This window comes from Nycticebus coucang, chromosome 7 (genome assembly GCF_027406575.1).
Source record: "Nycticebus coucang isolate mNycCou1 chromosome 7, mNycCou1.pri, whole genome shotgun sequence".
NCBI lineage: Eukaryota > Metazoa > Chordata > Mammalia > Primates > Lorisidae > Nycticebus > Nycticebus coucang.
Window position 1 is genome coordinate 63,277,528 of NC_069786.1, and position 854,988 is coordinate 64,132,515.

Here is an 854,988-nt window from a genome sequence, read left to right on the forward strand (position 1 = left end):
AGAAGAGAAGCTGTTTTGAATTCCCAGAGTCTGTGCCTCAGGCTCTGTCTTTGCTCCTGCAGGTTTGTATTCGGTTAGCTGTGAGTTCTAGCCTCCTGCCTTCCTTTGTCTGTAGGCTGACGATCCCCTGAGTGCAGGGTGCATCTTAGGCTCAGTAAAGTGGTCCTCTAGGTCAGCCCAGACCTGGGAATTTCTTGGCTCTGCATGTGCATTTTCTAGTCCCCACGTTCCACCCAGGCCGGTACCACCTCAGGCAAACCCTTTACTCATGGGGCCTGCCTTTCCATCTCAGATCTGTTCCATGGTGGTTGCCATCTGAGAAGATGCCTGGCCTCCTCTGGTTGCCCAGGGAGATAGGGGGTGTGGCTTTGGAATATCCGGGAGTGAGCCCTATTGTTGCCAAAAAATGGCTGCTGCTCTGCACCTCGGAGCCCCGCCGCTCAGGTGTGGTTCCCTCTTAGCCGACAGTCCTCTTCTCACTCCCGTGCTGCAGAATCAGCACTGACCAGCTGCCGTCTAGGCCCTGTCTACACCCCTCAAGAAATCACCCAAGAATCTGGACTCCTAGGGGACAGGCCTCCAGACCTCAGAGTGAGAGTGAAGGGTAGTGCTGGGAGCTCAGAATTTCAGGTAGAGAATATATACAGTTCTATACAGTTTTTTGCCTGGTAGAAGAATGCCGTGGCATCCTAGTAGTGGAGGTAGGTCCAGTTTTTAGAGGGTCTCTCCCATGGAGTGTAGTGGGAGGACCTTTGAACTCTGCTCATTTTTTGTGGGGCACTCTGAGCCGTTCTCATGGTGGAGGGGATTCCTGTCCACTTGGTGATGGATTTTGTACCTTTTGTTTGTATCCTTGGGGTCGCAGCTTGCCTCAGCAGGTTTGATGTGTGTTCTTCAACCTTCTCTCTTGGTGCAGCTCTAATCCACCAGATTACTTACTAAATTTCTGTCCTTTAACTCTCCTTCTGGACAGGAGCCTCTGTGGAAAGCTGGCTTCAGTCAGCCATCTTGTCTCCGCCCCATGTATTTAGTATTTTAATTAAAACTATTTAGTGTAGTTTCACTTAAAATAATTGGACTTTTTAAAAAAATTACAAATACTCAACCATACAGGAATATTTATTCTATTCCATGGATTATGTGACGTGCTTTATTTGCAATGTCTAATTTACTTCTTAGTACAAACATACAGCTATTAATGACAGTTGTAGAGAAGAAATCTTAACCCTAAAGTTAGTACATATTGTTTTAACCACTAAAATATGAAAATTATTAGAGAATCAAGAGACAAGATTGTCTACAAAAATATGAACATTATTAGAGAATCAAGAGACAAGATTGTCTACAAAAATATGAACATTATTAGAGAATCAAGGACAAGATCGTCTACAAAGAATTATCTTAACTATATAATAATACAAGAAAATTCACAATAGCTATCGTATGCCAAACTTAAAATTATACCAATATATTAAGAATCATATTTTCTAAGTGTTGAGATTCTTTCCTTCAGTGAGCTATATGATTTTATCATAGAAAAATAACAAAGTAAATTAAATTAAAGTAATAATAAATGAAAAGCTAGAAGTTTGGTAATGTAAGAAAAAAATGCTTTACTAAACTATTTAAAATTTGTGTAGAAGTATTTTCAATAAAATTATTTTTCTTCATTTAATAAATCTCATGTCATTAATAAATCAGATGCAATGTTTTATTATTTTCTGTAGGATTATATAAATTTTTGATGAAAAATTTAAATTTCTTGCTTTGCTATTTTCACAGTTCAAAGTTGCTTTAATTTACAAATGTCTAGACTTGGACTATATCTAAATTAAGTAACTTTAATTTATGTCATTTCCTCAATTGTTAATGAAGTGCAAAGGGGCCATAAAAATCAATAAATTTTTCATTGCTCAAATATAAGTGTACTATTTTAGTTTGTCCTTTATTTGCATTTAGTCCTTATCTATAGTCATATAAATTATAATATATAAAACAGTCATTACAATCAATTAAATATGGATACAAACATTATCCTAACATATTGACATTAAGCTCATGAAATTCTGAATTTCTATTCAGAACAAACTTAATTTTAGTATTTTTCTTTCTATTGGTGAAACAATGTATAATAATTAGTGAGAAAATTTTCCATCTTTTTTCTTTTTATATAGAAAGCAAACCTAAAATGACAAATACTAATATATATTATTCAAATTTTAAGTATAGAGTTCTCATTACATGCATATTAATATTCTCAAAATAACCTCGGTTATTTATACACAATTATTAGGGTATGACCCTCCCTCATGAGTCTGTCTTAACTTTGACTCCTCTGTATGTAAAATCTAGAAGATGAAAACAATGATATGTATTTGAAAATTGTGTGTGCATTTGTGTATAGACCCAGAATAAATCCATGTAGGGCTACTAAATAAACTTTTTTAGTTAGGTCACTAAAAAAAAAGCAAGGCATACTAATATGTACAATCAAATTTCTTTTATAACTTAAGACCAAAACAGCTGAAAATATTAAATTATCTTTTTCTAACCAAATTTCTTTTCAGCATAAAAATGTTAATTTTTTGAAACACTTTCATTTAATATTTTGCTGAGAACTATTGGTGTATTATTTGATTTAATCATGACAACAGTGCAATTTAGAAGATATACATGTACACATAACCACATACATTCGTGTCCTTTGTCAAAAAATAAGACAACTCTAGAGAGCAGCACTGAATTTAATGAGGTACACCCTGACTGTTAGAATGTGAGAAATATACATTTTTATCAACAATTCTACTTTTCTTCTTTACATAGCCCTAAAATTTTACTTATTCATCTATTCATTTATTTAGCAATTCACTCATTTATTCAACAGCATTTCTTACATACCAGATACTCTGCTAGGCACTGCTATGAATATGCAAATTGAAAGGATGTAGATTGGACACGATGGCTCTTGCCCCTACTCCCAATGAGGTGGGAAGATTGCTACAAGACCAGGAGTTCAAGACCAGCCTGGGCAACATGGCAAGACCCCAACTATTAAAAAAATGAAAACAAAAATAGCCCAGTGTGGTGGCACATGTCTTAACTACTACAGGGTCTGATCCCAGGAGTTAAAGGCTGCAATGACCTATAATCACACCAGAAAGGTAGAATCTCAGAATCAGAATGAAGAGGAAAGAAGCCCAAAGAAACAAATAATTAAGAGGCTGGTCAAGAGTAAATTACAGAGAAGGAACAATCAAGTCTAGGTGAAGGGAGTTAAGGGTGGCTTGTCATTCTAATAGCTAAATAATTGAAAAAGGAGGAGTCCAAGCAAACAGCAATATGAAAGAACACACACACACACACACACACACGCGCACACACGCACATTGTGGTAGTGAGAGAAGGTGAGGAAAAGGAAGAGTAGAATTAGAGAAAGTCAAGGTTCGTAGACCAAGGCAGGTAATGATGGGCCTTGTACAACGTCACACTAATTGCGCTTTTTGTCTCCATGTAGGTGTTCAAGCTACAAAAAATATATAAATATTTTATATTGGTATTTATAAACTTGTCTATCTGCTAATTCTAAACTCTAACAAGCACATAGAAGGGCAATTTGGTAATACATACTCAAATTGACAAGGTTTATAACTTGTAGCTAAGTAATTTCACATAGGTAAATGTACACTAGAAACTAATCAGTTGAAAAAAAGCAATATCCATACATGCTAACTGCAGCATCTTTTGTATTAGTAACAGTTGAAATAATCTATGGGGAAGTGAATGATAAATACAACATATGGTATAAAATGAATTGCTATATAAAGAAACAAATGGACTACAAAGAGATTATTTTAATCATTTTTAAAAGAATTTCACAATGTTCAACAGCCATTTAATAATTCAAGCACTTAGCAAACTGAGTAGATAAGAATTTGCTAAGTTTTTTGAACACTATGCACAAAACATGAGGCAAATGTTTTACTTATGATGACTATTTCGTTTCTGTATTTGGGGAACAAAATACAGACAACCACTGCCTAAATTACTCTTAAGCATAGTGTTAGAGATTTAGGCCAATGCCCTGGTAAGGGAAGAAAAGCAAATCACAATACCAACCTGCCAAAACATGTAACATTTTCTTATACTAGCTATAAACAATAATAAAATATATCATAATAAGACATTCACAACATAAAAGAAATCTTTAAGTGTCTAGTCATTAGCGTCATTGTGATGATATTGCATAAGACTTCTATGGGAAAAACTTTAGAATTCTAATAAAGGATAGAAAGATAATCTGAGCAAATGGAGAGAGATGCTCAAGTCTAGAATGGCACAAATATCAATTCTGTACCAATTAATTTATGAATTCAACGCAATGTAAATAAACATGTCTGATACAATTTCAAGAGCCAAAAATTATTTAGAAATACGGATGATTACAAGTTTTTATATATCTCACCAAGTAAGAAGATGAAGTCTGTTGTATCAGACATTAATGTTTAGTGCTGTACAGGCCTGAATATAGCAACTGGCAGTACAGTGGTTGGTTTATGGCTATTCTAAGATGACTTTGACCATTGTGAATACATTTACTCCTGCAAGATACAATAGTAAGGCAATTCAATAATTCTGTTTTTTGCACTTCCTTTGTTAGATTTATTCCTAAGTATTTTATATTTGTAATGAATATTTATTCATTTATATTGTAAATGAATCCTTAGGTAAATTTCATCTTTAGAAACTGCTATTATGTATAGTATATTGATTTTTGTATGTTTTTTGTATCCAAAAATCTTGCTCCATTGTAATACTTATTCTAAACATTTGCTTGTATTTCTATGTAGACAATTCTATTGCCTATGAAAAATTATAGACTTTGGGTGGGGGTTGTATTTTCTCCTTTTTCTTACCTTAAAAAGTGCTGGCTAGGACCGCTAGTTCAACATTATACAGAAATAGTGATAACTAGCATTCTTATCTCATCGTTGATTTCAGGAGGAAGATACCATTATTTTCCCATTAAATGTGCTGATCTCTACAGGTGTTTTGTAAATACTCTTTTTTAAAAAAAATTCCAATTAATATGAGGGTACAAATGATTAGGTTACATTGTTAGTGTTTCTAAGGTAACGTTCAAATTGTAGTTGAGCCCTTTGAGCCCTTCGTCCTGGGGATGTGCTGGATACCCTCACAGTGTGTCCATCAGGTGAGAGTTTGGCAATGCCCCTCCCTCCTCTCCTTTCCCCTTTCACTCCTTCCTCCTCATCCGTAAATACTCTTGATAAGAGTATACTGACTGATCATCCAATTTTTTTGCATTTTTAAAAATCATACAATTTTACCCATTATTTTATTAATTTCACAAACTACATTAATCTTTGAATGTTGCAACAACATTTAATTCCTGTAAGCTTCATATATACAATGTATATTACTATTTTGATATACAGTTTAGTGTATGCATACTTTGATCCTGTGAGTCACTATGTGGGTTGAATGATTAAATTTTGTTTCCTCTTGTTTTGCTCTCCATACCTTCTTAAATTCCCCTGTTTCTGTTTACACCTTTTTTTTTTTTTTTTCAGCTTTAAGAATCACTCTTAGTATTGCTTTGGTCTTGACCAATAGTGAAAAATTCAGAGATTTTTTTGGGGGGAGTGTAGAGAGGAAACTTGCATTTGGGGATGTTTCTTGATTGTTTTCATTATTCAATGACGTCATCCCTTTACACTTAATTTTAGGGTGGTAATTTATGTTTCTCCCCCATGTTAAAGATACTATTCCATCATCTTATAATTTTCACTATTCTGTTTAGAGGTTACCTTGAAACTCACCCATGATCTTTTTCAAGTAAATTTCCATTTGATTTCTGTATACAGATCTTAGTTCTCTGTTGAATTTTGACTTAAAAGAGTTATTAAAGTAGTTATTTTAAATTTTATTTGATGATTTATAATACTCCAGTATCACATTTATGTCTATGTCTATTACTTGTTTTATTTCTTCCCTTGATCTTTTTGCTTGGTATGCCTTTAAATTTTATTGAATGTTGGACATTTTATTAGAAAAATCATAGCATTTCTAGTGAACCATGGTGGCGCCCATGGCTCAGTGGGTAGGGTGCTGGCCACATGCACCGAGGCTGGTGGGTTTGAAACCGGCCATGGCCAGCTGAAACAACAATGACAACTGCAACAACAACAACAAAAATATCTGGGCATTGTGGTGGGCACCTGTAGTCCCAGCTACTCAGGTGTCTGAGGCAAGAGAATCACTTAAGCCCGAGTTTGAGGTTACTGTGAGCTGTGACGCCACAGTACTCTACCAGGGGCAACATAGTGAGACTCTGTCTCAAAAAAAGAAAAATCATAACATTTATGCATACTGTTATCTTCATGTAGAGAAGGTTCACCCTTCCTATCTTTTAGCAGACAGCAGGTGACAATAGATGACTCCAATCAGATCACTGAATAAGCTGCCATGACTAGGATATGTTATTAGTGGGAATAAAGGGTCATGCCAGCTTCTCTTTCTTCACGAGTCTTGGAATCTAATTACTATCTACCCAGAACTATAAAAATTCAACAAACTATGCTTTCCCCCTTGTTACTTCTGTTTGTCTTCTTAAACTTTTTTTACAAGCAAAATCTTGAGAAAAACAGACGCTTATTCACGTAATAACCAAAAAGAGTGTTTGTCTCACTGCTCTCTACCTTCTTCTGTTCTTGTGATCTTGGCTTGAAACTATAGCTGTTTTCAAGTCCCTGAATCACATTTCTTTCCTCCCACCATTGTGAGGTTGCTGAAAACACTGCTGCTCTTCCAGCCTTTGAGCTGCTTCCTCTGCTCAGTTGTGTGGCTTTTTTGTCCCAACCTAACAGTAGGCAAATGCTTGTAAGAGGAAACTAGTACATAAAGTTTTGGGCTTGCCTAGATGAATTTTTTCTCCCTTTTTCTCTCTCCAGCATTTTTCTTCTACTACTTGGAAGGCTACTTGGAAGCTCTATGAAGTCTCGAAACAGAATTTTCTTTTTTTAATCAGGGTTTCTTACTTGTTCTCTGTGTCAGCTCTGGTCTGGTACAGGGTCTGTCATCATGCCCAGAAATTGAAGTACTTTCTGATTTTTAAATTTATCTTTACTTTTTACTATATTGCATTGTCTAGCAAAAGTCAGTCAGTATTATATTTAGTTGATGAAAAATATTAAATATCCTTCACTTATGTGTTATAAAGTCTTAACAGAATGCAATAATTTTTGCTTTTTGATGGTGGTTTATTTGTTTCCAAATCAATTTACAAATAATGGAGACTTTATTAGGATAAATGTACATAATTATGAAATGCATAATTCATTTACTCTTCCTTCAGTTGACAATCTATTGAAAACCTTTCATGGATCCTAAGCTTATAACATCTGCATCCATCTATTGGAAATTCCAAGCACAGGACCAATCTTTTTACATCCACAGAGAAGAAAACTGAAATATTTGAATTAGCTTTTGCCTTTTTATCTGTTCCAATTTGTATTGGAAAATTTTTGTAGAAATGCTAATTGTTTTTGAAGTAGCAATTCATTTTAAAGGAAGAGAGAACTGCAATAGAAGACAAATGAAAATGATGTTGTGGAACAAAGTAAAAGTAGTAATGGAAACTATATGGTGGGAAGTTCCCTTCTGGGAGTCCTTGACTATGCAGTTGCCTTAGTTTTGCTTTATCTGTGGCTGCTATTTACAAGATGAGGGATTTAAGGTTTCACTTTCCCTCAGGCTTTGATTTGAGAAAAACTATCGCAGGAATAAAGTTTGAAAGCTGACTGAGTTTGCACACATTATGGTTATACAGAAGTTTTCTTCCATTTCAACATGTGAAATTTTAACATCTCTCTTATATATATTAGAGTATAATAGTATACTACTCATTTTGAAAGCCAGTTGCCCCCTTTCTTGATTTTTTGCTTTCTCCTAGTGTGACTACTGATAGAGTCACAAACCTGGCCTGTTTTTTAAAGAAGCAGCTACCTTTCAGCTGTTACATGTAGCTATGCATAATCTGATGCTTTAGACAGGATTTTTAAAGTAATTTAATCTAAATCCACTATTGTCTCCACTTGGTTATTGTGCATTTCAATTATGGTCATATGAAATCTGTGAACACAAGGGTTCTAATTAATAGACATTTGAAGATCTTAAGTGAAATAAAAACAGCTCTATTGCTTGTCTATTTCATTATCTAAGTGAAACCACAATGAAAAACCAGAGTACAGAAAGTTCATCGTATTCCTGGGAAGTCATCACAAATCAAAATGATGTAAGTCAAACGATATTTTGGCATAAAATTGTTAGGATGGCAGATACAGAGGGCCTGATGGCACCAAACAGTCTAAAGAAAGAGAAGTCCTGGGATTGTTCCTTATAGATCATTTCACCAAGGAGAAAAGATCGGAAAGCTGAAAGAATTGAAATAAAGATAAGGATCAGATTAAGGCAAGGTATTAATAAAGCCATAAAGGTTAAGCAGAGGAGAAAACAAAAAACCGGTAGTGAGGTAGAAAGGCTAAGAAGTTGTTAAGTGCAAAAGCTGAATAGATTAGGACTGATCACAGCACACTGGGTGTCTGCCTGCATATTTTTCTAGTGTAATTGTCCTTGTTCCCCTGTTGGGCAGAGGGGAAGACTCTCAAAAGAGAGGCAAAGTACCACTGAAATAGCTTCCTATTGTATATCATAATGAGTTTAAATACTTCCCCTGGAACTCTGGTCACCCCAATTATACACAAAGCTTCTGTTCCCCATTCCCCCAATTCTCACAATTCCTCTACCGCACCCTATACATGAACAGAACTGCACGACTCTCTGCTCATGGAACGTATCTGGGGCTTACCCCTGTTGGGGCCATAGCCCAGCTGTTTATCCTCCTTCATCTTCATGTGCTCCTGTCCCAGCCGCCCTTTAAATCCTAACCCTACTCTCACAGCTTCAACCAGCTACTGTGAGGATTTCATAGAGTGGTCTGTAGTGTATTCACACTCGCCAGAAACGGTCATCTCCTAGAACTTGTAAGACACTGGTTTGTGTCTTCATGCAGCTATTCTTGTGAATTGCTGATACTGTGTGTCAGGCGGCACCTGTAGCCCAGTAAGTAGGGCGCAAGCCCCATATACTGAGGGTGGTGGGTTCGAACACAGCCCCAGCCAAATTGCAATAAAAAAAAACAAAACACTAGGGTGTTGTGGTGGGCACCTGTAGTCCCAGCTACTCAGGAGGCTGAGGCAAGAGAATCACCTAAGCTCAAGAGCTGAAGGTTGCAGTGAGCTGTGATGCCATGGCACTCTGCTGAGGGCGACAAAGTGAGACTCTGTCTCTTAAAAAAAAAAATACTGTGTGTTATCTCTGTACCTCACGGTCAGGTCTTTGATAACATGTACCAAGGGTATGCATTTTGCAGTGTGCATGGTGCTTATAGAAGTAGCTTAAATAATAATTTTTAAAAGACTAGTGAAAGCAATTAAAAGACTAGTGAAAGCAATTAAAAATGATTAATTATCTTACTGTTGGTTTTGATCAGAGATATAATTATGATATATGTAATAACAACAATGATATTGTAATGATTATTAGATATATATTATAATTATGATTATATAGTATATGTTATATTGCCCCTACAACTTGTTTCTTTCACTTAACATTTTTGAAATTTATCTATTTAGAAAATAAACCTTAAGAAAATATAGAAAAAATGTTAATATCTAGATAAATCAAGGCAGACAGGATATGTGATATTATGATCTATATTTACATGTTTGGTCTAAATATTATATGACAAAGTATTTTAAAAATACACAGAAGGATATTATATTTGGAAAAACTTTGTCAAGCATCTCTGAAGAAATTTTTAGTGAAAGTACTGTGAATGATTAAGTTATATAGACTTTCTTTGAGCATAAAGCAAATGATGACATTATACGTGAAACTGAACTTTCAAGTTAGAATACATTTTTTGAAAAATTGCTGTAACAGCTTCTTACTAGAAGGAGATCTCATTGATTTGGTTGTCTTCTCTTTTATGTGTTTAAACACATTTTGAGATTATTATTTTATTGCTAAAAATGAAATTAATTTTATATCCTTAGCTTATAGCAGTCACTATAAGCTTCACTTCAGGAAAAAGATAAGCAGGACATAAATCCAATCCTCAAGGATGAAACTTCCTACTAGGGAAAAAATTTAATTACAGTACAATGTGATATCACAGTTTATCCTCAAAACAAAACAGGACACTAAATACACTTATTTTTCTTTTATATCAAAGGTAAGAAAATTGAAACCCAAAGTGACTGATACTGGAATTGTGCAACAAAATTGTTAATATTTAGTTTGTTTTAAATTGTTATTATTCTGTAGAAACTTATTGTTGGTAATTTTTTCATTTTCATTTTTTCTTTTTTTTTTTTTTTTTTTGCTGTTTTTTGGCCAGGGCTGGGTTTGAACCCATCACCTCCGGCATATGGAGCCAGTGCCCTACTCCTTTGAGCCACAGGTGCCACCCTATTGTTGGTAGATTTTTAAGTAAGGTAGAGATACTACCTAAATTTTGTCTATTCTAATAAAAATCTATTTGTTTTTAATGTCTCATTTATTTAATGCATTGCCTTAATAGTAGAGTACACATTGCTGGGTGGGAAATGAAGATAGCTTTTATGTCATTAACTCACTCTGTTATGTTATATAAGTGGTTCTCTCAATATCTGGTCTTATTTCAATATTCAAAAAGACTAACTTGAACCAGTTAGTCTTTGAGACCATTTGTGGTACTAAAATACCCACAATTTTCTTCGATGAATCTACATACTGGTATTTTTTAATTTGTATAATGATGATTCATTAATTTATGAATAGCAGGACCAGATACCAAATTATAGTAAATTGGTGCCCATACAGAGAAGGCACGTACCACATATGACACTATAATACAAAAAAAAATAAAAAACCACTCTGATGGAAAAGTTATGGCTATCGACTTGCATGCTTATGTGTGTTTATTTGTAGAAATTTATTGTATATTTTACATATAACTTAATTCATTTGACAAGATATAATATTAACTTGTGTTTCAATCCATCATTAGACATTTGGTTCTTTCCTTATTGGTATTTAAAAAAAATTAATACTTATAAAGACAGTACCCAGTGTATTATTTTTATTAATTTTTCTATCCCATCATCTTGTATAGGGCCAACTATGACATAAGTGTATACGACTAATAAAAATGGAATATGACATCTACGTGTCAGAAAACTAAGTGCAAAATTTTGTCCTTAGTTATAAATCCTCCTATTGTTATGTGCAATGTAGAAAAAGTTGTGTACCCAGATCCTTTCTTATTTTGTTACATAGTGTAATTTATACTAATTTTGATAATTAATCATGAGTTAGTCAAAGTAATTCTGTATGATAATAGGATCATTAAGCATTGGATTGGTAACTTCCAATTACTGCCCTTTGTCATCTTATACTCCTCATAGTTCTGAAAATATCTGTCAGCAAAAGCGCAGTACTCAAGGCATGTTCATGATAATTAACAATTTGCAAGAATCCAAAGTTCTTGGCAAGGAGTAGGCAGATCAAGGAAAAATAAAAAATTATGACATTTTAAAAGTTTTCTTAAGTCATACTTCAGTGAAATGGTCTATTTAATGGCTCATGAATAATGTTTTCCCTAGAAATTTTTCCAAATGTATGGAAAATATATTTGTAATATTTTACACAAGTAAAGAGACTAAAATTCAATAAGGTTTTGCCCTCTTAATATTTGATCAGAAATCCAACATGTTTTGCATTGACTGCCTTTAAAACATGCACCAGCATAATTTTAATCAGAATTTCAACTTCAAAATGCAAAACGCACAGATAGCTATCTTTACCATGCCTCTGTTTTCAACATAGTCGATTTTTCATGACAACTACTATAGATGCTTTGAAGTTTTTGATTGTTGATAATCTGTTCTTTGATAGAAGGCACTTAGCATCTTTGCTTCATAATATATCAGAATAATTATTAGATATTGAAGTGGAGTTACTAGTGATTACTTGTGATCTGAGGTTAAAAGGGATCAAAGCCAGGTTTTATTCAATGTAGATTTACTTTACTATACTTGAAATAATTTTTATTGGCAAGACAGCACATGTGATATTCTAAAGCCCATTGATTCTTTTCTCTCTCATATTCATGTGTTTATAGAAACTCAAAGTTGGTACTGATATTTGTATTTATCCTCCCAAGTTAAAGACTTCTATAAACCATGGTATGTTACTGTTTTTGTTGCATACCCAACCACTCCAAAACTTAGTTCTTAAAATGACAACCACTTATTTAGCTCACACTGTATGAATTAAAATTTTGACTGGAGCTAACTGTGTGGTTCTTCGGATGTCTGATCTCAGCTGGACTCACTTGCATACCTGCTGTCTTGAAAGCAAACTAGTTGTGGTAGAATCAGAAAGCCACTTATCCTGCAGACAGTTTGTATTTTCATATCCTTTATCACACCTTAGTCTTCTCTAAAAACTTTGAGTATCCCTTTTTATTAAGCCATGCAATGGACAACAAAGAGAAAAAAAATCTCACTTGAACAGAATTGTAAGTAAAAAATAAAAAGGTGGTGGAGAGTAGGTGAAGGAAGAGAAATCATAGTTCAGGAGCAACAGAGATGGAGTAACTCAGCCTACCTGCTTCTCTCTCCCTAGTGGCTATCCTTAAATATTGAGTAGTAAAATATGGAAGTCTTCATGTACCTGTTTTAATGAAAGAGGCAATTTCTTATAAAAAGGTACCTTTCATCAAGGATATTATGTGGATCATTTCATTTAATAAAATTATAAACTACCAATACTATGCTATTAGTAGAAATGTAGGAAAATTTTTATCTCATTTGTTGAAGATTATCACATGTATAAAATGCTCTTATCAATGCTACAAAGCCCTCCTGGCTAAAAATACGAAATTATGGTATAACTTCATCTCTGAAAATGTGTACTTAACCTAATGTTAATAAATCCAGATACATGAAAAAATGTACAATACGAGGCTAGTGTATTAATGAAATGTATCGGGATGAGAAGGAATAATTTCAGTAAACAAACCCTCAAAAAGTTGTAAATTGACAATCTGAAAAATTCTGATCTTAGAATATGTTATCTGCTTTGTCACCACATGCATTTTTCAGGGCGATAACATAAAATTTTCTTGCCTACCTTGGACCATATGCTCCAGGATTCAATTTTATATGTAATTCATTAACATACCAAACACTTCAAATTGAAATAAGACCCAATTTTATAATTATGTGATATATTATGAGTTTTTCTTCATAAATATATCTGGTTTAGTAAATACCTTCCCTTTCATATTAATTTACATGTATTTTCTTCCTTACTAATTTTCATTTTGAAAACTTAAGATTTTTTTAATATGTATATAGTAAAAATTAGACCAGTTCTCCTTAGAGAAACCTTACTTGGATGAGAAATATTTTCATATGAAAAGTAAACAGCTAGGGTAGCATTTACTAAAGAAATTAAGTATATGGTTTGAGGCCAGAGGTAGACTTCCAGATCACTGTGTGGGGAGGAGGTTAATGAAAAAAGGCCTTCTTCTTATTTTCTGATGAAAACCTGAAGTTATAAAATCAATGGCAGAACATAAATACAAAATTACTTTTTTAATGGTTATATTTCTGCTGATTGATTTAAGTGATTACTTGTTCATTTATACAAGTTATCTTTCTATATTTAAATGTTTCTCCACATATCTAAAGATACAGGAAGTTCCTCTATTTAAATTAATAGCATGAAATGCAAATTTCATGAAAATGCAAATAGCACGAAATTACAAATTTCCAGTTTATATAAGCTCTCTTTTCTCTATATTTCACTTCTCTCAGATCTTCTACAGGAGAAAATAGGGCACACTGATTATGAGCGCAGTCTCTACTCCACATTACTCCACACACAATCACATGATACTTTTGTGAACTTGGACAAGTTGCTCAACGTTGTTGAGTGTTAGATTCCTGAGCTATAAAATAAGAACAATAATAACATTACCATTACATATATTTTATTGTTCAGTATAGCAAAATAATACAGGTGTAATGAGCCATTTGGGGCTGAAGATGTGTGTAATACCTTTTTTTTTTTTTTTCCTTTTAGACAGAATCTCACTCTACTGCCCAGACTAGAGTGTTGTGACATCAGCCTAGCTTGCGGCAACCCAAAAATCTCCCAACTCCTAGGCTTGAGGTATTCTTCCGCCTTAGCCTTCCATGTAGCTGAGGTGCCCACCACAATGCCCAACTAAGTATTTCCTATTTTTAGTTGAGGCAGGTTGTAGCTCGTTTTTGTTGTTATTATTTTTAATTTTATGAAAATAGAAATAATACGTTTTAATGTTTGGGATTCATTGAGGGTACAAACAATTAGGTTGCATTGATTGCATTTGTTAGATAAAAATCCATCTTATAGTTGGATCCTGCCCCCAAGAAGTGTGCCGTACACCATGAATCCCCATTTCTGTACCTTTTTCCCTCTCTCTACTCCTGCATTCCCCTACCACACCCTTATATTAGCTCATCCACTGCCTTAATGTTAGAATTGAGTACATTGGATTCTTGCTTCTCCATTTTTTGTGTGTATAGAGTTTTAATAAAATTAGGTTTTAACATCAATAATACACAAACACAAAGATAAAATTTGGTTTTAATTAAGATTTTCATATAATATTAATGGAGACCATAAAATTTTTATTCACTTTTTGAGTAAACTGCAAAAGAAAGGAAGAGAGAGAGATTTTGTTTACTTTATGGTATCTTTATTAGTCTTATGTTTAGGAAACTAGTATCCTTTTTGTAAATAAATAAATAATTTTTTAAACTCTTTTGAATTATTGCTTTGGTTAAATGAATTACTTATTTTACAATGACCTGTGACCTCACTTTGTGCTATAAATTGTTTTAGCAAAGTTTTTTTTTTTTTTTTTTTTTTGGCCGGGGCTGGGTTTGAACCCACCACCTCCGGCATATGGGACCAGCGCCCTACTCCTTGAGCCACAGGCGCTGCCCGCTATAAATTGTTTTAAACCTTTGATATTTGACAGACTTTCTAAAATTAAAGAAGAATGTGTTCCACCTCCAGCCAGGTTAATACAAAAGTTGTAAAGTCTCCATCTTTTTTAGTGGCAGAATAATATTATGAGTTGTTCATATAGCACAGCTTGTTAATATATTCCTGGGTTGATGGGCATTTAAGCTGTTGCCACATTTTGGCAATTGTAAATTGAGCTGTGATAAACGTTCTGGTGCAAATGTCCTTATGTTAAATGGACATTTTTTCTTCTGAATAGACGCCTACTAATGGGATTGCAAGATAAAATGGGAGGTCTAATTTGAGTTCTTTAAGAATTCTCCACACTTCCTTCCAAAAGATTGTATTAGTTTGTATTCCCACCAGAAGTGTAAAAGTGTTTACTTACCTCCACATCCACACCAGCATCTGCAGCTTTGAGACTTGTGATGTAGACTATTATCACTGGGTTTGGGTAATATCTCAGAGTAGTTTTGATTTTCATTTCTCCGATGATCAGGGATGATGAGCATTTTTTCATATATTTGTTAGCCATTCATCTGTCTTCTTTAGAGAAGTTCTATTCATGTCTCTTGCCCAGTGATATATGGGATTGTTGGGTCTTTTTTTGTTGTTGATTAATTTGAGTTCCATATGGATCTTAGTTATAAAGCTTTTGTCTGATTCATAATACATATTTATATTTTCCAATTCTGAAGGTTATATCTATTTGCTTTGGTTGTTTCCTTAGCTGTATAGAAGCTTTTCAGTTTAATTAAGTCCCATTTGTTTATTTTTGTTGTTGCAATTGCCACTGAAATCTTCTTCACAAAATCTGTACCCAGGCTGATATCTTCAAGTGTTTTCCCTACTCTTTTTTTGAGGATGTTTATTGTTTCATGCCTTAGATTTAAATCTTTTATCCATCTTGAATCAATTTTTGTAAGTGGTGAGAGGTACAGGTCCAGTTTCAGTCTTTTACTTGTGGTTATCCAGTTTTCCCAGCACCATTTATTGAATAGGGGTTCTTTTCCCCAGTGTATGGTCTTGTTTGGTTTATCAAAGAACAGGTGGCTATAAGAGGTTAGTTTTATCTTATTGTTTTCTATTTGGGTCCAATTGCAAATGTCTCTATTTTTGTGCCAATACTATGCTGTTTTGATCACTATGGCCTTATAGTATAGCAGAAAGTCTGATAGGGTGCTACCCCCAGCTTTGTTTCTATTACTAAGAATTGCCTTGGTTATACAGGGTTTCTTCTGGTTCCATAAAAAATGAAGAATTGTTTTTTCCAAATCTTGAAAGTATGATGATGGTATTTTAATGGGGATTGCATTGGATCTATAGATTGCTTTGGATAGTATAGACATTTTCACAATGTTGATTTTTTTCCCAGCCATGAGCTGGTATGTTCCTCCATTTGTTAATATCTTCTACTATTTCTTTTATCAAGATGTCATAATTTTCTTTGTGGAAGTCCTTCACCTCTTTTGTTATGTATATTCCTAGAGATTTCATTTTCTTTGAAGTTACTGTGACAGGAACTGTGTTCCTGATTAGCTTCTCATCTTGGAAGTAATTGGCTTATACAAAGACTGTTGATTTGTGGACATTGGTTTTATACCCTGAGACATTGCTGTGTTTCCTAATCCCTTACAGGAGTCTTGTGGTTGAGCCTGGGGGTTCTTATTGTCAACAATGAACATGAATTTGATCTCCTCTGCCCCCATTTGGATGCCCTCTATTACCTTCTCTTGACTGATTGCATTGGATAGAGCCTCCCACACTAGGCTTATCATAGTAGTGATGACAGAGGATCATTCATTATACTGAATGGTATAATATTAGCAGTGGGTTTGTTATAGATGGCTTCAATCAGATTAAGAAATGTGCATGTGTATGTGATACCAGCCTTGCATCCCTAGAGTAAAACTTACTTGATCATGATGAATGACTTTTTTTTAATGTGTAGCTATAATCTATTGGCTAAGATTTATTGAGAATTTTTGCATCTATATTCATTAGTGAAATTGGTCTGAAGTTCTCCTTTTTAGTTGGATCTTTTCCTGGTTTTGGTATAAGGGTGATATTTGTTTTGTAGAACATGTTGGGGGAAATTCCTTCCTCTCAATTTTTTGGAATAATTTCTGCAGCATAGGTATAAGTTCTTCTTTGAAGGTTTGATAGAATTCTGGTGTGAAGTCATCTGGACCAGAGCATTTGGGGGGGGGGGGCGATGTCTTATTGTTTCTTCAATATCAGTACTTGAAATTTGTCTGTTCAAGTTATCTATTTCTTTCTGGTTAAGTCTAGGGAGAGGGTGTGATTCCAGGTATTGATCCATTTCTTCCACATTTACAAATCTGGGCATAGAGTTTCTTGTAGTACTCAGAAATGATCTCTTGTATCTCTGTGGCATCTGGTGCTATTTCCCCTTTATCATTTCTGATTGAGGTTATTAGATATTTTACTTTTCTGTTTTTAGTTAATCTGGCCAGAGGTTTCTCAAATTTATTTATCATGTATTTATTTTTTGAAAAAAACAATATTTAGTTTTGTTAATTTTCTGAATGATTTGTTTGTTTTCAATTTCATTCATCTCTAATTTTGGTTATTTCTTTCCTCTTCTGAGTTTGGATGGCTATATCCCACTAGCTTGGGTAACTTGTCTCTCCTTTTTTGTTATGTGTAATAAATTTAATGGTTTCCTCTTTTATCTCTTTCTGAACCCAACTATCATTCAGCAAAAGGTCATTTAATTTCTATACCTTTGTGTGGGGATAAATGTTTTTGTAGGAATTGAGTTCCACTTTTTTGCCTGTGATCTGAGAAGATACAAAGTATAATTTCTATTCTTTCAATTTTGCTGACATTTTATATGTATCCTAGGATGTGGTCAATTTTGTAGTATGTAACATGGGCTGACAAGAAAAATGTATCATCCTTAGCTTTGGGATGGTATGTTCTGTATATGTTTATTAATCCCATTTGTTCTAGAGTCACATTTAAGTCCTTTGTATCTTTGTTTAGTTTCTGTTTAGAGGATTTGTCCAATTCTGTCAGAGGTATTAAAGTCCCTAGCTATTAGGGTATTCTGGGATCATATTGCTCAGACCCTAAAGGTCTGTTTCATAAATCTTACAGCATTTAAGTTGGGTGCATAAGTATTTAAAATTGAATATCTTCTTGTTGTATTGTTCCTTGAACCAGTATAAAGCATCCCTCTTTGTTTTTCTTAACTTTAGTTGCTTTAAATCCATTTGTATCTGAAAATAAATTGCAACCCCTCCTTTCTTCTGATTTCCATTTGCTTGAAATACTGTTTTCCATCCCTAAACCCTGAATTTGATTTGTCCTTCAAGGCTAGACGTGTCTCCTGGAAAAAGCATATGGGTGGCTTGTGCTTTTTTATCCAATCAGCCAGCCTGTGCCTCTTCAGTGGTGAATTCAGTCCACTGACATTTATTTAGAGAATTGATAAGTGTGGTGGAGTTCTATTCATATTATTTTGTGAAAGTCCTTTGTTTAGTTTTGGCCTTTGCATCATCGTGGAAGTTAAGTTTTGACCTTTACCTTCTGGGTGTTTACTTTGCTGGTGGCCCATTGTGATGGTCAATGTTGAGAACAGGTCTAAGAAGTAGAACTGGTCTTGTTGTGGTGAATTTCCTCAGTGTTTGTGTATCTGCAAATGATTTGATTTCTCCATCAATTTTGAAGCTTAACTTAGTATGCTACATAATTCTGGGATAAAATTGTTTTGGTTGAGAATGTTGAGGGTAGATGATCATGCTCTTCTGGCTTGGAAAGTTTCAGTTAAAATGTCTGTTGTCATCCTAGTGGCTCTGCCTCTGTAGGTCACTTGGCGCTTACTCTGGGCTGCTTGCAAATTTTTTTGTTTCATTTTGACTTTGGACAGGCTCATTACAATGTGTCTTTGAGAGGCTCTGTTAGAGGTGAGCTGATCCAGGGTTGGGTATCCTGAAAGGAGTGTGTCGGGATCTTTAGTAAAACTTGGGAAGTCTTTATTTATGACAGTGTGCAGTAGGGCTTTCATTCCTTGGGAAAATCTTATTTACCTTCAGTAATCCCTATTATTTGTATGTTTAGAGTCTTGTAATTCTCTAAGTGCCTGTTCTGCTTTCTCTCTCTCCTTTTCTGCTTCTTTAACTACCTTAACTCAAACACTTTATCCTCTAGCTCTGAGGTTCTTTCTTCTCCATGGTCTAACCCAGTGGTTCTCAACCTTTATAATGCCACAATATATTTTCATTGTTACAAAGGGGTTGCGACCCACAGGTTGAGAACTGCTGGTCTAACCTGTTTTTCACACTTTCTACTGCATCTTTACAATCCCTGGTTGTCTCCTTCATTTCCTTAAACTCTACCATATCCTTTTTATATTCTGCGTACCTCTCATTCAACTTTTGGTTCTGTCTTTCCATTTTCTCATCCATTCCTTTTATTGTCTCTATCTTCCATATTTTAAATTTCCTTTCTATCAAATCCATTAATTCTTTATAGGTGGAGTCTTCTGCAGTAGCTGCCTCATGGTCCCTTAGAGGAGTGGCTCTCTTGTAGTTTTTCATGTTGACCAAGTTTTTTTATTGGTTCCTCCTCATGTGTTCTTTCCTTTTGTTCACCTCCTTCTCATTGCCTTCTCATTTCCCTTCTCATTGCCTTCTTTGCTTCAAATTACCTTGTCTCAGAGCTTAGGTCTTGAAGTAGCCTCAACCTAAGCAAACCAAACTCTTCCTCATGGCCAAATAAACAGAAGTCCTTGCTCTTGAGAATATTTTGTAACATGTCACTGGAACATGAGGTGGCTCTGTGGAGACAAAGAACACAGCCAGAAATCTCTATCTTCCTTATTCCAAACTCAGTTGCCTTTGGTGATCTCCTGATTGTTTCCTCAGCATTCAGACCCTGCCAGGTTTGGATCTTAAAGCTCATAAGAATCCTTCAGGGACAGCTCTCACAGTGCCCCCTGGCTCCAGTTCCTGTGGGATGTGGGAATTCCTCAGCCTGTCCCAAGAGTGTAATTCTGACCCTGGCAGGCAGAATTAAGATGGTCGTGCTTTACGCCCCCACTAAGATCTTCTCACAACCTTCTCACAATGGCAGCCCCCTGGCCAGCGAGACCTTCTCAGTATGGCTGCCTTGCTAGGCACCAAACCTATGGCAAATCCACTTCAACCAGTATTCAAATCTGGTTGCTGTATACTGTTGAAGTCCTTCAACTTTTCCAAGCTTTCCACTCAATCCACAGCTTCCCCCAACAGCTGTAAACTCCAGAGTGGCTTCTTCCCATCCCAGCCCCTGTGGGGGACAAGCCAATCACAGCTGATCACAATTACTTATCTATTTCATCAGATTTTCACCACTCCAGATCATGCACTGTATCCAGCTCACCACCTCCTCACTGTGTTCCCTGAGTTACGACTCTGGGTAAAGTCCCTGCACTGAGTATGTTTGGGATCCTCCAGCCATTCTAGGAGAGCTCAGCTTAACAATCTTTCTGGTCCATCATATTGATCCACCCTCTCCAGGGTCTCACTCTCACTTAGGCTGGTCCTAAACCTCTGAGCTCAAGGTATCTTCCTGCCTCAGCCTCTCATAGTGCTAGAATTGCAGGCATGAGCCACAACCCCCAGCCTTGCCTTTTTTAAATTTCAGATTAATATGAGTGCACGATCCATTAGGTTATATAATTTACACATATAAGGTTAAAGTCAGAGTTGTGGCTATGTTCTACACCTAAGGACTGAGCCATATATCCATGCAGTGTACCTGTTGGGTGGGAACCTACTGAATATCACTTCTTCAATTTGAGTCTTTCTCTCATGTGGGTCTGTGATTGCTAATCTCATAGTTTCAAATTAGTATTTAGTACATGTGATGCTTGCTTTTCCAATCTTTTGACACTTTACTTGGAAGAATTTTCTCCAAACCCATCCAAGTTGTTACAAAGGATGCAAAATCTCCACCTTTTTAATGACTGAATAGTATTTTTGATATACATATACCACAGTTTATTAATAATTCATGTGCTGGTGGGCACTTGGGTTGTTTCCGTCAATGATTGTGAACTGAATGCAAGTGTCCTTGTGGTTTTCATACAGATAGCTCCTCTATAGCCTTCTTCCCTCTGTATCTGTTTTTATTCTTTTATTAGGGAAGGATCTAGGGTTTTATAATGGTGGGACTAGAAATGGGGATATTTTGAAAGTGCCTGGTGACTATCACACCTGGATAAGAAAATGGACTTGTCATGATATCATCAAGCTCTTTGGACCAGATTTGTGCTCCTATGAGTAGAGGAGAACCCCCCCACCACCACCAAAAAAAAAAAAAAAAAAAGAAAAGAAAAAGGAAAGAAACAAACAAACAAAAACTTATGCAATAATTTCTTAGAAACTTGTTTAATCTCTCTCTCTTTAATATTTCTGTGTTTCCATCTGTGAACCAGCAGTGGTAACAGTTCTACTATACAGAATTGCTAAGTATATTAGATGAAAACTATGGTAAAATGTAAAGTACAGGGCCAATGATAAAGAAGCACTCATTATTATCAATATCATCATCATCATCAATGAGAATCTTGGTACAAGCTGGCTTAGATAATAAAGCATATGAAAAGTTGAGTAGGAGGCCATTTTTCCCAACAATGGTGTGACACTTCAAGGATTCCCAAACTTTGAGACTAGCTGGAGACCACATTCCCAACATAGATTGGAATTTTCATTAGGAAAAATCAAACTACAATATTTTGCTAAGTGAATTTGTGAGTGTAGGCATAAATAAGTGGAACCAGATCAAAAAAATGATGACATGGTGACTTCTAGACAATAAGCCTTTTGGTAGGCATAGAATGCTGAGGCTTGCAACACTTGATTTGCTCACATGTTTTAACATGATATAGCAAGCATTCAATAAACAGTCACTATAATTATTATTGCTTGGTCTATTTTATACTTATTGCAAGTCTCAGGCAGCTGAAAAAGAAAATGAACTACTGAAACAGTTTCAATCAGCTACAATAGCAGTTTCCTTGGCATGTAGACAGTTTACAATCACTTAGGCTTAAAATAATAATACAGTGTTATATTTCTGGCTGATTAATGAAAACAGAGACAACCATAAATTCAAGGGGATTTTCTGCTTGGTCAGAAGTAAAAAAGTATAAGCTAAATGTATTAGAAATACAGGATACTCAACAACAACAAAAGTAAACAAATGGGACTTCATTCAACTGAAAAGCTTCTGTACAGCTAAGGAGACAATAACCAAAGCAAAGAGACAACCCACACAATGGGAAAGGATATTTGCATATTTTCAATCAGACAAAAGCTTGATAACCAGGATCTATAGAGAACTCAAATTAATCCACATGAAAAAAGCCAACAATCCCTTATATCAATGGGCAAGAGACATGAATAGAACTTTCTCTAAAGACGACAGACGAATGGCTAACAAACACATGAAAAAATGTTCATCATCTCTATATATTAGAGAAATGCAAATCAAAACAACCCTGAGATATCATCTAACCCCAGTGAGAATGGCCCACATCACAAAATCTCAAAACTGCAGATGCTGGCGTGGATGTGGAGAGAAGGGAACACTATTACACTGCTGGTGGGACTGCAAACTAGTACAACCTTTCTGGAAGGAAGTATGGAGAAACCTCAAAGCACTCAACCTAGACCTCCCATTCGATCCTGCAATCCCATTACTGGGCATCTACCCAGAAGGAAAAAAATCCTTTTATCATAAGGACACTTGTACTAGATTGTTTATTGCAGCTCAATTTACAATCGCCAAAATGTGGAAACAGCCTAAATGCCCACCAACCCAGGAATGGATTAACAAGCTGTGGTATATGTATACCATGGAATACTATTCAGCTATTAAAAAAAATGGAGACTTTACATCCTTCGTATTAACCTGGATGGAAGTGGAAGACATTATTCTTAGTAAAGCATCACAAGAATGGAGAAGCATGAATCCTATGTACTCAATCTTGATATGAGGACAATTAATGACAATTAAGGTTATGGGGGGGGAAGCAGAAAGAGGGATGGAGGGAGGGGGGTGGGGCCTTGGTGTGTGTCACACTTTATGGGGGCAAGACATGATTGCAAGAGGGACTTTACCTAACAATTGCAATCAGTGTAACTGGTTTATCGTACCCTCAATGAATCCCCAACAATAAAAAAAAAAAAAGAAAAAGAAATACAGGATACCTTTATCACCTTGCTCAGTATTTACTATCTCAACACCTTGGAGCATATGAAAGATTTCAATAGGTAGAAAGGCTTTTGTGGTCTGGAAGAAAGTGAAAAAATTGGTAAATCATAGAGAAGACAAAATGAAAGAGCATTTATGAGAAAAGTGGGTTGTCTCATGTCTCTGGGGACAGGCTTCCCTTTGTATATGTTTCAGTCATGTATTACTGCATAAAAAAACACTCTAAAACTTGGTTTAAAAGCTGTAACTTTGTGTTTTATCATTAGTATGAATATGTAGGCATTTATAGCATTCCACATTGTACATCAGATCATTACACTGTACCCCATAAATGTATACAATTATAATTTAATAAAAATTAAGTTTAAATAAATAAAATTAAATTAAAGCTGTAGCTTGTTATTTTTTGTTATTCTGTGGGTTGGCTGCTTAGGTCATTTAACCCACATGGCCTTGGTTAGGGTGACCCATTTGTTTTCATTTTCCTGGGAGCCTTGGTGGAGTGTCTCAGTTCTTTTGGCATATCCTCCCCCTCAGGACATGGTGTCTCATCTACTAATGCCTCTACTGTGATCTTGCCATAGCATAACAGCCTAGAACACTTTACAACATAGCTTCTTGTACCCAAAAAGTAAATTTCAAGAGGTTAAGTCCCAATGTGAAAAGACATAATAGGCCTCTGCCTCAATCACAATTGCTAATATCCCATTGACAGAGGCAAGTCATGTGGTTACACTTGGAGTTGAAGTTGAGAGATACAGGAAGACACAGGTACTGTAACTTGTGGGAAGGTTGAAAATAAGAGAAGCTGTTCTAACCGAAAAAATTCAAAGAAGTAACCCAACTAGAATCCAATTTATCTCATCCACCTTACCTTCAATCACAAAGCCCAGAAAAGGATGGAAAATTATTTGAAAAAATAGAACAACAAATCCATCACAGAAAAGGATGGAAAATTATTTGAAAAAAAAACAACAAATCCATCACAGAAAGATACTTTTAACTTTTTACTTTAGTTTAGTTTAGTTTAATTTTTGAATGTAAAATGATTATTTATTGAAATATTCTCCTGTGTACTTGTAAACTAGCTAGGCATTCCAGGGCACCACTGTGGACATCATCCATGATGTCATGAGGATGAAGCCATCAGCATTGCAGCCCACAGACTCTGCAGTCCCCAGGGTCTCTTTAATTGTTCCAGAAAGTTCTCTGGCTAAAGATCTGTGCTACATCTGTCTGGCAATGTTGACAATCTCATCAACAGTGATACTTCTGTTGGCTTTAATATTTTTCTGTTTCTTTCCATCTTTTGGTGGATTTTGAAGGCTTTGATGATCAGGGCAGAAGCAGAAAATTACACTTCATTCTGCACCTCTCTGTTCTGGATAGTCAGTTTCACAAATCCTCAGACCCTTCCAGTCACTGGTTGCCTTTTGGAGACAGATGTCATCACCAACTTTTTGGAGACAGACCCAGGAAATCAATCATGGGGGCCAGGGTAGAGGTGGCCCTGACTTCACCACTGGTGCACCTCAGGTACATGACTTTGATCTCATTGGGGTCAAACCTAGGTGGCATGGTGGAGGCAGCAGGTATCAGGTTCACCTGGATTTGGGATGACCAGAGAAAGTTGCACCTTGGCCTCCTCTGAGCGGAAAGCTAGAACTGTGAATTTAAAAGTTGGTAGATGTCGTTAAAGGATCTAACTCTAGAATTATATTCGCTTGTAGGAAAACAAATATGTTCAAAAAAGACTTGGAAGATATCTCGGCAAAGGAAACAATCATTCCATAAAGACTAGAATTTAAGAGAAAAAATAGAATTAGCATAATCAACTTTGGGAAAATTGTCAGAGAAATATATTTCTTCTCACCCACACAGTACTGATGAAAGAAAACTACCTACTTAAACAGGGCTTCCAATATGTGGAATGTTATCAAATTGCAGACCTTCAGTAAACAAATCTCTAAGAATCCATCCCTTGCATTGTCCTCTCCAACAGTGAATCTGGCTTTGGCTGCATGAATCATGTCTTTTGTCCTTGAGACATCAATAAGCAAGATGCTAGTGGAGGCTTTACAACTGCTTATCTAGTAATATGTACTCACACGAAAAGTTTCTATTAAGATCCTGCTGGCATATAAGGATCTCTGGCTGTAAATATTGAATGCTGAGAATACATGGAGAGAAGCCTTGGAGAACTAGTGAACATATGGTATTTGCATCCCAGCCAAACTACCAGCTGAATGTACCTAAATGAGTAATACTCACTGAAGGTACATAAGGTTGACACAAACAGGTCCACCAAATTCTGCCCAAATTCCAGAATTTTTTATAAAACATACATTCTTTATAAACCACAAGAATTTCAGATTGCTTATTATGCAGTAATAAATAAGTAAAAAAAAAAAAAAAAAAAAAGGTAACTGGGGAAAAAAGACCAGAAACTTATGTAATTCTGTATGTATAGAACATCCATGAGGTATAGTATAATGGAAAAAGAAAGGAAATTTACATTCATCAGGGACAAACACTAAATCTCCACCATCCCCCTCTTTGTACAATAATTTGGTGGGAGCAGTGTTTTCATGCCTCCCATTGCATAACTAAAAGTAATTCTCCCTGTATCTGTCCTGCCAGTTGACAGCTAAGCCTATGAAATGGGGAAGTCTTTTTTCCTTAAGTTTTCTTCTAGATGTTTTATTCTTTTATTTCTTATATTCATAATCCATTTTACGATACTCTTTGAATGCACAGTTTGAAGCAAGCACTGAAGTTAATTCTTTCGCATATGAATATTCAGTTGGCCCAGTATTTTTTATTAGAATTCACTGGCTAATTTTCTTGGAAATGTTTCAAAAATCTATTGATAATATATATATCAATATATATATATATATCTAATATATATATATATATATATCTAATATATATATATATCTAATATATATATATATATCTAATATATAATATATATCTCTTATTGGAATCTATTTTGTTTCATTGATCTATGTTTATCTTTATGCCTCTAAATATTGTCTTAATTACTGAAGGGTTATAGTAATTTTTGAAGTCAATATAATTCCTTCTTTTTCAAATTTATTTTATTTAGTTTATTTCAAAATATCAAAGGGATATAAATGTCTGTTGTGACACTGATTGCTTTAATGATGCTCTAGTCAGGGCTGTGAGTGACCCCATCACCCAAATGGTGTTCATTGTACCTATTAAGTAGGTTTTTACCACCTTCAAATCCTTCTCCCTACCCCTCCTTGATTACTAAAAAATTTTACTTCTTTTGAAGTAAGTCTTTGTATCCACATGTGCCCATAAATTAGTTCCAAATTATTAGAGAATACATTTGGTGTTTGTTTTTCCATTCTTGAGATGTGTTACATAGGGTAACAGTCTCCAGTTTCATAGAAATTTTTGCAAAAGACATTAATTCATTTTTTTAGGCTGAGCATTACTCTATGGTATACATATACCACATTTTCTTAATCCACTCATGAATTGATGGGCACTTGAGTTGATTCCACATTTTTCCAATGTTAATTGTGCTCCAATGAACATTCGAGTCCAGGTGTCTTTTTGATAAAACAACTTTTTGCTTTGGGTAGATAACAATAGTGGGATTATTGGACCAAATAGTAGGTCTGCTTTTAGTTCTTTGAGGTATTGCCATGCTGTTTTCCAGAAGTTGTACGAATTTGCCAGTTTCACCAACAGTGTATAAATATTCTTTCTCTTTGTATCCACATCAGCATCTATTATTTCTGGAACTTTTAATAAAAGCCATTCTCACATAGGAAAAGTGAAATTTCATTGTGGCTTTAATTTGATTTTCCCTGATTAGTGATGCTGAGGATTTTTCCACAACTGATTTATTCTGCTTTTTCATTTTTCCTTGGCTATCTAGATTCTTTCCATTTTCATAGACATTTTATAATTAGTGTTTCAATTTCTACAGAAAACTTGAAAGTATTTTTATGAGATTGCATTGAATGTTTAGATAAATTTGGGAATTTAAATCTAAACTATATGGAGCCTTCTGATCTATGTTAATGTGTCTCTATTGAGTTCTTTCATTTATCACAGCAATATTTTATAGTTTTAAGCATATGTTATTGAACATATATTGCTAAATTTATCTCTAATTATGTTGTTTTATATAAACGAAAATGGAATGGTTTATTTCTATTTCCAATTCTTAACTGCAAGTATACAAAAGCACAATTGACTTTTTCATACTGATCTTATATCTTGTAATCATACTAAACTCATAAATTAGCTACAGCAGCTATTTTGTAGATTACTTAAAAGTTTCTTCATGAACGATCATGCTGTCTATGAACCCACAAAATTTTATTCTTTTTTCCAATCCTATTCTTTTTATTTCTTTGCTTTGCTTTATGGCCTAAACTTAGGTATCCAGTAAAATGTTGAATGAAAGTGGTGAGATCAGAAATTTTATCTTTTTGCATCTTAAGTGAAATTATCTGGTCTTTTACCATTATTGGTACATTTTGTAGAGATGCCATTTGCCCCAGTTTTTGCTTGATGTTGTGGATTAAATATTGTCCTCCCAGAAAACATGTTTAAATTCTCAACCCCAGTATCTGTAGATGTGACCTTATGTGGGAATACAGTCTTTACAATTGTAATCAAATTAAAATGAGGTCATGCTGGATTGGGGTGGACCTTAGTTAATATTGCCAACGTCTTTATAAGAAGAGAGGAGACACAGAGACAAACACAGAGAAGGCCACTTGAATGTGGGAGTAGAAATTAGAGTTATGCCTCTATAAGCCAAGTAATACCAAAGATTGCCAACAACCACCAAAAGTTAGAAAAAGGCAAGGAAGAGTTTCCCTAGAGGGTCCATAGAGAGCATGGTCCTGATAACAAATTGTTTTTGTATTTCTAGTCTCCCAAGCTTTAGAATAATAAATGTCTACTGTTTAAAATCATCCAGGTTTGTAGTTGTTTCTTATGGCACTCCTATAAAACTAATACACTCAGGTTTTTTTATAAATGTGTATTTAATACATTCATATGATTTTTATGTATGTATTGAGAGGATTACATATTTTTCCTTTTATAATCTGATTATGAAATGGATCACTAGAGTTGATTTTTAAATGTTAAACTAGTGATATGTTGATTGTGTTCACCTTTGTCTAACTCGGCATTCAGTGATCTGAGCAGTGATAGCTGGAGAAAGTTCAGCCATGATGGGAATACTTACATCAGAGAAAGTGATAAATGTTGCAAATTAGTTTTCCTTCCCCACCACCTTCTAGAATGTTAAATCAATTTATCATCCTGTGATTTTTCTGTCATGATGTATTATTCTCTTTACATTTTTCTAAAACTTATTTGCTAAAATTTTGTGAAGGAGTTCTTTTTGTTTGTTTTGTCTCTTCCCGAGGGCCTTTGTACTAATGCATTCCTCTTATTTCCTCGTCTGGTTTTGACAACAGGTAATACAGCTATCATAAAATGATTTGGGACCCCTTCTTCCTTCCTCTTTTGTTTCTGGAGATTACATAAAATGATATTATTTCTACCCCGAATGACTGATGGAATGCACTAGTAAAGACATCTGGACCTGAAATTTTCTTGGCAGAAAAGTTTTGCTAGGATGCCTATTCTCTTAATAGATGTAAGTGTAGTAAGGTTATTTTTTCCTCCTGGGTGAGTTTGATAGTCTGTAACATTCATGGTATCTGTGCATTTCATTTAACTTGAGTTTCTGGGCACAGAGTTATTCATAAAATCCCTGTATAATGCTTTCAATACTTTAGAGAATCATATTCCACTTTTATTGTGATATTCAAAATTGGTCTTCCCTAGTTTTCGTTGATTAGTCTGGCCAAAATTTCCTCAAATTTATTTATCTTTTCAAAGAACCAGTGTTTGTATTTAATGATTTTTCTCTATTGGTTTTATGTTGTTAGTTTTATTTATTTCTGTTCTCAACTGCATTTATTTATTTTTCTTATTTAGAGTTTAATTATGCACTTCCAGTTTGTAGTTAGACTATTGTAACATTGGTTTAAGACAATAATTATTCTCTAATATGAGCATTTATTGCTCTGAATTTCCTACCAAGAACTGCTTTAGCTGCATCCATAAAATATTATTTTTATTTTCAAAATATTTTCTAATATTTTTCTTTTCTTCTTTATGTATACTTGTTCTTTGCTAAATATTTATTTTCCAAAAATCTTTTTGTTATTGACTTCTTATTTAATTATTTCATGTTCAGAAACTGTTTTTTGTATTATTTGGTATTATTAATAGTTTGACATGTGTTGAGATTTATTTTCTGACCCATAATATGATCCGTTTTGCAGAAGGTTTATGTGCATTTGAAAAGATTTTGTATTCTGCTGCCTTGGGAAGGAGTGCCTTATAGATGTCATTTTGGTCTAGTGCATTAGTATTTCTTATCTATGTCTTGTTTCCTATTGATTTTTTTGTACTTATTCTATCAATTACTGAGAGAAAAATGTTGCGATTCCAAATTATAATTGCAGAATTGTGGGTGTGTGTGTACAGGGAGGTGGTGGGGAGATAATTTGCTTCTCCTTTCAGTTCCATCAGTTGTCACTTCATGTTTTTTAAACTGTAATAAAGTTTAGGCAGATTAAAGATTGTTACATTTTTTGATAAATTTACATATTTTCATTATGTAATGTCTCACTTTTCCCCTGGTTATAGGCACTGCACTATACAGCATTTAGAGGTCTTGTTCAGAGGGTGGGTCTCATGTTAATGGTTCTTACTTCAGTATTCCTATGACTTTGATTATTTTGGATAACGCCTATAAGTTAGAGCATAGATATTTCTCAGCGGAAGAAATGCAAATTGCCAACAGGCATATAAAAAGGTGCTCAAAATCACTAATCATCAGAAAAATGCAAATCAAAATCACAGAAAATAACACCTAATATCCATTAGACTATCTATTATCAAAAGAAATACATCAATGTTGGCAAAAATGGGGAGAAAATGGAATTCTTCTTTTACATGGTTGGTGGGAAGGTAAAATGGCGCAGCCACTGTGGAAAAGAGAATAATCATTCCTTAAAAAAGCAAATGTGAAAGTATCATGTGATACTATATTTCCTTTCATGTTTCCTTATTTTTCTCTTAATCTTTTGCTTACATTACCATAGTGATTTTAAAATTTTCTTTTGCTAGCATGGCTGAGTCACCTGTGTACCTCTTCAAATTATTTTATTACTTGGATTTCAATCATTCAGCCCTTTTTTTATAAGAAAAGTTTTGTTTTGCTTCATATTTTTTTTTTTACTTGAATGACTAACAGTGAGTACAAATAATTGCAGAAGCTCTAGAAGAGGGATCAGCAAACCTTTTTCTATTAATTTTCCTGATAGTAAATGACTTAGACCTTTTAGGCTACCTAGTTTCCTTCTCATATTTTTTTATGCTTTTTTTCCTTCTATCATGTTTTAACTATATTTTACATATATATGTATATATGTATATATGTGTGTGTATGTATGTGTGTATATATAATTATATATGTATTATATATATAATTTATGTAATATATATATAATTTTTTAGCGTTTGGATTATATCAAAATACCTCATGACATGGTTGGCTCAGAGGCCCAGCCTTGTCATGCTCGACCAAGCCTGGCTCTCGGGCAGTGATTTTCACCCACTGGGCCGCAGCACACTGGAGTGCCATGAGAGGATCTTAGGTGTGCCACAAAAATGTTTAATGATCATTAATTCAATTATTTTCAAAATAAGCTCAAAGCACAGTATGTTCTTTTTTTTAAACTATTTTTTGATCAACATAATTTTTAGTTTTATTTATTTATTTATTGAGACAGAGTCTCACTCTGTCATCCTGGCTACAGTGCTGTGGTGCCATAGCTCAGAGCAATCTCAAACTCTGGTGCCGATGTGATCCTCTTACCTCATCCTCCCAAGTAGGAGGATGGAGTAGCTGGAACTCCAGATGTCCACCACGATGCCTGGACTCAAGAAATATTTGAAGATCTTAGTTGAATAACATTTATTGTGTACATTGACACCCTTTGCTCCTTCTTTCTGTGACCTCCCAAACTAGGAAAGTTTTCTTTATTTTTAGTAGACAAGAGATCTCACTCTTGCTCACCATAATTCAAGTGTGCCACAGAAGTTTAATGATAGGTTCAAGTGTGCTGTGAGATTTAAAAAGTTTGAAAAACACTGCTCCAGAGAGCTTTTTCTTCCATTAGAGAGGATTTGTCCTTCCTCCCAGTTGGCAGATATAGTTGTCCCTCAGTACCCATGGCTGATTTATTCCAGGAGCTGCACAGATGCCAGAATCTGTGGGTGCTCAAGTCTGTTATATAAAATGGTGTATTGTTTGCATATAACCTACACACATCATTTAATGTACTTTAAATTATCTCTAGATTAATTATAATAGCTAATAGAATGCTTAGGCATTACTTATTTGCATGGACTCAGTATACTATTCTAAACAGGGAAAATTTAAGTTTTTGTTTTTGTAACCTTGTGGAATTTATTTTTCCAAATATTTTAAATTTCTGTTGGTTATATATGTGAATGCAGAACCCACAGATAGTGGGGGGGCAGCTGTGAAGTGATGGTTGATCACCTTAGTATGAGAAGGGACTATGCTGAATTGAACCTGGGTTGAAGCCCTGTAATTCCCTATCCCTGCTGTGACCTGGCTCTCTAGCATTTTTAATCAAAAACGTTGTGTAAGCTTCAGAGCCCTAGCTCTGGTGGGTCTCATACTCTAGTCTTTGTCTTGTCACAATTCCAGATGCTTTGATTTGCCTTCAAGAGCCATTCTGTTCAGATTTTTAAACTTCCACCCCATGCATCTCCAGTATTTGGAAAACTCCTGAGGAGAAAACTGACCAGATGCTTGAATCGATCAAGCTTCATCCCCCACTCCCACTCCACACACAGAGTTTCTCACCAAGATGTAATCTGGATTCTCATTTTACTGCCCATACTGACAAAAGCCAGCTCACTTCTCCAGGTTCACTTCTTCATCAGCTTGGCCTCTCTTTTTCATTACTTGTATAATTCTCCACTTCGTTCAAACAGATGATTTCTATATTTTATTGGGCTTACCTAGTTTCTCTGGGAAGGAAAGCTGCTCTCCAAGGACCTAGGCTGAAATCTTGCACTGAAAGTAGAGTTTTTATTTTTAAAAGATGGTTTAATATTCAAATAAAAAAATCATCAAAATCACCTTACATCATCTGACATCAATCTAGATTCCAATCATTTTTTAGCTACATGTGACTGTACTTAATAATCTAGTCCTAATTTGCTGAGTATTCCAAATACTCTCTCAATATTCCTGCTGGAATGCCTTCGTGCTACCTCTCTGACCCTTTGCCAATAGATGTAAGATCTATTTAATTCTTCTTCTTAATCATATGCTCCTTGAAGTTAGAGACTGAGACTTGCTTGTATTTGGATCCTCCCATATCTCAGCTTTACAGATAACAGGACTCAAAAAATATTTGATGATCTTAGTTGATTAGCATTTATTTAGTACTTTGATGCTCTTTGCTCCTGCCTATCTAGGAAAGTTCAGTTCCTGATCACTCTTTTATTTGTTAGGCTTGTTTCCTGGTTGAAAGCATCAGATTCTGAGTTCATTGACTTTCAGGCTAGTTACACAGAACCAGATATAGGAGCACCTCCATCATTGACCACCTCCCTATTCTGACCACCTTCTTCAGTTGACCTAATTTTCATGGGCTGGACAGGAACCACATGTGTGTTTCAGTACAGTAGGCCTAATTCTCATGTTGACTGCCTCCATGTGTTGCCCAGTTTGTTCCAGTCCCTCAGTGGTCAACTTACAGGTGTTTTACTGTAAAAGGAAAATTGTATATCTAAATGAATTGGTCACTGAACAGACTAGTGAAATTGAAATATTTTATCTTTCATATATTCTAAATTTAATGACTGCATAAACATAGTTGAGAATTTGACATTCAGATACACTGTTTTTTAAAAGGCCATAAGATCTTAAATGGCTAGTTCTTACCAGACATTAAAAATAGCTTTTATTAACATCAATGGTATTTGTTCTTTTCTTTTATGAGTTTTTACTTATAAAGGCAGGCAACGTGTCTGCTGGTGAGAAGTCTGCCGTAGATTTTTAAACATCTGAGTTGGAACACACTAGGTTCAAGGAAAGTTGTTTTATCTGCACCATGACTTTGGCATTTTGCTTTTAGGAGCAAGTTGATTTTGATGACCTTTTATTAAATTGATTTGGAAGGAAAGAATCTTAAGGACACAATATATAGTAACAACTATTGCTTTTTGAGAGCTTATTATATTGGCATCATTATAGTAAGCATTTGTCTAGATTATATTTCATTTACAATTTATAATAACACCATGAATTAAATATTATTATCATCATTTTTTTAAATAATGGGGACTTGGAAACACTAAGTAGTGATTAGAAAATCAAATGTCTAGCATGTGTCAGGATAAGGATATTACTGAATTTCGTCTAAATTCTAAAACCTATACACTAAACATTATGTGTTGTTAACTCTCTACCGAAACTTGGAAAGTCATCAAAATGACTTCTTAGGGAAGTTGTCAAATTCAAATGATAATAGTATATGTGACTTAAAGTTTTGGGTTAACATTATAAATTAACATTGACTATAAACTAACGGGAATGGCAACATTTCATCTGGAAAAGTTTATGATTAACAAAACGGATACACCTTTCTACATTGATCTCAAACAAAAAAGTGTATTCTTAGGAATTATTATAAATTACATATAAATTATAAAAATTCCAGGGGAATTGTAAGTCTGCTTGGAGAACTGAGAAGGACTGTTGACAGAAACCTATTTTTTTAAAAAAACTAAATTGTCTTATGGACACAAACTTGCAGAAGAAAGTTGGTCTCAAATTAAAGTTGTCCTTTTTTGAAGGTAAAGGTGATTCTGAAAATACATTGTGGGGCTTCTCACCCACATTCTGGTCCTTGCCCATTTCCTCACCTAGTCTTGTACAGAAATTCTTCTGTAAGTAACAGTTTACATAGATATTAAACTGTGTAAGGACCACAAAGAAAAACATCAGTAATATGAAAAAAAAGAGGGGAAAGTGTCATGGACCCCATTTATGCTGGAGAAGCCTATAGTCTTTCTGTGCAACGGCAGCTCCTGGGAATGCAGCCCACGGCTGGGGTCAGGGTCTGGCCTCAGTGGTACCTCTCATAAGAAAGTGAAGTCTTTGCCATTCTCAGAGGGAGTAGGGTACACAGATAGAGATGTCATTAACATAAGAGGGGAAACTAACCCAGCTACCAGCATCATCATACAGATGGTGAGAGACTTTGCTCAAAAATATGTGTGAGACATGGTACTTGGAAACAATTAGCAGGAACTAGGCAGTGAACTTCTGTGTACCACACACAGAACCCAGTGTTTAAACTAGAGGTCATTTAATGCAGTAGCACAATGGGGTAAATATTTTAAATTATGTCATATAAATATGTGGATATATAAAATAGAAATACATTCCACGTGTATATGAAATAGAGTGTATGTGATATGAGCCTTTCTGTGATGTTGGGTGGCGCCTGTGGCTCAGTCGGTAAGGCGCCGGGCGCCGACCCCATATACCAAGGGTGGCGGGTTCAAACCCAGCCCCGGCTGAACTGCAACCAAAAAATAGCCGGGCGTTGTGGCGGGCGCCTATAGTCCCAGCTGCTCGGGAGGCTGAGGCAGGAGAATCGCTGAAGACCAAGAGCTAGAGGTTGCTTTGAGTCCTGTGACATCATGGCACTCTACTGAAGGCGGTAAAGTGAGACTCTGTCTCTACAAAAAAAATTTTTTTTAAATAATAAAATAATATATATATAAATATAGATGCATGCAAACATGTTGTCTTGGGCGTAGGAAGTAACATGTCTGCTTCTCAGAAAATTGTTTTATGTATAGAATATTTTATAGAAAACTAAATATAGAAAACAGTGATTTGTACATTATATGTATATTGTCATACTAAAAATTAACAATATTGTTAATTATTAAATGTGCAGTTCCCAACTGATTGTTCTTTCCCTCACTTTCTGTCTGACTCACTCTTTTTCCTGTACCTGATGATGTGGCCTTCTCCGTTCTATAGACCCGAGGTGACCCCCAAACTGTCCAACCTAGTCCATGGAAAATTTGTCTTCCATGAAATGGGTTCCCGGTGTCAAAATGGTTCATGTCTACCCCTGGCTTGTTAGGAATTGGACTGCACAGCGGGAGGTGAGCAACAGGTGAGCAAGGGAAGCTTCAGGTGTGTTCACAGCCACTCCCCATTGCTGGCATCACCACCTGAGCTCTGTCTTCTGTGCCACCCCACCCCCACCCACCCAACCTGGTTCCTTAAAAATATGTGTTTCCCATGAAACTGGTCCCCCAAAAATAGCCGGGCATTGTGGCGGGCGCCTATAGTCCCAGCTGCTCGGGAGGCTGAGGCAGGAGAATCGCTGAAGACCAAGAGCTAGAGGTTGCTTTGAGTCCTGCTGTAGACAATGTCAAATCCCTTTGCTATGGGATCCTCTGATACTCTTATTTCTTTTGTCATAGCAATGACTATTCTTTTTAATATGTCAAGACCTGTGCTACAGTATTTAGCATATGTAATTATACATGCTACCCCAGGACCATGTTAGGCATTCAATAAATATTTAATTTGAACTCCGTGTTTTCCCAAATCAAAATCTTCCCTTTTTAACAATAATTTATACACTTACCTGACTATTGGGTCATTTTTCTGATCAGTATTTACATTGCCTCTATAACAATGTTTAAGTTCAAGTTAAATTTTTCCCTCATTCAAAGCTGATGGGAAATGTTTGCAGAAGTCAAGAGATTATTTCCTTCTCTCTTACATCAAACTGCATCAAAGGTGACATATTCTGCATAAGTGTATATACATCATTTCATATATTTTAAGCGCAATTCTTTGAAACATTCTGTATGCTCCAGTTTAGTCTATTGGTCAATCAAGAAGAAAAAGAAGAAAAACCTTGAAACAGCTACAATTTACTCAGTAAGCTAAGATTATTTTGAAGATGAATTAAAGACCATTACAAGCAATTTATTTTAAGCACATTTCAAATCATCATTAATATGAACTTCTCATATTTTAATTGTTTCAATAATGGTTTATCTTTTCCTGTGTGTCATCTTCAATTATCTTTATACTTGACTTTTGAGCTTTAAGTTTTTTTCTAACCTGCACTTTCTCTAACAAATAATTATTTGGTAAAACAATACTTGAAATCTTAAAGAAGATATCTATTTTTTTATGTGTAAAAATATGCCTCTGTAACAGAAGTAACAATAATTGACCTTATACTTTACTACATAGTAAAAATACTATTAAGCAAATAAATCTTTGTCCATGCAGGCATCATGCTCCTGTTTTGTAAGCAAATGCTGCAGTATATTTACTAGTATTCATCCTTTCAATCTACTGCAGTGGGTCTGTCACTTAACTTTATTTCATTTTGTCTTGTTCTTTGAAGTCCTGGCAACCAGACATCAGTGTCATCACATTCAATATTTAGTGCTTCATTAAGATGCAATTCTTTCTTTCTAGGAAATGTCTACCTGTCAACCCTCCTAATGAAGTGGAGTAAGAAACAAATAGATACATTAAATTTAAAAAAGATTTCAATGTATCAGTCGAAATCTCCTATCTCTCATAAACCTGAAATACTTTAAGCTATACAGGGCCCTATCTTGAAGGGATAGTTTTCCGTTTTCTATTTCTGAAACTAAATAGTGTCTTTCATGCTAAGCAAGAAAAACGTGAAAGCTTAAATAGTAAATGTCTTGTATTTAAACTTCATCTTTGAGTATCAAAGCAAATCTAAGCTTTTAATTATGTAGTTCAGCTTAGAACTTTAAAATCTTGTCTTTACTTTAAACTTAACATGTGGCCATTTAGTTAAAAGCTTGTTCTCTTTTCTCAGGAATATGTCTTTGATATTCCATGAGACATTGTCATACCCATTGCAGAAACTCGAGATAAACTCGAGTTATTTTCCTTATACAGTTTAGCCTCTGCTCCTCGCATCTGTAACAATTCATTCACATTGAGGCACATCCTTTCTCAGTGTTTCACAGCTGCCTGACCAAGATACTGTCATCATTTGTTAGAAATAGCCAGTTTTATTAGATCGCTAAAGGTTTTGCTTTTTTGTGTCTTTGGGTTTTACTTTCTCTGTTCATTCTTTAAAATGTATATGTAATTTATACCTAAGACCAATATTTGAAAAGAGATTTAAGAATTCTGTTGTCTCCTTTATTAAGACTTGTCTTTCAACAAGATCTAATGAGTATTCACTTTGCCCAATCCTGCAGAATAGGCTATTTTTTTTTTGTCAAAGTTTCCTTTGAAGGGAAGATGGGTTTCTGGAATGCAACCTTCACAGTATGCAGAGGATGATACCCTAGAGGGGCAACAGATGGTTACTAATTATGATTAAATAAAAAGTGGCTTACTTCTCTGGCATTTATTTTTCTGAAATGTAAAGGATCTTAAATTACTAGGTGTTCAAATGATAGGTACATTTAAGGTAACATATACAAAGAAATTTAGATGTGATTTATAAGGCAGCCAGGCAATTTCTGCCTCAGAATACACTCAATCTTTTATTTTAATGATGATGGCTCAAGCTAAAAGTCTTTCAGCTATTGTTGAAGTTAAAATAACACAACAGAAGGAAGTGAATGAATTGTTTAAAAATACATGATGACTTTTGAGAAAATATTGTCTATTGTATGCAATAGAAACTAATGGATGAGAAAAAAATGATCTTGCAACATGAGTCAAGAAAAAAAGGCAATTAATAATCAGAAAAAATGAATGGAGAGTGAAGAAGAAAGAGATTTTATTAAGGATAAACAAGGGCAGCATGTTCTTTCTTAATGATACTTGTAATTTTAGAAGTATTCTTTCTAGGCTTTTTGGCAATAGTTTGTTGCACTAAGGCTGACTGGTATATATGAGTTACTCTATGTTACTCTAAAAGGCATAATAACCTTCATTTAATAAGCTGATTTTCAGGTGGGAAGACATAAAATAAATAAATACATGCACAGTATTCCCTAGGAGCCATTAGGAAAGAAGAGCATAGGGTCTGTGGAGATGGTGGAGGATGGCAATTTTAAACAGCATGACCCAGAAAAGTCCCTGGCATACATCTGAGTGACGAAGCTTGCTGTAGGATACCTTAGGAGAGAGTGGTCCTGCCACCCAGAAGAGCAAGAGCTAAGGCCTGGAGGAGGGAATATTTCTGAGGTGTCAGATAAAAGACCTGTAGGCCACTATAAGAGTTTAGGCTTGATTCAGACTGACATTGGAAGCTGTGGAAGGTTGTGAGCAGAGAAATAACATAATCAGTTTTAGGTTTTCACAAGACTACTTTGGCTGTCCTGTTGAAAATATATTGTTGGTTTCCAAGGACAATAAAAACAGAGGCCAGTTAGAAGGCCACTGCAATAATCTAGGCAAGATATGATGGCAGCTTGCACCAAAGTGGTAGCATGCAAAAAAAAAATAGCAAAAAGCGACTAGATTATGGCTATGGTGCTATTTGTTGTAATGGTGACCTTGGTTATGTAGACCAACTCTGAAGAAAAGGTATGGGTGAAAAAAGTAAAAATTGTTCCATTAATTGTTCTAGTAATTGACTAGATAGCAAGAAATTTCAGAATAAATCTGTGAGCCAGCAGAATACCACAGAGATAAAATGGGATGGTTAAATTGCATTGGCCCAGATAACACTTGTAGATGCCACCATTCTGACATCCTGATGGCTCTCCAGGACAGGCCACAGAAAATAATGCCAGGACCATTGAAGAACAGAAAAGTCTTTTTTTTTTTTTTTTTTTTTGCAGTTTTAGCCAGGGCTGGGTTTGAACCCGCCACCTCCAGCATATGGGGCCAGCGCCCTACTCCTTTGAGCCATAGGCACAAATTTTCACATTAAGATAATTTTTTTTTATTAACTTTTTTTTATTGTTAGGGATTCATTGAGGGTGCAGGAGACCAGGTTACACTGATTCCATTTGTTAGGTAAAGTCCCTCTTATAATTGTGTCTTGTCTTATTATGGTGTGGACAGCCTAGAAGCAAATTCTATTCCTTTCATTCCCCAGGGGAATTAAGCAGTCAAAATAGACAAGAGGAAGAAAAGTGGGTGATCACAGAAAAAAGTTTGTTGCACCCTGGCACAGAAAAATCCCAGTGAAAATTAGTACATGTTGGTGTCACTGCCTTGATTTGGGCTAAGAGGCAAAATTTTTTTATTTACCATGTCTTCTATATATCAGATCCAATGCTAATGAGTGAAAAGGGCAAACACACCTTAGAGTTATTATGAAAATTTTGCCTTTATGGACTTATTGAAAGAGCACTGGGGACCCCTTAGACTTAGACACCATAATTTGAGAACAAATTTCCAAATGACCATATATATTCTTCCACTAAATAATATAAATTTTTCTACCTCTATCAGACAATGCAATATTATAGAATACTTTAACTCCTTTCACCCCCAGTCACAACTGATATGCTAGCAAATGAAATTTTCTCTACATTTAAGCCCTGCAAGACATCATAATTTTTATTTTAGGCAGTTGATGTTATGTAAATAGGTTTTCCAGTACTGCTTCCTTTATCCCCAAACCTCTGTCCGGTATCATTTGTCATACACCTGAAAAACACTTTATGGTCTTCTGTTTTATCTGTGTCTGGTGGTGATAAATGATTTCTGATTTTATTTGTTTGAAAATATTTTCATTTCACTTGCATATTGGAACAATATTCCCCTTAATCCATTTTGTGTTGCTCTAAAAGAATACCTGGAGCTAGGTAATTTATAGCGAAAAGAGATTTATTTAGCTCACATTTTGCAGGCAGAGAAGTTCAAGGTCAGAGCCCTGGATTCGGGTAGGACATTCATGCTGTGTCCTAAGTTGATGAAGAAAGTCAAAGAGGCAGCAGACACGTGCAAAGAGAATGGAATCTGAGGGGTGCCCTGGCTTTATGACAACCTGTTCTTAACCATTCACACAAAAATTAACCCATTATTTTAAATTATAAATCATTTATTAATTATAGGTATGCATTTTCTTCCTCTATAGAATCTCAATTTAGCTTTTAGCTTTTTATAAAAATTTCACTTTTTCTTCTGAAATGTTTAAATTTGCCTTTTTATTTCCTTGGCCATAATGGACCGTAATTTGAAATCTGTATCTGATATCTGTTTTTATTGCCTGCTGCTCTGTTGGCCTTGTGGCCTTACAGCCTCCTGTTCCTGATAACTACTAATTAGACAATCCATAATTGTAGAAATACAACTGATGCTTTCTTCCTAAGGAAGGATTTACAGATTTCTCCTTAAAGGTTACTGTAGTCACTTAACATCTCAGATTTTCATAACCCAATCAAGGGTTGTGATCACTGGAAGCTGGCTCTCCTTCCTTTGAGGGGCTAGTCAATGGTCAGTACACCTATCTTTTAGGTTTTAGTACTTCAGGGTCCAGTTCCAAAGCCTGGGGTATTGATCAGATCCCCACTTCTTAGGGAACTTCAACTGTTTGTCATGTAACCTCCACAGACTGTTTGAATTCTGGTCTCTGTGGCAGTCGTTATGGCATCAGCCGCTAACATGAGAAAAGCAACACTCAAGTGGAGGCTCACTTTCCAGATTTGACTTCTTGGATCTTGGCCCTATGAATCAACGCTACTTTTAAAATTTCTCACTGCCATCAACAACCTTTAAATAGTTTATCAAAATTGTTTAAAATTTTTGCTGGATGGAGGATTGGACCAAATTATCTAGTCTCTGGCTGTCATAAGTAAATTCTGAATGGGTGTATCCTTGTAGCTCATTCTGTGAATTACAATTATTTTGCTCACTCTGCGCATTCTTTGCCTTTAAGTACCACATAATTCATATCCCACAATATTTTAATATATTCATTTTAACATTATGACTATTAACCATTGCAAAAGTTTCTTAATCTCTTCCTCTGCAAGTGGTATTTTCATGCTTAAAGAAGAAAGCCCCTAATCAAGAGAATTCCTCTGTCTCTAGCACACCCTGATCTTACTTGCACACAGCTACACAGAGAAGAACACAGTTTGCAAAAGATATCCCGCCAAGTAATATCCTTTTTAGAAGAAAAGTATTTTTTTCCTGGGTGGAATTGTGATTTACTGTGATCTGTCTTTATGTGGAATTTAGTATTCAAGTTGAATCTAAAAACAAACCAAAAAAAATACCATTTCCAATTCAGTATTGTTTCTTGAACACTATAGTAATTCTTGTCAAAGACCTTAAGAACTTTCCTGGGTTCTTAACTTTGTTATGTATAGATTACACGGTGAAATCTGCCAAAGTCTTGACTCCTCTAGTTTATCTGGGAATTGGCTTTAAGAAAGACCTCATGCTGAGGGTTACTTGTGAGTAGCAGAGAAAGATTTAAGCAGATTTACATGCCAAATGCTGATCTAGAAAGATAATGTCCACAGAAGAATAGGGAACTGTAACTGGAGTATTAAAATTCTGGAGCAACAATTTTTTCAACAAGACATTTACCAATATATGGTCCCTGGGAAGGTAACCAGGATTAAATTCTTTATTATTTTTGCTAATACCACAGTGTATAAAGATGTCAAAGCTAAACATGTATATGTGAAAAAGTATAAAAGTAGAATTTTTTTTCATATTCCCTAGCATGCCAACTTTTAATTGTGCCAAATGTTTTAGCAGAGTCAATATACATTTGATATTATATACAATACAGTATTAATAAGTTATATTATTTAATAGAATAACATAGCATAATTAATATTTATAATGTAAAATAAATACTAATTGAAATAAATAATAGTTAATAATTGATTAAAGTAATATATCAATAGTGTATCAAATATATTTATAGATATATCAAGATGTATGTGATTGTTTTACTTTCTAATTCAAACAAAAATCTTGCTCCAATTACCTCATTTTCCCCTCAAAGCACACTGAGAAAAACTGAATCCAAGAAAAAACTTTACAGAAATGACTTAACCAGTGAATTGAAGAATTAAAAGATGGATTTAAATGTATCTTACCTGCAAAAAAATGCTCTCCCACTATAAAATAGTCAAATAGGATAAAACTTCGCAAATTGGATATGATACTACAATTTATAAACATATATAATTTATGAAATACTGTTCATAGACATCTGGTGGTGCCTAGAATGGTTCATGAGTAAAACCTTCTTGGGAGATTTACTTCTTTAGAATTCTTTCAAATCTCTCATTTTGCCAAGGTGCATAAAATGACTTAAGCTCAGAATTTATATAAATAATAAATAATGTAACTGTTGCTTAGAAATTGATGAAGCGTATATGATATATTAGTCTAAGATTACTATCCTAAAGAGATTTTCTCTCGTCTAGCACCACCCGATTTCCCCCCCTAGAAGCAGACCACTGAAGACTAAGTGGTACTTTCCCTTGGCCTAAGAAGGAAGCTCCCTGCAGTGTTAATATTTTCAGAATACTCCTTTATCAATTATAGCTGTAATCACTCACCTGGGACAGAGCATATGTTGTGTAGAATTGTCGTTTGTCTTTCTAGATTAAAAACAAGTAAGCATCTTGCCTGAGTAATTACTCAGGAAATGCTGGTTGACATGAAATCAAACTGCTCCCTCTCTTCAGGCCTGTGTGTGTCACTTTGATCTTCTGAACTCTACCTCCCCCGATCTGCCATCATTAGTAATTCCTTGCTCCTGACGTCTGAATACAGTCAGGTTTTAACAACGCATCTCATTACTTGCCAGAAGAATATGTTATGGAAAAGATAAAGCAGAAGTTTACTCTCTAGAGATTCAAAAATAAAAAGGAATTTTTATTCTACTTTCTTTTTACTGTTGCCTTGTTTTATTCTTTTTTTTTCCTTAATATCGTCATGCAGATCCTCAAAGTCACTTGAATACTACAAAAAAAACCATTTTTAACACTTTGTGTTTCTAATTTTGCAAACCTGAGATTTACCTTATTGATTTCTTCCCTGTATTCTAATTATAAAAATACAATTCAGATACTGTTGTAATTTCATGCATATTTCAGATACTGTTATAATTTCATACATTAAATATGTAGTTGCCAAAAAGGATGAGTAAGTTCTGTAAGTGATGACATAAATAATTTATAAGATGACATATTTATAATAATTTATTTATTAAATAAAAATTAAGATATAAAACTGGATAGAATAAAATCTCATCTATGTAAAATGGTAAAGTAATTGAATTATTACACAAATACTTTTATATACTTGGATTACGAGTAGAAAATATATAGGAGAACAGCTTCTAAGTTCTATTTTAGAAAGGAGACATCATTCATACATTGTTTTGTACTATCTGAAAATTTTATGATATGCTTAAAATCATTTCAAATCAATAAAGTTACAATGACACGATTTAAAATTTCTGAAAATGTGATCACATGGAATACCTGAGTTCATTCCTTCAGCAATTCATCTAAGAACAATTTATTAAACTTCCATAATGGCCACCTGGGAAATTTGAGTCATTGTTGCTGAGAGGGATGGAGGGGTAAGAAAGTCACATAGAAGGTGCATTAACATTCCTAAGAGGTAAAAATGAGGTTTCATGTGACCAAGGTGAATTTCACGCTCTGTATCCAGGTTTCCCAAGTGCAGGTTAGTGGTCTCAACTGGAGGGTTTAATTGCCAGTCTACAAAAATAAGCAGTTACCCCTGGAGATGTTTCTGTACGTTTGCAATAACTGCTTGATTTGGATTCATTGGGACACCAATTCATAGGAAACAAACTAGATAGACATTGTGGAAATGGGGCTGTTGGGATCAGAGACAAGGAGGGCGCTGCAAAGTATCTATAAGTGCTCTCATGAAATAGTCAACATCCTATTGTGAAGCGACCCTTCTGCACAGGGCATCCTTTGGGACTGTAGCTTTTAAATCTCATCCTTTCTTACTGGCCGTCTTTCCGTTTCTCAATATAACCATGTGCCAGCCACTTCCTGTCAAAAATAACTGCAAAAAATATTCATATTGGCATAGATTAAAGCAACTTAAATACAAGTAAACATTGTAGCAAAGCAATTAACTTCAAGACAACTAAGAGAATTATAGTTCCAGTGTGAAACTGGCGTGAGAAAAATACTGTATCATGAACCTAGGTACCATATATATTGCCATGAAGAGTCTCACTATAAAAAGGTGGCTATACATTGTTTTTAGATATAATAAAAATTGTAATATGTGTTCTTACTTAATCTTCAGGAAAGAACCATCTTCAGAAAGATAAATAGCTGTGCAGATCATCAACTCTGTTTTCACTGCACGTATTTCCTGGAACTATATAAGGCCCTAGCAGTTTATAGTGTCACATTTACTATCCTGACTTCTTATCTCCCTACAGGATATAGCAGACTTGATGGTAGTTGTTTTTTTTTGTTTTTCTGTTTTTTTGTTTTTTGGTAGCAGATTACAGCTATTTTGATTTCTAGTTGAATGATTTTTCCCTTTGAATTCAGGTATTTTCTTTATCTCTTGGGCCGTTTTCTAAAAAATGTGGTTCTTCTATAACTGGCCTGTCAGCCACAAGATTAATTCCCGTAAATAAAAAGAACAAAACTTTTTGGATCTTCCCTACTGAAGTTTACCAGATTAACTTTGTTATTGCTATTCCTTATAAAGAACAAATTGTTTCCTTCTATTTTGGCACAGTTTTTTTGACAATTAGCTTTCTTCTTTTCTAAATTGAAAAGGATTTCCTATGATATCTGAAAACAATAATAGTTTATTACAGAAAGAACTTATTTTAGTTTTGTTGTTGTTGTAGCTGCTGTTCTTTGGTTTTGGCTTTTGCTTAATTTGTTCAGTAACATCTTTCTTTCTTTCCTAAACCAGCTTTTCCTACAAATCTTGAGATTTAGGTAGTCACCATTGCTTCTAGGAATTTATGTCTCCCAAACTCTGGAAACAGACTTAACCAATATTACAGCAGTGCTCGAGGCTACAGGAAAGCTGTTATTTGGCCAGATGTTATTACAGGGTAGAAAAACAGATTACTCTTTATATTTTGGTTCTACAGAAACCTTTCATAAAGAAGTTATACCTAAGGAAATACAGAAATCCAATTGTCAGAAAACACTTTTGCTAAATGGAGTCAAACGCTAGCTGGTATGATCTTGCCCAGATTTGTGAAAAGTCATGCTTATGGCTCCTCTTTATAGAAATAAATAAATAAATAAAATACCAAGGCCAAATTGCAGTTAATTTTAAATGTAGCCACTCTTACCTCTAGACTCTATTAAACTGACTGCATTACTATTACCAGCACCAGTGATTTATTTTTCTGCCCTAATCTGTATTTCCTCAGTTGGAAAAAGAAGTCAGCAGTCACTCCTAGTGAGGCCTTGCATACTGTAATTATTGTTAGTGCTCCTTTAGAATTTCTCTTACAAAATGTTCACCCAGGTTCTGTACGAGAACAAAAACGAAGCAACCAGCACATCAGTACGGTATGAGCTGATGCTTTTCTGTGATTAATTCACCTTAACGATTGCCTCCTACTCTCTTGGTTTTTCTCATGAAGAATTTTAGTATTTTTTACTTAGTTGAAATAATCTTTTTTTTGCATAATAATTTAACTCATAATCTGAGGTTTTTTTGTTTTATATTTTTCATTTTGTTCTTTTTAAAATAAGTACAAAAAGAAATGCATTCTAGTAAAACGTTTAAAAATGCCAATGTGTATAATACATAAGTTACAGTTTCCTTTTACCATTTCTACCAACACTTCGTAATCCTAGCCCCCAAAGTCATCACTATTCTCGTACAATATTCTCAATTTACATTTACATGAACTCACCAATTCTAAGGGTCCACTTCAAACTATGATCAAACGATTTAAATCTTTTTCTAAAGTAAGATTAAATAAATAACGACCTGAACTTAGTGCTCGTGCTTTATTTTATGAATTTAGTGGCCTATATTTGCTTCCTAGGAATATTACACTGTATGTATGCCTTTTCAGTTTCTTGAGAGTAGTATTTGCCAAGTAATCTTTGAGTAGGTATTGTGATTTTTTATCATTCTTTTTATAGTTGCTTATTTTATTTCTTTTCATATGATATTGAGATACGTTCGATCTTTTCTTTCGCTGTTGTTAGGAGTATTGGACAAATCCATGAATCAACTCAGTTGATCCATAGACTTAGTTATGATGGATTTATATTCCCAAAGCTTCTTGCAATTTACCTTCTTGTTCATTATCTACTTATAATAATAATAATCTATTATCCTTTTTCCGCATATACCTTTTAGCTCATTTTGACCACCTGACCAGATGATATCATTGGATTTGATAAATGTTTACTAAAAGCAAAACTAAGTTCTTAAACAAAATTGCTTTTCTGCTAAATTTATATACAAATTGAGTTGAATTTATGTATTGAATAGCAAAATGTACTTGTGATTAATAATTTAGTTATTAGTTAGTAAGCTTTTTTTTAATTAAACTTTCTATTTGAGATAGCTGTAGATTCATGGTGTTGTAAGAAATAATAGAAATCTCATGTACCTTTACTCAGTTTCCTACAATGGTAACTAATATCTTGCAAAACTGTAGTAGGATATTATAACCAGCATTTTTACATTGATAAAGTCAAAATAAACATTTCCATAACCTTATAAACTCTTTATGTTCCCTTTAATAGTCACACTCCCTTGTATCCAAGAACCATCCTCTCTTTCTTCACCATATATTTCAGATTAAAATGAGGGTACATACTATTAGTTACATGGTTTGCTTTTGTTAAGTTTAAAGTCCAGTTGTAGTCATGTCCTTCACCCAGGAAGTGTGCCAGATGCCCGTACAATATATCTAGTGGATGACACAACCCCTTCCTCTCCCTATTTGAATTTAATTGAGTTTTTCTTCCATGTGAGCACATAGTTGTTAATCTGCTAGTTTTGATTTAGTACTGAGTACATGTAATACCTGCTTTTCCATTCTCATGGTACTTTGCTTAGGAAAATGTTCTCCAAATCCATCTAGGTTGTTACAAAAGATACAAAATCTCCATATTTTTATGGCTAAATAATATTCCATGGTATTCCACATAACACAATTATTAATCCATTCATGGATTAGGGCACTGGGGTTTTTCCCAGCTCTTTGCAACTGTGAATTGTGCTGCTATAAAGTGAAAATGTCCTTATGGTAAAATGTCTTTTTTTTCTTTTGGGTATATGCCTAGCAATGGGATTACAGGATCAAGCGGTAGTTCTATTTTTAGTTCTGTGTGGAATCTCCATATTTATTTCCATAGATGCTGTACTAGTTTGCAGTCCTACCAATAGTCAGCACCACCATCTCTGTAACTGAGGCTACTATTAATCTCTTATTCATTCATATATTTTGTTATTTTAAGAATGTTCTATAAATGGAACCATACAATATAAGGAATCAGGAATCATATTCTATGCAAATTTTCAGAGTGGGATTTTCTTCATTCAGTTGGGGATCTACCCAAGTGGTTGAGTATAAGCATAGTTTGTCCTTTTTATGCTTATATAGTATTCCATGGTACAGATAGACCAGTTAACCACTCAACCACTGAAGAGTACATATATAGTAGACTGTGGATATTAGAAATAAAGCTACTATATATATATAGCTACTATATATAACATGAATATATATATTCATGTACTTGTATGAGCATGAATTTTAATTTCTATGTTAAAATGCCCCAAAGTATGGTTAGGGGGTGATATAGTAGTTTTAGTTTAGATTTTTGAAAAATCAACAAGTTGTTTTCCAGAGCTAATGTACCTTTCTACATTCCCACTGACAATGTATAAGTGATCGAGTTTCCCTACATTCTTACTATTTGGTGTTACTTTCCTTTGTTTGTTTGTTTGTTTGTTTTGTTTTGTTTTTTATTGGGGATTCATTAAGGGTACAAAGAACCAGGTTACATTGATTGCATTTGTTAAGTAAAGTCCCTCTTGTAATCATGTCCTGCCCCCAAAAGGTGTGGCACACATCATGACCCCCACCCTCCATCCCTCCCTCCTTCCCTCTCCCTGCTCTCCCCTTCCCCCACCTCCCACTGTATACTAAGTCATTAATTGTCCTCATATCAGAATTGAGTACATAGAATTCTTGATTCTCCATCTTTGTGATACTTTACTAAGAATACTGTGTTCCATATCCATTCAAGTTAATAAAAAAGATGTGAAGTCTCCATCTTTTTATGGCTGAATAGTATTCTATGGTATACATATATCGCAGCTTGTTTGTGAAACCATTCCTGGGTTGGTGGGCCTTTAGGCTGTTTGCACATTTTGGCAATTGTAAATTGAGCTGTGATACACAGTCTAGTGCAAGTTCTTATGGAAAAAGGATTTTTTTTTTCTTCTGGGTAGATGCCTAATAATGAGATTGCAGAATCAAATGGGAGGTCTAGTTTGAGTTCTTTGAGGGTTCTCCATACTTCCTTCCAAAAAGGTTGTATTAGTTTGCATCCCACCAGCAATGTAAAAGTCTTCCTTTCTCTCCACATCCACACCAGCATCTATCTGCAGTTTTGAGATTTTGTGATGTGGGCCATTCTTACTGTTTTTTTGTTTGTTTATTTGTTTACTATTTGGTGTTCATTGAGGGCACAAAGAATTAGGTTACACTGATTGAGGTTGTTAGATAAAGACCCTCTTGTAATTGTGTCCTGCCACCAAGAAGTGTGCCATACACCCCCTTCTTCCTCTCCTCTCTCAGATCCCTCATTCCCCTACTCCACCCCTTGTATTAGGTCATCTACTACCTTCATATTAGAATTGAGTACATTGGATTCTTGTTTCTCCATTCCTATGATGCTTTACTAAGAAGAATATGTTCCACTTCCATATAAGTGAATGCAAAAGATGTAAAGTCTTCATCTTCTTAAATGGCTGAATACTATTCCATGATACATGTATACCACAGCTTGTTTATCCATTCCTGGGTTGGTGGGCATTTAGGCTGTTTCCACATTTTGGCAACTGTAAATTGAGCTGTGATATACAGTCTACTGCAAATGTCATTATGTTAAAAGGATTTATTATTTTCTTCTGGGTAGATTTCTAATAATGGGATTGAAGGATCAAATGGGAAGTCTAATTTGAGTTCTTTGAGGATTCTCCATACTGCCTTCCAAAAAAAGCTGCATTATTTTGTAGTCTCACCAGCAGTGTAAAAGCATTCCCTTCTTTCCATATCCACACCAGCATCTGAAGCTTTGAGACTCTGTGATGTGGCCATTCTCAATGGGGTTAGGTGATATCTCAGATAGATTTTGATTTATATTTCTCTGATGATCAGGGATGATGAGCATTTTTTTTTTCAAATGTTTGTTAGCCATTTGCCTGTCTTTTTTAAAGAAGGTTCTATTCATATCTCTTGCCCAGTGATATATGGATTGATGTCTCTCTCTTTTTTTTTTTTTTGTTTTGATGATTAACTTGAGTTTTCTATGGATCCTAGTTATCAATCTTCTGTCTCACTCATAATATGCAATTATCTTTTCCCATTCTGAAGGTTGTCTATGTGCTTTGCTTGTTATTTCCTTAGCTGTACAAAAGCTTTGCAGTTTAATTGCATCCCATTTGTTTACTTTAGTTGTTGTTCAGTAGCCATGGCCCAAAACCTTTTCCCAGGCTGATATCTTCAAGTGTTTTCCCCACACTTTCTTTGAGAATGTTTATTGTTTCATGCCTTAGATTTAAATCTTTTATCCATCTTGAATCAATTTTTGTAAGTGGTGAGAGGTGCAGGTCTAGTTTCAGTCTTTTACATGTGGTTATTCAGTTCTCCCTGCACCATTTATTGAATAGGGTTTCTTTTCCTCAGTTTATGTTCTTATTGGGTTCATCAAAGATCAGGTGGCCATAAGATATTAGTTTCATCTCATGATTTTCTATTCAGTTCCAAATGTCAATGCCTCTATTTCTGTGCCAATGCCATGCTATTTTGATCATTATGGCATTGTAGTATAGTCAAAAGTCTGGTAGGGTTATACCCTGGCTTTGAGTATAGTACTAAGAATTGCTTTGGTTATATGGGATTTCTTCTGGTTCCATAAAAAATGAAGAATTCTTTTTTTCCAAATCTTAAGTATGATGATGGTATTTTAAGGGGGATTGCATTGAATCCATAGATTGCTTTGGAAAGTATAGACATTTTCACAATGTTTATTCTTCCCAGCCATGAGCATGGTCTGTTCCTCCATTTGTTAATATCTTCTACTATTTCTTTTCTTAAGTTTTCACAATTTTCTTTGTAAATGTCCATCACGTCTTTTGTTATGTAGATTTTTAGGTCTTTCTTTCTTTGTTTGTTTCCTTGTTTGTTTCTTTCTTTCTTTTTTTCTAGCTACTATGAGGGAATTGTGTCTTTGATTAGCTCTCGTCCTGGTTGTTATTGGTGTATACAAAGGCTACTGACTTGTGGACATTGATTTTATATCTAGAGACATTACTGTATATCCTGATGACTTCTAGGAGTTTTGTTGTTCAGTTTCCGGTGTTTTCTAAGTACAAGATCACATCATCAGCAAACATAACCTCCTCTGCACCCGTTTATATACCTTTATTTCCTTCTCTTGCCTTACTGTATTGGGTAGAATTGCTAGCACTGTGTTGAATAGTAGTAGCAATAGAGGACAACCTTGTATGGTTTCAGTTCTAAGTGGAAAATCTTTAATTTTACACTATTTAGTATAATGTTAGCTGTGGATTTTTTATAGATGGCTTTGTTCAGATTAAGAAACGTGCCACCTATGCCTATATTCTTAACTGTTCTAATTAGAAAAAGATGCTAAATTTTATCAAATGCTCTTTCAGTATCTATTGAGAGGATCATATGGTCTTTGTTTTTGCTTCTATTGATATGGTGAATTACATTTGTGGATTTGCATATGTTAAACCAGTCTTGCATAACTGGGATAGTGCCTACTTGATCATGATGTATATATTTTTTAACGTGTAGCTATAATCTACTAGCTAAGATTTTGTTGAGTATTTTTGCTTCTGTATTGATTAGTGAAATTGCTAAGTGATTCTCCTTTTCGGTTGGATCCTTTCCTAGTTTTGCAATCAGGATGATGTTTGCTTCATAGAACATGGTGGGGAAGGTTCCTTTCTTGTCAATGTTTTGGAATAGGTTCTACAGTTAGGTATAAGCTCATCTTGGAATGTTTGATAGAATTCTGGTGTGAAGCCATCTGGTCCAGGGATTTTTGTTGTTGTTGTTGAAAGTTTTTTTATTGTTTTTGCAATCTCAGTGCTTGATATTGGTCCTTTCAAGAGATCTATTTCTTTCTGGTTAAGTATAGGGAGATGCTGTGATTCCAGGTATTGATTCATTTCCAGCACATTGTCAAATTTTTTATTGTACTCAGAAATCATCTCTTGCATCTTTGTGGTCATTTTTTATTTCCTCTTTTTTGTGTCCAACTGAGGTTATTAAATATTTTACTTCTTTGTTTCTATTTATTCTGGCCAATGATTTATCAATTTTATTTATCTTTTCAAAACCAACTTTTTGTTTGATTGATTTTTTGAATTGTTCTTTTGATTTCAATTTCATTTATTTCTGATTTGATTTTGGTTGTTTCTTTTCTTCTCCTGAGTTTGGGATTGGATTGCTCTTCCTTTTCCATTTCTTTAAGATGTTTATTGGGTTGTTGATATGCTCTGTTTCTGTTTTTCACACAAAGGCATCTAATGTTATAATTTTCCTTCTTAGGACTGCTTTGCAGTATCCCACAGATTTTGGTAGCCTGTTGTTATGTTCAAGAAGTTAATGATTTCTTCCTTTATCTCTTCATTGACTTGATTATCATTCAGCATACGGTTGTTTAGTTTCCATGCCTTAGGGAATGAAAATTTTTGGTGGGGTTGAGTTCTACCTTTATTGCCTTGTGGTCTGAGTACATACAAGATATAATTTCAATCTTTTGATTTTGTTGAGGTTTGATTTTTGTCCTAGGATATGGTCTATTTTGGAGAAAGTTCCACGGGCTGACAAGAAGAACGTATATTCCTTAGCTTTGGGATGGTATAGGCTCTATATGTCTATTAAGCACTGTTGTTCTAAGCTTGTGTTTAAGCCCCTTCTATCTTTGCTTAGTTTCTGTTTAGAGGATCTGTCCAACTGTGTAAGATGGGTGTTAAAGTCCCCTTCTACTATGGTTTTATAGGACATCATATTGGACAGACCAAGTATGGTCTGTTTCATAAATCTGGGAGCATTTATTTTTTTTTTTTTTTTTTTTTTTGTGGTTTTTGGCCGGGGCTGGGTTTGAACCCGCCACCTCCGGCATATGGGACTGGCGCCCTACTCCTTGAGCCACAGGCGCCACCCAATCTGGGAGCATTTAAGTTGGGTGCATACGTATTTAGAATTGAAATGTCTTCTTATTGTTTTGTTCCCTTGACAAGTCTGAAGAGTCCATCTTTGTCTTTTTTGACTTTAGTTGCTTTAAATACACTTATGTCTAAAAATAAGATTGTTGCCCCTTCTCTCTTCTGAATTTCATTTGTGTTAAATATTGTTTTCCATGCCTTAACCTTGAGTCTTATTTTTTCCTTTGACAGCCTGTGGATAGTTTGTTCTTTCTTTTATCCAATCAGCCAGCCTGTGCCTCTTCAGTGGAGAATTCAAGCCATTAATATTTTTTTAGATAATCAGTAAATGTTGTGGAGTTCTATTTATCTTATATTGCTTAGTTATATCCTTTGTGTCATTGTGGAAGCTAGATTTTATTCTTTAGTTTCTAGGTGTTTAGTTTGCTGATGGTCCATTGTGACTGTCATTGTGAAGTATGGGTGTAAGTATTTTCTGTAGAGCTGGTCTTGGGGCAAATTTCCTCAAAGATTGCATATCAGTAAAAGCTTTGATTTCTCCATCAGTATTCAAACTTAGCAGGATATACAATTCTGGGGTGAAAACTGGTTAGTTTAAGAAGGTTAAAGGTAGATGACCATTCTCATTTAGCTTGAAAAGTTTCAATTGACAAGATTGCTGTCAACCTGATGGATCTGACACTGTAAGGCAATTGGCAATTACTCTCTCCCGTTTCCAGAATTTTCTCTTACATATTGACTTTGGACAGGTTTATGACAATGTGTTTTCAAGAAGCTCTGAGTTTTACAGGAGTATTTGCGAAACTTGGTAAATGTAGAATATAAATGTTTTGGCACAGTAACTGAGATAACGCCGGAAAGGCTATGTTAACCACTGGGATAAAAATGTGTCAAATGGTTTATGAAGTGAGTGTATGATGCCCCATAATCATATCATTGTATACACTTATGATTTAATAAAAAAATTAAAAAAAAAAAAAAAAAAAAAAGAAGCTCTGAGTTGCAATGCCCTGGGATTCAATATCCCCCTAAAAGGAATGTGTCAGAATCTATGATACTTACGAAATTTTTGTTTATGATATGCTCCATAAGGGTCTATTCTTCTGGGGTGCTCTTATTCTCCTTTTAGAATACCTATAATTCATATGTTTGAATACTTCATCATGTCCCATAATTCTCTGACTGAATGTTCTGCTTTCTCTCTATCTGCATGGTCTAATCTGTTATTGATACTTTCTACTGCATCTTTAAGTTCCTGACTGACTGCTTCAATTCCTTAAGCTCTGCTATATCCTTTCTATATTCTTCATATCTTTCATCCCTTATTTGATTCTGTTTTTGGATTTCCTTTTGGTTATTTTTCACTTTATCAAGAATTTCCTTCATTGTTTTTACCACCTATATTTTAAATTCCCCTTCTGTCATTTCTAACATTTCTTTATAGGTGGATTCCTCTGCAGTAGCTACCTCATGATCTCTTGGGAGGGTGCTCTATTCTGGTTTTCAGTGTCACCAGGATGTTTTAGTGGGTTCCTCCTCATGGGTGTTTTCCTCTTTCTACTTCCTTCCCTTTTTCTTTCCATTTATTCCTCTTTGAATTGCCTTGTTTCTGTGCAATTCTATGTTGAATTGTCATTTTGATAAAGGACTAAGAGGACAAGAAGAGTGAAGAGTGAGAAGGGAGAAAAGAATGAAAAGGAGAAAAAATGGTGGGCTAAAAGGAAATATTGGCAAAAGAAAGGAACAGAAAGAGACAAGAGTAATAGTGGTATTCAGCAGGGTGCTTTGTCTGACACTTAGAATTTCTGGTGTCTGGGCTCTGGGATGGGTGGGTCCCTGGATCTCAGGAGCCCCTTATCAGTCTGAAAAAAAGCAAGATTCCACCTCCACCAAATAGAGAGGGGAAAAAAAAGAAGCAGTATGTCACAGGGGGGACCTACCAATAGTGTCCTTCCACAGGCCAAAGCTTGAAGGACCCTCTAGACCCTCAAGGTCTCCTTGAGCCAGGCCAATGTTGTGGCACCGCAGTTCAGGCCTCAGAGTGAGTATCTGTATTCCATAAATGGAATACAAATTGACAAAGAATAAAATAGATGAAAAAAATAAAATAACAATAATAAAAGTATATCAAGAAAATTTAAAATGAAATTACGTAAGATGTAAAAATAAGAGGGATATACCTTAGTAGTATCTGAGAAATTTACAGGGAAAGATAAGAAAAGTAGAAAATCTTTACAAAAAGAGAACCAAAAAGAGGGAAATGAGAAGGAAATAAAGAATAAAAGGGATATAAAAACCATAGCAAAATGGAATCCCTTATTCTTAAAGAAAGTAAAAATGGAAAAATAAAAATACAATGAAACAAAAAAATGAGAAAGTTCAGAAAAAAATTGAGGAAAAAATGAATAAACAGATCACAAAAACTGTAGCAAAAATGGAGTCCTTACTTTTGAGAAAAGAAAAATATGAAAATTAAGAAATACACGCACACACAAAAAAAGGAGAAAAATCTATGGGGAAAAAATTTTAAAGGAAAAATATATATATATATATACATTACAATATGGTGCTTGGACAACAGATGATGTTCTGGAGTATGAGATGATAATCTTGAGACTGTCTGTATATGGGGTCTAGAGACCTTGTCTTGCTGAGGATACCTGGCTCTATCTTCTCAATTTCTTAGCAGGTTTGGGAACCTGAAGCTCTTATCAGCCTACTTAATAGACATGGCTTGACCTTTCCAAACAGTGTCCCTTGGCCACACAGTGGCTTTTCCAAGCGATCATGTTTTAGTCAAGTTTCCGCATGGGTGGCTGCCCAGCTCAGCATGCACACCAGAACAGGCCTTACACTAGGTCCTTGAGGGCTGTTCTTCCCAGGCAGCTCTCCTACAACGTCTGTACCCAGCCAGTAGCCAAATGATAAGAGCTCCACTCTGCCTGGCGTCTAAAAATCCCAGCCACCTGGGCACTGCTAAAGATCACTTGTTCACCCAAGCTGTCCCATGGTAAACCCAGGAAGTTTGCTCAGGTCCTCCCCATCCAAAAAAAAAAAATCTTGCAGGGTAGGCTTTCTCTGTCTGCAAACCATCCTAACCAGCCAACCTTTGTCAGCATACAAGCACTTACCTTCTCTGCCAGTTCTCCACTTTTCCTGACCTCTTCATTGGCTCCAGGAGACTCCTGCTGCCTCCCTGTGCCCCTGAAATGATGTCAGTGGTCTCCCCACCCAACCCCCAGCCAAAGTTCACTGGAGATCCTTCTCCCTGATCTCACAGTAACTGCAAAGTAGATGTCTCTAGTCCACTATCTTGCTCCACTCCAATTTGGCATTTTTTTTTTTTAACCTTCTTCCTTCAGCTATGTGAGGACACAGCATTCCTACCCTCTGGAGGATGCAGCTTTTAAGGTACCATGTTGGAAGCAGAGACCAAACCCTCATTAGCCATTGCACCTGACAGCACCTTGATCTTAGAATTCCAAGCATCCAGAATTATGGTAAATAAATTTCTGATCTTTATAAATTACTTAGTTCCAGGTATTCTATTATGGTATCATAAAAATCAGTCTTATAAATATGTAGCTGAAAATTCTGATGATGAAAGGACCTAGAAAATACCTGTATAGAGAGACAGGAGGACTAAGACAGAAAAACAAGAAAGCCAAATAATTGTGAGACAGAAGAAGAAAATAAGAAGAGGACAAATTGTCATAGAAGCCCATGGAAGGAGAAAATTTCTAGGAAGAGCCTAGAGTATTATATGAGTTGGAGGCTCTGAGATATGTTCATTGATTTAAGCAGCAAGGAGTATATGGATGAGATTATCACCATGGTAAGATCAATGCACGTGATTCAGTGGAAGCAGAAGCTGGATCAGGATGGGTTGAGCAGCTGATAAGGGTGATGAAGTGGCGCCAATGGCAATAGATAATTCTTTTAAGTGTTTATGAAAAGGGGGAGGAAGAGAGAAAGCTCCTGAAAGGAAACTAGGAGTAGATTTTTTTCTTGACAGACATTGACATCTTAGAATGTTCTTTGGGAATAATCCAGAGTGGTGAAAAGTTAAAAGTATTTCAAATGTAAATTTTAAAAAGGTAAAATTATTTTCCACATACCTCAGACACACACAAAGTTCAAGATTTTATTTAACTTATTAATTAATACGGGAAATTATGATCTCCTGTAGCATCTGAAAAGCTAAGATATTTACAGGCAATTTAACAAAGATATGTTATGATAATATTACTGGATTAGACATAAAACTTGTTAATGTCCAACAAGCCATAAATCATTGGACTTACCAGTTTTTTTTTGTTGTTGTTGGTTGGTTGGTTGGTTTTTTTATTGTTGGGGATTCATTGAGGGTACAATAAGCCAGGTTACACTGATTGCATTTGTTAGGTAAAGTCCCTCTTGCAATCATGTCTTGCCCCCAGAAGGTACCAGTTTTAACACTAGAAATTATTTGTATCTCCACTAGACAAAAATCTACACATGAAGATGTGTCTTTACGAGGCCTTGGACTTTGCACTTTTGATCAATAATAACCATAACAAGTGAATAAAGCACACGTTCCCTGGGATAATCCTTATGTGGCTTTAGCTCTCATTTGATAGTGAAAAGATGCGCCACTCTCCTTTCTGCCTTGATTTCTAACTTTGGATAATTTTCCTGATGAGAAACATTTGAGATCCTGGATAACTATAGAGTAAGGTACTCAAAAGAAAAGAGGATAATGTTTACCCCTAGCTGTATGTTGGAATCACCTGGAAATTTTTCAAAAAGTACTTAAACCCCAGGCATACATGGAAAGATTCAAAATTTAATTGGTGCAGGGTGGGCCAACAGCAAGGGCCAAAGATGAGAACCATTACTGAGAAACTGAGAATCGCAGTACAAAATGAGAGAATAAGAAAAGAAGGCTACTTCTTAGTCTTATAAAACAAACAACAAATGACCATAAATACAAGTTCATAGATTTGGAAGACAAAAATGACGACCACGACGATGGTTTGCCTCTGCTGCTGCTGCATCTGATTGTGAGAATTCAGTGAGAAAGCAGATGCAATTTCTTTGCACTGGACTTACATTTGATTCAGTTGATATTCATCACCGTTTTGTTAGTTTCCCCATGTGCATGAACAGAATAATATTGAAAGTTGAATGTAATTGTCTTTACAGAATTTTAGTTGTAAAATTTGCCTTCTTTAATTTAATTTAAACACTCTTCATTTGCAAATGTAAATTCTTAAGCAATCCCTCATCGTGATAGCAAAATGCCCACTGTCAAATAACTTGTACACATTTTTTAGGTGAAACTCATTAGTCTCCTGGCCTAATTTCAAAATGCACATTATTGTGTTATAGATGATAGCCACAGGAACAACTAGTTTGAGAAAACTCATGGTTTTCTGTTGCAGTAGTTTACTTATACCCCTTGCTCTATTAAGATAATTCCTTGAAATGTAAACAAGAATAAACTACTGTAAGGATCACCATGAAACAAGGATAAGAGAGTTTAGGTGAGTCACCAAGTTCAGCACTTGAATACCATCTCATGACTCACTAGCCTCTGGGAACCATTGCACTAACCTATTAATATGTGTGCCAAATGATAAACTCTTGAAGGACAAGCTCTTGATTTTTCATCTTCTTCAAATACTGAAATTTCAAAAAAAAAATTAAAGTTTCTAGCATTTGACAGGTGCTCAGTAATGTCTGCTAAATGAACAAATAGATTATGCCAGATACCCACAATTGTTCCAAAGGCTACAGAAATAATTACAATTCAAAGCACACGATTTCAGAGTTTAGAAGATTGAAATTTTCTTAATATGGCACACGCTAAGGTTCAGCAGTTTATTTATAGGATGATTTTGTTTTCTCCTCTCTCCCTCATTGCTGAAAATGTTAAAGATCAGTCTGTCACGCATGCAAAGTGCCGATCTAATTGGCCTATAAGAGCACTCATTCTCACTTTCAGCATCGTAAAGATGTTATATGGATAATCCACTTAGAGGGTCCCCTTCTGTGCTACTATATTTAAAATAGCTGTTGTGTTGTTCATGGGGATTTATGAAGTGAGTTTCTAAAGATGAGATATCACAGAGTGCTAGTACTTCTACTCTTCACTGAACCTTTAAAAGATTTTGCCTCAGCCACATGGGGCTGATTTCTGTCAGTATTTTTTGACTGTCTATAGTTTAATAATCCAAAAACAAAAACTCCCTGGGGAAAATATTTAGAAAAAATGAGACATTTTCTGCAATTCTTCAGTGCAACCCCATGAACTTCTCCTGGGGGCCATATGTGGCTTTCTAGAGATCGGCATTGTTATTTCTAGCAGAAAGCAGAGTCCCCATGGAGAGAAGGCCTTGGATAAGCTTTCTTTCCCATCTGTTCCTCCATAACATTGAGTGTTATGTTACCTAGGAATAGAGAAAACTATATATGGGTGTGTAATACCTTTACAAGTCTCAGCATTTCTACCTCTTGATTCAAACATTTCTAACTTTGAATGAGAGCACAAAGCCTTCAAGTCATTTAAAACATGGTATGAGTATTACTTTAAATAATTATTCTAATTATCTGTACAGTAGGATCTATATTATCATAGCCCTAATTTCTGGTAAAGAGAAAGAGATACAAAGAATTTACTATATCCAAGTTCCCCTAACTCATGAGAGAGAAAAGAGGACAAAAGTCTATCCTTTATGATAATTAGAAGGGTCTGACTTGCATTGAACATGGTCAGCCAGAAACTTCAGAAAATCAAACAAAAAACTCAGAACAGCTTACTTAGCCCATAAATATAAATATTCACACCTTGTGAGGTTCATATTTAGAAGACTGTGTTTTCTTCCTACCACTTTATCAATTGCTACAATTGTGTATTAGAGTATCTACAGGGAAGCTACTAGATATTGAATATATGCTCTATCAAATATAGTATATTGTATTAACCAAAAGTAAGCAATATTGTAAAATTTTATAGGTGAAGAAATAGAAACCAATAGAAATTAAATGACTGGAAATAGTGAATCTGGCTAGCTTCTAATCATTTCCCACTTGTCATCCCAAATCAACACAGTTTTATCTGTCAGAAATGTTATGCTCTTCATGTAGACATAATCCTTTCAGCGTAAGTATCATTAGATCCCTATCCACACAAAGATACATAATTTCCCTTTATTCTTTTGCATATTTTTAGTATGATAGTTTAAATATAGAAATTTGTTTTTAGCTTATTCATGCAATGCTGGGGAATATCATTGAGTTATCTCATTTGCAAAAAGTTAAAGGAAATGAAACAAAAAAATAGATATAAGATTAGACAAAGAAAACACTTTGCAGGCTAACACCTAAATCTCAAACAGCACATCATTTTTAAAATGTGTTAAAGTAGAAGAGCGTTAAAAGGTTTAGCCACTAGAGATTTTTCCATTGCCAGTAATATGGTCAATTGAAACTTGTTAAAATATTTTAATAGACACTTTCTTTTCATTAGAATTCTTGTAAGACTGTATATAGTCTCCTAATAATAAAGACAATCATAGACTACTTTAGGGCCCTATTTAAGGAAATGAGAGAGATTGCGGCAAGTTGCAGAATTTTATTCTTGACTAAGAAGGGAACAAAAGCAGTATTTCTGCTTTATATGGAAAACTAACTGCCTAAGTATGATGCCAGAATGAAAATAAGATTACATAGCATTAAAATGTGCATCTCATGGGGAATTTGTGTTCAGTACTTTTTGAGAATAAAATGCCACAGGTTTTCTTAGGCATATAGCAAGTCAAATGAACATGGTGAGAGGTGAGAAACAAAGGGACATAATGACGTGCTCTGCCACTGAGAGCTGAAACAGCAGCGTGTCATGGTTTTGCACATGGGGGAAACTCAGTGAACTCAGAAACTCAGAAATTGGAATACCTTTTCCAATTTCACAGATTCTTTCTATTAGATCAGTGTCAAATAGCAAAATGATTATGTACATGCCTAGCTTCAAAATTAATTACTTAATCTAAAGAAATTGTGTAGCATACTCAAAATACCTAGATCAGCTTTTCCTCTCCAAAAAGAGTCTTTCTTCTGAGAAAGTTAAGCAATGGTGCTCACACAGAGGCTGCATGTTTTTCTTAAAAATGTTGGGACATACAAGTTTTAAAATCAAAAATAAAATATGAACCAGGACTAAAATTGTAGCTTTTCTGTGCTTAATTTCCTCCACCTCTAAAATGGGGATTATAATATGATGCAGGGCGTGGTGCAAGGCTCTGCACCCAGAATGTGAATGTATGCCAACTGTTTTCTACTCATGTTTACATTCTAGGAGATAGGAGGATGAAAAATTTCTTTTTCTTTTTTTTTATTATTAAATCATAGCTGTGTACATTAATGCAATCATGGGGCACCATACACTGGTTTTGCAAACCATTTGACACATTTTCATCACACTGGATAGCATTGCCCTCCTGGCATTTTCTTAGTTATTGTGTTAAGACATTTATAGTCTACATTTACTAAGTTTCACATGTACCCTTGTAAGATGCATCGCAGGTGTAGTCCCACGAATCACCCTCCCTCTGCCCACCTTCCCCCTCCCTCCCCTCCCTTTAACCCTTCCTCCTATTCTTAGGTTATAACTGGGTTATAGCTTTCATGTGAAAGCCATAAATTAGTTTCATAGTAGGGCTGAGTACATTGGATACTTTTTCTTCCATTCTTGAGATACTTTACTAAGAAGAATATGTTCCAGCTCCATCCATGTAAACATGAAAGAAGTAAAGTCTCCATCTTTCTTTAAGGCTGCATAATATTCCATGCTGTATGTATGCCACAATTTATTAATCCATTTGTGGATCGATGGGCACTTGGGCTTTTTCCATGACTTAGCAATTATGAATTGGGCTGCAAAAAACATTCTGGTACAAATATCTTTGTTATGATGTTTGTTATGTTTGTTACAAATATCTTTGTTATGACGATTTTTGGACTTCTGTGTATATACCTAGTAGAGAAATTATAGGATTGAATGGCAGATCTACTTTTAGATCTCTAAGTGCTCTCCAAATGTCTTTCCAAAAGGAATGTATTAATTTGCATTCCCACCAGCAGTGTAGAAGTGTTCCCTTTTCTTCACATCCATGCCAACATCTCTGGTTTGGGATTTTGTGATAGGGGCTAATCTTACTGGAGTTAGATGATATCTCAAAGTAGTTTTGATTTGCATTTCTCTGATGATTAAAGATGATGAGCATTTTTTCATATGTCTGAAGGCTGTGCGCCTGTGTTCTTTAGAGAAGTTTCTCTTCAAGTTCCTTGCCCAGCCTGCGATGGGATCACTTATTCTTTTCTTGCTTATATGTTTGAGTTTTCTGTGGATTCTGGTTATTAAACCTTTGTCAGAGACATAACCTGCAAATATCTTCTCCCATTCTGAGGACTGTTTGCTTGCTTTACTTACTGTGTTCTTGGCTGTGCAGAAGCTTTTTAGTTTGATCAGGCCCCAGAAGTGTATCTTTGAAGCTGCTTCAATTGCCCGGGGGGTCCTACTCATAAAATACATGCCCAGACCGATTTCTTCAAGGGATTCCCTGCACTATCTGCTAGTATTTTTATAGTTTCATGTCTTAAGTTTAAATCTTTAATCCAGCGAGAGTCTATCTTAGTTAATGGTGAAAGGTGTGGGTCCAGTTTCAGTCTTCTACAGGTTGCCAGCCAGTTCACCCAGCACCATTTGTTAAATAGGGAATCTTTTTCTGCACTGAATGTGTTTAACTGGCTTTTCAAAGACCAAATAATGGTATGTAGCTGGATTAATCTCTTGGTTCTCTATTCTGTTTCAGACATCTACTTCTCTGTTTTTGTGCCAGTACCATACTGTTTTCATCACTATCGATTTATAGTATAGTCTGATGTCTGGTAGCGTGATTCCTCCTGCTTTGTTTTTATTTCTGAGTAATGTCTTGGCTATTTGAGGTTTTTTCTGATTCCATATAAAACAAAGTATTGTTTTTTCAAGATCTTTAAAGTATGACAGTGGAGCTTTAATAGGGATTGCATTAAAATTGTATATTGCTTTGGGTAGTATGGACCTTTTAACAATGTTGATTCTTCATAGCCATGAGCATGGTATGTTTTTCCATTTGTTAACATTCGGCAATTTTTTTTCTTAGAGTTTCATAGTTCTCTTTATAGAGTTCTTTCACGTCCTTTGTTAGATAAACTCCCAAATATTTCATCTTCTTTGGCACTATTGTGAATGGAATAGAGTCCTTAACTGTTTTTTCAGCTTGACTCTTATCGGTGTATATAAAGGCTACTGATTTATGAATGTTGATTTTGTAACCTGAGACTCTGTATTCTCAGGATTTTGTAACCTGAGAACTGTATTCCTTGATCACTTCTAAGAGTTTTGTAGTAGAATCCCTGGTGTTTTCCAGATATACAATCATATCATCTGTGAAGAGTGAAAGTTTGATCTCTTCTGACCTTATCTGGATGAACTTGATCGCCTTTTCTTCCCTAATTGCGGTGGCTAAAACTTCCATTACAATGTTAATGAGCACTGGAAACAATGGGCAGCCTTGTCTGGTTCCTGATCTGAGTGGAAATGATTTCAATTTTAACTCCTTTCAATACGATATTGGCTGTGGGTTTGCTGTAGATGGCCTCTATCAGTTTGAGAAATGTCCCTTCTATACCAATTTTCTTAAGTGTTCTGATCATGAAGGGATGCTGGATATTATCAAAAGCTGTTTCTGCATCGATTGAGAGAATCATATGGTCTTTGTTTTTTAGTGTGTTTATGTGCTGAATTATACTTATAGATTTATGGATATTGAACCACCCTTGAGACCCTGGGATAAAACCGACTTGGTCATAATGTATAATTTGTTTGATGTGTTGCTGGATTCTGTTTGTTAGAATCTTGTTGAATATTTTTGCATCTATATTCATTATTGATTTTGGTCTATAATTTTCTTTTCTTGTTGGGTCTTTTCCTGGGATCAGGGTGATGTTTGCTTCATAGAACATGTTGGTAGTCTTCCTTCTTTTTCTACATTTTGGAACAGGTTGAGTAATATAGGTACTAGTTCCTCTTTAAAGGTTTGGTAGAATTCTAATGTGAAGCCATCTGGTCCTAGACTTTTCTTTTTAGGGAGATTTTGTATGGTTGATGCTATTTCAGAACTTGATATTGGCCTGTTCATCATTTCTACTTGATTCAGGCTAAGTCTTGGAAGGTGACATGCTTCCAAGTATTGGTCAATTTCCTTCAGATTTTCATATTTCTGAGAATAAAGTTTCTTGTAATATTCATTAAGGACTTTTTGGATTTCTGAGGAGTCTGTTGTTATTTTTGTCTTTGTCATTTCTGATTGATGAGATTAGAGATTTTACTCTTTTTTTCCTGATTAGGTTGGCCAAAGGTTTATCTATTTTTTGACCTTTTTAAAAAACCAGCTTTTTGATTTATTGATCTGTTGTATAATTATTTTGATTTAAATTTCATTTGATTCTGCTCTAATTTTGGTTATTTCTTTTTGTCTACTGGGTTTGGGGTTGGACGGTTCTTCCTTTCCCAGTTGCTTGAGATGTCCCATTAAGTTGTTAAATTCCTCTCTTTCTGTTCTCTTGAGGAAGGCTTGCAGTGCTATAAATTTCCCTCTTAGGACTGCTTTTGTGGTATCCCAGAGGTTCTGATAATTGGTATCTTCTTTGTCGTTTTGTTCCAAAAATTTGGCAATTTCCTTCTTTATCTCATCTCTGACCCAGCTATCATTCAGCATAAGGTTATTTAACTTCCAAATTATTGTATAAGTATGCAGATTCCTGTTGTTACTGAGTTCAACTTTTGTTCCATGGTGGTCCGAGAAGATGCAAGGAATAATTTCTATTCCTTTAAATTTACTGAGGTTAGACTTGTGACCTAAGATGTGATCAATTTTGGAGTATGTTCCATGGGCTGATGAGAAGTATGTGTATTCAGTTTTGTTGGGATGAAATGTTCTGTAGATGTCTGCTAAATCCAAATGTTGGATGGTTAGGTTTAAATCTAAACTTTCTTTGCTCAACTTCTTACTGGAGGATCTATCCAACACTGTCAAAGGAGTGTTGAAATCTCTGACTATTATGAAGCTGGAGGAAATCAAGTTGCTCATGTCTGTTAGAGTTTCTCTTTAAATTGAGATGCATGCTGGTTGGGTGCATAAATAGTAATAATTGAAATCTCATCATATTGAGTATTACCCTTAACAAATATGAAGGGACCATTCTTGTCCTTCCTTACTTTTGTAGTTTAAAGCCTATTGTATCTGTAAGTAGAATTGCAACACCTGCTTTTTTCTTATTACCATTTGCCTGAAATATGGATGACCATCCTTTCACCCTGAGTCTATATTTATCTTTTAAGGTAAGATATGACTCTTGTATGCAGCAAATATCTGGCCTGAGTTTTTGTATCCAGCCAGCTAACCTTTAGAGCACAGTTAAACCGTTCACATTAACGCAGAATATTGTAAGTCTGGTAAAATTTTGGGTATCAAGTTTTTCAAACATTCAGGGGGCATTTTTAATTCTTTCGCCAGTGTGGAAATTGGAGATTGATCCGAAGTTTCTGAAGTATAGGATTGGGTTGGTCATTATGGAGGATAGGTCTGAGAATATCCTCAAGAGCTTGTTTGGTTATGGCAAATTTCTTCGACATATGAATGTTATTAAAGTATTTAATTTCTCCATCATAAATGAAACTCAGTTTAGCTGGATACAAGATCTGGGGTTGAAAGTTATTTTGCTTTAGGAGATTAAAAGTCGGTGATCACCCTCTCCTGGCTTGAAAAGTTTCAGCAGAGAGATCTGCAGTCATTCTAATATTCTTCCCTTTGAAGGTAAAGGTTTTCTTTCTCCTGGCAGCTTTGAGGATTTTCTCCTTCATATTTACTTTAGTGAAGTTAATTATGATATGCCTGGGGGATGTCTTATTGAGGTTGAGTCGTGCTGGGGTTCTGAAGCTGTCCGCTATCTGAATTTCAGAATCTCTAGGCATGTCTGGAAAATTCTCTTTGATAATTTCATGCAGAAGGGCCTCTGTGCCCAGCGAGGCCACTTCATCTGTTTCTGGAACTCCTATGATTGGGATAGTCGCCTTCTTTGAATTATCCCAGCACTCTCTGAGAGAATGATCCATTTTTGCTCTGTATTTCTCCTCCTCTTTGAGAGTTTGGGAGCGTTCAAAGGCTTTATCTTCAATGTCAGAAATCCTTTCTTCTGCTTGCTCCATTCTGTTGCTGAGGGATTCTACTGTATTTTTCATATCTTTGAGGGCTGCAAATTCTTGCTTCAGTGTGTCTAAGTCTTTGGTGGTTTTGTCTTTAAATTCGTTAAATTCTTGAGACAACTTTTGAATTTCTCCTTGAATTCCTAATTCCACTTTGTTAATATGTCTGCAATCCAAATTCTGAATTTGATTTCTGACATCTCAGCCAGTTGTTTATGAATGGGATCTTCAATTGCATCTGCCATATCTTTCCTGGGGGGGGATTGATCTATTCTGGTTATTCATGTTACCGGCATTTTTCCGCTGATTCCGCCCCATGGTTGTTTTACTCCCTCTGATTTTTTTCCTCTGGGGCTTTGTCGAGGGCCTGTACAGTGTTGTGGCCTGAGAAACTGGGGCCCTGTCTGGTGTGGTGGGGTTAAGTGGTTCTGTCTTGTTTTCAGCTGCTTTCTATTCCACCCTAGTGAAACAGATACTTTGGATTGAAGTCTCAGCTGTGGAGATATTTCAGCAATTAAGTCACCCCACCCCCCACCGTCAAATAACTGGAAAAGAAAAATCAAACCTTCCTACCACCGTGTACCCAGGGCACCACCTGATTTGTCCTCAAGCGATTGGTTCAGTTCAAAAAGGTCCAAATCAATTGTCTCAGTCTGTACCTGTCTTGGGTGAGAGAGTTTAAGAGGTCTCTGGGAACTGGATCCCAGGGGTCTGGTGACTACTCTGGTGTGGCTTGCTCCAGTGCTGCATGGAGTCAGGAGAAGCCACTCAGCCAATAGCTCAGTCTGGGAAGTTTGCTGCCTCATTCCCCACCTTGCACCACTTCATATCCAGTCACTGATAGCCCTGCAGTTGGCTGACCCAGTATGCCTGAAGTGAATCGGTACTCCAGGAGTTTGTACCTGCCTGAATCACAAGGAAGTCTGCCAGGCTGCTGCGCTCTGCCTCTCTCCAGCAGGAGGAGGTGAGGCCTGACAACCTCGGGTGCTAGATGAAGGTTGAGGGGTTTTCACTCAGGTCCAGTCTCGCCCCTGATTAATGTTACTGACAGAACAGAACAGAACAACTCTGCAGTTCCCCTGCAGAAGAGAAGCTGAATTGAGCTCCAAATCAGCTTGTCTTTGCTCTTGTATTGTCTATAGGCAGATGATCCCCTGAGGGCCAGGTGCATCTTAGGTTTAGTAAAGCGGACCTCTGGGTCAGCCCCACCCTGGGAGTTTCCCTGGTTTGCAAGTTAGAGTTGCCTAACTCAGAGACTCAGAGTCTCTGATTGCCCAGGGAGACTGGGGGTGTGGCTTCAGAATATTCTGTAGTGAGCCGTGTTGGTAGCAAAAGAGGGCTGCTGCTTTATGGCTCAGCAATGGCCGCCCCGGTGTAGCTCCCCTCCGGCCAACCGTCCTCTCTCCACTCCCGTACCCTAGAGTCTGCACCGACTGGCTGCAGCCCAGCACTGTCTACACCCCTTGAGCAATCGCCCAAGAGTCTGGACCCCTGGGGGACAGGCCTCCAGACCTTGGAGCGAGAGCAGAGGGGAGTGCAGGGAGCATTGGAAGCCTGGGGTCGCGGGCAGAGAACACACAGAGCTTTACACAGTTTTATGCCTGGCCGTATTGTCACCAAAAGATGGCTGTCGCACTGTGCCTCAGGGAACTGCCACTCCGGTGCAGTCCCCTCTCTGCCGACTGACGGGGACTGGCCTCCAGACCCCAATGTGAGTGAAGGGGAGCGCTGGGAGCTCAGAATTCCAGGTAGAGACTATATACAGTTTATACAGTTTTATGCCTGGCAGGAGGATGCCGTGGCACCCTAGGAGGGGAGGTAGGTCCAGTTTTTAGAGGGTCTCTCCCGTGGAGTGTAGTGGGAGGACCTTTGAACTCTGACCGGTTGTTTGTGGGGCACTCTGAGCCGTTCCCATGGGTGAGGGGACTCCCGTCCACTTGGTGATGGATTTTGTACCTTTTGTTTGTATCCTTGTGGTCGCAACTCGCCTCAGCAGGGTTGACGTGTGTTCTACAACCTTCTCTCTTAGTGCAGCTCAAATCCACCAGGTTACTTGCTGAATTTTTGTCCTTTAACCCTCCTTCTGAATGGGAGCCTCTGTGGAAAGCTGGCTTCAGTCAGCCATCTTGTCTCCTCTCCCAGAATCTTCTGTTAGAACGAATAAAACCAGGAACACTAAAGAAACCTGGTCACAGATTAAGAAGAAGATGTATGAAAGCGTCTCCAGGTCTTCCGTGCCTTCCCTCTAGCTTGATGTTTCTTGTCCTGTACCACTCCAGCCCCTTCTCATAGTTCCTGTCAAAGAAGTGCGGCTCTACGCCCACAGCCCTCATGTTCAGGTGCATTCTCATTGCCTCCAGCAGCGCACGGGTCCCTCCTTTCTTGACCCCGATGATCAGCACCTGTGGCAGCTTCTTCTCCCCATAATCGGGGGTGCTGATGGCATCGCCCCTTTCGCTGCTCCCGTTGGCTGGTCTCCGGCCTGCGAGCTACTCGTTCGGTGGTGCTGGACTCCTGAGCTTCCCTCTCCAGCAGTGCGCTCTCGACAACGTTTCTTAGTGCGTGCTTTCTCCATTCCTAAAAGGAAGAGATGGACCACGGAGGAGACTAAGCTTTGTTTTTGAGGACCTCAGCATCCATTGCAGGAATTTTGAAGCCTAATGTTGGAGAAAATTTTAGTATATATTTCAGATTTAAGAATAAAATGTTGGAGTGATGTAATATTAGGATCGCTTTATATCACCATGAAACTAAAGTAAATATGCAGAATGACCATAAGTGGTGAATCTAGAATTAAAGGAAAAGAAATCAAATATAACAAAAAATACAGACAGAATAAATTTGAGAGTTAATTTATCTCTTTATTGTTTTTGCTTTAGGTCTTTGAATTAGGGATTACTTTTTTTCTTTATTTCTTTCTTTTTTGCACACCCCACCCCCTGGATTAGGGATTTCTGTGAGACTCTGTGCCTTAATTTGAGCTAGTCAAGGGCCAGATAGAACTTGCTTTCATTTCACCTGAGCACCTAAAAATCTGTCAGAATTTTACAAAATGGACAAGAATACAAGAATACTTGTTGTGGGAACATACTTGAAGAATTCAGCATTTCAAGAATATATCCAGTCAGGGGTCGTGGGGAGGACAAGATGTCAGACTAGAGACAGCTTCTTTGCAATCAGGCAAGTGAAGTTCGGGAAAGAAGACTCCAGATATTTATGGCTTGTGGGCTCTACTCTGAAACATCCCTTCAGAGTCACAGGGAGGCAGTGAGAGATTTCAGGACCCCAAAAGGAGGATGAAAGCAGCGAAAAAGAGGCAAATGTTTGTAATTGGTCAGAGGCCAGCTGCCATGGAAGCTGTGGTGGCAGCAGCTGCAGCAGCTACAGCAATAGGGAGAATTTACAGACAGGGAAGGCTTTCCCTATGGGTTCTTTTTTGGACTTGGGCACTTGATTGAGTTACCTTGGGCAAGTGAGCAAGTGACTTTGAACAGTGCCCAAAGGCCAGGACTGAGCCACCGGGGTGGAATGAAGCTTTTGTTTGGCTCCAGGCAAGGCAAAGCCATTGTGGGAAGGCTTCCTTGCAGACACAGCCTTCAGGGGCCCTTGAATGAGGATGGTTCTGGTGTTCCTGATAAGTGGGCAGCCACTTGTGGAGAGATCCAAGTGACAAATTCTTTCTGAGAAAAGCCACTGCTTAGCCAAGGGACATGATTTGGAAGGCTTGAGGCATGTCTATTAATGCGGGCTGAGGAGAGGTTCAGGCTTCTAATCCTGCAGGGTTTGAGGGCAAAGAAATTATCAGCGGCTTCTAGTCTCAATCTTATATAGCTGTATCAGCATTATGGTTAGCATCTGAGACCCCAGAAGATCACCTATTGCCCAGGCAAAATAAATAAACAAATACATACATACATATATCTAGTTATTTATCTTTAAATTTTTTTTTTAATTTTTTCCCTTGATTTTTCTTTTTTCTTTTGTATTTCTCGTGTAAATATAATTTTTCATTATTACCTTCTTTAATAATAATGGGTTCATTTTTGCCAGGATTTATACCCCTGTTACTTCTTTTTTCCTCAAATTTTATCCCCTAAGGTTTTTTGTTTGGTTGGTTTGGTTTGATTTGTAGTATTTTGCTATTCTCCACAATTTGGTGTAGGTGGGGTCCTGTGTCTGCTCAGACTGGCAAAGAGCTGCAGATGTTAGGGAACAAACCAACCCAGCCCCTCCAGAGGTTGGGATTTGTGGGTATGGGTCAAAGTACCCCATTGTACATCATTATTACTCCTGTTTATTTCTGTTCCTTTATTATTTTTGCCAATATTCCTTTTTACTCACACTCTTTCCTTACTCTTTTCTTTTTTTTTTAATCTTTTATTCCTTCTTGCTCTTCACTTTTCTCATACTTCTAGTCCTTTACAAAAGGACCCTTCAACACCTTAGGTCCCAGACACAGTAACTTAAAGAGCAAGAGGAAGTGAAAGGAAAAAGTAGGGCAATGGAATAGACAAAAAGAAAACACTCATGATGAATAAATAGCATAAAAATTCTGGCAACATTAAAAAACAGAACAGAGCAGCTCCCACAAAGTGATCATGAGGTAGCTACTGCAAAGGATTCCACCTATAAAAAAATGTTAGAAATGACAGAAGGGGAATTTAAAATGTGGATTATGAACAATGAAGGAAATTGTTGAGAAAGTGGAAAGGAAATCCTTTGAAAGGATTCCAATCCTTCCTTTCCTTTGAAAGGAAATCCAAAAACAGAATCAAGTAAGAGATGAACTATATGAAGAATATAGAAAGGACATAGGACAACTCAAGGAATTAAAGCAATCAGGGAACTTAAAGATGCAGTAAAAAGTATCAATAACAGATTACCCAATGGTAGATTCTTCTACCAAGAATCTCAGAGGTAGAAGACAAATCTCTTCAGCTAACTCAGGCAGTTAAAGAGACAGAAAAAAAGAGAGAGAGAGAGAGAAAGCAGAATGTTCATTGATAGAACTATGGGACTTTATGAAGCATTGAAACATATGAGTTATAGATATTACAGAAGGGAAAGAAGAATGCCCCGGAGGAATGGAAGCCCTACTAGAGGATATCATAAGTTAAAATTTCCCAAATATCATCAAATATTCTCACACACTTCTTTCAGAGGGATCTGGAACCCCAGGTCATCTCAACTCAAATAGCTCTTCTCCAAGATACATTGTCATGAATCTCTCCAAACTCAAGACAAAAGGGAAGATTTGGCAAATCTATCAGGGTGACTGCAGACTTCTCAAATCAAACTTTTCAAGCCAGAAGACAATGGTATTCTACCTGAAACCTTCTTAAACAAAACAATTTCCGTCCCAGAATAAAATATCCTGTTCAGCTAAGCTTTAAAGTTGATGGATAAATCAAATGATTTACTATATGCAAACATTGAGGAAGTTTGCCACAACAGGACCAGTTCTATAGGAAATACTTAGACCTTTTCTACACAATGACCATCACAGCAGACAGACAGCAAAGTAAACATCCAAAAATTAAAGGACAAAACCTAGCTTCAACAATGATGCAAAAGATAAAATTAAGCAATGGACTTTCACAAAATAAGATTAATAGAACTCCACTGCACATCAATTATCTCAATAAATGTTAATGATTGAATTCCCCACTGAAGAGACATAGGCTGGGTAAAGCCTATGGCACAAGCCATCCATTTACTGTCTAAAGGAAACACACCTAGGCTCAAAGGACAAAGTAAAAACAGTTAAGGGATGTAAGACAATTTTTCAGGCAAATGGAAATCAGAAGAAAACAGGAATTGGAATCTTATATTCAGATACAAGTGGATTAAAACCCACTAAAGTAAAAAAAAGACAAAGATAGACACTTCATATTGGTCAAGGGAAAAATACAACAATTCTAAACATTTATGCACCCAATGTAAATGCTCTGAGATTTTTGAAACAGACCTTAATTAGTCTGAGCAATTTGTTATTTCATAACATCATAATAGCAGGGGATTTTAACACTCCTCTTACAGAGGTCAACAGCTAACACTAAACATAAACTAAACAAAGGTAAAAAGGAATTAAATGTGACCCTAGAACAACTGTGCTTGATAGACATGTATTGAACATTCCATCCAAAAGCTAAAGAATATATGTTCTTCTCATCAGCCCATGGAACATTGTCCAAAATAGATTATAACCTAGGAAACAAATAAAACCTCAACAAAACCAAAAGAATAGAAATTATACCTTGTATCTTCTCAGACCAAAGGGAAATAAAGGCAGATCACAACTTCATCAAGAGATATGAAAAGGAAATCATTAATCTCATGAGTATAATAACAATGAAGGCACAGGCTACTAAAACCTGTGGGATCTGCAAAGCAGTCTTAAGAGGGAAATTTATTGCGTGAGACACTTAAATCCAAAAACCAGACAAATAGCACATCAATAACCTAATTAATCATCTTAAAGAAATGGAAAAGGAAGAGCAATCCAATCCCAAGCCTAGCAAAAAAGAAAAAAAAAAGAAATAACCAATATTAAATCATAAATAAAAGAAATTGAAAATAAAAGAATCATTCAGATAATAGATAAAATCAAAAGTTGGTTCTTTGAAAAGATAAATAAAATCAATAAACCCTTACCCAGATAAACCAGAAATAGAAAAGTAAAATTTTTAATAACCTCAAGCAGAAATGAAATAACAACTGATACCACAGAGACATAAGAGATTATTTTTGACTACTAACAAAAATGTTATGCCCAGAAATTTGACAATAAGGAGGAAATGGACTAATACTTGGAATCACACATCTTCCTAGAATTAACCAGAAATAAATAGATCTCTTGAACAGACCAATATCAAGCACTGGGATTGCATAAACGATAAAAAACCTTCCAACAAAAAAAGCCCAGGACCAAGTGGCTTCACATCAGAATTCTCTCACATCTTCAAAGATGAGCTTGTACTTATACTGCAGAACCTATTCCAAAACATTGAAAAGGAAGGAATCTTCCTCAACATGATCTATGATGCAAACATCACCTTGATTGATTCCCAAACAAGGAAAGGGCCTAATTAAAAAGGGAAACTATAGACCAATTTCACTAATGAAAGTCGATGCAAAAATACTCAACAAAATCTTATCTAATTGATTGTAGTGACTCATTTAAAAATATGCACATCTTGATAAAGTAGGCTTCATTCAAGAGATGCAAGGTTAGTTTAACATATGCAAATCCATTGATGTAATACAGCATATCAATACATGCAAAAACAAAGACCATTTGACAAAATTCAGCATCCTTTTCTAACAAGAACACTTAAGAAATTAGACATAAGTGGCACATTTCTTAACCCAATTGAAGCCATCTGTGACATACCTACAGCTAACATCATACTTAACGATGTAAAACTGAAAGCTTTTCCACTTTGAACTGGAACCAGGCAAAGATGTCCACTATAGCGACTACTATCCGACATAGTTTTGGAAGTTCTAGCCAATGCAATCACGCAAGAGAAGGTTATAAAGGGCATCAAAATGAGGACAGAGGAGGTGAAACACTCCTTCTTAGCTGATGATATGATTTTAAACTTAGAAAACCCCAGATAATCAACCAAAAAACTCCTGGAAGTTATTAGGAAATACAGTAATTGATGTGCAGTGGAGTTTTATTAATCTTATTTTGTGAAAGTCCATTGCTTAATTTTATCTTTTGCATCATTATTGAAGCTAGGTTTTGTCCTTTAATTGGAGAAATGCAAATCAAAATCACCCTGAGATATCTCCCAACCCCAGTGAGAATAACCCCATCACTGAGTCTCAAAGTTACAGATGGTGGCGTGGATGTGAAAAGAAGAGAACATTTTTACACTGTTGGCGGGACTGCAAACTAATACAACCTCTTTTGAGGGAAGTATGGAGAATCCTCAAAGTAATCAAATTAGACCTTCCATTTGATCCTGCAATCCCATTACTGGGCATCTACCCAGAGGGGGGAAAAATCATTTCATCATAAGGACATTTATACTGGACTGTTCATCACAGCTCAATTTACAATCACCAAAATGTGGAAACAATCTAAATGCCCTCCCACCCAGGAATGGATTAACAAGCTGTGGTATACGTGTATCATGGAATAGTATTCAGCCATTTAAGAAGATGGAGACTTTACAGCTTTTGTATTCACCTAGATGGAGGTGGAACACATTCTTCTTAGTAAAGCATCATAAGAATGGAGAAGCAATAATCCAATGTATTCAATTCTAATATGAAGGCAGTAGATGATCTAATACAAGGTGTGGGGTAGGGGAATGAGGGATCTGGGAGAGGAGAGGAGGAAGGGGGTGTATGGGACACTTCTTGGTGGCAGGACACGATTACAAGAGGGACTTTATCTAACAACCTCAATCAGTATAACCTAATTCTTTATACCTTCAATGAGTCCCCACCCACCAAAAAAGAATATATCTTATGTTGATCAGGGGATTACAAAATAGCCATGGAAGCTTGTCTAAGGATTGACAATAGCCTGCCAACATCGTATCACACAAAAGATTTACACATGAAGCAGAGAAAATGTGCCGAGGTAAATATGCATTCAAAAACTAAACATTATTGAGTCCACAACTGTTTTGACAGCTGCTATGTCTACTTCATCCGGGTAGAGTTATTAAGGCATTCTCTGTCAGTCCAGACACTAGATACATAAATCTATTGATTTAAAGCTACTAAGAGACTTAAGACCTACTTTAATATATGTGTTCAATGACCAGTTATATTCTAATTCCCCTAAGTAAAATGTATTAGTTTGTTAGGACTTTCATAACAAAATGCCACTAACTGGGTGGTTTAAACCCCCAAAATTTATTTTCTCTTAGTTCTAGAGGATGGACATTCAAAATCAAGCTTTTGGTAGAGATGTTTGCTGTGAGAGCCAAAAGGAAATTATCTATTCCAGGACTCTCTCCTTGGCCTGCAGATGACAGCCCCTTTGCTGTCTCTTCACCTGGTTGTTCTCTGTGCACATGTGTCCCTGATGTCTCTTCTTATAAGGAAACCAGTCACGGTGGCACTCTAATGGCTTCGGTTTACCCAAATCACAACTTTAAGGCCCTATCTGCAAATACAGTCATATTCTGAGGTGTTGGGAGTTAGGGATCTGTGGAAAGCACAATGAGTTAATTTATTGCATTGATATACTGAGTGCACAGGAATAAAACAGAAGTCTGTAGACCTTGGAGGAAGAACAGAACTCTTGCAAGAATGACAAGGGTGATATTGATTTTATGCTTATATAATCAGTAAGGATTGACAAAATCATAAAAAGTTATTGAATGAATTTTCTTCCCTGGAAATGATAACTTCTGTTTTGTTATTGATTTTTTTTTTTTTTTTTGAGATAGAGTCTTGCTCTGTCCTCAAGGGTAGAGCTTAGCGATGTCATCATAATTTACTGAAATCTCAAATTCTTGGGCTTCAGCAATCCTCCTGCCTGAGCCTCCCAAGTAGCTGGGAATTCAGGTGCACCACCATACATGGCTAATTTTTTTATTTTTTTGTAAAGATGGTGTCTCTCTCTTGCTCAGACTAGTCTCAAACTCGTATCCTCACTCTGTCTTGCTACCTTGGTCTATCAAGTGATTTCCGGCATGAGGCACTAGGCCTGGTCTGCTATTTAATATTAACTAAATAATGTTAATTAAACCCATTCTGGAAATAATAATAGAAATATTATGAGAACAGATTATTCATTAAAAAAAGGAAATCATTTCATAGTATTCCAGAAGGTAATATATGTCTTCTTACTTACTGACAATAACTTTGGTACTTCTATTGTTTCTCTAGTGTATGGTGAATTTTTAGGAAAAATTAGGAGCTAAGTTTTATCTAAAAGTACATTTTAAAAGTTCGTATGTATTGGCAGTAAAGTTTTGGTTCGTCATTTATAGAGATATAAATTTTGTTTTTTCTTCTCTCCTTGAGGTAATTAGCTTATTTTCTTTATATCTGCCCCTTTCACTCTATAAGACCTGTATTCACCAGCTTTGGACATTTCTAGATTGCATTTTCTTTCTCAATGATTTAGTGGATATAAAAGTTAGAAAATATTCAAGTCGATTCAACAAACATTTAGTAAGTACCTGCAAGGAAAGCAGTGTGTTAGATTCTATGTGACTACATAAATAAATAAAGTAGTTTGTGATGCGTTGACAGTGTAATAGCAGAAACGATATGTTGACAGTGAAGAAGTATCAAATATCAGAGGAACTCTGATGCAGGAGCGATTATCTTTTGCTGGGGCATACAGGCAAAGCTTCTTAGAGCAATTGGGAAAAAAGCAGAGGTATTTCTATGGGAAAATGTGGCAGACGGGAATTCAAGGGAGGGTGGTGTTCTGTAGACAATACAGGAGGAATATAGGTGGAGAAACAAAAGTACAAATGTACAAATACAGGTAGAGAAACAGAAAGTGCAAAGATGAATCAGGACACCCCCTCCACGCCTTCCCACCCACCCCCCACCCCCCGAAATTCTGTCCCTTGGGAATTGCCAGAGGGAGGGCCCAGCACAGGCTGCTGGGACCCGTGTTAAAATGTTCTAAATGCCAAGTTACTGAGAATGCACTGGGAAGTCAGGTCGCCCAGGTAACTCACCTGCTAAACCTTGCTTCTAAACAAATCTTTCATCAAGTGTGGGTCAATGAAGGAGAAAGCCACGTGGCTTCCCTTGCCCTTCTAGAGCAATACAGGCAGTGGAATGTAACAATGTTGTGACAGTCATCTCATTATTGTGTTTGCTTCTCTTTCCTGCTTCTGTTCCTGGATGCTATACGAATATAAAATATCATGAGACTTTGAAAATTCATCTCAACGTTTATTAAGTGCCTGCCGTGTATGAGGCACAATGCTCTGGGAGGTGAAGGGGAATAAGACATACATACATATAACCCCTGAGTTGATGTTTTACCTGTCATCCCATTCTGACCTACGTTATTTTAATTTCTGTGATTAATAAATACATTACACTAGGGAAAAAGGATGATGTGGCAGTTAAAAATGTCAGCTTAGTATGAGACTGCACTCGATATACCCCTGTCTGTGTGTCACGTTGGGCAAATTACTAAGTTCTTTAAGCTCTCTATCCTTAGTTTCCTCCCTAAAACAGGGGCAACCGCCTCATTCACATTGTTAAATGTGCTAAATTAAAAGGTCACACAGCACATAGAGTGGTTGGCACATGGTAATAAGAAATGATAGCATTTATGATTTCTTTAAAGAATAATTTTTCTTCAGTGTTATTTCTGAGTAAAAAAATCAGAGTCACAGAAGTTGAACAATAAAAGATACGGTGCATGAGGACAGTGTTTTCTCATATTAATTGCTGCATAATAAAGCACTGCTGAAATCTGGTGACCTAAAAACATTTCTTTTGTTTTTTAAGGATGTCTCACTTTGTCACCCTGGCTAGAGTGCAGTGGTGTCATGATAGAATTTATTTTTCTCTTTCATGGTTCTATGGGCTGACTTGACTCAGCTGAAGAGTCTTGGAATCTCTCACTGTATTTCATTCTAATGTGAGCTGAGGTTATGGTTTTATGAAGCTCTCTAGGACTAAACATCCAGGATGGTTCACGCACACTACAAGCAATTGATGCTTCTGACTCCAGGGACTATAGAATGAAGCATCTACAAATGATCTCTCCAAAGGCCTTTGAGCTGCTCAAAGCATAATAATGGTTTCTGAGAAGAAAGCTCTAACAACCTGGCATGCTTAGAGACTAGATATGAGATCCAAGGCTTCTATACTGGCATGTCCTGGTACCTAGTGCTCCTTGTGAGAACTAGCCATCTCTCTCTCTCTCATCTCATTTTCTAGGGCCTCTCCACATGGCCTGGGATTCTCATTACATGGTATAATCACATTTCTTACATGGTAGTTCATTTCCAAGAAACAGAAAGCAAAATATGCCTGGTTAGCGAAGGGCTAAGCAAGACTGGCAAGGCTGGCAAAGCATCATTTTTGCTGTTTCCTTGGAAAGCATTGTTACCAAACCTGCCCTCATTCAAGGAAGAAAACCCTTCCTTCTTGATGGGGGAGTAGAAAGTGACATTGCACATGAGCATACAGAATGACAGTACTCTTGTCACTTTGCACCAGTATTTGTAGAAGTACTGGTAAATATTGGCAAGGTAGACTTTGTATTTTTTTTCTGACAAAGTTCAGGGTATTAAAGGTTATTCAGGGTAACTTGTTTTTAAATGGACAAGTTCACTTAAACTCTATCCTTCTATACCCAAAGTTTGTCTTCTGGGAAAATACCTTCTGCCTCTCTTCTCCTAACTCGCCATCAGCTCTCTTCAGAGATGAGAAAAACCTTGGGGGCTGGCAGCAGTAACCCCCCATGACCCTGATCTGTGGACATCTCTGCGTCTACTCTGTCTTCTTTTGTGCTGGTGCCTTTGCCCCCCTTTCGTGCTGTAAGCTTCAGTTTCATTGTCTATGAAATGCTGAGTGTAGTGCCTTTCCATAGGGTTGAAAAGATTCCGGGAGTATAATACATATAAAGCTCTGAAAACTGCTCCTGATACGTAATGTTTATTATTTTTCTACCTATTGTTGTTATTGTTATTCTTACTATATACATTCCTCATGATAGGAATTTATCTCCATCTTTCTCCATGTTATCAGTTCTTTCTAATCCAACTCTTTCTTTATTATTTTTTTTATTAAATCATAGCTGTGTACATTGATATAATCATGGGGCATCATTCACTAGCTTCACAGACCGTTCACCAAGTTTCACATATACTCTTGTAAGAGGCACCGCTGGTGTAATCCCACCAATCCCCTTCCCTCTACCTACCTCCCCCCTCCCTCCCCTCCCTTTCCCCCTTCCCCCTATTCTTAGGTTGTAACTGGGTTATAGCTTTCATGTGAAAACCCTAAATTAGTTTCATAGTAGGTCTGAGTACATTGGGTACTTTTTCTTCCATTCTTGAGATACTTTACTAAGAAGAATATGTTCCAGCTCCATCCATGTAAACATGAAAGAGGTAAAGTCTCCATAAAGTTTGCTCCCAATGGCCCAAACATGGGGATATTATTAATTGTTTATTTTCTTTTTTTTATTAAATCATACCTGTGTACATTAATGCAGTCATGGAGTACAATGTGCTGGCTTTATAAATAATTTGAAATATTTTCATCAAACTGGTTAACATAGACTTCACGGCATTTTCTTAGTTATTGTGTTAAGACATTTATATTCTACATTTAATAAATTCCACATGTACCCTTATAAGATGTACCATAGGTGTGGTTCCACCAATTACCCTCCCTCCACCCATCCTTCCCCTCCCCTCCCCTCGTTCTCCCCTTTCCTCATGTTCTTTCCCCATATTCTTGGGTTTCATAGTAGGATTGAGTACATTGGATACTTTTTCTTCCATTCTTGAGATACTTTGCTAAGAAGGATATGTTCCAGTTCCATCCCTGTAAACATGTACAAGGTAAAGTCTACATCTTTCTTTAAGGCTGCTGGAGCTTAAATATGGGCACTTGGGCTTCTTCCATGACTTAGCAATTATGAATTGGGCTATAATAAACATTGTGATACAAATACCTTTGTTATAATGTGATTTTTGGTCTTCTGGATATATACCTAGTAGAGGAATTGTAGGATCGAATGGCAGGTCTATTTTTAGGTCCCTATGTGTTCTCCAAACATCATTCCAAAAAGTTTGCATTCCCACCACCAGTGCAGAAGTGTTCCCTTTTCTCCACATGCATGTGTTTACTTTTTTCCTAAACTCCCTGTTCATTTGAAATGCCCTGCTTCCTTGGTGTTTGCAGTCTTTTCTGGCTGCCACACATAGTTGTGCAGGTTACAGCTGCTCAAGGCCATCAAGGTGAAAGGGAATCTATTTCAGAAATAAGGTACAGTTGTATATTTATGACGATGGTTTTCCAGCAGGTGGCAGTAACATGTTCTGGTGATTCCAACAACTTTCCAACAGATGAAGAAAAATGTCTTAAGAAGAGGGCACCTTTTTCCAATTGACAGAAAGGCAACATGTCAGCTGGTAGCGATTGGACTTCTGTCTTTCCACTATTGCCTCCACCAGATGATCTTCCTTTGTCCCTTAAACACCTGTGAAGTTCTTTGCACAGCACTTATTCTACATACTCTAAGTGGGTAATTTAATTGACTCTTCCTATTGTAACTACCACCTCCAAGCTAATGAATGCTAAATCTTCCTTTATCTCTTTCTCTTTTTACTTTTCTTTCTTGAGATAGATTCTCACTCTGTTGCCCGGTAGAGTCCCATGGCATTATCATAGTTCACAGCAACCTCAATCTCTTGGGCTCAAGAGATCCTCTTGCCTCAGCCTCCTGAGTAGCTGGGACTACAGAGGCCAGCCACAATGCCCAGCTACTTTTTCTATCTTTAGTAGAGACAGGGTCTTGCCTTGCTCAGGCTGGTTTCAAGCTCATGAGCTCAAGCAGTCCACCCATACTCAGCCTCCCAGTAAGCCCCAACCCTGTCAATCCAGCAGAGACTTCTTTGTGTTTTGGACATCAAGCTGCCTCCTGGACATTTTCACATGGAAAACTCCAATTCAGTATGTCTAAAACTTAATTCACCTCTGACTCCCCCAAAATAAAACCTGTGCATTGTTATTAAAACCAGGTAACTCTGTTGTTCTGGATCAATATTTTCAAGGAAAAGTTGTTCCACTTTTATGTATGAATTGTATCTTCTGACAAATGGAGAAATGTGTGTTTATTCAATTCCCCAGTGATTTCCACTCAAGGGAATGTTGCTTTCAGCACTGAAGAGTGTGGCATATGCTCTGTATCCAGCCCTCCATTTAGATCACTTTGCTCTTTGGGGTGGGTCTAAAAGCAAATCCAAGAGTGGCCTTCACTTCTCCGAGCAACAAATTAGTTTGGGAGAGAGATTTATCCTTTATCAACTTCATAGAGCCATCTAAATTACAACATCTCAAAGTTACACTATAACTCTACCTCTTCGCTGCCTTTACCGTAACAGTTACTAATTATATGCCTAAGTACTTTTCATGTGCTCTCTTCTCTCTACTGCCCTTTTCACCATGCTAGCATAGGCTTTCTCTATCTCCCAATTAGAAATTTTGATGAACTCCTGACTGCATTTACAATAAAGGATATTGCCATCTTATCCCTCTATATTTGATCCTTGAATAGCACAAGTTTGAACTGCAGAGTTCCACTTATATGTGAATTTTTTACAATAATTACAGTTGGCCCTCAGTATTGGTGCATTGAGCATCTCCAACCAGACACCAGTAGAAGATAACAGTATTCGCAGGACATAAGACCATGAGGACCATCTGCTGTCTGTGGGTTCCATAGGGCCCACTGTGGGACTTGAGTATGTGCAGATTATGGTATCAGCAGTCAGTGCTGGAACCAATCCCTTTCACTGTTCAGATATTAGGAAAATTACATATTATGTATTTATGTAATGTATTGTGTATTTATGTACACATTATGTTGTGTGACCCGAGACGCGAACGAGCAGCAGCTTTGCTGTAGGTATAAACTCACTCCGGTAATTATTAAGTCAAGAAACAGACTATACACCGTGGGATGGCATATAGCAAAGTTCTTTATTCCAAGTTTAAGTTTTATACTCTTCCAGTCACGTACACACCTAATCCATTATCTATTAGCTGAATTTTAACTTGAAAGGAAATATTTATCATATCAATGTAACCACTAGTGTAGTAAATCCCTTCCTCTAAACAGTGACTAGTTTTCCCAGCAGGGCACAAAGACGAAAGCAGCCATAGGGGAACAGAGTTAATAGAAGAATATCTTCAAGCATTCACTCAGTTTACTCAGTATGAAGTAATGACTGTGACCTTCCTTCAGGGCAGAGCACCTATAGACCTCTGACAATATGTTGTTAACATATGTCAACCCTCTGGCCCATACCTCTGAGGAAGGGCGGCATGCCCTTGGATCTCAGGCTTCACGGGGTGTACTGCTTCAGAGAAAAGGCCTAAGGAATTTTACAATTCCAAAAAAGCCTAACTCTGCGAGTAACCGAGGGGGGTCTAAGCCTCTTAAGCCTCTTAAGTGTGTCATTTTAAACTCACACTGAATTTACTTTGTGTGCTTGATGTAGGATAAGTTTATTTCTAAATATTATCCTACATATTATCTGTTATTCACACAGCTGACAGATACATTCATCCAAAGTACAGCCAGTTTCTAAGTTGTGAATATGTTCCTGAAAATTTCTTTAGGTCAGATTTTTGTATAACGTAGCTCCCCGATGGGTAGCGCATATACAGTAATAATAGCAATACTACAATGGCTCTCGTGGCAATAGTAATATAGTGCAATATTGTAATAATAATATCCCGGTACCATGATAAGTTACAGAAATTCTTGTGCTCTTTCCTTTAATTCAAATGAACAGGACATAATAATAATAAAAAACTCAAACAAAATGTTTAGATAGGAGATAGGATATAGGAGAAATTTTTTAGAAGAATATTAAAGGTTAACACTCTACCTAAAGTTACATCTGCTAAGCTAATAGAGATGTTACCATTATTTTGATCTTCTAAGCAACTCAATAATAACCTTTCATTTAAATAATTAATACACTATACTGCTTTTATTGGAGAATTGCCTTTCACATGTTCTGTTATTCTCTCTCTATAATTGTTCTGACGGTTGAGCAACTGAAGCCTAATAGTTTCCCAATGAATGATGGCCTTTCTCAGAACACATAATTATGTTTCCTTTTGTTTCCAGTATAATCACCTTTCCCTTCGCTGCAGGCTCACCTGGACTTGCGGTGGACTTTTGCTTTGGAGGCATGGTGATGAGGGAAAACACAGGCTGACAACACTGAATTAAAAAGTTAAGACAAAGAGGGCGGCGCCTGTGGCTCAAAGGGGAAAGGCACTGGTCCCATATGCCGGAGGTGGCGGGTTCAAACCCAGCCCTGGCCGAAAACCACACACACACACAAATAAATAAAATAAAATCTAAATAAATAAATAAATAAATAAAAATTTAAAAATTTAAAAAAAAGAAGAAAAAGTTAAGACAAAGTAATGCTGTGCATAAGTGATCTTATACACAATGGGACTAGCTGCTGGTGTAAAGACACGGGGCCAACCAACCACTTACACCATGTGGCTTTGTTTAAGTATGTGGAAGAAACTAGTTCTGGAATTATTAATTCAATCATTTAATCAAAATTTATTGTTATAGAGGGACTTGGAAGTCCGGAAATAAGTATAGAATGCTGTACGTTGGGTCATCTGTAACCTGGGGACTGCTCACACAAATATCACCTTCCCCCCCTAGTTAATTCTTTTACAATGATTCTTGTTACCCACAGCATTCAATTCAACTGCTGCTGTGATTCATTTCTAACCTAGCCTTCTTTGTTCAGGAAGCTTTCTCTAACCACACCTTCTAAGAAGCCTCCTTCTGGGTTTTCAGGATGCCTATATTTCCTTACCTATATTACACATACCTTTTTATGTTACAATACTCACTTGATATATCTTTCCCTGCCACAGGACTACCAGCTGCTAGAGGACTCACCCTGCATCTTAACCATGTTTTTATTCACAGTGCCTGAAACAGTTCCTGAGATATATTAATTATTCAAAGATATTCTGAATGAATGAAAGATGAGTTTAGAATGTATTGATGAAGGGGCTTCATAGAGGAGGTTGCACTGACTTAGTTTATGATGGAAGAAATACTTTTAATACACAGAGGCAATACAAGAAAAGGGGTTCTGAGAAGGGATGATAAAATTTCACAGGTGTGAGTGGGCAAGAGGATTTGTTGATAGAAGGTGAGACAGTAATATAGCAGAATTCATATGAGGTTTCTTCTCTTGTCTTTTATACTTTGGTGATTTTCCTTTATTTCTGTCTTTCTTTTCATGTCTGTGTAAAACTTTATGTTTACTTCAATATTTTTATTTCTCTAAAGAAAAAGCCCATTGAGTCTCAGAGTATACAAGAGCTAGCTCAGCATTCTCTTTGTATCAGCACATACACATCTTATTTTATTTATCTGGTGACCTCTTCACTCAGGGTCCTGCACTGAAAGGAGAAAAAGAAAGCAATAAGTCAACGCACTTTCCTTGGAAATGCCTAGTAAGATGTTCTGACCATTAAGTGATCCGACAGCTCCACGTCTTGTGTGAAATAGATTTAGTTGTATTAAAGATTGTCCTTTTGCATTCTCACTTCTTAAAAGCATGTTTTATCTGCTAAGATTATAATTATACATTATGTTAAATTAAAAAATACGTAAATAGCAAAGAAAAACCATCCTATTCTCTTTTAAGTTTAACTTTTCCTTAGTTTACATTGCTTTCCTGGTTTGAAGGTATTTTAAAACTGAAAAGGATCATAGACACCATTCAGAGATTTTATTTTGTCCCATATTATTTAGGCCAGACCTTCCACCAGTGCCTCTAGAACTGCCTCTCCCTAATCAGCCACTTCTTCTGTTACTTGCAAACTCTCTGGAAATGCTTCCTCCATGGTGCTTTCTTGCTTTAACAGAAACATGGCTCTCTCCTGCAAACACTACCATCCCTGACACCGCCATACCTACCTCAGGCCATTTATCTTCCTGACCACTCCTCTTCCGCCTGTGTGATGAAAAGCGTGCTCATTTGAGGCTCATTCAGGTCAGGTGCAGTCTCTGGCCTCCCTGCAGCCCCATCATCACTGTTACTTATTAAATTTCAATTGCTTTCTTCCTTCACCAGGGATGTTGACACTTAATTTATAGCCTTTCTCTGCCTTCCATGGTCCTCTGTTATCCTGGGACATCGTTACAACCCCTAAGTTCCTGGATTTCCTCCTATTTATGACTTTCTTCTCTACTCTAGTTTTCATTTTATGGTCACAACTGGACCCTAACAAATGTAAGTGCCCAACTCCCTAAGAACTAAAGCAAACTTCTCAGTCACCTCTCATTCTAATTTTCTTTGCTGAGTACTCAAACTGCCAGGATTCTTTAAACTCATCAAGATCCTTTTACTGTCTCCCAATCCATTCCTCCTTTTCTTTCCTCCCTTTGAGTTCACCATGCATCCCAGGGTGAATCATTTCAGTCGCTCTCTTCACTCTCTTGGTGGTAACCTGAATCCCCTCGCATGTGTCGCCTGCCTCACCTTAGCCTGCACTGCAACTGCAACGCATATGGTTTTTTTCCTTTTTTTCCTTATAAAAGCTCTCGTGGGCTGAAATCAGCTATCTACTTTCTCATTGCTTGAACTAATACTGTGAAAAATGCTCAGACTAAATCATTCAGCAATGACCGTAGGTGTCTCTGAAAATTTGATGTTATCAACCTCAAATGGGCCCCAGTGCCACAAAGCCAAGGGCATCTCTGTTTACTCTTCTTACTTATTTCATCTGTTACAGCAATGAAATTAAAATTTCTTCAAACACTCCTCATACTTTCATCACATTTTGCATCTTAATATAGATGATCTCTGACCAGAATATTCTTCTCTTCAAACGACCACGCATACAAATTGTCGATAGCTACCTTAGTTTTAATCCTCCTCCCCTCAATGACATCCATATGGACCTGTTTTCTCTCCCTGCCTCTGCAGGGCATCTGGTGCCGTGTTCTCCCTCAGGCTCCCTGCTCCGGCCACAATTCTATGCCCTGTGCTTCCTTCCCTTCCAGGACATTTGCTCATGTTGTTAATCCTCACCTGGAGAGTTCTTCGCCTAGTAAAGTTCCATTAATTCTTCCAATATCATCTGAAGATCTTTTCTCAAGGGAGCTTTGTGTGACTTCCTCATTGGGTTAATTCCTCCGTTTTAGATACCAAGAGTTGATGTATTTACTGGCTTACGTGATTTACTTCTATTTTACTCCTGGAAACTATGAAAGGCAAATAATATTATTTTATTTTATTTCAAATAAAATCACACTGTAAATGGCTGTTTGTCCAATATTAGACATTTGATGACTAAATTTCTTCACATAACACATGAGGAAACTTAGTCCCAGCAATCTCCAATGACTTAATCAAGGCCACACGGCTGATGAGTAGCCAAGGGAGGGCTTGAATCCAAGTTTCTCTTTATCAAATGCTGCATTTGTTCCTTCTAAACTGGTATTTTATGCATTTGCTTAAGACTTAGAGATTTTTCTCAGAGTAAATTTTTGTAGAAGCACAGTGCCTACAAACAGATTAAAGAGATTAAAGCAGATCACTGCTTGATTGGAGACAGCCCAATTCAACCTTGTCTAAGAAGCTCATTTATATCTTTACATGGGCCTTCCAGACCCCTTATCAGAGCCCTGAAGAACTGTGTCACAGTAACTTGCATTTGATGACTAAGACTTAGAAATAGTTCTACTATACTGACATACGAATTGCCTGGGGTGTCCCTTACAGCCTCAGTATATGATGCACTCCTGATATTTGTGAATTTCAAATTGAGAATAGCAATGTTACTGTCACCACTGGCTGAAATATTTCTATAAAAACTTTCACCAAATCACATCTACATGTTTATATCGAAGATAGAAATTAATCTTTTGTGTCATCGGTATGAGTCCATGAACCATGTTTAGCATTCCACCCTTAATTGAAACATAAATTTTCCTGAACAATAATCACAACAATTTTGGTGTCTGGTCTTCTCTTTATTTATTTTATTTTTGCTAACGCTGGCAGTTGAATTACATCACTGAAATAAACACAGACATCCTGCATCCATTTCCTGCAGTCCCTCTCTTTGACATTGGGAGAGGGCAGCACAGTGAACTGAGAGACGCTCATTTACCAACCAAGGAGCAGGTGCCCACAGCCGCGGCATGGCTTACAGCGTGTCTCGCAGCATGAAACGCCACTGCATGTTTTGAACTTTGGCGTTTTTAATAAGAGTTTGAAGCACAAATGTTAAAGACAATGCCCTGAAGAAAAAAGGAAACTTCTTTTTCTCTGTTTTTGTCCTGTACATGTTTTTAATTTCAACAAAAAGTCACAGTAATGAAATTATATAGTATATGTCAAATATTTTAGGAGTATTTAAGGATGAGATGATTAAACAAATATGGACAGTCTATAGTAATTTATATATGATATGTATATACACAAATACATGAAATGATGAATATATGTAACCCTATATAATGAATATTATATATACATGATGAATACATATTTAATATATACATACAGATATGTGTGTGTATAAATTACAAAACAGCAGTCCCCCCTTCCCTGCCAAGAATCCATTCTAAGATCCCCAGTTGATGCCTAAAAGCTCAGACAATTCTAAGCCCTATATGTACTATGCTTTTTCCCATGTAGACCCATAATAAAGTTTAATTTATAAATCAGGCACAATGAGAGATTAACCATAATAACTAATCGTAAAATAGAGCAAATGTAACAATATACTGTCATAAAGTTAAAAAAGGGTGACTTGAGCACAAGCACTGTGATGCCACGACAGTTGGTTTCATAATGGAGACAGCTACCAATGAATCACAGATGGGTAGTGTAGACAGCCTGGATACACTGGACAAAGGGATGATTCATATCCCAGGTGAATGCTCAGAACAACATGTAATTTAAAACACATGAATTATTTTTGGAATTTTGTATTTCATATTTTTGGAATACAGGGAAAAGAAACAGCAGAAAGTACAGTTGCAGATAGTGGGAGACTACTACCCTGTTTCCCCGAAAATAAGACAGTGTCTTATTTTAAGGTGTGCTCCCAAAGATGCGCTAGGTCTTATTTTCAGGGGACGCCTTATCTTTCCTGTAAGTAGGTCTTATTTTCGGAAAATGTCTTATTTTCGAGGAAACACGGTTTATAGCTTTACATACAAAAATCTAGAACTTATGAGCAGCTGTTGAATATATTTTCCACGTCTCTTGATGTTGTTTTTTTGTCACTTAATTTGTTTTAATTATGTTTTTGCTTGTCAAGATGTCTTGGCTAAATTACTTTTTATAATTTTTTATTCGAAATATTTAGTATGTTTTACTTAGTTTGCTTTGATTATATTACTCAATCTGTAAAACAAGGAATATTAGACCCCCTATATTTGAAAATGCTTTATACTTCCTTGCTTTGGGAACTTTTTCTCACTCCACTTTTCAATTCCTATCTCATGAAGTAAAGTTATAATCTTTATGAGTTGACAAACTGTATTCACTGTATGGTGGCTGAATGGGTTTGTAATTTGGGAGCTCTATAATTGCTAAGATTATCACTACAGGGTGAGCGGAGCATGACTTTAAAAAAAACTCATTTCCTTATGTCGTTAGCATATAATGTTGATATATTGTTATTTTTTTGAAAGTCCCTCATTGACATTTCTCAGACCTTGGAGTTGCATCTATTAACATACATTCTCTGTATTGTGACCCTTACTTTTGCTCTCTCTTTTATGAGGGGAAGAAACACACACACGAAAGAAAAGCTAATGCCGAAGTGGAACCAGCCGCAGAAGAGTAAACTAAGCGTCAGATTTATGTTTGTAGTTCTTGGCAAAGTTATCAAATTTTTACCCGAAGCATAGTACAAAATCTCACTCATGATAGAAACCCCTCCCTCTCTCTCTCCTGCCTTCTAAACCTCCTGAAAACCACATCTGTTTCTCCCTGATAGCTTTTAACACACATCCCTTTAATGTCTTCTAACAGGAAGTGGAAATTGAGCGAAATTTGTGTTCACCAACATTTAAGAGTCACCCTGCAAGCCAGTGGGAGGATTTTGTGAAAGATTCAGACAAGAAAGCCAAGGAAACATCTTTTGACAAGATGTCACCTAAAAGTGGTCACAGCGACGTCTTTGAAGGTTAGCATAACATTTTAATGTGATTTCTTGAGATAATACCTTGTACAACATGAGTGGTTATATGAGGGATTTGTCTAAAAATTAAGAAGGAATATGATGATATATAGCTTAGAAAAGACAATTCCGGAAAAATAAAGGTATACATAAATGCTTTTTTTAATATTATATTTGATTTGCATCTTTAAAACTAAATAATACGTATTTCAATTGACTATAAGCCCCTAGGATAAGCATTTTCAGTTTTAGGCTTATGGAACAATACATTTCACCATAATCTAACTTTTCCTTTTGTGAAAAAAAAAAAGATACCTATTTGTCTTTCTGTTTGTGGCTAATGAAAGAATAATACATGAGTACCTATCAATAGCAAAATGAAAAAATAAATAGAATGCCTTAAGCATCTCTTTTTCAGACAATTAAACCAAATTGAATTTGGAATAAAAAATGGCATGAAACTATCATGTTTTGGGTAAACTTCATAAATTTGATTAATGTTTTAACCAAGGTCATTAAAAAGTTAGCCACTCATGTGAGAAATCACACATTATTAGTTTAATTTTCAAAAATGACAGTGTAAAATATAAAAAAAATTGAAAAATACAGATATTGTTTATCATTTCTGATTAAGCATATCCTAGATTTTTCTATTTTAGCCAGGTAGTGACTACTATTACAAGTATTTGTGATGTTTGTAAAGGATCATAGTAGTAGAACTTTTTGAATATCATTTGGAATACATGTTGCAAACAATTAAGTTGCCACTCAACTTGAGCAATGTTGAGTAGTCTATGGAATATTACAGTTCACAGTTTGGAAAATTGTGTAGTATGCTATAAAACTTTTCGTTCCAAGAGTTGTCTGTGAATCCAGACAACAGCATCACCTGGACGCTTATTAAAGATGCAGAACATTGCCCCCCACAACCCATCAGTCCCACTGAATCAGAATCTGTGTTTTAACGAGATCCACAGATGATTCATGTGCCCATTAAAGTTTGAAAAGCTGTACTCTCTGATGGGACAGAATGATCCTCAGAGTAGTTTACATATGATTCAGCTGGTTCTGATTCCATTAGATTTAAGTATGCAATTTGGAGGGGGAGGTGGCTGTAGGAAAAGTATAGAGGAGTTTGCTGATGATGGACTGGGCATGGATTTCTAAATACATGTAAATTGGAATTTCAATCTCTTTTTCATTTTCAATTCATTTTGATATGCCCCGTTGATATCCTAATATGATTAGTATCAGTCTTGAGGAATTTACTCTACATATTTCTTGCCTGTGATTAAACTTTAGGTGCACTTGGCTGAATGCAAAAGAATTAGATTAGGAAAGGCCAAAAAAAGAGAAGCTTTAGGAATGATTTATGTTCTGATGATGCTGGCCTGTAGAGATCTTAGCAAGGGGAAGCAGAAGTGAGGTTGGCAAACTGAGAGAAATTACATGAGGTAACCAACTCCAGGCATCACTCCTTTCTTCTCTTTATCTGTATTTTCTTTGGTTTCCATGCAAAGGTCTTTTTATCTTAAAAGCTTAGGTAATTTATTCTGGAGCATAACTATTATTTACTATTAAAATATGACTTAAATTTAAAAGCGAGCTCAGATTTACAGGTACATTGAACATATCAAGAGCTAAACTTAAAAACATAGCATGGGAGAATTGCACTAAGGATGAATGTAGCAGCTGGTTTTGTTTTTTATTTCATTTTATCTGTATATTGCACAAGAACTCTAATTCACATGTATTACTGCTTTATTTTTTATTTCATATTAATATAGGGGTATATGCAATTAGGTTACATTTTTTGCATTTGTTAGGTAAAGTCCTAGTTACCGTTGAGCCCTTCACCCAGGAAGTGTGCCATAGACCTCTCCATTGCACCAATAGGTGAAAGCTCACCACAACCTTTCACCCTTCTTCCATCCCCTTCTTGAATTTAAATGTGTTTTGCTCTCATGGGGGTATGTAGTTATTCATCTACTAGTTTCATATTAATATTGAGTACATTGGATACCTGATTTCCCATTCTCGTGATACTTTAGTCAGGAGGATGCTCTCCAAATCCCTCCAGGTAAATACAAATGATGTGAAATCTCCATATTTCTTTATAGCTGAATGGTATTCCATGGTATATATTTAACACAATTTATTTATCCATTCACGGACTGATGAGCACTTGGTTGTTTTAACATCTTTGTTATTAGAATTGAGCTGCCATAAACATTTGAGTGCAAATGTCCTTGTGGTAAAATGTTTTTTTCTTCTGGATAGATACTAGTAATGGGATGTCAGGATCAAATTAGCTCTTTGAAGATTCTCCATACTTTTTCCCAGAAAGGCTGTACTAGTTTGCAATTTCACCAACAGGGTATCAATGTTCTCTTCTCTCTGCGCCCTTGCCAGTATCTGCAGTTTTGCAACTTTGTGATGTGAGTTATTCTTTCTAAGGTTAGGTGATATCTCAGGGTGGTTTTGATTTGCATTCCCCTGATGATTAGGGACAATGAACATTTTTTCACGTGGTTGTTAGCCATTTGTCTGTCTTCTTCAGAAGGTTCTGTTCAGGTCTGAATGTTAATCACAATGATAAATGGGATTGTTTCCTCTTTTCTTGTTGACTAGTTTGAGTTTTCTGTAGGTTCTGGTTACTAAACCCTTGTCAGATTCATAACATATGAATATCTTCCCCCCGCTCTGAGGTTGTCTCCCTGCTTTAGTTATTGCTCCCCTAGCTGTGTGTCACTACCTTTAAAAGAAAGAAAATCCTTTCACTATGAAATTCTTTCAATTCTTCTATAGTGCCTCAAATTTCTATTTCCGGTGGGTCAATAATAGAATTTTTTAATACTTAGTTAACTTGGACAGACTTTATATAAGCTTGACAAAACCTAAACTACCAAAGAATATTTTGATATTGCTGGTTTGTTGCAAAGATTTGTTTTATTCGAATAAGATTAACACGTGTATTGAAATAAAGTATGATAATCATAAGTTTTCAAAGTTTATACAATTATATGAGTGACTGTGATAGCCTCATATACTAGTTAAATATCGTAACTAGCGACAGGAGTTTCATACTTGTGATAGTACTTATTTATAGCTTTTACATAAACAGTACATTTTTAAACTTGCACTTGCAATAAATCATTAAAGTGTAGCTGCCTAATATTCTGCATTTTCAGATTTAGAACACAGGGTATATTGATAACTTCACCCCAGGACTCAGGACTGATAGTACCTGTTGGATTAGTTCCTGCTGTTTGTTCTCAGTTGAAGGTGTGTGACAGCACAGAAAGCAGAGTGATTTCCCCCCACCCCGCCTCCTTTCTATGCCTGGCGATCCACTCCCATGTTCAATTGCTCTCCCCACTTCTATTTTGTTTGCCCCATTTTCTTACTTAGGTATTGGTGGCAGAGTGCTCGAGTGTGTATGTTCATTGGTGCAATCCATTCACATTTCCTTTGAAATATACTATTGTGGTTGGTTGTTCCAGTTATTCTAAGGAAGACTTAGCTCGTGTAAAATTAAAGGTCAAACATAGAAAATCCACAATTCGATAAATGTGGGTGACATGATAGATATGAGAGAGAAAGTAAATCAATCAATACAAATGATTTTGAATAATTGTTTCTATTACGCTAACATAAAAAGATGATTTGAGAAATTTCCTGTAGGTATTTAAAAGCAGCAAGTTGGAAACTGAATAGCAGGAGTCTTAGTTACTGAGATTTGCTCTACAGGTGTATAAAGGAAAAATCTATTTTTTTCAAATCTATTTTTGAAAAACACTGGAGCAACAAATGCTTCAGTTAGCACAGGTGAATGGGTAATGTTCATCAAACTTATATTCCTTGGAGGTTTTTTTAATGTGACAATTGCCTGCTTTTCACTTTTATTTTCTAAACAATAATTTTACTTTAATCTTCTAAGTCATCAACATGTAAAATGCTAACAGACAAAATATATATTCAAAGTCACTTTTTCAAGGCTTTTATAATAAACCTTGGAAATTGCCTGCTGTATTTCTCTTTTTTATTCTGCTCCATTAAAGCTAAATTCATTCTTTATTCTTATAATGGCCATTCATCTCCTTGGACTAATTTTACAAAACAAACTAAGGGCTCTGTTCTTTTCAATTTTCTGCTACTCATTAAGTGGTGGGATGCTTCCAGTTATTAATATTTCTAAAATATTGAAGTATGTCTAGTATATGTATTTGTATAAGTGATTGCTATTTACGTATCATATTTTTATTTAAAATCAGAAATTTTAGAGTAATGCTGCCCACTATAAATTCATGTGATAATCATAGAAGTGCCCTATATCTGTTTTGTCCAATATGGTAATCACAAGCCACATGTGGCTATGAAGCAATTAATTTAATTAATTTCATCGAATTATATTAATGTACATGAAAATAGTCACTGTGTTGGACAGAAACGTTATAGAAGATGACATTTGTTCACTCTTTGCATAGGAAGTGATTCAGGTGCTAGTTATTCATTTTAAGTTATTTTTCAGCTGCAAATATACCTTTATTAAAGTGCATGTGGTAGAAATACAAAATCTCATCCATGAATACTATGGAAGACTCTGCACAAACTAGAAAACCTAATGGAAACAGATAAATGCCTGGAAACACACAACCTCCCAAGGCTAAATCAGTAAGAAATAGAAACCCTGAACAAAACAATAATGAGCAACAAGATTGAAGCAATAATGAAAAAAATCTCCCAAGCAACAAAAAAAGTCCTTTAGAGTGGATAGAGTCACAGCTGAATTCTATCAAACCTACAAAGAACTGGTAGCTATCCTACCAAAAAGATGATTTCATAAAATTGAGAAGGAGGGAATCCCTCCTAACTCATTCTATCAATCAATATCACCCTCATACCAACTCAGGAAAAGACACAAAAGAAAAGGAAACTACAGGCCAGTATCCCTTATGAACACAGATGCAAAAGTCTTCAAGAAAATACTAGCAAATACAATCCAACAGCACATCAAAAAGGTAATCCACCATGTTAAGTGGGTTTCAAGGATGGTTTCACATATGCAAATCAGTAAACATGTTTGACCATATAAACAGAAACAAAAACAAAGACTATATCATCTCAATAGGTACAGACAATCATCCAGTAAAATCCAGCACCCTTTTGTGATAAAGCCCCTTCATTAGGCATAGAAGGAACATACCTCAAAATTATAAAAATCATACATGACAAACTCACAACCAACATCCTACTGAATGTGGAAAAGTTGAAAGTATTTCCTCTAAAGAGCTGAAAATAACAAGTGCCCCTATTCAAGATAGTATTAGAAGTACTAGCCAGAGACATAATTTCACCTGTGTTCCCTTTTCAATGTACTGAAAACAATGGTTTTATCATAGAAACAGAAATATCTACTGCGAGGTTTTGCATTTTTTCATAACTTCTTTTCTAGAGCTTCACTGTTGTGGGAATATGAACACTCTCAGGTCAGGAAACAACCCATTCTCTTGATGTTAAATAAAATGGAGTAAAGGATACCTTAAAATTAATAGCACCATTCCTTATATAAAAAAGGGCTTCATTGGAAAACTTGTAAATAAGTTTAGTTACTGAGCAGCTCCAGCAAAGACCATTGACACCGTTTGTTCTGCTCTGACTGATCGGTTCCCTGGAATGAGACTTGGAGGATAAGCATTTAGACTTGATCTCTGGACACATTGCCGTGGACCCAAAACTCCCAACTCTGGCTTCTGCTTCCATACTTGCTTTCTCACACACCCCGCAGCATCTCTAGTAAAACAGTCATGTTATTGCAATCCTTAGGACACATTTAATTAGGAAAAAATACTGCTATTGTCAGTGGATCTTCATTTAAAATAATCCTGTGGTGATGCCCTTTGCAAAGTAAAGAATTGTTTTTCATAATATTAATGATTATCTCTAATTGATCTGTTTACCCAATTAAAGGTTTTTTTCTTTTCTCTTTCATAAAGTGGGATTCATCGGCAGTTTCTCAATGACTCCCACATGTTCCTTTTTGTTGCTATAATAGTCGGTGAGTCAAAACAAATTCCAGAGTTAAATCATGGGCCCAGTAGGAAGGGGCAGCTGAGTGTTTGCTATTCTGAGGAATATGTAATGATAGGTCTATTCATAACTTTGTTCACATGGTAACTATAAATCAGCTCTTTGGAATGCTGGAAAACTTCCCTTGATTAATAACCAGAATCCCAAGAACTCATTTGAGCTTGAGCATGGTCATACTTAATTATAAAACATGATGCCATCAAAGAAAGAGAACAACAAATATAAATATCTCTCTTTAAAACCATTCATAGCTTTGGAAATTGGAATGAACCAAATATTACTTTAGCTTTGGAAATTGGAATGAACCAAATATTACTTTTAAATTTCTTCATTGTATTAATAGAAGCAAAATCTGTATCTATTTCTATAGAATATTTTTTACGTACTGTTATCGTCTGCCCATTCATCTATTCATTCATTCAGCAAGTATTTGCTGAATGCCTATGTGTTCCAGGTACTTTTGTAGGTGCTTGGGGACATCAATGAGTAAAAGACAAAAAAGAATGAAAAGAAAAAAGTCTTCCTTGTGTAGCTTGACCTCTATGGGAGAGAGAGGCAATAAAAATAATGAAGAAGTAAATTATATGTCAAAAGGTACTATAGAAAATCAGACAGAGTAGTGAGAATGGGTGGAGGTTTGTCATTTTAATTAGGATGATGAGGATCTCCCACAATATTAAGATGAGTTAATATTTTAAGGTCAAAAGGTGATAAGTACTATAGAAAATCAGACAGAACAGTGAGAATGGGTATGGGGTGGAGGTTTGTCATTTTAATTAGGATGGTGAGGATCAGCCACAATATTTAAGCAAAGGCTTGAATAAAATATTTTCTATTTTTTTATTATTTAAAAGTAAATATACAAAGGTATATTTTGTGAAAGACAAATATATCTCGTTGCAATTCAAGACAGAATCCTCTTGGTGACCCCAGGCCCTCAGATTGGTGTGACTGTGGTGCTGATCTTATGCAGTCGCTGGAGGACACAGGAAATGTACAGCAGTAAAGTCCTTACACGTTACCACTGTCACCAGTACAAAGTGTCCCTCAGTCTGCACCGTGCCGATATAGGGTAGGGTTCTCTTCTGCAGAGAACAGACCCAACAGGAGGGCAGAGGGCTGGCTGAAGGCTTGGAGCCACATTTGGAAGCCAAACCAGGAATTGGTTATTTTAAGGAAAGATTCATGGGAATTGTGTTAACCTAATAGGTTTGAAGTTAGGGTGTCAGTCCAAAGGTGAAATGTGAGAAATCTACATCTTAAACTGAGTCCATGACTCCAAGTGTCTCCGTGGCTCAGTTGACTGTCAGTGATCCCCAGTACAGACAACGTCAAAGGTTCACCATTGGGGTAGGTCTACCCTGGAGAAGTCCAATAACAGACGTTGGGGATGCCATACGAGAAAGGCTGGAGTTAAGAGAAAAGTCAGTACTTTGAGGCAGTGATTTTGAAAAAATGGAAAGAATGAAAGGGGGAAATAAAGGAGGGAAGGAGTGAGGGAAATGAGGGATAAAAAGAGACAGAGGAGACAGAAACAGGAATAGAGGAGAGAGGCACAAAGAGAAGGGGAGAAATAAAGCAGTTCTATGAAACTTTCCAGGAGTAGTTAGAATTTACCTACTAAAGAATTGTTTTTGATGCCAGAGACATACACAAATGGGAGAAATAACAACAGACATAAATTTAGCAAGTATTTACTGAACATGTACTATGGACCTTCCCCTGGGCTTGGGGTTGGGGAGTCAGTTATGCGCAGACACAGACCCTGTTCCTGAGTAACTTAGAGTTTAAGAAAGGTGCCAGCATTAGCCCAAGCAATGCTATAGTGGAATGACACACAGAAAGAAACAACCACTTCTGTCTCTGTGCCCAGAGACGCTCCATGGAAGTACTGATTTTTCTTTCTTTCTTTTTTTTTTTTTTTTTTTTAGGTAATTTTGAAGTTGGAGTGGATGTTGACTAAAAAAAGCAAGAAGGGAAGTTTTGGGGTGGGGAGAACAGAGGATATGCAGAAATGTGAAAATTCCAGGTAGAGCCAGTAAAATTATGAAGGTGCATTTAAAGCAAGGGATTTAGAGAGAATAGGGACACTTCCTTAAATTTGATGCTTAGCAGCTCATTTCAAAAAATGTCCTTAGCTCCCTGTGAGCTGGCGCCAGGTTGAGTTCTAGTTTCCAAACTGGGAGTGAAACAATTCCAGTTTAGGTTAATTAGACTTAGTTCCAGGGTAAGAAGACTGATTTAAATGAAAAGAGGAAGAGTTGGTTTTTGGGCTTCCAGAATTGATCAAAATGTTCATTGATAATTTTCACAAACTGAAGGAGTAGAGTATTTGGTTATTTTTCATGATGGTAAAAAAAATAATATTCTGGGGACAACCATAAGTTTTAGATATTTCAGATGCGGGGACTAGGACAAAAGCCACGATGTTACCTTATTAAATTTAATTTCCAAAATATTTAAAGTTTTTAATATATTTGTATTTTCAGAGTTAAACCAAATACTTCATTTAAAAGTAGTAATTGTTTCCACACTATTTGTTACAAATATCTTAGAAATATCTCATTTATTTAAAATCAAAAGTAATTAAAAATTTTTACCTTTTAAACAAAATTTCTAATTTCTGTTTAATTCAGCTTCATGTGCCTTTTAGAATATATAGTGTCCGTAATACATTATAATAAAAAATTTACTTGTAATAAATATGAAAACACAAATAATAATAGCTTATTAACCTTTCTCTTTCTCAAATTGTTACAAGTGCTACATGTTTCTATATTTGGCTTTTTTCTAGAGCTATAAATATGGAGATGGGGCTAAAATAATGTTCTATGAATAAATTCTGCATGTCACAGCTATGATTCTTTATTTGCACCTTCTAACCTGATGAAATAGTATACGAGGGCTCAGAAGAGTACACAAAGTTCTAGCCAGAGGGTCTCAGGAACTCTTGAAGAATGCCAAAGAACTTGGTATTGAGCAAGATGAAAAGCTGGTTGTTCTATTTTTTAAAGATCATCTTTAAAAATAAAAAATCAGGTCTTGTCAAAAACAATAGGAAACTCACTTTGTTCATAATTTCTTCAGTTCGATGTTTCAACACTTAACATTCTAAAGGGTTTCTGATTTATTATGGGCTATGTAATAATTATCTGTGATGTAATTTTCATATCAGGGAAGAACTTGATACATCACTTTCACACGTTTCATATACCATCATTTCACAATACTTCTGATTCATTGCTTAAGTATTTCCAGCCTCCACCCCTGGTGATGACATCTTGCTCTATGGGAAGGTAGTGTCAGAACATGAAGCTCATAGGCTTTAGTTGTAGTATGCATGGGAAACCATTAAGGAATTTTAATGTTTCTAGATATTGATCTTAAAACAATTTAGATTAAAAATTTAGAAAATGAGTGGAAGTTCACAAAATCATACTTTTTAATGAAAGAATAGAGGATTCTAGTGAGTAAATAAATACTTCATTGGGAGTTGGAAACTTTTTCTTAATTTTGGTGGAGGGATATTTTAATCCTCATCCCTGAATTACATCAACAGACAATCTTATCTTGGATCATTCATGATCTTTTTTCTAATGCCATGCCATAGATTTATTTCCATCTACACATTTTAAAATAATCCCATTTCCTAGTAGAAAAATGATGAAAAACACTATGTAGAATTTTATTTTCTGCATTTAAAAGAGTAAAACGTGCAGTGCACTGTAGCCTGTCATTTGTATTTTTGTTTCCAACAATTCTCACTCCTACTAGAAATCCACATCTTTTTGTAAAAAATGGAAAGTATTTCTTTAATGTAGAGAACAGAATTGATTGAAATGAAAATCCATGAAAACTCCCTTCACCAAAACGCAGAGGATGGTTATTGATTTCATGACAGATTGCAATTAGCAAAACAGCACTTTTGAAAAATTACTAGAAAGATATAAATCAATAGAAATTCCAGGGAGAAGGCATGAAAAGAAAAGAAGGGGTGAAATTATTGAAGAAGTAATTGAGAAAACGAAATTCTTCCCGTGCTAAAAAGAGTACAGTAGGAGCCTTTAAATGAAAAGGATCACTGTTTTCCAATGAGTTAGGTAGCAACACATGTAGACACAAGATGCTGAGATTATAGAATGAAATTTTACATTGATCCATTTGTAAAATCTCAGAAACTTCCAGATAAGAGAAAAGATCATGTTTCCAAAAAAGAAATGAGTGATAGATTGGTGTCAAACTTTGTACTGACATCTCTGGTTGCTGGAAGACAGCTGAGCAAAAAGTTTTCCTTGAGACCTCATATCTACAGAATTACACCCAAAATTACACTTCCAGAAATAATTAGGAAACCCCAAACTGAGACGTTAACTTAAAGTTGTTGCATATTCCTTGTGGTGCAGATTATATGACAGAAGTATGTCAAATCATTTTCACATCTCTCAATATTGCAATGACCAAGGACTACCACGAGCAAGGGTGGAATGTGCACACAAGTTTACAAATTTAAAAACATGCAGGAAAACAATCCATTATGAGTGAGAGTTAGTACAAGATGCAAACAGAATTAAACAGTCAAGAAATTCATACAATGGAATTATCAGTGAAAGGACATCAAGTCAGTGATTAAAATGTTTTATAAAATAAGGGATATCATGAAAAAGAGAAGAATGAATAATACATTATAAAAATTAAAAGGTCAGATTTGAGAAAGAGCCAAAGATAATTTCAAAAATATAGAAATTTCCAAAAATTCAAAATATGTGTTATATAACTGATTATATATTCCTGAAGAGAGACTTTATGAGCTTTAGATAAACCTAAAGTAATTCCAGAGAATAGAAAGCACAGTAATAAAGATATGAAAACATGAAAAAGAGACTAAGAGACATGTAGGACACAATAAATCGTTTAATGGATATTTAGTTGAAATTCACAACAAGAAGGAAAAAAATACATTCAAGAAGATAAAGAAAAGTCTATTATATAAATTGATAATGGACCTGAATTAATTATATAAATTGATAATGGACCTGAATCTCAAATTCAAGATGCACAATGAAAAACTATCAAGATAAAAAGAGTCCATACCTCTAAACAAATGACAATAAAACTAACTACAGAACAGCAGAGAATTACAGAAAGAAGAGAAACATAAAAGCAGAGAAGGAAGGGACGTTAACTTGGAAAACTGACCATTCAACTGATACCTGACTAGGATAGTTAAGATAAAATCGGGAAGAATGTGAGGTTACCTTGTTAAAATGGCAAGAGAGAAATAATTTTTGACTTCAAATTTTATGTCCCGCTAAATTTTAATTTAAGAATGAGAACACAATGAACACATTTTTAAAATAAACCAAAACAGAGAAAAGTTACTATTAATACACATTCATTAAAAATGTTGGGAAATATACCTAAGCATAAATAAATAACATAAAGAGAAGAAGGCTTTGAGATACAAAAAAGAATACTGACCAATAAAATTGTTGAATATGTAAATAAATCTTAAAAAGCACTACCTGTATAAAAGGGTCATAACTTAGAGGATGTGGAGGAAAAGTTTAACACAGCAGGCTTGGGATATGCAAACCCCACAGTTCCAAAATAAATACTAATCTTTCATATGCTCCTGAGAAACACCTTCTAAGCTGCAGCAATATGAAGCCTGATGGAGATGTGTTTCTGTACCTGAGGCATTAATCCCGGCCAGAAAGTCTTTGCCAACAGTGTGATTTATGGTGGGAGCCTTGGGCTGTGCTGTATCATTTTGAATTCTGGAAGGGGGGGATGGAGACTAAGGTCAGCTACATAGATGCTCCATACTTAAGTGACCAACCCCCAATAAAAATCGTGGACAGCAAGGCTCAAGTGTGGTTCCCTGGTTGGGAATAGCTCATGCATTTTGTCACATGTTATGGGTAAGAAAATTAACATAAGGTTGCCCATAGAGCTCAGTGGAAAGGACAGCCAGACGCTCCAGCCTGGTTTCTCCTATGCCGTATTTTTCATTTGTTGATCTTCATGCGCATGCTTTTGCATTAATAAACCATAACTGTGGCTATAACAGCTTTTCTAGGCTCTCTGAATCCTAGTGAAAAAGTGACCTGAGGTTGGGCACCGGGGGGTTAAAACAAGTTAGAACTCGAATGTTAAATAATAATATGTAATGCAGCTAAGCAGATGATCAAAGCATTCTCAAGTATTTTTATTGCTCTTTAAGAGCAAAAGGAAAAGTCTTAAACTTGATTAATTAAGAATTTATATTAAAGTTTCAGCAATAACAAATAAAAAAATACAAATGGAGTGAATAACTTTTTAAGCTGTGAGAGAAAAAGGAAAAACATTGAACAATTAAAAAAAAAAAAGAAGAAGAAAACCCGGGATAGAGAAATAGAAAGGAAGAAATTAGTCAGAGAAACTGTAATTACAAAATTAGATATTTGAAATAAATCCAAATATTATATCAATATTTAAAAATGTAAATGACCCAACTCTCCAGTGCCAGATTGGATTTTTGGAAAAAGCTAGATATAGACAGTGTAGAAAAGACGCTCATAAAATACTGGAGCAGAGTACGAAGGGGTAAAGATTAGCAAGCAAATATTACCTAAAAGAAAGTCAGTGTAGCTATCTTATTTACGGAAAACAAACAGATTGGAATAAAAAAAAATCACCATACAACAATAAAAATCAAGAGTAGTATTTAAAGAAAATAAAGGAAATCGCAGAGACTTGGAACAAAATGAAAGTACAATTTCAGCCCGGAGGCTGTTGTTTTCTCTATTAATCTGCAAGGGTGGCAACTTAAATGTAGCAGATGCAGCAGGCAATTGATCCGCATCCCAGGTCCTGGGCTCACGTGGCATAGGCTGTTTGGTCATTGGTGCCCATAAAGCTGAATACCACAATGGGCCATCTGCACAGGAGTGAATGGATAAACTAAAAATATATTATCTCAAGCTTTTGTCTGAATAGTTCAAAAATAATTTTATCTCCTAGGAATTTCTATCTCAAGAATTAGCGGCTCCGAACCCAACCTCACTCAGGGTTGAGGCCCAAATTCACATACTGATGAGATGCTGAAAACATCAGACCAAGAACTTAATTTATAATGTATTCACTAAGCAGACAGTAGAAGCAATATTCAAGTCCTCTGTGGAGGGATACCTTCAACTAGGATCTCAAAAAGTTCTAGAGATAAGTTTCAATGAACATGAACTTAGGATCAAAAATCATTACAAGGCTATATAAGAATCAACAAGTATAGGAAACTAGAACTTTACCCACATAGACATCAGAGATAAATTGGAAAGTGAATTCCACATAATATAGGCATTTAGTTCATGAAACAAGTGACATTTCAAATTAATTGGAAAGGGATGGTCTAGTTAGGAAACTAGTGTTTGGACAAATGTCTACCCTTAGGAAAAAAATTAGATGCTAACTTTCATTATACACAAAATTTATGCCAGATGTTTTTTTTTTTTTTTATGCCAGATGTTTTTAAAAGCTAAATATATGCCTGTAGTCCCAGCTACTTGGGAGGCTGAGGCAAGAGAATTGCTTAAGCCCAAGAGTTTGAGCTTGCTGTGAGCTATGACACCACAACACTCTACTGAGAGCAACAAAGTGAGACTCTGTCTCAAAAGTAATAAATAAATTTTAAAAAGCTAAATATAAAAACCCCAAATTCAAAACAATAAAAGTATTCCAAAAATATAGGAAGTATTTATAACATCATACAGGGAAAGAATTTTATGAGAAACACACACACAGAAGTCAGAATAAAAAATATAGTAGAAATATCAGAAAATAATCTAAAATTCTATTCCATGAAAAATATTTTAGCTAATATTAAAAGACTATAAAAATATAAATAAAATATTTGCAGTATATGTAGCTAACAATGTATTAATATTCAAGATAGGTAAGAAATACCTAAAAAGAAAGAGAGTCCAAATTCAAATGTGAACAAAGTATATAACCAAAGAAAACAGGAAATGGGTAAGAATTATATGAAAATATGAACAGAACTATTAAGAACTGAGGAAATAAAAATTAACATGACAATTTAGTACGTTTTTCATCAGAATGGCAAAAATAATTTTTATAATAGAGTGTACTGATAGAATGTATGAAGAAATAGACCTCATATGGTGTTGGTACATGAATATCACTTGGGGAGACAATTTAATAGTGTTTGTTAAAATTAAAAATGTCAACGAACAGTTCCACATCAACATTTATCTATTCATATTAAAAAATACTGCACATGAGTACAATTATCAGTGATGGATTGTATTGACAAATGTCTACATTTGGACAAATGTATATGTATTTTTGTGCATATGTATTAAGTATTGCTTTTCTTAGAAAAGAATTGGGTACAACTTACATATCAATCATATAAGGGAAGGTTCAAATCAATTATGATTCACCCAAACCCTGAAATATTATATAAAAGTGAGAAGAATTAGGTAGTTCAGTTAGTATGACATTGGAAGTTTCTAAGATGTGTTATTAGGTTGTTGTGGGTTTTTTAAATACTTTACAGCAATAAAGCACTGTGTACATATTACTTGTATGATTTCAAAATAGAGTTAAATCCCTAAGAGAATGGGCAACTTTTTGATTAAGTCAAGATATTAAAATATTCATAGTATGGTGATTGGCACACCTATTGGCCTAAGAATTATTAAGCTGTAAAAAGTTAGGTTTAAATTTTGTAATATCAATATAAAGCACCATGTTAAAATATAGACATCTGGGCAGTGAAATTAGCCTTTTGTTGGTTATTTATTATATTCCATATGCTAAAATAACTGTTCCTTTTTTTTTTAACTTGGTGAAAGTTTTTTTTTTTTTTTTTTTTGCAGTTTTTGGCCGGGGCTGGGTTTGAACCCGCCACCTCCGGCATATGGGGCTGGCTGGCGCCCTACACCTTTGAGCCACAGGCGCCACCCTGAAAGCTTTTAAAGATTTCTAAGGTTAAAAAATATTACTAAATAAAGTATTTATGGACAGGTTAATAGAAAATCACATAACTAGGAAAAAAAACTTATTTTGGGACACAGCTCAATGTATCACAAATCCCCATCTGAGGAATGAAGTCTAGATTCTTTTATAGGTTTGTGGAAGGGTGAATTCAATGATTGTTCATATTACTACTACTAGATTGGTTCCCAGTGGCTGTAAAACTTTGCCTAAATTGTTTGCATTTTAATTGGCTCTTAATGAACAATTCAAATATCTTACCTGACACTGGAAGTCGTTAATAAAGGCTTTGTTTTTTGGAATACAGAATAAATATAGACAGTTCAGTAAGTAAATTTGACCCCAGTATTGATCATAGTATTGTTCCCTGGGATGTCCCTGGATCTCAAAGTCAGTATCTGCTTTATACAAATATCATTTTTAATTTATATGAAACAGAAGGGAGAAGACTATGCATTTATTATACTTTTTAAGTATACATGTGTAACAGCTTGGAGGCTATCCTTGTCTCTATTTCTCCTAGAAAAACCAAATAGATAAGAAAGAGAGAGAGAGAGTGAGATCCATTGAAAGTAGATATTTTTCATTACTTTTAGAAAAAATGTCAGTAATCCAGAATCTTTGCCTTTCTTTGCTCCCTACAATCAAAGAAGCTTGGGCAGTGTTACCAATTTCAAGCACTTATAAAGAGAATAATGAAGTTCCTTGCTGAGGCTGCTGGGTACCGTCATGGAAATTATTGTAATAGTAGGAAAAAAACCTTGCACGGGTACACAGCCCAGGTACTGATGGAAGAAAAAAATATTGTACAGCTTCATCTTAGCCATAGTAACACATTTTATCTTGATATCTATCTAGGATTTTTGGTGAAAATATTGTAAGAGAGACAATTAAGACTGAAAAAAAATTATGACAACTGCTTCTCTTCTCTAAAGAGCATCAAATGTGAAGTTATTTATTTGCTTAAAAAGCACTTTAAAGCAGTTTCCAGTCATGCTGTAACATAAAGAGGTTTTGTCATCAGAACCTACGCTTTGTACCTAAAGACGACAAAAGATGAATAGGACGCAATTATATGTGTCTTCTCAGCTTACAAAGAGTAAATATTCTCCCAAAATGCACCTGAAAATATCCAATTTTAATAGTACACTGAAGTTTTAGTTATTGAGGCCACATGCTTTTATTTATATTTTCTATTATTTTTCATTTATAAACTACAAATGTGTTTGAGGCAAGAGTCTAGAATATTTAGGGATACAAGTGAAGGATATTAAATATATTTTTATCATATAATATTTATATTTTGCAAAGTCGAATGCACTAGATTTTTTTATGTAGCATTTTGAAATCTAATCCAAATGGATTTAAATATGAAAGGGGCAATATGTTTACAAATCTGTTCATCAAACCAATGTTTATCAAGCACCTACAGTATACAGAGCCCTGTGGAATGCACTGGGTATCCAGGAACAGCAGGAGAGAAATGACCTCACAAGTTTGCCATGTAGGAATAATAACTTACATTTTTATAGTACTTTCACAATATCAGCAGCATATTCACTAACACTCTGTTAACTATTCCTTACTCTTCTAGTTAGGTGTTATTCCTAGCAAATGAAATATTTAACTTAGATATTTTAAGATCGGAATATTCACAGATACCTCCAAATATAAAGAATATTCAAGCACAAAAATCAGCATTTAAATGTTATTGCACTTAATGGTTTTGTCAGTAAGGTTCCAATCAGGAGACAGGAACCACACAGTAATCTAAATAGGGAAAGAATTTTTAAAAGTATTACAAACTATAACAGGAGATGGAGTAACAGATGATTGTCTATAGAGAGGTCGAGAAAACTATGAGGAATACAGAAATAGCAGATATGGGGAACATCTTCTACCTCTAACGGGAACACAGGGCACCCCCAAAAGAAACAAATCTCGAAATGGGTCCCTTTCTCCAAGGCTGGAATCCAGGCCTCACTTTGGAGAGGGTATTACCATGGCCCATCAGATGGTGGAGAAGTTGTCTGAGGGCCTTTTCTGGGAAAATGGAAATTATTCTCTGAGGTGCTGAGGGAGGTACCATGGACAGGGTCCCTAAGCTTCCAGCCACAGTGCCTGCTGGAGCCTATCAGGAGAGAAGATGCACAGAAACCAAGAACTGTTTCCTTTCCAGCATCTCTCTGGGTCCTTTACTATCTCACTGTAAATGGTGCCTCAATCATTTTACCAATTAGCAATGGAGAAATATTTCACTATTAAGAACAGAGTCACAGAGAGTGGCTTTGGAGCTAAGAGGAATGAAATGATCATTGGCACACTGGTATAGCAAGAACATATAGATGCATTGTATTATTTATTGGTCACAACTGCACTATACAAATACATTTTTATTCTTATGTCATGGACAAGTAATGTAAAATAATTTTATATGAATATTTCTAAAAGATGATTTAAGATTACATGATTTGCCCATTATTATAAAGAGCAAAACTGGCAATCTAGTCATTGAAAGCATTTGAATTTGGTACCAACTGTTTGGATCCAATTTCTGACTGTTAGACTTTGGCAAAATATGTTGGAATGTTATAACATTCATGTCTCTCTGTTTCTTCACTAAAAACAAAAATTGGAATTACTCACATTTTACCTCATGTATTTCATATGAAGATTATATTGGATGATGTTTTCAATATGCTTAGACTAAAACCGGTACATGCGCATTGCTCATAATGCTCACCTCTAGATTATTGTTTTAATGTCATATATTGTTGAATTACTTCTTTCATCAAAAAATTGTAAATATACAGGATAAAAAAGGCTACAAGCATCCCGGAAAGAGAATCATCCATATGCAAAGTAACACAAGTTAAGCTGTACTCAAAGTTTTTCTCCAACATATGCAATGCTAGAAAACAATAGAATGACATGTATGTTTGGGGGGAGAGGAAATTGCTAATCAATAATTCTATTAACAGGCTAGGTATTTCTTATTCATAGACATAGGCAACAGAAATAAAAAACCTCTGAACTTGAAAAGTTCATCTGCTCCTAAATGTGTACTATCTGGTAACAATTAATAAAATGTTTCCTATTCAAAAGTTCTTAATGAAGTTTAGTGTGGTGTTCTCATTACAAATCTAAGGTGTGATTTTCTACTAGAAAATGGAGAAGAGTTTTAAAAACATAAAAATAATTTATGATTCTGCCAGAAGGGAAAGGTCAGTCTACTACATCCTAGTTTTTTACTTCATGGATATTCGTGCACTTAAGCATATTGAAATAAACATTTTTTTTTTAAATTGATGGTATACTGTCCAGCCAGTGTGATATTTTGCTTTTTGAAAGTGTTTATATTTTTCTTTTTTTAACTGATTATTTATTTATTTAGTGTGTGTGTGTGTGTGTGTGTGTGGTTTTTGGCCAGGGCTGGGTTTGAACCCACCACCTCCAGCATATGGGATTGGCGCCCTATCACTTTGAGCCACAGGTGCCACCCCAAAGTGTTTATATTTGTCTATATTTTTATTGAAGTGTAATTTACATAGTCTAAAACACTCAACTGTTAAGTATGTATTTTCTTTTTTTTTTTTTTTCAGTTTTTGGCCGGGGCTGGGTTTGAACCTGCCACCTCTGGCATATGGGGCCGGCGCCCTACTCCTTTGAGCTACAGGCGCTACCCACTAAGTATGTATTTTCTTTAGTTGTGACATCCACCTAACCCATATTCATCATCACAGAATATTCCCTGGTACCAATTGCCAGTCACCCCCCAAAGCAGAAATAACTACAATCTGATTTTGATCATATATATTAGTTTTGCTGATTCTAGAACTTCCTGAAATGCAGTCTTATAGGATATACCTTTTTATTGTATTATTGTATTATATTATTGTATTATTTTTCTTTTCTTTTCTTTTTTTCTTTTTGATGCAGAGTTTCTCTCTGTCACTCAGGCAGAAGCTCGATGGTGAGGTCATGCAATTATAGCTTACCACAAGCTTGAACTCCTGTTTTCAAGTGATCCTCCAGCTCAGCCTCATAAGTAGCTGAAACTACACACACATACCACCATGCCCAGCTAATTTTTTAAAAGTTATTTTTGTAGAAACAGTGTTTCCTAATGTTTCTCAGGCTAGTCTTAAACACTTGACCTCAAGACATCCTCCCACCTCAGCCTCCCAGAGTGCTGAGATTATAGGTACGAGCCACCACACCTGGCCCCTCTGTGTTCCTCTTTTATTTAGCATGATTTTGGTATTTATCCATGTGGATAAATGTCCTTGCTTATATATAAGGCTTCTTTCCCTTTGTATTGCTGAGTGGTATTCCATTATATGAATAACCAGAATGGATACATCCATTCTCTTATTTATGGACAGCTAAGTTATTTTTAGTTCGGGGCTATTAAATGTAAAATTGCTGTAAATCATCTTGCAGCAGCTATTTGTGGACATATATTTGCATTCTCTTGGATAAATACCTGGAAGCGAAGATAAGGTAAGTTAATGATTAATTTTTTTAAAAACAACAAAACTTTCCCAAAAGTTCTATGACCACTTTGCACTCTAATCAACAATGTGTGAGAATTACAGTTCTCCCACATCTTAAACAAAATTTGTGATCCTTGTTGTTTTAATTCTAGCCACTCTAATGGAAATGAGTCATGGTCCGGTTGTAGTTTTCATTAGTATTTTCCTGGAGACTAATGATGTTGGATATTTTCATGTACTTTTTGGACATTTTTATATCTTTTATAAAATGTCTGTTCAATTATTTGCCCGTTTTTATCAAATGCTTGCATTTTTATTATCTTGTTGTAGGCATTCTTTACATATTGAGGACATAAGTTGTTTGTCCGTTTATGAGTTTATGTGTTGTGAATATTTCTTCCCTGAGGCCTGCCTATTTATTTTTTACTGGTAGTATAAAATGAGCAGCAGTTGATAATCTTTTATCAAATCTAATTTATATTGTTTTATTTTATGGTTAGAGCTTTCCATGACGCTTAATGTCTTCCTACCATAGGGTTGCAAAAATATTCTTACGTTCCCCTGTAGGAGAGTTACTGTTTTTGATTTTACACATACATCTATGATTCATCGTGAATGAATTTCTGTATATAGTTTAAAGAGCAAGTGAAGGGTTTTTTTAATCCCCAATAGATAACTAGTTATTCCAGCAATATTTAGTGAAGGGACTTTCCTTTCCCTATACAATTGCTTTTGTGCTCTTGTCAAGATAATTTCACCATAAAACCATGTGCCTATTTCTGGACAATCCATTTTCTTTCATTGATCTATATTTTTATTCTTTCACCAATACCACATTGTCTGGACTGCTATAGCTATATAGTAAACATTAAAGTCGTGCAGAGTATGTCTTCTAAGTTTGATCATGTTTTCCAAGGTTCCTTTGGCTATAACGCATTGCATTCTATATCATTTTATAATTATCTTGTCAATTTTCAGAGAAAAAAGAAATTCCACTAGAGTTTTGATTGTAATGTTACAGATCTTATGGATCGATTTGAGGAGAATGGATTTCTTTACAATCTTGTCTTCCAAATTTTGTTGTTTCTTTTTGAGATAGGATCTTACTCTGTCACCAAGGCTAGAGTGCAGTTGTGTCATCATAGCTCACTGCAACCTCAAACCCCTGGGTTTAAGTGATCCCCTTGCCTCAGCTTCCTAAGTAACTTGGACTACATTAATATGCCACAATACCTGCATAATTGTTGTCATTTTTTTTTTGAGGAGGCAGTGTCTCACTATGTTGCTCAGAATGGTCTCAAACTCCTGGCCTCAAGCAACCCTCCTTATCTAGGCCTCCCAAAATGCTGGCTCCAATATTTTAATCTGGTATATCTTTGCGTTTATTCAGAATGCCTCCAATTTACCTCATAAATATTCTATAGTTTCTAGTGTGACAATCATGCACATATTTTATCAATCCCCAGCATTGGGCGGCACCTGTGGCTCAGTGAGTAGGGCACCAGTCCCATATACCAAGAGTGGTGGGTTCATGCCCAGCCCTGGCCAAAATGCAACAAAAAAAAGCTGGGCATTATGGTAGGCACCTGTATTTCCCACTACTTGGGAGGCTGAGGCAAGAGAACTGCCTAAGCCCAAGAACTGGAGGTTGCTGTGAGCGGTGACACAATAGCACTCTACTGAGGGCAACAAAGTAAGACTGTCTCGAAAAAAAAAAAATCCCTAGCATTTCATACTTTCAGATTTTTTAATTACACGTTATTTTTAGATCAGTTTTCATTTCATAGCAAAATTGAGAGGAAGGTACAAAGATTTCTCATAGGCTCTCCACCCCTACACATGCAGAGCCTCCCCCATTATCAACATCCCTCCCCAGAGCTGTACCTTTGTCCCTAAGTACTCTTAGTGAACCCTAAGGGTATTGAACATTCTATGGGTTTAAACAAATGTATGAAACGAATCCATGATTATAGCATAATACAGGGTAGTTTCACTGCCCTAAAAATCCTCTTCTCCCTCCCTGTTCATGTCTCCTTTCACTCACCCACTAACCTTTGTCAACCACTTATTTTTTTCCACTCTCCATAGTTTTGTCTTTTCTAGAATGTCACAATTGAAATTACACAGTATGTAGCCTTTTCAGCATGCATCATTAATTTATCCATATCCATTGAGGTTTCCTCCATGTTTTTTCATGGACTGGTAGCTCATTTCTTTATACGCTGAATAATATTTCACTGTCTGAATATATCACAGTTTATCTATTTACTAAAGGATATATTGGTTGCTTCCCATTTGGGGCAATTATAAATAAACATGCACTAAATAAATATCTGTGTTGAGAGTTTTATGTGGACATAAGTTTCCAGTGTCTTTGGAAAAATCTGAAGGAGTGTGATTGTTGTGTAATATGATGAGAGTATGTTCAATTTTATAAAAAACTGCCAAGCTGCCTTCCCAAATGGCTGTACCATTTTGCATTCCGACCAGCAATGAATGAGGAGAATTCCTTTTGTTCCACATCCGCCTAGACATTTGGTTTTGTTGGTGTTCTGGATTTTGGCCATTCTGATAGTTTTATATTGGTATCCCATTGTTGTTCTAATTTCCAGTTCCTGGATGCTGATACGTATTTATAGTATATAAATCAGCATTTTTCATATGCTTATTTGTTTAGCCTTTTTTTTCATATGCTTATTTGTTATTTAATAATCTTTTCTGATGAGGCGGCTGTTAAAGTCTTTGGTCCATTTATTAATTAGTCTATTGTTTTCTTATGGTTACTGTTATTTCTTTGTATATTTTAGATAGCAGATTTTTATCAACTATGCCCTTTTGCAGTTTTTTTGTGTGTTCCATACTTTGTCTCTTAATTGTCTGAAAGTGTCTTTCATGGAGCACAGATTTCTGATTTTAGTAAAGTCCAGTTTGTCGATTCCTTCTTTCATGGATAATGTCATTAGTATTATACCTGAAAAGTCATCATTGAATACTATGTTATCTAGATTTTTCTCCCACATTATCTTCCAGGAGATTTATAGTTGTGCATTTTGCATTTACATCTGTGAACGATTTGAGTCTACTTTTGTAAGGTGTGAAGTCTATGTCAAACTTATTTTTTGTATATGGGAGACGGATTATTCCAGCACCATTGGTTGAAAAGACTGTCTTGTCTTTACCGTATTGCCTCTGCTTCTTTGTCAAAGATCAGCTGACTGAAGATTTTAGTAAGTTGTGGTTTTTTTGTTTTCATTTAGTTCAAAATATTAAATTTCTCTTCAGATTTATTCTTTGACACATATGTTATTTAGAAGTCTTATTTAATCTCTAGATATTTAGAGCTGTTCTAATGTTTTGTTATTAATTTCTAATTTAATTCCACTGTGGTTTGAGAGCAGAAATTATCTGTCTATTTTTTCTAATATGCTAAGGTGTGATTTTTAGTCCAGAATATGGCCTACATTGGTGAATGTGTCATTTGAGCTTGAGAAGAGTGTGTAGCATTCTTCCACTCTTGAATAAAACAGTCTATGGACGCCCATTATATCCAACCAATTGATGGTTCTGTTGAGTTCGTTATGTTCTTACAGATTTTCTGTCTGCTAGAGCTGTCAATTTCTGTTATAGGGGTTTGAAGTTTCCAACCATAATTGCGGATTCATCTATTTCTCCTTGAACTTTTATCAGTTTTCGACTTTCGCATGTGGTGCTCTATTGTTAGGCACATACACATTAAGCATTGTTATATATTCTGGGATAACTGACCTGTAGACAACATATAATTGGCTCTTATTTTTTGAACCTCTCTGAAAAAAATCTATGTGTATTTAGACCATTGACATTTAAAGGGACTATTGATAAGAGTTGGAATAATACCTGCCACATTTGTTACTCTTTCTATTTATTGCCTTCTACCCTTTTTATATTTTCATGACATTAACTGAGCATTTTTGCGTGATTCTATTTTCTCTCCCTTCTTAGTATATTAGTTGTACTATTTTTTTTAACTTTTCTTAGTCGTTGCTCTCAAAATTACAATATATACTTACTAATCCAAGTCCACTTTCAAATGTGCTATACCACTTAATGAGTAATACAAGTACTTATAATGACACAATAATCCTAATTTATTCCTTTGTCCTCTGTATCACTGTTGCCATTCATTTCACTTATACATAAGCACATGTAAACATATACACACATGCGTAACCATACATAATCAAATACATTATTGCTATCATTATTTTGAACATTTACATTTAAAACAGTTAGAAATAAGAAAAATGAAAGGTTTTGGTTTGCTTATTTCTTCTCTCATGGTTTTTTTCTTTATATATATCCAAGTCTCTGGTCTATGTCATTTTCCCTCTTTCTAAAGAAATTCTTCTAACATTTCTTACGGGGAAATTCTACTGGCAACAATTTCCCTCAATGTTTATTTATCTGAAAAAATATTTCTTCCTCACGTTTCAGAATAATTTTAAATGGTAAAGAATTCTAGGTTGCTTTTTTTATTTGTTTTTTTTTTTTTTTCTCTCTCTCTCTACACTTAAGTATTTCATTCCTTCATTCCATTGTTTTCTTGCTGCCAAGGTATCTTACTCCATTTTGCATTGGGGTACAAGAATATCTGGGGCTGGGTGATTTATAGAGAAAAGAGGTTAGTTTGGCTCACGGTTTGGCAGGATGTACAAGGTATATGGCACCAGCACCAGCTATGGGGAGGGATTTGGAGATAGGATTTTGGGGTGCTTTCATTCACGGCAGAAGCCAAAAGGGAGAAGGTATGTCACATGATAAGGAAGGTAAAAAGAGATTGAGGGAGGAATGCGTCAGGCTCTTTTTAAAAATCAAGTCTCCAAGAACTCTCAGAGTGACAAATCACTCATTACCAACCCATTCATGAGGACTCTGTCCCCCTGACACAAATACCTCTCTAGAGGCTCCACCTCCAACATAGGGATTAAATTGCAACACAAGATTTGGAGGGGACAGCTATCCAATTCTATCACAGGGTTTCTGGATAAGAGGGTGATTTTTTTAAACTCTAGGTTCTTTCAAGATTGTTTCTTTATCTTTGACCAAGCTTAGTTTTTCTGGCATTTATTCTGTTTGGTGTTCTGCGTACTATCTAGATCTGTGGTTTGGTATCTAACGTTACCTTGAAGGAAATTCTCAGTCATTATTGTTTCAAATATTTCTTGTGTTTCTTTCTGTCATCTCCTTATGGCATTCTCATTACAGGTCTTCATAACTTGTGTAGTTGTCCCACACCTCTTGGCTTGGGTGTTTCTTTTGTTGTTGCTGCTGCTTTGCTTTTCAATTTGGGAGGTTTCTTCTGGTATTTCCTCAACTATACTTTCCTTAGCTGAGTCCAGGCTGTTAATAAGCCTAGGGAAGGCATTCCTCGTTTTCGCGACAGTGCTTTTTAATCTCTAGCATTCCTTTTGGGTTCTTCTTGGAATTTTCATCTGTCTGCTGACCCTGCTCTTCTGCTTGTGTGTGCTTCCTACTTCATCCATTAGGAACTTTAGCAGATAAATCATAGTTGTTTTCAATTTCTGTTCTTGTATATCCAACAACTGTGCCTTATCTGAGTCTGATTTTGAGTTTGTCTCTTCAAACTGTGTTATTTGCCTTTTAATATGCTATAATTTTCGTTTCATAGTCAGATACAATATACTGGGTAAAAGGAGCTGCTAACTAAGCTTTAAATAGGCCTTTACTAGTGTGGCGGCAAGCTGTTTGGGGGGAGAGAACTTTATAGTCCTATGATTAGGTCTCAGGATTTTATTGAGCCTATATCTGAATTTTGGACTTCACATGTATTTCCCATCCCCATCCCTCACACCCCCAACTCCTCAGATGAGACAGAAGGGACTGGAGTTGGGTATTTCTCTTCTCCCAAGTCAATTAAGTTCTTATGAAAAACCCAGCAGGTTAGACTCTGGTTAAATAGTTTCTCCCTGATGGCAGACCTTGTTCAGAAGTACAGGATACTGTAGTGTACTTAAAAATAATTCTTATTTTTTCCCTCCTGCCACAAAAATCAGGAGGCTATTGCTCTTGTCAATTCATTGAGAGCATCACGTTGTACACTAGGAGGACAACTCACAAAAGTGTGGGAGTCGACTGGGTCACCCTGAAGCTTTTAACTCACAGGGTTGTCAATACTGAGCTTCCAACAATTTGTCAATTATAGTTCAGGTTTTCCTTTTCTAGCGATGGTTCCTGTAGTGGTTACTGTCCTTGAATTTCTGCTCTGTTAAGATGTGATTCCTTGTATTTACCTTTCAGTCTGCCCAATTTGAGAGGCAATGGTTTGCCCTATGATCTCACTTCTTTGACGGATCTAAGAAAATGTGTTAGTTTTTTTTGCTTTTTTGCTTTTATTTGTTAAGATTGAATGATGACCACAAAATTTCTTAGATGGTAGACTAGAAAAACAGAAATTTTCTTTCAGATGCTTTTAAGTAGTAAAATTTCCTTTATTTTATTTTCTAATTGTTTGAAGCTAGTATTTACTAACAGAATTAATTTTGGTACATTGTCTATCTTGTGAGCTTGCTAAATTTTACTGAATGTATAGTACTGTTTGATTGAGGTTTTACTAGTTATAGTAGTTTTTTTTTTTACTTTTTCAAATAATATAGTCATGGCTACCTGTGAATAATGACACTTGTGCTGCTGCTTCTTAGCTATTATATTTTATATTTATTTTCTTGCCCTAATATACTTGCAAAGCATTCCAGTATGATGTCAAGTGGAAAAGATGAGAGTAGACATCCTCATCTCATTCTGAATGAAGATAAAACATTCATTTTTGTTATTAAGTTTGACATTAGCTGTAGAAATTTTTGTGAAGGCCTTTTATTGAGCTTAAAAAAATTCCTATTAGACTTAGTTTGTTGAGAGTTTTATTCACAAATAGGTATTGAATATTGAGTATATTTCTTCAGATATTAGAATAATAAATGACTTTTTAAAATATTAATCTACAATTATAGGGAATGACTTTATTTGCTTTAGGGGTGCTAAAACAACTTTGCAATCCTGGAATAATCTCGCTTGATAATAATGTATTATCTCTTCATTATATTGCTATATTTAAGTTTCTATAATTTATTAAAGATTTTTGAGTTCCTGTTCAGTAGTGATATTAGTTTTCCTTTTTTAAAATTCTTCTGCCTGATGTTGGTTATATAGGCTTCACAAAATGAGTCAGGAACCATTTCTTTCCCCCTCACTTTTTTTCTGGAGGAATTTTGTCTTCAAACTATATACTTATGATTAAAGTATGTTTCTTGATAAGAATGTATATTGCTTACATTTGTAAAAGATCAACAATTTTGACAATGCCTTCGAATGAGAATAATCAATTTACATTAAATTAATCACATATTTGGGTTTGTCTACCATGATGTTTGATTTCTGTTTGTCTAATCAGATTTTCATTTCTCCTCCTTTAGTTGGTGAATTATTGTTATCATTCAATTTTCTCTCCTCTATTAAAATCTATTTATTGTCATTAATGATTACATTTCCATAACGTCTACTGCATTTCAACTTATACCCGTTTTTATTCTTTTAAGTGATGCTGTCTGTATACACATGCTTCTTCCTCCTGTCAAGCCGGCCTTCCAAAACAGTCTAGTATTTAGAAACATAATCTTAGAGCAGCATACTTCTAATTACCACCTTACTGCCTTTGTAATAATGTTTTACTTTTATATATGATATAAACTGCCTATTTTAGAGTTATCCTTTAGACTTTGCAATACTTATGTTCTAAAATATGTTGAATTTCTGAATACTGAATGATTGCTCCAAGAAGAAATATAGAATTAAGTTCCTGCTTGTCTACGGTCACAACATTTTCACCAATTAAAAAACACATGACCTTGTTTTATGTGTTTCCATTTAAAAAATACCTTATTTCATACATGGTATATTGTAGATTCATTAAAATCGAACTCACAGCCAAGAGCCGTGCCTGAACAAGGCTTATCTAATATGTATACTTTCTCTGTAAGCCGTGCGTGTACACACGCACACACATGCACATGCACACACGCACACTCACACACACACACACACACACATATATGTCATGGTTTTCTTGTGCCTAGAAATACTACTAGTACTTTAGCACTCCCATTTGAGGAACATTTTAAACAGTGAATTCACCAATAAAAAAGACAAATATGAAAAAAAGTACATGGCACTAAAGGGACTGTGAAAAGGCCACATGTTTATAGTCTGAGATCTGAAACATGAAGACAGAGCATCACCTTGCCCAACCTCAGCTGAGAACAAGCACATCAGGCAACTCAAATCTTTGCCCCTCCAAACATGTCCAAAAATGACCCCAAAAGTGCTGCCAGTGCTGATTTCAGAATCACAAATAAATTTTCCCAAGATGGTGAGTGCACAAATACAAAATTCAGAAAGAATGACGATCAACTGTGTGTCCAGTTGTCACACATACATATACATGCACACATAAACACATGTATATATTCATAAATACACGTTGATATTTAGATATATGACATATGTACACATACACATATAGATGATGATTTTATACCATCTCCTAGATATGAGAGTCACTATTCTGTATTTTCATTCCTTTTCTTTGCATGTTAATTTGGATAATTCCCATTAGTCTTCATATTCCTTGTTTCCTATGCTTCAGACACTCGGGTGACGAGTCCCTTAAAATTATTCATAATCTCTGACATTAGTTTTTCCTTTTGGATCTTTTGTTTTTAAATTTTATCTCTCCACAAACATTTCAGAGTTTTTCATGTATTTTTTTTTTTTCTACTAGATTCACTATTCTAAAGTTTCTATGGCTGATTGCGGTAGCTAAGCTGGCTTTGCCTCTAGCTCTATCGACTGTGTTTTCTTTAGCAATAGGTCACATTTTCCTGTCCCTTCCGGGTATTGTGTTTTTTCTTAATAAAAGGGCTGTACAAACTGAAATATATATTATGTCATCTCAGCAAAGGGTATGTTTATTTCCTGAGGTCCTTGGTGTAGGAGTATGTCCATTTGTAGGTCTACAGAGTAGCTATGTGCTAATTTCTATGGTTACTTTAGTTCACCAGAGGGTTCATGTTGTTAGTGAGTGGGTTTAGAACATTTTTATAGCAAGGCCTGGTAGCTGTGTCTCTAAACACTTCATTTCTCTTCTTCTGTACCCCCTTCGCTTTGCTCTTTTGTCCCCCATTCATTTGTACCTGGTCAATGCCTTGTACCCGGAGTGATTTCTGAGGCTTTCTTTTCAGTTCTGCCCCCGGTAGATCTCATTACAACTGAGGGAACTTCTGTGGAAAGAAGATCACTGGAATTTTATAGGTATTTTTAAAATGTCATACCATCCCAGACCCCACTTTCAAGCTCAGCTGTTTCTGTTCTACTGCATCTGTGGTCCCATACTCCTCCCATGGATGTGTCAAAGATGAAAACAGTAATGGTCCCTTCTCTCATAGCCAGAAAAGCCAGAGATTGTTACTTTTTTTCATTTCAATTTTTAGGTTTTTTTTTTCCCTAATCTTAGTTTTCAGATGGACTTAAAACAATAGTATAGTTTTGTACAATATTTATCTTGTTGTTATAGTCAGAGTATGTATCTTACATCCTAAGGGGAATCTGAAATTGCATTGACATTTAAGGTGAACACTTTCCCAAGTATTTTTCAAAACCTTTTTTTTAATGACTGCTCAAAAACCTATTCTGTAGATGTATGTTAATTTGCTTAACAAATTCTCAATTTGTAGGCACTTATATAGTTTAGGTTTTTGCCCTTGTGAAAATGCTTGGTTTGTATTTTTTAAATCAGTTAAATATTCATGTGCTGCTTTGCCTCAATCCAAATTAATATATTAATGTACATTTAAATAAAGAAGACACTACATTTATCTGTCAGATTTGCAAAATATCCAAATGTTTGACAGTACCAGTGAAATTGGCAATAGCTGAAATTTTTCCCTTTACAGGAAAATTTGGCAATATCTATCATATTTATTGAAGGCAAATACCCCACATAAGTCAAGAACACACATCTGAGTTTATTTACTGCATCACCTTTTCTAAAAGAACAATTCTGGAAGCAATCTACACAACCACAAATAGAAAACTAACTAAATGGAATGTGATATGGTTTTACCATAAAACCAATAAGAAAATGAACTAGATTATCATATCCAGATGGAAGTTACTTTGCAATATTGTGTATATAATTCTCCCATTTGAGTAAACATGAAAAGTATTATTTCATATGTATTATACACATAGTTCATGCTTATATATACAGAGAACATTTTAAGACACATGAAAAACTATGGCAGTCAGTTCCCTGTAGAAAGAAGGACTGAATGTTTGAAGTGGAGGAAATGTTCTATATTATGGATACTCTCTTGACTCTCTTGTGCTGCATAAAATGTTGACTAAATGTACAACTTTGAAAAAAAAGTGCATGCCTCTATTGCTTGTATTTGTTAATTGCATGTATGCATAAGTATATAATTAGTTTGAAATACATTTTAAAATGAAATATAATGTCAGTCTTTGAAAAAAATTTTCAGTTCCTTCTTTAGGTTTCCAAATGCTGTTTGAGAAATTACTTGTTGTCTTTTTTACCTTTACTAAACATTGTCATTTGATTCAGAATGATTATTTTTCATTCAACTAACATTAATGTTTATTTTTCTGCTAGTTTCACACTGTTTGAATTAATATGGCTTTGAAAATTGTCATTTTTATTTGGGCTAGTGAGCCATAATGGTTTCTCAAGGTCAGTACCTCATTCACTTCTTTTCCTTTTACATTTGTTCCTCTGATAAAATTTAATAACCACATAAGGTGCTTTCCCTGACTATTCAAATTAAATTGTCTTCTTCCCTTCCTCAGAGGAACAAACGCATTTCTTCTCCTTCCTAAACACACCCCATTGTATGCATATCTTTCTTTGTATTTACCAGGGCCCAGGTATGTTTCATTTATCCTGTAAAGATTGTACTTAGCTCAGCACTTTACACACAGGTGCTTGATAAATACTTGATAACTTTCTCAATCATGACTGCATGATTGAATAAATTCATCAAACTCCAAAAAATCTAACTGGATTTTATTTGCCCTGCTTTTCACCACTCATGGCATGTAATATCATAGAATTTATTTTAATCCCTAATGGAAGTCCTAAAATATTATGCCCTTAATGTAACTAAAATAAACGTTACATATACCAAAAACATTTTCTGATTCATGTATATTTTTCAAAGTTTTTTTTGTTAACTTACATCCAATTTTGTAAATGGGTTCCCAATAGTTCATTAAATTCAAATTAGTCTTTTTATACAATAAATGTTGCATTCTTTTACTTTTAACTTGGAATCATCTTTTGTAGGCTTGCAAATATATTTGTTTCCCCAGTAGTCTATTCAAATCATTTTCTTTATCCAAGAAACTTTTTATATATTTCAAAATATGTCTTTATATTCCTTATACGTAAATAACAGAAATTTGCCTATAAATAAAATTCTCCATTCAAACCTATGTCCATTATACATACAATACCAAAATACATTATGCGCAATAATTCACTATATCATAGCACAGAATATCTTAGTGAAGAATTCTAAGGTTGTTTTGTCTTTTTCTCTTTATTCATTAGTTTTTATCTTTAAATTCAAAAATTTATAGGGGCATATTCTGGTGTTTTAAGCCTTTGATTTTTGTCATCCTGGATCTTTCTTCAGCTTGAAACTTTTTTCTCTTCTTTTGAATTTAATACTTATTTCTGCACTGTTTTTCTCCTTCTTCCTCTGCATCAGTTATGTTTCTTTGATCTTAGATCTTCTTTCATATTCATCATAATATGGGCCATCATTTTCATACCTTTGATTTTGCTCCTGCATCATGGAAGCATTTCTCAATTTTTCTACATCATATTGATTGCATTTCTTCTTCTTCTTTTTTTTTTTTTTTGGTCAAGAAAATGCATTCCCTTGGGTAATTTGGCATAATAGCCTTAAATATAATGGGGCTTTTTAGTCTATGGATCTCAAATCTTGAAGTTTAAAGGATGTCGTTAATTTACATAAACATGTTCCCAGCACTTTCCTTACATCTTTTTCTTTTCTTTTTAATTTTTTTTTTATTGTTAAATCATAGCTATGTACATTAGTGCAATCAAGGGGTACAATGTGCTGGTTTCATATACAATCTGAAGTAATCTCATTAAACTATTCAACATAGCCTTCATGGCATTTTCTTAGTTATTGTATGTAGACATTTGTATTCTGCATTTAGTAAGTTTCACCTGTACCCATTCTAAGATGCACCGTAGGTAGTGGCCCCACCTATTACCTTCCCTCCATCCTAACCTCCCCCCTCCCTTCCCCTCCCTTGGCCCTTTCCCCATATTCTTATGCTATAGTGGGTTATAGCCTTCATGTGAAAGCTATAATTTAGCTTTATGGTAGGGCTGAGTACATTGGATATTCTTCCATTCCTGAGATACTTTGCTAAGAAGAATATGTTCCATCATGTAAACATGAAAGAGGTAAAGTCTCTATCTTTCTTTAAGCCTGCATAATATTCCATGGTATACATGTACCACAATTTGTTAGTCCATTTGTGGGTCAATGGGCACTTGGGCTTCTTCCATGACTTAGCAATTATGAATTGGGCTGCAATGAACATTCTGGTACAGATGTCTTTGTTGTATTGTGATTTTTGGTCTTCTGGGTATGTACCTAGTAGAGGAATTACAGGATCAAATGACAGGTCTACTTTTAGATCTCTAAGTAGTCTCCAAACATCCTTCCAAAAAGAATGTATTCGTGTACATTCCCACCAACAGTACAGAAGTGTGCCCTTTTCTTCACATCCACACCAACATTTCTGGTTTTGGCATTTTGTTATGTGGGCTACTTTTACTGGGGTTAGGTGATGTTTCGAAGTAGTTTTGATTGGCATTTCTCTGATGATTAAGGATGATGAGCTTTTTTTCATGTGTTTATAGATCGTGTATCTGTCTTCATTAGAGAAGTTTCTCTTCAAGTCCTTTGCCCACCCTGAGATGGGATCACTTGTTCTTTTCTTGCTAATACATTTGAGTTCTCTGAGAATTCTGGTTATTAAATCTTTATCGGAGGTATAACCTGCAAATATTTTCTCCCATTCTGAGGGCTGTCTGCTTGCTTTACTTACTATGTTCTTGACTGTGCAGAAGCTTTTTAGTTTGATCAGGTCCCAGTAATGTATTTTTGATGCTGCTTCAGTTGCCTGGGGAGTCCTCCTCATAAAGTATTCACCCAGGCCGATTCCTTCAAGAGTTTTCTCTGCACTTTCTTCAAGTATTTTTATAGTTTCATGTCTTAAGTTTAAATCTTTTATACAGTGAGAGTCTATCTTAGTTAATGGTGAAAGGTATGGGTCCAGTTTCAGTCTTTTTACACAGCACATTTGTTAAATAGGAAATCTTTTCCCCACTAAATGTTTTTAATTGGCTTGTCAAAGATCAAATAATGGTAAGTGGCTGGATTCATCTCTTGGTTCTCTATTCTGTTCCAGACATCTACTTCTCTGTTTTTGTGCCAATACCATGCTGTTTTGATCACTATCGATTTATAGTACAGTCTCATGTCTGGTAGCGTGATTCCACCTGCTTTGTTTTTATTGCTGAGTAATGTTTTGGCTATTCGAGGTTTTTTCTTATTCCATATAAAACAAAGTTATTATTTTTTCAAGGTCTTTAAAATGTGACAATGGAGCTTTAATAGGAATTGCATTAAAATTATATATTTCTTTGGGTAGTATGGACATTTTAACAATGTTGATTCTTCCCAGCCATGAGCATGGTATGTTTTTCCATTTGTTAACATCTTCAGCTATTTCTTTTCTTAAAGTTTCATAGTTCTCTTTGTAGAGATCTTTCACGTCCTTTGTTAGGTGTACTCCTAAATATTTCACCTTCTTTGGCGCTACTGTGAAAGGAATAGAGTCCTTGACTGTTTTTTCAGCTTGGTTATTGTTGGTATATATAAAGGCTACAGATTTATGGGTGTTGATTTTGTAGCCTGAGACATTACTGTACTCCTTGATTACTTCTAAAAGTTTTGTAGTAGAATCCCTAGTGTTTTCCAGATATACGATCATATCATCTGCGAAGAGTGAAAGTTTAATCGCTTCTGACCCTATGTGGATACTCTGGATCACCTTTTCTTCCCTAATTGCAATGGCTAAAACTTCCATTACAATGTTAAAGAGCAATGGAGACACAGGGCAACTTTGCCTGGTTCCTGATCTAAGTGGAAATGACTTTAATTTAACTCCACTCAATACGATATTGGCTGTGGGTTTGCTGTAGATGGCCTCTATTAGTATAAGAAATGTCCCTTCTATACCAATTTTCTTAAGTGTTCTGATCATGAAGGGATGCTGGATATTATCAAAAGCTTTTTCTGCATCATTTGAGAGAATCATATGGTCTTTATTTTTTAGTTTATTTATGTGCTGAATTACATTTATATATTTACATATGTTGAAACAGCCTTGAGACCCTGGGATAAATCCCACTTGGTCACGGTGTATAATTTTTTCTATGTGTTGTTGGATTCTGTTTGTTAGGATCTTATTGAATATTTTTGCATCAATATTCATTAGTGATATTGGTCTATAATTTTCTTTTCTTGTTGAGTCTTTCCCTGGTTTAGGAATCAAGGTGATGTTAGCTTCATAGAATGTGTTGGGTAGTATTGCTTCTTTTTCTATATTTTGGAACAGGTTTAGTAATATAGGTACTAGTTCTTCTTTAAAGGTTTGGTAGAATTCTGATGTAAACCATCTGGTCCTGGGCTTTTCTTTTTAGAGAGACTTTGTATAGTTGATGCTATTTCAAAACTTGATATAGGCCTGTTCAACATTTATACTTCGTTCTGGCTAAGTCTTGTTAGGTGGTGTACTTCCAAGTACTGGTCGATTTCTTTCAGATTTTCATGTTTCTGAGAGTAGAGTTTCTTGTAATATTTGTTAAGGATTTTTTGAATTTCTGAGGGGTCTGTTGTTATTTAGTCTTTCTCATTTCTGATTAATGATATTAGAGATTTTACTCTTTTTTTCCTGGTTAGGTTGGCCAGAGGTTTATCTATTTTTATTGATCTTTTCAAAAAAACCAACTTTTGGATTTATTGACCTGTTGTATAATTCTTTTGTTTTCAATTTCATTTAATTCTGCTCATATTTTAGTTATTTCTTTTCTTCTGCTGGGTTTGGAGTTGGAATGTTCTTCCTTCTCCTGTTGCTTGAGATGTGCCATTAAGTTATTAATTTCCTCTCTTTCTGTTCTCTTGTGGAAGGCTTGCAGTGCTATAAATTTCCCTCTTAGGATTGCCTTTGCAATATCCAAGAGGTTCTGATAATTTGTGTCTTTATTGTTGTTTTGTTCCAAAAATTTGGTGATTTCCTTCTTAATCTTGTCTATAACCCGTCTATCCTTCAGCATAAGGTTATTTAGCTTCCATGTTTTTGTATGGGTATGCAGATTCCTGTTGTTATTGAGTTCAACTTTTATTCCATGATGGTCTCAGAAGATGCAAGGAATAATTTCTTTTTTTTTTTTTTTTTTTTGGTAAATTCGCTGAGGTTGGATTTCTGGCCTAGGATGTGGTCGATTTTGGAGTATGTTCCGTGGGCTGATGAGAAGAATGTGTATTCAGTTTTATTGGGGTGAAATGGTCTGTAGATGTCTGTTAAGTCCAGATGTTGAATGGTTAAGTTTAAATCTAAAATTTCTTTGCTTAGCTTCTTTTTGGAGGATCTATCCAGCACTGCTAGAGGGATGCTAAAATCTCCAACTACTATGGAACTGGAGGAAATCAAGTTGCTCATGTCTTTTAGAGTTTCTCTTACAATTTGAGGTGCATTCTGGTTGGGTGCATCAATATTAATAATTGAAATCTCATCATATTGAGTATTGCCTTTAACAAATATGAAGTGTCCATCCTTATACTTCCTTATTTTGGTTGGTTTAAAGCCTATTGCGTATGTGAATAGGATTGCAACACCTGCTTTTTTCTGTTTTCCATTTGCCTGGAATATAGATGACCATCCCTTCACCTTGAGTCTATATTTGTCTTTTAATGTAAGATGAGATTCTTGTATGCAGCAGATATCTGGCTTGAGTTTTTGTATCCAGTCAGCCAACCTGTGCCTCTTTAGAGGACAATTTAAACCATTCACATTAATTGAGAATATTGACAAGCCTTCAAGAGTCCGTTGTACAGTTTTAATCCTTTTGTGACTGTGGAAGTTGGAATTTGATCAAAATTTTCTGGATGGGTTTACTTTTGTGGTGGAGGATTACTCTGGTCTTTATGGAGAATAGGTCTGAGAATATCCTGGAGAGCTGGTTTAGTTATGGCAAATTTCTTCAACATGTGAATGTCGTTAAAGTATTTAATTTCGTCATCATAAATGAAACTCGGTTTAGCTGGATACAGGATCCTGGGTTGAGTGCTATTTTGCTTTATGAGATTAAAATCAATGACTATCCTCTTCTAGCTTGAAAGCTTTCAGCAGAGAGATCTGCAATTATTCTAATATTCTTCCCCTTGTAGGTGATGGTTTTCTTTCATCTGGCTGCTTTCAGAATTTTCTCCTTCATATTAACTTTAGTGAAATTGATTATGATGTGTCTGGGGGATGTCTTATTTGGGTTGAGTCGTGCTGGAGTTCTGAAACTGTTTGCTATCTGAATTTCAGAATTTCTTGGCATGTCTGGAAAGTTCTCCTTCATAATCTCATGGAGAAGAGACTCTGTGCCTTGTGAAGCCACTTCATCACTTTTGGGGATCCCCATAAGATGAATATTGGGATTCGAATTACCTCAGAGCTCTCTGAGAGAGTGATCTGTTTTTGCTCTCCATTTCTCTTCCTCTTTGAGAGTTTGGGAGCATTTGAAAGCTTTGTCTTCAATGTCAGAAATCCTTTCTTCTGCTTGCTCCATTCTGTTATTGAGGGATTTGACTGTGTTTCTCAGATCTTTGAGGGCTGCAACTTCTTGTCTCAATGTGTCAAAAATCTTTCGTCATTTGGTCTTTGAATTCATTGAATTCTTGAGATATCTTTTGGGTTACTGCTTGGAATTCTAATTCAATCTTATTTGCTATCCAGATTCTGAATTCTATTTCTGACATCTCAGCTATTTGTTTGTGCATGGGATCTTGTGCTGTGTCTGCCCCGTTGATCCTTGGGGGAGTTGATCTACTCTGATTATTCATATTGCCAGAGTTTTTCTGTTGATTTCCCCTCATGATTGTTTTTTCCCTGTTGCCTCTAGCTGTCCTCAGAGTTGGGGAGGTGCCTCTCCAAGATTGGACCCCAGCAGGATCACTCTATTGTTGGTGGATCTTTGTGGGGAGTGACCCTGTGTAGCTCCTGTTGGGCTGCCCCTGACAGGGAGTTCTGGTTGTGATGGCAGCTGTGGAGTGTGACACACCCAGATCCAGCAACAGGGCAGGGGGTGTGGAGAGTGCACACGGTTCTCAGAGTGCCTGGTGCCCAGTGACTTTGGCACAGAGAGCCCAAGGATTTGGTAGTCTCTGGCCAGGAGAAGGGCTCTGCACAGAGGCAGGAGGGCTCCAGAGGGCACACGGCTACCAGAGTCCCTGACCAGACGAGCAGGCCAGTGTGGAGGCAGGGAGGGTGCAGCAGGGAGGACATGGGGTTGCACAGCTCCTGGATTTCCTGGTCAGGGCATGCAGAAACCCAGTAGGCACAGCTCTTACCAGGGTCTGGGCAGGGACAGATCGCTGATCACGGTGGAGGTCCGGGTGCTGATCGCTGATTGTGCGCAGCTCTTACGAGGTCTGGGCGCCCATAGCTGATTATGTGCAGCTCTTATGGAGGTCCGGGCACAGCTACATGTTGTGTTTTTATGTTCTTGAGATACTTCGTATAGTATACTGGTCTTCAGTTCCAACCACGTTGCTACTACACGACCCAGCAATTCCGCTCCTAGATGTTTACCCTGGTTAACAGTTTTTCAAGGTGCTCTTGGCCCAAAGGAAAAAAATGTATTTCTGCTTTCCCCTAAATGAATTTCCCTCTATCCTGGCAGGGGAAGTAGGCTGAAGTCCCATTTATTTCTTTATATGAGTGAACTATCTCAAATGGCCTTCTGGTTTTTCTGTTTAATTTTGAATTTTCTTATAGCCTACTTTAGTCTTCACTGTTTCTGTTCTTGAATTTCATTCTATTCTCTTATTAACAGCTACTCCACTTTCATAAAATCTTCTTTTCCTCTTTTTGAATCTTTTTGAGCACATCAAGAATATAACTTATAACTTTTTCAAGTATTTCAGAATACATTAAACTTTTATGTGCGTCAGTGAGTCCGTGCCCCTTACCGGTGTCTAGCAGTGCTTCTTTATGAATCTGAATTTACTTACTTTATTTGGATTGAGATTGATCGAGACCTGGAATTTCCTTAAAATATGGTGCCTGTTTTTTTCTTATTCTGCCATCACTAAACACTTGGTTCTAATAATTTTTCTGATTTATTTTTCATTTACCTATGAACTACACCTAAAATCTTTAATTATTGCACTCTGAGAATTTGCTGGATAAAAGTTACCAGTTCTATCCCATACCTTGGAAGCCTAATTACCGTTTTCAGACACAGTGTACAAACTTTACTTTGCACTATGCAAAGCACTAAGTGTTGTAGAGTTGTGCCACAAATTCAGAATGCCCCCTGTACAATATGTCATTCCAAACTGTGGTTCATATTGTATTGTTCTCAGCAATAAACACTAATGAAAATTCTGTACAAGCCTCTGCATATCTGCTCTCATTCCTCGTCTACACACACACACACACACACACACACAAATTAAAAATTAATGCTATTTTGTAATTTTTTAAATTTTTTAATTGAAAGTTGGTAAGAAGCCTTTCAGGAATTTCTAGTCCACGTCCATTTCTTAACCAGGAAGCTCTCTAATTATACTTTTTTTTTTTCCTTGACTAAATTTCACATATTTTCCAAAGTTTTCTCATTCATTCCAATCTTTGGCACAAGGGACATGTCTAATCTAATTAATATTTAAAGAGTAGAGGTGTTCCATTAAATACTGAAATTACTAGTAAAGAATGTTTTTATTTTTTATGCTGGTAACCAGATCACTAGAAATCATGCTCAATATTTACACCAGTGGTGAGTCAATAGGGTCCATGTTTGGCTTATTACTCAAGTGTTTATGGGTGGCTATGTGCTCAGGATCATCTCAGCTTCTCCTGCCATGTTGGCATAGTTATTATTGGTGCATCTTTCATTCTCAAAAGTTCCCTATCATGAGACTTGCATGATACATTTGTCATGATCACTTTACTTAAGACTATGACATAGGATTTAAATGAGTCATTTAGGCTCAAAGACCTTATTCATACTTTATTAATAACATGATGTAATTTTAATGGAATTAAATTTGAATAGATGAAAATTATAGTTAATTATATTCAGCTACAATTCAATTAGTAATACTCTCATTCTGCTTGCATGACACAGGAATGGCTTGTGACACCTACGATGTTCGAAGTGGAATGGTAAACCCTAGTTGCCCTAATTGATGGGCTGGTATTTCATGTATGCTAGCTAATAGTATAAAACTTTGTATTTATATGATTGTTTCTCAATTCTAAAATCCTGAACAGTGGGGCCCATCTTTTAATGACTGAAATAGTCTTGTCCCAGCTTTAAAGTTTCCACTTCTCCTGAGAATTCTTCTTGCCACCATGCATAGAAGAGATTTGCTGAGTCTACCTATTGTAGGCCTGTACCATGTGGTTAAGAACCACAGAATTTGCGAGGTGGAGGAGGTGATCCCTCTCAAAGCATATCAGTCACTACACATAATAGTGATTGGATACTACTTCTAAATTATGCACAGAGCAAATAGTATCCCATATAATCCAACCCTTAGGGTAAATAGAATGAATTGAATACAGTCCCCACTTTTTCTGATTATTATATTTTGTCTTTGGAGAAGTTATATACCTTTACTCATCCTTGATTTCTTTTGTATTAAATGATAACAACACCAATGTCTTGTGATTGATGACAGAATAAAAGAAAATAAATGCAAACCTCCTAATTAAGTCCCTGGCATAAACTCTATATAAAGTGTATATGTTATTATTAAAGAAAAATTAAAGGAAGAAGAAAGATTCATTGCTTTTCTTGAAAAGTCTTTATATTACCCAAATTAATTCCTAGATTATTTCAATCTTTTTATGTTAAAGAGCATAGCCTTTACTCCCCCCCACCAAAAAAAAAAAAAAAAATGAAAGCACCAGAAAAAATACAAAAGGCAATACATTCAAAATATCTGATAACTTAGTGACAAAGCACATCAAATTTTGAAATGCCCTACCCAGGTATACTTTATTGCAGATTATCAAGAACAACTACAAACATGGATTCATAAGTGGATCTAAACTCATACATCAGTTCAAACATAGAGGGAAGTCTTTCACAGCACCATTGCTTTATATATATATATATATATATGAGAGGCTTTCTTTCATTAAGCATTCTTCATTACAGACTTAAATAAGACGTAGATTACAAGTTGTGAAGAGAGCAATTATACTCTATGTCAAAAGCATACTGTAATAATGGGGTGGCATTATTATTCATTTAAGGCAGAAACTGAGCATATATAGGAATGTAGATGTGGCTTGGGTGACATAGCCAAAAAGGACTTAAATTTTAACAGAGTGTAGCTATGTGATTCAATAATGTCATGTTGCTGCAAAAAAATTAGTGGACAGTTTTTGATATTTAATACAAAATATTCAAAACAACATTTGCAATAACTTCTGTACCTGTCTTTCAAATTATTAATCTTGTCATTCACTATTTTCCAATCTGCTGTTCAATCTTCCATTGAGTTCTTAATTTCTAATATTGTGTTTTTCAATTCCAAAATCGCTATTCCTTTGTTATTTTGTAATTTTAATTTTCTCATGAAATTCTCTGTCTTTTCATATATGTATGTGTTGTTTCCTATATTTTCTTAAACACGTCAATTTTGATTATTTAAAGTCCTTGTCTGCTGGTTCAAATACTTATTCTATTTGCTTCCTTTTTGAATTTGTTTTGGTTATCAGTCACAATGTTCTGTCTCTTTGCATGAAAAACCAAAGCTACATAATCTAAAGCAATTGAAGCTTCAGTGTATATTTCACCTTCATCATAGAAGTTTGATCTTTCTTATGCTGGACAGTCAGAGTGGAGGGCAGAGATGGTCTGAGGACCTTAAGTTAGAGTTTCATTAGGAATTCCCCAAATCCCTTTCTCTCCAGCATGGAGACCACCAGAATCTCTGCTTTACTTTTCTGAGGTCTTCGGTATGGATATTTAGCCTCACACCCTGTGAAGCTTCAGAATTTGGCAAATGTTTTCAGAGGAATATTGGTTGTGTTTGAATCTACTCAAGTCCCAAATTTTATCACTCCAAGCCCAATCAAGTGCCAAAATCTTTGCTGGTTGATCTGCCAGGACCAAGTGACAATTCTCAGTTTCCAACTAAGCCCAACCTATCAAGCACTTTCAGGGACAAAGCAGTTATTGCAGATTATTTTAGAGCTAATATCCCTTTCCAGTTGAGGGCTTTCAAATGTTACCAGTCCTCTTCATAGATATTTGTCTATTAAGAATCATGAAAATGTGGGATATTTCACTTTCCTTTTCTGTGTTTGAGCTTACAATTATATCCTGCTAGCCCATGAAATTTTGGAACTCAGCAAGTATCTTGGGATGGAACATACATTTGAGGTTCCTGTCCTCTCCAGGGTTGTTATTCCAGTCACAAAGGTTCTGCTGTTTTTCTTTGCCCCAGCTGCAGTGTTCCACCTGGCCAAGCCCAGATGCTCAGGCTCTAGCTTCACACAGAATTGGTGAAGACCCCCAGAAATATCCTCATATTTATAGGGCTCTTATTTTTCTTGAATTGTACTGTTTCTGGTTATTAATTTTTGGCTGATCTCTGATTACTTTACATAGGTTTTCTTTGTAATTGATCCAGCTTTTCTAATATTATTCTGTGACAGCAAAAAGACCTTATGTAAATTTCAGCTGAGTACAACTCAAGTTTTAACAGGTACAGTTTTTATCTAAGCTCTAGGAAGATTGAAGCACAGTTTAGGATAGATACAAAGTAAGCTTGTTTTTCTGTTATTTTTCAGACGGACTCTCTGTTGCCCATGATAGAGTGCTGTGGCTTCAGGGCTCACAGCAACCTCAGACTCTAGTTCTTGAACAATCCTCTTTCCTCAGCCTTCCAAGTAGCTGGTACCATAGGCTAACCACTATGCTCAGCTATTTTTTTTTATCTATTTATGTATTTATTTAAGTAGAGACAGGCTCTTGCTCTGGCTCAGGCTGGTATCCAATTCCGGAGCTCAAGCAATCCACCCACCTCACCCTTCCAGAGTGCTCAGATTACAGGTGTGAGTCGCCAACTTGGCAGGAGTAAGATATTTAATACAAGGAATCACCTCATGACTCTTTCAACTTCTCTACCTATCTTCCTGACTATCATTCATCCATCTACCTATTTATATATCCATCCATTTTGATAGTAATTTCATAGTAATGGATTAGATAGTTATAAAATAAATAATGAAATTCAGTCTGAAACCACTGAAATAACAAATGATCAGAATCAAGGTACTGATTTTCTCATTGTTTTCATGTCTAAAATGAATAAACCACATCATATAACTAATTAATTTCATAAATGAATTCACTTAAACTTTGGTTAGTTAATTCATATGTGCTACTGTAGATGTAACACTAATTGCTCTTAATCTATTACCAATTATTTTATAATGTTTAGCCAAAGTTCCTTTTCCTATCCACTTTTTTCTTTTATTAATGTACAATCACTGTGTTTTTGTACTACTGCATACATTGGAAAATTAATAAGAAAAATGTGAAAAAATTATTTTGAATGTATACATATTTAAATCAAATACATTTTCTTCCTGAAAAGGCAAAAGCAGAATGTTTGAAGAATGATTATCTTGAGTGAAATATAAACAAAGGAAAACATCAACAATGAAAGTGGAAAGAGAAAGCAAGGGTTTTTAGAATTAGGACAGGATATGAGGAAGTAAGAAGTCAGATCTTTGAGTAATAATGTTTCTTTTTTTTTTTTGTAGAGACAGAGTCTCACTTTATGGCCCTCCGTGGCTTCACACAGCTCACAGCAACCTCCAACTTCTGGGCTTAAGCGATTCTCGTGCCTCAGCCTCCTGAGTAGCTGGGAGTAATAATGTTTCAAAAGAATAAAAACCCCATAAACATCATTAGCAACTGTAATTAAATGCACAAATAAAGTTGACTACATTTGCATTGTAAGATCATTTTCCTTACAACTTAAATTGAACTATTGTGATTTCTAATCTAGCAAAGTGAAATAATGATGATGAGGTAAGGATTAGATTGGAATAATAATGCTACAGCTATAATACTTTTTTATATATTATCTCATTTAATTTTTTTTTTTTTTTTTTTGTGGTTTTTGTTTGGCTGGGGCTAGGTTTGAACCCGCCACCTCCAGCATATGGGACCGGCACCACTACTCCTTGAGCCACAGGCGCCGCCCTATCTCATTTAATTTTCATAACAATAATCTCAAATTGGTAAACTCAGTCCTGTTTGGCCATAAATGAGTAAAGTAAAGAAGCTTAGATGACTCACAAAACTTCTCCAGATTGCAGAGTATATTAGTGTCAAGGCTGTGTTGAAATCCTGTGCTCTAAATCAGACCTATCCAGTAGAACTTTCTGCTGTGATGGAAACATTCTCTATCTGTACTAATACATAGATAGTCACTTTCTACATGTGGATAATGTCACTAATGCAATTGAGAAACGAATTTGTAATAGTATCTAATTTGAATCAATTAGAATTTAAATGGCCACAGGTGCACTATCCTGCATAGAACAGCTCTAAATTATTAGACTGTGCTGGCCCCTGGCCCGAGAACACTATGGAATACACAGGAATGCCATTTCATAAACTTTTCAAAGAGTTCATAAGCAAGAATATCACTCCTTCACCTACTTTTTTTTTTTTTTTGTAGCGACAGAGTCTCACTGTACCGCCCTTGGGTAGAGTGCCGTGGCGTCACACGGCTCACAGCAACCTCTAACTCTTGAGCTTACGCGATTCTCTTGCCTCAGCCTCCTGAGCAGCTGGGACTACAGGCGTGCGCCACAACGCCCGGCTATTTTTTTGCTGCAGTTTGGCCGGGGCTGGGTTTGAACCCGCCACCCTCGGCATATGGGGCCAGCACCCTACTCACTGAGCCACAGGCGCTGCCCTCCTTCACCTACTTTTAATAGAAACCAATATTGTGTGTGGAAAATGTACTATATACGTCAAATATACTGATCTTTATTAGCAGATAATGTAGCAAATAGCAAATGTCAAAGAATTTTATATGAAATCAAGACTATACAGGTCAAGTGCTTTCTTTACGTTGAAGGGCAATTTGTTCTTTATTTGTGTTTGTGGTGAGGCCATTTAGATACACACTTAGCACCACACTAGGGAAATAATAGAAGAAAAATAGAGGAAGCCAGTCACTTCACAATTACTTAGAATGTGTTAAATGTTTTCATTGGAGCTATGTGGCAATCCTGGTTGGGTTCCCCTACTTTCTTCTAGGCAAGGTTGTCAGAGTTTGCTGAGTAAGTAGGCTGGGGGCAAAGGTCATTTAATATGATTCTTTCAGGAGCATGTGAGGTGATTCCTTTTCCACACTTGGGCTTGCTGTGTCAAATGAGTTAAAGTTCATATTAATGTGCAGGAATTGCAGGATAAGCATGCTCTTTATTCTCTCTAGAATACCTTCTCACCCTTCTTCCTTGTTTTTTTATTTTTTATGTAAACACTGAGGTAGTGTTCGCTCTAGATGTGAAGCCTGAAAAACCAAACTAGTGTTTTACATATCTAAGATCATTCTGTGAAAAAAAAAAAAAAGATGGTTCCTCTTCCCTAGAACCCACATTGGTTATGCCATCAGAATACATTGGTACCTTTTCTACCTGCTGTGTCTTCATTCTTTTTTTTTAATTTCTAATTAACCCAAGAGCACATATTGATAAGGTCCCATTGTTTCTGTTTGTTAGATAGAGTTCTAGTTGCAGTTGAAGCCATCACCCAGGGGGATATGCTGTGTATACCCTTACGTTGTGCCCATTAGTTAAGAGTTTACCAATCCCCCCTCCCCAGATCTCCTCTCCTCTTTCCCTCCTCCCTGTACCTCCATTTGAATTTACTTTTGTTGTTGTTGTTGTTTTTTTCTCATGTGGGTGTGCAGTTGTCTATCTACTGGTTGCATGCATTGGATCCTTGCTTCTCCATTCTGTGATACTTTACTATATCTTCATATTCTTGACTCTTAAAAGATTGAAAGATTAAAACAAAGGCAAGTAATTCAAGGGCTTTAATCTTTTTTCCTTATCTGTGCTGGTTATTTTGTAGACTGTTGAGAAGTTCAGAGGGGCTTGGTGGTCTAGGCTACAGAACGGCATTTGATTGACTACACAAGTGTGACAGCCAGGCGTACATTCCTGAGGACACCAGGAGGCAGAGTGCCCTCAGAAACACTCCTCTGAAAAGAGTGGTTGACTCAGGCTCCACCTATACAGAGCTCAGTACCTAAAAATAGGCACCAAGTTGCATCCTTTACACTCACAGCTAAAATAAATTCAGCCATCCCATCTACTTGCTTCATAGACCCTTCCGTGGAGCTGGCCTCCACTCCCCCAATTGCTTTCAGGGGACTGGGAAATTCGCTGTACGCAGAAAAGGAGGAAACCAGTCTACGAAGAACTGTAAGGACGTACACTATTCCACGAACTTGGTGGTAAATCTAATTATTACCAAAAGGTATGTGTTATATAGTCATTAATATGTGCCTGCCTCCAGGGTTACAAAATGCTCTTGCCTGGTCAATGACCTCGGTCAAATCATAATCAATTTAAAAGAAAATATTCACTTGAATTTTATTTTTATGATTTTAGTGTTGCTTTTTATTATTAAATTCAGGGCTTCATATATTAGTCTCTTTGCAAAATAGCATTTCTATATTTCATATTGAAGTATAATAGGCCAAACTTCATAAATAGCCATAAATTAAAGTTCTACAACTTAAAAGGGGACACTAAAAAAAAATTAGTTTGTCATGATGAGCATACATTGAATGAATGTATTTAAAAAATATAAAACATATTTCTCGGAATTTGGTGAGGGAATGGAAGAGTTTAAAATCTTTCCAACTGTTGCAGCTTACACAGGAATGTATAAACATTCTGCTTTTCCAGCCTCCGTTTGATCTTGTATTTCTCGCTCCAGCCATAGCCACATCTCCTCTGGGAGTATTACTGGAGTAAGATTGAAGAATCAGGTTCTTACATGTTTTGCAGAATTAAGAAAAGCACTGCCAGTTGGATCTGCCAGCCCTAATTATAGTAACTACAACCTTAAACAGAGAGGACTGAGATTTTACTTTAAAGGTATCATGTCCTGCATACTGTTTCAAATGGATTTTTTTCTGTCTTCAATTGCCTGTAACACCTTAATTTGGTCCTGTTGTGCCTTCAGTATTAAGATGTTAGAGACTGGAGTGATTTGGGAGAGACATTATAACAGAATGTCGTAAGACACTAGTTAAAAGCAAGGACACTTTAAGATTACATAATGCAGGGTATAAATTTAGCCAGCTGGTGCTAAACCAAAAGATATTTTTTTTTTACCAGAGCTCTATTTGGTCACTGACGAGCTGTAGGTAGTTTAAATTATTTTAAAATGGTGCATGCAGATGCCAAAGGACAAGTAAAATATTTACCTTGGAGATATTCAGAATCATGAATTTTAATATGAAAGAGCACCTGTTTTGAGTTTTAGAAGATATTATTGAGGGGCAAAAATATAGGGTCAGAAATTAGAAAGTCCTGAATTCTATGCTGAAATACTTCTCTACTCCTCTGGCTAATATTGCATGTTTTTCCTGCTTGCTGTCAACATGTAAACTAACAACTGATCCATTTTTAAACGTCAGTTAGCATTTCAGATGTCTGTACGATGGCAAAGTGCCAGCTGTCTGGGAAAAATGTAGTCTGGAGTTTGGACTAAGTGTTTCTGCTTTCAACTGATGTTGGGCATCTTGAAGGTACAGCTCCCCTCAGCCACCTGAAAAAATAAAATTAGACATTCTTTAATGATCACAGAGGGCTTTATTTCAGAAAAAATGTGCATATAAAAATGTCAGGTCAGGCATCAGGTCTTCTGTGATTATAGAAGAAGGGAAAAGGGTTGCCTTCCTTCAGGTTTACTTTGAGTAAAAAGCCCTGAAAGTTCGTGGATAATGTACCGTTGTTCACAGTTGATAGTTGCCAGCTATTCTATCCATTCCAGCATTTCACCACATTTGAAAAACTTCTGTACACTAGTATTCTTTTTACTTTCTTGGTAAAATTATAATTATGATGCAGTAATTTGGAGTTGGACTCTTTTGGTAACTTCAGTACTGGGAACAGATACTTCCTGACTCTCTTGGTTCCTCTATATATTTCTCTCTCTCTCTCTCTCTCACACACACACACACACACACACACACACACACACACACACACACACACTTTGGGTATTTAAAGAGACCATTTTGTAAGCCCTGTGTGATAGCCGGGAGACATGTCTAGATTGGGTAATTTATAGAGCCGGAGAGACACTTAATAAGTGCCTGGCAGAGTAATTCCAACATTTTTGATTGAACCATCTGTGGGGGATGAACTTAATTGACGTTACATTGTCCTTTCTATTTGCTTCCCACTCCTTCTTTTGAAAGCTTTCAAGTTACACTTTGAAATTTAATTAAATCGTAATTTGTTTTTTCCTGCTTCAGAGGCAAACACTTGCTCATTCAAATCACAGGTCCATCCCTTGCAGGTAACCTTAGCCTTTTTCTGATTCATTAATGACTTTTTAGAAGACTGGCTTATTGAGTATAGGAGCATGGTCTCTGGAAGACTGTGTGGTGTGTTGTATTGTCTGTTTCCTGACACTGCTTCTGACATCAAATGCATATTTTCCAACACCATCCAATTCCCCAATTCTCTGATGCCAAGTGGGATATCTTACAATTCCATTCAACTCTGACACTAACTCCCAGGCTTAGGAAAGACCACAAAGGGTAAGGGCTCAGTCCCACAGAATTAATTCTCACTTCAGATGGCAGCCCAAATAAGGTGCCCAGGCTCCCAACATGTTCACCAACATTTTGGTTGATTAAGGAGTTCCCATGACCTATCCTCTGTACGATGGGGAATGGCTCCTAGAGCTCACAGATGTGTTCTACTTACTATTACTGGTGCACTGCTGGTGCAATTCAGGAGTAGCCAAATGGAAGAGATGGGTCGGGTAAGGTATTGGGGGTGAGGGAAGGCACACTGCCACTTGTCATCTCTGAACACATCACCCTCCCAGAACTTCTGTATTCTCACCACTCTAGAAGGTCACCAAATCCTGTCATTTAGGTATTTTTATGGAAATTTCATTTTATGAGTCATGATTGACTGAATCATTGACATTGCTAAGTGAACTCAATTTCCCACTAAAAATTCTAATTCTCTAACCACTTGATAGGTTTATCTGGCAACCAGTCTCCATTCTGTAGCTCCTCCCCCACCCCACCTTACCCTCAGCTGCCACGAGTTATCTCAATAGCAGACAAAAGACACTATTACTCAGGAGAACTCTGAGTATTTCTGTGTCAGAAACTGAGGACAAAGACCAAAAATTTACTTTTTTTTATACCACCATACGTCCTCAATATGGCCTTCTCCTTCTTTCAAATGCAACCTGTGAATTCCAGAGGAAAAAATTCACAGGATGTATTTCCCTAATCATTAGAATCTACTGACTCCAATAGTTTTTCCATTTGTTCCTTATCATCAGTCAGAGCACAAAGAACAATGATAATTAGACAGGGAATGAAAAAATTGGAAGATTTGATTTCTTTAAAAAGTTGAAAATCAGCAAACCCAATCAATTGTTTATTATCATTTTTGATGCAATAAACAAAATCACGGCCATATTTGATGAATCTTAGGATTATATGAGCCTAAATAAGGACTTACAAATGATCTACCAACACGCAGTACAGTAGGGAACCCACGTTCCTGGTAAAGACGTTGTAGATTTTTAAGTGTTCTAAGGATAATGTATTACATAGACAACACAAAAAAACCTTAGTAACTATTTGGTTTAACTCCTTTACATTCTAGATTAAGAAAACTGAGGCAGGCAGCACCCGTAGCTCAGTGGGTAGTGCACCGGCCACATACACGGAGGCTGGCAGGTTAGAGCCCGGCCCGGACCAGCTAAACAACAATGACAACTGCAACAAAAAAGGCCAGGCATCGTGGCGGGCACCTGTACTACAGAGGTGAGGCAAGAGAATTTCTTAGCCCAAGAGTTTGAGGTTGCTGTGAGCTGTGATGCTATGGCACTCTACCCAGGGTGGCATAGTGAGACTTAGTCTCAAAAAAGAAAGAAAGAAAAGAAAGGAAGAAAGGAAGAAAAGGAAGGAAAGGAAGGAAGGAAGGAAGGAAGGAAGGAAGGAAGGAAGGAAGGAAGGAAGGAAGGAAGGAAGGAAGGAAGGAAGCCAGGCAAGCTGAGGCCCAATAACACTAATTAGTAATTCATACAACACACAGAGAACTGGAAACCAGTTCTCCTGCTTTAGGTTTCTGTGTTGCATGTCATTCTGCAAACCTTTGCATCATACAACATCAAGCCAACCCCCCTCAGTCTGGGCTTGGGATCCAGTTCCAGGTATACCTGGTAGAGCCTCATTTATCTACCAGTAGCCTTTTGTTGGTTTCCATTTTTCATTTTATACGACTCTTAAATTAGGACAAACTGGGGAAAGGAGACTGATCTATATATTCTGCTCACATTCAAAAGATGATGATTGGTTTATTTTTAATTTTACTAAACAGCCGAGTATGTTCGTCTTTTCTAGATAAGCTTCTCCCCAACGTCCCCTTACTTGCCATCGGACGCATCACTTTTCACTGCTCTTTTTGACAAGTCTTCAAGCAGATCTTTGTCTTTCATGCTTCTCTGATTGTACACAGACTGTATCCTTGTTGCCTAGTGAACTGCATGCCTTAGATATGTCTGATCATTCCAAAGTAAATAATTGCCAAATTTCTCCTGGTATATATGTATATGACTTAAAATAAGCATAATACTAAAAGAATTTATTTTAGGAAGTTTCTCTGTTAGTCAAAGATCCAATGGCATCTTTCCCTAAAACCTGAATATATTAGCATGTGTACTCCTAAATGATTTAAGTTGGTAGTTACCAATATGGAAAAGGTTAAAAAAAAAAAAGGCAGCACATTTTAGCACTAATCTTAAAAAGCACGCTATTGTATTATCATAAATAGATTCAAAACATGCTTTCAGTGCTTTCCATTTAAATTTTGATAAATATGGATTGAATATAAAATAATGTGCAAACAGCAATGGTATTATATTATTTAATTTCATTTTTAATTCATAGGCACATAATTGCATTGAAATAGAAATGGAATGTAGATAGACCCCACATTATGAAGTTGCCAGGTTTTTGAAAACTATGAACATGAAATTTTGAAAATTCCCCCATTTAATAGCATTGTAACTTCATGGGTAATTTATAAATATGTCTGGTGACTTTTGTTTGTTTTTAATCAGTCCTATCATGATAAGTGCTCAGCTTTAGATTATCTAGGCACTAAACCATTTTGACAAATAATTAGAAGTTTGTGAACAACTACAGCAATCAAGTGCTCCAGGAAAATAGTAAAAAAAATGTTTGTTGTAACATTAGGAATCACCTTTTGATTTATCCTTTTTATACATTAGAATTTTTGAATGTGAGCAAAAGGGTCATATTATCAAGTTGGAGTATTCTGGGAATGACATAAAGTTAGTGTGATCATGTTATTAAAGATTGGTCAGTTTCAGCTACAAGCGTCATTTAAAATTCACTGCCTCAGCTTCTTTTGTATCCAGAGCTATTTTCCTGAATACTGTCCAGGGTGGAAGTCAGCTAGTAGGGTAAAGTTCAGCAGTAGTTTCCAACTGGAACACAGGAAACAGAACAAGGGATACCCAGAAGAAAAGCAGCTGCACCATTCCTGCCTTCCTTCCCTCCTTTTGTGTCGTCTCAGGGCGCTAAGAGTGGAAGCAGAACTGGATTAGGGCCTGACTTCTTCAGCAGAAAATATGCTAGTTCCCTGAGTCCTGGAGGACTCAAAACTATTCATTGTTAGGAATGGAACTGTACCAGTGCACGCCCACTTTCAGCCACTGACTCATTCTGGAATGGAAATTCTTTCAAGATTCATCCTCACTTCGTCATCCAGAGCTGGGCAACAGCCAGAACTTTTACTCTGCAAAATTTCAGAGAGATGATATTTAGAAGGCATGTTTTCACATAAGAACGGCCTTTTATTTCTCAAAATATCTAGTCCAGCTGTTGAAGTTAACTCAGAACTGCTGGTTTTAGTTCCTAATGCCCCACCTTTTAGAAAGACACAATAAGTTACCTCAAGCTTCTGTTTTCACCCCTTTCATTTGCTTCACTATTTCGATTCAGCTCGCTGCAGTTTCTTGACTTCATCATTCCATTATTACTGTGTCTTTCAGTCATGCTCAATTACCCTCATCTAGCACATAAATGTGTATGTGCATAGACATGTGTATATCCTTTTCTATAAAGCATTGTGTTCTCTTTGCTTTTACGTTGTTCTGCATTTCTTTTATGTTCTCAAAATCCATTTGGATGTTCAAAGAATAATGGCCAGTGCTCACATAACAACCAAACCACAGTATCATCCATAATAACACCTCTTCCTACTCTTGGTGTAACATGGAGTAGACATCCTGACACAGAATTTTGTAAATATATATATTTTTTGGATTGGGAAAATGTCAAGCTAAATAGTAGTAGCAATAATAATAATAATAAAAGTTTTCTATAGGAGTGTTCTTCTATCAGGAGATATAAAAATAATTGAGTCTGTGGGGACCAAAATGTTTATCGTGGGAGTCCAAAGAAGAGAAGACAAGGAAAACACACACAGTTGAAGAAAAGGCAAAAAATGACAAGCTCATGAAAGGGTGCAATGCCTGAGGTTTAAGGGATGAAGTTCAGCCATAGCAAACAAACCAAATTACAAGACCAGAAGTAAGGGGGTCTAAGAGCAGGATAAGTGGGAGGCTGTGAAACCAGGGCCCACAAGTCAAAACAAAGGCTAAAAATGATTCAGATGTGTTGAAAGCTCTGATGTGGGGCTTGCAGGAGTAGGTTTGAGAGGTTGGAGGAGCTGAGCTAGACCTGATGCCCCCTCGGCCTGAGCTCTGCTGTCAGCTCCAGCAGCAGACCTTCTGTTGGCCGCTGTTCACATGGCCCCAAATTCTGGGCTAAATCCACCTTACTAAAAGCCAATTCAACAATTTTACATAATTTGCTATTTTGCTTCCATTCCCACGCTGCATGCATGTGTGTGTGTGTACATATGTTTTTGTATTTGTGTGTGTCAGAGATAATAAAGGTTGGTGGGTTTGTACATATGCCAATACTCATCATTTTGTTCACTTTTAACTGACTCCTTACTACTCCTTATGATTACTGTCATCATTATTCTTGAAAATCTCAGATGTTCTCTATTTTAATACATAACTGAAAATTTTTAGAATGGAAATGTCTGTGGGTAACAGTTTTTTTTTAAGCTATAATGACTTATAAAAGTTTTGGCAACCTAAGGTTAGGAATTAAATACTTAACTAGACATGCACCGTGGGTGAAATATGGATAAAACTGAGTGCCGATGGAGTATGCATGGTAAAATTAAAAAAAAAAAAAAAAAAGGAAGACTGGAGTGAAATCCTGAAAACTATACATGGTTGGGTGTCGGGAGCTGTGTGTGTGTGTGTGTACACAATAGACGAATGTTATTTGTGTGTTCATTCTAAACCACTCACCGTCTACATTCTCAGCTTTGTGATTTTGTAAGGAGTGACATAGAGAGTGCTGTAAATAATTAGCATTTTGAATACCCTCTTCTATGATGTTTCCTTTGGTGACAGCCAAGTGTCCGGCCTCATGAACTTTATGACATGTCCTGAGTTCCTGCACCGCTGATGAATGGGAACCAGAGCAGAACCTAGAGCTTAGTGCTACATTTGCTTTGCTCAGCAGGTCTCCAATGAAGAGTGAACTGGGACTCTGAAAACTACTGAGGGCTTCTTCCCAGATCCCATAAAGCAAAGGAGATACTACTTCTGATTGATTGGTTCTCCAAGAGAAAATGTGTTTGTGTGTGTGTGTTTGAATGTTCTGTCTACCCTTGGCTTAGTGGACTGGGGAGGCTACTTATTCATCTGGAATAAAACATAATGGGGACTTAAATGTATTTTGAAATTTTTAGCCATAACACTTCTAATTGCTCTCTGCTTCTATGTAATAACTGGAGAAATTCTGGCAGAAATCAAATTTGGCCGAAAGCCCAAATTTGACTGGTCTCACTTTCCAAGCAAATATTTTTTCACAGTTCTAATTTTTACCTGCTTATGTGGTACCCTGCTGAGCATTTTGGGAGAAGAGCTGAATTTTGTTGCAGGAGACTTACAGGTTCACAGGCAAGGCATTTATTTTTGCTCTTTCTTGGAAGCTCTAATCCCAACTTTCACATAACTTCCCAGCGTTGCTTAAAAACTGCTATTGCAGAACTTAAAACTTGTTTTCTACTTTTCAAGAAAAGAGTAGAAGAAAGAAGGTAACAAAATCTGTCAACAGGAGCCATGAAAAGATGGACGTTGAATTTGCAATATTCCTAAGACAAATTCATTCAATAAATGCTTAATGGGCACCCACTGTTTATGTTATTACGTTAAACGTTAAATACTTGTGAAGCTGGTCATTTTAATCTCAACTGTCAGTTTGTTTATTGGAGATCTGGAAATTTTAGTTCCAAGTAACAATAAAAATTTAATAACCTGTGGCTCAGTGAGTAGGGCGCCGGCCCCATATGCTGAGGGTGGCGGGTTCAAACCCAGCCCCGGCCAAACTGCAACAAAAAAATAGCCGGGCGTTGTGGTGGGCACCTGTAGTCCCAGCTGCTCGGGAGGCTGAGGCAAGAGAATCGCGTAAGCCCAGGAGTTAGAGGTTGCTGTGAGCCGTGTGACGCCACGGCACTCTACCTGAGGGCGGTACAGTGAGACTCTGTCTCTACAAAAAAAAAAAAAAAATTAGTAACCAGTTTTGCAAAAGTGTTAGGGAAGGCTATGCCACCCACTATTTGGGAAAACACAAGGATATCATGTTTGGAAATGCTTTATATTTTTCCCAGGCCCCCAACAAAGGAAGCTGTAAGGACTATTTCTGGCCACCATGTGGTGGCCCACCTTCCATAGTCACAGTGTAAGTGTTGACAGTTTGTACAATAATGAATCTAAGTGAGTCTTTGACTGAAATCATAGTAGAGTTGGTTATGCAGAATATTGGGGATTAGAGATAGAAACATATGCTGAATTGCTGGCAAGTGCTTAATAACCTATAGGAATACTTAAGTTTTCAAAATTTAAAAAATGACTTTTAAAATTAACAGAGATGCTTATTTCTACAGTCTGAGTTCCTTTTCAGATGAATTGTCCTAATGTCATTGGAGTTCCCACTAAGTTGAAGTGACCTATCCATCTGCTCACGATTTCTGTTACCTAAAAAGGAATCAAGTTTAGGAAAGTAATTCAAACTCTTACAGCTGTTAAAGCCTAGTTTCATTGAGAATTTTACAAAGTAGCCCAATGTATAATAATGTTTAAATTTATTTTTATTTTCACCATCCCCAATTTCTATTACAATTGAATTTAAATACCATTGGTTGAGGAAAACTTCTGTTTACAAGTGTAGAATTCTTTGTTGTTCACAGATGTTATCATCTTAGAGTTCATGAAAAAATAGCAGCCTTCAATCTGAATAACATTTAAGAGTTGATTTTTACAATTTGACCTTTAAAAACAGGTGTAAAATAAGCATTATAAACTGAGTTTCTCCACTTACGGTGCACTTAGAGGATTAGGTTTTGATTCCAAAGGAGAAGAAACAAATGGCAATGCCAAATTTTTAAGACTAAATCACTGTGAGTAAATTAAGAGCTGATGATACTGACTGCCTATGTGGTCTGGGTGTGTCATAAGTGCTGTGGACTGTTGCTAGCACCAGCTTATCTTTAGGAATATGACATCATCTCTTTCTTTTGAAATTACATACTTCATTACAGGCAAAAGGTATCTGGGTAATGTTATTGGTTATGAGGGAAAGTAAACCAGCATGTCATTGATTCACGGTTTTAATACATTAAAATTATTATAGCTTTAATTTACAAACATCCCTGTTCTAAATTTTTAAAAACTTATTGAAAATGTATATAGCATTGTCCGGTGTCCCCTACAATTATGAAGGAAGAGGAAGCAGAAAGTGTGAATATTTGAACAAGATGCCAACTACCTTTTAGAGCATGTGAGAAGAACCTGAAGCTAGATAAGAAAAACGGTATTCCACGTGGGTACTTAACATTTGTGTGTAACATGAGCAGTTTTATTTTCCTACCCAAGATTAAACGACAAAGACCACATTGCTTTGAACTCTTAAAGGTTTTAGTACACATTACTGCTCTGAAAAAGTGAACTTACTTCCGTAAAAGTACCTACGCTTATTCACAAAGAAATGTTGCATTATTTAAGCATTTTCACTTTGCTCCTTCATTTATCAGTGAATAATAAATGCTCAGTAAAGAAAGCAGGTGGAATTGGGAAGCTCCTGTTGCTCAAAGGAGTAGGGCGCTAGCCCCATATGCCAGAGGTGGCGGGTTCAAACCCAGCCCCGACCAAAAATAGCAAAAAAAAAAAAAAACAAGTGTGAGAAAGCATGTGGAATTAATGAAGCTTCTTTTCTTTGATCTATCAGTCATTAATTTCAAAAGTGAAAAAATATCAAAGTGTGCTGCTGTTTGTGGACTTAGGCAGAGAAAATATTTAAACAAAGACTGACTTAAGATCACTGAAAAGAGTTTGTGTAAATTCAGGGACTGATTTATCTGAAACAAGGTTGGATTGAATCAAATACGTTTGTTAGTTAAAGAAAATGATATGATTACTAGGAGAAGAGCCACCACACCATCCATTTCCAAGCTGGTAAGAGTTAGAATTAGATGATTTGTACTTTCTATTAGCGTGATTTGTCAGCATAAATTTCAGGCGTTAACCTTAACACAGAGATGGAAGTTGGCAAAAGGGTGAAGGAGGAAGTTCCTAAAAGCAGATCCAAACATCACTAGGTCCTCCAGAATGCTTTTAGCACAAAAATTATTTAGTCAGTAAATAATTAACTTCTGTACCTCTGCCTACACTGGCATGACTTAAAGGTGCGCAAGCCAGGAAGATGCGTTTCAAAACCACAAGTTATGAAAGCTTCATCTCCATTGCAATATTGTTGCTCATTTCTTGTCTATTGATTGCTAATAAGATACTTTGAATTAAACAAAACAGTTTGGTACATATGAACTAGCTTCATATAGAAGCCTATGGAAACAAACATTGATACTTTTAGGAAAAGAAGGATTTTAAGCTCATATGCTTGGGTAATTCATCTACCGATGAACTGCTTCAACTGCAGAATGAAATCCTTCTGTGTTTTTAGGGGTGCAGGTAGATGTTTTAATCAGTGTTTCGGAAACAGGCACATTTGCTATTTCTCATTGACTGAGCTTGCTCACTGTCTCTTCATGGCGGAGGGCGTGAGCCTGCTTGCTTGCTGTTTCTCAAGTTTTAGCTTCCACCCTAGAAAAGTAGAAAGAAGATGAAACTCTCCACACAAGGGCACTGCTTCCTAGTAACGGAGCCACACATATGGGAGGATTTGGAGAGCTGAGAATCACAGGGAAGTCTGGGAAAAGGAAAAGCAGAGATGAAGCGATGAGAATAAAAAAAGAATATATCAGAAAATAAAGGTTGAGAAAAAGGCGTTATATCAAAGAGGTAGCAATTCGGTAAGAGGTGAAATAATGTACAATGATACGAAATTTTGAGATTTTTTTAGAACAGAGACTTTAGGAAGAAAGAGAGAAAAATTAATTTAATAGAAGTATACTGCAATAGAAAGACTGTCCATACTCAAACTAACCAAATGTAATGATGCCTTTTACTTATGGGTTTTCCTCATGGTATGAGGTTTTGCAACACATTTCCATTTGCTAGAGCAGCGACTCGCAGCTGCAGAATACAGGTTCCCTTGCTAGGCCTCTGCTGAGTAGTCTCCAGGCCACGGGGACTTAGAGCATAGCCTGATCATCATCACTTGGGCTGGTCCCTGCCAAGGTTCATGGTGCCAGGCCCACTGCACAGAGGCCTCATAGGAAATTTCAAAAGTGATGGTTTTATGGGTTTTAGCTAAAATGCATAGAGGAGGGAAAAACAGGAAGAACATTTGGGGAGGTTGGAGGGAGAACAGACCTCTCCCCAAAACATGATTTACTGGAATGATTTTCATAAATTTTACATTTTCAGAGGACTCTCATTTTGGTTACTGGCGAGAATATGGGGGGGTCATTGCCTAATGACAAAAGCACAGGCCACTCAACACTTAGTATCATATATACTTAGTAATTTTTTCTCTTTAATTATATATTCTTTTGTCTATCAGCGTGACCACCTGAGTAGGACTGTGCCACGTTCCTTGTCACAATCCCATCCAGGGATGATCTGTTTCTTTATGATGTCTGTGTCCTTGGTTCAGGCAACACGGTGGATACCTGAGTTATAAAGAGGAACTAGATGTCCTCGGAGAAGGGGTTAGATTCAGATGGGCCAGGCAAGTCCCATCTTTGAGACTTGCCAGTGTGGAGATTAAGGGAAATGTCATTACTTTCCTTTTCAGACTCCCCATCTATGAATTCTCATCTGGATAGTAAAACCTAGGGTATATAACACTGGGGGTAGTGGGAGGCTAGTGAGCATTAAGTGAATACTTACCATGTGCGAGACACTGTGTGAAACTCTCTCCCTTTGTGGGATCTCATTTAGTCTTCACGGGCATCCATGTAGGTATGTTCTATTACCATTCTCATTAAATAGGTAAGAAAAAGGATGCCTAGAGAGGGTAAGCAACTTATTTAAAGTCAAACAGTAAGAGTGAGAGACAGAACAGAAATTAGGCTCTCTGGCCCCACACGTGACGGCTGGTTCCCCTGTGGGCCTGCCTCCTCAAGCAGAAAGTGTCCAAGAGGCTGATGGAAAGCAGGTTTGCAAACTTGTCCTGGAGGAACTTGCATGCTGGTGGAAGAAAAGAGAACTGGGGAAGACCGAGGGACACAGAGATACACTAAAGAGTGATCATGTGATACAAATAGAAGTCTAATTTCAAAATGCTTGGGGAGCCTAGAGAGGGAAGTGCTCTCAGCCTGGGTTAAGTGGGGACAATCAAAAGAGAAATGGAGCCACTCTGGGACTACATGTACGTGATATTTATACCCCTTCGAGTCTGACTGAGTTTTATCCATTTTAATCTATCTTTATCTCTACACAAATAAATGTGGTTGAGGGGAAGGAGTATGTGAAGCTTGTGCCACCGACTTCCTCGGGTTACCCTGCCTAAGGAGGGCCCCGTTTGAGTGTCTTCAGAGGAGCAGATTCCACAGCAGGGCCAGACATTGGGGAAAGTGTTTCTTGCAGAAATCAGCATTGGAATGATACAACCTATTTCTCTCTCTCTTTTAAGATAGTCTCACTCAGTTACCTAAGTAGGATCCTGGTTGGAGTGCCATGGCATGATAGCTCATAGCAACCTCATACTCTTGTGTTTGAGCAATCCTCTTGTCTCAGCCTCCCCAGCAGCTGGGACAACAGGAGTGCACCACTACATCCAGCTAATTTTTTCTATTTTCAGTAGAGACAGGGTCTATCTTGCTCAGGCTGGTCTCAAACTCCTGAGCTCAAGCAATTCACCTGCCTTGACCTCCCAGAGTGCTAGGATTACAGGCTTGAGACACCAAGTCTGGCCTGTATTTCTCTTTTTAGAGATAATGTCAGAATGATATTTCTCAAGATGCTATATTTTTTGAAGATGTCTCTAGTGTATTTCTTTTTTCTCTCTTTTCAAGTGGAGCATGAACAGTTTTATAGTCATTAATTTATTCCCAGCTTTGACTATTGTGCCAGGCCAATAGCAGATTGGAATTGGATGTTTACTCAATGTATGACTAAATTCCTTAGAGGAAGGTATACCAGATACCTTCAATGTATACCTGGAATGTATATTTAAACAAGGGGACACTTGGATAAAAGCATGACACCACTTCCCAGGCCCTGGGGCAGAACAGATTACCAGGAAAAGAAACCAGAGACCCCACTTTGTTCTTTCCTTCTCTGCAGTCAAGTTCATTCCTTTCCCTGTTCTCTTGATCCACACTTAACCCTTTCTCAAGCTTGATCTCTATAGTGACCAAAGCAATATAGCTGAACAATGTCATTTCTAGTTCTAAACTCAAGCTTGGAAGAATCAATCAGAATCCACAGTAAGCTGTGGAAATTCAACTTACTGTTTTCTCTTCGATTTATCCCTAGATTACACAGCAATCAATGTCTAGAAAGGATTCATATGCAGGTGTTTGGGAAGAAAAATTCATACACTTAATTAAAAATTCACCTTGAAATTAAAATGTTAAATTTTAATGAAACTATATTAACCAAGAGATTATGTAGAACTGAAAACTTTGTATGCTGAAATATTTGAACTCAATTCTAGGTTCAAGCACTCACTATATGTTGTTATTTTTTGACTATTACTTCCTCATCAGTAAAATGGGAACAAGCCACCCATCAGATATAGTCATCACAGGACTTAATGGAATAATACATGTAAAATAAAATGTAATAGATATTTATTAAGAATAGTTATCATTATATTAATGTAATATAAGTCTGATTATACTAGAAAAATGTCTAACAAGAGACTTATGCTGTAAAAATGTGCATCATCTATAGGCATTTATTGATTTTAATTTATTTGAAAATTACAGTGAAATTTAAGTCATTTTATTCAATTATTGATTTTTTAACTGGCCAATTCTCTAAGCTAAGCAATTAATTTAAAAATGTTTAATAGTAGTATGATTGGGTTTTCAAATATGCCCAAACTAGCAATATTTTTGTACTAATGATAACCTAATTTCTGATTAAATTCTGTTCATTCATAACTGCTGTAGTGTTGAAAATTCTTCCTGTGAGGTGATAGGCGGTGCAGAAAACAGAGGAAAAAGAAATTAGTACAATTAGAAATGGCAGTGCTGTTACTCAGAGAGATCAGACTCTAAATAGATAGTTAAACCAAGTTTTATCTGTAGATAGGCGGACGTTTCTTCTTTGGGGGCAGGAAAAGTACCTTCAAAGACGGCTCTATCATACAGTGCTTTGTGTATATACATCTGTGCACTTCGGGGGAGCTAGAAATGAAATACACTTTTGGAAGTATCTACTGTGTGGCCATTTCTTATCTGGACAGAGAGATGTACTCGTGATGAATGTACGTGTTGGTTTTCTATTGCTGCTGTAACCAATTACCACCGATGCAATAGATCACCACAGCGCAGACTTACTGTATTACAGTTCTGGAGGCCCAACATCCAGAAGGGGCTTCCCGGGGCTGAAATTAAGGTGTTAGCTGGGCCAAGCTCCCTCGAGAAGCTTTAGTGGAGAATCTGTTTCCTTGCCTTTTCCAGCTTCCATAAACTGGAAGTATTCCTTGATTCATGGACCTTACTTCTACGTTCAGAGCCAGCAGTGTACAATCTGAAAATCTTTCTCTCTCTGTCTCTCTGTCTCACTCTCTCTCTGTTTAACTCCTTTTTTTCCTCTGTCTTCTTTCTTTCCTGTTTCTATCATCATTTTTTACTTTCTGACTCTAACCCTCCTACCTACCTCTTTCACTTAAGAAGATCCTTGTAATTACATGGTAGCTACCTGGATAATCCAAATTAATCTCCCATCTCAAAATCCTTAACTTTGCAGATTATAAAAAAAAAAAAATCCCCTTTTGAGGGACATTACCTAACAAATACAATCAGTGTAACCTGGTTATTTTGTCCCCTCAATGACTCCCCAACAATAAAAAAATTTTTTTAAAAATCCCCTTTTCCATGTAAGGTAATATATTCAGACGTTCTGGGAATCAGAATATGAACATGTTTGGGGGACCAATATTTTGTCTACCACAGTGCTGAATTTTGTCTTTTTCCCCTAACAGGCAACTGGATCTAAAGGATCTCTTTCAGTATCTGGTATACAAGGAGAATACTAGTTTTCAGAAAAGAGTTAATTGAAGAGCAAGAACTAATCCTTTTTATTATCATGACAAATCTACTTTTGTTAATGTATAAAGCACAGGAATCAGATGAATGGATTGATTTGGAGGAAGATAGCAAGAATATGTCAATAACATAAGACATTTGGGGTAAATAAGATCAGCGGGAGGTTAGTTTGAGAAGCATTATCCGAGTCCCTGTGTTCATGTGCTAGAAGGCTGCCACAGACGGTTTCATTGCCGTCCTGGCATAGACTTCCATGACTGTTCTCCCTTTGCCCTTCCTCCTCGTGTATTTTTAAGAGCTGTGAATTAATGCAGGACTCCACAGTACACTTGCTCTCTCCTTTTATTCGCCATCTATTTCTTGGTTTTATAATATTCAAATGAGGCTAAGAATATATAAAGCTCAAATTGATTACAAATTTGACTTGGCAGCAGCGTGCTGAATGTTTGAAAGAGATGAATTCTATTATTAGCTGGGGGATTTGCAAATATTAAGAATTATAGAAAAATTTATTCATGCTAATGGCTCTGAGCCTATGACATATGTATCAGTATGATACCCTACACATAAATCCAAACTGGGTTATAGGTAATATACTTAGGTTTGATAGAATTTAGTTCACCACTTTCGCAATTTTATTCTAAATCAATTTTCTGAGAACTCAACTGTTAACTTCTGCATAATGCAGAATAAAATAGCAAGCCTACTGACCTAACGTGGGCGTGCCTTGTTGAAGGTGGTATCTATGGTGGCTTTGGTTTCGCAGGCTTTCTTGTGATTCACCAGCACACTCTGCCTGGTCTTTTTGTTTGTTTTGTTAAGTGTATATATAGTACAGTGAGCTTTTAGTGTACCCGTTAACCAAATGCAGTAGACACTCCATAGTTGACCAGCTCCTTAAGTTGACCTAATATCATTCCAGATATGCACCACATGTGTGTGTCAGTACTGTACACCTAGTTCCTTATGTTGACCCTCTCTGTATGTTGACCAGTTTATTACAGTCCTTTGGGTGGTCAACTTACCGAAGTTCTATTATTGTCCATATTGTACACAATAGATAATTTTTCATCCCTCGCCACTCTCCCACCCTCCACCCTTTTGAGTCTGGAATGTCCATTATATGTGTACTATTCTGTGTGGCCATGCATAGCCATAGGACAGCTATCACACATAAGTGAGAGCACCAAGTAATTTTTTCTGTTCCTAACTTTCTTCACTTGGGATAATGGCCTCTGGTTCCATTCAAATTGCTACAAAAAAAAACATTATTTCATTCTTTGTCATAGCTGAGTAGCGTCCCATGGTATGTATAAATACACATTTTCTTTATCCATTCATCAGTTGATGGGCACTTAGGTTGAGTGCATATCTTTGTAACTGTGAATTGTACTGCAATAAACACACAAGTGCAGATATATTTAACATAATGATTACTTTTCCTCTGTGTAGATACCCAGTAGGGGGATTACTGAATCAAATGGTAGGTCTACTTTAGCTATTTCAGAAATCATCACACTCATTTCCATGGAGGTTTTACTAATCCACCTTGCCACTAACAGTGTACAATTGTACCCTTTTCCTCATATCCACATCAACATCTATTGTTTTTGGCTTTTTTAGTAATGGCCATTCTAACCAGAGTAAGATGATATCTCATGTTTTTAATTTGTATTTCCTTAACAATTTATTTGTGAACTTTTTTTCCATAAGTTTGCAGGCCATTTGTTTATTTTCTTTTGAAAAATGCGTGTTCATGTCATTTGGCTATTTTTTTAATGGAGTTATATGCTCTTTTTCTTACTGAGTTGTTTAAATTCCTTACAGATTTTGGATATCAGTCCTTTGTCAGACATTTAGTATGTAAATAGTTTGTAAATATTTTATCCCCTACTTTTAGGTTGTGTGTTTACTCTGTTGATTATTTCTTTGGCTTTGCAGAAGCATTTTAGTTTAATTTAGTGCCATTTGTTTATTTTTATCTTTGCCACATTTGCATTTGAGGTCATTGTTTAGGGCAATGTCCAGAGAGTTGAACCCAAATTTTCTCTAGAATTTTTATTGTTTCCAATCTTACATATAAGTCTTTAATCCATCTTGAATTAATTGTTGTACATAGTGAGAGATAAGAATCCAGTTTCATTCCTCCGCATGTGACTATTTAATTTCCTCAGCATAATTTATTGAATTGTGAACAGCACCCTTTCCCCAGCGTACGATTTTTTTCCTTGCCTAAGATGAGTAGATTTGGTTGTAGGCATATGGCCTTATTTCTGGGTTTTCTGTCCCCTTCCATTGACCTCCCTCTCTACTTTTATACCAGGACCGTTCTTTGGCCTTCTAGAACCATCCAAGTGTTTTGAAATACGGTATTATGAGGTCAGCCACCTCACATTTCTATTGTTTTCTTTACACAGCCCTAAAGAAGGGACTGTCTTATCAATCCTAAAAATTTACCTCAAGTGTTATCAGCACAAAGATAGAAGCAGGGAGGTGCACTGCACTATAGTAGACTGGGCAGGAAGCATCGTCTTGTTTTTCAGATGCAGAAATTGATAGGTATTGATTTAGAAAACAATATGTACATAGCCTATTGGATCAAAATAATTTTTCTACTCTGTGACCCTACCTGTGTGTATAGTTATTGGTGGGGCAAAGGGTAGAGAGAGAGAAACAGAGACGAGACAGAAGCAAAGTAAGAAGAAATGTAGTGTCTTGTATGTGACTAGCCTAAAAGGGCATGAGGCCATGTAATTCAGATCTCTTAACATTCTGGCCACTGATTTCCTGACCAATAATTTGGGCCATTTTATCACGAAACATGATAAAAGCCAAATATTTGAAAAGCAAATAGTATCTATAAATTTTAGCAAAAATAAGCTGGCTTTCCATTAAGATTGATAAAATTATGATATCTTTCATGAATAATGAACAAAATACAATTTATATTTTAATGAGGAAAAAATTTCAGGGTATCATATTAAATAAAATTTATATAGTGTTCATTGACAACCAAGTAAGAACAGTACAGCTGACTATAAACTGAATTTATCTATGCCCATGGATAATACGCAGGGGAAAATAAAGATATATTTTTTTGTTTACCATGTGAAAGATTTTCAGTGATTTGTGGGAATCTGTTTTTATCAGAAGGAATTGGAGGAGTGTACTTTTGTATGGATATGAGGTTTCGGATGGCAGGTGAATTTCAAAGATAACTGATATTTGTTGAGAACGTGTAAGTGTTGGACAATCACTGCATTCATAGACAGAAGCAGGGAGGTGCACTGCACTATGCAATGCCATGCCTTATTCCTTTATATGTTGTATCTTTTTACATGTTAAAGAAAATATTTTGTATAATTTTAATGAGACTACATGAAAATGTTTATCTGAATAAGAACGCTCTGGGGAAACCACATACTCAGGGAGAAAATCAAAATCAAAATGCAAATGATTTTTTATGTTTTCTGGGCCACAGAAGTGGTTCTCAACTGCTGTTGTATACATAAATCTTGAAGGCCATAATAGGAAAAGCAAATAATTCAATAAGATGGTTCAGTGTGGGGGCTGAAATCTGAGGGAAGAAAGAAGAAGAACACGGAGGAAAAGCAACAGCTTGGCTGTCTGTTACCTGAGGTTGTTTGGGCCTTAGTTCACGGTGATTAAATCCAACCCACCTAAGTAATAAAGTACTCTTTGAAGTGCTGTATCCTGAGCCCCAGAGACCACCAGCCCCAAGAGTAAAAGGCAAAGGTACAGGAATGAGTGAGATACACACACACACACACACACACACCCAACCACCCATACATGCCCTGAGGGCTCCCAGAAGGAGTCCTAGAAATGATTTTGGAATCAAAATCACCTAAAAGTGAATAGTAAACCATCAAGAAAAGAACACTACATTAAACAAGAAAAACTAGTTTTATGACCAGTTCTAGCACATATAAGCTAAATCACCGTGGAGAATAACATAACCGTGGAAGGGCCTCATGTTTCCTAGACATAAAAAAATAAATTAGGCACATGTTTTCTTATGGCTAAAAAGCCTCAGACTGAGTTACACCAGATGATCTCTAAGGTCTCTCTGTTTCTGGCGACTGTTATTCTGTAATCATGGAATCAGTCTTTTACTCTGTTTCCAGATACGTGATTTCTACTACCTTGCATTTTTGCCAGGTACATGGTTTAAATAGGAAAGTATCAGGATCATTGAAATGGGGGACTAACAAAACTGTTTCTAATAACATATTCTTTCTTATGTAATCCCTGCCTCTATAAATAAGAAAAAAATCCACAGTCCACAATTCCAATAGCATATGGTAGCTAAATGTACCTGGTTGGGGGTTGAAGGTGTGAGGAATAAAGCAAAGTGCAATTTTTACTTAGACTTGCTAAAGATTTAGTCAAGCCACATTCAAAGATTCTTCTTATCTTTTGTGTGATCCTGGGAAAGTTTTCTAACTGCCATGAATCTTTGTTTTCTTATGTACAAATGTTAGAAAATAATAGCACCCCTTCACAAGGTTGTTAGAGAAGTAACCAAGATGATGTTCTCCTAGCATTTAGCATAACTCCAACACATAGTCAGCGCTTGTGGAATGTTAACTATTAACATTTAATATCTATTAATAAGGGCAGTGCCTATGGTTCAATGGAGTAGGGCACCAGCCCCATATGCTGGAGGTGGTGGGTTCAAACCCAGCCCTAGCCCAAAAAAAGAAAAAAAAAATACATATATATATATATATATATGACTATTTCCCTTCAGGATAGTTGCAAGAGTCGGAGGGAAGACATATTTTCTCATGTTTACATAAGCAGATGCTCCTATATAGACATCTTAAAACTTTGCTTATTAAAGGTTTAAAGAACAGAGGGAAACAGGAAACACTGAAAATATTGAGAAGCGTTAAACCATCTGTTTTACAAGATCAAATATTTTAAATGTCTTCACTGTCCGTAAGGTGATGTTATTTTCTTTTCAAAGCCTGAGACACATCTGAGCATTTTGCATTTGCTTTCAGGGACCGTTGGCCCTAGTACACCTGCACGAGGATTTTCAGAAGATAGTCCTGCTCAGGACGAGGGCCTGTCAGACCTCCAGGAGGCTGTCTCTCTGAAGGAGCGAATGGCGCAATACCAGGCAGCTGTTTCCAGGGGTGACTGCCGCAGCTTCTCTGCAAATGTAAGCTGCTCCTAATGATTCGGCATTAGGCAATATGCCCGCTGTATGACCACACTCCCTCCTTAATGCAGAACACTAGAAAAGGGGTTAAAGCAGAAAGAGCACAGAATAGTGTGAAACAAATTCAGACCATCTGAATTTAAGATTCAGCTGTGCTCCTTATTAGTTATGTGAACTTGAACTGCTGTCTTAACCCCTTTCCGAGCTTCGGGTTCCCAACTGAAAAATGGGAATAATCATTTGCTACATAGGGTCTTGGTGAGGAATCGGAGAGATAATTTATGTATAAGCCATAAGGCACTGTATAAATATGTTATTATTGTCATCATTATCACTTAACCTATAGCTATGCTCCTCAGGAAGGTTGGGAATTAATTTAAAACTTTAATAATGTGGGTTTGCGTGCTGCCCTTCTTGGTCTCATATATGGTTCATTTAAATTCACTGGAAGTATAATTTCTTTTGCTTTTCTCATTTCTCTGTATGCACTAAATCCATTAGGGTAGGCTTAATCAACATAAAAATGAGAGAGATTAGCAATGTAGGCACTTTGCTAAACCAATTATGATTATAGGAAACTGCAGGATTCAGTAAGACCACCAATTTTTAGAGCCAATGCATAATAAAGTATTATTCAAAAGAAACTGCTGGGTTCCGTATTCTGTGGCCTCCACCGTAATGGAACATAAGGATATTCTTTTATAATTATAATCTCCAAATTAGTCAAGTTGTGAAAGAGAGAGAGAGATTAGCCAAAGAGGGTGGTATATTAAAGTAGCCGCTCTTAACATTCTTCTTTACAAATTATTTAGAGACAAGGTTGACTGTGCCAAACCCATTAACAATATTGCAATTCTAGATGACATTTAAGTTTTTACACAGTCATTAAAATATATTTTAGGCACAGCATAGATTTGGAATGAATGTACAGAAGTGGAGTAAGTAGCTAGATCACTTCCCAAAACAGTAGTAGCCCTGAGGGGCCTCCTGACAGTCTTCTTAGATAGCTCCCCCTGCTGGACCATTAGGGAACTTTTCTATAAATAAGTATTCTAAATTATTGAAATGATTCATGAGGACACAGTTGATTTTGAAAATACCTAAAGACTAGTGATTTAGTAAATAATCTTTTATTTAAGAATCCTTTGATCCTTCCAGACATTAGAAGACTTAAACAAATTGGTATCAGGATATGATTTTATTTATAATGTATTAAAAGAGAATGTTTCCATTGGACACATAGGTAAACTGAATTATTCCATAATTTAATAAAAAAGTTAAAAGCTTAATTTTGATTAAAATTTTTCTAATTTTAATCTAAGATTAATCTGAAATGACATATATAAATAATTTAATAATTCTCTTTCATATCTATTTTACAGACAAGAAAATTAAGGCAGAGTGACTAACAGTATATTATAAAATTAGTAGCAAGGGAGCCATGCTAGTTTTTAACCCCAGAACTCTTTTAACTAGATTTAACTTCTTCCTCTTGTACAGGAAAGTGTTTTTGGCCTATAAGTAGCTCCTATTTGCTTGGCCCTAAATATTGTGAGAAAGAAGAGCCTATATATTATCTCAGCAGAATCCTGATAAATATCTAAAGGAAAGCAAAATAATTTCCTTGTTTTGCAAGCTGCATTAAATGTTTGTTCAATTCAAAAAAAAAACTTCATGTGAGCTGCTTGTGACCAAATCTCTATTTGTACAATTAGCCCAAATATGAGTACGTGTGTGTATATATATATACATATATATATATATTTTTTTTTTTTGCAATTTTTGGCTAGGGCTGGGTTTGAACCCACCACCTCTGGTATATGGGGTCTGCCTCTTACTCCTCTGAGCCACAGGCGCCACCCAATTAGCCCAAATATTTTAACTGCAAAATCTGGAAGTCTTAAATTTTCAAATCCACACCCAAACTGAATCCACTAAATTTCAGTCACTCTTAGTAGCTAACAATGGTCAGTTTCTCTTTGTCTTAGGCTTAGTCAGATGGCATTTGGTTGGATTTAAGTGAAAGTCCAGTCCGTGAAGAAGCAGTGGTCTGAGGCAGACTCCTAAAGAGAGGGTGACAGTAACATTTGTTGGGCGATGCATTAAGATGCTAGATTCTGTGCTATGCAATCTTCCTTATTCCATTTATCTTCTTTAACACTTACAATAAACTGTGAGAAATATATCATCGTGTCCAACTGATAAGAAAAAATATTGAGGTTCAGAAGATCTAGTCCAAGGTTTTAACTGTTAAGATTAAAATTCAAATCACCAGTCCAAGTCCAAACATTTTTTTATTTCTCTTATGCCATATAACCTAAGGATAGTTATTTGAAAAAAAGAAAAAAAAAGGACTATGTCATATATCTATGAAGGTTTAAGTGCTAGGTATTCAAATTAACTTCCTATTATTGACTTACTCATTAGATTTTAAATCCTATTTCCAAGCTAAAGAATAAATAAGAAACACAGAATATTAAGAAACATGAAAAGGTTAAATGTAAAGTAATTTTCAGCTATGTAGTCATTTTATAACAATATGAATTACATGGCATACTTAGAACATGGTGTAAATAAGGCAAAAGTCACAAGAATGATCCCCACGTGAGCAGAGAAGGATCAGCCCAGTGTGGAGACACAGACGGCTTCTTAAACACGTCCTGCCAAGTCACATGTAGAAACTTTCATTTCCAAGTGTAGCTGAGCTAGGAAACCTTGCCACTACCACTAAATCACATTTCAGAGCATTGGCCTCACTCAGGTGGGGGAGCAGCTGCAGGAGTGTAACACATGTAGCAGCAGTAGGGTTGGTAAGTATTTTTGGCCTACAAGTAGCTCCTATTTACTAGTGTTAGTACTACTATTAAGAAGTGTCAGCCACATGGTCTGATTCCAAAGTCCAATGAGCAATGGGTATGTCTGTTTTTTAATCCACTTGGTAGATGAGATGCAACCTGTCCATTATGGGAACTAAGTTTTGTGAAAATGTGCTTAGTAGGAGAGCATCCAGTCATCAGCATAATTACTGAGGTTTATCAGATTAATCTGCATATGAGTTAGACATTGTGGGTAGCTTCTTGAAACAATAAGGTTCTTATTAACAATGATTACTCTAATTTATATAATCTAATGCTTATTTATTATCTGCTTATGATCCAGTAAAGCTACTGATATAATTTAAATATCAGATGTGGAAAAAGAAATATTGTGGCTTTAAGATATCCTTCTGCTGTTTTACTCTATGTTAAATTTCAACAGGGATGCTTACTTTTTTATGAACTTAACATACATCAACTGGCAGTGATTTAGATTTACATTCAAAGTTTGTTGCAAAATTTAATATAATACACAGCGTATCTAGTACATAGAAGTGTATGCTCTTATCTCTTCTTGCCAATGTGCATATCCTGAAATACTCTATACGGTAGTCCACAGAAGTGGGGAACCATTATTAACTTGATAAAGCTGCCACTTGAGTATTGGCTAGTAATTCACGTAATCCTAAATATTAAGTGAATCTGCAATATTCTGGAATATGAGAAATCCAAAATAGTGTATTTTTAGTCTCTGTGTAAAAAACTATATAATATATTTGGGTACAGATTCCAGGACCCCAGAATTCACCAATCCTCAGTTCCCAGGCCTCCCCATACTTTCCGGGTCTTAAGGCTTTGAGGGTCATGTCAAAAGCCTGGACCGGATCCCAGGAGTCCTGTTCTGGTTTGAAGTGTCGCTGAGTCTCCTCCCAGTCACAAGCAGACCTAGCTACTTCGTGGAAGAGGCGAAGCTGGTGTGGGGCCTGTTTGGTTGTGAGCTGTCATTCCCTCTGGGCTTGAGCGCCTGCTAGGCCCTGGAGGGTGCCGAATGCTCACTACCACTGCCCTCAACTATGTCTGCGCATAAGTTCTGACGGGATTCCTAGGTGCTTTTCTAGTTGTTTCCAGTGACACAGACTGAAATTGGTTTCTCCATCTGTAATATGGCAAGGATAGACTAGAAGCCTTCTTCCATCAAAGCCTCTTGACTCTGCCCTGCCAGGGCACTGAGCTGAGGCCTGGAGCGTGCCAATCCTGGGAGAGAACTTCTGTTACTTTGTCTGTTCTTTGAGACTAGAAATTAAGATGAGACGGATGTGAATTCAGATTCTGATGCCAATACTCAAGTCTTAGCTGTGAGAACTTCACAACTGTCATACTTCTCCACACATCAATTTCCATATTTTAAAATATGGCTAATAGATATCCATGTCTCATAGAATATGGAGAAGCATTTAATGACAGAACTTATATGGTACACAAAATTATTAATCCTTAACTATGCCTTAATTAGCTGGCATTATCACTGTTATTAATAAGTTTGCACAAGGAATATTATGAGGCTCTTTATTTTGTTCATCCTTAATGGTTTTTGAAAAATTTAGAGTGAGTAAAATTCTTTTAATAATTATTCTTGATAATTTGTCTATATAGACATTTGGGATTTTAGTGACAACCTGATTGAGGGTTAAAATTGAATTAATTATTCTAATATCCAGTAGTCTGAGTATTGTTAGAGAACAATCTAATGTTCTAATTGTTCTAATAGGCATAATCTCCAAAAATCAAAATATATTTGCGATAAGATAACACAATACTTTAAAGATTCTTCTGTTTTCACATCAAAAGACTGATAAATGCTAAGACAACATGTAGTGACTATTTTTACTAAGATTTTCAGTAAAGGCCTACTTAAATGATTGTGTTTTTTAATACTTTTTAAATATATTGCCTCTCAATAATTATCAACTGTTTTAAAAAATTGCTTTGAGACTCCCATGCTGTGCAGCTGTAAAGCTTAATTTTCTTTTCTCTTTGCCTATTTTTGTGGGGGACAGGGCTCTATTTAATTTTAATTTCAGGTTAATGTGAGTGTACAAACACCGAGGTTGCAGCGTTTGTGTTTGTTAAGCAGAGTCCCTCTTGTAGTTGTGTCTCGCACCCAGGAGGTGTGCACATCCCCTTACATGGCGTGCCCATTAAGTGGAAGCACACCGATCCCTCTCCCTCCTCCCCTCACCCCTTCCTTTGTTCCCCTCCTTCATTCCCCCTCCACCTAACTTGAATTGAATTGAGTTTTCTTTTATGTGGACGTGTATGAGATCATCTACTGGCTTCATATGAGCATTCAGTACATTGGATACTTGCTTCTCCATTCTTGTGATACTTTACTAAGAATGTGTTTCAGCTCCATCCAGGTTAATATAAAAGCTGTATAGTATCCATCTTTTATGGATGAATAGTATTCCATGGGATCCCATACTGCAGTTTGTTAATACATTCCTGGGTTGGTGGGCATTTAGGTTGTTTCCTCATTTTGGTAATTGTAAATTGAGCTGCAATAAACGATCTAGTGCAAGTGTCCTTATGATAAAATGATTTTTTTTTCTTTTGGGTAGATGCCTAATAACAGGATCATGGGATCAAATGGAAGGTCTCTTTTGAGTTCTTTGAGGATTCTCCAAACTTCTTTCCAAAGAGGCTTTGTTAGTTTGCAATCCCACCAACAGTATAAAAGTGTTCCCTTCTCTTCACATCTGGGCAGCATCTGCAACTTTGGGACTTTGTGATGTGGGCTATTCTTACTGAAGTTAGGTGATATCTCAGGGTGGCTTTGATTAGCATTTCTCTGATGATTAGGGACATTAGGGACAATGAGCTTTTTTTCACATGTTTGTTAGCCATTTATGTATCTTCCTGAGAGTTGGTTCTGTTCACGTCTCTTGCCCAGTGATAGATGGGATTGTTCTTTTTTTGTTGTTGATTAATTTGAGTTTTCTGTAGATTCTTGTTACCCTTTGTCAGATTCATAACATGCAAGTATCTTTTCCCATTCTCAAGGTTGTCAGTTCCCTTTGTTTTGTCCTTTGCTGTGTAGAAACTTTTCAGTTTAATTAAGTCCCATTTATTTTTGTTGTTATTGCAATTGCCACTGAACTCTTTTTTCCTAAATCATCCAGATGATGGAAGAATCAGAAATGCGCACAGTGCCAGGTGGTTTGGCCAAGGTGAAGAAGCACTTTGAGGATGAAATTACTTCTTCCCGTAATGCTTTTGCTCAATACCAATATCAACAACAGAACAGATCTGAGCAGGTAACACTACTCTGGGTGATGGGTTAGTAATACATGTTTGAAATGCTCTCATTTCCCTTCCAAGGTAGAAATGTGTCTTCTTTGGTGGTACATTTGTTTTCATTATTCACTAACAAAAACTGTAGTTCTAAAACGTTTGAGAATATCGTCATTAAAGTTTATCAGTATATTGATTTACTTACTTGGAGCATTCTGCCACATTTCGAGAGAGCCATGCTGGAATATTTTCCTTGCAGCTTCTAATGTTTCAGAAATAAATGAAAAGTAAATAGCCTAAGTTAGTCAACAAGAAAATAGAAACGCTAAGAACAATGTTTATATTAAGCCTCCGCTTCTAGGTTATAATTCGTGGTACACTACGGGCTGGTTGTTTGCATAGATTAAATTTGAAGCATTATTTAGCTGCTTTTTGTGGTGGGGAACTTTCTATTTTTTTTTAAGTCGTCAAAAATTGAGCAGTAGATCCCAGATGTTACATAAAAATGGATAATACAACTTCTAAATGTTATCTTACCTATATTTTTTACCATTTCATTTCTCAATTATCATATATCACAAAATATTGTAATGGGATATAATGGTTTTTGAATGTGGGATTCTCAATAATAAAACTTGTTAAACTGAGCTCTGCATTTTGAAAATAATAACTGTGCTGTAAACAGCTTTACTTAAGCCCATGTTTCCTATGAGGAAGGGAGTAACTACAGTATCTGAAATTCTGTAGTGAGAAATAAAAGTGAATATATTTTACTTTTTTAAATCCCCAGGATATATAGAGTTGCCTAAAGTTTAAAAAGAATGAGGCAATTTGTGTTATGTGTGGCAGGGGGCAGGGGAAGTATAACAGGCAGAATGATTAAAAATCTAATGTGCAAAATAGTGTTTCCTATAATGGCTCTGTTGAAAAGTGAAAAAAGGTACTCAATGTATTTATTGCAGATTTCTTTCTAATGTTCCCTAAAGAAAATATAATATGAATAAGATATTAAGATTGGGTATACTTATAATCAAATATATAGTTGTTACAAACAGGAATCTTTGAGTGAATCAAGTATAGATCGTGTGTTTGCTTGAAATTAGTCAACAATACAAAACATTAGTATTAGTAATTTAAATAACAAATTCTACATAGAAGTACCAGTAATGTATCTACAGATCCTTTTCAGGGACGGTGTGTGATAGAATATGGGACTACGCGCCATAATGCGTACAGAATGGCATTCATATGCCTTCGCTGCTACTCACCAGCTGAGTGACATAGACCCTCATGGATCTATGGCCTGTGCAGTGAATTGCCGCCCTCATGGACGTGTGGCCTGTGCAGTGAATTGCCGCCCTCGTGGACGTGTGGCCTGTGCAGTGAATTGCGGCCCTCATGGATCTATGGCCTGTGCAGTGAATTGCACAGGGCCTCATGCTGAGAAGGGCTCTTCACATGGTTTAGCACTCTGCTGTCTCCACCTTAAAATTCTTAATTACTTTTGAACAAAGGGCTGCACATTTTCATTTTGCATGGGGTCTGAAAAATTATGTAGCTGGTCCTGGATAGACCAACTTCATACCTCCCTGAAGACAGCTTCTCTGAGTAAGATGGGGAAACTGGTGAGCAATTTGCCTATCGCTAGTTACTGTGCAGGTCTAATATGACAAAGGGCAACTTATTGGAAAGTGTCTCATTATCTGTTAACTTTATGTTATTTAACACTCTCTAATACAGAAAAAGAAAACCCAACCCAAAGTGGCTTAAACCCAAAGGAACATTATAGGTTTACAAAAATGTAGTCTTGTGGAAGAGTGGTTTGATGTAAATGCTAATGGTGTGCCAGTGCTAGCTTATACCAATTATCAAATCATTAAATTGGGGGGAATTTTGCAACCAGATACATTATGCTAACATCTTGAAACAACCACATCAAGAGTATTTACACAAGGAAAATTGGTAAATGCAAAAAATCAGGGTTTTCTTCTTTCCTTTTTTATTTTTCCTTCTTCCAAGAACCCATTGTTAAATAGGTGTCACCTTGCCACTAATGGAAGGGCTCAAAGTATGGTCGTAGCATGGTGGCCAAGGGCACAGACTCTGGAGCCAGATTACTTGGGTCCAAATGCATACTCCTTCACCTGTTACCTATGTGACATCAGGCAAGTTCCTTAGCCTCTGTACCTCAGTTTTCCCAATTATAAATTCAAGATTATAATAATATCCACCTCATGGGTTTGTTTAGAGAAATAAATGAGTTAGTATTTGCAAACTGCTTAAAACAGTGCCTGGCCCATTATAAGAAAACTATATAAATGTTTGCTTAAAGAACAATCACATCAATCAGATTTATTTTTCTTAACCTCTGAGCCTCACTTTCTCTGAGTTTGCTACATTCTCACCCAAATTTGCTCCTGATAGTAGTAAAAGAGATGCAGATAAAGAGTGAGAATCCTTTCCCCAGAAGTCTCAGGAGAAGCCTTAACAGTCATAGCATCTAATCGGCTCCAAATGCAGCTGTAGCCAGAGGATGCTGACTGGCTTAGACTTCTGTACCTTGTTTACCTAAGTAGAACCTCAGCATATGAAGAATGTAATTAATAAAGAGTATATTCTAGTGAAAAATAAAACCAGACAGAAATATATATCCACTATAAGCTCCTTACAAGTATAAGTTATTATTATAATATATAGTCCCTACTCTGTGGATGTAAAATGTGTGTGAAAGTAATAACACCGTGCACTAGAATTCAATATTGGTGTGACTCTGGAACTGTAGTGACCACTCTAAAGTTCAGTTTCATTACTTACCTTTAGACATGTTAATAAGATGCAATAATTCTGAGAGTAATGAATAAACTAAGCCAAATGAAATGAAGTATAAATACAATATAAAGGAAACCCAGGCAGGAATAAACCCCATCTATTAAATACCTTCTTTATACAGAAGTCTGTGGTAAAGGAAAGAAAATGTCATTTGTACCTTAAACAATAAATGACATTAATTTATAATCCTTACTGGAAATTTGAAATAAATATGAAGTTTGGTTATAGAGTATAAATGTAGGAAAATAATGTCTTAAAACTTTTAAAGCTATCTAAATGCATTCTAAAATTCATTTCTTTCATCAGCAGGAATTACAGACGTTTGCTAATAAAGAAAGGTAGTTAATTCTGTATTTACCTAAGTTGTTGTTAGTGTTTTTGATTTTTGTTGTTGCAAGTACTTGAGATTTAGATCTCTGCTATGTCTTCCCATATACATACACATATATACACACGCACACTTTTTTTTTGCTAACATATAGTAATTAACATTAATTTGGAAATCAAGTTTAATTAAAGTTAAAAGAAAGGACATTTTACATTTCTGACAATATTTAATGTCACAATTGCTAATAATTTCAGAAGTTGTAAAATTAAGTCCAATATGCCCTTTTGCTTCCTGTATTAAAGTCAGATGTTTCAGGGGCTTACGAGCTGACTATTTGGTAAAAGTTGGCTAGGAGATCAACAATTATCCTAAACACTATTTCAAAATTAATCTATCTATTAGATTCCTTCTGTTGGCTGATAGCTTAAACTGTTGTACATCTATTGAAAAAGGGGTTCTGAAATAGAGAAAAAAATGAAGTACAAGATATAAGAACATTCATTTAAAATTTAGGATGATTTTTCATTCATATATTCTAGACTTGTCATGCTTTATGATTCTGCCTAAGTTAGTGATATCACTACAATATAACTGCTCCTTTTCCTAATTTTCATGAAGGAAAGGAGCCACTCTGAGTCCTTGAGGGAGAGGGGTGGGTGCTGGGGTATGTTCAGTTTCTTCAAAGAATAGGTTAGAGAATCAATTAAGTTGTCCTAGTAATCGATAGTGAACACTTTTTACATCACCCACTTAAATTCTGCTTTTCAAAACAAACATTACTCCTTCCTGTAGATATGAATGAGACACATCCCTCATTATAGGCCACTCAGCGTTATTTAGGGTAGAAATATTATATCAGCATTGTGTTTTATTTTGTTTGGGATTGAGTCCTCAGCATTCTATGCCAATGAAAACTGATTAATGCTAGAATGGAAAAAAAGAAAAAAAGAGAGAGATGATTTTTTTATCCCTTCACTATGACAGATTCTTTTTTCCTTTTTTTTTTTATTAAATCATAGCTGTGTACATTGATATGATCATGGGGCATCATTCACTAGCTTCACAGACCATTTACCAAGTTTCACATATACCCTTATAAGATGCATCGCCGGTGTAATCCCACCAATCTCCTTCTCTCTACTCACCTCCCCCCCTCCCTCCCCTCCCTTTTCCCCTTCCCCCTATTCTTAGGTTGTAACTGGGTTATAGCTTTCATGTGAAAACCCTAAATTAGTTTCATAGTAGGGCTGAGTACATTGGGTACTTTTTCTTCCATTCTTGAGATACTTTACTAAGAAGAATATGTTCCAGCTCCATCCATGTAAACATGAAAGAGGTAAAGTCTCCATCTTTCGTTAAGGCTGCATAATATTCCATGGTGTACATGTACCACAATTTATTAATCCATTCGTGGATCAAAGGACACTTGGGCTTCTTCCATGACTTAGCAATTATGAATTGAGCTGCAATAAACATTCTGGTACAAATATCTTCGTTATGATGTGCTTTTTGGTCTTCTGGGTATATGCCCAGTAGAGGGATTACAGGATTGAATGGCAGATCTATTTTTAGATCTCTAAGTGTTCTCCATATCTCTTTCCAAAAGGAATGTATTAATTTGCATTCCCACCAGCAGGGCAAAAGTGTTCCCTTTTCTCCACATCCGTGCCAACATCTCTGGTCTTGGGATTTTGTGATATAGGCTAGTATCACTGGAGTTGAGGAGCACATTTTGAATCATCCATCCTGTCAACCTTAAAAGGGTGTCTTGAAGTGGATCAGACATTAGAATAAATGCATTGTTGGTGTGCAGGTACCATGGCCTTCTCTCGAGTTTCTTTTCACTTGTCTATTCTTTTGTTTCTGTCTGGTTTTGTTTAGGATTTTCTTCCTCTTTTTCTTATTTATCACCTTTATTAAGATATAATTTTCATGCCATAAATTTCAACTACTTTATGAATACAATTCAATGACAGGGACAGTTCAGCTGTCAGAGCAGCATTGCAGAATTGAGCATTGCCACCACAATCTAATTTTAAAACATCTCTGTAACCCCAGAAAGCAAGCTTGTGTCCGTCGTTGGTTGGGGGACGATATTCTCACACTCAAGGTTTGACTTTCATCTTTTTATGTGAATTTCTTCATTTCTTTCCTTCATATTTATGGCTCTTTGCATATTGATGGGAAGCCCTTAAGCTTCTTCTTTTTTGGAGTTTTTTTTTTTTCTCTCTCTTTCTCTTCTTAAGTGGTATAAGTAGGAAAGAGCAGATGGAGCTCCAAAATTTTTGGAAGTAATCAGTGCATTCCAACACTTAGGTAATTGTTGTTGTGAAATCACTGCACTGAATCCACGTCAAGAGGAGGAAGCATTCCTGACCTTTGCTCTGCCACCAACTCTGATACACTGGGTGGCAACATACATCTTTCTCCACACATCGGCAGTGGCAAGATCCGAATGTAAACATTAGTACTCTGTAAGATTATGTGGATTTAGAACAATCCTTGGACAATTTTAGGTCAATAGAAAACATTTTGACAGCTTGTGACGGATATAATCTAACAACATCTGTGCATTTCAGACTCTTTAAAAGTGACCTACAATGACTCATTGCAAAGCATTTCTCATAAAATTCTTTAAACCTACATTTCACTTCCTGCCACAGACCTAATTTTTCAAGGTCATAGATTGCTATTAACAGTTCTAACCTAGCTCTCTGTCAACATGTAATGTTGTAACCAATGATGTGGTTCATATTGTCTTTTAATTATGTGCACCATTTTAAAATAACTATTATAACTCCAGATAATGCCACTCAAAATAAGGCATTCTAGAACAAGGGTTCCAGAGTCTGTTACTTTTAGCTAAAATTTCCCATTTGCCCCTATGTATAGTGACTTTATGGGTGACTTTTGGGACACCCTGTAAAATATGATTCATAAACACTCATGTATATTTAGAAAGAAAAAGAAGAAAACTACGTTGTTCTGTGCCTCCTACCTTAGCTTTCCTTCAGTACTTTCACCCAGGGAGACGGTATTTTCTTAAGAGCTCTGCAGGTAATTAAAGGCTAGTTTAATATGGTTGTGCATCTATGAGTATATGTTTTGCACACATGTTGTTCTGGAATAGTGAATGACTATAGTATATATTTTAAAATTATAACAGCATCCTAGGCTACAGTTTTTATTTCTGAGTAGTGTCTTAGCTATTCAAGGTTTTCTCTGTTTCCATATAAAACAAAGTAGGAAGGGGAGGGGGAGGGGAGGGGAAGGAAGGGGGTGGGTTGATAGAGGGAGGGTTAGTAGAGGGACCACACCTATGGAGCATATTGCAAGTACAAGTTGGATCTATCAGGTGTAGAACACAAATGTCTTAATGCTGTAATTGGGTAAATGAGGTGAAGGCTATGTTGATTAATAGGATGTGAGCACTCCAATTTGTACAAATAATCAACACATTGAATCCCATAATGGCAGAAATGTATTTATGATCTTTGTACAAATGACTTAATAAAAAAATTATAACAGCACTTCTTCTTTTGAGGAAAACGTACTTAATCCTAATTGTAAGCAATAACAAGATCTGGACTCTCAGAAGGCCAAGGAGAGAAATATGCACAAAACTTCCTCTTTATAGGTACATTAGACTCTCGGAAGTTTGTTTTTTAAGTGGGAGAAGATAAGTAGCGTAGTAGTTGGTCTGAAAGACTACTTTATTCGTAGTATTGTGACAAAATGTACTGAGAGGAGAACAATATAATTCATTTATAACTTGAATCAGGTGGGAGAGAAAAGGTGCTACTAAAGGTGCTACAAGAGCAAGAGTTGAAGGTGTGTTGATTTTTATCATTTGTATGAATGTGTGTGTCTTTTCAGTTGTAGTTTTTCAGCATATTTTAGTTGCTAGGTGGAAAGGAAAGAAACTACCTTGTGATGATTTTCTGGTTTATGCAGATGAAACGACAGATATAGATAGATAGATTCCTACAGTTGTCTTAATAGAATATAACAATATTTGTTCAACATACAATGCTATGAAGAAATAAGGATGACTATTTGCCAGAGAACTGTTTCTTTTCATGTCATACAGGTAGGGAACTACCATGACCTTTCTCTAGATAGGCTGATGAACCTCCCACAGGCTGAGTATTCAGAAGAGAGTCCCAGCTGGCTCTCAGGGAGACAAAGAACAGAAGCAGCACCAATCCTGTGCTCAAGAAACACATAAATGACGCTCATAGACAGATTAGATGTAACAGTCTTACTCTGTTAAAAATTCAAACTCTAATGACAAATATTTCACTGTTGTGTTTTTTTCCTTTCAAATCGAGGCCCTTTAAATCTGTTTACCCTCTAGGGCTGTTTCTCAGTGCCCACAGTCAAGTGGGCTTTGGTGAAGAAAAGAGACAATAAGTGGAACTCTCTAGTGCTGACACAGAGTCAGAAGACCAGTAGTGAAAGAGCACAGTGGCCTTAACTAGTTGTCGGCTATAATACATATGCAAATCTGCACAAACTGCTTCATGCAGAGTTCACTGACTGAAGTTATCTCTTAATGGAGCCCCCCATTCATAACTATGCCATACAGTAAACTCATACCTCAGTTTACCATTCAATTCAACAAGAGATGGAAATACAAACTCTGATCCAATTGCAGGTTTGTAGTTGCATCATTTATGAATTGACATTTTTCCTCTCCTCTTGCATTCAAGATTATCTTTGCCTTGCTCAGGGCTGCCTATTTAATGACTGCTTTTCAAGCTGGTGTCCCTGGCTCTGCTTCCTTGCCACTTTCCAGCTGGTTGTCTCCTGCTACTTAATCTCTGACTATGTCTCTCTTCTTCCTACTTACATCCACCTTCCTGTATCTGTAGGTAGTGGCAAGATCCCATGGAGAGTTGTTTTTGTTTTTTTTAATTGTTGGGGATTCATTGAGGGTACGATAAGCCAGGTTACACTGATTGCATTTGTTAGGTAAAGTCCTTCTTGTAATCATGTCTTGCCCCCAGAAGGTGTGGCACACACCAAGGCCCCACCCCCCTCCCTCCGTCCCTCTCTCTGCTTTTCCTCCCCCCCCCATAACCTTAATTGTCATTAATTGTCCTCATATCAAAATTGGGTACATAGGATTAATGCTTCTCCATTCTTGTGATGTTTTACTAAGAATAATGTCTTCCACTTCCATCCAGGTTAATACGAAGGATGTAAAGTCTCCATTTTTTTTAATAGCTGAATAGTATTCCATGGTATACATATACCACAGCTTGTTAATCCATTCCTGGGTTGGTGGGCATTTAGGCTGTTTCCACATTTTGGCAATTGTAAATTGAGCTGCAATAAACAGTCTAGTACAAGTGTCCTTATGATAAAAGGATTTTTTTCCTTCTGGGTAGATGCCCAGTAATGGGATTGCAGGATCAAATGGGAGGTCTAGCTTGAGTGCTTTGAGGTTTCTCCATACTTCCTTCCAGAAAGGTTGTACTAGTTTGCAGTCCCACCAGCAGTGTAAAAGTGTTCCCTTCTCTCCACATCCACGCCAGCATCTGCAGTTTTGAGATTTTGTGATGTGGGCCATTCTCACTGGGGTTAGATGGTAAATTGAATCAGTAGAATGATAATCTGTGAAGAAGTTCATTGCTCTAATTTGGAAGTTAATTATGCTGCATTTAGCACTGCCTACACCACCTACGGGGAAAACAAAAGCAAAAACACAAACAAAACCACATAGAGATCTGTAATTCTCAGGATGAAAGGTAGAAAAGCCCAATATACCACTGATTTCCCTCTGCCTCCATGAAGGTCTGCACGAGGTCCATCTGCCTAGAGAAGCACCCCACTCACAAACCCCTAAGACCTCCTGTAATCCTTGGGTGAACTGACAGAGAAGTAGTGGCAATGAGTTTCAATGAGTCCTCTGTCTGTGGGTCCCCTTATCTCTGGCCCATAGTGGGGCATCCTTTCAGATTACCTCTGATCTTTAACTGTGCAAGGATTTAGAATTGAACCCTCCTCCCTGTTAGGGTGAGTCAAGGGAATCTCAGTGGAAGCTCAGAGAAGCTAAGCTCTCTTCGACCTGGGCTATCCCCTGGAATTTCCCAGGCAGCCTGGCAATTCTGATTATTCTGGAGAATGTTCATGGTTTAGGGGAATTTTATAGCTTTCCAGTGGTTCTAATGCAACATTCTAATGAACATGACAGTGCAAACCTGAGCCAGGGTTTTTAGCCCAGAATTGACCACCCTTCTCTTGGTTTCTCATCCAAGGCTTATCGCCTACCTACCTCACTCTCTTTACAGTGCTTTTCTGCCTATGTTGAGATTTCTCTTGAGGTGCTTACTGCAGTCAAAAATTAGAACATGGTAGAGTGGAGAATATAGAGAAAGCAGGGGCTTAAAGATCATGGCGAAAACAATAAATATCAATCAGCCAAACAACCATTTTACTAATACCCTAACCAAAGTTAATTTCTTTGTTAATGGTAAACCATATTAAAATAGTAGTATTTTGCATATATGATAACATGGAATATTAAAAATAAACAGTATAGAATTATATAAATTAACTAATGAAAATATATTAAAACACTGAAAAATAAACTAAAACTATAAGCAAAAATAAACCAAGGAAATTAAGGAATTTATTATCTTATTAAATTGTTACACTAATAATTAAACCGAACTTTGCTGCTTTTTAATTATTGCGATCTTTCACTAAAATTGCTCTTCACAGGATTATGCAATCTGCACAGGTAATGTCTCTTGGGTTTGTGCCTTTGATATTTCTATACCAATGATATTATTTTGTGAAAAACACAGAGATTTTCTTAATTACAAAGTAAGTGAAAAACCTTAAGTCATTAGTAAAGATACACACGGTCATTTTGTTCTTTACATAACTAAACCAATGTGTAGACTTTCCCTGGGTTTCAAGGTGTGATCATAAAATATAACAAGACTGGCGTTCATGATCTAAGATCAATCACATTACGTTATAACCACACAGTATAATTCTCAACCTCTGTTGTCCCCAAATGAAGTTGACAGTAATTGCTAACACTCTGCTGAGGTGTGACCATAAAGTCACAGTCATGGTCCCTTTGCAACCTGCTATTTCAGCTTCTTTCTGCAGAACCTGTTGGTATATTAGTTATGCTGCTAGTGCATAGAAGGGTCCACTCCTCGCTCCCCTGTGGGAAAATAGCAGGCCATTCAGTACATCATTATAAAGGAAATTCAGTCCCACTGCACACTACGAAGATGCAGACAGAATGTTTGCCTGGGTCTTTTAGGGAAACTCCATCCTCTTGGTGAAATAATGCAGTCTGTATGTAGCCTACTTCCATTACTGTGTTGAAAAAAAACTAAGTGACCTAATCTTTCTGGTAACTTGCAGGGGGTTAGAAATCTTAACATATGGAGAGTGCCCTGGACTTCTTTCTCAGGGAGTCAAGGCCTCGGTGGACAGTACAAATCCGCTGTGTTTACCCTAATTATTGCAGTACCACTACCACAACTTTTCTTCTGAATGGTTATCGTGGATCTTTTTCTGTAAACCTATTCATTCTTATAGAACCCATTTTCGATTTCATTTAAAGAAGACAAGTGTACTTACAGATACATCCTTCACTCCTTTAAAGTAAAACAAATTGGAATTGCTTTAGGGAAAAAGGAGTGGAGTTGTTCTTATCACAAGGCACCAAGTTGTTGAAGAAGTGATAACGGGACTTTTTCCCTGAAGATATAAGCTCACAGCAGAGAAGTACCTCCATGCTTGAACAGGTGATCTCAGGAAGTTGATAAAGATGTAAAATACAGATCTTTTGACAAAATGGAATTTTATGTCTTCCTTTATGCGAGGAAGTGAACACTGAGGAAGGGTTGAAATATTATAAAAACACTTTTATATTTTTTCCTTTCTTCTCTCTGAGGACTTATATTAGCTTAAAAATATAAAAGGGTTTTCTGTATAATTACACTGAATAGAATTCTCAAGAAGGCAGACAATATATGCTAATATACTAATTAAATTTATTTTTCAAATTGCTGTAATGGAATGGAAAGCAAAAAGATTTAAGTTGCTAGGTTTTGCTAGTTTGTGAGAAACAAGGAAAACTATAACAACAAAAGGAACCATTCACTTTATATAGAATCATTACATTTGTAGAACTTAGTAGAATCTCCAAAATGGTTTTTCCACGTAGTTACTTTTATGAAAATGGATCTTTTCTTTGTTGCTTGACATCAGAGGATATTATTAGCTCTTTTGGCTTCTTCTAGATCTATATTTCTCAAAATAAACCTATCCCCGTGGGCCTTTGAGAATAATGGAACTGAGTGAAGCTTCTCAATACTTTTAGAGGTTCATTTAGGTATTAATTTGCATAATTGCAAACACATTATCATGCTAAAAAAAAAAAAACAACTCAAAAAAAACAAGGCCTGAAAAAACGTAAGAGGCATTAAGAGGTTCTGTCCTTAAAACCATGCAATTATAGAGACACCTGCCATTAGATCGAAACCAAGGAGTAGCCAGGAGCTCAATCAAATTTCCTTATCCTCAAAAAATGCCGGTGGGCTCCAGAGATATCAGTACACCTTGTCATGGCATTTGACATTCATTCCTGTGTGTCAGAGTACAAATTAGAGTAATCTAATACAGCATTTCAACATAATACAATGTTTAGAAACATTTGGAGAAGATATCGAAGGCTTTAATGAAGTCCCCTTTTTAGGCTGCCATTCAGTTTGTGACCCTTTATAATAAACATTTTGCATCATCATATTAAAACTGTAAATAAGGTACTTCCAAATCAAATCATATATTTTTTCTTTTCTGTTCTGTACTGTTCTTTTCTTTTTTGAGGATCAAGAAAGTTTTCCTTTCCTCTTTGAACTCCTTTTCCTTCCTTTCCTCAAAATGTAGCTTTTGTTACTAGATAAATTATTACAATAATAAGAAAGTATGCTACCAAGTCTGTACTCTAAGGAAATCACAAATGCATGCTGAGTACATGACTTATTTCTGTTAGGTGTTAAAAATATCAGTTCAAAATATCTGGTTGGTGGGATTCTAGTTAATACACTATGTATATCTTTGGTATTTTTAATTTGAATAAAGCATTATTCCTTAAATTCCCTTTACTGGTGAGATTCATTTGAAATCAACATGTGGAATGCCAAACCAGTGGAACCTTACAGAAATTTGATGTTATTCCAGCGTAAGTGGCCTTGTACTTTCCCAACACTCAGTCCATGGTAGCCCTTCATATTATCTCCAGTGCTGTTCTAACCTCTGTCCCAACAGATTACCAGTGAAGATTCTAAGTAAGACTCAAATTAGTTCTGACTGATTTACTTGATTTCTCACTTGAACTACTGACAATTTCAGGCATAACCAAACAGTCCTATCTGACACTCTAATCTCTTTCCACTGCCCAAGTTGCTATTACATACAGTCATGAGTGCAATTACAACTAACTACCTTCTTGGTTTTCTCCATTTTTCCTTATTTTAAAGAAAATCCAAGTAATTAGTTTAATTCATTTTTACTCATAATTAATAATTGCCAGGAAATTCCTTGTTTGTACAAATTAACCTTGTAATGCTTATATCAGAGCCAAATGAGTTTTATTACATGTCTTCCTTTTCATCTGGATTTTACATAAGGACCTCTAATGTCATTCTTACCAGGGAAAAATACCGATAGCCATGAACTCAGAGGAAAAGCGAAAGAAGGAGGCAGGTTGTTTAAGAGAAATGCCTGTGATAGTCTTAGCAGGAAAATTACATTTTCTCAAAGTCTTCTTACATATTCATATAATGTCACATGGAACATACATTGCCAAGAAAGGAGCCCAAATCGGTGTCATTATAAGATGTGAATAGTGCTTTCTACTATGTTTCCTACGGTCGAAACTGAGTGGGGCTCCTTTTCTTGTGTTTTTAACTGGTTTCCATTTGGTTAAGAAGATCTCAGTGTTCAGTTTACTTTTTTTTTTTTTCATTTGACAACTGAACCTCTTTCTATTTGCCACTCAATGAAGCAAATCCAGCTGCCACTAGAAGAAGCTGCAAATACCACCTACTCTTTCTCAGACTTCCTGGTGTCTAAGAGACAGGTCTGTGAACCACACTGCCCTAATCACACCCTGCCATCTCAGGGGGGTATGATAAGAAGTTAGCAACATAAGAAGTAGGGACCATACAGAATCAATTTTGGTAATGACCCATGGCAGGATTATTAGCTACATCCATTTTCAGGAAGTAAGTATTCCAGAAACAGCATCCTCTATGGCACTGACAGTGAATGTCTCTGATGCCCTGTGCCAGCAGCAAGGACGCATTCAGCAGATTTTCAGGAACTCTAGTCTGTACTTTTACTGGATACAAAGCCTCCAAGTCTTATTGCCTGGTGTCCTGGAGATCCGTGGATAAACTCCCCATCCTGCCGCTCAATGTCCCTTCAGTAAATTCTCTTTTCTCTTTCAGTCAGACTCCAGTGCTTGACATTGGAAGCTGTGACTGATAAAAGTATAAATAATCTATAAATCTTAACATTTTTACCATCAAGATAAAAGTCACACAACAGTACTCTGTTAGGAAAAGAATAAGTGTGGAAAGAATTGTGAAATAGTAGGTTAGACCTGCCTTCTCAATAGGTTCATGAAAGATGAACTGGAAAAAAACAAACAGATAATCACAAACACACGTTCTGGCTGTATCTCCTCAGAGTATTCCATGCTGCGGGGGCCAGAATGGTTTCGAAGAGTCATGATATGAACAGACTTATTTTTACTTCACTCTCTTTGAGTAAACCACCCCCAACACCCCAAAATGCACCACTTCCCTATTAGACAAAAAAAAAATGTATATACTGAAACTTGCTTCTTCTTTAATTTCTGGACTTAATTCTACAATGAAATTATCTAGTAAAATTCATTGGTATAGCCACAGTCTATTTTCATTTAATTTTTTTTATAGGGGGGATTATTTATTACTCAATGCTGAGTTATTAAGAAAATACCTGAAACAAATAAGCATGCAATAAACACTTGTCAGGCAAAGACACCAAACACTAATGTAGTACTTACGAGCCAGGTTCTTACAGATACTAACTTATTTCCTCCTCACAATAACCTTCTGAGATAGGCACTATTATTATTCCGGGTTTTTGAACAAGAAATAGATTCGTGAAAGGTTGAAGCAACTTTCCAAAGCAAAGTGAGCAAATGTGATGCTAATCCAGAAAGGCTGTCTCCAGAGCCTATGTCTTAACATTTATTTGTTTGTTTGAGTTGTTTTTGCATTCAGCTGATAATCATTTTTTTTTTCAGTTCAGAATATAGGAGGTGCACATGTTTATTTACCTACTTTGTTTTTGTGCACATCAGGTCAAAGTTATATGTGTTCCCCTCACTTACATAGTGTACACTATACCCAATAAGTGTGAATTTACCCATCCCCTCTCTCTCCATCCCCCCAGCTTGGTTTTCACTGAGATTGTACTTCCATACATGCATGTAATAGATAGCTCCAATTTGTTACTGAGTACATGTATTTGTTTAACTTAGAAGAATGGTTCCCAGTTCCATCCATGTTGTCACAAAAGATACTGGACTGCCATTTTTTAAAAGGCCAAATAGTATTCCATGATATGCATGTAGCAAATTTTATTAATCCTTTCATGTACTGATGGACAGTTGGGTTGTTTCCATGTCTTAGTGGTTGTGAATTGTGCAACTATAAACATTTAAGGGCAGGTGCCCTTTCTAGTAAATGACCTTTTTTCCTTTGGGTGTATACCCAGAAGTTGGATTGGTAAATAAAATAGTAAGTCTACTTTAAGTCCTTGGAGATATTTCCATACAATTTGCCATAGAGATTGTACTAATTTGTAGTCCCACCAACAGTGTGTAAGAGTTCCTTTTTGCATCCGTGCCAGCTTCTGTTGTTTTGGGACTTTTTAATACAAGCCATTGTCATTGGAGTCAGATGATATCTCACTGTGGTTTTGATTTGCGTTTCCCCAGTGACTAGAGATTTTGATCATTTTGTCACGAGTCTCTTAGTCATTAGTATATTTTCATTTGTACACTTTTTAATGGGATTGTTGTTTGGTTTCTTTTTGCTAATTTGCTTGCATTATTTATAGATTCAAGCTATCAGTCCTTTATATTTATAGCATGTAAATATTTCTCCCATATGTAATGGTGGGTTATCCATTTACTCTTTTGATTATGTCTTTGGCTGTGCAGAAGCTTTTTAACTTGATCAGGTCCCATTTATTTATTTTTATTATTGCTGTGATTGTTTTGAGGGTCTTCTTCATGAATTTTTTGCCTAGGACAATATCTATATGAGTTTTTCCAACATTTTATTTTTTTCCTTTTCATACTTTCCTGCCTTAGGTTTAAGTCTTATCCATCATGAGTTAATTTTCATGAGTGATGAGAGGTGTGGGTCCTGTTTCAGTCTTTTACATTTGCCTATATGGTTTTCTGGGCACCATTTACTGAATGGTATCCTTTCCCAAGTATATGTTTTTATCAGTTTTGTCAAAATTCATATGAGAATATGAAGATTTCATCTCTGAATTCTGTGTCTTGATCTAAAAGTCAACATCTCTGTTTTGGTGGCAGAACCTTAATTTTTTTTTAGTGATACTAGCCTAAAGTCTAGTTCCTACTGGCTCTTATTATGTAAGGTTACATTAACTATTTGGGGTCTTTTCTAGTTCCATATGAAGTGTAGAAGTATTTTTTTTCTAGTTTTGCATAAAATGACATTGGCATTTTAATGGGAATTGCATTGAATCTGTAAGTCACTTTGGGGGGTATAGCTATTTTAACAATGTTGATTTTGCTGATCCATGATGTGGTATATTTTTCCATCTGCTTATATCTTCTGCAATTTCTTTCCTCAGTTTTTTATAATCCTCCCTATAGAGATCTTTCACCTCCTTTTTTAGGTATATTCCTAGGTATTTCATTTTCTGTGTTGCTACTGAAAAAAGTATTGTGTCTTTCACTTGGTTCTCAGCTCGACTGCTATTGGCGTATATGAAAGCTATTGATTTTTGTACATTAATTTTGTAACCTGAAACTTTGCTGAATTTATTTATCAATACTGTTAGTCTCTCAGTTAAGTGTTTTTTAGGTTTAAGATCATACTATCAGAAAATAGAAATAGTTTGATCTCTTCTCTCCCTATTTGGACCCCCTTGATTTCTTTCTCTTGCCTGCTTGCTCTGGCAAGAACTTCCAGCCCTATAAAAGAAAACTACAGACCGATATCCCTTATGAATATAAATGTAAAAATTCTCAGTATAGTTTTGGCAAGATGAATTCAGCAGCACATCAAAAAAACAGTTCACCATGACTAAGTGGACTTCATCCCAGAAATGCAAAGATGGTTCAGTATATGCAAATCTATCGAGGTAACTCACCACATCTACAGATGCAAAAAGCAAGACCATATGATCCTTTCAATCAGTACGGAAAAAGCAGAACAAAAATCACATTATACCAAAGATATTTGTAGCAGAATGTTTATTGCAGCCCAATTCATAATTGCTAAGCCATGGACAAAGCCCAAGTGCCCATCGATCCACGAATGGATTAATAAATTGTGGTATATGTACACCATGGAATATTATGCAGCCTTAAAGAAAGATGGAGACTTTACCTCTTTCATGTTTACATGGATGGAGCTGGAACATATTCTTCTTAGTAAAGTATCTCAAGAATGGAAGAAAAAGTATCCAATGTACTCAGCCCTACTATGAAACTAATTTATGGCTTTCATATGAAAGCTATAACCCAGTTATAACCTAAGAATATGGGGAAGGGGGAGGGAGGAAGGGAGGAGGAAGGGTGGAGGGAGGGTGATTGGTGGGATCACACCTGCGGTACATCTTACAAGGGTATACGTGAAACTTAGTAAATGTAGAATGTAAATGTCTTAACACAATAACTAAGAAAATGCCAGGAAGGCTATGTTAACCAGTGTGATGAAAATGTGTCAAACGGTCTATAAAACCAGTGTATGGTACCTCATGATCACATTAATGTACACAGCTATGATTTAATAATAAAAAAAAGAGTATGTCTATTATAGAAAAATAAAAGCATTTGTTAAAATTCAGCACCCTTTCATGATAACTATAGATAGGACATCTCTCAAAATTATAAAGGCTATACATGACAAACCTACAGCCAACATCATAATGAATAGGGAAAAAAACGATAGAATTCCCACTTAGAACTGGAGCCACACAAAGTGTCTCACTTTCACTACTTTTATTTAACACAGTGCTAGAAGCTCGTCTGATAATCATTAAGCACCCACAATATATGTTAGGCACAAAATACCGAATGATAAGCGTTACATTATTTTGTCTTCAAAGAGCTCACTCTATGAAAGAGACAGACATGTAACATAATTACAAGTACAAAACAGTAGATTCTACACTAGAAATAAAAACAGGGCCATCGGGACCAAGGAAGTTGTGATAAACTTCAGCCTGGATGTAAGATGGTCAAGAAGGATGTCTGAGGATGGAGAATGCTTCTGCTGAGCCTTAAAATATCTTTTCATACATCTAGAAATGTGTTCTAGGCACAGGAACAACTTATGAAAAGGTAAAATAGCATGATATATTTGTGAATATTGTGAGGAATAATTGAGCATAAAGCTGGAGATACAGGCAAAGTTCAGATAACTAAGAAAATTTTATACCACGTTAAAAAAAATTTTCAGTTATTCTAAGGCAATCAACAGTCACTGAAGAAATTTAAACAGGATACTATTCAGCCATTTAAAAAGATGCAGACTTTACATCTTTTGTATTAACTTGGATGGAGGTGGAACACATTCTTCTTAGCAAAGCATCACAAGAATAGAGACACAAGAATCCAATGTACTCAATTCTAATATGAAGGCAGTAGAAGAGCTAATACTAGGTAAGGGGTAGGGGAATAAGGAAATGGGGAGAGGGGAGGAGGGAAGGGAATGGAGGTGCATGGTGTATGGCACACCTCTTGGGGGAAGGACACAATTCTAAGGGATTTACCTAACAACCACAATCAGTGTAACCTAATTCTTTGTACCCTCAATGAATCCCAAACAATTAAAAAAAAATTTAAAGAGGGAAGTAAGGTGAATAGATAACCCCATATATTATTCTGGCTATATGGGGTTGATATAAGAAGATAAATTAAGAGACTACTGAAATAGTTCAGATTAAACATGTGAAGACTTAAATGGGTCAGAAGTTCTGGGATAAAGAGGGGACTGGTTTAAGAAGTTGTTAGCTAACAGCTAGCATTGTCAGGACTTAAAAATTGCTTGAATATTGATGAGGGAGACATAGTAATAAAGAAGTGGAATCCTTCTGTATCTCTATTTTGATTTGTATCACTTAATGTAAAACACATGTTACCTCTGATTTTCTTATTGTTTAGAATTTTTTCATTCTCTTTGCAAACTTTTTACCTACAATTTTACTACTCTGTAAGACTGAGTTGCAGCCTTTTTTGTTGTATTTTTATGTTTATTGATCTCTAACTACCTCTCTGGTTTTAAGATGCTTTGTGTATGCGTTAAATTGAAACGTTATATGCATATAAATCTTTAACATATATCTACATAAAACTTTGAAGAGACATCCCTTATTGTGAGTTGAACATTTTTATGTAAGACACATTTTAGTTTTTCAAATAAATATTATTTATATAACTAATATGTTTGATGACCCTGTTGAGAGTGAATCTTTTATATGTCCTTTTCATGATCTTCAGCATTTTTGGACTGTGGTATATGGCTCTATAAATGATACTTTTAGAGAAGAAAAGGGCAGAATTCTGGCAGTTAAAGCTGGTGTTGCTTATTCAGAATCTTTCAGTTTTGAAGGCAAACATTTTTATTTTTAAACTATTTTCTGTATTAAAAATGAAGGTTTTCTCTTTATAACTAAATATGGCCAAAGCATAACTTTTTCACAGCAAGAGTTAAAATTAATTGAATAATACTTCTCTCAAAGATGTATGCAATAAATCTGCATAATTCATGCATCTGTGTATATTTAGACTTCTTCTCTCAAGGGAACTTCAAGCCGAGCCTTTTCATTCCATTAAATATATATACATATATATATATATATATATATATATATCTTATGTATTATTAGAAACATACATAGATAGAGATGTGATCATAAAAACTTATTAAAACAATACTGAAAAATATCTTACACAGTTTCATGGAAATAGCTGATATTCAATGACTGTTGTTTAAATAAATAAATGCCTGAGCAAAGCTCTATATGGTCACTCAAATTCAAAACGTCAGGGTTTTCAAAGAAAAAGGGTCACTGCCTTAAAATTTTTGTTGAATGTTTTTGCACTAGCAGTTTCTTAAGATCCAATAACACAGTTAATGTACTCCCATAACTTTATGCAGAACTACTATGGAGCCAAGTAGAACTAGAGGTCTCACTTCCGAGTGTATGGGAGTCACACAAAGAATTAGGTCTTTAGTTGCTTTGACTCATCTTGCCACTTAATGATATTTTCCTATTTGTATAAGTTAAAAGTTCAGATTTTAAAGCATTGTCTTTCAGTGCCATCATAAACAAAAAAAAAAGAAAGAAAGAAAGAAAGAAAAAGCAAGAATAGCAAACCACAATAGAGAAATAAGAAAAGATTTAAACAAAGAAGAAAATATTTTTTGAGTTAAGCCTCCAAAGAGGTATAGTGAATGTGGAAAAGCCTTTATCTGGCAATCAAACCCAGGGAATATAAGATGGTGTATTGCAATTTAGAAGAGTACATTTTTTAAAATAAGGAGAGGAAATTCAAGGCAAAGGAAAAACAGATTTGAATATATCCAAACCAGACAGTGAATAAACCATGGATTTTTATGCTCATCACTTAAAAGAAAAAAAAAATGGATTATTCCTTCAAACCTTGAATTCAGTGACATTTTTGCTAAGATAAACAACATGTTATTGTTTATGCCTGTTTAATAAAGATGCAAATAACTTTAATATATCACAACCCTTTCTAATGTTATTAAAAATGAGATTAGTGTTGGGTAAAATTGCTGAGTTACTGGCATGAAGCGTGAACTTTTGTTTTTTCCACTCTGGTAAGGCAGCTATCATCCAGCATCCTGCTACTCTTTCTGCTACTTTTTTCTATTGTGTATAATTATCAAGGTCACAAATATAATTGTTCACCATTAAGAAACGATCTGCCCTTTTTCCTTACTCATTCTGTTCGAATGAGTTTGCAATTTTAGTAGCAGAAATTTACAATGAATTTTCTTATAATGATAATAACAATGAATAGTTGCATGAGCAGAAAGGCAACTATTTCCTGTGCTGAAGAAATCATCTTAGAAGATGTGTATGTGAATGACGGACTTTTGTAATATAGTTGGTTAATATATGAGCCGACATTAGATTGATGTGAGATGTGCAAACATTATTATATTGTTTTGCAATTGTGCTACATTTTCTCCTTTAGATTCCAAAGTTAGAGTATATATGTTATCTCTTTTCTTTCTATTAATGGCTTCATGAAATGAAAAAAAAAAAAAAACTGAATTTAAGTGTGATTTAGTGACTTAGCGGAGATACAACATCCCTAAGTAGAGAAGATAATTAGGACTAATCCCTTATTCCTGGTTACTGGTTAATCCATCTATGGAAAAAAAATAGCATTTGTCTCTTTCAGCCTGACCTATATTTAAATTTAATTTTCAGAAACCAATTTCATGAATCATTTCATGTAAATTTATGTATGGTGTTCTGACCAGAATTCTTTATTACATTTTATTTGTGTAATTTGACTTCTGCCTGAGCATTATGATGATCCATTCTTTTACCTAATCCTACCCTCTATAGAGAATGCAGTTGGGAAGAAAGAAAGTCAGATTTACGATCCAAACCAAATGAGTTACAAAAGATGAAACTGAGTAAATGGTAGAAACAAAATCTAGGGATATTTTGAAATCTTGGGATATATAAGTTATAGCAAACATGAGGTAGTAAAACTGATGCATTGATGATAACATACCAAACCAGTGCAGCAATTACAGCTTCTCTAGTAATAGCACACAAATGCTGAAGTAGGAACTTTCAATGCTAGACAACATTTATGCACATTTGTTCTGTTTATGTTGTGTCATCTCCTGTAAGAACATATATTTAGAGTTGATAGGCATGAATTGTTTTTACTCAAATAGAAACACATTAACTCTAAAATGTTTGTCCCAGAAAATAACTTTTGAAGTGTGTGTCAAAAATACATTTATTTATAGTCTTTCCACTCTAAATATTTTGCATTTGTTTTTCTCAACACAAGAGATTCATGTCATGCCACTAACTGTACTCTTCCAGATTGGCAGCAGGTTTAAGAAACTCAAATTTCCCTTTAAAATACACATTTAAAAAAAAAAAGTCAACTTAGTGTTAAATATTAACAAATGACAGGGATGGTGGCCAAATAAAAGGTATATAGCTCGGCTAAAAAGACCAGCCACTACTTTGTCACAGCCAGATACTGAGATGTTGGAACCTGAATGCACTGTTGCAAGAACTTTAGAGTTTCCAGAAACAGAAAGAAATCTTGACTTTGACAGGTTTTAACCTAATTTAAAATTTTAAATTTACTGTGCCAGCCAAATAAAGCATGTCTCCAGGTCACAGCTGGCATGTAGGCCTGTAGGCAGAGTCATGATTCAACAGAAATGATCGAGGTGACCCTCAAAAAGGACCTTGGTTCTGGTCAGGTCCCCACTCTCCTTTGCTATTTCACTGTTTAAAGTATGCACATTTAAAGCCATAGAATATCATATAGAACGATTTGTCACAAAAGTAAAGAGCCATCATTTGTGTCCGTAAATTCTTTTCTATCTGAAGTCTCCAATGATTGTTATTATTCCCTCCAGTACAGTGCCATTGATATCCTATAAAACTTACTGTGTAAGGTATCTTGTTATATGAAATTATGATTCTTTGAACTTGAATGAACATTGTTATTTATTTTCTGTACTCCTTCCTGACAAAGTTGACTGTTTTGTTCATTGCTCTATCTTTAATTTCCAGAATTTTCCTGGCAAATAGAAGTTTGAACATAATTAATTTATTGGTGAAAGTTTGCTATCTTATCTACTCATTCATTTCTTATTCATTCCTAATGTGAACTTTTCCTTAACACAAATGTGTGGATCATTAACTAGGGTGAGGAAACCATCGTGCTTGGAAAAAATACAGTTGTCCTCAATTTATTAAGATGTAACCCACCTTAAGTATAAGCCTGCATTTTGATTTCAGTTCTTTTCAGGATTTCTAAGAGAACCTCAACTTTTTTTCTTAATTTTCCTTCCTAGAAAAGTATAATAAAATAAGATTATACTATATATCTATAAATAAATGACTGAATGATTCTTGGTTAATTAGACCTTTAACTCTGTATTCCTAATATCCTTGGGAGAAAAAGTCACATCTTATAAGTCTACTGGTAAAATTACAGATCTCATTTAATGTTATACATCTTGGTTTAAGATATTAGGACCTGGTAGTTTAAAACTATATAACTCACTATATAACAGACCTTCAGTAATCCTATTTGATTAATAATGATAATATACCTTTGCTCACTAAAATATTTTCTAAGACAAATTTTTAAGAATCAAATCTTAAAATAGCATTGTTAGTCATTTAAATGTCAAAATAAAAGTGAAATCTCAACTTCAAGCATATTCACATAGTTGTGTTCATATAAAGGGTCATCTGTCTATACCCTTATTTTTTGATGCTAAGATTTTTAGCAATATATCAAGTGCTTCAGCATATCAGTTAATCAATCAATCAATCAATAATATACTTGTGTCAGGGTCATCTATGCTAACTTAACCAAAATCAAAAATAGCCCATGTGTGCAGACAGGTACACACTAATATAAAATGGCTTATTTGTGTTGATTTAATGGTTGTATTCCTTCAACGTAACTCCAATTTGAAGATTAGAATTTCCTTTCATCATATGAAAATGTGCCTTATAAACAACAGACTATATTTCTTTCTCTTTTGAGTCATATTTCTCATTCTGGCTACAAGACATACTATTAATATTTGCTGCTTACTGAGAGTAGTAGGTATAATAATACCTCCAAAGATATCTATGTACTAATCCCCAGGATATGTGAAAAGGTTACATTTATATGGCAAAGGGGAATTATGATTGCAGATGGAGTTAAAGATGCTATTTAGCTGATTTTATGATGGGGGGTAATCCTGGATTGTCTGAGTTGGTCCAATGTAATCACAAGGGTCCTTGAAAGGGGAAGAGAGGATCAGACAGATGGCTGTGTGAGATGTCTGAGCTTGATAGAGGAGGAAGCCGCCAGAAGCTGTGGAAGGCAAGGGAACAATTTTCCCCCAGAGCTTGCAGCAAGAAGTGCACACCTTTTAATACCTGCACACCTAACTCAATACCCGAAGTGAGATAACTTCAGGACTTCTCACCTACAGAAGTGTAAGATAATACAATTATGCAGTTTAAAGTCACAAAATTTATGTACTTTGTTACAGCCGCCAAGCAAACTAATATACTGAGGAGTCTTAATTTTTTTTTTTTTCAGAAACCTCTGCACTGAAAATGCAATACTAAAAAAAAAAATGTTAAAAAATTTCTGACTTTTCTTAATGGATCATCTGTCTGTTTTCAGGAGGTAATCCGCAGTAGCCAGGTTAACATTACAAGCAGCCAGGAAATGGCAAGAAGTGAACAAGAAGGATCCAAAGAACACAAAACTGATGTTCTTGGAACAGAAAAGGTAACTACTAAGAAAGACAATACTTCCCAACAGTTTCCAGAACTGTGTAAAAAGTCTGATTTTGTTGTAAGCATTTGTTTTTATTGCCGTTTATGCATTTAATATCAATACATATCAGCTATCTTGCCCCACTTTCCAGTTGGAATTGTTTTAAAACTAAAACAGGTACCCTAAAAATTGTGCTTTAGACGTCAATTCAAATATGTTCTTTTAGAGCATGAGTTTATGCATAAAAATAAATGATAGAGTTTTAATTTAGCATTTCTCAATGTGCACTCAAGTCATAGATGAAGCCACTGCAAAATGAAGCATATAATATGTAGTACTGAAATAACTAACTTTTCAAAGACAATTTTTTTTTTAATTATCATGAAACACAGGTCTCTCACCTTGGAAAGCATACCGAGGAAATAAACCAAGCTCAGTTTAATCAACATGTTCAAGAAACTGGTAAGAATCTGGTATTATTGACCACAATATGCCCTTTTTCCCATTGATGTATCTGGGTTTGAACAGTGGACTTCCAAAGCATAATCCTCCCTACTGAATAACTTTAGTAACTATGACTCATGGTCCCAAAGGGACTGGGTAGAGGTTCTACATATAATTAGATTTTGCCTGTGGAAATAGATGCAATAAGTTTCTAAAATAGTTGAGTGATATACTTACTCTAAAGCCTAAAGGGTGATATGCTAGTTATCTGTGAATTCCTTTTTGCCACAGGGACCTCCAATAAAACTTGATATTTATCAAGCTCCCTGAGAATAGAATTGTTATCTACATTGAATTAACTTTAATAACAGATTTCAGGACTATTACGTCCAGTTTTCCAACCTACAAATAAAAGATTAGACTAATTTATGCAATTTTGTATAAGACAGGGCACAGTTTATCTCCCCTATAAAAAGGAAATGAGATATACTGCCTTGAAGAAGCGAAAGAGGAAATTTAAGCCAACTGTGACCAAAACTTTGACTATAGGACTCTATATTTATTTTTGTTTTACTGATTAAAAAGGCAAATCTTCTGCTATTCTATTCTTTTCTTATAATGCATTACTTTTTCCTGAGGATAAAAGCTGGACATGCTTGTAGAAAATTTGGAAAATATTCCCATCGAGAGATAACCACCACCACCATTTTTCCCAAATTTTCTTCCAATATTTCTTGCTATTTTCCTAAATTAAATAGTAAAATAATTCCATATACATTTTTGTATTTTGGATCTCTATTTAACTTTTGTGAAAAGATTCCCATAGCATTATAATTTCTTCTTAAACGTAATGTTTATTAGTTACATAATGACCCTGGTGCTTTTTATCTGTGCGTAGTCATTGATACTCCTGAGGATGAAGACATTCCAAAAGTTTCAACTAAGTTGTTAAAAAAGCAATTTGAGAAGTCTTCCCAGGAAAAGACGATATATTCTGACAAAGAGATGACAACCCCAGCCAAACAGGTTAAGGTAAGTTAATTTCTTTACACAGAAACATAATGTAAAACCAAGGTAAAATGCATAACGTTTTCAAAATTATTGGAAATATGAGGTTGATCTTCAACAAAAGGTATCCTGAACCAGCATTTATTCAGTTCCATGAGAAAGATATTGACCTGCAAGAAGAAAGAGGTAGAGTAAAAATTTGTCTCACTGGAGAAAATGAAAGGAAGCAAAAATGATGTGTGCTCTAAAGTCAAGTAACTAACACTAGATAAAGTAATTAAGTCACTTTTAAATGTCAGGTGCTTACTCTGTTCTGTTTAAAATTCCAAGAAAATAAAATAACCCTCAAAAGAACTTTAAGACCTTTACTGTTTCCTTCTTGATTACTCACTATGCCACAGTAAGAAAAGAGGGAAAAAATCAAGATTCTATATGAATGTTAAAATACTAAGTCATTAGTGTCTTGAATGGGGATTATAATTTCACCAGTAAAAATGGATTATCAGAAAGATGGTAGCAAATATTGAATATGACTCCTAGGTAAGTCTTGAACTGGAGTATATAACTTGTTTTTCTTAGTGGAGGTATTGTAGCTGAGTCTTGGTTGTGGACAGATGAAGGGCAGCACCTAGGAGGTCTTTGCAACTACCCCCATCTTTAAAACAATTGATTTTCTCTCCCCTAAAGATTGACAATGCTTATGAAGAGACTTTAAAGCCATCAACTGTTATGGGTATCTCCTCTTCCACTTCTTGCATTGCAACCAGCCAAATGAAGGAAACATCAACCACAAGACACCATGATCACAGTGTCACTTCCTCAACTCTGGCACAAGCTAATGATTCATCAGTAAAGAAGGAAGAATTTCCTCCTCCTCCACCTGATGCACTTCAAGCTCCAATAGATATGACAGCATTTTCCCAGTCCCCTGAATTCCCCAGTACTCCTAGAAGACTGCCAGTACCCAAAGATTTATATTCCAAGCAAAGAAATTTATATGAATTAAACCGTTTATATAAACACATTCATCCAGAGTTAAGAAAAAACCTAGAAAAAGATTATATCAGTGAGGTTTCAGAGATTGTTTCCAGTCAAATGAATTCAGGGAGCTCAATTTCAGCAGATGTGCAACAAACCCAATATATTTTTGAAAATACAAGTGACAGTTCTCAAAAAGATCTGAGCTCAGGAAGAGAATACTTGGAGTGGGATAAAATTCTGAAGGGGGAGGTACAGTCCATTAGATGGGTCTTTGAGAATCAGCCATTAGATTCCATCAACAGTGGCTCTCCTGATGAAGGTAACATTTCTAAGGGCATTGCTGATCAAGAAATCATTGCTGGGGGGGATGTGAAATATACCACATGGATGTTTGAAACCCAACCCATAGATACACTGGGGGCTCATTCTTCTGGCACTGAAGAAAATGAAGACAAAATTCCTGAGCTAGCCAGAGGAGATGTACACACAGCCCGGTGGCTGTTTGAAACAAAGCCATTAGACTCGATGAATAAAATGCATCAAAGTCAAGAAGAATCTGCAGAAAATATCATTAAGGACATAACTGGAGGAGATGTCAAGACTGTGAGATACATGTTTGAAACTCAACATCTTGATCAACTTGGACAGCTTCATTCAGTGGACGAGGTTCACTTATTGCAACTTAGGTCTGAGCTCAAAGAAATTAAGGGAAATGTTAAGAGAAGTATACAATGTTTTGAAACTCAACCATTGTATGTTATTAGAGATGGTTTAGGTCAAATGCTAGAAATTAAAACGGTACATAGAGAAGATGTTGAAAAGGGGGATGTGAGAACAGCACGTTGGATGTTTGAAACACAGCCCTTAGACACAATTAACAAAGATATCACAGAAATTAAAGTTGTCCGAGGAATATCCATGGAAGAAAATGTTAAAGGAGGGGTGAGTAGGGCAAAGTGGTTATTTGAAACCCAACCTTTGGAAAAAATCAAAGAGTCAGAAGAAACTGTCATTGAAAAGGAAACAATAATAGGTACAGATGTCTCAAGAAAGTGTTGGATGTTTGAAACACAGCCATTAGATATTCTAAAAGAAGTTTCTGATGCAGATCTTCTACCACATGAAGAGATAATAGGAGGTGATGTACAAACTACTAAGCATCTGTTTGAAACACTTCCAATAGAGGCTTTAAAAGAGAGCCCTGATGTAGGAAGGCTTCAAAAAATCACTGCTTCTGAAGAAGAAAAAGGGGATGTTAGGCACCAGAAATGGATTTTTGAAACCCAACCTCTAGAAGTGATTAGAGAAGATAAAAAAGAGTACACACGAACAGTGAAACTTGAAGAAGTTGACAGGGGAGATGTCAGGATTTACAAACATATCTTTGAATCAAACAATTTAATTAAATTTGATGCGTCACACAAAATAGAGGTGGAAGGAGTCACACGAGGTGCTGTAGAGCTAAATAAATCTCTCTTTGAGACAACACCACTGTATGCCATTCAAGATCACCATGGCAAATATCATCAAGTAAAGACAGTCCAGCAAGAAGAAATCCTAAGGGGTGATGTAAGAAGCTGCAGGTGGCTTTTTGAAACAAGGCCCATTGACCAGTTTGATGAAAGTATTCATAAATTTCAGCTAATTAGAGGAATATCGGCTCAAGAAATACAGACCGGCAACGTGAAATCTGCTAAATGGTTGTTTGAAACCCAACCTCTTGATTCAATTAAATATTTTAATAACATGGAAGAGACAGAAAGTAAAACTGAGCAAGCTACAGATATCATTAAAGGAGATGTCAAAACCTGCAAATGGCTTTTTGAAACCCAGCCAATGGAGTCTCTTTATGAAAAAGTTTCATTATGGACTGGCAGTGAGGAAATTCATAAGGGAGATGTCAAAACCTGTACTTGGCTTTTTGAAAATCAGCCACTGGATACCATTAAGGATGACTATGAAACAACAGTCAAATCACAAACTGTAAAACAGGAGGAGATCCGGGGTGGGGATGTTCGTACAGCATGTTTTCTTTTTGAGACAGAAAATTTGGACAGTATACAAGGAGAAGAAGGGAAGGAAATCAAGCCTGTGGAAATGGATATACAAGCCGGAGATGTTTCCAGCATGAGATATAAATTTGAAAATCAGCCCTTAGATTCTATAAGTTCCAGTTCAGAGGAAGTTTTGAAAAAGATCAAAACCCTAAAAACTGAAGACATTCAGAAAGGCAATGTTTTAAATTGTAGGTGGCTTTTTGAAAACCAACCAATCGACATGATAAAAGAAAGCCAAGAGGGTGATGAATCAGTGAAGACAGTGACAGACATTCAAGGTGGGGATGTAAGAAAAAGGTGCTTTATTTTTGAAACTTTTTCTTTAGATGAGATTAAAGAAGAATCTGACTATGTCAGCACCAAGAAAGCAACTACTGAAGAAGAAATAAAGGGTGATGTAAAAAACTACAGAATGCTCTTTGAAACCCAGCCACTCTATGCAATTCAAGACCGAGAAGGGCACTATCATGAAGTGACAACAGTTAAAAAGGAGGAGGTGATTCATGGGGATGTGCGCGGGACAAGGTGGCTTTTTGAAACAAAACCCTTAGACTCAATTAATGAATCAGAAACTGTGTATATTATTAAATCTGTCACACAAGAAGATGTTCAGAAGGGTAATGTTAGTTCAGTTAGATACAGATTTGAAACCCAGCCACTGGACCAGATTTCAGAAGAATCACATAATATTGTGCCCACTATTGACAATATTCAAGGTGGTGATGTAAAGACAAGTAAACAATTTTTTGAGTCTGAAACTTTTCAAAAAAAGAATTATATAAGGACAGTAAGTGTCAATGAAATGCAAAAGGGCAATGTTAAAACATCCACTTGGCTGTTTGAAACCCACACTATAGAAGAGCTGAGAGGAGAAGGGTTGGATGACAACAATATCAAGATAGTCACCCAGGAGGATGTGCAGAAAGGTGATGTTAAGCAGGCAGTATGGCTTTTTGAAAATCAAACTTTGGATTCTATCAAGGAAGCAGATGGAAGCATCACAAAAATTACCAAGGAAGAAATCCCTCCTTCTGATGTCAAAACAACTACATGGCTCTTTGAAACAACACCCCTTCATGAATTTAATGAAACTAGAGTAGAAAAGGTAGAAATTATTGGCAAGAGCATCAGGGAAACCTTAGAAGATCTCTACTCTCAAAAAGTGATCCAAGCTCCTGGAATTATCATTGAAGCTGATGAAGTTGGAGATGTCCGAATGGCAAAATACAAGCTAATGAATCAAGCTTCTCCTCAGATACAGAAAGAAGAAATTATCAGGGTTGATCTCAGAAACATAATGGTGAACCTACTTTCCAAACGAGACTGTACAAAAAGAGAGATTTTGGTTAGTGAAGAAGAGAAGGGAAATGTTAATTTGACTAAAACTCAGTTATTAAACAGATCAACTGAATTTCACACTGAAAAAGAAGAGATAGTGAGAGGTGATGTACAACAAGCAATAAAAAATCTCTTCTCTGAGGAAGGATCTGTAAAGAAAGGCATTGTAATTCAGGAAGATGAAAGAGGGGATATTAACATGACTATTTATTGCCTTCTTCATGAAAATGATGGTGACACAATTGAGCGTGAAGAAGTAATAGGGGGTGATGTAAAACGTACCATTCATCATTTATTATCATCTTCATCAAACAATCAGATATCTGAAAGAGCTAAAATTAATGCCTCTGAGAGGGGAAATGTTCAGTTTTTCACAACATGCATAGAAACTGGAGCTTTGGATTATCTCAAACAACTTCAGACAGGATCAGATGAAACTCTAACAGCTAGGAAACAAGAAAAAGAGGAAGCAATAGTTGGCGGTGATGTTGAAGGCACAAAACTGTTACTAAAGACAAGGCAGTCTCTGGTTGAACGTACTGTGAGTGAAAGTGACATCATCCCAGGAGATGTGCATAATACAGTTAAGGTTTTTATGACAGAGCCTCCGAGTACATCTCATAAGATACCCCAAAAAGAAATTATAAAAGGTGATTTGACATCAACCCTAAATTCCCTCAGACAGGCCATAAATCAGAAAACAGTGACTAAAACAGAAGAAACTATAAAAGGGAACATGCTAGCCACACTCAAGTCACTTAAAGAATCAAGCCACACTTGGAAGGAATCTAAGCAGCCTGGTGTTATACCTGGTGATTTTGAGCACGCTATTGAATGCCTTGAAAAGGCTGCAAATACAAGGACAGAAATCTTGAAAAAGGAGCTTATCCGAGATGACCTTGAAACATCATTAAAGTCTTTGAAAGAAGCACAAAGTGGTTTCAAAGAAGTAGATAAAGAAGGTGTAAGCAAAGATGTTCAAGCCATGATGGTAGGATCTTTAGACAAGCAGAAGACAGAGATGCACCAAGTAGCTATTCAGAAGGACAAAAAGAATCTTCTTCAGCCAAAGCCAGGACCATTTGAGCCAGCAGCCACGTGGCAAGGGGGATCAGCCTCTCTCAGTCAAACTTTGGGAAAATCTTGTCATGGAAAGTTAGTAGAAGAAAGAACTGAGTTTAATCTCCCCGAAGCCCCCAAAGGCACTGTAAAGGTTGTCATAAATCGTGAACAAAACAATGATGCTCTTGAGAAAAGCCTTACAAGACTGTCTAATTCACATGACAAAGCTATTAAAAATGTTTTGGAATCAGGAGATAGCATGGTTGTCTGGACTGATACTGCAAGAGAACAGCATCTTAGTGATGAGCATATGAGCAGACAGTTAACTTCAACTGTGTCAGTTAAGAAAAATCTAAAAACTGAAGAATCAGACAGAGTGAAAGAGCTAAAGAAAGATCATGTTGATGTCTTTAACTCTACCCAATCTATTGATAAAACAGCTGGAAAGCAACAGATGCAAACCTGTGATCTGAGTAATGATAACCTGAAAACTGAGGCTTTCCAGGTAAATAATTCTAAAAAGACCAAAACCATTAAAATATCAACAGATACACAAAGCTCCAAGCCCAGTCCCACCCAGCATCCAGTCAACAAGCCAGTTGGAGAAACGTACAAAGTTGCAGGGGACTTTCAGAGGAAAGCTTTGTTAAAGCAAGAAATGCAATATTCTAAGAAGGAAATAAAGAAAAATAACATGAACCTTCAACCTATACAGCAGCCTTTGCTTGTAGATCAAGACATATCCAAGGTAACGGAAGTAAAATCCTCTGAAAAAAGCCAAAATAAATTTAAGGCAACTGATAAAAAGCAAGAGACTGACATTTATTTGGAAAGCCAAGATTTTCTCATGAAGACAAATACTTCCAAAGACTTAAAGATGGCAATGGAAAGGTCCTTTAATCCAACCAACTTTAACCCTGAGAATGTGAAAGATAGTGAGTATCCCCTTCCACCTCCATCTCCACCTCCTCCGCCACCATCTAATGCATCATCTGAAATTGAATTTCCTCTCCCTCCTCCACCACTTTTAATGATGTTTCCTGAAAATGATGTTTTTCCTCCCTCGCTGTCCACAGAGAAGATAAAGTCTGAGTTTGAAAACCTCCCAAGCCTTCCTCTCCCTCCACCTCCAGTAGATGAGAAATTAGAAACAGAATGTCCATCAGTGTTTCTACCACAGCCTCCTCCTTTAACTCTATCTCAAAAATCAGCACATCTCCTTTCTTCCTCTGTTCCAGAAAAGCACAGTGGAACGTTCATACAACAGTATTCCCAAAAAGAAGCCTCGAGCTCTCAGCAAGCTCATTTTCAGGCTAACATTGTAAAAGGAAAATCAGGTGTGTTGCCACCACCCACATTGCCCAAACCCAAACTTCCTAAGCATTTAGAAGATAAAAAGAACCATCCCTCCCCACATTTCCAATTAGAAAAGTCCTTGTCAGACATGGAATGTAAAATCACTGCCTCAAACGATCAGAAAAGAGTCGGGATAGCCCCCAGCAGTGAACACACAGAGACAAAGCAGAACATGCTTAGGAAGAGTCTTGATGAAAGAAAGCAATTATCTATCGACTCTGCAAAATCTCTCTCACAAACAGTTCCAGGAACTTCAGAAGCCAAGAAAAAACAGGTAGCACCTCTCGTAAAGTCTCACTCATTTCCAGTGAGTTCAGGACCACCAAATCCAAAACCTTACCTGAGAAAATTTAAGACACCTTTAATGATTGCTGAAGAAAAATACAGACAACAAAGACAAGAGCTGGAACAACAGAAACAGGAGAGTCCGTACTACAACATGGTCAAAACAGAAAGCCAACATCAAAACATACCAGCATTGCAAAAGGAAGTTCCATTACAAAAAACAAATAAGGAGGTTCTCCTACCGGAAAATAACTCAGCATACACTGTGATGCAGCCCGTCCCAACCTCTCAAAGTAATGCTCAAGCCTTAGGAGTGCATTCTGATACCCAGGTCTCTACAACATCAGCAGTCACGGACACTGACAAGAGGCTCCAACATGTTCTAGCTGCCTCAGAAGACAAAGATTGTAGGAAAAAGGAAGTTGTACAGAGCTCAGGGGACATGCTGCAGTCTAAATCAGCTTGTGAAATCAAGCAGACTCACCAAGAACGTAGTACACAACAGAAGAAGTATCTGCAGCAGTTGCACTTGCCCCAAAGCAAACCGGTTTCCCCAACTTTCAAAGTCAAAACCATCAAGCTCCCAACTGGAGAGCATACGTTAAGTGAAGCAGACCACATCCATGAATGTCCTAAAAAGCAATCCGAAGTTGATGTCCAAACCATTACCAAACAACATTATCAGGAAACCAGGAAAACTGAAGCAAGCACCAAACATAGTAATAAGCAGTCTGGGGCTGAAAAATGTTATCAATTACCTAAGAAGGAGAAAAGAGTGGTGATGAAAGTGCCTACAGAATCCACAGAAATGGACCATGAATGTAAGCTCAAGATGGTTTCTGAGAAGCAAGGAGAATCTAGAGAATTTGAGAAAGGGAAATTTCCAGGAGGTGAAGGAAAAAACCAGGGGCCATCAATCTCTGGTTTAAAAGAAGAGAGATTAATAGTTGAAAGAAAACAAGAAACTTCGAAGAATAAGTCAGCACCAAAGGTCGTCAGGCAAAAGGTGGTTGATGTACATTCTGATTCACAGACTCAGAATTTTCAGCAAACACAAAAACAGACTTATGAAAGTAAAGTTGAACATAAAAAATTGCCCCAGCCATGTAATAGTCTGCGGGAAGAAAAATGTCTCGGAGTCAAGGGCATACAACAGAAACAAGTCTTCTCTAATACTGAAGATTCAAAGCAAGAGATGACACAGAACAAATCTTTATTTCCATCTGTGAAAGTATCCCAGCAGGGTGATGGAAAAGGTGCCATCAACGTATTGGAATTCTTGAGAAAACGTGAAGAACTACAACAGATTCTGTCCAGAGTAAAAGAGTTTGAGGCAGAGCCAAACAGTGGCCTTAAGACATTTCAGACACTATTAAATATTATCCCCGTGTGGCTGATAAATGAAGAGAGACAGGAATATGGAGCTCGCATTGCCATGGAGAATAATTTAGAAAAAGTGAAAGAAGAAATAACCCACATTAAAACTCAAGCAGAGGAAATGCTTGTGTCCTGTGAAAATGTAATTCAAACAGCCATGATATCCTCCAAAACAAAAAAGCAGGAAAATAAGCCTACCATTCTCAATGAAAACGCTCAAAAAGCGTCTGACGTTAATGTCAGCTATCAGAAAAACACTGAACAGAAAGAAAATACAACGGTAGAAGCAAAAACAGTCCACCGCCAAGCAGCAACTCTTCAGGAAGCCACTGTTGAGACTCACACGAAAACCCACCGCGAGATTCAACTCCACGGTAAGACTTCTCCTCCCTGTATAAAAACCCGCCCCCCCTCGCCTACTTTTATAACAATTGAATCTACCGCCCGACGAGCAGAAACCTCTGCTAAGGACGAGCTCTCTCAGTCCCCTAAAAAGGACAGTGGCATTGAACCCCCACCCAGAGGGCCCACGTCACAAACCCCCAGAATTCAGGGAGCAGACGCCTCCCCCTCTCCACCCAGGAGTCGCTCAGAACAACTTGTCAGGCTCAAAGGCACCACTGCCAAGTTATCCCGAGGGACTGTCCCCCGTCCATCGGTCACCCCAGCTCCGATCACAGAGAAGAGGTCTGAAATCATCGTGTCTCCTGCAACACTTCGTCGTCAAATTAAGATAGAAACTCGAGGTAGGGACTCTCCACCTGCCATCACAATACCTGTGGGTGTAAATCATGCTGCCAGTCGCTCCCTCAGAGAGGCCTTGGAGGCTCAGGAGGAATTTAGGAAAGTAGAGGAAAGAGCCACCTACGTTCACAAGGATGGGCTGGAGCCCAGCGGCCCCACGGGGCCAGGGACGGAGAGTTACGAGGCCGTGGAAATCGTCCGCAGGGTTGGAGGGCCTCACCGGGCAGAGCACACGCAGAGATACCAAGCAGCCCACCGAACCGCTGGAGCCGCTGAAATTTTTGTAAATGACCGTGAAAATGAAATAAACAGATGGTTCAGGGAATTTGAAAATGGCCCAGTTTTTGAAGCAAAGTCAAATAGAAGAGTTTATGTAAATGGAGAAGCAAACCATGATATAAAACAAGAAAGCAGTACATTGTGTAGGGAGGAATTTGGATCAACATCTTTAGAAAACACCAGCCACACGGGCTTTTCTTGTGAACATCCTAGAGAGGTGCAAGAAACATTTTTTGTTAAACAGCCCCGGGTCTGTGCTGAAACCAGGTCTCTAAGTGAACAGTTCTCAGGCGTGGATGCGTCTGAGAGTCACATTGTCGACTCAAAGATGAAAACCTCTGCACGTAACTCAGAAGCTGGCAAATCCGGCTTTGACTTTAAGTATGCCCCACCGACCTATGAAGATGTCATTGCTGGCCATATTTTAGATATCTCTGATTCACCTGAAGAACTCAGGAAAAATTTTCAAAAGACATGGCAGGAGGGGGAAAGCGTTTTTAAAAGTCTGGGATATGCAGCTTCAGATGCTTCTGCATCTGACATGAGAACCACCTTCCAAGAGGAATCTGCATTTATAAGTGGTAAATGTGCCTGCGAAGTGTGAAAGATTAACTATTTAACAGCATGTGTTCCACAGCCAAGATGAGTTGCAGTTAAAATTGTATGTAGAAATAACCACACAATTTAACCTAAAACTAATAGCTTCTCCTGTATGCTTGTATCTTCTTTTTGCTTTTATTTCTTTCTTTACAAAAGCATCTCGTATGTTTTACCTGCACTGTGTGAGAATAACAAATACCATGATATAAATTATGGAGACTTATATTTGTCATGGTAAATAAGATTTTAGATAGAGCATTAGGTATGGCAATAATTGCTCTTGTAATAATTATATATACTTGTAGTTGATAATATTTATAGAACATACCACATTATTAATACTTATTAATAATTATTATTTCATACAATTGTTTCAGACAATATTAGATAATATCCCTTGAGCTAGCTTCCTCTGATGCCACATTTTTTCCTATGACTGATTTTTTTCACCTTTCTGAAAATAAACCCTTAATGACAACTCAGTTGACCTAATTCCCAGATGAACATCAACAATACATTTTTTAAATTATATTATATTTGAAAGAAGAGGGAGGTTTAAATCATAGGACCTTAGTATATATCTTTTTAACATCAAAGAACACATACTTTTTCCGATTAATGAGGCTTCTTGATAGAAGAATTTGACATAATGTGCATTGTTAGTGTAGCCTATTCTTTTAGACAGACTGAAAGAAATAGCAAGCTTAAAAACAAAAACAGCTGAAACTAATAATTATGCCTCTATCATATTGCAACATATGTGTCTAGTTTATCAAGTTAATATGGTTCTTAACATGCTAGTGTCTGGCATAATTAAGCAAAGCTGTCTAATTAATTCAAATGCTCAATTTCTGTTACGATAGCTCAGAAACACGTAGGAAATACAAAGAAACTGGTGTCAAATATAAACACGTGTCATCTACTAGAATCAAATAAGCAAAGAGTCCTCTCAGTGGCCCAGATTGAGCACTTACATGCCAAAGTATATACAGAGGGTGCCAAAAAATATATACAAATTATAAGAAAGGAAAAATTGTATTAAATTGGTAATGCTCAAGTCTAGTTTGACTTCTGCACTTATAAACGATACAAGATGCAATATACAAGATAACAAACGTTACCAGTATATACTAAATATTACAATTTTAACACAGTTTTTTCCTTTCTTAAAATGTGTATACATTTTTGGCACTCTCTGTATATTTATTTATATAAAGTACCCCGAGCCTATTTTCACTTATTCATAATTAATATTCTAGCTTAGTTATTCTCCCAGGATCATGGTAATGATCAAAAACAATACAGAAGTGAAAGAAAAATCTGTGTTGGTTTTAAACCACCATACAAATACTGGTTGGTAATCTAATAACTGTTATTCATAGCATAGACACGAAAGTGGCAGGAAATACTGTGGGGATTTCAGAGCAAGAAAAGTTTGGAAACCATGAAAAGAACCCCAAAGCCTCTAAGTCATCAAGAAAACATTTAAACAAATACAATATCCTTGACTTAAAAAGATGTGTATATTTTAAGAAGACCTATCCAGAATGACTCAAAATATTACAACTTTGGGCCAATTTAAGTGTAAACCTTTATATAATGGAAAGTTCAGTATCTAGGATGGTAAGTTTTCTCTGAGTTCTCCATGGCTGAGTTTGAGTATATTGCTTGATATATTGATTTAATGAACATATTTCATTAAGAATGTATGTTTTCTTAAATAATGAAAGTCTACTTGTACAATGTGTAAATAGCAGTGGCACTAGGTAACATCAGTCATCCTACTTGAGCCTCAAACACGACAATGGGATAGCTTAAGTCCAGAGAAGCAATGTAAGGAAAACAATCTATAATCTAAGATTTCTCCTCTTTAACTGCATGGCCAGTTAATGTATGTTTTGTATTGTTTTGTTTTTACAATATGATTGATGATAATACTATATAAGCCTTTGTACATTTTTATTTTTAGAAACTGCCACTTCAAGACAAGGAAATATGTATACTTTGTCAAAAGACAGTTTATCCAATGGAGTGCCTAGTAGCAGACAAGCAGAATTTTCATAAGTCCTGTTTCCGATGCCACCACTGCAGCAGTAAACTAAGGTAAATGTTTTGTGGTCTGTGGCACAAATATTCAAAGACAATGAAATGTACGTCTAGCATCATGTCTCTAGGAAGGTAGAGATTGTCCCAGCCATCAGGTAACACAGCCTCAGAAGGGGGTGTGCTCATGTTTTGTCACGTATTGCTCAGGATGGCTGTGACCTTTGTCCTTTTGGAATTTTGTTTCACTTATCAAATCCAAAAGGTCCTTTTTGTCCAGACATGGAAATCACATCAATAAGAAAAAAAAAAAAAAAAACTGTGCCAATCAGGATTTTTAAGTTAGTACTAATGTTTAGGCGTCAGATCAGGATTTGGCAAACTTTTTTTGTAAAGAACCAGATAGGAGGCTGTGCAGGCCATTCTGCCTCTACCACTATTCAATTTCTGTGGGGTACAAGAGCAGCCAGTTGTCTACACAGCAGACAATTAAACGAATGAGTATGGCTATAAATGAATTGCCTTCGCTATGTGGCAATAAAACTTATACCAAAACAGGTGGTGAGTTAGAATTTGCCTATGTTTGAGCTAGACTATGGAATTTAGAATAATACTATATCACTGACAGCTCTGATACAAATCCTTGGTTTTTGTCTGGAGCCATAAAAGCGCCCTATCTATACAGTTACAAACACACCCACTCATTTTCCAAAACTCCTGAAGTAAACACATCTAAATGAATGTGACATTTGGTATGATTATAGTCTGAGATGCTGAAATGGATTTTTTTCACTAAATCTAATGTGCATCTCTCAGACTATATATTTCTTGACTTTAATTGACAATGTCAAGCACCCCTCATGGCAATGTTCTTTTCCCTTAGTTTTCATCACGACAGGGTGTAATGGTTTAACCTCCCCTCCAACCCCTCCCTTACTTTCTTGGTGCTCTTCAGGACCCTGTGTAATGACTCTTTCTTTATTATGAAGATGTTGAAGTTCCTCACAGGAATTTATTCTTCCCCTAGCCCAGATCTCTCCTGTATGCATCATATGTTTATGTCTTAATAACCAATATGTTTCTCCAATGAGTTTTTTCCATAAGTGCAGTAAAGTCAATACACCCTATTTTCCTCTTTGATGGTGTAGTCTGTGTGCCGTTGTCTAGTTAATGACATTTATGTTAACTCAGGGGCCAAAACATGAAGTTATATCTGACTCTTTCCTGTCTTTCATTCTCTACATCCAGGCCATCACCAAGTTCTGTAATTTCTATCTCATAAATACCTCTTAAGCTGTCACTTTCCCCCATTTCCATAGCAAACACCCAGGTATCATCTCTCACATGTACTAATGCATCAGCCTTTCTATTTAGTTGGTCTCCCTACCTCAAGTATTTCTTAACATGACCACACCACCACCACCACCAGTTTGTCCCAATGCAGTGCTCCATAAAGCAGTCAGAATGGGGGGGGGGGGGAGCAGAAAGAGGGACGGAGGGAGGGGGGTGGGGCCTTGGTGTGTTTCACACTTTATGGGGGCAAGACATGATTGCAGGAGGGACTTTACCTAACAATTGCAATCAGTGTAACCTGGCTTATTGTACCCTCAATGAATCCCCAACAACAACAAAAAAAAAATAAGAAAAAAAAATAAGAAAATTAAATGGATGAACATTAAAAAGAAAAAAAAGAATGATCTGTCTAAAACAAAATCACTGTTTAAAACATAATCACTTCTCCTATCCAAAAGAGAAAAAAGTCATCTAACATGATAGTATGATTTAAAGGCAGTTCAGGTTCTGGTCCTTTCTCCCCTCTCAACATTCCTGCCATTCCTACTCCCTCCCACTTCTGTGTAACTTTTTATAGAAACAACTTTCAGTTCCTCAAGGATCATTTTCTCTTCTTACATCTAGCTGGTCCCAAATGTTATTCCCACTCCTTGTAAGTTTCCCATGCCCCTCCTTCAGCTCTCCACCAGGCTAATGTCCATCATTCTTCAAACCTCAATCGAAAGTGTCTCTTCCAAGAAGCTTGCTTTGACCCAGCATGTGGGTCAGGGGTCCTTCCCATATGCTCACATAGCATCCTCTGCGCTTTTTCCACATCTTAACACATTCCAATGTAATGCCCTAATATAGGAACTATATTACTGATCAGAAGATCTATTTATTCTCTATTAAGTCTAGGGAGAGGGCGTGATTCCAGGTATTGATCCATTTCTTCCACATTGTCAAATTTCTGGGCATAGAGCTTCTTGTAATTTTCAGAGATAATCTCTTGTATTTCTGTGGCATCTGTTGTTATTTCCCCTTTATTATTTCTGGTTGAAGTTACTAGAGATTTTACTTTTCTGTTTCTAGTTAGTCTGGCCAAAAGTTTATCTATTTTATTTACTTAAAAAAAAAAAAAAACTTTTTGTTTTGTTAGTTCTCTGAATGATTTTTTTATTTTCATTAATCTCGGATTTAATTTTAGCTATTTCTTTTCTTCTACTGGGTTTAGAGTTAGGTTGTTCTTCTTTATCTAATTCCATAAGATGGTCTGTGAGTGTGCTGATGTGCTCACTTTCTGTTTTTCAAAGGTAGGCATCTAGGGCAATAAATTTTTCTCTCAGGACTGCTTTTCCTGTATCCCACAGGTTATGGTAATTTGTGTCTTCATTGTTGTTATGTTTGAGGAAATTAGAAAATTCCTCTTTTATCTCTTCCTGGGCCCAACTATCATTCAGCATAAGTTTTTTTAGTTTCCAAGTCTTTGTGTGGGAATGAACATTTTTGTTGGAGTTGAGCCTCACCATTATAGCCTTGTGATATAAGAAGAGATATGGTTTAATTTCTATTCCTTTAATTTTGATGATGTTTGATTTGTATAGTAGAATGTGATCTATTTTGGAGTATGTGCCATGAGCTGATGAGAAAAAAAGTATATTCCTTTGCTTTGGGATGATGTGTTCTGTATATGTCTATTAATCCCTTTTATTCTAGGGTCATGTTTAAGTCCTTTGTATCTTTGTTTCATTTCTGTTTAGAGCAGTGGTTCTCTACCTTCCTAATGCCGTGACCCTTTAATACAGTTCCTGTGGGGTGCAACCCACAGGTTGAGAATCGCTGGTTTAGAGGATCTGTCCAGTTCTGTCAGAGGAGTTTTGAAGTCCCCAGCTATTAAGGTCTTATGGAATATCACATTGTTCAGACCCCTCAAAGTAAGTTTCATAAACCTGGGAGCATTTAAGTTAGGTGCATAAATGTTTAAAATTGAAATATCTTCTTGTTGTATTGTTCCTTTGATCAGTAAGAAATGTCCATCTTTGTCTTTCTTAACTAAAGTTACTTTAAATCTGCTTGTATCTGAAAATAAGATTGCAACCTCTTCTTTTTTCTGATTTCCATTTGCTTGAGACACTGTTTCCCATCCCTTAATCCTGAGTCTTGATTTGTTCTTCAGGGCTGGGTGTGTCTCCTGGAGACAGCATATGGATAGCTTGTGTTTTTTTTTTTTTTATTCAATCAGCCATCCTGTGCCTCTTCAGTGGGGAATTCAACCCATTGACATGTATTGAGAGTATCAATAAGTGTAGTGGAATTCTATTCATCTTATTATGAGATAGTTTGTTGTATAGTTTTATCCTTTGTACCATTGTGGAAGCTAAGCTCTGGCCTTCTAGGTTTTTAGTTTGGTGGTGGTCCCTTGTGGTATTCAGTATTGAGAATAGGTCTAAGTATTTCCTGTAGAGTAAGTCTTGTTGTGACAAATTTTCTCAGTGCTTGTATGTCTGCAAACGATTTGATTTCTCCATCAATTTTGAAGCTAAAATTATTTTGTTTAAGGATGTTGAAGGTGGAATACCTTTCTCTTTTGGCTTGGAAAGTTTCAATTGAAAAGTCTGCTGTCATCTTAATGGCTCTGCTTCCATAGGTCAATTGGTGCTTACTCCTAGCTGTTTGCAGTATTTTCTGTTTCATCTTGACTTTGGACAGGTTCATTACAATGTGTCTTGGAGAGACTGTTAAAGTTGAGATGGGTTCGATATCCATCTGAAAGGAGTGTGTTAGGATCTTTAGTAACACTTGGCAAGTTTTCATTTATAATAGACTCCAGTAGGTCTTCCATACCTTTGGAACAGTCTTCTTCTCCTTTAGGGATTCCTATTATCTGTATGTTTAAATGCTTCATGGGATCTTGTAGTTCTCTAAGCATCTGCTCTGCTTTCTCTCTCTTCTTTTCTAACTCTGTAACTACTTGTGTTAACTCAAAGACTTCATCCTGTAACTCTGATGTTCTTTCTTCTCCATGGTCTAATCTATTTTTGATAATTTCTACTGCTTCTTTACATTCCCTGATTGTCTCTTGAACTGTTGTCTGGGGGCCTGGTGAGACCTGCCTCTGAAGGATTCTGAAGAGACCTGAGTTCCCCATCTGGTGGAATCTAAATACTGAGGAAATAACCAGGCAATCACTGTGGACAATTAAGTTGGAGATCTGGTCTATGCCTGGGTTCTAGAGAGAGGCTATCAGCTGTGTTGTCTGTCCCCTAAAACTACAAAACCACCTGATGTCCTGGCAATATATTGCAAAACAAATATATTCCTACTAAAGTCAGATCCTCCTGCCATATATATATATATATATATATAATTAGTTTTTATTATGTTTATTTGTTCTTTTTTCTTCTTGTTATTAGTACTTTCTCCTTTTGGTTGTTGTTCTTTCATTTGTTACTGAGGTGGCTTATTTTCGGTTATTTAGAGCTTTTTGATATTTTGTGTTGATGTATTCTGTTTCTTGCTTTTTGTATGGTTGGTTCTTTTCTTAACCTCTATTTTTTCTTTTCTTCAAGAGCAAGAGCTCCTGTCTTTTTTTGGTTACAATATTTTAGCCTCATTTATTCTCTCACCATATTTCACTCCAGTGCATTCTCTCTTTGGACAGAGACTCTTCTACCTTTCTCATCTCTCTCACAATAATCAGCTCTGCAACAGCTAAGATATCCCCTCCCTTTTTCTTGTCTTTCTCCTTTCATTCTTTACTCCACTTCCCTCCCTCTCTATTAGATACAATGGCATTTTTATAATTTCCTCTGTCCACTCTTATCTTAATATTATTTCTTTTTTTTATCTTTTCTGCTGAGAGCTGGGGGGACAGAGCTGTGGCATGGCAAGTAGGCCACAGCAGTGATCAGACTCAAGGGGGCTAAGAGACCTTTCTGCCTGTGGCCCTAGGAAGATAGTATTGGCAAGACCATGCTGCACAATTTTTCTGTTTTGTTTTCATTCTTACTTAATTTTTCCTTAGTGTTTTTTGTTTTTACTCTGTTCCTTCTCTTCCTAGTTTTGGCAGAGGAAGAGTCTGGCTCTGCTCAGGCTGGTAAAGACCACCTGATTTCAAGGAACCATCCCAGTCTAGCCCCCTCAAGACCCTTGAGTTACAAGTGTGACCTTAGCACCATCCTGATCAATATAATTTCTTTCATTACTCTCAGTCTCTCTTCCTGACCTCCTTCTCTCCTGTGTTCTAAGGTGTTTTTTCTTTTTTTAATCACTCTTCTTCTGTTATTCCTCCTTACCTTTTTTCTTTTCTTTTATTGTTTCCTCCTTTTTTACTCTTTCTTTCTTTCCCTCCTGTTTCTCTCTGTCTGCTTATCTTTCTTCCCATTTTGGCCTTGCACCAAGAGGCCTCTTCATCACATAAACTCTGAGATGAGATAACTTGAAGCAAAGGAGGAACTGAGAAAGAAAAAGTTACACAAAGTGGTGAATAAGAAGAAAGCACACATGAGGAAGAATCAACTCAGGCATCATGAAAAACCATAATAGAACAACCCCTCCAGGAAATCATAAGGCATCTTTTACAAAAGACTCATTCTATAAAGAATTAATGGATCTGACAGAAAGGGAATTTAAAATATGGATGATTAAGACAATGAAGGGAATGAATGAGAAAATAGAAAGACAGAATCAAAAGGCAGACAAGAGATATGTAGAATATAGAAAAGATATGGATAAGCTTAAAGAAATGAAAATATTGATATTCTAATTATGTTATTTCTTTTCATTTATTAGTTAGAATTATTTTATAAGGACATGCTGCCTTTCTTCTACTACGTGATTACACAGTGGTACAGATGATTGAGGAAAGTATAGGTCCGTGATTTTTCCCTTTGTTTACCAATTTTGCTAACATATTCATTATGTATTTAACAACATAATAGAATTTCTCCTTATCATTCCCCCAGGTAAACAATTTTTTATTAAAAATAATATCTTAGAGACTCACAGATTTATACATATATAGGTTTTAACAATTGTTATTACTACATCTCAGATTTCCCTATCCCTGGACAGTGAATACCTCTCTAAGTTATCTCCTGAGTCCTTTTGATGTGACACTTGTCTTTTAAAAAGTCCTCCTACTTTGATAGGAGCAAATGTTTCAGGCTGTCTTTTACATGTTCTGCCCCAGATATAGAGTCAGTCATTTCTCTAAGCTCTGTTTTTTTTTTAAACAGAAATAATATTTCAAACAATGATTTTGATTGCCATTCTACTGGGTTAACCATTGTTTCTAAATTTTTTTAGTGTAAAGAGCTAGTAAATGGTTACATATAAAGAAAATAATGCTATATATTCATAGTGATATTTCCAAGTCAACTTCAAAATTGCATTGCCTCTACTCAGCCACTGCTTTACCACATCTAATTCTCCCTTTTTTCTTTTTTATTTCAAGATTCCTGGTTCTCCAAGACAAAGGAGATAACAGAATTAGAATAGCCCATATTCATTTGTGAAACAATCTTGGGATAACAAAACTATTAGTACCACTAATTTGATTATCAAACATTAAAAAATTACATTTGCTTTCCTCATTCCCATGCCCCATTTTTTACATTGTTGTGCTATACCTTCAGTTTCAGGTTATACAGCCACCACATACCATATTATCTTCTTCTTCACCTTGTTTCATCTGAGTTCACAGGTTGCAAGATATCGAGGGCCACCAACACCCTTACATTTCTGTTTCTGCAATCATTATGCTTACTGAAGCTTAATTTCTGGTTAATTCTTCAGCAGAAGCTTATGGAAACAATATTCTCTGAGTTCTTACATGCTGATAACAATTTGCTTGTGACCTTTAGAGTGGAAATTTGTTTTTTCTGAACTTAAATCCTTGGCTTCAACTTTCTTTTATAGAGTATTTTAAATGCATATTCTTTTCTTCTGTTATATATTGTTGGAATACTCTGATAATGATCGATTTTATTTTTCTTACAATATACACATATATATATATATACACACATATACATAAGGATTTTTTTCTTTTTATTGTTATTCCAAATCCAGTAATTTTCCTAGGTTAGTTCCTGGCCCTGGTCATTCTGGATCCATGATGTCAGTTACTTGGTGTTCTCTTTCGATACGTTGTTGCCTACTTCTTTATATCAAGAAACTTTCTTTTAATTACAGCTTTTTAATATTTAACCTGTTTCATTACTTTAGATTTCTTATTCAGGGACTCCCATTATCTATACCTGGGATATTTTTGCCTATCATTAATATGTGTCTCTTTCTCTCAAATTCTTTTTATCTATAAATAAATAATTATTTTTGATTGTTTATAATTTTATCTTTTTGTTCTTATCTCTTTTTAAGGTCACTTTTCGTTGTGTTTATTTGACCTTAAGCTTTTTCATTTAATTTTTACTGCTGAGATTTTTTTACTTTTGTATATTTTTTTCTTGATTTCTGGCACCTCATTTATAAGTTTTTAAAATTCTGATTCATACTGTTTTTTCAGGGATTTTATCATATTCATAATGTATTTTAGCTCATTTTTAATAGTAAGTTAAATTTTTGGTGCATTTTCAAAGTATGTTTTTCTGGCATGTTTTCATTATCTGTACAGATATTATAATGCCCCTTATTCTTTTATTTTCTTATAACTATATAAAGTTTTATCTTAGTACATTTCTGTTGTTCATTTTTATGTAATATTAGTTTTCCTACACCTCTAAAGAATGAAATTCAGGGTGGCTTTTGTAACTACATACAGCTACTTCTTCTAGTTTTCACATACTGTTTAAAAAGACAAAGTGGCTTTATTTCTGGGACTTGCTGACTTGGTTCATCTCATGTATGTTGGTCAGTACATTACATTTCTGTTATCATCCCACTCAGTTTTTATCCCATTCATATTTTTTTCTCAATTCGAGGTTTTGTTGTAAAAGAAGGCCCTAGTAGATCAGTTTTGAGGTTTGAGCTTCATTTGTCTCTCTAGTCTATTACCATGGGATCTTTGCCCTCAATGGCCATAGGAGAGGACAGACCCCTCCCAGTGTCAGCTGCTATTCTCTGGTTGGCATTTGATAATTACCAAAAAGTATTTTGTGGTCTCATATTTTCAGGTCTAGTTATTTTGTGCTCTCCTGTTTTTAGGTCCATCAGATACCTTCCTCGTTCCCTTTGCTGTCACCATATAAATGGGACTACCATACTTGTCTTGTGCCTATTGAAGCCTTATCTTTGCCCTCTTGTAATAATATTTTGATGTTAGTGGGGCCACTCTGTCACTTAGTTTTATTGTAAATATTACCTATGGCTTTTAAGTTTTACTATCTAGTTGATCTCTTTTATGCATAGATTAGATTGCAAAAGCTGTGCTGCTGCCTCGGACTAAATTTGATTTTAACCAGCACTCTATTTATCTATCTCCTTAAAGGTGTCAAATAAGCAATTGCATAACCAAGCTTTCCAATTCATTCAGAATTCAGTTAACCAAGAAGTTCATGTGGTTGATGTGTCTGTGTATACTATTCAGAATTTATTAAAAATTGCAACCCCTCATATAAATCATTTAATTAGCACAGGTTTAGTTAGTCCTACCATTCTGCACCATCTGTAACTACATGTACATTATACTGTACTACCTGTTATACCAGAACCTGATGTACATCATGAAATTATAAACACTGCAAGACATACATCATGTGGGTAACTATTATCCAACAAGAGTGTTCACTTTATAGGGTCATTCCTCTTGCTAGTAATTTAATGGCATCTCTTACTTACTATTGAAATAATCAATTTCCTAATCCCCTGTGCATTTAAAGTAAATATACTAAATGCTACATGTATGTATTTTTTTTCTCTTTGGCAGTTTGGGAAATTATGCATCACTTCATGGACAAATATACTGTAAACCTCACTTCAAACAACTTTTTAAATCTAAAGGAAATTATGATGAAGGTTTTGGACACAAACAACATAAGGATCGGTGGAATTGCAAAAATCAAGGCAACTCTATAGACTTTATTTCCATTGAAGAGCAACATACGTGTAAAAACAGTACAGTCAACACCCTCATACTTAGTGATGTTAATAAACATTTAGATGCCGGTAACAATGCAAGGCAAAGGGATGATTTGAGAAAATTAGGAGAAAGAGGAAAATTAAAAATTGTTTGGCCTCCTTCCACAGAGGTGCCCAAGAAAAGCTTTCCCCTGCAGGATGAGCTCAAAATGCGTAAACCTAAATGGCCACCTGAAATGATAACCCCTACACCCCATGAATTTAAAAGTGAATCAATCTTAGAACACATTAAAACCCTGGAAAATAAAGAACAGGAACAAGGTCATCTTTCTTTCTTGCAACCACATCTACAGTCCATCCATGTGTGTCAGCAAGAGGACGCTGTAGGAATCGAAGAAATGAAAACGTATGAAGCAAACAAAGATGAAAAGAAGGAAGGAGATAAGAATGTGCAAGATAAGGTGAGCGAGGCTGAAGATACAAAAAACAAGAGGAAAAGTGAAATGGATCTTAACAACAACAAAAATGTAGTTGTGCAGAGTGATGAAAAGGAGAAAAATGAAAAAACTGGTGAACTTGATGGTGTAGAAGTTTTACAGGTTAATAACACTGATGATGAGATGGTGCCAGAAAATCATAAGGAGAATATGAATAAGAATAACAATAACAATTATGTGGAAGTCTCGTGTCTGAATAATTGCAGACGAGAGACATTGAATTTAGAATTTCCTAATCTATTACCTCTGTCAAATGAAGCAAACAACACTGCAAGTGAATATAAAATTGGAAAGTTAGAAAACACATCTAAAATATCAGAGTTACTTGGTATATTTGAATCTGAACAGACTTCTTCTGGAAATGTTCTAGCTATGGCTCTCAAGAAACAGACTGGCAAAGCGGCTGCTGGCAGTCCTGTGCAGTCTGCTCCCAAACCAGGTCTCAACAGCGGCTTCATAGTAAAGGGGGCAAGTTCAATGGTCTCTTCTGAAACAAATCTCTTAAACATTAAGGGAAACCATTCAAACAGCAAACATTTACACTTTTTCTTTTCTAACACTGTGAAAATCACTGCTTTTTCCAAGAAAAATGAGAACATTTTTGAGTGTGATTTCATAGATTCTGTAAATCAAATCAAAAATATGCCATGTTTATATTTAAGAGAATGTAGAAAGGATATTAAACATTGGCATGGTGAAACCACCAGAGGAGCCCGAAGCAATGGAAACACAAGTTCTGATGCTCTGAGCCAGGAATGTGCAGCGAAGCCTTCGCTTCCCAGAGTGGAGGTCCAGCCTGAGCAACTCACGGTGGAAGAGCAGATTAAAAGAAACAGATGCTACAGTGACACTGAGTAATACATCTCTGGTCACTTGCAGTCCATACTCAGGCACTGAGAGGTATTGATATAAGTCTCGGAATAAGACTTTGCGGATTTTAGTAACTTTTTGTTGAAAATACTATTAACATAATGTTCAGAACCTCATGTCTATCACAGTGGGATATTTCTTATATTACACTTTGTCATTTTTTCATCTTTCATTTAAATCTACTTTCGGTCTGAATGAGATAAGGAGACGAAACAATGTGGCTATGTTTTTCTGTCAAATGGCACTAAAGTTTAGCACTCTGTTTTCTTGTGTAACACCTGGGTATACCGCTGATATTTATTGCAATTATTATGCCTTCTCTAATTTTGCTGAAATAAAATCACCTGGTTTGCAAACAAAAAATACTTCTGTAATTTTTTCCCATATATGTTGTCATTCTAAGCAGATTTTCTTTTTTATTATGTCCGGCTGTGCTAGTCACGTGATCTTTCCTCGTGCACTCAGATTCTTCTTCTTCATCTAACGAAACCACTCCTTTTGGATTAGGGATCACCCACGTAACTTCATCTGCCCTTAATGACCTTTCTCCAAAAGGCCCTGTCTCCAAATCCAGTCACACTGGGAGCTAGGGCTTTCGAGCAGAAGTTTTGTGGGAATACAATTCAGTACATAACATACATTTTTATGCAATTGAATACTGTAAGAATCTGGCAAGAAAATGGCAAGCTGTGAGACTAAATAGCAAGTTTTCTCATTAAATTAAATTATTGCACGTTGCTCTACCCTTCATGAATTCTTACTGACACAGCATCATTCATGCTAAGATAACACAAAAGTTTACATAGATAAAAAATAGTTTATGAAATCTCATGACAGGTCCTAAGGTATAGTTTCATAATATCAGTGATCCCGTTTTTAAAAAATGGCCTTTCCTTTACAAAAATCCTCACTTGTGACTCTGCCCACTTAATCTTGGTAGCCCAGTCCTTTCTCAATTATGGCAAAATTTAGAACTAAAATTAGCTGATACTCATCTTAGGGAGAAAATGAAAATATTGACGGTTTTGTTTAACTTTCATTTATTCAACAAAGCGGTTTTTGACATCTTAATCAGAAAGAGCAATGTATCGTAATTGTTAGCTGCACCACGTTTTTTGAGTCGTGTGTAGGAATTTGCAAAACACCAAATATGTTTTATAAATCCAAATAAAGTTTTATTTAGTGGTGGGTTTACTCTAATAGTGACAAAATTTTCCATATAAATTGAAAGCTTTAGAAACTAAAAATATGGTTGAACACACAAATCAAAAATTCAGTCAGTTTTCTTGTTGCGGCTGGAAGTAAAGTATTTTTCTAGGGCAGCCATAACAAAGTACCACAGACTAAGTGACTAAAACAATAAGAATTTGTCTTCTCACAATCCTTGGGGCTAGAAAGGTCTAACATCAAGATGACGGCAGGACTAGTTTCTTCTGAGGCCTCTCTGCTTGGCTTGTGGATGTCGATTTTCTCCCTGTGTCTTCACATGGTCTTCTAATAGTCTGTGTCCATGTTCAAATTTCTTATTTTAGTGACACTAGTCCTGTTGAAATAGGGCCCAAACTAATGATGTAAATTTACCTTAATTACTTCTTTTTTTTTTTAATTTATTTATTTTTATTGTTAAGTCATAGCCGTGTACAATGTGCGGGTTTCATATACAATCTGAAATATTCTCATCAAACTGATCAACAAAAGGTATCATTCTGTAAGATACTGTGGGTTAGGATCTCCACATATTAATTTTGAAAGCCCATAAGCAATAGGAGTCACATTTAATCTTTAAGGATTTTTTTAATACAAGGCTATTGATATTATGAAACATCTTCCCGGTAATTTTTCACTTGAATTTTATATCACAGAAACTATATAGTGTATACACTTACACTATAAAAATTAGTATTTGCATGAATAAAATTATTTTGCAGAAATGAAGATGGTCCAATGATAGACCAAATGCCATTACAGAGGAGGCTGTGTGATGGCAGGGCTTGGCACATAAGGGGTTTAGCATTACTTATTTAAGACTGGGCCTTCCAACTAATCTTGTAAAAATGTTCTATTCCCCCAGAAAATTGTGCTGAATTGTCTTTTTGTTTTTTGCAGCTTCCACACAATCAATCCTTGTGACAGATTTGGGGCCTTAAGCAACACATTCTTTGGATTAGCACAATGGCTTTCCCATCTTGCAGTAGAACTGAATGATGCAAACTTACTACCTATTCCCTAATGTGCAACCATTGTATGCATCTGGCATATTTCCTCCCAAAAAACAATTTTCTATAAACATCTCTAGAGTAATTTCTAAAGGCACATTAATTTTTAAGAAACTGAAAGATAGAAAAAATACCTTCTCTGCAATATTTTGTTAGTTACTGACTACCGTGTTTCAATAGTTACTGTCCAATCAAGCGGAAAAGTTCCCCAAGGCCAAGAAAATTAACTTATAGAAAAATAGTCACAGATGTAAAAGTAAAAGAGAAGACCAATGCATTCTTTTCCTCTCTGGAAATGTTACTAAAAAGCAAGGGTGATTCCTAATCTAATATAAAAGTTTTGAAATCTGCAGGTATTAGGAATGATGTGAAATCTTATCTTAGCAAAATCAAATTTAATGGAGATTAGAAATAGGCTGCAGATATGATACTCTTATTCAAAACAAAAGCCATGAGAAGTGTTGAGAAGTACTGAGCCTCAATTCTCTAGAAATCAACTCTAATAAAAGGCAGGAAATTATTTTTGGTAAATATAATCTCAAAATAATTTAACCTCAACATTGGTGAGGTCCTTTGAAAAGGCTAATTTAAGCTAGCTTGCAAAGTCCATTTACTGTGGATCTTCTTTCCCTATAACATTGTGAGAACATTTTAAACTTTAGATGTTTATATGCAAACAAATGGTAAAATAAAAATAACAGTAGAATATCTAAAGTGTAGTCATAACCCTTTAATACAGTACCTTTTTATAGAAACTAAAATGGTTGGAAAAGTATAGAATCTTGACAAATAAACACTGTGACATGACCCAGTGAACAGTCACTCTACAAAGATCTATGGAGCCATTTGTGTGTGTCAGCAGAGTTATTAAGAAAAAAAAGTGATAAATTATATCTTTCATATAAAGCTCTCATATTAGAAAGCATCCAAAAAATAAAATAACTAATTATGGTTAATGATTATGGATGTGTAAAACCCAGGAAGATGTATAATGACAGAGTTACATTAATTGGAAGATTGCGGAATTAGAGTTATAGTAAATAGGTAAAAAAGTGTTTCCTGTTTCAATAAATGGTCTTCATTTTGTCACAATTGGTCAGTTGTAATATGTAGTTGTGGACTCTATGAGGCACTGCCAAAATTCCCCATCAGGAAGGAAGGATTTACTTCCACAGATACTGGGAATGCTGCCCACAGAAGGCCCTTAATTGTCAGCCCTCTACCAGTATTGCTTTAGCTAAAAATATTCAACCTGCCTCTCCAGAGCAGACTGTATTCATTTACTGTCAATGGAAGGACAATTCAGCATGACTCCTAAGAGTCACTCCAGCTCAAAACTTCCTATAGGGTTGGCTGAGGCCTCCCTTGAGCCTGAATGTCAGCTCAAGTTCTATCCAATCCTGCTTTTTGCCATTTCCTTCCTTTCCCTTGATGCCAAGAGCACCCTCTAAAAAACTTCCTACACAATAATCTTTGGCTCCAAATCTACTTCTTGGAGAACCCAGCCTTGACCAGCCGGTATAGGAATGGCCCAAGAAAGTAGACAATGGAACCATAGTTTGGAGCTGAATTATTTTCTGCCTGGCCCAACAATGGGCACAAGGTGGCAGTACAATTGTGAAAATTTCCAGCAGTGGCACACTGGTGTGGCTACATTGGTTGAAGCAAATGCCTGCCTGGTACTATGTATCAAATATCCAAAGCAAATAGGGGAAAACAGCTACTACCGCGAAATGGAATTAAACCAAATTCTGGAAAAAAAGTAAAAATTAACAAAAAATAACAATAATTAATCAACAATTAAAAACTTAATGCAATTTCATTCTAAGAGTAGCTGAGCCCAAGGAAGGTTAAAACTGCCGAGGTCAAGGAATTTTTCAGGGGCAAAAAGGGACCCTGAACATGATGGAGATATGTTGTCCAATAAACCAAGAATATTGAAACCACAGGTTCCTCCAAGCTCTCTGGGCATACAGAAGTAGCTTATTCCTCCCTACATTATTACCGTTATTATTATAGGCTTAACACCTGCACTTCCGCTCAAGATGCAACAGATGCCTCTCCCCAGTTCAGCTGGGTACTTCTGCTTGGTCTTGGAAGGCTGCTGGGAACTGTGCTCTATGCTGTGCTTGGTTGGCACTTTAACTAGGATAGCTCTGCACTGTGTGATTTCATCCTCTTTGCGCCATCTACTATTTAAGCATGTTTTTCTTGTGGCAATGGAAGAAGTCAAGGAGAAGAAGGGACACTCTGGACAGAATTAGCACATGGTTCATGCCTGCCTCTTTCCAATGGTCAAAATCTTACAGTCAAAAAACAAGGTGAGAGAACACTACAAAGTATGTGAATGCAGAAAATGGTAAAGAATTGAATCGAGGCCATTAACGCAACCTACAACTCAATCCAAAAGTAAATATATTTTGTTCAAATATTACTGCAATATCTATTTCCTAATGTATAGTTGACCATTTGTCTGTTTCAATAGGTGGTCAGGCTATGCCACAGGATAGAATGTAACGTGAGTGCAGCTGAGGTCAAATGGGAGATCAGGGCCACCGAGGGAAAAGACCCAGGTACCATTCAAGGTCACTGAGATGCACAACACACCCAGCATCCTCAAGTGCTAGAGCTTTTGTTTATAGCAAGTGGAGAGAGAGCACACAAGGTCCAGGCCAGAGCAACGCATCAGGAGCCCAGGGCTAACAGAGCCATCCTGAAGCTGACGTGGCAGTGAGGCTCCATGCATCTCACTCACTGCTGCAGTAGACAGACACAAGTCTTTTTCCCCTAGGGTCTGAAATGCTGAATGCTGGGGAGCAGAAGGCATGATGCTCCAAGGTCATTGATAAACATATAGCTAAGCAGTTTGGAGAAAGTTTTGCATGTGCCAGATATATACAGACCAGGGATATACTGGCTGAACTCTTTGCCTACGGTGTGACTTATATATGAATACCTTGCCGGTATATCCCATACCCAGTCCAAGACTCTTCTCGGCAACACAGGTAAGGTGTTAGGCTTGGACCCTTCCCTCACATATCATTTTAACTTGGTTCAAAGAGTCAATAATTGATAGAGACTATGACCATCCAATCTCTAATTTACTGCATCGTTTGTAAGTTGGTGGCAGATGTTTTTTAATTTTCATGGTATTCCTATTATCTCAATGAAATCATTTCCTTTAAGAGAAGAGCAGACTGGCTAAAGGATATTTCTTGTGAAAACACCTTTCTAGACTGCATTTATTTGGCCATATGGATGTTTCCTAAAACGTAGGAGTTACAAAGCCGGTTCCAAAATAATTCATTATTTCCTGAACTCTACCTAGCCTAAAATATTTATTACTCAATAAAAGTTCCAATGATTTTGTAATTGAGATGATATATAGGACATAATTAACAGAGGCAATATCTAAGAACAAATAATAAAAAATGTATTAAATGCCATGCTCTAGCTCATTAATTGATCTCTTTTAAATCTTAAGTCCTGAGTCGAATGCTGTTAAGTTATATGTATGTGTGAACGTGTTTAGCAGTTAATGTCCAAATTATAAAAACGTCAATTATCAGCAATTTTCAGTGCTGCTCAGCATTTTTTCAGCAATTGAGTCTTAATGTCATCGAAATCACCAACTCTGAATACATCTGTGTTATAAATTTATGACATTGGTTAGAGACATTTATTATCAAGTGGAAAATATTTTGATATCAGTTGTTAATGTTCAGATTACACGTTTTACTCATATCCATTTGTTGTTAGTGTACCTATTGTACTTATAAGGAAATGTACATGCATTAACTTAATTTTTTATAACCCTACTATAGTTTCTCAAAACATTTTACTAATCTCTTTTATTTCCTTATCTACACCATTCATGGCAACTGTATCCATGCCCAGGTCTTCCAGTGTCTCCTTACCATCAGTGGCTCTCAAATGTATATCCCCTTTCTTGAACTCTCCTCTGAACTCTAAAATACAGACAACTTCCTCCTTGGCAGGTTTTCTTGGGGGTTCCAATGCAACCTTAAATCCAGCATGCCCAAGTCAGAGCATCACCCATCTCTTTCTCAATGTTGGTTCTCTACCACTCATTCCTGTCTCAGACACCATTATCCATCCAGTTGCTCAGATCAAAAAGCCTGTATGTCTTTCATTTATTCTCTACTAAAATCTCTTACCAAAGCCCGGTGATTTTACTACTTAAACATCTCTCTCACCTTTCCCTCCTAACACATATCACGTTTGTAATTTTACATGTTTTATAAATTATTTGACTAATGCCAGTGACACTTCTCCTGCCCCAATACTAACTGGAAACCATAGCATCTGGGTCTGACTTTTCTCTCCAGATTTCCTTAATTCCTAGCCAAAAGAAGCCTGGCATATAATAGGCATTTGATACACTTTTTTTTAAGAGCCAATTATCATATTAATCTAAAACTTGAGCCACGGGACACTCTGTCTTAGGGTAATATATAGAAATTGGTGATATTTTCTGGAATGTTTTTTGGATTACTGTCTATGCACAGTATCAAACACAGGCCAAGTTGATAATATGTCTAAACAATAATTTCAAGATAGTGCAGGGCTACTCTTAGATTACATATTTGTATGCCCATGGCATCTGTGGGCTTATTTGTAGAACAATGGCCAAATAGGTAGACTATATTATGACAAATAAAAATAGGCAGATTTTACAGGAAAATACATTTACTATCTTAGATTGATGAAATAAATCCGTTATCTAAATATATACAAATTCAAATACATCTATGTATGCTCATATGAAATACATACTAATGTTTGTTTGTTCATTGTGATATCCTGTAAAGTGTACATTTCCCCCACATATTAGAAGTTAACATTTTCTGCACATTAATTTGCATAGCACACATAGGCTGGGTATTAAAGGGTATATCAATGTAAGTTTTTTTACTGAGAGATTACATTTCAAAAGCAATGTACCTACATATAAATAAAATGGTGTTACAGATAGGATTTTGAAGGTTTCATTCTTCTTTTGATTTTTTAGCATATCAGAATTTATATAACTATTTTACTAGATACAGATGCTTATATAATTATTTGTAGTTTATAAACATGTTAACACAATTTATGTCCCTCAATTTTCACAACAAAACTACATTGTATATAAATTTCATTTGACATATGAGGAAACTGAGAGAGATTAAGTATTTATCCCAAGATTACCCGGTAAATTATAAATTTAATAGATATTACCTTTTCTAGTTCATATTTGAGAAAAATCAAGATTTAGAAATACTAAGTTGCTCAAGATTACATGTACAATTATAATGAGTACTGAGACACAAAGATATGAAAAAAAGTTACTGCTTGAAGCCCACTACTCTTTCCTTCAGTAAAACAATCTCTGTAGAAACTAGTGTGGTTTTTCCATCATACATTTAATTTTCATTGACAGGCATTATTTTTATGGTTGAATTTATAACTGCATATAGTTGACTATATACGTATGCATATATTTTACTTATGGGTGTATATTATATGCACATGTGTATATGCATATACAGACACACTAATGTTCTAGAACTAAATAGAGCATTCATTGCTTAACCAGGTTTTTCATGATTTGGCTGAAATATGTCATAATTTGTAAGTTTTTACACACATAATTTCAATATATTTAGAAACGTAATACACTGATCATTTCAATAAATGTAGAAAAACCCTCAAAATTCATGGATTTGAGGAGGTTTTTAATAAGAATTCAAAAGAACCAATTGCTATTAATAACAGAGTGACTATGCAAAGCCATATAAAAAATATAAATAAATAGCGTATATTAATATCTTGCATGTTCTAAGCTCTCAACATAGTGATTGAAGACAAGAACAGTTTAATTCTTGCTCGGATCACGATCCAGAAGGGGTAGTGAGACCGCTCCACAAAGGCCTTCAGGAACTCAGTTCTTCATGTGGCAGCTCCATCTGCCTCAGCGGCCCAGTTGTCTTCTCAATTCACAGGCAGAGAGAAAGCCAATGAGGCTGTCCCGTGGGAGGTCACTATAGGCCAGACCTGGAAGTGGTGGGCATCACTTCTGCCTACATTTCATTGACTGGAACTCAGTGACATGGCCACAGGCAACTGTAGGGGAGCTGGGAAATGCAGTGAATCTTTCTGCAGTGAATGCAGAAAATAAGAACAAGCACCTAAGTGAAACTCTGTCACAAAGAGACAAAAGGAAGTCTGGACTTCCAAATGCCTTATCACGTCTATTGTTTGGTACCTTCTAACTGAGTGTTATTCTTTAAAAGTTGTAATTGTGTAGTTTATAGTTTTTCTTTTAGCAAGCTTTCATGATATTCTTATATGTATAAATAAATCTAAGTTAAAGCAAATGTGGAGAATATCTGGGAGGTTGAGCAACACCAGCGGGGATATTCTAGAACGCAGCACATAGCTTCAAGAATTTCAGGAGTTGGCAACAGGTGAAGTGGAGACCAGGCAGGTGGGTCCCATATATTACAGAATGAAAAGTAATCAAACCTAAGTCTCCAGAAGACCTGGGAATCAGAGCAGCTGCAGACAGGTTAGGAGAGTGATTGGTGAAAGACATGTGATGAAAGCGACTTGTGAAAGCAAAGTCCCAGGCAGAGCCCTGCTCACTTGGAACTAGTGAGGGGCCCAGGTGTGAGGCCTGGGGATATGACTGACTCTGATTCTACTGCTGTTCTCAGCCTTATGTTCAGGAGTTTTTCCAAATGCCCTGCCAGAGACCAGAGAATTGCTGCTAAACCTACATGAATGGGGAAAGCAGCAGAATGAAGAGAAAGAGATTATGAATGGGTTGGCAAAAACTCAACTCAGCCTCAAATTCCCAGGGGATAAGGGACAAGTTCCAAAGTCAATCATTAGTGTTTTTAGATAAATGTGGTGAGGGGGAAAATATTTTAAATCCAAACACGAATGGGTTTAGCATAGGCATTATCTGCTGCTTTGCATTATTTGTGTTCTCTTTCTATTTGCTGGAGCAGATAGAAAGAGAACACAAAAAACTCCACATTTTTTGGAACCAAGCAATGGAATACTATAGCCCCATGGATCACGTATCATTGTTGCTGCTGATTGCAGCACTGCTTCTGGCTTTCAGTCCTTTCTCCCTGTGTAAGGATATCTATTGTTATTTGACCATCTAAAACTATTTCATCTGGCCCTATCATTTTCTCTGTCTTGTATATGTTCTTTCATATTTTCCTTGCAGTTATTCAAAGTGAATGACTATTTAAGCTTTAGAGATGCAAAAAAATTTAGAAATACTTTCACAGGTGTTGTCTTTACTTTCAATCCATGTCTTTATGTATACAGAAAGATGCATATTCTGTTCTTGTTGGGAGAACAGGGAAGTGGTCTTTCAGGGCCTGGGTGCATAGAGCAGAATATAGATATGGTTAATAGACAAAAAATTTTTTTTCTTTCAAGTTTTAAAATATAGTTATATTTATAGAGATACCTGGCTTTGGTGCCTCATCAGACACAGATGTTTTCTAAACCCTACTTGAATTCTAATTTTTGAAATACATTTCAAACATATTAACTAATAAGTTAATTCAATTCTATTAGATATAAAATTACTAGTACCTACTGTGAAAAGAATGTTTAAACAGTTTAGGGAAAACAAAGGAACAAAAGAAGTTGGAGGTTTGTTTGTTTCACCCATCAAATAAGTAAGTGAATTATGATGTACCAAATAGGAATATAATTAATAGATTCAGGTGTCACCTTATTATAGAGTTGACTTCTTCAGTGCTAATTTTAAAAATACACTGTTGGTCTGTCATCCTTAACGAGCTTAGATTTTCGAAAATTCTGTTGCCCTGTATCTAGAAGTATAAATGTGATGATGTGGTAAACTTGGCATGGTGCATAAAGACTCTTGTACTAAGCTTTTAAATTTTACTTCATTTTATCATTATGATGGACAAAAAAAGAGGAAATGAAAATCTCTTTTTCCCATATCAGAGGTCTCCGAAGTTAAGCTCTGTTTAAATTTTCCTTACCTTCTCTGTTTTCCACCCTCCTGCCTTTTCAGGGATCTTGTGCCATCAGTTATGCTTCCTGTATCCTGGTACTTCAACGTGTCCCTTTTTGTTCTCCTCATGTTCCCATCACTTCTGTCTTAAAGGAAAACCACAATCCCTAGATTAAGTGTTTTTCTTTAGTTGCATTGTCTCCTCTCCTCACAATGAAGCAAGCTGAAAACATATTTTTTAGTTGGAGTTTATTCTTCCTAATTTTTAATACACAGCTCCACTAATCACAAACTGGAATTGTTCCACTGTAACCAGTGACATCCTAATTTTTGAGCCCAACAATCACTTATCAATCTGTGGACTCTGGCCTTTTAAGCTTCCTTTAACATCACTCTGTTCCATGAGTACTTGTCCTGGTTCTTCTAGCTGTCAGCTTTATTTTCATACATTCTCCTGACCTCCCTGGACTTGGTGATCTTTTGGCATTTAAAATTGTGCTTTTCATGATCTTTGAGTTTACCTCCATTTTTGTCTTAGGGATTTGCCTGAGTGCTGGATTCACTCAAACTGTGGATATTCTTCCCACAGCTGGTCACTTGGAAGTAGCCCCCTAAAACAGGAAAGTTTGTTCATTTAACTTCCATGTTCTGCAATATCTGGCACTGTTGATTACTGCCATCTCAAAACTGTCTTCTACCTTGGTCCCTGTGGTACACACCTCTCCTGGTCCTGTTCCAATGCCCTAGTTGCTCATTCTTTGCCCTGTCCATGTGCTGCTTCTCCTCTATTCTGTGGGTTAAAGATATAGGTGAAAGATCAGGGATAGTATGTACTTTAGGCTGATATTTCAGAGGGTCTGTTAACCAGATTCTTCAGAACCCCCATGCTGCACACAGTACAGGGTTAGAAACAACCTGAAGGTTTAAATAGAATGGTCATCAACAGACTGCCCAGATGTAACATGCCTGAGTCTATTGGCGACAGCCTGGACTCCTTCAACACCTCCATGCTGCACATAGTGCCAGCTGTGGTCTGAATGGAATATTTAGCAATTATAAATTAAGATCTACTGGACAAGTCAAAGTATAGAATGGGACCAACAGAGAGAGTCAAAGAAGCTAAACTTTATCCCCTAAGCATTGTACCCATTTCTTTTGTAACTTTTTGACCTTATAATTATAGGACATTGTTCTTAAGATGTTTTCTTTTTTTTTTTTTTTTTTTTGCTCTATTACTTCATTTTTCTTTACTGGTAAAAATGAGTCTTATCCTTATGTTGAATAATGAGGTTAGAGATTTTTTTCTGTTTATAATTAACTTTTTGTTCCATGCTGTGTTACACATATACATTTTTCATGTACTATAAAAAGACCCCTGAGGTTTTTGTTCAGGGAAGCACTTCCTTGCTACTCTCTGAGCATGTGAAATTGCTTGCCTCTCTGAGCCTCATCCATTATTGCACTTCAAATAACTGAATGTGAGAATTTCCTTTCCATACCTCCCCATTGCCAGCTTATCTGCAGGTAGTGAACAACTACACTATTCTTCCACGAAAGGTATATTGTCTGGAATTTTCTTTTCAGCCCTCTCTCATTCAATCATTATCCATTCTGACTAGGCAACTTTATCTACATCTATAATCACCTTGTATAGGGCAAAATCTACTACCATGTAATTAAATCTTGAAGCTAGATTTTTTTTTTTTTTTATAAGAGGAAGGGCTTTATTCACCAGCCGGGAGCTTATCTTTTTTTTTTTTTTTTGGAAGCTATATCTTAATTCTGACCTCTGACTCTTTGTTTCTAATTGTTTACTATTCCAAAAAGACCAAACACAGCATGTTGAAGAGCTCACTATAAACATCCCTCTCTTTGTAGGTGGTTCTCTGTCTGAATGTTATATTGTGTTAATTGATTGAGATGGTTGCAGACTTAGAACTCAATCTGACACTCTGGTGATCATCCTTAATCAATCTACTATCTCTCTCTCCCCTCATGCCCATTTCTCCCTAGAGGATTTTCTCTTGATTTGACTAAGTTAACCTTATATCTCATCTGTATTTCTCCAGATCAACTGAAATCACTTCATTTTGAAAGTATTTTCTCACCACCCTATACTGACTTGGGTACCTAACCTGCATGCTTCCTAACAACTTTTCTAACATCTTAAGTCTGCAAAATGTGTCTCTACCATCTCTGTATCCTCACTCACAGGTATAAAGGGGGTCAAAGCTAGAAAGCTAGAGGTATTAACTTTGGATTCATCCATACATGTGGATGTGATGTGAATGAAATTGCCTGGAATTTCTGTGGGTTAAAGAATTGATGGATTGAAAACATCAGCAAGAGAGAGACAATATGTTGGGTTTGAGAAATGATTTATTAAACTTTATTCATGGTACCTATGAGCTTTGGATTTCACAAACAAAATTTGATGCTGACTAACCAATGAATAACACAACTAAAATGCAAGCATAAAAATGCTTGCTCAATGACTAACATAAGACAAAAAGGGAAAGAGAAGCCCAAAAGGCTTTTAGAGATTACTATTCTGATAAAATAAAAATAAAAATTTGAGGAACTGTTACTGTTCATATATCAGGGGAAAAAAAGAGTGGCTTAAGTACTAGAAAGGAGATATAATGCCAGGAATAAGATGTTATAAAAATTAGAGAAGGATAATCAAATAAAGAACAAACATGCCAAAGGAAATATGCCAGTATCATATGGGACTGGGATTAAGATAAGACCAATGACATTTCCAAACAGTAAAGAAAATACAGATTGTGGCATGTTTCTCTTTTATCTTTAATGTTTAGATTCTGAATATTATGAGGATGTGTTAGTTTTCTATTGCTGTTCTAAAAAAATTACCACAAATTTAGTGGCTTCAAACAACACAAAGATATAATCTACATTTCTGGAAATCAGAAATACTCCAAGCAAGATATCAACACATTTCTGCTCTTTTTGGGACTCTAGAAGAGAATTAATTCCTTGCCTTTTCCAGTGTCTTCAGGACTCCTGCAATCCTTGTCTCATATGGGCTGGCAGAATTGAAATCTAGGATAGTCACATCATCTCATCCTCATAATCATACCTGAGTTTTCCAACACTGTGAAAGACAGCAGAGATATTACATCCATTTTGTAGATGAGTTTATACCTATATTCATAAGCGTTTAGTGGCTCACCCAAAAGTTCATAACTAGTGAATGCCAGATTTAAAATATAAAGCCATATTTTCTAATTACACCTCAAGTATTTTTTCTACTACTCTTATGACTTTTCCTTATCACTAAAAAAGAAAGAAAGAAATCCTGGATTAACCATAAGTTTCATAACAAGAACAAAGAAACCAAAGGTCCTTTAGATATGAGGTCTGACAATTAAGTTTGTGAACTTGCCCCCATGTGCTTACGTTAGCAGCACTGTAGAAACAACTTGGTAAAAATTTCGTAACCTTGATGTATCAGTGTCTCACAGTTGTGTTTATGTCAATGTTGGGTGGTATCTTGCTGAATGGCATTCATAATTGTTCTTGCATGTTTTTGTGTGCCATCACAAGAATGGTCATTCGAACAATGAACAAACATTAAATTATTTATTAAGTAATAAGTAATATATATATAGTAATATATATACTTATATACTTAATATCCCCATAAATTTGGACTAACATTTGAACTAACTGATTTCACTTCTATTCTTGTGAAGTTATATATATAACTTATATATATAAGTTATATAACTTATAACTTATATACTTAATATAATAAAAGTAATAAGTAATATATATACTTATATACTTAATATAATATTAAGTAATAAGTAATATATATAACTTCACAAGAATAGAAGTGAAATCAGTTAGTTCAAATGTTAGTCCAAATTTATGGGGATAATGTCATGAAGAAAATGGCAGTGTAAAAAATGGATTAAACATTTTTCTGAGGGGAGAGAAAGTGACCCTGCTGAAGAGAGGTCAGGACAGCCAGTAACAAGCAGAGCTGATGAAAAGATTGCAAAAATTCCTCAAATTGTGTGTTAAAATCGTTGGCTGACTATGAGAAACAAAACAGACCAAGTAAACATAGATAGGGAAACAGGAAAATCTTAAATGAAAATCTTAGCTAGAAATTCATGGCTCTTACATCGTGACAATGCCATGGCACTGTCTGTGAGGGAGTTTTTAGCCATAAATAAATAACCATATTAGAACATTCTCCTTTCTCACTAATATGGCCCGCACTGAACTTTTTCTTTACCTGAAGATAAAGCAAGTATTGAAAGGAAGACATTTTGAATAACATTCAGGACCTCAAGGGTAATAGAACAGCTCTAATGACCATTCCAGAAAAAGAGTTCCAAAATTGCTTTGATGGGGTGGACTTGGCACTGGTGTTGGTGCATAGTTTCCCAAGGAGAGTACTTTGAAGTTGACCATAGTGATACTCAACAATTAGGTATGCAGCATTTTTTCTAGGATGAGTTTGCAAACTTCATTGTCAGACCTCATATTAATCTATCATACTTTCCATATATACATTCTTCATTTTGAATAAATGTGAAAAGGTTGAATACAATTCCATTCATTTCAACTTTTGGATTTACGACAGAAGCACAAAAAGTGGTTGAGGAAGGAGAGAAGGTAGAAACTGCTATAAACTTGGCACCTGCTTGTCTCTCCCTTTAGGTTTGAAAATGTGCATTACATGATAGCAAATACAAATGCCCACAAGTAAAGCAGGGCCTCGAAACAAGATAAGCAGATTAGGTGTGAGAATTCAAATTTAATCATAAATAGTAACTAATATCTTCCAGGGTAGGAAACAAAATGGAGTGTGGGGGCTGAGGCAAACTGGAGTGTTCTTAGCTCATCAGTAGGGGAATACTTCTTCTCAGTATGATATTATCGTTGCTTTATAGAAAGTGCACATGCTGTGGAAAGATACTCATCTTTTAAAAAAGGATAAGTAAAAATAAGTAAAGAAATACAATTTAAAAAGATATAAGTCAGAAATTTAAATTTCATCTTAAATCTCCCAAATGCTAACATTTAGCATTTTAAATGACTTTAAGATACTGAATGGCCTGAGAAAATACATATGAAGATCTGAAACCATATATAGTGCAGTGCTATTTATGATTTGCAGCATCAGAACACCAATAGTGCTAGATGTATCTACCAAAAAAAAAAAAAGATATGGAAATAAAGGAATGAGAAAAGATTGAGAAGTAGCCAAAGATAGTCAAAAAAAATGAACATTGTCTATGCCATCCTTCTAATATTCCAAAAAGAAAAATCTGCACCTTTAATTTCCTTTTTAAAAATTTTATTGATGAAAACCCTGACAGTAGCAATAATAATTTTCTCTCTCTCTTTCTCTTTCCTTCTTTCTTGTGTTTCTTTTTTTTTTTTTTCTTTTGAGACGGAGTCTTCTTACTCTGTTGCCACAGGCCAGAGTGCCATCGATCAGTCTAGTTCACATAAACATCAAACTCCTGGGCTCAAGTGATCCTCCTCCCTCAGCCTCCTGAGTAACATGGACTATAGGCACCTGCCATAATGCCAGCTTATTTTTTCTATTTTTCATAGAGACAGAGTCTGAGTCTTGCTCAGGCAAGTCTCCAACACCTAAGCTCAAAGATTCCTCCTGTCTTGTTTGCCCAGAGTGCTAGGATTACTACACCCAGTCTATAATTACTTCAAAAGAAAGCAAACAAATAAAAGGGAGAAAGAGTAAATATAAAGTCACAGCAATAAGACAAAAATTTTTTCTTGATATTTTTCCTAAAAAATACACTTAACACAAAAGATGGTCAGAATCACCAAAAAAGGTTTTATTCTTCAAGATATGATGAGAAAATGTGGAGCAGTAAACTCCGCAAAATAGTGGAAGAGTTTTCTAACATTCCAACATAAGACCTACTTAATTTTTTTTTTTTTTTTGTTGAGACAGGGTCCCACCCTATGCCCCTGAGCAGAGTGCAGTGGGCGTGGTAGCTCACCACAACCTCAGACTCGGGCTACGGGCACCCCGCTGCCTCAGCCTCCGGAAGCCGCTGGGATTACAGGCGCTCGCCGCGGCGCCCGGCTGGGTTTTTCCATTTTTTTCACGAGTCGGGGTCTCACTGTCGCTCAGGCGAGTCTCGAACTCCTGAGCTCAAGCGATTCTCCCTCTACTTAATTTTTAAGAGGTAAGAGCAATATAAAGCAAATGAACCCTGTGTCTTATAATCAAAGCTAATAGGACATTTATAGGATTAAGAGAGAATCCTCTTTGCCAAAATCTCGCAGTCAGGACAAATCAGGGCATAGAAACTTCAGTATCTCTGGTGCTAGTGAATGTTTGATGGGCTGGGCAACAGTAGCTTGCTGCTAAGCAGCAGAAAGAAGCTAAGAGTCAGATCAGAAATTACTCAGTAGATTGCAGGGAGGGACAGTGGCCTCAGAGGGTAAGAGTTGGCAACATATAGAAAGACCACTTACTATTCTGTGACTTCTAGAGATGTAGGCAGCAGTGAGTGAGGTGTGCAGTGGCTCTGATTGTGGAAACTCACCCTGAGGATGTTGGTCCTCTTGGAGAGGAAGGCAACACAGAGAGGTGTTACAGGAAGGAAGTATGCTTAAACGTTCATGGGCTTGAGGGACGTCTCAATCTGGAATTTTGAGGGGTTGAAGTTGCACGAGCCAAGAAATGCCTCAAGCAAGATTTGGATTTTTAGAATGGCTATTTCTCCCATTCTGATATAATTAAAATAATTTTCAATAAAATGTTAATGTAATCCCACCATTCTGAGATAATCATTGCTATTTCTGGGGTCCTGCCCCAGGGGCAGGGTCCTTCAAGACCTGTGGATCCAGCAGTGATGGACTGAAGAAACATAAAATTAAAAGTGGGAAGAGATAAAGAGGCAGGACTTGCAGAGTAGAATTGTCAAAGGTGGGACACAGGGGTCCACTGCTAGCTTGTGGAACTTCAGTGAATGGCCCTGAGTGCTTGCTCCTCCCAGCTTTTATCGAAGGATATTTTCTCATTAAGCTGAAAGGGTAAGCTGAGGAAGGGAACAAAAAAGTCAGCTGTTTCTCTGAGTAAGCATGTTAGTTCTTATTCTATCTATAATCATTAACTTTAAGGGTCTGGTCAGCCTTAAGAAATCCAAACCCTGAGCCTTGTGTGGGGGCAGCCTCCTGTTTGTGGTCATGCACACAGATTCCTTGGGAGAGGTTAGAACCCTCATAATTTCTCTGTGGAGCAGAAGTGGTGGCATCAGTTCTCCTCTGAAGAATTGGTGGACAATAGGGATTTTCCCCTTATCTCCATCCAGAGGCATTTCCTTTCATGGTTAGGGTAGAAGCCATCCTGCCTATATCTCAGGGCTCGAACTATTCCCTTGATCTCTGCCCTAGCCATAATACAAATCCTCACAATGGGTATTTGCTTTGACTGTTGACTGGGCAGGGGTTGGCCTGGTTAATGTTCCTTCCCAGGCCTTGCATGCAGCTTCTGCCATGACCATTGTTCTTCAGAGTACTTACTGACCCAGCAGGGGTGTTTGCAAGCTGTAGCCCTCACAGGCCAGGCTTCCAATAGAAGCAGAAACTGCTCAGACAAGTAATTTTAACTGTTAGTTTAAAAGTAATCTAGTTAAACTATTTTTATTCTGCCTTGCTCAGCTGATTTCTCTGTTTTTCTCCTTTTCTGGGGTTTTCCCTTGCCAAGAATGGAGTCTTCTATCCCCATTCTCCCTGAAGCTACTTATAGAATATATATAAAAAGTATATAAAATTTAATGTATATTAAATATATGTTATATATACATATATTGTGTAATGTATATATAAAAATATACTGTAATATGATATATAAAGCCATTTGAAAGGCATATATGTGTAGTTTTTTTATATATGATATATATCCTATAATATAAGATATATATGAATAAAACTTTTACATACTTTTCATATATAGGTATAAGAATATATATTATGTACATTATAGGTAATATATTTTATATAAATATTTAAATTATACTTCTGAGATCTAGTTACTTCCTAATGATTTCTTTTCAATTTGCATATTTTAAGGTTCACTCATTCTGTTGTAAATTTCTAAGAGTTTGGACAAACGATTCATGTCATGTAACCACCACTGTAGTATATGGAATTCATAGTTTCACTACCCTAAAAAATCCAGTGTGCTTCAGAACTTCAGGAATCCCAACTTGAATTCTTGGTGACCACCATTTGTTTACACTGACTGTAGTTTTGCATTTGGTACTTCAGGAATTCCAAGTTGAACTCTTGGTGACCACCATTTGTTTACTATGTCTGTAGTTTAGCATTTCCTAGATGGTTACATAAGTGGAATAACACAACATGTAAGCTTTGCAGACTGCCTATTTTTTTTTTAACTTAGTGATATATATTCAGGATTAGCTCTTGTCTTTGTGTAGCTTGTTAGCTTATGACATTTACTTTTCATCTCCCCAAAATACCCCATTTTATGGATATACTACAACGTGTTTATCCACTCACCTATTGAAGGGCATCTTGGTCACTTTCTATTTTGGGTGATTATGAATAAACATAAAACATAAACATATGTGTTCAGTCATAAACATTTTGTATGGGTATAACCTTTCAAATCAGCTGCTAAGTAGTGAGGTAAAGACTATGTTTAGTTTTATAAGAAACTGCCAACTATCTCCCATGGTGGTTGTATCTTTTTGATGAAGGAGAGTTCCTCTTTCTCCAATCTTCACCAGCAGTCAACATTTATCAATTTTAGGATTTAATATTTGTGTAATGGCACTTCATTGTTGTTTTAATTTAAATTCCCTGATGATAGATGATATTGAACATATTTTCATAAGCTTATTTACCATATGTACATCTTTTTTGGTGAGATCTTTTGTTTGTGCAGAACTTTTGTTCATTTTTAAGTTGGCTTGTTTGCTTTCTTGTTGTGAGTTTTAAGAATTCTTTGCATAAATTGGATACAAGTCCTTTGTCAGATATGTATCTGGCTATAGCTTATTTTATTTTCTCCCTGCTATAGCTTATTTTTATTCTCTTCACTGGGAGTTCCACAAAGAAGAATTTTGAATTTCAATATGGTTCAACTTATCAATTTTTCCTTTTCATGGAACAAAATTATTTATTTTTAACCTGCTGTTTTCATTTAACAATGTTTTGATCATATTCTTTGCTAATAAATATAAATTTATAGTATCAAAAACATAAAAAGTACTTTCAGACCCAGTGAAAAACAACTTAGAAAGGAATGTTTTCTGAGTTTATGAAGCATAAAAGTAAAAAAATTGTTTTTTTTATTTATGAACGAAGAACTGTGTTATGTGAAACATGCTTGCATTACATTCCCTGTTTTTCTTATTATCTATTCTTAGTTTACTTTATGTTCTACTATCACTACTGCAAGGTCAAGGTGGATGTTTAAAAATAAATGTCAACATGTCTTTGCTTATGTTACTTAAAGTATAGTCTAGTTCTTTGTGATATAAAATTAAATAAAACTTAAAAATTGAAGAATTGGACTTTAGAGAGAAAATACGTAGTGTGGAAGTGAATTTGAACCACAGAATTACTGAATTTAAGGATAAAATTTATAAGTAAGTTGAAGACTATGGGTTCTTTGAGTTCTTTGGATAACACTTGATTGGTAATAATCAAGATATAGAAGCTTATTACTAAGGAAAATCTATCTTGCATTTAATATTCTGTTATAGAATTAGTACATAAACTGCCTTTCATTCCAGATAATGTTAATCAAGTAAATTAGTATGTAATATGCACCCACAAAAAAGATAACTTGCCTTGCGCCATTATTCTCCTTTAATCGTTACAATTTCTTTTCAAAGAAACTGTTATTATACTCATTTAACAAATGAGAAAACTAATGCCTGGGAAGTTCAGTGATCTAATGTCACACAAATAATATGTGATGGAGCGAGGTTTTAAACAGAACTTACTGATAGAAAAGCTTGAGCTTTCTCAACTACCCATAAAGAAATAATTACCATGTAGAACCAAAAGTGTGGTGTGTTTGACAGTAACTCTACTCATTTGGGTGTGAGTTGTAGTGTCAATCACCAAAAATAGCACCTAATGTGTAATGAAAAGTAACCTCATATTTTGCGACAATAAGTGTAACGAGAGGACAGTAAGAATAGAAACAAATGGGTGAGGCAGAACTAGTAAGCTGTTCAACAAGCCTATTTCCATTTCCATCTGGACAGTTAGATTACATTTCTCAGCCTACCTCTGAGTTATTCTGGCTGTGATAATATATCACTTCCAAGGCTGGCTCATAAAAATTACCTAAACAATCTTTCTCTCTTTCTTTCCCTGTGCTTCTATCAGCCTGTATCTTATAATGATTGAGTGTATTAGTCACTCCCCACTTCAGATTGAACATTATGAGAGAAATCAACACCCACTGTGTTAAGCCAATAACGTATCTATATTTATCTGTCACATCAGTTAGTATTAGCTTGACTAACACATAAATTGGTAACAAAGGCAATGTGCTATAGAACAAAAACCTAAAATATGTGGTGCTGACTTACTAAATGGGCAGCATGCTGGAAAGAAATTAGAATTATGAGTTATAAAGATGTCGAATAATACCACACATAGGCAGGATATTTTGAAAATTGTTATTGCAATAAAATGAATACAACTGATTATAGGGGGCCTGAGTGAAATTTTAAATAAGGACACCCTGTAGCAGAAACCGAGGAGCTCTTCACTAGAAGTATTTCTCTTTCTCCCTGAGTTCACAGTTAGACTGTCATTCCCAAATTCACCTGGAGTTGATATGGCCATGTCTTTGAGTTCTGGCCAACAAAATGTCAGTGTAATTGACACATGCCACACCTTAGCGATCCTTCTTCACCATTTTCATCTGGATGTTGATCCCCAGAATGAATTTGAAAGCTATGTGTTGAAGAAAAAAGGACCTACATGATGATATGGAGCAAATCCCTTTGTCTTTGCTCCTCACAACATTGATAGAACAAGAATTAGTAAGAAAAAATTCTATTATGTTAAGCCACTCATATGTTGGACCTTATCTGATGCAAGCTACCTACCGTGATAATTACTTTAGAATCATCATTCTTCACAAAAGAATTCTGGGGAAAAGGACAAAGTAAAATGAGCCCTAAAATTAACTTGCAATGAAGAAATATATCTGCTATAGTTGGAAATACATGAGTAAAACACTAAGGCTCTATTGAACTTTGAGACAATATATGGAAGTGGAAGCAAGTTAACCACTTGAACTTTATTATTACTCCTGCTTAAAATATTAATTATTAATAATTATTATTACAACATAGCTAATACACACATATATTGAACATTTATCTTCCAAATACTGAACTAAGCGTTCTATAAATATAAATTTATTTAAATTTCAAGGTACCAGTAAGACCTAATTATGCTTCCGTTAAATACATTTTCAGCTGATCACCAAAACCAGTATTCCTCTTATTTTAGTACTATCACTCAGTTACTATATAGCAAACCCATAAAAATTATATATCACACTTGCGTTTGTGTCAAATTATACTAACAACTCCTCTTCAGTGATTTGAGACATAACCCCTTAACGTTATGATTAATTTTTATTAGCTTCTCATTAAAAGTCAAGCACAAAAGTGAACTTGCACATATTTTAGTTCTTTTATTTTATTTTATTCTTTTTACTGATGTGATATTGTACACAATGCAATTCTGCCCCCAAACACTAAAGTCCAACAGAGAGGGTCTGTGGTCTAGTACCAATACCAGCTGGTGCAAATTAACTTCCATCTCAAAGTAGATCTATTGCTTTTAGCTTTCAGGGTTTCCTATTCAATTCCCGAAAGTAACAATTTTTAAGGCTAAAAATACACTAATATTTTTACATTAAAGCCCCTAATTCAGTGGACTGTTAAGGGATTTCCAAGTTGCTACAAACACTTGAGATTTTACATAGCATCTGATAGATAGTTCTGTTATAAAATCTTGGGTATACTTGACTGGGGAATGTGACCCTGGAGTACTATTAGAAGGACTTGAGATGGCATGTGGCTTAGCGCTAGATTTATTCAGGGAGATTTACCCTAAAGACTTAAAATTCACAAGATAGTTGTGGCTCTCTGATAGCCCATCAAGCAGGAAGTGCTTGAAACAAAGTGATCAGATACAAACAAAGTAAAATGTTTTGTCATCTATCTTCCTTATATAAAGTAACATTAATTATAATATCTTATTTTTCTAAAGTACCTAAAGCCTAATGGAGATGTTAAAAGTGCATCATGTTGGGAATCTGACTTAAAATATGCAGCCATGTTTTGCAATGTCCTCGTTATGAATATTTACAATTAACGCTTTAATTGAAAAGTGCTTGATAATAATCAAAATTGCTTTCCCAAGAATGAAGTACTCAAGTCAAGTACTAGATAGGTCTAGCTGGTGAGTATAATTAAGAAAACAAATTGAATACAGTATATACACAAAGAAAATCTCAACTAAAACACTGAACAATACAAAAATAGAAGCCATTCTTATTATGATTTTTAAAAATTAAAGGAAATAATGGGTTTCATACTCAGATACTCATATAAAAATGTTAAGAATTTATATCTCTTGAGAGACAAAAATAATCTGTAAAAAAAGAGTAACAAGTAATTCCAGAAAGTATTGTAACTCTGGAACATCAAGATGTAGATTATATTGCAGTTCATAGAAGCCACATTTTAAGCCAATTATGTAATGGGATGCTGTATTTTCACTTATAAGTAAATGAATATTAATAAGAATATTAGGATTTGTATTACTTTTTAAAATTTTATATCAACTTTGTCTTTCTAATAACAACCAAAAGTCCCTCCAGCTCGCAGCCAAAGATATATGGACATGTCTGGGGCTACATGCAATGCAACCGTGTATTACATGGTGCTAACCTCATAAACATATACTCTATTATGTTACGATAATAAACTTAACCAACTTCCTGGTTTATTTTAAAGTCTCAAAAATTATTATTATTATTATTTTTATTTATTTTTTTTGCACATTTTGGCCAACGTTGGGTTTGAACCCGCCACCTCTGGCATATGGGGCTGGCACCCTACCTCTTTGAGCCACAGGTGCCGCCCAAGTCTCAAAAATTCTTAAAATAGCAAGAGTATAAAATATTTTGTTGACCACTTTCATTTAAGGATGTCAACAGGGAGATATGTAAGTCTATTGTATTTTTCCTTAAGAATATAAGGGTTCCATGGTATTCATTGGGTCTCTGTGTAGTCAGCATGCAATAAAACAAAAGTAAAGATGGCCTTGCATGCTTCACTTACAACTAAACAACGTAGCCTACCTCCCCCTAGCATCACCAGGTCAACAGTCAGTATACTAGCAGAGTACAAAACAGGTAGTGAAATATTTTTGGCAGCTTGGCGTTAGAGACATTCAGACAAGTGGACTTAAATACCAATCTTGTTATGAAACATCAATCCACTGTTAAGGTTACTGAATGGAAAGTGGGTATGAAGCCAACCTCCACAATATGACAAACAACAGCAGAAAGAAATTACTAAAAGTAAACACTGTAAGTTTAATCTTGCACTATAGGTACAAAGACTAAGTAAGACAGGTTTTCAGGGTAGAGAATAATACTATTTAAGAAAAAAACCTTCACAAACTTAATTTCTAGAAAGTAATTATCAAACTGCATGGTAGCATAAAGTCCTATTGATCCAAATTTCTCTTTCTGTGTGAACTTCACAGACTTGCATGATTTGGCATCACTAAAAGCTAATGATGATTCATGCTATTAGTTTCAGCAGCCCCCGTCTCTAGGAACTCAGCTTTGACCTTTTATTAGCACTTTTCTCCCAAAGCAAGTAGGATTATTCTCTAAGCTTACCGCCTAGAGAATAATCACCTTAAAACAATTAACATGTGATAACATGTAACATTTAAGAATTATTTAAAAGCCTGACCAGATGAGGGGCTGGGATGCTAAAGAGTAAAGAAGATTCATTCTAAGGAAACAATGCACCTGATTGTGTAATCTTGTCCGTAATCCTGTGAAATCCTGGAAAATAAAAGTACATGTTAAAAATTAAATTATGTAAAGTTACACTTGTCATAATTGCAAAAAAATGAATGTTACATGTTATCACATGTTAATTGTTTTCACATTTAGCAGCAGTTCCCTCCTTCTTATCCCTCAAAAAAAAGTAACATTTACACATTCATTTTGCCTTTTTCAAACATTTACTGAGCTCCTGTCACTGTGCTAGGCACTTAAGTAGTATTCTGTTATGATACTACAGAAGTCATTAATTTTTTAAAATTACTTTTTTTAATGTCCTATGCTCTAAGTGGCCTCTGAAGCAAGTATTGATTAATAAAACCATAGAGAATTGCAGCACCAATAACTTGAAAACTCTTCTCCTTTTCTCTTTTTAACTCGTTCTCGCCTCCCACTGCTCTTTCCTCATTCCCCAATCACAGGCACATGCTGTCCTTCTACCTTTCCATTTCATTCTGGACTAGTGTAATTTGCAGCTGCTCTTCAATGATCAAGTGTTAAAGAAGAAAAGAAACTCATTACTCAAAAAGGTTGAATTCTCTTACTCAGGAAACTAACCTAACTGTACATTACAAAAATTGAAGATGGCATCTAGTGAAGCAAAGAAGTAACCTTCCTGCAATTTTGATAATGGTTTGATTTCTATAACATTATAAACAAACACTCATTGAAGGATTGCATATTTTTACAAATGATTTAGTTTTAATAACAGCAGCAAAGATGGTCAATAATTTGAGACTTTATGTCAATTCAAGTTCTTTATACAGCTTTCTGCATAAATCATTACTCCGCCGGTATTTCAAAATATTGAACATAAAACAACTCTTTTCTAATATAGAAGGGACAGCTTACTTGAATTATTCCTTCCCCATTTTGTGTAGATCAAGTGGCTGTCACCCTCATTATCCTACTACAATCATCCTTTTTAGAGTTGATGTGGCTTATCTTTCAATCCTTTAAGACTTATCCTTCTTGGCATTCCACAGTACTAACTTACTTTTTGTTTTCTTCCTAGATTTCAGATTAAATTTTGTCTATCCCCAAATAAATAACATTCTTACTTTTTCCTGATTATAAATGGTCTACTAGGCTTGTTATCCTACTACACTTTGTTTTTAGGTATCTCTCACGGTTTCCTATTTTCAATTATTTCCTATTTGTTGATAATTCTCAAATCTCAGGAGAAAAGTATGCTCTGGTGGTAAAAGTATTAGCACTAGCAGTCTGAACATCTGTCTGCTTGGAATCCTGTTTCCTATCAAATTTTGATGAATAACTTATATTAGTGTTGTATACACAGGTCCTGGTATAAAGCATGTTTAAAAAAAAATGCTAGTTGCAATGAACTCAGTGAATCCAGTTTCATTCTGTAGTTGTTATTCTTGTCCTCTTATTTTGATTTTGCTTTAATCTTTGAACCCCCCAAATTTATATAGCAATCTTTTAATATGAATACTAATAAGATCCATTGTTACAGATGTTTTAGTTTTTAAATGTGAAAATGAGGCTGAGTTTGAAGTTATTTAATTAGTTGTATTATGTATGGAAACAACTTTATTCCAGGTGTAATTGACATCCAATAATAAAAAAAATTTCTCTTTCACTTAAATTAAGGTGCCACCCTTGAAGCTTGAATGTTTTAATCATATTGGAATGGTATAGTGAAGGAATCAAAGGAAAAGCATCAATATCAACAAAGTATACCTGATATCTTGGAGTTGATAAAGGACCTCTTTGGAACAAAATGTAGAAATACATATTATGTACCTATAATGAACAGGGCTACTAAACAAATTCGCATGTGAGGGAAAGTACTATTATCATTACATTCCAGTTAGTTCTTCACCTTTTTAGAAGAGCTTTCTGCAGAAGCCCATTGTGGTCTGCAGTTCTAATTATAAGTTAATCCTTACCTCTGAGAAGGGCAGCTATAGGTTTGATTTTGTTTTTAATGACTACTTTACAGATAAAGAATACTGGGAAAGTGTAAGAGAATGACCTGAGATTACTGACCTATATTATTTCCAGAGCTGAAACGACTAATTTCTCATTTCTTAGTTTTCTGCTTGCTAGATGTAGCTTTTGTCACAAGTGACCCCAATGAAGTATTCCGCTTCTACTCTTCATACAGATTTTATACATCAGTTCATATGAATTTAATTTACATATTTTCAAGGTAGGTTGTTCATTATTGATTTAAGTAGTGACCAAGCAAATTTCTTCCTCTACTAACAAGTGGAGTGAGTTCTCTTATTGCATGGGAAGAAAAATAGATACATCTAACTAGGCAAAACCAAAAGTATTTAACTAAAATTAATTACTTTAGTAGATACTAATATATTTAAAACTGGAATTTCTGCTCAATACATCCCATGAAATTCATAAAAATGCATGAAAAACTATCAACATGTAATATTTTGAGATACTTTTCAATTTTTTTCTTGGTTTTTCATCTTTATTGATTTTAAATATTTTATGGTTTTCACTGTGAGTAGATTGTTAATTGTGAAGGTCTGTTTTACTCAGAGCTGCTTATATATAGCAATTGTGATAAGAGATATTAGTGTTATCTCTATATGCAGACGGATGATTTTTTTTTTAATTTTTTGGTTACATAAAGGTCATGTAATTATTAATCACTAAGAAAAATGGCATGTAGGGCCCACATACCTCCAGGGATAACTGTTGGATAACATGGAAAAAATCTTACAAAATTGTGAAATATAGCATATTTTGCAGGGCATGAAAGAATGTTCTAAAAATTACATAGATATATGTGTATGCACACTTCTGTAAGTTTCTAAACTGCTTACAACATTCTAACATCAAGATTAGCTTTTGACTGGAGACCATTCTAAAGTTATCTATTATCAAGAATATTTCTCAATTGACATTGCATTTTAATTTTCCAATTTGAAGATTTCTACATTTTGCAAATGTCAACTTAGGAAATTTGAATGAAATATATTCTTTTTCTCCCAGAAAACTTCATTCCATTATTCCATCATTATTCCTTTATTCCATTATATAGTCAATGAGGGCATTGATTTCATTTATTTAGTAAAGCACATAATATTGGCAAAGAACCACATAAAACTTTTTAAAACTAAATAACAAAACCCCATCTCTGGATTAAAAATTCAATGTGACATGATCCACATCTGTGTTTTTAGCATTAAAAAAGTGGATTTATTATCTTTATTAGCACAGATTATCTTTAAGAGATGATCTGGCTCTCAAGCTAGATTGGTCAAATGACTGATAGGGAAAAAAGGCACAAGAAAATTGAAAAAAAAAACTGATAATAATGCACATATTTTCTATCAGTACTGAAAAATGGCAATACACAATTCCACTCTGCAATCAAATTATCCTTAGCGTGCTCACGAAAATTTGGTGGGGTGTTTTGGGAATTACAGGCACATGGAGGGTTTTTGGTTTGTTTGTTGTTGTATTATTAAAGGAAGGTTAGTGAAGAGAGGGGTGAATATTGCAAAACGAAAAAGTCACTTAAAAGTATAATTTGGTAGGAACACCCGCAGAAGCCTAACTAAGACATACTGAATTCCAGCTATTTGTCAGAGAGTTAAGAGCTGGTTTATACACTTGATTTTATAACTTTTGTAAGATGAGTACAACTATCCTCATCAGAGATGATCACTTAGAGAATTCCCCATGCCTCTTAAAACCATCACATAGAACTTATTTTTTGTTTTTACTAGAACATGGTTTATAAACATTAGTATATCTCTGGATCATTCAGACACATTTGTACCGAAAGAACTTAAAATGTTCCACAATGGAAGATCATTACAGTTTGGGGGAGAGTGGTGGGGAAAAGAGTGTGTCATTTTTGTTTTCTTTCTCTTTTCTTGCTAAATAACATCACTTAGCGCACATGCGGTCTTAAAAAAACTATTGTATCATTCAGACTTGATCATCCAAAGAAAAAGAAAGCAAACCAACTAGACTGTCTGAACTACCTTTCTTCTTTGCTTCCCTAGGTTTTTGTTTTGTTTGAGGGGAGAAGGTGTGTGTGTATGTGGGGGGGGGTATTTGTTGGGAAATAGGGAAGGTCCACTCCACCAACAACTTCGACAACATTTCTCCCTGTGCCTCTTTCACAGCTCCAGGACACTCCGGGTTGACTGCTATGAGGAGTGGTTCAGAGGCTCAGAAGTACCACTCTCTTCAGCTGCCAGAAGGAAAAGGACGGGGGCGCTGTCTGGTGACTGTTTGCCTGATTCCTTCAAGGCGGCGACAACCTCCTGGGATTCGCTCTCCCTGCAGTTCGGTTCCTACGCGCCCCACGCCCCCCACACAGTGATACCAATTCGCTGAACGGCCAGGGCCGAGGCACTGGGGGCAGAGTCACCCCCCGGAGCCCTTTCCTGCCAAGCTGCGGGCTCCCGGCGGTCAGAAATCGCCCCAGGCCCGGATGGGCCAGGCTTTCTCACCTCGTCTAAGGTCCCCGGGCCAAAAGTCCTCCATCTCGCGTCCCTCCCCCCGACCCCGCACCCCAGACCCCAGCAGCATCGCGGTCTCTCCCGGAAACAAGCCTGCTGAGCAAAGGCGGAGGAAAACCTTGGGCCTTCCGCTCTGATTGGTCTCCTCCCGCCGCGCGGGGCGAGGCAGCGATTGGCTGACGGGCGTTGTCAGTCGCCGAGGCCAGAGCCATCGCCGGGGAAGCGCAGCCCGGCTTGGGGCTCCGGCTGCCGCCGCGGGTGCTCTACTGGTGCAGCTGGGCGAGCTCGCGCGGGCGCCGCCGCCGCCTCCGCTGCTGCCCACCCCTCCGCGCCGCCGGCCGTGCGGATCTTGCGGCCGGCCGCCGGGGACTGCCGGCCAAGAGAGCGGAGCACGAGGAGGCGGAGGCGGCGAAGTGATGCTGGCGCCGGGGATCGGGGCAGCGGCAGCGGAGCAGCAGCATCTTCGGGACCCTGGCTGCAGCGTCCCTGTGGCCCGCGGACCAGCCCAGCGGCCGGAGACCACGCTCCCCGCGGGTAAGGTCTGGCCTGGCAGTGCCCGCGCGACCCCCGGCACAGCTGGTGGGGTTTGGGGGGCTACGAGGCGCGTCGTGGCCGGGGCACCCCAACAAGGGTGTTTGGGACTCGGGCAGCTAGTCTTGACGCTAGGCTAGGCTGTTGCCCGCGCCGGTGCGACTCCGGCTGGAGCGTTCTGCCCTCCGCCTAGACAGACTTTGACAGCGCGGGGATGGCATTGTGTGTGAGTGTATGTGTATGTGTGCGCGCGCGCGCGCGTGGTCTGGGGCACTTTGCAGGGAACGCGGTGGGGCCCCTCAGCGTGGACCAGTGTCCTTCACGGACCCAGTCTGGGATGGAGTGAATAGAACGCTCATGGCTCGGCGGAAGGGAGAATGCACGGAGCGCATGGGAAAGTCCACTGTGGCTCATAAAGAGCGGGGAAAATTGAACTTTATTGCGGTAAGGGATAGAAGCTGTGGATCTGGCGCGCCAGGGGAGAGATTCGTTCACCGAGGCTCCCCACAGTTCCACTTTGCGCCAGGGACTTCGGATGGCAGGAGAGGAGAGAGAAAAGTAACTGTTGGTTGGCTTTGCAGAGGAAAAGGAGCACAGGGAAGTTGGGTGAGGCTTAGTCTCGAGAGTGGCGGCTTGACTCGGGCATGGCTCGCTACACTTTTCCCGGAGCGCGAATTTAGTAACGAAGAGAGTGTTCCTCTCTGAGGGATTGGCAGGGGCTGCTTTTGCCCCGTGCCGGTGTGGGGCGCGTCGGGACAACGGACATGGGCTTGGGTGCCTGGCGATTAGGCGTCCAGGTGTCCACTGTCGCCATGGGATGCTTTGGCCCGCGTGCCCTCTGGGGTTGGGAGCAGGCCTACTGCGCCCCTGGCAGCTGCGGAATGCCTGGTACCTCCAACCCTCGGAGAAAGTTCTGTCCTGTAGAGGTCTGGGCGACCAGACCTAGAGCGGGTTAGCACCAACAGTAACCAGGTTTAGGTCTCCAGCTGTCTCCGGCGCATACACTGCTATTGTTTCATATTACGTTATTTTATAAATCTATCTAGAATGTCACCTGCGCTGCAAACCCTTCTGCAAAAGGTGGATTTTAGGCGCTACTGTAAATTGATGGTGCTGTCCGGCAGAGTCCGAATCAACAGTAGCTCAGGGCTGTGGTTTCTCCATCCCTCTTCAGGACGCACGAACTTATCCTTGGCTATTGTTTTCTGTGTGGTTTCTTATCTCCGCTTGGGAAAGTTCTTGAAATACCCTGGTACTAAGGAGCTGTCCCTACTTTAGCTCGGATAGGGAGAGGCTCTGGTCTTCCTCTGAGGCAATGGGGTTGCAGCAGGGAGTAGAGGCGGAGACAGCGGCTCCCCGCCTGCCAGCTTTGGTAAAACAAAAATTGGCTCAAAACAGGGAGGCGGATCTTGAACTGGGGACAGCATTTTCCTTGTTAAGTTGCTCCGTAGTATCTTTCTTTGGAAGAAAGTTTTGTCCAAAAACAAAACAATCATATGACGACAAAACCACCCAAACCCAAACCACAGAAACCGCTATGATTGGGCTCGTTTCTGATTTGGTAAAAGGGAGAAAATGAAAGTAAGGCGCCCAAGGGAAATATTGCAGAAAATCAAGAGGGAGCTGTCCAAAATGCCAGGTATTTTTTGACAGTTTTTTTTTTAACGTAATGATTCTATTTCCTCCCAATTTAGTGACTAAGTTATTCCAAAGCTGATGAATAAACTTATGGTAAACTAGCGGTGGTGTTAGTTTTGTGTCTGAGTATGGACACGAATGGATTTTTTAGTATGGTTTTAATCACACTTACACATTGCATTTGGGTTGGTGCTAAACATTTTCTTTTTAATATTTATCATATTTGTCTTAAAAGTCTAGTTTTCTGATATAATTTACATTTATGTTGTGGTGGTTCAGATTTTATAAAAAATTTACCTGCCTGTCGGTCATTATTTTGACACTGCAATTTTTTATATTATAAAAAGGTTATTATAACCTTCAAGAGTGTGTTAAGATTATTAAGCACATTAAGCAGTTGATTTTAGTTTTGTGTTTCATTTATGCAGCGCTATGGGCTGGTAGACTTTTTGTTTCCTCCTATAGGTTGATAGGTATTAAAATACATTATTATTTAACAATTTTAAAATAAGCTTCAATTAAAACCAAGTTGTCAGTAGCAGCCAGTACTAAAAATGGAAATCCTAGGGAAGATTTTAACAACTTGGTAAGAAAGTGCTATTTTGCAATGATGCACATATCAAGGAACTTGTTGGAAATCCCCTGCGTTAAGTATGGGGGTAAGCCACAAGTCTTAAAATGGAGTGAGAGCCTCTGTGCTCATTTTAAGCTTTTTTGTTTGTTTCTTTGTTTTTGGGTTGGAGCTGTAATTTTTATTTTGAGAAACATTTTCTTCAAATAATTAATTTCCCAAACCATTAGGACAGATATAATCAAGTGCAGGGAAATGTGTCAGGGGGGCATAAATAGCAGGATCAAGTAGTAGAAATATGTTTAACTGTAAGCCGAAATGATGCAGGGATGGGGGTGGGGAGCACTGGCTTAGGGGAGGTAAGGGGTGGTGAGAGCCACTCAGTTTATAAGAGCAATTCAAATTCTGCCAGTTCTGTACATGCACTTCAGTTTTGACTTGTTTTGCTGCAGGGCACCCCATGAGCTTAGACTGCCTTATATTCTAGATGGATTTTAGTAACTCAAGTAAATGTCAAATTGTCAAGACTCGAGGCCTCTACGTTCACTTTTTGACCTATCCGTGAGACTAATTTCAATACTCATTGAATAACTTTTCTAAAAAGAGCATATTTGATACAAATAACAATGAAATAGATAAAATTATCTTACAAAATACAACTTATTTAATTTGTCCGATAATCATGATCCATGTTTGTTCATGTATCAGTCAGGTAGTGAGGTTTATTTTATTTTATAATAATTTGTTTTTATTAATAGTGAAACTTTTCAATCATTTTTCTAAAACTAAAAATTTTAGGGGGATTGAAAACCTCAACTTGTTAGTAAATCAGAAATTCATTCTCATTTTTTCTCTCTCTCTTGCTCTCTCAAAGACACACATACATACACACACGTATACTGGAAATATTCCCAGAAGGATAATGACCCTGCATTTCAAACAAATTCACTAACCAATTCTGAATGATGAGTGTACTTCATAAAGGAATACTCTAATCCTCTTTAGTAAACCATTATTAATTAATTATGATACTGTTTTTTTTTTCAACTGAAGTTTAACAAATTGTGCTATATTCCTATTATGTGTGAAATACTGTTCTGGTTGCTTGGAGTGTATCAGAGAATAAAGCAAAGACCCCTATCCTCATGTAACTTATATTCTATTAGGAATATGAAGTCATAATAGAAATAGATCATAAAAAATACATTACTTATAGAATATTTGTCTTCCATCAAACTATTTATTCTTAACCCTCCACCCCATGGCACAGTCTCTTTCCATCTCATTTTTCTCCAACACATACATACCCTCACATATACACCAACACAAATACACTTAAGTTAATGTATGAACTGGAAAATAATCATAGTGATAACACAATGCATATTTTCCTGAAGCTCTGTATGAGAACAATAATAACTTCATGATATGTGTGGGGTAAGGGCAAAAGAGAGGGATTCAGAGATGATTAGGCAGTGAAATGGCAGGACATCTGCCCTTTAAAATGCCTTTAAAATCAAATTGACATTATTTTTCCGAGGAGCTAAAGTGAGAAACATTTATCTCTTAAGGTATTTGTTTCAAATTAACAATAAATTAACAACTATAGCTATCCATAGTCAAATCTACATAACCTCACTCAAAGGGGACGAGTGAATTGGTAGTAGTAAGGAAAGATTCAAAAGCATAATTCTGATGAAAAATCTTCTTCTTCCGCATTGGAAGTGTCACATTTTGCACCTCTGTGAAAACTGATCAAAGACACTAGCGCACACAATGCTAACAGTCGGTTCTACGTGGATTCTTTCCAAGATTGCTGCTATCCAATCTAGTTTTAGGAGATGGAGGAAAACGCTCTGATATTGCCATCTCAATATTTTCTCCACATTTAAGAAGACATTTACCATTTACTTAAATTAAGCCTTCATCTTGTTTGTCCTGGTTTTTCTCCTTTCAAAACTTTAGGAAAACAAGGTTTAAAATGGCAAATGAATCGTCAAATGGTTATCATATCTGGCACGCAGAGTCAACAACAGCTGAGATGAGAGGTAAGGAAGAATATTTAGAACCTGGAAGAACTCAGATGATTAGTCTAACTTCCTCTAAGTATAAGGAAGTACTTTCCTCCAGGAACTTGGTAGTAATTAACCATCCCGTTGAAAGGACAGCCAGGTCTACAAACACTATGTTTAACTATTACACTAAGTATACAAGTTAACTCCCTGCCAGTTGCTCAGTGAACAGATCTACATGTTGTAAAACAGTAACATAGGAGGAAAGACTATATCGACCAGTTTATCCATGTAATTATTTTAATATCTGATAAAATATTACATTGTATTAGCATTATGTTGAGACCAAAAACAATGATAATTTATGACAGATTTAGAAATTTCATCTAAGATTTAAAAGGCTGGCGATAACTCTGCAAGTAAAATGTATTGAATTCAGTCTTTATGTCTACAGCACATAGATGTATATACACTATGGATATCTATCTATAGACTGCCTAGAATCTCGTTTATAGACTAGAACCTCTAAAGCTGAATTTCTTATTTTCCTTTTATTACAGGACCTCTTTTTTCCAAAGTTGAATCACTTTAAACTTCAAATTGATTTTTTAGGTGCGCTTCAGGGACTCCAGAAAGTATGAACATTGTTTGCTAGCTTTTTTTTTTTTTTTTTTGTAGAGACAGAGTCTCACTTTATGGCCCTCGGTAGAGTGCCGTGGCGTCACTCGGCTCACAGCAACCTCCAACTCCTGGGCTTAAGCGATTCTCTTGTCTCAGCCTCCCGAGTAGCTGGGACTACAGGCGCCCGCCACAGCATCCGGCTATTTTTTGATTGCAGTTTGGCCGGGGCTGGGTTTGAACCCGCCACCCTCGGCATATGGGGCCAGCGCCCTACTCACTGAGCCACAGGCGCCGCCCTGCTAGCTTTTTAAATTGTTGCTGTTGTTCCTAAATGTTTTAGAATAAGGTAAGAAAATATAAAAGCTACTCTTTTAAGTTAATTAGAAAAATACAAAAACAGTACAAATGGTGGAAGCTACATGGATAATGAGAGGATTTTAAAGAACTAATACGTGTCTCATGGTATTGAAGGAAACAGATAAAAAAACAAAAACAAAAAAGGAAAGGAAGAAGAGGAAAAAAAAAACTATTTTTAAATTCTCTCAGAAAACATTTCCCACAGGGGTTTTAAGATGCACATCATTGTCCTGAGTGCTGTTTTATAACTGATATACTACCCTTGCGTCTGAGCTATTGTAGTTGGCATTTTGTTTAGTCTTTGGCTATGAAACGTTTTCATGACATCTATGTATGTGTACGTGTGTGTATGTAATGACATCATGGCTAAGTCAATTTTGCTCTGAACAAGACTTGGGGTAACTTTCCAAGGGCCCTAGCACTTAGTCAAAGAAATTTGCCAAAGTTAGGAGTTGTTTTCATATAATTAGTTCTAAATTTACGTGCTACTAGACAACATGAATTGCGCTAAGTGTACACAAATGTACCAGGGCTTTATGAATAGGTCATATGAACTAATAGGCTATCCTTCCTGAATTCTGTATCTGTCTGTGCCAGTTAGAGGAGTATGCATCATAACACTATGGTAATTCCTCTGTCTCTGATTTTTTATGGGTTAGATGAATCAAATATGAGTAATGTATGATGATGCTGATGATATCTAAGAGAACACAGCTAATTACAGACAGGAAAGGTACTAGATTTAAGACAACTAAGAAATAATGAATACAGTGATAAAATAATTTTAGGGACTATTTTGCCCTAATTCCCTTTATGCAAATATGCAAAGAAATAAAAGGTAATCTTTAGTTTCTAACCTTGCTGAATAAATTATAAAATAGGCCAATCCTGAAATTACTTGAAGGCAGCTAAAGTAGTTCCTCTTTCTCTCTCTCTCTCTCTCTCTATATATATATATATAAGTATATATATCATATATTATAAAGAGATATATATATCTTTACATTTTAAATATTATAAAGAGATTTTTTTCAATGCTCCTGCAATTTTCTCTGAGTTTATGCCATAGTAAGAGGATATCAGAGGATATTAAAACTCAGATTTTTACTAAAGGACATACCCCGTTTCCCCGAAAATGACATCCTCCGAAAATAAGACCTACTTACAGAAAAGATAAGATGTCCCCTGAAAATAAGACCTAGAGCATCTTTGGGAGCACACCTTAAAATAAGACATTGTCTTATTTTCGGGGAAACAGGGTATATAGTAACTGTAAAAAGATGGAGACATTTATAGAATAGAATGTTAATGTGTGTGTGTACAAGTATACACATACATATACGTAGATAATCCCAGTTAAATGCTAAAAGAAACTGTTGTAAAATTTAGAGAGATCCTAAAGTTCATCTGGAATAACAAGTAGGTTATAACAGCAAAGTTTTTTTTAAATAAAATAATGCATTGAGGAGCAATGGCACTGTCATATATTTAAAGATATTACAAATGACAATAATTATTATAAGATGTTACTTGCATCTTGTTTAACATGCATACAAACATGCAGAAGAGAATAAAAGACCTCAGGCACAAACAAAATTATGTTAAAATATGGCCCAATGTGAAATAATCACAAACATGTGGAAAAATACAAAATAATTTATATTTCATTGTGGGAAAATTAAATAACTATTTGCAAAAAGTGTATGCTCACATTGAAAAATAAATATCCTATAACGTGAAGAGTTAACCTACGACAACTCTAAAACAAGTTAGAAAAAATGAAGATTTCATAAACACAAATGTAAAGATGGGAGACTTACAAAAGGAGGGAAAACATAAAGATGTGAACTTACAAAAGTTAACAATTCTAAGTTTAAGAAGCCAAAAGCATAACTACAAATCAATGGAAAATAGAGGAAATAAGTTCAACATCTATGTTTTCCCTTGTTAGAGAACTACTCTAAATAACAGTGATTCCCAGTTTACATGTACACCTCCATCACTGGCCTGAAATCTTCAAGAAAGAGATTCATTTTCACCATTTTATCCGAAGTTCATTAACCATAATTGGCATTGTTATCATTGGCTACTAAGAATTGTGTGCCCCATAATAAGAGCAAAATATACATTTATGATTTACCAAGAAAAAGGAACTATATGAGACCAATAAGCATTAAAAATTTTAACTTTTTGAATAAAAGTAAGGGAAATAAATTTTTAATCATAGCATTTTTTTTAGATATTCTTAAAATATGGCATATGATAAATTAATGTTGATAAAGGTTGATCAACATGGTAAAAGATAAAGTGGACTACCTACAAATTCCCCTGAATTTTTGGTGAGGCTGTTCATGTCGACAGAATTGTTCAGTTGCATGCTAGAGAAATCAGTCACAACTAAATTAAGGAATACATCAACAACAAAAGGAAAGTATTTCGTAGCTTACATAATTAAAAGAAAATGAAAGAAAACAGAATGGCAGTAGGGATCATGGGAAGAACTGATGAAGTCTGTTCTGAGTACTACCACTGATTGGATGAATCGGCATCAGTCATTTTCTGTGTGTCAATTTGCTTCAGACTCAAATTCCTAAAATAAAGAGTGTGACTGAACTAGCTTTAGTTTTATGCCCATGCCTTAGTCTGTGGATCACTGGGCACCTTGATTGACTGTCTCACCAAGACTATATTCAAGGAAAATCAAGGGCCTATTACCAGCCCAAGGGAAATATATGCTAGACAGTTGAAAACAACAGACATTCACTGTGTGTATTAAGAAACTAAAAAATACTCTCTTTGTTTTATGAGCATCACTTCTAGGATTTAATTCTATGGAATTAATTAGAGACACACATAGTTTCATTAAAGTGCCATTTACATTTATAGTGGTTTGAAAGTACATATATTCTATTTGGCCAACAAAAAGGGAATAATTAAATTATGGTTTTGAAATGTTGGTAATAACATTGGAAAATGCTAATGAAAGAATAGTGAAAATACCTGAATGTAAAATTTAACATGAAGGATTATACATTCACATATATGAAAAGGCTTAAAAAATATTAACAGTTATTATTTTTGGATAGTGGGATTATAGGGATTTTATTTTTTAGTATACAAAAATGTCTTTGCCTGGAACAGGCACTACTATAATGATCAAAAAATACATATACAAAAACAAGCAAACAATAGAATAGTTGGAAAAATAATAGTAACATTAGATGTCCAGACAAGTTTCTTGTAAGCAAAATAAGGGACTGATATACTTAATTTTGGAAGGAATGGAGCTAATTGCACAATTTTCCTTTTCTCCACATTAAGTTACTATATGTTCCATGAAATTTGGCTAGTTTCCTACTTAGTAACTTTGCAAGAATAATTTTAGATTTTACTTTTCAAATCTTTATCTTAATGTAATTGAACTGAAAATATATTTGCATTTTTATTTTATGATTCAAATTAAAAAGATTGTTACTGGCCTAGAAAGTTAAATTAAGAATAAAAATAATTATATGTATTGATACATATGCAGGCCTCATCAGTTGTCCCACTAATTTTCAATAGCTCAGGCTTAAATTGAGGCAATATAAAGTATATCCTAAGATAATATAGCTCAGCCCTGTTATTTTTGGCATACAATAAAAGAAGTTGTTAACTTTGATTGTAGTAAAGCTGAAAACCAGGCCACCTTCCTTACATAAATCTGGAAGCAAATATAGCTGGATTTTTGTTGTTGTTGTTGTTGTTTCAGGTTAATTTGAGGGTACAAATAATTAGGTTACAATGTTTGCATGTCTTAGGTAGAGTTTCCCTTATAATTATGCCCTTGCCTCAAGAGGAGTGCCATACTCTAACATTGTGCCCAGTAAGTGGGAGCACACCCACCCCCTGCTCTCCATCCCTCTCTGTTCCCCTCTCCTTGTGCCCTTGTTCTCATGCCTTCCACCTTGAATTGAGTTTTCTCTTATGTGGACACGTGTTAGATTGTCTACTGCCTTCATGTTAGTATTGAGTACATTGGATTCGTGCTTCTCCATTCTTGTGATACTTGACTAAGAAGAATGTGTTTCAACTCTATACAGATTGATACAAAAGATGCAAAGTCTCATCTTTATAGTGGTTGAATAGTATTCCATGGTATACACAGTTGTTAAACCATTCCTGGCTTGGTAGGCAATTAGATTTTCACAAAATGGTTTCACATTTTGGCAATTGTAAGTTGAACTGCGATAAACAATCTAGTGCAAATGTCCTTATGATAAAAGGACCATAGTTGTTAAACCATTCCTGGGTTGGTAGGCAATTAGATTTTCACAAAATGGTTTCACATTTTGGCAATTGTAAGTTGAACTGCGATAAACAATCTAGTGCAAATGTCCTTATGATAAAATGATTTCTTTTCTTCTGGATAGATGCCTAGTAATGGGATTGTAGGATCAAATGGGAGGTCTAATTTGAGTTCTTTAAGGATTCTCCATACTTCCTTCCAAAGTGGTTGTATTTGTTTGCAGTCCCACCCACCGTATAAAAGTGTTCCTTTCTCTTCACATCTGCGCCAGTATTGGCAGCTTTGAGACTTTGTGATGTGGGCTGTTCTCACTGGGGTTAGGTGATATCTCAGGTTTTGCATTTCTCTGATCATCAGGGAACAATGAGCATTTTATCAAATGTTTTTTAGCCATTCCTCTGACTTCGTCAGAAAAGGTTCTGTTTGTATCTTTTGCCCAGTGGCAGATGGGATTGTTTGCTTTTTCTTTGTTGATTAATTTGAGTTCTTTGTAGATTCTAATTATCAACCTCTTCAGGTTCATACCATATCTTTCCCCATTCTGAAGGTTGTCTTTCTGCTTTACTTGTTTTGTCCTTAGCTATGCAGAAGGTTTTCAGTTTAATTAAGTCTCACTTATTTATTTTTATTGTTGCAATTGCCACTTAAGTCTTTTGTCATAAAATCTTTCTGCAGTCCAACATCATCAAGAATTTTTTCCCATACTTTTCTAAGATTTTTATCATTTCTTGTCTTAGATTTAACTCTTTTATCCATCTTAAGTCAATTTTTTTTAAATGGTGAAATCTGGAGGTCCACTTTCAGTCTTTTACATGTGGTTATCCAGTTCTCCCAGCATGATTTGTTGAATGGGGATTCTGTACCCCACTGTATGCTTTTGTTTAGTTTATCAATGATCAGATGGTGATAAGAGACTGATTGTATACCTTGGATTTTTATTCTGTTCATATACCTATGTCTCTATTTTTATGCTAATGCCACACTGTTTGGATCACGGTGGACTTGTAGTAGTAACATGAAGTCTGGTAGACTCATGCCTCTGGCTTTGTTTTTATTACTAAGAATAGCTTGTCTATACAGGTTTTTTCTGATTCCATACAAAACGAAGTACTATTTTTTCCAGTTCTTCAGGGTATGATGTTGGTATTTTAATGGGAATTGCATTGAATCTATAGATTGCTTTTGGTAGAATAGACATGTTAACAATGTTCATTCTTCCAAGCCAAGGGTATGCTATTTGCTTTCATTTGTTAATGTTCTGCTATTTTTTTTCTTGGGGTTTCATAATTCTCTTTGTAAAGATATTTCACCTCTTTTGTTTGGTATATTCCTAAGTATTTTGTTTTCTTTTTGTTCAAGAGATCTATTTTATCCCAGTTAAGTCTAAGGTGATAGTGTGATTCCAGGTATTGGTCTGTTTCCTCCACCTTATCAAATTTCTGGGCCTAGAGTTTTTGGTAGTAGTCAGAAATAATCTCTTGATATCTCTGTGATATCAGTTGTTATTTCTCTCTTTTCATTTCTGATTGAGGTTTTTGAAGATTTTCCTTTTCTGTTTTTAGTTACTCTGTCCATGGTTTTTTGATTTTATTTATCTTTTTGAAGAACTAACTTTTCATTTCATTAATTTTCTGAATGATTTTTTTTTGTTATCAGTTTCATTGATTTCTGATTTAATTTTGGTTATTTCTTTTCTTCTGGCTGGTTTAAGATTGGATTGAAATTCCTTTTCCATTTGTTTAAGGTGATCCATTAGATTGTTGGCGTGTTTTATTTCTATTTTTCTGATGTAGACATCTAATGTGATAAATTTCTTTCTTAAGACTGCTTTTGCAGTGTCCCTCAGATTTTGGTAACTTGTGTTTTCCTCTTTGTTATGTTCAAAGAAGTTAGCAGTTTCCTCCTGTATCTCTTCCTCAACTCAATTGTCATTCAGCATAAGGTTGTTTCCATGCCTTTGTGTGAGGATGACAATTTTTGTTGGAGTTGAGTTCCAATTTTATTGCCTTTTGGTTGGTGAAGATACAAGGTATAATTTCAGTCCTTTTAATTATGTTGAGGTTTGATTTGTGTCCTAGGTTATGATCTATTTTTGAGAATGTCGTATGGGCTGATGAGAAGAATATATATGCTTTAGTTTTGGGATGGAATGTTCTGTGTATGTCTACTAAGCACATTTGAATTAGGGTCATATTTAAATCCCTTATATCTTTGTCTAGTTTCTCTTTAAACAATATGTCCAGCCATGTAAGAGGAGTGTTAAAGTCCCCTGATGTTAATTGTGTTATAGGATATCATATTTCTTTGACCAATTAAGGTCTGTTTCATAAATCTGGGAGCGTTTAAGTTGGGTGCATAAATATTCAGAATTGAAATGTCCTCTTGTTGTATTGTTCTCTTGACTAGCATGAAGTGTACATCATTGTCTTTTTTGACTTGTATCTGAAAATATGAGTTTGTTTTTTTTCTTTTTTTTTTTTTTGTTGTTGTTGTTGAGACAGAGTCTTACTTATCACCTTTGGTAGAGTGCCATGGCATCACAGCAGCTTCTAATTCCTGGGCTTGGACAATTCTCTTGCCTCAGCCTCCTGAGTAACTGGGACTATAGGTGCCTGCCACAATGCCCAGCTATTTTTTTTGTTTTGCAATTTGGCTGGGCCTGGGTTCAAACCCACCACCCTCAGTATATGGGCCTGGCACCCTATCTACTGAGCCACAGGGATTGCCCTGAAAATAAGGTTGTTACCCCTCCTCTCTTGGGAGTTCCAAATGTGTTAAATATTATTTTCCATGCCTTCACTGTGAGTCTTATTTTGTCCTTTGGTAGTGTATAAACAGCTTGTGCTTTTTTACCCAATCAGCCAAACTATGCCTTTCAGTGGGAAATGCAAGCCATTAACACTTGTTGAGAGCATTGGTAAATGTGCTAGAGTTCCATTAATCTTATTTTTTGGAAGTCCATTCTTAGTTTTATCCTTTGAGTCACTTTGGGAACTAGGTTTTATCTTTTAGTTTCTGTGTGTTTAGTGTCCTGGCGGTCCATTGTGATGGTTACGGCGTAGAATAAGTCTAAGTATTTCTTGTAGACCTGGTCTTTTTGCAGCAAATTTCCTTAGTATTTTCATATGAGTAAAATATTTGATGAGTTCTCCTTCAATTTTAAAGATTAGCTTCACAGGATATAGAGTTCTGGGATGAAAATTATTTAGTTTAAGAATGTTAAAGGTAGATGACCATTCTCTTCTGGCTTGAAAAGTTTCAGCTGTCACCCTGATGGATCTGCCTCTGTAGGTCAATTGGCACTTACTCCTGGATGCTTGCAGAATTTTCTCTTTAGTATTGACTATGGATGGTTGCATGACAGTGTGTCTTGGACAAACTCTGAGTTGAAATGACCTAACGTTTGATATCCCTCTAAAAGGAGTGTTCCATAATCTTTGGTGATAGTGGGGAAATTTTCATTAATGATATCCTGTAGTAGGGCTTCTATTCCTCTGGGTGTACTTTTTTCCCTTCTGAGAATCTATAATTCATATGTATTAATGCTTCATGAAATCCTGTATTTCTCTGAGAGAACATTTGCCTTTCTCTTTCTTCTTTTCTTCCTCTTTAACTGTTAGGTTAAGAGCTTTGTATTCCAGCTCTAAGATTCTTTCTTCTCCATGGTCTTATCTGTCGTTGATACTTTCTGCTGCATTTTTAAGTTCTCTCATTGACTGCTTCAATATCTTAAGCTTTGCTTTATTCTTTCTATATTCTTTATACCTTTCATCACTTATTTGCTTCTGTTTTGGGATTTCCTTTTGGTTATTTTCCACTTTCCCAGCAATTTCCTTCATTGATTTTACTATCCATATTTTAAATTCTCTGTCATTTCTAACATTTCTTCATAAGTTGAATCCTCTGTGGTAGCTATCTATGATCCCTTGGTGGTTGGGGAGTTGCTCTTTTCTGGTTTTTCATATTCTCAGGGTTTTTCTGTTCATTCTTCCTCATGAGTGTTGCTCCCTTCTCTGACTTTTTCTTTTCAGTTCCTTTTTCACCTTAAATTACCTTGTCTTTGTGCTTAGGTGGTGAACTGTCCTTGTGGCATAGGACCATAAGGAAGAGAAGTGTAAAAAGCAAGAAGGGACAAAAGATAGCAAAAGAGAAAAGAAAAAGAAAAGAGGAGTAAACGGAAATATCAACAAAGGAAGAGAAGAGAGAAAGAGAGAGGTAGGAGTAATAGTGGTATTCAGCTGGGTGCTTTGACCAACATCTACAATTCCTGGCCTCTGGGGGACTGGGATGAGTGGGATGAGTTCCTTGAGGTCAGGAGCTTCTTACCAGCCTGAGCAAAAATAAAACCCCACCTTCATCAAATAGAGGAGAACAACAACAATAACAAAAACAGCAGTATATTACAGTGGGGACCTATCACTAGCATGCTTCCAAATTCTAGAGCTAGAAGGACACCCTAGACCAGGGGATCAAGGTGTCCTTGAACCAGGCCAATGCTGTAGCTTCCCAGACCAGACTTCAGAGTGAGGCTCTGTTGCATAAATGGAATACAGCTTGACAAAGAATAAAATGATCAGCAAAAAAGATAAAAAAAGAGAGTATGTAAGCAATTGAAAATAAATTGCATAATATGTACAAAAAGGTGGACTGTATCTTAGTTATTATTTGTGTAGGAAATTTATGTAGGAAAAATAAGAAAAGTAGAAACATCTGTACAGAAAGAAAGAGGAAAGAAATGGAAAGGAAAGAAAGAATATAGGGGGTAAGAATACCATAGCAAAATAGGCCCTTATTATTGAAGAACATAAAAATGGAAAAAGTAAAAATAACAAAACAAACAAACCTTAAGAGGAAAAAAATAAAAGAAGCAGAAAAAGTGTAGCAAAAAGGGAGCCCTTACTATTGAAGAAATAAACAATACATCATTACAAATAAAAAAAAATTGTAGGGGATAAAATTGAAAACAAAAAAGGAAAATGTATTTATATTGCAATGTACTGCCTGGACAACAGGTGACATTCTGGGTATGAGATGCTCATAACTACACTGATATGCTGGATCCAGGGGAACTGGAAGCCACTGTCTAGTTGTCTAGGAGACCTGGTTCCATCTTTCTGTTTTCTTTGCTCTCAATCCCCATAGGGTTGGAAGCCTGAAGCTCTCATCAGCTTATTTAAGATTCATGCCTGGTCTTTTCTTAACAGTGTCCCTTGGCCATGCAGTGGTTTTCCCAAGAAAGCGGGTTTTGCTCAAGTCTCCCCATGGGTGGCTGTCCAGCTCAGTAGGCAAGCAAGAATGGACTTTGCCCTAGTACCCTGCAGGCTGTGCCTCCCAGACAGCTCTCCCATAATGGCTGCTGCACCCAGCTGTGAGAGCTGTGATCCATCCAGTGGCTCAATCAAAGCCCCTGGGCATTGGTCAAGATCACTCTCTCTCACAAGATCTCCCAAGGAATTCCAGAAAGTGTTCAGCTCCCCCCCCACAACCAAAAAAAAAGAAAGAAAAAGGCTGTAGTGCAGGCCTTCTCTATCTAAAAACCACCAGCAAACTGACTGGCTTCTGTCTGCACACAAGCACTCGCCTCCTGTGAAGGTTTTCCACTGCTCCCAACTACTTTGTTGGCTCTGGGAGTCTCCCACTGCTTACTTAGGCCCCTGAAGTGATGTGTCTATGCTGGGTGGCTGGAGTCCTATCTCTCTGATCTTTCCACAAGTGGTGAGGGGGTAGAGATGAGATGCTGGGTAGCGCAGTAGGGGGCTGACTTGGGGCTGAAGCTATGGAGCTGCAGAGCTAGTCGGATGTTTTATTTCTTTTTCCTCTTGGTTCACATCTACAGCTTTTACCTCTTGGTTCACACCTACAGCTTATAAATTATAAATTATAACTTCTAAATAACAAAGTGTCTAGAATTAGCAATAGATGGAATTTTTCTAAAAGCATAAATATGTTGTTCTTGGAATACATTTTTGAGTAGCACGTTAGCATATTGACTGAGCTCTGCCCAGGATAATTTTGATGATCTCATAAATTATACTCAAGCAAATACTACAAATATTGGAAAAGAATAAAAGAGGAAAAAGAAGATTGGTTGATCTTTGTTTCCATCTTACAGCCATTGCCTTTTTGTAGTTCATGGGAATGTGCAAATCTGGTATTTATTGTAGGGTAAATATTGTAGGGTATGTATTGTAGGGTATGTATTGTAGGGTATAAGGTAGGGCCAGTTTTGTAGTTATTGTTTCCTTTTGTTCAATTAATATGTTTGATTTTGTGATGGATAATATACATGTGGTTCCAAAAACACAGTTCAAATTCTTCCCCATACACCCAGTTATCATTCCCCCAATTGGTAATCACACTGATTAGATTCTTGGTACTTTAATGGTTACTTTTATTATGTGTCAACTTGACTTGGATAAGGAATGCATAGGTAGCTGGTAAAACTTTATGTATGAGGCTTGGTGCCTGTGGCACAAGTGGCTAAGGCACCAGCCACATACACCTGAGCTGGCGGGTTCAAATCCAGCCCAGGCCCACCAAACAACAATGACGGCTGCAATCCAAAAATAGCCGGGCGTTGTGGCAGGCACTTGTAGTCCCAGCTACTTGGGAGGCAGAGGCAGGAGAATCAGTTGAGCCCAGGAGTTGGACGTTGCTGTGAGCTGTGATGCCACAGCACTCTACCCAGGGCAACAGCATGAGGCTCTGTCTCAAAAAAAAAAAAAAACAACTTTATGTATGGGTATGTCTGTGAGTGTGTTTCTGGAAGAGATTAACATTGTAGTCAGAATGGCTAAAGAAGATTGTACTCACCAGTGCAATTGGGCATCATTAACTCCTTTGAGGGTCGGAAGAAATCAAAAAGGTGTATGCAGGGCAAATGGTGCTCTCTCTCACTTGCTCTCTCTCTTTCTCTCTCTCACACACACATCTTGTTGGTTCCAGTTTACTGGAGAGCTCTGACTAATACTGATTTTGGTGCCAGGAGTGGGGTGGGGCATGAAAAGAATGAACGTTATCATACATGGTTATGGCCTCAAGGAAGGCCATTATTATTTCCTAAGGCAATGCAGGGTTAATACCCTCTGAGATGTATAAACACTAATACCACTGTGGGGAGGAGGTTGGTATCACTAGGTGTCGGAGGCTGCTTCTACTGGAGATAAGAAAGCTGCTTTAACTGTATTGGAGAGAATTCTTTCACAGCAGAGAAGACTCATCAGAATTTATGGGTTTAATGGCCCCAGCTTCATCAAGTTCTTCTGTACTTCCTGTATTCCAATTTATAGGGTTCCATTTTTTCCCCAATTAATGTCCTTATTTCAGTACTCCACAAAGTTGAAAGTTTAATTTGTGTTGTAATCTAGCCAATTCCAGGGTAGGTTTCCATATTTGATTTTCAGCAATTTCAGCTATAGGAGGTACAACTTTCTATAGAAGTAAAGTTGCTGGCTTAAAATGTATATGTGCTTGTTTACTTTGAAAATATATGTGTATTTGTTTATTTTCACATTTGATTATCTTGCCTTCCTGGTCTTCACTTGCATGATTAATAATGTTGAATATGACTTGAAAAAGATCTGGTTTCATGGCATTTCTCTGTAGACCCCTGCCCAGGTTCGCATTTCCCTATTAGCATGCTTTCTGTATATGTAATTTATTGTGAACTAATCTCATTTAGTGATCTTCCAGCATCAATTTCACTATCTTGACCACAAAGATAGACAGTACAACTTCTGTCAAATTGTTACTTAATTTCAGATATTCTCCTTTTCCATCTGTTGGTCTACTAGAAGAAATCAATTATGTGAACAACATGAGAACTAGTTATTCATCTACTAAGTAACAGTATTGAAAATAGGTCCAATGTTGGCAGCTATGTAGTGAGTGGATCTAGTGCTTTCAGACACTCTTTATTATAGTTAAAATTGGTGCAGCCCTTTTGGAATTCAGTGGCAGTAAATATGAAAAAAACTATTAAAAATATTCTTGCTATCCAATTTATTAGTATTACTTCTGGGAATCTATACAAAGGAAATAGTACAAAGTATGAAATAGGTCATTTGTTTGAAAATGTTGATGAATGTGTAATGTACAGTAAAAAGTCAGAAGTAACTCAAGTGACCAACAATAATCTTGTGCATGTATATTTGAGGATAATATGCAAACATTAAAGGTAAATATGATTATAATAAAATATAAAATTCATATGCTATAATGTTTCTTGGAGAAAATGTATAATATTCTATAGAAGTCTTATTTTAGATAAGTAAAGCCATATACATATGAACACTGAAATCATGCATTTGTTGAAAAATGGTGAGGAATAGTTGATTCTTTCCCTGTTTTTATCTCTAGTTTTCTATAACATTTTATAACTTCTCAAATTTAGAAAATAAAAAAATATCACAACTAGACTTTTCCTTCACATCTTTAATATTTTTTGCACTGCATATTAGTCATAGCTTTTGCTGGTTTTAATTTCTTTGTCACTACTCAGTGATGTGAGATTTTTCATCTTTTTCATATAGGTGAGTTCATTCCATTTTGTAAGTCAATGCATGTAGTCTTCAAAATGCTCTCTCATTCCCTCCTGGATATCAGAGGACATCCCAATGACTGTACTTTCAAGATCATGCTTCATGATATTCTTTCTCTTTTAAAAGAACAAATTCAAATATTTTGAACAGTTCTCAATTTACTTCCTGCCTACTTCTCCATTAATCGAACTCTCTCTCGCAGCTCACTAGGCTCCTCTCTTGCTGACCTTTCTCTTTCTGAAATCTGCTAAGTATCGGGAGTTTATTTAACTTTCTAAAGAAATACTGTATTTTTTATAGTTGGTTTTATCCTTTTTTAGAGAAACTATTTCAAAAAAAGGTAATTATGAACATTTTTTATGAAAAACAAGTTTATCCAATTGAGTCCAATTCCTAATTCTTTATTAAATTCTGTGCCTTTCATTAAAATTAATTCAGGGAAAGTTAGTAAGATGGCAAAATATCATGCGTGTATTTACCCCACAGAATAGATATATATTAACTAGATCAGATTACCCATGGTAGTGGAATATCTTAAAAAAAAAGCAGACAGAATTTTAGAAGATATATATATATATATATACTATTTAATTTTTAATTTTCAGTGTATATATTAAGTACATGACACTAATTATACTCATAAGCCACATGTTGGAGCTACTATGCTTTGGGGAAATGAGCTCTGTAGTTAATTTCCTCATTTAAAAAGTAACACAGTTCTTTGTACTTGAAATTGTAATAAAAAGTTTCAGAAATTTTTTAAAAGCAAACATCTAAAATACAGTAGAAAAATACCCTTTTTACATATGACTTAATTTGTTAACTTGAGGTAAAATAGGAAACAATGGGAAGTACGTCTCTTGTCCTACTAACTCTTTGGGGAATGAATGTGGTAGCATCATCTCTTACTACTGAAATATATTTTACATTATAATCTATCTTACGTTTGCCCAGTTGATGATTCTATTATCTTCAAAGTATTAAGCTAATGCAGCTAATCTCAGAGAGACTGCATTGAGAACAATAGTGCCATATCATGTATGAGATACTGTATTTTACAGTTCTATGTACTTATCTTTCCTGCCAAGTGAACTAATTTTGAATTTCTCCAAAATGAAGATGTTATTTTCTGAGACAGTACACCATTAGTAGATGGGATTGCTATGAAGTCGTAGTGGAGAATGCCACCATTCTTGCCTCTGTCATAGCCCCAGCCTGTGGTTGGCCAGGACTGTCATCAGAGAATAGAAGAAATTTTAAAGATCCCATTCTGTTTTGCTTGTGACATGCTCCATCTCCTCTCTCTCCCTCCATTGTGTCTTTAAGGATATCACTGCCAAGATGATCCCTTCCTTTACTTTTTCCTATTCAGATTTAGAGATTTCACTCTCACTTGCTCCAAATTCCTACTAACACCAGCTCATCGGTAAAATAGTGTGGATCTCCTCATTAAAAAAGACCTCCAACAGCTTTCCAAGCTAGAAAAACATACTCATTTGTTCAGTATTGTTCATAATTAGGAGTGGGTATGATATAAAATTTGAAAATGAAGTTAAAATATCATTTTAGTAAACTAGAAACTAGTTGTTATTAAGCATTTTGTGGAGAATAAGAACAATAACAGAAAATATTTTTTGGAGTGTTGCTGTGTGTTAGATATAGAATTGCTAATCCTTTTACAGGCGTTATGTTATTGAATACTGAGCAGAACCTCAGGAGGTAGATGCTACTCCTATCTCTATTTTATAGATGTTGAGACCAAGAACATGATACAGATTATATAACATTTTCAAGGCTCAAAACTGAGTTTTTGATTCAACCAAGAATTCAACACCAGAGCCTTAAAGAAAAATGTACTTTTTTTTGTTTTTGTTTTTAGCTTTTAGAGTACAGAGATTGAATTTTCAAATTCTTTCATTCAACTGAACAAACTTCATAAAGGAGGCAGATTTTCAAATATATGTGTATCTGTGTTGTGTGTGTGTTTCTATAAATGCACCTATACTTCTGTGTGTGTGCATGTATGTATACATTACTAGAATGGAGATTTCGACTGAACAGACTAGGGTAGTCTAATAATTAAAAAAAGAGAAAAAAAATCCTCATTTTCCTCGATATTGGCTATAATTTCTATCTACAGAGGGTGTCAAAAAAGGTATATACATTTTAAGAAAGGAACAAAGCTGTATTAACTTTGTAATACTCAACTCACATTTGACTTCTGCAATTATAAGAGGCTCTCAATGTGACTTGCATTCATCTTTTGTTATCAGTGTCTTTTGAATATTATAATTTTAAAACAGATCTTTCCTCTCTTAAAATGTGTATAGATTTTTTGGCATCCTCTGTATATTATTCATATCTCTGTCATATGGTTTACTATTTCTCATTTCAACTTAAATTGCAAGTGAATTAATTAATATTTAAAATTAAATTTGAAAATCCGTCCAATAAGATTGCTTCTATGTAGTCAGTTTAAAAATGAAATTAAGAGATTTGGCCACTATCTAAAGATTTGGGGAAGGGAGTGAGAGGTGTAGAAAATTTCTACTATTAGATTTAGGAGAAAAAAATACTCATTTGTGTTGATAGTATTTTTATCTTCTTTTTAGTTGGCACGTGGAAATGACATCCTATACTTATCTTCCCTTTAACTTAATACTCTGTGAGAACTATACAATGCCATCAATAGTCTGCCAAACAATAATGATAACCGACCTTTGTTTATCTATATGAAATCCTGAAAATAACCAAAAATATATCTAAAGCCATGATTTCAGTAATCAGAAGCTCAGTGATTTATTCCTGTTGGAACTGGTAACTTATGCTAGGAACCTTGTTCTTATTTTGAGGTTATTTTGGGTCATATTCATTGTCATGAATGAATGTAATTTAGCAGTTGAAAATGTAACTTTTTCAGTAATACTTGGCTTAACATCCAAGCTGCCATGAATCTTAATAATTAATTTTTTTTTTTTGCTAAGTATTTCAAGAAGTTGACTTCTCCTAGCGTACATTTGAAGGAAATCATAGCAGAGACTATTAAGTAGCTTGGTTTATACTGGGTCCTAAATGCTCTGGAGTAGAAAGGTTAGATTTGGCTTTAATCATTATTGCTTAATTTTTATTTCCTCACATTTTCTTTGCCTTTTTTCAGTTATGTTTTCTGCATTTAGTGCTAGTTTTAGGCTAAACTAATGTATGGTAAAATTTCAAATAAATAGCAAGAGTTCAGAATTTCTGAGAATGAAAAAATAGATAAACAGAAATGTAAGAAAGATAGAAGCTTAGAGTTTATGGACCTTAAAATTACATACCCAATTCTTTGGTATTTCTTTATATTTATGAACCACTTTTTTTTTGCAGTTTTTGGCTGGGGCTGGATTTGAACCCGCCACCTCTGGCATATGGGGCCAGCTCCCTACACCGTTGAGCCATAGGCACCACCATTTATGAACCACTTTTTGTGTGTATGGCAGGATCAATATATGTTGTACACACAATTATATGTCCTAGTGGGACTCATAGCTACATTAATCAACCTTTTAAAAATTATTTAGGATTTTTGCCAATCTCAGTCATCTAATGTTCTACAAAATACTTAATATTTACATTCTCTTATGCCTGTGAAATCACATCATGACTCCAAGGACTCAATTCATTAACAATGAAGAGTGAAATAAAAATAATCTGCAAAAAATTTAAGTTGATGGTTTTGAAAAAATTTATCAGGAAAATATATATTTGACAAAGCTAATACTATAGGACTTTCATTTTGATTTTTAAATAGGTATTTCACAATTAGAAAAAATATTTAGCTATTCCTTGTTTATATATTTTGTTCAAATGTTTTTAGTAAGTTTTATTGCCCCAAACAGATAACAGCTACAACTCAACTTAAGAACAATTGAGTGAATGAATATTTGGATACATAATGAATATACCACAAAAGTTTTTGACAAGAATATATAAAGGATTTTCTGTGTACAACTAAAAGCAAACCGTTTTATTTAGTGATATGTAATATGATTTGTTTCTTTCTTCAAAAGGAGGCTTTATTTTGACTAAGTAACTTATAATTTTATTGGTGAGCCAGTATCTCTCTTATAGGATGCTTATTCATCTTTTTTTGGTAGAGCCCCTAACTTAGAAGAACATAATTTGAAAGTCTTTTAGCCTTGATTACAGTTATGTATTCCGCTATAATTTGTTTTGTGCCTGCCAGGTACCAGGCATTGCCCTAAGAAATGGGAACATAACAGTGAGCGAAACAAAGCCCTTACTGCCGTGGAACTTTTAGTCTAGGAATGAGAGAAAGACAACAAACATGAACAACATAACACCTCGGGTAGTGTGACTGCTATGAATAAAAACAATCCAGAGGAAAGGCAAAAGACTGGTGGAAAGATGGAAGTCTATTTTAGGTGGGTTAGTTACTTGGGAGATAAGATATTTGAGCACAGACATGGATTACATGAGGGCCAGAGCAGGGGAATGTTTAGGGAAGAATCCTCCAGACAGAGTTACTGGGGAAGGAATCAAAGTGGTATGTTGGAGGCAACCCAGTAGGAGATGAGATTGGAGAGGTACCCAGAGCCCACTGAGGGGCCTTTTGCAGGCTGTAGAAAGGACTTTAGTCTTTTTAGTCTTATGTAGAAGACTTAGCCTCCTGCATAAGTTTGGAATGGGAAGGTGAGTTGAAGTGTTCTTTGGCTGCCATGTATAGAAGTGACAATGGAAAGAGAAAGGCCCGCTGTTAAAGACTATTTTAGAGACACTGATGAAAGATAATGTTGGCTTTGGAGGCTTGGAATTGAAACTCCTCAACTGTGTTTAAATTATTTATTTTGTTTATTAATGTACCATTTTTAATTCAACATTTTATATAAGGACAGTGGCAGAAACTAAGGTGCTTTGAACTCACTTGTGAGCAGTTTTGCAAATTTATCATGTATGTGCATTTTATTTTCCCTAAGGAAATTTATCAATAATTAAAATATTAAAAGATTTGACTATATAAAAGTTAAATGTGCTAATTAGCTTTTCTATCTTCCCTCGTCGGCATACATCCTTAACTGATTATCGGTTTTGCATCCCTCTTCAGACAATTCAAGGACCAAAGTGTAAGTCCTATTACACTTTTTATCATTTTATATGCCTTCTTTTCCTCATTGATTATTTTTTGATGGCACGTAAGTACTGAGAGGGGATATGCTATAGTTAGATACATAATTTTATTGTGTACATAGATGATTAAAACTTTTGAATGATAATAGAATACTAAAGATAGGTATCTGATTCAAAATAGCTCGGAAGAATTTATTGAATTACAAAGCTATGCAATCCAAGGGGCGAAATTCAGGCATACAAACATCAGAATAAAGAGTTGGAACTAATGAGATGGACATATTTTATAGAATGGTAAACAAAGAAACAAAGAAAGAAATTGTAATAATATTTTAATCAAGGAAAAGTTATATAGGTGCTCTATGTACAATTTGTGTGTATGTGTGTATTGTTTTTATTCTTATAACTTGTCTATAATTTTGAAATTGTCAAATGAAAACTAAAAAAAAAGTAGACCTTCCAGGACCTAAAACACTTAATACAAAACTTAAAAAGAAAAAGTAGACCTGCCAGAACCTAAAATATTGAAGTTACAAATATTTAAATTAAATACGTATATATAAAAATAAATATATATTTATTATTATTTCTTTTTTTGAGACAGACTCTCACTCTGTCACCCTTAGTAGAGTGCCATCATGTCATAGCTCACAGCAACCTCCAGCTCGTGGCTTAGGTGATTCTCTTGCCTCACCCTCCTGAGTAGCTGGGACCACAGGCGCCTGCCACAATGCCTGGCTATTTTTTGTTGCAGTTTGCCTGGTTCTGGTTTCGAATCCACCACCCTCAGTATATGAGGCTGGCACCATACCCACTGAGCTACAGGTGCCGCCCTATTTATTATTTTTATTAAGATTGAAAACTTACATTTTAAATATAGTTGAGAAATAATCATATTGAAATTATGAATTGAAAATATAATAATTGAAACTAAGAATTCACTGAATGAGTTTAACAGCAGATTAGACACAATGGCAGAGATGCAGTGAGCTGGAAGTTGGGGCAGACAGAACAGTAAATATTGTAGCATGAAGATATAAAAGAATAAACAGTAGGAGGGCCTTTGTACATTTCATTGTAGTTCTAGAAGGAGAGGCAGTAAGCAGGCAGAAGCAACATTTGATGGGATAAGGCCTAAAAGAAAAAATTCCAGAACTATTTTTAAAAAAATCAATCCAAAGAAGAAGAGAGAAATAAAGTGCACCACATTTAGGCACATCATAATTAAACTGCAAAAAAACGAACTAAAAAAGAAAAAAGACAGATTTACTTTGATTGTTATATTTGAACTTCAAGAACACTAGTGGAAGCCAGGATACAGTGAAATGTTATATTCAATGTGCTGAATAAAAATAACTGCAAAAGTATACATTTATAGTCAGTAGAAGTGTTCTTAAAGCATAAATGGAAGAAAACCAGTTTCATACAAAAAACAAAACCAAAAAAACTCTGAGTTTATAACTAGCAAACCTGCATTAAAAGAGTTCCTTTTTGAAGCAGGAAAATTATGTGAGAGATGCAAAATGCAGTATAAAGCAAAGCGGGTGATACATGTGCAGTTAAATCTAAATGAAATTTGGGATCAAAACATGATATTGAAATTGAATAAATTGAATGAAGGGGATTAAAATGCACTACAAAACTAATATGAATCAAGGGGAAATTAAATAAAGTTAAATTGGTTCTTTGGTCCTTGAATTGTCTGAAGAGGGATGCAAAACCGATAATCAGTTAAGGATGTATGCCAGTATTTCTAGAGTCAATCCAAGAGAACAGAAAAGTGTGATAATTGATGGAAAAGTAAAATTTTAATTAAAAAGCACCTTCAGTCTGAACAAGACCAAAAAAATGAGAGAAACTATAACATTGAACAACAAACACAAATAAGAAACATATGACGGAGAAGTCACCACCAAATATTTTGATAATGCCATACAATAGAAGTTGATTACATTATCATGTTTGAAGGCAAAGATGTCAGAGTCCATTTTAAAAATTCAACTTTGCTTTCAAAAGAATATCTAAAACATTAGAAGTTCAAAAGAAGAAGGGTGGGATCCATTGTCACTATTCACTTTGATTGTGTGGTGGTGGTGAGGTCTCCTCTCAAGGTAGCACAACAATATAGACATGTGAGGATTACAAATCTATAAGTCAGAGAGAAATATAATTCCAGCATTAATATCATTTTAAATTATTTGTGATAATATGTAAGATTTAATTTACAAAATTTAAAGATAGATAATTAAAAAGTGCTATAAACAAGAGGCCTAGAAATGTACCATTACTCTGTTACTATTGTTATATTCTAGTAGTTTTATTCTACCTGTTTGGGATTTTTTTTTTCTTCCTCCCTCACTCTCTCAAAACATACTCAATTGCATTAAGTAATTTCACGATGTCATGATCTACTGAGGTAATTTTCTAAATGCTACAATGTCTTGGATCTATTATACCACAATTTTCCCTCTTATTAATGGAAACACCAGAGTACCCTCACTTTTGCTATTTTCTATGGAGATCCTATTAACTCTCCTTTAAGAATAACTTGCTATGCATTTTTGCCTGGCCATGTGCTACTTTTTATAGGGGAAGCCAGAAGGCATATTTTGAAGTCCACATCTCAATCCTTAAGCTATCCTTGAGCAAATTACTAAGTCTTATTTAAACATTCTTACCTAAAAAATTAACAAACTTTCTTGACTATGATCAGTGTGTTAAATAATTAATGGAACAGTTTTAATTTAAACATAAATAGATACCTGTACCTAGAAGGATTAAGGTTATTTTTGGTTTATAAGTCCAGGCTGGGTTTCCCAGTCCATAGGGACTCTACAGACTCTGGTCTTTTAAAGACCCTAGACTAAGTGGTCAAAGTGTCCCTCCAATGAAGACCATGCCAGTTTTTTTAACTGGGTAAGGCAAGGAACGAAAGCAGTTCATGGTACGGTGCTTGAATGCCATCATTTGGCCTCACTTGATTGAAGACTATCTATAGAAGGTCGTCTCTGGTCCTAATTCTGTTGATTAGTTGTTTTCTCCATCATTATGATCCTGATAGATGCACATCAAGTTAGTCTACCCAATAGACAATATAAGATAATATAATTCCTCTTCAAACCTGTCAAAGCCCAGGTCACTTTAGAGTTTTTTTTGCCATTGTTCCCTTTTGGCCAGAGAATAGTACGGTTATGTCTTGATTGCATTTCTTAAGTCCTGCAATATGTTCAGAATACGTCTTCTTTTGTCATTAAGTTAACATCCTCAGCAAGATCATATCCTCCTATGAGCTTCACTCATTGGGAGATGGGAGGGTCTTAATCCTTCTCAAAAAAATTGTTGTCAACAATGTTAGCATGATGGTGCTTTTGAACTGAGCTTTGCAGCAACCATTGGAAAAATGCTCTCTGCTCATATATATATAAATGCTTCATAGATTCCAGATTTAAATTGTTGAAAATTAATTCTTTTTAACATTTAGGAAGACTTTCCTAGATGCCAAGGGTTGGAAGAGTCTCCAAGAGGGAAGAAAGAGTCGTAGTTCTCTGATAATTTAACTTATCTCCCTACCAGCACCAAACTTAGTCTGTCACTGTGACTAAAACTTTACTTCAACTTGGGCGAACATTATAAGCTAATTGCTGTGTGCAAATGTTTTCTTTAACAAGAATTCCTCTTGTCATATACATTCATAAGCTCCTCTAACAAATGCAGTTTTTTCCAGGAGTTGACGTGCCATTATTTTTAACTAAATTAATTATTTGGGTAGAATCACACCAGGGGTTTATCTTTTTGTTGTCAAAACTATGAATAGTTATTTATTTACCATTTAAAATTGTTATTTTATTAAGAATTTATATTTTTATCTTAGCTTGCATGCAAAGGCTACATTTTTATGGGGATCATTTTTTTTTTTTTTACTTGAACTAGTGAAATGTTTTGGTACATCTATATTGACTAAACTAATGGCTTTATTTAGTGTTTTGGAGTCTTTCAAGATTCTGAATCTCCTTTTCACAAATAAAGGTCATAGAAGAGCTATTTTGTATAAATTATATGAGTCTATAACCTCATATTCTAATAAAACTCTTAAATCTACACAAATGTGTTGTTATGTATTGACTGTACATTTCTAATTAAAGAGCTGTTTTATGGCTTAATTCAATGTGCCCATTAGATTACAAAATGGCTCCAGAATAGGAATACTTAAAAATTGTATCTCTTAAACATTATTAAAATAAATCATGCATATTTAGTAAGAACTCTGTTATATAGTATGCACATATATATCTATGATTCTTGAAACTTATTTGAAATATTAGTTAAGCCTTTAAAAATGTAAGAGTTTATTTGACATAATAAAATAGAAGCCAGAAGTAATAAACGTACATTTTGCTCCAGATCAACCCACATTTAAAATCTCTGTTTACTATCGTGATAAATATAAATCCACCTGCTGTAAAGAAGCTCCTCAAGGAGTTATTACTTTAGACCTAAAATAAAGTAGATTTTTTTTTCCATATAAACTTATGTTCTATTTATATGTCAACAAGGAACAGTGCACTTTTTCAGTCTTGGGTTGGACTTTTCCGAAGTGCATTCACTGGTGGCCTACGTCGTATTTGGTTTTCTGTGACGTGGGTAGGATAAGCAATAGCAGTTTTCACCTCTCCGTCATCCTTCCCTTTGTAGTTCCTGCTTTTTAGGGCAAGCAGAGAGGTCTTCACTGTTCATCAAACTTCTATTTGAAGTTACTTGCACTTTACCTAGGTCAGAAAAGTTTCATGATGGTCAAATAAGACATTTCTGTCTTGAAAACTTAGATCGATGCAATACTTTATAATTATTATAAAATTCAAAATGTCTTTCCTCCCCCTTCTTTGGCAAGTCGAGCAGAATTAATTCCATCTCCAGAAATGACTGTACAGTTTTCATGTTTACTTCTAAGACAAGACGTTTATACTGGCTGAAGAGCTTTTGAAAATGTAATGATAGTTTTATTTCCACACAGGTAGAAAAAATAGTCCACTTGACCTGTTATGGGAGGATATGTTTTGAAGAATTTCTATCCATTATGTCAGATTTTAAGGTAGATTTTGGATACTTGACCTATTAATAAAATGCAAATGGTTTTCAACACCCAGTTCTTTACATATTTACATAGTTCCTCATAGTAGGGGGAGAAATATACCGACAGGATCTTTTTTTACATTTAAATCAGGCCTTAGAAATAAAAATTTAAAATCCTCCTGAATTTCCAGCATAGTAATGCTTTTTACCAGCATTGTAAGAACTGAGAGATGGAGATGGGGGTGGAAAAGCTAGGATATTGGATGCAAAAGATTCCATATCAACTTTTTCTTTTCCCCTTTTGGCAAGAAGGAATGTTGAGGAATGCTTTATGCACACCTAACATAGGAAAACGCATGTGTATGAAGAACAACAAAAATTACATTGGTATGAGCATTTTATTCACAAAAACCATTGTCGTAAGATTTTTGCATAGCACAGCTTTTTCTGGTTCATGGTAGGCAGTTGAAAAGTAATTATTGCATAAGTATCAGTTTTGCTTGTTTTAAGTATGACTTAAATATTTTGCCATCACATCTACTAAGTAATAAAGAATAGTGTCCACCCTTTTTAAAATTTTGTGCCCATAACCCACTCAGCACTGAGTCCACCATCATGTGTCCTGACTGCACATCTGTCACTCTCCACCTGGGAGCTTTCCCTCAGGAGCCACACAGGGCAGGTTAGATATACCCAGAGGTAGGTTGCTGCCTTAGCTAATAACGTATTGAAGTTGCACATAAATATCCAGCTTCAGTGCTCCCAAGGTGGGATAACTCAGAGACATACTCTATATCAGGTGTCAACATTCCCCAGCTGGAGAGTGGCACAGAGCAGCAATTCACACCACTCACCCTTGATGGGCTTCCCCCCTTCTTTATCTTTCCTCTACATTCTTTATTGGTGCTGAGATTAAGATCACCACAGGATCTGATTTGCAGAGAACCCAAATTAAGATACACACCTTTCACAAAATTCTAAGAGCGTTAACAAGGGGACGATTGTAGTTCAGATACTAAAGGGATAAACTGGTTTTGTCGTGTGTGGATTTTTAACAATTTTCAGCATATGTCAGTTTTTCAAGACTTGGTAATGTAACTATTCCATTTTCCTAGGCCAGTAAGGATTGAGTAGGGTAGATATCTTAGCTTGAGAGAAATAAATGGTAAAGAGAACACCTTTAATTACAGCATTGTGAAGCACCGTAGGCATTTAGAGAGCTATATAAACAGTATGTTTGTGGCAGAGGGTCAACTGAAACATGTGGGCTTTTCCAGCATTGATTGGGACATAAGTGAACATTGTAGATGATGTCAGAGAAGCCAGATCACCAGCTCAGATAGCTGGGACGGCAGTGGACAAATCGAGCTTTAAAGGGTAACATGTGTTAAGAGGGCCCAGCCAGCCTACAGTGGTCTCTGGTTAAAGAGAAGGAAGAGCCGGCTGCGTCAGCTCAGTGAGATCGTGTAGTCACATGGTTCTGGGGTAGTTTCAGAAGGCTCTAAAAAGCATGTGGGCTTCCTGAGTGCCTAGACCAAGATAGTCTGATGAGAGCTTCTTATAACCATAGTAGTTCTTACCCCCTTTCTTGATTTACAAAAGAATCTTTTATATTCTCCTTGAAAAGAATCATTACAATTTTTGGTGTATGTATATGTTTCATATTTACAATCTAGCATATAGTCTTTCTTGGAAAATCAAGTCAGATAATTAAGGGTAACTTTCATCACAGTACTTACAAGTAAAAGAATCATTTCATGATATGATTTTTGGGCAAAATTTTGTTGCTTCTCAGGCATAAAGGAAATGATAGGGTTTTTTGTTTGTTTGTTTGTTTTGTCCTAAACAAAAAGCAGAATTTAAATCCTAGGATTATTTCACTTAAAAGTGGAAAAACATGGGCGGTGCCTGTGGCTCAAAGGAGAAGGGCGCCGGCCCCATATGCTTGGAGGTGGCGGGTTCAAACCCAGCCCCAGCCCTAAACTGCAAAAAAAAAAAAAAGTGGGAAAACATATTTTCATAATTCCCAGGTGAGGTTAGTGTACATATTGCAAAAAGAGGCAATTTCAACATAAAGACCTAAAATTACTTATTAGAAACTGAATATAATTTGAGAAAAGTTTTGTGAGTATACTCAAAATCATTTGGTTAGTTATATCCAACATCAAAATTATCCCATGTGATCAATTTTTTATAATGGTTTACTGTATTTTATTTTTAAAAACATTTTTTATTTTTAATTATTTGTACATATGTGTATAGTTACATATATTTGTCACGTACATGTGATGTTTTGATACAAGTGTACAATGTGTAAGATCAAATCAGCGTAGCAGGGGCATCCATTACCTCAAGCATTTGTCATTTCTTTTTCCAATTTCTAATTTTACTCTTTTATTTATATTAAAGTATATAATAAATTATTTTTAAGTATAGTCTTGCTATAGTGACTATAGATCTTATTCATTTACCTAATTGTATTTTAGTTCCCATTATCCATTTCTACCCTCTTCCCTGCCCACTACCTTTCCCAGCTTCTGGTAACCATCGTTCTAATCTCTATCTCCATGAGTTTAGTTTTTGTAAAGCTCCCACCTATGAGTGAGGTCATGCAATATTTGCCTTTCTGTGCCTGGCTTATTTCACTTAACATAATGTCTTCCAGTTTCATCTATGTTGCTGCAAATGGAAGGATTTCATTCTTTTCTGTGGCTGAATAATATCCATTGTGGATATGTGCCACGTTTTCTTTATCCATTGATCTATTGACGGACACTTAGGTTGATTTCATATAGTTCTGAAATAAACATAGGAGTGTACATATCCTTTTGATATACCAATTTCCTTTCTTTTGGACATGTACCTAGCAGTGGGATTGCTAGGTCATGTGATAGTTCTATTGTCAGTGTTTCGGAGGGACCCCCATACTGTTCCCATAGTGGTTGCACTAATTTACATTCCTACCAACAGTGTGTGAGGGTTCCCCTTGCTTCACATCCTTGCCAGCACCATGATTGTGTACCTTTAGATAAAAGCCATCTTTAACTGGAATGAGATGATACCGCACTGTGGTTTTGACTACATTTCTCTGATAACTGATGATGTTCAGCACTTTTCATAGACTTGCTAGACATTTGTATGTCTTCTTTTGTGAATTGTCTATTCTGATTCTTTGCCCATGTCTTAATTGGATTATTTGATTTTTCCCTATTGAATTGATTGAGCTTCTTATATATTCTGGTTATTAATTGCTTATCAAGTAGGTGGTTTTCAAATATTTTCTCCCATTCTCTGGGTTATGTCTTGTGTTTGCTGATTTTTTCCCTTGCTGTGCAGAGCGTGTTAGCTGGACGTGATCCCATTTGTTCAAGTTTACTTTCCGTTGCCTGTGTTTTGTGGGTAATATTCAGAAAGCCCTTGCCAAGACCAATGTCCTGAAGAATTGACTCAGTATTTTCTTTTGGTAGTTTTTAAGTTTCATGTCTTAGATTTAAGTCTTTGATCCATTTTTATTTGATTTTTGTATGTGGTGAGAGAAAAGGGTCTATAGTTTCACATTTCTGCATGAGGATATCCAGGTTTTCCAGCACTATTTGTTGAAGAACTTAGTAAAGTTGCAGGATACAAAATCAACATACAAAAATCAGTGGGATTTTCATATGCCAATAGTAAACAATCTGAAAAAGAAACCAAACAAGTTATCTCATTCATGCATAGCAAAAGCTACAGGTAAACTAAAATACCTAGGAATAAATTTAACCAAAGAAGTGAAAGATCTCTAAAATAAAAACTATAATGAAAGAAACTGAAGAAGACACACAAAAATGGAAAGATATTCCATGCTCATGAATTGGAACAATCAATATTATTAAAATGTCCATACTACTTAAAGCAATGTACACAGTGTAATCCCCATCAAGATAGCAATGAAATTCTTGACAAAGAAAAAATAATCCTAAAATTTAGGTTGGAACCACAAAAGACCCAAAAGAGCCAAAGCCATCCTGAGCAAAAAAGAATAAAACTTGAAGAATCACATTACCTGACTGAACCTTATACTACAGAGATGAAGTAACCAAAACAACGTGGTACTGGCATCGAAACAGGCCTAGAGAACCGGAAGAAAATAGAGAACCCTGAAGTAAACCCGCGTATCTATAGTAAACTCATCCACGACAAAGGTGTCAGGAACACACAGTAGGGAAAGGACAGGGATCGACTTTTTGTATGTTTAATACTCTGATGCTCACTCTAATAAAATATAATTCTGCTAACGCCCAAATAAGAGCAAACATTTGCTCAATTTCCATTCCCTAAATAAGTCTAGATGTAAAATAATTTCTTATTATTGTTTTTATAAAACAGTGAGTCAGACTCCTGCCTTCTGAACCTCTCTATCATTAGTCCCTTCCTTTTAAAAAAATTGATGTTTTAGAAGGGAAGAAAAAAAATCCAGCTATGTTCCTGCATTTATCTTCTATATAAGTTTATGTTATTTTTAAAAAGCAAATTCATTAAGATCTCATAATTATTTAAGCTTAACATTTGTTGATCTTAATTATTCTCTTTGGGTGTGGGAATGCAAACCAACTATACTCCTTAGCTAAGGAGAGGGGGAAAAAAATCCTTTCCAACATCCTGGCTTCCCTGAGGTGCCTGGGCTTTTGGCCAGCCTCCCTGGGAGAAGTGCTGTGCTGCCATGGCCTATAGATTCCTGTCTGTAGAGAGGCTGAGAAGAGTCTCTCTGACAAGCTGAAAATCAGCCACAGAGAGCCGGCTAACAGACAGGACAGCAGGACCTAAGCAACCCTGAGGATCCAGCCCTCGGGGTTGGATCAGTGTCTGCAGGCTGCTATACCCCGTCAAGAACACCTTTCTTGTTACCTTTGCTCTCAGAGGAGCTCCAGCCATTCTATTTATAGCTGTGAAGGAGGCTGACTTCCACAGGAGCCTCAGACAGGTCAATAGAGCACTAGAGAACTTCAGCATTAAAAGCCATTGTCTCGATCTGTGATGGTTTCAGGACTCTTTGTGAAGAATAATAATGGCCAGGGCACACGAAGATTGACCTCCTTTTGCTCATGGTGCCTGTTCAGAGTACATTAGGAGAGAAGCCAGCCTTAATCTCTGTGTCCTGCTATCATTTTTACAATAGGCAGTTCTGCATGCAGACATCTCTAAATTGCTAAGGGAGCTCTTCTTAACCTTTTATCTTTTCCTCACACTAGTTTACCTTTTGGAATTGTTTTCCCCGACAGCTGAATTTCCTTTCCAGGAAGGCTAGGGTGAGTCTTCTCCATTCTTTTCTAGAGATGGTGATCACACACAAATGTAGCAAAAGTTTGAATTGGTTTTCAGTTATCAAATCCCTGTGGAAAGATGCGCGTGATAATAAAATTTCTATAACTACAAGCTACTATAATTAGAAAATAGAGGAGTATAGAGAAGCCTCTATAAATTACATATTGAGCATTTTATAAATTCTCTTATAAAAATAATACCAGTGACCTAATTAGATTTTGATAAGAAACACCAAGAAAAAAATTAAAGCAACACATGTTATTCTTAGTTGTAACTCAAATAAAGAAACATTTTATTATCATTTAAAAGAGGGGCATTTAAAAGTCACAATATATATGATGTTTGTACTTTGTGAGATAATTATATGCAAAAACAGTCTATTTATGATTTATGATACTAGCTAATGCCTCTGAGTGCTTACTGGGCACCAAGAACCAATACTAAGCCTCTTGCTATGATTATCACATTAGCTCCTGCCAATAGCCTGGTGAGTGCATTAGCCCCATTTTCAGGTAAGAACATTGGCTCAGTAGTTAAGTCCCTTGGTTACTTACGTATATTCCTTTGGTTCCATCACTTAGAAGTGACAAAGTCATGACTGGAACCCAGATCTCTGAGAATCCTAGTTTGGCATGATTAACAACTGCCTTATATTACCTGTCTTCTTTCTGAAATGCAATCAAATCTGCCTTTACCAATTAGATCAAAGAATGTTCCGATATTATGAATTTATTAAGAGTTTTTCCATGTATGCAATTCAATAACTTGAGCTATTTTTTTTTTTTAAAGACTCTGCCTCTGGTGGTCTAGATCCAGCCTTCCAGATTCGTCATGGAGCTGGGTGTTGTCACGCTTGCGTTAAAGAGTAAATTCATCTGTTCACCATCATTTCTTTGCTGTTCCTCACCCCAGGGTAAACAAGCATAGAAATATTGTCAAGGCATTTTAAGTAATGTTTCTTATATAGATTATAAACTGATATTATTTGGCTACACTTTTAGAAAACAACTTTTGTAAAAAATCAATGGAAAACATTTAAGTAGATAAATGGCAAGCAAGCAATTTAGGAGTGGGCATTGAAACAGAATTTTCCCTTTAAGAAAACTGGCTTACATCTTCTTTTTAAGCTAAAAGGAAAATTTCCAAGTTAAAATCTATCAACTACTATGAAACAATACTTCTCTCTCAAATATCCTAGACAGTGAAAAACATAAAGTCGTCTCTTTTTAAGGAATTCTGGTAACTGGGGCAGAAAGGAAATCATTAAAGAAGACTTTAAAGAAAAGTGAACTTAGGTTGAAAGGTTAGTGTGTGTTAGAAATTGGAAGAAAAGCTAAAATATAAGAATAAAATTAAGCCAACGCCTTCATGTCATTCTCTTTTAATATGGGCTTTTCAATGTTACTTAACACATGATAATGTGACCCTCAAAAGCTCTTAATATATACTATTATATATGTTCATAAAATTAAAGAAAAACACTAAAAATGTATTTTTGTTGAAGTGAAATGATTAAATGCTAAAAAATCAGTAGTTATAAGCCAGTGGAGAAAATAAATCTTTAAACATTTTTGTTTGTACAGAAAATAATCTTAGAAAGAATGTTCTAGCATATATAAAGTTATCACTTTTAACATTCCAACTATTAGGTTAATTGTCTTAAAACACAAAGATAATCTGCTATTTGTAATGTCTATTTTTTCCCTTGTAATACCTCCTTACCATTCTCAGCTTACATAATACCATCTTCTGTCAATGAATAGAAAAAAACTTAAAATCAGATCTCCTTCAACATCCACACACCATGTCTAATAAGACACCCATATGTCTGCCAAGCCATTGAGCTTTCAACTAGCACAAGGTGAAAGTAATGTTTCTTTACTTTGTGCTCCTAAGATTTTTCCCTCATTATTTTCTCAGGAGTCTTCCTTCTCTATTCATGCTTTCCTATTTGCATTTAAAGATGTGCTTTCTGTCTTAAGACAAAACCAAACCAAATTGCCTTTCTATCCCATGTCTCATTTTAACTGCCACTATTTCTCTTCTGTTCCACTTATAGATTTGTTGAAATAATAATCAAAATTTGAGTCTGTTTGTCCACCTACCATTCAATTAATTATATTCCAATTTCCATAGTTATCACTCATGTGAAATGCTTTCAGGAAGGTCACTATTAACATCTAAGGGGCTAAAAATACAGAACGCTTCTTGGTCCCTGTGTTGCTGGAAATGTTGACAGTGTCCAGTAGTTTTGCCCCCAGCCTTTACTGAGAGGCACATGGTTAGTTACACACTAAACACTGTACTAGCCCTGTTTTTCTTCTATATTTGGTTACTTGATTTTAATTTTTTTTTGTAGCTTCTCTTCTACTGTCAATTTTTTTTATATAATACAAGTGATATTTTCATTCATTCACTTATTCATTTTACTAATATTTAAGTCCTCACTTCATAATCAAACACTTTTCTGTGGTTATATGCGCTGTAAGTTCCTTGAAATATAGAAACAATATCTCTCTCTCTTTCTCTCCCTCTCTTACCCTAACTAGAGTACCTGGCTCAAAATCTGGACTTCAAAATGATGTAAATGCATCATTGTGCTCAATTTTTTCTGTAACATGACAGATAATTTCACAGTATTTATATGCAGATTACCATTGCCTAGGTGGCAGAAAGTTGAAGAAATAGCAGATCAAAAGTGGAAAAACTGAAGTTGTACGCTCATCATTCTAAGGACATGGTGATTTTTTTCTCCTTTCATACTTTTATGGCAAGCATTTATGTTGTTAAAAAGATGTTAAAAGGCCATTTCATAAGATTGCAATTTCTGTGAGAGGACTGGCAAAAAGAACTATTAAGCCATTTTATTGTATTAGATTTAAAAACAATAAAATAAACACACTTTTAGAATAAAATATGACAAAAATTATTAGTTATATCTTTTTGATTTTTCAAGAATTAGATACTAGATTGCATTCTTTCAAATTTATCTCTCGTTATATAAACACAAAAATTGTGTAAGTCTATTGTTAATTATCTCTATACTTGGCACCCTGAGAAGTTTGCTTCTAAAAAGAGACAGTTACTTGAAACAATCCATGATGAACAAGGTACGTCTTTCAAACACTCCAAAGACCTATAATAAATTCTGTTGGATTGAGCTATTTCAGAATAACTTAATATATTTAATTAGTTTAAAAATATGTGCTATCCAGTATTTCAGAGAGTACACTAATATTGAGTGAATAATTATAAGACTATTTCATTTGAGAAATGAACTATCTCTTAGGAAGTGGAATCCAATTTTCACAATATTACAATTTTGAATGACTTTAGCAATCCAAGGAATAGCATAGTTGATGCTGGTGAAGTGCTAAAGACTTTTTCCTCTTGTGTATAAGCTATGTGAAATAAAAAAAAAAATGCTCTCAAGAAACTTAGAATCGGGTTATTTTAACATCTCAACATATAAATTTAATGCTTAAATGTATTACCTGATTTCTATGAATAGAAATGCTTGGGAAATATTGTTCTCCAAAATTTTTTTACCAGGATTGTTTTAATGAAGCTCCCCTATACTTTCCAATTAAAATGTTGCTCAAAATATATTTAATAGTTGAATTTCTTGAAGAGAAAAAGAGTGACCAGTGTCACAAGAGGATTCAAATTTTAGAAGTTAAAAGAGATAAAAGTCCTACTTGTTTTATAAACACTGACATTTCATGAAATATATTTTATAATTTTTTAAAAATTAAAACTGGATTAAACATTAAATATAGAGATATGCCTGTCTAAAATATTAGTTTACCTGATCTACTTTTCTAAGTATATAATTGTTCTGCATTTTTTAATAATGCACTAGATAATTTCACAGCTTACCAGAATGACAGTTAACAAAATTAAGGTAAGTAATGTGGGAAGCCAAAGTGGGAGGATCAGTTGAGCTCAGGTGTTGGAGATTGGCCTGAGCAAGAGACCTCATCTCTACTAAAACTAGAAATAATTAGATAGATGTGGTGGTGTGCACCCATAGTTCCAGCTACTGAGGAGGCTGAGGCTGGAGGATCACTTGAACCCAGGAGTTTGAAATTGCTGTGAGCTAGGCTGATGCCCTGGCACTGGAGCCTGGGCAAAGGAGTGAGATTCTGTCCTCCTGACCCCCTCCTTATGTCCCAAAAAAGTGAACTCCAGATTTTGGTTAAGGGGCCAGTCACAATCATGTAGCTACAATTCTATAAGGCTGTGAAGCCCTCTCTGAATCAGACTTTGTGAGCTTTTTAACCTTGATTTTAAAACTTATGATTAAAATGCTTGTTTACTTTATTCATTACTAAATCAGGGCTTTCAGACAAAATCTTCAGTGGTATAATTCTGGCAATTCTTTTTTTTTTTTTTCTTTTTTTTTTTTATTGTTGGGGATTCATTGAGGGTACAATAAGCCAGTTACACTGATTGCAATTGTTAGGTAAAGTCCCTCTTGCAATCATGTCTTGCCCCCATAAAGTGTGACACACACCAAGGCCCCACCCTCCTCCCTCCTTCCCTCTTTCTGCTTCCCCCCCCATAAACTTAATTGTCATTAATTGTCCTCATATCAAGATTGAGTACATAGGATTCATGCTTCTCCATTTTTGTGATGCTTTACTAAGAATAATGTCTTCCACTTCCATCCAGGTTAATACGAAGGATGTAAAGTCTCCATTTTTTTTAATAGCTGAATACATATACCATGGTATACATATACCACAGCTTGTTAATCCATTCCTGGGTTGGTGGGCATTTAGGCTGTTTCCACATTTTGGCAATGGTAAACTGAGCTGCCATAAACAGTCTAGTACAAGTGTCCTTATGGCAATTCTTTTTAATAAGTTTGGACTGTGCTATTTTCCCTCACAACGTAAAACAAGAGCCTCAGCTTAGAATTCATCACTTTTGGCATAACTAACCATTTCCATTTCATCTTACTTATATTATCTCCAAAAAATTGCCTTTATTTTCCCTTTTCTGGTCTCTTTTTTTAATAAAATAAAGGCAAGGCATGATAAAGCATTATTATGATAATAATATTATTATATTATAATAATATAATATTATTATAAAGCATTATTATGATTATAAAGCATTATTATGATTTCTCAAACAACCCTTGCTACACAGAAAAAAAATGTATTTTATGTGAGAATGCAACCATGCCATAGCAGGCAGGCAGATAGTCTTACTGTTCAATAGCTTGGAATATCTGTTGGTTATCAGGTGATGCAATAAAGGTCATAATTTAGCAAAGAAAAGAAAATTTAAGAATATGAATACAGGTAATCCCTGGGTTATAAACCAGATAGGTTCTGTAGATTCATTCTTAAGTTAAATTTGTATGTAAGTTGGAACAGGTACATTTACGTATTACCTGTAACAGCCTCCCTTTGTAAGTGTGAGTTGTACCTAAGTCAGATGTTTATACCTTGGGGACTGCTTGTATAGAAGGTGTAAAAGCATATGTGGCGTGCATGTGCAATGCATGAGAGATTAATTTTGAGTGATAAAATATATCCTAAATGTAAGCCTATGTCTATATCATAAAATCCTTGATTAAGGCCTTGTGTGTTCTTATTTATACATTGGATAGCATTTATTCAATTACTTTGCATAGGCCGGTATTCAGAAATGTTTATTTAATTTATATATAATTGAGTAAATGAATAAATTATTGTTGTTTTTTTTTTTTTAAATGCCAGCTTGTTAGAAAACTCAGTAACTGAGAAAGAAAGCTACACTAAACTTGGAAAATGCAGAGAGAATATTAGGGGTGAGTGAGGATGAAAGAGGGACAGAGTTTTTGTCAGAGAATGTGGTGCCGCAGAAAGAGCACTTTTTGCAGTGATATACATCTGTGTTCAGATTCTGCTTATGACATTGCAAGCATTTGGAATTTCAATAAATTATTTATACTACCTTTTTTTTTCATTCATAAAATGGGAATATTCATCTTTTTCTCATAAGCTGACACTTCTTACCTCACTGTTCCCATGTTTCTGTTCCATGTTTGGTAGACATTTAGAAACTCTAAATTTCTTTTTCTTACTTAGAGAAATTGTACTTATCCTTTGCCAGTGACATCTGTGACCTCATACTTCAAAGTTATACTTTGGGGTCCAGAATTTAGCATTGGCTCAATTACTTACCTCCTTTTCTGAATTTGGTCACCAACTTTGTCTTGCCAATAGGAGCTTTGGAGATGCAATCCAGGCCACCAACAATATCCACATCCACAGTGGCTTAGTGCTGTCACTTGCGTGTAACTGTGATGGATGAGTGATCTTTCAGCAGGTGCAAGATTTGGCTACACTGTTCTCGATGGAAATGCACTAGTACTCTGCTTCTGAGTGAATACTAATATTGATGCAAAATGCAATTCCACTTATCAATATGGGTTTTGAAATTCCTGCAGGATATGGGCCAGAATTACCTATAGTAATTTCCTTTTCATTAGCTTCATGTTTGAAAATTCACAGTATTTCTTTCAAAACTTCCAGATATGTAGACGGAAAAATCTATATCTCTGGAATTCTCTAATTGTTTTGGTCATTTTAGTTCATGACATTTGTTCACAGTGTAAGGTACATTACTTTATGATAGGTGATAGAGTGTCAGACTGATAATCATAAGTGATCAATTATTTATAGATTGTCCCTTGGCACAAAGAAATGTACTTAATATTATCGCCTGGTGCTGGCTTGTATTTATTAGTGTTTTTAAAGTTTCTATTTGTTTTGAAATTAACTAAGGCGTATTATAATGTACTCATACCTGAGGCTTTTATTTTATTAAGACCTGAAACCAACAGGAATGATTTTTAACCTAATAAATACAACACATTAATTTGTTATGCAGAAATTACTGAAGCAATATTATGAAAATGTAAAATTATGTAGTTCCTTGTTGCTCTAACAGTAGCAGTTAAACAGTGTTAAATTGCAAAAAAATAAAACTCACGGGATCAAAAATGATAATACACATAAATCTATAGTTTATGGCAGGAAAAATGATGTAATATAGCAACAACGTAGACTAAGGATATGCATTATATTCAAAGGCTGGTTCACAGCTTTCACAGCAAGGAGTCAGCAAAGGTCAGGTGCAAGCCCCGGTTGTCCTCTTTATTAAAGTTTATACAGGATTCACTTCCTATCTCAGATCCGGAACCATGGATATGTACATAAAATATCCTAGAAACAGAGATCTCCAAATGGAATCTTAGCCTGAGGACTCTGTAGTCTTGTGGGAAGATTTTTGCTATGTAACCAGGCCCTCTAAGGGTCTCATTGAAACCAAATCCAAATAATCAATCTCATTGTTATCATCAATAAGCGATGCTGACAGGCTGGTACAAATCTCCTCCAAACTCCCTGGACAGATGGTCATAAAGCAACACTATTAATCAGCACGCTTTATGCCTTAACCAGGGGTCTGTGCTGTGCAAGTACATTTCTTGTTTTAGTGACACAGGGTAGGCTTATTCCATATCTGCTGGAATTAGCTTTCACAGCATGCTAAAACAAGTTTCAGAAAAGTTAATTCTATTTAATGGTAGCAAATCGAACGTGCGTGTTTACCTTCACTCTTTTCTGAAAATACTGTTGATACTAAGGGAAAGGTTTTCAAAGTTATTTATTTTTATTTTTTTATTTTTTTAGAGACAGAGTCTCACTTTATCACCCTCGGTAGGGTGCCATGGCATCACAGCTCACAGCAACCTCCAACTCCTGGGCTTAGGCAATTCTCTTGCCTCACCCTCCCGAGTAGCTGGGACTAGAGGCACCTGCCACAACGCCCGGCTATTTTTTGTTGGAATTTGGCCAGGGCCAGGTTCAAACCTGCCACCTTCAGTATATGGGGTCCACACACTACCCACTAAGCCACAGGTGCCACCCGGTTTTCAAAGTTATAAATACACAAAGACAAAAAGCAGAAGAGGAGAAAACAGCAACCCAATTTTGGAACCCCCAAAATGGATGGACAAGTTGCAACTAACCTAGCAGTCCTTAAAAAAAAAAAAAAAAATTCGAAAGCAGTAACACAACTAGCCAAGAAGCTGCCCAGCTGACTTCACAGACACATTCAAGGCGTCATTTGGTGCCAAGAGGTGCCTGTGTAAGTAAGGATAAAGGAGGGCTACAACTCGGAAAATTGGAAAATTGGCCAGAATTTTCTTTAAGAATGAATTAAATCCCTTGATCTCCTATTTCCTCTGCCTGCCAAAGTACTGTACAGAAGCAGGATTTGATAACTTTAATAAGCCAATATTAGACTGGTATTTGAATATGAGGCTAAGGTGCCTTCCTCAAGCTCAGTGGCCAGTGACTGAGGTTTCATTATCACTGCATTCTACGTTTCTTCCTGCTCACATTGAAACTATCTGATAACCTAGGAAGGGTAAGACAACTCAAGATGTGGAACTGGACAGTGTCATGAGGAACAATTGGTCGTTTTGTAGGATACACTAGTGAGACTTAGAGAGTAAGAAGGGAAATTATTTAGGTTATTGCAATACTTAGGGAAGAAGTGAACTGGATTACTCGATGTGTCTGGACTGAGAAACCTTCTTACTTAAGCTGAAAGAGCTTTTAAAATCTTTGCAGTGTAAAAGCATTGCACTTTTTTTGTCAGCATTTTCTTTCCAGATAATGCATTACCAAAACTTTTATTCATGTGCTTTTTTAAAAAAATGTGTTTGTCAGTTAACATCAATTACTACATTATAATTGAATACAATTTAGCATATAACCCTATTTATATTGGATAATGTAATCCATTATATTGGATAACTGTAATCCCACAAATATTTTAGGCAATTATGATGATTAGTTTACTAGTGACCCTCAAAAATGACTTATACACTATGCACAAAGGAACTTAATGATAGCATGCGCCATTTGACATTTGACTGCCTTTGAGATTAGTATGGATGGACAAGTAACCATCAGCTATCTCCTCCTAATCTTCTTCTAAAAGGAATAATAACTTGGAAAATAAAGGGACTCCGTTCACTTTTAAATAGTCCCTGCAAGGTGATTTAACCATGCCTTATATTTCATTATGTTAAAGACAGTTGATGAAGCATGAAGCAGTCATTTCTGAAGTTAGTTTTGAAGGAGGTCATGAGCTGATTCATTCAAGTTTGTAATTCCCTCTGGCATCAGCTTTGAAGTAAAGATGTTTTGTGCTATTATATGCTTGTAAACACACACATCCACTCTCTCTAGCATTGAAGTACATTTTCTCTTGTTATTTGGATACTTCTTGAAGGAAGAAGTTAAAACGGGCAATAAAATAATAAAAAGAAATTTGCAGTACTTAAATGAAAGATGATCGTGTCTCTTAAAGAAAAGTTTACTGTTTTAAGGTGACATTTTTATGAGGAATTTATAAATCAGATTATAAAAATTGATAAAATATGCTAAATAAGGTGAATAGATATTTTATAGATTTTTTCAGTATAATCAAGAGTTTATTTATAGAAACTCATTCTGGAATCATCTCTTAAGAATTACATGTTATGTTACATATATGGGATTGCTTTTCTTTTTGATTATGGCAATTTTTTTTAGGACTGTTTTCCTTTAAGTTCCAAGTGATTATATTGTGTAATTTTAATTTTTGGGTATTTGTCCTTTGTTTATGATCTTTATTAGATTTTCTGTTGAAGCTCTAATACTTGGTAGGGTACCGTGCTTTTTATTTCCTCTTTGGAGTTTCAACTTTAGGTATAAATTGTAGCTTTGCTTATATTACCTGGGTCTCTAGGTCAAGCTTCATTCAGGTAGCCTCAGATACTCGTCTTTCTTAGATATAGGTCTGTTTTCTCTAAAACCTTCTCAAAAGGAAAAGAAAAAAAGAATATAGTAGTACTGTAGATTGTATTCTTAAACGTGACCTGGCTTACCCCGTCTTTCTAAGGACCCCCAATATGTTTTTCACCATCTATTCTTTTACTATAAATGTCTTTTTTGTATATAGATAACCACGTCTCAATATTTTGAACACCATCCCTGGCGTAACTTCTTAGAAATATCTATTCATAAAGTCAGGCAAAGTGGCATGTTTCTGTAATCCTAGCTACTTGAGAAACTGGGGCTGGAGGATCTGTTAAGCCTCAGGAATTTAAGTCTAACCAAGGAACTTGGGCAATATGGCAAGACCCTTATCTCTAAAAATGTTGAAAAGAAAATAGGAGGGTGGTGCATGTGGCTCAAAGGAGTAGGGCACCGGCCCCACATGCCTGGAAGTGGCAGGTTCAGACCCAGCCCCGGCCAGAAACTACAAAAAAAAAGAAAAGAAAAGAAAATAGGAGTGACTATTGATATTCATTCTCTATTTGCCCTATAATTACTTACATTTTTATTAGATAGGCATAATAGTAAGTATATATATAATTCCAGTTTATCTTTAAGAAGGATTAGGATTTTAGAGATCATCTAATTATATAACACTTTAATTTTAGAGATGAGAAAATGAGGGCTCAGGGAAGCTTTGAGTTTTAATCTCCTTTCTGCAGCTAAATGGTAGCAGTTTCTGATTCATTTGTTAGCTTATGGGGAAAAATTAGAGGATAAAGTTTTGATTTAAAAAACTAGATAATTGCATTTATTATTACTCGCTCTCACCTTGTCTCAATTATATCTGTCAGGCAATGAACTGTTTTCTAATATCTTATCTGTGGGAAATCCAAAGGGAGATGTAATGGGGTTCAATCTATTTCCACAAATTTATGGCCATACTGACCTTTGCATTCAAGTAGTTTTCTACAATATCAACCTGAATCCTACTGTTTTATGCCATCTAAGATGATGTGGCACCCTTAATAACCACATACAGTCTCCCAACCCTTTCAGAGGGTGGGCACAGAGACTCATACTTGGTAAGTCTGTTAGGGCTTACCCAAATGAAAATCTTACCGTCCAGAAGGCGCTTGCTCTAATGGTCACCAACAAAGATGCTAATTTAGTGGCATTCCAATTTCTCTCTCTCAGACTGTTGCAGCACAACACCGTGGTGTTTGTTTAGGGGGATTGCTACCTAGAAGCAGGTTAGATTAAGCTGCAAATCAGGGTGATTATTGTTTACGTTTGATCAGTGATTAGTTTTTCTAGTCATTGTTTTCAGGTGTAGAAAGTCTGGGTCTTCCTTTCCTTTAGCAGCTTTTTATCTCCTTTTAGAATATAAATACTTGTCTGAGTAGGTCACCAATAAATAAAAAAGAAAAGAAAATATAGATACTAGTAATTATTTCCCTTCCTTGTTGTTTCTTAGCTATTTTCTAGTCTGCCACAAAATCACAATGTAGTAATTTTAGTTTTGCTTAAATCAGTCTATAATAATTTTTGCAGATCTACACCCTTCCCTTAAGGGCTCAGATTCTGTAATGTGTCCTGAATTTAACCTATGAGGCCCAGCCCATTGTAACTTCAATTTGTAGGTACAATTGCAATACAGTTCTACCTGAAATCCCTTCCTCACACAGAAGGACTATGGTGAGGACAGCAGCTAGAGGGACACCTTCTAGAGAGTGCCAAGGTTTACTGCCCTTCCTTAGCCCTCTGCCCCTCTTCCACAGAAGAATCCAGGGCCAGTTAGAGCAGGATCAGAATGTTGGATAATACCCAGTATTACATGAGGGCTGGTTCAAAACTACAGTTGGGTGTAAAGTTGTTCTTTAATTTTAACTGGAAAATAAGCTTTACTGCAGCAGAGTTGAAGGATATATTTTTTTGTGACTTTCTATAATGCAGGTGCTTACTAGGAGGTGTACATAATATGCTATGAGGATTTCAGTACATGAAATCATTTCTGGAGAGAGAGTGTCTATCTGTTATCCCCTCCTTTGCCATACTCTCCGAACACTCATACACACTCTCACACCAGACACACACACACATGCACACATGCATACACCCACAAGCACCACAATAAAACTTTTCCCAAAATACTTTATGCTTTGTGAAGACATATCTGACCAGATGGGTTTCCTGTATAATTTATTTTCTAGCAACAAGTTTAGCATTTGTGGTGCATAATTAATTCTTCACGACTCCTGAAATAGATTTGTGTATTCATTTCCTAACTGTCATCCTACCGATTTAAAAAAGAAAGAAGAATGCACCTTCTTTAGTTTCAAATATCCTTTCCTTGAGTAATTTATTTCTAGAGACAATGTTGTTAGTTGTGGATTGCTGCATGGGATATCCACATTTAATTGCTGAACTTCAGGCACTTCTAGCCATGTAAGCCTAATATCCCTTTGTATTCAATGGATTGTCAGCACTTACCAGGTTAACAGCACTGCAGAGAAGCAATTATATATGCCTTTGTTTTCCTAGTTATTGATAATAAAGAATAATTAAAGTTATTACTTTTATTGGATCCAATTCTTTAACTCCCAGAAACCAATTTGAGGAGCTGTCTGAAGTATATACAGCCTTCCTTTTCCTATCATGAGAAGAACTCTGAATCCAAAGCACAGAATGGGGCTGGCAATGCTGTTGCATTACCCTGTGTGAATAGGAGAAACTCTGAATAGTACAGACTAAAAAGGTGATGGGAATACATATTTCCAGGATATTGTTTCAGGAAGTAGGCCAATTTCCCATTTTAGGAAAATTAATAAGGGCAAAATGGCTACATAAAGGAGACAAAATCTATTTATTATTTTCTCAGACTGTATGTGAAAGGAGTTATCAAAAGTGTTAAGCTAGAGTTAGTAGACTTTTAGTCATCTTAGCTTTGGTCTTGGCATACAGAGCTTGGCATATATTAGACAAAGTTTGTGGTGTGAACGTATCAACATTCAAAATTAATCACTATAGAACATAAGCATCCCCTATTTCAATTAATAAAACTAATACTAAAAATATATATAAAACATCAAAATATCAAGAATATACCACTAATTTTGAAGACAAATACAAGATGAGAGAACATAGATGAATGGAATTGAATAGACATTCAAAAAACAAATACATAACTGAAAACTTAGCGATGTAGTAGCATTGCAAATCAGTGAAGAATTCTGAGACCATTAACTACTCATCTGATAAAAAATAAAATTGAATACTTACTTCATACCTTTTTCAGATGATAATTATAGTTGGATTAGGGACCAAAATGGGTAAAATGAACATTTATGACTTTTAGAAGAAAATTTTAGAGAAGGAAATTCTTTCTTCATCAAGACAAAAAAAAAATGTATGCAAGCCATAAAAACGTAACAAAAATAAATACGTTGAAATTTTAAATGACTTCACATTAAAATACCCAATAAACAAAGTGTCAAGGAAAACCCATAGAATGGAAAAAGGGTTTTCAATACATGTAATTAAGAAAGCATTGATATTAAAAATAACAAAATTCAATACTAGTTAATACCATCAGATTGACAAAATTATGGAGGCTGATTAATCTAAGTATCAGTGAGTCTATAGATGAACTAAAATTCCCTGACAGTTTGGCTGTGGATTTCTTTTAAATTAGTGTTATGTTGGGTATTAATTTGCTCAAATGAAAGGTGTGCATATGCTTTGCCCCAGCAATTCTCCTCCTAGGTATATACTCTAGAGAAATTCTTGCACATCTGAAAGGAAAAACTCATATCTATGTCTTTATATGAGGATGTTTATGTTTGGGCATTTATAACCACATTAATTGCAATGACAAAGAACAGAAAGAATGTAGATGCTCAGTGGAAAAGTATAGAACAGAAATTACACATATCTACCTAATTTACCTTTCAAAATAAGGATAATGCATTTTTTAAAAGCTAGTTGCACAAGGTATTATGATGTGTAATTCATTTATATCATATTTAAACACATACAAAAATATTAATAAATTATGAATTCGAATGCATATGTGTGGGGCATGGGGGCGTGGATGTAAAGAATAATTCGGAGTGAGAGACATATACAAGGACTTTCGATTGTACCTGCCATCGTTTATGAAGTTGGGAAGTGGGTTGACTTATAAACATTTACTTTTTAAGGTGGGTAAAGGATACACTGGTGTTTGACATGTTATTCTATATACTGTAGATCTTTGCTAGTCTAACATACTTAACAAACAAATGAGGGTTTCATTGGGTAATGGAAATTCAAAACAATGGAAACCTTCCATTTCCAAGAAGGGTGAAATAGTTCACAGCAGGGCAAGACTTCTTCTAAAAACAAATAGAGAAATCAATGAATTATAAAAATAGCAGGGAAGACTTTTCAGAACTGAGCAGAGTCTCTGCAGTTGTCCCTGAGGAGCACTTACTGAATCTGCACACAGGCTATGAGTTATAAATAAGGATTAGGCCCAGACAGAGGGTCGCTGCTAAGAACCAAGTACGGTAGCTTTTTAACAATCCTATGGGGCTAGTGAAACAAAAATAAAACTTAAGGGTTCTAAAATGTATGTGTGTTTTTTAACTCTGATCTGTCCTGAATTTTGAAGCAGCACAGATTTAAGCAAAAACTTTGTAAAAGCGAAGTACATTCCATCCATTCATGTGTTGTTCAAGAAATAAACGCCTGCCAACGGTGGGGCAATAGAAGGTGTATGAAAACATCGGTTGAGAGTTGAACGTACTTGTAGGACTGAAAAATTTACCTTGTTGCTCTCCCTTTGCTGAAAAAAACTTTTTCCCTAGGTCTATAGTTAGAGGCTGATAATCCAGCTTGAACCGCAGGAGAGGACCATTGCTATGGTGCAAGGAAAAAGCATAGTTTTCAGTAATGGAGGAGGGCTGGTGTGATAAAATCAGAGAATTGAGGGACCTCAAAAGAAAATACAGTGCCTCTCTTCAGATATTTGTCAAAATCTGAAGCCACCCAAGGTAAGAACTAAATAGCAAGGTCAAAAAGAACTCAAAAAGAGGTTAAATGTTTACAGTTCTACAATGCTGAGGAGGTAAAGATTTATAATGCTTTCCAAGGGCAGTCATGAAGCTCCACCCTCTAGGGAAAAGGAAGACTGCATTTTCCCCAAATAATCACCTTCTCATTACATAACTCGCATGGCTACATCAAGGTTATTATCAGCAGCTCACAACCAGTGTTTTTTATCTGGCTAGCAGAAGAAAGAGTAAACATCTTTTCTAGGGGGAAATACCATCATTGAAAATCTCTTCTATGTTATTTTTTTAATTTATGTTTTTAATTATTAAATCATAGCTGTGAACATTAATGCAATTATGGGGCACCATACACTGATTTTTATATACCATTTGACATATTTTCATCACACTGGTTAACATAGCCTGCCTGGCATTTTCTTAGTTATTGTGTTAAGACATTTATATTCTACATTTAGTAAGTTTCACATGTACCCTTGTAAGATGCATCATAGGTGTAATCCCACCAATCACCCTCCCTCCGCCCACCCTTCCGCTTCCCTTCCCCTCCCTTTTCCCCTTCCCCATATTCTTAGGTTATAATTGGGTTATAGCTTTCATAGTGGGGCTGAGTACATTGGATACTTTTTCTTCCATTCTTGAGATACTTTACTAAGAAGAATATGTTCCAGCTGGAACATATGTTATGTTTTAAGTTCAAGAAATGGTGCTGGGAAAACTGGATAACCACATGTAAAAGATTGAAACTTGACTGACACATGTCACCCCTTACGAAAATTGACTCAAGATGAGTAAGAGACTTAAATATGATACACAAAATGATAAAAATATTAGAAGAAAGTGTGGAGAAACCTCTTGATGATATTGGACTGAGGAAAGATTTTAAGACAAAGACTTAAAGACCATGGCAACAAGAACAAAAATTTACAAATGGGACTTAATTAAGCTGAAAAGTTTCTGCATAGCTAAGGACACAACAAGTAAAGCAGAAACAACCTTCAGAATGGGATAAGATATTGTCAGGGTATCAATCTGACAAAGGGTTGATACCTAGAATCTACAGAGAACTCAAATTAATCAACACAAAAAGAGCAAACAATCCCATCTACCACTGGACAAAAGATATGAACAGAACATTCTCTGAGGAAGAAAGATGAATGACTAACAAACACTTGAAAAAATGCTCATCTTCCCTGATCATCAGAGAAATGCAAATCTAAACCACCCTGAGTTATTACCTAACCCAGTGAGAATGGCCCACATCATAAAGTCTCAGAGCTGCAGATGCTGGCATGGAAATGGAGAGAAGGGAACTCTTTTACACTGCTGGTGGGACTGCAAACTTATACAGCCTTTTTGGGAGGAAGTATGGAGAATCCTCAAAGAACTCAAATTAAACCTCCCATTTGATCCTATAACCCCATTACTAGGCATCTACCTAAAAGAAAAAAAAAAAACATTTCATCATAAGGACATTTGCACTAGACTATTTATCGCAGCTCAATTTACAGTCCCCCAAATGTGGAAACAATCTAAATGCCCACCAAGCCAGAAATGGATTAACAAGCTGTGGCATATGTATACCATGGAATAGTATTCAGCCATTAAAAAAGATGGAGATTTTGCCTCTTTTGTATTAACCTGGATGGAGGTGGAACACATTCTTCTTAGTAAAGCATCACAAGAACAGAGAGGCAAGAATCCAGTGTACTCTATTCTAATACGAAGGCAGTAGATGATCTAATGCAAGCGGTGGGGTAGGGGAAAGGACAGAAGGGAGGGGGAGGGGGGTCACGGTGTATGGCACACATCTTGGGGGCGGGGCAGAATTATAAGAGGGACTTTACCTAACAACTGCAATCAGTGTAACCTAATTCTTTGTACCCTCAACGAATCCCAAACAATAAAAAGGAAAAAGAACTCAAATTGATAGATTTAACAAAAAGCAACAGAAACTAGAATTACTGAACTTGAGACAAGACATTAGAAAAATCCAAACTGAATCACAGATTAAAAAAAAAATGTATAAACAGAAAAGACGATTTTGAATACAGAGACAAAAGTCTCAAAAAACTATTCAACTAGAGCAAAAGTAGTCCTTTTTATTTATATTTTTTTTGGTCGAGTGCTTTAGTCCAGGGCTTCAGTGAAATTTCAGGGTGGACTGATCAGATAAATGGCTTTGCACCTATTGCACTTCAAGTGTTTGTTCAACATTTATTTAGAAGCACAAAAGACATAAGAATGAAGATAAGAATGAAGATTACTGCTCAGCCTTTCCTTTCTTACAGTGAGCAATTCAACTCTGGTTTCAAATATATATTCTTCATTCAACCCTATAAGTGTCCTTCATCAGACTCACTTTCCTTAGAAAAATATTCAGTTAAGACCTGTTGTTACCCAAGCATGACTTTTGTAATCTCACTACTTATCTAAGGAGCTTATCAATATATTCATTTCAGTTACATGGAATTAATCTTTCAGAGAGATATTCTGATAATTATGAGTTTCTTCACCTTACCACATTCATACTATATTTGGATATTTAAATATATTGATGGATGTTGCTTGCCACCACCTCATAGGCCAGTTTGTCTGGAACTCAGTGTCATGTGGTCACGTCTCATAAAAATTATACTGAGACTTAGCAGAAATAACTAAAATTAATCAAAGTCAGAAAGCCTTAGAAAGCTTCAAAAAACATATTATTTTAAGGAATGCAGAATTGTAAGCTTTTAAGTATCAAACCGTCTAAGGGGAAATAAAATAAATAGTATGAAGGAAATATTAAACCAAAAAATAGACACATCTTAAAAATACCTAAGAAAGTCAAAAGATCTTGGAATTAACACTTCTTGATACGAAATGGAGTTATCCATAGGAGAAAACAGCTTATAAAATATTGCTGGATATGAGCAATATTTGTATCACATTCTCTGAATATTTAGCTTCCTTCCCCTCCCCCCTTGTAATGCCTTTTTTGAGGTTTTTTTCATTTTGTTTGTTTTTCTTCTTCTTTGACTACAATTTCCATTTCCATGTACATATCCTGATATACAGACTGAATATAAAGGCTTTGACTGGTCACGGGGTCATCTTTTCTGTGGCCATTGTCACAGTGTGTGACATATGCGTTTACTGATTTTTTTTTTTTATTATTTCAAATATTATGCTTCTGGGCTTTTAAGAAGTCACTGAAAGGAAGAAGCATAATGAAAACAAGTGAGCCTCCTGGCACTCCAAACAAGTCACCTCTAAAGGGCATTCATGATTTATTCATTGCTCTTTCTTTAAAAGTTTCTTAGGTTGTAACTAGGTTATACCTTTTATGTGAAAACCCTAAATTAGTTTCATAGTAGGGCTGAGTACATTGGGTACTTTTTCTTCCATTCTTGAGATACTTTACTAAGAAGAATATGTTCCAGCTCCATCCATGTAAACATGAAAGAGGTAAAGTCTCCATCTTTCTTTAAGGCTGCATAATATTCCATGGTGTACATATACCACAATTTATTAATCCATTCGTGGATCGATGGGCACTTGGGCTTCTTCCATGACTTAGCAATTATGAATTGGGCTGCAATAAACATTCTGGTACAAATATCTTTGTTATGATGTGATTTTTGGTCTTCTGGGTATATGCCCAATAGAGGGATTACAGGATTGAATGGCAGATCTATTTTTAGATCTCTAAGTGTTCTCCATATCTCTTTCCAAAAGGAATGAAACTTGGTAAACTGTGAAGCTAGTGAATGATGCCCCATGATTATATCAATGTACACAACTATGATTTAATAAAAAAAAGAAAAAAAAGAAATTCAGCTTTTACCATATGAATGTATTATTAGTACTGTGTGTATATAATTTGTAAGTATATAAACACATACAATATGTGTATATATATTTGTATATAGTGTGTGTGTGTGTCTAATAAAAAAATTTACAATTGGGGCAAAAAAAAAAAAAAAGGAATGTATTAATTTGCATTCCCACCAGCAGTGCAAAACTGTTCCCTTTTCTCCACATCCACGCCAACATCTCTGGTCTTGGGATTTTGTGACATAGACTAGTCTCACTGGAGTTAGATGGTATCTCAAAGTAGTTTTGATTTGCATTTCTCTGATGATTAAAGATGATGAGCATTTTTTCATATGTCTGAAGGCCAGACGCCTATCTTCTTCAGAGAAATTTCTCTTCAAATCCCTTGCCCAGCCTGCGATGGGATCCCTTGTTCTATTCTTGCTAATGGTTTGAGTTCTCTGTGGATTCTGGTTATTAAATCTTTGTCGGAGACATAACCTGCAAATATCTTCCGCATTCTGAGGGCTGTTTGCTTGCTTTACTTACTGTGTTCTTGGCTGTGCAGAAGCTTTTTAGAATAGGGAGAAGGGAGAAAGGGAGGGGGGGTAGAGGGAAGGGGATTGGTGGGATTACACCAGCGGTGCATCTTACAAGGGTATATGTGAAACTTGGTAAACGGTCTGTGAAGCTAGTGAATAATGCACCATGATTATATCAATATACACAGCTATGATTTAATAAAATAAATATATAAATAAATAAATATAAATAAAATAAAAGTTTCTTGTCCTACCCATTGTATTCAGAGTGAAGACTATGAAATTTGCAAATTCCATGGTGGTAAGAAGTAGCTCCTATTTTTGTTGAGTCCTTTCCATGCTAATGTATGAATCAAAACACTTTAAGTATGTGAAGTAAGTTGAATGAAAAATGGAATCAGTATCCAGGAAGGATCAAGAGGAAACTTGCTTCATGACGATAGACAAGTTTGAGTCTGAGATAGTTATGGTTTTCCAAACATGAGAAGAGTTCTTTCTTCTGTTGAAACTCAGAGTTTAGGAAGTTTATATTTTACAGCAGTAAGATGGCATAAACAATGTTAAATAAAAATAATTCATCATTTGGATATTTTTTTCCTAAGTTTGGCAATCTGAAACATGTAGGGAATGTCTTCAGCTACAAACATCAGAAAATGAGTCAACAGTGGTTTAAACAAATATGGACTCATTTGATTTTTCTGGGGCTGATGTCAGAAAAGACTAGGTTTTTTCTGTCTATTGATGACCTATTTTTATGACTATAAGAAAAAATGATACTCTACTCTTTATAGTTAAAAAAAGATATAGATTTATAGTTAAAAAAAAGAACAGTGCCTCTTGTCATTATATCTCTCTCCCCAGACCTAATTTAATTTCAGTATGTTTTATTAGTAATTAAAGGAGGAAGAAACAAGATATGAGTATATGGTTACTATTATAGTTCTTGTCATTGTGACGAAAAGATGACTTCTGGGTGGCACCTGTGGCTCAAAGGAATAGGGTGCTGGCTCCATATGCCGGAGGTGGTGGGTTCAAACCCAGCCCTGGCCAAAACTGCGAAAAAAGAAAGAAAAGATGACTTCCGTATCTTGAGGTTTCAGTTGTCTTTCTCAAGTTGGATTAGAATGGGGGAAGATAGAAATAGCTAAAAGCTAAATGATTAAAACAAATGTGTTTAAAATCTTTGCCCAAATCCTTCACATACACTCCGTGATTTCTGCTTACACAGTGTTGGCCAAAGCCGGATCACGTTGTAAAATCTCACTTCTCTAGCAGAGGAAGGAAAGAAAGGAGGGGGTATTTGAGTGGTTTCAGAGAACGTGACCCATGACTATAAAGGAAATTAAATGAGTAAGTATTTAACTTATAAAATGGAGATAAGCTATTGAGCCACGGTTTGTTCTTGTATCATAGAAAAGAACCACTTCCACTTCTTCCCAAAACAAACTCTCCTTCACTTCCAAAATTGAAGAGAAGGCACAAGAAAAACAGTGTAATTGAAGAAATATTTTATATCATTTAAATTCATTTAGTATCCTGTTGTGCTTATTGTTTTTTTAAATTTTGATCACGCACTCGTAATCAACATCTTTTTGTCTCCCTCCTTGAGCTAATCAAACACTCTGAAATTAAATTAGACTTGAGGCTTTGAGTAGAGAACACAGTGACAATTGAGTAACTCTCCTTGGTGATGTATCTACGTAGGTGCAGAGCAATATGCTAAGTAGAAAAAAGAAGTTTCTTTGATCCTCCTGGACATTATAATAAAATGTCTAAAATAGGCTCTGATAGAAAGTGTCAGGAGACTTTCGTATGGAAGTTAAGTACTTCACTCTTTATCTGTGTGAGATGTGGTGTGGTAGGCATTAAAGAAACACTTTCACAATTTATTTAACCTTGACATTAAACGGGGAAGGTTGCATTTTATCTGATTTGGTAGATGATAAAAGTGAGACTCAGGGAAGATCAGATGTTAATCCAAAGCCAGGTTCATTCTCAAAATCTGTGTAGTTCTCTTTCCATCGTATGCATAGGTAGCCTAAAGGTATGAAGCAAGATAAAGTACGTGTTTTCAATACTGGGTTTACACAAGATATAAAAATAGTTCTCATTTGGATATGTCAATTATGTGCTCTTGACAAAAGGTGAAAGGATTAAAAATTTTAATTAAGTATTTTAATTTTCTAATCAACAGACATGTACTGCGCACTCACCATGTGCCAGTTACTGCAGTGTAAAGTTAGTGAAGGTCACCAGTCTGGAGATATAACTTGAATTGAAGACAATTGTCTGTGAGGCGTGGATGACTGTTCTTATAAGCAACTCTTTTTTTTTTAGAGACAGAGTCTCACTGTATTGCCCTCAGTAGAGTGCTGTGGCGTCACAGCTCACAGCAACCTCTAACTCCTGGTATTAGGCGATTCTCTTGCCTCAGCCTCCCAAGTAGCTGGGACTACAGGTGCCTGCCATAATGCCCGGCTATCTTATAAGCAACTCTTAAAAGTATTTTTTCTGCATGTTGGGTCATTGATAGTAATTGAAACTTAGCGTTCTTCCAAGAACACATACAGTTCGTATTCCAGACACCTGATAGATTCAACCACTGTAGACTCATGAAGTATAAGTGCCCTGCTTATTTGTAGTTTGCGAAAGACTTAAAATCTGAGTGTAGCCATATTCATACCTATTGTGGAGGTATGAATTTCAGTGGAGATTGGTACTGACCTCCCTAAAAGAATGGTCAAGAAATTTTCCAAAAAAATAGATTCTGCTCTATTCAAGTGTTCTGATCCATTCAAGCACGTGAACAAGTGCTTTATAGAAGCCCTGGTGTTGCATGCTGTAGAGCCCAGCAAGAAAGACGTGTAATCATCTTGTGTTTTCTCTGAATTCTCTGGGTTCTGAGCACCACTGCCTCATATTAAGCCAACCAGGAGGAATCAGCTACAAACACGTTTCCTCCAGTGTTACTGATTAAATTGAACTGCCGCATGGAACCATTTCTGGTTGCACTGACGATTTGAATTTTGGACTGATTTTTTTGAGGGTTTGCACGGAGCCATCAGATGTAAGACTTATCAAGCTGGTACTTTGCACATATAATCCAGCTGAGCAAAACTATTTGTTCTATTTCACACATGGTTTCTCCCTAATTTCTTCAACAGCAAAATAGCTCAGAATTTCCTTCCCCCTCTCCTTTTCTTCCTCTTTAGGGATAAGAAATATATAAATTTACATAGTAAACATTCAGTTGGTAAATTGAGAATGAAAGGAAGCAGTTGTTCATCTCATCCATTTCTGCTTTTGAGATAAGTAACATCATATCTTCAGCATAGAGGGAAATACTTACCTTCTTATTTTATAGTGGATGTGGGATGCATAGACTTGAGGCTTTGGGTCATCTAATGTGGGTCATCTAAAAAATGTAGGGAAGTATTTAGAGAAGATGGGAAATAGTTATCTTCTGAGTCTGTATCTGTCCACATAAATAAGTAGCCTGGGAATTATGTGGACTTCGTATAACTTGGCAAACTGTTACTTTCTGTTTATGAACTCAAAGGCCAGTGGTATAATTTATCACTAATCTGAAAAAGTATAGCAACAGGCAATAATGGAATAGTGTGTCAAAAATATGTTTGCTTTTCTTGGATGATACTGAATTGAAAGTCTGTGAATTTTATTAATAATTAAGCTGGCACAGCCCTGATGGAATAAGTAGGCTACCCTACCTGGTATATTTCTTGTCCACAAAGAGCTTGTACCATTTCGTTTTATAAGCACAAGGTATTAATTAGCATGATGATATTGGCTAAATTGAAACCCCTCTTGAAGATAAGGTTTTTGAAGTTTTGGTGGCAAAAATGAACAAAATTATTTTTAAAATGGGCTAATTAATTAGATAAGTTGTGAGCTCAGTAACCAGATACAGAAGAGTCACAGAATTTATGTATTTTGGATGAATTATTTCAATAATATAAAATCAAGAGTGTGAGCTATCTATAATGCATTTATTACACAAATATATTTTACTTATTGTGACACTTGGTGAAAATGAAACACAATATTATCATGGAGCTCTGGGTCAACTAGTGGAGACATGTAATCTGTCAAAATGCAGTGTCCTGTGGTGGGTCCTATAATAAACACTTAAGTGCTTTAGGTAGGCAGAGGAAGAGGCAGTGATGCTAGGGGCTTCAAAAATGCTTTCACTAAATGGAGTCTTAAGCAACAATTTTTTGTGGAAGCTGCCTTGATCTTTGCATATTATCATCCCAAACCAGAGCAAAATGAGTTCTGTACAGTTTTGCTGAGGTAGACCTGATTTTTTTTTCCAGATGACTTTAGCACAGACGTAGAATCCCAACTCTCAAATCACTTTGTCATGTAGAAACTTGTTTGTTGATTTTTCAAAAACACATTCTATCAATGATAATGAAAAATGTTATAATTGTAACACTTATGCATTTTAACTAAATACTTTTTATTTTGCACTTGTTTTTTTCCCTGGAAGTTTCAGTACAAAAATAACCTTTTAAAAATTTGGTTTCAAAGTACTTAATGACTTGGAGAGAGGAAAAGTCTATCTCTTATATCAGCATATTCCCTGAAAAGCAAAGTGACTCCACAGCAGTTCCCCTGGTGACCACCACCCCCATCAGCATATGCCCGAAAGGCAAAGTGACTCTACCTCAGTTCTCCTGGTGACCACCCACTCCCCCATGACACCTTTAGGTTCAAAAAATAAATACTGATACTCAGATCAATGTTTTTATTTGCTCATGTATTTTTCTGTAATATATATCTGCTCTGATTTACTTAAAACAAACCCAAAACCCAAATATTGAGTTTTTTTCTTCAAGCTCCTTGAGGATCATGTGGTACCAATTTTCAGAGCCATGTCTAAACTGACCTGTCATGTCAGCATAATGCAAAAGTCTCAGGTCCTTGAATGATAAGAATTATGCGCAGTGAAAGGGTTTTGGGAATTAAGCAATTTATTTGTAAATGCCAAGGCTTGTTTGAACATCATTTCTTAGCTGCAAAAAATAAGAAATATGAAGGTTATCTATCATAAATTGATTCAATACCTTGAGAGTCCTTTTTTGAGAGGTTTATGAGAATACCATCACATAAAATATATGATGTATGCTATAATTAATTCCTGAGGGGATATATATATATATTTTTTTTTTTTTCTTTTACCAAAAGCTAACTTTGGGGTCTACTCTAACTAATCATTCTGGTTATATGAAAGGGAAAAAAACACATTTTTTATACATACTTTAAAATTAATATCATCTATTTTTCAGGTGTTATGAGTAAGGTTCTGATCACCTTTCACTGTTAGTCAAAGAATTGTAAGAGTTAAATAGAGATACTATTTTTTCCATTGAATACAAACTATATTTTGATATTGATAATTTCAGTGCAATCATTAAACCTCAGTGTAGTTATTACCTACTAAAATATTAGGTACTTTTAAACCATATGTAAATAACTTGGTATTTATTCTAAACATGTGGATTCTACTAAAAGTATTCTAAGCACTGTAAACTTAACAAACTTATAGTACAACTCTGGGTGGCACCTGTGGCTCAAGGAGTAGGGCACCGGTCCCATATGCCAGAGGTGGCATGTTCAAACCCAGCCCTGGCCAAAAACCACCAAAAAAAAAAAAAAATTTATTAAAGAGCCCCATGGACCCATTGCAAAAATCATCCCATGTTGGATATTATCTCACTTTTAACTTCAATTCTTAATTCTTGGTCAAAAGTGTTATCACTAATGGACTTAGGAGTGACTTGTACTAACTTAGAGTAGCTGATGTCTAGAGATGAAGGAGGTCAATTTAGTCAGATGATATTATGGGAAGTCTCTTTTACCTTAAAGACCATTAAGAATCTTTTAATCATATTCAGTTCTGCACGAATTGTCCTAAGGGGGCTTGTGAGAGATCCTAAAATCTCTCTGATTACCACACCATCTTCCCAGTGCGTTTCTAGAAATTGAGGTTGGTTCCACATCAGTAGCTTTCTTTTGTATTATTACTTAAAACATAGAAAAATTAAATTATGCCGTATATGCACCGTATTACCTTTCAGGTTCTATGTGACTGGGGAATCACCAGAACTGCTTGTCCTTGAAAATGCTTGACATTTTTCAACATCAAAATCAGTGTCAGTAGAGTTTATATAAAGTGCGGGTAGGAAGGATTCGTACAGAATCTGTAATCCTACCTTGTCTTGCTTTAGTATCCATAGATTTACTGTTTTTCTTATACATATCACTTATGTATTTGACTATATGGAAAGAGGAAGAAAATAATTCATTTATATTTTACTCTGGAGAAATTGAATTGGTATCTGAAAAAGCCAAATGTATTAACATCTTTAGAAATCAACATCAAGTTTACATTTAGAAATAAAATTATAGTTTTGTTTTTAGGACAGTAGAAAGAAGTGACCATGGTTATGTAGCTTCCCTGACACGGGTTATCGTCTCTCGTTCAAAAGTCATTTACGGTGCGACTTTGGGGATCTTAGTTTCATCTTCTATAAAATAGTACTAGTCATTCCCAAATGACAGAACTGTTGTGATGATCAAAGAAAGTAAGCTCAAATCTTGCATAGTACCTGGCAAAATGCATATTCAGTAAAAGTTAGCTATTAAAAATTTATTAGTATATTTAATATAGTTTTTAAGTCATGTTGGCATTCATGCATACATTTAACCAGTTTTTTGCAAACATCTTTTCAATAATTTTAATACTATTTCATCTGTATTATGTGAAACATGAGATTTCATTGGGAAAATGTTTTTGAATATTCTTAATGGACATTACTACCGTTAGTTTCACAGCATATTTTCATTCATGGATAGAACTCCATAAGATAAACTTCATTAATGAAAATCAGGGCTTAAGATTTGCCAGAAAATTGAAGGAATTGGTGGAGCCTTGGATGCTTAACTATATTAACTAATTTAAATTCAAATTTCTCAGTCTGTTGTTCAAGTACTTTTACGAACCAGTTTCGTCCTCTACTCCAAACTTCTCTGCTGTTCATCCACTTCTTACGTAGGCATAACTGTCTGACATCACACACTACTATTTATTCATTCAGGATGTAAGACCTTTCCCCCCCTCAATATGTTCACATATTATTCATTCTAAAAGACTTTCTAAGTGTTGCCAATTACAGGAAGTCTTCCCAGATTCCCTCAGTTAAAGTGTTTATCCCCACTGTTATTTTGTACAGAAATTTTATAATATCTGTTTTGTATAATGTAATGAAATTATAGCCCCAGTGTCTCATCTTCGTTATTATATTAAAGCCTCCTTGAAAGTAGGATCCATACTTGATTAATCTTTGTGTCACTGCAGCAGTGAGCAGAGAGTTTTTTGTACCTAGTAGTATGCTATGTATATTTGTTGAGGAACTTGTTATCGGTTCATATCTTTTCAGTTGAGAATATTGAAATATCATATTGAATGATAAATGGTGTGATGCGTAACTATATACAGTACCCCCCACCCCTTATCCACGGTTTCACTTTTCACAGCCCTTAGCTACTATGTGATGCAAACATATTATGTAGAAACTCCAGAAATAAACCTTTGGGAAGTGTTAACCAGTATACTGTTCGGTGTGCCATGTCACTTCTTCCCACCTGGAACGTGAACATCCCTTTGTCCAGCATTTCCACACTCTCTACACTCCCCACCCATGAGCCACTTGGAAGTTACCGTGGTTGTGGGATCCACTGCTGTGTTATTTCAGTGATACTGGTTTAAGTCACCCTGATTTTACTTAACACTGGTGCCAAAGGTCCAGAGTAGTGAGACTGGCAATTCAGATATGCCAAATAGAAGCCATAACAGGCTTCCTTGAAGTGAAAAGGAAAAGTTTCTCAACTTTTCTAATAGAGAAATAAGAAACTTATATGACAAAGTTGCTGAGATCTACAGTAAGAATGAATCTTCCATCCGTGGGCGGGGACTTGGAACATATTTCCTGTAATAAGTAGGAACTGCTGTTTTCTGTAATCACATGTCCATATCATCTTCCAAAAGAATTTTTAAAGTCATGCACTTCTATCAATAGTAGTTTATATTTAAAACTCTTGCTTATTTTCCTCCTTAAATAATGTTGAAGAAGTGAACTTTAAAATTGAACTTTAATTCCAATACTGTATACAATATATATAAAAATAGAATTCTATTTTTGTAAAAATAAAGTTCTATTTGTAAAACATTTTTCATAAAAAGGATGATATCGATGCAAAGAATTTTAAATTTATTTTCATATTTGTAATTGCCAATTAAGGAGTAACCAGCATTTTCTCAAGAATAGCAATGAATTTTTATTTTCAATCTCTAAACACTAAATAAAACATGATAGTTTTAAAAAGATTTTAATTGCATGTCAAACTGACCAGAATCATAGCATTAAGTAACTCCAACCATTTGCTGACAGTGGGCTTTTTTGGCGGATTCTTAAATCTCTTTGAATTGTAGTTTATTTATCATTTGAAAATGAAGATAACAGCACATGGTCTGCCTACCATGGATTGCTGAGAGGATCAACTGTGATTATATAAGCAAAAGAATTTTTAATCTCTGAATTGCTTATAAAATATAAATATTATAATTGATGATAAATGCTTGCTTGTAATCTATTAAGAAAAATGGTTTATATGTCTGAGGGGAGGGTCCGTGCATGGCTGGATACTTTCACTGTATTCTCAGAAAGAAGCTTTGCTCAGCCTGGATGTCCTGGAAAGCTCACACATCACACTGCATGCAGAGAGCTCAGAGTGCAGAAAGTACATCCCTGTGTCCTCTGTATCCAGCACATTCAACCTTTCTGTAAAATGCTTCACTCTGTATGCATTAGTGATCCGTGGGCACACCCCAGACTTATGCATTTCAGACCCCATGGCATAAGGGTTGGAATTGGTCTACTGCAGTACAAAGTAGGGTTCATGCAGCCATACTTTCTGTGTGGGTCTACCAGCCATGCAGGCGGGGGCTACACATTGCACTCCTAGCTTAAATGCTCTACCACTTGAGCCTGGTGGGTATGGATATGTCGTCTGTTTTTAGGGACCTCAAGTCATGTAGTGATCTCTTCCCTGGGTAGCCCTTTTCTGTCTTTAAGCTTGGCTGCATGCACGTGACATACTAATGGGAGCCACAAGCTCCCATCCCCATTCACAGAGACCTGTGTATAAAGTTTGTCCCTGTAAACAAACATATTAGGAGTATGTGAGAGTTCAAGACATCTAGAAACTGTACCCCAAACAGGAAGGACTAATGGATTAATCAACACCAGTGGTTACACTCAGTAACCTGAAAGAAGGCTCAAAAGGATGGTGAAAGTGAGTGATTGTCAAGAGGAGCACTGATGCAATTGAGGCATCTTCCATCTTCTGAGAGATTGACTCCTAGGATAGTGATGACAATGTTCTAACAATGGGGCATAATACTGTAAATAGTAAACCAAGTGGGTATTCAGATGCCAAGAGATTATTGATAATAGACATTTAAAAAAGCAGCCCTGTGGGGAAAAGTTAAGAATCAGGAAACAGATAAGATAGGAGCTATATTCTCTATTGTACGTATGTTAGATTGTCACTGATTTAGTCATTCTTGACCAAGCGATGATAATAATGTGTTTCCTTTGGAGTTTCATCTCTTTTATTTTCCTCTCAACTTAGAAAGCAAAATGATTATATGTAGGATGATTTAGAAATAGTTATTTTCAGGAGTTTTATTTGGGTTTGGTGATTTGAAGTCTCGAGGTGGTGTATTTTAGGCACAAGATATTTAACCAGGGTTCCAAGCTGAAAATCAGCTGTTCAATAGTGTCCACTGAAGTCAAGCCATTCTGCCAGTGAGGTTACTCGTGGCTCACTGCCTTCATGCTTTTGCACATATTGCTCGAAGTTGAACCATAATAGCATTTTTTTCACTTTATTTCATTCAAGTGGCCATATGGCTGTTTTATGATATTCAGCTATTTTTATGTAAGCGTTCTCATTGTTGCTAGACAAGATATTCTCTGCGATCTTGTTATTTCTTACCCATGCAATGTATACACACACACACACACACACACACACACGTATATATATATAACTCAGCTAACAGCAAATACAAGTAGCAGAAGGGATAATTATTTTTTTATTAAAGTAGCTTGTATCATTGCAACAACATCCTAGTACATTAAACAAATAATTAACAGTACAAAATTTATATTAAGTTCTGAAACCATTATTGAAATATGTCATCTTTGGAGATCTTCATATGATCTTTCAATGCAGGTTTTTCACTGCATTGTACCTGGCTGAGTCATCAGGAATACTTAATACCTGCCTAATGGTCAGTGTGTTTGTTGGTCATCTGATACGTCCTAGAAGTTTAGGAAAATAATTTCATGTTCCCATTTGAAATGATGAAATGTCAAGCCTCCTTTTATTTCTTGCGGTAATAAAATATGATATAAACGTGATTTAGCCTTGATAATTATGAAATCTTAAAGAGCTAGTTCAGTTCACTAAAGTTTCATTTCACTAAAGATGTAGATGCTGATACAACTTCCTAGTTCCTCTTGTTCTGAAAGATGGCACCATCTTCGCACACAGCCTATTCTAGAGGACGCAGTTAAGTTAGGAAGAAGCTCCCAGCACTTGCTTGTCGGCTCCTTTATCTAATACGCACCTTCTAGAACAATGTCCTTTCAAGGTTGCCAAGTTATAGAGTAGTTTTCAGGTTTGTATACTTCCCTTTGTGATTCATCATCAGGCCATGGTGGCATGATCTCTGTAGATAGCTAGAGCTTCTTCACATTGTTGCTAATATTTCCTATTTCCTTCTTTCTCGTAATGATATATCCACAGGACTATTTGTTTCTTCCGTTGTTAAATCTCTTCCATCTGTCCTTTTTTACCCCATTTCCTTTGCTACTACTTTAGCCAAGAGTCTTAATAACCTACTGCCAGGTTTAGTGGAGCTTGTTTACAGGGCTTTATGCTTCAGTCTATACCAATAGTCTCTGCAAGTTATTCCCAACTTTACAGTCCTGTTTCCCATTGACTACACCACGTGTCCCATCTAGCAGCCCAGTCAACTTCTAATTTATTTTTCCATCTTTATTATGCATATCATCAACCATGAGTTCTCAGCAAATTGGTTTGCTAGAACATGCTATGCAGTGCAGAGTGTAGACATGCTTTTATTCAACAAACACCTCCTTCTCTTCCTAAAACATCTTAATTCTTCCCATCCTTCATGGCCAACTTCAAGCCTTATTTCCTCTATAAATGCTGGCCCAGCATGCATAATAGGCCTAGATAATGTAAGAGACTAGCTGCCTTTGTTACCTAAAAAAAGCTTGATAATAATGAGTTTCCGTAACTCTCCCTCTTTTCAACGTATGTATCTGGATGATGCTGCCCTTCCAGTTTAACTGTGTAGAAGACTATCGCAGGAACTTTGAAGCCTTTGAGAGCCCCACAAGTAATCTGAAAATTACAGTTATTCTAAAAGTGAAGACTAGTTCTGCCAACCTTCCTGGGTTATTACTGTGGGAACTGTATTGATTCTGATACATGGGATAAAATTATGCTCAGTGCTTTTGTAGGGTATGCTGGGCAGTCCTAAGAGATAAAGTTGAATTTGATCGTAACTGTCAAACATACATCTGTGTCTTATATTTTATAACTTCTTTTTCCTTAGTGATCTAAGCTATGCAAGATATTCAAACACAGTACCATGACACATGTAAATACAATTCTAGATTAATATTTGAGTATTAGCCTTTCTCTATTTATCTTCCATGAAAAATATTTATTATAACTAGTCTCTGTCTTTGTTTTTTTATATTCCTAGAAATTCAAAATACCTTTCCTTTATTACGGGGGTACTTTTACTTATTCTGTCTTTTAGACCAAATGACTGATTTCAAAACTGATTTTTCACAAAGTTTAAAATGTGTGGAATAAAGTTGAACATTTATACTGACTACCATGCATCAATAATGGATATTTTTTTTTACATTTTATTTTATTTTTTTTATTTTTTTTTATTAAATCATAGCTGTGTACATTGATATATTCATGGGTCATCATTCACTAGCTTCACAGACCGTTTCACATATACCCTTATAAGATGCACCGCTGGTGTAATCCCACCAATTCCCTTCCCTCTATCCACCTTCCCCCACCCTCCCCTCCCTTTCCCCCTTCCCCCTATTCTTAGGTTGTAACTGGGTTATAGCTTTCATGTGAAAACCCTAAATTAGTTTCATAGTAGGGCTGAGTACATTGGGTACTTTTTCTTCCCAATGTATTGTTGAGATACTTTACTAAGAAGAATATGTTCCAGCTCCATCCATGTAAACACAAAAGAGGTAAAGTCTCCATCTTTCTTTAAGGCTACATAATGTTCCATGGTGTACATATACCACAATTTATTAATCCACTTGTGGATCGATGGGCACTTGGGCTTCTTCCATGACTTAGCAAGTATGAATTGGGCTGCAATAAACATTCTGGTACAAATATCTTTGTTATGATGTGCTTTTTGGTCTTCTGGGTATATGCCCCGTAGAGGGATTACAGGATTGAATGGCAGATCTATTTTTAGATCTCTAAGTGTTCTCCATATCTCTTTCCAAAAGGAATGTATTAATTTGCATTCCCACCAGCAGTGCAAAACTGTTCCCTTTTCTCCACATCCACGCCAACATCTCTGGTCTTGGGATTTTGTGACATAGGCTGGTCTCACTGGAGTTAGATGGTATCTCAAAGTAGTTTTGATTTGCATTTCTCTGATGATTAAAGAGGATGAGCATTTTTTCATATGTCTGAAGGCCGCACGCCTGTCTTCTTCAGAGAAGTTTCTCTTCAAATCCCTTGCCCAGCCTGCGATGGGATCCCTTGTTCTATTCTTGCTAATGCATTTGAGTTCTCTGTGGATTCTGGTTATTAAATCTTTGTCGGAGACATAACCTGCAAATATTTTCTCCCATTCTGAGGGCTGTTTGCTTGCTTTACTTACTGTGTTCTTGGCTGTGCAGAAGCTTTTTAGTTTGATCAAGTCCCAGTAGTGTATTTTTGAAGCTGCTTCAATTCCCTGCAGGGTCCTCCTCAGAAAATACTTGCCCAGCCCAATTTCTTCAAGGGTTTTCCCTGCACTCTCCTCTAGTATCTTTATAGTTTCATGTGTTAAGTTTAAATCTTTGATCCAGTGAGAGTCTATCTTAGTTAATGGTGAAAGGCGTGGGTCCAGTTTCAGTCTTCTACAGGTTGCCAGCCAGTTCACCCAGCACCATTTGTTAAATAGGGAATCTTTTCCCCACTGAATGTTTTTAATTGGCTTGTCAAAGATTAAATAACGGTAAGTAGCTGGGTTCATCTCTTGGTTCTCTATTCTGTTCCAGACATCTACTTCTCTGTTTTTGTGCCAATACCATGCTGTTTTGATCACTATCAATTTGTAGTATAGTCTGAGGTCTGATAGCATAATTCCTCCTGCTTTGTTTTTATTTCTGAGTAATGCCTTGGCTATTCGAGGTTTTTTCTGATTCCATATAAAACGAAGTAATGTTTTTTCAAGATCTTTAAAGTATAACAGTGGAGCTTTAATAGGGATTGCATTGAAATTATATATTGCTTTGGGTAGTATGGACATTTTAACAATGTTGATTCTTCCCAGCCATGAGCATGGTATGTTTTTCCATTTGTTAATATTTTCAGTTATTTCTTTTCTTAGAGTTTCATAGTTCTCTTTATAGAGATCTTTCACGTCCTTTGTTAGATAAATTCCCAAATATTTCATCTTCTTTGGCACTACTGTGAATGGGATAGAGTCCTTAACTGTTTTTTCAACTTGACTATTGTTGGTATATATAAAGGCTACCGATTTATGAATGTTGATTTTGTAACCTGAGACGCTGCTGTATTCCTTGATCACTTCTAAGAGTTTTGTAGTAGAGTCCCTAGTGTTTTCCAGATATACAATCATATCATCTGCGAAGAAGGAAAGTTTGATCTCTTCTGACCCTATATGGATACCCTCGATCGCCTTTTCTTCCCTAATTGTGGTGGCTAAAACTTCCATTACAATATTAAAAAGCAATGGACACAATGGGTAGCCTTGTCTGGATCCTGATCTGAGTGGAAATGATTCCAATTTAACTCCATTTAATGTGATATTGGCTGAGGGTTTGCTGTAGATGGTCTCTATCAGTTTAAGAAATGTCCCTTCTGGGCGGCGCCTGTGGCTCAGACTGTAAGGCGCCAGCCCCATATACTGAGGGTGGCGGGTTCAAACCCTGCCCCGGCCAAACTGCAACCAAAAAATAGCAGGGCGTTGTGGCGGGCGCCTGTAGTCCCAGCTACTCGGGAGGCTGAGGCAAGAGAATCGCTTAAGCCCAGGAGTTGGAGGTTGCTGTGAGCTGTGTGAGGCCATGCATGGCACTCTACTGAGGGCCATAAAGTGAGACTCTGTCTCTACAAAAAAAACAAAAAGAAATGTCCCTTCTATACTGATTTTCTTAAGTGTTCTGATCATGAAGGGATGCTGGATATTATCAAAAGCTTTTTCTGCATCTATTGACAGAATCATATGGTCTCTGTTTTTTAATTTGTTTATGTGGTGGATTACGTTTATAGATTTACGTATATTGAACCAGCCTTGAGTCCTGGGATAAAACTGACTTGGTCAAGATGTATAATTTGTTTGATGTGTTGCTGGATTCTGTTTGTTAGAATCTTGTTGAATATTTTTGCATCTATATTCATTAGTGATATCGGTCTCTAATTTTCGTTTCTTGTTGGGTCTTTTCCTGGTTTGGGGATCAGGGTGATGTTTGCTTCATAGAGCGTGTTGGGTAGTCTTCCTTCTTTTTCTACATTTTGGAACAGGTTGAGTAATATAGGTACTAATTCCTCTTTAAAAGTTTGGTAGAATTCTGACGTGAAACCATCTGGTCCCGGGCTTTGCTTTTTAGGGAGGTTTTGTATGTTTGATGCTATTTCCGAACTTGATATGGGCCTGTGCAAGATTTCCACTTGATTCTGGCTAAGTCTTGGAAGGTGACGTGCTTCCAAGTATTGGTCAATTTCCTTCAGATTTTCGTATTTCTGAGAATACAGTTTCTTGCAATATTCATTAAGGATTTTTTGGATTTCTGAGGAGTCTGTTGTTATTTCGTCTTTGTTGTTTCTGATTGATGAGATTGGAGATTTTACTCTTTTTTTCCTGATTAGGTTGGCCAAAGGTTTATCTATTTTATTGACCTTTTCAAAAAACCAGCTTTTTGATTTATTGATCTGTTGTATTATTCTTTTGTTTTCAATTTCATTTAATTCTGGTCTAATTTTGGTTATTTCTTTTCTTCTACTGGGTTTGGGGTTGGAATGTTCTTCCTTTTCCAGTTGCTTGAGATGTCCCATTAAGTTGTTAACTTCCTCTCTTTCCGTTCTCTTGAGGAAGGCTTGCAGTGCTATAAATTTCCCTCTTAGAACTGCCTTTGCGGTTCTATCCCAGAGGTTCTGACAGTTCGTGTCTTCATTGTTGTTTTGTTCCAAAAATTTGGCGATTTCTTTCTTAATCTCATCTCAGACCCAGCTATCATTCAGCATAAGGTTACTAAACTTCCATGTTTTTGTATGAGTATGCAGATTCCTGTTGTTACATAGCTCAAGTTTTATTCCATGGTGATCAGAGAACTTGCATGGAATAATTTCTATTCCTTTAAATTTACTGAGGTTAGACTTGTGAACTAAGATGCGATTGATTTTGGAGTAAGTTCCATGGGCTGATGAGAAGTATGTGTATTCAGTTTTGTTGGGATGAAATGTTCTACAGATGTCTGCTAAATCCAAATGTTGGATGGTTAGGTTTAAATCTGAGATTTCTTTGCTCAGCTTCTTGTTGGAGGCTCGATCCAACACTGCCAAAGGAGTGTTGAAATCTCCGACGATTATGGAGCTGGAGGAAATCAAGTTGCTCATGTCTGTTAGAGTTTCTCTTATAAATTGAGGTGCATTAGGTTGGGTGCATAATATTAATAATTGAGATCTCATCATATTGAGTATTACCCTTAACAAATATGCAGTGACCATTCTTGTCCTTCCTTACTTTTGTTTAAAGTTGGGTTTAAAGCCTATTGTATCTGCAAATAAAATTGCAACACCTGCTTTTTTCTGATTACCATTTGCCTGAAATATGGATGACCATCCTTTCACCCTGAGTCTATATTTGTCTTTTATGTTAAGATGTGACTCTTGTATGCTACAGATATCTGGCCTGAGTTTTTGTATCCAGTCAGCTGACCTATGCTTCTTTAGAGGACAGTTTAAGCCGTTTACATTAATGGAGAATATTGATAAGTCTGGTGAAGTTTTGGGTATCGAGTTTTTCAAAAGTCCAGTGGGCATTTTTAATCCTTTCACCAGTGTGGAAATTGGAGTTTGATACGAAGTTTCTGAGTGAGTTTGCTTTTGTGGTATAGGATTGGGTTGGTCATTATGGAGGATAGGTCTGAGAATATCCTCAAGAGCTGGTTTGGTTATGGCAAATTTCTTCAACGTATGAATGTCATTAAAATATTTAATTTCTCTATGATAAATGAAACTCAGTATAGCTGGATACAAGATCCAGGGTTGAAAGTTATTTTGCTTTAGGAGATTAAAAGTCGGTGACCACCCTCTTCTGGCTTGAAAAGTTTCAGCAGAGAGATCTGCAGTCATTCTAATATTCTTCCCTTTGAAGGTAATGGTTTTCTTTCTCCTGGCAGCTTTGAGGATTTTCTCCTTCATATTAACTTTAATGAAGTTAATTATGATATGCCTGGGGGATGTCTTATTGGGGTTGAGTCATGCTGGGGTTCTGAAGGTGTCCGCTATCTGAATTTCAGAATCTCTAGGTATGTCTGGAAAATTCTCTTTCATAATTTCATGCAGAAGGGCCTCTGTGCCCAGCGAGGCCACTTCATCTGTTTCTGGAACTCCTATGATTCGGATAGTCGCTTTCTTCAAATTATCCCAGAGCTCTCTGAGAGAGTGATCCGTTTTTGCTCTCCATTTCTCTTCCTCTTTGAGAGTTAGGGAGCGTTCAAAGGCTTTATCTTCGATGTCAGAAATCCTTTCTTCTGCTTGCTCCATTCTGTTGCTGAGGTATTCTACTGTATTTTTCATATCTTTGAGGGCTGCAAATTCTTGCTTCAGTGTGTCTAAGTCTTTGATGGTTTTGTCTTCAAATTTGTTAAATTCTTGAGACAACTTTTGAATTTCTCCTCGAATTCCTAATTCCACTTTGTTAATCTTGTCTGCAATCCAAATTCTGAATTCGATTTCTGACATCTCAGCCAGTTGTTTATGAATGGGATCTTCAATTGCATCTGCCATATCTTTCCTTGGGAGGGTTGATCTAGTCTGCTTATTCATGTTACCAGAGTTTTTCTGCTGATTCCACCCCATGGTTGTTTTACTCCCTCTGATTTTTTCCCCTAGGGCTTTGTCGAGGGCCCGTACAGTGTTGTGGCCTGAGAAACTGGGGCCCTGTCTGGTGTGGTGGGGCTAAGTGGTTCTGTCTTGTTTTCAGCTGGTTTCTGTTCCACCCTAGTGAAACAGATACTCTGGATTGAAGTCTCAGCTGTGGAGAAATATCAGCATTTAAGTCATCCCACCCCCTACCAGCAAACAATTGGAAAAGAAAAATCAAACCTTCCTACCACCGTGCACCCAGGGCACCACCTATTTGTCGTCAGGCGATTGGTTCAGTTCAAAAAGTCCAAATCAGTTGTCTCCATCTGCATCTGTCTCGGGTGAGAGAGTTTAAGAGGTCTCTGGGAACTGGATCACAGGAGTCTGGTGACTACTCTGGTGTGGCTTGCTCCAGTGCTGCTTGGAGTCAGGAGGAGCCACCCAGGCAATAGATCAGTCTGGGAAGTTTGCTGCCTCCTTCCCCACCTTGCACCACTTCACATCCAGTCACTGATAGTCCTGCAGTTGGCTGACCCAGTTGCCTGTAGTGAATTGGTACTCTACGAGTTTGCACCTGCCTGAATCACAAGAAAGTCTGCCAGGCTGCTGCGCTCTGCCTCTCTCTAGCAGGAGGAGGTGAGGCCTGACAACCTCGGGCACTTGATGAAGGTTGAGGGGTTTTCACTCAGGTCCAGTCTCGCCCCTGATTAATGTTACTGACAGAACAGAACAGAACAACTCTGCAGTTCCCCTGCAGAAGAGAAGCTGAATTGAGCTCCAAATCAGCTTGTCTTTGCTCTTGTATTGTCTATAGGCTGACGATCCCCTGAGGGCCAGGTGCGTCTTAGGTTTAGTAAAGCGGACCTCTGGGTCAGCCCCACCCTGGGAGTTTCCCTGGTTTGCAAGTTGGAGTAGCCTCAGGCAAATCCTATACTCAGAGTTTCTGGTTGCCCCAGGAGACAGGGGGTGTGGCCTCAGAATATTCGGTAGTAAGCCATATTGCTAGCAAAAGAGGGCTCTGTTTTATGGCTCTGCAACCGCTGCTCCGTTGTAGCTCCCTTCTGGCCAACCATCCTCTTTCTGCTCCTGTACCCCAGAGTCTGCCCCAACCGGCTGTAGCCCAGCACTGTCTATACTCTTCGAGCAATCGCCCAAGAGTCTGGACCCCTGGGAGACAGGCCTCCAGACCTTGGAGCGAGTGCAGAGGGGAGTGCGGGGAGTGCGGGGAGCACTGAGAGCCTGGGGTTGTGGGCAGAGAACACACACAGCTTTACACAATTTTATGCCTGGCTGTATTGTCTCCAAAAGATGGCTGTCTCACTGTGCCTCAGGGAACTGCCACTCTGGTACGGTCCCCTCTCCGCCGACTGGGACTGGCCTCCAGACCTCAGTGTGAGTAAAGGGGAGCGCTGGGAGCTCAGAATTCCAGGTAGAGGCTATATACAGTTTATACAGTTTTATGCCTGGCCCGCGGACACCATGGCACCCTAGTCGGGGAGGTAGGTCCAGTTTTTAGAGGGTCTCTCCCATGGAGTGTAGTGGGAGAACCTTTGAACTCTGCCCGGTTGTTTGTGGGTCACTCTGAGTCGTTCTCATGGGGGAGGGGACTCCCGTCCGCTTGGTGATGGATTTTGTACCTTTTGTTTGTATCCTTGTGGTCGCAGCTCACCTCCGTGGGGTTGACGTGCGTTCTTCAACCTTCTCTCTTAGTGCAGCTCAAATCCACCAGATTACTTGCTGAATTTTTGTCCTTTAACTCTCCTACTGGACGGGAGCCTCTGTGGAAAGCTGGCTTCAGTCAGCCATCTTGTCTCCTCCCTCCAATAATGGATATTTTAAATGAAACATAGAAAGATGAACATCTGTAACTTCATTTTCTTCAAAAAGGATACGTAATGGCAAAATACTGAAAAATTACAGAGCAGAAAGGATAGAGGAGTAATTTTTTTTCAATGTAGGAAATATAAGAAAGAGATCAAACCTTAATACTGAAGGTGACTGTTACACAATGGTGTTTTTGAGTGTTCCACAGTAATGTTTATAGCACCTGAGTATATCAAGTTCTTCAAGGAAAATGAGAAACTAAGCACAGCTGGTGAAGTGTGAAGCCCAAGATTGGTTCAATCGCCTCAGGAAAGAGAGTTACTGCCCTAACTTCTCTCCTCTGCTCACTGTAGGAATGGCTCTAAATGTTGGTGGTAGGTCAATATCTCTTTTATAACACATTGTGAACAGTGACGCCTGAAATGGACCTTTTTTGCATGTGTCTTAGCACCTGTTGTTACTTTGTATTTATACTGACTGTACCAACTTATGAAAATAAGTTCTCAATACATATATATGTCCTTGGCAAAAATGTGAAGAATGAAGGATGGATGAACATGTAGACTACAGTGAAGAAGTTGATTTTTTTTAAAAGAATCTTTGCATTGAAACTGTAGCATCAGGTGTACTGTTTTTCATAGTAGATGACATTGTATCAATGTAATTTCCTTAAATCACTTGCTGCTAACATTGTATCAATATAATTTCCTGAAATCACTTGCTGCTGTTATTCTAATTTTAAATTTCTGTGTCTGCAACACTGTGAGTATGTTATGATGTATAAATAAACACTCCATACAAGAGGGAATTTGATATTTAAAGAAAGCTAGTTGCAAATTGTAATGTGAGATTTTGGGTAATTTTAAAAAATGACATTAAAAAATATTTTAGAACTTCAGACTTTTCTAAAGGATTTGCTCAACCTCGGCTTTATGCTAATTGCTCAAAGTTGATTTTAAAAAAATTTAAATACCCACATATGTTCATTAAATATATGTGTATTTAGACAGCAAAATGTTTCTAGTTTCCAAATAGTAACTTGAGTCAGGCATTATTAGGTTACATATACATGTTAGTTTACATATAGTTACAAAACAGATAATTCTCAAATGCCTTAACAGGGGTCCTAAAACTATGGCCCGTGGGCCACATGCGGCAGTGTGAATTGTATTTGTTCCCGTTTTGTTTTTTACTTCAAAATAAGATATGTGCAGTGTGCATAAGAATTTGTTCATAGTTCGTTTCTTTTTTTAAACTATACTCCAGCCCTCCGACAGTCTGAGGGACAGTGAATTGGCCCCTGGTTAAAAAGTTTGAGGATGCCTGGCTTAATAACTTAAATGTAAATAAGTGTACCATAAAAATATTTTTTAAATAAATCATTAATGTTATATTTTATTTGACTTGCAAATAATTTACTCCGTTTAGTTTGTGTATCTGTATATGTGGGTGTAATGGTATACCTATACACATGAATGTCCATGTATATAGAATTATTTTTCTAGTGCTTTATAGAACTTTGCATTGCATACAATTTACATAAAAATTATATCATAAATGTACAACCGTATTCATAGTAATGCCATTTTAGATACATATATTAATTTTTAACTCTAGACTGTTTTGTGTTTTCCAGGTTTTCTTTAACTAACTTGTATTTCTTTTATCCTAAAAAATTTGAAATATTATAAGTATAGAATGTTTGATTAATTCATATTGCCAATCCAGAAGAAAAAATAAACTGTGGTTAAAAACTAGCAGGCATTTGGGTGGCACCTGTGGCTCAGTGAGTAGGGCGCCAGCCCCATATACCGAGGGTGGTGGGTTCAAACCCAGCCCCAGCTGAACTGCAACAAAAATATAGCTGGGCGTTGTGGTGGGCGCCTGTAGTCCCAGCTGCTCGGGAGGCTGAGGCAAGAGAATCACATAAGCCCAAGAGCTGGAGGTTGCTGTGAGCCGTGTGACGCCACGGCACTCTACCGAGGGCAGTAAAGTGAGACTCTGTCTCTACAAAAAAAAAACTAACAGGCATTTAATTAACTTAAAAAATATTATGCCTTTGGACAGTTATTTCGGTGTTTTTATTAATATTACCATAAGAAATGCCAAAATGTATGATATTTTTAGATTTATACAAAATAGAACGTTTGGTATATTGAGTTACATTTCAACATAGTTTGTCACTTGGATAGTTTGCTAAAGAGGAATTTTCCTCTTCTTTTTTAAAATCTCTGCCACTACAACTTTGTGTCAAAAAGCCAATCAATTCTGTCAGGAACCAATATGGTGCTTAAGAAATTGAAAACATTTCTGCTGGCAGGTTCACTATTCATTTCTGACACTGGCTGGTACAATATTGAGCACTTTAATTTATTGAAGTTGCTATTCGGAAAATAAAAGCCATATATTTTCCTACATGAAACCTACTCCAACATTTCTTTATATCTGTTTGGACACAGTTCATAGCTTTTTAATAAAACATTACACATTCATATTTTTAAACTGCAATATAAATGGTAAAACAATAAACAAATTTGAATTCAGAATTAATTTTTAATATTTGCAAAAATCATAGGATTTCAAACTAAGAACATTTTGAATGTGAAATAAGGTGAATTTCTATCCTGTTTTCTTTGGTTATATCTTCACAACTTGGGTGCACAGAATAGGATTTAAAATATAAGTACAGCTTTTTAAAATGGACTTTACTTCTTTGATATAGAAGTTACTGTCTGCTTGTTTTTACAAGGGATTTGCTTATCTAATGCAAAGCCTTTATATGTGCTGATCACTTGCGTGAATGCTTGGAACCAGAATTAAGATGGTTTGAAATTGAGTCTCAACCATGTACTTTGGAAGGACCCAAAGGTCAAGGAAGAGGAACCAAGATAATTCCAGAAACTCAAAGTTATAGAGGCCAAAGCCTGCGTGGCAGCACATGCAGTTTGGAGAAGAGTAATTTCAAAGAATGGTGTTCAAGTTAAGGAGTTACTCTTACGGGCTATTGATTAAAGGCAGACGGGCAAGTCAAGCTGGCACAAGGGTAAAACCTCAGGCACAATGTTCGTAACAATCCGAGGTCAGACTGTTAAGCTCATCCTAGAAAAAGTGCTACGTACCTCATTGCTGTCATCTTTAGGGTACTCCCCTCGGGAAGCTGTGCACGGACGCCAGCACCTAGTCGGCCCTTCAGAGCAACTTTGGAACTCTTTTTCTGAAATGCCCATCAGAGCTGTTGGACTCATATAAGGCAAAAGGAAATTTTAAGCAAAAATCACACTATTGTAACAGATATTTTAGATGCAAATATGTATTAAAATACTCTTATAGATAAAAAGAAAAGATCAGAAAGTTCTGTTGTTATTGCCATCAATATCTTCTTAGAATGCACACTGGGTCTGCATTCCAGGTTTTAGCACATGTGAAGACAAAACTTCAATATGTCAAACTTTATTTAACACATTTCCAAATACAAAATACTAGCTGCATACTGCTCCCTTCTCCAGTACCCACAGAATGGCTCTGCCACTACCCACGATTTCAGTAATTCTAAAAGTTTAGGATGCAAACTTTCAGGTACAGTTTTTAAAATGTCAACTGTTGGTATTCATTTTTTAAAGTACATCTTGAGTGTGTCTGATACAGGAGTTGCACAGACCACATTTTGAGAATACCATGGTACTACCTACAGATAGCAATTAAGCTACCCTGTGCCCACGGTGTCTCCTCCTGTGTTATCATGAGAAAAATTTAACCCAAGTTTGAACATTCAGCACATTTTTCTTTTGCCAATTCAAGAATAGTATCTGCACACTCTACCCAAAGAGCTAAATTCATCTTAACAGATACATCCATTGGCTTATCCAACCTTTGTTCTTTGTCTTTTTTATTGCAACATATGTCTAATTAAACCTAGAAAATATTACCTTCCTTTATTTTCACTGGTAAAGAAAGAAATAAACCTTACTACAACTGGAAAGTAAAAGAAGTAGTGTTATTAAATTTTATTAGGAAAAAAATATAGACTTACATTTTAAAATAGATTAAGAGATAATAATCAAGTAATCCACAAGGAAGCACTCAAAATTCTCTTTTCATATTTCTGTGGACATTTCTATCAGCCTCCTCTGTGTGCTTTTCTTGTAATTATGAGTAATAGAAAATAATGGCTAAAAACATCTAGCGATTCATACTTAATCTTTTAAAAGTTTTTTTTTTCATTTTTTATAATCAATTGGAATATTAGACCAGCCCTGTCATTATTGCCTTGGGACTTTTTAAAAATGCAAATGCTAAGCTTACTTCAGATTTGCCAAATCAGAAATTGCAGGTTAGGCCAAGAAATAATCTTTTTATGTATGTTTCTAATTGATACATAATAGTTGTAGATGTTTGGGAGATACATGTGATATTTTGATACAAGTATCCAATGTGTAATGATCCAATCAGGATAATTGGAATACTCAGCACTTTATTTATTTATTTTTTTTTTGGCCGGGGCTGGGTTTGAACCCGCCACCTCCGGCATATGGGACCGGCGCCCTACTCCTTGAGCCACAGGCACCGCCCCTACTCAGCACTTTAAAATGTATCTCTTTTTGTGTTAGGAATGTTACAATTCTTTTCTTCTAGCTATTTTGAAACATGCAAAAAAATTGTTACCTATAATCTCCCTACTGTACTATCGAATACTACAACTTAATTGCTTCAATCTAGCTGTGTCTTTGTATACCTTAACTAACTTGTCTTCATTCCTCTCTCCCCGGCTCTTCCCAGCCTCTGGTCACCATCATTCTACTCTCTGCCTCCACGAGATCCACTTTTTTAGCTACCGTATATAATATGCAATATTTATCTTTTGGTTCCTGGTTTATTTCACTTACCATAATTATCTTCGGTTCCATCTCCGTTGCTGCAAATACTGGGTTTCATTCTTTTGTTATGGTTGAACAGTACTCCCTCGTGTGTACGTGCCACGTTTTCTTTATCCATTCAATCCGTGGTGGACATTAGGTTGCTTCCGTAACTTGGCTACTGTGAATATTAGTTGCTGAATACATACTCAGCTGTGAAATTCAGCAGACATCCTTTAATAAGCCCTCCAGGTGATACGGATGTGTATTTGAGAAACACTGATCTACATGAATGGCAATGTCACTTATGATGGGACGTGTATGACCAGCCGTACCATTAAAAAGCACGAAAACTCTCAGTGAATCATCACTCCTTACTGTGTAGAAAAAAATTCTTTATTAAAGAAATAATCAAGGAATGCAGCAAAACCCAACAAACACAGTGGTGTGGAAACCACAGGAGAGTAGAACAGAGATTAACGTCAGGCATTAAATCAGAGTACAGCAATTTTATGGCTTCCATACACACAGCAGATTGTGATCCATGAACAAAAATCCAAAAGGACAAATAGAAAAAACATTCTCTGCTTTTCCTTTGTCAGAGCATCCTACTGCTTAGCGTTCTTCATAACTATTCATCTGTTTCCTTCTTGTCAACATGCTGACAGCCAGCACCAGTCAACACTTACTGCCGTTTCCTTGTTTATCTCTTTCCTTTGTATTTGTTTCTGAAACCTTCTTTGTCCCAAATCAGAGTTGTAGATTCTAGGAAAATTACCTGTCACTGTGGCACAGATTTAAATAAATAAATAAACACATAGTCCAGAGTTCAAAGATCTGTGACCCTTTGTCAGTACTCCGCCACCCCCCAAATAACTCTATTTTTTTCTACTTTTGACTTAGAAAAGTATTTGGACATAGCATGATTGACAAAGATATATTGCTACATAAAAATATGAATGGAACATTAGTGTCATGAAATGTGTCCATATATGTCTCTTTTTTCATGCTTGCTTTCTTTTTTCTCAGTTTCTTCATTATGACTTTCGGCACATTTACTTCTTGTAACTGTGGACTGTCTTCATTCATTTTAACTTGCTCATCTCTGTTTGTCCGCACCCCGCCTCCCTTTCTAATGTTTCTGTTTTAACAGTGCATTTTCCCCAAGTCTTGGGGATGAGCTTTCCTTTTGATTCGTTGTTTCATTTATTTATTCACATATTCAGTCTTTACTTTTCAGGTTCATTTATCCACATCCCTGTTCATTCATTCAGGTCTGTCTGTCTCTTCCTGTGGTCCTCTACCCGCCTCTTTCTGCTGGGCCTCACTTAGCTATCTTTTGATCTTATTCTCCTACACACCTTCTGTGTCTTAACTTTTTTCTGTTCCTCATTTTCTTCTCCTTTTCACTTCTTTTTCAATAAAATAGTGCTCTGAGAAAAACGGACATCGTGTGCCAGTTTCTAAGCTTGTCCTGGCAAGGTGAACAAGGTGTGTCCCCCTCCCATGGAGAAGGCCACGTGCTCCGTGACGTGTGGCTCGTGTGACCTGTCCATTTGCCGGCTGAGCTCTCACTGCTCTGTGAGGACGATTTTACTGTTCTTGCTCGTGGCACCTTTGCGGACGCCTTGTTTTCTTTTCTTCCTTCCAGCCCTGGCTCAGTCTTCCCTGCTGCTAGAGGATGGTTGCCTGCAGATGCACAAAAAAGTCTGCGGCTCCTACACTTTCTCAATTTGTCAATTCCCTCCTTTCTTTCCTCTTTAAGCCCCACACTTCTGGTAAATCTTCAAGTCTTGTCTAGGGTTGCATACATTCCTACTCCTTTTTTGTCATTTCCTATAGAGTGGCTTCACCTCTTTCACCGTGCCCTGCCAGTTTTCATGTGCCCAGTACCTGACTCACAAGAGGAGCTTCACTGTTTGTGGAACTGAATTAGAGAACATTTCCCACCCCTACTCTTGACACAATTTGCTCCCACCCTCTATGTCACAGGCACTTGTTATTGCTACAGTTTTGTATCCCTTTGACTCTTAATGTCCCTTAGTTTTTGAAGGCACGATTTCTATCTCTGATTCCCAGTGTCTTAGTATCCAGTACATAGCAGAAGTTCTCAAAATAGTTTTACTAAATGGAAGAGTACACTGAGTGAATTCATCATTTCTCTTGCTCTGTAAACAGAAGGATTATCCATCCCACTCCACTTCCAGCACCCCTGGCACCTCTGCGTGTTCACAGGAAGGTTGTTGGAAGTGGTGCTGAGGCACCCCGTGCACAGGCCCAGACCCACAAGTTCATTTACAGCGAGGTGCTCCTTAGCATTTTCAGTCACACACATAGACTTCAATAGAAGTTGTGCTTCACATTTAGCTTGAGTGTTGATAGGAGCTCATCTCCTCACTTTCTTTACTGTTGTCTTTTCCAGTTTGCATAGAACATATTTTGCTAGACTAGGTAGAATAAAAATATACCTGGGCCAGTTTCCAGGAGTATTAAGTATTATTTTGATAAGCAACCTAGAGGGTTTTAAAGTGCTCCTTACAGATGGCTCATTAGTAAGTAGGATGTTTTCCCTCTACTTTAAATGTCTGAAATGTAACAACAGTAACAGTAAAATGTGTGCTACAGGAGTCTACTTTCCTGATGGACATTACGCTGTGTCTGATGTTGCTATTAGCTCAATAACAGATGCCAGAACAGTTTCAGGATTGACTACAGGTAGTTTCACAGAATACATTACAGTTGAGGAGATGGAACTCGAGACCTGCATTTAGAATCTTTGCCCACTTCTCTTAATAGATCAGGAATTGCAGTCTAAGAACATTCTCAGAGTGGGAAGAGATCAGAAGGAATTATGGTCCTTCTGCCCTTTCAGTTTGGAGCATGTGGTAAAGCTGCCTGGAATCCTGGCATTGAAAACTAGACATCACGCTGCAGGTTATGTTTCATTTATTCTCACTAAAACACCAAGAGCTTATTCACTGCAGAAGAATCAGAGAAACTGTCTCTTGCATATTTTTTCTTATTTTTGCGGCTGCTGCTATAATAATGATATTTTTCTTAATCACACCCAGTTTGCAAGATGCTGAAAAGAAGACACACAAAGATCATGTTTCTTTACTTAGGGAGTCATATCCACAATAGACACACACACACACACACACACACTCTCTCTCTCTCTCTCTCTCTCTCTCTCTTAAAATGCCCTGTGCCAAATTCTCAGGGAGAAAAATATGTGCCTTGTTTTTGTACTTTTTGTTTTCTTCCATTTTATTTATTCTGAGTGGGATATAAAAACAGATTGTCCTCAAAATGCTAAATCATAACAATGAAGGCGCACACCTACTAACAGCATTGAAAGAAATCAGGAGGGGGAGGAGACAAGATGGCTGACTGAAGCCAGCTTTCCACAGAGGCTCCCATCCAGAAGGAGAGTTAAAGGACAAAAATTCAGCAAGTAACCTGGTAGATTTGAGCTGCACTAAGAGAGAAGGTTGTAGAACGCACGTCAACCCCACTGAGGCGAGCTACAACCACAAGGATACAAACAAAAGGTACAGATTCCATCACCAAGTAGACGGGAGTCCCCTCCCCCATGAGAATGGCTCAGAGTGTCCCACAAACAACCTGGCAGAGTTCAAAGGTCCTCCCACTACACTCCACGGGAGAGACCCTCTAAAAACTGGACCTACCTCCCCTACTAGGGTGCCACGGTGTCCTCCTGCCAGGCATAAAACTGTATAAACTGTATATAGTCTCTACCTGGAATTCTGAGCTCCCAGGACTCCCATTCACTCAAACTGGGGTCTGGAGGCCAATCCCAGTTGGTCGGCAGACAGGGGACTGCACCGGAGGCAGTTCCCTGAGGCACAGTGCGACAGCCGTCTTTTGGTGACAATACGGCCAGGCATAAAACTGTGTAAAGCTGTGTGTGTTCTCTGCCCGCAACCCCAGGCTCCCAGCGCTCCCCGCAGTCCCCTCTGCTCTCGGTCCAAGGTCTGGAGGCCTGTCCCCCCAGGGGTCCAGACTCTTGGGCGATTGCTCGAGGGGTGTAGACAGTGCTGGGCTGTCTGGGCAGTGCAGACTCTGGGGTATGGAAGCGGAGAGAGGACGGTTGGCTGGAGGGGAGCTACACCAGAGTGGCCATTGCCTGAGCCATAAAGCAGCAGCCCTCTTTTGCTAGCAATATGGCTCACTACCGAATATTCTGAAGCCACATCCCCTGTCTCCCTGGGCAACCAGAGACTCTGAGTTTGCCTGAGGCCACTCCAACTTGCAAACCAGGGAACCTCCCAGGGCGGGGCTGACCCAAAGGTCTGCTTAACTAAACCTAAGACACACCTGGCCCTCAGGGGCTCGTCAGCCTATAGACAATACAAGAGCAAAGACAGGCTGATTTGGAGCTCAATTCAGCTTCTCTTCTGCAGGGGAACCTCAGAGTTGTTCTGTTCTGTTCTGTTACTAACATTAATCAGGGGCGAGACTGGACCTGAGTGAAAACCCCTCAACCTTCATCTAGCGCCCAAAATTGTCAGGCCTCACCTCCTCCTGCTGGAGAGAGGCAGAGCTCAGTGGCCTGGTAGCCTTCCTTGTGATTCAGGCAGGTACAAACTCCTGGAGTACCAATTCACTACAGGCAACTGGGTCAGCCAACTGCAGGGCTATCAGTGACTGGATGTGAAGTGGTGCAAGGCAGGGAAGGAGGCAGCAAACTTCCCAGACTGATTTATTGGCTGGGTAGCTTCCCCTGACTCCACGGAGCAATGGAGCAAGCCACACCAGAGTAGTCACCAGACCCCTGGGATCCAGTTCCCAGAGACCTCTTAAATTCTCTCACCCGAGACAGGTGCAGACTGAGAATATTGATCTGGACCTTTTTAAACTGAACCAATCACCTGAGGACAAATCAGGTGGTGCCCTGGGTGCACGGTGGCAGGAAGGTTTGATTTTTCTTTTCCAATTATTTGCCGGTGGGGGGTGGGGTGACTTAATTGCTGATATTTCTCCACAGCTGAGACTTCAATCCAAAGTATGTTTCACTAGGGTGGAACAGAAACCAGCTGAAATCAAGACAGAACCACTTAGCCCCACCACACCAGACAGGGCCCCAGTTTCTCAGGCCACAACACTGTACGGGCCCTCGACAAAGCCCTAGGGGAAAAAATCAGAGGGAGTAAAACAACCATGGGGTGGAATCAGCACAAAAACTCTGGTAACATGAATAAGCAGACTAGATCAACCCTCCCAAGGAAAGATATGGCAGATGCAATTGAAGATCCCATTCATAAACAACTGCCTGAGATGTCAGAAATCAAATTCAGAATTTGGATTGCAGACAAGATTAACAAAGTGGAATTAGGAATTCGAGGAGAAATTCAAAAGTTGTCTCAAGAATTTAACAAATTTGAAGACAAAACCACCAAAGACTTAGACACACTGAAGCAAGAATTTGCAGCCCTCAAAGATATGAAAAATACAGTAGAATCCCTCAGCAACAGAATGGAGCAAGCAGAAGAAAGGATTTCTGAAATCAAGGATAAAGCCTTTGAACGCTCCCTAACTCTCAAAGAGGAAGAGAAATGCAGAGCAAAAATGGATCACTCTCTCAGAGAGCTCTGGGATAATTCGAAGAAGGCGACTATCCAAATCAGAGGAGTTCCAGAAACAGATGAAGTGGCCTCGCTGGGCACAGAGGCCCTTCTGCATGAAATTATGAAAGAGAATTTTCCAGACATGCCTAGAGATTCTGAAATTCAGATAGCGGACAGCTTCAGAACCCCAGCCCGACTCAACCCCAATAAGACATCCCCAGGCATATCATAATTAACTTCACTAAAGTTAATATGAAGGAGAAAATCCTCAAAGCTGCCAGGAGAAAGAAAACCATTACCTTCAAAGGGAAGAATATTAGAATGACTGCAGATCTCTCTGCTGAAACTTTTCAAGCCAGAAGAGGATGGTCACCGACTTTTAATCTCCTAAAGCAAAATAACTTTCAACCCCGGATATTATATCCAGCTAAACTGAGTTTCATTTATGATGGACAAATTAAATACTGTAATGACATTCATACGTTGAAGAAATTTGCCATAACCAAACCAGCTCTTGAGGATATTCTCAGACCTATCCTCCATAATGACCAACCAAATCCTATACCACAAAAGCAAACTCACTCAGAAACTTCAGATCAAAGTCCAATTTCCACACTGGTGAAAGGATTAAAAATGCCCACTGGACTTTTGAAAAACTCGATACCCAAAACTTCACCAGACTTATCAATAATCTCCATTAATGTGAATGGCTTAAACTGTCCTATAAAGAGGCATAGGTTAGCTGACTGGATACAAAAACTCAGGCCAGATATTTGTTGCATACAAGAGTCACATCTTAACATAAAAGACAAATATAGACTCAGGGTGAAAGGATGGTCATCCATATTTCAGGCAAATGGTAATCAGAAAAAAGCAGGTGTTGCAATTTTATTTGCAGATACAATAGGCTTTAAACCAACAAAAGTACGGAAGGACAAGAATGGTCACTTCATATTTGTTAAGGGTAATACTCAATATGATCAGCTTTCAATTATTAATATCTATGCACCCAACCAGAATGCACCTCAATTTATAAGAGAAACTCTAACAGATATGAGCAACATGATTTCCTCCAGCTCCATAATCGTCGGAGATTTCAACACTCCTTTGGCAGTGTTGGATCGAGCCTCCAACAAGAAGATGAGCAAAGAAATCTTAGATTTAAACCTAACCATCCAACAATTGGATTTAGCAGACATCTACAGAACATTTCATCCCAACAAAGCTGAATACACATACTTCTCATCAGCCCATGGAACTTACTCCAAAATCGATCACATCTTAGGTCACAAGTCTAACCTCAGTAAATTTAAAGGAATAGAAATTATTCCATGCATCTTCTCGGACCACCATGGAATAAAACTTGAGCTGAGTAACAACAGGAATCTGCATACTCATACAAAAACATGGAAGTTAAATAACCTTATGCTGAATGATAGCTGGGTCAGAGATGAGATTAAGAAAGAAATCGCCAACTTTTTGGAACAAAACAACAATGAAGACATGAACTATCAGAACCTCTGGGACACCGCAAAGGCAGTTCTAAGAGGGAAATTTATAGCACTGCAAGCCTTCCTCAAGAGAACGGAAAGAGAGGAAGTTAACAACTTAATGGGACATCTCAAGCAACTGGAAAAGGAAGAACATTCCAACCCCAAACCCAGTAGAAGAAAAGAAATAACCAAAATTAGACCAGAATTAAATGAAATTGAAAACAAAAGAATAATACAACAGATCAATAAATCAAAAAGCTGGTTTTTTGAAAAGGTCAATAAAATAGATAAACCTTTGGCCAACCTAATCAGGAAAAAAAGAGTAAAATCTCCAATCTCATCAGTCAGAAACAACAAAGATGAAATAACAACAGACTCCTCAGAAATCCAAAAAATCCTTAATGAATATTACAAGAAACTTTATTCTCAGAAATATGAAAATCTGAAGGAAATTGACCAATACTTGGAAGCACATCACCTTCCAAGACTTAGCCAGAATCAAGTGGAAATGTTGAACAGGCCCATATCAAGTTCGGAAATAGCATCAACCATACAAAACCTCCCTTTAAAAAGAAAAGCCCGGTACCAGATGGTTTCACGTCTGAATTCTACCAAACCTTTAAAGAGGAATTAGTACCTATATTACTCAACCTGTTCCAAAAGGTAATAAAAGAAGGAGGACTACCCAACATGTTCTCTGAAGCAAACATCACCCTGATCCCCAAACCAAGAAAAGACCCAAAAAGAAAAGAAAATTATAGACCGATATCACTAATGAATATAGATGCAAAAATATTCAACAAGATCCTAACAAACAGAATCCAGCATCCAATCCTAATATCAAACAAATTATACATCATGACCAAGTCGGTTTTATCCCAGGATCTCATGGCTGGTTCAGTATACATAAATCTATAAATGTAATCCAGCACATAAACAAATTAAAAAACAAACATCATATGATTCTCTCAATCGATGCAGAAAAAGCTTTTGATAATATCCAGCATCCCTTCATGATCAGAACACTTAAGAAAATCGGTATATAAGGGACATTTCTTAAACTGATAGAGGCCATCTACAGCAAACCCACAGCCAATATCGTATTAAATGGAGTTAAATTGGAATCATTTCCACTCAGATCAGGATCCAGACAATTTTGCCCATTGTCTCCATTGCTTTTTAACATTGTAATGGAAGTTTTAGCCACCGCAATTAGGGAAGAAAAGGCGATCGAGGGTATCCATATAGGGTCAGAAGAGATCAAACTTTCGCTCTTCGTGGATGATATGATAGTATATCTGGAAAACACTAGGGACTCTACTACAAAACTTTTAGAAGTGATCAAGGAATACAGCAGCGTCTCAGGTTACAAAATCAACGTTCATAAATCGGTAGCTTTTATATATACCAACAACAGTCAAGTTGAAAAAACAGTTAAGGACTCTATGCCATTCACAGTAGGGCCAAAGAAGATGAAATATTTGGGAATTTATCTAACAAAGGACGTGAAAGATCTCTATAAATAGAACTATGAAACTCTAAGAAAAGAAATAGCTGAAAATATTAACAAATGGAAAAACATACCATGCTCATGGCTGGGAAGAATCAATATTGTTAAAATGTCTATACTACCCAAAGCAATATATAATTTCAATGCAATCCCTATTAAAGCTCCACTGTCATACTTTAAAGATCTTGAAAAAACATTACTTCGTTTTATATGGAATCAGAAAAAACCGCGAATAGCCAAGACATTACTCAGAAATAAAAACAAAGCAGGAGGAATTACGCTACCAGACCTCAGACTATACTACAAATCAATAGTGATCAAAACAGCATGGTATTAGCACAAAAACAGAGAAGGAAATGTCTGGAACAGAATAGAGAACCAAGAGATGAATCCAGCTACTTACCGTTATTTAATCTTTGACAAGCCAATTAAAAACATTCAGCAGGGAAAAGATTCCCTATTTAATAAATGGTGCTGGGTGAACTGGCTGGCAACCTGTAGAAGACTGAAAGTGGACCCACACCTCTCACCATTAACTAAGATAGACTCTCATGGATCAAAGATTTAAACTTAAGACATGAAACTATAAAAGTACTAGAGGAGAGTGCAGGGAAAACCCTTGAAGAAATTGGTCTGGGCAAGTATTTTATGAGGAGGACCCCCCGGGCAATTGAGGCAGCTTCAAAAATACACTACTGGGACTTGATCAAACTAAAAAGCTTCTGCACAGCCAAGAACACAGTAGTAAGTAAAGCAAGCAAACAATCCTCAGAATGGGAGAAGATATTTGCAGGTTATGTCTCCGACAAAGGTTTAATAACCAGAATCCACAGAGAACTCAAACGCATTAGCAAGAATAGAACAAGGGATCCCATCGCAGGCTGGGCAAGGGATTTGAAGAGAAACTTCTCTGAAGAAGACAGGCGCACGGCCTTCAGACATATGAAAAAATGCTCATCATCTTTAATCATCAGAGAAATGCAAATCAAAACTACTTTGAGATACCATCTAACTCCAGTGAGACTAGCCTATATCACAAAATCCCAAGACCAGAGATGTTGGCGTGGATGTGGAGAAAAGGGAACACTTTTGCACTGCTGGTGGGAGTGCAAATTAATACATTCCTTTTGGAAAGAGATATGGAGAACACTTAGAGATCTAAAAATAGATCTGCTATTCAATCCTGTAATCCCTCTACTGGGCATATACCCAGAAGACCAAAAAGCACATCATAACAAAGATATTTGTACCGGAATGTTTATTGCAGCTCAATTCATAATTGTTAAGTCATGGAAGAAGCCCAAGTGCCCATCAATCCACAAATGGATTAATAAATTGTGGTACATGTACACCATGGAATATTATGGAGCCTTAAAGAAAGATGGAGACTTTACCTCTTTCATGTTTACATGGATAGAGCTGGAACGTATTCTTCTTAGTAAAGTATCTCAAGAATGGAAGAAAAAGTACCCAATGTACTCAGCCCTACTATGAAACTAATTTAGGGTTTGCACATGAAAGCTATAACCCAGTTACAACCTAAGAATAGGGGGAAGGGGGAAAGGGAGGGGAGGGAGGGGGAAAGTGGATAGAGGAAAGGGGATTGGTGGGATTACACCAGTGGTGCATCTTACAAGGGTATATGTGAAATTTGGTAAACGGTCTGTAAAGCTAGTGAATGATGCCCCATGATCATATCAATGTACACAGCTATGATTTAATAAAAAAAAAGGAGAAAAAGAAAAAAATAATAAAATAAAATTCACACACACACACACACACACAAAAGAAAGAAATCAGAATGATAATAATGACAATCATTAAGACAGTCTCACTTTGTTGCCCTTGGTAGAGTGCCTGTCATAGCTCACAGCAAGCTCAAACTCTTGGGCTAAAGTGATTCTCTTGCCTCAGCCACCTGAGCACCTGGGACTACAGGCGCCCGCCACAATGCGTGGTTGTTTTTTAGTGACGAGGTCTCACTCTAGCTCAGGCTGGTCTCAATCCTGTGAGCTCAGGCAATCCACCCACCGTGGCCTCCCCAGTCCTAGAATTATAGGCGGGAGCCACCTCTAATAGTGACAATAATTATTGACTACCATTTATTGAATGCTCTGTAGTACCTCTAACAACAAGTACTTATACAAGACAGCGAAGCACAATTTACGTGGCAAGAAACTGAATCTCAGGATGATTAAAGAACCGGCCAAGGGCTATGCATGTGTAAGTACTCATGTTTCTTTTGTCCAGCATTTTAGAAAACATCAGAATTAAGAAAATAGGAAGACTTGCTGAGAACACTATTAGGAAATTTGTTTTCAAGGACGCATTGTAAAGTTTGAAAAACATATTTGAGCGACTAACATTTTTGAAGTAATTATAATTTCTTCTCTAATTAAAATGACCTACAACATGTACAAGTACATGACCTTGTTTATCAAATGTTCAAATTGTAATGATTGTGGCTCACTAACTTCAAATTATGTGTAATATAAGTGTATTGATTAAAAATTTAAGCAATCTATTTGGCTCCAAAACTTTAGTATTTTTCTTTGTTTGGGGGTTGGGTTTTGTTTCTTTAATTTTGTTTTGTTTTGAAACAAGGTCTCATGCTGTCACCTAGGCTGGAGTACGGTGGCATCATCACAGCTCACTGCAAACTCAAACTCCTGCCCTCCAGTGACCCTTCTATCTCAGCCTCCGGAGTAGTGAGGACTGTAACACATGCCACCACACCTGGATAATTTGCCTTCTCCCTTCCCTTCCCTTCCCTTCTCCTTCCCCTTCCCCTTCTTTCCTTTCCCATTCCATAGAGATGGGGTCTCATTCTTGCTCAGTCTAGTCTCAACTCCTGGCCTCAAGCAATTGTCCCACCTCAGCCTCCCATAGTGCAAAATTATACTTTTATATAGCTATGTGGTAAGATATAAGAAATTAGAATTCAGAATTAAAGGAAGTAAGCTAGCAGTGAACAGGCTTAGATGCACAGGATAAGTTTGAAGGAGCTGTGATTTGCTTTTTGGCATGCGATCTGTGCAACACCACTGGGGTAGTCAGGATTTATACATGGGAAAGTTGAGGATACAGATATTCAATAACAAGCATATAAGTGGTCAGTTTGAATGTAGAATCAAGATCCTCTTGCCTATTCTGTTCTTTAAAAAATATGATAACTATGAGTTAGTCATTAAAAAAAGATCATGTATACTGTTTATTTTAGTTGTTTGATTACCCAAAGCATAATGGCTTAGAACAACAGTAATCATTTATTTTTTTTCATATGTCTGCAGCTGGGGCAGGGCTCTAGGCCTCATCTCTGCTCCCTGGGACCTCAGTTGTCTCAGTTCAACTGGGCTGGAGGATGCTCTCAGAGGTGGTTCACTCATATGTCTGGCAAGTCGGTTTTGTCAGTTGGCTGGAAGCTTAGCCGGGGCCGTCAGCCAGGAACACCAAACCTCCTCATCGTTGAGCCTCTCTATGAGGCCCAGGGCAATTGGACGTCTTATGGGGCAGCGAGCTTCCTTCAGAGTACAGAGGCAGGCTCTACCAGGCCTTCTGAAACCTGAGGCGTAGGATTAACACAGTGGCATGCTCCCCACATTCTGTTGGGTAAAGCTAGTCACAGGCTAGTTCAGACTTAAGGTGAAGATTACACAAGGGCATAAATAAGGGAGGTGTGGTTCACTGGAAGCTACAGATGCAACAGACTATTACATGCCTTGAGTTTAGAATAATCTGATTATGAAGCACAGAGATATATAGCATATATTTTCTGAAAGATTTCCAAGTCATATATTTACAAAGATAAATTTTAGTTAATGGCAAATATTACTCCCCTCAGAAAAGAATCTACTGTAATTTGAAAAGGGCTAAAAAATAATATATTAACTACCCTGTATTTTTTTGCCTTAGTAATGGAAGCAAAATTTTGTAACCTGACTTCAACTAGATATTTCTGGTGAGGATATGACATATTATCTGTCACTTAGCTTCAGATCGCCTTGGAGGGATTGTCCAATATTCCCATTATTTTCTACTAAGGAGAGAGGCAAGAAAATGGCCTCTCATTTATATTTCTGTATTACCTTGGGGGAAATCAATTATATTTCCTGGAGGACCTATTTTTAAGGACTAAGCTAATATGTTAGAGATGTGATTTAGCTTTGTGTATATATTTAGCTCTATTCAGCAAGAGGATTCTGCAATTCTATAAAGAATTGAAAAATCGGGTGGCGCCTGTGGCTCAGCGGGTAGGGTGCCGGTCCCATATGCCGGAGGTGGCGGGTTCAAACCCAGCCCCGGCCAAATTAAAAAAAAAAAAAAAAGAATTGAAAAATCAACCATTGCAACAACTTTATCCATAGGAAAGGCAACTAAATTCTTTGCACTTAAACATTTAGGCAGACTCTGAAAGAATTTGATCAAGAACTCAAGCAATTCTTTGCCTAATGAAACCAAACCGAAACAAAACAAATGAAAACAAAAAATACCCCTCTGTCCCCTGGGCAGGTCAAGGCTCTTTCATGGGGTATTTATCAAATCCCATGTCTTGCCTTGTTAACATCCCCTTGCACTAGTCTCCTCATTCTTTAAATCATAAATAAGAATCTCTGGAGTGTTTCAAAACATAGCAAATCAAATATAACAGGAATTCAAACACAAGAACTTTTCCATTTACTCTTCTACCAGTCTTGTGAACCAGAAAAAGAATTTTCTGTCACTTAAAACTGAACCGTAGCACTTGGCCGTGAACGCACCTTCTTGTAGCAGCAGGCTAAAAAGCAAGAGGACCAAATAGTTCTAGGGGACACTTTTTTCGGAGAATGAGAAAGTGTGACACCTTCATCTCAAGTAATCTATAGACCAGAAAATGTGAAGGTTCTGGAAGCAGTTAAATGGGGGCCAGGAAAAAACTAATTTGAGAGAAAAATTGTCTTCTGGAGTAGGTGACTAGAATGCTTGAGTTCACACAAGTTTTGTTCTCAGTTGCCTTGAAGTTTTATAAGAATTTTTTACTTTTATCGCTTTTTTAGCAATATAAGAGATGTGTAAAGTCCAGATGCTATAACTATTAGGAAAAATGAAATTATGTGAGTCATGGCTTCTGAGGAGACACAAATCCTGAAGGTTCTATTTAAATTCGGGAAAATTTAAATCCTACACTATCCAATCCACAATTTCCAAATACCTTATCCTATTCCCCGTGCCTGGTTCCCTCAACAGCAGGAGTAGCAATGACTTGCTATGATCACTTCCTGGTGACACAGAATTTATGTAAGCAAAATACAATTTTCAGCCAGCATCCCTGCATATGATTTGGGGAGTGCTTGTGTTGTATTTTAGCATGGGTCTGAAATACAACAATACCTTCTTTGCGTCTTCTTACGCAGTTTACAGAGAAGAATCAGGTTCACTTGAAACATCTAAGCACTATTGATTAGGACGTTATATGGTTCACAGTTAGCCCTCGGATTTAACCTCCTGTGTGTCTAAATAAATGTTATCTTTACCTTTTTGTCTTATTGTTGATAGGCTGTTATGTATCCAAGCTCTTTGACTCATAGAACCTTCTGTCCCAATACAAAAGTCTGTAGTATTTTAGTATGTCTATTAACTATTACTTTTTCTCCTCCTCTATGTCAGGATTCCTAAGAAAGTAAATGGGATATAATAGCAGCCAAGTTAAAACAAGGAATTTAATTATTCAATTAAGTTTTCATAAGGCATTAGCTTAACTGGTTTCATCCCAAAATTTAGTTTTTCAATCAACATTCATAAAATATTTTTGTACTGGAAAGATACAGCTCCTATCTCTGTGTGTATGTCTCTGAATGTGTGTATGTTCAGGATCTTTGAACAAAGGACCAGTCTAATTTCTGTGTACCTGGATTTGCACACAGTGGGACATCTATATGTTGACATGTGCATGACAGATATGATGAAGTTGTTTTGAAAGCCTTGTCTTTTACTGTCTCCATATTCAGAAGAGTGGGAGAGAGTGATGGGTAAGATATGCTATGACTTTGAACCATAGCATGGGCCAAAAAAAGCAAAAATTGCTAAGAATGACAAGGTTCTCCATATTTTTATGTTTAGTTGATTTGTGAAAAGTGAAAGAGGATTTTCAAGAAAAGGTTATAACATTGATGTTTTATTTTGAATGTTAATAGGGAAGATTAAAATATGAAGTATTGCACTGAGGAAGCTAGGGATTGGAAATATTTTATATCATCTCACTACCAAATCATCTGAGCTGTGAAATAGTTGAGTAAAAATATGTACCTTACAAAGGTAGTGATAGAAATACTCAATTTTGTTTTAACCATTCAAGCATAGATTGGAGTACATTACGTAGAGGAAATGAAGCTAGAATAGTTTTGTAGGTCTGGAACAAGATTGCTTTTAGTTTTAATACAGTATGTGCAGCAGCCAGCAAGGAAAGGGATATATGATTATTAAGTATAATAGTGGTTATGTTTAAATAAAAACCAGGTTTTAGAGAGTATCTTAGTAAGATCACATTGGACTAAGGAGTAACGTGAATGTCAGCATAGTGCCTATAAAAATGTCATCCTTCATACTACTTATTTATTTGCACGTGTTTTATTTCCACGTGTTTAGAAGGTAGGAAAGATTTTGTTGTTGTTGTTGTTCCAGTTTAACTTAAAAAGTAAAAACCAAGAAATACTCAGTTCCATTATTGATACTTGGTAATCCCCTATACATTTGTGTTTTTGTTTGTTTGTGTTTTAGTAATGGAAGCAGTGATGGTTGAAATTAACTGTAATTAAATGCAAAGCAATTAACTGTTAGTTTTTTTAATAAGCTAAAGACTCTATTGCTTTACAAATGTTAGTGTATTCTTATTGCCTGTATTATGATATTTTAATATACTTTACAAGAATTATGCAAACACCTTCTCATTATATATCCATAGGAGCTTAGTTTAGATTCCATTCTGTTAAAGAGGCCACAATTGTGTCCATTTAACTGCTGAGTGCATGAGATGGTTCATTTTTTTGGGCAAAGTTTTTGCAGGAGCACTTAATATACCTAATGGCCACGTCTTCAGGAGCTGAATGATAATACCAAGAGTTCCTTCAATTATTTCATTCAGCAAACCTTTATTAACACATACTCTGTGCCAGCCCAGCACTAGGCCTTGTGGGAAGAAAACTGAAGACACAACAGTTCTCCAACATGACACGCACAGACCCAAGCTCTACTTCAGGCATTCTGAGATGGGAAGAATTCAAACATTAAATCTTCCTGGCTCCTTCCAGTGGAGGGGCATTAAAATGGGTAAGGCAGTGGAAAACAGGCAGATATAATGAATTGGTAATTCCAATTATTTGATTGGGATGTATCTCCATGGCGCTCATTACTTTTTAAAATACCTAATTTATCAGTCTCATGAAACATTGTATTATGAACCACGAATTATAATGTTTCAATTCTGCGCATCTAAAATTTTCATTAGGAAGTAGAGCAGCAGTGATGTGGTAGAGATTGATGCCTTAGAGAGAAAAGAAGGGACAGCAATCAATGGAAACAAATATTGCAAAATTTCTGCTATAAGTCAAGAAAATCAGAGTGAATTTACTGCCTTTATTTTTCTTTGTATTCTGAAGAATATTTGCTCTATAAGGGTACGAGCTTTTCTATGTGTATTTTTGTTAACTGCTTCTCCCTAGTGCTTTGTACTAGTAGAGGCTCAAAAATATCTCTCAACTGTTTACCTAGTATGTCATAGAGTTCGTTAATCTTCATAAGTCAAACTTATTCAATTTCTTTGAAAATTTAGTAAATATGTCCCTATACCAAAGAGCATATGTTATTATTCCAGTGGCAAAATTTAGATCTTAAAGATCTCTGTTTGCTACTAACAGCAATGTGATTAAATAGGAAATACTGAATCTCCACTCTATATGTAATGAGAAAGTCCCAAAATGCCTAAAATGTTCTTGTGAAATACTTTTGAAAATGTCAAAAACGCCTTGGCGCCTGTAGCACAGTGGTTATGGCGCTAGCCACATGCACTGAGGGTGATGGGTTCAAACCTGGCCCCGGGCCAGCTAAACACCAATTGACAACTGCAGCAAAAAATAGCCGGGCATTGTGGCAGAAGTCTGTAGTCCCAGCTACTTGGGAGGATGAGGCAAGAGAATCACCTAAGCCCAAGAGTTTGAGGTTGTGACGCCACGGCACTGAGGGTGACATAATGAGACTCTGTCTTAAAAAAAAAAAAAGAAAGAAAGAAAAAAAAGAAAATCTCAAAATTAGAGTTTATTAATGTTAAAGCAGGCTAAATTTATATAAACTTTAGATAAAGCCTAAAACATCTAATCTGAAGGAGGCAATAAAATAACTTGGAATCAATAAACTAGGGAGCTGGATGAATTCCTTGAGATTATGTAATCTAATCTCTATATTTCATGAGTGTAGAAATTAAAAAGGAAGTTAGAAATAATGAATTGACAAGTTATACATATTATTAAAAGAGAAAATAAATCAGCTTCTTTTCACAAGTTTTGTAGTGGTTCAAATCTGAATCTCTCATGAGAAGAAATATTTAGTTGGTATATTTTAAGATAGTAATTCTAAACTTTCTAATCAGAGATAATTTTTTAGAAAACTAGAATGTTAAAACATTTGCTAACATAAAATAAAGGTAGCTGGATCATCTTACTTTAAGATAATTATTCAATAATTATTTCAAAGTTGGTAATATATTAAAGTGTTACTAAAAGTTATGGTTAAAATTTCAAATATTGAATCAAACTACATATGTTAATTAATTTATAATTTAAAAGTATTTTCACAATCTCTGGATAGTTTCAGTCGTTAATTCTCTTGTGCATTAAAAGAAGAAATAATACCAATTTTATACAAACTCTTTTATTCTTTTATGAGGACAGGAGAAGCCTCATAGCAATCAGTAACAAATCATTTGAGGAAGGAAAATTATAAACCTATATTCCTCACGAATATAGGTGAAAAAATTCTTAACAAAATACTAGCAAATTTTGGTTACTACAATCTAACTTTTATACTAACTCTGCACAAAAATGTAAAACATCATAACCATGTGGGATTTATCTCAGAAATGAAAAGCTAATTTAACATTCAAAAATCATTTGCTATGGTTTGTTGCATTTATAGAGTAAAGGAGAAAAAACATAAGATCATCTCAATAAATGAAGAAAAACCCTTTGGCCAAATTAAATACTTACTTATAACTTTTTAAAAAATTATCAGAAATGAAAATAGAGGGAATTGTCATCAATGTTTTAAAGAGAAGCTTTTCAATATATAACTAGTGTATTAGATCACAAACTATTAAATGATTTTTCTAATTTTGAGGACAAAACACAGAGGCTTCATCCCACCACTTCTGCCTTTTGTTGAAGATTCCAGCCAGTAAAATAAGAGAAGAAATAAAAGTAAAAGGCCTACAGATTGGAAATAAAGAAAGAACAAAAGCATGATTTTTTTAGTTAGAAGATGCTGAAGAGTATAAATAATAATGTCTAAAATTAGTACATGAATTTAGTAATATTATAGTTGACCAAGTCCACGTACAAAAGTCAATAATATTTTTAATGCCAAATGCAGTTAGAAAATGAAATTTGAAGAAATAATTTGTGATTTCAAAGCAAAACTACCTGGAAAAAATTAACAAAAGACCTATAAATTGAAAATTATAAAACATTGCTGAATAAAATTCAGACGGACATAAATAAATGATAAGATACAGTATGCCCGTGAATTAGAAGACTCAATATTGTTAAAATGTCAGTTCTCTCCAAAGTGATCTAGAGATTCAACACAATCCCAATTATAATCTCAAAAGACTTGCTTGTGAAAATGTATTAGTCTAAAATTTACATGGAAATGCAAATGACCTGAAGTAGACCAGCCAATACCTACTTCATAGGTGCTCAGCAAGTATACTGAGTTCATTATATTGTATATAAGGTTTCTCTCTGGCCTGAAAATTGTAACTGGGGGAGGAGTAATTTGGGTAGCAATGGCAGGAAATATAGCTAGCATTTGCTAATAATTTGCTGATCAGGGAACTGAGAAGTAAAGGGCTTATGGAAGCTTGCAAAGGCCATACTGCTAGGAAATAACAAAATTGGGATTGGAAATGAGACAGTATAACTTTAGAGATACTACCACATTATATACCCTTCTCTTCACCAAAATACCGGGTCCAGCACAATAACATCCCTTTTCTGTAGCAACCTGCAAGAAGAAAATTCTACAGAAAGTACTGACGGTGCCAAAAGATCACACACTTACACATCACATGTAGATTGAAATGACAGTGTTTTTGTCTTTTCCTATTTCTCCATCAATTTCTATGTTTTATATTTAGTTATAAAATAATACTACTTTAAAAAGGGTGTTACCTGTGGCAGACCCTGTGGTTAATTTGATGGACACCCTAGCCCAAGTTTGGAAATCTATCCTTGACTACCATAGAATTCCACTTTGCAGCCCCGTCTCAGATTCTTGGAGGATGACTGTTGAAAGTGTTCTCTGGACTCATCTCCCCGGTTTTCTAGCCTGTAAGTATAGGGACGATAGGGAGGAGGGCTTCTTCTAAACTTTCATTTATATTTCTTGGAAACATATTCCAAATAAAGCAATTAATACCCAGTTTTTTAGATCTCTTACTTTTTCTTCTTTGCCTTGCAGACAGAAGCTGTGAAGTCAAAAGTTGTTGGTTACCATCTATGAGATTCTAACCCTTTAGTGACTTTTGCTAATCGATGTATATGAGAATTGAAATAGATGTGCAGTGGGAATTCCAGCTATATATTCTTTTTCTTTCAGCAGGACTCTAGCGCTACCTTTCCTCAGTAGCCCTAATGGAGTTCAGCTGGGTTTTGAAAGTGTTTTGTGTGCCTGAGCAGGCCATTTCATTGAAGGTTGCCCTGTCTCTTTCTGAAGGAAATTCTTCAGGACTGAAAAAAAAACAAACAAACAAACAAACAAACAAAAAAAAAAAAAAAAACCTAGTTGATTAGATTAGTGAGCGAGTGACATTTTATGTTGAGAAATGAAATAGAAAACTGAGTGAAAACATGTAAAACAATAGTGTAAATAAGGGTTCTTAATTGAAGAGGAGCAGATGAAAGATGGAAACATGTTTGCGAAATTCATGTCAACATAACCATCTCCCATTTCCTCCAGATTTTGATTCAGTACACCTGGGATACTTCCAGGTATTAAAAAAATTTTCCAAAAGCTTTTTGAGTAATTCTGAGGTACTGTACTGGATTATAAATGGGAGGGATAGCCTCAAATCATGTTGCTAGCCTTACCAGCTATAAGATTTTATCCTCTAATGGGAAAGTCAATACAATATCCACATCTGACTTGCACATGCAGTTTTCTGGTCAGAAGCTTTGGGCATGTGACATCAAACTTAAATCCTATTGTCATATGTTCTTGCACTTCTGGAATTGGATAAGACCTTGACTGGTCTTTACATGAATGCTATTTAAAACTAGTTTTAAAGTTTGAACACGGTTTTAATTAAATAATTTTTAATTAAATAAAAGTAGCCTTAATTATAAAATAGATAAAAGAAGAGGCTGATTGGGAAAAGGCCGCATAACTGCCTCTTCCCTCCCTTGTCCCTTGAGTGACCTCCTTGATTGCTTCAGGGATCCAAAGGGCACAGGTGTAAAGGCCGGTGGGCAACCTGACCACCTCATGTCATGAGTGGGAAGCTGATGGCCAGCTAAGTGAAGCAGCTGCCTTAGAAACCAATGTTAGAACAAGAGAATCCTCACCACTCGTCGAACACGCTTTCCACTACAGTACTGTGTACATTTACTTCTGCCCAGAGAGCACATTGGTAGCCCTCCACTGTCTTCATTAATATTTTCATCAACAGCATGCCATTTCTAAACTCAGATTTAGGATTGTCAAAATAAGTGGGAAAATACAGGTAAAATTACATTAGTTTTATTATTCCATTAAAGAAACCATTTGATTTTTGTCAGTTGGGAAAAATCTAATAAAATCAGATGTTATATTAATTAAGTAGAGTAATATAATGAAGCTTCAAACTTGTAAAATTGGATCTGGATGAGGCCCTGTAGAGGAAGTGATATGTAATCTCGTTGTATAAAGTCTCACGGGAGTTCCTCTTCTATATATTCAACTGCAAAATGTAGAAATTAGTTGAGTCTTATTCTGTCCATCAAAAAAGACTAAAGAACATTACAAAAGGAAATAATGGTAAATAAAACCAAGCCATTTAGCTCAGTCTTATCTCCGTACTTTAATAACCACAAGACTTGCTGTAAAAACTTCCAAAGAAATGCTGATTGAATTTAAATTTTTACTAAACTTGTATACTTTATTTTATTTACCTATTTACTAGTTAAATAATAAAATATGTTTATTTTGCATGCATTTAAATTAATAACCCTAAGCTGTATAAGTAATGTAGACATATTTTGTTTGGAAAAGAAAAACACAGCTAATATAAATCTCTGATGCCATTCTTCCCCCAAAAGGCTAAAAAATGCCTTATTTAATGCATCTGACAGAAAGTAGAATATCACATCTCAAAATTCGATGTTCTTTATTTCATTATAGCATTGAAGGATATTTGAAAGGAGCAGATGTGCCTTAATGGGATGGCACCTATTACATCACGAGTGGCATTTCCTAAAGAGCAAAACTTGAATAGAAGTATAAAATAAATATTGAATAGCAGGTGGCATTGGGCAGAGAGAACGTTTTCCTGTCACCAGTGGTAAATATCAGTTTTTAAAAGGAGCATTCTAGATGCAGGAGACCTTCAGAGGTATTAGAATACTAAATACTGCATTTACTGGGAGATGTAAAATGATGAGATATATAGATTCCACAGAATAAAGGGAGAATGAACATGGTGTTGTGTAATTTGGTGACTGGGGCAGAATAAGGTTTACATAGTGGGATTTAAAATTGTCAGGAAATGCTCTAAAGCAGTGGTTCTCAACCCTCCTAATGCCACAACCCTTTAATAGCATTCTAGATGCAGGAGACCTTCAGAGGTATTAGAATACTAAATACTGCATTTACTGGGAGATGTAAAATGATGAGATATATAGATTCCACAGAATAAAGGGAGAATGAACATGGTGTTGTGTAATTTGGTGACTGGGGCAGAATAAGGTTTACATAGTGGGATTTAAAATTGTCAGGAAATGCTCTAAAGCAGTGGTTCTCAACCCTCCTAATGCCACAACCCTTTAATACAGCACCTGTGGGTCGTGAACCGCAAGTTGAGAACCGCTGCTTGAAAGGCTTCCATGCCATCTGAGGGAAGAATCTGGCCTTAAATCATCAAACAGAGTACAAATAGCAAAATGTTTTGTTAAGACAAACCGTCTGTTTCAAAGCATCCCAGAGACTGGGGCCATGTCCTGGGAGACGCCCAGGGTGCAGGAGTAGAGAGATGGCCACCCTGGGGTTGATACTCTTCTGGCCTTTACTCAGGTTCATTATTTATTCCAACATAGTCAGACTTGAAGGAAATACCTGGGAATTAGAAAGTGAAAACACCTGGAGTGAATACTCATCCAGGGAACCAGAATTCCACTATTTAAAACCAGGAAAAGGAAGACAGACTGACCCCCGAGTGTCTAAGCTTCTCCACTGGCTACACAATAGAATTGTCTGGGGAGCTTTGAGAAAACTCTCCACTACTGGCTCCACCCTAGGTCAATTAAGTCAAAGTCCAAGATGTATAGACATTAGAAGGATTTGTTAAAAACTTCTCTCAAATCAGTTTTGAGAACTTCTGTTCCATAATAGGAACACAGTAGCAACACTTACCCTCGAACCAAGCAGAGCTATTTCTTCAATGAAACCATATACTGTTATTTGACTTCTGCAAATATAACCGAAGCATGTGAAGGTTTTGACCATTAAGAAAGAATGCATTTGTCTCTCTTGTGGACAAAATGATTTCCTAGAGTATAAATTATCTCTCTCGCTCTCTTTTTTTTTTTTTGTCTTTTTAAATTCTGGAAGAGATATTTCCAAGAATATATGAGCTTTTTAGCTGGCAGGAAGAAGTCACAATCTGGTTACAGAAAGAGCCAGTATATTATATAAGAAGAACATCTTGTCATAGACTGAATTCTTTGATTCTGGTGTGCCCATGAATCTTTTTGATCGTAAAGCCAAGCCTTAGGTTAGTTTCCCCTGTAGCCAAAGTGTTAGATAAGAGCTTTTGTCTCTGTTCAGTATAATCTTCTATTTACAAGTCAGAGAACAAATTCAGATGCATAAACATCACCTGCAAAGGTGAGGTGAGTTTCTGACATCTATTAAGGAAAGAATTCATGCACAGGGTCACAAGTAGAAGAGCTCGATAAAAGCAAAAGCAGAGGAGTTTATTGTAAACAAAGTATGTTCTTTAAGAACAAGCGAAAAAGCAAACTGATTGAAGAAGGAACAGTGCTCCCCCTGGGTTAAGGTCTGTTCTTTTATGCTAATCTCTAATAAGATGCTAGTCTGGGGGATGAAATATTCATAGGTTTTCTGGGAAAGGGGCAGAAAGTTCCTAGTACTTGGAACCCTCCTTATAGGGAGTTGCCATGGTATTTATAAACTGTCATTTTTACTATGTTAATGAGGGTAGTTCATTTAGGGACACTATTGCCCTAACTGCACGCATACCCAATTAAAGGAATTCCCCTTTTAGCTTAGATAGAGATGTTATGGCTAACGTAAAATAACTAAGGGGCCACTGTTGGTTACATTTAGCTTAGCTGAGCATATTCACATGCCTGTGACTTTCTCACCCTATTGGCCATCTCCTTCTGAACTCTGCCCTAAGTACCTGCTGGGTGTCTGACTCTTGGCTCAGGTTCATTTTGTAGAAAGCAGAGAAAAACAAAATATCCAGAAACCAACCACTGATTGGATCTAAGTGATTGCCCATCACTTGGCACCATTTTATTATTTCAAAGTCTGAATGACTGGAGTTCCTAAAGGAAACAGCCACCCACAGAAGAGTGTTACGACATGCATAAAATTACCCAGCTGGCTGATTATACTATCTTTAGTGAGGTCAGCCAAATAATTCAAGGTATAAAAGAGGGCAGAGTAAGTATCAACAATCTCCAATCCATGAGCAAGTTTCAAACATGGGAAACTTTAGGTGATTGGACAGTGAATTAGAATTAGATGCTGGTTTTAGGGAATTTGTTTACTCACCAAAGGTCTCGGTATGAAAAGCGAAGTCCAGTCATCTACAGGAAAAGGAAATGGCCAGGTGAATTATTAGGAGAATGGTCCCATGAGGAGAGGTTCTGGACGTGGCCCATTTCTGAGAGGGACATGAGCTATATTAAGAAGGAATCAAGGCCGAAGGCCAACTTATCCCTTGGGCCACTACAGGGGAAAGAGGAGCAAGTGTCCTCTAAGGAGGACCTCAACGCTAACTCTTTGCTGCACTCCAGTGATAGCATCCAAGTCCTGCTCCAGCTAGGATTGATCTGAGGGCTGGTGCTAGTCTAGGGGAAAGGTGGGCCTGCATCACTCATTCAAGTTTGAGGGCTAGAGTGGTAACAGAGGAAATGAGGCAAAAGCTAATGAGTTGCTCTATACACAATCCTGACCTTGCCACTTTTAGAAATTGCCAACAGTGGTCCAGTTCACTTCTTCAAAGAAAATGAGCTTGTTCTCATCTACTCAAAGAATGTATTTATTCCGTCTCCTCCCGTCCCCATTGCCGGTAGACGTGAAACACCCAACACGTTAAAAAGAAGGTTCTGTAGACTTTGACCTCGGGTCCAAGCAGAGGTCTCAACTGGAATGTGACATATTATCAGCATCTTTGGAGCATTTTCAAGCTAAACACACTGTTTTCTATTTGTCCCCATATTTTTTCCAGAAAATCTACTATGACTTCTCTCTGTCCCTTAGCACCCCCCACCCAGATCCTGAACAAAACGCAGGAATCTTCATTATTTACAAATCTGCTTCCACATTCTCATTATGCTTGTAATTATGCATCCTCTGCTAGGGCGCAAGCCATGCTACTAATTTCCATGAGGGAAAGGTCTGTGTCTGAAACAGAGAAAGCATTTAGTAAATATCTAAATGAATGAATGAATAAATAAAATGACTTGCTCATCTGCTTATTTTATCTCAGTACATTCATTGATCTTCCTTCCTGCTTTAACAATCACAACATAGGGGGGCACTGGAAGTGTCTCACACCTGTAATCCCAGCACTCTGGAAGGCCAAGGTAGGTGGATTGCTTGAGCTCAGGAATTCAAGACCAGTCTAAGCAAAAGTGAGACCCTATCTCAACTAACAATAGAAAAACTAGACAGGTATAGGTACCCGTGTAATCCTGTAGAATGAGAATGTATTCTCATACCTGGGAGGCTGAGGCAGGAGCATTACTTGAGCCCAAGAGTTTGAGGTTGCTGAGAGCTATGATGAGGACAGGGCACTCCACCCAGAGAGACAGAGTGAGACTCTGTCTCAAAACAAACAAACAATCACAACATAGGGAAGCATCCCAAGTTGTCCCATGTTTTTAAAAATTTTTTTGCCTCTTGCCCATCAAATCACTCTAAAGGGAGAAGGAAAACAGATCTATATTTATGCCAGAATATACTATGAAATTTGCCTTGAGATGCAATTTCTCACCCCTGTCACCTAGAATCATTAAAGGAACAGAAATGTGGATATTATGTAAAGGAGTCTAGTTTGTTGTATTCCCAGAAACAGAGATTATAATCTTCGTCCTGTCATCCACCCTCAGTGGCACAAATAAGTAATGTCATTGTATTATAGAAATTCTGTTTCCTTATAACACAGCAGTTCTATTCAGATGACGGAGTGAACTGGATAGCGTACTTTCATGTGGCAGTTTTGATTATAGTTTCATTGTTACTGTATCGTGATTACATTTTGACTATGTGAGCTCCCTGAGGCCTGTTTTTTGTTCTTTAATTTTAGCTCATTTGTTATTCAGCAGGTTTTACATAACAGTTTTGCTGCTTTGATAAGACTCAGAATTACCTTATAATAATATTGGATTTTAGGCCTAATAAATCAGTGTTGAAGTACACTTGTACGAATCATGGGAATAACTGATGAAAGAATAATGAATACCCTTCCACCCACTGCTGGTTGCTTTAATGATAGCTCTTATTAGGTAGGTGTAATCTTGCTAAAGCTCAGTCTAGATTAACTTGATCTAATACATTTTTATGACAAATGTGAGCCATAAAAATTTTCAAAGTTTCCTGTTTTTAGAGGATTGATAATACGTGAGCATTATCCTCCTAGCTACTTTCACATTTTTCCACTCTTTGCTGATGAGGACTTTATCGCTGCTTCCCTCTACAATCCTAATTTTTGTATTTATTCTCCATCCTCCAGTAAATGGACTGGAACTTTTCTAAGGAGAGCAGATTGCCTGCTTTGTCTCAACTTTCCATTTTTAATACCTAAAGCTGCACCTAGGACACTAAAATCCTCAATAAATACCTATTGAATCTTTACATGATACAACCTTAACTGCAATCCCACTTTTAATAAGGTGAAGGTCAATCTGAGTGGCAAGTGCACGCATTTGAAAGTGACTAAATATTGACTTTATCCTGCAAGCTTGTCTGGCTTGATGTTTTTTCTCTGTAGAACTCTGCAGCCTTCGTCAGTTCTGTGCGTGCTGTTCTCCCACGGATTTGCATTGTCCGGGCAGACCACTGTTTTTACTTTCATGTGACCTCATTCCTTTATTCTTCCCCTTGGTTCCTAAGGAGTAAAGGAATCCAGAAATATCTCTTCCTCCCTGTTATAAACATTGTTCCTTTTAAATTACTTCTGTATACAGCACACCTCCTGGATGAAGGGCTCACCTACAACTTGAGCTTTACCTTAGAGATGCAGACAATGTAGCCTAATCATTTGTACCCTCATATTAACCTGAAATAAAAAATGAATACATAAATTACTTCTTTAACCTTTTAACAATTATCTAACTTGGGAAGTTTGCCCTTAAGGACAAAAGTATTGGGATATGGAAGAATCTGAAGAAACACTAAACAAAAAATAATAATGATAATAATTCTCCCAAATAGGATACTCTTTCACTTTGAGGATATCTACTTTCAGCCTGTTGATTTTGTTCTTTCATCAATCTTATTTAGAAACTAATCCCATTAGACACAAGAATATAATGTATTTTATTTAAAACTGCTTGAAGTAATTTTGAAACTCACTTTATGGTAAAAATAATATGGTCTCCATCGTAATGACTTCAGTATTACTCAATGTAAGGAAGGTCAGAGTTAAAAGAATCCTTATAGATTTTAATGTTTAAACCTTGTCTTGAGATGTATGAAACTGTATTACTGCATTTTAAAGTTGAATTATTTTTAAAATCAAGTAAAATATAATTAAACTTACTTGGCCAAAGTATCTTTAAGAAGCTATTCTGTATCATGCCACTTTAGTTGTTTTGGGGAAAGAAAACATAAAGTAGCACCAAAGAATATTAAAGCTTAAAGATAATAGCAGATACAGTGGTTTAATGAATTTGTTGAACTTAATATTTTAGTATTTATTTTCATTCACAAAAGAATGTTAGAACTTAATAGCAGGGACAAGGTTTTGATGCAGTTATTTCACTCAATGAATGAGTCATGCCAAGAGCAATCTGTAATACATATGATGTTAATGGATATATCATAACGCACTCTCCTTTAGAATGAATACTTTCTGAGAAAGTCATATATTTCTGGGCTAAAAGTGTACCTGTAAGAAATATTTATGTTGTTGGTAGGTTTTCATTCTTTGGGCGGCGCCGGTTGCTCAGTCGGTAAGGCGCCGGCCCCATATACCGAGGGTGGTGGGTTCAAACCCGGCCCCGGCCAAACTGCAACCAAAAAATAGCCGGGCGTTGTGGCAGGCGCCTGTAGTCCCAGCTACTTGGGAAGCTGAGGCAAGAGAATCGCTTAAGCCCATGAGTTGGAGGTTGCTGTGAGCTGTGTGAGGCCACAGCACTCTACCGAGGGCCATAAAGTGAGACTGTCTCTACAAAAAATAAATAAATAAAAATATGAATCCATTTGCCATCTGGCAGAAACCCTCCCAGGCACCAAGGCTTGTTAAAGCAGATTTGGGCAACAGTGAGATGTTCCAGTGCAGAGAGAGTGTGGATGTGGAAAGTGAGGGTTCTGGGTTGGGGAAGGGCATGAAAGGCAGCATGGGGCTGTTCCCCATTCTGTCTCTCCCAGAACAGAAACACAATAAGAATCAAAAATGCGGTAGACAACAAATAATGAAGATCAATCTGCATAGACCTTCTTTAAAAAGAATAAATATCATTGTATATATACTTGTAAAAAAGGTAGCTGATTTTGAAAACAATTTAACTTCCTATATTCCTCCTTTCGAATTAAGTTTATTCTAAGTAAAGTTGTTCCACTTTCAACAACATGTATCTCTACTGTGTGAATTTTTGCAGGTAATTGCAGCATAGTCTTTCAACATAATACAGTAGTTTTTCCCACTGCAGCCCTTTATGCCGCCTCCTAATATACATTACATAGGGTAGAAATCTAAAGCAGTCAATGGATCAGTACATGCCTTGTGTTTTAAAGCCCTTACCTATTTGCCTGACTTGGCTCTCTCTAATTCATCCAAAATTGGACAGGTAACGAGCAATGTTGTCTTTCATCTTTTTATTTAAATATAACCATTTAATTTTTATGATGTCTTCCTCTGCATATGTCATATAGAGTTAACCTGCTGAATTAGAGGTAGAGATGACTTATAATCCAGAGGCGTCACGAGTATGTTCCAGTTAGAATTCTTATCTAAAATCATTTTTCACATTCAATTTTAGCTGTGAAATTAATCCAAAGTAAATGGCAAGATAGATTGCACCCTTAGTGTGCACTTTTAAGGATGAAACATCCATCTACCTCTGATTTATAAACATTTTCAATGAGGTTGTATACAACACATATGGGGTCAGATACAAATGTAAAGCTAACTATGTACTCCTTCTACTTAAACATTCGTATTTTTAGGTCAGACACACTTTATCTATGTGGACAAGTTTTGTCAGTTCTAAACTGTGTCTGTCATTACAAAGGCCAAAGTATCCCAAAGTAATCATTGCACTTAGAAACAAAAAATACCTTGACATATTTTCTATTACAAAAAACATACCCTACTGTATTTCTGAAATGGTGTAGATAATTGTGGCAACAGAATATTTTTGCGTTTTATTCCAGATGCGTGCATGATATTTTGATGCTGCAGCTTTGATGCAGCCCTAGTGAAACTCAGGTCTTTTTTTTTTTATGTTGGGATCAGTTGAAGTGGTCTTTTTTGCTGGGAGCAATGTGATGTGGTGACATTTTTATGCAACTTAAAAACTATTATTTCAGTGTTTCATTGCAAGCAAAATAGAAAATTTTTCTCCATTCCTTAGGCACACTCCGTCAGATGTTCCCTGCTCTCCCTCCACCCCCATGGAATTAGGAATGAGGTATTTCATGACTAGAGTATGGACCCAGAGAAGAAAACTGCAAATCACATCGCGTTATTCCCAGGCAATGAAACCTAATGGAGTTTGATCTGTTGGATTTGAAATTGCTTAGGACCAGTGTTTACTTTTTCTTTACACTTTATTCCCTTTGGAATGGAAAGACCTATAATTACAATTTTATGTTGTCCCTCCATTGTATTTTGGAAGCAGATAATTTGTTTTCTAATTTCAAAAGTCCACAGTTGGACAGGAATTTTGCTCTGAATTTTGGTTTGTTCTTACTCCAAGTCGCACCCACACTTGATTTAAATGATTTAGATGACATTTGGAACTTTTGAGCTGGCAATATTTAATGAGGTTTTTGATTCTGAATTGATGCTATGATGGGTTGAGACTTTAGTGGGTATCAGGATATGGTGAATAAGTTTTTGCATGTGGAATGGATATGAATCTCTGGAGGCTGGGCTGGGGGGGTTGAATAACGGCTCCCCCAGAGATGTGTATGTGCTAGTGTCTGAAACCTGTGAAAATTACTTTAGAAAGTGAAAGGCACTTTCAAAGTTAAGGATCTTAAGATGGGGGAGATTATCCTGGATTGTCTGGATGGGTTTGATGCAATCACAGTGGTGCACATAATGGGACGCAGGAGAAGTCAGAGTTAGAGGAGAAAGTGATGTGATGGTGGAGATGCAGATGAGAATAACATGCTTTGCACCTGGAGAAAGGAATTCAGTGACTCTCAGTATCTGGAAAAGGGAAGGAGACTGATTTCCCACTGGAACCTGCAGAAAGAACACAGCCCTTCTGACACCTTACCTTGATCCTAGTGAAAGTGATTGCAGGCTCCTGACCTCCAGAATTCTAAGATAATGAATTCATGTTGTTTTAAGCCATTGAATTTGTGGTAACTCTTTACAGAGGCAACGGGAAACTTATACAAGGGGTCTAGATTAAACTACTTCATATTGATGGGCTCTGGTAGAAAACTGAAGCTCCCTTGGATATTAATTCATACCTCTTATAAAAAAAGCAAGCAAATACAAAATATAAAACTCTTTTCAATGGGGGTGGGAGTTGGAGATGAAGTAAAGGCTAGTAATGTCCGTGGCACACATTACCGCAAAAAAACTAAGAGAAATTTTATGGTTTGACAAGGTTATTTTGCCTATTGTCCAAAAATCTGCTCCAAAATTATTTTTTATCTCAGTTTTCCTCGACATTTTCTTTCTGATACCACTCAAGCCTGCAGAGGGTTTTAGATTAGACCAGCAGAGACCATTTTAAAGGTTAAATGAAGTTCAAGGGCTTCAATTTTTAGTTTCCCTGCCGAGACAAAAAATATATTAATTAATGGTTTTTATGAAGACTTGGCTTTACTGGAAATAAAACCAAATAATTCCTCAGAAGGGTTTATATCTAATTGCTATTTAGCATAATTTGATTTGAATTTCTCAAGGAAAGTAGTTGAATGGAAATGGAGTTTATTATTATGAATCTAAAAGTTTCTTTATCTTAATATTAGTCATACTGTATAGGCAGTGTATCATTTATAAATTTTATTTTGAAACAAATGTTCAGTTTTGCTGTACTCTACATGTGGGAATGCTTATTAAATAGAATAAGTAATGAAGGACTTTTTTGATTAAGTAGACTAAAATCTTTACTACCGAGAGTCTTAGAAAAGCAAATTTTTCTAGATTGAAACAATTTTTGGATAAAATTATTTTCTTTTAATTAAAAATCCCCAAATATATGTTTTTGTGTGTATTCATATGCATGCAATTTTATTTTAAACATTTTGGGTGGAAATACAATATAAATCATATTTATTTGTGATTTTTAAATACGTATAACATAATCTTTCCTCAGTGATACTGTGTTAGCCATAAGATACCAGCACACACAAGCATCCTGGTGCCTGCTGAAATGTGTAAGAGCTAAGTGAACATCAAGTCCAAGACAAGCCACAGAGTCTCTCTCACCTTTCCAAAAAACAGTGCAAATAAATTATAATACCATTACTTACATGGTTTGGAAAAAGAAAAATCACAGCTTTTCTTGCAACTGCCAAGTGAAGACATTGCTTGAGAGAGTTCTCATGAAAATGGCATGCTCAAATGCAGTGACCACAGTCCTCTGATGCAGTGACCACAGTCCTCCACAGTATCCATATGGCTAATATTGCAGCGATTTTATAGGAATGTTTTAAATAACGAGTCTTCATATTGGCTGTCTAGTAAAGTTGGAATAGAATAATCTTAATTAGAATCTGCTAAGTCTTTACATGCTGCTTTTCCTAAAAGGTTGTGAAATTGTACCATTTTTAAGGCAATACAACATTTATTATAGTAAGATTTTTATTTCTTACAATCCTAAGTAACAGGGCTGTAATTTTCGTAGCATTAGTCGCCTTTTATCGAGATAGAGGTTTCTTCCTTCCTTCGTTCTTCCCTCTATTCTTCCTGCCTTCTTTTTTTCCTCCCTTTGTCCCTCCCCTGTGTCCTCCTTCCTTTCTTCCTTCCCTGCCTTCTATCCCTTTCCCCCCATCCCTCCTTTATTTTTAAGGTTTCTTTTTAGATCCCTTTACATCTCAAATGATGAGCCCAGGTTTCTGAGACAAAAGTGAAGAAAACTATTTTTAACTGATTCTCAAGTCATTGAAAAGGTAAAAGGGAAACCTTCTCCGTCACTACTCCTGTGGCACTGTATGGAAATATTATTAATGTAGTTTGAAAACCTCTTAGAACAGTTTATCCTCACTGTCCCCGTCATTGTACTAACCAACCCTGAAAGCGAACAGACTTTTGAATGATAACAAAGGCAATGGAAGGAATTAAGGGACAGTGATTATTTTATATGTTTTATATTGTATATGTAGCAAATGAGTTATTAAGCAATATATTAGTGCCTGTCTATTCTTTATATTATAGAGGAATCACCTAAAAAAGTTTTCACCTATATACCTTTGTGTTTACAGGTTCTGAATTTTCTTATCCTGTGGGTAGATGCAGCTAACCCTTATTTTACCCCAAAATTTCTTCCTCAATTAAAGACAACAGATCAATGGGCAGAATTCCTTCTTCCCCCATTTCCCTGGCAGGGTATCCTAAATTCTGCCACAACCTAAGAAAAAAAAACAGGAGGCTCCAAGGCAGGATTTTTTTATTCAACTGACTTACCCCAGCCCTAGATTTGATTTGATCTGTACAAAAGCAAAATAGTGTGATATTTCTTGTACCTCTTGTGCAAATGTCACATTCCTTTTTTAATTTTTCTTTTTTCGAGATGGGGTCTCACTGTGTCACCTTCAATAGAGTCATAGCTCATGACAACCTCAAACTCTTGTGCTCAAGTGATCCTCTTGCCCCAGCCTCCTGAGCAGCTGGGACTAGCAGTGACCAACACAACACCTGGCTATTTTTTAGAGATGGGGTCTCACTCTGGCTCAGGTTGGCCTTGAACCTGTGACCTCAAGTGATCCACCCATGTTGGCCTCCCAAAGTGCTACTAGGATTATAGACATGAGTCACCGTGCCTGGACAAATATCACTTTTCTTGTGTTGTAGAACAATTAATTAATCTTTGTTGCCCATACAACATAATAATAGGGAACGTTTTTACATATTCCTGTAATCTAAATCCCATTCACTGGTATATAACTTATATATAAAAAAGATATGTTCTCTAACTTGAATAAAGTTTGTTTCAGTCTTTGAGAATACATCCAAGGTCTGTTCACGGTAGTCTAAGGTTGGTAGCTATGCAGCTGAATGGATCAACGTCTAAGGACAAAGTCTCGCCTCTTCACACTGTGAATCTAGGTCTAGTAATTGTAAATTCCATCGGATAATGAGAGATGACATTTGATTTGGTTTACCTTTCTAGTCTCTCCTCTCTCCCTTCCTCCCTGTTCCCTTTATTGGTGGTGCTATGCTGCTATCTTTACTTCTTTATTTGTGTCTCTATCACCATGTATTATTCTGCCACTCTTTTAAAATGATAAGCTTTATTGAGTGTGTAACGTGTGCCAGGTATAAAATCTTCCATTTATCACTCTTATGTAGATTTGGAGAAATGGCAAAATGAACAATGAAGCAATTGCTGGAGTTTAGAATATAATGAAAGATAAATGTCAACACACATTTTTATTTTTTTTATTTTTGGGGATTCATTGAGGGTACAATAAGCCAGTTACACTGATTACAATTGTTAGGTAAAGTCCCTCTTGCAATCATGTCTTGCCCCCATAAAGTGTGACACACACTAAGGCCCCACCCCCTCCCTCCATCCCTCTTTCTGCTCCCCCCCCCATAACCTTAATTGTCATTAATTGTCCTCATATCAAGATTGAGTACATAGGATTCATGCTTCTCTGGAGACTTTACATCCTTCGTATTAACCTGGATGGAAGTGGAAGTCAACACACATTTTAAAGTGTTAGCCATTCATGTGAGTAAGACCCACCAAGGATATTCACAAGAAAGGTATCCACTAAGATTATAGGTCTCACTATTCTAACTGGGCAGAGCATCCTTGGCTCAACCACTCATTTAGCTCGTCTCTCTCTCCATTCACCAAGCATGTTTAGAGGCCCACTGTGTATCAGGAGTTGTAACAATTATAGATATAAAGCAAGGGAACTTAGTTCTCATCACTATGACCTGCCATGTCCAGTGGAGTGTCTTGCATCTCCATGCTGGAGCTCTGTCTTCGACGATCTCTGTTGTGACATCCAGTATATTTCATGCCAACGTGACATCTGTCAGCATAGGCCTCTTACGACAAGACCCTACTGACTGCAAACAATCAACAGGGTTTACCGCTCCCAGCTGCTTGAGCAGCTCAGATACAGCAAACTGCTGTAGCTAAGTCTGGCAGAAGCATTTTCACAGCCATTACAGGGCGGCTCCTCATTTACCTGGGATGCCTTGGATAGCAGTGGTGCCGGTGACTTCATTAGGTGTGCGACAGAATGTAGTCTGCTGTAGCCCTCTGAGATCTTAGAAACACGCAGGCCAGCAGGAGCAGCACACCAGTAGAGTTGGAAGCCCCCCACCAGGAAAGTTTCCTGTAGAATGTATCAAGTGTGTTCTGTTTCTTAGAGCTCAGAACAGTTGTTAATTTATAGGATGGTTAGAAATGAATTGGATAAAACAAAATTTAAATTTAATTTTTTACTGTAAAGTATAATCGCAGTGATGTAAGTCCAACGTAATAACACTTGGGCCACTGGAAAGTACATTTTTAACATCAAGGCCAGATGGCCTGCACTCGTTCTCTTTTTCTCTTCTGCATTTCTTTTATTCTAATTATTTAAACTCTTAATATAATTGTTTCACATTTCAACATACCTGTTTTTACTTTCAGTTTTTCCTGAGTTTTTTTTTTTATTGCCTTTGTTTTTGCTGCTTCATAGAAGTAGTACATTTCTTTACCTGTTCTTAAAATTATTTACTTTATCAATTATGTTGCATAACGAATCCCCTTTCTTCACATTGAGGTCCCTCCCACTGCCCTTGATCTTCTACTGTAGGATGACTTCTTTGTTTTCTGGGAATGCTGTACAGTTGTCATTATGAGAGTTCTCTTAGCTTCCCTTCTGTAATAGAGGCATCATGTTCTAGGACTTTTTTTTATCTTCCTATATCTTGTATTTGCCCTCATTTTGCTAGAGTATATGCTCAAGTTGCTTTTTGAGAAAAGAAGTCGAATCATTGCATGCCAGAATACATCCTTATTGAATCCATATCCTTTCTTAATAATAATGTTGAGCATAAAATTTTAAATCTAAAATCATTCTTCTTTAAAATTTGAACATGTTACCTAGCATTTATTTTTGTTCATCCAAAGGCTGATACTGGAGTCATCTTGTTTCCATTGCAGGGGATCTGATTTTTAGTTTCTATAAGATTTTCTTTCTTCCTTCCTTTTCTTTCTTTTTTTTTGAGTTATAAAATTTCTAACACACACATGTGTGTGTGTGCATGTGTGTGTGTGAGCCTTTCCTTATTTATTCTGCTCGGAGATAGGTGAATCATTCCTATCTGAAAACTCGTTTTCTTCAGTGGTTATTTTGTCAGTGATTTTTTTTTTTTTTTTGTCACATCTTTGGTGATTTCTTCCCATCTATTTCCTCTACTTTCCTTTTCTTGAAATCTATTTAGTATCTCCTGGATGAACTCTGTTCTTTTTATATTTTGCTCACATTTTCTATCTTCCCTCATGTTCTGATGTGAGTTTCTTCCATTATGTTTTCATCATCGGCACATCTCTACCCACTTCCTGTCTGCTCTGTCAGCTGCATGTCTGTTAGGTTGCTTTGGGAGGGAGGGTTATGGGTTCCTCTACCTTCACTAGACACTAAAATATACTAACTGCTAGAAACTCGGTGCAGACTCATTCACAGAAGATCTCTCTGTCGAGTCTATTTTCCTCACTGCTGTAGATTTATACTTTTCCATGTGCATCTTCACGGTCAATTCAGTGGGAATTGAAAAGGACTGGAGGGGAAGCCTGTGTGGCAATTTGGCCATCTTGAACTGAACAGGATGCACATTTTTAATGGCTTAATTAAGTGAATAGCTTACTAAAAAATCTGGCTTTGCGTAGGAAATCTATCCCCAAAGACTGACATTACTGACAGGAAATAGAAACTATAACCTAGACTTTCACAGGTATGAATTGAAGGTTAAATAGAAAATTCTCATACTCAATCCAATAGCTAAAACTTTTAGCAGACTCTGTTCTTGTTGGAGTTAGTTTTCTCTTTTTCATGCACAGATAATGTAACCAGCTTACTTGAAGATGCAGTTCTCAAAGGATATTATTAGAAATCATCACTACTTTTGTCTTGCATTTTCCCCTTAAAGCTATATGATGAAGAACTGTGGATTCTTTTCACTGGAAAGAAAGCTTAGGCCAAACCAAGAGTCACTTTAAATGGCCAAAGAGTCTCACGTAAATTAAGTGGCTTGATCTCCAATAATATACAAATTCCAAATTTTACTTAAAATTAGTCTTCCTTCTTTCCTTGCCCCTCTTCTGTCAGGAGGATAACCTAAATTTTCAGCTTTGGTGGAATTATAAGTAAGCAAAAGAAACATGATCCTGTCTTCTATAATTTCAGTAGATGTTTAAAACCTAATGTCTCAATGAGAACATTTCTGTGGCTTTCACCATTGAGTCTTTCAGTCCACAGCTGCCTTAAGATGGGCACTGATGCTCCTTCACCAGACCCCTCCTGAGCTCTGTGTAACACACAGGCTTTTACTCCTGGGTTCCCCTGCCCCCACGGTGTAACACAGGCCTTTACTCCTGGGTTCCCCTGCCCCCACGGTGTAACACAGGCCTTTACTCCTGGGTTCCCCTGCCCCCACGGTGTAACACAGGCCTTTACTCCTGGGTTCCCCTGCCCCCACGGTGTAACACAGGCCTTTACTCCTGGGTTCCCCTGCCCCCACGGTGTAACACAGGCCTTTATTCCTGGGTTCCCCTGCCCCCACGGTGTAACACAGGCCTTTACTCCTGGGTTCCCTGCCCTGGCATCAGACCATCTCACTTATCTACTGCATCTCCAACTTTGGGGGACACACATCAGGTCCTCTGTGTGATCCCTTAGAATGTCACGATTTGGGGGGGTGGGAGGGAACAGGCTATTAGAAGATGCATTTCCTTTACCATTCTCTTAGTGGATAGACTTTCATCCCCATTCTCTCCAGAGGAAAAAAAAAAAAGCCCCTGTCTGATTCCAGCAGTCATGTTGAATGGTGGTCTCTCTCAAAAGTCTCTTTGGCCATCATCAGCTATGGTCTCCAAGCCTCAACCAAAGTGGAGAAGGAAATGGTCGCATTGTAACAGCCTGTTATATACAGGCTAATACTTCTTAGGTCACAGTGCTGAGGGCAAGTTTGATTTAATTTTGGGAAACTCTGTGGACTAAGGAAGATTAGTTAGGCTTGAGTTCTGTAAGTGGAATAGAATCTCATTAAAACAAGAAATGAAATGGAAATGAATGGCCTGTTGCCAATAAGTGGCTTGAGACGGTCACTAATTTGAAGGAAAAGGTTCTGAGTGAAAGCAAAAGAATGGACTGACTTTTAAGAAATTCAAAAGCACAAATTTGAGTAAGAGATGATTAGGAGATAAAATTAAAATTATAAATAATTTCATAGGGAGTTAAATGTTAAAATACCTACTAATTAATTTTATAATTAAGATGATAAAATAATTTTAATTCCTAGAAAAAGCTCATAAGGAACCATGCTTTATTTTGATGTCATCAACTTAAAAATAATGGGCAGTCATAAAGTTTAAAATTCAGAATTTCAACAAAAATATTTTATTTATTATATTATGTGCCTGAACACCATGTATTGTTTAAAAAGTCAAATCAGGTAGGACTGGTAACATCCACTGAAGCAAGATGATTCATGAGGATAATAAATTCTGAAAAAATACTCAGATAGATAACTGAACTACTATTTTGGATTCAGTTCTGAGAAATTGGTTGCAAGTTAATAGCTAAATACCTACTAAGGCTCATTATATATTAGGTGCTTTCTTAGTTATTAATGTATTTTAATTAAATAAATCCTCCCAAAATGCCTATAGATAGGTTTCATAATTTATATTGCACAGGTGAAGAAATAAGGCATAGAGAATCTAAATAACCCCTCAAGATCACACAACCAGCAAGCAGCAAACTTGAAATAAATAGCAGGCTACCTGGCACTAGAGCTTTGTTGTTAATAATTAGGCTACTGGAAGTGACCCAACCCTGGTGAGAAAAATGGATGTTGCATGGTGTTTGAGTGGGCCAAGAAATAGGGGTCATAAAGTCAGAATTATACAGTTCCAGACTTAGTCTTGTTTCCATGGCATTAGATTTTGGAAAAAGATTTGAAGAGAATGGGGATATCTCCGAAATATAATCCTGACATGCAAAATTCCTAACTAGCACAATGTTGAATAATAAAATAGTAAGACACCACCCCCAACCCTGATTATTTCCCTCTTAATTTGGAGCAAGATTTGGCTAAGTAGCAGTATATTGAAAAAAAGAAGACCCAGATTTTGTGCACAAACGTGGCTTTGGTTGACCTCTTATGTAGTCAATACTAGGATATAGCCAATAAAATGTAATGATGGCTTTAGGAAGAATGACAAAAGCAAGGACATAGAAGCCCTCTTCTCATCTTCACCCACATGACTAGACCAGAATACTGCACACAATTATGGACAAACTGACATATTTATAAAGGGCCCAAGTCTATGTGACCTGATAAGGAAAGACTCCTTTTAAAAGAAAGTAATTGATGAGGAATAGTTGACTACTGTCTTGGAAGGGAAAGAGGAGGATATATATAATATATATGCATACACGCACACACATACATATTTTAGTGTGTAAAGATTAAGGTCTAATAATGAAAAAAGGCTTCGGGTTGGTTTTGTTTGTTTACTTCTTAAGAGGCAAGAACAAACATACACATATTTTATATATATATATATGCAAGTACTTTGTCACAGAGTTGACAAAAATAAAGTTTAAGTATTAAGCTGAAGAAAATTTCAGTTAATTAACAGGATGCTTTGTTTTGTTGGTTTATATCTTTACCATTCAATAAAACTTATTTGCTTGGTACTTTTTGACTGATATGCTAAACTTGACTAAGTATTTTGAAATTGTGAAAGTGCATCACAGTCTTTTCATTGTGAAAATTATTGTTAGATAGCACAGTCATTTTTCACTCAGCATAGTTTGCTCAAAGACATCTCTATTAACAAGAGTGTGTTACCTTTGCATAGTTTTCAAACGCTTTGGTGATTTGTACTGTTTAAATAAAGCACATCCTGGCATGAAAATGAATGAATGCCTCCTGGCACTGTGAGCGTATTCCTTAGAGTTTATGATAATTAGGATTCTTGTTTAATTGCTGTCCCTCTATTTCTATTGGGTTGTGGCAGCTAAAGAGCAGCCTCCAAATCATCTGTGTTACATATACAGATAATTTATAAACTCATTTTTGAGCACAGGGAAAAAATCCTGAATGCCAGTAAGTCAACTTTTTAATTATTTTTGTGCCCATTATTATTACTGATAGTACGTTTGTTCTGCTTCTTGGACAGGAACGATGGCCCTTGGAATGACTGTTCTTCAGGATTAAGTCATTGTAGCCATGATGAGTAAACATCGTATTATTAGAAAAGTTTTTACATAATAAGAGCTAATATTTCTTATAGGTGTAGCCAGTTTACAGATGCTGTTTTTTAAATACATACATGTATAAAGTAGCTATCAATCATATTAAGGAGAAATATTCTATTTTATGCTAATATCAGTATTAGGAAATAATTGCTATCATTTAAAAGAACTATGTTTTAATAATACCTTTAATAATCTTAAATATATATGGTTCATTACATTTAAGAACATTCTAGGATGAGAGTTGTTAATGTTCACTGTTACAGGGTAATAGTTATTTTCCAACATCTATTCTTCCTAGAGCAATATTTTATTGTAATGAGCCCAGTTCCTGGTGTGTTATTATTGGGTCAGAATGGGTCAGAAACTGAAGTGGGATTATTTATTATAAGGAAATCATGTGCAAGTTCATATTAAAGACAGGATGAAATCAAGATAAAGAGATTGTCCTTGTTATATGATCAGACAGTGGTTTTCTTCATGTATGCCCAGTGACGTATAGAATTACTGACTCGTTAGATTCTTTGCACTTTCCTTTTTAATGTGAAATCTAAAATCTTAAATATAGTGTGTAGTTTTACTTAATCCCATTTACCTTAAAACTTATTTTGCTATTCGCTATGATTTAAATTGAACTTCCCCATAGGGAATCATGAAACAAATCTATTATCCAGAGAAGCTCAAAAATGTCATAGAGAATTATATACTCTGAGTACTCAAATAGAATTATACTCAACAAATATGTTTGAATACATGAAATACGTAAACAAGAATAGATAGGGGAATAGACAAAAAGAAAAGAATGGAATGAATACTGAGAAATAAAGAGGCTCTTGAGTAAGGATGGATGGTAGTTGGGGAAATATTTTTATTTTGTTAGCTTTTAACATAAATGAAATATTTTAAAGTAATCATGTAAAATGGGCACTAAGTACAATGTGCTGACTTCAAGCAGGATGGCATCAGAGTACTCAAGAAAGGATAAGTTTAGAACTGAAAGGAAGGATCTTAGCAGGGACCTGGACCCAAACCCACATATTATAGCTAAGGAGACTAATGAGTAAATCCAGTTTGTTTCAATTTTGACAACTTGGTATCTGAAGGATCATCTGGTTCATTGTTCAAAGAACAACACTCAATTTTATGGGATCGTTTCTAGATTTAAGCTATTTTGTAAAAGTTATTTTATATTGGTGACAACATGCAGTTTGTTTGCTTCAAATCAGAAGGTAATACCTAAAGCTAGGATTCAACCTTCAAAAGAGGTAAGTTAAAAGAAAAGTGTTTTGATCTTACTTTATAGCATATATAAAAAGAAATTGCAGATATATTGTGGAAATAGATGTGAAGGGCAAAACAATAAAGCTTTTAAAAAGAAATCGTAGGGGAATCTTTTCATGACATGGGGTTGGCAAAAATTTCTTAATCAAAATATAAAAAGCACGAACCATGAATAAAAACAAGGAAAATGTAAAGAAGTAAACTAAGCTAGAGTATAGTAATAAAATTCTCTTCATCAAGTGGATGTCATTAACTAAAATCCAGCCACAGAAATAGAAAATATATCTGCAAAACCTTTACATAGAAAACAGGTCTCAAATTCAAAATATATATGGATGTCCACAAATTGGTAATCAAAATACAGACAATCTAATATAGAAATGGGCAATAGTCTTGAACAAGCACTCTGCAAAAGAAGATATCCAATAGCCAAAAAAATAAGAAAATGAGTGCAACTTCATTATAGAAATAAAAATTGAATTTGTAGCATTATATTATACATACTAACCAAATGGCTACTATGAAAAAGAAAAATCTGTCTCCTGTGGTGACTCAACACCTGTGATCCCAGAACTTTGGCTGGCCAAGGCAGGAGAATCTCTTGAGGCCAAGAATTCTGCACTAGCCTGGGTAACATAGCAAGACTTCATCTCTACAAATACTTCTTTTAAAAAATTAGCCAGGCATAGTGGGATGTGCCGGTAGTCCAAGGCTAAAGTAGGAGGATCACGTTAGTCCAGGAGTTCAGGAACTTGAGATTACAGCCAGCTATGATTGAGCCACTGCACTACCTCCTGGGTGACAGAGTAAGAACTTGTCTCTGATTTTAAAAAGACAGAAAAAGAAAAATCATACTAAGTTCTGGCAAGGATATGAAGCCACTGAAACTTCCATTCATTGATAATAAGATTGCAAATTTATATAACCACTTTAGAAAACTGTTTTGTATTATTTATTAGAACTAATGGTTCTAATAAATCAACCCATCTATTGGAAATGAAAAGAATGTGTACATCTCTTCACCAAATTACATATAATAAGCATATTCATGGAAGCACAAGAACTGGAGATATCTATTAACAACTCAAATGTCTATGAATATATTGTGTTAAATTCATACATTCTAATACCTTACAAAAATGAGAAGAAATAAGAGAAAAAAAATGAGAAAGTTGCGAAGTGAATGAATCTCACTACCACAATCTTCAGTGAAAGACATCATACACAAAAGAGTACATGTTGTATGACACGTCTGTAGTGAGAGGCTGGGTGTGGTGGCTCACAACTGTAAATCCTAGCACTCTGGGAAGCCGAGGCAGGTGAATTGTTTGAGCTCTGGGGTTCCAGACCAGCCTGAGCAAGAGTGAGACCCTGTCTCCACTAAAAATAGAAAAACTATCTCGGTGCCATAAGGGACTCTGTCTCTAAAAAATAGCTGAGCGTTGTGGCAGGTGCCTGTAGTCCCAGGTACCTGGGAGGTTGAGGCAAAAGGGTTGCTCAATCCCAAGAATTTGAGATTGCTGTGAGCTATGACACCATAGCACTTAACCCCAGAGATGTGACTCTGTCTCAAAAGAAAAAAAATTTTATAGTGATAAATAGATAAATATCAAGATATTTCTTGCTGAGGGATATCTGGAAGAGGATTGGACAGGGGTTTCTGGGATTCTGGTAATATTTTATGTTTGGAGGACTGGTTACACTAATTGGTTTCACTTTGTGAATATTAATTGATTTTAGTTTATGATTGGCGTATTTTTAATTATATAGATCATGTTATAAAATTTCCAAGGTAAAGAGAGAAGGAGAGAGACAAAGAGAGAGGAATGAGGGAAAAATGAAAGCCTACAGTATTCTGTTGATCCTCTGTAATTTACTGAGGCTTTCTATTCGACCTAACAAATGGCCAACTTTGTAAATGTTTATGCGTACTTCACTCGAGAGTGTATTCTGCTTTGAGAGACAAAATTTTATGTGTCTAATGGCGCAAACCTAACAGGAGTTGTTAAGTTGTATTGTTGAGGTTTTCTGTGTTATTGCATATCTTTGCACATCTTTTCTGCATGATCTATATTTTCTGAAACAAGTATGATGACATCTGCAATCCACTTTTTAAATTCATCAGTTCCTCCTCCTCTTGTCCGTTAATCCTTTATATATTTTGAAGCTATATTGTCGGGTGTACGTTTATCTATAATGAATGCATGCTGGCCATCTATTACTCATTTAAAAATGTGCAGAATTTTACTGTCTCCTAATTTTTGACTTAAATTCTATGTTTTCAAATGTTGATATTACTACAGCTTTCTTCATGTGTATATTTGCAGGATACATCCTTTTACATTCTATCAATTTCATAGTTTCTATGTCTTTTGGTTTATGTCATTTACATACATTTTAATGGGTATTTTATTAGGATTTAACTTTTTAGAGTTGTCTTCTTGTGTGTATTTTCAAGTTATTTTAATTTTAATAGTTTTTGTTTTCTTGGGATAGTTTTAAGGTTTTCTTTTTTATTTTCCCTGATGGTTCAAAAGTTATACATTCTAATTTTGTATATTATACTTACCATCCGTTTAAGAACCATATTCACTTTATTTACTCCATTGATCTAATTAATGCAGCAATATGTAGAGGAAAAGGAATATGTCTTTCTCCTGCCTGAAGTTCATGGCTGGACTCATTATAATAAAAGACAGATTTAAAATTTGACAAATTCATTTCACCCAAGTTTCACATGACACAGGAGCCTTCATAAGTAAATGAAGAACCAAAGAAACAGGCAAACACATGTCCTTCTATGCTTAGGCTTGATGAAGAGCAGGCAGTTGTAGAGAAATATGGACAAAGGGGCATAATCTAATGGTAGTAAAGTGGGGAAAAGTTTGCAAGGCCTGTTTGTTCAGAATCTCTTTGGCATTCCCGGATTTTCCGCTTCCTTCTCCCAAGTATAGGAAAGGCACTTCTTTTTTTTTTTCGGGTAGAGTGCTGTGGCGTCACACGGCTCACAGCAACCTCTAACTCTTGGGCTTACGCGATTCTCTTGCCTCAGCCTCCTGAGCAGCTGGGACTACAGGCACCCGCCACAATGCCCGACTATTTTTTTTTTAAATGAACCCTGCTTCAGGTCTGGGTCCTGCTTCAGGTCCATATTTCCCTGAAGTCTGACCTGCTTCAGGGAAGAAGGGCAAGAAGCAGGTGAGAGTGGCCTTCCTGTTTTTATTGTGTTCTCAAGTTCGGGCAGCGTCCTGAACCCCATTCATTTCTTCCTCTAACAAGACAATTACTTTAGTAGTTGAGGGCGACTATTGTTTGCTGATTTAATATTGATGGATGTGTATTTTAGATTAAGATGTGAAATGTATTTCTTGTTGTAGCTGATGATCAAAAATTTTGACAGCTACAAGTCCTTCTTTGAGAGTTTGCCATATTTCTTTTAGGCCTTCAGTTTATTTCTCTGGCACAGTGCATTACCTGGATTATTTTTATTCAGGTATTCACCAGGGCACACAGACAGCAGGGAATGGTTCTCAGAATAATTGAGGAGCATTCCAGTATAAAACTTACAATACAAATGTCTCACAACCAATGTGCTATATTTCTTTAACCATGCTCAAGAGACTCCAAAAATAATAATGAATTATTTATGATTTCAATGTTTGAGAATGGTTTCAAAGTGCAAAGCCAAAATTAGTAGAATTATCTTAATTCATAGACTTCTTTCAAGAAAGGAAGTCTGTGTCAGTGATCTAATAGAGTGAGAAAGATATAGCCAGTCTCCTCCTGTCTATAATGTGGTAATAATTAATTGAAGCAGGCGGTCATTAGGGGTGGGAGTAATTTTGATAGAAAGGACTTACTGTTGGCAAGATGTGGTGGCTTATGCCTAGCCTTTTGGGATGATAAGGCAGGAGGACTGCTTTGAGGCCAGGAGTTCAAGATCAGCCTGAGCAAAAGCAAAACCCAGTTGCTTTGGCTAAAGAGAAAAATTAGCCAGGCCTAGTGGAATGTACCTATAGTTCCAGCTACTTAGGAGGCTGAGGCAGGAGCCCAGAAATCTGGGGTTACAGTGAGCTATGACGATGCCATGCACTTCACCCTGGGTAACAGAGTAAGACTACCTCAAAAAAAAAAAAAAAAAAAAGGTTGACTTACCGCTGATATCTAAACTTCATGCTTACACTGATTTTTCATTTTGCAGCATCATTTTTAAATCATGACTTTATATACAGAATAGGTTATTGTACTACACAAAACTCATTAACTTTAGGGATTGGAAACACAGATTAGAAATCAGAAAAAAATTTGTATTGAAAAATAGGCAAAGATGCTATTGACTCTATAGTGTTTGTTATGTAAAGCCAATACTCATTTGTATTGGTCAGTGCTCCTTTTGACATGTTTTATAATACTTTTATTAGCAAGAATGATTAAAAGTTGGCTCTCCAAATGAATTTTCATAATATCCAAGCATGTGGTTAAATATAAAATTTATTTAACTATACAGGGAACAAAGAAAAGGGGAAAGAATCAAATTTTCAAAGAAAAGCCTTCTTTTTTTATATAGATAATACAAACAGTAAAAACTCTTTTTGCCCAATCTTGGGTCAATGTATCCTAGCATTTCCATGAAAATCTGAATACCCTTATTTTTCTCTAAGCAGTTTTTAAGAGAACACAGCAAATGAACTGAGTATTACCTTTGAATCAAGAAGACTTGAGCTTATATTATAACTTTGCAACTAACAGATTATGTAACTCTGGCCAAGTGACTCTACATGCAAAAATTTCTTTTTTGCTAATTAGCACTAATTTATATGGTGCAAGTAACCAATTAGGTTATAATGTTCACTTTATGAAAGTCACTTTTGCTCAGGTAAGTGTTACATGACTGCTTAAATTGCACATAATTAACCATTTGTCCCCTTCTTGGTTCAGTGCTTTTTAAAAGATCCACAATAAATTAAAAATGCTGAATCCTAAATTTCAATGCAGAAACATAAAGTGGGCTTTCTCCGTAAAAACCATTTATTTGAACTGTGGAATCTTAAAAAAATAAGTTACGTTAAAGATTCAGTACATTGAGAATACATACTCAACTCGTGAACCTAGGGCAATGCCCAGTGTAAACATCACTGGAAACCTTCAAACAACAACTCTATTTAATGACACTATTAAGTTGGCAGTATTATGGATTCATTCAACTGTACTTCCATCTTTTATCAGAATTTCACAAATACCGTATTAACAATCTCAGTACACACCAATCACATCACAGGTGTGATGTGTATGAGTTATATTCCCTTAATGCATGGCCTAACTTTCTGTTTTAATTTTTAAGAGATATTTTCCAAAATTAATATACATTTATGCTTTTCAAGTGAGAAAGAAATCTGTGTTTACTGACTGGTTTAATAGATGTCTGACATGCATTCAAAATCACTTAATTTTGTAACAGCTCAGTGAGCTAGATATATTTCACCCCCTCTTTTTGCAGATAAGAAACTATATCTCAGAGCGTGCTATGGTTTAAATGCTCTCTCTGCCCAGATGCATATTGGAGTTTAATCTTCAGTGCAGCAGCATTGACAGGTGGGCCCTTTAACTGGGTCAGGAGGCTTTGCCCTTATGAATGCGTTAGTCCAGGGGTGTCCATTTTTATTTACTACCAAACACTGGAAGAATAAACATTGTCTTGGGCCACACACTCATACACAAACACTAATGAAAGCTGACCAGCCAGAAAAAGATCCATGCACGTTTTTCATAATACTCTACCCTGACACCGACACCACAGATAAGCAACCATGTCCTCACAAAATCTGCATGTGGTGGCCTGTTGCACACACGTTGGATATCCAATTCATTCATGAATTAATGGGCTAGTGGATTAAAGAGTTATCATGGGTAGGGAACTGGTGGCTTTATCAAAAGACGGAGAGAGACCTGAGCTAGTTAGATGTTGAGCTCCTTCATCATGGGATGTCACCTCAAGACTCTGCAGAGTCCCCTCTAGCCAGCAGGCCCTCACCAGACACTCATTGACTTTAGATTTCTCAGCCTCTGTAACTGTGATAAATAAATTGCCTTTCTTTATAAATTATCCAGGTTCAAGTATATTGTTGTAAGCAACAGAACATAAGTGCTGAGAAATTGGGTGTTACTAATAATAAATATCTGAAAATATAGAAGAGGCTTTGGAACTGGATAATAGGCAGAGGCTGGAAGAATTTGGAAAAGGCTAGAAAAAGACTCGATTCTGATGAGGGCTTAGAAGATAAGCAGACCAGGGAAAGTTTGGAATGCCTTACAGATCGGTTGAGTGGTCATGTCCAGAATGCTGATGGAAATATGACAGTACAGGCCACCCAGATGAGGTTTCAGATGGACTGAAGGAACACGGTATTGGAAAGTGGAGTAAAGGCTATCCTTCTTATAAACTGGCAAAGAACTTGGCTGCATTGTGTACATACCCTAAGGCTATATGGATGGCAGAATTTAAGAGCAATGAATTAGGATGGCTTGCAGGAAGAAAAAATCTAAATAGCAACACATTCAGGCTACTGAAAAAGGGGAAAAATGACTTAAAGATGGACTTTATGATCAAAAGGGAGTCAAAGAAAAGATCTGGAGAGCTCTCAGCCTGGGCATGTGAAGAGTGAAAAAGCGAGATTGGGAGAGGAGACTAAGAGTGTGTGAGGTCTACTCACCCTTGCCTAAGGAGGTGAGTACAGAGGCAAGGAATCACAGAGCTACTGAAGGAAGACCCCAAAGGCATTTCAGAGATCTGTGAGGCCACTCCTTCCATCCCAGGCCCAGGGTCCTAGGTGGGCACAGTGGTTTTAGGGTATAGCCTTGGAGCACCCTCCATGGGCTTGCTGTCCCCAGCTCCCTCAGGTCTCTGCTCCTCTGCATCCCAGTGTGGTGCTCCTTGGCCACCCCAACTGTAGTCCCAGGGTCCTAGGTGTGGAGCAACACTACTCAAGAAGACACAAGCCATAAGCTTTGGTGGCATCCGCGTGCTGCTAATTCTGTAGGTTCACAAAAAGTAAGAGCTGTGGAGGTGACAGCCTTCACCTAGATTTCAAAAGTCGTTACTGAAAGCCTTGGAACTCAGGTACCACATAGCCGCTTGTTAAAGAGATGGCGTCACCATGGAAAGCTCTCATTAGAGCGATGCCAAGCAAAAATGTGGGGTCAGAGGTGATGCGGAGTTGCAGAATCATCCCCAGGAGGGCGATGCTTGGTGGAGCTGTGGGAGCTGACCTTCACTGGGGAATCCAAAACTGTGGAGTCCCCAGTAGCCGGCAACACCTGCCTGGGGGAGCTTCAGTCACAGGATACCAACCCACACGAACAGCCATGTGGCTATACCCAGCAAAGCCATGGGGATGGGGTTGCCCGAGGCCTTGGGGGCCCAACTCCTGCTCCGGTATTTCCAGGGTGCAGCACATGGAGTCGAAAGAGATTATTCTCCAGCTTTAAGATTTAATGTCTTCTCCTCCAGGTTTTGGACTCGTTTGGGGCCTGTGATTCCTTTCTTTTTACCCCTTTAGAAGAGAAGAAATATCTGTTTTATGCCTGTTTCACCACTGCTTCTTGAAAGTAGATAACTTGTTTAGTTTTCACAGATGAACTTCTACACTTTGGACATTTGAGTTGGTGCTGGAATAAGTTAAGACTTTGGGGCTATGAGTATGGAGTGAATGTACATGAGAAGGACATAAATGGGGGTAGGACAGGGGTGAAGTGCTGTGGTTCGAATGTCCCTTTGAAAGTCATTGAAATTTAACCTTCACCGTGGCAGCATTAAGAATTGGAGCCTGTAAAAGGTCAATGGGTCATGAGGGCTCTGCCCTCATAAATAGATTAATCCACTTATGGATTAGTAGATTAGTGAGTTAATAGGGTTACTGTGGAAGTGGGAATGGTGGCTTTATATAAAGAGTAAGAGAGACCCCAGGTTGCACAGTTAGCTCCCTTCCCATATGATGCCCTGTACTACCTTGGGACTCTCCAAAGTCCCTCAGCAGATGTGGCCCTTCAACCTTAGACTTCTCTGCATCTGTAACCATAAGAAATAAATTTAATTTTATTAATAAAATAAATTACCCATGTTTAGGTATTCTTTTATAAGCAACAAAATATGGACTAAGAAAACGTAATGTTATTTGGCCAGATTTACATTGCCAGCCAATTGCCAAGACATGATCTGAGCTCAAAGAAAACTAATCTCATGCAGTGTTTTTCATGGACATTTCTAGGACTCATTGGCCTACCAGTCTGAGGTAGCTTCAACAATAATAGTTAATCTACAAGTGAATAGTTTCATGATTTTTCTTAACCCCTTAGGCCAAATGAATCACAAAATATTATAGTCAGGGTCATTGAAAGCATTCACTTATTGAAAGCATACCCTGGGCGGCACCTGTGGCTCAGTGAGCAGGGCGCCGGCCTCATATACTGAGGGTGGTAGGTTCAAACCCAGCCCCAGCCAAACTGCAACAACAACAACAAAAAAATAGCCGGGCGTTGTGGCGGGCGCCTGTAGTCCCAGCTGCTCGGGAGGCTGAGGCAAGAGAATCACGTAAGCCCAAGAGTTAGAGGTTGCTGTGAGCCGTGTGATGCCACGGCACTCTACCGAGGGCAGTAAAGTGAGACTCTGTCTCTACAAAACAAACAAACAAACAAACAAAAAGAAAGCATACCCTAAGTTCTCTGACAAAATGAGTTTTCCATCATACTGGTGACTCAGATGCTATGTGGAGCATTGCACAGATCTTCATTCTGTAATTGTACAATATGAAGTTCATAGTACAATCAGATAAACATACTGCAGTACTAGTTCCTAACTCTTTTAAGCACAATTCATGTGCTGTAAAGTCCCGTTGTGTTACACAGCTTGAATGAGTTTCTTAGTTACTGAAAATGGCTGCCTTCAGTCATGGTTTACTGTTCATTTAGACAGAATTTGCATGTGACTTATTTACATCATTGACCCCCACTCTGTGGATGTTTTATGCTCCTTTGAGTAAAAGCAATTCAGGAATCACTTGTTTTTCTCGTTTCCATCAAGCCACTGACTGCGGAGTGACACACCAGTCTCTGTGCCAGTCTCTGGCAGAGTCTCTCCCAGTCTCTGTGCCTTTCTAGCACTTCCGGAAAGCTGGGCAGATCTCTAGAAATCTGTGAACTCTCCAACTTTAATTTCTTTCGCCTTCTTGTCTTAGATATGCATGTAAAAGCAGTGACTTAACTAGGGAAAGCAGCTGGATGCAAAGCCTAACGCTGTCTTTAACACTTTGAGGGAAGCGGAGATGGGATGTACGGCCTGAATGTGAGGAGTGGATGATGAATGAGGGGAACTAACACTCTCCTAGGTGGTTGTCGGGAGCTTGCCAGAAGAGAAGCCAATTGCCTCAGTGCCATGGAAAACCAATTTCCATTGACTTCAGTGTTATTGCAGGTCTTCCTAAGACCCCAGCCACCCTGAGGGCAGTTGCAGAATTGAGTTTGCATTCAGTAGTAGTTCCCCAACCTTTTCTCATAAACAAGACTGTGAGTTTATCAAAGGCTGCAGCTGAAGCCACTTTCCCAACTTCATCCTTTATCCTCTCTCTTTTCTCTTTTCCATCCATCTAAGTGAGAAGATGCAGGAGACTGGACCCGGAGGCTCTTGCTTCCTTGGAGAACACTGTGTTTGTCTTTGGTAAATGCACACGGTAGCACAGACAACAACTGACCCCTGGTGCTAAGGTCGCCTCCACTGCTGCCCCACTGTAGGAATAAATAGTTCTGGTGTTGAGGGGTTTTCTTACTCTACCAGAAAAAATATTTTTGGTTAAGTGGCTGTTTACCCACTGGCTTAGGAATACCTCATTGAAATAAACAAACACACAAAAAAATTTTGACCACGACTCAGTAAAATATAGATAAATGAATAGCAGACCCTTAGTGTTATTAAATAAAGGACTAATAAACAAGCCCCTGAATTTTCACTGGGAACCACAGTTCTTTCCAATATGATCACACAAAAAGGCAACTGCAAAATGAAATGATGCATGGAGTACCTTACCAACAGGAATTGACATGTTGACATTTAATTTCTGCTCATAAAACATAATAACCATTGAATTCTGCTTTTTACTTCCCAAGAGTAGTTAGCCTTGTACATAGTGCTGATAAGCAAGTATTTATTAGATGCCTTCTAATTGTCTAGCTCTACCCTGTTTCCCCGAAAATAAGACAGTGTCTTATTTTAAGGTGTGCTCCCAAAGATGCGCTAGGTCTTATTTTCAGGGGACGTCTTATCTTTCCTGTAAGTAGGTCTTATTTTCGGAGGATGTCTTATTTTCGGTGAAACAGGGTAGCAACATGCTAGGTACCATAAAAACATGGAAAATATGTGAGGTATGTCCAAGCGAGCAAGTCCAAAAGCAGAGTCTGTATGTGAGAAGCAATAATAAAAGATGTCATTAAATGGCCATAGGAATTTAGAACTCATAAAAAAATAGACTGAGCTAAAAGAACTGGAATGGGCTTCCAGTGGAAGCTGGGACAGATGCTTTTATTGATAGTATCATTCATACTCAATGAATGGAGAATTTTAAATCCTGAATTAATGTGTTTTAATGCACCAAGAAGCATCTGATAGCCTCTTCAACTCTGAAAATGCACAAAGATAATTGTGCTTGCTGTTTTCAGTGGCTGTTGACTTTATTCACCACCTTTACACAGAATAGTCTCCCAGCCCCGATTTTGTCAAAACCAGTGAGTCTGATGATAATGTTATTTCCCAGAAGATTTCAATAATACTACATCATGTGAAATTATTGGACTGGACTAAAGCCACTGCTATAATCAGAACAGTTGATGCTAAGGAAAACAAATTTTTTTTTACTTGTAATTTGTTCTGAGTATTTAAAGGCACTTGACTATCAGCTTGATGGGATACCGCTTATAAGAACAGTAGCAGCAAACTGATATCTAGTTTTGCCCAACCCCTTAGAGCACCACTTCAAAGTGAATCATTAAAGCAATCCAAATACTGTATATTTCAGATCAATTTGGAAATGATTCAAATTCACAAATGACTTCCGTGCATTGGCATTAATATAATCTCTGTGTTTTGCACAGTTTCAAATGATAAAATCCGTAACCCATGAAATGTTGGTATGTGCCCATAACATACTCACTGGGTTCAATCTCAATGACATTCCACTTAAATTGGTGAAAAATGAATAGCAGCTGGTAGGTTTGGCAAACTAACAAATAATAACTATTAAAAAAATAACAAGAAGCAAAAACGCTGTACATGTATTAGCTGAACTAAAAATAACACGAAGACCCCTGCTAAACCTGAGGATTGGCCAGTTCAGTGTAGAGTTATTAGATGTGTTGTGATTTTGTTTGCATGAAGACTTATTTCCAGAAGTAAGATGCAAGGACAGATTCATAAACCAGAAAAACTCACTCTACATGGGGTACACCCCTGAAAAGACAGTGAGAACTGCATGATTTATACATACTCTTTGTATCTCTGGGATATTTTGAAATAAATCTGAATTATCTCATTCAAACAAGACCATGGTAATCCATTATCTTCCATAAGATTGACCTTGGAAACCTTATGGCCCTCTGTATCTATGTTGATTCTCTCAGCTACACATGAACTCAGTCTTAGAAAACATGCATTGTCCCAAAGCTGCTTCTTTGAAGAACAAATGATGCATACTATGTTAAGTCCTACCTCCTAAAATTACTTTATTCCATGAAATAGAAGACAGGCATAGACACTGTTGTGGGAGCAAGTAGAAAATGACATTGCTGTGTATTGTAATATTATCAAAAAGAAGTGGATTTGAACATGCAAGTGGTTTATACTAATATCACCAACTAGACATGTTTAAGTGATAATATTTACTAATGTTAAAATGATTACATAATAGTCATTCAGTATTTACTGAGTAGAATAATACACATTACAAGTAGGATGTTATTCTGGGTGGTGGTGTGCAAAGAGAAAGCATTGGAGTTCAAGATCCTAACTGTTTGGTATGCCCTATCTTATATGGTAGGCACTAACCTACCTGACTATTTAAATTTAATTATATTTCTAATTTAAATTAATTAAAATTACATTAAATTAAAAATTCTTATCATTAGTTGTACTAGCCACGTTACAAGTGCTCAATAGGCCAAGGTGGATATTGGCTACCATATTGAACAGGGAAGAACTTTCTATAATCACAATTCTATTGGACAAGGGGTTGAATCTAAGGCTAAGGAGTTTCTGTATACGTGAAGAAAATAGGAAACACCAACACTCAAGCAAATACAGTTAATATTATAAAATAAAAATATTTAGTAAACTCTTAGGTTCTTCTGAATTTAACATAGTTACTTTTGTATGTAGAGTTTGTCCTCAAAGACTTCATGAAGGAGGAGAAAAATATTGAAATTTTCAAAATGAATCAAAGCTTTACAAGTAGAAAAAAGAGGTTAGTTTTTCAAATAGCTACATATTAAAAGAATATTCAAATGTTGTTCTTGTTCTAGCATTTCAGCTAAATCCACAGAGCTGCTACTTCAGTACTCCCACCAGCAAGGGACTTCCTAAATTGCACATACAAATTCTTCAAAAGAAATGGCCAAAAAGATGCTAATATGAATGTTGGTTTGTCAGCCCCTAGTATGGACTGAAGTTTGTTCTCTCTCCAACCCCAACTGAATCCTAACCCCCAGTGTGATGGTCATTAGAGAAGGGCCTTTGTGAGGGATTCCTGGTGGTACTGGTGTCTTTATCAGAAGAGACATGGGAGGGTCCTTTCTGTCCTTTTTCCACATGAGGATATTGCAAGAAGGCACCAGTCTGCAAGCCAGGATGAGAGCCCCCACTGGGCAACTGAACACAATGGCACCTTGAGCTTGGAATTTGCATCCTCTAGAGGTGTGAGAAATAAATGTTTGTCATTTAAGCCACCCAGTCTATAGTATTTTGTCACAGCAGCCTGGGAACCCCCCTTTGACTTGTAGGTTTGCTGAAGCATGGTAAGATGAGAGGTGGGAAACCTACAGCCTTCTGATTTCGAAATTGTTCTTTTCTAAGCACCAAAGGAAGCAAGAAAAGCTCCATATTTCTCTACTGCACTTTATTTAAAAAAAAAAAAAAAGTATTTGTTCTATAATATTTGGATTCAGTCAAAAGGCTGTACTCAAGGAACTGGAAGGCTACATGTAGGCCCAAGGCCACAGGTTTCCCACTGGGTTGAGTTTAATCTCTTAGAGATTGAGGAAATGGTTATGGATACCTGATTCATGCCTGCAAAACTGTAAAGGTCAGAGGCTGCCAGCTGGGCAGAGTGACTTATTACAGCACAGTCAAGACTACTGCTCTGAAAATGACCTCCACTTCCAGGGTCTGGAAAGGCAATGGTGGACTTTTCCTGTGAACCTGATGTGAACACCCCCAAGTGAGTCAGGTTTAGGTCACTCTGAAGTGGATTTCAGCCAAGAGTCTTAAGGTGAATCACCTTTAAGAATGAGGGGGTCTTACTGAGGAAGTCATGTGAGATAAATAATTGCAAAACAGGGCTGAGGGAGGACATAATAGCATCGGCCAAAAAGACATCCCCCATGTCAGAGAATTACAGCTGGGAGCTCCCAGCAGCAGGCTTATGAAAGTATCTTAAGAGCATCTTAGTGTGGGCATGTAGTTATTTATATATTGATTTCATATTAGTATTGAGTACATTGGATTCTTGCTTTTCCATTCATGTGATACTTTACTAAGAAGAAGGTTCTTCATCTCCATACAGATTAATACAAAAGCTGTAAAGTCTCCATCTTTTTATGGCTGAATAGTATTCTGTGGTGTACGTATGCCACACTTTATTAATCCATTCATGTATTGATGGGCACCTGCAACGTAACCAAAACATTTGTACACTCATCTTAATCTAAAGTAAATTCTATTAAAAAGCATCTCAGAAATGGAAAATCCAGCATTTGAGCATCAAAATCCATAGGGTACTGACATTAGGTTATACCTACGCCAGTCATGTGAGACCTTTATTTTCCTTTGTCTTCCCTTCCAATCGGGTGAAACAAAAGATAGCATAATAAATGAGGGAGGAAGGAATAGAGAATCTGGGAGTGGAGAGAGCAAAGAAGTTGACTATTCCTGCTGTCCGTATGGGGGTACTGAGCCTGTATTGGGCCTGAGCTGGGAGAAGGGAGAATTTTTCAATGGAGTGAGTCATTATATTAGACTGGACTGATCTCTGAAATACCAGAAAGCAACTTTAGAAAGCATAGGAAAGGGTGCATTGGGGAAGCACAGGAGAGGAAGAAAGATGTTACACAGATTGTGAGAAAGGGTTTTGGTAAGAAAGAATTCATAGGCTTTCTGCTCACGAACCACCAGGTCCAGTCTGTGCAATGAACTAGATACATATACCAAAAGTATTTCCCCTCCAAACAATAGCTTAGTGAAGAGCTGTAAAAATGCACGTGATACATTGTCAAGAACAAGCTGATGGTTTTATTCAAATTAACAAACTGAGTGACTCTGCTCAGTGTTTGTTGCCATTGTTCTTTGCAGCAATTAGTATGAGTCCAAAGAGGTTGTACATAGCCTGGGAACCAAGAACAGTGCCCAGAAGACTGGATTGCTGATGTGTCCGTGTTAGTGCTTACTAGATGCCAGCTTTTAATTCTTAGTAGTTGTTCCCACATTTTCATATCAGTGCCTTACACATAGGAGTTACTCAATAAATATTGAATGGATGCCTTCACTGCCTCACTCTCAGGAATACTGTGAAGATAAGATGAAGTGGTAGACATTACAACATGTTTTAAGCACGACTCCAAGGCAGGGGGATACACAAAGTGTCATCACACTGGATGAAAATGCCTTGAAATGTGCAGATGCCATCTTACCCACACAGATCCAATATTTCTAATCATTCAACTACAATTTAGTAAGCACCTGACATGCTAAAGTGTTTGCTTTGACATGTCCATTCCAAATTGTCTTGAACACTACACATGCTGTAAGTAAAAGATTCTTGAACAGAACCAAAGAAGTAAAGAAAAAGAAATTGGGAAACAAACAAAAATTATCCTAAGAATAGAATAGAAGAGATTCCAGGATGACTCTCATGCTACAAAATGAGGAAAGATGCCAGAAGACCCGCTTTTTATAGGCATCTAAAACGATGCTGACAATAATGTAATTCTAGATCAGTGGACTGGCAGAGCAGCATAATATCCAAGGCAGCACAGATGCTGGGGCTTCATTGATCACTGAAATGCCACCTGCTAAAATGCCAGAAGGAAGACATAATTAAAATTATGTAATCTGAGAAGGAGCTTTTTTTTTCTACCTTGAAACTTTCAGAAGTGTTCTCTACAGTAATGTGTGTGTGTCTATGTGTAGTGATTTCCAAAATGATAAAGCAAAAACAGTTTGCAAGCTGTATTTAGATTGAGGCAAGTCTGTAAATCCTAGGAATCTCTTATCCTCTTTCATTTTTCTCTAACTGACGGTGAGAATATATACTTTTGTAACAGCCATTCCCTTTTATAGCCAAGGGGGCTCTTGTGAGGGATTGTGGAGTTACAGGAATAAAAGCAGACTTACATATACTACACCTGATTTTCAGCAGCAGACAGACAATGAAATCTGAAGAGTATCCTGTTGAGATTCCGTGCCTTAGGGTGAGCATAGGAAGAGAAAGAGAATTCTTTTCTCATCAACATCGCATTTCAACCAAATGCACACACATATGCCTGCACTGCTTTCCCCAGCTGCTCCTTCTGGTTAATTTGTTTATTCCTACAAGCTACGTCTTGCCAGTGGTTTTATCAGCCTCTCCTGCTACTATAAATCTACCCTATTACCTAATAGGTAGCAGTAAATAATTTGGATTTGTGACTGTAAACAGGGCTGGGAACCTCTCTGGATGAGGGGCACTCGTTCATGGCAAATAGAACGTTACTGTTTGTGTCCTGTATTGAATGCAAATTAAAAAAATATGAGCAACACACAGTTGACATTTACCACTAATTTTGAACAGTACAATTTCTTTGGTTGTTTTGTGTGTGTGTGTGTGTGACTACTTGTGCTTTTCTCATATTTTTTATGGAATAATGCAGTGACAGGATTCATAAAATAATCCAGAGATTCTGCCGCATGGAATATTAAGAAGTGACTATCACCAAAGGAAGACAAACTGCACCTATTTTATAAAAGCAAATAATGAGTTTTAAAGAATTAAGAATAGTGCAGGAATACAGTTGAGGAAGAAATCACTTTTTCATGCATCTCCAGATGATATACAATTCTCCAATTGCAAGCTGTGCAGACCCCTGCCAGACTTGGGTTATCAGAATTAACTCCTTAGCAAATTAGTATGGGAATAAGAGAATTGCTGTGTTGTACAGCCTTTTATTTGATATCCGATGCCAGATTTTCCTCAGGTTCTTTTTTATTTTCTTCCTGCATTCATGCTCGCATATGTATATTTGTATCTGAGTATTAAAGCTGTAATGATTCAGTGCTTTTGTTCATGATTAAATGCACTCATTTTGTAATTATGAGCACAGTAGGTGCATGTGCAAAACCAGAGGCTCTCTGAAAAGAGTGCCCATTGAATTTCAAGGAAATCAAAATTCCATTTAAAAACTGATCAAATATTATTCTGACATCAAGCATAATATGTCATTCTTTGTTGCGTAGAGGCATCTTTTCTCAATTGCATCAGCCATTTGTCAAGCTAAGACGTGTAACCTATAACCTTTAAAGAAACAATCTGGGGATTATTTCCCATGACTTGAGAGGAAAATATTCTCCATATACAATGTGCATCTTAATTCTTTAAAACTCATTATTTGCTTTTATAAAATAGGTGCAGTTTGTCTTCCTTTGGTGATATTCACTTCTTAATATTCCATGCGGCAGAATCTCTGGATTATTTTATGAATCTTGTCACTGCATTATTCCATAAAAAATATGAGAAAAACCAGCAGAATAGATGGGAAGAAATTTGAGCTGCTGTTGATTAGCCTCTGCGGTCATTACCAAGGTGATCCATTTGATTCCTTGCCTCTGCAGTAGGAATCTTTCCTGAAAAAAATCATGTTTCTGGCTTATGGACTCACAGGACTATGGATAGAAATTTGAAACTTGAGAGGCACTCAGGATCTACAATTCTTCCAGGTTATAGTGGCCATATGAGTTGAGTACAAGTGTTGTTGTACTCAACTTGGTGTTCCTAGGACCTAGAACACTATTAGACATTCTTAATAATAATTGGATGTATAAACGGATCAGTGGATAAGCGAATAAGAATAATAACTTAGGTTAACTGACAAATTTACACAGTCTAATAGTGACAAACCTCTCAGGTGTGCTCATGCACTGCTGGTAAGTATGTAAACTGACAAAGCCACTTTGCAGAATGATGTAGCATTACCTAGTTCAGTTAGAGCTGTCCAGACCCTGTGACTTTGCATCACACTGCTAGGCATGTATTATGTGCTGCAGAGCACCTGGACCTGTATGCTCATTGCAGCATCGCTTCCTATATCCCTGGCTGGGTTTAACCTGAGGGCTCCCTAACAGCAAAATAGATAGGTACATTGTGGTATATCATGGAGTGGATAGATGAAATCAGCACCTTGTACCCCATAAATGCATTAACGTATACATGATCTATGTGTTTATGAGTTAATGTAAAAAAAAATAAAAAGAGAAAAAAATTGAAAAACTACTACAGCTCAACTTTTTAACATTACATTGAGCACAGCTGAAAAGCACACAAAACCCCACAAAGTATGATTTCCTTTATACAAAATGCAAAAATAGGCAAAGCAAAACTTTATTGTTTAGGTAAGCTATGTAGAGGCAACACAATTCAGATAATAAGGAAATTAGTACTACAGAGGGTAGCAGTTACCTTTAAGAAAGAATGTGAGTTGTAACTGCAGAAGGATTCCAGGGGTGGGGAAAGGATCTGTCTGATAGTGATGTTCTGGTTTTTTACCTGATTGATTTTTACACTAGTGACCATTTTATAATTTTTGACTAAAATCTCTAGGAAGGTTTTATGCACTGTTCTATAAATACAAATTATTTCACAATAAACTGATAAAACAAAATGAAAATTTAATCCAACTCATATTTGCCAGAATCTATTTAAGGCAGTTAGAAAGTGTATTTGTCTTAAACCATCCCAGAAAGGCATTTTTGGCAAAAGACAGTAGTTAATAACTTTCTCTTACTCATTATTACTATTCTTTTTTTTATTACTAAATCATAGCTGTGTACAACAATGCAATCATGAGGTATATGGTGCTGGTTTTATATACAGTTTGAAATATTTTCATAGAACGGGTTAACATAGCCTTCCTGGCATTTTCTGAGTTATTGTGTTCAGACATTTATATTCTACATTTAGTAAGTTTCACCTGATTATTACTATTCTTAACATGTTCTGATGGTCACCTTTAACGTAGGTATCGTAAAATATTAATGTCGATAATCAAGTTTTCCAACTTTTTATGTTACTATGCAGATGAAGCCACTGAGACCAAAAGGAATTTACCGAATTTAGATTAATGCATGTTAAAGACCAGAAGTGTCTTCCTTGTCTCTGTCCCTGATATGGTGGCATATTTTTCCTCAATTTCTCTCTTGTCAATGAAAAATGTTCATGCTTTTCCTGTGTTTGACTCCAAGTTCCTTCTCTGAAGCCATATGGCTATTCATCTTATAATACTTATGTTTCCAGCATTCTTCCCTTGATAGTCTAGCTGCAGTACTATGAAAGGATAAGGCTGTGGCTTAATAGCATTTGCTAATTCTACTATGAGCTAAATTCTGTGCAAAATAAATCATGCATGGTTTTACATTGAGGCAGTTCAGTTGGAGATTTTCGTGAAAGACTGAGTTTGGTTCCGAAGTTCTCAAGCATCAGGCCATTAGACTACTAAGAAACTAAGTTTGATTAGATGTTATAATAGTAATCTGCCTTTTTAATGACCATCCAATAAATTTGGATACTTTGGCATAATCGAAATACATTGGGTTACTTCATATGAAAGCCAAGTTGAGGAGTCCATCATGAACAAAAAATTTCTCAGGCTCTAAGTTATTAAAAATTTTACCAGAGTTTTTTTATGATTTACCTTAACCTGAAGAATTTAACTTATTCGTTTACAGTGTGGATTTGGACATGATTTTAGATCTCAACAAAAGTAATAATTTTGTTATTACATATTACAATAATAATTTATAATATTATGTTATAAATGTGAATATTTATAAAAGACAAATCTCATGGATACTACCAACAAAAATGGCATTATTCACTGCCGTTCTTTCTCCAAATTACATAAATAAATAAGAGAGGGGCGGCGCCTGTGGCTCAGTCGGTAAGGCGCCAGCCCCATATACCGAGGGTGGTGGGTTCAAACCCGGCCCCGGCCAAACTGCAACACAAAAATAGCCGGGCATTGTGGCGAGTGCCTGTAGTCCCAGCTGCTGGGGAGGCTGAGGCAGGAGAATCGCTTAAGCCCAGGAGTTGGAGGTTGCTGTGAGCTGTGTGAGGCCATGGCACTCTACCAAGGGCCATAAAGTGAGACTCTGTCTCTACAAAAAAAAAAATAAATAAATAAAAAAAAAATAAATAAATAAGAGAGTTTAGACCTAAATTCTTTAACCATATGGTGGCTGTTTTTATACAGGCCTTAGGTAAAGTTGATTATTTTTTTTTTTTTATTCAGCCATTTAATTAGGCTAATTTTTTTTTCAGATTAATATGAGGGTACAAGTAGTTAGGTTACAATGTTTTCATTTGTTAGATAAGATCCCGGTTGTAGTTGTGTACCACACCCAGGTGTGCCCTGTACCCTTACATTGTGCACATTAGATGGGAACACCCTTCTCCTCCATCCCTCCTCCACCCTCCCACCAACTTGAATTAAATTGAGTTTTTCTCTCATGTGGGCATGTATTCATTCATTCACTGGCTTCATATTAGTATTGAGTACATTGGATACTTGCTTTTCGTTCTTGTGATACTTTACTAAAGAGAATTGATCTCCAACTCTATTCAGGTTAATACAAAAGATGTAAAGTCTCTATGTTTTTATGGCTGAATAGTATTCCATATCATACATATACCACAGTTTATTGATCCATACATGGGCTTATGGACACTTGGGTTGTTTCCAAATCTTGGGGATTATAACAATTGATTGTAACAATTGAGCTGCAATGAACAATCTAGTGCAAATGAATATAACTTTTAAAATGGCACAATCAACTCTGCCTGAAAGACTAGTTTTTCCAATACTTTTTGTGAACTGAAAGTAAATATAGGATATTTTGAAAACACTATAATTGACAGCGTATCTCAGATTTCTTAGAAAGAGATTTGTGAGCACAGATAAGAAGACAGGGCCATGGAAACTAGTTTTTCCAATCCCATATCCCTAAGGAGAGCTCGAGTAGCAAAAGCAGGTTATCCCAGAGGGAAATTTTTGAGAAAGAGCCAGTAGGAAAAGTGTGTTGTGTTTTATCTGTGATTTTGTATCCTGGGAATTTCCTTTTCCTGCTTTAGTGAAAAGGTCCACATTTCAGATATAATATTCCAGGATTAGAGCAAGTAAATTCCAACAGGCTCTAGAAAGAGCTGTGATTGTATGTGAAAACCATTTTTTCTACAAACACAGGAAAACAATATTTATGTAACAAATAGTAAAATAAGAATTCACTTAGAATATGATTGTGGATAATTATTATTCAGTTTCCCAGGAGCTGTAATCCCTCCAAAAAATTAACAAATGAAGGGAAATAGTGCCTAAATATGTTTCAAAATTCTGAGTATAAAATTCAAAATACATAATTAAAATAGTAATAACTATGTATGAAGGATTGAAACCAATACAGTACTTTACATTAAATTATTGGCCTTTCCTCACAACTGCATTAAGATGTATAGTATATAGTGCAGGAAAGAGAAATTTAATAAAACAGATTTTAATTCAGCCTTCAGGGTATTCAATGGTGAGACAATTTCAGTATCGTTTAGAGACTATCCTTCAAACCTTAAATTAATATCATTCTAACACCAGATTCTTCATCTTTTACTCATATCGCTTTATTTATAAGTTCAGTTTTTATGTGTTTATGCATTTATCACTTGGTTAGTTTAGATTGCGCCTTATTTCAAAAGGAACTTAAGCCGCTTGCATTGTGTAAGGAGTATAAATCTTATTCTAAAAACTCATTTTGCAAAAACTTTACTTTTCAAAAAATTGTTATCTATGATTAAACTCAGTTTTTGACTGAAGGCTTTCTGGAACTGTTAAAAAATTAACCTCAGTTCTTTCTGGAATCCTACTCATCCCTAGGATAGTTCCAAAGCTCTGGTGCCCTTCAGAGTACCATGACCATTCTTTTTAGGTCATCATCTAAACAGTCTGCATTCATGCCTGTAATCCTAGCACTCGGGAAGGCCGAGGCAGGTGGATTGCTTGAGCTTGGGAGTTTGAGACCAGCCTGAGGAAGAGTAAGACCCCGTCTCCACTAAAAATAGAAAAACTATCCAGGCACCATGGAAGACCTTAAGCCAAGGTTAAGATTAGCACCCACCATTACATGCTGAAAATTTAGCTGGGATGCCTCTGGTCCTAGCTACTCAGAAGGCTGAGGCAAGAGGGTGCCCAAGCCCAAGAGTTTGAGGTTTCTGTGAGCTATGACAGCACAGCACTCTATCCAAGGCAACAGAATGAGATTCAGTCTCAAAAAATAAAAATAAAAATAAATAGGCAGCTTCAGGGAAGCTCTGTTTTCCCTGGCTACATGACCCCTCAGCTCCCTGTAACTTCTGAACTAACCTGAGGAACTTGATTTTTCTGTAAGGCTGGCTATGGTCCATCCTGCCTTGACTTACCCCCAGCCTTTCCACAATCCGGACAGGGACCAGTGGTGCTGCCAGAGGCAGGGCCCCCCTCTGCTGTTCTGGGTCCTGTGGCCTTTCTCTAGTTTCCCTCATCCCCACCTTCCAACTTGTTTCTCATAACTTTCTTCTCCCTCCCCTTTCCTTCTTTCACAAAACCTTTCAAGTTTTTGGGAGGACATAGGGATCTGGAAAACAAAACCAAGAAATATTTACCAGCTATTTTTCTCTGCCCTGCTCCCCTGAGGCAATGAAGTACAGAGAAGGCTGCCTGGGGGAAGGGCAAAGGGAAACAGGAAAACGATGGGAGAAAAACAAGTGAGATTTTGCCACTAAATGTTATCCATGCACACATAAATACAGATAATACAGTGGGATTAAAAAAAGAAAATGAACAGAGGTCAAAGTCATGTGAAAATAAAAATAGGCAAACAATATGGACCTAGAAGTAAAAATAGTGCTTGTAATGAGATCTTACATAACTATTAGAAGTAGACAGAAAACCAGGCTTGGAATAAGTGCAAAACATGCAGCTGTGAATGCTTAGGAAAGAAAAGCATATACTTTACTTGAGAGGCCCTGTGCCATGCCAGATATTTATTCTCTTATTCCTAATTCAACAGAATGCTGGCATAAAATGGAGAGAGTCTAGACATCTCTCGTGTGTACTGAATTTATACGAAGGTGCAGTTTTTATTATTGTTGTTTGCTTTTGTTTCCTGGCTGCTCCTTATAAGACCCGCAATGTGAGCTGAGAGCATAACGCCAAATAATAATTGAAGATTAGGCGATTTTAAAAGAGGTCAAAATAATTTGGAGCAAGGATCACTCTTTGTATTTAATTAATAAATATGTTTATCTACATGCCATCTCATTCCAAGGGGGAATTGAGGAGGTTACACTAATACCCTGTTTCCCTGAAAATAAGACATCCTCCGAAAATAAGACCTACTTACAGGAAAGATAAGACGTCCCCTGAAAATAAGACCTAGCCCATTTTGGGGAGCACACCTTAAAATAAGACACTGTCTTATTTTCGGGGAAACGGGGTACCATATACTACAAAAGGTAAAATACGTTTTTTGAAAAATTGGAGTATGTAAGGGGGCAGGATCTAGCTTTTAGGAAGTGGAAAAAAGCCAAGGTTAAGATTAGCACCCAACATTACATTCTGAAATTTAGCTGAAAATTTCTCCCTGCGTTCTGTAGTGAAGAACCCAGATGGAAACAAACTTCACTGCGTCCAAAAGATAAAAATGCATAACTTGGGACTTGTGAGAAATTTCTTCTGTGGGAGGTAAAGGCGAAATTATCTCGGATAGTGAAATTTAGTTAAAAAAGTAAACACATCAAGGGTGGCGCCTGTGGCTCAAAGGAGTAGGGTGCTGGCCCCATATGCCGGAGGTGGCGGATTCAAACCCAGCCCTGGCCAAAAACTGTAAAAAAAAAAAAAAAAGAAGTAAACACATCAAGTGCCATATGAGTTTCTGATGAAACCAAGTACAATGTGATTAAGAAGCAGAGACTTTGAGGACAAAGAGACTGGGTCTGGATTTTGGCTTTGCCATTTCCACCAGTGTGACTTTGAGTGTTTCCCCCTCTGAGGGCTTCAGTTTTCTCCTCTAGAGAATAAAAGCTCCAAATTCACAGGGATGCAAAGCTCAAATAATTCCTGTAAAGAACAAAACCTGGCCAATGCCAAGTGGCCGTTTATGTTAGCCTCTAATGTTCTTATGCTCCATCTTCATTTATTCAACTCAGACTTATTAAATGCTTGCTCTATGCAAGACACCCTTCTACACCTAGACAGACACTGGGGATGCAGCAGTGAACAAAACACACCAAAATACTTGCCCACAGAGAGCTTGAAGTAAATTAGAGAGAAGCAGACAGTGAACAAACTATACATGAAACCTCTGTAAGTTGATTACCCAGGGGACTGTAGCAAACTGGTCAACACACGGAGGTGGTCAACACAAGCAGCTTCCATAGAGTACATGTATGTGGTACATGTCTTGTCTGTGAAAATTAGGTCAACTAAAGGAGGTGGTAAATGTAGGGAGTTGGTCAACTGTGGAAGCTCTACTGTATAAGTAAAATGCATAAAATGAAAAGTAAGAAATGAGGATAAAGAGTGTTTAAATAAGGTAGCTGGAGGAGGCCTTTCATCACGGGAACAGAGGAGGCCTGAGGATATTTGGTGGAAGCGCTGCAGACAAAGGGACCAGAATGGGCTACTCATGAATGTTGAGGGAAGATATGGGAACCAGTTTGGCTCAAGCAAGGGCATTAGGAATGGCAGATGAGGTCAGAGGGCTCAGGAGGGGCCAGACCCAGTAGTCCTTGTAAAAGCATCTCCTTCTGAATGACATAGACGCCTCTGAGGAATTTGAACAGGAGAATATGATCTGACTTCCATTTTAACAAGATTAGCTGATTTCTCTGTTGAGAACTGGCTGTGTGTGGAGAAGGAGGGAGTAAAACGGAATCAGGAGGCTTTTGAATTTATCAATGTAAGCAGCAAAAGTAGCTTGTTTCAACACGGTAGCAGTGGAGGTGATAAAAAAACAGCATCCAGAACTTTTTGAAGTCAGAGCAATAAGCTGTGATGAAGGATTATATGTGAGACGCCAGAGGGAAAAAAGATGCAATGCTGACCCCAAAGCTTTTGGTCTGAGCACGTGTGAGATAGGAGTTGGTATGAACGAGATGAGATCAGAGAGGTACTGGGCAGGAGAGTGGAAGGGGCTAGTTTCTGGAAGAATACTGTTAGCATCACCAATATCTTAGGTTTTATTAGTATTATTACTGGTTTTCTTAGAGCAAAGTTATGCCACACCTGCAAAATGTAATTGAGAGAAAAGCTTTTAGGGAGAATCTAGGAGAATGAAATATAATTGTGCAGCTTATTGATAGTCTAAGTTAAAGCAAGGATAATATTTAGGATATAGGAGAAACGAATCCTTCAGGAGACCCCATATTATTTCTTATAACTGCAATGTTCATAATATTTGGACACAGAGAATGCTTTGGCATGAAATTGCAGTGTCCTCTATGTTACTGCCTGGGGAAAATCCATGGGCTTTGATAGTCAGTTGAGTGAATAGTACAATTAATGACCTGCAATGAAAATGAGGAAAGAGTCTCAGTGGAATAGGTAATCAACCTGCCTTCACATAGAGGAAAGAGAATTAATAAATGGTAAGAGTCAATGTTTTCCTCAGAAAACAACACTTAGGCACATGGGAAATGAAGGCTCTGAGATTCTTCTCCACGGGGCGTTGCTCTAGTACATTTAGCTTTCCAAAATTTCAAAGGATGTAACAATAGTACCAATCACTCCCCATAGACACATTTCAGAATGGACCCATCAGAGTTTTAACTTTAAATATAACTTAATGGGGTGGCGCCTGTGGCTCAAGGAGTAGGGCGCCGGTCCCATATGCCGGAGGTGGCGGGTTCAAACCCAGCCCCGGCCAAAAAAAAAAACACACACAAAATAAATAAATAAATAAATATAACTTGGTGAATTCTTTAGGACTAGTTAACTTGCAAAACTACATCTCTGAACACCTAAGTGGCTTAACCTTCTATAAGATGCTGTAGTTGTAGGACAATTGAGCATTGGAGAACATTTCCTCAAGTAGAGACCTCTTTGCTTTTTAGAATATTAGTCCCTAAGTCATTTTTTGTTACAACAATTAGACATCACAGCTAGTTGTCTATTAAGACTTCTTTTGCTTTGTGACAATAAAAATATATAAAGTTGGCAACATTCTGTTTCTTGTGGCGGAGGTGCATGTATACAAAGCAGAAAGGAGTGGTTTCAAGTCATTAGGATACATGTTTAAAAGGGTGGGCAATGTATTCCGCTCCTTTAGAGCACTCGTTATTATATGATATTTGTTCAGTCTTCCTGGAGAAGAAGATAGTTCGAGAATTGGGGTAGAGGGTTATCTCGCTTTATTCTAAGAAAAGTATCTAAAAATGAATAAAAAGCCAATTTGCAGCGCAACACTGGAAACTACAGAATAAAACCAAAAAACTGCCACTAACTTAAAATGCTTTCTACTTAAGTCAGTGTCGATGAGGCATGAATAAAGGAAAATCTGCTCTTCGATCACAGAGGACTGTCCCATTGGCCGTATTCAGTAGATAAACCTTCTGGGGCTTGGAGGAGTGAACTGTAGACTGAGGAGGTAACCCTGATGTAGGGGTCTACTGAATCACATGGATCAGTAGAAATGCTGTAATCTCTGTGACACTGGAGCTGGGACCTCAGAAAAGTAAAAGGAATAGAAAACCTGCAATAAAGCTGACTGCAGTGAGTTGGCTCAACACTCCAGTGGCTTCCACAATAAAATTGAAATGAAATACCAGTAGTTGTTACCTGGAATGGCAGTATTCTGATGCTAAGTGGGAAGTTTTGTTGACTGAAAAATTAGACAGATAGTTCCAGTGAAATAAGCCTATTGGTGCACCTGCAAGGAGGCCACTTCTCACCACATCTGGCCACTGACCTGGAGGTTTCTGCAAAGACCAGAAAAGAAAGCGTGGAGAGACAAACTGGGCCTGCCGGGACCATTCAGTGCCTCCAGGCTCCACTGCCATTAAGGGCTATGTCAACACTTCAGAGGTAAGCTCTCTAGATTGGGCTTCAGAAGAATTTCTCTAGCAGCATGCAAGTAGAAAATGAGGAATCTTGAAAAGAATCTCCTGAGTGCTTATTTTGGTAGGGAAATATCAGGCATAGATAGTGTTACCACTTTTGAAATTAAAAAAAAAAAAAAATTCAAAGTAGGGCCTATGAAAAAATTTTACCATAGAATGGAGCATAAAGTATTTAAAAGGAAGAAGAAAAACATTAATTATTTTAAAAATGGACTCTAAAATCTTTTTAGAGCAGATTTAGGTTCACAACATAATGGACGGAAAGCACAGGTGGTCCCACAGCTCTTCTGCTGTGCATGAATTAGCCTCCTTCAAATGCACCAGAGTGCACGTTTGTCCAAGGCGATGAAGCTACCTTGCTACATTATCACCCAACGTCCACGTGTACATTAAGATTCATTCTTGGCGTTGTACATTCCATGGGTTTGAGCAAATGTATAATGATATGTACCCGCCGTTCTAATATCATTCTGAGTCGTTTCACAGCCCTAAAAATTCCCAGTCCTCTACCTGTTCAGCCCTTCCTTCTGTCTCTAGCAGCCATTAAATAGTTCTGCTGTCCCCATACTTTTGCCTTTCCCAGAATGTCATAAACTTGGAATCCTGCAGTATGTAGCCATTTCAGATTGGTGCCTTTCACTTGCTAACATGCATTTATGCTTCCTCCAGTTCTTTTCATGAGTTGATAGCTCTTTACTTTTTTAGCACAGAGTAATATGCCGTTGTGTGCCTATATCAGAATTTATTTATCCATTCACCTACTGGAGGACCTTGTTTGGTTCCATGTTTTGGCAGTGACGAATAAAGTTATTATAAACATCCAAAAACATATTTAAAACGTATTTTATATATGCAATAAATTTCAAACTTCATTGGTTTTGTCTTTTTCCCAAAGAAAGAAAACACAAGCTATATAAGATACAAGATGATAGTTAAAAGAAGAATGATTATTAAAATGAAGCCCTCTAAAAGGCACAAAAAAAGTTTGAGGAGAAATCAGAAATATAAGTAAGTAAGGTTCTGAGGTTTGGGGAGAATTTTACAATATTTAAATGCAAGTAAGAGCAAAACTATACAACAAAAAAGTAAATGTACGTGTAGCTCTAAGAAAGCAGATAATAATAATAATAACAAATATTTAACTGACCAGAAAAAAAGATGTAATATGGAAAACAACATAAAATTCCTAGAGAAATCGGAAGAGATTGAACCAAAATTCTACTAGAACAGGTAGTAAGAGGAAACATTTTAGATATAAAGATAAACTTTGGCACCTAACAAAATTTATAGAAGTAATTTCAAAAGACCAAGACCATGGACATGTAAGGATATATAAAAACTTAGGCAAAAGGAATCCAACAAGTGTTTTGGCAGGAAATAGTGAAAAAATAAAATTTACCTCGCCAAGGAAACCATATTCTTAGATCTATTTTTTTACTGTTGTAGAAAAGAATAACCTTTTATCACCCATTTGGTTCTACTAGAGGAATTTTCAAATATATACAAAAGTAGAAAGACTTGTCTATAAACCCACATACTCCTTTCCTAGCTTCAACATTTATCAATTTATCACCAACTAGTTCCATCTACGTCTCAACCCACTCTTTGGCCTCACTTCTCTAAATATTGTATCACTTCCTTTCTAAATACTTCAATATATATCTGTATATAATATATTTTGTAAAAAATGTAACTAATAACAATTAATATACATCAATAATAAATACTTTGATAACATCATTCAATAGCCAATCTTCCCTAGTCATGAGAAAAAAATAAGGTTGCCTTATTATTACTGGCTGTCTTTTCTTGACACTACACAGTTGTTGGTTTGTTACTTGAAATTTCATCCAAAATGAGTTTTTGCCTTTTTATTCTTTGGTACCTGAGATAGTAGTGACAAATCTAATAATATTGTTGTTTTTTCAGGTTTCTTCTATAGTAACAGGTTTTTCTTTTTATACTTTAAACCTGCATGGTTTGGCTCATAGAGGTTAAGTCATGTTAGAACACTTTAATTCCTTTGAATCCTGTTTTTCACATCAACATTGTCAACCTTCCTTTCTTTCAATTAATATTTTCCACTATGTCATTTTATATTTACTTCTTTTTAAATGTATTTGTTATTTTGTTTTAGTTGCTAAATTTGGGTGTATATATACATATATATATATGTGAGTGTGTGTGTATATATGTTTCCTAATCTGAGAATTCATATTTAAAATTATAGATATATTTTGGTTTTATTTCTTCTATTTTTTTCTAGTTTAATTCTCTACTACTAAAAGTTCACTTTAAGTTTTTAATAGCATATTTAAATATGCATTTTTCTATCTGTGAAAACATCTAATCAATATCAAAATCTCTCCTGAGAATGAGAGAAGATACTTAGCAAATTTCATTCTATTTCTTCTCCCACACTACTCTTCAAATTTTGTGGTAATTCTTTACAGTTTTAGTCCTGACATGTTGTAGTACATTTCCTGTTAATCTTTCACAAATCCTTAGGTAATAAAAGCAGGCTACTTCCTTACTAACCATTTAACTGGATTTATTCTTATATTCATATATTTTAACCTTAAAATGGAATTTGGAAAGAAAAAATATATTCAGATGTCATCTGGTTTTAATGACTTGTATTATTGCATATAAATATCTGATATTTAAAAGGCACAAATCTTTTTAAAAATAGTGTGTCTTGTAATATTTACAAAATAACCATTTGGGGCCATTATAATTTAGATACCTAGTTCTCTGAACTACTTGGCTTGTAATAGTTAAAGAAGGGGGTTTTGCTATTTATAACTTCTCTTTATCACATTTGTTAACTTTTGCTAGAGAGATACATTTAAAATCTGCCATGATAACACATTCAAGAGAAGCGGAGATACTCAGGAAGGATATCAGCTGCCTTTGCCCGTGTTTCCTGAATCCAAGTCAAAGTATTCTGTCAGATGCTCGGCCTCCCCAACCAAGGGAGGTTGCTAGGGTACGTAAGGTGGAGAGGACTATTCTTTTGATATCACTAGCAAATAATGTCAGCAATCCAACCTAATATCTTCAGCTTGTTATTTATTTAAAAAAAAGTATTAAAGATATGAATTCAGGTGATACTACTACTGCAAAAAGGTCATAGTGTAGCGTCCAAAACACACATAATTGGTTATCAGGTGATTCTGTTTGGGGATTTATATTCGCAAACCTTGCTTTCCAATCATTCTCCAGTGCTAGCTCTTTCTTTCTGACCCACATCGTGAGTAGGGACTATGAACCCTCATTGATGACCAGGTGTTTTCTTCCTTTAACTTTTCCCTAAAAGGATGGAAGGATCTTTTATGCCCTTGCTCTATAAGAGCATTATCATTTAGGGACTTGTTATCTACCGAGGAAGAAAGACAAATGGATGTGCACTGAATAACTGTGAAGCACTTCTTCATTTTCCTGGGGGACACTCTCAGCCATGTGAACTTCAGCGTGTAAACAGAAATGAATGACTGATTGAGCATTAAAATTGTTTTCACTTTTGACGTAACTTAAAAAGTGAAAGCTATTTAGAATATTATTTCATTCAAATTAATCTTCCCTAGATTCCTCATATATTATTCAGAACACAGTGGTAAAATGACCAGTTCTATGTGAATGCTGGGTACTTTATTTTCTTCTGAATAGAGCCTCTTCCAGCTGCACAAATAACCATAACTTGTCTTTTTAATATACAGTATTTTTTAGAAATATTTTACTGTTCCTTTATGCTTAACCACCTTTACTGCCATACTGATTTCATAGTGGCTGAATAACAGCATAAACTCATTAAAAACAGAATTGTCCTTTGTAACTTTGCACTAAATAGTTTCAAAATAGTTTGTATTTTGTGAACAATTCATGACCATGGTTATCTGTGTCTCAGGGGTGTTTGCAGTATTTTTTGATGATGAGAGAGAAAGATAAGACCAAGTAGTCACCATGAAAAGCTGGCTGGCTGCGTGGGCAGGAGCTCAGTGAGTTTATCCAGATGGGTCTGAAAAATGGACATTTGTAACATCACTCGGGTATACAGGTGCAAGAATTGTACTTTGAGAAACACCAAGGCATATCACTCCTCAAATTTAAATGGTCAAAAGAACCAACTAAATATCTTGTTAAGATAGAGATTTTGATTCAGTGAAACAAACATTCTGAGAGTTTGTATTTCTCAAATCTCCCAAATAATCCCAATATTGCTAATGCAGGCAACCACACTTCAGGTAGCCGGATTGCTAGAGGTTGATCCTCAGCTTTGCCAGTGGAAAAACTCCCAGTTTTGCCAATTCACGTCAAATTGGATTATGAAGAAATGATATACAATAAGAAGAGGGAAGAGGCTGATGTGTGAGCCAAATTGCCAATTTAATATAACGCTGGTCCTTACCCTTGGGTACAATGAGAATCACCTATAGATTATCAAAGTTTAGGCCCAATCCCAGGGAATCCTGATTTAATTGGTCTAGAACAGCATCTCCCGTGAGTTGTTAAAATTTTCCAGGACATTCTATTATGCAGCCAGAGTGAGGAGCACTGAATTACGTTAAAAATGGTAATAGCAGGTAAATTAAATACCATTGTTAGTGAATCAGTACATTCCCTTTCCTGAAGAGTTGTCTACATAGAACATGAGGGGAAATCGGTCTGCTCATCTGGGGACCTACCTGGCCTTATCAAGCCGGTTTGTCCCCCTTCAGGTAGGACGAACTTGCCAGGGAGGCAGGTGAGCAGGCCCTTCTCCAACTGAGGCAGCCTTCTTAGTTCCCATTTTCAATACGGAGGCAGACAGTCCCCCTCTGTGATTTTCCTTCATTTTTTAAAAAACATAGCTTCAATAGTATTTCACACAAAGCTTATAAATTATCTTTTTCCTGTTTATTTTAATCATTTCTTTCTGGATTACTAAAATTCCATCTTGATCTCCTTGATTCAAAGTTGATGTACCAACTTCTCCTCCAGCCCTCTTTCTCATAGTTCATGCATTACAGTGGATTTTCTTTTATAATATGTCTAAGATTTCTTTTATATTCTCTGCTCTTAACATTTTCTCCTTATAGAGTAGTTCTACTTCCAAATACTTGGACAGCCCTCCTGACATTTTATTTCTCAAATCATTTGTTTACTATCAATTACATGAATATGTGAAATTAAATGTATATGTTGTACTAATTTTCACAAGGTTATGAGCTCTACTATTTGAAGACAAAGCTTGAAAGGTGGTCATTTAGAAGATATTTTAGTTTAGGATTATAAAATAATGCTACTTTTCCCTGTTATTTAAAAAAAGTGTGTAATGTAAAATTGAAATGATATGTACAAGAGCACTTTCCTACAAAAGTACTTCAACTTGAATATTGGATAAGTACCATTGGAGTGTTTAACTTTCTATTTTAAGTGGGAAAACGGTTGACTGAAAATTCTTCTTTTTTTTTTTTGTGACCTTTTATTATCATTAAACTGACTGAAAACATTAACAATGGATTATTTAGAAAACATGTAAAAGGAAGGAGGCGGGAGTGATCAGGATTTCTTTGTGAAGTTCTGTCAGACTAATTGAATTTTCCTTTCTGTCAGAACGGTAGGACTGATGTATCAGTTAAAGTAACAGCTGTAATTTACCTTGACTTTAAATGAGCTTCAGCTTCTACTTGTTTGGCATGAAAATTACAGATTGTCTAGACTAGACTCTTGCACTGTTACAGTTTTATTTTTTTTTTTTTTTTTGAGACAGTCTCACTCTATTCTCCTGGGTAGAGTGCCATGGTGTCATAGCTCACAGCCACCTCAAACTCTTGGCTTGAGCAATCCTTTTGCCTCAGCCTCCTGAGTAGCTGGGACTATAGGCACCTGCCACAATACCAGGCTACTTCTTCTATTTTTAGTGAAGGTGGTGTCTCACTCTTGCTCAGGCTGGTCTCAAACTCCTGACTTCAAGCTATCCTCCCACCTCAAGCTATCCTCCCAGAGTGCTAGTATTACAAGTGTGAGCCACCGTGCCTGGGCACAGTTACAGTTTTATCTCTCCACACCAGAGACTTATCCAAAGTGTTCTTAAGATTTTTTAATTTGTGCTGAGTTTTTATGAATATCACAATTGTGTATATATTATATGTCTGTGGATAGTCTCTACACACAGCTGCAGATGAACCTGTTATCAGATAGAGAAATACAGGAAATTACGTGTGCACATGTGCGCGTGTGTAAACCACAGGCAAGGCCACCAGTCTGCAAATAGAATGTCAGCTTGACGCGGGCCACCAGCACTGACCCAGACAGCAGGGGATGGATAGCCACTGCCATTTCAGTCCTCCTCAGCATCCTTCCACTCCATCACCTGCTGGCCCTGGAAGACCTAAAATCAGCCTGATTGTTTCATAAAGGCAAAATGAAAAGAAAGAGGAATCTGGGAAGCTATGCAGTTGGATAGGTATTTTCAAAGTTCACAGACCAACTTGTCAAGTATAATTAACACAGCAGGAGAAATGTGGTTTGGATTACGCCTTGTGTAAATCTCATCTGTTAATATTTAAGTATCAATGTTGTTCTCATGGAAAACTGAGTTTGAGTATGCCAGGAGAGGAAAATAATGTTGGATTTAATCCCTTTGAATAGAATTTTAGAGGAATAAACAAAAGAAAACTCACATCTATTATTTGCTACTCAGAACATACTTGTGAGGTGAGATGGCCATTGTTACTGTAACACTGTTTTCATGTGAGAAAATCAGAGTTCCAAAATAGTTATATCAAACAGATTTGGTCAGTATAATTATTATCTAAGTGAAGAGACAGATTCCTGGAACTTTCTAGTTCACCAGCTTTCTAGACTCTTCTCACCACTGTGTATAATAAAAATGGAAGAACCACTGGTTTTGACTAATCAGAGGCCACATCTGAGGCTGGACTAAAACTCTCCAACTTAACTGCAACTAATTAAATGTAACAGGTTGAAATAGGTTGTAGATATAGCCATAAAGTTGGTCACACAAAAAATATATTTTTTAATAGTGAAAATTTTTCAAAAGCATTAATTTTAGTGAGATAAATTTGTAAAATATTTTAGGGGGTTTATTCTACATAAGTCACATTCTTATCTTTTTGAATTGGTTTATACCATTGTTTTTAAAATTTTGGGTGCAATCCTTTTAGACAAATTACAAAATGACATTTTTAATGTATGAGTTTTAGTGTAGAAAATTCAATTGTATAACACATAAAATAGAATGTAACAATGTAACATTTTATTTTGAATATGTACCTATGTACATGGATATGCTGTCTGGGGGCAAAGTGTCCTGGTTGCCAATTTCCATAGAGTAAATACCCCTTCACTTTTGTAGTAGATGTCGAGCTACCACAGTGTCACCGCTGAAGGAGGAGTTGGGTGAGATACACACAAACCATTATGTAATATTTCAACACTGAAGATATAATAGTTATTGATAACCTCCAGAGTGTATCATAAAATGTGGAAAGAAAGCGATAAGCGTTTATTGCCTTTATTTTTAATATAATTCATTTAATGTTTAATAATGTCCATCTTTAACAACTTGTTTCCTGATGATTGAACAGCGAGCCCTTAGGACCTGTTCTAAGCCACGTTAACCATACAAACAGACCGTACCATGAAGCTTGAAAGCCCCGGATTTAGGCCATTCCTCATGCTTCCTGCTACTGATTCAAAATTTATGAGAGAAAATGGCAAATGTAATAAACCATTTTAGGACTTTCATTCTTTCTCTGCACTTCTAAGATTCTGTACTAAAAAGAAAAAAAAGGAAATATGATTTCCACTCATTCATCTTTGCAATAATCAAATTGTTTTCAACCTAAAAATTGACAACAGTATTCATCTTTATCCTAGTACACCCGATGGATTGGATTTGGTCTCTGAAGGGAAGAGAGGAGTTAAAAACCACCTGATACTCCAAGTTTGTATAATTTTGCTCCTTTAGCTTCAGTGAGGAGGCAAGTATAATAATAATTTAAACGTAGTTAGCTCCTGTCGGCTGAATTACTTTCATCATTCTAAGCATTCTTTCAGCGTAGACTTTCTTCTCATAGTGATGTTCAGCTCACTATATTACATAACATATTTTTTAAAAAAACGATTGCTAATCATACTCATTCTGCCTGTGTATTGTCTCTGATATTTCCTGTAAAGGCTATCAAAGGAAACACCTCATTCAGGGTGTGCAATTTTAAATACAATGACAATGTCAGGGTAAGTGCCATATGAGTTTGTTCTGTCCTACTTTCCTTAGAGGTTGTTAGGCACATTAATAGTAAAACAAATGAGAATTAATTTGTGAATGCAACTCAATTTCCACCTAAGCTTCTAAAAAACATTTTTGTGTGTGTGTGTGTGTGGTTTTTGGCCAGGGCTAGGTTTGAACCCACCACCTCTGGCATATGGGACCGGCACCCTACTCCTTGAGCCACAGGCGCCACCCTCTAAAAAACATCTTAATCCTTTCCCTCCAGGCACAACTCAAGTCCCGTCTTCCGAGCAAAATCTTTCCTGATGACTTGCCCTAGTTATTTACTTTTTACTTTTTATTTCTCTAAAACCTATTGTAGTTTTTTTCTCTGTGGCAAAATCAGAATTCCATTGTTCTCTCACTGCTGTCTTACCTGGGCTAAGTTTTAGGAGATATAAGAGCAGGATCTTTTACTGTACTTGTGTCCTTTGTAACACCTAGCAATATCGGGGACACAGTAGTGTGCCATGCCTCTTCAAGTTCATGAGAAAGAAGTGTAACATTCTGCACGTGAGTCTATATAGTCATGTCCTCCCAATAATATTAACATATTAATAGTCTGTATGGTTTAGTGTTTCCTAAATACTAAGTGCTATTCAAAGTGTTTTATATGGATTATTTATATAATTCTCATTAAAAGCCCTAGACAAGAAGAAACAAAAGATCCCTTGATCACCTGGGTTAAGGACTAAGCACCTACAAAGTTTGACTATAAAATCTGATCACTCCCTTTGCTACTTTACATACAGATCTAGTTAAGCCATCACAGCATGTTTCAAATCAACCACCAACAAAATCACAACAGTGATGGATTTCAGTGCTTTTAAAGTTATGCAAAAGATGGAGTTTGGGAAGTGCTTTAGGAGTAGCCAAATAGGAGATAAGAAAATGTTAAATATAAGACCAAATGTAAGAGTGGATATAAAAATAAACTCTAAGTGTAATATAGCCATTTGACTTGAGCTTGTTAGAAAGTGAGGAACAGCAGGTGTGTGGTAATTCACTGAAATTTTACCATAAAGACAGCAAGCATTTGTGAGATCAGACCTGACCTATCAGAAGGAGCGCTCATTTCTACGGCAAGGCCCCTTGTCTTCCACAGACAATCTGAGCAAGAGAAAAGACAAGCTGAGTTCGGGGGCTAGGCCATTCTTTTTTTTTTTTTTTTTTTTTTAAAATCATAGCTGTGTACATCAATATGATCTTGGGGCACCATACACTTGGTTCATAGAATATTCGACACATTTTCATCTCATTAGTTGACATAGCCCTCCTGGCATTTTCTTAGTTACTTTGCTAAGACATTTACATTCCACATTTGCCAAGCCTCACATGTACCCTTGTAAGATGCACCACAGGTGAAAGGCCATTCTTTTAAAGCTCTGCCTTACTAGGTCTGAGAAACTAAATTATTCCATTGTTAATCTTTAATATAATTTCTAAGGTAAGTCAAACTGAAAGAGAGGTGCCTTCTGAAGAAGGTAATTTAAATGATTTATTCGAGGAATTCATTACCACATACCAAGAATCCTTTCTGATTGTTTTTAAAAAGGATCTCTGTTTATTTGAAATAATGATTAGAAAAACCCAAAGCACCAAAGTATATTCAAGTAATGTCTTCATTGATTGCTTGAGGTGTATCTTGAAGGGGATAACCTCAAATAAGACAACAGGAATGCAAGTTCTGATCTCTATGAAATAATAATTCTTTCAGATGAGAATAAAATTTATACTCATTTAAACAGTCATTTTTTCTTATGAGAAATTAAAATTATTTTTTCCTGCAGCAGATTTTTATTTGGAAAACTGAAAGTTCCGTGAAATTCCAATTAAGCAGAAAAATCTAATCCAAACTGCTTCTAGAAAAAATATACATACATATATAATTTTTGAGTGCTAATAGTGGCCAGCCCTTATCTGCTCAGTAGAATCACAATTAATCCAATATAAAGTAGAGTTAATTAACATTGAACAGTGGCTATCAGCATAGGGGTTTCAAAGTCAGATAATTTTAAATTAGATACCGGCACAGTGGCTCATACCTATAATCCTAGCAATTTGGGAGGCCAAGGCAGGTGGATTGCCTGAGCTCAGGAGTTCAAGACCAGCCTGAGAAAGAATGAGAACCTGTCTCTACTAAAAGTAGAAAAACTAGCCTAGTGTTGTGGCAGGTGCCTGTAGTCCCAGCTATTCGGGCAGCTGAGGCAAGAGGATTGCTTGAATCTAGCAGTTTGAAGTTGCTGTGAGCTATATGATGCCACTGCACTCTACTCAGGGGGACAGAGTGAGTGAGACTCTGTCTCAAAAAATAAATAAATAAATAAATAAATCAGAAACTCAGCTTTTCTGATTATTGCTGAGTTACTTAAATTACCTTAAGTTTCTTAACCCCCACACCAAATCTTTAACACGAATATAAGTAGAAATATTGACTCAAAGGATCCTTGTGGGAAATGGACGATCTACTAGATATGAGATGCCGAGTGCACTAAATGGAAGTTACAATGTATAACTCAGCCCTCTTCTTTTTATTCATGTATAATAAGAGCATGACTGATCACAAGAACATTTTTCAGATTTGTATTGACATTGTGGTCTATTCTGCTCAATTCTTTATGTGTTAATAGAAATAAAAAGTGATTTAGAGCATCTAAGAGGTATTTGAAAGGGAAGATCTTTGAATAATGAATGAATAAATAAATAAGTGCCTTATTTTTCTAGACAAGCATCCCCACAAGTTATTTTATAGGTACTTTCTTGCTGCTGTATTTTAAACTTTTGTATGAATTTCATATTTTTTTTCCATTTTGTAGTGTGAATTAAAAAGTATTTAAGTATAATAAAGAGAAAAGTATTTGAGAAAATAAGAAAAAAATCAGTCCACTGAACTCGTTTGAATGTATATATTCTTTTTTGTATTTAAATTGTGTTTTAATTATTACAGGTACACAATAGTTGTATGTATTTATAAGATACATGTGATGTTATCATACGGGCATATGATGTTTGTTAATCGAGGTAATGGGGTGTCCATCACCTCAAGAATTTATCATTTTTGTGTTGGGAACATTTCAGTTCCCCTATTTTCGTTATTTTAAAGTATACCAAATTTACTGTTGACTACACTCACTTTGTCATGCTATCAAATACTGTGCATTCTATCTCTATTTTTGCACCCACTAACTTTTATCCCCACTTTTATCTTCCCCTTCCCGTTACACTTCCCAGCCTCTGGTAACCATCATTCTACTCTCTGTCTCTAAGAGATGAATTGCTTAATATTTAGCTCCCACGTATTAGTGAGAACGTAAGAGATTTATCCTTCTCTGGTTAGCTTTTTTCACTTAACATCATGTTCTCCAGTTTATTCCATGTCATTAAAAATGACAGGAGTCCTTTATGGCTGAATAATATTCCCTTGTATACAGGTATCACATTCTCCTCATCCATTCATTTGTTGATGGAAACTTCAGTGGATTCCGCATCTTGGCTATTATGAATAGTGTTAAAATAAGTATGTGAGTGCAGGTCTATTTTCAATATACTTATTTCCTTTCTTTTGGATATATACGAGCAGTGAGATTGCTGGGTCATAGGGTAGTTCTATTTTTATTTATTTATTTTTTTTAGGAAACGCCATACAGTTTTCCATAGTGGCTGCATTGATTTACAGATCCATTAACAATGTAGGAGGGTTCCCCCTTCTTTACATCCTCCCCAGAATTCATCATTGCCTGTATTTTTGATAAAATCTATTTTAACTGGGGGTGAGATGATACTGTAGTTTTAATTTTCCTTTCTCTAATGACTAATGATGTTGACTAATGACCTGTTGGCCATTTGTATGTCTTCTTTTAATCTAATCTTTTGCCTGTTTTAATCAGATTGCTTTCATCATTTCATGACTTAGATTTAAGGTTTTAATGCATTTTGGTATATTTTTTGTGTGTGGTGAGAGCTGAGGGTCTAGTTTTATTCTTCTGCATGTGGGTATCTGATAGTTACAGCAGCATTTATTGAGGACCCTGTTCTTTTCCCAATGTATGGTCTTAGCACCTTTGTCGGGATAAGTTAGTTCACTATGGATGGGTGGATTCATTTCTGGGCCCTGTTCTATCCTGCTGACTGTGTGTTTGTTTCTTGCCAGTACCATGCTGTTTGGGTTACTTCAGCTCTGAAGTCAGGTAATACAATTTGTCCAGTTTTGTTCTTTTTTGCTCAGGATGGCTTTGCCTATCTGGGTCTTTTGTGGATCTATATAAGTTTTTAGGATTATATTTTCTATTTCTGTGAAGAATGTTATTGGTATTTTGATAGGGATTGCATTGCCTCTGTAGATTGCTTTGGGTAAAACAGACATTTTAACAATATTCATTCTTCTCTAATCCTTGAGCATGGAATACCTTTCCATTTTTTTATGTACTTTTCAATGTCTTTTATTAGTGTTTTATAGTTTATTTTGTAGAGATTTTTCACTTCTGTGGTTAACTTTATTCCTAGTATTTTATTTTATTTGTAACTACTGTCAATGGTATTAATTCCTTAGTTTCTTTTTCAAATTATTTACTGGTGGTGTATAGAACTGCTACTGATTCTTGAATGTTAATTCAAGTTGCAGGCAACTTTACTGAATTTATCCTCAGTTCTAATAGAGGCTCTCTGTGGAGTCTAAGTTTTTCTAGATATAAGATGATATCATCTACAACCAAGGATAATTTGACTTCCTCCTTTGCGATTTGGATGCCCTTTCTCTTGTCTGATTACTCTAGCTAGTCCAATTGAGTGTGTGTATTTTTAATGTTGAATTAAATATTGTTAAAAAGATCAAGGATATTGTATTAGTTTATTTCTGCTGCTGTAACAGGAATGTTTTTGACTAGGTAATTCATAAATTCTCTAATTTATTTCTCACAGTTCTGGAGGGTGGAAGTCAGGTGACAAACTCTCACAGTTCTGGAGGGTGGAAGTCAGGTGACAAATTCGTTGTCTGGAGAGGGATCACCCTTGTTGCTGTGTCCTCACGTGGCAGAAAGGACAGAAGTGGCCCTTTGTGAGGTCATTAATCCCATTGATGAGGATCCCACTTTCATGCCTTAATAACTTCCTAAAGGTCCCACCTCTTAATACTATCACACTGGTGATTAAGTGTCAATATTTTAATTTTGAGCAGGGAGAACAATCAGATCATAGCAGATATATATTCAAATGCATTTCAAAAAGAACAAGAAGCAAGTGTACATTATTTTCAATTATCTAGGATATTGTCCAGTAATTGAGTCAAATGTACATTATTTTCAATTATGTTCTAGGACATTATCCAGTAATTGAGTAAACTGTAAAACTTAATAGCACCAAGTGATGAAATATAACTTTACTCATAGTTCTGAATGGGAAGTAGACAATTTAAAGAAGATGTGACTGGATTTCCACCCCACTCTCTTAATAACACTATTTCTTTCAGTCTCCAAGGGCTTTTCTCACAATGATCTTTGTGAAAGAAAAGCTCCTGACACTGCCTGCATAAATCACCTGCTGCCTGTAAGTCAGTCATAGGTTTTGCTTCAAGGCCAGAAAACACATTGCTCCCAGTCAGCCGTCAGCATGCCGTCTTCAGAGGACCCCGTCCCCTGTACCTCCCACCCTGTACAGTCAGTGATTTCCTCCTGAGGAGATACTAAGTATGGCCCAGCTTCGTCGGCGTGTTCAGGGAACCAGGTATATTTTGTTTTTCAAGAAAAGAAACAAGATGTTAAAATTACAAAAAAGGAAACAATAAATGGAATAATCTTATGTGAAGATATTTACTGCATATGTACATGTTATTTATGAATATTTTAAGCAAGATGATCTTGAAAGTTTAAAAACAGCTATTAACTTGCTTCTGTAAGCTGGATGCCCTGTTCATACAATTATTACCTGTTATCCCTGTGCTGTAGCACTAGGCTTTTAGATGGATGCAAATTCATCTACAGTTTCCTTTAGTCAGCCTCATCACCAGCAGTGCAGGGACATTCACACGAGGAGTCGAAGGGAAGGGAGGCAAGCTTAGCAAGGGAAAGAGCACCTTCTGACCCACCCAGAGGCCTCACACAGACCAGGTACCTTTTCCTGTATTAATCTATAACTAGTCTTCATAATCCTGAGAAAAAAATAAAAATAAACTATGGAAACATAAGTATTCCTTTGGCTTATTACTTAATGCAGGGCATTATTTTTGATGTCTCATAAACAGTTCTCAGCAACCATGTTATAATAATACTTAGTAGAGCAGTTTGATGAGAATATTTCAGATTGTATATGAAACCAGCACATTGTACCCCTTGATTGCACTAATGTACACAGCTATGATTTAACAATAAAAATAAATAAATTTAAAAAATACTTAGTAGAGCAAACAGTAAACAACACAAATATCACATCAAGATTCTGAAAAAAAGATTATTTCTTGGAGTCATTATTTCTATGTGTTTGTAATCCGCTATCTTAAACTGTCGGTTGGTGAATCTGTGTTTGTTTCGTCTCGTCAGCCAGAGTTCTGACATGATGACATGTGCCTGGCAGGTTTGTGCTCCTTGTTGAGGATGGAGGCAGAAGGCCATTCTGTGGCAAAGATAATGAGGAGATTAATAAGTTGGCTTTTAAATCAAAATGGCATTCTGTATAACATTTGTGTTTTGTTTGTCAAAAATACTTATTTTTCACAACTGAAAAACAATCAAGAAAGCAAATTAATTCAACACACACTTTATGAACCTGATATAATAATATACAGAGATACAACCTAGAGTCCATGGTGTGAGACTAATGTATTCATTCATTCATTTTTTAGTAAATATATATTCAGTACCTGTTATTCACCAGGCACTAATGAAGGCATTAGGGATAAACCAAATATCCCAATATATGGAGCTTATAGTACATATTCTAGGAGAGGAAAGTAGACAATAAACCACCAAATAAATGCAAAACAAATGGTGTTAAGTTGGTGGTTAGGTGCTTGGAAATATAAAGCATAGAAGGAAGGAAAGTGGGACAAGTAGTAATGCCATTTATTATTCAGAGGTGACTCCAAGGGCCATAAAATTATGAAACAGCATATTTTTTTGGAATAATGCCAGTTTGGGAAAGATTTGGTAGCCTATTGATTTTCTCTATCAGATGGACTGTAATGTTATGACAAAGGATCTTAGGACTTCAAGTATATGGTAAACAATTTTTCAACATAGATTATGGGAGTAAGCTATAAAATGCTTTTACAATCAAATCTAGTTAATATGTGACAAGGAAATTACAAGAAAAGATGATTACAAACTATACTCTCTCATAAGTACAAACACTCTTACCCCAAATATTATTAGCACACAAAAATTTTATGATAGCAAAGTATATAATAATCAAGTTGAGTTTATTCCAATTATACAAGATTAAAAAATCAATATAACTTACCACATTTATAAAATAAAAAAAATGAATAAATATAGAGATTTATTAAATTGAACATTTCTTTACAATTAAGAAAGCTCTTAAACTACTAATAGAAATGAATGTTTCGAATTTGAGAACGTGTATCTGACATCTTCCTTAATATTGAAATATTAAATATTTACTTTGTAAGATCAGGAATAAGACGAGGATGTTACTATAGCCACTTTTATCTAGCATTGCACTGGAGGACTCATCTAGTGAATAAAATGAGAAGAAACAAATGTCAAGGAATTAGGAAAAAAGATAACATAGTTGTATATGAAGATAAGGCAAAAGAGTCTATAGAAAATTAATTAGATTAGTAAGTGTAATAAGATCTTTGGACCTGAAGTCAACATTAAAAAAATGGGGGCAAGACATGATTGCAAGAGGGACTTTACCTAACAATTGCAATCAGTGTAACCTGGCTTATTGTACCCTCAATGAATCCCCAACAATAAAAAAAAAAAATTTATTTCTATGTCATATTGAGACAAATTTTCAAAAACATGGCCTCCAATAATACACACACATATGTGTGCGTATGCAGGTGTGATATATATACACACACACATACATATCAACTGACATGAATTGTCTTTTATCCTGTGGGTTGTGTTGTGTCTCATTAAAAATAAAATGTTGAACTCCTAACCCCTAGTACCTGATAATGTGACTTGTTTGGAAAGAAAGTCTTTATACAGGCAATTAAAGTGAAGTTGTTAGGGTGGCCATGATCCTCTGGCGTTCTTATAAAAAGGAGAAATTTGGACGTAGAGATAAACAGGCATATAAGAAGTCACTGTGAGTGCCCCCAGGGAGAAGACAGCGTGTGGCTGGAGCCATGCATCTGTGAGCCAAGGGCAGCCAAGGGGTTCCAGCAACCTCCAGAAGCCAGGAAGAGGCGAAGGAAGAGTGCCTTCAATAGGATTCCAGCATGTGTGGCCCTGCTGGCACCCTCCTTCCAGACTTCCAGCCTCCAGCACTGTGCAGTAACAAACTTCTCTTTAAGACACTCGGGTTTGGGTCCTTTCTATGGCAGCCCAGGGAAACTGTCAACATTATTCGTTATCTCTAAAATATACGTCATATAGAGTAGGCATGAAAATGAAGAAAATCTTGCTACAACAGATATGAATAGATGATCGATAGATCCATTTATGTGAAGTGCAAAAACTATTAAACTAACTCCAAATGTCGGAAGAAGCAGAGAAGTAATGACTTGAAGTGATCATATGTTGTGGTTCTGTGACTCCCGAAATATCTGGAAACACTCATTCTACAACTAAGAGAATCACCGAAGCCAAATATGTATGTGTATATCTAAGACAGACTAATATGTCATATCTTGAAAAGCAACAGGGTATAGTGGGTAATACTGTGGACTCTGGAGCCAGCTGCTAAAAAATAAAATGCCCATCCTACCCCTTGCTGGGGAAAACAAAATTTGAACTATTCTGAGATTTTACATTAAGTATTAAAGTGGTTTTCTTCATTTATACTAAATCCATACAAACCAGTCAGGAGTGCCCAGTTACACTCAAGCAGGATATGTGAATGAATGAGTCCACGATGTGAACACACCCTGAATCTTAATAAAGTGCACCTTAAGCCACTAGGAAAAGTACTGAAAATGTGACCTAACAAGTATTTATCACTGTAAGAGAAAAGTTGAAAATAGTACTGTATAAAGAGACTTTGATAACATGTTGTTGAACAGTAATTGTTCTCAGTAATTTTAGCAGTAATAGTTAAAAATAGGAAGCTACCCTGAAAAACAGTTACTAAGTTTCATCCATATTTAGTTATATATATATATATATATATATATATGACACAGTTGAATACATCTGATCACTAAAAATCATAGCAGGTAAGAAAAACTGTGATAAAAAGTGACTAGCTTTTTATGCCTTAAAATATATGCAAATTGTCAAATAGCCTCTATTTATTTATTAATGGAAAATTATATGAAATTATTTTTGTGAAGTCTGCACCAAAAAACTCTTTCCCACACTGTTGATTCACAAGAATAGAATTGTTATTCTTTTTTCCCACTTTCAAAAAATAAACTCTCGTCACAAAGCTTTCCTCTGAACCATAATCCTGATGTATATTCATGAGTTCCAGTACCAAGGACTCAGCCGTACATCTTACCAAATTCAAAGCCCATGGGTCTCTAGTTGGTTCTTGTAATATCCCAAGGGGAGGGGATTTGATGCTATTAATTTGATAACACCAAGAAGGTCCACCAAGTTCACTGGTATAATCATCCTCCAGAATGGTTCCCATTAATCACTTTCTGCTGTCAGATCATTTCAGGAAACACTAAAAATCTGAAATCTGTTAACTCATGTTTCTGGGTTTTAACCACTAAAAATTAAATAGAAATTGTAGTCTTTCTGTGTTCTTTCTTCCTTTTCTTTAATTAGGAAAGAGATCTTAGTCTCAGCATTCTGTGAATTCTGCACTTGATCTTAGCCAAAAGGCTGAGAAGCGATAAACTACAAATTCTAACTAACAGTAATATGTAGATATATTTGTAATCCACTGCAATTCATTAGGATTTTATAAAGATAAGGGTTTTAAATTATAATTTATAGAGGGCTAGGAGGTTGTTTAAATAACCACAACAGATATTAATTGTTCTTTTTTTTTTTAAATATTGTTATCCAAACAGCATTCAGAAACAGAAGAGAGGGGACTAGAACTCCTCTTTCTGAGTTGAGATGGCCCCACCCGCACAACCTCTGCAGTCCCCTGCCCAGTATCATGATTTGTTTGGTCTATATTGACCGCTTCACTAACATTACTATGTTTACTTAAGTATATGTTCACCAGTCCTTTCGTGTTACATAGCACTTTGTGAACTACAATGGACCAGTTTCTAGGAACTTATTTCTAATTAAAGAACTTTGAAAAGCACGAGAAAACATAAAATTAATAAAATATATGCCGGCTTTTCCTCATGTCTTGGTCAGTTTCACACAGCTATTGTAAGGGAGCATCCAGAGCTTCTGCCCTAAGAATTCATTATTCTACACAGAAAATAGGTTTTTTGGCTTTTGGCAGTTTGGTATTTTGTTTTGCTTTGTACAGGTAGGAGGAGAGTAGGCTGACTGAAGAGATTCATTATAATGTGGTTTCAGCTCCTTGATCCTGTCCAATGGGAAAAAGTGGAGAAGAATCTGCTAAAAATAGATCAGCAGAATGCTGTATAAACAAAATGAGGAGGATGAGGAGACCCTCTTTATTTTTTTTTAGGTTTCTTTAAAGCCCTGTGGGAACAGTTATTTCTAAACAGGACCTGTGAATTATTATTACAATTATATGTGCATTGTAAAAATTAAAATCAACATTTGATCCATTTATCCTACATATGTAGATCTAAGCCTTGGGGGTAAGACACATTCCTATTCACAAACTCTGCTGTCACACATGGAGCAGTTTTATCTTTTCAAAGTTAACTGAAAAGGGAAAAGAATCCAAATACCAAACTTCGTCTTCCAAATTACTCCCATCGAAAATGAAAGATGGGTTTCAGAGCTGAAGATTTAAGTAAACAGATGTAGAAACGGAGGTTTTGGCAGTCTCTGTCAGAAACCAATGAGGAAACCCATTGGAGATAAAATTTGGGCAAGTTACTGTCATAGGCATGGGGTGTCCATCACCTGCAGTTAGGGGTGTCAACGTGGCACATGGGAACTGACCAGAGGGAGCCTTTCCATATGACCTATCAGATTATTCAACAATACAAAAACTACCCAATGTAATATATATACACATATATATAATTAATATATAATATATATTATATATATAATTTACTTTCCTGTGTATGTATGTATACACACATACTTATATGTATATACATTATATATATAATTTCCTTTCCTATGTATATATGTATACACACACAGTATATGTTTATACATTTTATATATATGTGTGTGTGTGCATATATATAATTAATATATGATACATATTATATGTATAATTTACTTTCCTATGTATATATGTATACAAACACACACAATGCGTATGTGTATACATTACATACATATAATTTACTTTCCTATATATGTATATTCCTGTGTATATATGTATACACACACCGTATATGTATATACATTTTATATGTATATTCCTTTGAAGTAGGAGTGAAAGGTCACAGTACCTTAAATCCTCAGTGCATGTCCTACATTGTACATTTTCATAAAAGTACAGATGACCTTTTTGTGTGTGACTGTTGCCTAAACCAAGCCTTTTGATAATATCCAGTCAAGGGCTCTCAAACAAAGTTCCAGGGCCTTTGTCCAGGTGGTGGAGAGCAGAAGGATACTATGAACCACGGAGCAGGAGAAAGTGCTAGCAGACGATGAAAGCTCAGGTTTCTTACTCCCTCTAGTAAGAAATCCTCTTTCCAGATTGGTTCCTCTGATGGTTTTGCAGTTTACTTTCTTGCCATGATGGATGTACACTAATTATCCAATTTCAATGTGTTGATTCTAAATAAAATTAGGACATGTTTGGCTGTGGTATTCCTGCACATCTGGCTGTAGGTTTTTCAGAGATACACAAATTAGAAAATTTTTATATGTTGATGCTGATCAGGTGCTGTTATGAGATTTAAAATAAGAATTCACATATATACATTTTTCAATTACTTAGTCCTGCTGTACCAATGTGTGAAATAACAGTGGAAGTGGAGGCTGTTAACAGAAATCCCTATGCCAGAACTTCTAGCCCTGAGTTCATTTGACCTTTCTAAACCATCTCACATTCTAGCAACACCCTCCCAATCCATGGGTCTAACCCAGTGTTTCCCATGAACTCTCACCTCCCTCTAGGCTTTAACCCTTGGTTCCAGTGTATCCATCCTCCTGACTCAGGCCCTGTAGAAGCTTCAGTGACTCCTCATGAAACTTTAGGACAGCGGTGCTCAACCAGTGGGTCACGACCCACAGGAACTGTATTAAAGGGCCTTGGCATTAGGAAGGTTGATAACCACTGCTTTAGGATAAAGTAAAAGCCTCCAATCATAGTCTACAATATCCTATACAGATTCCTCACTGCTTACCAAGTCACTCCTGTTGTCTAGAAAACAGTCATGGATACAGATTCCCCACTGCTTACCAAGTCACCCCTGTTGTCTAGAAAACTCTCCTGGATACAGATTCCCCACTGCTTACCAACTCACCACAGTTGTCCAGAAAAAACTCATGGATACAGATTCCCCACCCCTTACCAAGTCACCACTGTTGTCTAGAAAACATTCACAGATATAGATTCTCCACTGCTTAACAAGTCACCACTGTTGTTTGGAAAACACTCACAGATACAGATTCCCCACTGCTTAATGTAAACAGCTATGATTTAATAAATAAATAAATAAACAAGTCACCCCTGTTGTCTAGAAAACACTCACAGATACAGATTACCCACCACTTACCAAGTCACCACTGTTGTCTAGAAAACTCTCCCGGATACAGATTCTCCACCACTTGCCAAGTCACCACTGTGGTCTAGAAAACACTCATAGATACAGATTCTCCACCACTTACCAAGTCACCACTGTGGTCTAGAAAACACTCATAGATACAGATTCTCCACCACTTACCAAGTCACCACTGTGGTCTAGAAAACACTCATAGATACAGATTCTCCACCGCTTACCAAGTCACCACTGTGGTCTAGAAAATACTCGTAGATACAGATTCTCCACCACTTGCCAAGTCACCACTGTGGTCTAGAAAATACTCGTAGATACAGATTCTCCATCACTTACCAAGTCATCACGTTTGTGTAGAAAACACTCCTGGATACCATTTCCCCACCGCTTACCAAGTCACCACTGTGGTCTAGAAAACACTCTTGCGTCCTTTTTCTCTCCCAACATTCCAGGCTCCTCCTGTCTCCGATCTTCCATCTAGTTCTTCCCTCTGCTTGCTGTGCGCTTGCCCAGTCTTCATTGGTGCTGCTGAAGTGTGCTCTTTATTTGGTGTCTTTAAGGAGCAGACTGTCAAATGTTAAGTAAAACATGGCAACGAAAGGCAGCCACCTGAAGTGGTATCACTAGTTCCATTTGTTTGGAATTCTTTATAAAAAAAATCATTATCTACATACGCGAGAGGTCTAAATGTCCTTCCTGGTTTTTTGTCTAAAGCAAAGAGATGTCATTTTCCATGTATGGAACATTAAAAATGCCAAAAGCAAATTTAGCCTCAATTTGGCTACTTAATTATATAATTAATTAAGAAACCTTACTCAGGGACATTTATGTTCCGAAATCTGCAGTGAGTTCTGCTTAGGACTTTGAAATCTATTTGCAGAAATTAATGATTCACGGATTCATATCTTATGAATTCATTCTTTCAATCAATAAGTATTTATTGAACAACTAGTACAGGCAAGTCCTTCTACACGTCAGCATGTCAAATTCCCATTTTCATGTAAATACTAAATAAATGTGACCTGAAAGAATAGGCACATTTGAAATAACCTGTGAAGAAAATTTCATTCTCTTACAAGCACTACCTAAGAATATATTATGTGCCCATCCCTGTGTTAGGCAGTGAGAACATAGAGCCCTGATTTCAAGAAGTTCACATACTGCCAGAAATAGGCATAAAAAAATTTTTTTAACATATTATCATAAGTACAGTAACAGATATGTTAAAGCTATAGAGCAGCAGTTCTCAACCTGTGGTTCGCGACCCACAGGAACTATATTAAAGGGTCGTGGCATTAGGAAGGTTGAGAACCACTTGTATCGAGTAATGTTTTTCAGCATTTTTATCTCACAGCGCACTTAAACCTGTATTTAAACTTCCATGGCAGTTTGGAAATTATAAATCAAATTTAGTAATTTGATTAAATTATGAATAAAATTCGATAATCTGATTAAATTATTTTGATCAAAAAAAGAATGTACTTTGCTTTGAACTTCTTTTGAAAACAATTTAATTAATGCTGTTCAAACATTTTTCAAGCATATCTCAGATTCTTTCATGGCACACACCCCGGCTGGAAATCACTGGTATAGAGTCATCAGTGCATGTTGGGAGAGGTGACAGTGGGTCATTGGGGAGGTTTTCCTGACCACCTGGAGCTAAAGATGGTGTCTTAGTTTCTTTTCTTCCCTCCTCTGCCCTGCTGGAAAGGTTGGTCAGATTTTGATTGAGAAAATCAAGAGAAGAGGGTGATGCCTGTGGCTCAAAGAGGTAGGGCACTGGCCCCATATGCCAGAGGTGGCGGGTTCAAACCCAGCCCTGGCCAAAAACTGCAAAAAAAAGAGAGAGATTGTATGTATTTCGTCTTTGAAAAAAAAAAAAATGAAAAAAAAAAGAAAATCAAGAGAAGAAAGAAGGTGACAGAGTGAACCAGACTAGTGGAGAAGTTTGGGGGTAACTGAGAAGGAAGATGGACAGGGCCGTTATATGTGAAAACAGGAGAGAAAGGGGAAGACTTAGAAAAGTGTGGCTCTTCCAGATGATTTAGCACTTTCATGGCTTCAAGCACTATCCTGGAGTAATGCAGAGAATGAAAAGTAAGTGCTCAACCCATCACTTTACGGTCTGGCACTGAGCCATATGGGTCACAGAAAGGTAAGTGGACATTGACTGGGAAGGCAGAGAGCGACATCCAAACAGAGAAACCTGAATGGCAGAGGCATAAATAACATGAGCTAGCACAGCACTGAGCTGACTTAAGAAGCTCAGTACCGAGTACTGTGCAGAGGGAGAGAAATGCGGCGTGATGGGGTGTGAGTGGATGAGGCTGTGTCTATGGGAGCACTGGAATACGAGAAATTTCTAATCAAGCACTTAGTTCGTAACTTCAAGAACTGCGTTGACTAATGGTTTGCATTAAGTTGCCATACAAGCCAGCTGATTGATTTCACTTTGGGTTGACATAGTGTTGCTCATTTGCTTGTAGAGAAATACTGATAATGAGATTACGCTGGATTGGTCCATCTAGAACATTTGCAATATCTTTTGCACTGTCATCTGTTTTCTTCCTGGTGTTTCACCTTCTATTTCTTCCTCAAATATAGTACAGAAAAATGGTTTTGATATGAGCATTCACTTCATCCCTGTGAACCTGGTTGTGTTCTCTGGGCTAGGGTGTCACTGTCTTATCTCTGAAGATGGGTGTAAGATGAAGTTCATTAAGAATAAGCTTCACGGGTGGCGCCTGTGGCTCAACGGGTAGGGCGCCGGTCCCATATGCCGGAGGTGGCGGGTTCAAGCCCAGCCCCGGCCAAAAAAAAATAAAAATAAATAAATAAATAAATAAAAAAAAGAATAAGCTTCAGGCCCTATTAGGCCATTCTGTATGAATCTAATTTTTGAAATGTAATCTTGTCTTTTTTCTCAAATAAGAACCCCAATGTTGTATAAAACCTGATTCTACTCCTGCAACTTATCTCTGATACAAAAGATGTGTTACAGGTGAACTAGTTGTCAACTGTGTTTCAATAAGTTCTTGATGCCACACTATAGAATATCATTACTACCACTGGGTAGACTCCTAAAATTTGATGTGCTTTTGACCTAGATGTTAAAATGTTAATTATTTAAGATGTAGTTTTCTCTCCAAAAGGAGAATCATAATGTGATTCTAAAGGGATTCCATAAATTTTGAATCGCCAATTCAAATATAATTACCGAATGAGCAAAGATTTTTTCCTCCTCCTAACAAACAAATAAATATGTATGCTGTGTATTGTAAATATTAAATCAGATGTTTTGTGTCTTCCTACTAAACAACTGTATTATTTCACCAGGGCTGCCGTAACAGGGTGCTGTACTGCCCTCTAATCCATAGTTTTGCTTCCTCAGTTTCAGTTACCCACAGTTAACTATGGCCCCCAAATATTAAATAGAAAATTTGCCAAATCAGCAATTTCTACATCTTAAATTACATGCCATTCTGAGTAGCAGGATGAAATCTCGGGCCACCCCTCTGGGACATCGCTCACCGCCCTGTCCAGCATCTCCATGCTGTAACGCTACCCGTGAGTCACTTAGTGCCTCCAGGGTCATCAGATCTACTGAGGTGGCCCACGTGTCCTGGTGCTTGTGTCAAAGTCACCCATATTTTACTGAACAATGGCTTCCAAATGCAGGAGTAATGATGCCGGTGATCCAGGCGTGCCAAGAAGAAACTATAGATCTTCCTTTAGGCGAAAAGGCAAAAGTTCTTCACTTAATGAGGAAAGGAATAAAAATTGTATGCTGAAGTTGCATGAATCTTGTATCCATGTAATTGTGAAGAAGAAAAATCAAATTCATGCACGTTTCTCTCTCATTCTTCAAAGTGCAGTGTTTATGGCCGGAATGTGCTGAGTGCCTAGTTAAGATAGAGAAGGCATTAATTACATCTGTGGGTGGAAGAGGTAGACAGAACCATGTTGCAAAGGGAGTCCGGTATGCAGCCTTCGGATACCAAGGTTGCTCTTTTTTAAGCACCCGAGGAGGCATGAAAAGCTTCACTTTTCTCTGATTCGCCCCATTTAATACAGGGATTTGTTCTGTGAAATTTGGATTCAGTCAGAAGATCCCACTTAAGGGTGTATAAGGCCACACCTGGCTTAAGACCATGTTATCTGTAGTTTTAGGCATCCGTGGGGGACCTTGGATGGCATTCTTTGTGGATAAGGAGTGGCAACTGTACCACAAACTGGACGGCTCATCGTCTCCCACTTCTGGGGTCTAGAAGTCTGAGATCAAGGTGATGGCCGAGTTTTCTTCTGAAAGCTGTGAAAGAATGCGTTCCAGGCCACTCGGCCAGCTTGTGGTGGTTTGCCGGCAAGCTTTGGTGTTCCTTGGAAGCAGCGTGAACCCCAACTCTCTGCCTTTACTGTCACAGGCACTGTTCCTGCATCTGTGGCTGTGTTCAAATTTCTTTCTTTTTCTTTCTTTCTTTTTTTTTTTTTAAAGACCCCAGTCAGATTGGGGCCCAGCCTACTTCAGGATGAACTCATCTTAACTAGTTACATCACATCAGCAACAATTCTATTTCCCAGTAATGTCACATATTAAGGTACAGGTAAGGATTTGGTAGGGGGTATGCAAAATTCAACCTATAACAACAATTCTGAAAGCAAATGGATTAGAAAGAGCACTGTCAGCATGTAGGGAACCGGCTGCTTCTGCTGTGGACAGGGCTCAGCATTCAGATAAGCAGCTCTGGGTATTTATCTGCAGTAGTCAGGGCCAGACTCAGGACCGCTGAAGGTATTGAGTTTTTCTCTAATGTCAGTAGACACAGGTATAAGCATTTATTATTTTTAGGGTCTGGAGTTTAGAAAATATCATATCTTGCCCACTGTGCTGTGGGCTAAAGTCACATCTCAATTCAGGGGCCTGAGAACGTTCAAAAGGCAGCTGATGTCAAAAGATAACAAATTATGATCCTTCTTGTCCTATCACTTTCACAGGCTCTTGGGTTTTTCCTTTAAGATGGAAATACTGTTGACAGTTTTGGAATTCTCTCACATGTATGAGGGTCTCAGAATCTTAATAAAACATTCCATGTAGCTATTTACTTCTCCATTAAATAACGACAGGTGTCCCATTCAAAATAAAATTTGGAAATGCCATCCTCTCTACCTCTCGCTGAGATTATGGCTTCTTTAAATTTTTGAGCAAAGTTGAACAATTCATTTCATCACCTACAATTCATACGGAATTTCAACTGCTGAAATGGAATTGTTAAGAAGAAGGAAATTGAGGAAGAGGCAAAGGAGAAAAAGAAGATGGGGGTGGGGGATAGAATCACCAAATGTAAAGACACAAAACAAGAGAAAATACTTTTTTTCTGAATTTTCCGAAAGCCTCTCTTTTTTTTTATTATTTATTTATTTTTTTATTAAATCATAGCTGTGTACATTAGTATGATCATGGGGCACCATACACTTGGCTCATAGACCGTTTGACACATTTTCATCACACTAGTTAACATAGCTTTCGTGGCATTTTCTTAGTTATTTTGCTAAGACCTTTACATTCCACATTACGAAAGCCTCTCTTAAATAAGTGTTGAAGTTCTGTAAATAATTCTGTCTACAGAGGAAAAAAGGAGCAGATTGGCCAATTCCTTTCAAAATGTTTGATCATACACATGTTTTCATTAATTATTCAGGCTTTAGGAGTCATCAAAGAATTCTAATGCATAACTCAAGGAGCAAAAGCTAAGACATTGGGAAATCATGCTTCCTCCCACTTGTGGGCATATGTGCTTTTAGATGTTGGACTGATTTAAATTCCTATATATGAGAAGGAGATGGACAGATTAGTCAAAGGGGAAGGACATAAATCAAAACTGCTTAAGGCCACTGTAGGTGCAGGATTTGGGGCAAGGTGACCCACTCTCCGCTCACATCCCACTGTGCCTGCACCCTGGGCCTGGCTGCGTGTTTACTGCTCTGGGCCAAACAGTGACTGACCATGGAGAACAGTCGCACCTGAGTCTCTAAAAAAAACTAGCTTCAAGACAGTTTAAGAATCACCAGAAGAATAAAATTTGATGATTGGACAGAAGAAAAGAGGGAGGATGATGCAGTGAGTTCCTATAATAATGTGAAAGTGAGTTCCGAAGAAACATCTCTACTAAGTCTGTAATATATTACTTTAGTTTTATCTCGATTGTAAGTTAGCAGACCATTTTATGGACGCTATAATGTCACTAGAAGTGCATGTCTAACAAAATAATAGGGTCCATTACCAATTCCGCTGTGATGACCACTGCAGAGAAACTATTAGACCCATTTGTCAATGTACCTTGGTGTCTACGAGTTTTAAGGAATGGGTAGTTGTGGAAACGATTCATCATTTTAAAGATATCATTTTTCCTCAAACACTTTTCCACTGAATCATCAATTTTAAGGACATCAATTTGTCCACTCATGCTTTTCCAGGAAGCTGATTGAAAAGAAAATAACAAAAACACATTTGAATGAAGGAACAGAAAACACTAAAGAGGTGAGACTCTGAGAGGTCTATTTATTGTTTCAAACAGGATTGATAATTTTGTTACATTTTGAATATTGTGCCAGTTGGCACAGAACATTAAAATAGAATATATGTATAAAATAGATCTTCAAACTATGAAAATCTGCTCTGCATTAAATAGTGTACGGTCGGAGATAGTAGTTTTCTTGCCATTGTAAGCAATTCCTTTACAACGGATACATTTTTAACAAGCTTTTTTAAAGCATGGCTCAGGAAGAGTTTATAGTAGTATATACATGCCTAGGATTTACTTTACCAACTCTACCCTCAACATTCATTCACTGATCTTGTGTTTCCAATTCTTTATAATCCTAAACATCACTACTGTTCACTTACAAACTGAAGAGGAAAGAGGAGAGCAAGAAAGCCGTTGTTACTCAATGAAGGGCCCTTGAATAAGTTAGTTCCATCAATTGTTAAATAAGGAATTGGTCATCTATAAAGGTTCACCAGGCTAAGACGCTAAGTGAGAGCATTATAAAGAGAAAAGCAAACAGCAGGGCGAAGCCACCTACAATTTTCAAATGTTCAAAAACAATTTTTTGAATTCAGATTCAGTACTGCAATATTTTATAGTCTGCCCTTTTGAATCTAGGAAATGCTACTTACTAGTTTGGGGACTTGGGCAGATAACTCCTAAAAACAACAATTTTCTACTCTGTAAAATAAGAATAATGATATTAGGGTACACGTAATTGAAGATTAAACGAGGTTGTACAAGCAAAGGTTTAGTACCAAAAAAGTGTTCAATATTAGCACTTATTATCGTTATCCAGGTGGGTGTTGGCAACAATTAATTTATTCTCCGATTAGAAATTCACTAATATCCATGTATATTTTATGTGAAAATATTGCACTAAATCCTGGGGACTCAGGAGCAGAAGAACTATCTCTTCTCCTTTCAGTTACTATTTCATTATTTAAATGTAGGCTGATAGGTGTTGGTGGGACAACATGAATTTATATATTTTGGATATATTAACTTTTATTTTAAAACTCTATATGATGGAGAAGAAAACATAACAAGATTCAAAGGAGGAAAGCACAGCTCCCATTTTTCTGCTACTAAGCGCAACTTGCCTCTCTGCTCCTTTTTTATTTTGTAGCAGAAAATTTAATCTTGCAAATAATTTAGGTAACTTGGTCACCTCCAGTCTGACCATCTTTTGATTCAGTTTAGGATTTTCCACCACCACTTTTTCTACTCTCTGCCGCCTTCTCCCTGTTGAGTTCTTACGTACTGTCACATTTCAAGATACCTTATCTGAGATGGTAGCACTCCGTCATCTACAGGCATGGATGTCATATGCCACCTGTCCTGTAGTCACTGATAACAAAGAGATTGCCCTGTGAGTCATGAAGCTCCACCCTGCTTGACTTTTACTCAGCCTCTGGTCCTTCTGAGGGCAAGGCCCGTCCTAGGCTCTCTCTTGATGGAGACCTGCCTCCCTGGCATTTCTGCCTGCAGCAGCTGGCTAGTTTGATGAAGAGAAACCAGCAAGGGTATTTTCTTCTCAAGATCCAGAGTAGGCAGCATGGAGTGCGTTCCCAGTTACTAAATATTTTGGGAGGTTCTGTCATCCATCCATCTCCCCAGAGTTTCGATCCAAGAGCAGGTTCTGGGAGCAGAGTGGCTCACCCTGGCTGAGCTCGCCATGTTCTCCTGGCTCTCTCTCTGTCCCTTCTGTGCTGTAGGGAAAAAAAATACTCATATGTCATCCCTTATTTCTGCCACCTTCTCTTGACCTTAGACATTTTTCTCCAAGTCTTCTAGGGTTTGGCTATTTTAATCCAACTTTTTGGAATTTTTTTCCTCTCTAGCTGCTGGTACTTGCAATTCAGCCATAGTTTTAAATTCAATTGTTTGCACTGTTGACTTACAAAGGTCAAATTAATTGCTCAAAGGCCAAAAATGTGATTCTGTGTTCTCCCTGAGGCACAGAAAGTGCTCTTTGCTACTTAAATATGGTAGAAAGTATGACTAAAAGAAATGAAAAAGATGACTCCTTACTTTAATATCTAAATATCCCCCTACAGAGCAGAATCCGTAGGTGTTCTGTATATTTATCTTTATCTGCCTATTTCCATAAGCTAAAATAAAAACAAAACCATCCTTATTTTAGTTATACATCTCTGTATTCCAACAAATAATATTCCTCAAGTAAAACAAATTAAAGTCAAAATGTTTTTGCTAAAATAAAGCTGTACATGTTATCACTGAGTTTGTTTTTCAGACTCTTTCAACATGACCATGCTGTCTTGGTCTAATCTTCTTAGCTATAAACATTACTGATTCATTTATTAAATATCTACTATCTGCCAGGCACTGAGGATAATTAAGTGAAAACGAGAAAAATGGACATGTCCCTAATCTACTGAATGTGGAGAATTTCTTGGTGAACAAATGAACATCATCTCTCCAACAATGAGACCTTCCAAAACCTTGCCTTTCCAAGAAGTTCAGGGGTAGACCTGGAATCACTTTCACCTGTTCTCCCTGGTGGTAACTGTGTAGCACTTGGTGTTTCTTTCTCCACCACTAGAGGGAGCACTCTGTTACTGCCCAGAAGAGTTTCCCAAGATACAGACACAGTGGTAACTCAGAGTTTTATAAAAGGTTCTTTTAAATAAATAGTATACAGGGAAAATAAATGCAGGCTTTAAAAAAACATAATTAGAATATACTTCCAACATACCATCTGTCATTTTCCTGAGACACATTTAGATGTGTTTCAAAGAGTAGGAAATTACTTCCTAATGTTAAACAACACAAACTTGGTATAACTCCTCTATTCTCAACTTCTTGCTTTAAAATGGGTACAGCATAAATGTATCTGTCCTTGAAATCCTTTGATGATAAAATAATTTCATGGTCTGACGCTAGTATTACTAAACTCAAATTAATAATATATCAAAATCTGGAGAGATGAATATTTACAGCTACACAGGAGAGCTTTCAAAGCCCTCTTAGGCGTAGGTTTTTAAAACAATGACATTTATTTTGAGCCTTCTTCAGTCTAATAGTACATGATCCAATGCAAAGTCAGTAGGAATTAAAAATAATCATGAAATTAAAATAAATTAACTCCTTCAGGACACCAGATTATATGTTGTCCACAACCCTCCAGGCCAGTATTTCTCAAATTTGTATAATATGTACAGTCTCTTCGAGGCAAAAACAAAAACAGGGACAAAAGTCTTTTCTTTGAACCTCAGTAGTAAATCATTTTTATTACAGTATTACTTAAAAATATGTAATCATAAAACCAAGCATAAAAACCTTATGTTTACACCTCTCAGAAAACATAATTACAACACAGTGTGCTGTCTCATAATAATTCTCCTAATATTTTGTTTATAGAGTCTCTCTTTACATGGTTCCATAGTTGGCCTTTTTAAAAATCTCCGTTCTTTTTTTATGGACACATCTCGGCACCAAAATGATAGTATCTATAAATGTGAACAGTGGGTTCCTATGGCAGTGCCTGGTTAAATAATTACGGGAAATCAAGGCATAAACATAAATATATTAAAAGAGCATTTTTAAAAGAGGTAAACAATATTGTTATACAAATATAAAAACTTATCAAACATTTCATTTAACTCAGTTATTAACAAGGACACCAATAAGATGTTACTGACTGGTTTAATATAGAATTTAAATTAATGTACATACATGGTTGAGTCAGGAATGTTAAAATGAATATAAAAATAGATGCAAAACTTCTGGAATTGGAGTAGAGAAAAAATCAATTGTCCTTCCACGAAAAGGAATTTACATGTCTTGAGATAAGTATCATTTCCATTGCAATCATTTATCTATAATTTACAGCCTTATAAAATAACTCAGTTGGCCCTCATAGAATCAGGTATCCTTGAAGAGTCTGTTAAATACCACATAAGGCTTACTGTTCTAATGAAGATACCCATTTGCTTCATTTCAAAGTCTTTTATAATTTGTACATCTGGTATATTTCAGAGAAACGTGCAGATCCTAAGGAATCTGTGAACCCTTATGGAAACTCTGAAAACCTCTGTCTTTATCACAGACAACAGAGGTTCTCCACTTGAGCTTTCTTTCTCTTTTTTTTTTTTAATTAAATCATAGCTGTGTACATTAATGCAATCATGGGGTACAATGTGCTAGCTGTACATACAATTTGAAATGCTTTCATCAAACGGGTCTACATAGCCTTCACGGCATTTTCTTAGTTATGGTATTAAAAAAATTATATTCTACACCTAGTAAATTTCACATGTGCCCTTGCAAGATACACCCTAGCCATATATGGAGGCGTCATAAAATACCTTAGTCTTAAAGGAATATGTTGTTCTCCCCTCATATAAACATAAAGCAACCTATTTTGACAAATTAGATGACTCCTTCTAAGGGAAGAACTGTGACAGCTCATCTTAGATCTTTTTTTTTTATTTTTTTATTTTTTTTTTTATTGTTGGGGATTCATTGAGGGTACAATATGAAAATGTTGCCTAAAAGGAGACCATTACAATAAGCTAAACCTTAAGAGCAACGTATCAGCTTGCTTTCTTGCTTGCTCTTTCTTTCTTTTCCTTTTCTTTTTTTCTTTCTTGTTCTTTCTCCCTTCCCTCCCTTTCCTCCCTTTTTGTTTGGAATTTGAGGTGTTTATTAACTATAACAATATAACCCCATAAGTATACATCTCACGGGTGAAAAAATTGTGCTTACACTAGCCCCATGGTAAGTATTGAAGAAAAGATTATTGAATGAAAAACAGGACAAAAAATCAGATGTGCTTAAGTATTGAATGAGATCTGTAATAATCAGGACAACTGCATCCTAAGGACTGGCTTAGATGACACTTTGTTGTCCCGAAGTCAGATATCCAGTCAATATTTATAGAACACGTCCCAGTCATTCCTGCTTCATCTGGGAAGTTGTCCGCCCCACAGCTGTCATAGCCCTACATATGCGGTTCTCATAGGCCTTGACAAATGGCCATAAAGTACCTGGGTGTCTGTGCCTCACTATCTTATCAGTTAAGCCATGAAGTTATTGTAGAGGAAGGGCCCTATGCCCTTAGTGCCTTGCAGGATGACTGGCACATAGTAGCAGCTAAAGACAGTATATACTTTCAAATTAATTCAAACTATTGCATATGCAGTAAAGCTAATCCCTAAAAATGAACTGGAAAATTTCAGTCCCAGGTTCCTAGTTTCAAAGATTCAATTTCTGCTTCCAAAATGTTTCAATGCTATTAGGTAGATTTTGGTGTTTCATAGGTTCATTATGTTGGAGCTGCTTAAAGTTTGGTCTTAGGACAGATAGGAAAGGCTTGTCTTATCATTGTTGCAAGCCCAGGAGACTGAAGGCCATGATCCCTTTGAGAGTTACTGTAGAAGAAAGCTGTATCCAGACAAAAACCCTTGGAAATTGTCTCGAATTTTATACCACAATTATGGACACAATGGAATGAGAAAGTCTTAAGGGCCTAAAAGTGTACATATACAATTCTTTAAATCTTGCCAACTCAATACCACATTTTCTTTAAAGTACAATACATATGATAAGGTAAATATCAAAAAATAACCAGGAAATAAAGCTGATACTCAACTGTATTCAAAAAGAAAGAATGCAATGCAAAAGTATTAAAGTGGGAATGGGAAAGTAGAAATTGGAGACAGGGAAGGAAAAATGATACGAGAATTCTAGGAAACATTCTATGTTAACTCTTATAATCATCAACTATTTGGTTGTAGAGTTACAAATAGACCATGATTTATTTATTTATCTATTTTGAAATTGACATATTTTCATCAAAATTGTTTCCTGAAATATTACCCGTGTGAAACCTATACAGGCAGGAATAATAATTCCCAATCAGCAATAGAGTGTTTCTTTTGCATTCATCACTGACCAGAGTAAGAAAGTCATTAAAGTGTCTTTCTACAATTTTGATTGAAATCTAACAGTATTTTCTGAGGGCATAATTGAAGTAGCTGTCGAGAGTCCCAGTTACTCTGAAGTTCAGGAGGCCATTTGCCGTCTTGCCAATAGGACATAGCCCAAACCCTAAGTTGTCTGGTTGGAGACTGGGAAGGCTAGTAGAGACCAGTATTCAGCTAATGAGGATATTTTTTTGAGTAGATATAAAGCAATCATTGTCCATTTACTTAAAAGCCTTTAAAATAAGCTTCTAATTCCAAAGCTAATTTTTGAACTAGCCACTGTTATAAACATTTTCTTTTTTAGAGCATTCTTTAATAATCACGATTATTTTCTTCTAGACGTTTTCACAAAATAAACAATACCTTAGTTCTCCTTAGAAAGCTTAGAAATTCGTTAACTTGGTTGTATCGTTCATATTTTTTCCATTGTAATTATTTTCTTTCATCTATTAAATCTTATAATTGACTCCTCTCATTTTGGAAACAATTTTGAATAGGTAAGAAAACCGTAAAGAAGCTTTTTGCTACTAGTTAGGATATGGAAAAATTTCGTGCATTTGAAAAATGGGATTGTGCACAGAGAGACTGCATTTGAAAGTATGGGTGTGGGTAGTGTTGAGGGGGATATGTTTACCTGAAAGTATTTTATATTAAAATGCTTGTCTCTTTGTGGTTAGACTTTGTTTGTATATCAAACAGTGCACCTATCACAAGCTTGAATTTATCATGAGTATGCATAATACTTGCTTCTAGGAGAGACTGCAAATCCCTCATTGGCGGCAGAGTCACCAGAAGTAGACGCACCTGTCTTCCCAGCTGGGAGTCATTCATAGAAAAGAAGGTCATTTAACACCAGGTTACCCTCATGGACAGCTGTGGATATAAACTGCCATAGGGAATAGAAGACCTAAATTCTGTTAAAAAGGTCTTCAATGGCCAAACTAAATTTGACTTGAAAAATATTTTGATGTTTTGATTAATTCGATTTAGACATATATAGGCTTGGTTTAATAGAAAAACATTACTTGATTTGCTTTGGTCTAAACATTATCAGCTTTTAATGAAATAACGAACACCAATATTTTCAGCTTAGATTGGCTTGAGGTTTTGTTACAAAGTAGTCCATTCCGTTTTGATGCAAGCCCTTGGAAAACACACAGGCCCTCTCCCAATAGTACCACCATAGCTCTCTTTTTTTTTTTCATCTGTTTTAATTGTCTATTTTCCCCCAGTAGACTCTAAGATCTGTATGAGTGGGGGCTGTGTCAGTTTTCTAAACATTATTTTCTCTAGCACACTGCCACTGTGTTAATTCTGGATATATTTGAGTTCAGTAAATCTTTCTTATGTGGAAGAAAGAATGAAAAAGTGACTAACTGGTTTTCACTGAACAGTCCATTCAAAATCATTCCAAAATCTAAGAAGTCACTTTTCATCTCATTGTTTGTTTGTTAATTTAGGTATAAGATAATTACAATGAAATGTACAAATTTTAAGGGTGGTTTTGTCAAGTGTGTGTAACCATGTAACCACAATCCCAATCAAAATATACATAGTATAATTTTTTCATTAGTCCAGAAAGTTTCCTCATGCCACAGTTCAGTTAATTCCTCCCAACCACTGCTCTAATTATAGTGTATTTTTGACTTTCCTAGAAATTTACATAAATGTTAACTATAAAAATATATGTTTTTATATCTATATTATTGCAGTCATTTGTAAGGTTTTTCATTTATTAATACTGTTTTATAGTATTGACTTGGATTAATGGGAGTCAAGGAATTACCCATGTTGAAAATAAGACTAATAATGAAGGACTGTACTATTAAAAAAAAAAAAAAATGACCAGGGATGGTGGCTCGCACCTGTCCTCCTCACACTACCAGAAGGCCAAGGTGGGTGGATTGCTTTAGCTCAGGAGTTGGAGACCATCCTGAGCAAGAGTGAAAACAAGAAAATAGAAAAACTAGCGGGGTGTAGTGTGACAGTTTGAGGTTGCTGTGAGCTATATGATGCCATGGCACTCTACCCAGGGCTGTAGAGTGAGACTCTGTCTCTCCTCCCACCCACCCCCAAAATGCTGAATGCCTCTCCTTGGAGGATTTATTTGTCTCATTTTGCCCAGTCTCTAAGTATTTGCTTTTAAGAATTCCGAAGACATGAGAGTAATTTATAGAGGTAGAATTTGAAAGTACCATCAGACTTCCATCCTCATATTATTAACCTCCATAGGCAAATCATTTGACAGGCTGAGCAGATCAAGACGGCAAACTCCATACAGCTAACCCAGCCTGGGCTTCCCGGTTTCCCAGGCTCCAGCTTCGTACCTCACTACATCATCCGTGTGCTTTTTCCTCAGGACAATTTTTTGGATAGTTACCTATGCATACTGGGTTGGACAGGTTAAAGAAGGGCTCCAAAGTTAGATATTCCACTGTCAGTCTTCTTTAAAATATATATTTCAGTAACATATAGCTCTTTGGGCTGTTTGGGTAGACTCACAAAGGAAGTTTACAAAGAAACATAGTTTGCAGGCAGTGGAAAGAAGCTTGCCAAGTAAAGCCTGTAAAAGGTGGATTCACAGAATTATAGCAGTCTATGGTCGACTGCCAAAGCCAGCTGATTTTCTTTGCAAGTTCCAAAAAAGAATACCTAAAACTTTGTGGTGATGGAAGGCTATCTTCTAGAACATGCTGATAGAGCACACTTTTTCACTGGTTCAGGTCAACATTATTATAGACGTGATGGGGTATTAGGGCTGGGTAGGGATTTTTTAGATCAGAAAAAGTCATAGGAGATTAGGGCTGCAGTATGTTAGTTTATCTCAGCAGATTAAAGCTCTTAGTCAATCTAGGGGAAGCCATAGACAAAATTGTATAAGACTAGCAACATTCTACTTGCCTCCCTAGAACATTTTCTATTATTAATGAAACCACAGAATAAAATTAATTATTTAGCGAAAGTAAGCAAATAATCGTGGAAAATAGTTTAAATGGATTTGTAACAGGTAAAGACATTATTTATTTTAAAATGGATGAGGGGGAGATTATAAGGATGTAAAGGAAGAAAATTCCTTCTCAAATTAACTTTTCTCCAAATGCTGATTCTTTCGTACAAGACAGTTTGATGCAGGATATGTGAGACTTTCACAAAATGGCAAAAGAGAAGATCTGAACAACTTGAAACAAAGTGCTAATGTCAGCTGAAGTGCTCCGAGATTACTCATGTCTTTTTCTTTCCTCCCAGACCTGTTAGAAACACTTCAAGAATCGCTCAGTCCAGGAGTGGAGGGGTTGTGTAAAGACAGACGCTTTACCCTGAGAGGAGTGCTGAAATTTTCATCCTAAGGTAACAGGCTGCTCTTATTTTTTGTCTTAGAGGCTTTAAAAATTAATGAAACTATGGTATAAAAATAGACAACACTATCTGAAATACTGTGTAGTCTGAATTTGTTTATAGCTTTGAGAACTTCATACTTTATCGATTCCTTTCATGGGAAATATGTTCAGAAACAATTCCCCAGCATTTGAAGTAGGATGACATATAGAATTGTAAAGCACCAAATGGACCACTTTGGAGGAGACACAGCAGAGATTCTTCTCCTTTTTCTTGTCATGGTTCACATGGGAAATGCTGACATTCTTGTAACACGCTGAAGAAGCTGCTCACCAGCCTGGATTGCTAACACTGCCAAGCGGCTCCGGGGCTCAAGCGATAGAATCTTAGTGTACCTGTGAGCCATGGAATGGGTGAGCTGTGCTGGGGAGCCACAGAAGCTCTCCTTTTTGAAAGCCTTGGAGTGTCCACTGCTTGTTATGTGTCTCTATAGGTGGGGTCTGGATGTAGAGGAGTTGTTCTTAGAAAAAATAACACTTTGGGTTCTAAATTTTCATGTGGAATTTTTTTTCCTAAAGATTGACCAGTATTCCTGATCTTGTGTCAGAAACTTGTACTCAGATTATTTTCCTTCCTCCTCAATGAGAAAGAATCCCTCTCCTAGAGGATCCATGGGCTCGTCACAGTTATACCAGGATCTACTGATGCCCTAGGACTCCCGTGGGGTTCAAGCAAGGGTATCGTGGGGACTCCCCATGACCTCAACCTGCCCAGGGTGTCGTGGGGACTCCCCCTGACCTCAGATGACCTCAGGTGTTTGTACATGGGCCATTGCATAAGTTTTGAGATACACAAAAATCAATGAAGGTGAAATCCATGGACAGAAACAAGCAGAGCCCTCTCAGCAACACAGATAAGCTGAACAAGTTGGAACTTGCACAGGTCAATCACAAAGGATGCTGTTGACAGTGTTTCTGGGAAGTGAAGTAAGGGGCCATAACACAGTCTCTCTCAAAAATTTCACAGGAATCTATGTATACTTTTAGGCTCACTTTAAAATTTGGTCTAATCTGGTAAGATTAAATCCAATAGCTTTAGGGCCAGACTCAAACCCAGACTGACTGTTGCAGAATGGTACCTTCCAGGGTCACGTGGCCCTGACCTTATATATGGTGTTTCTTCCCTGCCTTATTCCAATGGCATCACTGGTACCACCACAGGACTACCTTAGGAATAAGAAGGAACAACTGGGATGCCCAGTGGTATCCCCATGAAAAACAAAGGCAAAGTGTTCTGTAGTCACAATGTTAGACATTGTCTCATCTTCAAAGAATTTTTGTCTTATTTTGGTTCGGTTCAGTTCTACGACTTCCTTGTCTGAGGTTTTACTTTGCTTTTTTTTGTTTGTTTGTTTGGTTTGGTTTGGTTTGGTTTTTAATTAACAGACTTTGAGCAGCTTTAAGTTTTCAGAAAAATTAATTGGAAAGAATAAAGTTCCTACCTACCCCTCCCCAACACACATACACATTCCCACATTATTAACATCTTGTGTGAATGTGGTACAGTTGTTACAATTGATCAACCAATATTTATACAGTCTCATAAAGTCTACAGTTACAAACACTGTACAACAGTGTTTCAGTTATACGATTTATGGCAAATGTGTAATGACAGATTCCCATCATTGCTATATCATACGGAGTAGTGTCACTGCTCTGAAAATCCCCTATGCTCCCCAGTCACCCTCCCTCCTTATGCTGAAACCCTGGTGATCTCTGAGCTTTATCTTGCTTCCGTCATTTTACCTTTTCTAGAATGTCATTTATTAGGAATTACGGACTGTATAGTCTTCTCAGCCAGATCCTTTCACTAAACAATATACTTTAAATGTTCATCTGTGTCTTCCCGTGGCCTGACAGCTCATTTCTTTTCCCCCTGAATCTTCCACTGTATGGATATAACCACGTTTGGTTTCTCCTTCCACCCACTGAAGGATATCTTGATTGCTTCCAAGCCTGAAGAATTTTTTACAAAAGCTGCTATAAATATTTATTTGCAGACTTTTGTGTGGACAGACGTTTTCAAGGAGTGTCATTACTGGATCAAATGGTAAAAGTAGGTAGTTTTGCAAGAAACTACCAAACTATATTTTGAAGTAATATTTTATATTTTCATCTGCAATGAATGAGAATTCCTGTTGCTCCATGTTCTCACAACTTGGTTTTGTCAGCACTTCGAATTCTAGCCATCCTAATAGGTGTGTAGTGTTTTTTTCATTTCCTTACATTTTTAAAAAATTAATTAAAAAAGATATTGTGACTGCCCAGATTTTGGATTCTTAGTTCCTAGAAACTGCTTCATTATTTACTTAGTAATGAGACTGATTAAGAATCTGAGCTTCTCCCTCGAAACATCCACTATGGCAATGCGATTTTTATGAAATCAGTGTGTGTTACACCCGTGTGTGTGTACGTATGTGGTATGTGTGCATATACCTACTATTCTCTATTATAGAAATAGGTCAGAATAGACAAGGACTCTTCTAATAATAAACCATTGAAATGAAAATGTACAGAAGATATAAAAGATTTTGATTCTAAAAATGAAATACGCATATTCTGTAGAACCTTAATATTAAAATAGACTATTTTGATGCTGTTCAAAGCTAGCTTTCTGGAGTGAACTACAGTGTTATATATACACCACATCAAATTAGCAATTTTAACTTTTATATTCATTTTAAATTCAGCTATGCAGATATACCCATAAAAAGAGACTCTTCATGATTCTTTCAAGTTATAGTAATTTTTCTCTATGCTTGATGCATGTTTTAGATTTGATTGTATTACTTTGTAAACATTTCTGATTATAGCAGTTTCCCTAGTAGAGGGTTACTATCTACAGTGTAATGACCATTCTCTCAGATTTCTATCACCAAATATATTACAATGTCTGAGTTGCAGCAGAATTTTAGTAAACACTCTGTTAATGTATAGAGAATGCTACATCAAATATTGTAGAAATCTGTTAATAAAGTTGAAGATATCAGACAAGCATTATAAGTCAAGGAAAAAGAGGGAAACTAACTTAAGTCATGTAAATAATTTTGTGTAATGTTCAGGACTAGGCTACTTAACAGAGTATGGATCTGATTTAAAAATTAAATGTCTAACATGCTTATGTAGTTTTAGGTACAAAACAGAGTCTCAACACTGACACAAATGCAGGGATAAAATAGACTTGTTCTCTACTTTCTGGAAAAGATGCATTCTCGTGTAGAGGGATGGAGGATAGTGGAAATAGGAACTGTGTTTATTGGTGACCACAGAATGAATATTTAAGCACATTTTATAAAGAAGTAGAATGATGAGAGGTGTGCTGGCATGGTGAGTACCTTACATCTGTGTTGCTAATTCACTGATAGGATCATAAATGGGAAACTGGATTTTTGAACATCAGCATGCTTAGGAGTTACTTTGGGCCTTTGACTAAAATTCATTTTCCTAGACTCCTTACTTAAATAAATGATCTTAATCAAATATCTTAATTTGTAGAGTCCATGATTCTTCACTTTTATCAAGCTCCGAGGTTATTGTATTACTGGCGATCCAAGAGACCACCCTTTAAGAAACATGGTCTGTACCCTTTACAGTCTTTATCCATTCCGCATGATTCGTGGTGGGTAGTGCTGCTGAGATTGGGCTAACAGGCGGTCAAGCCCAAATATGGCAACTAAGAGAACAGACGGACAACGCCGAGTAACTTCATGGCCCCTTCGTGGCATGTTGGATGGGGGATTGTCCTAAGAGTCTGAAAATAGGACCACAAACTCGTTGAGGAAACCAGTACAAAAGTTGTGTCCAGGATTAGAACATTTTAAAACAGTGAAGTACATATTTTAATAATAGAATAAATAGTTAATAAATATGTAATTACATACATAGTCAATGATTATGTTATAAGGTATTGGTTATGATATTTACAATTATGCAGAAAATGATAAATAACTAAGAAACCCCGAAGTAGGATAATGGTTAAGTTAGTACCCCCACTTCAAATAGCATATTATTTTCACTGCATTAAAGAAAGACAACATGTAGGATGTGTGCAAAGTTATATCAAAAAATGATAATCTATAACTGTAAGTTTGATAGGACCTTATCAACATAAAATAGCATAAATGATGAAATTTCAGGTGTTTTGAATTCTAAAATTTTCTTGGCTTATTTTGTATTAGTATTAGTATTTCTTAGGTCCTCAACAAAATCAAATGTTAGGCCCTAAAACCTGGATGAGGTAAATCCCTCGTAATCACAAGCTTTAGTCTCATACACTTTAAATTTCAAAGAAAATAATTTTTTTTAAGTGAATAATGCATCTTTATTGAGAATTCTTTTTTCTTTTTTTTTTTTATTAAATCATAGCTGTGTACATCAATATGATCATGGGGCACCATACACTTGGTTCATAGACCATTTGACACATTTTCATCACATTAGTTGACATAGCCCTCCTGGCATTTTCTTAGTTACTTTGCTAAGACATTGGCAAAGAAAATAATTTTTAAGTCAAAAGTTTCTTTGATTTTTGCAATAACACCCATATCTGGCCAATGAATAAAATCATTTGGGGAACTTTTAAAAATATGATTTTCTTAGAAACTTGACAAGTGATTCAGTTTCTACAGATTTGAGTTGGGGCCCTGGGATCTGACTTTAAAATATCATGCTGGAGGCGGGGCAAAGTTTCCAGCATTCTGGGAACCCAAGGCGGGCAGACCACCTGAGCTCATGAGTTCAAGACCAGCCTGAGACAGAGCAAGACCCCGCCTCTAAAAACAGCCAGGCATTGTGGTGGGTGCTTGTATCCTAGTTGCTTGGGAGGCTGAGGCAAGAGAACCACTTGAACCCAGGAGTCTGAGGTTGCTGTGAGCTATGACACCATGGCCACTCTACTAGGGGCAACAAAGTAAGACTCTATCTCAGAAAGGAATAGAATAGAAATAAAATATAATATCATACTGGTATCCTTACTGACTATCTAAGGTTAAAAACCACCCCTGTAGAATAAACAATTTTTGTCTTCAAGAATTTCTGCAATGATGTGTATATGAAAAAAAAAGGAAAATTATGTCAAGTTCTGGAACATTTAATGTGTCTTGTATAACATAGTAAGTAAAGTGGTTCAGAGGAGGGAAAGAGTAATGTGAGGATTCCTTGGGATGGTCCTCTAGTACAAAAACCTTGAAAGCACTGGTGACAGAGATGGGGATACTGTGGAAATCAAAAGCTTCATCATCATCTTTACAATTTTCATGTTGTTAAGATAGGAAGTGGTGAGAAGGCGAAACCTTGAAACACCTAGAGATGGGAGTAACACAGAGGCACCCTTTTGGGACCAGCTTTCTTACCAATCCAAAGTACAAGACCCCACCCCTTCCCTAGAGCCCCACATCCCTTCCCAGCCTACCTCTCCAAGGCTGGATCTTAGATTTGAGAAAGTCCCTTCCCAGCCTTCTTCTCCAAGGCTGGATCCTAAATTTGAGACAAGAGATGGCTCCAGAGAGAAGGTGTTGCTCAGCATTTTGGGATGGGAAGGCACGAATAATCTGTGTTCCATATGACAAGGGAAAAGAAGGTGAGGAAAGATACATCAGAATATTCGTGGAAGTCAATTTATTACTAATGTTTATTAAAAGTTATTATGGCTTTTAAAAGGTATAGAGCCAATCAAAGAGCAGGTTGGACGTGCACCTTTCAATCCAGGTTTGATCTGCTTTCTCAGAACATGAAAGTAGAAGAAAGAGGCGTTCAGTGATGGGACCACGCAGCCCTGGGTAAATCTACCAAGTATTTTTCTTCTGTGGAATCAATTTATTTTTTAGAACAAACATTGTTTAAACTTTTATTTTTCAGTTCATGTTGCCTAAACTGACTTTTTATCACAGGTCGGACATAGTACTATGAGGTCAAGTATTCGTAAATGAAAAGTCAATACCAGGGCAGCGCCTGTGGCTCAGTCGGTAAGGTGCCGGCCCCATATACCGAGGGTGGCGGGTTCAAACCCGGCCCCGGCTGAACTGCAACCAAAAAATAGCCGGGCATTGTGGCGGGCGCCTGTAGTCCCAGCTACTTGGGAGGCTGAGGCAAGAGAATCACTTAAGCCCAGGAGTTGGTGGTTGCTGTGAGCTGTGTGATGCCACGGCACTCTACCGAGGGCCATAAAGTGAGACTCTGTCTCTAAAAAAAAAAAAAAAAAGAAAAGTCAATACCAGCTTGGTTAGAATCGACTAAGGAGCGGGTATAGATGAGGCTGGATGTCCTGAGTGGTTGTTTTGAGTCAGGCCTTAAGTTCCAGAAAAAGGAATTGCACTTGGCTTTACAGTGAAGGTTTCTGAGGAGGATAATGAGGAGATAAATTTGGGTTCTGAAGAAGAAAATCAGCCAACTATGAAGAGATGGGTAGAAGGAAATGCAATTAGCATACTAATTAGCTAATTACCATGAGATGAAACCTGCACTAGGCTGTTGGCAGGAAAAAGTGATAGAAGGTAGTGGTTGATACAGAGAAATTCATCTTTAACTCAATTAGGGTTAATAGCCTCTGATCGTCCAATAAGCACCAGTCACTGTTCTAGGCGACTGTGACATCAGCAAACGAAGTAAAGTATATCTATCAAAGAGCTATAGACAAAGGTCTGTGTCCCCCAGAATTTATGTGTTGACATCCTCAATGTGATGATTTAGGGGCCTTTGGGAGGTAATTAGGTCATGAGAGTGGTATCCTCATAAATGGGATTAGTGCCCTTTTAAGGAGAGGCAGAAGAGCTGGCTTACTCTCTTCCTGCCATGTGAGAATTCAAGAAGAGTTGCAGTCTGCAACTCTGATAAAAGTTCTCACTAGAGCCCAACCATGCTAGCACCCTGATTTCAGACTTCTAGCCCCCAGAACTATAAGAAATATAGATTTCTGTTGTTTATAAACAAGCAGTTTGTGATATTTTGTTTCATCAGCCTGAACTAAGACAGGGGTAAATAAACAAAAAGAGCAATGGCTCATTAACATGATTAAAATGTGTGTAATGTATAAGAATTTGGAAATGTACAAAAATACGAAACCGAGCAGGGTAAGAGGAATGGGGGGGATAAACAATAGTTATGATATCAAATAGAGTTGTGGGAAGAGGACTCACTGAGAAGTGGAGATGTGAGCAAATGTTTAAAGGATGAGAGAGGGTGAGCTACCCCAAGGGAGAGCATTCCAGGCAGAAGGAAAAGGAAGCACAAAATCCCCAAAGTAAGAGCGTTCTAAGGCCGGTCTAGACAAGCTCCATTTTGAATTTAAATAGATGTCAAGGCAAGGTGCTCAATTGTACCAATCACCAATTACCAAAATAGAGGATTTGCATACTGGAAAGAATATTCCTCCTTAGAAGTTCTGCTTTAGCATAGAATTGAATTAAATTTCTACAGGAAAAAAAGAGATAAAAAGAATCTTTAATTAAGGAGTCAGCTTTGGCCCTTGTCCATAGTGAAAGTCACTCTGAGAAAGTGAGGGAGCCTGGAAAAGTCAGAGAGAAAAAAACAGCATCTTTACACATCTTTGAAGCTGTAGAAAGAGGGATTAGCTAAGAAAAGGAGGCTCTGTTATGTGGCATGTAGCAAAAAGATTAAGAAGAATAAAGAATGGAGAAACAAACAAACAAACAAAAAACACAGTGGTTTGGGAGAAGGGGCCTTGGGGTTCTGAAGACTACTGATGATTTCGGAGAGAGCATTTCCCTTGGTTGAGAGCATTGTATTCCAAAGTACCCAACAGGTCATGTTTCCTGTACTAAGTACAGTGAAAAATCTATACTGTTAATAATCAGTAGTGTTCCAGACAAGGACACTGCCCACTGAAGATATTTTTATAATGCTTTGATATCTATCTTTGGTAAAAAGTATTGATAAGTTTGAATGAATAAAATTAAATTTGTTAGACCTCAAACTTAAGGTGTGCCCAACTTCTGTTTCCCGTTTGCTCTTCCCACCTGCTCTAAAACCTCATAACAAAGTACAGTATTGATGTGTTGAAGACCTGGGACCTGCACATGCTTTGATGGAGTGATGTTGCAGTATTGCTCAATTTGTAGAAATTCTCAGGCCTGCAGTAGAGCTTTCTTGAGGTCCCAACCAAACCTTTTGTTTTATTAATGTATCAAGGCCTTTTATAAGACACATTGATTTGTCGGTTCAAAAAGCTAGAAGAAACACATGGTTATAATAGGATTAAAAGTAGAGCCTATTAATGTTTTATACTCCCTTCAATAACTCCTTACTGTATATGTTTTTAAGTTTGTAAGAACTATATAGAGTGCTAAGTAGGAACTCAACATACTTCTGTTAGACTGTTAATAAAAAGTTGTATGGAAATTAGGGATTTCTAAAGTAGTTATAGTCAGCTTTGATTCCTACTCTCTGTTGCAATGACCTAAAATTCATTTTTTAAAATATCTTTCTATGTTATGTAGCAAGCCTACCAGAAAAAGTGCTTTGAAAGAAGTGGGAGATTAGATATTTAAAGAATGGGAACACATCTTAATATAAGAAAAGGGCAAGATTGTATTCTGGAGGAAAGAAAATTTTGAGGAAGTATGTTAATGTGATGGATGGCAGGATTTATTTGGAACTTTAGAGTTCATTGTAAATAACTTTCTCAAGATCAAATTCGTATTCAAGGTCAATGCCTTGCCCCTGAGCCTCTCTTTCTTCTTCTTTCAGATACCCATCATTCTTGCCCCTATTAACATCCACTCTCAAGAAAGGATCCTCTATCAGTCTTTTATAACTTCATAACTTCATGTGAATTTAAATCAGTGTGCTACTTTTTCAAAGAGTATTTACATTTTAAACAGGAAAGGGAGGTGGTATCTCCATTTAAAATAATTATGAAACAGCCTGCTCAGTCTGTATGGAAGACCTAGGGGATTTTATCAGTCGTTTGTTTTTTTGTTTTTTTTTTGTGGTTGTACTTTTATATTTATTTTTGCTTCCATTTTATATTGAAGGAACTCTGTAGTTTCCATAATTGCAACAAGATGAGATTTTCATTGCTTTTAATTAACCTGCTTTTTTCTTTCTCAACTCGACAATTAACTCGGCTAAATTTGGTTAGCAAATGAAAAATTCTAACTGCACTAGTTGCATGTTGATTTTCCTATCTACGATTTGATACTTCCATCATTATGTTTCAGATGAGAAAAATCTTAAAATAAGATCTAGATTTTATATTCCATGATAAAAATCACCACTTTTTCCCTGAAGGCATTGTCCCAGAAATGATTTTTTTAAAGGTAGCACTATTGGTTTTATTTCTTGGAAGGAGAAAAATGTCATTCAGAGTACTAAGATAGTGATCTAGTATATTTGGTATTATGAGACTCAAAGATTTAGCAGTAAAAATCTTTACTAAAGAAAAAATTGGCGTATTCAGAGGGAGAGCACTGAATTGCTATATTTGAGGGCAAATCTGGCAGGACTAGAAGAAGATACTAAGAAATGAAAGCTTTCTGAAAAAATGGTTCCTTTCAATTAGTCATTGTAATTGCATCAGAAACAGAAGTCTTAATTTTTATAAACACAGAAATATGCATGGTATTTTTTTCCTTCAGTATCCCAAAATACTTAAGACATATGCTTTATAGAGGCAGAGTAAGAAAGAAAATAACACTTAGCAAATATCTTAAAGCCCTACATTAAAGGCTAACATAAATTATGTTTTTCCTTCCCTGGCAAAGAGCAACAAAAGAACAATTTGGGTGTACGAAATAAGTGACAGTGTGTGGCTGGGCTGGAATCTAGAGATACCATAATTAAATTAACTTGATTGTTCTCTTTGCTACTAGAATAGTTTAAGCAAAATGCTTGTGGGGGCAGGGTGGGAACGTGTGTGTGGTGCATGCACACATATTTGTGCATGGGAGAGACAGTCCAAGAGAGACAAAATGGCTTTGGTTGCTTTGGAAACATCATTTCACCTTCTTGCTTCTGAATTTTTCTGAGAGAAACATCCACTTAATGTCATAATAGCCTCACAGGAACAATTTAATAGTTCCTGCTGAAAGCCTACAAGAACTCTCAGGATAGAAAATGCAGTTTTGTAAAGGCGTTCTCATCAGCCTCTGTTAATCTTTGAGGTTTGGGGGAGTTTTTTGTTGTTTTTTTTTTTCTTTAAGACAGAGTCTCATTTTGTTGCCCTCTGTAGAGTGCTGTACAGTCAAAGCTCACAGCAACCTCAAACTCTTGGGCTCAAGCAATCCTTGCCTCAGCCACCCGAGTAGCTGGGACTATAGGTGCCAGCCATGACACCTGGCTATTTTTTTATTAAGGATTTTTATTAAGGAGTGGTGTCTCACTCTTGCTCAGGCTGGTCTCCAACTCCTGAGCTCATGGCAATCCACTAGCCTCGGCTTCCAGGCTGTAAGACTACCTGTAAGACTTCCACCTGTAAGACTACCAGGATTACAGGTGTGAGCCACTGCACGGGGCCTAACCTCTGTCAATTAAGATTTAATTGAATGAATTGAAAATTTGATAGGTACCAACCCATTGGTTGCAGAGAACCTAAGGCAAGAATAATTCTTTAGAAATTGTTAAAATGCGAGTCAAATAATGGCTAGATAATTACAGCATGGCATTCTTCAGTGGCACTTCTAAAACATGAGTTCAATATTGCCAATTTATTAAATAATAACTAATCAGAAAAAATAATGTTCTTGGGGTGCCTTAGGAATGGCCTTTGAAGAAAATTCTTCTTTGTGTTCATTTTATGAACTATGGGACCAGAGCTGGTGCTCTCAGTTGGACCTGGATTTTCCAGGTATGTCCTTCCCTACAGTAACTGCGGACATCTAAGAGACTCTGTGCTACCCTAGGATTTCAGGACGAACTTGAATTAAGGGGGAAAAGTTTCCTATATTGGGCTTGTTCTTAAGACAAGAGTGTTTGCCTATCGTTATATTTTTTATGAGCATCAATGATTCTGAATACATTGCTAATACAAACATATAAAGATGAATACAACTGATCATCTTTTGACTAATGTTATTGGGACTTTTAATCCAATTGTTGATTCTAACTTACTTATTCCTGGGGTGAGAATAGAAAAAATTTTTGAAGAATGATTCCCACCTAAAAAGTGATAGATTCCAATGAGGTACTTAATTATTTGCTCTTTAATAACGGTTGTTAAAACAACAATTGTTAACTGATAGCAAGTCTGTCATACTACCTGGGATAGGGAGACCATTAACTATAAATTGAAAAATTTAAATTATTTAATTGGTTTGCAGCCAAATTTCTAGAGTAGAATAACAGAGTACGCATTTAAAATTGACATTTAAGAAGTCAATGAGATAGTCAATTTCAAATGCATTTATTAAAATATATCCACCATAAAAAAGACAGTCCTTTAACTAAGTAAGGTGCAATGTAATGGAAACATGGAAGTGGGCCTTGAATTTACAAAGCTAGAAAACTACATAAAGTGCATATTTCACGTTCCTGATTGATTTTTACTGTTCTGATTGGAGCCAAATTAGTTTTTACTTCTGATAACATATTAAATGATAAAGGGAAGAAAAGAGAAAAATGTATATTAACTCAATATTCAAAGATATATTAATATCAGTATATAATTATAGTTTTATAATGTTTTAGCTATGATAAATAAGATGTCCAATTGATATTTCCGGTTTTAAAATCTTAAGTACTTAGTATCTTCCACTTAAGGTTTTAAATATGTTTTGAAAAAATTTCTGATTTTAGTTTGAGGTTAAGCTTAAAAGACAGCAATAAAACCAATATAAAAAAATACAAATACATTTTATTTATAAGGTTTTAAACATTATGAAACAGTTATATTTGCCTTTTTGTTGTAAAATACATATAAAATCAATTTGATCTCTTCCAAATTTTGAAGCCTTTTTTACTCCTAAAGACAACTCTCAGAAATGTTAATTTACTCATCTACAGCAGTAGAAAAAAAAAAAATTCAATTAGGCTGAGCAACCACTGGCTGGTCTCGTGGTAATTAAACACCTTGGACTTCACCTTGAAGTGCCTCCTTATTTCTTGGCCTTCAGCCTTCAAAGCAGTGTTGAATCTGAGACATGTCCATGAATGAATTACACAGGACACTTACAGCAAGACTTTATAGTCTCATTTCTGTTCTAAACTCTTAAGGCGTTCATGCCTTTAAAGTGTACTACTGAAATAAGTATAAATGAAGTCTTACATCACTTTACATTCCAATTTTCTCTCTATAATGGAAGCAAAAGATAAAACACCACTCATTTATTTAACAAATATTTACTGAAAGTCTCCCATATTCTAGGCACTTTACATGGTGTTAAAGGCTTTCATTTTAGCAGGGCAGATCATGCATTAAGCAAAAACCTTCACCGATCTTTTCATAGTTACACTTACGAGATATGCTATGTGGAAAAGAACAAGGTGAGATGAACCAATGTAAGAGAATGGCTTAACACACATAGAGAGAGGGAGGAATTCCCAAAGACAGGCGAAGGTGCAGGGGACATATAAGGAAAATCAGGCAGAATATTCTAGTAATATATTCCTTAGAAGGTTTCCTGCACAAAACATAAGGGCCACAAGTGTATTGATTATTACTTTATGACATTTAAACAATTTCATGGTACTTCAAAAGTTACAATTATTGACATACTGCCTACCAAGATTTTTTAAATTTTCTCTTCATAATCCTTTCTACTCAATCAGGGACTGACTCAACTATTATTACGTAAGTTATTACAGGCAGTCAGTAGACCCGATGGGTATACATGGGTGATTTTTATGAAAATTCCCACGTTGCACATACTTCAAATCAAAACCTACAGAGTATCCGTCTGCCACAAGGATTCCCTTCACTTGATATCCTACTAGGTTTCTACTAGTTCCTGAACACTTGTAAAAAGTGAAAAGCGCACTGTTAAGATTTTATTATGTTAAATTCTTTAAAGCCTCCAAAAGCGGACATATTTTATGAGATAATGTAAAAATATAGCAGCGTGGCACTAAAAATTCTTTATGAACAATATGTTCTTCAGCCTACATTCACAGCAACATTGTCTGCTAACCTCTCAACACAAATTCTATGCTTTGACCACGCTGGTTAATTTATCTGATGTACCTTAAGTTGTATATTCAAGAAATTCTTCCCATCTAAAATGCCCACCCATTTTCTCTTCTTAGAAAGCCTATTTATTCTTCATGTCATCACCGACCACCTCAACCAGGTGCTCTTTCTGGTAAATCTCGATTTTAAGAATCATACAAGGTCTCTAATGCCATTCCATGGGCCTGGCTGCCCATCCATTTGGCATTCATAAAATTGTGAATCCCTTTCTTGTGTTCAAATTGCAAGCACATTTTACTGTCTTTATTATGTGCATAGTACCATTTTCACAACAGAGCCCTTTGTTGTCATATATTCTAGGTATCCCTATTACAGTTTGACTGAATCTTTTAGTTGTCTTTCAGTTCTTAAGTGAGGGTGCTTTGACCACATTCAGTGCTGAATAAATGCATGTTACTAGGTAATGAAAGAGAAGACTTAGCAATAACCACCAAGCAACAGAACTTCCACATCACCAAGAACCTTCTGGCTCCCTGGCCAGTATGCAGTGGATACAATTACATAACAGATCAATTGCTACCAATCAGGAAGAAATTAAAATACTCTGAGAATTTAGAATCTATACTTGAATCACAATGAAGTTTCCTAATTCTATGCCAACCCCTTAGATTATCTACATTTGTTTAGTTGGTCTTATTTACTTAATAGTAATCATTTCCTAAGATAGTGCAGAACATTGAATTGGAATGGGTACAATTCTAGCCCAGAGGCTATATCCCAGAATTAGTTATAAGTAGCTCAAGATTAATATTGTGTGCAATTATATGTCAACCATGAAAATAAGCAAATCCAGATTTCAGGACCTCAAACTAAATCATCTCATGGGTACTGTCTTCATCTGCTTTCATTCTGATTGATTTTCATGGGAAGGAAAATTATAGGACTATGTTTTTGACACATCAAAATGCCTCTTTTCTCTTAACCTAGTGATAAAGAAAAAGTAGGAAGAAAATTACTTATAAGAAAAAAATACTTCCGTTTCCATTGACAACTGACTGATTAATCACATCTGTGCAACACAGTACAGTCACATTCTGCCTGATGTCCCAGTCAACAACAGCTGCATATGTGACAGGGAATTTGTAGATAATAATATCATATTTTTCCTGTAACTTTTCTATGCTTAGATATCATTAGATGTACAAATACTATTGTGTTCCACTTGCCTACAGTAACGTGTAGCCTAGGAGCAACAGGCTATTCCACATAAACTGTACTGAAATACAGGCTATGATGTTTGCACACCAGGATTGCCTAACAATTCAATTCTCAGCACATGTCCCTGTCATTGACACATAACTGTACACACAACTATAAAAGGGAATATGTATATTTTCCTATGTATGAGCATAGAAAACCTACAAAATATGCAAAGTGAATAAGGCCAGGTGCAGATCGGTGTGTATGATATGCCACCATCTGTGTAAATATAAATAAAAGCTAATGTTTGCTTTGCATGTGTGTTTAATGGATATATTGGGAAGATTATACAGTGGGCCAGTAATGCTGTATGCCTTTGGAGGGAAGGGAGGTAATGAAAATGAAGCAATGGGAGAGAAACTTCACTCAAAACATTGTATCTTCTTAGTTCTGAGCCATGTGCCTGCATTAAGTATTAAAAAATAAAGAATATTTAAATTTTTAAATGGAAATAAAAAGGGAGGAATAAAATAATCATTTTCTTAAGTTTGTTTGAGCCGATGTAAGTTTTCTAAAAACAGTAGACTTATGTCGAGCCTGTAAGAATCTGAAAAAATCATCAAAGCTCCTCTTCTTGATATTAACACTCAAAAATTCGTCAGTGGTGGACTTTGGAACTGTGATTGGAGACTCCAGGGTGGGAAATGGAGTACTATCTTATGATATCCTAAGAAGGACATGGAGCTGTCCTGTAGAAGCTGATGTACTTGATCATGATGTATTTGGTCTATGTGGAGTTTGGTCACATCTCAAGATATGACGGAGAGCTACTTAGGACTCAACAATGCTCCTTCACAGAAATGAAGTTTAGATCCAAATGGGAAAAAATGATACAACTAGAAGCATGCCTAGACTATATTTCTAACAGTGAATGATCTTAGGGGCACAAGTATTAATTCCATTCATTCCTGATTCAAGCAACACTACTCTGTGAAGTCTTTCCTGACACTCCAAGCAAAGGTCAATTCTTTCTCCTCTGTATGCCACTAGCAAGCATTGTACACCTCTGTTTTAACTTTCGGCACAAAGGTCAAGTTGCCCCTGCTGGCAAGTCTGACTGTCCACGGGACTGTTGTCTTTAAAGAATCTTTCTTTTTCATCTTTGTATGAGTGGCATGTAATAGCGTATGTATAGAGCAGAGATTTAACATCTGTTCGAGGAATGAATGATGTTCAGAGGAGAGTAGACTTCCTAGAAAAATGATTTAGAACATCGTTTGGTTTCCTGAAAAGTGGATTACCACCATAGAAATAAAACTTACATGTTAGGTGGGAAACTTGATGAGCTGATAAAGAAATTTTTAAATTAAGTTTTGTGGGGTGAGGAGAGATAGAAGTAAAACTATATAACCATGATGTATGACAGATGGTATATATACTCAAACATTCAAGTATGCAAGTGCTAGGATTTATGGGAGTGAATAAGACTTGGAATTTATTAGGACCTCATTTTCTAATATAGGAAAGAAATCTTATAGATAAATACACACAATGTAAGCAGCCTGTGGCATAATAGAAATATACATAAAATAACTATGGTAGTGGGCTTTGAAGTATGGATTGGATTTAGATGGTGGAGATTAATCCAGGTGGGGGAATTAGAACGAGTACGTAGGTGTATGTTGTGAGAGATGACAGATGGCAGGGTCTCTAAGACCCCCTTGTTGTAGACCTGGTTCAGTCACTCAGAAGAACTAGCAAGTTGTCCGAGTCACAGAGATAAAAGGGGTACGTGGAACTGAAGCAGCCAAGACTCCAATACAGCAGAAGTATAGTTTTTACTTAAAGCCAAACACAGTTTCATAGATTTTTCCAAGAGAGTGGAATGAGAGAAGACCTTTACCCAACAAACAATACACCAATGTAAGTATTTCATCTAAGCTCCCCCTATAATTTTCCGAAAAGCTTTTCACTGGCTCCCTGAGGTCCTCGGGTATTCTTGTCCATATCTCATTGGTTGTAGATTACCTCAGTTACCCATGTGCTCATTTTTCCTTTACATGTTAACAGTAATGCTACCTGTGACATTCCAGATATTGTACGATGGTGGACTGCTAGTCTGTGATGTTTGTGACCTTTTCTGTATGCACTGTTTTGTAGCTTGTGACTAGTATTTCACTCTGTGACAAGCTAAAAATTGCAGTTTGTGGAAAACATGTCATATTTATCAACTGAGCCCCAAGCTTTCCCAGACTCATTGTTTTCTGCAGGACCCCTTTCACCTTCCTTGTCTGAAAGGCCAGACCTTTTCTCCTCTTCCCTGTAGCCCCTTTTTATACCTAATCACGTTCTATGGCACATACTGGAGACATCATGTTCCAATGACTGAGATGTATTACACAGGAAGTGAATGAGGAGAAGGTCAACCCTGGAAGACTAGGCAGGGTAAGACCGTATGAGTCTTCAATACTTGCTTTCACACTCAGATGGCATTCAATAGAAGGTGGAAGATCATTCAAAATTGAATAATCATTGTGCACTTTAATAGGACCAATCCCCCAATCCTGACATTAAAAAACAGCAGCAGTAATAAAGATGTTGCAAAATATTTCTTAAAAGAAAAATAATGCATTATTAAAAGTGTGGTTCTGCCACAGGAACAGAAAAGTCAGTAGAACAGAAGACAAATTCCAATAATAGACCTTGGTGAATATGAAAAAGTCAAATAGGGTAATGGTGTAATTAAAATAACAGTAGGAATTGAGTAAATTAGTTGATAAAACTTACTGGATCAAATGTTTATTGGGGGAAAAGTTGCATCAATATTTTGTGTATTGGTAGCAAGCCAATGGCAGGAGTTAGTAAGTATATGAGAGGTTCATGAAACTATTAATATATACATAAAGCCCTTCGTTATATTTGATAATTATAAATATTAAGTAATTTACAATTACTTAATTTTTCTTAATATTATAAGAAAAATCATCATCATCTTACTAATAAAAGACATTATAGTTAGTAAATGTCTTAGTTTGGACTGCTGTAACAAAATAGCATAGACTGGGTGACTTACCAAGAACAGAAGTTTATTTCTCACAGTTCTGGAGGCTGGAAGTCCAAGAACAGATGCTAGGATGGTGGAGTCTATTTCCAGTTGCAGACTGCTGACTCCTTTTATCCTCACATTACAGAAAGAGCAAGAAAACTCTCTGTGGGTTCCTTTTTAAGGACACTAATCCTGTTTATGAAAGCTCCATGCTCACAGTTTAATTAGGTGTTGAGATTGAAATGTATGCATTTTAGGTAGGTACAAACATTTAGCTCATAAATAGTAAAGCTTATTTTTTAATTTTCTTTGAAAATTTATTTTTATTCAAAATATTTCTTAATTTATAAATGTTCCTTAAGTGTGTCTTCTCAATCAGTAGATACTAAAAGTTGTACTCAAAAAAAAGGAAACGTTTTTTAAAATTTCAGACTAATATGGGAATGTAAATGATAAGACTACATTGTTTTCACTTCTAAGGTAAAGTTCAAGATGTGGTTGAGCCCTTCACCCAGGGGGCACCCTCACCTTGTGCACATTCCGCTATCCCCCCAATCACCTTCCCTTCTCCCCCCTCCTTCCTACCCCTCCTCACTCTCTTTTCCCCTCTCCTGTGCTAGACTATACTTGTGTTTTTCTTTCTGTGGGTATGTAGTTGTTTATATATTGGTTTCTTATTAGCATTGAGTACATTGGTACTTTTTTCCCCATTCTTGAGATACTTTACTAAGAAGAATGTGTTTCAACTCCATAGAGGTAAATACAAAAGATGTAAAGTCTTCATCTTCTCTAATGGCTGAATAGTCTATGGTGTACATACTCTACAGTTTGTGCAGCCATTTATGGGTTGATGGGCATTTGGGTTGATTCCAACTTTGATAATTGTGAATTGAGCTCCAGTAAATATTCTAGGGGAAATGTCCTTGTGGAAAAATTATTTTTTTTAAATCAAATGGAAAGTCAACTTTTAGTTCTTTGAGAATTGTCCAAACCTCATTCCATAGATGTTTTATTAGTTTGCAATACCACCAGCAGTGCAAAAGTGTTCCCTTCTCTCTACATCCATACTAATATTTGCAGATTCAGGATTTTGTGAAGTGGGCTGATCTCACTGGAGTTAGGTAACATCTCAGAGTGGTTTGATTTGCATTTCTCTGATGATTAGTGATGATGAGCATTTTTTCACTTGTCTGTTGGCCACTTGTCTGAGACCGCAAGCAAGCTGTTCAGAAATCCAGGGAAAAGCATTAACAAGTGCAAAGACTTTGACATGAGAGAATGCCTGGCAGGCTCAATGAAGAGGAAGTCCAATGTGGCTGGAGTAGTAGGAGTTGTAGGGAAGAGGAATAGAAGATGAGATCAAATCAATTCAGGGAAGAGACTTTGTAGTTCATTGAGAGGAACTTTAGTTTTAACCCTAACAGTAATGGGAAGAAGCATTTAGAAGGTTTAGAACAGAAGACTGACATAATTTTGCACATTTTTTACAGATTAATAGCTGCAGCTGCTGTGTAGAAAGTAGAACGAAGGAAATCAGGAGAAGAAAGAGGAATATCCCTTAGAAAATGAATGAAATAGTCCAGGAGAGAGATGAAGTTGATACGCTGGAAAGTGGAAAGATATAGGAAAATAACAGATATGTTTTGGAGGTAGACCCAGCAGGATTTAGATTTTGAAAGTAAGATAAAATTAAGGGTCAGATTGTCAGAGAAGAATCAAGATGAGTTATAGATCTGATCTAGTATCAAGTTTGCCAATAAATCATGGATACAAATAGTAGCCAAACTGTCTTCCCTTGGAAAAGTATAAAACCATCAGGTGCAGCTCTCCAAAAAACATCCTTTTCATTTTTGAGGACAGGCTCTAGATTGGATTTAACATACGAGGTTTAAGTAATATTTGTGATAAAGTGCACAGAAGGAGTCATTTCATTTAGGAAAAATTTCTTTTATATCTCTTTAATTGCATGATTTATATGACAGTTTTCATGGACCATGCCTTGGAAATCTATACATTCTAAGTTTAGTTTTGTTGGTTTTGGGTTTTTTTTTTTTAACATAAGCTATTCTAGACAGACCAGATACATCTCACTAAAAGCATTCCATAAATAAGGACTTCACACTAGTAAATAATATTTGTATTTTTGCTAGGATGGTCATTGGTACGTTTACAACGGAGTCTAACTGGGTCATCTCTTCCTTTCCCAGATGGGTTAAAGGGACACACAGGTTGCAAGCCTACTGCTAACATTTGCTTTCCCAGAGCATCAGAGATGATTTTTCAGAGGTTTTCACCTGAATGATTAGAAGGATGGAATTGTCATTAACCATGATGGCGAAAACAGAAGAGCAGTCCCCATGGAATAAAAGTATAGGAGCTCGATTTTGTACAGTTTAAATTTGAGATGCAAATTAAGCAGTCAGGTAGAAATGTCAGTTAGATAATAAATGGTATGAATCTGGAAATCAGGTATGAATCTGGAATCAAGGAGATATCTAGAACGTATGTATAAATTTGGGAATCATTAGCACATAGACAGTATCTAGAGCCATGAGATAGAATGTGATCATCGGGAAAATAAGAATAGATAGAAAAACGGAAATTAAAATAGCATCATAGAATCAATAAAAAAGGAGAGGTGAAATGTTAATCATGAGTCTTAAAAAATGCATGCTACTGCATTTAGGCATTTCATTTTAAGTAATTTTTTCTATGGAATAATGATAGAAACAAAGAAGGATGTTTGTTATAGTGTTTATTATCTTTAATAAAAGGATATGAAAAACAACCAAATGATAGACAATAGTTAAATTAATTGTCCTCATTCATCCATGGAAAAAGAGAAAAAATAAGATAGATTCAGAAACTACTTAATTTTAGATACACCAAAAGCATATGGCTTTGCATAGATTTTTTTATTGCTTTAAATTGGGAAAGTCTTCCTAATGTTAGCAAGTAATTATTGCTGAATGGTATGCTTTCTGTTTTTTTTTTTTTTTGCTTTTCTGTATTTTCTGAATATTCTACATAAATTGTATATTTAGAAAAAAGTCACCTAAAAAGAAGAGGGAAATGAACTATATGAAAAATATGATGATAACTCATACAATGGACTCAAATTTTAATATAAAGAAAAATTTTAACTTGTTACTTTCTCTCATTCAGAACATTTATTATGGGATAACCACAACATGCCAGGCAAAGGGAATATAGCAATGAATACAAAAAGACAAAGTTCCCTCCTTTCTGGAGCTCATATTCTGACAATAAGAGATCTAAAAGTAATATAGTTGTATATGATATATTAGAAAGTAAAAAATGAAGAAAACAAAGCAGGATAGAGGCAAATTGTCCAACTGATGACACATTTGAGTTATTTGAGTTAAAATGGCAGGCATCCCTTTCTCATTCCCAATATTAGGTGAAAAAAATGAATATCTCACCCTCAGTAGGATACTTGCTATTGATACTGTGTACAATTTTTTATCAGTTGAGGGATATCCCTGGTATTCCTATTATGCTGTGAATTATCATGAATCCCTTTTGGATTTTATCAAAATTTTTATATATTTATTGAGATAATTATATTTTTCTTTTTTATCCTGTCAGGGTGGTAAATGGATTGAATATTTTCAAATGTTAATGCAACAATGGATGCCTGGAATAAGCCCACTTGGGTTTATATTTATTATATAAATTTGTATTATTATATGTATTTATACTTTATATATTGTGTATGTATATTGTGAGTGTTAATTTATTTTTCATATTTATGTAATTTATATACTATTTATATAAATATTTTTTATTTAATATTTAAATTTATTTACATTCAGTGGGAAAATTGCTGTTTTTTCTTCCATAAAGGTTCAATAGAATTCACAACAGCACATTTGGAGTATTTATGCCAACAAATATTAATAATTAAACTGCAATCATTCAAACCTCTGTATCCAAGTACTTCTTCCCAGAAAATTTGGGGAATCAGAGACAAGTGTAATGATGCATGACAAAAGTATTCGGCCATGTGTAAAAACGGCAGCTTTACAAGATAAATGGTCTGTTTCCTTCATATTTAGTGATCTAAATATGTCATCTACATGCTTGTATTTCCATTGTACTTTTTAACTATACTTTATGAAAGGGGGAAAGTAAGGGAGGGGAATAATTAGAGACACAAGAAAGACAACAAACACTGCTCGGCGCCTGTGGCTCAAGCGGCTAAGGCGCCAGCCATATACACCTGAGCTAGTGGGTTCGAATCCAGCCCTGGCCTGCCAAACAACAATGACGGCTGCAACCAAAAAATCGCTGGGCGTTGTGGCAGGTGCCTGTAGTCCAGCTACTTGGGAGGCAGAGACAGAAGAACCGCTTGAGCCCAGGAAGTGGAAGTTGCTATGAGCTGTGATGCCACAGTACTGTACGTAAGGCAACAGCTTGAGGCTCTGTCTCATAAAAAAAAAAAAAAAAAGAAAGAAAGACAACAAACACAAGTGTAGACCATTTGGAGGGGTTAATTTAAATAAATCAATGGCAGAAACATTTTCGAGACAATGTAGAAATTTGGGTATTTTAATCAACTGGTTAATTTTATTTAATATGTTAAAAAGCACCATAGTTTAAAAATTTATTATTTTTAAATTTTTTTCAGATTAATATGAGGATTTTATAAAGCTTAGGTGACATTGTTTTCAATTCTAAGGCAAAGTTCAGGTTGTACTTGAGCCCTTCAGATTGTACTTGAGCCCTTTGGAGATATTTGTTGAAAGGTTTTAAGTGAAATGAAATGACTCGAATTAAAAAAAATTTCAGAAAAAAACAAATAAAATAAAACAAAAAATAGGTGGCAATAGATAAACCAGAATTAGCAAGCTCTTGTTGAAACTAGATTATATGTTTAGATTCATTGTCATTCACACTATTCTTTTATATTTTTGTATATGTTAGAAATGGCTATGATAAAAAGAGTTAAACATTCAAGAAGAATGAAAATGGATTGGTATTTTATAGAAGTATGGTCTGTATGTTTGCTTCAGTTTTATTTCTACTGCTACCATAAACTTGTCTACCTTGTTCTTTCCTACTTATATGTGCTTTGTTTTAAACTCTGAGTATATTTTTAAAATTAGTAAATATCATATGAGCTACTTTTAGAAAGACACTTAAGTCACATGTTGAAGAAGAAATCAATTATCACATTTTATAAAAGAAAAATAAATGTTTGGAACTGAAAAAGGAAAATCATTACGGTTTTCTAAAATTATGTTAATTTTTTTTTTTTTTTTATTGTTGGGGATTCATTGAGGGTACAATAAGCCAGGTTACACTGATTGCAATTGTTAGGTAAAGTCCCTCTTGCAATCATGTCTTGCCCCCAGAAGGTGTGGCACGCACCAAGGCTCCGCCCCCTCCCTCCTTCCCTCTCTCTGCTTTTCCTTCCCCTCCCATGACCTTGTCATTAATTGTCCTCATATCAAAATTGAGTACATAGGATTCATGCTTCTCCATTCTTGTGATGCTTTACTAAGAATAATGTCTTCCACTTCCATCCAGGTTAATACGAAGGATGTAAAGTCTCCATTTCTTTTAATAGCTGAATAGTATTCCATGGTATACATATACCACAGCTTGTTAATCCATTCCTTATGATTGTCAACCAGCCGCAGCACTCTGCATGAAAATAGGAACAAGGATGTCCTTTCTCTCATCCCTGCCTTCCAGTCTCTTTAATGTCCTCTTTGAAAAGAATCTTGATAGAAGCCGTATGGCTGTAGAGAAATCAAGTTCACAGAATCCCAGACCCAGCATTAGAGCCAAGTACCAGTGAGTATGTTTAGAGCTGACACTTAATAACTTAGTAACTGGCAAGCCAAGTATCTGTGATTTTATTCATTGAAGTTTAATATCATTTTTGCTTGTAATAAAATAATATAAACTGTATTGAATAATGACTAATAATATAGACCTTAAAAACAAGCAGGTAATCCTTCCTCCTAAGAGGAAATTTAGATAAATTACTAAAACTCTCCAAGCCACCATTGTTTCATACTTAACATGACAATAATAATCACATATACTTCTTAAGATTATTTTGAATAAAAGGTAAAATATAAAATTAGTAATAGTACCTGGTTCTAAGTGTATGTTATGATTTTTACAATCATATCTTGCTATCATTATGATTTGTTGTTTTACTTAAAAATAGACCAAAAGATTAGTAAAATTAAGTGTGAGTATTTTCATAATTTAAAACCTAATGATTAATTTTATTATTGTCCTTCACACATTCATTTGACAAGTTATTCTTAATGATCCTCTGTTTAATCATTAAAATAATACTGACAAATAAAAATAATATCTTCAGCCAGAGCTTAACCTAATATAGCTTGGAAAACTTGGAGAAACATCAGAGACTTTTTTCTGGAGGTAAGGAGTTAAATAGATTTCAGTGAGATAGCTCTAGAACTAATGCACTTTTCTACTTCAGATGTTACTATTGCGTTCAGTATGCTTATGACCAATCAAGCATCCTTCAAGAAATAAACACTTGAGATTCAGAAGGCGTTTACCTCAGATTGTCCTCATATTTGTGTTGGAGTTTGCAAGAGAATTCTTAACAATAAGCCAAAGAATAGTGTTAGTTAACATAGTCCTACTGATTAAGCATCAGCGATAAACCATAAAGTTGTAACAGAGCATAAAGCAAAATATTGAAAAGTGCCTCTGTGAACAAGGATGATATGTAGCAATTATTTTATCTTTGCACTGAGTAAAAAGTCACTTTTATTACTGCTTGTCATTATGGAATGTTTATATTGGCATCATTTTGATCTTAAACTACCTATAGTTATTTTATTTTCCTAAGGAAATTAAACCCTTCATAAAGCTAGTTTATCCAAAAACTTGCATCCATAGAGCTAGTTTATCAAAATGCATGATGTAATGACTTGCATTTTGGACTCTCTTCGGGACATTTACCTGGTGAATCTCCTCACTTTACTAGACAGTCAAGATACTTCAATTATAAAATACTCTTCATGCTATATGCTAAAAGAATAGTCCAGCCAAATAAACAACTTTTACAAACCAACTCTATTAGGTCAAAAGACAGACCTTTGTAACTTTCTAGCCTGCCTATGTATCAACATATTCTATCAATACTATTCTGAAGGGAGGATTAGGCAGAACGTATTTTATCATCTATTTGCCATTTTAAATTTTATTTTCTCAGTGCTGATTTTTCCATTTGCCCTACTTATTCCCTTTTTAGACTACCTATTTAACTGCCTGTGATGCTGTGCCTAGCAAGACCATTCTGTTAGATATGCTGAAAATGCAACAGAATGGGTTTTTTTTTCTGCCAAGAGGCATTAGGCATTTGTCTTCTCCCTTCTGTTGGACGCTTGTGACTTCTTGTTTGACTGGTTGCCCTGCCAAAGTCTTGTTTCCTCCCAAGCCATCCTCAATACTTTTCACCTAACAGATTTCTCTAAAATATAAATCTGAGTTTTGTTTTTGTTTTGCTTAAAATGTTTCCTGGGTTCTACATCTCTCAGAATTGATGTCAAACTTTACCTCAATATACAAGGTCCTGCTTACTAGTTTAATCCCCAACTCTGAACAAAGTGTCTGAGCTTAAATTCCAGCTCAACAATCGGTTAGCTGGTCAATGCTGGCAAGTCACTTAATCTTTGTGGGCCTCTATTTTTCTTATTTATAAAATGTCAGAAATAATAGTTTTATTATTGGGAGAATATTGTTGATGAGATTAAATTGGTTAATATGTAGTATATTTAAAATGCCTAGAATAGTGCCTGGCACAAAGTAGAAACTAGTATATAACTTCAGCCACTGTTCTAATTTTGCTGTCGCTGTTTCTTTATTATTGTTTTATTTTTTTTCCTATCACAACCTTATCGAGCCTATGTACAGACATACATGATGCTGCAGCCCTGAGGATCTGCTTGTAGTCACTGGCACACATACTGTTTATCTCTGTAACTACTACTTGGCTGGGTCCTCTGGCCACCCTCTGTGGAAGTGGGTCATCCTAGATGACCTATAAGTACTTCTTTATACATATGACATTTAATCTTATTGATTGTCCATTATAAGATTATAAACACTTGGAAGACAGGAATTAGATTGTTGTGGCTCTTTATCTGTTGTCTGTGTTTAATTGCTGAACTTCTAATGGAACAGAGTCCAGCATATACCAGAGGCATTGTAAATATCCCAGTAATTGTTTTTTTGCAAAATGAAGCAGAGAAGCAGACTCTCTTCAACTGAATTTTCTGTTTTCAGTCCAAGCATAAAGGGAGTTATCATTTCCTGCTTTGGGATGTTATTGTTGTAGATTAGAAAGAAATCCAAAACACAGAACCTACCTTTCTCTTTATGGCTAGCAGATCAGTAGGAGCAACCTTAGCTCAACCACAAAGCAAGCTTTGGTATTTTTTTTTTTTTTTTTTTTTTTGAGAGAGTGTCTCACTTTGTTGCCCTCAGTAGAGTGCTGTAACATCACAGCTCATAGCCACCTCAAACTCTTGGGCTCAAGCAGTTCTCTTGCCTCAGACTCCTAAGTAGCTGGGACTACAGGCACCCCACAACGCCCGGCTATTTTTTAGAGACGTGGTCTCACTGTGACTCACGCTGGTCTCAAGCCTGTGAGCTCAGGCAATTCCATCTGCCTTCGCCTCCCAGAGTGCTAGAATTATAGGGGTGAGGCACCGTCCCCAGCCGAAGCTTTTCTGTTTTCTAATAGAGATAGCATTTGTTTATAGGAGTTACCAGAAAATCTTCTCAATGCAAAATATTTTTAGTCATGAAGTAGTTAAAAATACAGCAAATATTATACTGCAGTCATTTCTACTGCTAAACAGCTTTTAGCCAGTTAGTGTATTGCCCATGTAATCAAGGAATGCTTTTCTGAAATTTTATATGAACTTTTATTTTCTGTTTTATAAGTAAGCCTCATACCTTTTTATTGATTTCCATTAGAGTGATAAGAGCAGTGGTCCAGAAACAACCCATGAATTGCATTATTTGATTTAATTAAGGTAAACTGGAAGTTTCTCTAAAGATTCAACAGTCAGCGGACAGCTACATGTGACACTTTAAACGAGCTTTGTACTGGACATAAGCATCTGCCACTTACTATGATCGTCCACTTTTACATTCCTTGGCAGGTTTATGAATAATTCTGCAGACACCACAATGCTGGATTTACATAAGCAAAGCAGATGTTTCCATAAGTTAATCACTGCTCAGTCCCAAACAATCCTAGGATAAAATCCTTATCTCTAATTTTATGAACCAAACCTCTGATTGTGTGGCACTCAAGTCTACAAAAACGATTTTATTATACCAATATAATCTCCTTTGATCCTAACATCTGTGAACTTTCCTTGCTATGGGATTTCCTGGTCAGAGAATGCAATGTGGTTCTATCAGTAGAACTTTGATCATAAGTGGCTTCCAGACAAAAGCTAGATTTCTGAGGCAAAGAGAACAGTCAAGCCTATGAGAAGGGAAAGGGTCGGGCATTACTATTTTACTTCAATTGCATTGTAGCAAGTTGGTGTAGACAAGATTTTGTTCTAGATTTTCACCTAAATATAGCAGACCCTTATCTTTCAAACAGAGATAAAACATTGTGAAGTTTTCGGGATGCTGGTGCTGTCAGCTCTAAGATGCTGAACTCATTCCCCAGATAGAGCAAATAGCCAGCATTCAGCACTTAGTTACACTTTACTCTCTCACATTCTACCCTAATAGTCCAAAGATTTGTCTTTCATATTCAGTTATTCTTTAAATCGATTTTTACAATTATTTCTCGTAAGACACCTAACCACTTGTGAAAGGGTCGAATAACTTTAGTAGCTCTCATTATTGTGAGCCTTTTGCTGGAAAGAATAAAATGAGAAGTGCGAATTTATATTAAGCTTAAGAAAATATAATTTTCCATTTGCTGATTTTTGAATCAGTAAATAGGAGACAGTTAAATCGGTCAGAAAATGATGCTAATGAGACTAAAATTACAGGTTTGATTCTCATACAGGGTAATTAGTCTTACGTGTAAGGAAACTATCCAAAGGCAATAATTTAGATCCCATTGGAATTCTTACAGAGCAGCAAGAGGATATGGGTGGTAAAGAACATGTTGCAAAGTGATCTCTACTCTTTGAGCAAAACAAAATACTTGAAAAAACAATTAGAGTATGTAACTTGTCAAATGGCTGCTAGTGTCATCCTTTTATATGAGGCTACACATAATTGAGGAGGTACTTAAATAGAACGTAGATTCATTTCTCCTTTAGCTTCACACCATTGTAAATCACTTCATAGGCGTATCAAGCACAGATCATTGCTGCAGAATACAAAAAATAATTGAGAAATGACCCCCTGCTGGAACAAGTATTGAGAATTATTCTACAATTGCCATAAATGTTCTATCAAGTTGAGTAATACCAACTTGGAAAATATTTATATTTTAATTAGGTAACTTTACTAAGATAAACAATTAAATTAAATATAATTCTTTCCTGTTTATTTCTTATTTGACAAACCTTAGCCATTCAAGGTTTGATTTTGTAAATGTATTTTATATGTACCATATGTTTTCTGCATATTAGCCAGTTGTTGATGTATTAAAAGTAACACTGAAAAGTTTGACTTTATTTTAGGCTTTTTGAATATATTAAGTTACTGTTCAAGAACTTTTATTTTTTTTAATTTAAAAGGTCTACATCAATTTTTAACAGAAGTAAGTGGTCATTGTAGGGCATTTGGAAAATAGAATATATAAAAGTGCAACTAAAATATGAAATATTCATAATCCCTGCCGGTAAACATAATCATGTCATTCTGTTACCTGGTGGTTTTCCCTTTTATGTTTTTGTATTTTCCTCCTTATAAGCATTTCTTTTCTCTTTATAAGAGAAGTATGGTAACATGAAAAATGAGGTCAAATGTATGACAGGCCTTCAAAGTGTTTATAATAAAATGGAATTAAAAGATAAAAAATATGAATTTTCTTTCTAAACATAAGCTCCATCAAGTTCAGGGACACTTTGTAAGTGATGATACCGACCATTTAGTTCATCCTGAAGAAATGAAGGTCTTGGGAATTCATCCATATGATTGCAATATTTTTTGCATTATGATTGGAGGAAAAATAGACACCCCTTATAGATATTTTAAAATTAAAAAATAAAAAGTCAAAATGAGTAAAGTGGATGCCTAAGGATTTCTCATCAAAATTCTCACAAAATTGGCCTTTTTTGATGTAATGAACAGAAATATTGTCCTGGTGGAGAAAGACTTTCTGCTGAAGCTTTTCTGGGAATTTTTTTGCTAATCTTGCTTTCTTGAACACTTTAATAATAAGCAGGTATTATTGTACTTTGGCCCTTGAGAAAGTTAACAAACAAAGTGCCTTGAGCATCTCGGTAAATTGTTTCCATGCCCTTTTCTCTTAACCAGTCTGCTTTTGCTTTGACTAGATCACTTCCACTTCTTGGCAGCCATTGTTTAGATTGTGCTTTGGCTTCAAGAATTGTGCTGGCAAAACTATGTTTCATCTCCTGTTACAATCATTTAAAGAAATACTGCAGAATCTTGATCTGCTTATTTAAAATTTTCATTAAAAGCTCTGCTTTTGCCTGTGGCTCATCTGGTGCAATGGTTTTGGCAATGCTTGCTCAGTCTTAATTTTTCCGTCATAATTGTGTAAATGAAAGCAGTTGAGGCGTCTGTGGTGTTGCCTGTTGTTTCTGCTGTCAATCACTGGTCTTCTTCAATTAGGGCACAAACAAAATTAATTTTTTTTTCACAAACTGCTGTGATGATCTACAGCTGTGGGCTTTGTCTTCAATAGCATCTCATCCCTTCTTAAAATCGAGTTATCCATTTGTGTACCACTGATTTCTTTGGGGAGCTTTGTTGGCACAAACATTTTGTAAAGCAATAATGATTGCATCATTCTTCCACCCAAGCGTTACCATAAATTTGATATTTCTTCTTGCTTCAGTTTTAGCAGAATTCACATGCCCTCATAGAGGCTCCTTTTAAACTGATGTCTTACCCTACTTAGTGCTTCAAACTAGATCCTGTTCAGACACATTATGTCAAGTTAGTATGAGTTTATTTTGCTTCAAAATGGTTTTTTGAAATCTACATTTTTTCATAGTGTGTGCGAAAATATAATCTTTTTTTCCCCGTTTCCTAATTATTATCTGTTGTTCTTTAAAAATACTACTTTAATTACTGTACAATGTTCCATTTAAGGTGTATTCTATAATTTGCCTACATATTATCTAAATCTTAGAACATTTGTTTACATTTTTTATATTAGAAATAATGCTACAGTGAACATCTTTATCAACAAATTTAGCCAAACTTTTATTCTTTCTTTAGTCTTAGGACTGAGATTATTAGTTTAAAAGGTTTGAATATTTTCAAGTTTAGAATCATACATTGGTAACTTTCTTCTCTCTCCCCCAAATGATCCCTGTTTATCTGGCCACTGTCACAATACAGGGCACTATATTCTGCACAGTGTAGCTATTAAGATATTAGGGTAAATGTTGAGTTCCTGCTTATGTCTCCAATGCCAGTCTTGTAGTACACATTCTTTCTAATATTTCTTGTTTCTCTGTATCATCCAGCACTGACAGTGTACATAACATGCCTCTTCCCATCCACAAATCATTTACTAATTTCTTCCTCTCCATAAACTTGTAAAGTAGTTCATAATTGTTCATCTGTATCCCTGTGAGCAAGAAGTTTACCCACTAGAATTTTTGTAATTCTAATTTGCATTTTTCATATTATCTTTTCTATTGGAAGACACAAGATTTTGCTTTTCTTGCTTTTCTGTAAAGTGTTATGTTCTTTATGCATTTGAAAATTTACTTATTGGATTATTCTTATTCATTTGTAAATATTTAATACACAAAAGAAATCAGCTCTCCATCCCTGATGTGCTGTGGGTTTGCATGTTTTTCCAGTTTTCTTTCCAGTTTGTCATCTGACTATAAATGATATATACTTTCTTTTTTGTTGTTGTTAGTTTGTTTGCTTGCTTTTTAGAGACAGAGTCTTTCTTATTCTGTCACCCAGGCCAAAATGTGGTGGCCTCATCATAGCTCACTGTACTGCAAACTCTTGAGATCAACAGCTCTTCCTGGCTCAGTGTCCCTGCTGGACTCCAGGTGTGAACCACCGCACTTGGCTGACTTCTTCTTTTTAGTTTTAGTAGAGATGGAGTCTTACTATGTTGCTGGGGATAGTCTCCAGCTCCTTGACGTCAAGTGATCCTTTCACTTGGACTTTCAAAGTGCTGGGATTACAGGCATGACCTACCACTCCTGTCCAGACCACACATACTTTTTATGCATCAGATGTTTTATGAAGTTAAATATACAATCTCTTATTTTATACCTTCTGGTTAAAATTTTTTTAACTCATATTTTTACATCTGGAAGATATATTTAATACATTCTTCTGAATGAGCAAAACAACAACATATAATACTTTTTCCCAAAACTAATTTATACAAGTGAATGATTTGACACTCTTACATACCCAAATCTTAGATTTTTATGTATGTGTCCATAAATCCCCCATTCACAAGTGAGAATTGTTTGCCTGATTATTGTTTTAGCTTTTATCATTTCTGTTCCTATAAAAATTGGCCTAGTAAGCATGTCAATCATTGCAATTTTTTTTTTTAATCATCCAAAGCCACACTATAATGTACTTATTTGAAAGCAGCCAATGAGACATTCCTCTCTAAAAGGAAAATATGTTACAGGCCACGTTTGGAAATTTTTCTTCTACACATAATTGCTTAATTCTCAGGACCAACTACAGCATATTCTGCAGCTTAGTTGCTCCTCTGTCACTTACTGCAGTTACTAAACTTTAGCAGAGATTCTACACCAGTTACAGAAATGAATTTTTATTACAATGAATTGAGCTATAGTGAATCATTGTGAGACTACTTGTTTGGCAAGTATCTTAATAGTATAGATTTATCTTCTGTGTTTAGCGATCCCATAACCACAATCTATTTTTGAGCTTAGTTTATACAAGATAAAGAAATATCTGTTCTTATACATGAAGTATATAAGGTTTTTATAACCTCAGACAACAAAGCTATGCTTATGTCAAATGCTCGTTTAAGACATAAATACTGAACTGTGGATTACAGAAAAACAATTAGAAGACAAATTCTTAATTGCTAATCATGAGTTATCTATTATCTTTCTTCCCTTGACTCCTTTTAAAGATGAACTTAGATAGTACACAGTCTTTAGAGAGTTCCAGAATAGACACTTAGATTTCCCTGCTTCCCTTGAAGAATAAAACCTATCAATAATCTAGCTAGCATGGAGTAATTTAATTCTCTAAGCTAATTATATGATGTTCAGCTGTTTTACTTTTTACTCTGCTGTTTAATTTCTAAAATTAAAACTTGATTTAAATTTTTTTATATTTTAAATTTACATGTATGGGCCATAATGCACTGTGATGCTTACTTCTTGAGTATTATTTTTGTGAAGAATATATCTAATATTTCTCCCTTATAAAAGCAAAGCATATTCATTATGACATATTTGAGAAAAACACCCTAACCAAAGAGAAAAGGAGAGGGAAATCGCTCATGTCCTCACCTTCAAACACACAATTATTAAAATTTGGTGTGTTTTGTTTCAATCATTTTCTAGTCCTAGATTTATGTGATGTCATTTGATTGTGTTATCTCTACATTTCGTATTCACTTTTTAAACTTAATCTTACCCTGTACACATTTCTCACGTTGTTCTGACTATTCATAACTTTATTGAAATGGGCATACAATATAAATCATATGAAAATACATTTTTTATCTAATTTAGTATGTATTAAGTTTACTTCAAAATATGTATGACTCTGTTGGACTGTTAGACTCGGATTTTCTGTAAAAGGACATATAGTAAATATTTTAGGCTTTGTGGGTTAGACTCCTTTGTCATGACTGTGCGAATCTGCTGGTATAGTCGAGTAGCAGTTAGAGACAACGTATGACGAAGCCACGGGCCAGGGTTAGCCCATGAGCCATGGTAACCAACCCCTCCTTCATGCTATTAGAAAAACTCAATAGACAGAAGTTGAGATATACATGTTCATGAAAAGCGTTGGGCTCGTTTCCCTCATGTAGATGCCCAGAAATACGTGTGCGATCATATTGTATCATTCTGTCATGCACAATGTGTGTGTGTGCTCACCTCTCCCACAGGCACGGGGCCCAAGGACTCATGCGCAGATGTGTACACAAAAACATAATTTGCATTTTTGCATCTAAAAGCTTAGAAAATTTTGGCATGGGGCGGCGCCTGTGGCTCAGTGAGTAGGGCGCCGGCCCCATATGCCGAGGGTGGCGGGTTCAAACCCAGCCCCGGCCAAACTGCAACCAAAAAATAGCCGGGCGTTGTGGCGGGCGCCTGTAGTCCCAGCTGCTCGGGAGGCTGAGGCAAGAGAATCGCTTAAGCCCATGAGTTGGAGGTTGCTGTGAGCCGTGTGACGCCACGGCACTCTACCGAGGGCCATAAAGTGAGACTCTGTCTCTACAAAAAAAAAAAAAAAAAAGAAAACCTTAAAAAAATAAAAAAAAAAAAAAAAAAAGAAAATTTTGGCATGTTCACCTTCTTTCATAATGGGTAATTATACTGCGTGTATTCCTTTTCTTACTAATTACAAAGGCACTTCATGGTCTTTGTCAGTATTTTACATACAGTGAAAAAGATCAATTGCCAATATTTCTACCAAGGACAGTCGTTAATATCATCTTGTATTTCCTTCCAACATTTTTTCTATGAATATATATTCGAAGGCAGTGTATTACATTATGAAATGTATGTTTTGTCTTTTTTTTCAAGTATGGAACACTTCACGGATTTGCGTGTCACCTTGCGCAGGTGCCATGCTGATCTTCTGTGTCATTCTCACTTTAGTATTTGTGATACCAAAGCCAGCACATATTATTAAATTCATGTCCAACTATATTTTGTTTCTAATCAAAACCAAATAAATCATATTTCCCTATTATCTTCTAATGTATTTCCTTAGTATCTGCATTTTATTACGTCTCTTAAATTTGTCTAAATTTATTAAATCATATTCTGTGATGTGATGTTTACAATCCTTCCAGTCTTTTTTTTTCTGTTTCTCATTTCTTTGGAGGAAATTCCTAAATGTGAAACTATGGTCAATATTAATTTAATATTAATAAAAGATTAATATCTCGGTATAGATGACAAGATTTGCAGCCACATTAATGATGTTGTGAGTTGTCCATATGACACCAGTCTCAATATTATGATCTTGAATCTGTTATGTCCTTTGCCCATTTTTTTCTCCTATGGCTATAGTGTTTGTTTGATTTTAATCATTTTTCTTCATATTAAGGATATTAATTCTTTATCCACTGTGCTTGATACAAATAAGTTTCTTTCTTTTGTGATTTATACCTTGATTTTATAGGAACAGGGACAGGCTAATACATTTATGATTACTTTTCTACACTAGACCTGAAAATCATGTAATTTAGATGTAAGAGATAGTTTTGCTCAGACAAGTTTTACTAGCAAATTAAGCCTTCCATTTCACAAAACCTTAAATCATAATACTTCATTTTCAAACATTTGTATATTCATCTCTCCCACAAAATTTTTTGATCCCATATTGCATGCTTCTTTATTGCACAATAATTGTATGAATTTATTTATAATTTTATAATTTTCATTTGTAATCTTTTATGATCTTATAACAGTGTGCTTTTTTATTTCTAAGAGTTGAAGAAATATCCAGTGACTTTCCTAGGATTAGCTGCATATGTAATGGCAATACCAAGTTTAGAACCCAATGTCTGCCTACTCGAACCAGAAAAAGAATAATTATTAAAGTTATGTGTTAACTTTAATATGTGAACACATAAACTTGTGTTAAGTTATGCACAGATTTTTTTTTTAGAAAGAAAACATTTCAATCAGTTGTCGTTCCTGTTTGATTTGGAGTAAGGGAAGGAACTGGGTATGGAATGAAAGGTAAGATTAAGTCAGATAAAAGCTTCAAACAGAAAAAGCATGTTGCAATATATCATGAAGAGACGGGCCATACATTTGGTTTTCAGTTTTCTAGCAGCCGAGAAGTCAAAATGATCTTTCACTTGCACTTATAATACAAGCCGCACGGCTCCACATGGTCCGTGAGGTCAGGTGGGCTCTATCCCTGCCCAGCTCTCCAGTCCCTCTTGCTCTGCTCTCCTGCTCCCTCTTGTGCTCCATGATCCTGGGCTGGCCTCTGCTCTACTCCAAGACAACATCAATTTTTGTCTTCTGCCAGAGACTTTGCATTTTTTATTTCTTCCTCCTGAACAACTCTGCCCTCTGGCCCCTGAAGATCTGGTCCCTTTTCACTCTTAGGTCTATTTTGGGCCTCTGGAGCTCCTGTCCACACTGTTTAAGAGAGCCTCTCTCAGTTGATTCACTCCGGAATTGCTGTTTATTCCCTACGCAGCACTTTCCACAGTCAGGTGGTGAGGGACCCTGTGCACTGCTTCAAGGAGACAAGAGTGCATGTCCATTCTGTATGCTCTGTCGTATGACATTAGGCAAGTCAGTTAGCCCTTCTGTGCCTTCAGTTTTCTCATATAAAAACGATTCTTTATGAAAATACTCTTTTAAGAAATGGAACTGCAATGCTTTTATACCATGCTTTTTGTTTTGTTCTTTTCTCTCTCTCTTTTTTTCTTTTTTTTTTTGTTGTTGTTGTTGTTAATTCACCTACCATCAGTGCATGTCTTTGTGGAATAATGTGAGAATATAAAAGAGAAACTGCTTTACATCAAATAAGGCAGTAATTGTTGCAATAGCTTTTATTTTGCTTTGTTTTCTACACATGGAAATCTTAGCATTCCTAGGGGGCCTCCTGTGCTTCTGCTTTGTGTCCTAGACCCTGGATCGACCTCCTGCTTCTCTGTTTTTTCCTACCATTCCATCAAAACACCTCAGTGGACACTGCAGTCCAGTGGTCTCCCATCTCATTGAAATCTGCATCATTTCTCAGTTTTCATTTACTGGACCTGTCAACTGGAATTGACACCTTGATCACTCAATCCGTATTGAACAAATTCTTCACTGGCCCCTGGGACATGGCCTGGCTGGCTGCTCTCTAATTTTATTATACTTCTTCTCACCTCCCTAACACTAACAGCTGGTATATCACAAAGCTTCAGTGTGGATTATTTCCTTATCTCACCACGTGTTAAAATACCATCTATGCACTGGCGACTAGCAAATTAATATTGCCAACTTAGACCTCTAACCTGGTGTCACGTTCTTGAAATTTATCTCTTTGACATCTCCAACAGGGCATGTAATAGAATTCTTAAACTCAGCATATCAAAAGCTGAGTCTCTGATCTCACTCTCCTGCCAGTGACACAACCAAGAGCTGTCCCCTCTCAAGTGACAGCCACTCCATCTCTTAGTAGCTCAGACCAAAACACTTGGGATCACCCTTGTCTCCTCTCTTTTTCTCATAACACACATCCTCTCTTTTAGTAAATCCCATTGGCTACATCTTAAAACCCAGAATTTAATCGCTACTCATCCTGCTCTTTTTAGAAACCTCACCATTTCTTACCTGGATTACTTCAATAGCCTGTAATATGGAGACTCTTACTCCCAAATCTATTCTTTCTATAGCATCCAAAATAAGTCTTTAAAGTCACAAATCAGATCATATCACTCTCCTCCTTCAAGCTGTCCACTGGAGTCCCATTATGTTTAAAGTAAACTCAACATCTTCACAACGGCCTGTGAGTCTTCCCTTGATGTGGCCCCTGTTTACTGCTCGGAGCTCACATCCTACAAATCTCCCCTTGCCCATTCCTTCTTTGAACATAAAAAACAATCAAGAGTCTGTGACATTGATCTTTGCTTAGAGAACCTTCTTCCTTCAGATATTTGCATTTTTTCCAGGTCCCTGCTCAAAATTACCTTCTCAAACAAGTCCTACCTCTCTGCTGCCCAGTGTTAAATGAAATAGTGCTTATGTTTCCCTCTTCCTCTCATCTGAGTGTATCTTTGTTCATCACACCTACAATGCCTGATTTATTACATATTTTTGTTTATCTCTTTTTTGTCTGTTTCCCCCACTGGAATGCAAGTTTCACAAGAGCATAGGCTTTCTATCACTTCTAAGCTCCAAGGTCAGTGTTTGGCACCTAATAGATGCTCATTAAATATCTTCCTAAAAGGAGAGAATGAAAAAATGAATGGCTGCTTCACAAATGCATTGTATGCATCTACTTTCATAACATTTTTTTTTTTTTTTTTAGACAGAGTCTCACTTTGCCACCCTCCATAGAGTGCCGTAGCATCACAGCTCACGGCAACCTCAAACTCTTGGGCTCAAGCAATTCTCTTGCCTCAGCCTCCAGAGTAGCTTGGGCTATAGGTGCCTGGATATTTTTAGAGATGAGGTCTAACTCTGGCTCAGGCTGGTCTCGAACTCCTGAGCTCAAGCGATCCACCCACCTGGGCTTCCCAGAATGCTGGGATTACAGGCATGAGCGGCTGCATCTGGCTATATAATTTCTTAAATAAAATTTCAGTTCTCTTTTTGTGCAAGATTAGACTGTCTGATCCATTTTGTTGGATATTTGATGTTTAAATGAGGCTGTGAAACAGCTGTTATAAAATGTGAGCATCAAGGAGGGAAGAGAACCCAAAGGCTTCTCTGAATTGGCTCCCACCCTAGAGGGACAGCACTCACAAAACAACATCCATCTTTATTGAGTGCTTGTCTTATTTTTATAACTCTTTTAGCCGTTCACAACCTTGATGGGAAACCTTTTTCCAATATTTAATTATTCTTTTAATTGAACACCTCTAATTTTTTAAGCCAAATCAGATTTAGTCACAACAGTTTAAGCTCATTTCTTTTGTAGACCTTCTGGGTACATAGAAATTAATTCTGCATACAAAATACTTCAGTAGATTCACCTCCATATTCAGGACATGGGTTCAGAATAAGGGGAGCTCATGTTTGTTGCATGTTGTTGAATAAATAATTAATGAGTAAGAAATTTTTTAAGTGTTTCCAAGTATTTTAGTGTTTTGGTCATGATACCTCTTTTTATCCATTCAGCTATTTTTATTATTTGGCTTTAAATGATTATTGTCTCGTTTTCCTACCAAAACACAAATACCAAAGTTCACATAGCAAAAGAGCAACATTAACTTTAAAGTACGATTACCAATGTAATAATATTTTACACCCTCTGGGTGAAGGGCTTAGCTTCAAATTGACTTTACCTAATAAATGCAAACAATGTAACCCAGTCGTTTGTACCCTCTTATTAATCTGAAATTTAAAAATAATTAAAGAATAATTTTATTTAAACTGGGTGCGATGGCCCACACCTGTAATCCTAGCACTCTGGAGGGTAAGGAGAGTGGATTGCTTGAGCTCAGGAGTTCAAGATGAGCCTGAGTAAGAGCAAGACACTGTCTCTACCAAAAATAGAAAAACTACCCAGGCATTGTTGTGGGCACCTGTAGTCCCAGCTAATCAGGAAGCTGAGGCAAGAGGGTTGCTCAAACCCAGGAGTTTGAGGTTGCTGTGAGCTGGGACACCACAGCACTCTACCCAGGGTGACACAGTGAGCTCAGTCTCAAAAGAAAGAATAATTTTATAATTTTATTTAGAGGCAACACTATTCTAAATAGATATGTTTTATGTCTTTTTTGCTTGTTGCTTCAAATCAAATACTGTTCTGTGTCCATGCTTTTATGTACTTTCTTACTTTACTCTTTTCTCACCTACACACATATACACACCAAGTATTTACTCTTCACTAACTCCTCCTGGTTGTTGGAAAAGGGTTAAAAATAAACGATCCTTCATACTCACATATATGTTATCCTTATATATAACCTACATACGCTTATTCCTTTTTAAAAAAGAACCATGCAACAGTTTTATTTCATTTTCAATTTTTGTTACTGATAGGTAAAAATACAATTGATTTTTGTATATTTAGTTTATATTTTCTTTTACAGATTTCTTAGGGTTTTCTATATAGACAATTAGGTCTGCATACAAAAAAAGACAGTTTTGCTACATCTTTTCCAACCTACGTGTGTTAATTCTGTCACTTGACTTGTTGCACTGGCTGGGACCTGCGTGTAATATCCATAGTGAGAGGGGGGCAGCCTTGTACTTGGTCCTTCACCAGGGCATCAGCTGGAGGTTTCTCTTATACACTTTCTATTTCTACTTATTTCTGTTTCTATTTTTCTGAGAGTTTTTATCATACATGAGTGTAGATATTTATTAAATGTTTATTGTCTAAATCTATTGAGATGATAATTTGACCTTTTAGACAAATGTTATTGTCTAAATCTATTGAGATGATAATTTGACTTTTTATTCTATTAACGTAGTGTATTATATGTATTAATTTTTAGATGTTAACTCAATCTTGCATAACTGGTAAACCTAACTTGTCTTTTTATCTCACTATATTCCTTTCACTAATTTTGTTCAGAATTTTCCTGACTATTCCGGTAAGATTTATTGGTCCATAGTTTACTTACGTTATCTCTGTCATCATACATGTACCTGCCTACTGTTTTGGTTCTATTTTTAACCACTCAAATGGACATTATTATATTTGATAATTATTGTTTTGAAATCCTTTAATTTTTACCAATTTCATTGCTCACTATTCCTTCTTACATTTCAATCATTATCTTTGCAATCATCTTCCTTCTTCTTGGAGTATGTTCTTTCAAAGGTTTTGTAGTAAAGTTCTGGTGATAGTACTCTCAAGATTATATAGCTAGCAATTGGTAGAGCCAGACTCAATCTGAAGTCTGACTCCCAAGGCCATGATCTTTCATAATACCATACTGTCTTATCAGAGGTCCTATTCCTGAAATTATCGAGGAAACAGAAAAGAAAAAAAGATTATCTTAGATTTAGTTACTAGAAAGTATAAACAATAAAAACAATAAATTATAGAGATTTTTTTTTTATTGACAAAGACTTCTATTTACGGTAGAGTGAATTGGCAGTAAGCATACAGAGCGTGGCCGAATACATCAAACTATGCACAGCTCTGGGGGTGTGATGAAGATGGCACCCATAGGTGTCCGGCGCACATTGTACACAGAGCTGCGGCCCTTCAAGGGAAAGGCCTGCCCATCTGGCGTTCCTCTCTGTGAGAGGCCACCTGCGTTGTAATTTCAGGAATGCTTCAGATATAGGATACTGAATCTCTGGGAAAATCAAGCTTAGTCAGCTGACAGAGTGAATCTAGAGTTTTAAGCATTTTGCTGGCAGGCCTTGTAGAAAGCGGCAGCTCAATTCTTTTAACTCATTCATTCTGAAAAGAAGGCAAAAGGAAAATATAAACAGAAAGCATAAGCATATGAAGGAGAGGTACACCTTATCATCCTGCAAATTAAATGAGTGCTGTTACTTCCCAGGAATAAGTGGTTGGCATTAATTATGTCTTCAAAGTAATTAGATTAGAAAACTTTTTTTTTAGTGTTAAAGAAAAGACTGAATTTGTAGCATTTTCACTGGATAACTCTTATATAAAACACAATAGTAAGAGCCATTATGAAGCAAAATGTGCTTTGCATTTAAGTAGTGTACAAGGTCAGAAAGTGGAGATTCAAAAGTGTCTTACTCAACAAAATGTGTTTACTATAACAGCATTGCAATTAGATATTGTAATTCATGCCAGATACACAGTTTCTTAAATGTTAGTCAGAAAGAGAATGTGGAAGAGGGAGTAAGAGACAGAGAGTGGAGTGAAATGGTAATAATTAAAGAATTCTGAAATGACATTGAAGCAACTGAAGCATTGGTCATTAAAAAAACACAATTTCTTTTTATATTACACACTGGAAAACATTTTACTTGTCGTGAAATGGTAAATGTACAAAAAGGAAGGTAAATATACAATCTCATTCATCATTGCTCTGCAACTTCCTCGAATCTATACTTGAAGCCCTTCCTTCTCCCTCCCTATGCCACATTGCTTAACCAAAGCAGTTCTTGTGGTAGAGATAAAACTATGTTTGTGTGTTGAGAAGGGTGAAAAAAGGAAAGTGAATGTGCAAGAATAGAACACATTTCCGGTCCCTTTTATACAGGATTTGACTCCCTGGTGACTCCAAGAGGGGCAGGTGTCTTACAGGAACCAGGGCTCCCAGGCTCTTCCACTACGCTGCTTTGACTTCAGGAACCAGGCTGCAGTCATGGGACAGGGAAAAGGCCACTAGCCAGCCGTGGGGGTCGTATTGACTAAGGAAGTAGAAACTGACTCAGTAAAATGGCAGAAGAAATTAGGTTCATTGCCCTTTCACTGCAATACTCTGCCACTCTACTTAGGAAAGCAACGTCAACCTGCCTACTTCTTGCCCCACCTGGGTTTCCGAAAGCCTGCCAAGTGTTCCTCATCCCTAATGCAAGTAACTCTGAAGCCGGATGTGGTGATCAAGAAGACTGAAAATTACAGTATCTATACATGCAGTGTGTCTCTGAGAGGATCCAATGGAGACAGCATAGGAAGGGGTACAATCAAAAAGAGGGTTTAAGGATGGTGCCTGTGACTCAAAGGAGTAGGGTGCCGGCCCCTTATGCTGGAGGTGGCAAGTTCAAACCCAACCCCGGCCAAAAAACACTGCAAAAAAAAAAGAAGAAGAGGGTTTAAAATCTAGAGAGATGGAGGTTAATTATATACAGTCTTCCTTTAGTTAGCCCTCTAGGATTTCTGTAAGCGGAACCATAATCCACCACGTTGCTGAAGCCAGTTAGGAGTCATTCCTTATTCCTCTCCTTTCTGGTCGTTAAGCTGCTCCCTGGAGGTCATTACAAAGCATCAACAAGTCCAAGCCCGCCTCAGAAACCTTTCTGACCACTTCTCTCCACTATCCACTGTTTCCTTATTCTACTTCTATTGGTAATCCAAAATATGTAATCTCTAGACATCTGAAACCCTTTTAAAATATACTTCTTTAAATTCCTGGATGCTTGCTCTGAATCCACCTATTTCCTTAGCTTCTTACTTTCATGAATGCTTTGTCTGATCCACATCACATTAACGTAGATAAACTAAGATTTATGCTATATCTGGATACTAAAGAACTAACAAGAGCTTTTAAAACTATGCATAAAAAATCTTGGTTTAACTTAGCCAATCACAATGCATACAAATACATACAAACACATGTATGCTTTTAAAGTATATATCAGTATATAGGTATGTGCATATATCTACATATACAAGCATGTCTGTGTGTCTGAGTGTATATACATATATGTTTTTAGAGCAGTAGAGTGGTTGAGAATATACAACCTGAAATATTGGTGAAGACTATTAAGGGTCTCACTTTAATCTTTGTAGGTATTATTTCATTCTTTTGCTTTTATATAACATTTTTGAGTGCTTTAGACTTTAAAACATTAACTAAAGACCAATTTTTAGTAGAATTTCTTTAAAATATTTAAGTGAAGCCTCATAGTTTTCACACATAAAATAATCTATATCTTTATCTAGAGCACTGGTAAGTAATACAATTTATGTTAAATAATGTGAAAAAACATATAATTTATCCGTCAGGCCTAATCGTACCTCAAAATCTATATGATAAATATTTCTTGTACTCTAAATTATAGCCTCCTTATAAAAAGTTCAAATGAAAACATCTGATTATGCTTCATTTGTAATAGTTAAATAAAAATGGTAAAAAGGATAAATACACTGTTTATTTGTTAATTGTTAAAGTACAGCTCTAAAAGTTAATGACAAATAACTCTTATGACAATAAGAGTAATGGAAATAGGGTAATCTTGTTAAGCTCGTGAATTATGTTATGCTGTATTCTTTTCTCCAATATTGTAAACATGATGAGAATTCTCAAAAGAAGATTGGTAGAATATAGTCATTTCTTTTTCTATTTAAAAAAGATTTTTACTAGAAGGGAGTTAGCTTTATTGATGACAAAAACACCTTTGTAGTTCAGTACAAAGCAGACAAATGAAATCTCCAAGGACAAAAAAAGTTACAAATACTTATAATTTCCAGAATGATAAAGGTATACACATCAAACAAAGGTTAGACAAAAATTATTTATCATCCCAAATAAACCCAGAAAATGTATTACTTTGCAAAAATAAGTTGTCCTCTTTAAAAAAAGTGATACACATTTTGAACCTCACATTGACATGACTTATGATACTAATATATTTTGTGAAAATTCAGGATAATGCTGATTATTCTTTGACATTGAAGCATAAACTATAGGTCAGAGAGACGTGCACAACTGAATTATAGTAAAATCACTTGCAAAGCTATACTCATTCTCTTCTCATATAATTCTGTTCATAATTGACCAAAAATAGCCTTTATTCTATTTTCACAGCTTTATTTTTAAGGTTACATACCTAAGACGTGAAGAAGTGGTGAAAATAATATAATTTGGTTTACACAAAATATTAATGAAAATAGGAAATCACCAGATATTATTTTAACTAAATTAAATTAAATTTAAGTGGCTTTCTTGAAAACCTTAACTATTTTCTGTTTTCCAGATCTCAGCTAATAATCAAATCAATAATTTTTTTCCAACAACTCTATTTCCTAAGGAAAAAGGGCATATTGAATATGATTCAGATTTTATTTATTAGGAACAGGTAGAATCTATTAAAACAAATTAGTCTAAAGAAATTAATGCAAAATGATCATTTCTCTGGTCTTGTGCTTGGTGAAACACTAGTTATCTTTTTTTTTTTCACAGAAGAATCCTACCAACTCTGTTTTTGTCTTGCCTCAGAGTGGCCTACTCACTCCATAAAGATGTCAGTAGGAAAGAAAACTGTCTAGGCCAGAGGTCACCCAGATTGCCTCCATCCTGGGTCAATTTATACAACTCATGTACAGAAAAAGGTGCCTGCACCTGTTCCTCCTCCACGCCATTACGCCCTGCTCCTCAGAAAGTGATTCCCCATCCAACAGCATCCTTGTCTCCTGGTAGCCTTGTTGGAGACACAAGAATTTCAGGCCCCATGTTGGACTTACTGAGTCAGAATTTATATTTATCCCTATATGATTCACAATCATAGTCACATTAGAGAAATGCTGCTCTAGCCTACTTATTGGGTCCCTGAGCCCTCCTCCTGGTAATAATCAGTAACCAGTAATTCTCATTAGTTTTAAATATTAAAAAATATGTGTCATGTTTCTTCCATCCAAATTATACCAAAAAATACAGATGCTTCCCTTTTTATAACCTCTTAGAGATTCCAATTGGTGTTAAATGACTTACCTGTTTTTTACTTCTGTTTTTGTTGTCCTTGTGCGTGTCTCCCCTCACATGTATTATTTCTTTTATTTATTTATTTATTTATTTAATTTATTTATTTTTATTAAACCATAGCTGTGTACATTAGTATGATCGTGGGGCACCATACACTTGGTTCATAGATCGTTTGACACATTTTCATCACATTAGTTAACATAGCTTTTGTAGCATTTTCTTAGTTATTTTGCTAAGACCTTTACATTCCACATTTACTAGGATTCACATATACCCTTGTAAGATGCACCGCAGGTGTAATCCCATTAATCCCCCTCCTTCCCCCTCCCTCCCCCCTCCCTCCCCTCCCTTTCCCCTTTCTCCCTTCTCTGAAGAAGACAGGCGAGCGGCCTTCAGACATATGAAAAAATGCTCATCATCTTTAATCATCAGAGAAATGCAAATCAAAACTACTTTGAGATATCATCTAACTCCAGTGAGACTAACATGTATTATTTCTAATGTACCATTAAACCTACTTGTATATTGTACCACCCTCTCCCTTAAATCCAATTCTGGAGACTTCAATTACTTTCTCTATCAAACAAGACTACCAACCAAAGGGCAACAATGGATATTATCACTATTCAGTCTTGACACATGTAAATCAATTGTTAAGACAACCTAAAAATAAAAGCATGCTTTGTTTGGGTAAAATTATGAAATTACTTCCAAACAGGACATTTTATTTTATCCAAGCCATAGCATTTTTATAATTAATGCCTCATACTTATTTTTTAGCTATCTTTTCATGCATAAGCTTTTCACTGAAGAGTAAGTTCTAAAGCCTTGGTTTTCAAACACGCTGCTCATTTTGCTTTCTTACCACTGAACTCTTCCTTCTATTCCTCTTTTTGATTTTACTCTGATTATGTGATCAAGAGAATAAATTGTCACTTTTAGCTTTTCTGGCTCGCTCTGATTAAAGCCCAGCCCATATTTCTTTCATTTCTATTTTATTCCTCACCTCTCAGTACTAATTTATTTTACAACTTGCACATAAATGGTATCAGATGAGAAAAATCCTTTTTAGGTAAATTGAAGCTGTAAAATTTTTGTGGTGTCCTTTTCTCTGTTCCACCTTTTTCTTAGAGCTATTTGAAGATGTCTCACAGAAGGATTTAAATTGTCTACATATGATAAAATTGACGAAGATTTGAAGTAATTCAACTTTTTATAGAGTAATCCCAATATTTCTGTTTTGACTTTTGGAAATCGCCTCCATTCTCTGCTTGCTTTTTATCCGTACAGACAGATTTCTTTTTTTTTTTTTAATCATTGCAAGAGTTCCAGCAGAACATTTACTGAGGGCCTGTTACATTATCATTCATAAATATCTCTCAGTTCACCCCAGATTCCCAATTGTAGTCATATAAAGCAGGAATTATTTAACTCATTATTCCTAATTAATCCGTTCTGAATCTCCATAGCCATTAATCTCTTTACATGACCTATTCCCTTAAAAGACAGATCTAATGGAAACAGAATCGTGTTCATAGGGTCACAACATGAAGCGTTAGGCCCTGAAGTGGCTGTCTGGTGACTATGTGTCCTCAGCAGAGATACTTACCTCCATGATTGTATGGCAGCGTTAATACTGACACTAAAATTAGTGGAGTACTTTGAAAGGATGTTAAATACTTTTAATAAATTATTCTGAGCCAACGTTTAGATATAACAAATCTCAAGTATTAGCTATTTTCTATTGCTATGATTGTATCTCAGTGTTTTTCTCTGAATACTCTTTTAAATATGTTTTACCTATTAGCTTGTAAAAATCATGTAAAATGATTTTTCTGGTTGCTCCCATAAAAGAGAAATGATCTTCCCTTTTATAATTGATCTATATTCTCTTTAGTGTTTTCAAAAATTTTGCTCAGTTGAATTCAATTTTCTTTACTAGGATATTTTATGATTTAAAATAAGGCTGAAGAAGTGATTCTGGTGCAAGGTATCTTATCAAACACTAACTCTCCACAATGGTGAACTCAGATGATTTTCTATACACTTGTACTGTGTTTAAAACATAGTCAAGCCAGGTCAGATTTCCCCCTTAAATTTTTTTATAATTTTGAGAAGGAGAAAGCCACAGTCCTAATTTCTTCCTTATGGACTAAATCTGTATTATGATACAGAAGACACTCTTATTTTTTATGCCAAAAGAATCAGATATAAATTTAGCAGGATGCTTTTGCAAAGAAATGGAGGAATATAGAGAATGACACTGATCTACTTGCATTAAAGGTACTTTACTCTTAAAAATGTTTGAGAATATTGCCAGGAAATTGATAAAAATGTAAGTCCACCAAGTGGAATTCTGCTTCTCTTACCTTGTTTTTGAAAGTTTGCATAAAATGAGCAGAATCATTTCACTACTGTGATATTCTATAGACCTATGTTTGGTTTTTTATTAAGGTGTTTCCATTTTTGAAAGTAAAGGAAAGAAAAATAGATTCTGAAACCGACGGTGACATTCTTTACTTGTATATTGTCTCTTTATTTTTACACTATATATTTTTAAATACTGCAGAGTAGAACATTTTGCAGTGTGAGCTTAAAGTTCTCGGTGTGAAAATAAATAGCTATAAATACTTTCATAGGAGATTTCCTAATTAAACATCAATAATAAGCAATTAGAGAAACTGAAAAGTGATAGATTTATAAGTTGTGATGTGGTTCAGATATTTCAGAAGAAAAATACACACTAATTATGATCTTTGCTAGGTCAGTAACAGAGGAAATACTTCATGTGCCTTAGCTTATTCTCTAGAAGGATAGGACTTATCCTCTAAAACAGGTATGCCTTTTTTAAAACAATAAACAAAACAGGGCAATGAAAGCTTATTTAATAAATTTAATTATTTATTTTAATTCAGTCAATTTAATATTTGTTTAAATCAAGTAAAAAAGTTCATTTTCACCAAGGACTACATAGATGCTTTGGGGCAGCTGAGATCAGATTAATAACCTTTTAGAAGTTCTTTGAGATTATTAATGCTTTGGTAGATGGAATAATGTGATTTTAGTATAAATGTCTGCTCCACATGTGAATATATAAGATATGGTATGATGGAAGTTGGTAAATGCCAAGAGAATAAGATATACTAAAAGCATAAGAAAATAAAAATTTGAAAAAGCAAATTGATTATTCAAGTTAAATTATTGTCTTGAAATCTGATGATGGAACATTAAGCTTTATGCATATATAAATTATTTAAAGTTTCTCCAACTAGAATTTATTTCATCTACTTTAAAGAATAGTATTTAGAACATTAAGGTTACTGTCATTCATAAGATAAAGGATAAAATAGGGGGAAAGGAACTTGGAAAAAGTGTTGGAGTAGGAGTCACAAAACTAAGGCTCAGTCTTTGTGTAGCCTATGACCTTAAATATGGTGCTTCACCCTTTTAGTCCTTTTGGGGGATATGTACCTATTACAAGTGGATTTGACTACAAACAACAGGGAATCAGACATACACTGACTGTAAACAAATACAGTTTTATTTTCTTACATAATAACAGGTCTGGAAATAGGTAGCCCAAGGCTAGTGTAGTGGCTTAAAAATGCCATTAGTGCCCCAGGTTTATTCCAGCTCTCCTTCGACTGTTGGCTTGTAGCCTTATGATCTGCCTGGAAGGCATTATGCTACACTCAAGGCAGTCAAGCCAGCACCAAGGGAATAGCTGTATGCACCCTCTCATCTGAAGGCAGAATTTTCAACAGAATAAGGCACTATGAGCAGAAATCTATTTAGGGCTCAGGGACCAGAACTGGATCACGTGGGACTCATAGATCAATGGAAGAGCAGAAAACAGAATTGCTGTGATTTTGACTTTGACAAAACTTGATCCAACACCTGTATCAAATAAGTACATTGCTGCTCTTAAAAAATGTCAAGAAAAGGACAATGGATTTGAAATGTCCAGCTCAGAGTGTCAACCACAAAGGTCTAGTATACATTCAAGAGGAAGGAGACTTTAGAGGAAGAGTACTCAGGGTTAAATTCCATGTTAAGGGTGCAGCCCTTAAGATTTGCAAGTCTACCAAATATGTCTGATACCAACTGTGATGAGTTTGTCAAAAAACACATCTGACAGCACAGTCCCCCAAAAGACTGTGCTAACATTAGGCACCAGCTGCATATGGAGGGGTCACCACAGCTTCCCTCACTTCAGACGAGCTAGCTACAGTTCATAGTCCCTATAGACTCCTTCAAGGTCAATAATTAGCTAGAATGGCTCATAGAACTCAAAAAAGCACTGTACTTAAAATTACAGTTGTATAGAGTATCCCAAAATGTTTGAGACCAGAAGTGTTTCAGATTTCAGAATTTTTTTAGATTTTAGATTATTTGTAAATAAGATATGTTGGAGTTGGTCCTACAGTTGTGGTCATACTGTCTGTAGGAGGTAGACAGGCTGATTTCTGTGAGCACTCTAATCCAGGGTAAAGCATGAAAGTGGGCCATTCCTGCAACTTCTTATTAAAAACACTAAAGACTAAAGGAGCCAGGAGGCAGCCCAGGTAGGGCAGTTGGAGTTGGAACCCAAATCTAAACATAAAATTCACTTATGTTTCACATATACCTTATACATATAACCTAAAGGTAATTTTATACAATAATTTTAATAAATTTGTGAGTTTTTGCATGAGATATGAGGGAAGGTGTGGAATTTTTCACTTGTATTTGTCATGTCATCTCTCAAAAGCTTTCAGATTTTGGAGCATTTTGGATTAGGGATTCCTAATCTGTAACAGGATACAAATTGGACCCAGGCAAAGAGACAAACGGGGCAAAGTCAGGGAGGGGTTTGAATACAGAGCTTCCAGTTACCTTTCCTTATGAAATAGTGGATGGCATTACCTTGCTCCAGCTATGATAGTTGCCACAATTCAAAGAGTATTACCGATCAGGAAACTCACCCTAGACTTGATGTCTAGTTTTGACTGGTGCTCAGTCACTTACTGTCCATGTAGCTGATCTTCAGTCTCCAGCTCCTCTCAGAGATGCAAGTTAATGCCTATAGTTTGTAGCTCCCCCAAGGTTGAAGCTAGTCCTGTGTGTTCCTAAGCCCCCATCTTATATCATGTGGTCATACTGTCTGTAGGAAGTAGACAGGCTGATTTCTGTGAGCACTCTAATCCAGGGTAAAGCATGAAAGTGGGCCATTCCTGCAACTTCTTATTAAAAACACTAAAGACTAAAGGAGCCAGGAGGCAGCCCAGGTAGGGCAATGTGTTCAAGACCATCCCCTGTATAGAGAATGAGCAAGTGGGTTAGCTAAGTCTTTTGAACTCCTGATAGGTAGTTAGATTAGGAAAGGTAGTTTGTCTGATTTGGAAAGATAAAAATGGTCCCCCCTGCCCCTGCCCACTTTCTGAATGTATTATTTTATAGGCCACTGTTGACAACTAATACCCTATGTGCCTGAATACCCAGATGTTCGTTTTCTACCCAATCTTCTGGGGGGCTTAGGATTCATTTTTTCCTATTTTTGAATGTTGACACCTTTACAGTTTTTCATGAATGCTTTGTCTTAGAGATCACTAAAGGGTTTCTGAGGAATTGGAGTATTGCTGCATTGCCTCAGGCTGCCACTCGGTGCATGAGACAATGTCTGCCTCTCCAGGCTTCTCAGACTTTATACATTAAACTGGTGTGAAGTCTCCTTCTTTCTTCAGTGCCATTTCCCTTGTCATCCCCCAGCCCAGGTTGGGATCCCCTGGAACCCTGACAACTGTCCCATGACCAAAGCCCTGAGACAAAGACACTCCTATACAGCAGAACATGCCAGGGGCCTAGATATGGCCTACAAAGACCACACCTCTCTTTGGGTAAGCTAATTCTTCACAAAAGGAACCAAAAAGGTCTGATGTAGCTCTTACATAATTCCTGCATCCAGATGTACTGCCCACCAATTCATCGTGTGAGGTTTCTGCTTAGTATGGAAACTATGTGCATGCTCTCTCTCTCTCTCTCTCTCTCTCTCTCATATATACATATATATGTATATATGTTTTTTTTTTTTGTAGAGACAGAGTCTCATTTTATCACTCACGGTAAAGTTCTGGGCCATCACACAGCTCACAGCAACCTCCAACTCCTAGGCTTAGGCAGTTCTCTTGCCTCAGCCACCCAAGTAGCTGGGACTACAGGCAGCCACCCTAACACCCGCCTATTTTTTTTTGTTGCAGTTTGGCTGGGGCAGGGTTTGAACCCGCCACGCTCGGTATATGGGGCGAGTGCCTTACCCACTGAGCCAGAGGTGCATATTTTTTCAACCTTGAACTTTTTTTCCCACTTACATAGTCCCCTGAGGTGCAGTCAAATATCTTCAACACCACCAGTCTGAAGGAGTAGGAAGCGTTCTTAGCACCAAAAAAACTAATGTCTTCACAAGAGTACTTCTGCATTGAGCCACACCCATTCAAGGTTGCGATGCATTTTCCTCCTTCACTCTCCTTTGCCCCACTGTACCCTTAGCTATTCTTCAGCATCACATCCTGGATCTTCCAAGAGCTGGGCACACAAGCTGTAGGAAATGATCCCTCACTGGCTCAGGAAGCTTAGCTATTACCTAGACTGGCTCAGTTCCACCATAGTAGCCAATCCTTGGTCTTCTCAATACCATATAAAGTTGTTCTGAACAGATGGTGGTGCCTCTACTGCTATAAGAACCTTCCATAATGGGAATAGCCACATGATTCCAGAGATGAGAGATCATTTTATTTCCCTCATAGCCAGCCTGCCTGTTTAATATATATCTGCATGTTAAAACCTTTGTGAAATTTCTTAGTGGGAGGCAGAGAAACCTGTACATAGTTTACATTATTTTGGTGGGATACCTACAAAAAAATTGCAGTTAGTAAAATTAATACCCAAAGAAGACAAATGATTTGATAAAAGTCAAAAAGGCAATGAGGGGCCCAAACCAGGACAGAAATCAAGATCTCCTAATTTCTTTCCCCTGCTTCACCTAAGCAACTACCAGAAAGAATTGGATCAAGCAATCTTTGCTATATTAAATTGTTACATGTGGAGGTTTATGAAGCTTCTTATCAACAATCCCTAAATGACAAGTTCCACTGGCTCTGCCTAAACCAGGATCAAGGAAGGAAACCCTTCCCTTCATGACTCTGGGACTATCAACCTTTCTCTGAATCAATGACCTTGTACATTTATTAATCTAATATTTTAAATGTTAAACTCTTGAACCTTTTCCATTTCATAAAGCCACTAAGTACAGCTTCACCAGTCTGCTTTTACTCATGATAGAATTATAGAGTTTCAAATCCCTTAAATAATCTAGCCATAGTTTTACAGATACGAAAAAGGAAATGGAGAGACGGACATATAACACCCTCATTGAACTGCCAACAGACACAAAATGAGGGCCCAGATCTTCTTTCTCTCTGCCCTTGTCTTCTATGGGTAAGTTTGTTTTCTCCAGAAAGTAGGAAATAAAAAGTGGAAGCCAAACTTACCAGAGACTTCATATCCCACCTCCACTCTCACTGACACCCAATGTCCATTTTATCTTTCTGTACCAATAAGTGCTTAGAGATTTTAGTTCCCAGAAGCACTGCATCTCAGTTTGAATATATGATTAAGTCTTGACCAGGAGAAGTAAGTGAAAATAGAGTGTTATTTTTAGAATATCTTTTCAAAAGAAAAGGCGTGGGCCCTTGTCCCCCCTTTGCTCTTCCCTCTTCCTGGAATGCATATGTATGGCTGGAGCTCTAGCAGCCATCATGGACAATGAGGTAGCCCTAGAAATGGAGCATTAAGACAGAAGGAACCTGGCATCTGACACTGAGAAGATGCCACACCAGAACTGGAGTGCCTATCCAGAGGGGTGTGTGTGTGTGAGTGTGTGTGTGTGTGTGTGTGTAAGAAATAAACTTCCATCTTCAATCTGAAATGAGTTTACTCTTATTTGGGTTTTCTGTCATATACAGACAAACCTATCCAATTAAATTTCTGGAAGCATGATAAATCTAAAAGGACTTGAGGCGTCTTGTGTTTTTACTTATCTTATGCTCCATAACTAATATTTAATACTTCTGTTCAGATATGTACTTTATCCAGTTCAAGTCCTATTTTTCATTTTGTATGTGTGTTATTTATCATTTATAATCTACATTCCCTCTTACTAATATATGACATTATGTTAATATATATTAGTTCCCGTATATGTCTGGACTACCCACATACATTGTAATCTCCTTGAAACCAGGGTCCAACCACTTCTTAGAATCACTTATAATTTCTGACTCATTAATAAGAATGCATAAACTCAGTAAATATTTAGAGATTATACTAAATGAATTATTAATGTTTCTCACCTTTGGACGTCATTTACAGCTGTTAAAAACAGCAGTGCACATATGCATGTGTGTGTGCAGCTCACAAACTTGTGAGGCATGCGTCAGTATTCCTATTTTGCTAAGAAGGGAACAGAATGAACAAGGTTCATAATCTGCATGCTAACCTTCCTGGGATGCTCATCTTGGAAGAGACGGATCCAAAACTAAACCCTGGCCTTCCGAATGCATGCAGATTTTCCATTACACCACCTTAAATTCACAAATAATGTTATGTCCTTACTCTATATGGCATACTTCAGATGGGGTCCTTGCCATGTAGAAGCTGACCATTAAAATCATTAATATAATTCCTCATATTAGCAAATAATCATTGCTTTCTCTTGCTATGTTCTACTCTTAGTTAGATCCCTGTGGACAGTGGCAAAAGTGGCTTAGCTATGCATGGCAAGCTCTGGGAGCTAGCAATCAACTTTTCTACCAGCCTGTGACATCACTGGGTCCTAGGGCTTCTTCTCAGCACTCTGTAGTCTGGTCAGAGGAATGCTTTAATACATCCCACAGCAGCAGACCTAATGCCATTCAGTGAGTATTTTGTATAGTCAGTTAGTCTGAGTCTGTGTAATTTGAAAACTTTGCAGAAACTTGCTTCCTTCTCCTAATCTAATTTCAGCCCAAATATTACTATTGTTAAAGGCTTGTCCTTTCCTTTCCCTCTTAAGGTATATATTAGGTGATTCCAAAATAGAAGTTGTTCTGAGGGGAAAATATACTTCAAAGATATTCTCCTATTTTCTTACCCTATCATCAGACCTACTTTGCAATGTTACCGTCTTCAGAATGTTTTTAAAGGTTTTCAGTTTCCAAATATCAATATTCAGTTCTAGGCTTTACCTGTGGTAATATTTCTTTCCATTTTTTAATTTGTTATGGACCTACTTAGCTTACCACCAACTCAACATTCACAATAGCAGGTGGTTCTAATCTCAAAAGTAAACATCCTTCCCAACTCTTTGCATTGCTAGCCACTGAGGGAATAGCAGAAAGCAGATGGAATATGCAAGTTAATCTCAGATAATGAGGTAATTTTGTGTAGTGCATACATTTTCAAAAAACAATTTACATTTATTATCCCTTAAATGAAAGTCTGAGCAATTGGGGGGATAGTGATACACTTTAAAGCAGACATTCTGGACTTTAGGGTCTAAAACTCAGTGTGTCCAGAAACTTACTTTTTAAAAAATAGCCTGTGGCAGTGTGACTAAGAATAAAAACAAACTGCATGTGTTCTGTTCCAGTCCTGCAGGATCTCAGACCCAGAAACCTGAGTCCATTTTATGATAACAACACAGAAGACAGAGAATGTACGATGATCTGTCAAATTTTGTTAAGCCTACTCTAATGCTCATTTGCTGTAGCCTTGAAGAGACCTGATATTATTGAATTTCCTGTACCACATAAACAATCGCAGCCTCTCTTGGTGGTCTGGCTCCTCATGAGTGCCTAGCAAATGTTAGAAGGTGGTATATTTTGCAGTAGGCTTTGGTGATGCCTTTTTAATGAAATTCAGTTAAGAAAGGGATGGAAGAGAGGAAGCAGCATCTGAAAAATAGAGACGATGTAACATGCACTCAAAAGAAGTTTTATTTCGTTTTTCAGATGCCAGGGGCTTAAGGATGTATCCTGAAAGGGGTGGGCCAAATCTAACAACTGCCAAATCTCAGTAACTTAACCGACACGCTTTCTCATTTATGTAACAGCCCACTGAGGTGTGGCCAAGCTGGTTAATTCCAAAGTTGGTCAGGACCTCAGCTCCTTCGATCTAATGACCTTACCCTCCCCAGGGCCCACAGACCTTCACTAGATCTTCAACACACACCAAAACGATGGAGACAACAATCTTATTGAGTAAGATTGCACAGGATGTTTTATAGGCGAGGCCCACACGTTGCTTATTTGTTTTCATCCACTTGCCCATTTGCCAGATCTTAGTCATAAAGTACACCTGACTAATGGAGCCTGGAAAACGTGATCTACCTGTATGCCCAGGAGTAAAGGGGAAAAGTGTTGGTGACCAGCTAGCCAGCCTCTGTCACAGAGTATTTACATGTATAAGCTGGAAAGAAGTTGCATTTTCAGTAGACAGAAAAAGGTGAAGATAAATAAGAAAAAATCTGTTGTTTGATTGAGTTGGCAGGAGATGAAAGAGAAGGCATTAGCAGTGATGTTGCCTTTGAACAGGGGTAGAAAAATTTATTCTCTGAGATTAGAGAGAAGGCAGGGCAAGTGTCCATCAGGGCACAGCAGAGGACTCTACAACCATGACCTTGCTTTCTGATCTCCAGGGGAATTCATGACGCAGGCAACAGATTCAAAAGCAAGATCGCCTTGTAAACTTATGAGCTGCGTATGTTGTACAAAAGGCCCCTGCCAGAAAATCAGGAAGGGATGGAATCAGCCGACAGTCAGCACCCTCAGCTGTGCCCTCTGGGCCTGTCAGCATCCTTTTGGAAGAGGGGTACAGTCAATTCCTGAGGAGCTACAAATTGCCCAGATGAGGTGACTTTTTCCATCTCAGCCACCCAGAGGAAGCATCCCTGCTTAAGAGTAGGGGTGAGTAGGCTTTATCAGCCTAAAGTAGATTTAAGAGAAGTGGCATTGAGCCTCCCCTGTGTGGAGGGCAGTGAGCATGCCGGAGGGGACATTGTAGAAAGATTCTGGAGCCCCCAGAGCTGAATCCTGGCATTATAACTTGGCTATTTTATTTAAAATCGTCCTTCTTCTTAGTAGATTAGACAGACCTGGAACATTTCTGTCATGTTCTAGGGCTTTAAAGATTTATCGTAAAGAGGCTGCTGTTTGTTCTTCTCAGAGACTTACCTGCATTGCTTGTTACTGCTGAGAGCTTGCAGTGGCGTCAGTTTTACTGGCAGTGGATAATTCTCAGTGCTGGGAGCAAGGAGAAGGAGGTCTACTTTGCCCCCAACTCACTGAAAAACTTTGAAAGACTTTGCACTTCTTCAGCCCTGCAATGTCTTGCTGTAAAATGCCCTAATGTTGTTAGTACTGATCATCCCTTGAGTATGAGTACCAATTTCCCCTTCAGTTCTGACATTTCTAGATTCTAGGGTACATAACAAGTACAGCCATTTAGCAAAAAATATTTTCATGCGAAAATTTAGGAGACCCAGAAATGTACAACTTGCATTTTTAGTTCTTATGAAAAGAAACAAAATAATTTATTTAGAGTATAAAAGTAAAATGTCTTTTGAACTTGGGTAAACTACTCAGTAGCACTGATATAAAGCAAATAAGTAGTAAAATAAATTTACATTGCAAAATTTAACACGTTTATATATATTTTAGAGCAGCGCTTGTCACAGGGTAAATGCATTATAGTTGTCTATTGTTATTATCATTCTTATGATCCTTAACACTTTGTCCCCACTAGACCCAACATCTTAAACAGTCCAACAAACCAACTGTAATAAAAAAAATCCTTCAACCCTGAAGTTGCAATTTGGAAGGAATTTCTAGGTTCCCTTCATTCTGCTGTGGCTTTGACCTTCTCCAAGGATACCAGTGAGCCTTTACTATAATTTTTTTCCTCTGAGAAAACCAACTGAAATGACTAAGAATATTAAAATGGTACAGATTTTCAAGCCAGGTATTCTCTTTACATTTTTAATCATCGTGTATCACATTTTGTTGCGTATGTTTGTTTTTTTTTAATGTTTCTAGTCCTCAGAGTTCTTAATTTTAGTCCTTTATCTTCTCATTTCTTAATCCTTAATAGTCTGAAATCAAGTCTTCAGTCCTTGAATGTGTTGTTCCACACCTTCAATGGGTCCTCTTTCCTCCTGATTATATGATAACAACATATTATCAAATATTTATTGTACATCATTACTTAGATATGTAATCCCCTAGGCAAAGAATAATTTTCAAGCTACCTTGATTTAGATAAGAATGTCATATTTTTGAAAAGCCCTTCACGATAAGTAAATCTACAAAACCACTAAGATCTTAGCATATTAGAAAAGCAGAAGATGGCAGTATTCAGAATCAGAACGGTGGTAGGCTTAAAGATGAGTGAATAATAAAAATGTTTATCTGACCTAACCAAATGTACTGTGATATAGTGAAAGTCAGGTTAATAAGATGTTAAGAATTAGAAGCAAACTAAGAGAGCAAATAGTAAGAAACTGTTCTTTGTACATGAGGAAACGGAGAGAGCCTAAGTGACCATGCAAAGACAGCACAGCTGTTGAATGGCACTCTTCCACTTAAGGGGCCTCTGACTACCAGTCGGGATTTCTTTATATTTGACTACAAGGAAACATGAAGAACCCAGGGCTGTGCCCAGTCCCTGTTCCATCTACCAGTGTGCCCCAGGCACAACCAAGACCTCTTCCAGGCCTTTTATCTCATCTGTACAAGGATAAGCCTGGACCATGCAGGGCTGATCTTTTTTAGACCTAAGTTGCTCTGATTTCTTGCTATGGTTCATTTTTCTTAGTAATAAAACTCAGATCTTTTTTCCTGGGCACAATTTAAACTCATAATTTTGGAGCTATAACTATGGATATGAGGCTGTTAATCACCGAAGCATTTTTCTTAAACACTCAAGCTGATGCAATTTTCAGAAATTCAGAAAACAAATTTTGCAATCACTTTTCCTAGTGATTAAAAAAAGGTAAAAAGACAGATACAAGAGGCATAATTATATGGTACATTTAGTCAACAACCGTATAATAAAAAAGTCAAAGAAATAATAAAGGAGCCCATCAGGCATTTCAACCACACGGTGACTCACCATGTTGTGGGTTTGCTTTCGGGCAATATATGTTTATTAGAAGGGTAACAGGAAAACCTAAGTAAGAGCATGGTGTCTGGTCACGGGCCTAGATTGCAATGCTGGCTCTTCCACCTGCAAACTGTGATTTTGAGCAAATAATTTCTCGAAACTTCAACTTGATCATATGTGAAAGGGAAATAATCATAGTACTTATCTAATGGTGTTTAAGAGAATAAATGTGATAATGCATTTATTTAGATACATTTATTATCATGCTTAACACGTGGTAAACATTTAAGACATGTTCTCTCTGAATATAAGAACCCTGCTGTACTAGTTGTTAAATAATTTGGACATCTTCTCAGATACATAGTGAAAAGTGATTGGTGAGGAAGACAGCATCACTGAGCAGAAAGCTCCTCCCCGGTGCCTGCCCACTGAGGGCTCTGTAAGTAGTGGCTGGACAGCCAGTTAACAAACCAAGGTCACACTAAGGATTATTTCAAAACATTACTCTTTTAGGATCCAACACTGTACAGATAATCTGCCTGTTGCCTTTTAATATACACACCTTTACCTTTCTTATTTTTCCTTCCCTTCTATCACAAGGCTGGTCTGAAGAAAAATAAGTGTATGCAGAATGTTGTACCAATTTAGATTTTCACCTGATTTTCATTGCTACTCCATAAAACTTACAACAAATCTTTCACAAAAGACTTTTTTCTTATTTGCCTAGAGATTACTTTAAGCCTATCCTTTATTTTATCCTAATAAAAGTGCAGATCATCTTACTAAAGTATAAGATGTTATTGCTAGTCGAATTAAGCAAAATTATATTTTTTTATTACTGGCAAGGCACCTGCTACCTTTAGTAGACAAAGCTAATTCTTTGTGTGCTTTGGTAGTATTTCTTCACAAGCCTTGCCATTTGGTCACCCTAAAAAATAGTTAAGGAACTCATCATAAAACATTTATTAATTAATTGCATATATCATACTAGACAATGACACACAAGGTAAGAAGCATGCCTCTCCCTTCTGAGTTTTCCATCATCAAACAGATGACACAGAAATAACCTGGTGACCTGAATGATATGGGACCTTAAAATTGTATAATAGACTTATGTTTCAAGTAAATGAACCATCCCCAGGCAATACTGTTACAGTGTGTATATCTTCAGTTTTCAACGTCACAGTTTCTATCCTATCTACTGGGAAGATCCCAGGGAAGTGTTAGAAGGGAAAGAAGCACAGGGACAGACAGTCCCTGAGCATGCTGGACACTAACTTTGTGCATGATGTCGTGCTCTGGGAGTCGTGCCTTCATTATCTCATATTTGTCCCATGAAGTGAGTGCAAACGTAACTTCTTTCCTCCCTCCACATCCTCCCCCTGCGGGCTGACACAACTAGTCATGAGCTGAGATGGGACTGCAAAGTTCTATTCATTCTACTATACCGTGTTTCTAGGATAAAGTAAAATTCAATGTTTTCTGGGTATTTTCTTCTTACCAGCACAGAGCTCAACTGCTTGTCACTGAATTACCACATCTGGAGCTATTTCATCTTTTTGCTTACATTTTCCTTTTACACACTGTTATAAAAGCTGCATTCCAAGAAAAAGCACAGGCTTTTATTCAGGCATAAAAATAGGCTAATGGCAATGACAGAGATGACTGTGAAGGGGGAAGAGAGTGATATTGCCAAATCTATATTAGGAGTTACAGTCTTCATTAAAAAAGAACTTGAGCCTGTCACCTAGTGAAATAACATATGATAGAAGATACAATGTGGTGTTACAAGGGATTCCATTTACCATATGGTGTGTTAATATATCCTGTTTCCCTGGTGGTTGCACTAAGGCCGAAAGGAGAATGGAATCCTCCAAAAGTATATTGAATAATCATCTGGCTTTGAATGGATTTTAATTATACCAAGATGCATAATGACTTAACGAGGATAATGAAATACCAGACTTTCTGAATGCATGTTGCATCATTCTCTAGCTATTGACTTTACTCAAATATGAATTATTTCAACAGGATGGAATCTCCAAGGATTGTTCTGTGGATCCCAGGGACAACTTGGAAGGAATCAAAGAAACCAAAGACAAATTGTTCCTTGTTTGTGAATTGCTGTTTTTACCCTTATAGCACAATAAAGCTATACATTTTCATTGGTAATCAGAGGGACAAGTAGTGAAGAGAAAAATCACTCTATATGGAAGAATTCAGCAACATTATTCAGAATGCATTAAAAATCATAATTATGGAGAGCATTCACCTACTCAGAGGTTAGATACAGAGCATACTAATTTAACCACAGTGCTTAAAACTGAGCACAAATGAGGCATATGAAAAGACTAAACACTTGTGAGAACTGAACAAAGCACTTTAAAGTATTTTAATGTAGAAAATCTCTACTTAACCTATTTATCCACTTATAGTGCACAATAATAGACTGTATAATTTTTTAAGAGACAATTATGGCAAGCATGCAAGCTGAGGTGTGCTATTAACCATGTAATGTAAGGACACCATGGGGAGATTAAGGTAACCTAGGGAAGTCTTTAAGGAATCCCTCATAAATATCCACTGTTTTTGTTTTTGTTTTTTTTTGGGGGGAGGGAAGGGATTGGTAAAAGCATACATACGATTGGGTTACATTGCTTGCATTTACGATAAAGTCCAAGTTGTGGTTGCATCCTTCACTCAGGAAGTGTGCCATATACCCAACATTGTACCTGTTAGGTAGGCACTTACCTAACCCCATCTACCTTCTCCACTTTTTGCACTATAATTGAGTTTTTCTCTCATGTGGGCCTGTAGTTGTTAATCTGCTAGCCTCAACTTAGTACTGAGTACATGGGTGCTTTCCATTCTTGTGATGCTTTACTTAGGAGTAAAGTAAAGGAGTAAAGTCTCCATCTTTTGTGGTTGAATAGTAATTCCATGGTATACATATACCACAGTTCATAAATTCCACTGTTTTCAAAATTTGCCTTCTTAATTTCAATTTTGAAAGTTTCATTTTGATGAAAATATTTAATTCAAGAATCTCACTGCTTATGAAAATCTAGAGCTAAGACAGTGAAGCAATATTTACCAAATTGTTGGAGGAATTGGTACAGCAAGTAGACCATTCCTCCTTGGTCTTCACTAGCCAGTGGTGCCCTTAGCTGAGAAATGTTCATTCACTGTAACTTCTTAGAGGAATGAACATTCTAAGTATGCCATTTCCATATCAAGGATGCCCTTTAGGAATAATTGTCTACTAGCGGAAGAACTTATTAACTCCTGCCCTTGAGTCCAGACAGTGTTTAGTTAGGAATCTCTGTGATCCCAGAATCTGTCTCTTAAAACTGACCACTTGGCTATATATCGTAAATCACCATACATTGTAGAATAATAATTTATGCCTCTTGCCAAAATTACTGACTACACAAATACTTATTTATATAAATGCAAATACACTCATTTTTTTTTTAAATTCTGCTTATATATCTCAAAGTAAATTGTAAAGTGAATTTGGAGATCTATTATGTGATCATAGATGTTTTCATTTAAGTATCTTGTTTTGAATCCTTTTGTAAATTACAAACACTCACCAACAAAGCGTGCATCTTACAAGGGTACATGTGAATCTTAGTAAATGTGGAATGTAAAGGTCTTAGCAAAATAACTAAGAAAATGCCAGGAAGGCTATGTTAACTAGTGTGATGAAAATGTGTCAAACGGTCTATGAACCAAGTGTATGGTGCCCCATGATCATACTAATGTACACAGCTATGATTTAATTTAAAAAAAAAAGTGTTCTTCATTGCCAAGAATGTCATCTTTCTAACTAAAATCATATCATCTTGATGAAAAGTAATAAAATATTTGGCCACAGAATGGAAATCACTCTACCTGATTGAAATTTTATGTTACTTATATATGACTTAATATCTAAATTGTTTGGCTCTAAAAGTCTGGTAGAACAGAGGCACACAGTATTTCAAGAGTAAACCAGTATTTAGAAGGACACAGAGCAGGCCCACTTAGTTCTTTCTGCTCTTTGGAGGCAGAATGTAACAGTGGAGAACCTGATATCCCAGTTTATCAAAGTGATCATAGACCACACCCCATCCCACAATGCATTGCTCTTCCCCAATAGCCAGTATAGGAGACCAAGGGCATTGTTTAACTTACCCAACACAAACGAACATTTAGTACTTTTCTGACCCACGTGAATTGTCATCACTGGTGTGGCTGGACAACAAAAAGAGTATTGAAATTTCATTCTCGTAAATCTATTTGTTGGCATTACTTTTACAGTAGTTTTGTATACTGTGTAAACCTTTGCAAACTATAAGGCTATATCTACATCACCCACTCAAGGAAAATGGGGGTGGGGGTGGGGCAATAATACATTCAATCACTTTTTTCTGCTTTTTTTTTTCTTACTTCAGAATGTAAACCTTTCTTCTGGATTGGTAAATTTGCCAAGTCATTCACTGGTACAAGTGGGTTAAGAGAAGGATGTTGGTTAAAGATAGGATACTGTCTAATTTTTCATATTGTGCCTAATCTCCATATTTGAATAATACAAAGATTGGTAAAGTTATATTGGGCTCTATAACTAGCTGATACCAATGTTGAAAGCAGAGCCTACATTTCCAGGCTTCAGGAATACTTGAGCATGGATGGAATGGGATGAAATGGAAGGGTGGACATTTCTGCTGTGCCTAGTCACCCATAAATCTTTTCCCAAGCAGACCGGTGGCTGTGCCCTTAGGAGTAGTAGAGAAATTGCATTTAAAATTAGTCTCTTCTGGTAACATGCTCTTTAACAGTAATATTTGAATACTGGACCAGGAGCCAACTTCTTAATCACCTTGTACTTTTTAAAGGTGGAGATTTTAATACCTCATTGAATCTCACTGAATCAGAATATATGGGATAAAGTGCAGAGAATCTGCATTTTTAACAAGCTCTTTGGTGGTTCATATGGACACAGGTTTGAAAAAGCTCTTGTGAAGACGTTAAATTTTAAAGGGGAATGATGACCCCTTCATGTATAGGCTATGAATATATCTCTTTTCATGAAGCTGAAGAAAATATGGCTACGTTAAATTGATAATATGACAGTGACTTTGGTGATTAGGAAACTGTATTTTAAAACTTTTTTAAAAATAAGAAATAGAGGGCGGCGCCTGTGGCTCAGTCGGTGGGGCGCCAGCCCCATATACTGAGGGTGACGGGTTCAAGCCCGGCCCCGGCCAAACTGCAACCAAAAAATAGCCGGGCGTTGTGGCAGGCGCCTGTAGTCCCAGCTGCTCGGGAGGCTGAGGCAAGAGAATCGCTTAAGCCCAGGAGCTGGAGGTTGCTGTGAGCTGTGTGAGGCCACGGCACTCTACCGAGGGCCATAAAGTGAGACCCTGTCTCTACAAAAAAAAAAAAAAAAATAAGAAATAGAATTAATCTGCAAGACTGTGGATAATAATACCTGATTATTTTTCAAATGATGTTCAAATGAATGTAATCCTCTGATTTAAATATAGGAGCTATCTTTTATTATGCATGGAATTTTTATTTGGGTTTGATAATCCAAGGCCATTTCAAGGATGTGTTAAGCTCTCTGTAGCACTTGAACAAAGGGATAATTCTCAAAGTTTTGTATTTTAAATAAAGGGAAATAGCAGTAACAGTGATAAGTAACTTGAATTTTGAAAAAAATCCACTGTCATTAATTGTCTTCAAATCAAAATTGAGAATTATGAATCCTATGTACTCAATTTTGATTTGAAGACAATTAATGACAATTAATGACATGGTGGGGCATGGGGGAAGGGGAGAGCAGACAGAGAAGGAGGGAAGGGCTGAGGGGGAGGAAAAGAAGAAAAAAAAAAAAGAACAAGAAAAGAAAAGAAAATAGTGACTAATTTTCTCATAAATTGGTTTTAATTTTGACCAGTGTATATTACTTAAACATTAATTTTTAACTCAACATGTTAAAATGTTGTTTAGGATATCGTATCCTCATTTATAAGTGACATGTGTTTGTAATTTCTCCCTTATAATAATATATGTTCTCCAACTTTAGTATCAGGTGTACCCAGATCAAGTAGAATGATTTTGATGTATTTCTTCTTTTTCTATTGTCTACAAGATTTAGCATGATCTGTTTTTTTGAAATTATCTTTTACTTTTATTTATAAATATTAGTTGTCTATTTTCTGAGACTTAAAAAAAATAATAAGTTAACTGATGACTCCATACTGAATCTCAGAGTCAAAGCATTCTATAATAGATATAGTCTTATTTGACAATGTGAATGTTATTTTCTTTTCATTATTATTATTATTGCTCAATATTTCGATGAAGCAATTGTCTGATTCCTTTTCTGAATGTATTTATGTTTCTTCCTTCTTTACAAGGTTTTTGTTTCTAATCCTTATCTTAAACATTGTTATTGTTATTAAATTTTAAGTCTTTTTAATTTTGTGAAGGCAAAAAAAAATGGAAACATAATTAACACATGTATATGTAAAAATGAAAATTAAAAATATATATATATCCACTGTCACTATGCCCAAAGTCCATATTTTATGCTAGGGTCCACTCTTGGTGTTGTGCATTCATGGGTTTGGACAAGTGTATAATGACATATCTGTACTATCACAGTGTCATTCAAAGTAGTTTCACTGCTCTAAAAATTCTCTGTACTCCTCCTATTATCTCTGCTCCATCCTAATCCCTGATAACCACAGGTCTTTTATTATCTCCATAGTTTTCCCTTTTCCAGAATGTTGTATAGTGAGAATCATACTGTATGTAATATTTTTCAGATTGGCTTCCCTTGCTTAGTATCTTTTCATTGCTTAGTAGCTCATTTCTTTTTAACGCCCAATATTCCATTGTCTGGATTTATCTACCATGGTTTATCTATTCACCTACTGAAGGACATCTTGGTTGGTTTTAGGTTTCGGCAGGTGTGAGTAAAGATGCTATAAATTTCCATGTGCAAATTTTTGTGTAGACATAAGTTTTCCATTCCTTTGGATAATTACCAAGCAACACAATTACTTGTAAATACCAAGGAACACCATTGTTCATATGGTAAGAGTATGTTTAGTTTCATTTAAAAAAAACTCTCAAACTGTCTACCAGTGTGGCTGTACCATTTTGCACTCCTACCAGCAGTGAATGAGATTTCCTGTCACTCCATGTCTTCATCAGCCTTTAATGTTGTCAGTTTTTAGATTTTGGCCATTCTAACAGGTATGCAGTGGTCTCTCCTTGATTTAATATGTATTTCCCTGATGACATATGATGTGGAGCATCATTTTATATGTTAATTTTCCCTTAAATATCTTCTTTAATGAAGCATGGGTAAAGGTCTTTGCTCATATTTTAATTGTGTTGTTCTCTTCTTATTGTGTTTTAGGAGTTCTTTATGTATTTTAGATAATAGTCCTTCCTCAGATACATCTTTGTAATTATTTTTTCTCATTCTATGCCTTGCCTTCTCATTCTCTTCACATTGTCTTTCACAGAGAATGAGTTTCATACTTTCATATAGTATAAATTATCAATTATTTCTTTTATGAATAATCTCTTTGGTGTTGTATCTAAAAATTCATTGCCAAAGATCATCTCAGTTTTCTTTTATGTTATCTTCTAGGAGTTTTATAGTTCTGTGGTTTACTATTAGGTCTATAATCCATCTGGAATTAATTTATAAAAAAAGCATTAAGTCTTTTCTCCAGATTTATTTTTATGCACATGGCTGTCCAGTTCTAGCACCATTTGTTGAAAAGACTGTCTTTGCTCCATTGGTATTATGGTCATTCCCTTAACAAAGATAAGTTGACTATATTTGTGTGGGTCTCTATTCTATTCTGTTTATCTATTTGTAAGTTCGTTCACTAATACCACATTATCTTGATAACTATAGCTAATAGTAAATCTTAAAGTCAGATCAGTCATCTAACTTTATTCTTTTTTAACATTGTGTTGGTTATTCTGGGTATTTTACCTCTTCACATTGGAATAATTTTGTACATATTCAAGAATAACTTGCTCAAATTTTGATTTAGTTTGTATTGATTCAATAAATCAAGTTTGGGAGATCTGACATTTTTAATAGTATTATGTCTTGCTGTGTATTAACATGAAATCTATCTCTATTTCTTCCTTCTGTCTTTGATTTATTTCACTAGAGATTTTTAGATATCCTCATATAGATCTTAGATTTTCTCTTATACATATAGTTAGATTTATATCTAAGTATTTCATTTTAAGGAGTTCCAATATTAATGGCATTTTGTTTTAATTGTATTTTTATTTCCAAATATTAAGTAACTAAAAATATTTGGGGGTACATGGATCACTTTTGTAATGCTTGAGTCATACTAAAATAGACCTACCATTCAATCCATCAGTCCCACTAATGTGTATCTACCCCAAAGGAAAAAAAGTCTATCAAAAAGATATCCATACTTGAATGTTTATTGTATTTTAATTTTAAATTCTGCTTGTTCATTGCTGGTATGTAGGGAAAAAAATTGACTTTTGTATCCAACCTTGTATCTTGGAACTTCGCAATAATGCAATTATTCCAGAAGTTTTTTATGTTGATTTCTTTGAATTTTCTATAGAGACAATTATGTTCTCTACAAAGACAGTTTTAGTTTTTCCTTCCCAATCTGTATACATTTTCTTTCTCTTCCTTATCTTATTACATTAGATAGGATGTCCTGTACAATATTGAAAGAGTGGTGAGAGGGAAAATCCTTGCCTTTGACTTGTTTCTGATCTTAGCAGAAAGGCTTTTAAGTTTCTCTCCATTAAGTAAGATGATAGCTGTAGTTTTTTTATAGCTATTCTTCTCATGTTAAGGAAATTCCTCTCTATTCCTATTTTTTATCATAAATGGGTTGAATTTTGTCAAATGCTTTTCTGCATCTATTATTATGATCGTAAGATTCTTTGGTGTTAGCCTATTGATGTGATGGAATATATTGTTTTTTGAATTTTGAATTAATTTTTCATATGTAGGATAAATCCCCCTTGGTCATAGTGTAATTCTTTTTATATATTGCTGAATTCGATGTGCTTATATTTTCTTGGAAATTTTTGTATCTATTTTCTTGAGAGATATTGGTCCGTAGTTTTCTTCTTTTATAATGTATTTGTCTGGTTTTTGTGTTAGGGTAATGCTGGCCTCACAGATTGAGTGAGGAACAGTTTTCTCTGCTTTTATCTTATTAAAGAGATTATAGAGAACTGGTATAATTTCCACCTTAAATATTTGTTAGAATTCATCAGTAAACCAATCTGGGCCTTGTCCTTTCTGTTATGGAAGGTTATTAATTATCGATTCAATTACTTTAACAGATAGAGATCTATTTCTTCTTGTGTGAGTTTTGGCAGATTTTGTCTTTCAAGGAAATGAATACATTTCATCTATCTTATCCAATTTGGGGGCACATTATTGTAGGATTTTCAATAATGCTAAATGTTTTTCCCGATTCATATGTTTATACTTCAAAATGAAGGCAAAAATTACATACTAGTATTCAAAGACATGTTCTTTAGATTTTTTTTTTTTTAGTTCTTTAAAAAGATTTAATCAGTATTCTGAAAACAAAGGGTTATATCACAGAGTGAATTTGGAAAATGTGGGTGTTAAATTTCCTTCTTAGAGACTTTCAGTACACATCAGCAAAGTTCTGAGGACAGCTTATAGTTAAAAAGAATTTTGTTCAATTTTTGAATCTTGTTCAATTGTTACAGAAGTTTAGTTTCACAGGCATAGGGTTATTTTTCATTTTCACACATAATAACATCCTACACAATAATTTTCTTTTACAACTATTTTGGAAACTGTTAAGTTATATAATTCTCATTCTGGTAAAAGAAAGATTCTATCTTTAAGAGATATCTTTCTTCCAGGAATCACATTGTAAAAGAAATTTACCACAGGGTGAAAGGAGATTTTTTCAAGGGATACTACACAGTGCACATCAACAGAAAACACAGAAGAACTCTTTACATAGTCATTTCTTGAATCTGTCCTCAATGATTGTCTCTGCATTTACATTAAAACATAATGCTATGTAGGTAACTCTGAAGTGGGGGAATCTCATGCAGTTCAGAAGTATACCTCTCCAGTCATCTAACTTAACATGAGATTGAAACTCATACCAATAGGAAAGAGCATAACCCTTAACCCTCTTTATTTACTATTTCTTGCAGTGGCCAGATGGTCGATAGGCCTGGAGAGAACAAATGGAAGACTGCACTCTTAGAGTGTTCTGTGTTTCTGATTGAAGAGTAACATGCACACACCGGCAAGATTGGCATTTAAATGGGAAAAACAGAAAATCTTGCTTGAATCCTACACGTAGCATCTCCCCCAAAAGCACATAAGTTTTGATCAGGTTCCCAGATTATGGTTCAAGCTATAAACCAAACTTCCAAGCTTTGCAAAATGATTTTTTAATCTAGACATTTCAAAGGTCAAGAGTAACTACCAGTTCTAATCAACCATAAGAATGATAGTAGTACTGTTGAGGCAATTCTGAATTTAAGCAAATTTTCTTAGCAGTATACCTGCCAGCATGAGTTAGCCAAGAGAACTGAAAATAATTGACCTGTCGAATGGAGTAATTTAGACCTTTGAAATTTTAGGAAATTGCAGCTATGGAAACAATAAGTGAAAAAGAAGAAGAGAAAGGAAAGAATCCAAAACAAGAATAGAAATCATACTACGTCTGAAAAACAAACAAAAGGATACCATAATCTTGTTGTAGTAGACCATAAGTAACAAGAAAGAAAAGGGTTTTTATATTCATGCAGTTGAAAACAGTGTAGAATCTAAATCTATAGATTTCTTTTTTATTTCAAAGTGTAATGAGGGTACAAATATTTTTGTTACATGGATCCAGTTGTAGTGCTTGAGTCATGGTTATAGGTGTTTCCATCTCCCAAATAGTGTTCACTAGAACCATAGGTTTTCACTCATTCCCTCCTTCTCCTGCCCCGCTCTTTGATTTCCCTTGAGTTTTACTTCCCTGTGTGCACTTGTGTGCTCATGTGTTAATTCCGACTTAGTAATAGGTACATGTGGTGTTTGTTTTTCCATTCTTGAGATAAATTCACTTAGGATAATTGTCTCCAGTTCCATTCAAATTGCTGCAAATGGCATTAAGCCATTCTTCTTCATGGCTGAGTAGTGTTCCATAGTATACAAATACCACAGCTAAGCATGGTCATGCCTGGTTATTACTTGGACGGGAATCTAAATCTTGACCATTACGACATTATGTTTAAAAGTCAGTAATGAGCACAAATGCAATTAGTAGAAACAGAAGTAAAGGAGAAAGCAGAATAATCTAAATGAGGGTCATTTCATTTACAATATTAATACATATAGGCCATGACTATAATATTCTTTCCTTCTCTAAATGTCTGCTTGCTAGTAATTCCCTTCACTTTAATAACATTCCAGGGGAAATGTATAAATACTGTCTGCTCAGAAATATTTCTAAATAAGTAACTTTGTTATGTCTATTCAAGATTTAAATTATAGGATATAAACCTCCACTTTTTAAAATTATTGACATTTTTAGCTTTTTGTAAAGACTGTTCCAGAAAACATTTTTCAGATTTGGGAAGAAGAGTGAACAGATGCTTTGCTTCCTTTCTTAGTTTACTGAAGATTAACTATTCCGGTACATTAAATTTGTCACAAACTGTAAGTGTATAAAATGAAACAAGACTTTCTCACTTTAGCCATGCCTCATCAACCAAACAATGATTTGAATTTGTGAATGTCTAAGTAAAGCCCCTGTGTCTGCGTGCATATCTGGTGTACATCTGCCTGCTGAGGTCACCACCCCTATTTTACACAGAGTGCTTCATTTGCTTGGGACTGGGTCTTTGGTTGTAGCACTGTCCTTGATGTGATCATTTAGTCAGTGATCTGGCTCAGTTTATAACAATATGTCCATGTGTTATATTCCTAAAGTGACAACCTGGGTGCCAAAAGGAGCCCTACTATTGAAGGGACTCAGTAGGTTGGGGAAAGATGCTAGTGTTCAGATGCCTTAGGTTAGAGGAAAAGAATGTTGTTAGTTACCCTGTTACTTAGAAATAATGAGGGAAAGTTAATTAGATCCTGCTGTCTCCTTGCCCCAATTCAAAGAGACATTGATCAATTGAAGCTTCTAACAGTTCCCTCTCAAATGATCTCAAGTCCTTAATGATGCTTACTCAAGTGTCTGCTCTCAAGAGTTTTCTCTGCATGTGCAAATTCTGCTATGTATGAAGGTGATCTGTGAGTCAAAAGATGTGCTGAGATAAAGCAGGTATGAAGCGAGATGAGATTTTCATAGCATGCAAAGACATGTTTATTCTGAAAATAAGTTCAGAAGAAAAACAAAAGCCCTTTTCACTAAGAAAATACAATATTCATATTTTACAGAAATATACTTTGGATGTTACTTGATTATCCCAGGAAACTACTTTTGATTTGCACTAAGTGAACTGAAACATAAAAGGTATAAACTTTTTAAAACTATTTAGAAGATTATTGAATTTTGTTTGACACCAGCGATGACAGCAAATGTGATGAATTGCCACTCATAATTGCAGTTTCATTCCAGTGGTTATTGCTTGTCAGTATCAATTAATAGCTCAACGAAAACCTCATTCATTCCAGAATACTAAAGAATGATGGCTTGTGGGAATTATGCTAAACTAGCACTTTCAATTAGATTTTGTATTTTATAGAGTACTGAATAATGGTTTATGAGTTTATAATAGCAAGTACCAGTGAGTTATTGTTGAATTGTAATTACTATAATTATGTATGTTTATCTGGAGAATTGTAATTAGTATTGTCTTTATGTTTAAAAATAGAACTATTGTACTTAATTTTTCACTTAATGTATAGGTTCTGGTGTTTATTATATAAGGAAATAGGCTACAAAAATAACCTGTTCCAATAATCTGGAATAAGTATTCTGGGCATGACTGTTGTCTTACTGTGGAGGAGGGATCACAGGTGAACGATCTGACAAGGTGCAATTTAAGAAGTAGTTTCTGTGGGTCCTGTGCACAGTCTCAATTCTACATCCAAGTTTTCTTTTTTTTAATTGTGTAAATAATCAGCCATATGAATTATAAAAACAGGGATATTTTAAAAAGTAGGAATAAGGGATGTGACACAGATGCCCAGGTGAGAAGAATAAAATTTGAACTTCCGTTTGTTTTCAGAATCTCTGAATTTGCTTTCAAAATTATTCTGTTTATAGAACTTTACTTTACATCAATCCTCAGGCTATAAGAAAGCATACAAATTTTGATTTCGGTACTATAAAATACAAGGTTTGTGTTTACTCTGTCATATGTACTATATAAGGAAAACAGCCATCGAGGGCATTTAGTATTCAAACAATACCTTCAAAAATAGCACAGAAATTAGCAACCCAACGCTCAGTTTCAAATTCAAAACTAAAATCTGATAAAATTATTAATCCTGAATATTCAGAGGAAATTGAAGCCAACGAAATCTAAATTCAATTTCCTTTTTCTTAACATAATCATTCCAGGAGCATTCAACTAAAAAGGAAAAAGTAGGGACTGTTGGGCCTAATTTAAGTGAAACCGGGTCTGTTTATTAGGGAATGTGAAGATCACCTAGTGAATCCATTTGACAATGTGCTAATTGTCCAGTAATATGTTTGAAAAAAATGAATGGCCTAGGTCACAAGCTGTAACTTCACTTTATGTAGATTCTTGCCTTCATTGATTAGATTTAATTGCTCACGTTTTGTGTATTGAACTCAAATTGTGCCATATTGTTTCTTCATTAATGAATGAAAGACCTTTATAAATGTTAATGTAACTACAAGAAGTGTGGAAAGCATAAAATTAAAGTACGAATGAATTTAAAACAGGATGACAGCTCTCTGCTCCAGCGGTTCAAGATGCCGAAAGGGAAGAAGGCCAAGAGGAAGAAGGTGGCCCCGGCCCCCGCCGTGGTGAAGAAGCAGGAGGCCAAGAAGGTAGTGAATCCTCTGTTCGAGAAAAGGCCGAAGAACTTCGGCATTGGACAGGACATCCAGCCCAAAAGGGACCTCACCCGGTTTGTCAAATGGCCCCGCTACATCCGGTTGCAGCGGCAAAGAGCCATCCTCTACAAGCGGCTGAAAGTGCCTCCCGCCATTGATCAGTTCACCCAGGCCTTGGACGGCCAAACAGCTACTCAGCTGCTTAAGCTGGCCGGCAAGTACAGACCAGAGACAAAGCAAGAAAAGAAGCAGCGACTGTTGGCCCGGGCTGAGAAGAAAGCTGCCGGCAAAGGAGATGTCCCCACTAAGAGACCACCTGTCCTTAGAGCAGGGGTTAACACTGTCACCACGTTGGTGGAGAACAGGAAGGCCCAGCTGGTGGTGACTGCACATGATGTGGATCCCACTGAGTTGGTTGTCTTCCTGCCTGCCCTATGTCGGAAGATGGGGGTCCCTTACTGCATTATCAAGGGGAAGGCCAGGCTGGGGCGTCTGGTCCATAGGAAGACCTGCACCACTGTGGCCTTCACGCAGGTTAACTCGGAAGACAAAGGAGCTCTAGCTAAGCTGGTGGAAGCCATCAGGACCAATTACAATGACAGATACGATGAGATCCGCCGTCACTGAGGAGGCAACGTCCTGGGTCCAAAGTCAGCGGCTCGCATTGCCAAGCTGGAAAAGGCAAAGGCTAAAGAACTTGCCACTAAACTGGGCTAAACGTACACTGTTGAGTTTTCTGTACATAAAAATAATAAATATTCAAGCCAAAAAAATAAAAATAAAAATAAATAATAAAAAAAATAAAACAGGATGACAGCATAAGAATGTTTTCTCTCTTACTCTAAATTTCTTCCACAAATGCTGCTTGAGATAACATTAACCATTCTAGCAACACGGATGTCTCAAATTGAACTCCCTGTCAAGGAAAATTTCACTTAAGGTCTGTTAAACCATCTTTCCCCTAAAAACACTATGTATTTGTTTTTTAAAACATAAATGCAGAACGTATGTGTAGTGTCTCTAGAATTAGATGGCCTGTACTCTATTCACACCTCTTTGGTACTAACTGACTGCATAGACAGCAGCCTTATTTTTCTTTACCTTGGTTTTGTCATCTGCAAAATGGGGATGATAGGACTTATCTCCTAGCCCTGTTTTAAGGATTACATAAGTAATACATATAAACATGCACAAGAGTACCTGAACCCAGCAATGGCGAAAATAAAACATTATTATTACTTTTATTCTTTTCACATGAGGGATTGAATTGTCAAATGCTGACTTTACAGTCTTGGCTGGAGCCTTGATGTGGACTTTCTATGGCCATTGACACATTCCTGCTGATTTCAACCCATCATTCTAGGCTGTCAGTTTCCTTGAGGACTCTAATGCTGTTTTACAGTTTGTAGCTCTGTGAGATTTGCAAATATGACAGGATTGCCTTTTACATCTTCATACAAGTCATTCATAATAATGTTCATCAAGACATGGCTGAGTACAGAGCTCTTTGGCGGACCTACAGGGTCTCCCTGCCAGGGTAAAACTGGTCCACTAATCACTCGCTCTTTGTACAGTGGTTCAACCAGTTTTGCATCTGCTCAACAAGATTGTCATTCAGCTCACAACATCTCTGTCTTGTGTCTGAGAATATCACGACAGATATTGTGAAATGGCTTTCTGAAATACATTTTTTAAAACTAACAGGGCCTATCTCCAGATCACCTCTTCATTAACATTTTACATAGGCACTCTGTGGGCTTACTCATCTGCAGAATTATCCTTGCATAGTTATCTCTCTATCTTCTACATACAAGAACAAAAGAAGGTGAACCAGTGGGGTAAGCTATCATTGCCACTATCATAACCTGACTTTCATGGCTTCCCCAAGTGTTTGTATAAGAGGAATTCATGTTTTCAGTTTCTGGGGTGTACGTGAAATGTATCTGTTTGGGCCTATCTCTTTGTTTTGCAGTTGGGTCTTCAACCATGTAGTTATCACTAAATAATCCTATCCCTTTAATAAACCCCATAATTGAAAATCCTTACACGAATACACAATGAAGTAAGTTAGAACTATGGCTCTAAATCTTCCATTTTAGTAAGTTTTGTTGGGGCCCAAGGATCTGGTTTTTATTCCAGGTATTTCACAGTTGGTTCATAGGCTTATTTGTACACTACATTAAGGATTTTATTTACCTTTCAGTGAAATCCTTCCCCTTTTTACATTAAATTATAGCTGTGAACATTAATATATTTATGGGGTACAATTTGAAATACTTAACAACAAACTGGTTCAAAATGATTCATTGTAGATACCTGTAATAAACATGCTTTTCTATCACTTTCTTTTTTATTTATTTATTTATTTTTTTTATTAAATCATAACTGTATACATTGATATGATCATGGGGCATCATACACTCGCTTCATAAACCATTTGACACATTTTTATCACAGTGGTTAACATAGCCTTTCTGGCGTTATCTCAGTTACGGTGCCAAAACATTTACATTCTACATTTACCAAGTTTTGCAAATACCCCTGTAAGATGCACCACAGGTGTGATCCCACCGATCCCCCTCCCTCTACCCAACCCCCCCTTTCCCACTTCCCCCTATTGTTAAGTTGTAGCTGGGTTATAGCTTTCATGTGAGAGTCCCAAATTAGTTTCATAGTAGGGCTGTGTACATTGGATACTTTTTCTTCCATTCTTGGGATACTTTACTAAGAAGAATACGTTCCAGCTCCATCCATGTAAACATGAAAGAGGTAAAGTCTCCATCTTTCTTTAAGGCTGCATAGTATTCCATGGTATACATATACCACAATTTATTAATCCATTTGTGGATCGATGGGCACTTGGGCTTTTTCCATGACTTAGCTATTATGAATTGGGCTGCAATAAACATTCTGGTACAAATATCTTTGTTATGTTGTAATTTTTCTTCTGGGTATATGCCCAGCAGAGGAATTACAGGATTGAATGGCAGATCTATTTTTAGATCTCTGAGTGTTCTCCGTATATCTTTCCAAAAGGAATGTATTAATTTGCATTCCCACCAGCAGTGCAGAAGTGTTCCCTTTTCTCCGCATCCACGCCAACATCTCTGGTCTTGAGATTTTGTGATATAGGCTAGTCTCATTGGAGTTAGATGATATCTCAAAGTAGTTTTGATTTGCATTTCTCTGATGATTAAAGATGATGAGCATTTTTTCATATGTCTGAAGGCCTTGCGCCTGTCTTCTTCAGAGAAGTTTCTCTTCAAATCCCTTGCCCAGCCTGCGATGGGATCCCTTGTTTTTTTCTTGCTGATGCGTTTGAGTTCTCTGTGGATTCTGGTTATTAAACCTTTGTCAGAGATATACCCTGCAAATATCTTCTCCCATTCTGAGGGCTGTCTGCTTGCTCTGCTTACTGTGTTCTTAGCTGTGCAGAAGCTTTTTAGTTTGATCAAGTCCCAGTAGTGTATTTTTGAAGCTGCTTCAATTGCCCGGGGGGTTCTCCTCATGAAATACTCACCCAGACCAATTTCTTCAAGGGTTTTCCCTGCATTCTCCTCTAGTATTTTTATAGTTTCATGTTTTAAGTTTAAATCTTTAATCCAATGAGAGTCTATCTTAGTTAATGGTGAAAGGTGTGGGTCCAATTTCAGTCTTCTGCAGGTTGCCAGCCTTCTATCACTTTCAAAATTAATATATCAAAATTTACACTATAACAAATTTTCTGATCACGTACGTATTATATAGTGAGAAACCTGTCTCTGCAATTATGCACATTGCAACTGTATTTATTTATTTATTTATTTATTTTGTCTAGAGTCTCACTTTGTTGCCCTCGGTAGAGGGCCATGGTGTCACAGCTCACAGCGACCTAAAACTCCTAGCTTAAGTGATTCTCTTACCTCAGCCTCCCAAGTAGCTGGGACTACAGGTACCCACCACAATGCCTGGCTATTTTTTGGTTGTAGTTGTCATTGTTGTTTGGCAGGCCTGAGTTGAATTCAAACCTGCCAGATCCAGTGTATGTGGCTGGCATCCTAGCTGCTGAGCTACAGATGCTGAGCCCACATTAAAACTTTACACTGCTCCTATTTCCTTACATAGATAATTGCTGATCTTAATTATCACAGCACAGCATAAGGAGAATTTTTAGGAAGGATAGATTTAGTGGTTTATTGGAAATTTAACATTTTTTATATTTGATAAAATTTAGGACCTGAGACCGTGGCAGGTGTTTTCAAATCCAATCACAGTGACTTGCTCAGTCACTATATGGAGTAAATGAATGATTAGAGACAGGGCATTGCTTACCAAGGAGCAGTGTTTACTGCCAATTGACCATTTCTAAAGAGGTGTGGTCCCCATTGTTGTAAATCCTATTTGCTCCATTAGGAGGAAGGGGTAAAGGAAATTACTGCCACTAGCACCAGATTCACATCTCCTTGTCCCTTTGCCACCTTTGTCCCTATGCTTAAACTCCAAATTTCAAAGCCTATAAGGAGAAAGTGCAGGAGAGAAGAAAGAAAAACAATTCTACTCCTGTGTTCTCCACCTATCATCGTTCCAGGTCCCCAGGAGCACCCGACTTAATGTACTCAGGACTTTCATCATGTCTTTTTCCTTCATCTCTTTTCTTTCTCCTCTCCCCATACACTAAGCACTTTTGTCTTGAACAGGCAACTACTCAATCTAAACAGCTTGTGAAACTGATGGCTTTACACTATAACCAAATATGAACCTCAAGGGGCTATTATGAAATTTTCTGCTCCGTTGTTGTGTGATATTCATAGTTCCACCACCTTCTGCACGCTACTCACTGAACCACAGTACTTAAGAAATGCCTGGTGTGTAGAAGGCACTTGTATGACAGAAAGGCAATTAAATTGAAACCAAGTGACTGGAATTCTAATAGTACTGCTAACAATTAGATGGAAAAAAAAATTCTCTTCTTTGTGTCTAATAATGTTTATAAAGTAGAAAAATGGGACTAGATTAATAATGGCACATCGATCAGTTAAAAAACAAACACCTTATTTTACTGTAATGATGAGCATCTGGATAAAATAGCAGAATGGTGGAGCAGTAAGGCATCGCTTTCAGTTAATCAATTCAGATACATCAGTTGATCGCTTAATCCACGCTGTATCTGCCTTTCATAATGAATGCTTCTATTTCTGACTCACTATACCTCTTTAAACTCAATCATGTTTCTGATTGTGTATAACATAGGGGCATTTGGAAGTATAAAATATGGCTTAGGGATCGCAAATATTGAAGCAAACTTCCTGCAGATCATGTGGTGTTTTGGAAGAAATATCAAACAGCATAATAGGGTTACTTCATTCAAGAATATACTCCTGCAAAATGAATTTAGCTTCCACATGGTAATTTACTGAAAAATGTCAAGAGAACTCAAGAAAGATGTGTCCTGGTGAACACACACATACAAAGAATATCTATTAGACACTTGACTTGTCAAGTTGTCCTGGAAAGTGATCATATAAAAATCCTGCATAAATAAAGCAATCAATTTTTTTCCTAATCTACGTAATTCTATTCAGAGATTTATTATCATCTACTATAAACCTTAAACAACAGGAGTATTAGTGAATACATTTTATTAGTTGTATTTTCTTTTTATGAGTGCTCAGCATTCTATTTGGCATGTGAGCAAGCACCCTCGTATGCTTGTAAAGCACAGCATTGGGTTCTGGATGGATGCAGTCAGATGTTCCTAAGGCGACTAGCTTCCTGCCCAGAGGAACAGACCAAAATCATCTCAACAGAAGTAGAGAAAACTTTTCCCAACTACAGATATACAAACTGTTAGTGAAAAGTTCTAAGACTACCCAAGGACAAATTGAAATTCAATGGTGGCAATAGGTTGTGTTAAGGCTATGGATCCCCCAGACCCACATTGTGCCCTTGGGTGTTGCCTCTCCAGTGAGAAATTGAGTCTTAAACTGTCATAGTCATGAGTAGATAAAGCAAGGCCAGGACTTCCCCTAACTGCATCAATATATTTAAAGTAAATTTTCCTTGAAGTTTTCTGGGAGAGAAAAAGAAACTCACCTTTGGAAATGAAGTTCAGATACCTTCAGCTTCTGTAATAAATGTATTTTCACCAGAGAACATAGCAACTGAAGTCAGATATTGTACTAGGATGTTGTAATCATAACAGGTGTCCTCATACAGGTGAAGAAACAAAAAATAGCCTAGGTGGGAATGTAATTATACTCGTGTGCCTTACCACAATCTTCTTTCTCATTTCGACATGTTTCTGAGAAACCTCAGAAATTGAAGTCAGTGGTGTTCTGGAAGTTAACAGGTCTTGAGAGTTCTGGGAACATTTAGAGGGCAAATATTCTGCTTTTTCCTTGCAAAATTCCGATATTCAAGCCACAGAACGGAGCGTGTATAATAGGAAACCTAATAATATAGTGGGAAGCACTGCCTTTCAGCAGAAAACGAGGAAGATACAAAAGGAACAGATGGTGATAAGTTTGTGGTAATGGGGCTCAGCACTAAATAGTCTTTGACAGAGATTGCCCCCAGATAGAATGGCAGAGGCAGAGCTTAAATCATTTTTAACATTGCTCATTGACTTTCTTTGCCTACTAATAAGTCTTCGGAGACAGAATTTAGTTTGCAGCTTGACTTTGCCTTTCTCTGCTAATGTTAGATGTCCCCTGCTGAATTTTTTTAACCTTATGACCTCAATTTTGGTTTTGGAACCCTCTTTTCCCAATTCTCTACCTTCTTAAATGAAATTTTATAGAAAGCAACTTATTCTCCTCAACTATTACTATTTTCTTTTTAAGTTTTTCATACTAACCAGAAAAAACTAGAGAAGGGAGTGGTCTCAGTTTTCACTGCACATTAGAATTAGAGGAAAAATATTTTTGCTTTTTAATTCTGATGCCCTGTCTTCACCCAATTGAACAATTAAATATCTAGAAATCTCCAGATTTCTCTTTCACCTGAACAGTCTGGATATGTGTATGTTTTCAAAATGTCCTCACGGGCGCTAATGCTGGATGAGGGGTGATAACTGCTTGGTTAAAGTCCTCAAAATACAAAGCATTTCACACAGGCTACTGTAACTGGCCACTGACGCGCTGCTGGGCAAACACAGAATTTACCTGAATTATAAGCCATTTCGCCTTCACACGGTGGCACTTGGGACTTACTCTGTTGGAATACTTACCCTATTTTACTATGTCTGTTGCTTTGTGTTTGTCACTCCTACTTAGAGAAGCAGGGATTAGATTTTATCAATACTTCTATCTTTCAAGTCCCTCACTTTTATACAATTAGTTGTTGAAAATCAATTCCGAGATGGCAGGGACTAGGCTTTGTTGTTGTTGTTGTTGTTGTATTTTACTTCAGGTTCCTAGCTTTTACATAGGTGATTAATTGGGAAGCAGTTGATAAATAGTAGAGTTCAATTTTTTTTTAACTGAACTTAAGCTGTTGAAAGTGACAAATGAGGTCAGTGCTTCCCAAATACAAATCATTCTTGCATCATCTTCACCATATTAGGAGGCCTGGTGATACATAAAATAATGGTCCCTTCATGAAGCCCCTCAGCACTATTTTGCATCTGCTACAGCCAAACAAGTCTCGTGGTAAGGCATAGTGGGCCCATAAAAGGATAACTTATAAATTATGTTTACGCTTTGACTTAATGGATATTAAAATTTATAATCATTTACGATGATGAAATTGAGACAAAAACACTTGTAGAAACATATTGTGCTTTAGTTCCTCTAAAATAAAACCTGATTTTTTTTTTTTTTTTTTTTGAGAAAGAGTCTCACTCTGTTGTCCTGGGCTAGAAGTGCTAAGCATCAGCCTAGCTCAGAGTAACCTCAGACTCCTGGGTTCAAGCAATCCTTTGGCCTCAGCCTCAGCAGGAGCTGGACTACAGGTGCCTGCTACAACTCCCAGGTAATTTTTCTAGTTTTGGTAGAGACAGGGTCTCTCTCTCTCTTGCTCAGGCTGATCTGGAACTCCGAAGCTCAATCCCAGGGTGCTAGGATTACAGGTGTGAGCCACCCTACCCACCTGAACTTGATTGTTAAAGCAAAAGTAAACACTCAGGTAATGCTGTCTCCCTTCTCTGACTTCTTTTGTCTCACTGGGTACTTAATTGCTTGCTTGTTCCTTCCTTTCCTTGGATCAAAGGCCAAATTCCAATCCTCTCTCTTGGGACTCTGAGGGAAAAAGTCATCTCAGCCCTAGTAAGAAACGGAATCTAGCTTCACAATGAAGCAGAAGCTGTCGTCCTTTCCTCCCAACTTCCTTGTGGACATCTAAGCCATTCTCTGTTGCTCCTGTATCAATGTCAACATGGTAATAAGATTTTGCAAATTTTACTGCGTTTTGTTATTTCTTTCTTTTTTTTTGCAGTTTTTGGCAGGGGCTGGGTTTGAACTAGCCACCTCCAACATATGGGGCCTACGCCCTACTCCTTTGAGCCACAGGCGCCACCCAAGTTTTACTGCTTTTTCAGTTCTGTTAGTTTCATTTCAGCCACTAACAACCAGGGTGGAGGTGGGGAGAGATTAGGTTTTGTTCACATCTGTGTTCTGTTTGGAGGGTGCACCAATAAATAATATTCCCAGGGGAAGATAAGTTAAGGGATCTTCCTGGGAGCGTTGCAATAGAGGATGATGGGAGGGAGGAGGCTTCAAGAGACCACAGAGGCAGATAGGTAGAGATGCTGACATTCATTCACTACAGTTTCGACCACAATATATTAGATGAAAAAATTGGAGGAGACTCAGAAGAGAATTTTAAATCTCTTATAAACTGTACTCTCCTCCATTTACCCCTTCTAGGTTCAATATAAGAAAAGTTATGTTCTATTTATCATAAAAAGTTTCTTCCCATTAAGCTCTCAAAATTATTTGACAGTATTCCTATGTGATTTATATTAAAGATTTTTTTCCAACCAAGCATCATTCAGCAGCATTCAACAGCATTGATTGAGTGCCAGTATCATAGTAAGACTTGAAAAATTATCCCTGACCAAAGCATGCTTCCATTTACCTGTGGAAACCACTATAGAAATAAGTAATTTCAATATAATGTGCATATTGTGTGCTGTAGTAGAGAGGTACATACAAAATGTTTAAAAAGCCTTGGAAATGCTAGAAGAAATTACTAATAATCATTAGAATCATACTTCTCCATCTGACGGCTCTATTATTAATTTAGTCAACAATCTATAATCATTTCCTTCTACTTCTGAAATTTTTAATCAACTGGAAAATATACTTGCCTTGGGGAAAAAAAAAGAAAACAGATTAAGTATCTTCTGCTGAGCTGTCTGTTGCTTTAAGACATTTCCTAAACAGATATGTCTGGGCATCGTTAGATCTCCAAGTTCTTGTGAACAGGTGTTTCCTGATTCCAGTACTGACAAGCCTCCTGTGCCATCCATGCAATTACATCAAGTGAAAATCTTGAATAACAAAGTAATAACAGAGAACTGTATTGCAAGACCAACATAATGCTCATTAAATCAGAACATTAATTTCAGGAATACAGAGTCTCTTGAAAAACCATAAAGGGGGTTGCAAATTATTAGAGAAGCCACACTCCAGATATTTCCAGAAGGTGGCTATCTTTCCTACTTATGTATTTGTCTGTTGGGAGTCACGTGGCCCTGAAAATGAGAGTGCCCAGAAATAATTTTTTAGGTCTGAGTGGATGGGCTCTGTCCTCTGGGTACGTGTGCCATGGTAATTCTGCAATGCTCTTGCTTCGCTACAGGTTATCAGCAACTTGCAGAGTGGCAGTGCTAAGATAGAAGGATAGCTCCTTTCCAATGAACTGATTTAAAATGAAAGGAAAACCAAGCCCATGTTTTTTGGTCCATCTCCCAGATTATAGACTATCTCATTAGTGATTAAAACACCAGCTGTTAATGTCTTAGAGCCGGTTGACCAGTTTGATTATCTTGGAATCTGGCTAGATTCCTCTTCTTTTTGCCAACATGGGCATTTAATGGTCTTCAAATTCACCCTGAAGCAAAAAAAAAAAAATTTTTTTTTAATTAAAATAAATGGTTTTGAAAAGGGAGTATTGTTTCCTATTGTGGGTTTCCAGACTCAGTATACAGTTGTTTTACCAATAGTAATAAGCATTATGAAACTGGCTTTGTGGGTTAATACTGCAGTGGCATCATAAATTTACTCACACTATACTCAGATATGCCAAGAAAATATAGTGTCTCTGTTCTCTAAAACCACCCTTATCTGTTTCGCTAGCCTCCACCCACTAAGCAGTGGAAGGTAGAGAAATAGTGAAGTTAGTCCAGAGCCTGATGCCAATAATTTAATCTCTCCAGATTTAACTGTTTCTTTTAGAAAGGAGTATTTGGGTTTTACCATTTTCTCCCTTTCTTATTTTGTTTTTTTTTTTTAATTAAATCATAACTGTATACAATGATATGATTATGGGGCACCACTGTGATAAAAATGTGTCAAATGGTTTATGAAGTGAGTGTATGATGTCCCTTTCTTATTTTGATCCCTCCCAAGATGGTGTTTGGGAACAGGGCAGGGCTTAGGTGATGGAGTACATTGGCCAGGAGGGATCCTCCAAGCCCCCTACTGGTCCTTGGGTCTGTGCCAGCAGGAGTTCGCAAACAGGAGTGATCCAGGCCTGTCCCTGGTGCTCTGTAGGGACCTGCTGCTGAAGTTAGAGCTATGTGATGCATGGTTTAGACTCCCAGGTCTACGTGTAGCTCCAGGACTGGTTCCTGGTGTTCTGTAGGGACCTGTTGCTGAAGTTAGAGCTGTGTGATGCATGGTTTAGACTCCCAGGTCTACATGTAGCCCCAGGACTGGTTCCTGGCATTCCGTAGGGACCTGTTGCTGAAGTTAGAGCTGTATGATGCATGGTTTAGACTCCCAGGTCTAGATGTAGCCCCAGGACTGGTCCCTGGTGTTCTGTAGGGACCTGTTGCTGAAGTTAGAGCTGTGTGATGCATGGTTTAGACTCCCAGGTCTACATGTAGGCCCAGGACTGGTCCCTGGCATTCTGTAGGGACCTGTTGCTGAAGTTAGAGCTGTGTGATGCATGGTTTAGACTCCCAGGTCTAGATGTAGCCCCAGGACTGGTCCCTGGCTAGCTCTGTCACACATGCATATTCAGCTGCTGCCACATTCTCTGAGGCAACCCACAGGTTGGCTGCTCAGCCTCCCTGCCATGTGGGCAGCCACAGCTACATGGGGGCATGGACTGGACTCTGTGCTTGGCCACCTCATCCCACCCTAGTGACTTGGTCAGGCAGCTCCTTGTTAGAGTCAACCCCATGCTACAGTTTTTTCCGGGCCCCCTGAGGGGGAGGGACAAGCACTCTGCTCTCAGCCCTGCCTTGAACTTCTGTACACGTCTGCAGCTTCAGCCCAAAGGAGCAAGATTAGGGCTCAGGGGTCTGACACCCTACTGCCCTTTTGCTATCTTTCTCCTTTGCTTTGCTTCCCCCCCACGGTCCTTTGGATGGTAAGGGGCAAGTTTTTCCTTTGTTGCCCTGTGTCATTTCCTCTTTCTACCTAGGACTCAAATGTCACGACGTAGTCGCAAAAGGAGTATCTCTCTACTTACGGAAGGCACTCTGTGATCTGCCACTTTCATGATTAGAGGTGCTCATTCAGATGTCAAAGAATTTAAGGAATTCATTCTCTCCTTCCCTCCTTTCATTTTTCCCTCTTCTCCCCCACCTTGCTTTTCAAAGTCTTTGTCATTAGGACTCCTCCTCCATCCCCCCAAATGTGTCAAATACCTGCCCCTTCTGGAATGTTAGAAGACCGAAGGAATGTATTTTAAAAGGTAACTTACAATGCAGCAGTTTATATTGCCAAATGTTATATCTGTTACTTTAGTTTTAACATCTGTCTTCATTCATCAATACCTCAAGTTAGAATGCATTTATCCAGATACTGAGAACATCTTCTGGGATATTCAAATATCTTATAACTTCATATCTGCACACATAAGAAATTGTGTTTGATATTGATCATGTATATTCAATTCGTGAGATCTTTTTTCAGATACAGTCTCATGCTGTCACTCAGACTAGAGCTCAGTGATGTCAACTGAGTTCACAGCAACCTCAAGCTCCTGGGCTCAAGCAATCCTCCTGCCTCAGCCCCCTGAGTAGCTGAGACTGTAGGCCCCTACCACCGAGCCAAGATAATTTTTCTATTTTTAGTACCAACAGGGTCTCACTTTGCTCAGGCTGGCCTGGAACTCACGACCTCAAGCACTCCTCCTCGTTGGACCTAGGCCTAGTATTATAGGTCTGAGCCACCACACCCAGTGAATTTGTGAGAACTTTTATTTATTTATTTATTTATTTTTTTTTTTTGAGACAGAGTCTCACTATGTCATCCTTGGTAGAGTGCCATGGTGTCACAGCTCACACCAACCTCAAATTCTTGGGCTTACGCAATTCTCTTGCTGCAGCCTCCCAAGTAGCTGGAACTACAGGCACCTGCCATAATACACAACTATTTTTTGTTACAGTTGTCATTGTTGTTTAGCTAGCCTGGGCCAGGCTCAAACCCGCCACCCTCAGTGTACATGGCTGGCACCGTAACCACTGTGCCACAGGTGCCAAGCCAGAATTTGTGAGATCTTAATGAGTCACTTTTAAGGTCAAGAAGGGTAATTTTTTTTCTTTGAGACAGAGTCTCACTCTGTCACCCTGGATAGAGTGTTGTGGCATCATCACAGCTCACAGCAAACTCAAACTCCTAGACACAAGTGATCCTCTTGCCTCAGCCTCCTGAGTACCTGGGACTACAGGTGCCTGCCACAACACCTGGATAGTTTTTCTATTTCTAGTAGAGATGGGGTCTTGCTCTTGCCAGACTGTTCTCAAACTCCTGAGCTCAGGCCATCTACCCACCTCAGCCTCCCAGAATAGTAGGATTACAGGTGTGAGTCACTGTTCCCAGTTGAGAGCAGTAATTCTTGATTGTTTTAATGTTATAGTGCCTTTAAGAATCTGATAAAAATAATGGATCCTCCACTCCACAAATATGTTCACATTCACAAAGTTCTGCTTAAATTTTAGAAACGAAACCAAGATTTTAAGTTCCATGACTACAGTCAACTCCTTCCGTGACAAGATAGTTTAAATCAAACAAACCATTGCTCTTAAAAAAAATATAATAGCAACATTTTCTTTTTCTTTCTTTCTTTTTTTTTTTTTATTGTTGGGGATTTATTGAGGGTACAAGAAACCAGCAACCAGGTTACACTGGTTACACTAATTGCATCTAATTGCATTTGTTAGGTAAAGTCAAGAAACCAGGTTACACTGATTACATTTGTTAGGTAAAGTCAATAGCAAAAGTTTTTAAAGATATATACCGAGGACCCGGCATTGTGAAGGCATTGCAGAGCGACCAAGGTAGCCAGGAACTGGGGGTCTAAGATTCCACGTAGAAGGGAAATGCATTGAGGCATTCCTAGCGTTTTTCTCCCTTTTCATCCCAAGAGATAATCCTTAACTGGCAAGAGGCCAAGAGGCCACATGGAATGAAGTAAACTGGAGCTTTCAGCAATCTCTTAAAGCTGGAGAGTTGAAGACTAGAATTAAGAGTAATGGTGAAGCCAAGCTCAAGGGGCTGAAATGTCCTGGGAAAAGGAAACACACAGATGTGAACCCTTTTTCTCTTAAGGCACATGCTAATAAGTCTGCGGAAAAAACAAACTCAGTTTCTCATACTGTATTCTCAGATACAGTTTCTGTTTTCTACTCTTTTTTAAAATTTCAGAGCATTATGAGGGTACAAATGTTTTAGTTACCTGAATTGCTTTTGTACAGTTTGAATCAAAGTCGTAAGTGTGCCCTTCACTCCGACAGTGTGCATTGTACCCGTTAGGTGTGAATTTACCCCTCTGTCCCCTCTCACCTGCTTGCTTTGCATTGCGTTTTACTGTCACATGTTCACACGGGTGTCGATCAGTTACTTCCAATTTAACAGTGAGTTCTGCCCAATAATGAAAAAAGTCACATTTTACATAGGTGCCACTCACCTACATATTTAGTTATTACAAAGCTGTGTGTTAAGTTATATTAGTATGTCACACAGAACAAGAATGTCACAATATTAATAACCAATTTAAAGGTGAGTTAAGGAACATGGTGTTTATTATACTATTTTCTACTTTAGTGTGTTTGAAAATTTCGTAAGTTTTCTTTTTAAGAACACAAGCATCTTCCTACTCAAAAGAAACTAAAAAAAAAAATCAATTAGAAATGGATTTTTACAGGGAAAGAAGATTCAGACGAAGAAATAATTTACTGAAGTTGGATGATAAAATTTGGTTTACTGCAACCCCGAATTTCAACTAAACATCTTGTACTCCCTTCTTTTCCAACAAATTGAATCTTATTTCTATGCTAGAGCTTATTTGAACCCCTTATTTTGAAGAATTCTTAATTACTGCTCTTGTCTCTAAACTCCAATTGCTCCATCATTATTTATGTTTTATCTCTTAATTGATCCTTGTTGTATGTTGTGATGCACCAGTTATTTTTCTTTAAAATATTTCACTACCTATCTAGGAACCTCATCATACCTTGGAAATGTTATTCATTATATTTGTATTTACAATTGTTTATCAAATTTGTATTATCATTTTATTGATTATTTAGCAAACACTTCATTTGTCCGCATCTTTGTAAACATAGCTTGTTCTTCTTAACCTGCCACATATTAAATAAATTAAATTCTTTGCTACCATATACTTCATATGAAATTGTTATTATTATCCTCATTTTATGAGTCAGGTAACTGAGGCACAGAGGAAAGTTAGAGGAAGTCATAGTACGTGTAGTTGCTCCAGACCTAAATTCTTAGACCTACCAAATGCTGCCTCTTCTTGTTTCATGGACTCAACATGTTCAGTAAGGAAAGGAATCTTCTAAGGTGTTTCAAGAATCTAAAGCTCTTTCTTTATAGTGTTGACTTTTTCTTCATTATGGCAAAATTTCCTTTGCTTCAGAAGCTATGAGATATAAAATCTGTTCTCATGGAATACTGAATACTTTTTTGTAACTGGTATTGGACTACTCACCAGTAATTACTCTATTTGCAAAATCTTCAGTGTAATACTTCAATATATTTGTTATCTCAGAAAAAATTCTACAACCTTCTGGGTTTAACTAAAGAGCAAATCAACTAGTTATTTTACTGCCCTTTGGAACAGAATTCAGATCCCATAGCTTGTGGAGTCAGAGAAATAGATGCCATATTGTATCATAAATGCTCATTAGATGAAAGCTGGGTGCACTGTTAAAATATTTGAGGATCAGAAATTGACTGGCACTGATGAGAATTTGCTCACTGATCCTGATGAAGTCGTGGCACCTCTTTAAACGTGCTTTGCTCTTCTTAGCTGCCATGCATTAAATATGTTCAAGAAACCCACTGTGCTTCTGAAAATAGCCATCTCAGGACTATGCACAAAGATATATGCCTCCTATTTCCAACTAGGGCTTCTAGTCAAAACATAACAGGCACACGAATAGAAACTAATTTAAATCACCTACAATCTCAAAACCCATAATTACCACTGATAACATTGTGATGTATATTCCTTGTCTTTTCCTGAACAAATTAAACTCTTTTGTTAATTAAGCAGGATAAAAAGAAAAATATTATTATAGATTCCACATACATTTGCATGATTAAATTATTATGTATATAAAATGCCAAAAGTCTTATTAGAACCAGTGCAATTTAAGACTTTTTATACATACTATTAAATAGCTTTCTCAAAATGTTGAGCTAATTTACATTGCTCACAATGGCATATAAGGTGTCACACACCCACACCAACAATGGTTATTCTGTTCTTCCTTCATCAGATTCCACGGCATCTCAACATTTTACTTTGCCTTCATTTGACTAATAAGATAGTTGAATATTTTCCGTGTGTTTATCAACATTTAAATTTCTTTGGGGAAGAATTATTTCTTTATATGTGTGGGGTTTTTTTCTATTAATGCTATTCTAGTTTTTCTTATTAATTTGTAAGATAGCTCTCTTTTTACATGTATATATCTATTTATATATTTCCTTTTATACATATGCCTATAACTATTTTCTAAATATGTTAGATGTTTTTCTTGTTCGTTTTTGATACATAGAACTTTTAGATTTTAAGTGATTATGACTGTTAGTCTTCTGTTTCATGATTTTTGCCTTTAATGTTATGCTTAGGAGAGTATTCTCCACCCTAGATTTTAATAAATATCCACACTACTTCTAAGTGTTTTATGATTTTATTTTTACTTTAAAAATTCACTGATCTAAAATTTATTTTCTTACAAAGTGTAAGGTAGGAACTGAAAATTTTTTGTGCTTTGAACTAACTCTCCATTTGTTCTAATACTGTTTTTTAACTAATCTATACTTTACCCCAATTTAATATCCCAATTTTAATCCAATTTTAAAACACACTTTTAATATAAGTAGGTCTCATTCTGAACTATTTATTTTCATTTATCTATGTTTCTGTCCTGGCACTAGTACTATTTCTTTGGAGTTTTTACTAGACTCCACTGAAATTATGTATTATTTTGGAAAAAAAAATCACTATAATCTACTGTGGCAATTTTCTAATAGCACAAAATAGAGAATTTTTATTATTCTTATTTCATTAGTATCGAAAGTCATAATGTGCTGTATAATAAGAAGCTGAGCAAGAAAAATTGGGTTCATCTTCAGTGACTCCAGGGGAGCTTTCAGGTACACATTTTATATATTAACCTTTTCCCTAACTTCATTATGTTCTCCCATCTTCATTTCCTCCGAGGCTTCATTGCCTTATCTTATTTATTTATTTTATTATTATTATTATTTGAGACAGAGTCTCACTTTGTTGCCCTTGTTAGAGGGCTGTGACATCATAGCTCACAGCAACCTCAAACTCTTGGGCTCAAGCGATTCTCTTGCCTCAGCCTCCCAAGTAGCTGGGACTACAGGCACCTGCCACACACCAGGCTATTTTTTGGAGACAGGGTCTTGGTCTTGCTCAGACTGGTCTTGAACCCATGAGCTCAGGGCAATGTACCCACTTGGGCCTCCCAGAGTGCTAGGATTATAGGAGTGAGCCACCACACCCAGCCTCTAATTTTATTATTTAAAAAATTCTTTTGTATTTTGTTTACATCTAATAAATACCTTACATCCTGTTTTGAAATTACATGGAAGTATATATAAAAGATTTCAACAGTCTCAAAGAAATTCATGACCATAAAGAATAAGAACAACAGTTCTAGACTATTTAAGATGACTTAGTGGCTAATTGTACAGTTTTACAAAGTTTGTAACATTAAGCTGCTTTACACATCCACATGGCCCAAGTGTCTCAGATTATCTGAAGAAATATATGCAAAATTTAAATGTTAGTGTCTAAAAGACTAGTGTCAAAATAAGGTACCATCCACAAATTCTATGGGATAATTCTTATGCTTTAGGATAACCACAATAAAAATAGCCATTTAGGAAGAAAAAGGATATAAAACAACAAAACGGTGGTAGCTATGCTACATGCCATAACCTGGTAGACATTCATTCATTCATTCATTTATTTATTCATTTTTTTCAGACATTTATAAAAAGTATGAGCCTCTAAGCGCCAGGCACTATAATCAGCCCTGGATTTGTGGCTATGAACAAAACAGACAAAAAATCCTTGCCTCCTTGGAACTTACATTTTTATGGGAAAACACAAACTATAAAAAAGATAAATGAGTAGAATAAGTAAGGTTGATGTTGCTAAGTATGGTGAAGAATTGGGAAATTGATAGGTGGTGTGTTTAAGAAGATGAGTATTTTAGACAGAGTGGCTGGGAAAGTCTAACTGTGAAGACTGGTATTTTTGGAAAGACGTTTGGCAGGGGCACACCGAGCAAGCGGGTAGTGTGCCTGAAGCAAAGTGAGGCAGAGGGAAGAACAGCAGAGGATGAGGCTGGGCAGGCCGAGACGGGGCCTCGCAGACCACGCACATCAGGGGATGTAGAGCAGAGGTTCCATCTGACCGTGTTTTATTAGGCTGGTTATAGTGCTGGGCGGAGAGTAAGCAGACAGGAACAAGGTCAAGACCTACAGCTACTTCCAGGACCCAAAGGAGAGACAACTGTGCTTTTATAGACTGAAGGGAGGTAGTGAGAGGCAGCCAGATTATGAATATAATTCTGCAGATAGAGTCAGTCAGATTGGACAGTGGACGAGGTACAGGGTTTCAGAGAAAGAGTGGAACTACTTTTAGTGGCAAGATTCTGACCTTAGCCAGAAATGTTGCCGTCACCTGAGGGGGGACGTCAATGGGAAATGCAAGTTTGTCACTTATGCAGTTCAAGTATGCATCTAGCATTCAGCGGGGAGATCTAGGGAGGGCTCTCAACTGGGGAGCTCTCAGGGCATAGACAGTGCTTAAATCTTAAGGTAATCTGGTCCCTGCTCCACAGTGAAGTGAGATCCATGGCCAGTGAACCTTGCAGCCCCTAATCTAAGAGGATCACTCTTTTCCATTGCCCTCCATCTGTGAAACAGGCACTTTGGAAGATGCTCCTGGGAATAGTAAGGAGGTGCTGCATATCTTTATCAGCCCATTTTCCACTGGTGCAGGTTGGGGGATGTGGAAATTTCACTGGATATGGAATGGCAGACCCATCTTGTTTAACAGACTTGGTGACTTTCTGCAATTACAGCTCTCTCAATTGCTTAATGGTCTTTCAATCTCTTTCTCTTCACTGAATTCTATAGGCTAGTTATCAAGGCCAGAAATGTTGCAGAATCATGGCTTTAGAAGGTAGAAGCCTTTCTGTAAATTTCTGCCTCACAGATAAAGGCCCTTTGTTCTTCAGTCCTCCAGCCGTCAGTTTAATGGTCTCCGTCTTCCACCCTGGTTTCTGACTCTAGATAATTTGAAACACCAGAGTGAAGGGGCATGGTTAATCTTCTCCTGGAAAAGACATTTGCAACACATATGACAGGCAGAGGGATAATTTTTTTAACTTATATGCGCTGTACTGCAAAGAATCAGAACACAGAATACAAAGCAAATAAATGGAGGGAAGGAAGGAAGATGGTCAGTGTTGTGTTTAATAAAACAAGTGCAAGGAACTATAATGGTACAATGATATAATGGCACCTAATAAACTGACAAAAGTGTATATTGTGGAAGTAAATTAAGGTATAGGAAAATGGTCAATTTTGTGCAGATTATGCATAATTAGCATAACCTCTTAAGAAGGACTGTGAAAAATGACAAGGTCCATACCATACAGCCTAGCATTTTCTCTCTTTGATATCTAAATACTTAGGTACAGAGATATGCAAAGATATTATTCCTAGCATTGTTCTTAATAGAAAAAGTACCAAACAACTTAAATATGTATAAAAAAGGAAAAGCTAAGGACAATATGTGTGTTTGCGTAATATATTATAAACAGTTAAAAGGAATGACCATTGCCAGTTTCTGTACGTAACAATATGGATAGATCCAAAGATATCATTAACTCAAAAAAGCAAGTTGCAGGTGTACACATATAAAATATCATTTATACTAAATGCATACATTCACTGTCACAGAGAATAAGTCCTTCCATTTCTGAGGTACAAAGTTTCTATGTTATAAATAATTTTTAAAAGTCTGAAAGTATGTCCCCAGAATCATAACAGTGATTACAGGGATGGAACAAAGAAACCAAAATTTGATTCGTAGTCAAATTATTTCAGGTTCATAGGTGTATAAATTGAAAAAAAACCTAGTAAGTTTATGTGTGCTTATGAAATTAAGAATTAATCAGAAATAAAATTGTTGAGGTCAAGTCACATAGTAGAAAAGAAAAATGAAGAGTTTGAGCCTGAGCAGGAGCAAAAACCTGTCTCTAATAAAAATAGAAAAATTAGCCAGGTGTGATGGCGCATAGCCATAGTACCAGCTAGTAGGGGGCTAAGGCAGGAAGATCACTTGAGCCCAGGAATGTGAGGTTGCTGTGAGCTAGGCTGATGCTATGGCAGTCCAGCCTAGTGGCAGAGCGAGACACTGTCTCAAAAAGAAAAAAAAAAAAAAAAGAAGTAGCATTACTATACTGAATTTGAATGCCATTATGCTGCCATGATCAGTGAACCAATAGATTATTCTTTTTTTTTTTTTTTTTTTTGCAGTTTTAGCTGGGGCTGGGCTTGAACCTGTCACCCCTCATATATGGGGCCAGCGCCCTACTCCTTGAGCCACAGGCGCAGCCCCCAACTGATTATTCTTAGATGAACAGAGCTGAGTTGGAATTTGGCAAACAAAGTGTGTATTATAATGGCCCTCTGAAGGAAGTTATAATGCCACCCACGCTTTCGTGGTCAATTTTATTTTATTTTATTTTTTTAGAGATGAAGTTCCCATCTCTAAAGAGAAGAAAAAGAAAGAAAAGAAACGAGAAAAGAATAGAAACTCCAGGGGCATGATTTGATGTGAATGAGGAAGAAGAGGTTGGAGGGCAGTGCCAGGGTCTGCAGCCCGGGGTCTGGGTCCGGTGGTCCAACAGCAGCGAGTTCCGGGGAGAGGAGCCAGCTTGGAACAAAGCTTTCAGGAATGATGGATTAGAATTAATAGAGAAAAAGTGAACTAAAATGAAGCTGAGGAGGACAATGTCAGAAATATGAATTGAAGAGTTATCAGAAGATAGTCTGAAACCCTGAGCATGGATGAAGCACCCAAAAGATAGAATTGAAAGCAAATGAATCAAAAAGCAGAAGTCTAGATATTTACAAATTTTATATTTATTTTGCTTTGCTTTGTCCATCTCTATACACTTATAAGGTGAAAATGAATTCTTATATTATGTACCTAGCTCACAAAAACAAAGTCATTTAATTATAAGTGTACAACATAACAAGAGTAGAAGAATAGAATGCAACGTGTTAATCATGGTTGCCTCAGGCAAACATAGTTTGGCTGTGGGAGGCTATATAATGTGAATGTCAAGGTCATAGACTTTGCTAATTTCTACCTAGTGGCATTAAACAAATTGAGGCACAGCGTGTCCTTCCACATAGCACTCAGTAAATCATGGATTGCTTGCTTTCACTGGATATATTATATATTTCTATAAATTTCTTTTAAAATCAGGATTACATCCATCATTATTAAAAAAAATAATATTCTGGATCCATTGATTGACTAAAATACTATGACCATACAGTAAAGTAATGCATATGCTTTCCATTATGAGGCATAACTAAATTGTGATTTGACACATATCATAGAACCAAATTTGTCTTTCCTATCAAGAAAAGTTTTTCCAGAGTGTTTTTTCAATTTTCTAAAATTAAGTGACCACTTAATCACATACAGTTTCACAGCCTCGCATTACAAATGTGTATAAAATTGGAAAACAGGCAAGGGTATAGGCAGCTGCTTACTCTAAACCATATTAAACAATCAGCCTATTGACCCAACCCTATGTTACTTTGACACAGAATATCTATCCATGAAGGAGCCAAGTTCCAAGTGGGTGGACGCTGGGGTGAGAGGTTTTCCACCTGAGCGTTTGACAGGAAAGTAAATGTGGAGCTGGAACTGGAGCATACAGGAGAGGATGTGGCAGATTGTTACGGGACAGTGCAGGGGAAGGGCCACATCCTAGGGAGCAGAGGAGCAGTCACGAAAAAGGTGGTGTGAAAGGTCAATGCTAGGGGAAAACACTGGATGTATAATAAAGAGCTTTCTGGGTTATTGGTATACATATGCAAAAGTAACTCATATGATCTACCTGCCGTAACCATCCACCCACAGGTTATCTCATTTATCTTTGTTGGTATCATCTGGTTGGAATGAATCACAATTAAAGCAGAAAGGATCCTGTTAAGTTATAGGTAAGTAAAGCCTTCAGACTGTCAGAGAATATTTTGAAATACTGCGTCTCCAGCCACATGTATATACGTATATGTACAGGAGGAATTTATGAATATAACCTTAATTGGAAAAATCACTAAGTCTCATGCTCAAAGTACCATGGAAAGCCCTAGGAGCTGCTGATGTCTTTCCTTGATAACTTTATCACAAGCACAAGGGGAGAGGTGAGGTTATTCACTTTAGAAATAATGATTTTCAACCTTAATCCCAACCAATGTAACTAGCACACAATTCAATACTTGTGTGAATTAAAATATAAGCTTATAGACTTTCACAATATCAAAGACCCGTGCGAGACAGATTCAGAGGGCAGCTTTCCCTCTTCCTGTGTTGGTATATTCACGTAATGATTGTTCTCATTCGTTCCAGAGGGATTTACTCTTTTCAATTCTTCTAACTTTATCTTCTTACTTTCTAATACTGCTGTTTTTTAAAAGAAAGGAAAATCTCCTAGGAGACTTCCTAGAAAAATAATTGTGCAGACCTCCCCAATCTCCTTCTTCAGTAGGTGATGGTTAATTAGTTTGTGCATTTGCAGTTTGGTCTCCTGAGGAGAGAAATTAAATTTCTTCCTTTTGGCCTAGAAGAGCATAGATATTTGGGGAATGTTTTTGTCCTGTGTAGACTTTGGGGCAATGCTTTGAGCATCTACTGAGAGAAACGGAACAAGAACAGCCTACACTCCAGGAATGATAGGTCATTTGCGGAGCACACGAGGCGTATAGTAATGGGAAGCCCCCAGAGTGTGGGGCCTTATTTAACTGTGCCTGCTGACCCTGGAAAGAGTCACATTGGATGCTGGATAGAGGCACATTGGACGCTGGATAGAGGCACATTGGACTCTGGATAGCGGCACATTGGACTCTGGATAGAGGCACATTGGACTCTGGATAGAGGCACATTGGACTCTGGACAGAGGCACATTGGACGCTGGATAGAGGCACATTGGACGCTGGATAGAGGCACATTGGACTCTGGATAGAGGTACATTGGACTCTGGATAGAGGCACATTGGACGCTGGATAGAGGCACATTGGACTCTGGATAGAGGCACATTGGATGCTGGATAGAGGCACATTGGACTCTGGATAGAGGCACATTGGACTCTGGACAGAGGCACATTGGACGCTGGATAGAGGCACATTGGACGCTGGATAGAGGCACATTGGACTCTGGATAGAGGTACATTGGACTCTGGATAGAGGCACATTGGACTCTGGATAGAGTCACATTGGATAGAGGCGCATTGGACTCTTGATAGAGGTACATTGGACGCTGGATAGAGGCACATTGGATGCTGGATAGAGGCACATTGGACTCTGGATAGAGGCACATTGGACTCTGGATAGAGGCACATTGGATAGAGGCGCATTGGACTCTTGATAGAGGTACATTGGACTCTGGACAGAGGCACATTGGACAGAGGCGCATTGGACTCTGGATAGAGGCACATTGGACACTGGATACAGTCAGATTGGATAGAGGCGCATTGGACTCTTGATAGAGGTACATTGGGCTCTGGATTGAGGCACATTGGATGCTGGATAGAGGCGCTTTGGACGCTGGATAGAGGCAGATTCTTATGCACTTTCTCATTGGACTGAAAAAGAAAGGCAGTGTGCTATAGTTAAGAGAGCACTAGTTTCAAAGTCGTTTTCATCTACGTTCCAAACACAGTTCTTCCACTTATTAGTAACTACACACTCAAAGACACACTTACAGTTCAAGTCTCATGGTTCTCATCTGCATAACAGGGATGACAGCACTGCCCACTGAAAGATATTTAAATAAAAGGCATGTGTTTATTGCACTTAATATACTATTTGTCACATAGAAAATGTTCAAGAAATGATAGAATTTTATTGTAATTTTTGAAATTCACCCCCAATTTCACTGCCTTTCAGTTTTTTCTCCAGTATAATGAAAGTAAACAGAATAGTGTGGACAACTTTAATATGCTTAAATAATAAAAAAAAGTATTAAGATGACCACATAAATGTCCCTAGCAGTTGAAGAATTTTAAAGGCATCTTAGATGACTTTTTTTTTTTTTTTTGAGACAGAGTCTCACCCTGTCACCCTCGGCAGAGTGCCATGGTGTCACAGCTCACAGCAACCTCAAACTCATAAGCTCAAGTGATCTTCTTGCCCCAGCTTCCTTCGTGGGACTACAAGCACCTGCCACAATGCCCAGCTGGTTTTTTCTATTTTTAGTAGAGATGGGGTCTCACTCTTGCTCAGGCTGGTCTTGAACTCCTGAGCTCAAATGATCCATGCATTTGATCACTCGGCTTCCCGGAGTGCTAAGATTACAGATGTGAGTCACCATGCCTGGCTAGATCACATACTTATTATTGGGCTTATTTGGAGAAGGCCTTGATATAGTTATTTGTAAAATATGAACTATATAAATGACAAACAGAGCTGCATGACTTAAATGACAAAAGCAGAAATACTTTGCAAGCTATAAAAGATGTCAGATTGGTCCAGGAAAGCTCTTTAGAGTTTATCCAAGTCCCTTATGTTAAGGATGAGAAGGGTAAGACTTAGAGAACTTGTGACTTGTCCAAGGGCCCACAATTAGTGGTAGAGCAAACTCTAGATTTGGTGGCTTCTGTTCAGACTGTCATCCACTATGGTCACTAACGTGTGTCCACTGTCAGGGTTTAATGGACACACATTAGCATACTTTCCAGCACTTCAATATTCCACCACTACAGCTGCCATTCAGGGCCAGAATGTGAAAAAGCAGAAAGAAATGTTGCTGCCATCTGATGTTCAGATCCTGTTAGAGAGATGGGGGGACTTTGGAATTTCCATGTCTTGCCACGTCACCTGTTTCCCCTGAACTAGCTCCAGTTTGCAAACACATTACTACATGTTGCCTGGCATAGGCATTAGAATGAAGTATTATTGAATGCTGAAGCCCGAGGGTTCTGCTACATGTAAAATGTTTAAGAAAAACATGTAAAACCAAAGTTCCAATAATGCCATCTTTGAATATAGAGAGCAACTCTGACTCCCCCCCTAATAGCTAGCATCCTTAAGACATTTTCAACAACTCGAACCTCATTGGATTTCTTGATATTGTATGAGGGAGTCAGTACAAGACAGGAGGATATGAGTTGAACCACAGGCGGACCAGTTCACTGACAGCTGCCTTCACCAACAAAAGACATGCAAAGTCATTTCACCAGACACTCAGCAGTCGGAGGACAGCCTTGGTATTTAGCTAATCTCTGTGTATCTGGAATCTACTACAGACCTCACATGTGACTGTGGATCTAAAGAATTCTAATATGTATTATTCACATCTAGACCGACAGATGGAACTACATTAATTCTGTTACTGGAAAACTAAAGCAAGACTGAAATAGATAGCCAGATCATTCAGAACGCTAAGCCACCTTTATCTGCAAACCTTCTATTCTGGTTTTGCATGTATAATATATATATTAATCATATGTAATTAAGTGAGACTCTGTCTCTACAAAAACAAACAAACGAACATATAATATAGAATTAATGTATATCTATTATATATAACACCTACACGTATATAGATAACAAATAATGTATATTTATTATATATAATACCTACATGTATATGCTCCAATCTAGTATGTATGCACTTACATGTACATACTATGTATTATAGAATATATTTATTTGTTACTATTGCTAGAAATTTTTCTGAATAAGCTGTTAAGTCATCAAAAACAGGGAGACACAGGCAATAGTGTGGCAGAAAAGATTCAATGTGAATTGCCTCAGATATTAGAGGTTATGCAGAATTTAGCTTTTGTCACTGTAGAAGAATACTTATAAAATGGAATGAGAAAATCCTACCAAAAAGAAACCCCGAAAGCAACATTTGGGAAATATTTCTATTATAGACTCAAGTGCGTGTGTAATTAACTTAGTCTGCCCTGAAGATTAGAGTAAACTGCCTTTCTCGGTCACATTCTCTGGTGGTGTGTCCAGTATTAGCAGTATTAGCAGCTTGTGGAATGGGACTTCTTTGATTAGATATAGGTGTTTATTGCATTATATAATAGGCCTCTTTCCAACAATACCTGAAATGGCTTCAATTATTCCATTTTTATTGGCTCAAAATTGCAATTGCTTAAGGCTCTTAGGAGATAAACTCTATTATAAAGGTGGATTAATTAAAATGTGCTAGAAAAGTATGTAAATTCTATTCTCTTTGTTTATCTTTTAGACTATTCAGTGCCGTGTCACAGAATCATAGACTGCCATACAGATTTAAAAAACAAAATTATATAAATAGAGGTCATGATTAGAACGAGGCCCAGAGAGTGGTGGCTTCCATGAGGGCTCACAATTCTCACTATGACACTAAGCTACCTCTGTCTGCATTTGCTTGCAGGATTGGCTATTAGCTGCAAAATATGCACTTTCCTCTGATTCGGAAATTGCTACAACTAATAATATTTTATGAGGAACAAGATTCGATTCTTTTTTATTATGCTTTGTGCGACTTAGAGTCTATACGATAACTCATCATTATAGAAGATAAAATAATCAAAGAAGTGGAAAATAATGAGATTCCACCTTATGAAGATAAATCCAAAAATAGATCACAGTTCTGTTTTTGGTTTCCAGTGATATTATCAAAATCTCCATCTGCCCATCACATTTACGAGCCCATTATAAGCACTGTTATAGATTAGACTTCGCGTTGCATAGGTGTCAAAGGAAAGGCAATTTCTCGTGATGCCTGTGTTGGAGAAAGCTGTGATTTTTGTGAGCGTTTTTCCCATATGTCATAAGAATTTCCCCAATTTAAACACTTTTGTCATGTGTCACCAAACTGTGTGTCAGTTTGTGTTAGAACATTTCATTTCACATCTTATATATTACCAACTTTAAATAAACATAAACTGGAATCAGATTCTTTGTCACAATGTATACTGTTTTATTGCCAACATTGTCATTGCCTTAGAATTGAACAATTTTTATGTATTGCCAACTGGACATGTGTTTTCCCCATTACTGATAGGCTATTTCTGTGGGAATGTTAGTCCTAGCCAGGATATTTAACACTTGGTTGTTGATCATTCATTATAGATAGGAAAAAGATAGCAATAAGCAAAAATGGGGCATTTATCTGATTTTTTTTCTGTCCTGGAGTAAAAATGTGTCTCCCATATGCCGCACACCTTAGTAGGCATTTGCTGATGTATTTACCAATTGACTTTTGTGTTACTTGATGCATTATTTCTGTTCAGAATGGATAGAGCCAATTCAGGATATTAAAAATCCCTTAAAATAGAAAAAGTCTGCTGGTATGTTTAAGGGTAAAAAATCTTCAAAATCAAAATAGGACAAAAAAAATCAAAGTAGGACAAATTCAGGGAAAAAGAAATAAATAACCACAATGAAAGAAGTAATAACCACAATGGCAACATCCCACAGTCAGTCAAGTTCCCTCTTTAACGACTGCTAGATTACCATGTTATTGAGAAAGGCCAATAGCTTGGGGGAGTATGAAGGTTCCTTGCCATTGTAAATGTCTGGTCATTCTGTTTGTAACAATTTTATTTAGTTGTTATTGATACACCACAGAATTCACTAACTGAACAGATAGAATTCAATGTGACTATAATCTAGTCACAAGTTCGTGCACCACCATATCACTTTTAGAAAGTCATCATCACCTCAGAGAGAAGCCTGAACCCTCTTGCTATGGCTCCACACTTCTCTCTCCTCCTCTCGTTCCTCCCAGCCTACACAACCACTAAGCTGTTTTCTGTCTATGGAGTTGCCTTCACAAGAATCTTCTCTGACTGGTTCCTTTCACTTAGCACAATGTTTTTGTGTTTCATACAAGTTGTAGCATGGGTCGGTACGTCGTGCCATTTCCTGCCTGAGTACTGTTCCATAGTATGGACATTTGGGTTGTTTCCCCCATTTGGTTATGATAAATAATACTGCTGTGCATACTCATCTACAGATTTTTGCATGAACACACATATTTTCGGGCTTTTAAACTATAAATTTTGGAGTGGAATTGCTGAACTGTTTAACCACCTTTAAATTTGAAAATAAAATTTATATCTAACTAGATTTTTTACTGTCAAATGCTGTGGTTTTGATCTCTGTGGACAACAAATACTTGTTTCTTTATAGTTGACTCTCAGGTCATAGAGACGATGACATTTGCCTCAATTATCTAAATATTTCAGATTTTTTAAATCTATTGCCCTTGTTACATTTGCTTTAGCCTGAAACTGCTTTAATATCCTTATTAGTTGTTTTTTTATTTGTGATAAATCAACCTTTCACTGTTAAAATCATAGTGTCCATTTATTTACCATCTTACAGCTATGTGGGATAAATATTATCAGATTATCCCATTATTACAGGCAAGGGAACTGAGTTTCAAAGAAAATAAGTGACTTACCCAAGACCTCAGCTGACCATAGGAAATTTGTAGAATATACTGAAGGGAATTAAAACCACTGTAGAAATATGGCTAAGACTCTATTTTCAAATAATTGTAGACTTAGAATTTGCAAGATTCTCTGCAATTTAAGTGGATGGTCTTGATATAAGGAAATGGACTTCTAATGTATCAATGTAGGACTACTCAGTGACCAAGAATAAAACATAATACTAATTCCAGTCTTGTTGGGAAATATTTCTGTTAATTGTGTGTGTTTCAAAATCTTCATAATTTCTGGAGAAAATATTTTGCCCTCACCAAATACATGTCACATGTGGTTTGTTAATAGACTCATATAGCATTTACATTTTTACTAGAATTCTCAGCTCATAATAATTATTTATTAATCCGGTTTTTTTGTTATCTTTGCATAATACTGAGTTTTTAAGAAATTACTATATTTTTAGAGATGGTTACTTAGGTGGGGTGGTCCCAAATGATATTTGTCAAAAAGTAGAGCGGATGAGATAGCAGCACCCCTTGTATTAGGTATAAAATTTCCTTTCACAAGAACTGTTCTTGTTTGGCTGTGCACTACATCCACGAGAGAGGTCACCATATTACTCCGTAATGGCACAATCGAATAAAATAGCACTTTCGTCAGATCTCCTACTTGGAGAGCTTCCTGAATTTTCCTCTTGTCAGGAAACAAGGATTGTATATTGCATTGGTTTCCAGGCCATCTGTTATCAAGATTTTAATAGAGAGGTTTTTACAACATTTTTCTTTTTAAGATAATCAAATCTATTTAGAAGTTCTTCATTTGTATTGGGCCAATGTGATTTCCAACCTGTTCCCTCCACTTAACAACGTGATGTATCTTGAAATTATTAATGAAGCCGCAGAAGGAAGCAGTGGAAGGACCCCAGCACAGGAGTCAGAAGACACAGCTAAGTTTCTGTTTCTCTTACCCACTTATGAATGGGGTCGTTTGCTTGTTTCTTGTTGATTAGATTGAGTTCTTTGTAGATTCCATTTGCCAGTTCTTTGTCAGATTCACAGCTTTTAAATATCTTCTCCCATTCTGAAGGCTGTCTGTTTGCTTTAGTTGTGGTACCCTTAGCTGTGCAGAAGCTTTTTAGCTAGGTCAGGTCCCATTTATTTATTTTTGGTGTTGGTGCAATTGCCAAGGGAGTCTTCTTCATAAATTATTTTCCCAGGCCAATAGCATCAAGAGTTTTTCCCACAGTTTCTTCTAGAATTTTTATTGTTTCATGTCTTAAATTTAAGTCTTTCATCCAGCGAGTCGATTTTTGTCAGTTGTGAAGTGCAGGTCCAGTTTCAGTCTTCTACATGGGGCTAACCAATACTCCCAGCACCATTTATGAAATAGGGATTCTTTTCCCAGCGTATGCTTTTGTTTGGTTTATCAAATATCAGATGTCTGGGTTCATCTGTAGGTTCTCTATTCTGTTCTATAGATCTATATCTGTATTTTTGTGCTAGTACCATGCTGTTTTGATTACTGCAGACTTGTATAACCTGAAGTTTGATACCTTCAGATTTGTTTTTATTTCTTAAAATTGCTTTGGCTTTTTGGGGTTTTTTCCATATGAAATCAAGTAGTAATTTTTCAATTTTGTTGAAGTATCATGTTGGTGCTTTGATGGGGATTGAATGTGTAGATCACTTTGAGTAGTATGGACATTTTAACAATGTCGATTATTCCTAGCCATGGGGAGGGTAGGTTCTTTCATTTGTTAATGTCTTCTGGTGTTTCTTTTCTCAGGGTTTTGTAGTTCTCTCTGTAGATCTCCTTCATGTACTTCATTAGGTATATATCCAGGCACTTCAAGAAGACAGATGAATGGCCAACAAGCACATGAAAAAAATGCTCATCGTCCCTAATCATCAGAGAAATGCAAATCAAAACACTCTGAGATACAACCTAACCCTGGGGAGACTAGCCCACATCACAATACCTCAAAACTGCAGATGCTGGCATGAATGTGGAGAGAAGGGAACACTTTTATACTGCTGGGGGGTTGCAAACTAATACAACTTCTATAGAAAGAAGTATGGAGAATCCTCAAAGAGCTAAAGGTAGACCTTCCATTTGATCCTGCAATCCCATTACTAGTTTAAAAAAAAAAAATCATTTACCACAAGGAATTTTGCAATAGAATGTTTATTGCAGCTCATTTCACAATCACCAAGATGTTCAATCAATCTAAGTGCCCATCAACCCATGAGTGGATTAACAAACTATGGTATATGTATACCATGAAATATTATTCAACCATAAAAAAATGGATACTTTACATCTTTTGTATTTATCTGGATGGCATTGAAGCACACTCTTTCTTATTAAAGTATCACAAGAACCAAAAAGCAAGTATTCAATGTACTCAATACTAATATGAAACTAATAAACCACTACACCCCATCAGGAGAAAAACACAATTATATTCAAGGGGAGGGGAGGGGACAGGCAGGTAGTAAATTGGTAAACTCTCACCTAATGTGCACAGTATAAGGGTATAGGGCACACCCCTTGGTGAAGGGATCAACTACAACTTGAACTTTAACTTAGAAATGCAAAAAATGTAGCCCAAACATTTGTACCCTCATATTAATCCGAAATGTAAAAAAAAGATGACATAGATAAATGCTAGCTCTGTCTCATTATCTGTGCTCTGTCTCATTATCTGATGCCTCCTTATAAGAGTAATGATATTAGAACAGTCAGCAAGTTTTTGAAAGCCTTAGTTTCCTCCTATGTGAAAAAGAAAAATATTACTTATCCTAGCTTCAATCATGGGGTTATGAAAACCGAATAAAGTAAAGGAGGTGGAAGTTCTTTGTAAGTTGAACATTACTATACAAATGTAAAGTTGAAAGACTCTCATCATGAAGCCTCTTCTTTTGCAGCCTGCAGTTTTTAAAAGCTGGTCATCTAAATATTTCTACTCAAGATAATAACAAGCTGTTAGCACTGCTTTCTTGTCCTTTTTGTTCACGTTTATATTTAACACCCATTTGCCTCCAAATGTGATCCTACCTCTTTGGCTTTCTGGCTCTCAAATTAAATATCCTTTCCCTTAAAGTTCGAATTGTCCTCAGTGGGAGAGTTTGCTACTCTGAAATGCAAGAAACTGCTACCATATAGATACAATCAGCCAAGAAAGGCACAGCTAAGGAGGAAGAATGTAAAAGATTTCTTTAAACTAAAGTCTTCAAAGAAAAAAATTTTTTTCAGATCACATAGAACAGAAAACTATTACAATTTCAAATGATTTTAAAGTTCTGTGGTTTAATTGGGTTATATCAACTAAATAACACAATGAGAAATTTTCTACAGGAAAAGTACCAGAGAAAAAAATAATTAAAATAATTATAATGTCTAAGAAGAAATTTCCAGAACTAAATATTTTTATACTAAAAGTCTTCATTATTATAACTTATAGTAACCATTTTCTTCACATTGCAAACACACAATAAGTACTCTGTTCTCAAATTGATTGTGGCCTCTCGGGATGAAGGAAAGGTGGGTCTCAAAGGCAAGGAACCTTTAAATATTGATGCCAACCATGCCATGATAATTGCTCAACTCCCCCCATATTATTGTATTTGATTACAAACCCCACCTGTAGGCAAGAATTTGCTACCCTGAAAGTAGGAACTTTCAAAGGATTTAGGAATTTGTCTAAGTATCAGAATCAACGGCTATCATTGGTTAATGATTATGAAATTGTATATTTTGATATTATCATTTCTGTGAGGAAATTTGCGTAGAATCACATAACCATTTGGTTTTTCAGATTACTGCAGTTTTTGCTGATTTATGTCCTAAGTAAAGACTTTGTACCTTTATGCATCTGCACTTAAAATAATACTGTATCTAGTGCCACTCTAGGCATAGCAACAGTGATTCAGGGTTGAGAAAGAAAGGCCACGCCTGGAAATCTAAAAGGAGTGTCTATTACATGTCATACATTTAAGAAGATAGTCAAGGCCACAGTGAGGGACAGAGAGAGTCAGTGGGCAGAATGAGAAGTTTGACAAAAAATTAAAGGGAAGTTCTTACAGGAAATTCTACACAAGAAAATGGGGACGGGTGAGTGTGTCTGGTTTTAGGCCCCTGGTGTCCACCAAGATAGATGTGAAAAGGAACAGGGGAGCAAACAGAATATAAACCTGGGAAGGTCACAGGCAAGGGAGAGTGAGCCTTTGAGAGAGCCACGCCCTGTTGACAGGTGACAGTATCTGAGGGCAAACTTGTTCTCTGTCCTGCTGTTTATAGTGAGATCTCATGAAAGAATGCTCACTGCAGAGAAAACTATAATGGGCAGTCAGATTTTCCTGCCTTTCTGGCAAAGCACCGACTCTTATTTGGGACCCCACTCACATTCCTTTTATCTGAAGATCATGAAGATATTCTTTAGAGCCTATAAAGCTAAGTTGGTTAAATTGTCTAATACTTTCAACAGTACAATTTCCCATACAAGCTTGCTTTGCTCCTTGTCATTTTTGCAAATAAATAGGTATGTTGAGTTCTCCACATTCATGGAATTGCGAAGAGAGATTAGTGTGAATTGTATTCAGTTCTGGCCCAATCATACATATTTAACTAGAAGAAACTTATGGGGAATGTCCCTAGCTGAACTGGTAGTAACTGTTATTACAAACGAATTTATTTATTTAATCCAAACGAATTGTACTGTAAAATATGCATAGACATCTAATATCTGTCTATTAAAAAATTATACCCTTAAACTTATTCATTATAATTTTCCTTGATACTCTGTTCCACATTCTGTTCTTTAAGGCTATAAAAACTATGTAGGGAAAAAAGGAGCATTCATTCAAAAGTACTTTTGTCTATGTAAAAAGCAGGTTGAATGGGTTTCTTTCTGTTGCTTCTACCAATCATATGACCATGACCTATGAAAGAGAGTTATATAAAGTTGGAGTTGTTTGAAGTTTTGAAACTCATTTGTAAGGAAAGATTAAAAGACTAATGTGATTTAGTTTAGACCAGAAAAGAAAAGATTGGGGAAAACGTAAAAGTATTCTCACTGCTAGGAAGAACTTCTGTGCTCTTTTAAAAGTAAGATAAAAGAGAATGTGTTGATGTAACCGTTACAGTTGTGGGGTAGGTAGACCTCTTTAAAGATAAATTTTACCAAGAATTATATGGTAACTGCTCGATTAGACTTTGAAATAAGGGTGTAAAATGTTGTACCATAAGCTCCTTTAAAACAATGGAGATTCTCATATGGTTTATAGCATTTAGAGGGCATGATCTGCATAAAGGCCTGGAGATAGAAAAGTTGACCTATAAAATGTTGTGTTGGCTCAGCTCCGGCAGCTCACGGGTTAGGGCACCGGCCACATACACTGGGGCTGGAGGGTTCGAACCTAGCCCAGGCCTGCTAAACAACAATGACAACAAAACAATAACTACAAAAATAGCCAGGCATTGTGGTGGATGCCTGTAGTCCCAGCTACTTGGGAGGCTGAGGCAAGAGAATCACTTAAGCCCAAGAGTTTGAGGTTGCTGTGAGCTATGATGCCACAGAACTCTACCAAGGGTGACATAATGAGACTCTGTCTTAAAAAAAAAAAAAAGTTAAAAAGTTCTGTGGTCACAACTTTATGAAATGCTTAGGTATATATCCTTGGGTTAATGATTGGAATATGAATCCCAACTAAGTTAATTAGCTTAATCAAAGTAATTGACTGAAAATGATAATGAAACAGTAGATAATGATTTTTTCCTTCCTTCTTCAGTAGGTAAATTTTGTCTGAAAAGCTAGAAGGAAGGGGAAGGGAAAGAAGAAATAATGGAATAAATGCAAGATGATCTGAGCACATTGCAGTGAGTCCTACGACTCAGAAATTTAACTTTTCTTTTTTGTTACTCTTAGTTCAGCATGGATATTCAGAAAACATCGGGTTTTGGAGTTCTCTCCTGGGTCTTCTCTTTTATGCAGAAAGGATAAAAGAGAACTTGTAGACTTGTGAGCCAGGTTTTCCTGGGTCATAACTTCTGCCCACCTTCCTTCAGTCAGAGCTCAGCCGCATGACCCTACTGTGCTTGCTTACTACCTTACTGATAGTACACATAACTTAACTGAGTGCCCAGAAATACCGTGTGTGTGTGTGCGTGTGTGCGCGTGTGCGCGGTGCAGGCTGGGGAGAGATTAACAAAGGTGAGAACAAAATAGGCCATCGTTCAAGGCACTTGTTAAGCATGAGCTGAGGCATTATCAAGGTAATACTAGAATGCGTTAGTGCTTCAAGCACAAGACTTTTTATTAATCCTTTAAAAATATATTTTGAGAACAAATGTTGAATTTTTTTACTGTGGACTCCTTCTGCTATAATTTCACTTGAAAATCAAGCTTGCTGCGAATTCCACTAGAAATTCTTAGTGCCGAGCAATGAAAGAGTGTAATTTTTAGCAAGTGCCAACAATTTCCATGTGAATGGGGCCTTTATTAAACATATTTTAATACTCCTGTGGATTAATAATGAGTTAGCAGAAAAAGGCATGTTGAGCTTAGTGCAATTATCTTTCCATCCCAATTATACTGTGACATTAAATCTTGTGACATTTAATAAGAAAGGCCATTTCACCCATGACTACCTCGAGTGCAGACGATTTATGCAACAGTGTTCCCATAGACAAAATTATGAAAAGAAGGCATTCTAACATGCTGATATGTCTAACTGCCCATGTAAATTAAATAAGGTGTAGCAAAATGTATAAATTGTTAATATTATGATTACCTGGTCCCTGAGACAAAATAAAGTGGAATTAACAACCCCAGCTTTTAATCCATTACAAATTTAAACAAACATAAGTGGATAAGTAAGAAGACAGAGTTGCTTAGTAAATAAGAAAACAGGAAGCTATTTTTTTTTCCATGAGAGGCATTTAAAGCTTTTGTCATAATGTATATCCATCTGACATAATTAACCTTTAATTAGCTTAATATGACATCAGAGTTCTGAAAATGCCTTAATTATCTTTGAGAGCTGGAATGCTTGTATTTAAGATTGAATATTTAATCTTTTATACTAAGGTGTTTTGATATCTTAAATGCACTAACCTTTATGTGTACATTTGTATGTACATATGATTGTACTGAATCTGCCAATGGTTGTATAACATCTCCCTTCCAAGAGTTGTTATGTCTAATACTGACTCTGAATTTACTAGGATTTTACTGTTGTTTTGCATCAAGTAATAAATGAAAGGAAAGCATAGGAGGTGCTGAAGAAATACTGGCTAAGGGACATATTTACTTTTATTTCTGATTCTTACACTGATGACATGGTAGGAAAAGCATCAAATATGACAAAAAACAAATCAACAAATCATACATTCAGAAGGCTACATTCAATCTCAAATTGCCAAGAGGAATTTTTATTTATGTAAATAAATTTCCCAGTTGTTTTTTGGTTTTAAGTATAGAAACATAAAGTAGTCAAGAGAAATTGCTAGATTTCTAATCAAAAGCCATATATTTTTGGTAATCTGAGACACTAGTGTTATAATACTGAGACCTATAGAAGCTAATGTTATAATACTGAGACTGTGACTTGACACCATCTGGAAGGTAAAAGTACCTATGTGACTCAGTGATGGGGCTGGGTTCTGAGAATCCTTGAGTTTTTCATCATTAGAGAAACAAATATTATTCTTATTGATACATCTGTGACTCCTTCATTCTAAAGCTTCTAAAGAACTAGGCCAGTGACTTACTTATCTTTATAACTTAATGGCTACTATCTGGTTTGTTAGCATTGATGTAGCCAGAGGCACACCAATTGTCATAATCATATAAATATGTTTGGATATTTAAGCTGTTGATACACAGAGAACAATAATTATCTATTTTATTCTGAGTTTTCATCACTTAAATTTAAAGAGTATCCATAATGAAGTAACACCCTAGCTCCTACGAGAGACAGTCTTGGCCTGTGTGACCACATTTACTATTCCACCCTGTGATACGCAGAGGAAATTGTGTCACGTTGGGTCCTTTGATCTACAAATGATAAGAAAGCCAACTCAGTAACACAAGAGAGCTAAGGTCCAGAGCATCTAGTGACTCAAGACGTCTTCATGTTTCTCGTTTTTCTCTCTCTCTTTCTGCTCTCCCACCAAGAGTGTTACCATTATCCTGAGGCTGGCTCCCCTGTGACTTAGGACAATTTCTGGTGGCTGCTACATGCTCCCTGGCTCAAATCAAGCTTCAGCTGTTCTCTCCTAAGAGATAGAACTTTTTCAAAGGTCACCAGTGAATATCTCCCGTATCTTATTGTTCATTTTTGTGTCACGGATACTGTTCTTGAACTCAGCACTGGCATACCCAAAGGCCAATTGCAATACGGTTAATTCCCTATCTGAATTTTTGCTTCCCTAGGGGAAGGAATTGGAATAGATGTTGCTTTACCAACCACAGTGTCCACAGTAATGGAGTAAGTGCAAGGAAACTGAGCAGGAAAAGTAGAGAAATAAATGTGGAGTGGAGGCATTGGTAGCACTAACAGGACCACGCTTTGCCAGATAGAAATAGAAAAAATGCAAACTAAGAAAACAAGCCAAGTTAAAAGAAGAAGACTAATGACAAATCAAAGACAGATAAGAACTATTTCATTAGGAAAGAGTAAAAGGATAAACTATGGAAAAGTTACATATTAATAGAAATATTTTATCTTTCTGTGAGAAAGATGACAGAGGAAAAGAGAAAAATGGGGAGACAGAGCTCCCATCTTTCTTTTCTGCCAGTTAATGTTAACTCGTGATTTTACTTAGTGTTAACTCGTGATTTGGGATAAAGGTTAGACATTAGAAAGATTAGACTGTTGCTCCAATTCTATGTGCATTTGTACAGAAAGATTTAACCTCCTAAGTGTTGACATGTTGGGTAGTTTGTTGAAGGCAGGCAGAGTGCAGATAATAAGAAATTCAACTGAAGTCAATGAATTCATCTTTCTAAAATAAGCTGTAACGAGCCTTCTCCTGTTCACATTTGAAAACAAGTTCTTTTTTGAAAACCTATCGTCATATCCCTTTCTGGATTTCTGTTTCTAGGGAGAGATTGACCGTTTCATAATCAAAATTGTGTGCAGTTACCAATTTCAAAATGTACACTATTGCTATCCAAACATGTCAGTACAGGAGACTGGCAAATTCCCTTGCTCAAAGAAGGAATTGTGACTAAAACAGGCCATAATTAAGTATCTGTAACTATAAGATAGATTGTAATGGCATTTGAAGCAGAAAACAAGAACCACACCTGGTAGTGGGAATCATTCCAAAATGTCTACCTCTTTAACAAGTTGAATCCTAGACCCACCCAACCTCAAAATCTGGAGTAAGGAACAGATAGATATCCGTGTTTGGAACAAGTATCTATGTCTAGTGATGGGACCAAAGAATAAATCACACAGAACCTAGTGATCAAAATCTATGTCACAAGCCGAGCAAACTATTAAGTATCATGCATCATAGAACCAACTTTAGGGTAAAAGCTGTTTTCAGGATAATTCAGGAAATTCTCTTCCTGTTTTATTTGGACAAAAAAGAAAAGCCTACTGTTGAGACCCTGATTATCTGATCAATTTTTATATTGAATTTGCTATATAAATGCTTTACTGTCTACTACCTATGTAGTGTAATTCTACACATATGTATAGTTTCCAAAAATATGTTCATTTTTAAGTAACTAGGCTTTTTATAATAGTGTAACATTTTATACCTATTAGAGCATAGCTGGCTGCCCTTTCTAGAGGTTACCTGGAGCTCTCGTCATTTTCTCAAAATTCTCCTTCGGGCCAAATCTAGGCTGAATGTTGGAGTTTCACTGATGAAAGTGTTGAAAAGGCACAAAAAGTGGTTTTTGTGTTAAGAACCTGGCAAGATAGCTGGTTACTGTAGGAATGTACGTAGACAGATTATTTATGGTATAAATAGATAGTGCTAGGGAGTTGTAGTTAAGAAATGACATACCCTTCAATGCCCAGTAGAAGAGGGGTGTCTGTGAGAATGTCTGTGTACTAAGCCGCATTCTAATGTGGAACAGTGCCGAGAGTCACACAGGTGCCTCTCAGCCGAAGTAGCTAAAGCTTTATGGAAGTAAGTTAATGACAATATCCCAACCTGCGATTCACCGTAAGATAATTTTTTTTATCTAATAAAGTCTAATCTGTTAATGTTTGAAACCCATGACTTCTAAAATAAGCATATATTAACCACCTCTCAGTTCTCTCCTATTCCATCTCCGCAACAGTAAGACTGGGCTGATGCTCCCAGAACATCTTACTTTCACCTTAAGGATGGTTTTGCCTTATGAATTTTTTTTCCTTGTTGAGTTTAAGCAGAAACATTTCAGACATGGAGAGTCAAAAATCATTTACAGTCTGGGAAATAAAATCCATCATATTTCTTCCTTGATGGAAAAGAGTATCTAACAGATTGTTTAATTTGAAAAAGAGAACAAGTGGCCTGTTGACGAATTGCTTTAGTTCCTAACATTACGAGGAGACAGCTGATAAAAATGTCTTCATATATAATCATTAACAGTAGGACATTTTCAGGGGGTGGGTGATAGCCTGTGGATAAACAAAGGAATTAACTTACTTCATTCTCAACCGGTGTGAAGATCCATCTTTCATTGTTAAAGGGCAGTTAAGAAAATTACCAATTTCTTTGAATGATCTAGTTTGTAGCTTTTATCACTAGATAGTTAATTTATGAACACTGGACCTAAAAAATCAATATTTTCTCCCCTGGGGCAATATGTTTGCAGTAAATGAGACATTAACCTTTTAAAATCTTTTGCCTGAAACCAGGAGTCTAATGATTTTATCAGATATTATTAGGGCCTTTTCATTATTTTTTCTGCAGTGGTGAAGTGTACTTCCTGCTGTAACTTGATCCCTGTGCTTTTGCCTTATGCATCAGCACAGAATTCCATAATGCAGGCTAACCAGATCTCTGATAATCCTCCATGCTGTAATTCCCATTAAAACACTGAATATACTGGGCTCAGTACTTGTTTTGCATAGAGTAGATGATCCAAGTTTGTGTCTTGAAGTCTAATATTCAAAATTCCAACATTCTTCCATTTCCTTTTTAAAAATATTAAATATGTTTGCTATTTTCAGCTCTTCTGTAATGCTTAAGTGTGAGTTTTACAATGGAAGTTTTTAATTTCCATTGTAGAATAATAAGTTAATGCTGAATGCATCAGACTTTTGCAGTGGATCATGGGAGAAATGAGGAAGATTTTCTAGCTAGAGCAGATATAAACCTTCATTTTGTACTTTCTACAAGCTTCTATTTTGTCATCTTATAGAGGAAGCAAGATTTAAATAATGTTTCATCCTGCTTCCGTCCTGTCAAAATTGATTGATATCGCTCAATTGTGTTGTTGGAAACCCACATCGTATATAGAAAATAAATGTTGCACTTTAATCAATGTATCCCATTCTATCCCCATTTTCTTTTGTTTTTTTCTTCCAGTTAATTTAGAGGTTTATTTTTTCATTCTCCATAGAATATTGGTTTTGTAACACTGGATTCAGTCTAATAAATACCATTAAAACACAACTTCCACTTTATGAAAGATAAGCAAAAATACATCAGCAAAGATATAACTAGTGCATTTATAAAATACATCAGAATAATGAAACCAAATGATCATACAACAATCTTCATAATTTGATGTAACTGTTATAGCCAAGAGAGCCATTAAGTGCCAGAATCTTTGGCAAGTGATTCATATATATAAGCAATGACACTGGTCAATCAAAACACTTCAGAAATGTTAATTCTTTATCAGTTAAACCTAACAATGCTAGGAAGAACACTGAAATGGGAAGAAATACATGTAGATACTTGCCTTTGTCCATGGATGGAAGATCTTGGGCAATCAGGCTATGCATCCTTCACTTTTAAAATGAAAGAGTTAGCTGGATGGTTCAGTAACGTCTAAGTTTAACTTTCCATCGTTCTAGATCTCTGATGCTCGTTCATTTTCATGTTGTAAAATGAAATCTTTAATGATACTAACTTGGCATTTGGGTTGATTCTCGCCCCGCCTATACAAGTCTATTCAAACAGTTCTCTCTTTCCTGAGTCCTGAGACAGCCCACTCCTCAAATTATCAAAAATGATAATAGGCTTCATTATTATGAAGGGAAAGAGTTAGTTCTCTACCCAACACAGACTCGACATAGGTAGTTTTAAAGATCTCAAAGTTATGTGTACCAGAAGAAAAGTAATAATGAAAGAACTACAAGAAAAATCCACAATATCACCTTTGGTAATATGGTAAAATAACACGTTTTAAACCATTTGCTGATTCACTAACAGAAGGTAAGTGCGTATCTTAACTATAATACATAATTCATTTTTGTGTGTGTGTGTGTTTTTTTTGGCCGGGGCTGGGTTTGAACCCGCAACCTCCAGCATATGGGACCGGTGCCCTACTCACTGAGCCACAGGCGCCGCCCAATTTTTTTTTTTTTTTTTTTTTTTGTAGAGACAGAGTCTCATTGTACTGCCCTCGGGTAGAGTGCCGTGGCGTCACACAGCTCACAGCAACCTCCAACTCCTGGGCTTATGCGATTCTCTTGCCTCAGCCTCCCGAGCAGCTGGGACTACAGGCGCCCGCCACAACGTTCTTCGTGAACATGCACAAAATATATACACAAAACCAGAACTTTATCAATACTAAATATAAATTCAAGGTTTGGATGTATACAGGGTGCTGACTGATGCTACTAATTGGAACACGAAGTTTACTGTACTTTCGTGTGTTTATAAATCCACAGGAAGAAGTTGGGATTTTTTCTACTAGTGTCGGCTTCTACTTCATTATCTGTCAAGCCCACCTCTTTCACATAATCACAGAAATTACAGATGTCTAAAGCCCCTTTAGGGGATTTCATCCATCTCCTACTTTTCTTACCAGATTACTGTCTTTTTATTCTGAAAGACCAAATGAGTGGGTTTTCACCATCTCCCTATTTAAAAGTCAAGTAGTCTTTCCCTCTATCTCCATTTTTAATGGAAGTTAGCATTCAGGAGAAACTACTGGAAGTTAAAACAACATTCAATACTATTTGAGAAAGTCCCTATTCCTATCATACACCTCTGGATTAGAAAATATGGAATTATTGGCAGGAATCAAGAGACTCTTAAGAGAATAAAACATATAATACAGATATATGACAAAATAAAGGATTGGGCATTTGGTATTTTCCCCAAAAGAGAAGTAATGGGAATAGATAAAGAGAAGGGAAAGAGAATAAAAAGCCTTACATATTCCTAAGAGAAAAGGAAAAGGAAGCAAGGGCTAGCACACCGTACAAAGTCATGAAAATGTACCCGTTCCTCAGGGTTGCAATTCAGTCTCTAAAGATTTATTCTAAGTAAATATAGTAATTTAAAAAATTAATGTTAGCAAAATATTCATCAGGGCAGCACCTGTGGCTCAAGGAGTAGGGCACTGGCCCCATATACCAGAGGTGGCTGGTTCCAACCCGGCCCTGGCCAAAAACTGCAACAACAACAACAAAAAGAACAAAGATGTTCACCACAGGGCTTTTTATAATACAGGAAATCTATACACTACAAAAATGCCCAATAATAGATAAACAGTCAAATAAAAAATGGTACGTTCACATCGTATAATGTTATAAGGCCACGCCAGGCCAAGAAATGTGTAATTGAACATTTTATGACATCCAAAGTTATTCACGTTATGTATTGTTAAATAAAGGAACAGGATATAAAATATAGTTCTGTTTTTTAACTATTTTACTTGTATATTGGAAAGAAAATATGAAAAACAAAGACCAAATATTGACTGATAATTACTCCTGTTTATAAACGTAAGTCTTCGTTTTTCTTTTATGTTTTCCAATTTTTAGATTAATGGATACATGTTACTTCCTCAAGAGGAAAAATGTTTAAAGCATATTCTTTTTTAAATTATTTATTTATTTAATTATTTATTTATTTTTTAGAGACAGAATTTTACTTTGTCGCCCTCAGTAGAGGCATCACAGGTCACAGCAACCTCCAGCTCTTGGTCTTAGGCGACTCTCTTGCCTCAGCCTCCTGAGTAGCTGGGACCACAAGCGCCTGCAACAATGCCCGGCTATTTTTTGTTGCAGTTTGGCAGGGGCCAGGCTTGAACTCTCCAACCCCAGTATATGGGGCTGGCGCCCTAGTCCTTGAGCCACAGGCACCACCCAAAACATATTCTTAAGTAGTTTTCCTCTAAGGATGTTGGAAGGGAAGCCCATATTTAACAAAACTGGTAATTGGCAATGAAGTGATTTCTTTTAGTGCTTTACCTTGTGGTAGTCATAGTAGAAGCAGGTTAAGATACTGAAAAATCTTTCTATATGCATATGATCTCTATATTTTGTTTTCTGAAATATTCACTGTACATAAAATATCTTCCAAAATATATGGCTTGTTCCAAGAATGTTAAGATAATTAAATATCAAGGACATTTTAAATCAATTAATTAAAAATAAAATTCATTTTTCAATAAATTTCTCAGTAAACTAGGACTGAAGATTTTTTATCTTGACATTATAATCTGTCAGAAACCAAGAAACAAGGATGTATAAATGCCATGTTCATTAAAGGGTAGGATAAGACCAAGTTTCCCCTAACACCACACTCATTCAATAATTTTTCTGGAAGTTTTAGCAAATGAAATAAAACCACAAAAATAAATAAATGTATGAATGTTAGAAAAAAAGAGCAAAATTTTTGAAATTACTATGATTTCTACATGATATGGATGCCTGCTGAAGGAAACTGATGTAAATCAGCAATTAAATGCTCCATTAAAATATTTATTAAGTACTTGATTACACAAAATAATACTCTCTCATATATGTTGTTCATAATCAGTAGCAAACAGAACAAAAAATAAAAGTCCTAACATTTAAAATAACTATTAGACATATGTAAAGCCTTGGAAGATACTTAAAAGAGGCAAAGCCTCTGTGAAAAAACTGACAAAATCTTTAGGGTATGTGTTAAAAAACAACCGGATGGTGAATCTAAATGGTTAAGAGTTATCGCTTCTCCCTGAATTCATTCACAAATGTGATTAACTCTACATGGACCTCTTAGTGCAATTGTGGGGAAGTGTAGATTTCCCAGTAAAAAAAAAAATTAGTTAGAATTATCCAGCAAGATTACTACTCAAAAATAGTTATAAACAGCCATTTTGAAAGTAGGGTGAAAGCAAGTAGGCTTTTTTAAAACATACCCTGGAGTTCTAATATTTAAAACAGTGTGGGACTAATAGCGAATTAGCTTGATTTGGCATTTTTCAGTGTATACATATATCAAAACATTCTATTGTAAACCATAAACACATATCATTTTATTTGTCAGTTAAAATATTAATAAAAAGTAAAAGTTGAAAAGCACAAATAATAGCTATTTAGTTCAGTGGTGCATAATTCAATGTCCAGAAGCTGAGTAAATTTTAAATACAAACTAGCAATGTGATGAACATATTTCAAATGCATTATAAGAATAATAATAAAATATTTAATAAATAAAATGGAGGTAATTTCTAACAGTATAGGTATACATATTAGATGAATAAATAGGTAAGACAATTGTCCCCATAGTTTACTCCTAAGTACAAGCAGTTCCAGATTGATTTGAATATTTAAAAAGAGCAAATAATTGCTAGAAGAAAATATAGGAGTTTAAAAACAAATATTGTACTGAGAATGGATGGTACCAAAGTAAGAAAGGAGAAACAAAAAGACTGGATTAACCACATAAAAATGTAAAACTTTATAGGTCACCTCACTTTTCAAAAAGATGAAAAACAAAGGATGAATGGATAAAGTGTATTAGATATGCATAATAGAATATTATTTAGCCTTTAAAAAAAAAAAAAAAGAGGAAGGAAATCTTGTCATTTACAACAGTGTGGGTGAGCCAGGGAACTTTATGTTAAGTGACAGCCAGGTATAGGAAGACGGATGATCTCACTTGTATGTGGAATCTGGAAAGCTCAAACTTCATGGAAGTGGAGAGTAGAACAGTGGTCACTAGGGGTTGCAGTCAGAGTGGGAATAACAGTGGACTGTATACTTGAAAATTGCTAAGAGAATAGATTTTAAGTTTTCCCACCACAAAAAAAGTATATGAAGCAGTAAATATGTTAATTAGCTTTATTTAACCATTCTGAAGTGTATATATGTATGTAAACTTTGTTTTGTAAACCATAATTTGTACAATTTTTGTCAGTTAAAAAATAAATAAAAATTTAAAAGTTGAAAAACAAATAAATATGAAGATTTAGGATGGAATGCTAATATCTTTAATAAAAGTAACAAAAATAATAACCAGGTCTTTTGTACCATTAATAGTGTGCACTATTCTACGTGCTTTAATGTGTTAACTAACGTCATCCTCCTAAGAGCCCGATATGGTAGACAGTTTACTATCCTCATTTTATAAGTAAGGAAACTGAGGTATAGAAAGGTTTAGGCAACTTGTAGGTGGTGGAGCCAGAATTTGGACCCAGGTAAACTGGATCTTGAGATTGTACTCTTCCTGTTATGACAGGCGCCATCAATGCTGAAGAGGTATTAACAAAATAGTAAGGTAAAGATACAAAGATAATAATTCAATAGAATAACAGACCAAAACAAACTAAGAAAAAAAATCACTATACTAAAAAAAAGAGAGACAGAGAAAGAAATGCTATTGTCAAAAAACCCTCAGAAAATGTTAAACAATAATAGTCATCAAAGATGGAAAGGCAAAAGGAGATTGAATGTCTAATTTTTTAGGCCAGTGGTGATTAAAATATTGATTAAATCTCCTGAGGAGTTAGGTGTGGGGAAACACACGTTTTTATTTTATGTTAATAGATTAGTATAACATTTCCAGAAGGCAATTTTGTAAACTATGTCAATTTGTTTTTTTAAATCACATACTTTGACCCAGTAATTGTTTCCATGAGGTGCAGGTGTTTGTGTGTATGTTTTTGTTTGTATGCGTGTACATGTGTGTAAAGAAAAACGTATATCAAAATATTAGTCATGATTCTTCTTGATGGGAATCTTTATTTTGCCCTGTAAGCTTTCTTGTATTTCTTGGGTTATTTAAAATTAGGATGCAATTTCCATATGATAAAAAATATACAGCTGGGTGGTGCCTGTGGCTCAGTGAGTAGAGTGCCAGCCCCATATACTGAGGGTGGCGAGTTCAAACCCAGCGAGTTCAAACTACAACAACAAAAAAATAAAAAATAAAATAAAATAAACTTAATTAAAAAAAATACAGCTACATTTTTTTGTTCTTGCTTAGTAACTCATGTACTTACAAAATAACCAAAGTCATAAATAGCTGAGTGGATAAAAGAGAAAATCTCAAAGAACAAATTCAAAGGACTGTATACTAAACTTGTGACATGTAGCTAAACAGTACTGTAAACAGTAAATGTAAAGTAATAAAACTCCATTTTTTAAGGCAGAAAAGTTTTTATTTTTTAATTTCAAAATACTATAGGGGAACAGATTTTTCTGGTTCCATGGATCACTTGAGTCATGATTGTAAGTGTAACTGTTACCCAGATAGTGTTCACTATCCCTGTTGCGTGGTTTTACACCCATCCCCTCCTTTACCCTCCCCCATTTTGATTTACATTAAGTTTTATTTCTCTGTAAGCACATGCGTGCTCTTCAGTTAATCCAATTAAATGGTGAGTACATGTGCTGTTTGTTTCTCCATTCTTTAAATACTACACTTAGGATATATTTTTCTTTTTTTTTTTTTTGTGGTTTTTGGCCAGGGCTGGGTTTGAACCCGCCACCTCCGGCATATGGGAAAAGCACCCTACTCCTTGAGCCACAGGCGCTGCCCAGGATATATTTTTCTTGATAGTAAATTGAATTAATTCAAATGTCCTCTATCTGAAAAGATCATCTATTATTTTTTAATAACAATAACAATATTTAATATAAGGACTAGAAACAAAAACCTCGTAAAGAATGAATGAACATAAATACATTCAGAAAAGAAATCAGAGAATTGCTGCATCAAAATGTTAAGCAATAACAATAATAATGCAAAGAAAGTAACATTCACATTGTCAAATAAGAGTATGTCTATTATAGAATGCTTTGACTCTGAGATTCAGTGTGGAGTCAATCAGTTAACTTATTATTTTTTTTTAAGTCTCAAAAAATAGATAACTAATATTTATAAATAAAAGTAAAAGATAATTTCAAAAAACAGATCATGCCAAATCTTATGGACAATAGAAAAAGAAGGAATACTTCAAAATCTTTCTACTTGATCTGGGTACACCTGATATTAAAATTGGAGAGAATATATTATTATAAAGAGGAAATTACAAACATGTTTCACTTATAAATGAGGGTGCAATATCCCAAACAACATATTAACAAGTTGAATTAAAAATTAATGTTTAAGTAATGTACTTTGGTCAAAATTAAATCCAATTTATGTGAAAATTAGTCACTATTTTCTTTTCTTGTCTTTCTTCTTTTCCTTTCCCCCACCCACTCCCTCCTTCTCTGTCTGGTCTCCCCTTCCCCATGCCCCATTGTGTCATTAATTGTCCTCGTATCAAAATTGCATACATAGGATTCATACTTCTCCATACCTGTGATGCTTCACTAAGAATAATGTGTTCTACCTCCATGTATACCATGGAATATTATTCAGCCATTAAAAATAAATAAATATAAAATGGAGATTTGTGCAGCATTTGTACTAACCTGGATGGAGGTGGAAGATCATCTATTATTTAAAACTTTGGGACATAGAACCATATCACTTATGGATGCTTTTGGCTGAAAGATGCAGAATAACCAAATAATGGAGCATTATAAAATAAAGGTATTTGATTACATCAGATAATTTGACTTCTGGAAACAGGCACTTTCAATTTTGATCTACTGGCTAAGCAAAATAATGTACTACCCAGGAATTTTCTGTTTTTCTATCTTCCGTCCTCAGCCTAGTGGCTTTTCTCTCCTCGTGTCATAAGAGGGCTGCCTAAGCTCTGACTATCACATACATCATACAACCACATTAAAGGCAGGGAAAACAATAGAGGGAGATAGGAAGAAATGTGTTCTCCTTGTGAGTTTTTATCTTTTTATCTAAACAGAAAATCTTTCGCTGAATCAACCTGTCTTAGCAAACTTCCCCTTAATCAGGCAAAACTTTCCTCTTCACCCTGAAACCTATCATTGCCAAAAGAGGCTTGGAATTTTCACTGTTTACTTAGAACAATTATGAGTCACTCCTGGGGCTGGGAGAAAAATCTACTCTATTATTAAGCAATTCCCCATGGGTCCACCCTCGCTGTACAAAATTAGGGTTCTGTTAGCAGTGACAAAGGGGAGACTGCTATTAGTAGGCCAAAAGCTGTGTCTGCCATAGTGAAATAAAACATAGGAAAACCTTTTTGAAACTTATATTGGAGAAATAGGTCAGCAGCCTACATTTCAAGTTAACCAATTCTTTTGTCAATTTGTAATTGGGGAGATTTAGAATCAGAGATGTTTTGAATCACAGGGAAAGAATCTTTCAAAGTCACCCAGCCTAACTTACCTAATTAATAAATGAGGAGAGCGGGGTCCAACGAGGTTATAATCTACTCAGCATCACTTGGCTATAATTAAGGAGCCAGTCCCAGGCTCCTGGTTTGCTCTTTAATACGCTACTTCCCATCGTTTTGCCTCTAGCATGTTTGAAGGTAGATAATTAAAAGGAATGTTATAATGGGCTCCTCTTTATTATTTGGTTGCCAGATTTTTTGTGTTGGATTATTATTTTTTTTATTTATGATTTCCTGGATTTCTCTCACTTTAGCCCTTATTAAATCCAAATGAAAATCTATCACATTTAAAAAAGAAAGACAATCTATCACATTTTACTATGGCAAAAAAATAAACAAACAAATAAACAGAAGCAAAGATACAAAACACTTTAAAACTTCCTTTTCTTTCCTGTTACTTCACTGGAGTCCTATTCCACTTCATTGCTTGAGATATTTCCTCAGTTTCAGATTTGTAATAGTTTATGCTTCAATAAATTCTAACACAAAATTTCCCAAAATACTGGAACATGGAATATTTTTACCATTTTTTTATTCAATTCAGATTTACAGAAAGATTCCAAAAGTAGTTCAAAGAATTCCCATATACACTTCATACATATAATTTAAATTTAACATGATAGCATATTTGCTATGTTAGGTTTGTGTGTGTGTAAATTTTTCAGAACCTTTAGAGAGTATAGATGTGACATATCTTTACTCCAGAATACTCCAGTATTTCCTAAAACAGAGGCATTTTATTACATAACAACAAGACAATTATCAAAATCAGAAAAGTAATAGTAAAACACTCCTACCATCAAAACTTACTCAAATTTCACTAATTATACCATTAATGTTCTTCACAACAAAATAAACATTTCCTAATCTAAATCAATCCATTATTATATGTTGTATTTACTTTTATATCTTTTTAATCTCCTTGTATCCAGAACATTCCCCTAAGCTCCTTTTGTTGTTTTTGAAGAGTACAGGTCGTTTATTTTGCAGAATGACTTTCAAAGTTAGTTTCCCTGCGTCGTTTATGATTAGTTTCAGCTTAAGAATTTTTGGTAGAAATGTCACAGAAATTAAGTTACATCCTTCTTCATGCATAGGAAATTATACCTTTTTGTTCTTTACTGACGACATTAACTCTGCTCATTTGATTAAGAAGATGTCTTGTCAGATTTCAGCACTCTAATGTTACCTTTCTTTTCTTTGTAGATAACACACTTCTTATAGGGAAATGCTTTGAGATTATGTAACTATTCTGTCTCTTGTCTACCCCTCTTGCTACTTCTGCCTAAAACGATTATAACTATGGCAGTTGTCAAATGATTTTCTAACTCTATTATACCTAGAACATTTATTGTTTGGCATTCTCCTGTAAGAAGCAGCTTTCATTTCTCTCCCATTTATTTATTTATTTATTTATTTATTTGTATCAGTATTTTTATTTCATTCTATAGGTTACACTATCAATGACTCGCACAAGTACAGCTCCACGTCAGAAATATTTTTGGCTTCCCCTGTCCTCTCTTCATTGAACACTTTCTTAGCAGTTTCACTTTACTCTCCAGAACTTAGCACAATTTGCAATGATGTCCTCCAAAGTTTTAGAAAGAAAAAAACTGTATTAAAATTGTAATACTCAATATATTTTTTAAGAAAGGAAAAAACTGTATTAAATTGTAATACTCAATATATACCAATAACAAAAGGTGAATACAAGTTACGTTTGAGCACCTCTTATAATTGCAAAGTCAAGCTTGACTTGAGCATTACAATTTTAACAGTTTTTTCCTTTCTTAAAATTTGAATACATTTTAGGGACCACTCCTCTCTCTCCCTCTCTCTCGCTCCGTCCATATATATATATATATATATGCCCATATTTATTTATTTATTCATGTGTATAATCATTTATATTTGGTGCATATATATATAATCTATATACTCATTTATCTAATAATCCACATACTGGAATTAAGCTGCATGAGGATGAGAACTAGGTCATTCCATTCATTTGACCTCTAGTGGAGTGTCGGACAATAACAACGACTTTTTGAATGAGCACTTCTGTGTCTCAAAATATTGTTAAGGACTTGAGTCTGCACGGCTATTGTACTATAATTTTTTCTTCCCAGTGTTGTCATTAAAAAGGAAAAGTGCCCAGCAGGAGTGATAGTGAGAACAAATTAAGATGTAGTATTAGCTGATTCCATGATTATGATAAGGTGACATCTCTCAGCTACTTCACAGCAATTCCGCCAAACATGTTTATACATGGAGGCCTCAATATATAGGAGTAACAATATTGGGTTTTGTAACATTGCAATGCAATATTACTTGTATTCCATTTTATCTTGAATGCCTAGCTCAGCATCTACAGATGGTTGGTATTTAGTGAGTATTGGTTGAACACCAGATTCTCATGTGGAAGTCAGAAACTTCTTGGACATATGGCAGAAAGTAGGCAGATACGTGTGTCTTCCTTTGAAATACCCGTTTGGTCTCCAATAACTTTATTCTGTCCACTCAGTCTGTACACCTTCTTTCCCAGCAGTTAGCAGTGACGTTCTGTACTTGCTGTGAGACAAGCACAGTCTAAAGTAGGTGCCTGTACAGTGGCCTCCTTCTACCACTGCATTTTGCAGATAAATGTCACCAGCTCAAATTTCTGAATTGTGTGTAACCTTGGTGAATCTCACATAAGTGAGTTTTGTCTGGCTACTGATTGTCAAGGGTGAGAAGATTACTGTGTAGTGAAAAGTTAATTAACTAATTTTCATTAGGGTCATTCATGCACTCGGTCAATTGGATGATATTTATTAAGAGACTGCAGTGGCCAGACAGATACAAGGATAAGAATAGGTACCCCCTGGTAATCAAGAAGAAATGATTTCTATTGTCATGGACCTTGAAATTCGGTAAGAGTGATAAGCATGAAATAAATACCTCGCTACTAATCATAGTAACCTATAAAAAAAAGCACAAAAGGATATTATGAAAGATATTAACAGAAGGGACCTACCTTCTACTTTGGGTGCCTAGGAAAATCCTTAGTGAAAAGAGAGTATCTTAGCTGAGATGTGAAGGACAAGAAGGAACCGATGTGTGCAGAGCATTTGTGTTCATATGTGTATGGAGTTGTGTGGCACAAGAAGAAAAAGGCATTGCCGTGTGGAGGTAAAAATGCAAAACCCCGTGTGAGAGTCTGCAGGCTGGGAAAACTTGGGACATGAACAGAATAAATCCCCCGTGTGGCCAACCCACAGTCTGCAGGGAGTAGGTAGGTGGAGAAGCCACGGTGGTGTGGAGCTATGCAGATCCTTGTAGGCTGTGTTAAGGATTTGGGATTGTATTTTTTTCTGAGTTAAATGTGAAATCATTACTGATTTTAAGAAGAGGCATCATGTGATTCCGAGCAAAGTCAATTCTCATTATTTGCAGATTCTATATTTGCAAATTTGCCTACTTGCTAAAATTACTTGGAACCCCTAAAAGTACCCCAAACTTGTGGGACTTCCACTGCCACAGAGCAGTGAAAAATTTGAGTCTTTCAATTTCACATATTTTCATTTGAGGCCAAACAAGGTGATGCTTTGTCTTCTTGTTTCTGCTCTCCACTCTAAGGAGGTGTCTTTTCATGGTCTAGTTGGTGCCCCATTTTTCAGACTTTTAGCTAGATTTGGGTTTAATTCATTTATTCTTTTGACATATATTTAATAGGCTTTCACTGGTTGTCAACTAATCTGTCAAAAAAAGTTGTTTTCAACAATTTGTAATATTAGTACTAATCGACCTATAAAATGTTTTCTTTATTTTTTCATCATTTACAGAGGCTCACAAAGATATCACTTTCCCCTTACCATCAAGCCGAAGGATGCTTTCTTTTCCATAATAGAAGATTTAGTATATTAAATAAAATATTTGATGCTAGCTACAATCAGGATATTCATGAAGTGCCCATCTTTTATATTTTATGAGTTATTTTTAATTTAATTAAGATTTTATTACTAAATCAGAAAGGTTTTTTTTAAAGAAAATAGTTGATGAATCCTTCTGACATTCATCAGAAGACTTTTTTTAACTTCAAATAAATTCCAAGAAATTTCAGTTATAATGATTAAGTAATTGAGGCAAAACATACTACTTTAGCAAAGAACTGGCTTTAGAAATATATGTATACATAAGCAGAAACATAAAAAACATGTTGTGGCAGACACATTGGTTACCTACTCGAATTAATACCCCTTTGTTGTTAGCAGCAGTTCAATCTTGTTCAAGTGACCTCCTCTACATGTCCAAGTTCTTGGAAGAGACAATTATATCACCATTCCTAGAAGTTTGGAACATGAACCAACTCAGCCAATGAATCTGTTGGGGTAACTTCTGTGAAAGATTTCCACTAATGCAAAGAGACATGTGAAAAGAATGACATCTCTGAATGTGGACATGAGCCAGCCAGACCAGGAGATGTGTAAACCGTCTCACAGCCATAGCAGATCAGGCATCAGGACAAAGCAATGATCCGAGGAAATATTTTTGAAACCTGTTATATGACATCACCCTTGAAGGAGTGACTGTATTAACCAGACATACAGAGGAAGTTTTTTTATTGGTGTTTAAGTCATTTTGGTTTGAGTCTTCTGTTACTTGCAGCCAAAAGCATCCTGTTATGTACCACCATTAAGGAGTCTGTTATCTCATAGTTCAACAATAGTAAAACATGCATTTGTTTATACTTTTTAAGATCTCTGAAAAGGAAATGTGTCTTACAATTAATAGCATCTTAGATTCAGTGAACTAGAGGATTTTTTCCCATACTTAGTTTAGTATTCGGCATTAAAATATGCAAAAGAATTTGGTTAAAATCAGTGACATTCTAAGGTATCTATCTAGCCATTAGTAGAATCTAGGGCAATTAATAGTAACCTAATACCAAATGAGATAATATATCACCCATTTTATTAGTTACCAAAAAATGACTATAAAATGTGAACTACAGTCATGGAATCAGGATGAAACAGGTAAGAACAGGCAAGATTCTCCTCTAATATATATTTTATATATAGTTAGCATTCCTTTGCTGAGGAAATACAGATAGCTTCTTTGAAAATACTAAGTCATTTCTAGTTAATTGAACATAATTTATTGAGTGCCAGTCGTTGATATTGTGTACCAGGAAGTTTTCACTGGACACAGAGGACGTAATGTACTAACTCATAACACTTTAGGGAAGATAGGACATGCAGGCAAATAACCATAACACACAATGTTGTATTAGTCATAGCATTAACTGCTACAAAAACACCAGTGAAGTAGAAATGGGTACGTTTCAGGGGTACAGGAAAGTCTCCAAGGAGAAAAACTATCTCATCATGCAATTTAGGAATACATTGCCTTGTAATTTAGACAGGTCAAGATTCAGTGGGCTAAGAATATTCCAAAAAGACCTGCCCTAACAAAACTGTAAAATCTGCCAGTGCTTTTCATGAAAGTGGGCCCTTAAACCAAGATGTTAAGATGGATAGAGTAATGGAAGATGGAATTGACAAGTAATCTGGGGTAGATGAATTTTCACTATCAAGTTCTTTCTCTCACCTTTTCTAGAAAGACATAGTAATAACATTCTGATCTTTGAACCCTGAAGACTGAAATCCCTCATAGGCAAGAACTGAACTTTCAAATTCATTTAACATGCTTCGTTTACAGTTCTCCCAAGAAATTTAGGATAACAGTATAGAACAGGAAAGTAAATTACAACTAAACACTCCTAGTAATTACAGTTAAAATGAAAATCAAAACAATTTACTTAATTTAGGGTCCAGCCCTGTGCTAAGAATTTTACATATTATTTTATTTGTGAGAAAACTGAGTTTCAGTACCTTGTCAAAAGTCATACAACTAATAAAAAGGAGCTAGGATTGGACTATAGGTCTGTCTAACCCTGACATTTAAATTTACATCTACCATATCCACTGTATCATATGACTTCCAACCTGTTTTTTTAAATTTCAGAACATTAGGGGGTACACAAGTTTTGTTTACATGCTTTGTTTTTTGTGAAGATTGTGTCAAAGTTGTAAGTCTGGCTTTTACCCAGACAGTGTGCACTGTACCCAGTAAGTGTGAATTCACCCTTCCCCTCCTCTCATTCACTTCAGCAGGATTTTCATTGCAATTTACTTCCATATGTGCATTTAAGTGTTAAGAAGTTAGTTCCAACTTGGTGTTAAGTACATGTGTTTCTCCATTTTTTCTTTTTTTTTTTTATTAAGTCAAATACACATAGATTATGAATACATTTATGCATATGCAGGGCACAATCTGACGTGGTTACATCAAACCAATCAACATAGCTTTTGCCTCATTTACTTGATTATTGTGTTAAGATATTTATGTTCTACACTTGACAGATTTGACTTGTACCCTTGCAATATGCTCCGTAGGTGTGGGCCTGCCCTCTATCAAACCTCTCCCCTCCCTTCCCACTCCATTTCTCTCCTTCATCCTGCGCTATAGTTGTGTTCTATCTTTCATAAGAAAGTGTGAGTAAATATAAGTAGGTTTCATAGAAGTACTGAGTACATTGGATACTTTTTCCTCCATTCTTGAGATACTTTACACAGGAGAATATGTTCCAGGTCCTTCCATGTAAACATAACAGAAGTAAAGGCTCCATCTTTTTTTTAAGGCTGCATTTCATGTGAGGGTGATTTGGCTGCAACATTTGTCCCTCCATTGATCACCAAGGTTGTTTCTCCATTTTTATCTAGGTTGTTACAAAAGATACTAGACTATCATCTTTTTATGACTGACTAGTACTCCGTGGTATGCATGTGCCACATTTTATTAATCCATTCATGTATCGATGGGCGCTTGGGTAGTTTCCTCATCTTTCCATTGTGAATTGTGCACTATAAATACTAGAGTGCAGATTTACTTTTTATAAAACTGCCTATTTTCCTTTGTGTATATACCCAGCAGCGAGATTGCTGGCTCAGTGGTAGGTCTACTTCCAGTATTTGAGGTGTCTCCAGACAATTATCCATAGAGGTTGTACTAGTACAGTGCATGAGAGCCCTTTTCTCTCTGCATCCGTGCTAAACAAAATTGAAAAGCCTCTTGCTAGATTAACTAGAAACAGAAAAGGGTTCTAATGAGCCCAATTAAAAGTAGAAAAGAAGTCACAACTGTTATCACAGAAATACAAAACACCATCTCAGAATACTATAAAAACTCTATGACCAATCTCTTTTTAAGCATGGGTTTAAGTGGGTGAGATTAGCTCTTTAGGTTTCCATAGTGGAAAGAGGACTTGAAGGGTTTTTTTGTTTGTTTGTTTTTCGTTATTTGTTTCTTTCCTTCTCCTAGTTTATTTGTTGTTTTTGCAAAATCCTGTTTGCTTTAGTGTGCTGTTTTCATTAAACTATATAAAGAACATTCATGAGGAACATCTAGTATTTTTTACTAGGAAATAACCTATAATTACCAATTTCAATTAAAATTTACTAAATAGCTCTCTAAAGATTGGTCAATCCCAACTGATTGACCACCGAGGAATTTTCTATCAGCTTAAAGTATTTACCATTTCCTTGAGCCAAATTTCATTCCATAAAAAATGGAGGGCTAGATCTAATTGAAAAATAAATGTCAGGCATGCATCATGAGGAATATAGATTTTATTTTATTTTCTACAAATAACTTGTCATGGAGGTGCCTTGAACTTCAGGGGAAAAAAAAAATAGAGTTCTATAGACTCAAGTGTAAGTAAAATAGGAAAGTATGAACCCTTCCATCTTTTACTTGCAAACAATTTAAAATTCACAACATGTACTTTTTCGGGGGGTGGAGGGGGTTCTTTTTCTTTTTTAAGTATAGACCAATCTACAACTCCAAAGGCCACATAATGCCACAGAAATAAAAATGGATGACTGACCTTTGAGGCAGTGCTAACCTGGCCACAATCATTCTGACCTACACCAGTTCAATCCTTTTAAAACAGCTTTGTCATTCATTTTTTTGAAGTCCTTTTAAATATTATATGGTAGGCTAAAACATTTGTCTTGATCAAATATTAGCATTTAATGGTGCAATACAAAACAGATACCTGTGTTCATGTAATTAAGTAGTAAAATGAAAACATAAAAACAGTTAAATATGTGAGTAAGAAATTGGACATAAAACACCCAACCAAATTAACCCACACAGAGAGTTGTATTTTCACTTCAGATGGAAAAATTCACTAACACCTGTTTTCCATGCAAAGGAGAGCTTTTGATTACTGTTGTAATTAACCGTCTGGCATGATTCATTCCAAACTATTTTCTCTGCAGTTTTCTTATAATTAATTTTCTACTTCTTAATCTTTGGAAACTGCCTTTTGTGTCCTTTCCCCATTTAATTTCTATAATGATTATCCATTGACTTCAAAATTATCTCTGGGTGTGGCAAATTAAAATGAGGCTATAGAAATCAATGTGTATAGAGATATATGCAATATTTGCTTTCCACTTGAAGCTAAATCATATAAATTAGAAACTACCCTAGATGACAGAAAAATAAACTCCTAGGAGAGATTTATTTATTTTTTTATTTCCTATTTCACAACAGGAATTTCAAAACCTAAGCCATGGCAATATTTGCTGAAAACGCCAAAACAATTTTGCTTTGAAGGGAACAATTTTCAGTTCAACTGAAACTACAGCAAAGGGGTTAGGAAAAAGAAAAAGAGCAGGTGATTTGAAAAAGAACATAAAGTTGATCATGGGCAGAATAAAAAGTACTTCAGTAAATACTGTATTTGTGGGGTTTTTTACTATTTTATTTTTTATATATTTTTGTTTATTAAATCATAGCTATGTACATTAATCAATTATGGGGTACAATGTGCTGGTTTTATTTTTGTGCTTAAAGTGGCAGTGGACCGTAACATATCAAGATTTTTTAAATAATATATATTTTTAAATAATTCATAATGAGATCCCTAATTCTAATCTAATCCCACGTGGGTCTTCGCTGCCTCATTATGAATGATACGTGTCTTCTTTATCCCACACTAGGAAGCTGTGTACTCAGTACTATCAATACATTTACTCATTGGCTTCATCCTGGAAATACCACAACAAACCTATTAAGTAAAAGTCAAGATTTCTTTATAGTTCTGTGTCAAAAATTTTTGTGTCTGGATAATATATTTTGAGGCTTGAAAATGTTGCCAAACAGGCAGATTTCATCAGAAATAGATCTGGAGAGAAAATAGAGTTCTTTTTAGTTCCTGATTCATTCTCTATTCAGAGATTAAAAAAAAAAAAAGGGAAATATTGAAGAAAGCTGAAATGTTTTCCCTTTTAGTGGTTTTGGTTTGCCTGCTATCTTTCTTTTAATATCACTTTAATGAAGAAAGTTAAAAATTGAAAAATATAACATGGCTGTTTACTCCTGAATCTCTTTGCATATAGTCTCCTCTGAGATGCTACTGGGCAAATTATTTCACAGCCAAATACATATGGTAAATATTAAACATATTTATAGGGACTGCATACACTCTTGGGGGTCTTAATATGTTGGCATGCCAATAAGTTTGGGGAGTGGAAAGGAGAGCCAGGTCCCCCAGCCTGACGTGATCATAAAACTCTTTACTGGAGCAGTTTGTGTGATTTCACATTTATACAGTGACTTCATTAATATCGTCACTAGATTAATGCTCCAGGAAGGCAAAGACTATGTCTTTTTTTCCTTATCATCGTATTTCCAGTGCTCAACATAGGACAGAGCACATAGATGCTGCTGGTGCAGTTATGGTTTGAAGTTAGTGGGTCTTATATATGGATGTTGCACAGATGGTATGTCCATCTATGGGGGGGTGTGTGTGCTCACACACGTGCGTGTGTCAGTCTTTTAGATATACTTTACATAGGAGAATGTTTTCTTTTTACAAGATGTTACTCTTGGAATGTTAACAACCCTGCACAGCTGTGTAGGCATCGCCACAGGGAAGATGTAGATTATTTCCCTCGCCTTGAAAACTCCCCTCATGCTCCTTTGTCGTGGACCTGCCCCTCTCCCCTCCTGGATCTCCAGGCAGTCCACTGATAGTTGATTTCCACCCCTATCATTTTGCCTTTTCCAGAATGACTGATAAATGGAATCATATGTTATGTGGCCCTTTGAGTGTGACCTTTCTTCTAGAATAAGCCATTTGAGATTTATCCACGGTGCTACACGGGCCAGTAGTCTGCTCCTTTCTACTTATTAGTAGTACATCATTGTACCGATATGCCAAAATGTGTGTGTTTTTCCTCCACTTGATGACATTTGAAATGTTCCCAGACTTTGGCAGTTATGGATAATTGCTATAAACATTTGTGAACAGGCTTTGTGTAGACTTACATCTTTATTACTTTTGGGACTGGAATGTTAAAAGGCGTGCTTAACTTTTAAAATGAACTACCAAATCATTCTCGGACATGGATGTACTGGTTTGTCTTCCCACCAGCAATGCGTGAAAGTTCTAGTTGCTCTACCTCCTTGCTAGCATTTGGTAGAATCAGACTTTTAGGGAGACATTCGAACAGGTGTGAGGTGGTATCTCATTGTGATTTGAATTTGTGTTCTTCTGTTGAATGTAACTTCGAGTAACTTTTATGTGCTTATTTTCCACCGACATCTGTTCCTTGGGGCATTTTTTGCCCATTTTAAAAATTGAAATGATTATCATTGTTGAGATCGGAGGGTTCTTTACATGTGCTGTTGAGCGGTATTTTATCATACATAATGCTTTGCAAATATTTTCTCCCAGTCTGTGGCTTGTCTTTTCATTTTCTTATCAGCACACATTGTAGTTTTGACCCCAGAGGACTTTTTAGCTTGGTATCCTGTTGTGCATTGGAGAGATCAAACGGAATCCTTTTAAGTAGAGGTGGCCCTTTGTGTGTCAGGATACATAGCAATTTTGTTTTAACTCCATTTAAGTCTGTGAGAGTCAACTTCTAGAGGACCGAGTTAAGAGAGTTACTTCTATAATCATTCCCCTTATTTGGAAACTTAGCTTTGGATACCATTCAATCAAAGAGAATGTATCTCTAACCCTACCCTAAACATAGATGGACGTGCAGCCAACCTTTAGAGGTACAAACTGTGAAGACGGACGTTCCTGGCCTCCAGCTTTCCTCTTGATCCACACCTACTAGCGGGATTTTTTTAGAATGGTAAAAATAAAAACAAACCGCCGGCTGGTGGATTTAGCAATCCTCATTTTTACATCCATTGAATGAGTATAAACAGTTTTAAGAATTTAATCAAATTCCTCTTCTATGTCGAATATCTTCAAGTTAGGTAAACATAACAAAAAAAAAGTGGAGGGTGGAGGCATAGTTGGGGGTGAATGGTTTAAAGTTTATGGGACTTTGGTGGCAACTTCCCATACTTCCACCTTCACTGCGTTGACTATTAACAATAACGGCCGGCACTTTACCTATTATAAATGTGTTCCAAAGAGTGAGGAGGTCATCTGTCATGTGCCGGATTTCATAGTAACAGGTTTCAGATCTCTTAGTGCAAGAAATTTTATTTATTCTGAGACAATTACTTGCACAGTGCTAAGTGGTATAGAGGAAAATACACATGGTAAGAAGACGGGAATCCAGCCATCTCGGTCAGGATCACTGCTACCCAGTGTTAGTATTGGAGCCCACCATAAATTACGCATAAGGGAAGTAAAAATAACCTCACTGAGTTATATTATTAACATATATCCGACAGAGAATGGTTAGAGCAGAGATGTGTGATGATTCTTAAGGAGGGAAAAATATCTTCTCAGACTTGAATTTCCAATAGCAATATGGAATTTGAGCTGATCTCGTCAACCATTAGAGAGAACTGGACATCTTTTCCTGTCTAAACAATAGGAAATTTAGACAATGGAATTTCAATGTAAAAATCCCATTGGCAAGGCCAGTACTTTTCTGAAGATGAAATGGATAAACTAGATATATTTGGCCTGAAATTATTAAAGTTTAGAATCATTTAAATAACTTTCTTTGTTTCAATTTCAAACGCTGCCTAAAGGCAGTTAATATACTCATTATGTAGGGGAAAGTTTTGGTGCATACAACTGTTTTCTTTCTCATCAGGAATCAATAAATTTGCTCTAGTTTCATTCATGAATTAGGTTAATATAAGCTTATCCTCAAAGACAGAGTTCCTCTGTGGATTCATTCCCTTCATCATCATGATTTTAATGCCTTCTGTCCTAGTATGGTATTAACATTTTTTAATTGACCTTAAGTGAATTTACCTTTGTTTTTAACTGATCCTCAGACTAAAGAGTAATATCTGAATTTAGTAAACTATTTCCCTAAGACACATTAGAATAAATAACAATGGAAATAAAAATTGTTTGTGCATGGACCTAAAATTACTTTTCATTCCACACTTTGTAAACACTGCTTCGTAGCTTGGCAGATTTACAAATATGATGCCATCCTGTGAGAAGCCAGCTGACCTTCCATGGTGACACCAGCTCATTAAGAGCTTTTGACACTTGAAAATTATGAACAAAGTAATTACATGACAAGGCATATCACATAACTGGTCTCTCTGGTCCTCTTTTTCTTCACATGTAGAATGAAGTATTTCTCAGCTCTAAATGTTATGGTACTAGACAATAGTACGTATTATGAAAAAATACAGCAGATAACACAGATAATGGTTACGTTAGAGACTTGAGTAAACCTCTCCGTCCTCTATTTTCTTAGTAAAATAGGTATACTAGTATTATTAGTATCTCTGGATTGTTGTTAGGATTAAATGAGATTAGATACACAAAATACACTTAACCACAATGCATGAAATGTAGGCCCATCAGTTGTTGCACAGAAGGTGATAAAGGAGAGGACCAAGTTCAACAGCACCCTGAGGGAACAACCAAGCAAGCTGGATCTCTTTATAAAGTCAATGTCATCTTTAAAAAAAAAAAAAGCGGGGGGGGGGTAGCACCTGTGGCTCAAAGGAGTAGGGTGCTGGCCCCATATGCCAGAGGTGGCGGGTTCAAGCCCAGCCCTGGTCAAAAACCACAAAAAAAAAAAAAAAAAAAAATGAATGAAGTGTTGTTCTAATTTAGGGAAACTGAAAAGACTTTGCGTCCAAGTTCAAAATGCCATCCTTAATTCTTTTTTTTTTTTTTTGCCATCCTTAATTCAATATCAGTTCCCCCACAGAAAAAAATCAATTAATGACCATTGGGAAATAATTCAAGACATTTTAGCAGGCACTGGATATTAGATTATATTTGAAAAGTATTGTTAGGGCAGCACCTGTGGCCCCTACAGTGAGTAGGGCGCTGGCCCCAGATGTTGAGGATGGCGGGTTCAAACCCAGCCCCAGCCAAACTGCAACAAAAAAATAGCCGGGCGTTGTGGCAGGCACCTGTAGTCCCAGCTGCTTGGGAGGCTGAGGCAAGAGAATCACCTAAGCCCAAGAGTTAGAGGTTGCTGTGAGCCGTGTGACATCATGGCACTCTACCCGAGGATGGTACAGTGAAACTCTGTCTCTACAAAAAAATAAAATAAAATAAAAGTATTGTTAATTTGGTTAGGAACAGAAATGGCTATATAAGATAAATGTGCTTGATGTTAAGTGATAGATGATAGATGCTGAAGTATTTAGGAATTATTGTCATAATATCTGCAGTTTGCTTTGAGATCATTCAGCAAAAAAAGGTGATTAAAAGATAGAATAAGCAAATAGGACAAAATGTTAATAATTTTAATCAATATGCAAGAATATGGGTGCTTATTGTACCAAACTTTATAATTACACACATACATATATATTTAAAAATTATCATAATACAAACATTAAAAAAATAATCTAAATGAATTGAGAGAGACTAAGTTTCAAGAAATGCGATAGAGCAAATGCAGTGAAACACCAAGGAGTGTAGAGAATAGTTCCTTGTGCACATCTTTCTAGCTTCTTTCTTCCTTCCCTTCCCTTTCTTCTTTCCTTCTATTTATTCTTGTTATTTTCAAAGAATACACAAGAAACTCTCAACCATGGTCTATTTTTCAGAAGAACCTGGTTTGATAGTAAAGCAAAGGATACTTTACTTTTCATTTAACTTCTTTGAATATTGTTTGAATTTTCAGCATATTTATATATTGCTTTAATTTTATCTTTTAATGTTTAAGTAAAAGGCACGAACACTTTTCAGTTAATTATTATTAGCTATTAAACCAACATTATTGGTACTTGTCTGAACTAGGATCTCCTCTTGAGTGGGACAAGGCACCGTACTCTGAAAGCAATGATTTTCCGCGAACTGGTACCTGGAGACTCTGATTTGACTGTAAATCAGGGTGAATGGGGATGCAAACTCCTGGAGAACAGAGAAATGTTTGTCACACACTTGCCATTTATCCTAAGAGAAGAAACATTCAGATACTCCTTAGATTTTACAATCTGTCTTTTAAAAAATAAACATTAGTGTTTATAGCTGTTTTAGAATTTACCCAACAGTAAATAAATGCAAAAGTAAAAAATAAAAACTATTTAAGTGGTCATTTCCACTGTTAAAAAGTAATTTTTAAATTTTCTCTTGAGATATAACTTTCTTGACTGTCCAAGTTGAATAGCAGTTTTTTAGAGTAAGGTAACTGCAAGTATTCTTAGCCTTTTCTTTCTTTGTCTCTCTCACCTACTTCTCCTTTCCTGATGAGATTAAAAAGAAAGTAAACTGAACTACGCAGTGATGGGCAGACTGGAAGCAACTTTGTCAGCAGCTGAACAGATTACAATTCTGAAAGCAATATTAACTTTCCATCATGAGTTCTTTTGCTCTTAGCATGGCAGGGCACCTTTGGGAACAGCGTAATAAAGAGGCGTAATCCAGCTAGACATTCGAAGGACCCACCAAGCTGAATGCATGCTGTGTGCTGGGGTGAGGTGTGCGTTAGAGCTATTCCCAACCTAACTGGTGAGTGCCCACTCTTTTCCAGTGTGTTAGCTACCAAGGCTCCCAGCCCCATCTTCTGGGGTGTGCATGGCGCACTACCACATACCTACTGCCATGTTGAATGAAGGTGAATTTCTATTGCTTCACCTTCTTCTGGTTTGGGGTGTGTACCATGCTCGACTGGAATAAAAGAGCCTGGAAACATCACGGGCTTCTTCACCCCAGCATCCTGATGGCCCTCCACTGCCACACTGATGCCCAGAGTGTGGGATGCCTCACCCTTTTTTAATGATCCATAATATTTGTGCATATTTATGGGACACATGTGATATTTTGTTACAGATATAGGATGTGAAATGATCGATCTGATACTTGAGGCATCCATTGCTTCAAGTATTTCTCATTTCTGTGTTGGGGACATTTCACGTCCTCTATTCTAGCTGTTTGGAAATACACAATGTTTTGTTAACTGTAGTCACCCTAGGCTTCTATGGAACATAAAAACTTTGCTTCTCTATAACTGCATATTTATACCATTCAACAACCTCTTCTGATCACCCCACCACCACCAGCCCAAATGTCTGATGTCCATCATTCCACTCTCTACCACCCCGAGATCAACTTTTCTAGCGCCTATGCAAGAGTGAGAACGTGTGTTATTTGTTTTTTTTTCCCAGCTTTTTTCACTGAGCATAATGACCTCCAGTTTTATCTACGCTTCTACAAATTACATGGTGTTCCTGGTTTGTATGGCTGCTCTCTACCGCCCCCCACCCACGTTTACTGGGCCAGTAATGGAAGCGAAGTAGAGGACAGATCAGTAACAGTGGTAACAGAAGTTAATAGTGGTAACAGAAGGGGCAGAAAGTTAGAAGCTGCTGTTGTATCCACCTGTGATGAGTATTCATTATGCACAGGACACTCCATACTACTCTGTATACAGAATAGAAGCAGTAGGTGGCTTATCTGTAGATTCTCGACCTGTAGATGTGCTATTAAGTCCATGGATAAAGCAACCTGTTGGTTTTTATTTTATCAATTTGAAAATTGAGGTTGGAGATCCATAATCTCATAAATATTTCAATAAAATAGAACTAAAATATGTTGTCATGCTATTGTGTGATGAAGAAAGATTTTTAGCTTTTCGCTGTTAAGATAAAATAGCATTGGCATGGCAGTCATCTTTCATAAATGAAAACATAGTTTAATGAAATGACATTTTATAAACTTAAGGCAAAACTGATTGTCAAATGATCTTGTTTAGAGCAAGCTGCCATGCTTTTTGGGTTTCTATAGTCAGCAAGCTGTCTTATTTTATGTTTCACCATACCGGGCAATGAGAATTTTATTTGAAACCTCGTAGTGGGAGAGAGGGAAAAGAAATAGGAGACAAATACTTCAGTGGTTCAAGGGCATCGTACAATTGTTAGAGCTCAAGGAAGAAAAATTTAGTCAACATCCTCAATGATAGTGATCTGAGTTTCTAAACGTTTCCCCTCTTGATAAATGATTTTGAACTTAACACTGGATCCATTAAGTTAAAACTTATAATTTTATTATACATTTTGTACCATGTTTGTTAAAGGAAAAGGGTTTAGGCTAATACCTAAATTAATGGCAAATAAGAAAAACATGGAAATTAGTATTCTATTTATAGTTTTCAAGCTTTTCTTGAATATCATACTTTTAATTTTAAGCGTCAGTTAATGCAGTTAAGCAAATCTAGGATTCTCGTTGCAACCCACCCATTGATTAGCTATGCAAACTTGGGCAAGTTGCTTCTCTAGCCTTTGATTTCATGATCTAATAATCCTTCTAACAGTCTATGGTGGTATTTTTTAATTCCATAGGTTTGCCTTATTCTCAGTTAATATTTCCACACCTTCCAACTAAGACATGAGTTTTATGTACGCTGAAAAATGATTGGAGGTAAGGAGTATCCACAGGGGCTTAAATAAGAAGCCTGTATATAAACTTTCCTTCCAGGACATATATAATCTCCAGAAGAAATAGAGATATAAATTTACACATTATAGACTATGGTGAGTAGTTTGTAATGTGTAACTCATAAAGAGATGTTGAAAGTTACATATTACAAACCATAATGAATCAATGTATATAGTAGGCCTATATACATTGTCAGGATAATGTCAAGAAATGTCAGGATATGAGCTTGACTATTTCTACAATATCATTCTAGGCATCTAACACCAGATTTACCTGTTAATTGAGAATTAACCTACATTTTACTGATGAGTTTGTAATTCTTAATTGGACATTGAAGCTGGTTAAAATCATTTATTTTTAAATATTAAGTAACAGGCCTATAAAGATTATTCAGTTAAGGCAGAAACACATTAAAAAGAAAAGCCCATTCTTTTGAGCAACTTTTCCCACACTGTCCATTCATAGTAAATTTTTTAGTAAATTGAAATTCCATGTACTTTTTTTATGTACTATTGTCCCCTTAATTTAATCCAGAAACTATATCTTAAGTCTTTCTTATAGACTTAGTTAGACAGAGAGTGCTGGTAAATATTGCAGTAATTAGTTTCCTTCTAACTTATACTCATGCAAAAAAAAAAAAAAAGCAAACTCTCAGTACCAATACACTAAAGCAATCTTCTTATTTTTGGTCTATCTGTGTGTAAGGGATGTATCATCCCACATGTCCAGACAACAAAGAACTGTGCTGTCATTGTTGATCAAAAGAAATAATTTCGTTGACATCCAATCATTGAAGAATTAGCTGGCCCCTGCTTAGATTTAACACCTCCGTTCCACACTACCTTGATGTCAAATCCCAAAGACCCCACCGGGAGAAATGGTGTGACATGCGAAAGTAGATGAAAGAAGACTTCTTTTGAGGTTATCTGGGAGACATTGTAATTTCAGATGCTAAAAAATATGATTTTAACATTAAATGATGGATTGGAATATTGGGTGTCAGCACTGCTACAGACAATAGTTTTGTATTAATATAATACGATGTTCCAAATAACATCTCTGTAGATATATTCTTTTGATCTAAGCAGTATGCTATGAAATGTGCCAAACAGTTATAAAATATTTACCTGACTGTAGAAGGTATATTTTTTCCCTTGGAAAAAAGTTGACCTCACGTATTTCCATTTCTGTGAATGCTGCCTAAGGTGGTCACGCCAACCTTTGCCACAGAATGGGAACAGCGTGAGAATGGGAACAGCTCAACACATCATCCCACCTTAGCAGTAGTCCTCAGAGCTACTCCCAAGCAGTGGAGGTTTCCTTGGAACATATAATTTTTCAGGCAGATCTTTTTAAACTAATAATGGTGATAAGTTATCTCTGTTTTCTTCTTTTCCATTCTTACTAAAAGTCTTCAAATATATATTTTTCTCCTACAGTTTTTTAAACTGTCAGTTGCCTTGCTATGTAAAATTCTAATAAACTATGTCGAAAAATCTTTAATTCATTTGTTTTACTGTAAGTTTGATTTTTCTGCAGAATCAACCCTCTGCAATAGCTGAGTTGATGTTGTATAGACCAGGAGTCATAAACTAGTGCCTTTGGGCCAAGTAAATCCCACAGATGTGTTCTTTTTCATTGAACAGTATTATAAAAAAATGAATTGGGGACCAGCATTTTTAAAAATGGGAGAAATTTCGCATAAAATGTCTTGACTGCTGGTTTTTCTCCAGTGTGCTCCAGTCTTATTCCAAAGCTTAAATCAAGCTCATTTGACTCATTTCTGTTGCAACCTGGTCTCCGGAGGCTTTTAAGTTTTGAACCTTCAATCTAGACAGAGCTATTATCTCAGATGTGAAGTTTGGACAAAGCATCAACTTAACATTTTATAAAAATTTATATACTGAGTTCGGTAAATGTCTGAGTGTCTTTGCGATACAATGCTTGCCCTTTCTGTATGTTCATACTCTACCTATCTATGGAGGCATTTCAAAATGAATTTCTTCCATTAACCTCTTCCTAATCCTAACCCTAATAAACACTAATACAGAAATTTGGGTAAGGTCTAAAATATAGAACCTCATAAGGCCGAGCATACCCTCTGAGTGCTTATCACTCAGCAGGAATGGCAGCTATTTGAAAGAATAATTATAATAATATGTTATTAGCACAATTTTAATAATACTCATAATTGCTGAGTATTCTAAGTGCTAGATATAATAACTTTGTGCTTGTCTGTACCCAAGGCCTTTACTTTCTCACTTCTCATTTTCCTTTCTAACCACTCTGATCACTCCAGATTCTACACTGCTCTACTGAAACAGCTATGTCTAAGGCCAGCAACTTTATCCATCTTCCTCAGTTCATTGGTCAGAATGCAAAACCAGGGGCAAGTTATGAATATTCTTTTCCACAGCTTCCTCATTTGTAAAATGGTGACCATACAGTTGCTAGCACGGGTAAGTACTGTGAGCATTAAGTGGGCCAATCTGTGTAAACCCTTAGACTAGTGTTTGGCAGATAGGAAGGGTATAACAGATGTTAGCTTCTATGATTACTACCGTACTACTACTGTTACTTCTCATATTTGCAGCAGTGTTTCACATAATTGGGCATTTCCTTTTTCTTGAAAGACTCTCATCTCTTGGTTGGCCTCTCCTGACGTCAGACTCTCCTGGTTTCCCTGTAATGTGACCATTCTTGTTTTCCCTTGCTGGCTCTTTCTCTCATCAGACCCACAAATGTGTTGAAGGGTTCCAGGACCTGGTATGAGGCATCCTTCTTTTTTCTACCCATTCTCTCCCCATGGATTTAGCTGCCATTTATGCTCACATAACTATCAAATTTATATCTCCATCCTTGAATTTCCCTCAGCCCAGGTTTGCCTATCCGAGGGTCTTCTCAATGTATCCATCAGACATCCCCAACTGGAACTCCTGCTTCCCTTCACACATCTGCTCCTCATGGTGGCTCTTTGTCCAGAGGATCCATTTTACAGAAAGTAGCAGAACTGTTCTTTAAGTTCAAAATTGCTCAATGCCTCTATATCGGTTGACAGATCTCTGTGAGCACCGTCTAGTTTGCTGTCACCCTTGCTGGTGTGTGACAGCTACTTACTCTCACTACAGACGAGGAGAGAGAGCTCAACAGCAGTCACTGTTCCTAGCAATGCACAGACTTGATCACCCACCGCTGAAATTCTAGGTCATCAGGAAAGATGATGATCACCAAAGACTTTTCATCCTCCAGGGCTCCAGCTAGGGGTTGTGCTTTGCAGCTAGTAACCCTAAAGCTGTATCTTCGTCTGTATTTGTGTGTTATGAAACCAGCCAATGGAGAGAGTGAGAAATTCAAACTACAAACCACTTGTTTTGTCCATGTTCATTAAATCAGTGAGTTGATTTAGTTTTATTTTCTGGTTTCCTTCTCAGATTAGTGCTTTGTACAGACAACCCAGGAGAAGATAAACCTTCTTTCAGTGTTTCTCAAACTCATCCTTCCTGAATCTCATTCAAATCCCTGCCCAAATGTCACCCTATTACGGAAGGTCCTGACCTGCTCTGAATGGTACTGCATCCCTCCGTGCCCACACAGGAGAGGACAGGGGGAAAATACAACCTGAAACCTGCTTTATTTTTCATCTAATGCATATTTATTTGTTGAGTTGTTGTGGCAGTTGTTAGTGTTATCACCTGTCCTCCCTCTTCAAGGACAGCAGCTTTGCAAGAAGAACTTCCTACTTGTGCTCCTCTTGTATTCCCAGCTCCTAAAGCATTGGCCAGTATAGTATTAAGCATCCAAAATGGTATGAAATATATAAATGACTGAGTAGCAGCAATGTGTAAAGGGCATGCAAATGAATATTGAAGGGTGCTCTCAGGGGACTCTTCTTCACCACGCAAGAACCTAACACTATAGTTATGTGGAAGGTTATAAGGAACTCCTGTGATAGAGTTTCATGGAGCTATAGTTTAAAGGGATTTTAGAGACATATCTTCCTACCATGGAAAGAGTTAGCTGATATAAGGGTAATTTTTCATGTAAGTAGGATAAGCTGTGTGCACATACCATCTGTGAAATTCTGTCATAAAGAAAGTATATTATAAAACTAATGTACCCTAAATCTATCTTTGAGTTTTAGGAGAAAATGATTTATCTACAGTAAGAATAAAAAATTCAGGGCGGCGCCTGTGGCTCAGTGAGTAGGGAGCCGGCCCCATATGCCGAGGGTGGCGGGTTCAAACCCGGCCCCGGCCAAACTGCAACAACAACAAAAAAAAAAATAGCCGGGCGTTGTGGCCGGCGCCTGTAGTCCCAGCTACTCGGGAGGCTGAGGCAAGAGAATCACGTAAGCCCAAGAGTTAGAGGTTGCTGTGAGCCGTGTGACGCCACGGCACTCTACCAAGGGCGGTACAGTGAGACTCTGTCTCTAAAAAAAAAAAAAAAAGAATAAAAAATTCAGGCCAGGTATGGTGGCACCCTCCTATAATCACAGAACTTTGAGAAGGCAAAGTGGGAGGATCACGTGAGGCCAGGAGTTTCAGACAAGCTGAGATGAAAGTGAGACCCCATTCTACCAAAAACAAAAAAAGTATATATATATATATATAATGCAAGTGTCATGGTATAGACCTATATTCACAGATTAGCTACTCTGGAGGCTGAGGCAGGAAAATTGCTTAAGCCCGGGAGTTCAGTGCTGTCATGAGCTATAATGAAGACACTGCCCTCCAGCCACCTGGGCAACGGAGTCAACAATAAGAGCATCAACAAAGAAGAATGAGAAACTCAAAGCCTGTCTTTCACTATTTGTTGATAACTAAAATACAGGGTGGCCATAAAGTTCATGTGCAGACACACTCTATGGCCCCCCTATATTTTTTGGATATTGTCTCTTTTTATCTCTGCTGCCATTGATCACAATATAAGTGGCAAGTGATACCTCCTACGATTAGATCAAAATCCATGATTTACAACAGCCAGGGTTTACAGCATCCCCCTCCCCTGGCGGGTCTGGTCACAGAAGTGCACTGGCATGATTTGGAATCACATGCCCCCTTCTCATGTTAAATGAAAGGGGCAAGAAAAGGAAAAATATGAAGTCAAAGTAGTGCATGAAGAATGCAAGTGATCACACTGAAACTTTAATTAGAGATGCTGACCCGGGCCACGAAGGGCAGAAAACAGAGAAGAAAAGGCAAAGTTGCCAAATTACTCAAGACTATACCCCATAGTCATCACACCGAGGGGGGGAGATCCCCACATACACCTAACTCTTTTAGATTTAAAACATTCTTTCCAAAATGTTTCCCTTTCACAAGGTCCATTCAAACTGATCCTTATCTGTTCACAAACATATAAGGCCTGAGTAAATCAGAAGTATGACGTGTATCGGTCTAAGAACGCTGGGCACCATACACAGACTGGTGTGTGGGAGCCGTGATACTCCTGATCATTACCACGCCAGTTATGTGTGGGTATGGCTCTCTGTGCAAAGTGAACCAGAGGACAGAAGAAGTCATTTTGAATTGTGTAGTTACTGCCATCACTCTTCCACGCGTAGACATGCTCGATGTCTGTGAACTTCACCAACACAGAAAGGACAGAGCAGGAGGGCAAAATGCTACCTGAAGTTAGACAGGAAAGTGAGACGACAGGGCACAGGATGGCCAAGACACCCACTGTTCACAGCTCCGAGGAAGGCGTTTAGAATTGTCAGCAATAATTATTTTTATAGTGTTAATTATTTGTTTCAATACTGGCAAAAGCAATAAATCATTGGACTACCAGTTTTAGAGTGAAGGGCCCAAAGTCAGAGAGTTGAGTCTAAAGCAAGGAAACAGATCAGAGGTCTCAGATGAGAGAGTGCAAGTTTTTACCAGTAAAAAACAAACAAATAAAAAAATAAAACCCACCTTATTATCTCATTAAAAAAAAAAAAAAAGACCAGGAAGGGCCAACTTCCTGGAGGACTTGAAAGGAGCATCACCATTGATTTGACTTACGTCATTTTCCAGTAAAAAGCCTGAGAAACCTGTGTACAAAATAACCGAGGAAAACATCTTTCAAGCTCACCTATTGAATTGATCTTAAAAACACTTTACCAGCTTTTATGCTGATGAATACATTCCTAATAGATTTTCTTCTGCACTTCCAAACAGGAGTCTTCCATCCAGACTTTGCCATATCGAGTTTGTTATCTAAGCTTTAGCACCATTCAGAAGAAGAGCTATGTTGACTTTAAGTGCTTAATTACAACTGAATATTACTGGAGAAAGTCTGAATCTTCACTTTCAGAATATTTTTCAATATGTTTCCCATTTATTCTGAGTACAGTACCACAGAGAGTGTGAGGCTAAGAGCTTTCTTTATCTGCTCCTCTTGTTATCTTGAGAGCACAACACCTCTTGAGGCAAGCAAGGGTTTAGGGGCTGAGTTCCGAATTGGACTCAGCCATCCACCATTGTTCACAAAAGGCCCTGCAGAACTGACCACCGCAGGCTTTACCACCCTGGCTTGGTTTTTATAGTTTTTGCAGACTTTTGCTAACAATACTTTTAAAAAGTTACTATCATGAAACATAATGTTTAAAATTCATGGCAATAATGAAAGTCTAAAAAGTCACTAACAGCCTTTTGGAAAAGCAGGGTGACGCAGACAAGATACAATGTTTAACTATCAAATTATGAAGGCAGAAAGGGGAATGGTGAAGGTTATCAGAAGTAACAAACGCTGGTACACAGAGGACTAGGCTGTCAACACAGCTCACGATGGTTCAATGGTCTTAGAAGCGTTTGGCCTTGTTCTATCTATAGCCACTGCCAATAACATTTATAATTGGGGTGGTGGTGAGGGACTTGTAGCGGTTGTGAGCTGTCTGTGTGAGCTGCCACCAGGAGATTGGCTTCAAAATGTGAATGAAAATGTAGGAGTGGCTTGTGGGTGAATTGTGTCGGCCTGAAAGCCCTTTTCTAGAAAGTTAACTGTTTTCTGTGCATTTCTGAAATCACAGAAGATTAAATTGAAAGAAAACTTTAGAGCCTCCCTCTTTTGACCTCTCTTTTTACAGAAAGGCACTTGAGATGCGGTGAGAAGAAATGATCTAGTACAAATTAAACTCCAGGGAGAATTGGGAGAGACCATGATAACCTCAGTGAGCATCACCACAGGCCTCACACAGGTCCAAGAGCCTTCCTGAGGGAAGCAGCAGGTTGGCGGGAGGGGCATTGAAGAGCACCTTGTTTTAGGCTCTTCATTCATTCGTGGGTAGGGTCTGTGCTTTCTGCCAAACCTCCTTCCATCTTAGTCCTGCTGATGAGAAAGCAGCTCACTCCCCTTACCCTGTTCCCCTCCCTCCTCCTGACTCCCTCTCCAGGCTTCTTCCCGCTCACATTCTCTTTGTTGCTTTCACAGCTGAAACCATCTTTTTGTGAGTTTCTAGTTGCTGGTTTTTGTTTTGTTTCCCATCCTGGTTGATCTCATGAGACTTGTAGCCCGAACAGTCGAAAATCAGATGTTTCTATGAATAAAAATGCATCTGATAAACAAACCTGAAGTCATCCATTCACATAAGGTGAGTGAGGACCCACTCAGCTTTAGGAAAAGAAAATGAAATTTAAAAAAATGACAAGGAAAGCAAGTAATAGCAGTGGACTGGTCAGCAGTCATTTGTTGGTGAAATGTAACATTTTCCAACAATGAACTTTGAAAGCAGGTGGATAGTATTAACGATTTTGGATACTGCAATATTTTGGATATTTGCTGCATTTTTAGATTTTAATCTAAAAGTATGATTTTTTTTGCTTATCTTGAATAAATGCTCTTGCTTTGCTCTGGGGTCCTCAGAGGTATTCTGAAGATCTCTTCTTTGAAAGTGTAAGTGAAACGCTCCTTTGGCTTAGTTTCTTATTTTGTTTTCTTCTCACCCACAGTAGGCTCATCTCACCTTCCATACTGGAAAACTGCCTTTATTATCATACATTTTTCTCAAGACACCCGCCAGAAAAGCCAGTTTATGATTGAACCTCCCCCGAGGGCACCCACATGGCTCACACCGTGGGGCTAGAAGGAGCCACAAACACATGTGCACAAATTTTCCTGAAAATCCAACTCAATTTTATACATTTGGGTTTGTTTCCTACTTGGCTTATATTTCTTACATCTTACACTAAAGGTTTCTCACAGGTCTTGGAAACTGAGCTGAGTGTGAACAGGAAGGGAAGGTGGGAAGAGGACACTTGCACAGACGCAGCGGCTTACTCACTGAGTGGCAGGTGCTCTGCAGCAGCATTCCTCTCTATCCCATAATAGGTCTCTGTTTCTTCATCGTCATTGTAGCAGGAATATACAAATGCAAGAGGAAAAGCAAAGAATGCTTCCAAAAAATAATGATGTAAGATACTAATTAAATGCTTTATCAGAGTTTCTTTAAAACTTGAAACCCCTCGAGAGAACTCTAGAAGTGGTCAATGAATTGCAAACCTGTATTTTCTGACCTGGCTTCTCTTGACTTCCTGCCCTGGGTGTCTTCCCTAGAGAAAATCTTCATTATGACGTGCTTCCTGGCTCTCATGGTTCAGACGCCAAATCTAGTTCTTCTTTTCATTCCCTTTTTTATAAAGTCTCTCCTGTCTTTCTAGTTTCTCCTCTTATAAAATTTTGAATTGTTAAGAACTTTTCAGCTCTAACTCATCCCCTTAGTTAGTCTGTCCTAAATTTCATGCTCATAGAATCTTTTCTTTCAATCTCAGTATATCCATCCTAACCCCATGATAATCTTTTTTATAGTAATTTAATTACTATAAAAATTATTTAACTAGTCCTCTTCCTATTATGATAGGTCATATTTCCCAATCATTATAAATACCATTAAATTGAACTTCTAAAATTCTGCTTTTATTATATGATAGCCTTGCTCAAAAACCTCCAACGGATCCCATCTGCACAAAGGATAATGTCCAGGCTCTTCACATCAGCATTTGAGGACTTCTTTTATCTGGTCCTATGGTACATATCCAAACTTGATTTATTGTACCAAACAACGTGAACCATTACCCTCAACAGAGCCCTCACCGTCTCCCGTATCTTCCCATCTGCGTTCGTTTCATTCTGCTTCTTACTTAGGAGAAATAGCTCTGCTCATCTGGGACTAATTCCTACCCACTTCTTAGGATACAATATAAATCCAATTTACCGTGTGAAATAATTTTACCTGTATTTGCCCTACATTGATAATTTTTCTCGTATTTAGAGATAATTATGTACAATATAACATCAAATTATTTTCAAACGATTTCATTTGTATACTTGTTAAGAAGATGCTTTTAGTGGCGTCTTCTTTAGCCATCAAAAGCCACAGGTGCTCTGTAAATTACTTCATCTGTATTTTTCCATATATCACAATCATCCTCTTTTATTTAAATGCTATTTCTTCTCCTCCCCCCCCCCCCCATTTAATTGCTTTGCTTCATACTTCTGCTTATCCCCCTTTTGGTCAACCACTAACAGATTTTTTCCAAGGCTTTCAATATGGTTTTCCCCTTTATTATTCTGTTTGATCTCCAAGAACACACCTGCTGCCTGAGTCTGCCCCAGTACATGCTTCCTCCTGCCTCAGTCAACTGCTGTGGCTTTATGTACCCAGGAAAGTCTTGGGCATATGGTCAATTCTTAAACCATACTGGCAATTGTAGAAGAGATGATAGTAGATTTTATAGGCTTTCAATTGATCAAACAATGTAATGTAATGCCACGAACACAGGATGTCCAAATGATGTTTGCTGATAGACTCACTGGGCCTGTCGTAGAGATTGTTGTTTCTGTCAACACAGCTCTACCACCCCATCCCATTCAAGGACAATCCCTTTGTTTTCTTTATCTTTTTCATGTTTTATGCTAGTCAATTTTTCAAAGAGAAAGCTTGCTATTCTTTTGGTTTCATTGACTCTAATCCATGAATACCAAACGTATCACAGAATATTATTTTTTTGTTGAGGCAAGATTCATATAACGTGAGGTTAACCATTTTAAAGTACACAATTCAGTAGGATTGAATGCACATCACAGTTTTGGGAAATCATAACTTCTCTCAAGTTTTTTGTCACCTCCAAAAGAAATCCACTATCCATTAAATAGTCTCTCCTCATTTTCCTCCTTTGCCCATCCCCTGATAAACACCAATCTGATTTCTGTCTTTCTGGATGTACAGAGTCTGGATATTTCATATAGACTGAATCATATAATGTAATGACCTTGTTCCTAGCCTCTTTCACTTAACATCATGTTTTCCAAGCCATCCTTGTCAAACCACATGTCAGACTTTCTTTTCTTTGTATGAGTGAATAATATCCCACTGTATGGATGTGCCATTCTGGAATTGTGGGATTGTTTTGTTTCATTGGAGGTTGGGGGCAGGAGTTGCTACAGAGTCTCACTCTGTTGCTGGGGCCAGAGGACAGTGGCCTGACCACAGCTCGCTGCCACCTCCAACTCCTGGGCTGGAGCAATCCTGCTGCCTCCATCTCCCAAGTAGCTGGAACTACAGGCATGTGCCACCGCAACTGGCCAATTTTTCTGTTTTCCTTGTACAGGTGGATCTCACTGTAGCTTGAGCCAGTCTTGAACTCCTGGCCTTAAACAATCTTTCCACCTTGGCCTCCCAATGTGCTAAGATTACAGGCAGGAGCCTCCGTGGCAGGATGGAATTGTTTCCTTAATTTCATTTTTGGATTAATTATTGCTTACGTATAGAAATACAATTTTGTGTCTGTGTGTTGATCTTGTATCTTCAACTTTACCAAATTAGTTTATCAGCTGTTTCCTGATTGTTTTTTGCGTGCGTGTAGATTCTTTAAGAGTCTCTGTAAATCAGACCAGATCTTCAGCAAATAGGTAGTTTTGCTTCCTTTTCTGTCTGGATGTCTTTTATTTCTTTTCTTGGCTGATTGATCTGATTAGAACTTATAAGACAGTGTTGAATAAAAGTAATGAATGCAAGAATCCTTGCTGTGTTCCTAATCTTAGGGGGAAAGATTTTAGCTTTTCACCACTGTGTGTGATGTTAGTGCTGGGTGTCTCCCATACCCTCTCTCTGGGTGAGGAAGTTCCTTCCTGTGTCTACTTTGTTGAATGTCTTTATCATGAAATAATGCTGATTTTCCCTAATACCTTTTCTTTATCATGAAATAATGCTGATTTTCTCTAATACCTTTTCTGCCTCAGTTAAGATGATCATGTATTTTTCCTCTTCATCATGTATTTTTCCTCTTGATTCAATTAATGTCTTGCATTGATTTGTTTTCTTATGGTGAACCATATTTGCATTTCAGCAATAAAACCTACGTGGTCACTATATAAAATCCCTTTAGTATGTTGTGTTAATATGCTGCTGGACTCCATTTGCATCTTTTTCTTTCTTGTGATGTCTTTATTCGGCTTTGGTTTCAAGGTAATGCTGGCCTCATAGAATTACTTAGAAAGCATGGGAAGGATTGGTGTTGACTCTTCTTTAGATGTTTGGTAGAATTCGCCAGTGAACTCGTCTGGTCATGGGCTTTACTTTTTTTAGTGGGTTTTGATTATTGATTCGATCTCTTTCCTTGTTATAGGCCTCTTCAGATTTTCTTTTTCTCCTTAAGCAAATTGATCTGCTGTGTTTCTAGGATCCTTTGTCCCTTTCCATCTTCAAAGGTTTTATGAAGCTGAAGGTCAGAGAAAAGATATTCTCCCTTTTGAAGTAAATCTAAATGGAGATATGTTAACAGAGCTAAGCCACTCTCTTCACCAAAACAAACCAAATGAGACACGAGTATCTCTTTTTTCCATATAACAAATGGCCCTTAATTATATGTTCTCCATGCTTTGAAAAACATTCCTAAGGAAAGTAAGTGTTAGATTTGACCTTTCAAAGTCCTTTCTAACCCTATCTTTTTTTTTCGAGACAGAGTCTCAGTATGTCACCCTCAGTATGTCACCCTCAGTATGTGGTGGCGTCACAGCTCACAACAACCTCAAACTCTTGGCCTTAAGCGATCCTCTTGCCTCAGCCTCCCAAGTAGCTGAAACTACAGGCACCCACCACAATGCCCAGCTATTTGTTGTTGTTGTTGTTGTTGTCATTGTTGTTTAGCAGGCCCGGGCTAGGTTCGAACCCACCAGCCTCCAGTGTATGGCTGGCTCCATAACCACTGGGCTACAGGCACTGAACCGGAACCCTTTTTTTTTTCTAAAAAAGTAAAGTGTCCTGAGATTCTAAGAGAGCAAAGCAAGTCCTCTTAGTATTTATACAGTGAATTTTTGCTAGGCAACTAAGATTGCAACTGCTCTAGTCTTTCTCTGGTCTGTTGACTCTCCTAGAAGTTGTGTGGCAGTTTAATTTGCATATCCAGACATCCTCCTGGAAGAGCAGAAAGAGAGAGAGAGAGAGTGTGTGTGTGTGTGTGTGTGTGTGTGTAAGACAAAGGGAGAGAGAGAACAAACAGTTCATCTATGATTATGGTCACTCAGAAAGGAGGTGGAGTTCCTTCTGGACTGTATTTCCCACACCTCAAAATGTCTTCTCATCTACCCGACATCTTCATTACCTTCCCTGTATAGTCATCACCTCTTATAATGTGAGTTAACTAATTTATCTTTTAGCCTAAGCAGTCAACATAGGTAATTAGTCGTGTGCTTCTTCCTTCAGAGAAAAAAGGAGGTAAGTGATGAAACAGCCCTCACACACACAGCTGCACATCCAGCAGCTTCTCCAAGCCCATTCATTCAGTAAACTTTCATTGAACACCTACTATGTCATGCATGCGTTATGTTGGATTTGAGGTGCACAATGGTGAGCAAAACAGATGTTTTGCCAAAGATTCAGCTCATGATTCCTTTTGTCAAAGACTCAGTTCATGAGAATCTTACTTTTATCACGTGCAGAGTTCAATAGTCCAGTGAACAACAGTTGAAGGCTCACAGACCAGTGGAAGTTAAATGGTAATTCAGCAATGACCCCAGAGTTCTGCTCCCTGGGAAACATTTAATGGTGTTACCCAGGAAGTATCATGACACTGTACAAAGGGGCATCTGTTTGCAATTCTAACCCCGACAAAGAAGCAATTCTTCTTGCCTAAGGGAGTATAAAAATCCCTTCCCTTTGCCCCAGCACACCCCACGTTACTGATCTAGCACAGAATGCTGAATACTCACAGTAGACAGAAGGCTGAAGGGTCCACAAAACCAACAAGAGCCACACCAGGGGTTAACAAGGAAAGCGGGAAACCAACATTTGCTGAACATATTGGGGGGAAGCAAAGCCTTGAAACCACTGATCGAGCCTGTACCCAGTACAATCTCAACAGCTAAGAGTGTAGAAATGAGAACGCAGCCCGTCCCAGAACAGACAGCTTGGGAAAAGAGTAGTCCTGGCTACAGAGAAGAGAATCCACAGAGCCAAAGCCGGACAAGCTTGTTCCTGTTTCAGGGGGTGGAATTGTGGCTGGCCCTGGATTGAAGTCTAGCTCTGCCACTGTCCTGCTGGGACATTGTGTAACTCACTGACACTCTCTGAAACTTAGATGTTTTTGTCTGTAAAACAAGCTTACAAGATTGTGAGAACTGGAGCAAATGAATGGAAAGTAGGCATTCGATAAATGACAGCATCTCTTATCCTGAAGTGTGTGTTCACTCATCACAAATGAATCCCTGGGTAGTCTTCTTAAAAAAGTTCCAGCATGACTTTGCCTTCAGTCTAGTGTCAAATCAGTATGCTTGTGTTACAGGAGCCTTTGACATGGTTTATTTCTGCCCAAGTTCAGTATACCCTAGGAAGCCCTTTTTATATATTAATTATATATTGACCTGTCTGCCTCACATCTCCTACCTCCTATCCCCTCCCTATAGGCATTCTCTGGGGCCAGACCCATGCCTCATTCATCTTTGTCCCAGTGACTGTCATGATTCTTATATATAGTAGGTACTCAATAAATATTTAATATTCCATATGCCTTTCCTCCATCAATTCATGCCACATTTTCATGAATTTTTAACTTCAAAAGTCATATCGTAAGAAAAGTGACATCGTTTTATGTATGTATGTATGTGTGTATGGACATACATGTGTGTTTTGTGTATAGAAAAAGAAAAAGCACCTTACTTATTAATGGCTAGGAGTCTACACTTGCTAAGGATTTATGGAGATTACTTTTGCCATCTATTGATGGCCACTATAAAAATGTTAATGCATGTTAAATGCTAATAAGAGTAAAAGTATATGAAGCAGACTTCCCTCCTATGCTTCAAAAATAAAACAGAGTCATTTATTTAAAACCTGAAAGTATTTAATACAAAAAGGTCTAAAGAAATTAGGATTCAAAAACAGCAGGCAGTCTCCCAATTGTGGTCAGTGCGGACATTAACCACAGTGCCTGATTTCCCCTTCATTGTTGCTAATTTTAGTTTTTAGGCTCACATGTGGCACTTTTAAACCCCTGAAAATTTCATGAGCTCTTTTGTTAAAATCCAGGCTTGCCCATGATGATCTCACTGTTAATTATTTTTTAATAAGTAGCTTCACTCCAAGCATCCCAGAACCTTTTTGAGCTGCCAACATTAAAAGATGGAAATTGCAGAAAGAGCAGCAATATCTCCCTTGAATCCCAGAACTGTCAAAGCTTTGAAATGAAAGGGCTTGAGAAGTCAACAGGCCTAACCTCCTCGCCTGTGCCCCGCCCCTTCTACCATGATATTTACAGGAGACGCCACAGGTGCAGGGTCGTGATAGTCTTCCTGTCTGTGAGCAGTGCCTGCGTCCAATGTTGACGGTCTCTGTATTAAAGTATCAAAACCATTTCGGAACCTAAAAGTGGTATGTGCCACCACTGCCAGTGTCCTAGTGAAGTTCAGCAGCTGGCTCCATCTCCTGCTTCTTATACTTCATCACCACCAGCTGTCCAAGATCCCACCGGGCACCCTTTGGTCTTAGGAGTGATTGCCCGGGTTTAGGTCTGTGGAGTTGATAGGCAAAGTCTTGGTTGTTTTTTCTGCTAAACAACAAATAAGTGAGATGAAGCTGGCTACCTAAATGGGCCCTCATGAAATGATAGTAGCGGTGGCTAAAGTGTAGCCTCTGGAGTCAGGTTGGGAGATTGACATCCTGGCTACAGCATTTATCATTTGATCTTGGGCGTATCACTTTTTGTGTCTCTGTTTCCTCTTCCAGAAGATAAAAATAATAATACCACTTGTTACAGGATTATTGGGAGGATGATGTTTTGTTTTCTTTTTTGAGACAGAGTTTTACTCTGTCACCCTGGATAGAGTGATGTGGTAACATTGCTCACAGCAATCTCAAAATCTTAGGCTCAAGCAATGCTCTTACCTCAGCCTCTCAAGCAGCGTGGACTATAGGCATATGCCACCACATCCGGCTGGTTTTTCTATTTTTGGTAGAGATGGGGTCTTGCTTCTGCTCAGGCTGGCATCTTAACTCCTGAGCTTTAGCATTCCAGCTATCTAGGCCTCCCAGAGTGCTAGGATTGCAGGCCTGAGCCACAGCTCCTGGCCTCTTGGGAGGATTAAATGAGCTAATACACATAACACAATTAGACTGCATGGCATTTAGAGTGTATTCAGTTATAATGCTACCTACTATTAGTCTCATCAGATAGAACAACTCCTTATTACCAACTTCTGTTCTGTTGGCCTGCTGGAGTGCTGGCTGTTCAGACTGAACTGAGATCTTACTCTAGGAAATCTATTCTAGGCTTTCTGCTCCCCACCTGTCCCAGCCTAGGAAGGAGTGAGAGAGGGAACTGCAGATCTGAATCATAATTTTCTCTTCTCTCTTTTTCTCCTTAAGCCAATTCATTCATTCATTCATTCATTCATTCCTTTCTTCTCCTTCTTTCTCTTCTTCTTTCTCTTTATTTCTTTCCTCTCTTCCTCCCTCCCTCCCTCCATTCATTCATTCATTATTTCCCTCTCTTTCTTTCTCTTGTGTTTTAAATTTAGATTTTAGATTTTGACTCTCAGGTTGTGTAACAATACCTTTCACATTCCTCCTACCTCAGGAAACTTCCCACTAAATCAGTATTTAGTACTTCTAATTGCCTGAGGAGAATAAAGGAGGCCCATGTAGTAGAATTAATAAATAAATTTCGTGAGTAAATGGAGGTAAAAGAAATCGATTAATATTCTTTGAAACAGTATTCTGTCGTAGAATTTGAGATTATACTTCTTCCCAGAGGTTTACAAACTGACTTAGCCTTTAAAAAAATTTACCATATTCCATCAGATACATCAATGTCCTTTGTGGCAAAATTTATGTTTTTAGTTGGAGTTTGAAACAAGTAGGAAGATTAACAAGACTATTTACCTTTTTCATCTAGAATCTCAGCTTAAGCAACATTAGAGCCTAAAGTAGGGTGGCATATAATGCAATTCCATAATGTAGCTGCACTAAGCAGAAATTAACTCAGTGGATGAGGTGAGCATTCAAGAGTTCTTTACAAAAAGTAAAACTGGAGAAATATCCCAAGCATTCGATTGGACCCAAATCACTGTCCTTTGTTCTTAAGTCACAAATAACAGTGACTAAACTTGATTATGCCTTCTTGAAAGATAACAATTCAGGGCCTGAAAGTCAACATATTGTAACCTACATACAGAAATTGTAGAATCACATGGAAATAAAATAACACCCTTAACCAGGGAACTCAGAATATATATTTTGGGCAATGGAACTTTATTTTAGGATAGAATATGAGAATTTATTTAAGATTGTTTATTGGCAGTTAGTGAATCATTTTTCTCCATTTTTCTCTGTATGGTACGATTGAAAGACTAAAATCTTTTAAATTTATTTCCCGATTATACATACGTGTAAATTAGCCTGTGCAAATTATAAGATTTTCTGTGTGCTTTATTAAATCTGTCAAAGCGGTTATTAAGACTGATTTTATTTTGTCTAGTACTTATGGAAATTGACAATGTAGGCCTGTGAGTTAGTCACTCTAGAAGACTTGTGAATGTCTGATCAAATGTCAGCAAACTAATAAAAATGCCTGAGTGTATAAACACCCATATTCACATTCTGCTATCATTCTCATTCATATAAATACAGTACTCAGAAAGTATCAAAAGTATTCCATACGTTGGGTCGGCCGCTCAAGCTCCTCTTCTCCTGATGACACAGGCAGGCAGTCTCACAGTCAGCGTAAGTTCTGTCTAGTCCACTCCCACGACTTCTTCCATCCCATCCACATCTAGCAGATTTTCATGAGGGCAGACTGTTAGATTTTCTAAGATAGCAGAGGTCTTCAAACGGAGAACCACGTGGTAATCTTCTTCCTCTCTATAACTTTCCTAGTCAAATAGTAGCCTTCCAGCCCCTTCAATTTTTAGTAGAGCCCAGATCCACTTTCGAGAAATTAATCATTCTTTCAACTTTGTCATGGTTCAACACTTGGGTCTGATGATAATGGGTCCATGGAGACTTTGTGACAAAGAACAAAACCAGCAAAGTAACCACAGCACATTTAACCATAAAGCTCATTGTTGAAAAGAGAAATTGTCGGAGTCTGATTATCTTTTTCTTTTAGAATTGTACTTAGCAGAGTTGAATTTCTTGCAAAGTATTAACAACTTTTTCAATCCTCTTTTATATGCATTTCCCTTCAAACTCTAAGGAATCTAAATTTAAAACACTATGATATTAAGAAAGAAGAATTATACTTCAGTGTCTTGTGCTTCAAGCATGTAATTGGAAAGAAAAAGGCATCAAAAATGACAATAATGACAAGGCATTCAGGCATTGAATTGGCGTATTTGAAAGTTGTGACTTATACTGGATTAGCCATCCTAAAGCTTATTGTTGGTGCAGCACAGGGAAACTGATTATACGGTATAATCTATACTGCATTTGACCATATTCACTTAATAAATACTCAGCTTTGGCACTTCCTTAATAGATGTAGTATCTGCATTTTGGAGAGAGATGGAAACCTAAAGAATCCATAGACCTTTTCTCTAATACCTTAGAGAAAAACAGGCAGGTATTGGACAATTGCTGAGCACCTGCACTTATTATGCACAGTGTTAGGTGCTAGAAATAGCACAGGGAAAGAAGACAGGGCTTACTCTAGAGTGAAGAGGAGAAGCTGGGAGAAAGGCAACACACGAAGAATATGAGAACAGTCTATGACTGGGGATAAGTGGGTAGAGTATGGCACCAGAGAGAAATAGGGGTAAGTGGGCAATAGGAAGTGTGCTTAACAGGGAGTGGAAGAAAACAAATTCAGTTTGGTAGCTATTCCTTTGTGATACCTGTGAGATATTCAAATGGGGATGTCAGGTGAACAGTTGAGTTTGCCAGTTTTGAACCTCAAGAAAGAGAATCGAACTGGAAAATAAGATTTGAAGAATTGTCAGCTTTGACCATTAAATTCATAGAACTGGCTGAGATCAACAGACAGTACAGAGAGAGAGAAATATAGAGGGCCCAGGAAAGAAACTTTAAGCCTCACGACTATTCAAGAGGTTGGTTGGGGAAGAGACTCCTGCCCAGCAGCCTGAAAGGGGACAGTATCACTGATAAAAGGTGGAAGCTGGCCTGTCTCCTTACCAAGAAGGCAGCAGCGATCTCCTTCCATCCATCATTAATAAGAACACGTTTCAGAAAGGCCATCTGCTCGGAATTTATATAAAATTTTACATGGGTTAAATTTAGTTTCTGATATGAAATATATGATTTATTACATCTGGACAAATATTTAATAATTTATTTACTAAGAGCTATAACCTCAGGATAACAAATAAGGCTTTTTGAACCCTTCCTGAACATTAATTGTCAAGACCTTTACCAGTTAACGTCATTCTAAATGAATGTGGTATATTTCACAAGGATGTATAATATAAAAATTATTCAGCTTCATTTTATTCCTTTCAAGCTGATATAATTCCCTCAAGTAATTGGTGAAATTACTTTGATGACTCATGCATACACTATTCTTTTTCTTACTCTTGAACAGCCCATGAAATCTATTCCTAATAGCCAGAGAATATTTGAGAACAGTGTGTAGAATTGGGAATAGATTCACCAACATGACGAAGAAATTTTTAATAATAAAAAATTTTATCAAAATTAAAAGGCTATATTAAAAGGCTGTATCCTTTTCCATTGTGTAGATTGTCAGTTTGCTTTGGTTGTTGTCTCCTTAGCTGTTCAGAAGCTTTCCAGTTTAAGTCCCATTTGTTAATTTTTGTTGTTGTTGCAATTGCCACAGAAATACTCTTCATAAAGTCTTTTCCCAGGCCGATATCTTCAAGTGTTTTTCCCATGCTTTCTTTGAGGATTTTTATAGTTTTGTGCCTTAAATTTAGGTCTTTTATCCATCTTGAATCAATTTTTGTGAGTAGAGAAAGGTGTGGGTCCAGTTTCAGTCTTTTACGTGTGGATATCCAGTTCACCCAGCACCATTTATTGAATAGGGACTCTCTCCCACCTTCTTATTTGGTTTATCAAAGATTAGGTGGCTATAAGATGTTAGTTTCATTTCCTCATTTTCTATTCTGTTCCCGGTGTCTATGTCTCTATTTTTGCGCCAATACCATGCTGTTTGGACCTCTATGGCCTTGTAGTACAGCTAATGTCTGGTAGGCTAATGCCTACCAGATTTCTTTATTTTTATTACTATAACTACCTTTTGTATTAACCTGGATGGAAGTGGAGCACCTTATTCTTACTAAAGCATCACAAGAATGGAGAAGCAAGAATCCCATGTACTCAAGTGTGATGTGACAGTAGGGGGGTGGGAGAAGGGGAGAGCAAAGAGAGGGAAGGAGGAAGATGGGTGGGGATGACACACCTTTTGGGGGCAGGACACAACTATAAGAGTGTCTTTTCCTAACAAATGCAATCAACATAACCTGGTTCTCTGTCAATGAATCCCCAACAATAAAAAAAATAATAAAATAAAAGGCTGTACTATGAAGTTTCTACTGTTTTCATAAATCTCTAATTATATGTTGAGTATGTACTGTATACCTACAGCTATTGCAGGTTCTAAAGATAAGGCTGTGAGCAAGACTAACGAGGCCCCTGAACTCGTGAGCTTTGCATTCTAATTGAGGGAGGTGGAATATAAATTCAACTGAAAATCTAAACATACCTGAAAAACTATCCAGTAGTGATGGGTGCTAGTCAGAGAATTTTTAAAATGAGTACAATGATCATACATATTAGTTTCTGGTAGAAAAAAAAAAAAAACTTCCAAAAATGGAGAAATTCATGAGTTAGGGAAAGGGAATGTTTTATTGTAGTAGTTAAGTTTGAGGGAGTGGCCCTAACAAAAAAAAAAGAAGAAGAACTGTTTGCTTAGGATAGTAGGTTATTTGTATCTCTTCCCAGCTCCCCTGCAGAGGCTTCACTGAAATCTCCTTTTATACCATGGAGATTGACATTTGATACAAATTAGGGCTTTTATTTTTTTTAAACTGCTATTTGTTACACTTTTACCAATACATCATTGGCAAAGTATGCAAATAGGTTGATACAGTTCATCACAGAAAGATGAACTATTTCATGTCTGCTATCTATTTATTTCTATGAAAAAAATGAAGCCAGCTCATTAGCAGAGTGGTATATAGGATATTTGAAGCATTTAAAGAAAATCTGGGTGGCTGCTATATTGGATGTCACATAAATTCACATATCTCGTAAAGGTTAAACTAAATGATGCTAAGAGTCCTACCCAACTCTAAGAGTATATGATTTTACTATAAAAGTGATTGTTAATGAATAAGCAACAAATTCTTGTTTGCTTTGTATTTTTAAACCACTGTTCCAAAATTTTCCCCAGAACTATGAATATAAATATGAATATCACTTGTCATTTTTGTATTTTAGTTGATAATCACTGCTATTCAATTGCTTATTAAATTTCACTTTGGAAAAGTCTGAAATTCTATAATTTAGAACTAGACTGCAATTTAGGAAAACAAAAGAACCAAATCTGTGATAGAAATAATATATGTGTGTGTGTGTGTGTGTGTATTGAGCAGTTGAAATTTGAAATGGGTATAAAAGCTCTAATTAGAAAAACATCCTGAGCTACTTTTTTGTGTGTTTGTAATTTTTTATTTAAAAAAATATTAATTATTGGCCTTTGTCTACAATTTTTCTATATGTTTCTTTGTCTCCAAGTTAATAGTGCAAGTCCTACAGGGTAATATTAGACAGAAGCCTCTGGCAAATGACCAGATGAAAACTTGAATATGGAAATCTTACTGGAGGAAAGCATTGAAGCTTTATCAAAATAAACCTTGTAGAATATCTATTTTTCTTATTATTTCTTCATTAATATCTAAGTTACCTTAATGCCTTAGACACTCATATAAATTGTACACAGGCAAGAGAAAAAAATGTACAGCCAAACGATGCTTCCTGTGGCTTGTGGACAAGAGACACAAATGCCGAGAAGACCTGTTGTTCTGGACCCTCTCTTCTTGCTTCCTGGTGAAGCCGGAAAACATTTGTAAGAAGCTCTCAGTAACCACTCCAGTTATCAAAAATGTCCAGAGTCTCCTAGGGCTTGCTATGCAAGGACTCTTCTGCAGACAGATTCTCATGCAGCTGACGTCTCTACCGGATAGATGGCCAGTAGTCGAGTCCTAGGGCATTTCAAAGAGAGCGTTTCCTCCTTCTCCCAGAATTAGGAAAAGAAATTCTACACTTACCCTGGAACCCCCACTACTCCTGCTTGTGAACAATGACTGTTAGTGATGGTTCTCTCAGTTCCAGAACTGACTGGTCCCCAATTGCAATTTCTATCCCAGTTTCAGGAAGTCTATTTGTCTTGGTCTGAGCCTGATCTTCCTCAAGAGGATTACTTCCTAGAAAGAGCCCTTGGTGTACAACTAACTCTCCTCCACATCACTGCCCCAACTCTAGGTAGAAGGTGTCTCTGATTGTAAACTAAGTGGCATCTCACAAACAGCAGTGTGTTTTGGCAGGAAAATCTGAAGTTTATGCAGCATGTTCAGGACATGGATTTTACCACTTGAGCATTTTGAGGCCTATCTTGCTACAGCTGTTCCTGAGTAAAAAATGCAAACCCTGGAGTTATTTCAGAAACCTGCCTCTAATTGCTGGTTTTCCTCCCTCCTGCTCTATGGAAATGGGAATAGGGATGGGAGCTGTGGTAGGCACCTGGCCTGGGCTTTAAGAGCCCAGAAACACTACAGTATGTCAGGGAAGACTTTTAGTGCAGTTAAGATAAGAAAATTCAGCAGAAGCAACAGGATTGCTGGTCTCTGAGATGACGCAGGTGTCGTGAGAGAAGATTCTATTATTGTAATTTGACTTTTCAGGTCTCAGGAGGAGCCTGAGTACTTTCCTAATTGCTAATTGCTTGCATACAACTTCCAGAATAATTCGTGACAGGATTGTGTGAATTTATATCTATGAAGAATCTTTGAAAAGACAAATTGTGAGGGTCTGGACCTTCCTTGCAATATGCATATGAGTCTCGTTGTTGCCATAATGTGTTTGCTGGGCCCCTGTGAGCCTAATTCTGGATAACCAACGTGATTTTATCAAATGTAAGATACACTGATGCTGACATCTCCCTTATCCTATCAGACAGTTTTCACATAATTACAGCACGATTGCTACCTGGATGACAGTGACTGTACAATTGCATTGCAAGATAAACCTGGTTTCAGAAAGATTAAAAGTGAACATACGTGCGGCTGCGAATTGATGGAAGGAGGTAAAGACGGAGAATTTCCTGACTCCCTCATCACATTTACAGATTTGATAAATAGCCATTGAAGGATTGTTCCTGATAGTTCGTCATCATTAATGCAATTTGTAGTCTTCAGACGTGTATTTGATCAACTGGAATGAAAAGAAAGAAGAATATACCATAACCTCTGGATTTTCTTCATTGTACAGCGAAGCTTTAATTCTCAATACAGGGTGGACATTGGCCACCATCACTCAACTTTACAAACAGAAATTAATTAAATAAGTGGGAAAATGTTCCTTTAAATCTGGAAAGCAATGCTGTCACCCTCTTATTCCTCAATTACAATGTGTGAAATCTTGTTAGTGTTTTATTGAAGATGCTTTTATAGCTCTTTGTGATTCATTAAGCCCCAAAGCAATTTCTATAATATACTAGGGCAGGTGCTGAACTGCTGCTTGAGTTACTCTTTGGAAAAGCCCATTACAGAGCAGCATTAACTCTCTCTAACCCAGGAAGACCAACCTATACAGGCTGCTCTCTTCAAACTGATGGAAGCGTAGTCTGCTTGGAGTACCCTCCACTCCTCTCAAGGGCTTCTGAACTGTTGTTCTAGAGCAGAGTTTCTCAAACTTACTAAGATTGACACTTGGGACTAGAGGATTCTATGTTGATAAGAGATGCCCTGTTCACTGCAGGCATTTAGCAGCATTGTTAACCACAAGGTGCCAGAAACACCCCACCCATAAACATAACAATTAAAAATATCTTTAGACATTGCCCAATATCCCTGGGGCACAGAATTCCGCTGGTTGAGGACCAATGCTCTAAAGTACTCTTTTCCAAGTGAGAGATGCCAGGGCAGGATAGGATCAGATGTTTTGAAAATTAGTTCTCATCCATACAATTATTGTAATCATGTGTGAACCAAAGGATCCATTATGCAGAGTTATATAAAAGCCATAGAAGCAGTAAAACGATGCTTTTGGGTTCCAGACTCAGCATCACAACATGGAGCTGCCCTGTTAGATAATTGTCAGGGGCTGGTGTGAAGACAGAAAGGCTGGAATAGACCTCACTCCTGCTCACACATTTTCTGTAAAGGAAGATAAAATCTTTAAAGTGCACAATATCTGCTTTCTTCATTGTTGACTGTGTCTTGATCTTATATACTTTTTCAAAAATGGTAAAAAAAAAAAAAAGTCGCAAGTCTTTCAACAAGAGAATAAAAATAAAGAGAAGCTACAAGGTTTGTGGTACAATCCAAATGAAAATAGAGTAACACCTCCCCTGCCCCATGAGAGGTTTGCACATCCACATGAAAATATTGGTTCCCCTAGATGCTTGCTCACAACTACATTTTTGATATAAGTGGCCTCTTATTTAGTAATCCAGTAGTTAAGACGTGATTCATTGTGGTTTCTTTACTTTTTTAGGACTTTAGAGAAGCTTTAACCCATAAACCCTCTGCCCCACACATGCATACCCCCCACACACACTAGTATATGAGAAACTAAATCAGTCACGCCCTCCAACGGTCAGTGCTTGCTTGGCACCGGTGTTGAATGGCATCATGCCTCACATGGACTATCTTAACAGGCTGTTTACTGTCTTCCAGCTTACACCTTGTCCCTTAAAGTCTGTTCTCCACACTCTGTCCGACAGAGCGATCTTATAAAACACAGGATCACATAATTGGTCTGCTCAAAGCCCCTCGATAGCTCCCCACTTTACTTGAAGTAAAGCTGAGGACCATGCAAGGGTCTGCAGAGCCCAGCTCTCTGGTTTCACCTTTTACCACTCTCCCCTTTGCTCTCCCCACGCCAGCTGCACTGGCTTCCTTGTGAACCCAGATCACCCAGTTCTGTCTCAGGATTTTGTACTTACTATTTCTTTTGCCTGAGATGCACTTCGAAGGGTATCCATATGTATCCCTCCTTCTCTCCTCCGTGTCTGCTTTACCGTCCCCTTTCTGAGGAGGCCTCCCGTGACTACCCTACTTGAAGTTGCGACCCCACCACTTTCCCCACTCCGCTGCCTTTCTCCTTATCCTCCTCTTAACATTTTTTCCATAACTTGTATATTCTATTGATTTCTTTCTCTTTTTTTGGTCTGCATCCTCCACTGCTCTTAAGAACAAAATTGAATGAAGACATATGTTTTACGGTTTTATCTCTAATTGTATCACAAAAGCTTCATGAGGGCTACTGATATATACTTATTAAATGGATTCATGCAAGGTAGGCTTGTGATGTGGTTTGAAATTTATGAAAATAAATAATAGCGATTACACTGAAATTTTTTTCAAAGTATGAATGCAAATAAGTTCATGAAGTTTCATGATAACTTGATATTCAGTTTTTTTGAGGAACATCATTTCAGATTACATTGAATATGCTGTTATTTTTAATCACATTGCCCGAAGATACAAAGCAATCAGATATAGAGAAGAATAACTGACAATTTAAAGATTATTCATTGTGGAATATGAAATATGGAATTTATTAAATGTTTTGAAATCATCATGATTTTAAAGTATATATATGTATATACATACATATATTTGTAGTAGGAGAATATCAACCATTGGATTATTATCTTTTGACTTTAATAAAGTTGAGGGAAAAGAAATGTATCCAAAATTGATTGTTTTAAATATTTTGTTGTTTTTTTTTAAAAACACATTATGAGGGAGGGAGGTTTTTTTGAAAAACACATTATGTTTTTTTTTGAAAAACACATTACCAATTTATTTCATGTATGAAAAATAGAAATGCCCTTTGCCTAGAGTTTCTTGTTGGGGAAAGTGAGAGTTTAGTGAGTGAGTAACTGGCTTCTGCAACTACACAGAACACTGCCCAAGAAGTCCACCTCTTTCTTGCCTCACCCAGAACACTAAGGGAATAGATACAGCTAAATACTGTGCAGGCAGCTAGAAGCAGAAAAAGGGGGCATGGGTTCGCAGCAATCAGGGAACAAAACTCAACAAAGGACCACAAGTTCTAATCACCTGGAAGACTCCAGTAAGCAACTCACCCAAAATTCTCATATGATGCATTGCCTCAAGACCCCACCCACTAGGCCATGCATGCTTCCAGCACTCAGCCTGCTCCTCCCTCCTCCACAGCTAGTGCCTCCTGTGTGTCCTAACTGATGATGCTTGTGACCCTCTGCATATTGTGCGTGAGTTCACACAGTTTGCTTGACTCTGGTATGTAGGGAAAAGAACACTTTAGGGCACTGCCCTGGCAAAATTAAATAGGAGGCTCTCCATACCCAGCCTGGCTTTACAAGACTGAGAGAAAAACATACAATCTTAAGAATTCCTTTCAAAGAGAGACAAGAGCAGTGGAACAGGTGCAACCATAGAAAAAGTCTGAGCAACTCCCAGATCTCTAAATCTTTAGCCAGTCTGACTTCTGGTTAAGGTCTTTCTCTCCTGAAACAAGCCAGTAAGTAACTCCTTCTTCACATGCAAAACAGCAATACGAGATTTCAAGGAACACGCATTAAAAATCAAGGAAACATGACACTATCAAAGAAACACAATTTTCCAGTAATGAACCCCAAAGAAATGGAGACCTATGAATTATCTAGCAACTAGTTCAATATAACTGTTTTGAGTGAGCTTAATAATCTATAAACAACTCAAAAAAAAAAAAAAGGAAAGCACTCCATAAACAAAACAAGAAGTTCGCCAAAGGGGTAGAAATCAAGTAAAAGAGAAAAACAGAAATTCTGCAGCTAAATAGTACAATTAATGAAATGAAAAATACAAGAGAGACACTTAATAGCAGACTCAATTAAGAAAACAAAAGAACCTGTGAACTCAAAGACAAGTCATTTGAAGTTATATATAATCAGAGGCAAAAAGGAAGAAGAGTGAATAAAGCTTCTGAGGCTTTAGGATGCCATCAAGTGAACCAATATACAAATCATGGGAGTTCCAGAAGAAGAAAGAAAGAATGTACACAGGCTGAAAGTGGAAAAAGATATTCTATGAAAATGACAACCACAAAAGAGCAGCGATGGCATACTTAATGGCAGACAAAATAGACTTTAACTAAAAACCTGTAACAAGACCATGAAGGTCATTATATAACAACAAAGAGATTAATCCATCAAAAGGAAATGACAAATGTAAACATATAGAGACCCAGTATTGGAATACATATAAATGTAAAGCAAATATTAACATAAATGAAAGGAGAAATATAAATATAATAATAGTAGGATATTTCAGTAACCCACATTGAAAAACACATGGATCATCCAGACCATGAGTAAGAAAATAACAAAAATGAATGACACAGCACACCAAACAGTCCCAGCAGACATGTACAGAGCATGCTATTCAACAGCAGAACACAGCGCTTCTCGGGTTCGCAGGGAACATCCTCCAGGACAGGTCCTATGTTGGGTCATAAAATATGTCTTAACACATTTAAGAAGACTGAAATCATATTAGGTATCTTTTCCAACCAAAATAGTATAAAAATAAAAACAAATAATAGGAGGAAATAGGAAAATTCACAAATATGTGGAATTTACATGTCCATTTTTTTTTTTTTGTGTGTGTGTGTGTGTGTGTGTGGTTTTTGGCCGGGGCTGGGTTTGAACCCACCACTTCCGGCATATGGGACCAGCACCCTACACCTTTGAGCTACAGGCGCCACCCTAAATATGTGGAATTTAAACAACACACTCTCAATCAATCAGTCAAAGAAGAAATCAAATGGGAAATCAAAAATACTTTAAGATAAATGAAAATGAAAACAACATACCAAGACAACAGGATGCAGCAAAAATCAGTTCAAAGACGGAATTTTGTGGTGATGAACACATCCATTAATAGAAAAGAAAGGTCTCAAAATAAAAACCTAACTGTACACCTCAAGGAACTGTAATGAAAAAATAAACTAAGTACAAAATAAGCTGAGGAAAAGAAGTAACAAATATAAAAGCAAAATAGAAACAAAAAACCTAATAGGGACAAAAAATCTTTATTAACAAAAATAAAGATCTTTTTTAAAAGATGAACAGAACTGGCAAACATTCAGCTAGACCCTTTTGAGAAAGAAAAGAGAGACGCCCAAATAAATAAAACTATATATTAAAAAGGAGATATCACAACTGACACCATAGAAATACAATAGATTTGTGCATTATACAAATGTAATGAACCCTAATATGCTAACAAATTGAATAAAGAAGAAGAAATGGATAAGTTCCTAGATGTATAATGCTGGTATTGTTGCTGCTTTTGTAATGGAAATCATTCTTTTATAAAAAAAATTCCAAGCTGAAAAGTGCATTTGAAAAATTGTAGCCTGAAAATTTAGGGAAGCTTCTTACTTGTTACCTCTTAGAAAAAAGACCTGCCATTACTTCCTTTCATGGACATTCTCCTTGTAACCCCCCAACTACTTTTGAAACATTTTTAGTCATGGTGACCCTGTGAACCATGGTGCCAGCTAAAGACTGACACAACCTAAATTTAAACAGTGGTGATGCCACTGCACTCCAGAGCAAGATCCTGTTGCAAATAAAGTAAGTAATTAATTAATTTTTACTAAAAAAAACCCAAAAAACCATGCACCAAGAAATTCTAATACTACAACAAAATTAAACAGGGACAGGGAAAAGTTTTGGGTTTACATCCTCTGTTCCAGCCCTAGAAATACACAGACTCAGTGGGAAATGTTCATCTTCATTTTTTCTCCTTTTAAAATATGTAACCTTAGATTCTGGAGATCTATGAAAAGAACAAGCCTACTGATTTTAAGAGAGAGCCCAGCATAGTGAGTAAGAGCCAGATGCTCTTGGGTATGAAGCCAGCTCTGCCACGTACTTGTATGACTTTAGGCAAAAGTCTAATCCCTCATGCCTATATCTCCTTACCTATAAAATAAGAGATAATTGTAAGTATTTACTTCTAGGTTTATAATGAGGATTAAATAATTGAGTATTTGTAAAGCACTTAGAAGATTGCTTGGCACATGATAAGTGCTGTATAAACATTTGCACATAAATTATTCTTGCAATGTGATGGACAAATTCATTTTATCAACTCAGAAATGGTGAGAAGGTACTAAAAGGCCCTAATTTATAAATATGGATAAGGGAATCAGATTATCTAATTTGAATAACTTTAAGAGTATTTTATTGTGAGCCTATTAATTTCAAAGCAATAATTCTTCAAACCACATTCAAGAGCTATAAAACATCAATATATTATATTGAAAATGGCCTGGAGTGTGTGTCTGTGTGTGTGTGTTGGAGCATCTGGAGTGGTCATCTAATAAAGGTACATGATTTAAAAAAAAAAAAAAAGCATTCAGAAAGCTGAGTTAGGAGTCAGGAAATGCATGTATTATACATAAAGAATGAGGCTTCCTATAATGAGGCCTGGGAGAGTATTACAGAGCATCAAGGGAGGGGGGTCCCTTTACTCGAGGATCTCAAGGAAGCCTTCATGCAGAAGGTGATAGCGTCTAGTGGGAGAGGGAAAGAAGAGAATAAATGAAAAAGCGGAGTTCCTGTGACCTTGTTCTGAATCATAAATGGTAAACTAAGGCAGGGATCTTATTAATGTGGAGTATAAAACAAATCGAAGGATAAAAATAGCATTATCCTAGGCAGAAAACAATTAGGTTTGAAATAAAGGAAACTAGCATTGACTCTTGTGAGAGGTCAAGATGTTGTGACTTTGGAAAGAGTAATTGCTGTTAGTGGGATTAAAGCCCCTGGTTTTACCCATCTACTTCTAATGATCCAAACACTTGGGGATAAATTTGAACAAGATTAGCATCTTATACACTACCTTGCTCACACTGAATAAATATTTTATAAATGCATATTCATAAAATTAATCCAAAAATCCTTATACTGAGAGCTCAAAACAGATCTAACAAATACTTTTTCAAGATAGTTTTAACCCACCAAATTGTCCAATTAGCAATCATAATAGTCATAAAAATTGCCTAATTCAGAAAGATCTTGTTAAATTTTTAGAATATATTTAAAATAGAGTTAGATATTATCTTAGTTATCCAGGAAAGACTTTTGAGGTGAACAATTTCTGTGGACCTCCGACTAATCAGAAAATTTGTCCTACTGATTACATTACTGAACAAAGATAAAAAGTAATCACCGATTATTGTAACATTAGCTATGCTTGATTAATGGATAAATTGGAAATTAGACACTAACTAGTTCTCAGTACAAGCTTTGCTATTCTATTTATTAATGGAAATTATTGTTTTAATTAAAGACACAACTGTAGTAAGTAGCAATAAGTGGTCTCAGGATCGACATGAACTACCAATTACCAAAATTTAGTACATATTATAATAGATACAACTAATATTGGTATTAAAAGATGAAGGGAATTTACATTAGTATTCAGAGCCTCTAGATATGTGAATTAAATATTTTTACTTGTTATTAAGATGGTGTCTGCCAACAATCTGTTCAGAAATACTCATTATATAAAACAAGAATTTATCTTAGTTTTTTTAATGGAAAGTTAATGAGTAGAAAGCATGGTCTGTGTCTCTCCCATACGCTGCTTCCTACCCCATTATAAATATACTTCTTTTTCATTTTCTTTAGGGAAAAAAATGTTTCAAAAATGTTCCAATTTACTTATGCAAGCAAAATAGTTAACATTTAGAAATGCACTTATAAAATAAAAATGGCTAGTTAGAAGCACAGAGCCATGTCTAGACTGAAAAACGTTTTGATGCCACCTCCAGAGAAGCTTTTGTCAAAGAATAACAAGCATATAAATTAATCAGCTGGTCCATCCGGACGATCGCTGAGAGCTGTGCAGACCCAGACAGATACAAAGGAGCTTACAACATCCTGCTTGGGACATATGTAAATGATACGCTGACAAATACATTATTGATAAACTGGGCACTATGTTATGAAAACACTAAGCCAAACAAAAGAAAATAAAAGATTTTCTTCTGTTTTGTAAGAAATACTAACGTTTTTACATGATTTGGATTCTGACTTTTTGACTTTTTGTCTGGATTCTTGACAATTTGACATTAAATGTAATTAATAGTGGCATATGTGTGGTTGTATATAAAATATAAAATTATTTTGAAAAATTTCTACAGTGTAGGGAGGCGCCTGTGGCTCAAAGGAGTAGGGCAAACCCAACCCCAGCCAAAAACTAAAAAAAAAAAAAAAAAATTCTCTATAGTGTAAAGGGGCAAGGCCATAATATATCACTTCCTGAAATCACTTTTGACTGGGTTTCAAGACAAGCAGCTGGCTTGGGACCGAAAGCTGGAAGTATATTTTCCAAAACTGCAGACACACAGCAGCCTCAAGCATCTTGCCCAGGACTGGTGCAGACCTGCCAGATGAGGCCCTCCACACCTTGACAGCTGGGCCCCCATGTCATGCACACAGGAGGGGCCCCATGCTTCTCAAGTGCTTTAGCGGCCTCCATTTTCTACACTACATGAACACAAGTGGCCTCTGCTTGGAAACGTTAAAGTGAAATCAAGAAATGAATTAGAGTCCCAATTCACCATAATATAAGAGAAACTGAGTGGTTTGAAAATGGTTTTATGTAACTTTGACACATTGGCTCTCAACTCTGTCTTACTCCAAGTCTCATTTTTATAGCAAATACTTTATGAGACACCTGTATTCTCCTCAATGAAATTCAGAGATAAACTACGGGCACAGACTATTTCAAAGAAATAAATACACGCCCTACATGTAATCTAAAGGAAAAAACATGTATTCCCTGGAGCAGGGCTACAATAGGTGACATACTCATGCAATCAGACACTTGTATCCGTCCAGAGATGAACGCGCTGTAGCTCACGGTGCGTGTGGCAGCTACACAGGCAAACTCGTATGTGGGAGACTGAGCTGGGAATTCCAATGCCATGATCATGATGTTAGTTTCCAGAACAGTGAACAACTTCTGGGGGGGAAAAAATAAACCTCAAAAACCAAAATCAAAAAAGGAAAAAACAAAAAAGCCCTGAACAAAATCCAGTCTTTCCTTTATTCGCCAAGTAGCTCCGTTCGTGAAAAACTCGGTATATATTAAAAACATGCCAAAAATACTTTGTGTTTTTATGGACAAAAAGTGAGGTTACAGCCTTCTGTACTTATATGCAAATATTTGACCTTCGTGCATATGGTAAAGCCACCCCGGATGAGGGTTGCTCCGTATGTTGCGAGGTGTGTAGCTGCCTAGCCCCTATGCACTAAACACAACAGGCAACCCTCTCCGTTTTCGTGGCAACCAAAGCCATTTCCAGAGATTTCCAAAACACCTCCAAAGAATGGTACAGACCCACTTGAAAGCGGTACCTGGTTCTCAGAGTGGCAACGCGGTCACCAACCACTTCGGCTACGCCTCTATCCTGGAATGGCCCAGACCACGCCCCAGACCACGCCCCAGACCACACCCCTACTGACTTCCAACCTATCAGAATGGAGCAGACCTTGCACATCTGCTTTGCCGTCCCTGGTACGCAGCTGCTGGGGCACTTGGACAGACAGCGCTCCCCGCTCCTCATGTAATTCTTTTCTCAAGGCTAACTTCTCTTTTTACAAGTAATTCCTACTAAGTCCAGCATGCAAAATAGTGGAAAAACCTTTTATCCCATTTTTTTTTAAGTTTGTCCTGACAAATATGTGAAGAAAAATGTAAGGTTTCAAAGAAGTGGAAATTACTGAAAACGGAGGGCTGATGCACATAGTATATATTGATTTAAGTGAATGTAAAAGTTTATAAAAGCTGAAGATGCCCAGGATACGTTGTCAAGGAAATCTGTTGTATTTTTTTCACCTCCTCTTATCCAGCCTCCATTAATGAATATTCATAAAATGTTTAGAACAGTTTCTGGTACGTTGTTAAGTTCCCTATAATCTTTGCTAAGTAACTAAATAAGTGTTCTCAAAGTAATTCAGAAATCTGGTCACATTTCTTCAAAAGCTTCAGCGGATTTTTATTTTAAATTCAAATATTTTTTTAAGAGAGTCAGTATGTATATAGATAAATAGATAATAAAGTAATGGTTACCAGGGCAAGGGGGAAATAGGGAGATGTAGTTCAAAGAATACAGAGTAAAAGACTGCAGGATGAACAATCCTAAAGATCTAATGTACAACATGAGGACTATTGTTAGTAAAATTGTTTGTATTTGGACTTTTTCTAAATGAATAGATTATGGCTGCTCTTGCAGGGGTGGGGGATAAATAACAATGAATGATACAATGAATGATACATTGAATGATCATTCATTGAATGATACAATGAATTTGCTTAACCATAGTAACAATGTTACCACGTACGTAGCTGATGACATCGTGTTGCATACCTCAAATATACACAATGAGATTTGTTTGAAAATATTTTTTTAGGAACAGATTCTTTTCTCCAGATAAATAATTCACATGAAATCTTAAACTGTAGAAGAGATAAAAGCAATTCTGCTCTAACTAGAACCAGGGCGGCCTGGTCCTCAAATGAACCTCTTTTTAACAGGATCCATGGCAATTTCACAGAACCCTTCATCACAGGAAGACACGAATTCTTGGGCTTCATGACCAACTTTTCCTATGGCTCCCCAACACCTCCAGGATCTGACTCCAAAACCCCTTTCTCACTACAGACTAAATAAGCACTCTCATTATTATTCTAAGTTTTGAATCTAGTTGTATTTCTTCTGTGATCAAAAGTTTTGGCGGATTTTTATTTTAAATTCAGATGTTTTTTAAGAGAGTCAAGTATGTTTACAGAGATAGAGAATGAAGTACTGGTCACTGGGGGCAGGGTAGGGGGGATATGGAGATGTAGTTCAAAGAATACAACCATGCCCTGTGGGGAACAGTTCACTAAATGCCTCAAGGTGTGTTCCATCTCTATAACCTGTGTTTTCACTGCTTCCTCCACACTGGAGGAAGTCACCCTTTCACCAGTCACCCAGGTAAATGTTACCCAACTGCAGTCTGCTGTCTGGGGTATTTTCCTTTACACCTCTAGATAATCAACCTCTTCTTCATGTTCCTGTCCCACCCTGTTCTGGCACATGGCGACTTTAGTAATAGCAGCTACGGCTGACAGGTGTTTTGCACTGTACCAGGGATTGTTGTTATCCCTTTCCTATTTTAACACAAGTCTTTCTCATTTGTGTTAGTAATAGTATGTAGGTAATAATAGTGTTTCTACTTGACAGATGAGGAAACTGAGACTCAGAAAAGCTAAGAAATTTTCCCAAGGTTATTCAAAGACTAGGAAGTGGAAGTACCACAATCTGCATTTCGGTAGTTGCCTTGATGAGATTTCTGTGCCATTTATAACAAAGCTCTTGCTGCTATCTACACTGGGACCTCCTTGAAGCACCTGTATTACTCTTCTTAAGTACCCAGCACTTAGTAAGTCTCAAGAAATGCTGTTGAGTTTTACTTCCATATGTGCACATAAGCATTGATCAACTAGTTCCAATTTAGTATTGAGCACATGTGGTGTTTGTTTTTTCATTCTTGCCATACTTCATTTAGAAGAATGGTCTCTAGTTCCACAGAGGTTGTTACAAAAGATAACAGACCACCATTTTTTGAAGGCTAAGTAGGACACATATATCACATTTCATTAATCTACTCATGTATTGAAGGGCACTTGGATTATTTCAACATCTTTGGAATTGTAAATTATGAAGTAAAGCTCAACAGGAATCGTGAAAGTGGGGGGGGGGTAATTCACACCCACAGGTACCATGCACAAGTTCTGTGTGAAGGACATACTGATAACTTTGACTTAAGATATACAAAAGCAAATTATGTAACCAAAACGTGTACCCCTATACTATTCTGAAATTTAAAAAAAAGAAAAAAACATTCTTTAAATGCTCATAAGCAAAAGAAAAACAAAGAGAGAGAGAGAGAGACAGAAATGCTGTTACAGAATCAAAATGAGTGCTTTCTTCATAGGCTTTAAACACCGTGAGGAACTTTCACTCAAAAATTCATAAAATATTTATTGGCTTTCCTATAATGATTTTTCGCTTTCCAGTTTTCACTACCTTCTTGTAAACTGATAAAACTAAGAATGCTAGATCACAGAACAGCTGACAGTTCAGATGGTAATATAAATTTTAAATATTTTAAATAATTTTAATTAATAGATTTATAATTATTTTTTCAATAAACTTTAAGTTAACATACATGTTTATTTGGAATAAAATTTGTTTTGTGTGATATATATTTTTGTGTTGTTACAGTAAATGGCCTTTTTTCCCTATAAAATATTTTAAAGTAAGGAATGAGTATGTTCCTATTTTTCCAAAGACCTTTTTTTTTATTAACCCTGTGTATTAGCATCTTTCTGATCTTTTTGCTGATTCTTGGTGCTCACCTAATCACATTAGTTACATTCGTATGTAACTAATACGAATAGCATAGCTTCTTAGTTCAGGACATTGGAGAGTACTCCACGGATTTTTGAGTCTTAGAACCTGTTGGCCTCTAGATCTGTGTTTTAATAGCTAGATGACACTCTGCAAAGTTACACTTCATGTCTGAGGATCCATGTTCTTATCTATAAAGGGAATTTTAATAGTCTCTACCTTGATGTCTCCAAAATGCTTAGATAAATGACTGGTTCGTAGTATATGCTCAATAAATGTTAGATACTTTTTTTTTTTTTTTTCATTTTTTGGCCAGAGCTGGTTTTGAACCTGCCATCTTCAGCATATGGGGCTGGTGCCCTATCCCTTTGAGCCACAGGTACTACCCTAAATGTTAGATACTTTTAAATTTCATATTTTTCTTTTTTTTTTTTTATTGTTGGGGATTCATTGAGGGTACAATAAGCCAGGTTACACTGATTGCAATTGTTAGGTAAAGTCCCTCTTGCAATCATGACTTGCCCCCATAAAGTGTGACACACACCAAGGCCCAACTCCCCTCCCTCCTTTCCGCTTCCCCCCCCTCGTAACCTTAATTGTCATTAATTGTCCTCATATTTTCTTAGGGACAGAGGCTGCTTTTTATTTTTTTATTTTTTTTTTCTGAGGCTGCTTTTTAAAAATAAATGTCTCAAGCCAGATGTGTTGTTCCAGGGACTGTTCTTCCAGTACTTTGGAAATCCAATATAGAAGAATCATTTGAGGCCAGGAGTTGTAGATCAGCCTAGACAATGTAGCAAAATCCCATCACACACCCACAAAACAATCACCATGTATTCAGGGGTTATGAAAAAATAAAAACAAAAGTAATGTCCCTTGTAAGGTAAAGTTTGAGTTGTAGTTGACTCCTTCATCTAGGAGGTACACCATATACCCCTACACCGTACCCATTAGGTGGGAGCTTACTGCAGCCCCTCCCCCATCCCCTTGTCCCTCTTCTTGATTTAATTGTTTTTTTCTCATAGGTGCCTGCTCATCTACTTGTTTCAAATTAGTATTGAGAACATGGAATGCTTGATTTTCTATTCTTGAGACACTTTACTAAGGAGAATGTTCTTCAACCCCATCCAAGTAACTACAAAAGATATAAAGTCTCCATCTTTCTTTTTCACGTCTGAATAGTATTGCATATATACATATACCACAGTTTATTAATCCATTCATGGGTTGATGGACATTTTGATTGTTTCCACATCTTTGCAATTGTGAATTGAGCTGCTGTAAATATTCAAGTGGAAATTTTTACAGTAAAATGGTATTTTTTCTGGGTAGATACCTAGTAATGAGATTGCAGGATCAAATGAAAGGTCTACTTTCCTCTCTTTGGGGATTCTCCATACTTCTTTCTAAAAAGGTTGTATTAGTTTGCAGTCCCACCAACAGTGTAAAAGTGTTTCCTTCTCTCCACATCCACACCAGCATCTGCAGCTTTGGGACTTTGTGATGTGGGGCTATTCATACTTAGGTTAAGGGATATCTCAAGGTGGTTTTGATTTGCATTTCTCTGATGATTGTGGACAATGAGCACTTTTTCATCTGTTTGTTAGCCATTCGTCTGTCTTCTTGGGAGAAGATTCCAACGCTCATGAAGGACTTTTAGGGGCTCAAGACTTCAGTAGAGGAAGTCACCACAGGTGTGGTAAACATAAGAAAAGAACTAGAACTAGAAACGAACCCTGAAGAGGTGACTGAATTACTACAATCTCATGATAAAACTTCAACAGATGAGGAGTTGCTACTTATGGATGAGCAAAGAAAGTAGTTTCTGGATGTGGAATCTACTCCCAGAGAAGATGTTATGAACATAGTTTAAATGACAACAAAGGCACAGTTTCTGCTTATCCCAAAGTTCTCTGCCAGCTGGAAAATTATTCATTAAGCCAAACGCTTCCTCCTATGGGAGTCAGCAGACAACTCATCCTTTTGATGCTATAGAGCAGTGATTTTCAGCCCGTGTGCTGTGTCAAACTGGTGTGCTGTGAAAGGATCTTAGGTGTGCCATGAAAATATTTAAATATCATTAGTTAAATTATTTTCAAAAGAAGTTCAAAGCACGGTAAGTATATTCTTTTTTTTAGTCTTTTTTTTCTTTTTTTTTTTTTGATCAACATAATTTAAGTGAGCCACGGAAGTTTAACCATAGGTTCAAGTGTGCCGTGAGATAAAAAGGTTGAAAAACACTGCCCCGGAGTCTGGCTCCCCCAGCCTCTATAGTTCACTCTGTTCCTGTGTGTCACCCCCTTCAGGTCTCCTGTGCTGATTCTATCCTCCTCCCCCAGGCTGTGAGTATGTTTGACTAATAAATTGCTGTGCTCTAAGAAAAATGAATAAATAAATGTCTCAACTTTCCATTGGATCTGAAAGTATTTTAGTATCCCTTGTAACAACTCTTATAGGAAACAGCATCTATATCTTAGTTTCCCTTTATTGATAGAATGTGTTATCTAATATTGGTCTTTCTAATTCATAAACATGAGTTCTTTCTACTTAATAAACCATGTCAGTGTCTAAATTACTTTTCTTTTCCACTGCTTTTTGGTGAGACCTTGGAGCTGGGAATTTCTAAATGCTAATTGCTTTCTCTTCTCACTATGGTAATTCATTCCAAACACACACTTTTGATGTAGGATTAGATCTACATAAATATTTTGTGAATAGAAAATATCTCATAAAAAGTTAAACCTTTGTTTTAGATTCAGGCAACAGATTTATAAATATGTCAGCGTCACCATATTTCCAAAAGCCCAGGACCGAGATGTTTCTGATTCTACAATTCAGGATACCGATATGTAAAAAGTGGTTAATAACAAGTCAGTCTATTAAAATGTTTTGTGTTGAAATCCAGACCTTAACATGTCAAAGAGAGAGAGAGAGGGAAACGGGGAGAGAGAAAAGAGAGAGAAGTTTGTACATCCTCACAAACACACATCAAAACCACATAGTTTGCATGATGCTATGTGGAAAAGCGATCTTTCTGATGACCAATAACTAAAAATCCAATCCACCGAAGGCATTTGACCCTGTGTGAGGATTTCTTTTAAAGGGAAAGTGGAGTAAAAAACCTATTCCTTCTATTTTTACCCCATGTTCTTATGTGGCCAAACTGTTTTTCCAACATTCTCTAAGTTCATAGATTCCGAAATAGCTAGATATCTGTGATTTATATAGTTTTTAGTGAGTGAAATGGAGCTCTCAAGAATTTGAGCGATTTGCCTAAGCCAAAGTTGCAGAAAATGTAAGCCTAGAATGAAAACTTTGAGACATGTTCTCATATCCTCCTTTGATTATTGGTGTGCAGTTTACTCCTTTCAAAGAAAGAACTGAAAGCATTAACAAATGTTTTTCTCATTATACTTCTGATAAAATATGTAAAATAAAGCCAGGCATGGTGGTTCATGCCTGTAATCCAGGCACTCTGGGAGGCTAATGTGAAAGGATCACTTGAGCTCAAGAGTTCAAGACCAGCCTGAATAAGAGCAAGACCTCATCTCTACTAAAAATAGAAAATTACCTAGGTGTTGTGGCATGTGCCTATGGTCCCAGCTACTGGGAGTCTGAGGCAGAAGAATTGCTTGAGCACAGGAATTTGAGGTTGCTGTGAGTTAGATGCCACAGCATGCTAGCCTGCTAAATTTATAATTGCAAGGTTGCTGTATTTACAGGTATTTAACCAAAAGACATAAAACATGACAACAATGGCTATGACAAGGACTCCTATTTAATCTGAAAAGAGATTAGGATGGGGATGGAATGAAAATGAGGACAGAGCTCGTGTCCACTATGCTGTGGCGCACACACGGCTGGGAGAGGGCCACATGATCTAGATTTTGTGCACTGCGCTGTGGCGCACACACGGCTGGGAGAGGGCCACGTGATCTAGAAATATTAACCTCCATCACAGCATTTTGCTTTGAAGCAAATGCAAGTTGCAATCATCAGATATATTTTTTTATCCATCTCAAAAATCTGTTGTAAATGAGCATTTTGTGCTGGATAAAGCAGAGAGTTTAAGTCAAATTATTTTTTCCACTTTTTTTCATAATAACCCAAATAGTGTGTGAAACCATCTTCAGGAAATACCTTTCAACCCCCTCTCCATTAAACACCTCCATGAAAAACCATCTCCATGAAATACCTCCCACCCCCCACAGCCCCAGTGCATCTTATTGACCCCCTGAGAGAAGATTCTTTTGGCAGCCCATGATGTTTCTAAGTGATTCCCATGATGCTCCAGAAATGGATTACGGCAAGCTCTATGGCAGTGATTCTCAACCTTCCTAATGCCTCGGGCCCTTTAATACAGTTCCTGTGGGTCGCAACCCCCAGGTTGAAAACTGCTGCTCTGTGGAGTCAGGAGTCACGCAGACCCAGGTTCCAGACCACCTGCCAAGATCTGTGACTTTTTAGTAACGTGACCCAAAACAAATTATTTAATATTTACCTTATATGTTAACCATAAGCATTTATATATTCTTTGTAAGGATTAAATACAAAGATATCTGTGAAAGGCTTACGATAGTACTAACAATCAAACAAAAAATGGCTACAGATTCTTTTTACTAATTCAAGAAATCACAAAGTAGTCATCTTAGTTAGCTTGAGAATTTTCTTTACCTGGTGTCATTATGTACCCTGGAAATAATTGGCTTACATAGAAATGGGCTTGATATTCACCAAATGAACAATATCAGTATTTGTTGGTTTACATTCAAATCACTCCATTGGACTGAACTGTATTAATCACAAATCATTGAGGAAACAAAGAAAGATGAGTACCAAAGAAATGAATTAAGAAGAAATGGGCAATGGGTATAAATGAGAGAGTGAAATAAGCACTTTACCAAAATGAACCTCAAGCAGAAACTGCCACGGGGACTGGATTCTGAACCCAGTTCTGCACTGGTCAGCCAAAGACATCATCTGTCACCTGACATGTGTGGGCCTGCGAGTCCTCATTTATAAGATAGACTAGACTAAATCATCTTCTAAGTCCCAGTCCGCTCGAATATTCTAGAGTTGCCTTCAGTCGGGAGAATGCTGGCAAATAAAATCTTGAAAGTGAATCCAAAGCCTTCAAAATTTCTTTTACTTTTTAAAATTCTAAGTAAGCAAGCATGACTGTTGTCTTCTCAAATAACAACAGTACATCTACTCTTTTCATTCAAAGGCTTTGCAGAATCCAATCCGAAAGACCATGGGCAAATCCAGGTCATTTCTCCAAAGTCAAACCAATAGCTGCTCTTAACCAGGAGAAAACATCTGGAGGGCCATCTGCTGCAGTTCACGCTTGGGCTCTTAGACTTCAACTATTCCCTGCTGTGACATACAGTGTCCTAAATAACTGTGTGAATGACTGGAGCACCTTTTGTTTGGATTCTCCAGTATAAGAAAACGGCCAGACAGTTGATTTCAATGGTGGATGCAGGTATGAACTTGGTTGAAAACAATGGCACACACTATAGATTCTCTGGGAGTGATTTAGATTAGGAAATGACACTTCCAATCAGCACCACAATTACTTAATTAGCTGTGTATTCTAAAACCATACTATGTGCAAGTCACTGTAGCAGGATAAGAAGCATGTGGATTCTGCAGCTGAGGTTCTCAGAGCACAATGCAAGAGAGGAAGCACATAGTTGCCACAGCACAGCGAGACCCAAAGCAGAGGGGCAGGTCTGAAGTCGGACGATGATGTGCAAAGTCCCTGCCAATAGCACAGTTTGTTTTCAGAATAGTGAAGAGCTGAGCTGTACTTTTTGTTCTGCTTTCCACTGAATCACTTCCATGAAATGATCTCATTAAATTAAATCATACTGAATCAGTTCCATTTTCCAATAATTCCAATATAATGAATTTTTGTTTTCTAAAAGAAAAAAAAGCCACAGCTATTTTTGACCCTTGACTTTTCTGTGCAATTGGAGACCAAGTCATTTCATTTTCCCTTGTTTTTGTCTGATCGCTTCTCTCCACCCTGTTATTATTGCCTTGGTTTCCATCCTTTAACTCCTGCTTGTTACATTGTCACAGCCTTCCTGTTTCTATTCTTGGCAAGCTCTAATGTACCAGCCTCTTTGTTACCTGATATTTTAACTATGGCATTTTGATTCAATGGAATGACCATTGAAATCAGAAATAGAAAATTAATAAAATATTAAACTTTCAATTAATTAAAATTATTAAATAGGTGTGAAACTAATTCTTCAGCCAAATCCTAAATGTTATTTCGTGTCTTTGTATCTCCCCATCTCTCATCTCATAGTTGATGCTGCCATGTTATCAAAATGGTCTAGCAGAAAACTTCTCTAAAACACACAGCCTCTTATTCTACTCTCTTGCTTAAATCTCGTGGGCAACCTTCCATAGCAAAAGCAAAGATTCTCAATCTTGAAAATATGTGGAAATAACCTAAGGGGATTCATAAAAAACACAAATTCTCAAAGACAAACCCTGCTGAGACTCTGATTCTGATGACTAGCTCAGGGGTGCATAGCCCAAGAGAAAGAGCCGAGCATGGCAGGGGCACCCTCTGTCCTGGTGTGCTTTTTCCTGGCAGCTCCCCCATTTCTACCCTCCTCCAGGTCTCTCTCTCTCTTTCTTTGCTACAAATTCCTTGCTGGTAGGAATCTATGTCCTCTGTGCTCCTTGTGGAGCACTAAGGAAATGAGTGACTCTTTATAATTACTTCTAAAGTAAGGAAAGAAACAGTAAGAATACTCGAAATTATTCTGTCTGTCTTAATAAAACTAGATACTCAACGTTTTGACAACGGTCAGAAATGAACACATCACTTATTCAAAGATTGAAAGAAAACAAAGAGCATTCAGCTTTTGTTCTGATTAACATCTATTTCAGGTTATCCTTAAGGAAGGAAATTGTACATTCTAATTTATGATTATTATGATTACTGTGAAGGTGATTCGAAAATATGTAGGTTTTCAGATAAACAATTCATTTTAATTTTCAGAATTGTTAATTTACAAAGGCATAAATTCCCTAAATTCTTAAAGCAGTTAGAACAAGGAAAGAATTATTGTTGCTCATTTGTGACAGCATTTTAGTATAGTCAGGTACAGTGCTTCCTTAATGTCTGTTCTTCAGATTACATAGGGGAGCAGAGACCACACAGTTCCCATGGAGGGTGTGGGGTGATCAGGATTATTGTGAACCTAGCCCTCTCCAAACTTCATAAGGCCCTGCCTTATGAACAGTCCTGGCCAATGGAATCTCACTGTAACCTACCTTGACAGGGTGTTGGATTTTTTACAAAGTGATAATCCCATAGAAACATGTCCAAGGCACCCAGTTACTGAAGTATCATGTGTGACTGATTCTTCACAAGGAGTTGTGGTTCAAAAGATCATAGAAGAAAAGGCATAACTGGTGTGCTGTTTTTGCTTTGGCCCTGGTGGATGGAAGATGCACTAGCCCACCCATGCAGCCCACCCCCCTTGTTCTCTCTCTGTCTCTGGAACACTTTCCTTCTTCACCCAGCTCTTCCTTGCTCATCCTTAGTTCTCAATTTGGAAACAGACTCCAGGCAAGCCTTTGTGTCTGCTACCACCTGGGTTAACGGACGGACGGGCTCAGTGCTCCCTAAGGCACGTCTTTATCATAGTACCTGACGCAGTGTATGGAAACTGCAGATTTCCTGGTTGGTCTCTCCATTGGATTATGAGTTCTCAGAGGGAGAAATGCTGTTGTACTCAGCATTGGATCCCCACTGTCTAGAAAAACACATACAATGAAATAGGCATAGAAGAAACACTTTTCAGATGAATCAATGATTTGTATTTATTTAATACTAATTGCTGGATATAGTTACAGCCTACAAATCACTTAAATGTTTCCCTTGTTCTTGTTTTCATACCTCCAAGCCTGAAAGATCACCCAGTATCTGACTTAATCTCAATAGAAGAATAAGCTGTGCAGCGTGGAAGGCCTGAAGAGCAGCCATCTGCAGGCAGTCCTGGCTCTTCTCTCCCCAGCTGTGCCTCTTTTCCAGGTCATTATGCTTTTCTGGGCCTTTTTGTCTCATGTGAAAGAGCTGGTTCCCGTACGAAAGATTCCATGAGTATAAAAAGAAAGTCTTCGTGTTTCAGACAAAATCCTGCTCCAGTGATAAGTATAAGCCTCAGCTGTTCTCCTAGAGTGTGATAGAAGTTTTATGGTGACATTTTATACCACTTATAAAAATCCAATTATTTAACCACATAACATTTTTCCTTTTAATTCTAAATAGAATTAGTATTAAAGAAAGAAATGGTGTCTTATGTCCAATGGAGACACCAGCTTGGTAGTCAGATTGAGTGTCAGGGACGCCAAATGTTCAAGGATCAACTAACAGAGTCCACACTGCTGTCCTATCAATTAATCATAGCCATCTGGGGATTGGGGAAAGTGGACAAGTGATGGTTTACGGGCATGAAAGACAGTATCAGCCACAACCACTTTAAATCTGGATATGGGTCACAACATAACCACTTCCTACTCTAAACTTTAGAAATAAAGATAACATCATCTTCCCTTAACTGCCCCTCAGATTGTATAAAATTCTAAGGATATAAGAAGAAATTGTAAAATGACTGTACATATGTTTGTTTGAGACTGCCAGCGAACCTCCCTTTGAAATAACCTGAGAGTCAGCCAGTCTATAAATATTTATTAAACACATAATATGTGTCAAGCACAGCTCTTGGCATGGTTTTAAAAGAAGCTTATCCATTATTCTAGTTGGCAAAAACAGAAAACAAGCACATAAGACAATAAACAAGTTATTAAAATTATTTTCAGAGTTTCTGAGAGGGCTACTTTAACAAAGTTGCTCAGGAAAGATATATGATTTGGGTTGAGAGCTGTGAAGATCTGAAGAAAAGAATCCCAAGCAGAGGCAAAGGCCCTGGGGCAGAAAGGAGCTTGCTGTATTTAAAGAATGGAAAGAGGCTGGTGAAGGTGGAGAATAGAAGGGAGAGAGTAAAGATGTGGCAGGAGCCAGATCATATAAGGGTTTTTATTTTTTATTTTATTTTTTATTTTTTTTGTAGAGACAGAGTCTCACTTTACCGCCTTCAGTAGAGTGCCATGATGTCACAGGACTCACAGCAACCTCTAGCTCTTGGGCTTTCGCGATTCTCTTGCCTCAGCCTCCCGAGCAGCTGAGACCACAGGCGCCCGCCACAACGCCCAGCCATTTTTTGGTTACAGTTTGGCCGGGGCTGGGTCTGAACCCGCCACCCTCGGTATATGGGGCCGGTGCCCTACTCACTGAGCCACAATTCTCTGCAATGGACTACCACTGGAGAATTCTAAAGCAGTGTAGTGTCAGTGGCCCTAAACTACTGCCCTTTTAAACTGCTCATTCCCTTAGAGGAGAGAGCTAAGCAGAAAGGCAGTCTCTCAGGCAAATTTAAATCTACCTAGGACACTCAACTGTTTTGTTTGCTTTCTTAAACCTGTTAAATATTTTACTCCACTTGCTTCACTTAAATGAAAAGGTCATTTTTAATTTATTTATTATTAGTTTGCTTTACTGAAAATCAAAATAAGATCAGAAGTTATTTGCAATAAGTAGTGACTCTCGGTCTGTGATCCTGGAATCCAAAGTGAAAGACCATTAGAATTTTTTCCCTGCTTTGACTTGTTATTTCTAGCAGTCCATTTTGAGAAAATGGGAGATAGGAAGATTATATAGTGCATTGGGAGTTATTTACAGCTGATTTTAATAAAACCTTTTAATACTTTATGCAAAATTAGGTTTACTAACAAAAGCACGTGCCCTGTGCTTCATGTCATCCCAATATTCCCACATATTTGCCCACAATTATTTGCTGGGCCTAAGAATTTTATACTTATTTAGAACTTGATTTTATAATTTGCATCCAGTCAAAAACTCACATATTTAACTTAAGATTTTTAATAGAGATGAAACATAAGATTCAAACATTCAGCCATGCTTATTCATTCCCGGGTGTCTGCTTAGCCACGACAAGAATCTATATATATTTGTTGTGCTTTGAAATTCCACAAAACTTGAAGTGTCATTTAACGATCAAATCTAAGTTATCAAGATCAAACCAATTCCTTCTCCTGGTTTTCTTGTTAATTATTTCAATTTCAAAGAATGATATTTTAGTCAGCTTTAACTCCTCCTCAAAACCAGTCAAGTTTTGAAGTCTTTAAGTAACCTGGCGTGTGCAAAATCATCGTGTGGTTCCTGCACCATGCTCGTGCCAACGTGCCCCGTACGTGCATACACGGCCCGCAGAGTAAATCCGATCTCCATTTACTAACGTGCCAGGCTCCCCCCGCCCCCCCAAAAAGTGGCCCGGTATAAACTTGTGGATACCGATGGTTGTTTGTGCAGAGCCGCTGCTTTCTCTTTCTGCGTAGCTTATTCCCGAGCAGCACCCTGCTGCCTCCCAGCCAGGCCTCACAGTCACCCTTCACACAGGAAAAGGCTGAAGGTGGGCTGTGTTTACCGAGACATTTCTAAATCTTCCAGAAAGAGACCTTTATTGTCATATAATGAATTTTCATTATTCTGGCGTGGTGTGTGGGTGTGTCTAAAAGGTCTCGATATCAACCCAGACATCTTGGAATTGGGGGAAAGCTCTTTGATTTATTTTCCAACACACATAAATTTTGCTGTGAACCTGAGTGACAAGCTCCTACACAAAACATGAATGGCTCCTTAGACAAATGTTAGCCTTTAAAAATAAAAAACCGGCTTTGGAAGAATTATGAACAATAGAATAGCTTTGCCACAGTCAGTGACTCTCTTGCGTTATTCTTATTGAAAGAGTGAACTTCAGGCTTATCATATACCCAACATCTTAAACAAAAATTGTAGAGTATGCCAAATTGCTTAAGCCACGTCTTTAATTGAACGGTGAACATATTTAAGTGAAGATGAGCCGAAGGGTTTGGTAGTCATGGCAACATGATGGGAAAATATACCATGTCATTCAAGTCTATTAGAAAAAGTATATTATCATTCCAGTGAGTTTTGTTGCTACCTTAAATACTGACTGTAGAAGAGGAAGGAGAATAGAAGAGCTCAGGAATATATTTAAAAGTTTTTCATTAGGAAAATACTGGTTTGAAAATAATGTGATCTAAATTCTAGACACATTTGACTAAAAACAAAACTGATATTAAAAATAGAGAACGTGAGAAAAATAGAAAAGAAATGTGCTCCCTTAAAAAAATGTGTTAAATCCACTTCCTGCAGGAAAACATCTAAAGTAGAAAGTAATTTCATATTTTTACCCTATTTAAATGACTTGCTTTTAGAGCAATTTTCAACTATTCATATCAGTAACAAGCCTCAAAAGCACTACATTAAACAAACATGCAAGATATTTGCAGTTATATTCAAAATCACAAGATAGGTGATTAAATTGAAATTATTAGAGATAATTTAAGGTTCTGAGGTCTATTCTTGATTTTTTATATGCTAGAAATATATATATAGCTGTACATGTTTTCTGATAAAATAGAATTACACTATACATATTTGTGTGTAATTTGGAAGCTTAAAAAACTCTCTTTGATGTTAGATATACTTGGATCTGAATTGCAGCTCTCCGTCCCATTTCCAAAGGTATGTGCTTTGAGTTCCATCTAACCCTAAGTTCCCTCATGTGAAAAAAGACATCATAAAAGAATTTCTAACAACCATTGTCAGACCAGAAGATATCAAACTGAATGAAAAAAAGACGATCGATAGATACCAAAACAGATCCAACAGAATGTTAGGATTTTCCACCAAAGATTTTAAAGCAGCTGTCATAAAAAATGCTTCAACAAGCAACTATGAAGATACTTTTTTCTTTAAATTTTGATTTAACTTTTAATTTTTTTATTTAAAAAATACATACGTTACAGCTAAGGAGACAATAACCAAAGCAAAGAGACAACCTACACAATGGGAAAGGATATTTGCATATTTTCAATCAGACAAAAGCTTGATAACTAGGATCTATAGAGAACTCAAATTAATCCACATGAAAAAAGCCAACAATCCCTTATATCAATGGGCAAGAGACATGAATAGAACTTTCTCTAAAGACGACAGACGAATGGCTAACAAACACATGAAAAAATGTTCATCATCTCTATATATTAGAGAAATGCAAATCAAAACAACCCTGAGATATCATCTAACCCCAGTGAGAATGGCCCACATCACAAAATCTCAAAACTGCAGATGCTGGCGTGGATGTGGAGAGAAGGGAACACTTTGACACTGCTGGTGGGACTGCAAACTAGTACAACCTTTCTGGAAGGAAGTATGGAGAAACCTCAAAGCACTCAAGCTAGACCTCCCATTTGATCCTGCAATCCCATTACTGGGCATTCCTTCCCAGAAGGAAAGAAATCCTTTTATCATAAGGACACTTGTACTAGACTGTTTATTGCAGCTCAATTTACAATCGCCAAAATGTGGAAACAGCCTAAATGCCCACCAACCCAGGAATGGATTAACAAGCTGTGGTATATGTATATCATGGAACACTATTCAGCCATTAAAAAAAATGGAGACTTTACATCCTTTGTATTAACCTGGATGGACGTGGAAGACATTATTCTTAGTAAAGCATCACAAGAATGGAGAAGCATGAATCCTATGTACTCAATTTTGATATGAGGACAATTAATGACAATTATGGTTATGGGGGGGAAACAGAAAGAGGGAAGGAGGGAAGTGGGTGGGGCCTTGGTGTGTGTCACACTTTATGGGGGCAAGACATGATTGCAAGAGGGACTTTACCTAACAATTACAATCAGTGTAACCTGGCTTATTGTACCCTCAATGAATCCCCAACAATAAAAAAAAAAAAAATACATACGTTATATTGCTTCCATTTTATTATATTTTTCTTTAAGAAAGTTAATCTGTGGAGCTGGAACATATTCTTCTTAGTAAAATATCTCAAGAATGGAAGAAAAAGTATCCAATGTACTCAGCCGTACTGTGAAAGTAATTTATATGAAAGCTATAACCCAGTTATAACCTAAGAATATGGGGAAGAGGGAGAGGGAGGGAATGGAGGGGGGAGGATGGGCAGAGGGAGGGTGATTGGTGGGAATTACGCCCACGGTGCATCTTACAAGGGTACATGTGAAACTTAGTAAATGTAGAATATAAATGTCTTAACACAATAACTAAGAAAATGCCAGGAAGGCTATGTTAACCAGTGTGATGAAAATGTGTCAAATGGTCTATAAAACCAGTGTATGGTGCCCCATGATCGCATTAATGTACACAGCTATGATTTAATAAAAAAATTAATTAATTAAAAAAATTAAAAATAAAATATTGGTAACAAAAAAAAGAAAGTTAATCTGTTCAAGCTTTAATCTTTTTATCTCTTCTTATGGTGATACACAAAACAAAGAATGATAACTTTGTATGATTCTGATGAAGAAACAGAGACAAAAACTAATTCTAACAAGACTTTTAGCTTAAGCTTTCTTCTTTAATAATATTTTTCTGTTCTTTTTTATTTTTACATATGCATGTGTTTATTAGGTTTCCTTTTTTTGCCTTCACAAATTAGAAAGGCTTAAAAATAATAACAATAACAATGTTTAAGATAAGGACTAGAAACAAAAATCTTGTAAAGAACGAACGAACATAAATACATTCAGAAAAGGAATCAGACAATTGCTACATTGAAATATTAAGCAATAATAATAATGCAAAGAAAGTAACATTCACATTGTTAAATAAGAGTATGTCTATTATAGAATGCTTTGACTCTGAGATTCAGTATGGAGTCATCAGTTAACTTCTTACTATTATTTTTTTAAGTCTCAAAAAATAGACAACTAATTTTTATAAATAAAAGTAAAAGATAATTTTGAATTATCTTTTGATAATTTAATTTTGACCAAAGTACATTACTTAAACATTAATTTTTAATTCAACTTGTTAATATGTTATTTAGGATATTGCATCCTCATTTATAAGTTACATATGTTTGTAATTTCCCCTTTATAATAATATATTTTCTCCAATTTTAATATGAGGTGTACCCAGATCAAGTAGAATGATTTCGAAGTATTTCTTCTTTTTCTATTGTCTATAAGATTTGACATGATCTGTTTTTCGAAATTATCTTTTATGAACATACTTAAAACAAATGAAAAAGGAGTCTCAGCAAAAAATAAAAATTCTCAGCAAAGAGATAGAAATATAAAGAAAGACCAAATGGAAATTTTAGAGCTGAAAAATACATAATGAAATTTTAAAAATGCAATAGATAGGCTCAACAATAGAATGAAGGGACAGAAGGAAAAAGATCAGTGAACTCAGAGACAGAGCACTAGAAATTACTCAATCCAAATAATCAAAAGAAAATGGACCCAAGAAACAAAAATGGACAGAACCCTAGGGATCTGTAAGACTAATACAAAAAAGCTAACATCCTTATCGTCTGAGTCTTGGAAGGAGAGCGTGTAAAGGGAAAAAAGGAAAAAGCATTAGAAGAAATAAATTTGGTCCATTTTGGTCCACAAAGTTACAAACCTATAGATTCAAGAAATTGAGAAAAAAAAAAAAACCCAAATAGGATAAGCCTAAAAAAATCCACACTAAAAAACATCATACTCAAACTTCCTCAAAATACAGACAAAACCATGAAAGAAGCAACAGAGATAGACATTACTTGTAGAGAAAAACAATTTCAACAGCATGAGCTGTCCCATCAGAAACCATGGAAGCCAGGACACATTGTTAAAGTGCTGAAAGAAAATACCTGTTAATCTACAATCTCATATCTGGCCAAAATATCCTTCAGGAGTGAAGGAGAAATCAAGACGTTCTCAGATGAAGAAAAAAATAAGAAAACTTCATGGCCAACAGAGATACCCTAAAGGAATGGCTAGGGAGCTTCTCCAAATAGAAAGAAAACAATAAAATGAGGAATCTTGAGACATTGGGAAGGAAGAGGGAGCTTGGCAAACAAAAATATGGGTAAATACAATAAACCGTTCACCTAAGTCTTCAGCCAGGGTGAGGGCTGATCACTTTCCAAGAGACTTGGGGAGCTGTTGAAGGTCTGCAGCAGAGGAATGGTGGTCTCCTCTGGCCTGTAAGAGGACTTCTGCACTGCCACCGAGGCTTCAGAGGACAGCAGCAAGACTAGGACACAGTCACAGAGCCGCAAGATGACCCCGATGGAGCATCTGCAGAGAAGCTGACGAGAGGCCAACTCTTTCCAGACGTATTTTAAGACTTGTGTCCACAGGATTTGCTGTTGAATTGCTCACATCAAAGGAGGGAGAAAGAGATTCATTGCGGATTACACCAGGATTTCTGGTTTCAATCATGGGAAGCGTAAGGTTGGCATCACCTGATATTGAAGACGCTGCCGGTGGAATAGAAATGGGGAGGAGGGTCGGTCATGAGGGTCATAAGCCACATGAAAAGTATAATTTGATAAAACTTAAATTCCATGATTATGTTCCTCTCATACAAACATCCAGAAAGCCACCTTTATCTGTTTGCCTGTGAGTGCCACCCTCCAATTTGGAGATGTGGAAATATTCAAAACCATTAATGGTGATTTAAGGTATATATACACAATGATTTAATACAAGAGAAAAAGAACAAAACTATCTTTTTAAATGGTTAGAATTCATGATTTTTAAAATTCAAAATAAATATTTAATACTTTAGAATATGAACATTTATAAACATAAAGCACTAGGTAAAAATTAACTATAAAAATAAGCATAACATCCCAATGACTTGATAAAAGTAATTATAAAAACATTTATAATATAAAAGTAAATAAAATTTAATAATTTAAGATAAGAAAAAATAATCTTTATTTCCCAAAAAGTAAAATCCTTTAAAAACAGTATTGTTGTTGTGAGTTTTGAGCACGTTTTGGGTGCTTCTTTTCTACTCTTACAAAGGCTTTCCGAATCTAAAAGGGTTTAGGGAAAAATGAGAACATAGTTATAAACCAACTCAAATATTGTCTTTGAACTCTTTCATTTTCAAACAATTCTGTGTCTTACTTGATGCCTTTGGAGATCTTTTTTTAAACAACTTTTTGTTATTTGCAAGAGCCAAACGGTTTTTATTGAATGAAACGTTGCAATTGTCTTTCAGAGGATGGATCACCAATTTATCTTCCCTTAGTTTCATCTCTTAGAGATGCAGAGTTCACTTTCAAAAAATCTTTGAACTAAAGTAAGAATTATTGGCTCAATACATGTAGAAGCTTTGCTCTGCTGATTTCCTTTGTTCTCTTCCTTTTGGAAATTATTTACCTGCAGAAGAATGCTATCTAAGCAGGTGCACCTTTGTTTATATCAAATTTAATCAGTTTAAAACTCTCTGGCTGAATTGCAAGGTGGAAATGAGTCTAATTTTATATTTTTTTATATTATGAAACAATGAAAAGAATACAAAGAAAAAATATCAATACTTCAAATTCTTTAAAATAGCACAAAATACTAGAGCACCTGAATATAGATAATGGATTTTTAAATTCATCATAAGTGAATTTACATTCTAGTGCCTTTTAAAGCAATCACAGTAAAACTCCCAAATACTAAAATCCTAACAAAGAGTTCCAGATCCACTTTCCTATTTCACTTCCTTTTTCCTCTTCGGAGCTTATCAGAGCTTACCTTTGTATTTGCATCGGCCTGCCCCGTCTTTCAAATTGTATTTAATTTCAACTGGCTTCAAATTCCCATTTAATCCTTCCCAGGTGGGATGGGCTTTTTTTGTCTAATCACGCCTTAACATTCCATCTGCAAGTGTTTACCTGTGTTGCCCACAACCAATATTGAAGAGTGAAATTCATTTTACCTGTGTAATCACTTTGTTTTCATCATCAAAACGTACTCAAAATGGGATTACAAGTTGACCTGTTTTTTTTTTTACATGCAATAAAAGTTAATACCAACAAACTAAAGATCACTACAAAAAACATCTTTTAGTACACGTATTAGAGCATTACTATAAATAAAAAATTTCACCACTCAGAATTCACTAGAAGCTCTTTGTGAATCATAGGCAGAACTTAGAAGGTGTGCATATTTAAGTTAGTAACCTATGGCACAAGTTACTCATGCATAAAGTAAGTAGAGCACATAACGTTCTAAATACCTAATATGCATTATATTTGGAATCTACATGAGGACACGTGACCCAGGTGCTCGGTATTCAGACATATTGAGTTGGCCATCCTTTAGTGGCATACATTTGGCAAATAAAACCTCTTGCTGCTCATCAAGCTAATTGGGAACATTTAACTGCACCAGATGCATTTGCCTCCATAGTAAAATGTGTGTGTTGGTCTAGGCACCTTCTGCCCACTGGACCCTTTTGTTCACACCCCGCCCCGGATCCTCGTGACCACACAGTCAGTAGGAAGAGAGAGAGAGGATATGAGCACGTACAACCTTGGACAATCCAAAATTCAAGTACTACACTTCTGCTCTGCTTGCATTTTTCTTGCCTCGTCTCTAGCCTCTTTCTTCTGTATGTTTAAATTATTTTAATGAGCCAGGAGATTCAAGCATCTTAATTTGGTCTGTGGGCCTTTCTGTTCCGTGGCCTTTGGGGTAATTTGCTTAATCATGTACTGAGAGTCTACCTGTGTCTATCCCACATGGCATAATTTTCAGCATATTAGTATATATGTAAATATGTATTCCTCTGTAATAAAAAGAACATGCATACTGATTTTTAAAAACTTTTAGAGCTCAGCAGCACAAACCCCCCTTCTTCTTTCCAATGAGTTGGTTTGATAACTAAAGTGCACTTATTGTTAACTTGGTACAAGCCTCGTAAGTGCCCTGTAGTTTGAATTTTATGTGCTTCTTTGCACTTAAATAGATATCTTCACTTTAATGGGCTTCAGATTAATAATAACTTAAGAATAATAGAACTTTTCAAGAGTTTTCAAATCAACCCAAATTATAAAAATCAAATGCCAAGTGTTGTCTACTTGATTATATAACTATAAATAAATGATTCCTTAAAAACCCTCTTCATTATCTTTTTAATCATTGGGGATCTGCTCTTTTAACTCAATGAACACATCATGGCTATAGGTTAATCCAGGAGAAAACTGATGAGATGGGCTCTTTTTTTTTAATGTTCCCCAGATATGAAATTCAGGCCAATTCCCACAAGTTTTCTTAGCTGAAAAAGGGAAGTAAGATTGCAAAAACTCAGACTGACAGCACAAGAAGTAAAATTATAACCGTTAAGGAAGCAAGAGCAACATAAGGGGTTGCTGAACTTGTGATTGAATCTTCCGGGGCTCTCTGTGGGAGTGCTGAGATGTTAGTAAGTCAAGTGACAATTCACCAGACAGGAGAGCCCAAGGTCCTGGTGCAGTACCCTGTGCAGAGTGTGGATAAATGGATGTATAATTTCAGTCATTTCAAGAGGCTTTTTATTAAGAGCCAGATTTGCAGTTGAATACCAACTTGAAAATCAGTGGGAGATAAAAACAATAACAAAAGTGATGCTAGTCAATGTGACACCAGATGTCAGTGAGCACGGCAGTCTCTCAAAAGAGCCTATGGAGCAGGAACCTGACATTTAAAAGACACAGACTCTTGCACTCTCCCTTTTTTTTTTTTAAGCCCCTTAGTAGAAGACTCAGAATGAGCTTGAACAAGCTTGAATAGACAAGGGAATCAATAGAACTCTGGGCTTCATCCAACCTTATGAAGAGTGGCAAATAAAGAAAAAGACTATCTCCTGTGAGATGCTCAATCTGCAGTCTCTTTTGCAGAAACCACAATTTGGAGCCTTTCTAAATAGGAAAACGCCCTTTTTAGGAACTGAATACATTAATGACAACTTCAGATATTTTCCTTCACTAATTGACACTGTGGGTAATGTCTACACTTTCTAAATTTGGCTTGCTGTGCAGTCTCTTCACATTCAATACTGTAGATTGTCCCCTACTTGAAATAGTCTCCTCCCTCTTCTTCCTTAACACTATGTGATTCTGATTCACCTCTAGCCCTCTTAGAATTCTCTACTTCCACTGTATCAGTTAGCTAGTGCTGCATAACCAACCACCTCAAAACACACAGGCCTAAAATAGCAGTTTACATGTATTATTTGCTGTGATGCTATTGGTTAGCTGGTTTTAGGTGGGCAGTTCTTCCTCTCCTCATTGTTTTAGCTGGGGTTCCTAATGCACCTGCACTCACTGAGAACTCAGCTAGGACTGGAACAAGCAAGACAGCCTCACTCACATGTTTGGAGAGGTGACTGCAGCAGGTTAGGTGACTGCAGTTGGCTAGGCCTTCCTCTCCAGCAAGCTATTAGCCATGGCGGCTCAGGCCTCAAACCTGGCAGAAATGAAAACTGCATGACTTTCCAAGGTCAAGGTCTAAAAATTCTTTTATGCTATTTCTACCTCATTCTGTTGCTGAAAGCAGGTCATCAGGTTCAGGGAACAGCCAAAATTCAAGGGAAGGGTCAAGGACCCTACCTCTTCATGGGAACAATGGCCAGTAATTTGTAGCCCTCTTTATTTAGCATATCTAAAGTAGAATTTTATAAGGTGAACACTCAAGGAACTGTAACCAACCGATCAACACACAAAGGTGGTCAACACAAGGAACTAGACCTACTGTACTAAGTACACATGGTGCATGTCTGGTCTATGAAAATTACATCAACTTAAAGAGGTGATCAATTTAGGGAGGTGGTCAACTGTGGAGGTTCTACTGTATTTAACCCCTCTAAGTCTCATTGTCAAAATGTGAAAATATAGGACCTGCTGTCAAAGTTATCCAGCAAGTTTCCAATGTATATGAAACCAGTAGATAAAAAACTACACCCTCACATGAGAGAAAAACATAGTTAAATTTGAGGTAGGTGGGAGCAGACAGGAGGGAAAGGGGAGAGGAGGAGGGACAGGGTTGGTAAGCTCTTACCTGATGGGCACAATGAAGGGGTATACAGCTCATCCCCGGGTGAAAGGCTCAACTACAATTTGAACTTTACCTTAGAAATGCAGACAACGTAACCTGATCATTTGTACACTCATATTAATGTGAAATAAATAAAAAAGAAAGAAAAATAATATGATCATATCAATTGAGACTCAAAATCAATTTTAAAAAAGAGGAATTATGCATATAAAATGCCTGGCACGGCATCTGATGAGTAGTAAGTGTTCCACAAATGAGAGTTACCATGATGATTATGTTGTGTGACTTCCATCCTAAAGGCTTTGCTGATTGCCTTAGCCCCTGGGGAATTTCTTGGCCTTACATCTAGTTTTAGACATTTAGCAACCAGCTTCACGCCATCAAACAGGTCAGCCTTTTTTCCAACATAGTGTTACTATCTTTCCAACTAAAAACAGAAACATGTTAGTATTTTTGTTCTATAGACTTTCTCCACTTTGCCAGCCACACATATAACTAAATAATTGGTCAAGTGATATCCTAACTGAGGGTAATGTAGAACAACCCCAAGCTGAGATCAAGAGACAGAGATATCTACATTATAGTTTTCCATATTATACCACGAAGCCATGTCAATATCATGATGGAAATGGGGAACACAAGAGCAGTGTTAGATGTTAGGTTTCTACAGCTATTAGCGCTTTCATGAAAACTTGCCTATCTCTTTTATCAAAGCATAAATCTTGGCAGCTGTGATCTTTGATTGACTTAATCTGAGTTTAATAGAGTCAGTATGTGTGACCTGGGTTGGGACTTACTTAATATCTCTGGGCCTCAGTTTTACCACGTATAATCTACAAAACCAGTTATAGTGATTCCTAACACATTGTTGGGTTAGCTTGAGGATTAAATGAGATAATACACAAAATTCACTTTGCATAGGGCCTTGAACAACTGAGCAGTTGTTATTGTTGGTGGTGGAGTTCATGCATTGCTTTCAAGACAAATATTGCCTTCATTGAGTGATTCAGTGGCAGTAGACTTCAAAACATTATAAATAGAAATGACTGTATCATGAAATTAAATGGCTATCACAATCATATGCCCATTGGCAGAATTTAAGTGTGATCATTGACGTCACTCATGATCAGAGGATTGATTGAGATGAATAAACAAGGAGTCAGATATGTGGGAAAAGCCAACCATGTTGTGAAAGTCACATCTGTGCAGTTTAGAAGAACCGATTCCTTCCATCCTAGCACCAAAGCGCCACACCTGGTCTGTAATAATTGTTTACGTTCCACTCTGATGGCTGTGCCAGGCAATTTGTGGTCCTGTCCAGTGAGGCAATCCACTTGAGATTTCCCATTTGAGAAATGTGCTCATCCTCCACTGACACGTTCTCCAAACAACACAATAACCTGCTCGCTCTTATAGCGGATTTCTCAGTGAGTCCTACTCGATTTGCCTCAATTTGCCATTAAAGTTAAGACCTAATTTCTCCCCTGAAGGAGTTTACAGATTGTGAGCAAGTTAACCAGAAAATCAAATATTCTGATACAATGGCCTAAGTGTTATAATGGAAGTGGGTACTGATTGTTTGAAAAGAAAAGAGAGAGAGAGAAAGAATCAGAGCTGAGACGCCCACATTTTTCTCAGGAGAGGATAGCTCAACAACAGGTACCTGAAAGTATTGATGAGGCTGATCTTTGAAAACAAACAAACTGAAGTAGAAGTTAGCTAGGTGGTCCTTAGGAAGGCAATCGTTTTACCACTTGAATTAATATTTTACCCATCAGAGCATTTGCTTCAGAAACACTTACACAATTTCAATTTTGCTTCATCTTCTAGGGAAAAGCTTTTAAAATTTTAAGTTATGTAGCCTTGAAAATGTATTTATTTTCTAAGTATTACTGTGGTTGCATTTCGTAACTATGAGTTTTTAAAAGACCATGTTTATTTATGCCTGTTTTATGGTTCCTGAGCTAGTCTTAAAAAGCTTCACAATTCCATTCGGAGTTAGTTATATTACTTAACAATGTATATTAGGAGTTCTATGGAAAGAAGGAAAGTATTCTGAAACATCTTGGTCATTGTGGATATTTTGTTTGTAAGCAACAATGTGGTTTGGATTTTATTTATGGCTAATGAAGCCATCCTTTCTAGTCAAAAATGCTCCAAGGGATAAATTTAGTTAGAAAAAAATAAAAAATGATTTTTAAAGCACTTGTATGAAGGTCATCTGCTTCCTATTCTACAATCCATTAGTGTGTTAATGGATTTAGATGGGAAAAGATACAAAAAATGAGGATTAGTGATTATCTCTCTCAAAGTCCCTCATTTTACAAATTATCACAGCAATTCAAAGTTAAGAGATTTACAGCCTCCAGGCGGAAGCAAGAGAGGGCACCTGACTGCACGTGTACTGTGCTTTTCTCCACAACAAATTGTCATTCTGGATGAAGAAGCAAAACAAGGACGATAGACTGAGTGGCTTTTGTTTGAAAGTTTGTAGCTTCTGAAAGTTACAGGAAGCACGGCTTTGATCTTGCAGGGGTTCAGCTAAGGGTAGGAGTGGGATGGAGAGTGGTCTAGTAGAAGATATCTCCGACAAAGTGTGACGTTTGTGGTCACAATGGTCACAGGACCATGATTTGACAGACTGTCCTTTCTCAAAACTAAGATTCTAACAACAGGGCGGTGCCTGTGGCTCAAAGGAGTAGAGGCACCAGCCCCATATACCAGAGGTAGCAGGTTCAAACCCTAACCCCGGGGTTTTTGAACTGCAAAAAAAAAAAAATTCCAACAACTGACTTCATAATAATAATAATTTCCTGAATGTTTACTGTGTATCATGGATTATACCTAGCACAATATAAATTTAACCTTCACGACTAATTACCTTAGGGGGCAAGGACTATTATTGTCTTCATTTTACAGATAACCAAGAAAAAGAAAAAAAGAAAAACCAGGAACCACCTCATCCAGCTTGTCAAGGCCCCACTAATGCCTAATGCCGTGAGTTTTACCAGGAGGAAGGCTAGATGGACATTCACAAGTGTCTGGAAGTTGGAGGGGCACAGAAGTAGCAAATGACAATACTAAAGCACTGATCCGTGGACCTCCTTTGTGGGGAGGGGCAGGTGAAGGGGCTCGGGGGAGGCAGTTCATCAGGAACAGCGCTGGCCCGTCCTGCGGGACCAGCTGAAGGTTTCCTTCCGTGCATCAACCTGTGTGGCTCATAGCAGCCAAATCCATCAACATTTTTCTTTAAGAAAATGATTCACTTCCTATACAGATACCTATGGCAGTCATAAAGTTTCCTTTCTAAGTGCATCAGCAGAGTAATGAATGCTGTTTCATAACAATAAAAATAAGTTATGTCTTGAACCTGATTTTTTTTCCGCAAGGGTTGTTAAACTGAAAAAAGTTTCAAGATCTTATTATTTCTTTATGTGCCTTTGTTTTTACTGAACCAGATGTCCTTGATCAAAAATTAATTAGTGGTAGTATAACTCTCTAGTTTTGGATAATTGCAAATAAAATGCAGTATGCAAGACTATCTTTTTCTTTTGACTACAATTCAGATAAGCTTTCAAATTAGGCATGATGTGTCCCAGCCAGACATTTTTTGAGGACAGATGCTATTTGGCAGGCATCACATGCTACGTCAAGCCTCTTCTGAGTCCTTTCTGAGAGCTTCGCGGCTATACTACAGTTGGACCTGTTAACACCTGTGATAATTTCTCATCCATTTCAAATTATGCCCACTAAAATCTGGCATGTCACCTACCAGCCTAAGTCATGATGGGGTTTTAAAGGAGTTGGAACTTTTTGGAATCCTCTGCAGGACATATATTATGCATTCATAACAGTAGGATCTGTAATTCTTCTAACCAAACTTCAGAGCAGGGTCTTGTAAGTATTTCTATGTGAGGCAGACTTCTCTCTACCTGAAGACCTACCTTCCTGGCTACCTGAGGAACTCTTACCCCACTTAGTACATGCCAGACCCAAAAATCTCCCTTGGTCCCTCAGCAGCCATTCTGTGGAAAGCAACCAGGGCAAAAGAGAAAGGATCTTGTATAGTCAAGCCTGAGTCTGTACCCACCAAACTGTGTATGTTATCCCAGCGTGGCATTATTTCTTAGAGAAATGTTCTATTCAACAAAGCAATATTCTTCCATCTTCAATTTCTGGGAGAGTGCGATTAAAATAATGTGCATATATGTTGAAGGGTGGAAGATGATATTGCATAGTATAGATGAAATAGTCACTGGTTTGTTTTACAATCTATGCATTTTAATGAGCAGATTCCCATTTACAGGAATTAAGTGTTCCAGATATTGATTTCAGAGGGATAATATATAACATGAAAATAAAATTCAGTGCTATTATGTGATGATGTGTAATTCAATATAGCTAGAACCCTGAAAAGTGAATAATAAAACTATTCTATTGAAATATTTCAGGAAATCAAATTCATTCCCTGAAGTATATTATAATAAAATTGAAACAATGTGGCATGATTTATAGTCCTCTAATTCAGACTTTTAAAGTGCTTTTCATGTGAAAAACAAGAGATTCTTTCTCCTTTTATTACCAGTTCCATACATAGTCCATAATGACATAAGAAAAGCTACAAAAGAAACATGGCAAAGTCAGAATGCTCCCAAGTTCGTTCCACTTTAAACTTCAGCTTTAAGCAACTTGTGGCTGTGAAATATTTATATGAATTATGTAAGTGCAAATTATGTATATTCCACTCATGGGTTTTCTCACAAAGTAAAATACTATACCTGACCCTTTCTATGTCCAGAGAGTAAATGCTTAGGTGGTGGGTTTATGCCAACTCCTCAGGGCCTTACAGGGATGATTAATTAAGTTTATTGGGTGCCCCTGCCAGACAGATGCTCTCCTAGACGCTTTTTCTCCTAGACGCTTTTGCCTGCCCTTTCATTTCATTCTTACGGGACCTGAAGAAGTAGGTGTCATTTCTATCCCCTCTTTACAGGAGGAAAAAATGAGGTTTTAGACACTTGGTAAATGCATAGTAATAGAGGAAGCCAGAATACAAGTTCAAGAATCAAAGGGGCTGATCTGACCCTGGACTGCTCTCCGTTTGATGCCCAGAAGGTTGCAGGTGGCCAGAGGAGGGGCCGACTTCCACTAATAGTCATGAATTTGACTTATGACACCCTGACCCATGTTGCAGTGACCTAGGACAAGCCTGGTCCTGGGAAACATATGTTTCGATTTTTTTTCTCTTTGATACTTGGTACTGGAGGATTAAAATGATCTTAAGGTAAAAACAGGAATGTTCGAGCATTGCAAAAAGAAACTTTTGCTGTTAGATGGCATCTGCTACCTGGCTACCAGTCACTTTAAGATGACACAGATGATGCTCCTGAGACCACAGAGCTTCCGTGGAAAAGCAGAAACTCTTGGTCACTTTTCCTCTTAGTGACGTCCCTCTCCAGGAAGCTGTGCTAAATCTGGAATGCTTAAGAATGGTAAGGGCAGATTGTTTTATAGTAAGAGATATTTTAAAATGAAAGGCTAAGGAAAAGCTCGATTGAAACTAGAGCAACACAAAATAAAATCACCTAATGAACTCTCAGAAGCACTCATATGTCTCTCTTTCCTCCTCTGAAAAGGTAACTTAGAAACTGGTAAGTCATGGAAATAGGAAGTTTCTTTCTAACCTGCCATATTATGACAACCTGTCAAAATATTTGAAGTATAATGATGTGATTTTTATTTTTAACAACTTTTTGTTCTTAAAAATAATGCTTGCTTACCGAACATTATTCAAAGAATAATAATATAAGATAGCAGTCATCTGTCCCTGGGGTGACCTAACATTCCTGACTCTAAAAGGTACAGCATGAATATTTATTTATATAATTAGTATCTCACTATACACACACAGACACATTGTTCTCTAACCTACTTTTAAAAATATAACTATTTTATCATTGATTTTAAATTTTTGAAAGGTTTAGACAGAGCTTGAATTACTTGACCCAAATGCTTCCCAGATGAAATCCAAGTGGATAGTTCCAAAGAGATTTGTATTAAATTAGTTGGTCTGGTTTTAAGGAGATGAGCTTGAAAGTCTTTAAGAATACAAGAAAAGGTGACAAAATTGATGCACTGTAATGAATTCTTCCATTACACTTCTTGGTATATCAAATAAGTTACTAGAAATCAAGACATGATTGCAAGAGGGACTTTACCTAACAATTGCAATCAGTGTAACCTGGCTTATTGTACCCTCAATGAATCCCCAACAATACAAAAAAAAAAAAAAAAAAGACAATGAGGTTTACAAAACACAAAATATAATTCCATCTTGACATCTCTAATGTAAAAAAAAAAAAAAAAGAAATTACAATTAAATTTCAAATTGTATATAAAACCAGCACAGGGTACCCCATGATTGCATTAATGTACACAGCTATGATTTAATTTAAAAAAAATCACAATTAGTATTATAATTTCAGGGTACCCCATGATTGCATAGTACACAGCTATGATTTAATTTAAAAAAAAAATCACAATTAGTATTATAATTTCCAGATAACCAAAGTAGCTGATTTATTTGCTATTAAAACTGTGATTAAAAAGTTTCTCCAAGGTGGGGAAGTTAAGGAGGGAGTAGTCAAAGTATCATCTTTCTTATTCAAGGATAGAAAGTATTTTTCAAAAGCACTGATATTATTATCAGTACCAGAAAATAAAGAGGGAGAGAGACGCAGAGAGAGGGGCAGAGGGGGAAGGGAGGGAAGAGAGCCTGGGATACGTGTGGTAAATTGAGTTACTGATCTTAATCCTTCACACTCAGAGTAGCATTCTACATCAGCCAGGCCTCAGAGTGAGCAAAGTGCGTATCCTCACCCCGTCTCTTGGCTTGTCTATGTGACTTGCTCGAGCAACTGACTGTCCATGAGGACACGTCCTGAGATACAGGGGCAGGCGGACCTGAACAACCTGGAGCCAAACGCAGCTGCCCTCAGCCTGGACAGTGGCTGACCCCGCCAACCTAGACTGTTTGGCTTGTGAGCCCTGAGTTTCAGGCTTCAGATTCATTATGCAGCACTGTTACTCCAGTAGGTGACTTGGGGTAGTTGTGACTGACCCAAAAGAAAAACTTATCTCAGCCTTAATCCCTGAAGCCCTCATCTGTTGTGGTGGGCTAAGTTATTTACCATATCGGAAAAACTAGGGGAAAGGCAGCCCAGGCCTGAGGCAAGGAAAGACTTGGGGAACCTTATGAGAGGAATCAGGATGCTTTTCCCAGTAAATGTGACCAGAAATTCCAGGACAACAACACAATTTGCATAGGTCTTAGATGGATGAGGCTAACCTCATAAAATAAAACTATTCCGAGTGTAAAGCCAGAGTCCGGTTAAACTCTTCATGCCTTTAACTCAGCAGGGCGTCTAGAGCTGTGAATATACAGAAAAGCATCATGTGCCCCCAGACCTTTCTGGGTATAGATTGCTTCAGACCTTCTTCCTTGGCTCTGAGGGAGTTTTCAGAAACAGGGGACATGGAAGTCACCCTGGCAGTCCAACATAGAAAGTCACACACTGTCCAATATGGTAGCTACTAACCACATGTAGCTATTTACCTTTAAATCAAATGATGTTAAAGATTCATTTTCTCAATCACACTAGCTACATTTCACATGCTTAATAACCGCATATGGCTCGTGGACACCATATGGGATGGCACAGATATAGAATACCTTTATCATCCCAGAAATCCTACTGCATAGCACTGAGCAGGGGCAAGAAGACTCATCCCCCACCATTGTCTCCTAAAACCAGGAGGCTGAAGCCGTCTGGAGTTGGGACTTGAGAACCCTTTCTGAAGGGGAAGAGAAAGCTGAAAAGAAGAGGCAGTTGTCAACTCTGAGATCTCCATCCAGAAGCTACTTTCAAAAGGCACAGGATACAGAAAATGGGCCTTTTGTAACCAAGCTTCAGCTTCCAGGTAGGAAAGACAGACACAGAGCTAGCAAAGAAGGCAGAGGAGTCTCCAATCCTCGTCATTGCCAGTCACCTAAGACTCTGTTTGATCCTGTATCTTCAGTTATTAAAATTTCCATAGGTTATCTAAACCTTAATTCCGTTTTTGTAAGTCTGGGCCTACTATATACACGCTGGAGTTCAATTAGATCTAGACTTGCCAGACTCCATTTCCTGTGGCCTCCCAGAAGTAATTTGGGGAGATGACGCACAGGAAGCTGAGATTTCACCTAAGTGAGTGTTGTAGATTGCATCTTTGAAAGATGGTCTCTCTGATGTATCCTATGTCACAGGCTCTACTAGACACTCAAGTACTCCTTATCAAGAGGTGGCTCCGTGTCCACCACCTTGAATCTGAACAGGCCAAGATTGTATGGCAGAAGTAAAGTATATTATCTCCCAGGCTGGGTGGTAAGAATGCCATGTGCTTTAGCCTTGTTCCTCTCCCTTGTTCTCATTGGACCTTGCATCATGTTGTGAGGAAACTCAAACAGCCTGTGGAGAGGCACAGATTGAGAGGGAATGAGCCCACAGCCCCAGCTGAGCTCCCAGCCAGTCTCTCAGCTAACGTCTAGGACAAGGTTTTCAGACATGGGAATGAGCCATCTTGAAAACAGACTCTCCAAAAAGAACTCCTAAGCTGGTAATGGGTAGCAGCAGCGGGAGAAAAGTGCCCTGTGGGGCTGGGCAAGGCAAAATAAATAATTAGTGTTGTTAAGGCCACTAAAGTTTGAGGTGGTTTATTATGTTGCAGTTTGTAACTCATAACAGATATACTTTTGCTGCTGTAACATGTTCCTTCTCAGGATAGAAGTGTAACATGGGTCTCGCTAGGCTAAAATTAAGATGTTGGCCAGGCTGAGCTCCTCTCTGGAGGCTGTACTAGAGAATCCATTGCCCTGGTTTCTCCAGCTTCTAGAGGCTGTCCACGGTCCTTAGCTTGTGTTTTCCTTTCCTCATTTCGAGAACCAGAAACAGCACGGAGTTCTCTGAGAGCAGGAATCTGGATTCTCTGGACCTGGCTTCTGCCTCCCTCTTGCACTTTCAAGGAGCCATTAACTACACTGGGCCCAGCTGGATAGTCCAGGCTTTCCTCTGCTTTACGGCCAGCTGATTAGCAACCCTACTTCCTAGCTGCAATTCCTAATCCCTGGAATCTGTGGGTATGTTAGATTACATGGCAACCTTAAACCTTCTTTGCTGTGTAACCTAACATATCCACCAATTCCAAGGATTAGGATGTGGGCATCTTTGGAAAGCCACTCTTCTGCTACCCCAACAAGCAAGAACAAGAACCAGCGACATCAGCATCATAGCTGTAAAACGGCAGTTGCATTGGTAAGTAGCCTCTAGATCAGGCATCCTGAAACTGGGCCCGCGGGCCGCGTGAAGCGGTGTGAATTGTATTTGTTCCCGTTTTCTTTTTTACTTCAAAATAAGATATGTGCAGTGTGCAGAGGAATTTGTTCATAGTTTTTTGTTTTGTTTTGTTTTTTAACTATAGTCCGGCCCTCCAGCCGTCTGAGGGACAGTGAATTGGCCCCCTGTTTAAAAAGTTTGAGGACGGCTGCTCTAGATATTAGCCCAGGCCTCCCATCCACTGATACTTTAATAAAATTGGCTCAACTATCATGTATAGAATGGGGTGCACATTCTTCAGGAATTCTGCTGGGGAGAGGACAGTTTACATTGCTCCTAGTCACCTCTATTTTTACATTCCTATGCCTACTAAAATTGTTAGATCTCTGCATTTTCTCATCCCACCTTAGTGTTCCTCTTCTGTACTACCCCTCACTTAGATACAGAATCCCTTCTTTCCTTGATTGCCACGAAATAGCAGATTAACATCAAACAAAATATAATAAAAATGAAAGCCGACAGACAGATTTGTACTAAAAATGTGAGGAGACTGAAGGGGTTCACATAACAAGAGCAGATTAATCTTATACTTTCAACTTTCTGGTTGGACGTCAGTTCTGCTAACTCAGGTCAGCCTCCCTGTGTGGCTCAGAGATCTCCTCGGGAGCAAAACAAAAGAAAATGAAAGTATTCCATGGCCTCAGGCAGGAGCAAAGCCGCTCCTCCCAGACGCTCACCTGGAGCTCAGCTGCAGCCCTTCCACTACGTACACGAAGTTCACTGGTGTGCTCACGTCTCATTTCTCATTGTTTTAACTAGTGTAGGCAAGAAAGAGGAGAAAAGAGAGAGATTTATTTCCATACTAATGTAAATAATGCCATCACCCCTCTCTGCCTCCCTGGAAGGCAGAAAAAAGTTATTGTCTATTTTTCTTTAAGATAGATTTTCCTCTCCATTCAGTTATATGAACAGAAAGAAAATATTTATGCAACTTTGACATTTGGGGAAATCCTGTGAATTCAGGGGTCTGGAGATTTTAGGATAAATGTTTTGCTGGTTTGGGGGTGTTTTGTTTTGTTTGCTTCTGCCTGTCTCATGCTCTCCTGTGACAATTAAATTCAAATGAAGGGGTACATTGGTAAGCCCGCACCTAAGGTGCATGGTTGTAAGGGTATACAGCTCACCCCCTGGGTGAAGGGCTCAACTACAAACTTGAACTTTACCTAAAAAATGCAAACAATATAACCTAATCATTTGTACACTCACATTAATCTCAAATTTAAAGAAAGAAAAGAAAGAAAGAAACCAAAAAGCAGACAAAGCCAGCAGACTGAGGACAGACAGGACAAGCTCCCCAGCGGTGTGCGCTGGAGAAACAAAAGGAGATGTTCTTGCCAGGAACCCGCCTGGGCCCAGAGCAGCATGGTGCCAAACAGGAAGGATAACAAACCCAGCTGTAATCCAGAGTCTGCAGGAGCGCTTCAGAGTTTCCAAGGGAAATTAAAAACTAATAACCAGATAATACATTCTTAGCTCCGTGCCCTGTGGACTTCTGCTGAATTTTGGATGAGGTGAAATGAGAGGGAAGGGAGGCGGGAGGGAAAGAAAGAAACCTGTCATAAAAGCCACAGGTGCAGCATCCAGTCCTAGTCTAACTGGTGCCCCGGGGCTCGAGGAGTCTTTCGGCTTTGGAGTGTGCTAACTTGTGTTAATATTTGTTTGGGAAGATGTACTAAGCTGTGAGAAAATGTTAGGGAGCAGAGTTATGAATAATGAGAGAAATTTAGAAAGGCCACAGCCTCAAATGGCACAAGAGGCACAGTGATGGGCACACCTTAGACGCTGTATGGAGCAAGTGGGGCCACAGTTGTGTTGTGATAAGAGATTTTCATATATCAGTTCATTCAGTCCTCACCAGGAGAGGTGGTGCCTCTCTCTGTCTCTTCCAAGGATACGAGCCTGGCTAAGGAATCCCACAGAGCTGGGCTGAAATCCTAGCCCTAAAACACACTATGGTTCAGTTCACTCATTTGTAAAATGAGATCAATATACCTACAACTTCTTATGAGGGTTGAATGGGTAAATGGGTGACAATCAATCACTTATTGCAGCACACTGTGTAACAACATGCACATTCTCCGAAACAGAAACCTTATGTTCACACACACGTATTTGTGTAAGTGTAAATAATACATATTTTCACTCGGGAGAGTTGACACCACAAGCCAGAGACCCAGGGAAAATGCTTATTAAAATAAAGGGAAACACTCCAGCTGGGCTCTGGACATACCACCCTGGTTGAAGAGGCCGTCTTCTTACCTGGGCTAAGTTAATAGTCTCAGAGCTGGTCTTGCTTTTCCCTAATGGCAGTGATCTTACAAGTGTAGATCAGATTAGTAGCCCTGCATGAAGCCCTCCAGGGTTTTCCACTGCCTTTAGAATACTATCCAAATGCCTCACACTGCCTACAGGGCCTACTTAATCCGCCCATCTCCCTCATCAGAGTCATCTCATCCATCTTCCACTCCACCTCTGCTCCACACTTGCCCTTGTGTTATCCCTAATCACCCCAGTTCTGACTTAGGGTCCTAGCCCTGTGCTGCTTTTACTTGGAACGCTTGTCCACCAAAGCCTCCTGGATCTAATTACTTCTTGTCAATCTCATCCCCACGTACATGGTGACCCCTCGAGGATGACCTCCCTAACTGTCCAGTCTAAACAAGACCTCTGCTCACACTCCACTACAACGCTCTATTTTATTTTTACTATAGCATCTAATATCCTCCTGCTTTATTTATTTATTGGTTTATCATTGCAACCCAGCACCTACATCAATGTCTGACAATGGCAGACCTTCAATAAGAAGTGCATGACAGCATAGACAGGCACGGTGGCACCTGCAGGCCCTCTGAGTCCATTAAGAGGCTCACAGACTGTGTGATACAGAGACCTGACGCACTGAATGTTGTTCTGGTTTAAGAGCTGAAATACAATTACGTAGTGTCTTTTCCCAAGTCTGAACTTCTAATGCAATTTCTAAGAGCTGGGAAATTTCATCACCACCATGTCTACGTAAGTAGTCTAAATCGTATAAATTAAAAAAAAGTATAACCTCCTAAGTTGACCACCCACAGGTCTGTTTCAAACTGGGTGGTATATGAAAATGGTCAGCCTAAGGAGCTTTCATTGAGTACACGCAATGCACGTTAGGGGTATGAAAATTAGGTCGGCTGAAGAAAGTGGTCAATGTTGGGAGGTAGTCAGCTATGGAGGTTCTACTATAATAATTTTAAAAACTTAACTATTTCCTTGGAAATGTAATGTAAAGCTTCTTAGCTTTAACATGTAGTCCAATGCTCAAGTTTGTTTTGCGTTTTTGATTTCCATCCTTTCCTTCTTGTAAGCCTTTCAGAGGCATTCCTTTCAGAATGGCTAGGCCTTTCACTTTTGGATTGATTCTTGAATTTTAATCCAACCTTTCTATAATGGAGCAATGGGGAACAGGGATCCAGAAAATAGGTTTCCAAACCTCAATTTTCCTCTTCAATTTAAACTTCTGCTATTTATATTTTTAAGAAAGCTTCTAAATGTCCTGCAAAATGAAATAACCACGATACCTACACTTCTTCAAAGCATAAACCAACACATATGATTAGTACTGGGTGAAGAAATAAGAATAAAAAGAATGTGGAACCCAAGGAGTCCAGCTGCTGCCAGCCAACAGCCAGGGAGAACGCCAACAGCTGGCATTTCCTCTGAGAAGAAGCCTGATTCTCAGCTGGGCTTGTGCTTGAAATAAAGCTCTGTTATTCTTAAGTTTAGTGGTTTAGTGGGCTTTGTTTTTGCTTTTTTCTTTCTGTGAATTGAAGGTTCCTTGCTCACTAACCATGTTGGACTAACTAAATCTCTGGCAAATAGGATTACTTTGTACTTCACTTGGGAGAACCGGGTCTGGAAACGAGGCGCTTTCCTTTGTTCTACAAGATCCTGTGTGGCTTCTGTCCCACCTGCCTTTCTTTGAGCCATGAGGATTGCCCAGGGCAGGGAGAAGGGGTGAGGGTAACTCCATGTCCAACTCTAGCAAGCAGTGCTGCTTCCCGTTGGAAGTGACCTGATCTCTAATAGCAAAAATTTAGGAAAATAATGTGTTCAAACTTAAATGTGTTTAAATGGCTGCAGTGTTTATCTGCTGTCATATAAAAAAAAAAAATACCATGTTAAAGGGTGAGATAAATGTGTCAAACGGTCTATAAAACCAGTGTACGGTGCCCCATGATCGCATTAATGTACACAGCTATGATTTAATAATAAAAAAAAATGACACAATAATCAGTCATTTGGAGAAAGTGATCCCATGAATTTTGCAGGTGCACTCATGGTAATTACAGACAAAGTAGTGTAGGCATCTCAAAATTTGAGTCACAATGCTTGCTACAAATGAAACCCAGGATCCATTTACAAAATCTTAGTGCCCATTTCCAAAATCGAGGACGAAAATACTACACAAGTTCACTGCTAACAATAATGCAAGAACATATATAAATTTCAAAAATAAAATGTAAATAAAGCATTATGAAAGTTTTCTTGGAAAGGAGAGCTATCTGAACCAAGATATTAGGAAGAGTGAATTCCAATTATTTAAATAATTATTACCATGAAAGGATATAAAATATTTTTAAAATTTTGGAAAATGCCTGAGAAAACACAGAATTCTACCATCTTAAGAAACCTATGTTTTTGGCACAGAGAGCCCAATAGCTTTCATATGAAGACTATAACCCAACTATAGCACAAGACTATGGGGAAAGGGCCAAGGAAGGGGAGGGGAGGGGGGAGGTTTTGGTGGAGGGAGGGTAATGGGTGGGGCCACATCTATGGTGCATCTTAGAATGGGTATAGGCGATTGCACAATACCCATTTAACAATAAAAAAAAAAAGAAAAGAAACCTATGATCTGTGTTCAATATGTCTTTAAGCTTGTTTCCATAGGTATACAATTTTATATAGTGATAGTTTTACTGTTTTGTACTTTTTTGAACTTTTCACCTTGTTTATTAGAAGTATTTTCCTTTGTTACCACACCTGTCTTCATAATTATCATTTTTTTGGTTGCAGCATAATATTCTATCATGTACTTCTACTATAATTCAATTAATATTTCAACTATTATTTAACATTTGAGTTTTTATGTCAAAAATTATATTAGACACGGATACCTTTGTAGGTAAAGGGTTTTCCTCCTCTTTTGTGGTTTCTTTTCTTAGGTAAATTTATAATGGGATTATCGTATCTATGCATCTGAACATTTTTGCAACTCATATATGAAGTATATTCTACCAATTTATTTCTGCAAAGGCAAGATAATTAAACCTTTCTCCTGCCATACATGGGAGTTTCAGATTCACCTCAATCTTACTAGCAAAGGAATATCTATCCATCTGTCTCTCTGAAATGCCATAGGTTAAAAATGGTGTTTTTTAATGCTTTCATTTTTACTTTTTTAGTTATTAGTGAGATTATTTTAACATGCTAAGGAATAATTATATTTCTTCCTTTTTCTATGGCCTGTTACAGGTTTTTAAATGAGTTTGTTTAGTTAATGGGAAATCTTTTCAACAGAAAATTTAGGTGGGTGAAGGCCCCAAGTGGGGATATGAAGAGTAGGTTGATTGATTTGGATTATAGAGTACGCAAAAGGGGAGAGCAAAAACAAAGCCAGGAATCAAACTGTGTCGAAACCACAGAGCAAGAAGGGAAAGCACTGTCCACAGGAGGTTGAAAGGTTCCTTTTTTGCAAGAGTTGTGTCAGGTGTAGAACACGTTAAATAGGATTTATTCAAGTTAAGTCATAACAAAGAAACGGTGGTAAGTCCCATGTCGTCTCTTCCTTATGACTCATGAAAGAGTTAAATATGTCCTTTGTTCTCTGGGACAGAGGTGTTATAAAAATATGTTGATGTCCTTCCTCGTCTGGTCTGTGGAATGTATTCTTAACAAATACTGTTTTCGAATGGCAATATTCGTTTTTGCAATCACTAAGATTGAAGTGTAGGATAGTGTTGGGTAGAAGAGTAATGTCTTTCCTCTCCGGTTGCTAGGCTGATGGTTGAGACCCACGAATGGATGACGAATTAATAAGTTACCAACCTGCTTTATAGATTTACAGATTTATTTCATACAAATTCATTTTATGTAAGTTTTATATCACACTAGAGCCCTAAGAAATGAAGACCCCCCCTCAAATGGAAAAACTGTATTTTTATGGACAGTCAGGCAGGAGGATGATGAGAGGGCAGAAGGTCCATAATTTGGTGGTAATAAACTTGGGGGAATTTAGCCCCCTGTTCAGATTCTTCTCTGTGTTTCTGTACAGTGTTCCTTCCTGCCCAGGGTAGGACAGGACACCTGTCACCTGCAGCTCTTCAAGGGAGTGCCACTTTAGTAATGAATTTTATCAATTAATACGAAGTTTGATATACAGGTTGGCTTAGTGACTGTGTTCTTGATGTGCTATAGCAGTAATAATAAATACTAAATGATAGCAAGTATGTTTTTGCACTGAAGTTTGCATAATATAATTTAAAATAATGTTATCAAATCTACAGAAAATGGGATTTCATGTCTGGGATTGCCATCTGATAGAGCAGAGCGCTGCAGTCCCTAATTCATCCTACAGAGGATAAATCTGTCCATCTGCAGATGTAGCTACTTTGTTTGAGACATTTGGTTTTTGGTTTATCAGAGCAGTAGGTGACAAAGGTGATAGACCAGAGAGTGTAAGAAGCCTGGCCTGGTAACAGCTCCCTTGGTGAACGGGGAAAAGCAGCCACTGAACCTCAGCAGCCTCACACTTCTCCTTTTGCTTTGCCCTGTGACATATCACAACAATTGTAGGATTGGAATTCATGCATAAAAAACAGCAGCATTATTCCTTGTTTAAGATTTTAGCACCCAACAATGTTGCTTCCTTCCTATCACATATTACATTTAAAATGTAATTTTTTTTTAAATATACGAAGGACCTTCTTGGTAATGCAACTGTGGAGATAACAGCAGGATAGATCATTTTTATGAAAATTGTATTCGTTTTATCACAACCGTTTCTATTCAGGAATTGGCTTTTGCAGGATAAAATCAGTTTCTGTTTGTTTACTTCTATGGTTTGATGTTGGTTCCTTACTTGCTCACTTCTTGAAGATGCCAGCTAAAACCTCTGGGCAGAAGTTAAAACATTCAGTTGTCTGAATGCTTTACCTGTAGCATGCCAAACATCTGGACACTGGAGATTGTTCTCAATTTTCGTATTCAAATTATTATAAATGGTACCAAATTCACTCCCTATCAGTAAACACTGCTTGAATTAAAATTACAGATCATACAACTAGCACAATGCATGAAGTGGATCTCACTTGGGGAGTTTAACAAAAAGTAGGTTTCTTAACCAGCTGCACAGTCACCAGGAAAGAGTCCAGGGGTAGAACGTGCGAGAGCTCCATCCATCCATCCATCCATCCATTCACTCAGGAAGTCAGCATGTGAGTATATGCAATGCTGTTGAAACTAGGCTTTGGTTTTTGACACACTAGAGTGTGGCATTATTTAAATTTTCTCTAAGAGCAAAATCCCTTGCCACACATTTATCCTCTTTATAACCATTCTTAAATTTTTAGTTCAGTTAATGTTTAACTAAATATATTACATGAGGCTTTTTAACAGGCAAGTTTCTGCCTTTTACACACTGAGAATATATTATTCTAAAAGTTACCTTAGAAAATAGATATAACGATGAATCACCCACTTGGAGGAAGTACTGGGAACCTCACATGAGCTAGCCTATAGAATCAGCTTCCTTTTGTATTTTGTTGTTATTGTTCAGCCTCTCATTTCCCATCCCCCAAGTCCCCACCCCCCTCTCTCTCTATCGTCTTGGCCAGAAAATGCTGTGCAGGTGTTATTCATCATTGAAAATACACTCTGTTACGGACAATTTAGTTTATGCGCTGGAGCAAATACACAGTTACAGACAATTTATTTAATGCAATCAGGAAGCTTGGGTATCTGATCATCGCTCCAAGTTGGAGCAGTAGGAGCTAAGAATGACAAGAAAGAATTCAGCAGGTTTACAGGCAGTTAAAGCAGAGAAAAGGGAAACACTTTGTGAGCAGCTGAAGCAATGCAGAAAAGGGAGAACTGTCGATCTCACTGCCTGTAGTGTCTTTGATCACTCCCTGTTGTCGAAACTCCTCTGGGTGGACGTACAAAGGCAAAAGCAGAAAACAACAGTCTAAGTTAGAATCTTGTTTTCCCTGTCAGAGAATGACAGATGTATCTTACGAGGAGTAGAACAGTATTTTGTTTTCTAGATGGGAAATGAGTCTGTGGGAACGAGACCCAGGCAGCAGTTGGAATTAGCAGGAAAAGAACTACTCCTCAAAGTGGGGAAAGGAGAAAATTGAAGAAAGCTACACCAAGTGCCAGGGCACAAGCCAAAGTTTCAAAGCAACCAAGCACCAACTCAGGAAAACAGAGGAAATCAAGGTAGAATCTCTGGGTCTCACTGTGGCTGACACCCCTCCAGGAGGGCTGCCTACTGCTCCGAGCACACACTGGCCTCAGGTGGCACTGGCTGTGAACCTGGGCCACTGAAATCTAGCCCTGTTGGAAAGCACAAGTTGAGAGCAGTCAGGGCTGGCGTTTGCCATGTTAGTGGCATTATTTTCTTCTTAATTGCTGAACTCTTTGAGGGCTCACCTTTTTTCCCCCAATGTGTCTCTAACGATGAATACTCTCCATGATAAATCGGATCTTTTTCATTCATTTTGATTGTTCTCTTCAAAATTATCACCCTTGGCTATAGTATGCTCTCTATGTTGCTTTTTTCTTGAAAAAGAAATCTGTTTTGTGTAAGGAGGATAAAGGAGTCATCTAATTAGCCTTCTCAAATGTTAACTGTAGCACCAGTCCTAGCCGACGTGGAATCTTGGTATGACAATCACAGGCCTTGATGTAGGCTACAGTGTAAGTGTACTGCAATATAAACATAAATTCCATCCCTTGTAGAGAATTCCCTTCACAGATGCTGGGAAGTGAATGAATCTGTGCAGAGTATTACACACGGAGTACTTTCTCCTCCTTTGGGGACAATATAGCTGAATCATAAAGTGCATAAACAATTGACTCTTCTTCACCAACAAAGTCAAGAGGCTGAAATTGCTCCATGAGAAACACTTTAGTGTCTTTGAGCTGATATTGACCATAGTTTTCAATTTTCCAAAGGTACCGAATAAGTAGAGAATATCAGATATTAAAAAATCCTCATTCCTTCTAATTAACTTTTAATTAACTTCTATGTCCTTTAATGAAGATACAAGTTTTTTACAATCATACAGAGTTCATGATGCCTGTATATCCTAATGCCACTGAAGCCTGAATTTTACATAATAATTGGTTATTTAAAATGCAATAGCATGGTAGACAAACTAAGCTGATGGGTTTGAATTAGTTGAATTAGTATGGTCTATGATGAGATTTTTATTCTGCTGCCCTGGGAATCATATGCTTTAGGAAAGAGTTGTCTAGAATTGGAGAAAATAAGAAGTAGTGGGAACTGAAACTCCTGAATCAAGTGACACAAATTTTACTGAACCAGAGGAATAAAACTGAACTGGCCCAAGCATTGTTCTTCCCCTCACTTCTGTTTGTACTACACTCCCATATCTGCCAAACAAAAGATGTAGGTGAAAGAAGAGAACTCAATGGCAAAGGAGTCCAAAATTATTTTGTTGAAAAATGTAAATTCTTTAAGGGTAAAATTCTGCTCTTACCTGAAATATCAGAATTTTCTATGAAGATGATCTTGAGATCTTTGCAAAATGTCACTATCTAGTATCACCATTCACTATTTTAGGATGACCTGAGATAAGATTGTGATTAATTTTGCTTTTGAATTTTATGGCAAATATATTTTATTTATTTTTTTTATTTTTTTTTTTTTATTAAATCATAAGTGTATACAATGATATGATTATGGGGCATCATACACTCACTTCATAAACCATTTGACACATTTTTATCCCAGTGGTTAACATAGCCTTTCCGGCGTTATCTCAGTTACTGTGCCAAAACATTTATATTCTACATTTACCAAGTTTCGCAAATACCCCTGTAATATGCACCACAGGTGTGATCCCACCGATTCCCCTCCCTCTACCCACCCCCCCCTTTCCCACTTCCCCCTATTGTTAAGTTGTAGCTGGGTTATAGCTTTCATGTGAGAGTCCCAAATTAGTTTCATAGTAGGGCTGTGTACATTGGGTATTTTTTCTTCCATTCTTGGGATACTTTACTAAGAAGAATATGTTCCAGCTCCATCCATGTAAACATGAAAGAGGTAAAGTCTCCATCTTTCTTTAAGGCTGCATAGTATTCCATGGTATACATATACCACAATTTATTAATCCATTCGTGGATCGATGGGCACTTCGGCTTTTTCCATGACTTAGCAATTATGAATTGGGCTGCAATAAACATTCTGGTACAAATATCTTTGTTATGTTGTGATTTTTGGTCTTCTGGGTATATGCCCAGCAGAGGAATTACAGGATTGAATGGCAGATCTATTTTTAGATCTCTGAGTGTTCTCCATATATCCCTCCAAAAGGAATGTATTAATTTGCATTCCCACCAGCAGTGCAGAAGTGTTCCCTTTTCTCCGCATCCACGCCAACATCTCTGGTCTTGAGATTTTGTGATATAGGCTAGTCTCATTGGAGTTAGATGATATCTCAAAGTAGTTTTGATTTGCATTTCTCTGATGATTAAAGATGATGAGCATTTTTTCATATGTCTGAAGGCCGTGCGCCTGTCTTCTTCAGAGAAGTTTCTCTTCAAATCCCTTGCCCAGCCTGCGATGGGATCCCTTGTTTTTTTCTTGCTGATGCGTTTGAGTTCTCTGTGGATTCTGGTTATTAAACCTTTGTCAGAGTTATACCCTGCAAATATCTTCTCCCATTCTGAGGGCTGTCTGCTTGCTCTGCTTACTGTGTTCTTAGCTGTGCAGAAGCTTTTTAGTTTGATCAAGTCCCAGTAGTGTATTTTTGAAGCTGCTTCAATTGCCCGGGGGGTTCTCCTCATGAAATACTCACCCAGACCAATTTCTTCAAGGGTTTTCCCTGCATTCTCCTCTAGTATTTTTATAGTTTCATGTCTTAAGTTTAAATCTTTAATCCAATGAGAGTCTATCTTAGTTAATGGTGAAAGGTGTGGGTCCAATTTCAGTCTTCTGCAGGTTGCCAGCCAGTTCACCCAGCACCATTTGTTAAATAGGGAATCTTTTCCCCACTGAATGTTTTTAATTGGCTTGTCAAAAATCAAATAGCGGTAAGTAGCTGGATTCATCTCTTGGTTCTCTATTCTATTCCAGATATCTACTTCTCTGTTTTTGTGCCAATACCATGCTGTTTTGATCACTATCGATTTGTAGTAAAGTCTGAGGTCTGGTAGTGTGATTCCTCCTGTTTTGTTTTTATTTCTGAGTAATGTCTTGGCTATTCGAGGTTTTTTCTGATTCCATATAAAACGAAGTAATGTTTTTTCAAGATCTTTAAAATATGACAGTGGAGCTTTAATAGGGAGTGCGTTGAAAGTATATATTGCTTTGGGTAGTATGGACATTTTGATAATGTTGATTCTTCCTAGCCATGAGCATGGTATGTTTTTCCATTTGTTAACATTTTCAGCTATTTCTTTTCTTAGAGTTTCATAGTTCTCTTTATAGAGATCTTTCACGTCTTTTGTTAGGTAAATTCCCAAATATTTCATCTTCTTTGGCACTACTGTGAATGGGATAGAGTCCTTAACTGCTTTTTCAATTTGACTGTTGTTGGTGTATATAAAGGCTACCGATTTATGAATGTTGATTTTGTAACCTGAGACGCTGCTGTATTCCTTGATCACTTCTAGGAGTTTTGTAGTAGAGTCCCTAGTGTTTTCCAGATACACAATCATATCATCTGCGAAGAGCGAGAGTTTGATCTCTTCTGACCCTATATGGATACCCTTGATCGCCTTTTCTTCCCTAATTGCGGTGGCTAAAACTTCCATTACAATGTTGAAAAGCAATGGAGACAATGGGCAGCCTTGTCTGGTTCCTGATCTGAGTGGAAATGATTCCAATTTAACTCCATTCAATATGATATTGGCTGTGGGTTTGCTGTAGATAGCCTCTATCAGTTTAAGAAAAGTCCCTTCTAGACCAATTTTCTTGAGTGTTCTGATCATGAAGGGATGCTGGATATTATCAAAAGCTTTTTCTGCATCAATTGAGAGAATCATATGGTCTTTGTTTTTTAATTTGTTTATGTGCTGAATTACATTTATAGATTTACGTATATTGAACCAGCCTTGAGACCCTGGGATAAAACCAACTTGGTCATGATGTATAATTTGTTTGATGTGTTGCTGGATTCTGTTTGTTAGGATCTTGTTGAATATTTTTGCATCTATATTCATTAGTGATATTGGTCTATAATTTTCTTTTCTTGTTGGGTCTTTTCCTGGTTTGGGGATCAGGGTGATATTTGCTTCATAGAACGTGTTGGGTAGTCTTCCTTCTTTTTCTACATTTTGGAACAGGTTGAGTAATATAGGTACTAATTCCTCTTTAAAGGTTTGGTAGAATTCTGACGTGAAACCATCTGGTCCCAGGCTTTTCTTTTTAGGGAGGTTTTGTATAGTTGATGCTATTTCTGAACTTGTTATGGGTCTGTTCAACATTTCCACTTGATTCTGGTTAAGTCTTGGAAGGTGGCGTGCTTCCAAGTACCGGTCTATTTCCTTCAGATTTTCATATTTCTGAGAATAAAGTTTCTTGTAATATTCATTAAGGATTTTTTGGATTTCTGATGAGTCTGTGGTTATTTTGTCTTTGTTGTTTCTGATTGATGATATTAGAGATTTTACTCTTTTTTTCCTGATTAGGTTGGCCAGAGGTTTATCTATTTTATTGACCTTTTCAAAAAACCAGCTTTTTGATTTATTGATCTGTTGTATTATTCTTTTGTTTTCAATTTCATTTAATTCTGCTCTAATTTTGGTTATTTCTTTTCTTCTACTGGGTTTGGGGTTGGAATGTTCTTCCTTTTCCAGTTGCGTGAGATGTCCCATTAAGTTGTTAACTTCCTCTCTTTCCGTTCTCTTGAGGAAGGCTTGCAGTGCTATAAATTTCCCTCTTAGAACTGCCTTTGCAGTGTCCCAGAGGTTCTGATAGCTTGTGTCTTCATTGTCATTTTGTTCCAAAAAATTGGTGATTTCTTTCTTAATCTCATCTCTGACCCAGCTATCATTCAGCATAAGGTTATTTAACTTCCATGTTTTTGTATGGGTATGCAGATTCCTGTTGTTACTCAATTCAAGTTTTATTCCATGATGGTCCGAGAAGATGCATGGAATAATTTCTATTCCTTTAAATTGACTGAGGTTAGACTTGTGACCTAAAATGTGATCAATTTTGGAGTATGTTCCGTGGGCTGATGAGAAGTATGTGTATTCAGTTTTGTTGGGATGAAATGTTCTGTAGATGTCTGCTAAATCTAAATACTGGATGGTTAGGTTTAAATCTAAGATTTCTTTGCTCAGCTTCTTTCTGGAGGATCGATCCAACACTGCCAAGGGAGTGTTGAAATCTCCAACGATTATGGAGCTGGAGGAAATCAAGTTACTCATGTCTGTTAGAGTTTCTCTTATAAATTGAGGTGCATTCTGGTTGGGTGCATAGATATTAATAATTGAGATCTCGTCATATTGAGTATTACCCTTAACAAATATGAAGTGACCATTCTTGTCCTTCCTTACTTTTGATGGTTTAAAGCCTACTGTATCTGCAAATAAAATTGCAACACCTGCTTTTTTCTGATTACCATTTGCCTGAAATATGGATGACCATCCTTTCACCCTGAGTCTGTATTTGTCTTTTAAGTTGAGATGTGACTCTTGTATGCAACAAATATCTGGCTTAAGTTTTTGTATCCAGTCAGCTAACCTATGCCTCTTTAGAGGACAGTTTAAGCCATTCACATTGATGGAGAGTAAGGATAAGTCTGGTGGAATTTTGGGTATCGAGTTTTTCAAAGGTCCAGTGGACATTTTTAATCCTTTCGCCAGTGTGGAAGTTGGAGTTTGATCCGAAGTTTCTGAGTGAGTTTACTTTTGTGGTATAGGATTGGGTTGGTCATTGTGGAGGATAGGTCTGAGAACATCCTGAAGAGCTGGTTTACTTATGGCAAATTTTTTCAACATATGAATGTCATTGAAGTATTTAATTTCTCCATCATAGATGAAACTCAGTTTAGCTGGATACAAGATCCTGGGTTGAAAGTTTTTTTGCTTTAGGAGATTAAAAGTTGATGACCAGCCTCTTCTTGCTTGAAAAGTTTCAGCAGAGAGATCTGCAGTTATTCTAATATTCTTACCTTTGTACGTTATAGTTTTCTTTCGCCGGGCTGCTTTGAGAATCTTCTCTTTCATGTTAACTTTAGTGAAGCTAATTATGATATGTCTGGGAGATGGCTTTTTGGGGTTGAATCGTGCTGGGGTTCTGAAGCTGTCTGCTATCTGAATTTCAGATTCTCTAGGCATGTCTGGAAAATTTTCTTTCATAATTTCATGTAGAAGGGCCTCTGTGCCCTTGGCTGCCACGTCATCAGCCTCCGAAATTCCTATAACCCTTATGTTATTTTTTTTCGAATTATCTGAGAGCTCTCTGAGTGAGTGATCCGTTTTTGCTCTCCATTTCTCTTCCTCTTTGAGAGATTGGGAGCGTTCGAAGACTTTATCTTCAATGTCAGAAATCCTTTCTTCTGCTTGCTCCATTCTGTTACTGAGGGATTCTACTGTATTTTTCATATCTTTGAGGGCTGTAAGTTCTTGTTTCAGTGTGTCTAAGTCTTTGGTGGTTTTGTCTTTAAATTCGTTAAATTCTTGAGACAGTTTTTGAATTTCTCCTCGAATTCCTAATTCCATTTTATTAATCTTGTCTGCAAACCAAATTCTGAATTCGACTTCTGACATCTCAGCCAGTTGTTTATGAATGGGATCTTCAATCACATCTGCCGTATCTTTTCTTGGGGGGGTTGATCTATTCTGGTTATTCATGTTACCAGAGTTTTTCCGCTGATTCCGCCCCATGGTTTACTCCCTTTGGTTTTTCCCCTGGGGTTTTATCGAGGGCCCGTACAGTGTTGTGGCCTGAGAAACTGGGGCCCTGTCTGGTGTGGTGGAGCAAAGTGGTTCTGTCTTGTTTTCAGCTGGTTTCTGTTCGATCCTATTGCAACTTCTACTCTGGCTTGAAGTCTCAGCTGTGTGGAAAAATCAGCAATTAAGTCACCCCGCCTGCCCACCTCTGGCCCCAGTTGGAAAAGGAGAATCAAACCTTCCTACAATCGCACACCCAGGGCACCACCTGAAAAGTCCTCAGTCTATTAGCCCAGTTCAAAAGGTCCGAATCAACTGTCTCAATCGGCACTTGTCTCAGGTGGAAGGGTTCAAGAGGTCTCTGGGAACTGGATCACAGGGGCCTGGTGACTCCTCTGAGACAGCTCACCCCAGTGCAGCGTGGAGTCAGGAGGAGCCACCCCGCAAACAGAGCAGTCTGGGAAGGTTGACGTCTCCTTCCCCACTTTGCCCCTCCGTCGGACCCAGTCACTGGTATCTCTGCAGATGGCTAACCCAGTTGCCTGCAGTGAACAGACACTCCAGGGGTTTGCACCTGCCTGAATCGCGAGGAAGTCTGCCAGGCCCCCGCAGACTGCCGCTATCTAGCAGGAGGAGATGGGGCCTGACATCTTTGAGTGTTTGATGCAGGTGATGGGAAGGAGGTGTTCACTCAGGCTTAGCCCCGTCCCTGATGGATGCTGCTAACAGAACAGAACAGAACAGACAACTTTGTGAGGTTCTGTCTCTGTTCCTGTCGTCGCCTACAGGAGACGGGCTGTTTTGAGTTCAAACGTCTTTGCTGCTGGAGAATTGCGTCTGAACACCTCTCTGGGTCGGCCCCGCCCTGGAGGCTTCCGGGTTTGTGAGCCGTGTCACCGGTGGCCTCCTCTGGTTGCCCAGGGAGACAGGGGGTGTGGCCTCAGAATATCCAGAAGTGAGCGTTCTGCCGTTAAAGAAAAAACGGCTGTTGATCTACCTCCAGGGAACTGCTGCTCTGGTGTGGGCACTCAGGCGACCCTTTTCTCCTCTGTCCCGCGCCCCAGAGTCAGCACTGAGCGGCCGCAGTTTGTGCTGGGTCCACACCCCTTAAGAGATCCCCCAAGAATCAGAACTCTTGGGGGATGGGCCCCCAGACCCTGATTGGGAGTGGGGCTGGGGGAAGCTAGAGTTTCATTCAGTTTCATGCAATACTACGGTCCGGGGAGGGCTCCTGCACTGCACCGCAGGGAAGTGCCGCCAAGGCTTGATTTTCCCTCAGCAGAGTGCCCTCTCCTCGCTCACGTATCCCAGAGTCAGCGCTGACCTGACGCAGCTCAGGCACTGTGCACTCCCCTCGAGAAATCACCCAAGGAGCCGAACTCCGGAGGGATAGGCCCTCAGACCCCGAGTGAGAGTAGGGGCTCTCAGCTCTCAGCGGGGAGGCCAGAGTCTTATTCAGTCTTGTGCCCCGGGAGGGCTCCTGCACTGCACTGCAGGGAAGTGTCGCCAAGGCTTGATTTCCCCTCAGCGGAGTGCCCTCTCCTCGCTCAAGTGTCCCAGAGTCAGCACTGACCTGACGCAGCTCAGGCACTGTGCACTCCCCTCGAGAAATCACCCAAGGAGCCGAACTCCTGGGGGATAGGCCCTCAGACCCCGAGTGAGAGTAGGGGTTCTCAGCTCTCAGCGGGGAGGCCAGAGTCTGATTCAGTCTTGGGTCCCCTATGCCCGGGGAGGGTTGCTGCACTGCACCGCAGGGAAGTGCCACGAGGCGTGACTCCCCCTCAGCCCGGTGCCCTCTCCTCACTCGGTGCGCCTCAGAGTCAATGCTGACCAGTCGCAACTCGGGGACTGTCCACTCCCCTTGAGAAATCACCCAAGGATCCGAAGTCCTGGGGGACAGGCCTCCAGACCTCAGTGGGCGGGAGGGGAGCGCCGGGGATTCAAGGTTGCCGGCAAAGGATTCCCAAAGTTTTATTCAGCCCTATGTCCGGCAGGAGAACGCCACGGCACCCCAGTAGGGGAGGTAGGTCCAGTTTTTAGAAGGTCTCTCCCGTGGAGTGTAGTGGGAGGGGCTTTAATTTCTGCCCACTTGTTCAATTGTGGGGCTACAGAGCCGGTCTCATGGGGGAGGGGGACTCCCGTCCGCTTGGTGGTGGATTTTGTACCTTTTGTTTGCGTCCTTGTGATCACAACTTGCCTCAGCGGTGTTGATGTGCGTTCTTCAGCCTTCTCTCTTGGTGAGGCTCAAGTCCACCAGGATACTTACTAAATTCCTGTCCCTTAACTCTCCTTCTGAACGGGAGCCTTTGTTGAAAGCTGGCTTCAGTCCGCCATCTTGTCTCCCCTCCTCAAACTTTTTTAAAAGGGCGCCACTTCACTGTCCCTCAGACCGTTGGATAGCCGTACTGGGTATATATAGCCGTTGCCTCCTCTCTCTTCACATTCCAGGGCTCTTTATTTTGTTCCAGACATGTGATCAGGTCTGGCTTAGAGGCAGGAAGTCCTTTGATATATGTATCTGAGAACCAGCCGTGTCTTCTCCTTTTCCTAGTCTGCGATTTCTTTTCAGGTGAGATTGTCTCAAAGTCCGGCCTTATCTTCTGAATTCCAGGTGGAGGCCAGGTCATGTGTGCAGATTCTAGATGAGATCCAGCTTGCTCTGTATTCCTGGGTTCCAAATCGTATCTGTCTCACAGGAGGGTGACTCTGTGGCGATCACGGTGCGGATCTTCACTCGCTCCTCCCTTGAAGCAGCGGTCCAAGGTGCGGCTAGCCTTTAGGAAGCAACGCTCTCTCGGAACCCAGACCCAAATTGCCCCACGTTGGGTGCCAGTTGCCCCGGCCTGCGAGGCTAATTCAACAGGGACCATTTCTCTGTTTCCAAGGTGTCCTACAGATCTCCTAGGACCTGCAGGTCACAAGGTGAGAGAAGCTGCAGCAAAGACACCTGGGTCCTCCTGGAGATGTTACAGCGAAGAGGAGACCACAGCTTGGTCCCTAGAGCAAGAGAAAAATCCTGTACCTGATCCTGGATCCACCTCTACTTTCCACAAATATATTTTATTGAGTAAACAAAAAGAATTGTAGAGTAGCAGGAGACATGTTAAACTACCTGAAAGAATAGACTGTTCTTAAGAAACCTACTCTGTTTACCACTTACATAGGAATGAATGTTACGGTTGGCGATTGTTGATATAATCCCCTCATTTAGTAGATTTAAAAATTAAAGAGGAATGAGACTACATGACTTGTTCAAAACCTTAAAAAACAGTTGTACTTTCATTAATATGGGTTCAGTAATCAATGTGTTTTTTAAAATTCTGGTATTTATTAGCTGGAAATACGTTAACTTCAAAACATTAACATTTCATTTCCTCAAATGTTTTGTTTGAAAGTATTACCATTCTATATTTATTTCATATGTTTAGTTTGGATTTGATCTCATATAGCCTTTCTTACTGAGCTTAGCCTATACTCATAAATTTTGCTCCACAAATAAAGTTTAACAGTATTATTTACAGTGTCCTATAAATTATAGTCCATTGAAAGATTGAAAGATATTTTTTACATTTGATAACATCTAACTGATGAAGGTTCAACCAGTTACTTAGAGATAATATTTCAAAATGGAGTATTTTGCACCAACATCAATATAGAGAGATTTTCTTTGGGTTTATCTTAAATTTTTCTTTATTCAATTCAAGCAATGCCAACACTTTCTTCTATCATTGGGTTATTCTAGATCCTAGAATGTAGGGGAGTAGTGTGATAGCCCATGAGGATTACCTGTCAAGGTTTACGCCAAAGCTCAACTCCAGTCCAAGGTGGAGGGACTCTTACCCTGAAGGTGAAAGCTCACATGCCTGATGCATTAGCCTGTATCAAGCAAAGTAAATATTCTAAAGACCCTAGGGCAGCACTCATACCCCGCAGACAATTCAACATCCCCTACAGACTCAAAGACCATGTGTTCACGTTTATACTGTTATTAAAAGACTGATTACTCATTTAGAAAAACTTGAACTTTTATGCCTCTGCAATAATGTTCTCAAACTTTTTGATGTCTCAATTTTTACACTGTTAGAAATTACTAAAGACCCCAAAGAGTTCCTTATGAGGTGGGTTATATTTATCAATATTTACCATGTCCAAATTAAAGCTGAGAAATTTAATTTCTTTCATTTAATTTGTAAGAAACAATAAACTCATTACATATTAAAAATTAGAAAAAAACTTTAAGAAGAAAAAACTGTGTTTTCCAAAACACATCATGAGAAGATGACACTGGTTTACATTTTTGCAAATCTCTTTACTTCTTGGTCCAATAGAAAACACCTGAATTCTCATATCTTCTTTTTCAATCGATCTGTTGTAATCTATTGTTTTGGTTGACTTGTAAAAGGAAAATTAACCTTCATGGAGGTATGTATTTGGAAAAGGAAGGACACTGTGGACCTCCTAAAATAGAATCAGAGACCTATAGTGTCCAAGGGCCACAATTTGAGAATCATTTCTCCAGAAAAGACAAGGCCTTTTCCCATCCAGTGCTTGGAGAGCATGACCACTCAGGAGCCCCGGTTTTATTTTTCAGAAATAACAATGAGACTTATTTGTCCAGATGAATATTAAAAACTATTCATTCAAACACTGCTCTGTCAGGAGAGTTTCTATAAATGAAAAATCTATGTATCCCAATGGGAGCATTTTAGCCCAGAATTTTCTCCTATATTCTAATGTACTGCCCTTTGGATATTTTAGACTTATAAAAGCCTATATTCTATAACTTGGAAGCCTTGAAAGTTGGAAGACAACTGTCAGTCTAAAGCCATATATTAAGCCTATATTTCTACCAGTTCTTGGCCTAAGGCTCCTCTACCCTTCTCCCAGTTATAGGCACTCTACCACTGAGCAGCCAAACACATTTCTATGGTCCTTCTAGCCCCTTGCCAATGATATATTGATTTGGGTGTGTGTATGTGCCCTTGTAAGTGCTTGGTTGTGTCTTGACTATACCAGAGGTACCCAAAAAATGTATATATGTTTTAAGAGACCTTGTTGCAAGTAAAAGCAACAATTCCCCAAAAATGTACAAATTTCAGGTAAAATAGATGTGTGAGCATGCCTAGCTACACTTGACCAGTAACTTTACCTTCAATCTGACATCAAAAAGTAATACATAAATAACATCTCTTAAAGTGTGTATACATGTTTTTGGCACCCTCCATATATGGACTTTTGAAGCTCTTTTCTCAGGGATAAAATTTGAAACTCTAGAATCTTTAAAATAATAATTTTAAGCCAAATATTCTCAATTTCTTATCTTTTATAAGGAAACTTTTTATCTTCTCCTAGGATATTCTAGTTAAATCCCTCCCTTTTTTTAGAAAACAGAAGCTAAGAAGGACTCAATGACTTTGCTACGAGTACACAGAAAGTAGAGAAGAATTTTTATCCACTTTTTTTGATCCTTAACACCAGTGTGATTAGACTATCTGAAAGATTGGAATAAATATAACCCTAAAAAATATATGTTCCTGAAAAGCCTTCTCCCATACCCATGACTTCACCCAGTTGAAACCTTCCACAGTTGCCCCCACTAGCCCTAAACTCTAGCTTTATAGTAGTGTTGAGAGAGATGGGGACCTTCCTGACATGAATTAGTTCAGGATCTCTAAGAAGGAAGAGCAGCCCTAAGTCAAGCCAACTGATTCTCAGTAAACTTCCTTCTTACTAAAAATAAATAGTTCAGACGGTTCTTTCTGGATCTTATGCTATTGCTGACCTATATTTGCCAATATTTAATGGATTAAAATTTCCTCTGGTGTAGGGGTCAAACACTTGCTATTGTCAAAAAGAATCTATCACATGTAACAATATGATGTAGTAATAGTGTGCCTTTATGTCATGCCAGCCAAGAAAAGCAAGCTTTGAGATGATTTATCTTCTAAAACTCATTTAATGCATGTGGAACCTGCCTATCCAGCTTCTTTACTTTGTCCAGTCGTTAGCAATGGATTCGCTTCCACTACAACCTTCAGCTCATCATTATCCATCTTGCTCTAAGGTTTCAAGATGAAAATCACCAGAATGGAACTTCTCCAACGATCAGTGTACTAGCCATTCATTAGCCACATCTTTCTCAAACACTTTGTTGGTATTTTGAGCTACACACTGCATTTATCCCATGATGGAACTCAGATTAAAAAATAAACGCAATGTTTTGTACTTATCAATAGTTACACAAAAATCACTCTAAAAATATTTGAAAGATGATAACAAGCCAATAGGTGCATTTGAAAGAATGAGTGTACCTTCACAATAAAAATAAAACCAGAAGTGTCAAAGATACCAAAGTGTCAGAGATACCAACTGTCAATCTTAGTATTTAAGGATATCAGATATTCCATACTTTTTTTTTTTTTTTTAATTTTTTTATTAAATCATAAGTGTATACAATGATATGATTATGGGGCATCATACACTCACTTCATAAACCATTTGACACATTTTTATCCCAGTGGTTAACATAGCCTTTCCGGCGTTATCTCAGTTACTGTGCCAAAACATTTATATTCTACATTTACCAAGTTTCGCAAATACCCCTGTAATATGCACCACAGGTGTGATCCCACCGATTCCCCTCCCTCTACCCACCCCCCCCTTTCCCACTTCCCCCTATTGTTAAGTTGTAGCTGGGTTATAGCTTTCATGTGAGAGTCCCAAATTAGTTTCATAGTAGGGCTGTGTACATTGGATATTTTTTCTTCCATTCTTGGGATACTTTACTAAGAAGAATATGTTCCAGCTCCATCCATGTAAACATGAAAGAGGTAAAGTCTCCATCTTTCTTTAAGGCTGCATAGTATTCCATGGTATACATATACCACAATTTATTAATCCATTCGTGGATCGATGGGCACTTCGGCTTTTTCCATGACTTAGCAATTATGAATTGGGCTGCAATAAACATTCTGGTACAAATATCTTTGTTATGTTGTGATTTTTGGTCTTCTGGGTATATGCCCAGCAGAGGAATTACAGGATTGAATGGCAGATCTATTTTTAGATCTCTGAGTGTTCTCCATATATCCCTCCAAAAGGAATGTATTAATTTGCATTCCCACCAGCAGTGCAGAAGTGTTCCCTTTTCTCCGCATCCACGCCAACATCTCTGGTCTTGAGATTTTGTGATATAGGCTAGTCTCATTGGAGTTAGATGATATCTCAAAGTAGTTTTGATTTGCATTTCTCTGATGATTAAAGATGATGAGCATTTTTTCATATGTCTGAAGGCCGTGCGCCTGTCTTCTTCAGAGAAGTTTCTCTTCAAATCCCTTGCCCAGCCTGTGATGGGATCCCTTGTTTTTTTCTTGCTGATGCGTTTGAGTTCTCTGTGGATTCTGGTTATTAAACCTTTGTCAGAGTTATACCCTGCAAATATCTTCTCCCATTCTGAGGGCTGTCTGCTTGCTCTGCTTACTGTGTTCTTAGCTGTGCAGAAGCTTTTTAGTTTGATCAAGTCCCAGTAGTGTATTTTTGAAGCTGCTTCAATTGCCCGGGGGGTTCTCCTCATGAAATACTCACCCAGACCAATTTCTTCAAGGGTTTTCCCTGCATTCTCCTCTAGTATTTTTATAGTTTCATGTCTTAAGTTTAAATCTTTAATCCAATGAGAGTCTATCTTAGTTAATGGTGAAAGGTGTGGGTCTAATTTCAGTCTTCTGCAGGTTGCCAGCCAGTTCACCCAGCACCATTTGTTAAATAGGGAATCTTTTCCCCACTGAATGTTTTTAATTGGCTTGTCAAAAATCAAATAGCGGTAAGTAGCTGGATTCATCTCTTGGTTCTCTATTCTATTCCAGATATCTACTTCTCTGTTTTTGTGCCAATACCATGCTGTTTTGATCACTATCGATTTGTAGTAAAGTCTGAGGTCTGGTAGTGTGATTCCTCCTGTTTTGTTTTTATTTCTGAGTAATGTCTTGGCTATTCGAGGTTTTTTCTGATTCCATATAAAACGAAGTAATGTTTTTTCAAGATCTTTAAAATATGACAGTGGAGCTTTAATAGGGAGTGCGTTGAAAGTATATATTGCTTTGGGTAGTATGGACATTTTGATAATGTTGATTCTTCCTAGCCATGAGCATGGTATGTTTTTCCATTTGTTAACATTTTCAGCTATTTCTTTTCTTAGAGTTTCATAGTTCTCTTTATAGAGATCTTTCACGTCTTTTGTTAGGTAAATTCCCAAATATTTCATCTTCTTTGGCACTACTGTGAATGGGATAGAGTCCTTAACTGCTTTTTCAATTTGACTGTTGTTGGTGTATATAAAGGCTACCGATTTATGAATGTTGATTTTGTAACCTGAGACGCTGCTGTATTCCTTGATCACTTCTAGGAGTTTTGTAGTAGAGTCCCTAGTGTTTTCCAGATACACAATCATATCATCTGCGAAGAGCGAGAGTTTGATCTCTTCTGACCCTATATGGATACCCTTGATCGCCTTTTCTTCCCTAATTGCGGTGGCTAAAACTTCCATTACAATGTTGAAAAGCAATGGAGACAATGGGCAGCCTTGTCTGGTTCCTGATCTGAGTGGAAATGATTCCAATTTAACTCCATTCAATATGATATTGGCTGTGGGTTTGCTGTAGATAGCCTCTATCAGTTTAAGAAAAGTCCCTTCTAGACCAATTTTCTTGAGTGTTCTGATCATGAAGGGATGCTGGATATTATCAAAAGCTTTTTCTGCATCAATTGAGAGAATCATATGGTCTTTGTTTTTTAATTTGTTTATGTGCTGAATTACATTTATAGATTTACGTATATTGAACCAGCCTTGAGACCCTGGGATAAAACCAACTTGGTCATGATGTATAATTTGTTTGATGTGTTGCTGGATTCTGTTTGTTAGGATCTTGTTGAATATTTTTGCATCTATATTCATTAGTGATATTGGTCTATAATTTTCTTTTCTTGTTGGGTCTTTTCCTGGTTTGGGGATCAGGGTGATATTTGCTTCATAGAACGTGTTGGGTAGTCTTCCTTCTTTTTCTACATTTTGGAACAGGTTGAGTAATATAGGTACTAATTCCTCTTTAAAGGTTTGGTAGAATTCTGACGTGAAACCATCTGGTCCCGGGCTTTTCTTTTTAGGGAGGTTTTGTATAGTTGATGCTATTTCTGAACTTGATATGGGTCTGTTCAACATTTCCACTTGATTCTGGTTAAGTCTTGGAAGGTGGCGTGCTTCCAAGTATCGGTCTATTTCCTTCAGATTTTCATATTTCTGAGAATAAAGTTTCTTGTAATATTCATTAAGGATTTTTTGGATTTCTGATGAGTCTGTGGTTATTTTGTCTTTGTTGTTTCTGATTGATGATATTAGAGATTTTACTCTTTTTTTCCTGATTAGGTTGGCCAGAGGTTTATCTATTTTATTGACCTTTTCAAAAAACCAGCTTTTTGATTTATTGATCTGTTGTATTATTCTTTTGTTTTCAATTTCATTTAATTCTGCTCTAATTTTGGTTATTTCTTTTCTTCTACTGGGTTTGGGGTTGGAATGTTCTTCCTTTTCCAGTTGCGTGAGATGTCCCATTAAGTTGTTAACTTCCTCTCTTTCCGTTCTCTTGAGGAAGGCTTGCAGTGCTATAAATTTCCCTCTTAGAACTGCCTTTGCAGTGTCCCAGAGGTTCTGATAGCTTGTGTCTTCATTGTCATTTTGTTCCAAAAAATTGGTGATTTCTTTCTTAATCTCATCTCTGACCCAGCTATCATTCAGCATAAGGTTATTTAACTTCCATGTTTTTGTATGGGTATGCAGATTCCTGTTGTTACTCAATTCAAGTTTTATTCCATGATGGTCCGAGAAGATGCACGGAATAATTTCTATTCCTTTAAATTTACTGAGGTTAGACTTGTGACCTAAAATGTGATCAATTTTGGAGTAAGTTCCGTGGGCTGATGAGAAGTATGTGTATTCAGTTTTGTTGGGATGAAATGTTCTGTAGATGTCTGCTAAATCTAAATATTGGATGGTTAGGTTTAAATCTAAGATTTCTTTGCTCAGCTTCTTTCTGGAGGATCGATCCAACACTGCCAAGGGAGTGTTGAAATCTCCAACGATTATGGAGCTGGAGGAAATCAAGTTACTCATGTCTGTTAGAGTTTCTCTTATAAATTGAGGTGCATTCTGGTTGGGTGCATAGATATTAATAATTGAGATCTCGTCATATTGAGTATTACCCTTAACAAATATGAAGTGACCATTCTTGTCCTTCCTTACTTTTGATGGTTTAAAGCCTACTGTATCTGCAAATAAAATTGCAACACCTGCTTTTTTCTGATTACCATTTGCCTGAAATATGGATGACCATCCTTTCACCCTGAGTCTGTATTTGTCTTTTAAGTTGAGATGTGACTCTTGTATGCAACAAATATCTGGCTTAAGTTTTTGTATCCAGTCAGCTAACCTATGCCTCTTTAGAGGACAGTTTAAGCCATTCACATTGATGGAGAGTAAGGATAAGTCTGGTGGAATTTTGGGTATCGAGTTTTTCAAAGGTCCAGTGGACATTTTTAATCCTTTCGCCAGTGTGGAAGTTGGAGTTTGATCCGAAGTTTCTGAGTGAGTTTACTTTTGTGGTATAGGATTGGGTTGGTCATTGTGGAGGATAGGTCTGAGAACATCCTGAAGAGCTGGTTTACTTATGGCAAATTTTTTCAACATATGAATGTCATTGAAGTATTTAATTTCTCCATCATAGATGAAACTCAGTTTAGCTGGATACAAGATCCTGGGTTGAAAGTTTTTTTGCTTTAGGAGATTAAAAGTTGATGACCAGCCTCTTCTTGCTTGAAAAGTTTCAGCAGAGAGATCTGCAGTTATTCTAATATTCTTACCTTTGTACGTTATAGTTTTCTTTCGCCGGGCTGCTTTGAGAATCTTCTCTTTCATGTTAACTTTAGTGAAGCTAATTATGATATGTCTGGGAGATGGCTTTTTGGGGTTGAATCGTGCTGGGGTTCTGAAGCTGTCTGCTATCTGAATTTCAGATTCTCTAGGCATGTCTGGAAAATTTTCTTTCATAATTTCATGTAGAAGGGCCTCTGTGCCCTTGGCTGCCACGTCATCAGCCTCCGAAATTCCTATAACCCTTATGTTATGTTTTTTCGAATTATCTGAGAGCTCTCTGAGTGAGTGATCCGTTTTTGCTCTCCATTTCTCTTCCTCTTTGAGAGATTGGGAGCGTTCGAAGACTTTATCTTCAATGTCAGAAATCCTTTCTTCTGCTTGCTCCATTCTGTTACTGAGGGATTCTACTGTATTTTTCATATCTTTGAGGGCTGTAAGTTCTTGTTTCAGTGTGTCTAAGTCTTTGGTGGTTTTGTCTTTAAATTCGTTAAATTCTTGAGACAGTTTTTGAATTTCTCCACGAATTCCTAATTCCATTTTATTAATCTTGTCTGCAAACCAAATTCTGAATTCGACTTCTGACATCTCAGCCAGTTGTTTATGAATGGGATCTTCAATCACATCTGCCGTATCTTTTCTTGGGGGGGTTGATCTATTCTGGTTATTCATGTTACCAGAGTTTTTCCGCTGATTCCGCCCCATGGTTTACTCCCTTTGGTTTTTCCCCTGGGGTTTTATCGAGGGCCCGTACAGTGTTGTGGCCTGAGAAACTGGGGCCCTGTCTGGTGTGGTGGAGCAAAGTGGTTCTGTCTTGTTTTCAGCTGGTTTCTGTTCTATCCTATTGCAACTTCTACTCTGGCTTGAAGTCTCAGCTGTGTGGAAAAATCAGCAATTAAGTCACCCCGCCTGCCCACCTCTGGCCCCAGTTGGAAAAGGAGAATCAAACCTTCCTACAATCGCACACCCAGGGCACCACCTGAAAAGTCCTCAGTCTATTAGCCCAGTTCAAAAGGTCCGAATCAACTGTCTCAATCGGCACTTGTCTCAGGTGGAAGGGTTCAAGAGGTCTCTGGGAACTGGATCACAGGGGCCTGGTGACTCCTCTGAGACAGCTCACTCCAGTGCAGCGTGGAGTCAGGAGGAGCCACCCCGCAAACAGAGCAGTCTGGGAAGGTTGACGTCTCCTTCCCCACTTTGCCCCTCCGTCGGACCCAGTCACTGGTATCTCTGCAGATGGCTAACCCAGTTGCCTGCAGTGAACAGACACTCCAGGGGTTTGCACCTGCCTGAATCGCGAGGAAGTCTGCCAGGCCCCCGCAGACTGCCGCTATCTAGCAGGAGGAGATGGGGCCTGACATCTTTGAGTGTTTGATGCAGGTGATGGGAAGGAGGTGTTCACTCAGGCTTAGCCCCGTCCCTGATGGATGCTGCTAACAGAACAGAACAGAACAGACAACTTTGTGAGGTTCTGTCTCTGTTCCTGTCGTCGCCTACAGGAGACGGGCTGTTTTGAGTTCAAACGTCTTTGCTGCTGGAGAATTGCGTCTGAACACCTCTCTGGGTCGGCCCCGCCCTGGAGGCTTCTGGGTTTGTGAGTCGTGACACAGGTGGCCTCCTCTGGTTGCCCAGGGAGACAGGGGGTGTGGCCTCAGAATATCCAGAAGTGAGCGTTCTGCCGTTAAAGAAAAAACGGCTGTTGATCTACCTCCAGGGAACTGCTGCTCTGGTGTGGGCACTCAGGCGACCCTTTTCTCCTCTGTCCCGCGCCCCAGAGTCAGCACTGAGCGGCCGCAGTTTGTGCTGGGTCTACACCCCTTAAGAGATCCCCCAAGAATCAGAACTCTTGGGGGATGGGCGCCCAGACCCGGATTGGGAGTGGGGCGGGGGGAAGCTAGAGTTTCATTCAGTTTCACGCAATACTACGGTCCGGGGAGGGCTCCTGCACTGCACCGCAGGGAAGTGCCGCCAAGGCTTGATTTCCCCTCAGCGGAGTGCCCTCTCCTCGCTCACGTATCCCAGAGTCAGCGCTGACCTGACGCAGCTCCGGCACTGTGCACTCCCCTCGAGAAATCACCCAAGGAGCCGAACTCCGGAGGGATAGGCCCTCAGACCCCGAGTGAGAGTAGGGGCTCTCAGCTCTCAGCGGGGAGGCCAGAGTCTTATTCAGTCTTGTGCCCGGGGAGGGCTCCTGCACTGCACCGCAGGGAAGTGCCGCCAAGGCTTGATTTCCCCTCAGCGGAGTGCCCTCTCCTCGCTCACGTGTCCCAGAGTCAGCGCTGACCTGACGCAGCTCAGGCACTGTGCACTCCCCTCGAGAAATCACCCAAGGAGCTGAACTCCTGGGGGATAGGCCCTCAGACCCCGAGTGAGAGTAGGGGTTCTCAGCTCTCAGCGGGGAGGCCAGAGTCTGATTCAGTCTTGGGCCCCGTATGCCCGGGGAGGGTTGGTGCACTGCACCGCAGGGAAGTGCCGCGAGGCGTGACTCCCCCTCAGCCCGGTGCCCTCTCCTCACTCGGCGCGCCTCAGAGTCAATGCTGACCAGACGCAACTCGGGGACTGTCCACTCCCCTTGAGAAATCACCCAAGGATCCAAAGTCCTGGGGGACAGGCCTCCAGACCTCAGTGGGCGGGAGGGGAGCGCCGGGGATTCAGGGTTGCCGGCAAAGGATTCCCAAAGTTTTATTCAGCCCTATGTCCGGCAGGAGAACGCCACGGCACCCCAGTAGGGGAGGTAGGTCCAGTTTTTAGAAGGTCTCTCCCGTGGAGTGTAGTGGGAGGGGCTTTAATTTCTGCCCACTTGTTCAATTGTGGGGCTACAGAGCCGGTCTCATGGGGGAGGGGGACTCCCGTCCGCTTGGTGGTGGATTTTGTACCTTTTGTTTGCGTCCTTGTGATCACAACTTGCCTCAGCGGTGTTGATGTGCGTTCTTCAGCCTTCTCTCTTGGTGAGGCTCAAGTCCACCAGGATACTTACTAAATTCCTGTCCCTTAACTCTCCTTCTGGACGGGAGCCTTTGTTGAAAGCTGGCTTCAGTCCGCCATCTTGTCTCTCAGTCTCAGATATTCCATACTTAATAGAAACCAGGTATTCTATACTTAATAACATAATAAATATGCCTTAATGGAGTTCAGTCTTTCAAGGCAGAGATATGTTGTCTTCTCTGTAAAATCAGTTTGGATAATCCTCAGTTGTCCTTTTTTCAATGAAGAAGAAATCACTGCCTGTGGAGCTATCCATGGTGCTTATTCAAGGGACTCATTTTTCAGCCTGTTTCCAAGTATTTCTAGATCAAGCTTCTTTATGAGTCTTGCTATGATAAGTTCCAATGTTTGTCACACCCAGAGACTTTTGATGCTGGTTCATGTCGCCAGTTCTACCTCTACCTACTCACCTTTTCCTTTGTAAGTAGCCTCAACTTTGCTGAGAATCTTCCCACCTGCCCCTGTTCCTGGCTCTGTCTCCACTGGTCCAGGTACCTTGCCATGGCTGAGACAGAACAAGGGAAAAACACTGACCTTGAGAGTAACCAATAAGCATGATTTAAAGATGACTGGAAAACCTGCCCTTCCCCCAAAGAATCTCCCCATTTTAAACTTGCAGTGTGACAGAACTCCCATCTGGGATTGTAGCATCAAAGAACAACAGCACCTGGGTTTACACAGGCATTAGATTAAACACTTCAGACTAATTTACATCCACATCATCTCCATGAGCTAGATATCATTATCCCCAACTTATAGTCAAGGGAAGGTTCAAAAAAGTTGATACCATGTCCAACTTAACATAAGTAATATGTAGCAAATGCAGTTTCAAACTTGACTGTAGGGCTTTATACCTAGAGTTTCAAAGAACCACAGCCATCCTTACATTCATTGCTGTTTATGTGATCAACACTTGGCATTTGGCTTCGATTCATCTCTTTGATTTAGGCAGTTTATCATTTTTATGTCATATGTTCACTCACCCTTGACTGAGGGTGGAAAAGACACATTTTCTTTAAAACCTACTGATTGAGTGCAGGTGTAAAGCTGTATCATCAAAAACTACTAACCCCTTTCACTGTACCCAGGTAACAGGCAATTACATCAGAGTGATTTGCTCCAGGCCAGAAGCTCATTGACCGGCACAATCCTTCCTTACTTTTTTGAGCTTTAGGTAACCATTAATACCACAGAGCCAGAGTGCCCATAGCCAGAATGAGGGAAGTTTTGCAAGTGATGGATTTAAGCTTTGTCCTATGGGAACTGAATGGGATTATCTCCACCGGGATTTTGTTCCCATTTAGAGTTTATTTTCTAGTTTCACTGTATCTGTAATCCATTCTACAGGAAAGCCTCCATTGTTGACCACCTCCCCACATTGTCCTAATGTTTATAAGCCAGACATGCATCACGTGTAGTTGTTGGCACAGTAGGCCTCGTTCCTTAACACCTCTGTATGTTGACCAGTTTATTACAGTCCCTTGAGTGGTCAAATTACAAAGGTTCTACTGTAATTTCAAAGTTCCAAAGCACAGAGAACTAACTCTGGGTTAACTTCTTACTGGACCAGCCAACAAGTCAGATAACACAAGATAATCACTTCCCCTCAAGATCCTTAACTTAATTACACATAGGATAAAACATACCAGTTCCTGAGATTAAAGAGAAAATATGCCTTGTGAATAACATTCTTTTAGCCAACTACAGCCCATCCTCTGGTCCCCAAAGATTCGTGTACATTCCATGCACAAACACATTCACTCCATTCTCAGCATCCCCCATCTCCACTTATTACAACACCAATTCAGAATCCATCCGGGTCTCATCTAAAATCTGACCATCATCCGAGAATTCCCAAATTATTTAGATTTATCATCTTAATCATCTAAATCAGGTATGTTTGAGACCCTGGCTATGTCTCATCCTGAGGAAGAACTCTTCTCCTTGTTGTGTCCGACAACACGCGATCTAAATGAAGATATTGTCCCACTTCAGAACTAATATTAAAATTTTGAGGCAAATCAAAGAGCTCTAAAGCCCTCATGGGCATTTCTTATTTGGCACAATTCAGCTTTGTTTTCTGCTAAATTGTATTACAAATGGATGAAAGTTAAATAGCTTCTCTTGAAAGTCAGCCAGAAGGTTTCAGTATGTTGGTACCCGAGTGAGAGTTCTTCGTGATGTATGAATCAATCGCACCTGCTGCTGCTGCTTCTGGTTTGAAAATTTTGTAATCTATTCCTGGAGATTTGTCTATGTCTAGTGACTTTCCTCACATTTTTGCCATGTGGCAGGTACAATCTTCTAATACACAGTATCTTTCCATGTCACTGCTGCATCAAAGTGTATTTTAAGACAAATTGACAATTAAAGTGACAATTACAAACAAGTGAAAATTCAAAATATATGGTTGTACCATTACAAAGAACTTAACTGAGGTGACACCTGGATAAACAGAAACCTGTCTGTTTACATACATACATTTGTTCATGTAGACAACATCTCTTGTGGCAACTTACTGATTTGCTTGGTAACTGTCAAATTGTTTGAGGGTTGGTTGTTGAGAATTTCTCAATTCCAAAATGTTTAAAAAGTAAACCATGTGTGTTGTAGACTTAAGATGATGTGGCATTTTCATGTAATTACTTTATACAATGTCATTTTAATGGATGCATATTATTTAATTGTACACAACCAACTTTTTTAGTGAACTAGGCTGTTTGCGACATTTGTGTAATTTGGGTTTGCAATATGTATCTGTATCCTGAAATGGAGTTCAGGTATTTTAACACTTACTCCTGAAAGTATCTTGAGAATGAAGAAGATATTCTAGATTAATATGCAAATAGAAAGGCCATTTTTTAAAATCTCTGTTTCTGATTTGTTTTCTTCTTAACCCTTATTTTAACTTGCTCCTATATTCTTTGTTTGAATGTATTGACCAGGTAGCCCACTAAGTAATTATTAGCCATTAACCCCTTATAGGTATACTTGTTGCTAAATGTTTTTCGGGGCATTGGAAAGCCCTGGGGAAGAAGGCTTAGCCCTGCTGAAGTGTGTGGGAGGGGGGATGCAGTGGACAGGCCTGGACCTTGAGGAAGTGTTAGGGAAAGGTAGCCCTGCCCACTCCAAGAGCCACCCAGGAATCATTAGTGGATGAGCTCGCTGAGACAGCAGATGGGAAGGTGCTGGAAGAATGATGGAGGAGGCTGGAAGACAAACATGACCTAACTCTTAATTTACCCTAGAGAGTCACTTGGTCAGCACTCATCATCTAGTGCATTTATCACTACCCTCCCTCTACTGTGAAAGTGAGTGCAAATAGTGAACACTAGGACAATATCAGTAAATCAGGGGAGAGCTGTGGGGAACTGGAGGAGCGCATTATGTTCCTGAAGCCCCAGGAGGGAGTTACTTGTTCATGGGATGGAGAGGATAGCCTACTGTGTCACACCTCCCCAAAATTTGCAGTGGGACCTTCTGCTGAGAGTAAAACTTGCTAGTATTGTATACTCTTTTTTTTCCTTCTTTTTTTTTTTTAATTAAATCATAGCTGTGTACATTGATATATTCATGGGACATCATTCACTAGCTTCACAGACCGTTTACCAAGTTTCACATATATCCTTGTAAGATGCACCACTGGTGTAATCCCACCAATCTCCTTCCCTCTACCCACCTCCCCCCCCCATTTCCGCCTTCCCCCTATTCTTAGGTTGTAACTGGGTTATAGCTTTCATGTGAAAACTCTAAATTAGTTTCATAGTAGGGCTGAGTACATTGGGTACTTTTTCTTCCACTCTTGAGATACTTTACTAAGAAGAATATGTTCCAGCTCCAACCATGTAAACATGAAAGAGGTAAAGTCTCCATCTTTCTTTAAGGCTACATAATATTCCATGGTGTACATATACCACAATTTATTAATCCGGGCAATTGAAGCAGCTTCAAAAATACACTACTGGGACTTGATCAAACTAAAAAGCTTCTGCACAGCCAAGAACACAGTAAGTAAAGCAAGCAGACAGCCCTCAGAATGGGAGAAGATATTTGCAGGTTATGTCTCCAACAAAGGTGTATACTCTTTAAGACTTTTATTTAAATGTTTAATAAGTAAAACCTGGGATTATTCCTCAATGTCTTTCCCTACCAATCTTTCTGATTCATTTCTATCAATCATCATATCCATTCATCCTTTCTAATGGATTCCCAGTGCTCTCACCTTTCCTGCCCCCTTTCTGGACACTTAGACACAAAACGGATTCAAGCAGAACCAGAAGAGTCATGTACAGAGGTGGAGTGGCCAAAATCCCTTTGGCAACAGCATGAAAAGAGCTAAGTGGCATTCCGCTGACCTGGGCAGCTGCAGGCCCTGGTCAGCCCTCCCCAGGTCTTCCTCCTCCAGTTAGACCCATTTCTTTTTCATAGTCAGAATTTTGAGGGCTATGAGAGGTAGACAGAGAGCGAGAGAGGTAAATGAGGCACCCTGGCCTTACTACTGACCACAGTGACCACAGGGTGCTCAGCAAGCATCATTCCAGCACCAAAAGAAAGAAAGGAGCCCACTGTCTATAAAAGCCTAAAATAGAACTGCCCTTTTAAATGCCAGGCAACATTGTAAATGCGCCAATCTATTTTCTGACTTACTATAACCGCTGGGTCCCTCATGCACAATGTTGCTCTCTAGGTTTGTCTGAATCTATTTCATAGCCTTCCCCGTGTATAGCAAGTTACATTTTTTTCTAGATTGAATCACATTTTATTTTTTTAAGCCAAATTTAGTACAGTATGTCTCAATTCCTAATGGTGTCAGCAACAACTCCCAAATTAGAAAGCTCTTCAAATTTCACTAGTTGTTTTCTTGATTTTTTTCAAACCTTCTTACTGACATAGTAACTAATATTTGGATGGGTCTTTACAGTTTACAAAATGCTTTCAAACCCATCATCTCTTGTGAGTCAGTATTATTAACATCTCGCTTTATCAAGCCTGATAGGCTTGAAGACATTAACTGTTTTGTCCAAGGCTACAAGTTGAGATTGAAGTTGATCTTCTGGCTGTAAACCCCATGGATTTTTGTACCTCTCAGGGACACCTGCCTTCTAGATTAATTTCTGTCCATGTATTTCTACATAAGAAGTTATGCATCACAAATATAATAGTAATTATGATTATTATTGTTTGATAGGAAAAAGAATAAGTCTCTGTATCTAGAAAGGTGTTTTGACCACAGATTTTGTTCAGAAATGTTTTTTCATGTTTCTGCCAACATGAAAATCTTACACACAAAATGAGTGGTGGGTAACTTTAAAGATATTGATAGCTAACATTTATTGAGTACTTTCCACGTGCCAAACTCCATATGACTTCCCAAAACTATTTCAGTTAATCCAAAGAACAAGTCTATAATGAAAGTACTAATTCCATGCTCATTTTGTAGTAAGGACCAGCTATGTGCCAAACTCCATGTTTCTCTATCTACTTACTTTGTAAAAACTCCTTCTCCTTTGCACCCCGAAATCATCAGTGTCCAAGATTCACCAGGCTCCTCTTGTTCTACCTACAACTGAACACTTCTGTCATCGTTTGGAGCTGGGATTATTCACTTTTAGCCTGCTGTTATTTGTAGCTGCAGCATCTTTAGTTTTAGAACCTTACTACCACTCTCTCTTTTCCCAGTATCTTTTTATTCACAAGGACAGAATTCATTTGATTATTTTCTAGGCCTATTTAAACATATCCATTCTGTGCATGAAGGAAATAAGTTTTCACTCCAAATATCTCTGATTTACACTGCAAAATTTAAAATCAAAAGCACCCATCTCAATGCACCTCTTTTTCCATAGACTGGGTTCTGCACTGCACTAATGCCTCAGAGTTGGAGCAGTGGTGTTCAGTGGTTCTCTACACTCAAGGGAGTTTGTATTCAGGTGTTCCTTTCGCTGACTATTGTCTTCCTCCAAGATCTTGTTTTCCTGATTCCTCGGCCCTTAGAACTTACTCTACACACTTTTACTTTGCTTTTGACTTAAGATAATTTGGTGAAACACTTTTGTTAGGCTGAGCCATGCTCACGTGGAAGGGTAGCGTTTTATACAGTGTTGCAACTTGCATTTCTATATAAATAGGACCAAGAACAAAACTCTTGTCAAAACAAAAACATCCGTGTCAAATGGATGCTATTGTGATAAAACAAATGCAAAATGGAACAGATGTTTTACGATCTGAGTATTTCTGTAAACTCAGTCCGCACAGCCCATGTGGCCAACATTAGAATACATTAGGAGGCATAAAATTGTAAATGGACATGTGGGTGAGCCTTATTGATACTGTAAAATATTACGGGAAGATTTTTCTGTCACGTCTCCTCATTTGGGGGCACCACATTAAACAAATAATACTAAGAGTTGTGAGTAGTACTGATGTAATTGGAAGAGGGACCTGTTCAGATTCACAGTGCTCACTCAAGACAATTACAGTTTTAAACTTTCAGAAGATGGTCAGAATTAAGTCCTGGTGAGCTTTTCCACAGCGGTGGAGCCGACATGCAGTAGGATATACTACTGGCAAGGATTTAATTTCCCCTGGAAATAAGCTCGTGAGCTAGAAACTGCCGAATCTAATAGCGATGTGATTGTGACTTGGGCAGCCCGACTGCCTCCATTGTAAGTCCCCACAGTCTCTGCACAGGCCTGAAATGATGGTCAATTTTGTGGGAAACCTGTAACTGAATAGGGTCAGGGAAGGGGATAGAAAGGGAGGCGAATGAATCTGCTTCATTGGTTATTTACTCTGTACGTGTATAAGCAAAATAAAAGGTTTTTTAATGGAAGGTGTTTCTCTTACACATAGATGATTGGTACTTTGTTGACATAACAATACTCTGTCCCAGCCCTATGCTAAAGATCATTAAATGGAAGGAAAAAAGCAAAAAATATTCTTTTGGAGACTAAGAAGATGATGCTGTGTTCATCGCCAACCCTCTCTGAATGTTTACTGTAAGTCAGGGACGGTGCAGACTCTTTAGATGCGTTGCCCTTTTTAATCCTCACAACGTCCTGTGAGACAGATACTGCTCTTAGTCCCATTTTACACGGGAAGAAATAAGGCAAACAGAGGTTACACAACTGGTAAGTGGCAACTGGATTGAGAAGCTTCTGCTGAATCTAGCCATCAGGGGGTTATCTGTAGCCCTGGGAGGGCATTTCTAGGAGAGCTGTTGGGTAGGAGTGGGAGGAGAACCTGATCTTATTATCAGGATGTCTAGAGGCAGGGACGTGAGGGCAGCTTATGGACACATACGCACTCACTGGCTTGAATAATGTGCTAGATGCTTCTCATCCAGGCTGTTGGTTCCAGGGTGCCCTTGCCCACTGTAGTACTTCCCTCTTGACGCCCTATTTGTTCCATTAGTTCCTAACTCTCTGAGACCACTTCAGTTGAGTACAATTTGGTTGCCACAACAATTTTACTACCTCCATTTTATAGACTAGCGGCAGAGGCACAGAGGGGTTTTAAAGGACTTGCCAAGAGTGCAAATCTAGTTGCTGATGATGTCAATATGAGAACTCAGGAACAGCATTTCGCTATTGAACTTAACAAGGGACTCAACATTCTTTCAGAACCATTAATCCTTAGCTCAGGTCTCCACAGACAAGGCTGATGAGGACGCTTCCTCATGTCTCTGATTGTCTTTGGAAGATACTCAGTGGTGACTGACAAGTTCCTAGGTATGTCATCCCCCCAGGATGCTGCAGCCAATACCATGGTAATGTTATGACTGACTTCAAAGTACTAAGCATTTTGCCATAACATCTGCTATTACTCAGCTTTCAAGGTCAGGCAAGTAAGAAGCAAACCCTTTAAGATCAGAGAGTAAGTCAGAAAGAGGATGCCAGGCTGGTCAGTCCCTAAGCAACATGGCTCTCCTCTTGTGCACAGACAGGATGTTGAACTAATGGTTTGGTGACATCTGAGAGTCACTTTTACCAGTCTGTAAAAAAATATTGGTTGCTGTAAAAATTCAGAAACATAAGTCCGGGAATGTTCTGCAGAAGAAACTCCCTAGTGATATTTTTACAGCAGATCAGTAAAGAGGTAAATGTACATTGGCCCAGTGACTATTCACCCACGCCAGGATGGAAAAATAAGTAAATAAGAAGGAGCAGTGGTCTTCGATCTCATTTCCCACCAGTTTATAAGTTTGCCTGCTGCTGTAACATCACATTAAAGGAATTTCTAAGCTGTTTTTGCTCTAAGGCCACAGCAACTTTTCAGCGGCTTTCGTGGACAGGGTCTGAATAAGTGGAAACACAGAGATTTCCCAGACAGCAAAAAGCAAATCATATGACTAAGCATCTCATGCACCCTGTGAGTCCTGAGCCATGAAATCAGCACCATCATCTTTGTTCCTTGAGGACATAAAAAGATATGCAGGCAGTCCCAACAGCCACCCTGGCCACTTCTGAAAAGTACTCATATAGGTCATAGAGGACTGAGAATAAGTTGGGCAACAGTCTCGTTTATAACGTCTTTCTTTCTAACAATCCGGTTCCCCAAGTCACATTTCTGGACCACTTTTCTGTTAAATCAAGTGGATGGTGTGAGGAGGAGATAGAGAGACATGATCAAAGTCAGTGGACTTCTTTTTATCACATTCCCTCTACATTTTCTATTCTTCCAACTTTTTTCTGTGTTTTTCATCTATCTTTCTCTGCTTGATTTCCAAATATATTCAAACAACCTCATAATAATTGCCATATTTCCACTTTTATGTAAAGGTCTTAGCAAAATAACTAAGAAAATGCCACGAAAGCTATGTTAACTAGTGTGATGAAAATGTGTCAAACAGTCTATGAACCAAGTGTATGGTGCCCCATGATCATACTAATGTACACAGCTATGATTTAATAAAAAAAAAAATAAAAATAAAAAAGTAAGAAAAAATAATACTAATTGCCATATTTCTGCTCCTTCCTCTCATTTTTAACACATTCAATATTTTATTTCTCTTTATTTCTTTTCTGCTTATGCTCCCATGATGTTTTCACTCTACGTTCAAGCAACTGGAGTTGCACCTAGTCTTAAATTTGTAAACAATCACTCCAACAATATTCCAACTGTCTCTGGAGGAAGGAATTCAGTGGTAAATATAAATCAGCCTGAGCCAAGTGAAGGCATCCTCAAGCAAAGCATTAAATCCCTCCCCGTTCCGATTGTCTCAACCAACTAAGAAATACCTTAGGTCAGCTAGACAGAGTGTGGCAAAGGTGAAAAATGATAGTGTGAAGAGCCCCGGGTTATATCAAATTTTGCTTTTTTATTACTTTGAACTTGCCAATAAATTCTAGAAGCCATGCTTTTTTAATATATTTCCTAGGTCTCTGCTAACTCCAGCATTTGGCAGATGAAATTCCGCTGTACTGTTTATAGACCTCCTGCTCCTACAGCAGCTAAACATCTCAATGGCCCAACTGCAGAGCAAGAGCGAGGAGGTGAGAATTCCAATCTGTGTCTACCCTTGACTTGCCATATAACGGGGACTGCCTGTGTCTGATAATGTGTAGGATAACATTCGTGAAACATTCTCACTGACTCAAAGCTACTCATCCAAAAATAGAGAAACAAACGCATCTCTCTCTCCCGCATGTATTCCTACAAGTACGGAAATGTATGGATATAGATTTATATCAATAAAGAATGAAAAGGGAAGGAAAACAAAGTAATGCATGATGATTCTTGAGCCTCTACTCTGTCACAAGTGTCTTAGATACATTATTTTGTTTAATCTTACCGTTGTCTGCTGAAATACCTATAAATATACCTTTTAAAAAATAAGAAACTGGAAGTGCAAGGTGACCAAGTAACTTGCCCATGTTCACCTAGAGTTATCTAGAAAGAACCCATATGATGAACAAGAAGGAATAGGAACATTTATTGAGCCAGACCCTGTACTAAGCATTTCACATACATCATCTCATTTACAGAGACTCTCTGAAGTAATATTATTACCTCTGTTTTATTAATGGGACCAAATCCGGCGTAGGTAAAATAAGCTGTCCAAGTCACATAGCTAGTGGGGAGAAGCTCCAGAATTTGAACCCACAGCCACGTCATTCCAGCACCAACCCCAAATGCATATTTTTTACATTTAAAATAGACTTTGAAAGTAGAAATTCAACACCAAAACTGTATATTAGTGATTTAGGAAAAATGGCATGAGTCCTTTCCGTTTCATTCAAAATGTGATTAGCATGCCATTGTAGCTCAAATACTAACACAGGTCAAAAGAGAATTCAGCCTGTCTGATAAGTGTTATCAAAAACATCTTTTCATCACTGCCGTACAAGTAGAACTCCTTTAAAATGCATTAGTGTCCAAGGCAGTGACCAGGGGGAGGAGGAGAGAGCAGTCTTAAAATCCCCTGATCAGCACATCTAGTTAACTCTATCACTCATGTAAAATAAGATTGCTATTGAACTGGACTAATAAATTGAAAAGATTGCAAGAACTCAGCTAGAATAAATTCCAGTTGTTAGGACTCCCAATAGAATTAAACCAATGAATTCATTCTAATAAATCCCTTTTACAGCATTAAAACAATTAACGATGTCTATTTTTTCCTTTGTTGAAACTACCCTTCCAAACAATATGGATTAAAAAATACACGTTTCCAATAATTATTTTACTCTATAACTCTTTTAAGTCTTCTTGTCTCTCACAATATTAATTGTGAGGAGGTGAGACTTACAAAAACATTCTTTTGAGTATTTACCATTTGAAAGACATTGTGCTAAGTATTTTACTTGTGGCATTATTTAATTTCTCACAAATGGATGAGGAAACTGTAGCTTAATGAGATTAGTTAATTTTCCTGTAACGCATAAGAAGAGTTTGGCTTCAAACCCAGGTGTGTGTTTCCAGCTAGAAAGCCTGGGCTTTTAATCAACATTCATTGAATTCATAGCTAGTCAAATAATTATGTTCAAAAGGTGAAGATCAATAAATCATTTCCAGCGTCAAAGGACTATGTATTGTGTTCAATTCTGAATCTTGCAGTTTAAAAGCAATATAGATAAATTAGAATGTGCTCAGAAAAAAATGATGTAAAGGCTAAGGGCACACAGCAACTTCAGTTGAAAGGGTGTGTGAGGACCCAGCAACACTCAGCCCGGAGAAGGGAGAATTCAGTATACCCCTGTTTTTAGATACTTGAAGAGCTCCCTAAAGGAAATGGAATGAGCCTGGGGGTGGAGGGGCCTGGAAGAGACCATCTCCAGGGTTCTTTGTCAGTCTGTGATTCTATGATGCGCTTCTTATGAATCCATGGAGTAGAGTCCATGGGAGTCTCATGCTCAGCTACATGTTAGCTACATGTTAGCTCAGCTACATGTTAGCTGCCCTACATGTTAGCTGAGCATGAGAAAGAACTTTCTACTACTAGAGGAAGCTGGAGGTGGCAGTTATGCCTTAGTTCATTGGTGGAATTTCTAGTATAATCCAAGAAACACTTGGCAGAAATTTTGGGAAGAAAATTTAAATATAGAATGATTGATTAAACTGTGAGGTCAGACAATTAAGTTCACAAACTCGTTCTAGAAAACATGCTACATGCCTCACTGCTGAATATTACTCCAGACACCTTTGAGGTACTCCCCTTGGGGAGCTATGCACTGATGCCAGCCCCTTGTTCACTCTTCAGAGCAATTTTGGGACTCTTTTTCTGGAATGGCCATGAGCTGTCATCATACAAGTTCAGACAACTAAGTCCATGAACTCATCCTAGAAAATGTGCTACAGACCTCATTGCTGAATATCACCACAGTTGCCAGATGGTCCAAGGGAGATCTTTGAAGGTGACCAACCTTGTAGCTGCCCTTCCCAGCCCTAATAGCAATGAACTGACACATAAATGCTCCATGATGACAAACCCCCAAGACAATCTGTTAAGATTTTTCAGAGGCTGAGATCTATGTTCTCTCAGCTCTTCTCAAGAACCCCCTAGAAAAAAAGGAAAGCTACAAAGAAGATTTTATAATGTCAGTAGCATCAGCTTTCAGATCTTACCCTCAAGTCCTCAAATGATATAGACAGGGTGGTAAGAAAATCCATGCCAAAACTAATGAGAAAATTCATAAGAAAATGTTTGAAAAGAACAAAACTCCACTAATGGCATAGAGAATATAAATAAAATGAACAAATTAGAGAGGCAGCCATCCTAAATGATAGGGAATTTTTCTTGGTCATATATCATTGTGCCACTATATGTGGAATAGGTCAATGAATGAAATTTTTAAATTACTTGAAAGATAAAATACATTTTTTACTGCATTTTTAAAATGCAGTAAAAATCAGTCTTAAGACTGGACAGAATGAAAATAATAGGACTTGTTCAGATACAGATAATACCAGGAAGGTGGAGACCATTTCATTTCTGGCTTTTATCAAATGATGTATTCCTAAAGATGAACGCAAATAGTTATTAGAAATCGCCACAGTGACTTTTTTATATTTTTATATTCTTTTATGTTTTTTCAACTTTTAGATCTTAAATACCAGTAATGGCTTCTGCATGAAACATGTATTCACAAACAGAAAAAATAATAAGAGATGCCTTTCAGACAGGCAGGGTACAATTCAAAATGCTCTAAAAAAAGGAGAGAGAGATTTCAAACAGCACTTCCAGACTTCTTAACCTTTCAGAATAGCTTGAGGTTTCAGAGAAAAGTCAAATTCTCCCACTGTGATTGTCTGGATGTTTGTGTACTTCCTATTGTGGGACCAACTCTTGTCTATATTTGAAACCAAGAAAAAATTGCACATTGAACTCCATGTATCCCGGATATCTTACATTTTCTGACATACGTTATCTTTCCGTGTTTCCCTTGGCAGCTCTCAGGTTGAAATGTACAACTCTTAAGACAAGATTTAAAGAATAGGTGATTATGTATCCACTGTATTATACAATTTAAGTTGTTTTTTTTTTTTTTTTTTTTGGCAGTTTTTGGCCGGAGCTGGGTTCGAACCACCACCTCCGGCATATGGGGTCAACGCCCTACTCCTTTGAGCCACAGGCGCTGCCCTACAATTAAATTTTTTTCATGTTTATTTTTAAATACATGACACATGCTCATGTTTAAAAATGTTACTTATGATATTCTAATCTAGACCTTATATAGATATGTTTCATCTCTCTCTATTTCTGTTAAATATTGTCTGTTGTCAATCCAGAGAAAACTTATAGATGACTTTGGAAAATAGACACTAACAAAAATGCTTTCTTGGAGCTCTTTGTCAAGCAAGTTCTATGTCATAAGTAGATGCACTGTAAGATCTTTCAAGTAAAGACTCCTTTACTAGGGAGGCTCTACCCCCATTACATAAAGTATAACAAAGTACATTGCATCCATCTTAATGATGGCTTATATGTCACCATACACATATGAGTTAAGTTACTTGTAAAAATAAAGACAGTATTATGAACAGTCATTTCTTTGTGATGAGACACATAATATTCTGTGTCCCTAGGCGCCACCTAGCCTACATTTCAGCTTCGTGATGGTCAATTACAGTGCAGAGTCCATTCTCCATGCCCCTCTCCTCCAGATTGGATTGATCCCCTTTCATCTGTTTCTGCTGTAAGAATTGGGGTTGTGTGATGAAGGATTCATTGGCTGTGATTCTAAACCACATCCTATCTACTGGGGAGATTTCGGAATTAAGTTGCTATTTCTAACTTTTGTCCAAGCAACTGTAATTTCTAAAAGTGTAACTCACATAGAGCTCTGCTGTAACTTTCTGAAACCTTTAGGGTAGTGATGAAAAATCTAATCCCTAAAATGAAAGATCAGAAACCTATCCATAAGATGTAGTAGCTTCTGTGGTCCAAGAAGAAAAGCATGGGGGAGGATAGTTAGAGCTGGGAATCAGGAAACATTTTTTTCTGCAGGCTAAGGCTGAAGATGCTTCCTAAAGGCAGCTGCCAAAAGGACCATGGACCAATGGGTATTATTTCTCATACTTGCAAGGGAAAATCACCTGTGCTCCCTTCAACCACATATTTTCTGGGTATTTAGCATTTTCTCCCCATTTTCTGATTATTTTCTTCATAGGGCTTTCCCCTACCTAACGTATCATGTATTTATGTGTTTATCACTAGATTGTAAACTCCCCATCATTACAAAGATTAGCTGATAGTAGAAGTTCAATAAATATTTGTGAAATGCATAAATAGTGAGACACGGCCTTTCTAAAATTATAATCTTCATTGATTGTAGTGGAATTACTTTGAAAGTAATTCTGCTGGGGAAACTTATGTATTTGGGTCTACTCAGATTGGGACAATGGAACACATTTAACAGCTTCTGCAGAGCTTCTCCTTTTGCCATGTTATGTGCAATCTCTCTAATGTCATGCCGCAAAGTGAGGCATAAACTTTAACATATTAATACAGAATTTTCAGTTATTTAGCCTGTTTCTCTCCAGAAATGTTAGTGCCTGCTGCTCTTGATCAACAGTGAAACCATATAATGAGATGGCTTTGACCCAGCTGCTGTTCTCGACTTGGATCCAAAATGATACTGACTTTATTTTAACCAACAACAAAGGTGACAAGTAAAATAAAATCATTATAAAATGATAATGAATAACTATTCTTTTTAGATATTTGGAAGATGCATTATAGGACTAGCCACCATAACAAATTGTAATAAAAATGGTACAGAGTAGAAATATCTTTCCTGGCCACCCCTCTGAATGATAAAAAGGGGCAGGTGAGATTCATTTTCATGCAAATACTCTGAAGAGTAAAATATTACCAACATAAATACGTAAATAAAAGTTTTCATATACAGTAGATCATCTTTATGATTTGTCCAACATTTCCTTAAAAACTCTATTCCAGGTCATAATCTGCCTTCAGACTCTACTACACAACAAACCACACCAGTCCCTTGGCGGCGGACTCTGTGGTAGCCTCTCAGCCTTCACCCCCACCTCACCTGGGAAAGGTGCTGGTTTCTCTGCAGTCCGTGAGGACCTCTCCCCTTCCCTGGCTGTGAATGTCATTGACTCAGGGGCAAGCACGTGACTCAAGCCCACGACAGTGAGAGTAGAGTCTTGGCAAGGGAGCTTCATTCCTCTTCTGAGGATGCTTCTGGAATCCTTCTTTATCGCTCTCCGCAGGACAGGGACTTCAATAAGGACTTCTCTGGAGTTGTTGACAGCCATTTGTATCTATGTAGGTGAGCTGACACCCTAGAAGGTAGAGTGAAGCGGCGAAAAAAAAAGTGAGTGTTTGATGACATTGTTGGGTCATTGAACCAAGCCTCTCTCATGAGTCAATCTATCCACTTTGTTGTAAACATCAATGTAAATTAGTTGTTTGGTTACTTGTCACTAAGCACATGCTGTCAAATGAAATTCTTTTCTTGGACAAGTATCTAGTCATCTATTCAGTGTTTAATTATCTTTGATAATTAAAATAATTAAGACATCTTTCAAGCCCTCCAGGAATTTACAATCTTGTTGGAAAAGCCAAAAAGTAAATACCAAAGTGGTGTAGTGATGCAGTGAGAGCTGTCCCCCCAGATGGAGGAGATAAGGGGTGCATTGTTTACAGAGTATGTTAAAAATAACAATAAAAATGATTGCAGGATAGCCTACTTTTTATTATCACTATGCCATTCTAAACAATGTCAGTGACCAAATATGACTCCCTGGCAGGGGGGATATTCCCACTGCCTTCAGGCCCCCAACCCTCGTACACCCTGCTAATGTATGAATGTATGAGCAAAATTTGAAGCTCACCATTACAGAAAAGCCTTCTAGAGTATGCTGTTGAGAATCAAACCATATTGAGAATCAAATTCTTTTTTTCATCTATAAAATTAACTTTATTATTACTAAACAATTACCAGTTTAATCTTATAGGTTTGTTTCTTTTTTTTAATTAAATCATAGCTGTGTACATTGATATATGAATGGGGCATCACTCACTAGCTTCACAGACCATTTACCAACTTTCATATATACCCTTGTAAGATGCACCGCTGGTGTAATCCCACCAACCCCTTCCCTCTACCCAGCTTCCTCCTCCCTCCCCTCCCTTTCCCTCTTCCCCCTATTCTTAGGTTATAACTGGGTTATAGCTTTCATGTGAAAACCCTAAATTAGTCTCATAGTAGGGCTGAGTACATTGGGTACTTTCTCTTCCATTCTTGAGATACTTTACTAAGAAGAATATGTTCCAGCTCCATCCATGTAAACATGAAAGAGGTAAAGTCTCCATCTTTCTTTAAGGCTGCATAATATTCCATGGTGTACATATACCACAATTTATTAATCCATTTGTGGATCGATGGGCACCTGGGCTTCTTCCATGACTTAGCAATTGTGAATTGGGCTGCAATAAACATTCTGGTACAAATATCTTTGTTATGATGTCATTTTTTGTCTTCTGGGTATATGCCCAGTAGAGGAATTAAAGGATTGAATGGCAGATCTATTTTTAGATCTCTAAGTGTTCTCCATACCTCTTTCCAAAAGGAATGTATTAATTTGCATTCCCACCAGCAGTGCAAAAGTGTTCCCTTTTCTCCACATCCACGCCAACATCTCTGGTCTTGGGATTTTGTGATATTGGCTAGTCTCACTGGAGTTAGATGGTATCTCAAAGTAGTTTTGATTTGCATTTCTCTGATGATTAAAGATGATGAGCATTTTTTCATATGTCTGAAGGCCACATACCTGTCTTCTTCAGAGAAGTTTCTCTTCAAATCCCTTGCCCAGCGTGCGATGGGATCCCTTGCTCTATTCTTGCTAATGCGTTTGAGTTCTCTATGGATTCTGGTTATTAAACCTTTGTCGGAGACATAACCTGCAAATATCTTCTCCCATTCTGAGTGCCGTTTGCTTGCTTTACTTACTGTGTTCTTGGCTGTGCAGAAGCTTTTTAGTTTGATCAAGTCCCAGTAGTGTATTTTTGAAGCTGCTTCAATTGCCCAGGGGGTCCTCCTCATAAAATACTCACCCAGACCGATTTCTTCAAGGGTTTTCCCTGCACTCTCCTCTAGTATCTTTATAGTTTCATGTCTTAAGTTTAAATCTTTTATCCAGTGAGAGTCTATCTTAGTTAATGTTGAAAGGTGTGGGTCCAGTTTCAGTCTTCTATAGGTTGCCAGCCAGTTCACCCAACACCATTTGTTAAATAGGGAATCTTTTCTCCACTGAATGTTTTTAATTGGCTTGTCAAAGATTAAATAACGGGAAGTAGCTGGATTCATCTCTTGGTTCTCTATTCTGTTCCAGACATCTACTTCTCTGTTTTTGTGCCAATACCATGCTGTTTTGATCACTATTGATTTGTAGTATAGTCTGAGGTCTGGTAGCGTAATTCCTCCTGCTTTTTTTTCATTTCTGTGTAATGTCTTGGCTATGCGAGGTTTTTTCTGATTCCATATAAAATGAAGTATGGTTTTTTCAAGATCTTTAAAGTATAACAGTGCAGCTTTAATAGGGATTGCATTGAAATTATATATTGCTTTGGGTAGTATAGACATTTTAACAATGTTGATTCTTCCCAACCATGAGCATGGTATGTTTTTCCATTTGTTAATATTTTCAGCTATTTCTTTTCTTAGAGTTTCATAGTTCTCTTTATAGAGATCTTTCACGTCCTTTGTTAGATAAATTCCCAAATATTTCATCTTCTTTGGCACTACTGTGAATGGGATAGAGTCCTTAACTGTTTTTTCAACTTGACTATTGTTGGTATATATAAAGGCTACCGATTTATGAATGTTGATTTTGTAACCTGAGATGCTGCTGTGTTCTTGATCACTTCTAAGAGTTTTGTAGTAGAGTCCCTAGTGTTTTCTAGATATACAATCATATCATCTGCGAAGAGCGAAAGTTTGATCTCTTCTGACCCTATATGGATACCCTTGATGGCCTTTTCTTCCCTAATTGTGGTAGCTAAAACTTCCATTATAATGTTAAAAAGCAATGGAGACAATGGGCAGCCTTGTCTGGTTCCTGATCTGAGTGGAAATGATTCCAATTTAACTCCATTCAATATGATATTGGCTGTGGGTTTGCTGTAGATGGTCTCTATCAGTTTAAGAAATGTCCCTTCTATACAGATTTTCTTAAGTGTTCTGATCATGAAGGGATGCTGGATATTATCAAAAGCTTTTTCTGCATCGATTGAGAGAATCATATGGTCTTTGTTTTTTAATTTGTTTATGTGCTGGATTACACTTATAGATTTACGTATATTGAACCAGCCTTGAGACCCTGGGATAAAACCAACTTGGTCATGATGTATAATTTCTTTGATGTGTTGCTGGATTCTGTTTGTTAGGATCTTTTGAATATTTTTGCATCTATATTCATTAGTGATATCGGTCTATAATTTTCTTTTCTTGTTGGGTCTTTTCCTGGTTTGGGGATCAGGGTGATGTTTGCTTCATAGAACGTGTTAGGTAGTCTTCCTTCTTCTTCTACCTTTTGGAACAGGTTGAGTAATATAGGTACTAATTCCTCTTTAAAAGTTGGTAGAATTCTGACATGAAACCATCTGCTCCCAGACTTTTTAGGGAGGTTTTGTATGGTTGATGCTATTTCTGAACTTGATATGGGCCTGTGCAAGATTTCTACTTGATTCTGGCTAAGTCTTGGAAGGTGACGTGCTTCCAAATATCGGTCAATTTCCTTCAGATTTTCATATTTCTGAGAATACAGTTTCTTGTAATATTCATTAAGGATTTTTTTGATTTCTGAGGAGTCTGTTGTTATTTCGTTTTTGTTGTTTCTGATTGATGAGATTAGAGATTTTACTCTTTTTTTCCTGATTAGGTTGGCCAAAGGTTTATCTATTTTATTGACCTGTTCGAAACACCAGCTTTTTGATTTATTGATCTGTTGTATTATTCTTTTGTTTTTAATTTCATTTAATTCTGCTCTAATTTTGGTTATTTCTTTTCTTCTACTGGGTTTGGGGTTGGAATGTTCTTCCTTTTCCAGTTGCTTGAGATGTCCCATTAAGTTGTTAACTTCCTCTCTTTCCGTTCTCTTGAGGAAGGCTTGCAGTGCTATAAATTTCCCTCTTAGAAGTGCCTTTGCGGTGTCCCAGAGGTTCTGACAGTTCGTGTCTTCATTGTTGTTTTGTTCCAAAAAGTTGGCGATTTCTTTCTTAATCTCATCTCTGACCCAGCTATCATTCAGCATAAGGTTATTTAATTTCCATGTTTTTGTATGCATATGCAGATTCCTGTTGTTACTCAGCTCAAGTTTTATTCCATGGTGGTCCGAGAAGATGCATGGAATAATTTCCATTCCTTTAAATTTACTGAGGTTAGACTTGTGACCTAAGATGTGATCGATTTTGGAGTAAGTTCCGTGGGCTGATGAAAAGTATGTGTATTCAGTTTTGTTGGGATGAAATTTTCTGTAGATGTCTGCTAAATCCAAATGTTGGATGGTTAGGTTTAAATCTAAGATTTCTTTGCTCAGCTTCTTGTTGGAGGATCGATCCAACACTGCCAAAGGAGTGTTGAAATCTCCGACGATTATGGAGCTGGAGGAAATCAAGATGCTCATGTCTGTTAGAGTTTCTCTTATAAATTGAGGTGCATTCTGGTTGGGTGCATAGATATTAATAATTGAGATCTCATCATATTGAGTATTACCCTTAACAAATATGAAGTGACCATTCTTGTCCTTCCTTACTTTTGTTGGTTTAAAGCCTATTGTATCTGCAAATGAAATTGCAACACCTGCTTTTTTCTGATTACCATTTGCCTGAAATATGGATGACCATCCTTTCATCCTGAGTCTGTATTTGTCTTTTAAGTTAAGATGTGACTCTTGTATGCAACAGATATCCGGCCTGAGTTTTTGTATTCAGTCAGCTAACCTATGCCTCCTTAGAGGACAGTTTAAGCCATTCACATTAATGGAGAATATTGATAAGTCTGGTGAAGTTTTGGGTATCGAGTTTTTCAAAAGTCCAGTGGGCATTTTTAATCCTTTCACCAGTGTGGAAATTGGAGTTTGATACGAAGTTTCTGAGTGAGTTTGCTTTTGTGGTATAGGATTGGGTTGGTCATTATGGAGGATAGGTCTGAGAATATCCTGAAGAGCTGGTTTGGTTATGGCAAATTTCTTCAACATATGAATGTCATTAAAGTATTTAATTTCTCCATCTGAGCTTAGCTGGATACAAGATCTGGGGTTGCAAGTTATTTTGCTTTAGGAGATTAAAAGTTGGTGACCACCCTCTTCTGGCTTGAAAAGTTTCAGCAGAGAGATCTGCAGTCATTCTAATATTCTTCCCTTTGAAGGTAATGGTTTTCTTTCTCCTGGCAGCTTTGAGGATTTTCTCCTTCATATTTACTTTAGTGAAGTTAATTATGATATGCCTGGGGGATGTCTTATTGGGATTGAGTCGTGCTGGGGTTCTAAAGCTGTCTGCTGTCTGAATTTCAGAATCTCTAGGCATGCCTGGAAAATTCTCTTTCATAATTTCATGCAGAAGGGCCTCTGTGCCCAGCGAGGCCACTTCATCTGTTTCTCAAACTCCTATGATTTGGATATTTGCCTTCTTTGAATTATCCCAGAGCTCTCTGAGAGAATGATCCATTTTTGCTCTGCATTTCTCTTCCTCTTTGAGAGTTTGGGAGCGTTCAAAGGTTTTATCTTTGATGTCAGAAATCCTTTCTTCTGCTTGCTCCATTCTGTTGCTGAAGGATTCTACTGTATTTTTCATATCTTTGAGGGCTGCGAATTCTTACTTCAGTGTGTCTAAATCTTTGGTGATTTTGTCTTTAAATTCATTAAATTCTTTTTTTTTTTTTTTTTTTTTGGCCAGGGCTGGGTTTGAACTCACCACCTCCGGCATATGGGACCGGCGCCCTACTCCTTGAGCTACAGGTGCCACCAAATTCATTAAATTCTTGAGACAACTTTTTAATTTCTCCTCAAATTCCTAATTCCACTTTGCTAATCTTGTCTGCAATCCAAATTCTGAATTCGATTTCTGACATCTCAGCCAGTTGTTTATGAATGGGATCTTCAATTGCATCTGCCATATCTTTCCTTGGGAGGGGGGGTGATCTATTCTGGTTATTCATGTTACCAGAGTTTTTCCGCTGATTCTGCCCCATGCTTGTTTTACTCCCTCTGATTTTTTCCCCTGGGGCTTTGTCAAGGGCCTGTACAGTGTTGTGGCCTGAGAAACTGGGGCCCTGTCTGGTGTGGTGGGGCTAAGTGGTTCTGTCTTGTTTTCAGCTGGTTTCTGTTCCACCCTAGTGAAACAGATACTCTGGATTGAAGTCTCAGCTGTGGAGAAATATCAGCAATTAAGTCACTTCACCCCCCACTGGCAAACAATTGGAAAAGAAAAATCAAACCTTCCTACCACCGTGCACCCAGGGCACCACCTGATTTGTCCTCAGGCAATTGGTTCAGTTCAAAAGTCCAAATCAATTGTCTCAGTCTGCACCTGTCTCAGGTGAGAGAGTTTAAGAGGTCTCTGGGAACTGGATCCCAGGGGTCTGGTGACTACTCTGGTGTGGCTTGCTCCAGTGCTGCATGGAGTCAGGAAGAGCCACCCAGCCAATAGCTCAGTCTGGGAAGGTTGATGCCTTCTTCCCCACCTTGCACCGCTGTCACACCCAGTCACTGATAGCCCTGCAGTTGGCTGACCCAGTTGCCTGTAGTAAATCGGTATTCCATGAATTTGCACCTGCCTGAATCACAAGGAAGTCTGCCAGGCTGCTGAGCTCTGCCTCTCTCTAGCAGGAGGAGGTGAGGCCTGACAAGCTCGGGCGCTTGATGAAGGTTGGGGGGGCTTCACTCAGGTCCAGTTTCACCCCTGATTAATGTTACTGACAGAACAGAACAGAACAATTCTGCGGTTCCCCTGCAGAAGAGAAGCTGAATTGAGTTCCAAATCAGCTTGTCTTTGTTCTTGTATTGTCTATAGGCTGATGATCCCCTGAGGGCCAAGTGCGTCTTAGGTTTAGTAAAGCTGACCTCTGGGTCAGCCCCACCCTGGGAGTTTCCCTGGTTTGCAAGTTGGAGTAGCCTCAGGCAAATCCTATACTCAGAGTCTCTGGTTGCCTAGGGAGACAGCGGGTGTGGCTTCAGAAAATTTGGTAGTAAGACGTATTGCTAGCAAAAGAGGGCTGCTGTTCCATGACTCAGGCAACCGCCGCTCTAGTGTAGCTTCCTTCCAGCCAACCGTCCTCTCTCTGTTCCCATACCCCAGAGTCTGCACTGACCAGCTGCAGCCCAGCACTGTCTACACCCCTCGAGCAATCGCCCAATAATCTGGACCCCTGGGGGACAGGCCTCCAGACCTTGGAGTGAGAGCAGAGGGGAGTGCGGGGACCGCTGGGAGCCTGGGGTTGCGGGCAGAGAACACACACAGCTTTACACAGTTTTATGCCTGGCCATATTGTCACCAAAAGACGGCTGTCGCACTGTGCCTCAGGGAACTGCCACTCCTGTGCAGTCCCCTCTCCGCCGACTGGGACTGGCCTCCAGACCTCAGTGTGAGTAAAGGGGAGCGCTGGGAGCTCAGAATTCCAGGTAGAGACTATATACAGTTTATACAGTTTTATGCCTGGCAGGAGGACTCCATGGCACCCTAGTAGGGGAGGTAGGTCCAGTTTTTAGAGGGTCTCTCCTGTGGAGTGTAGTGGGAGGACCTTTGAACTCTGCCCGATTGTTTGTGGGGCACTCTGAGCTGTTCTCATGGGGGAGGGGACTCCTGTCCGCTTGGTGATGGATTTTGTACCTTTTGTTTGTATCCTTGTGGTCGAAGCTCACCTCAGCAGGGTTGACATGCATTCTTCAACCTTTTCTCTTAGTGCAGCTCAAATCCACCAGGTTACTTGCTGAATTTTTGTCCTTTAACTCTCCTACTGGACGGAAGCCTCTGTGGAAAGCTGGCTTCAGTCAGCCATCTTGTCTCCTCCGAGAATCAAATTCGTGATTACAATAATGGAGTAGAGCTACCTAGCTCACATAATACTGGCATCAGGGAGTATTTAATTCAGTACTTTAAGAAGATAATTTAGGAACTTATTGAGACCCTATGAAGGTACATAATAGGATAAGGAAAATTATGCACCACAATATATTAATGCTATAAAATGGAGAGCTGATATAAGTTTCCAATTTGTCCTTACTGAAGATCTGATGACATTTCTCAACCAGGTGTAGCTTAGAAAACAAACTAATGACTCCTAATGGGTCTAGAAATTCCAGCTAAAGCCGCTTAATCTTTTAATGCTCATCTGCATATCTCCCATTCTGGCTGCAGTCTAAGCCCTTACTGGAAGGTCTCTTTCCTCTATCAGTGTTTTTTCTACATTCACATTTTGATGAAATACTTGCCTTAAGGGTAGTCTTTATTCATTGTGGTGTGGAAGACAGTTGCTTACATTCCTGTTTGGGTTGGTGTCCTACCTTTGGCGTGGACTGCAGGGCTGTGTGTGGACACTGATGGTGTGCAATGGAGCTCTTCAGCAGGGGAAGTCGTCCTCCCTGGGGAGCTGAGGAGAGATGGGGGCCGAGAGATGAGAGAGACTGCTACAGAACATTTTTTTTTTTTGTAGAGACAGAGTCTCACTTTATGGCCCTCTGTAGAGTGCCATGGCCTCACACAGCACACAGCAACCTCCAACTCCTGGGCTTAAGCCACTCTCTTGCCTCAGCCTCCCAAGTAGCTGGGACTCAGGCACCCGCCACAACGCCCGGCTATTTTTTGGTTGCAGTTTTGGCCAGGGTCGGGTTTGAACCCGCCACCCTCGGTATATGGGGCCGGTGCCTTACCAACTGAGCCACGGGCACCGCCCTACTGAACATCTTTTAACAAAGTCAAGGCATTAAATGGCAGGAAATAGTTTAAGAAAAGACACAAGAGCATAAAAACAAATATTGAGCAACGGAGAGTAAAGCAGCAAGGCTGAAATACGGGTGTGTGTTGGCATATGGGGTGGTAAAACAATCGGTTCTACCCATGCAGAAAGATGACCTAACAGAGCAGGAGGAAGTTACAGCTGGAGCCTCACGCTCATTTCTTAGGACCTTCAATGGTAAAAGATAAGCATCCGTTCTTTTAAAATTGCGAGCCTAGAAATGACATTGTTTTGTTGTTCAGTTTTTTATGATATAACATTTGAATTCAGAAATGTATTTTAAATAACTTGTGAATAACATGATTAATCCATGAAACCATCATGCAACTTAGCAAACTAAAGTAATTCTAATGCCATTATACATGTATTTTGCTTCCCTCTCATCTGCTCCTACTTTCTGCTCAGAGTTATCTACTATAATGAATTTTCTCTTATCATTTTTTTGCTATTTATAAGGAAAAAAGATAAATCGCATAGATAGCCCTAAATGATATACATATCTTTTGGTTTTCCTTGTTTGTGCACTTTGCAAAATCGCGCCATACGTGTCATCTTCATGATTTGCTTTTCTATGAATTTTTTTTTTTTTTTTTTTTTTTTTTTGGCCGGGGCTGGGCTTGAACCCGCCACCTCCGGCATATGGGACCGGCGCCCTACCCGTTGAGCCACAGGCGCCGCCCAGAATTTTTTTAGTTCTTAATCTTTTTATTCAGATTAATATGAGGGTACACATGATTAGGTTACATTATTGTGTTTAGTTGAGCCCTGCATCCAGGCGCTGTACTGTTCACCTTCACAGTGTGCCCGGCAGGTGAGAGTTAACCAATCCTCCTCCCACCTCCACTCCCTGCCTTCCCTCCTCCCCCCGCCCCCACTTGAATATATTTGCATTTTTTCTTTTGCTGGGCAGGTAGTTACTTTTCTATTGGTTCATATTAGTATTGACTGCAATGGATACTTGCATTTCCATCTTTCTATGACTATTTTTTAAGACTTACCCATATATAGTTGTTATTGTAGCTGCAGTTCCCTCAGCTACAATTTTATCACTGTCTAAAATATGCCAATATGATTACACCACATTTATTTATCAATTCACCTGCTAATGGATGTTCTATTTTTTTGTTATAACAAGCAGTATATCTTGGTGCACATGAACGAGAATTTCTCAGATGTATGCCTAGGAGAAGAATTCTGGAGAGTTAAGTTTATAAAGGTTTAACTTTAAAATCCTTTTAAGCTTTTAAAGGTTCAACAGTACCAATTTTTTTCTTCTAAAATAATTAAACCAATTTAAATACCCACCAGCACCGAGCCTCAGCAACAACAGCATTTAGTATAGACACATTTCTTGTCTTTTTGCCAAACATAAAAACAGTAAAATGTTTATCATTATAGTATTAACTGCATATCCCAAACCACTAATGAAATTTTAAAATACGTTTATGTTCTATGATTTCTTTTTTTTATGCATTCTGTCCATATTTCCAGTAAATTCTCAGATTATTGCCTAATTTCTCTGAAGAGCTTTTTATTATTTTTTAAATCCCTGATTCGCTCACAGTTATGTTCTCATTGATAGGCCAAGTATTTTTTTATTTGTCTTTTTTCTTTTTCTGTTAATCCATTTGGCCACCATATTGTCTATTTTAATAGTTTTTGCAAAGAAACAGCTTTGACTTTGTTAACCATCCTTTTTTTTTTTTGCTTGTGTTTTAAAGACGTTTTTATTATTTCTGTTATTCTGTTTTCTTCAGCCTTTTTCTGTTTTTTCAACTTCTTAATTTGATGGCTTAGCTGCAAATAATAAGGCTACAAAATTTTGTTGAGTATCATTCCGATATAACGTTATTCAGTTTAAATATTTTTAATTTCCATTAAGAAGCTTTTGATTTGTGAGTTATTCAGTACTCTCTGTGTGTCTAGTTTACAATTACATGGGGATTTTAAACTTAATCCTTCAGTTTATTAACTTCTAATTTATTTGAATTGTGGTCAGAGAAAATGGTCTGTGTGTACTGATTTGAGTACCTAATGGCTTACCATATGATTAAGTTTTTTTAATGTCGCACATTTCTTGATAGGAATGCAATATCTCTAGTTGTATGCAGGGTTCAGTAAATCAGTCATGTTAATTGTACTGATAAAATATTTTATACATTCATTATTTTTATTTGCATTATCTATTAATAATTGAAAAGCTTGTATCAACGTATTTCATTCTAATGAGAGATTTCTCTTTGTTGTTCTAGCAATTTTTAAATACATTTTGATGCTAATATGTGTAAACTTATGACCATTATCATAAATCTCTAGTAAATTGAATCTTTTTGTCATTATGTAGTGACCAGTCCTAGTCCCAAAGGCTTTTGTCCTTAGGAATATTTTATATTCTCCAAATTTTTCTTGGCCAACATTTACCTGCTATGGCTTTTCCATTCCCTTTTTTTTTTTTTTTTAATTATTCTGTTATCTTATAGGTGTTTCCCCCATACATAGTAAATGACTGGTTTTGTGTTTATATTCAGTCTATTATCTCTGGGTTTTAATTGGCAATTTAAGACTACTTATCTTTATTGTTATTACCAATGTGTTTGAACCTACTGTTGTCATGTTATTTTGTACTTTTTCTATGCCCTTTTGTTAATCTTTTTTATTTTTCTTCTTCTCTTGTTTTCCATCTACTGGTTTGGGAGCTATTTCTATGATTTTACTGGTTACCCTAGACATTTAAATATGCATGATTAATAGAGTCTAATGTTCCTCAATATATTAATCCTACCCTGAAATCACACAAGGATTTTGGAACATTTAATATAGATTGCTGTTCACCCCTCTCCTTGCATTCATGTTACGCTCTTTTCTTAAGTTCCCTAAATTAGTCTGTATTGTGGTTATTTATATAGATAGTATTTGTTTTGATTTATTTGTTTCTTAAACAATTTCTTCTCACCATGGCTTCTTTATTTTACATTTCAGATGAATATAAGGGTGCATATGATTAGGTTACATTGTTTGTATTTGTTAGGAAAAATCCGAGTTGTATTTGAGTCCTTCAGCCAGGAGGTGCACTTCACAACCCTACACTGCACTCGATAGGGGAGAGCTTACTGGGTTCCTTCCCCTCTTTTGGAGTTAATGGTGTTTTTCTTCTCATATGGGCTTTTTAGTTGTTCATCTACTAGTTTCAAATCATCATTGAGTACATGGGATGCTTGTTTTTCCATTCTTCAGATACTTTGCTAAGGAGAATGTTCTTCAGCTCCATCCAGGTCACAACAAATATGTAAAGTCTCCATCTTTGTTGAATGGCTGAATAGTCAGACTATTTTTGAGACCATTTTCCTTCTTCTAAGAAGTGTATGACTTTAATTTTAACTTCCTTAGTGATTACCTATTAAAATTTGTTTTTTAATGAAAATACCTCTATTTTACCCTCATTCTTAAAAGATGGTTTTGATTTTTAGCTTAAAAATTATCTCCCCTAGGGACTTGAAAGTTATTACATTGGCTTATGGGTTCAGTTGTTGAGAATCTCACAGTCCAATTTTCATCCTTTTTACCCATCCTGTCTCTCCTCTGTGGCTGGGGTTGAAAGACCATCTACATTGATGTCATGCTCTGCGGTTTCACTGCATGTATCTAGTAAATTTCTAAAAATTTGTTCTGATGGCATGTGGTGTGGTCCCATCATATGTAGAGTCATGTTTTTCATCCGTTCTGGACCTTTTTTAGTCAAATGATGAATTTAAATATTGCATCTCCTCTGTTATCTTTGGCCTCTGTTACAGGGGCTCAAAATGCTTATAATATTATTATTAATATTCTCATATTATTCTTCATGTCTCCTAACCTCTCTACTAATTTTCATTTTTATATATCTACATGATTATATCAGATCTAACTCTTCATGTGTATCTAATCTCCTAAGGTGGATGAATTAGTTGTGGGTAGAAATGAAGAAGTAATAATAATTTAGAAAGTGGTAGAGCCATTTCACAGGTAGAGAAGACCGATTAATCCCGTAGGTGACTTATTTTAATAACCATTATCATCAGTGTTCTGTTTGTTGTGAAATAGCTAAAAATTCATGCTGTACAACTTAATTTCAACTCTTTCCATGGATTATGAGACCATTAGTTTTTCTTTTTAAAAGACAAATAATATGAGGTAGTTATTAAGTTTCAACAATCAGTTGAAACATGAAAGTTAATGCAGTAGCAGGCATTCGTAAGCTCATTGCATTGATTTATTTGACACAGAATCATCGCCCAGGCCCTCTCAAGCCTTTTGCTCTCATCTGTGATAGAGCGTGCATGACCTAGCCAAAGCCCAGCATCATATTTTGTGAGTATGTGATTTGTTATTTTCCAAAAAAGTCATGAGTTCGACTAATGCAGCTGAGTTCTCCTGTTATTGAACAAATTTATTTTATTGATTTTTTTCAAAATCCTGTGCCTGCAGAGCTGCTTGTTCCAGTATGCTTAGAAATGACAAATTGGCCATACATTTCAATTAATAATAATTTGGTAAGTAGCCCTGAGGCACTTATTTATAAAAATTGGTATTCCTTATTATACACTAACTCAAGATACAGAGCCCATTATGAATTCATTTTTTAAATTTTAACACATTATGTGTGATGGACCTGAAATGTGTTGTCTTCACAGCTCCCCTTCCTCACAGATTATGAATCACTCTTTTTTCATTTTATAGAAAAATTGGATTATACCTATAATTTGATCTCAGGGAAGTGTTTAAAAATGCATGCACTCTGTATCTCTAATACCATATTGTACTGGCATTCAGATTAAAGAGGTAATTCTTCCCGTCCCTGCGCCTCTGCCCTTCTCCCTCCCTCTGTGCTTTTCTTTCTTACCCCTGCCCATGTCCCAGCCCCACCCTACTAAATTCAGAAATGATTTACAGCATTGTGCTGACATTTCCCCCTTTTCTAATGAGTCCAGCATGAAATATCTTTTGATTATTCATGGCGATAAAGGAGCACGGAACTGTGGGAAAGGCAGTCAGCTATGCTTGTGGAGCATGCAGCCAGTACCGGGGTCTGGAGGGCTTTGTGACCTTTCTGACCTTTGATGTCACACCTGGAGACCTAAACTCTTCCATTAGCTATTTATTCCTTTGGATGAGGGCATTGCCCCTTATCAAGATGCAAATCCCTTCAGGCCAGAAAATGCTTAAGCTGTTATCACTCATTAACATCATACAATTAATTCATATATTGGAATCCTTCCAGCAGAATTAGGCTGAGAGAAGATTTTTTAAGGAGAACTAGAGAGATCTAGTTAGAAAGAAAGGCAGGACCAGCTAAGGTCACTGAACATCCTGAGAGCAGAAGGAGGCCCCTGCAGGCAGAGAACAGGGAAAACAAAAACAGCTGGAGGTTGAAAAGGCTCAGAAGAAACTCACCTAATTCTCAGTTTTGCACATCCTTACTCTTAAGTGTAAAATTTTTTTTAAAGTCAAGAAAGCTAGGCACAGTTACACTTGTAATCCCAGAACTCTGGGAGGCCCAGGAAGGAGGATCCCTTGAGCTTAGGAGCAAAGTGAGACCTCATCTCTATTAAAAATGGAAAAATTAGCTGGACATTGTGGTGGTTTCCTATACTCCCAGCTACTTGGGAGGCTGAGGCAGGAGGATCACTTGAACCCAGGAGTTTGAGGTTGCTGTGAGCTAGGCAGATGCCATAGCATTGTAGCCTGGGCAACAGAGTGAGACTATGTCTCAAATATATACATTAATTAATTAAAAGAAATAAAAAATGAAGACTAGAAACATCCACATGAATCTAACCCAGGTGGGATCACTTTACAGAAGAGTTATAGAAAGTGAGAAGTACCTACAGATAACACCTACTTGTAGGTGATCACAAGTATGAAGGAGTCAGGAGGGGCCAGAGCATCTTAGAATACCTGTGTAATTCTGATCATAACTATTGAAACTGAGCACAAAACAGCTCAAACATCTCATTTCAATCTAGTGGTTAACTATTTATTCCACCACACTGAAATTGGGTATGTTTGCATCTGCCCTGTTTTTCTCTTACATTTAAGAAGCATTTCTAGTATATTTGTACAAGGTTCACTGTCAGCATTCTGAGGAATACAATGAATAAGATTTACAAAAGAGTTGTTTCCAAGTAGCTATGCAGACCTACAAGACAAAAATAAACGCATTGCAAGTTAGGCTATGATGCAAGCTCTCTGGGAAGTACAGACAAAGCACAATGTGATTTCCTGGGAGTGATAAATAATGCTCAGCCCTTTAGTTATAAATAACCTATTCAGCCATTGCTCTAAAGTTTGTCGGTGGGGGGTGACAATTATTACTTTCACGCACGTCACCCAAGGCAAGATATCACTTATCTGCTAAGAGGAGAGATAACCAAAAACTCCTGGAGATTGTCATTGAGGAAAAGTCTCTGCTCCCAACTCTGGGATAAATTCCCAACAATAAGGCTTCAAGGAAGGAAACGAATTAAAATATCCCCTAAAGCCCTGTCGGAGACTATTCCTTTGGGTCAGGATCCCTCTGTGTCATGATAAAGTACAGTTAGGGGTTGGGAGATGCCAAAGTGCTGGAGGTCAGTGCAGGGACTTTTCCGCTGAGATGGCAGAAGGCATCAAGGCAAGGAAAGTTCGGGCAGATGACTGGACATGCGCCATTCAGAATTTCACTTAATGCTCCACAAATTAGCAGGAGCCAGGGGCAGATATTGAGGTCAGAGTATAAAGCCAGAATTCTGTGTTAGTCCCACTGGATCCCACAATAAATTCCCTGCTTTCAGGGAAACATTAATATTTATTGTGGGATCCAGTGGGTCAAAAGTATTGGTCCAGGGTCTGAATGGACATTGCCAGACAAGCCAGTCTTCCTCAGACAGGTCAGCGTCTCTGTCCTATGTTCTCACGCTCCTCAAGAATAAGTGATGAGAATCATTCATGCTACACACATTTGTTAAGTGACTGCTGTGTTCCAGGCTCCACGCGGAGTGGGCGCAGAGGTTCCAGTGGCGTAATTGGTGCTCCAGAACCTGGAGTCCAAAGGACATAGAAAACACAGACGTGCCAGGCACGGCTAAAATGCAGGTGTTTGCATGAGGCTGGCTAAGGGTATGCCTCGGAAGACTGGCTTCAACTTTTAAATAGTCATGACTCAGCCCCCCACAGATGTCATATGAGCAATCATAAAAGTCCTTTGGTTCACAACCTTTTCATGAACAGATGTTTTGTAACAAGTTAACCTTGAAGACAAGTGCCTTAAAGGACTGTTGAGCAAAAAGTAACTGGGTTCTTTTCAGGTAACACCAGGGGAATTTTTGAAGTGTCATATCTGTTCTCTTGCATTTACATGTCCCATCCTCCTGCCCATCTGTTCCTTTCATTCAAGGCCCCAGGATCCTGCGCCATGGGCAGGATTATCACCTCTTGATATAGAACTGTGCACCTTACCTCGTGATACAACTGACTTCCTGATAACTAAATCATTGTCCTTGTATTTTGTAAGACACAACAAACATTGATTTTGTTGTTAACATATATGAAGCTACATTTGCTCGATAGACTGTATTTTCATCATCAATAAGTGTCCTAAAATCTCAGATAATAATGCCCTGAAGGCTCACTTTTAATCAGTTATCAATAACAATTGGAGGGGCCCTGTGTCCAGATTAAATGCAACGTGATTTATCCTGCGGTAAGTAAATTCTCCTCACTCGAAGGCTGGAAGTCATTTCCAATGCCTTAGACCAAGTTTCTCCAGCAGCGGTTTCAAGATTGTGACATTTTGTGCTAGTATTACAGTGAAAAGGATTCTTTAGCAATCTGTTGAAAGGCAACATGAGTTCACTCTGAGACTTTGATTATGTTTAATAAGCTTCGCTGTCAGACGGTGAGTCATGATCTTTCTCTTCTATTTTACAGTTTGTATTTACACCTCCTTGGATTTGATAAAAGCAATGTAATGGGCTCTTCTCATGGGCAACAATGACGCCTTTATTTTAATCAGTGCAGAGGATAAAAAAAATACTTGGCATGATAGGTATAAAACCTCTTCTTTTAGCCCTTTTAAATGTTAGTGTGTATAAACATATCCTCGTAGAATGACTACTTCATGAAATTAACTGTCAGCACATCTGTCATTTGAGTTACATGAGAAAATTTTCTTTCTTTCTATCAGGTTCAATCTAGCAAAGGAGGCTAAGAAAATGTTTTATCTTGTCTATTTGCAAGGCTGGATGATGTAAACATTTATAAGCATGCCTTTGTAATAGTTTATGTAATGGGGAAAAAAATCAATGCTAATTGTCTGTGCAATCCAGTAAGGCTAAATTTGTCCAGCAGCAGGGTGTGGTCAGAGTAAATGGACCACGAAGAGAACACCCTCTAAGGAGTGGGATTGGTCTTTCTGAATTTCTACTGGACAAAGAGAATTATAAATAACTTACATCAAGCTTACCCCTCTCTTGGTGGTATTTTTTAAAGTCATTCCTTTTAGAAGTATTTGAGCTTGGCTTTGTGTTTGTTTATTTCACGTATACTAGTATCTTTAGTTAGATGTCATTAATTGGAAAAAAGGCTTCATCTGTTTTGGTGAAAATAATTTGGAGTTGAACCAAGTTGGTAGGTGATGTTGGGTGCTGTCCTCTCAGATAGGAGTCCAGGATCTAAGCAGAGAGATAAAGTAATGGGCAAGTGTATGTAGGATGGAGGTAGGAAAACTTTTTCCATAACAGCCCAGATGGTAAATATTTTCATCTTTGTGAGCCATACATTTCCGGGCATGTGCATGTATGTGAATCTCTGTTGCTACTACTCAACTGTGCTGCCACAGCATGAAAACAGGCACAGCTGGGTTCCAATACAGCTTTATTTATAAAGACAGGAGCAAGATAGATGTGGCCTGGGGCCCATAGTTCGCAGACCCGTGATATAAGAGATCATCGTTTGAGGATTATATGTTGACATATTACTAAAGAACCAGGTGCAGTAGCTCATACCTGTAATCCTAGCACTCTGGGAAGTGAGGCAGGTGGATTGTCTGAGCTTAGGAGTTTGAGACCAGCCTGAGTCTGAGCAAGAATGAGATCCCATCTCTAAAACTAGGCAGACGTTGAGGCAGGCAGGTAGTCCCAGCTACTCGGGAGGCTGAGGCAAGAGGATCACTTGAGCCCAAGAGTTTGAGGTAACTGTGAGCTATGACACCCTGGCACTCTACCCCAGGTGATGAAGTGAAACTCTGTCTAAAAAAAAAAAAAAAAAAAAAAAGGAAGGAAAGGAAGGGAAGAAAGAAAGGAAGGCAGGAAGGGGAAAGAAAGAAAGGAAAGGAAAGGAGGAAGGAAGGAAGGAAGAAAAAGAAAGAGAGAAAGAAAGAAAAAGAAAATTTTTCTTGACATCTTCATACAGAGAAATTGTTAGGGTTCCTCTGGATACTGAAAAGTTACTTAAAATATGGCGTAATGCCAGCAAAACTTTGCTCAAGGCTTGCAGGTCTCTAATCAACAAGAGCTTGAGTAAAAGGCAAGAGAGGACCGGAAAAGATCTAGGCAGAGGCGCCAGTCACACTCTAGTACATTTTCCAAAGTATTGATAACGTGGGCGGCCTGCTGTGAAGTGCCCGTAGAGGAGAGGTTCTGGCTGTGCGACATGCTCAGAACAGGAACTTTTCTTGCCAATGTGTCCATTCCAAGTAAGAATCCTTCTAGGAATTAAGGAATTAGGAGTTATGAAGATAATTGGACCCTCTCCTTGTTGTCAGTTCAGAGAAGAGAGTCAGTCCCAGGCAGGGCCCCCGGCCTGCCCAGTAGGCACCACTCTGGACTGATGGAAGCTATGTGTGTTTGGTCTGGGGAGAGCGGGGAGCCTATGGAAGTGAAGGCATGGGAGGCCAACAGGGAGGGATTGGTGAGATGTTCAGAAAAGTGAAACTTGTGTTATTTAGCAGCTAACTTAATCACCCAAGTTTTCCTTAGACAACCTAAATCCTGGGTTATTGCAAGGTTTAACAAGGGCACCTGTGGAGTGTGTGACCAAGTAAAGGTCAGCAGATAACCACTGCAGAGACTGAGAAAGGGAATCTTCACAGCCCAGGAACCAGGGAGAGGCTGATGGGATTACTACTGTGGGCAGGATGCTAAGATACGGGGGAAAGTATGAGAGCCAGATATGAACTCTTCCTTTATAAAATCCCATTTATACCCCACAGGAAGATCAGACGCTATGCCTAACATTCTACTGTTCCAGAAGCGTCTTAGCTACTGAAAGTCGTATTATCTACCTTTTTGTATTTTTGACACATAAAAAAAATTTTACACTGCAAAAAGATTTTGTGAGATGCAGTGAGAATTTAACTTGGAAATTGAAGCAGTTTCAAGATAAAAGTGGCAACAAAGAACAGCACAATAGGCATTATGTACAGTAGACATTTCACGTGAAGGTGAGTTATTGTAATGTAGAGTACTTTTTAAAATAAACGGAATAATAATTTTAACCTATATGTATATTTAAACACTCAGAAAGCATTTCAACGTTTTATGGCAAGAATTTCAATGTACTTACAAATGAAAGTAAGGAGAATACTTGATACTAATTTTATAAAGGGAATGAAAATGGGAAGCACATCACTTTTATAGCTGTGAGGAGACTCTTGTGACTTTGTACACCATTTATGTAGATTTATTGTAAACTTTCCAAAAAGAGATACTCTGTTTGCTTTTTAACAAAGTGCAAGCTTTGCTATCAGTAAAGAATAATAGCCCTTCCTTTAACTTTGCAATTAGTGGCCTAGCGCTAATTGTGTCACAAGACACAAATCTAGATACGATTTGCCTGAGAGGAAAAGTGCGCTCCAGCTCTAAGATATGTACATCTCCTGGGTAAACAAAGCTCTACAAAGAAAAAAAAACAGAAAACCCCGAACCTGAACTGAGGATCCCACTGGTGTTGGAAACTACAAGACTGACAGCTTTGGTCACGTGACTCTCGACACATTTGGGGAGCTGCTGTTGAACTGACCAGAGGTTCAGAACTAAACCTGAGATTATCTAACTGAGATGCCGCCTAAGTGAGCCAGGAGACACATGGTAGCTGGATGCACACAGCGCTGATCGTATTGGGCTCTCTCAAAACCAAGGATAATAAATCTTCCTGCGAATAGTGGGGTGTGGATAGGAGCCATTCTAGAACATCTACCCACAAGGTGATTTTGGAAAATAACATGAACAGGGAAGCCCGCCAGCACTCGTGAAGGGCCTACTGCATGCAGAGCATTGTAGAGAGGGGCCATTGTCATGGAAGCAGAGAGCCCAAACACAATGATATGTGAAACGGGAATGTGAACAGTACTTATTTCAAATAAAGAAAACTCTAGAGAAAAGCTAAGATAATGACAAAGCCCATTCACGCTCACACTTGTCCAGCCTGGAACAAAACCCAGAGCGAGGCCCTTGGCAGAAACTGTTAGCAAGTCACAAGTCCTTCCGTCTGGGCCGGCTATCAGACCAACGCCCTCTGAGGCCAGGACAGTGCTAGCCCAGCACAGGAGCACGAGCCCACACCTGTGGAGGAGCCAAATGAGAGGTCAGGCTCTGGGGTTCCTGGCCCCTAAAGGCACTTGTGGACCCTCCTATTTTCCATGGAGAGAGGTGAATCCAGCTGCTGAAAAACCGCTTGTAAAGGTTGTTTTCACTTCCATGAGCGCTGAGGTCTCTGCCGAGACACTGTCCGGCTGCAGTTCTGTCCCCACAGTCTCCACATTCCTCCCCTACCCTTCCCGTGAAAATACGGAAAAATTCATCACTCACCATATGGTTTGACTTGATTCCAACAACCCACTTGGTCATTGTTTTAATTGCAATAAGTGACCTCAGCAATGATTCCGAGGGAATTACTGTTCCATATTACAGACTCTTCTGCCTCACCCCTGACCCATCCCGGGGCTCTCAGAGGAGAGGAACTCTTCCAGTGTGCTATTCTGAGTGAAAAGCCACCCGTCTCATTCACTTAGCCTCTCCACTCGATGTGCACGGTGATAAACTGGGCTTTGCTAGTTTTCTGCATACAATAGGAAGAATGGGAATAAAATGCCTACTTTGGAACAAAGGCAATAAAGTAGAATTACAGCTGATGAAAGAATGATTTGTTTCAAATACTAATTTCTTAGAGGTAGGGCTTTTGTAAAAACCAAATGACAAATGGTTACCATATTGACGATGTAAATATTCCCCTATTGATCTTCTATGAAAATCAGACTTCAGACAGAAAAATGCCTGACATGCTTGAGAATAGATTCCAGAGCAAGTATCTGTGATGAATTGTTACCAAGTTCCTAACCTGCTTACATTACATTTTCAGAATACCCCGATACTTAGACTTACAGTTTTTCCTATGTTACTTGATTTCTAGATCCACAGGATAATAAATTGGAAAGTGAAACTTTCATGGCTCAGAATGAGGCTGTTATGGAGCAATTCTCTTAAAGTCTGCATTAGACTCACCCGGGGAGTTTATTTAAAAGGCAGAAGCCGAGTACTGTATCCTCAGAGACTTTGAGTCAGTGGTTTTAGGAGGGCCTGCGAATCTGCATTTCTACTAAATCCCTTACATGCTTCTGCGCTGGTGGCTTTTGATGATAGCACAAGAAAAACTGCACTAGAGTACATCCTGTATTGGCATCAGGCTTCGCAGGGCACAGATGAGAAAGAGGACAGAAAGGTAAGAGGCTTAAAATAGCTAAAATCAGAGCTGAGATCAGGCCTCTGGTTTAGAGTGCCAAAGGAGAGGAACAGGATAAAAAGGAATATATATAGCCAGGCCATCACCTCGCTCCCCTTTTCCTGATCCACGTCAAGTTCGCATCTTACAAGGGAACCCAGAGCTAATCCCCCTGAGTCTGTGATACACCGAGTTCAACACCCTCTGATTTTCAGGAATAAAGGCAGGTTTTAGTAAGCAACACTGCAGTTACAAAGACTAAGGTTACTCACACCAAAAACTAACTAAATAAAAAGAATAAAAATGTCAATCACATGAATGTATTGTCTGCCCTACCATTTACTCTAAAACATCTGGCTCGCATACATAGTACACAGTTGATCCAGATGTTTCCGCTTTGTGTGCAAAGCCAAGCCACGCATGCCAGCCTTCTGTTTGGCTGTGTGTTTTGATGCTTGAGCAGTCAGTGTCTGATGAGTGGATTGTGGGGGGTGTGATGATGATACAGCCTAAAGCCGTGCACAGGCGGCCCCCACGTTCAAACAGATTCCGTCCCAAAGGCTGGCTCATCATTCAGATGTTCAAAATTCAGAGCATAGTTTTCTCCGGAAACCAGGTTACATGCAGCGGTTAACTGCTGAGGCTGTTTAATCCATTATATAGCTAAAGTAGGGTATGGTTTGAATACCCAGCTGAGTCCTAGAAGTATGAAGCCCTATGAAGAGGAGGAGGAGAGGAAGAATTTTTTCTTTCCTGGGTTCAAGGATGGCCATGGGCAGACTTTTGAATAGAGCGAGATTGGTCTGTTGTGTTGTTTGCTCCCTGGTGTTGCTCCCTGGGCCTCCCAGAGTCTCCCCTCCCAAGGATCCCATGCTCCAAAACACACTGCCTCCCTTCCCCAGTCAAAACTCACATTCTTAAGTGCAATTGGCCTGAAGTAAATATAATATAGAACTTGGACAACTTGTTTAAATAGGTAGATATATTTCTCACCAACAACTTCTATTTCTCCACGTCCAAAACCTCAGACTTTCCGAAGGTTCTACCTTAGGTTTTGCAGCAGCCAATATGCCGGAGTGGAGTTGGGTAGAGACAAAAGGGGCAAGCATTTGAACATATGGATGATTTTTGAGGTGAGTTCCACCATGATTGAAAAATGCATTTGTCTATATAGACAAATACTCATGTTGATTGTATATAAACATACCCAGTGTTGATGGAGGCAAGTCATGTTAATTAACACAAGCCGACATTTCTTAGTGATATGCCACGATCGATACTGATCTGTTATGATTTTCATCTATAATTAATTTTGGCTCGGCAGGCTAAACAGCAGCCTGTGGCTACACAGGGAATGGAATATGACATGTGCATTGCTTTACTTGTGGACGAACCTAATGAACAGCTAAGCTTGGGGCGGGGGGCAGAAAACACTTCACATCACTGCTCTCTGTTGATGTGTTTCAGCCAGAGAGCCTCTGCAGAGAGGAAAAAACATAATCGCAGCATGAGGAGAATTTCACAAGCAGAAGGAGAAAGAGGCTGTGTGAATGTCTAAGAAAATCTTGGGGCTTGGGTGAAATCATGCAGAAGGTCTTCTCAGTTTATCAGCACTTACTGCAGAAGCTGCGGGTTCACCCCCCTTCACTGTGTTCTTCCTGTAAGGGAGCGAAGTCCCTCTTTCAAAGTTGGGAGGCAGCACTGAGATGGAGAAAGAAGGAAAGGGGATTTTCATGCCCAACTGAGGGTTCAAATCCTGTCTCCTCCATTCTTGGCCATGTTGTTTAGGACACGTTAGTTATCCTGTCAAGGACCCTTCTCTTCTTTAAGATGAGACTAATGATAGTTATTGTCACCCACTACCACAGAGGAAGTGGGGCAGAGAGAGGCTGGGCACACTGTAAGCCCCGTGAAGTGTAAGCTGTTATTAGCTTGAAGGAAGGCGTTTGCTTCCACAGCCCATTCAGTTTGGTGGACTAATGGGCTGCGTGTGACAGCTTCTGTCAACCCATCCAGACAAGATGACCACCCCCAAGGTCAACAGGGCAACTCCCGTGCATAAGAGTGTCCAGGGTGGCAGATCCACTGTTTCTCAAAGCTGCCCTGCAGTGACTTCTGCTTTCTGAGGGCATCACAAGCTGGGGGAAAATGACCCATTCAGTTTCTGGCCAGTGGCTCCAACCTCCTCTTTGACTTTTCTGCCTCTAATTTTTTCCCCACCACTGCTCTGCTCTCTGCCCCAAATTCATATTCTATCATGTCTTCCTTTGTCTCCTGACCTCTGTTTACTGAATTTTATCTGTGTTTGCATGGATATTGGTGACTTTTCTGTGTGTCCCATGTTCAAACTCTCAGGGAGAGGCTCTTCATGATCATAATCTTAGGACAGGACTGATTATAGTCAGGAGAAAAAAGAAGAGTCCTTTTCTTACCTAGGCTTATCTATACAAAGCCTGCAGTTGATTTGACTTGATTTCCTATTGACCTTGTAACTATGGGCCGAATCCAGCCTAAGGACATCCAGGGTGCACCTGATAAAACCAGACAAAATTCAGGGTGTGATCTCAGTTCCCCCAGGTGAAGGAAAGGAGCAAATTCCCCAGCTCAGAGTTGAAAAAGCCATTGCAGGTTTGCTCTTCATTACACAGTGCTATAGCTCATTTGCTATTTGTCCCTCACACTAATGAGCACTGAACTCACTCAAAATATACTAAGAGATAGTTTTTATTAAGCATGATATTAAGAAAAAGGTTAGCTGCGCTTTCAGCACTGCAGGCAATTACTGAAATGTATGAATTCAAATGGGAATAGAATTATAATAGGCTTTTGTTTTTCTAGTCTCCCAGATTCCACCCTTTTCCTTCCTCTCGTTCTCCTCTGTTCTCAACTGGATTAAATAAGACTATAATGAGAACATCTAACAATGTCCCAGGAGTCCCTTTTAGAGAGTCCTTTGATAAATAGTCCGGCCCATCCCAGGCATAGCTAGTACTAGATTATAATCACCTGTGATCCAAGGGCCCAGATGGAGATCTTCCTCGTGGACAGTGATGATGTGTTTTCATCATTGTTTTTACTCTCAGACCCCACTCCTTCCTGCCCCAGCTCCCAGCTCAGAGACATTCTGAGATGATGTCAGGGACGGGCTTAATTCTGGGGGTACAAAGAAAGCCAGGAAGCCCAGGCAGTGGGCTCAAAGGCTCTCATCCTGCTGCTTCACAGAGAACTGGGTCAGCCCCCCAGAGGCCGGTGGCTCCAACCTCCTCTTTGACTTTTCTGCCTCTAATTTTTTCCCCACCACTGCTCTGCTCCCAAATTCATATTCTATCATGTCTTCCTTTGTCTCCTGGCCTCTATTTAGCGGGATATTGGTGACTTCTCTGTGTGTCCCATGTTCAAACTCTCAGGGAGAGGCTCTGATTTATTTAATTATCACAGAGGACTTTGACATCAAGTCATCTCCTCGGCCATTAGCTGGTCTACAGATGGCCAGGCTCAGATCCCTCACCTGGTCTGCTGTGGCCCAGGTTAACTGTGTTATCTGGGACAAAACACGTCCACCTGGACACGGTGCTATTCTGGGTACTCAGTAGAGAGAGAAGCTTTGGTTATGGTAAGTCCTCAGCCTTGAGGCACCTTTCCTCCACCAAAGAAGAATAAGCTCCTCAGAAATGTTTCCTGATTGGCCAACTGGCTCTGGGGCTGGGCCTTTGTCTTAGCCGTGGCAAGTAATGTGCCTCTTTTAAAGATGAGCACAAACCAGAATACAGATGCTAAATGCCAACACTACAAGACACAAAGGAGAGCGTGATCCATTAAAACACTGTCACCGTCCTTCAGGTGTCCCAGACCAGCTGCAGAAGGCAGACAGAGGGGCCACACTGCAATAGTGTGTGCTTTGAACATCAGGTCAAATGATCAGCGGTCCAGTTACTAGCTGAGCGATCTGAACTTCTCTGGGCTTCATTTCCCTTTCTAAGCCTATTAGGCTGTTCCTCTACCTGAGCCACCATTCCGAGGATTTGTTTCCTTGAATTTAACTGTTCCTGGGAAAAGCATAGAATGAAAAACACATGACTATGCTTGTGGACTTACTTAGCTCAAGTTTTCCTAGGATCATTGGAGTCTCAATCCGAGGTACTAGTTTGCAAGTCTAATTAACAGCCAAGAAGGTCATTAGAAAAGAAATGGAGAGTTCATGTCAGGGTACAGCCAGAGTTAGCCTGCTTCACCCTGAAAATTAAACTCAAAACTAATAGCCACAGAGATTTGCTTTTGCTAGTTGTTGTAGACCAGACAAGAAAAACTTTTTCTTGTTTAGGCTTCTAACTAAAGTAAAAGGTCTTCTTTCATAATACTAAGGAAAAATAAATTTTGACCGAAGTGACAATTTAAAATATTAACATGACCAGAATTACAGTGGCAGTGAAAATTTTGTGAGTCACTGAGAATAGAAAGACCCCGGGTATGGGAAAATGACTTGTATTGATGAATGAAGAAATGGGATGTCACAGCAGCAATTGTCCTCCCAAAGAATCAGACTGAGCCACTACCTAAAACATGCCGAACAGGTGGGTAATCAGAGACGGGGCTGTGCATTAGAATGAAACGAAGGATCTGCTAAAAACGGAGCCTGCAACCTCACGGCGGCCTTTCACTGTGAGATAAAATAGAATGCTGAACATTTTGCTGTTCTTATTTGTCTTCATTTTAAACATAAAAGAAATTATCTTCTGTCATCAGATCAGTTTTGCATTGTACACTCTTAAGACATAGCGCCTTTTACAAGGGTACATGTTAAATCTACTAAGTGTAGAATGTAAATGTCTTAACACAGTAACTAAGAAAATACAGTGAAGGCTATGTTAACCAGTTTCATGAAAGTATTTCAAATTGTATGTAAGACCAGCACATTGAAAAAATAAATAAATGAAAAATGAATTAAAAATCCCCAGCACATTGTACCCCATGATTGCATTAATGTACACAGCTATGATTTAATAAAAACAACACAAAAAAAGACTCAGGCTGATCTAAAGAATAGCAGTTGGTACTTGTATGACTTTGGCTTCTCCGTTAATTTCTTCAGCTACCCAGTGAGAACTCTTATTTCTTATAATCAGGCATTAGGATGCATAACACACATCATGTGACAATAATTAAAAATTCAATATAAGGACAAGAGAATACAGATGTCACCCATGTCTTTGGCATTCATGTTAAAGAGTTCATCACATTTTTACTATAAGCACCATTGCATACACCAGAAACAGGATTTGAGATGCAACACATGTGAACCTGGAGTGTAGCAGACTGCTTTATCATGCAATATTACATGTGCATGTTTGGCCTTAATCTCCCCAAGAACATCCTCTCTTTAGTGGGACAGTTAAGGGACATTACCCTTCCAAATGAAAGAATAATAGAGAATACTTAAATAACAATCATATAGTGGTTGTTTAGCCTGTTAACAGCACCCTTTTTGTAATAATAAAAACAAATTCAAGTTTGAATTTCAGCAGCAGGTTTTTTTGGGTTTTTTTTTCCTGCAGCCAACATAGATTATAAAATCATGACACTGGATTAATACAAAGCATCATTTCCCATAGAACACTGCTGCAGTTGCCATTATCAAAACCTCTTTCCCTGGGGAAAGGGCATACATGAAAAAGAAATACATTTATAAAAGTTAGAAATAAAATTTCAGGTTGGACACATGTTCCTGGGAAAAATACATTTTAGGTCAGTAGATTCATTCACAGCATTTTTCTGTGTGTGTGTGTGTGTGTGTATTTTCATGTATTTAATTTCATGTATTCTTAATGTGTTGTTTGGTGATACTGTAAATCAAGGGATGTTTTTCATTGCCAACTGTACATCTAAGAGACAGCATGGGAGTAGGAGAGACTGTCTGAAAGAGCTGGTATCTGGCAACCCTGGGTAGTGAAGCAGTACTATGCAGATTGGCAACTAGCCCGGGTAAATGAAACTCCTTCTATTTCATAAGCATCCTTCTGCTTCTTTGTTTAGAGGTCCAAGTCTTTCCAAAGCAGTGACACTCACCTTCTAGAAACAGGGATAAGAAAATGATTCTCTCCCACCTCCAACACTCCAACATCTCCACAGGATAAAAAGTCTGAGTCCTGCAAAAATGTTCCACTGAGACATTAAAGCTACACATATTTAAGGACAGGGTCTGATCTCATGGCTCTCATGTCTGTTAAATGTCCATGTTTTAAACAACCCGCCTCCTTTTCATTGTTGCTTGCCCTGCTGCAATGCTTAGCACATAGCAGGTACATGGGTGATGGTCAAATCAACTTGGGACTTTGAGAGGATGAGGAATCTAAAATTTGAGTTGGAAATTAGCAGAAGATCCAAGTTCTCTTTTTTCTTTCACTGATTAAAAATATATGTACGTAGGGAGTCTTATAAATATATATAATATGTGTGTATAGGTATGTGTGTGTATTATTATATATATGCGTATAATAAGTAATTAAAAAGTGAACACCCTTTAACCACCACCAGAGAGTTTTCAATCTCTTTTTGTTTTTTTTTCTTTCAAAATGGTTTACTTTTATTCCCTATAGTCTTAGCACAATGACCTATAACTTGATACTTAATACAGATTAAATTAAGATTTTAAAAATATTTTCATATAGATCCGTCAAAAAAATATTAACACATGAAATTCAGATTACTAGACTAAGAATATAGTGTTTCCAGTGAGAACTGTTTCCTCTTTTGCTCTGATTTCTTTGCAATGGTAATTACCTTTTGAGAAAAAATGTACAATCCCCATCTGAGATTAAAATTTCAGAAATTTCCAAAAAAATGAAAGTGGTTCTTCTCCTCTGGAGCAGGCCACCACCCCACCACGCAGGTCAACCAAATACCCTCACCTTAAGATATCTTTAGAGAAAGAAATTGCTTTGTGAATGCAAAGGAAGTCTGCACCGAAAAACAAACAAGCAAAAAAACTAACAAACTGAAAAAATAAAATTTAAGAAAATAGCTACGTCTTCCCTACTGATTTCTTCAGGTGCTAATGGGATTGAACCCTCATAACACTTAGAGTTTGCGGTATGTCCAGGCTGCTTGCTGAGGAAAAAATCTCCACCAAGTTTTTCCTGAGAGGCTGGAGAGGAATTTGGGTTGAACATTTTATATGAATAATCTCAGAAGTGGCTCAAATAGGGAGAAAACCACCAAGACCCCAAAGGCAATGTGCTTTGTTCTGTAAAAACTAATCTTTTGCCAAAAAGGCTTACTTTAGAGAACAAAAAGAACTGTTCCAGTTGTGATTTTAAAACAGTTGCTATCATTCTTGCCCAGAGGATGAATAAACCTAAAAACTCATCAGCCATATAGGAAAATCGCATCTATTTGTAATAAAGTGCACTTTTTCCTCAGAAGGTCTTAATATATATTCCATAAGTGATCTCTAGAATTCATGATTATTAAGCTGCATTTATGGCTGAAACAATTGAAAACAATGGACCTTTATCAAGTACCCAGATTCCATATGGGATGATACTAGCTTTCAGAAAAGGCTGTAAATAACTCTTCAGATTCTGTCTTGAATTATAAAATAAATGCTGAAAATTTCATGAAAATAAAGATTGGGGAAACTCGTATTTTCTTTTAATCTTTAGTTGCCTTTTTCAATCATTAGCTTTGGAAGGGCAGAAAGGGACAACTCTGGTTTAATAAGTTTATTGATAAAAAAGTAAATAAGCACTTTGGAATGTACATAACAGCGGCAGGTTTTGAACCAAATATAGACTAGAAGGCACTGTGGAGACAAAAGGGGAGCCAAATCGTGGTCTGTTCTTCCTTCTCTGTAGCCTACTGTATGTTCAGCAAACTAAATAGGTATGAAAGTAGAATCTAGTGTATTAGTGTTAAAAAGAAAAGATTTTTGATTGCTGAAAAATACTAAATAGTCTAAGAGGTTCGCAGGAAAACGCAAACGGTGAGCATATCCGTGAAGACAAAGGACTCTGGATCTGATGAGTGCTTATACAGGACCAACGGTGTTTGATAAAACGTGACCGAAAGGCATTTACAGAGAAGTGGAGTATTTGGAAATAATATCCCTGCATGCTTCAATAATATGAAATACCTAGGTTTCAATTTTTAAGTGCTTTAAGAAGTAGCCTGCATCTACCTGTATATTATCACCTATTATTGCCTCAATTTTCAACAGCAAGATTTGTTACAATAGAAAAGTTACTATCTTTTTACATTATAAATATAACTTTATTATATTCTATTTTTCATTTTTGCATTAAAGGAGGGTACTATTTTTTTTTACAGGTTTTTTTTTTTTTTTTTTTGAGACAGAGCCTCAAGCTGTCACCCTGGGTAGAGTGCTGTAGCATCACAGTTCACAGCAACCTCCAACTCCTGAGCTCAAGCGATTCTCCTGCTCCACCTCCCAAGTAGCTGGGACTACAGGTGCCCACCACACCTCCCAGCTATCTTTTGGTTGCAGCCATCATTGTTGTTTGGTGGGCCAGGGCTGGGTTTGAACATGCCACCTCTGGTATTTGGGGCCGGCACACTACTCACTGAGCCACAGGCGCTGCCCCTATTTTTTTTTTTTTTTTAAGGTTTAAGAGCTCCAAATAGCACTACGTTAAAAATGAAGTGCCTTTTTCCCTTCACAAAAGTCCTCTGGTCTATTCAAGACATTGAATTCCAAATAATCTTCATTGGGGTACCATTAGTTCCCGTCATCATATTCAGAAATTAATCCTAAATGGTTTATAATGCTTCATAGTTGGCTTCTCATTTTTCCCCATAAATTATAGGATATAATTCACACTTCTCACTAGAGTTATTAATACAAGGGAATTGGGTAGCAATTGTCTGCAGCGCGAGGGAAGAGTTGCATTACCCCAGTATAGGCATGCAGGTGCATACGGAACCCCAAAGACAGAAATGGGTTAGTCTCAGAACCAGCCATACTTTGTTATTGTTTTGTAAATGTCTAAATTATATTAGCATAAATACAACAAGGCATTCGGTTTTATTTATGCATTTTAAATACATTTTTATAAATATGTAAAATGAGCACATTTTGAGAGTGTAATGAGTTTTATAATTCTATTCCTAGAAAAACGTACTTTTTGAGAAAAGCAAGAAAAATAATTATTTTCTGATTTATTTCAAATTAGCTAAAGGGCCCAAAACATAACAGAGCAAATGATGAATGCAAAAAAGGAAAAACTCCACAGATTGCTTTCCGTCTGCCCCGGAATTATTAGCACATAAGGATGTGAAAATAACTCATGGCTTTCTACACCACACCTCGATCCCTGCTGGTAGACTGACTGCCCGGGTGTGAACCAGGGAAGGTTTGGTAGTCTCTGCTTTTACCAAAGCAAATTAGGGTGAGGGTGACGTGAGCTTGCTCAGGTGTTGCTAGAAACCTCCAGCTTTTCAGTGACCATCACCAGATAATGCAGAGATGGGAATTTATACTCACTTCAGAAAACACTTCCAACTGGCATTGTGGAGGGAGCAAGGAGTTCATCCAGCTCTGAGGTCACAGACGTGGCTTCATACCACCCTTTGATCACTGTGATGGTGGCAGGTGACTTAACAATAACCACAGCCTGGAGCCCCAGCAGCAGTGCAGGTGATTATTGCCTGGGATTAGACTTCCAAGTGACTCTGGGTTCTCTAGAAATTGCCACCTTGCTGACTGTGCACACTGTTGTTTGGACGGATGGACAGAGGAGGAACAGTGGCACTGAGGGGGAACAGAAGCCCGGGTAGAAAGTGTAACGAGAACCCTGTCTTTCAACTCTGAGCTGTGGCAAATTTGTGAGTCCAAAGGCATCAGGAGCTTCGTCAGGTGTAAATTCTGTGAAGGCTGGTTGGAGTAAATGCTGTGTTACCAGTGGAAAATAAAAATGGTCGGGCGGTGCCTGTGGCTCAAAGGGGTAGGGCACCAGCCCCATATACCAGAGGTGGTGGGTTCAAACCCAGCCCCGGCCAAAAACTGCAAAAAAAAGAAAAAGAAAATAGAAAAGGTCAATAAATCTCTTGTTCTTGCCCCAAGGTAATTCATAATAGGTTTTATTTCTAAACAATTGGGTTTATAACCAGAAGTTGCCTATCAGCCAAATGATCAACATTCTTATTAGGCTTAAATAAATAAATAAAGTAATTAATTAAAAAATAACATTAGTGCAAGGAGCAAACCACAAAAGACTATTCAGATAGTATCCAGCCATGTGTGTCTCTATATTTCTCATAGTACATGGCTGAGTACTTTCCAGACAGCCCTCGTCCATGACAAAGGAACAGGATGCCACATTTAACTGTATAATACACATACTTTAACATTCTTAAACTCCAAGTTTAAACTTAGATAATGCATCTTAGAACATGCCTTTTCCTCATCAGATGAAGATAGCACTAATAAATCGTGAACATTGACTCTCCAGTCAGAAGTACATTATTCACTGACACAGAAGACCATAATAAACTCACACCCTCTTAAGGTCATTCTCATAATCTGGCTCAGGGTTTTCTAGAAGCATTCAAGGCCTGTTGCTGTCTATATAGCATTCAAGGCCTGTTCACTGTTCAAGAAGTAAAGGAACCTTTGAGACCAAGTAAAAGCACGCTTCCTTCGCCAAGCTCCCACTTAGTGTGCTAGCCCCTCTCTGCCCAATACTGGAGGTGGGGAAAGGGTTGAAAAGGATTTTGCTAAACATTCCAGGGTATTAAAAATGAATTCTATACACACACACACACACACACACACACACACACACGCTTACAGGCTGGATGCAGAGTGACTTCACTCCCTTAGATTACAAATGGTCTTTCTACCTAAGTAGCTTTGTATCCAAGGAAAGAAGGTTCACATGACTTGGTTTGATAAAGCTACCCATGAAAAATCAAAGTCGGAACCAATGGCAAAGAAAGGACTTGTGAGTGGTCGGAGGATCGTGTGAGACTCAGTGATCTGACTGCACCAATGACAAGAGTCTCTTCGGATGACATCTACTCATTCACTGCTCCTAGGAAAGGAGAGGAAACTCACAAAAAGAACCCGTCCTGTAGAAATCATGAGACATAGGAAAATCATGTATATTTGTTAATTTTCCAGCTAAAGGAAAAACCTAGAAGTTTATTTGAATTTATCCCAAATTAATTAAAGTTCTTTATAAAGTACCTTCTCTAAAGGAGAATTGCTTGAGAAAGGTTATTAATCTAACTAGAAATGTGTATTAAGGAGGATTCTCCAAAGAAACAGAACCAATGGAATATATATATAAAGAAATTTATTATAAGGCATTAACTCACACAATTTTGGAGGCTGAGAAGTGCCCTGATACACCTTCTGCAAGCTGGAGACCAAGGAAGGCCCAGGAGCCAGAGAGCTGATTGTAGAGATTCCAGGAGGCTGAAGGCCCGTGAACCAGGAGATCCGTGTTCCAGCTCAGTAAGGCAGACTAGAAATTCAATCTTCCTCCAATGAATTGGATTAGGCCCACCCATTTTGGGGAGAGGCATAGCCTTTATTCAGTCCACCATCAAATTCAAATGTGAATTTCTGTCCGAAATATTTTCACAGACACACACAAAAATAATATTCAATACTTTAATAATATTTAGCTACCTGGCATCCCTTGACCAAGTCAAGTTGACACACAAAATTAACCATCACAGAAGACGTTTGTTCAGCATCTGAAGAAATTTCTTAGCACAGTAGTAATATATTCACTTCATGCTACCCAACAACCAAAATTTTTCTCTACTCAGAATAGTAGAGTTCTATTTTTTTTTTTAAAGAAAATAAAGTCATCATGGCTGAAAATTTGTACACAAAAATACCTCCCCACTCCGTATTTCCGATGTTACCTTCTGAGGACAGCCTGCTAACTTGTGTGGCATATCCCGTCTGGTTCACGAGGATATGGAATGATGATGCAGCTACAGATTCCACTGATAATAGGAGGATGACAGGCACATGTTTATTCTCAAAGATATCAGAACATGAATTAAAATATTAGATACTCAAACTCACACCCGGAAAAACAGAAGTTATTCCCTATGTGTGGATATTTGCCTCTGTTAAGTTCATAAAATGCATCTTTTTCTTGATGTTGTCCTCAGCAGCTCATGCAGACACCTGAAATTTCCCTACTTGTAAAATGCACTTAAGGTTGCCTGAAGTACATGAGAGACGTTCAGAAATCTCAAGGTCTGACTGTGCTTGATAGCAGTTGTGTGAAGATTCTAACAATAGCCAAGGTGCCTTTGACTCCTATTTGCTTTTGCTAATGCCTTGTTCATAAATTAGAATCTTGTTACCATTGCTGTTCTATTTAGGAAAGTATTGCTTAGCAGGATCCTAGGCATCTTAGAGAAGTGATATACTTCCAGAATTACCTAATGTTCTCACTGTTAGAGGACTAGCTAATATAAGAAAAATTTTCTATTGAATATATCTATAATTGGCTAGGTGGTGGCCGAAAAAAAGTGCATTTGGAATTGTTCTCAATTACTTGGATTCTCCCAGGTGTGCCTGGTGCCCAAGGCTAAGCAATCCAGCTGCTCTGGGGTCCCAGCAGAGAAATCTCAGAGCTCTGAAACCTTGCAGCTATTACTTCAACCTGCATAAATACTAGAGGGTACAAGATGTGATGTGGTATAAGAAATATGACTAAAGCCCAATCCAGCCCCCTCCAAGTGACCTTTCCAAGGTGAAGTAAGGAAGAACAGAATCTTCTGCTGCCTTTCATAAATCTTAGCACGTTCTTTTTCTGTTAATTTGAATTATCATTTTCCTCATTAACATATATGTACAGTAAAATTGACTTTCTGATGTTTGCTGTTGTGAATCTGTACAAATGCATGGAGTTTATAACTGCAACCACTATTAAAATATAGAGATTTTCATCATTCTATGCTTCTCTCAAAATTCAATCAAGCAACCCTTCTCTAGTCAAACCCTCTCCCATTCTTAACTAGAGAGCAGAACTCTTCTGTTACTATAGCATTGTCATTTCCAGAATGTCATATATATGGAGTTATGTCCATAGCATAGTTTTTGCATAGCATAATTCATCTGAGACGCATCCATGTTATTGAGTTGATCAATGAACAATTTGTTCATCTTCATTGCTGAGTGGTATTCTACTATGGAGATGTGCCACAGTTTATTTATCTATTCTCCAACGAGGGGCATCATGTTGTTGCCAGAATTTGGACACATATAAACTATATATTGAAGGTCTTGTGCAGACGTGGATTTTAATTTGATTTGAAGTATCTAGCAGTAAAATTTCTGGACCATATGGAAAGTATATGTTTAACTTGGGTAGAAATCATTGAACTGTTTCCCGGTGGCTGTATCTTTGGCATTCCCTCCAGGGATGTATGAGAGTTCGAGTTGGTCTACACCCTTCTCAACGCTTGGTATTGTCAACTGCTTCCTTTGCTTGTTTTCTTTAGTTTTTATTTCATTCTGGTACATGTACCGTGGCATATCATTGTGGTTTTAATTTACATTTCCCTAAAGACTAATGAAATTGGCCATTGTTTCATACGCTTATTTGCCATTTGTATATCCTCTTGGGCAAAGTGTCTGTTTAAATCTTTTGTCCACTTTTAATTGGTTTGTTTATTGTTGAATCTTTGGAGTTCTTTTGATAGTCTGGATATGAGTTGCCTGTTAGGCATATGATTTGGAGGTATTTTCTCTCTGTGCATGGCTGATCTTTTCATTTCTCTCAGCAGTATCTTTCTCAGAGTAAATTTTTTAATCTTGATAAAAGTCCAATTTATCAGCTTCTTTTTTTCAGAGATCACGTTACTTTCACTACACCTAAGAAATCTTTGCCAAATTCAAGGTCACAAAGATTTTCTCCTCTGCTTTCCTCTAAAAGGTTTATGGCTTTTTGTATCAGTGTCCCTCCTAACGAGGCCATGAAGTAGTCTGCAAATTTTTAGTATTGCAAATGGACATAGAAAATTTAAGATGTCAAGGATCTTTTTAAGTGCCCAATTAGATTTTTAATTCAATGGAGGCAAAAGCTGCATCCTATAGTGATATCACTGTGCCTTGCCCTATCTCCATTTTTGTCAGCAGCTAGATGTTCAGTAAACACTTATTAAGAATTAATAAATCCTCTAAGAGAAGCTAACTTATTATTTTAGCATTGTGTAGTACAAGGATAGGCTTTTAGCCAGCTCTATATTCAAATTACAGATCCGTGTCTTACTGGCTGTACAACCTTGGACACGTGTTTTACTTAATAAGTCCTTTGGTCTGGGTATCCTCGCTTAAAACTATGGGCTAATAATGCCTGCTAAGATTTTTGTGAGGATTAAGTGTGGTAATGTGCCTGATGTATACTGGAACTCTGTGAAGAGTTATTTTCTCCCTTTTTCCTTTCCCATCCCAATCCCAAATATATCTGTATACATATTTAACAGTCAAGTAGCCTTGGTTCTGAATAACTGAAATTTCTATCATACTGTAAATCAATATTCTCCACATTTGCTCTTTGAATGTAATATTTTACATCTGCATGCATTTTTAGCAAAAATGACTAAAATAGTTAGACATAGCCATTTTCAACAGACTTTCTTCTTTTTTTATTAAATCATAAACACATAGATCATGTATACATTAATACATTTATGGAATACAATGTGCTGATTTCATATAGAATTAGGAATGCTTACATCACACTGGTTAATATATACCTCGTCTCGTTTACTGAATTATTATGTTAAGACATTTATACTTTATGCTAATAGATCTGACATGTACCCTTGCAATATGCACCATAGGTGTGATCCCACCATTCACCCTCCCTCGATCTGATCTTCCCCTTCCCCTCCTAACCCCCACCCTTCAGCTTGGGCCATAGTTGTGATCTATTCTTCACATGAAAGTGTGAGTGATTACACTTTGAGTTGATCAATGAACAATTTGTTCATCTTCATTGCTGAGTGGTATTCCACTATGGAGATGTGCCACAGTTTATTTATCTATTCTCTAATGAGGGGCATCATGTTGTTGGTTATAAATTGGTTTCATAATAGTACTGAGTACATTGGATATTTTTTCTTTCATTCTTGAGATACTTTACTAAGTAGGATATGTTCCACCTCCATCCATGTAAACATAAAAGAGGTAAAGTCTCCATCTTTCTTTAAGGCTGCATAATATTCCATTGTATACACATACCACAATTTATTAATCCATTCATGGGTCAATGGGCACTTGGGCTTCTTCTATGACTTCACTATTATGAATTGAGCTGCAATGAACAATCTGGTGCAAATATCTTTGTTATAAAGTGATTTTGAGTCTTTTGGATATACGCCTAGTAGAGAAATTGCAGGGTCAAATGGCAGGTCTACTTTTAGATCCTGAGTATTCTCCATACTTCTTTCCAAAAGGGACATATTAGCTTGCACTCCCCGACTTTCTTCTTAGGACTATCTTTCTACTGTACCAAAGTAGAGGGAATGAAAAGAGGCACATTGGAATGGGAAGTAGTTAGAGAGAAAATCCTGGAGTATAGTGTTCATGGGAGAGGCTTCTCATACATGTGGGAATTTGGCCTCGATCTGGGAATTAATAAGCTAATAATTAAATACAACCTGAAGTAGAGTGATTCTGCTTATGATTTGCCTGCCAGGTGATTACCATTACAAGTGATACCACATTTTATTTTAAAATACTAGAAACTTTTATTGAATAAGAGATTGTTCCAGGTAGAGGGCTCACTGATGACAGATTGGGAGAATCAAAAAGGCTGCCATGCATCCTAGTCCCAGGCATTAGGTTGGCAAACTACACGATCACATGGCTTGATTGACAAGCTACGTAGTAAAACCCAAAATTAGACAGAATCCAGGCCAATTCATTTGTGTTGAGATACTCTTAAATATCGTTATTTTGAGAAATGACCTTAAAGAAAAGTCAGAATGATACTTTTTCTAAAAATAATACTATTTATTAAGCACTAGCTCAATGTCAGGCAGTGTCATTGAGGCTTTTTGTATAATATCTAATTTAGTTTTCATAACAACTGTGTGAAGTGGATGTAAATTATTTTTCTTTTCTTATGAACAGAGAAATTGTAGGCTTAGATTAATATCTGCTTCTTATCACACGACAAGAAAATGGCTTACTCAGAATTTGACCATAAGGCTATATACCTGGAAAGCCCGCAGTCATAACTGCTATCCTTACTCTCCCCTTACCACGCATGGCTTTACAGCTTACGGAAATGCTGCTTAAAACATGCAGCTTAATTTGGAGACTCAGTGGCTTGGCGATGTTCCTAACTTTTAGATATGCAGCACAAGGCCTTTTGATTGGGTGCATATGTATTATAATTTGCAATTACAAGATTAAAGGTCACTCTAGTTTTATGTTTCCTTATTAATCTCCTAAACATTTTAGCACTTTTAAATGCATAACATAGCAAATGTGTTACTCTGCTCAAGCTCATCTAAACATAGGCAGTGATGCTGATTAAACATTATCAGTACCTGTCAAAAAGCAATTATCATTTAATAGAGTTATCCAAATGTTTCTTAATTTCCTAAATGCAGAGTTTCCTCAGCCAAAAGAAACATTGCCTTAACCCCTTAGGCAAAGATCTGGAACCTCTAATATCACTTTCATCAAAAATTACTATGAGCTTCTTGGGGAAAGGATACTGTTATTTATCATAACACAGTGCATTACTCTAAAGAGATAGTCCAGATGCCTTTGTTGTATTGATGAATGAAAGAAAGAAAGAATTGGTCTGTTAGCAAATTTTAATTCAATTAATGTTTTCAGGATTGATAAATTAAATAATTCATTAATCAGCTCAGCACCTATAGTTCAGTGGCTAGAGTGCCAGCCACATAACACCGGAGCTGGCCGATTCAAATCCAGCCTGGGCCCGCCAAACAACAATGACAACTACAACAACAAAGTAGCCGGGTGTTGTGGCGGGCACCTGTAGTCCCAGCTACTTGGGAAGTTGAGGCAAGAGAATCACTTAAGCCCAAGAGTTGGAGGTTGCTGTGAGCTGTGACACCACCCACACTTTACAGAGGGCGACATAGTGAGACTCTGGCTCAAAAAAAAGAATTCATCAATCTACTTATAATTAGGTCACAGAGCAATAGTTATACCCATTTGGAATAAATTTTATAACTAGATAATTTAGGAGCAATTTTTGGTACTATACATTATATTTGAATGTGAAAACACAAATATGTATTATATATATGTATGTACATACATATTTTAAGAAAAACATTAGTATCAAGTTTAACTTTCCCTAAGTTACTATGATAATTCACAGCTAAGTCCTCACGACTGACACTTTTAAATGGTCCACTATAAACTAGATCACCTTAACAAAAGACCTGCATAAAAGATTTATAAAATGATAGAAGTCACAGCAGCAGGCACATAGTAGGTTTGGGGGCTTATATAGGCCTAATGACAAGTAAAAAATAAAAGGAGGAAGAGGTAGTTGTAGAAGAACAGGACACTGCCTGTAAGGTGGTGGTCGGACACTGAGATTCCACACAACCCTCTCCAGCTGAAGATGCAGAAGTCAGTGACCACATAATTCTGGGGTCCTGTGACCTGGTGGATTTCTCACTCCTTAGAGGCTACTCAACTACAGTACTTCGATAGTTCTCCCAAAGGCTGTGGAAGCCATATCCAACTTCATGTAATCTAATCTCTCATCTCTCATTTACCTACTTACTAGCTGGCTCCAGAGTAAAACAATATGGGGGCAACCCTAGCCAAGTCCACTGGTCACTCAATCTTGCCAGTCAACTAATCTGGACAAGACTTTGTCTTCTGACCTACAGGAGGCCCAGCTCTAAACCTGGATCTACTGTCAATGAAGTAATTTAAACTCACAGGTAGTTATTCTAACTGCTCAATTTAAAAATCTGTGCTTCAGATGTTCCCTTTTTTTTTTATAGTATTTAAAAGACAGTTGTTCATAACCTGACTGTGACATATTATTGAGCCCATGTTTCATTAAGCAGGTGATAATGTAATCACCGAGAAAGTAATTTCTATTTGGTTCAAGAATTCAATGTTAAATAAATATCATGAGATTCAGTATATCCAAATTCTATAATTATCATTTGAATATTTACTGTTGCTGTTAGAATAAATATATATTTAAGAGTCAAAGACATATTCCCCTACCCTTCTGATAACTTTATCCTAGCAAGCACCTATGGTCCATATTAAAATCATTACTTAGTAAATGTAGAATGTAAGTGTCTTAGCCCAATAACTGAAAAACGCCAGGAAGGCTATGTCAACCAGTGTGATGAAAATGTGTCAAACGGTTTATGAAGCTAGTGTGTGATGCCCCATGATCATATCAATGTATACAGCTATGATTTAATAAAAAATAAAAAAATAAAATCATTACTGAAAACATGTAAGATTGAAGAATCATTTTCTTTGCTTTTATTATTCCAAGAGTTTTTGCTTTCTTTGTGAACATGGAGAAATGACTTTCCTTTGCATATTTGCTTCTGTAGCTTCTCTGTGTTTATTCTTAAAACTTAAACTTAACTAATGAACTGGGTTTTCTTAATTACATTAATAAACTGATTAAAAATCAAACTAACGACCAAAGAAATGCAAATGAATGTAGCAATTGTATATTATCATTTGACTCTCAGAGCAGAAGCAGTGATTTTTAAATGATAATATTTAATGCTGATGAGGTCACCTTTAGATAATCATTTCCAGACACAATTTGTAGTAGTAAATTTCATGCTTTTGGAAAGCCTCTGAAATGTTTCTACCTGTTGATCCAATGATCTGATTTCTAAAATTCCTAAGAAGGAAGATACAGATGTAGTCAGATTTGTGAATAAGGAAATTCTTCATACTGTTATTTGAGACAAAAATTTTAAGCTAGCTAAATGTTCACAACATGAAAACAGTTAAATAAATTATGACACATCCAAATGATGGCAGATATTTCATGCACTAAAAGATGTGTTTTAAAAAATGAAATTTTTATGATATATAAAAATATAAACTATAAGGGGTATAATTGCAATTTACTTTTGAAAAGTATGTATGCACACACAGAGAGAAACTTAAACAGTTACCACCCAAACCCTTAAAGAAATAACATCACAGGTATTACCAATTTCTACACATTTGAGTACCTCTGTCTATAAAAGAAATAGCAAGAAGGTGTTAACAAATGGAAAAACTTAAAATGCTTGTGGCTAGGAAGAATCAATATATTTAAAATATCCATACTACCCAAAGCAATCTACAGATTTAATGCAATCCCTATCAAAGCACCAAGTTCATACTTTAAAGAACTTGAAAAAATAATACTTCATTTTATACAGAATCACAAAAAAACTCAAATAGCCAATACATTACTTAGAAATAAAAATGAATCAGGACACGTTACCAGACTTTGGTTTATACTGTAAATCTATAGATCAAAATAACATGGTACTGGCACAAAAATAGAGATGTAGATATATGGGATGGAATAGAGAACCTGGACATGAACCCAAGCACATATCATTTGATCTTTGCTAAATCTAACAAAAACATACATTGGGGAAAAGACTCCCTATTTAACAAATGGTGCTGGGGGAAATGGCCTAGCAACCTGTAGAAGACTGAAATTGGACTCTCACCTTTCACCACTAACAAAAATTGATTCTCATTGGATAAAAGATTTAAACTTAAGACATGAAACTATAAAAATACTAGAAGAGAGTTTAGGGAAAATGCTTGAAGATACTGGTCTGGGAAAATATTTTATGAGGAGGACCCCTCCCTCCCGGGCAATTGAAGCAACATCAAAAATATATTACTGGGATCTGATCAAGATAAAAAGCTTCTGCACAGCTAAGGGCACTGCAAGTAAAGCAAAAAGACAGCCTTCAGAGTAGAAAAATGAATAAATAGATTGTGGTATATGTACACCATGGAATATTATGCAGCCATAAAAAAGAGGGACACTTTACATCTTTTATGTTCACATGGATGGATCTGGAACATATTCTTCTTAGTAAAGTTATCTCAAGAATGGAGAAAAAAGTATCCAGTGTACTCAATACTATTATGAAACCAATATATAAACACTTACATATTCATATGAACAATAAAGTACAAAAATAGTCCAGAAAGGAACAGGGGAGAGGAGGGAGAGGGGAATAGAAGTGGGGAGGGCAAGTGGAGGGAGGGTATTTGGCAGTGTGTCACCTCATGTACACAATGCAAGGGTACATTTCAAAACAACTAAGAGTATATTATAAATGTCATACCACAAAAATAAGTGAGGTGATGGTATGTTAATTAGTTTGATTTAAGCATTCCATATTGTATATTAAATATCATATTGTACCTCCTAAATGTATACAGTTATGATTTAATAAAAATTAAGAAAAATAAATAAAATCTAAATTGTTTAAAAAAAAAGAAAAAAACATACAATAAAGGGGCTTGCAGTACATAGAGAGCTGTACTCTGGGCACTGTCAAAAATTCAAGAGAAACAACCAACAAAGTCCTTACCCTTTGGAGGCCTGTAATTCATTGAAGAGACCAGAGTACAGGAAAAACAAAAACACATTTATTAGGTAACTATATAAATAGATAAGTATGTAACTATACACACACAAAATTATAGAATCTAGAAGGTTCTCCCACTTTCACAGAGACTTTTCTGGCCCCTGTGTTAACCCAGCACCTCTAGACCTGGGTATGGCCTTTTCTATCTTTGATCATGTAAATAATTCACATGACTTGAACTTAGATGTGAATGTTGAGAAATTCTGGAGATATATACCATGTGAGGGAGTGTTTTGTGGGGAAAATTCCATGCCATTTTTTTCTCAACCATTCTTCTGTAGAAAGGAACAAGACACAGAGGAAAAGCCACAACTTAGCATTAGAAGACTCCCATCCCCATCCCAGTTCTGCCACATGCTGAGTTTCTTGATCTACTTTACCTTACTAACCCTGGCTCCTTTTCCCTAAAGCAGCGGTCTCGACCTGTGGGTCGCAACCCCTTTTTTACAATGAAAATACATTGCAGCACTAGGAAGGCTGAGAACCACTACCCTACAGTATGACATGGGTTTTCTGAGAACACAGTGAGCGAGCTGGGTATAGCACTGAGCCAGCACACAAGTTTACTTCAAATTAGTGTCAGCGCCTCAACATGGGTTAACCAAGAGTGGACAGGCTGAGACTCCACTTGGACAAACATGCCACGAAAACTTATTTCATGGGCCCCCTGCCTTGAGTTCCTGGCTTATGAAATGTGAGCATTATATAACTACAATTTGATAATTTTTGGGGGGGGGCAGTTTTTGGCCAGGGCTGGGTTTGAACCCCCCGCCTCCGGCATATGGGGCCAGCACCCTACTTCTTTGAGCCACAGGCGCCACCCACTTCAATTTGTTTTTTAAACACCTGAGAGACTATAGGGGCAACATGACTTAAATCATAAAAGCATTGGAAATAACACTTAGAACAACTTTCCGAATAACTTTTACAGTGGTACACCAGGAGTTGATATTATTTGGCTCTGGTTTAGCTTTGAAAAAAAACCTTACTCTTAAAAGTTCTATCCTTGGGTTCTGGTCTTCACTCATGTATGTTACTTCTCTGTACGTACACTAACTAAAGCTTTTATGTCTTATTTTTAGTTTGTTTTGCCTTTTAAGGTCAAGTAATGACCTATTAACAAAGAATGAAATAAATCAGTATTATTTGCAATGACTGTTGCAAGAAAAAGAAGCATAAAAAACAAAGTCACCATTTAATTTTTCTGCGTTTCTGGCACTTACTATACTTAACATGGAATTAAAATATACAGACCTACTGTTTAATAGAAGTTTGGATAAAACAGAGTTTATAGGGAGTTTTTACAATAACAAAATCATAAAATGAGCAAATAAACAACCACATATTTACTATGAAATGATACCCTGAAACATATATCAACTTTGAATGATCGTTACGAATCATCATAGTCCACCAATAAATAATTTTCTTCCAAAAAACTTATTATATTGTTATCATTCTTCAAAGGAGGGCATTGACAGTCCCCTGAGACCAATTAACTGTAATAACGTCTCAATTACAAACAGTGTGACATATCTTTAATCTGACATCTGAGCAGCTCACTGTCACTAATAACCAAGCACACTTCGTAAGGTTGAGTAAGTATATTCCAGTGTTCCCACAGGACAGGACACTGTTCTCAATCAGAAGTGATTTTTGCCCTCAGAGGACATTTGAGAATGTCTGGAGACATTTTTGGTTGTCATAGGTGATAGGGGACATGGTGCCACTGGTATCTAGTTGGTAGAGGCCAGAGATGCTGCTCCCATGATGCACAAGACCACACCATGGCAAGGAATTGCCTCACCGGACTGTTAACAGTTCTGAGGTTGAGAAACACGGGCCTAGAACGGGAATGAATCTATGAGGGAAGATCTGCAAGGTAGCCTTCACTCGCTCCACGGGGAGTTAGCGTCCATACCAAGTGAGCAGACAGCTTGGCGCGGGGTGCACGAACACTCGCACTTGCCTGATTAGCCATAAGAAGGTCTTTTGTGTGAACTCTGAATTGGTTTGTCACCTTTCTTGTCTTATTCTCCTTGTGTTCTGTTTCTCTCTAGTGTCTGCTCTGTATTTTATGTTCTCCATTTTCTCCCCTCTCTCTTCCACCAGCTTCCCTCTGCCAATTTTGTTTCCCTACAGCCCACCCTATACCTTTCTCCTACTATACTTTTAATCTTTCTGTTATTTTTTAATTTCTTAATTTGAAAGGGTTGATTTTAATCCTTTAAAATCAAAGCATTTGAACATTCTTCCCCATCAAGACATAAACTGTGTGGACACAGAGAGAAAACATTGCAGGCTTCACCCACCAGCGCTTCAAGACTCAACGGCTATTTGAGTATTTTGGCTAGTCTCTCCTTGGGTCTGTATTTTGAGAAAACTTTGGGTTTATAAGTAACAGACCCTTTCACCAAGCAGAATCTTAAATTTTCTTTTAGAACACTTGTTTGCAAGGAAAAGAAGACTTACAAAGAAATATCAACCTGTACAAATGAGCATGAACCAAAAATCCTTTGGTGTGAAATTCTCCAGGAACTGATGAAAATACTTAAGCAACTCAGCTTCTCTAAGTCATTCCATTCTGCTGGGCAAAGGGAATGGAGCAGACAGACTCCCAGACCTCATTGGAAAGTTTAGGGTGCATAGGCTCAGATTCTCCCAACCATCTTCTGTTTACCTCCTGATGAGGATGTGACACCTGTTTTTTCCTGTGACAACTGTCAATTCTTACTGATTAACAAACACATTGAATGGAAAGATTTTGATCCCAGAATTGGAAGGAGGCTATGTTTTGTGCAGACAGACTATACCACAATGCCTAGGAGAGCATTAAAAAGAGTTTACCAAACAAAAACACACTTTTCTTTCATTCATTCACTTTCTTTCATCCATTCATTGAATATTACTACATATATGTTAGAGATAAGTATTTGCATAGCATGTACTATTTTGGGAGGTGTTTCTTTTTTATAGTTTTGGGGTTTTCCCTTTTACTGCTTCTTTCCCCCCACCACCACTATCTATCCATTTTGATGGAGAATTTTATACAAGCCACGTAGCAAAAGAAAGACATTTAGAGCCACTTGGAATTGCTTGCCATGTATAAATATAATCTGGGTTTAATGATCTGCATGATTAGAAGGGAATGACAGACTCACCAGGTAGCTGGTGGAAATGTTTCAGGCTGGTAAATATTTTAAGGCCAACAGATTTCTTTAAGGTACCTGCTATGACAGATGCATTTTCTTTCCATTGCAAGATGGTTCTGACTTGCATAAAATACATCCACAAGTCATTTCCTGTTTTTCTGCTGCAGTTTACCATGATCAATAAATAAATAAGCTTTTATTTTTCACTGCTTGCTGTTCATTGATCACAGGGACTACATGAAGAATGCAAATCAAGATGCGTGCTCTGAGAGACTATTAGTGCCTCACACTAATCTGTAGAAACTGGTCATTTCTTGTGTCCAGTGGCTCTGCAGTTCAATGCCAAGCAGCAGGGCCAAATCTGAAAGTCTGTTTATGAAGACAAGCATGAAAAGGAACAGTAAGAACTGGATCATTACGTACTGTATTGTTCTCACAGTGCCACTCAAACTCACCACTGTTATTAATTTCAGTATAATTACGAGATGATAGAGTTCTATCCATCTGTTCAGACAATTGTGGAAAACTATTAAGATATTTACCAATATGTAGTTTCTTCCGATTAATATCACATATACTAAAAGCATTCAACATTTTAAAATAAATCTCAAAATGTCAATGGAAAATTACTTGATTGCTGACTGCTAAGCTGTGTCTTACCTTGGGCACCAAAATTGCAGACACATTTCAAAGATTCAGCCTAATGCAAGAGATTGTTTTTATCTTTGCTGTGTAACTTCTGCCATATTCTAGACAGGGCCTCCAGACAGTGAATCAAGAGTTGAAAGCCAGGCTCAGGGGCTCACCTCTGTAATCCCAGCACTGAGGGAGGCTGAGGCAGGAGGATCACATGAGCTCAGGAGTTTGAGACCAGCCGGAGCAAGAGCAAGACCCTTGTCTACAAAAAACCAGAAACATTAGCTAGGTATGGTGGCATGTACTACTAGTCCCCACTAATGGGAAGGCTGAGGTGGGAGGATGGCTTGAGCCCAGGAGTTTGAGGTTGTAGTGAGCTCTGATGACCCCACTGCACTCTACCCGGGCGACAGAGTAAGACTGTATCTCAAAAAGAGTCCAAATAAGTTTTTGCAAACACAGGCTCTATGTGGCTAAGAGAATCTTGAAGGACAAATATTTATGGAAGATTTTGCATTGCACACAATGTTTTAGATCAGTGCTTCCCAGCTGGTATGCTGATGTTGAACTCCGAGCCCTAGGAGTGGTACATGGGGCCAGGAGTGGCCAGAACCCCTGGTCCAGGCATCTGTCGGCATGATCAGCACTAACCATTGACCCACCCCAATATACTGCTCTAATATTACTTCCTTTGTGGGTGGGTATTGACATAGAAAAGGTTGAAAGTGCTGCTTTCAACAACCAGCTTTAGTAATCCTGCTATAAGAAAGGCATTTTGGACGCTGCAAGGACCACTAAAATTATAAGAACTCACTAACAAAGAAAAGGCAGCTGTTATGATGGTGTCTGTCCGTAGTTGTCCGTTGGGAAGCACTTTCAAATAGGTAGTCAATTCCAATAGCAGTGCTCTGCCCATTAAGCTTCTAGAGACTCTTTTGTACTTTTCTGTTAGTGCATCTTGACTCGCTCTTACAGATGCACACTTGGTTGATAAAAGCCTGCTTATTGACTAGATATATTCTGGAAGCAAACTGTCCCCTGGAATTGCTTCCTGACACTACCAAGATGCCACTTTTCTGAAATCAGAGAGGGTAATCTATGTTGAAGTTTCAGGTATAAACATCATTAATTCAGGCATTTCATGTCATGAAACTTGACTTCAGCTCTGCAGGTGTCATCGTATCTGCTAGGCAGTCTGAGCTACCTGTGAGGCGTCTCTCTGTGGTCACTGACAGAATGCACCAGGAAAGACCAGCAGATGACCTTTCAGAGTTACCTACAAAAGTTGCTGTACTCCCGTGTGTAAGCCCCAGGCTGAACACCATGGAGCAAGAAAGTTATTTCAAATAGAAAAATTTCAAAATTGAAGATATCTTACAGGCCACTGGCTTGTTACTTCATTGAATAACCACAGCGTTGTCCCAATAAGTAAGGATGTGACTTGACGGAGGGAGGCATCCTAAAGCTTCTGGACAGTCTTACTTAGTCCAAAGTATTTTGGTTTTCTGGAAGTTGAATAAGAAATATACCATGGATTTGTTACCATTGCATTTATTTTTCAAACCATATCTGGAAAGAACTAAGGACTCTGATGCTATTAAAAACACATGTGAGGGTAAGGTACTGACACCCGCTACAACAGGCATAAACCTCAGACATCATGCCAAGTGGAAGAAGCCAGCCAGGAAAGGTCATATACCATATGATTCCTCTCGTAGGTAATAGCTAGAATAGTATATAAAAACAGAAAGCCAATCAGTGGTTGTCAGGGACTGGAGGGAAGAAAGAATGTAGAGTGACTGCTTAATGGATACAGGGTTTCCTTTTAGAGTGATCAAAATATTTTGGAAGTCAATGGGGGCAACATTGTGAATACTGAGTTGTTCACTTTAAAAGGGGTAATCTTATGTGAATTTCACCTCAATTTTAAAAAGTACAAATGTTTTTAAAACACATTTGAAGTCTGAGAAGGGCAGCATTACAGAGGGCTTGGAGCCTGCTTAGTCCAGCACGTGTTGAGGATAAACATCCCTCTAAAGATTTAAAGTCCCATGTAGAATTTTTTTAAGTTAATAATGAAGCATACGTAAATTCATTAGTAATCTGAAATGCATTAGTAACAGTAAATGAGCCCCCCTAAGATTTTTCCATATTGTTTAGTACTCAGGGTTCTATAATATTATTAAATTTAGGAGTAAAGAAAGCCAATGACTATGTCACAGTTTTTTGGATCAAGCAGAGAACAATATATTGAAAATATTTTAGGAGGATTTAAAATATCCTCCTGAAAGAGGATATGGTGGCATCCTCTCTTCCCTGCAACAAAAATTTTTTCGTTTTATTTTTTTACAAAATCTTTCCCCAAACAAGGGCTTTATCTCTTCTCTCTATATGAATGTAAAGTTTGCCCAGAGGGTATAATACTATAATAAGGCACATTGTCATTCCTCTGAAAGTTGTGTCTACAACTGTATATAAATCTTAGGGAGCCAAAGAGGAAAATGAAGATACAAAGCATCTGAAAAATTCAAAGGATTTTGACTCAAACACCCATGTTAATGCATTTCTATTACACATAGTACATTCAGTTTATTGCTAAGTGGCTAACCCTCTTCCCTTCTTAGGCAGGAAACAGACCCTGGTTGATTTCCCCCAGTCCCGACGTCCTGGGCTGTAGGGAGTGTTGACTGCCTCTTGTCCATGGTTGTGATAGGGGAAGCCAAAGACAAGAGACCAGAAGCTGTAACTCTGGAGAGCTGACAGCTGAAACTAGAATGTCAAGTCCCACACTAGGGGCAGAAGGCAGTGGAGGATGCTAATTAGACTCCAGGCTTAAAGAAGACCAGAAGGAGATGAGAGAGTCGCAGCTTAGCAGGCAAATGGAAATGGTGGGGGTGGGGGCTGGGGGGACTCTAAAGAGGACTGATAATGCTGCTGGTGATTTTATTTAACATTCTTGCACAGGTCTGAGTGGGTGCAGGATTGTCTAAAGGGGCTTCAGTAGAATGGATGCAGAAAACTCTGAGACCCAGCAAAGTGGCCCAGAGGCAAGACCTGGCATCTTCTAAGTACACTTCAGGAAATGTCAGCGTCTGTCTGACAAGATGGGGCACAACTCTTGATACTCTGGGTAAATATTTCACATGTTTCCACAGTACAAATCTCACCTTACAAACATGCTTTCCAGACAAAATCAACCTCAGACTTAAACACAACATAGGAGTATCACAAAAATATTTGCTCATCCAAATGAATGTGGCATATTTATCTCAGTTAGTCCATAAATATTTTATTTATTTCCACAAATAAAGTAGATAATTACTTATCCTTTCCAACTCCTGGAGGGAAAGTTATTTTAACAGAACATGCATGTTACATTTCTTAGTAGAAAAGTCTGCAAGCCTTTTTCTAAATACAGTTTCTACTGACCTTGACTTGTTTGTGAAGCCTTCCTAACCGTACAATTACATTTCCGATCAAGTACTTTTGAAAGGTATGTTTATAAAATCATGAAATTATTTTAATATTAAAAAAGAGACTAATAAGAATATATTAAAGAAATAAACATCTTAGATGAAATAGCAGACACAGCTTCTGACTTTATGATTATTTAATTGGTGCGATGGAGCTCTCACAAATGTATGGGTATGGAGTGGAGTGGATGTTTAATTTATGGGGGCTTGGCGGAGAACAAGGACGCAGGCTGTGTGAGACAAAATCTGAGCTCAGGAGGGAATAAGGTAGACAGTTTTAAACTCACCACTTCTGCCTGCTGGGATGCCCCTGATCTCGTACCAAACAAGTAAAGTTTGAGAGAAAAGCAAAGCTGATTAGGAAGAATAAAAGGGTCATTTTAAAAAAAAAAGGGGGGGGGAATGTCTGTTTCAATGAGTTTTAATCATTGAATTCCACAGAAGTATACGAAAGGAAAAAATACCAAATATTTGTGGGCCATGTGGGGACATTTTTCTATTTACCTTCATGTCAGCTTCAACTGCTGCTGGTGAGGGAAGAGATGGTGGAAGCCGAGAGCCCAAGCAATAATTATTTCTTGGAGCGAAGTGAGGTGTAAGATCCATTCTGTTCCCTTCCCACCTCCACCTAACTCATGACTCTGAGTCACGATGCGATGCTTCCACCAGCAGAGTGGGAGTTATTTTTCTGGAATCTGAAGAAAAAGAAGCTATAGTCATTTTTTTATACATCTTCTTACCCTGTACCTAGTTGGGAATTCATTTTCTTATGCCCAACAGAGCTGATGCCTTTAAAAGCAAATAGCAAGGAAGGTGAGCAGACTACTCGGCACGGGGTAGGAGAAGAAGGGGCCCACTCTAATCCTGTCCACAGGACTCCCCATTGACTGGGGTGGGAGTGGGGCAAGAACAGGGGCCAAAGAAACAACAGTTCCCTCTAGCTAATCATCAATTCAAATGCCACGTCCTGCAGCCAGGTGAAACGGAATTCAGCAAAGTTACTGTGGTCATTAACTTCTTCCGTGTGGAGGATAACACCCATCTTATTAGCCCAGTTATAGCCTAGAAATATGGGGAGGGGAGAACGGGAGGGGGGGAGGGACCATGGGTAGAGGGAGGATGATTGGTGGGACCACACCTACGGTGCATTTTGCAAGGGTACATGTGAAACTTGCTAGATGTAGAATATGAATGTTCTGGCATAGTAACTAGGAGAGTGCCAGGAAGGCTATGTTAAGCAGTTTGATGAAGATATTTCGAGTTATATATAAAACCAGTACATGGTGCCCCATGATTGCATTAATGTACACAGCTATGATTTAATGAAAAGAAAAAAACACTTTTTCCAGGCCAGTAACATCTGGCAAAAACCAAGGCTGATGGTTCCACAGAGCAGAAATGAGTATGATCATTGGCAGAGCCACAGGGCAGGGTCTGGGGAGAAACTAACAGGGGTGGTTGGAAATTAGTATGAAATAGATGACATTTAAGAATTGGATTGGGAATACCAGCAGAATTCCAAACCACCTTACCTAGCCTGTCTTCTTTTCAAGAAAAGAAACATTTTCAAACCATTGTCCCTGATTCTGTGGCCTTAGCTGTCCTCAGAGTACTGAATTTCAGCTAAAACAAAGGGCCTGAAGCTGAATGACAAACACAGCGTCCCCTATCACTAAGTCTGCAGACAACTGGGATAGGTGTCCCTCTGCAGAGTCCCCCGGGCACACTTGGCTGCAGAAGATGCCGTCCACGGAGGATTGCTTTTGTAGAGATCTGAAACCATATCACTTTTCTTGACAGCATAAACATTCGTGGAGGTGGGAAAAGAACAAAAATGCCCAGGTGCCCTCTTTCATTAACAGTAGCACTGCTAATTAATATGTTATTTTTCAAGAGCATTCTGGCGCTGCGAGAGATAAATAAAATAATCGCGCCCCTTAAGCTAAGTATGCCCACATTGGGGAATTATCTAAGGAAAATAGCATTTAAGCCTACTTGAACAAAGATGTTTATAGCCACCTATTTGTAATAGCACATAACTGGAAACAACCCAAATGCTCAATAATTAGTAAGTGATTAAGCAAACTTTGGAACTTTAATATGGTAATAAAGTCTGTGGCAATGAAAGTGATGAATATCGAGACCATGTAAATACTGAGAAAGCCTATGTAAAACAATGCTGTGTTAAAAAGAGACCGCACAGTATTCTAAGCACAATATGAAATGTTATTATAATCTGAATATCATATCTTAACCATTATAAGAACAGAACAGGTTGCAGTCATATATAATTAATGTTCATAGTGAATAAGGACTTTGTATTTTTAAGGTAATTCAAAGTGATTTTTTCCCACAAAAACTGTAAAGCTGTTTTAAAATACAATATTTAAAGATAATATGTTACTATGTATAGTAGCCCGCCCATTCACTTGCTGTATACTTCTGACTTATAAGAACATGAATTGGTAGCCCTGTAGAAATCAATGCATAAGAACAATATACAATTAGCTTTACCTGAAAATAAGCACTAAGTTTGCTTTAGTAATATTCACCATTTTAAATCAAAGCCAAGAATCCCATAGTCAAATAGTCAAGCAAAGATTGGAAGTCAGTTGGAAGCACAGGAATTGGAGGGAAGGTGATTGGGATCACCAGGGGATGGAGAATCAACTGAGAAGCAAGCCCGGTGAGGGGTTTCTAAACCAGGGTATCCCAGGAGAGCTTTTATTCTCCTTAGAACTTGTTTTCAGATTTTAGAGAATAATGCCTCAGCTATCCCTTTGGAGAGTACCCAATTTAGGTTGTCTAGAAAGGGTGCACATACCATTCCAATCAGACTGCGTTGCAGTTAGGAGGCCATGTAAATTCTGAGATTCAAATGAACATATACTTTTCCTTTGAAAATTAATGGACACCTCTAGCCTATATCATATTCTTAGTAATGGTTTATTTTCTGTTACTGGCGTAAATCAGGTAGCTCATTGGAGCAAAATGGAACAAATCTTTAAAGTCGTGCTTCACTGAGAATTTATCAAGAGTGCTTAGATCTAGAGTTATTTACGAAAGAATTTCCTTATAAAATCAATGCCCAGTCAAACCCCAAAGTCCCTTTTGCTGTGTGGCTTCTCCCTCGGGGAGTGGCAGGCATGTTCCCCTTGCTCACCGTCCACGAAGTCACTAAGAGAAGAGCACTCAGAGTCCTCTGCTGGTGGCTGACAAAGCTCTGCTCACCCTGGGGGCTTTCTATTACTGCCTTTCCAATTTTATACCAGTAAATTCTTAACTGTTCAAATCAGCAAGAACCGTTGATTCATGGGTGCTACAATGAAAGCAATTTCCACTGCTCATCTCTAGCCGTTCCCACTAGTCAGCTTTTCTGAGTCACTATAGCTACTAAATCAACACGGATGCAAATGGCAGGTCTGCCTCCCTTACTCGGAACTTGGAAATCACAAAAGGCATGTTGAATCCAGAGCATGCCTGTTCCTGTGAATTGGTAGAAAGAAAATGATTGTCAGAAATGTTGGTTTTAGTTCAAACCTTGGGTAAGTTTTTCACCATACCAAAGTTCAGAGTCCTCACCTGTTACACAGGAATAACAGCATCAGTCAGCTTACGGAACTGTGATAAGGGTCAAACAAAGATGAGAAACTGGTCATTGAGCTATAAAGCCCATTTGATACTGTAGTCAACATGCTTCAGCAGCTAATGTGTTCACTTTCTATGGAGGCTGCATTCTTACTGCCAGAGCTTATTTAATCATACGACCTCAGGTTATTGCCAGAAATTTTTACTTCTGGTTTCGGTCTTCTTTCTTTGTTATAATAAGGATTTTAGTAAGTTAAATCAGTGGTTCTCCACCTATAGGTCACAACCCCTTGGTAACAATGAAAATACATCCTGCATATCAGATATTAACATCACGATTCATAACAGTAGTAAAATTACAGTTATGAAGTAGCAACAAAAATAATTTTATGGTTGGAGGTCACCACCACATGAGGAACTGTATTAAAGGGCCGCAGCATTAGAAGGCATTAGGAAGGTGGAGAACCACTGAGTTAAATGATAATGAAGTGAGTTAATAACAGCACTAAGGAATGGGATGACATGTGTCTTCCTTCCTTTGTCACATATATCAGCACTGTGTGGCCTTCAGGCACATGAAATAGCACAACTCAAATATCAAGGATACACTGTTTTGTAACTTCCCTTTTGATTGTATCCAAGTATCTATTAGTATTTCTTTTTCAAAACCCCTAGTTTTTTAGCAACCATAATTCTCACCTGCATGCCAGGTGAATATGTGCAGTAAACAGGGAATGGTTCTCAAGCCTTGCCGTGATTAGAAACACCTGATGAGCATGGCAAACGATGTGTGTACGGGCACACGCAACTGGAGACTTGGACAGCATGGGTTTGGGATGGGTGTCTGGAGTGTCTTTTTTTTTTCCCTGACCTTCCTCATATGATTCAAGTGTGCACTCAAGATGGAGGATGACTGCTTTACAGTTGGAGGCAGGGAATCCATGGCTCCTGAATATGGCCTGACTAGTCCAAATTTTGATCAGCTGGAATGGTCAGCTGGATCCTTTACTAGGTTTATACTCAGAAGACCAAAAGTCACAATATAACAAAGACATCTGTACCAGAATGTTTATTGCAGCCCAATTCATAATTGCTAAGTCATAGAAGAAGCCCAAGTGCCCATCGACCCACGAATGGACTAGCAAATTGTGGTACATGTATACCATGGAATACTATGCAGCCTTAAAGAAAGATGGAGACTTTACCTCTTTCATGTTTACATGGATGAAGCTGGAACATATTCTTCTTAGCAAAGTATGTCAGGAATGGAAGAAAAAGTATCCAATGTACTCAGCCCTACTATGAAGCTAAATTTTAGCTTTCACATGAAGACTACCACCCAACTATAGCACAAGACTATGGGGAAAGGACCAAGGAAGGGGAAGGGAGGGGGGAGGTTTTGGTGGAGGGAGGGTAATGGGTGGGGCCACATCTATGGTGCATCTTAGAATGGGTACAGGCGATTGCACTAATGTACACAGCTATGATTTAACAATAAAAAAAAAGAAAAGAAAAAAAAAGAACCAGGATGCCCAAATTCAGCCCTGAGTGGGTGATGCAGTAACATGCAGACTTTGGAACCACATGGGGTGAAATCTGCATCTTCATCTGTCCTGAGGAGTTAAGGGCTATCTTAGGGGGCTCCTGTGAGGTTTTATCAAAAGTATATGTGCTACGGGTGGTGCCTGTGGCTCAAGGAGTAGGGTCCCAGCCCCATATACTGGAGGTGGTGGATTCAAACCTGGCCCCGGCCAAAAACTGCAAAAAAAAAAAGTATATGTGCTAGAAGGCACATGACAGCTCTATTGATAACGAATGCAGAAAAAAAAAAAAAAAACAGCAAAAAACCAGGTCTCTATTTCCTCATTGGAAGGGAATAAACTGAACAAAGAAAGTCAGAAAGACACCTTGATGCTGCCCTAAGGAGTAGTGCCAAGTGAAACCTAAACCAAGTGACAACCGTGAGGTTCCACAATACCTTATTATATTCCTCTTGAAATAACAAGAGACTAACTGGGACATTTATTCTGTCTTATGTCTCTGCTGTAGCCCCAAAGCTTACACACAGTCACACTTTTAAGAGAGGCACTTCCCCATCCTTGCAAGACATGCCAGGGAATAGCAAACTCAGGTCTGCAACCTCTGCCATGTCACCCGTTCCAGCAAGGGCATGGTGCTAAATCTGCTGACCTGGAGCCATCTTTAAAGGATCTTTGCTTGCCATGCAGGTCATGACATACGTACATACATACACCTATCTTCCCAGAGGGCAGAGCAGCCCTAGCCGAAAGGTCCGGAGCTGAGAGGAGGTCACTGCAGAGTGCATTACTGAATCAGTGATTAGTGCTGTGCAGGGGATCCTGACACTCAGAATGGGGTGGCAGGGAGCGACCTCAAGAAACCTTGAACCTGCCCTGTGAGCCCAAGAGATGGCATTTGTACATCTGCCGTTCCCAACACTGATGCCAGATTACACGAGCCCCATGCCGGTGGGACCTTGCTGTCTTCCTCCCACCCCTCTCCTCTGTCCTAACCCCACTGGGGCCAGAGGCAGCACAGTGAGGGGGCTGCAAGGCAGAGGAGTGTAGATGAGGAGAGGGGAGTGACAAAGCAAGAGGCAGTGTCTGCCCACCCCACCCCGCACCTAACCCGGACAAGATCTAAGCCGGGAAAGAGTGTTTCCCAAGTTAGATGAATTTGGGAGGTTTGGGGGGAGGGCGGCTGTCTTTTCAAATTAATGTGAAAGTGCATGCAATTAGGTTACTACTTGTTATTTTTATTGAGACACAGTCTCACTCTGTTGCTTTGGCTGGAGTGCTTTGGCCTCAGCCTAGCTCACAGCAACCTCAGACTCCTGGGCTCAAGCCATCCTCCTGCCTCACTTGGCCTCTGGCACTACAAGCTCTCATCACAATGCCCAGCTAATTTTTCTATTTTTAGTAGAGACAGGGTCTTACTCTTGCTCAGGCTAGTCTGAAACTCCTGGGCTCAAGTGATCCACCTGCCTCAGCCTCCCAGAGTGCTGGGATTACAGGCACAAGCCATCATTTCCAGCACAATTGATTTAGATGATAGTTGCCTTTTCAATAACTTGAAAATAAGACCTTTCTTTTTTTTTCATAGTTTTTTTTTTTTTATTATTGTTGGGGATTCATCGAGGGTACAATAAGCCAGGTTACACTGATTGCAATTGTTAGGTAAAGTCCCTCTTGCAATCATGTCTTGCCCCCATAAAGTGTGACACACACCAAGGCCCCACCCCCCTCCCTCCGTCCCTCTTTCTGCTCCCCCCCATAACCTTAATTGTCATTAATTGTCCTCATATCAAAATGCCCCAAAGCGACCAGAAAATCTATAGGATGCCCCTGACATTCTGACCAAGGGAGATGCAGTCGAACAGACTCAAAGCAAAACGCGGTGAGGAAAAATAGCGATATTTCGTGACTGTGTTGCAGCAAGTCTGGCCCGTCCCGCAGGCCTGCGTGCTTCCTCCCAGGCCGGCCGAGGGCTCAGGGCTGTCCTGCCACTTCCATACCCTCAGCTCACGGCTGACTGGAAATGGCAGCAGGGCTCTTCTCACGCAAATCACTCTAGTCCTGTAACAGCACTCTCCATTTCTTTCAAGCTAAAGACTTTCCTGACATTTTTTAAATTAGTGCCAGCCATTAGCTCACATGTCACATTACTTATTTAATTTGTCGCATCGAGAGACAGGTCACTGCATCACTTATAATTTTTTTCCTCTGGAGCCTCAGCAGAAAGATGTCTCCCTATCTTTGTGGCTGTGGTGGACGGCCCGTTTCTCCTGATGGTGGTCCTGGCTGACCCCCTAACATTTACAAGGATATAGAGAAAGGAGCGCAAGTTTGGGAGGCAGACTGACCTGGGTTTAATCCCGGATCTGTCACTAACTACACCAAACTGCTAGGCTGCTTAACATCTCTGGTCATGGTTTTCTCACCAAGGAAATGGGGATGATATCTGCCTTATAGGTTTGTTTTAAGGATTAAATGAAATTGTGTGAATAAGTCCTAGCATAGTATCCAACACGCAAGTGCTAAATAACAGTAGATTCCAATGTGATAATGATGATGGTGATGATTGCAGTAATAACCATTATTATCAAAAGGATGTTGCCAAAGCAAGCAGTTATATTTATTACTGGGTAATAATAAACTGTATTACCTCAACACCAAAAGACACTTTCCTTTAGTACCTACTGAGGAAGGGGCATGCTGTTGTAGTCCTTCCGGAGTTCTCCATCCTCTCCTATGCTTCTGTAATTCCCTCCTCCCCTACAGCTCCCAACTCCACTGTGGATGAACAATCACCTGTGCCCAATGGTTATAGTCTAGAAATGATAGATATTTGGCACAAGGGTATCAAATCTGCACACATGCAAACGGAAGAGTGACTGTGAGGCAGGCCCATGTTCCTCTTGCCCTATTCTTTCATCTTCTGTTCAACCATCACCACACAAAGATGGACGGCAGGCTCAAGCTTTTCTGAGGGCTAGCAATAACTAATGAGAGTTATGAAAGAAAAGGAAATTTTTTAATCATCTCATCAGATTTTCCTCTAGTCTAGTGCAATAAAGCTCCAAAAGAAATTAGTTCTTTCACTGCTGTCCCCTTGAAGGCACAGTCAATGCCTTATCTTATCCCCTTAACTAAGGTTTGTCTGCATCTCCTGTTACAAACCTACTCACAATACTTCAGCCCAACTTTTGAGAAATCTAATTATACCCAATGAGTTAGACTCACCCAAAGACTTAGCGCCTTTTCTGAAGCTCCCTTTCTGCGGCTGAGTTGTTCTGTCTAGAATTACTCTGTACTGGGGCTCAGCAAGGACAGTGAGAATGGGCTGGATGTTCTATGTCCTCTGGTACAGTGAGGCCATAGTGGGCACCCTGAATCTGGGTTCATCTGAGATCCTTCCACCCAGGCAACCTGTGGCCCCACTGTTCTAACACTTGGACCACCCATCACCACCTCCATCCCCATCCAACCTGACACACACAGCCACACACTTTCCAAGCACAAACGCCCATTCTCAGAGGCAAAGCTTAGAAACCATTATGAAGGAAGAAAAACATTTCTCTAACTGAAAGATGAAAGGCCCTAACCCTCTCACCTCCTGCCCAGGATGGGGTCAGTGTCCACATTTCTGTGCAAAGCTTGGTTAGTTCCTTGCATCAAACTTTTCCTCCTTCCTCTAATTCTTTTAACAGGAAATAGCAACTTATAGCAGGGAATAGCAACTGTTCTACTCTTTAATGGCTTTTCCCCCAACTACAACATCTAGCCAAAGCTTGGAAATTATAGTGTGTATTGACCTAATTAAGTTCTTAAAGTAGGTGCTTCCCTCTTTCCCTATATTATATTATTATATTATTTTCACCTAGTTGCCCTATTATGTAGACCTGGCATAAACTCCAGGATCTCTACTTTAGAGATTTCTTTAGATTTCTATTTGCTGGAACTGTGTCAGGAGATGAATACAATTCACTGTTTATCCACCAGACACTTATATAGCACTTCCTATGTGCCAGGCAGTGTTCTAAGTGTTGTGTAAACATTAGCACATTTAATCCTCATAACAGCTCTATACATAGGCATTATTATCACCCCCACTTACACATAGGGAAAGTAAAGTGCAAAGAGATGAAGTAACACAACTAAAAGGTCACACAGCTAGTGAGTGGTAAGATTCCTACCCAGGCAGCCTCACTCTGGAGACCACGCTTCAACCAATAGGCCGTCTTGCCTGGTTTGCCTGTATAATCATACAAGCCACTTACTCATTATTTATCACACTGGGGAAAAAAAATCTTGATGCCAGTAATTTTATCATCTTTAGATGGAAGGAAACTGGGCGGTAAATGGCTAAGTGGCTTTTCCAAGTCACTTCCAATTGGCCAAATGTCAATTCCAAGTTGGAATTGGCCAATTCCAATTCCAAGTCACTTCCACTTCCAATTGGCCAAATGTCAAATGCAGAGCAGTATTTGTAAATCCAAAATCTGGCTAAGAGACTGCCTTCTGCTTGCTCAGGTCTGCTAAGGAAAGTCTCTAAAGGATCGACATGAAGGAATTTTTGCTGTAGAATTTTATTTCCTCATTTTGATTTGGCTATCAATGCAGTCATGTGATCGGGCCTTTAACTAATGCAGCACACATGTGCCCAGAGGGCCCTATAATGAATCCATTTTGTAAAATACAGAGAAATCCATAAATTACTTCCACATAAAATAAGCATAGATCAAGGCTGCCATATCCCTAAGAGCTTTGCGGTATACCCTTCACCAAAAATTGCATTTACTCCTTGTAAACAAGGATGAAAATTACATTGTTTTGACCTTTGCATCACTAAGTTTCATATTTATTTTATGTATTTCTCAAGAGAATTTACAAAGATACATAGTCATTTAATCTTCTCCTAGAAAAAAAGTAGAAAAGCAAAAATATTCGACCTAGAATAGATATGCAGGTAACTACTTCTCTATGGATTGAACTATCGAACAGTTCATACTTTGATCATGATTTAGTGCAATTTATGACTTTTAAGAGGCCATTTACCAATAACTTCTGAATAATTTTCCAAAACAAGTGCAAATCAAAAAAAAACAAAAAACAAACAATTAATCTCTTTGATGGGATCCTGGCTATTGCGGTATTGATCACACCCTGTCATGATAGAGGCATTATTAGCTCAAGGTAAAGATAGCAGAGATGCTATATAGATTTCTCACATTGAATCTTAAGCTCTCTTGAGTTAAAATTTCCCACCTTTACCCTGTAAACCTCCCTCCAGAATCAATCGAGAAATATTTGTTAAACATTTAGCAAATCACTGGATTGAGCACTGGAGATTCAGAAATAAGTAAGATATGGGCTTTGGCTTCAAGGTGCTTGTGGTTTATTGGGGAAGGCAGGCTTACAAATACAGAGAATATTGTGAGATAAGTAGTCGTGAAGTTACCCACAAGGAGCTGGGGTGGCATAATGGAGGAGGGAGCTGTGGATTTTGCTCGGCATTCCCCACAGTAAGACACTGTTGTGATGCACTTGCATGGAGAAATAATGAGATTTAGTTTCCCTTCTAGAAATAACACGATGGCTGCAGTCTGCGGGGTGGATAGAGTGACACAGGCTGCAGGCAGGGAGGTCCTCAGGAATTATTCTGAAAGCCTAACAGAAAGATATTCAGGAACAAAATCAATACAGGGGGATAGATTTTTTTTTTTTAATGAAGTGAAATTGATAGGATTGCAGAGATGAAGAAGGAGAAAAAAATAGAAGATGACTACTCATTTGTGAAGCTGGAGCAGGAGGGGGAGGAATAGTGCCATTCTCTGAGATTAGGAGAGAAACGTATCAGTTAAGGTGCCTTCAGCCTCAAACAACAGAACGCTCAACTAAAATGATGTGAACCAAAGAGAATGTGTTATCTCAGGTGACCCCAAGTGTGGAAGTCAGGGAAGCCTGGAATAGGTCAAGTCAGCCAAGTCCACCAGGGCCCAGTGCCGTTTCCTTCCATCCTTGCAGCATCCACACCACTCACAGGCAGTGGAGTGCCCACGGTTCCAAGCACCAATGTATAGCAGCGTAAAGGGCAGTAGTATACAGGGTGCCTCTTTTTCAGATAGAAGAAGCCCCTCCCAGGACCCATTAGCAGATTCCCTGTCAAGTCTGAAAGCTGAAACTGAGTCAGACTGCGTCAGTGCTGCTGCCTGCCCGATCACAGGGAAATGAGGCCCCACAGAATGGCTTAGATCAACAGGACTTCCTTGGGGGTGGGGTCCACATGTCCTCAGTCACAGGGACAGTGTAGATGGGAACAAAATCCTGTTACTGGGGAAGGGTCTGAAAAGAATGCAATGTACTCGATGCTAATATGAAGCCAATGGATAAACTACGCTCCCTCAACTGAGAGCAAAACACAGTTATGTTCAAGTAGCAGGGAGGCCAGAGCACTGATAACTCTCACCTAATGTGCATAATGTAAGTGTGTGCAGCACAGCCCCTGGGTGAAGGGCTCAACTACAACTTGAACTTTACCTTAAAACCTCAAACAATGTAGCCTAATCATTTGTACCCATTTGCAATAAAAAGAAAAAGAAAAGAATAGAGACCAGGTAGGAACCTGGTCTACTGCAGGGAAGATGATTTGTTCAGCTTTTCTTCCACAATCTAGTTGTGGAAGAGGCACATTGGAAAAAAGAAAAACTATAAAAGCAAGGTCATACATAAAACTTACCTTATATAAATAACCGAGATGATCAATGCTGTGGAGACGCAAAGGATAAAGCAGACATTTTCCATACTTTTATTATTATTATTTTCTATTGTTGGGGATTCATTGAGGGTACAAGAAACCAGGTTATACTGATTGTATTTGTTAGGTAAAGTCCCTCTTACAATTATGTCTTGCCTCCAAAAGGTGTGGCACTCATCAAGACCCCAGCCCCCCTTCCCTCTCTCTGCTCTTCCTTTCCCCACCCCTCCCTCCTTCTTTCTCTCTCTGCTATTGCCTTGCCCCACCCCCACCATGTCATTAATTTTCATTAATTGTCCTCATATCAAAATTGAGTACGTAGGATTCATCCTAGGAATCTCATAGGATTCTCCATTCTTGTGATGCTTTACTAAGAATAATGTCTTCCACTTCCATCCAGGTTAATACAAAGGATGTAAAGTCTCCATTTTTTTAATGGCTGAATAGTATTCCATGGTGTACATATACCACAGCTTGTTAATCCATTCCTGGGTTGGTGGGCATTTAGGCTGTTTCCACATGTTGGCGATTGTCAATTGAGCTGCAATTTACAGTCTACTGCAATAGTCTAATGCAAGTGTCCTTATGATAAAAGGATTTTTTTCCTTCTGGGTAGATGCCCAGTAATGGGATTGCAGGATCAAATGGGAGGTCTAGCTTGAGTGCTTTGAGGGTTCTCCATACTTCCTTCCAAAAAGGTTGTATTAGTTTGTAGTCCCACCAGCAATGTAAAAGTGTTCCCTTCTCTCCACATCCACACCAGCACCTGCAGTTTTGAGATTTTGTGATGTGGTCCATTCTCTTATTTGCATTTCTCTTATAATTAGGGATGATGAGCATTTTTTCATATGTTTGTTAGCCATTTGTCTGTCTTCTTTAGAGAAGGTTCTATTCATGTCTCTTTCCCATTGATATAAGGGATTGTTGGCTTTTTTCATGTGGATTAATTTGAGTTCTCTAAAGATCCTAGTTATTAAGCTTTTGTCTGATTCAAAATATGCAAATATCCTTTCCCAATGTGTAGGTTGTTCATTTGCTTTGGTTGTTGTCTTCTTAGCTGTACAGAAGCTTTTCAGTTTAAGTCCCATTTGTTTATTTTTGTTGTTGTTACAATTGCCACGGCATTTTCTTCATGAAGTCTTTCCCCAGGCCGATATCTTCCAGTGCTTTTCTATGCTTTCTTTGAGGATTTTTATTGTTTCATACCTTAAATTTAAGTCCTTTATCCACCTTGAATCAATTTTTGTGAGTGGAGAAAGGTGTGGGTCCAGTTTCAGTCTTCTACATGTGGATATCCAGTTCTCCCAGCATCATTTATTGAATAGGGAGTCTTTCCCCCAAGGTAAGTTCTTGTTTGGTTTATCAAAGATTAGGTGGTGGTAAGATGTTAGTTTTATTTCCTGGTTTTCTATTTGATTCCAAATGTCTATGTCTCTATTTTTGTGTCAGTACCATGCTTTCTTGACCACTATGGCTTTGCAGTATAGCCTAAAATCTGGTATGCTGATACCCCCAGCTTTGTTTTTATTACTAAGAACTGCCTTAGCTATACAGGGTTTTCTGGTTCCATACAAAACGTAGAATCATTTTTTCCAAGTTGAAAGTATAATGGGTGGTATTTTAATAGGGATGGCATTGAATTGGTAGATTGCTTTGGGAAGTAAAGACATTTTAACAATGTTAATTCTTCCCACCCATGAGCATGGTATGTTCTTCCATTTGTTAATATCCTCTGCTATTTCCTTTCTTAGGGTTTCATAATTTTCTTTATAGAGGTCTTTCACCTCTTTTGTTAAGTATATTCCAAGGTATTTCATTTTCTTTGAAACTATGGGGAAGGGAGTTGTGGCCTTAATTAGCTTCTCATCTTGACTGTTATTGGCATATACAAAGGCTACTGACTTGTGGACATTGATTTTATATCCTGAAACATTACTGTATTTTTTTGATGACTTCTAGGAGTCTTGTGGTTGAGTCTTTGGGATTCTATAAGATCATGTTGTCAGCAAAGAGGGAGAGTTTGAGCTCTGCTTCCATTTGGTTTCCCTTTATTTCCTTGTCCTGCCTAATTGTATTGGCTAGAACTTCCAGCACTGTGTTGAATAATAATGGTGACAGAGGACAACCTTGTCTGGTTCCAGTTCTAAGAGGAAAAGCTTTCAGTTTTACTCTATTCAGTAAAGTATTAGCTGTGGGTTTGTCATAGATAGCTTCGATCAGTTTAAGAAATGTGCCATGTATGCCTATACTCTTCAGTGTTCTAATTAGAAAAGGATGCTGGATTTTATCAAATGCTTTTTCTGCATCTATTGAGAGGATCTAATAGTCTTTGGTTTTGCTTCTGTTGATACGGTGAATAACGTTTATAGACTTTAATTACATTAAACTAGCCTTGCATCCCTGGGATGAAACCTACTTGATCATGCTGTATGACTTTTTTGATGATAAGCTGTAATCTGTTGGCTAGGATTTTGTTGAGAATTTTTGCATCCATATTCATGAGTGAAATTGGTCTGAAATTCTCCTTTTTAGTTAGGTCTTTTCCTGGTTTTGGCATCAGGGTGACGTTAGAACGTGCTGGGGGAGATTCCTTCATAGAACGTGCTGGGGGAGATTCCTTCCTCCTGAGTTTTTTGGAATAATTTCTGCAGTATGGGAATAAGCTCTTCCTTGAAAGTTTGATAGAATTCTGGTGTAAAGCCATCCAGACCAGGGCATTTTTTTGTTGGAAGATTTTTTATTGTTTCTTTGATCTCAGTGCTTGAAATTGGTCTGTTCAGGAGCTCTATTTCTTCCTGGCTAAGTCTAGGGAGAGGATGTGATTTCAAATATTGACCCATTTCCTTCACATTGTCAAATTTCTGGGCATAGAGTTTCTGGTAGTATTCAGAGATGATCTCTTGTATTCGCTGTTATTTCCCCTTTATCATTTCTGAGTGAGCTTACTAGAGATTTTACTTTTCTATTTCTGGTTAGTCTGACCAAACGTTTATCTATTTTATTTATTTTTTCAAAAAACCAACTCCTTGTTTCATTAATTTTCTGAAAGATTATTTTGTTTTCAATTTCATTGATCTCTGATTTAATTTTGGAGATTTCTTTTCTTCTGCTGGGTTTTGGCTTAGATTGTTCTTCTTTTTCCAATTGCATAAGATGGCTTGTGAGTTTGTTGATGCACTCTCTTTCTGTTTTTCGAATGTGGCATCTAAAGCAATAAATTTTTCTCTCAAAACTGCTTTTGTAGTAATCCACAGGTTTTGGTAGCTTATGATTTCATTGTTGTTATGCTCAAGGAAATTAATGATTTTTCTTTTATTTCTTCCTGCACCCAACTGTCATTCAACAGAAGGTTGTTTAATTTCCATACCTTCGTGTGGGGTTCAACATTTTTGTTGGAGTTGAGTTTCACCTTTAGTGCCTTGTGGTCTGAGAAGATACAAGGTAAAATTTCAATTCTTTTGATTCTGTTGAGGTTTGTTTTGTGGCCTAGGATATGATCAATTTTGGAGAATGTTCCATGGGCCAATGAGAATAATGTATATTCTTTAGTTTTGGGATGGAGTGTTCTATATACATTTATCAAGCACAATTGTTCTAGGGTCTCATTTAAGTCTCTTATATCTTTGTCTAATTTCTGTTTAGAGGATCTGTCTAGCTCTGAGAGGAATGTTAAAGTCCTCTGTTATTATGGTATTATAGGATATCATATTACTCAGACTGAGTAAGATCTGTTTCAAGAATCTGGGAGCATTTAAGTTGGATGCATAAATATTTAGTATTGAAACATCTTCTTGTTGTATTTTTCCCTTGACCAATATAAAGTGACTGACCATCTTTGTCTTTTTTGACTTCAGTTGCTTTAAATCCACATGTATCTGAAAATAAGATTGCAACTCCTCTTTTCTTCTGAATTCCATTTGCCTGAAAATTGTCTTCCAACCCTTAATTCAGAATTATAATTTGTCTTTTGAAGCTAGGTGTGTTTCCTGCAGACAGAAAATGGATGACTTGTGTTTTTTAATCCAGTCAGCCAATCTATGCCTCTTCAGTGGGGAATTAAGCCATTAACATTTATTAAGATAAGTGTGGTAGTGTTCTATTCATTTTATTTTGTTAGAGTCCATTGCTTAGTTTTATCTTTTGCATCATAGTGGAAGTTAGGTTTTGTCCTTTAATTTCTGAGTTCTTACTTTGCTGTTGGTTCATTTCGATGGTCAGTGTGGAGAACAGGTTGAAGTATTTCCTGTAGAGCTGGTCTTGTTGGGGTGAATTTCTTCAATGTTTGTTTATCAGTAAATGATTTAATTTCTCTGTCAATTTTAAAGCTTAGCTTAGCAGGATATAGAATTCTGGGCTGGAAATTGTTCTGTTTAAGTATGTTAAAGGTAGATGACCATTGTCTTCTTGCTTGAAAATTTCATTAGAGAAGTCTGCAGTCACCCTGATGGATTTGCCCGTTAGGTCAACTGGCGCTTACTCCTGGGAACTTGAAGAATCTTTTCTTTGGTCTTGACTATGAACAGGTTCATCACAATGTGTCTTGGAGAAGCTCCGTTAGAGTTGAGGTGACCTGGGATCCCTCTGAAAGTAGTGTGTCAGAATCTTTGGTGATATTTGGGAAATTTTTATTTATAATATTCTCTAGTATGTCTTCCATTCCTCTGGGGCATTCTTCTTCCCTTTCAGGGATACCTATAATTCATATGTTTGAACGCTTCATAAAGTCCCATAATTCTGTCAGTGAACATTCTTCTTTCTCTCTCTTCTTTTCTGCCTCTTTAACTATCTGAGTTATCTCAAGAGCTTTATCCTCTACCTCTGAGATTCTTCCTTCCGCATGGTCTAATCTGTTGTTGATACTTTCCATTGCATCTTTAAGTTCCCTAGTTGACTGCTTCAGTTCCTTCAGCTCTGCTATATCCTTTCTGTATTCTTCATATCGTTCATCTCTAATTTGATTCAGTTTTTGGATTTCCTTTTGGTTATTTTCCACTTTATCAGCAGTTTTCTTCATTATTTCCATCATTTCCATCATTGTTTACATCATCTGTGTTCTATCATTTCTAAGATTTCTTTATAGGTGGAATCCTCTGCAGTAGCTACCTTACAATCCCTTGGTGGGGGTGGGGGGTTGCTCTGGACTGGTTTTTCATGTTGCAAGGATTTTTCTGCTGATTCTTCCTCATGAGTGTGTTCTTTTATCTGTTTCCTTGCCCTAATTTTCCTTTCACTTCATCTTGCTCTTTAAGTTACCGTGCCTCTAGACTAGGGTTTCGATGAGTCCTTTTAGTACCAGACCAGAAGGATGAGAAGATTGAAAAGCAATAAGGGAAAAAATAAAGAAAAAGAAAAGAAAAGAAAAGTAAGAAAGGAGAGGGGTGAGTAAAAGGCAGTATTGACAAAAATAAGAGAGGCACAGAAAGAGGGAGATAGAGCAATATAGGTGTACAGTAGGGTACTTTGACCCAATCTTAAAAACCCCAACTTCTGGGGGTGCCAGGTTGAGTGGTCCCCTGGAAGTCAGCAGCTCTTTGCTAGCCTGTTCGGACATGGTACCCCACCTCCACCACATAGAGAGGAAAGACAAAAATGCTATAAATCAAACCAAAACAAGCAAACAGAAAACTTTATGGGATAAAATTGGGGGGGAAACCAAATAATAGGGGTAGAAATGAAGGTAGAAATGAACTAGCAGAAATGAAGTTCCAATTGTTAAAGAAGGCAACAATGAAAAATTATATTTTAAACTAGAAAAATGAAGAAAGAAAAGAAAGGGAAAAATCTAGAGGGGAAATGTTAAAATTTTTAGAAAAAAATAAAAATAAAAACAAAGTAGTATATATATATATATCTTACTGAATATTGTCTGGGCAACAGGTGATCTTCTGGGGTATGAGATGTTAATCACAATGCTGACACAGGTGTACGAGATGGAGACTGGAGGCCTCTGCTGATTTCTCAAACCCTGCAGGGTGGAGAAATAAATCTCTCCTCAGCCCTAGTAAAAGGCACTTTAAACTGCTAATCTTGGCTAAGCAGAAGCTTTCTTCAGAAAGCACTTGTTGCTAGGATCACTCCTGAAGTGGCTGTCCACTTACCTAGTGTGCCAAAACCAGTCTTACTCTATGCCTCTGAAGGCCAGGGCTATAAGGCTCCTCAGTCCCTGCCTTTAAGCTGCTCAGTCACTAGATTACTTGCCAAAGGTCTCCCGCCTGATCCTTGCTCTGCAACCCTGAGGGCAGAGCTTGCCGGGGCAGTTCTCCCACAATGGCTCTGCATGACCCAGAGCCGAACACTATTAGCTCCTTCCAGCTCAGTGGCTCAGTCTGGAGCCCTATACAACACTTAAAGTCCTCCACACTCTTGCCCAAGTTCTTCCAAGATTGTTCAACTGAGTGCCAAGTCCAAAAATGCCCAAAACAGCTCACAAGTAAGGCCTTTCCAGTTTGCAATCTCAGTGCTGCTGTACTTACAGCTGCAGGTGGGATTAGACCTAACGAACTCACGCAACCACTTGCCAGTTCTCCACTGTTTGTGTCCTCCTCATGGGGTTCAGAAGTCTCACACTGACTCCCTGTGTCCCCAAAGGGATCTTTCTGGGCAGACCCATCAGCCAGAGATGCCTGGAGTCTTCTGTCCCCAATCTCACTGTGCCTAGTTGCAAGGAAGCTGTTACTCCCATTCATGACTTTTCTTCCATTTTCCATAGTTTTTACTTTGAAATTTATTTTTTATTGAAGTAAAATGTACATACATAATTTAGCATTTTAACCATTTTCCATTTTTCCTCTTAATTCCTCTGGCTGCATAATTTATATTTTTAGAAATAGAAAAATCAGCTCCCTAACCTGATGTTTGATTTCCATGACATCCAGTTCCAAATACTTAGCAAACAACTCAGTAATGGATATTTCTCTGCCTTTTTTCAAATGTCAAGATTTCTCAGTCCATAGACTGTATCTCTCTCTAAATTCCCTGGACTCCTTTCCTCCTTCCTCACAGGGGAGAGATGAAGAAATCTGGCCTGAGACTTTACCACTCAGCTGATTCCCTTTTTACTTCAAAACTGGCCCAGTTTGCAAATGAGATTTTCCAAAAGGGAGGAATTTTGAAGATTCTCCACCACCACATTAGAGTGGGAAGGAGTCTCAGCAAGCATATTAGGTACTTTTTACTGCTTAAAGCCCCGTATCTGCCTTAGAATTCTCAGTCCTCTGAGCCTTTCTCACATTCTGGAGGCCTGTCTCCAACTGTTTAGAAATATTTCTAATGTTTCTTGAGACACGAAGTTGTTCTCCTGTGTTTAACACTAGTCTGATTCGGTTATTTTTCAGCTTTATTATCACTGAAAACACTAAAAGCTTACAGTGAGCCTAATGAATGTATGTTTTATTCAAATGAGTCTGGTTGAATTTGATGTTTTTAATAAAGAAACAGGCACTCTGGCACGTGTTCATGAAGTAAAAGAATAAAATTATTTCCATTGATTCACTGTTGCACAAAATATTGTCATGGCAGTGCCAGCTCCTTTTTTTTTGCTCTGTATAACATTAACCAGAGCATTTAATAAACCAGCTATAGCAGAATCTCTGTAGATGACCTCCCAAGGGACTAAGAAAATAGTTAACACGCAGAGGTGCTCAACATAAAAAACCAGGCTTATGTACTGATACGTACATGAGGTGCCTGTTGGGTCTATGGAAATTAAGTCAACCTAAGGAAGTGGTTGGTTGACAGAGGTAGTCAACTCTGGAGGTTCTACGGTGTATGTTGAAAACTCTCTCATTTAGCAGGCACCCAAATTATGTCAGATTTTAAAATGTTACCCTTCCCTACCTGACCCAGTGGATCACAAAAAGCAGAAAGCTTTTGTGGGTATCGGTTATTTTCTTCAACCTTGAAATTTATACATAAGGCATTTATACATAGTAAAGCCCTTTGAGGTAACAGAAAGGTCAACTTCATTGTCACTGTTTTCCTAACATGGTATTTGTTGAACAAATCCTTTCTATTTCTGCTCTTTAAAAGTTGAAGTTGGAGTGCCCTAATGTGATAAACTGGTGACTTTCATCCTGGTCACCCAATCTACAAGTCAAAATGATCAAAGATGAAGCTGCTTCTCTCTTTGCTTTAATCTTGCTGCCTCCTCCACAGACAAGGGAGAGTGAACAGCCACCCAGAACTCCAATTACTGATACCAAGATAAAAAAAGAAATGGCGTTCCTTTTCCACCTTTGAAATTATATATGGATTGATGTAAAATAAATTTCATAGCCTCAAGTACTTTCTTTCGATTGCAAACAACGAATTCTGAACAAGAACAAATAAAATGGGAGAGTGAGAGGACAGGGGATGTAGTCACTGGGTGGTCTCGGCGAGCCCCATGCTGCGGCTGGGACAGGCTTCTCTCATCCAACCCAGCTTCCCTTTGCTTTTTGATTATTTAGATTAAAATTCTATTGCCAAACTATAATTTATATTTTCCCAAGAATTTAGATAGAAGATATATGGTTAAGAGAATTAAAAGAGTCAAAGCCTTAATGAAAGAAAAATGCTATTTTCTAGTATTTTGCTCCAGAACAGAAACATTAAGGGAAGAATATTTGGGGACCACATGATGCCAAAGCTCCCTTTTGGAAATTTTAATGAGGGGAGGAGCAGCCAAATTATTAACTCTTTTTTTGCATGTGTATTGCTTTCTGTTTTGCCCAGGATAAAGTCATCATTGCTATTTGGGCAAAATTGCCCTTTTATTTGCCCAAATTAGCTAACATAACTGGTTTATATCTGCCTTAAAAATAATTCCTCCACAAAACCAAAAACCAGTCTTTCACTCTTCTTTGATAATATTCCAGCCATTTATTCTAGTCTTAGAATCGATCCAATTCTGTACTCTGGGTGACTCTGATGCCTTTAGCTCATTTCTGTGCTAAGACAGGTTGCCCCCTTTCCGCTCTACAGGTGGAGGTCCAGGCTGGGTTGTTTTCTCACCCTTCACAGTAAACTGACAATCCTACCACTGGTTGATCTAAATTCCAAGGCTTATAGATCCACCACCAACAGCATGGTAGAGAATGACCTCTCCAAGGTTTTCTCCAAAGAGTTAACCTTCATTTGTCAGCAATGCACATACCTCTAATGCTACATGAAAGGGAGTGACTTGAGAGAAAATGGAGGGCAAATGATCCATCTATGTATTCCTATTCCAGGCCACGCATTCACATCATAATCATCGGGTTCCTCCTGGCACTGCCTTCATTAGATTGTACTTTAATATTTGTCCTTGGCTTGTATTGAAGTTGATTTAATAACAGGCTGTATGAAATATGCTTCAACATTTGAATAGTGCCCATTAGATAATTTAATCTCCCCTCTCCATGTAGAATTTAATGTCAAAATAACTTGATGTCCTCAGAGAAACCAGCACATTTATTACTTTCAGATTTTCTTTTAAGTATGTAACTAACTTGTCACATTTCTCGTCTTTCCACTGGCTGCCAGGAATCACGATCTTAAAAAGACCTCCAGCTATTAGTGGCAATTATAACTCTACGGTTAACTTACTTGATTGTTTCATAATTTGGGTCTGATTTTTTATTTGCCTCATGATTACATCTTCTGCTTTATGTTCCCAAAATCTTTGCTAGAAAGAGATGGTGTGTAAGTAAATGCAACAATTGAAATATTCTTATTTTGACACAAAAAAATTTCTGATTTTAAAACATATGAAATGCTTCATAAAAGAAGGTAATCAGATATTTTTTTTACACTGAAAACATGGAAAATGGAAATAAATGTGATAGATTATAGTAGACATTAACAAGAACTTAGTAAAAATAAAGATTTTTCTCTGCTGATCTAGCTTGATGAAGGAAATAGTGGTAACATTTCCAAGAGGCCATGAAATGCACAATTGTTTTTGGCAATTTTTTCACATCACCTTAAACATGTTGTTATTATAGCACTGAGTTAATTGTAGTTAAATTCTCTATATCTCTGACTCTTACAGAATAAACTGTTGGCTTCTTGAGGGCATGACCCATTATTTACTCATCCCCAGAGTCTAACACAATATGTGACCCACGGTGCAACTTCGATAAATGTTTTTGAATACCAAATGAATTTTCTTCTGTTCAGAGGAATTCTTGTCTTACGAAACATTTCAAGGTGCTTTCCAATCCTGTGATTTCAATGAATGCACTCTTATTTATGTTGCCATAGATACCGTTTCCTTAAAATGGCACTTGATGCAACCCCTTGGTTTCGAAATCGTTTTGTACATGAGCAGGACATTATCAGATGAAAAGAAGCCTGCATCCAGGCATTCATCTCTCTGTTAGTGAAACATGCCAAAATCAGCTTTCAAAAACAGATTGTCATCTTCAGAACCCAAGAAAAACTAACACAGTTTTTCTTTTTACTTTTTACTTTATTAATTTCTGCTAAAATTGATTGTCAAATATAAACAGAGAGTTTCAAAAATTGTTTCAACCCACATCATTAAACCTGATTTTAAGTTTTGATAGGTCACACTTTCTAGAACACTCTAAATGGCTTTACATAGTTTTATTTCTTAGGTCTGGTGCCTGTTCTTGTTAAGCTGTGAAAAGATTGTAATCTCGTTAAGAAATGAGGGGGAAAGTTTATAGCAAATGTTAAAGGGCAATCTAATTACTTTCTGAAATCTGAAATGTGCTCAAGAGCTATAGACAAATGCTCTTAGTTTTAACAAACTTTTTGTCTGACTTCAATAAAGTTCCATAAATGGAATATGCATATACACATATATGTACACATATAGTTTCTCCCTCCTAGAACATACTTCCCAAGAGCAGAGATTTTTATCTGTTTTGTACACTAATGCATTCTCAGTGCCTAAAATAGTGCCTGACCAGGAGCCTATTCTCAAAAGGCATTTGTTGAATGAATATAAAAAAAATTCATGCTGAGTGGAAGCTAGAATTCCACTATTAGCTATCTTACAATTCAATGAATTCTTTTCCCATCACTTTACTTCGTGGACATAAAATCATTGGGACAGGAAGCCCAGGAGGAAAAACTTGGGATATACACAAGAAGCTCCCAGAAAGGTTCATGTTCAGCATTCTAAAATTTGGATCATCAAAATTATTCATCCCCATGATTAGACAGCCTCTGGAACCACCTCTTACAATTCAATCAAGTGTTTAGAAAGAGAAAACTGCCAACTGGACCATCCTCTCCGCAACCCATTATCACCCCACCCTATGCAGAACTCTCGCCCTGAATCCTCCTCCCCAACAGAGCAAGATCTAAACAAAACATAAAGAGATACAAATTCAACTAAATCCCAACCTAAAAAGAAAAAAACAAATACACCCTAAGTATTATCCATAACTCATCTTTCTCACCTGACCACAGATCTTTTCGACTTCAGAACAATTTTTTAGCATGGAAAAGCCCTCTGGAAACAACACAGCTTCTCACTATTCCAGCTCATCTTTTCAGTTTCACAAAAGATGAAGGAACTTGGACTCTATTGATCCTTGTCCACATTGTGCCTGAGGATGGGCAGTTGTGTGAATGAGACCAGTCCCTGATGAGTCCTCAGAGACCCAGAAGAGCTTAGATACGCAACTTTCCTGTCCCAGCCTAGAGGCCCTAAACTCATTTAGCTTTGGAAGGCAGAGTTTAGAGAAAGCATTTATAGAAAGGAGACACTCTCCAGGATGGTTTAGAAACTGTACATAAACAACTATTTCAAAGGAGCTTCTCACTGAATATTGAGGATTGTTTTTATGTGACAGAAATTCATCAGCATGGAAGGTGAAGCAGCCAATCAAACATGCAAATCATGAGGTAATGCACTGGCTGCTTGACAAAACATGCTCTTGGCTAGATCACATAGTCATATAAACTGTCTTGGATTCCATACTGCAAACTTTCAAGGCTGAGACTTCAATGATATAGGTCCTTCAGGGCAACAGCGTAAACAAAGCCACTTGATATATATTGATCCTAACTAAAAGAATAGAAAAATCACCCCATTTGTTTGTTCTCCCTTTGAATGAATAAGGACATTCATTGTAGACAGGGAAACAGAAGAGAAAAGGTGAGTCATTGATTTAAATAATTCATTTCCCTATTCTACAGTTAAAATTTTAAAGTCTAGTTTATCCCTAAAACAAGAAACTTGAATCTTATATTTGTGATGTTTTTATCCACTTTACATATGCATTTCTAAAATTTGACTAAATTTGTTAGAAAAAAACAATAGTGTATCTGCTTTCCATAAAATTTCCTAAAGGATATGTATTCTTTATTTGCTACAACGAACTACCTGAATGTCATGCCATAATGCAACATGATAATATTTAACATGGGGTCATTCAGCGTGGCAGCATTCTTGGGAGAAAGAATTTAAAGTATTTCAGATTAATTTACCATATTACCAAGTGTTCCATGGAATTTACCATATTACCAAGTGTTCCATGGAATTTACCATATTACCAAGTGTTCCATGGAATTTGCTATAGCCTCTTGAGTCTAAATACATTAAATATCAGATGATTCTTGTGCATTCCTAACACTAAATACCAACTCTCATAGAATTATGCTCCATGTATCAGCCAACCATAATCTCCTTGTGTAGGACAGAGTGGAATTTTACAAGTGTTCCCCGGGGGGTGTCCCAACACATGTATAGGGGGCAGGAGGCAAGAACAATTCTTTTTCTCTGCATTGTTAGGAAGATGGAGCACCAGACACAGTTGGGTGGTAATGTACTATCGTCCAATAGCCTCCACACACATGGATATATTTACATGGCAGCTTACATTACAGTTCTCACTGTGATCTCAGACATCACATGAAGCATGCAGCCTACGGTCCAACACACGGATTTAGAAAATGGTAAACATGAGTGCCTAGTTTGGGGTAGCCCCCCAAATTACAAGGAATTAAAAGTAATTCTCAACAGAAGAGAATGGATTCAAGAGAGGAACCCTGCAACTTGCATCTCGCTAGCCTCCAAACAAACTATTTATTGTATGCTTGTTTTTCATCATCTTTTAAATTATAAAAGTAATATTTGAATGTATGGTTGTTGTAAACAACACATAGGTATAGAAAATAAAAAGAAGTATCTTTGCACTATTTGTTCATATAGTTCCACTCTTAGCCTCAGAAGGAACGTCTGTTAAGAGTTTTCTAAGTGTTTTAATTTGGGGCTAGACCTAAACATTTAATTTTAATGTAACCACATGATTTAATTATTCTTTTAATGAGATTAATTCATAATTGAAAATCCCATTATATCTATCATACCCCCATCATATTATATATCCCTTTTAAGTCCCTATTACATTCTTTTATTGGTAACTCTTGAAATACATTGCCCTGTGTTCCAGCAGAGCATCTGACCCAAAAAGCATGATTCCTTCTTAACAATTAAAATGTTGTGCCATAGATAATTGCTATACTTTTGTAACCAATAGATTGAAAAGTAGTAATAACAAAAATCTACAATGACGTTAGCAAGACTTTGATTATAAATAACATATTATTTTTATCACAAAGGCCTATATACACATTTGAAAAACTAATAGTAGCTACACGTACCGTTATTTAGGCTGCAAGAAATCATTGGTGTACAGATGGATTATGAGATGTCTTGAGAAAACAAACTCACCATATTCACCCAACACACACGCACACACACACAAACCTTGGGCTGGGAAACAGTTTCCACTGTGGAAATTTTCCAGTAAGGAGGAAAGTTCACTTAAAGTGAATCCTGAAAAAATTGGAGTGAAGTAATAATGGTAGTAAATGGGATGACTAAATGGGTCATGGCTTAATTTTTAGATATTTATGCATTTTGAAGAGCAAATAGACGTCTTCTTCTTCCAGAATAGCTCAATTATGTTTTGATTGCAACATCAGACTTTCCAAAACTCTTGGATCTCGAATACTGTAATCATTTGTACATAAGCTGATAATTGCTTTACAAAAATAAGAACTGTTGCTATGTTGGTGGTATTGTATGAGCGTATGTGGTGTTTTCTGTCATCCCTGAGACTTCACAATACATTTAGCTCTATTGTTTTTGAAAAATGTGTTGTTGGATTCTGGATGATTTAAGGTATCTGCAGTCTTCCAGGTATGGACGAGAAAATAGGCTTGTGTCTGTGACCCCAGAAGAGCCTAATCAGGGCAGAGCTCGTGTGTAGCAGCTCACCTGTCTGTTTCACTTTTAGCAAATGGTTTTGCTCTTTGTACTTGGCTTCACTGGCTTCCTGAGCAACGGCCTCATAAACACAAGAGCATTCCATCTATTTATCCAAATCTCTCTCAAGGACTACTTTCTCCTATAAAATACACTCTTATGGACCTAGTCCCACTCTTGTTCCATGACATGTATCGTGGTTCCATTGAGTACTGAGCAGTTCTAGGCTATATATACATTTAGCCCCTTGAAAGAGTTGTGTTTTACTTTAATGGGGGCATATTTTACGGGTCCTTTTGAATTTAGGACCCCTTTGTTTCTGGAGAAATGTATCGCAAGAAGTACACACACATTTGCCCTGATATATGACTCTTTTCAAAATTTTTCTTTTTTTTTTTCTCTTCTCTTCCCCCCTCCATTGGAAGAGAAAAGTGAACTGATTGGTATTTAGGAATCTTACCAAAGGGATTTTAATAGTGGGGGCAGATTGACTGCTTAAGATCTCATATCTTTGGGGTTACTGTTGTGCTGAGTTTAATGAATATAGGCGAAACCAGAACTCAAAAACTCTTCTTGTGACTTTTAACTCTAACATTGATCATTCTAGTCATCTGTGCAGTAGAAAGCACATCTTTGTTTACTACCCAGAGTTTAAGTAACATCCAACGAAGCTTGCTAAGTCTCGCAGATCTCACTTCTTTCCTCACACAAAGAAAAACAACATGCAGACCCAAAGGCAGTTTATCAAATAATTTTTTAATAGAATTCCAAAAAACTCTGAACATATTGCCCAAGGTCACCGATCGTTATCATGGCAGAAAAATAGTTGCCTTTCCTCATATCTGGCTAGTTAAAATGTACGGCTTCCTCCAAGGATGAATTCAGGTAAGAATAATAACAGAAGAGAATAGCATGAGGTTGTAGTTCATTCATTCTACTCTCAGTACAAGCACGGGCTGCCTAAACACCGGAAAAGTTCAAGGCAACAAAGAATTGGCAAGCAGCCCTGGTGATGTATTACTGTCAATGTAGGCAGGAGTATATGGCCTCCTGGAACATTAGCAATCAGGAGATTCTAGATCTCAAAACTTGAATAAAAATAGCACTCAGCAAAGTACTGAAATAGTATAAAATTGTGTTCATGTAGCATAACTGTAGTGAAAATTGAAAGCCTTCTCTGATGAACCTACTGCTTAAGTATCTGACAGTCACATTCAGATTTAGTTCTTCTGAGTCAATAGTGGCAGGTTTAACTCTCCATTTCTCTGGAAGGTCTACTGAGGAAAACGGGCCCAATGTGGAAGTCACAAGTATGCATTGTCTTTTCCTTTTTAAGTGCTCATCAATAAAAACCTAGGGTGAGAAAAAAGGTTCATGCTTCAGAGTGAAAAGTGCTCTGCCCTCATGCTGGGCCTGTGGCTTGCCACCTACAACTTCAACAACTCTCATTGATCTCAACTGACTCTCATTCAAGATCTCTTTGATCTTTGCAAAGGAATCCCCATTCAGTATGACAGATTAATGGCATGGAGTGGCTTCTCTGTCAGTGCCACCTCCTAACCCCCTACCTTCTGCCAGAGCCGAGGCAGGTTTCCTCTCAAGCCGTTCCCAGTCAATATAGCTGGTGACATCTCTACTATATGGAGCTGGGTCTGATGGAAAACCACTTAAGGAAGTCAGGAAGAGAATCCTTTTCCTCATATCAAGGCACTACCTTTAAATGAAGAGTTACTATTGCTGCTTCGACTGCACAAGCATGTGCTTTAAGCAATTGATTCTGAATTGATATTTGTCAATGATGGTAATATATGTGTACAGATGTTGGTCTATTCTTTTACCCACTGTTCCTTGCAACAGGTGCCATATCCATGTCTAAAAAGACTAATTTAAAACAAAATTTCTACAGAAAGAAAAAAGCAAATCGACTGCCCACACATGGGCTAAACTCAATTCTCACTGGAGCTAACTGGCTGCAGAAACTGTCTATCAAAATCATAAGTCATGTTCAAATTCCATGAGCTTCCATGGAATAATTTACTAAAATAGTGTTTGCAAGATATGTTGATCATGAACTAAGAAATCCAGTGGGGCAGTAATACCCTTAGTTCACATGCAAGTCGTACAAAAGCCCTTTGCATGTATACTGTGAAATGGTCTGAGTTAAGAACTAGCTTTTGCCACCTATAAAGGAAGAAACCTAATAAAAAGTTTAACAGCCAAACGCAAATGAGGTTCAATCCCATTGTCCTGTGTTTGCTTGTTAAAAAGGTAAATTTATGTTCTACCAAAACCATTTGTGAAACCACTCATTTATGCAGGCTAAAATTTCATAAGTATATATAAATTTAGAACATTTGTATTCCTGAAAAATATTATGAAAATTATATCAGCTTTTAAAGCAGTGGTCCTCAACCTTCCTAATGCTGTAACCCTTTAACACAGTCAAAGTAGCAATGAAAATAATTTTATGGTTGGGAGTCCCCACAACATGAGGAACTGTATTAAAGGGTCACGGCATCAGGCAGTGCCTGTGGCTCAACAGAGTGGGACGCTGGCCCCATATGCCAGAGGTGGTGGGTTCAAACCCAGCCCTGGCCAAAAACTGCAAAAAAAAAAACAAAAAACAAAAAACAAACAAAAAAAATTAATTAAAGGGTCATGGCATTAGGAAGGTTGAGAACTGCTGTTTTAAAGACATCTCATGGTATATCAGATATTTGGAATTTCTTGCTTAAGTAAAGACTTTGAAAACAACTTGAATTTTTTTTCATTCCTCTTTAAATCCTCAGGATCTAACATGTGAATTGCACATAAAAGGAAAATAAAAATTTCATTAAATTGTTGAAACACTAGCTAGCTGACATGTATTTCTGTTTCACATTAGGAAAAATAGGCCAGATTGGGGGCTCTAGGCTACATTCCTTCATTCCATCGATATCCCCTTTTTGATTAGCAGAAACATTAACTGCATTCATATTTTACAATCAGAAAAATGGAAGTTATGCCCTTAATTATCAATATTCTGAATGCCTCATTTAAGAGAAAAATGTATTTAATCACACACAAGACACACACACTCATGGCTTGGCGTCCCCCCTTTGTGCTTCATTATTTTCCTTACTACACTTTATTATCTAAATGATATCTGTCTCCACAAGTGTACAACTTCCTCCGTATCTCCCAGCCCCTAGTAGAATGTGACAACATAGAAAATATTCAACACGATGCTGTTGAATGAAATGATGGTAACGGGAGAGGAATTAAGAAACTGATTATAGAATCCACATGTGGCCCTCGCTATGTCTATCAGTTTGCCTAAGAGGAAGCTATTGAGATCGACCCTATGCTGAGTCTTAATGTATAAGATGGAGTTCGCGCCTGATGGTTTAATGTCAGGAAAGAACAGTTGTTGGAAACTTCACTTCCTGTCTTCTTATTGCCTGTTGGGGAAATGTGGCCAGGAGAATAAACGCAGTCAATACTTGGTCACTTTTTAATCACTGAATATTGCAATCAGCCACAGGGATCTTACAGTGTTTCTAAATTCTAGCCTCGTGTACTGAAATCCCAAAACCTGCTCCTCCATTCCATGTCTGTGGTTTTTCCTAAATTGTACACCTTATGTGATTTTGCAGTACAGCAGTGCCAAGCATCCATGTGGGTAGAGAAGGTGAGGAGCAAAGCTGAGAAGAACGTCTGTGTAATCTGTGTCTGTCTATCAACTGTTGGGTCTTCCTTCATTGTCTTTTTCTATGGAAGAAAGAGTTCAGAAGACAAAACTTTGAAACCTGCAGTTTTGTTCATAATAGTCTCTGTAAGTGTTTCTGCTAGGCCAGCTAATTCATGGTGAACTCTCTGAGTTTCTTAACAATATTGATATTTACATACAGCAGTTGGCTTAGACTATCTTCTTAGAAATCAACGTTTTAAATAGCTGGAATTATTTAACACTAATTCTTTATGTGACTTGGCTTAAACTCTGTAATGGTCTTCCACCTTATGGTATGCACCCTACTCCAGCTGTAAAGATTTTTCATGTCTTTATTAAGCAAAGACGTGCTACAGTTGTTTTTTTTTTTTATGAAATCATAGTTGTGTACATTAATATGATCATGGGGCACCATATACTTGGTTCATAGACCGTTTGACACATTTTCATCACACTAGTTAACATAGCCTTCCTGGCATTACAGTTTTTAAATAAAATCATTTCAATTGGGTTTTTCCTAAGTACTTTATCTAGGATGTTGTTCAAGCATTACTTATTTCTTTCATAACTCTGTCACTTAGGCTTTGGAAATCACGTCACCAAGTCATACCTCATAGAGATGATTCCATTTCTGTAGGAATTTGTTTGGCTTTTTCTTAAAGGCAATACACCTGTGATGCATCTTACACGAGTATATGCGAAACTTAGTAAATGTGGAATGTAAATGTCTTAGCACAATAATTAAGAAAATGCCAGGAAGGCTATGTTAACCATTGTGATAATAATGTGTCAAACGGTCTATGAAACTAGTGTATGATGCCCCATGATCATATCAATGTACACAGCTATGATTTAATAATAAAAAAAAAATTCCCGATAGCACAGTGCATCTAGAAATCCTAAGTATAGCATAAACTTTTTTGTAGAACAGAGAAGACTTGGTCAGGAGAAGGTATAGCAACACAAGACCTATGATCTAGTATCTAATTCCCTCTGTATAGCACCATGTGCAATTAAGGATTCATCACATGAGTCTGGGCACCAGACATGTGAAAGCTATCTTTCCTAACTGTAAGTTTTCTGGTAAACCAGCCTTCTAAGGGTTGAAGAGAGGAGTGGGAGAAGATCTGATTTCTAGCATTTGCTTGTGACTATATTGTAAATACTCCACATATGTGCCGCCAACTTTAAAGTATCAACATAATGTCATTGAACATAAAGGTGGGAAGAGGTGCCCTACCATCAGCTCGGCCCAACCCTACCCAGTGCGGCATGAGCATGCCCCGGACTCTCCAAGACCATCCCAGCTCCAGAGCTCCGCAGAGGGTCAGTTTGAGGCTCTGCTGTGACCCCACCCAAATTCAACCCCTCCCTGCGCCTTCCTCCTTCTCCCCTCACCTCTAGACCAAGTGTTGTTCCTAAAACATGCCCCAAGTTTAAACTTCCTGCACAAGAATCTCAAAGTCTTCAAGTCTGTTTCCTAGGGACCCCACCTATAATAAAAGGGAATGGAAACCTAAGTTCACATCACTGAAACTTGGAGAGCGAAAGTCCTCTCCTAAATTCATTAACTATTTATTTTAATTTTTTTATTAGATCATAACTGCTTACATTACTGCATTTATGGGATACAATGTGCTGATTTTATATACAATTTGGACTGCTTACATCAAACTGGTTAACAGTAACTATTTAAGTCAATTACTGTCCCGCCTGGTTTCCTAATAAATCACAGAATTTACATGGGTAAGTTAACAAATGGGCAACTCAGCAGTACTTCGTGGTTTGTTCTGCTGGTCTTTGTTAAATTCCTTCATCTCAAGCAGACTACCTACAAACCAAAATCAAATGTCGCCAGATGCTGACATTAGAAATTCAAGGTACAAATTCCTTTGTTGCTACAAAGAGGGTTGTAGCAAAACTGGAGAGATGAAATCTCATGTCCAAATATTATTACTATCTTGTTGATCCTGTTATGTCACTAAAATTCTCCCATGGCTAAAGTCACAAGTAGGCACACAAAATGAATGGATGTCTGAATCACAAATGGCACTGGCAAAATTTCTTTTTGTCACATGAAGCTAAAAAAAGGAGCAGTATTAATGAAAAATAAATAAATGTACTAGACTAATTATATTTTTAGGTCTGGTAAAATTGTAAACTAGATTAAAATGTGGGTGACAAATGTTGAGTCTAGGCTATTTCTCCAGAAAAACACAATTCATATAGCGAATTTTCAATTATCTGCCCAAGGAGAAATAGCAATAATGGCAATTATCCAAAAGAATAGATAATGAACAAATTTATTTCTGTTTGACTTTGAAATATTATTTTTTATTCTAAAACCAACATTTGAATGTAGATGCATTTTATATTCTGGAGAGTTGCAGTGCCTCTAGCTTAAAAACCAAAACTATACTTCAGAAATCAGACTGGAAAAGTGGCTTATATTTTTCATCTTCTCTTGTAGAGTTCATTCGTGCTTTCTATATTGCTGCTATGAATAGATGGAGTAATGTTAAGTTCATCCTAAAGCAGAAAAATTTGCATCTGTATTTTTTCTAGTTAATATTTTCCCGGCATTGATAATAATTAGTATGTTGATTAAAAGGACACCTCCTTCCCTGCCCTTGCTTGACTAATATTAATTTTTTTAATGCATCAAAAATAAAACCCCACTCCAAAACATAATAGTTATTCAAGATAGGAAGTTATGTCTCAGTAAGAATCAAGATATTTAAATTGTAATATCGGCCATAGAAAATTATGTGAACTAAATATATGTTGTCCACATTTTTTCCCCTGGTTTGGTCAGTTATTTCTCAGTAAATGCTGTGATGTCTGTAACACTACCTGTTAGAAGTCTGGCCCATGGTAGTATTCACCCCCTCTCATTTCCTCTCTCTTTGCTTACTTCCTTTTCTTCATTCAATGATATTTTATTTTATTTTTTTTTATTAAATCATAACTGTATACAATGATATGATTATGATATTTTATATAAAATGCTTCATATAAATGCTTCATACATTTTAATACTATTTATTTTCTTTGCATAGAAAATTCTACAAAAACAAGGAAAAAAAATTTTAATAGGCCAGAGTAAAGTCTTTCAGGTGCTATTTTTTCCAATGTCTACAATTCAACTCTCAAAAGCTACCTCATGGAAATTATTTTATTAACCTTAAGCAAATAATCTATTAAGATCTATAGCATTTTAAAAGGTGGGAATTTTAAAGAGTGAGAATAAGGGCTCATGCACCATCCTAAGCACTTTGTATGTACTGAGTCATTTAAACCTCACCATAAGGGTGTGATTCAGACACCATTATCACCATTTTGCACAGAGGATCTAGAGAGGTTAACTCATAGTCAAAAGCCAGGTCAGTATTTAAAGCCGACCCTTGCCCCTAACCATCCCACAACAGTGATTGTCACATAAACCAAACCCTTTAGCAGAAACTGAAGCCAGTACATGGATCCAAGGGGACCTACTCACGCCTGTGCCCCACACTCTACTTCCCTCATCTGGTCACACTGCTTTCCCACCATCAGAAACAAATGCCTGCTGTCAGAATATTATTTCACAGGAGGGTCCATAACAAACCAGATACTCAGCTTTAACAAGAAGTTCTTCTGTGAGATGAATGGTGAGAATTGAACATTAGACCTTCGATTATGAAATGTTGGATACATACAGCTTGAAACCCAAAAATCAGGACAAGAGAAGGCAGTTCTGGTTGCCACCCGCCTGCTATTTAAATGTCTGATCAGATTCGGCCAGTTGTGGAGTGATCGTAAATGAAAGTGAGAGGTCACAAGGGAAACAGAAGGTGCCATGCTAAACCCCAATCTACTACTAATTAGCTGGGTGTCCTTGCCCAGGCAACTTCAGCTCTTTCAACTGATTTTCATCACTTGGAAAGTGAAGATATTGCACTAGATTTTAAGTAATAAAGCTGGCCACCCATGACTAACCCTGACCTTCATATGACCTTTGGTTTTATTCTTGTTTGACCTGTACAAAATTTTGCTTTTGTTCTGTTTGTTTCAATTAGATTCTAAAATATAATTATTAAGATGTTTTACATTTAGGGTGGCGCCTGTGGCTCAAGGAGTAGGGCACCTATCCCATATGCCGGAAGTGGTGGGTTCAAACCCAGCCCTGGCCAAAAACCACAAAAAAAAAAAAAAAAAAAAAGATGTTTTACATTTAAAAAGATCTGTATTTATGTTTTTCCCTGAAAATCTGAAGTTGCAACATTATTGGGCCATTATTAATGGCATCAGTGAAAATTGGCTAGACCTGGACAATAGCTGCCCTCTTCAGATGGGACATGTGCTCACTAGTTAGCCACAATCCCTACCATTCCTTATTGCCCCACATACAGTCTACTCCCTTATTTACCCAACTCAAATGGACGTATAGGCATCTAGAGGTTTGCAGTCCTAAAACCAGCTCATATCCTCATTTGTTCATCTATTCATTTTTTTCATGTAATCAATCTCTATTCAATGCCTATTCAATGCCTCTATTCAATACCCACATTCCATTCTATGTATTATACTTATAATCTAGATAAAAGTCTTTTAAGGGACAGACTTTTGTTTTTGTTTCTCCAAATCTGATTAATTTCCACTTTTTCTGAAGTTTTCTCTCTTTTTGATATCCCCTTAGGATTCTACAGTTTGCTAAACAGCAGCTGCTCCTGGCATGAGCCCCTCAAATCTCCTCCTCAAACAGACTGAGACCATGCTTTGTGCCCTGCACCTGGAGTGAGAAGAACAGCACACCTGATCCAACAGGTAGGCAAGGAATGTGGTTCTGAGTTATCCAGCCCACTGCTGTGGAAAGAGAACAGCAACGCTGTAAGATCAAAACTCAACACCTAAGGGGTAGCGCCTGTGGCTCAGAGGAGTAGGGCACCAGCCCCATATGCTGGAGGTGGTGGGTTCAAGCCCATCCCCAGCCAAAAACTGCAAAAAAAAAGAAAATCAACATCTAAGGACTAATGGATAGAAAAGTGTAGGTCTTTTTTTCTTTATTAACATTTACCTATATTGTATGTAAAATGTCCTTGCCATATATAAAATCCTTGTCTCTAAAAGATGGGAGAAAGCAGAGCTTTAAAAAGTGTCTTTATAAAAAAAAAAAAGTTACATTCCTAAGTACCTATGAAACCTTTGATTTTTTTTGTCATTTCAAAATATTAGGAGGTAAAAATGAAGTTATATTCCTAAGTACCTATGAAACCGTTGTGTTTTTTTTTTTTTTTGTAATTTCAAAATATTAGGGGTGCAAATATTTTTGTTGCGTGGATCACTTTTGTAATGTTTGAGTCACAATTATAAGCGTGCCCCCCACCTGAATAGTGTGCACTGAACCTGTTAGGTAGGATTTTACCCTCCCCTCATTTGCCTTCCCTCCTGATGATTTCCAATTACTTTTGTAATGCTTCCCTCGGTGCACATGTGTGCACATCAGTTAGCTCCAATTTATTTTATTTTTTTTTTTTAATTTTTTTATTAAATCATAACTGTATACAATGATATGATTATGGGGCATCATACACTCACTTCATAAACCATTTGACACATTTTTATCACAGTGGTTAACATAGCCTTTCCGGCGTTATCTCAGTTACTGTGCCAAAACATTTACATTCTACATTTACCAAGTTTCGCAAATACCCCTATAATATGCACCACAGGTGTGATCCCACCGATTCCCCTCCCTCTACCCACCCCCCCCCTTTCCCACTTCCCCCTATTGTTAAGTTGTAGCTGGGTTATAGCTTTCATGTGAGAGTCCCAAATTAGTTTCATAGTAGGGCTGTGTACATTGGGTATTTTTTCTTCCATTCTTGGGATACTTTACTAAGAAGAATATGTTCCAGCTCCATCCATGTAAACATGAAAGAGGTAAAGTCTCCATCTTTCTTTAAGGCTGCATAGTATTCCATGGTATACATATACCACAATTTATTAATCCATTCGTGGATTGATGGACACTTGGGCTTTTTCCATGACTTAGCTATTATGAATTGGGCTGCAATAAACATTCTGGTACAAATATCTTTGTTATGTTGTGATTTTTGGTCTTCTGGGTATATGCCCAGCAGAGGAATTACAGGATTGAATGGCAGATCTATTTTTAGATCTCTGAGTGTTCTCCATATATCTTTCCAAAAGGAATGTATTAATTTGCATTCCCACCAGCAGTGCAGAAGTGTTCCCTTTTCTCCGCATCCACGCCAGCATCTCTGGTCTTGAGATTTTGTGATATAGGCTAGTCTCATTGGAGTTAGATGATATCTCAAAGTAGTTTTGCTCCAATTTAATAGGGAGTACATGTGGTGTTTGTTTTTCCTTTCTTGAGAACCTTCACTTAGGATAATGGTCTCCAGTTCCATCCAAATTTTTACAAAAGGCAATAATTCATTCTTTTCATGGCTGAGTAGAACTTCACAATATACATATACCACATTTGATTAATCTCCTCATGAATTTATAGGCACTTGGGTGGATTCTTCATCTTTGCAATTGTGAATTGTGTGGCAATAAACATTTGAATGCAAGTGTCTTTTTGAGAAAATAACTTCTTTTTCTTTGGGTAGATACCCAGTAGCAGGATTACTAGATCAAGTGGTAGGTCTACTTGTAATTTTTGGACGAACCTTCTATACCGTTTCCCACAGAGGATGTACTAATTTGCAGTCCCACTCAGTGTATAAGTGTTCCTTTCTCTGTGTTCCATGCCAGTATTTATTGTTTCAAGACTATTTACTAAAAGCCATTCTAACAGGGGTCATTGTGGTTTTAATTTGCATTTTCCTGATACTTAGTGACATTGAGTATTTTTTCATATGTTTGTTGGCCATTTGTCTATCTTCTTTTGATTCATGTCTTTTGCCTACTTTTTATGGAGTTGTTTTTTTCTTGCTCATTTGCTTGAATTCTCTGTAGCCCTTTATAGTATGTAGAGTTCGCAAATATTTTCCCCATTCTATGGGTTGTCTATTTGCTGTGTTGATTATTTCCTTAGCTGTGCAAAAACTTTTTAATTTAATCAAATACTATTCTTTTTATTTTCGTTGTTGCTTTAGTTGCCATTGGGATAGTAGTGGCCTCTTTTGAGATGTACTATTAGAGAACGAAAGATATGACTTAGGTAACCTATAACAACTACTATTTAAAATCTATTTCTCTAAGGCCATCACTAATTGATTTTTTAAACTTCTTTGTTGAAATAACCTTGTCCCACAATTTTGCTTCAATCATTTCTTATTCAGTTGAAAATAATAGGATTTTGAATAGAAAATGATAATATAGCTATTTAAAGTACCTAAAATAACAAATAATTGCCAAAATGTTTGCATTTAAAGTGCTAAAAAGCAGGACAAATACTAGAAATATTGCTTTGTACACCTTTTGCCCTAAATAGCATGTTAAATAAATAAAAACAATTACAGACTTTCCAGAGAAAGAAGCACCACATTGGCACAGAAGGTCACTTGGATCACACTTTTATCTTTCCCATCATCATCTCTGTGATTTTGGGCCAATCACTTAACCTTTGTATAGTTTCCTTGTCCATGAAATGGACAGTGATTTCAGAGTGCCTTCTGGAATATCAGGCGCAATCAGACACTAACACAATGTTTAGTAGGGGGCAGGGGTGTCTCTGAGCCAATTCCCAATAAATTAGTTTGCCAAAAGCAAATTCAACAAAAACCCAATTCACCAAATCTGCCTCTCCTTTTCTTTAGTTATTGTTGTAATTTGCACTGGATATATTTGTTTTCACAGCCTTTGGAAATTTCTGTTAGTTGATACTTTTTTTTCCCTTCAATTCACGACAGCATTTGAAGGAACAATGGAAGCTGATTGTTAGTGCGGCATAGCTGAGACTATCCTGACTATTATAATAGACTTTATTGAAGAGGCAAAGATGAGTTATAGACGCTTTAAGACAAGCAGCATTAAGCTTGGTGGATTCATAGAATTAAAATAAGGCCAACATGGCCTTATTACAGTAGAGCAGGGAAAAGTAGCAAATAATCTTTAGAGTTCCCTTCCACTCTAGGCTGTCTGGCTCTTGGGCTGTTCTGATGTTTGTATTCCTGGCAATGCTTTAAGACAGATTAAGTAGCTTAACTCTAAATGGTTTTGATTTGTTTACACAAATCAAACTCTCATATTTTATCTCTTGCCTCTAGACTATGATCATTTTTTTATCAAGAACTTTGCATGTGGGCTATTGATATGATAATGTAATCCTGATGCCTTCTCAAGAGCTAAGGGCCTCTATCCTTTCAGTCAACGCTGAGATGCACTTGGGGGTAGAGTCCATTCATAGCTGAGGCTTGAGATGGGCAGCTCACAGCATTTTGCCATTGAATAATATATAATAAAGTGTAATTTTTGAGCTCTCAGCTTTTCATCTAAATTTCTAATATTCTGGCAACAGAATCTATGGAAAAACCCAAACTTTTATGGTATTCATCATTGCCACTTTAATGTTTATGCAGGAGAGATTGTCTTTTACACATAAGATCTTGTTTGCAAACAGAACAAGAACCCCCAGCAGAAAGCAAATTGAATGATATGCAATTTATCTTCTTTGGAAGAAAAGAAGAGCTGACTCAGCCCTCCTGACATTTGACAAGTAAGGAACTTTTTATATCCTTGACACTCCTCAGATAGAGCCACTGATATTATAACTGCCTTTATTGAAGTTTGATAGATTTAGAGGAAGTACATCCATCTGATATTACAATCATTCTTGTACAGTTCTTAAAGTATTAAGGATCTCTATTTGAAATGAATGGAATCCCACTACAAAAAAAATGAAAGAAAGAAAAGTAGGAGAAGAAAAGGAAAGTGAACATAAAATTAACATTGTGTTCTTAATGTAGTCCAGGCTCAGGGCTAGGTGCTTTTGTATGCATAATTATCCCCACATAGTGAAGGGAGCCGCTCAGAGAGTTTACAATCACCCAGCCAATGAGTGCTGGAGTAAGGAAGAGACACAGCTTTTCTCCCTCCTAAGACCTTGCTCTTTCCTCTCTATTATTTAGACTAGAGTATAGAAGTCTCTTATACCATCACCAAAGCCAAATCTAAAATGCCCAAATCCTGCCTTTCTAAAATCGTCAGAGTTCTCCTCTCTAAAACATAAATACTAGGTCACTACGTATTGATTTTTTACATTTATAGATTCAGAAGAGCCTCTAAACAGAGCTGGTTATAATAAGCTGTGCTTTGCTAATTGTGCACTTCCCTTTGTTCAGACTCATCCTGTGTAATTAGCACAGTCTTGAAAATAGAAGTTTTCTGTGACATTAAAATTCTTACACAGCACACCCCCTAATTATTTCATATCTTCACATTAGAGACTAAGATACTCTTGGGGGAGGGTAGGATTCAGTATATTATTTAATTACTTATAGAAGGAGCACAAGAAAACAAAAAACCCAAAAACTTTACTACAATAATTTTGACTTAACTCTGAGATCCATACACAGGCCTGCTTTTATTCTCCTACTTCTCACACTCACCTGGGTTCAGACCTCATTCCTGGTCTCTATCTGTTGTTATCTCTTCCAGTCTAAGACTTACCTCTCTTCAAATCCACGCAAAATCCCCTCCTCCCCTGGGCTTTCTTGATGTCCACAGTCATAATGAAGCTGCTTCTTCCCATACCCTGGGACACTTTGTACTAATCTCATAGCATCTCTCTGTCTTTTACTATAAGAATAAGGGTAGGCAGAAACTACTTGTGATTCACTAAAAAATGTTTTCTCTTTTCTTCCTGAGCATATGGAGAAACATCATTATCCTCTCTTTGCCTTCCGTAGAGTTGGGTGTGACTCTAACAATGGGAAGTGAGTAGAAATGATAGGCTTCCTCTGTAGGCCGGGGTTTTGAGGAAGTAGGTACACCTCTTCCCTTGCTGCCATCAGTGGGAGAACTCAGGGGCCCTCAGGGGTAGAGACACCACAAGGTTAAGAAAGTCTGGGTTCCTTAATCACCAGGTGAAAACTGCAACACCCCAACTAGGTTGTTATACAAATAAGAAATAACAATCAACGGTGTTAAAGCTTAGACATGGAGGGCTTTTTTGTTACAGCTGCTAGCAGTTACCTAACACAGTGCACTTTGTAAGTTTGTGCCTCTGTGTGTATGTGTGTATTTTCCTCTATTTTAGAAGCCCCAGAGGACTAAAATCATCTTTAACTGTGTGTAAAATTAAAACGAATTTGTGCCTCTTTTGGAAATGGAGCAGATGGTCATTAAAATGAAGAGTGGAGGATACGCTAAAACATCTCCAATACTGGGAATGCCATTTTCTCATTTGCAAGCAGCTGTCTAGAATTTTGTAAACAATCTCATAGGTGACCAATTTGGAATAGAGAACAAAAGGAATACCCAGTTAGTTTCTGCATTAAAATGTGCCCTAGCTCATTACTCATTCAAATATTCATTATTTCAATTGACAAGTACATGTTGAACACATTCTACATGCCAGGCAGTCCTTTAATAGTGATCAATAACAGACCTGGCCCCAGATTTTGCCAGGTACATAGTCCACTGGGGGAGCCAACTATCTGCTAAATCGTCATAGTCCTGAATATACATTCAGCTAACCACCCAGGTTCTCATGTCCCTTTTGCATAAAATAAGAATGATAATATTGCCTATTTCTCAGGTTGCATTGTAATTTCTAATTGGATAATATTAATTATAATTATAAAATATTTAGCACTATACCTGACACTTGAACTTGACATACACTCAATAAATCTTAGCTATTATTCATATTAATTTAGATAAATAGTATAAGATTATATAATAAAGGAATCTGACTAGACTGAGGAAGGGTATGTGGAACACACCTGTTTCCCTTAAAAGTGATTCCTGACACAATAGTTGAGATGTTGAGAAGGATGTTCCAAGTTTTAAAAATTAGAATAAAAACAATATGAGCAAAGGACCTATGATGGGACTTAATTAATTTTGATAGATTTTTAAAAGTCAAGGTAGCTGGAGTTGAGAAAGCAGGGAGAAAACTGCTGCAGGATGGAATTGCGCAGAGCCTTGGGGAGCACCAGAGAGTCTCACAGAGCATGTAGCTTTCCCGCCAAGCACAACAGAAAATCACTGAATGGTTTCCAACAGGTAATGGCACAGAATGATATGATCAGGTTTATTTTTTGAAAGATCACTGTAGCTGGAGTGTGAAGAAAAAAGATTCAGAGGGGATACAGAATATGCAGCTACTTGGAACTTGCAACTTAAAAGTTACCATAAGGACCCAAAGTAGCTAGACAAAGGTGGTGGTAGAGGAGACAGAGAGAGGTCATGCTATCAGAGACATTTCAGAAGGGACATGGTGATGGATTAAGTACAGAGATAAGGGAGAGAGCTGTTAGGAAAGGCTCCTGGTCTTTCAGATAGAGAGAGGTATATTTCATAGAGATAAGGAACCCTGACAGGTCAGGGTGCAGGATCATAAATTTGCCTTTGTATATGTTGCATTCAGATGCTGCTCAAAATATCCAAATTCACATTTAAGTACACAGTTGGATATAGGGTACAGAGCTCCACAGAGAGAGACTTCTGAGCTAGAGTATAAATTTAAGAGTTATCGGAATGCAGAAGGTGACTGAGACCATTGGCAGGAAAAAAATTGCTTACAAAACAAGCAAAATTTAGACTAAGAAAAAAAGAAGGCTTAGAGGATCTGACCTTGAGGAGCTTGTTAGCAAAGGAGACTATATTAATCAGGGTTCTCTGGAGAAACAAAACCAATAGGATGTGTGTATATGTAGGAAAAGATTTACGTTAAGGAATTCATTCACACAACAGTGGAGGATTGGTGAAAGATGGACAAGGCCAGCAGCCTGGAGATCAAGAAACACTGAGTTCCAGTACAAAGACAAATCTTCTGGAAAACTAGGAAGAGTTGATGTTACAGATAAATTTCAAAGGCAGGCTTCTGGAGAATTCCCTCTTGCTCAGGGGATATCAGCCTTTTGTTCTATATAGACTGATTAGATGAGGCCCACCCACATTATGAAGGGCAATCTATTTTTCTCAAAGTCTACCTATTTATATGTAAATCTCATCCAAAAACACTCTCACAGAAACATTCAAAATAATGTTTGACCAAATATCTGGGTACTGTGACCTGACCAAATTGATACAAAATTAACCATCACAGAGACATAAAAGGAAAACCAAAAATAGTGATTGCTTCTCAGGCGCTGTACTAAGGTGCCAGGAATACAGTCTACATTGTGGTTTACAGTGTGAGACCTGGTGTCAGATAGCCTGGGTTTGAATCCTAACTCTGCCATTTTCTTGCCTTGTGACCTTAGGCAAATTATTGAGCACCTCCATGGCTCATCTTTAAAATGGGATAGAATTACTTACCTCTGAGAGTTGTAGAAACTAAATTGGCTAATGAATATAAAAGGCTTAGAAAACTGACTAAATATATTAAATGATCAATAAATTATTAGCTCTTATTCTTTTTTTAGCTCTTATTCTCTTCACCGAGGGTACAAAGAATTAGGTTACATTGATTGCATTTGTTAGATAAAGTCCCTCTTATAATTGTGTCCCTCCCCCAAGAGGTGTGCCATACACCATGACCTCCTTCCTCCTCCCTTCCTCCCTCTCCCCACTTGCTTATTCCCCTACCACCACCACCCTTGGCTCATCTACTGCCTTCATATTAGAATAGAGTACACTGGATTCTTGGTTCTCCATTCTTGTGATGCTTTACTAAGAAGAATGTGTTCCACCTCCATCCAGGTTAATAGAAAAGATGTAAAGTCTCCATCTTTTTAGTGGCTGAATAGTATTCCATGCTATACACATACCACAGCTCGTTAATTCATTCCTGGGTTGGTTTGGCATTTAGGCTGTTTCTGCATTTTAGCAATTGTAAATTGAGCTGCAATAAATAGTCTAGTGCAAATGTCCTTATGATAAAGAGATTTTTTTTCTTCTGGGTAGATGCCCAGTAATGGGATTACAGGATCACATCAGAGTTCTAATTTGAGTTCTTTAAAGATTCTCCATACTTCCTTCCAAAAAGGTTGTATTAGTTGACAGTCCCACCAGTAGTATAAAAATGTTCCTTTCTGTCCACATCCATGCCAGCATCTGCAGCTTTGAGACTTTGTGATATGGGCCATTCTCACTGGGGTTAGATTATATCTCAGGGTAGTTTTGATTTGCATTTCTCTGAGGATTAGAACAATGAGCATTTTTTCATAAGTTTGTTAGTCCTCTTTAGACAAGGTTCCATTCATGTCTCTTGCCCAGTGATATATGGGATTGTTGGGTCTTTGTTGATTAATTTGAGTTCTGTATAGATCAGTGGTTCCCAACCTTCCTAATGTGACGACCCTTTAATACAGTTTCTCATGTTGTGGTGACACCCAACCATAAAATTATTTTCGTTGCTTCTTCATAACTGTAATTTTGCTACTGTTATGAATTTTTTTTAATTTATTTATTTTTATTGTTAAATCATAGCTGTGTACATTAGTGCAATCAAGGGGTACAATGTGCTGGTTTCATATACAATCTGAAATATTCTCATCAAACTGTTCAATGTAGCCTTCATGGCATTTTCTTAGTTACTGTATGTAGGCATTTGTATTCTGCATTTACTAAGTTTCACCTGTACCCATTCTAAGATGCACCGTAGGTGTGGCCCCACCCATTACCCTCCCTCCCCCCTAACCTTTCTCCTCCCTTCCCCTTCCTTGGCCCTTTCCCCATAGTCTTGTGCTATAGTTGGGTTGTAGCCTTCATGTGAAAGCTATAAATATTTTATATGCAGGAGACCCCCAAAGGGGTCACAACCCACAGGTTGAGAACTGCTGCTATTGATCCTAGTTATCAAGCTTTTGTCCAATTCATAAAATGTAAGTGTCTTTTCCTATTCTGAAGTTGTCTATTTGTTTTGGTTGTTGTTTCCTTAGTTGTACAGAAGATTTTCAGTTTTATTTATTTATTTTTTTTAATTTTTTTTTTATGTGTGTTTTTGGCCGGGGCTGGGTTTGAACCCACCACCTCCGGCATATGGGACCGATGCCCTACTCCTTGAGCCACAGGCGCTGCCCAGGCTTTTTATTTTTTTATTTTTTTTTAATTTTTTTTGAAGATTTTCAGTTTAATTATGTCCCATTTGTTTATTTTTGTTGTTGTTGCTATTGCCACAGAAGTCTTCTTCATAAAATCTTTACCTAGGCCAGTATCTTCAAGTGTTTCCCCCACACTTTCTTCAAGGACTTTCTTCAAGGACTTTTATTGTTTCATCCCTTAGATTTAAATCTTTTATCCATCTTGAATCAACTTTTGTAAGTGGTGAGAGGTGCAGGTCCAGTTTCAGTCTTTTACATGTGGTTATCCAGTTCTCCCAATACCATTTATTAAATAGGGATTCTTTTCCCCACTGTATGTTCTTATTTGGTTTATCAAAGATCAGGTGGCTGTAAGGTGTTAGTTTCATCTCATGGTTTTCTATTTGGTTCCGAAGGTCAATGTCTCTATTTTTGTGCCAATACCATGCTGTTTTGATCACAGACTTGTAGTATAGCCAAAAGTCTTGTAGGGTAATAGCCTGGCTTTGTTTTTATTGCTAAGAATTGCCTTGGCTGTACGGGGCTTCTTCTGTACATAGTCTCTGTCATCGTGGAATTACTGTCTCCAGTGACAGGGGAGAGATGACAAGCAGGCAGCAATGGCAGGGAAGACAGATGTGCAGAAGCACCTATCTCGACTCTGAGAAGGGCCTGATCTGCCGGGAAGAGGGAGCTGTCCACCTGCAGTAATTCAAGGAATTCTGGGACTCCCCCCCACTATTCACAGATACCTGTCACATGAGTGGGCTGTGGCCCTGGTGAAATGCGTTCCTCTCTCAATCTTTTTTCATAAGGCCCTAAAGGTCACCCTGTTAAAATGGTTCCCTAAAGGATCACTGGTATCAAACTCTAATAATTTTATGTGCATTCCCTTGCAGATAAACTACTCAGGTTCTAGAAGAACCAGACCCTTGTCCAGTTGAATCTCCAAGAAGAGGGTAGATAGAAAGGAAGGGGGGAGCAAAGAACAAAGAGGATATCAAGAGAAAGCCAGAAGCCAGCAGGGACGCGGTGCCCTCGTCCCCAGCGTATCCCCGATGTCTACTCGCCTCCGCCCCACGCCTGCCAACGTGGGTCCTTTACAATACTTTGCCAATTCTCTGACCTTTTGTTTGTTTAAAATCAGTAGTGATTTTTAAGGTTGTTAAAAATTTTTTTCCTACTATGAGCCAAACTTGTTTGGCCAGAGAGAGGCTGCCAAGAAAAGACAACTCTTGATATTTCCATATTGTCATACTCAGACTACCCCTCAAATAATTTTTCCCCTTAGAGCATCCTCTTCATTTTCACTTCTGAGATGGGGACCCACCCCTTTTCCCTGACCTACCCTGGGCAGTTGTTCAGAAAGTCACAGTTCTTCACCACAAAGCCTGCAGATCCTGGAGAAAGTGCGGGTGCGCATTTGCCCTTCCCACTCCTTCCCAGGGAGTCCGCGTGAGAGCGCTCGCTCCACTCTCTAATCTCCTTAGACATTGCAAAGGTGTTCAACAAATTCTCCAGCTTGTAATTCAATATCCGCTGCAAGGTTAGCAGGTTGTTTTATTTTTCTTTTTAAATTAAATACTGATAAAGATCTTGGACCGTGACGGATTCAGAGATAATTTTACAAATGTTTTCCCTCTGATTCCTTCTCTTTCAGTCCTGGATGCTAGGGCCTTCATTTCTTTGTATTCAGAGTAGAGATTAGTGCCATACAGTTTCCCTCGAGATGGGCTTTTCTTGGCATTCTTCGGTTGACAGAGTACCAGCCCCCCATCTGCATTTGGTTTCTACATTTCTCAGCCACATTTTCTCAAGTGACCCGGGTTAAGCCTAGCTCCTGCCACTGGGAGTGTGTCAGGGCATGTGACTTCCGGCCTCATCCTCTGCTCTCTCTACCACTCTGCCCACCGGGGCTCACAGCAATGTTTCTCTCCTGCCTAAACACCTGTGCCTGACCAGCTTTTCCCTCAACCCACCAGACCCTGAGGAAGAGGTGTTGAGAGAAAGGGCAGGGGTCAGTGTCCCTGGGTCTCTGATGGGCCTCATCTGGGACAATTCATCAAGCAGCTGAGCCAGAGCTGGGGAAGAGAGGGCACCAGGAGACACTGGGCCAGACCCAAGTCCCTACACTGTAGTGAGCAGCAGCAGCCTGATGCTATGCCCTGTGGAAGCCTCAGAGGCCTAACCCCTACAAGAAACTCAAGGAAACTGATTAGGAAACACCTTGTCAGGAATGGGGCTCAGAAAAAGAATGAAAGTCAGAAATGGGGTGAGAGGTATGCGTGAATGCAGTCAGCCCCCATATCCTGCACAATTGTATCTACAGATCCAACCAACCAGAGATCGAAAATATTTGGGGGAAAAACACAATAATGGAAATATGAATAATACAAATAAAAAACCCAGTACAGTATGACGACTATTTATTTAGCATTTACATCGTATACTAGGTTGTGTAAGTAACCTAGAGATGACTTAAAGTATATGGGAAGCTATGCGTAGAGTGTATGTAAATACTTCACCGTGTCATATAAGGGAATTCAGCATATGCGGATTTTGGTAAGGGGGGTGGTAGTGGAAGCAATCCCCCTCAGATACCAAGGGACAACTGTGAACACGTATTTTTCTAATATAATCTACCAAATGTCCTCTACACCAAAACAATCGTGCTTCATATTCAGAAGCAGAACTCCAGGCTCCAAGAACACACCTATGTGACAAAATGAACAAAGGTCAAGACTCAGACCAAGCTCAAATGACGCATCTTCCATGCACCAGGTGCCTCACAGCTGATCTCATTTATGGCTTAAAGCAGCCCTCAATTCGGTGTTTACACATTCACCTGCCAGTTGAGGAAAGGAGGCTCTGAGGAGTGGGCTGCGAAGAACAAGACAGGTGCCGGTTACAGAGCAGGGTACATGGTGGCCCATCAGCCCCAGAGAACAAAGCAAAACATGGCGGCTCCACTCCTAAAGGCTGAGCATCTGGCCAGCTGGAAATCTGAGGCAATCCTCAGCAGCTGTGTTACTGTCCTTGGCCCCTAAATTCTGAGTAGGGAACAGGATTGGTTGAGACCACCCCCTGGCTGAGCCTGAATGAGCAGCATGAAGCTGAGCAGCTCCAGCTGGGGCAGTAACAGGCTGGGGAGAGAGAGACAGACTGTCCTCTGCAAATAATTCTCACCCCTGCCCTCTGACTGGCCACAGACACGTGGTTTCCCTTCACTGCATAGCTGCTGCCTGGAGTTTGTCTTGCTGATGGAGTGTTTGCTTACGGCCTTGGATGCATGATAACCCAAGAGCAGGGGTCAGATAACTTCTTCTCACACAGAAGCCCTTCCCGAGCTGTGCATCAGCCTTGGAACACCCGGGAGCAGAAACCAGTTCATTACATAACTCCCTAACAGTGGTTGTTGAGTTTAGGGTTGGCCATGTCCCGGAGCTTCTTCCTGGGATTTGGTGGCAGTTACTCTCAGAGGATTTCACTGAGCCCTGGAGAGATTACTAGACAGCACAGCAAGGACTTCTCTGGGCCACAGACCCGTCACAGCCACTTCCAGGTAGGTAGTTCTGAGCAAAGAGCGCTTAGAATTAAGCAAAGGTTTATCTCCCAGTCACCTCAACAAGTACTGTGTTTATTTAGCTATGTGTAAAGCCTTGTGTTTCTCAGCAGGTCTGTTTCATGCACCTTTGATTTCCTGGACCTGTCCCCAGGCCCCAAAGGAAGCAGGTGCTCTGTAGGTGTTTGTCAAATTAATTAGCATGTACCATATCATCCCAGGATTTGGGAAATGCCCTATCGTATGAAAAGGTCAACAAATCCTCCTTCACCAGTGGAGTCTACCTACCATCCCACAAATAGATTCTCAAATCTTTCCTAATAGCACAGAATATACCTCAAACTCTAGTTAAATAAGGCTAAGCTATGAGGAACTGCCTGGTAATGAATTAATGAGCACCACTCCATGGAAAACGTTCTGTGGGTATGTGAAATGGTCAGAAATATAATTGGCAGAGGTCAGAGAGTGGATATAAGACTTACCATCATGGTTTTTGATACTTTTCCTACTACAGTCCACAGGAGAGGTCAATTTCTCCCAGATCGTATGTCCCCAACAGCCAAGCTAAACCACGACCCTTTGTTTGTCTCTCAGGAAAATAATCAAAAGGCAAATGTGTCCTTTACCAGGACAGACTTGAACATGCTCTCTTTTTAAAAATTACAGTCCTGATCATGGGCAGCCTTTACTGAATGCTTACTGTGTACTAAGCACTACACCAGGAGCTTCATAGAATGATCCTATTTGAGCCAGGAACAACCCTGTGTGATTGGTTCTGTAGCAGCTTTATTTTGGAGATTAAGAGAAACAGGGCTTTATAGAGGTTACAGAACATTTTCAAGAGTAACGTGTGGAGGACTGGAATTCAGATTTTTCGTTATTTTTTTTTCTGACACAATAACAGAAGAGAGAGTAGTTTATTGGTGACTTACAGACTGGAGAGAGGAGAAAAGTGCATGCTATACAGGCCCACATGGGGCTGAACTCAGAAACAGCGGACATGGCTATGGGAGGCTTTGCAATAGCAAGGTGATGAAGTAACTCCTATGCAATCCAGATCTGTATGTTACGCTCTCCTGTTTCCAAATTATCATACTCAAATTTCAGCACTTGGTGACTATTACTCTAAATTTTCTGTTATATCCCTCACAATAGACTGCCACAATTTATGTATTGTAATACCAAGAACCTTTTTCCAGGAATATAATCCCACTTCTGTCAAAACTAGACATTTCTCCATGGTTTAAACCCAATTGTCATATATTTATTTGAGTTACTTTGGGCCTTAAAAAGCAATAAGGCAATAAATGTCTTCCTAAGTGTCTGTAATGTCTGACTGACTATGTCAGACATCTTGCAGTAATTATTTCTAATAATAATAGATGTCTAAAGTATTACATATTAAGTTGGAGCAGGACAGACAGGGGGAGGCAAGTCTTGGCGCATTTACGAGTTTCACTGTTCAAGCTGCAGGGGATTCTCATATCCCCTCTCTCTATTCCTTGCAAGTTTCATTTCATGCCTTTCCTTCTGTGTTGGTTTCCTTTCTTCCCTTCTCTGCTCAGCTGAGAGGCAAGCTATGGCTTCCCGATGGTCTTGGAGAACAGTCCTCTGAGCTTCCCAGTGGTCTGGGAGAACAGTCCTCTGAGCTTCCCAGTGGTCTGGGAGAACAGTCCTCTGAGCTTCCCAGTGGTCTGGGAGAACAGTCCTCTGAGCTTCCCAGTGGTCTCGGGAGAACAGTCCTCTGACCTTCCCAGTGGTCTCGGGAGAACAGTCCTCTGACCTTCCCAGTGGTCTGGGAGAACAGTCCTCTGAGCTTCCCAGTGGTCTGGGAGAATAGTCCTCTGAGCTTCCCAGTGGTCTGAGGAGAACAGTCCTCTGAGCTTCCCAGTGGTCTGGGAGAACAGTCCTCTGAGCTTCCCAGTAGTCTGGGAGAACAGTCCTCTGAGTTTCCCAGTGGTCTGGGAGAACAGTCCTCTGAGTTTCCCAGTGGTCTGGGAGAACAGTCCTCTGAGCTTCCCAGTGGTCTGGGAGAACAGTCCTCTGAGTTTCCCAGTGGTCTGGGAGAACAGTCCTCTGAGCTTCCCAGTGGTCTGGGAGAACAGTCTTCTGAGATATGCAGGAGGAAGGTGGCCACATAGAACAATGGGACAGGAATGTTGGGGAATGTAAACTAGTGCAACCTCCATGGAAAACAGTGTGGGGATTCCTCAAAGAACTGAAAATTAAACTACCATACAATCCAGCAATCCCACTACTGAATATCTGCCCAAAGGAAAAGACATGATTATATATAAAAGACACCTTCATTAATACATCGAGCACTATTCACAACAGCAAAGACAGAATCAGCGTAAGTGCCTACCAACAGATGACTGGATAAAGAAAATATGGTGTATGTGTGTACATATGTATATATAACACACACACGTAGGTACACGTAAACACACACACACATATATACACACACTGTGGAATACTATCAGCCATAGTAAATAATAAAATCATATCTATTGCAGCAATATGGATAGAACTGGAGGCCATTATTATCTTAAGTGAAATGGAACGTCAAATACCACACGTTCTCACGTGTAAGCGAGAGATAAATAACATGTACCCTTATCATGGACACAGAGAAGATAAATAACATGTACCTTCTCTGTATCATGGACACAGAGAAGACAAATAGACAATGGACCCTCGGAGAGTGAGAGGATGGGAGGGAGGGAGGGAAGTGAGGGATGACAACTTATGTAGCTGGTGCACCTCCTGAATGGTGTACCCTGCCATCCAGGAGGGGGTCACACTGTAAGCCCAGTCTTGGCCCCCATGCATAATGCACTGTGTCTATGTAACAAAACGACACTTGTACTCCCTAAATCTATTTGTTTTAATTTTTACATTCTGAAAATAAAAAGAAGTCACAGAAAGGTGGCTGCTCCCAAAAGGGTGCAAAGCCAAGAAGGGTAAATAAGCGCAGTGGGTGGAGAACTGGGGAGGAGCACGGCTGGACGGAAATGGGAGGGCAGCGGAGGGAGCAGGCCATGAGCCGCCTCAGTCTTACGGGAAAGGAGGAAAGGGGGAAGAAATCTCTAGACAGCACTGGCATTTTTTATGAAGAAGAACCACACAGAAAGAAAAGAAGCGGTGTTTGCAGCCCAGCTCTGACATCTGTGTGGGAGTCAGTTGACAGACGGGAGCATTTCTCTCTGCCATTCTCACCAGAAGTCATGCCCAGGAAAGTGCCTTCAAGGACCAAACAAAGTGAACTCTCTCCAGCCCTCAGCACTTGAGCGGCTTCCTAAAAGACAGACCTCACTAAGGCCAGGCCTGATCACAGACCAGGAAGGAGGGTCATAGAGGGAAGGCTACGGTCAAACCTCCAATCGTCCAGATTAGAATAAGGAAGGACATTAAGCCAGAACTGGGTTGGGTGGAGATACAGTCATGCTTAAGAAAAAGTTGGTCAGAAAAAAAAATCAAGGAGATGTACACGTTTTTCCCAGCCCTCAGCAAAGGGCTTGCAATGGAGGAGTTTGCGCATTCATTTACTTGCTCATAGTTTTGAACCCTTCCTATCAGTATAGGCACGCTGTGCTACATATTTGAGGGTGATGCTGCCAGTGGTGATGATCTTGGATGTATATGGATTTAATTGAAAAGGCTTGTACAAGTCTAGCCATTTCCTATGTTACACAAATAATTGATTTCAAACTGTAGTGTTCTGAAAATATATATATGCTGCCCAAACCAAGAATTCGATGTAAAAATAAGCAAGTGCTTCCTAACCTGCCTGCACAAATAGCCGATTTAATCACTTTGATTTTAAATTAACAAGTCAAAAAGGTCAGTCGATTTGATTAAAAACACATGCACAGTCGAATTGATTTGTTGACTGAACTGACTGTTCCCATGAGGAAACAGCGTGACGTGATGCCAGGAAAAGTGGCCTGACATCTGGCAGCCTCCCTTGGGTGTGGGCCACGCTACTCAGCAGTTAGAGGAACTTGGGGGAGCCTCTGAGCTGTGGGACATGCATGTCTCTGTCCTAGATTCTGGCAACAATCAAGTGAGGTAGTGTAAGTAGAAATAAGTTTGTACACTGGAAACTTCTCTACTAAATCTGGTTGTTACTATAAATTACTGTCACAAATTTGTCCCAAAGCCAAACCAAGTATTCCTCAATCCTTTGAAATACCTTTGGTGTACTTTATATATTTGGTGTACTTACTCATGGGAACTTCCCATGTTTGACAATTTCCGTCCCTCTCCTGTCTGAATCCTACTTCCGAGTAGTTTTCAACAGTGCCCTTTATTAACAATTTAATTGAACACTGCCGCAGATGGTAAGCCCAACCAGTGCTGCAGTGAATGGAAATTCTCCTTTATACGAGGTGCATCTGCTATGACATCTGTCTGAAACCCACGGAGAGGATTCAGTGTTCAAAAGCAAATTGAGGAATTACTATGTAATTGCGCTTTAAATTGGGTAGTCACTGATTAGCTCTCCAATTCCTGTCTTTTGGACATACGCAATGTTAAACCAATATTAAAACCACCTGAGTCTTTCAAAACGAACAGGTTATGTTCTTAAAATGGCCAAAATAAGGATTTGAGGTGAACACCTGCACCTGTGGCCCCAAAATCACAGCATTGTTGCCAGAAGAGCAAAAGTGGAGAGAAAAGAAAGGAGAGTGGGAGAAGGAGCCATTAATAAAGGGAGGAAGAAATACGGAGATGTTTTTAAAGCTAGATTACCAAGTGCTTTCTCAGGCATAAAGCCTGTGAAAATTGCTCACCCTCACTGGGTGGAGAAAACACAGAGAAGTAGAAATAAGAAAGAGAGATCAGAGATGCAAGATTTCACCTGCCCCTGCCAAAAAACCCCATCATGGGTGATACTATTTGGACTTAGGAAAACTGCATCATATGTAGAGAGAAGAGGAATTAATGATTCAAGAGCCAGTATCTAATAGTCCTTTATAACCACCTAGATTCACAGTGGTAAAACCTGAGGCCTAATACTGTGGTATTATTAACCATGTAACATATTGAGTGTGCACTGTCTGAAAAGCCAGGTTCTTCAGAAAGACCATAAGTGAACAAGGCAGCTGCGTGGCACAATGGAAGGGACACGGATGGCAGGTCCTGGCTCTGTAGAGGAGCTGGTGGGTTGAGCCATCTTCAACAAATACCCTGTTGCGAATCATTCCTCTCCAAGATTTTTAACAGCAAAGCACTTCCTAAAAACATGTTCCTTCACAGTCTTCAAAAGTCCTATTTAGCGGTGGGTGGAGGTGGTGGAGCGCAGTAGTTACATTTACAAAATCAAGTAAAAATGCACCCCAAACCAGTCTTGGGAATGAACTTTGGTTCCTTTCATTGGAGGAGGAGCAGTTACACAGGGTAGCATTAGAGGTGACAGCAGGGTACGAGCCAGAGCCATTAGTCAGTTTGCTAAGTAGATGCAGGAAGCCAGTTCAACGGAGCAGAAAGGTTCCTACTCTGGCGTTGGTGGAGAGAAGGAATGTGATTGGTTTCTTAAGGGGCAGGCAGAGGGTCAATGCATAATTTTGCCTCCCCTCACTAAACATGCCTGTTTATCAGAGATGAATCAACCCACCTTAGATTACACATTATGAAAATAACTGTGGCACTTTGGCACCTAATGCGGTCTCCCTGCCAGAGTGTAGATTCATTCCCACTGTTGTCTGTGAAAAGTGAAAATAAATGTGTCCCCTTTCCCTCTGGCTTCTTTGTCCTTGAAATAAATATAGCATCCTCGAAGCCCACGTTCAGAGGCTAAGCTGTATGGCAGATGGCAGTGTCTCCTACAGAGGTTACGAACATGACATTCACAAACTACATAACTAATTTAACGAAAACCAAAATAGAGGCACAAGTGCCTCTTGCAGATCAAACAGTAAGTATCTCAAGGAAATCCATTCCTTAAATGAGATTCAGAACAATCCTGAAGATATTTCTGAAATAATGAATCAGATGAAAACCAGTACACAAAGGTAGATAGTTCCTGATTTGCTCAATGAAAAGCGACACTAGGCAATAACAGAGGAGTTAGGTGTGGTGGTGCACCTTTCTCCTGGCCAGGCTCAGTGGCTCACACCTGTAATCCTAGCACTTTGGAAGGCTGAGACAGGAGGATTAGTTGAGACCAGGAGTTCAAGACCAGCCTGAGCAATGTAGTGAGACCCCCATCTCTATAAAAAAAATAGAAAAATGGGCGGCGCCTGTGGCTCAAAGGAATAGGGCACCAGCCCCATATACCAGAGGTGGTGGGTTCAAAGCCAGCCCCAGTCAATAAATAAATAAATAAAATAGAAAAATTATCTGGCTGTGGTGGCACATATCATAGTCCCAGCAACTAGGGAAGCTGAGGCAGGAGGATCACTTGAAACCAGGAGTCTAAGGTTGCTGTGAGCTATAATGACACTACTGTACACCTAGGCAACAGAGTAAGACTCTTTCTAAACAAAACAAAAAAAAAACTATGATGTTGGAAACTACTTTTCTCCCACCATAAAATGTGCATCTCAATCTGTAAAAATTAATTCTGAAAGCTACCCATCTATCCCTCACATAAGTACCGTAAAAAGGGAATTGATTTGACCAAGTCCCAAGATAACTGGAAATTATATGTTGACATCATACAAATCGCTAGTCTATACATGAAAAAAACGAGATCTTTCTGCAAACATAATCAGATCCGAGTACAAATTCCCAGAGGAAAGATTAGAAACTTTCCCTTGTAGTTCCTAAGATACATTTACACCTAAGGTGCTGTTTATCCCTGCGTAGATGATTATACTACATCATCTTTGCTGCCAACACTGAAGTTTGGGCTAGAAGGATGAAATCAGAGTTTTTAACAAAAGCAATCTCAATGTTGGACTCGCCCATCAATGAGGACTCTATTGTAAAGTGGATTATTAACTCAAAAGAGAGCTCTGCCGAACAGCGTAGGTTCTGTTGGTCTCCATTTCAAAATTTCACAGGTCAGAACTCAAAAATAAAGAGAATAACACTCTGGGAGGCCAAGGCGGGAGGATTGTCTGAGCTCACAGGTCTGAGACCAACCTGAGCCAGAGCAAGACGTCACTCTAAAAATAGCCAGGCGTTGTGGCACGTGCCTGTAGTCCCAGCTACTCGGGAGGCTGAGGTAAGAGAATCGCTTAAGCTCAGGAGTTTGAGATTGCTGTGAGCCGTGACACCATGGCACTCTACCAAGAGCAACAAAGTGAGACTGTCTCAAAAATACATACATACACAAATAGAATCAGGTCGGGGCAATGGTGTTCTTGTATTAGTACTGTATTTATATATACTTGGACTAAAAAGAGCCTTTATCACAAAGATTTGTTATATGTAGTAGTCTGTATAAACATCTGTACTTAAGCTTAAAGTTAATAAATAGTTGGCGCCCAAATGGAAACTATGTTTTTCTTTAAAAATTCGGCAGCATCTGCATAATAGTTTTCTGAGCATGCGTCCTATTTACGGGCCTAACATTGATAGATGAAGAAAGAGCAGCTCATTCTGGCTCCTCCATCCTTGAAAACCATAGTGTGGTCTCTTCCAGAAAATAACAATTCTCATAATGAAATCAGATGCAAATTCCAATTTAGATTTTACTACTTTTTTTCACTTTGGTTACAAATGGTTACTTTCTCTACAGTTTCTCCCCGTAAGATGCAGAAATAACATTTCTAAACTAATTATGCTCCGATGCACACATTGTGCTTGAGGAGAGGGCTGGCACTTTCATGCCAGCTAAGAAACTCCACCTCTGCCGTACTGCTTGTCATTAATTTCATTAAGAAGGACAATTTGATAAATATGCTTGTGTGATACTCATGACTCCCTAGAAGAGCTTTTAGAAACACCTTTTTTAAAAGCTCTTTGAGAGCTTTCTTCTACCCTACAGCGTTAGAACACAATATGGGCCAGCACAAGTTCCTCACTCTTACAAAAGGACCGTGACTCATCTAGTTCATTCACATCTGATGACAAATCATTGTGAACCACCGTAGGTTCTGAATTGGGACAAAAAACTTTGGGATGATGCCTTCCTATGCCTTTAGGACAAGAAAGACAATGGGATTAAACCTCCAATTGCTCAAATTCCCCACCAACACTGAGATTACATGGATAGTTCTTCACATTGCCCAGTTAGCAAACCTGGCCTCACTGGCGTAGCCACACTTGCCTGAGCAGCTTCTGCAGAATGTATTATAGAAATGAAATGTATCAGCCATCTAATGAGGACGGAAGATGCTATCCAGCACCCCTTTCTCCTAAGAGAGTGAGAAACACACACCAGGCTTGTTTTTAGCCAGCAGCCACTGAACCATGCTCCTAATTAGGAAAGTAAAATGCTCCAGACTGAGATGCAAAAAGTTTGGAATAGTTACCATGAATACAGCTATTGAGATGCTGGATTTGCCAAGAGAATATTTGGGGGAGAGGGGAAAATGAGATTAACCACAGGAAAGTATGATAGGCTAATATATTTAAGTAACTTCATATCATAATGTTTCCTTGAAAATAATAAAAATTTTGTTTGTTTTCACCTAATTAAATACCAGAAACTATTAAGTTGACTTTCCTCGGGTTTTTTAACACTTTAATGGAATGTGGTTTGGCATAAATATTAACAAAGCTGAAAAAAGACCAAATGAATTAAAATGTAGTCCCTGAACTGGGCTATATAAAGACACATACTAATATGAAAGTTACATTGTAAAGAGAATGAATGGTAGGGACCTATTTTATCACATCTTCTTTAAGACAATAAAAGCCAATGATCAAAACAAAGCAAAACAAAACACCCAAGGTCTCTCAGTTCTTTAGATTTGAGCCTGAGTTTTATAATCCTACAGGGGAGTGGTAACCACACCTTCCACTCACCCATGCTTCCTAGCAAGTAAAGGTCTATGGCACATGCCGTGGGACTCCTCAAGTCTTCCCTGCACCTGCTACCCCGAGCAAAGCTTCACATCTTATACCTACTTCTATAGAATTATTTCATCACTTTCTACACAACATGCAAATAAATCGTGACTACTCTCAAGACCTCAACTCCTTAGAGGACAGTAGCACCTGTACTTAGTAGAAACAATGTTCATAATAGCATCCTCACGGCTAATAAGTTGTATTAAAATACTGACGTGTATTTATAACTTTCTTTCAATGTAAACATTAACATTAGTATTTTTTAAGCACTAATGTGTGCAAAGACTGGCAGCGAGTGCTTTCCTGGTATTGTTTCATTTCATTTTCATGAATCTGAAGTAGGCACACTTTTCCGGTCTTAAAGCTAAAGAAAGGATTGCAAAGCAGTGAAGCAGCTAGAAAATGGCAGAAATCAGACTCAGGTTTGTGACCTATAATTTTAGCACTGAACAATACTGCCTCCTGGTATAATTCCCTCCACAAATGTTTTTCAAAACTACTGACAAAATCCAAAATCCTAGGAAATAAAAAATAAAAGTTTGTGGCTGCAAACTTTTTTTTTCTTTTTGAGACAGAGGCTCACTATGTCACCCTATTCTATTCGGTAGAACGTCGTGGTGTCACAGCTCACAGCAACCTCCTGCTCTTGGGCTTAAGCGATTCTCTTGCCTCAGCCTCCCAAGTAGCTGGGACTACAAGTGCCGGCCACAACACCCAGCTATTTTTTTGTTGTTGTTGCAGTTGTCTTTGTTCAGCAGGCCCAGGCTGGGTTCAAACCAACCAGCCTTGGTGTATGTAGCCGGCACCCTAACCACTGAGCTATGAGTGCCAAACCTGTGGCTGCAAATTTTCATAAGCATTCAACACCTAGAGATAGCCTAACTTGACTTCCTTTCTTTAAAATATTATTCCATGATGCTTCAAAGTTATAAAAACTAAGATGATAGGAAATCAAGATCTTCTCCCCACAAGATAACATACCTGGAACAGAGCTCCATTTAGACCAGAGAAATCCAGCCTGCCAAACTCTGTCATACTGTGCTTGACCAGATGTCCAGAAGGACCTCTGTGGTGCATCCCCATATAGGAATTCTTAGTACTTGGCAGTTGGGTCAAATCATTATTGAACTTGGCTCATCAAACAGACGACCAGGATTGATGACCCCAGCCTCTTAGTAACTGTTCCTATGATGCTAAGGCACTATCTAGGGTATAAGAGATGTGTCCTTGTCAGTCCAGGGCTAGCTCTGAAATAACTGACCTGCATAACTTCAAACAAAACATGAAATTGTCTTATGCTGCCATCCTAATGAGCCCTGATCATATGCCAAGGTCAACTTACTCACTGTTTTGTGGATCTGACCCATAAATAGCTGGCTTTGACTGCTTGTCTGCTACTCTGCAGTGCTCGTGGCCCAGGAATAAGTGGTGGTTGCATATTGATGACTCAGGGTGGGAAGTTATGACCTGTCAGTAGTACCATAAGTGTGATTTCAGGACTCCAGGCAGCAGACCATTGCTGGTCTTTATTCTCTGACATCACAACCGAGGATGTGAAGTTTCCAGGACAAGGCTGTTATAACATTCACATCGCTGGGGTCCCTGAGAGTGCTAACAGAGCAAAACTGGGAAGAGTAGGAAGCCTATTAGACGAAATATCTAATAACAGTGGAGAGATGGTTATATAAATTGAAAATGAGTGGCCTGAGTAACAAGCAAAGGTGTTAATGATGCTAAGAGAGAAAAAAAGCCCATGAAAGTCATGGACAACACGATCCCATATTAATAAATGAAAAATATAAAATGCTAATGAAAAAATATCTACATCTATTTATCAGCAGGGCTTATATATGCTTGCAAGGATTGCAGGTGGTTTTTATTTTCTTTTTACTTATTTTTATCCTCTACATTTTCTGTCTTGAGCATCCATCATTTTTGTAATACTAAAACAAAAGCTTTCTCAAAGGCAGAGAAAGTTGGAGGAAATCAAGAGTAATAAGGTATTAGATTTATAAGAATTTTTTTAAATACTCAAATAAGATTATATTTGTCCCATAAAGTAAGCAGGCTCCGTTTTCTTAGATCTCTTTAAAAATGAATTCAATAATAAAAAAGTGATGGAAGTCATGGAACATCATAACCATCCACTAGAGCATGGATCCCAAACTGTGTTCCCAAAAAGCTTTTCTAGTAGAAACAAAATTCTGTGAGCCACGTCATCTCTCCGTCTTGAGACTCTCAAAGGAATAGATCTTGGTAAAGACCCTAAGCAATCTTTCAGTAAATCTGATGAACTTTGATTAACCCTGTTTCTACCCATTAGCATCTCACAACCTAAAATAATAAGGATATTGGAATACACTCAGGATATAAGGCAGCACTTTGAAAAACTTCCTTCAGACCTCCATGAATACATCACTCCTATTGGGCCCTTACTTACATGCTTGGCTCTCTAGCCCAAGTAGAAGATAAATAATAATCCTGATTTCTGACAATTGCTCCAGGAACTGTGCCCTACAGTTCCTCAGGGACCCAGAAGCTTCTTGAACTTGGCTTCTGTGACTGACATGCCTGGGGGCCACAGAGCCCAGGACTTCTGCTGTGTGCATCAGGCCTGGAAAATTTTCCAGTTAGTACAGGGTTGTTCTTCACCTACCCCATTCCTATTACCCCATAAATTCTCTCATATCTGGCAGTCAATGGCCTCTGTAAAAAATTTTCAGGCATATTAAAGCCAACTTAACAATAGCTCAGAAGATAACTTCCTGGAAGGGCAATTTTAGCAGTGAAGTGATATTGTCTCCACACTTTCAGGGTATATATTCCTACCCGTAGCTTGGCTGTGATGTGAGGGGAAGCATCTTTTTAGGGGATTTCACAGAAGAACACAACACAGTAGCTCTTGCAAATAATGACTGTGGCTATGGTAACCCAAGGTGAAAAGCACTATTTGCATCACTTTATCACCCCTTAGAGAGGCAATTTACATGTTACTGCTGTAACTGGACAAGATGAATGTAATCACAAATGACCCACCACAACAGCAAATCATATAATTTATTGAAAAATCTGTTCAGAAAGACATTCAGGAAAGAATAATTCAAGGATTTGACAGTTGACAACCTGTGACAAACCTTAAAAAAAAATTCAACTCAGAAAAGTTTCAGGTTTTGTCTTACGTTGTCTGAATTTCTTTTTTATTCACGATGTTATTCTGCATGTGTACGTGTGCACACATGTGCTTATTGTCTCCCCCTAGGAAGATTTTCCTCAACACAAAAACTTGAGATTTTATTTAGAAAATGTATTTTAAATCTAGAAACTTTGTAATGAAGTCATGAGTTCAAGATTACAGGCAGAAATTTACCTTGAATAGTGAAAAGGGCTAGGCCTAGGAGAAGATACCAGACACATAGACCCCCAGTACAAACCCCTTTGGGTGTATCTTTCTAGCCCATCATGAATACTTGTTCTAGAATATAGTCCACTTTTCTATGATATCTTAATGCTACTATTAGATAACAAATTGCTGATTACGGCAAACTGGAAACCATTTACTCATTATTTCATCAACTACAATGTCTCTTCCCCTGTGATATTATGCTAGGATATAGTGATAAAGATAGACATACTAGAGAGAGTGATAAAAATGGTGATTAAGCCAGATAAAATCTCTGCCCTTACAGAGGTTAAAGTTTATCCAAGAGGCACAGTTAAAAGCAGTTGAGAAAATTAGCCTACTGATTGCATCATCTTCCCATAGGCCATAAGGAAACAATCAACCTAAAATACAGCCAATGGTAAAGTTACCAAGTTATGGGTATATTGAAGGAAAACATGATGACAGTTTAGTGGGAAAAAATACAGACCAATGAGCAAGTGCTCCCTTCGCATTCTCACTTTCAACCACATTCTATCTTGAGGACAACATTTTGTTATGCTGGGCAGCTCCCTCTTCTTGAAATAAATAATAATTGAACACGTTTGTCTCTGCATATGCTTTCCTCCGACCATTATCTCTCCCCTACAACCAATTTCTCTCCTATTGGTATTTCTCTAGTCATTTTTTAAAATTTGATATATAAGTCAAATTTTGTCTCTTCCATGTATCTAAGACAATCATCCCCAACAAGAGTTAGCTATTTCAGTATCATACAAATTATATATCTAAAAAAATCCCTTAATTCTTCCCACAATTATTATAGTTCATACAACTTTGAACTCCTTAAAAGGAGTCAGTTTGAATGTTAGTTTGTATATTACAACGTTAATAAATTTTAATGTCAAAAATGTCAAATACAATGAATGAAAACAATACAAACAGAAGCATAATAGTCCATTTTCAGTACCAACGTAAAAAAGAGAATAATAAGTTTTCAGCATGTCTTCAGATTCACCAATAACCACACATACGCTGGCATGTGCAGTTATAAAGTAAAATTAATACATCACAAAAAAGAACGAATATAATTTCAGTAATTTTTAAGAGTATATTATGGTAGCTTTTTTAAAAAATAGAGTCTTACTCCATTGCCCTGGATCGTCATAGCTCACAGCAACCTCAAACTCTTGAGCTCAAGAGATCCTCTTGCCTCAGTTTTTCTACTTTTAATAAAGATGGGGCCTCATTCTTGCTCAGGTTGGTCTTGAAGTCCTAAGCTCAGACAGTCCACCTGCCTTAGCCTCCAAGATCTGCTATGATTACAGGCAATGAGCCACCACGCCCAGCCTCTGGTGGCCTATTTTAAAGTAAAGATTGCATGGTTTTCAGTGAATCCACCTAGGGGGAAGAAGTGTAAGAGTTCCCTGACAGAGATAATCAGTTGACATCCAGGGCAAGATCACAGGAGGGCCATGTGACATCCAGCCAAAAGACTTATGCCATACATTTTCAGACAACAATGAAAAGAGAAAATAGAGTTTTCAAATATAATCCTCCATTCAAAGGGCTGTGTCTCACCTGGACAATGCTTTGTAGCATTTTCCAGGATGAGTACAGTAGGGATTTATTTCTTCAGTTTGTGGTAGTTAGTCTTTCTCTTGAACAATGCCAAAGTGACCAGCAATTAATAATAACCAAAATTAAACTCCATATGCCATTTTAAAGTTTACCATGCACTTCACAAACAGCATAAAAATTAGATTATTTTTATCTCATTTTTGCACTTAAAGAAGTAGCGAGAATGATATATGTCTTACAGTTCTTAGTTGTAAACAACAGAATTCACTCAACCAGGCTAAAAAGAAAGTTACCTATCAAAAGTTGGTAGGCAGCTCATGAAACCTCTGGAGGGTCAAGACCCTGATTGGTTAACTAACCAGCTAGAGCAACCTGGCCGTGAACAACGCAGCCCACCAAGTACCTGAGAATTCCTTAGAGCTGTATAGTGGGCACGTTATTGCTACCACTGCCTCTGCTCACAACGCGATGTTTGCATTTAGAGACTGTTTCATAGAACCGCACACCTTTGTCATTCCATGTGCTTCTGAGAGATCCAAAGAACCAGAAAGCAGCTGCCCCCCGGGCTGCTCACCCCTCATTTGTGTCCTCTCCGGAACTGTCAGGTTGGTGGGAACTAAGCTGTAAAGGAGCCTTGGAGGCTTGTTACGGACGTCAGCTTCTTTTACAACACATTTCCAGGAAGAAAGGCTAAAGGGGGATTAGAACAGGAAATTAATTGGCTAAACTACAAAATCTACCATACATGGAGAATTTATTGGCTACAGTCTAATACTAGTAAGTGACAGAGCCTTCTGGTATCAAGTCCTATGTTCTTCCCGAGGTGAAATGAATACCTCAATATGGTAGAGAGCATAGCTCTCCTGGCATCCAGAACTCAGTTAAAATAAACCTTAAGGCCAGGCATGGTGGCTCATGCCCTATAATCCTAGCACTTTAGGAGGCCAAAGTAGGAGGATTGCTTGAGGCCAGGAGTTCAAGGGAAGCCTGGACAACATAGCAAGACCCTATCTCTAAAAAATTTTTTTCAATTAGCTGGGGGTGGCAAAACATGTCTGTAGCCCCACCTACTCAGCAGTCTGAGGTGGGAGGATCACCCAAATTCAGGAGTCTGGGGTTGCAGAAGCCTGTCTGTGATTATTCTATTGCACTCAAGCCTTGTGATAGAGCAAGACCCTGTCTTAAAAAAAAAGAATTATGTGTATGTGTGTGTGTGTGACTGTGTACCTTAAAGAGCAACTGTTTTCCTTTGTCCTAGCATTGCATGAACTCTAAGCATAACTACTGGTTTGGCTTTCTAAGTATCTTAATAATGTAAAGGGAGTAGCCCAGTGAATGGGGATGAGTTTTCGTCCTTCTTCCAATTCTCATTAAAAAATAATATCACATCTTCGGCAGCACCTGTAGTTCAGTGGGTAGGGCGCCAGCCCCATATACCAAGAGGGGTGGGTTCGAACCCAGCCCTGGCTAAACTGCAACAAAAAAGTAGCTGGGCGTTGTGGCAGGGGAGACGGAGGTAAGAGAATCGCCTAAGCCCAGGACTTGGAGGTTGCTGTGGCTGTGATGTCCCGGCACTCTACCAAGGGCAATAAAGTGAGACTGTCTCTACAAAAAAAAAAAATGCTGTCACATCTAAATTATGAAATTGAGGAGTTCAGAGCTAGAAAGACCCTTAAGCAGAGGTGAGATGCACAATAGTGGTGAGTTCATTTTCTATGCCTTGCACATTATTCCACAGATAAGTAAAGGAGATGGGAAAATAAAATTTAAGCCACTGTTTAAAAAGTGGAATGGAGAATATGTGATATAGACCCACATAGGACAGTTCAGTAGACTTGTGCTCAAATCCAGATTTAATCACTCATTAGTTATATGGCTGGGACAAACTGCTTAATCTCTCTGGGTCTAAAAATGGGAACCATGATACCTACTTCTTAACAGAAGTAATTCTTAGTTAAGAGTACATGAGTTACTTGTAGCACTTTATGTGGTACTAGTAAAAAGTAAGTATTGATTAAATATAAAATGTTGTTAAACATATTATTTCGAAGGACTTAATTACTAAATGTCGTAACCTTGATTTAACAAATCGTAAGAACTATGTGCTGTAGTAATCCACCCAGGTGTGGAAATGGTTACTCTTTAGACGGGAGAGATATGGTACAGAATGGCAATAACCATAATTTCTGATGGTTTTATGTTTATATGTTTAAAAAACCAAAAAGACTATTTCCTTTTACACCGGTCCTGTTTCCAATTCTACTTAGAGACCTTCCCTAAATTCTCCCTCTACAAAACTTTCGAACTGTCTCATAGACTTTCAGATTATGTACTAAGGGAATGGGAAAACTGACAGCTTGAAATTTCTTGGAAAAATCACCTGTACCATCTTTCCAGAACTTACTGAAGAAATGACTATTAAAATGCAGTTTTTAAACAAAAGAAAATAGCCTTCGAATTTCACAGAAAGTCATCTCTAACAGGCCCAGTAAAAACATGCTTTGAATGGGACTTTGCAACATTTGAGCAGTTTCAGGAACAGGCTGACATCTCAAATATAAGGAAAAGTAAAACTCCTATCTACGTAGGTGAATAAAAATCCCAGAACATTTTTTTTTAACCTTATGTTAAGTTAGTCTGTGGTAGAAACTTTCCAATCCAAGAACTAGATCTCAAACACTTATGTACTGAAATACATTTTCTGCAAAAAAAAAAAAAAAAAAAAGACAGAAGGAAGGCAAACTTCTCCCTTTGATCTAAACTTACTTTTTAGCCTGAGGGAGAGAGAGAAGTGATGAAAATGAGCAGGAAGAAAAGTGCACCGTCTCTGATCCCCCTTTCTCATGAAGATGGTTGGAGATTGACAGCACTTGCTCTTAAGAGCAAGTGTACCTTGTGCTGCTGAGACTGGAGGGAGGGCTGAGCGGTGATTCGGACGCTGTGAAGAGTAGGGCCAGGAGGGGTAAAGAGAAGAAAACAGAAAGGACCACTAGAAAGGTGAGCAGAGAGACATGAGGGGACAACAGGAAGGAATCCAAAGCAGGAGTTGACACACTGACTCGGTGACCCAGCTGACACCAGGGAGGCTTGGGCTGGAGCAGTGTCAGGCTTTACTCAGAACGGCAGGTACCATGCTGATGATATATTGCAAGAGTTAAATAGGTGGGAAATGGGAAAAAGCAGGGAAGAGCACTTATTTAGGAGACCTGGCTATGAAACCTAGAAGGAAAGCAAGACAATAATTGAAAGTTATACCAAGGTCAAGAGAAAGTTTTGCTGTTGTTGCTATTTTTCTAAGCAAAGGAAGGCAAGCACTTCTACAGAATGAGGAGGAGCCAATGGGAGTGGAGAGCCTTAAAAATGCCAAGTACGGGAGAAGAGTCCTTCGTCAAGGCTGAGAAAGCAGAATGTGTGGTCAGTGAGGATTAATGCAGTTTTGAAGCTAAGGGACATTTTTAAGGGTAAAAAAATTCCAAAGAGATTTTATGGCAAAACTACAACTGGAATCTTTTTCTGTCAGCTGTCCACCGTGTGCTGTGTCCAGGAGGTCAGATTATCTCCAAGTCTCTTTGATTATGAGACCTTGCCCCAGAAGGTTTTAAGCCCCAGGAGTAAGAATAAAGATGAAAGACAATAATGGGAATTGATGGCGTGGGGAAGGGAGAATGGAGAAGTGAGGGAGGAATGAAAATTGAAAAGCCATGGCCTTGGAAGAGTTCAGATCACAGTCCATGTTCATGGAATCCCAGGGAGAGGAGTCCCACACAGCCTCAAGCAGATTCAAGAGCAACATAAGTAGATTGTGGAGAAGAGTTCAAGGCACCAGTAGATGAAACCTGGCGAGGCTGGGTCTCTAACCACAGGGGAAATAAGCAGCATTAGCCAAAAGGAGATTGCAAAAGAGGGTAATGCCTAGAAATAGAAATCTCAAGCTTAATACGGTACACTCGAGGGTGAAGCTGGGCTAATGTTTGGTGAACAGCTCCTGAGTGTAACCCTGTGTTTGGAGCAGAGAGGGCCATGCAGAGCCAGTGTAGTTGACTAGAGACAGAACAAAGGGAAGCACAGCATTTTCACCTGATTGGCCACCAACTACAAACCAAGGAAAATTATACACATAACCACAGATTCCAGAAACAAAAAGGCCTGGTGAAAAAGCTACTCTGCCAAATAAAACTGTCTGTCATCGTCACCCAGGCTGTCCTTTAAATTGTTAGATTAGATTATAGAACAATCTATAAAACTGATGCTGGGTGGCACCTGTGGCTCAACGAGTAGGGTGCCAGCCCCACATACCAGGGGTGGTGGGTTCAAGCTCGGTCCCGGCCAAAACTGCAAAAAACAAACAAACAAACTGATTCTAATGCCAAAACTTGATAAGTCCCCTTGTTAAGTAATAGATGAGGATACATTTGGCAGTATTACATTTCAGGTTAGATTTCATTACAACCATGACAAGCTATGGAGAAAAAAAATTCACAGTTATATTTTATGGCGGCTTTGTCTTAAATTTCTGTAAAATAATCGTGGTATAGTCCAGGAGTATGGAACCTTTTCATGATAGAAGGCCAAATTAATTTAGCTGTAATCAAATAAAGCCACATTCAAGAAACTTCAATTAGAGATACTTAAAAATGTACTAGGTACTTACTAATTTCAAGTTTTTTAAAGTTAACTAACCTTTTAATGACTTTGTTGTATCTGCTTCTTCTTGGAAAACATTTGAACATTCGGTTGCAGTATGGAGGTTCACAATTTCAGCTGATCCTCTAGATGGGTATTGGCCTTGATTTGGGTTAGGCAGGACAGTGTAGTTCTACACCAATAAGTGATCAAAAGGCAAGAAAGTATTTGGGGGAAATTTTGATGAAGGCATGAGTGTTCTGCATGTTTCCATATTTCAATTGGCTCTTCCTTAGCATCAAACAATGACTTTAAAATGTCATCTACTGAGAGCTCAATCACTGCCATCTGCAGTTCTTTACTAAGCGAGGCTGAACTGCTAATTTGAGTGTGACGTCATGATTCTCAAAGTCAGTGACCCTTTCATTGTATTCTCCAATTAATATGTTTATAAAAGCTCCGTTTTGGTCACTTATACATGTATCATGTATAAGTGACCATGATAATTCACTTATACATAATAATTCACTTATACATGTATCATCCTGCTCATCAATGAATTTTGCTAACTGGAGAAAATATTCATCTGAAATTTCCTTTTGAACAAGTGTTTTAAACAAAACAGCTTGGATTTTCTGCTACATATCATACATAGATTTAGTTTTACCTTGCAAAGAAATACTTAAGTCATATTGATTTGATGTTGTATCACACAGAAATTCTACATTCCTGTAGAAATTTTCTTTCAATATTCAATATTTCAATATTGCTGATTCTATTCTTCATAAAATCTAACTATCCAGAGATAAAATTTTGGCTAACACCTGCTCCTTCAATAGCCAATGCAAATCCAGACTGAATACCTCATGGTTCAACTTTGGCATGTTATGGCACTGATGATGCTGATGCCATGGATGATTTGCACAAATCAAGTTAACAATACTTACAACTTGTCGCAAAGTGTCACATAAAATAGTAGCTATAGCACAGAGATTTTTGCTCATGCAAGATAAATGAGAGCCTCTGGATCTGTTAATAATTGTTTTATCTGTGCGAGAAACCCTTCATGATTTCCTGTCATGGAAGGTGTACCATCTGTACATACACTCACTAAATTTACCAAATTCAGTCCAACTTCAAGATATTTATCTTATGGAGATTTTACCTCTTCCATGTTTACATGGATGGAGCTGGAACATATTGTTCTTAGCAAAGTATCTCAAGAATGGAAAAGAAAGTATACAATGTACTCAGCCCTACTATGAAACCAAGTTATAGCTTTCATATGAAAGCTATAACTCAATTATAGCCCAAGATTATGGTGAAAGGGGATAAGGAGAGGAGGGGACAGGGGAGCATGGGCAGAGGGAGGGTAATTAGTGGGACCACACCTACGGTGCATCTTACAAGGGTACATGTGAAACTTACTAAATGTAGAATATAAATGTCTTAACACAATAACTAAGAAAATTCCGTGAAGGCTATGTTAACCAGTGTGATGAAAATATTTCAAATTGTATATAAAACCAGCACATTGTAGCCTATGATTGCATTAATGTACGCAGCTATGATTTAATTAAAAAAAAAAAAAGTCATTGAGGGCTAGATCAGGTAAGGAGGGAGGGTGTTCCAATACAGTTATTTGTTTACTGACTTAACAACTCCCTCACAGACAGTGCCATGTGAGCTGGTGCCTTGTCGTGATGCAAGATCCACATTAAAAAACAAACAAAAAAAGTTGTTGAAGGTTATCTATTCCCTATGTTCTGTTTTCAACAGTGCCTAAACTCTTTGTAGCAAAGAAAATTTTATGACCTGAATGAAGTATAAAAATGAGCTGAGTCAGCAGTATCACTTGATTTATCCCAAGCAATTGAATAATTTATACAAAGTATTCCAAAAACATGTATCTACATTTCAAGAAAGGTAAACACTGTATTAAAATTATAATACTCGATATACACCAATAGCAAAAAATGAATACAAGTCACCTTTGAGCACCTCTTATAATTGCAGAAGTCAAATATGACTTGAGTATTACAATTTTAATACAGTTTTTTTTTCCTTTCTTAAAATGTGTGTCTTTTCCTTTTAGGCCTCTGCACGTTCATGAAGCTGTTCTGTTAGGTTGGAGGTTAATTCATGCCACTAATCGGTTATGGTTCTCCTTGAAAGAGGTGGTGTTTTTACTCGGAATATTGTCCAGGATCTAGATTATGACAATGCATTCTCTCACAATTTCTATGTCACTGAATGGCTTCCCTTTTCCCCCAAGTTTATAAGTTGTTTGAATGTCATCGTTTCTAGGTCTTGTTGCTGCTTGAAAGAATTTGTTTTTGCTTTTCATCTTTTGATTGCTGCAATACAACCTTCCACAACTCTCCCTCTAGTCTAAAATATTTCTGGTCCTTACGAAAGTGATAATAGTGATGAACATTCAATTTCTTTAATGTTGATACTGCAGTATCCCAATGCAAGTAAATCATCTTATGTTTAGTAGAAATAAGATAATATTGTAATTCCCAGTCCTCATTAAAAAATGTTTTCTTCCTTCAGTGTTCTCTTTTCTTCTTTGACATGATGTGCTGTTAAGCAGACAGAAGCAAAAAAATACTGTCAAGCTGTGCAACCACTCACAAATTCCACTTCAGACAGAGACACAGTGCACCATTGCCAAAAGCTGATAACAGCCTGCTGTACTCCCATAAACGCTCACCAACCAGCCTTGTGCAGCCTTGTGCCAGTTCAGTGGGGGAAGTTAGAACTAAATCATGAGAGGAGCAGCCACCAAGTTAGCCCTTATAATTTACTAATGTTCTAATTGTGCCGGTCGATCTGGGAGGATTATTTCATAGAAATTTATTTTATTTGTTTGGTATTTTAAATACATGCATTTAAAAAATAAAATAAAAATATAAACAATGAACAAAAATGTGTTAATAGAAATAAAAGAATTTGTTCTGTAAAATTTGGATTTGTTCAAAAGACCTTACTTAAAAAGGACCTAGAAGGCTGCGTGTGCCTAGAAGGCCACAGGTTCCCCACCCCTGGTAAAGCCATTTCAGGCTATTTTAGTATATATGAAATGTATGCTTGGCTACATAAATGTTGTTTAGAAGGCTATTTAAATCTGGTAAATTTTTAATATTCTCAAGTTTTATTTAAAAATATAATTCTAGTCACATTAGTACTAATAAAAACAATAGTCATAATGACCATAACTTGTACACTGCCACTTTGTTTAACGGAAGTGCACAAAAGCTTCTTATGAAAACAGTCAACAGGAGGTGCCAAGGTTTTTCTTTCTTTTGAGCAACAATCAAGTAAGAAAACTGCTATTGTGCCAGTTAGTCAAGGTGCATTGGCTGATGGTCCTCGTGGCACATTTTATAGGCATCATCTCTAGATTTTTCTTTATTTATTATATTTATATTAACAAAGATGATACTTTACATTCAGCACTGTTTATCTAATAAGGATTTTCAAATGTGTTATCTCTTTTGATCCTTACAGTGATCCTTCCTGCCAAAGTTTGGCCAGATATTTTCATTCTCATTTTAATTTTAATTTACTTTTTTTTTTTTAGAGACAAGGTTTTACTCTGTCTCCCAGGCTGGAGTACAGAGACCTCATCATAGCTAACTGTAACCTCAAACTCTTGGGCTCAATCAATCCTCCTGCCTCAGTCCCCCAGTAGCTGGGACTACGGGTACATGCCACCACGTCCAATTAATTTTTTTTTTTTTTTTTTAAGAAACAGAGTCTTGCTATGTTACCGAGGCTGCTTTTTAGCTGCTACGATCCTCCCTCAAATGATCCTCCCACCTCAGCTCCCAAAATACTGGGATACCAGACCCACAGAGGTTGAGCCACCTTGCCCCAACCCATTCTCATTTTATAGATGTGGAAACAAAGGCATGGAGTTGCACAGACCGGTGAGCTGATGACCAAAAGCCTGGCAGCTGGGTCTTCTGGTGCTCTAAGATTGCCTGCAAAATAATTTCTACCGAAACAACCACATAAAAATATTTTTGGCTGTTATAGATTCCAGTAAATTTATAGTGTATAAAAGGACATTTGAGTTAGAAAACAAAAAAAAAGGAAAATAAAGACCACAAATTCTCTTACATATGTTAACAGCTGCTGCATAATACTATCATTGTTATTTGATATATAATCCGAAATAATATTACCTCTCTGTGGTGAGCTGAGAACTATTTCCCTAGACTTTGTGAATTTTGGATAGTATATACACTAACAGCTTTCTGGTTTCTAAAAATATGCATTCATATCGGCCTCCCCCCCCCCCAAATAATGGGCCAGATAAATACTCTTTTTGTTATCACATAGCTCATCATTTTTAAATTTCTCCCAGCTGCTGTTTATATTAGTAGGATGCCATTCCTCTCATCCTCTCCCACATCTCTAATAAAAAATACTGGTGTTTTCTTTCGCAGTGGAGAAGCCCCACCGGAAGCCCAATCATTCCCGGCTCCAATGATTAAATAAGTGATTGCTCTGCCTATCTTGAAAAACCTGTCTTATATAAAGCAGTCAAGACACAATATCCATCATTGCAAAGGAAGCCAAGCATTTATTTAAAATAATGAGATATCCTCATTTTCATTTTTCCCTGAGTGGATTGTAGCAATGTTAAAAAAAAAAAAAAAAAAGTTCTCTGAATTCTAGAACTAGGGCAACACATTGATTTGAAGAAAGCTGTAATCTTCCCTTCTAATTTGAAGTGCACTTGCTCCTCAGTGAAATAAAGTGTGGCTTTCAGAATAGCAAGAGCCCTCAATCCACACAAAGACAGCCGCATCCCCACCACTCTGCTTTCAAGTTGGCCCCGATCTTTCGAATGCAGAAATTTATAAAGAGTTTTTCAAGAAATGTTAAGGTATATTGAACTAAAAAGGAGAAAAGTTCAAATCATGTTTCCAGATTTGGGGAGGGAAATGATCTGCACTGTCATATCACGATGAGTATTACCTTTTGCGTTTCACCACTTCCTCCTTGCAAATGATCTGTTGGGTGAGTTCAATTATGAGGTCTCTCTGATAAGAGTCATAATTAAATGTTTAAAAGGAGCAAATTAGCTCTTTGTCTATCTGAGGCAGAGGAGTCAGAACACTTAAATCTATGAGCATTCAGGGATTTCAACCTCTGTAGGTCTGGTTCTTTAAATAGCCAAGGAGGCTTACTTGAAAGCAAGCTTGCAAGAGAGCGTCAGCCTTTGGTGATTTGGAGCAATAACAAGTCAGCAAGCTGGATAGCATAACGTATATGAAAGTCTTCCTTCAAGGACCATTATGTAGTGTTAACCGTGTTTTATTTCTTCCTCTCCTGCGCTTATTTACAGCATAATTAAGGGGAGTGAGCGGGCATCAAGATAACCGTACACCAAATTAATGCCCCCAACTAGACTCGCTGGCCTCTGGGGCTTGTATATCAATTAGTTCTGTTGCAGTCTGAGTCCCTGAAGTTCCCCACAGAATGAAGATGCTTTGATTTCACACATACACCAGCTCCAAGGAAAGTCATTGGAGAGCTAAACATTTTTCAGAAAATATCTCTTTTCCCCCACTCAGTATTATGTTGTACTATACAGCCAGCTCCTTGCCCATCTTAAGAGCATTTCGTAAACACAAGTAGTTAATCCTTTCTCTTTCCCTTTATCTCTCTCCCTTTCTCTCTCTGTCCTGTCTTCTCTTTTAACTGATTAATATCGGGTTTACTTTTTTCAACTGCTTCGTCTTTTTTCACTACGTTTTTGAAGTTACTATGCAAATCTCTGTGTTTAAACCACTTTGGTAATCCCATGTGATCTGTGAATATTCAAAATTGACTCTGTAAAACAGAAATGCTACCCTGTTTCCCCGAAAATATGACAGTGTCTTATATTAAGGTGTGCTCCCAAAGATGTGCTAGGTCTTATTTTCAGGGGACGTCTTATCGTTTCTGTGAGTAGGTCTTATTTTCGGAGGATGTCTTATTTTCAGGGAAACAGGGTAGTAGTTTGAGGTGAGACAGGAAATTTGTCCTTATTCTCCAAAAACAAAGCCAATAGTTCAGGAACTGTTGGTTAGTGAAATGTTCCACTGCCCTGCCTTATCTTTTTTAATTTGAGTTTTTAAAGGAGTCAGAGGAAAGAGAGGGTGGCGGGAGCAAAGGACTGCCTAACACTGTGACGTGTTCTTCCCATGGTCTCGGGAAAAGGATCTGAACTGTGTGTTTTGTTTTTTTCATCTAACAATAAAAAAAAATTTGCACCCCTTTTTTCTTCTTAAAATGCTAATTATAAATTTTTCACCCTTTGAAAATTGGTTTACCAAAACCAAGCATTTATCTACTCATATATTAGCTCAAATCAGAAAAACGAAAATGTGAAGGGATGAAATCTTACGACGCAAAGTATAGACAATCCCCAAATATGAGGGTTCATCTTTTAAGTTTTTGATATTACAATTGGTGCCAGCCTGTGACAAATTTGATGTAATGTATGATAGTCAATAAATTATATGAGATATTCAACACTTTTTAAACACCATTTGTTATCAAAAAAAAAAAAGTTGTTAGATGACTTTGCCGACCTATAGACTAATGTAAGCATTTGAGCACAATTAAGGTAAGACTAAGCTATGGTTTTGAGTAAGTTAGGTTAGGTGTATTAAATTGCATTTTCCTTTTTTTTTTTTTTTTTTGAAGCAGAATCTTACTCTGCCTCAGAGTAAGCTTCAGATTGCTTCAGATTCTTACTGTGTCATCCAGGCTGGAATACAATGGCATAACCACAGCTCACTGTAACTAACCTCAAACTCCTGGCCTCCAGTGATCCTTCTGCCTCAGTCTCCTGAGTAGCTTGGACTGCAGGTGTATGCCACATGCCTGACGAACTTTTTTTTTTTTTTTTTTGTAGAGATGGGGTGTTGCTATGTTATCCTTCTAATAAACCATTAATTTCAAAGAACAAAGCAAAGGAGAAAAAAATCTCAGTAAATGACTCAAAGACTGAAACAGAGATTGCAAAGTATTCTGATCTCAGCTCAGATGTCATGTCCTCAGAGTGACCAATTTATCTAAATTTAGTCCTTCTGCCCCAGCCCACCTTTGTTGAGGCTCTATCCTATTACCACACTGTATTTACTTCACAGCACTAATCACTACCTGAGATGATTTTTTGCATTGGTTTAGCACATGTTTGCTTTCTGACTCTTTCTCCTAGAAATTAAGTTTCCATTTTGTCTTACTGGCTTGGTCCCTGGCACCTAGGTCATTTTTAGTGAATAAATGAAGTATACTTGAAAATACAAGGGAAATTAGAAGCTTGAGATACCAGAGAATGGAAGCAGGCCATTTGGTAAGACTCCTGCAAATCATTGATTGCCAAGCCAAGTCAGCATAAATGGCAACCAAGACATAGGATATCAGTTTTGACCTTTACCTGCCTGTATCAGTCAGGGATCTCCAGAAAAACAGAACCAAAAGGAGGTTTATTATAAGAGACTATCTCATGAGATTATGGAGGCTGAGAAGTCCCATGATGTGTTAGATGCAGGTCAGGGACCTGTGAAAGCCAACAGTGTAGTTTCATCCAAACCCAAAGCTTGAGAACCAAGGGGTCCAATATAAGTCCCAGTCTGAGCCCAAAGGGACAAAACTGATATATGAAGGATGTGGTATCTGCAGGACATGATGATGTCACAGCTCCAGCAGAGATAGCAAATTTGCTCTTCCTTTACTCAGGCCCTCAGGGGGCCGAATGATGCCCACTGGCCCTGAGGAGGACAGTCCCCTTTATTCAGTCAACAGGTTCAGATCTTAAACCCTGCCACAAACACCTTCATAGATACACCTAAAAATGTTTTATCAACTATCTGGGCATCCCTTAGCCCAGTCAAGTTGATGCATAAAATTAACCATTACACATTGCCTAAACCATGTTGGAGATAGACATGGCACTGACATCTTAAATTATGCACAAGTCACCAAAGAGACACTACCTACCTGTTTCTAGGCCTTACCTATGGCTGTACAAAATAAGAATTTCAGCAAGTTTGGGATTTTTTTAATCAATTATTCAAAATAACAGATAATCCACCATGTACTTTCTAGGGAAAACTAGTTTCTTAAATTGAAAATTCTGCCCCATTAACTTCCTAAAATGTGCGAGTGGATAGTTACTGAAGAGTTCTGTGAATGAGATAATCTGAAATACAGTAAGGCCCCTGAGTGGAAAACCTTTCATGGGTTCCAGTTAAATGGTTCCATTTGGAGGGATTTATTTAATGGATGACAAGTTAATGTGTCATCAGTATGTGTGGTTGTAGTAAAGCTGCTAAAAGAAATGACAAATGTTCTATGTGCAACTTTCTACTTTCTGATACATTAACTTGTCTGTTAAACAGGGTTTTGTTTTTTTAAATCTTTTAAAACTGAAAGAACACTCCAGAGGATTCATCAGGACTTTGGCTTTGACTATTCTAGGAAGAAAACAGATATCTCTATCAGGAAAATCTATACTGTGTAATCACTAATCTGAATGAAAAAAGCCAAAACACTAGCAGCAATACTATTTATTTAGAAGAATGAATTGGTACATGTGCTCAGGATCTGAAACTGTGGGCTTGATGAACTGACATAATCCTCTCAACCACACTAGATCTTGCCCTTTGTATCATAACACCATCTGCCTAGATAGAACACTTTCTTCAGGAATTCAAACAATTTGTCAATGTTTGTTAATTCCTACAATGTATTTGGAGAGAAAACAGATGCTATTTTTGCCATTTCTTTATATTGAAGGCTCCTGAGACACAGAAAATCCACACTGCAGGTTAGGCTTACTCCAGGAGTGAACTGTGGAATGCTGACCCATTACCCACCACTTCCTCCGACATATGTGAAATTAACCTTTAGAGCTCAGGGCATCATGCTTTTCTTTCTTGTCTTTAGTTACATCACTATTTCTATTTCTGGCCCAGAAGTATATTTTTATACTTGTTTGGCCGCCTGGGGAATCTGTTTTGTTTTAAGCAAAATGGCCATTTTTTAGCACTCCTTGCTGTAAATCCACATTATCCATGGCCATTATTCTTATTTTATGCTAGTTCCTTTTCATATTTTAAATTTTCTGTTTTTTAAAAAAGGATTTACTAAATTCTACTTTGCATTTAGTATTGACTAAGATGTAATACTATGCTTACTTTTGTTCTCATGTCTGAAGAAAAAAGGGTCAATAGAAATAGTGCTTCTTTTAATGTATGTGTGTGTTTCAGAACTTCAGAGAAAATAAAGTCCAAAGTGTTTCTGCACCTGGTCAGTGATTCCAGCTTTCTCAACCTGCCCTCAGCATCTTCAAGCTTTAATGTGCCTGCTTGCAAATCATCACTTTTCGATGATCAAGAATTGGTTCAGTGTGTTGCAAACCAGAATGAACTAGAAAAAAAAAATCCAAGCAAGGGGAACACATCTGATAAGGGTATGGAGCACTGGGAGAATGGCAACCGGAGATCAGTCTACCACCCTGGGCTTTTTCACCCAAGATTATGCCTATTGCTCCAATAGGAAGGTTGGGGGTGACTGTTTACCTAGTTACTTACTAACTGTGTGATCTTGAGCAAGCTACTTCACATCTCTGAGTTTCCTTTCTCTCATCTGTCAAATGAGTAAAATTATACCTTTTTTGTAACACTGGGAGGAATGACGCTCTACACAATGGAACGGCATGGAATACAGCACACAGCAGAGCGCCTGGCCTGCCCTCTGCAGGGTGGAACGGGAGCTATGATAATAATAGTGAGAAGTGTGGTGTTATTACCTGTCCAGAAAAGAATGCTGCTGCCTCTGTGAAAAGGTGTTTATAAATACATAAACTTTTTTCACATTCTCACCTATTTCTCTTATATTTCTCCTTTTATTTATTTAGTTTTAGTTCTTTCTAAACTGCCCAGGTATCTATGCTTATGATGCCCCTTCCCTATCCCCCACCCAGAAAAAAATATACATAAAAGTACCAGATAAAAATTCTCACTCTTCTAGAGCAGCGGTTCTCAACCTGTGGGTTACGACCCACAGAAACTGTATTAAAGGGTCACAGCATGAGGAAGGTTGAGAACCACTGTTCTAGAGCATAGAACTATGAGAGAAAGAAATATTTAATATGGAAGAATGGTTTGCTATTGAAATCCATGGGCAGGATTTGGGGATGGGAACATCCTCCCTTGCACCCTTTGGATTGCCCAGATGGGTAACCAGCCACTCAGCTCCGGATGGCTTCTCAGCACCTGCATCTGACTCCTGCTTCCCTCCACAGCCTCCCTTGTCCACGCTCTCGCCCTCCTCCCCACCACCCTCTACACAGGGCTTGCAGTCGTGGCACACACCCTGCTCTTTCTCACTTAATGCCTTTGCATATGCCATTGTCTTTGTTTAGAATGCCCAGCTCCCATCCAGATATTATCTAGTGTACCTTGAAGATTCAGCTTAGCTCACCTTTTCTGAACCTGCCATCGCCTCTCCCCCAGTTCTCCTTCACTGTGTGACTCTGGGACGGGCTGGAGCAGTGGGGTCCACATTGCAGCCTGTGCACACAGTGCCCTCTGAAGTGTCCTGTACAGGCTCCAGGACGTGCCTGGTCCTCTCATACTCTGTCCACAGTCCAGCCTCCCTGCATTCTCCAAATAGCCCGGCAAGGAAAATTTTTATTCCCCTGTTTTTTGTTGTCATTGTTTTGTTATTATTGTTGTTGTTTGTTTGTTTTGAGAGACAGATCTCACTCTGTTGCCAAGACACCAATGTCATGGAGTCAGCCTAGCTCACTGCAACCTCAAATTTCTGACCTCAAGCAATTCTCCTGCCTCAGCCTCCCAAGTAGATGGGACTACAGGTTCCCGCCACACCACCCAACTAATTTTTTTCTATTTTTAGTAGAGAAAGAGTCTCTCTCTTGCTCAGGCTGCTCTCAAACTCCTGAGCTAAAGTAATCCTCCCACCTCGGCCTCCCAAGAATGCTAGGATTACAGGCATGAGCTATTACACTCTACCACTCTGTTTTAATCATGTACTTGAAATCTTTCCTCCTAGACTAGGAGTTTCTTAAGGCAGGAATATAGGTTCTATTTCTGTTTTTCCAATACTTCACACACAACAGGCACTCAATAAATATTTGATTAACCGGCTGATTGATGAGTAAGTCTGTCAACAAATGATTGAATAAATTCAAGAGTTGAATGGAGGTATAACTATAGAGGTAGAGGGTAATAACTTGGGAAATCAACACTGTAGGGCAGTGATTCTCAACCTTCCTAATGCCACAATGTATTTTCGTTGTTAAAAAGGGGTCACGAGCCACAGGTTGAGAACCACTGCTGTAGGGACAGCAAAGGAATAATAAAAAGAAGATCAAAATGTATATACCGTGGAGAAATCCTCCATTAATAGCCTGACAACTGGCTTCCAAATACTACCTGGCAGAAGCCTCTTCCAGGTGAGTCTTTTTGGGAAGCCCCTGACATCTTAGCAATAGGTAACTCAGAATTAGGTAGGAAAATACATGAGGGGACGAAGGCATTATGATGATAAAGGTAGGCTTATAAAAATCAGATACACAGGCTCGGACAACAGCAGTACCATACAGGGACTCACTTACAGCCTCTTGGAATTGAAATGGAGTCCATGTCTCTATAGCCCAAATCAAGAAGCCCTTTTCTTTAGTCCTGGTTTCTCTCACTTCCTTTTGCTTAACCGTTTAAAGTTTCAAGGCCTCCTGCACATCACATCCTTCTTTCTATCGGCTTTGCTGCAACTTAGAGCAGAAATTTCCCCCAAGGAAGCCAAGGATACCAGAACCTATATTTAGAGAAAGTACTTAGTATGGGTTGGAAGCAGGCCTGACTATGTCTAGAGTCATGCTGCCGGAACCCGTGCTAATGTCCATTTCATTAGAATCATAACCACACTGAGTCATTGCTGGTCTTGTCGGGATCGTGTATTTACAGTCCACTCCTGGAGTAGACAAGAGGATTGTATATTGTCTCTGCTGTTGCCCATCATGTCTTTTTATTTCATTATGACTATTGTGCTTAGAAGCATGATTTTCAATCTATATCCCCAGTTAAATTATTTCAAAACAGTCTGTACCTTTAACCACATGGCTTTCTTTGAAGCAGACTTTGTTAAAATTAATATCCATTCTCTTCCATCTCTGCTTTCCAGGAGGACCACACTCTGCTCTAATGAGAAAGGAAGAAACAATTTTTTACATGAAAGGATTTTGTAACCTGGCATATGGTTTTAACTGGCATGAAGTAACAAAAAAAAAAAAAGAGAGAGAGAGACAAAGAAAGAAAATGAAAAAACTCTCTAGAAAGGATCAGAAGTTCTAGAAAGGATTAGAGTTCCAAAGAACAACTTTGACATTTGAATACCAATTAGTTTTTTTGTCACCTTTTTGGCTTTGTGGCCCCCAAGCTCAATTTTCTCTCTTACTATGTCCATGTTACATTTATAGGTAAATGTAACTAAGTTTAAAAAATAAATTTAGGGCAGCACCTGTGGCTCAAAGGGGTAGGGCGCCGGCCCCATACGACGGAGGTAGTGGGTTTAAACCCAGTCCTGGCCAAAAACTGCAAAAAAAAAAAAAAATTTTTAAGAGACCAGTTTAATTTCATCAAAGGAACATATGAGTGAATTGTTGAAAACCATATAAATGAGGATCAACTCCAAAATAAATGCTGCCTGCTCTCTGCAAGGACACCTGGGTGACAGTTTCCAGGCATGAAGGGTCAGGATAGTCTCAGCGTATCATGGAAAATTGAGAATTAGGAGCTAAGAGTAAAATAAAGTAAAGAGAAAGTGAGGAACACTTTTAAGGCTGAGCCCAGAAAAACCGTGTGTTAGCAGAGATTTCCCAGTGGTGATCAACAAATATTCAAATATAGAGTTAGAGAAAGCAAGGAGGTGACGAACTTATTCCTTCATCAGAATCAAGCAAACAAAAGACTCAGACATGGAAAAATGCAAAAGAAATATGAGGCCACGTGTGAGACTTTCTTGCTTGTAAGAAGACTTTAGGGCCAGAAAGGATTTAACTGCAAAGAAGGCCTCTTATGACGAGGGGGAAACTTTGTAAAAAAAAAAAAATCACTAATGTTCAGTTTACTTCATATTCACCTAGAATTTATAATCTATATATTTGTTAATTGGGTATGAATATACACAAACTTCTATCACATTGAGGAAAAGTCGGGAAGTTTTCAGTACTGATGGAAATAAATGATCACGCTTATCTTAGTCATCGTGGGTAATTCTTATACCCTTGTTATGTTTGTTTGAGGATGTAAAATGATTAAGTGAATCTGACAATAGTACTTTATTGATTTTGCAGAGTTACAAGGGAAAATTTCCGAGGCATAGAATACTCCATCCTGTTTGGAAGACAGTAGACCACGTGCCAAGCTGCCCGAGTGCCGCTGAGGCCCCTGGACAGTCGCCCACTCACACTTCTCTCCCAAATGTTAAGATTTATTAGTAATATGCTGCCTTCGGAAGATGAAAAGAAACTAGTGCCAAGAAGGTGTATTCTCCGGTATTTGGAATAGACGCGCTCTTAGGACAATGGCTTCAAAGGTCTCCTGTTTATACGTTTTGACAGTTGTGTGCTGGGCCAGCGCTCTCTGGTACTTGAGTATAACTCGTCCCACTTCTTCCTACACGGGCTCCAAGCCATTCAGCCACCTAACAGTTGCCAGGAAAAACTTTACCTTTGGCAACATAAGAACTCGACCTATAAACCCACATTCTTTTGAATTTCTTATAAATGAGCCCAACAAATGTGAGAAAAACATTCCTTTCCTCGTTATCCTCATCAGTACCACCCATAAGGAATTTGATGCCCGCCAGGCAATCCGAGAGACCTGGGGAGATGAGAACAACTTTAAGGGGATCAAGATAGCGACTCTCTTCCTCCTGGGCAAGAACGCTGACCCTGTCCTGAACCAGATGGTGGAGCAAGAGAGCCAGATCTTCCACGACATCATCGTGGAGGATTTCATCGACTCCTACCACAACCTTACCCTCAAAACACTCATGGGGATGAGATGGGTGGCCACTTTTTGTTCAAAAGCCAAGTATGTCATGAAAACAGACAGTGACATTTTTGTAAACATGGACAACCTTATTTATAAATTACTGAAACCCTCTACCAAGCCACGAAGAAGATACTTTACTGGCTATGTCATCAATGGAGGGCCAATTCGGGACGTCCGCAGTAAGTGGTATATGCCCCGGGATTTGTACCCTGATAGTAACTACCCGCCGTTCTGTTCGGGGACTGGCTATATCTTTTCGGCAGATGTGGCTGAACTCATTTACAAAACCTCACTCCACACAAGGCTGCTTCACCTTGAAGACGTATATGTGGGACTGTGTCTTCGAAAGTTGGGCATCCATCCTTTCCAGAACAGTGGATTCAATCATTGGAAAATGGCCTACAGTTTGTGTCGGTATCGGCGTGTTATCACCGTACATCAGATCTCTCCAGAAGAAATGCACAGGATCTGGAATGACATGTCTAGCAAGAAACATCTCAGATGTTAGGATTTTTACCGATGTAAATACGTTTCCTTTCTCCTTCTTTTCTTTTTTTTTTTTTTAATTAAGACATGGGGGCCTAAGACGTTGGTATTTTATAGGTGTCACTAGGGGAAATGAACTGATAAAGGGGTTTTATAAAGTTTTTGCTTCCCGCTCCTAGTTCCTTTCTTGGATTACCAATTTACAAATGTTGGGCTCTGGTCATAGAAACAATAAATGAGTTAGAAGGGCCAGATCTCATTCTCAGGTCCCAACGCATTGCCATTTATCTCACAAAGTGACTGCCAAACAACTCCTAAGATTTATGTACTGTGCATCTGAGATAGAAATTTGGTTTATGGCAAGCTGAAACTCAGTAATGTCTTCATATCATCTCGACGAAACTGAATAAATAAGTAAATAACTCTTTTTCTAAAACAATTCAGAAATGCTGCACAGTCAGGAAGACACACTAGATGTGATTATTAGTATTGTGTATGTTATTACATCGAATTTTCACAAATATCGCCATGTAATGTGTACAGTATTCGCAGTTCCACCAAGAAATGAACTTAGTGCTGGCAGGGAGGCTGCAGGTAAACAGATGGGGATTTAAACCTGAGAATCAAATATTCTGTAGGTTTAGAAGTCAACTCTGCTTGCTCATCCAAGGATTAAACCTGGTCAGCAGGTGGAATGTATATAAAAATGCTACTTAAAGTAAACAAGAGAATTCTTCCTTTTCTCTCCCCCACCCCTTTTTGCTCTTTCAGAACACACATTACATGGTGCCTTCCAGGAGCCTTTGCCAAATGTAATCTCACCTGCTTCCTTTTCTACATATGCACATTTCACAGTTCCTGGATCTGGCAGGCACGTGTCTCCAAATATAGAAAATAAGTTGATAGGAGGCCAGAGAACACTCAATCACATTGAGAAAACACAAACTTAGGTATGAATTATGATTAACATAAGCTTAGCAATAGTATAAGATGCCCTCCCACAAATTTGCAAGGCACATGAGAAAATCTGTAAGGGTTACCAATACTATTAAAAGATTCGGCCCTACCATTGACAGATGTAATACTCTCTAGCATCTGAAAACATCCAAGTAGCTTCAGCAGCAAATGTTATGAGGGACTCTGGGGTCTCTATGATCCAAATTCGTGGGAAGGAAGGGTGGGGAAGCCTAGGTCCAAGTCCTGTTGATGCCGCTGTACTTTTGGGCCATCTGAACAGGCATCTTAACCTTGCTGTGCTTCAATATGCTTGATTATAAAATGGCTATTAAAAAAAAAAAAAAACACCTACCTCACAGGTGCTGTGAGAGCAAATCGCATATGCTAAATATTTTGAGTCCTTAGCTTAAAAGGTGCTATGTAATGCAGTGCAACAGGCTTTATGCTAAATGCTACAATAATTACATAATCACAATGGTCATCAGTAGTAGTAACATCATCTTAGTACGACATCTGCCAAAATAAAGATCAACTACAAACTATCAGTGCACCTAATTCTTCTAAGACTTGGGCTTTTCCTTCGCTATAGTTAAGGTGTTTGGGAAAGCTTCGATTTCTCCTCCACCTCCTGTGGTTTCAATGAATAAGTTACCCATTCGGTGTGCTGCCTTGATATCCCAAGGTGCTGAAAGTAAAGGCGGCTGCCTTTCCTTGGGAGGGAACCTCTGGCTAGGGGTATATCACAGTAAGTGAACTATATGCTTTGCGAAATGCGTTGCAAAAACTTAGATCTCAGGAAACATTTGATCTCAATTCTCTAAGAACTTTAAGGACAGTTAGAACTAGTCTACCTTTATCAGGAAAAGAATAGGCACTCGCAAACCCACACATTGTTCACCTTCTACCATTCTTTATAACTCCTGTTGTTCTCAAAGAAAACCCCATAGCTGAAAGAGTGTACTTCTTAAATTATTTACTTATCCATTTTTTTAACCTGATCCCTTGAAGCCCCCCTAGAAGTTGATAGCAAACAGACGAAATGAACAGATGCGAGTAGTAGCCTATTTCTTGAAAACACTGGATCTTTTATCCTCAGCCCCAAGGAATCCAATATGAGACAAGTTTCCCTAAATACATCTCATCTCACAGCTAGCAGGACTACTGATTTTGATTCCAAAACAGCATGAGGTCGCCTGGGGAAAGATGGGTTGGCACGAGGTGTGCTGTCCTCCAACCCCGCAGCCCCAGCAGCTGTGAGTCGCAGTCACTGGAAGGTCTCAGGAGTTCACTCTTGGTTAACCTCCCAGCCGTGCAGCTGAACCAAGCCTCTGTCTCATAACTCCTGCCTTGCGTCTACCCCGTGCTCGGTCAAGCTGCCTTTGGTGTCAAGGAATTGCACACGATAAACATTGCATATGCACATGTATGATATGTTTTTATATGTGCATAAACATTATGAATAGAGCCTGAATAGAGCTCCAGGCTTTAAAAGGAACAAAAATCAGAGGGTCATCTGTCTTAAAGAACTATTTCCTAACTTCTTCTGGTAGGTAGTGCCCATGTGACGAACATGTAAATACTCATCAAAGACAACATGTACATATTTTAAAGACATTTTTTTCTTCTCCCCAACTGTACGTATAGCTAGAACCTGCTTGCTATGGAACCTTTTCTTCTGCATGGAGCTTGGTGAAGCAAGGCCATTTGTCCAGTGTTTCAATAGCCTTAAGCATGTTTGCCCTTTGTTTCACTTGAATGTTCAAAAAATGTTTAAGTGATCGAGAGAAAGCTCTTTCTCCTTTTGTTAATTTTATGACATGACACTGGCCAAATTATTTGTAAGCCACCCTTACCATTTCCCTGACATAAAATGAAGTTTCAGACAGTGTTCTACCAAGAGCCATTTAGACGATTTTTACAAAAACTTTATCTTACCACCTATTTGTTCATTATGAACTGGATAACAATAAGTATCAGTAATCAGTGTCTATGTTCTTAAAGTTTCTTTTTAAAATTTATTTCTTGGAAAAAAAAGTTTTACCTTTGGTGGCTTGTTTGTGTGGCAATGTCTTCTTACATTGGAGCAAATGTCACTTTCAATGTGTAATACTGTACTGTTAAATAACCAGAATCAAAAAATGAAGATCATTTTGATTTGGATTAAATTCAGAAGAACAAACCCCTTCGAGTGATATGCTATGGAGAAAATAAACTCTTTACAGAGAAGCCAAGGAAGGAGTTTTTCAATCAACTCTCTTCTATCAAAGGACAGTGGACTATTTACCTAAAGTATCCGGGATTCATTTTTTATCTTTCCTAATATGTGGGTTTAGTGGGGGAATTGATTATGTCATTTCTTCTGTAAAGGCGAAGATAGTTTTTATAAGCAACAAAGTAACTTGTGAATGAAAGAAGTAATTTAGAAATGCTTGTTGATAATTGACATTTAGGTATAACATTATATATGAATGATTGTATTTATGTATTTTGTCAAAATTGTACATACTGTTTCGCCAAATGTAATTGTCTGTAAAAGTGCACTCTCCAGGTTTGTAGTACTATTTAGGGTTACATGGGTTGCCAGTCAAGCTGCTAATCAGAAAACTATTTTTTGTATCAATGTTATAAAACTAAAAATGGAAAAACAGATGCTGAAGATGTTATTACATTCAGTTCTTCACCTTCCTCTTAAAATGTAAACTGTTGATCAAAAGCACGATACTAATGTACAGGCCCGTCTGTCACGAGGAAGACTATGGTTCCATAATGCTGAGGTTTTTAAACCACTGGGACAAATAAACAGAAGGAGAACATATTTTTCCCTTTGGTTCTTTTCTGAAACAATTTCTTTGGTGAGACATGATTCTTAAAACTAGCTGATGCCCTGCGGTTCATCATTAACTTTCTCTACAACATCAATAATAGGGAAAAAGCCAAGTGCATCTTTACAGTCAACTTGGAAAAGATTTAATCCAGTGAAAAGGCCAGGGGATACTCCTGGATTTAGGAAAATAGGTATCTTACTTGTCCCTTAGTGGCCTCAGGGAAGTGTTTTTACTAGATTCTGTATTAAATTCTATAGGTTGAACATGCCAACAAATTCCAACCCAAGAGAGCATTATATCGATAAGGTGCTTGGGGAATTAGGACATGTTAAATCTAAGGCCAAAATGTCATTCTTATGTTTTACCCACTTATACTCTTTGGAATATTGCATACTACTTTAAAAGTTTAATGGGATTGAGAAAGATCTAGTCAAACATTCTTTACAGTAGACAGGCTGATTGCTGTAGGCAAGAGAGTAAGAGCTATTTAAGAGACAAAAGTTCTTTTCATTATCAGTCTTGTAACTAAACAGGTCCTCACTTTTCAAGGTGAAGTTAACTTTGAATTCATTCTCCCTATGTCTTGGAGTCCAAAAAGGTGAAGTCTGTCAGGTGAGCTTAACTATGAGTAAATAATAAAAACATAAAAGGCACAGATGTGTATCCCATGTAACTTTTTCAAAGGACCAACATCAAGAGTCATAGGCTAAAATATGGTCCCCAGAGCAAGAACGCCAAACTCATCTGGCGAGTTGAGCTCCACCAGAAACTGGAGGCTGTGGCTCAGCAAGCTATTTTAACAAGCCCTCTAGTGATTCTGATGCCCGCTGAAGTTGAGGTGCTGATCCAGAGCGGAGACTGGCTATATACAGTCCGTGAAGCACATCCGCCCTGCTGCCCACAGCTCCGAGTAGCTTCCCAGGGAACATTGACAGTAACCCTGAGCCCTAACTAAGGGAAATGCTGTCCAGTGGTAAAAATGCCATTCCTCTTCTTAGATGTGTCTTACAAACAGATATTGTACTCAATTATTATATTTTGAATTCCATCCATACAGCAACCATGGAAATTTGCTTTCTCTCTCGTTGTTTATCTATTATCATATATCTTCAATGTTGCTTCTTGGCCTTAAAATATTTATTATATGGTCCTTAACAGGAAAAGTTTGCCAAAACCCTCTCACCTAGAGAAACAGGAAACTCTGAAGAAGGTGCTACATGCAAAATCCTTCCAGGGATGAATGAGGAATCACATCTATGAAGCACACGGATGGAATTATCTCTTCCCGTAGCCAGGGAAATGGCAATGCCGTCAAGATAATGACTTGCATTAAAAACCGACAGCTGCATATATTTTTTAAAATATTTCCTTTTTCTCTCTCAGAGCGATTTTTAAAAATTATAAAAGCTTGATTTTAATTGTAACAATTATCCACAGCTTAATTAATATATTGCTTAAAGATGTGTGGGTATTAGAACTAAAAGGGTGGGTTTGATATAGCTTGATTATCATAATTACAAGCATTCTATTTTCTCATTTACTTAATTGATTGTCATAGATTTCCAGATGAATTCACACTGCTGGAAGAGAATTGAATACATTTCTAAGAGGGAAAACAAAAAGAAAGAAAGAAAGAAAACAGAAATGGGGCTATTTAGAAGAGCAATGTGTCCCAAAATATCAAGTCTATGTAAGCATGAAAAATTGCCCTCGATAATATCTGTTTCCCTCATTGCTGGTTACTATGGGCATTTTTATGAAATGAAAAAGAAATGAATGAAAAAAGTATTATTGATTCAACCACAGCTCTCTAGAAGCCAGGGGTACCCAGCATTCAAGAAAAATTTTCCATTTAGTTTTCCTTACAGAAGCTATTAGTTTGGTACATTATGTCAACTACGTGGTATGCCTCCTGCAATGACCTCCACTGGTGGGCACATGGCATGAGAGGTTATTTATTCTCTCTCTCACTTTGACTTCCAAGTGTTTGCTCAGCAGTGCCTGCCTGGACACGGTGGGCTGGCCAGTAATGCGTGGATTTGCGAGGATGACCTCGGGCAGGAGGTGAAGAGAAAGCAAGCATCCGAGTGTTTCTCCCACAGCAAAGGCTTAAATTCTCAATGTTGATGCTTAATCCTAACAACAACTTCACAAGATAGATGTGGCTGTTATCTCCAATTGATGGCTTAGGAAACTGAGGCAACAAAACATTTTGTAATTTACAGGGTGAATTCAGACCCTCTATTTCTAGAGGCCATCTTCTTAACCAATACAGCATGTTGCCTCTCAAAAATAAGAATATAGGTGTGCCCTCACTACCCACCAGTTCCTGGAATTCAGTGTGGCTGTTCAAGTTTCTTTTTCAAGACAGGAGCTCACATTGCCCAGGCTAGAGAGCAGTAGTATCACGATAGCTCACTGTAGCCTCCAATTCCTGGGTTCAGGAAAGCCATCCTTCTACCTCAGCTAGCTGAGACCACAGATGTGCTCCACGCCACACTGATTTTTAATTTGTTGTAGAGATGGGGCCTTGCTATACTGCTCAGGCTGGTCTCAAACTCCTGGGTTCAAGAAATCCTCTCACCTCACCTGCCAAAGTGTTAGGATTACAAGAGTGAGCCACTATGCCTAGCCAGCTATTTTAATTTGTTTTTCAGATTAGACCTTTTACCCCTTTTTAAAAGGAAGTTATAATTTATATACTTCAAAATTCACCCTTTTTAAGTGTACAGTTCTATGGGCTTTGACAAATGCAGACATCCAGGTAACCATGACTATAATCAACATTTCTATCAATCCCCCAAATTTTCTCTTATTCCTTTGTAATGAACCCCTACCCCAAACTGGGCCATTCACTGATGTTTCTAAACTTCTGTTTTATATGAGATTTGCATGTTACATCACAGTCATCCTATATAATGTTTAATGTATAAAAAAGATTCTTTGGATAACCCATTATGACACCTAGTATCCCAAAAAGAGGAAAATTGAAAAGGAAGAGAATAACAAAGAAGAAAAAAATGAATCTTAAGAAAATAGTTAAGCAACACATCAGTACAGATGAAAGATTTGGGAATTTTAAAATAAACTACCATTGATTTGATAACATCCCTGCCTAATGAATATTAATATGATGGTGCCGGTCAAAAATCTATAACCACACTCAAAGTTTAGACCAGCTCAGTAGGCTAAAGTAGTAACTTTAATAGAGCTTCTATCCTTCAGAGCTCACACGCACATTTCTAGAGAGAACGATCTATAAGTTCAATTATGCCTCTTACCTCTTGGAAGCAAAGGATCCTCTAGAGAGGAGTCCAGCACCTGCTAGCTCATTAAAAAGGCAAGCCCTCTCTGCACTCCGGGGTTTGTCCGCATACTTGCTCCAACCTCTTTTAGAAGAGCTTTACTTCTGTCTGCCTGTGCTTCCTTACTGCTGGTTTCTTTGGCATAAGCTAGTTCATCCTTCCTTCAAGAAAATATAACTCACACTACAAGCTTCTCTTTAAACTTTATCAAGAGAGAAGCATTCTAACTTTGAAAGTATGCCATTGGAAACAGTGCGCCCCTCAGTCCTAGAGGGAGTCCCTACCATGGGGACCACCAGCAGAAAGGGCCAGATGAGGGACACGTAGACTGCACAGCAATGTGCCTCAGATTGTCATGTGCCTAGTAATTAGATGGGAATCTTACTAAAATGCCGATTAGTAGCACTGGGGACAACCCATCGTTCCGAGCTCCCAGGCGATGCTGGTGCTTCTGGTGCACAGACTGCTCTCGCAATAACAAGGCTCTAGAACTCAAAGCTAGATTCTAGACACGGTTGCTAGTCTTCACTAAGCATCTCCTTGGGGCCAATACCAGAAGCTTTTGCCTATATTGCCTCTGAAATATGCACAAAAATTAATTGGAAGGGATCAAGGATGAAGGTGAGGTATGAGTCTCCAGTACAACTTTAGGCTAGAAACTCCTTCTCTTTAATTCTTGCCTATAGCTTTCTCTAAGACCTTACGGGAGAAGGCTGAGGGACCGCAGGGAGCAATACACCGAGGAACACCAGGAAGCAAAATATCGCACTGTTATTTTGTTGATTCAAGGCCCAGTTACCCAACAGAGGATCCTCTCATGACTCAGCTGCCAGTCAAAGGTGGGCCTGATAGCTTTATCTTGTCACCAGCCACCACTTACCAAGCCAGTGGGTTGACATAGCAGATAACACACGGAGAAGATAGAAAGGAGGAGAGGGTCGGGCCAGGCCACGAGGCTCCCGGTGCTACCGTGTGGAGCCAACAAGGAAGCACAAATAGTAACAGTAACCCCACACAAGCAAAATGTGGCCAAATGGTTATCATAGACCATTCAGATCAATAATCTGACCTGGGAGGACCAATTATTAGGGTGGGACAAAGGAAGCTTGGGGGAGGAGCATTGATCAGAAACTACGTGGTCCTTTCCAACAAAGGAATCCAGCATTTATTACTGTCATTGTCTGGGAGTTGAGGAATCCATAAGTCAGAGAAATTAAGTGACTTTTCTGTTGTAAAAAATCAGTAACTGAAAAATAGTATCCAAACCTCAGGTCATTTGACTAGAATTCAATATATTTTTTTTCATTATCTTATACTGTTCTCAATTCCATTTGCAATTCTGAAAGCAAGATAGAAAAAAACCCTCCTTGGTTTCAAAGGCTAGAATTAGCAATATAGCCAACGTCGAATGAGCAGTCACTGTTTAGAAGTAACAGATAAGTCTGGAAAGTCAGCATTTTAAAAAAGACAGAAATCTGGAATTTAGATCCGCAACCTAAATCACGTGCAAGTAGCTAAGACAGCAGGGTCAGAATCTAGGCAAAAATCAGAAAAAATAGGTTTAGAACATCCATCAAGATCACTTAGTATTAAATGGCATAACACAGAGAACCTGATTTTCCCAGCAGAGCTCTCCTCCAGGAATACTTTCAGTGATCATGAGTTGGGTTGTCTGCAGGATTCTTAGAGGGAAGGTTGCCCCTCTGCTTTAGAATCAAGAAATAATCTAGAACACATGCAGCCTTAACAAAATAAATAACGCTTCTCAACAAGAATGCCACACACACTTCACAAGGGCTTTTCATGCACTTTTTATTTCCAAGGCAAATAGAAGAAAGAGAAAATGACTCTAACATAACAAAGGAGAAGAGTTAGCAATAGAGACAATGAGATTAAAAAAGAAAAAAAGACAACACACAGGGAGCAAGAAGACCCGGGAAGGAAGAGAACAGAAGGCAGTAACTCAGGGTGAGATGGAAGACCAGGGTAGAGCTACGCCCGTCAACCAACGTATCTTTGCTTTTACCATCGCAAAGAGTATCTATTATGGATTTCAGTGCCCTGTCCATCAAATTCTCTTCCAGCTACAGTAAAAAAAGATGTAGGGAGGTGTTTGCCAGAGGCAGATACTAATCTTTGCTTTTTTCCGTATTTTCTTGTGTAGTAGCTTGGGGTTTCTTTTGCTTACTTTGACTCTATTATTATACTCAGTTGGTTCTGATGCCCATACCAGGAACACTACATTCTTTTGAATTAAATTTTGTGGATGTGCTATATATTGGATCCCAACTATAAATTGGATGCCAAAAAATAAGTCTTTTTGGATTTCCAAGGACATGGATTACGTAAGTGAAATCCGTGATATGTTAAGTGGAGAGAGAGATTGTTAGATACTTTTCTCTCCACAGTACTAGATGGCCATCACAACCTAAAACAATCTCACCTTAAAGTCTAGCTTTAAACCTAGCTTTAACGTCAAAATTATGAGATTCATATTAGGTTTCTGATAAACTATAAAATCAATTTCAATTGAGAAAACTGTCATTTTGCTTTATTCCCCTTGAGTAGATGGCAGACTGTTGATGGAAGTCCATGGAGAGCTATTCATTCATTCAAACATTCACTCACTAATATTCCTTTAAGGATGACCAGGGACAATGTTAGCACCAAATGTTATTTTACCTTTAGGAGCTGATTGTCCAATATTCTTTTCAAAATTCAAGTTTCTTTGTCATAATATTCAGAATCAGAATATGCTTCTTAGAATTTCTAGTCCCTGAATGACTTTGTACATGATGCTTTACTTTAATAGGACCAGAGATCCCAGGTTCGCCAAGACAGAATCATTTCTAACTTTGTCCTTGGAATCAGTATTTTTTTTTATTTCATGAATAAATATAACAGATTAGAATATGGATCAAATCTTATGTTTATATAATTTGATATAATAACTATGCTTGACCTGTATTATCTTCAGTGGATACATTATGCTTCTCCTGGTGCACATATTATAATTTAAACAAAATAACTACTGCTATCAGATACTCCTATCAAAGTGGTTGTTCATTCCAAGAAGACTGAGAATCCACTGGGGTAGGAAATTGTACATTAAAGTTGCTTATTATGGAGCAGTGCCCGTATCTCAGTGGGTAGGGCACCGGCCACATACACAGAGGCTGGTTGGGTTTGAACCTGGCCTGGGCCTGCTAAAACAACAATGCCAACTGCAACAACAACAACAAAATAGCTGGGCGTTGTGGCGGGTGCCTGTTGTCCTAGCTACTTGAGAGGCTAAGGCAAGAGAATCGCTTAAGCCCAAGAGTTTGAGGTTGCTATGATCTTTGACACCACAGCACTCTACCAAGGGTGACAAGTGAGACTCTATCTCAAAAAAAATAAAAATAAAGTTACTTATTATTTTCCTGCCTCCAAAATCGAATGCTACCTGCCAAGGTAAGCTCACTGAGGATTCCTGAATGGGGAAACAGAGCTTGTAGTTCTACTTGGATGACAGTGCACCCCAGGTGCTTTGGGACTAGCCCTTCTACGACCACACCCTAAGCCTGCCTGGTAATAGCCCAACACCGCAAATATTGGTCTTTGGCATCCAGAAGAAGCATTCTGTTCTGGTAACACAGAGATCATTAACATTTTCAAACCATTCCATTGACATTAGCTTCCTTTTTAGAAACCTAGCTGAGTTTATTTCTCAGAGACAAAGAAAAAATCAAATGCTATATTTGAGCAAGAACATTTTTGTGGCCCAGGCAAGCTACCTGCCACATTTTTCTGTTTATTTCCTTCTAGTCCCAGGAGAACAGACCATGGAAAAAGTCCTGCTTGCAGTACCCAGTGTACCCTTTTTGCTGGCAAGGTCTCATTTATTTTATTTTTAAAAATAAACTCATGATGGAAAGGGCTATTTTTCTAAAGCTTAGGAAATAAAGGACAGGAGAAGATACTCTCTTGCAGGTTCAGAAAGGATAAAGTGATCAAAATATACCGACAGACTCTTTATTAGCTAATTAGCAGTACACTACCCACATCAACCATCAGTCAGCTAAAAAAGATGCAAATTTCCTTCATCCAGTTCCCATCTCTCTTTATGTTCTCCACCTTGGGGGGCACATGCAACCAAAGTTTTGTGTAACTTCACAAAAACAAGCCAGACGCTATCTTTCCTTTCGCCTGAATAAGCTACAGGTTCAAAGACTCACTTCCCACACAGAGCTTTGGGGTGACCCGGGTCCATAAACCAAAGGGAGTTTCTCTTTTGTTGAAAGGAATGGAAGAGAATAAGTTTAGAAGTGAAAGCGGCCTTTGAGGTCATCTACTCCAGTGATTCTCAAATACCTTCTATTTGCCCATGCCAATGACTACAAAATACTCACAATTTGGAGCTTTTAAAAATATGGATTGCCACGACTCAGTCCTGGGGATTCTAACAACAGGACAACAATGTTCATAGTTTATGCTCCTGCTCAGTCAGGCTTGAAAACCAATAAAATTGTCCAATTTTCTCATTTTACAAATGAAAAAGCAGAGACCCCGATAGGATAACGTTCAATTAGTTACTTTCAGAGGCAGGATCAAAATCCGCTGGCTCTAGCTCTCCCTCTCTGTCACATTGCCTTCCTAAACTGTAACGACATGCTCAGTGCTTCAGGAGCAAGTTGAGTTTACAAACAACACACTGAGGAGCTGGAGGAATCCTCATTTTAAGAGCAAAGCAGCATTTTCCTAAACAAAGGAAATGCTGGTAACTAATGACTTAGAGGTAGAATTCTAGTTAAAATGTCTTCTACATTCTGCCCTTCCAGGTTACTGCAGCACAGTCTCACCCACGTGAAATAAAGAATGGGGTAGGAGAAATGTACTCTTTTACTTAGCAAATATTAATAAATGAGTCTAGCTAATGAACCAAAGAGGTGAAGTCCATACAATAAGAGAGCTAACAGTCTACTGGAGATTAAGGATAATTAAATAGGCAATTTGCAATTTAGCATGATAAGTGTTATGACCGGTGGGTTACAGGGAGTAACCAAACTTTTAAGCATAGAATTACACACAGAATCACAAAGAAATAACTTTGACCAATAAGAATTTCGTATTGATTCAAAATTGTGAAAGAAATGAATATATTCATAAGTACATATAATCTTATAATTTCAAAACTATCAATGGCTGTGGTACAATAAAGAAGTTAAATACTTCCCCCCCAAAAAAAAATTATAACACTGGATAAATTCTCATAAACAACTATTTCAGGGCTCTGGAAACTGGCTAAAGGCAAACAACAAATTGAGGAATGTTTATTCATAAAAAGCTGCTAGACTCCATGTAAGAACAGTGTGAGTCGGTGACTTTATTGCCTGGGGTAGTTCACATTCCCTTTTCCATTTTCCTCAGCTCAGTCAGGGTAGTAAGTTTGTCAGGGTGAGGCCATCCATGAAAAGCAAGAGCCCCATTCCTGGTGGGGGCTGACATGATTTGCAGCAGAAAATGGAAAGCCAGGCCCCACTCTGCTATCAGTAAAAAGTAACAGCACTGGTAATCAGCAGCTCTGCTGATGCAAAGTCAGCATCACTGCTAGCCTGAAGTTACAGTCCCAGCTGGGGAGAATCTCATGGCTGGAAAATGACACGCAACTTGAACAAGGAGTTCTCTGAAATGAGAGGGCCGTGGAGAAGCTACATAAACTTTGTACACATCTCTGGCTGACTGGAAGAATATATGCACTCACATGATAGATTAGAAAAGGAAGAAAAGCTGAGACTGACTTAACAAACACTTGAAATTTGAACATACTCCCCCCACCTACACACAGATGGAACAGTAGAGAGGAAAAAATTACAATCTCAAAGTATACGTGTATAATCTCTGACAAATCATCAGCTGGCTAATAAGCTATGCAGATACAGATGTGACCTCTAAGAATCCTGAGTGAAAAAATAAAGAACAATGAACTGAGTGGAACAGCAGCAGCCGCAGCCACACATCACAAGAAAGAAAGATTCTATGTGAAGTACTAAATCATCCAGTGAAACAAAAACTGGCAGGGAGAAATAATCATATCCAGAGTTGCTATAAAACATTGCCTATTGGCGGCGCCTATGGCTCAAAGGAGTAGGGTGCTGGCCCCACATACTGGAGGTGGCAGGTTCAAACCCAGCCCCGGCCAAAACTGCAAAAAAAAATAAAAAAACATTGCCTATTATGTCCAGTGTTCAGGGAAAAACAAACATATGACATGAAAACAAAACAGCCAAATATTACCTACAATCAGGGAATAAAATAATCAATAGAAAGTGATCCTGAATTGAATGAGGTGTTGGATTTAGCAGAAAGCTTCAAGACGGCATTTATAAATATATACAATTAACTAAAGAAACTGTATTTAAAGAATTCAAGGAAAATATGATGGCTATTATTTCTGAATAGGAAAACTCAATAAAGAAATAAAAACTATAAAATAGAAACTTTAGAGTTGAAAAATTTGAAAAAGAAACTTAACAGCATGTTTGAGATGGCAGAAGAAACAGAGAACACTAACGTAGTTTAATAGAAATTATCCAATCTGAAGAACAGAGAAAGATCGAAGAAAAACATCTTTCAGAAACCTGTGGGAAAAACACACTAGCATGTATGTAATGGGAGTCCCAAAAAGAGAGGACAGAAAGAATAAGAAAAGAAAAATAGTTTTTAAAATAATGACCAAACTTTCCCATATTTGATAAAGAAAAATCAGTCTACAGATCCAAGACTCTTAGAGAAAAAACCCAAGTATAATATACATTAAGACGTCTCATACTAAACAGCTGAAAGACAAAGACACATAGAAAAACCTTAGCAGGAGCAAGAAAAAACAAACTCATCACATACAGTGTTGTTAAAGGCTGACTTCTTGTCTGGACCAATCAAGACTAGAAGGCAGTGGAATAACTATCAGTATATTATTGTATGTCCAGCAAAACCATCCTTTGAAAATAAAGGTAAAAGAAAAATATTCCTGGATAAACAAAAACTGAGATCTGTTGCTAGTAGTCCCACCTCACTAGAAATAATAAAATCCTCTGGATTATAGAAAATGACACCAAATATTAAGGGATTTTATAGGAAGAAATGAAAACTACTAACAGCCTATACAAATACTTTTTCTTCTCTTTATGACTTTAAAAGATATAAGCTTGCATAAAGTAATAATTATAGCAAAAAATGATTGGGTTTACTACATATATTGAATTAATACATGAGATAATAAAAACACAAAATAGCTGGAGAGAAAATTAAGCTATATTAAAGCAACATTGTTATAGATTACCAGAACAATCAGTGTTAACCTGTGATAAATTAAGACACTTATTGTAATATCTAAATCAACCATGAAGAAGATAACACAAATACTTTTAAATATCAACAAAAGAATTGAAATAATATACCAAATTTCCTTATTTAACACAAAAGAAAGCACTAAAGGAGAAAAACAACATAAAGGATATGAGGCACTTTAAAAAAATCAAATTAGCATATATAAATCCAATATTATCAATAATTACATTAAACGTGTTTGGTCTATATAAATATCAGAGAAAATACATCTTGCATGAGAAGAAATAACAATTATCAATATATATGAACCTAAAAATAAAGCTCTCAAATATATAAAGCAAATACCAACAAAAATTGAAAGAACGTTAACAGTTATAGTTGGAAATCCCCCCACTTCCTATAAAAGATAATGCAGACCACAGAACATGGACAGCTGGAAAAACATTCTCAACTAAGTTGACCCAACGAGGATTACAGGAACAGCCCTCCCCGAATGTCTATTTAAAAGTAAACAGACATTCTTTTCAAGTGTACATGGAAGAATTTCCAGGATAGAATGTATGCATGGCAAAACAAACAAAAAACTCAATAAATTAAAATAAATAAAATTATTCAGAGTATGTCTGCCAAGCACAGTGCAAATGAATTGGAAACCAGAAATCAAAACAATATTGGGAAATCCTTAAATAACTGAAATTTAAGCAACAATTTTCAAAAATAATAAGAGACAATAAAAAAATTACAAGGCAACTCAAAATATTTTGGACTGAATAAAAAGGCTACATAAAAATATACAGAGGCTGGGTTATAGCTTTCATGTGAGAGTCCCAAATTAGTTTCATAGTAGGGCTGTGTACATTGGGTATTTTTTCTTCCATTCTTGGGATACTTTACTAAGAAGAATATGTTCCAGCTCCATGTAGAATGTAAATGTTTTGGCACAGTAACTGAGATAACGCCGGAAAGGCTATGTTAACCACTGTGATAAAAATGTGTCAAATGGTTTATGAAGTGAGTGTATGATGCCCCATAATCATATCATTGTATACAGTTATGATTTAATAAAAAAAATTAAAAAAAAATTAAAAAAAAAATAAAAAAAAAAAATATATAGAGGCGGCACCTGTGGCTCAAAGGAGTAGGGAGCCGGCCCCATATGCCAGAGGTGGCGGGTCAAACCCAGCCCTGGCCAAAACTGCAAAAAAAAAAAATATATATATATATATATATAGTATGTATGGTGGAGGGGAGAGCTGGGTACATTCTCACCCAATGGATACACTGCATAGCTATGTAATACTCTACCTTGGTGAAGGACACACTCATAAATCAGACTTTAACCTTATAAATTCCAACTATGGAATCTGTACTCCCACATTAGCAGAATTTTAAAAATATATATAAAGATATATTTAGGATGCAACTAACACAGGGATATTATGGGAATGTATGTAGCCTAAAAAGGCCTATGCTAGAAAAAGATTGTCTAAAAGTAATAATTAGAAGAATGACTCCATAAGAAACTAAAAAACAGTGGCCTGGCACAGTGGTTATTCAGGAGGCTGAGGCAAGAAGATTACTTGAACCTAGGAGTTGGAGGTTGCTGTGAGCTATGATGATGCCATGGCACTCTACCCAGGGCTACAGAGTGAGACTCACTCAAAAAAAGATTAAAAAAACTAAAAAACCCAAAACAAAATGAACATAAAAATTAAACCAAAGGCATGGAGGAGAAAGGAAATAACACAGAACAGAATGGACAATAAAATAGGGAAAATAAAAACAGTAAAGAAAAATCAAGGAAAACAAAACTTGATCTTTTTCTAAAAATCAACAAAATCAACACACTTTTATTTAGACTGACAAAAAAAAGAAAGAGTGTGGGAAGGTACAAGTGCACAAGTTATAAAATCAAGGACCTAGGAAGGAACATCACGGCCAAAATCCAAAGAAAATAAGGAAATCAAACGACATCAAAGTGCTATTTAATAATTAGCTGGGTGAAGTCCCAAATCATAATGATGGAAACTATGGGAAACCAAACTGAAGGGCCGAGGAAGGTACTCCTCTTCTTCAACTGGTATTTTTCCATTTTAAGCGGACAGATGATTCCCTCTAACCTGGCTTAAGAAGAAAGAGAATTTGTTGGGTTGTGTGGGGGACATGGCTTCAGGGATATGTTACCCTTAGCTCAGCGTCACAGGACCAGGCATCTTTCCATCTGTATTTAACACATCCCTGTGCACCGGCTCTTCCTCAGGCAGGCTGTCCCCTTGTGATTGGAAAACATCTGCCAGAAGTTCCAACATCATATCTTCCCAGCTCACGTCCAGTGGAAAAAACATTTGCCTAATGGCCCAGAAAAATTCTCATTAGTTTGCAATCTCTACAGCAAGCACGGTGGCCAGGCCAATGCAATGCTCTGATTGCCCAAGGCTGAGTCACCTGCTCCATGCACACCCCCAAAACAGGAATTGAGGGTGGTAGGAGGCCTGCTAACAAATATCAATTTGCTTTATATAAAACATAACTAAAAAATATCCATCCAATCTGGGGTGGGGCAGAAAGAGAGAGAAGGAGAGACAGTGATAAAAAGGTACATTTACATATCAAATGAAAGGAGAGAGAAAGGAAAGAATCTTTTTAATTTAAATTTTGTCAATGTACCTTTTACATGTTCCCAAGTCCTATTGCTTAACCAGCCAAGCTGCCAGAGCTCAGAGGCTGTCTGGGAGAAAGAGGAAAAGGAGAAGAAGACAGAAGCTGAAAAAGAGAAGTGAGAGAAATGGAAGGCTGGTCCTAATCATACCAACCACAGTTACCAACCACAGTTACCAACCACAGGGAAGAGAACGAACAAAGTCCAGGAAAAATTCACGACAACCACCAGATGGTGGCCAGGTCCACCTGGAAGTAGCAGGCCCTGGGAGTGGGCAACCAAGCCAGCTGCAGGGAAGGCACAGAGCGGGGTGGCAGAGCCTCCACTCCTGAATGACTGAATATTGGTCTTTAATATTCAAGCCAGGAGGAAGCAATAAAGAATGAAAGAAGCATTCTGCTGAACTGATCTTTCAGTATGCAGTGATTCTGCCTAGCTTGCCAGGGAGCCAGCCATCATGTGAGTGTTCTCCTGCCTTGGAGAGAAACAAGGAGAATGTGGAGTTTTCCCCCCAAATATCTACAAATTTAGAGATGATTTTTGAAGCTATGTGTGTGAATACAGTTCTTAGGATTTGCAAAGTGCAGAGGGAAAAGGAATGGAAGGTGATAGAAATGGGCTAGAGTAGATCCCAGCGGAGCTCCAACCTTTCAGGAAAGGGGATGCGAACGTTTCCTTCTCAGGTTTTCTTGTCTGGTCTTTGCAGTCTTTGAAAATTAGTAGCAGGACACAGGCTTGTTCTCTTCATTCCTGATTAGCCAACCACAGGGAAACTGAGTTTTCCCTGGAATTGCACAGAGATTTGGCAAGTGGGTGAACCACCTTCTGTGTTGAAGACTGACGCTGCAGTAGTCCACCCAGTGAGTGCAGAATACTAGTTACAGTGTCTTGGTTTCAGAGGAAATATTTTCTTTTTCAAAATCTAATTGACCATTATAAATCTCTTAATAAAGTAAAACTTTTAGAAAGTTGCTAATTAAATGCTTGCCAGAATCCTTTAAGTAGATTTCCAATTTAGCAGGCATTGTGAGAAAGCAGCGGGGTGGAAGGACACAGCGGCTCTCCCAAGATAAAGGTGCTCTCCCTCCTACCACGTTGGTGTCTAAGGACTCAGCCCTAAAAGAGAGGGGCCCATCAGGCCTGCAGCATCTGAGCTGCTACATCTTCCAGGGGGATTCCACGTCTGCCAAGGGTGAACATCATGGGAACGGAAACTGATTGCTTTCAAATCTGTACACAATTACATGTAGACAGATTGTACAGACTTTTGGGAAGCTTTTGTTTGAAATCCGGGGGCAGGCTGGGCGCCCGTTACTCAGTGATTAGGGCTCCGGCCACATGCTCCGAGGCTAGTGGGTTTGAACCCATCCCCGGCCTGAGCCTGCTAAACAAACAAGAAGAAAATGAAATCCTGAGGCAAATTATATTGAGGATAGGAAGGCATCAGAAAAAAAAAATAATTCCTTAAAACTTATGATCATTCACATCCATTGCTGGGGTTCCCATTAAAATCCTGCAGAAGGGACTATTATTATCTCTCCTTTACAGAAAACCAAGGCACAGAAAAACTAAGTAGCTTGTCCAAGGCCACAGGTATGGTTAAGGATGAAGCAAGGGTTAGAATCCAGGTTGTTTTGGACTCAAAATTAAAGCCTAAAGCCATTGTGCTAATCAAGCCTGAACTTGGCATAACAAGCGTAGCATCAGCAAGGCTGGGGACAGCAGACACCTGTCCACACCAGGAAGGATCTCTTGACTGGGTACAGAACTTGAGCTCCTCAGAGCTGTTTGCCTGATCAAGACAGGCCGTTGGGGACGTCAGGACGTTCGGTGGGGTGAGGTGACAGGGAGACCGGAAGGAAGAACGGGATGTGTTTCACACACAACTCCAGAAATTCAGACCTACATCTTGCTTCCAAGATTCGTTTTCCCCTCGTTGAGCACACTTAAAGAGGAGAAAATGAATTCTGCCCATGGAAAAAGGGCACACTGTAATGAAAAACAACTTCCAAGACACTTGAGCATATAATGTCTTTGAGCTACATCACGGACAATGGTTTACAAGTTTATTTTCAATTCGCGGTTATGCTGAGCAGACATTTTGCACCATGCGGCAGTAATTCAGGTGGCCTGCTGCAGCATCATTGCAGAGTGTCCATCCATACAGGAGTGTCTTGTCACAGACCATCAGGTGCAGATTTATCTAGACAAATCATCCACAAAATAGCCAAGAGAGCTTTCAAAATTATTGTCCTCACCATTTTTGCTAAGTATACAATCCTAAAGAAAGCAGATTTCTTAGCAAACGCTTTCTTTCCCCACTGAAGAAAAGACTACTTTGAACAGTGCAAAGAAACCATGGGCTTCGAGCCTGCATTTGAATCCCAGCCCTGGCATTTGCAAATAGGCAACCGTGGGCAAGTTATGTAAACCATCTAAACTTGAGTTCTTCATTTATAACACAGGAAGAAAACCTCCATTCATAAAATGGGGCTGTAGGGGAATTAAAGGCAATCATCACCATTGTCTTCTCAAGTTCCATAAAAGGAGAGGATATTTTTGGTTCCTTATTGTGTGCCCAGCACTTAGCATAGCATTGGCACATAATAGGTGCTTACTAAGTAGGGGGCTGAATGAATAAATGTGTGAATAACACTCTCTCTGGAAACCGACAGTTAGGGACATATCAGAGCTAGTTTCTTCCTAATTATTTCTTCCATAGAAAAATAACTAGCTCTCTCTCAGCCTCTGTCCTTTCGGGGATGATTGCAGTCCCTGACTACCGCGTGTCTGTAATCCTGGGAATTTCTTCAACTGCTTTTTTTTGGTTTGAGTGTTTTGTTTCCTACTTCCTGTGCTTTCTGCTTTATTAGCTTATTCCCTTGCCTCCTCCTAAGTCATCTTCACTGAGCTTCCTAAAACAAATTAAAGCTATACTTTTCAGTAGTTCCATGTCTAAACATGTCTTTATTCTAGCCTACTATTGATCCGTAATTGGATCATCATTACTTATAATTACATACGTAAAAGAGTTCTAGGCTGAAACTTTTTCCCTTTTTAATTTTAAAAGCAATTTTTCCCTTGTTGTCTATAATCCAGTGTTATTGCTTATCATATAAAATTTGGAAAATGTGGGAAAGTATGAGAAAGAATATTAAAAGTATCAGCAAGTGTACTCCTCAGAATCAACCCTATTAACGTACTGTGTGTGGCTATTCTTCCAGGACGCACAGCACACGCACAGAAACACATGGCCTACATCGTTACATATCATGCCTTGTGTGATTGTGTATCATGATATTCTCATATCATATATAATTGACTTACTCTGAAGAGCTTTTCAACGTTAAGGATCAGTGATTCTATGACTTCCTGTTAAGGAAAGATTGTGACATACAGATGGTTTCAGTGAAACTAGGAGACCGTCTAGGGTTTGGTTTCATTCGTTGATACAAGCATGAAATAGAACTGCAGCAAAAGAAGATAAGATTAACTACATGCCAAGTCCTTTTCATTGAGGGATACAGAAGGTTCTCAGAGAGTATAAGAGAATCAGACATATTACGGGTGAGGCCGAATAAATCACCTGAGTATAACCGACTGTCAGGAAAAGCAGGGCAGTTTGGAGAGAAGGGCTCAGCTGCCCCCCAGGAGAAGGACATGGTGTGCAGCCTTTAAGATGAAAAGGAGGCACATGTAAGCAGAGTATTCAAGGACCTAAGAGCGGATAGGCACCCAGTGACCGTTTCAAAGGCCGGCCATGATGTATGGCAAGGAGTAACAGAAACACCTGTGACTGCTCACGGGTCCGTGGTGCTGTGAGAGCACACAGCCTAGGGAGGCTTCAGAAAGACATGAACAGGGGAAGGTAAAGGAAAATAGAACAAGCAGCTAGGGACAGAAAGGGGCATGCAGAGATGGTGGCTCCAGGGGAGGACAGAACCAGGAAGCACTTACGCAGCAAAGGTACCTTCGTGGTGCCGAGTTCCAGGTGATGGCAGTGGCACCAACTCGCTCACCGGCTCACCTTTGCTGTTGCGATAACAATGAAAGTTTATGCTGAGTTACCAAGTTGTGGCAGCAGTGAAAATTAGAAATAGTTATCAACAGTCTGACACCTTGAAAGGAATTTCTACTGGACAGATCCCAGATGAGGCCAAGTAATTGGAAGAGAAATGATTTGCCATGTGAAAGAGAACAGCAGGTCTGTACAGAGGGAAGAGAGGGAGGAGGGGAGGGGGGAGGGGGAGAGAGACTCTCCTGCCTCATCTCTATCCAAATGTAATTCAGAAAATGAACACACATTTAGGTTTATAGAGACACTAGCGTTTGCTTTTTTCATTTTTTATTAATTTTTATATTATTATTACTATCATTATTATTATTATTAATTTGAGACAGAGTCTCACTATGTGCCCTGGGTAGAGTGCTGTGGTGTCACAGCTCACAGCAACTTCAAACTCTTGGGCTTAAGCAATTCTCTGGCCTCAGCCTCCCAAGTAGCTGGGACTATAGCCGCCCACCACAACATCCGGCTATTTTTTGGTTGTAGTTGTCATTATTGTTTAGCACTCCCGGGCTGAGTTCGAACCTGCCAGCCCCGTGTAAGTGGCCTGCACCCTAATCACTGAGCTACAGTTGCTGAGCCTTTTTTTTAAATTAATTTTTAATTTAAATTATAACTGTATACATGTATGAGGTACAATGTGATGATTTCATATACATTGTGGAATGCTTAAATCAAACTGATTAGCATCGTCATCACCTCACTAACTCGTTTTTTGGGGGTAAGACATTTAAAAATTACTCTTAGTTATTTTGAAATATACCCTTGCGTTGTGCACATTTAGGTGAGGTCCTGCCACATGCCCCCCCTCCTCCCTCCAATCACCTTCCTCCCTTCCCTTCCTTGTCTCTCCTCGCCCCTCCCCCTTGCTAGACTATATTTCTGTTTTATCATTCATATGTGTGGGTAAGTGTTAATATATTGGTTTCAGAATGGTATTGAGTACATTAGGTACTTTTTCTTCCATTCTTGAGATACGTAGAACATTCACAAAGTCCAGATATCAGCATTGAAGGGGGGTCATTACTCTGCCCACCACAGCCATTAAACAGGGTTTTTCAGTAAAAGGAAAGATTTTGAATCCTGAGTATGGCATCTCCCAGAAGCATTCCCTGTTTATCAGACACACAGCTCCTCTCACTGGGAAGGAGGAGATTGATTGCTAGGACACCATAACCATCTACTCATGAATTTGTTTTGTTTTGTTTTTAATGAATCAGTAAGACATTCTCATAGTTGAAAAATAAGATATAACTATTCTATTTGGCATATTCTTGTGTCTACATACTATGGCAGGTGTCCTCAAACTTTTTAAACAGGGGGCCAGTTCACTGTCCCTCAGACTGTTGGAGGGCTGGACTATAGTTTAAAAAAAAAAAAAAAAACTATGAACAAATTCCTATGCACAATGCACATATCTTATTTTGAAGTAAAAAAAATAAAATAGGAACAAATACAATCACACCACCTCATGTGGCCCGTGGGCTGCAGTTTGAGGACCCCTGTACTATGGTATTTATGCTTATTTAGGTCTAACTGGAAATACATTTGTATTTTATTACTAGATCTTTTTTTTTTTTTCAGAGCAGTTTTAGATCCACAGTAAAATTGTGCTAACGATAGAGATTTTCCACAAAACTCCTGCCCCACACATACATAGCCCCTCCGTTATCAACATCCATCACCAGGGTGGTACATCTGTAACAAGTGATCAACCCAGTAAGCCCTCTGAGTTCCACCTATTCACGCCTCCCTACTCCCCAACCCCTAGCAACCACTGGTCTTTCTCCTGTCTCCATAGTGTTGCCTTCTTGGAATGTCTTCTAGTTAGAATCATACAGTGTGTAGACTTTGAGATTGTCTTCTTTCACATGGTAATATGCATTTAAATTTCCTCTATGTCTTTTCTTGCCTTGATTGCTTGTTTAGTTTTAGGACTGAATAATAACCCAGTGTTCAGATGTATCATGGTTTATCTGTTCTCGTACTGAAGGACATCTTGGTTGTTTCTAACTAAGTTTTGGCAACTATGAATAAAGCTGCTGGAATCTTTCATATGCATGTTAATGTATAAGACACAAGTCTTCAACCCCTTTGAGTACCTGTTTGCTAGCACAACGGATGGATCTTACAGTAAAAGTATGTTTAGTTTTCTAAAACCACTAAACTATCTTCCAAACTGACTATACTGTTTTTCATTCTCAGCAGCAATGAACAAGAGTCTCTGTTGCTCCGCGTTGCTGCCGGCATTTGGTGTTGACAGTGTTCTGGATCTGGGCCATCCTCAGAAGTGCATGGTGGCACCTCATTGTCTTCATCATCATCTCTCTGATGATGTATGACATGGAGCACATTTCATATTCTTATCTGCCATCTGGACATCTCCTTGGGTGAGGTGTTTCTTAAGGTCTTTGGTCTGTTTTTTTAATCTTGTTGTTGATTCTCTAGCTATGGAGTTTTAAGAGTTCTTTGTATATTTTGGATACCACTCCTTTAGCTAATGATTTTTTGCTAATATTTTTTTCTGGGTCTATTTCTTGTCTTTTCATTTTCTTTTTTTAATTTTCTAAAATATGTTTAAATATCATGGGTTCATAATGGTTGTATATCTTTACAGGGTACATATGATGTTTTGATACAGGCATACAGCGTAATCAAATCAGGATAATTGGGGTATCCATCACCTCAGGCATTTATCATTTCTTTAGGTTAGGAACATTCCAATTCCACTCTTTTAGTTCTTTTTTTTTTTTTCTTTTAGTTCTTTTAAAGTATATCCTAACTCTGTTGAGTATAGTCACTTCATTGTACTATCAAATTGTGTTCATTCTATTTAACTATATTTCTGTCCCCATTAACCTTACTTTATCCCTACCGCTTCTTCCCAGTCTCTGGTAACCATCAGTCTACTTTCTGTCTCCAGGTGAACTATTGCTTTTAATATTTAGCTCCTAAATGTAAATGAGAATATGTGAGATTTATCTTCCTGTGCTTGGCTTGTTTCTTTTGACATTATGTTCTCCATTTCTACTGATGTTGTAGCAAATGGCAGAATTTCATTCTTTTGTGGCTATATAATATTCCATTGTGTATACATATCACAATTTCTTTATCCATTCATCTGTTGATGGACACTTAGGCTGATTTCAGATCTTGGCTATTGTAAATAGTGCTGCAATAAACTTGAGAGTCCAGGTATCTTTTCTACATACTGATTTCCCTTCCTTTGGATATATGCCCAGCTCTGGGATTGCTGGGTCAAGTAGTAGCTCTATTTTTAGTTTTGAGGCACTTGCATACTGTTCTTCATAGAAACTGCACTACTATTCCCACCAACAGTGTATAAGAAATCCCCTTTCGCCACATGCTTCCCAGCATTTGTTATTACCTGTCTTTTTGATAAAAACCATTTTAAATGGAGTCAGATACATCTCATTGTAATTTCGATTTGCATTTCTCTGATGACTAATAATATTGAGCATTTTTTCATATACATGTTGGCCATTTGTATGTCTTCTTTTGAGAAATATTTATTCACATCTTTTGCCCACTTATTTGATTTTTTCCTATTGAGTTGTTGGAGCTCCTTAAATATTTTAGTTATTAATAAATAACTTCTATGGGTTGTCTCTTTGCTTTGTTGATTGTTTCCTTTGCTGTGCAGAAGCTGTTTACCTTGATATGACCCCATTTGTTCCATTTTAATTTGGATTCCTGTGCTTTGAGGATACTAGTCAAGAAATCATTGCCCAGATTGATGTCCTGAAACATTTTCCCAATGTTTTATCTTGTACTTTTATAGATTCAGGCCTTAGATTTAAGTCTTTAATCCATTTTGCTTTGATTATTGTGTATGGTAAGAGATAAAGGTCTAGTTTCATGCTTCTGTGTGTGGACATCCAGTTTTTCCAGCACCAGTTTTGAAGAAACTGTTCATTCCCCACTGTACGTTCTTGACACCTTTGTTGACTATAAGTTCATAATAGATATGTGCATTTATTTCTGGGTTCTCTACTCTGTTGCAAATGTCTGTTTTTATGCCAATGTGATGCTATTTTGGTTGCTATACCTCTGTAGTATAATTTGAAGTCAAGTAACACGAGTCTCCCAGTTTTGTTTTTCTTGCTCAGGAAGGTTTTTGCTATTCTGGATCTTTTGGATTGCCATATCCATTTTAGTATTAATTTTTTCTCTTTATGTGAAGAATATCACTGGTATTTGATAGGGATTGCATTTAATCTATAGATTGTATAGACATTTTAACAATATTGATTCTTGTTTAATCCATGAATCCTGGAATATCTTTCATGTGTGTATTCTCTTTAATCTCTTTCATCAATGTTTTATAGTTGTCATTATAGAAATACTTCACTTCTTTGGTTATTTCTAAATATTTCATTTTAGCTATTGTAAATGGGATTCTTTTCTTGGTTTCCTGTTCAGATTGTTTACTGTTAAAATGTAGAAATGCTACTGATTTTTATACATTGATTTTGTACCCTGTAACTTTACTGAATTTGTTTCTAATCTATCAGTTTGTGGATGGAATCCTTAGTTTTCTCTAGATGTAAGATCATGTTGTCTTCAAACAAGGGTAATCTGACTTATTCCCTTCCAATTTGCATGTTCTTTATTTATTTCTCTTATCTGATTGCTCGAGCCAGAACTTACAGTAATATGTTGAATAATCAGTGGTGAAAGTGGGCATTCTTGTCTTGTTCCAGGAGGAAAGGCTTTCAGACTTTCTACATTCATTATGACACTAGCTGTGGGTCTATCACATATGGCTTTTACCCTGTCGAAGTAAGTTCCTTTTATACTCAATTTTTGTGAGAGTTTTTTTTATCATGAAGGGATGTTAAATTTTATCAAATGCTTTCTTAGCACCAGTTGAAATGATCACATGTTTTTTGTCCTTCCTTTTGTTGATGTGATGTATCACATTGAATGATTTGGGTATGTAGAATCATCTGTGCATCACAGAGCTGAATCTCACTTGATCATGACAAATAATCTTTTTAATGTGTTGTTAAATTTGGTATGCTGGCATTTTCTTGAGGAATTTTGCATCTGTGGTCATCAGAGATAGTGGCTATAGTTGTCTTCTTTTGTTGTCTCTTTGGTTTTGGTATCAGGGTGATATAGACCTCAAAGAATGAATTTGGGAGTATTCTTTCTTCCTTAGTTGTTTGCATATCTGTTGTAGATTTTTGATTTGAAATAACCACGAGGCTTGCAAGAAAACATTTTATAACCAATTATTTTAAACATATGACAATTTTGCTTACAAACAAATAAACAAGTAAATAAGCAGAGAAGTCTCTAACAGAAATTCTACCCTTTAAATACCCTTTAACTACAACCCCCACACTTTTTAACTTTTTGTTGTTTCCATTCTCCATATCTTTTTATACTATCTCTCAAACAGTTGTAGTTATATTTGATAGGTACATCTTTTCATCTTCCTATTCAAGATCTAAGTAGTTTATACAGTGCAATTACAGTAATAGAGTATTCTGCACTTATGTACTTACTTTTAATAGTCAGTTGTATACCTTCATATGATATCTTATTGTTTACTAATGTCCTTTACTTTCAGATTGAAGAAGTCCTTTCGCATTTCTTGTAGGACAGGTCTGGTGTTGATGAAAGCCCTCAGTTTTTATTTATCTGTTGAAGTATTTTTTCCTTCATATTTGAAGGATTTTTTTTTTTTTAGGATAGAACATTCTAAGGTTTTTTTTTTCCCTTCAGCACAATGTATATGTCATGTGATTCTCTCCTGGCCTATAACATCTGCACAGAGAAGTCTGCTGCCAGATGAATATGAGCCCCTTTATATTTTTTTCTTTATCCATGAGCTTTGGGAGTTTGATTATTAAATGCCTGGAAGTCATCTTGTTTCGGTTAAATCCGCTTGGTGTTCTATAACCTACTTGTACGTGAATGTTGATATCTTTCTTTAGGTTTAGAAAGTTCTCTTACCTATGTACTCAATTTTGATATGAGGACAATTAAGGTTATGGGGGAGAAGCGGAAAGAGGGACGGAGGGAGGGGGGTGGGGCCTTGGTGTGTGTCACACTTTATGGGGGCAAGACATGATTGCAAGAGGGACTTTACCTAACAATTGCAATCAGTGTAACCTGGCTTATTGTACCCTCAATGAATCCCCAACAATAAAAAAAAAAAAAAAAAGAAATTCTCTTACAAAATTTGAAGCATGGAGCAATTGAATAAATTGAATAAACTTGAAGCAATTTGAATAAACTTCTACCCCAATCTCTCTCTCCCCTTCCTTAAGGCCAAGAACTCTTAAATTTGCCCTTTTGAGGCTTTCTAGATGCGTGGACGTGCTTCATTCTTTGTATTCTTCTTCTCTTTGGACTGTGTATTTTCAAATAGCCTGTCTTCAAGCTCAAAAATTATTTCTTCTGCTTGGTCAATTCTGTTATTGAAAGACTCTGATGCATTTCTCAGTTTGCCAACTGAATTCTTTAAGCTCTAGAATTTCTGCTTGCTTTATTATTTTTCATTATTATTATTATTATTTCAAGCTGTGCTAAATTTTTGTGATAGGCTTCTGGGTTCCTTCTCTGTACTGTCTTGAAATTCACTGAGCTTCTTTAAGATGGCTATTTTGAGTTCTTTGTCTGAAAGGTCACATATCTCCATCAATCTGGGGTTGGTCACTGGCATCTTAGCACATTTTGTGATGTCACGTTTTCCTGGGTATTCTTAATGCATGTGGATGTTTGGGCATGGAAAAATTAGGTATTTATCTTAATCTTCACAGTTTGAACTTGTTTGAATCCATCTTTTTTGAGGAGGCATTCCAGAAATTCAAAGTGAATTGTGGATTATAATTGAATTCTTTGGTCACTGTAGCTATATCAGTACTAGGGGTGCCTCAAGCCCAGTAATGCTGTGACTTTTGCAAACAACTGGTGATACCACCTTGGTGGACTGATTCTTGGTTCTTCTGAAGGTGCTTGCTTGTATCAGTAGCTGTCGAATCTCTAAAACAGTGGTTCTCAACCTTCCTAATGCCGCAACCCTTTAATATGCTTCCTGTGGGTCACAACCCACAGGTTGAGAACCGCTGTTATAAAACTTTTTTATCTTGAAAAATGAAAACTCTGCCCATTAAATAACTTCCCATTTCTTCCCCTCCTAAGCCTCAGGAAACCATTATTCTACTTTATGTTTTGTAAATTTGACTACAGATAATGGAATCATACAGTATGTGCCTTTTTGTGACTTTTCATTTAGCATATTGTCCTCAAAGTTCATCCATGTTGCAGCATGTCAGGATTCTTTTTTTTAGGTTGAATAATATTATTTAGATACTTATTTGCCCATTTGTTGAACAGTGAACACTTGGATTGCTTCTACCTCTGGACTATTGAGAATAGTACTACTAAGAACATGATTATATAATATATTAATATTTTCATTTCATCAGTGTTATAATTTTGAGAACTTTCAATATTATATACAGAGAGCTTTTTGTTTCTTTCTTTTTAAAAATACTGCCATAGGTTTTTTGTTGTATTTTTTTTCCTTTTATATTAGGTCATATACATATAGATCATGAATACATTTATGCACTTGTGGGGTACAATATGTTGATTTTTTATACAATTTGGAATGCTTATATCAAACTAATGAATATAGCTTTCACCTCATCTACTTAATTACTGTGTTAAGACATTTACGTTCTATACTTGATAGATTTGACTTGTACCCTTGCAATATGCTCCATAGGTTTGGTCCCACTGTGTTGTTGCACTCAGGGACCACTAGATAATTAATTCACCCCATGTTAATGAATATCTGTGCTCATTCCACTTAGTAGAGTTTTGAAGGTAGAAAATTTATATCCCCACCCCAAATCTATTCATTTCCAAATTATCTTTCTTAGCAGAAATCAGTTATAAGAGATTCTTGGGTATTTTAACAGAATTTCTCTCTAATAGAAGTAAAGATATATTGAAGTTGATCTAAAGAGAAATAAAAATATTGAATTCAAGTTGGTATAAGTCTTGATGATTAACATTAAAAGTGTTTGAACAACTTTGAGATACCATCTAACTCCAGTGAGACTAGCCTATATCACAAAATCCCAAGACCAGAGATGTTGGTGCGGATGTGGAGAAAAGGGAACACTTTTGCACTGCTGGTGGGAATGCAAATTAATACATTCCTTTTGGAAAGAGGTATGGAGAACACTTAGAGATCTAAAAATAGATCTGCCATTCAATCCTGTAATTCCTCTACTGGGCATATACCCAGAAGACCAAAAATCACATCATAACAAAGATATTTTTACCAGAATGTTTATTGCAGCCCAATTCATAATTGCTAAGTCATGGAAGAAGCCCAGGTGCCCATCGATCCACGAATGGATTAATAAATTGTGGTATATGTACACCATGGAATATTATGCAGCCTTAAAGAAAGATGGAGACTTTACCTCTTTCATGTTTACATGGATGGAGCTGGAACATATTCTTCTTAGTAAAGTATCTCAAGAATGGAAGAAAAAGTACTCAATGTACTCAGCCCTACTATGAGACTAATTTAGGGTTTTCACATGAAAGCTATAACCCAGTTACAACCTAAGAATAGGGGGAAGGGGGAAAGGGAGGGGTGGGAGGGGGGAGGTGGGTAGAGGGAAGGGGATTGATGGGATTACACCAGCGGTGCATCTTACAAGGGTATATGTGAAACTTGGTAAACAGTCTGTGAAGCTAGTGAATGATGCCCCATGATCATATCAATGTACACAGCTATGATTTAATAAAAAAAAAAGTGTTTGAACAAAAGATTAAATAAATATAACTCTTACAATATGGATACATAACTTAACATATTTGAAAAATAGAAACTAAAGGAGATGACCCAATAGTAAATTAATGATGATTTGAAAGTAATCTGAATGAAAGAGTCCAGATTTCATAACAAACACTAGAATGTGTTAGAAAAAAAGAAAGAAGATAAAAATTTGCCAGAGTCCTAATCTGTGTGGAAGAGTCAAAATCTCTATATTCTTCAAGAAATATAAATGTAAACATGTTCAACATAAAGATTACTAGTAACAGAATTTAAAAATATATTTATATATCACAAGTTATCATAAAATAATGATGCCTCTCCATCTGAAATCCTTAGAGCAAGGAGAAAAGATAAGAGCATTGAGAAAAATACCAATGAAAATAATAAGGCAGACTATAAAAGAAATTCAAGTAAGAGAGCTGAGGATAATCGGCCACTCCCGATAAGGCAAAATTCTCTTAAGGAATCAGAGAGAAATGAGTGAGGTTAAATGAAATGTTAAGCAAATACATAAAAATCACACAAACTGAAAAAATAATACGAAAAGGTTAAGGAAACTCAAAACTGTCAATATCATTGAGCTTCAAAACTGTCAATATCATTGAGCTACGAGGGAAAAAATGTCAAGTATCCTATTTGAGAAGAAAGTGAGAAAAATGAACTTTGTACAAGGAGACTAAGAGTGAGAATTTTCACCTTCTCCAACTTCATATAAAGAGAAGAGGAACCAATGGGGATTATTTGTGGGTAAAGTTTTAGATTATCAGTCAGATACTGAAAGACCCATGAGGTCAGAATTAAAATGAGAGTGCATGGATATGAATGGGGAAGGGCACAAGATCATACTATACTCCCAAAAGAAGTGTGCAAAGAAAGATAAAAGCTCTGCTAGGCTTTCTATAAGAAAAATGGCACAAAGAGACCACTGCTTGAGAAAACCCAGATGGACACAAAAGTAACCTCCAAAGTTAAATATTTGAAGCGTAAGATACATCTTTACTGGACACATCTTCAGGTACCCATTTTTAGAGTCCTAAGTACAATTACATAAAAGGAATTTGGTAAGTAGCATTGATATAATTAATTTTCAAGATAAGTGAGAAGTTGTAAAATGTAAAGTGAAAGGCATGATCTTTTTGTTGATGATGCTATAAAAATACCAAAATTTATTTCTTATTAAAAGCTTAGAATTCAATCAAAGCTTCTATAGAAGGGAACAGTCTTTGTAATCACAACATGTCAGAACTAAAGGAGACTTCAAAGGACATTCATACAACTACTGTATTAGAAAATGAAGACAAAAAACAATCTATGCAGAGAATGAAGGGGTAGAAAACCAATCAGTCTAAAAATAGCCAACAGCAGTTGGTGATGTCTAAAACATTCCATTTTCTCAAGAGAAAAGAGTAATAGCAAAGATTCAGAGGCGTGAATTAGATATTCCTATTTGCAAATGAATTTCATTATGTGCATAAATAGAAAATGTAAAGGAAGAAATTTGAAAGGAACTAAAGAAGATTTTTAAAAATAAGAAGTACTTTTGCTTATAGATTGTGATGAAGAAATAGAGAAAATGGAAGGCAAAAATATAGGTTTTTACATTCACACACTGAGAATAAGAAGAAAAAGAACTATGGGCTAAAAAAAAAAAAAATGATTTCAGATGGTACAGAAAATGACTCCACAGATGACATGGAAGTGTCTAGCCACAGAGGAGAGAGAGAAGGCCAGACTGGGAGTTGGGGGTGTCAGGGAACTGGGAGAACTTCAACTAGGACAACTCATGAGCAAGAGAGGTCTCCAGGAGCAGGGCAGAGACGCAGCTGAACTAAGCCTGAAATGTTACTGGCCTGATCTTGCTGTCTGGTATCTTTTTTTCCCACTAGCAATGTACAAAGGCCAGAAATTGGAGTAGATTAATTAGGATGAGTTGCCAACATGCCACTGGGATTTCTCTCAGAAGTGGAAGATTTCAAAATAACTTTGCCTCTGCTCCTCTATGGAGCCCGCTTCATTAGGACCATTGGATCGGATGAGCAGCACAGCAGTTTGGAAACCAACAGCCTCTCGGAAGTCCTCAGAATAGGCACCTGGGCTGCTTAGAATGATGAGCAGGAAGCACCCCAACCTGAAGGATGCCCTACTCTCTGAAATCTCATTAGAGATTCATGAATCCACATCTAGGAGGCAGCTGTGCTCAGCTTTACATATGCTCTTCTGTGAAGGAGGAAGCTCCCTTCTCCTCCCTAATCTTATCCTTCATAGCTTAGCGTAACTTCATCTCTCAAGGAAACCATACCTGAATTCTCTGCACATCACTGTTATAACTGAAGCTATATATCTTGTGTGTAAAACAAAGAAGATTATGTAATTTTGTCTGATTATAAAGACAAGAACCACATATATTTGATCACTATGGAATCTTCAATGCAGAGCAAGCACGTTGCATTACATACTGAAAATATGAATGAATGAATATATTATATCTCTTAGAGAAGTAATACCTTAAAGCAGTGGTTCTCAAAGTGTGGCCTCTGGCCTGGCAGTAAGTATATTATCCAAAAATTTATTAGAAATGGGAATCTGCTAAATTAGAAGCTCTGAGGGTTAGCAAACTCTAATATAGTAATATTAATATACGCTAAAGTTTTAGAACCACAACCTTAAAGTTAAATCTTAATCAATTTCTGCCTTAAGACAAACCATACAGACTTTAAAATGCCTACAAGAATAATAAATGTTGTATAAATAAGAAAGCATAAAGGGAGCACTTGGCAAAACAGGGAACAGGGACACAGTTGCCCAGCCTAAAGAGGTGAGCTATTATTCTGCACTAGGAGTTCTGTAGGACGAATCTTCCAGTTTTCCAAAAGATTCTGGATCTTTGACTTTTGATGTGACATTAATCAGTGGTTAACTGTGTACAGACCACAGACCACATTTGGGGGGCCATCCACCACAGCACAAATTTATTGCTAGGGACTTCCATGCAGGGTAAAAATAGAATGAGGGATGATAACACCCTGTGTCTACTTGGTTTCTTTTCCCTGGTTCTGGTCCTGGTTATAAGTGGGGGGGGGGGGAGTGAAGGAAGGAGAAGAAAATGTTTGGTTTTGTCAGTCAGGTCAGTTTTATCTCCGTCTAGCCGTAGATTTGACATAAAAACTTAATCAAAATAGAACTTGCTCTACGAATTCACAGGGGACTTGGATCTAGAATTTCACAGGAGGAAGGACTATAATACACTTACAACAAAATTATAGGTTTTTTCTCTGAATATCACCTCAACCCCAAATTATACTAACAGAAGTTGAGATGAATGGTTTGAGGAATTTCATTTTGTTTAGTCTAGTTTCATCTTTAGACAGTTCTCTTCCTTTACTGATTGTGTAATTGCCCAAACCTCTATGGAAATAGCTAGATCTTTAAAAACAACAACAAAAAGAAAACAAGCGCAAGGCACAAACCAGGAAAGAAACCGAGCGTTTTCATGCCTATCCTCCCAAAATTTGAAATACACACCAAAGTACCAACACATTTCATTTCAGCCTCAGGAGCTGACAAATGAAGAATTTCATCAAGCAGAAGTCCTGCTTGAGATGTAAAACACAAATGGTGGGATTTCTTTAGGAGATTGTTTCAGAGAAACGGTTTTAATTTCTTAAGAGGCTTTATAATGAAAGCTTGTGTCTGCACATCAACTGGCAAAAAAGGACAACAAAAACCCCCGAGGAATTCTAATAAAATTCACACATTAAAAACACTAATGAGACAGTTAAATTACCCATTGAAGAACAGAAAAGCAAAATTGACAGGTTTTTAGTCAAAGGAATGTTCTTGTCTCCCAAGTAAACAAAGACTAGGGAGCGAATAAAAGGAAGAAAAGAACATGTGGTTCTCCAGGGAAAGTTTCGGAGAGGAGCAGCTGCAGGTAAAATGAAGCGCCTGCCTCAGGCCTGCAGGAAAGCAGAGGGAGCCCGGGGAGGACTGATCCACTGCAGCCTATGGTCGGGGTGGGGGCATGGGGGTTGGGCACAGCCCAGGGGGAGTTAGGGCAGTGATTGGCTTTCTCTCAAATATTAAGGTCTTGAGATCATTATTTAAGGAAAGCCAGGTACCTCCTAGTTCTCTGCCAGAATTCTGGGGAGTAAGGCAGGTAAATAAGGAACCCTGTCATTAGTCATTACCAGGATTTTAGTGTCAAATAATTAGAGCCTTTCGAAAAATCTTTTAGGAAAAAAAATTGTTTTAGTTTATAAAAATGATATATATAAATATTAAAACTTCAGAAAATACAGAAAAGCACAGCAAAGAAAATTAAAACCATCTTCAGTACTACCACTTAGGGTTAACAATTGTTAATATTTTGTGCACATCTTCTAGTCTTTATATAGCTATCTTATGTTGATATACTGATATGGTTGAGTATATGGGCATGGATATTGATGTTGGGATCAAACCATGCAATCTATATTATAACTGGCTTTATTTTACATAGCATATACAATATCTTTATATTTTAAACATTTTGTTAAGTCATTAAGCATTTTTGTTCAATTTGATTTTAATGCTTATATGTTATTACATATTTTGGTACTTAATCTCATATTTTTTATAATTACTCTTACACATGAATCTTTATAAATATCTCTGACTTTTTTCTGATAAATCATTTAAATTGGAGATCAGCACCCATAACACAGAGGTTACAACGCCAGCCATACACACTGGGGCTGGTAGGTTCGAACCCAGCGTGGGCCAGCTAAACAATGACAACTGCAACAAAAAATACCCAGGCGCTGTGGCAGGTGCCTATAGTCCCAGCTACTTGGGAGGCTGAGGCAAGAGAATTGTTTAAGCCCCAGAGTTTGAGGATGCTGTGAGCTGTGACACCATAGCACTCTACCGAGGGTGACATAGTAAGACTCTGTCTCAAAAAAAAAAATCATTTAAATTGGAATTGCTAAATCAAAGTTTATACTGAAGTTCGAGAAATTTTTATTTTAAGTAATTCAGACAATTTTAAAATTAAAGGAGAGCTTAGATACACAAGAGCAATGGAAACAAAAAGAAAGCAGGGGTCACAAAATCAATATCAGAAATGGTATAATTTAGGACCAAAAGAAGGATACTTTATAATATTAAAGGTGCATAATAAAGTTGTAATAATTATGAACATCTATGAAACAAGCTACAATCATAAATCAGAAACGTCAGGAATTTAAAGAGATAAAGGTAGAAATACTTTAATGAAAGGAAACTAATTCATTTCTCTCAGGCAATTACCAAACAAGGGTTTAAAACAATAAATACAGCCATCAAATTCTGTATGCTAGAAGCAAAGAACATTGCTAATTTTCAAGAATCTATAGAATACTCATAAAAACTAATTATGTCCAAAGAAAATCTCTTTATGTTCCAAAGGTAGAAATGAGATAACTGCTGACCACAATGTGTTAAAACTAGAAATCAATCATAAAATGAGAAAACTAAAAGCCCTCTTACCTGGAAACTTAAACACTACCTCTTAACTATTATAACAAAGAGAAATGCCAAAACAAATTTTAGAATACCTTGGTTGGGTAAAGTGGAGACTGGGATAATTTTCTGGATAAAAATAATTTGCCAAATAAATTCAAGTACAGATAAAATATATAAACATATTAATAAAACAGAAAACATAGAGAACCAATTTATAGAGCTCTCTCCACATTTATGCTTCCATCCCCCCCCCAAAAAAACACACATATAAAGATCAAATGGTTTTATGGGGGATCTCTTACAAATATTCAATGAGTAAATAATTCTGTGTTATAGGAAAAAAGGAAAAGCTTTGATGTTTTCTTTTATAAAGCAAGAATTAATTTAATGATAAAATTCAACAAAAATGACCAAATCAAAACTCTGTATAAGTCAATCTCTCTTATAATTATCAATGGAAAATACTTTGAAATAAAATATTGCAAACTAAAATTAAAAGAAAAGTACATGCTTGCCAAGGAGATGTTTTCAATGCAAGAATTTCAGTATTAGAAATGCTACTTAAATAATTCACTATAGTGAAAAATGTAGGGAAAATATTCTATAAATACCTTCATATTTTCTAAAAATGGATGTGATAAGTTTCAAAGTCCATTTGCGGTTTTAAAGAATCATAATCAATTAGATATAGGTGATTATTTCCTTAACTTGTTGAAATATGTCTGTCATTAAGCCAATAGAGACATACTAAAATAATCCCCATTAAATTTAGGAATGAAACAAATGCAGTAATCTCCCCATTATTTGGTACCTATGGTGATTGGTAGATTCTGGATAAATGTAGTTTTCGATTGCTTGAGAGAAACTATTAAAAAGAGACCTAATTCTATACCCCATACTAAATCGTACTATACTGTAGCCAGAATCTCTCTCTCTCTCTGCTGGGTCTTTGGCCTCAGAGAATTTAAGAATGAATCCATGGACCACAGTGAAAGGACAGATTTTATTAATAGATAAAAGGCCAGGGAAGAAAGTCAGAGCCTTAGGCAATTCAAAAGGGATTTCCCAAGGGTCTAGCCCATGTGGACCTTCTGTCTAGGGGTTCCTATACTGCTTTTCCTATCCTGCAGGGAGGATAAACCCCCCGTTATCTGGAACTCAAGCAAACAGCATGCAACTTGGCAGCAACAATCATCAACCAGAAACTTCAGGAATTTAAGGAGATAAAGGCAGAAATACTTCCCCGCCTGTCCTAGGGAGGGAGATGGAATGTGTGTCTGGAATATGTTACAATCGTTTGGTGCCGGAGGTCAGTGGGCAGAAGTTAATTTCAAAACTGCCCCTGTGTAGGAATTTGTCCCTTCTGAGGCAGCTTCTCTGCTCTGGGAGGGGCAGTCTCTTGTTTAGTGTGTGTTCCCTTCTTGGGAGAGGCAGGCTGGTTTTCACAGGCCTGTTTGTGCCTAAAGACAAGATCTGCAATGAGACTGATCTCTGAGCTGACCCAGGCCTAGAAAATGGGGGGTCCCTGTCTAGCCCTGAACAGGGAAACCCTGTATCAATACCATATACTCTGAATTGACTTGATATTAATTTTGAAATACCCTAATTGAAAACAAATTAAGACAAATAAAGACAAACTTCACTTACCATAATAAAGTTTTACCATATTATAAAACGGCTTTGTAAATGCAGAGTACAATTTTTGTTAAATGGCAGTCAATACACTTTTCAACTTCACTACCATATTTTTTCACTTCAAGGAACATATATTAACACTTAAAACCGTTACAGAGAACACACATGAACTGTGGGGGTGACTCGCTAAACTCCCTGACAGCAGGGCGCACAAAGTTTAAACTCTGATTTTTTGTTGTTATTGTTGTTGGGCTGCATGCTGGTTGCTTGAGTTCCTGATAACAGGGGGTTTACTGAGTTTTTATTATCATCACTATTATTTAACATTTTTATGAGTATTAGACAATACAATCAGAGAAGAAAACAATTAGATGTCTGAAAACTAGACAGTAAAAGATAAAACTAAATATAGATGATATAATTTATACTTAAAAAAACAAGTGAATCAACTAAAAATTGGCTATAAGCAATAAGAGGATTGAGTGAGATATCCAATAGTATAAAGTTAATGTACAGAAATTAACAGCTTTTAGATAATAAATAAGAACTAGGTATAAAATATAATGAAAGTAAACTCTCCTATACAATTTCAACTTGAAGACAAAATAATTGGAAGTGAAATTTACAATAAACATATAAAATCTCTGTGAATGAAATTTGAAAATTCTTATATGAAACAAGTAAAATTTTTAACTAATAGAAAAGTCTAACTTGTTCTTTGATAGACAATTCAATGTTGCAAGTAAAAATATCAGCTCTTTACAAATAGTAAATTTGATGTGATCACAATATAATTTAGGGGACGGAAAAGTAGAGAATGAATCAGTTTTTATGAAGTTCAAATGGAAAAATGAACAAGAAAAAGTATCCAGGAAAATTCTGGGGGAAAACAGCTAAAAAAGAACAGTGAAGGTAACCAGCTCTGTTAGAAATGTACAGACAAAAGATCCAATAATGAAAACATTATGCTATGTACGCACAGCCAGATCACAGTAATAGAAATCCAGAAACAGAAAGGAATACATAAATAAATTTCATATATTATAGGGGTAACATCTAAAATCAGTGGGGAAGAGACAAAATTTTTATTAAATGTCATTTAAATAACTGGTAAATTATCTGAAAACTAATAGGCCTTGATTCATACCTCTTACCTTACACTAAGATAAATTCAAAATGTATCAAGGATGTAAATGTTAAAAACAGAAACAAGAAACTATAAAATCACTATAAGAAAGTTTGAGATTTTTAGAAAAAATAATTTCCAAGAGAGAAGGCTTTTCTAATTATGGAACAAAAATCAAAAATCAAATAAGACTGACAACCATGACTACATAAAAATCAGAAATGTCTTCATGAGAAATGAACCACCGTGAGTAAAGGCGAAAGTCAAGAGAGAAACTTGAAAAAGTAGGCAAAGAGCAAATTTTCCCAATATACAAAAACCCTCAAATCCATTTTTTTTTTTTTTTTTGTAGAGACAGAGTCTCACTTTACCGCCTCCAGTAGAGTGCCATGAAGTCACAGGACTCACAGCAACCTCCAGCTCTTGGGCTTCTGCGATTCTCCAGCCTCAGCCTCCCGAGCAGCTGGGACTACAGGCGCCCGCCACAACGCCTGGCTATTTTTTGGTTATAGTTCAGCCGGGGCTGGGTTTGAACCCGCCACCGTCAGTATATGGGGTCAGCGCCCTACTCACTGAGCCACAGGCTCCACCCCCTCAAATCTATTTTTAAAAAGAGACAACGGGAGATGAAGCTTAAGTGTCAGATGGATTTTTTCCCTGTGAATTCTCTCTTCATCTCCCTCAAATCCATTTTTAAAAAGAGACAACAGGACATGAAGAGAGAATTCATAGGGAAAAAATCCACCTGCCACTTAAACATATAAAAAAGATGGTCAGCGTCACTTTTAACAAGAGCATGGGCTCTGGAGCCAAACTTTCTGATTCTGGTTCTACCTCTTCTTACTAGTTGTTCCACCATCCACAAGTTAACTCAACTTGGTGTGCCTCAGTTTTCATATCAATACATTAAGAACAGTAGTAAAAGAATCCACCTTTTAGGGTAGTTATGAAGATTGAACTACTTGATATTTGTAAAATACTTATGACTGTTCTGGCACATACTAAGAAGAGCCATATAGTATTATAGAAATGAAATATATAAATGCAAATTAAAATTTTACTGATAATGCCTTTTGTTTTTCCTAGCAAATATGCAAAGATTAAACCATTTGATCATGCATTGTGTTGGAGAAGGTTTGAGGAAACAGGCATTCTCCTACATTGCTAAACTTCATGAAGGGCAGTTTAGCCATATATATCAAAATCACAGATACACATACTTTGTGAACTATCGATTCATACGTACCCTCATATGGATGAAATGAGTTAAGTACCACATGGTTCATTACAACGGTGTTTGCAAGAGCGAGTAATTGGAACAAACATAAATATTTACCAATAGGGAATGGGTTAAATACATTGTTACACAGCCACATACAATGCAGCCCTAAAAAATTTATTTTTTTAAGTGAAGTTTTTTTAAAAAAATTGACAATGACTGAAAACCAAGATATTTTAAGTGAAAAGAACAATAATCAAAATAATATGTGTAATTTGCTACCATTTGTGTAAAAAGGCGTGTGTTTTTACACAAATGGTAGCAAATTATACATATTATGTGTTTGCTTAAATATCATTACATCTACATGTGTTTCCTTAAATATCACTAAATAATTTCTGAAAATATACAAAAGAAAGTGTTAATGTTGGTTACCTCTGGCGGAGACAAGTTGGTCCCTGGGGAACATGAGAAAGAAGAAGACTACTCACTGGGTACTGAAGTACATGCGGTGGTGGGGATGCCACATCCTTCTTCAGATCCAAGGCTCTCATGTCCCCAGCTGCGGCAGGTGTCAGGATCTCAGCTGAGACCCTCTCTGGGACTTGCCTGCCCTCATGGAGATGATGAGAGAGGGAGTCAGACAGGCTCGTCTCCTTACCCCAAGGCAGTACAAATCAGAAGCACCCTCTCAGCTCCTGGACTCCCCCTGGGTCACATACTGTTGTCCTTTGCTTTTCACGGAACCACAGTTCATCTTGCCCTCTGCCCAATCCAGTTTCCTTCATGCCTCCACTGATGGAGAAACCTGGGGCTCTCCCCTGTAAACTTCCTAATGCCAATCTCCATCAAAGATTCTGTCTCCCTCTGGAACCCCACCTAAGAAATACTCTTTTGAACATTTTGAATAGTGAATCTTCTTTTTTTCTTTTGGCCTTATATATATGTATCCACATACATATATATATGAATAAATGAAAAAATAAACTTTAAGTTAAAATTCTTTTAAGTTTTTTCCTCTGTAATATGTTTCCTTTTCATTATGATAAGAAGGTTTCCCTTTTCTAATCTGTCTTCTAATTTTATTTACGGCTTTTCATGTTTGTAAATTTTTATTTGGGGAAGCATATCTTTCAATCAGCAACATTTTTGAGCCCTGAATATGTTCCAGAGCCACACTGGGTATCATAGAGTAGACAGAGAGATGTGAAATTGGATCATTGCCTTCCAGGCAGTAAAATACAGATAAAATACCAACTTCTCAGGATTATTGTTAAAATAAGGTAAACTTAAAGTATCTCTCAGGTTTCCCAGACTATAATAATTGCTTGTATTTAAACAAACTAGTTGGGAAAACAACATAGATCACATGAAAATATAGGCAGGAAAAGCTAAGTGCTAAATTGATAGCATTGACAATCAGTGCTACAGATTTCAGAAGAAGGAAATCATTTCCAGGGCAATGTGGTCATAACATATTGATTGAAGAAATAAGAACTGAAGCTAGATCCTGAAAGGTAAGTGGTCTGTGGATAGGAGTGGAGAGAGAGCAATGATGTGGACATAGGAGTGAGCTGAAAATGTTTAGATTTAAGCAAGAGCCCACCTGGAGCAGGAAAGATAAATTGTGGTCAGATTAGAGAGGGCACTAAATGCCAGGCTAATGAGTTGGGTTTTGCTCATAGGAAGCTTCTTCAAATTTATGGGCGGGATGATAGCAAGATCGGAGTGTTTTAGATGGATGCTATTTTGGCAGCCAGCCATACAGACTGGGGTGGCCAGGCATTACCTAAGACTAGGATGCTAGCAGAAGAGGGCAGAATGTTGTGAGAAATATAAAAGAAAGAACTGGAAAACAATAACCCCTGATTTTGATTAGCTATCCTGAATGATGATGATGATGAGGGAGTCTTCAGAGATAAAGCACACAGTCAAAGCCTGGGTGGGTGGACAGTAATGTGCCTTTGAGCAAAACCAAAGACAGAGGGTAAAGGAGAACAATTTGGGGGGGGGAATGCATTTGCACTTATCTTTACTGAATTTGAAGCACAGGTTTACAAAAAAAAAAAAAAGACCCTAGTGGCAAAGCCCCTTATGCAGTTGAAAATTCCAGCCTGGCACCACAACAGACAACAGAGAGAGCTGTAAGGGAACTAGGGAGCTGAGATTCATCAGCCAATCGCACCATGGAAGGCAGGGGTGAGGGGAGAGACTTTGTATTGACAGTGGCAAAGTTTCAGGGACTGTCAGGGACAGTCAGGGACTAACGCTTGGGCAATGTTCACATTATTAAGAGAAGGAAACGGAGCTAGTGAAGGAGACGGAAGAGAAAGTCAGAGAGAATGGATAAGAACTGGAGCAGAATGGCGCTAGGTGGGCTGAAGGGGAGGAGAGGGTCAAAGAGCAGACGGGAACAGAAGGTCGACTGTATCGGATACTGCGGAAAGGTCAAGGAGCACGAGAACTTGGCAATGTCAATGGATTCAGCTCTTAGGAGTCTGGTGCACTTTTCTTACATTTCTGGAGGCGAAGTCCGTGGTTGAGGGGATATCCCTAAGGGCCTTCTTGCTTGTGGGGAGCCTCTGCAGAGTCCCAAGATGAAGCAGAGCATCGTGTGGGGAGGCAGCTGAGTGTGCTAGCTCAGGTCTCTTTTCCTGTACTTATAAAGCCTCCTGTTCCCTTCTGTGATAACCCAGGAAACCATTAACCCACTAATGCATGAACAGACTGAGCCATTTATGAGGGCAGAGCACTCATGACCCAATCACCTCTTTAAAGGCCCACTTCTCAGTACTGTCACATCAGGGAGTCAATTTCAACCCGAGTTTTGGAGGAAAAAACATTTAAGCCATAGCAGACTGCCAGGATTTCAATCCTGCCTGTGCTACAAGCTTGCTCTGAGATGTGTGCAAGCTCTTTAACTCCTTATGCCTCCATTCCCCATCTTTGCAATGATGGTAGTTCCTCTCTGGAGTTTTGTGAGGCTTGAGGACAAGGCATGTAGATTGCTCAGAGCAGCAGTAGGCCCAGAGAAGGCTCAAATGGTATTTAATGTTCCTTGTTAGTATAATGGTTAGTGTGAGTGAATGTTTTATGCTATTTGGCCAGGGATCTTGGTAGGAAAAAGCAGAAGTAAACTAGCAGGGTAGTTTGGGAAATCATCCCAGGCGCAGGTGTGTCTGGAAGCAAGTGGGGCAGAGCCGAGGTAGGAGCAGAAGCCGAGGGTGCGGGGGGAGGAGTGGAAACGTAAAGAGCAAAGTCCCAGAGAGGAGAAGAGGAGACGATGGGTTTAGGAACTCCAGGGACTAATCAGTCCAGGACAGAAAGGTCAGACACCATCTATGAAATGGAATGAAGGAAGAGAGGATTCATCTGAGGATGGAATTTTGAACAGACCAGAGGGAGGACAAATCTCAGTAAAGAACGCGATGTGGCCCTTGGCCAGCATGAGAAGAGCTGAGTGGAACTGGGGTCTCTGCAAGCATTTTCACCAGTCCATAGTGAGTGCTATCGTCTTCAAGTTTAAATTGCCTTCAGACATTTTCTTTTAAACCCCATTATGGCTCCAAGTAGAAGAAGAAAGGAGAATTAAAAGCAGTCAGGACACAGTACATCCGGCAGAATTGTACTGGATTAACCCAGTACATCCGGCAGAATTGATGAGGGAGCTGCCCTCAGCCAATAATTTGGCTTACTACCTGCAGGGAGGCAAACCAAGGAGAACCAACCACAGCAGAGGCCACAGCTCAATCAAAGACCTATGTGAACCGCACAAATACCATTCGTCTAATGGGGTGAACGATAATCCTACAAAAATCTGACTCCTCAAAGTCTTTTTAGACCTACAGTTTTAGAAAGTTTTCCCTTTTTCACTTAGAATAAAATTTGATACCAGGTGGTCTTGTAGGTTTAATTTCCTTATGCAACCACACTCATCAGAAGCAACTTGCCCTCTCAATTTAAATAAAAACATTTTAATTAAAGTTTGTATCTAGTGTGAACAAGCCAACTGTATCTGGTGGCTTGTTTCCTCGTTTCCCAAATGGTTTTTGGCCAAAGGGGAGAACACGGTCATGCGTAGGAATAGTCTGAGTAAAGCCAAAATGTCATCAGTATTTGCCTTCATCTGCCTTCTGAGTTTCCCCTATGCAACGATTTCTCTTGGTGCAATAGCTTCAAATATTAACCCGGGAAGTGTACGGGGATGAGTTCGTATTGCATGGCCACAAGCCTGTTTGATAAGAGAATAGAGGGGCTGCAGGCGCTTTAAACAAGCAGAGGAGAAGATGAAGCTTGAGTAGTGAGCGGGTGCCATCGCTTGTACTTCTGAGCAGTGCTGAGGCTGCCAGGGCATTACCCTTGTTCCTGTTTTTGCCGTCAGCAGCGTTCTGGAGATGGCTTATTTGTAAAAGGAGCAGAATCCAGAATATGCATTCATTTGTAAAAGATACCACTGCACACGTTCTGCAGCTGACACTGTGTCCATGAACGTTCCCTGTGACTACATACCTTTCATTTCTCACAGCTGAGCTTCAGGAATTGGTTTTTGCAGCCTCAAACACATCCAGCAAAGAAAATATGACAAGCCCAAATCTCTTCCTGCGTTTTGAAATGGCTTTTGCTGCAGATGGGAAAAGCCATCTCAGCTCTGCGCTGGCAGTTCCCCAGGTCAAATCTTAGAGAGGTGGCACCTGGGAACTCAAAGGCGAGGAGCAGGTGGCTTTGGAAGAATAAGTGACCCCGAGAGTAAGCAGCCAGGGAGGGGAAAAGTAAATGACAGAGGAGGGGAACTGGTGGTCAGGAGGACGATGACCATCTCCCTGCAGATATTAGCCTCACGCCAGCAGTTCACAGCGGCTCAGTGTGGCTTGTTTTCTTGGGTCTAATGGAGTCATGAGGTCTCCTGAAGTGCTTAATAAGCCACCAAATCATATAGCACAACAAATTCCAGACTCAACTACCACTGGGGGCTGGAGGATAATTATTATGTTATATGAGATTTGGCTATGAAAAGAAAATGTGGGCTCATCCAGTGAATTGATTAGTTAATTTATTCAGAAAAAAAAAAAAGGCTAAATGTGCAACATTTGCTTTGGCCTCGAAAGCACTGAATTATACACTTCAACAGTTTTGTTCTTTGGGTCTCACTCTGCCAGGAGAAGTAGACTAGTTGGTGTATCTCTGATACCTCCATATAAACCCAAGATTGAATAAACACCAGGGTTCTAAAAATGCATCCGTGGAATATCCAGAATAATCATATCTTTCCCTTCTGAGCCAGTTCTAGAGATAATTTTGAAGTAAAGAAATTTGACTATAATACTCATCCCTGCCTTCTACCCATCCCTCCTTGACTTGCCTAGACACTGAACCTTTATGGCTTCTGCCTAGGACTCCCCATCCATTGTGGGCACCTGCAAGTTCCAATCTTTTTTAATCTCTCTCTTCCCTGAAAGTCACTTTTTAAATTATTCCATCCTATACTACCAGATAAGAACTGATGAGATATTTTCTTAATGCTATTTGCATTAGAAGCATGGGCAGGAAACAGATTTGGGGGGACAGAATAGTTATTCCCAGGACATTTTGCTTAAATCATGTCAAAAGGGATGTTAGCACCACTATCTGCCTCTCGCTGTCTTTCTGTTACTTTGATTTTGCCTTTGTCAACCTTGGGACCTAATGTGTCAGGCCACTGTAATTAGAGCAAAGGCTCAAAGATGGAAGAGGCACAGTTCTTCTCTTAGGCCGAAAGCCTGGTAGAAGAACAAATATATAAACAATCAATATTAATGCAGTTCAGCAGATGCTAAGAACAAAAAGAGGTCAAGATGCTATGAAAGTCCCAGGAAGGGAATTCTGTCTTTGGAGGAGAAAAAGGTGTCAGAGCTGGTAAGGTTTAAGTATTATTTAAGTGAGTAGAAAATTGCCCAGTGGCAAATAGAATGAATATAGATCTAGCACATGTAACTCACCATCATTCTGGAAGAAAAACATGTGGTTGGTCTTTGAACAGTTGTGCCAAAGTGTCCTCCATCTACTGATAAAGTCTGTCCTAGGACTTCAGCTATCAGGCAGCTAGCTCCCTCAGGGGGAGAAAGTGGAAGACTTTGCTGGCTTCCTGAGGGTCTGCGGTAAGACTGTGAATGCACCAGAATCCCAGCCCTGGATTAGAGATTCTGCTCTAAGCCAGATGTCGTTAGAAGCCCACTAGCAAGAACCAGGTACACTTTTCTCTGCTGTTATAAAAGAAAACTCCTCATTGGATTCTAAACCAATCATCTAGAACTCTAAACTCATCACTTTTATATTTGATTCCATTTCATCAGCAGCCCAGGAGGTCCTGAAATATTTGGGCATGTGGTGTAAAGGTTCTGGAAGAGAATCAGACTGATTTTTCTTCGGCTGTGTCTGTTTGGGTGTAGATGCTATGCGTAGGTGTACGATTGATTTTACGTTCCAACTCAACTGGGCCATTGGGGTGTTCAGACATTTGGTCAGACATTATTCTGGGTCTGTCTGTGAGGGTTTTTCTGGATGAGATTAACATTTGAATTGGTAGACTGAATAAAGCAGATTGCCCTCACTAATGTGGGTGGGCCTCATCCAATTAGCCTGACTAGAGCAAAAAGGGAGGAAGAGAGAATTCATGCTCTCTGCCTGTTTTCAAGCTGGAACATAAGTCTTCCCCTGCCTTTGCACTCAAACTGAAAAACTGGCTTTTCCTGAGTTTTGAGCCTCCTGGCCTTCCGTTGTAAACTTCACCACCAGCTTTTCTGGCTCGTAGGCCTTTAGACTCAGACTGGAACTCCGCCATCACTTTCCTGGGTCTCCAGCTTGCTGAGCTGAAGCAGCCTCGGAAATCACATGTGCTATTTATTTTATTTTATTTTTGATAGGGTCTCACTCTGTTGCCCAAGTTAGAGTGTCATGGCCTCAGCCTAGCTCACACACCAACCTCAAATTCCTGGACTCACGAAATCCTCCTCCCTCAGCCTCCTATGTAAACGGGACTGCAGATGCCTGCCAGGACCACCCTGGGTGATTTTTCTATTTTTAGTAGAGACAAGGTCTCAGGCTCAGCTCTAACTCCTGAACTCAAGGGATCCTCTGGCCTCAACCTCCCAAGTGGTAGGAGTATAGACAAGAGCCCTCATACCCGACACACATGAGCTAGTTTTCTTTTTCTTTTGAGACAGAGCCTCAAGCTGTCGCCCTGGGTAGAGTCAGCAACCTCCAACTCCTGGGCATAAGTGATTCTCTTGCCTCAGCTTCCCAACTAGCTGGGACTACAGTCACCTGCCACAACGCCTGGCTATTTTTTGGTTGTAGTTGTCATTGTTGTTTGGCAGGCCCAGGCTGGATTTGAACACGCCAGCTCTGGTATATGTGGTTGGCGCCTTTGCTGCTTGAGCTACAGGTGCTGAGCCCCACATGAGCTAGTTTTATAATAAATCTCTATCTATCTATGGTCCCAGTTACTCAGGAGGGTAAAAGAGAAGTTTGAGGTTGCTGTGAGTATGTCACCATAACATTCTACCTAGAGTGACAGAGTGAGACTCTGTTTCAAAAAAAAAAGAAAGAAAGAAAGACAAAAAAAAGTTCTGTCAAAAAAGCAGGTAAGGGTCACTCCACTCCCAATCACGCACACCTATACTTACAGGCATTGTTTCATTTTTTTTCTCCAATTCTTCCCAAACTAAGGATACACGTAGGAATTAGAAATCTCTAAAAGGTTTAATTCATCCATGTTCAATTCTCTTTCAGAAATACAATGGTGGACACTTACTAATATATTAACTGCTGTCTCACTGTAAACATGTAATGCTAAACAAGCCCGAGCTTCCAAAGCAGGGAAAAACTTTTTCCACATCAAAAAATGCCTGGTAAAACATTTCTTTTTTTCTGTTGTTACTTTAGCATTGCCACTGTGGAATCAGTACACCTTAAGAAGGTATATTCTTTGTGATTGAGTGTTGGAAAATTATAAGTCACCATAAAAATGTTTACCTTGTAGTCAGTTACAAAAAGCAAGCAAAAGTGTAAACTTCCCTGGTAACAGTTTTTGATTCCATGGCCCATCTAAGGTCCAGGGCTTTGGAAGATTCAAAGGGGGACATGGTGCATAATTGGTTGTATCCCTCCAGGTTTAACCAGTACCTCAGATGATTTAGTACTTACAGAAAGCGAACAGGTTGCTGGAGTAGTATCAGAGGGGTGACGCCGCACAGGTCACAGGGAGGCAGCAGCATGGCCCACTGGGAAGACCGTGAGCCTGTGGGTAGAATAGCGTAGAGCTCTCCTTGACCGGGCCATGAACAAGCTGTATGGGATGCAGGGAATGAGCTTCCTTCTCTCTGAGCCCAGCTTCTTCATTGGCGAACAGCCATGGCTGGGGCATAGAATTTCTCAAACTTATGACCTCTGAAATGTTCTCCTGACTCTAAGTGAAGCTCTCAGATAACATGATGTCCATTACTTTCACCATCCAAGAAATGGAAAAAAAAACTTTTTTTGAGTGCTTAGTTTGATTGAATAATTATATTTGTCCATTTCTCCTTTAATTCACAAATATTTGTTGGGTATCTATTTGCTTAGTTTAGCCCATAGTCAGTTGGGAAAGCTTAATTCAATGTGAAAAAGCTTAATTCTATGTGAAAACTATGTGAAAAATCTACGCTGTCCCCAGGTTTTGCTGCAATTCTGTGTTGGTAATTGAGATTGTGGATGAGAAAGCATATGTCTAGTTTCAGCTACATCTATGTGGGATTCCAGAAAGACTGGAACAGAGGAAGAGGTTTAGGGTGGAGTACATACAGCTTATAATTCTTTCCTTCTCTACCTTTTCAGTAATAAATGAAAAGCTTGATTTTAATGCTCCTTTTAAAGTTAAGTGGAGAGTTTCACTGGCTAATATTTTGTATTTTCTAAGGTTTTATACATTGTTTTCATTATAAGCATTGATAACTCCTGGTACTCAGTTTGGGTGCTAAAATAAAAACAAATCTTGGTTTCACACTTTGTAACACAGCAAGATCAGTAAATATTGACTAAGATATATTGGAAATAGTGTTCCAAGATAGGATGATAAGAATAAGGTGGGAGTAAGAGAAGTTACCTGTTTAGGATTGTAACAGAGACAAGGGACTTTGTGCCATCATGACAGGGCAGCATTTCACTAGCATTGGATTCGTTTGTCCATTTGATAGAGTTTAGAAATGTGCTATTTGTGTGTTGATTTTTCAGAACAACGCATGCAGTCAGAAATATAGACTTTACTTTAGAACTGCGAGCTTTAGTGGCTTTTATTTTGTGGCTTCACTTTTATTTTTTTTTGCAGTTTTTGGCCAGGGCTGGGTTTGAACCCGCCACCTCCGGAATACGGGGCTGGTGCCCTACTCCTTTGAGCCACAGGCACTGCCCATTTGTGGCTTCACTTTTACAAAAACCACTGTGGATTGATTTTTATGACTTTTTTAGTAGCAGAAAACCATTCTCTGGCAGCTATAAACACATGAAAACACTACTGAGAGAAGCATAGGGAATAAAGACTTTCTTTAAGAAATCATCAAGTGAATTTAAGGCATGTAATGGATCAAGAAAATACTGAGAGTAAGAGAACACGTACTCTTTATTTTTCCTCTTGCTCGTGTCTTATTTTACAGACTTTCTAATTCAACTCCCCTTCTGTGATACTCCATGGTGTAAGTGCTTATGAAGTTTACCATAAAGGCCTTAGTTTCTAAGCACATGGCTCTTCTCCAGAAGCCCTCACAAATTACAGAGCTCTAGGGCTCTCATGTCGCGTCTCTGTTCAATCAACGAAAAGCATTTATCTCAGACGTTTTCCCAATTTTTGCCCAAATTATTCATTTTCACTTCCCCAAAGGCATTTGGCAACAGAGAAATGTGATGTTCTCACATTAACCCATTTTAAAAGCACTTAAGAAGACAACGTGAAGTCGCCTAATCCCCGTATCAGCGCTACCAACTAATGACAACTTTCCAGGTTCTTGCTTTAGAAGAGAAAACATTTGGTTCATTTTGTGAAGGAAACAAACCGAGACCTTGCCTTATCTGCATTGCCTTTTATTCCGTGACGCTTGCAGAGACCAATGGCAAGGACGCTGTGCTAATGGAGACGAGAAAGGCAAGTCTAGGAATGCTCAAAAGAACCTCATTTCTCAGTGGAGAAGCCAGACACACCTTCCTGATTATGGACAGTCTACCCAGGGCTAATAGGAAATACTTTTATTTTTTTTTTAAGTTTTTAAGTTAAAAAAATACCTTTATACTCTTTCTATATTAGTGGAATACACACCCCCAAACCTGACACCAATCTTTAATGAGGGAAATTTCTGGTGTAAAATAATCTCTTGAAACACTCTCCACCTAGGCAGAGTCAAGAGGCCCGGACAGCCTCCTGTTCCTGGTGGAGAAGATGTCACAGCATGAAGGAGCACACAGGAGTTAGCTCAGCCAGGGTTTGGGCCCTCACTCTGCCCCTTTCTCACTGTGGGAATCTGGGAAGTTACCTAAAGAGCTGAGTCTTAGCTGTCTCATCTGTAGGACAAGGCTACCAGCCACCCATAGGGGCTCCTGTGTGGATTCAAGGCAGTCTTGCTTTTGGTAGCTCTTATTATTTAACACAGAAGACTTTAAATCCAGGAGAGTTTGTATTTTCAGCATTTCTATAAAGACGTCCATTCATTTAGCTCCCAGGAACACATGCCTTGAGAGCCATGACTTTTCTCATTCTGGTTTCTCTTCCTGATTTCTTGAAAAATCTCAAATCATATTACAAATAGCAATTTGGTTTCCTAGAAAGATGGGAAGGAAATGATCTCATTAAGCTTCTCCAGCTCCATAGAGTGTGAAGAACTGTACTGACCACCAACTTTCAGGCCTAAGCTCTTGGACGCACCACTGCTACACCAGCAGCCCTTCACCATGACTGCAAAGCTGTTTGGTTCAGATCTGTGATTGTGTCTGAAATCTCTTGACACTAAGGAAGGACAAACTAACAATCATAAAATAGCCCTACAGTGGCGTTTGTGTGGGCTGTAACAGTGGCATCATTCATGGTGGCCGAATAAATTATAGAAGTGCCACAAATTGGGGCAGTGACATCTGGATAGCTAATCAGCTGGACCAGCCTGCAGAGAGCTGCGTGGGAAATACAGAAGCAGTCTTTCTAGATGAAGCAAATCTGATAAGCATTTTCAGACTTCTGGCATGAGAAACACGGAGTGATCCAGGAAATCAAATACCCATCCCTGTTCCCATTTACTCCTTTAAACAAGTTCTTGCTGGGAGCATTTGGGACTTGGGCTATTCTTGACGAACAGATGTTATCGATTTTAGGGAGGAGGTCATTTATCTAAACAAGCTTTTCTTGGAGAGGTTGTTAAAAGATCATCACAGAAATTAAACAGTAGTGAGCACATACAGTTTTCCCCTTCCCATCTGTCCAGGCTGCCTTTAGCCATCCTGCTTTGGCTCTCCCCGGCAAGTCCACGGTCCCTCACATGGTCCATGTTCCAAAATGCCTTAGCGTCCCTCTTACATTCCCATCCTCATCAGGAAGCTCATCACTACTAGAGATTTGGAAGGCATGAACAGCCTAAATGGGTTCACAGTAATGTGTCAGAAACCGACAGTCCTTAGCACCATTGCCATAGTATTTGTGTTTTAAAGGATAACATCCCTTAAGTCAAATAAATCTATAACTGGTGAAATTTCAGGCTGAGTGAAGGCTGAGTGAAAAGGGGAAATGAAAAGCTCTGGAATGAAGATCCCTTTGTGAGTTTCTTTGCGCTGTCATGGTTTCACAGATTTTCTCATGTTTTCATTTAAGAAATCACTCATTTATTCATCAACAAGTACTTACTGAGAACATACAATGTTCTCCTTACTATTTGTGGGGCTTCAATACATCAAGGAACAACACAAAAGTATCTAACCTTGGGAAGCATTGCGGGACAACAGATAACCAGACATGATGAGCGAAGTTGATAGACTGTTAGAAGGTAGTGCTTTGGGAAAAGAAAGATTTCTCTTAGCAGCAGTGTACACGGGATGGAAAGTGCTGGGTAGATGGATTGAAAGTTACAATTTTAAATCTGGAATTCAGGGGGGCTTCATTGAAGAAGTAATTTCTGTGCAAAGACTTAAAGAAGGAGAGGGAATTAGCCAAGAAGACCTGGAAGAAGCTTGTTTCCAAAGAAACCACAAAAGCAGCTCCTGATATACTAGAGAAACGGCAAGGGGCCTGTGTGGCCCTAGTGGAGAAGCAGTGAGGGGAGGGGTAGGAGATGAGGCTGTGGAGGTGAGGGGAAGCCAGACCCCCCAAGGAGCCTCAGTTCTCTATCCACACCTCCAGCACAGCAAGGGGGTCTTTGGCAAAGGACAAGAACAGGGGAAGAGAGACAGAGGATTCAACTTGCACATAAGAATTTTTTAGAGGCAAGAGACTCATTTTATTTTCTCAAAGTTGATGCAAGCTCCATATTCAAATAAGAGAAGGAAGTGGAAAAAAATCATTGACACTCCCAAACTCATGCGTTCTGACCTAAGTGAACCATGCAAATGCATTTGAAGTAGAGGTCATTATAGTTGACCGCTGGGCTCCCTTCTTATCTCAGATGGGCTTGGTCGAAGGGCTGCAAACACAACTACCTCATAGATGTCAATTGCAAACTCAAGAATGAGGAAAGAATATGGAGCTTCAGCCTCAACCATCTTCAACACAGAACACAGGCATAGAGAAAGTTCCCTAGCTCAGCCATTGTTGAAAAATTAATCATTTCTCTGCAGCTGAGGGCTTCAAGGTGATTTGGTCAAACTTTAAGTTTATACATCAAATATTTGCTTGTGTACTCATGTGCTTATTCTGGACCAGATGTCCCTGGGGTGACATTTTTGGGATCATCCTACATTTAATATATTCTCTTTATGATTAAAAGCTTCAGAAACATGACCTCTGGCCCCACTCAGAAAGCTGTCTGATCTCATATTTGCATTACCTTTCTCTGGTAACAGTAAGGGAATTTCTCTCTGTGCAGAGTATACAAAATACAAGGCTGGGAGTAAGAAGCATGAGTTCCAAGGAAGTCTGCCAGGAGATTAGATCAGATGATCTCTGAAATCCTGTGATCTTTTTATAAATCTATCCAATGAGTCTAAATTTGAGGGAATTGGTATATATCAACCATGACAATAATGAACTAATGATCAATTCAACAATTATTGCATGAATTACTTACTGTAAGCCAAGTTGTACATGTATAGTTGTGAATAAAATAAACATGAGGTTCTTGTCTTCACGGCTTAGCTGTCTTCATAAGTGCCGACTCTAATTGGTCAGGCTTGTCTGGACTGCTGTATTGAAAAATATCCTAAGGCTCAAGGAGGAGGAGGTCTGTGGTTGATTAGCCATGTCTGCCATCAGCAAACATGAAGTCTCCTTGCACAAAAGGGGCATTGACCTGAAGGTGAACTATGTCCTGAAACTCAGAGGGCCCTACCAAATTGAGTCCAGCATTCTATTGATGTTTAAAAGTAAGTCCCTTATCTTCCTGAGGGAAGGCAAAGGGCTGTTCCAAACAAGGAACAAAAAGGATTTGGACTCAAATGTCTATCCTCATGGTAATGAGCATTAGCCATGTAATGCTTCAAGAAGTTTAACCTTCTAGTGCCAAGAAGTTCAGGGAAAAACTGATCTCTGAGGTGGCTCTAGGGAAGGGGAAGTCAACTCTTTTCTCTTTCAACCCATAGTAAGCTATCATTCTATGTTTCACAGCTCCTGCCTGGGCTTTGCAGCAATTTGCTACTTAAAGTCTACTTATCTGTCACTCACTCTTAAATTCATTTTGCACAGCTGACTGTGGTGCTATCAAAGTCTACCTTCTATTAATGCATTTAATAGTTGTGGCTTTGAAAGGCTGCCAACACAAAGAACAGCTGAAAATGTTACTACCTACCACCAGAATGTCCTTTTCTTGATCTGCCTATAGCTACTATCTGTAATTTTTATAACCTGGGTTCTTCACTGGTCTGATTCCAATCATTGGTTTTCAAAAATATATTTCTCCCAATTGATTTTTATTTCCAGTTATATTATTGGATTTTTCAGCACATGTTGAATAAAGGTCTATGCCAGATTGTTTAGTATTTGCAGGCTTCATTTCAAACAACTATAAGGAGCTCACATTCTATTGGGGCGTTGAAAGGCAATTGAATACCCTAACAAATAAGGGAAAAGCAGATACGACTGGGAAACCATGAGGTACGGTTCAGACGACACATGTGGGATCCAATCTCGGTACTGTGTGACCACAGAGAAGTTAATTGTACTTTTCTGAATTTCATTTCCTTGTATCTGTAAACTGGACAGAGGCATATTTACCCTGCATAATTATAATAAGCTTAAGAGACATAATACATACGAAAAGCACCTGGAATCTGACAGGCAATCTGTGGTTAATTTTAGTAAACTGCCTTTTCATAATTTTAATTAGCTGATTATTAACTATTCTCAAAAGGAAAATGCTGAAAGTACCAGGAATAGGCAATTTCTAAGATCTGGGTTTTGACTTTAATCCTAGGAGTCCAGAGGGGCGCTGTGGTGGCATTTACCCATGGCTGGACCTGGAGAGCAGCCCTGGGGCCTGTGCTCACCTGGAGCCCAGAGCTGCCTGATGATCTGGGCAGTGACACCAGGCTATCTCCTCTCCTTATCAGCTTTCTTCAAGAGGCTTCAGGGCAAGAGAAAGAAGCAATAGAGCTGTGATGGAGAGCAATGACCCTCCACTTCTTTCTAACTTCCAGCAGATTGCTCCTGACTCTCCCAGTTCGACTCTTCGCTGTAACAAAAGACATTAATTAGCTGACTGGGATTTCTAAAACCCAATTCACCAACAGCTCAACCATTACAGATGAACGAATGGACCAGTTCAGCCAAGCGGCATCCGGTTTACTCATTCCTCTGCTCAGTTAGGCCTGTAGAATGTTCATCTTGGAAAGAAAGTCAGTGATCAACTAATTAATCCCCCTCAATGTAAAAATGAGTACACTGAGCCTTAGGTGAAATGAACTTGAGTGAGGTCACACTCACAGGAAGGAACAAAACTTGAGCAGAAAGCATTTTGGTTTTACATATTATTACACAAAATGCAGTTGGTTTGTTTTCTATTTAAAATTTTTTAGTTTTATCTTTTTAAGGCTTTTTAAAGAAAAGAATCAGACTGAAACTGTCCCTTCTCATACAACCATTTTTGGTTCTTTGGGAAGTTACTCACCTTCCTGGATTCGGAAGCCATATCACAAAAGAGTCTGATGAACATAAAAGTTAGTTACAATGCAAATAACGAAATGAAAAGGAAATGTATGGCACAGTGGAAGAGTGACTGGAAATAATCTTCAGGGCCCCTTCCAAGACTCTGTACCTAATTTTCCACAGATAATTTTGTACCCCAAACTTTAATCATCCTCTACTCCAAACTCTATTACTTTGGACTCCACCAAACCTGGATTCGTCCTTAGAGAGGAGCATGGTGTAATAGAAATGTCGAGTCAGACTGACTTGGGTTCACATCCCTGCTGCCATCTACCGGTGGTTGACCTTGGAGAAGTTACTCAAGGTCTCTGTGTATCTGTGGCTCACTTATAAAATGCAGGTAATGAAACCAATTTCCTAGAGTTATGAGGCTTAAGAGCGGTGATGAGGGAAAAGCCTTTGGCTGTTAAGCCTGGCCCCTAGCAAACCTGCAGTAAAGTGTGTCCTGTATTATATTACGAGGTTGTCTAATAGAACAATTAAGTACACGGGCTTTGGGCCCAGAGGAATCCACAAATTCCAGATTCATATTGCAATATTTACTACACCTTGGGAGCTTAGTCTTTCCCAGCCTTAGTTTTCTCTTCTTTAAAATAATAGAACCTAACCAACAAAGTTGTTTAAAATTAGGTGAGAAGACGTAAAGTGCTTAGTGGAGCGACTGAATCATTTGGTTGTGAGTAAAAACCAAAAAAAAACATTCAAAATGACCTAAAATAGTGGCTTTCAAAAATGTTGACATAACCTACAATGAGCAATAGATCTTATGTTTTTTATTCAGTAGATGCACACACGTTATCACAGGATTATTTTGTGAGCCATATTCAATCAAGCGTGGGACCAAGCTTCAGACCTGCTCTACAGTGGGAAGATGAGTGGAGGATGTGAATTCAGGCTCCCCCAGTGCATGTGAACAGCACTGGCCTCCCAGGAAGCTTCTTTCATTTTTTGGGGGCCAGGGCTGGGTTTGAACCTGCCACCTGCCAGCGCCCTATTCCTTTGAGCCACAGGCGCCACCCCAGTAAGCTTCTTTAATTTTCCTAAATTCTCCATTTCATTTTGATTCCCTTATATCCTTTTTTCCTATAGAGTTTGGAAGAGCAAAAACACTTAGGTATGTAAAAAATCTGCCTGCATGTACCCAACCTGATTCTGATCACACGTTCATGTTGGATGTATTACTTAGCACACCTACGTGCTGTCACCAACACTGTTCAGTACAAAATTGCTCCTTTGGGTTAAGGTTGGACCAGAGTATTGTCCATGCCATGTTTTAAAGAAGGACACTATGCTACTTCCCTCAAATAATGGAACTATTAATATACTTAAACATCCAACCTACACAATATGCTGGTTTCTTCTGTGAGAAATTTCTTGTGATACAAGTCTTGAATTCCTAAGTCGGTATTTTACCTGAAGGATAAATGCACTATAGGAATGATTATTCCATTACTGACCTTTTATCATCCTATAACAAATTCAATGCATAACAGCGTAAGACTGTAACTTTTAATACCATTCCTTGCCCTTTGATGAATCATGAGTCAAACTCTATGGGCTCATTAAACGTCTTCAGCTAATCACGCCTGTTTTGCAGACTGCAGTTCATGTAGGGGGAAGCTTTGTGTAGCTTTCTTAGCTGTAAGATCCTCGTTCATCTCAAGATGCTCAATTTAAACATCCATTGGTTTGGCATAAAATACACAGTAGTTGACAACTTGATCATGCACGTTTTTATTTTCACTGCTCCTAGGTCTTCAAAATTGCCTCGGTAGGTTTTGGTGGGTGAGGCACAAGAAAGCACGCAAGGGGACATCACTGTTACTTAGCGTCTAGAGAACTAGATGGGATATTTTAGAAACCCTCTTTTTGGCTTGTCCATTCTGGGGTCAGGGATCGGGTGGGACAGCCCCCCTTTTGATGGTGTTTTGGGTGTTAATTGCTACATGTTGTATCTAGGGTGCCATGGGAATTAGTCATTTTATCCTATTTTAAACATATATTCTCCCTCCCTCCATTCACTTTATATGCATTAAACAACTTCATCATCCCTGGTGGTGTACATCCCAAGCTGAAAATTCCAGAAAGTATTGCTTCAACTTAAAACTCTTAAGGTTGGGCACAGTGGCTCACACCTATAATCCTAGGACTCTGGGAGACTGAGGTGGGAGGATTGCTTGAGCTCCCAAGTTTGAGACCAGCCTGAGCAAGAGTGAGACCCTGTTTCTATTAAAAATAGAAAACTTAGCGAGGCATTTGGAGGCATGCCTGTAGTCCTAGCTACTCTGGAGGCTGAGGCAGAAGTATTGCTTGAACCCAGGAGTTTGAGGCTGCTGTGAGCTAGGCTCACTCCATGGCACTCTAACCCAGGTAATAGAGGTTGTCTCAAAAACAAACAGACAAGCAACAAAAACTAAGCTTTCTTAAAATCAAACCCATTACACTTGAATTTTTAGTTCATGCCATTATACAATGGCAATTGTCAATTGAAAACTATTTGTTTATGGCTATTCGGCCTAGAAATAGGCCTTTTGAAACTTAAAACCCTGGAAGGCATTAAATGGTCCTGGTTGGGGCGCTGATGTGCCACTCACCCTCATGCACCATTTACACTCACACCCAACCTGATGCTTAATGTCCCAGTGAAGGTCAGAGTTCTTAACTAGAATTCCCAACCACAGATGGGACAATTAAATGTGTAGAGCACAAAAACAGGGTAGATTTGAGTTCTTTGTAAATACCATCTTAATTATATACAGCCACTTTTGGATGAGCTAGCGGCACACCCTCTGCTATACAGAATGGATAAACACTATTTTATACTGATCTTATTTGACTGTCATAAACCAAATGGGCCTCTCTAAGCAACAGCTTCTCTTAGCGAATATACTACCAAGAAATAAGAAAACCTAAGATCCTTTACTATCAAATATAAATTGTAAGTTTTGGAAAAAGTCCTCCAATGTTAATTGGCTCATACCATCTCTGTACAAATATGAATTAATTACTTAAGGGTCTATTCTGCTTACTGATTTAACTTGAATGGTTCACCAGGAAGGTATATTACTTAGTACCAAACAGACCATAGGTGAATTATGGAAAGGAGTAAATAAATGGATGTGAAATTTCTCCACAGGTAGATCACGGGAAAATTGCATTATGTACGTGGGACTAGATTTGTTCTTTTAGAAAATTCTTGGCTCTGACCCTACAGGCTACTACATTATCCTACTTGGTCATGGAAATGAGGCAGTCATCTCCTATACTGGCCATCACATAGGATGTAACTTGTAGGGAACTTTCCCACTTTACAAAGGGAATTCTGTGGGGAACAAATTAAGAACTTTCACCATGCATGATTTATAGGTAGAAAGTTGATTTTAAACTCTGTAAAGTTTTTTAAATACTAAAAACTATTTTGCTCGCACAAGAACAGTATATTGAGTTAAAATGAGAGAAGGAGAACATCTTTCTACTTGACCTATTTTTAAGTTGACCACACAGTACAGGCACGTGGGATAGAGGACAGTTTTTGTACATATTAGGCAGGACATATGGGTACCTCAATTTTATAAAGAGGTTGCGAACCCTTCTGTTTGAGCAAGCCCATGAATCTGTCCAAATAAATAATACCACACCATGTATCTGCATGTAGGGAAGTTTAGGTCCTTCCCAGTGAACAGAATCCCAATACTGTACTGTTCCATGTCATCTTTAATCAAAAGCCTGGTTAAGAAAAATAGTCATAGAGGATTGCCTGAAGGGTATGTGGTCTTCTCACTCCTTGACACTTTTGGCTTTGATCATTGCATCTTTCCAGGCCAAAAGACAGAGAGTCACTACTGGGACCACACTCTCTGAACTCCTTCCTCACCTACACCTCTAAGCATGAAGCCTAACTCTACCCCTTCTTGAAAGTACGACACAACAAAATTGTCCAAAACTTGCCATGTATTTTATGAACATTTTGTGAACTGTAACATTTCTGAATACCTAACTTCTCTTTCCTCACAGAATTTTATGCCACGCTTTGACATCAGAGAAAAATGTTTCTCCTAACATTTTACTTTTTTAAATAAAAAAAATTACCTATTTTTATGGGGTACAACATGATGTTTTCACATAGTCGACTATAGTTAAGCTAATTAACACATCCATCTCTTCACAGCTGTATCTGTGTGTGTGCGCCCTGAGAACACTTAAGATGTACGCTTCGCAATTTCAAGTATTCAATATAAACTACAGTCCCCCTGCTATATATTACATCTCTAGCACTTATTCATCCCGTATAACTGAAGGTTTTGTATCCTCTAACACATACCTCTCCATTTCTTTTTTTTTTTTTGTAGAGACAGAGTCTCACTTTATGGCCCTCGGTAGAGTGCCGTGGCGTCACACAGCTCACAGCAACCTCCAACTCCTGGGCTTAAGCGATTCTCTTGCCTCAGCCTTCCGAGTAGCTGGGACTACAGGCGCCCGCCACATTTCTACAGGAGACTTGTATCCTTTAACAAAGGTCTCTCCATTTTTCCTTCCCCTCTGTCCCTAATGTTCTTTTTGCTTCTGTGAACGTCTTTTGATTCCATATATGAAATCGCACATTTGTCTTCTGCATCTGGCTTATTTCACTTAACATAATGTCCTCCAAGTTGTCACGAGCGGTGTGATTTCTTTCTTTTGATGGCTGAATAGTATTCCACTGTGTGTGTATAACAGTTATCTTTATCCATTCATACATCCGCGGACACTTAGGTTGTTTCTGTATCTGGATTACTGAGAACGCTGCTGTAGTTAATGTGGGAGTGCAGGTACTGATTTCTTTGAGATACTGATTTCATTTCTATTGGATATGGAGTGGGAGATATCCAGAGTGGGAGTGTTGGATCATATGGTAGTTTTATTTTTGATTTCCGAGGAATCCTCACACAGTATTCCATATGGCTGTACCACTGAACATTCCTACCAACAGGTATATACCTGTTTCCCTTTCTCCACATCCTTGACAACCCTTATCTTTTGTCTGTTTGATAACAGCCATCCTAACAGGCGTGAGATGCCATCTCATTGTGGTTTTGATTTGCACTTGCCTGATTGGTGATGTTGAGCATCTTTTCATATACTTATTGGCTATCTTTAGGAAAAATAAAAGTTGGAAAGACTTCAACTCTTTTGCCTATTTTCTATCAAGAAATGTGATGCCTCCAGCTTTGCTCTTCTTGTTCAAGATTGCTTTGGCTTTTGAGGCCATTTGCAGTTCTATACAAATGTTAGGACAGATTTTTCTGTTTCTATGTATAAAAGAATTTTGGGATTTAGATATTG

General features: G+C 37.4%; 3 protein-coding genes and 1 non-coding gene across 8 annotated transcripts; 3 read left to right on the forward strand and 1 right to left on the reverse strand.

The window, feature by feature from the left end:
- Window positions 1–134,454: 134,454 nt before the first annotated feature.
- On the forward strand, window positions 134,455–210,055 carry XIRP2 (xin actin binding repeat containing 2). Of its 2 annotated transcripts, XM_053597950.1 has the most exons (9): window positions 134,455–134,633; window positions 155,191–155,351; window positions 161,347–161,481; window positions 185,347–185,454; window positions 185,835–185,904; window positions 186,785–186,918; window positions 187,582–196,954; window positions 198,943–199,076; window positions 208,174–208,311. In XM_053597950.1, exons 2-8 carry the CDS (start codon window positions 155,295–155,297, stop codon window positions 199,035–199,037), a joined length of 9,972 nt encoding a protein of 3,323 aa, XP_053453925.1. In that variant the 5' UTR covers window positions 134,455–134,633; window positions 155,191–155,294; the 3' UTR covers window positions 199,038–199,076; window positions 208,174–208,311. The 2 variants fall into 2 exon arrangements, with proteins under 2 accessions (XP_053453925.1, XP_053453926.1); XM_053597951.1 differs by lacking the exons at window positions 134,455–134,633; window positions 187,582–196,954 and having other exon boundaries at window positions 155,196–155,351; window positions 208,174–210,055.
- Window positions 210,056–238,757: 28,702 nt separating this feature from the next.
- Window positions 238,758–800,072, forward strand: B3GALT1 (beta-1,3-galactosyltransferase 1). 4 transcript variants are annotated; one of them, XM_053597531.1, is made up of 4 exons: window positions 238,758–239,029; window positions 420,140–420,241; window positions 748,735–748,862; window positions 793,703–800,072. In XM_053597531.1, exon 4 carries the CDS (start codon window positions 793,933–793,935, stop codon window positions 794,911–794,913), a length of 981 nt encoding a protein of 326 aa, XP_053453506.1. In that variant the 5' UTR covers window positions 238,758–239,029; window positions 420,140–420,241; window positions 748,735–748,862; window positions 793,703–793,932; the 3' UTR covers window positions 794,914–800,072. The 4 variants fall into 4 exon arrangements, with proteins under 4 accessions (XP_053453506.1, XP_053453505.1, XP_053453504.1 ...); XM_053597530.1 differs by lacking the exons at window positions 238,758–239,029; window positions 420,140–420,241; window positions 748,735–748,862 and adding exons at window positions 761,452–761,762; window positions 791,655–791,803; XM_053597532.1 differs by lacking the exons at window positions 238,758–239,029; window positions 420,140–420,241; window positions 748,735–748,862 and adding exons at window positions 789,549–789,796; window positions 791,655–791,803.
- LOC128591013 (U6 spliceosomal RNA) lies at window positions 453,531–453,634 on the reverse strand. The gene has a single exon (XR_008381465.1). It is a non-coding gene; the product is annotated as a U6 spliceosomal RNA (small nuclear RNA).
- On the forward strand, window positions 491,124–491,984 carry LOC128590254 (60S ribosomal protein L7a-like). The gene has a single exon (XM_053597533.1). The coding sequence runs from the start codon at window positions 491,136–491,138 to the stop codon at window positions 491,844–491,846; it is 711 nt and encodes a 236-aa protein (XP_053453508.1). The 5' UTR covers window positions 491,124–491,135; the 3' UTR covers window positions 491,847–491,984.
- Window positions 800,073–854,988: the final 54,916 nt, after the last annotated feature.

Bases quoted from the DNA above. Each gene is read 5' to 3' on its own strand.
- XIRP2 (XM_053597950.1), top strand. From the start codon at position 155,295: ATGGCGCAATACCAGGCAGCTGTTTCCAGGGGTGACTGCCGCAGCTTC. The intron at 185,455-185,834 runs GTAACTACTAAG...CATGAAACACAG, and splicing joins ATGTTCTTGGAACAGAAAAG to GTCTCTCACCTTGGAAAGCA. The intron at 185,905-186,784 runs GTAAGAATCTGG...ATCTGTGCGTAG, and splicing joins TCAACATGTTCAAGAAACTG to TCATTGATACTCCTGAGGAT.
- LOC128590254 (XM_053597533.1), top strand. From the start codon at position 491,136: ATGCCGAAAGGGAAGAAGGCCAAGAGGAAGAAGGTGGCCCCGGCCCCC.
- B3GALT1 (XM_053597531.1), top strand. From the start codon at position 793,933: ATGGCTTCAAAGGTCTCCTGTTTATACGTTTTGACAGTTGTGTGCTGG.